The sequence below is a fragment of the Peromyscus leucopus genome, chromosome 10 (genome assembly GCF_004664715.2).
Source record: "Peromyscus leucopus breed LL Stock chromosome 10, UCI_PerLeu_2.1, whole genome shotgun sequence".
NCBI classification, from domain to species: Eukaryota; Metazoa; Chordata; class Mammalia; order Rodentia; family Cricetidae; genus Peromyscus; species Peromyscus leucopus.
Window position 1 is genome coordinate 39,266,213 of NC_051071.1, and position 1,153,433 is coordinate 40,419,645.

Below are 1,153,433 nucleotides of genomic sequence, written 5' to 3' on the forward strand. Positions count from 1 at the left end.
GAGTTGCTTAAAGAAAGTGTTAAAGTTAAGTGCCAGAGATAGGCAGAAATAGCCAGAATAAACTATAATCATTTGTTGTGCTTCAAAAAACCAAAAGTGCTCAAACACTGAAGAGGATGTGTAAAAGATACAAAGGAGCCAGACAGAAGCTGTTTGAAGAAGACCTGTCCAAGTCAGTTTAAATATATATATATTTCAAAATAGATAATTAAACTAATGAATTATAATCCACTAAATAAAACAATACAGGAGTTTGTTTTCCTTGTGAAAGGATAAACACTGGAGAGGTGGCATAGTAGTTTACCAGCTAGAAAAGTACAAAAGCTCAACAGTTAACAACCACCAAAATAGTAATGGAACCAAAGAGAAAGTAATAATAGACACTAAGTACAACTTCAGAAATTTCTAGAGGAAAATAATATTTAAGCGGTCTTAAAGTATCACTTTCCCCAAAGTAGTTATTATGTAGAGAAAATCCTCACTTTAATCAAAGAGTTAAAGTGCCAGTTACCCAAAAAAACGGAACAGGTAAGTTGACATTATGTACTTCTTCATAGAGAACTCTGACAAAGAAGTGGCCCAAGTTTACTTTTGTAGCATTCCTCTCTGAAAATGCAAGTCCTAAACCTAATAACTAAACAAAAGCTTTAGACATGGGAAACAGAAGCAAATGTGATATACGTGATATTTACCCTTCAAACATGTGGCTTGTTATCCTGATCCTCAGGAGGCTGAGACAGGAGGATCATGAGTGTGAGGGCAGCCTGGGTTACATTTAAGACCTTGTCTTAAAACAATAAAAACAACAACAGCAATAACAACAGCAAACCCATTAAGCTAGGCCCAGTGGTTCACACTTGTAATCTCAGCCCTTGGGAATCAGAAGCAGGAAGATGCTATGAGTTTGAGGGTATCCAGGCCTACACAGTTATTTAACTCATTGAGCTAACACATTTGAAGATTTGTTTTTGTTTTAACTATTCAGCAAATATCTGACATTTACTAGGTACTGTTTAAAAACCTATTTACTTTAAAATTGCATTAATTTTTGTGGGTTTTTGAATTTTTTAATTAAAATTTTTTTCATATATTATTTATTGATCATATTTTCCCCTTCTAACTCCTTGCAAATCCTCCCCCCTCCCCAACTTCACATTCTTTATCTCTCTAAAATAGACAAACAAAACTGTGGTGTTATTTTATTTGTGCGTTAATAAATAAAGCTTGCCTGGAGATCGGGGAAAAGGCCAGTCATTTTAAGTAGGCAAAAATCAGGCAGCACATGCCCTTAATCCCTTAGCAGGCAGGACTTCATGTGTTCAAGGCTACACTAGGGAACAGAGTCAAGCGTGGTGACACATGCCTTTAATCCCAGTACCAACCATAGAAGCCTGTAGGTCTGTACAGACAGACAGACAGACAGTGACAGAGCTGTGTAGGAAGAGAAAGTGAGGTAGCTGGGCTAAGAGCCAATGGAAGGGCAGAAAAGCAAGGCATATAAGCCTGGGTAGACAGGAAGTCATGCTATTTGGAAGCTGCCGAGTTGGTGAGGTGAGATTAGCTTCCGGTTTTCTGTATTTCCCTCATCTCTCTAAGGATTTAACCCCAAATTTCTGGCTCTGTGTTGTTTTTTAATAAAACCATTTAGAAATTCAACTATACAAAACAAAACAGCACATACAGGACATCATGGAGTCTTCTTTGTGTTGGCCAGCTAAGCACTCCTGAGAATGGGGCCTTCCTTGTAATGCAGTTGTTACATGCAGCATTACTCTATTGGACAGAACAGGTATTCTGTTGCCCAGAATCTATCAATTTCAAATATCTTGTTGCTCAAGGATGGTTAAGACTTCCTGCCCAATCGCCCTAGTTTTGACAGTTTTAACTCAAGTCTCTCTAAACATAACTTCCCAAGTTTTAGAAATTCAGGTATAAGTCACCATACCTGGTTCTGGTTCTGGGGTCTATTTAAAAAAAAAAAAAAAAAAAAAGTTCTGAGGTCAAGCCAGACTCTGAGGTATAGGAGCAGCATCTGTCAGACTGGAGGACTTGGGGACACTGGCTGCCCACATAGTCTCATAGGGCACCATCACCAAATATGACAAACTATAATGCTAAAGTAGTAAAAAGGCATGTCTCTCCCTTTGGAATAAGTAAGACGGGAGTGTCAGGAAATTGGTTCCCTCTAAGGCTGTGAGTGAATAACTAGTCTATGTCTGTGCTCATCTGCTAGCGTTTCATTGGCCATGCTTAATAACCCTCGGTTGGTAGATATCTCACCCCTGGACTCTGCCTTTGCATTTGCATAAATTCATGGTGTGTGTGTGTGTGTGTGTGTGTGTGTGTGTGTGTGTGTGTGACAAGATTCTAAGGTGCTTACACTTAGAAGCTTAACATCGTTGCTGTGACTATAATTCAACCCATAATACTGCCTCACTGTGGTGTTCATGTATCTCAAAGAATGTTTGTCACAAATTAGCTTCTCCATCTTATTTCCCATTCCTTCCTATGAAGGACTGTGTCTTAGATAAAGTCCTCTAAGTGTTCTTGGAATGCTCTGTACCTTTGTCTGCTCTGGGCAGCACATTCCCCTCCTACGCACAATGTGTCTGTGTATGACTGACTCTCAGTGAAACTTGAAATCCTCTGATGTCTGTGTGTGCTTCCTTGTTGGTTGTTTCTCTTCCTTCTCAGCGGGAAGTTCTGTGAAGGCCTGGCCACTGCCTGGTGTTGCTGCAACTACAGCTTTGATTCCAAATTCCATCTGTGACATTTAGAGATCCTCTTCGTACTAGCCAGTGCAGTCACTATGAGCTGCACTGGAATTCTCATTCCATGGATCTTATTTTGACAAGCTTTAGCTCACTGCCCCAAAGCAGGCCTTCTAGATTTTTACTAAGTATATAAGATAAAGTAACCTAAATGACAATAACCAAAGATATATGTGCATAGACAAAATGTCCCACAATAGGGTCACAATAGGGTATTACTTGGAGGCAAACAGAGTGAGCATCTTTTTATGGCTGCAAATAGCAAAGAGGAGAATAACCCAGCTGGAAGTAAATTAGAACTGTGAAAACAATAAAACATAGAAAACAACAACAGCAACACAATGTCTGATGTACGAAAAACATGTTTAAAAGTGCAACAAAGCTTATGCATCTATCCTGTACTGTTCCCAGACTGGCAGCCCTGCAAAGCAGTGAACAAAAAATACTCATGGGAGTGAACCAGTGATAGTTTTTATTTTATTTTTTTTTCTCATCTTGCTTTTGTGAAAATTACTTTACTATATTCAACCTCTGTGCTCTTTTCTCCTTTTTGCTAATTATCAAGGGCATCTCCAAGCTATTCATTAAATCATTAAATGCAGATAATTGTTACCATCATTATTACTGGTTTCTACTACACATCTGTGTGGGAGGCAGAATACAAAACAGCTGGCCAAGGTGTTATGAGTCTGGTCCAAGATTGCACAAGGATAGAATAAGAGTTGAGAGAGAGGCTGCTGTCTCTGTCTCACTGTCTCATTAGATCTTGCTCACTTGGTGATGACCTGGAGCTGGACTCATTGGTGACAGAGTGAATGGGGTCCTGTTTTCACCTGCTCTCTCTGCCTGGCTTCGCTAAGCTTTAAGGCTACCTGGTGTGACTCAGCTTCCTGCTGACCTGCCAGTGGATTGGAGTCACATGGGTAGGTGTCCCATGGCCAATCTGTTGCATCAAGGTATGCCAGCCACCATTCTTGATACACCTTTATGCCAGCAAAGAGGGTGCCACACACAGAACTGCAATCCAATCCCAAGAGTATAATTTCTCAGCTGTTCTGTCCAGGCATTGGATAGCATACCACGCCGTGACACAGCAAAGCAGGCTCGACAGGACAGAGAAAAACAAGTACTGGTGGAAATGTTCCCTGGAAGGATGAAGGGCTGAGACCAGCAAAGATTGATGTGATGTGCAAACAATATGCATCAAGACTTAAGGACAGTCACAGGAGTGGCTGATAGAGCTGAGCATGTTTTAGTCTTAGTACATTTGTGTGAGGAAGGAAAAAAAAAGGGTAGACTCTGTCACCTAGCTCATGAATGACAACTGACTGGCTGGCCACTGCTAGTAAAAAGAGGCACATGGACTCCCCTCAATGAAACAAGATACTTATGTCATACATGCTATATATTAAATGGCATATTTATCATCGCCTCTGAACTCTCCATCTGTATCTGATCCCCTTGTCTCTTTGGTGGCCTTTTGCATAACGGTGCCCAATGCATCACCCCTTGACACAGAAATATATACTTTTTTAATATGCAGTCTAATGGTTCCATTTGACAGGAGAAATCCCAGTGATCTATACTGTGTCTTAAATTGATCCAGCATGTTGTGGCATTCGGGTCGAGTTATTTCCTGCTAATAATTTCTTAACAGAAGATAGAAAGACAATAGCATTCGTAAATCAAGCCCAATGTGTGATTAAATGCCACAGTAAGATCAGACATTTGTTTCAGTACCACCAGTCTGATTTGGCTATGGTGCAGGCAGAGGAGGGGCCATGTCATTTGCATGCCACAACAAGGAGCATTATACAAATCACCTTAAATTATCTAGCCCTGGGAAGGAACAGGTTGCTGGGATATGGCATTCATATATCAAAGGCAAACCTCTGATGAAGATGCCCCTTGGTCACTCACCATGTGACAGGGTGTGCTTTATAGCCTTCTCAACACTTACCTTTCCCCAAATCTTGGCAGATGAATTCCCTACCAGGTTTGTATTTTTAATCACTTAGTAGCATTTAATGTATTTTGCAGGTTAAGTTTTTCTTTTGTAATTTTATTTCTTATGGAGACATTTAGATTTTACTCAACCCTCTCAATACAGGTTTTCTACCCAATTATAAATTTTTCTCTTTATCTTCTTTTAATTATTTCTTTATTTTTGAGATTATAATAAAATTATATCATTTTTCCCCTTTTCTCTCTCCAAACTCCTTGCTCTCTTTCAAAATCATCATCTAATTTTTTCATTAATTGTTTTTAAATGTGAATACATATTCTTAGGTATAACCTGCTCAGTCTATATAATGCTATGAGGTTTGGTCATCATGGCTAACTGCCAAGAACCTCTTTTGTCAGGTTTCTACATGTTCTATATTGACCTCAATATGAAAACAGGTTTGTACCTCCCACTCACACAGATCCTTGTGTTTCAAGGGGCTTCAGTCCTGAAGTTCAGCCTCAAACCTCACTCCATCTAGTATTTCCTTCTTGGTGTCTCCTGATTGTCTGAAGCATTGCTTTGTTTGGAATGCTTGGGCCAGCTATCTGTCTGACTTCATCACGGCATCTAGGCATCATTCTGTTCCTTGGGAACACCTTCATCTCTGGACATATCTACACATTGTATCAGTGTCAGAGAGGATGAGAATTATACAGGCCTGGTATTGAATGAGAACTCACTATTCCTTCCTGCAGCAGTTAAGCCCTACACACACACACACACACACACACACACACACACACACACATTCTTCCTTAACAACCCCCCTCTCAGGAACTTGGAGAGAAAGTTCTGGAAACTGGGTATGTCCAGGCATACCTACTATCTCAGCACTCAGAAGGATGAGGCAGGAACATAAAGAGTTTGATAACATATTGAGTTATATATGATATGGAATCACAGGTCAGTCTGGGTCACATTGTAGGACTCTGAAAAAAGAAAGAGAAGAAAGAACAGAAAAAAAGCTTTGATGCAATAATAGATGATGGTAATGTGTGTCATTAATTTGTCTTTTATATCCATGGGTATGAAACATAGGGATGGACATTAATGGACATCAATGAAAATGATACATTTATTTACCTATTATTTATGTGTGTGAGTGTGAGTGTGTGTGTGTGTGTGTGTGTGGGTTTGTGTGTGTGTCTGTGTGTCTGTATTTGTAGGAGGAAGATACATTTATGTGCATGCCACATAATCTAATCATAGTCCTTGAGGAATGATACATCATCATCTTTCATGCATGACTTCTTTTATTTATGTATGTATTCTAGTCAGATATTCTGGAAATGACAAATGCCCATGAGCTCATCACCAAAGACATTACATCTCTCAACTTGCTTTCCTTTGCTTTTGATCCCTAAACCCATGCAAGGGGATCAGTCTCCTCAGCCTTGCATTCTGTTGTTTTATTTGGGTGCTTTAAAAACTATTTTCAGCAGGGCACTATTTGCTTTCCATTGCTTATTAGCTTTGTAAGAAGGGCAGCATATATATAGTCTTCAGGATAGATTTTCTTTTTCCACATGTAATTGTCATGCTCCTATGATGTACTTACCTGGCTTCTATGTGCTTGATCTTCATTAATCTCGGTAGTTACATTACTTAAAGTCACCTTGAACGCTGAATTCACCAATACTGAACTATTACTCCAAGGGGAAATACAGGTTAGTTTCCTGTGAGCCTCTGTTTACAAAATTTTCATCAACCAATCAATACACAACCTTGTTTTATGTGCATCTCAAATTTAAAATGCTTTATTTAATATATATTGTCGACCCATAAGCATTAAAGTCTTGGCCAACAGTGCACTAACGCACATCTTTAAAATCCGTATCTAATACATGTACTCTTTCATAAAGCTTTACCATTCATGGGCACACTAGATAACTCTAGACATTTTTGGGGGGCCATTTTTCCCAATGAATGCATTAGCATAGAAACTAAGTGAAGGAGATGGGTGCTAACTATACCAAGAAGAGAGTGTTTGTTTACAGTATGAGAGTGGAAACCAAGATCTTGCAAGTTCTCTGTTTAAGGAAAGCAGAAAATGTGTGTCACAGTTCTAAGCTGCCATCATTCTACAGGAACATAGATGACATCACAGTGTCTCAGCCATTGACCTGAAATTACAAATATGTTATAGTAAGCAACATTTCACCACATAAATATACCCAGATGTTAAAGCCATTGTTCTTTGAATTAACATTTGAAAACTTTAACCTGGAATTTGTTAAAAAAAATAAATATTCATTTTTCATCATGCCTAGATTTAATATATTCACATGGTAAAATAATTGTGCTGGTGAGAAATGCTATTTTTCAGACAGAGGAAATATACTGTATTACCAATGGCACAATGGCAACTTTCCTTCCCCTGTAAATAATTAGATATTTAACACTTGCTCTGTAAAATAAACAAAAGTTCATTGGACTCAGAACCAGTATTACATGCACCTCTAGTACAGTCTCAAAATATATAAATACACTGTGATAGATTCTGAAGACTTAGAAAGGTATGATCATTGTTTTAGAGAAAAGTTCTAGATGTAGTGACATATAAATGGTAATATGAAATTCTAAACACTGCTATTGTCATGCAATCCGTGTGTCCTGTGGGAGAAATGTTTGCTGGCATCTCCAGAGATCAGATAAGATTCTAGAGGAGGCAGAAATGATGCTGATGTTTGATACACACATGTTTATCATGAGTGTGTATTTCCCACTGAAACAATGGACTAATTTTGAGGGCATCGTTTGGTTGGACAAACAGACCAGGTATGGGTTTTATGGGTAATCATTCCCTTTGCCCTCCTAAAGGCCTTCCTGTGGACAATAAGAGGAGCTTTGTATTCTGTCATTCCACTTTAGCTGCCCTGGATTTGGTGAAATCCAGTTGGCCCACCTCTGCACTTCCTCAGTCCTTGGTTACATAGGTATTGCATTTGTGCTAGTACTGAATCTCATGGTAGTAAATTTGATCAGTCACCCTTGTCCAAATAGTTAGTTCCTGTTCACAGACCCTCAGACCTCCTTTTGACCTGATGGTTATCAAACGCTGGCTGTCAAGCAGCAGCCCTATCTTCACACCGATGCCTGTTAGAATGTTGCACAGTCTTAGCCACCAGCCAGACCCACTGAATCAGAACCTTATGGGATAAGGTCCTGCAGTGAGCTGTTGAAGTAGTCTGCTGAGTGATTGCAGAGCATGCTGAAGTTTGGGGAGAGATGCTTGAAGCAAGCCTTTATTGATTTGACTTGTCCCTAAGCACTAGGTTTTGTCAGGGCTGTGAATTGATCAAAGGATGTATTCTGTCTCCATCTTAATTAAGGAGTTGGGTGTGAGAATTAAGAGAGTAACTGATGAGAGGGCTACACGATATAAATCACAAGCAGTAGGGTCCAAATGCATTACATAGGTTGTAACTGAGAGCGCACTTAAAGACATGAAGAAATATGCCCCTGTAGGCAAACCAGGTGTCTGCACCTGGAAGCATTACTTATTCCTGCTTTTTAGACTACTCAATTGGATTTATAGATCCATGGCTCAAGCTCTTATGTCCATTCTATGCAAAATCAAATTTACTGGTCAGGCATGTCAAGATAGCTGTGTGGGCAAAGATGCTTGCCGTCAAGTCTCATGACTTGAGTACTATCTGAAGGACACAGATGACAGAAGGAGAGGTCTGACTCCCTTCATAATGTCTTCTGACCTCCATACATGTGTCATGACACATATGGCCATAGACATATGTAGACAAATTTCTAAAAGGTCTTATTAAATAAAAACATGGAGGCAAATATAGGGGTGAAAGCCTTAGATGAGGGAAACAGGAGTAGCCACCAGCCAAACTTACCTCACCAACTCTGCAGCTTCCAAATGCCAGTTACTTCCAGTCTACCCACGTCTTTATTGCCTTGCTGTTCTGCCCTGTCATTGGCTATCTTACTCCGCCTACCTTACTTCCTCTTCCTACACAGCACTGTCATTTTCTGTCTGGCTGTACAGACCTTCAGACCTCTATGGTTGGTACTGGGATTAAAGGTGTGTGTCACCACATTTGGCTTTGTTACCTAGTGTGGCCTTGAACACACAGAGATCCTTCCTACTAAGGGATTAAGAGCTTGTGATGCCTGACCTCTTCTTTACTTAAAATGGTTGGCCTTTTTCCCCTGGTCTCCAAGCAACCTTTATTTATTAACATACAAATAAAATATCACCACAGACAAAAACAACAACAACTAACTAGATAGATAGATAGAGATAGAGATAGAGATAGAGATAGAGATAGATAGAGAGAGAGAGAGAGAGAGAGAGAGAGAGAGAGAGAGAGAGAGAGAGAGAGAATTATCTGGTCAGCAACATTGGCAATATACGGATGGGAAATTTTAGAACTAACAAACATATGAACCTTTAGCTATGGGCCATACAAGTTTCAGGCATACCCATGAATGCTGTTCAACAAAATTGGAGATAATGATGTCATATGATGATGTAAAAATATTGGGCATTTCTGATATGAAAGGATCCTGGAACAGAAATCCTAGATTTAGTGAATTATAATCTACTTTGATCAAGACCATCAGGTTAATAATATACGAGTACGTTTTTGAGAAATATTCCTCCACCGACATGGCTCATGGGACTTCCTTATCTTGAATGTGTACAAGAAAGAACAAAACCACTGACATCCATTCATCTCCTAAGAACTGAGCAGAAACACAGCTTCTAAAGACAAGTACGTGTCTGACATCATCTGTGTACCAGTCCTGATACAAGCATGTTAGATTTAAACCTTGGAACTTAAGTCTTTGTATCACTAGTACTAGTAACACTAGTATCCACATTTTAATCAGTCAAGGTCATTCCATTAGTACAACACAGACTTAGAATCTAAATCTCACCAGTTTGGCTCTTGATCTAATACTCTTGAGGCTTCCTTTCCTGATTCTCAAATGAGCAGAGAGTGACAATGTACTTGATTAGATGTGGGGCTTTGTTGGTTTCATGCTTGCTCGTGCCAAAACTCAGAAAATGAAGCTGATTCTGGACAGGGGAGGGTTATGAATATAACTGCAACTTTGCTCCCTATTCTCCATGATTTTTGTGGAGAGTTTTTCACAAAAGAAGCATTTTTTTTTTGCCCTCCCACGGTCTCTGGGTATCCATGGGGGAATTTGGGGCAGAGATCCAAGCCCCATAGCTGTTATTTGCTTCTGGGTTCTCCTGGGATTTCCCTGTCTGTGGAGAAATCTGAGTGTTCTTCAATATGCCTAAAGAAAAATACCATCCTCAGTCTTATAATATATCTCAGATTCTCTAGCCCAGACTAACACTATTAGCTACATCTTACAGTCCCAGTAAATGTGTCATTAATTTGCATGTCATCTGCATCTTCTACCTAGTAATCATCAACAATAATAAAAGTATATTGATCAACCATATCCAATGTTTCAGTTAGTTCTGGACTCAAGTAAGGTGTAAATGGAAGTATTATTATCTCTTCTTAAATCCATTAGAGTGGACCAAAGCAATAGCTCAGTGCTTAGGAGTCCTTGCTGTTCTACCAGATGACCTGAGTTCAGTCCAGAGCTCCCACATCCAATGGCTCAAAAATCACCTGTTGCTCCAGCTCCTGGGGATCTGATGCTCTCTTCTGAAGTCAATGGCACCTGCACACATATGCCATATACTCACACAGACATATAACATAGAAAAATTAAAATGTAGACACAGAAGGGAGCAGCATTCTTGCTCCAGATTCTCATAATAAAAATATTTATGTCCCATAAATGGCATAAATTAAATGTAAATGTTACTGGTAGTGATAAATTTGGACTTCTATGAAATTCCCTGTGCTTATTCCTCTACCTTGTGCATCTGAAAGTCTTTCTCTATATGTGCTCTTGTGGTACTATGTTCTCATTAAACACCACTGATTCCTGGATTATACTTTCCCAAACCAAGAAACCCTGAGGATAGGAGCATGTTATATTAGGCACAAAGTAGACAAAGAGAGGATGTTTACACAATGGAAAAAGCAGTTATTACCTTTGAATTATAAGGTGACTATATGTTGAAGATAAACGTAAATCAATGAAATGTTCGGGTACTGAAATTAGAGAAAGGAGCTATCATCAATCACAATTTTCTCTAAGCTGATCAAAACCCAACAACTTGTCCAAGCAAATTTACCATAGTCTTTAACTGCATAATATCAGAATATATAAAGAAATCATATTGACTTTTAGTCCAAAATTGTGGAATAATGTCTGAATCTAGCCCTTTAGCCAATAAACCCATTCCCCTGTGAGAAAATGTGGGTCACAATACCAACAAGCCACTCTTGATTCTTACTATTGCCTAGTGTAGGTCTTTAGGGAAGTGACTGATATGGCAAGGGAATGTGCTTGTACTTGGCCTACAAGTGATTCTGTGGGAAAACTTACTAGTGAAACATTTAGAAGAAGGTTCATCTGTATATTTTTTATGCACTCCTGCCCTATACCCCTCAAAATCTGATTACACAATTCATGAAGAAAGAATTGGATAAACAAATTCCCATCCAAACTGTCAAAAATTTAGAAATGACAAGGTCTAGGTTCATGAGATTTTTCCCTCTACTCTATTCCTTTTCAGCTCTTCCAGATAAAATGTGCTGTGGAAAATCTGGAGGCAGTCCAGAAGAGAGTCACTAAAATGATTAAAGTTTTGACTAATATTCCCTCTGAGGAAAGGGTAAGGAAAAGAGTTTATTTAGCCTGGTGAAAAGATGCTGAACTAATGCCACTGTATGTGAAGAAGTGTATGAGTGACAGGAGCCAGATTCCCTTTTTTCCAATGAGTCAAGAACAAGAGGAGAGTTATTAGGACAAGAGAGACAACAGCTCTCTATCCTTAGAATGCCTTCCTGGTGAAGCAACACACACACACACACACACACACACACACACACACACACACACACTTGCATGGGCTCACACAGGGCACTGTTTTTACTCCAGTAGAGGGTCACCATGGATTCATGTGAAGTTCTGTCTTCATAACACTGGGTTATGACAAATGATCCCATGGTGTCCCTTATTATCGGGTAAATCTATTCTGTGAAAGGTCACCTATTTGATTTGATTAGGAAGTTAACAGTATCCTCCAGGGTTGATGATTTTGTAATGGAAGAATGAATTTCAAATGGGAATGGTCAGTTTGAATTTCAATCTGTTGGTAGTCACCCAAAGGTATACCCTACTAGCGGCCCAGCCAAGACAAACCCTACCATCTACAAAAACAACAAAGGCTGCTATTGCCTGGAGAATGTTATTACTTGCCTTTAATGGATACACAAATGGCCCAACTGAAGCATGGGTTTTTCAAAAGTAATTTATTTTTGTGGATATGCAAGTAAGTAAACATCTACATGTGTGCTTCTCTGTAGAGTCCAGAGATCTTTAATATTTCCACAGGAACTACTCAAATTGTTTTCTGAGATGTGGTCCCTCACTGGGACCTGGGGCTTGCTCATGAAGCTGGACTGGCTGCCCAGTAAGCCCCAGAGACCTGCCTGCCTCTGCTGCCCCTGCTATGTGATTACAGGTATGTGCCACCATGGTCCCATTTTTACATAGGTACTAAGTATTAAACTCAGGCCTCCTATTTGTGTGGCAATCCCTTTACCAAGTGACCTATTTCCTCAGCCCCTTGAAGCAGCTTTTACACTGACCAGACTGCACAGAGGTAATAGAATCTTGAATCAAAGCTGTCAAGTCTTGACCTGTAACCTCCAAAGGGTTCAAAGCAAGTACATTAGAAGTGGGATGAGTAGTCCCCATATTGGAATCTGAACCAGAAGACAATCACCAACTAAAGGCCTTGAGCTGAAAAAAAAAAAATTCAGGAATTCTCCCAGACCAGAAGTTGAGATGACATTCCTTCCTCTCTTGTTAAAAATCTCTTTTAAACCTGTATCCAATGATGCCTGGGCTTCTTTATTTCCTAACGGTTCATATGTTCTTACTACAAATCTTACATTCATATTCTTTTCAGGTTTCAAATGAACTCTTGAAGCAGCTTCCTCACTCATTGGCTGTCTTCTATAACTCTCCACCCACTCATTCCACTCAATAGCCAAACTGCCTCAATTGCCCATTTAATCATACCATCTACCACTCAGGAGATCCATGTGCCCCCCCCTTATGTTCCAGAAATAAAGTTCCACCTCTGTTACAGGATAGCATGGAAAATGCCAATCACCATACTATTGCTTCCTTTTTAGCCATATTCAAACCCCCTATCCAAAAGTCTTCCTTTTATTTTCTGTGAGTAAATCATTTCCTGTTTCTTCAATCAATTGTAATCTTTAAAATATTTATGTTTTGATTCATTATTTCTCTCTAGTTTTTATTTGTGTGTGCATGTGCATGCACCTATGTGCATCCCTCTGTGTGTGTGTGTGTGTGTGTGTGTGTGTGTGTGTGTGTGTAAGGGGGGAGTACCTGCAGAGGCCAGAAGAGAATAGAAAATGCCTCAGAGCTGAAATTAAAGGTAGTTTTGAGCCACTCAACAGAGGTGCCGGTGACTGAACATAGGTTCTCTAGAAGAGCAACAAGTGTTATTAACCATTGATTCTTTTCTCCAGCACCCCCAAATGCCTCTTGATCTTGACTCTCTTCTTCACACAAATTACTTGCTTTCATGCTTCAGCTAAAGCATTATTAAGTATAACCTGAAGACTTCCTCAACCCTTCCGAAGCATTCCAGTGCTACACAGCTCTGCATTTTCCTGACACCTAGCTATTTTTGTGGCATTTTTCTTGGTTCTCTCTGCTCCAAATCCATGCCCTCTGTTTTTTCTGATTTTCTTCGCCCATGGTGTGCACTCTCGAGTGGCTTGCCAACCAGAGTATACAGCTTCCTTCCTGCCAAGTGGTAGTTAGAGATAAAGCTAGGTCAATTGACCTTACTCTCTTGGAAATTGAGATCTTTAGTGGAGAGACACTGGAATGGGAATGGTTAGTCCTGATTAATACCACCACTGGCAGCCTGACAATAATACCAATTGGTTTCTGCCTTTTATCATGGAGTTTCTCTGGCTCCTGTCCATTTGAAAGCTGTAGTTCCTCCGATTGCCTTCAATCCTGTGAGCAACTCCACAGCCCTCAAATACGGTTCTTTTTTTTTAATTAAATTAGCTAGGGTTGATTTCTATTGATTGTACCCCCCCCCCCCAATTCCTAACTGACACAGCTCTTTTAGGATTTATTTCTTTATTATCTGTCTCCCATAATAGGCTGCCTCTTCTTTTAAGAATAGGAAACAGGCATTGAATAATCCCTTACACTCATCACCTGGTACACTATCTGCCTCCTAGTAGGTGCTCATAACCAAGTGAATGAGTGATTTATATTGTGGATTGAGTATGTACAAGGAGTAGTGTCAATGCCCATCTCAAGGAATGATACTAATGGCACATAAAATCACTTTGCCCTTGCTAATGGCAATTACTTGATATTTATATTTATTTTATAATTTGGAAATTAGAGTAGATACAAAGCAAGTTTGAGCAGTTTTCTTATTTGAGTTAAAAATGGGTCATAAAGCAGTGAAGACAACTCAGAACATCAATAACACAACATACAGTGCAGTTAGATTGTTCAGGAAGCTTTGCAAACAGAGATGAGAGCCGCAAATAAAACTAATATAGTGGCTAGCCAAAGAAAGTTGACAATGACCAATTCAAAGCCATTATTTTGCTGAATAGATTTTGCTGTTCTGGGCACAGACAACACTATACTTCACTGTAGTACTATTTTACTGTCTGTAAGTTCATCGCATCATGTTGGACACCATGTCTATTTATTTTTTAATGTCATATTATTAATACTTTATGTGGTGTTAGACAACATTGATCTATAAATATCTTTTGTTTTTGGCATTCTAGTTTTCCAATTCATACTAGCTTCATCAAACCTGATCTCTTTTTCTCTGTATCTATTTATCATCTATCTATCTATCTTTTTATCATCTATCTACCTATCTATCTACCTATCTCCTTGTTTCTTGATGTTTTTCATAAAGCCAAAGCACCTATTCCTTCTGAGTCTAGAGAACTCAGCTGTATGTTAGTGTCTACATGAGTCATCTTTGGAGGAGACCCTGGATACAGTGTTTCCATTTTTCTAATGGCTATTACTCTACTCAGCTTTTTATTTTTCTTGGTTTAATTCTAGGTTTTTATATTTCAATATATATTTCTTCTATGTTTCAAATATATTCAAAATGTTAGTTTGTACTATAAATTTTTATTTTCTTTACATTTCTTGTATGCATATTTTAATGTGTTTTATTTATTCATATGCTATTAATTAGTATATTCACATTTCCTTTATTTCATTATCAGTCTTGCAAAAGCAATCTTTACCATATGAATCCTTTCAACAAACTAAATTTTTGGCAATGTTTTCTACCAGCCATTAAATATCCATTGAGCACCTGGAGTGTTGACCCTATCAGACCTAGTACTGAATAAAGCATTCTGAAAGCTGCCCTCATGAGGATTACAAGCTATGTCATTCTCTAGTTCCAACTAAGATTATGTTGGACTCATCCTTGCTTCCTTGACCTTCTGTGTGTTTCACACAACTTTTAAAGTTGAATGCTTATTAGTTTCCTCTTCAGTAATGTATTTGCTTGGTGATTCAATTCCCCATCCATTACAACTTCTATGATGATTCTCCTCTCTGTGTATATTCTGTCTGTTGCCTTCAGTTATTAATAAATTATAAATATCTATTGAAAGATCCTCTTCACTAAACATTCCCCCATATGTTCATAATTTAGACATGCTTTAAATAATGACTTTTCAGTCAACAACAAACTATGTATACAAAATTGATCCCAAAAGAGTATAGGGAGGGCTAGGGATCTAACTTAGTTGGTAAAATGCTTGCCAGAACCCCATAAAATAGAGGATGGTGATAGACCTATGTAATCCCATCACTAAAGAGGTAGAGGTAGGACAACAAGAAGTTCAAAGTCACTTGAGTTCAAGGCCAGCTTGGAATACATGAAACTTTGTCTCAAATGGAACTAAAGTACCATTATAACTTCATAGTGTAAGGTAGTGTGTTTATGTTGCCAGTCAAAACCAATCAAAATGCAGAGTTGTGAAGCCTAGTCCCAATGAATACATCTACAATGCACTCCCACACCTAAGGTTAAGGGAACATTGTGGAAGAGTGGGAAGAAATATTCTAAGAGCCAAAGGATCAAGTAGTTTGCTCTGAGATTGTGTCTCCTTGTAACATCAGAACCTACACCCATATAGTTTCACCAATATGAATGTCCAAATGTGACTTCAGCAACGATAACACCAACAAATATGCCAAATTGAATGGAGAAAAGATCTCAAGACCACAAGTCTACACAAAATCTATAGGCAAAAGAGGAAATCTGAGAATAAAAGAGGTGCTCTTATATTTAGGAATATATGTATATACCTACACATATATGCATACAATAACAGAGAAAAAAGAGGCCTTGAATCAGGAAAGAGGGGAAGAGTATGTGGGTAGGTAGAGAGAGGAAAGGGAGAAATATGTAATTGCAGTCTATCTCAAAAATGAGAATAGAGTAGCCCAATCAATGATATCTAGATACTCATCCTTAATAAGTTAATGTACTTAATATTAAAGTGTTTTTGTTTAAAAGAATGGGTTTCATCCACTTACAAAACAACACTTTATTGTAAAACAATATGCCATGTTACTCTGGCAACAGCCTCATTCATTTTTGTCTTCCAGATCTATTGACTATATCAAGAGTGGAATGGTTTTCTCATCCTATCAAGACTTCTGTGAGTGAGTATATTATGTTTTCCCAGTGATGAAGTCACTTAACAGTGAACATCACAGGACACATGCCTGTGCCTAAGCAATGTGTGTCAATGGTGGAGAACATTCTCAGAATCTCAGACATCCTTTGTCATCATTTCCTTCTACAATACATATGTGTGTGTATGCATTTATGCATATATGCAAAATGTAGGTGTTCACATAAAACCTTTGCTTCTTTAGACATTAAGCTTGACTGAACAATATTTTCACTCCATATATCATGTTCATATTTCATGTATGCTTCATATGCATACACATATGCATCTCTGTGTTGATATGTGTGTTCTCCAATAATTGTTTTCCTTTTGCCTGAGAACTTTCTGCAAAAAAAAATGTTCTCAACAAGGATTGTAAGAGATAAAATGAGTTAAGATAGCTTTATTTATCTATTTGCATTTAAATAATTCCTTATCTTATTAAAAAATTTAAACTGTATTTTTAACTTTTCATCATTTTTAAATTATTACCTCACTTGTTTCCTTTGTATGGTATTAGAAAATCTTAATATTAAATAGCTTGCTCATTTTGTTTGGAAAGTATTATCATGTTATTTTTGCCATTTTTATTCTTAGCTTTCACCTATGAGCACCTATTTTTCTTATAGAACTTTCAGCACCAAACTTTGATGTCTTTTTTATTCTTTACTGTAGTAAATCCTCAGTCATTATATTTTAAATTATTTTTGTGTACATCATATTCTTGCTCTCCTTTAAAACAACCGTACATTTTAATATCTTTTAGTATCTGTATCCTCCTATTTATTTTTGCTCTATCCTACCCTATACTAACTAATTCATGATCACCTTGGAAGCTATAAGCATCATGATCCTCTTTTCATTTCAAGAGTAGAAACCTGGAGGAATTGAGAAGTGAGTTCTGGCAGGAAATCCCTACCAGTCTGGGCCACTTCCAAGAATGTTCTAACCATCATGGCTTCAAGGGAATTGACTATGTCTAACAGAGTTTGGAGGTCTACAGAGAGTGGTATAAGAACAAAATGGCAGAAAAAAAATGATTTCTAATGATCAATAATATTTTAGCTGAGAAACTACCACCATCATCTTACAGTGGCAGACAGTCTTATTTTATGCTGACAAGACAGCAGTTCTAAAGTAAATAGAATGTTCTCACCTAATTATTCCACCATGGTGGGTTCCAACCCCTGGGAGCCTGAGGCACTTACTCTCTTCTTCCTTCTCATATCTTTCTGGTGTTTGCCTTCATTTACACACACACACACACACACACACACACACACACACACACACACACACCATGCTCACACATATATAAACCCCACACATACCCATATACCACACCACTCCCTCTACCTCCCATAAACAATGCTTTATTTCTTTATCATTTCAAATGATTTAGAAACATTTTACCAACAACAGGTTGTTACTGTTGATATAGAAATATTGGATAGAGATATGATAGGATAAAAAGGTGGATTGTTAAACTTACTCTTTTTGTTGTTGTTGTTGTTTTTTTTTTTTTTTTTTTTTTTTTTTTTTTTTTTTTTTTTTTTTTTTTTTTTTTTTTTTTTTTTTTTTTTTTTTTTTTTTTTTTTTTTTTTTTTTTTTTTTTGGAGACAGGGTTTCTCTGTGTAGCTTTGTGCCTTTCCTGGAACTCATTCGGTAGTCCAGGCTGGCCTCGAACTCACAATGATCCACCTGGCTCTGCCTCCCGAGTGCTGGGATTAAAGGCGTGTGCCACCACCGCCCGGCTAAACTTACTTTTAAAGAGCAACTTGTTTAAAATGTTTTACATTGCTATAGATTTTACTTTATTAATACAAATTTGAAGTTAATTTTGTTATACTGTATGTATATTCCTACTCTTGTTTAAAGTATTATGTTTGTGTAGCTCATTTAAATAGTAATGGATAATTAAATACAGTTTAATAATTAGTCTTCTATGATAGTCAAACTTATATTCATGTTAAGTTTTCTAGGTATACATAGATATATTTCAATTAGGTAAGTAATCTTCAAACACTTCAAAGACCTACAGAATATGGCATTTAAAATATTTTAAAAACTTAGACTTTCTGGACAGTGAGACACATCTGCTCCTGGCAGCATCGATTTATTTCAAAGAGAAAGATGGGCATTGAAGACACTCTATGTGGAGATTATCTTCTTCTCAGCAAAAATAGCCATTTGGGTAAGAAACTGCTCTTGCCTGGACTGCTGATAATATGTTATATCAACTGGAAAACTGGACATGCAAGACCCATAGGAAGGTGACCACTGAACTTTGCAAGGTGAAATGGTTCTTCGGGTTCCTGCTTCACAGAGGAGACACCAGCCTACTGTCCAGGAAGCAGCATGTAATGGCACACAGGTAAAGCCACAGAACATGTGGCGACATATAGATTAACAGAAATGGGCTGAGTTTAAGTGTAAGAGCTAGTCAGTGGTAGGCCTGAGCTAATGGCTGAGCAGTTTTAATTAATATAAACCTCTGTGTGTTTACTTGTGTCTGAACAGCTGTGGGACCACGGGGCCACCAGGTGAGAACACAGAAAAACTTTCAGCTACATACTGTTAATTCTGCATTTTTCCCAACTAATTAGAAAAAGCTCCTTACTGTGTATTCCAGAGGAACCTATAGTAAATATAGACCAACATTCACAAATAATAGCAAAGCTTTAAGTAGTAATATGCTATTATATAATTCTCCTCTAGAATAAATAGTTTCCATAGTTATACTATGACATAACATATACATTATGTTTTATGAGTATAACTATCATATTTTATATTCTATAGAACTGTAAATTCTAGGGATATTTGTTTTACTACTGCTAAATTTTATAAGGGTTTTTTGGGTATCATTGTATGTCGTGTGTGTATGTGTATGTGTGTGTGTGTATGTGTGTGTGTGTGTGTGCATGTGTGTGTGGAAATAGGGTGTGGGATTCTCAATCATTTTTATATGTTAAAACTCTGATTGTTGAGGTGGTTCCATGGCTTAACTGTCTAAAGGACTGGTCTTTGTAAAACTCCCATTGTTTAAAATTGCCAGTAGATATCTTTGAAGCTCAATCCAGGCACTTCTTGCTTTCTTTAGGGGGGATGGAGGAAGTTACAGACAGAGAGAAGCAGAGTGAGCCACCTATTCAGCTACCAAAAATCATTTGAGACTTATTTGTGTCATAGTTTATCAAAATGATAGGCTCACCAGCATTTCCTATAAGAAGACTATTTTTTTACAAACTAAATTCTCAATTTGAGGTTTGCTTAAGACTTAAAGAAGGGAAACATAACATAATATAACATAACAACATAACATAATGTGACATAACTTAACAACAAAAACTATCTTAAGTTTTTTTTTTTGTTTCCTGCATTGTTTTATGTATTTGGTTCGGGTTTGACTGTGAGGATTTTCCTAACCTGGAGGGCTCCAGACAAAGGATAGATTACTCCTTTGAGCCATTGTTCAATTCAAGGGAAATGATAGTAAAGGCAGCTTTACCCTCCTGGGTATACAACCGTAAGCAAATTTACTATTATCAAAACTGAGTGAAATCTAGCCAATTATCAGTACAACATGGTCCTTTGGCACCAGACATCCAAATATCTGAGAAAACAACAGAGAGCTAGTCAAGTTGGTCTCTAAAACTGCCTTGCCTTAAGACAAACAGGACAGAAATGAAGAAATCTTCAAAGTTTGGTAGGTGGATGATTATCTGGCTAGATCCCGTCAGTGGTTTTCTGTAGCTCCTTTATGAGCTGGCTAATGTTTAATTTGAGTAACCTTGTGGAAAGACCTGTTTAAGTGGCACTATCAAACAATAGCAGCAAGAGGAGAGATAAGAAGAAAGTATAAAAGGATTATTAAAGAAATGCTGGGGGTGGAATTTATCTCCAAACAAATCAGGGTGTGCTAAGCTTAATAGAAAAATCCTATAATGGCTAGAGCGATAGGAAACGTATTTTCCAGAACTTAGTAGCAGACAGTGTTTTCTCTCTGATTTGGCTCCAGGAGGGTGGGGGTAGGGAACTGTGACTTTCAGATTATTACATTTGTGTTAGACTTCCTAGAATGCTGATATTCCAAATAATATTTTTTTTAAATGTCCTGTCACCAAATGGCAAAAGATTAAACTGAAAGGATGGATAGGGTCTTGAGATGGCCTACTTTCAGTTTCTGTGCAAGAGTTAGCTATACGGGAAGAAAATATCTTTTGAACCCTTTCAAATTGCTAACACATCTAAGGGCAGCACTAGAACAACATTTTTCCCTATTATGTGGTCTGTTGCATTGCAGGAATTTTGAGGAGGAACCAGAGTATGGATACATTATGGACACAGAAGAAAGAAAGAAATGGCTAACCAGGCTGTCTTTGTGTCTAGCCAGTCCAGGCTCAGGATGTAGACTCTGAGTTTAGAAGCTATAAAAACAAAATCTGCCAAGTGTGTTCATTGCATTTCTGTACTAGTTCTAGGAGAATTAATAATCTACATATATTGACATTTTAAAAATTTGTATACTTGTTTGTACAAAAGGGGTGATTGAAGAATCCAAGATTCTATTTGTCCATTTAGCACATGTTGTGAAGGATTTAGGTAGTAGCTCCACTGTGGAGAAGTGCTCTCTGAGTGGACTAAGTCCCCTGTCACAGCTGACAGAGGAGATAGGCTGGGAAGACAGACAGAAAACAAGCAGAACTGTGGAGTAAAATGCTAGGAATTTGCCTCAGTGAATGGCATTTTCTGTGTTAATTAATAGTAGAAAAAAATGCTGTATTTAGACTATACTCAATGGTGCATACCTGTAACCCCAGCACTTAGAAGGATCATAAATTTAACTCCAACCATGTCTACATAATGTGTTTAAAAATAGTTTAAAAATAAAAATAAATAAGTAACTGGCATTGCTGGAATTTTCATAGAAATAAAGGTCCAGGACAATTGTTTCAACAGCTAACATTGCTTTTCAAGCCTCTTAAAAATTGTAAAGATTCAGATAGTCTGGTTCCACACCAGATTCAATACCCCAGAATTATCTTTGAGTGAATGTTAGGCTTCTTCCTTCAGGCAAAGTCATGTGTTTGACTCTTAAGTCCCAATATGATGATATTCAGAGATGCCTTTCAGAGTTTGAAAAGATCACAGTGGTGGGACCCACCAGATTCAATACCTCAGAATTATCTTTGAGTTAGGTTTCCTCCCTCACCCAAAGGCATACGTTTAATTCTTAAGTCCTAATATAATGATACTTAGAGATGCCTTTCAGAGTTTGAAAGGATCACAATGTTAGGGCCCTCTAGATGGGATTAAAGGCTTTGTAAGGAGAGATATGAGACTCCTCTCTCACACAAAGAGAGAGTCTTAAGAACGTGGTGAGAAGACAACTATCTACAACCCAAAGAAGATCACCTCTCCAGACAGCCACCTCGGTCTCAACTCAGAGTCTCCAGAGCTGTGAGAAACACATGGCGCTTGTGCTTGTTCTTCAGTCTGTGGGGTTTCATAATGGAGGCCTAGGCAGAAGAGCACATCCAACTGTAGGGGCTGCTGCTGTGTGAGATCCTTGTCTTCTGGCCTTTACTCAATTTGGCAGGATAGTAAATAATAAAATACAAATGAGCATCCTTCTAATATTTTCCTTTTTGTATTATTGGCTAGAAGCCTTTGAGCTCTGATCAGCACTACCTAGAATGCAGAGCAAATTCAATCATAGGTTACAAACCCCACCCCACCCCAAAAAATATCTATATTGGAGTTCTAATCTCTAAGAACTCATTGAAAACAGGGTCTTTATAGAAGAAATGATGTTCCAATGAGGCCATTTGGGTATGCCCTAATAAAATATGACTGTAGTCATTATAAAACTGGTGAATTTGTACATGAAGTCTTAGGGAGAATGCCACATGAAGGCTGGAAGTATATTGTCACAAATCAAAAATACTACACATTGACAGCCTAACACTAGAAGATAATACCAAGGCCAGGAAGAGATTTTCCCTCAATGCTCTCAGTCAGGGCCCACACTGCCCACATCTCAGTTTTGAATTTGCTATCTCCCAAACTGTGACACAATGACTTTCTGTTATTTAAACCACCCAATGTGCTAGTGTTTTCTCATGCCAGCTCAAAGTAATAAATATAAACCACTGCAGAGCTGAAAGTATCGAGGAGGATTCAGATCCAAGGTGTTGAGGAAAAATTACTTGCATTTTTATGTATTTTTTTTGTATTTTTGGTTGTGAGCCTAGCCTTTAATGGCTGAGCCATCTCTCCAGCCCTTTATGTATTTTTTTGAAATTTCTAAAATTTGCTATTATATATCAAGATACCTTTGGTTGTCAAAAGACCTTGTGCCTAAGGAGCCCTAGGGGTTTGCCAAAGCACATACTGTTCATGTCACCATCAATCTCTGAAACAGCATGTCCTCAAGGAGGCCAGAGAGTTGTCTCTTTAAAGAACCACCATGTGCTATTCATGTTGTTAGTCAGGGAACCGAGAACACATGCTGGATGACCAAGGAGCCATTTTAATAACCAAAAGTAAAAGAACATTAGAACACTTGCTTGAGGAAATAACTAAGGTACAAGCAGATATGAACACAAGTCATGGCAACTGAGGGAAAAGAAAGAAAAAGACTGGTGCTGAGACAGTCTTAGGCATCAGGATCAGCCATTTTTCCAAAGCAATGTAAAACTAAGTCCTCAGGAACATCCCAGCTACAATCATTCAGGCATTTTCATCAGTGAGCCACATTTTCCCAAACATACAACTCTGAGATTGCTAGATTATTAGAGCTGGGGTTATGAGAATAAGCAACAAGAAAAGTGTAAAGCAGTGTTCAAGAATAAATAGCATACAGAAATCTGGGCTGCTGAAAAAATATACTGCATGTTTAACCAGAGAGAGGTCTCTTTGACCACTTTAATAAGGACACAAACCTTCTTCAGTCCTAATCATGAGGCCCCACCTTCAGGATTGATCATCTCCCAATGGCTCCATGTCCTAGCATCTCAGTGGAAGGGATGATTTCAATATATGAATTTAGGGTGTGAACATAAAATACATTGTAGCACAGAGAACAGTTAATGAGGCTCACTCAGCCTGAGCTTGGGCTCTTACTGGGTCAAAAATTCCACAGTACACCCTCCTGGGAAATAGGGGTAGATTCCTCCATTGATTAAACAAGAGGTCATGGGGGTGACTCTCAGAACAATGGATCCAGATCCTGTGAGGGGGATCTGACTTTGCCACTCCCAAAACACAGACAAACCCACCAACCTCTAGGTGGCGATTCTCGAACAGAGTAAACGAAGTCCTTTCTCTGAAGAGACCACCCTGCACAGAAAATTCCTGGCAGCAGCCTCATCCCAAAAGAGCAAAGAGGATGTTTTTCCTGGAGTACTGCTTTATTTTCTTTTCCTGTACTGTAGTTGAAGCCTCCCTGAAGCTTATTCCAAGCTGAGAATGGAAAAATCTCACCCAGGAGATCAATCCCACAGCACTATCCCATGCAGAACAGCCTTCCCACTGAGCATGCTGCCTTCACAGACTTCAATTTTACATTGTTTTGTTTTGCTGCTGCTATATTTGTAATTAAAAGTCTGCTTTAAAAGTCCCCACCTTGGGGCTGTTTAGATGGGTCCAAAGGTAAAGGTGCTTGCTTTTGAGGACTTGAGTTTAATCCCTGGAACACGCATGATGGAAGGAGACAACAGACTTCCGAAGTCATCCTCTAACTTCCACCTGCAATCAGAGCATGCTTACATATATATGTAAGCATCCACACCACAAACATGTAAATAAATAGGATTGGGTTTTTGAAGTCTCTATTCAGCCAGGCATAATGGGCCAAGCCTGTTATCCCAGCAGCTGGGAAGCTGAGACAAGCAGACCCTGAGTTTGAGGCCAACATACAGGCTATATAGTAAATTGCAGGGCAGCCTCAGCTACAAAGTGAGAATTGTCTCAAGAAGCAAAATAAGACAAAAAGAAAAAAAAAAAAAAAAAAAACTTCTGTGAGTCTCTTCAAGCTGAATGTAGGCATTAGAAGAAATGGTTTGGGGACAAATCCCTGAAGATGACAGGCTTGAACATAACATGGCACTGGAGTCCAGGTTCTGCTAAGCTGTGCAATGGAAATACAAAACCTCACAGAGACCCTCTCATCTCATGACTAAGCTGAGTGTGTCCTACTTAAGGAGCACATCAAATACACTTATACATCCATGAGCAACATGATTAACAGATAGTCATGATTGAAATAAGCATTTCCTATTATTCAAATAACAATAGTTTTATAAAGATAGCACCAAGTCTGGTGCTATCTTTATAAAATATAGAGGGCTAAGAAAATAAATCCTTCTGTCTAAGCCCCCCCCATCACAATTTTCTAGTAATTTAACTACTTCATAAGCCAGCTTATTTGTTTAATTAATTAATTTATTTGGGGGGCAAGGTCTCTTGTGTCCCAAGCTGACTGAAAACTCTGGCTGTGTAGCTGAGGATGGCCCTGAAGTTCTGGTCCCCCTCCTTCTGCCTCCTGAATTCTGGGATTACAGCTGTGTTCCACCATACTCAGATATGATGAGTACTAGAGCTGGAATCCACACACCCCTGGCATTCCTAAGCCAGGTTCTAATAGAAACAAACAGGAACCTAGTTTGACAATAAAATCTGTAGAGCAAACAAACTCTACCACCTAAAGGAATCTTAGAATCTAACATGTTTTCACTTCTAAATGGTCAAATTAAGTCACCAAAAGAATGTAATCTTGGTCCTTTTAGGCTGTGTGTTGATTAAGGTTTCTATCGCTATGACAGTTACTTGTGAGAAAAAAAATGTAAGGAGGAGAAAGATTTCTTCTGGAGGAGGGTCTTAGAGGTTTCAGAGCACCTTGGTGGAAGGGTGTGGTTAGAGACACTTGCTGACTGCTTACTTCACAGCAGTGAGGACAAAGAGACAGAAGGGGGAACAAGGGATAAGACACATCTCCACAGGACACAACCCCACTGACCTGCTTCCTCCAGTGCCCACTTCCTACTCTGCACATCTTCCAATAAGATTGTCATATGTGAATCAAATAGGCAGAATCCATTCACCTCCCTAAACCCCATTACCTGGCAACATAGCCCCGATGCATAGGCTTTGAAGGCACATCAAAGATTCAAAACCTACCAAGGCACTATTAAAGACTACCATGGACTACATGGCTTAAAAAGCACCATTTCTTCAAGTTTCTGCAGACTGGGAATCCCAAGATCAGGGTACCAGCAGGAGCAGATGGCTCCTTCCTTATTTCCCAAGGTGAAAGAGAGAGAAAGAAAAGAATGCAGTGTCTCTTATAATGGCACCAATCCCTTCCTAAGAGCTCCATCCTCATGACTTAGCTTCTCCTCAAAAGCTCAACTATCAAATATCAACAATTCAGAAATTAGTGATTTAACAGGACTTTTTAGGAAGAATGGACATAGCTCATTTACCACCTTATTCAAGACCAGATAAAAACAAAGACTCTATTTAAACACATTTTGTTATTTCCTCTAAAACTTATCCATTCACTCAAAATTCACATATGCTGTGATGGAGTTTCTTTTCCAAATTCATGTGTGAGTTTAAGAAGCTGACTGAAGACCTGTAATTCCATGTAACTGACCACCTGAATGAATGATTGAGTTGTGGTTTAACAAACAAAATATTTTTTCAACGAAAAGTTTCTGTGATTCCTGATGCCTGAATGCACTTCAGAGATGTAAATGTGAGAGGAGTGTTTTCAAAGCAAACAAACCTTAGGAGTGTTCTAAAGGACACTGGGCTTGGAATGGAACTCTGGAGTGTTTAATTATCAACATGTGCCTTTCCATCCCAGGCCTATTAAATCATGGGGCCTGCTAATAATAACCTGTTTAACCATCAGGAGAAGATGGATGAGTTTTACTTCTTGTTTTCAAATCCAAGGGATCTGCCCTGTTTCTGAATTATATACAGATTACTCAGGGAGGCATCTGTAGGTTGTACAGAGGACACTGGAGGCTGGGCTGGCACATTCATCTCAACAACAGGCTCCTCCCCTGCCTGCAGGCCTTCCACCTGGGAACAGAGACAGAAAGAGCCAAGTTTAATATGTGAGAAATTTAATAATTTTTTTGTGTTTAAACTGTCTGCTTGCAAGTGGATCCTGCCTTCAGCCTTGCAGAGGAAATTTTACACATGCCAGAACTACTTTCCTAAGGGGGGGGTTGGGTTCTGTTGGTCTGTTTAAATCCATTTAGACAGTATGTTTATTATCTGTTGTATCTGTTAATTTTCTTACTGCTTAGAAAAAAAATAAAAAAGCATTAAGGAAGGAGAGGTGCATCCTGGTTCAGCTTGAGGGTTTTGTCTATTGTGGTAGAGACAGAATGAATGGTCGGGACAGCATGGTGGAGAGAGCGGGAAGCAGTTAGTTGGTCACATTGCTTTTGTAGATGGGAAAAGGAGAAAGAAATACTGGTGCTTAGGTTGCCTTTCCTTTTTATTTGATTCAGAACCCTCAACTTAGGCTCCCGTTCATATCTAGGGTAGGTCTGCCCACCTCAGTCAACCTAATATAAGTCATTCTTCACAGCCATGCCCAGACATTTGTTTCCCTGATGGTTCTAAACCCTATTGATCGAGCCATCAAGATTAATCATCACAGGGTGAATGAATGAAGAACTATTCCCAAACTTCACTGTCATAAAGCAGTTTACATGGAGCATAATATTGGGGATGAGAAATTGGAGGAGTGCCGAAGGTCTTCTGTTTGGGACAGTGTGGCTGGAGACAAAGGATACAGCTCCAAGATGGCTGACTAACATGGCCAGTAAGTTGATATTACATGTCCGCCAGGATCTTAGCCTAATGTTTATTGGCTGAGATAGCCTGGCTGTGACAATGGAACAACAATACCTAGTCTGCTTAGATGTCCTTAGAGCAGAGTTTCTAGAAAGAATGTCATTCGAGTTCAGTAAAATCTGTAAGACTCCTTGTAACTGAATCTTATCAGAAGTCCCAGAAAGCTACCTGGACTTCACTTACTTCTTAGACAAACAAGTTATTTAGCAAGCTGAAATTAAAGGGATGGAAGATGAACCTTCATAGTGGATTATCACAGACAGAGCAAATGTCTCTAATTCAGCACAGCAACAAATTACGCTTGTTAGATTTTCAACTATCCCCTCCACTCCATATGTTATCCCAAACAGAACAGAGATGCTTCATAGATATTTATCTCATATATTCATCACATCTCCCTCCATCCTGGATACCTAATCACTCTTTGTGATACCTTAAAACAATTGTTTCAATCAAGGAATTAATCTATCAGCTTCCATTAATTTTTGTATTCCTCACCCCTTTCCTTTCCTTTTCCAGCCCATTCCCATATTGATTATAATACTCCAGTGCATTTGAGATCTTGAAGAACAAACCTTGCCCTGTGGCAACAGTGCACTCTGTGTGGCAGAGGGCAAGGCAGACAACGAGAAAACAATTAAAATACACTTTCCAAGTAGCAGAATGATCTTAACAATGGTAATACTTTTGAAATATTTAGCTAGCTTTCACCTCACCCTTTCTTTTTTATGCCCCAAGGAGTCTGGTACCAAAAGAAAAAAAAAAAAATCAGCTCTACAGATTTTATCAGTAGACCCAAAAGTGGAAATTAACCAGTGGTGAAAATCTCTTGCATTGAGCCCCTCCATTTGCATTCATTTGCATATGAATCCCCAACTAATTGTTTTGAAGTAACAATTAAGAGAACAATAGACGAAAGAAAGGGGCTTGAGGCTGCAAAAGACACCTGGGAGACTGTATTTAAAGCTTTTTACATATTTGATTTTATTTTTTAAATAAAGAAAAAGGCACCAAATCCTATACACAAAGTAATGTCTGACAAATGAGGTAGGGAGGAGGCTTCTAACCTCCTGATAATGTTTGCTCATAGACTGCCAGATGGTTCTTCCTGTACTCATCTGGAATAACAAGGTCTCAAGGTGTGGTTAGAATCCAGGACCTTTGTAGAGATGGTGCCAAAGCCAGCTCTGAGCTGCATTTCTTTCCCCCAAGCTCATAAGCACTGGCCTTTCTTCAGCCTGGCAATTTCAAAGGGTTGTTTGAAGTTCCCCTCCCTTCATGGAATGAACACACTGTGCACTGTGAAAGGGGTGCAGTGGCAATGTCCTTTATGATCCTCAACAGTTCACGTTTGGCCCCAAATTGGCAAAATGCATTCAGGCAAACAAACACCCTGTCCTTAAGTCTTCCTGCAGTTCAGCAAGCATCCATCTTGTATTAAACAAGCTTTTTGAGGGTAATTCTCACATTTGAAGTTTTACCTTCCACTAGACTTTTCCCTTCTTCTGATGATAGCATCTATTATTTCTTGTATAAAATGTTTTTCGCATTCTCAGTCTCAAATGCAGCTCTAAGAATGGTATTAAAATAAGACAGGCAGTGTACAGGTTTTAGGATTCTGTTCTTGAAACCAGCCCTTACTAATAATATATCTCTTTATGTTTTCACTTTTGTATTTATTTATGTGTATGTTATCAATGTTATATGTGAGTATGTGGATTTGTTTGTTTGTTTGTTTGCTTTGTTTTGTTTGTTTGTTTAGTTTTTCAAGACAGGGTTTCTCTGTGTAGTTTTGCTACCTGTCCTGTATCTCACCCTATAGACAGAACAGCCACTAGATACAAAGGCTAGAAAATGGTGGCACTCACACCTTTAATCTTTGCATTCCAGAGGTAGAAATCCCTCTGGATCTCTGTGAATTCAAGGCCACATTGGAAACAGCCAAGCATGGTGACACATGCCTTTAATCCCAGGGAGTGACGGTAGAAAGGAAATGTATAAAAGGCGTGAAGACCAGAAACTAGAAGCATTTGGCTGGTTAAGGTTTTAGGTTTTGAGCAGCACAGTTCAGCTGGAAGCCATTCGAATATGAGGACACTGAGGCTTCCAGTCTGAGGAAACAAGAACAGCTGAGAAGTTGACCAGGTGAGGTTAGCTGTGGCTTGTTCTGTCTCTCTGATCTTCCAGTGATCATCCCAATACTTGGCTCTGGGTTTGTTTTATTAATAGAGACTCTTTAAGATTCATGCTACATGGAGGAAACCATTAACAATATGCTTCAGATTGATAAGGAGCTGTGTTTGACTAGGAAGATGGCTCATTGAATAGGAATGCTTGCCTTGAAAGCATGGGGTCATGAGTTTGAATCTCTGCCACCCATGTAAACAGCCAGGTATGGCCAGGTACTTGCTTACAATGTCAGTGCTGAGAGTGGAGTTGGGAGGCAGACAGGAGAGTCTTTAAGGGCTTCTGGGCCACTAGCCTAGCTTTAGTTTCACAAAGAGACTGTTTCAAAATGTTCTGTCTCTGACCCCAGATAAGTTTATTAGGGTGCACAATATTTTGGGGAACACAATACCACCACACCTCCAGTTATTTATTTTACTAAAAGGCATTGCTAAATCTGAAATTATATGTTAAATTGATTCCACTGGCTTTTGATGTGAAAGATTCCACAATCCAAAAGTTATAAATGCCTGACAGCTATTAATGGCCACTTACCTATGTGTAGTGGGTATACTTTCTGGACTAATGATTACTCCCCAAACTCAGTGGTAACCTTCCTTGTTTGTACCACAGGTAGTGAGGGGCTACAGCAGCACCATGGCTAGGTTTCTCCTAGCCCCAGCCTCCACTAGGCCTGAGTTTGAAGTTAGTTTCGGTTTTGGTTTCTGCACTCTTTTAGGTTTGAGTTTCTGTTTCTGTTTCAGTTACTGTTAAAGCAGGAAGAGGAGTCCCAGCCAATCAGGTTCAGGATGACCTCATCCTCTCCTGGCTGCCTATAAAAAGAGCCAGTGTGCTCCATTCTGAATCTCAGCCATTTTGTTGTCTATCTGGCTGACCCCAGCATGCTAGAATCAACAACATTCTTGTTGATTGCATATGTGAGTGGTTGTCTTTGTTTTTTGGAGTATTCTTCAGACGTTAACAGTAGGCTTCTCTTCTTACTATAATTTGATTTTTTTCTATCTTTTCAACTAGACTTTGGGCTAAAGGAACAACTCCTGTCTGTGATGTATCACTCTTAGAACAGAGCCCAGAAGCAGGAGTCTAATCTGTACCATAAGACTCTTATTAATGTTTCTGTTCCAACACACACAAGACACAACACGTCCTATAGGGATTAGACTGGACAAGTCCACCATCTATACATCAGAACTACGAGAAATATGGATAAGGAACTGCTTACAAAGATAAGAGTGGGTGATTATGAAAACTACACCCTCTGTCACAATAGAGATGTGCTCTCTTGAACTAGCTACTGTAGAGGCCACCACTATGGCATTAATCTAGTACCCAAGTTTTTGTTGGCATTCTAGAACCTTTCTATAGATAAAGGTCATTCACCAGTATCCCAGGGTTAGATTTTATGGACCTATGACAGCTGAGTATCCTCATACATCATAAGGACAGGAACTCCTGTGCTGTGCTGTGCTCTGTGGTCCCATGCTGTGCTTCACTATTGCTATAGCACACAGGTATTCTGGAAATGAATGTGTGTGTCTCAGATGTGCTTAGCAAACTCTCTATATCTATCACTAATCTCTTCTGACTGCACTGTTTTAAAAAAATATATAAAATTCATTTTTCAAATGTTAATAATGCTAAAATCCTGTGGCTTTAATAGGACATAAATTCTCATTCATATACTCATATTCTTTAAGGCATTCTAGAAAAGGCAATTTTCCGCATCTCATTTCATAGCCAGTGGTGTCTGAAGTATCCTTAGGTGAGCACTAGACTAGCAACAGTCACTATGATAATGCACCTCACTGTTTAATGTCATGAGATAATAAAAACGTATCTCACATTTCTGTGAGTCATAAATTTAGAAGGAACTCTGTTCTATAATTCTGATCCTAGGGTGTTTCATATGACAGTCTGATGATGGTGACATCTGGTCTCATGTTTGTGGAGATTGGAAGACTTGAAAACTGTGAACTTGACCCTTAAGTTTTTGAGATGTCATTTCACAATTTCTCAGATGATAGACACAGAGCTAGTTACATTGCAGATAAGAACCCCAAAGATAGGTTGGAACATGGAGAAAAAGAGGGGAGTAGAGAGAGAACTGGTCCGAGAAAAAAACATATTATTCCTTTTCATAATCTAACCTCAGGAGTCAGATAAGCAATTTTGCCATATTCTAAGAGTTGAGAAGCCAGGCTCATGTTAGAGAGCACAGACAAGATGCCTCACCTTTCAGTGGATTATCAAAACCATTCTGTAAGATGAGCATGTGCTATGAGATTAATAATGGTATGACCATCATTAGAAAATCCAATTTACCAAAGGTACCCTGGCCACACTTACTCTTAATCTAGTTCTGATGAAACACACTGGATTTGAAATAAAAAAAAAAAAGTGTTATAGCTAAAAGGAAAAGACCATAAAATAATCACAGGCAACTTTTTCCAATTACCAATTCAAAGAGTTTAAGTGATTGCCCAGGGTAAGACTGATAATTAGATATAAATACACTAAAATTAAACTACGAATCTCTACCATGGGCTCCTTTCAAAGAATCCCAGCATTAGGACTTGTTTGATTGAACTCTGTTACACAGGCTCTTGACCATGGTATAGTTCACAGGACAACCTCTGATTCTCAAATTTATTGAACTTGAAATCAGCAGTTATCCAAGCTTGGATATTCAATTGGATTGATGTGTTTAGGTGGTGGTGACCTGTACCTAAATCATTGCTCAAAAATGAAATACCAGATTACTAAATAACCAAATGATAGTTGCTGGATTTTTCCATTTATTCTCAGCTCAATGAACTAATTTTTATGAGATAAACTGAATGTGTTAGTTTCCTGTAGTTAGTTACAATGACTGCAAAACCTGACCAAACACTTTCAAGGATTAATATTTGATTTTTCTTCTTGTTTTAGTAAGTTTTAGCCCATTGTGACAAGAAGATGTGACAAAACATCTAAGATTAGGGTACCTGGAAAAATATGGTAAAAACTTTCTGACTCATAATAGACAAGGAAATAGCAGAGGGTAAATAAGTCTAGTATAATACATCCCCAAAAGATTGGCTGTCTAGGGACATATTTCTTCTATCTAGACTTCATCTCCTAAAAATTCCATAACCTCCATAAATAGTGTCATCAACTCATGATGAGTTATAAAATTTTAGAGTAAAACTCAAAATATTTTACCTGTCATTCACAAAACTCATATAGCCATCTCACAATGCAAAAATTATTTATTTAGACTTCAAGAATTACACATGTTCTAAAAGTGATTCTAAAGTCCAAAGTTTAAATTCTATTCTGAAATTCAAAGAAATCTCTTGACTGTGAGACCTTGTGAAATCTAACAAGATGTTTTATGTACTTTCAATACATGGTGACAGTGATGTAGAGTGAGCATTCTCTTTATTTTTAAATAGTCTTAATTAATTTTGTTGATTTTTATCTGGGAGCATGAGATTTGTAAGATCTCACCAATTCTTGAAATTCCTTCAATGCTCTGTTAGTAATTTTTTTCAATATTAATTACTAGGTCTCTTTTGTAATAGCTACAATATCGTTAACTATAGTTTCTTTGCCTGATGGCTAAACATACCTTCTTTGACGGCAGAGTACATTTTTTCCACACCTTTCTGCTTTGCTTTTTTGTCTTGATGCTGACTATAAATGTGGTAAAGTGCAGTCATCATCAACTGTGGCACTGTGTTAATGACATGCATCTTGAAGTTCCCTCTCACTCAGATTTTGAAATGTGTCTTACTCAGACTTTCAGGACTCAGCAAAATGTAGACAGACATTTTTTTTTCAATAATATAATATGAATGGCCTCCATTTCAATTGATAACACAGCCTTATTCCCATCTGGGAGCTAGGAAGTACAGTCTTCATTGCCCAGATTTTTATTAGCATTCCTGTCTTTTGAACTCTCATCAGAATCATTCAGGGGCTTCTCAAGTCTCTCTCCAAATTTTTTGAATCCCTCCTGAAAAATGTTCCTAAGGGTTTAAGAATCACATGGTCAGGTGTAGTCATAAAAACATTTCTACCTTTTTGTTCCTGATTTTCTGGAGTTATTTCTTCAATACAGTGATCACAATAGCTGACAGTGCTTACCTAAGAGAAAAAAAGTTTAATTTGACTCACAATTTCATAGGATTTTAGTTTAAAGTGACAGAGAAGGCATGCCACTAGGGTAAGAGCTTATGGCAGAGGCTGTTTATGTCATACAGAACAGGAAGCAGAAAGAATGACTATAAGCCTGGGATGATGTAACCTGAATGACATAGCCTGAACACTCAGTGATGGCCTCCCTCTACCTATCCCCAATTTCCTAAAGGCTCCAGGGCAGCCAACACCAGCTGGGGACTGGACATTAAAAGTGTGAGCATGTGGAGAACATATACTATTGGAACTATAATGCCACATGATTTGTTTCTATGAAACTTTTGAACTGAAGAGGTCAACTTTGTCTAAGATATCATATTTATATGCCTAAAAATAGTCCACGTATTTCTGTTTAGCATTTTCGGTGCTTTTTGTGGGTCTGTAGTGAAATCCTCTGCATTGTGTTTTCCCCTGTTTTTAACCTTCCTAGTTTGTTAATTTTACTAGTCATTTCAGATAATCAGCTTGTGGTTTTAGTACATTTTCCATTCTCATGTTTGGTGATTTCTACTTGTTTGTCTACTCTTAGTTCCTCCATTTATTTTTATCTTCTAAATTTTTCACAAGGCAATTGAAATTACTGATTTAAAACATATTTTTAGTTAGTAATTTATTTTAGCTTTATAAATGTTCTTAACACTGGTTTAGTTGTTATCTCACAGAATTTGATGAGTTGTATTTTAATTTTTATTCTGTCAAGTATGTAATCTTTGCATTTATCACAAAGAAAGAAACATGTCTATTTAACAGCATTGTTGATTATTTGTCTTTCCTGATCTTTTTCTTAATATTTCTACAAATTTTTAAGAAGAGGTGTTAAAATGTCCAAGTATTCAAGGGAGGTTTATTTTTAGTTCAGGCTCCGGGCTGGCTTCAGATTTGCCTCACACGTTGTGTTTCCTTGTTGTTTGTCATAAACACATTTAAGATTAGGGTAGGAGTCTGGGTGGGCTGATCTTTTTCTCAGTATAGGGCCCCATTCTCTTTCTGGTAATTTCATTTGATCTGAACACAAATTTATCCGATATTAATGCAGCTATCATACTTTACATTATTGTCATGATTTCTGTATTTTCTATATTTAGGTCATATTTTATAATTCACTTTACCAATCATTTTAATTGGTGGAGTTACATTATTACACTAAATGAGAATTCCAATCAATGTGCTAGGGAAGACCATTCCATTTTATTTTCCCACTATTCAAGTTTTCCTTTCTATTTACTTTGTCCTATCTGCCTTTCTGTTACTTGAAGGCTTTTAAGAACCCTGTTTTGATTTTTTTTTTTTTTTTTTTTTTTTTTTTTTTTTTTTTTTTTTTTTTTTTGGTTTTTCGAGACAGGGTTTCTCTGTGTAGCTTTGTGCCTTTCCGGGGACTCACTTGGTAGCCCAGGCTGGCCTCGAACTCACAGAGATCCACCTGGCTCTGCCTCCCGAGTGCTGGGATTAAAGGTGTGCGCCACCACCGCCCGGCTTCCCTGTTTTGATTTTACAGTATATTTTTTAGTATGTTCATAGCATATAAAATTTCATATTAGATTTCAATGGTTATTCTATGTATTATATTTTGTGCACAAACATATGTGTTTAAGATTTGTGTCTGAACACATTATACTGGCATTGTAAATTGAGTTTTTATTTTTGTATTTGTCTTTTTAGACTAGTAGTGCTTGGTTTTTACCCTAGGTCTCTGGGCTATCCAGTCTCTGGTTCTTGGTTACCCAAGCAGTGCCATGTATGAGTTTCATCTTGGGGAGTAGGCCATAGGTCAAATTAGACATTGGCTGACTATTCCCACAAGTTCTATGTCTCCATTTTTTTAAAACTTGGATTATTTGGTTTCTGATATCTAATTTCTTAAGATCTTTATATATTTTAGATATTAGTCCTCTATCAGATGTGGAGTTGGTAAAAATAAATTTCCTATTCTGTAGGTGCCACTTGGTCTTAATGATAGTGTCCTTTGTCTTACAGAAGTCTTCCAGTTTCACGAGGTCACATTTATTATTTTTTTTATTTTAGTGCATATCCTATTGGTATGCTGTTCAGAAAGTTGTCTCCTGTACCAGTGGATTCAAGGCTATTTCCCACTTTCTCTTCTATCAGGTTTAGTGTATTTGGTTTTATGTTGAGATCTTTGATCTACTTGATCTTAAGTACTGTACAAGGTGATAAATATAGATCTATTTGCATTCTTTTACATACAGACAGACATCCAGTTTGACTAACATCATTTGTTGAAGATACTTTCTTTTGTCCTGCATGCATCTCTGGCTTCTTTATCAAAAATCAGGTGACGATAGGTAATGAGGGCCTTGAGGATCCAGCACCAAGATCCCCTTTGGAGTTCAGATCAGAAGCTACAGCAACGTGAAGGAAGCTTAGAGTATTTCTAATCTGAGGGTAAATGAAAAATCTGTCACTTGTGTGCTGTTCTGGTCATGCCTCTTTATTGTTCTTCTTTTCTTCTGATTTTCTTATCCTAACTGTCTATAATTTCTTAAGTCTAATTCTCCATTCTAATCCTCCTGCTTCTCCTTATCTAGCCAAAAATTCTCTTTTTACAGGAGGCTTGAAGCAATAATAATAATAATAATAATAATAATAATAATAATAATAATAAAAAAATGCAAGAGTTACCTCTCACTGGTCAAAAGCACATTCCTATGGTAAGTGATAAGGATCTGAGCAATTTACCATGGCAACATAAGGTTTCAAGGTTTCAGGAGTAAGACTGTGATCAGAGCCCAGTGGTGCAGTGCCCAGGGAGACAAACTTTGAGACATATGTCTTTTATCAGCTAGACATGGCAAGAAAAGGACTGGTATGCTTTTCTTAGGGTGCTTTGTGTTTATAACCTTGGTTAGACACCTACAACTCTGACCTTGTGCAATTGTAAAGTTTTAAACTTATGATCTATTTACAAAGGCCTAGTCTAATTTAAACTTGCTCTGAGGTCAAAATGAGCTAAATGAGTAAATAGTCTTAGACTGAGGAGAAATTGTTATTTTCTTGTGTTAGTCTGAGCAACAGGAACAAAGCAGGCTTTTAAGTGTCTACAGTCCTTGTGGAACAACAGATACAGCCATGAAGCACATTCTAGCATATTGTCCATACATCAAAATGATACAGCCCAATGAGAAGTCATCTTCCTGACCATCCACAAATATGTGTGCCCATAAGATTGAGATTTAATTATAAGATTACATGTATACATCACATGAAAATGCATGGTAATGGCTAAATATCATAGCTGTTATTGCACGAGTGAAATTACTGATGAAAGTAACTGGTTTTTCAGATCCCATGGCCCTGAATAAAAAATCAGTAGCCCAACAGGTTTCCTCCATTAAAAAACCTTTCATGTGGTAGATTGGCATCTGAATTATCAATTGCTATAAGTTGTAATTGTGTCGAGGTCCACAATAGCTCCTGACAGTCTCTCCTGACACATAGGTATGTGGATTTATGCCTGGGTCTTCAATTTTATTTAATTGATTAACCTGTCTGTTTTTATGCCAACATCATGTAGTTTTAATTACTATAGCCTTATAATACAACTTGAAAGCAGGAATGGTGAGATTTCTAGCAGTTCTTTTATTGTTCAGGAATGTTTTAGTTATCTTGCAGTTTTTGTTTTTCCATATGAAGGTGAGTATTGTCCTTTCAAGGTCTATAAAAAATGTGTTCAAATTTTAATGGGGAGTGCATTGAATCTGTAGATTAGTTTTGGTAGGAAAGCCATTTTTTACAATGTTAACCTTACCAGTGCATGAGCATGGGAGATCTTTCCATCTTCTGATATCTTCCCCAATTTCTTTCTTCAAAAACTTGAAGTTCTTGTCATACAAGTGTTTCACTTACTTGATTAGAGTTACTCCAAGATACTTTATATTATTATAGGTCATTGTGAAGACTGTTGTTTCCCTGATTTCTTTTTCTGTCCTTTTGTCATTTGTACCTAGAAAGGCTACTGTTTTCTTTTCTTTTCTTTTCTTTTCTTTTTTTTTTTTTTTTTTTTTTTGAGATAATCTGTATTCAGCGACTTTGCTGAAAGTGTTTATCAGGTGTAGGAGTTCCCTGGTGGCATTTTTAGGGTCAATTACATATACTATCATATCATCTGCAAATAAAGGTATTTTGACTTTTTGCTTTCCAATTTCTATCCCCTTGATCTCCTTTAGTTGTATTATTTCTCTAGCTAAAACTTCAAGAACTAAATTGAACAGATATGGAGGAAGTGGACAACAACTTTGTCTTAATCCTGGTTTTAGTGGAATTTCTTTGTGTTTCTTTCCATTTAATTTTATGTTGGCTATAGGCTTTCTGTAAATTGCCTTTATTATGTTTAGGTATGTCCTTTGCTTTCCTAATCTCTCCAAGATTTTTTATCATAAAGGGGTGTTGGATTTTGTCAAAGAACTTTTCTGTATCTAATGAGATGAGCATGTGATATTTTTCTTTCAGTTTGTTTATATGGTGGATTACATTTACTGATTTTAGTATGTTGAACTATCCCTGCCTCTCTTGGATGAAGCCTACTTGATCATGGTGAATGAAACCAATAAAATGACTTCTAAGATATTCTGCTATACTATAGATCAGTGCATTACCCACTCATCATCAGAGAGAGTTTCCTCTGGCAGCAGATGGAACAGATTCAGAGACCCACAGCCTGATATTATGAGAAAAGAGAGTCTAAATTGGAAATCTCCATTAAATTCCTCCCCTCAGAGCTTAGGGAATCCCACAGAAAAGGAAGAAAAAAGAGTGTAAGAGCAAGAGGGGATGGAGGACACCAGAAGAACAAGGCCCTCTGAATCAAATCACCAAGATGCATCTGAGCTCACAGAGACTGAAGCAGCAAGCGCATGTCATACATGGGTCCACACACCAGGTCCTCTGGATACATATTATATCTGTTATCATATTATTTTTTGGGACTTCTAATTATGAAAATGAGGGGAACTGTGTTCTTGAGACTCTTTTTCTCCTGTTGAGTTGATATATCCAACTTTGATATGGTTTTTGCCTCATCTTATTATATTTAATTTTTGTTTATTCAGTTGTTATCTCTTAGAAACTGTCTAATGAGAGACAGAAAGGACATTGGTCTAGAGGGAAAGGGAAGTGGGAAGTGGGATGAATAAGAAAAGGAAACTGTAATCAGGATATATTTTTTGAGAAAAGAAGGAAAAATGTTTAAAAAGTCATATTTTAGTTGATGTGGAAAAATAAATTCAAAGGAAATCTAGACACCATACCTCTCTTTAATTTCTCATGTTCTTTTTTTGTTTAGTGTTGTCTTAACACTTTCCTTTAAATATATGAAGAAACATACATTACAGTATGGTAATTTTTGCTTCAACTACCAAAAAACAAAACTAAACGAAACAAAACAAAACACAACTGTTGAAAACTCAGGATCAGAAGGAATCGCTGTTATATTTTCCTTCACACTCTTTCTCTCTCTCTCTCTCTTTTTTGTTACTTCACCTTTCCTGGCATTTTGAGTTTCTTATATTGTGTCTGTTTGATATTATTCAGATAACCAGCTTTGACTATTCATTTATATAAAGTCTGACAGTGAACACATTCTCTCAGTTTTCCCATATTGTAACATCCTGATTTCCTCCTTGCTCCTGAATAATATTTTACCTAGGTATGAAGATATAGATTATTTTTCTTCTTTTACTAAAATGTCTGGTCTCTTCATTCTGGATCCCATAAATTCTGATAGGAAACTATTATTTTAATTGCTTTTCTCTTAAAAGTAAGGTGTCATTTTCTTTGACTACTCTAAAGAATTTTTATTTGTCCTGTTTTCAAAAAAAAAAAATCATCATGTGTCTGCATTTATTTGATCTTTTTTCCTGTTCAGGGCTTACTGATCTTGATTCTGTAGTTTTTTGTCTTTTGATAAATTTAAGCAACTTGCTGTAGTCATATTTTAATGTATTTTCTTTGCACTGTCTTCTGGGATTTCAGTGATATGAAAGGTAGATCATTTGTTATAGTCCCTGAGACCTCTAAAACTCAAGTCATGCAATTCATTTCTTAAATTCAACTTTCTCTTTGTTATTACTAGTGAGTGACTTCCATTATTCTATCTTCTGGGTCACTGTACATACCATCTGCGACGTCTATTCTGTTCTTGAGTCTATCCATTGAGCTGTTCATTTCAGTAATTGTTCTTTCAGTTAGGAAATTTCCACTTGGTTGTTCATGTGTTTTTTAATTGTTTATGGAGACTTTCTGTCACTTCTTTTGTCACCAGCACATTTATATTGTTCATTAAAGCATTTTTTTGCGGGGGGGTTAGATCTGCTCTTTTAACATCTTAGATAATTTTGACAGTTTGTGGTGTTGGTGATGGCATCCCTTGATTTCTATTGTGTAAAAAAAATCTGTTTGAGTTCTTCCTAGTGTTCAATATGACAATTAACTTTTGGTTGAAATCTGGACATTTTTGTGTTACATGACTCTCAGTCTTGTCTTCTCTTTCACATTTTAGGTGGCCTTTTCTTTCTTTTTCTTCTTCCTTCCTTCCTTCCTTCCTTTATTTCTTGCCTGCCTGCTTTTTTGTAACAGCTTCTGATGGTGGAAGAGTAGGGTACCTTCTTAAGACCAGATAGAAAGAGATTTATAATTCTTCTAGTCATTTTCTTCTAACACACAATATGGGGGCAAACCCCTCCTGACCAATAGGCAGAGCTGAGAAGCTCTAGTTTCAGTCCTGCTGACAGCAGTGAGGGCTGCCTTTTCATCGCTAGACTGTCTCAAAAGAGTAAAGCCCAAAGAGCAGAAGTGCCAGGTACGAGTGAGAATATGGATTTTCCATAATCTGAATTGACCCTCTGTATAGAAAGACTCATTTCTGGCTGCCAGCAATTTAAACTCTGGATTTCTATTGAGCTTCACCCAAAACTATCAGAAGGAATTTTAGAAGTTCCCATCACAGCCTAGAGTTGGTCTCCACCCAGCCTTTGCAGGTAGAATGGGGCCAGAGTTTTACATACAGCAGAAAATGATTGGAGGTTTTCTACATTACTAGCCCTCATCATCTTTAGTTCTTAGACAAGGGCTTTTGGTAAGGGTTTTTACTTTATGTGCTACTTGGATCCTCCAAGATCCTGAGTCAGAATATATAAGATAAAAATTAAGGCTCAGAGAACTAAGTTCTCTAACTGGTCCTCTTTCATTTTACTATATTTCAGAAATGGCCCATATTAGGTTTATACATAAGACCTATAGTTTTTTGTTTATTCTTATTTTTTGAGATATAAGCTAACTTTTTATTTATTGTGTATACTCTTACGCCTCTGCCTCCTGAACATTGGGATGTCAAAAAAAAAAAAAAAAAAAAAACATTGTCATGTCTACTTTATATGGCACAGGAATGTTTCATCAACTAAGCTAGGTCTCTAGACCCAGTATTCTTAATTATGCTTACTGGTTGAAGAAAGGAATACTCCACTCTCCTGTAGCAGAAACCTTGTTAACAGTGCTTTTAAAATAACATTATCTATAGTTAATTTTCTTGTAGTTGGTTTATTTTATGAAAAATCCATAGACCTGTTAATTTGAAGGATTGCCTAGCACATGACATAGTGGCTGTGGCCAACTTGTCCAAACGCATGAATTCAAAATGTACATGTGTATTGATTCATAGCACTGGCAAATCTTCAGTCTCCCAAAGAGCAGAGAAAACCATAATCTACAGTTTGTGTTCACTTAATACACAAGAGAGTACTTGAACCAGACACACCCAACACCATGCATCTAATATTAAGAGTAAACCAAAAATATTCATAAGCCAGACCCACTGGCACATACCTGTGAATCCCTGTAATTGTGAGACTGAGGCAGGAAGATTTGAGTTAAGAAACACCTGAATTATACAGGGAGACCTTGTCTCAGAAAGAAAAATCAGCTTTAAAAGTAGAAATAAAAAAGAGAAATGGTGTTTACAAGTTTATAGATAGTACTGTCCTAGGAAAGGAACAAGTTGGCAAAAGTCTTTCAATCTCATAGCATCATGCTTAGTTACTATGACTTATTTCCATTTTATAAATGGACAAATACAAGCTAGGGGTTGACAAATTTTGCAATAAGTTAGTGGATCATCCATTGTTCAAAACTTGCCTGACTCTAGTGTCTAGGTTCTTAATTGTTAGAGATCTAGGACACTTGGATGAAATGAATATGCATTTAGTACTTCATATTGGAGAACACAAAAGTAATATCCATGATCACAATGATCTCTAAATTTAACCCAGGTTTGTTTTTATTGATAAGATCTTATAACAATTCATGCTACACCAGTGATTCACTTGCCGCTGGGATTTGCAACACAGATTAACAGAACCTCAGTAAATAAAATGTTAGGGTTGTTGTTGTTGTTGTTTTGTTTTTGTTTTTTTCCAGACAGGGTTTCTCTGTGTAGTTTTGGTGCCTGTCCTAGATCTCACTCAGCAGACCAGGCTGGCCTTGAACTAACAGAAATCTTCCTGGCTCTGCCTCCGGTATGCTGGGATTAAATTCATGCACCACACTGCCCAGCTAAAATGTTAGTTCTTTGTAATTTACTTACAGAGAATAACACTGTCGACATGAAAAGAAAATCATTAATTCACAAACTAGGGTCAGGGTGAAAATTAGTTGACCCATTTGACAGGACCTGATGGAGATTAAAGAGTGGGTGTGGAACTCATAGGGAGCAGAACACATTGTCCCAGTTGCTCCAACATTGATAATTAATCATAAATCCTGTTAATAATGAACAACCAATCATCTCACCACACAGCAAGGGCTGAGCTAAACATCATATACATGTTAATAAACAAAGATGTACCTTTGGCTCAGAATTAAGTGTCATGGATTGTCTCTATCCCCGTGGACCCTAAAAGAATGCCTAAAATATCCCAGCATTCAGCACTAAAAGCTCAGAGTCCTCATTGAGAAGTACAGATTTTTTTAAAAAAAGAAACGAATGGATAATAGAATGTGAATTCTTGATTTAGAGTTCATGGTGATAGACATTGTACCATGAAGTTTTACTATAGTGGTTCTCATCCTTTCTCATGCTGCCACCCTTAATATTGTTCCTCATCTTGTAGTGATCCCCAACCATAAAATTATTTTGTTACTACTTCATAACTGCTACTGTGATTATTCTATGCATCATAGTGTAAATATCTGTGTTTTCTTAGGGTCTTAGGCAACCTCTGTGAAAGGGTTGTTTGACTCTCAAAGGGGTTAAGACCCACAGTTTGAAAAACCACTTTCTTTTTTGCTTTTGTTTTTTATTAATTTTTTTCATTTATTTTATATACCAACCACAGTTTCCCCTTCCTCTTCTCTACCCCTTCCCTCCCCCACCTCCTGTCTCCCCCACTCCCCATCCATTCCTTCTCCTGTTCAGAAAGGGACAGAGTCCCATGGGAGTCAACAAAGCATGGCATATCAAGTTGAGGCAGGACCAAGCTCCTTCCCCTGCATCAAGGCATCCCAGCATGGGGAATAGGTTCCAAAAAGCCATCTTATGCACCAGGTACAGGTCCTGATTCCATGGGTAGGGCCCCGCAAACAGACCAAGCTACACATCTGTCATCCACATGCAGAGAGGGCCTAGTTTGGTACCATGCAGGCTCCCCAGCTGTCAGTCAAGAGTCTTTGAGCTCCCACTAGCTCAGGTCAGCTGTCTCTGTGGGTTCCCCCATCATGATCTTGACACCCCCCTCTGCATTTGCTTGTACAATCCCTCCTTCATCTTTTCAATTGGACTCCCAGAGCTTGGCCCAGTGCTTGGCTATGGATCTCTGCATCTGCTTCCATCAGTTACTGGACGAAGGTCTCTGAAGACAATTACGATAGTCACCAATCTGATTACAGAAGAAGGCCAGTTCAGGTACCTTAGGAGTCTTAGATGAGGTCATCCTTGTGGATTCCAGGGGGTTTTGTTGGCACTAGGTTTCTCCCTAACCCCAAAATGGCCCCCTCTATCAAGATATCTCTTTCATTATTCCTCTCCTTCCTCCCCCAACTCAACCAACCCGATCTCTAATGCTCCCATTCCCTCATCCCCTTCACCACCAGCCCCCAGTTTACCAAAGAGAACTCATCTATTTCGCCTTCCTAGGGAAATCCATATGTTTCTCTTAGAGTCCTCCTTTTTACCTAGCTTTTCTGGGACTGTATATTGTAACCTGATTATCCTTTGCTTTACTTCTAGTAACCACAAATGAGTGAGTACATACCATGTTTGTCTTTCTTGGTCTGGGTTATCTCCCTTAGGATGATTTTTTTCCTAGTTCCATCCATTTGCCTGCAAATTTCATGATGTCATTATTTTTTACTGCTGAGTAATGCTCCACTGTGTAAATGTAGCACATTTTCTTTATCCATTTTATGGTTCAGGGGCATCCAGGTTGTTTCCAAGTTCTGGCTATTATGAATAACACTGCTATGAACATAGTTGAGCAAGTGTCCTTGTGGTGTGATTGAGCATCCTTTGGGTATATGCCTAAGACTGGTATAGCTGAGAACCACTCTCTTAAGGAATGGAAATTCTCATCATTTCCCTGTTTCCAGTTAAGACTGGTCTGGCACACAGGGCAAAATTTCACAGATCAACAGTCTCTAAGTATTAGAAAAAATTTATCCCAGAATCTCTTACATTCACTGGAGACACACATAATAATCCAATGCAGGGGGTAGAAATCAATAAAACATATTGTGCTTACTAGAGTTATCTGAAAGAAAAGAGCCTCAATTGAAAAATGCCTCCATAGATAGGGCTATAGGCAAGTCTGTAGGGCATTTTCCTAATTAGTGATTGATGTGGGAGGGACTAGTCCATTGTGAGTTGGGCCAGCCTGGGTTTGCGGTCCTGGGTTCTATAAGAAAGAAGGCTAAGCAAGTCAGTAAACAGCACCCATCCATGGCCCCTGAAACAGTTCTTGCCTCCAAGCTCCTTCCCTCTTTGAGTTCCTGTCCTGATTTGCTCCAATAATGGCTACAATGTGGAAGTGTCTGTAGCTGAGATTTTCTCAGCTACAAGTATCAGCCAAATAAATCTTTTTGGTTTTGGTCATGGTCTTTCATCACAGCAACAGAAACCATAACTAAAACAGAAATTGGTACCAGATAGTGCAGGTATTGCTGTGACAGACCTGAGCATGTGTTTTGGGCAGGATTATGGAAGGATTTTGAGAAAATCTTTGAGTGTTCAAATCTTGGCCACCTGCTCTGTGATAGCTTTGAAGATAAGAGTGTTGAGAGCAATTTAGATGATGGAGGCTAGCCTTGTGAAGTTTCAAAGGGAAGCAAAGACTCTACTAGGCTATTTATGTGAAGAATCTGTGGTGTCTGGTCAGCTAGAAATGAAGAATAGGCTGTCATTAATGAAAGACAAGAACCACTAATGTAAAACCTTTGCTTTGCTGGGACAATGGATATCAGTCTGCTGGCACTAAAGAATCAGCAGTGATTGAGAAGAGACCAGCATCATCCAGGTGACATCTCCTAGGAAGTGGTTCCTGAGCCTTAGCACATTGAAGCTGTGTTCTAGAGGCGGTCTAGGTTGTAACTTGTGTAGCTACCAAAATTAGCACTATGTAAGAGTCTCCCAGGTGATACTTTGAAGGCATGGGGCAGTCATGGAGAGCAGCTGAGGCTTGGCACTGTCAGAGGCCAAGATAGGCAATTGGTGAAGTTGCAGCCTCAGTAGCAGTAGAAGCCCCAAGAACAAAAACGTCATGAAGAAAAGTTGAGGCTTGCCACCACAAATGTAGCCCACAAGAGGCTATTGTCAAAAGTGCAACCGAGCTTCAGCATGAGACCCTAGCATTTTGGAGGTGCTAGTACCATGCGATGACCACTAAGAACAGCATCATCAGAGGAGTGGAGCCATCTGGAGCTTAGAAGACAAGCTATATGTGCTGCAGAGGGCAGAGTAGAAGTGACCTTTGGAGGAGCCTAGAAGATCATCAGTGGATCCCAGAGATTAAGTACTGAGCTATTTATAGTTGGAGTTTGGTTTGGTTTGGTTGAGATTATGACTGTGCCCTGATTCTTCTCTCTTGAAATAACAGAGTATTGAACTTATTATTCATTTTATAGGTACTCATTGTTGACAGACATTAAATTTTAAAAGACTGGACTTTAAGAGACTGGGTATTTTAAAGAAACTGAAATTTTAATGTGTTTGAATTTGTAAAGACTGTGGAACTTTTTACTTTTGTAAAATGTTTTATATTGCAATGTCTATATCAATGCATGATCTTGGATATGTAAAAGAAAGGGAAGGTTGTGGCTTAAATGTGAAGCATTTGTGTGTCAAGTTGACAAGGGATCAGTTGTGCTCACTATTTTTATGTCAGCTTGATGCAAACTAGAGTCATCTGAGAGAAGAGAGGCTCAGTTGAAAATGCCAACGCAAGATAAAACTGTAGGCAAACCTTAGGGAATTTTCTTAATTAGTGATTGATGTGGGAGGGGTCAGTCTACCCTGATTGGGGCCACCCATAGGCTTATGGTCCTAGACTCTATAAGAAAAAAGGCGAAGCAAGCCAGTAAGCAGCTCTCCTCCATAGCCTCTGAATCATCTTCTTGCCTCTAGATTTCTGCCTTGTTTGAGTTCCTGTCCCAACTTCCTCCAAAGATGGACCACAATGTGGAAATATCAGCCAAATAAACCCTTTTCTCCCCAACTTGTTTTTTGGCCATGGTGTTTCATCACAGCAAAAGAAACCATAAGTAAGACTATTCTTGGCATCTATCTACCTAAAAATCATTCATTCATTCATTTATTCAATAACTAATTACCGGACATTTGCTTTATACTAGGAACCATACAAAGCCTCTGGGTTATGTAAGGGAACTTTGTTGAACTTACTGCCAAACAAAGACTATACTACACAGTAGATCTACCAGTTAATCACAGAAATAACATAAAGGAGTGGATTAGCTGCTGCAAAATAGAAGTTTCCCTTGCTATGAAGAGGTTTGTGACACTGTGTAGCAAAGAGCAATAACCTAGCCCAAGAGAGCAGAAAGCTTTCTCAGAGGAAGTGACATTTAAACAGGGACATTGATTTGAGTGGGGTGAGCAAGGCCAATGTTAAGACAATTCCAGGCAGACAGAACAGCCTACGCATAAGTCCTAGGGCTTGGGGTTATACCACACACTGAAGAAGCCACAGAGAGGTGGCCACTCACCCCTGTGACCACAGAAGGGTGGAAGAGAGCATCTGAAAGGTCAAGGGTAAGGTACAGACTGGTTAGCATGCTTAGAGGGTCTAAAGTCACCGGATCAGTTTAGTTACTTTAGGGATGACAGGAGTCTCTGCCTAACACCCTTGCCTTCCTGTCTTTGTACTGAGCACAAAGGGTGAGGATGTGAAAGGTGCCCTTCTTACATGTTGAAAACCTCATCTTCTGCGCAGCAGGGGTCCTCAAGGCACCCCCACTGGCATTTGGAGAGCTGTACTGACTGTGTCTTGTGAAGAGTCCTCTCTGAGCAGAGAGAGTTATTTCTGGGTCAGCTCCTCAGATCACAGGCAGCTGGACTTCCAGGATCCTCATGGCCTGCTCAGGTCATCATGCAGCTGATGAAACGGGGTAGGACTCACCCAGCTACAAGCACTAGGGTGGACTAGCTAGAGGGTGTGCTGTAAGTGACATTGAAACCCGAGGATGTCTTTTTCCCTCTTTGGAGCTCATTACAACACTGAGCCTACTATTGATAAGCCCACCAAGTGGGACATCAAAGAACAGCAGAGATTTGTAATTTCCCAACCACATTCAGTCATCCTGTTTCACAGAAACTCATTTCATCACAAAATGGCAGGATCAGATAGATCCATCTACTCTTTCCCCATTTAGAATTGGAATTCCTTTAGCAGCATTTTGTTTGTTTGTTTGTGTACAGAGTGGCTATGCTACATTTGAAAGAGTAATTAATGACCATATATTGCTAGAACTATTGCTTACATGGCTAATTCCATTAATTTAATAAACACTGACTGATTCCACTGGTCTATAAGGAATGCTCCTAGGTGCTACAGATGCAAGGGGAAAGAGATGCTCCAAGTTCCTAACTGTAAGTCAAAAGGAAACTTAAGGTGATGGAGAGGGCCAGTGAGATGGCTCACTGGGAAATGGCCCTTTTGCAAAGCCTGATGATGGTGGTTCAGTCTCTGGGATTCACATGATGGAAGGAAGGAAATGACTCCTGACTGTTTCCTCTACCTATGTGTTATAGCATGAACATGGCCACACACACTTTACACAAATTTACTGTAAAGTCAAAACAGATCAAAAGAAAGAGCACAGGAGAGATGAAACAGGAATAAAGGAAGAAAGACAGGCAGAAAGAAAAATGGAATAGGGAGATGAGGGAGGGGAAAGAGAGTGCTGGCAATATAACTAGGAAAGAAATTCAATGTGCTATGCCAACCATGCTTGGCGCATTTTCTGACCAACAATTACCATGTAGTGCTCGACTCCAAAACTCTGTGACTTAAAACATCATGCTACTTAAAAAAAAAAAAAAAAAAAAAAGCTTTCTGCATTGACAATTCTGGAAGAATTCACTTGAGTCTCTCTTTCTGTCTCTGTCTCTCTTTGTCTCTGTCTCTGTATCTTTCTCATATGTGCCTCTGTTTCTTTCTCTGTCTCACAGCATCATCCTTGAGATCTCCATGTCACTTGAGCTCCTTAAAGTGTATTAAGAAAGTTGCACTAACTGACTTCTACTTAAAGTAAAAACTCCCAATCATTTTGTGTCAGAGCCTACAGCTAGACATACACCCCTCTTGCCTCTTCTCTTGATAAAAACATTAACAGACTCCATGAGACTCAAGGAGATGGTATGAATGTCCGCCTTTCAAGGGAAGAAGTGTAAAGACATAAATAGTCACACGTAATCAACCACAGGGTCTGTGACACCATATGGAGTGATAGAGTATGATTTTTCTCAAGAGATGATATGACAACTGACTGCAAAATGTCAAAAAGAAACTTAAATGCCAATACCTCCTGAGAGCAGTCCATACTAGACCAAGGGATTAACAAGAACATGACTCATGAGTGATTGTTGCATCTGAAGAAAGAGTGACTGCATGGGTGGCTAGAACTTAATGACTCTGAAACAGACTTTGAGAAGTAGAATAGGAAAAGTAGAATCAATAAACTCCAGACATGAATTTGAATGTTATCCTTAGTGTGAGTGAAGACACTGGAAGTTTTTGAAAATACAATGAACTCTTAAATATTTGAAGGATCACAGAAACTCATAAGCAGCACTTACTCTAGACATAGATAGGTAAGATGTATTCATTCATGCAATCTTGATAGCATGGTTGCCTCAATAAGACCTACAAAATGACAATTCTAGTTAACACGCCAATACTGATGAGGGAAATTTCACAGGTCTTACTCCTAGATAAAAGCTATGGGTAATCAATGGCTATGAAAGAGGAGATTCAGTTTTCTCCAGGGATGAGCTCCCTGATAGATTATCTGGTCAATCCTAAACACATGTACATGTGAGAAACACTAAATAGACTCAATAGCTTGTGTGTATGTATAATAATAATAATAATTACATATTGTTATATATAGTTATGCATATATAGTTACACATCTATGTAACTATATGTAAAAATAATAAAGAAGTTGTGAATTTGAGAGGGAGTGGAGAAACATGGGTGGAGTTGGAGGGGAGGTGTGAAAACGATATAAATACAATGAAGTATGAAATTATCAAAATATAAAAAATTAAAAAAAACAGCAGGTGGAAGAGCAGCAAAGTTACCATAGTGATAATTAAAGTATGAGGTGATTAAATCTTAGACTAGGTTCATTCAATGTGGCATGCATATAAAGGTAGATAAATACACATGTATTTGAAGTATGGAGCCCTATACATAGGTATAGGTGTTTAGGCATAAATACAATCTTACATATAGATTCAGAGGTAGATCCACATAAATAAAGATTTAAATATAGAGATTGTGACATAGATATGCATATATATATATATATATATAAACATCTTAAGCTAACAGAAAACAGTATATAGATATAGATTTAGATAAACATCAAGATAAAATTTAGATAAACATATTGATTTGGACACAGGTGGATACTCAGGCAAATATCTAGATAGTTTTGAAATGGAGGCAACACAATCTGCAATTGAATGTTAGAAGAGTTGGCTTTAAGGGAGGTCTGTGAGTTACTCCACTGAAGGAGAATGAACTCAGGAATAGCCCTGAACTCTGAACTACCTGTGAAGGAATGCTTCATCTCTGTGGGTTCCTGCTGATATTTTGTCCTCCCACCCCTCACATGCACACCCTTCCTTGCCTCTCCCTTTCATCTTATCATTCCTCACTTTTGCACTATTCTGTTGCGAAAGCATTCATAATTATTGGAACAAGAAAGGACTGTGCTTCACCCAGGTGACTGCCAAATACAAGATGTATGCTGCAGGCAAATTATCTCACTTCTTGAAGCTTCTGTTATTCAACTTTAAGTAAATAGCATGACATATCTTTAAGGCCTGCTATGAAAATTAAAAACATAAAATGTATGGTATGTACTTAACACTATATCTAGAAACCAGTAGGGCTCGTGTGATTCTAGTACCTTTTTCATTATCTTCTCAGGTGTCTCAAAATCTTGCTTGTTCTTCAAGATCAGTCTTTCTTTGATGACTTGTGAAAGTTTTTTCAATCATCCCCAGACTTGACTGTGTCATGCAGAGATTGTCCTCACGTAATGCAATCCCACAGTTGAATATTAGTTTTTTAATGTATTTGTTACAAATAATTTGTTTTTATTAAAAATATGATAGTGATTAAATATAACTTTAATTGATGCAGTGATTCACTATTCCACTTACCTTCCATTTTCCTCTAACGTCTGTCCAGTATGGTGTGCTTCATAAGTACAATGCCATTCCCTACAGCTTAATTACCATTGTTTTTCCATTTGATGAATAATTATCTGTGGTGATATATTGTATGCCCAAAAATATTGTGCACCCTAATAAAGCTTATCTGAGGATCAGAGGAAAAAGCCAGCCACTATATTAAACATAGAAGTCAGGCAATGGTAGCACATGCCTTTAACCCTAACATTCAGGAGGCAGAGATCCATCTGGCTCTCTGTGAGTTCAAGGCCACACAGGGAACAGAGCCAGGTATGGTGACATACATCTTTAATCCCAGTACTAACCCTAGCGGTCTGGTGGTCTATATAGACAGATAGGAAGTGATGTAGCTGGGCAGAGAAAGGAAGTGAGATTGCAGAACAGAAAGGCACATAGGCTTGGGTATACAGGAAGTATGTCTCTTTGGAAACGGAGGAGTTGGTGAGATAAGACATGGCTGTAGTTTGTTCTATTCCCTGATCTCTCAGGTTTTCACCCCAATATCTGGCTCCAGGTTTTTATTAATAAGACTGTTTAGCAATTCTTCTTACAATTCTCCTTAAATATTGAAAGTCCAGTGGAAGCTGACTTTTATAAATTATTGTGACAAATAGAAAGTTGTAAAGAAAGATTATAAATTTGAGAGAAATGAATTGGAGAAAATCTGGGAGAGGTTGAATGAAAGTACAAAATGTGGATATAGTCAAGATACATTCTATATAAGTTCTATATATGTATGAAAATTTCAAAAATAAATAAAAATTAAATGTAAAAGCTAATATAATAAGTCAAATGTATATTCTTAGCTAAATATGATGGTGATTTTGGGAGAAGTTTTATTATTCTTATTTTCATTTAGTTTCAGATTCAATAGCATTTTCTAGATGTAATAGCATTCTCTGATGGACATATTTTTTTTGTCATTGTCACCTGAAAGTTAGACAGTCAACATCTACAAAATCACATTGATGTCTCAGAGTCTTAAGTATATTGAACTACATTAGAACATGTGTGAATACTAAAAGAATTGTTCAGTACTCCTGGTATAAATTTACCTTTGATAATGTCACCTCTTGTGGCAGACATGCACATTGGTTTCCCAGTGTATGTGTTATAAATAATTTATTTTATTAAAAAATATTATTACTGAGTAAAGTTGTATATTAAAATAAAATCCTGTGGGAGAAGCTTTGTTGATGAAGTACTTACCATACAAGCATGAAGATCTGACTTCAAATCTCCAGGAACCACGTAAAAGGCATATGCAGGAGCCCTTGTTCATAACTTATTAGGGTGGAAGGGAGAGACAGAGACAATAATATCCTTAAATCTCATTGGACAGATGGACTTAACTGAATTGAGGAATTCAACATTCAGTGAGAGAACCTGTCTCAAAAGATAAGATGAGAGGAATATAGAGAGATGTCTAAATTCAGCCTTTGTGTCCACACATATAGGCATACATGAATACACACACTCACGCACACACACACGCACATGCACACGCACACACACACATGTACATACACACTTTGCTCTTGTCTAGTTGACATGTGTAGCTAGAGTTTTCTTGCCTTGCCCACAGTCAGGACAAATCTCTGTCACCCGCCAGTCCCACAGCCACTCAGACCCAACCAAGTAAACACAGAGACTTATATTACTTACAAACTGTATGGCTGTGGCAGGCTTCTTGCTAACTGTTCTTATAGCTTAAATTAATCCATTTCTATAAATCTACACCTTGCCACATGGCTTGTGGCTTACCGGCATCTTCGCATTCTGCTTGTCCTGGCGTCGGCTGGAAGTGACTCCTTCTGCCTTCCTGTTCTTTCTTTTCTCCTCCTTGTCCCGCCTATACTCCCTGCCTAACCACAGGCCAATCAGTGTTTTATTTATTAACCAATCAGAGCAATACGTTTGCCATACAGAACATCCCACAGCAGACATGTATCCATAAACATATTTCTGATATTTTTGAATATTATAAAGACCTGCTCTCCAAAGCTAGAGCTTTCCCTCTCACTTACAAATTAGAACTACTCAGGCTTAGACTTTCAAATTCTCATCAAATGTACTCCCTTGATAGAAAGAAAAATCCTCTTCTGAAAGAATCTCAACACTATTTATAAAATTAATTCTGTACTCAAAAACTTAATATTCCAAGAATTTGTCACATCTTGTATCACTATTTTTTTTCTCAGACTAGAATAGGAACAACATGATGCTCTCTATAAGTCTGTCCATCTTTCTACTCCAGTTGTTTATGAAGGGACTTGAGCATAATAGAGACTCAGCACTTTTCTATGTATCACTGAGTCATGACTTGCAACATGGAAATATTTGGGGAGATGGAGTGACCCGTTTCCAGATTTCAATGTCATAAGTCTCCATCCTGTGCAGTACTTTCCTACCAACTTCTAGCAATTTCTCTGATTGATGAGTAATAAAACATGACATTCAGGAAAGGATAATTCTGAGATCAAATACTCTCTTGACAAGTTCATTCATTAATTTATCAGTTAAATGTCATAGATCAGAGGTTCTTAATCTATGGGTCAAGACCCCTTTAGAGGTCAAATGTCCCTTTCACAACAGTTGACAAATACCATCAGAAAACACAGATATTAATATTATGATTCATAGCAGTATCAAAATTTCAGGTATGAAGTGGTAACGTAAATAATAATTTAGTTGAGGGTCACCACAACAGGAGGAACTGTATTAAAGGGTCACAGCATGAGGAAGGTTGAGAACCATTGCTCTATATGATGTTATTAGATATTTGAAGTAACAAAATAGTGGTATCATATAAAGTAAAAAAATCAGACAGCTACCAAGTTATAAAGGAACTCACATATCACTATTTTTTAAGTATATTTGTTCAAAAGGATTAAAGGGACTTGTCAAAATGTATATATCTAAAGCATCCCCATATAAGTCTCATTTGGGCAAAATTTCTTAGTGTGATACTTAGAAGTGCAGATTTAACAGAAACAGATTTGCCTCTCTTGGTCATCAATTTTAAGGAAATAGAGTGTAGTGCACATTGAAGAATTAGCGAAAGTAGTGAAGATATTTCAATAGTGAAACAGCCTTCCAGAAGGAGTTGAGGATGTGTAAGTGTAAGGGTGAGGATGAATACAAAACAATGGTTTGTAGGATAGTAAGAGGAAAGACAGACATAGGCTTTGGACAGTTTTGAGATGTATCAGCTGTGGCATTCCTTTCAGACTGTATAGGCAGAAGTAGCACCTTTCACTGAAATAGACTAGTAGAAGAGGATAGGTTAAAGAATAGGGATTTGGATCATTGGTGAAGCTTAGCAGTAAAGGGTTGGTCTATAGAAAGTTGATGAGTAGTTTCAGATACCTAAAGTATGAAGGCCTGGGGGCATATTGCATTCTAGTAGGCAACTAAAAATAATAAAAAAAATAGCTATAAGTCAAGATCTTTGAGAGGTATTTAAGTTAAAGGCACTTATATAGGATAGTGCAGACATATTAAATGGTGTGGGTGTGGGTTAGACCCTGTGGAGTTCCAATAGTTAAAGATGCAGGTTGAGAGAAAAATCTGTCAAAGAAACTGCACAACAATTCTGAGTGATGGTAAAAAGACTCTACCAGTGAATTATGTCACAGGAAATATTAAAAAGCATCACAGAGTTCCAGTTTTTCGAAAAACCAAGTAAAAGTAGAGCTAAAAAAAAAAAAATGCTTACGGCATTTATAACGCACTGTTGGGTGTGGTAGCAGATGCCTTTAAGCCCAGAACTTGGCAGATCTCTTTGAGTTTGCCTAATCCACGTAGTTTCATGCCAGCCAAGATCACACAGTGAGACCCTGTCTCAAAATAATCATATAATGAGTTGGGAGGGGAGCTCTAATACCAGTTGTGGGTAAACATTCAATATGTGGGGAACAATAGGAGTTTTGTTAAAATGACCCATAAGATGCATCTATTACAGAAACAGATACCTATGACAAAATGCCTGAGTGTTGGTTTCCAAAAGGGCATGCTGTGTAATATCTTCTTGAATAAATTATGTGAGAGTTAAGTGATACAGACTTCTAACACAGAATCGACCAACTGATGTATACTAAAAATGTTTTGAAGGGTATTTTTTACACGTTATTTATTTATTTATTGTATAACCATGCATGTCCCTGAACATGTGAGGACAACTTGTGGGAATCAGTTCTCTTTTTCTACCATATGGTTTGGGAGGATTAAACTCAGGTCATCAGGCTGACAGCAAATGCCTTTACCCACTGATATGTCTTGATGTCCCTGTAATTTTTTTATTTAACATTAATTCAGAATTAATTTAATTCAGTTTGTATGGTGTAAAAGCAAAGAATGAATTTTGTGAAGATAGTGACTCATTTTCTTAATTGGTTACTTTTGATGAGGTAATGCTTTGACGCACGTTTATTTCTCAAAATTCTTCTGGAGAAAATGTACTACTATGACTTCAGTGCATTAGCCAGAAGGATATATTGCAGACTTAATCCCCAAAGTCTGGGGAAGTGTGTTATAATGGGGGCTGTAATACTCAGCCTCAGAGATGTCATCGTAACCAGTAAGGCTGTAACAGAAGTATATGCACAAAGGAGAATGAAATGTTTACCCATCATTAACTTCTAAAAGTTCTGAAAATATGAGCCTTTATCCATAAACAGAAATATTATTTTTAGACATTGGCTTGGACAGAGTTGGCCAGTGTTCTATGTAGGCATTAGGAAACTGGTGATGATAATGAATCATTGATACATAAACACTGAGCAGTGTAGGAGGCCAAGAGTGCAAATGTAACACTCTATTATACCAATGTCAGCATGGCAAGAGCTTATTGGTGAAATTATTAAGGCCACTCCATGTAGTTAAAAGGAAGATTTATTTAGTGGGTAACTTATAAATGAAGGGATAGGTAGGTCGCGGGGTCTGGGAAAGGTGTATAGCAGTCCAGCGGTGTTCTCTGGAGCCCTGCTCTGTCCACCTCCACCGTCCAGGGTCCAGGAAGAGCGAGAGCGCTGGCCCATCCAGATCTTGTGTTCTCCAGGCACCTCCCTTGGCCCCACCTTATAGGCGTGACAGTTGTCAAAGTCTCAGTGGGGTTGGAACTTCCAGATCAAAGCTGGAATGGCTACCCACTACATCTCCCCATTTTGTCTAAATAAGAAGGTTCTAACCTAATACAAGACTATATACAAAGGAATGGTTATTAAATATTGTCCAGGAATAATGAGGGATAATGACCTAGATAAGATGGAACTGCAACCAATGCGAACAATATCAAGCAAGAAACACATACTAAAATCCAGAGAATTATAGAGCATAGGTAAATGGCATGTTACAAAGATCATTCCAAAAGGTGTCCTATCCTAAAGAACCTGAATCTAATACTTAATATGTTCTATCTAAGATAATATATATATATATATATATATATATATATATATATATAGTGTGTGTGTGTGTGTGTGTGTGTGTGTGTACGTATGTATATACTAAGTTGTAACTATAACTGCTAGTCTTCAATCCCATCAAAGACCTGAGAAGGAATATAATGGTACCTGAGCAATGGTAGATGGATGCAAGCAACTTTCAGAAATCTTGCAAGAGTAGACTGACACAGCTGGCAGCCTGGAGAGTCACCTAATTTTTCTCAGCATTGTTGGTGCATTCAAATTGGCTACAGGCCTAGAGTATCTGACAGACCATTTTCAGAAGCAGGAATTCTGAAAGACCATTTTACCCTGTCTTGGCAGAGTACAGTGGTTGCTTTCCTTGTGTCCTGCTTGTCCAGAAAGGACAGCATTGCATTCATACTGTCAGCAGTCTAGGCAAGGGCAGTTCTTTGCCCAGCAGGCCATTTTGTACCAAGAAGACAAACTTCCAAATGGAAATGTCTTAGAAGCCCAACATTCTCTTGGGATCAAATTGGTGCAGCCAGGAGCAATTGTGTCTCATGTCAACAGAATTCTAAGTTATTTAAATGCCTTATTCTCTAGGTCTATGAGGAGTTTGAAGATTACCTGTACATCTGACCTATGTATCTGTAAATCTGGATAACCTAACTAACGGAACTATCGAGATGACAAGCATAGGTGACTATAAATCTGTAAGTCTTATCTACCGAAATAACCTAAGGACTAAGGCTTCATGTAAACAAGGTAAACAGTCTATAAGTACTGGTCCTGCTGTTGTATCAGCACTTAAAAAATGTAAGATGATGATCCAAGTACCTAAAAGGACAGACTTACAGAAGTGGTTGAATGAACTTTCAAAACTGTATTTCTAAATAAGTGTTTAATTAAAGAAAGCAGTTTATATGACTGAAAGTTTTGATTGTACTTAGTGAAATAGTTAAATAACTAGGTAACTTTATAGATTAGCCAGCCCTGGCCCTTCTCAAACTACTGGCTGGCATAAAGAATACAGAAGCTACATTATCTGGATGGGCTTAAGGCCCCATGTATAGTGTGAACACATTTGGAGCAACACATGGTGGGAATAAGTAATTTTGAATATTTGGAAGTAGACATGGTTCCTATGACATCACCATTCAGGAATGGAGAAAGTATGGATGACAGGGTTTGTCTCCCATGGGCCCATTCCCTTCTGATTCATGCAGGATCCCCTTCAAAAACCTTATGATGTATGCCTTGGGTCCCTAGAGCACACTGCAATAGCCACTGTGGTATCTTCTGAACACAGAATCACTTATTAGAACAACTTCTTATGAAACCATTCATCTCTCAAGTGTTTCACAAAGGCATTTTGCATTCAAATGTATAGAGTGAAGAATGGAGACCTCTAAACACTGTTGTTAACTGTCTAAATAATTGCATATTTCTCCACCACATGATTCTGTATTTGATGCCATTGCATATGGATTTCAATAGAAAACATGGTGCTTCACTGTATACTTAACATTACATTCATGAGGCAGGTTTGGGGAAATTGATAGGGTGCTTGCTTCCTCCCTCAGTACTACACCATAGATATCAACACAAAAGAGTAGAAATATGTGAACAAATCTCTGTAATATTTAGATTATATCTTCACTCCAATTGTTGGGAATGCTGATTAACCTAGAGACACTTTGCAATGACTTAGCCCTTCACATGGAGCAGTGAGAGAGGAAACAATGTGGTATGATTCTGGATCCACTTTCAACGTGTTTGACTGGAGCACCAATTAACTCTAAGTCTTTAACTTTGTAAGTGGAAAGTAGGTTTGGGGCTCAGACAACTCCAGGTTTCACTTTTTTACTAGAAAATCAACATCAGTGACTAAATAGAACATGTCCACCTGTCTACTTGATGTTGAAACATGCCTGATGGTAAAGAACAGAGAGTTGATAGCAAAACAAGTGACATTCCACCAAGGTTACAAGGCCTTTTGGTTTTTGGGTTTTTTCCTGCCCTCTTTCTGTGATATGTGAATAAGAACCAATGTAAGAACTACTGTATTGTCATATGTCTAGAAATGTTCCAAAGTCATCCATCTCAGAGTTTCATCTGTTTTCTTTACATGCTCATTTTAGGGCATATTCTCATGCATTTCAGCTGAGGAATAATTTTTAATACAAGCTATGTCTTTTCATATAAAATTATATAATTTAATAGGATAGGGCAGGAAAACTAATTTTTCACAAGACACTATTAGAAATGTCCCTGTAAAGCACTTCCTCCTCATTTCAGATATACCCTTGATAGAGCCTGGAGTTAGCCAGAGGCATAAATGCACACTTTTCAGAAAAGGGTTTGCATTATCCAGTGCAGGTCTGCATCAAGACTTCTTGTCATTTTTAAGCTGCAAGAAGAGAATTTCCTTTTGCTGCATTGAAAGTCCTTGACACGGTAGCAGACAAGAAGGGTGAATGCAGGCACAGGCAGAGTGAATGACTGAGGAAATCTCACCTCAAGGAACACTTAAGTACTTAGGTTTTCAACAAATTCTTATGTGTTCTGCACATATCTAGAACTGTTTGCAGGCAATTCCTGTGATGCAGAATAACAGATTCTGACTTGGGTTTGCAAGACATGTGTATCAGTTTAGCTTCAGATGGATGCTTCTGTATATTCCTTGTATGTATTATCTCTTTGAGGTTTAGAGAAGTTTTTAACAATCTAGTCTTTTCTACAAAAATAAATAAATAAAATAACAAATGACACCTTCCTAGGTAATCTTGTCAAAGGCTGTTTTAGGACAGGATTATCAGAATCCCATCTCCTACTATAGGATTCTGAATCAGCAGAATAGCAGCTTTACTTCATGATAAGAATAGATTGGCTTGGCTCTAGATGGGATTGCCAGCCTCTGGCACTGTTTTGTTTGGGTTTCGGTTTTAAATCTGTGGAGTCTCCAGAACACGGAAAGACTCTCTCCTCCTTAAACATCAGTGCCTGCTGGTTTTTTTTTATAGCTGTTACCTCTGTGCTTCAAGAAGACATGACTAATGAGTCTGAATTACAGTGTCCTGGTGACTTGTCAGTGACTGATGGAAATGATGGGCTCCCAAACTAGACATGTCTTCACCAGCTCCAGTACTGGTTTCTTCTTAGCCATTCATAATCAAGATTCAACACTAGTTTAGCTGCTTTTAAATTGCTAGATAACCTCTTTAAGATAGACAGCTGTTGGAAATTGAAAGAGGATCCTACAATATGGAGGAAAGTACAATTTCTTTGATAAATGAAGCTGGGCTTCAAGGCACCAAGGGAAAACAGTTCAAAGACAAAAGGAAAACACAAAGAAGCAACCCACAAGGGTCGTCATTTGTTTCATTTCTGAAAGCATCTCCCTTCCAGAAGTGGGATTTCTCTCTGTAAAAATGTTCACTCTGAAAATTCTGGTTGTTTTCTGGACTCTCTGGTCCTTTCTGGTCTCTCTCCCTCCCTCCATCTCTGTCTCTCTCTCCCTGTCTCTGTCTCTCTGTTTCTCTATGTCTGTCTCTGTCTCTCCCTCTCTCTGTGTCTGTCTGTCTGTCTGTCTCTCTCTCTGTGAGTGTGTGTGTGTGTGTGTGTATGTGTGTGTGTGGTGTCGTTGTGTAAGACCCTGCTTTACCTCTTCCTCATCCACAGGCTGTCACTTTGGGCCACATTCACAGCTTTTCTCCCAGCCCCCTTCGGACATGCGAAAACTACTGGGGAAGGTACACCAGTGCTGTGTATTTGCTGTGCTGGTGGCTGGTCATCCCTGGGTGCTTTCCAGAAGTTCCTGTGTTTCCTTTCATGAAATCAGCTGTCTTTCATTGGTTAGAGTGGGGATGGCATTGCTATTCACTCATTCCCTGCACTACAAATAAAAGCCGCAGAAATCCTTAGAAACAGTGCCGGCTGCTTTGGGCCAAGTCTTCTCTCTGCAGCTCATTGTGCAGGAGGGTAAGTGAGCATTCGACTTAATCAGATTCTTTGTCTTGGAACTTTGAATCTCAGCAAGAGAGATTTAAGATCTGAAAGCGTGGCTGATGTTCATTTATCCTAACCTGACTTTCTTGATATCCTGGCTGAATAGCCCTCCTGTCCTGATTGCTCCTGTTCTGTTAGGAACTTTGTGTGTGTGATCTTGTTTTCTAGTCTGTACATTTATTTCAGGACCTACCCAATATCTTTCCTGTAAATTTGCTTCTGCTTACATTGTTCACAATAGGCTTTTATTATTGCAGCTAGAAACAAACAAAACAAAACAGAAAGGCTGAGGGATATATCCATTGTGAACCACTTCAGAGAGGAGGTTAATTAAGTATGAACACAGACTTTTGTCATGATGCATTTCCTCAGGAGCTGGAGATGGTTTTAACCCTGAATATCTGTTGTAAGGCAACTTTAATGAAAGCTCTAAATATTGATTGCACTTTTTGTCAACAAAATGTAGTGGACACTCACGATGTATCACCTTCCAGGTGAGAACAGAGTGGGAGATCAAGGGAACAAGAAGGCACTCTTGAGCAACTCCTAACTAACATAAGAAATGGAGATACACAGGGCTGGAGATATGGCACAGAGGCAGAGAAGTTGCCTACCATGCACAAAAACTAAGATTTAACCCCCAATACTAGATAAAAAATAATAACATAAAAAGATGTTTTCAAAATAACACTTTGACACAGATGTAGAATATTCTAGTATGACACAGCATTTCAGGTTTTTGTCTGTACTGATTTAGCACATCCCATGATAGGGTATATTACCTCATCACCAATATCATCTTTTGTAGAGATGGATTAGGAGGAAAATGAAAGATTTTATATTGCAGATCCTGAGCTCAGCCTCACATGTTTTTTATGGGTCCCCTTTCTCGTCTGTCTGTGTTTCTGTGTTTTGCTAATTTTGTCATTTTCTGATTTTTTTTTTTTATACTTTCCTATGATAAAGTTTCTTGTAGCTCAGGCTGGCCTCACACTTTTTGTACAGTTTTAAAAGGCCTTGAAATTTTCATCTGCCTGCCTCTACCCCCCATTTAATTCCAGATGACTTTCTTATCTGGTCTAGCCACCAATGTCTTCCTTTACATCTTTCTTCTCCTTCTTCAAACCATATTTAGTTTTCAAAGTAATCATTGCTCCAATTTTTCTTTAACTCATATCACTCTTCTCAATAAACCAAGGGCCCTCTGGTCAAAGGACCCATCATTCTTAGATCAAAATAAACATAGAGATATTTTTTGGCAAAGCTGACTGACATAGGGCATATGATCTGGGTCCTAGTTTGTACCCCAAATCTGCCATTTAACATGGTTCTCCACAAATCTTATAAACTCTTTGATTTTTATTTTACACAGAATAACATAGACCTTATTTCTTTCAGAGGTCTATTTGGAGCTAATCTGTATTCTATATAAACTCCTCCACATCAGGCTATTGGAATGACTCAGCTGCCATAAGACTCTTGCCTCACAAGCCTAAAGGCCTGAGTTCCATATCTAGATCCTATAGTAAGAGGAGAGAACTGACCTTTGAAAGTTGTCCTCTGACCACCACACATATGTTGTGGTATATGTGCTCTCCAACAAATAAATAAAACAAATAAGAAATTGTAAATATTCCCTGTTATATATAAGAAAATAAAAATACCATATAGGAAATTGTGTGAAAGGAAAACCACCTTTAAGTTGATCTACCCCCAAGATGCAATCTATTTTGTAAATTAGTATATAGAAGAAACTCAAGGGTGGACAGGCAAATAAGAGGAACACATGCCAAAATGTCTGTGGTGGTATTGTGTTCCCCAAAATATTGTGTACCTTAATAAATTTATCTGGGGTCAGAGAACAGACAGCCACTAGATACAAAGGCTAGAAAATGGTGGCACTCACACCTTTAATCCTAGCATTCCAGAGATAGAAATCCCTCTGGATCTCTGTGAGTTCAAGGCCACATTGGAAATAGCCAAGCATGGTGACACACGCTCTTAATCCCAGAAAGCCAGCCTTTAATCCCAGGGAGTGGTGGTAGAAAGCAGAAAGATATATAAGGCGTGAGGACCAGAAACAAGAAGCATTTGGCTGGTTAATCATGTGGCTGGTTAAGCTTCAGGCTTTCCAGCAGCAGTTCAGCTGAGAGCCATTGGGATGAGGACACAGAAGCTTCCAGTCTGAGGAAACAAGACCAGCTGAGGAATTGGCAAGGTGAGATAGCTGTGGCTTGTACTGTCTCTCTGATCTACCAGCATTGACCCCAATAACTGGCCTCGGGTTTGATTTTATTAATAAGAACTTTTAAGATTCCTCTACAAATGTCAGTGATGTTCTCTTTGCTTTGTGAAATTAGATGCTTTATAGAAATTATATTTTCATCCAAAAGTGTCTACTTGGACCACACCAGGATGCATCAAATACTCTCCCCCACTGGGTACATTTCTTGGCTGGTCAGTGGAGTGCTGTCTAGAAGGAGGTACTGAGGCCAACTCTTGAGACATTCAGACTTGTGCCTATTAAGACATGCTCTTAGAAGCTAGAGCCCTAAATAGACACTTTCACTGTCAGAAATCTTCTTTCTTTAGGAAATGGTTAACATATATAAGACTTGCTCTCCAGCAGAAAAGTCAGCTTCCTCATGAGCCAATCATCAGAGCCCAGCACAGAAATCATTTAAAATTCAGGTGAAGATACAATGGTCATGAAGTACTGACCTATCTCTGGTGACACAGTTCGTCCCCTTCCCTTAAAAGTCCTCAAATCTTCTGCTGTGATGTTCCCTTCCACTGAATTTGGTGAGAGAAGATGGGGAGAATTGCAGCTCGGTGACTCATGGGATTTGGTTCACAGGTCATTGTGTTGTCTTGCCATGTGGTATATAAACTATGAACTATCTTCAAGCAATCAGTTCCATCAGAAGTGGACTTAATGGAGTTCAATGGAAATATAGGCAATGGATTTTGTATCTTCACTGACTTAATACCATGAGAAATGAGGCACTTACAAATATTGAAGATAGAAAGTCTATGTGAACCATTTGCTTTATAAGAAACAGTGATTATGATAACCTCTGGCCCCAATATGAAGAACAAACCAAGGGAGTATGGCAATATTTAATCCTTTATACAGCTTCCCAGAAGGCACAACTAACTAGGTCAAGATTTTTTGTTTGTTTATTTAACTCTGTCCCAACCTGACCAGCCTCAGCCATGATCTACATAACAGTTCTATGTAAAGTACAATACATCTCTGCCTTCAGTGTACTTGACTTTGGCAGCTGCACAGCCACCTGTCATCCTTTCAAATAAGACTGTGAGTGCAGAGTGGCAGGGAGTCCCATGAGTATCGGTCTGGATGTTTCTGCCCCACTGAATGACCTACCACCCCAGGGCCACCCAATCCTCACAGTGCTGTCATTGTTAATTGAAAGGAAACATAAGATAAAATGTAGCTCCCACATGCAGAAGCTTCTTATGCTTTTGTCTTGAAGTTCAAACAAATCCCTGTGATCACCAAGAAGGGACAGCATGCACCCCTGACTCCCAGTCAATGACAAGTGATGACAGTACATACTTAAACCCTATGAGGACATTTATGAAAGAATGTATTTAAAGTGATCAATGATATCCTAAAAGTCTCAGTTCTTACTTCAAAGGGAACGAGATAGTTTAGAGTCAAATATGAGTGACCATGGCATGGGAACACAAATTCAGACTTTCCCAAATTTCGTATTACAATCTGGTGATAGATTCATAAAGTTTTTTTTATAGCTACAGAAAAAAGAAATTAATAAATCAAGACATTTTGTAAATGCATTTGTGGAAACCTCAGACAGGCAGGATGCAGCAAACTAAGGAAAACTCTACTATAGGCTTCAGTGCTTTCTGATGACAATGTGGCTTTGGGGTTAGTGGAAGCTAATAGTCTATTAAGTTAATACAACCCCTAAAATTTCATATGGTTATCACACTATGATGAGTGAGATACAGAGGTGGGCAATGAATGACTATGAATGATGATAAAGATAGCCAACGATAATTTGATTCTAGGTTTCTGTGGTGGTTTGACTAAGAATGGCCCCCATAGGCTCTTAAATTTGAATGCTTAGTCATTAGAGAACAGTACTACTTAGAAGAATTAGTAGGAGAAGGTATTGGAGTAGATGTAGCCTTGTTGGAGGAAATGTGTCATTGGGTGTGGGCTTTGAGGTTTCAAAAGCCCAAGCGAGGCCGAGTGTCTTGCTCTCTTCCTGCTGCTTGTCAACCTGGATATATTCTCAGTCACTTCTCCAGCACTGTGTCTGCCTGTGTACCATCGTGCTCCCTGCCATGATGATAATGGACTAAACCCCTAAAACTGTAAGCAAGCCTCAATTAAATTATTTCTTTTATAAGAGTTTCCAAGATCATGGTGTCTATTTACAACAGTAGAACAGTAACCAAGAGAGTCTACAACATTTTAACATCTATCAAGAAAATCAGTCTTTGGGGACTCTCAATGTAGGCGAAGCATTGTTCCAGAAACTTAAGTTCACATATGAATTAACCCCTTATGCAACTTGAAGTTTGGTGGGATGAAGGTCATTTCTTTTCTTTTTGAATCTGCATTGAATTAAAGATTGTGAATATGCGTACTTAAACTAACCTAATTGAAATGCCTAGTGTAGCCAATTACTATGTTTCTTCCATAACTTCACTAATGATTCTGTTTAGAAAATTAAAAATTATTAAGCCCAGGTTTTCAAATAGCAATTAACCTTAAATAGACTTTAGGTTATTCTTACTTTGTATTATTACCATTAGTCTCCTTGAGTCTAACCCTCATGATCTCTGCAAAAGTAACTCAGAGGAAACATGTAGAGCTCAGCATCAGCAACAGGGTGTATTACAAAGTAAAATGAAGTGCCATCAAGGGGTGAGAAAGGGTCATGGCCAAAAAGACCATTCTGTTGACTTTCATTTTAGGCAATTGAACCCAGCCATTTGACTCCACCAAGATCTGACTTTTCTGAATTACTATGAAAAAAAAAATAACTTCTTTTCCTTCCTTCTCTTTTTCTTTCTTTTCTATATTGAGCATGTCTTGGGCATTCTGTCTAGATAACATGTGCTTTCTTATTCTTTCTTAGAAGCCTCTACTCAGCCCAAATGTCTGCCATAAAACTGTTTGTCTGAACTCCATTGCCACCCTCCAGGCCTAACATGGTTTTCCCTTTCTCTTCTCAGTCTTCCTCATCCAAGATGTTGTCGATATTTGTAGTTTGTCTGCTCTGGGGTTTTTCTTTAAAACACTAATAAAATTTCTCTCCAGCTTCTTTCTTAGAGAGTTTTCAAATTATTTTATTAATGAGATTCAGAACCCTGGAAGTTGACACCAATTTCATCAGTAACCTATGGCATTCCAGATGAGACATCCCCAAATTTCCAGTTTAAAAAAAAAAAAAAGCTCTTCAGTTGCTGGGTGTGATGGTGCACACCTTTAACACCAGCACTTAGGAGGCAGAGGCAGGTTGATCTTTGAGTTCGAGGCTAGCCTGATTCAAAGTGAGTTTCAAGACAGCTAGGGCTATACAGGGAAACCCTGTATTGAAAAACAAACAGACAAACAAACAAATCTCTTCAGACTGTTAGTGTCTGGCTAGCTATTTCACATTAGCAAACACACACCATGGGCCTGCATGAAATAGGCTTTCAGTGAAAGACTAAATGAACACAATGAGAAATGTCAGGCATGTGCCACGGATGTGCCTGAAAAGAAAACACATTTCAGGAGCTTCCTAAAGAAACCCTGAAATAGAGAACAGAGTTTCAGATGACAACATGAGACTTCATCTCACCTTCTGGCAGAAGGATGTATTGGGAAGCTCAGAATGAGAGTTACCAGAAGACCATCATGACCCAGTTGTCCCGAGAATTAGATAGCAAAGTGATGGTTCCATTCAGATGATGATGTTGGCACTCTTAGATCATTCAGTCTATTTTTGGAATCAAATTAGGTTAACCGAAATGAAGCTCCTTAAATATTCCATATATATATAAATCTTTCTGGAATCCCCATCTTTTCTTCTATTTTGGAACAGGGAGGCTATAATTTGGACTTTTCTAGTTGACCAACCCAGCGCTTCCTATGCTCAGGCATTCTGATGTCTCAACTCCAAACAAAGGAGACTGAAATGCAGTTGCTATGGAATGTACTAATTAATTACATTTACTTTACATAATTGGCATTAGGGCTTTTCGAACAAAAATGCAAATTTATGGAAATTGGTTGAAATCTTTATGCAAAATAATATAAAAGTGGACTCCTAAATTATTGGGAAAAATAAGGTAGTTTTAATTGAACCGCTAAAAGATTTGTACTTCGTTATATGATTACATCTAGTAAACTCAATTTAAAAAGTAAGTTCATTTGCTTTTATCTAACCCTTCCATCTATTGCTCAGTATTGTTGCTATAATTATCACCAATAAGGGACCAATCTTATTTTCTATCTTGCTTTGCATCACGAGTTAGTTCTGTAAACAGAAATGGAATATGTTATTCTTTTGAACAGAGCTTCGTGCATTACAAATTAAGCAAAGTTGGGCCAAAGCATTGCAAAGCAGCCAGTTATTGCTTACAGAGGACACAATGCAGCACCCTGCTCATTTGCTGCTTTGCGGAAGAAATGACTTTGTCTTAGAACCTGCCTTTCTGCAAAGGATCCTTGTAGCACAGTTGTGAAGTAGATGGCCTTGTAATCAATAGAGTGTACCTGACAACTGTGGCAAAGGAACTTGTGATGCTGATGAATATGTAGTCAGCAGTACAACAAAAAGAACACCCCCATGACATAGGAGAGAATACTGATAAATGATGCTTTACTTTTAAGGGCTCAGAAATGTGAATGTACATGAGTAAACACTAAATGACAGAAGTGAGAAATTAAATATTGTCAGGTTAAGTGGCATAGACATCAACAGACAATTAACAAGCTGTTAATTATTGGCGGACAACTCCCCAAATTCATAGAGATCCAATTTAATATGCATTCAGTTAATCAAGAAATTATACTGACCTCCAGACTCCAAGGGGGTATGGTAGCATCACAAGATTCAAATAATTACATTAATCCTTCAATTTTCATATTCAGTATTTTTTTCCTGGAGGTGGTGGGTAGTGGGTGTTGGAAACAGAATGGGGCTTGGGGGTTCTAGCACTATTTTATTCCCTCCATTTAGCTAATTATTTCTTAAAACATGGTTGGGATTCAACTCCAATTACTCTCCTTAGATTCTTACCATTAAGTAAAATGTAATGTGAGGTTGTCAGGGAATATTTAAAGCTTGTCAGTTTCTCATCAGGGATGGTGGGTGAACTGATCTTGACAACGATGGGGATGCACTCACACTTTTGCTCCTCCGGAATGAGAAGTAGCTAAAGGACCAATCTTTGCTTGCAGTTTGAAGCAGAGAAATGAAAATTTTAAGTCTTAGAAATGATTGCCTAAGACATTCAGATTTTTCAAGCCCCAAAGGCTGTGATCTTATTACTCGGTACTGAGACTAATAAACCTGATGCTGAACTTTTCCTGTATCCCAAAGAAATTAAGAAAAAGAAATAGGTGAAAGAAAATGGATTTATTTACAATTTGGTCTGATGGAGGGGATGGGTGATATCCACAACTGATATCAGGGTCCGAGGTTCTTATGTCCCTGAACAAGGGACTGAGTAGAGCAAAGCAGTTGCTGAAGAAGCAGAGATGTTTTAGCACGTGATAATACACTTATAAGTACGAGGGTACTAAGCAGGCACAGAGCTCAGCAACTCCATGGACACCTGTACAAAGTGTTAAGTTTTTATGTGACTTCAGTGGATTCAAGGGCTCATTTGCATAATGTGTGCTTTTGGCCTTATTTCATATCATGGGCTTTTCACTCTGCCTGTTATATATAATTCTATGTCCAGCTTCATGATTCCCATTCTCATTGCCATCTTAAATCTCCACCCAAGGATAGTCATTTTAGTAGTAGAAGTCCCAGGTCCTGTATCATCTACTTTTCTGTTGTGATAAAGTATCATGACTAACAGCAACTTAGGGAAGAAAGGTTTATTTTGGCTTCTGGTTCCTGAGGGATAGATAGAGTCTCTTGTGGGGGAAGTCACGGCAGGAATGAAAACTAACAAGTCAGGCTATGAAACTTTAAAGCAAATTCTCACCTCCTAAAAGTTCTATGAATTTCACAAACAGAACCAAGTGGGGACAAAGTATTCCAATACATGACCCTATGGGGACAGCTCTTTTTGAACACTTTGCACTTCTGCATGGCTGTTTCAGTGGTCAATTTTGGTGAGCTTGAGACTGAGGTTTTTCCACATTTCTATTTTTCTAGCTGCTTTCTCCCCATATATCTTCTGTAAGATGCTGTGTAAGACCTTCCTTTGGGACATTGCTGTGCTTTATGCGCCACTGTCTTCTCCTGTATCAGTGGAGAATCTAGCTTCCTCCTACCATGCCCATGGCCATTTTCCATCCACAGAGAGCCATGAGTCAAAGACTAGAACTTGTGAAAATGTATCCGTGATACAAGCTAATCTGTCATTTCCCAGAGGGAAAGAAAACTGGACCCTCAGGGTACCTCAGCTTACTTCACTATGTGGTTATGTCACTTCTATTATAGGAAATTAGTCCAGAGAAGAAACATAGAAAGGCAATGCATAGAAATACAACTCTCCCCAAGAATGTTACAAAACCCAAGCTGCCTAGGCAATCAAAGCAACCAGGCCCTAAGGAGAGAGGGTGGCCTTTGTACTGTCAAGCCTGACTCTATCTCAGACCCCTGCTGTCCAGCTAGCTTTAGGGAAGACCATCTGGAAAACAATGATGGGTCTCTAGGTATCTCATACTTCTCCTCTTCTCCCTTCTCCAAATTTCACCTATGCAAGGTAGAAAGTAACAATGTGTAGAAAATCCTGAGATAGGCAAGGAATAGCTGAGCTTGGGACCCCATTTGGTTTAGGGGTACGCACTCTCCCTTGTAATAATTCACATGTTGGCTTCATTCCTTCATGTGCACATACTGTGCATACATGCCCCTCTCCACACAGTGCCCCTAACAACATTTTGGAACCTGCAACTCCCCACTTGTATCTGGCTACACATGCTCCTATCTGTAGGCAATCATATGTTTCTCTTCCTCTGGTAACAATTAAATTTGGGCAGTGTATTTGCAATGTATATGGGTATGAAGTAAAGAAAAGCTATTCCAGCCTGAACCATTTCTGTATGCATGTGCAATAAGTCAAAAACATGTTCATTAGTTAGCTTCTAGGGAGGATTTCCTTTTACAAATCTTATGTCTATGCATAACAGGGAGTGTATATTATTAGAATCAGTGCAATGTGGGAAAGGACACACACACCAGGCTAGAATAATTATATAATCCAATCTAATAATCAAAATAGATAAACATTCAAACTATGTCCTTTAGTCGTCAGTTCCTCCTTCCTTTATACCCCATAATAAGAAACTTCAGAGGGTAGCCCAGAACCCATGAGCACTCTTACCCCTGTGACCTGCTGTCAATTCTGACAGTATCTCCCTCTGTAATCAACACAGTCACATTTGTTCAAAATGAAGTTATCTTGCTTCTTTCACAAATCTGTGTGCGCCCTTATTCCAAATTCTTTGGATATAAAACCAAGAACCTGAAAACACCTGAACCAGACCCCAATAACACCAAAAATAAGGCTTGCCTAGATTTGAATGTCCACTGCAAAGCTGTGTTGACTTTTTGTTGCCTCTGTGATGGTATTTAGAACAAGGAACTTCAAAGAATGGTTACATCACAAGGCTGTACACTTAAGACAACACAAGTGTCCCTGCTCTCTCTCTCCATACCATGTGTTCTGCCACAGTAAGATCCAATAAGCAGGCACTTGACAGATGTAGCCCTGTGATCATAAACTTCCCACACTCCGCAACTTCAATGAATAAATGTCTTTTCTTTACAAATTACCCAGTGTGTGGTGGTCTTGGATAGCAGCAAAAAATGGGCTCAGACAGGGATATATTAAAAGGTGTAAAGAATGAAACTTAGAGATAATTAGCATCCTTGTCCTAGATTAGACATATAACAAATTTGACTGAGAAGTTCACTTCTCCTCAGCTAGTGATTGGCATCACATATTTCACGTTAGCATGGTTGTTAGCAGCAGTGAGGTGATTATGTCACATTTTCTTCTTCCTTTCTTGTCTCTCTTCATTAATTATTCATCCTTAAGTTAAAGCTCTTTGGTTGCCCAGTGTAAAACTTCTAGGAGAAATGTTGTTTGCCCAAATTATGGGAGGTGCACATTCAGAAGGGCAAGTGAAAAAAACCTTGAGATATTCACTTCAAGTGGTTGAGCATTGTGGTATATAAATTAGATGTCAATAAAGTTGCTACAAAACAAACAGAAATCATGAGTTAACTGGGAAATTGATACCAATAAAATCATCAGAATAATTAGTCTGCTCACCAGTTCATTCACAAATTCTCTCAGTGTATTGTTCATTAAACATTTTATGCAACATTGGAATTAGACTCATGCATATAAATCAGTCTCCACCCTGCCACCATCATCATGAGAAAAAAGGCAGATGTGTCAAATCTCACTGAGCACACAGAGAAGGGTACTGAGTCAATGAGAACAGCTTCAGAATGGAGATAGGGAAGAAGGGGGTTCTGGAGGGAGGGTGGACGTGCCAGTAGCATCAGGAATGATAACAAAGGATCCTTAGACGTGGTGAACTTGGGTTCAATAGAGTAATAGATGTTTTTGGAATAAAAAGGTATGTTAGGTTTTTGAAAGGCATGGGAGATGGAGTCATCAGGAGGCAGGGTGAATATGGATTGCACTTCAAGCAAAATATTTTAATAATGACAGCAGAGATCTGAAGAAAAATTCAGTCTTATTGAACATATTAGTTACTTGTCTTATTATAATAAAATATCTGAACAAAACAACTTGTATAAAGAAGGATTTGTTTTGACTTGCACTTTAAGGGAGTTCATCACGTTAGGCAGGACCTGGTGTCAGCCATAAGGCTGCTGGCCACATTGTATCCACAGTCAGGAAACTGAGAATGATGAATGCTAGCATTCAGCTTGATTTCTCCTTTGTACCACTCTAGGTTCATAGATAATGGAATGATGTGCCGCTCATTGCTAAAGTTTCCCATCTAAATCTATTCTAGACAATCTCTTATAGGCATACCCAAAGGGTTGTGTTCCAGAAGATTCTATATCTTTTCAAGTTGACATCCAGGGCAGTGGTGGTACACACCAGCAACTATCACATACCGTATTGTAGAAATTATGAAAAATGGAAATTTGAGTATGTATTTACAGAAATTAAATAAGATAGAGATCATCTTAAAATTCAGAGTCTTCCCAACTGTTTTATCACATTCATATCTTTATAGTAGAAAAATTGGAGTTTTCAACTTTAGTACTCTTCATCACAACCTAATTAATGTGGAGAAAGATGGGAATGGGAGAAGTGGACAGGATGCCAAAAGTCCTCATGTTGCCCCTCATAGAAGTGGTCCTGTGCCAAATTTTGGAATAAAAGGCATGTTAGTTTTTTTGAAAGGCTTTGAAACTCAATGTCTTTTAATTTCTCCTATGGAAACCCATATTCAATGCTAGCCAAGTAATGTATGTAAATATATCTTCATTTAATTCTCATAATAATTCTGAGTTTAATCTCTTAATTAGAAAATTATAAGTAGTAAGTATTTTATAGTAAATACTATTGGAATCTAGAATGGATATGTTGACACTATTTTTAACATTGAAATGGATAGAGCACATTGACTTTTAAAATTTGCTTTCAACCAGACCTATAAATAGGTGGGAAGGCTGATGACTTGCAAACTAATACTATACAGAAAGTTGGCTTTTATAGAAATAATAAATGCAAAAGATAGCAAAATAATTTTTAAAAACCAGGGCTTATAAAAGAAAGCCATCTTCTACTCCAGTGACATTCTGATCCCTACTCTTATCAGGTAATTGCTGTAAGTGCCTCGATTTTATTGAGGAACACTAAGGGTATAAAATACTTATAAACTTTAAACATTGACTTTTGAGCTCTTACTTAACTTATACTTTTCAGTTTTATTATTCATATTTCTTGTCCTTTCAATCCAATTTTCAGCAAGACACTAACTTTCACATTGTCAAAGTTTATAATACTATCATTAATTACAGCAACTATAATTATGCCATCTGGCTTTGTCTGAAGTATCGCCCCAAAATTCATTGAGTTTAGTTTCAAACTAGGTAGTCTAAATGGATCTATAATCAACAGTAAACTCTCCATCTTAAAAGATACTATTTTCAGGTCTGAATCATCTTTCTTCAACTGCTTATGATCAGGCCATGCTTTTTAGCATAGTTACAAATGTGTTTGATACATTCATGTTTAACCATTTTGAAAATGTATTAAATCGTTGTTACCAGATTAATTCACTGGAATAATACTCTTCTCAGGGTAGCAGAGAGGCAGGGCATTGAGAAGCTTATTTCAACCTTCATTAATATCTTATTTTTAAAATTTTTATATTTAATTTTAGAAAAGGCTTAATCTAATTCTTGAATGTAAAATTATTAGGATTGTCTTAGTTGCCTTTCTATTGTTGTGACAAAGCACCATGATGAAAGCAATTTATTAAAAAAAAGAGTTTATGAATGCTTACAATCTCAGAGAGTGAGTTCATGACTATCACGGTGGGGAGCATGGTAGCAGGCAGGCAGGCAGGCATGGTGCTGGAGCAGTAGCTAAGAGATTACATCCTTATCTGCAAATAGGAGGCAAAGAGAAAGAAAGGCAGAGAGAGTTAACTATAAATGTCATGGGCTTTTGAAACCTCAGAGCCTGCCAACACTAACAATGAGGCCATAACTCATATCCTTTCCAAACATGTTCAGCAAATGGGGATGAAATATTAAAATATATGAGCCTATGATGGTCATAATTCAAGCCACTCACACTGATCATACATGCACTGTTTGCTGACCTAAAACATTTTCTCCTAATGTAAACATTTCTCTTATTAAAGCTTCTAAGTCCTTTGTTTTATATTTAATTATTCACTTTAAACACTTGAGACTTGAAGGGTCTCCTAGGGAGTTCACACAGTCTACCACTTCCTCCTGGACAGTCTTCTCTGAGAATGCCTTCTCCTTCTCTTGTATACGGGTAGTACTCTGCACTGGGCATCCTGCTCAATTCTGAGCCCAAGATTTACCTTCTGCAGTACTTCCCTGATTGGAAATGCTGCTGGCTGATGGTTGTGGTCTTGCCTCTCTCCATGCTTGAGACGAGGCTGAAGCAAGTTCCTGAGGGTAGAAGAGTATATAGTACACCATGAGGGATAATTACAAGAGCAGAGTGCAGTAAAATGTTTTATATTTTTGTGTCAAAATCATCTAGTTTATCACCATATAGTTGACAGATAATTTGCATGGTTAGATACTTCTTTAAAGAAGGAAATTTCCTTCTGTTCTATTAATGTGATGCTTTATATGTTCTAGAACTGGGTTTGCTTGAATAAATCACCTCTTACTCTTCCCTTTTCCAGGCACCTGACCTTTCTCAAAGGCTTTTATGATCTTCCTTTTATCTCTATGTTCTAAACTTGCATAGTGATTTCTTACATGCCCTCTCCCTCTCTCTCCATGTTTCCATTTATTATTTGCAAGAGTTTAATAGTGGGATAATTATACTAACTAACTGTTAAGATGTTAAAACATTTCATTTCATTCTCTAATTGATTCTTTCTTCCTGGGTAGTGACTCTTGCTCTTTCTTAAATGTTAATAATTCTAAGCATCTGAAGAAAATGACTTCTTAACATTGCTGGTGGAGTTTATGATGGTAAAACCATCTAGAGGACTTGCCAGAATTTTGTGTTTGTAACTTCTGTTGTTTTGTTTTCTATTTGAGAAAAGATCTCCTAAAGCCCAGGCTGATCTTGAATTCACTACATAGGCAAAGATTACCTTAAATGCCTGAACCTTTTGCTCCCAAGTACTACAACTATGTCACTATGACTGACTTTGTTTTATTTTATTTTGAATTTTTTTCTTTATTTAGGAAAAGGCCTCATGTAGCCCACTCTGACCTCCAACTCATTCTGAAGACAAAGGTGGCCTTGAACTCCCCATCTTCCTGCTTCTACCTTCCATGAAGTACTTGTCATCATACTCAGGTTCTTTGACTATTGAAAACATTTTAAAAAAAATAAGTCAATCTAAATAGGTGATGTAAGGGAAATTTATTGTTGAAAACAATAAAAATATTAACAAAACTATCAAAGTTAAAAAACTTCAGAACTGGTATTATGGTAATTGGAAGGAATTTAAAATAAGAAAACTGACTACATGTTGACAACAGAAACAAATTTTAGGATGGTTTGGTTGTTCAATTTTATGGATCCAAAGTAGCTCTGGGGAGACTGATAATAGAGTCTACACTTAACATCTACAAGTCTAGGTTCAATCCCTAGCATTAAAAGGAAAATAGACAAACAGTGGGCTTGAAAATTTAGAGCTTCATATCTTCAGGAGGTGTAGAAAGCAGCAGTCAATCAATTACTGGGAGATTCTAAGTAGATGGGCAGCTCACACCAGAGCTCTGTTACAGAGATTTGCCATGGCTTATCCTGCTAGGCAACTCTAGAAAAATCTCCATTCACATGACTTGTTTTCATGTGGCCTAAGTCAGAGTTCACTCGACGGGTAGTCTTCTCCTCCTAGTCTTATAATGCAAATAACTGTTCATTCTTTGTCATTGCTGACTTCAGGGATGGATATACCAACTGGGGCAGACAAAATGATTATTAGGAATCTTAAGATATAAGAATAAATTACTCATTGGTGCTTTTAGAAGCACTGACACATTTCTACACATCTAGAAGCCCAGATGCATTTGAGAGTTATGTACCAAGGAAAGTCTCAATCTTTCACCATTAGTTGACTATGGACTTTATGTCAGGCAGAAGTAAAATCTAAAGTAGAATTGTAAAGTCAAGGATATTGAACATGTGACCCAAACACATGGAGTCATGTAAAAGCTAGGAGACTTATTAAGGAAATACTCTATAAACTCCAGCCAGAGAAGCAGCCAGAAACTGGAAACCTAGATGTCCCTCAACAAAAGCGTGGGTAAAGAAAATGCAGTACATTTATACAATGGAGTGTTACTCAAGGAGGAGAAGAGGAGGAGGAGAGGAGGAAGAAGAGGAGAAAGAAGAAGCAGAAGGAGAAGCAGAAGCAGAAGCAGAAGAAGAAGAAGAAGAAGAAGAAGAAGAAGAAGAAGAAGAAGAAGAAGAAGAAGAGAAGAACAAGAACAAGAACAAGAACAAGAAGAACAAGAACAAGAAGAACAAGAACAAGAAGAACAAGAACAAGAAGAACAAGAACAAGAACAAGAAGAACAAGATCAAGAAGAAGAGGAAGAAGGAGAAGAAGGAGGAGGAGGAAGAGGAGAAGCATGAAATTCATAGGTAAATGGGTAGAATTAGAAAAAAAATCCCGAGTGAGGTAACCCAGACCCAAAAAGATAAATATAGTCAATGCCTTGTTCAGCCATCATCAGAGAAGCTTCCTGCAGCCAATGGGAACAAATACAGAGCCCCTCCCACCACAGCCAGACATTATGCAGAGAGTAAGAGACCCTGGAACACTCAGCATTTAATGGGAGGTCTGTAAAAAATCCCTCACCTTGGGGCTCAGGGAACCCTTCAAAAGAGGATGACAAAAGAGTATAAGAGCTAGAGGGGATGGAGAACACCAAGAAAACAAGATCCTCTAAATCAACATGATTGACACAGACATAAAGGCATCTTTGGAGGTTCCTTGTTTCACAAGGTCATTTCAGGCATTTTCTTTTTTTTTTTTTGCTTTCTATCTTATATTTTTAATTTGAATTTTATTCTATTCATATATGTTTTTCTTCTTTCTCTTTACCTACAGGTATGTTATGTACACATTACGGCTTCGAGCTTAGTGTTTTTATGGGACTCTGAGTGTGTGATCAATGGGTCTCTGTTTCTTGTGTCTCCTCTTGGGTTCTTTTCCTTCTCTTGGTCTTTTCCAATTCTAGTGTGCTATTTTTTATTTTATCTTATTACATCTCATTTTATAATACTCTATTTTATTTTATTATTATCCCTTAGAAACTTGTTTGTTTTCTGAAAGAGGAAAGGGGATGGATCTATATAGGGTGGAGGAACTGGGAGGGGTAAAAGGAGGGGAAATCAGAATACATATGTAAGGAAAAAAATCTGTTTTCAATATTGGAAAAAAGAAAGAAATATTCTGTCTATTTACTATTAATGAAAAGTCAGAAATCTTAAACATGAATTCCAATTTTTCCACATGATTATTGAAAATAATCAGTTTTCAACAAAGAGTTATGAAACACATGAAAAACAGAATACTGTGATTCTAGCCTAAGAATAAGAGCAATCAATTGCAACCAACTTCAAAGAAAAAAGCAGAAATAATAAGCCAGGTAGTGGTGGTGCACGCCTTTAATCCCAGCACTTGGGAAGCAGAGCCAGGCAGATCTCTGTGAGTTCAAGGCCAGCCTGGTCTACAGTGTGAGATCTAGGACAGGCACCAAAACTATACAGAGAAACCCTGTCTCAAAAAACCAAAAAAGAAAAAAAAAAGGAATGATAGACAAAGACTTAAATTAACTATGAAAAATATACCCAAAGGAACTATGGAAATCATTCTAAAAATATAAGTGTGAGAATGATGTTTCAGTGAATAGATTATGAAGATACAAAAACTATAAAAGCACCCAAATAGATATTGTTGAACTTGAAAAGGACAATAAATTCACAAAGGACTTAAAATTGGATTTGATTGATCAGAACAAAAAAAAAAAATAATGTGCTTGAAGTCATGTGTAATGAATGTATCTAGTCTAAGAAATTGAAATTAAAAAGAATTAATAAAAATAAATCTGAAAAATGAAGGGTCAGATATAGCACACATGACTTTTGGGAAAATGAAGATACTCTTTAATGTTATGGCAATGGGATATTTTAATAAATGTTTGTACACACCTGTTGTGATGGTTATATTTTATTACCAGCTTGACACAGCACAGAATCACTTGGGACAAGAGCCTCTGAAATGCCCATGAGAAATTCCCTTGTTTACCATAACTGATGTTGGAAGAACTGTCACTATGGATGGCATCCTTCTTTGGCTATGGGCTTCTTTGGCTATGGGCTTCTGGTCTATGTAGGATAAAGTGAGCTTAGCACAGGCATGTGTACACTAATTCATTGCTCTCTGCTCCTTGACTGTGGACGCATCTAGCTGCTTCATGGTCCTGCCACCTTGAGTTCCCCACAGTGACTCTCTGAATTGGAACCAAATAAATCCTTCCTCCCTTATTTTATCAAAGATTTTTATCTCAGCAATAAGAAATTATTGCTTTGGAGACACTAATTATGATAGAAATGCATACAGTGGCTGCCCAGCTCAGGAAATTATGGAAGGGAGAAAGTAGTCTGTTGGTAATGGAGCTAGGGGTCTGCTTGTGTTATATTTTGGCCAAGAATCTGGCATCTTCCTGCCAATAGTCTGAGAATTTGCTTGATGTTGAATTTAAAGTCAAGGGAGGAAGATTTTGATAAATGAAGGGTGCATGGGCAAGCTTGAAATTTTAAACTAGGAACATGGACACAACAAAGTAGTTGTTACTGTTTAAACTTTGAGAACTCTGAAAGGCAAATCAAGTGTTCTGTACTGGGACAAGATTAACCCCTCAGTGTCAGGACACAGAAACAAATACAACTATGTTCTAAGAGGGTCAGGTTACATCTTCATCTGATGGCAGTGTGGTGTGGACAGAACCAGACTATGTGTAAGAGACAAATTGTGTGTGCTACAGGTTGCAAGGCTGGAGAATTGGGAATGCTCAAGCAGTTGATTACGTTACAGGTCCCAGATGCCAGACATGGAGCTGAAAGATTTTGTTTTTACTGCTGGACTTTGCTTTTTTTGGTTTGGTTACTCCTCGCTGTGAGCCGATTCTTCCATTTTGAAATGGGAATATTTATTTTGTGTCATTATGTGTTAGAAACACACAACTTATTTTGATTTTATAGGACCTCACAGTTAAGAGGCTTTGGACTTCAAATGGTTGGTGATTTTAAAGACTGGGGAATTATTTTTCAAGATTTATTTTATTTTGTGTTTATGCCTAAGTATTTGTGTGTGTGTGTTTGCATGTGTGATACATGTGAGTGTCCACAGAAGGCATTAGAGAGAATTTAATTTCCTGGAACTGGAATTACAGGCAATTGTGAGCCACTGGATATCAGTGTTGGAACTGAATGCTAACCCTCCAAAAGAGTAACAGACACTCTTAACAGCTAAACCATCTCCCTAACTATGAGGACATTTAAAGTTGTGTTGCATTTTAAAGTATGAGATTAATATGAGATTTGATAATAATTGATTGAGGACCATGGCCAAAAGTGACATATTTGTATGTCAAGATATAAAAGGATAGTCATGGGATACTTTTAATTGACAACTTTTCACAATATTAATAACTTGAGACAATGATCACTAAGAATGTCTGTGAAAGATTAGCTTGATTGCTCTTAGTATAGAGAGATTCACTCTCTATAGACAGCACAATCTCTGGGTATGAGATCCTGGACCATATAAGAGTAAATCAAGTGAGCTGAACACATGCATACCTACATTAGGACAACGCTCTTTACTCTTGACTGTGGATGTAACGAGGCCAGTTTCCTTCAAGTTCCTATCACTTTGACACCTCCCCCTCATAATACTGGAATGTAACCCTGAATTATGAGCCAAATAAACTCCTGCTCCCTGAAGTTGCTTTTATAACTGTATTTTACTGCAGCTACGGAAAATGGATCCCAGATACATATAAAACACCAAGAAAAGTCTTACATGAACCGTAGAGTTTGGGAGATGATTACTTGTACAGAAATGCTAAGCAGTTGTAAAAATGAAACAGTCTGGAAATACTAATTATGAGGGTAGGTCATGCACATCTCAGGAATGGCAAAAGAAATCTCCATTTTTCTCTTCAGTTTTACTATGAATCAAAAGCCGTCTTACATAATGAATTCTGCTTTTAAAAAGTCATAGCACACCATTAAGCAAACCAACAAATGCATGATAGATGATACAAAATTATAAGAGAAGAGAAAAGGGGCAGACAAAACGATTTCTGGTAGCAAATTGTTTTTTTAAACCCTTAAATCCTAGTTTACCAGCTATTACATTAAATGTAAATGGGATAAGTTCCTTAATCAGAAGCCAGTGATTGGGGAAAATGGGTTAAAAATTATATCCAATTAGATGTTGTCAATAATACAAACCTTAAATTCCAACACAAATTGAAAGTAAATAATTGACACAGACACATCAGGTAATGTATGACTTAAACATAGCTACAATGTCTCTACTAATAGAAGACAAAATAGACTTAAAGATGAATATATGACGTGAAACAAATAAGGGGAATTTAATCACATTTTCAAAACCGTTAGTGTGGAGTAGTATTTACTATCTCCAAGAATTATGAGCAGTCCCTGTCAGATGATCATTTAATCCATTACACACAATAAAAGAAGCAGAGAATGACAGAAATATTCCATAACTTGTGTGTTATAGTCTAGTGTATATAGCATATACATATCCCAAAATGTATGAAAGTTTATGCTTTGATAATGCATATGTCTAGCTCCATAGTATTTATGTTAAGAGGTGTGTTTTAATAAAATAGATTTTAAAAGAAAATTTTAAAATTTTCATAGATTTTTAAATTTATTTTTGTCATTTTAAATTTTTGAATATTTTTTCTTTGATATAGGTGTTATGGCCACTAGTTATCCATAATTTATGTGCTGTTGATTTGTTTAACTAAATTAAAAACAATGTACTTGTAAAAGACCTTAGATAAGTTCAATGTTTAAAGTCCTTATGCATCTCTTTTAATAAGGATATTGAATTTCAATCACTGTCCCTAGTTTCATACTACATTTAGATATTTTTTTTTAATTGTGTACTGCTTATTGTCTGTGAAATAAATTTTCTGGGGCTTGAATTTTCTGTGAAATAGGAAGAAATTATAGTCTAGTCAGTTCTATTCACCTGTGGTAACCCCAAATCTAACCTTGAGTTTACTTGGAATCTCTGCACTATGTGAATCAGGTCAACAAACCTAAGCAATTGAAATGCTAGGACCAGAATTCCACAGAAAACAATTGATGGTTTTTGTTTATTTGTTTGTTTGTTTTTTGTTGTTTCTTTGTTCTTTTATTCTCTTTTCTTGCACTTATCACTTCAGCCCCAAGACAAAATACTTCAGATCTGCAAGGACAGGGTGACACCACATTCACCATTTATCTTCCCTAGGCAATGTGGAAATGTCTCCTGTTCCATGGGAGATGAAGTCTGCTTTCTAAAACCCAAGCTTCTGGTTTGCCAGCAGCAGCAAATATACCCAAAAGAAATCTCTCTCTCACCATTTCAAGATATCATTTGGCCCCATCCTTCTAAATTCACACACAGTTTTCATTCCATCGCTCCTCGGTATCTTTCCACATATTTAACACACGCAATTAAACTTTTAAGGTGTTTTACAGAAGTTTTTGTCAACTTTTGAAGAGCTTTATTGCTAACAACATGGACCTCTTAAAATGGACATCATGTCCATAATTTTGTTTTTATCAGTGGTATTTTCCTTTGTTTTAATTTCCTTAAAATTCAGTTACTTCACCAGCCTGAATGGATGGGAATTGGGCACAGGAGTTTTATTATTTTATCTTAGTTTCATTTGCATATGAAGCTTTTCTCTAAACTTGAAGATAGCTTTTATATTGTCTATTTTAATTTTTAAAAATATCCCATATGTTGTATTTTCATCTGCAGAATAGGAAACTGCTTTTTTTATTATTATATGTGTTCCCTTTCTTTTTTCTGTCTTCCACACTGGGAAGATTTTCTATAAACAACGTTAAATGTTACGTTACTCCTTCTTGTGCATTTTCCTTAAACCCACTTGTCATGTTCCTGACAGACTTCCAGTTTAAGTTGTGCTATTTGTGTTTCTTAACCGAGTTTCCTTCCTGGTTCTTTAATTGTTCTCTTCCACATCCTTCTTGAATTTTCCTGTGTTGTTCTCACTGAGATAATTATTTTATAATCTCTTCTTTTTTTTTTTTTTTATTTATTTATTATGAATACAGTATGTACGCCTGCATACCAGAAGAGGGCACCAGATCTCATTACAGATGGCTGTGAGCCACCATGTGGTTGCTGGGAATTGAACTCAGGACCTCTGGAAGAGCATTCGGTGTTCTTAACCTCTGAGCCATCTCTCCAGGCCCTTATAATCTCTTCTTTAAGGGGAATGTCTTTTGTTTGACATCCTGTTTGTTCTTCTCTTTGGTTCAATACCTAAGTCCTTGTGGCATTTGAATTCATGGCTAATTAATTATCTAAATCCATCTAGTATTGCCTTGATTCTTTTAGAGCATGAAAATAATTTCTTATTAAATTATGTTTTTTTTAAAAATGAATACAGGTTACAGATGCCAGGTTACTGGGTGGAAATATTTCTAAAGGAATTTGTGACTTTCTGTAAATCTTCCTTCCCATGTAAAGCACTTGGGACTGTGAGACCAGGATTTGGCTGTATGAGCTCATATGTTTAACTTGAAAGACAAAGTAAAGGGTTTTTTCATTTCTCTGTGTAATTCTATAATGTACTCTCCCATGTAGCTATCTCAAAGGTTATTTTTTCAGTATCCTGATATATACCAGACTCACTAAGAAGTCATAGACTACAATAACACATGAAAAGGTATTTGACAAAATGTCTTATACATGTGTAAAGGCATTTTGAAAGGATAATGCTGTTATTATTCTTGGTAAGAGTTTCCATGCTGGCAGTGGTGGAGCACACCTTTAATCCCAGCACTCGGAAGGCAGAGGCAGGTGGATCTCTGTGAGTTTGAGGCCAGCCTGGTCTACAGAGCACCAAAACTACACAGATACACAGAGAAACCCTGTCTTGAAAAACCAAGAGCAAAAAAGAGAGAGGGAGAGACGGGGGGGCAGGGGCTGGGGAGACAGGGACAGGGAGATGGAGAGAGAGAGATTCCAAATGATAGAAATAAGATATTTCTTTAAAATCCCATATAATGAATCAATTTGAACATGTTTTTGTTCCATTTATCTTTGATGGCTAAATCAGTGTGGGGATTTTAGTGATTCAAAACAATTTTTGGAAGGAGAAAGTAGTTATACATAAACCCTAATTTGAGAGCAAAAATTGAAAATTGTGGTGTGTGTGTGTGTGTGTGTGTGTGTGTGTGTGTGTGTGTGTGTGTGTGTAGGAGAGAGGGGGGAACCAGGGGATATAAATAGAGCAGAGGACAAGGAAGGTAGGAGAGATTAAGTCAGATAGGTGGGGGAGAGGCCTACACAGGAGCTTCTGGGAGGTTTATCTTTACTCTGAATGATATGGGGGAAGATCCAGGGGGCTTCAGTAGAGGAGTGAAATAATCTGACCTGTGCTTCGAAAGGATCCCACAAACTGGTATTTAAAATAAAACTGGAGAAGGTAGACATGGAGTAAGCAGTTGAAAATCTGGTGAGGTGGTCCATGGGCGATGACAGCTCCCCCTATACAGGAGCATTTGAGAAGGGGTACATAGAATAGCCAGATTCCAGCTAGCATTTTCAGATATAATCAAGAGAACTTTTTGATATGTTGGATATGAGCAATGAACAAAAATCACAGAAAGGAACAATTTTAACTTTCTGGATTTGAGCAACAGAAGGATTATGTTGTTAAGTAAAATGCCAAAGACACTGGTTTTATATCTGTTTTGGGGCATGGGATCTGGTGTTTGGATTTATACATGTTAATTTTTGATGACTCAGATACATGCCACCCAAAATGGAACATAGACTTCTACTGTGCTTGGTTCAATAGTGTGCTTCCAAATGCATCTACTTGGAACCTTTGAATAAAACCTCTTTGAAATGAAAATATCTGAAGATCTAATTATTTACAATGAAATGATAGTGAATTAAGATTGTTATATATATATATATATATATATATATATATATATATATATATTATGTAATCCTTATATTTACATATATATGTATACATACATACATATATACATACATCTTAGTTTTCATTTCCAACATACAACTAAAAAAGCCCATGAAATCTCTTGTATAATTGTATGATTATATAAACTACTAGGTTGGGTGCTTGGGAAAGTAGGTGAAAACTAGTCAGGAGTTTTTCCTGCACAAGTGGGCCCTAACACTATCATGTATACTGATGTGATAAGGAGAGGGGAGTTGGGGCACAGGTAGACAGGCTCGTAGTAGAGAAGTACACATGCAAAATAGGCATATTTAGGAGCAATGCCTACACAAGCAAGGAATGCCAATTATTGGTGGAAGAGACGAGGGAGGATCCTCTACCAGGAGCTAAGGAGAGATCGGGATCTCTTCTGACACCTTGATTTGAGATTTCCAGCCTTGCATTAAGGAATAAGTGTCATAAGATAGCCAGCTTGTAGAAGTTTGTTATAGCAATTCAAGTACCGTGTTTCATGTCACCTGCTCAGCCCTCAGTCTAGATGCTTTTACTCTTTTCTACCACCTGTCATATTCTTCTGGGTACAGGTGACTGACAGGGCTGACTCCCATTTTTATTTTTAATTTTTAAAGATACCCATGAAATTTAGACCAACACCTGTGGAGCCTCCACAGGACTGGACTAGGCCCTCTGCAGAAGCAAAATGGTTGTATAGTTTGATCTGCTTAAGGGAGCTCCTGGCAGTAGGAACAGGATCCATCCCTGGTACATGAGCTGGCTTTTTGGAGCCCACTACCTATGGTGGGACACTTTGCACAGCCTTGATGCAGGGGGAGGGGCTTGGACCTGCCTCTACTGAATGTACCAGGATCTGCTGACTCCTCATGGGAAGCCTTACCTTCTTGGAGGAGGGAATTGGGGGTGGGTTGAGGGAAAGGCTGAGGGGGCAGGAAGAGGGAAGAGTGGGAGATCTGTGATTGGTATGTAAAATGAATAAATAATTTCTTAAATAAAGAAAGAAATATACCCTTATTTGGTTTACTATCCTCATGGTTAGTTAGTTGACTATTACTTATGGAGATAATTTTTCTCAACATACTATATATTTTCAACAAAATGTATTTTAGATTTAATTGATGACTGAGAGACTGATGTAATAGCACCATATAATGAGTTTGAAATTATTTGGTTTTAAAATATATAGAGAACTCACTTAACAGCTGTCCTCAAGATATAAAAAAGATCCCACAAAGTTTTCATAGAGACTGAGAAGAGATTATTAAAGTCGGTCAGTTAATTAAAATAAAAATCAAGCTAACATTGCCTCATGTTCATGAACTGTAAGTCATGGCAATTTGAACATTTAATTCATAAAACAATCCAATAAAGCTCTTTGGAAAATGACAACAGCCTTTCTCACCTCCTGTGATTGCAAGAAAGTCTAAGTTCTCATATTGCAAATGACAGCATCTTATTCAAGAGACCTTTTTGTCTCCTGTTTTGAAATTCTGTTATCTGAATTTGCTTATGTCTGGTAAAAAAAAATAATGTCCATTTATCTTTTATAGTACATCCTTGTCATTTTATTCTTTGTCATTTATCCTCATCATTTTGAGTTATCTGCAGCTGTGGACAGAATGAAGCTGGGATAGTACCCCAGAAATTGCAACATCTCTCCAAGGGTCAGAATGACAATAGGCTTTTTGGGATAGTAATGGGGATTCCCACGTGGTGAGGCTACAGTGATAGGCTGTGCTGAAAGCTAAGCATCTGGCTTATGAAAATTTTTGCTGTCGCTGCTGGAGCCAGTCAGCATTATGCAGTCCCTTGATCACCAGGGACTTTACGATCTGTCTTAAGCTATTTGAACACTAAAAATAACTCTCCGTCTTCCGTGATTTCTACTGTTTGTAGGAGAAAAAAAAACCCATGTAAACGGTGCCTAAAAAATATGAGCATAAAGAGATGTTAAAATAAGGAGCTCATATGTTACAACAACAAACAAACAAACAGAATGAGAAGAAACACCATGCCATGCAAGAAATCAAGTGCCTTCAGCGTGAGAGGGAGAAAAATAGTCAACACAAAACTGAACTGAAAGATGCCAATAAATAAGTAAATTTCTTATTCAGGATCCATTTAGAGGCTGTGTTTCTTGGCAGAGTTACTGCTTACTATTTTCACGTTTCGAGTTCCCTGTCTCCTTTTGTCAGTCCATTGAAAGCTTGTTAAAATCTCATTTGCTTTTCTTGTTCTTTTGTTATTGTTGTTATTGGGGTCGTTTTTTTTTTTTTTTTTTTTGCCTTAAATTTAGTATTAAGTCATAGAGAAGTAAAGGGAAGACAGGAAAAGGAAATAAACCATAGAGTTACTTCAGTGGCTGGATTTGTGGCTATTTTAACACTGACCAACTTAGGTTTTATTCAGATTTGATGAGATGAAATTGGGAAATAAAAAGAAACATCTCCCTTATATACTAACTTGCAACACTGATGGAAAAATAAGCATTTCCTAGAAAGACCTAACAGAGTTTGAAAGGGAGACTGGGATGGAAAATAAGTAAAATGTCCATCTGTGGTGACACCAAAATAACAAAGCAAAACAAAAAGCCCAGAGCTTGCATCCCAACCCCCTTCTCACGCAAATTATTCCACACATAGTTCTGTACTTATAAGGTTCTCCTTTTATTGAAGAATGCTCGGCGCTTAGCAAACCTCTTCTAAAAAGACAGTGAAGGCAAACTAGCATGCCAATAAGTAAACTGATGATGATACCAGTATATCAGTGAACCCAATTAAAAGTTGTGCTAGATCGTGGTGGTTCTTAAAGGCAAACTCTGTTCTTAGTCACTTTCCAGCCTTTGGAAAGCACCAGTTGTGGAGTCGGATAAAGCGCATAGCCTCTGTGAACTCCCCTTGCTCTATCCAACACAGTACAATCTGAGGAGGCAGTCGTTTAAAAAGTGAGTGATAATATGCATTACTCATTGTTAGAGAGTCGTGCTACTCAGACTAAGTACCAGGTCTCACACATAATTGACATCACTGGCAATAATGGTGCTCCATCCAAAGGAAGAGCCGCACCCCCCAACACCCAAACCCCCACCTACTCCCATGCGCAGAAGCATGCACTCCCCAATTTTTCAACAGCTTCGCTAAAACTTCCTTGGTTCCCAGCCTCCTCCAGAGAATTTCCAAAATAATCTCCATTATTGACTGGCTTTTCATTATGTGAGTCCATCATGGAGGATGTTGATTTACTCTATATGTGTTCATTCTCTTCTGATTTCAACCCCAGTGAACTCCACATTGCACTGGGACCTTGAGAGACTGCAAGGAAGCTTTCCTGTCCATTTCAATCACACGTGTGCGATCCTATTAGAATATCAATGTCTTGCATGTGCTTGATATGTATTGTGAATCCTGCTTTTACTTTCTTTGCTTGTGCCTACTTTCCAGCAACTCAAGATAGATCCATATGCCTACTGGGTGCCCTGTTTAGTTTGTTGTTGTTTTCTTGCCCCCTTCTCACGCAGCTCTTCTGCAGACTAAATCAGACAGACATTGACCCCTGGTGCTGAGGTCTAAAAACCAGGCACCCGAACCTCATTCCACAAAAACATCTAAGCAATATCTCACGGTGAAATATTTGCCTATGAGGTTAACTGTTTAGTCTACTAGGGATGTGATGTGATGCCTTTCTAGAAAATGATATTAGTCCTCACTGAAATTCAGTGAAGTTGGGGCCACTCGGCCCCAAGTAATGGGAGGAAATGAATCTAAAGACCTAATAACACTTCTGCTGGCACCACCACCTCTCCCTGCATCCTGCTCCACTGGTGCTAAATATAATCTCTTACCAGTGTGTGTAGCGCATATCTGAAAGTCATGCAGTGGTGATCCTTTAGGGTATCCTCCTTCCTTTCTTTATTAATGAAAAGGTTTTGATTTGTGCCCTCCGTTATTCCCAGAAGTGCAACACAAAACAAAACGGGAAACCATGATTTATCTTCTATTTGATAAAAACATCTGCAGAATAAAATGAGCCTCTTGATGCCGGAATTGTCATCAATGATGACTTTGACAAAATGAGCAATACATAATTTGCTAGCTCCCTTGTGAAGCTGAAACAGATTGTCAAATAAAACACTAGAGGAGATGCATATGGGCTGAGTAGAGCAGCTTTGAATAGGAACACATGCAGGTGGTAGTTTAGTAGTGGCTCGAAGAAGGAGGACTGCCCTAATTTGGAGGGTCATTTGCATTTGAAAATGCTCATTGCTAAATAGTGAGTATTCCCTATAGCAAAAGAGAATGGATCCTGCCAAGAACGCCGCTATTTTTATTCCTGGGTAACTTGAATAAACCAGAAAGCCCAAGGCAAAAGAGAGAGTGGGTAATACTCAAACCAGCCTTTAATGGAGGCCTGGTAGAATACAGATCAGTAATATATGAAAGAGACACTTCTGAAATCAATTGCTTTATGGCTAAAGATGGATTTTCCATTGGCAAAAAGCGTGAAAAGTGTACTAATGGACATGCTCTATGTGCATCTAAAGAAATAATGGTAAAACGCTTTCATAGTCCTTATATCTGAACAGTAGACCAAAATTTGTATATTGTTTTAAAATGGAATTTTACATACCACACTTATTGTTTAGATAGACCAAAGTTTTCATATGTCATGTCCTCTGTCTGAGAGATCCTGCTTTTGAGGATCCACAGTTGAATATTAGACACAAGGTCTTTCAGTTGGAGTTTGAAATTTTCTCAATTAGCCTGGGGTTACGGGCTAACAGACATGGCTCATGCTGAATTTTATTTAAGTTCCATGGATTAGATATTGTTCACCTTGGGTCTCCACTATAGAATTACTATCTTTTCTCTCTTCATTCACTCCTGTGTAGAAACAAGCCACTAGTTCTGTCCATATGCAGAATGAGGGGTTAAGCCTGACCCACGCAAGAGAAAAGTATTCACATCCATTATTTGAAGTTCTCTATTATGAGACATTTGCATGTTCCATTCATTTATTTAATGATTAAATATTTCTATTTATTTAGTTAGTACATATTAGTTATACATAATAGGTCTTATTTTGGTACCTTCATATATGTTCATAATATATTTTGAAAAATTCAATCCTGTTACCCTCTTATCTGCCTCCTACTCCCACTCCCATCCAGGTTGCCAGCCTCCTTCCACTTTCTTGTCCTGTTTTATAAGTTGTGTGTGAGCCAGTGAGTCTCATTAGGATTGTTTGTGGAAGCATGGGCACCTTATCAGTGGCAACACTGTTGAAGAATATGTCTTTCTAACCTTCACCAATTATTAGCTCTCTATAAATACTCAGGAGGGATTGGGTCCCCTTAACCCCTCACCCATCGGTCTCATACAGGTGACCACAGCTGCTCTGAGTTCACAATTACAACAGCCATGTCATGCCCCCCTTGTTGAATAGGTGTTCAACTCAAGTCCCCTGCCCCTTTCTCTAGCTCTTACATACTTTCTACCCCTTCTTTGTTCTCTGAGACTGTGAGGCGATGACACAGATGTCCCATTTATGAGTAGACATTTATTATCAGTTCTTTGCCCAATTTTGAGTCTCTGTAGTCATGACTGACTACTGAAAAAAAATGAAGCTTTCTGTTCAAACTTCACAGCATCACTAATGTATGAGCATAAAGATAGTTATTCAGAAAACAACTTGACAGGCATACCATGTTCACTTAGCAAAGGAACAGCAGTAGTTTCACCACTAAGCCATGACCTCCCCGGTAGTATCAGGTATAAATTTCTTCCTGTAGAGTAGATACAAATCCCATGAGAAACCAGTTAGTTGCCCCCTAACAGATTTACCTCTTTTGTACCAGTGGGTTCATCTTGCTTTGCTATTGGGGTCTCTGTAAGCACCATGGCCAGCAGAATGTCATCCATGTAAGGCAAGAGGGAAGTCCAATTCTGCATGACTCAGTAGCCATACTGGTACAAACTTCAAGAGTCTGACACTGGTCAGTTTATTTTAAACATATTTAAGCTTAAGCACAGTAAAGTTTTGGAAAAAACTGATAATTAACTAAATCCCATGTGTACAACAAAGCTTAAGATATGATTACATTGAAACTCTTTTTTAAGTACATGTGACCTCTTTCAGTTATATAGATTAGAAACAAGCCTGAAGATAAGTCTAGGAAGGATGACCAAAATAAACATAGGAATCTGGGGAAGCCCGGTATAGCCTGGCCCTACAGGTAGCCCAGAGATCACCAGGCTATTAACCACATCCATTCATAGCCTCTGGACGGAAAACAGATTATATATCTATTCCTTTGAAGAGGGAGGCAACCCTGTGTGTTTAACATTCTTGGTTTCCCTAGTGAGTATCTGTAAGCACAAGGAACTCTGTGTCCCCACACTTGGCCCAATCAATATTGTTGTACATGGAGTTCACAGCTGAGTAAAATTGTTGACATCAATTCTTTTTGTTTATTTGTTGATGTCAAACCCAGCAACCTATTTAAGAACTACTAGCACTATAAGGATTAACCAGCAGGAGAACAGCTTCCACACCACTTCTAGTTTGATTTCTTTATGTCCTGTAACTAAGGCATGCTGTGTTCTCAACAGTAGGCTCTTACTACCCAGATCTGATGTACAACCTAGAGCAGGTGGCAATTGTCTATATTTTGGGGGTCCTCAGATGTCTTTCTGAGGCAGAAAACAGATTATAAATCTATTCCATCTCCACATAGGGAAGTATCTCATCCCTAGCACTAGAGTTTTCATTTAATAACCTGCAGCATTGGGAAGTATCTTTATCCTGGCACACAGGGTATCTCCATTCAAACTTAGTTAAAAGCAATATTTTATTAGTTTACCAAGAATAAGATTTTCAGGTGGATTTTTGTATACTGTTAGTTTGATTGAGCCCCTCCCCCCAAATCTCTTCCCCAATTCCTTTGCCCTCCAAACCTTATAACTCTGAGCATTGCCTTTCCATTTTTGTATCATATGTGTTCTATAACCCTTGAAACCTCTTCAGAGCCTTAAGGAATCTGTTTTTCCCCCTCTAGGCCTTTTCTAGGGCTCCATAACATTCACAGAAAAATTCACATATATAAAAGAAGCTAGAATTTGTAGATGAGAGAGAACATACAATATTTGTCTTTCTGATCCCGAGTTACCTCATTTAATGCAACATTTTATAGTTCCATCCATTCTCCTGAATCTCATTTCACTTTTATCAACAACTGAATAAAATTCCATTGTATATCTATACAATAATTTCACTATCAACTGTTTAGTTGATGGACATATAGGTCCCATACTCTTGCCACAGTGAATGGAGCAAAAGTGAGCATAGATGTGCAGCATATAAAGTACTTTTGCATATGCTCAGTAGTATAGTATGGTCATATGGAAGCTCCACTTTTAGCATTCTGAGAAGCTTATACACTGGTTTCCATAGCAGTTACAAAAGTTCCTAGTCCCACCAAGTGAACCAGTGTTCCTTTTTATCCACACCCTCAGCAGTATCAGTGGTCATATGTTTTTGTTTGTTTGTGAGTTTGCTCTATCTACTCCATACCAATATTGTAAGAATGGACCATATATAAGCAAGAGAGGCTGGCCCTTAACAGAAACCAGATATGCTTATACCTTGATGTTGGACTTGCTAGCTTTCAATACTATAATAAATTCCTTTTTTTTATAAGCACCCCATTTATGGTGTTTTATCACAGCAGGCTGAATGGACTGAGACAAGCCACAAGCTTTCCAGTCTATTTAGTTCTTGAGGGCATCTGCTCCAAGTGAGCAGGTCCAGGCTGTGTCTTTGCAGATTCATCTTCCTCTGAAAAGCACAGAGTTGAGTGTTGCCCTGCAAACTCACTTAAAGCTTGAGTTTTGCCTGAATGCCTCTTGTAAGGATTGTGAGTAACAACATTCAATTACTTCATATATCAGAGCTGCAGCTGGAAATCTGTATTTTCAAGACTATATCTAAACTTTACTGATATTTTGTGTAGCTCACACTGCTCTTTGAACCTTGAATTTTTGAATGAGCATGTCGTTGAAATTGCCTTTTATGTTCTTCTTCAAATTCACTCTTGCTGTGAGTAGTTATCTAGAGGTGTTCCATCCTTGCCATTCTATCTTTAGGGACTCTCATTCATTTCTTTCATTCTCTTCATCTGCTACATGAGTCATTCCAGTACTCCACTGACAACCGAGGTTTAAAGATAACGATTCTGGGCCAGAGTTGAAAGATGGTTCAGTAGGAAAAATGTTTGACACAAAAACATGAGAACATGAATTTTATCCTCAGAAGCCATGTCAGAAAAGCTTAGTGCTTCCACATATGTTTGTAACCCTTATACTGGAGAGGTGGCAGGAGAAAGAACACTGGGGCTTGGTGTTCATCCAGTATAGACTGCTTGCTATCCTCCAGGCCAGGAAAAGACCCTGTCTCAAAAAGAGAATGGTGAGTGATGTCAAAAGAATGATGCCCAAATTTAACCCCAGGAGTCTATGCACATCCAGCAAAACACATACATGAAAAGTCACCAATTTTGACTTTCTTTTTTTTTTTTTTTTTTTTTTTTTTGGTTTTTTTGAGACAGGTTTCTCTGTGTAGCTTTGCGCCTTTCCTGGAACTCGCTTTGGAGACCAGGCTGGCCTCAAACTCACAGAGATCCGCCTGGCTCTGCCTCCCAAGTGCTGGGATTAAAGGCGTGCGCCACCACCGCCCGGCTTGACTTTCTTATTACATAAACTAGTAAATAATCAACCAGTGTAACTAACTGTAATGACTCACAGAACTCCATGTATCACTCATAATGACAAGGAAGTAGTCTTTTAAAACACAGTGCATACATTTTGGCTTCTTCTTCTTCTTCTTCTTTTTCTTCTTCTTCTTCTTCTTCTTCTTCTTCTTCTTCTTCTTCTTCTTCTTCTTCTTCTTCCTCCTCCTCCTCCTCCTCCTCCTCCTCCTCCTCCTCCTAATTTCAACTGTTATGTTGTCAGTTTGGATGTCACACTGCTATCTTTCATTGCCCTTTTTTTCTTTTTGTTTTTGTTTTTTTGGGGGGGGTGTCAGTGAGGTTTTATGTGTTCTGAAATTGAAAATTTAGAGCCTATTGACTGTCACAGCACAGAACAAAGTGTGACCTGCTGCTTCCTAACAGGAGATGTTTAATCCTCATTCCTTGGAGACACCAGAAAACTCTAGTAATTGTGGAAACAAGGATATCCAACCCTGGAGCCCAACTCTTTATGAACACTGTGTACTGTATGGCACACAAGGGCTCTTTTAAAAGCAGACATCGGTTCAGTAAGATTACCCTTTGACAAATGATTGTTTTACTGTATGCAATCCTCCCTACAAAACTTTTACTACTATTACACAAAAGGGTAATAAAATGAGATACTCTCTTCCCCTCTCTATTTGCTTGCCTTTCTCAACTCTGTAACCAAATACAATGTTTATCTGAGAGGAAAGCAATAATTCCGGAGGATCCCTGTGTGGCATGGATGAACTGAGCACTGAGCTAGCCTAAGGAGCAGTCACTGGCTTGATGCTGATGGTTTAGTGTTGTGTTTTTTTTTTTTCCGATGTCACACCTACCCTACCCATAATCTATCAGTCTTTAGTCAAATACCAAGGGACAGTGATCTTGTTGAAAGAATTATTAATCTAGCTCAATAAGAAAATCTCTCTATGAAGATCAAGGGGCATTTCCCATTTAATTATTATTTGACTGCACATCCTATTAGAAAAATTACTCAATACTGATGCACAAATTTAGCAGTGCCCCTCCTCTTCCTTTCTCACTCCTACACTGTGTGCCCAAAACAAAATTCTTCCCGAGACGATATCAGATGGAAACAACAATACACCCCATTAATTACTCTCTCTAAGGAAGAGGCATGTGACACATCTTACAGAATCAGCTCAAAAGATAGAAAATCCAGAGCACTCATTATATATTTTCTCCTGACACAGCACATTAAAATTTGAAGAAAGAAGACCATCTCATAAAGTCAGCAAAAAGAAAAACAAAACAAAGCTCCTATTTGCACACCTCTGGCCCTTGGAAGATTATGCATTATGCTACAAATATTGTTTTCCAAAGATCCCACAGTGTGGTGGAGGGAACAGGGAATCACTAAATAAAAACCAATCAAGCCTCTCAGACTTCCTAGGCTATGTGAGCTTCCAAAAGCTGCCCAAACCTCTCTTTTTCTCATACTTGAAGTACCACCTACCACCAAGGGGTACAGGAAAAGTGCCTATGAGATCCAAAAGGACTACTTTGGAGTGATGGAGAATCACTCTTGTCTTCACCATTAGTCCAGCCCAGCCCACAGAGACTAGCTGCAGCTTTCAAAGACCAGTCTATCTCAAAACGTTGCCTATAGCCTGGTGAGCTCTGACATCCATGCAAATCTCATTTTAACCATTTCTTCTGGCCTTAATTTACCTCCCTCTTGCAGCAGACCACAGATGGCACACCGTGGTTGTTAACTCCATCTCCACGTGTCTTTGAAGTTCTTTTGATGAATCCAGTTAAGATCTGGTGTTTCGAATACGCCTACATCTCTGTCTTTGTATCTTTTTCTACCTTCCAAGGTTACTGCACACCAACCACCAAAACAATCTCAGGAGAAACTATAAAAGTCTTTGGAAAAGCATCCATGTGACTCTAGAAATCTCTATTCACATACACATGAGTTATTAAAAAGACTGACCAAGTGCTGCTGTGCTACTGGAAGCTTATCTCATTTCTGAAAACTGATCATATTTGTTTGTATTAATTATGAAAGCACTTCAACCCACACACAAAATATCACATGAAAAATGCCAAAGTTCAGGAAAAGTCACAATCTCTTTACACTTTAATTAAGCAGGGCTTTTTTCTCTATAGGTATTTATACTGTTAAATGTTCAGGCTTCTTAATTGAAATCAAGTGAACCTAGAAGAGAAATGATTTTTACACTTTCTAAACTTCCCTGCAGGAAACAGCAATCAGGAGCCAAAGACAGAGATGCTGCAGGCAAGTAATGCTTTGAAAAGAAGTGAGAATTTTTCCTAAGATGAACTGAAGATGTGGCTTACACTCATTTTTTCAAGGTTTTTACTAATTCTACAGACAAGCTTCTTAAACTGTAGATTAAATGCTACCTGGGGTTGAATAACTGAATGTGGTATTCATAAAATAGTTCTCAACAGTAAATGGCTTCTGAATGCACAATGAACAAAACTCAATTCTAAATCCAATAGAAAATGAACCAGAGGTGTTTCGAAAGTGTCTGCCTTGTGCTACTTTCCAGAAGCCTTGGTTCTGTACATACCATGTATGCCCTTGGCAACACATACGCCTCACACCAGACTCTGAAAACACCTTGGCCACCATCAGTGATGACTGTACATTAGGAACTACAGTGTCTTCATATATACACAAAGGTTCTACATAATTACAGAAAAACAAGGTTCTGGTATAATTACAGAAAGCAAAGATTTCTAATCTTTCCCAAATATCATTGCTCAGCATGCAAGAATGTAACTCCTGTATTTTTGGGTTATATTTTGTTAGAATGTTTGGTTTTAAATTTTTCTGTTTGAGTTACTGACTTGATTTTCATTCAAAATCATTAAATGAATTTTGGCTTGGGATTAGGACAGAATTTCCAACAATTTCTGAAATGGCACTACATACACTTCTGCCTTTTTAAAAATGTGTATTTATGTGAAGCTGTGTTCTCAGCACTGACAGTTATGAAATCAAAATATTAGTCAACTCTGAAAAACACTGAATATTCTCTATATTCTGCAGTATCAAATATTTAGCCAACATTTAATTCTTTATATTAAAAATGTGTCCATCTCATTAGTATGCAAATTTGCTTCATATTTAATAAATGTAAGATTATATGCACACTGAACAGTTAAAAATTGATTTGGGATTTAGTATGAGTAACTAAATTATTTATTTGTATACCTGGTTCATATACCTATATGCCCCAAATTACTTACAAGGTTCTAGGCCTTTTATTAGGTGGTTAGCAACTTGGGGCTTGATCCTAGATTGCAAAATGCTCAAAATACCTCCAAGCCCATCCATGTTCAGTGCTGTCAAGAGAAGATTTATGATCAACTCCTTCATCTAGAGTGCTCACCCAGTCACTCAACTCAGGGGATAGTGGCAGCAGATTGGCTTTAGAGGCAGTGCTGGAAACTTAGGTTACAATGCACTAAATCCATGCTGTGTGAATCTCTGTCCCTAAACCTCACTTTATCTGTATGAAAACTGCAGCCAACCCCAACTCCTCCAGGTTGTTTATGGAATGTGTGATTTGTGTACAAAGAAGACATTGTATTTTGTGACATGTAATGGGTACTCAATAAAAGCACTTGTTACACAACAAGCAACATTAATAAATTTTACATTTCTTTGTGCCTAATGCTTCCCTAAGAGCCAGGCTGAGGGCAAGTTCTTTCTCTGTAAGACCTTATCTTCTGAAGGACTAACTAGTTAACAAGTAACCTAAGGAATAAATACATAATGAATGAGTGATTACAGAGTGTAGAAAAGTCCATGAAGGAGTACAGTAATAAATAGCACATTACCAAAGGAAAGAGGTGACTTACCTACGCACTGACAAGTGATAAGGATGGGGGTTTGGACAGTGATGTAACTCAGGCAGGAAATAACATGTCAGAAGAATATTTGCAAAAGCCCTGGGGCAGGTGAAGGTTTGACTTTCAAAGAGCCAAGAGAAACCTAATATGGCTCAAGTTTAATGAGCAGCATATTTAGAGAATACGGTTAAATATGAACAATGGAAAGCAGGAAGCAGTAGTAGGAGTCTGACCTTGGTACTAAGAGGTATAGAGAAGAGAGTTTTGAAAGATATACTTTTGTTCTCAGAAAGCTGGTGTGTCTTGAATGAATATAATAGAGTGAAGGTTGAAAACATTTTAACCAGTTGCAAAGTTATCAATGTATGTAACCAGAAAAGATGGTGACTTACATTAAAGTGGTAGTCATAGAATTAGTCTCTTTAGATAGGTATGCCATATGTATTTCACCTTATGAATGATCATGATATCAGTTACATCACACCAAGTTCTTAGCTCCTACCACTCTCAACTGTTCCAACTTTCTTCCATTTGTTCACATTTCTTTTGCCTCTTCTTAGATCCAAAGCTCTTATGATAGTCGGGGTACCCATTCATTACCTATCTCATGTGTCAATTTTTTTGTCTCTTCACTTCTACCCTAGGAAGAAATGTTACATTTGTGCTACAACAGCAGCAACCCAAATGAACAAATGGCAAGCCTCACACAGAGCAATCTACAAGGGCAATACTCCTCTAGGAGTTTCTATCTCTCTGGAGAAATATTTATCAAAGTCTTCTGAAGTGGAGGTGTCCTTGGCATTCCTCATAAGTCTGCCCATACCAGTGTGTGCAAAATTCTACCTGGTTATCCTGTACGGAGAGAGTTTCTTTGCACATCTCATCATGGTCAGAGGTGAGCTTCTGGCTTGGGAAACATGGATAGCCATAATTAGCTCTAGTTAAACTGCCTCTGTTCATCCTGGCAGGCAGATCACCCACATCAATACTGCAGCCAGCTTAAGCTTGCTCTGGGGAGAGATTGTGTGTGACAGACTTTATCTTCGGGGCAAGCTGCCATTGGATGCAGTTTGCAGAATCCATTGCTCTGCCCAGTTCAGCTGGAACTGTATGTGATGGATGAGCTTTATGGGTGAATGTCAAAATAATAAGGACACTAATCATTTGCAGTCACGTGATACTGTTCATCCTGGGATTTGAGAGACCCTCATTTGAGTTTAGTAGTTGTGACAGTGCCTCTGTGAGTCAGGTGTTATTATTCCCACTTTACAGATGAGGACACTGAGTAGTAGAGAAATTATGCAGGCTCCCCAAGGTCACTCCACAGGGAGAGAAAAATTTGTAGATCACCTCTAAGCCAAATCAGCTACTGGTGCCTGTTGATTATTGTTTCCTTAATGTGTATTTTGAAGCAGAAGTCACATATCACCCAAGATGTGGCCACCTTTCAATCAGAGAGAGTAAATCCCATTGATAGCAAAAGTATGAGCTACTGTCAAAATAAAGTCAGATGCTTCCCATTGTATTGAACATCCCTCATGTTAGATGCCTTATTTCTCAAAGAAAATACTTGTTTATTTTTACTTTCGTGTATGCTTCTCTCTCTCTCTGTATCTGTATACATGTGTGTGGGTGCCTGAGGAGGCCAAAAGAGGATGTCAGATACCTTGGAGCTTGAGTTATAGGCAGCTAGAAGATGCCTGACATAGGGACTGAGAACAAAAGTCATCTGAAAGAACATTAATTTCTCTTAACCACTGAGCCACTATTCCAGCCCCTAGATGATTTCTTGCTTGGGAGAATTCTGGTCTGAAACTTTTGGTAAGATACATTCATCTCAGAGTAGTTGTTGGTAATTCTTGACATAGGTAGCAAACATGTAGTGGGAACATCATTCAATATGAGAGAAAATTGTCTTGTTAAAACAAAACAAAATGAAAAAGTAACTCATTACTTTTTATCTCAAAAGTGGGGAAGTTCCTGTTTAAACAACGTGAAAGTTTCCATCTTCATCCCCAATGAATCTGAGTAAGGAAATTAGAAATCTTGAAATGCGGAAAAATAAGTCCCCAGTGAGAAAATTTTAAAGCCCTTACTTTGGTCAGCATGTGTTCACATTTCTGTTCTTTGTAGGATTACAGAGTTAATGGAAAGGTGAAGGGCAGAGAGCGCAAGCCTGAGACAGATGTGAAGAAAGGGAAATTTGTTTCCAAGGCCCTGCTGTGACCTTTTCTCCATTCGCTTTCCTGTACTCTGGTAGCATATGTATCAAAAAAAAAAAAAAATCTGGGGGTTTAGGAAGAGGAAAATATTTTGCCAGTTTTAAGGAAATATTTTTGAATTTTTTCCTAAATACCCATGTCCTGAGCTGGGACCACAGGATGTTACTCCTATTGTCAGATTATAGAAGAAGATTATATGAAACTGTATGTGAGTTGCTAGTGTGGCACTTAACCCTTCACAGATCCTCAAGGACAGGCAGATAAGTCTGCTGGGTTGATTGGGAGCATCACTCAATGCCCTAAACTTCTTAGATATTCCCAACCTTCCTTGTACACTTCCTTTAGTATGCCCTCTATTGGTCCAAAGTAAGCTGATTCTCCCACAGGCTGTGCCTACTTCCTCCTTTCCTACATCCATTGCTCTCATCCTACAATCCAGCCCTCTTGTGTGTCCCTGAACCACCAACTGACTAGTCAGAGCCCCGGAGCCTGTCTACCTCTGTTCAATAAGAATATCAGCTACCTTATGCCTTTCTCATCTCCTAAGACTATCACATGGAATAAATAAGATTGCATTGTAAATGGTAGCATGCAATAAATTTTAAGTTTCTTGACATTGCTATTATTATTTCTTAAGGCTTCACTGAAGGAAGAAGACTTATTTTAATTACTCACAGTAAGATATTAGAGACAAAGAGTAAATGCTTTACCCCTGCTATGTAACATTGGTTCGTTTTAATGAAAGCCTTTAATGCCTTAATCCAAAATTGGAAATACTCGTGAAAATTTAAGGCACAGGAAAAGAACATGGAGGGGAATTCATTTGAATGAGGAAACCTCTAAATTACCCTCTGTGAGTTTAATTTTCAAATAAGGATCATCTTGTTCCATTTTTTGCATGTTCCACAGCGTTCAAAGGTGAACTTGATGGGGTGAGTGTAAAAGAGAAGTTGATCCCTGGGTCCCTAAGTATCCAGGCCTGTTTCTGCTTGCAATACTGAGAAGATTCTCCAAAATAACCTCCATGTAAGCCTATCACTGCCTCATCTCAAAAGCTACAACAAGCTTTCTGCTGCATGTATCTGCTGTCTGGGAAAGGATGCTGACCCTCTTCATTGATAGCAGAGGAGCTATGCTGAGCAGCGCAAAATATGCAAAGAGCAATCCTTCTCCACTCAATTGGAAATGCTACTGAGCAAAGGTCATCTTTCCCACAAAAATATTTCCTAGGTGTTTCAGAGGAAGCCCAATACACATCTAAAATCCAAGTGCCAAAAAGCTAATAAAGTGATAAGATCTTGGCACTGATTTTCAGTTCTGTCAATGATGTGCTAAGTTATGCCAAATCATGCTCAGAGAGAACATCAGAGTTTTCCTATAAATGGGACCAAAGGATCAGCTAAAGCAGTGGGGCTTAATTAATATTATTAATAATAGGAAGAGTATATTAATCTCACCAATCAGCAAGCAGGTATAATATTGACCTTTCTTTCAAAGACAGCTACCCTGATAATATTTACTGCCCTCAGCATTTTATTCCGCAGTAATAATCACAAAGTGATTAACACAAAGGTTTTCCATGATACACTAATTTTCTTTATTTCTGTTGCACAAAAGTATGGTCACATACTATAACTGAAAAACACTGGGGTCAACTTATAAGGAAAATGGAGTGAAAATAAACACTAACCTAGCTAAGAAGACTAATACAAGCAATGCTATCTGTATTACTTACTTTTCTTTTGCTGTGATAAAACATTGTGACAAAGACAGCTTAGAGATGAAAGGGCATATTTGTGGCTTATGGTCAGAGGGAAAGAGGGATGATGGAGTAGAGGTAGCAGGTGGCAGAAGACTGGAGCAGCAGCTGAGAGCCACAAATAGGAAGCAGAGAAAGCACACTGGGAATGGTCGGAGGTTTTTGAAACCTCCAATCTGCCTTCAGTGGCATACTTCTTCCAGCAAGGCCATACCCATTAATCCTTCTAAAAGTGACCACCAACTGTAGACCAAATATTCAATTTTCCAAGACTTATAGGATACATTCCATTCAAACTATACAGTAATTAAGCACATCCATTCATCCATCCATCCATCCATCCATCCATCCATCCATCCATCCACCATCCACCATCCACCATCCATCCAACCTCCTTCCTTCCTGCCAAACTATTAAGTTTCTTTGTCTTGTTTTTGTTTTGTGAAACAGGGTCTACCACGTAGCCCTGTTTGGTCTGGCACTCACTAAGATCTGACAACCTCAGGTTTCTGAGTGCTGGGATTAAAAGAGTACATGACCACACCCAGGCCAATCCACTTATCATAAATGACCTTTGTGCTTTACTACCACCAACAAATATATTGAGGACAACACTGTGATACTGCATCCAATATTCTCCAAAGAGGATGGGTATATCAAAGATAGTTTGGATCTAATAACCATCCTATAGTCCTCATATATTTCTCAAAGTACAACAATAAAGTTTGTGCGTATCAATAAATTGAGACAAAATGATGACTTTTACTTCAAGGTCAATGCACTAAGAAGGAAATATCAATCCTGTGTTAGCCTTCTGTTACTATAATGAACTGGCCAATCCACTTATGAAATGGAAAGCTATATTTTTAGCTCATAATTTTGAAGCTTCCAGTCCATTATGTGTTAGTTCTATTGTTTTTGTCTATGGCATGGCAACAGATTTTTGGGAAGAATGTATCCTGTAAGACCCCAACTCTCAAATGTCCCACTCTCTACAAATAGTACTACCATGGGATCCAAGCCTTTAATATATGGGACTAAGAAGCCTATTCAACATTCAAACTTTAGCAATATCATAATTCTTCAGCTACTAGAATGATCTTAGAAACTATGTTTTCCTAATAACATGTTTCCAATATGATAAAGAAGTCAAGATCACCCAGTTTCATATAGAAGAGGAAGGACACACTATCATTGATGTAGCTACCAATGTTCTGTTCATATATCTAACAATTCCTGTCAGTTTTTCTGGTCAACATACATTCTGAGCAGTGACTTCACTTTGACCTTTTGGAGTATGTGTCCTTACATATAAAACAGGTCCGAGAAGATAGGTCTACTCTCTTCCATTTTTCAGTTAAATATAAATTCTTTGAGCATATTGAAAAAAAACAACTATTTAATTACTGGGAATAGATTAGACTTTTTTCACCTGTACAAAAGCTGTATTTTCCCATCATTGATATTCTTGTAATTTTGATGGATGTGTCTTCTGTAGAGTTTTCTCCCATTGTGTCCTAAATACATGTTTATGCATCTTTCTGGTTTTGCATAGGATTGTGATCTCCTATGGGGAAAGAATTGTCTTTTTTTGATCACTTTATCATCAGAACCTGGGACAGTGTCTAGCAATCAATAATTTTTTGTTGTTGAAATGTAATTGTGAGTCTTGAAAAGAAATTTTGCAATAGCTCATCCGTCTCTCCCCTGCCACCATGAGGAAAAATTGCTATATAGGATGTGTTAGGGGTGTTAGAGAATAGACGTACATACAAAAGAGGAATGGGGGCTGAGGCAGAAGGCATGAAAATATAATTGAGAATACTGACAAAGAGAATGAAGATGATTTAGTGATGCCAGGGGGAGCACAGGGAAGGCTTGAGGGAGTTAAGCCACATAACATGGTCCAAAAGGTCAGTTCAGAGCACAGGGGTCACCCCAAGCAGAACACATAATCACTTTTTGAAACAGAAAATGAAAAGTGACTGTGAATTGAGAGTTCATAGATTGGATGATCGTGTATCCAATATTTGTGGGGTTTTTATCTTTTCCTTTTAACCAGGGCCATGCATTGCTGGAACTGAGGGAGAATAAAAATTTGAGTTTTGACGGCAGAGCCTCAACTCTCCAGATGTCTGGGCCGAGGAAGACATGGCAGGGTGAATTGGTCAGGATGCTGGTGACAGTTTCAAACTTGTTTGACAAGTAGAACAAGACAGAATGATAGGCCCAGGTGCCAAGTAGAGAATTGGGCCTCTGGTATTGTCTCAACTAATGTAATCAGGGAAAGAAAACATTCTATTCAGTCCATCACTGCAAATATCTAACCAAGGTTAAGAATCTCAATAAAACAGCCACCTCTTCAGCATGGTCCTGAGAAAGTCATTTGTTCTTCTGTTGGTTAGCAAGCTGGCTTTACCATCAATGAAAAATAAAGGTTGAACAACACTCTTAACAGACTCTACCTGCTGATCCTCTGTTGAATCTCCTTTTCATTAGACTTAAATCAAACCAGACCATGATGGTGTCTGCATTGATCTCTGTCCAGACTGAGTATTAAGCTGTAAGGTTACAAAACAAAGACAATAAATAAATAAAAACGAAAGACTTAAAGACAACAAGGGGACAACACAGTTTAGGAAGTGCTGATGTGCCGATACACACATCTGTGCCCTGAACCCAAAGGCAAAAGTGATAGATGAAGTTCAAAGTCAGGAGACGGTGGCACTAGAACAGATGAGAGGGCATCTGGGGTAGGATAGGTTTATCTCGTTCCATGTTTCCCTCGATGACTTCAACAGAGATGCGTCTTCCTGCATTTCTGTCTCACTGAGCATCTATACGTCTGACAATGCAGGAATTACAAGAATGAAGGAGGAGGATAATAAGTTTGAGGCCAGAGCGGGCAGCATAGTGAGATGGCAGCAGAAAAAAGAACATTTTGCCTCTCCCTATTGGTTGAAATACATGATGTCCTTTCTTAGCACCTGAGTTACAAAACCAATTCTGCTTTTGAAATTTATTTTTGGCTGGTAATTGTCAATCTCCTTTTTGTTTTGGCCATCTACCTTTATTCCTGAGAATTTCATGCATATATGCAATGAAATATGATCATATTCACCCCCACTTCCCCATCTATCCTCCTCCATATCAGCCCAACACATCTCCCTCCGAATTTCATGCCGTGTGTGTGTGTGTGTGTGTGTGTGTGTGTGTGTGAGAATTTCATACATGAGCACTGTAGTAATATCCTTTCTACTCCTCCTTCTTCCCTTTCCAACTCTTCCTATGCCCACTCCACTCTTTTGAATCTGTAGCCTCTTTGTTTAAAATTATTATAGATATACATACACACATGTACATGAATAAAAACTTCCAAGTCCCTATAAGGTTGCTTATACACACACACACACACACACACACACACACACACACACACACACACACACACACACATACATACTCCCATGTACTCACAAGTGTATGTGTGTGGTGATATTGTGTTCCCCAAAATATTGTGCTCCCTAGTAAACTTATCTGGGGTCAGAGAACAGAACAGCTACTAGACAGACATAGAGGCCAGAAAATGGTAGCACACACCCCTTTAATCCTAGCATTCTGAAGGCAGAGATCTGTCTAGATCTCTGTGACTTCAAAGCCACACTGGAAACATCCAGGCATGATGACACATGCCTTTCATCCCAGGAAGTGATGGCAAGAAGCAGAAAGGTATATAAGGCATGAGGACCAGGAACTAGAACCTGGTTAAACTTTCAGGCTTTGAGCAGCAGTTCAGCTGAGATCCATTCAGATGAGGACGCAGAGGCTTTCCAGTTTGAGGAAACGAGATCAGCTGAGGAACTGGCAAGGTGAGGTAGCTGTGGCTTGTTCTGTTTCTCTGATCTTTCAGCATTTACCACAATACTGCCTCCGGGTTTGGTTTTATTAATAAGATCTTTTAAGATCCGTGCTATATGTGTGTGTGTGTGTAAGTGTAAGGCTGGCTACTTTGGATCAAAAAATTTATTTGTGGCTCAGACCTGGAGAAGACTGATTCTTCATCTCTCAGCAGCCATACATTGCATTCATCTCTTAATCAGGGAAAAGGTCTTGTGAGATTTTCCCATCACATTGGCGTATCAACTGATATTCATGGGTGCAGCTTCTTTTTCATATATTAGAAGACACTATCTTGCAACAAACGTGCTGCTCTTCTGGCTCTTGTAATCTTTCTGCCCCCTCCTCTGTGATATCTCCTGATCCTTTGGTGTAGGGATTTTTTATTGTAAATGCAGCAATTTATTTTGAGTATCCTATGGTCAATTGTTCTCTGAATTTTGACCAGTTATGCCTTTTTGTAATGGTATTTGTTTGCTGCAAAAAGAAGCTTCCTTGATGAGGGCTGATAACTATGCTTATCTACGGTTATAAGGAGAAGTATTTAGCATGCAGTTAGAAAGTATACTAGTTTAGGAGAATGAAAGTAGTAGGCTCTCCTTTAGGGACTATGACATTACCAGCCATAGTTACTTGGCTAAATGTATGGTACTAGACATGAATCCCTTCCTATTGGCTGAGCCTTTAGTCCAATTGAATGGCTCTTGGTTACCACCAAAATATAAGTGCCACTGTTGCCTGTTTGTGGACATGGTGTTATGGTGTTCATTGTTGTGATTCATATGCTTTACATCTGAGTAGGACTATTGTTCCTTTTCTCTCTTGAAAACTTCCATAGCACCTTTGTATACTTTGAGAGTAACAAGGGAGGAGAAGAATTCCAAGTCTGTTACAACTCAACTCCTTCAAGTCCTGTGTCTGAAGTGTGTGCTGTCTCCAATAATAGCATCTTACCTTCAAGTTACAGAAGGCAACCAAAAGCAAAGAGAAACTCATATTGTTTGGGACCTCCCTGGCCATCATCTCCAAAAGAAATTTCCCATGTCTGGCACTAGGCTTTTGTTAGATGACTTTTAGAGGAAGTATATCACCTAAGGCCTAGCTCTCACATTATCTAAAGGTGCTTTGCAATCTTCCAAGGAAGCAAAAGCAAACAATAATCCAACCTGGCTATAAAGCCTACAAACAATAACAATGGCCAGCACAAAAAGATATCTTCAAAGGGGCAACAGTGGCACTTATATACTGGGCTTAAACTTCAGTTCAACTTCAGTTCTCTAATTCGACTTAAGGCCTACTCTATTGGAAGCAGTTCATTCTGGGTACTATAAACCTAGCGAACTAACTGCCTGTTAAGGCCACAGGCCCTAGAAAAGCACCTCTTATATCAGTTTCCTAAACTAGCATAATTTCTAACTTCATTTTAAAGACTTATTCTTCTATCCACAATTAAAGAAGTTTCTTTTCTTTTTTGCAACAGAGACACCATGACAGAAACCTCAAATTGATCAGAACACAGAGAACAATTGACCATGTGGTATCCAATATCAATTGGTATGTCTACAATACAATCCCTACACTTAAAGCTCAGGGAACATCATGAAAGAGAGGATAGAAAGATTGTAAGAGCCATGAGACCAGGAAGTCTGCTGTATATGACAGCAAAGCTGTACCAGCGAAACTGCAAAAAATATGGTCACCTACATAAGACCTGAATACTGACATTACCAGTTGACATCCCAATGTGGACAAGGAAAATCTCACAAGGTCCCACCACTAGGCACAGACCCCTGGGCAATTGTTGGTTGCTGAGAGAGGGAGATGCAATCTTTTCCAGGCATCAGCCCTTTATGGGTTATCCAGCTCCAAGCAGTCAGCCTTAAACAGATATATGAAGGAGCAATAATAAATAGACTCACAGGTTTTATATCTATGTTTCTTTTGGGGGGCACATTATTACCTCAAGTCACATAACTTTATTTAAACTAAACACACACACCAAACACACAATATATGCATTTTTAACTAAACATAGAAATATGTTTTCCTATGGCCTGTTCAAATATCCTTAATATCATTTATCCTTCATCCCCTCCTCTCTTTGTATTACTCTCTCTCCCCTTCCCCAGTTAAATCCTTCTTTTTTTCCTATTTTCCCCTTCATAGTAGCTGTGTTCTACTACCCACTTTTCTCCACTCCTCTCTCCCTACAAGTGTCTTTTTGTTTGGTTACACCAAGTTCTGTAGTCACTTCTAAAGTATGCAGTCATTACGCCCCGCCCCCCAATTAGTCCCAAAAAGGACTAATCTCACAGTCTTAACTTGCCTTTAAATTTTAGAAAGTGGACAGTTTATACTTCTCTGTGAGTCATCCAGCAGGAACTGTCTAGGTGGTATCTGATCTCTCTCTTTCATATGGTCTAACAGAAGCTTCCAGAACCTCTTAGCCTTCTTCATCTGTCTCAAAAAACCATTCTCGGTACAGAATTTCCCCCTTTGATGCAGCTGGCTCAGTGGGTTGTCTTGTCCCAACATACTAGTTTGTGGTGTCTCATGTTCTTTGTTACCTTGCTTAAATGGAGAGATTCCTAGGATATTAGTAGATCACACCTCTGGCTATGTCTGTTAGAGTGCTTTCAGAGACACTGAAGTAAGTAGGGAAGATTTGCCCTAAATGTGGAAGAACCAGGGTAAATGAGGAAGGAGGAAGTCTGGTAGCAAAGGCATATCTCTCCTTCCTGTCCTCCAAGAGTTGGACAACTTCCTCTCGCACACAGTTATGTCACTCTGGTGCTCAGTCCCCACCAAAGACTGTGACTTTTAAATCTGTAAGCCAAAACAAGCCCATCCACCTTTACATGGGTTCTCTTAGATGTTTGCTACAGTAACACAAGTCACTGACATATGAACTTTCAATTTTTCTTTGCTAGCCGATTTCCAACTTCAAAGTCTGATTGCTATTGTCATTTGAAATTGCTAATTTTATAGTGTGCAAGCCTTTAGTCTATTCTTCCATTTGTTTAACCAAATTTAATAGTATGAGCAACTTTTCAGGTTTAATTTGGAAAGAAAAATATCCAGCCAACAGAATCTTGATTTCTCCTGTTATTCAACCATTCACTGTATGTTTGGTATGTGTGTGGGGGCGGAGGGATGATGCAATGATTGGCTTGTACTGTCCTGATTCATTCTGAGCTAGAGATTTAATTCCAAACCATCAAACTAGAATTTATTAGCAGATAACAAAGGATTCAAGTTGGAAGTAAAAAATAGGTGACACTTCCTATATGTTCATTTAAATACTATCAAACACCACAAAGAAATAAATTATACAAATTAAAACCATGATTCCATTAGTCTTCCAACAATATTTTGTGTTATTGCTCTAGGAACACCCAAGAAAAAGTCATTTGGCCATTTGGATGACTATTAGAGATTAAGAGCAGGAATCCATTCTTCTGTCCCTGTTCTACAGAGTAAGAAAAATAACTAAGCACTATAGTATACTTATGGAAGGGCTGGATAGGGGGGCAAATGGAAAGTGGAAGATTCAAATTCAAAGCAAGCTCACCACATAGATTTGGTAGAACTTATGAACTAGTGATCCATATTGGAAATGGTTTGGGATGTCGTTTCCTTCAAGTTTCCATTTTTGCCTCCCTATTTTGGTAAAAGGTTCACAATGTCCCAATGGCATAGGGTGGCCTGGCCGAAGATTACAGGACCCAGCTTCCTCTGAAGCTTGGTATCTGAGGCAAGTATGGGTTCAGGATTCTGTATCTCTTAAGCCAGAACATGAACTCTGCTGCCTTCTGTCCTTGGTCATATTGCCTTAGATATTGGAGTAATGTTGGAGTAATCCTCTGGCTCCATTCTTAGGCCTGCCAGCTATTAGAGTAGTCATGTCACCCCTACAGTTTGGCGAATTTCTTTCCTGTGCTTCTGCTCTCCTGCAATGACTCCACTCACATTGCTACTAATTCTGGTCCTCCTGTAGAGCGGAAGGATGGGAGCATCTAGGACCTCTAAAACCAGAAAGATAATCCTACACTTGGCAGCGTAAAAAAAAAAAAAAAAAGCTCTTTTTCTAGGCCTCTTATAGGAACTAGAGCCTTAATGACCATAGCACCCTCATGGGGTTCTCTTTCCTTAAAGGGTAACTACGTCTGCATCTGGTTTCTCTGTTTCTGTTGGTCTCGGCTGGCATGGCTTATGTTGATATAACCTGTCTCTGCACTAGCTCTGCTAAAATGGGTGGTGAGGTTCTTAGTTCCCAATTATACTCTGTTTATTAAGGGTGGCTTAGCCCCATACTTAGAGCCTGTTTAATCATTCGGCACTACGAATTGGCTGAGAGATTGCCAGATCTTTAATATTTTTCTTAATAATGCTTGTAAAATTATGTGTGTCTTATAAGAAAATGGAGATTTTATATATGGGGGCTGTTTCACTCTTATCTGATCCCTCTGGTAGTGCAGAAGTATCAGGTTCCATTATGAACCCCAAAACTCATTTAGCCACTGAAAGAGTTATCAAGGTACTAAGGCATCAATAATTTTTTTTATTTGTTAAGGAAGTACTCATTTATCAATACTAGGGCACTCCCCAAAAATAAACCCTTTAATTACTAGTAAACACATATAGTAACTTCAGTATGAGGAGACACTGATGCCAGGAGGCTGGGTGAAAAGAGGAGAGGAGAGGAAAGAAGAGGAGAGGAGAGGAGAGGAGAGGAGAGGAGAGGAGAGGAGAGGAGAGGAGAGGAGAGGAGAGAAGAGAAGAGAAGAGAAGAGAAGAGAAGAGAAGAGAAGAGAAGAGAAGAGAAGAGAAGAGAAGAGAAGAGAAGAGAAGAGAAGAGTGGTTTCACGTGATTATAGAAAGCCTGTGGTGTATATGAAACTTATGGTGTTCTTGAAAGTCAACCAGCTGATGGTAGCGTGCCAGTCTGATGTTAAAGTGAGAACAAAAAAGGCAATAACAGGAAATCATAGTCCTGCTTCAAGCAGTAATCCTGAAAGAATATAGACCATCTTTCTTGTTCAATGTAGCTCTTCCACGAGTCGGATGGCATCCATCCACAGTACAGAGTACGAATTTAAACAATAATATTTTCTAGAAATATCCTTATAAACATACCCACGGATAGCAGTTAGCTAGATCCTGAGCATTGCATGGCCTGAGAAAGTTGGCATATAAACTTAAGCATCCATTCCTATAATCTACAAATCTCTCTCTATTCTATCTCTTACCTTCAGAGCCTTTTCCTGCCAGAGTAAGGGGTGGAGCAAACTTTCTGAAGGAACTTACTCCATTTCTCTTCAATATTATGCTGACATTGTTCTGCTTGTTATTATATTAGAAACAACATGTTCAGACTTCTCAGCTATTTGTGTGTGTGTGTGTGTGTGTGTGTGTGTGTGTGTGTGTGTGTGTGTGTAAATGTGTACATATAAGTAGTTGGAAAAGATGAATGGAGCAGAAAAGCATGCAGCTTAAGAAAGCTTTTGCAGATCATTCCCCATTTCAGCCTTTGTGATTTTCTTGATGCAATATCTAGGAAAACACAGAAAGAGACAAGAGTGCATAATAAACCAAGAAAGTAAGATTGACAACTAATCTACTGCCAAAATCTTAGAGGAATTTCCTCTAATTACAATATTCATAGAGTGGAAAAGAGAAACACAATTGTCAGCTGACATTAGCACATAACTTGTCACTTGCAGGAGATCCAAACTGCCAATGTGAAGGACAGAGCAGAAAGCAGACCTCCGCATTTCCTATGATTTGGATTGGAAATGCAAAATCCATGACAGGTAGCAGACATGAGGTGGCTGTTGAGCCAGAGCTACATTAGACAGAACATAAGCACTGATTGCAAAGCATCTGTGTGCATTGTGTGTGTGTGTGTGTGTGTGTGTGTGTGTATGCATGTACCTGTGCATCTTTGCAAAAATGCATTGGAAATGAAAAAGATCACACACATGAATCCACGTGTATGTATGTATGTATGTATGTGCACTTTACCCAATTTTAACTGTTCGTTCTAAATACATTAAGAGATAATAATTTTGGAGAATGTTTTACACCTGAGGGCAGTGGAGTTTTATGGCTGCATATTTATATTTTGGGTAAAACCTCAATAATAATTGGCATTATTGATTTAGAAAAGAAAAACAACTCACTACTTTCGATGACCCACAGATAATTTTTTTCAGGTCATAATTATAGCAAACATTTACTATAAACAATGAAAATAGAGAACTTGCGGGCAGTCATGCTGTTTGAATTCTAAATTTCCTCTTACATTTTACAATCCATGTGACCCTGCATGATTAACTTAGTATAAAACTGCCAATAATTTCACCTGCAATATAGAAATAAATATAGTCATTCTAGAGGTGGTGACACATACCCATAATCCTAATGGAACTTGAAGCAAGAAGACTATGAGCTTCAGTTTGGGGCTAGTTACATAGCTAGACCCGGATCAAACATGTTTTTAGAATTAGAGAAATTCTGTATGATTCTATGTGTGTAAAGCACTTCAATCTGCCATATGTTTGATACTAATATCAAATCTATATGTTTGACAGAGAATTAAAAAGCAATTAAGACTTAGAAAGCAAACACTTAATAAGTTACAAAGGGAACCAGAAATTGGAACTCTTTTTTGCTTTGTAATCTCAATAAAATATAATATCTACAGTCTCTGAATAAGGAGATGTAAGATGAGATTATATGAAAATAAGTTGAGATAAGAAGGGAGGGGCCTGAGAGGCAGGTAAAAGCAAAAATAGGTTGGCATGATAAAGATTGGAAGGAGATTAAAATTGCAATGAAAGAATAGAAATCTGCATTGAAAGCAATATAGGGCAACATTAAGGCTGTAGAATTAATGATGATGAGTTTAAACTCTGGGAACGGCAGGAGAGATGCAGAATGAAGAAGAGAATCTCACATATACACATATTGGTGATAAGGACGAAGGGCTGCCAGAAAGAGGGGTCAGTATATGAGTATACTCGGCTCTTACAAAGGCACACAGTTACAAGAAAAGGGATTAGTAAATATAGGTTTGAGAACGCATACTGTATGTATGCATTGAGGCAGTGTTTGCAATAAAATGGATTATTAGTGTGAGATATGTATGTGACTGGCACTTGAATTTTCAGTGTGTTTGTGATAAGGACTCCTGCTCACTAGATGAATAAAATGTGCACTTTAAGGAAAAATTGAGAAATTCAGAAAAAAAAAGAAGAATATATTTTTGAGTTTGCCCACATTCTATTGCCTAGAAATAGCACTAATTATACTATTAATTAAATACTGTGTACCATTTGAGAGTGAACATGAATAGTAATGAGATCATGCAAACATAGGAAATATTGATGAAATTTAGTAGTCAATGGCTAGTCCATAATATTACTTATATATTTTCTGCTCAAAAGCAAGATTTAGGGCTGGTAATATGCCCTAGTGGCAGCATGCACACTTATCGTATGCAAGATGCTGGGTCTGATACAAAACAAACCACAAACACAGGTATCATCAGTTGTGATGCAGAGAAATCTAGGAGCAGAGTACATTGACTATTTGAAAAATACAAATAATTTCAGAAATTTATGAAAAATGAAAAAAAATTTTACATCACATCAATTCTTAATAACTCAGAAACAGACTCTGCTGCCATTTTGAAGAACCTTCTTGAAGACGTCTTCCTATGCAAATAGAAATCAATACAAACAGGATAATATAGATTGGTCAAAGGTAAATAGAGAAACAAATTGATATAGAAATCTATTCAGTGAATCTTTTCATAAACAATTTTTTCATATAATCAAGCCTACTTCAACAACTTTTAAAATTTAAAGTATTGTATATATTTCCATGCCAAATAATATAGATTTATTTGATCACTTTTACAACATTAAGTTATTATGTAGGTCTAGGCCTTGATTCACTTACTCATATCCTAGTAATGGAAACATACTTATTTGTTTGATAGAAGTTCCAAACTCAGTTTTCTCATATTTGTAGTGTGGATAAATAATACTTCACTTGGATTAAATGGATATGTTAAATGGATAAGCTGAGAACACATGTACAAAACAGAAAAGTATCGAGAACACTATGAGAGCTACATAAGTACCTGACATACTTTTTTGGATTATACTTTATCTTTTCAACAACAACAACAAAAAAAAAATGACTATCTGAAGAGAATGAGTATTTATTTTATAAATTGGGGCTTTTTTGTTTCTCAACAGTGTGAGAATGAAGGACTGAAAAATGTCATTTTTAAGCACAGAAACAGCTGACTTGAGCTAGGTGGAGCTCACAGACTCTGAACTGATAGGGATCCTTCATGGGACCAACCTAGGGACCCTCTGCATGTGGATGACAGATGTGTAGCTTGGTCTCTGTAAGACTCCAATCAGTTTGGTCAGAACCTGTCCCTGGTGCTTAGCTGGCTTTGGGGAACCTCTTCCCCATGCTGGATTACCTTGTCCAACCTTGATGCAAGGGGAGGGGCTTAGTCCTGCCTCAACTTGATGTGCCATGCTTTGTTGACTTCCATGGGAAGCCTGCCCCTTTCTGAATGGAGGAGGAGTGGATGGGGGTGGAGGGATAGACTGGAGGTAGGGGGAGGGAACAGGAAGAGATGAGGGAGGGAAAACTGTGATTGGTATATAAAATAAATGAAAAAATTCAATAAAAAAGAAAGAAAACTACAATTTAAAATTAGGCAATAAACTATCTAACATTGGGGAGAATATTACACAAATGAGAAAGAAGAAGGCAGTGACAATATCATGTACATTTAAGACATAACTTAGCACTGTCACAGGAGCATGTTACATTGTTGGTAAATACTTGGGTGTCGTGCTGTGGTGGGGGGCTAGGGGATGAGAGAAAGAGTGCTGAAAGACTACAACAGGAAACCAAATGCTGAAATTGATAGTGCTATACACTCTTCTCTGGAATGCACAATGGTATTAATTGTTTGCATAGTCTGCATGGTGGTTTTTTTGTTTAATTGTTTTTTTTTTCTCACCATTGTTTTCCCATGTAAGAACCCAGTAAAGAACCAAATCTTCATCTTTTTCCCCCTTTTTTAGAAATTAAAATTAGTTTTTTTCATACAATATATTATCATGGCTTCCCCTCCCCCAGCTCCTCCCAGATTCTCCCCACCTCCCCACTCGCCCAAATCCACACCTTTTCTGCTCTCTCTCATTAGAAAATAACAGACCATTAGAGAAAAACAAACAAACCAGAATAGAACAAAACAAAGAGAAAAAACAAACAGGAAAAAAGTACAAGAAACATACAGATATAGACACGCACACACGCACACACACACACAGATATGTATACAGAAATTCCACAAAAACACAAAATTGGAAACCATAATATAGAAAAAAAGACCAGTGAGTTTTATAAAATGAACAGAAAAAGCCTTATGAGACAAAAATCCCTTCAAAAATACCATTTCCTTTGGTTTTGGTAGACCATTGCTAGGAATGGGGCCTGTTCTTAAGCATGGCTTGTGCAGCCGCTGAGACTCCATTGATGAAAATGAGTCTTTCTTTTGTCAGTGGTTGTTAACTGGAGATAGCTTTGGGGTTAGGAATGAGGGCTTAAGTCTCCTTTCCTTCTCAGCACTGGGATCCTATCTGGCTTACACCTGTTTAGGCCTTGTTCATGCTGCCACAGTCTATGTGAGTTCATATGCACAAGGTCCAGTTGTGGGTTTCTGTATTTGTTCCCATCTATTATTGCATAAGAAAGTTTCTCTGATGATGGCTGAGTAAGGCACTCAACTAGGAGTATAACAGAATGTCATTAGGCGTAGTTCTATTGTTATGTTTCATTAGTAAAACAGTAGTATTTGGTTTTCCTTTAGGATCATGTCTATCCAGTCTCTTGTTCTTGAACACCAGAGCAGTGCCAGGCATGGATTTCATCTGGGGCTTAAATCTAATCAGAGAGTGGTTGGTTAATCTCACGTTTGTGCCACTATTGCACCCATGTATCATGCAGGGAGTTCACCACTGTAGATCAAAGGGTCTGTAGCTAAGTTAGTGTTTACCTTTCTCCTCTGGTAGTGTGCAGAATACCTTCCAGTATCCTGAGCACTGGTCAGTAGGAGTGAAGGCTCTAGATAGGCACAGCTTGACTTCTCGGTGTTCACTGAATTATGTAGGTATTCTATTCAGCAGTACAGCCTTACCTTCAGTTTGTGAACTGGTAACAGCCTGGGTTTCTGGGGGGGTTTCATGGGGTACATTTGGTCAACAACTCAATTAAATGTAACCCATTTCTGACACTGAAGGTTTCCATTGGTAGAAAGAGATCTCCTTAGGGCTTTGTCTCCTGTTATTTGGTGATTACACTGATAAATTTTCTCTATTTTCTTATTCATAGATTTTCATCTGATTGCTTGCTTATGTTTATTTTATTAACATGATCTTTTGTTTTAAATATGCATCTTTCATATATTTTCACATATGTAAGACAGAACAAAACAAAAACAAATTACCCCACATGATCTCACTAGTAGAAATATGCAGATTCTCAGTGGGAAAAATGAATTAATACAGCTACAGTGGAAAACAAAATAGATCTGCCATATAACACAGCTATCTCACTTTCAGGTGCACATTCTTATGAAGATGAAAATGAAATCAACATACCAAAGGAGTATCTGCTACCTGAATTTATTTCAGCACAATTTACAGTAGCACCTCATACTACAAGTCTATAGCACCTCTAAATCGCTTATTCTGAAGAAAGCTGTAATTGACACCATCAACACATATACAAAGTAAACTGTAGGAGACATGTCTTATTTGAGCCAGCTTGATTTTGTGTATGACACTGGTCTGGAAACTAGACACACAACATCAAAGAGGCCAGCCAAGATCCTATCAGTGAACTTATAGAGTCACTGAAAAAAAGGCAACGACACCAATGGAATGATGCAGAACACAATAAACTGAATTAAAACAAAACTTTAATATATACTCATACTTCAGATTCATAAACAATAAAAGACTCTATTTAAAAGTAAAATACCACCTTTGTCTATCAAATTGGAGTGAAAAATAATAAAATGACTTTTCATTTAAGAAAAGAAACGAGAGAGAGAGAGAGAGAGAGAGAGAGAGAGAGAGATGTTCAGATGAGTGATGGTCCCCTCACACAATGAAAGATTATGCAGTCTTTGCCTCTCATGGAACATGAGATTAAGTAGTCACAGGATTCTACCCTCTGGGCATATCAATAGTAGCATTATGAATTGGATATCATTTCAGCACATTGAAGGCTGAAACAAGAAATAGATCTTCTCAGCCATCATGAGTCACCTGATCCTATTTGTGAGGCTCTTGAACATTAAATGGCTCTTTGAAAATAGTCTTTTTATACCTTAAGTACAGCTCAAATCAGAAACATATATATTTTGCAGCTATTTGAATCACAAAATGATTGAGTTTTTGTCAGTTTAAGAGGGATTATCAACTCTGCATATCATATCTTTGAAATGCCGGTAGGCTCTTCCCTTTCACAGGATTTTGACTGGGAGAAACACACTGTGTTGTCTGACACAAGTCAGTTTTGACCATGCAAATTTCTACATTCTCTTTACATATTTTAGTTACCTATAAATAGGGATTATTAAAAAAATAGTTGTAATGTATTGAATGTGCTCAGAATCATAAAATGTACAGATGTGTTTATCTCACATGGTTGGGATTGTAAAAATGAGTTCCAATTTCGACTTCTCTTTACTTTCTTTGCTTTATTGTACTTTCTATATACTAGAAGGCTTAGGTAGGAAAGTAAATGCTGAAGAATCAAGAGAGCACGGGGGAATGGGGCTATGGCTTTTTAAGCTTAGCAAAGAATGAAAGACCTAATTCCAGCTCCTGTAACCACAGAGGCCACGTATTACCCAAGATGTAGTTCAAGCTAGTTCACAGAATCATCCAGGAATAAAAAAGTCCCTACCGGTAAGAGGAGTGCCAGGCAAATATAAAGAAGCAGAGACACTTTTCAGCTCAGACCATTTGGGTGACCTAAGATCATAGTAAAGTTTACATAAAAACCCCAACCTGTCATTCAAATAGTCTGAAACTGAGTTAAGAATGCTAAAACTTATCCACATAGAGTGGAACTTAGGCCACTAGTAAGACAGACTACAATTATACTTGATAACATTTTAATTAATGTGTAATTAGTTACATTCTTTGGAAAGGGAAATGACTTATGAAATAATAAGATTTTATAACAACTTGAAATGAATATTTTTAAGGATCTATTCTTACTTTGTAAATGTGCATATGCTTATATGTGTGTTTGTATGTTGAAGGGGTGCATATGAGTGCAGTACTCATGACAGCCAGGAAAGAAGGTGGATCTCCTGGAGCTGGTGAGAAGTTGTGAGCTTCCCAATGAGGATGTGGGTGCTGGGAATCAAACTTGGGTCCTTTGCAAGAGCAGTATGCACTCTTAAATGCTAAGTCATCTCTCTAGCTCCATGTGTTTTTTTAACTACATCAATTAACTTAACCCATTTAGGCAGTAATAATAAAACAAGATAAACTAGATAGATTTCAAGGAAAAGAAATTTTTTCTGGCACTCCTGAAGCTGTGGAATCCAAGATTAGGGCACTAGATGATCCAAGTCAACATCCTGGGGCATAGATGTTATCTTCTTAGTAGGTTCCTATATGGTACAAGAGCAAGGCAGCTTTCTAGGACTCTTTCATGAAGGCAGAAACCTCACTCAGGAAGTCTTTGCACTCATCATCTATGACCTCTCAAAGTTCCACCTCAGTCACACTGTTGGTTATCCTTAAGCATATGAATTTGGGGGAGCACTAACATTCAGACCATAGCACAGGATTTTAGAAGAAAAGTACAAGTAAACAATAGTAAAGTGGGATGCACAGTGAACAAAACAATCAAGTTATGAATCTGGATATTTGAAACTCCTTGTCAGGGGCAAGGAGAGTTTCCCAAAAATGGTGGTGCAGGTCAATAATCACAGCACCTGTGGGGAAGTGGATAAGGCATGAAAATTCTTAGTTTGTGAATTATGTAGGCTATATAGTCAGACCCTAATCAAAAGAACAATAAATGCAACCACCACCACCACCACAACAACAACAACAAAAAAAAAAAAAAAAAAAAAAACAGAAACAGAAACACGATTTAGAAGAATAAAGTGGTGGATTCTCCTATGCCAGCATTTTTTTCCAAGCTGAGAGGCATTTATTGCTCTGAAAACTACTTAACTACTTCTGACCTACCACTCACCATAACGCCATGAACGCAATTTATAGCTGATGAATGTTGCTTCTTTCCTCTGTCTTTTGACACTTGCCTGTTCTGTGGCATTTAAAAAGCCAGGAATTAGTGATTAGACCCTCTCATCATGTTTGTCAAATTGTCCTAACTACAGAGGCCAACTCCTATGTCTTCCCCAGGTCCTGACTGCCAGAGCCTTGACAACACAGTGGAATGTGAAGTTTGGCTAGACACTTTCCAGAATTTTACACTTGTCTAAACTTTCATCTGAATGTGCAATTCTTTACCTCAATCTCAATTTACTGAATTTTTTTTTCAGAAAAAATTCTGGAAGAAAAATCAAGGCTACCAGGGTGTTTCCTTGTGCAGAACATAGAAGTCCATTTCATCTGAAATTACCAGTAGTAACACTCAACTGCTTCAGTGATAACTACCAAGAGAGATGCTGTTCCAAGCTGGAAGTGTAATTGTACAAAAAAAAAAAAAAAAAAAAAAAAAAAAAGCACAGAGAAGCACTTTCTGCTGGAATCTAGAAAGTTGGCAATCCAGATTTAGTGGAACACAGGACTATGTCCAGGACACAAGAAATTAACGTGACTAATGACAAGGAAGGGCATTTTAAAATGTCATGGCCTTCATTCAATTGGAGTACAGAATGGTTTGAGTACCAGGAACACATTACTCAAAACATGAGTCAGAAAATGAAGTGAAGTTCGTGATTCCTCTGGCTCCTACAATCCTTTCTCCTCTTCTGCAGGATTCTTCAAACTCTGCCTGATGTTTGGCTGTGGGTCAGCATCTGTAGAAGCCAGAGGGGTCAAGGACACCAAAGAAAACTCACAGAATCAACTATTCTGTGATCATAGGGGCTCATAGAGACTGAACTGACAACCAGGGAGGCTGCATGGAACTGACCTAAGCACTCTGCATGTATGTTACAAATGTGTACCTTGGTCCTCTTGTGGGACACAATGGGAGCAGGAGCTGTCCTTGACAATAGCAAAAGTCACTGGAATAAAAATTAATGAAAAGGAATCATCATCAATTATTATCAATTATCACAAATTATTATGTGCCAATTTTATGCAAATTATGTAATTCATTTATTCATTCAACAATTACTTTTCAAACACCTACCACATTATTATGTACCAGGGATGTCAAGGTAAAAAATAATGTCTATGACTTTAAATAGCTTACAGCATGAGAGATGCGAAGTAAAATAATAAACAGGAAATATATTTGGTATAACTTGCTATAAAGACAAATAAAGAAAGAATAAGGCCTGAAGAGTGTGAAAAAACAATTTTATAACTTTACATCAATATGCAGAAAAATTGATTAATTCAATGCAAAGCCATTTTAAATGTACCAAACCCCATTTCAAGCTGAAGACATGATTACATGATTATGATGACATTTGAGTTCAAGTGACTTTAAAACACAGACTCTTGAGCACACATCTGTAGTATTAACAGTTAAAAGGCAGTAAGACTGAAACATATTTAATAATCTTCCTGGAGCAAAAGTGAATTTTTTTAAATTATTGTATGTAAGTTATAGGGAAATGGAAGTTAAGTAATTTCATGAAGGTAATCTTACAAAAAAAGTCAAGTTTTTGAGAATAAGTGAAAATAAATAACAATTTACATATTTTTAAATATTTGAATTGGAAATACCTTATGAAATTATATTTGCTAATACAAAATGTGTATTTCATGACCTCTAAGCAATGTGTCTGACTATCCGCAGTTTGGATCCCAATATTATTCATCAATGGAATTAGGACAACTGGACAGATAAAGGTCAGGCATGTGTGTGTGTGTGTGTGTGTGTGTGTGTGTGTGTGTGTGCAAAAAGTAAGGAAAACTAATGAAGGCAAATGTGCCATTATAATCTTCTACAATGTACAAAACATTTCCATTTAATTTTTTAAAAAATCTTTATTTTTCCCCAAATTCCCACCCAGCAATACTTGCTTATGTCATTGATCTATTATATTCAACCAAGAACTCTGATAATGTGGAAAGATACATGCCATTTATACAATCCACCCATGTAAGTAAATCTATATATTCGTATGTACATTTGTATATGCATATATATATACATACATACATAGTTCTTCAGATTGAATTTCTAGAACATATTAACCCCTTGAAATCTACCAGACCACATACAGACTAGAGGTGTTTATGTATAAGATTTTATTTCACTGCTGAATCACTGAAGTGCAAATAATAATCCATAAGAGTGGCATCAAAATACACACCTTCATGCCACAATGACTTCACAAAGAAAATTGTAAAATCTTAGGAGATCCAAGGATTCTATAATGGAATGCAGAATGTGACATAACACAATCTCCGGTAGCATTCTAAACAAATATCACTAAAGGTGTGGGAGGTGGGGGAGATGCTAATCTAAGTAACTGGAAGTGAGCACAGACTCTAAGACTAAAGGCAGAAGAAACTAGACATAAGTACTGTACTCTAGTTGATGAAGTTGTGTCTCCTGGGCTTAGAGGTTAATAACTCGGATACGTCTGTATGTGTACACAGTAATTGAAAAGTTAAACGTTAGCAGATGGTAGGAGCCAGATTTCTCACTGTTGGAGAAGAGGATAGAGATAAGCAAGTGAAAAAGTCTGGAATGATCTAAATTGCAAGGAATTAGATTCACGGACATCAGTATGAATTTATGTGTAATGCAATATAGATACAGATTGTTGCTCATAAAATATTTACAGATACCTATGCATGCATATGTTAGTATGTATGATCACATATCACTAGGTAGTTAAGGTGAGATGACTAATGACAAGACACCCCAACCCCAAGAAGTTCATCCAGAGACAAGAATTTGATTTCTAACACTATTCTCCATTGAACGGAACCAGGATTCCTTGAGGCAATGTCTGATTTTAAATTAGCGTCTGGAAAGTATACCAATGCTTAAAGAGTACAGTAGCACCAGAAATTAAACAGACACAGAGAATAATGAATGATGAGGATTTAGGGCTAGGAGTGAAGGGCAGTGATATAGCTAGCATGTTGTGGGAGCTTGGCTTCTATCCCAACACTGAAAAATAAATGAATACACAAAAGTGAAAAGAGGGATTAAGATATGAAAAGGGATCAAGGAACAAACTGAAAGAGTGTCTAATAAAAAGAATAGAAAAACATAAAGTAGGAAAGGATATTAAAGCATGAAGAATATGCACAAGTCCATAGTAATCTAGAGGGATAATAAGTTCAAGAGGGCAAAGAGACAAATCCTTTTCAGAAGAATTGCAAACAACTTCCTCATGCTATAGTCCATTATAACTCTCCATCCATAAATGTGGGCTGGACAGTGCATTTCTTTGATAGAATACAGATATTTTAAGAAGAGAAAGGAAGAGTAAGTCTACAGTGGAGAAATCACTAGCAAACACATCCATAGTTTGATGTCCAAGGTCAACAGCAGCAGTGACAGTTGTGTTGACATGGACATCCCTATGTGATACAGTAAGAATGGGTCTGCTCCTGTGATATGTAATACCCACTGTTTCAGCCTAGTCATGAGACAAGACCAAAATGAGAGACACTCTTCAAAATACCTGAGTAGTCCTCTCTAAACTGTATCATTGAAACCAAGGGAAATCAGGGAAGTGTAACAATAAAAGGAAGCCTTCCGAGACATAATTACTAGATGTAACTCAGGGTCTCGGATGAGATTCTGAAACCAAAAGAATCAAAGGCAAAAGCTGAGCAAATTGTAATGCAGCGTTAACTTTCAATAATGTTTCAGTATTTCTTTATTACTTATAATCAATGTATTATACTACTTTGAGATACTAAGAATACATTATTTTTTCTATCATCTCAAATTTCTGTATATCTGTGATAGTTTTAAACTGAAACTGTATTTAAAAACTATAGCTGCATACATGCGTATTATTTAGAAGTAGATGAAATTTAGATATATGTCCAAATAATCTTCCATTCTTATCTAACATGAAGGAAAGGTGACAATGATGGCCACAGAGACTGACTGGCATGTCGAAGTCCATGGTGTTTGTTCAATACCATGACTATTTCATATTGTCAAGACTGGTAACACAGGCTGACTTAAGCTCAGTAACAGTGACTGGAATATGTTTCTTTTAACAAGGTTTGAAACTATCTCAGAGTCATAGTTTTATTTTAAAGTGATTAAAATTTATCAAATGCTACCCAGTAAATTATTTGCAAACAAATGAGGTCTATCAAGATGATATTTTGCCCAGAGAATTACTAATATTGTTTCGAATAGATATAGAGCAAAAAGACCTCACCCATATGAATTGGATCTTCAGATTAATACCTATAGTTTTTTATTTGGCCTAGAGTTTTCAAGTCCAACACTTTTAGAGCTTCAGAATTATACAGACTTTGAGAAATTAACTCTATTATTCAATTTTAGAAGAGACTATTTCATTTAAGAAGCCATTGTATTGGTTCATATGCAAGGAGACATGTAATTATCTTATAGACCCAAATTTCTGTGGTAACACAAGGAGCCTTCTCTTTCTTTGCAGTTAGATCAACATGAAAAGCCATGTTATCACAGATAGTGTTCTTGCATGCTACAGAAACAAGCAGAAAAATGCAGAACTGTTTGCTGAGTTGAGTTAAGTCAGTCTCCTAGTTAAGCCTGCTGCTTGCTCACTCAGGTTCTCAAAAGCGGAAGCCAGTCATGTCCTCCACTCATGATGCTGCATAATTAGAATCATCTCAAAAAAAAAGTTATGCTGGAGCCACACCCCAGAACAGCTGACCTGGGAGGCAGGACTCCACCCACACCACATCTGTACTTATAGTTAGCACCACAGATTCATGTAAGATGAAGCTACAATTAAAAAGCACCAGTTCCACCTTCCCTCTGCCCCAATAATACTAGGAAAGACTGCTTTGCTTTGAACCTTTTTCTTTTAAAGAAACATAACATGTAGAATGACAATCCAAACTTTGTACTTTGACAAACAGGTGCCACTGGTATGGCAGTGTCCACAATGTAAGCTGATGAATTTTCATGTTCAAGTCAAAGAAACATGTCTTTATTTATACATACTTCCGAATCACCTTATGTAAGAAAAGGGATCCTATTTCTGTTAGAAATCTGAAGTCAGAGCACAACTCCCTCAAGCATTCCCTAAGTGTGCTGTGAGGCTTGCCATCACTGGGGAATAGAAGAGAGAGGCTGCAGGAGTCGAGTCTTGATTAGTCTGTGATTATTCCTGGTTTCAAAGTGTGTCATTCCTAGGGGTCTTAATGGTCAATTTTTGATGCAGTCCCTTTCCCACAATGACCAGGTCTAGAAAGGAGGTTTCTGAGGTGGCAGAAGACATTGCACATGACTCATTCATGGGCTTGTATGTATACATTAGCTACCTGTCTTCTTCCTTGCATACAAAAATATCAGCTCTTCACTTCAGCAAAGGGAGAACAAGATAAGAACATGATCCAGATGCATTTTGTATTGTTTCCATGATTAATATTTTCTGGTTCAGTCTGAGAACAGACAAAATAAGTATTATGTTTGAAAATAATTAAATTTTAAATTTAACAAACAGCTATAAAATGGCAGTTTTAAAAAAATAAGTTTCACAAAATTGTAATTTTATACAATAGCTATGATTACAAAGGCATAGAAGAGAGATCTAAGATTTTTTTAAATAAAAGTATTAAAAGCCCGGTAGTTGGATACTATTTATTTGGCAATAGTCCAATGTTGTTAAGTCCAAGCACTCCTTCATCTCCTTACATGCTCTGGTATATTTCCCTGGCTGCTTATGCCAATATTTGGTACTCAAAAGAACAGTTGTACTCTTCCCATCTAAATACTGGTGACACCTCAGCCATCATCCATATTTACAAGTCTGTTTGCTTCCACCTTTCACATTTTCCTTTCAAGTCTTTGGCTAAGGGGATATACACACCTCACTGCATTTATACATCTGGCTTCATCAGATACATCTGCCAGCCTGTAGTGCAGATGTCGACTGTAAATACATCTGGCTGAATCAAGTATACAGATCCTTTTCCCACAACCGTTTTAGCCTGAATTTTGTTCTACCTTACTGATTTCAATATCGTCCCACAGCCTCATTTTTTCTTGTGAACAGCGTTGGAAGGGGAACTTTTCCCTTTTCCAAAACTTATTGGAATGTGACTTTCATTCCCAAGCTCCGAACTTCTCTGAGTTTGAGTGATAGTGTTATTTCTAGACTAGAAGAAAAGTAACAAGAAGTAGAGAAAATCAGCCCATACTACTCTTTCTCCTGACCTTATCACTTATGCACAACAGTCTTTAATAATCAGGGAAACCATTCAGGATACCATCTATTATCAAGAAATACAATCAACGTTAAAAAAAATAGAGGAGAGAGGCAAATTTAGGCCTTATCTTGCTTGCACTGACAATCATTAAGATACCCTTTCTCAGGCTGGCGAGAAGGCTTAGCTGTTAAGAGGTCATACTGTTCTTCCAGAGAATCTGGTTGGGTTCCCAGTGCTCATGGCAAATCACAACCACCTATAATTTCAGTCCAGGGTATCTGAGGCCCTCTTCTGACATACTTGGACATCAGGCATAAACATGGTCCATATACATATATGCAGGGAAAACACTCACACATAAAAATAAATAAATTGCAGGGAGAGATGGAAAGCAGAGACAGAGACAGGCAGAAACATACCTGGCACAATCACACTTCTTACATATTTCATTCCAGAACACAATGCAGAGAACCACAACACTTGTATTTATTGTCAGTCAGCCCAACAGTTGTACAGTTCAGTTGAGTTGTACAATTTCTATATGCCAAAAGCACTTCAAGACAGTAGAAGTATGAAATCAAAGACACAGCCAGGAATACAAAGAAAAGAAAAACTCACAGATTCTACCCTCAAGGCATTTATCACTTAATGGAAGAAGACAGCAATATAAATGTGTAAAAAAAAAAAAAAAGTTGGTATGTTAAGTACCAGTGAAAGATGTATGCATGAAACATTGTGGTAACCCAAGAGGAGTTCATAGCTATATCCAGAGACACTGAAAAGGAGAGGCAGTGACACACAGATGAGACGTGGACTTAGAGAACAGACACTGGAAGCATTTTACAACAAGAAAATGAAGAAAGTGAGAATATCAGGATAGTAAATGTGGGTAGCTTTGAGAAATTGGACACTGCAAGTGTGTCTGCTGCAAGATGAGAAGGGCAGGTACTAAAGCTGTAGAAGTGGTTTGAAGACGGTCCTTTGGGACCACAGAATTCAGAAGCATTCTTTGGATGATAAGGAGCCACTGAAAGGATTTAAAGCTTACCATGATTTTTCAGTTTTATAACGTGAGTATCAGAAAGAAAATGAGTGGCCTTTATTGTGTAATAAAATGCAGGAAACAGGAAGACATGGCCAGGATGGAATGGTGAGGCTGAAGTCAGCTTGTGAGTCACAGAAGTCGGGGAAAAATCCAACAGGATTTTCTCAGCAGGTTGTCCACTTTCAGAGATGCTTCTAAAACGATGAAGGTGCAGAAGTGACCAATGTCAGCTTGTGGCAGAAAGCAGGGTAATGCAAAGTGAAACTTTAAGGGAATGTATCCCTTGATAGCTTTGAAAGCAAAGCATCCTTAGAAGGGATGAAACTGGATGTCAACTTCCTGTGAGAAAGCTCACCATAGTCACTTGTGAGGTCATTCAAATGCATTCTGAGGCCTCCCTTCTATCCTATCAAATCTGAATCAATACCCTCCAAGAAGGCCCTGGCCATGTGTAATTTGGAAAAGGTCCACATTGATTCAGACTCACGCTTCCAGATAAACTGTGAAGTAGAAATAGAGAGTTTGAAATGGTGTAGGGACAGATGTCAGTGAGATAACCTCTAAACTAAAGACCAGGGGCTCATTATATTGACAACTTGACTACCCTGTTACTTCTACAAGAATGAATTAGTGGAAGGAAAAGAAGTGAAGGGCGCTTGCATTCAAATACTGTTCAGTTGACTGTGCTCCATAACAAGTTACTATAGATTCAACCACTCTGAGGAATACCTTTATATCATCATATATTCTGTGGGATGTGGGAACAGCTTAACTAGGTTCTCTTCCTTCTGAAAGTCTCACAAGACCACAATCAAGGTATACAATAGACTGTATTTATGTCTTCTGAATAGGAAGCCTTAATTTCTAAGCTCACCCGGGTTCTCAGAAGCAGTTTTCTAGAGGTCCCAGCTTATTGCTGGCTCCTAGCTGGAAACAAACTTACACTCTCACAGCCCCTTATCATCACCAATGCTTCTCCAATATAACCACTTAATTCATGTAGCCAGTAAGATGCTGAAGAATGAAAAAAAAAGGGGTTATATTTTATTTGCATATTCTACTTAACAGAAGCAAGGCACAGATCCTGCCCACATGCTAGTAGAGGAGATTGTTCAAAGACATGGACCATGAGATAGAGATGATAGGACTCTTATAATATTTCCCTATAAAATATACCTGTATATTTTCCATACTAAACTTAGAGTTATGAATAGAGATGGAGAGAAAGAGAAAGAAAAGGGAAACAGAAAAGTAGACAAATAAAACTGTTTCTCTGTCTTTAAGAAACCAGTGTGAGTCTGTCTTTTGCTGCTATAGCAGCACAGGGGGACTCGTTTTTCCATGGTTCTGGAATCTGGGACATGTAAGACCATGCAGCTAGCATCTTATAAGGTCCCTCATGATATATCATAATACGTGTAGAAAGCAGAGGGCAAATGATGCAGAGAGAAGGTAGGGATCAAACTATTGTGCCACCATCCTACATCCAAGATTATAATATTCATTAGCTTATAAGGATAGGGCCTCTATGGCCTAATCACCTCTGCAAGCTCTCACCTCCTTATGTATTTAAAATGGTAATTAAATTTCAGCATCAGTTTTAGAGGGGGATATGTGAACTACTGCAAAATGCCTAAGGTTCTGGTATGACATCACTCTCTTTCTTGGAGTTCTCCTTTTATTCTGGGACTAAATGAGTCTACAAAGGTAAAGACTGGCAATCTACAAAACAGTAACATGTGGGAAGCCATAAGGCATGGTTAAATGAGTTACATATTTCTTTTTCATAGAAGTTTCTGGGTTTTCATTGCCAAAAGCTTTTGTTATTGTTTGTTTTGTTTTTGTTTATTTTTGACTAATGGCTTTTCTTTTCTTTTTCTTTTTCTTTTCCTTTTTTTTTTTTTTTTTTTTTTTTTTTTTTTTTTTTTTTTTTTTTTTGGTTTTTCGAGACAGGGTTTATCTGTGTAGCTTTGCACCTTTCCTGGAACTCACTTGGTAGCCCAGGCTGGCCTCGAACTCACAGAGACCTGATGCCTTTTCTTAAAGTGAATGAATAAATCTAGTAAGCCACTTTAAGTCTCCCTGTAGTAAAAGTTTTCTCACCTTTCCTTTCTCCATCTCTACTTCTCTCAATATTATCCTCTCTCTCTCTCTCTCTCTCTCTCTCTCTCTCTCTCTCTCTCTCACACACACACACACACACACACACACACACACACACACAGATGCACACACCACAACTTCTCATATTCCTTTTCTTCTAAAATAATATACTCTGGAATCAATCAATCTGATCCACCTAGCCGCCCAGCCGTTTATTAACTAGGATTTAGTATAAACTTTTGGTAGTGGAAATAAAATTTTTGGGAGTGGAAATACAACTATCAGTTCCCTGAGAGGCTTGTTTTGAAAATGTTATAAGGTTATCTGAGTCCTGCTACTGTACTGGGTACAGTGCCTGGCACATACGAAGCATACTGTAAGTGATATTTGTGGTTATGATAAATGGTGACAAAAATGATGATATATGGGCACAGACATATATTTATAACTTCAATGCATGGATTTGTGGAAGAGCTGCCACGATGTTAGCTATTTCAACAAGAAAGGAAGCAGGTGAAATAGCTGGCACATGGTGTCCTAACCCTTACTTTCACCCAAACAAAGGGAAATTTTAGGACAAATGACGACTGGCAAAATCAATAACTCACAGTGTGAGGTACTTAGATGTTGCCCAATGAGAAGAGTAAATAAGTTTGAGAGTAGATTCAGCCAATGCACGTTAACTTTGATTCTTGTTATGTTGTAAGGGAACATCAATCGATAGATTAGCCAGGGACACTTACTGATCATTCATGGAAGGGATTTCTAAAGACAGTACCCTGTCTTTGGCATGCGTTTCTCACCATCTGGGGGCACACTCACTCCAAATTCACACAAATGATGCAGAATGTTCACGGGACCTATGTCACCCCTTTCCAAGAGAGTGTTAAGAAGGCAATTCTGGTTTGGAGGCATGAACAAGACAGATTATTGGGTGACCATAGGCGTGAGAGAAACCAGAAGGGACTCATGTAGAAAAACCAAATGAGCCATGAAAATGTTTTTGAAAGCTTTAATGGAGTGAAACAAAGCCTATGGTACAATTATAAGTTTAAAAAAGCACAAAATTGAAAACTGTATATGCAGCAAATATTCTGGGACATTTACAGTTTAGCTCATCTTTAGGTTACTGTCAGGCCATCCATTCAAATGCATACTCATCATTAGAAAAAAAAGTACCACAATTATAATGGTTTATGATATTTGGATGGTACAACCCAAGATAATTGCTTTTTTTATTTGTTTTTATCGTCTCCTATTATCCTAACATTTCACAATATAGATGAATAAGTTCCACAACCGACAAAAAAAATGGAAAGTATGAAGCTTGTTTTCTTGGTTTATTATGCCACCTGACTCACCTAATTGACCTCTTCTTGCTCATTTCATTTTTTCCTTTATACAGGAAGACAATCCAATCCAGAAATGGAAGCTCAGAGCCCCTTTTGTTATTCCCACGGCTCTCATGTTCACCCCCGCCACTTGTCCTGTGCAATGTAATTAATTTTCTGTTGCTATACTAGACTGTGAACTCTGAAGACAGAAACCATGTGTGACCTCATTATCATTGTGGACTTTATCCAGATTATGTGACACAAGGTAAGGACCGATAGAAGACTAAACAGAATTTATAAGAAAATTACACATACAAAAGAGGGTGCAAAGTTGGTTTCACTTTAATGATGAGAAAAAGTTGCAGTGCAACGTGATTAAGTGAAAGGGTCCAGAGTGTAACTAAGGAAGAACATGGTAAAACCAGGCAGGACAGAAATGGTCTGCTCAGGAGAGTCACAGCATGCTAAGAGAAAAGAAGGTAAGTATAGACAGGCTGCAGCCACCCTGTGACCTCTGAAGTTCAATATGTAGTCCCCTTATACCAGGGGTAAAAGAGACATTTTGCAGAAGCACGGGAAAGCCTGAGGAACAGAAGCCTGGGAAGGAGGGGTTTTCTCTCTGCTACTAGAGAATGTTTTAAAGTGGTAATTCAAGCCTGTCACCTCTACACTAAGAGGAAGCACACTTCCACTCTTCCTTTCTCTGGAGTCCTGAAAGTGCTGTGTCATCCTGCAGCAGCCTCTGTGGCAGACAGCCTAGCAACAGCTCCCTCTTCCCGCTCTCCAGGTTAGCTAGGATGGGAGGCCCAATGCTAAGGGACAGACCAGGGTTAAAGCAACCACAGTCCTCCCACCCGCCATTCACTCCTACTCCTGTGCTCTCACATGACCAAACCCAAATGCCCCTCTATGGAGGGGTGGTAGGTTTGTTTGCATTCTTCTGAAGACATGCAATTGTGGTTAACCCTCTAGGAAGTAAATAGGGGCAGAAAGAACAAAGTCTTTCCTAAGGATAGAACTCAAAGACAGTTATGTCACTTTCTTCTTTGAAACGATTCTAAGGGAGAATGTTTTCCTCAGTGAGTTAAACATACTCTAACAATCCATATGTCTATCCTGGGGAAGGTCATTATGTAAAACACTGTAGGAAATTGACATTTGGGGTCTTTGGTCTGCTTCTGCCTTTGTGAGAGTTATTAGAAATCCAATGGACCCTTTCAGAAAGACTTGAATTACAAAGACGTTGGAAAATCAGGCTCTCCTCTTCAGAATGGTAGAGACATTTCCCACTGGCCGAAAGATATATTCTTCTCAAAAAAAAGTCTTGAACAGTGAGGGTAACAGCAGGAGGAAGAAACAAAAAAGACAAAAGAAAGTCTGTGGATCTAAGAAGGTGAGTAATTCAGGAGCATCAGATAATTAAGGATTCTACAGCACACTGCAGTCTTCAGCTTCAATTTGGAAAGTGACATTTAATCCCCGGAGTCCACCTGTCTGTGGTCATATGAGAATATTAATTCTTAATTCTAACTAGAGCCTAAAATGTATTTATGATATTAAAAACATTTCTTAAAGCTTAGAATTGATATATTATATGCATTGGTTTTTGTAGGCAAGTTGGTGTTATAGAATTTAACATTTACTTTTAACTTTATCTGGATGCTAAAATTGCTTCCTTGCATTAAGTTAAAAGAAAATAATTTCTGGTGATTATAAAGCAAAGTGATTATCAATGTGGGTATCATCTGGATTTTGTGTTGAAAGCAATGGATATTTACTCTAGATGACATTAGTGAAACATAATTCATTGGAAGAGTAAGCTAATGGAAACTGGAAGGGTTGGGTTTACAAATGAACAGGTATCAAAAGAACTATACAGAATGAGGTAGGCTGAGACATTGCAATCACTTCCTAACAGTGTCTTGTGCAGTTTTCCTTACAGTTAGAATGTTCTTTGCAGGACAGTGGAGTGAGTTCTCTGAGACTCAGGAAGTAATTATCTCAGAAGTCTCAGGAAGTTTCTGAAACTAGCAAGGTTTACTAGTTCCCTCTTTAAAGCTATGTAAGCAGTAAATAACTGCTAGGGAATAATAGGTTCTCCAGTGAGGTGAGCTGCTTTGAAAGATTCCCAGACCTGTCCAATTGCTTATGAATCATACAGAGAACTACAAGAATGTGTCTTCAGTGAGTCTCCACCCATTCTAGATAGGCATTTCAGTAATGCAGCTATTTTTGGATTCTCTATGCACATGGACGTAAGCTGTCATCTATACACCCTAAGTTGCCCCAGTGAACTTATTGATTTGGCAAAGGGACTGTGGTAGAAACATTACTTTGATCTGTTATTGATTTGTATCTGGGGCAAGAAGATATTTACTGAAAACTTTCCAAGGAAGTGTCACAGAACATGCTGGAAATACATATCAAACTAGAGAGGAAATCATTTCTCATATATTCTGTCACTACTTGGTAAAGATTTGAAGGCTTGGTCTTTTAAATTATGAACATAGAATGGGTATCTTTTCATTTGTGCATTCAAAATTGTTTTTCATTGATATTTTGTACTTTTCTGTAAGTAAGTTATGTAAGTAAGTTATACACATGCATGTGTGTGAGTATCCAGGGAGGCCAGAAGAAGAGTCCAGATTCCTTGGAGCTGGAGATACAAGGAAATGTCAACTGCCTGAGATGGATGCTGGGATCTCAGCCTCCTGAGTTCTCTGGAAAACAGCAAGAACTCTTAAGGACTGGGTCATCTCTCCACCCCTGACAAGTCTTGACTTATTGAATTAAAGGGCTCTAGGCACTCTGTTTTTTTTTTTTTTTTTTTTTTGGATAGTATAGCAAATGGAATTGTTTTCCATTTTTTTTCAGGTGTTTCATTGTTAGTGTGCACAAGTGAAGTTCAATTGAGTTTTGTATGTTGGATATGTGCCCTTAACCTTACTAACAGAATTTTGGGGGGAGTTTTTAGGTTTCCTAAATATAAAATCATGTCATGATAGATATTTTTGCTGTACTTTTCTTTTTAATGTGAATGTCTTTCTTTTTCTCTCTAATTTCTCTGCCTAGAACTTTTATTAGTAAGATGAATAGAGATGACAAAATTGACTCAAAAAACAACCCATGCTGAATCAAAACTTCAGTTCCTACAGGAAACAAGTACCACTAGAGAACTCCATACTTTGCTTGTTTTTGTTCATGCTTTTCTGGGAACTACAGTATCACTACACACTCTAGTAAAGGTGCTGGAGTCAGATGGCCTGGGTTCAAGTCAAAGCTTCTCTTTGTATGAACTTTATGACCTTTTCTTTTGTAAGTATATTCCTGTATGTCTGAAGCCAAACACTTATGTTCCAGAAAGTGTGTGTGTGTGTGTGTGTGTGTGTGTGTGTGTGTGGTGTTTACAATTGGAGGCCAGAAGATGACTTTAGTTGTCATTCCTTAGATACCATCCACCTTGGTTTTTGAGTTAGTCTCTCACTGGAATTTCATGAATAGGTTAGGCTGGCTGGCCATCAAGCTATAGGGATCTCCAAATGTCTGGATTTTCCTAGTGTTAGGATTACAACTGTGACCACCATACCTGTTTTTCTCTGTTGTTTTCATTATACGGGTTAACATATCTCCTCACTATCCACTTAAACATTTCATTCACTCATGAATTAACAATTTGACTTCTCCTTTTGAGCAAAATCCCAAGACCATATTACAAATATCATGGCCAAGTCTTGAGTGATCTCACTAATTTCTAGCAGCCATAAGAGTTAATTATATGGATGTTAAGAATACTTGTGGTAGCCTGGGGAACAGCAGGAGGAAGGAATGATTAGGGCAGGCTGATCAAAGGATAACAAGTTATGGGTACACAGAAACAAGAAGTCCTAGGGGGTTGTTATGCAATAAATTGACTACCAATAACAGTGAACCATATACTGTGAATCATCCAACTTCTTAGAGAGTAGGAAGATGGCCTGGCTGTGACATCTGTCCCGTTTCTGATGCTGTCTATGGTGACAAGGAACATGCTCTCTTATGTACTCTACTTCCCTTAAAAAAACTATTTTCTTTAGTCAGGCTTTATAAATTTTGATTTCTTGTGAAGTTTCCCATTCAGAAAATCCCAAAAGCCTAAGATAAGTGTCTCTCTTGGTGACAAGTTTGCATGTTCTACATATGTTATTATTGTTTGGAGGACCAGAATGAATTCCTTGTGTTTTATTTTTCTTTAAAAATACTAGGGTGGGCTAATGCCACTTTGGGTTAAATAAGTGAAGAGGAACAAATTTTATTACTACCTATTTAAGCTTGAGATTCAGGATGAACTAGCCTGAGCCAGACCACAGAGAAATGCCAATATCCTTAGCTGACAAAGGTGTTACAGGCTTAAGAGATTCTCTGTTGTTGGTTGTTTTTTTACTCTTTACTCTTTGTGGGGTCTGCTACCCAGCTCCCAAATAATCACACACAGAGACTTAGTCTTTCTTATGAATACCTGGCCTTAGCTTGGCTTGTTTCTTGCTGCCTTTTCTTAACTTTAATGATCCCGTCTACCTTTTTATCTTTTGCTATTCTATATAACTTTATTTACTTCTTACTCAGTGTCTCACTGTGTAGCTGGGTGACTGCCTCCTGATGTCCTCTCACCTTCTCTGGATCCTTGATCTTTCCAGATTTCTCCAATTTATTCTCTGTGCCTGCCAACCCTGCCTATTATTTCTCCTGCCGAGCTATTGGCAATTTAGCTCTTTATTAGACCAATTAGACGTTTTAGACAGGCAAAGTAAAACAGTTTCATAGAGTTAAACAAATGCAACATAAAAGAATAAAAGAATGCAACACACCTTTGCGTTATTAAACAAATGCTCCATAGCATAAACAAATATAACAAGTTTTCAACTAATATTCCACATTTGCCTGTTTTTGCCTAAATAAAAATGAAATGTTTTAACTTTAACATAGTGAAACTACATACAACAAAAAGAGTTATCAAGTAAGAATTACATTTACAATATTTAGTCCATTTGTATTTAGCAAATTCAGAGAAAATACACCATTATCTATCTTATCTTAGTAACTCCAAACTTTTATACTTAATTTACTTTCTATAACTAAGGAAAACCTTAACTCTAATTATTTGGTCTTAAACTCTATTAAAGGCCTCAAAAGGATTTAATATTACCTAACAACAGAGATATCTGGCTACCTGGACAGTCACCCAAAGTTCTTCTGTCACATTGGGGTATTCATCTTCAGCCTACTTGCCTAGAGTATCTGGCAGACTTTCCAGTGAAGCAAGAAATTTGAAGGACTTTCCTGCTTTGTATTGGCAAGGTTCTTTAGTCACTTTCCTCTGTGTCCTGCAGAATGTCTGCCAGATTCTTCTGTGTAGTAGGAACCCTGAAGAAGGAACATATAGCCTTGTTTTGGCAAAGCATAGAAGTCACTTTCCTGTGGCTCCTATATGTCTATTCTGCACAGCACACTGTCAGCAGTCAAGGCAAAAGCAGTTTCTTCTCCAAATGGCTAGCCTTGTCACATTGAAAGCAAGCTCCATATGGAGTTTCTTTAATGCCCATCATCCTTTTATGAAGTAAATTAGTGCCGCCAGGAGCAGATGTATCTCATTGTCATTTAGGTTATTAAACATAAGACAATGCCCCAAAGTAATTCATAGTAATAAATATGATACTATCTTTACTATATGTCACTAATAAGCTACTGCTAAGCTACAGCTGGGTCCTCTGCACCACTCTGTTGACTGGCTCTGTCCACTTCTCAGTTCTTGAGAGCCAGGCCTAACGCTAGCAGCCTAGTCGGAGGTTCCTTTGAACAGGAACTGCATCCAACCTCCCAGAGCTCTAGAATGCCTATGCTTGGGCTATGTTTTTTACTTAGCTTTTTTTCTTTTCACTTAATATACCTGCTGCTCAAGGGGTCACTGTAAGGCAAAACTCTTAAAGGAGCCACGTCCATTTTTTAAGGTTTCTTAGGTCCTATGGAAATGTAAGCCTCATGTTGGTCACCAAATTTTTTTGGTTATTTTTTACTGTCTGTTTGGCCTTAGCTTGCCTTATTTCTAGCCAGCTTTTCTTAACTTAAATTTCCCCATCTACCTTTTGCCTCTGGGCTTTTATCTTTCTCTATTCTATACACCTTTCTTTACTTCTTGCTCAGTGTCTTGCTGTGTAGCTGGGTGGCTGGCCCCTGGTGTCCTCTCTAATTCTTTTTATCTGGCTCCATGATCTTCCCAGATTTCTCCTCCTATTTATTCTCTCTGCCTGCCAACCCAACCTACCCTTTCTCCTGCATACCTATTGGCCATTCAGCTCTTTATTAGACCAATCAGGTGTTTTAGACAGGCAAAGTAACACAGTTTCAGAGTTAAACAAATGCAACACATCTTTGCATCATTAAACAAATGTTCCACAGCATAAATAAATGTAACACATATTCAATTAATATTCCACAGTTCTGAAAAGTTCTTCTGGGAAAGAGAGGTTAGACCATACCTGTGACATTTGTATTTACTGTCCCAACATCTAGGTCCAATGATCACCTGGTACCTTTTTTTTAACTTGTTAGTAGAGAAGGTCTATACTCATTTAGGCTGGCCTTTCAATATACAATGTGGAGTGGAAGTCAGGTTTGTTTTCTCAGACATTCCTGTTCAGAAGGTACTAGTAATTAGTCCAGGTATAATTCATACAATGCCCCAAAGTAATTGATAGCAGTAAATATGATACTATTTTTACTATATGTCACTAATAATATGGTTATCATGTATCTTTTGCAATTGTAACTGAAAAAAAAATGATCAGAGAATAAAATTACTAAAAAAAAAAAACAAAAAAAAAACAAAAACAAACAAACAAACAAAAAAAACCTGTGAACTTACTTAAACCAATCAATTATGACCTGAATCTAGGGCTAGTGTTGTCAGCCTACTTCACTGGAGTATATGTACCTCTGAGACTAATTACCATGTATCGATGTGTGTTGCAAGTATTTTGGTAACCATGAGAATAGAAAAGAACAGTCCTAAAAAAGGAAATGACTGGTAGAATATTACAGAGATCTACTTTGAATGGAAACAGTAAAAAACATATGGATCCAGGTCCAGGACACAAAGAATAAGACATTAGTGAATTAGTAATGTTCAATGTGATAAAAGTTCTTGGTAAGTTTTGGTCTCAGTGTATAATGAACAAGCTTGTTTTTTGTTTGTTTTTTCTCCACTCAGCCTCAGTGTGAGGCCTTTAAACTAACCTCTGTTATTAGCAATATGACATTAGAAATATCAACAATCAATGGGAAAAAAATCAACCATTCTTTTGTGGATAATTTGTACATAGATCCAATGTTGTCTTCCTCTGAGAAGAAACTGGAGTGATTCTACAGTTTGATTTTAAATGTACCCTAATGGTCCATGGGCTACAATCTTGGTTCTAACCTATAGTCCTATTGGGAGATGGTAGAAACATTATGAAGAATATAGATCTTTGGGTCTTTAGGATCCCACTCTTGGTTAGACTGTGGGAAACTACTCTTTTCCCTCACTCTTGATTCCTGGTCAAAAAGACATGTGCTCTTGCAATAATGCTCTTCCTTGCCCAAAGCAATGTGGCCAACTAATCACAGACCAAAACCCCCAAAACTATGAGACAATTAATACATTCTCACAAGCTGATAATTATCTCAGACATTTGTTGTAGTGATAGTAATATCACTAACACAGATGATTTTAAGAATTTTCTTTCATAGTCTGTGACTGCTTATACCAACATGTTCATGAGTGATTATTTGTTTATTACATGGGTCAGTCAACAGGTTTTACCCCTTGAAATTAAATGTCTGCATTTCTGTTGATCTTCATTGAGTCCAATGCTGAGCACGCATGACATGCAACAAATGCCCGTGGAATGGATAATCGAATAAATATCATGTATAGTATGAATACATCATGCTATCTCACAAGTTCAGTTGCTATACCCCATAATCCACTTCCAGATTCTCTGACTGCAAGCTTTGCCTCATGTATTGTGACCCATCACTGTTTCCTTTCCTGTCACACTTTCCAAGTTTCCCATTGCCCTTCGGAATAACAGAGCCTTCTTCTGTGTGACTCTGATTGCCCTGGGCATGTTTCATTATAGTAAGCCATTGTAATTCATTGTAAATAATATTTCTGATAGCTACACTCATTGTTCTGTGTTCTTGATAGTAATGTAGCATAGAATCAGCAACAGAGAACATCCAACAGAGTAGGCATTTGTTAAGTATTTCTGAAATGGGTGAACAAAATGAAAACATAATATTTCATTGCTAAACAGGATTGTGTAGATTCTTCTATTTTATAAACAAAAATGGGGGAGTATAAAATATTAGTTTTTGACTTTCCAAACAACAGAAAGTGAGTTGTATGTCTGTCTTGTCCATCATTATGTCCTAATGCTTTGCTTGGCACACTGTATCTGTCAAATGAATAATGCTTAAATGTTATAGTGTAAAAATCTCTAATTAATTAAAGAGCAAGATATAGGACATTACATAATCACGAATACATATTCATCCTCTGGATCCATAGTTGTCTACCATAAAAGGGAATTGACTTCCCTCTATTTGTTTGCATTCCCAACTTCATAAAATCTCTTGTTGACTGTTTCCTCCTGCTGCCTCTTTTTCCTCTAGTCTAAGTTCATTTCTCTCCTTTGAAAGACTTGCATAAGCCAGGCTCTCCAAAGACCCATTTCAAATCCAAATCAAATAGTCAACCACGAGCAAAGAGTAGCCACAGCTGTGGTTCTTGGGAAAGCACCCAGCTCTGTGGATATTGACACAGAGTGGGGATAGGAGCACTTACATTCCCTTGTCCATTTGTAAAAATGCCCTCACATCTTTCTTAATCTGTCTCTAGCATCATGATCAGTACTGCTCAAATAAATTGCAGCAGTTGACGCTAAGATAGTTTGCAGCTATTTGAAATATTTCTAAGCATTTTCAATGAGTGGGTAAAACAGTATATAATATTACACAATGATTTTAGAGAGAAAATTGTACCTAGCATATGATTTTGATTTTGAGATAAGTGGGTAAGAAAAAAAAATGTTAAAAAAACCTACATTAAAATATTGAGTGCTTTTCAAGAGTGGTAAGTCTCTGATGGCTTAAAATGTCTTCTATTTCTCTGTTCTCCATAGTCTTCCAGTAAGCATTTGAAACTCCAATAACTACACAAAAGTAGTAATATAATATTTGATCCCTACACAGTGACATGAAATTAGTCATACATCAGCATAGCTTTGTTTCATTACTTTACCCCCTCAAGGGGCAATTTCCCTCAAGCTCTTTCTCATTGTGAAATAAAAGGCTTTGTCTCCAGTTGAACACTTCCAAAAGTAAGACAGGGAATGGTGCTGAAGTACAAATTGCTATGGGGAACTGAGAGTGAGACTTCTGTAACAAGAAACGTAGGAGAGGATTCCCAGCTTGCCTCTTATTGGAAAGATAATCTTCACCATGTCAGTTGAGGTCTCAGAGTCCAATTCATTCATGTGCAAACTGATCAGAAAGAGCAACAGACACAGCAAACAGAAATAGGTATGGCAGTAAAGACAGAACAGATTGGGTTAATTGGTTAACTTAGGAAGACACAGAGGTAATGAGCTCAGACCTCAGGTGAATCGCTAACTTTCAAAGATTTTTCAAGAGTATTATGCCAAGCAGTAAGCTTAGCTTTGAGCATGTACTTTCCTCAAATGAAAGGGACTCAGTCTACGTGTTTTGTAAGTGGGTGGTAAAAAGTTGTTGGCCTTGGGCAACGAGTCTAAAACTGAAATGCTCACGTAATGAATGGTATGAGCAGGGGCTTAGATATAGATACCAACGTTCTGTATTAGTGACGCCTGGGAGCATTTGAAACCTACTTATGCCTAGGACCTCTCTGGAACCAATGAAGGTGAAGAGGGGAGATTTAAAGACTTACCCTTTAAAAAATGGTCAGGTGATTCTTAAGTATTGCAGGAGCTACTGAATTAGACTTGTCTTCATTGTTTTAAAGGGAACTAGCCATGATTTCAGGATGTTCACATTGTCCCCAGAGCCAAAGTATACATATCATCAATGGCACAGGAAGGAACAGGATAAAAATGAACAGTTCATGCCTGTCCTAAGGAGCATCCACTAGACTAAACTCATGTCATCTTCTACAGGGTGAGTGAATGCAGGCCCAATGTTGGAGATCTTCATCTTTATAAAGTTGTATTTATTTATATTTTATGCATATGCTTGCGTGTAAGTGTATCTACCATGTTGTGGGATGACTAATCCCTAACAGGCTTGAGGGCCAGCTGGCCCAAACCAGTAAAAAAGATACTTTCTGAGAGCCAACCTGGGTCTGCCTAAGGACCCTAGCAACAGCAGCTGAGACATGATCTGGAGATGACCTGGACCAATGAGAGGCAGCCATGTCACACCAGCAGATACATATTCATCAGGTCTCCTGCCAGGGTTGGGTAGAGGGTATATAAGGCTTACCTCTTCCTGAATAAACTGAGCTTGCTGTTTTGACATTCTCCCAGAGTGTGTCTTGACTCTGTACCTACTTGGCCCCCTCCCCCAAAGGGAACAATAGCACAGAACCCTGCCATACCACAGATGTGTCTATGCCAAAAGAGGCCAGAAGAGAGTGACAGATACCCTGGAACTAAGTTACCAATGGTTGACTGGATTGTTGTGAGCTGCCATGTGGGTGCTAGGAACTGAAACCAGGTCCTCTGTAAAAGCAACAAGACTCTTAACCACTGATCCATCTCTCTATCCACCTTCTTTTTAAATTAGAAACCAGAACTCAAGATTTTATACATGGTGCCATTTATACCTGTAATCTTGACTCCTAAGAGGCTGAGATAGGAGGATTGTCATGAGTTCAAGTCCAGCAGGTGTTACATAGTAAGTTCCACTGTCATCTGTCACCAGTTTGAGCTCTGATTGGAGTCCTTGTATTATAATGAAGGGGAAAAAAAGAAAAGTGAAAAAAAAAAGATTTAAAAAATTTTGTCTAGAATTTTTTGAATACTGGTTCACTATTTTGGTAAGGCTAGAAGCCAAGTAGGCCACATCTGTGGGTCAATCCAACCTTCTGGTCCATAGTTAGGAACTCTAGGCTTAAAGTGTATTTTAGGCATTTATTGTAGAACTCTGTGTGGGGCTGGCAGAATGGCCTATTTGGTTGACATATGCCAGTTATGAAACAGAGACTGTCTTCGGGCTGCTCAAGAGACAGTACTTGCTCTGCACAAGGAAAACAGCACCTGCACTGATGTTGGCAGAGTGCAGGTTTTAAATAAGCCTGCTCACCTGGTTTGGTTTCCTGCCCAGAGACTTCAGCCAATGCCTGCAGAGGCTACAGTGATAATTCCTATTACACTGGAGCTAACACATGTAAAGTGCACATCCCCGCACCTGGAGGATGTGTAGTAAATGCTTGTGTTCTTATCACCTCCCACTTCTCCATTGCTTTTCCCTCTATTTTCTTTTGCCTTGGAGTAGTTTTTGACATGCTACCTCCTCTTCCTTAAGAGATTCAGCCAAGGCAATTGATGGCTGTGTTGCTATCATATTCAATTTTGAATATGTAACCTGAACACTTACTGAGAATCTGCTTGTCTCCTCCAACCCAGGATTAGAAGTGAATTCTAACAGAGTAGAGCTAAAGCAAAGTGAAGATTTCACATGAAAGAAGAACAATGTGCCAATACTTGCTCATATACAAAATGCAGAGCCCTTTGACACAAAAATTAATCTAGGAATTATCTTATTAATAGGCTTCTCACTTACTCAAATACATGAATTTAAAATGTTCACTAAGAACTGTTTTGTGATTCCTAAAATTAATAACAACCTAAATATGAATTTTTAAAGGGAAGTCCATAGTTTTATAATAGAGTCCCTCTAAAACTGTTTCTCAACCAAGAGGTATTCTGGACTCCAGGGGATATTTGGTAACATCGGGAAATATTTGGGTTGTCACAGAGATATTCACTGCATGTTGTTAATACAGGGCAAGAATGCTACTAAACAATCTAGAGTACATGTCACTACCTTCCCAAATAAACAATTATCTGTTCAAAAGGTTCATGGTAGCAAGATGGAGAAGTCAGCCCTGAAAGCAAAAGAGGAAGTCATGCATCTGCAGACCGGGAATGGATCTGATGAACACTGACAAGAGAATTAAGAACATTTGTGGGAGGTTGGCTCCCACTCTTTCCCAGGGTACTAGTGAGTTGAGAGGGATAAGAAATATTTGGATAGAAAGATAGTGTGGAAATGACAGACAGAAACACAGGATATCTTCGGGAGGACATGGATCAATATCCACCAGCCCTTTCTGTCTCTTCAAAGGGGCTTTTTTATAGGAATACCAAGGAGTGGGGCAAGAGATCTCCCCCAGCACAGCCAAGTGCAGACACTTTCTTTTTTTTTCTTTTCCTTTTCTTTTCTTTTCTTTTTTTTCTTTTTTTCTTTTCTTTTTTTTTTTTTGGTTTTTCGAGACAGGGTTTCCCTGTGTAGCTTCGTGCCTTTCCTGGAACTCACTTGGTAGCCCAGGCTGGCCTCAAACTCACAGAGATCCGCCTGCCTCTGCCTCCCAAGTGCTGGGATTAAAGGCGTGCGCCACCAACGCCCGGCATGACACTTTCAAACAACTGGTAACCACGCACATGGTCAAGCTATCCCCTAATACAGCCCTTCTGGGTAAAGCAAACTCAGGTCTCACTAGGAAACCTCTGTGGGCCCCCACAACTATCTACACCCATTAGTATAACTAAGAACCATGCACATACATACTCATAGTATTCACATGATATGTATGCATAGTAATTAACTTTTTGTAACTATGTTAAAAATACCTGGCAAAATTAACTTAGAAAAACAACAACCATGATGGTACAGTCCATCATGGTTGAGGAAGGCACAGTGAAGGAACTTGAAGTGGCTGATCCAATTGCATCTGGAAGCAGTGAGCAATGCATGAGAGTGTACAGCTTACTTTCTCTTTTTCATTCAATTCAGGCCTTCAGCATAACATAACATGGTATCTCCCAGAGTTAGGTTGGGTCATACCATGGCAACTAAATCTAGATTATACTGCCTCTCAGGCCTGCTCAGAGGTTTTGTTCCTAGTGATATTTGATCCAGTCAGACTGAGAATAAGTTTTAGCCAACACAGCATACTGAGTACTCTACTAGAGATGAATATCTATGTAAATACTCTGAGAGTGTTCCTATGAATGCATTCAAAACTTCCTTAACAATGGTCTCTGTGGAGGGATCTAAACAAATAGAGATTAACTTGTAAGGAAAATAATTGAATTTTATTTGACTTCATATACTTTTCTGTTGTTTTAAGATTCCATCAAACTGAATTATTTTATTCATAGTTGATACTTACATTTTTAGTTGCTTTTAAGTAATATGAGCAAAGGTAGGAAGGGAGAGAGGCCAATGTGGCTCTTTTTACTCTATCCTTCACATCTTTCAATATGGCATCACCAACTTATAGCAGAACTTTCCTCTTGATGTGGAATCTCCAAGGTAAAGCTCAGCAACTAGCAATTTTTGCTTTAATAAAAATTTAATTAAAATGTAAACTCTCTTAGGAAGATTTATGTTTTAAACCTTGTTTTCCAAATTCTGTTATGTAATAAAAGACTGTGTGGTGTGTAGTGGGATTTTAAGTATAGTGTATCTTGGAAGGCAATTTTGGAGCTTCTGAAATGAGGCCCCATATGGAAGCAAGCATCTCCTCTCTTTAGTTTTGTGTTTTGTTTGTTTTTGTAAATAAGTTATATTGTATATTTTCTGTATACATGTGATGTATGTATGTGTTCTTGTGTGTGCATGTACAGATGTGCCCACATGTATGTGGTGAAACTGTGTGGGGATCAGAGGTGGATATCAAGAATATTCCTCAGTCACTCTCCATGTTGGTTTTCTGTGGGAGACCCACTCCCACTTTTTCCCCCCAGGGTGCTTTTGAGAATGGTGAAGTGAGAAATATTTAGATAGAAGGATAGAGGGAAGAGAAACAGAAACACAGGATAGCCTTGAGAGGAATTGAATCATTATCCACCAGCCCCTTCTGTCACTTCTAAAGGGCTATTTATAGGAATGTCAAAGGGTGGAGCACAGAACTCCCCCTTGCTCAGCCAAGCGTTTACCCTTCCAATCACCTAGTAACTATGTGCATGGTCAAGCAATCCTCTAATGCAGCCCTGCTGGGTAAAGCAAGCTCGGATCTCACTAGGAAACCTTTGTGGGACTCCACAATTACCCCTTCTAGATATAATAAAGGGCCCCTCAGGTCATTCAGACAGATTGTGTCTGTCTGTCTTAGGTAATCCTTTTTTATTATCTTCCTTACCTGTCATGGAGATAAACTTTCCATCAAGCATATTCTGGCTTAGCCAGGAAGCTATCAGGAAAAATGTTGCCCATCTTTGACTACCAGCCTCTGGCAGGAGGGGGTACAGAGCCTAACTCAGATCTGACTCAAGTTCCCACTGATCTAGCAAACATCCACAGCAATCTCCATAGCTGCCATACCTCCCAGTAAAGGAAGAGAGGATAATAAAGATGGAATATCTTTTTTGGAATGGGTCTAAGATGATTACAGTAGTCTCAGCTGCACCAAGCCCTTTTCCTGGATCAAAACTCTCTCCAAACACATGTTCATTAAAATTTTCAAGAGACTATTTTCATTCCCAGAAGAAAACAGTCATTTGAAAACACTTCAAAGTATCGACTCAAGTAAATAGAAACCCATGCTAATTATAGAGACACTTTTAGCTGTTCAAGTAGCAGTAGAATTTCTATACAAACCTACTAGATTATAGGAGGCCTACCTTTTATGGGAGGCCTACCCCTTTCTGAACAAAAACAGGAGTGGAAACTTCTAGGAAGAAGACAGAAAATCTCCCCTAATTATGACACCTTCACTTAAGTTTTCCAGGGGCCATTGAGATCATAAAATTATATTTTGGGCTATGAAAAAGTATTCAAATATATCTGAAGATAAAACATATTTCTTTAAAAATTAAAATTACTTAATTTAGATAGATATTGATGGATCAATAAAAACACTTTATACTTAACATTCAACATTTACACTTTTTACAGACATACATGTAACATTTATACTTTTTACAAACTTATATTCAAAAGGAAACTCTGTAGAACTGTTTTACAATCTTATCTAGAAGACTCTTAACAGAACTAACTTACATTCAAAAGCAAACTTTAGCAAACAGCTAGAAAAGTTTTCTTAACTAAACTATTATATTTTCTTCCAACATGACAGAGAGTTCACAAATCTTGAGTTACCAGAATTAAAATTGTAGGTGAACTCAAAACTGCTGCATTTCTTAAGTTTAGAGATCATAGTTAGCTTTGATATGAACCTCCTGTGGGTAGCCAGCAAGCTTCATTTGTTAACTAAGGGTACAATTTTCCCCCTTCTTAATTTTTCAAAGCGGCATCTTAAGATTGCCATGAGATCTTTTAACAATGCCAGTGTATCTCAAGCACAACCCAAGTTTCTTTCTTTCTTTCTTTCTTTCTTTCTCTCTTTCTTTTTTTTTTTTTTTTTTTTTTTTGCTCATAAGTTTTTTCCATACCTAAAGCAATTTCCCAGTGTATGGACCACTTTCCCTTGCTTTCTTAAGGGTTTCAAAATGACTTGAGAAGCATCATTAGCATCTTAATTGCCTCCTGACAGGCATCACCTGTTTCTAGTTTTCAGGAAGTAAAGCTAAACTTTCAAGCAGCACTTGGGAAAAAGCAGCATTTTACAAACTACATTTCCCAAGCTGCCTTTCAAACTTCATTTCCCAGGTTGCCTTTCTGGGTCCCAGAGAAAACTCAGCTGCAGCCAATGGTGGCCTTTACTGTCCTGGTTTCATTCACACAGTCAAAATCAAGTTTCTGCTTTTTTATCACAGGAGGTTTTTGAGTAAAGATTAAGCTTTACACCTGGCACTGTCCCAAGAGTGGGCTGTACCCATCCACCCATGTGTACTTGTACAGGCACTTTGGTGCCAGAAGCAAAAACCCCTCAGGGCTTTCTCCTCTGTCTCACTGGGTCAGTGAAAGAGAATGAAAGTACTTGAAATAAAAGTCTTTTCAGTCTTTTCAGAGAGATTCCTTCCCCGATAGATTTTTGTCTTGCCCTGGTATGTCTCCTCCCCTAGATACAAAGTCCCTGATGCCTCAGCTGCTGAGGCTCAAGCCCTACAGTAAGAGGCCATGCTCTTCTCCCACAGCCAGGCCTAACAAAGTGTCCCTCAACAGCCATGCTTCTTCTGTGCCTCTGTGAAAGCTCTGCCCCTAGCTGTTTTTGTTTTTTTTTTGTTTGTTTGTTTTGTTTTTGTTTTTGTTTTTTTAATATTGTCTTAAAGGGGAGACAGGACTAGCAGAGAGGACTTGCCATGTTCCAAGAAGTTTTTTGTTTTTTCTAGGGCAATTAGAGGTGATTTTCCCATTCTGGTCGATGTTCTTTCTAGGTGAATCTAAATTTCCCTTACAGGAAGAAAAAAAAAATCTGAGAAGGAAAGACTTGAAAAGCTTCCAGTTTTTTAGATAGGGATTACTAAGTTTTCTTCAAGACTTCTCTTCCCTAACCTTGGCTTCATGGCCAAGAGGAAACTAATTCTGATGTGCTGTGGATATCGCTCTGTATTCTGTGAATGTGCTGCTCTGATTGGTTAATAAATAAATTGCTGATTGGCCAGTAGCCAGGCAGGAAGTATAGCCGAGACAAACAGAGAAGAGATTTCTGGGAACAAGAAGGCTGAGTCAGGAGTTGCCAGTCAGACACAGAGTAAACAAGATGTGAAGGCAGAACTGAGAAAAGGTACCAAGCCATGTGACTAAACATAAAAAAAGAATTATGGGTTAATCTAAGTGTAAGAAATAGTCAATAATAAGCCTGAGCTAATGGCTGAGCAATTTTAATTAATATAAGCCTCTGAGTAATTATTTTATAAGTGGGCTGTGGGACTGCAGGGGCTTGGTGGGACCCGGAGAGAAACTTCAGCTACACTGATGGTATAATGTTTTCATACAGTAACAGTGTCAGTGGAGTGAGGAGTTTTATTTACCTGCATCTGCCTCAGGGAAAATTATTTTTTTCTGCTGCTCAGGACTCAGATTTCAGCTGTCCACAGGCCAAAAACTTCCACAGGAATCTTTTTTTTTTTTTTCATGTTTTTCTTATAGTATTTTTTCATGACTCTAATTCTTCCTAGAGTTTGCATTCACAGTCCCATATTGGAAAACCAAGGACATATTTCCTCTGTCTTATTGTTTATCTTATCCTAAGTTTTTTCTTACACTATATTTTTATAATCTACCTTACATTTTTCCTTATTACCCTAAGTTTTTTTTACACTATATTCCACCTTATATTCTTTTCCTTAATTTTTATAGATAGAAATTAAGAGATAAAGAAAAAGAAAGAAACCTAGGTAGAGGAAGATATATGCTGCAGTCTCACTTTTTTAACCTTCGCATTCAGCCACCTTTTTTTTCACTCCCGAAAGTAGAATACCCCTGCCTTAATATTTCAACATATTTGGACATGCCCAAATTTCCCAAGGGGGCCCCTACCTTCCTTTAGCCAGGTGCCTGGTGCCAGGAACAGGGAGCTGTGCAAGACCAGCTCCCACTCCCACCCCCCAAGGTATTCTTGAGAAATATTTAGATAGAAGGATGGAGGAGAGAGAAACAGATAGAAACACAGGATAGCATCGAGATGAACTGAATCATTATCCACCAGCCCCTTCTGTCTCTTCTAAAGGGCTATTTAAAGGAATGCCAAGGGGTGGAGCAAGGACCTCTCCCTTGCTCAGCCAAGTGTAGACCCTTCCAATCACCTAGTAACCATGTACATGGTCAAGCAATCCTTTAATGCAGCCCTGTTGGGTAGAGCAAGCTCAGATCTCACTAGGGAACCTTTATGAACCTCCACAGTTTTCAGGACAGTGTTTCTCACTGAACCTGAAACTCATCCATTCAACTTTTGGGCTGATGAGTGAACACCAGGGATCTGCCTGTTTCCATAACCTCTGTACTGGAATTACAGACATTCAGCACTGCACCTGGCTTGTACATGGCAGCTATGAGTCCAAGCTCAGGTCTTCAACCTGTGCATCAAGCAGTTTTTACTGAATCTTCTTCCCAGTCCTTATGGATAATATTTAAGGGACATAATATGATGCTATGGGATGCACGCAGATAGTAAATACGTGTGTAGTGATGCAAATTAAGACACTCACAATCTCACAGCAAAATTACCCTTGTTTTGCCTTTACTTGAAATCTACTCATAGATCAGGTTGCTGCCGTCTTCCCAAGCTGTGTGCTATGCAGTACATCTCCAGACTTGGTCATCCCGCCTACCTGCATTTCCTTCAAACCTACTCTGGGAACCCGATTTTCTTCTTTGTCTCTATATCTGATTTTTATTTTAGATCCTACATATAGATGAGATTGTACAATATTGCTCTTTCTCTATCTTGTTTATTTTATCTAGCATGATGTTCTCCAGAATCACCCATATGGTCATAGATGTCAATCTCTTATCCTTTCTAGATCCTTGTACTGCTTTTAGATACAAGATCTTACCTATGTAGTCCCAGCTTCCTTAGAACTCATTTTTTTTTTTTAATCAAACTGAACTCAAAACTCAATAGGAATCTGCGGCCTTTTCCTCCCATGCTTAGAAGTACCATGGTTTCCCTGTACATTATCCCAACAATGACTCAGGCTTTAGGAGTGCAAATGAGCATTCCAAAGAGGTGATTTCCTCCATTTTGTTTCTAATTTCAATAGGAATCTCCACAGTGCTTCCTGTCATGGCTGTCACATTGTGTGTTCCCATGAGCAGTGCAGAGCATTTCCTCTTCTCCACACTACCAGCATTTCTTCTCCTTGACATTTTGATGGTAGCCATTGGAACAGGTATGAGACAGCACCTCTGAGGGTGGTTGACATGCATTTCCCTTCTCCCTTACTTTGGGATGCAGTCTTTGAGGAGTGTCTTATGTGGGCTGGACCTGCTTACTCACAAGGCCAGAGAAGTCAGAAAACTCTCCCAGCAGATTAGTTCAGCAAGGTGTTCTATGGGCTCAGAATGCATGGGAACATTGGCCTTGATCTCCTGAATCCTCTTTTGTTCCCCATCAATCATAAAATTAACAACTTTGTCCCCAATTCCAAGAATCAGTCATGACAGTTAATTGATGGTCATTCTGCATGATAAGAAACACTAAAAACTGAAGTCTTTTTTCTAATTGAAAAAGAAAAACTACAATAAATAAAGTAAATTAAAGCTTTCAGTTTCTGTCTACAAAGGGGAAAACAATCTGGGATGGGCAAAGTTATATAATTTAAACTAAAAAAAAAAGTTAAATGATGGGTATGCAGGAATCAGGCTTGGCATCTGAGATACTAAATAACATTGACACATAAAATGGCTCTATGATTCCATCAGCATTATTTTTTGCATATTTAAAATCTTTCAAAGCAGTAAATACTTTTTTAATATGCAGCTCCTTTACTATGTAAAAGAGCCTTTTATAGATTGGCCTCTTGGTTAATATCAGCCCTTCCAATCAAGCATCCAATTGTAATCCTGGCTCCCTCCCTTGAATCGTTCTTGCTAGTTGTATATTAAATATACAGCCAATACCATATAGTTATGATCTCCATCTGCAGACTCTGATATTTTCAACAGCCCTAGCAAGATTTCCTTTGGGTACTTTGAACAGAGACAAAATAGGCAATCGGCTGTCCTGAAGCAATTATAAAGCTGGGCTGTTCAATTTTGTATGGTGAGAATTCATTTGCCTTACTTCTAACCTAACATCACTGCATATAAATGTAATAAAAGCTATAGGCTCAAACTCAATCCTGGCATCATGTATCAGAGAATGTTATCTTATCAAAAACGTTTTCTCAGGTGAAATAAGCTGCCTATAGTTAAGGAAATATTTCAGCTGTAAATGTGATTGCCATTAAAAAAATTAGCAAAAGGTCTACCATTTAGAGTCCAAAAAGCCATCCAGCATGCTCTCCAAAAAGACTTCACAGTTTTGCCTGGTGGATCTCGAAATTAAACTGCATTTCAGTGCACCAAACATGTAGTAACAAAACTGTAATGACTTAAGTCATGTGCTCACTATATTCATTTCCTACTTTGTCCCTTTTAACAGAGAGTGGCACCCCTTTGAGAACTGGACTACATTCTGCTTCAGGAACAATCATTTTAGAGGATGTCTTACCTGGTCCTGCTCTGATCCAAAACTATAGCTTTCCATGAAATTCTCCAGGGAAAGTCTCTTACATTCTTTCTCAATAGCAAAGAAATATTTCCCATAATTCTACCCTATCCAGTTAGTCTAAGGACCATTTTCTCCTTATACTTCAGCAATGTCTACACATGTACATTTCCTGGGTAGCTCTCCTATCAGAAGTAGGAAGCTATATTTTCAGTGATGTAAGAGAAATTGGCTCAAGTGCAAAATTTCAAAGATTGCCCCCCAAAGGCAATCACTAAAATATAAATACCATTTCAATGCAATATATTAAGAATCAAACTTAAAGCAAAATTCTATAATGAATCATTATCTAAGGTAAATATAATATTGTAAATATAAAAATATTTACCCACTGATAATTAATCCCCCTGCTTTTCTGTCCTTTATTTGTTAACTTTGTCCATCTTATTCATCATTTCAAGAAATGTCTCTTCCAAGAAAAAGCCATTTGTGATTTTATCCAGAAAAGTAGCTGAAAGCTGACCATTGACGAATGCTTCTTACATGCTTCTGCTTGAGCATGCACTAGTATGTATTTAATTCCTGGGATAAATGTCCACACTAATTTACATTTGAGCACAGTGCTATTATACACATCTGTGTTAGGCATCCTGCTTACCCTGCTTGATCAGCCTGGTAGATGGCAAGTAGAATTCCAAGATGCCCTATGATCTGCACCCATGGAGTTGCACCCATGAAAAAGTTAAATTATTTGGCAAAGGTAAAGAGACTTAGTCATTAGCTTAAATGGTTCTACTGTAATCTGAAGATTGCCAAATACTGCAGGTGTAATAAAGCCTCCGAATCAATTAAACTCAGTCTGAAAAGATAGTGTTCCTGGATGGTGCTAGCTTCACAAAAGCTCTTACAAAGAGGATTCAGGTTTTTCCTGAAGACTTGAGTATCCCACGGCTCTGATAAACAAGCTGCTGTCAGGTCAACAGAGCAGGGATTCTGCCAGAATATTGGGTGAACTTGAATAGAAGCTGAAGGAGGAAGTGGGCCCTTCACCCCAGTTAACGTCTTGATTTGAGCTTTGTTTGACAGTAAGAGAAAGTCCAAAGGCTTCTATGTTCTGAGGCACTTTCAGAATCCCATGCCACTGAAATATTTAAGTTTTTCCATATACAACTAATTATGTAAATACAGAAAATGAATGCAGAAGCTAGTATCACACCCTTTAAAAGAATTTATTGTATGCACTATAACCTTCAATCTGTTGCAACAATCCTAGATTACTCTCTCTAAAGATGAATTGTATATCTAGTTTTTGCTATGTAGGCCTTTTTTCAATAATTCTTGATTGCTCATAATATGGAGTGAAACTCTATATCGTACGTTCTAAATGCTTTTCTCTAAACCCATCTTTCCAAACTGTCTTCCCACTACCCTATATGCCACTCCACGACTCTTCTTACATATGGCCAAGGTACCTTTTCCTTTTTTAGTTTTATATATTCAAGTTTAATTATATAGTCTGCTGATTACTTATGTGTCCTCCTTAACTTTTACCTGTTTTTATTATTGTGTTTTTAATGCCCTTAACACTTTTAAGTACAGTATAAAGATATTTTTACCTCAGTTCTTTTTCCATAAAGCTAGCAGGAAAACAACAACCACTGTAAACAAATAAACAACAAAAAAACATATGTGCCTACTGTAGTGGAAGTAGCATGTGTGTGTGCATCCTGCTAATCCAAAAACTGCAAATAAGCATTGGAAAATATTGTAATATATGGCAAAATTGAAGGAAGCTTTTGAGAACAGAGAAACATCCTGCCAGAAATTAGAAAGCTAAGGTTGAAGCTGCCTTCCTAGCTAGGTGAATTATAGTGGGAACTGAATCACAGGCTTCTTATGCAATGCAGCATGGCATGCAAGAGTCTAAAAGAGCTAAAAACATTGAAGTCACAGAGAAAGCACCAAATACCAAATAAGATAATCACTGCAGGGTGTATTTATTCAATGAGGAATCGATTCAAATAATTTCTGGGGATGGGGTAAACCACAGTCTGCACTGTAAACTGGACATCAAGGTTTTAATTCAGTCTAAGTCCCACCCCTTGAGACTCTGAAGAGCCCATATCTTAAATCCAAGAAGAAAAGAATCTAAGTTCTGTCCGGAGCAGTGAGGCTAGAAAATAAGACAAATTCCTCCTGATGTTTTTCTCTTTAGTTCTTCAGGGAATTGGAGATTGCCCACCTACTTGGAAGTGATCATCTGCTTGAGTGAGCCCATCAATGCAAATGTTAATTGTATTTAGAAACACCCTCAGAGACATAACGTTATATGTGGAAACCCTCTGGCAGTTAACTATCCAAATACATATACTGACACTGGGGAAAGCTGGTTGCCACTGCGGCAAAGTGGGGGGAAAAAAAAGAACAGTTGGCAATCACATCTCAACCTCCTGACCTTAACAGGTCGTGCCTCAGGAATGATAATCCAACTAAATGACTGTGGCACTGAATGTTTTGCTGCAGGATTATCTGACTTTCCCTTGGTTTGCAGTGGTTCTCAACCTCCCTAATGTTTTGACCCTTTAATATAGTTCTTCATGTTGTGGTGACCCCCAACCATAAAACTATTCTGTTGTTACTTCATAACTGTAATTTTGCTACTATTGATGAATTGCAATGTAAATATCTGATATGCAGGATATCTGATATGTGATCTCTAAAGGGGTGATGACCCAGAGTTTGAGAGCCAGTGGCTGAGAGTAAAGACATATTCCTGGGGTAAAAAGTTATTGTCAGTATACTAAAATCCAAGTAGTTCTGATTGAGTGTGCTTATCATGTTTCCTGATACTCATTATGAATTTTGAGAAAACTGCTGGCTCACAATAGCTAATGTATAAAAAATGATATGAAAGATTTCAACACCTGAATTATACAAAACTTTGAGATTTAAATAAAAAGCAGGTGCACATACCAGCATAGCTCTCATAAAAGGTAAGCAAAATTTATGTAAAATTATTAAAGTTATTATCCAAGTTAAAAATTGCTACTGTCCTAAAAGAAAGTATAGATTTTATTTATCACAAAAGAAAAAAGGTCAACTGAAAAAAAAATAGAAGCACATATCAGACAATAAGAGAAAAGTAAGAGAAAAACTCATAATAGACTTAGTTACTATAATTTTAGTAAAAGCCATAAAGGCAAGAGAAGACATTGCTAAAAAAATGATCATGGACAAAGAGTCAAAATTCTCAAAAAAAAAAAAATGAATAAAACAAGTGATATTCTTTTAAAAATTTCCGAGGAAATTAATATATATATACATGAATATATATACATGTGCATATATTATATATGCAGAATTAATGTCTCAGATATAGTAAAACATAAAAATTAGACAGAAAAAATAATAAAAGATATGATAAAAGAAAACTTTTTAAAAAATGTGAACCTAGTATAATGCAAAATGTTGATTTCAGAAAGGGAAAATCTCAGATTGGCTGAGATTTTTATTTGCTTAAGATTTATTGAGAAGCCGGGCAGTGGTGGCGCACACCTTTAATCCCAGCACTCGGGAGGCAGAGGCAGGCGGATCTCTGTGAGTTCGAGGCCAGCCTGGGCTACCAAGTGAGTTCCAGGAAAAGGCGCAAAGCTACACAGAGAAACCCTGTCTCGAAAAAACAAAAAAAAAAAAAAAAAAAAGATTTATTGAGAAATGTACAAAAAGGCACATTACAAAGTCCTTGAGATAAGACTGTATAATGTGGAGTTTTTACATGGTCTTTAGGAATTTTGGAATACTATAGTCAAGGACTCTCAGTATAAAAAAATATATATATAAATAAAGTTGCAATGGACTCTTTTATGAGCCAATTAATGGGAAAATTCAGTCTGGAAATATGAATGGATAATGAATCTATTTAAATTGATACTTAAAAAAATGATTTAAGAAATTGTGGATCAGAAGATACATGTTATTTAGCTGTAGTGTAGAATTGTATGCGAGGTCAGAGTGTGGGGATCGTAAGCATTCTATTTTTTTCTTTTTGTTTTAAATAACCAAAAAGTAATGCAATATATAAAACTAAACATGAGACTTTAAAAAAAAATCTTGAAGTGTAAACTAACCAAGAGATAAAATGAAAGCCATCCCTACAAACTAACCCAACCCGAGGAACCTGTGAAGAAAGTAGGAAGGAAAGGCAGAAAACGGGGATTATCTAGTAACCTGCTGGTGTTTGGAAAAAGAGAGGCAGGGGTGGAAATGATCACGATACATTGTATACATGTATGAAATTGTTAAGAGCAAACAAAAAAAGTCTAAAGCAACTTTGAGAGGATTGTAGAGGTGGCTCAGTGGTTAAGCACACTTCCTTCTCTTAGGGAGGGAATATGTTAGCTCCCATGTCACAAAGCTCCCCCTGCTTGTAATGACAGCTCTCGAGGATCTGGTGCCTCTCCCCATCTGTCCTCATCAGGCACATGTGCACAGATACACTCAGAGACAAATCATAAATAAATAAGAAAATAAATCTTTAAAAAGCTTAGTAAAACAAGTTTTCATGTTCACATATTAGTCAGAGTTCTCTAGCGAATCAGAACTGATAGAAGGGTGGCTTACAAGCCAATGGTCCAGCTAGTCCAACAATGGATGTCTACGAGTGGGGAGTCTAAGAATCCAGTAGTTTTTCAGTCTATGAGGCTGGATGTCTCAGCTAGTCTTCAGTATACACTGGAATCCCAAAGAAGGAGGCTCTAATGCCAGTGAAGAAATTAACTTACCAGCAAAGCGAGAACAATCAGGCAGAGAGCAAGAACTTCTTTCTTCTGTGTCCTGTATTTATGATGCCATCAAAAGATGTGGCTCAGATTTACAGTGGATCTTCTGATTTCAATGAATCTGAATTATAGTTGGTCTTCCTACTTCAACTGATTTAATTAAGAAAAATGCCACAGGTGTACCTAGCCACTTGGTTTTTAGTTAATTACAGATGCAGTCAAGTTACAAAAAGAATAGCCATCACAACATATATACGTTTGTATAAATAAGAAGTTTCTAGAAATGGAATACAAGTGGTTAATAGTGATAACCTGGGAAACTGAACCAGCAGAAAAAAGCATTAGCTATTTTTTTAATCTCTTTGGCCTCTACACTATGTAAAATGCCAGACACTGTAGCATAATCCCATTATCTCAATCCAACTAGGGCAAAAATAGGCAGATTCTTGGAGTTCATTAACCAGTCACCCTAGCCAAATTGATAAACTCTATGTTCAATGAAAGGCCCTGTCTCAAAAAATAATGTGGAGAATGATCTAGGAAGACAAAAAATATTGACCTCTTGTACATACATACTTGTTTGTTGGCACCAGCAGTCACATGTGTATACATGCACACACATTTGCATTTTACATGGTGTAGGGGATACGAATTCAGGACCTCATACGTTTGTGACAAGCACCTTAATGTCTGAATCATGTCTCTCCCCACCAGGATATTTTACCTTTTTTATTTTGCATACTTGCTGTCATTTACCCTTTACAACATACAAGACATGCTTGCAATATGTCTTATAGGTAACTAGTGTCCACCCAATTCATGAATATAAGAAGTTGAAGTTCATCCAGTGGAAGACAATCTACCTTTCCTGTTATGACACAGGCTGATGTAGCAGCTCTGTCACTAGGTGCTGTGGACTCTCCAACATTGTCTGAGTTCCCAATTATAATGGGTGTTATTTTTTAAAATTCTTTTCCTTGAGAAAACAAAGTTAGACAGATTCTAGAATCTACCTCTGGCAAAGTGCCATGGGGCATATAAACTTCCAAGATACTGAGCCAGAAGATGAGCATTAGTGAAGATACAGGAAACCGAGTGACTAATAATGACACAACACATTGTTTTTGAAAGTCACATGGTTTCCTAACCTTTACTTTCAGTGAAACTGAAGATGTTCTAATCAAGCTGCTAGCTAATAGATGAGAAATAACTTATGAGGTGAGATTATGATAGGAAGCAGGGCATGTGTTGCCAAAGAAGATCAAAGATTGAGTGACAGTGGTCCTCCTGACCCCATCTACTAATCATGAGTGACTTCTTACTGCTCACGACTACAAAAACCAAAACCAAATGTAGAAGTCAGGCAGGCTCTGTGAAACTCTAGTAATAAGTAGTATTCATTGGCAGGTACATGAGCCAAGGAAAGAATAAAAAGATATGTATCTCATTAAGAGGTGAAAAGTTAATAAAATATTACTTTTATGCCTATAAATTATTAATAAAATTTGAAACATAATGTGTTGTTTTGATCAATGGTGTGCCTCTGCCAATTACTATAACTCATCATGGAAGATATTAACACTTAGCCATCTTATGGTTACAGGAAAATATTTAAAAAATTAAATTTCAATTCATGTATATGTGTTATTATAGAGATGTGTGGTAAGCCAATCAATAAAATCTTCCAAGCATAAGACTCGTGATATCAGGATAAAAATTTGAATGAAATAGAATAAAAGTACAAGTTTAAAGAGTGAAATTAATGCCTTTATATTTCAAACTGTTACTCTATTTTCAGTGAGTGCTGCCGAATACTTAATGACTGAGATCATTAAACTGTATTGGAAACATTTAAAGTACAATCTAAGAGTTTTATTTTTTAATGTCAATATTTATACTATGCAAGGAATGACATCTCTGAAAGTTCTTAGATATATGTTGAACACTTTCAGCTGCCTGCTGAAAATGTACAGATGTATATATACACTCAGAAAATTCTTTTAGGGATGCTCAAGTAAAAGCACCTCAAGGCTATTCTACAAGCTGCAGTTATTAATGGTTATATTTTACCATGCTTACTACTCCTAAGTATTAGATATGCACACAAGCTTGTTCCTCCTGAGTTCTTCTCTATGCCTGTCATATAACCAGTGGTAGTCACACTCCCAAAACTTACCCCATTAAAGCCCCCAAATAATCTCTACCTATCACCAGATTGGATAATTGACATATATCTAACAAAAGTAACTAATGAGCTGTTACTAGAGAAACACGGAATTTATTGTGTTGTGTCCCATAGAAATGTAGAAGCTTTACCTATAAAGTCTCATCAACAGAACTTTCTGAGCATGAGCTGAAAAAGGATAACAACAATACACATGCTAAAGTGAATGGGGGTGGGGAAGTTCTGGAGGCCTCAACCCTACACAAAGAACTACAGGCAACTAAAAAATGCTCAGAGTGAGAGAAGTGGGAACCACCTGTTAATTGAATACCAAATGTACATTCCTGAAAACACTCACAAGTAACATACAGACTGAGCAGTTATTATGTACATAGGAATACATACATATTGTTGATACGTATGTATAAAAAGACCTTGAATTTGAAAGGGTGCAAGGAGGGTTTTAAGGAAGTGTTTGGAGGAAGGAAAATAAATGGACAAGTGATGTAAGCATGTCACAATCTCAAGAAAATAAAAGAAATAGTGAATAAATTACATGGATGCTGGAATTTCCCCGTTTAGTATAATGAGATCCAAATATTTTCAAAAGAACTTGGGGCTCTATCAAATCTAGTATCACTTTACAAGAAATGAGTTCTGACGCACTGAACCCCTACCTCCCCTGTGGCTCCTTCCACTCAGGGCCATGGCTAAACTGGATGCCCATACATGACTCTATCCTCTATCTTGGAGGAAATACTAAGTTCATGCTGTCTTATTCAGTTCTTACTCACATCTAGCATGTCTGCTACATAATAAAATGTTCCAGATTTTCTTTCTTTCTTTTTCCAAAGTTCATCTTAATTTTTCCTTGTAAGGACCTCTGGCTTTCCAGGCACCTGGGTATTGGGGACTTTCCCTTCAGAAGACTGTTTGGAAACTAAAAAAAATTAATAAATCAAGAAAAAAGGATCTTGACTTGAAAAAAATGCATTTGCAAGTTGTTTTAGTTACTTTTGTTGCTGTGATGAATCATCATGTACAAAACTGACTTAGAGAAGAAAGTTTATGTGGGCTTAAAGTTCTAGATGTGGAATCCTTAGTGGAGAGAGAGGTATGGCACAAGTCTACCAGAAAATGGAGCAGAGGATTCCCATCATAACTGTTTCAGAGGGAGAAAATCAACTAGAAGTGGGAGAAGGCCATAAATCCTGAAAGTCTTAGTCCAGTGGTATACCTCCCCCAGCAAGGCTCCATGTCTCCAATGTTCCACCTTTGCCCCAAAAAGCACCACCAACTAGGGACCAAGAGCTCCAATTTAAACCACCATATAAGTGATAGGGAAGCTTGGTAGGTGCCTGAGCAAGGCATACACCACGAGTTGGTGTCTCCTGATTAAGCTGAAGTCCCCTTTGTAACTGACTACTTGAAGTCAGAAATTTTTCCTCTTTCCATGAGGAGGAGGAGACAGTGCATTTCCTTTACATAAATGGAAACTGTGTTTCAAAATTGATGGGAAGCTTCAACCTGGACATAATTCCTTGACTTCTAGGGTGCCTTCAACATGCAGGAAGTGAGAGAATGATGTGCCAGGTGGAGTTTGAGTTTGTGATTTCCTATTCTTCCTTTTCATTTCGCCAAAATTTAGTCTCTAACAGTGTAATTAAAGCCAAGTAACCAATTTTGATATTACAGTAATATCAATGCCAAATTGAAAGATGCTTAAGGAAAAATAATAATGCTATCTATTTCCACCTAACGCTCTCATCTAGTACTTGAGCTTTCTGTAAATAGCCCAAAGACACTCATACTTTCAGAAAGTACAGTGTGTTTGTGTGTGTGTGTGTGTGTGTGTGTGTGTGTGTGTGTGTGTGTGTACATGTGTGTGAGTGTGTGGGTGCATTGGGTGCTGGGGATGGAACTTTGGGCTTTGTGCATGCCAGAAAAACAAAGAACAACTTCCAAGCTCACAAAAATTCTTTATTCACATAAATTTCTGCAGTCTTCATGGCATTAGAGATCCGTTGCGGATAAAAGACAGCCCTCCATTAGAGATTTTAGTTTATAGAGAGATAAGTAATATACAACTGCAAATTTTGAATTCTTATTTTTGAAAAAAGATTAATTTATTAATAGTGATGTCTTAAATATTTTAATGGAGGGAATAATTATAGTAATGCCCTCTTCTCGACTCTATTCTTTCTATATAAGGTTACAGGATTGAATGTGAATATTAGTATTTCACAATAGTGTTCCAAATACGTCTCATTATTCACTGAAACATCCTACAGAGGAGATGAAATTTTTGGACCTAGTATTACTTAGAGTTTTCTTTTGCTATGAAGAGACACCATGATCATGGCAACTCATATAAAGGTAAGCATTTATTTGGGGTAGCTTGCTTACAATTTAAAGGTTTAGTTCATTATTATCATGGTAGGAAGCATGGAGTCATGCATGCAGACATGGTGCTGGTTACATTCTGATCAGAAGGCAATAGGAAGTGGACTCAGTGTCACACTGAGGGAAGCTTGAGCAAAACAGACCTCAAAGCCCACCTCCACAGTGACACACTTCCTCCAACAAGACCATACCTACTTCAACAAGGCCACACCACCTAATAGTGCCATTCCTTTGGGGACATTTTCTTTCAAACCACCATATTCCACTCTGGCCCTTAAAGGCTTGTAGCCATATCATAATGCAAAAATGCATTCAGTCCAACTTTAAAAGTCCTGATAGTCTATCACAGTTCTAAAAATCCAAAGTGCAAAGTTGCTTCTCCATGTCTGATGTCAAAACACTGCTCAGAAACCCAACTCTGTTCAGGTTTGTTGATTGCAACACACTTCTTTCTCTTGGGACAGTTGCAATCCCTATTAGCAGCTCTCCTCTGCAGGTAGCCCATGACTCCAACATCTCTAACATCTTGGGTTCTCCAAGCCATCCAGGATTCAACTTCACAACTCCACACAATGGCCTTTCTACTAGGCCTCCATTCAGGGACACCCCTGACACATGGCTGGCCTCAGCAAATTTTCTTAGGCATGGAGGCAAATTCCATAACCTGTTTCTTCTATCCTTAACTCTAAAGCCAGAACCACTTGGCCAAATCTGCCAAATTCTGTTGCTTCCTGGGGCTAGAACACTGCCCTCTTGTTTAATTACATCTTCACCAGACTTCTGTTTTTCATTGTTACATTCACTGCCAAAGCTTGGCTGTCATGGAACTTGCTCTGTAGACCAGGCTGGCCTCAAACTCAGACATCTACCAGCCTCCATCTTCTGAGTGCTGGGATTGAAGGCATGTACCATCACACCCAGGTCTAAACTTCTAATTCCTTTTTAAAAGTTGGAAACTAAGTTGGGTAAGATCTTACCCTGAGGTCACCACTTCCCTTTTTATATTTCTCAATCTGTTTATCTCCTTGAAAAAAGGATTTAGCTATTCCATTTTCTGGCACCCCTTTTCTCAATCTCTACATTTTGTATTTTTATTTGCTCAGCTTGCTCCTTTTCATTATAAATCTTCATTAGAGTTACCACTAATAACCACAAGACAGAGTCTATACTAGGCTATTTTGAGATTTCTTCAGCCAATAGAATTAATCCCAAACTCTTCACTTTTGCCTCAGGCAGACGCTTTGGACAAGGGCAAAAAGCAGCCACATTCTTCACCAAATATCACAAGAATGATCTTTAGGCAACATAATAAATTTTTTCTCCTCTGAAACTTTTTGAGCCAACCCCTAACATTTCATATAATGCTTAGCACCACTGTCTTCCATGCTTCTACTAGTATGGCCCATTAAGCAGTACTTAAAGAACTACACTGCTTTCCTTAACCCTAAGCACCAAAGTCTAAATTCCTCCAGAGAAAAACATGATCTGGCTTATCACAGAAATACCCCAGTCCCTGGTAGCAACTTCTGTCTTCGTTAGGGTTTCTGTTGCTATGAAGAGACACCATGACCACGGTAACTCTTATAAGGAAAACATTTAATCAAGGTGGCAGTTTACAGTTTCAGAGGTTCAGTCCATTATCATCATGGTGGGCAGCATGGTGGTGTGCAGACAGACATGGTGCTGACTACATATGGATCAGAGAAGTGGACTGAGGCACTGGGAGTAGCTTGAGTGTAGGAGAACTCAAAGCCTAGCCCTATAGTGACACACTTCCTCCAACAAGGCCACACTTACTCCAACAAGACTATGTCTACTAATGGTGCCACTCCCTTTAGGGGCCATTTCCTTTCAAACCACCAGATAATATTTTTTAATGTTTATTTTATTTCTAATTATATGTCAGTGTGTGTTTGTGTCCACTTGCATACTAATGCCTGCAGAGGTCAGAGGCTTCAGATCCCCCCTGGAGCTAGAATTACAGGTATTTGTGAGATATCTGCTATCAATGCTAGGAGGGAAACTTGGATCCTCTGCAAAATCAGCAAGTGCTCCTACTAGCTGAGCCGTCTCTCCAGACCCTGGACTTGGTATTTTAGCAGTCTTGTCCCTCTGATTTTTGTTCCTTCACTCTGTGAGACCCAGTGATGAGCTTGGCCTTTTCCTTTGCAGTCCAGTTCAGAAAGTTACCTGTCCTCTCCTGCCTGTTTTGTGCATCTCAAGAGAGACATTTTGTATACCATACCCCATTTTCTTGTTATTTGTAACAGGTGAGAAAACCTTGTCTCAATTAAGACTCATCTTTACACCAAATGCTTTTGAAGTTATCCTCTATCATTTGAATAGTTATAATTGTTTTTCAGTCAGTTTTAAAAGGAATAGGAGGGACTGAAAGGAAAACAATTAAATTGCCCAAGCAATCTAGAAAGCCAATAAGCCCGAGAGACATCTACAAAAACACTAAATTCAGGTCTTGTGGAGAGGTGCATCTCATAATCCATCTGTACATCTCCAAAGCATCCAATTGTGTGGGATGCCTAATCCTTTCAGTCTTCTAGCTTTCCATACAGAGTCTTGCCACAGAAATGATTTAGATATAGTGTTGTCTCTAGAGTACACATTTCCCTCTCACTGCTGTGCTGTGGTCAGCATAGTGTACATTTTTTGCCTCTTATGGACATTAAATTGATCTTTATTGGAGAGTGAACATAAGCTGTTTGATGATGAGAAAGCATCAAACCTCATGTCCAACACCACCAGTTGCTTTAAATACTGGATGTCAGCGCATGTGCTCAAAACACTCAGCCCCAAATCCCACTTTCTACTCATCTAACACATACATTTTTGTTCATTTTTATTCATGTTTTAACTGCTTCCCTCACTCTGTATATTATTTTCCTCCAGCACATATCCAACTCTATCAAAAACATTTCCAATTAATGTTATTTCCTGATGTGTGTTTTTTTTTCTTAGAACATGCATTTGGCTCTAGTCATATACTTGCTTTCCACCAAGCATATGGGACACTTGGGGTGTTATAAATTTTCATATCCCTTAACAGTGTAAAGGCAGGTGATTCTTAGTAAATAGTAATGAATTGATTAATATTATTATATGTGATTCTATGGGCCGATGACTCGTTTCAAACACTTTCGTCTATTTGGGATGTCTTTTAATGACTGTCTATGCTTGTAAATGGCATTTTTCAACCTTTCCTTACAAGACATAGGTGGTAAGGGAGCTTCTGTGTATTTCTCTTAAAGGCACTAATCAACATCCTCAGGAAGGAACCTACTCAAATTTCCCACCTCTAAATACTAGCCCAAAACATAGATGTCAGTGTTAAAATATAAATTTGGAGAGAAAGGACATAAACAATTTGCACCACTGAAAACAAAAGAAAATCCTAATAACAAAGGTAACATTTGGAAAAACTGAAGTAAAGAACATGAACCAACAATTCACACCTAAGAAGTAGCATCATGCCTAGTGTGTTTTTTCTCAGTTCATTATTCAATTTTGGACAATCCCAGGAAACACAGCCTACATGTTCATCTTTCCATTAATAACTTTGCCTTCTCTGTGAAAATTCAGCACTTACACTCCATCCTTGCTCTACTAGCATATTTTGTACCTTCTTTAGTGTACACCGGTAAACACTGAGTTAGTTGTCTGAGGGAAATTCGTTTGTATATATGAGTTTATTAAATGAATGATTGAAGATTGTTTCAATGGATGACTTACAGTTTTTAAATTTTATGATGGACAGAAATCAATATATCTTCAGCAGAAACTGTACTTGAAGTATTTGATATCTTTCCCTGGAGTACCAACATGTGGCACAAAAGTCACAACACAGGGCAGTGGCACTGAGCCACTGTCCCAGCCAGCCTTCATTCGGGGAGACCACCCATGCTTTACAGGGTGCTGTGTCAGTAAGTTTTGTGATGTAGATAAAGAGTGCTAAATGCGTGTTTGACTTACAATATCAATTGCTATGTGTTTTTTTCGGGATGAAGCCATTGTGAGAAGCACTCGTGCTTTTTCCTGATAGAGAAATAATACCAAGTTGTTAAATAATGATAAAATAGACAATACTCTCATGAATTTTATACAATCAATTCTCACAAAATGCTTCCATTGAATTTTTCCAAACTTTTATATGCTCCATCAAAAGGATGCTTGCTTCTCACAAAGAAATGTATACAGCATATGAATGGTTTTATGGTTTACTTATATCATCAAACATTATAATGATGAAATTAGATAAACATTAAAGCTTGACACCTTAGCAAGATAAATTTCTTTGCTAATACAGATTATAATTAAGCAGCAAGTTGGCATATTCTTTACCACTTTCTAGACAATAAATCAAAACAATAAGTCAATCTATGAGTTGGAATGTCTACTGATTCTCCTGGTATGAATGCTGTTCTGATAATAAACTCCAATAGTATACATGAATGCATGCTGGAAAATTTTCAGTGCATTATTAGAAAGTATTCCATACAGAGATATAACAGATATCAATCATATGAAGAATTAGCAGTGATAGTAAATACAATACAACAAATAGGATGTTATGGTTTTTGAATACTCACTTATTTGCTGTTAGTACAATTTTAGCTACAGCATTGGACTTTAATTTTTGATAAAATTAAAATGTGTATGGCACAGTTAGCTTTCAGAAACAATGAATACTTGCCAGTAAGCTCCTACAAGTTGGTAATTCCTGACTGCAGAATGATACTGGGGTCTGTGTGCATTTCAATATCTCAGTATATTTGTTATTTTAAGCATTTTACTTTCAATGTATTTACTCTTTTTCATGACTTTCCTCTACTTTTAAAAACATGTTTAGAATATGGTAAGAGGGCACAACCTAGGAAATATGAATGTCTTGTAGGAGCTTGACCAGATGGGAGAATGGCTTCTTTTCTAGAAACTTCAAGATTGGGTATATCCCTTGCCAACATCCTGACTGCACCTCAAAGACACTGTGACACACTTCTGACTTATACAGTAATACTGTATTTATGCTGCCAGATCGGGGGTGAGGGGTAGCAGCAATACAAAGTTTATAAAGTTCAAATTTAAATTTGTATCAGTGACATTTGGAACTAGTTTGTTATTTACATTCTTTTACAGGTTAAAAATAATTACATTACCACCTTCCTCCCATTTTTTTCTACTTCGAAGTCAGAAATCTTTCTTAGACCAATACCATCTCCTTTGAAAACAAAGATTATTTTTCAAGTTTTTGTTTATAATTTCTGTGTAGTCTCTTACTTTTATCTTTCTTTGATGGTGCTGAAGATTAAAACCAGGGCCATAAACACTGAGCAAGCACTCTATCCCTAAACCATATCCCCAGCCTGTTTGTATTTGTCTGTCAACATTTCTAATATGGTTGCTCAGATTTCTTTGTGTGTATCCTATTGAGCTCCACTAAGCTCCTGAAATCTGTGCCTTCATATCTGATGTTGGCTTTAAAAGTAATATGTGAGTATCAGCCTGCTCTTTTGTTTTCCTTCCGTACTCGGGACTCAGGTTGCATGTTTTCAGGCTTCTTTCTTTTACTCTAAGTGTCTGTTACACTCCTCTCTGAATCCTACTTGTTTTTCCAATGTCTCAAACTGGGTACTTCTCACTCTCCTGTCTTCTCATTCTCTAACTCTATTTCCTATTGTGTTGATTTTTGTAAAGTGAACCTATTAAACTCCTGGTATTTTTTTGAAACTAATACTTCCATTTTACTTCTTCTTATATGTCTAAATTCTATGTCAGTATTGTTTTCTTTCCATCTATTTTCAAAAACATTAATCTTCATTGATTATCTTACTATCACAGGTGTATAACTGTAACTAAGTGATTCATTTTCTGGATTTTCATGTTTCTCCTTATGCATTTGGTTATTATTTATAGGATTTATTTATTTTGATACTAGATATTAAATGTAAATAATTTAAATGATTCTAAAGATGTCTTTTAGAAAGGATATTTTTCTCTGACAAGTAGGTAAAATAAGATTCAGTCACCTTAACCAATAAAGAGCATTTATCAATCATTACTAAGGAATAGCCATCCCACGTGCTCAATAAAGAATAAATTAAATAAATTTTCCTTTCCTTATTGTTCAAATTCCACTTTTATTCCTTACTACCTGTGTTTACTTTGGGGCAGTGAAAAAAATATATAGATAGATTCTAATATACTATCATATTATTATTATATATGGCAATATTATGATGTTATTTTATGGTCTGGGAAATTGTTCATTATGATACTTGTATCCTGTCTAGTAGCCAGCTCAGAAGATATTTATTTGGTCACAATACTCAGAATCCATGACCACTGCCATGGCCTTTGGTATGTTTTCATGGAAGTTTGCTATTAGATTTTAAAACTCTGGGATTTCTTTTCATTAAGATTTGTTTGTTCATAGGATGATTTAGGTAAGTTTTACAGATGCCCATCTTAAATATATAGGGGACATTGTAGTCTTGTTTCTTACTACAGCTTATATTACCAGAAACTTTTATGTTCTTCTTGTACCCACTTGAATATATTATTGTATATATTTTTGGTTTATATTCAGGTCATGATTTAGAAGAAGATAGAGTAGAAGAAAATAACTCAAATTTCCTACAAAGTATTTTTTTTTTATATTTCTTACTGTTTTAGTCAGTGTTCTATTGCTGTGAAAAGTCATCATGTCCACTACAACTCTTAGGAAATCATTTAATAGGGTTTTGCTTACAGTTCCAGAGGTCTAGTCCATTATCAATATGGTGAGAAACATGGCAGCTCACAAGCAAAAATGGTAGCTGAGATTTCTACATCCAGATATGCAGGCAGTAAGAAGAGAAGGAAAGGGTCTGACTTGAGCTTTGGAAACTCCAAAGTCCATACCCAGTGGCACACACCTTGTCCAACAGGCCATGCCTTGTAATCCCGCTCAAGTATTCCTAATGAGGAAGCATTCAAATTTATAAGCACATGGAGATCATTCTGAGTCAAAGCAACTCTTTCTTCAAACAACAAAAACCTACTTACTTAGTAACTCATGGTCAACTCTGTTTCAACTCAGTAGGTTACACACCCACATAAAGACTTGAAAAGAGAAGAATGTTGGGAAGAATGTGAATTTCAGCTGGAGAAGGAAGGAGAGACAGGGTAATAGGGAGGGAGCACTGCCTTTCAATATGTACAGTTATGAAACTGTCAAAGAATAAAAAACTAAAGACATTTAAAAAACATATTTTAACTGTCTTTGCATGGGTAAATTTGTTAAGCATCTACTTATATGCCAGATATTTTGTATTTAGAGTAACACATTTGCAAATTTTACTGAGCTGCTTAATATTTAACGAAATAATCCAAGTATTAGTTTTGTAGATGAGGAAACCAGTTCATAAAAACCACACCAACAGCATGACAAGTTAAAATCCAAGGCAAATATCTTAATGCTAATATCACATGATTAATAAGGAATGAATAAAATGTCTGTGTCTATAAAACATGGCCACTCGGATGCTTACTCGCACTATCTTTCTCCTGTTCATGAGTCTTAAATTAAACACTACAAATATTTTCTGAAGTAGGATAATACTGTTTTATTTTAGCTTAGTACTTACAAATCCTTTCTTTGCTTATCACCACACTTTCTGTAAAATAAGAGCCCTTTAATTTGCCTTTCATATATTTATGCCTGAAGGTACACCTTCAAATGGATCAAACTTAATTGCGTTGTGGCCCTTAGCTAGTTCAAATTCCTCAATCAATTCACCTCAGACTCATCTTCTTTCAAGACTAAACAACCCCATTTTTCTTAATCTCTTCTCATATGTTCAGTAATCCCTTCCATTCCATTTATCATTTCTGTTGCACTATGCTCTCTGCAGTTTAGCTATAATGTTCTTCAAATAAGGTCCTCTATCAGATGTGTGCATGCTTAAAACTCCCGCCTCTACATTCCTATTAGGCTAAGAGGCTCTGGTGATTGTAGCTTGCATGGTGATTATGAATCTCAAGGCTGTGAAATGTGAAAGGTTACATTCTCAAAAAAGTAGAAACAAATGACATTTTTTCATGTTTCTATTTTGCAAGAACATGTTTTGCCTAGAAAATGAAAAGGTGACTCTTCAAAGCCCAAGAAAGGAAATGTTTGGTGTGAGAAATTGATTTTGTAATATTCATATATAAAAGTTAATTTGAAATTTCAGGAGATGAGGTAATAATTATCAATAATTAAATACTATTTGTTTTTTCAAAGCGCCCAATGACTTTTCTGGAGCTAATCTATCATTATCAAGGAGGTGCATAAGATGTGAATTTACCAGGTTCTGTAATAATGGAATAAATTCATCATAAAATTATAAGCCATTTTTTAAAACTAAGTAAAGCAAATATCATCTAAATAAGTAAGTCTGCAACTCTCCAAGGCATCTCTAAAAAGAAACACAGCTATAGGAAACATCAATTACACAAGCCCCTTGATGATGCATAGCTACTTCCATGCGAGGAGTAATTACTGTCTCCAGAGCTGACCCAGAGACTCTCTGTAGGGAGTGAATGTAATAGTGTAGTTGAGCCATATGCCATGGGCATCTCTGTGCACTGATGGAGAAGACTAATTTGGGAATGAGCTGGAAGAAGTCGTGTGTGTTTATGCAAAAACAATCTTGCTATTCTGTTATAAAGAGCTCAAATGCTATATTCAGATTCTTAAGGGAAAGACAGAATAGCAAGACCAGAAGTTAGTAAAAGTAGTTCACTGGTTGAATCTTGACTGTAAGTACTCAATTGAGACAGGCTTTCAGAGCATGGCTGAGCAGCCAAAGGCTTGTAATGCCTACTATTGTTGTTGCTGAATGTGTTCAAGTGCATTGGTAGTTCCAATAGTTAGAATTAAAGAGGATGCCATTATATTGTTGAGTTTCATGTGACAGGGTACCAATTTGTCTAGTCAAAGGGACAAATAATTCGTTGGACCTGTAAGTTACAACTGTTAGTCTCAATTTAGCTTCACATCCAGATGGATCCACAGGAAATCAAATTGTATCCTCATTCTTTATCTATTGTTTAACTGTGCTTTCCATGTTGGCTCCAGCATTTCCAATCATGATGTGAAGAAAGTTCCCACACATTTCTAATGTTATAATATATTCCAGATTCTCAGCAGCTCAATATGAAGAGCCAGTAAGTCCAGAGGGAATTTCAATAACTGATGTGAGTGGCTTCTCTTAAACTCTCATTTAAATGCTCCCTCTTCAAACTAAAAGTGAGGTGATCAAACCACACCATCAATCACATGTCATAAAAGTACTGAATTGGTGCTTTTCAATATTATAATGCTGCTATTAGAAAAAAATATGAATGCAGAAAGTGGAAAAATAATGTATTAATTCATTACAGAATTGAGCTACTATGGAAAACCAACAGAGTGGAATCTTCCACATTGAAATACTGGTGAACTACCATAAATGCCCCAAAGCTGTTGAACAGACTTGTGAGAATGAAAACCTCAATGGTTTCTTTGGCCTCTAACACTAGCTCTATATCACTATGGCACAAGAGGGCCATTCACTCCTAGAGCATTAGAAATCCTTATGCCTTCTTATTTGCAGTACATTTGTTTGCTTGTTTGTCATAAGAGATTGAAAATTATGCTAAGCAATTTACAAATTTTGGCCCATTTAAATCATTAAATGAGGCCAAGAAGCATGAATATTGATGGCTCTTCATTCATGAGGACACTTGGTTGTAGAAGGTTAAATGGTGGGGCTTGTGGTGTTCATGATCCCTGATGGTGAAACATAGACTAATACACAAATTTCTTTGACCATTTGGAAGGTGGAGATAGCAAACTTGTTTTACTGCCAACTGTAAAGATCCCTGTGCAATTGCCATATAAAATAGCCTATTTCTCTGTCATCCAGTAGTTACTAGTCCTCACATGAATGTTTGAAGAGAACAGGGAGTAGATTCAGAATTCCGAGATGGCACAGTTTTAAAAGACTGATTTATTTATTTCATGTATGAGTTTTTTACCTGCAAGTGTCTACATGCATCACATTCATGTCTTCTGGCTCCAGAGGGCATTGAATCTCCTGAAACTGAAGTTACCGGCTTAAGGGTGCTGGGAACTGAACTTGTGTCCTCTGCAAGAGCTGGGTCATACGGTAGTTCTAGTTTCAGTATTTTAAGGAACATCCTCACTGATTTATATAGTGACTACACCAGTTCATACTCGTATCAGCAGTGAGTAGGCTTCCTTTCCCCGACATCCTTATTGGCAATTGTTGTACATTGTTTTCTTTTTTTTTTTTTTTTGGTTTTTTGAGACAGGGTTTCTCTGTGTAGCTTTGCGCCTTTCCTGGAGCTCACTTGGTAGCCCAGGCTGGCCTCGAACTCACAGAGATCCGCCTGGCTCTGCCTCCCGAGTGCTGGGATTAAAGGCGTGCGCCACCAACGCCCGGCCAGTACATTGTTTTCTTAATGGTATCCATTCTGACTAGGGTGAGATGGGTTCCCAAAGGAGTTTTAATTCGCATTTCTCTGATGGCTAGGGATGTTGAACACTATTTCAGATATTTACTGGTCATTTGTGTTTGATAGTTTGTTCATTTTGAGAACTTCTGTTTAGTTCATTAGTCTATATGTTGACTGAAAGATTTTGGGAGAAGGTGTATAGTGTTTGCATTCTTCATATATTGTAGTTGTTAACCCCTTGTCTCCTTGGTAGCTGCCAATGAGTTTCTCTCACTCTGTAGCTGGCACTCTACTCAGTTGATTGTTTTCTTTGCTATGCAGAAATTTATCAATCCATGTAACCCCCATTGTCAATTCTGTGTGTGTGTGTGTGTGTGTGTGTGTGTGTGGTGTGTCTCTGTGCATGAGTGTGTCTGTGTGAGCATGAGAGTATGTGTGTGAGTCTGTGTATGTGTGTGGTGAGTGTGTTACTGTGTGAGTGAGTGTGTCTTTGTGCATGAGTATATGTATGCATGTGTGTATGTGTGTGTGTGTAGTGTATGACTGTGTGTGTCTGTGTGAGTATGAAACTATGTATGTGAGTATATGTGTGAGTCTCTGTGTGTAAGAGTGTCTGTGTGTGAGTGTGTTGTGTATATGTGTGTGTGTTATTAGAATGAATCCTTTTCAGATAGTTCTTGCCTCTGTTTATATTTTGAAGTGCTTCCCTATGATATTTCTCCAACAGTTTTAATACTTTGAGTCTTAAGATCTTTCACGATTTTGAATGGACCATTCTATAGGGTAACAGATATAGAGATAATTTTTGAATATTCAGTTTTCCAAGCATCATTTTCCAAAGAAATATTAATTTTAATCTATGTTTGATTTTGGTGTTTTGTCAATAATTAAGTGGCTGTACCTTTGTGGGTTTATTTCTGGACCATCTATTCTGTTCTGATGGCTTACTGTCTGCTTCAGGGCCAGCGCTGTGTTCTCTTTATCCCTGTGAGCTTGTAGCACAATTTAGGATCATACATTGTGATGCCGCTAGCATTGTTCTTTCCTAGGATTGCTTTGGTTCTTTAGGGTCTTTTGTGTTTCTGTGTAAATTTTAGGATTGCCTTTTATAGTTCTGTGAAGAATGTTATTGGAATTTTTGTGAAAGTTACTCAGAATCTATACACTGCTTTTGGCAATACAGTCATTTTACACAATATTAATTCTGCCAGTCCATGAGCATGGATGATTTGTTTTTGTTTTGTTTTTCTATTTTCTAAGGCCTTCTTCCCCTTTTTTTATGCCTTAAGATTTTCATCTAAAATGAACTTTAGTTCTTAAGTTGGGTTAATTTCTAGGTATTCTAATGTTTTTTGAAGCAAAATGTGAATTTGTTTTTTCCCCTAATTTCATTTTTGTCAAGTTCATTATTGGTATATAGAAAACCCACTGATCTCATATGTTAATTTTGTATACTGCTACTTTGCTGAAACTGATTATGATATCTAAAGATTTTCTGGTTGAATTAAAAGTCCAAATTCTTCCACTTAGGAATTCAAATAAGTTTTCAATTGCTCTGTTTTTGGTTTTTCAAAATTCTAATAAAGCCATGTATTTATTTGTTCTTCTAATAGTTATTTTAAGGATTAACTAAATGACATGTGAAAATTCTTTAGAATGGACACAAAATTTACTCATCAAAAATATAGTTTTATTATTGTTGAAAGCAGCTCCTACAATATAACTCAAGAACCTGACAAATTAGAAAGGAGAATCTTTGTGTTCTGGTCAGTAAAAAAAAAAATGAAAAGTGTGTGTGTGTGAGAGAGAGAGAGAGAGAGAGAGAGAGAGACAGAGAGAGAGGGGGGATGAGATTTTTAAAAGCATAGTTTGGAAAACTTTGTTTTGAACATGCACATGATTGTAATTTATTCCCCAATCATCAAAAACAGATTTGCAGCAGTAAAATGAGAGAACAAGCAGTCAGGCATTCACATGTCATCAATTGTGTGCACTTGTCTACTTCTTAAGTTTTCTGAACCTTCAGTTTCCATAGTTGTTCATTTGGGATCATTTATGCTCAGTCATTCCATGCAGTTTTCTTGAAGCTGTGTGATGGCTTATGACACGTGACATGTGCACCACATGACTTAGAATTTAGCTTACTTTCATGCAGTAGGGTTCTACTTGACTCTCTGGACCCTTGATTATGTTCCTTCAGTTAATACTGTTTCAAAACATCTACTGTTTTCCATTTAAGTAATCTAAGATTCAGAAGATTTCTGACTTAACTCTTTTCTTTTTAGCTATCATGTGGATGGGTTTTATAATCATTTCTTTCTTCAACTACCAAGACACTTTCTGGAAACACTTTTGCTTTTGGCATAGCAGAATGGTCTTTATCATCTTTCCTGAGCCTTCCATGAGTTCCACACAAGATCTGTGATGAGCTGAATATTGAGGAACCTCCAAAATTCATTAAATCCAAATGCCCAAATAAGATGCTATTTCGATGAGTGGAGTTTGAGATGTGATTGGATTGTGAAAAAGGAGTCCTCATGATTGAGCCCATACCCAAAGCTCCAACCAGTATCTTCACCTGTTCTGATTGGAAGATTATTCTTAAAACAAAAAGCCAGTGTTCACTAAACCTGCTTCTGCTGAGCCACTGAGCATAGTACTTTCCAGCCTCTGGAACTTTAGGAAACAAACTCCAGTTGTTTAACTGCTCCTGAGTTTATCGTATGTTTGTCATAGAAGCTTGAACAGATTAAGACAAATTCAGTTCCCAACTGCCAATGCCAACACTATTAATATCCCAGAAGCGGTAATGATCCAAATGGTAGGGTCACTTTTGGAGAGTTCCAATCTACTAGAAGGTTCTTTAATGCTCTTAGCTCCATTTATGTGTCTGACTTTTGGGTCATATAGCATGTGAGGTAGACTAGTGTTCTTACATGTGCACTGGGTATCTCTAGAGTCTTAAGTCATCTGTGTGATATTCTGGCCCCATCAGCAGGTGAAGTACAAGATGTGATCATGGATCTTTAGAAGTTATTTTTAGCATGTGTCAGAAATACCCCTCCCCTAAATTCCATTAATGTATTTCCTCCCTCAATCTTCAGCATGTTTTTCTCTGTTACACTTGTCCCACCAAGGATTCTAATACACTTGCCACTGTTGGTTCATTATATCAATTAATATGTTATTGGTGTATAATGCACAGGTATGAGGTTCTATAGTATATCTTAGCAGTATCTCTTCCTTCAGTGTACTGCTAGATAGAATATTTTAAAGTGTTCAGGTAATTGTGGAGTAAGACTGAAATGTATACTGTTGTTTCTTTTCTGTTAGTGCTGGTTTTGATCTGCCCTTTTAATAGATATAGAAGAAATAGAAATTAATGACAGTGCCAGATGTGAAAATTGTCTGTGTCATAGTTTGCTTTCTCTCAGTGTAATAAGTACCACAACAAAAGGCAATCTGGCTTATTCATTTGATATTTGATCACAGTCCATCATGGAGGGAAGTCACAGCAGAAACTGAAGAGAGGAACCTGTATGCAAACAGTAAAGCAGAGGCCATGGAGGAGTGCTGCTTACTGGCTTTCTCTCATGGCTTGCTCAGCCTTCTTCCTTATACAATCCAAGATCACTTGCCCAATGTTGGCATCACCCCTCAGTGGACTGCCATCTCATATCAATCATTAATCAAGGAAATTCCCTACAGGCTTACCTATAGGCAATCCAATAAAAGCACCTTCTTAATTAAGGTTCCTCTTCTTAAATAACATTAGGTTGTGTGAAGTTGACAGAAACTAACCAGGGCATACTGAAATCCAGGAAGGAAGGAAAGGAGGGAGGGAGGGAGGGAGGGAAGGAAAAAAGGAAGGACTTTTATTGTCTAGCTACATCCAGTCTCCTGAATATGCAATTTTGATTTCTATTGCTAGTAAAGCACATATCATGTGCTTTGGAATACTATGCTATTCTCAGCCTTCATAGATCTATGGAAGAAGTCTTCCTGGATATTATCTCATCCTGACTTCTCATCATGATCATTATGCCAACTTGGATTCTGAGCATCAGTTTCAGACACTTGCATTTCCTATTTAGGATCCTAACATTCCTAATGCTACAAAGAAACTGATTATGTAGCATCTCTGTTGTAGAACCTGCCCCCCCCCATGGCAACCCTCACAACAACTCTATGCTGGTAAAACCATCTCACTAATGAACTATTTACTGATTTGGCAGACAACATCTTTGAGTTCTCTCATGAGTTCTCACCTGGTAGAGTCTTTTGAGCTCTTTTTCACCAATGAGCGTTATGGGACTTATACATTATTTAATGTATGTCTTAACTTGGCCCAAATTCTCAAGAGCACATGAGCACTGACTGCCTCCTGCAACCTCAATGAAAGCAAATGCAGAGCTGATGAGAACTCTCATAACTAACATGACATTTGGAGTCCTGAAAGTCTGGTTCCAAACTCAGGGTTCTTTGAACTTGTATTCAAGAACTACAAGGAATATGCTCAAGTATTACAATATTTACTTTGTCTTTACCAATTTTAATTAATGATCACATTGCCATTTTGGTGGGCTGAGAAATATAAATCATTTCAAAGCTACAGAAAGGGCACTTATGGCATAATTGCTTCCTGAATTTATATGTGTGGGGGATATAAATAGCTGGAACAGCATTTATAAGCTCAGATAATGTAGACATGATTTATCAATGTAGAATTATTGGATTATTTCAGATTATATGTGAAACTGTTCTCCATGCTTTTCAAAGAGCAATTTTCACCATGAGTTTTCTAACAAGAGCTGCCATTTTGACAGCCTGATGTGGGCCTTGCTTAGAGATGGCAATTGGACGGCAGATCTCCCACCATGCAGAAAGTTCCTGATGCTTGTCAGCACACTGCTTTTAAAGTATGTGCATCTTTCACCACCCAGATGGTAAGTGGCATGTGGACTTTCGTTGCTCTCTACACCAGGGACTGTCTCTTCTACTCAAACTGTGAAGTCCTTTCAGAATTCAGCAGCATTACTCATCTTGATTATGCCACCAGTCTCTTTGATGGGAGGCTCACCTGCTCCCCTTAAGAATGAGGATGCAATTGAAGGTTTAACTCCCAACATTTAAGGCACTTAAGGTGCCAGGTCCGATTTATTTACAGCTTTTGATCAATGTCTACTTTCTGTGTGGAACATACACTTGGGATCCGGACTGTCTCTCCTCAGTTCCTTCACTATCCCCACACACAAGTGACCACGCTTCCCAAAAATTACCCCATGCTATAGTCATTCTGTGGTACCTAATCAAAGTAAGAGGTCTGTCTCAGTATAATTTGAGAGTTTAATATTGTAATTGGAGTGCCATTGACCAGTATATGCATGAAAACAATGTAAAATCTGGGGCCACTATGAAAAGCTTGCATGAGTATTTACCATTTATTTTTATGATGTGTATAAACCTTATTTAAACTTGGCATAAATGAGGAGCCGGGCTCTGTCCTCAGTGCTTCAAAAACAGAAACCAAACATAATTTGATTTGAGTCCACCACAACCATAGTGGTTGATGGGTGTGAGTAGAAAATTTTTCTCACCTTTAAACAACATTGGTTATATAGTGTTATTATTTTGCTCCTTGCCTGCCTTATCTTTTTCAATAAAATCTTCTTTAAAAGAAATCTGGTGCTTTGTGGTAGGGGGAGAATGGGACAAGGGTAAGAATATGTCTCCCTGGCTACAAACTTCTGCATCTCTGAAACAATCTTTAAGGCTCTTTATGTTTCCAAAAATCTATTTTACATGATACTGATTGTGTTTTATGTTTTATGATTAAGCTCTGAAAAAGTTATGAAAATTCCCCTATGAGTAAATAGACAATCATAATAATGACAAAAACAAAAATTAGAATCCACAACTTCATTTTTCCCCTATATCAAGTCTGTAGTTATTCCCGTATTGTCTACAGGTATCTGATTTTATGGGAGTGCCATATTTAAACATTCATTATCAGCTCATGCAATCAGACTTAAGTGCACCTAAGTACACCATCTGTCTTTTTCTTTCTTATATATTCCTCTGTAGTCACACGTGGAGATCTGCTATTCTAGAAGTGTCTGGCGCCCATTTAGCTGCACTAGTTACTCTGCAATCAGCAAAGGATGCATTCCCTTCCAAGCCCTGATTTGTCAGGATTTAAAAGCACCAACCTTTATAATGGCTCTGCCCTTAAATGCAATGCATTTGCACCTTCCTACACAGGTGTGTGTGTGTGTGTGTGTGTGTGTGTGTGTGTGTGTGTTTCCAAAGCTCCAAAGGCAAAATCTGTCTTAGAGGGATCATTTCAAAGCCTGATCCCCTTTTTCAAAAGCCAAAGCCTGATAAAATAATGTTTTGCAACTGCAAAAGGATTCTGGTCAAGCAGCACAGCCATGAAAACCATTTTCAGGCTCCTGTACAGGAAGAGACTGACAATAAGGCTGCCTTCTGTTCCATCACCACAGTCCCAGGAGCAGAAACCTGGGCCTTTTGATTGGGTTCTTACAGCCCTGTTATTCAAGCAGTGGGCCTGATTTTGGCCCAAAGAGGCAGCAGTTCACTCTCTGCAAAGCAAAGCAGAACAAACCTTTTCAACACATCAGTGATGACTTTACGGCAGAGAGACCCAACTGTACAGAGCACCCAGGCTCAGTGGCAGGTCTTGCATTTTGGCAGTCAAAAGCTTAAAAATGAATAGGACAGGGGGCTGGAGATGAGGCTGCATGAAGATAAAATATGATCTTGAGGATGTGTTGTGGAGTAATCTATCGCATGCCATGGAAATAAAACTCCCCCAAAGGATACTGACTGTCAACACTCACCTTCATTTCTATCTTTGGTCTCTTGGGACAGAAATAATTCTTGTGAAGCAGGGGAATTAGGCTTTGAATTCAATCATCCTTCTCTTTAAATCTCAGCTCTGTCTTATGTTAGTTGTACAGTTAGGATAAAGTTGTTTAACCCTTGTTAGTTTTGGTTACATCATGGGTTCTATGAGAATTATAATACCCATCTATTTAATTGTTAGGAAGATTAACAAAAGAAAGAACAATGTGCTGAGTGTATGATTAGCTCTACCTGATTGAGACAAGAAACACACACACACACATACACACATACACACACACACAGAGAGAGAAAGAGAGAGAGAGAGAGAGAGAGAGAGAGAGAGAGAGAGAGAGAGAGAGAGAGAGAGAGAGAGACCTATATCACTTACTATGTTTAAGGGCATATTCAAATAGTTATCATATAGTACTTTAATTAATTCTCTAAATAAACAAGATAAAGGTATCAGATATGAAAATTTCTATCTATTGATGAGAGATTTGCATAGGGTAAGTCACTGAAATATATACAGTTCTTAGTAAGATTGAGGTGTTAACCCAGCCAATCTTTTAATCCATATTCTTTCATATATCACTCTATACTGCTTTAAAGGAGGCTAAGCAATCCAGACAGCTGGCTCTCCATCTTGTCTAATACATAAGTATGCTTTAAAAAATGCCATTGAATATGTCTAGTCACCCACAGCCATTTGGGGATCACAGAACATCTCCTGTCATAACTGATTTAACTATCTGGATGGCCTGACTTAAAAACTGCCCATCCAGAAAGGTCAACAAATGATGATTTCACATAAAGGAAATAATAGAAAGTGAGTTTTTCTTCTTTAGAGATTTGGATAAATAAATGTAGAGAAAAATATACCCTTAAACAATAACGTAATTAGCTTAAACAATGGATAACTTTCCTTCCAAGAGCCATACATTGCTGCATAAAAAGCCCAGAACTTGGTGTTATATATTTGCCCCAAAGTTGTTGATTTGGAGTGTCCCAGAGACATCCTAAACAATAAAGAGTATTGTCGCTGCTCTTGGTTGTCCATCAGAACTTCATGGCGTGACCCTATTGAAGAAGATACTAAAGGCTTGGGCCATAGGACTCAAGTTGGTATTGATCAGGAAGCCATCTTCCTATAAGCTAGCTCTCATAGTAGAGAAAGGTGTTATGTAGGCCCCTAGGGGACCAAGTCATCAGTAGTCTTACCCAGCTGTGAACTCTTTGAACTGCAGTAATGATTGGCATGGCAAGATATTCCCATGAGTGCAATAGTGGCATGGATGTCATGGTGGACGGAAAGTAACTACTTTTCACTTGAATTTAAGGCCTACTCTGCAGAAGGAAACACATGACTGGTACTGTAATCATGGCCAAGAACAAAAGTTGGTGGTGCCCCCAGGTCCCAGAGGTGAGACTTAGAAATCTTAAGACAAGTTTCTTTGGGCAGTGGTTAATGAAGAAACTCATAAGAGATCAAGGTGTAGAGAAAAAGTGTCAGTGAAGCATTTACCCACAATGGATAACTTTGTTAACCCCCTACACACACAAGGCTCAGGGACCATCATGGATTAGGGATTAAAGAGGTTCTAAGAGCAAGAGGAGGACCAGACTGAAACAGTGTCTTCTGATTCTAACAGGATAACTGTGGTCATGAACCCATAACACCTATAAAATAAAGCCAGTCAGTAGTTTAGCATGGAGAGGAGAGGGTCTCAGAATCCCCACACTTAACTTAGGATCTATTGACAGCTTCTGGGAATGCAGAGTAGTTTTTCTTTAAAGGTGCTGCCTCTTACAGATTAAGAGCTCTCCAGTAGATAGCTTCTCTCCCAAGAGTATATGGGAAGCACAAGCTGGATGCTAAGGATTATTTTTAATAAGGAGAGGGGAGAGAAGAAATGATGTGGTAGAAATTGAGTAGTGGGTCTGAGTGGATTTTGGGGGGAAACAGTTGAGGTGAATGTAATTAAAATACAGATTAGTAACAGTATTGTTAGATTTATTATGTATCCATCAAATGCACTATGATGCTTTAATTGACAAAAAGTATGGTCTTTTCTCCTACGATATGATAATTTCCCACATATGCACAAATCTTGGAAATGAAATTATTCAAGCACTAGAAGTACACTAAGGTTAGTGGAATAAAGCAGTTAATGGAATAAACTCTGAGAGTTGTCCAGCCATGTCTGTCCCTTGCTTAAAACCCTTTGAAGGTATTTATGTAAAAGTTTCAGTTCTTCTGTCCCAGGTGAACTTCTTTCCATGTGTTTATTAATGATTTTTATATGCACAAGGACTGACCTGTGTTCCTCCTCTCCTTTGGAATCCCCAATATGGACAAGTTCCAACAGGCATCTTATGGAATTTAACAATAGGAAAGAAAGATAATGGGATTGGGAGAAAAGGAACCAGGAAAAGAAAGAACATTCTCTCAGACCCAGTTTCTAGCAGTGTCTCTGTCCTTAACATCTCTGTCACTAACCCAGTGCTGGGCCCCCTTGTCCCCTGCTCTGTTGCCCTCTTAAGCTCCATGCCATCCTCCAGGCCATCAGCACTACGGGCACTATTACTTATCTTGTCAAGGGCCCCATTTTCAAGTCCTCTTTCCTGAGGATACTCTAACAAAAAAATTAGACTAAATTTAATCCTTCCTAGGGTACAGTAGAGTCTGAAGGGTAAGTGCAAAGCTGTTTTGCCCATGCAGTAGCTATTGAATATTTATAGTGTGTCTACCTGAAACTGAGAGATTCCAGAAGTGTAAAGTATGTACTAGATCCCAAAGGCTTAGTACAAATGAACAAATTAAAAATTTCAACCTATTTTATTTTAACTACTTGCTAAATATATTATAAAATTGAATATTTGTATATATATGATGTTATTGTTAATTTCATGTATTCCCTGTTTCCTTTCATAATCTAGTGTGGTTGCTCTAGTCATTATTCATAAACTATAATTTCATTCACTCATTCAAAATTTTAGCAATTAAAATTATTTATATGGTTCATATTATGTTTATGTTAGGCAGCACTGATGCAGAAGATGCACACAATAATAATTTACATTTTGTCAATATATAGGAATTAATGTTAATGTGGATATCTTGAAAGTGCATGAAATACATACCAAAATATTTATATTGTGGGCTGGTTGTGAAGCTCAGCTGTAGCGCATTTGTCTAGCGTGTGTGAGGCCTTGAATTTAGTCTCCAACAGGACAACAAACTTGGAGGGTCCTTATGCTTTAGAGCAACCTAATAGTGTGATGTATTATATGCAAGTCAAAATGATGAGAATGAGTCAGCAGAACTTAAGGAGAGAAAGGTGTGCAGGACACGTAGAGGGTCAGGAGCTCAAGCTGTGTGGAGAGGTGACAGAACAAAGCCAGGCTGGTGCAGGGAAAGCATGTGACAAAACTGACTCCTGCCCAGAGAGCAAAGGTCCTTGCTCCAGTTCTTAAGGGTGCCTTCCCCTTCGTGTCTGGAGACATCAGCAAGCCTTCCCTAGCATGGCTCCTCTTCCTGAGGTGATGCATACCAGCTGCACTAAAATCTCCAGATTCCTGGAGCCACCCTTTGCTTCCCAAAGTACCTTGCTCCTGCTGTACATGCAAGAGTAATCAAATTCCAGTTTACATCTGAAGGGGTAAAAAACCAAATACACTAGAAACAGCATGTAGCCACTGTTAAATGATAACTGAACTAAGGGGGAAGAAAATCACATAGGAGGAATATCTCTAAAAGCTGTAAAATAGGTTGATTCCACAGAGGGAGTTGTAAGTGAAGATGTTGAGTCCTCAGGGAGGCACAGTTGAGCTGAGACATGGTGAGGTGGGGGTGGGGGACTTATTATGCCAAGATCCATTATTCAGGAGAGAAGAAAGGACATTTCAGGCAGCTTGTTTCTATGTCCTGATTCACCTGGAATTTTCCAAAGTTAAATACAAGTTGGAAATTAGTGCCCAGTGAAATAGGTAATATGCCCCATCCTGGAAGCCAAAGCACCATAAGCTTTTTGTTGGGGTGGGGTGGGGTGGAGAGGCAGTAGGAATTCAATAAGGGTCCTTTTTCTAACAAACCAAATAGCCCCTAGGAATTTACTAGAAGTTTCCCTATGTGCCAGAATTTAGAATTATATCTTGAATCTTGGCTGTTTAGTTCTTCTCACATAAAACAAATTATCTCATCTAAGATGAAGCCTAGTGGGACAGCCTCCAAGTAAAGGAGTGTGTACATTGCTACAGGGAAGAGCTCTAGAATGGATCTCAGACCAGGTATAGAGGGCTCAGTTAAAAGGTATACTATTAAGAACCACACACATAAACATACACACACACACACACACACACACGTACACGCACACACACGTCTGCCATGTGGTGGCACAGGTGAGAGAAAGAGAAGCCCTCTCACCTACAGCATCTGAGGCAGATGAGAGAGCTGGGTCATGGATTGCAACACACAAGATAGCAGATTCTGCACCCTGTCTTGGCAGCACACTAAAGGTGACCCTGGTGAGTCAGCCCTGAGGCATGAGAGCAGGAGAGCTGACCCTGCCCCTCCTTCCTATACACCCTAGGGAAGAAAGGGTCCTGCACGTAGAAACAGCATGTATCTACTGTTAAATGATAACTGAACTAAGGGGGAAGACAGTAGAGCTGGCCCTGGTAATATGAGTGCAGATGACCAGATGTGAGGACCTGATAGTAGAACTAGCTTGGCCTGCTCCTTGCTTCAGGCTGCTCCCCAGATAGTGACAATGAGGGAATGTTGGCTACCACACAAGCCCAGAACCAGGGCTATGAGTTGGCCCACCCCAACATCCACCTAATCTCTGAACTGTTAGAGCATGTAAAGGGGACTAAGGTACAAATCCAAAACAGCAGGATCTCCATGACTCAAGACAACAACAGGATATCCTAGAGGAGCCCCAGGGATAGCCCATTATCTGCAGAAGCCAGAGGCCTCAAGCCTGACTAACGGCTCTTGACAATGAACACTTGAGAGTAAAGAAGTGTAGCTGAAGTTTTCCTGTGTCCCACCCAGCCCACAGCTGCTCAGACCCAAGTAAACACACAGAGACTTATATTAATTAAAACATTTAAATTCAGCCCATTTCTGTTAATCTATATGTTGCCACATGTTCCATGGCTTTACCTGTGTGCCATTACATGCTGCTCCCTGGAAAATGGGCTGGTGTCTCCTCTTGACTCAGCCTTCCTGTCCCAGAATTCTCCTTCTCTGCTTATTCAGCCTATACTTCCTGCCTGGCTACTATCAATCAGTGTTTTATTTATCAAACAGTCAGAGCAACACATTCACTACATATATAACATCCCACAGCACCTTTTAGCCTAGGCTTTAATGGCTGAGCCATCTCTCCAGTCCTTTTATTTTTAAGATAAATGAACTAAAGGGTAAACTGTGTGAAAAGTGAGCTCAATGGGTCACACTACATCTTCCATGACAAGATTCTTCTCTTTTTCTGCTTTTGTTTGGTTTTTGTTTTTTCTTTTAAATTTGGTTGTGTTTAGGGGCAGGGAGGTTTCATGGGCAGAGGGCAGATGCAAAAGTATGTGGAGGTAAGTGGAATTGGAATGCATGATGTAAAATCCAAAAAAGAATCAATGAAAGTTAAAAAAAAAAAGAACCAGAATCCATATGTCCCTTCCTCCCCTACTGAAATGTTACTTACTGTGAGATTTCCCATAAATACCTCTGTTAAATAAAGCCATTGTTAATTTTTCTGCAAATTTTATTTATTCTAGAATGTTGTAAAGATCATGTAAATTAAGAAATGTGAAGTTACTATGCGAACTCAAAAGTTTTGCATGAATATACAAGATGTTCCCAGAGGAAATAACATTGAGCACCACTCACAGAGAGGCTGGGCACTGAATACCAGAGAACTAACTGGGGCTATAGAGCTCTGTTCCTCTGATTTATTTGGGTTCCTCATGATTTGTTCCCAATGTGATGACAAAAGATCAGCATTGTCGGATATTGTCATTCACTCTTCTTTCCCTTAGGTGAAAGAAAACCAGTAAGTCACAACTCTGTGCAAGGTCTTCGTTTGTAATGAAATGGCAGCTAATTAAGATATAATAAAATAAATCATTTCCATGTACCAAAATAGAACCAGGGCTACCCTATCTGTTAAGTATCTTATCTCCAATTCATGCAGTTGCTGGTACCCTCAAACCCTCAAGTTAGCATCTTTAGTGAGGAGTATTTATTGTATTGAGTGTATCAAATAGAGTCCAATCTTAGAGTAACCAATTACTTATAATTATTTCCATGATGAGGGTTTTTCTCTTCAGGTGGCCAATTACTTCCTATCAAATTATCACTGAAAACCATTATTTTCATTTCCATCTGTAGACATCTCAAGACTTTATTTTCCATTTGGTATAAGCAAATGCGAAGGAAGTAATAACAAGCAAGCAATTATGACTGTGATCTTATCTATCTGGACTGATTAAAAACCTTTCTTCCAATCACCTGAACTTTTTACTAGTGTGGAGTTTATTAAAATCCAGGTTCAAGTTTACAGGCTGCTTCTTTATAAGGATTTTATTTATTTCACCCCACATACACCCACCTGATAGTAAGGGACACAGAGCAGAGCAGCTAAAGGAAAGAAAACATAATTACCAAAAGAACCCAGAATTCACTAAATGTTGGCTTCGCCATCGTGATTTTTGTTAAAAACTCACTCTCCATTTATCAAAACTTCATCTCTGGTGAATTATAATGAGTTACAGTGGAGTGTTTTTAATTCATACTAATGCCTGGAAATCCAGTACAGACTATTGAATTCAGAGAGTTAGCAAGTGAGAGGGTGAAAAAAAAAAGACAAACAGCAGGAGCCACTATATAGCAAAAGTATCTATTTCTTCATTTGTTTTCATAATTGTAAGTTAGCTTGTAATTAATTAGGCTAATATATCACTGATAGTAATACAAATTATGTACCAGGAGCTTTGCACAATGAAATATTAGTTAAAAATTAAGTGCAAGTTTCTTGTGCAGTGAGTAAAAATAAAATAATGCCAGAATAGCAAACTAGACTTAGGTTGATATTAAAGTCAATACATTTCCACTTAATACAATATTCTCTCCCTTCCTGTTTTGAATCAGTTTTTGGAATGAATACATTTTTTCAACCCAAGAAAACTGACCAGTATCCAAGGAAGAATTACTCACTGTTAAACAAACATTCAGCCTGCTTAATAGAACCAGAACTGGAGTCACACATAGAATCATCACTCTGTGTTTCCAGTGTCAGGCATCTCTGCATGAAGATCAACCACCTTCCACTCCATCACCTCTTAGGAGAACCAAAGAACTTGGTGGAGAGATGCAAAAATACAGTAATATTTTAATACCAAGCCATGTACATCACCTTCTTCTGTGATAGTGATACAGCTCAGAGTCAGAGAAAATAAAATTCCATGGAGAAAGACCCACTTCATGCTCTTTTCAATATAACTCCTTAAATTTTGTAATGGACTTTGTGTTTTCTGCTAACATTTTGCTCACACAACTTAGCAGTAAAAGTTTATTGACAAATGGAATCACTCTACAAATGTCTCTTTGGTGACCAAATATCTGCACAATGCCATGTATTACAGGTACCAAGGCTAGAGGCCGTGGATCTTTCCTTGAAAGAATTGACAGTTTTGAAGAAAAGGGGGGGGGGGAACAAGCAAGTCTGGCTGTTTCTGTGATGAGATCGCTATGAATGCATGAGATGGCTAGGTCATAAAAGAGCTCTCAGCAGAATGTTTATGCTGATATATTGGAAGAATGATGAACAAAGAGCTGGGACAAGAAGACTGGAATGGAGAGTCACAGCTGTTTGTAGACAAGGGATAGGCAGGTAGGAAGTTGTCCGCAACAGACTCTGTATACCAGAGCAGATGCTAAAAGTTCACTTGTTTCAGTGGGAACAGCATCAAAGCTGGGCTAGAGTGACAGGCTTAGAGGAGCTTAATGGAGAGATTTACTATTGTGAGTCCCATGATGCTCACAGTTGGGATGGGGCGGGGCCGTTCTTACTGGGAATATACTTTTTCCCTAGTGGATAGCAGGGTTCATGCAAAACTACCTTCCTATGCAGTTTTAGTGTAGAACCTGAGATGATTTCATCCTGAAGCCAATCTGATCTCCCAGTTGTTCTAAGTTACACATAATACCCCACAGAAAAATCACTCTCCTTGGACTGGGACTATGCCTTAGAGGCAAGTGAAGCAAAGAGGCCAGGGGAGATCCAGCAGGGACATGTGCCAGAGAATGTTCTGGTTTTCTCATTTGATGAACCAAGCAACATGAAGAATACAGGCCATAGAGTACCATAATGTAAATATAAAATCCACACTACAGAAGTTAAAAAGTGTGTGTGTGTGTGCACATATGTGTACAAGCATGTTTGCATGTGGGCCAAAGCTTACTTTAGCATCTTCTGACTTAGAATGTTAGTGTTACATAGAATTATGAATTAGTTTTCATCATTTTTATTGGGTCTTTTTTTTTTTCTGTACTATGGATATGCCTAAGTCTGGAAGTATCCTAACGGCTAAAATTCTGGATGATGTAGTGATGAAGTCTGGGAGGCAATCAGATGACCCCTTCCAGCATCTTTCTTCTTAGGATTCCCTCTCACCCCTCATACATCACAAGGTACTTTCAAACAGCAGCCTGATGAGTAAAGAGAAATGGCAGGAACATTGCAAAAGTCAAATGACTCTCCCTAAGTCCTCTGACAGCTCTCCTCCCTTCCTCTGTTACTGCCTGTCTTTGGCTGCCAAGAATTTGCTGTTTGCTTCTCACCTCCCTCATCCAATCCACACTGAGAAGATAATGTGCCCAGCTAGCTCCAGCACAGAAAGCAGAATGTCAGCACACATTTTGCCTTGAATGAAAATAACCTACCCACGCAGAGAGGGCCTCTGGTATCCAGGGCTGAGACCATATTGGGTTGGGTGGTTAATTCTTCAGCCTTCTGGTCCAGGGATTTCAGCTAATGGCTTTGGGGTTTTACACAAGTCACATGTCCCTGGGTTTAATGTTGCCACTGTGGATGGGAGCTTGTCATGTTGTATAATATTACACAGTTACTCTAAAGCAGCTTTCTGGCTAAGTGACAAGATTTGACATGTCCCTAATATTGACAGTAGTGGTGACTTTCAAGTGTTCTATTTATGTCAGGTAGAAAAGGAGCAGAGATTTAAAAAAATAAGATAAACATGTGCAAAGGAAGCTCCTGGTTTAATTTAGTAAAAATGTCAAATGTTCTGAATGCCTGCTCTGTGATTTTTCTGCTGTGGACCCTTGGGAAAGATTAGAAGACTCAGTATCGCCATCTGTAAAATAGAAATAACGATAATGCCTGCCTTCAAGAGTCATGATTACATTAGCCAATGTATCTAGAATGTCTTATGAGATTCCCAACTCATCATGGAAATCCTGTAATGATACATACATTAATTGTGATTCCCACGATGCTCATAAACTTTTCCCATTTAAAAGCTCCAACCCGACACTTCACTCTGAGAATTCTTGAGCAACTTTGTTTGCAGCACAGACTAAAATGATTGGAGCATTGACAACTAACCCCAACAATGTGATTTTTTGATGAGGTGGTAAAAAAAAATTAAGACTTGTAATCTTAGTTGGTTCTTAGAGTCTGATAAAACTTCTAGAATTCTAAAAAGGATCAGGGAGACAATGTCAGAGACTGGACTGAAAGATTAACAAAAGGGAGAAATCCTGTAGAGAAAGGTTTGAAGAATGGCTGAGGTTAGGAGAAAGGACAGATCAAACAAAGCAGCCATGTTCAGAAACATATGCAGAGAAAAAAATCAATGAGTAGATGGTAAGCAGAAAAGCAGAAAAATCCTGAGAGAAGCATAAATTGCAGTTTAAGAGGGACTGAGTTTCATTAATAACAAAGCATACTATAGGCCATGAACCTTTAGAATGGAGACTTAGCAACATCCAATAGATCCTCTAGAGGCAGGATGGTCCAGTGGAGGCTGTAGTTTGGAAATATGAATGCTATATCACTGGAATGAAAGAAACCAGGCTCAATTTCTGGTTTTGTTATTTACCTGTGGCAATTTGGAAAACCTATTCAACCTTTATATAGAGGAAACAGTGGAACCTAGTGTAAGAGTTAGAATGGAGTTTAAATAAGTTATTGGGAGGAAAGGTTTAGAACTTTATTGCATCATGATATAGTCTCTCAATAAATAAACCCTAGCCATTGTCAGTTGTCATCAACCATGGAATGAGAACTTTGTAACTTATAAAATAGTTAAAGGACATGTAAAATAGCCCCTCACTCAGCTCCAGCTTGACTCAGGATACTCCCAAGATTAATATCATCATTCATCAAAAGAACATACTTAAAAAAATGTGTCATTATTTTCATCTCAAAACTAAGATAAAGAACCAGCTATTGCAAATCTCTGTTGTTGGCTGTTTTCTCTGCTCTTCACAGCCCCCTTTCCTTCAGTCTGCTCTCCATCATCCCTCCTCTTCTCAGAAATTCCATATTCCATCAGAGCCATAGCGTTTGGGCCTCTGGTTCTGACCATTCTCTGTAACTCTTCTGCCACTTCTTTGCTGCTTCTGGGTGTGCCTGGAACTGGCAGCCCTACGGGCCACCTGTTTTTTGTACAAGATCAACCCCATTCTACTTGTGATGAAAGACCATAAGCAGGCAACATAAATGCTCCTATGAAGCTTTATTGGATTCTATGCTGTGTCTGAGGGGTTGCACACTGGAGAGAGGTCACCCACTCACTGCTGCTGCAAGCTAAAAGGAATGAATGCTGCCTATGTATGCAGTGAGTTGCACACACACACACACACACACACACACACACACACACACACACACACACTAAGCCATCATGGATAGGGAACGTGTTCCTTCTCACCTGCAAACAGGACGGTTACCATGATGCACAGATGGTTATTGGCAGGCTTATCAGTACTGGTTATCAGGTCATCTAAAGGTCACCTAAAGCTGTCATGGCCAAAGCAATTTCCTGAAGCACTACCAGGATTAAAACAACGACCATGAGGAGGCAATTCCCAGGACTGGCATGGAGTCTCTTTGCCCTGTTACATATCTAAAGCTACCTCCTGGGATTGGTAGCTGATCAGATCATTCCTGAACATCTGAGAGGAAAAAAAAAAAACAAACAAACTCTATTGTCCTGAGGCAACCCACTGCTGATGGAGCAACTGCTTGATGGACATCTCCCGGACATTTGTGAAAATGGCAGGAGCTAAATTGGAGTTGCTGTCACTCTTTTGGAAGCAACAGGAATGTTCTTTGCGGTCTTCCTGGACTTGGGAGCTGAGTAGAACAGAACTGACTCTGATCCAGCATCTGTTCTTTCCTGCCATGAGGCAATCCTCCCATTCCGTTCTCACTTACAGCTACCATTGTGGACAGGTGAGGGAACATACCTGACAGCTGTCAGTGAAGCAACCCAATTACCTATGCCAGACAACTTTCATCACATCAAAGGGAAAATATCAAGAGACGTGTATAACAGATTTAACATGCAATGAACAGGTTTTTTTTTTTTTATTTTCCATACTGAGGTTTCTAATAGCAACCCCTAGTCAAATAAGCTGAGGGACTCCATGATATGGCACACAGTTATAAAATGGAAGTAGCAAAAATATTTTCATTGTGTGTACTTTCATTGCCACAGAAAGGGGGCAGTTATACGGCTGCTTCAAACTGACCAACAGTTATCCAGGAATCACACTAATAAAGTCTTTGATGCACAGAATTTACAATGAGGGCAACTTGCCCATTGTTAGCTACATACACATCAGTTTTGGCAGCTCTCATCAATGTTGCTAGATACATTTTCAGAGCTGAAACCTGTTGCATTCTGAGTCCATGTAACATACGTGGGCCCCTTGAATAAATACCCCAAGGCCTCGTGTCCCAAGTTTGAATCCCATAGGATAGACTTCGTGAACTACAAAGTACGGAAAACTGAAAGTCACTGCAATAACAGTAGTAGTAAAAAGAAAAACAATGCTACAAAATAAATAGGAGAAATTTCCCTCTGAGACCATGCATAGTTCATAAAGAAGCTCTGATAACAAGTGTAAGCATTCCAGGAGCTATGATCCAGAGGCAAACAGGGAACTGGGCAAGTGATAGTTGCACTGGCCTTCTTCATTTGTGTCAGGCTGGGCTTTCTCATCAGGCCTTGAGGGATTCCATGTGATCTCTTTGATGTGAGACAACTCCATTAAAAAAGTCATGGGAGTTAAAACAGAAAATCACTTTCCCAAAATCCATAGCATATAGGTGTTAGTCAGTTTTCATTTTGATTATAGAATACTTGACAAAAAAATACAACCTAAGAGGAGGAAGGATTTCTTATATGAGCTTGTAATTTCAACCCATAGACCTTGTCTCCATTGAATCTGGATTCATGGTGGAAGAAAACATCTTGGTGATGTGAAAATGTGGCAGGAGCCACCTAGCTTCTTGTAGATGGAAAACAGAGAGTCAGAGGGAACTGGGGGCTAAAATTAAACCCCTAAGATGCCTACTTCTACCACGTAGACCTCACCTCTTAAAATATCCAATAGCTAAAGGGCAAGCCTTGAAAAGGGACTGTGAGATATATTTCATACTTAAAACAAAATAATGTTCATGTGAGCTAAGGTCACCCAGTAGAATCATCTCAAAGAACTCCCACCAGGACATAGTGATAGTAAGAATTTGAAGCAGTGGAGAATCTATCCAAGTTGGGGTTTGAGGAGGCAAGCAACACTTGGCTTCTAAGTTCCCAGAACCAGAGGCAACAGCACAACCATGCTGATTTGCATGGCTGATATAAGTGGCAGATTTTTTTTCTGTTGTTTCTTTAGAACATTTTAATTGTCACATTTTAACTATACGTAATAATGGGTTTAATCATGGCATTTTATACATGTATGTAATATATTTTCATCATATTTCCCCCTCATAACCCTCGTTTATTCCTTGCCTGCTTCCACTGATTCTTTCTCTTTCCACTTACTTATCCTTCTATTTTCATCTCATATGTTTGTCTGTCTTTCCTTCCTTCTTTCTTTTTGTCCTCATAAAAATACTCAACTAAAGCCATAATACATATGCAGAGGATCTGTGCTTGCTACTTCCGTCTCTGTGAGTTAATATGAACTTTGAACAGTTGATTTAGAGGGTCTTGTGCTCCTGGCATCCTCCATTCCCTCTGGCTACCACACTCCTGCCTCCTATTCTTCAAGGTTCCCTAATCTCTGAGATGAGGAATCTAATGGAGACATCCCATTTAGATCTGTGAGTTCCAAGGACTCCCTGCACATTACCTGGATGTGCATCTCTGTATTTGGTCTCATCTGCTGCAGGAAGATCATTGCTCAATAAGGCACTGATCTATAAGTATAGCAGACTATCTTAGTAGTCATTTATCTTACTTTTTTATTTTTTGACCAGTAGTATTTGATTTTACCCTAGGTATCTGGGCTATTTAGCCTCTGGTTCTTGGTCACCCCAGCAGTGTCAGGTATAGATTTTATCTCTTAGAGTGGGCCATAAGTCAAATCAGACATTGGTTATTACTCCCACAAGCTTGGTGCCACCATTGCCCTGGCATATTTTACTGGAAGGACACCATTGTAGACCAGTTTTGTGGCTGGTTTGGTGTTTATGTTTCTATTTTAGTAGCTTGCAGAGAGCCTCCCAAACTAAAGACACTAGAACATGGAGGTGAAGGCTCTCTGAAGACATCAGCTCTACCTCTCCATGTTCAATGAGCTGTGTGGGTGTTGTCTTCAGCAATGGCGCTCTGCTGTCAGTTTGTGGAGAACAGCCTATTGTCTTGGCAACAGCCTGAGTTGTTTGGGGGACTTCCATGGGACCTCTTTGGCCAACTCAATTGAATGTTACCTAGTCCCAGTAGTGGAAACTGTGTTTGGTGACAAGAGATGACCAATTGGGACTCCTCCCTAATTATTTGGAGATTTCATTAGGATCTCCTTCATATATTTTTATCCTCCTCCTTTATTCATATGACCCAAATGAACTTCATTAGGGTTGCTCACAGGGTTCTGGAAGACAAATTATTTCTAGAAGCTCAACCTTCTTACTTGTGTCTACACCACTGGAAAAGAAAATACCCCCCCCTCCCCCAGCAACTGCTGCGGGCCGCAGGAATATCGTAAGAACTCAGCTGGTTATGGCAAAGTCACTACCTGGAGGAATCAGGGAATTCCTCCAGAGGAAGCCAAATCCCAAGGAGTTTTTGGTGTTACTTGGCTTGTTATATATCAGCTGTATTCTGTTATGAAAATCATGTGTGCCTTCATAGTTTTCCCAATTGATTTTTCCCTAAGAAGGGCTAACAATGTGGACTGGTCACTCTCTAGACCTACACATTCCAGGCATTTGGAGAACAGCCTCAGGAAAGGCTTTCTCTGGAATCAGATATCTCCCTTGGCTACTTTCAAGGACTAGCAGTAATAACAGTCCACATGCAAGTCTCCTGATTTAAGATAAATTCCACAAGGGGACACCACCTAGGTCAGGTGGATGTTAAGTAATAGCTTTACACAATTCAGCTCAGACCCTCCATTCTTACAGCCTTACCAACTTTATAGACTGCTAACTCCTTACCTAACCACTTCTAGGAATATTTAGATAACCTTCTGCGCTGACGGCTATGCTCAGCCAGAACTCCAGTTCAAGCCTCCCTGTAATTATCATTAGCAGCATCCGGCCAGTTCCATCCCCAGATGGAGGAAAGTACTTTATCAGAGATACCTCTGTACTCTCTAAGTACAGACTTAAGCATCCGGGCTACCTGTTTGAAAAGGCCTGGCAGATGTGCCAATTAAGCCTTACTTCCTCTTTTCTCAAACCTTACCGCCAGTTCCAGATCTCCCTTTAACTATCACCAGAGGCATCTAGCTGTACACAGGTTGCCTAGCGACTGAGCACACTTTCCCCCACCCTGCAGAAAAACGGCAGATAGCTTGGACAGATAGGAGCTACAGGAAAAAAGAAGGCAGTTTTATTTTCTCCCATTGACCTAGCAACTTATAGATTCTTAACACTTTCTACCAACCACGTTTAAGATTATAGTTGAGCACATAAGAGCCCTCTTCTTAGATATTACCTGAATTTAGCCTTCAGTTAATTCCTTTCTTCATTGGTCACTTCCCTTTGGGGTGGCAAGTGATAATTAACGGTTATTGCCTCCCTATGTGATTCTTATCACCCCTCCATTTGACCCTGGAAGCCTGGTTTTGCACTGCTAAGGGAATACTGCTTGTAAGTGTATATATACCAGAACTCCCAGGGCACGAGAAGACAGAGAAGAGAGAAGAGAATGGAAGAACTAGATGGGTAAGAACTTGAGAGGAACAAACTGAGATGGGGAAGAAGCAGATTGAAGGGCTACAGGAGAGTACTAGAGGAACGAGATGGAAGATGAGGAAGAGCCAGATGAGAGAGAAGGAGATGGGAGAAGAGATGATATGGGAAGGAACAAGATGGATGAGAACCTAGAAGGGGCAGAACTAGATGAAGGAATTAAGATAGAACTTAGAGAGGATCACAGACAAGTGTTGAGAGAAACCAGGCTAAAGATGACCTAAATATGAGAGCAGAATATAAGCTTATAACTGTCACAGAATAATAAAGTATATGGACTAAGGAGTTTCGTGTACATAGATTCATTTCTTTTCATCAAAGATTAATTATCAGCTGGTTGTAGATTCTTCCCGGACTTATCGAGGGGCTGGACCCCCATAGTCCTTGATAAGCAACCATTAATTCCTTTAGTTATTCAAGAAGGGAGTAGCCTCCTATACCTTTCTTTCTCTCTCCCTTGGCAAGATGTTGGCAGGCCCAATCTTGAGCAGATCTTTTGCCAGCAATCATAATTGCTATGTGATCAAGAGTGTAAAAGCAATGTCATGTTCCAAGGGCAACATTATAATTCACTCAGCTCACTCCTGTTCTTTCTGCCCAATCTTCAGCAATGTTCACTAAGGCTTGGAGGAAATGACATGGAAGTCTCACTAATGTCTGACTAATCACTAGACCCTTTCACCAAATATTAATCTCCATAGTTACCACTGCTCTAGAAAAAAAGCAAGTTTCTCTATCCAAAGCTGATTGTAACACTAATCTAATGCTATAAACATAACTGTGTAGAGGACAATTTGATGGACACATCATATCTATTAAGCAAGACAATAGCAACTGCTTTCCAACTAGGGCCTATGGCCTTCTCAGCCACAGGATTCTGACCAGTATGGAAAAGGAACTTCCTGCTACAGAGTAGTTCTAAAATCTGGTCAGAGAACTGTGGGCACTTCTTAATAACAGATTATTGCTGTGGGATAACGCTTTTGCACATTGGTTTAATAAAACGCTGATTGGCCAGTAGCCAGGCAGGAAGTATAGGGGGGATAAGCAGACAAGGAGAATTCTGGGAAGAGGAAGGCTGAGTTGCCAGCCAGCCGTCCAGGGAGCAGCATGTAATGGCACACAGGTAAAGCCATGGAAAACGTGGTAACATATAGATTAACAGAAATGAGCTGAGTTTAAGTGTAAGAGCTAGTGGCTGAGCAGTTTTAAATAAAAATTGCTGTGAACATATTCTCTTCTGATGAAGAACATTCATGGTTCTGAGAGACAGACATTTATCAAACTGTGATTACTCCAAACCACAGAGGAGGCACACACACACAAAAAAAAAGGCTACAGGGATCTATGACCATGCCTAACAGTGACTTTGAAATCTTCAAAAAGATGATGGGACCCCACAAAGATATTCCACATGGACGATGGTAAGCCATTAATCTGATTGACACCATGGAAAGTTCAACTTTGGACTACAAACTGTTCAGGACAATTTTGAGATGGCTAGCTGAGATGGTCCAGATTTACAGACTACTAGAGCAAGGACTTAAGATAAGCCCTGAACTTTCCCATTATGCAGAAACTGGACAAATGATACAGAACTTGACAATTAACCCCCAAATTTTCTTTTCAGGATTCCCTAAAGATTTCTTCTTCAACCCCAGAAAACAAGAAGTAATTTTAAGAAAATGACGCCCACATTCCCAAGATGTGGGATGGGAGGTTTTAGTTATTTAATAAGTTATGGATATTGTCATTGTTTATGATGGTTGGTTACAAGTTGTTAACTGTTAATGGTCAGGAAAAAAGCTGAACAAGAAGATTAGATTCAGAGGTTTTGTTTAAAAAAGAAAACAGAGAATATAGATATGACGTAGATCATTGAATTTACTCTGAGGAAAAAGATAAAAAAATAATAGGATAAATGGGTAGATCATTGTATCTACTCTAAAAAGAAAAAGGGGAAGATATAAAAATGATAAAAGGTAGATTATTGAATCTATTATGAAAAGAAAAAGAGAATATGAATATTATAAGATAAAAATGTCAATTATTGAATCTACTTTTACAAAGGAACTACTTGTTTTACATAGGATAAGTAATGAATTTTTTTGTCTGAGTTTATCAAATGTTACTGGACTGGACATTGTTAATATATATAATGGAGTTTTTTGTCTGAATCTGTTAAATGTTAATGGACTAGACATTGTTAATGTAATTCATGACTGTATATATTGTATATACTCATTGGATATAGTTTTTCTTGTATTAGTTATAAGCTTTTTAAATTTTAAACAAAAAGGGGCAAATGTGGTGATATTGTATTTGCCAAAATATCATGCACACTAATAAATTTATCTGGGGTCAGAGAACAGAACAGCCACTAGACAGACATAGAGACCAGAAAATGGTGGCACTCACACCTTTAGTCCTAGCATTCCAGAGGCAGAGATCCGTGTGGATCTCTGTGAGTTCAAGGCCACACTGGAAACAGCCAGGTATGGTAACAAGAGCCTTTAATCCCAGGAAGTGATAGCAGAAAGCAGAAAGGTATTTAAGGCGTAAGAATGAGGAACTAGAGCTGGTTAAGCTTTTGGCCTGGTTAAGCTTTTAGGCTTTTGAGCACCAGTTCAGCTGAGATTCATTCTGGATGAGGACTGAGAGGCTTCCAGTCTGAGGAAACAGGATCAGCTGAGGAATTGGCAAGGTAAGGTGGCTGTGGCCTGTTTTATTTTTCTGATCTTCCAGCATTTACCCCAAAACCTGGCTTGGGTTTGATTTTATTAATAAGACCTGCTAAGGTTCCTACTACACTTAAGGGCATTGAATTCACTACCACATAATTTGAGACTTGATTGAGTATATAAATAACGTGTAAACAAAGTGTGAAGTATGCATGCATGTAGTAGGTCTTTTACTCCAGAACATCCATCTTCCCTGTGTTGTTTCATTTCTCATGAGTATGACCAAATTCTTGATAAGAGTAATTACATATATAAATGATTTATTTTGTCTCACAGTTTAAGACTGTCATGGGTGAAGAAAGCTTAGTATAATAGAACACTTCACAAGCCAGGAAGTAGAGAAAGGAGAATCATAGACTCTCTTCTAGATCTTGCACCCACACCTTCTGTTTTAAATCCTTAGTCCATAAACAGTATCACTTGCCTTTAGAGCAAGTCACCCCCTCTTCAGTTGGTCAGTTCTGAAAATAACCTAACAGATTATACCCAGAGTCATGCCTAAATCTCCAAGTTGATTCTAAATCTGGTCAAATTGACAACAAAGATAAGTGATCACATTTTTACATAAACATAGCACAGTACCCTCCTATCCTCAGAAGAATAAAGGTTAAATGGAGAACCCATAGACTGATAGCAATTATAGAGGCTTCAATTATATCAAATTACAGTAGTCTTATTGACACCTGAGTTGATAAAAGATTCTAGTTATTTTACACCTCTGATTTTGGCATGTTTTGTTACTCAGCATTGTTATATCAATAGCTGACCAATACAGCTAGGAAGCTGTGTAGCTAGGATGTAAGCATAATCAATTTGACTCATTAGCTCCTCTTCCAGTTACTCTGCTTTATCACATTGAAAGTTTGTACTGAAATAATGCACAGTATTTGTCTATCCCAGTTTCTGAAACCTCTACATTATTACAGAATCCATTAGCTAGAAATGTCTATGATAGAGTTCCATATTTTTTCTGACCAAAGATCTATAATATCCTATATGATTATGTGTGTCCTTGCTCCAAGCTGGTTCCCATGGGCAATATTACTTGGTATTGGTTCTAATTCTTACATCACAGATTCTTAGCCTCTGTGACAACAAAATCTTGAAGTTCTATCTTTAGTTCATGGTGTTTAGCAAAAAAAAAAAATCTTTATTTATTTTCCCATTTTTCTCTTACTTCTGTCTAAATTCCTAGTTTATGAAGTCATACAAAACTAGAAGTTCAGGAGGTAAGCATATCTTGTGAATAACTGAGGGGGTCCTAAATATGCTGAACGTGTGCTTGCTCTTCCTATGATGAACTTGTTCTTTTTAGTTTAAGAAGAAAATATATACCCAAACCCCCTTAAAATATTCCCTCCACACTTTTCTTCAATACTATTTCCTGTTCTCTAGAAGTTATTACATATCTAGAACATTGCCCTATAACATTCTCATGCTCATTCATCTGTTCCCCCAAAGGTACACACTCTAGCATACTCATCTCATGTCCCCTACATCCTATTGAACTTGTGGACCCAAGGACAAGATTATTAGGTGTGGGTAGCTGACCTTGTCTAATTGTTACCTATATTGAGAGGAACAAGACAGGATCAATAGTGTTTGATCATCAATAGTAGTGATATCCACCATCCACATGCATTTACTATATTGTCTTCTATATTGCCAAAGAAGAAAGTAAAATACTATCTGGCTTTCCTTTCACAGGAAAGATTGTAGGACTGTAACTTGAGTAATCCTAAAGAAGATTGGAGTTTGATTTCCTGAAAGTAGCAGTTGGCTATGGATCCTTCATGTGTTTTCCTTTCAGGCACTGCACATGATTTATTGTCCACAAGGACACAGGACAGAGTGTGCTGAGATGGATAAGGTACAAGCAGATCTTGATCCCTCAGTATGAAGAACAAGTGAGCACTGTCCTTACTTTTCTGGCCAGTAACAGAAAGGCCTTCTCATGGAAAGTTCCTTCTTCTGTGACTTGATAGCATGACTGTATGTTGTAGAGACTAACATATAACAGCTGGGAAAGAGCAAACATTATAGAAACACCCAAGGAGATGTTCAGCAATATTGAATCCAAGCTCATGCTAGGCAGGAGAGAAAATGACATATAAAATTTGTATCTTAGAATTTATAAACACGGAGGAGGGATGACTTGGGTCTATGACATAAAGATAAAATTCAGTGGAGATCAAATCTTCTCTTCTGCTATAAGTACAACCTCGTTTATCCAGGAATTTGTATAGGTAAATGACCTTTATTGAGTCACACATAAAGTTTTAAGTTTTGCAGACTAATACCTAAAAAGAAGAAAGAGATGAATCTAGCAGATGCTGCCAACATAAAAACAATCTGAGGCTCAAAGATGCATAAAACCTTCATAGAAACTCATTTTCTTCCCCACATAGAAAAAATGGATCAAAAAGCCAAACCCTAATTTCTCCTACACACTGATCCCCACTGGGATTACATATTAGCTTCTATTATGCCCACAGAACACCGAGGTCAAATGGGAAAGATACCTGAACTTGTCTGGCTGGTGCACTAAATGGGGAGGCCATCAGTAGTTTTTTATTTTGATGTTTGTTTGTTTTGTTTTCCAATATGACTTTATGCCATAATCTTCATCACACTGAGAACAAACTAGAGGCAGAAGTAGAATTTCTGGTTCTAGCTTTAACTGTGACTTCCCAGCCATAAGATCTTGGTCTACTCCTCAGTAACCATGTCTTAATTTTAACTTAATTTCATTTATATGTTAATTAATATATTATTAGTGTTTCTTTATATATGTTTGCCATATATACCACCACCACTACCACCACCACCACCACTACCACCACCACCACCACTACCACCACAACCATCACCACCACCACCAGCACCACAACTATCACCACCACTACCACCACCACCACCACCTCCACCACCACCACCACCACCACCACCTCCACCTCCACCACTCTCACACTGTGTCTTTATCTTTTGTGAGAGTGATACCCTTAATCTCTTCAAGGCAAAAAGACTATTCACTATCAACTATTTTACAAGTTACCTCAACAAAGAAAACCTACAGAAACCCTCCCAAAGAAGCCAGCTAGTGCTGGGCCTCCCCACCCCAACTTCTTATAAATACCTTCTGGGTCTAAAGGCCAAGAAGCAAAGAGATGACAGTTTAGACTTAATTCTTAACTGAGATTCTCATACTATATTCAAAGTCAAAATTTGCTGATCTCTCTCTGTATCATAAAAGTGTTTGTAAAATGTAAATATGTTTTAAAATGGTGATCTGGCCTCTGTGGTAGAAGAAATTATCCACAATTCATTTTCCTATTGGATATGTCAAAACAGAAAAATACAGTCTTGATTATTGTCCCATAAAAACTCCGGAGCAGTGAAAAGACCAGAGAATGTTTGACCACCACAACAGAACACCTATGGAAGCAGGGGTGAGGCTCAGTGAGGGAAGGATGCAGAAGGCATATAAAAGAGTCATCTCCTTTCTCAGCATCACACAGCAGCAGCAAGGCAACATGGCATATCAGCTAGAAAAGTGGGAGGCCAAAGAAATGACCCCACTTGTTACCAAGGACTTTCTTCATGCTGAAGAATAGAATTGCCGTGCGTCCTAGAAATGAGAACCCAAAAGGCCGTCTTAGACTGTGTGCCACAAGGAGAGTCCATCAGGATCATCTCTATCTTGATGGTGAAGTTGGCATTGAATTTCACAAAGTCACGTGGCAAGTTAAAGAGTAAGTAGTAAGGAATGTTTGGACCATGAGGAAACCAGTCAGTGGTCAGAGAGAAAGCAGAAGACAGTCAACTAGTGATCCCATTGTCCCACAGAATCAGCCAAGAACCAGAACTTGGCTTATATGCAGCATACAACTAAAGTCCAGGGATGGGACCATGTCCCACTTGCCTTACATTGACTTTTGTGAACAAATGTGAGGGAGCAGGCCTATCTGTGGAGAATGCACAAGCTGCTCGGCACCAGGCAGCCCGACTGTGCATGGCAGCTGTTTGTGGGCTGCATCTGCACCTGGAGTCCCTAGAGTCGTGAGTGGTCTTTCTCCTACAAGGGAAGAGGTACAGGACAGTGCAAAGCTGAACTTGTGCACAGCTCCTTCCTCTGAGAGAAGTGCCGTGTAACATGGAGCCAGCCCCATAGCCTCATTTTCAACACATTCCAGGAAAGATCCAGGATCATTTTCCAAAGATTTGACTGGCTCTTCCTTGGGTACTGTGCGAATAACCTAGTATCTTCTCATTGTATTAGGGATCCAAATGAAGAGTTGTAAGGCTGAGGAAGACTCTCATTGCAGTACATTAATTAAAATAAAACATGAGTTACAGTGATCCTTTTAAAATATATTGAATAGAATGCGATTTATAGTGACTTTTTGTTTTCTTTTTTAGCTACTTAAAAAAAAAAAGTTCCAAGGTTGCGTTCCATGAGAACATTTCATTACCTGGTTGAATTTAAGTGACTTAATTGATGTAGTTAAAGCATTAACTTTGCTGATAAGAACCAAAATGACTCAGGGCAAAGCCATTGTCACATTGTTATTATTTAACATGGACTGCAAAGCGCTGTGCACAGGGATCTCTGCCTAGTGCACAGTTAGACACGGTCTATGTCCCAGGGGCATGCAATCCCAGCAAGGTTGTTATATGGTATTCATTGCAATTTGATGAACTTCATTTATCTAGACAGCCACTTATTTAGGATGAATTGGGACCTTACTGAATCATCTTAATTCAGAGGCTTCTCCTGCACCGTGAGTCTGCAGCCGCTATTAAACTTGGGAAGATTTGGTAGCCATGACACAATGAATGTATTATTCTCCAGGAATTCTCTGGTGTGATGAATCATGAGCCTTATGGACAGGTGTTGGGCGATACTTGCTCTCACCTTTCTTCCCTTTAGGCTTTAAGTATGATATCAATGCTGCACTCACTGTTACTCATCTTTTCCAATAAAGGAGTTATCTGTCACTGGTGATGCTGTTTCCCCAATAGCACAATCATTCAATTCTTGGGGAAAAAAAATCACACAGCCTGAAACCCTGGTACAAGACAAGGGTTCCCCTAGGCACTGAGCTCTCTGAAGCTATGAGTTAATGAGGAGAGAGAATTCTTTCTGTGGCAGATCCAGCCATTTTATGGCATTCTGTTCCTAATTGAGAGTAGGCACTCCCATAAACTATGCAAGGAGGATTTATTTGGGTTATTTACAAGACCAAGGGAGGAAACATGCAAATAGAAAGGCTTGAATATAGAACAAGTCCAATGGCTGAACAATTGTAAATTCTATTTATGGACCATAGGGATTTGGGGGTTTTCTTTCCTAAGGTGGGTAATATGTAAGATTTGGAGAGAAAAGAAAAAACCTTTAGGACTGCAACTCTCTAAATTCTTAGCCTCTTTTTTAGTTAATTCCCGTCAACGCCTTCAATGTGTGCCAAGGCTGTAGTCTCTTGTGCACCTGCTCAAATTTGGAAAAGAAAAGCTGAACAATACATATGAGTTCTTAAACGTCATGGCAACTTTCAGCCATCTTCTCAGACCTGAGAAGCACCAGGGGCATTGCATCCTATAAGTTTCTACAGGGAAGCAGAATAGGTAGAACACAGACACATATACACCCAGTTATACACATACACATGTGCACACATGCACATTACACATACACAAACACACACTTATGCACATATATCTATTCACACATACATACTTGCCCATATTCATAATATACACAGAAACACACACATAACCATGTACACACTACCCATACATACATATATACAAACACAAGCACAAATATACATATAGGCACACATGTACATACACACAAACATACAAACACACACACACATACATACATATCTGTATACATATACACACACTTGCATATATCCATACACATAGACATTGTGCATTGTGGTAGTTTGAATGTAATTGTCCCCCATAACCTCATAGAGAGTGGGACTATTCAGAGGTGTGGCCTTGTTGGAGTGGGTATGGCCTTGTTGGAGGAATTGTGTCTCTGTGGGGGTGGGCTTTAAAGTTTCCTATATTCAAGATACTGCCCAATGTGTCAGTCGACTTCCTGTTGCCTACAAGATGTAGCAGCCTTTTTTTTTAAAAAAAAAAAAAAAAAAAAAAAAAAAAAAAAAAAAACTTTTATTCTTTATTCAACACCACAGAACCAATATACATAGAGAAGGAATGTGAATTGAGAATGTCTGAATTGAAAAGTAGCCAGTATACCAAATGGACTCTATAGCTAATGGTAATGCTGCCATAAAAGACTGCAGAAAGAGCTTATCATCTATTTCTGGTGCATGCTGCAAGATGTAGCATTCTTAGCTCCAGCACCATATTGGCCTGTATGCTACAATGGTCCCCATGGTCATAATGATAATGGACTGAACCTCTGAAACTATAAGCCAGCCACCACAATTAAACGTTTCCTTTATAAGAGATGCTATGGTCATGGTGTCTCTGAACAGCAATAGAAACCCTAGGACACATATACACACACATAATCACACACGTACACAAACACACATATACATATATTCTCACATGTAGAAGCATATAGCCTGCTTGTCATGCATTTATAGTTTCATATCTTTGACTTTAACCAACCACAGATAAAAAATATTCAGAAAAAAATGCTTCTGAACTCAACCTGTACATATTTTTTCTTTCACTGTCAATATTCTCTAAACTATGCAGCATAAAAGCTTTTATGAGGTATTAGATGTTATTTTTAAGCTAGAGACAGCCTAAATTATATGGGAGGATATGCAAAGGTTACACACAAATAGTACACCATTGTCAATAAAGGGTTCGAATTTCAGATTTTAATGTCTGCAGGAGTCCAGAAGCCACATCTTCATGGGAACCAAGAAATCACTGTACATTCTAAACACACGAGCTTTATATCACTCTTAAGAAACTGTTTTTTGACAACACATGTGATGTTTAGAATGGGAATGGCTCCCATAGGCCCATGTGTTTGAATGCTTGGTTCCCAGTTAGTGGAACTGTTTGGGAAGACTTAGGAGGTATGGCCTTGTTAGAATAGGTGAGGCCTTGTTGGAATAGGTGTGGCCTTGTGGAAGGAGCTATATCATTGGGGTGGACCTTGAGCTTTCAAAAGTTCTTGTCTGGCCCAGGTTCACTCTCTCTGCCTGAAACTTAAGGATCAGAGGTAAGCTCTGAACTACTGCTTCAATACCATGACTGCATGCTTGCCACCATGCTTCCCACCATGATTAAGGACTGACAAGCTGTGACATGACATTTTTGTATGCTATGAATATGTGTTGCTACTATTGGTTAGTAAAGAAGCTGTTTGACCTATGATAAGGCAGGATAAGAGTCAGGTGAAATATCCAAGAGAGATATAGGAAGAAGGGGGAGGAGTCAGGGCAAATGCCATCCAGCCACACAAGGAGCAAGATGCTAGTTGACCAATAATGCCACGGCCATCTGGCAAAATATAGATTAATAGAAATGGGTTAATTCAAGATATAATAGCTAGGTAGCAATAAGTGTGAACCATAGAACAAACAGTTTGCAATTAATATTAAGCCTCTGAATGATTATTTTATAAGCTACTATGGGTTGGGCAGAACACAGAAATTTCAATCTACAATTGACAACCAGACATTTGGCAAAAATTTCCATATAGGGCCTGAGAGGTTTTTTTTTTTTTTTTTTTAAAAAAAAAAAAAAGGTTCTAAAATGGAGCCAAGAACAGCTTCCTAGTTCAGGTCTCATTACATGGCCATGGTACAGAGACAAGTCCCCTGGCCATAGTAGGCTTCAGTGACAACATGGTAGACTCTCAGAGCCACTGCCTCAGGGCTTGGGAGCACAGCCCTGTACTTAAAAACACAGGCATGCTATCTAATACTGTTTTCCAGAATTGGGGAGGTAAGTGTGACATGTTGGTACCTGCACCATGTTGAAAAGCTGAGCAGGGTGGAGCCAGCAGCCAAGAGTGCCATGCAGTTTAGTAGTTTAAAAACTCTCCTGGTCAAAAAATGATTATAGATGCACAATAAAACAAATTCACATGGAAAAATAACATCTAAATGGGTTACACAGTGTTTAAAAATATACATAGACTTGAGAGAGAAAGAGAAAAGGGATAGAGAAAGTCCTCAAAAAAAAAAGAAGCAGAATTTTTTTAAAGCCACATGAAGATGAGAAATACACAGAGAATCTGCATGCTGTATATTATTGTGTTGTCTTTGGGGTTTTTTTAACTGTAGAGAGAGATTTGATTATAGAAGCTGCTAAGTTAAACCAACATATGTATCTTAAAGATATCTTGACTTCAAATTTGGGTCTAAGAATATGTTGCTTTGGAAAAGATGTTCTGCTTTTGTTTCCACAAAAGATGAAAAGCTATGGTTTCCTTCCAGGTTAATATGGTTCCATCAAGGAAGACCCCCTGAGAGGTGTGGTGGTAATCTAATTGTACTGAAATATTATTTTGATTGTATGTTAATAAATAAAGTTGTCCGGGGGTCAGAGCTATTAGAGCCATAGCAAGAGTGTGGCGGTGGTGGCACACGCCTTTAATCCCATAGATATCTGTGTGTTCAGGGATATAGCCAGCATTGGAGACATATGCCTTTAAGACCTAGGAGGCTGTACATTCAGACAGTGACGAGGCAGTCATGTGTTTGGGTTTACAACCAATGAGAAGGCAGAACAACATACTATAAAAAAAAAGAACAGACAGGAAGTAGGTCTTTTTCGCGAAGCTGGGACAGCAGGAGGAAGGATGAGATTTTAGCTCTGAGCTCTGACCTCTCGGCTTTCTCTTTTACATTGTTTCTGTGTTTCTTATTTAATAAGACGATTGGTTCCATCGACAGAGAGGTCTCCAGTGGGAGTGATGGTCCAGATGATCCAACACCCAGAACTTCTTCAAGGCTGCTGGCTGAGATAATCTAGCCTCACAGACTACTCCAGTCAGGACTTGACCGTAATTCTAAATTTTCTCAGGATCCTCATAAAATTGCCAGCACCAATCAGCAGGAAGTAATATAAAAAGTTATGCCCATGTTCACAAAATATTTGTTTATAAATGTTTGTTTTTATTTCAAGGGGGTTGGTTATAAATGCAATCTCTTTCAAAAGAAAAAAAAAGGGAGATATGAGATAGAAATGTTAAAAAAGAAAGATTATTGACTCTTCTTTGATCCCAAAAACAACTGTTAATCTTAAAATACTTTACATTGATGTGGATTTGGTTTATTGGTACAAATTTGAGGTCAATATTCGTAATTAATATTAAGCTTCTGAATGATTATTTTATAAGTGGCTGTGGGCCAGGCAGGACACAGAAAAGTTTTCAGTCTACATTAATTCTCTATAAAAAATCTTCCAACTAAATGCTGTCTAGTTGGTTTTATAGTTTTAAATAAGTCTCTTTCATTAAATCCCAGAACTCAAAGGGTTTTATAAGTCTATGTAGTAAACAACAGCTTTTAAATTTACAATCTATTTCTAATACTTCTGAAGAACTATGATGCTAGGAAATGCATTAGGAACTTTTTAAGTAAATATTTCTATAGCCAGATAAGGTACTTTGACTTCCCCCAATGATGAAATAATTAGTTTATATTAAGGGTTGATAAATTTTAATGTTAAGATGGTTAATAATCTAGAAGTTGAGAATCAAGAGGCAAAGTTCTGTGATACCTTGTGCATATTTTAACCACACATAAAATGAAATTTACCACTTCCACTATTTTTGAATATTATATAACTCTGTATAAAGTAAGTCTTTTAAATTGTAACTATCCCTCTAAACTCATGGGTCAAGAAAAAAACAGACAATTGGTAATAACTGTGAGTCACAGTGTGTCAACACTGAGTTCCTATAAATGTAAGAAATATTCTTTACAGCAGAATAATTAATGTCAGCATAAAGTATGATATAACTAAGTTTCAATTAATTTTTAGCATAAGCTGTAATAGTGAAAACAATGATCTATATGATCCCTGTGCTTTGGCTGAATGCAGATTCTCTTGGTTTTGTGTGTGTCAATTTAAGAAAAAGCATTGACAAAGTGCATAATGTGTACACTGAAAACAAAATACTTCCTGTGACGGTTCATCTCATATGTCTTCTTGGCCAGATTATATTGCCCAGCTGTTTGTTCGAACACTTATCTAGCTACTGCCATAGGGTTTTCTGCAAATGTGATTAACATCTGAAGGTGATAGTAGGAGAGAACACAGTAGTGTGAGAGGGTCTCATTTTATCAGCTGCAGGCTGAAAGAACAAGTGTCTCAGAGACATGCTTCTGTCTCAAGATGCTGACTTACAAACTCTTGCTTGAGTTTCTAGCAAGCCAGCTCAAATACATGCATATAAATAATTTTTTTCTTTTACTTTAATTAGGAAACAGTCTCCCTGAATAGCACAAACTGGTATCATTTTTTTTAATTTCCCTGCCTCTATTCCTGAGTGTTTGGAACAGGCCAAAGCTATCATGTTGTTTTAGTTATTTGGATCTCTGCAAGGTATCACAGAACTTTGCCTCTTGATCCTCATCTTCTAGATTATTAACCATGTTAACATTAAAATTTATCGACTCTTAATATAAACTAGTTATTTCATCATTAGGGGAAGCTAAAGTACATTATTTGGCTATAGAAATATCTATTTAACAAGTTCATAATTTATCTCTTAACATCATAGTTTTTTCAGAAGTATTAAAAATAGATTATAAATTTAAGAGCTATTGTTTACTATGTATACTTATAAAACCCAGTGAGTTATGGTATTTAATGAAAGAGACCTATTTAAAACTATAAAACCAACCAGAGAGCAGGTATCAAAGCCTGCTGTGATTGGTGTTTTTGCTGTCCTTGCCAGTCTCCTCCCTTTGCTGTTAACCTTTCCATTGTTTCCTTTTCTCCAAACATGTATTTTTATTGATTATTTGTGGGTTTCCCATAATGCATCCTGATCACATTTACTTCCCAGGCTTTCCAGGTCCATCCCTCCTTGTGACCCACCCCAAAAACAAAAGAACAAAAAGAAAAAACAATACCAAGTCCAATGAGTGCTACCCATGTACTCACTGGAGCATGGTCAAACTCCCAGCTGGCAGGAACCCCTTAGAAAACTGAGTCCTTCCCCATGTCCACTGCCATCATAAGCCATCAACTGTGAGGAGCCACACTTCAGGATCCCTATCACAATTTTTAAGAATTCTCTTCAATGACCTTCTATCTAAACTGTTTCTTTTGCAGGGAGTGGAGGTGTGGGAAAAGGCTGTCACAGAAGCCTTCTATGTCTTCCATTCTCAATTATGAGTCTGCAGTCATCAGTACTATTGCAAAAGAAGCTTCCTTGGCCTTTACAGTCAGCAGCAACATGGATCATGGATTTCCATATGATTTGTGGTGACAGTACAAATCATGGATATCTACATGGCCTCTATTGGCAAGACAGGCCACAGATACTAACATGACTTCAAAAGGTGAAAACACAGATCATGGAAATCCACATGGCCTTCAGTGGTAGCACAGGCCTTAACATGGTCTCCAGCAGCAGCATGTCTGTGGTCCGTGCTGCCAGCTAAAGCTATGTTGATGTCTGCGGGCCAGGTTGCTGCTGGAGGCCATGTTGGATGTCCATGGCCTGTGCTGCCACCGAGGGCCATGATGGTATCTGTGGGTATCTGTGGGCTATGTTACCACTGAAGGCTGTGTTGATGCCCACTGGTTCTTAAACAAGTCCACTTGGTCCTTTGTTAGCCTTTCAGATGCTATTGCTACTTCCTAGAGCATAGAGCTCCTAGTGACTGGTTTCATCTCTTTGTGCAAATGTCCCCAAAATGTGACGTACCTAGATACTCTATCTACTTTCTCGACCCTCTTACCAGTTCATTGCTGGTTTATTGTTTTGTTTGTACCTCTAGAAAGCTCTGTCCTGAGGTACTTGTAGCTTTAGATTTTACCAATTGAAAGTCAGCTGTTAGACAGGATGCATCTTGTCTACCTTGCTCATGGCTATCAAAATATGTGCATGCATTTCAGGGCCCAGAAGAGGTGTTTAGTCAGTAGATAGGCAGCTGGTAAGTGGACAGAAAGAGCACTGATCAAGTAATGACAGTGAATCATTTTTAGTTCTATTCCCCATTTGGAGAAAGATCTAGAAAGTGTTGAATCTGACCATTCGCTAAACTAGCCTTTACTGAGCATACAGCTGTGTCTCAGGCAAAGTACTGGCTTCTAAGAATATATCAGTTAAGAAGAAATAGAAGGCATTTTTCTGTAGAGATCTCTCACAAGTAATAGAGCAGGAAGACAGGGGGTTTTGATGTGGTGTCATATTTCCATAGCATGATAAACAAACACGTTGGGAGTGCATTAGTGAATATGTTTTATCTTGCCCCAGATACTTCCTGAAACAGCTTTAAGCCAGCGTTTGTTATTGCTAACAGATTTGATTATTCAGATTCATTTTTTGAGTAGGTAGGGTTTGGGCACCCTATCAATTCTAATTCTAATTAGGACTTGTACAGCTGAAAAAAATCAAATTGCATTATTTTTCCACTAAAAAGCACAATGGAGAAAGGAATTAGTTCATCACATTTAAAATTATGAATTCTCTGATGTGGGTCTTTCTGATTTAATATCAGAAAAAGGAGAATGGCTCTCTAAAGATATACACAATGATTTTTAAATTATTATATTTAAAATTCATACTTGTGTATAATATATTAGGATCCAATCTACCCAATACACCCTCACCTTCACATGTTCTCTTTTTTTTAAATTAATACCTACTAAGAACATTTAATTCTGTGTGTGTGTGTGTGTGTGTGTGTGTGTGTGTGTGTGTGTGTATGTGTGTGTATGTATGTGTGTGTGTGTGTATCTACTCAAGCATGGGTAGCTTCCCAGGGCCTGTATCACTAATGAAAAATGATTCTTCCTTTTCTAGTAGCTATTGACTGCCAATAGCTCCTGATATATGGGTAGAACTTCATGAGATCCTCTTCTATCCATGCTGGTAATTTGGTTGGTTGGCTTGAACTTGTGCCAGCCATTGTGAGTTTATATATGCAACTATAGTGTCATGACAAGCAATGGCCATTTAAGTAAAGGTATCTATTCCCTCTGGCTCTTACAATCATTTTACCCCTTCTTTCATAATGATCCCTGTGCCTCCAGTGGAGTGAGTATGCTATATCTGTCCCATCTAAAGTTAAGCACTTTACAGTCTCTGAGTCTCTGAACATTGACCAATTGTAGGAAGATTCTACAATAGTAGGTTTCCATCTGGCATTTTCAAAGGCCTTTAGTGTTAGTTATCCTTCCACCATGTTCCCTCTTCCATTGTCCTAGTAACCCATCTTATTTATGCATTCCTATTCCATTATTCCTCTCTGCCCCTTCTCTAATCATCTGTGTTATATCAGCCTCCCCTTGAAATCCTCACATCATGGCCTTTTACCTCTTCCATACCTTCTCGGGGCACTCCAGTTTAAACACAAACATCTAATGATTCTACATTAACATACTTAACATACTCAGTTGAGAGAAAACATGTGGTGTTAATCTTTCTGCATCTAGGTTATCTCACTTAGAATGATTATTTCTAGTTGTATCTATGTACCTGAAGATTTCGCAGTTTCATTTTTCTTAATAGTTGAATAATAGTTCATTGCATAAATGTAATAAAATTTTCATTATCCATTCATCAGTTGATAGACATATAATTTGTTTCTATTTCCTGGCTGTTGCAAATAGAGAAGCAAAGAACATGAATGAGCAAGTATCTCTGTAGTAGGATATAGAGTACTTTGGGAATATGACCAGGGGTGGTATATTAATCTCTAAGGAACAGACTTATAGAATGAATATATATGTGTATGCATACACTATTTTGTAGCTGGAGAGTTTCTCTCCAGCTCCTGCCAAGCCCCAGCAGTCCCACAGCTCACTTATAAAATAAACATACAGATGCTTATATTATTTAAACTATTTGGCCTTATGGCTCAGGCTTTTTGCTGTCTAGTTTCTGTATTTCAAATTAACCCATATCTATTAGTCTATAAGTTGCCATGTGGCTCATGGCTTAATGGTACCTTACATCTCACTTTTTATGGCAGGGTATGGCAGCGTCTCTCTGCCTCAGCCTTCCATTTCCCAGCCCTCTCCTCTCTCTTTGTCCCACCTATACTTCCTGTCCGGCTACTGACCAATTAGCATTTTATTTATCAATCAATCATCCACAGCACCATATATACATATACATATATGTATAAAAATGTATTAGAATGGCTTACAGGTTGTAGTCCAGTCAATCCTACAGTGGCTGTCTACCAACAGAAGTTCCAAGAATCCAGTAGTTGTTTAGTTCACAAGGTTGGATGTCTCAACTGATCTTCAGTATATGCCACAATTCCAAAAATGCAGACTCTAATGCCAATGAAGGAATGGACTTGCCAGGGAGATCAAAAGCAGGCAAAGAGAGCAAGCTTCCTTCTTCAATGTCCTTTATATAGGCTACCAGGAGAGGGTGTGCCCCAGATTGAACATGGATCTTCTCACCTCAATAGATCCAGATTAAAATAGATCTTCCCTCTTCAAATGAGTTAATTAAGAAAAAAATCCTTCACAGTTATACCCAGCTGCTTGGGTTTTAGTTAATTCCAGGTGTAGTCAAGTTGACAATCAAAAATAGCCATCACAAGTGGTATATCTGGATCATATGGTAGGTTCATGTGTTGCCTCTTGAAGAACCGCTATAATGATCTTCATGGAGGCTGTGCTGCAATGTACTCTCACCAGCCTTGAACAAGTGTTAGCTTTCTCTGCATCCATGCTGGCAATTGGTGTGCTGCTTTTTAGCTACTCAAATACCAAATGTTTATAATGGTAGCTCATTTGCAGGTGTCTAGGAAGACCATTTAACATCCTACTTTGCTGCATCCTTTTGAACAGGATTTTCTGTGTGGTTTATACCTTCATGGGCCTGGAGATACAGCTCATTGATAGACTGGTTGCTGCACACGCGCATGTGTGTGTGTGTGTGTGTGTGTGTGTGTGTGCGCACGCGCTGCCTTCACCTCAATCCCCAACACCACAATATGCAAAAAGAGAAATGAAAATGGAAAGAAATAAGTAAAATATCCATCTCTAGCATTGTATTTGATTTTTAAAAACTCCAGGTAAATGCCAACTCCCAGGTCTACTATCCCAAGAAGGATCAACAGAAAAGCGTGGGGCAGATTTGTTGGTGTTATAAGAAAGAATGTTAAGAGAAGAGACTCTTTACAGTCCACACTGTGGGTGTGGGGTTTCTACAGTGTGCATGTTGTATTTTTAACTCAGCCCAAGTTTATTAAATAGAAAAAAATCGAGTCCCACACAATATATCTTTCTTTATGTGCCTGCCAATATCTGTGTCTCATGACCTTGTTTATTGGAATGAATCTTTCTAAATGCAGAGAAGGGGGGAGAGAGGGAGGAGAGTTGCAAGAGGAGGAGGAGGAATATGAGGACCTTTTTCTTATCTACTTCCTTATAAATACAATAAGAAAATTTATATTCAAATTAGGACTTTAAGAAGTTGATTTTTTTTTCCTTTTAGAATTTTTGTCCTATTATCAAAATCGGAACTGATAGATGGCATGTTGATAACTACCATAGATGTGGAAATCAGGAAGTCATGCCTGGCAATACCCTGAAGAATCTTTGTGGTTCAATAAATGACTTTTATTCCAGGAGCCCCAGTTCCCTCATCAGGAAAATGGAGACATCTTACAGAATCTCCTACTTGCTTTCTTCTTACTAAGCTTCACTGTAAAATTTAGGGTATGTATGTATGTATTATGTATGTACATGTATATCCACATATATATATAACACAATCTTGTCTTATAATAAGCAGTCCATTTTAAGCAATAAATTCACATAGGAGACATGATGTTTTCATATTTTTCAGGATGAAAACTGCATGCATATGTCAAAACATATAATGCTGTGTATTTTAACTATGCACTGATTACTGTATATCAACTGTGCTTTTAAAAGCTCCAATAAAAGAAAGCAAAAATGGTGCCTTAGCCTATTATCTTCAGAGAATAAAATAAACAACATGTTGGAGAAGGGGAAAAATAAAAAAATAATAATGAAATGGATTTTCCTGTGTGTACTTTTTGGAACAATAAACCATTGCTGCTTGGACAAGTGAAAACAAACACATGAACCCTTTAGTCTCCACTCTACCTGCCACTGAATAAACTATGCAATTCATGGCTTTGAGACCAAGTGAATTCTGTTCACTTCTAATAGAATTTGTAAAAACCTCTTGACTTGAATTGTCGCATGGTTATTCTTCATTGTTTGAAAATAAGAAGCTGCAGGTCTTCACCATTCTGTGCCTCCAGCTGGAAGGGGGCAGGGGTCTGAGAGTCCCCTTGTGACTGGCAAGAGGAAATTCTGTTTACCTGCCAAAAAAAGGCCTGGAATAGGCACAGCAAAGTCCACACAAAGCGTGGAAGAGAAAAACAATTCAGTCAGACAGACCACAACAAAAAAGTAAATTTCTCTGAATTGAACTGTATTTTGATAGACTACGTTCAATGAAACTAATTAGCTGAGCGTCCAGTAGCTTTGGGAACAAGGTAAAAGGGAAACTAGGAGGTGGAGAATAAGCGAAGGATGGAGGGGGTGGGGTAGTTTACAGCTTCCTGAACAGTACTGATCTTTTCTAGAATCCCCAGGTAGAATATGTGCCAGGTCCGTAAACATGGGAAGAAAAATGGAGAACCAGACAAAAACTGTGGACGTGAAAGAATAGGTCAAATATGGAGGATACCAAAGCAAATTCTCTCTTTACTTTGAATTATACAGAAAAGGGCCTTGATGACTTGTTTCTCTTTCTGTTGGAAACAGAGTTAAAGCCAAATGAAAAGTTGGTTCAGTTCTTTCTAATTATTTTATCTGCCTGAGTAACTTGGGCAAAGGACCTCTGAATTACACACCCCTTTGCAAATATGTTCTCTTGTTAGAGAACTTTAAAAAAATCCAGTCATGGTCAGTAAAAACAATGTATTCGTTGTTTTTCAGACACTGTAGCAGAATGTTGGGTCTTAATTAGTAATACAAATAGACATTTACCTAGTTCATAAGACCAGAGCAACTGGGGACCTCAGAGAAGATGACGTCACAACAACCAGAGCATGTAAGAGGCAGAGATGTGAGTCAGGAAGCCAGAGACATAGGTAATCATGACAATTCACCTCCATAGAGCTCACTCCAGTCCCATATAAACCCTTGTGTACACCAAAATGACTAGAGTGACTGTCACTGTATCCATAGCTCCCACCTCTCTAAATTTCATCACCACCTCCCAGTATTACCACACTGAGGACCAAGTTTTGATGTGTGGATACTTGAGGGGTACACATACTCCCAACAGCTGAACCACAGAAAGCAGGTGACATGGAAAGGTAAGAGCTATATATTTCTTCGGATGCTTTTAGTAAGGTTTTGTTTTGGTCGACGTGTAGGTAGTATTTCCTTTGCCAACACTGAAATAGACTTCTTGATGAGTTGTCTGTGTGTTATAACCAGGTCTCAATTCCTTCTTGCTTTTTTTTCCAGGCCACATCAACAGCAGAAAAGACAAAAGAGTGGCCTGGGCGAAGCCAAAGCATGGAGAAATGCCTTTAGTTATTATTACCAGAATAAATGAAGAAACTGCACGCCAGATGGGTGTACATTATCTATCCAACTAAAAAAGTGTCTTGTTAACAGAGATAAATGGTCTGAAATGGCAGAACATTTTCTTGCAATTTTAAAAAATAATAGCAGCAATATTTCAGAGGATAATTTTGCCATTTTTTCAAGGTTTCTGCTAAAAAACCACATTTGATATTGATAGATATATCCTTAAAGTGCTCATTGGCACATTCATAAATATGTGAAGCTGAAAAGGGATTTTTAAAAATCTCAACTCTAATAATCTACTTGGAAGCTTGAAGACAAAATCCAAGTGGCCAGTTGTCTGGGTCATGCTGCATGTGTTTCCCTTACTTGTATGAACACAGAGCAGAGGCAGTATGGTGCAGTGAGCTCAGCTGTAGAAATGACTTTGGATGTGTCAAATGTTGTAGAATCAGTTTTCAAGTGTCCAAGAAGTAGATAAACATACCACATGGGATTGCTATAAGAATTGCTGTGTTCACCTGTTCCTGGAGACCAGAGAAACAGCCTCCGACACCATTCACCTCATTTATGAGACAAGGTCTCTCATTAGCCCAGACCTACCTGTCCAATTAGACTAGGATGACTGGCCAGCAAGCCCAAGGATCACCCATCTCTGTCTCCTCAGCCCGTGGGTTAAAAGTGCATGCTCCCACACCCATCATTTTTGTGTGGATTCTAGGGGATCAAACTCAGGTCCCTGTGCTTGCAAGGCGTGCACTTTACTGTCTAAGCCATCTCCCAAGCCCTACCATGAACTTTTATAAAAGACTCTATTCTTTCTGGTGCCTGCAAGTTGCCACTGAAGGATTCACTGCTCAGTAAGTGTTATTTGTACTAAGTATCAGAAGGGTTTTCTATTATATATATAAAAAAAGCTTCTCATATTCCACAATTTTACCTTTTTCCAATGTTATGGGTCTATCACTCCACTTGGGACAAGGACCCAAACAAGACTGCTGGCATAAATATATAATAATAAAAAAACTATCTCCTTATATAGTCCTTGGCCTAGTTAAATCTATGTTATGGCTAAGCTTAAGATCCATTATGAATATAAAGCCATCACCTTCATTTGCATCCAGCTATATCTGTAGGCAAAAGAGGTTGTTTACTACAAGAAAAATACAATTAATTTCTGAGATGTTTTATTTTATTTGGAAAGCCTCATTTCTATGGGAACATAACAATGACTTACTGATTTATAAAGTGCTATACTTTAAAGGTAGTCAAAATACTTTCTTTACAATCGTGATGCCCTGCATTTCTAATACCTTGCTGGAACATAAAAAAGCACCTTCAGAGAAGTCTTAAGCCTTTCTGTTTGTGTCACCTCAGTTGCCCTGGGAGTCACACAGGAGCCTGGAGGAGGCTTTAATCTTCCCATTTGGCAAGTGGTTAGTTGGTTTGTTTAATTACTAGGCACACTGAAGATTACATGTGACTTATCTTGATGATACCAAAAGAAATATCCATGCATGTGTGACATTCCAGGCTTTTAAAAGAAGGATGAAGGGCCACCTTTGAAAATAATAGCCCCAATGTATGAAGCCTCGGCATTCTTATCACACATAGGGGCATAGACTGAAGCATGAAATGATGGAATTTCTAGGGAAAACAACTCTTGAAAAGGTAAGAAGTACCCATATGTGGACCCCACAGTATTACATCACAATCCTCAATTTGCTCTTTGCAGCTCAAGTTGCAGTAGTTTACTTGAACTGAGGAAACTTACCATATTAAAAAGCTACATTTCAACCCAGTGTGGTGGCTAACAGGGAGGGATGGCAGCAACATCAGATTCAGATACCTGAAGAGGGAGACCTCTGGCACTGAAAGAGCCTGCTCTTGCATGTGTGTCACTAAGTGGGTCTTTGAAGTTACTCTACCACAGTAGTGTTCTGCAAGGGGAAAATAATCTTCCCGAGACTAATACCTTCCTTATGCTACCCAAGCACTCATGATTGGAGCTGCCATGTTTTCATACAGCCTCTCTGCTTCCTGTTTTCTGGACCAATCCTTGCACTTCCTGTGCTAGCTAAACATTTCCAAGCATGGAGTGGGAGATACAGTCTCCCTCTTGTGGCCAAAGTAACAAAAAAAATAGAAAGTAAATCTTCACCACATGCCTCTCTAGAAACAGAATAAGAGCTGAAAAGAAGAAGAAAATTAAGATGAAGTGTTTATCCAGTTATTCCCAAGGCTTGACCCTTCCTCCCTTCCATATGTGGTTGCTCAACTTTGCCATGGTTATAGGCCTTGGTAAATGACACCTCTAGCCAATAGCTTGCTAATGGTCAGTTTGCTGACATATTCAAACTCAAGAAATGACTCTGGTATTATTTACTGAGCTCAATTTCCTCTGAAACAAAGTGGGAAATTGTAATCTGATGAAACCCTCATCACTGGTATAAATGGACCATGGCTCTACCTCTGCAAAACACTTCATTTTGACAGCTCAATTTCATCATTTACTTCAGTTCTCTGAGTTTTAATGTCCTCATCAATGAAATGTTTGTAGTGAATGAAATCAGGGTGCTAATGCAGGCAGGAGAGGCACAGGATCCAGACAGTGGGCTTGTATCTATCCCAACTTCCTTCCTCAAGGACCATGGTTCTGCTTCAGAAGACTTCTCAGCAGAACAACAAAATGGAAATTGACCTCTCATTCCTGGACTCAAAAGATCCTGTGTGACTGTGATAATGCTCACAGCACACACAATTGAAGTGACCACATCAAATATCCATTTCATAAGTAAGGACATTTAGGCAGAGAGACATTTATGGTTTACTTGAGCCCATTCAGTTGCTTTAAACCCCATTCTGCCTCCACCATCAAGATCTGGGAAGGTGGAAGTAACTGGTAAACTGTAGAGTCTCCCTTTGCCCAGCCTGGGCACAGTGATCTTGACTTGGAAAGAGGGAGGAATAGAACTAGAGACTTGATGTCCTCTTTGCATGTAACCTGGAAACCGTCTCCTTCCCTTCCCTTCATCTGCCATGCCCCTCCCTCCCCTGGCTCTTTCTTCACTGATCTCTCCCCTTTCCTGTTTCATCTACCGCTGGCTTAAATCTCCAATGCTTCTTCTGTCATCTCCCTTGTCTTTTTCCCCAGACCTTACTTTCCTCTACCTCTCTCCTCTCCTGCCTTTCTTCCCCCTTGTCTATCCCTCCCCTTCTCTGTCCAGTGACCCTGGCTCTTCTCTAGTTTCCACATCACATCAGTACCAGACGTGTGTACAACTTATTATAAGAATGACCCATTATTGCTTTTCTGCAGAGATGTGCCCTGGTGGGTAACATTTCCAAAGGGGTTTAACTTGCCAGTGAGACATAACAAAATCAAAGTGAAACTAGTGCAGAAACCCACTTCAGATCCCAAGCAGAGATGCAAATTGGGGGTGTAAGCATGCCATTTAGTCAGCCATGCAAATTAGCACATGCTCACTTCTTGCCTGGGGCCCTGAAAGAAACCAGAAGGGGAGCCACAAGGAATTTCAATCTGTTCCTTTTCTCCTTTAGTTGACTTTTGGCCATGTTTTAGTTGGTATTTGCTTCTGTGGATGCCTGTGGCTGATGGTGACTTTTTTAAAAAAAGAAAATCTGAACATTGAGAAGCAGAGGCGAAGTAAAACAAAGAAGTTAGATTGAAGGTTGGTAATGGCAAACCTTAGGAGTGAGCTAGGAATAAAAAGTGCACAGAGAGAGACAGACAGACAGACAGACAGACACAGAGACACAGAGAGATTCTGAGACAGAGTTGACTGGTTTGGCAATGCACTTTTGCATTTGTTTTATCCTGCTTTCTCTCTCTGTGTGTGTCTCTCTCTGTCTCTGTCTCTCTGTCTCTCTCTCTCCCTCACTCTCCTCCCCATGCGTGGGTATGTGCATGTGTGTGTGTGTGTGTGTGTGTGTGTGCATGTGTGTGTGTGTGTGTGTGTGTGTGTGTTAAAGATCACCATTTATAGTCATTGCTTAGGAGTTTAGGGGTTAGGAGGATTGTATTTAGTTTCAATTGTTCAGAACATGCTTTTCATAATAACAAGCATCTCCCTCTGACAAGGGCTATAAACCTCATATGTCTCCTTTAGCTCTAGCTGAAGTACAACTATTAGGTCCCATTTATTTATACACTCTCCGTGAAGACTCCATTTCCCAATTATTGGAACAGTGAGTCAAATAAAAGCAAATGTTGCTGAAGAAAAAGCATGAAAAGTTTCTCCCAATATCTGAAGAAAGCTGAGAACTGATTGAACCTGAGTAGTTGGGAAAACATCTCCACCCATGTCTACAACTACAAAAGTGGTAGTAGGGCTTGGGAGTGAGGGCAAGAGTTTGGAGGAGCTTGGAGCAGAGGCAAGGAGAAGAGGGAATTTGTTGAAGTCGAGAGAGAGAATTCTTATCTGATGTTTTCTCTGCAATTTAATGTTGCCAAGCCGGCATCTTGCACATCTACCCAGATTGAGCACATTGCTATTACAGAAGCGAAGCTTTCTTCTACGATAGATTAAAGAGATAATAGGTGAAACAAGCTGTAAGAAGCATCTGCCTTTTTGTTTTTGTTTTTCATTTCAAAGCAAGTGTCCTTGCGAGTGGGAAAATACAGGTTCTAGAACTCTCATGGGATTGCATCCTAGGAGTGAGTTACCACAGTTTCCAAATCTGTAACTTGCCCTAAGCTCAGTGACTCCTTTTGACAATTTCACACTGGCTTCTTCCTCCAAAACATCATGGTCATAGGTGTGAGACAAATCTTAAAAGTTCTTATTAGTAAAAGTACCCTGAGCCAGATATTGGGGTAAAAACTGAGAGATCAGGAAGCAGAAAAAAGTCAGCCACGTTCTTACCACTAGAAATCCTCAGCCAAAGAGAGCCTCCTTCCTGTATACCCATGACTACATGCCTTTCTGTCCCTGCCCTCTAACTTCCTCTCTCTGCCCAGATATATCACTTCCTGTCTGTCAGTACAGACTTCCAGACCTCTATGGTTAGTGCTGGAATTAAAGACATGTGCCACCACTCCTGGCTCTGTTCCCAGTGTGCCCTTGAACTCACAGCAATCTGGATAAATCTCTGCCTCCTGAATGCTAAGATTAAAAGCATGCGCTAACATTGCCTGAATCCTATGTTTCATATAGTGGCTGTTTTTTTCCTCTGTACCTCAGATAAGCTTTATTGGGGTGCACGAATAAAGTATCACCACATTTCCCCTTTTTTGTCTAAAATACAAAAATTATGACTAATATAAGAAAAACTATATACATAAGTACAATAACTATATACAATATATACAGGCAACAAATACATCAACAATGTCTAGTCCATTTGCATTTGACAAATTCAGTAAAAATATTCCATTATCTATCTATCCTATATTGGTGAGTCCAAAGGATTGTATGTAATTTACCTTCTATCCTATTTGCACTACCAACCAAAAACTATCTTTTGATGTCTTTCAAACTTATACACTTTATACCTCTTAGTGAGTTTATTTTCTGAATTTCTTAACAAGGAAAACTATAACTATCTAATCTTTAACTAACTATCTAATCTTCAACTCCCTCAGAGACCCAAGAAGGAAATAAATAATATTACCTGAGTAAGGACGAAGTGCAAACAAGCGACTTCCAAAAAATTTGAGAAATGACAGAAACAGCTGGCTGCCTGGATAGTCACCTGAGGTTTCTCTGCAACATTGGGGCATCACCTTTGGCCTACAGGCTTAGCATATCTGACAGACTCATCTGTGAAACAGGATTTTCTAAAGAGCCTCCCTGCCTTGTCTTGGCAAAAATCAGCAGTCCTTTGTTTTGTGTCCTGCTTGTCCATTTTGGATAGCATATTGTCAGCAGTCAAGGCAAGGGCAATTTCTTGCCCAGTGACTAATTTTTGCCACAGTGAAAGTAAACTCCATATGGAGTTTCTTCAATGCCTACTTCTCTGAAGTAGATTGGTGCTTCCAGGAGCAGACATGTTTTGGAATCATAAAAAAATCTATGTTATTAAAACATCTTAAATACCATATTCTTCAGATCTCTTAACTGTTTGAAGATGACCTGCCTATCTAAACTATATCTCTGCTTGACCTTGCAAACATACCTAATATGACTACAAATTTGATTGTAATGACTAATTACTAACATGCATTTCTTTATATCCTAATTATATATATAGTTGGTAATAATAATTTTCAAGGATTAAAAAATCGCATTAGATTGTTAAATGAACTGTATAGGTACAATACCTTCAACAAGATTATAAATGTATGTACAGTATTTTTAAAAAAATCACTCTCAAATTTGTATCAATATACAAGATTTGTATACAATATACAAAAATCCAATCCAATGTAAAATATTTAAAACTAGTTGTTGCCTTCTAAAAGTAGATTCAATAATCTACTTTTTATCTTTTTATCTTATTATATCTATATAAATCAATCTCAAATTTGTAGCAATATACATAATTTGTATCTAATATACAAAAAATCTAATATGAAATATTTAAAACTAGTAGTTGCCTTTTAAAAGTAGATTCAATAATCTACCTCTTTATCTTATCATATCCATATTCTCTCTTTTTTTCTTTTCAGAATAGAATCAATAACATATCCTTTATTCTATCATTTCTATATCTTTTTTTTCAGAGTAGACTCAATAATCTACTTCTTATCTATATCTTGTTTTTTTCAAGCAAGAACCCTAAATCTAATATTTTTTGTTTAACTTTTTTTCTGACCATTAACAATTAACAATTTGTAACCAACCATCATAAACAATGACAATTATCCAAAACCCATTGAAAGAACAAAAACTACCCATCCCACCTCTTGGGAATGTGGGTGTTGTGTTTTTAAAATTACTTCCTGCTGTCTGGGGGTGAAGGCATCTTTAGGGGATCCTGAAAAGAAAAATTTTGAGTTAATTGTCAGGTTCTGGGACAGGTAGCTGTATTATTTGTTGTTCAGTCTTTGCATAATGTGAGCATGCAGGGCTTGTCTCAAGTCCCTTGCTCAAGTAGTCTGTGAAGCTGGATCATCTCAGCTAGCCATCTCAAAATTGTCCTGAGCAGTTTGTAGTAAAAAGCAGATCTTTGGGTGGTGTTTGTCAGCTTAGTGATATGATTATTGTTGGTGTGGAATTGTTCTTGTGGGGCCCTATCATCTTTTTGGACATTTCAAATTTGCCATTAGGCATGATCATGATTTCCTGCAGAAATCATGCAATGAGACTCAAACACAAGAACATGTACAGGTAGCTAGATGAAGCCCTTTTTCCTAGAATTAGTACAATATAAGACCATTAATATCATGACAAAAGTTATATATACATATATATATATGTATCTTATAAATTTTGATATAAAATTCATACCTGAAGAAAAAGTTTTAAAGAATCAAAATAGAACCAAATAATTATGAGATTAGTGGCAATAGAATAGTCACTTAATTTTGGTTTTCTTCTGTTCCATATCAGATGGCTCTTCTGATATGATACAGAGATTTTGCATTTTCTTTTAACAATAATGCTTGGGTTTAGAGAAGGAGAGAGCCATTCTCCAACTCCAAAGCCAACTTTAATTTTTAATTGAACTTGGACTACATAAAGACCATTTGTGTTAAGTGTCTGCAAAGGGGAGCAGAAACAAACATTTAGGAAGATTTATGAAATTTTATATGTGATATACCAATAGGCCAATTTACCCTTTTTCTTGGGACATTTTTTTTCTGGATGATTTGTCCTTTTTCTTCAGATGTCTCATTTGTCCAGTGTTCTTCAGATTCCTTACCTGAATGCCTTCATTTTCCTAAAAGACAAAAACAAAATCCCTTCTCCAAGCCTAACTTTGGGGAGGTTCCCTTTTGTCAAGTTATATCTGATTAAATGAAAAACGTTTGTTAGTTGTATAATTTAATTTAAATTGAATGGACATGCTGATTGATGAACTACCACCTCTTTTACTTAAGAGGTCTCTTGTTCAAATCAAACCTTTATCAACTTTGATGATATCCATAGCTTTTCTTCTCTTGTAGAAACAAAAGCAAAATCTCATCCCCAATGTAATACATATCATGGTTTCCATTCTGAGGTCAGCATATCTTTAAAATATATAGGCTGATTTAATTCTGTAGTTTTTTCTATTATCCAATATCTCTCCACGGCTGTTATTCCTTTCTCATTAGCAACGAGAAAATTCAAAATTAATAGAGCATTATGTAATCTATTTCTGGGGTTTTTTGTTACCCCTTTCTGTTTATTTGGCATATCCTTTAAAGTTCGATTTGATCTTTCTATAACTGTTTGGCCTGTAGGATTGTGTGGTATACCTGTAATATGCTTTATATTGTAATAAGCAAAAAACTGTTTCATTTTGCTAGAGACATATACTGGAGCATTGTCAGTTTTAATTTGTACAAGTATACCCATGATGGCCATAACTTTTAGCAAATGTATGATTACAGAGTCAGCCTTTTTGGAACCCAGAGCAGTTGCCCATTGAAATCCTGAATAGTATCAAGGGCATGGTGTTTATATTGCAGTTCTCCAAATTCTGCTAAATGAAACACAGCATCCACTTGTCAGATTTCATTCCTCTGAGTCCCGTTTGGGTTACATCCTGCTAGTAATGAAATCTCTGCCTCCCAAATGCTAGGGTTAATAGCATGTGCTACCATTGCCTGACTTCTGTGTTACTATAGTGGCTGGCTTTTTCCTCTGAACCTCAGATAAGCTTTATTGGGGTGCACAAACAAAATATCACCGCACATACATTATAGAGGGGCATGGAGAAGCAAAGCTACACTTTCTCTCAAGATATATCTCATTCATTACCTTATTCAGTGATAAAGAGGCATATAGATAGACTCTATCATGTAGACCATCTTGAATTGCTTATTTCCTGAAATGATAGAACAGTTACTTCTCAGGCATCATAGCTCAAGCAAATGGTTTGAAATGGGAGCTCTGTCAAATGACTTGGGGTTACCAAGAAGACTAGCAGAATCCACAGTGTTTTTTGAATCTTAGATGGTCTTATAATAAAAAAAAAAAAAACCCTGAGCCAGACATTGGGGTAAAGGCTGAAAGATTGGAGAAGCAGAGCAAGCCACAGCCAACCTCGCCTCTCCAACTCCTCAGCTGATTCTGTTTCCAGGAATCCTCAGACTGAAAGCCTCTGAGTCCTCGCCAGAAAGGCCTCAGCCAAAAAGAGCCTTTAGTTCCTGTTTCCCCATGTCTTATATACCATTCTCCATCCAGCCATGTCACTTCTTAGGATTAAAGGCGTGTGTACTTCCCAGCACTGCCATTAAAGGTGTGTGCCACCACTGCCTGACTCTGTTTTCTCTCCTAGACTGGGTCAGTCTCATGTAGTCCAGGGTGGTCTTGAACTCACAGATATCTAGACAGATCTGTGCCTCCAAAGTAAGTGCTAAGATTGAAGGAATGTGCCACCACTGCCTGACCTCTGTGTCTAATCTGGTGGCTGGCTCTCTCCTCTGATCCTCATGCAAGCTTTATTAGGGTACACAATATATCACCACAGGATGGGTCTGGCGTCTATACAGATTATGAATTGGAGGTTGGCCAGAGAAAAATTCATTAAGCATAAATGATATGTCATGTGATTTAAGTCTAACATGTCTTATTATATGCAGCAAAGAAAAATCCATTTGTTCTTAGTTCCATTGAATAAACAAAATTATCAGGAATCTCACCATCCTTGGCTACAGATTTTGGAGGCAAATCCAGTTTTCTTTGGTCATCAAACTCATGAACCACAGAAAATATCCATTTAGACAATGCATTGTCTTCTCAAAGTCTCGTTCGTGGAGTGTGTGTCTATGTGTTTTGAGACAGAGGATTTTTGTAGCTGAGATAGACCTCCAACTAGTCACATAACAGATAATCTTGATCTTGAACTTCTGATCCTCCTGCTTCCATCCCTAGGATGCTGGTATTATAGGCATGAGCCATCATGCCCTGTTTATGTGGTGCTGTGTCTAGAACTCGGGGCTTCATACTTAGTAATTGAACATTCCTTCAACTGATCTACATCTCCAGCCATCAATGTCCATTTTGAAATAAATAGCGAACTGTTCTGGGATAAAGAGTGATATTGGTTTTCAAGCTGTTCTGATCATGGTGCCAATAGCAAGTGAATAATGGCATACGGTGGTCCTATATATTTTTAACGAGTATGCCGTTATTAATCTGTATTTATAATCAAAAGAAATGGTGTACTTTAAGTTTGTGGTACATTCTGATGTGTTCTAAAGTGTACTAGAGTATGGCCAGCACTGTATTTATTATGTTTTCTATAAAAACAACTATCGGGGAACATATCTGAATGTAGATAGTTATTGGGTAGAGAACTTGGGCTGGCTATTTTACCTATAATAATAGTAATAATCTCATAAAGATGAAATGAGGATTAAATTAATATTACCTAGATATCAGTGGTTTAGAAAACTGTACAATATGAGACAAAACCTGAGCAACTTTCCAATAACTGACACAGAAAATACTGAAAATGTTGACTATTTATGGTGTTATATACACACTTACTATGCCTACTAAGTGAAGGAAGATATGGTTAATGTTAAACAAAAAAAATAAATAAATAAAATCTTAGGCAATATTTAAATACATGTGAATAAAAGAGAACTATTATTTACATTAAGATCATAAATCTAGTCATTTCTTCTTGTAATTTAATATAAAATAATATGATATATGTATTCTTGCTTCTCTTATTTTAGATGATTCCTCTATGAGATTATGAACCCTTTTAAGGCAGAGACTGTATCAATTAATTTGCCACTGTGTTTTCTTGGCCTGGAGCCATGTCTTCTGCATAGAAGTCACTTGACTTACTACTTACTGAATGACGAAACAAATGAATGGACCAGAATTATCAGTTTATTTGTATTCATATGTCAGAGTCATTTTTCAATTTTGTAGAAAGCAGTCTCAAGGACTATCGGCTGTCAGTGAATTGAACAAATCTCTCCGCCACGATTTACCTCATTTTTAAAAGTCAGATTGGGCAGCCACACAATCTATACTCATTGAGAGCTAACTCTATACTTCTCCAAGTGCAAAAGCAAAAGCCTAGCTGAAAAGATTTTGCCTTCATTCTGTGCACATATTACCACTCCAGAAACCATAGTGCTTTGGTGAGAAAGGATCCTAGCATAAGTTTGAAGTCTGCCAGATCAGGTAAGAGTGGGTAGGTAGCCCATGACCCCCATTTCAGCCTCCATTTGGAGGAAAGAGATAAGCTTACTGAGATCACGTCCCTGAAAACTTCTGACAGCTGGGCTGTTGGGCTTGTGTTTTGTTTTGTTTTTGCTTTTCTCTGTTGATCTGGGCAACCACACAGGGAGCTAGCAGTAGAAGGATTGAAGTCCAAGAGGGAAAAGACCAGGATGGATATTACAACACACTGTTTCCTGCTGATCTTTCCAGTGTCTGTTCATGCCCAGTGGACCTTGTACCTGTATGACTTCATTTCCATTTCCTACAAAGACTGACTTCTCCCAAGTCCCAAGAGCTCTTGACTCAGATCAGACTTGTCCTGATTCATCTCTGCAAGAAAGACGGTAGGATGAACAAGTCCTGAGATGAATCCAACCAAGTGAGTTGCCTGGCAGAGTACATCCTGCTTATTCCGGACTACCCAGAGGAGAAAAGCAGAGAAGAAAGCCTAAAGACTTAATACTGTTCATTAGCTTTCAGGCTTCCTGAGAGAGTTATTAAAACACATGAGATAGAAAACCTTGCACATTATTGTTCGGTGGTCCTCTGCTTTCTCTGTGTAATAGGTAAACATGGGTAAGGCATTGTTCATAATAAAGTAAAGCAAGTAAAACCATTGGAAACTGACAGCCCCCAGTCTGAACTCTGTCATTTCCTGAACATGTGCTGCTGTATTGCTAAGACCATGTGTTAGCTAGTGTTTGGAATTCGTATCTCCCTCTTTGGTATTTGAAATCCCCGGGTAAAGCAAAAAGCAAGGCACAATGTCCATGTGCATTCAGAAGGAGGCATCTGGATGTTATCATTCCAATTATACTCTTCAAATTCCTGTACTGTCCTCATTTAACTGATCCACAGCTCCTCCTTTAGTGATATTTAGTTAATACTTCTTATCTTTGGTAGTATGCTAAAGGTGGCCCATTTTGTATCCAAACAAATGACCAAAAGGCAAAAGGCAAAACAACAACAAAACCCAAAAAGCAATCTCACTACTACAATTTGGTTGACACAGTGAGGTAAAAAACCATGAAGTAACAGATAAAAAAGAACACAAATCTTGACAAATCTTGATTTGACTGAAATTGTGAAATACACTAACCATATTCCCTCAAGGTAATAATTTAATCTTTATAAACTACAGATTTTAAATGTAGATGTGATTTGTGTGGTTATAGAAACTATATGATATAAGGTTTTCAATATTCAACACAGCTCATTACATACAAAACATTGTCTAATACCTCTTTTCATGTTTCCTTTTCTAAACTTGACATTAGAGCACTAATGTTAGACGCAGCCATTTCCTGCATACCCATTACACCTGCCTAAGACATTTCTTAAAATGCTTTAACTCCACACTGCTTCACTGAACACTACTATTTCTCACTGTTTTTAATCATGAGCCTTTTTGATTTGTGAAGAATTGATCATTTTTGTCATTGGGTTCCAGAAACTCTCAATTCCAAAAATAGTAGCTTTCTTTCTTGAAGAAAAACAAAACAAACAAACAAACAAAAAACAAAACAAAGAAACAAATCTTCATCATCAGCGATTACTGATTATGGTAAAACTCATTCTTCCCAGACCCCTTGAGGGCAAGATCACTATAATTTGTTCCTAAATTTCATCTGACTTGTGATTCCAATTTAACTAGAATTATGAGATGTCCCTTCAAATTAAGTAAACCACAGGAGCACTTGCACTATCTACAGGATGACAATATATTCCATTAGCCCTCCTCTGCAGATTTCAGTCCAAACTCATCTGTAATGGGTCCTGGTTTGGCATTTCTGCCCTTGATCACAATACAAAAAAAAGTCTATTGATGGAAAGGAAGCACCAACAATCAATAGACAATGTTTGCTTGCAAAAAGCTCCTGTCACTTGCAGATGGCTACTTATGGGATGTTAGTAGTAGCTTGTCATGAATCAAAACATTAAAAAGAAGGCCTGGTGAGATGCATCAGTTGGTAAAGGCACCTGTCATCAAGGAGTTTGATCACAGGACCCACACAGTGGAAAGAGAGAATTGACTACTAAAGTTCTCTTCTGCCCTCCATGTGTGCACCATGCCAGGTACACATTTACACAAACAGATGATATATATTTTATAAAGAACTTTTTAAAAAGAGAAAATTAAGGAAATGTATCACCATGTATAAATTTAAAAGTGGGAAGGTTGAAATACGGTGTAAGGAGAAGGAGACTCAGTATTCTTCAAGGGAAGTGATTGAGCCAAAGAACTGAAGTCTGAAGAATCTGCTGTATGTCTTCAGAGAAGACATGTCTGTGTCAAGTATTCAGAGTGCTTAAGGAAGTGATTGATGACATGTGAGTGTGAGATAGGATGAAATGTTCCATAAAACCACTCCAGGGCAACCTAGAGTATTTGTTGATACCACCCTTTATAGGACACAACCCTTTTTGTAAATCTTTAAAGTTTAACTAACATCACCTGGAGCACATAGTTAGCAGTAGAGGAGGAAACAGGATGGGAATACTCACCTATCCTGCTTCGGAATCCATAGTTCACACTGGCTACTAGACTGAAGAGCAGATACATAAGTAAGAAGCATACTATCTTGAAAAAAATATCTGGTGAGAAATGATTTCCAGGTTAATTTTTAATTCAGTTCATTTCCATAAATAATTATTACTTTTTCTGTGTGATATTGGATATTGAACCTCATGTATGCTAGGCAAGAACTCTTTCACTGAACTGTATCAACAACCTCCATTCTCCATCAGTTTTCTTACTTAATAATTATTTTGAGGACTCTAAGCCATTATATATTCAGTTACTTACCTTCCAAATTTAAGTGTATCATTCACATTCTAAGAGTTGAAATTCAGGGTTAGGAGAGCTGGCTCAGTGGGTAGAACACTAGCTGCTTTTACAGAGGACCAGGATTCAGTTCTTAGCTCATTCATGGTAGCTCACATCTGCCTCTACTCAGTTCCAGGGCACACTATACCCTCTTTTGGGCTTCAAGAACATCAGGCATTCATTTGGTGTACATAAGTACAAACTAAATACTCACTAACACATAAAAAAAAAAAATAGCCCTTAAAATGGGTTGAAATTGAGCTACATTCGAAATGTCATTCATTTAACAATTTATTGAACACTGTCATCCAACCAATTCTTCTATCCACCAAGGCATCTATATAACATCTCATGAATAAACATATATAGCAGCAAACTTGAGACATTCTGTCCAAATAATCTGAATAAGAGCACAAAGTTTAAATGAGAAATGTTCTGCATTATCAGGCATTTCTGTAAAAAACTTAAGCCATCCACTTATTAGTCTTACTGAAATACTGAGGCTGACTTTGAAGTCACTGTGTAGCCCAGGTAAGTCTTTGGAACTGCATTTCTTCTATGCCCGACTAGTTAGAATGCAGGCCTGAACTACCAGGCCCAGATGTAATGTCTATCACAGACTCTGTTAGTGTCCCATTAGAGGCAATATAGCCTAATGGGTATGTGTATGAAGGCTAGTCAGATTCTCTTTGTGTCTTGGTTTCTTCTCTGTTACTCTCTAACTGTGTATAGTTGGAAAATTGTGCTTAACTCCTTGAAGTCCAGGTGTTTTCCACCCGATCAATGGCTAAAGAAATAATTCCGTGAATAGTTTCATGACATGAAGAAGATATCTTATCCAAGGAAAGTACTTCTGCTAGAACTTCATGTTTATGCAAGGTACTGTTGGTATCCCTTTCATTGAGAAGCTCTGTTTTAGATAAATATCATCTAACAAAAATAACTCAGTTATTCAGTGACAATGTGATTTATAAGAAGAAATGGAACAAAAATAGGCAAAATACTACTAATCTGGACAAGGAAAAGGAGGGCCCCATCACCATAACCTTATCCAAACTGAGGGGGTGTTGTAGAAAGCAGGGCTGATGAGTAGACAAGCCCAGGAAACTGATAGGAGCAATATAATTAATGGACATCGAGGAGATGAACTCTTACTTGTCTGTTTAAACACGTTTTTCTGCTATGTATTGAAAATATCAAAGGGCAAAACTTTTACTAAATTTGGTGACTTAACCTTTGCTGGCAAGATCTACTGGGCAGCAGACACAAAAATCTACCCTGGAAAAGCTCACCACCCCAAGAATTTTATTGGCGTTTGAAACAAATCTGATTTGCTTCTTTTTCAATATTCCCCGATAGCTATTAGGCTAAAAGTTTTGAAGCCCTTTGTTGATGTCATTGTTGTTTGTTTGTTTGTTTACTACTTCATTGAGGATTGTTTCCTCAATTCCAAACAAATGTATTTGTCAGGGGAAAATAGTACTGACCATGGCTAAAAAAAAAAAAAAAATGACAAGTCTCTGGACACTCCTGTAAGCCAGGCTGGCCCACATCTTCAGTCTATAATGCTAATGAAGTGAACTTTGTCCTATTTTCTTCTCATCTAGGACAACTCAGAGTCACAGTGGTAAATAATGATGGGTTCCTCCAACACTGATATGTAATCCCTGGCAATGAATCCTTATGCGGTCCCAGCTCCTTAAAGATAAAACATTCACACACCTTCTGGGCTATTAGTTTCCCCTAAGGTGCTGCCCTTTTATTTCTAAGCAGACAGTGTGTGTGTGTGGACCTTCACCAAGCCAGCCTTGTTTTCTACGAATGAATTCTCTCTCATTTTTCTGTAGGACGTGCCTTCATTGTGATACAACAGAAAGTGGACCCATCAATGATAGGTTTAACATGAGGATCAGAGATCAACCTGCACTTCATTGCCAGACAGCTCTCTAGAGACTCCCTTGGCACACTTCTGGAATCTTTGACCATTCCAACTCTCAGCCTGAGACAGTTCCCTGTAGCTACTTCTTTCTCACCCTCCTCTGGGGTTCATTGTTCTTTTCTTTCCTTCCCATCTCCTCCCTCTTCTTTGCTGTGAATGTGATTGTTTCTACGCATGGCTTTCATGCTTTCTACTCTGAACCTTTCCTTAACTTGACTTTTACTCAGCTTTTGCCTGAGCATTGCTTTATGAACTTCATTCTCACAGGCATTTTCTCCCCATCAAAACCTCGACTTGGGATTTCCCCCAAGCTAATTTTCAGCTTTTGTAAAAACACTTAGGAAGCAAGGTAAATTTCGAAAGTAAGTCTTGACATTCAATGCATCCTGAAATATTCACCCCCAACTGAGTTCTTATTCCCAAACTGTTTACCTTTCTCAGCAGACAGCTAGGGTGGAGAAAGGAAGGACACAATATGTTGGCTCATATTGGTCTTACGAGACTGATACTTTCCTGGGAGCAGCCTGCTTGTTTATTGATAGGGCCTTTGGGGCTCTTACCATCAGTGGTTGCCTTGACAGAGCCACACCATCAGCAGCAGGGATTTACCTCCACCCTTTCTCCACCCCACCCCACCCCCATTGACTCTCTTTGCCCCAGATTCCTTACCAGGCAACAACAGAAAAGCAAAACATTATTTAGACATCTTTGTCAGCGCCCAAGTTCATTTATAGTAGTCACATTTGTGTTTGTTGAATTAGGTTAGCTACTTGTCTCCAATTTTAAACACCGTCGTTTGTCAAAGCCTGAGATAGGTGAGTCTTCTCCCCATTTGATCAGCTTATATGTTAATTGTGTAAATGACTGCAAAGAGTACCATAGAAGACCGGCCCATTTCTGCTTGTCCCCGGAAGCCAAAGACTCTCAGACCCTTATGGCTGATATCAAAGCAAATTTGGTGTAAAAAAAGATTACAGTGAACACATGTTCTGCCAGTACTGGGTGGGGCAGATACTCTTCACTATACCAAGGATAAAATAACCCCACTGGCTGATTATTGAACTCAAAAGCAGAGTCATACTCTCCTCCTGGGTTTGCCTTTTGTTTTGCTTCTTCTTTCTAAATTTCAATCTGCTTCACAGCATAGCCCTATTTAACAAGAGTAAACTATGTTTTCATGCTCCCATTTTGGTAGAAACTGACCAGTTTGGACTGTAAACTAAAAGTTTATTGTGCCACAACTGAGTCTTCTTGTGTTAGGTGCCTGTTATATTGGCAGTAACTTGAATTTGCCTGAAGACAGCTCAAATGGGACTTACATGAAAAGATATTTGAATTAGATGCATTGGACTCTGGGATCTTCCTAGGAAGAAAATTTATCCAGAGGCATTTGACTTCTAATGCTTCTTAGTAGCTTAAGGGAGTATGTAAGCAGAGATGTTTTTAAACAAATTACTGTGTTAGTAGGTCAGAATCCCAGGAAACTATGTCTTTCCCTCTCATGTGATGCCCAGCCTGCCCTTTCCCATTGCAGGAAGACAGGAGGAAGTTGGAAGGTTGCTATAATAACTGCACACCAGTAAAGTATAATGACTAAACAATTTAAAGACAATCACAAGATCCCAGGTGGCTGGGCCTCTTAGTTTTAAATGGCCATGGACTCATTTACGAATTTGTTCACAGAGGGCAGAGAGTCTATATGATGGATCATGCAAGTCAGAGCTAAGTAATGGTTCACCACAGCCTGGTTAATAGTTAGACAAGCTGTTCATGTTTGATTAGGGTTTTCTTCTCCATTGCCATAATTGTATGATAATTAACTCAACAGACTTAGATCTCATTTGGGGGAAATATGTACATTTTGAAGTTTCAGGAGTAACAGATTCTACATGCCGAGAAACAGTCTGAAATTAAACTGTGGGTCTCCTGCTCAGTCATAAAGATTGGACTGGAAGGTGTGTGCTTTGTGCGTTTTTGTCTCTAAAGGAACTCATGAGTTTCTTTAGCGCTAACTTCCTCAAAAGGCTCTATGCACAAAAGTGCTCTACCCAGACATCTGTTGATAGATGAGAATTGCCAAGTGGCTAACAGCGTGAGCATCTAATGTAATCTGACTTTGAAGCTCAACTTGAGATGGAGCACATGAGGCTTCCCTAGCAGCAAAAGCATCCATTAATAGAAGCAACACCCCACGATCCAGTGTTTTACATAATGGAAGGAAATTCTTTTAAAGCAGATGGCAAAGTATCAGAGTGGGCATCCAAATTAAGTCATTTATAAATTGGCCATACTGATAATCACAGAGATCTTCTCCCTCTTCGGACCTCCCGTAAACTCAGCTCTACCACACATCACAGCTAATAATCATTTATGGCCTCATGGTTATGCTAATTTCTGGAATTACTTATATATTTAAAGAGACATGAGAAGCTTTGGAACAATGACCCATATTTGTTCCCTCAAAATCTACCTTAGTTCAGTGCTGGCCTCTGAGGCCTCATCTCTGTGAGGAGTCATTCTGTTGGCCCCCATGTAGTGCCACCTAGTCTATAAAGATACCATTAACCATCAGTCTTGATAAATGGTTTCTATTTTGAGATTCTAGAGCCTTCTGAACTGATCAAAACACAGAACTCTTATATTCAATTTGGGGTGGTGGTGAGGGACTAGCTACTATTATAGAGAGGCAGAATTCTGTAGCTGTCTGTAACCTAAGATTCTAACAGCATTTATTTATTTTCTGTTTAAATCTTGGGTTTATTCCTCGACCCTTTTTTAGCAATTCAACCACATGAGGATTTGAAAAGGTAAAAATCCTTCCATAGGCTATCAGCATTGGGGATCTTAGAACAGGGAATGGTAAAAATCAGTCTCCTTCCTCCCTCCCTCATTCCCTCCCTCCCTCCCATCCTCCCTCCCTTCTCTCCTTCGTTCCTTCGTTCCTTCCTTCCTTCCTTCCTTCCTTCCTTCCTTCCTTCCTTCCTTCCTTCCTTCCTTCCTTTAGATAGGATCTGTCTTTGTAGTTCTTGTTGTCCTGGAACTCATCTCTATGGTGTGACTTGGTCTTGTGTAGGTTTTGTACATACTGTTACACGTGTTGTGGGTTCATACATGCATTAACCTCCTATTTGATGATACAATATAATTTTATAGCATTCCCTTGGAATTTTTTTTCCTACTCTTACTCATTTCCACGGTGTGTAGAGAAGTTTGTCTTCTTTCTGATGTAGACCTTGGTAAAATCCCTAGTTTTACTTCTTAGAATAACTGAAAAAGGCTGATGCTATGAACATATTATTAAAATCACCAAAAACCAAGCAGATCAGATATGTGGGAGGCAGACTAGCCGGGATTTCAGTTTGTCTCTATCTCTGCCACACACACACACCTAAGTAATAGGGTTATAGACATGCAAACCATTGTCTTAGTTATGATTTCTACTGCTATGATGAAACACCACAACCAAAATCAAGTTGGGGAGGAAAGAATTTATTAGGCTTACACTTCCATATCATACTCTATCATTGAAGGAAATCAGGACAGGAAATCAAGCAGGACAGGAACCCAGAGGCAGGAGCTAATGGCAGAGTCCACAGAGGAGTGGTGTTTACTGGCTTGCTTCTTGTTATTTGCTCAGCCTGCTTTGTTATAGAACTTATAGACAATCAGTGGTGGGGTGGCTCCACCTATAATGGGATGGGCCCTCTCCTGTCAGTCACTAATGAAGAAAATGCCTTCCAGCCCAATTTTCTGGAGGCATTTCTCAATTGATGTTCTCTCCTTTAAGATACCTCTATCGTGTGTGAAGTTGACATAAAACTACCTAGCACAACCACCACACCTGGCTTTTTACAAGTGTGTATGTGCTGGAGATCCAAACTTAGGTCTACATAGTTGAGCATCATATTAAGTAAATTATTTTCCACATCCTTGGAAGATCCTTTATCCTCTATATTTCCTGTCCCCAACACAAAAGTGCCTGGGTCAGCAGTCATCATCCTGTTTCTCTTGCTGCTTGACTGCCTGCTGTGTTGCTGAAGATACACTTATAGCTCTCTAACACTCATAGATGAAACTACTTCTCTATTGCAGCTACCAAAGGATAGCACCATCATATCCATTGTCAGCATTTCTGGCTCAAAATGTTCAGACTCACGGGGCCTTTCCTTCAACTGGTAAAGAATTTTAGCCTAAAGAATGAAGAAATGGCCAAGAGGTCTTCTTTTTGTGACCTTGAGTAATCCTACTTAGACACCTTGGATTATAATTGATTCTTCACATATCCAGATGAGATGGTAAATGATTTCCTAGAGTACTTATCATCACCTACATGTGAAAAGAAAGAGGATTCATGTGATCACAAAGCTGTATAAGCACAGACCTTTTTTAATCATATTGGACTTAAAGACATTAAAGTAATGGGGCTTGCAGTATCCTACTGATTGTTCCACTGAGTGAACGGACTGTTAGTGGTAAAGCTGTAAATACCTACAACAGTCAACATTAGTCATCTACATACCTGGGCTTATGTTTCTATCTTCTTAAAAACCAGGTGACTTTGAAGTCAAGGATTATGCAGTTTTAAAAACTATTCATTCTTCAGTGATTGACTAACAAATTAACACAGGGATGAAGTCTGATATGGATAACTTTGTTTTCTAGAGGAAATCTTTTTTTATGTTATCAGTAAGTAATAATAGTATTTATTTATTTGTTTATTTTTCTTTTTTATTTTATAATTTAATTTAATTCTACATATCAGCTACGGATTCCCTTGTCCTCCCCCCCCCTTCCCCATTACTCCCAGCCCACCCCCCATTCCCATCTCCTCCAGGGCAAAGACTCCCCTGGGGATTGAGTTCATCCTGGTAGATTCAGCCCAGGCAGGGCCAGTCCCCTCCTCCCAGACTGAGCCAAATGTCCCTGTATAAGCTCCAGGTTCCAAACAGCCAGCTCATGCACTGAGGACAGGTCCTGGTCCCACTGCCTGAATGTCTCCCAAACAGATCAAGCTAATCAACTGTCTCACTTATCCAGAGGGCCTGATCCAGTTGGGGGCTCCTCGGCTATTGGTTCATAGTTCATGTGTTTCCATTCGTTTTGCTATTTGTCCCTGTGCTTTTTCCAATCTTGGTCTTAACAATTCTTGCTCATACAAACCCTCCTCTTTCTTGCCAATTGGACTCCTGGAGCTCCACTTGGGGCCTGGCCATGGATTTCTGCATCTGGTTCCCTCAGTTGTTAGATGAGGTTTCTAGCACGACAATTAGGGTGTTTGGCCATCCTATCACCAGAGTAGGTCAGTTCGGGCTTTATTTAAATCTAGATTAAAAAAACTCAAGCAAATTCAAGTAAAATATAGTTTCCTAAATGTGTAGGAGAAGTGTTTAAGTATAAAGAATTCAGGCCCGAGAACATCTGAGTGCCAATCTTGTTCCTAAGTTAAGTAAGGATAATGTGTTAAGCAAATTATTAATTTAATGCTGTTTCCTTATCTAATAAATGAAGATAATTATATTGCCTTCATAAGTGGTTGTTGATAAAATAATATTTTGAAAACTTCAGCATGATTCTAACTCAGTACTCATACAATGTAAGCCTCGGTTATTGTCATGTATGTATCATAATAATAAGATAAGCAAATCACAGCTCACTATCCAGGGCACTTCTCTATAGCTTGCTATGACCCAGACCTTGAATTAAAATTCACACTTAAATATCTGAACCCTAACCCCTGACCCCTGAAAACATTGACAATAGTCAATTGGCTTTTCTTTTACAGAATTGAGGGCTGTCAATGGAACATCAGCAATGAGACCAGAGCAGCAAAGTCATTTAGGGGTACCAAACATTCATTTCCACAGCAATGGGTGCATACTAAGACTACATAGATGTATGGATTGTCTTGAATACCAGACTTAAGGAGACTTGAGGCAAGGTAAAACAAGTCAGTCTGTACAAAGCAATTAGTTCCCAAGGAATGACTGGCATTTAGGGTGAAGTCTTGTGGCTAAAGTTACCCAAAGACAACCTGTGTGTGACCAGACTTTACTCATAAGACAAATGCACTGAGTATTTATCAAGGTGAAATCATATTTGTATGACCAGCAATGGCACATCAATCAAAATGTGTACTTATGCCCAGCTTGTAGTGAGAAATCAGAAATAGGAGATAGTATCAGATGCTTGTAGCAGTGTGACATAACACCGAGAGAGGTTTTTGAAAGAAATGTCATTAAAAAATAAAACAAAGTCACAGACATCTATCATTCCTCAGGGTTGAGTTGACCTAAAGAGGCATGTCCCAAAATACATTATTCCTAGTATTAAACTTCTGAGGAGCTCCAGGAAAGAAATTGTGCTCAAGTAACTGAGAAATGTGGCATGCTAAAGCCCTTGCAGAGTTATATTAGCATATTAATGACCTGAGAAGTCCTGTTAAAAAGCATGCTTATATTGATTTAATCTAACATTTCCCAATCTTGTAGCATCATCATTTTCTTTTCATAGCACTTAATATTCTGTGAAATAACCTAAGGAAATTCTGTCCTGGTATCACCCATATCATAGTAACTGCATGTTTTTGATTCTCAGTTTTCTGAATTGGATAACAGAGAAACTGACAGCATCCTAGTAAGATTCAAATAAAATGCTGTGTACTCAGTACCAACAGATAAGTACTGGTACTCAATAACAATGGCCAGTAACAAGGAGAGCTAGTGAGTGCAGTAGTAACTAAGAAAAGTGATGCTTTCAAACCTAATGAGGCTTTGAGACATCAAAAGTAAATGTGGGGACTTCACTTCTATGTCTTCTAGAACCTTCATCTTTAAGCATCTCTTACCAAAGCCTCACATTATGATACAACATTAAGGCTTATTGTGATTAGGATGTAGCACAAGACTCTGTGCTGTGTCATCATAGCCTGGAGCCTCAGTGTTCTTCTTCTCCCCCTTTTCATTATGTGCCACAGCTCTGCTTTAGAGTGAGCATTCAAGATCATCCCCAACTCAGATGACTTGCTTGAATTGTTCCCCCTCCCCTGTGTATTTTCCAGAACAGCTCTGTGGTCTTCAACCTCATTGCCTACTGATCTCCCCAGTAATCACCTAAGTAATAAGTTTTGCTTTGATCACGTCGTTTAAAGTCAAACCAATGACACATATTGTGGCAAAAATATAAAGAAGACATGGTGGTTTGAATGAGAATGGCCCCCACAGTCTTGCACATTTCAATACTTAGTTCCTAGTTAGTGGAGTATTTGGGGAAGGATTAGGAGGTGTGGCCTTGTTGGAGGAGGTGTGTCACTGGGAGTGAGCTTTGAGATTGCAAAAGCCCATGCCAGGCCCAATCTTTTTCTTTCTCTGACTCCAACTTGTAGATAAGATACAAGCTCTCAGTTTTCCTTCAGTATAATGTCTGCCTGCTTGCTGCCATGCTTCCTCCCTTGATGGTCATGGACTCACCCTCCAAAACTGTAAACAAGTTCCCTTCTCAGCTATAGAACAGTAACAAAGACAGAGGAAAACTCAAAAAATCCACTGGAGCTCCACAGAGTTGTGAGAAAACACTAATTGAGGCATGCTGGGAGTAAGACATAGCTTTCCTGCTTTACCTGAATTGATCATTTAATACTCACAACATCTCTAGGAGACAGCAGTTCCATTTTCAGATAAGAAGCTTAAGATACATAAAGTAGAGTGAGCTTCAAAGACAACACAGCTGAAAGCCGATGAATTTCAGATTAGAACTTGGGTACTTTGAACTGGCTGTCAATGTGTTCATCCACAGCACACCCTGTAGATGGTTTTGCTCTTTTGATTTAGGTGAATTTAGAGACCACTTTCATGGATTCAGCAATGTTTTGCTGAGCATCTACTCTGGTAAATAGTAGATAATGGTAATGGTAATGTATGGTAAAATAATGGTAAAAACAAAAACATTGGGAGAAGTATCAGAACTCAAAACCTTTATGGCCTTGAAGGCACTCCTCAGAGCCTTTTGGTAGTCACATAAATGTGATGAGAATACAGCACAGTCATATGGTCACATTTTCAATGAGAGACACTGGCTGCCAAGCAGAAAATCAACTGTAGGGGGCGATAGCGGGTGATGGATGAGACTTGAGGAAAAGGGGGTCTGAGCATGCCCTAGTCCACATAAGCAGTGAGATAAGGTCTTGTCTAGAATGGGATTGTTAGAACTGGTGAGATACACAGTAGACTTTAGAAGAAAAAAATCCAAGGATTTTCCAATGATAGGCCATCCCACACACATTCTTTTAACTCTCTCTGTTACACTTCATTGTATGACTACTCCATTCTTTACTTAGTCATTCCCTATATTTAAGATATGCCTCCATTCTGCCTTTTTAAAAATTACCAGGTATACTAAAATGTCTGTTCATATTCATGGCTCTTTATGCATGAGTGATTGTTTTCTATAGGGCTATAAAGTAAAATTGCTGGGGCACAGAAGATGTGAAAATTTAATTTTCACACATGCAGTCAAATAAGGCCCCAAACTGGGTACACCACCTAGCCTGCTTAACAACATTTCTTCTCCACTCTTTACAGATTTGCCAATGTGATTTCAACATGACATTGAAAAGAACACTCCTCTTCTCCCAGTCACCTGTTAACCAACGATAAAACGCACTCTGTTCCATCACCAGCCTTCTACTGCCTGGCAGTTCTGATGCCCAAAAAACCCCCTACTTGCTTATCTTCTGTGCATAGTTGAGAAGTCATAGACAGGAGGCATGGTGACTTTCAAAGGGAATTGTAAGTCCTGCATTTAGCTACCCTTGTAAATACCTGAGTACAGGGAGAGCCCTCATAAGGCTGATTATGAAAGTAACTTGTCATGAAAGTGTCTTTTCACAGCTCTTATTCAGGGTCAGGCAGGGACTCCAGGAGCTGTTAAGCACAGGTTGCCCTGTAATTAACTGATTTGTTACAATACAGTAGCAAGGCATGTGCTTCCTCTAACCTTGAATATCATCCAGCACAGAGGTCTCATTGACCTATAAGTTGAGGGCTTTAGGGAAAACGAGATAGCTGTGCCCAGTAATCTTACTGATGAAGGCTTCATAGCCCTCCGCTATCTAGCACACTCACTCATAGATTGCCTATCAAAACTGACTGTAGACATTCTGATAAACACTGCCTTGGATACTTTCTAAACTTTTGCCCATTAACCCTTTCCACCTTATGTGCTTGGGAGCCAGGCAGGCTGTGATATATTATTCTAAGATTACTGAGGTTAATCTGAGGAATAGAAAGGTTAATTGACTTGGCCAATATCATAAAACCAACTACAAAGAGAGTAAAGAACAGAATTCAAATCTCTGCCAATGTTTTCAGTCCAGTGTGGAAATTCTAAGTAAAGGGTTATTTCCCTACTCAAAATACTCTTTTCTACAACCTCATATCTCAGGGGGTAGTTTTATATTTTAAATTCTTTTAGTTATGTGTTATATTTCCTTGCATAATGTTACACACACATGTACACATGCATGTTCACACATATACACACACACACACACACACACACATACACACAGAGATGAAGTTACTATCAGGAATCATGATGATAAATAAAAGATGCTCTTTGATGTTCAATACTGTATGCTTTTTCATGAGGATACATGAAAAACCAACTCTTCACCCCATATAGGGCACAGACAATGGACCAAGGACCTGATTCCATCTCAGTCTAGCCTTATGCACATGTGAGTTTCCTGGGATTACTTACAGAGCATAAGTAACTCAAACTCACTTCCATCATCAAAAGACAGACCCTAGTATGAGCAGTAACTTATGAAAGCTTCTTTCCTTGATATCCCTGTACATTTTAGGTAGCTCAACTGGTCAGAGATAAGCCCTTTCCTTAGAAATATTGACTTAGGTATGGGATTAGTGAATATTTTAGGCTTTAGGAGTTTCCTGAGACTTGTAAGTTTTGTTTAATTTATGAATCTTGAACCTCCTTCCTCCCTCCAGGAAGGAATATCTCAATTCAGAGGAAATGGTGATCCAACAGAACAGTTTTGAACCCCAGCTATTTCCCATTTGCCAGGCTGTGCTGAAGGTTGAAGGCATCACTTTCTCCATCAGCTATTATTCATGTGGGGAAAACCCATGGAGAAACAGTCCTGGCTCCTATCAGCTCAACTTCATTGTTATCTCTATGCCTGAGAAAAGATACAGAAATATAGCATGATCCACAAACTGCTTTCATCAAGGCCTGAGGCTTATAGGAGGCTCCGTGTGAGGGGAACTATAGCAGACAAGATGAAGGGCCTAGATGAAGTAGCTAGGAAGCAGAGAAATCCAGACTTACATGTGCTATAGGATCATGAACATGACATGTCACAATGAAGATGGACTTAACTTTGAGACATTTCTTCAGAGACAATGACAGAGTGGAGTGTGCCAGGAGCGGTCAGAGATGGCATCAAGTTGATTACCTTCTTAACAATTCTCCTTAATACCCCCTATCAATACATCAACACATCACAAATCAATAATTACCTTTTTCACACAAAAATTCAATCACCCTCCCTATGCAAGCTGTAATGATTTTTTTTTTTTTTGTCAGATACAGTAAAATGTCCAGATTCATTTTCTTGACTTGGAAAATTCTTCAAGATGAGTCCCAGGAAGAAGGCATCACATATTAACTTCTCTATTGTCTATCTCAAAACTGGACATTCAAGCCACACAAAGTAATGCTCCTCTTTCCACAATGAGTTCTTCCAGGTCTTGAGGATGAGTATGGTTTGGGTTGTTTTCTTTTTTAAATTAACTTTTATAGTAACATACACAGCAATAGACTTCAATGTATCATTTTCATATATGTGTCAACACACTTTGTTTTTATCTACCCCTTCTCCATTCCCTTTCCCCAATCTTCTTTGCCTACTTTTGATGATAACCTTCTTTGTAAAGATTTCTCCCTCTTTCATACAACAATCATTTCATTACCCCCTTCTCTCTCTCCCTTATGATTTTCCTTCCCTTGTGATTTTTCCCTTTCTAATTAGCAAGACACACACACACACACACACACACACACACACACACACACACACACACCATTTAGCCTTCTCTCTCTGGTAAACCCCATTCCATCATCTGCACAAAGGACCATTTCTCTTACAGTCATCTACTAGTAGGTATTGCTGTGCCTCCCCTTTCCTCTCATACATTAATGCATCTTACAAATGAACATTTATGTTCTGTCTCTTCCACCGGACAAAGGAATTTACCACCAAGATCAATACTTAAACTGTTAACATCATCTAGCATGGTGTAATGGAAGCATTCCACAAGTGTTTGCTAGAAGAATTGGATAGACAAATGCTCCATGTTCAAGTTTGTTTAAAAATGAAGAAACTGATAACCTCTTCCCCATGACCCCATTCAGTCAGAAGGTGCCTCAGTGGCACAATACACCCATATGTGACTTTGAGTCTCTCATGACTTAAGATTGTGCTCTAGATGTCACTTCTTTCACCCAAGAAAAAGGGGAATGATACTGATTTTATAAAGCTGCGGTATCACCAACCAAAGAGTCCATCTTTCTTCTTTTCACTATTCATTGAAGATGCTCGGGGCTGAACAATAATAAAGTCTTTCCCTAATACTAGTCTTTCTTTCCATTGAAGGCTACTCTTGTATAAAATTCACACATTTACTTGTGAATTCATTTACCCTGGTGAAGAGAGTCCACTTAAGTATATAGGAATAGCTATGACTTTCTGCATAAAGATTAAAGTTTTAAAAAGCATGCTCAAGATGTACCCAAAGAAATAGACAGACCCAAAACATGAATATACAAAAATCAAGTCCCGGAAGTTATAATGTGGAGGGTAATATAACATAAAGGCCAAGAACTTAGGCTAGGAAAGATCCTGGTGAACTCTGACAATATCCCTCCCAAGATAAGGCTAAGACAATGCTTCAGTTTCCCTGATTGTATCATGGATTTAATAAACATATTTAATTCAAAGAGTTATTTTGGAAGACTCTAAATGTAAGCACTTGGCCCAGAGCCTAGAACATAGTACATTCAATAGCTGGTATGTTTTTTCTATTCAAATCATCATTATTTGTTTGGATTTCACCCAAATCTGCTAGTATAGACTTCTTCAAAGTCCCTAATACCCTTACTCGCCTATTCTTTTTTTTTTTTCCGAGACAGGGTTTCTCTGTGTAGCTTTGCGCCTTTCCTGGAACTTGCTTTGTAGCCAGGCTGGCCTCGAACTCACAGAGATCCGCCTTCCTCTGCCTCCCAGGTGCTTTGATTAAAGGCGTGCGCCACCACCGTCCAGCTACGCCTATTCTTAATAATCTCCCATGACATGAGTCTCATCAAATAAGGAGTTATAAAAATAGGGGATCTTAGAATAGGCAGGATATGACCACAGCAATTCCACCCAAGAAGCTGTCTGATGCCTCTCATTAACCCCACTGATACCAGCAATGCTATTATGTTGTTATCCCATTCTCTAAACTCTTTGTTTCCCTCTTACCTTCATACAATTATTTCTCATATCCTTCTATACTGACACAGCTAGACTTAGGCACTGCTACTCCAGGACCTCTTATGAGTTGTGTTTCTTCGACCGTTCTCAACATTTGCCATGTTAAAGTTTTATGCTAAACCAAACTTTGCAACCATTTTTGTATTATACTTGTGACAGAGACACAAAAATGATTTTGTCTTGAGGTTTTATGTTTTATAGGGCTTTTAGTGTGGAAGTGAAGACCTCAGGCTAGTAGCCATCTAGGTGTCTGAGTTCTTCTATTCATATTGATATGGGTCTCTTTGTAATGACAGAGTTATTATGAACAGCCAATTTATTTATATTTATCTTGCCTTAGAAGAGAATGCCACTTTGTGTGTGTGTGTGTGTGTGTGTGTGTGTGTGTGTGTGTGTGTGTGTAAGCATGTGTTTGTGTTCTTCAAGCTTTCCTAATCATGTTCCATGGGCAGCAAACCTAATCTCATATGAAAACCAACTCTATTTGTTGTATTGCCTTTAGTGAATTTTACATCCTCTCCATGATTGTATATTAATATTTGTTTTTATGCCAGATCTTTTGGTCTACAACCCAACTTCGATAGTTCCTTGAATATCACACAAGGTATACAAGAACTCATGTCCTCAGGATGAGTTCCCAGATCAGAATCAGAACACATGAATTCTCTGTTGGGAGATTCCTCTTTGTTAATACTTAGCCGGAAAACAGATTGCTGACTTGTTCTTTCTATCCATCTGTCAAGCATTCTCTGAAATGGTTCTGCTAGCAAGAAAAGGAGCTTGAGGTTAGATTTGATTCTTTGGTCTTTCATAGATGCCTCCTAAGAATGTTCAGCAACCTTGATTTTTATTCTCCCTGTGCATTTCTCTATTAAGTGTGAGGTTCTGTTTACTCACACATCAGATAAAGACGGCTTTCTGTGCACAATTACTGACACATATTTCATAGCTTCAAAATGTGCAACACAAGAGAAACCTTCAGTGAATATGGCTTACAAGTACAGACTTTTATGGAAATAGAGCTTTAGAGAGAGAAAATTAGGATTATCCAAAGGCATTTAGTGTCTTCCAGCAAATAAAGTCTATTCTTAGTACCCTCTCTGTCTTTAAGCATTTAAAACAATTCATCATTATACAATATTATATTCTATCTACATACTAATCAAAAATCCCTTTGTTGGTTTAGCCAGTGGCCCAACATGTACAGGTGTTGCAAGTCTTGTCTCTTTCAGATATGCTTATCAACCAAATACAACATGTAAAACTTACCAGAAGTACCTAAATAATCTTTGGAAATGAGTTTCTCTACATTTTGGTTAGTTATGAATGGCAGTCAGATTAGATCTCAATATTAACTGAGTGCCATAAAACTGATTTCTGAAATAAACAGAAATCAAGAGCAAAATGTATTCTGCAAGAACTGAATGTCTAAGTAATAAATTTTGGCTGTGTTACTATCACCTCCAAGTTCATGTAGCTTTCAGCAGAGCAAGTGGCAGTCATTGTCTGAGACATATAGTCATATGCATGACCCTCAGCTTTATTCTTCTTAAAAAGTCCGAGCCACCATAATAAGGTAGGCATAAATACTGAAGTTTCAATATAGATGAATCTTGATACTTGGTATAGTGAAAGAAGTTAGGCAGAAAAGGAGACATAGAACATGAGTCCATGCCTGCAAAGCCCCTAGAATAGTCAAATCCACAGACCCAGACAGCAGATGAACACAGCCTGTAGGAAGGAGAAAGGAGCACTATTGATTATGGATTTATTTTGTATGTGATGAAAACTTTAACATAAAATATTTGTGATGGTTGTATAACTCCATGATGTACTAAACCCTTGGCACTTAGAGGGGTGGATTTTATGATAGATAAATTGCATCTTAATAAGCATTCAGTAAGGTATCGGGAACAACAAGGGTATGATAGCACATGGAGCCTTGAACCGGGGAAAGACAAAGTATGGTAAAGAAAACAGAGGACTTGGTTAAAATCAAAATTCTTAGGAGAGCTATGTTAAATCAGCCTTTTGTTTGTTTGTGTGTTTGTTTTTTGTATAAGCTTTCTAACGAACACAAAATCATCCTCGGACCTTTGAGTTTCCGTTTCCCAACCCAAAGTGTGACAGTTTTCAAGTTACTAAGATGTTAGCACCCCCTTACTTTCTTTGTTTCTTTTTCCCCCTCGCTGGATTTTCTAGTAATTTTGAGTCAGGTGGAGAGGAGGCCGGCTTTGCTTGTGCTGTTCATTATGGAAATTGATTTGACCCTCATTTGCATCTATTTGCACTGCCATCAAGCTGATTTAGAATCTGAGGGTGGCTGCAACCTCCTCCAAAGCCGGCAGATTTGCTCTAAAAACAGAGCCCAGGAACTTTGCGACCAGCTCTGGAGAACTCGTTCTTTTGCCCTTTTGATTTCTGCACGACATAGGCAGAGTCTCAGAGAAATACAACCGGTGTTAACGGGAAGAAAGGAAGCCTTTGTTGCTGCTAGCTATAAATAGCCTCTGTTGCCTTGTCTACCCTCCAAGCTGCTAGTCAACCCTGCAATGCTGGTGGCACACAGAAACAAATACATTGGACTGTGAATCAGGTAGCCACAGGCAAGCTTGTAGGCTGGCAACAGGAAGCGAAGGACTAAATCTTAAACAACACAATGTGGCCTGCATACACAGCAATCATCCTTGCTGTATGTACATACAGGTTTCTCACTGTCCCAGAACACCACAAACTGAAGGATTGCTACCCTACCTGTGCCCAAGTACAAGGTGATAGGGACCTAGGAGAAGCAGGTCTTACCCAACTTTGTGGTTCTCCCTTACCAATTTCACTCCTTTTACCTCTGCTGACATTGCTACCCATTGCTCTCTGTCCAATTATTCACACTTGTTCTTTTTAGTGTCTTCATATGTCTAGCAAAAGCCACCATCCTTGCTTCCCCTGTGAAACCTACCTTGTCCTTTACTGTCACAGTGAAAATCACTTTATGGTTGCTTATGATTGTCAACTATTATATTTCTACTGTAAAAAAAAATGAGTTTATCTGAAAATGGAAGTGAAAGAGCATACAAATTAACTACGTTCTCCTGACTCAACTTCATCCATCTTCCCAAAGCATAGTCTCCACATTCAAAAGGAATATTCTTTTCCAAAGTGAAAGCTGAGGCAGAGCTAATTTCCACATAGAAATCCATAGTGTACATCTTTCCGTTTCAATAAATATAGATTTGTGCTATCGTTTTTAGCAATCTCTATAAATGTATCTATAATTGGGACATTTAGTCTATTTCATATATATATATATATATATATATATATATATATATATATATATATGAAATACACACATATACACACATTCACACACACACACTGATAGATAATACATGCTTTCAGGCTTTTTTTTTTATGCCCAAATTATCCATTCGGCCCTCATTCTGTCCTCAAGTTCTCCAAGTTGCACCTGACATCTGGGCCTCCTGCTGCACCAAACAGTCTGCTGATCAGAAGTTACCCATCCTAGACAATTCCTCTTGATACTCTTCTGACTGGAATAATGTCAGCTCATGGGTTAATCGGTACAGTGACCTTTATTTAGTTTCCAGGATTACTTGCAAGAGGAATGGAGTTTAGAAATAACCTGATATGGCATTTCCCTAAATTGTTGGTGCCTAAGAACTTAGGACACAGTGTGGGGTTTAATGTGACTACAGTAATCCCGCTGGTGTATACTCCAGAGACTAAGGTGAGCAGTCTGGAAGCCATCATTTAATAAGCACTCCATGTGATTCTTTTGATCAGTCAATTATTACAACCTTGATTTTTATCAGTCTCTTCATCTTTCAAATGAGGTAACATGGGGCCAAATAGTTACAGTTTGTCATATCTGCATGGACAATTAGGGATAGGACTTGAAGTAGTTTCTCTATGTCTACATCCCCAAGTCTGTCATCTTTTCACTATATCAGATATACTTAGTCCAGGGGAAAATTTCATTAGAACAAAGGACCTCTTCACAGAATACCATAGCAGGGAGGATTTTTGCCTGGAACAAAGTGACAATTCTAGAATTTAAAGTAGGTTAAAGGAAGATTGACTCTGAGGCAAGAGTATTTTATTGCTACTCAGATCATATATCATACAAATAGCCGTTTATAACTTATGTGATGGTGTGTCTGTGTGTCTATGTATCTCTCTCTCTCTCTCTCTCTCTCTCTCTCTCTCTCTCTCTCTCTCTCTCTGTGTGTGTGTGTGTGTGTGTGTGTGTGTGTGTTTACAGGCTTTATGATCAACTTAGAAAAACAAAGACCAACAGGGTTATTGTGCCAATAATACAGTATTTGAGAAACAGTTTCTAGATTTGTCCCCAATTTACACACACACACAGAAATGTGTGTGTATATCTATCTGTATCTATCTCTCTACCTATCTAAATAGATAGGTAGATATATATATATATATATATATATATATATATATATATATATATAGAGAGAGAGAGAGAGAGAGAGAGAGAGATGCTTATCCACAAAGACTAGATCCAATCAAAAGTAAAATTTCCTTTTATGTGAGCCTTTTTTTTTTCAAATGCAGAAAGGCTTGAGGAAGACCTCCACTTATTCACGTTCGTGGGAGTGCATGTAACACACAGCACATTCAGACCAAAAGACAACTCCTTAAATCAATGTGCATCAGGGAGCTAGTTACCTAGTCTGGTGGTCACCTCAGCCTCATTGTTTATATAGTAAATTTGTGGCAGGATCATTTATTTCAAGACCCTAAAATGTAATAAAAGTGACCATTTAAAATGCCCTGATCTCATGATGTAGAAACATGTTTGGGAATTAGCCTTTTTTTCTAAAGGATATTAGTTTGTCCAGGAATCCTTCAGAAGATAGACCCTGTTAAGTACTTTGTATAAAAGTAGAAAGAGTTTTTATTGGTTATCATGATACCTGTGAGGTGGTGAATTGTATTCCCCTAAATTTTATGTTGCTCCTTTGTGCCTTAGAATATGATCCAATTTGAGGGTCATAGCAGATACAAATAATTTCATATTCTAATGCCATACTTATATGTTATCCTGATAAGAGAGGGGATGAAACAGAAGCATGCATGCACAATATATAAGAATATGTTCTTCCATGAAACTTGGCGACAGCTGCTACCATGTACCATTCAGAACAAGCCCAGCCCAGCTTGTACTCTTGATACATTGGCCTCTAGATGGGAGAACATTAATTTCTGTTATCTAAGCCACTCAGTTTTTAGTACTTTGTTACACCTGCCTAAAAACTAGTACAGTACCTTCCAGAACGTACTCTATATTACACATCTTATTTTAAGTGCAAGTCAAAGCAATAATCAGCTAATATTCATTGGCATCACCTAGCTTAATCTTACAAAATCTTGATGAATTTGGAGGGACTCAGGTCAAAACAGGAATGCTCACAATATATGAACGCTGAGGCCATTGACCTATAAGCATATTTTTCTTCTTAGCCATATCATGTATGGCAGTTGTCCTACCAGTTAGAGAAGGGTGACTATTGTTCCATGAGTGATTGATCTTTGGCGACTGGATTGTGGTCATTAATAAGTACCAGGAAGATGAAACAAGGATGCCACCAGGAGCAAATGTTTATTACCTTTTACCTTAGGGTATAATGAATGGAAAGTTGAAGCTATGTTCCTGAGGAAGGCAAGAGTACTAAGAACACAGAGCTATGGGAATGGGCTTTCGGTCACCATCTTCCAAGCAGTCATTTGGCCAATGGAACTTGGAAAGAGACTTGAACATATGACCTCAGGTGATAGATATGATTAACAACTAGCCCTCATGTACAGGTACTAAGGTAAGCTAGAATAAGTAAATATTATGGTTACCCAAGGCTTCTGTCTTCCCACTGATTTATATCAAGCTCACTATCTGGTATTTTAGCTTTCTTCCAAACTAATGAAAGTAATTACATCCCCCTTCATACTGATTTAGTACTAGGTTTGTGTCTCTGTGTTTGTCATAACTACTTAATAGATGGAAGAAGATGGTTGCAAAGAAATCTTGCAAGTAATACCTGCCACTCCAGCCCTGCTCACTCTCTTCTTCACTATGCTCTTGACCTTAGGCATATAACCTATAGAGCTTACACCAATAGATTTCTGGACTCTGGCATTCTTATGAGACAGACAAGGGGAAGTATTGGTGAGAAATCAAGAGAAGAGAGGAGAAAGAAGTCATGTTGCAACTGGCCACTATCTCCTCAGAAGATGAAGGGGCTTGGAAAGTGGCCTTTGCCTCATTTTCCTCAATTTGAGTCTAATCACTATTTTTCTGCCCCTCCCTCCCATGTTTTTAAAAGGTCATGACCACCCTGCGCCCTTAATTTAATTGTCTCTACATACTGTCTTTTGCATATTGGCATTTTGATATTGCTTTGAAATAATTTTCTCTTTTAAGCACTCTTCAAATTATTCAATTTGATTATAAAATAATATATTTCTTAAGACCTTGTTGAAACAGAAACCCAGGCTTGTTTAACTATATGCACGTATAAAGTAAAATCATAGTTCTAAAAACCCAAACTATATACAAATAAAATTTTCCTTCCGGGGTTGGGGATTTAGCTCAGTGGTAGAGCGCTTGGTTAGCAAGCACAAGGCCCTGGGTTCGGTCCTCAGCTCCGGAAAATTAAAAAAAAAATATATATATATATATATATATATATATATATATATATATAAATTTTCCTTCCATTGGCTTTGTATTTAATATGATATAGACTTTTGTCAATGGTATATAGCTATGGTTGTCCTCCAAGGAGAGAACTGAGCTGCCTTAATCTCTAGTTGACTTCAGGTGGTCCTTTTCCTATGTACAGATCAATTTTATATCCAAGTTCACTTGTCTCAATAAATACGTATGAGTTCAAAGTTTTAGTGATTTAAATTTCACTTTGATTATCTGCATCTTTATCTATGGTATTTCTAACATTTATGCTTCCTAAATTAGTTGCTTTTTCTTATTTCTGAGACAAAAATACCTGAAACAAACTGAAGAAAGCATTGAGAGGAAAGAGTTTATTTTGGGTCATAATTGAAGAAGGTCTATTGCGGCAGGAAAGGAATGGTGGACTTTCATGGTACTCGGAGTTTGCAAGTGGAACACCTCACAGTTCAATGGACCAGGAAGCAGAGAGACCTTAACTTGAAGAAGACTGAGCTACAACCCATGTGGCCTGCCTACTTTAGTGACTAACAGATAAGTTATGTCTTTGGAGGTATCCCTAACCCCCTGTCTTAGTTAGGGTTGCTATTGCTATGGCAAAACATCATGACCAAAAGAAACTTGGGGAGTAAAGGGTTTACTTTGCTCATAGTTCCACATTACAGTTCATCATCAAAAACAGTGAGGGCAGGAACTCAAGCAGGGGAGGAACCTGGAGGCAGGAGCTGACACTGAAGCCATAGAGGAGTGCTACTTACTGGCTTGCTCCCCATGGCTTGCTCATCCTATTTTCTTATGGAATCCAGGACCATCATCCTAGGGATGGCATCACCCACAATGGGCTGAGCCGTCCCCCATCAATCACTAATTTAAAAAAATGCCCTACAGGCTTGCCTACAACCTGATCTTGTGGAGGCATTTTCTTAATTGTGGTTCCCTCCTCTCAGATGACTTCAGCTTATATCAAGTTGATATAAAACCATCCAGCATATTCACCAAACAGCTCGACCATCTAGGGACCAAAAATGTTCAAATACATGAGCCTCCATGGTCATTTTACATTCAAATTGTAAACCCCTCCCATATATCTTGAAAAATTCTGACTGGTTTTTATCTTTAAAAATGGCCTCATCTGACAGTGACTTCATCCCCTTCTCACTGTCCTCTGTCTTCCCTCTCCATCCTCTTTTGTTCACTCACTTCTCAACTGTGCAGTGCAGGGATACGGACTGTTTTATTCTTAATCTCTTCTAGAAGAGATGGCTTTTTATTAAGAATTAAGTTCAAATGTGTCATGCCTTACTTAATAGTGGCTATGGTTTCTTGAGATGGTATGGTTGAACTATCATGTATGTAGGTTAAGAATAATCTCTCTCCTGAATGTTATGTAGCAGTTCTCCACTAGTATATCAACAACAGTTACAAGATATTAACATTGAAATGTTTTGAAATAACAAGCATTACAGTTAAGCAGAGACCTTGTACTCTGTAATGTTCCCATAGTTACTATCATCATCAACATTTTCAAATGATATTTTGGGGAGAAAACCTTTTGACTCACGTTGCAGTCCAGTAGTGACTTTGGGATGGATATTTGAGTTTCCATGCTCAGCAAATCCCATTCTTCCAGAGATGATACTCACAGCCTTTTCTTTCTTTGAGTTTAGGCCATTCAGTTCAACCAAATAGAATTCATTTTAAATTAAATTTAAATTTTAAATCAAATCTGACTACATACAGGGCACTTAAACCACATGTTCTTTGTGTTGTCATAGCTACAGTAAAGATAATGTTATCAGCTTATTCTCAGTTCTTTCCCATCTTCATTTTCACTTTCACCTATATCACCCCTTCCCCACAATGTATCGAGAGCAAGCACACAATGCTGTGCTGTGATCAGGTGAAAGCCTGATCCCATCTGTGCTTGGACCTCAGGAAGCAAGTACTTCACAGTTAAGTTGTACAACAGTATCCTCACTCTGAATGCATTCCAAGCAAGACTTGCTTTAGTCAGCGTACAGAGATCTAGTAAGAGAATAATCTGAGATGAAATGGGCATGGTAAAAACTAACCTGATTGCCTCTCCCTGGTGTACAAGTTTGTGTTTGTGTTAATGCTACAAGGCAACAGAGGTCATTATGAGTACAGATCAAAGTTTTGCAAGAATTTAAGTTGGGAAAAAGATACTAGGTAGGAAAGGCCCAGACGTTTTCCACTGATTTTCATCTTGCCAGTAGGGTTCTTTCCCCCACTGTTACCACATGTAGAGTCTTCCTCCAGAATTCATCTTCACAAAGGCCTTGGAGTGTTCTGTGCTTTGCATTTGTGATTAAGGAAGGGTTTTCATCAAGGAAAAAATAGCTCTATGCTAAGGGAGATGCTGAGGAGAAAACAGTCCAAAGTCATTTAGAACTGCCCCAATGTTTTCTTTGTAGTGCATTTCTTTGGAGAGTTATGTGCTCCATTTCCCCCACATATTTTGTTCTACCCCACTTGATATACTTATAACCACTCAAATCAGGTGCGGAATTTTTTTTCTTCACATCCTCCTTTCCACTTTTCATTGTGTCTTTTTTTTTTTATCGGCAATCCTATACTTAGCTTTTCAACATCAATCTGACACCACTAGCCTTCTTCAAAGTGTGACGCTTGAGAATCATACACTTTTGTAACCTTCTGACCTTTGATTCTTCCATTTACCATATGCTGTTGAGTTTTCTGTTTGGATCCATGTTTCAAACTTTTGTTCTTCTTATTTTGCTGAGTAATACCCTATTGGATATTGTCCCATATTATTAAAAGTCATTCACAGCTGAAGATTATTGAATTGTTTCAAACTTTTGAGTTATGAATAATGTCACTAAGATTTCTCATAGACCTTTTGTGTAAACAAGTATTTTAATATATTTTATCAATTCTTGGAGAGTTTCATATAATATTTTTTGATCATACTCATCTTACTCCTCCCCCAACTTGAGGCTACATTCACTCCCCCTTCCACTACAAATTTAATGTTCTTGTTTTGTTATTGTTGCTGCTGTTTGTAATAAGTTACTAAGTCAAAGTTGTGCTACTCGTATACTCCTGGGTGTTGCTGGAGGGCTTCTCTCCAGGTTTCACCAAGCCCCACAGTCCCACAATCCACATACAAAATAAGAATGGCCATGGCAGGCTTCTTGCTAACTGTTCTTTTATTTTAAATTAACCCATTTTTATAAATCTATACCTTGCCATGTGGCTGGTGGCTTACCGATGTCTTTACATGCTGCTCGTCCTGGTGGTGGTTGCAGTGTCTCTCCCCTTCTTCCTGTTTCCCCAATTCTCCTCTTTCCTTGTCCCACCTATACTTCCTGTCTGGTCACTGGTCATCAATGTTTTATTTATATAGAGTGATATCCACAGCACCTGGGTGAGGAGCCATTCACTGGAGGGTGGTCAACCTACCAGAGGCCACACCCTTAAAGAAAACTGACTCTCCTTCCCCCAGAAGTCATCAACTTACAGTAGCTCTTCAGATACAGATGAGGGTTTTTGAGCCTCTCTCCCATCCATGCCAGGATATTTCTCGCCTTTATCTTTTTTATATCTTATTTAGGTAATCACAGCTGCTATGAGCCCATGAGTGTAGCAGTCCTTTATGTTCAGAAAAAACTGACTTCTGGCTTTTTGAAATCCTTCTGCTCGCTTTTCATGATAGTCCTTGAACCTGTGGAGGTTTGATGTTCGATTTGTGGCTAAGCACTCCCATTGATAAGTATTCTCTGTACTTTTATCACTTATAAGTATCTGAATTAACTATAATCAACTGCACACAGAAATTTGTCTGATGTGGTCTTTAAATAAGTGCCTTTTTTCCCTCTTTGATAACCATTGAGCCATATGACAGCAGTGTGGAGAGTTCCAAGTTGTCTACATCATCACCAACATTTTGGATTGTACTTTTTAAATGATCCTTTCTAGTACAGTGTATTTCTTTATGGTTGGCATTTGAACTTCCCTATTGATTAACACTGGTATGCACCTTTGTTATTGCTTGTTATGCATATATCTTCTCTACGGAATGTCAGTTCAAAGATTTTGCCTATTTTATGTTCTTTTCTTACTATTGAGTATTTATGCTTCTTTTTATAGTCTGGATATCAATCATTTCTCAGGTGAGGGGGGGTGAGGGGGTGGAGGATGGTATATGGTATATATGTCTCTATTCATGTACCTATATATGTGTTTTAATATAAAATTTTGCTTGCAAATATTGTAACTCAAAAGGCTCCTTTTTATTCTTTTGAGTAACACTCATCCATCCTCAAGTATTATATTTTTCTTTCAATCTTTTAGTCTTTTAGAAATGTTATGTATATGAGTGTTTTGCTGTAATGTGTACTATGTATGTACCTGATGCTGGAAAATTCCAGAAAAGAGCATCAGATGATTTGAGGCTAGAGTTGCAGAGAATTGTGGTTGTTCTAGGAGCCATCCTCAGTGGTGGACAGGTCCCAGCATAGGATGTAAGGAGTTGGCAGAGGATTGAGGTGAGCCAGACCATGGTGGTGGTGAGAATTTTGCAGCCTGACTAGTAGCCAAGGTGTGTCATTATTTATACAGAATTCAGTAAGCAGGAATACATTCATGTTGTTCCAAAATATAGATCATATCATTTTTGTTTTTGGACATATGTTTCACTTCCTTTTGCTCATCTTTTAGTCATCTTTAATAAACTATGATGGAACAGAATTATCATTTCTAATCATTTTCCCTCAAGTTTTGACATCATTGATACACAGAGTTATCATTTTCACTCATTAACCTGATAACCCATTTTTTAAGAATCTAGAGGCATATGCCAGCCTGTTCTCAGGCCAGCAGCTTTTTGGCTACAAGGACACTAGACCAAAACAAAATTTTCAAGCCAGCTCAGGAATATTGCCATGTTCCAATCAGTGTACTATTAACTCTTCATGGTCATGGTGTCCATTAAAAAATCCTCAGACCAAAACTACTACACTTATTATTCAAATTCTGGCATAATACATATATATTTTATCTTTATAGAATTTATCTATCTGTCTAATCCTGGCATTCTGTTGCTCCTTGATCATATGACACCACAGTGGCTCTGAATGTGCTAACTTTTCTGAGAAAGGGAGGTCCTTATGTCTCATTCTTTTATCATCTTTCCACTCCATAGTTTGCTCATCAATATAAGTCTCTGTTTAGGTCTGAGGTAACTTCAGCTAATCTAACTGTGTTGCTGCATATGCCATGTAATTGCCTGAATGTATAGTGGGAAGAGGCTTGCAATCTGATCTGTGGCCAACTGCTCTAGACCACCGAATCTTGTTGACTACTTTTTTTTAAATATCTTTTTCCTGAGTAAGTATAGAGATAGATGTTTCAAAAATGTCTCATAGCCTCATAAAGATGCCTCTGGCTTCTTTAAGTGTATCAAAACCTCAAAGGCATAAGGAAGGTGTTCAAGTAGATAAGGATATCTCCCTAAAAGCAGGATGGGTAGTATGTTCAGATGTTCCTGGGAGAAGGCATAAATGATTCATATGAAATTTCCCATCAATCCAATATCCCCAAATTGTACAAATATTAAAAGTCCCCAAGTATGCAACAGGTGGAGATGAAAACCAAAGGTGGTACGGTGGAAATCCTGTGACTCAGCTTTGCTGGATCTTTGACAAGCAGCTATGCTGGCCTTATAACTTTTGCCATTCCCATCAGATATGGCTATGCTGTGGTTTCTTGGAACTAAACCTTGGTCCTCTGCAATGGGGGCAAGTGCTTTTAACCTTTGAGATATCTCTCCAGTCCAATATTTTAGTCTTAATTTTTTTCTTAAAAACATTTTAATGTTAAATTAAACAGAACTACTACTATCTCTTCATAAAATTATCTGCATGCATGCATATTTTGTGTTTCTTTTTGGAAGTTTCTAAAATACCTATTCTTGAAGTTGCACATGAACTCTGAGTCATGAATCCCAAGCTAGAAATCCATGTAGGTAGCCAGTAACTGTTAGTCTGCATCAATTTAATTACCTGCTTTCTCTTACTTAGGTTGACACAAGCTGTTTCCTGATGCTAAGCAAATCATGCAACTGTGAAAATCACTACACAACAGATACGTTTTTACCCATTTTCACAAAGTCTGCACAGCTACACAATAATTTTTTATCACTCTGTTAAGTTCTATGTTTAATTACCACAGAAGCTAGCCAACAAGCATTTAAAATCCTCTTTATTACTCCTACTCTCTTCATTCATTGCAGATGATCATGTCATTACTTTTTAGAAAAAGACAAAAAAATTCACTGTGTTTGAATTCCCATAACTCAAAATCAAACTCAAGTTTCTTCTATTTATTTTATAGGGCAGGTGCTTTCCCTTTTATACAAAATGATCCTTTGGGGACCCCAAGTCCATTCTAGCCTAAGCCTTATTGCAAAACCATCTTCACTTGTGCTACTAATGGCACCTTTTGAAATTGAAGCATAATCTCAAGATGCTGCCATATTTGTTTTTCTCTAGTTGAAAAGGATGGTTCCTCCAAGTCTGGATACTATTTCTCAAGTTATTGTTCTCTACCCGATTAATTATCTTTTCCTGACAAGCATTTTACAAGATGACTCTCATTGATTCTAATAATACCATTTCTCCAACCATCACCAACTCTATGGCATCCTTAAGAACCTTAGCATCATCCTTCATAGAGAGTAAGTAGTTTCAAATTTGGAACTGAGGGGCTGAGAGTGGAGCTTTTGGTAAAGTGTTTGACTAGTATGTGAGAGGCTGTTCTTTGATCTCTATCACTGCAAAATACTGACATACATTTATGTAAACCTGACATTTTCAACCCTTATTTTATTCGACCTTTTGGAAATATTTGGCATTGTCCACTATTTTCTATGACTTATTCTTCTGTCTTCCCAAGCAATACTCTCTTCAAACTTTTATGTTAATGTCTACCTATTTCTTGTGGGTCTCTTTGACATCTTTATTGCTGTACAATATACTGGTGATCCTCCAGTCTGTCTGGTAAATATTTTCTTATTCTCAGTGTTCCTAGAAGACTGAGTACATGATACTTTCAACTATCATCTACCTATCCATCAAGAAGTCATAATTCTTGATCTCAGCTTTCCTGAGTTCTTCTAATAAGCCACTCAAATTCAATTTCCCTAACTAAATGTCTCCATTGACACTTTTCCTAAGGCCTTTTTCAACTTTTTTTCTTCCCCTCTTATCCATAAATCTGTGATTATCTCAACCATACAACCTATTGCTTAAGAGAAAAATCTGAGATTTCCACTAACTCATTTTTGTTAATGTTTTGAATTCTCAGTAGTTACTTAGTCATGTTCATACTATTTATTCATATAATAAGTATGGACTGGCCATATACCAAGTCATAGAGACTCTGCTAACATTTCAAGATAGAGTCATATGTCATGTGTGCCCTCAAATTGCTTTTGGCTTAGTGTTACAGAAGCTGCATAGTATAATCAATGACTAATTCAAGGAAGGGGAACCTAAGCAGATTGAGGTGAGAGAGCCAGAATGAACTTAACAGAGGCAAGTCTTCAGTGGAATGATGGTAGATGAGTGGTAGAATGAGGATTAGCTAAAGAAAAGACAAAATAATCCAAGAAAGAAGAGACAGGCAACATGATGGTTCAACTTCCAAATTCACTCATGATCATTTCCCTTTTGTTGCGGGTCTATTGCCAAAAGCTGTTATACAGAAACTTGATGTTTCTCACCAATATCATTAAAAATGCTTCCTAATGGGCCTTATTGGCTTCTAATGGTGCCTTCACAGTGCTGCTCTGCAATGTACTGCACTGGGCGTCTCTCTTCTCTACCCAAATTAATCGATAGACCCAATTTGTTTTTATTTGCATCAAAAGACACAACGATTTAGCTCCTCACAAGCCTGACAGGTCCAATGAGTGACTATCATCAGTCGCTATATTGACTACTCAGTTTCTTGGATGTGCCAATGCACCTATCAACTTGATCCTTTGCAGTTATGGACTCCTCCCCACTAGGAATTGCTTCTTTCTGGCTGTTTGACTGCTATCCACTCGCAAATTCATCAACACTCAGTGTACGTCAAGTCTCTTTAGATGCTCAGGCAGATTTAAGCACTGCATTTTTATGTTCTACAGCAACTTATGCATTTATTTATTATTACATATATCACATCATAACTATTTACTTCTCTATTTCTCCACATAAACTTAGAGTGTCTTGAGGAAAAGAAAAATGCCACATTCATCTCCATATTCCCAGTGCTCAAAACAGTCCCTGGCATATTCATAGGTACAGAAAATATTTATTGAATAGGCATGAATGAATTAATTAATATTAGATACTTCCTTTGATTAATGAGGAGGATTTCTGTTGTGAGGCTGAGAGAACATTTCTTTCCTACAACCCTAAGCAGTCAACATGAATTTATCAAGCTATCTCTATATGGCATTCATTGTGCTGTGTGCTAGTGCATCAAAGGTAGAAAATACAGTCCCTGTTTCAACCACTTACAGTGCATGAGAGAAGACAGATATTTGAACAGCAAGTTCAAAAAGAATAAAGAGATTTAATACTGGAAAGAATAAGAAGTGTACAATTCTGTTTACAGAAAGAAGGCTTCCTAGAGACAACCAGGGTTAAACTCGGATTGGCTGAATAGATAGAAGTATGGGATGACTATTTCAGACACAAGGAAATACATGTGGAAATTCTGGATGGAATTGAAAGCACAGCCAATCCAGAAACGTAAAGATCTGTCTGGATAGACTGCAGACTCCCGGGAGAGTTAGTAAGAGGTGAAATTATAAAAGGCTCTAATAGCTCACAGGGATTACAGCAGGGAACACCACAGATAAGGTTATGTTTAGCTGCAGATTGGAGAATATGTTAGAGGATTGCAGAATGAAAGCTGGAGAGATTAGAACACAGGCAACTGCTGTCATTCGGGTTAGAGCTGATGATAGTACCCCAGGAGCACCTCCCTCACCACCCTCACCAAAAAATAAGGTTTTTATTCTGCAACTATTGGTGAGAAATGTCCCAGAGCTCTGCAGAGCCTGGGAAACGGCAAGAAAGCAGAAATGCAATGGAATAAGAACCATAGTAATGCTGGCCAGAACAAGAGCTATATCTGATTTCAACTGAATGCCAATTTAAATATGTAATGCAATTCTTTATAAGACAAGGCATGAGGAGCTCAATTTCAGAGAATGACACATTAATAATTAGGCCTTAGCTAGCCAGAGCATAGAAATGAACAGGTTGCAAAACACTATGCGAGTCGACAACAATAAAAGTATGTACCACGTGCAAGAAAAAATATCTAGTCTCAGTGGTTTGCTGAGGAGCAGCTGAAGTGACTGGCAGTAAAATAGGAGGCTTTTCAATTGGACAAAAGTGAAATTCAATAGGGAGGCAATATAATTCCCAAAAGAAGCTCCTATTCATGTACTTCCTGGTTATGAAATGGATGAAAAATGAGGCTGCTCTGGGTTTTACATCAGAGCCTAGCTTGGGCATCTAGGTTGAACCCAGACTCTTCCAAGTTTTGGCTGTAATGTTGCTTGCTTAGAATCCCACTCCAAGTCCTTCCCTTAAAGGAGAAGTCACTTACACAATAAGGAAGGCAGAATTGCAGTGTGGCAGCACAGAATATTTCCTGCAACCCCTTTACTTTCAAAATAGCCATTCTTGGGAGAAGAGTTCCCCTCAATCTCCCCACTGAGTCCCATATTTCAATGCCTTACAGTGTAGCTTTCTCTTGGATTCATAATTGAAAAAAAATGAATTCGAATAGCATCCAAGGCCCTAACATTGTAATATAACCAGTCTTTTGCTATAAATATTGAGCTCTATTTTATGAAAATGAGAAGTTCTCTTGTCATGTATTATCAAGTGCAAAAATGTACATTGTGGAGGCACTGCTTTTCCATAATCCCCCAGGCACTCAATTAGATGCTGAAAATATGGCATGAGATCCCAACTCAGTACTATTTACTCCATATGAATAGCGATATATGTATGGTATTACATATTCCATAAGAAAAGCCTATGGCAAGTTCTGCATAACTCCACTTCCTAGTTATCATTCCATCTCATCCACTTTTTAAAATGTTCTGATAGCCACTGCCATTGTCCTGTCTGCTACCATCTTTCATCTGGGGGAATGCAACTGACTCTCTAGAGTCTTTTCCCATCCAACACATCCTCCACACCACAGCCAGAGCAATTCTTCTAGAAGGTGAAGTAAATGCCTCTTCTCTACTCCAGGAAAGAGTAGACCAATTGGTTATCCAATGCCAAATGGTCAGCATTGAAAACATACATACAACTAACATTATTATACAGACTGAGCAGATTGTACTTAAGTATGTAACAAGTAATGAGAACAGAGACCGTGAATTTGAAAGAGAACAAGGAAGTTACATACAGGAGGGCTTGGAGGGAGAAAGGGAAGGGAAAAATAATGTGATAATCTAAAAAAAAAAATAATAATCTATAAAAAATAAATAATCTAAAAAAAGTAAAAGGAATAACCTGTAAGTACTCGTCAAAGACTTCCCAATGCCATTAAAATAAAACCCAAGCCCTTTGCCTTTGGTGACCTGACATCCTGACTCCCTTTCTTTCCTAATCTTTGTACTTCTTCTTTTCACACTCTGGTCTAATCAAGAAATCACACTTTTAGTTCTTTAACATTTTGCCCCCTACTCTCTAAATGTTTATGGGCCATTGGTTATTTGCTTGAGATGTCTTCATGAAAGCTTTTCTGTTCCTTGAGAAAGACAAAATGTCCCAGCCCTCAATCCACAATATTTCTTGCAATTTATTGTTGTGACATCACACTATAAATACTTACTTAATTGTCTGGTTCTCTTGCTAGGTTATAATAATAGTCTAAGGAAGGTTGCCAGATTTGTTCATTATTGCACTTTTTGTATATATCATTGACAGCTTGGATGTCAATTTGTTGAGTGAATGAATAGATGGATGGATGGATGGATGGAGGGATAAGTGGGTAAGTTGATAAATAAGAAAATATGAAACATATAGAGAACTTTTGTAGCAAATGTAAAGTAGATGGTGACCTCTATTAAGTAAAAAATGACACAAAAAGCCATATCCTAGTATGTTTTAATCAATCCCTTTCAGAATGCCAGCTATTATTAATAGTCAGAATAGTATGTATTACCAGAAAATTTAAAACTCAGTGAATGATTAAAAAATTAAGAATCAAAAACATAGTTTTCTAATAAAATTTAAGGTCTTCCTGACATCTTAGGCCCACCCTTGGTCAGTAAAAAAGCTTTAGTCTTTTTGACAATATGCAGCAATTCACTCACATTCATCAGGTCTTATAATAATGAGTTCAATGGAACACTTTCTGCCCTAGGGTCCAAGTTCAACACTTATTACTAGAGTTATTTCTGCCAAATCCATAACCTCTGAGACTCTGGAGCCTGTTGGTGTTCTAAGATCTATTACACCTTCATGCTTCCCCAGTCATATCTGACCTTCCAGTCTTCGGTCTCTTGGCTGCCTACATGGGAGGTACCTGATTAATTGGGCTTCTGCTCTTCGGCCTTCCTTGTTTGGCCTATATCCAGGAGGGGTCAATGGCTTTAAGGACATGCCCCTGGGCACTAAACTGTGCCAAGATACACAGGAAAGAAATGCCACAGCAGTTGGTCTGCATTAGCATAATTATCTCCTGAAACTACTTTCTACCAACTCGTACATTGTCTATAACCAACCTATTTTTGACCTTCTCTTTATTTTTATTACTTTCTTACAACTTACTGATATGGTTCTTTTAAAAAAAGACTTTGATTAGCATTCAAATAGTGTGATATATCCTTGAAAAATGTATGACTTGGTCCCAGGGGCCCCTATAACAAGGAACATACTTCAATGCTGCCATAACTGGACATAAGCCAGATATGATATACAAAATATGTAATAGCAGCATATTAGTTCATTTAGCTAATGAAATGTCTGACGTAGTCCTCTTATAAAGAAGTTTAATTAGCTTCAAGTTTAGAAAGTTCAAGTACATGATACAAGCCCTCAATCTCAATATGCTGTATTACAGCAGAGGCAAATGGGGGCAGAATTTACATCACCAAGCAATGATAAGTCAAAAGGAGAGTAACAAAAGAGACTAGAGTCCTCAAATCTTATCCAAGAGCATGAACAGTACTTAAGGATCTCGTATTAGGCTCAACTTTCCAATGATGGCACCCTACAACCAAGCTTTGAATCATAATCCACATTTTGGGGACATCAAAGCCATGAACTAGAGGCCCAGGAAAGGCAAAAATCATGAAGAATGAAAATAATGTTGACAACAAAACTAGATCAATTTCCTCAAGGAGCCCTGTATGGTAGCAAATGCTGATTCTAAATGGTGGATTCTCAGGGGACAGACTCAAGTCAAGGTATGAGTGAGCAGCTACCTATTTACTAAGGCATAATCCCAACATTTAACAACTGCTCCATCTATTCCTTAATATAGAGAGTATCTTCAAACATGAATCTATATCTTTCATATCTTCACATGATATTGCACATTATACTAATTCCTAAACTTAGGCACTAGGAAGCAGGATTCCTCATGAGGTAAAACTGAATCTCCACAAACATTTTTTTCCTCTTCCACTATCCAAAATGAAAGATGTCAACAGAGTCACCAAGACCATTAGTCGTTGAATCTACACAAATAAGAAATGAACTATAAAGTTACACATTCCTTAGATGAACATCTTCTCTAAGCTCTAACTCATATGTGGCAGGGAAGAAAATTAGCATATTCATCTCCTGCATCCTTCCAGATACTACCCTTCCTCCCAGAAAATGCAGGGAGGAATGGATTTCTAAGACAATAATGCACTCCACTACCAGGGCAAAATCTTTCCTATTTGTTTACATAAGTCATTTATATGTCATTCATATTCCCCCCTTTTCAAAGTTGGATGGCTACTCTAACTAGCCTGGCCTATCATCAACATTGTATGCTAGAAAAGGGGAACAGAAAACATGTCTTTTAAGTACTAGTCACTAGACCAGAAAATCCACATTTGGATCTGACCATAAGGAGAATTAATTCATCATCAGATGATGCTGCACTTTAAGTTGGATTTTAAAAACAAATGACATAGAGCTAAAGTCTGGAAATGAGATTAGTAAACACTATTAAAATGAACACAGAGGGAGAAAGCTATATACAAATACCCCCAATCTGAGGGCTATATTATGACAGACACAGTGGTTGGTTAACTAATACTTGCTCCAATGAGGTCTTGCCTCATTTATTTAGCTGGAAAAGTTAGACACACAGTCTGAGCTTCCCATGCCACTAGTTGAGCCACTGGATGACATTTTAAACAAAAGATGACAAAGTTCTGAGGACATGTGTATAATTTTTTCATTAGAAAATGAGTAGAGGACTCTGGTATTTTTCCTTGCATCCACACTTCCTAAGGTAAACAGAAGAACTGCCAATGTGGCTTCTAAGAAATATCTATGAGAAAAACTTCAAGAGACAGAGACATGAGAAATCTCATGCTATCATGGTACTAAACAAATGTCAGCAATGATCCACTTCCTGATTCTTTTAAGTGAAAAGCCATTGTTCATATTACCTTAAGCCACAGTTGATTCTGTTTATTACTGTTCACAATTGAGAGCAAAGAGCCATTGAGACCCCTTTGTGGTGGAAGGGTCTACTACCAGTTTCCTAATAAAAACAGAAACAAAACAAAAAAACAAAACAAAACAAAAAGAAGTGAATCTTTCCTTGTGTATCTCTCTGCTTCCTTAAGTCAAAATATTTCTCTTTTCAGTCCAGGTGGAATATTTGCTTTATGCTAGGAAATCTGTCAGAGGTGACAGATAGGGCACAACTTTGTAACAGCCCCAACTAGATAAACAATACAAGGACCAGATGAAATGTAGGGCACATCAATCTTTCCTGAACAAACTTTTAATACAAAATTTAAAAACAACAGCAAAAATACAATTATATACAGCAAATTAAACATGCCATGAAGCAATAATTAGCCATGATTCAGCAATGAAAAATCTGTAGAATGCATGCCAACATGTCTAAGAGCAAAGTCCATGACAGATATTGCTGATGATCATTGTTCTTTCTCTCACACATCCCTCTTGACATTGAGAATCTCTCCTAACCTAGCTTTAGGAGTCACTGCTAGTCAATTGAAGCTGCTGGATAACTTGGAGCCTCACTGTGTTTTCTTTTTGTGTTTTGCATATGTGTATGCATATATTTGGTGTACATGTATGTATGCATGTTCACATATGTGGACACATATGAGTGTATGACTGCACATGTGTGTATTTATACATATGGAGGTCAGAGATTGACTTCAGGTATCCTTTGATCACACTCCACTTCACTTACTGAGACCAGACATGTCACTGAACTCAGAACTCACCAATTAGGCTGGACTGCGTAGCCAACTCACCTTAGGTAATCCCCTTCTTCTGCCTCCTAAGGGTTAAAATTACAAGTGGGCAGCCTGGCTTTTTGTGTGGGTGCTAGAGAACTGATATCTGGTCTTTGTGCTTATACAGCAAGTTATTTGTCTACAGAACCATTTCCCCAGCCCTTATTCCACTATGGGTTTCATTTCTTAACACTGCATCCACATATTACATGATCCAAACATGGATCTGTTCCCTAGCAAGTCATCATATCCCTTTTTGTTAAAGTAAGGAGGCTGAATTTTCAGTCATGTTCTGGGTTCTCCTCTTTCCTTTTAGTCCTAATTAACTTTATCTTGATGGCTACTCAACAAGACATACATAATCTTGCTGAATTTATTCAAATTTCCCCATTATGATGCTAGCAAACACCACCCCCTTCATACTGATAATTGATTTCTTTTATCTGTATCTCTTTGCTGCATATCTGAGCATTTGGAACTTGTCTATGACTATTCTTACTGTCATATATGCAATGATGCCTTCACTACCTCTTTGTAAAAGACTGTTTATGTGTCCTTTGGGAGAAATTACAAATATTAGAAAGAATTTTTTTTTCTAGGTACAACTTGTAAACTAATGTCTTTCTCCTATCCAATAAAATAGATCCTTGATCAGTGACTTTCTGTTTTCTACTTCAAATCTTTCAACTTAAATGGAAGAAAAGATAAACAGGAGTAAGTTTTTCCCTTCTGACAAAGTAAAGGGGAGAGAATTTACTTGACTTAAAATACATTGAAAGAGTGCTAAAAGAAACTATAGTGCCTACTAAAGTAAAAAGAAAGTCTACCATGAGGCCCAGGTAAATTTCTATTTGTGGCTCAAAAAGGAAGAATTGAACATAAGGACGACTAAGACTTTTTAAAGAAACTATAATATAGTTTATAAAATAATAAAATCCAAAATTCAGTTGAAAGACATCTTAGAAATGAATATTTTTACCTAACAACAACCTAAGAAAAACAGGCTTGTACTCAACTAAATCAAAAATAAAAGGATTGTAAAAATATAGAAAAGTTAATTTTACAATTCTCTGAGGTTAGTGAGACAGAATTAGCCACCATCTCCTACTTCCTTCTTTTATAGTGGCACAATCTTGAAGAACAACTGTCAGGGCTTCACTGTGGCGATATTGTGAACCTCTTCCCAAGGGAGATACAAGCAATCTGCATAAAGCCATTGTCAGAAAAGAAAAATGAAGGTGAATTGACTTTGTATTCAATCATTAATTTATTCAGATATTTAGTTAGTTTCTACTTGTGCAAGGGGTTGGATGTGAAAGGGTACATCAGCTACCACAAGCCTCAAAACCCTTGCCCCCATGGAGTTTGCATTTTTAGTGAGGGGAAAAGATTTTACGACAAGGAAAAGTAGAGATGATATTATTCCATATTGTACAAGGTTGCAAGAAGAGTATTTGATAGCTGTCTCCTCACATTCCACAGACTTGTTGCCTAACAAAATCAGTGTAAAAGAAAAATTATGCAATTGCATATAAAAACCACCTAGCCAGTTCTATGAGTCAGTGTCTCCTCCTGAAAGGAACCCTCATAGTAAATAGCAGAGGCTCAGTTTCCCAATATCTTTTCTCTGACTTTGGCTTTAGCTCATGAAGGTCAAAATGAAAGAGTGGGGAACAAACAAGGTGTAGCAGAAAAAGAAAAAGAAAGAAACACTGCAAAAACACTTAAGGAAAAAGTGTGTATAACAATGGATGAGGCAGTTACAAGTTTAGATAAGGGTTGCTACCCTAGATAGCCCAGCCACCCTTTCTGCCATTTACCCATCATCCAACTGACCACATACATTAGTTCATTCATCAGTGTGTTCTATAAGAGGAGAGGAACTTGTACAAAGACACGGGCAAGCTTTCCTAGCAGGGAAGAATCATTCTTGTGTAAGCTGGCTGACAGACTCATAATTCAAATCTTCTGTTGTTTACTCAATAGACTTGTCAATATAGTTGATTCCTGGGAAAACAAAACAAAACTGTGACATAAGCCATATTTGTCTCAGCCAAGGCTCTTTTTCTCTTGCTGTATATTTTCATGTGTTTGCATTTCTTATTTAACATACAAGTCTCAGGTCAGTTTTCAAAAGTAGCTGGTGGTCACATCAAAGACTTAAAACCAGAAACCTTGCCTCTTGTAGTTCCAACTTGTTTTTGACATGAATGATGTGGGGATTCCTTGAAGCTTTATGGAAAGCCCTGTAAAATCCATGAACATATGTCTTTGAAGCCTATCCTCTAACATTTCCTCAGGACAAAAATTAAATAACAGCCTTCTGTAAAAACACTGAGTTTCTACCCTTCTTATATCTTCCACTCCTTCAATCTCATGATCTCATCATCTTTTCTTATTATTGTTATACACATATACATACAGACACATATATCCTACTTTTTAAAAGTTTTTCATATGAATATATCTTTAGGACTGAGCCCTGTAGGTTTGGATATCCTGTCAGTAGCTCATCCTTGAAGAAAAATGTATTCTCCCTTTCCCAGGGGCCTTGACTGCCTGTAACTCTTCATCTATTGGTGGGGCCTTGTGAAATCTCCCCATCCATAATGGCAAGTCAGTGAGTAATTATGTAATTATGTAGGTTTTATTTAGGCTACTGTATTGTTGAGATTTCATGGAAGTAGCTTCCCTATCATATATAGAAGACAATGCCTCAGAAGTCACCTAGTATTCTGACTCTTTCAATCTTTCTGTCCCTTTTTCTGTGTACCAGTTGGTATTGAGTGTCCCAGGGTTACCTACTCTCTGAATTTTGACCAGTTGTGTGGGTCTCTAATAGTTTTCATTTACTGAAAATAAATAGCTTCTTTGATGAGGGATGGGAACTACACCTATCTGTAGGTAGAAGGACAAGCATTTAGAATACAGCTAGAAATTATATTTATTTTAGGAAAATGAAAGGAGTAGATTTTCTTCCATAGTCTATGCTAGAAATTACATAAATACAACACTAGTATATTGATTACTTAAATCAAGCCTAAAAATCATAGTTTTCCTCTTACTAAAAAAGGAAATAGAAAAGGAAAGAGGGGAAGGTAGAGGGAAGGAGAACAAGAAGGAGGAAAACTGTGTGAATGGATAGATGCTTTCTAAGCTCATCTTCTCTTTAGCCCACCTTGAATCCCTCTGACACACTTCCAGGTCTGCTTTACAGCAATTGGAGAAATTTCACGAAGTAGAGATTCATAACATATGACAAGTCAACCTAGATCCTTATGAAACTAGAAATGAGTCAGCAATATTAGAGATATTTGAAATGCAGGGCTCTCAGAGAGAAGGGGAGAAATCCTCAGGAATTTCACGGAAAATATTTTTGCTCTGAAAAATTGCTGAGAACTCTTCATAGGGAAAGTGGTGGATAGATTTTTATTTTCCACAGCCAGGTAGTAAATGAAACAAGGCTTTACAAACCAGATAGCTGACAATAGGAGCACCAGGTCATCATAGAGATGCTTAATTGTGTACCCACAGACTTTCCTAAAATGTGGCTAACCTTTAATGGACCAAGCCCCCTTGAAGAAATAACCCATAATCCAAAATACAGAATAAAAGAACCTCAATGCACAGGTTCCTGGTTTCCTACCCATTACCTTACATACTGCAAATATCAACTAAACTGTAAGGAGGTATTGTATTTTTTCAATGCTCAAGTTTTTATTTTTAATGAATTGTTCCTGCTAGATTCATAATACTATGACTATCATATATATAATAAAATAATAGGTCTCCATGTATTGAATATTTGCATACTCTGTATGGGCCATGATCCTTGAAACTTACAGATTATGTTCTGATTGGCACAGAAACCCTATAAAAGCCAATGTGTTTTAAAGCTCAAAAAGCTGAAGTTGGATAGGATCAGAGCTTATCACAGTTAACACAGTTCACATGTGGCATACTCTGATTCTTAGCTTGCCTGATATCAAACATGCCACTGCTGTGGCATCCCTTCTTAAGACCCCATCTTTGACTTCTATGATTTGGTACCTTATGACTAACCTTGAACAAATTTGCTTTTTGGCTTTCTGACCTGTGGAGGAAAGTAAGTACTTCTCTTGTAACTTGGAAAAAAAAACCACTCCATACTCCTAGCACTCGTTTCCTTTACACCAATTTCAATAATTTGCATGTCTGTTTCTCCCACTTAGAGAGAAAGAACCTAGAATTGCTTAGTATTCACATTAGTGAGCATTCAGTGGGTGCTTATACAATCCCCCCTAATGTGTAGCCTACATTAAATGAATGATTAAAAAGATGTTACTGGACAATCATGATAATTCAGAAACCAGATGAAGCCTGGGAAATAGTTCTATCTCTAGCCTTTCTTAGACAGAACCATCAGAAATCACCTTTGTAGCTACAATCCTTTGTCCATGGCAAAGTACTCAGGGCTCTGTTTTTCAGACCCTGTTCTCACTTTTGCAGCTAAAGTCACCTCCGAAATGATTAGGAAAAACTAAAAGACAAAACTGTCTCTCATCCAGAGGAGAGACTAATAAGGAAAGATGCTGTAGGGGACCTGTGAGAAGAGAAGACATAAGAAAGATGTTAGGAAGCTTTATTAAACTGTAGCCCAAGAGAAATGTGGCAGGACATGTCAAGATGTGGTTAGGAGATCCAGAAGCAACTTTTCCTGGTTGACCTGATTTTTTCCCCTTTCTTACAGATCCCTAAACAAGAGTGGAGTAAAGGAAAGACTAAAGGCTAGCAGGCATGGAAAGAAGAGGAAAGGGTTCTGTCAGAGTTTAGTGGAAGAAATGGTTTCCTTCCTTCTTTAAGGTGAACACACTCCCTGTGGGCTGAGGCTTTGGGAGGGGCCCTGAAGGGCTCTGCTGAGGATGAAATGTGGTGATATTTTATTTGTGCTAAAATGTGATATTTTATTTGTATGTTGGTAAATAAAGTTTACCTGGAGACCAGAGGTCATAGTCAGTCATGAACAGAAGTCAGGTGGTGGTGGCACACACCCTTAATCTGATCACATGGCAGGCAGTGTCTCTGTGTGTTCAAGGACACAGCCAAGCATGGTAACATATGCCTTTAATCCCAGTACCAACCATAGAGACCTGGCAGTCTGTATAGACCAGTAGTGACAAGGAAGTGAGGTTGGCTGGGTTAAGAGTCAATGAGAAGGCAGAACAGCAAGGCAATAAAGGTGCAGGTTAGACAGGAAGAGACTCTCTTGGGAAGCTACGGAGATGTGGTGAGTTAAAGTTAGTTGGTAGCTATCACTCTGATTTCTACGGCTTTCACCCCTGTATTTGGCTGTGTGTTTCTTATTTAATAAGACTATTTAGAAATTCGTCTACAATGAAATATGTGTATCTCTTGTTTCTAGTAAGGTGGGATGTCCAGGACAAATCCAAGAAAAGAACACAAAGTTAGGAGTCTGGTAGTAACATTTATTCTTTTACTTCATGTTTGTGTGTGTTGAATGAGGCATGTGAAAATGTTTCAAAAAAGAATCACTATTGTATAAAAATACCCTACACAACTGCTTAATGGGTATTTATGGCTTGTCTCCCAAAATTTCATGTCTTAGAAGCTTAGTCCCCAAGTTTTGAAGTAAAAGAATATTGAAGAGATGGTCTAATCATGAGATGTCACCTTCAAGGAGGGTCTAAAGCTGGCTTCTCTAGGTTCATTAAGCTCTTATGAAAGGTTATTATAAAACCGTGAGTTGGACTCCTGACCAAAATGTCATGCTGTAGGACTGGAAAAATCTTACTGATCGTGTAGAGGACCTGGGTTGGGTTCCCAGCAGCTACATGGTGGCTCAAAAAGGGCTGTAACTCTCATTCTGGGACATCTGACACCTTCTTCTGTCCTCAACAGCCTCATGCACATATGTGGTGTACATGCATTCCCACAGTAATATACACATATCCATAAAATAATACTACTATTACTAATAATAAATATTTATAATTAAAAGCTCAAACCAATTCAATAGTATTGTAGCTCCTAAATGTTGGATTAAATAAACTTCATCATGAAGAACATAGGCATTTTATCATAGCTCCTAAAAATGGACTAAGATAGTAGTATAAGTTTGCAATACATTCAATGACTCGTGCTTTAATTTGGTTGCTTAATGTATCCCTTAATCCCTTATATTAAAGATTAATCCCCAAGGTGACACTATGGGCAGATGGTAGAAAGTATCGGGTGTGAGACCTTATTGGAAGTTAACGGCATCAAAGGTATGCCCTTGAAGGGATTGTGACCCTTATCTCTTTCTCTCTCTCTTTTGTAATGTTTCCTGAGTCATGGAGGTGAGCAGATGGCTGCCACAGGCTCACATCTAGCTATGTATTACTTGTGGGATGCCCAAAGCATTGGCACCACTTGCTTCTGAACTGAAGCTTCCAGATCTTGGAGCCAATACAAACCTTTTCTTTATATGCTAATAACCTCAGTTGTTTCATTAGCATAACAGGAAGCTGACTCATGAATCTTGGCATCCAGTGCCCTGAGAGAACTTGGTGATTGCTGAAGGAGCTACTATCTGCCTGTTGAAGAAGAAGAAGCTACGATGGCTAAACTTTGTTGTCAACTTTACTGAATCTAGATTCAACTAAGAGACATGGCTCTGGGTTGTTCTGTAAAGCTATGCCCTGGAAGAATTAAATGGGAGGAAATTCCCTCTCCCAAAATGGGTGACATCTTCTGGGAGTGGTGACCTAGATTCAAGCATAAAAAAACTTACTTTTTGCCTGTCCACCTTCACCCCTTGTTTATGTGTACATCTACTCTGCTGCTGCTACTTCTATTGCATTCTCCACTACGTCAAAATCCAAAGTCTTCAGCCTTCCAATGTAGACTGAATATCAGTGGCTCTTCATGAACCCTTGAGTTCTGCAATCAATGATTAGGACTGCTAAGGATATAATTCCAGCCTTGCAGATTGGGCAGTTATGGATTTTTCAGTGTCTCGGGTGTGAAGACAGCCATTGTTGGACCACTCAGTTTGTATTGTGTAAATCACTCTAATAAATCCTCAATGATAGTTATTGATTATATCACTGCTGTACTTCTGAAATCTGCTACATATGAAATAATGGACATTCCTTCCAGCAGAGGTGATCACCACAGAATTCATGCATTGTGTTTCTGAAAAGATAATCATGATGCTTATAAAAAGTCACCTCTAGTGATGTTTGACCTGCACACTTAATTCTTGCTAAGGTACCAATGACGATAGCATTCTTTGTGCATGGGCTGGTGAGCAGCAAATGAGCTGGTGAGTGTCTAACATGACAGTGTCTCAGCAGAGAAACACAATCCCTATATCAGTGTGTACTATCATGACTAGCCGGAAGAGTATTATCCCCATTTCTTGGCCTTGGAAACTAAAGTTTAGAAGTTACACATAAAAAAAATGTTACACAGGCCATAAGAAATGAACTAGAATGGTATGAGTTCTTCTGTGGCTAGTCTCTGGAAGTATATTATTAAAATACAAATAAGTATAGAAACAGAAGAGAAGAGAAAAGGGTTCCTGTGGTCCTCTGCTTTCACTAAGAGGAGAGCACCTAGTGCTATTTTCCACAGCTTAAACAGCTTACTATTTTGAGTGGTGAAAGAGTAGCTCTTCCCTGGACCAGTTTCAACAAAGTCATCCCTGACCATCATCTTGGAACAAACTTGTTCACAGTGTATTTACTGGGAACTTTCAATAACTCCTTGGAACTCAATTGCATTCTGACATCCTATTCATCTTGGAGCTTATTTCCCATCACTGACCCTGATCTTATTAGAAAAGCCTTGGAGAATATCAGTAATAGCACCTTTTCCTACACTGTGTGACAGGTTACTCCAGAATGCATTTAATATCCTAAAATTGTCATTGATTGAAACTAGTTATTCTAAATGAACAGTTTAAAATGAATATCCCCTTTTCTATTCCTTAATCCCTTTGCTCCCTAGCCACCTACTTGATCTTTTCAAAGATTTCTTTTTAAGTGGTCAACAAGGTATGAAATTGTCCAATGAGACAGGAACAGAGAAGGAAAATTCCTCCCAGGGACTGGAGTTGTTCCCACTGGCTCTTAGAACAGAGCTTAGTGTGGTCGGCACTCAAGAAAAGAAAATGTAACAGAGCAGAAAAGTCATTCCTAACTAGAAGGTTGTATTTCCACACTCTGTTCTTCACTGGGGCTTTTATGGGCAAGGAAGGGACAGCAAGGGATGGCATGGACATGTAAAGGGCAATTGCTTACTCAGACTAGGTATCTGCTTAAAAAAAATCTCTTCCCAACCTTGTGTGTGTGTGTGTGTGTGTGTGTGTGTGTGTGTGTGTGTGTGTGTCTGTGTGTGTGTGTCTGTGTGTGTGTGTCTGTGTGTGTGCGCGTGCGCGCATGCCCATGTATACATGAGTGTACATGAACGTGGAGGCTGTAGGTCAACTGCAGGTGTCATTTCTCATATAATGCCTACCTTGTTTTATGTAACAGGGTTTTGCCACTAGCCTGGAGTTTACTCATGGGTAAGTGCCCAGAGGACTGCACGCATCTCCAAGGAGCTACATTTGCATGTTGCAGGTGAGAAATGGTGTTGTAGGAGAGAAATGGTGCAGCATAGTAATGCTGAGTCTGGGATCCAGCTCCATTGCTTTTACTGACAGGGCCAAGTGACTTGCTTTATGTTTAGCTCAACCTTCTCATTTGTAAAGTAAGGCTATTTGCCCATCTTATTCCAAGGTGCACAAAAGACTGAGATCATGGAAATATCTGCTGCGGCATTGTGGGCTCAGGAGACACTCAGTAAACAGTGCCTGTTGTCATTAACTACTGTCCTTTTAAATATCATTTGTTTCCTTAAAAAGTTTTAATTACACTTATTTTTTAAAGTATACTATTACTTATTTATCTTCTGAGGTGGGGCATGTGGAGATCAGAGGACAACCTCCTGGAGTTAATTCTTTCCTTTCACCATATGGGTCCCTGAACTCCAGTCATCAGATTTGGCAGCAGGTACCCTTGGCCTCTGAGCCATCTCACAAGTCCTGAAACATCCCTTTTGTTCTGAAAATCCTGTCCTTAATAAAGCAGAAAGGAAGAGAAGCCAAGAAGGGAACAAAGTGCTAAGGAACAGGAGAAGCCAGGCTAGGCTGCTCTGTAAGCATGGGCTGCCCACGTGTACTCAGCTACTCTGCAGGGGTACACACTTCCCCAGCTTCTCTCTGCTCTTGCAACTATGTCCTTTGCATCCCAGTCCTTCAGGATCTTAACATACACAAGCAATGGAGATCAAAAGAGGAACAGAAAAGGCAAGTAAGAGAGATGTTCTAGAGTAACCAGATGCTTGCCTTCTCTCATCCTCAAGCTCCCTGCAGCCCTGGTGGGTAGATGGGAGCCCTAAACAGCAAATATGAAACCATCCTTTATGAAATAAGGTCTCTAGGACTGTCACTCTGAAAGGTCAGGAAAAGAAAAAAAAAAAAAAAGTCTGGCTGAGTTAGAAGAGTGATGAATCCCAACCTGCAATACTGCAGTAGGCAGTGTTACCTCACCACCTTGGGATATGCTCCCACGGAATAGACTCCATCCCTCCTGTTAGGTTTTCATCACCCCTTCAGAAGTATTCAAATGATTCTAGACAACTGCTTCATTTGGCAGTAGGATCCAGCTCTTAGCTACTCTAGGGCTCCAGTGCTTAGTCACTTCTCAGCTCATGTCACTGACACTTTGTTCTCACATTTGACACTGACTCCAATAACCTTGTAGCATCTGCCCTCCAATTCCCCTGGAAACCATGAGCAGCCTGCTTCCACGAATGCTCCTCTCAGTGTCCTTTTTTTTTTTGCCTCTCTTTCTTTTTTCCTTTTGACAAGGAAGAGAGCTATCAAGTGTCTGGAACATTCTTTTTTTTTTTTTTTTAATTGAACTTATAATTCCTGGAGTCCTTGTCCTCACGCCTTCCCTGGCATTTGCTTCGAGAGCTGCTCCTTTTCAAACAACCACCTGGCACTGAACTGAGGCTTCCAAATGTTAACTCCCTGGCACCTTTCCCATAGGTGCTGAAGGGATTTTTCCCTGATTTGCACACAAACCCTTTCATTCTGATGCATATCAGGGTCAGCTGGGCTGGTTGCCTTGACTGCAAGGTGGTTTGGAGGCCATGGCCCAGGAACAAGGTAGAGAAGTCTATTGCAGGCCATCCTCCGGCCACTCTCACCGGAGCTGGTGGAGAAACACACAAGTCTCCCTTATTCTCACTGGTATTCTCCTTGGACATAGCCCCATGATTCACTCGCACTTATACCCCAGCTTTCCAAACTGCCTTTAGGGAAGACTGCATAGTTCCCTGGCAGCTCATTTGTGTCATTTTCATGTCCTCGCTCAGAGGAAGCTGTTAAAGTTCTCTTGGTGGAAAAGTCTCCTCTCCCCAGGTGCTACCATCAACATTAACTCCGTCAGAGGACCAGGGGACTGACTATAGTGTCTAGTCTGGGAGCGGTATTGGTTTCACAAGTCCCATGGCCCTGGTTTCTAGATTCCCTGCCTGAGTATCATTTCTTTTTCTTTCTCTTTCTTTCTTTCTTTCTTTCTTTCTTTCTTTCTTTCTTTCTTTCTTTCTTTCTTTCTCTCTCTCTCTCTCTCTCTCTCTCTCTCTCTCTCTCTCTTTCCTTCCTTCCTTTGTTTCTTTCATTCTCTCCCTCTCTTTCTTTTTTTCTTTTCTTTTCTTTTGTGTGTGTGTGTGTGTGTGTGTGTGTGTGTGTGTGTGTGTGTGTGTGTGTGTAGAGTGGGGTAGCCTGAGGAGGTCAGAGGAAGGCACTGGATCCTTTGGAGCTGGAGTTAGAAACGGTTGTCTGTCACCTGACTGGGGTGCTGGGAAACAACTCTGACCCTCTGTAGGAACAGCTAGCTCTCTCAAATGCAGAGTCATCCCTCCAGCCACCCCCCATTTGGTTTTCAGAAAGCAAATGAAGCATGGTAAGAGGGAAAAGAAGATAGAAAAACATGGGTGAAAGAAAGAAGCATTTCTCTATTTCTAATCTGTCCGTTAACTCACACAGGCTTCTTGAGCGGGCCTATGTGAAGCTGGGCAAGGGGCTGAAGTTCGGTGATGCAGCTGATGCCACCCCTCGCCTCCAGAAACTTGAGCATCTGGAGAAGAAGGTGAAACTATGCCTGGGGCCTAGTTTTAGGCTGTTCAGGGGAAGGTTCAAGTTCAACCAGAGATTCCCAGAAGCGGCATCTGAATTGAGCCTTGATTTGCAACATCTACTCTCCGGCAGCTTTGCTGTGCGTCAGACACGGTGACAAGGACAACACACCTGTGCCAGCAAAGATCTAAACCAACCTGGACATTGGAAGTATGGTTGAGGATAGGCAGAAAAGGCACTTAGAATTCAGCTGAGAAGGAAAAGTATTAGTTGTCCTGTATTATGTACTCTTCTAAATATGTGTTAGTCTTTAGGACACACATTTCAGGAAATATTATTATTTTCCATTATAAAAGTAATATTCCAGAGATTATAAACACTAGATCAAGTATTTTAATGTAGGTAAGTCTTGCTCCAGAGACTTGATGCTTCCTCCATCTGCAAACACACACACTTCACTTGGAAGGAAAAAAGCCATTCCAAACAGAAGGAGCAACTTCTGCTAAGTTTTGTAAATATGAGGAGTACTGTCAATTCCAGAATTTTGGAAGATGCAGTGAGTGAGCAACTGTAGCATACGAGGATATTTAAAAGATATACTGATATTTGTAATAACTGAAAGATAAAAGGGAGCTAATTTGGGGGCTTTGAAAAGCAAAATCAACAAGGTTTGGTAGTTAATACACTGTGGTTATGAAATGCTGGGGAAATTTATCATGTCTCCTAATATTTTGCTTAGTGCAGTTTGTTTGACAAACTCTGACAAGAGGAATTTAAGCATGGTGTTTCCAGTTTGGGGCCTAACTGTGTTTACACTTCAGGGAGAAATTAAAAAGGAGTTTTCCAGTAGTGAGGTACCTACACTTCTAAAGTTCTGGTGATTTTCATTGGACAAATAGATTTAGAAGTCACCTCCACCATCTCAGAGAAGTCAATGATATATCTCAAGGAGAGGGTGCATAAAGGCAAAGATAACTGGCAAGAAGGACCTAGGGAGTCAGAATAAGAGATTTAAGTAAAGAAAGGGACCTATGAAGGGGAAGATAAAACAGCAGCTATAGTAGCAAGGAAAACATGGAGCATTAACAGACAGATACATCTTTCTGTTTTCCTGAGATGCCACTACTGGGAGCTGTCTACCTGTCCATGCTAGAGATGTAGTGGGCGATGTACACATTCATAAGGTGGTTGCCAATGGCCAGTGTTATAGCCACAACTAAAATCAGAGCTTCTGGTTCCAACCCAAGCCAGAATTGCTCTGTTTGTCTTTGCTTTTTTCATTGGACCTCAGTGTGGAGAACAGTACACGGGAACTCAATAAATACATTGAAAAATCCATCTTTTCATTCTCAGACTTTGCTTTAACTTTCCATGTTCATAAAGACATTGCTCATTTGGTCACTGAGAGAAGGGAGTGAGTGTGCACACTGTCTGCCAGGTTCTTCTGGATGGATGATGAAAGGAAATGTCCTATCCACTCCTGCCAAATGGGCATTATCTTCCCATTAATCTATTGAAAACACCGAGGACACAAGAAATAAAAAAAAAATGAGTAAATCTAGTGTCATATACTCAGATGTAGTTATGTCACATTCTAATAATTCTAATAATGTTTATTTCTACTTTTGAAGTTCATTGCTTATCTCACATGCATTGCAACACTAAAGGATCATTTTGGGAGCAATTTTATTAATACTTAAGAAAGAGTAGGCTGGTTTTAAAGTTTTGTTGTCTATACTGGGGGACTAAGATGAATTATAACATAATGCTACTGCATTTGTGAACTTGGCAATATCTTTGAGGAAATGCCAGTAATTAAGAAGTAACTCCATAGTTATTTAGAGTGTCAGTGCTTTCTACCCTCAGAGCAAACCTAGCATTGTGCAAGGGCCTCACATCTTTTATTAGAAAGGAGTTAATGCAGTCACAATATGACATGCTGTTTTTATTCTTTACCTGGATCAGCCATAGTCTAACAATGCATTTCAAAGTACTGCTGATGGAAGCTCCAACTGAAACCTGTTCTCTCAGATAAGTATCTTTATCCCATTCATTGTAGAAGAAAAAAATCTAACTGCTAGCAAGCATTTTCATACGCTTGGGTTTAAGTCAGAGATAAACCATGCCTGCTGCAAACTAATTAATATCAGTCACCTGGAAAGCAGAAATTGGGAGACAACAGACTTCTTTCTTGATAAACAGATTGCTGGGTAAGGGATGTACATGAATATGACAATTCATTTGGCTATAGAAATAGAAGAAATGAGACATTTTTCAAATAGATAATTTGGAAAGCTTGAGCAACTATCCCCAGGCTTCATCCATTTGACTACAAGTGAGTCTTTTGCACTGCATTTCAAGCATCTCTAAGTTGCCAGGATCAGCAGAAATCTGTAGTTCTCCAGGGAAGTACCCTTCCAACAGTAACCACCGGAGTTGTCCAAAATGACAGAAGACTGGCTAGGTACCCAAGTTCTCAGGAGCCTCCTTTGACTGACTCACGTTTCTACTGGGTAAAGAACCAAGATGCTTGGCCTGTGTACCCTATAACCAAACAACCCCAATCAGAGCCACAGAGCTAACCTTATGATGCATAGAAGGGGGAAGCACATAGATTTCTCCTCCACAGGTGACACATGGGAAGTCATGGCTCTGAAAATAGCCTGTGTTCTGCAAAGATCATATGAGGTTAGCTCATTTTTTCCAGATGAAGAGTCCAGTCATAAGCTGTCATTTATTTGTTTCAGAAGAATGACATTCTATAAGTAATTCATAAATTACACCTTTGGGGATTGGTTTAGGTAACCATCAAACTCTATCCAGTTTTATTTGATTCTCTATTCAATCAGCCAACATCCATCCCAGTACCATGGACAAAAATAAAAGCAAACTAACAACTCTGAAAATGATACGATACTCTCAGCACTAGATGAAGAAATCAAAAAGTGGTATGATGTCTAAAATCTGGGCACAGAAGGAGGAAAGTCTGGAGCATAAATAGCATATTAATTTATTGAATAGTGAAGCAAATGGGTACCAAAACCATGGAGTCTCTAAATTCAAGGGCATACCTGAAAGAAGAAAATGTTTGCTACTCTCATTTGCACCATTATGCACACCATGGACTGTCTCAGTGCCTGTAACTCCTCACTGTCCTTCCTCTCTTCTTAGATGGGCAAACTGTTCTACACACCTGTGGACATATCCTTGTTCTTCACTCAAGCCATGTGTGCACTCACTGAATCTCAACTTTCTGAGAACAGCGTAGCTTGTGAGGTTATTTTCATCAGTTTCATGATAGAATTGCTATCTGAGACATGGTGGGAGTTCTTTTGATTTGTCAAATATTATATAGGTCTTTATACTTGATGAGGTATTCCTTGGAGGTAGCAATGAATAGATTTGCCCCTCAGAAAATTGACAAGGTACTCAAAGTCCATGTTCATAAAAAGTTTAAAGAACCTACTTAAATGAAGTCTTGCTTGTTAAGTTAATGGCACACTATCTCTGTTTCCTATCCTCACCAGTTAGTGAGGACTTGTGTACCCATAAGTTCCTCACTTTTGCCCTAGTCCAACTAGCTCTCATCATTAAATGAACTAAGGAAGAACATACAAGACTACAGTATAATTTATTTTTCTAGCTTAATTTAGTATACACAAGTCACTAAATATTAAACTCCCAATGTTAATTGTAAAGTATACAGTAGGTGATATAGGTAAACATGAGAGTCTGGTAGGCACCACAGGGATTTCTTGGTTCTTGTGTCTTAGAAGAAGGTAGTGGACAAGGACACATGGTAGAAGCAGAGTATGTTTATTAAGATAGAAAGTGGACCACACCAGAGGAAAGGTTAGAAGCTCAATTATGCTGTGCCTAGCAGACTGACACCTTGTAAGTCATTGCATAGAGCACTTTCCTGCATATCCTTTCTCTGTTATGTGGTAGCCTTGGTGGACAAGATGTCTAGTTTTGCTCTGTGCTAGATAGTGTCTTTCATATGATTAGTTAGATCTCAGTCTCTGCCCAACTCTCCTACTGATGTTGACTTGTTTTCAGGCCAAATTCAATGGGCCACTTATCATAATACAGGTTGTTCTACTACATTAGTATGCTTTTATTAAGAGATTTCTGGTTCATGTTCTGGAATTCTGGGATGTCAGGCTACTTCTGTGGTACCTAGAACAATTCTATTCCCACTTAGTCTGTCCCACTGTATGACCTGAAGTCAGGGTCTCACCACCTGTAGCTCTGAGCATCCTCTTTATCTTTTCCAATAACTACACTCTGAAGTCAATTCTAATTCTTCAAGCTTCTTTATATGTTCAAATAGAGTATATAAATATAAAATCAACCAGTACAGGATTCACTTCATCTTCTTACATTTCTTTGGGAGTAGAAGTGTTGATGTTGGAGGGATATGATACTTGTCATGGATTTTGTGTGACTTACTACTCAAGATGATGCATTAAGCTGTCAAAAGTTTTTTTGAAGCCCACCAAAGTCTTTCAAACACCTCCTATTTAGTCCTTTTCCCCTGGTTTATGTATGAGTCCAGGAAAACTGTAGCAATGGCAATCTATGTAAATGGAATGTTTTTATGTGTATGTTAGGTAATGGGGTGGAAGGACATCCAACTTTTTGCTTCAGGGCCATCCCCTTCTAAAATTTAGATATTCATTGACAATGTGCAGTGGCTCCAGATATAGAAGGAGCAGCATATAATGAAGTGATACCCTGCAAACAGACCCATAAACCAGCTGCAAGCAGAACCATAAACCAATTTTGATCCCAGTATCCCCAGAATAAAATACTCCATTAAGCACCATTAAGCTCCATTCCTCCATTAAGCTCAACCTTCTTTCAACAATCACCTTTGTTCTTGGCCTAAGAAATGAATTTATGAAGGGATTATTTTCTGGAAAAGTTGGTAGAAAAACCCTGAGGCACACAGTTCTCCTTCTGATCACAGTCTGACTTATACTTTTGAGTATCAAACCACTGTTCAGGAGTTTCAAAGTCAAATTCAGCAAAAGAGATGGGAAATGAGCCCATAGTATGTTGCAAGGTACACACTGCACAGTAATCAGATCATAGATCTAAATGTCAGTGCTGAATGCCTTACTTGAACATTCCGAACCAATTCAATAGGGTTTTTTTTGTTTATATTTTTATCTGCATGCATGAAGCACTTTGGAATGCTGAAACAATTTAGAATCGCATTTAGTTTGAAGCAGTTCAATTAACTTAAGTTCAGAAACATGTGTTCCAGGTAGTAAGTAGTTTAATAGGTTCAATTATGAGAAATAATTTCTTCAGTGATGGGCTTCCAAGTGTCCTCCCTGGAAGAGTATGGCCATGCTCAGGTATTTGGGAATGCTACTCTGAGGAGTCTAGCAGAAATATGTGACTAAAGAAAAAACAACACACACACACACACACACACACACACACACACACACACACACACACAGCCCTAGGGTTTGGTTTCCATTTTCTGCTATGATTTTATAGCATTCCCTTTCCTCAGAACAGCTTTATCACAATCCATAAACAAGGCAAAGGCTTGGGCCAAAGGGTCAAAGACTTTTACAGCTATTGCTTAAATACATTTATAACCATGAGCCAAATTGAAACGAAGAGAAATGTCAAGAGCCCAGTGAAGCATAATTAGCGGGGACAGGGGGACAAGCTTCCAAGGCAATTTCACACACCTGCAAGAAGGGTTTCCTTCCATCTTCCATAAAGGGCTCAATTGTTTGGATTACATTTTTATTAGAAGGCAAAATTGGCAAATTGCAAAAGGATATGTAAAGTAGGAGAATATTATGAAATGTTCAAAGACACAAGGTAATTCTGCATTGTGCTTTTGGATACAAGAAAATGTAATAAAAGAAAAATTCAATGAAAAAAATACATAGACGCCGTTGAATAGATGGAAGAAGACAAAAGAGGAAAATGATTTGCTTTAGGAACAGTACTGGCTATAAAGACATGGCTCAACAGTTAAGAGCACTTGCTGCTCTAGTAGAAGACACAGTGACTAAAAACTGTAACTCCAGTCCATGGGATCTGACACCCTCCTTTGCTGTGCTCAGTCACTGCATCAGCCACTGCATACATGTTATGTACTTACATACATGTAGGCAAAACACTCCAATACTTAAAATAAAAAGAAGTAATTAATAAGAACAAATTATATATATATATATATATATATATATATATATATATATATAACAAAAAGAACAATTATAAACATAGTGGGTCAAATGTTGAAATATCATCAATCTGAGTGGCAGCTTCATGTAGTTCCCTCCTGTTACTGTATATATTTATGTATTTATTGTCAATGAAACTTCTTCATCCATTATGAAAACCTTGAGTCCCAAGTTTTTTAAATGGCAGTTCAAAGACTTCCAAAGATTAAAAATCAATGACTAACTTTCATTATTTACTACTTCTTAATTTTAAAGGACCTCTTTCTCTCTGAGCCTGGCCACTGATTGGGATGAAACCCAAACTCTGCAATGTTGAATATTGAGCCCCCTTATTCCTCACAGTAAACCTAAAATGTAAGTATAGACATGCTAGCACAGTAGAGAGAAATCCATGTACAAATATTACAGAACTCTTAAGAAGGTGTTCTCAATGCCCCCTCGATGCCCACTCACATCAATGAAGCCACACGAATAAGAAAGCATCTGGTCAAAGGATGGCTTGTCAGTATGTCCAGTGCTTGCCAGGTACCCCAGCCCTAATCCCAAAGCTTCTAAAGTTGCTTAAAAATCATAGAGAAGTACTGTATATGATATTTTTGTTATTTGATTCCTCGGTGGTAAGGCAATAGCATCTTAAACCACCAAATCTCCTTTAATGTAATAATTGGATTAACAATGGCTATAACACAGAACTATTACAGCTTCTTCAACAAGTCATTTAAAGTTTTAATTAGAAAGTGTTGTAAATACACATGTTGGTTCATTAAAGTACCATACTTCTAAAGGAGGCTGTATGCCATAAGAACACAGCACAAGGTCTTTCCTTTCAGAGAGGCAATCGGGCCTCTGATTTCACAGACATCGGACATATAGATGTTTCTGATTTAAGGTAAATTATTTTATGATTTTTACACATGAAGATGGTCTGAAAATGATACACATTTATTGAAAGTTATATCTTACATTTTGATCTTTTCTTAGGATAGTGTTGTTTAACACAGTATTCTCTTGTGGTGCTGGACTAGCAGGCAGACTCTAGTTCACAGTGACCCCTGAGTTCATGAGGGAAGTTACAGAACTCTGCAGTTCCCCATACTTCTCAACTGTGAAGGCTCAGGGATTATATAGGTGGGATGACTTTCTGACTAAATTGTATGTTCAACTTCTAACATGTTTATTGGGACATAATCTCCATTTCCCATTGATGTAAAAGCAACACTCTTCAGAAAATATGGCAAGCCCGAAAATGTATGTGTGAATGAGGCTCACAGAAGCTCTGAATGCCCTTCTGTTGCTCTTAGGAAATTTACATTTTAATAATTTTTGTACTGGTAGCAAGATATGGAACAGGATTCCCATCTATCTCTTTCTGCTCTTTGTATAGGCTGCAATCATCAGCATGTTGGAATTTCATCAGTGTAGAATGGAAGAATTTAAACGATCAAGTGTTTTGATCCGGCCAGATAGAAACAACAAATCTACACAAGTATTTACATATCCCATTACCTCTGACAGAATTTTTTCCCCTTTAAATATCAATATTTTATTCCTGGAGGTATTATATGTCACAAGACAGGGAAATAAGTTTTTAGGTCAGTTCAACTTTGCCCTGTTCTAGACAGTAATTGTCCCAAACCTCCATTTCCTCATCTATAAAATGGGAAGGGTTATGTTTCTCCCTTATCCTTTGGTTATATAGACTGATTAAGAAAGTGCACTGTAATCAGCTAGGCAAAGTGACTGCTGAGATGGTAAATTCATTATAAATGTTAGCTGATACCATCGTTGTAATTTTCATTATCTTCATGTTCATTCATATAGCCTGCTTATCTGGAGTTTCAACTTGAGGTAGCTTTTCATCTTAATTTGAATGAAGGATATTGAGGAAAAGTTTCAGGTCCAGCCACACCATTATCTGAGATCAAATTTCTGGGGAAGAGCAACAACCGGGTACATCTCATAGTGGGAAAAGAAGTTTCTTAAGTTGACCATGCTTCTAAATGAAATTTACAGAGCAAAATTACAAGGGAAAAATGTCTTTCAATATCCCTAATACCACAAATTTGCATATGCCCAAGTTAACTAACTGATATGGCTTATATGGGAGGTTGATGTTAACTTCTAAATATTGAAAGTCTGCTAAGATCCCTTGTTGCAAAAGACTACTTGGATGCCAAAAATAGCAAAGAGTAACCATTCAGGAGAAAATAAAGGAATCTTCCTGAAAACATAAATGAAATATAGATTACTCTGTTATATGTGGGGTGAATCTTATATTTTATAACTGTACAAAATTAATGCTTAAATGTTGTATCTGAAATCCTACCTATGTTCCCATCAATCTTATAGCAAGGCAGTAAACAGGACTTTAGTCAGATCCTCTAAGCAAACACAGAGACAACCCCACACATGAAACTAGCCTTACAATATTCATTCTCTTCTTCATAGATCAGCTACCTACCTGTACAACCTCTTCTTCTGTTTATGTGACCTCATGGAATGTGTAGATATAAAAGGCAAATCAGATCCAAGATATCTTTGCCTACCGGGCTTTGTACGTGATGTTCAAAGGTGTTTGATTAACCTTCTATTTACTCCTTCTGTTTCCTTCAGATGACCTTTCTACTTAGTCCATGTGATTGTGTGATACACTGGCACCATGTGACAAAGGAGCTCTTGTGAGCACTCTATGAATTATTTCATTCATTTGGCTCAGGCACATTTATGTCCCTTTATGTGTTCCACTGCACCTGCTATTGGAAGTGGGAAAATGCAGCACCGATATAGACACCTCCCATACTGCAGATGCTGAAGCCAAACAATGGGTAGTGAGTTTGGAGCTTTCCCTCTAACTATATTCCTGTTGGAAATCTCCATTGCAATTCAGATCATTGAGCCAGGGAACAGTCACTCACTGAATTAACACCAGGATACTTTTTCCATACCAGTACATGGAAGAAAATAATGTTGATTTGAACATGGAGTTATATGAAAGTAATGCATCCATATCACAAGATATATATGCAGATTACTAATTTCCCTTCTCTGGGTTGTAGGGCAACTGATCCTGATTCTGTGAGAGTGGGCACTAAGTCCTGTCACTGAATAGAGACATGCTTTCAAAGGGTGATATCTCTAAGCAATATAAAACATTTAATGAAAGAGTGTGCTTATCAAAGGGAAACCTGCTAAGCGGTTAAGTGAGGAGGAAGAACAGCTTTACTTCTAAGTATTAAGTAAGACTTTTAAGTGCTCTGTGAAGCCCTTGTAAGAATAAGCAAGGTACCTGGTTGGAAATGAAGTGAGAAAGTGGTAATGTGAATGAAGACAGAACCAAATTATCAGGAACACCAAAGTCAGTCAAAGTAAAGTACCTGTGAGGTTCCTTAAATGACTTGCTTGAGGGTATTGTGTGGTAACCACATAACTATAGCTGCTGCTTCTCTCATCAATTAGTATTGTTACTGGAGAACTTAACTATAGAGCACCTAGCAGCCACAAAAATAAATTCCCTCCAATTAACTACTCTAATAAGCTATTTAGGATTTTACCACTTAACATTCTTTCCTTCCCATTTAATTTCAGCTTTCACTTGAATGTCATCTTGTTGAAAATCCATCAGAACTACGTGTGTATGTGGAGGGGAGGGGAGGATAATGTTGCTAAGTGCTCCGATGCTCAAAGACCAGCAAAAGCACAATATTTTTTTGTCAAGCACCCTAGGATTTTTTCACTAATAATTCAGCTTCTTCCTACTAGAAGTTAATATATGAAAATATATGAAAATGGTCAGTATGCAAATTGAAATATCACACTAGCTAGTTGCCTTCAGTAACTGCTATATGCATAAATTTGAAACAATACAATATTTTAAGATTCCTGATTATAAAAATGCCTTGGTGTGCATATGTGCATGTATAATTATGTTCATTTAATTTAATCATGAAAATATTACAGGATCATTTGATTTTTCTCCTCTAAAAGTTCTCTCACTTTTTTGCAACTAATTAATTCCACTAAGCCTCATCTGTGAGTCTTCTGGTCACAGCCAAGGAACGTTAAGCTGAAAGGGATATGGTTGCGTTGCTATGGAATTGTGGACAGCAAGACAGCATTGGGAGGGTGGCAGCCTCTTGCCCTTAGTCAGGGAGCCTGGGTATGCTTTTCAGTAGAACCTGGTCCTGGAAATATTCTAATTTTATGTTCATTTCTTTCTGCAAGTCCTTGGTACCCATGAATGTTGAGAATTTGCCCTGGAGCAATCACCTGATTGCACAGAAGAGACCTGGAAACCAGCCCATGTGGCCAGCACATTCCACATGCTTCACTGGAGTGCAGCGTTGAGGATGGTGTGCAGTTACAGAATCACATGGGATAGCTGAAAACGAACGTGTGGAGGACATTTCATTTTATGCACCAGAAACACTGACAGTGCCCCCATAAGCAGAATGAAACAATAATGGAAGAGATAAAGGCTGACCTCACGGGGATTGGATGTTAGCCTTCTCCCACCTTCTTCCACCAAGGAATCCATGTCCTTCTCATACAAAAACTTTTCCTTTCCTCAACATATTACCAGAAACCAGTAAAAAAGAAATAGGTTGCTTTGTACCCAACAATAGAATCTATACAATATCTTCTCCTCGGGGATTAATTCAGCTTTTGATTAAATCTTTCTGAGATTTAAATCATGATGTTACAAACCTCCAAGGAACTTCTCTCTGAATTGTGACCTTCCTTATTACTCTCTGTTGTTTGATAAAAGACAAAGATTGATTTATAATGGTGTATAGTATGCTGGAAAAAAAGGCCAGGGAGAAATTGCACAATATGAAGTTACTAAAAAGAAAATACTGCAAAAAGTAGGCTTTGTTTAAAATGTTCCATAATTAATACTGAGAAAAAACTGTACGTCTAGTAACACTAGTGTCAAATAATTATAATAATAATCGTTGGGCTACAAATTGCATCCAGTGATTTTCTAAATAACTCCACAAATAAGAGAAAACTGACAATGTTGAGAAAGAATTTCAACTCAATATCACATTGTATATAGTTTAGATGATTTTAATACGGAAGGTTTTTGAAGTGAGACAAAAAAATATTCCTATCAAGTATTCAGGTACTGTTGGTTTTGATAATGATTTTTGTCAATAGTATCATCAAAGATGGAAATGATTTAACATTATAAAGGCTTTAATATTACAAGTCCCTTATCTCCCATCAAGACGTTCCAATACCAAGCTACCAGCTAAGATCACTTAAAATCTTTATTATCTATCTACCTTCTCCCCCCCCAAAAAAGGTTTATTAGGGTAAATAGTTAACTCCTTTAGAAGCACTTATATTATTTAGTTAACTCCTGGCCGTTTCCAACCAGAAAATAAAAAGATGCCCAATGCAACATAAATGAGAATGGAAGGTGAGTCAGTTCTGGTACATTCCCTGGACCTCAGAGACTTAAGGTCTATAGTTGTAGGTGAATCCAGTATTTGCATGGCTTACCATTAAGATTTCTTTTTATTATGTTGAATGTTGATAACATATATTAATGAGTCTTACTATTTTTACAGAACGAAAATGGCACCATAGAGAGTGTTTCCTTCGTTACTTGGAAGATTTTTAGTTTATTTTACTGATTGTTACATCACATTTCAATACAAACATTATTTCCTCTTGAAGATTTGGTGGAGTGAGTGGGAGAGGATATATTTAGTTGTGATTCTCCCAATGCTGTGTTTGTACTGGTCTTGAAAAGCAAATGGTTGAGTGCAGAGGCCCATACTAAAGCAGGAGAGGCTATAGTTATAATAATGCCTTTTATTAATAAGACCACCACTAGCTATCAGGAAAAACAGACAGCCAGACAGCAGGACACACCTGCAGTTACCCACCCATTCCATATACAACCTGGTAACATGAATAGGACAAGGTCTTTCTCCTGACGCAAGTCATTGAAAAGTATCTGAGCCATCTATAATAGAATCAATTTCCACACTAAATATTTACCTGATAACTCTCCAGGCAATAGCTTATCCCTAAAAGTACATACTTTCCAGGGTTACTTGCACAAATAGAGCTAAGCATTTGATAAAGTTCCGTGTCACTTTTCACCCTCTCAACCTTCATTATAGAAATCAACCACACCTGCCCTTTAAACTTTGAAAAATACTAGGCAAAACATGGGAGGTGCACATGTCCTCAGAAAGAAAGCACATCCATTAATACAGAAAATCAGGGAGAAAGGAGGAGGGCCTGGGAGAAAATTGAATAATAAACAGTGATGTGTACTGATCTGAGAAACATGCCAATAATTTGGTTCCGATAAATAAGAAAAGCAGAAGTAGATTTGAAACATTCGTTTCCCTTTATTAGCTCAGTGAGGCTGATGTGTACTGCACATTAAAAAAAATCACAGGAATTTTCATACAATGAATAAAACCACAACAATACATGTAGATTGGCAGGTGGAAAAGAGCCAGCAAGGGCTCAAACTAATCGCTCACTTTCCCTCTTCAGCATAGTTCAACCAACAGTATTACACTTTCACCTACAAGTCTTAAAGTAGCTCCATCAAATCAGCAGTTTTCACATTATTGAAAATGTCTGTCACATAGGTACAAATTTAGAATCATCACATTATATTACATGGCTATTCTAGGTCATCTATAGATCAGATCTTAGACTACAGTGATTGAAGTTCTCGGTACAGCCATCCGAAAAGGACACATGATCATTACCTACGGTTAGCTCACATCTAAAGGCATGAAAAGGTTTCCTTTTTTCAACTGACCCAAACACTTTACCCCAATAGTGCCAAGTTTCCTCTCTGCTGCTTTGAGTGTTGACAGCCCAACCGTTGTTCTCAGAGTCCTTTACAAAAACTAATTTTGTTGCACTGAAAGAATTATTCAGCTACATTTCTTTTTTTTTTTTTTAATAAAAACCCCGCATTTCTAAAGCACCAGTTCGGGTACCAAAATTGTAGATGTAGTACTTACCACAGCATGAAGGCAATGGCCCATGGTCATCTGAAAGTCTTATAGATCTATGCTGAAATTTGCCTCCCATGATGTTGGGGTGCATGTGTTTGTTGGAAATATTCTCTCCCAAAAGAAGGAAAAAAAATGAAAGAAACACAGCTTACAGCTTATATTTTGATGGGCTACCCACAGTGTCTGCATAAGATACAAAAGCTTCACTAATTTTAGATGCAATTTGAAGTCCATGGAGGAAAACTATCTTCATGGTAACAAGATTTGTCAGGCCAGAGGGTGAGGGAGGTCAATGAATCCTCAACATGAAATCTGTAGTGTTGTCTTTTGATAAGTAAGAAAAGAAACCATGTATTTCAGTCATGTCCATGTTCCAGGGCGAACAGATAACGTATTTAAAGTTGGATCACAAAAATTTAAAGGCAAAATAGAGAACGCATCTGGTCCTTAAACACATAACAGGATTTACTAAATATTGATTTCTTAAAAATAATTTATTGCTCTTAATAGTCTTTTTTATTATTATTCTACAACAGAAGATACTCAAAATTCAGAAAGAAAGACTGTAAACTTTAGTTTGGCGTTCACAAAGGGTTAAAATACCTGCATCGAACCTACAGAACAAGAATTAGGCGGATTAAAGATGTGTTACTGTTGTAACGCAGAACCTGTGAACACAATTCTTTTATTTCATAGTTATTTATTGCTTTCTATCTACTTAGAAATAATAAGCCAAACACTTGAGCAAGCATCCGACAGGACAGACAGTGGATTCACTCAGAACACAATATGCTGGTGATAAATGAATGCAGCCGTCAAAATTAGCTGCATCGGCCTGGGGGTGAAACCCATTTTGTAAGATCGTGTTGGGTGAGAGAAAGGAAAAGAACAATTAAGTAAGTAGTTAGTTAGGTCTATCACATCTTCCAGAAAAGTCACGTCAGCCAAACAGTAAACGTATTTCCATTTGGAAATCAAAAACATACTCCAAATTTTAGTGACTTCCATGGCAGCAACTCCACACTCAGATGAAATCCTGATGCTCAAAATGGAGGTTTTGTTTTTTTTTTTTCTCTGACATTTGTTATTATTATCATTATTAGATTTAGCAGAAGCAATGTTACCACGAACAACATCATGGTCATGTCAGAGGCCATGCTAGTGAGAGAAGGAACACTGCTTCTGTGGGAGCTGAGTTTCCCAGATGAAGAACTAACACTCCGACCTGACAACCGCCATGCACCCTGGGGAGAAAGTCTCCACTGGCCTTATTATTTTCATCATCTCATAATTTATAATAAATAGGCTATCTGCAACTGATAAATATGTCTCTTTAGTAAACAAAGGAATGAAATATCAGTATTTATACAGGATGTATAACTGTAAAAAATACAGATTAAATACCATCATCATACTCTGCCAAGGGAAAGATATACTGGCTTCAAAGATAGTCTTCAGACACACATTAATTATTGTAAAAATCATACTGTAATTATTACCTCAGCATTTTGTATCAAATTAAAATCACAAAAATTAAAACAAAACAGCATTTTAAAAAGATTTTTTTGACCTCTAGTTTCAAAACTACTGTTGATAGAGAAAATAAAAACATTTTTTAATGGTTCCCCATTGAGAGACTTTACATAAAATCATGATATTGTCTAGAAAAATTTTAGATGAGAAAATTTCATTCCCCTAACAAATCCAGTGTATAAAACTTCAAAGAAAAACAAGCAACAAGAAAATGTGGAAAAATATCGCAGAAGTGGTTAATACCTATAGGGGCCTAGGATTTTTGTTGTTGTTGACAAGATGCTTAGATCGAAGCTCCTAAGGAGGGATATGGATGTGCGTGAAGCGTCATTTTGTTGTAGTTACACTCAACGGACACACACACACACACTGTCTTTTGTTTTGTTTTGTTTTGTTTTGTTTTTTTTACAATCAAATATATATAAGCAGTAAGTTTAGCTTCTAAATATGTTAGTGTACAATAATTGTTTCACCTCATAATTACATTTGAATATTCTTGATTAAGAAAAATTTAGCAGTTTTGAAAAGAAGGCTGCATTTACAGTGCATAGCTGTAACAAAAAAGAACATAGTTGTAGAGTATGTACATAAAATAAAAATACTCCATTTAACATCTGTAAATACTTGACTACATCAGAGAATGTAGCAATTACACTATCTGAACACATCCAGAGAGTCCTACTCAACTCTCAGCGGTCATGTAACACCACGTCTGCTCCTCAGAAGGAACCGCCCAACACACTCCCCGCTTGACCAATGACAAGGCTTTTCAAAATTTGCAGTGGAAGATCAACGTTTTGGACATATACATAGGTGTCAGGACAAAGGACGAACTACAGAAACTTCAAAATGTTAGGAAAGTTTAGCATCTGGTGCCTGCAGTATCCTCTCCCACCCAGATTCCATGGCAAAAGGAAAGAGAGAGAAGGAGAGAGGGAGACACAGAGAGAGACAGAGAAACAGAGAGACGGGGGCAGGGGGAGGGAGGATATTAGTTCTGTGGAACCTGTAGTGTCTTCGGGATTGTCACATAATCGTTACATTAAGAGAGAGAGCTTGCTGCAGGTTGGTTTTGCACTTTCTGAAAAGACGGTACCGGAGGCTGACGGCAGACATCAGCAATGTCATTTTAGGGTGGTTTGTGAGTTTTCTTTCCTTTTAATTTATATATATTTATTTTCCTTTTGTATAGAATATGAACATTTTGAAGTTCTAGGTTTTAAGTGTGTCTTCATGGAAATGCTGCCATTTGAAGGGGTTTGCCCTTGTTCATTCTGGTCAGGTGCCCCCAAGTCCTCACATGTGCACACATGTACTTCCTAAACAATTACACACACACACACACACACACACACACACACACACACACACACACACACTGTCACCAAGAGCCTCCAGGGAAAGCAAAGCTGACACCCGTGAATAAACGTGTGCTTACTGGATTATCATTCCATCTCTTCAGCAGCTCTGTTCATGTAAACCGTGGTTGTTCTTGTTCTAGTATGGTGGTTGTTGTTGTTTTGCTTTATTTTTGTACAGAGAGTGTAAAGGAGGAGAAATTCCTAAGTATGACTTGCAAGAGTCTTGGGAAAGGACACGCTGTCCCTTGAGGTATTGACCATCTCTCTGTCATCCTCAGCCAGCGAACACGTTACCTGCGCAAACTTCTCTGAGCTTCCTTCAGTAAACTATCAAAATCCAGAGAGTCATACTTGCTCTTGGTGGAAGCAGGGTCAAAGTCATCTGAATTTGAATCTGAAAGAAACCCAAGCCAGGTTAGATGCACCCTTTGCTGGCAGCCTTCAATTCAATTCAAGATACCTGGTTCAATTGTAATGCAGCAAATCAGTGTACTGAAAAACAATGCCTGAATTTTATTGGATATATAAATGTAAATACAGAAGGGAGTAGTTGACTTTAAAAAACAAAAACCTATTGATTCATTGTATACCTAAAAACTCAGCATACACAGGAGTTGTAGACTTCAATAGTTCTTTAATATTTAATATCTTTATAGGTGACCAGCTTTCTCTTATCTTGGCATTTTAACCATCTTCCCAATGGTTTCCCAATAACTTATATGGAAAGGTACAAGTAGAAACTGGAAATAATTTTCTCATTCAATGGATTTAACTTTGTTGAGCATAAAATTTAGTTGATTAGGAGGGACAAAGATCATTCTAGATTTTTCAACTTGTTCAAATCAGATTTTTAACATGTTGGATTATGCAAAATCGTAAAACTTCAAATAACTCTTTTAAAACACTTGTGTTTAGCAATGTGTGTAAAGTAAAATTCTGTTGAACACTTCTAGCTATTCTTTATTTATATCTACAAAAAAGGTAGATAGTAGCTGGGCGGTGGTGGCACACGCCTTTTATCCCAGCACTCAGAAGGCAGAGCCAGGCAGATCTCCGTGAGTTCGAGGCCAGCCTGGTCTACAGAGTGGGTTCCAGGAAAGGCACAAAACTACACAAAGAAACCCTGTCTCAAAAAGAAAAAGGTAGATACTACATGCTGGTCTTACAAGTGAGGAACAACAAATCTACTAATCATATACACATTTCACATTTTTCCTATGCTAAGTTACAGTACAAAATTTCAAATGACAGGCATACAAGAGTAGAGAATATGGAAGCATCAATCCCAACAGAAAACATACTTAGCTGGGGCTGGTGGTGTAGCTCAGGGGTAATGTGTAATACAAAAGGCATTAGGGGACCAGGAAGGGCAATTTGCACTTTTATTTTATGGAGGGTATTGAGATGCTGTATTACCCTAAAGGTACTTCATCCAGAATTTAATGTTGTGTATTTCTATTGATAAATATTCAGAATGCTGTGTGTGAGGCAATGTTTCTCAAGAGTTTCTTTACTGTAGTGGACTTCACTTAGACACCCACCTACACAAGCACACACATTATGCCTTTTAATAGGCATCCAAAAGGGATTTTCCTATTGGATGAGACAGGCCCTGTATGAGATGATGGCAGGAACTCCATCATGTCCCCTCATATTGAAGAGAAGATGTTGGAACACAACAAGATATGATGAAAAAATGTGGAAATACAATAAAATCCACCTCATTATTTTCAAAAGAAATTGTTATAAACAATGGCCCCATATTAATAGAAACAAAGATCATCACATTTGCATTATCTTGGCAGCTGGAAAACTATTGGCACCAGGTAGATAGGCAGCTTAATGTTGCTGAATGGAGGCATTCAATCTCAGGCACCCATATACTATTAAAACCATAGCTGAAAATATTCACATTGTGATCTGGAAATTATTTACCAATAAATGGCAAGAAAAAATGTGAAGTTTTATACACACACACACACACACACATATATATGCAGTATCTGATAGTATAATCTACTGTTTGAGTAAATCAAGTATTTCATTTTTCATATATGCCTGAACATGATTTCTGTGTCTTACTAATACTTAATCAAAGCTATTATATTGTTAATACAAATTCACCCTGTTCTGATCATGTCCTTAATGATTAATATTTTTTAAAATGTATATTTATTCACTTCATTTTATGTGCATGAGTATTTTGCCTGTAAGTACGTATGTGTAGTGTACCTTGTGCATGCCTTATCCAGTGGAGGGCAGAGGAGGGTGTTGGTTCCCCTGAAACTGGAGTTGTAGATGGTTGTGAGCCACCATGTGGGTACAGGTTGTTGAATCTGGGCCCTATGAAAGAGTAATTTATATTCTAGACTGCTGATCCATATATCCAGCTCTTCTTAATATTTTTTTATCAAGGCACTTTGTTAGTGAGAGTCATTAGCTTATAAAACAGTAAATAGAACCAGTAGGTAAAAATTCCTAGTAAACTTCAAATACTGGCCTCATCACTATAGCCCTAATCAAGTCACATAAAATTTTCATTCTCACATGTAAAACTGACTAAAAAGTTGTAGTTGAAATCATTATATTTTCTTTTAATAGTATTGTAGTTATCATTAGCCAGTTTCTGTGGTAGAAAAATAGGATGCGTGTGGCAGGGTAAATTCATTTGGAGAAGCAAATAAAACAGGAGGGGAAAGGTAGAATCTGTCTAAAATAATAGCACATTTTCCTGTTCCAGTAAAATCGATATGTATCACATTGGTTTTGCTTAATTTTAATGTATCGATGAGTTTCCAATTCCTTTATGTATATAGTCCATTATTATGTTCCTTTTATTTAGGCATCACACATGACTTGAAACATTTAATCTAAATTCTTTGTGGAAACAAAGATAATATATGTGAAAATTTCATTGAGCTCCTAAGCTAGATCCTAATGTTATTTCTTCCATTTAAAAACAATCCTAAATTTCTAACTTCTTATCGCTCATACTTTTAATTATAGCCTATTTATTTTATATTAGGCATTGTGATGTCAGCTCCTCCACAGACATTGCATATGTCTCCACAACAATATGAGTTATTTTATGAAGAAATAATCAGAAGATAATAGAGCTGAAATGCTTACCCATGATTAGCAGTGAACCAAGTCTCAAACACAGGGTGCATGATTGTAGTGCTTGGCTATCTCATGAATATGTTCAGAACAACCACACTTTAATGTCCCAGATATGCTTTAGGGAGATTGAATACCCCATGCCTTTGTAATACGCAACAAACATGCTTTACAAAACATAGTAAATGAGCTTAGCAAGGCCAAAGTTTCCATGGCTGCTGGCTATGTGGGGAGACAACGAGCTAAGAAAGAGCATTCTTCTTAGAAATATTTCAGGGAGGTGCCAGTTCAATTTGGAAATACCATCCAATCCTCCCTCTGCCATGATGAATCGTTATCTAAAGACCCCTCTAGGTAGCTTGTTTTAAACTCTAGATGTTGTGAGAGAGTAGAAACACCCTAGCCTTCATCACTGAAGAAAATAAGTCAAATCAACTCAAGGCTTCCATCTGTCTTGACTGTTTTTATCAGCCACCATTTGAACAAATGACTTGCCAGGTTTTATATTTTCATCCCTAGGCCTCTATCTCTCTAGCAGTCAGCTGCCGCTCCCCTGTTTCCCACTATCTATTTAGCTTGTGAAGTGAATTATAGCATATTTCCCCTGAACAATGCACGGCACCTATATCAATTACTCCAGGAAGACACAACTGTACTGCAAGGGAAAAAGAAGTCCCAGTATTGGCTATTCATTTTTGTCTTTATACTGCATCAGAGCAATTGTGACTGGATAGCTAATAATGCTGAAGAATAGATGTGCATGCTAATTTTATGCTTATTATGAATTAATTTAAAATAATCATGGTATGCACATTTGCCACTTTTCTTCATTCCTTCCTCAAAGAATTAAAAGGCGTATAACGCACACGTTAGATAGGGAATGGCAGGCAATGGAGCAAATTAAAATTAGAAAGGACATTAAGATGTCCATTGTAGCATTATTTATAATATCAAAAAATTAAAAATTGAATACAAATAGAGTTAGAATGAATTATCTAACTATAATGATACTACATGCCCAGCAAAATAGTATGCAACCATTAAAATATGTGTATGAGTTATTTTTGGTCCTGTGAATCACATCAGGGAATGAATACACACACACACACACACACACACACACACACACACACACACACACACACTTGCTGAAAAAGACGGAACTTAAGCTGTATGTACAGGTCTAAGCACATATGTGCACATATATAATGTGAACTCAACCTTAGGACAGAAGGAACTCTAAGACAAAATTCTGAAAGCAGTTGGTAATAGTATCATCTGTGGGTAATAAGCTGATCAGAATTTTACTTTTCATCTTTGAACAGGAAAAAGTAAATAGTTATATGTGTTTTATTTTAATTGAAAGTACAATTGGTATGATACAACACATACCTCCTACTGTGATTTTCTATCAAATGACAATTGTTTGCTTAGCTTCCTATACAATGTGTAGGATCTGGAAACACTCCACATACTTGGTTTTTGTTTTATTTTATTCTCAAGAAAGTAAGTATGTTGTCATTTAGCTAATGGACTTCAGCTTTCTCTTCTTGAGTATAATTCATAGATAATGAGAGTGTTTCCAAGTGCCTGTGACATAATAAGAAAGGAATAACAAGCCCTTGTCACACCCTGTGCCACAAAACAATGACAGTGCTTAAGTTGATAAGAAAGACTGAGGGTAAGTATAGAGAGCAAACACAGACTACAAATACAGACATATGCAAAACTTGAATAAATGTAGATACAAATGCAGACAACACATGCACACATAAGACAATACCTCCACCACACACAAACACCACAAATGACTTAGTGTCTATTTCATAGAGTACAGGAACATCTGCCTTTTACGGCTCAGACTTAAGCACCTTGCTTCTGAAATGGTCTCCTACAAAAACAAAAGAAACTGTATTCATATGTTCCCTTCAGAAAGGCTTAACCTAAGGTGTCTGTGAAGCATGCTCACTCCCATTTTGAGCTCTATGCTATGGATTCACCATTCCATGTACAACAGTTATATACCGTACCTAGGTCTGCATAGTTAGACTTGAAAAACTGCTTCCGTCCACAAAAGTACAGCTCAAAGTCAGTTTCATTCGACCTGCGTAAAGTATATCCATTCTCAAGAGCAGCAAAAGCATCACAGGTGTAACGGTAGGTGATGAAACCGTAGCTGTCTCTGCAATGGGCATGGAAGAGGTATTAAGAGCTGGTTATGCAGCATTGGCACAGAAGACTGCAACCCCTTCTACTTTGGGAGACATCACTGGTGCCAGCGTCTCTGCCACCACATCCATTTATCAGTGTGATTGTCCTGTCAGGCAGCTAAATACTTATTCTGAGACAGGAAATCTCAACTAGAAAGATTAATAAATAGGGATGAAAGAAAATAAATAAGGTTCTGAACTCAACATGTCATCTGTCAAAGCACTTACATTGGCAACTCCCATTCCAGTAATCGTAGGGTCATAATTTTTAACATACGTCAGCTCCTAAACAAGAAATAATTTTGAAGATTCTCACCCATCATCCCGCAGATTTACTGTGCATTCCTCAATTTCACCAAAAACTTCAAAGCGGTCTCTCAGTTCTGTCCGCGTTGTGTCAGGTCTGATTTTACCGACGTAAATCACACGGCGTTCTTCCTATAAGCAGAAAGGAAGGAGAGACATTTTCTAGCTCTGGAGACAAGATGCAGATGTGCCACTAGAAGCATCCATGAACGTATAATCGTGTACAAAAACTTACAGAGCAATCTCCCTAGAGCAAACCAGATATCACACCTAAGGAAAAATACCACATAGGAACCAAGTTTGACTTTCCATGCCTTAAGTTCAGGCACCTCAGTCACACTTAAGCTTTCTTCTCCATGGATCTTCCCTTTTCTACTTCATCTGTCTCACTCTTGTCTTTCTTCACATGAACTTCATGTATCAGAAAAGACAATCATTCCATGAGATTAAAATCACCGGAGAATATAACCCGTATACAGGAAATATGTGAGCACTTATGAGTTGGTTATTAATCATGAGAATTGGTACAATAACTAATCTGGCTTAGAAGACTACTTAATTTCCCATCAACTCAGAATTATAATCAGAAAATGTACAAATTTTGACATCCTCAAAGGGTAGTTTTTAATCTCTAATACTTCCCCCCCTCAAAAAAAAAAAACTTCCTGAAGGAATGTGTTCAAAATGCAATTGTTGGGATTTATCCAGAAGATAAATAATGAAACAGATGGGGGATAAGCCTCAATAATCATCATTTATAGCAAAGACCACAGCAATTTTAAAGTATTTGTTCTAAAGAGAATCATTTGAGAAACAGTCTTAAAATGTAGGCCATTTTTAGCCATGGGTCTCTGAAGAGTAAGAGCCAAATGAAAAAAGATATAAGTTTTATTTTGCCAATAGATCCAGTCCTATTTTAGGAACAGACTAAAGGGGTGTAGCCTCATTTCTACAAGTGAGGTCAATACGATCATAATGTAGAAGCCATTAGAAATTTATAACCTACAAAAGACAGGAAGACAATACTGTTGCTTTAAGATAAGCTTCCTTTTATATAAATGTGGGGTTCATTCTTAGTGAAAAAAAAAAACACTCTTGAATATCTTGTTCTGGGGCCAAACTGAATAATATCTCAAAATTGAGGGGGTTTTAAAGAACACTTGGAGTAAATATAAGGACTGTCCTTACCAACTAGTTTATGTTTCTACCAGGGATAAAGCAAAACGAAATGAACTTGAGGTTGCAGAGATTGAAGTAAGAGCAAAGCAAAGTCTGGGGAACACAGAGCTAGCATATAGGTTCAGCTGCCCAACAGTTTTTCTCTGGTTATACTGAGTGCCTCATTCTTAGAAGCCGCAAAAGTCATTTCAGGCTTAAGGCAGAGAGAAGTCCACCAACATTTATTGGGAGCCTTTCCTTTTTTCACAAGTATTAGCAAATGGTCTGTCTAAGAGTGAGCATTTAATAGCGCCTGTGGAATGAACAATCTGCATGTTCTGCAGCTTCTGCGATGATATGCTCATCTCTTTCTACTCACATTTACTATAAACAACATCACTGAATACTTTCATTAGGGAAGGAAGCTCCTCTGAGCTTCAGATAACCAACTACCTACTAGACTTCCTCTAAACCTCTTAAACTGGAACAACCTTGCCAACTCTCTAGCTACGCACCAGGAGGCCAAGAGAGGTGACTGGATCCTCCAGAGCAAGAATTACAAAGAGGCATGAGCCACCAAGTGGGTGCTGGAGACTGAGCCCAGGTCCTGTTGAGCTTTATCTCTTTAATCTTTCTCCAATTTGTCTTCTTTATTCCCTCTCCCCCATGCCAAACTTCCAACTTTTCTTTATGGACTAGTATAATATCTTTCAACTTAAATCCACATGTCTACGTTTTCTCCCTTTAATTTGTCCTTTTACTAAGATGGAATAATTTTTAATAACTCAAAAGAACTCAGTCATGTCATTTGCCATCTAAATTAAATGTATTAATGGTCTCTAATACTTCTGATAATACATCTAATTCACTAACAAGACCGAATAGGTGGGCCCTGCAAGATCTGGACTTTTCTCCTATGGCCTATCCTTGCCTCTAGTTTCTATGCTGGACTTCTACAGGCTCCTAGTGACACTGTGTTCCTTCTATCTCAAAGGCTTTGCACAAGGTGTTCCATTGTAACTTTGTACTGTATTTCCCAAGCCCCTCAGATTTACTGCCTAGAATTACACTAAGCTCCATAGCTGTTTCATTTGAGAATTCAGGTGAACTGTCATTAGCTGGCCTTAAGAAACCTGTTTCCCTGTCATTCTCTGTTTAAGTGTAATGTAATTAAATCATTATAGTTTATTCATTGCTCAATGACTCTCTGCCTCACACAATGAAGAATTCATGAAATTAGAACCTATATCTATTCTTTGCCTCTATTTTAAGTATGAAAGAGAATCTCAGTAAATAGTTGATATAAAATTAATTAAAATCAATTAATATTTTTTATGTGTACAACTATTTTACCTGAATCTATGTGTGTGTATCACATGTGTGCCTGGTAACCCATGTAGTTCAGAAGAGGGCACTGAATTCCCTGGAACTGGAGTTATAATGGTTGTGAGATAAACCAAACCTGTATCCTCTTCAAGAACAAAATGTAATCTTAGTAGCTAAGCATTCCCTTCTATCCTCAATTAATACTTTTAACATGGTCCTGGGTGGCCTTTACTCTCTGAGATATTCCAGCATAAAGGGGATATTATATGACTATGGTCCTCTATTAATGGAAAAGCTCTGCCCAGGCAGCTCAGCTAAGTGAGTTATCAAAAGGAATTTACAAATTGAAGGGTGTGAAGAATAGAATAGGTGCATGTTTGCAGGCTATTATGTAAGCAGACTCATTTAAAAAAAAAACAAACTCTGCAAATCAGAGGGGAGACTCCACTCAAACAGGTAGAACAAAATTCCTCTGACCATGCTATCAAGCCTCCTAACTGACCTGATGAAGTAAAGCAAGCAGACTCAAGATTCACTTCCATGTAGATTGTATGTCGCGACTGAAGGCTGAAATTGTTTTTCCACAGCATGCAACATAGCTCAATAGTCAGTAGATAGAAATGCTGGTGAGGCTCGAGCCTAAGCAGCCCTTCACACATATTATCAAGGGAATCATAACACCACATTCCATTCTAGTGACGCACCCAGTTTCAGCCCAACAGCCAAATGTGATGGGACTGTTATCTAAACTTAAACTTCCTGGCGCCTGCTTGCATGGTGTTATGGATTTTTTTTAATGAACCTTTTAGGGAAGTTACTACTGTGTAAAGAAAGAAGAGGGAACTGCAGAAGGGAAAGAAAGAAATTGAGCCATAGCATAGAAATTGCTCAGCTACCATTATGGGAATACACACAGCCTATGTATTCAAGGAAATGTGAAGTTAAAGAGAAAATCGACCATATGTGCCGACATATTGGGACAGTTTCTGAATTGCAGCTTTATACAAAGCTGTATGCAACAATGATCTTCACTAAAAGAGATAACCCAGAGGACCTTTTCTAGGACTGAAAGATTCTTCGGTGAAAGGAGACTCAGCTCGAAAGAGTTGCTCCTCCATCACTCAAATTACCTTTTAATCTACCAACTCTTTTTATGAAACACAAGGATGGGCCATGCCCTGCTACCTTACAAAGAGCAGAGGATTGAAGGCATGCCGGGATGCTCTAAGAAGCATTGAAGTCCTTTGTTTTCCACTTGCTAAACATGAAAAAAAGAAAGAAGACACCTTAAGGTCTAGGCAGCAAAGACTAAAATCTTTCCGTGATTGGCCAAGATTTCCGGCAAAGAATCAGGCTTTTAACATATTGCAGTTGAATTAGATGGATGAATAGAGTTCGTATCTTAAAAAAAATAACTTTTGCATCCAATTTTTCAAGACATTAATTTCTAAACAGGAGATGAAAGGGGGAAGAAATCAAAATGTTTAATAACATTTCTAACTTCTTAGGGGCTTGAAGGAACTCAGAACCTTTGGAAAACGCTGGTTGAAAAATTATTTTCAGACCAGTTTTCACTATTGAGGAGGATGGAACATTTATCAAATAACTTTTAGCTTCAATTTTCACAAAGGCTAGTTTGCTGATGGGGTGGATAATAAAACTGGAGATTTATGTTGCATTAACCACTGCGGTAAATCCTCGTTACACTAAAACACAGGAGATAAATAAGAAAAAAGTATGATGGAATTAACTGACTTTATATTACTAAAATCTTTATCAAGAAGAGAATAGAGCTTTCTGGTTAGCTGGGGAAAACAAGCAATGTTGTCTCTCATGAAATAATAAGTGATTCTCGGTAAGAGGAGTTTGACTGAGAAGAGAAAAGAAGCAGTAAGGAGTTGACATTTACTGAGCACCATATAGGCCAAGTGATGGGTTAGATACTTTTGAATGGGTTACTTCAGTAACATGTCCCATAATCCTAGACACCAGTGTGTCTAGTATAATTCTGACTTTGGTTCCCGGTACTTTTATTCTACATTTTTGTTTCAGAGCAGCATAAAAACTGTTAATTTTTCTTTCTCTGCAAAGGGAAACCCATTTTAACCTTCTGAACAAAAGTTTTGTTTTCACTTCTAGATTAGTTGTAAGATGACTTCAGCAGAAATTTTCAATGTACTTCTGGGAGAATAGGTCAGGGAGTAGAGCCCATGCTCATCATGCAAAGTCCCTGAATTACAACACATACTCACACACAAGTGCACATGCAAGTACGGTACTATGAATATGGTGCATGACTGAACATCTTAGTTAAAAAACCTTATTATTATTATTATTATTATTATTATTATTAATAATAATATTATTATTTTGGTTTTTGAGACAGGGTTTCTCTGTGTAGCTTTGGAGCCTTTCCTGGAACTCACTCTGTAGCCCAAGCTGACCTTGAACTCACAGAGATCTGCCTGCTTCTGCCTCTCAAGTGCTGGGATTAAAGACTTGTGCCACCACCACCCAGCTATAATAACCTTATTTTTAAAAAAACAAAAAAGGTAAACTGAGTTGACAGCAAGCTAGATGTAAAGCTGTTAAGAAAGAAAGACCAATGATGGAAAAAAAATCTGTTGTCCTTGCTCTTAATATTGAGTATAACTTATGTAGTAGAGAAGCCATTAACTAAATGTCTCCTACTAAAGGGTATTTTCAGGACAGAGACAAAATGATAGCATTCAGATTTCCAAAAATCATTTGTAGGCAAATATTATATAAAATCTTCCAATCTAGCAGCTAAGGCTAGCCTGAATCAATTCAGGAGCAAACAGTCTAATAAAAGGTGAGATGCAATCAAATCTATAGATTGATAAGGGTGTGCTTTGAGAGCTTTATTTGAATATAACCAGAATATAAAAGTTGCACATCTTCAATGTAAATATTTTGATGAATTTTGGAATATGCTTGTACCTGCCAAACCTTGACTATAATAAAGGCATTAGGTTTTGAGGTAGATTGATTCCCAATTTTCTGAGAAACTGCCATATTGATTTCCAAAGTGGTTGTACAAGTTTGTACTCCCATCAACAGTGGAAGAGTGATCCCCTTGTTCCACATTCTCTCCAACATAAGCTATCACCAGTGGGTTTTTTTTAGCTTAGCCATTCTGGCAGGTGTAAGATGGTATCTCAGAGTCATTTTGATTTGCAAATCCCTGATGATGACTAAGGATGCTAAGCAATTTCTTAGATGTCTTTTGGTCATTAGGGATTCTTCTGTTGAGAATTCTGTTTAGATCTGTAGCCCATTTTTTAATTGGATTGTTTGGTATTTTTCTGTTTAGTTTATTGAAGTCTTTATCTATTTTGGAGATCAGCCCTCTGTCAGATGTTGGGTTGGTGAAGATATTTTCCCATTCTGTGGAACATGAGGGAATGGGATGGTCAAGCTAGGGGAGGGACAGAGTGGGAGAGCAATGAAAGATATCTTGATAGAAGGAGACATTATGGGATAAGGGAGAAATGTGGTGCTAGGGAAATTCCCAGGAATCCACAAGGACGATCCCAGATTAGACTACTAGGAATAGTGGAGAGGGTACCTGAACTGCCCTACCCTGGTAAGCATATTAATGAATACCCTAATTATCATCATAGAGCCTTTATCCAGTATCTGATGGAAGCAGAAGCAGAGATCCACAACCACATACCAGGCAAAACTCTGAGAGTCCAGCTGAAGAGAGGTAAGAGGGATTTCATGAACAAGGGGGATCAAGATCATGATGGGGAAATCTACAGAGACAACTGAACCAAGCTCATAGGAACTCACAAGCATTAGACCGACAGCTGTGGAACCTGCATGGGACCAGACTAGACCCTCTGCATATAGGAGACAGTTGTGTACCTGAGTCTATTTGAGGAGCCCCTGGCCATGTGATCAGGATCTATCCCCAGTGCATGAGCTGGCCTGTTGGATCCCATTACCTATGGTGGGACACTTTGCTCATCCTTGATGCAGTGGGGAGGGGCTTGGTCCTATCTCAAATGAATGGGCCAGGCTTAGCTGTCCCACAATGGGAGAACTTACACTTTTAGAGGAGTGGATAAGGAGTTGGGAGGAAGATGGGAGGGGATCAGGAGGAGGAATGATAGGGGAATCTGTGGTTGGTATGTAAAATGAATAGAAAAATAAGAAATAAATTTCAAGAATTTTGTTCTTAAAAAAGGCATTAATGTCCTTGTGTTATTGTGGCTGCTCTCTCTCTCTCTCTCTCTCTCTCTCTCTCTCTCTCTCTCTCTCTCTCTCTGTGTGTGTGTATGTGTGTGTGTGTGTGTGTGTGTGTGTGTGTGTGCACGCGCACAGGTGTATACTTAATATGAGATCTATCATTTAAATATATCAAAGTGCACACTATAGGGACAACGCTGAACTTAAAGTCATGATAGTTATATTTCTCTCTACTGACAATTCCTTGAAAAGGGTAAATAGTAAAAAACTATGAAAAAAAATGCTTACACAGGAAACTGGATTCTTTTCTCTAAGAAGAATAAGTGACATTTATATATGTAGAGAGAGACATTTATAATCAACAGTAATGATGTATTGGTTGTGACTTCTGGACTATCTAGTCACCAACAGAGAAGAGCTATGTGAGAGCCTAGCCATTTCCCAGCATCTGGGTTTGTTTTTAAGCACTGAGCCATATCATAATGTCTAGATTTGTTCTTTAAATGAACATCCCATTATCATGTTTTCTGGCAGAAACTGTACAGATTGCAAATGGAGTTGGACTTGGATTTCAGCAAGAAATTAAAACAGTGACAGTTCAGACACTAAGTACTAACTCTGGCATTCATAGCTCTGGTTTCATCTGAATTATTGTAAACTTAGGGGACAGAGAAAGGCAGAGAGTCAATTGGCTTTTGAGAATGACTTTGGATGGAAGTCATGTGAAAGCGGACATTGATGTAATGATATTATCCAATCATGATGCAGAATTCTGTATTTGTAGTTTCTAATTGCTAATGCTAGCTTTATGAAGTTAACCTGGGCTCTGTAAAGACTTTTAGAGCTTCAATTCATGACAAGTTTGCAGATCTCTTAAAGCATTTTCCTTGAAAATTCAACATAGATGCAATGCAGCCTGGAAGACAAAACTGTACACTTATTCTGTAAAATATCAATGACCACTTTTTAATGCTTTTTAAGTTTTCTTTTGGAACTTCTAAATTGCTGGTCCCTAAGTACATGATTGCTCTGCTTAGTGGTTAATGCAGCGTGGCATCCAAGACATTACAAATTCAAGTGGCTATTCATTCCATTACTTTAAGGGCATCTCAAAAATTGATGGAAGTCACCTATCTAGCTAACTTAGGTGGTCTATCTTGGCTCCCACAGCTACTTCCTGAATGTAATTTAAAGTAAATGAGTGAAAAAAATCATTGTAGGCATGCTATGCTCAAGTCCATAAAAGTAGATTTTTCCATGACTGGCACCAGAAAGAAGTCCTTTATAATGGGAAGAAGAGAACCAATTAAAAAAAAATCTTTTTGTGGGTAAAGTCATTACATAGTGCCACTGTGTTCAAAAATCATTAGTGTGAGTTACATGACTTCAAAATCTGCCTGCCACTGAGATGTACTGACTTATTTCTTGTCCATCCTGCCCCAGTGTTAACTGTTAAATCGCTAGAGGTGCCCAGTATAGTGAACTCATTTCCAGAGATGCTTCGTAGGCACAGTCTCTACAGTGAATAACAATGTTCAATGAAGCACATTCTAATGTAAGTAAACTAAAATTTTCTAAAGCCACATTAAGTAATAGAAAAAGAAACAGAAAATAATTCTAACAATGCATACTACTTAGCATAGAATATCTAGAACATCAATGACTCATGATAGGTACAAAAACACTTAAACTTTCCCACCTTTTTTTGTACCAAGTCTTTAAAATCCATTCATATGGTCCATTTTAATTCTGCCTAAGAGAACTAGCCATATAATAAATTTCGGCTGCCATGTTGTACATTACAGTTGTTAAAAACCTTTGCTCTCCCTACACAGGATTTTCAACTTTCCCATGTTTGCTCTTCCTCACCCACAGGTCTAGATGACCACTTTAAACCACACACCTTAGATGAACCCTCTGTCAAGTCACTAATCACATTATATTTTCTGCTAATGCATCTTTATCTGTCAGCTGACTTCAAGCTCTTTGGATTCGGGTACCAGGTCTTGCCTAAATGCATATCTCAAGCACCTGGCAACCACTTATCACGAGATTCTGAGAAATTGTGTTTGGTCAACAGAAATAGCATATAACTTTCCAAGTGGGAATTTATTCAACAGAAAGTCTCCAACATGTATAAGCACTTGCTACTTGGAGATCAACATGTTAGTAAACAGTTTCTGTTCCCTATTTTTTGGGTTTTTTTTCCCCAAATACTTTTTGAAATCTAAATAAATACCAATGCCAAAAGTCTCAGCAGTGTCTAGTTAATGAGTACTGCTTTCATATAGACAAGGTGACATCTGAATTACTCCAAGTCCTCTTTCAAAGGGAACTAATAAGAATAGTCTTGGTCAAAGAATTAAGTCAACATTTGAGTGACAAAGGAAAGAAAGGGGGAGTTTAAGAAAGCTTTTGCCTCACCAGGACTAATGGCAAACTACTAGATGTTTTCAGAGACAGTTAAACCAGAAAAAGAGCACATTTCCCTCCCCTATTTTTCTAAGTATCTAGACCTAAATTATTTTGGTAGGCATAAAATAAGTACATGTCATTTATCTACATTTTTTGATTAATACATTCATCTGTCTTTGATTAGAATTGCACTGTATTTTGCCCAAATGAGCAAATAATATCCTGTCTTTAAGGAAAAGAATCAAGAACTTTATAAAATATGAATTTATAAACAGTAAATGCAGTGAATCAGCAAACACTATGTTACTGCATGTTCTCTCAATGTGGCTCTCACTTTTGTAATTAGTAACTGCAATGTGTGCTGTGAAAAGGCTTTGTAAACTATACAGCACTCTGTAAATGTAAATTATGATAATTATTGAATAGGCCATTAATTAAATACAGCGATATTAGAAAAGTTGAAATTTTCATTTTCATTAGTCTTCCTAAGTATGAACTAATGACATTCTGGCAAATCTTAACATCACAGCTTATTTAAAAATTGAGAAAAAATGAGGTAAAGTGTTATAATTTGCAGAATGCCTTTGATTCAGTCCTTGGTGGATGCATAGTTAAATCGTACCAAACACCCAGAACTTCAAGCTAACGATTCAATTATTTCTCATTTCTGTTTCTTTCAATTCCTATGGTTAACAAACCTCTCATTTAACCTTTCTATTCTAGCTGGTGACTATCAGCTAAGTCTTGATCTGACACCATCAATGATGTGTTTTATGTGGTTAATTTTACTGTTTTCTCTCTTTTTTTGTTGATATTATTGGGTTTCCTTGGAGGCTCTACAGGAACCCAGCATTAATAGCTAGAGCTTATTTCTCTAAGGCTTGGTTCCCTATGTCAAATGTTGCCTTACACTGCAGTCACTTGGAGCAGCTAGCATAGACAGGCAGCAGGTGCAATGAACCAAAACAGTGCCATATCTCATCGATTAGCCACAGCTCCCAGGAGCACTATGTTGGGAAAGACCTTAAGGCTCTGTGGGACCTCAGAGGGACAGAGTTCCATGATTGATTAAGACTGTCTGCCATGGGCATGTACTGGATTTTGACCACTTGAGTGCCACATTTTTAGCAGCTTGTGAAGGACAGTATTGGATTTCAGAGAACAAACAAGTTAAGATGGTAACTTGCATATTTATTCATGAGCATCAGCACTGCCCACATGGCAGGTGAATGTATCAACACCATCCTGCAGTCAGGTGATAGCCCATCAGAGGTAAAAAATACTGACTTTCTTAGTCAGACTTTCCAATATGACTTTAAATGGAATCTGGAATCTCCTCATGCCTCCTCAAAGAAAGAAGTAACAGGAAGCAGCTAGAAGAACTCACATTCTCCAGCTCCTATCAGACCCAAGAACCTTCCCCTTTCTTCATTTTTCCAAACAAAACTTGAGGATGCTAATGAACTTCACAACTCAACTGCAGTGAGAAGTATACTGACACCATTTTTTTTTTCAAATAAGAGAGCCTTAGGACTCTGATCTTTTAAAGCCAAATATATATATATATTTTCCCGTTAACAAAGCATTAACTTTTGGTTATTGTTTAATCTGCCAAAATAAAAAGTCTCCGAGGAAAAGTAAAGAAATTAGCTCCACGCTGCTTACAATTGCTTTCTGCTTCTGCCTCTCCCTCTGCTTGGCCCTTTCAGATTCCCGCTTCTCATACTCTCTGCGGTATTCATCCCTCTTCAGCCTCTCATGTTGATACGCTTCGTAGCTGTCATACCTGGGAAGCATAACTTCATCATTAGGTCGACCACCTCTGTTTGTATGAAAAAAATACATCATCATTTGGGGAGGGGACAAGAAGAGTTTGGGTAATGTCTTGCCATCTAAAGGTGGGGATAAAGGGAGCTGAAGGAAAAAGGACAGGCCTCATTACCTGGGCCTACGGCTGTAGGGTGACCTTGAACGTGATCTCACATACAAGGGAGAACTGCGGTGTGTGCGGTGTCTGTAGTGGCTTGATTCATAGTAGTAGCAGGATCTGGGAGAGAGGAGAAAACCAAAAGGACATTTGCAGCGGGCTCTTAGCCCAAGTTACCAGGACCACAGTGAACATCACTGGAAGCTCAGGGCTGTATGAATTGCCTTCTCCTTACCAGCAAGACCTTCCAGTGACAGCTTGCCATCAGCTAGTCAGACTGGAGACCAAACTAGCGATCAGTTCCTTCCCCATGTCTCTTACTGATGTGACCATGGCTCATGGGATGGCCATGCTGTCAGGTTTATCTTACATGAATCTCAACTGTCTGGGCACAGGGCTGCTTTGCAGGTGATGGGGAAAAAAATTCACACGAGCAAGTTTCTTACAAATGTCTCTCTGTGTTCTGATTGACCAAGGTAGCGTGCTCAGAGGTGGGTGTGTGAGAGAACATGGAGAGCAGGGGATAAATGTACAAGCCCCAGTTAATTGGTTGAGTGGCTGAGAAAAGCAACCCTAAGGTTGGATATTTCCTCTAACTTCTAAGGAAACATTTTAGCATTGGGTGGATTTTGACAACCTTACCTTGAAGAGGATCTACTGCCTGGGGACCTTGATCTTGACCTGGAATATGGTGATCGGGAACACGATCTGTGTCGAGAAAAGGATCTTGAACGAGAGCGCATCCTTTGGGGTCTTTGAGAAGGTAAGGATTTGGGTGGCGACACTGAATCTCGACACGGAGAGTTAAAAGAAGAGCAAGAAGGCGACACATCAAACAATGAATAGGACTGCGTGCCATCCCAAGGGTAGCTCAGTTTATCACTTTCATCTTCACTGTCATCAAATAGGCCATCCATGGCTAGTCCTGAATTTATAAACACAGGTAGTTTGGAGAATTGTTCATTACTGAAGTCGCCATCCCTCAGTTCACTGGTCTTGTCTGTTTCGTCGTCAAAAACAGCTTGACTGGGATGACCGAAGTGCTTGTTCAGCTCAGCTCGGATTTCCTGGTCTTGGAGCTGTTTTCTGGTGCTGCAAGGAGAGACTTGCTTGCTGGCCTCCAAAGTCTCTCTCAAGTAGCACTGGCCTGAATCTGTGGAAGAGCAGATGTGCCCCTGCCAGTCACAGGAGACATCTTTGAAGTCTAGTTGTCTAGAGTCTTGGAGCTCCTGTGATATGTTAATGAGTATATCCGTTTTGGAATTGATTGACTGACAGTAGTCATGGTCACCAAACAGCCGTAGGCTGGGCCGTTTAGTCTTCCTTTCCTCGTGTCCCCGGCTGAACACGGAGGACTTGCTGAGTTGTGCATACAACTCAGATTGCTCTGGCCCTTTCTTAGTGGAGTGGCTGCCTTGGGTACCAGAACACTCACTGTACCGGGCCCTCTTTGATGATGGTGGCACCACGGTCTTGCAAGAGGGCTTCAGCTTTGGAGAAGCCTTGAAAGGGTTATCTTGGTTGGCTTTATGAGGAGGAGTTGTGGGTGGAGTTAGGCCTATGACAAAAGAGAAGCAAGAAGAAATGTGGGGAAATAGAGAAAAGAGAAAGAGAAAATATTCTTCAAGGATAAACACATTGTCTAATTTTTCTTAGATTTCAGACTATGGTTAAAACTGAGCGAAGAAGGAGGAAACTAAATTTGTGACAAGTCCTAAAAAAATGGATTCTTCTCCTAAGTCCCTGTCACCCAGGAAAAGACAGATGGATAGCACCCGGCAGCAGCAAGGGCTGTGATAGTTTGTATTTCAAACATCTATGCTAACAAATCCTGCTGCCTAGAAAACAGGAATGTGTCACTGCTGGCTGCCCCAGCAGCAGGTGTCACCAACACTGGCATTTTCAAGGGTGCTGCAGGGGTCACTTAAAGGAAATCAATGTGGTGGGACCTGATAATCACGGTACAGCCTTGGTGGCATTTGTCTACAAAGACTGCCACAGGAAAAATACAAGTGGTTCAAGGCTCTCAGAACAATCAAGCATCTCCCCTTGGGGCAATATTTTTCAAAAAGTGGAAGGAGTGCAAATTTTGGTCAGGATAGGAATGACATACACAGACAACTTCGAAATAGGTTCAGCAAAATAGGATGGCCCAGCTGAAGGCAGGGAACCAGAGCCCCTCCACAACTTGATGGCAATGAGTCTTTGTCTCCACAGTTCATTAACTTAGTAAACCATGGCTAATGTAGGTAGAATACATTCTTGTAAGCATAACTAATACATTCTGTCTAAAATATGGTTCTGCAACAGAAACCTAAGTGCAAAGTGACTCTAAATATCTCCATGCCAAGGGACCATTTTATTTAGAGCATATCGTCAGTGAGGGCAAGAGACAGAAGGGCTGAAATGATTCCAGGCTTCAGCAGCTAATTACATAAAGAACAAATAGAGGAAGACAAGAGTGTCTATAGGTTGGTGCCTTGTCTGCCTTTCTACAGATAATTCTGAAGCCAGGGTAGGCTAGTATGAGGCATAGTTGTTACCTCTAAATCTCAACCATGAATCAACTCCATTCATTCTGTCTTGCCCAGGAAGAATCACTGTGAAGCTCCAGTGTCCAAGGAACCTTGAAGGAGGGCAGGCTGCAGTTCAAATGGCTTTATGCTTACAAGGGAACATTTTCGTTTACAATAGATTTTCTATTTAGGAGGATGGGTGAATGCTATTCAGCAGAAAAAAAAGGGGGTTTCAAGTCTGTTAACAAGCCTGGGGTAAGACTCAAGGCAACTGTGCATTTCAAGGGGGAAAAATTCCTACCTTGCTGGAAAAAAATATAAATATGTCAAGAACCAAGTAGGTCACAGAGCGCCACATGCAATTTTGATATAAACAGGAATATGCTGTCTTGTTCACCCACTTGATGATAAATATGTGGAAGAAATTAATGTTTTTTTCTTAAAGGAAAGATTCTGGCCCAATCGTAGGCAATTTTTAGCATGCTGAGCTAATTATCTCTGTGGAGAAAGGTGGGGGTGGCACTCAGAAAGATGAATACAGACATGGACACTCTTCCTTTGGGCACATCTGAGTCGCACAGGAGCTGGATTCACCCATGAACCCACTCTTCTCTGCAGCAGAAGAACAGGTAACATTTTCTTGCATACAACTTCTGTGCCTTTGAGGTGCATGCTTTTTTTTGATTTCTCCATTAGGAAAAGCAGGGCTTGTTTCTAGACTATGAAGTTGCTATTCCTTTTCTTCATTCTGTTTAGACTTTGCATTGCTCTGTTTTTGTGTAGAGATTTCTACTGTAGGTTATCTTTGGTTACCAACACAACACATTTTAAAGTATTCATGATCAAAAAGAGATATTAATTTCTTGAAGAGTCCCCATTAGAGTCAAAGATGCTCATAAATTGAAGATGAGGGACTGGGGAGATGGTTCATCCAGTAATATGCCTATTGCTTATACATGAGAACCCGAGTTTAAATTAACAGCACACATGTAAAAAGTCTGGTGTGGTAGAATGTACCTGAACTCTAAGTGATGGGCATCAGAGATAAACGGATTCCTGAATCTCATTGGCTGGAAATCCATGAGCTAGCTTCAGGTTCAATGAGAGACTTTGTCTCAGAAACAAAAGATAAAGAGTGACAAAGGAAAGCCATCTGATTCTGAACTCTGGCTTCCTCATGTGCCTGCATCAACATATACCTTCACACACACACACACACACACACACACACACACACCAGCACTAACAAGTACCTATGCCACACATACATAATACAACACACACTCAAAAATGAATGATGAGTAAGCTGAGTAAGTGCCAACAAGTACCAGTCAAAAAAATTTTAAAAAAGTGACCCTTGAAAATTCCATTCAACACCCATAATCAATCTACATAAATCTTTTCATCTCATTCAGTTTAAATTCAGTTTAAGGTAGGTTTTTTCTGTTCTTCTGACTCATGTTGGGGTGGCTCAGTTCATGCATACTGCATGTCTATGAATTTGTCTTTTTTTTTTTTTTTTATCAAGAATCTCATCACTTTTCTCCACAGAGATCATGAGTACTTTGTAGGATGCTGCCGAGATTTAATTGTCCACAGGTTATTTTGCTTATCTTCATTTTTGCAGTTTCCTTCTGAGTAGTTGATCTCATATGTCGGTGGCCTAAGATTCACTTGGGACGCTAAGTTACAAATTTTTAATGAGATGTTTCCCAGACCACATACTGAGAACCAAGGTCTTTGAACATCTGTGTAGCACGTGGCCTTTACTCCAAATATCTGTGTTTTGACTGACAGTCCAGATGTATAAAAAGAAACTCCGAACTTCAGAAATGCCAAATTAGGCCACTATAAAAGAGAGACTAGCTCTAAAAATACCTTGACTATCTAGGGATTTTAAATATAGAAATTCTTTTACTCTTCAAATTTTGAAACCCTTGTCCCAGTATCTAAGCTCATTATTGTTTAAATAAATGGTTTTCCAATTGTTCTTGGATGTAGAGATTCCCTGATCATACTTCCTTTCAGTTAAAGACAAAAGTTTTTTATGTCCTACAGATAGGAGAACCTCTTGCCACTGAACAGACATCTAGAGCATACCTATTGTGTGCCGGATGCTACATGGGTTGCTGGTATTTCAAAGACTCCACCTGAAGGGACATCACAGTTGCTTTTAATAAGGAGGTAATTCTTCTAACTTTGATATACTTATGTTTTGTTGTAGATACATTTAAAATGGGTGGAGATGCTCTGGGGAAAACCAAATGTGTGCTGTGAGTGAAAACACCATAGCTGTGAATCTCTGCTCAGATCGCCTGCTGAATCAAGTTCTACTTGCTCATCAGATGGGAAACGGTTCACTGTTTGTTTATGGGAGAGTAGGGGAAAGATTTTAGACAATTCAGCATCTTCTTCAGACTCTTTCCCAAAATCCCCGTATCTAGAGAATATCTCTGCACAACACTGAGAAATCTCATGGATGACAAACTTTGTCTCACCCAGCGCTTAATTGAAAAATCTATTTCCAAATATAGTCAAGACTTAAGGCAAAATAAAGGAAAATGGAAGCACAAAGACCATTTCTTTTATTATTTCTTTTAGTGTTGTGTCAAACGTTTAAGCATACCTGATGGGACAGGTTACCCCTCTTGACTCCTGAATCAGCTATATTTCTCTAACCTGGCTTGCTCTGCCCACAGTCTCTTCCCCTGTGGTACAGGGGAGGTCGACACTCAATTCCTTAATGCTCCGTTCCTTTGCTCATCTTTCCACTAATGGCTGGACTCTCTATTTCATGCCACAAGCCTAAATCAACAGTGCTAATGCCTCCCATAACCTCTGGCTCCTTTCCTGCGTGTTGATTTTTCCGGGGAATGTGTACATTTTGGTGTTGACAGTACAAGGTATATTCCGTGCTCTCTCTTGAACTTAGCAGGTTTTGACAGATTGATGTGAGGACAGATGGCCATTACAGGCTGAAGGCTGACAAGAGGCAGTTCAGAGCATTGTTAAGACACTTGCAGAAACTCTCAGCAGTGCAGCTCCGTGCAGAATGTAATTCAGACTATAGCTTTTTTATTGCTGCCTATTTTCTTTTGTCAAAAGAGCCTGCTGTGCAGAGCAACAAATGGCTGCTATTACCCAGAATGTAATGGGTGTCAGACAAATCACGTAACACAAACAATCAAGAGTATGTAGGTCATATTTCAACAGAGCACAACCTTAGCAATATTTATGATTACTGCATTGAAATGTGCTCTATAATAAACAAGTACCTCTACATCACTCACACTTGTGCACTTCTGCACTGCCGATCTGGGAGAAGTGGCACACACTCTACAAGTCATCTTTTTAAACAACCCTTTTATTTAAAGGAAAAAGTCAGAGACAAGTTTTGTTTTGTTTTGTTTTTCATTATGTACCACGAAGTGATTTTCTTTGAGCAGCTCTCTTCGGAGTTTGTTTGTTTAATTGAATGACTCTAATAAACGATGAAGCTCCTGCCCTGTGTCTTGAGCCCTAGTATTCAACTAAATTCTGCAGGACTATTTTTCTTGCCTGTGTGTGTGTGTGTGTGTGTGTGTGTGTGTGTGTGTGTGTGTGTACACGCGCACACAGTTTATAACCTGACTCAGAATGTCCTGCTAACTCTGCTGTTTACTTCTGGTTTAACTTAACAGAGGGATTTTGCTTGGGTTCTATGGCAATTTAGGAGTTGAAGGAAAAACACTGAGGGGTTAAGTTAGCTTAGAAGTTCACCGAGGCAGGAAGATGGGGCAAAGACAAGCAGGTCTTGTCTTTCTCATGTATCCCAGAGCTTCAGAACTGGAAGATCCTGTCAGGAGAGCAGAGATAAGGCCAGTACACTGGGACAGCAGCTACTGATGCAGAGGGCGCTAAAGTACTTGGCTGGTCTCGGTTCTTCTGATGTCCTCCATCTCTCGCTCATTCCCAAGAGTCACTTGTGGACCACAAAATCCATCCACTAAGGTATGAACATTTAGCACCATAAGGCCTCCTATGCATTACCCTGGTTTTCTGGCTGGCATCCATTTACACTGACATCACGAATTACTTTGCACATCGTCCCGATCATTAAGGATGAAACTGACTTTGCAGAAAAGCCTCAAGACTTTTCCTACAAAAAGCACCTAATATCCCAATTTTCACTTGTGGAATTCAAAGTTGAGGTTACTACTAATTGTCCCTGAAGTACTTTTCCACCGACCTGAAGCTGAGAACCTGGAATTGCAGTTATCTACCACCAAAGCCCAAACCTGAGGTGAGGCTGGAAGTCACTTTGTTATCCTTGGCTTAAATAGGCAATGGGATAGTATCATTTCCAGAAAAGCAAACAGAGGAAAGAGTGGGCATTACAGATCTCGGGCCGAGATGAATGAGGCTGGAAATAGAAGCTAGAGGGCAAGAGTGGTCGAACACTACACTGTCCTCCAAATTCTCCCTTTCATGGATGCTTCCTCAAAAGTAATGGATTAAATAACCTGCCAAAGTCACTTTGCACTTTCCTTTTTAAAAATTACATTTATTCATTTCTAATGTATGTGTGTGGTGGCACATGGGTGTGTGCATATGTATGTATGTGCACAGATGTGTGTCTGAGTGCTTAAGTATATGAAGATCAAAGAAGAACCCACAGGAGTTGGTTTTAACTCTCCACCATAGGAATCCCAGCTCTCAAATTCAGGTTGTCAAGCTTAGCAACAAGTGCATTTAGCAACTGAACCACCTCACTGGCCAACTTCCAAATTTTCTGTAGCTGTTTTTTTTTTTTTTTTTTTTGTTTTGTTTTGTTTTGTTTTTCCTGTTAAACTACTAGATACCGTAAATATTTTGCTTTTTCTATTTTTCTCAAAGCATGTCAAATGCAGAACAAATAGCTACCAACAGGACATGTTGTATGCACACTGTCAATGTTTCTTTTAGAAAAATAAAAATTCTTCTCTTAATCCAAAAATTCAAAATAGAAGAAATTAGAAATTAATTCATTAATGTGTGTTTCTTTTAACCACAAGTTCGCTAAACTGTACGTTGAATGATTAGTTATTTAACCAAGTGAAAATACTCAGTTAAAAATAAATGACATCACAAAATGCAGATGATAAGCAACCACGGAGTGCCCAGCCCCAAACAGGACATCTGTAATAGAACAGCTACCCCTAAATTTGGAGATCGTTATGGAAGAAGGGGCAGAGAGATATTAAGAGCCAGAAGACCAGGCTGACTGTTACAGCAAAGTGTCTTCTAGGTATGCCATGCATTAACCCATAAACTCTAAACAATGTGGCTGCCTGCATTAAGACCTGAATAGATTGCACCAGGCAACATGCCAATATATGGACAGAAGAAAGTTTCACAAGGTGCCACTTATTGAAAAAAACAAAACAAAACAAAACAAAAACAACCACAACAAAAAAAAAAAAAAACTACAGACAGTGAATGGCTGATGAGGGAAGAAGATCCAGTAGATTTTCCTTCTTCTTCTTCTTCTTCTTCTTCTTCTTCTTCTTCTTCTTCTTCTTCTTCTTCTTCTTCTTCTTCTTCTTCTTCTTCTTCTTCTTCTTCTTCTTCTTCCTCTTAATTTTTCAGGGATGAGACCTCAGTCCTAACTGGTTAATCCTAAATAAGAACAGCACTACCTGTACTCAGTGTGTATGTGGTGTGTGTGTGTGTGTGTGTGTGTGTGTGTGTGTGTGTGTGTGTGTATGTGTGTGTGTGTGTAATATATGACAACAATAATTACAGAAGAAGAGGATGTGAAATTAAGAGGTATGGTTTGGAAAAGAGTTGTGGGGGGTGGAAATGATACAAATACAGTGTGTTCACTTATGAAATCCTCAAACAAATAAAATAATGACAAATCAAATTAGCCTCATGTCCATTCCATTCAAAACAGTGTAGCCAAGGATATGTGAACAGAAGGAAAGATGGGCAGAACTCAGTGGTCCCAGAGTGAAAAGACAGCTGATTATTTTGTTCTGCTCATTTATTTATCCATATAAAAACAGTTCTGTTGCATTTGCAATGTTTATAGTGATAACCAAAACATTTTTGCACACACATAAAAGTTGGGGACCAGTCATTTTTGGTCCCTAACCAAGTTCCTTCATGTCTTATGTTTCAAACCATCACCTTGTTAAGCTGACACTGCTTTGCCATTTCCATTTCAGACACAAAAATGTGTTGGTAGTGTCTGAAAAATCTCCATATGCAATAGATTTAAATGCCTTCTGCCAAAAGAGCATTCTCTTTTCTCTCATCTTGCTTTACTAACAACAGCTATTTTGAAATCAAATTAGTTTTTACACCTGTAAAAGAGAAGAGGTTTTGTTTTGTTTTGTTTTTTTATCAGCCACAACAAGCTAGCTTAGGACAATCACAAGGAAGTCAGAGCAGCTGGCAATACCTAATAAAACAAACTCCCTATCTCATCCCTCCTGCCTCCCAAAGATGCTGCAGATGGGGCACACACATTATTCTGGAGGTCTTAGAATTCTGTTGAGTCTTTACATTTCCACTTAAGTGTTTGGGGAAACTCACTGAAAAAAATTTAGAGTAAAGTAAAAGAGGACAGTAGGAGGGTGCATGCAGCAGCTTCATAGACCTTCTCTGTCTCAACTAAACAGAATAAGCAGGTAGATCAAAGATCAACCAATCAACTGTATGGATGTTGTTTCCATTCCATTCACCCCCTGCTGCACCTGTGGCAGACATCACTAATTGATCATGACATTCCCACTGAGTACAAACTTGGCCTTAGAATCTCTCTCAACGCAGTGCTTCTGGCAGCCAATACTGATCAATGGAACTTGGCAAGGGGGAAGAAAACTATTTAACATAACAGATGCCAACTACTATCTTTAAAATCCAGAAAAGAAATCTAATCTACACTCTAGTCAGATGGAGCTACTTTGAACCCGGAGTTCACCAGGAAGCTGCTGTCAACATATAGCTTTTTCCTAGATAATGAAATGGGCAGAGAGTCAAAATAATATTTTGTTTAAAATGCCAATCAAGAATTCCAGAGTTTGTGGCAGTGAAATAGTTGTTAACAGAATCTGAAAGATCTGTTGCTTATACCTCCATTTTCTAAATCCTATACCTGTACCAAAAGCAGTATTTATTCAATGTTTGGAGAAATAGAAGTAGGCTAGTGTGTGCCATAAAAGAAAATAGAAAACACCATATGTGAAATTGCCAAAGAGAGACCAGCAATGTTAGAGATGGATGAGACTTGACAACTTGAGAAGCAAGGTGAATAGGCCTCAGCAGAAGCTAATATGGACTGGATGCCTATATGATATGTTGGCAGTCGTACTCAGTCTCATTTAACACTCACAGAGACTCAGTCACTGAGTTGAACTTGACTTTGTCTAACATCAAAGTGGGTTTTGTATAGCTTCACTAAGATGCACTGTCTCTTTGATCCTAATAGTGTACTTTTATTTTTATCTTTGCTGTTTATATGGCATTTAAATTCAAGTTGAATTATATGCAGTTGCCTTTTTTTGTAGGGCACTGGTAGTTAAATACTGGAAATATTGTATTTCTACTTGTGTTCTGCTACTTTGAGTACAACAGAACTCTTATTTAGTTGTTGTGAATATAATCTAAAAACTGAAGACTGACCAAGTGGATTCCAGGGATCACCTAGGCCATTCACTAGAGCAACAACACTGCTTTGATACTACTTCCAACCCTTAACAATCTTCAAAGTTCTAAGTCTTCTGTACAAACACTTCCTTAAACAGGGATTGGGTGCCACAGTGGTTTTTGGAGGACTCTCTTTCTCCTTTGTGATTCCAGATGTCCAATGTTGTCTATTTAGCAATGCATTCTATAGAAGATTAATAAGGGGAGATGATGGGCATCTCTCACTACATAGAATTTCTTCTATAGCCAAAATAGTGGATCTTACTATAAAATTCTTCCTTCAACCCAATCTCCTCCTTTATACTAACTACAGGACTTCATTCTCCACACCTTTCAGCTCCTCCATGTGACTCATCACCCCAATTCCCTCTATTGTATAACGCAAGTTGGCTCCAGTTCAGCTTCTCTATATAGTTACTGATATTGTGCTTAGCAAACTAAAAATCATCCTTTAGGCTCATCTTTCTTAAAGGTCCAAAATATTATATCTCATAACCTGTTTTCCTTTTGTGCCACTTATCAATGAACATTCTTTTCTCAATAAGCTATTAGACCATATCTCAAACTTGAGAAAAATAACTTTATACTTCCTATGGCCAGACTCTGTTCTCAGCACTATACATGGAATTTTTTCTATGCCTCATACTGACTGTATTCTCACCAATGCCTGACATATTACCAACAATGAGCAGAGAGGAAAAACAATCCTGGTAAATTGGTTTACATTGTACCAAATACTCTTTCAATGATAACAAAGAATGAAGGATTTAATTAATAATGTTAATATAAAGTCCCTGACAGAAATAAATATACTATATAAAATGGTAAGGATGTCTAGCATCTACAAAATAATCTTGACCAACCTTTCCATAGAGTAGACTACTAAAAACTCAAACTTGTAAGAAAATTACTTAAAACTAAGTGCCTGTACTGGGGAATGCAAATTGGTGGTACAGTGCTTGCCTAGTAAGTGCAGGGACTTTAATTCCTCCCAAATAGCACAAAAATAAATAAATAAGCTTTGGAGAGATGACTCAAAGGTTAAAGACACTGGCCACTCTTCCAGAAGGCTCAGGTTCTATTCCTAGCACCCCACATGGTGGCTTGGAAGTCCAGCCCCAGGGATCCAATACTCTCTTCTGGCCTCTGCTGGCAATGCATGCATTTCATGTACAGACATACATGAAAGCCAAACATTCATCAAATAAAAAATATAAAACTAAATAAAATATAAAATATAAAAATAAATAAAAGAAGAAAATATAAATAAGTGTTTTATAATATCTTTAAAGGATTAAATACAAATTTTGTGATGTGTTCATATTTAGAAACTAGGAAGACACCTTGGCATGAAGACATCCAATATCGACCTAGATGTAATGAGGCATGGATGTCCCCTTTGCACGAGTGGGACTATGAATAGAAATATCATTTTGCAAATCAATGTAGCAATGTATGTATCAGAATGCCCTAAGATGTTTATATGCTTATTTTTGGCAATAACAACTGCTAGAAATCTATTTTGAGGAAATCAGATTTTAAAATTTATGTACAAAGGTTTCTCCCAGAGTGCTATTTCAAAATAGTAACATTATAAAACAACCTAAACATGTAAAAATAAGCATTTGAGCAAATAAATTTCTATTTGTCTGCTCAAATGATTATTATACAATACTGCTATATCCTGATAATAGAGTTTGAGATGGTACAAAAAGCAGCTTATGTCAGGTGAAAACTTAGGCTGTGAGATTACATAAGCATTCACTGACATACATAATGATCCTATAGCTACGTGCCTATTACTGTAGAAAACAGCTCTATGAATATTTTCATTTTAGAACTACAAAGAAATTTTCAACTGACTTACATCTGTGGTATTTCTAAGAGGCTGACATTATTTATACTCATAATAAATATTTCCTTACTGGAAAGCCAGGCATTGGTACATAACTATGCTTGCTCCCTTCAGAAACAGACAGACTAACTCCACAAGTTCTGGACACTCTCAATTAACAGATCACTTTCAGCTGGACATTTACTGAGGTGCACAGTGGTGTATCTTCTCAAACCTGTTTATAATGTTCATTGGCCCAGGGACTGGTATTAAGTAAGACAATAAAGTTTTATGTAAATAAATAGAATGTCAGTATGAGAATTTGTTTCTATTAAAAGACACAATTAATGTGAATTTCTAGAAAAGATACTGTCAAATTTGTGTGTGTGTGTGTGTGTGTGTGTGTGTGTGTGTGTGTGTGTGTGTTATTGCAGAGCACTGGGAATATCACAAACAATCCAGAAAAAAACATTGCACTTAGATTATCATCCCTCAAAAAACATGAAGTAAAAATTGGAGAGCCTCATGACATTTTATTACTGTGACTTATGCAAAAAAGATGAATGGATTCCTGGTTAGCACACTGAAGCTCAATGCTATGCCCACTGTCTCCTAACAAAAGTGTGATATTTGAATGACTATTTATATGTTTCAAGCAAAAATTAAATGAAGAATTGTGTAGCAGCTTTTCCAAAAACTCACCAACTATTTGTCTTTGCTGGTCAAATAAGAAGGCCTCTCATATAGATAATATGTGCACACAAAAGTTCTTTCTATTAATGTATGTAAGTATAATTTATTTAAGAAATTAGGATAAAAGGCTAGAGAGATGGTTCAGCAGTTAAGAGCATGGACTGCTCTTCTAGAAGACCTGAGTTTCATTCCTAGCACCCAAGTCTGGTAGCTCTTAGCTACCTGTAACTCCAGCTCCAAGTGGATCCAATGTTCTCTTCTGTGTTCCTTGGGCATCTGCCCTCATGTGCACAAATCCACACTTACACACATATAAACATGATTTTAAATACTAAAAGTAAATATTGTAAAAAGAAAGTTATGCATATACTTACAAGTGAATGTATGTATGAGTATGTTCATGTATACATAAACCTGTTTGTACATGTATGTGTCATCTGCATTCACACATTATATGCCATGAAATTAACTACTCTGCTGCTTGACCAAACCATGCAATCATGCAGTAGACCTTTGATAAGAAGGTAATTTAGCAAACTCAAAGTGTGAAATTAAACTTAGCAACAATGACCATGATGCGTGTAGGCACCACAGTTCTGGTTGAAAGCATCTTGTCTACCTTACTGTTCCTTTATCCTTATCAGCAATGGCCAGAGCCAAAGGCTTCCTGGTTTAGACATCCTAAGACTTACTCTCTGGTGGATGTCAAGAGCCTCCATTTACAACCTAAAGTGCCATTTACAACCAATTCAGAAGTTTGCCTAGGAACTCTTCTGTTAGTTCAAGTTCGAAAGCTCCTTTGTCTCCATGTAAAACAAGAACTAACTAGAGCAGTTCAGAAGTCTCAAATGACAGAGACAAGGACTCTCTCTCTCTCTCTCTATATATATATATATATATATATATACATATATATGAATGAACATTGTGGCTTGTGAAATGGCATATTTTCATTTTTCTCCATTGCTGGAAAGATAAAAATAGTGTACATATATACATATATTAATGATAAATATGAATACATATTAATACACATATATGAATGATAGATATGTATATGATAGCATTATGCTGTTATATATGTCAGAGTGAGAAAATATTACACACGAAGTACTGACAATTAATAAATTTGAATTTAAGGGTTACCTCTGTTTTCCATCTTGGTGACTTCTTACAGATGAATTAATATATCACTAGCTCTTATTTTTTTCAATCTCAAAATTGAAAAAAACCCCACTATTTTTCATTAGGTCACTACGGATGTTACTGAAACCACTTAGATGTCAATCACACTTATTGATTTGGAGATCAAAGATGTTAAGTTCAAAATACATTGTATAAAATTCTCAAAAAATTAATAAAAACATTGTTACTAAAAGAGAAACTGGAAAAAAAATAGTCAGTTCTCCATCTACTAATGTTTGGGTCTCTTAACCTGAAGTAGTGTTCTTTGAGAATCCATAGCAAAACCATGTCTCAGAAGCTCTGAAAATGAATAAACCTGTCTCTTTAAAACACTTTTCAATTCAAGGTCTTTTAGGCTTTGTTTTGTTTTGTTTTGTTTTGTTTGATGTTTTCTTTTTAAGTAAACAGCTGAAGATACTTTGCAGATGACTTCTTATCCAATTCCACTTGTACTCTATTTCCATGAAAACATAGTCTATCATCGAATATGTATTTCACAGAGAGAAGTTCCGACTGAAATAAAAGCTTACCTGCAGTTCCAGAGAGTTCCACACTTAAGGTTCGCTCAATAGTCTTGTTCTCAAATGGGGAACCCTTGGGGTCACTGGAAGATATGGCACATTTATAAAAACAAACTGAAATGGAGTTGCTGTAGCCAAATGTATTAGAACCCCCTTCCCGTTCTGAAAATGTTTGCATTTCTTAATACTTACTTTGGTGACTCTGGGGTCAGAGGAAGAGATAAAGTTGTTGGTTTGGCTAAAGGAAAGAAGAAGAAACTAATTATAAAATACTGAATCTTTTTCAGATTGACTTTCTGCCACACTCAAGTAGGAAACAACCAGGCAACTGTAAGAATAAACTAAGGAAAAGCCTAAATGTTGGCTAAAAGTCAGACTACAGTCTATTATGCTAAAGCAAACTCCAAACAACATTTGAATTAGTACAATACCACTAGGAAACTCATACAAACACAGAATTGTCCCACAAATGCACCATCTCGTTTAGGACACAAAATTTGCATCATAACATCAAAGAGAAATATTGTTTTCTGTTTTTAATTTGAAATCAGTACACGGTTTGTTTACACTAGGAAATTGCAGAGTAACTACAAGGTGACAGATCGTTATGAATATTCAGTTGATTTTACTCCTAAAATGCATAGTTTTATATCTAGCCCTAAGAATAGGAAATTTCTATGAGACTAAGGCTCAAGCAATAACCATCATGGAGAGATGATGACAAATTGTGGACATTGACCCAGATGGCTTAAATGGAGTTTGCATCCCAAATCTGATAGACAAATGGAGGCATCACATTTACCAGTTAAAAAAGCAATAGACATTTTTCTAAAGCTCACTATTTTTTTCTGTCCTTGAATGCCACAGAATCTTACTTTCTTTGGTGTCTTTTCTCAACAAGAAATGCAAGAGTAGGAATTTTCTTGCTCTAATATGTCGACTACTTCTTTATGTCAATCTTGTGCTTTGAGCAGGAAGAAGAGAATAAATAGTAAGAAATATATATATATATATATATATATATATATATATATATATATATATATTGTGTGTGTGTGTGTGGCTATGTATGCATGCAAGCTTTTGTCCATTTTTTCTTGTTAATTACTTTCAGAAGGTCAAGAGGTAGCTACATGTATAATGAAGATCATAGAGTTGAAACAAAAGGGTCTCTGGAATAGTTTCTTACTTTATGGTTGAATACTCTGAGATACAAAGATGTTAAACAATGCCTACAGGGCCATAAAACTGATTCTTGGCAGAGTTGGACACTAAGATGTCTCCTTCCTCCTATTATCAAAAGGAATTTAATTCAATACACCTTAAAGTAATTTAATCAACCCTAGTAATTAAGGTCCCTTGAAATGTAAAAATATTATTTATGTATAAATTAGCCTGGAATAAGGTACTTTATGTGAAAAATAGTATTTACATATTTAATTTGTAGATTAGAATTTCGTTTTTAAACAATTGACTAGTAAGTATATCATCTATCCGGTGTGCATCCAGAAATATGAAGCTCGGGCTGTCTTCTACAAATTAGGTACATTGATTAATTGGCTTTTACATATATACAGATAGATGAGCTGATTGTACATTAATTTTTGTGTATGCCTAATTTAATCAGCCTTTCAAAAAGAAGGAATTTATGAACAAATTTTACTCACTTTTATGATATTTTGCTAATAGCCAGGATAATTTACACAGGTTCTATAGATGATACTACCCAATTAGGAACAATGAGGTAAATCACGCAATAAATGTACATTGAAAATCAGAAACGGGGATGTACAACAGGCCAAGTTAAATGCTCATACAAATGTTTCAAAGATTCAGACAGTCAGGTACAGGGAATCCTAAGAGCAACAGAGGGACAGAATTGGCCACAGCCATGCTGAATACCAGCAGAGGCAAGTAAGGAATGAGCGGGCTATGTAGGGGCAGTCCTCCAATCACCCTCAGACTGGAACCCCTGACTGGACATTGGCTCACAGGCACTATCTCATGAGGATCACTGGATTCATTTATAGAGAATTTCCCTGGGGCTGCTTCAAGGAATGGCTGACCACAGACTGCTAGGACCCTCACAGTTACCCTTCATGTTGATACTCTTTTTGAATAAATATGTATGTGAGTGAATGAATGAATGAGACCCAGCACATGCCATAGATTAGGCAATTATCCCAAGGAACCAAAAGGTGCATAATGTCACAATGTAAAGAAGAGCAGAAAAAAAGCCCTGTCAGAAACATACCAACACAAGAAGAAAGTCATCTCCCTGTCCTCTTCAGAATAGTCTCTGACTGTTCAGGCCATTTCTACTTTTTAATTTGAATAATTTAAATAATCTTGGAGGGTAAGCGCCTATTGATTACTAATCACAGGCTAGGCTTCCTTTTGGGCCTTACCACAGATCTATACTTTTAAAAATTCTTCATACAACTGGTCCCCCTCAGAGAAACCATCTTCCAGGGACGTACTTAATTGTTCAATGCCATGGTTTGTAAAAGTTTATGGTAATATTTAATGGTAAATGAACTTTAAGAACATCTCAAACTCCAAAAGGATACAAAAGAGAGAGAGAGAGAGAGAGAGAGAGAGAGAGAGAGAGAGAGAGAGAGAGAGCGAAGAGAGTGTACAAGAGAAAAAGAGAGAAGAGAGAACTTCAAACTATATGCTAATTGGCCAGGTTCCTGACCACAGGATTTCAAAGAGTCCAAGACTCTCAGTTCAGCTCCAGATGAATGCATGACTGGGAACTGGTCAGGAGAAACCCAATGGATTCTTCACTCACTCACTACACCAAGCTCAGTGGGCTCCTTTTCCTAGGTCTTCAACATCATCAATCCCTCTGCTACAACAAAATCAACACAACAATGGTAGAGCTTGTGATCAGGGGCTAATCCTGGCAGGAGAAGCTGGAAGGGAGTTTGTCCTATGTAGTTAAATTTATCTTGCCAAAGTGACACGCAGAGGCTGGTAGTAAATTTGATACATCCAGCAAGGAAAACAAAAACAAACAACAAATCCTAATGGAGCGCCAACTTACAACATTAAAGGAAAATTCCTAAAAGTCCTCTAAGGTAGGAAGGTAGAGGGATTACAAACCCTGAGAAAGAAATGTTTATTAAAATCATCATCATCTTCTTCTTCAGCAGCAGCAGCAGTGTGCCTGCTGTATGAAATGATCACGGCTCAAGCCAAACAGGGACTACTACCCAGTGGCTGTAAATTAGGGAGCCAGAAACACAAAGTGGGGATGTTTGTAGCTACCACAGAACATACCACAGCGTCCAGGACAGGATTCCATGTAGGGCGCAGAAGCTGACATTTTTAAAGCAACAGCTCCTTTCAGCAAACCCTCTTTCTGCTTCCTGGACTTCCACACTTGGAAGGGGAAGAGTTTAGAGCGAAAACTGTATCTCAGCGGAGAGATATTTTCCCCAAATCCCCCGAAACTGCCTCGCAAGCATCAGCCTCCTAGCTACATATGGGACTAATAAAGATCAACCCAGATGTTTTGTTTAATCTAGGTAGTATTTTTTTTTTTAAAATATGAAGGGTGGGGGAAATCAGGAATTTCCAAATCCTTACATTTGAAGTAAAATCTTGGAGCATAGCAGGTGGTCTTAAAAAGTAAAACAAGAATGTACTTAATCATAAAGACTACGTAATGCTATTTACTGCTTCCCAAGGTAGAGAGGGGAAATCTTCTCTCTCTCTCTCTCTCTCTCTCTCTCTCTCTCTCTCTCTCTCTCTCTCTCTCTCTCTCTCTCTCTCTCTCTTCCCCCCCCCCCATGACTGGAAAGGGAAAATCAAAGAGCCCTGAAAAGAATTGGCAAGCGACTGAACATAACAGTCAGTGATCTCAGTAATCCAGATGTGTATAAACCTCAAAGGTGTTGTAATCCCTGCGGCCCCACTCCACCCAGCTAACAATGCAGGTGTCTTTCGGAGTCAATTCCTCCTGCTGCCTATCTGCCAAATATGATACGTTCAGCCTGGGTCCATGGAAGACCCCACCTTACTCCCCCACCCCTTTTGCCCCAAACACAGATGGGATGAAGCTCAGTCCACACGCTCAGACTTCCCAGATGCAGTCAGCGCCCCTGCTGGCTGCTGGCTGTTACTGGCCTGGCGTACCTTGGGCATGTTGCGACTGCGGTTGTGTATGGGACTTCTTTTTGGAGGCGCATTTGTCTCTGCTGCTGTTCCTGTTCTCTGCGGGTTTGGTGTGAGGAGGGTCATCGCTTGTGGTCAGATACTTGAGAAGCTCTGAGCAGGGACGTCTTTGTGGCTTTTGCTGTTGACAAATGCTCTTTGCTTTATTGCCCCATGAATTCTCGGTCTTAAAAACAAGGCATAAAGAAAGCTAAAATTAGTGAAGTGAACCTTATCGGAATGGATATAGGTTTTCTGAAGAGATGAGATTTTCGGTGAAGTGCTCAGTCTAAGTGTACTGGATCTATGAGCTGTGAATAATTGTTTGCAGAACAAGGAAGAAAATTACATTTAAAATTCCTAAATGCCATTTATGCAGCTTTTTATTTCATTTCTCCTCCATCCCGATGCTCCTACTCAGCAACATGTAACTAACAAGACCCTACAGCGCCTTTACTGTGAGTAAAGAAAAAAAAAGCAGCTTTAAACCTTAATTTACCGCTGATTGCTGAGGCCCAGTATTCACAACTCTCTTAAGTACCCCTTAACGCTCCGCTTTCGCTCACAGCGAATGGCAAGACAAACATTGTTTAATACAGCCCACTAACTGAATTATGTCATTGCCAGCATTTTCTCCAATTAATGGCAGAGACGGATCTTGTGCAGTGAATCCGAAACTATCTTTCTCAGGTTAAACAGCTGGCAAAACAGCCATCCTGCATCTTAAAGTCATCCACAGACCACAGCTGCCAGTAAATCGTGTTGTGGTACAGACAGACCAACTGCATGTATTAATCAAGTGGGAAAGGAATTACACATCCTAATAATAAGAAAAACAATGCACCAAAGGCTGAGGGGCCCCCAGCTGGATCAGGCCCTCTGAATAGGTGAGACAGTTGATTGGCTTGTTCAGTTTGGGAGGCAACTAAGCAGTGGGACCAAGTCCTGTGCTCATTGCATGAGTTGGCTGTTTGAAACCTGGAGCTTATGCAGGGACACTTGGCTCAGTCTGGGAGGAAGGGACTGGACCTGCCTGAACTGAGTCTACCAGGTTGATCTCAGTCCTCGGGGGAGGATTTGCCCTGGAGGAGGTGGGAATGGGGGGTAGGCTGGGGGTAGGGGTAGGGGGTGGGAGGGGGGAGAATAGAGGAACCTGAGGCTGATATGTAGAACTGAATGGTATTGTAAAATAAAATTAAAAAAAAAAAGAAAAGAAAAACAATGCATAAGGGAACTCTTCCTGGTTTCCCCCAAGTGCTAGTGCCATGTTTGGAGATGCACTTTGTGTCTGCTTCCACTCCAGAGGCAGCTGCTGGATCCTGGCTAAATTAATACATACAAACTTCATGTCTGTTACACAGATTAGTGCAACCCCCAAACCCTTACTTTTCTCTATGAAAATGTTTGCATGCGCACCTTAACAACTGCAGGGCTTGTTCTGATCCTGTGGTTGTGGTTTGCATGGTTCTGAGTGCTAAGACCGCTGCATTCATTGTAGCTGAGCTGAGTGTTGGCGGGTGCCAGTAAGAGCTTCTTAAGCTAGACATACCAGGGAAAGGAAAGCAAGAAAAGTTACACACCTTCTAAGCTTCAGATTGGTAACTGAAAGTTGACTAGAACTAATTATATTTCTCTTTAATGATATCACACTTTAGCACAAAAATGATAAAGGAAACAGTTTCATTAAAAGTAAGAAAGATTTTAGCATTACAGTGCTTACCTAGGAAAATATTTCCTTACATTTATTTGAAATTTGACATTATTTTCCTCAATTTTTAAGTGATTTTTACATAGAATAGTGATGTGAACTTCCTTAAAAAGATTTCTCAAGCAAAACCACCTGTGGTAAGGAAGCCTGCCTTGCCCACTAAAGCTTTGGAGGCAGAGGTTAGATACTGAATCTTCCTCCCTGTGCCCATCAAACTGGCATGATAATTGGTGAAAACATTTTCTGAGCCATGTTTCATAACTAAATGTACAAACTGATGGATTAAAAATATGTGGATTAGAGCAGTGGCTATCACTGGTGTAAGAAAAGAAAGAAAGGATTTGGAAATAGAATGCTGTTCAACAGCCTTCATGTGGGTTATAGCACAAGACAAGTATTTACCATTTTTGTTTGTGCCTTTGATTTTTGAGTCAGGGCCTCCTTATGCAAAGACATACTCCTCCCACAGCCTCCTAAACAACTAGATCGTAGGTGTGCACTACAATGCCCTGGGTTAGCATTTACTATTTCATGACTGACCCTAGTTTCTTCATTTGGCTGAATGACTCTCAAGAGCCTCCCTGCTCTAACATGCAGGATGTCTTTGACTCAACAACACTTCCCAAGTGAACAAACTGTACAGATGCAAATCAATGTTAAGGAATTAAGATACTAGACCAGAGAACCAGTGACACATGGAAGGCATGGTGAGTGAGGAATAATTCTAGCATGTAATTTTTTCCTCAAGAGCAAAAATCTTGGACTCCAAAGAGGAAGCAAGCAGATCTCCATAGGTTCATGTAGAGTTCCTTCAGACTTAACAATTGGAGAGAATCAACCTCCAAATAGCATGCCAGAGTGTTTTATTAATGTTAGAACAATGGCATTCCATAATTTACACAGCATTGCTCTTCCATGAGATTTATAGCAAATGACAAATGGCTATCATAGATGAGGAGTCAAATGGCACTGAGAACTAATAAAAATCTGGTCAAGCATTTTGTTGAAAAGAAAAGTCACTCCTCATGGCCAACAAATTTACTGTCCATTGCCTACCACAAATTTCAGTAACTTGGGCTTCAGATAAGCTATTATTTTTTCATCTTCATAAAAAATGCTGATCTAAAGTCTTAAACTATAGCATACTGCCTGACTTGCAATTCTATGTTTAGAATCATATGCAAAGAAATGTAAACATTATTATACAATCTGTAACAGCAAAAACATGAAAAGAAAAAAAAAAAGCTAAACATCTCACCGTACTGGATTGTCTAATTAATTATAGCATCTCCATACCAAAAAAATACTATGCAACCACTAAAATTCTGCATATGTTGAAATCATATACAGAAACAACAAAAACAGACCTTACAGGTTGTATTTATGTATTTGAACACGCACACCTAATGTATGTAATAATAATAATAATAATTGAAATTGAATTAAAAGAGGCTATTAATTTGAGAGTGGGGAGTATAGAAGGTTAAGAAGGAGGTACCTAGGACGTCCTGGAGGGATGATAGAAAATGGGGAAATTGATAAAGTTCTATTTTAATCCATCTTAAATATCCTTCTTAAACCTTACATTAAAAAATTCAGTCATATTGATATGATAAGGTTTTAGAGACCACAGGTGAATGTTTATTCTTTTCTTTCTAGATCTTGTTCAACTCTTTAAGCTTGTATTATGAACTTGAATGAGTCTAAGAGAAACACTCTCTCACACACACAGGAACAGTAAAAGATTGCTTTGATAAACAACTTGCATTATGCCATGTAAGAAATGTATTATCAACACTTTTTAATAGAGAATTACAGAATTGGACAATCTAGGCTGGCTTATATAGATTTCTTTTCACTTTAGTCTGAATTAAAAATCCAAACCCAATTGTTCCTATACCACAGTCATGCACTGGGCAGCCAGCGGCAACACTGGCCACTGTTAAACAGTAGGAAGGGTTCTTACTAGAGACGGCTCTTCTGCCTCCTGAGGTGGAGGGGTGCCGTCAGGCATGGAGGAAGGACTGGCCTCGTTGTCAGTGGTCACGTCTCCATCTGTCAAGGCATCAAATGAGGGCAATCCGTCTTCATCCACAGGGAGACTGTCCAGTGTCTCTGTGAGGACTGCTAGCAAGTTTGCCTCATTCTCTTCATCTATCTTCTGCAGAAGCAGAGAAAAAATACAGAAGACATGAATGAGTTGACAAGAGGGGACAGACATCATGATTAATCAGCATAGGCTGAACATGTCTGGGTGGGTGAGGAAACTGTATCTGAAATTTTCAATGCCCACAGCAGAACACAAAGATTGTGTCTTCCTCAAACTCCTAACTCATTTTTAGTCTGAATCATAGGATTACAAAATACATTTACTGATCCTGGAGCTGTCTGGTTTAGCAATCTTTTTAAGATCGGTCCTTAATACTGCGGCATATATTTCTGTTGTGTTCACAATTGTTTTTCCACATCCTTATGTCTTCTGCCCCCTACTTAGGAAATCTCAGGCCTTAAGAGAATTTTAAGCATCATCTAACCTTCATGCACAGTTCTTAGATCTCCAGCTCAGTATGCCACCCCAAATATTTAGACAACTTTTCACTTGAACACCATCAGAAACTAGAACTATACTAAGGAAATCTACACACTTTTGTGATTTCAATTATAATCTCATCACTGCTCACTACCAAACCATTTATTTCTCTTCCTGACATCTCTCCCAACTTAAGTCATAAATCTCTGCCTACTGGATACTTCTACCATATAATGGCTCTCTTGTCTCCCAAACCCAAACTTGGGACCTTTCCTCTACTCTTTTTCTTAACTTCTTTAGCTTGACTATCAATTCTTCAGATTTGTGCTCTGCAATGCCGGGACTCATTATGAAGTCGGTTGCTAAGAAGAAAGCTCTCTTTTCAATGTATCTTAACCAAACTCACTAGAAAGCATAGGCTTTGCTTCCGTGATGTATTCTAACTTGCTGTCCTTCTGCCTAAACTTATTTTCATTGATGCTCATACAAAACTAATCTTGTATTATGCCTTCCATGCCTTAGTCTTTGGCGATGTCATGATAAGGACTGAAGATAGAAAGAAAAATTAGACTGAACTCTTTCCTCTAGTGGAAAGAAAAATAGTCTATGAACAATATGAACAAATCACATAAAAGATAATTTTAGTCTTGGTTCTCTGTACAAAAACTGGAATGTCTATATCTGTTAATATGACAATGTGTTCTTGTCTATGCATGTAATCAATTAGGATCAGTGCTCGGCACATGGCATACATGGTCATTGGTTAGTCAAAATAATTCATTGATAGCATTTATTGGCACCCACAGAGATGGTGCACATCATTTTCTGTTCTCTCTTTTAGAATTCTACATTATTTATCCAATTTGACCTGTTTCCAAAGTTCTTCTTTTTCCGTCAAGTTCTGTATGCTATGACATTAACAATATGGCTAAATTATCCCACACAACTCTATTACAAAATGCACCTAAGCTGCTGACATCTAATAAAGCTGGCAATGCCCACACTTCCTTTCTCACTAGCACTGAACTTCAGTTAATTGACCTGACAAAATTACAAGAATCACAGAAAAAGACAGCTAATCAGAAAATCAAATTGTATTACTAGCGAAATTAGGCAAGGCCTTATCACATAGACATTCTATTTTCACGTGGAAAAAAATGTTTTCCCTCATTACTGATCACTCTCTATCTAGGAGTCAAACTACAGACTTTGTTTTCCTTTAGATTCAAAGGCCAAGAAGAGCCATTTTATTCTCTGTGGGTGTTAATGGACCTTTTTAACATTTGCATATGGCATGTTCCTGCTGCCCCCGGATTTGGGACTATAGTCATGTACTTTGGGCACATTGCACTGTGACAACTGGATTGAATCTTAAATTCTAATGAAGAAGAGAAACCCAACCAGAAGTTTACAGTCACTTTCATATGGCACACTTGCTTCCATTAACTAAACATTCTTCAAAATCTAAGCTGCACAGTAACAAACAAACAAACAAACAAAACCTCAGTTCCCCCAATTCTTCTGTATCTTTCCATATGCTCCCAATAATAGAAATAGTAAAATATTTTCCATTTTTCTGCTTTATATCATAATCTAGCATGTAAAAATTCTAATGACTCAGTTTTTAGTATTCCCAAATTCTAATTACCACAACACACTAAACAACAAAATTAAGTGCAAGTCATAAAACTTTTCTCAATAAAAGTATATTTAAATAAAATACACTACCAGAAATTTTATCAAAATAATGAGATTTGCATTACTGTAACTGACTGTATTTTGTAATAAAATGATCTTTGAGGACCTCTCAAATACATACACATGCACACTTTCATTAAATTGAAAACTTTCAAGAATACCTATCTCGTTTTCAAAAACAGTTCAATTCACTGAAGTCAAAAGAGAACTCAAGAAAAATGGTTAAGAGTGTTTACCAATAAATGAGTAATTTTGTTTACCCTGATTTAAATTTTGTATTTGGCTTTCCAGTGATACTACAAGCTGCTATTTACTTTCAATCACAGAATACAATAGCGCTTCAGCTCTAGCCCCTGTGTAAACAAACTCCGATAATTCCAATCAAGCCAAAATGACAAAGAACACTTAAATTAACTAGTTTTCACCGATTTCTTTAATAAGCCTGAGTGAATGTATACTGCACACAATGGCAGAAATATTGGAGCTTGATAATGTCATAATTAATTTACAAGATCTGATCAACCAACTATTTTAATTCTCCTCTCTTGAAAGCACAATGGGAAGGCAGGGCTTGTAGAATGGGAGATTACTATAGTAAATGTGTATGCGGCTGAGATGCCTGGGCGAGGAAGGCTACTGTTCAAGCAGTACATACCAATAAGACCAGCCTTTTTATTCTGTCAATTAAAAATGATTATTGGCTATGTTTACTATCACTGTATGCTCAGGTACTCCAAGACCATTTACTTAGTAATGTTTGTTCTGAATTTGGGAAGAATGATTGTTATGATTTCAAACTTTGTTTCTTCGTTAATTATGGGAGCCTAATGACATACCTCTGTGGCAAAGATCAACGAATATTCCTACATGTAAAGTTGAGTGGATTCTGTCCCTCACTGTGGCAATTTCAATTAGTTTTCAATAGTCATCATCCCAGAGAAGGCAATGGATGTGACAAAGAGGACTCTGTTAAACAATTAATGTCACTTTCCATTATTGCTCTGGTCCCAATTTACAGAGCAAATAAATCAAAGTCACCACAGATGAAGCACAGAAGCCTATGAACACATGTCTGTTCACAAGTGACAGAGAATGGAAGCACTTGAGTGAGCCAGGGGACACTGTAGGGGACACTTTCACAGCCTTGACCTTTGTGCTCCTCTCCAGTCACCTGAACTTACAATATTACAAGACAGAGCGTTTCTCAGCACCATCTAAAACAGTGGTTCTCAACTTATGGGTTGTGACCCCTTTGGAGTTGCATGTCAGCTATTCTGCATGGCAGACATTTACATTACAATTCATAACAGAAGCAAAGTTATAGCTATGAAGTACCAACAAAATAATTTTATGGTTGAGAGGGTCACCCCAGCATGAGGAACTGTAATGAAGGTCACAATAAGAGGAAGGTTGAGATTGCTCTAAAGATTGAAAAGTAGAGATACTAGAATGCAAGAGCAGATCACCACAGGTGTGTGGAGATCACCAGCTTAACTGGATTCCTTGCAGCAGAAGAGACAGGAAAGCCGAGGTCAACAGGCGTCTCCAGAGTTACTCTGCAGCTATCAAGGGCATTTCCTATGGGGAGCTTCAACCCTGGCTTCTCCTTCCATGGTACAATTTTGTTGCTATTCTTCTGACCTAAATAAAGGCCCGTGTGTCTGTAAAGCTCCACTCTCCAAGGGCTCTCCAGGAAGAAAGAGACACAGCAACAAAACCTCACTCCAGGTGTAAAGAATTTCCTGTGACAGATGATACACTGGCTTTTATACTGACAACCCAAAATCTGGAATCTGCAACAATTCCTAAGCCATGCTTCATCATTAATAAATAATGGTTTTGAACAGTCAACGGAATCGGGAGGCTCACTGCTGCTCTTTGAGACTTTAGTGTCCTGAAATGGCTTGTGCACTGGGTGTGACATAATCTAAACAGCACAACTAAAGACGATAAACCATGTTCCTACGGGTCCCCAAGGTCACCCAAAGATTAAAATCCCAGACTCCAGGCCCGAACTGGACTCTCTTGCTTTGCCCACAGGAGCAAAAGGACCGTCCAACTGATAAAGAAGACATGGCGATTGGGCCCACTGTGAATTCAGCTCATCCACCAACAATCATGCCCTAGAGAGCAAATAAATCCACCCAATCAAGGAGAAGATGAAGGACTGGGTTGCTAACCGACACCTGGAGGGAGAAACACAGAGAAAAACCGCATGTGGCATCCCTAAGGTTTCTAAATGCAGCCTATTACGGAAGGACCATGCCCTGCTCATGATAGTAATTTTTTCTGCATCTTGTAGAATTGCAATTACACTCTGCATCCCCAGATTCTCACACTCGCTTGATCTCTGTTTGATAAAAATAGTTTAATAGCCATTTAATCACAGCTTCATTATCTTAGCTCTCTTAATGTGAATTAGGCCATGAGAATTTCAGCTTCCTCATTATTCAAATCATCAATAAGAAGGAAACAGGGGGGTCTTCTTATCACTCATTAATCAATTTCAGTTTCTTAGGAACTGTTGACTCAGAGATCAATTTGTGTGAGAGGTTACTTAACCTTACAGTGTCTCTATTTTCCTGTGCAAAGTTTCAGGTTTTCATTCCTGTTATGGAATATCTTTTCTCTTCTTCTGAATTTATGATTAATAAGATTAAAAAAGTGTCAATGCAACTTGAGAATTCTTCAAGATGGTTCCCAGAAGTATTTCCAGTGTATATGCCCATCGTCTTGATTACCCACATTTGAATTTTCTTCCATGTATACAATCTACCACTGACTTTCCACTCTGGGCCAGCTTCCCCCAAGTACCCAGCATGCCCTGGGCCTCTTTCTTGCCCTATCCTGCTGATTTGGAAACAGCTAATGAAGATGAAATTAACTTCTTCTTTAAGTGAAGCCTAATTAGGAAGGGAAATCTGCTAGAGTAACATCTGGTAGTGTATTCCAAAGCCAAATAAAAATGACATTTTTGGATTATCCAATATTTTGGATTATTTGTTCTACTACATCCTACCAAGAGTTCAAATAACTATATAGAGAAGTGACTTTTGTGATGGATTTGAAAGCTCAAATGAGGAATCCAATTGATTTCAGGTACACTTGCCTGAATCTCCATGCACAGAGTTCCTTGGTTTCGCGTATGAATTGGCCAACAACAACAAAAAAGTCTACATGTATGAATTTTGGATTTGATGAATAACATTCCAAGATTTAGAAGAAGATTCGTTCAAAGTAATATATATATATATATATATATATATAAATAACATTTCACTGTTGTTGCTGTTGTTGTTCTGAAATGAAATTAAAAGATAGCAATCTAGACTAAGCCCCTGAAATCAAGCTTTTTTTTTTTTTTTCATCTTTTCTTTGAATGACTGCAGTCAGGGTAGATGCTGCCTCTCTCTTTAGTGCTTGTGTGAGCTCTGAGAGGCCTGAGGTCTGTAGAAGGTGGAGTGAGGTACTTTGAGTGTCTTTAAACAACCTCTTTCCCACCCCCTTTCTTCTTCCCCTGTATTGTGGCAATCCACCCTAGTATTTCGTGCTTCTCTAAGCAGGGACACCAACAGCTGCTCTGCCTCCTTTATTACATAATCAACAAGAAACAGGTAAGTTCTCCACACAGCCCACTTGGGGACTTCTAGATCTTTCCCCATTCTGTAAGCAGAGTCCCTAAAATATCCCACTAACTTTTATTTACCATGTGAAATACAGGATGTGGTACAAGTGCCAACACTGGAAGGCAGAAGCAAACATGACATTAAAAACCCCACAAGCATATGTGAGTAACAGAGAGCAACCCAAATAGGCCTCCTTAGATTATAGCATGCATTATAAAATACTTCAATGTGCTTTCAATTTCTACAGAGACACCAAGGGTTTGCTTATTGCCATTTATCTTTAGGACCAACAACTTCTGCTGGATGCTAAAGTTGCTAAAATTTGGGGGAAAGAGAAATTTTAAATTTTAAATTCATTATCTAAGTACTTCACTATGGACATACAGACCATTTGAAATATTATACATCCATAATATACCTTTTAGAACACATAAGTATACATAACAAGTATACATTTTTGAAATAGTGTCTAGTCACACACACACACACACACACACACACACACACACACACACACACGTCTCGATCTGTTCTTGTTGACCAGATACAATATATAATCAACATTTAATACTCTTTGTCTCAGTTATCCATTGCAACCAAGGAAAGCAATGATCAAGAACTAGGGATAACTTTTACAAAGATGAAATAAAATTCAAGTAGAAATAAAATACAGGCAAATCTGAAGAATTTTTTTCTGCATGGATATATTTAGATCTGTAGGAATCCATTTAATTCCCATGAATACATATGGCCCTATTTAAGCAGGCATAAAATTCATATTCACATCTGTACTTAGACTCCATTCTAACTTATTAACTTATATCACAATATTCATGAGTTAATAAGTATGTACAGAACATGTGGAATTCATTATTCTGAAGCTGCGGTAGGAACCAACGTGTAGATACAGAGATTCGATAGAATGGTTGGTGTGGGCAGAATGAGCTATTTCAGAGGAGAAACAGAAAAAGTGACATTTCATATCTATTTCTCACAGTAGGAGGGATAAAGAACTGAGTAGTAGCATTGAGCAGGAAGCTCAACAGACCCAAGAAGAGGCAGCACGGCCTTCCTTTTGACCTTGGATGTAAATGAAGAGAAACATCATTGCAGAAAGTGCAAGGACACCAGACAGCAGTCTAAGAGAACAGATGCTTTCATTCTCACTGCTAGCAGCTGCACAGCCTCCAGTGAAGCAACTCAAATCTGGCTTCTGGCTGCATTGCACGATCTAGAATGGCCATCTTTTTAACCCCCCGCCTCTGTGTTGCATCCCACCCTGATAGTCCATTGTCAACACAGAAGACTAAGCAACAGTGATAAAAATCTGTTGTGTCTGCCAATTCCCACTTATGCCCTTTCCTATCTCCAAATATAAAATCCAAAGAGTGACATACTAGCTAGGTGTTCACCAGATGAGTTATTATCCAAACCACTATGATCAGCTACACTGGGTTGGCCCACACTATCACAGGTTAAATGGGGCGTATGGTTAGCCTTTTCTAAGTCAACATCATGTCACCCATCAAACGTCACAACCTACCTGCCTGAATTCTTGCCCACTGGTCCACAAAGCACCAGACATTCTCTCCTGGGGCCTTTGCATTTGATGTTCCCTACCCCTATAAGGCTCTCTTGCCAGATGGCCACAGGTTTCTGTCCCCTTTCCCTTCCATCACTCAAATATGACCTCTCAATGAAGACTTCCCAATGACTCTGGACACTTTCTAGCCACCTTCCTTAGCCTATTACACTCTTGGCACCTGTCTCTATAGTTCATTGTATATATATAAGTGATTTTCCTTGTTCATGTGCTATCTAAAACAACATCTCTGAAAGGCCTATTTGATTATTGTTAGGTTACTTGGCATATAAAGCTGGGAGTGCAGCTGAGTGGTAGAGAGCTTGACGCATGTGGGAGGCTGTGGGTTTTAGCAGAGAAAAAAAGACATTTGGCATATTGGAGATGGCTAATTTAAATGAATAACAACTTTTCAGAACACCCAGAATATATTGTGACATTTCATTTTTCTTTTGTTTTTAGTTTTATCTGTAATTTCCACCTCCTCCCACCCCCAGCATATTTATCTTCTTAATAATGTTTATCTTAGACTATGATTTAAAATTAGTTTGCATTCATCTCACACATAGCAGATGATAGCCCAGGCAAGCAGCCAATGTATTCTTGGTGGGAAAGAAGGAAATATGAACAGCTAGAAATTCAAAGGGGCTGCTTCTGTATTGTCCCATGGACTCTGAACCCATAGGAATAAATGTAATACCCATGGATGATAAAGGAAGATATTTAGATGAGCCCTTTAAACACAGAGATTAATTTATACCAACCCTGTTTGGGAGAGGACACTGGAACACACCACCAAGCAGTCAATTTGAAAACATATTAGAAGAAACAGGATGGTTTTATGAAAAGAAAATCATGCCATATGAACTTAGGATCTACCCACTTGGAATTCCCAGGTGACCAAAAAAAGAAGAAACAAATAATACATTCTATCAGGGCCATAATCACCCATGTAACTGCAGAACGAGGGCCTCTCTGAGCAGTGGGTATCTATTCATCTTAGCCCGGGATTTTAAATTGGTGTTCTATGAAACAGCAGATATTAGTACAGTTGCTGTAAGAATCAATAGTGAATATCAGTTTGATGTACATTATACTCTTATGTCACTTGATTTAAATACTTACATGTTTAGAAAGAACAATTCCAGTGAATTATTTAGCCTGTAATGAACAGAGGAGACATTGCCACTGCATTAACCGTACAACTGAATCATTTTGTGTTTGTCTCAGGATTAGGAAGGAAAGAAGGATGGAGGGAGGGAAGGAAAGAGGGAGAGAGGGAAGGAAAGAGGGAAGGAGGGAGGGAAAGAGGGAAGGAGGGAGGGAAGGAAAGAAGGAAGGAAGGAAGGAAGGAAGGAAGGAAGGAAGGAAGGAAGGAAGGAAGGAAGGAAGGAAGAGAGAAAAGTGAAAGAGAGCAGTGTGAACCTGGAAACACAAACATTTAGCATTTCTCAGTATCTTTGATTAAACCAAAATACAAAATAATCTGTTCCTAAAAGTAATTCTAAGATACTTATCATTGTCTTACAGCTAATTTTTTTTCTGTTCAATTAGTGTTATAATTCTCTTAGATAGATGTTATTTTAATTTATAACATCAAGAGAGAACAGCATTTTTTTTTTTTTTTGGTTTTTCGAGACAGGGTTTCTCTGTGTAGTTTTGTGCCTTTCCTGGAACTCACTTGGTAGCCCAGGCTGGCCTCGAACTCACAGAGATCCTCCTGGCTCTGCCTCCCGAGTGCTGGGATTAAAGGCATGCACCACCACCACCCGGCAAAACAGCTTATTTTTAAACACATGTTTATTTATCCTTTTAGAATTTCATCTCTGTATGCAATGTATTTTGGTCATGCCTACCCTCAACCCCTTTCCTACAATTCCTCTGGCTCCCTTTCCCAACTTTATGGGCTCCTCTTGTTCCTTTTTTCATAACCCACTGATCCCATTAGTACTATCTGTGTGTGCATAGATGTAAAGCTACCCAGTGGAACATAGGCAACCTACCAGAGGTCACACCCTCAAAGAAATCCATCTGTAGCCATCAATTGCCAATAGATTGTCAACTAGGAATAGAATATTTTTAGTCCCTCCCCTATCCATTCAAGAGTGCTGGCTGGCTTGATCTTGTATAGGTCATGAGCTGGCAACTATAGCTATAGCAGCTGATTTTACTGAATGCTTCTCATGTGTCTAGTGCTGAGTTAATTATCATACTTCACTATTTCACTTAAATTGTCTATTTAACATTATTATTAGTCTAAAAATCATGTGCTTAATGAGAGGCAGAGTTGGACATCAAGCAAAATACGTTTGATAAAATGTGGCTCCTATGTTCTTTATTGGAATTTTATGGGAGAGATTATAGGAGAGGGGTGTAAATTTGGGCTAATCTATCTTCATATAAGAAGTCATATCTATATTTGTCTGTAGATAAAAACCAAAATGTCCAGGCAGCTATCTACAAAGAAACAGAGCAATCCTCCACATGGAAAGGGAAGACTGTTTTGAAATTGTGCCTCACTGTCTTTGCTGGCTCATGTTCTCTCATAATCCATCTTTACTCCTAGTGGATGTGATTGGTTGTTCTGCTAGGAGGTTTTCCCCTTTCCTTCATTTGTTCCTACTACCCCCATATAAAGGCTGACATTAAACGTTCTCTCCTCAAAATAGGTAGTTTTGCACAAACTCAGATTTTCTAGACATCTCAAAGCTACCAACTTCTTTGCCTGAGTAAGAGGTGCCTTGAGAACAGAAATATTCTGGACCTCAGTGCAGACCACTAAATCCAGATCTCTAGATCAAGTTTTTTTTCAACTTCAACAGGGTAATATGATTGGAAATAATGAGTGGATGAAATCAATTGGATAAGAATTCAAAGTTACAAAACAACAAAAGGAGAAATCAGGGAATTTAACCAATCATCCTTTAATGGCTTCCATAATATCAGGATGTAACAGCATACAAGCAACAGAGAAGGAGAGTGTAGTGTCAGGCAGATGAGAAGAGAGACTCAAAGTGTTGAGCAAACTTCTTCAAGATCAATTTCCAACTGATCTAAGTCTGCATGAGAATGAGAAAAGGAAATAGAGAAAGACAGAGAGGAGAGAGGAAAAGAGAGGGAGAAGAGCAGTTGAAGCAATAAACAGCCCTAAGATGAGAGTTTAAATGAATAAGAAATTAAGTTTATGAAGTTTGAGTTCCAATAGTCAAAAATTGTAACCAACAATCACCCATGATCCCTAATCAGTCCAGACATCAGCACCAGGTCTTCAGATGGGAGGCGGCTGTAAATAACTTATAAGGGTTTATTGTGGCAAATTAGCAGACTACATGAATCAAGGACAGAGAGTATTTTTTTGGAGTGACGATGTAAGCAATCTTTATTCTATATATGATAGTACATTTTCTGCCTAAAAGAAATGCTTAGACAGCATCATCATAAAGGTCAATGTAACTTGTTCACAAAGACTTAGCACCACGAGATATGTGTGAGATTATGCAGCTGCAGATCCCCGGCACCTGGATCTATGTGGCATTTCAGGTTGGGTACACTAAGAAGCAGACAGTGTCAAATGATCTGATTACTGTGTATCCCAGCAATAGCATAGAATGAGCGAAAATTGTCTCAGGGTAGCTGCAAGCTATTCAGAGGCAAGCCTGTCCTTTGTGGGGCCATCTAGGGTAAAGGAAATCAAAGTGTGCTTCCTGGTAATCCTCTGTGCTGTCTCTGGCCCTTCCCCAAGAGAGCAGAAGCCATTAGAGCTGAGATTGGATCTGAGACTCCTTGAACAACTTTCATATCCCACTAAAGTGCTCTGCACAGAGGAGTGGGTTGTCAATGAATAGTTGCCAAATAAATACAATATGAGAGCTTCATTTTCTCAATGATTTCACATCTAACAATTCTACATGGGGTTTGCTTTCCAAAGCTTCTGAATAAGTTTGCAATCTCTTAGGATTTAGATACTGAGCTTCTTTTTAATGCCACACTGAGTGCACCTTTCATGAGGAATCTTTAAACACTTTCCACTAAGTTAGTTCTCAATGCAGACTCCTTTGTGGTTATTGGTGATGTGTATGCATATGCTAGGAGCATGCAAAGTGAGGTAGCATAAGACACCCTTTAGACAAAGTGGCCTATAATGTCTGTAACATTTTTTTAAGTGAGTTTGATATCAGAGCCTTAAAAAGCACATTCCCCTGTAACAGCATGGGGAATAACAAAAGTGGGCTAGGCCAATCTGGATAAGAATTCAAGAGTTACCAAACAACAAAAGGAAAAGTCGGGTAATGCAAGCTCTTATCCTTTAGGCACTCACACAATATCAGGATGCAGTACCACACAAGCAACAGATAGTGAGAGTGCAGGGTCAAGTCATGAAAAACTGTTACATAGGAAGTGAGAAGAAAACATTCAAAGTGTTAAACAAACTTCTTCCAAATCAATGTCTAACAAACCTGAGTCTGCATTTGTTCTGATCTAGGTCAGTGTGATGGTTAGCTTTGCCATTGGATCCCATTGCTTCAGGAGAATAAAAGAAAGTAGCATTAAAGAAGTATTTTTTTTCTTGTAGTGCTATTTTTCTTCCTTAATATTCAAAATTATTAAAAATATCATAGATGGAAAGAAATAGTGGACCATAATTACCAAATGATGTGTCCAAATCTGTGTTTTCCAATAGATAATATGCACCTTCGAGTTAGGTATTGTGATTTGCACATCCAAATGATTGGGAACAACGTTAATGATTACTGTTTGAGACTTTATTTATACCAGGCATTCTTGATACTTGGAATCTAGCAATGAACAAAATAAATACAATCCTTTCCCTCCAAGAGCTTATTTTGAACAAGAAAGGAGACTGGTGATTGACAATGTAAATTACTATAAACATGATAAACAACTGTGAAGAATAAAAGAAGGGCTGGAGCAATATGAACGCTACTTGTGGTTAAGAAAAGCCAAACATATTTAAGAATCGGATTTAATTATAAGCGCAGAGCATAAATAGTTTTCTTAGGAAAGACTTCACACTGAGACAACTTCACAGCACTTAAAGTTGAAAATACAATTGGTACTACGAGAACTGGACTCACAGAACAGTTTGCTGCTGTCTTTTATATGAACTGAAAGGAAGCTGGAGAGCAGGAATTCTCTACACTGGCTATTCAATAGAATCATGGATGCACTTTAAAAATACTTACGCTTTAGCCTTTACTCCAGAGCAATTAAATTAGTACCTTTGCAAATGGGAGTTAGTATTTTTAAAGCTTCCCAGGTGGGATTCTAATAGAATCCAGGACTGAGAACCACACCTCTAGAAGACTAAATGGTAGAACCTTTGAGGAGAGGGGAAAATGAATGTTTCCATCTTGAGCCCAAGCAAACAAAGCTTGCCAATGTATAAGGTCCACTTGCCCTGCTTCAGGATGCCCAGGACCCTTCATACATCTAAGGAATACAGATGCTACAACCCATCCTGGGACTTGTACTAAAGGTGTTTTCTTTTCAAAGTTCTAGTTTTCTCCTCAGTTACCTGTCCCAATCTTATTTTAAAACTTGTAACTTCATTAAGTAGATCTCTAGTGTAGAATACAAACACCCACCCACCAAGAGCTTCGACTACTAATGTCAAATTGAATGGTTTGTAAAAGACCATCAAGTCTCATAGATCAGACAGCCTACTTAAGCATGGGTGTAAAGATTAAAAGACTTTTAGGGGAATCTGTAAAAGAATTCATTTTTTTTTTACATCTATAAATGTGATCGCATGCATTTCAGATTAAATCATTCAAAATATTTACTGAATTTGTATTATACTTATAGTTGAATTGAATTTATTTCTTGCTCATAAAACTTTGTGACAGCAAATGGAAAGTAACAGCCACTGTAAAAACAACAATAGAATGTGTATGAGACTCTAGCAAAGGCCCTGGAGCAAGAGAAGCCTGACAGTACCTGTCCCTAACCTGCTCTGAATCTTTAGTACCTCGGCTTGTGTCGATGATGATAAACAAACATCCCAATACTGTTGGAACAGTGCCATCAGCTGCTGTAATCTGTTCACTCAGGGTTCAAAGATCTGATGCTACCAGCCCCAGTGTGGATCCCTTTACCTCCAGGCACTGTGTGAAAACATCAGACTTTAGCAATTGATAGCAAAATAGTTAGATGTCACTAAAGCATCAATTGCTGCTCAATTTGTCCCTGGAAGAGTATTCAATATTCTCCAAACATTAACCCAAGGCCTCTCATTTCACCGCTCTTCTCATCAATATCATGTCCATTGTGAATAATTACAAGACATAGATTGGAACTCTTACGGGATTTTTTGCCTTAGAAGAAAGAAATTAAGTTCTAATTTTATCACATAGAAGCTTGTGTGTCATTTGGGAAGTCATTTGGGGCCACTGAACTCAGCACTGACAACTGGAGATAGTTGCTTGGTAATAGTATGTGATGGCATGCATAAAGCATACTGCAGACCTCCATAGAAATATTTCCTACTCAAAAACGTCTAAGTGTTACATCATCAACAAAGAACAAATATCCCGTAGATATCTCAGGAAGCTACATGGCATAAGGACTGTGACTAGGGGTGAGCCACAGCCTCATCTTTACCAGTGTGGTTGAATCTAGTGGATAAAAGGCCCACAGATACTGCCTTCAATTCAGAACACCCCACCTAAGGTAAAATATCATTTTTAAAACAAAGCAGGAGCATGGCCGGGCGGTGGTGGCGCACGCCTTTAATCCCAGCACTCGGGAGGCAGAGCCAGGAGGATCTCTGTGAGTTCGAGGCCAGCCTGGGCTACCAAGTGAGCTCCAGGAAAGGCGCAAAGCTACGCAGAGAAACCCTGTCTCGAAAAACCAAAAAAAAAAAAAAACCGAAAAAACAAAAAACACAAAGCAGGAACCAATGATTCATAGGAAATATAAACAGGAAATAAATATACTGGTTTTTTTTTAGGATGATAAGAGGAAGAAATAAGCTAGTTTGTCTTTTTTAAAAGCAAGACTAGAAAACATAGTCTTCAACAAATGTAGTAGATATTTTACTTAAATTCCTTAATTAAAGGTCTATAGTATAGGTATAACAAACACATTGTCATACTTAACCCTTAAATATGTATAGATACTGTGTCTCAATAAAAATAGAAGGGCCACAATGTATAGCAAAGCTGCTCCAAGGCTAACATTGTGTTTAATTTGTCCTTATTCTTTTCTTTATTCTTTATCCACTAGACCGAGGAAATGCTTTTTGGAAGACAGGTATCTCGGACAAGTAGGGACACAAAGGTAGACTTTAAAAACACACTCCTGGTTGTGAAGGGTAGCTCAGCAATTAAGAGCACTGGCTGCTCTTCCAAAGGACCCAGGTTCAATTCCCAGCAACCACATGGCAGCTCACAACTGTCTGTAATGCTAATTCCAGGGCATCTGACTCCCTCAAACAGGCATAGATACAGGCAGAACACCAATGCACATAAAATAAAATTAAATGAATTATTAAAATAAAACACACTCCCTAGCTTTACAATGAAACAATATCCTAGCTAGCCTACATTCACTAGTATACAAACCAATAAAAATTATTTGTTTAATTAAGATAAAAATTGACTAAATAATGATCATACCGAGGAAAAGAAAATTAGAATAGAAAACTAAGAGAATAAAAGGAAACCTGATATTCTCACTTTTAGTTGGAAATGTAGTACTCTTTCCATATTCTACTGTTCTTCAGGGCTGTGGACTTTGGGAAATAATTACTGACTTGAAAATATGAATTAAGGTTTTAATCACCACTCAGGACTTTTCAATAGCTCTTTATTCTTAACATTATAAAGATTTTCTTTGGTAGCTGTAGCTATAATAAAGTATAAGAGAAGCACCCAGACTCATCTTTGAGCTTCTGGTGCAGTCATCTGAGTAAACTACCATGGAGGTTAAGTAGAATCAGTCACCACTTATGAAAGAACCAGAAGGTAAACTCCTGATCTGCAGAAACAGCCCATATATACAAGGTACAAGAAGCCATCAAAATACAGCCACCTAATGACCTGATGTCTGATGTATGACAGATCATACAGGGTCTATGTGCTTATTAATAGTACCTTAATCTTCAAAAATGAAATCTAAGTTATCTCAAGATAAAGGTAAAAGACCACAGGACATGTGATAAGATTATTGTTATACACTACACATGGTTATTTCCTTCTAACTACACAATAATCCCTTTGATAATCATTATTGTGCTGTTCTACAAGCAGGAGACAGAGGCTTGAAGAGATTAAGTCATCAATACAGGCGACATAACAAACACATGACAGAGTGGGAATTAGAACTCAGGCTCATTTTCTTGAGTGAACTTAACCTTTTCTGAGCATTTTTCCAGTGAAGGAATTTAAATCTCTTACCGCTTCAAAGATAAAAAATTACACTTAATTGTTCATTTTATTTTCAAGATGTCTTTGGGGGAAAAATACAGCTCACTGAATATTCTAGAAAAAGAAAAGTCATGTGTTTCATTGCTTCTAATGAGTTGTTGCAGTTCAGAAGTTTCATTACATTCTGACAATTAAGTTGCTAATAAACTGAGGAGCCACTAATTGACTTATCCATCTCACAAACTCAACACCCAGCAACCTAGAACACAGTTTCCATCATTGGGCCCCAAATCACTCAACATTTTGTAATCAACTTTGTGATTTGATTTGCTTTGGGTAATTTACACATTGTTCTTATACTTGACATGAAGTCCTGATTGGGAACACACATGTCCATGATCATACACTCATTAGTAACATGTACTGCTACAGACAGTATCATCAGAGCCAGTGACAAAATAGTACTATGCTGGAAACTACACAATGACTGTGGACCCAATATCAAAAAATTTATGGTAATTGAAACCAAAGAATCTTAGGGAATATGCAGTCAATTTCACAGAGTACCAAAAGGTCACTCTATTCAATTTATACTCAAAGCTCAGCACAATATTGAAAAAAAAAAAAAAAAAAAAAAAAAACACATGAAAGCAAATGATCTTATCAGTTGTCCAGGATTTAACGATTTACTGACTATAAAAGGCAATTTACTGATTACCAAATGAATGCATTACCTGGGCAGTGCCTCATAGTTAGCTCATCAGGTTCCTCTACGTAAGTTAGCACTACGGATGCACTGCTAAACATGTCACCATTACCATATTAACTGCTCTGTTCAGCTTCAATGAGAGTAAACAGTTCTGTTGTTGCTGTTCCTTGGTTCCACTGGTAATGCTAAGGCTCTCTGCAAGCCTGCTATCTACTCAAACTGTTGCTGTAAGCACTGTCTACCGAGGTTGTTAAAAATGAGAACATGAAGTACACCAAAGCTGGTGCTTCTCAAATATTGATGTGACACAAAACACCTAAAGAGTAAAATGCAGCTTCAGAATCAGGATACGTGGCATGAAGACATTCTGAGCCTTTAAGGAGCCTCTAGGTCATAAGCCCTTACCATGTAGATGCCATACAACTCAGCAGAGTAGCAAGGGTCTAGTTTTCTTTTGTGTGTGTTAAGAACCATTCTTTAAAATATGTAATTAATAGACATTATTTGTACAAGAATGGGTTTGTTGTAAGATCCTCATTTTCTACACTATATTTGTCTATTTATGTAGCTGGAGTTTTCCTGCCTTGCCCACAGTCAGGACAAATCTTTCTCACCCGCCAGTCCCACAGCCACTCAGACCCAACCAAGTAAACACAGAGACTTATATTGCTTACAAACTGTATGGCTGTGGCAGGCTTCTTGCTAACTGTTCTTATATCTTAAATTAATCCATTTCCATAAGTCTATACCTTGCCACGTGGCTGGTGGCTTACCGGCGTCTTCACATGCTGCTGGTCATGGCTGCGGCTGGCTGCAGTGTCTCTGATCATGGCGGCGGCTGCAGCAAGTCCTTCTGCCTTCCTGTCCTTTTATTTATCCTCTCTGTTAGTCCCACCTATCCTTCCTGCCTAGCCACAGCTGATCAGGTTTTATTTATTGACCAATCAGAACAACGTGACATACAGACCATCCCCCAGCACAGCCAAGTGCAGACCATCTCAAACACCTGCACTCAGGCCCATGGTCCTAATCATCCTCTATACGGACCTGCTGGGTAACGCCACAAAGAACCCAAGAAGGGCTCCCACAGGACATACAGAACATCCCACAGCATATTTATTTGGAGTGTGTGTGTGTGTGTGTGTGTGTGTGTGTGTGTGTGTGTGTGTGTGTGAATTTGTGCTTGAATGGCATGACACACCTGTGGAGTTCAGGTAACAAATTGAGGGAGTCAGTTCTCTCCTTCTACTATGTGGGCTCTGAACTGAACTCAAACCATCAAGCTGGGAAGCAAATGCATTTAGTCCCTCATTATAAGATTTTCATTCATGTATATAATGTGCTTTGATCATTGTCTACTCTCTTTCATCAAATCAGCACATTTTTCTAGTACTTTCCCACATCTTACAGAGCAGGAAAAAAAAAACTGAGTTGGATTACACTGAATCCCCTTTTGAGGTCCTTGCTCCTCCTGTCTTGTGGAGGCATGCCACCGCAGTCTGAATAATGACTTAGATGTTTATGCCATTTAATGCATGCTGGTTCATGTTGCAAAATGGAGGTGTCTCCCCATAATAGGCCCAGACATAGATTTTGCTTAGATAACATGCTTTTGTGTACAAAGGGATCTTAAACATTATTAGATTATTTAATAATACTTCCTGGAGTTAAAATTTCATCTGAAAGTTTTGCATTTTAGAAACGAATCAGAAAATGTAGATAGATGGGAGTTGAGGAGCAGGTGACTACTTAAAGACAAAGATTCCCTACAGACTGCCACTATTCACCCTCACAGACCTGACACTGATGTCTGCTGCTAATCCCATGTCCATTTACCCTTCACATCCACATGATTTCAATACCCTGACTGTACCCCCAACATTGGAGTCACTCTGATTTCCCTTTTCCAATTCTTTCCCACTTTGGTACTTCCTCTTTTTGGCACATCTCATATCAGATATTTCCCCCACTTTTCTTTCTCATGGAAGTTGTATGGGTTTATCTTCTGAGTTCTTCTGTCTCATGACACATTGCTTACCAGCCTCATTCTTTCAAGTGTTTTGACACATCATAATAGTTTTCTACTTACTGTATAAAATCTACTTTTGTCCAGGGCTAAAAACAACAACAACAACAAAAACCAAACACCACATATGAGGAGGAAGAAAGAACCAAGAGCCAGAAGACGAGAAGGAGAGCTGTGAAATGCTGTCTCCTAGCCATGGCATGGCTGATGCACCTAAGAATTGATAGCAGGAGTGAGCTTATCAGACAGTTTCACCTGAATTTCCCTGTGCCCTACAACCCAAGTCTGTAGTGTCTTCAGCATCAGGGTCTGCTTAAAAGGGCGAAACACAAGAGCAAGATTGGGACCATTGGTAGGCCATCACAGGTGGAGCAGGGAAGCCCAGCCTCCATTGAAAAGTTGAGCTGTTAATAACTTTGGGGGCGTGGAAGAACCATGTTCTTTGGTGTGTAGCTAAAGGTAAGTTGTCTTTATTCAAATAAGTAGCATGGTCAAGCAAGCAATTGTAATTTTATTCAAGGAGTTATAAATAAAATGGAGGACTTGGGAGGAAGAAAAGGCTGAGAAAGGATAATGGGAAAGAATATGGTCAAATTAATGTGTGAGTGGGGCCATGGTGGGTTATGTGTGTGTGTGTGTGTGTGTGTGTGTGTGTGTGTGTGTGTGTGTAATTATGAAAAATAAAGTCAAGCAAAAATAAATAATAATGAAGTATTTAAGTTAGAGCATATATATACATACATACATACACACACACACACATATATATATATATATATATATATATATATATATATATATATACTCTATTAGACACCATTGGAGGATAATCTATTGGACTACTATGTATTAAACAAATGAAATAAAGATTAAGTTATGTTTATAATGTTGCCTCAGATAAACGAGATACAGTTTAGAGAACAGAAAGTATATTAAATTTATCTCAAATTTAGGGTCTGACAGATTTGCCTATCTGCATCTGAGAAACCCATAGGCTCAAGAAAACTTTGATGGTTACAGTGAGGAGAAATCCTACATAAATGTCTTTATTGTACCTGAAATAACTGCTCTCATTATTTATACTCTCACTAAGAATAGTCACACAACTGTCTTCCATGTTAGACTCAGAAGGGTAGAGTGAATCCTGATAAAATTACAAAAGCATTTAGAAAACTACATGATAAATCAATGTTTTAATATTTTTGGAGCATCTTCCAGGTGCAATTCAGCATGTAGGCTAAAGTACGAAATCTCTAGCAAAGCTAGAAAGTAATTACCAAGGGCTTTAGGATCTGCAGTCAGATCGCTGGACAGGAGTCCTCAGTATTACTGGAATGGCGCCTCCAGGAGCTACTAAATTCCTCTGGTATTCCATTTCCCACCCATAGTTAAGACAATAATTAAACACCTAACACGTGCCTTGCTGCAAAGATTGAATGAATTAAACCACGTTAAATGCTCAGAATGCTGTCTGACATATACAGGCCTCCCATAAATTTTAACTATCATCAATATTCATTTTATTATTCTCAAAGGGCTTATAATCTAGGAAGTGAGACAGGAATAGTAAAAATATAACTAACTCCACAAGGCTATGTGTACATGACAAGTGGCAGATAAGTCACTCAGATATGGAGTGTTAGTTCGGAGGAGAATCATTTTGAGTTTTCAATAATGTTGCCAAGAATCCAGGCAAGGAATTTCTTATCAGGTCACAGGACTTTTAGAATAGTTATGTTATTTCAGTCATGGAAATCTTTTCAACAACTCGTTCAGAACAGCCTTCTCCTCCCATCTGGACAAAAGAGGCCATCCATGCTTTTCCTCTGATGAAGGGTTCAAGGGAGAAAGAAAGTAACATAAGATGGCAAGAATAGACTTCAAATAAGTCTTACTAGGGACCTAGCTGATCACTAGAGATTGTACACATTTCCAATGTGCTGCTGTGTTTAGCCAGACCAAGAGGCCTCAGAGGCAAACAAGTTCATGGGTTTAGCATAGGGACCTAGCTTGAGAAAAGGAATTTGATGTCTATAAATGAGGGTGGCCTTGCCCTAGCAAGGTGAGTTTTTACACAGAGATAAGCATTGTACTGAAATGTTTCACTCAAAGGCAGATAGATTAAACTTCTAAAAAATGTTTATCAATGTGCATTTCCTGGGGAGCATGTGCCATTTATCTTTGTATCCCAGGCATCTAATAAAATGGAGCAAGCCAAGAATGAATGACCCTCAGATGGATGGATGAGCAGATATGAAGGAAAAGGGGGAAGGAGGGAACAGAAAAGGCTTTTTTTTTTTCCCAATAGAAAACAGGTTGAAGCATTTTATCAGCTTCTGTAAAACCAGCTGAACATCCAGATAACTCTAAACCCAGATTCTCTTGCAAATTTACCTTTTGTCACTTATGACAAATAATTTCAAATATGAGTTATATTTTCAAAAGTCCTTTACTTCTGAAAGCCCTAATAACCAAAAGCAGGCTAGATGTTAAAAAACCATGCTTCGAATAAATGAGTATACATGAGTTAACAAAAAGTTCCTTTCAGCCCAAGCCAAGTACCCAGTCAGCGTGGGATTTCTTGAAACACTCAGTGTTATTCTTTTCCTAATATACTCCCAGAATAATTTCAGATTATTTAATTCCTTATTTTGTATCATACAGTATAGACATAGTAAGCATATACTGTATTTGAACATTCATGTCAATAATGAATTTTGTAAAAAAAAAAAAAAATCCACAATACAGATTCTCTCACTCACTTAAAAAGGAAGAAAAGATTATGAGCAGAGAGGAGAACAAGTGACTTAGGCAGAGGCCATAGGGCACACAGGAATAGCAGACTGGCTGTCTCAGGGTACCAGGTGTTAGCAGTGGTACAGGAAGGGAATACTGATTGGTAATAAGAATTCAGTGTATAAAGAGGAGTATAAAAGAGGCCCTACATCAGAACAAAACAATGTGTTATGCATCTAGAAACTGTCTGGTCACCAGATTTGGCATATAGTAGTCATTTCCCAGACATCAAACAAATGAATAATTACACTCATGTTATATTCTGGAAAAACAGCTGACATTTATGAAAACCAGGTCCTCCTACCCTGAACCAAAATAATATATGATATATAGAAGTGTGTTCCCACAGTTATAAGAGGAGACAAAACATTTATATCTCCACATCCATCTCCCCGAGCTGGCACAAGATATATCAGAGCTGACTGTGTTTCCAGAATGTGCCATCACAAGCGTAATGCAAATCAAACAGCAGTTGTTGAAAATGCCAAATGCTAAACTTCTGTAGCCAATGTTCTGAGCAAAGTTCTCTGTGTTGATATTTTCCGCCTTGTAGGCCATTGCTTCCTGGTTTCTGCTCACCAGGACCCATTAGTCACTGCAAACATCTCAGACTAGATGGAGTGTACTTTTATGTACAAAATATCTTTGCTTGCTGATCTTTGTTGGCCACATGAGAGAGAAGCTAAGAGCTGCAAGTCACTCAAGGAGTCACACTTTGGTTGGCTATTATCCCTCCAAAGGAGACATTTCATGACAGAGATTAGCTAGACACTGTACCCATCCTACAATTGTTTTGTAACATCAATCCTTGCTATTCAAGCCAACCACTTACTCATTTCCCTGTTGCTGATGTCTAGAGCTTCCCAAATAGGTCATTTCTCCACACAACATTTTTAGGTCATTTCTACATGCTAGGAAATGTACTGTGTATGGGGTTGAATGCTGTATAAGACAGACCGTCAGAATTAATCTTTGATACAAGTACATAATGGATCCACACTGGGGATCCAGCAACCAGAAACCCCATTCTCATTAAAGGGCTCTCCCAGAGGCCAGGGACAGGTAGTTGAATACTTCCTCCCTTGAAATTGAATCTTCACCAGAACTTTCATGCAGTTTGTTTTCAAGGACATTTTTGGTTTTATAGAGCTGTCCAAAAAATCCAGCATATCGGATATTCTTGCAAATAGCCATGTATTGCCTAAAAGTTAAGAACAAATACCAAACCAGGCACTTTCCTAATGTTATTTCTACATATATTATTAGAAAACTTAAATACATTTAAAAAGAGCCAGTGGGCTGGCTCAGCAGGTAGAGGTGCTTACTGTCAAGCCTGATGACCTAAGTCAGACCTCTAGAATCCACATGGTAGAAGGAAAGAATCAACTTATTCAAGTTGTTCTCTAACCTCCACATACTCCATGACCACCCACATACAAATTAAACAAACAAACAAACAAATAAGCAAATAAAATTGTCAATAAAAAACCAAACTTTCTAGGCATAAGTACATAGCTGTTTTCTCAGGAATAGCATGTAATGCCAAACCTTCCTGCCAACTTTCAAAGTCAGCAAAATATTGGGATCACAAAAGATGCTCAACACTTATGTGTGGTAACTGTTTCTAAAGCTGTTATGACAATAAAAGAAGGAATAAATACATAGTAGCAAATGCCAAAGAGCTTCAAAGACCACAAGAAACAGAGGAGCACTTGTCTATGACAAGTAATATGAGAAATGAAGTTTTACAAAACATATTTAAAGTCCATATGTCTGTACACACATATGTATGCAGATAAGTAAGTATTTAAGCAACATGTTTTAAAGACAAAGAAAATAGCTGAAACGTGAACACTAATTTAATTTGTGGAGTTTCAGAGGACAGCCACTGGGTGGTAGAATTCCTGCTGTTTCACTAGGAACAAGAACTCCTATTCCTTCCCTGTATGTCAAGCATTTTCTGCTAACAAGATCTCCCATACAACTTTAAAGCCTGAGATCTGCCAAAAGTCAATTCTGCAGAGCCCTATATGTAAGAATGTCATGATTTCTTTATACAGAGTAAGTTTCCCCTGGATTCATACAGGGAGCAATAGGCAAAATTTTCTTCTATTCCCCAGGGGTTGGCATGGTCCCAGGACAAACCTACTAAAATGGGAACCTGATCAGATCCATTAAGACCAGTTTCTGTGTTCCAGATACTAAGATTGCCAAGCCCAACTCAGTACCTTCTCATCTTATTCCATCCACTACAGATGCCCTTCTGTGTGAGGATGCTAGAGTTGATGATTTTGATGATGATGATGATGATGATGATGATGATGACAATGATGATTTTGTTTGTAACGGCAGAACAATAAATTATAAACCCCCTTCACTGTGACTAAATATTAATTGTTTCCATGAAAGGAATTTGTTAATAATATTTTGGCTTCCCTTGTTGATGTATTTATGTATGAGTGGCAACTGCCATCACCTCCAGGTGTTCATGGACTTTGTATGCATTTTGCCAACAATCATTTATTAAAGGTCCTTGTTATGCACTAGAGAGCACTCCTAAGGTTGTGTCTCATTCAGACTTGACACAACCACCCAGAACAGAAGAAGCTCAACAAAGACAGGAATTCCTACTCATTTACTACAATGTCTCTGGACTCTCACATGTGACATTATGACTTGTAAATGTTCATTGAATGAGTAAATAACCTTATAAAGTAGTAATGGTTTTGGGGAGAAAAAAACGTATCCACTTGAATCAAGTGACAGACTCAGGATAAGAAAAGCATTTCTTTCTGACTATAGTTCTCTTTTTTCCCAGTCATCTTACAATAGTGCCTCTGGGGTTGTGGAGTATAAAGAAGAGAGAGATGCCTTGTGACCCTAAAGAGCTTGACAAGGTCTTCTGCGTCCTGGATCCATGCTTGGGAAATGGAGACATGGTCCCTGTGTGGCTTATGAAGGCTTAAAGAAGTCTCTGCATATATGAAATACTGCCACATAGTATTAATTTCTTGAATTTGGGAATCTGTTTAATGTTCAGAAAGTCAGTTTAAGGTCAATGCTCATCTTTGTTATTCTTACTTCATAGACTGGTAGAGCTCTTAACTGAGACTCAGTTCCACAGCAAGACATTTGCCTTTTAGTTCATTTAGGGAAACAGAAAGAACATGTGAAATTTGTATGGGTTGTCTCTATGAAATGATTTATAAAGATAAATTAAGATATACAACTATGTAAATTATGTTGTGTAAGACAAATTAAATATTAACAAAATTAAGATAGTACACAAAGAGAAGTTTATATCATGCAAGAGAATTTACTTATAAATATAAATTAAAGTGTTAACAATAATTATCTTTAATATTAGGCTTTTCTAGTACATTGTTCAGGATGAATTATCAACTCCACAGACTCTTCAGGGAATAAGATGGTAGTTAAAGACCACTTGAGCATCATTTCACAAACCATTTTTTCCTTGGATTGTCTTTGTTAATTAAGGAAAGGAGGCATTGCTTACAAGGCCACTGTAAAGTCAGGCCAAGACAAGGTTCTTAGTTCAGTGGTGCCAACACAATCAGACACTGAGGCCCCAGGGAGCCATTTCAGACATTGTCTTTGGCTTATCCATTTAGCTGTAGTCTACCTGAATACTTAATGTGTAAAAGAGAGATATCTTCAGGATAATCTGTTCAGAAAGAGAGAGAGAGAGAGAGAGAGAGAGAGAGAGAGAGAGAGAGAGAGAGAGAGAGAAAGGAAGGAAGGAAGGAAGGAAGGAAGGAAGGAAGGAAGGAAGGAAGAAAGGAAGGATGAAAGGAAGGAAGAAAGGAAGAGAAAGAAAGAAAAAAGGATGTCCATGGAAGAAGAAAAACTGCCAGACTATAAAGAACAGTAACAAAAACTCAGTTATTTATATTAAACACCAACAAAAACAGAGTTTCACTACAGGCTAGCCAATGGGGAATATTTGAATAGCACAGAAAATTCAAAAAGAATGGGGACCTGAAAAATGACTTTTGTTGAACAACCAAGAGAGTACTAGGAGAGATGGGAGGGGGTGGAAGAAGTGAACAGCAGGTCAAAGGGCACAAACTTGCAGTTGTGTAGGATAAGAAGGCCTAATAGCCTACACTGGAACTGAAGTTAACAATACAGTACGATATTCTGCTATTTTCCTAAAACCAGAATTTAGTTAGATGTTCTCACAGCAAAAAGAGAAGTATGTGAAGAGATTGTTATGTTAACTTGCTTGACAGTAGAAATCATTTCACTATGAATATGTTTACCAAGATATCATATTATAATGCTTAAATATATACAATAGGAATAATGTGCAAAAGGACATTTAAGGACATCAGAAGAATAATTATTAAGCTCAAAAGCAAAGGTATGATAGGCAATGGTAGCATTTGCTCATAAACCTTCAAAGGGTAACTTAGGAAGCATATAAAAGGAAGGAATAGAAAACAGCAGAAAAATCTAGAGTCAAGAAAATATTAAAAAAAAAAGTGAAAAGATGGATACAAACAGAGGTAAGGATTGGAATATAAATGAACGGAGGAATTAGACAGCATAGATTTGTTCACTCCTATAACACAGTTCACAATATGCACCTAGGAAGCACTCCCACAAAGTCCATTGAGATGACTGAGCTCTCAGGAAAAACAATCATGTCAGGAAATACCAGGTGCTTTCTTGGACATTTATCTTCATCCCACCAACAGTACTACTGGCTGTTACCATAACACTCTGATCAATAATTTGCTACTCAAACCAGAAGGGCAAGGACACACAGCAGTCCTTTCTCAGGTACTGCAATGGGAATGGGTGTTCATACATGCATGTTTAGACAGCAATAAAACACTGGTCAATGTAAACAGAAATGCAAAATGGGCCCACTTTATCCTAAACATCAAGGCACAGAAACCTGTACTATTTGAAACTAAGAAAGAACAAAGTGATGCAGAATCACCAACCCATCAGATTTCAATGCAGTCACCAGAACCAGCCTGGCAGCTATTTGACAGATCCAATTACTCAAGTAAGTTTCCACGCCCCCCTAAAAACACTTCCAGGATGGTTTAGAAAATCGTAAGTTAAATGTCATTTCTTCATTCATTTATTCACCAGCTGGCTACTCAGTTCTGTTTATATACATAATTTTGAATCAGAAACCCAGGCATCTAGGAGAATACAGGAATCAAAACAAACAAACAAAAAGAAATCATCCTCTCTGCTTATAATTTAGCTGATAAATGACACTACCTCTTGTGGCATGTTATCAGTTACAAGCATTGTGTGCAAGAGAAAGATGGGAAAGGCACAATTGCTCACTTTTACACAGAAGCAAAGGAGACCAAAATATTAAGAGAAATTGTGTAATCACTAATACAAAATGATTTGGTGCTCACTAAGAGAAAGGGAATGTTAGACCTAAGTGCAATTTATAAGAAATTGTTTATTGGGAGGAACATTTGTATTTTGAATATATTTTGATACTGGAGTGAGGCAAGAGTAAAACTGGCTATGGTTTTGTGTTTGGGTGATTTGGATAACTGGCATTACTTAAGGAAACAAACAAACTGTATGAGGGGGCATTGTATGTCCCACTAAACTTACCTTTCCAAGAACCTGATAGAAAGTCAACTAAATCTACCTTACAAAGCTATTTCCAAAGGCCCGAAGAACAGAACTAAAGCCAAGTCTAGAACACACTATTAATACTTCTTAATTGCCTTCATCTTCATTCAAATGTTACAACAAGAATCTTAGTTAACAAGTGCCAAGAACATTCACAATGGAGAAGGAAGAACTAAGAGTCCCAGCCTCACAGTGGCAGGACCTCCTGAAATATATATACATATTCTTAAGCAAATTGAAACATCCATGTCCCTCTGAGCTGCAGGACATGGGTGCTCATCTGCTGGCTGGGGTAGTAGGACAGCCTCTCATGCTGCTCTTCCCAATACACAGTAGTATTAAAGGATCCATTACTATGCTGGCTGTTCAGGTAGAATTAGAATTAAGCAGGGAGCAACTCCTGAATTTCAGAGGTTCCTGTGATTTTTAAATTAGAAGGATTGAAAATAAGGAGACAGAAATAATCTCAGGCATTTAGAGACGTTGAAAGCGGCTGGGAATAAAGGAGATGAGAAGCTCAGTGCCTGGTGAGAGAAGTAGTAATTACGAGGCAGCATAGGGAACGGTTAAAACCTAAGTTGTAGTTCAGAAATGCTTATCTATTCTGGTATCTGCTCTGACACTGGACCTTGGGCCAGCTGCTTACTCAACTTCAATTTCCAAACTGTAAAATAAGCGAATACTTCCAACACAGCCATGGTGATTATGAGAACTAGATGAGAGTAGTATTTTTAGTAAGTAAGTTGATAGAACTAAGGTTTTCTTTTTATATTAAAACATTATTTAAATATGAACAACCCTAGTACCTGACCTGTAGAAAGATACCCCCCTAACACATACACATACATCAAACTACTACTACTATCTGTTAAAAGAAATCTAGTCAATTGTGGACTTCAAAGCCAAAGTGAAACATCTTTGGTGTACAGAACAAAAGGAAGCCCTGAGATCTCTTCCACAATGTATCTGCCAAAATGACTGTTTCCTTGAGGACAACCTTCTTCATACAGCCTTCCATGACTGCCCCATATTTTGTGAACAAAATTACTTCCAACAGCCACTAGGGTATACGGCTGACAATCTACTCAGGCCATATTCTGGATCTTTCTTCTAGGCGCCATCCTTGAGTCATACACTTGCCCTTGTCACACAATGCTCTTATGTATATTAACTAATGCCCAGTTCTCCAAGTCAGCCAACCTGTTCGTCTACAGTCATTTTCACTCCCGGCACACTCCAACATCAAAACTATCACTTTCTTTAGTGAAGATTTCCAACATCTGTGGCATCCATCCCTTCCTCTCAGTGTCTCCATAACCTTCCCAGTTCGTACCACATGACCTCAAGCATACTAACTCGACATCCCTCACCTCATCTCTGCCATCCCCCACCCAAGTCATCTTCTATATGGTCTCTTAAGAAGCCATATGATGGCTTCTTTCTATAAACAACTTAACATTCTTAGAACTCAGTTTCCCCACTTGAAATAAGTGTACAAGAGTTAATATCATCTCACATCATTGATAGATGATCTAAAAATTCTGTCCCATTGTAGCTACTATCCCTTCCACCTAATTAGGTTAGTTCCATCTCTGGCTCATCCCAGAGTTTCCTTCACCACAGTTTTGTTGCCATTTTCTATCACTTTTTTCATCCTAACACAACCTATAGCCTTGGTGCTAAATTTGTAGTAAAGGAATAGTGCAATGAAACTTGATGCCTGAAATACCTATCTTCTGCTCTGCCGATGGAGACTCTTCCCATTTAGAAGCTATATTCCCTATGTAGCTGCTTTCCTTATTTCTCAACAGTTTTAAGGATTTCCTTCCACTCTTAAAGATCTGAGTAGCCTGCTAATCCTTTGTCAACGGCCACATGCTTCCTTATGCAATGATTAGCTCCTGATAAGCACTGGATGCATGGGCTAGCTGATGAACTGCTGTATTTCATATGGGGTCTAGAAAAGGCTTTGTCAAGCAACAATCTACAGTGTAGCCACAGCAGGTGTTTGTGTCACATATGTAAATCTGGTATCTTTCTAAGGTTAGGAATGTCCCAAGGAAAAGAATCCTTGAATCTCAGATGATTCTTTTTTATGTACCACAGTTTCTGGCAAAATTCAAAGATCATATCAGGAGTTTCAAAGTCCAGCCTTTGGATCCAATGTGTAGGGTATGATCTGATCAGGAGCAATGGGGAACAGGGCTAAGGATGTGATGAGGGTGTGGGGACAAGCATGATAACTTAGACACCAGCTAGTGAAGGTTCAAACAGAGACAGAGATTGTGAGCGTTCATCAAAGAGCAGGAAGGAAGGAAAGCGACTCTTATGGAAAACAAAGGAGGTGGGAGCCAACAGTGAGAAAGTGAGAAGGCAATGGAGATCGAAGGCTTGAGATTTAGGGGGAACAACACACTGGCTTCTGATCCCTCGAAGCACATAAACAAGGAGTTAGGCAACCTTGTGTGCTCTGTGTTGCAGTGTCAGCCTCGTGCTAAAGATTAACAGCCAGACTCAAAGGGGACTAAAGATCAGGCAGGGCCAGTGAAGCACCACCAAACACTGCATGGCAGCAGCCTGCCCTGCAGGACCAGGACTCTCAGAAGATCCCAATCAAAAGATCACCTTGGTGAGGCAAATGTCCTCCCAAAGGTAGCCATGGGTCTAGCCAGGGTCCCTGAGATTTCCAGAGAAAGAATGGTGATCTCATCTTACTGCTACTAAAGAGAAGGGAACCAGAAACAAGTTCTGGTTAAATACTAACTTCTAAATTCCTAATCTGTAGGAAGAAGAAACTATGCCTAACCAAAGGTAGTACCTGGCACCTAGCAGGTCCCCATAAAACGTTCATAAGAAGGCTGATGTTTCAGGTAGTGTTGAACTCTGGATGAGCTTTGGAAGATGCAGGCATGATGTCTCAGACAGAGGAAGACATCTGTAAGTGCCCTTAGTCTCCTTGACTGAGGTATTCTGTGAGCATAGACATCTCAGTTCTGCAGCCCCAGAACACGGCTGCCAGAAGACTGACGCCCTACATTACAAACATATATCTCCCACTGCACCTGCCTAACGTGCTGTGTAACACATGAGCTCAGAAAGCATCTGGCAATCGATGTCTCATGCTTAACATCTGCAGCTTAAGTCTACTTCATGCTGAAGTAGCTCTTGCAGGCTTCTGACTGAGGTAGACTAGTCAACCTGGGATTCATTTGGATCTTGAATAATCAGAACCATTGTTTCTGATGCCCTGGGCAGAATCTAACACATCGTGTGGTGCTGTGACCTGTGGGATGCTTCCTCCTAGACAGCCTGCATCTACACCTGTGCACACACGTGGACAAGCACCCCCTTCGCTCTCTCTGATGAAGATAGTGAGTGCTAAGAGGTGATGAAGTCATTGGAATATACTACATCGAGACAGACAGATAAGAGCTGACTGAGCAAGAGTCTCACAAAAGCTTCTGAATTAGGACTAGCCAGCCTGCTGTTTTCGGCGACTTTCTCTTGGCTTTCCTCTTTTAAATTACACACTGCAAAATCACTGAGAAGAAAGTCTTAAGAAAACTTTCATTTGCTATAGTAAAGCTCACCAGTCTTTCTTTGCCTAATAAATAAATAAATAAATACTCCCTGGAAACGTTTCTCTCTTCTCATAGCCATTAATAACGATAGCTTGAACTGTAAAGATTTGCTTCTCCTGAAGGTAATGGGGTAATGTTTATTTCCATTAGATCGGGCCTATAAAATCTTCTTTTCATAACCATGAGTCTACAATTTCCAAACAGCAAGGCTTGACATTTTGGTCCCTGGCAGACGACACTCGATAGTGAGATGTTTTAAAAATCTATATGAAGGAAGCCATTAATACGAGATAGGCTGAGCATTCTCCCTGCAAATGGTTTGTTTTAGCCATGGCTCTTCCTCCTGGATGGACGAGGCAAAGCAGAGAGCTTATTGGCTTAGTTTGTTAGGCCAGGTTAAAGGGATGCAGCCTGGAAAGGCTCTTAAGGGAGATTACCCTTGGGCTAAAAATAGCAGGCACTAGAGAATTATCTTAAATATGACCAAACTTGCTCTGTACGGTGAATGCAGATAACTGTAATATATTTCCATTTTTGGTCATTTCAGGGCTGTTTTTTTTTTCTTAGTTTGGCTTGCTGTAGCTGACTATTTAATTCATTTCTGATTCTATTTGTCACATTTGCTCTCAGAGATATTGCCCAGGGGTATTTGACTAGGGAGCCCTTCTTATTTAGCTGAGCTGCTTTTGTTAAAATCTAATGAGCAGTTGGATTGCCAACTACAGCCATGTAGTAGACAGGGCTGCTTAGGAGGTAAATTCATTAAAACATGTCATTAAAAACCTACTGTGTGTGGCTGGAGCTCAGTCCATAGCGATCTTGCTTAGCATGCACAAAACTTATGGTTGATCCCCAGCACTGGGGGTGACATTTGTCTGTAATCCCAGTGTTTGGGAGATGGAGACAAGATCATAAATTCAATTACATCCTTGGCTAGATAATAAACTCAAGGCCTAGATGATGCCCTGTCTCAAAAAATATCTTAACTACAATACAATACACCCCCTTGCTTGTCTACTTTCGGCAAATGTAATTTATAAACAAACAGAAGTTGTATTGCTTCCTATTTGTTAACATCTCAGAAGTAAATCTATGACATGTCAGTGACCAATTCTCCTCTCATTCCTTTTCAGCAGACATTTTCAGTCTTTGCTGAAGTCCCCTTGATGCTTATTTCTACTTTTGCTGCAGGACTCGTCTTCTGTCTTTGAACTCAGGACTGTCTTCAGTAGACAAGCAATGCCTGAGGGGAGTCCCTGTATCTTATGTCTCATGAACATAGTGCATTTCAGTGGAGTGAACACAGTGCCTGCTACATGCCAGCTGCTCCTTACATGGCTGATAGCTCTGTTCATTGATGAGTGAGGAAGACCAGATCTGCACTAGAACATCCAACATAGGAACAGACTTCATTGAAACATGTAAGTCACTCTGATGTCCCAAAACTTGTAGACAGAATGTCCAAAGAAGTTTCACCACAGCCCCGACAAAAACAACAAAGGTCATCACAAGAAACACAAGGACGATGATAAAATGTTTGTAAAATATTGAAGTTTGTAACTGTTCAGAAAGTCAAAAGAGACGCTGGAGATAGGAATACAGCATTGGGAATGGTACATTAGATACTGGCATATACTGTGAACCTGTGTTTTTATGAATTAGGTGAAAATTAGCTAGTTCCTTACATATAGACTAAGGTACTCAGGTGATCATAAGCCTGAGATAACTACCAGGTCCTCAGCAGTTCACTGAATGGGGAGACTTCCCTCATCTTGTTCTTGTGCTATACAGGTAAAAAGCAAATGCCATGTGCTCTTAGCATGTGCACTGTGTACACACATGGCCTAACATAGCTGCCTATCCCCTCATCGGCACTGAAGTTTCCCTCATCTCTTAATCTTTAGAGCAAATCTGCTCAATGGGTTAGAAGACAGGTTCACAGCCATGCTGGCGGGCATACAGCATGCCGCTGTCACTGTTGGCTCTGTTTATAAACCATCTCTTGGAGAACATGTTCTCAGATCTTTGACATGTCTTATTTTTAGCCCAATTGGTCAGAATGGCTGGGAAGGTCATTTTATTCTCTCTCTCTTTCTGAATTCAGTAGAACCACTGTAAAGCCCTCTGTTAAGAAGCATTGGAGACAGTCCCAATGTGCGTGACACTGTCCTGGGCACCAAGGAGGTGAGGAGACAAACAGAGCCAGCTGTCTTTCATGAGATCCACAATACATTGAGACATGGAATCACAGAGCTAGACAGCCGTGTCATAATCCAAGAGCCTGATGGAAAGAGAAAAGCACACTGTTTTGCCTATGTAGCAACCACTCACTGTGTGCCCAAGAGGGCCATAGATACTTTCCTAAATTTGAGGGGTTAAGAGTTTATCCTGTGCCTGGTAGAGCCTCCAACTAACCAGAGACCAAACAAGCCATCTTTAAAATAGCACATTGTTACAGGACTGTTTATGGAAATGGTGTCTACAGAAAATTTCTCTGGGGCCCTCCCTCCTTAAGACTTACTTCCAATGGCCCTCAGAGGAGAGCCGATTTGATTTCTGGCAGCCTGCAACCACACACCTTCTTCCACCCCTGCTTTGGCACTTCATTTGCATGGAAGCTGCCCTTGCCACTGAGGGGTTCCATGGAGAGCATAGAGATGGCAGGGCAGCCTGCCTCACACACAGCCTGGAATCTACTTTATGCCACTAGACAAAAAAGGTCGGGTGGAAAGGTCTAGCGCTGGCACAATTAATCTGCTCACTCAGGGACCATCTACTAGCTTAAGAATAGCTTGCAGGTGAGTGATGGACAGGGTCGTGGCTGCCTCACGGCATTAGGGGCCATTATGACAGCCATAAAGAGAAAGGGAAAAATTGGACAAGGGAAAGAATTGCTCCTGGAAGGGACATGAAGAAAGACACAACTGCCTCTCTACAAAGAATAAGTTCCAGAAGGGGCCAGGGAGGCAGGGCCACTTACAGTGGTGACAAAGACAGCACTCTTTGATATTGCCAAAGTTTGAATATTAATGAGGAATCATGGCTCAACCAAGTCTCAAGGTCTGCACAGGGGAAACCCAGGCTATTTACTTTTAAGTATAAGGTGTGGGAAAACCTAGATGAAGATGGAGCTGGAGGAGTCCCTGGGTTTCTAAGTGCAAATTAGATTTAAGGAACTTGGTCTCCTATATTAACTGGAATCCTTTGTCCAAAGCCAAGTCGAGAACGTTAATAATTGCTTTTGTAAGCCTTATGTCTGCTGATTTACTTATAAGAGTCTCCAAACAAAATGAGGAGGATTTAAAAAAAGAAATGGAGGAATCATTGTTGGTGCAGATATTTTAACTGAGCATGCTCTAGATGGAACCACATGGGTGAAGTGCATGCTGGGGTGGCTGTGGGTTATTGGAGTCTATATAAAGATGGAAGCGATGAAAGGGGTGCATAGGCAATTTCATTCCAATGCCAGGAATAACCGAGCAGTAAGTAAGCTTAGTTGTATTTGAATTCGACAAAGACAGGCTTCTCTGTATCCAGAGAGTTTTAAGGTTAACAAGTAAAATAACCAGAGGTGTTATTATCACCAAAAATCTAAATAGATGTGTTTGTTAAGTGAGAAGTATTCCAATAGATTAACAACAACAACAATAATAATAATAAATATTGCAAAATTTCAAAAAGCATTCTCTGATTTACTATGTTCTGCTACATGGAAAAGAGTGATTCAGAATGAACACAGTAGGTCCCTGTGTAATGAATCCAAGGACTTGATGTGTGTAAAGAACCAACTTTATTTTACAGTAATTTATCTACTTGGAGGTGGGCACACATGCCCCTGCACATGTGTAGAGGTTTTTAAAATTAATTTATATATTTCATACATGCTAAAAATGAGAATTGATTTTTGTAGCACCATTTGCTCTTCCAAAGTGATGGTTGGGAATGATATAAGTCGCACACAAAGCTTGTCTGCCTTCATAATAAATGGCCCCAGAGAGTTTCGTTCTAGGTATTGAGTTTTAAAAAATTTAGTCTCATCTTTAGGTCAGCTTGAAAATCTCCCTATGATGTCCTTGTCCCTACCATCTCGTGAGTTTTTTAAATCATTGCTATTCCTGTGTCTTACGCACCCAGAACAACAAGTAACTAGGGCTCATTTAGACTGCACATTCAACAAAAGAAAGCAAGTGTGAAGTGAGGGCCGGAGAAGCTTATCTGGGAATAAAATGTGTTAAATATGAGAAAACTTTTCTGAATCTAGTTGGGCTTCTCAAAGGCAACTTTCCAAAATGGTGTGTTTCTCAGTTCTGTTTCAGACAATTAATCATGTTAAGTTAATAATGGCCAGAGAAATGAGGTCTTCTAGTGCAAATTATAAAAATAGCCACTGTGATGGAGTTAGACATGCATCTTTTTTTATGAAAGACAACCTCTCTTTCTGCCGTAGACTATGTAGCCAGGAATCACAACAAGCCAGACACTAAAGGTTAAACATAAAATTCCAATTTTGTTCTTCTACACCCTAAAGCAGCAAGGAGGTCACACAGTCCCAGTAGAGGGTATCATTACTTCTGCTGACACAGAGAAGAAACCCATTTGCCATTCAAAGACAAATTAAACAGGGCAGGGCATGTGCTATGTGGAGTCACAGGCCCGGTTATCTGCCAAGACCAGGCATCATTTAGTCACCTCCAAACGCATCGAAACAGAGAAAATTCTCCAGCTCAATGTGGACAGAATGTCTTTGTCAAAAATTGTCAGTTTGGACAAATGTTGCAAAGCAGTCCAGGCTAGATCTGTCCCAGGAGAAATGGACACAAATTCCTTTAGGGTGGGGACAGCCACATAGCTAGGATTGAGAATGATAGGATTCAAGGATCTGGACAGCAGGGTTGTGACCTAATGTCCCTCTCAAATCTGCGGTACACAGAGCCCTGGAATTGGGAATCAGCAGGAAAAAAAGAAGAAGAAGAAGAAGCCGCTTATCTTGTGGAGAATCACTGTGTTCCCATTCCTGGGCATTTGCCAGGCTCACCTCCAACATGAATAAGAAGTGAGGCTACCCATTAGGCAGCACTACCCCCCCCCCAGCAAAAGGCAGATGGAGACATACAGCTCAAAGGAGAGCAGGGTGTCCCTGCTAAGAATTGGCTGGCAAGGCACAAGAGGATCCTGATATGAGAACCTTTCTGGACAGAATCTGAGCTGGCTAGGTTCCTTGAACACCCAGGAGAACTATGTCTGGAATACAGAGGCTCCAAGCTCACATCTGAGCAGATGAGATGACACCCAGGGAAGCTAATATCCTTAGGCCAAGATTCCATGCAAAAACCAAGGGCATTCCTACAATAGAGGGGTTTTCCCACTAAGAAAGAGCTGTCCAACTGGAGAGATAGACTTCTCAAAGGGGACCAGGGAGAAGAGATTTAAGTCAGAGCAATATAGAACTCTGAAAGGGATCTGATTGAATAAGGCTGTTGGGGACATGACATTTTGTTCCTCCAGAGAAGGGAGCAGGGGGATATAGGATATTCTTTCTATATTGCCTCTCCAAAGGGGAAAAGACAGTCCCCAAGTTACACTACCAAAGGAGGAAAGAGGATGTCAGTTAGAGAAGGGGCCTGAGACAGTTTGCTCAGAGAGAGCAACATCACACATACAGGGTGTTTCTTACCAGCCAAAAGCATGTTAGCCCTTCCAATTGGACTGAAATATCATTCTCGGAGAGAAAGGTCACCAAGCCTAAAATGGTACAAAATGGTTCTGGTCCATGAAAATCCCAGCACACACTGCCAGAGGCACAGCATTTTGGACATGTCAGATGTGCACACTGGTGTAAGAGCTCTCAGTTTACCGAGGGTCTGTCTTCCCTTTATGGTTACTTCCTCTTAATCTCCTTCAGCAATTCCAATGAGCAAACTCTTATTTTCTCAACGAATTTCCTGTAGCTTGTCTAATGTCTCACAATTCCAAACATTCTGAGTCTCTGCCTCAAAAATTTTAGATCTTATCTTTGGGTTCCTAGTTGGAAAGAGAAAGATCCTGTAGTTGGGGAAAGTGGTCTTCAGAAAAGTCAGCAAGTAGACAAACAAAAACAAACAAAAGTCCACTTCAAGGTGGAAGGATAAGGCCCTGTAACTGGGGAAAGTGTCTCCAGGAAAGCAAGTCAGCAAACAAACAACCAAAAATCCACTTCAAGGTGGAGGTGTTTTTGAAAGGAAGAACAGAATTTATCTTTTTGGTGAGCAAGGTAATTAGGTAAAGGAAGTACCCAACATTCCCTTTATTGGAGTGTTTACCTCCCTCAGTTTTAGAGGCTTGTTTTCATCACTAACCATGAGTTTCATGGGGTCAGGGAACATGTCTCCTCTAAGCCACTGTATCCTTAGAAATTGGCAAAAAGCTAGACATACTGCTGTGTAACAATAATTACAACCATTGAAAGATGGATGAACTTTTAAACCCCAAAGCACAAAGAAACGCAAAAATGAGACCAAGAGCTTTGACCAGCAAATCATTTCTCCTTCGAGAAGATTCGACCATCCATCTCACAATGACACGGGATGAAGAGAGCAGGGTTAGTCATAAGCCTCAGTAATATCTGCATAGTGTTTGATTTAAGGCAAGACAATGTCCCCAGGTCTTAAAGTTAGCAACTTAACCGGCTAAGTCAAAATGATTGCAGACATAGGCTGCAATGCTTTCTTGTCTTCGGGCCATTGAAGAAGGATGGGGAGAGTTGAACACATCTAAGAATTTCTCAAAAGCAGAAAAAGACTCCTCCTTGCACTGGTTTCTCCTCATGCCGCTGGTGCAGAAATTTCAGCCACAGTAGAAACCGGTCTCTTGAGTTGCTCCCTAGCTGCCCTCGAACACATTTCATTCTCTTTTTTCCTTTCAGCAAGTTGCAAAATCGGTACAATCATTTCCTTTCTGCCTCTTTCTCTCTTACTCTCTCTCTCCATTTTCTGACTCAGAAAAGTTTGAACAAAGTGTCTTCCTGTCACTGTTTCCTACAGCTCTGATAAAGAATTAAGAGTTAATCGGGGTGCAAAGACAGGGAGAAAGCCTCACAGAGCATAGAGTTAAAGTTGTAGCAATTAGCACTGATTTTCACCACAGGAATAGAATTTTTTAGAAAAAGAGAACCACAAGCAAAAAAAAAAAAAAAGAAAGAAAGAAAGAAAGAAAAAGAAAAGAAAAAAAAAGTCACTCACTCACACATGCAAGACCCTCCAGGGTCTGGATAGAAATGATATCACTAGATGACAGAGAAAACACATCCAATTAACCAATTAGCATTCACTCAAGGAAAGGGAGCTTCTTGGGAGAGAGGGTAGTGGCAAGCAATTCAGCTTTACAAAGATACCTAAAGGAAGCACCAATCACCTCCTTCACTTTCTTTTTCCTTCTTCTTCTTTTAATTTTTTTTTTTTTTTTTTTTGTGTGTGTGTGTGAGTGTGTGTGACCCTCTTGACAATTCTGGGGGAAAAAAATGTTAGTTCAACATTATCGCGAGCCAGAATATGACTCTATTTATGTGACAAGTTGACAACATACAATTTCATGCTTGTTGAACTGATGGGTGTTATATATTCACTGCGACTATTATGAAGCCTCACCATTATAAATATGAAACAGTATACACTTATTCAAAATAACTCCAGCAGTGGCAATTTATAGCTGGGTTGTTTGTGCTCTTATGAAGTCCAAATGCCACCTTAAGAAGCTGCAGCTCGCAGAAACAGATGTGCAGTGTGACTGTGACCAAAATGGATTGACGATGACCTACGTGAAAGCAGGCTGCTAGGCTTCAGTCTGTATAACAGCTGACACTCGTTTGTATTTAGATATGTGAGTGTTGGGAACACTGTGTCCTTAAAGCTCTGTTTAAACATGGTCCAAGACATTTGTCTCCTGGACTAATTATTTTACCACCCTTCTATGGCAAAGATCCGAGTCCCCCCCTCCCTGCCCCCATCTCTTCTTCATAAAATAAGAGAATGTGAGTATATAGGCACCCATAGCCACAAGCACAGTGTTCCATCGCGTTCCATAAAGTTACCTCAAGGACTTTAAACCCTGGTCATGTCAGGTGAATGTTGGCAAGATTTCCGGAATGCCTGCATAACAGGATTGTTCGACTTTCTTGATCAGGTGCCTGGGAACAGGGCAAGGCCACACACCATCAAATCATAAGCTGTCACAGCAACTGTTTTTTTGGTCAGGTTTTTCTTTTTTCTTTTTTTTTTCCTTCCTCTCCCCTCCTCCCTGGCTTGCTTTCTTTTAGGAAGCTTCAACCAATTTGCAAGTGTTCACTTCCACAAGGACAAATTTGGAATAGTGAAGAACAACACAATTTATCCAAATGTGGAAGGAAATGAAGGAACCAGGCACCTTGCTCAAGCTAGATATCAAAAATTTGCATAAGTAGTTTCCCAACAACAGCAGAGGTGCTATTTGGAACAAAATAAATTACACAAACCTTGGCCACCTTTGTGATGGCTTCCCTGCCGGTACATTCCCTGAGTACATGTAGCTCTTCCCTCTCAGAAGGTTAGACTTAAACAGGTAACTGTCTGAAGACTTTGAAGTTGTCCTCATCTTTGGTCAGAGAGGGAACAAATTCAAAATATTTGAAATGTGAATTGAGTCCTTGGGTCTCTTCTCTGCTAGCTCGCTTGATTTTAAGTAATACCCCCTACCTCTTATCATGAGACCTATCGGGGGATTCAGACATTGGAATCCTAGGTCTCTCTTGAGCCATGTTTCTTTAAAATAAGATATTTTAGAATCACGTTTAATATAAATTTTCATTACACATAATCCATTGTATTTGGTGTTGAGTTATGTAAGGACATTTTCATACAAAAAAAAATTTACTTTATATTGTTTTGGAATTTAAAGCCTTCCCAACAAAGTTTGCTATCCAAAATCTGCATCTCTTCCTCCTTGTCCTGTGGGGCGAAAGTGAAGGTGCTGTCGGTCCATCCCATAAATCCAAAGTGAGAGATAACATAATCACACACATTCATTTCTCAGGGACCTTGGCGGCTCTTATCTTCTGGCTTTTATGATCCCTCATGCACAGCCAGGAATAGCCATTTGCAGCCTGTTTGTAAAGCCATCTTAGTCCGAGGCTCGCCTTCTCCTCTTTTATCACACGGTGATATTCGGCAGCTAAGTCCCAGGCACCACTGCAAAATGTGCTCTGAGCTCCATTTTAGAATAATGTAAGTATTCTCTGGGAGCGTGGAACATATCAGACATGGAACAGAGGGCAATTATCATTTCAATGAACCACTTTTTAATAGAAGATGTTTTGTGTGCTTTGCTTAGATTTATTGATACGCTGCCCACTGTATATTGTAGCCTGTAGCTATTTAGTTCTTGCTCATCAGCATCTCAAGCAGACATCTCCACCATTCACACAAGGGTGGTTTTTCTAAAGCCTCTGCTCGGCTTGATTTTACTACTATATCACCTAGAACATTAAACACCAGACTCTAGTTGTGTGTGTTAAATTACAATTGTTTCTTATTAAGTGTTCCAGGCTACCCATTTTTATTAACAGTTACTTTATTAAATCCTTAATAACACAGATAGAATAGTTAGTTAATTTGTGTGTTGAGCCATGGATGTTAATTTGTAAACACAATAACATACTGCAATCATTTGCATAATAGCATTTTAATCTTTTTAGTAAAAGCTGTAATTCCCTACAAAGAACACTGCAGTAGAAACTAAGCGACTATTGGTAATAATACAAAAGGCCTTAAAATTCTGATCCTATTATGGTGTTGGAACATACCCAAACTGCTTGCATAATCTCTGAAATGTTACTGTTCTCTGATTTAGGTGTCTGTGTCAAGAATAAAAATGAAGTGTAACTGGTACTGTAGACTGTTTCCTACATGTAATTTAGTATTCACTGAGCACCAGCACTTTGCAAATAGCTCTAAGGCTTTCCCGCAAAGTTCAGAGCTCCAGTTATACACACTGAGCAAGGAACCCCACAGAACTCACTCTCAAGGCTGAGCAGAGGAGGGAAAAATATGCATATTTGGCATCAGGAAGGTCATGGGTTACCAAAGATTTGGTCACTGGGTGGTCTCTCCCATCCCTGCCGACCCACTGACTGCCACAGCTGCCTGTGAGCAGGAGTTGAGAAGGAACAGGAAAATGCAGAAGATGCTTATAGAAGGTATTTCCTGGGGGAAATTCTCCAGAGGCTTGGCTTGCAGAAGCGATAACCTCAATCACAAGACTAAAGGGAGAGGTAAAAAGAAAGTTGTGTATAAAAGTCAGGCCAAGATATCCCCCAGATCTGGTAATTCATTAATCCATCTGGTTGTGAACCTTGAATGAATAATTTGCAGTAGTAATGGAGAAGGGCAGGTGTACACCATGTTAGCTTTAGGACCTGAAACTGTGATTATTCTAACCTTTTGGGAAAGAGAAGGCATAGAAGTATCACCTATTCTCATTTCAGGACAAATAGCTTTATGGATAAGAAGTTACTTTTGCTCTGAAAAAAAAATGTGCCCTTGTCAAGAGTAAGCCCTGTATGTCTCATTGTGGCTTTCTCTCGGCTTCCCCTTGCACTCATCCTGGCTACTTAGTTACAAGTTAGCCTCTTTGACAGCAAAATGATTTCTGTTTTCCCTTCCATCTGAACCTCAGAGGGCACAATCTTAAAAGGAGGCTTGAGAGGTTAAGGAAGAAAATAAAACTGAGCCTTCCAGAATTGTTTCATATCACAGGCAATTCAGTTTATTAAACCCACAATAAAAGTTTTCATTGCTAAAAGAATAGGTGCATAATTATACAGACAAATTAACCTTGTTAAAAATGTGAAGTCTGGGACAAGGGACTGTGCAGGAGCAGTTTGTTTCTTGCTTTAACAGTGTGATAATGTTCATCTCTGTAACTGCATTGTGCTTTCCTCCCATGCTGAGGTGAGCCATCTGCTGGGCTTCACCCCTATGACAGCGCACATAGCTAGATGTCCACGAACAAATATAGACAGCATATGGATCAGGGTACCACACAGCACCCAGGTGCTGAACACAGGGACTGTTTGCCCAGTGCAGAACCCAGAATAGTGTTTGCTTTAACCTAGATGGATAGCTTTGAAGTAACCCAGAGAGTTAGCTGGTCACTCCTTTCCTGATTCAACTTCAGGGTGTTGTGAATCTGGGTCTCCACTTCCTCCCTCCCTCCCTCTCTCCCTCCCCCCCTCTCTCTCTCTTCCTTTCCTTCTAATCCCTAAACATATCCAAGCAAAAGAATGTTTATTTTTAAATAACCTGAGACTCCGGGAAACCAGAAAGCACCAAGACAAACAAATGGCTCACGTACTTCCTAGAGCACATAGAGTGTCTGACATGAAATGTCTTTTAACCCCCTTACCAAACCACAAAACAACCATAAAATAACTACTACTATCTAAAGTTAAGGGTGGGGATTGGGCTCAAGTGGGTAGAGTGCATGTCTTGAATGCAGGAGACCCTACATTCCATCTCAAACGCTGCCAAAGAAAATGAGTAAGTGCTAAAAAAAAAAATCGGTGTGCTTAATTAAACATATAGATTCTTACTTCCCAGACTACAAAGGCAAGGAACTAGATCAGCTTTCATGATGAAGAGCAGCCCGCCTCATCCCTGGTAACTACCATTTTCATTAACAAGATCCATGACCGAGGAAGTATGTGCTAGTGACCCCTGGCCATGCAACCTGCATCCTGTGACTTGCTATTTATTAGCAAGGGTGGATGCCAAAAGACACAGCCCTGTGGGGCAGAACTCCTAAGCCATATTTTTCCAATGGTCAGCATAATGGCAGGGAGAAAATAGGGTGATAAACCAGATGTTCCCAAGATAAGCCAGATGTTATCAAGCCAAGAAGTCTAAAATTGTGTTTACCTAAGGTGCATAAATGAACACACACACACACACACACACACACACACACACACACACACATACACAAGCATGCACACACAGACCCAAGCCCAGTTGGTCTCTCTGCATGAGAAGCTGATAATAGTCGTTGAAAATGCAACAGCAACAGCACACAGCCTGGATCAGATTGTTGGTTTCTGATTTGTGAGCCTCCAAGATGAACATCTAACTGATTTATGCTCAGAATTTGGAATTTTGTGGTAGACTACAAATGCAAAGATAAGTACAACATAAATTTTTAAAATACTCCATAAGTCTCCGTGAGCTTCAACATTCTTCAGTGTTCTTATGTTACAGCCAATTATCTCCCCACTTAAATGGCTATTATTTTCTTACTTGAAGTCTATGCTCTCTGAAAGTGTCATTACCAAGTGTGGCAAAAAATCTGGTGGTGGGCCATAAATTTAATTTAAATGGCAAGCATTTATTGATTGCAAATTGGGAATCCTAGAAATCTTTAAAAAGTGATTATTGTAAATGAATTCACTCTTTCCACACAACAAAGGATAATTTATTCTCTTGATGGTAGAATGAATGTAAAAATTTTTTCTTACATACTTTGTTTTGTTAAAATTCCAAGAAGTTTACCATTCATAGAAGAGTCTTCCTGGCCACTGCCACAGTTAGAGGTAGGAATTCATTACCATGGGAAGCTACAAAATGTCCTCCAAGAAGACAAGAGAGTAAAACCGACATCATGTAAATTTGTGGGTTTGGGTAAATATGGTCTGCTTGAGGCCACAGGGAGAAGGAACACTCTTTATAAAATGATTTACAAGTTGAAGGAAGTACTTTAGTTTGCAACAGTGAGCAATCACGTGATCAGGAGTGGTATCCATGAAGACCTGATTCCCTTTGGAATGTGTTCAAGTCAACATTACTTGTCACCTCCCTCTATATATAACTCATATTATCAGGGCTGATGGAATTTTTCTTCAAGGTTCTTTGAACCTTTGTCTGGATGCCATCCCTCTAACCTCCTCCTTCCTTCCCATGCCCTAGGATAGCACCCAGGCTGCCTGGCTTCCGCTTACTTTCTTTTTGCCTCTACCTCTTAGATCTACCAGCCTGATTCTCATAGATACCCACCTCCATCACACTGGCCTCCTGTGGGACATTAGTTTCTATCATGCAAACTTGTGAATACTTCTCAATGCAAAGTGAGCCCCCATAACAGTGTGGCTGTTCTAGATCTAAACTTACACCGTGTCTTCCCATGAGACTGTATTCCATTTTGAGTGTACCAAATTCTTCACCTCCAGCCCTATTCCCTGAAAACCTTTCTTTCATTCTCTCAGGAGCCTTGATGAATCTACCCTGCTGTTTTCTTCCTTAGCTAGAAATACACACACACACACACACACACACACACACACACACACACACACGTACACACACACACACGTACACACGTACACACACGTACACACACGCACACACGCGCGCGTGTGCACACACACACACACACACACACACACATAAACATTGTAAGTGTTACAGATGTGAGGAAAAAGGTATCCTGGTGGTTGGGATCCAAAGACTACCACAAAGTCATACCACACAACAAACCTTGAACAAGAGATTTATTGGGAAGAACACAGGAGGGTGGTTGACTCTAATCCAGTGAGAAGTAGCAAAGAACTGAGTGGGAGACAAGCTTATACAAGGTTGCTTAGGGGCAGAGTTTTCTAGGATTGAGATTGGTAGGTTTTCAAGTCCTGAGCTTGGGACAAGCTCCAGGATTGGTGGGATTTCAATCTCATGAATTGGAGGGTTTTCAAGTCCTGAGTTTAGGGTGAGTTTAGGGATTGGTGGGAATTCAAGTCCTGGAATTGAGCTCAGGCTTTTCCCCCACATACACAATCATGCAGTGTTTGCTAGTTGCTTATATGTGTGTGTATATGTGTATATATACATATGTATACATATATATTCATTTATGCATTGCCTATATGTGCTAGCCAATCCTATTATGCACACATATGTATATACATGGTCATACAGTCCTGCATTATTGTTCATGTGTTAATATATAAAAGTATAGATACACTTGTACACATATATACACCTATAGCCTTGTATTGTTGGCTAATTGTTTTATATTTTCACATTTGGCCACCCAAACTAGATTTAAATTTCCTTACAAAGTAGAGTGAGTTTTCCTTTTTAGCTCTGTAGGTACTGACTTTCTCCTCACCTTTAAGCTGGGAAACCTTCAGTGAAGATAACTAGCAGATCCTTTTCTAATGCTAAGAGTCTGCTGAATTTGTCAACATTGGCTATTTTAGCTTTTTTAGTATGTACATAATATATTATCATTATTAAAAAATGTTAGACTATAAATAGAAAACCACAAGAAAAAATATTAAAGACACTTATACTCCAATCAGGATGATCAAGTACTTTGAGAGCTCCATCACACTTATTTCGTAGCGCACAGGAGAACACCTTCCACACAGACATCAAGGAGCCACCACTCACACTTGGGCTACACTAGTTCAGAACCTCAAACCTCACCGTAAGTTGCCGTCATTTCCAAACCTGAGTGCTGGCTACAGCTATTGAGTGTTCTTTCATTAGCACAGGCTGTCCTCTGAGTACATTGTAAGCAATGACCTCCAGAGACTGCATTCCACATACCAGTGTTCTAAGAAACGCCAAGTAGCTGCATTCAGAAGTACCAGATGAATGAATGAAAGATGTCCATTCACTCGTATCATGGAGGCATTAAGTCGGGTGTTAAAATAAAGCACAGACAAGGTGGCTCACAGTGACCCAGAAAGGCCTGGGTGCTAATTAAATAAAACCCATACCACCCATCTTTATACAATGCTCTGCCATAAAAGCACTCCTTTATTCTCCACCAAACAATGTACAAAGGCAACCAGGGAAGGAAGTCATGTTGCAATATTCTAAAACATAAATCTTGTTACCAGTTTGCTCAGAGACAGCATCCTGTTTTCCTTACACACGGATCAGGCACTGGAGGCTGTCCTTATAGGCTCTATGCCCTGTTCCTCAAAGTGGCTTCTGAATTATACCTGGTCTCCAGGATTTACACATCCAAGTGCAGGTGTTGCAAGCACAAGTTAATTTGTGTCCAGTGAATGATTCAACCAACTGTATGTCAGCTCAGCTTTTGTCACACTTAGAATTTATTCTTTCATAAATTGTGAGTTGAACTGCATTATGTTGTGTGTATAAATATGTACGTTTGCACAGGGTATTTGTGTATATATGTATATACATGTATGTGTGTGTGTGTGTGTGTGTGTGTGTGTGTGTGTGTGTGTAAGTGTGTGTAAGTGTGCAGGTGCTCATGCACACTCTTATGGAGGCTAGACGTTGATATCAGGTGTTATCCCAATCAATCTCCACCTTAGTTTTGGCATAAAATCTCCCAGCAAACCTGGAGCTGACCAGTTGCCTGGCCTGACTGGCCAGCAGGCTCCTGGGATCTTCTTGTCTCTGCCTCCCAAGCACTGTTACAGGCATGTACTACCATGCTTGCCTTCTGCCATGGGTGTTGAGAATCAAAATTCAGGTTCTCATGCTTGGACAGCAAGCATTTTATCCATGGGGCCCTTCAACTCCATTCTTTCTTTGTCATTCCTTATTTGATGTTTGTGACATTGAGTGACAACTAAACTTAAGATTTACATGTATGCTAGAGGCCAGAAGGAAGTGGATACCACACACTCCCAACACTCAACATCACATGATGGTTCTGCTGTATGATCATGTCAGCCTAAATCTCACTCTCTGCTTTGATTACAATTGAGAACCCCATGGCTAGATTCCAGCTATGACATCAATATGCAACTTGAGTCAGGGAAAAATGGTTAACTCCTTGATAGTTTATTTTATCCTGTGAGGCAGAGGTACGTAATAATGCTTACAACTGACAGATCAGCTCAGGCAGAGCCATGCCTGTTTGTCTCGTTCAAGGCCAAGGCCTTCTCAAATGTGATGAGGCAGGGCTTTGAGGATCAGCAGAAGGGGAGTACAGGAGGAAAGTCCATGGGAGTGGGTGGCCCTGGGAAACAGCTCTTGTGAAAAACTACTTTGGCAGAGGGCACCCAAGGCCACAGTCAGGCAAAGAGAACTCTGTCCCCGAATATGGAGCAACTCAATTTTAGAATTTCACTAATGCTCACTTTTGTTTCCCATCATGGGAGAGATGTGTGTCAGTTTAACACTAGAGGGCAAAGAGTGAGGGAGTCAGCACACTGTGGTGACAGGGCTCATGACGCTGTTGCTGGCGGTGACACAGTTGCCACATATGACCTTACCCTTTGCCCAGTCAAAGAAGAAGGGATCCTGTGACATCAGAGAGGACTGCTGTGAGCCTTTGTCAAAACAGCCGTCCTTATCCTCTGTCACTAGGAGAATACCTAACACGTGAGTCTTGAAGTCCAGGTGTCTCTATAATTTCATCTGGAGTCTCATTCTTTATAGATTCAACACTGTACTACAGTTCACCTCAGCAATCTGACCAAATCATTTTTGCATTTCATAAGGAGAACCTCAGTGATTAAAATAATAATAATAACAACAACAACAACAATAATAATAATAATAATAATACCAGGACTTCTCAAGCTTAGCACCAGTCATTTATAATCAAACAGCTCTTTTTTACAATGAGATACTCTGCACATTATAGGGTATTTAGTGTCATTCCTAGTCTCTCCCTTCTAAATAGCAGAGGTATCACCTTGTCATCTACTCCTAGCAATCAAACATACCTCCAGACACTGTCAAATATCCCTTGAGGGTACAAAATTGCCTTTGGTTTAGAATCATTGGCTTAAAATGACCTAATGAGAGATTAAATTAAATGAACCATGTGTTTTAGAGCATTGCAAACAATTCTATCAGTGGAGGAAGTTATATAGGGAAACAAAAAGAGTGTTGCAGCATAGATTAAGCATCTATATATAGATAACCGACTGGCTGCTAAGTCAAAACTCCTGAAGCTATAAATGAGAAGTACCCCCACAGATTCTACAAGATAAAATATGGAGACATAAGGTCATGGGGAAAGTTCTGAAATCAGCCTTCCTGGGAGGTAATGATTACCACATTACCTACCCCCACCTTTCAGCTATCCCAGAACCATCATCTACAAAATGTGTGGCATTCACCCAATATGGAACAGCCATAGTTGATCTTGAGATAAGAGGTCTATAGAGATGGACATGTTTGAAAAGAACTGTTTATTTAATGCTGCATGACTTAGAATGGGCCTGTAACCTGACAAGTGTACTGGATGAGGAATGTTCATTTTACCGGTTCTATCCAGCCACGTCCTTATGTGAACTTTCTAAGACCCAGCTGAGAAGCCTGGGAAAGTATAACCAACCACAAACTCTTGATGTTTCCTCCACTTTGCTCACTCCCTAGTCCTTAGTCCCCCACCTGAAATAGTCTCTTAAGATCCAGGTAATGTTCCAGGCATGTTACAGAATCTTAGCTCTCCACAGAACTGACAAGCACCTCAATTCACCAGCCACCCAGTGCCTCCACACAGGCCAACACAAAAGGGAGACATTCTGTTCTATTTTTAAGTATATTGAGCAAAGAAGCAGCTTGATACATCTTTGTAAACGATGGCTGTCACCCAAGAATCACTGTCTCCCTATTTTTATCAATGATATAGACTTTGAAATCAGATAAATTTAGAAATTCAATGTTAGGTCTTTATTTGTCAACTGTGTGATTTTGGTGAAATCGCTTAACTTTCTTTGGACCTTGGTGCCTGCATGTGTAAAATGAGAATGTATACATATATACACATATATATGGAATAATATGTGAAAGCAAAAGGTTGTTTTGAAGGATGTGTGTGTGATGGTATACAGAAGGCAAAAGTGATCCAAAATGGTAGCCATCATTGTTACTAAATATTGCTTATCAACAATTATCATTTTTATCATGAATTTATTCAACAATCATTTATTTATTCAGTACCACCTATGCACTGGGTTGTATAAAATTTGAATAACTATAAAAATGTGCTCTCTTAAAGAACAGAGATTTTAATTGTATAAGTGGGAAGACAGTAATGTAGTGACCAGTGGCTAACAGAAGTTTTGTGTACAGCCTGGCACAGAGGGGCTTGGAAGCTGTGGTACTGATGCTGATTTTGAGGCTGAAAATTAGTTGATTTGGCAATTTGCACCCAATTCACTTGTCACAGTACTTACTGAATGCTTATCACTATAAGAAATGATTTATTTTCAGGTAAATGAGTCCCGATCTTGTGAGAGTGAACCTCGTTTCTCTGAGTAACACTTTAATAGGAGTAGATTAACATTCTTTATTATAGGGTAGGCTCATAATAGGCGTCTAGAGTCTGGGAGGTAATTCTCACTACTGTAAATGAATTTTGACTAATTTATAAGTACATACTAGATTTTTTTTTGAGTTTAGAAATTTTCCATCATGCGAGAAAATTAGGGGTATGAAGCAATAATATAATAGCAATAATCAAAACTGTTCACATACAAGGTAAAACAAACGGCAATAGACATTAACCCCTTAGTGAAAAAGAAATGCCTTATTCTGTGTTAATTCATTTCAGGCACCATTTGCTGTGAGGTCCCTTTCTGTGGGAACAAAGGGGAGTCAACAGCTTGACACTTTTTTTTTCTTCCTTGTCCCCAAAGCTTTCACAACCCCTTGTATTTCAACACAGTTTAACACACTCTGCTGTCAGGCCTTAGCGCCTTCATTCCAAAAAGCACCATTTTTCCATAACGTAACAAGCATGGTGTTTCCACAACATAGAAATTCTCTAGCTGCGATGACGAATTGCCTACTGGCAACCATGTAAGAGCACATATGTGTCCAGGCATGGCACCGCGTCGGTTTGGCCCACATCAAGGTCAACGAGAAGTTAAATTCTCCAGAGGAGATGCTTACCTCAAATATGTTTGCAGGCTCATTGTTGTACTGGTTGGATATGATTTCTGATTGGTCACTGCACCACTTCAGTCCACCCAGAAAGCTGTCTGTGTCCAAGTCATTCACATCAAGTTCAGAAAGGTCAAGTTCGGGAAGATCTGGGCAAAGAGGCTGGTCCTCACCAACCAGAGCAGCACACTGCAGGAGGCAGCAAAAGAAAAAACAATGGTTATTAACAGCAGGAATTCACTAAACAGCAATAGCATGTGATAGGAATTAAGTCTGGTTAATTCAACGACAGCACCAAAGCTGGCTCTGGGCTCTAATCGCCAGGGGAAACACCTTCCATTCTTTATTTGCTTAGCTCCCCGGGAGTATTTTGTCTAATTTCCCCCATCCAAATTCTAAACCCAGATCCAAACTAAGTACTATGTTTCCATGAAGGCCTCCTTGAGTCTTCCAGTTAAAAACCAACAGAATTAGCTCCTACCTCCAGGATAGTTATACTTGGTGAGTTTCAAACCCTCTTATAGTTAACTACGCACATGGTTTTATTCTGTCCTTATCATAGGACTGGTTTGAGAGAAGTATACAAGTGGATTCGTACCTTGGAATCACCATCAGATATAATGGATATCCCTATGAACAAGTGTTCACTGAGATAACAGAACTCAAAAATTACACTGGGAAAACTTCTTCTGTGCCCACTCCCTTTAAGTATTATAATCTATATCATTCATTTAGCAACTAATGATGCAAGTCCTCTGACTCATCATGGCTCTCTTGAATTGTTATTTAAATCATTTACTCTCACTTGACTTTTTATGAGTTCTCTGACTTCATCCTTAACAGGTCAAATGGAAGTTCCTTGAGTTAAAGAACAAAATTTATATTATTTTTCGATGTGACCTTTATAGCTTTCACTGGGAATACGTTGCAAGGTGTGTGTGTGTGTGTGTGTGTGTGTGTGTGTGTGTGTGTGTGTATGGGTGGGGGGGGGGGGTGTTGGGATCTCCTGTCACCTAAAAGGGAAAAACCAAAGTACTGTACCATGATTATTATATTTTGTGTTTTATTGAGGTATGTCAAAACTACAGTTGTTGTGAAGTTAAAAATGATCATATTTGTATGGAGATAAGACATGGTTTCAATATATTGAAAGGTTTAAATACTTATCAGGAGGGCTATTTTATGTCACTTTTTTTAACCTCTTTCTGGGGCTCAGAAAGTCTTCCCATGTCCCCGACCAATTGCCTTCTGAGGAAATCAGAACCCCTTACCAATGAGATGGTCTCCTACATTCAACTGGCTAATTTGTTATTGAGCCAAGTCTGGGTGCTCTAAGGAGCCACAAAAAACACTTACTATGGGGGTCCCATATACAGCAGAGTCACCACAAGTTCATCCTTTCACTAGCCATCTGCCTGAATTTAAGCATTCGCGTGCAGAGAGAAACAAGGTCCTCCTGCCTTTCCTTTCCAAGGTGGCAGAGAGCTATTTAGTGGTTCCCATCCAGGCAGGAGTGGGACAAGAGGCTGACAAACTTCCTTGACATTTACATTTTGAAAACCGTAAGTTTTGTGCAGACTGGATTTCTGGAGCACCCCTGTCATCGCTGGCAGGCTGTATCAGCACACAGGTCATATGCAGCAGTGTGATCTGGAGCCACACGCTCAGGAGTAAGTAGTGGGTAATGGAATCAGCAGGTAAGGAGAGGGGGAACAGTCTGCATACCATTGCAGTTATGCAGAAGACCACCAGGCCCCAGGAGAGCCCCAAAGGCAGGCACATGACCATGCCGAGAAAAAGCTCCCCACACCCAACAAAAAAAAAAAAAAAAAAAAAGTCTTCTTTCTCATCTTGCTGGATTTGTCTTTGTATTATCTGAATCAGCCCAAAGCTACAGGTCAGAAAACCTGGCTAGGTTTGTAAGTGGAAGCCGGGCTAAAAAGAGTAGATTGCATCCAGTACATCCAGTACAGTATTAGTGTTTTGTTATGGATGTAACACTTCCAAGGCTCCATTTTTATCCACACTGCTTATCCTCAGAGCACAACCCCTTTTCCTTAACTCTTCCTCAACCCCATCAGTGCAGAGACAAGGGGAAAACTTTGTCAACAGTGCAGAAAACCACACAGGACCAAAGAGAGCATCTGAATGAAGACTGAAGCAGAGGACAGCCTGGTCTACCTATGGCTGCTACTCCAGTCCTGGAGCACAGAAGGCATGTTTTGGAATGGTAAACTGTCACACTGATTTGCTGGGAGACAGCTTCTTGTCATCTCTCTTTAAATACTCTCTCTAAGCAAAACTACTTTAAAGACCCTCTAACTTCCAAGAATATATATATATATATATATATATATGAATATATATATATATATATATGAATATAGCTTATGACTATTATTGAACGGATAAGATCAATTTGTTGTTTTAGTCTCCTCTCTCTTTCTTTGGCTTTCCCCTCTCTCCCTCTCTCTCCCCTTCCCTCTACTTCTCTCTCTCACTGTTCATGTTTATTCTTTATGGCTCAAAATAGTGTCTGTGCTTTGCCAATGTTGACATCCTGATCAAATCAATGCTTCTGAATGTGGCATTATCCCACTGATCTAAAAGACATCCATAGAAGCAACTGTTCCTGTTATCAATTCATAGCTGGCCTCAGACAATGCCAGACTTAGCAGCCTGAGACCAGGATCTGTCCCTGTTTGACATGCTGGTATGGATGGCTCCCCTATACATCCGTAACAGGTGTGCCTTGCGAAATTACACAGATATTCTGCTGCCACTTTGCCACTGTGACAGCAATTTCACAACTGTGGCCTTAGTTTTACAATAAGATTTAAGAGACTAAGCAGTCGCTAAACACAAAAGGCTAATTATTGTACGTTATTTCACCCCAACAGACTTTTCCCTTAGTTAAGGAGCCGACAATAAATTAGCTTAACTGCATGGATGATAATGATTCATTATAATTAAGTATAATTCTCCATTAACCTTTCAGAGGTTTTGGTGCCATTGGTGGTAAATTTTAAAGAGAGCGAGAAGAGAGAGAGTGGACTCCGTAGCATTAATTATATTAATAAAAACGGAATCTTAACTTCTGGTAAAAACATTAGTTGAGGTGGGAGGAGGTATGGAGAGAGAGGCAGTAAAGAATGATAGTCTTGGTGAAGTGTGTCATGTGAACTGTCTCTATCAATCTTAGTAACCTTATTGTACATCACCTCCATTAAGCTGTGAAACACCGGGGACTCTGGGTAGCTCTGGTGATTTGGGCTTTTATTAACCAATGCACTGTCCTGTCATTATGTGTGAAAGGGCATAATAGGTTTTAAGATGACAGCAAACATTAATGATTCAAAAAATGAAAGCTGCCCACGCTACCTGCTGCTTGTAATATTTCGACAAGCAGGGGTGATTCCCAGAGCCACGGCTCCGAAGGCATAGGTTTCTAGCAGCTGGCTGTCTGCTGAGCAGCAGTGACTAGCCAGTCACAGCTAACCCTGTCTGAGGCTGGACACAGAGCCCCAATCCCCTCCTCCTTAAGAAAAACAAACAAACAAACAAACAAACTTAAAGCGGTAGTTGTAAACGGCTGGGAAGCTTATTTGCAAACTGCAGGAATTCTGACCATGGAGGCAAATCTACCTCATTTCCTTTAGATCAGCTCTTTAATCTGTGAGCAGCATTAGGAACATACAAGCCGCAAAAATGAAAGTGGATGGAGGCGACCCACAGTGCCAGCCAGACAACCACCCACGGGATACTCTGGCTACTCCAACAATTAGGACTTTGAAGCCACTTAGAACTCAGATTCCCAACAGCCACAGGACACATGAATTATCCATATCTATTCCGCCTTACCAAGAAATCACAAGATAAGAATAATTATAAACCGCAAATACGATCTGCCAAAGCCAGGGGAAGGCAAATAGAGCCAATATCTGCAAACCCAGCAAAGAGTTAAGAATCCAGGACACGCCTGGCTAGATAGGAAAAATGCATTCGCAGGCGGCCTCGCCAAATCATTTTCACTTTAGATGTGTATCGCCACACCACACGGACATCTTATTTAATCAAATCACGTGTGGCACTTGACCCTCCCCCTTACCCTACGTGCCCCCGCCACCGGGAGGAAGCACCATTGTTAGTTAGCAGCTCCGATCCTCCGCGCAATTCAATTCGGGTCCATCTCACCAGAGTCCACAAAAGTTTCACTTGTTTTCCAACTTGCCCAAACTTTCTGTGAACATTCCATTGTACTGAATGCAAACACGCCGAGGTCCTCTGTCCCCAGCTAGACTCCGGAGATTACGAGGAAACTGCTTGTGTTTTTTCCTCCCCTGTATGAATTGTAGCCAGCAGAGACTGTGGAATTGATGTATTGCGGTCTATTTTTACACAAGCAGTGAGTAGCTCCACACACGGTCTGCATAAACTCCATTCTCTCCCAGCTTCAGGCAGCTCTCCGTGGTACAGAGAGATTTAACCATTCGGTTTCTCGCCAGCGAAGGCTGGGATTTTTTTTTTTTTTTTCAAACTCGCTAGCCTACCCTTTCAGCCACACACAACTGTTTTAAAGGAAACAGCCCCGTCGTTTTTGTTTTTTGTTTTTTGTTTTTTTTCTTTTTTGTGGGAAAAGCAATCTACCTCAGCCCCAGCAGGATTATTTGGGATCTTGTAAGTTCTCTCTTTAATGAACAGAGAGAGGAGGACGGAAAATAAAAATCCCGACGACAGTCAAAACGGACTCTCTTTGAACACATCCATTATAATGTTTATCTTCATTTTCTTATAAATAGAAATGGCATTTTCCCAAGCAGGCCACTGAACACTGGAAAGACTTCAGCTCCTGATTCATATCAATATCTTAGAGCATAAATATTGCATACGAGTAGAAACAGAGCCAAAGGCACATGAAAAGAGTTTCTAACTGCCACAGACACTGATGACAGCAGCTAAGCTCTGATTTGCTCAAGGCATCTCCGAGCCACCTTAAAATAGCAAACTTATTGGAGTTAAGATAAGATTGAGATTCCCCTAGCAAAAGCTCCCGCCGCCGCGCTACTTTCTAAGTCCCCTCCTTCACCCCAGCCCATCCCCCTCCAGGAATCCTTGCATCTGAGGGAAGCTCCGGTCCTGCAATGCCCAGCCCCAGCTCACCTCTATGTCACTCCATACAGAGTCTTGGCTGCACATGTCCCAAGCCATCCAGCTCCTGAATGACGCCAGTCAAGCTTTTTCAACTCCAATCCACTCTGACACACAGCACACACTCATGCAGGCAACCAGCCCCTTACTGAGAGTGAACTGAAGGCACCTGTCTTACTACAGTCCCCAGTCACATGACAAAGCTATTAAAAAGTAGGCTGGGCTGTCACTCACCCAGCCTCCCTTCTCCTGTGCAGCTTGCTGCTCAAACTCCTGACGTCACTCCAAGGCAGCCCTCTGCCTCAGTGAAGTAACGCTTTGGGGAGGGGGGGGGCGATAGAAGAAAGAAAGGAAGGAAACCCTTGGCCTTAGGGAGGTTTCACGCATCGCACTGTGACTAAAGCCAGATTTGAATGCCACCAACTCTAAACCGGAGCCCTGGTCATATAATAACTAAAATCTTCTGCAACCTCTTTTTTTTTTTTTAATGTATTTTTCATCCAAAACAATCAAGTAGCAAAGGTCCCCTGTTACATGACAGAGTAACTACACTCTTGCCTAAAATGTGTTTTCTTTAAGGACTGGTTTCCAAGTGGACCCAGACTCAGCTTGGAACTAAAGCAGAAGCAGCGTCTCACATGATACATTTTTATGAGATTCCTTTTTCCCTGTTGGGGGAGTGTTTGAAAGCAGCAAATCGGCTTTTTTTTTTTTTTTTTTTCCTTCTTGTTTGGTCAACAAAAACGGCCCCATTTGTTTAGGTCTAAGCAAACTCCTCCACCCAAAATCAGCTGTCTCCCTGGCAGTAGGGAATGCAGACTCCAAAACTGTTACTGCAGTTTGCTGTGCTCCGTATAAGGAGAGCAAGCCACAAAACCCTACCCTCCTAGGTTATTCTTGAGATTCTTTCCATTGCTCTCCCAGGCTCCCAGAAAACAAATGTTAGTAAATACAGTCTGCTGCTGCCATGCCTAAGACAGCCTAGCTCCTCCACTGCCTTTTTTTTTTTTCTTTTCTTTTCTTACATGTAGCATTTTCTTCCTCTCTGCCTCAGGGTGCCTTTTTGAATAAACATTGGATTCCAAGCCTAGTGCCCTGGGTTGTGCAGTTTGCTTTTGAAATCAAGAATGTCCAGGGAAGGAAGGAAAAACACTGAAATGGTATCAGCAGAGAAACTCACTGCTGGAGCTTTGCTTACTAGTGTTTTTTGTCCGTACCATGAGACAATGAGGACTGATGTAGGTACAACTGTTTCTATTATGACATGACATACTGAATACATAACAAACTCCCTGGACACAGAGGAAAAGCTCTTCATAACACTAGACTGCTCGGACTTAACCCTTCCAGCAAATGCAAGAAATACACAGGGTATCTTTGAAAACGGATCCATTTTCATAATACTTCAAACCCCACAGACTTTCAAACATCAGCTCATTTCCTTTGCTTGTCAGTAATTTGGAAAGAAAAAAAAACTCCCCATGCATCTAACTATAATTTATAAAGTACCATTCATTTAAATTCCTATCCCACTGAGGTTAATTTAGTGTTTTCTTTATTGTCTGTCCCCTTAGAAGAAAAACATAGGTGACTACTCTCAGTTTTTATACTCAGCTGCTCAAACAGAAAGGAAGAAATACAAAACAAATAAAGGCCCACCAGCCTTCTGCTTACTTCAGACCCTGTGTAAGGGGTCTGTTTGCTCTGATGTTCACAGCAAGGTGCCAGATAGTGTGATGAAATAGAGTTTGTCATCAGTGAGTAGAACATGATGGCCAACAGCTTTGACATCTTATGTTAGGTGAATGCACCTGACTATCCTCTTCCAGGTAGCAGAAAAGTACTGTAGATTTTATTTTCAAATTCAAAAAAAAAAAGAGCCAGAAAAGACAAACTTGGGGAACACTTTCTACATGCAATTAGTAGCATTACTCTGTACTTCCACAAAGAAACATTAATTTTCTTCCCAATTAGATTTTTACTTAATGTAAAACTTTGGTAAACTATTAAAATTCAGGACAAAGGTCATTGGCTCTATCCTCCACACAGTCAACTGTGAAATAATATTAGCCACTTGGCTACAAGGAGTCAAGGGTTATTAATTATTATCAAGCCATCCTGATGGTAACCAACACCTTGGTTTCTATTCTTTCATTTCTTAGGCATGCACCATACTTTTGAAAAATCCCATTCACACCTTTTAGAGATGTTCTTTGCACTAGATCACTCTGCGTGCATTACTGCTTTGGTATTTTAACCTGCTCACACTGAATTGTGGCAGTTTTCTTGTTTCTTGTTTGGGCCACCTAATTCTACTTTGGAAAACTAATCAGATCAGCAGATCCGTGAAGCTCAAGGTATATTTAAAACAGCTGTTCTGTCCTCTACCTTCATAATGAGGCTATGTGAGGATAAGACATCCCATGGCTAATAAACAAAGACATACTGCACTCTTGCCCTTATGTTTCTACTGATATATAAGTCAACTTTAAACTAATTTGTAGAACAAGTCAGGATACTGTCTACAAGTTTCTCAGGCTTTAGAATCATCACTCCAACGAGAAGGATATTTTAGAAGTCTTATCATTTGGTTAATTAACTCTTCAGATTAAAAATCCTCTTCTGTCCAGCTTTTTTTTTTCTTTCCTCAAGAGAATTTAAATTGTTAGTTGCTCACCAACCTTGGGTTTTCCTGGCTCCCCAGGCAGTTTCTATATTTAATTCTCTCTCTGCCTTGACTGCTGCTGCTCTCTCTGTAGCCTGCATCTCGCTCCTTCCCCAACTTTGGCTTCAAGATTTCCAAATGTTTGCTTTCAATCAACAAACATCTATGGAAACCTTACCGTGTGTACAGGCACACATTGCAAGGGCTGCCAAAAATGGCACACAACACAAACACAGGGAAGCTTACAATTTGGGGGGAGGTCTAATCCTTAGGGAGGGAGAATAGTTTTCTATATGAAAGCAGTCTTGCCTTGTTCAAAGTCCTTTTCTATCCTTTAGAGCATGCCATGCTCAGCGACAAGGTCCTTATGCTGACCATCATGAGTCATATCCAAATCATACCACGTTTTGGCAAAACAATGGACAGAGGTATTTATTAACACTTGATGGCTGCCCATAGTGTTGTGTATCTACACAGAGTAGATCCCAGCACTATAGAATCCCTCCCTTCAGTAGTTCTGTTAACATTTGTTTTCCAAGATCCCACCATTGCTGAGGTAGGAAAACCTATCTTTTAAGTTGATAATATGTGTGTGTCAGTGGTGGTGGTGGGGAATTAAGGGAAATGGAGAAAGAGAATTCAATTTGATATGAAGTATATTTGATGATGTGTTTGTGTTTCCTTCCCCACTCCTATCCCAAAGTATAGGCTTTTTGTGTTTTTCATACTCTCTATTTTATATAACAGCCTATTGCTAAAAAGTAAAGACAATGATACAAACCAAAATATTCAAACTCAAACACGACAGACAATAACGAGACCATGAGTTTCAATGTCATTGTGGTATTGGGAACAGAGAAGGAATCTCAAAGTGAAGACTAACAGGATCATTTTCTTTGTCCACTTACTGATAAAGCTCAAAATAATGTATACAAGTGTAAATTGGATGCCAAATTCTTTAAAAAAGAAAGGTAGAGAGGGAAAATGATGGGCAGTCAAGTTCACATGAGTGAGACAGTGAAATCAGCATATCCTATAGGACATACTAATCAATGTAGTCCTCAGAATGCTCCCTCAAAAGAAGCTACGTGTCAACTTTACAGCTGAGAAAAAATACACAAGCCAGAAAGGGCAGGCAGATCTTAGATGGCCCTTCTCAGAAGAATTATAGTATCTATCCCCAAATCAAAGCACTTTCAAAGACCCGTGAGGCAACCCCTGGAAAGACACATGTACAAAAGGAAACCAACATTCCCAGGACTTCAACCTGCCTGAAGCATTCTTCCAGAATGAACAGGGGCCTTTCCAGAATCACTAACATTTGTAGAGTTAATCATTGCTAAAAGGCATTCAGTTGTTTGCTTTTAATTCCTAGAGGGCCCTTGATCCTGACACCCCCACACCGCTTTCTGAGCACATACTTTAGGACTCTAGTTTGAAGCTCAGACAATAATAAGGCTCCAGGGTTCCAAGCAGACTAGAATGTAACAGAGATCTCTCCTCTGTGAATGCTCTCAAACTCAATCTGATTTTATAGGAACTGTGATGGTGGCATCCAAGGGAGCAAAGATCCTTCAGTGAAACAAGTGGAGGAGGGTGGACAACTTTAAATGCCGGGTAACATTTGTGTTTTTCTTTTTTTAATAAACAAGATTTGGTCGACATGTTGAACAACACAGCGCTCATTCCCAATAAAACCTTCTGCAGAGCCCTGTGGAATGGAGCCAGCCTAAGTTTTAACTTAGACCTCAAAATGTGCTTTTGGCGTTTTTTATATAACAACCAAAAATAACATGAAAATTAATCTGAGCTGTAGTCAGTTGGACTAATCTAAACATAAAGCAAGAATTGTGCTTACTAGGAGCACAAATAATAATAAAGCATTGATTAAAATCTGATATTGTCTGATGTTTAAATTGGACATAGTTGTAAAACTACAGATATTTTTATTTATCTTAATTATTTCAAGTTCATTCATCTATAGTGTTCAGAATGATTACTCAGATAAGAAATGATTAACAAGGTTATTTGCCAGTATTATTTTCTGGAATCAAAAATAAGGCATATTGCATATTTTTAAATGTGGAATATATTAAAATTTAAAGTGCTATTGTGCCCCAAAGTATGATATTAAATTTAGTAAAAATAACATTTTATCCTACTATCCATATTTACTTAGGACTAGGGAAAATTAAGTATATAAGTTGTATAAAGGGAAAAAGAAACAAATAATCAAACTGTGTCCCTGGTAGTTAGTTCTGGGGTTGCAGCTTATGGTTGTCAGTTTAACCATTCTTGCCTTTGTGGGAGAGAACTGTACTTTACAAATAGCAAGAAAGAGGAGGAGGAGGAAGGGGAGGAATGAGTATTATTATTAATTTTTGGATCACATAAGACAACCCTGGAAAATTTGGTGGGTGTTTGTTTTTGTCCATATTTTTGTTCAGTACCATGATATTTGTGTTTTACCTTAGCATGCTAAAAAGTGTATCTCTAAAGTGTGGAGGCAAATAAATGGATTACCACCCTAACTAGCAATTATCTTAAAGGTCTAAGCCAAGTTTTGTGCGCCATATGAAATCATACTTGATATTAGCAACTCAGACATGGGAATTTTAAAGAAATTTCCTTAGCAAAGAATGACACAACTAGAACAGACCGTCACTTTTTACAACTACATCCAAAAACATAAATATCACATACACTTGATAGGGTTACAAATGGATACATTTTTTTCCCTAGAAGGTAAATAAGTAATGTGAGTCAAGAATATTCCAAATGGATAGCCCCATGGATCCAGAAATTTGAATTCTACAGTTACTCAAAGAAATAACAGAAGAGTGCATACAAAGATTTTCAGTGTGAAAATCAACTATGCTGTATCATTCATGTTGTTGAAAACTTGCACGCAATATAACTTTCCAACCTTGGGTAGACTAGTTAGAAAATTATAAAGCACTGTTCATGAGCATGGCATCAATGCTGCCATGAAAATCCTACAAAATACATTTAGTAGCATAATGGGAAATTGTTTTAAATAAATTGAGGTTTCTGATTAGGTTTGAAGTAATAGCAACCATGAAGATTCTAGCTAAAAATTTACACACACATGTAAACATGCTGGCAGGAAGAAAGAGTGGGAGACTAGTTCACAGTGCTGAGAACACTGTACACATGTATTAATTTTCTTTAGTGTGTGTCCATAACTTCCAAATTTTCTTAGATGAGCATGCATCACTTACATATTCAGAAGAGGACTAACCATTTTTTTTTCTTTTTAGAAATAGAAAGATGTTGAATTAGGCTCATGGCTTTCTAACAAACACGAGACAGAACAAGTAGAAATAGCCCGATATCCAGAGCCATGCTCAAAATACTCCTCATGTACTTAAGAGGACGCCATTGGTATAAAGTCTAGCATCCTCTCCCCTCAGGCTGGGAGGTGTGGCCCAACACTGAGAAGAATCACTGCTCAGTCTCATAGAGCCCTACCTTCTAAAGCCTGAGTTTCGGAGGCCAGAACTTTGCCTCAGACATCACTATCATCTTTGTTTTGTTTGCTTACTGAAAATTTTATCAAATTAGGCATATACTCTCTTAAAAAATATAATTATCCTTGGGAGGGTTACAATTTCAACCTCTTACATAAGGCATCTGTTTGTTATTCCTGGTTTTCCTTCCCTTTTGGCAAACAGGTCAGGAGCATAAATCAAGACAGGAGAAGAAAGAGTAGTGTCTTCAAGTATTATCTGACTTACAGAGTAAGAATATTTGTTAGGAAGAGAGTCTATTGACTAGAGGGTAGCCTTGGGGTCCAGTTAGAGAAGAGTTAGCCAACCCCTGCTCCCAAAGGGGCTTCTACTAAAGACATCTGGAATTGCCTTGATGGGGAAAACACAGTTTCCATTCCAAACCAGTGACTTGCAAAGTGACATTCCAAACAACCAGTCACCAAATGTGGAGCTGCCTACATAAAGGATCACATGATGCTGCTCACTATGAACATGGAACTTTCAGATACCACGTGGGACCAATCCACCTTCCTTTCCCTAGAGAAAAATCCACAGAAATGGAAATGTCACCATGTATCAATTAAACCTAACGTTCCTGTAGTTTCCCAGGCCTTTCCTGGAAGTTCCTCTTCATACATGTGCCTGGTGATGATTTTGACTATAGGGAATGTAAGAAGAGGGATAGCAAGGTGAAAACCAAGGCTGGAGTGGTTCAGGTGGTTCCTGGAGGCTCCAGTCTAGCTGATAACTAAGGTCACCCAAAGTGGAAGGAAAAGGATAAACAGAAAGAGCCTTATCCTCATTGGCTCTGTCACTAGGCCGCAATCTGACTACAGGGTACATCATTCACTGATGCTGGGCCTCAGTCTCTTTATCTTTCAAATGAAATGGATTCAATTACGTCTAAGATTGCTCCTTGCCAATTCTAAAATGTCGTGAACACCATGACAGATGCAAGCAAATCAGGAAGACTTTTGCACAAGGTGAACCCCACCAATTTAAGTCACAGACTTTGGGGTCAGTGGTAATATGCAAGTTCCATACCAGTGTGTGGAAGAGAGAGCACAACTTCATTACTTTCCTTCTTATGAGTATTTAATTACTGTTCTAGGAAAAGAACTCAGGAGAACTGATACCTATCACACTATAAACCACATGACATTAAGTCACATGCAAAACAGAGCCACTGTTTGAACAGTTAAGTCTAAAAACCACACAACTGGTATGGTAGTGGCTGTTTACTTACATCTGCATAGAGATAGACTGTAATGTATCAGTGTGTGATTTGGTTTTTAAAAGATAAGAAAGGAGTGTTGCTGAGAGAAGATTGAAGAAAGAAACTGAATCCTAAGGTTAAGATTTTGTAAAAAGGGAAGGGCTTTGTAGCAGTTAATCAGAATCTTAAGTAACACCCTTGTCTGTTACTATCATAGTCATGCTTCTTAAATAAAAATCTTGTTGCATTGAATAACAGAAACCTTCATATAAATTTTAGGGAAGAGGATCAGGTAAGATTGCTGTATATTGCAAAGGAAGGAAAGAAGGTCATATGCCTGTATCATAAGCATAACATTATTAGAATATGTATTAAATTGGGGCCATAGTGCAGCATGGATAGCTGATAGATCCTGAGGATTATAGCTTTCTTGTTCAACCATTTTCTTTGTATATTCAATCCTTTTTAGCAGTTGGTATGCTACTTACACTTCAGTTTCTTCTATCATCACCCACCTTAGAGGTTCCCTTCAGGCTGAATGAATAGCCATAAGCACTTTAAATTCTCTACCAAAATCTGAGATACAGAGTGATAGTGACAGCAGACAGGGAAGAGAGCACAGACGTGATAAACCTCAACCAGAACCATGCCTCAGTACAGCACCAAATTAGCTCCACACAATGGCATGACCTAGCATGACATCCTTAACTTCATATTTTCCAGCAACTACAGGAAAGGAACAGCAAAATAGCTAGCTAAGGGAGCTTGGGTTCAGGGTCTGTGAACAGTCCATGAAACAGGCTGGTGAGACTTTCCAAACTGAACAATCTGTAGTCTATGTCTTTTATATGTATTGGCCAGCTGTGCTGAACACAAGTAGTGAACCAGAATGGATTGCTTCTTCACCTCCTTTTACAGCAAAAGTCTCTACTCCCAAGATTGAACTTTCTATCCTCCATATTCATAGTTTTGCTTCCACTAAGAGCACCTAAAAATAGGCCCTCCCTAACTTTTCCTACAGCCTTACAAAGCACCGAGTAGAAAGCCCAACTCGGATCTCTGCTGTGGGTATTTTCAGCCTGCATGTCCTTTGTCTCCTCTATCCTATCACCTAGGGCCACAGCATATGTAAAAGCTTTGAGCAGAGTAGCTTGCTGGAATATGTCATGTGCTGAAGCCTCCTGAGAACCATATCTCAGCTGTGTTATTTTACTTTTAAGGCTAATAAATCCCCTAAAACCTTTTTAATAATGATTAATGATAAATAAATACATTCCTACTTTGAATATTATGATTATCAAGGCTCAACTACTTGAGAAAATGAAAATGAATGAACTTCTATATATCCAAAAGTACACAAACTCCATGAACATAATGTGAAGCAAAAGCAGACACACACATACAAAACTACAATACCCATGATTCCATTTCAGTAATCATCAAAATGGAGGACTCTAATCCATGCAGCTGACAGACAGGATTGGCTACACAAGGATACAAGTGGGGGAACTATGCATGGTCTCTTTTTTGCTATCAGTTCCAGTTACATGGATGTGATCCATCAGGGGAAATGAATTTGTCTCAACCCTTTTGATAAGGGTTGACTTTCATGAATGACAGTACAGTTCAGCAGAAGGATTAAATACATGGAGAAGAGCCAGTAATACTTCTATATCACCACGTTTAAACACTTACTTTTTTTTTTTTTTTTGGTTTTTCGAGACAGGGTTTCTCTGTGTAGCTTTGCGCCTTTCCTGGAGCTCACTTGGTAGCCCAGGCTGGCCTTGAACTCACAGAGATCCACCTGGCTCTGCCTCCCGAGTGCTGGGATTAAAGGCGTGCGCCACCAACGCCCGGCTAAACACTTACTTTCTGATAATTTAAAAAAAAATCCAAATTTTAACTTATCTTCTTAGGTTATTAAACCACTCAGAGAAATAAAAGTGAGATAGGAATCAAGAAACTGGAACCAAGAGCCTTATGTCTTGGGTTTGTTTGTTTGGTCTTGGAAAACCACTTAACTTTCTAGCTCTTTCTTTTGTTTAAGGATGGGATTAAATGTTACATGCATGTACTTCTTAAGTAACAAAAGAAGAATTTTTCCAAATCAAATATTTTAGTACATTTATCTTTGGTTCAAAATTCACTTTTGAACCAAAGGGTGACTTGGTTTGAAAATGTAATATGCTTCTCCAGAAAAATGGCCCTAAGAATAATGCTGTGGACATCTGTGAGTTCTCAAGTGAGCTATCAGAACCACCCATACAAATGACAATCAAGATATCTATTTGATATAGTCTGCACTAGTGTTAAATGAGGTATCTATTAGTCCTGTGACTGTGACTAGCACATGAAAGTATTCAATAATGATATCTGCTACTCACATACAAATACCTAAAAAATCAATCTAATATCAAGCAAAAGAGTTTGATTTGCCTAGTTTCCTCATCTAAATGAAAGGAAGGAAGGAAGGAAGGAAGGAAGGGAGGAAGGAAGGAAGGAAGGAAGGAAGGAAGGAAGGAAGGGAGGGAGGGAGGGAGGAGGGAGGGAGGGAGGGAGGGAGGGCGAAACGCATGAAGGTTCAGAAGACAATTCAAGCCAAGCTGTTGTTCACATCCTGTCTTAAACTGACTTTCTCTGAATGGCTCACTCACCACAACTCACAGGCATGCCCAATGCCTGTTGAGTTCTCTGCCCACCTAAAGAAAAGGAAAACAAAACAAAACAAAAACCAGACCTTGAATTTTTTTTTTCTTAACAAAAGATAAAAGTACTAAACTATTTTATTTGGAAACCTGACCTGGCTCTGGCTCCGAAGAGACCATTTTGTTTCCAACTAGTAAGCAGGCCACAAAAGTATCTGAGTCCAAGGTCTTTTGAGAAAGTCTCTAGTAAGAAACAAGTATAAGGTACATAAGAACTGACAGGAAACCATGAGTTTGCCAATGTGGGAGCCCCAAGAACACTGAAGCATGCTTTAAACGATGACATCTGAAACACACAGAGGGCAGGAAAGGAAGCAAAGACAGAGCAATAAAACAATGCAAGGTAAAGTTGCTTTTGCCCCAAGTAGCCTATCATCTAGACTGTCTCAGCATTCACAATGGCAGAAAATCTCTGATCAATCACACAATTACTTTCAAAATTGTTGAAATGCCATAAGGAGTGGGTTATTATATTTTGTTTTCCATGTCGTGAGTTTTAAGTTTTCAAAATTGAGATAGTCTATAAAATATGCCTATGATTTCCAACTCGGTATGAGAAAAGGAATGTGAAATACCTCATTAATAATTTATAGATTACATGTTGATAAAATATTTTGGATGTACTCTGTTAAATAAAAGATCTTATTAAAATTAAATTTATCTTTTTGAAAGGCAGCTACTAGAAACTTTTAAATTACATGTGTGATGTGTATAATATTCTTCTTCAACAGTGCAAACCCTTTATTTAGTCTTCAGGTTATATCAGAGATGAAAAATCAAATCAGTGAATTATGGGAACAGGGAATTGAAGAATTAAAAAGAACAGCTGAGCAGGGCCACAGCAGCACTGAACAACTCCAGGTGGCGCCACTAACATCACAGTCTAGGGAGAGTCGTCCCTAAACTGCTCAGTGCTTAAATGGGCCTGTATTAAATTCTACATAATCTATCCATCCACAAAATCATTAGGAATCCTTTCTACAATATCCCTGGGGCAAGCCTATAAATCTTTTCAGCACCTTCCACGCCTTTTTCAAAACACATACATAATAATGAGATGCAAATGGGAAAACTTTAGCCAGTGTTCTGAAATTGGGACTGTAGAAATTAGAACTGATCACATTATACAACTCTGCTTGGGTGCAGAAGATGGCCAAAACTTACTAAGTACACACAGTGTGCCATGCTCTCCAGAAGACAGCTTTTATGTTTTCACAGGGCATCATTCTCTTTAACTATAAAATGCACCCACCTCTCTCTTCCAAAAGGAAAAAAAAGCCTGTTGTTATATCTATAATATAGCTTTAGTTTTTTTTTTTTTAATGCCAAAATGATTCAGTAAACAGAGTTATGCTAGTCTATTATTTCTTATTCAGTACTCAAATTAATCTCTGAATAGTGCTGGCACTAATTCAACTTGATGCCTCTACTTAGGATTTCACATAGGTGCCTTCATCCAATTCTTCTCAACTAATAAAACCTTAACTCATAGTAATATATTTATTTCTAGTTGAGTTCATGTTAAGGAGTATGGTACTTTACAGAAAACTAATTAATATCAATCATATATTGTAACACTTTTAATGGTTCAGGGGGAAATTCTACACTGGAGAAAAGAATAGATGAAGAGAGGGGTCTTAGTCCATCGTATTTACTCTATTTTTAGGACTTGAGCAAAAGATATCAAGCATCTTTTCAGACACAAATTTAATTGACATTGTACATAATAGGAAGGCTGAGAATTAAGAACTCTGGGACTGATCCCTAATAAGACATTGATCTGACGTGGCCCAAGAATGTAATTCATACCCTCAGACTAATTTTTTCTACCTATTTTGTATAATAGCTATATAATTTGCAAGTTGGTAAAGATATTCAAATTCAGATTCATTGCACTATTAAAATAATGAACTACTTCACTAATGGCAAGCTTTCTGCAATTGTGGATAACAATTCTATATTTATGCAATGTTTGAGTAATGATGATGGCCTCATACTTCCTGAGATTGTACATGTAGTCAGCAGGAGAGCTTAAGTGTGAGTCTCTGACTACGACATAAATGGTACCCCCTGGAGTCATGCGATATAGAAGCCCTCACATCTCTTTAAGAAGTTATGTTTAAAGGATCTAACTCTTCCCAGCCTCCAAGAACTGAAGTGTTGAGTTATGTACTTCCAAAGAAAAATCCTAAAACCAAAACAAAACCAAAATGCACACATTACCTCAAATGCACATTGATAATTCTCAGTCTTTCTGGCTTATAGCTTTCATTTGCTCCATAGAAATTTCTTCATAATCATGCAAAGAATACTGTACTGCATTTTGATCTCTTTTTGCCTCCTCAGTAATGGTGGAGGGTGCCTGATTACCACAAATGATGCTCTAGGATCATACCCTCCTACTGCAAAATAGCAACAACAATAATAATATACACATCAAATCTCCTGACCTTGTTATCATTTTTAAAAATCACCCTCATCATTAGAAATAAGACAAAGCCTACACACCAATAGTATAATGGGTCTGAGGTGTGGAGACAATGCCTCCTGATACTCACTTTCAAAACCGAATCCATGGATGACAGTCCCAACATCCATGTCACTTGTTCTGCTGCAGTGCAAATACTCCTATGACCAGTCAAGAAAGTCACAACAGAGGCTTGCACCGGCTACTCTTTAATTCACACAGGCACAGTGACGTCGGAAGGCACCTGGGAGTCACTACTCAATGAATTCCACAATAGGACACAAATATGAAACCTGATCCCAGCCAGATATGGACGTAAGAGCAAATATGTACAGTATCATGTGCTTTCCAACAGCTCCGAGTCTCGAGGGAGCTCTCTGACATCAGCAGTTGAGACAGGTGGTTCCCCTTCCAACTGTGGAAAATAAAACCCTAGTGCAGAGGCACTACGTAAATATAGCAGTACTGTATTTTTTCCTGGGTGCCCTCTCCCTGTGATTTCTATCCTGTGGTGATGCTTCATCCAGTTAAATCCCAGGACATCCTACATGCCAGCAAAGGAGGGAATATTTGCAAAGAGGTTGATCTGGGCATTTAAAGAGGCTGTTTTGCTCCTCTTGTTTTACTCAGTTTTTGCTACTCTCGCTGTTAGAAGCAGAACTTTTTTCCTATCTTTATTCAGAATATATTGTCAAGTAGCTGCTCAAGCCTCTGCTTGATGAAGTCACCCTTTGTTCCCCGTTATTAATACAACCCAACCGAAAAACAGACAAGAGTCAGGGCATCTTAACATCACGTGCAGGGCTCAGGTCAGTACCAATCACAGCCAGTTTGGGTCTGCAAGCTTAGATCAGTTGAGATGTACTAAGCCCTTTGTGGTCACAACTATTTGCTTTTGAATTTAAGAATTACTAACAGAAGGGTGCCCTGTAACATGTGTATAAAATTACTTAATTCAGCTTCTATTTCCCTTTCTCAACATAGATACTTTTATACTCTGACAGCCGCTGGCTTTTAAAGCATTCTCCTTTTTGTTGTATCTCCTTAGAAACACAAATCTTGTTCCCTGGCAGCAGCGGTGCTAAGTGCTATGCCACATGCCCAAACTAGTTCTCCCTTGCAGCTTTAATTCACAGTAAGTGGCATGAAAGGAGGTCAGCCCTTCTCAGAAAACCCTCGGAGTTCTTTTCGGCTGCAGAATCTATTTCAGAAAGCCACGCTCCCTGGCACGTAAAGAGTGATTTCCCGTTTGGAAATCTTGGCCATAGCTATTGACAACTTTAAGGAACGGTCCACTAAGAGGCAAACACAGAAAAACAATCCTAGTTTCAACTTCTGGTCCTAAGTTTCAGTAAAGTCAATTAACTCCAGGAGACAAGAAATTCAGGCACTGTGTTCCACTCTTCTCCCCCAAGTAACCCTTTCATGGATAAACTACTTATGGAATGTATACCTGCTTGGGCTTTTCTTCCCGGAGGTACTCATTGAATGCTTTACACATAATGCCACCTTAATCCTAGATGTTTCCATGGTAGTCTACAACTGTAATAAGTCTAAGGAATGGGAAATGAGGCAAGGTCCCCCTGCTTCCCTGAACTTAGCCTATAGCATTCCAACCACCAAGTTTTCTTTGTTTCTTTGTGTTCATTGTTCCCAATCTTTGCACTATGGTAAATTTCATAGTAAGAAAGAAATGATGCCTGCATGCATGTTCTCAGTAAGTCTGTCTCTTTTGGTCTTGCTCCTATGACCAGGCTGTGCAGAAAAAGAGTGTTTTTATTTCTGCCCAACAGTCACATAAGTTAGGCATCTAAAGATGTCTCACAAATCAAAAGGAATCCACAGCTTTGGGTTGAGGAAGAAGTTAAAATCACCACACACATGAACCTAAAATGCCAGAGAAATTAGGAAACACAGAATTCAAAGAACATGGCCTAGACATGGCACCCTGCTTTGATTAAAGAAGCTTTACTGAAAGTGCCTACAAGTTAGATCTTGAATACCATTTAAAGGAATGCATCTTTCTTTGCAGATCAACTTCTATTGTGAACTGGGGGTGTTTGATCCAAGCCATTGAAGAATATGCTCAAAGGGAAAGATACTAGAATAATGTCCTCCAGGGAAAGGAAGATTCCTTCCAAGGGTGGTGACTCCAAATGACAGGCAGAATAAAACACATACCTAAGTCACATGGCTAACCATCTCACGGATGGTTTCCATGCTACATGTACACTCTCCTGTAAGCTTTTCAATGACGTGTCTTCAGTCCATCATCTCATCTACAACAGATCTCAACAAACAGACTTTAACACTGTCTTTCACCATCAATAATAGAATCAACTGCCAATAGCTATTTCATCTCTGTTTGGAAATGAAATCAGACATGGAAATTTCACATAATTTGGGGCCACTCAAAATTCTTTGTGTTAGTCTTTAAAAGAGGGGGAGCTTAGATGTATGGTTCCTGATCTTCTCTGACTTAGAAAATATTTGATTAAAAAAAAAAAAACTAGCACCAACAACAAAACACCGAACACTGTGGTGAACACTTTTAAGCCCAGCACTCAAGTATACTTTCTGTGAATTCCAGGCAAGCTAAGGTTATGCAGTGAGACTTGCTGAAATAAATAAATAAATAAATAAATAAATAAATAAATAAATAAATAAATAAATAAATAAAAGATTTACTGAAGCACTTGGTGAACATCGTTCAGTGAGTTCAAAGCAAATGGCCAGAAAATGAAACCTTCAGATATACTCACATCTTCTTTGCCTACAATAGCAAAGGCATTCTGAGATAGTCTATGGCCATATGCACATGTCAATTAAATCCGAAAAGCCCACTGTCACTATCACCACATCGAACAACCTCAACTGCATGGGATATAGTGCAACTTAGTAAGAAAGGATGCAACATGTTTTGAATTGTAATATTTTGAGATCGGATGTGAAAGATCTGACTTTTCAAAGAAGAAACTTAGTTACATATGGGGTATTAATCCAATTTCACATCTTTTCCATTTATACAAATTACACCACAGAGAATAAGCTCTCCAAGGTGGTATCAGAATCAGATGGATACAGAATAGGTTGGCCGCACTAACCTGACCACACACCTAGCCAGAAGCACCAGAGACACAACAGGAACATGGTTCCCCTCAGCGCACACTATCTCAGTGGCAGCCCTTGAACTAATCTCTGAGTCTCAATAAAATATGGGTTGATAGCTACTGAGTCATAGAAACAGTTTCCAGAGTTCCTGGCATGCAGTGGGCACTACTCCATGCCCATTTCCTTCCGGGTTCAAAGTGCTTAGTTCCAACAAGTTACCCATCCCTCTTGACTTGGGTACATTTATAATAAAATATGTCTATATTTTTTATTCCATATGGGATTAATGCTGATAAAAATAAACATGAACTGCAAACCATGGTCGATGTTCTCCTCTGGCTACCTTTGCACAGAGAATGGAGAAGGAGTGCAAATAGCACTTGGAGCACCAAGTGACTATCAAATATGTAAGAGGGGTCATTTTTCAACACCAAAGTTATGCATGAAATGAAATAAAAAATGGCTTGACAACTTTCAAGTGGAGATTAAAAACAAGATTTGAATTCAAAACTCTTTAGTTGTGAAAGTTTATGAAATGATATGAGCAAAGAGACAGTGCAGACTGCCACTAAGTGGAACTCCAAAATATCTAGGATGATGTTACATGTTCCACCATCGAGTGTCCTTTTAAGCATTCTCAGGAAAAGTCATTAAAGATTAAATATTTTAAAAATTAAAAATAAAATTTCCCCAAGTAGGTGAATTTCTTGCTCAAAAAAGAAAACATGATAGTTAGGTTACTCATATGCACTCAAGCTTTCTCAGAATATCTACCACATAGACCTACTTTGTAAATACTCAGAATTTTGTAATTTGTAAATACTCAGAAATAAGTAAAATAAAATGGTAGCAGAAAAGAGATGTACGCATAATACCTATGGGGTATCTTTTCTAAGTATTATCAATAACTTAGAAAATTAGAAATTTTCTATCAATTAGAAAGAGCATAGGGAAGAGAAAGGTAAACACCATCCCACTTGGAAAATTAGCCACAAGGCGTCTGTCTCCTCAATCCATGTCTACAGTTGTTATTTATAGCCTCAGACTGTAACTTTAGATGTGTCAAAGGCGGCAGAATGAACTTCCTTCTCCCTCACATGAACTCTGCCTGCTACAGGTTGAAAATCTCTTATCTGAAGCACTAGAGGTCAAGAAGTATCCTGGAGTTGGGATTTTTTTTTTCTTATTTTTGACTATTTGCATCTGTATAGTGAGATATACTAAGAATGGGACCCACATCAAAACATCAAGTTCATTTATGCTTCAAATACCTTACATAGCTTGAAAGTAACTTCATAGAATAGTTTTTGATGCACTTGAGTCTTGACAGTAACTTAGCAAAAAGTTCACTGTAAAGTCGTTGTTTTTTTTTTTTTATGCTTGTCATGTGGATATTCAAACACTTGTTTTTCAGGTTTGCAGAAGGGGGATGCTTAGCCCATAAATATGAACTGTCCAGTGTTCCTGTTCTGCAGAAATAGATGAAATTGGCTCTAAAAATATTACAGTTAAGCTAAACATTCTTAATAAAAGACCCCACTGCAATAGCGAATACACAGATTGCTAATGTCTCCTGAGGAACCATATATGTAGCACTGTACTGATCTGCAAATGCTTGGGACAAAAGTTCATAAGAATGTAGTGCTATGCTTCAAAATATGGCCTAGCATGATGCCAGGTGCTTAGATTGTGTAAGACTTTATTAGTGTCTTTCTGAAAGCTCTTATAGTCTTAGAGTTGGACACCCAATCAATCAAAATATCCACAGGTGAATACAACAATCATGAATGTGTTACGGGAGCAAGGGTGGGGATCAGCTAAAGGCTTGAAAATAGATTTAATTAATCTCATAAATATATCCAGGCCCATAAAGATATTTATAGATACCTGCCCCATGTGTAATTCAAAATATAATCTAGATTCATTACTAAATTATGCATATGTGCAGATGCTCAGTGACATTGTAATCTCCATCATAATAGTTGTATCAGTCATTGCTTTAAAAGGTCAAATGGAAAAATACAGTCCTTCAAAGCAAAAATGTTGGTCTCCTGCTTTTCTTGGTACCCAGTCACTTGATTGGTGTAGTATTGAGTAATCTTGTGTTGATGCCAACAAACAAGTAAAGGAAAACAGCCATGCCAGAGCCTTAGCCCTCCGTTCATGGGTCCTCCACTATGATGTCTAGGATCCTGAACGAAAGGTTGTAAGAGTATGCTTGGCTAAAAAAGGACATGTAGATATTTCTGGCTATCAGTGAGCTGATGGAAACACAGCATGCTAGGATCCTGAGAAAGATGTCAGACAGAGGAAGGACAGATAATAGGGTAGCAGAGAAGACAGCTTTCACTTTGATGCGAGGCAGAACTAGGCTGTGATGCTAACTCTTGATGGTTCAATGTACTCAAATAAAGATGACACCACTGTCCACATGAGTATACAAGGATCAGACACTGGATTGGCACCTTGCAGACATTTTGTAAATGTTACTTCTCCTCAATGCTAAGGGGGCTAAAAAATAAAATGTCCTGATGACAAATGATGAATTGTACAAGGTCAGGGAGTCGCTGCTAAGAGAAATACAAAGAAATAGAAGAGAAAGAGGTGGGAGGAGAGGAACAGAAGGGGAGGGAGGGAAAGAGAAGAGGGAGAGAGAGAGAGAGAGAGAGAGAGAGAGAGAGAGAGAGAGAGAGAGAGAGAGAGAGAGAGGAAGAAACAGGGGAGGGAGGGAGAGAGCAGAGAGAGCAAGCTGAGTTTTGACTTTCAACAAGGTGGTGGTTATAGCCACTAACATAATCTCACCGTGGAAATCAGTCTTTATTCCAAAAAAATGTGATAAAATCATCAGTCAACTAGAGATATGAAATAGAGCTGCATATTTGTGTCTAACCTAACTTATAATACCCATCCTGAAGCCACTAGTGTTCTAAAAGCTTTATAGATACTATCCAATGGAAGGAAACCTATTGTTATCCCTCTTTTGGTAAAGGGAGATAGTTGCTGAGAGTTTATATCATTTGCTGAAGGTCTCAAATGAATTAAGCAAGAAGGTTGGGACTTGGTCCTGGGTGGCCTGATTGCAGAGTGTATTTTTCTGACCGGCACTCACCATCCAACTCCCTGCCTCCCTCTATCACCTGCTGAAGGCTTGCATTTTTACTGTCTAAACTTCTGGGAAGCACTGAAACTAAAAGCTGAGCAAGACCTAGCTTCTAGTCTCAAGGAATCCACAGTCTTAACAGGAACAATAGAATCTTTGATACTGGGACCACAGAGGAATCTGAAAGACACTGTGAGTGGAATGCAAACATTTGAGAAACCCAGGCTGCCTACAGGAGATAGAAGGGTGAACTGGTATTATCAGAACAAATTCTGTCTCCCTCTCCTACTCTGAAACCACTCTAAATATTAGCATACTCGGTGAGAACAATTGCCTTGCATCTTTGAATCATCGAGATAATGGCATTGTCTACTAAAGTTATTTATAAGTCTAAACAAAATGCAGTCTACCCCATGAGACATGTAGGGTCTTGTAGAGAGAGAAATCTAGACAGTAATAATTTGAAAGCACATCCCCACATTTTGCAGTTTGACCGAAAATTCTAAGATGACAGACATGATACACAAACATAGATGATAATATCACATGACACCTTCTCTTTGTTATCTGATGATCTTAATGAGCCAAGAGTCTGAAAACTCTCTACTGTTAATTATTAATGAATCGAAATGAACCATCACATATTAAACAAATAAATGTATCGAATTATAATCACAATATTTAACATATATATACTATGCTTAGTAACAAACATATCAATCAGATGAAGGAAAAAATGCATTGTCCATTGAGGACTAAAGAATTTACAATAATGCATTGAATTTCACCAAAAATACATACCAAAGTACTTCACATTGTGGTTTTTTTTTTTTAATATGAATCCAATTTCATTATTGTGGCAAGGATTTGTAATATGATGTCTACATTCTTAACTCTTCATATATGTAACACAAATCTTTATTTAACTCTGGGTATAAATTTATACAGAACATCTACAGAGCATCTTCTTGTGGCTAAAGCTAAAAAGTACCTATTCGTATTACTTGGTGTGGAGAAGTGGATTTTGAGATAGGGTTTCACTCTGTAGTCCAGGCTAGCTTTGTACTAGTGGCAATCCTTCTGCCTCAGCCTTCAAAGTGTCAAGAGCACAGGCATGGGCTACCATGCCCAGAAAAAAAAAAAACTGTTTTGAAATATGATTCTGAGAGCAACTTTGGATTTGCCTATCTCCAAACATAGCCCGTTACTACCTGAATAACCATTAAATAGGAAAGAGAAGTTCAGTCATAAAGAAGTCATTAAAATTAACTCGGAAAATTTTTAGAGAGATAATCAATTTTAGAGGTTTTGAAAGAGACTGTCTATTTTTATTTTACATGTATGAGTGTTTTGCTTGCCTTATTTGCATACACTGCTTAGGGAGGCCAGAAGAGGGCATTAGAAACTCTGGAAATAGAGTTACAAGAAGGTTGAGCGCTAGGAACCAAACCCAGTCCTCTGCGAAAACAACAAGCTAACTTAACTGCTAAGCCATCTCTCTAGTCCCAAGAAACCAATGTTTAAGTAGCAATGTTTATTAGAAAAGATCAAGGAAAAGAGAATTCCAGGTAAGAAGATCATATTTTCAAAGGAAGGCTCTCTACTGGGAGTGCAGTCTGGAAGCACAGAGCCTTGGTCCTAACTGATTTTGACCTCAAAGACCACCATGCATTTTAGGACAGGTGGCAGGCTCTCTCTGTGATAGTTTCCCTACATTTAAAGTAGGAGTCACCATGTCTACTCCTTAGGGCTTTATAAAGAGTCTCTAAGGATCCTAAGAGCTGATACCACTCATAGTAATAGACCAGCATGGCTCAGCCCATGATGCCCAGTTGCTTGGTTAAACACTAGCTTAGACGTTGCTGTGGAGTCATCCTACAGATGTGATTATTATTTATAACCGATCGCAAGCATACCTTGCCTAGTCATCTGAGGGTCCTGTGAGCAAAGCTAAAGTATTCCTGAGAAAAGGGCTTGTGAGACAAAAACACTTAGAGTTCCTAGCCTGAGATAACCTGTGAAACTCTTAACAGATTTTTCCAACCTGGCTATTAGCCCTATACATTGTAGCCTCACCAGCCCCAACAATCATGCGCCAACTATACCTCATGATTCTAATTGTGCACAGGAGGCAAGCATCATGGAGACTTTAATTCACTGTATATTCACTGGTGAAATGCCTAGAATTTCAGGACAGTAGTTATTAATGTTAATTTTATTTTTCTAAAAGCAAGTTCAGAATCAAGGAGAGGAAACATGACTGAAGCCTGATGAAGATGTTTACAATGTACACTCCATGATGACAAGGGCATTGCTTTATCCACAGTTAGGTTCTTACATCATAAAAGAGTGCCAATTGAGTCAGTAAACAGGCGCTGGATGGATTGCAGTTTTCTAGCTACGGTGAGATGAGAGAAAGTCTTTCCCTCGTCTCATGCCTGTTACACAAGCCCCATTATTTCTTTTCAAAGTTGGTGACAGAAGACTGCAGAGGAAGAATGTATCTGTCCATCTGTCCATTCAACTGACAGGCATCTTGCACCTGCCACACTCTTCAGATTGGACCAGCCTGAGCATTGTGAGAATGCAGATTAAATTCGCACCTTTGGAGCACTCACTGGTGAACAGGTGAACTAGGAGGTACAATCATATCAGTAAAACGTACTGGAGTAAAGCCAGGTGTGGAATTCTGAGAAGGGCCAGGGAATGGATGTCTCACCTCTTATAGCAGGGAAGGCTTACTCATGTAGCATTCATTTCTTAACTGAAATCATTACAAAGCTTATCTCTGGCCAAGCACTATGCTCTGCCTTAGACATAATCAGAAAATACACTGTAGAATAGTAATAATGGTTAGCTCTCACTGCTGTCCTGTAATTATATCAGGCATTTTCCTAAACTCTGTATATTCATTGACTGGTTCTCTTTATACACTAAAAAAAAAAGGGAGGGGGGGTCATCATTTTCACACCTTTTCCAAGATCATCATAGAGATACAAACTCATGTATTTACAATTCAAACATGCACAGAGTTCTTACTGTCTACAAAACAATGTTTGGCACCAAGTTAAGCAATAAATAATGTCTGTCCTTAAATCTAGAGGAGGAGACAAATATTCACAACCACTCACAATTTTGGACTGTCTGAGCGCACAGTCTCATAAAGGCCTTGTCCTATATATAGGTAAGCCACCTCCCAAGCTTGCTAAAATCTTGAGATTTTATATATATTTTGAACACAACCAACTGGAATGAGTTGGAAGTGCCTTATCTCACCCTGCTATAAGGTAGATAACCAGGGATGATGGTGTTAAAATAAAAGTGCCTTCAAAATTATATTTAAAACCCAGAATGTGTCTTTTGTGTGCACATGACTAACCACGGTAACTGTAGTTCAATGTGGCCAGATCCTTGTTTAGCTACCAGAATGTCAGTCAACACCATCTTGATTTATATTCCAGCTACTGTTGTAGCAGGAGACACTGTTTCCAGACTTCTCGTTGCTAAAAGAAACGAAAATTGAGCTCTACAACAGGAGATTGGAGTATAAATATCCTGCATTATTGATAAATAGCATGTGTTTGCTAACAATTAGCAGCTAGTACATATTGCAGCAATTTCTAAATGAAACTTTATAAATAACTATAGTTCTAATTACCCTGGAAAACTACAACATCTATTAAGATTCACAACTGCTGCCAAGTATCATGCAGGTCCTAGAAAGTTTCACAGTTCTTCAAAAAGGTCAAGGTAACTAAAGAACAAACATTTCACTATAGTTAAAAAAAACTTTGAGTGTAACTGTGTATAATAATGTGTGCATCTTCACATGTACCTGGGATATGTATATGTACTTTGGATCTAGAAGGTCAACCTTGGGCATTATTGTTCAGGAAATGGTCCACATAGTTTTTGAGAAATGGTCTCCAATGGAATCTGAGGATTGATATAAGGCTGGTTGACCAGTAAGCTCCAGGTCTCTTCCTGCTTCCATCTCTCCCTCACTAGCATTATAAGAATTTTTACAGGGGTACTGAAGATCCAAATTAGATACTCTTACTTACATGGAAAGAAGGTTACTTACTGAGCAAGTAAGTACCACACCCCAAGCCCAATATTTGTGTATCCTAAAGTAAAAAAGACATTTTATTTCTACAAAGCCAAGTCTAAACCTTCCTGGAAGTAAATATTAAGAAAGAGCATGCAAGTATTACCCATGGATGTAGGTACATCATTCATGTTGGAAAGAGGCAGTAAAAAGAGAGAGGAGACTATGAAAATGTGGGTGAAAAGAGGTTCCTTGGTGCTGAAAGAGAATGGGCATCTTCTTTCCTTCATACTTTGCAAAAATTCTATTTGTTTTTAGAATGTCTGAAAATTGTACCTTTTGCACTATGAGAAGAGGTGAGTGACAGAACACTTGTACAGCATGAGCAGGGTTTTAGATTTTATTCTCCCCACCATAAAAATAAACAAAATTACAGGACTGAGGACGTAGCTCAGTGGTAGAGGACTTGCCTAGCATGTATGAGGCCTTGGATTCCATTGCCTGTACCACACGCAAAAGAGGAAAAGCATGTATTCTAATTTTCAATGAAAGAATTAAAGTGGAAGTTGAGGTTTCATACAAAGTTAAATATGGCAAACAAGAAAATAAGTATGCACACACATAGACACAAAACAACAGCAAAACCAGATCAATCTGCTTAAAAGGAGCAGGCTATAAATGTTGACATATATTCCGGATAACTAAAATGTGTTTGGTTAAGGAAATATTTTATCCAACAGAAGGAAATAGGACTTCTCTGTGCTCCTCAATTTAATGCTATTCCTATTCCCAGTGCCTAGACATTGGTATCCCTCTGTCTTCTTTCCATATTTTTCTTATCAGCATCTTATTAACATCCTAAATTATGTATCCTTTGGTTGTTTCTTTTTTATTCTTCTGTAATACAACATTAAAAAGGACACAGGTCCATAATTTTGTTTTTTATTTTACCACAAGCTCCAAGAATAGTTTCTTTAAAATGGTAGGTGAGAAATAGATAGTGAAGGAGGGAGAGAAAGGGAGTGAATGAGAGAGGAAAGGAAGAAGAAAGGGGAGGAAGGGATTAAAGAAAGAGGGAGAGAAAGGGGGAGGGAAGAGAGGATGGAGGAAAAGAGTGAAAGATGGAGGAAGAAAGAAAAAAAGAGATTTTATTCCCACTTTGAATGCCAAGAGAAACTTATCATGAAGTCCTATAGACGAGTCAGAGTAGGCTGTGAGGTTCTGCTAGAGTGGGGAGATTATAGTTCAACAATCATGCCAGTCATCAAAGAAAAGGTACATGCAAATACATAGTGGAAAGGAATAGAAACCAAGAAAATCTAAGAGCTACCACATCCTCCTTTCTATCAGACAGCATAACAGAAATGAGGCTTACCAATGCTGGGGTCAGTTATGTGATGTGCCTTTAAATCCTAGCTCTGCCACTTAGAAGCTCTGTGACCTCTGAAAACTCATATAACCTCTCTGTGCTTTGAACTTCATCTGTAGAGTGTGGATAATGTTAGTACCTCGGTCAAAGGATTGCTGTGAAAATTAAATGAACGTTATGTATCAATCATCTAGAACATTGCCTGGCCATGAGGAAAATTGTCACCAGTTAATCTAAACTCCTGCTCTTCATTTGTGAAACATGAAGAAGCATTCTCCACAGGTTTATTTTAAGTACAAGGTAAACTTGAATAAATAAAAGAAGCTGAAGTTTTCGACTGTTGACTTTATCATTTTTGTTTGCTTTCTTTTTATGGAAATAGAATATGTTCATGGAAATAATTAGATAATTCAAAAATATAGAAATAAGATAATAAACTTACTCTGTATTCCAAAGATGAGAAAATACAAACCACTATTATTATTTTTCATAACTTAAAGATTTTTTCCTATGCCATAAACACATGCATGTGTGCTTTTATAAAAATATCATCTTCAAATAGTTGGACACACATGATGCACTACTGTTCAACCTGTTTATAAAAATCTTACTGTGGATGTTCTATCACAAATCAAGATTGGCAAGCATTCTACATAACATAACAGTGGCTAGTTTCCCATTGTATAAAATGCCTGATTTACTTAGCTAACACTCCATTCATACTCAGATGGGTAGTTTCCAGTTAGTAAAAGTGCTTTGTAAACTACAAAATAATAAGCAAATGATAGTTGTCATCACCCACATTTCTAAGATGAACATCTAGATGTTATTATTAAAGTCTTGACCTTTCAAGACACGACCTCTCATATTATTTCATTAATGTCCCCCAGAAGAGATACTTCCATCTGGTTGTATTTACACCATCATTTAAAAAAAAAATGACATTTAGGGGTTCCCATCTGAGTGTAAAACCCTACGAACTTCTGAATCAGAATGAGGAGAAGGTGCTGAGAGCGATTTCCAGGAGATGCCTCTCAATGCAGATAGTACTTTTCCCTTGCCCAGGCTACCTCATCTACCTTTGCTCATAGACTGACATCATTTACCAATTACTGTCCTTTCTCACTGAATCTATGTATGGCCTTAGATTCATTTCTGACAATGAACTTCAAGTAGCCATTTTGAAACTGGAATGGATAAGAGAGAAAAATGTGGTCTTGCTGACCCCAAATTGAAGATATAAAGAAAATCAAAGATGATGCTTCTAAGTGCTCACTGAGTTAGTCCTAGGGAAGAGACATGTGCTCTGAGTGGCAGGCCTGGGAGGTTTATTGATCAGTATCACAGCCCCTCTAAAGCTCTGGGATGCTTGAGACTGGGAAGGATACCTCATCTTTCTCTGCAGTAAGATTGTACAGAAGCAGATGCACTTAAATGTTCTTTTCTTTGTGAGTGAGAAGTTGAACTCTAAGACCAAAATGCAGCCAGATCACATGAATTTTACAAACTCAATGATTAATAACTGAAATTAAAAGTGCCAATCTATTCTCTGTAAATAAAGCCTGCCATACTATTTAATGTTGAAGAGAGTTGAACAGGATCTGTTCATGAAATACATGAAATAAGTAAGTTAGGTACATGAAAATAAGTAAGTTGAAATCGCTACTCTTTTTTAACAATAAATTTTCCCCATTAATTAATGTTGCAACTTATAGCAAGCTCTCATGGCAGGGGCTGGAAGACCCTGCTGATACCAATGTTACAGGAGAAGGGAGTTTATACATGGAGATATATTGCAGATGTATTACTCCCTGGCTCAGGTCCCAGCATGAGCTGGATGGATTCAGCTTATAAAACTCTGGCCTTTCACCTTTTCAAGGCTACAATTAACTTCTCCGTGAGTTTCATTCATTCAACAAATATTTACTGTGTGACCAGTACATCCCAGGCACTGCAGTAAGTGCTGGGTTTGGGGAAGTCCAACAGGACAAAAAAATAATAATAATAATTGAAATGCAAAGCAGATTATCCATAAATATCTCTGGCCTCTTAACAATGTATCACCATGACAAATGTTGCTTATGACTATCAAAGGTAGTTTATTTCTTTTGTCTCTTAATATTAAAATAGGACTTCATCACCTGACTCAAGAAGGAATTTGTATCCCAGTTTGGAAGTTAGCAAATAATTTCATTGTCTCCTGCATGCTCTATTTATTTCATACTGGCTAACAGAAATGTGTGCATGTGCGAGAGTATGAGAGATAGACGGTGAGAGACTGGACTCCATGCAAAGTGCTGAAATCAGTGAGTAAGCTGTCATGAACAGAATGTGGGGTGAGAGAGTGCGCTGTCTAGTATCTGCTATTGCTATCTCATTTATTTCGTGCTGACCCTGCTTCTCCGTCCTCTCTTGGTCATGCTACCTACTCCATTCTACTGGCGCCTTGGGACTTATTTTAGGCTCCATCTGTTATATAAATCATAGCCCAACATGGTGAATAATGAAGGCTACTCCTCTCCACCGCACACCATCTCGCACCTGATTACATATCAAGCCTCACCCTTCTCTAATTTCTCCACTTGGAAATGTCTTATATTTCACAGAAGCAAACTATAAATCTCCTTCAGAGCATCCACCTTACAGCCCACTCTTCCTAGTGCAGCATGTATCCAGTGTGTATCTAGTGTAGCTCCCAGTATCCAGCTGGCAACGTGAAGGACACCCAACAAACACCATGTGAATGTATAGGGAAAAAAATCCACCTGGAGCTGTAAACAACTGGCTACACATGACCACTTTCTGTTTACCATGTGCACGGATTTTGATAAAAAGTCATGCAAATATATGATACCTCAGTCTCCCCACCCCTGAAATGGAGATATCCTGATAAAATCTCTGAGGTCCAACTAGAACTACTGTTCAGGAACTCCTCATACCTCAGAGAGCACCAGGCTTCACCAAGGACTCTTGGAGTTTTCACTCTCTTTTCTTTTTAATAAAATGAGAGTTCCCCCACCCCTTTAAAAAGGTGTAAATCCCCTTGAGAGGCAGTTCAGCTTTTACTCACTCTCTAGTCTAAGTTCCCAATAAATGAATGGCGAGTCTCTCCTTGTGCTTCAAGCCATTAAAAAAAAAAAAAAAAGTGCCCCTTCTTACCAATAGAAGATAGGATTTGAGAGATGGCCCTTACACTAATTGGTCAGGAGCCCTAGATAAAATATTTTTATTGACAGAACCTTCTCCCTTTTCCATGCACTGATAAGTAGCTTAGCAGAGCACACACACACAGAATGAGAGACAGAGAAGAAGTACCTGAGATTCGGACTGAATGGGGAGAATCCGGTCAGCTCTCTAATGGTCCCTGCTGATAAAAGACCCAGGTGTGATGCTGCCAGCATATTCAGGTAGACAATAGGAAGAAGGATGCGGTCTGAACCCACAGCAAGTGAAAGGTTAAGAAAAGAGCCAAGATTCAAAGGCCTGATGTGCTCTTTGACCCCTGAGGTCCACAGAAGATCAGATGTAAATGAAATCACTTTAGAGACCGTAATTTTTAACTCAGCCAAAGGAGTAGTATGCATAAAGAAATTCTATCCCAATCTGTCAAAAGCTACCTATTGATTTGAAAAGATAAAACATAAAATGTTCAAAGGGGCATCATAAATATAATGGTATGGGTTAAGATCAAATGCAGGGAAGTTTCCCACAGTGGGCTATATTCTGGTGAGGAACTAACTCTGAGCCTGGTACAGCCTGTCCAGGAAAGGTGCCTCTGGCTACTATAACCTGATCGAAAATTTTAAAGGGTGAAAACGGAACCAAAGCTCACGTCTGTATTAGTCCTCAGAATGGTGATCTGCTTATGCTGTTGGTCAAGACTAGTGGGGGAACGGGAGAAACGGGGGAGGGGAGAGGGAACTGGGGAAGGTATGTAAAATGAAAATACATTTTTTTTAATTAAAAAAAAAAAAAAAAAAACGACTCCACTGCATGAAACGTGGAATATGTGGCAGCTTGGAAATGCAGCTTGGGAGCAGGACCTCAGGAGAGACTAAGCTAAAAAAAAAAAGAGAGAGAGAGAGAGCAAGCCGCGCCTTCTGCCCTTGGGTGACTGGCGTTGGGCCTGGTCCCCAGACAAAGCAAGGCTGAGTTTCCCCTGAAGCCCGACTTTTCCTATAAAGAACACTAAAATTAGTCATCTTGCCTTTTCTATTTTCTTCGTCAACTTTCCTCAACCCGTCTCCCTCAAACCCAACCTCCCCTAGAAAATTTAAAAATAAATAAATAAAAAGCAAAGGGAAGTTTGACTGGAATTCTTTGATGTGGTCTCTCCTATCTCCCTCAGGGTTATCACTCAGCTTCCAGATGCCTCCTTCCTGCTTGCCCTGATATTGAAATGACTCAGGCTCCTGTTTGGAAGCAGAGGAGTTCCTCCCATTCTTCAAACCAGTCCAAACCACAGGGAACCTGTCCTGACCAGCGCTCCCTCTCCCGGACTTAGCAGGGCTGGCCCACAGTAAACAGCAAGGACCCAGCTGAAATCGGGAACCGAATGGAAGGGGTGAGCTCCGGTTCCTCCATGAAAAGGATAAATGAACCAGTCCCGCCGTCACCGCCCCCCGCCCCACACTGTTTTCAAAGGGAACGGAGAGGGTTTCTACAAGTTGGAAAGGGGAAAGAGTGGGTTTCCACAACTGGGAGGGGAAAAGAGCTAGGTCCATGACTGGAGCTCTGCAGAGTCAGCCGCTCCTTTCTCCCACACTTGTACCATTCTTCTGAGGAATGAGGTTGACTTTGATTCTTCAGATTACATCCACAATTAAACTCTTCAAGACTTTGTACCCTGGGAAAATAGTAAACAACTCAACGCTTGTCCTCAGATAACCGTGTGTGTGTGTGTGTGTGTGTGTGTGTGTGTGTGTGTGTGTGTGTGTGTGTGTAAAGAATTCAAATGAATGAGAAGGATTCTTTACCACCACCCTCCAAAGTTTCCACAGAGAGAATGCATGTGGGTGAAACACCTTGTAATTTAAAACAGTGCTCTTCCTGGTTCTCCAGACCTCAGCCTGAGCAAGGCGTGGGATTTGATTTGGCTGCCTTTACATGTGAAGGCACCCGGGTGCCAGGGAGCCCCATCAAGTGAGGCCCCCAGGCACAATGAATGCCACCTTGTTTGACATTTCATTGGCAACCACAAACCAGTCTAAAGAGGTTCCCATCCCCCCAGGCACAGGCAGGTGGGAGAAGGAAAGACTCACAAGCTCAGCACTCTAATGGGCTCTTCTTGAATGGTTTGGGAAAAGCACAGTGAGGAGACAGAGGGAAACTGATATTTGTCAGGTGCACACTTTGAGATTCAGAAAGAAAGGAAGGAAGGAAGGAAGAAAGGAAGGAAGGAAGGAAGGAAGGAAGGAAGGAAGGAAGGAAGGAAGGAAGGGAGAAAGAGAGAAAGAAAGAAAGAAAGAAAAAAAGAAAGAAAGAAAGAAAGAAAGAAAGAAAGAAAGAAAGAAAGAAAGAAAGAAAGAAAGAAAAAGAAAGAAAGAAAGAGGTGTAATACAGAGAGGAAAAATAATAATTCTAGGGTTTAAAGTAAAATAAGCCATTCACCTAAATCAAATGTCACTGCTAGCTCCCAAATTATAGTATGGTGCTAAAAATGTCAGAGAGCCCTGGAGCAGGGACTCTTATCATTCATTCATCTTGAATGTGCTTATGGAACATGCACGGGGTTCATGAAACCTGCCCCCCTTTTTTGCCAGAGGGTGGGCAGAGCAAAGAAAGACACCCTGGTAATCAGAGATGGATTTTGACCTTATGGAATTTGCAGTCTGATAGGGTACACGGGATACAAGAGAACACAAGCACCAAAGATCCTTCAGAGCGAGGTACAAACGCTAGGCACGCTAGCAGCAGTCCCCTGAAGGACGGGGTGTGTGGCACTCCAACGGAAATTGAGTTCAGCTGGAGAAAAATCTAACGCTTGGCTTCGGTATCCACTGGAAGATGGGGAGCCCTCACCATCCCATCCCATTAACAAGGGAACATCTCTTAAGCAACTCCACTTTCTTGCCAACGTATGCGGGTTCACACCTATGTGTGGCCAGAATTTCTATAAGTATCGAGGGTTCCCCCACTCCTGTCCCCGGTAACGGCAGGGAAGTAGTTGTTCCCACACTATAGCTACGCTTCTGCTTTAAATTGTTTTCTGTGCCGTGTTTTAAAAAGAAGCAGTTTTATTATTCTGTGGGGCCCTTTTGTTGTTGTTGTTGTTTCTATAACGTTAGAAACCACAAGTTGATTGTCCGCCATAAGTCTCCAGCCCTCTGGGTATGAGGTGGAGGGTTTTGTTTGCCCAGCATTTCGGCTTTCTGGGTATTTGTTTGGTTTACTCCTGACAGATACAATGGAATGCTTCAGTGAAAATCTCCCGACTCATTTTCCGTCTATGAATGAACAGAAGGTATCCCGTGGCTAAGGAGGGACAAGTATTCTGCCCCACAGGGGACTGCTGGCTGCTGGGACTGCACCATTACAGAGCCCACTCCGGCCTGCACACGCAATTTACTAACGTTTGTGCTGTTTCATGGCAGGGTGATTTATCACTGACACCTCCTTGCCACTTCGACTGGGGGCCACTGCAGTGGGGCAAGGTTCAAGGAAGTTGGCCGAAACTGAAGCAGACATTTTATCAGCTAACTATTGCATTTTCTGCTTCTTGACTTCTCCCAGGAGCTTTGGGTTTTCATTTCGTTCACTGCCGTTAACTCCTCTGGTGCTGTTCCGGACTGGGGTGTTTTCTCTGAAAATAGCAGTGTTTCAGTACACTGGGGTGGCTTGGTTTGCTTGCTTTGTTTAAAAATATAAAGGCCGGTGGTGGCGCACGCCTTTAATCCCAGCACTCGGGAGGCAGAGGCAGGCGGATCTTTGAGTTCGAGGCCAGCCTGGGCTACCAAGTGAGTTCCAGGAAAGGCGCAAAGCTACACAGAGAAACCCTGTCTCGAAAAACCAAAAAAAAAAATATAAAGGCCCCTTAACTGTAACAATTGAGTCCAAACCGGGTTTGGAGACCAGAAGAATTAGCACTGAAGATACTGGCTAGGCAGGGAGCCCAACTCTCCCTGTGCTGAGGGAATGGAGCCAGAAGAGGGAACGGCCGGACAACACACGCGCCTCAATCTGGGATTCACTGACTCAAAAGCTATCCTGTCCCAGTATGTGAGATTCATAACTCTTCACTTGCTCCAATGCTCACTTGGTTATTCATTTACTCATCCATTTGACAAATGAGAGCCTAATAAGAAAAGAATTGCTGGATACCAGTGATGAAAGCAAACCAGCAAATAAACATGTGTATGCCTCTCAGTCCTGGGGGGAATGTACTTGGCAGACAGATTTATATATATATATATATAAAAGAACACGAGTTAAATGACTGTTAGAAAAGAAGTCTTATCAAAGCGCTGCCAAAGTAAGAAGGGGGAAATAGGACAAAAGAACGGAAGTTAGAAAGACCTTGACCTGTACCTATTTTGAAACAGAGTCCAAGCACACTCTTCATTATACTGAAATGAAATTTGAACTTGATCTCCTAAAGGGGTAGAGAGCCATCATTTTCTTTTCCACAACAGAAAGTATTTCTCAAAAAGTTCACTTTCAAAAGCATCTACCAGCCCCCTCTCCTTTACTTCTCTTCCACTATCCAATGTTTTCTTCACATTTGAATTCTTCTTCCTCTTTGAAAGGACCGCAGGGCAGAATACAAAGAGCAGTGAGGCACATTCTTCTCATGGCTGAAACACTCCCATTCTTCACTAAGGAGAGGCCCTTTATCCAAGAAGCCAGGGCAATTCCTTTTCCATGCTGGCTCAGTCCTGGCCTCTCCTGGGCATAGGTAGAAATGATACCTAGGCATATGGACTCACTCAGAGTGGCTTGAGAGGAAGAGACTTGGTCACAGGTGACTGAGTGGACCAACAAACCCATTTTATATCATGAGACCAAGAGGCAGTCCTAAACTTCTCATCTCCACTCTCCATGTCGGCAGACGTTTGCTCTTATAAGGTGTCTCAAGCCACTTTCAGGTCCTGGAGTTTGGAGGATGGACAGATTAGTGAGTGTTCATAGAGGTTTCCACTTAAGCAAAGCCAAAAGTAATGTCTGTGGTTTTATGTCTTCTTAGAAAGGCCTCCAAGGTGCACCTCTCCTGTGTATACATATACTTCTGTGTATCACCAGGCCCAGGCAGGACAGTTTACTCATGGGGTTCCTCACTGAAGTTTCTTTGCTCCTCCACATCATCAGAGCATGCAAGGGACAGGGCTGCCCTCATATTCTGCACACAGCTTTCACTTAATGTGCCTGTCCTGTCCCCCTGTAACCATCACACAGGAAGAGGGCACTCTCTTCCTGCTTCTTATCTTTTATAGGAGCATGGATGTGTGCCTGGTGTACAAGATCAGAACATGTCAACTTCAAGCAAAGCACATTGTGTTTGTGACAGTACGAGCAACCTGAACAATGGAAGGGCTTAAAAGACAAACCTTCAAGCATCCTCAGAAGAAATATAAAAGTGCCATTTTCTCCTACTAAAACACAGAGAGAAAACCAAACATGAAAGCATTTTCTTTTTTAATTAAGTTTTCCCAAAAAATCCCCTGGATGTGAGAGTGATCTCTCACTGAACCTTTGTCCACTGGAGGAAACAATTATTTTGGCCAATGAAAGCGCCACTTTTACCAATGAATTGTCATTATCAATTGGTCTAGATTTCCCTGCACTAAATACAAAAAAAAAAAAAAAAAAATGAACAGGAGAATAAATCGGTAAGTGAATAAATTGTCTGCACACCAATCCCCGCAGGCCATGTGTTTATAAGTCAACAGCTTAAAATGAAAACATCTGATGAAAGTAATACACCTGCTATAAGAGCATAAAACACCAAACCCAATGGTAAAATAGAAAGATTAGAAAGCCTTTTAAAGGAGCTATCAAAGCAAACTATTAAATGAATACATCTGCTCAGTGCTAGACTCTGGTTTATAAGTGCCACTCAAAATGAAAGAGATTTAGGACAAACATTTCATAAAAGGATATGAAAGGCCATGAAAAGAACATGTCTGGAGGATGATGAGAGAAAATGCAATGGATTCAGTTAAAAGAAGAACTGACCTCAAGCATCGAGCATTCAGGACTCAAATGGAAGGTTTTATGGTTCTAGTTTTCACTGGAAGGGGTGAGAAGCAAGGAGATAGAGTGCAATCATTTTTCATGTCCCACTTTATATTTTGGTTTTCGTTTACAGGCATGGGGGAGGTGATCAGTTCAGTGCTGGCTACTTTACCTGCAGTGAAATCCATTAGTTAAAAGAAAGAAAAAAATAGGTTTAAATCCATAGAAAATAAAAGGATCCTTCCATCAAGTCAGCTCCTATTAAAAACTAACACCTACAAAGTGACCATGGAAGAAGGGACTGGTGCTAACTGAGCATGTTTGTGTGTCTACCTGCCCTGCCTGAATTTGGTTTTCATCATATCCTGTTTTCCTGGTTGTCTTTCCAGCTTCTCTCTTGCTTGTTAGTGTTTTGTCCCTTGACTACCAGTGTCCCCTGAAATTCAATATTTTCCCCATTTCTCTTCTTCTACTTTGTCTTCCCTGATGAGTTTCACTGCTATTCAAGTCTGTCACTGTATCTGTGCACCATTAGCTCCAACATCTACATTTCTAATGCAAACCACCCCATCATAGCCTTGGAACCAACTGCCTGCTGACCACCAACATCTTGAGGATCCAGGGCCACAAAATACACTTTCAAGGACTTTAATATCCTCCCTAACACCAGCCTCTTCTCCATCCAAGTTCTCTATATGAATTGGAAAGAAGTAACAATATCCACCAAAAATGTCACCGCTGCTAGTTCTTCATCATTCTCAAATCTTTGCCTTCTTCCCCATCCCATCAATGTCTTAGTTCACGCTAAGTGAGTTCCTCAGATCACAACTCTGGCCACACAGCACCTTGGCATACACGATTTCCATGCCTTCATATGGACCTACAGACCTCCTGACCCTGGTCTTGAGGCCTTTGAGTTTGTCTATAGTCTTTTCATTTTTCCTATGGTTAGACTCCCTTGTGCCCTGTGCTCCCAACTTTCTAAAGAAGACCCAACATCTAGATTCCTTTTCCAGGTCTTTGCTCAAGCTTCCCAGAAACCTTCTCTGGGCCATCTCTACTTATCTATCACTCTTCTTCCTCTAGGAATCACCCCAGACAAAATTCTTTCAGGAAGTCTCACTGACCCCTGGAGGCCAAGTTAGCTCCTGCCACTCAGACTTTTTTGGGTGCCAAATGTGTTAGTCCACTATTGCCCCAACATGTTAGAGTCATTGGTCCATGCCTCTGTCTCCCCATACACATGAGCTCATCAACAGCAGAATGTCTCTGTTATTCATCCGAACACCTTCCACACACAAAGTAGTCAATAGTCATTCAGTGCATTCTGTGTCTCATTAAACACATGCCACATACATCTCACACATAGGTATTTTAAAGATCTATGATATCATGTCAGTAAAACCAAAACCTCCTGTTGAAGTACTTTTTAAAAAGGGAAGCACATGGCTCCTTTGTTTTTTCTTTCTGCTTTGTTTTGTTTTGCAGTAAGAGAAGAGGGTAATTGGATCTGTTTCACCTTTTCTTGAAACCAATCTAATTTGAGCTTGAGTTTAACCCAACGTTCTAATAATATACATAAGCAATCCTTTCTGAGCCTGTCATGTTGAAACACTGTCCTCATTGTTTTCCATGTCTGAATTAATTTATCCTCACATCAGCCTATGCTAGTGTGGGGTCTGAGCACTACTAACCCTTCATCTATGCAAACTAAAGCATTGAGAATAATGTATCCAAGACTACATAAACCAGGAGATATGGGATCTTAAACTAACCCATGTCTTTCAATTGTACCATACATCCTCCCACTGAAAAACACATCCTTCCACTGAAAAACTTTACTTCCAACTCATGGAACAGACTTGCATTCTCCCCACCAAAATATTTGTAAGAATAACAACCAGTACGGAAACAAACAACCAATCAAAATGCCTGGAGACTATGCTATTGCAATGATGAACCCTTTATTTCCTGGCCATTGAGGCAGTCAAAAGTGTTCCAAGAGTATATGGCACTGTGGCATTGTGGGCAGACACTCAGAAAGCCTCCCCAGCAGCTACTTAATCAATTAGTGTTTGGATATTTTGATAACTGATTCTGCTATAATTGTGAGTACCAGCTAAACAGTAACCCTATTCTGATTTATCTGATTTCGGATACATGGATTACTGTTGTTGTATGTATTTAATAGAATTTCCTTAGAGGGGGAAAATGCTATTTCTGGTGGAAGAACTGAAGCAGCAAAATAATTCTGTGCACTCAACAGTCTTACTAAATATATGAGTAAAGATAATACCCAAACTGGATGAAATGTTGTGTCAAACAGAAAAATGCACAAAGTACCACTACATGAAAAGATATTAAGGTATGGTGCCCACAGCATGAGACCATATCATATGCATGGTTAGAAAGAATGCTTGGATAAGTACTTCAAGATGGAAAGATGAAATCCTTGGGTTGTGCTCACACCATAGTCCATGAGCTTTAAACCACCATCTAAGGATGTAGGCTAAATTAACCACAAGTCTTTGTGGTAGATTTGGGGCCATAGGTCAATTTCCTGGGACAACAGGCATGAAGCTGAGGCTACCCCTGGTCTCTCGACTCAGTTTTTGCTGGAAATGATGGTGTCCTACCATGGCAGCATGTGAACCCAGCTTGATACCAATGACAGGTTCAATACCAGGTGTTTGTAGACAGGAAATACTGCACTCAGTGTGGGGAAGGGCCAAGACTTGGAATGGCTTTGCTGTCGATGGAAAAAGGTTGCGACAGCCTCAAGGTTGAATCCTTCCGGAAATGACAGCATTTCAATCAAGTATTCATATTTTGCTGCCTTCTTCTATGGAGCATTTTCCTCGAGATAATAACAATAACAGGAATAATGAGAAGGATAACACCTGACACCTTTTACTAAGCACCCGTTTGCCCTAGACTAAGTCTTTAAAAGGCTCTTCTCATTAAATCTTTTTAATAGCCCTATGAGGAAGGTATTAGTATTGTTCCACTTTATAGCAGAGTGTTAAAGAGGCCCTAAGCTCATCAAAGAAACATTCCTACCATGACTGCTGTGGAACACCTTTCACAAGTCCACCAGCCCCACTGTCTGTCATTCCAGGGTACTTTATTCATACGTTAGCACCCTGCACAGCTTCCAAGGATAACATCAGAATTTTCATCCAGACACCCTGCTTTATTTACTTTCATGGCTCCAAACCAGATTTGAAGTTTCTTTTCACTCAGACTTAAAGACCATTTATATTGTTGCACCTGGCTTCAAACACAGCAAAATCCTTCTCTGTCCTGTGAGTGACTGTGAATGTGATTTTTGATGGCACAGCCCTTGCAGGGCTGCCTACCATTGTGCCTCTCCGGATGCACTCAGGGCAACATATAAATAATAAATAACAGCAATTCCTGTGTTCCTTTTGCACCATCCAAGACGCCAGTCATGTGGTGGGAGAAACGCCCTCTCAGCACTGACATTTAGGTACAAGACTGAAGGACTATTTCTTCAGCTAGCACTTCCATTCAGTTCTCTGGTATGATAAAGATCAACCTTAACTACAACAAAGGCACATCATTTTATCAGTACGAAGTAGAAGAAAGATTTTGAAATATGAACAATTTTCATCATGGATTTTTAAAAAATTGTCAACACAACAACAAAAACCCATGTACTACTCAAGCTATGGGACAAAATAAAATATGACCTGAAGACCACCCATGTGGGAACCAGTAGAACCCTTCAGGATTCAAGGAACTTTTCTGACTCTGTTCCCTTTCTTCCCTACCCAGGCTCTCTAGGGGGCTAATTCCTATGGGATTATGATCTGGGAAAGAATGGGTTAATGTAAACTGTCCAGTTCAGTTAGTGATGTCTTCAATAATCGTCACATGGCTCCTATAATCTGTCCCATGCTGTCAGCACTGGGTTAGTCATAATAATATCAGATAAGAACTGTTCAAAGTGACACACTAACCAACATGAGAGCCGCATGACTTGCTGGCTCGGCTACTGCCCTTCAGCTGAACTTTGGCTCAGAACGCAAGGCTCCCAGAGGCAGCCGGCACATGCCACCCGGTGGCATTTTCCGTTGCTAGGGCCTCTGTGGCTTCACAGTCCCGGGGAAAGGCAACTGAGGCTGAGTCACTTGCACACCCACACCTCGGGTGCTAGCAAAGAGGGACTTGCAGCTGTGGTGGCTGCCACCTTTGAAGCACTGGGACTCTGTGTCCCTTCCACACTTGATTAGTTTTGCAAATGTGTGTGTAGCACGTTATGCCAAGTGCCACAGCAGGGAGACTCGGACCCCCAAAGGGAGTTTGTGCTGGAAGAGGTAGGGAAAGAATGTGGCTCTTGGCTACTAGGACACAAGGCAAGGGCAGGAGGGGGGCGGGTGCGGGGAGAGGAAAGCAACCACTCTGGGTGGAAGGTTATTCCGGACTGGCTTTGGTTGTAGTGGCTTTTCTGTGTCTCCCCCCCCCCACCCCCACCACTTTTTAAAAACCTACAGTATGTTTTAGATTTTTGATTTGTAGACTCACATATTTTTTTAAGGAGAATAAAAGAAGCAAAGTCGAGTAGGAAAAAGTTAGAAAGGAAGGTGACCCATTCAACTCACTGACTGGTTCATTCACAAAGCACAGAGCAGAAAGGAAGTGGAGGGAGGTCATCTGACATTGGATTTGAGAACATTTATTGGCTGTGTGCCTCTGGCGTACTTACCTAACGTCTTTTTCTAAGCTTCATCCTCTGCAGTCAAATAGAAAAAAAAATAATAATACTTAATTTACAAGGCTGTTATGAAGATAAAAAGAGGTGGTGCGTGCTAAGTTGCCAGCAAGTGGTAGGCGTGGGGAAGCCATGGGAGCTATGATGATCTTTGCTGTCAGATACACAGTGTCTGGCTGCACCACTTATTAGCATGTGACCTCACCTTGCAGAGCTCGGGTGTCCTAGCGCAAAATGGGGAAGACAAGACACAACTGTCAAGTTCTTCAAAGAAGTCACTGAGACCAATGTCAGGCATGGTAGGGATACAGAGCAAATAATGAACTGGTTATATCAGTACAGGATGAACACAAAGAAGGCAAAGGAGGCAATCTATGCATGTAATCAACAAACAGAAATCTCAAGCAGTACCATGCTACACAGAATATATTAATAAAAGCTGGAGGCAGTAATCAATAGATGAGAAGATTCCCAAGAGAATCTAAGTACAGGAGAAGACCAGGAACCATGGGGACCAAGGTCAGCTCATTTGATGGGAATTTCCCTGTGAACTCTTCTTCCGATGGTAGGTGATACTATGTCTCTCTAAAGACCGAAGCCCAGAGAGAGGTGGTGACTTTCCTGGGATCACACAGCCAATAAGCAACAGTAAGAGAAATGAACCCGGGGCTTCTGCTGCTAATACAGTCCTTTAGGAAAGAAAGACAGGTGGTTTTATAAAGCAGAAGAGGAAGAAGGAAAACCCACAACACATATGCATATAGAGATGGAAACAGCAACTATATAAAAAGCAATGAATGATGGGAAATTTCTGTGTGCAGAGCAGGGAATGGAAAAAAGAAACTAGTTAATTTTAGAATATTTCTAGGAAATTAATTTTTAATGAGAAGCAAATATTGTATTCACTAGACAGACAGTTACCAGAGATAAGAAAGCTGTAATATCCCAGGGGACTTAAGAAGTCGGGATTCCATTGGCAAAAAATCAGGTAGAAGTTCGCTTGATGGCATGTTCCACTGAGTCCAAGGCACTGTGGGATATGCAGCTTCCCTGACAAAAGCCAGAGCAAGTGGCTCTGAAGAGAATTTCACCAGTCCATGGGGCCTGGGGGCTGCAGTCTCAGTAACTCTGAGCTGCTAGCATGAGACGGGAGCTTAAGGAAGCCCGATGCTTATATTGGCCAGGTTGGCAGACCCTTCCTCAAGCAGTACCTCTAATGGGCTAAAAATGAGGAAACCCCAGAGAGAGAGGCTCAGAGGGATGGAGTGGAGCCACTGCCTGGAGTGTCTTCCCAATTATTCTGGTGCCAAAATGTCTGAAAGCTGTGTGCACATTTTGTCAAGTGGGAACCATTCTCTTTCTAATAGACAATCAGAATGCTAGAACAGGAAACAGTCATGGATGGGGATGGTAGACGACACAGGGATTTCCTTAAAGCTCCTTGCCTCCGTCTCTTTTTTCACCTGTTTAAAAAAAAGTGTTTCTGTGTTGAGGATCTGATGAGAAGGGCAGGATATGAGTGTCCCATATCCCTCAAGTTATGAATGTCATTCTTTTTCCTTAGATTTCTGGACTCTCTGCAGATTCTTCTTCCCACTGTTTGGTGTGTTGGGTCATCTCCTGTACACTGCAGGCTGGCTTGGAGCACATGGAGATGAGACTAGAGAAACTAATGTGAAAATGAGTAAGGGAATGAAAAGAATCATGATTTAATGTTACAGAAAGCAGCCTACCACCCTGGCATGCTGTGAGATGCTAGAGAGCACAGTGTTTCAGACAGCTTATGATCATCTAAGTGTATGAGTGTTACCCTTTCCTTTCACTGCATGCATTAATCATCTCTGACCACTTAATAGCAATCATAACAGCTTACTTTCCATGGAGTCTTTTAGCTTAGAAGACATTGCCATATATACTAGTCATTCGTGTGCCCTGGGGTATCAGCACTGCCAGCCAGTCATATGCTGGGAGTTAGCACCACAAGTCTCTATTTAGGTGACTTTGAAGCCCACAGCACCGGTTTCATAAGAGAAAGAAGTAACATACCCTATGTAGAGTGTCTCTCAATGCTTTCTGCTATGGAATACTATTCATGGGGGAGAGATGGACAGATTGAATAATGTGTAAGAAGACTCATGAGAAGTTGAAAGGTGCCATTTGGTGACCAGGGCTATCAGAACCCAATTGTTAATTGGAGCAGTCTCTACTAGGAAAGGTGCAAAAGAGGATTTGTAAGAAGTGTGGAAACACCCATGGGTGACAGGAGGAAGTCTGTATGCTACCTTGTCTTGGCATAGCCATTTGAGAATACTAACGGTTACTAGAGTAAAGATAACAAGGTGGTCCATTAAAGTGACATCACTGGATCTGGGGAGAGGTTGTAGCAACACGGGACAGGTGTTGCTCCCAGCCTGTGCTGCGCTGTGCAGGATCAGGGTTCAATGATGACACCGTATGGTAGTGGCTGAGGTGGCACTACCCATTGATTGACATGTCACATACTTCCTCCCCTCAGACTGATGTTCAAACAGAACCCAACAAATAGGTGCTTGGGAGATGGCTCAGTCAGTAAAGCTCTTAATAGGCAAGTACAAGGGCCTGAGTCTGGAGTCTCAGCATCTGTGCAAAACATCAGGCATGACAGCTCATCGGTAAGCCCACCACTAGGAAGACAGGAACAGGAGATCCTTGGGCCTTGCTGACCAGTGAGTGTAGCTGCATAGCTTCAGTTAGAGACTGTCTCACAAAACTAATATAGAGTGCAATGAAGGAAGACATCTAACATCGACCTCGGACCTCCATGTGCACACATGTCCACAGACACACACGCACATGTGCTTATGCAAGTAAGAATGCAAACCATGTGGACTTCTCTGGTGAAAGTCAACCACTCCTTCTCTGAAATAACTTTGACCCTGATCTGATGACAGAGAGACTTCATGAAGGAGACTTTGATTTCCTGCTAGCAGTGGTTTCAGAGACTCTGAAGACTACTCAGAATCCTAAGAGATAAAAGTGAATGTGTGTCCCCACTGGAGAAGTTGATCATATTGGTGAGATTTGTTACACATACTGACTGGACAATAAATCTTGGCTAGATACCATGATCTATGCAGAACAGTTATTAGGAGTTTCAACTAAGGAGACTGACACTCACCTAGTTAAAGTGGGTTGCTTTCGAACTCTAGGAAGCAGATGAGCAGGCTCTCATGGAGAAGATTCCAGGTCAGCAAGAAACAGCTACCACTGCATTTCCTCCTTTGGACTAAGGTGCAAGCTCTCACGAGACCTGGCGTTAAGGTCTCTGCATGTGAGCAGCAGCATTTCACAAAGGTTCCCTGTCTTTTCCACTCCCCTACATGTACTTGGGTAGGAACCAAGCTCGAGGCTCAGCTCACATGCTTGTGGTTTGGCTCCCAGCTGGGGATCACATTCTCTGCTCTACAGGCTAAGCCAAGGATCCTGCTTGCAAAATACTACTGGTGTCCTGGTGCCACCTCCTGAAAAAGCTGCCTACAATACCCTCGTGCCTGGCAGGTGGGGTTCGCCAGACTGAGCCCTGGCAACCAGGACATCCAGCAAGAAAAGATTACGTCTACTCTTTCCCCTACTAAGTTTCATAAGTCACTGGCTTATTCATTGCATAATACAATACACGTTCAGGAAAACCTTTCTAACACAAATTAGTGACATAGAAGAGGGACAAGGTACAAAATCATATGTAATATACTAATCTGGACTTTTTTTTTTCTGCTGACATTCTGAGCAGAGCAAAGCAAGCTAGCATAGCATATTAGTAGCTGTCAGTGTCTAGATCAGGACCGTCTACCACACTACTCCGATAGATGCCCTTACTGGGATTACAGTGTAAATAATTTTCCTTCTTGTGATGGGAAACATGGCTTTCTGTATAAGATGCTTGCTTTCTTCTGGGTGTCAAGATAGTTTACATGGAGTATCTTTTTGATCATAAGTTTAAACCATGAGTGGCATTGATGTCTCTGTTTTACAGATGATAGAAACAATGAACAGCAGAATTTGTGTTGTTTATCTCTTGCACTTCTGATAAGCCAGAGAATAAGAATTTAAACTCAACCATGCCTTGCTGTGGGATGGTCTGTATGTTAAATTACTCTGGTCAACAAATAAAACACTGATTGGCCAGTGGCTAGGCAGGAAGTATAGGCAGGACTAAAAGAGAGGAGAAAAGAAAGAACAGGAAGGCAGAAGGAGTCACTGCCAGCCTCTGCCATGACAAGTAGCATGTAAAGATGCCGGTAACCCACGAGCCATGTGGCAAGGTATAGATTTATGGAAATGGATTAATTTAAGCTATAAGATCAGTTAGCAAGAAGCCTGCCACGGCCATACATTTTGTAAGCAATATAAGTCTCTGTGTTTACTTGGTTGGGTTTGAGTGGCTGTGGGAATGGCGGGTGACAAGGATTTGTCCTGACTGTGGCCAAGGCAGGAAAACTCTAGTTACAATGCCTAGTATCTCACACCTTTAGTCCCAGCCCTTGGGAGGCAGAGGCAGGCAGACAAATCTCTGAATTCAAGTCCTACCTGGTCCACATAGTGAGTTTCTAGCTACACAGAGAAACCCTGACTCAAGAAAAAAAAAAAAAAAAAAATTCACAACTGCCTGAGTTCAAAGCTCATGTTCATAACAATTTTGCTTCTTTAATTGATGCCCTAGGATAAAAGACAAAGACTTTCAAAAGACAAAATCAAAGTAGAGAAGCATTTATATGTCAACCCTATATATAAGCAGTCTTTTGATTGTATTTTTGGAAAACGACAATAAAGCAAATAGTCATACATTCTCTTCTTAATATGTAAGATCGCTTACACATCTGTTTAATTTAGAGAATATGAAGTATTGACTCTACTGCATATTAATTCATCCCCACATCCAGAAAGAAGTTTAATGAGTTTTGTTTAATTTTAAATAAGCTGATATCATCACAAAGCCTTTAAATACAGCTGATCCACCAAAATGACTCTATGATGTACTAACAGTGGTTAAGCATTGAGCAGGGTCTATGTACTAGGTACTGTTGTCAGCCAGTTGTGCCTAATCCCCAAACATCATACATATTGATAGCTTCCTCCTCATTAGTGAAGAATATGCTCTATGACCCTAGTGAATATCTGAACTATAGATAATATAAAACTCTCTATATAAGCACTATTATTGCAAAAGACCTAACTAACTAAGATAATAACTAAGATGCTAAGTGCCTAGAAGCCAGATAGTATATATATTTTATAGATACATTGGATAAGGGATGAACCATGCCTCAGTTTGGAGAAACAAGTTGGCAAAAGTTTGTATGCTACTCTTAATCATGCAACGTTTAAAACTTATAAATTATGTCTAGAATCTTTCATTTAAAATTTCAGATAATATTGAACTGCGTAGGAAGTGAAACAGATAAGGGAGAAGTACTAGAAAGTAGATAGGGTTAATAACAGTGCTTTATACAGATACATTGAGGAATTTGCCTCAAATCATACTTATTAGGGAGCAGAGCCAGAATGCGAGCCAGACAGTATGTCTCATGTTCTGCTGGACTGCGCTTAAAGGCCTGAAGTGGGACAGTAAAATAAAAGAATGTCGCCAAAGCAGGCAAGGCATTGTGTAACAATGAACTAAGGAGTAGGTTTATTATCAAAACAGGGAAAAACACCAAGTCATCAGGAATGAACTTCTAACAATGTCTGAAAATGAGGAGGATCATCTGTACAATCTAGTAAAAAGATCAGAAACCAGGATGGATGGAACTGAAGGACAGTTGCTATAGCAACAAGCTGTAAACATCAATGTTCATTTACTTGTGTAACTTTCCCAATCGTATCTCCTTTACAAGCGGGAGGGGGCAAGAGTAGGGGGTGGGGGAAAGAAAGAGAGAACGATAAAGAGAGAGAGAAAGGAGGCTATGAATGAGGACACGAGACACTATAAGATGATTTAAATACCCCTGTGGTCCCCATGTAGCTTCAGCTTCTCCTGATTTATTTCACCTTCACTGTCTCTGCGGTACTTTTACAAGTGAAATCCATGTTTCATTTATTTAATGTTTTTCTCCCACTAACATAAGACACTGATTAATCTTCAAAATACTCCCATGCAGCATGTGCAGATGCCTTAAACGTGCTACTACCCTGTTCTATGTCAGGAAATTGGGGCAGAAAGTTCCATCACTTCTGCCCAAAGCAAAACTGGCCCTGAGCCAGAGGGAGAAGTATGGATCAGACCCAAGAGTCCTTATTCCCAGCCCAGAAATCCCTTCTCTTCTTCATAAAAAAAAAAAAAAAAAATCCCAAGACATAGACACTACTGACTTCCTTTAACAATCTGTCCTATTAAAATGAGGAATATTTCTGCCTATCCTTAATAGGCTTCTTTCTTTTAGAAAGGTACGTCGATTGACTCGTCAATCCATGAACACAGTTCTACTGTTGGCTGTTATTCTCACACATCCTCTAAGTCTGAAAGAGTCAACAACTGTGGACAGAAACACCCTTGCTGCCTCTCACTTCCCCATGAGGAAGACCAGCGCTAGAAAATGCTGACACTTTCTGCCTCTTCATCACAGCCTATTCAATTATCCATCTTCTCATTATTTAGGATCTGTCCCCTTGCACCATGTCCCTGAGGGAAGTCCCTTGACAAGCATCCCATTCATCTTGATAGGACTTTGCAAAGTCAGAATAATATGCATAAGTACAGCAGGGCTCAGAGACTGGTCCAAGAGAAACTATCTGTTATGGTCACATGGGAAGTTAGAAATGGCTGAGATGGGTCCTGTGAGATCCAGACTCAAAGCTCCAGGGACATTAAAAGGGAAAAAAAAATGAGTGCACAGAGGAAGTGGAAGAATTGCATAGAAACAGAAAAACCAGCAGAAATTGGTTTTTTGTTTTGTCTTGTTTTGTTTTGTTTGCTTAGTGTAGCTTTTGGGTCTTACATCGGATTTCACTGCAGCATATTTGGGTATCCCAATAAAGAGCTGTTAGAGGCAGGCTGAGATACCTTGGTCACCATTGAACAGCGCAGACCTCAAAGGACTCATCTTCATTCAGAAGGGATTGTCCCTTTTTATGTTGCTCCACTCTCTAGGTATTTCTTTAATGACCCCTGTGTCATGTGATTATTTTCTTAGTGTATGTTATGATGGTAGTCATATGGAAACATGCCTTCAAGAAACTTGGTATGGAGACAGAAAAACCGGGTTCTCAAGGATGGGTTGAAGTCTGCAATGCTAAGGAAGTGAAGAGAAGAGAATGACGGACTCTGGCTATGGCTAGAAAGCCTCTTTGAAGATGGAGTGCATAAAATTGTATGCACAACATATGGGAAGGCAAGAACAGTAAGGATAAGAGAAGGATGCTCCATGGAGAGGCAGTATGGTAACCCCTTTAAAAAGATGGGGATCTGAGAGGAAAGAAGAAGGCTTGGGCAAGAATCCAAGAATAAAATAAATGTCAGAGAAGTGAACAAAGGCAGGGAAGTAATCCTTCCATCCTTTTAGGACATTAATAGTCACATCGGGGAAGAGAGGGGTGCCAGGAGACACTGTGTCTCCTGCCCAGCAAACATCGGCCTTTGGTGGCTGTATGGTATCTTGTGGCTGCCCGTCGGGTGCCCCCTTGGTGTCAGGAGAAGCCTCCACAGCTGCACTGACTTAGATGCTCAGTGAGGCTATTTTGGGCTGGATGGGGTCCATGGTGATGATTGCCCGGCCTGGGCAGCTTACCCAGAGTTGCTTTTTAGCATTCTGTTTTCCTTGTCATTTAGCTCTCTACCGTACAATTACTCAAATAAGGGAAAAAGGAAAGAAAAAAAAAAGCAAAGAAGAACATGACTACATCTTATTTTTAGTACTCAAATCAATGGTGGCAACCTCTTCTGCATTTCAATAGGAACTTTGCATATCAAAATCTTCCAAAATAAAGCATAGTAAACATATTAAAATTCATAATGACATTTTTCAGTGCTGTCTCAAAATGTTTGTTTGTTTTGAAATACTGAATTGGCTCAGCCCAAATTAAAGACTAATGCACTGACAGATGGGCAACAATAATGTTTTACTGCAACAAGCACCCTCAGAAATGTGCATCTCACCTTCTCGCCCCCTAGGTCAAAGAACACTTGGAAGATAGTCATAGCTACATTTTGTCTCTAAACATGGTCCTTTTAAAGGATCTAAAACACATTGCAGAAGCAACTGAGACCCCAGGATTCTCTGGTGTTTGGAAATCCCCAGGAGTTTCTCTGTCTTTAGAAAATGAGTTTCTACCTCAGTTGAAAATTGGTGACAAGGAAAGGGTTAGAAGTATCTCACTAATAAATGTCACTGAGCAAGGCATCAGGAATCTCTCCAGGTCGAGAGTAACAGTGACCCTGTAACCAAATATGACAAACCCCACTGCTGGAAGCTAAATAAATAATAGCATAGTTTCATCATGGGAGGATGCTTCATCAGTTTAGTCTGTATCTTCTCTCTCTCTCTCTCTCTCTCTCTCTCTCTCTCTCTCTCTCTCTCTCGTAAGAATTCACATAAATACTTCAAGCATTCAAAAATATATAACCTTGTATCTCTTCTAGAGATAACCTTGTATAATTCCTAGAATCTCCTCTAGAACTCCCAAGTGCTCAACAACCCCATGCATCTAAATTGCTAAAAAATATAATCAGCAATTTAAGAAAGCCTATGCAAATTGTGTGAGTATTTCTTCATTTAGGAATGAGTCTACCACTCGTCTATTTATCCACAGAGGTGAAAGAAATACCTTCTCTGTTATAAAGTACTCAAACGGTATAATAAACAAATGAGCCACTGCAAGATAACTTCCTCCTCCTCTAGCTTAAAACTACCACTGGGGCCACAGGAATGTGGACGAGAATGCGCCAGTCCCACTGCCAACTTCTGCCAAACTCCAGAAGGAGGTGACATTCCACTGAAGTCTTATAAAAAGAGAATCTCTCTTCACGTGACCTCCGTAGGCAGCCGTCAAAAGGAGAAAGTCTAGATTTCCAATTGAGAAAATGCTACAGCTATGGCTATCTCTCATTAAGAAACAAATGAAAGAAACCTCTTGCCCTCAGGAACTCACTGACTCAACAAGCCTGTGATAACACTGTATGCATTGCAACTGAATGGTCAGCACCAGAAGCAACAGGTAATGACAAGGCGCCAAGAAAGAAGAAAGTGAAACCCTCAGTTGATGCAATAAGCGTAGTTAGCTAGCACAGGCAACCCTCTCTCTCTGCGAGTTTCTTGACAACATAGCCCCAGGCCTCACAGAGTCAGCTTATAAGACTCAATTCTGAATTTCCCAGGTCTTTTCTTGTTTGCTTGCTACTTAAATATCCTGGCTTAAGATCACTCCCCTGCAGACTCCATGGCACAGCAGGAAACAGATCAACTTTGATGCTCCAGATATAAAGATGTTTCTACAATCCACAGGCTAAAATGTAACTTCCTATGGATACCCCATACTAATGATGGCTGAACAGAAGCCTTCAGAAATGTCAGACTCTGGACGGGTGGGATTGTTTAGCTCGTAAGGGTGCTTGATGCACAGCCTGATGACCTGGGTTTGGTCCTGATTTCCATCCCCAGAACCCACACAAAGGTGAAAGAAGATAAACAATTCCACAAAGCTGTCCTTTGATTTCTGCTCATACAAACCATATACACACAATTATAATTAAAGTTTGTAAAAAGCAGAATTCTCAATCACTAAAAGCAATTGTTTTTAGTGGCTTATATATAATATGTACTAATCAATCTGTACTGCTTTGTAAGAAGGAGGGGGAAATTCAATGTATAATTTAGAGCAGTGACTCTGGACCCGTGTGTGGGTCGTGGTCCCTGTTAAGAATCAAAAGACCTTTTCACAGGGGTCACATATCAGATATCCTTTTAATTAATTAATTAATAAATACAATTAATAACAGTAGCAAAATGACAGGATGTAGGAACAAAAATAATTTTATGCTTGTGGTCATCACAACATGAGGAACTGTATTAAAGGGTCACAGCATTAGGAAGGTTGAGAACCACTGGTTTAGAGCATGACAGCCTTCAGAGTGGACCAGAAAAGCCACCGACTAAAGCAAACTAAGAAACAAAGAGTTTCCGGATCATCTCTAAAATGGAAATCATGGCCCGCCTTTAACCTTGGTCCTGAAGGGACTTATAAATTTCACAGCATAGGATATATATTCCATTCCATATAAATTCCTACTAGAAAGGGGAATGGTTCTGGTGACAGATTTCCATGTCAGGGGGCATGCGCTGCTGCTTTTTGGAGCAGGTATTCTGATTCAAGACTGCTCTAACTTTATGGGAGTCATGTACAGTCCCAGGGCACAGTGTCACCACTAAGTGGGCTTTATACCAATCAATCCCTCCATGGGTTATTTCCCTGGGTCCTTGTTGGATACTGTCACTTAAGAAACTCACTACAAGAGCCCAGCCACAACATTGCCCACCACTACAATTACACTATAAAGAATGACTGTAATATCTCCCCTTGCCCTGCTTACCTGCACTACTAGCAAAGATTCTAATTGGATTTGGAGACTGAAAACCCACCATCCTTTCAGAGGTTGGCCAGAGCTCTTTGTCCTCCCTGCTTTAGGCTGAGCAGTCTTTAGCTCTGAAAACCAACAGCATACAACAGGAACATTACATGAAATAAGGGAATAGAGAATTTCCATCTGCAGAGGACAGTGCACAACTACAAAAAGCAAAGGATAAAGAAGAAGGCAGCCTCGTGGTTTTCTAACTTTCTAGCCACGCCAATCAAAGCATGTTCTCAAACAGCCCTGTCCATGCCCAGTCATTCATTCAGGATGCATTCAAGGAGGCATCAGACAGCAGCAGAATAAATATTGAATTCACCAAAAAAACATGAAAATGCCCCTCTGGGAAAGGACTTAGTATTGATATTTTGATTTTTATTATATCTAAATTATTTCATTTATTACCAATTCCCCATGGTCAGATTGGGTGAAACGTGGATTTTGCTACCAATACTCTCAGACCTTTTTCTATCCAGTATATAAAGATCAACCCAATTCAGAGTTTAGGACAAACCCCAATCACTGAAATGCCAACATTACTGTTATTTACTTAAAATTCACTTCTACACTTGGGCACTTACTGAATCTGCACCTCTCTGTTTTCACCATATTCCATTTAGCCCTCATCCACTTGGTATTAGTAAATTGGTCCCTCTGGGAATCTAAACTTAGGCACATGTAAAACTACATCTTGGAATTCATAATTCTTTCATAATCACCTCCCATTTGGCATCTGTGAACTCACAAAGGCAGGTTTCCTCAGGAAAGATCTGTTCAGAGTTCAATATTTACATAAACAATTTCTGTTTGGAGTGTAGGCTCCTTCATGCACCAATAACCTCTCCATCTCTGTAGGTCTCTAAATTTCATGTTAAATAAATTTTAGCACTACAAAAATACCCGAAGCAATCTTCACCATTTTCTTCAGCATGAAAAGTCATGTAGACAGTCTAAGGAGGCACTTTGTGAATTGCTAATGGAATAAAATGTAAGTACAATTTGAATTGAAGGCGTTATTTCAGTTGCAGAAATAATTTGAGCTTTTCTATGTTGGCTCATCCCTAGACTGAAAAACCTTGGGAGTAGGAACTACTCCACAGTCTAGTGCTTGGTCCAACAAATACTCACTGAATCAGCTTCTTAGTTAACCCCAGTTTGGTCCATTCTGAAATAAGGAAATTCAGTCTTAATCTCTCAGCCAAAATATAACTTAACCTCTGCTTGCTTTCATTGTAGATGCACTAAATATCTAAATCACTTGCCTATCAAATCAATGGTTTAAGACAGTAGTGTCCAGAGAGGATTACTCTGGCTTGGAGAAATTGGCACTCATGAGTGTAAATAGGTACTAATTTTCTAGAAATTAATTTATTAATATAAACTTAATGATGCTTGTAAAGATGCTCATGCTGGTCCCAATTTATTAAGGGATTGACTCTAAAGAAAAGAGCTTGAATGTTTCAAAGATACTTGTAAGGAATGTCCATGTGATATTGCAGGTTTTACTTAATCAATAGAATGACCTCAATGTCTATCAAGAGAAGATTTGGAAAGTCAGTTGTAGCACATCTATGAAAATCAAAGCACAGAACTCACCCCTTACCCAAGGCTCAGAGACCATTGGAGAAGAAGGCATGGAACGTATCTGGAAGGAGTTAATGAGTAGGGGTGAATATGATCAAAATAAATTGTATGCATGTATAAAATTCCCAAAGAATTTTTAAAGATTTGAATTAATTTTTTAAAAATAAAACAAAATAAAAGCACAGTTGTGCTCTTTCTTCGAGGACATGGGAAAATACAGTAATAGGGCTGTCGACATGCACTACTCATAACCACTGTTCAGCAGCCTTTAAATAATTGAAGGCATTATTATGAAGCTGAGTGAAAAAAATCAAATTACAAAACACTGTATATAGATTATGCCCTGCTGTAGATTAACCATATTATCTTGAGCAAGTCATTGCATACCTCTGAGTTTTAGTTTCCTCAATAAATAAGGAAGATCACCTCATGGGAAAGAATGAGTATACATCTACTAGGACACTATTAGGTACCATACTACATAATCTCTCTGTATTTCTTTCCCTCCATTACTACATACCACCCTGTTTTTCATTTATCGTCATCATCATCATCATCATTATCATCATCATCATCTTATCATCATCATGGAGATGTAGGAATAAAAAGAACTATACCAAACTTAGATATCTACCATGACCAACCCCAACATTTTAAAGACTTTTCAAAGTATTTTGCTTTAATTTTGGCATGCATATATAATTTTAGGCACTAAAAATATATAATATTTATTTAAAAGACTAGCCAAAGGAAATATATAAACATGCATACATCTGCACACCCGTGATGTGTACTAAGGTTCAGAAGGTACTGTTTTTTGTCCTACAAAGAATTTACAATCTACCTAGAGAAACCAGGGGCACCACAACCACTAAAAATACAAAGAAATATTTGCTAAGGCAATGTAAAAGACACCTTCAAAGTGTATCTGATGAGCAAGACCAAAGGAACAGTCCTGAGGACAGAATGGGAAAGAGGAGGGGCAAGGCTCTGATAATACAGCTGTCTTATAGAAGGGCAGAGTGGAAGGCAAGATGTCCCCTGAGAAACACTGGGCTAGAAAAACTCAAGAGTATGCCAGTATGATAAGCTCACAGCCTGTTCTTTGCATCTTTACATTTACCTGGGTCTTTTCATTGTCCCGTGGCTCCATATTTGTTTTTGCAAAAACTCCTGGTTAAACAATAATAAAACCCTCATCAACCGTTCCTAATCTGCTCCCATTGCATCGACAAGGGAACAAAAGCCTGAAAGAAGCCGAACCTGATTTCTGAGTTTGTGTTTGCCATGCCAGTGACGCACATGTCATGATGGTCAACTTCATGTGACTTGCAATGTGAGTCACAAGCGGTTGGAGACTCAGAACTGGCACAACCCAGAGCAGCTGGAGGTGGACAGAGAATGACAGTTGGACCCTCCCTCCTTCTCCGGAAGAGCCCCCTCCCTCCACCACTCCACTCTGAAAGGGTGTCCTTGGGGCAGTTTCTGTGTTTTCTGAGAGAATGGGGGTGGGGAGGAGGAGCAAGGAAAGACTCTTGTTTCGGTCTCTCGATGGCACATCTCGGGTATTCATCTCCCTCTTTCCCCCAGAGCACCCAGCTGGTCTCCCAGTAGAATTTAAAAATAGTTTTGTCCAACAGTGAGGGCAAATGCTGACTCAGTCTGGGAGAGATCTCTTCGCCAGGCCCAGCCAGGTCCACGCAGGTTCTTTTTAGTCAGAGAGAACCTCTGGTGAAGGCACAAAGGGGAAACTCACTTTTATCTTCATCACAAGCCCAAGCTGGGCTGGACCTAACAATTGCCAAAATGCAAGGCTGCAGCAGCATGAAGAATTGCCTTGCCGCCACCGCCAATTGCAGACAAGAGGGTTTCCCAGAGCCCAGCTCAAGCTCCAAGTAGAGAGAAATTCTTCCCTACGCTGGGGTGCCAGGAACTTGACAGTAGAATAATATCAGTATGAAGAACTGCAAAGATACAGAAACCCAGACAGGCAGGAGAGAAAAGAGGACAGGAATAAATCCTGCTCTCACAGCACAGGAGACTGCTGCTCTTTCCTTTTTTATTTTCTCTGGCTTCCCTACTCTCTAAGAGTTGAGCTTGGCCTTAAAGCTTCAAGTCTGAGAGTAGTTTTCAGGAACCTAGATTTTGTTCATGGCAGGTAAGAAAAATTATACTCAGCCATGTGTTGTTTAAACGCAGCACTGTTTTGAAACACAGATGATTTAGTCTGTGATACACATACTGTATGATATAAATATACAAGTATACATGTACCCACCTACCCACATACATATGTGTGTGTATGTGTGTGTGTGTGTGTGTGTGTGTGTGTGTGTGTGTGTGAGAGAGAGAGAGAGAGAGAGAGAGAGAGAGAGAGAGAGAGAGATTGTGTTATTCCTAGAACCACAATGAACAAGCTCAAGAGAAAATGCTACAACCAAAAAAAAAGTGATAAAGACAAGATGCACGAGGCTACTGCTTGCACGACACAGTACAGTTTCACAGTAAGCTGCGTTTAGCCAGTGGAAGGAGCACACTCTGCTGTCACAACTGAAAGCACAGTGCATTAAATGCATAGACCAGCAGTGCAGTCATTGGTTGTCATTACCCGGTATCATTCACAGTGCATCATTGTTCTCTGTTTTGGTATGACTGGTAGCTCTGGTCTGCCAACCCCAGCAACAGCACACATGTGTAAGAAATGCGTTGTGCTTTAATGCTAAGACAGCTCGGATGCCATAGGTGACAGGAGTTTTCACTTTGATTGTAACCATATGGCTTCACAATTATATGTGTTGTCTATTGTTGATCAAGACCTTTTTCTGTGAAGCACGGCTGTATATAAAAGTATCGTTATTGTGGTTAACTCCTACAAAGTTGGTATTTTGAATATCCTTACAGCATTTCCAGTGTAAATATCTGCTTATAACAATCAAATTCAGCCCACAGAGCCCAACTGCTCAATCTGCCTCTGGCAGGTTAGTGCAAAACTCAATTTGTACTAATCAGCTTCCAGCTATTGCAGTACATAATGTACTTGATATGACAAGTCTTTCTCTCAGAATACCTTCTCCCCCTACATCCTGAATTCCCTGGTGCTAGCCAACTGGGACCAATCACTTTTCTGAGGGAGTCTAGTCTAATGAAAGGACAGGTTCAGAACCCATTAATAATGAAGACAATGCCGACAATCCTAGTTAGTACTGATGTGAAGAACAGCACCTCCTAGATGCCCTGTGCCCACCACGTACCAAGTACTGAAGTAAGGGTTTCACATAGGTGATCTCATCTTGTCTTCACACTCATCCTGATGGGTAGATATGGCTATTTTCACATTTATGGGGTGAGGGGATAGAGATTTAAAGTATTGGGTCAGTCTGCCCAAAGTGATACTGCCAATAAATAGTGCTGTTAGGATTTGGTATTGAGCAGCATAACCCCAAGGCCTGTATTTCCATCCACTGCTCAGAGAACTACCATAGGCTCCTAAAGAACATTTGCTCATGCCCTCTTCCTTGTGCTTTCTCATAAGCCATGGTGCAGACACGAAACCAACAGCTACTAGGTCAAAATGTGGCTCCTGCGACTTCGCAGCCATTGTGTGCAGAACACACCTTCTTCCTATGGCCATTGTGAAAACAGGCATTCCCAGGTTCCTGATCTGTCCATTGCACACTGGGCATGTGGCAGCATGTTAGAGCAGTCTCCTGGAGAGCAGCTACGTAATTGCCAGTGTGGGAGGCAGAGAGTGGGCACGGGGGAAATTACATGTGTTTTTCCCTCCCTGCTGTGCTGGTCTCCATATATGCTTCTGCTCTCTTTCAGAAATCCTTCAGGAATACAGAAGCCAAGGAAGGGCAGAAGGATGCAGTTCTCCCTGGGCAATGGTAGCTCCCCTTGAGGAGCCTTCCTGTTTGACTACTCTCAGCTTAAGTTTCAATCTGGGAACTACTATGTCGCCTTCTTGTGCTTCCTGAATTGTTATCAGCCAAGAGTTTAGCCTCACCCTGCTTGGCAAACCTCTGCTTGGAATGACTGTTTTCTTTTACTCTTGATCTCATTCATCCACCCAACAAATGTCACTGAGGAGGAAGTCTGTCACAGGCACCACAGGAGTAGGACAAAGTTAATTGGGCACTGGCGTTTTCTTCCAAGGACTCAGGATTTTAGTAGGGAATACGAAAATGTAACCCCACGCTTTAAACATCTGGGATTTGGTTGCTATCAATAGGCAACTTGACAGAATCTCAAAATCACTGAAGAGACAAGCATGTCTCTGAGGGATTACCGAGATTAGGTTAGCCTCTGGGCACAACTATGAGGGATTACCTAGTTTAGATGACTTGGATGGAAAGATGCACCCTAAAGATGAGCAGTGCCATTCCATGGACTGGTTTCTTAGTACCAGGGAGAAAGTGATAGCACTGGGTGCTACATCCATCACTCTCTGCTTCTCCATTGAAGATGCAATGTCACCTGTTGCCTCAAGATCCTTTTATCATGACTTCTCCAATTAACTACTGTGAATCAAAATAAACTCTTCTTTGGGTTACTTTTGTCAGTATTTTGTTGTGGTAATGAAACAAGTAATTATTATAACATCCTTATCCATTTTTTCCATATCGACATGAATAGGTAAATGAAAAAGTACAGAGTCAGGACAATGAGACACTAAGAAACAATTCCCATGTGACACTATTCTCTCCTCTGTTCTGGGCATCAAGTGCTGTATCCCTCATTTGACAGCTCTCATGGACACAAAGTGGCTCAGTACCACATTTTCCTAAGGCAATGAAGCTTTCAAAGTTCCTCTCTAGCAAGCCCTTGGCAACTGAAAGCATTGGGGATATGTCTTAAGTTGCATTTGCAGAGAATATTCTCTTTACTTATAGACTCACACTGTCCTGTGCACAGAGAAGTGCCTGTGGTCACTCAGTAATTCTTATGAATCCCTCTTCCATCTTCAAGTGTTCCATTTTCGTGATAAACTATTCACTTATCTATTCTTCAATTATATTCTTATTTGATATGGCTTGGAGGACTTAAGATGGAAAGGGTGGTAGCCATAAAAAATGAGAGCTTCCCCCAATTATCCAATTCCAAATCCCTTCCTCTTTTTCCTTCCCTAGCATGGCTGCTTCCTGTAAGAACCACAGCCTGATGCAAATGGTAAATCTAACTCTCAAACCATGTTACTCTTTGCTTGCCTTAGCTAGTTTCCTCCCTCATTTTTCAAGTCACGAGGCAAATAGATAGCTCAATGGCATAGCTCTGCTCCAGTGAACATCATTTATGAGTTAGCTGCCCATTATTAGGAAATCAGAATAAAGGTCAGTCTGCTGACCACTCAGAAACTCAATGCTCCTATGTATGGTTGTGGACCAGGTACAGCGCTTTCCTTTCCCACAAGAAGTCAATATATTTGCTAATTTTTCAAGCACATTCGGAATTGTGTACACAAAAGAACCAACATGGGGTTCATAACGATATGCTTTCTCTGTGCTAGGCTGTTCCATCATGGAAGTCCCAAAGCTCTAGGCACAGCACTAAATTACATACAGGTAGAGGCTGGATATAGGCTGCCAGCCGGCTTTCAGCAACATCCCCCATATGGCTAGGAACACTTGTGCCAGTTAATTAGCACTGGCATTAATTGAGAGAAGGAACATTGACCAGGACATGGAGGTTATCCTTAGACTATTTAAATATGTCATGTGATCACTTGGTCCATCTGTTATCAACACACTTCACACTTAATCCAGTAAATAAACTCCCGACCATTTTAAGCAAATGGATTCCATTTTGTCTGGTCTCTTTAGACTCTGCAAATCTCAAGATGTTTTCTTTCCCTAGAATCTATATTATAAAGTGCCACAGGGTTCAATGACACAGCCTAATGTGAATTCAAGGGCAAGGGCCACCCATCCCCATCCACAAAACTCTCGGGAAGTATCCACAAGAGGTGGGGACTGAAAATAATCGCAGCCATCATTCACTCAAATGCAGATTTTTTCACTTTGCAGCTACCCTACAAATCTGCCTTGTTTTCTTTTCTTGCTCTCAATTCTGGAGAAAGCACATAGAAATAAGGCCTATTATTCAAATGACTTTCACTGTGCACTAAAAGTGTGGCTGAGTCGAGATGGAAACCCATTTAAAAAAAATGCTCTCCACTGAAATAGATGAGGTCTGGTGAGATATAAAGCACTTGGGTATTTACAAAGGCAGACAGGGAAAAGTCCAATGCCCAAACCTTCCATTGGGAAATTGACTCATCGTAGGTATAGCCTCAAAGTAGATTTCACATCCACTTGCTAGAAAGGTATATATTCCATACATCTTTAAGAAAACAAATATAAATCTTCCCTGAGACACTTATCTACAGTAGAGTCTGTTTTCTTGCCTGAAGGAAAGATATGTATTCCCCACCTCATCCATCTCTAGCATTTCGTTGCCGATATCTTCTACAAAGCCCCTTCCTCGATGACAGCATCTCCAAAGACAACTCTATATAAATGCATAGAATGATACATCATTTTCCCACTACACAAGAGGGCCTTTAAAGGACAAAACCATAATCCAGGCTGTATATGGCAGCAAGCAATGGTAGACAAAAGTCAAAGTGATGCCATCCTGGTAGAGCCATGTGCCAGTGTGGAATCACAACTGGGAAAAACAAAGAAAAAACACTGGCCCTCACTCAGAAAGGCTGGAATTCAAATTCACCTTCCTCTAGAATGGTGACTTCAGGGAAAATGGCTAAAATCTTACAATTTACAAACCTTATTTGGTTCATATAAAATGGACATGAGGATATAGTATGGTTAGAGGCAGTGTCATTACCACCTTCTCTTCTGTGGACTTGGTAAGAAATGATCATCATGGCTGTTTCTCTCCCCTAGAACTTCATATAAAAGATATTACTTCATCTGCCCTTTAAGTCTTAACAAAAAGTACAACTTAGTCTTTCAGGCAGCTTAGTGGGAACGTAGACACTGGTCTAATTTTACCCTAAGCATAGGGAAAATCCAGAAGTCATCTCAGGAGCCAATTAATCAGAGAGAGATAATTAAATTTTACACATTGGACTAAGTTTTAACTAGGACACTAGGGCTACCTTGAGGATTACACACTGATTTCTGCTTTGGGGAAAATGAAAAATTTTGCAATTATACAATTGTTCAGTTCGACAAATACTTATTGATGACATGCTACATGCCAGAGCCTGCACATTATGGAGACTCTAAAGAATTAGACTCTTTCCCTGACCCAAGAGGCCTTCTCTAGTAGGTAGAGTCAAATGTACAGATTTTGTTGTGGTACATGACAGAAGCAAGATAGAAAGATGTAGAAGACTGGAAAATGGTTTCCAAAAGAAGGATGCTAATATTGAACCAAGTTGAGTCAAGACTGGAGGAGTATCTAGGAGCAGAAAGGGCATTCTCAACAAAGGGACAGCACAAATAGACTCCACAAAAGTTTGAAAGGAGCTGTACACTGGTCATTCTCATGAGAAAGTAGCCATGAAAGGAAAAACTCTGGAACACAAGGCTACAGAGATAAATATTATAAACAAGTGGGCAGCAAAAGGCATTACAGCATCAAGAGATGTCTCTCCTATCCACACATAGTAGAGATTTTTCTTAAAAGTAAAGATCAGTATAATCAAAATGCAATGTATGAAATCCTCCAAAATGAAAACATTTTCAGATTAAAAGTGAATGGTTAAAATGATTTAAAAACAAAGATAAAAACATATGACCACAGTTTATAAAACCCAGACTGAAAATAAAATAGATGTTTCAAAAAACATATCTATTACCCCATTTAGGGAACAACAGGGCCTGTGTAATGATGAGATAGTGCTCTCTAGGAAGCTGAAAGGGTGGTTGTTAACCAACTCCCCTAAACTCTGTGTCTGAGTTTAGTGGAAAATCTTAGAACCTAATTAGCCATCCCTGTCTTAACTTCCTCAGCTTATTGACTTGAATATTTGTAGTGTCATACCTAGCACCAATTCATGAAAACTGAGTTCTTGTCCCTCTAACTCACTAGAAAAGCCATTATCTCTGAGAAAACACACAGAAGTCGGGTGATCACATGCATTCATCACTGATGTGCAAATATTCGAACAGTTATCAAAGAATACACAGGTTAGAAGGTAGATGTCCAGTTGTGAAGTTTGTGGATGTAATGGTTCTGATTGCAATCCATGGTCATGTCATTTCTTTGTTGTAGTTTACTTCATGGGGATGTCCTGAACCTTGTTGCAGTATGTGTTTTGTTATTGTTCTGCCTGAGGCTGTTGTACAAACCCATGTTGGGAGCGCATACAGCTTTGAATGTTGTTTTACATTGTATTAATCATATAACATACCATAATAAGAACATCTCCTGCTCATGGGCTCATGGTAATAGCTGAAAGAAAATTTAGAAACTGGAATTCCACCTCAAAAATCTCAGAGGTACTGGGGATATGCCTCTGTTGGTAAAGTGCTTGCTATGCAAGAATGAGGACCTGGGTTGAGACCCCCTGCATCCACATAGAATCCAGGAGCAGTGTTGCTGATGGGAATCCCAGCACCGGAGAGACAGAGACATGTGAATCTGTAGGGCTCCCTGAACAACCAATCTAGCAGAATTAGTGAACTCTAGCTTTAGTGAGAGGTGGATGCGGAGCAACTAAGGAAGACACCTCACACCAGTCTCTGGTCTCTACAGGCATGTACGTGCACATACATGCATATCTGCACATATAAATACAAGCATAAATGCACACATACACAACAATAATAATGTAATGCTTGAATGAAAAAGTGGGTCGCCATGTTAATTTTTTTCTCATGACTTTAATGAGTTTTCCTCTCCTTCCTTCTTTCCCCTGACTCCACCTCAGTTCCTTTTCTCTTCTAGTTTGTCCTTAGGAGACCCAAGTACAATCTAATTCAGGCTCCCTTACCTTGGCTTTTGTTAGATATAGCCAATGTGACATTTCATCAAGACACCAGAAGATGGGGTGGAACAACAGAGGGTTCCCATGTTCTCCTGCTTCTGAGACAATATCCTTAAGGAACATGTCTGTAATTTAACCTCTTTCCTGGCTCTGTGACCATAACTCCAGTTTTCAGGGGTCTCAGTTAGGAGGCTATGCTCCTTCTTGTCTTTTGGCCCTAAGACAGCTAACGCCCAGAGACATATCTAGGTTATATGGAGCTTAAATCTGGTATAGTTAAGTCTGAAAATTCTATATAAATGATACATCTATGGGTGCATATTACTGGCCTTTCTCGGGCCATTAGAAAGGCTCTGTGGGAGATGAACAACCCCAAAGCTTAAACTTCATTTGCCTTATGTTCAGTACACTCTGAGCTAAAGACTATCAGTTCCTTCCAATCTCTTGCCATCTCCCAAATGCCTATTTATCCTACATATATGGTCACATATCTCTAAGTAGTCCCTTCATGGAGGTTACTCCATTGCAACAATCTGCATCAATTCTGTGTGCTATTGACACCTGTCCCCAGAAGTCCATTACAATGCTATGTGAAGATTTGATTGACCACCTCCTTTTCTTCCCTCTATGCCTGCTTACTTAGAAAGCATTAAAGCTCACTCATAGTTATTTCATTTTAACATCTGAATCTTCACTTTCTTTCTATAAGCAGTAAGTTAAAATATAAGCAAACCTAAACTGAGCTAGGAAATATTTTATTCTGTTGCAAACTTTTCCAAGCAGGTCACAAGCTAAATGTGTTGGTTACACACTAATTACACGCATAAAGAAAATATGATAGTACCTTCCTAAAGACCTGTTTGGTCAACTCTGATTTTCAGTTGCTGGAATTGCAGTGGAGCTAGCTAACATTTCTAAACCACTTCCTACTGATGCTTTTGAATAAACCTCTTAGTAGCTACCTAGCACAAAGAATTATTTTGTTACAAAACCAGACAACTTTGTTATGCAATGATGTTGGTTTGGCCTTAAGTATACAAACTACACAGACTTCAAGCATTGATACAGATATTAGGATGATCAGCTTTTTGCCTTTGCTGTGAAATTCCAGGTATATGGTCAAAGTCAGAAAATCATTACATTATGAGGCAACATCTTCTGTGCAGTGACCATGGTCTTACCCTTGAACAGTCAAAGCTCACTGAGGTTGAACCTGCAATGGTACTCTGCCTGACCTGTTGATTCAGCTCAATTTTCAGAGCCTGTTATTACTGATGCTCACTGAGAAGATACTTGGAAACAACAAAAAAAAAAATGGTGGCCATTTTTATAGTTGACTCAAGCTGTCAAACTACATCCTCTGCCAAAGTTAGAAGCTCTCAGGCCAAGAAAAAAAAAAGCTTTCAGTGTTGCATTGTCACGTGTGGAAATACACAGTAGTATTCCAGGTACCAACTATGATAGCGGTGCTTCCAATTAGAATAGCACAGTAGTATTCCAGGTACCAACTATGATAGTGGTGCTTCCAATTAGAATAGCACACCCCTTGCTATGAAGACTTTTCCTAAGAATGCACTATCCTTTAGGGAAGAACTCTTTGGTTAAGGCTGAGATGTCACTCAGTGGTAGAGCTCTTGCCTAGCATGTGAGAAGCGATCAGCTGGTCAACACCACCAAACAAATAAGCAAATAGGCAAAATAACCTTACAGTTAAATTTCTTTTGAAATGTGCTTTCCTTTCCTCTGTGTTATCATTTACCCATCGAACCTCTTATAATCAGTCATTTTTTTTGTGCTTTGTAAAGTATTTTTACAATTAAAAATCTTAAGTAATTTATGAGTTCTATATATCTCTCACAACCAAGCTGAACTTTGCATATTCAAACTTTTAATGTGTTGGTATTTGTGGTCTTGAAAGGAAACTTCTAGATGCAGAAGAACTTTGTGGTAGACTTTCTATGCTAACCACAGCACAGAAAATAAGCATAGCTTGCCCAATCTGGAGTTTTAGTCGTATCAACTACGGTAATACAGTTCTCATAAATTTCCATTTCCTAATTGGCTAGCCCCAGACATATGTCAATAACCAAATACATCCGTGTTTCATGCAACAGTCATTTAAAAGCTCTTTGGATAGTTTCACACTACTTATAACACAATGTAACAAGTATGCTTTTGTATTAAATATAACCCAAGAGGCTTTGTTCATGTTAAGTTACAACTTAAGTTCTTCTAGAAAGAGCTGGTGTCTGAGAGCTTCATTTGAAGAATTCTGAAAGGTTAAAAACTTCTCAGCATTAGAATATTAATTGTAGCATAATTCTAATCATGTCTACCTGAAATATAAATGTGTGGTTTGTAGTTGGCTTATAAGTACAAACAAGAAATGGAAATAAAAAAAAATGGGTAAAAAACCATAAGCATGTTTGTCCCTGTAGAATTGTGAAGAGGTTTCATATTCAGGTACTGTGCTAGTTACTTTTCTGTTGCTGTGAAAAATACTATGGCCAAGGAAACTTATTGAAGAAAGTTCATCTGGGCTCATAGTTCCAGAGGAATAAGAGTCCAGACAGTGGGGAGGCATAGCAAACAGTGGCAGGCATGGTGGCAGAACAGGAAGTTGAGATTATATCCTTGACCAAAGGTTTAAGCAAAGAGTGGAAACTGGAAGTAGCGGAAGTCTTTAAATTCTTAAAGTCCACCCCAAGTGGCCTACTTCCTCTAGGAAGGCCACATCTCTAAAACCTCCTCAAACAGTACCACCACATTACATTTACTTTCTCTCTCTCTCTCTCTCTCTCTCTCTCTCTCTCTCTCTCTCTCTCTCTCTCTCTCTCTCTCTCTCTCTCGTGTGTGTGTGTGTGTGTGTGTGTGTGTGTGTGTGTGTGTGTGTGTGTGTATGTGTGCGCGTAAGAATCAGTTCTCTCCTTCTACCATGTAGGATTGGGGAACTGAAGTCCTCAGGCTTGGCAGCAAATGCTTTTACCCCCTGGGCCACTTCACTGAGCCATCTTCCTGACTCAATTTGTTTATTTTTTTTTTTTTAATTTTTACTAATCTCAACCTATAATAGATCTAAGTAAGTTTTCCTATCTTCATACCCATGAAGGTTGTAGTAAGAGAAGATACTTATCATAATTGAAGATGTTCAGGAAATCACCTGATATTTACTACCCCCGCCCAGATACTCTATTCACACGAAGACGATAGCAACCCATAACTCCTCGGCTTTGTTGTCATCTTCATCTCTTCACTGAGCATCAGTGGATATCAGTGTTTGCTAGGCGAGACACCACAGTGTAGCTAATAAGAAAAGGCGGCTGGAGAAAGGCAGATTCAATCATTTTTCTCCAAGCAGTATCTTTCTTTTGAGGAAAAGTTATACTTCAATTGAGTAGATAAACAAAAGTGTTTATCTACATTCAATTTAAATTCAAGTCAAGGTCTCAAGTATTAAATACCAACATGGTTATTTGCAACATGCTCTCAAAATGGGAAATACCCATGGCAGTGATGTCTTTATTGATGTTATTTAAATGCATTCAAAATATCCAATGACTGTGATTTTATTAATAAATGATAATTCTTTACCTTAAGAAACCTCTGGAAACTCACAGCATCTGTCCAGAATATAAAACAGCTTTGATTTATGCCTTGAAAGTAGAATTATAATGAATAACAAACAAATTCATTATGATGACATAAAAATCCCCAAATAAATTACTCCCCAGTATCTATCTCACATTGTAGGTTATTAGTTATAAATATCATTATTCATGAGACCTAACTATGGATGTAAAAGAGCAATTTTCTTTATTATTCCACATTTGTCTAAAACGAGCTGGTTGGACATGAGAAGGAAGGAAGCATGAAGTGTATATGCAGGAGGCACCAGTGTCAGGTCAACGTGAGGAAATATCTGCATCCATGGAAAACAGAAGTAAAGCAAAAGATGCGCACAATAAGTCACTGAAGAGCTGACTCCTGTGGTTCTCAATAAGAACAGCTAACTACATTCTGAGCACACATTACATGTTAGGTTTAGGAATGAGAAGAAATGCTTTGCTCCTCCCTATGCTGGTGATCCCTTGGGTTTAGACCAAATCTTCATCCCATCACAAGTCAAAATCATTCTAAGTCAAAGATAGAAAGATGCTATTACCTACAGAACATCACAACTTAGCAACAGGACACTGAGGGATGTCTGCTGTTCCCAATTGTGATCAGCTATGCCTGAGTGGGACATGAAGCTCATTGTTGCCCCTGCATCAGGGAAATATACCCACTGCAGAATATCATTATCTCAGAAAATACTAAGGCCCAATTTCTTGGTGATGCCAACATGGAGATGTGTGAAGGCAGAGACAGTCAGTTATGCTATGTTCCACAATCCCTAAGCACATCATGGTTCCTATATGCAGGTCTCGGTTCAAAACTTCTCTTGACTAGAGTTGTCCGAGCTTGAAACCTGAGGCTCTGTGGTAGTTTGAATGTAATTGGCCCCATAATCTCATTGGTAGTGACACTATTAGAAGGTGTGGCTTTGTTGGAGGAAGTGTGTCACTGTGGTGGTGGGCTTGAGGTTTTGCTAGGCTCAGGATACCACCCAGTGTTTCAGTTGATTTCCTCTTGTCTGCAAGATGTAGGACTCTCAGTTACTACTCCAGCACCATGTCTGCCTATGTGCTGTCATGCTCCCCATGGTGATGATAATGGATTGAACCTCTGAAACTGTAAGTCAGGCCCAATTAAATATTTTCCTTCATAAGAGTTGGTGTGGTCATGGTGTCTCTTCTCAGCAACAGAAACCCTAACACAGGCTTCTTCCCCTATTCTCATCCTTTTCCCTCTGAATTATTTATCCAGACACTTCTTCCATCTCCCCATCTTCAATATCAATGTCAAACCACATCCTCTAACAAGTCTATAATCTTGTTCTGTATTTGTTGTTGTTGTTTGTTGCTTTTTCATTTTATTTTTATTTTTATTTTGGTTTTTCCCATCCTGTTCAAAGTCATCCCTCTACTTGGTAACCTGAAAGTCCTTTCTTCTCAAAGTTAAATTCTAATATTTCCCTCCCCAACTTACACCCATCTCAACACACATAGAATCAATTCAAATACAGTTTCTTTATAAGGTCACCAGACAAACTCCCATGTGTAACTAATTACAGCACTGATAACCACTGCCAATAACTTCAGTTAAGCTGCTCTTAGGTAGATGGCACAGTTGTACTTTGCCTACTCATCCCTGTAGAGACTACTATATGAAGGTAATACTATTACTATTTCCATTCAATATATAAGGAACCCTAAACAAAAAGAAGTCACCTAGAGTTATAGATCCAGAATTTGTACTTACACACTTAGGCTCCAAAGACATACTCTAAGCAGCACAGTGCATTATTTCATCCTTAACTTAGAAGATGACCATGCCATATCCTGTCCATAAGCCTTCAGACACTCAAAATTACTTGTCTCTTCCTACTGTTTTCACAGTCAATGCACATCACCTCTCAGGGAGTTTCCCATCTTTTCCTTTGTCCCCAAGGAATAAAATATCCAGCACCATTTTATTTTTTTTGGACAGTTTTCCCCTATGATCACTGATCTCACTGCAGGTGGGTTCTCTACTTTCTTCTGGTACTGGTATCCATTAATATTATTCTTGGTGTGTAGTGGATCTTTAATACATATTTGACAGATGAACAAGAAGAATGTGTAATGAATAGACAGTCAATCAATTTAGCAGACTGTTCTCGACCATATTTGCATATCTGTGTAAAGAAGGGATTGAACCACATAAATTTTAATTTGTTCTCATAGAAGGTCTATCATTCTTTCATTTATTCACTCACTCATTCACTGCACTATGTCTTGAGTATCTACAACATGTCAGACACTACTCTATGCCCTATTACACAAGAGCAAGGGAAAAAAACCTCCCATGATTGTGCCATTTACAGTCTACTGATGAGAAAGAGAGAATAATGGATGGTAGTAACAGGTATCACAAGAGAGAAAAGGGGGTATTCTTTTATAGATATCCACATACGTATAACAAAGCTTTGTGTCTACTTAAGGTGTCGTTTAAAATTCTATTGATTAACTCTTGAATGCACAACCAGAAAACAGACCGTACACAAAATCAAACTAGCCAAAATGTCTGTATGAACAGAGGAGGGACCTATATGGTACCATCCATGGCTGAGGAGCTATTGGCAATAGACAGCTGCTGGAGCAGGAAGAGCCATTTTTTTCAGGGGTGCAAACCCTGATGGGCTATTCATGTTCCAGTAGATGGCCCTACACCCATGCACATACTGGTAACACACTGTGGTCTGTGGTCTCAGTGGGTTTAGAAAGAGTACATGAGGCTGGATGGAAAATGTACGTGTGGTGAGGGGCAGGTACAAGAAGAATTGGATAGAGGTTGGATTTAACCAAAACACATTATATGCATATAAAAATTCTCAAAAAATATTAAACAATGCAGGGTTTTCTGAATGTTAAAGGACATGAATTACTACTTTGGTGTAAACTTGGAGTGTTGACTGAAGGACAAAGGGAGGCACGGGGTATAGGATGGTTAAACACTCTGCTTGGTGACTAAACATTGTAGGACTTTCATAATGGACATAGTCAGTTGCCAATATTCCTATTCCTAGGCATGAATTGAAATAGGTATGTTCTAAATAAGAGAAGTGGGGGGATAGCAAACAAAACATCTCATAGCTTAAGAAACAGTCATCTCAGAGAAGGGAATTGATTTTTGTTAAGTTACACATGATGGACAGACAATCCAAATCTGATTCAAGTTTGAATCAAGTCCCCAGAACTGGATATTTTAATAATAATCATTATTATACTTATTTTCACTCTTTATTGTATGTAGAATTATATTTGTAATATAAATACAGTCTACCCAAGGGGAAATCCGAAATCTTTATAACTTTTTCAGAAAATTCCAGAAAGACCAACTTGTAAGTTGGTGTGTTAATATGACAAGTGGTAAATCATTTGATTCCAGATGAACCACAAGTTTGCAGCAAAACCAGATTTGAGCCCAGGGGCTTAAAATCCTCCCGAGATGAAAACGCAGAAGTCTCTTTATGTTATTTAAAATTCTGCTTTATTTTGAGTCAGTTTGTCTGCATTAACTGTAAATTGCTCTAACAATGCATTTAATTTTAATGGTATCAGTTTTTCTCCAATGCAAGGCAGTTTTCAGATAAATGGTTTTTATGTGGATATCAATACAAACCTGTGCTTGTGAACATAAGTCATTGCACTTAAAAAAAACACAAAAAGCTAATGGAAAAGAAAGTATTTATAGTCCTAACTTTTATAGTCAAATTACATCTAGGAAGAGCTGAAACTTACTTATGAAACAAAATTGTCTTTAACACAGACTTGGACACGGCATCAAAAATAGACTCATACACTCTTTCTTTTTACAAAGTCTAGAAAATGCCAGCAGTAAGCCACACAAATAAAACAACAGTCATCTTAAGATGTTTAAGGCTTTGTGTGTTCATATTATTCAGCCCCAAAAGGTTTATTCATATTGACAGAAGAAGTAGAATTTGGAACACGTCCTGGAACTACAGTATGCAAATAAATGACTCAAGCTAGTACTCTTGATTTATTTACCAAAAATAAAACAAAACAAAATAAAGTCTCTGGCATATGCAAAAAGTGACTTCTGTGTTCACCAAGTAGACTCCCTGTGCAGGAAAGGAGTCTTCCCACCGCCATCACAGCAGAGGCAAAGTGCAATCGTGAGCACACCGATTGAAGGGGAGGCACAGCCCACCATATGGTCCTCCTCCATGCAAGCCCACATTGTGGAGGAGCTCTTTGCTGACAGAGAGCTAAGCAGGGAACATATGAACACCTGGTCAAATAAAAATCCATCAGGATATATGAAGTGGTTGCCCAGTCTCCAAATTATTTGCAAGCATCAAGTCCAAAATGAAATGTCCCCCTCTTGCATGTTTCAGTAATGATTACAATATTAGGATGTGTAGGACATACCCCTAAATGGAACAAAAAACCTCCTCAACTGGCCAGTTGGACTTTTAATTCCCCAGAAGTTGATTACAAGAAGCAGTGAGCAGACTCTCAGGTGTGAGACTCTGCTTTACTTTCTCCTTGAGGCACACCACCGCAACTGGCTTTCGGAAAAATAACTCACTCTACCTCTGTTGGGATCATTGGAAAAGATGCCAACACAGACTCAGTGGCCCTGTTGGGGTCGGAAGAGCTACAGGTCAGACCCTCCTGGGAAGATGCAGGGAGGAAAGAAACTGTCCCCACCCACCATCCTTGTCCTTCTGTCTCTAGAGTGGAACTGTCACATCAGCTGGGAAGGTGATGATGCAGAGACCTGGGGTAGTCAGGTGCACACAGAGAAGCTGCTTATCGGTTGGTGCACCAGGCCATGGAAGCTCGGGAGCTGTAGCAATTGGTGTCCAAGAGCCGAGAGAAAACCTTGAGTCTATGAAAGAGCAACTCAGCCCATAAAGTTTGTCAGCCTGGGCAACTGTTCCAAATGGCAATTTCAAGGCCGGACTAATGAGCTAATAAATTATAGTCACTTCACACACAACATGGTATGATTTTTCCTGCTGAGTTGAATCAGGTAATAATCCCAGCTAACCTTTAAAAAACTGATTGGCACTCTCCCAATCAGGGGCCCAGAAAGATTCAGCCTCTGCATTAGATGTGGAGGCTTGAATCCACAGCCTTCTGTGTCAGAAATATCAGCTGATTTATAGCACCACCACCACCACCACCCACCAGGGGAGACTTAGCAATACTGAAAGATTTTTGTGTGACAAGTGGTAGGGACAGGTGTTAATAGTATCCAGTGGGTAGAGGCCGGAGGTGTTGCTGATCACTCTATATTACATAGGAAACGGACAACACAGTGCTAGTAGCTAAAATGGCAACCAAATTGAGGTCTTTGAAGAAACCCTTCCCTAGAGCTCACACAGGTAAGGAGCTCACAGCAAACTTGGTCAACAAAACAAACTGGCCATCTTTGGATCTGAATCTGGGAGAGGATGAATGGGACAAAACCACAAGTCTATCTGAAGTCCACTGGGCCCACTTTGGTCTAGTAAATTTTCCACAGAGTTCTGTCAGGAATCCCTCACTTATCCTGTGGAAGTGACGAAAAGGAAAAAGATGTAGAAGTGATCATTACTTCTGGCAGAGAGCCCCATCATCTTGAATTGCAGGATGTGTCTTGCAGATGGTTAAGATTTAATGAGCATGCTCAATTTGCTCTTGCACCTCTACCCAGGGGGAAAGCCACCACACTGGAATATGGCCTGAGACCTCAGATTCCCATTCATATGCCCAAGTTCATAACATCACTGACATAAGTCATTCAGATTTCTCTGAGAACCTGGGGAGCCAGTTGGGCTTATAAGCACACAGCAAAAACAACAGTATTTAGAATTCGTACTCCAAGGATCAATAAGCCCTCTGTGTTATCAAGAAAGTAATCTATGAAGAATTAATCTAATTATTCTTCCATGTCTTAATTTAGCTGAATATCAATGTTGGTGAATAAAATCTCCAGAAGTTGGCTGAAGAAGTGTGTGTATGTGTGCATGTATTTAGGCAGAGGGATTTTCTAGTTAATGCTATTTTTAAAAATCACAACTATTTTTTTAAAAATTGTGTGTATGGGTGTGTTTTTGTGTGGATATGTGCATATAAGTGCATTTGCAGGAGGCTGAAGAGACCAGAAGGTGCCAGATGCCCTGGAGTTGGAGTTATAAGCTGTCATGAGCCACCTGACATGGGTGTTGGAAACCAAACTCAGGTCCTCTACTAGAGCAGTAAAGGCTGAGCCCTCTCTCCAGCCCCTCACATATCTCTTAACTAATAATATTTCCAGGGAAATGGGAGGTTTACCACATCACAATTTCCATCTTATAACAACACTGCATTCCCACAAAAGATCCGCTACCATAATAGAAGTTCTGGTGACAGACTTGCAATTTACAACCTGTTTCCCTCTGATCAAGATGTTGTCATTTGAAAGGTCAGAGAATCCCAGGTTAAGGACCAGAGCCTGGCAGTGCCACTTGTTGGGGATTCCAGGGATTCAATTAAAACATGTAGATAATGTATCTCTGTGTTTCCACAGAAGCCATAGGGTACTGGCAAGTTCTTACAATGTTCAAATGTATCTTCATAATCTATTGGGGGAGACTCAGTAGTTCTTGCTGACCCTTATACTATGCTTTCCTATAAATGTTTAGGACATATGTGGGCTATTTATAAATCCAATCCCAGTGCAACATATGGCAATTGAGATGAAGGACAGCGTGCTCCTTTCCAACCTCCCATGTCACCAGTGATTGCATTGTAACCACGGTGGTAATTGGGACAGGTATGGAATGACCATATTCTCTGTCCGTCATAGTCCCTAACCTGTGCATGTTAGGCAGTGATGAGATGATCATCACAGATAACTCTTCTGGAATCATCCTCCCCCATAGAGCGGCAGCAACCCACACAGTGACACCAGCGCTGAAGGTGTTGAAATAAGTATGTTAACTAATTAGCTGTTTGAAAAGCTTTGGACAGAGAAATGGGTCTGTGGATCACGACCAATAAAGATAATGAGCATTTGCACTGTTAGATGACATTTTCAACTAAGTCAAATCCTCTGGCCAGTGAGAAAAGGGCTACAGGAAAAAAAATCAAATAGCAAATCTGCTGAGAAGGCCCAATGGGCCAGTCTGACCCCACCCTTCCTCTCATGTTATAAATGACAGAAAAGAAAAAAAAAAAAGCAGAAACAGCGGACAGCCATTTTTCTTCTAGGTAAAGTACAGTGGGATAAAATATCTATGCAACAATGATTGTCAAACTCCACTGTACCTCGTTAGGAGAAGCCAAGGAGCTTTGAAAGAAAAAAAAAATCTACACTGGTCACTTAAGATTAGCACGTAAGAAGCCAACGCCCTCCTGCCGAGAGAGTGTGAACGGCTACTCAAAGTGAAACAGTCCTCTAGATGAAGTAACAGGAAGCAAATGTTTGCACCCTAACATCTTGTCTGTCCTCACTGCTCCAGCAAAGAGATCTCTGCAGATGCCACTGTCTCTGAGCTCAAGGCGCCAGTTAGCTTGACAGTCCGAAATGGTTGCTCGCAAGTCGAAATGGGTGGTGTTGCATGAGGAAGCTGACTCTTCCTAGCCAGGAAGGTATTTGTATGAGTTTAAGTAATCCCAAAAGTCAATAGAAGACTCCTGTTTGCCAAGTGCTTACTGTGTGAACTTGGTCTTCTGGAAGCCTGCATACATAGCCTGTAACCTTGACTAAGGCCCAAGTGGAAGAAGTGATAACCGCACCCGCTATTAGACTGTGCCTTTTTACTGGTCCATTTCAGTCTCTGGTCCCTACTTGAGCTCATAGGAAATCTGCACAGCAAGCGGCAGTAAAAGAAGGAAGGCCGCTTAAGCTCCAGGGACTTGAGCTCCTAGCTGCAAATTTCCTTTCACTCAAAAGAGCACTCTGCACCTTTTTTCCCAGCACAACACTTAGCATGCCCATGAGGGGGAAAGTGTTTCCCACCAGGAGTAAGCTGTAGGTATATTCGAAAATTGAGATTTTTGAATTGCAATTGGCATCTCTCAGTGCCTTTCAGACAGGGGCCATCTAACTGCAAAGTGACATTTTGTGTTCCTGACATGGGAGAGTCTACATGAAAAACCACAATCAATCAGTTTCTAAAACACAGGCTCAAGAAGCAAAGGCCTGGCGCTAAACCTAGATGATCTTTCATGATTTTTCCTTGAAAGAAAATAGCAAGAGACATTCATGTTTCAAATTATTCTCCCCCCAAACCTCTTTCATTGCTATTACTATGAGCAATATCATTCTTTACCCACGGCAGGAAACTTTTGTGAGCAAAATACCATTGAAAATCCTTACTTTCACATCCATTCACTCCTGGCGAGAAATGAAGCTGGATGAACTTTGAGTGCCCAGCTGAGGAAATGAATGACCTTTGATTGATCTAATTTCCTTGTCTCTTTTTAGCCACATATGATTTCTACAGCATGGCTACTGTGCTGTGCCTTTGTCTTCCAGCACCTGCAAGCCCTTCCTAATCACTAGTTAAGACCCACAGGCCATTTAAAAAAAGAAGCATCTTCCTGATGCAGAACGAGAGACACCCTAGGTAAGGATACTGGGTCCACAAGGAGGCAGAGTTCCATCTGGAGCCCTAGACTGATGTCAGTACTTCCAATACACTCTGGACAGGGTAGCTCAACTCTTCCTATGTGTGCTACCATAATACTCAGTCCCTGCTGACCTCTGAAAGCCATGTATTTACTTTCTATACTCCTAGAAAGTTGGCCAAGGCTTGGAAAGTGAGGAGAACATCTTCAAAAGGCACACAAAGGGTGAAAAGGAGCCATCATGGGAGGAAATGTCAATGAGTCTGGTGTCTTAATCTTCTTAATTGGGTGTTTTGGTAAAATGGAGGCCAGATCTTAGAGGTCTTCCTGGCAAGAGGAAGCCAATTACACAAGGGCTTGTTTGGGCCTGGTTTTGTGGTGGGCTGGAATGTCAGTTTGTTGGTTTCTTGGACTAAAAGAATTAATTTTCCTTCTTGGTCATCAGGTAATTTTCTCATCCCTACTATGGGATTAGCAAATATCCTAATAGTGTTGGAAGGTTCTGTGAGATAAAGCTGAAGAACCCACACAGCATCCTGAACCATAAACATCCAATTACAGTTGCAAGCACTTGATGATGCTTACCCATGCTAGGGGTTGTTTCTTTACTCTTGAAATCATCATAATTCCAAGACAGGTATTAAAGGTCAGAACTGTTTTAGAAATGAGGAAACTAAAGACTGACGTTACAGAGCCAATGATCAAAGCCACCCTCCACCTCTAAGACCCATGCCCTGTGTCACTCCTTCAGTAATACCAGCTAAGATGAATTGCACAGGCCACAGATTACAAATAGGGAAGATTTCAGATACATGCAGGATTGGGATAGAGAGAGAAAAAGGTTCCTGACTAACTCTTGGGGTTTCTGTGTGTGATGGTTCATGATATCTTTCTCTCTAAAGGGGAATGAGGGAAAGGGTAAACTTTAAACATGTGAAATAAGCCTTTAAAAATGACTAAGAGTTATTATATTGCAATATATAATAGTTATATTACAAAAATGACTGTAGTTATTTGCATATGGGACTTAAAGGAGGAAACGAGGCTAACCTTCTACACTCGTTTCATTCTTTCATTCATTCATTCTTTATTTGTTTGTTTATTTTCTTATTTATAATACTGGACATTGAACCTAGGTCTTCAGGTGTGCAAGTCAAATGCCCTATCGCTGTACTACAGCTCTGGTCCTCTGAGGCTCTAAATTGTAGGAATCACTTGAAAACTCTGTGGGAAACTTGAGTGGATGACACCACACAGGAAAGTGAGTTGAGTTGGAAAGAAGGCTGAAGAGGACCTCCCCCTGAGAGCAGGGCTTTACTTATTTTTCTGTTCTTTCTTTTTGTGAGACAAGGTCTCCTTATGTAGAGCAGACAGACAGCCCTCTGCCTCATGATCCTCCTGCTTTAGCTTCCTGGGCACTGCATGTATTTGCAGTCCTTCACCTCTATACATGCCTGAGGGCATCAACCCTGAAGGGTTAAACAGAAATCATTAAAGGACAGCAAGGCAAGTGCTGACTCGGTCAGGGGCAAGGAGGCTTTTAATAACCTTTTCTCTAGTTTAGGTTCAACTCAGACGTGGAAAGGTGGATCCTGGTTACTAAAGGGTGAGGATGGGATTGGGAGAAAAGGAAAGAGGAAAGACTGGATTGGTTAATGGGGACAAACTTACAGTTAGACATGATGAACAAGCTCTAGGGTTCTATAGTACAGGAGGGTAACCGGCTGTAGTTAACAATAATTCATGGCATATTTCAAAACAGACAGAAGACAGGAGTTTGAATGTCCTCACCACAAAGCATGATTAAGGTTAGTGGTGGGTATGCTAATGACTCTTACTGCATCATTTTATGTCATATACACATAACATCACAGTAGAGTCCATGACTGCATGTAACTGTTACACTGAATTAAATCTATGAAGTGAAAAAATAAAAATAAATAAACTGTTCTTTCATTGAGAGGAAAACTTTATCTTCAGCTATTTACCTCTCCAGTATACCAGCTACTTACCAAACACAGGAATTTACAATACAGTCTAGATGGATGGGTGCCCATCTATCTTAAGAGATCATGGGATGAAGAAAAGTCAATGGGACTATCCTCCTGTCTCTGACCATTCAGAGCCCATCCACTCAGTCTCAAAGGTTTCTCCTTCACAGAGCTCTTGCAGGCACTCCAGTTGAGATTAAAGAGGAGTTTCTTTGCTGTCTCAAAGCACTCCACACATACTTAGGACACATCACTTTTGTTGGTGTGAGTCAGATTACAGTTATTGTGTATCCGTTCAATCTCTTGCTTTTCTGATGGCAGGAGCCTTATCTGTCATTTCTGTACCACCAGTACATGTATCAATTGTCACATAGTAAGTGTTGAAAAAATGCTGTTGACCTTAACTGAATTTCAGTTTTTAGGGAAACCAGAGTAGGTACTTCCAAGTTGACCGCCACCTTTGTCCTAGCTCTGCCTCTTATTCATGGTATACTTTATATTACCATATCTTCCTGTGCGCACTGAGGAAAACAGCAAAGGCCCGGGGAAAGTGAATAAGATTGGACATTGGAAGTGCTCACAGTATAGCACCTGGTACTGGGCTAGCTGTCACAGATCAGGTCTGCATCTTGAAAGATGACCATCCAACCCCCTCTGCGGATGGTTCCTGGAATTCCCCAACTTCTCTGCCCTTCCCACAGGTCCCTCACAGACCTGGGGTCTCAGGCCTCAACCATCCCTTTAGCTCCTGTCCTACAGGATTTACAGTCTGACTGCGACAACTAATTTTGGGACTGTAATGCCTCCTGTCATCTTCCATAAATTTGACATAAATAAATCACAAAATACCCTTTTTATATCGCTTTTTATCTTGCCACGCTCCTTGTTTCTTTTGGAAACAGTTTTTATGGCAAATGCAGAGTGTAAATCCACCCGACAATAAAGCATGCCAAACAAGCGTGTCGAACAGGCACCTGAGAGGAAATTACCCACCATTCGCAGAGCCCTGTGCAATTATCAGCAGGATGTTCTGGAGTGGGCCTGTTAAGCGCAACAGCACTGGATCCCTCATGAGTCATCTGCTCATCCCCCCAACGTAAACAGTGTGGTCAAACAAAGGAAGGTGAGCACTCTTTGGTCCACATCTTCCCACCAGCCTCCTCTTGTGGCAACATGGAGCAGAGACTTTGAATGGCATCTCTCCTGTTCATTTTCTTAGAGATATCGTCTCTCCTAAGGTTGTGATGACCCGTAAGACATTCCACATTTTGTACCCATGCTACCCAATATGGAAGCCACTGATCCTGCGTGACTATTGGACACTTGACATGTAGGTGGTGAGACAGGGGAACTATTTTAAGTATTATTATTTATTGTAAGTTTAATCTGTTTAAATGTAAATGGACATAGGGAGCTAGTGACTACTACATGGAGATTATGGGAAAGAATGCTAGGGCTTTCTAGTTCTCATACCTGGCTCTACATATCCTTGACAAAAAATACAAGAAATCTTACTAAGTTCCTGTTGAATACAGCACCCATTCTCTCTGCTTTCATCTTAGTAGTGATCCCATGGAGTAGTTGTTTCCATCAATTGTTTGAAGTGGACATTTGACGTTCACAGGATTTAAAGGACAAATCCATGATCTCTAAGCTAATCTCTAGTGGAACAAATTTGAACCAAGGTCTGTCCATCAAAGCCTTGCTTGCCTTGGAGTAGTTATCAGAACAAACTACTGTTTGTTTGACTTCAGGTTATTAGACCAGATCCCTGGATCAACCATGAATGCTTTAGCCCATCATGTGGGTTCCATTTTCAGTGGAAAGAGTGTGCACCCTCATAAAGAGCTAGCATCCCATCACACAGAGCCATATCCTTCCCAAAGTATCTGTGTGTGAATACAGAAAGAAATGTTACTCCCACTTACCTCTCAAGCATGTTAAAAGCAATTCTGAGAGCCATTTGGGGATTAATGAAAGACCACAAATGCTGTAAAGTTAAGCCTTATTATTAAAGGAAATTCTGATGAATCTTATCTCACCCTATTTATTTCCTGCCTAAGTTGTCACAAAATCTATGTGCAATATCATTACCCACACCAATACTTACAGAACACCCCTAAAAGCCTACACTTGGTGCAGCAAAATTAAAGGAATGTATCCCATGGCCTTTCTATAATACCAAATTAAAGCAATGACAATCCACAGTAGAAAACCCACGCCATCTCACTGATTATTAACATGTTAATTTCTATGTCCTAGCTTTTGAAAATGATTCTGGGAACCACTTATTGAATTTTTAATTTGCAGATTATCGACCAAATTGGCTGCAATGGCTCTGAGCAATGAGAGCTGCATGTCAGCCAAACAGGTAAGCAGATGCATGCAGACAGCAGCCACTGATATGTGAGGGGACTAGTTGGCCGACCCAGGAGTCAGTTCTCATTGGTTCTTGAGTGCTTAAAGTCCAAGACAAAGCAGAGGATACTTCCAACAGGGGTAGTATACATGTTAGAATTCTGCATTGAAGAGACTTTTAAAAATGACTTCACAAACTGAACTTACAGAGTCAAGTTGATGTTTCATTATACAAACCTGACCTCATTTTAAAATATATATATCTTATTAATTTTTGAGCATTTCATGAATATGTGCCACATATTATGATCATATCTATCATTTTTTTCCATCTCTAGGGTCCTCTGCTGTGGATATCACTCTATATAAATAAAACACTGATGGCCAGTGACCAGACAGGAAGTATAGGCAGGACAAGGAGAGAGGAGAATTGGGGAAACAGGAAGAAGGAGGGAGAGACACTACAGCCACCGCCAGGACAAGCAGCATGTAAAGATGCCGGTAAGCCACCAGCCACGTGGCAAGGTATAGATTTATAAAAATGGGTTAATTTAAGATATAAGAACAGTTAACAAGAAGCCTGTCACGGCCATACAGTTTATAAGTAATATAAGCGTCTGAGTGATTATTTTATATGTGGATTGTGGGATTGCAGGGCTTGGTGGAACCTGGAGAGAAGCCCTCCAGCTACAGTCCTCCCAATATATTTCTCTCCCAAATTCATGTCCTATTTTTTTTGTTAATATCCAACTAAATCCAATTGGTGCTTCCCATATATATGTGCATGGGTATGACCATAAATGCTGTAAGGTTAAGCCTTAATAATAAAGGATATTCTGATGAATCTTATCATCCAATAAATTGCATTCAGCCTATAAGTGGCCACAACCCCCGCCCCAAATGACTCTTCTTCCCCAATCCTCCATCAGCTGCCAATAGCCTATCAACTAGAGTTGAAGTTTCATGTGCCCCTCTCAGAATCCATGCTGGGATTGTTATCTGGCTTAATATTCTGAAGATGTTGTGCAGGGGACCACAACTGCTACAAGTTCATGAGTCCTTCAATTTGTCATGTCCAGAAGATAGCATTTTCCAGCATTCCTTGAGATCCTCTGGCTCTCACATTCTTACCCCTGCCTCTTCTGCAATGTTCTCTAAGCCTTAGGATGGGTAGATTGATGCACATGTCTCTCCTTCAGCACTTGCAGTCACTTATTCTTGGCACTTTGCTCAGTTTTGGACTTCTGGTCTTGCTTGTTTTCCCTTCTTTCTTCTTTTTGTCCTCTCTCTTCCATTCCTCTTTCCTTTAAATGGCTTAATGAACAAAGCTGACCCTGTCTCTGCTCCCATGGAGCTCCTAATACAGTTGAAGACTGTGGACATGAATATAGCATGTGGAGCAATAGTAGGAAAGCCTGTGCTGGAGAAAGCACATGGGACACGCACTTCAGGGAGGGTAGAGATGGTGAAAGGCTTCTTAGAAAAAGCAAAGGAAATATGGAGCACAAGAGGAGAAGAGATGGTGAAGAGAGAGAATGTTCCGAACCTGCTCTCTGTTTATATGGAAGCAATAGAGCTCTCCACATTGAGATCCTAGACCTTAACATCAGAAGAACCATATCCAAATCCCATGATCATCTGGTACTTGCTGTGTGGGCTCACACAAGTGAACTCAACTTTCCTAATGCAAGCTCTTTTGTTTCAGAATTTGAGAATATATTGAGTACTCCATACCTAAGAAATATTTCATAAATAAAGAGATTGTGACTTTTGTGATTATCATCATGACTGACCTTGTTCTCATAAAACTTAATTGCTGGTCTCCTATCTCTCCTTTTAGATCACAGTACTGATTTCCACTATACTCAACAAGCCCTTTTAGATGGCCCTGAGTCCCTCCTCCACCTGGTCTTCTAGCTCTTTTCTTTCCTATACAATCTCTTTTTGTGCCATCTTAGAACAATAATTATCTTCCATATGTCTTACTTCTGCAACTAGATGCCAGTATCTCATTCCTACTAACAAATACCATGTTAAGATAATATCTACAGAGTCCTTCTCCTTGTCCATAACTGTGTTGTTCACAAAAGAACAGTTCACAAAACTGTTCATTAACAGAGCTGCTAGGGAGATATGCAGAGTAACCCTCTTGTCTGTTGTACAATATGCAAAGTCCCATTTTCCATGTAAGAAGGAACACTGCTCAGTTAGTACAGAAGCTATGTAACTTGTCAAAAGCCACATAACCGCTTGAGGGCTGAGCTGAGGCTAGAACTCAAGCCTTCAAACCACAGTGCGAATGTCAGAGTTTTGATCAATGTCTGTCTAGAGTCTTGATTTAAAACAAAGCAAAAGGCTAGATTTTATTGAATGTTTACTGTGCATGCTTTTCTTAAAGTATTCTATCCTCTGAGTAGGTAGCCTCAGGAGGATCTCATGAAACATGGTCTAGCACAAAAGACTTCATCATGGAGAAGAAAACTGAATCCCCTAGATGCTGTATTATCCTACTAAGTGATGCAGCTGTGACACTCACCCACTGACCAACTTTCCCATTCGTACCCATACCACCCACCTTCATGGTGCAATTCTTAAAACCCTTTTTGGACACTTCTAGCAATAGGAAGAACACAATGAACATGGAGATGCTTCAGTAAATACCTGTATATTAATATTTTTGACAGTTTGCTCAATCCTAGGAACTATTAAGTAATTTTTCGAAAGCTAGATAGTTTAATTGTTGTTATTCTTCCCAAGTTTGTACAATGATTTTAGCTACTCGTGAATCAACTTGTCCTGATGTCTTAAGTTCAGTTTCAGCCTGAGACACCTATGGATGTTTTGATAGTTGAGTTCTTTCTTCTGCTAGGTTATCCATTGGTCCAGCTTACAGTAGGATTCCTAGACACACCTGCCACAAAGACAGCTGCTGAGCCACCAATTACAACTCTCAGCAGGAGTCAACTTTGATACTACCTGCTAAAAATGTCCTATTCTGTCCTTTAATGTTGCCTATAGAGTAAGTTAGAGCTTTTCACTTCGCCTTTTCTATTTTCCCCCCACTGAGTTAAGGAAACGACCCTCAACATTCCAAAGCAGACAAAACAAAGTCAGAGGATCACACAGATATACATGCCTGCTACCATGAGTATCCTCTGGAATGTTTAGAATAGGACCACCAGTGCTTCATTTGCTAAAAACAATGTAGATGTACTAATTCTCAGACTCTTCCTTGAGCTGTCCTCTACTGCCAAAGTCAAGGATCCCTGCATAACTCTGCAGAGGACTAGACTGCACACTGCGGCAGAGCACACCCCCACTCATCATAGCAATAACCACTGGATAGGATGGGAAGCCAAATGGCATTGCAATGCTTCACCTGCTGCTGCCAAGGGCTTAGAGGTTGTGGTAGAACCTCCTTGGGCTTTGCCACCGATGCCAAGACTGAAGGAGTTAATAGATCTGAAGTCAGATGAACCCTGCAGCTCCGAGCACATCCCTGTTATTTTGCAACATAGCAGAAAACAAGCTGTTAGCCACATGTCCCAATCTAGCCCCTCCAATTTTTTTTTTTCAAATCATGATTTATATGCTCGGCTGCTTGTGTCTAGAATAGGTATTGCAATACGTGATCACAGAGGAAGCAGGTAACCATGGGAAAGTGCCACCTGGAGAAATGGCACAATTAAAAACTAAAATTTGACCCTCAAAAAATGATGAATTCAATTCAAGGATCCATATGCCATGTTCTTGGCCTTGATCAATTAATGCTTATAAATGTTTTCTGACCCTTACAAAATGTATGGCCTGCAGCTAAGGGATATCAGGTCATCACCTGATGTTATTCCTTTCTTCCTTGGTGGAAAGAATACCAAGGTAGTGTCCATTCTCCACAGTTTCAATGACAATGCTTCTGATTAAAGGTTAAAAAGATAATCCAGGTCTCTCTCTTCCTTTCCATTTGAAAAACAATGACTATGTCTATTTTCTAACACTCCCTCTAATGATAAGCCCTGCTCTGATAGTCAGCAAAGTACAAAGGCAACCACTGTTAAAATTTAAAACATGTGCTTTCAGGTTACCTAGATAATCAGATGCACATCCCATAATTTTATAGAACTTTCTAGAACCCAACAAGTCAAAGGAATTAACTCAGCACAGCACTGTAGCAGACTCCAAGCAGACACTCAAGCTGGATTTCTGATATCTGAATGAGTATACCTGCAGCCACCCCCCAATCTACCCACCTCTGTTCTCTTATGTGTATATGTGCACTGCACATGGAGAAAGAGAGAGGTGCACACTCGCACATTAAAGTGTACATATTTTATATGTAAGTTTTCTGACTATATCCTTAGATTTATGGATACTAAATGCAGAATGCTTGAGAGAATCTTGGATGGGAATTTTCACAAAACATCTAGGTACTATACAGTAATGACTGATGGCACCTGCATAGTTGAGTATGTTTATAATCACCTGTTTTGCTATTTGCTACAAGTTAATCCACCTGCCCCAGACAGCAACCTCTTGTCACATGATGAGGATACCACCTGGACCCTGTCCTTTCAGCTTCTAACTTTATTTGCTGAATTTCTCCTAGTTTTTTTTTTTTTTTTAAACAGAAAACAGTACTTTTTAACTAAACCTAAGCACAGACTCTATCATCTAGAGTAGCATCCATACTTTGAAATAGCATGTTCTCACTGGCCCCTTGCTCATTCCAGTGATGCTAGTTAATTAGGATGAAAAAAAGGAAATTCACTGTCCTCAAACCTGACCAAGAAAGACAGGCACAGGCATTTAAAGGGAGAGAGGAAAATGTGAAAGGTAAAGCATCCGAGGTGCTGCACAGCACTAATGAAACTGGAGGAAGTTAAACACAATCAGGTTTAAAGAGATAATGATAAAAATGAAAATGTGAGATCTCTTGCCAGCAGCAGAAACCCAGGCTGGGAAGAGGAATTCAATATTTCCTGCAAATAAACACCGGCTTCTAAAATTAGAAAGCACAGATGTGCAAGACAGAAAGTTTCAAAGAATCCTAGGTCCAGACAGACAGAGCAGAAGTTCTCTCACTTGTCGTCACAGGCGAGGCACCACCACCCCTTTTAAGCTGGCACACCATGACCCAGTGCATCCTTGACGGAATGTCCACCTGACCTTTTCGCAAACACAGCCTGAATGGAACATTTGTGGAGCACCATGTCATTATGTCTCCAGGTATGTTCCAAAGAATTACAGACTTGTGAGCTGTTTACTGCAAAGCAAAACCACTCTGCCATGCAGCATCCCTCTCCTAGACACTCACAACACTCATGAATACACTGAGGCCTTGCAGAAGTCCTGATATAATATTAGACTTTGCTCTCTTTAATCAGTAGTTCCCAAATTTAACAAGGAATAGACATCATTCTCCCATGTCATGATTTGGTAAATATGTTCCCCAAAAATGTGAAGTACTATTATTATCCTACCTGATGAGTTTTGAAAGAGAAGTTTTCTGTACATATGGTGAGCTATCCTGCAATGAGGGTCTCATAAGAAAACTCCTCATTATTTAACCCATGACTTGCCATCTGTGGCCAGAAGGTCAATCTGGGAATGCTGATTAGGTAAAAGTTAACTGCAGTTGAGACAAAGCCTTGCACCATGGATTTCTTGGCTCACATGGAGGCTTGCAAACTTCCTTATTGCTTCCTCCATCTCTCTTCCTACTCTGCTTTTTTTTTTATCATTGACAAGTGTTTGCAGATTGGACAATCCTGCAGATGAAGAAGGAAAAACAGATTTAGAGTAAGTACCTTTTTTTAAGGAGTGCAGTCTTAGCAAAAAATCTCTCCCATTAGCTACAGTATCAGGGTCTCAATTCTTCTCTGCTTTCCTCAGGTGCCTGCCCTTGGCTCTCCAAAGGCTTTCAAACTTTATTTTCCTTTTTCTGATTGTGCTGGTATAAAGATGGAATTGTAAAGGAAATGCATCATAAAATTTATATTTGGGCAGTCTTATCAGCATTGGACATGCACAATCTTCCCTTGCAAAGTTTTTGCTCTGAAATTGCACACAAATTTGTTTCTTAAAAAAGGAGGGGAAACCTTCTATGTTTCTATGGTGTTTGATGTCTATTTATATGTTTCTTAAAGATAAAGCATTTATTCTGTGCATGATTTGAATTTTCTGCATCTCTTCTCTTTGCCTTAACGGAAGTGAATTCTTATTGCATAGCCAAATTTCACACTCAATTTATTCTGCAGAGTAACTCCCTTCCTCCAGATGGGACCATAAACCAGCAGAAAGAAGGGTTTTTTTTAAGTGTTCCTAATTGAATATATGGGATGTACTTCTGAAATGAAATCAACAGCTCAAGGGAAAACACAGAACAGCATTGGTAGAGGACGCTAACATCCATAAAACATAGCAAATTTGCTGGTGCCAGTATGTACTGGTAACCCCGAAGAGGCACCACCATCAGGTTACAGAAAGGACCAACATGCAGTGAGGGATACAGAAGGGTAAAGACTGGCCTAGGGTATAAACGATACTTGCCAGCTCATTTGAAAGCTATCAGATATTAAAGAGAAGGACTTCTAATAGCTGGCAGAATGAAAATGAAGAATAATAACATAGAAAGCAGGAACAAGTGTTGGGTGGATTAGGAGGTAAGTTGCATCAGATCCAGTATCTACGGATGAGCCAACAATAACAGAACAAAAGTAAAACCTGTTCTCTGCTTGGGAAGTTGTGGATGTGTTTTCAAGAAACATCTGCAACAGTGCTATATTGAAGCAGAATAAATATCCTCAGGGGAATCAAAAGAACACTAATAACAGCAGAAATATCTTTACTGCATAGCAATGGTGGAGTACTTACTATGATAACCATTTGCAAGTATTGTTTAATTTGAACTCCATGATCTTTGAAGCCAAAGCCCATCTCTTGTACTCATGGTCATTAAAAGGTGCTAACTGCTTTTTGTGTTAATCAAACACTGACTTAATATGATGACCATGATTTTCCATCCTATACAGAAGAAAACTGAGTCTCTGTTTTGAAAAGATAAGGATACAGTAAGTCATTTCCCAGGTTTGTTTCCATGTAGCCCTGTGTCTGTGTATTGTTTAGGTAATACTGCCTCAAATAAGACAACCATGGGACCAGGGAATTAGGAACCAAGACTATGGGCATAGGCAAAGCCAACAAGATGGAACAGGTATAACTGCAATGCAAAAATTCATTTAGAATGTTGGGTGCATTCTGAACTGTATGGCTGTCTGAACTACTTAGCTGACCTCAGTTTCTTTATCTACAAAAGGCAGGCATTGAAATCTATTTACATAATTGTGGAAATTTGGGACCATGTAGACAATATGGTATTTACACATTCAAATCTGGTTAAGGAAATCCATGATCTGAAATAATATTAACAACCTCGGTTGCCTAGAGCATGTTGTTTGACATTTTATTGCGTGTCCATATGAAAATAAGAACCGTGTGAGGCCTTGTTCTCTTCATTATTTTAAGCGGCAAATTAAACTACAGGGTTCCTGCCTATAGGGGGCTGAATCTGAACTCAGGAAGCCTGTTTCTATGGTTTATGCTATTGGCTTGTTTCATTCTTAGAGGAACGTAGTATAACTCACCTCGAAAAATACCAAAAACCTATGTAATTAACTTACTATTGCTGGCAATCTTTGTCATCGTGGCTGATGTGTCCTCCCCTGACTTCCCTGAGAGGGAAAGCTGTTGCCTTGCTATGATGCTCAGCCCCAGGACTAACGCCAGGGAAGGTGGGATCCCGCCTCCTGTGCATATGCCTCGAGACCCTTAGCATGTTCAGCATCCCTTCTAGTCACTTCAGTGTCTGAATGCGATCAGCCGACTGAAATGCAGTATTGCAAATCAGATTGCCTCTGCTCTAAAGAGAAGAAGCCTATGATGGAGGTCCAGCTTTCCAGAAAACTTCCCGTTGTACAGAACAACCAAATCACTAAACAAAACCTCCAAGAGACTGCCCACCTTTACACCTGGTTATGATAGGAAATTAAAATGCCTCAGGAGTGGATCACTTTGGACAGAATAAACAAAAAACAGGCAAAAGGAAACCATTATCTGCTTTGATTCAAGCCCTGTGGTGGTCACACCCAAATACCCGACTTTGAAGGCTAACTTGATATCTGCTTGCCAAAAACTTGTAAGTAAAATGTAAGTGTGCTTTGAGATGGTTCCACGGTAGAAGCCACTGGGTAGATCTGCATCACAATTTATGCTAGTTTGCCTTCTGTTTCCACATAAAATGGGTGTCATAAGACTGTACAAAGATCACTAGTTCCTTGTGCAACAGGAACAGACGAGCACATCAGAATGACAGCAGTCCCGGTGGGCACTGGTGGAAAGGCCATTCAGATAGGATGGACCCAGTTAGCACCCCACCTCCAGCCTCTAAGCATCAAATTTGCACCCAGCTCTGCTTACTGGCTAAAGAAAAGACTTCAGTCTTACACCGAACCCACTGCAATGTGACAGGGGAGGGCCATTTGAAAGGAAATAATGTATTCTACAGTGAAGTTCTTGCCTGTGAAGGTCCCCTAGCCATCTTTCTCTATTCTGTTTGAGTTTACTGGCTGGAGACTACTTTAATTCACTTTGCAACAGAACAGTTAGATTATGCTCCATTTATTATAAACATTTGGTTTGCATAGAAAATTTGATATGTTTTATTAATCTATCTCATAGACTTTCTAAAAGTATGATGAATGAGTTAGCATAAAATGTCATTCTTAAGACACTTTAGGTGGTTGGGCAATTAACGTAGCCAGCCTCAGCAGCTCTTCTGAAATCCGATCGAAGGCTGTTTTCTGATGCGGATCCCTCTTGCCCACACCATCTACAGAATTATAAAACACATGATAAATCCAAGCTTTTGGCAGTGTTATTTCTATAAGGTTATAACCTTCTTTGATAAACTCAGATCAGCAGTAAAAACTATACTAGATTAATGAAAACACATCAGAAAAGCACCATGCCATTTCATTTCTAGGGAATTATAGCTGTGAAACATTCTAAAACATTCAGAGTAAATGGGGCAGGCTTTTTAGAAGGATATTTTATTTAAAATGACTGAAGAAAACAAAAAAAAAGAAAAAGAAAAAAAACACCCACAGGATTCTGTGTTCATCACATCACGTCCAGAAAGCTTCAGTGGGAAGAAAATAAAATGAAATGTGTTCTCCACCAATGAACAAGGCTTCTTCAATTATAAAAGAATAAAGTGGTAATAGAGTCCCAGAGACAAAGAACGGGCAGAACACTGGGCTTGAAGTGAAGCACAGGAGTGAAGCAAGTCTTGCCCTATCACATACAGAAGGAGGCAGGAAGGAGTAAAAGTAAAAGAAACAGAGACTGGAAGGAGATAAATAAATTGTGCATTTTCCTCTACTCAGCTCATATTGCAGCTAAAGGAAAACATCACATCTAAAAGTGGTTGAACTCAGCAAGGTAGCAGAAATCCCAGTTTGTACGTAAATTTTGAAGAACACTAGAAACACTTCTTGTTTTTTAGGAGATAAAATTCATATTCAGATGTTGACCTTTTACCATGCACTATGAAGCCATTAATAAAATTTTATTTTAACACCAACAAGCCCAAAATGCTCTGAAACATCAATTTTCAAGGATACATTCCCCAGTATCCTTTATTATAAATGTTACACAGACAAAGGCTGAAACTGAAAATCAATTTTTAATATATTTCTTCCTACCACAGGGCATGAGAAACATTAATGGTTTCTGCATCTACATGGTTCCAATTATTAACATTGCCGTTTTAAGGTGGTGAACATACAGTAGGCTTGGCTTGTGATTTGGTGGCCATGCGCGTTCTTTGTGACCATTTTCTGGATGCCAGTTAATAAGCAATATCCCAGAATCTTAAGAGTCATGCCAGTACTTGCTTCCCCCATCCAACATCCTGATATTTGCACAATCACTTATCAGAAGACAGCAGAGCAACTTAAAACTTAATGATCCCAATTCACAACCCTGTAGGGGGGACTAGAAGCTGCTGTAAACCTATTGAGGGATGTTTCCATGGGCCTTTGCTACACAAGGAAGAAAAAGACACTACATAGAGTTGTGTGTCACCTCTATTCAGAACATCTCAGGCTTGATTTTGTACTGCAGCATTCATCGGTGTTTCCGGGACTATCCCTAAGTACAAGTGGAAATGGGCATCAATCTTTTCCCTGCTTATCACATCCTGTCTCTCTAGAAAGCCAAAACTTTCTCTGGGTTGTCCTATGGGGTATTAATCAGGATATATGGCTGCCTCCTAGGCAAGGGTGGATGGACATAAGAATCCACTGATTGCAAAGAGAGTTCTAGCAATCCCAACTCCCAGTTCCTTGGATGCCTTTGTTTCTGCTCTGCTGAGAACCTGTTTTGCCCATTTTCTTCTTATTCAACAATTCTCCCAGAGATTATGGTGGCTCCCTTGATTAATTTAGCCAGCATCAGTTCCTGTGGTTTAATTCAACCACTAGCAAACAAAAAAGGAAGATCAGCAATTTAGTCTTCATGTTCCTCCAAACTCATATGGAGGGATATCATCTATCTGCTTAAATCATCTGTGGTTCCCTCCCTATGGTTTGGAAATCACCTTTCCTCCACATGCATTCAAGGCTCTGGTCACTGGATTTTATTTTTAATATCCAAATCTCATCTCTGCCTCTCACTCTATGGAATTCCATGGTGGAGTAAAATAATTTCCCTCGCTTAACCCCATTCTGAATGTGTATGTGTTCTCTTGGTCATTCTGCTGGATGTGTCTCCCAGTCTTCATCATCAGCTGGGATCCTTAGCTGTAACCAGCAGAAGCATTCTCTGCCAGTGAAGACAGAAAAATAAATAAATAATAAAGCAAAGATTAAAAGATATAAAATGCTTTCCAGAAACTCCTAAAAACTTAAGGCATTCAATGGAAGCTAAGCAATGAAGGGGACTATCTAATTGTCATTCCAGGACAGCTCAGTAGTGATGCAAAATGTTTGGGGTAACCTCGTCCTGTCCAGACATGTCATCACAGAGGCTGGATACAGCACGCTTCAACTGTGTCCTGTTTTTACAGCCTGGAATAGCAAGTTCTAGGATAAGCCTACTATTTTAGTATTTTGTTTCTAAAGACCCACATAGGTGCAGAACCTAAATGCATGCCGCATGCACCCTACCTTCAAAGGAGTCTAAGAAGTAAGTTTCTATCTGACATCTGCTATTAGAGAAGCACTAATGCACAGTGGGATGACTTGTCATGAGCTTGATAAATGCCCTCTGTCCTTGCTGTTATAGGTCCTTATTCCTCCACAAGGTCTTCTTCAAACTTTCTAATAGATATTCAACACACCTTAACTTACTGTCTACATCACAAATTCTTAATTGAGCATGGACATTTACATGGCATTATAATTTGCACAGCACTTCTACACATATCATGTTTGCTAGATGGGGGTTCCTCGTGCTCTCCTATACAGAAGCAAGGGAATTTGGGAAACGAGGTGTGAGTAGAAGAAGATTGGTCCCGGAGGGCAGAACTAGCATAAGCATGTAAAGAGAGGGGCAGGACATGAGGGAGGTGGTTCCACAGAGAACAAGAGCACAGGTCAAATCCCACTAATGGTACCAACAGCCAAGGTCCTAGGACCTGCCATGCTGGAAGCTTGTGAGGCCATGTGATTTCTCTGTGTGCACTGGATTTTAGACGTACTACTATCCCACATTTATCATCAGTTTTGTTTTGCTTTCTTTAGATTTGTCTGATCACAAGGTGGCAGGCAGCAGATTCTAGAGCAGTTTTCTTTGAAGTCATAAGGAAATAGGAAGCTGAGAAGATGCCAGGCTAAGGAGAAAAAGAAGCCCAGGGTTGAACAAGAGTAACTGAATTTTAAAATGTATAAAATAGAGAGAAAATCAGAAGAAGCAGGAGAGAAATTGCTAGATCAAGACAATGGTCAAAATTCACCATGAAAAAGATGCTTTGACCTGGACACACCAAGAAAATTATATTTTTTCATCTCATTTATTCCCAAATTCCAAAAGTACATATGCTACTATACACAAATAAACATATTACTGAGACTCTTGAAAGAATATCACTACCCTGGAAATAGACCTTTATATTAATCAGGAAACAGGGTTAGAGGCTCTAACAGATGTCTCAAACAATAATAGTTTAAACAAAAGAGAAGTTTGTTTCCCATAGCTGTTTAAATACCACATATTCTAGACTGGGTGCTAACTCTGTATCAGATGCTCAGCTCCAAACCACGCTAAGTTTTCGCGTGTCTTTGGTACACAGCTTCCACCACCTGGACAAAAGGGACTCCAGCAGAGGCCCTGACTCCATGCTGATCAATGGGACGAAACAGATGGTAGGATAGCAGTGCTCCTTCCTTTATGGATGACATGTTATATTGGTAAATTATCAGGTGGTGTCTGCACTTGTTGAAAGCAGACTCAGGGAGCAAGGAGTCTGTCATCCCAGTCTGTGACATGTTGATATCAAGTGTCCTGTAAAACTTCCTGTCTCTGGGTCAGGCTGGACCCCTGGCTCTATAACAGGCAGAAAGGAGAACAGCAGACATCTAGGGGCATTAAAAACATTGCATCCTTGGAAACATCTGGAAAGGAAAAAATCATTTATAAGAGAGGTTAGTATTATTTGTCTTGTGGTATAAAAAATGCCTTCTGTAGGAGCAAGAAGTCAGAAGCTCATCAATGAAGTGACCACTCTTCTCTGCCCAAGGCTCTCAATCTGAAGTACTTGGCAGCCTCGATGGGGCTTCCTGGTCATTGCTGCTGGATGTTGTAAGTACCCAATATGTTGAGGTTTTACTGCCTATCTCCTATTTACTATTTGTTCTTTATTTTGCTTGCTACATTCTTCATTAACTCATTCATTCACAGCCAAAATAGAACTATCATAGATCATTCTCAAGCAGTAACACTGGACCAGGAAGTTTAAAACAGTCACATCCCAGTGACTAGAAGTGTTAGACTGCCATTCATCATTGTAAAAAAGACAGGGAACCATAGCCTCTAAGTAGTTCAGCTACCTTAAAGCAAAGAAGCAGGGGTAGACGCTGGGAGATGAGCAGCAGCATTTCCCAGCAGCCTGCAAATAGAAGAGAGCTGGGAAGAACCTGGATCTGATGCTGACCAGCTGCAGCCCTCTTAAGCTGGTTAACCTAAACCAAATTACTTCCCCTAGTTGTCAGTCTCCTTGCATATAGAAGAGGATCTAAAAGGCTCCCCATAAAGGAGAATTGTGAGAATTGTTAGGATTGTGGAAAGCATTTGGCTCACAAAGTGGCAGTTGATAAATGACAGTAATTAATAATTTATTAGTAATATTATCTTTAATAAGGATTGGCCAACTATTACCCATGGGTCCAATTTGGCCCACCACTTATTTTTGTTAATAAAGTTTTACTGGAACATGGCCATACCAATTTGTTCATATATGGTCTGCATTTGTGTTTATAATAGAATGGCAGAGCAGGGAAGCTGTAACAGAAGTGATATGTGCAGAGAAACTTAAATATTTACTATCTTATCTGGTTCTTACAGAAAAATGTTTGTTGAGCCCTGATCTAGAAAATCAAACAAATCTTTTTTATTCTTGAAAAATACATTGTTTCCTTGGTTGCAATGTAGAACCATTATAGCTATTTCACAACATCATTGTAAAAAATAAAAGAGAAAAATGCTAGAAGGTATGAGGACTGTGTCAAGTGCAGAGTAAACACTCTGTAACTTTCAATCTCATCCCATTTCCCTTGTTGTATAGTCGCCATTGGCCCTATGAGAACCGCACTACCTGCATGCCAAACATCACAAGACAAAGCCAAGCCTTGTATTTGGATGTGACAAGTGTCAATGCTAGACTCAGTCATTGGTACAATCCCCAGGGCAGTGACACCTCGCACTTGATGTGCCAGGGGCTACTGTGCACGTTCTCAATGACTATCTGAAGTACTGTAGGAAAAATCACTCCCTCATACAAATGATGTGAAGTTACTCTAATAAATGTGCCCCCAAATCAATAAGATTTTGAAATAGGAAGGTACAAAATCAAAGCCAAGAATATTGATAAATATAGAATATTTTAAAAAAATGGAATGAGGTCTGGCCCATTAAAATATTTATTAAAGGAAGAAAAGATAAGAATGGAAGAAAACAAGAAAATGAAGGGAGAGGCCTCATTCAATGGCCTTCTATCACCTTTCCAAGGAAGAAGAAAACTATCTCCATCTGTCATTTGTTGTACACCACACATAACCAGCCCCTTTCATTTTGGTCTCACCGATTATATTCCTCTTCTAGAAATGTCTGAAAACTGCCTGTATCCATGTTAACATCATCATCCTTCAGCCATCACTTCCTGTCTTCCTGAAGCAGTTTCTCTGACCTTGTTTTGATGTGCATTTTCCTTGGTAACAATATTTTAGCAATCAATTGTATGAATGGTTAGTCACTTACAAACCATAGATAATGATATACATAGATTATATGTACATGTTCTTCTTTTAAAATACCACAATAATAAATAATAAAATGTTAGATAAAAATTACCATGAAGTGTTTTTTAGTTGTTGTTTCTTTTTTTTCCCCCACAGCTCTGGGAATGCACTTGAATCCCTCCCCCCCAAACTTCACTCTTCTTATTTCACATCAGTCATCTTTTCGAAGGTCATTTCCTTAAGGGACTCTTCCTGCACCGTGAGGACTTGCTCTTATATGTTCTTGTAGGTTTTTATGGTTCTCCTCCATGATACTTCTCATAGTTTAAACTATGTTTATTTGTTAAATTCAGTTTACTTCTCTTCTACCAAACACACCTCATCACCAAATCTAACAACTATTTAAATGTCATTTTCAACTTCCAATAAAGGTAAATATCACATTAGTTTTTCTTGCTGGGCTGTCTCATCATTAATATTTTGGAGTATTGTAGATAATATTAAGTATCAACTAATTAAATAGTTTAGTAATTACTCTTTTAAAACAGAGATTTTTTTTTAAAGTCTTAGATTACTACTGAAAATAAGAAATGTCTTATCAAGAGGTTGCTGGTGAGATAAAGTAGGATGAAGTGTGATGATGAAGATGAGGTCACTTTTTAGAGGCTATCATCTTTCAAAAAGCATCTCCTATTGGCCACTGTATCAGCTCTTCCAAGCAATTTTTCAGGTATGAAAAGGTATGAAAGGTGTGGATTTTTATCCCTGTTTTACTGAGAAGGAAACTGAAACTCACAGAATTGAAAGGATAATATGAAGCAGCACATAGCTGGTTGGTAGCATTATATGAATCAAAACCCACATCTCCTAAGCCTCAGTCCACAGCAGCCCTTATCAGGCAGGGCTGGAACACTGGGAAACTCTGGATACTTTTAGGAAGATATGGCTTGGAGCTGTCCTAGGTGCAATGCCACGGAACACAGACAAACATTCCAGAGAGGCCAGAAGACAGAAAAGGAAAGGATTAAAGCCATGAGAGTGGGAGTGAGAAAGATTACAGAGCTGTAAGGAAGTATAAAGGACAGAGGCTGGGTGACGGGTTACTTAGAGCCTTCAAATCCATCAGAGTTACCACACAATGGGTAGGAAAACAGCTGTGTTTTACCAACAGAGATGCCAAAACAAATGGTGGTAACTTATAGACGAATACACTCCACTCATGACACGCGTACCAAGTGAACAAAAAGGTTATTGAGTAACAAAAATCATTTCACATTCCTTGTCCTCTGATGCTAAAGGCTCACCACAGCATGTCCATTCCGATGCCGAGCCAGAGAGAGGGCCACATTTTCTTGGTTCCTGGAGAACAACACTGTGTGTGTTAAGAAGTGCCTTTGTTCACAAGGTAGTCAAGGCCTTGAAGAACAGACACATCCTGTAGCTTCTCTTGCTCACCACCCCTGAACAGTAGGCAATGACTATTATGGTAAGGAAAAAAATATTTTGGCTAAAGAGAAAAAAACATGTTTGGTTACATTTTGGTAGTTACTTCTCTAAGTGGGAAGTATATTCAAATTTGAGAATGCAGGTGGAGAAAAATCTGTGAAGCCATACACTAACCACAACTCTTAGAAACAGGATAAAGGTCATGTCGGTCTTTCTATTTTTACCTTGAAATTAATGAAAAATGGATTGGTCAACAGACCATGCTGTTCCTAGGAAGTGGGGGGAATCTTTAAATAGTAGGACCTAGGAGGAGGAAGTTAGAACATTGTGTACATGCCCTTCAAAAGGTCATTGCACCCCACCTTTATCTCTGTCTTGTACTTCCAAGACACATGAAGTGAGCAGAATCCCTACTACTTATTCCTGCCATGGTGTACTACCACTTCACCCAAAAGCCAAAAGCAATGAAATCAACAAGTATGGCCTGAGACCTCCAAAATAATGAGCCAAATCAAGCCTCTCTTCCTTATAAGTTGCTTGTATCAGGTGTTCTGTCACAGTAAGGGAAAGGTGACTAGGCTGATAGTAAATGTTTATTTACATACACAAATAAAACTCAAGAATATATACAAAATGTCTTCTTGAATTATTTCATAAAATGGCCAATTATACCAAACCGCATCGTATATCACACCCCAACCAAGTTTTCAGTGAGAAAACGATGAAGCAATATGGTGACCTAACTTGAAACACAATGATCAAAACATAAGAAAACCTTCCCTTCAGCTCTAACCCTAAAGTGAACCTTGATGGCTAGTCATAGGACCTTCGAGTACACTCTTCTCTCTAGACCTCAATTCCCTTACCTGTAATAGAGGAAGACTTGGTGGATCACACTTAATGGCTCCTTATAGCTTTAAAACAGCTTAGACTGATGTCAAATTGTGAACCTATTAAAGGTAAGCTATATGTCGAAGGTCTCCTTTGTGTGAACAAAAAACTAGAATTTTTTTAGTAAACATTTGGAAAGTGAAGTACACACTGGGATATATCTGAATATTAATTGAAATGCCTTAAGGCAGCATTTTAATAGTCTTTAAAATATTTACATACACTTAATAGAGATTATCTAGGCGGAAAAGAGAATTCTACACATTTTGGTTCTTGGCATTCTTTATCAATTAAACTTAGGTAAAACTACATGGTGATTGAGAGTCTCAAATTAAAGTGACTTGTACGTGAGTCCAGGTAACATTGAGTTAAAGGCCAATAGCTTCTATTGCAAGACAATGGAGTATTTAACCAGCTAACACAGCATTAAGTGGCTTCTCAAAACCAAAGAACTACAGTAATGATTGCCTTATCTGATACACCCATTAATGTAATAGTCATGCAAGTGTTTTTAGATTAACCAACCACTCTCTGCTTGGATTTAAGGCCTGTTCAACATGATAGAACCGGTACAGGGCACTATTGTTGGGGACAAGAAACTGTGGTTTCGTAGATCATTGGCCCTAGGGGAGAACCTACTATTATTACTCTGCTAAATGGACATAGTATTAAAATGACTCCTGGTGACTTTGCTATATCCACAGATTAGTACAAATCTCAGTCTTTATCAGAGACGCTTCTTTCAATCGATGGTAGTTAGCACAGAGGCCCACAACTGGTTAATGTGCAGAGACTGAGAGACTCCAGAGTGCCCAGCCCTAAATGGTCCATCTATATCACATACATGCCTCCACCTACCCTGCCAAGGCTCAGGGATTATTAAAGGAGAGGTAATGGAAAGACCACGATAGCCAGAGGTTGTGGATAACTACAAGAAAACTGTTTTCTGGGCACAACAGAGAGGTTACATATGTGATCTCATACTGATTACTATAGCACACACAAAGCCTACAAAAACTCAAGCCAGAGCAAATGCCAGCATGAAAGTAGAAACAGAATCCCATCTCTGGCTGAAGAGTTAGTGACCACTGATGGCTCTTAGGAGAAAGTTGTTTTCATTAAGGAAGTGACACCTGGTAGCTTCACCCTGCTCCAGAACAGGCCACATACCAAAGAGTATTTGGGCTTACTAAAGGAGAGATAGACAAAACCTGAGGTTGAGTGGGTATGGATATCGGAGTGATCTTGGATGAGTTAGGGGAGGGTTGATTATAATCAAAATCAATCATAAAAAAATTCTCAAAAAAAAATTAAAAAAAAATCTCACAGAAATTGAGTCTTCCTTGGAGGGTAGGCACCATCCTGAGAGAGACAACTCATGGAGACTCAGACTATTCCAAGCATTGTATATAAATGACTTCTTTCAGTTTCAGAATTACAGTTGGTAGTAGTAGCTGCATTTTATAGATGAGGAATTTGGGGCTAAAAAGAAAAATGTCAAATTTGCCTAGGTCACATAGTCTAGTACTCAGCACAAACAAAATTCAAACTAAAATATGTGGGTTCTTCCCATTTATAGATATCCTGCTTCATGTTAGGTGACTTAACAGTGATATCTCATGTTCAATAAAATTACAGACTCAGAGAGACAATAATAAACACGCAAAGGAAAGACATACCAAAGATCAAGAATATTATTTTTTTTTGTTACCTTCAAGTTCTCTCCTGTAACATAGAAGTAACAGGTGTGAACTGGTATCTCATGATTCATTTTAGTACCTAGAGAATGAATACAGAACCTATGAAGCTGAACCCTATGAAGACATCTAGGCTTACTTTCATATCTAAATTCACAGAAGACATATTAGGTATGGTATAATATCTGATGTTCGCAAAATGGAAGTTTCCCATAAAGTAAACTCTGTGGGAGACATAAGAGGTCAGAGGAACAGAATTATAAGATCACTGAAGGAGAACAGTGCTAAGAGTATTGTTGAATGTGTCTATATCTCCCTGTCACAGATAGGAGTGTGTGTGTGTGTGTGTGTGTGTGTGTGTGTGTGTGTGTGTGTGTGTGTGTGTTAGCCACAGCTGAGACCTGCCAAATCTAAACAAGTGCAGAAAGTGAGTCGACTGCAGTGGAATGTCATCTTCTACAGACTTTACCCTCTGCTGGATTACTAAAACTCACATGTGTACCCACTCTTCACCATGATGTCGTTCTAAAGCCATTTCAACCTTCCAGAACCACTCATGGTTTCCTAAGACCATAATGTTAATCTCGTCTTTGTGTCTCAATGGGTACTGGTCTCTCAGCCCAGACAGCCTATGCTTCTTTCCCACCTAGATTCATGTCTCTCTTCCCTGACCTGCATGCCATGTGCTGATGTCCTATACACCATGTCCATGCAAAGCACAATGTCTGCACATTCCACAGCCTCTCACTATCTCTGCCTTCTAACACAAACCTTCCAAATTGCGACCACTTGTCTAGTTTCCTACAATTTGCTAAGTCTCATTAGGACAGGGTTTCAGTTCATCTCTGTGCAATCCACAGTACTCTGCTCACTATTGATGCACTTATGAACATCCTCAATATTCTTAGAAATCTCCACATTCACAAACTATTTTCCAATGGACACAACATGGGTAGAAAAATTTATTAGAAATTCAGCATACTGAAGATTAGTAACTTTTCTTGCTTTCTTGAGCATTTATATTATATCCATGTTTCTTATTGGTATAATCACCAAATAGTATATATAGGCCTATTGAATTTTACAAAAGCAATAATATGATGTATCATATAATTAATGTGTATATACATATATTTTATATATGTATTTGTAGCATTTATATAGATTCATATATATTTTAAATACAATTATGCTCAAATATCAAGGTATTTGATAAATATTACATAAATATATGCTAGTGCAAAACACAATACTTGAAATATAAAGGTATTTATCAATACATAAACTAGATACATGTGTGTATAGACATGTACCTACACACACACACACACACACACACACACACACACACACACACACACAAATAATGAACTCTTCTATGACCTCTAGGGGAATAAGCCTTACATTTGAATATTTCCTGATTCAAACACGTTTACATAAGAAAGCCAGGTTGGAAATGTTGCCTTAAGAAAGTACATATTCATCAGTGTTTCTCATATCCTCATCATTACAAGATCTAAAATCTGCTAAACTTTCAAATTAAAGACATCAGAATTTGGGGTGAGGTTTTCTTTCAATCATGTGTATTTCAATCCTGCACTAACAAGAGTTTCATGTCAACAATTAATGAATTCTGTATCAGTTGGGAGCCACATGACTATTCTGACAGACTGTTTTAGATGTAAGCTTTGTCTTTGTAACTAAGCTGGCCCATGAGGATACAAAAGTAGGGGTGCATGGTACATGGGGCCTTACATCTGAGCCCATGTTCAAAGAGCTCTTCTATCTGATTCCCTCTTAAAGACATCACAGTCCTCTGTGGATGGGAGGGAAAAGAGGCAAGAAAATGTGCTTCCTGTGCTCTCCAGAAGTGGAGAAATGGCAACTTGCCTATTTACTGAGGACATGAGCTCCAAGCTCCATAGGAACAGGGAGGGTGTCCCTTCCTTCACCATTTGCCCCCTAAGCATGGTGGATACTCAATATACATTGCCTGAATTAAATAAGGAACAGAATGAGGAAGGAGTCAACACACTCGGGAGTTTTCTGTAGTAAGAGGACCTGAGCTCTATTTTCTTGGTTTCCACAATCTGAACTCACTGATAAATGAAGGCCATTGTTCACGGCATATTCCATGGCAGCATTCAAAATGACTTAAAGGAAAATGATTAAACTATTTAAACAGATAACTCATAAATTTACTCTCACCCCAAAAAGCAAGTCATGATATTTTTATTTTAAAATGTCTTTTAATAATTTTATAATTATTTAATTTTACATTATTATTAAATAATTGAATAATATATTAATTAAATTAAATATAGAGAGAAATTATAATGAAATAATTTTAAATTGTTTTAAAATGTCTTTAAATAATTTACTAATAAAGTTATCACTGTTTTTATACCTATATAGATAGACATGAAAGAATCCCAGAAGTAGTATATTATATGTACACAAAAACTATTCAAGATTTGTACTTGCATCAATATACACACTCTGTTATATCTATATATATATATAGTGTTGTACCCCTAAATGTATATATGCATGTGTATGTGTGTGTGTGTGTGTGTGTGTGTGTGTGTGTGTGTGTAGATAGACAGACAGACAAGCAGCTCAGCCACAGCAAGTTCTGTCCTGTCTGTGTTGTGTTCTTCCATGTAGTGCTTGATGCCATGTGTGTGTTGCTCAGTGTCTTCCAGTCTCATGGCACAATGTAGAAATGTACCCTCGACTGTACTAAGCAGAGCTAATACATATTATCATCAACCTATCAATTTCCTATGGTGATTGCTGGAATTCCACTTAGCCACATGACAGCTACCACACATGGTCAAGAATCATTAGGAACACAGTCCATCCTGATTCCATCGCTGACCTCTCTGAGGCCTCAGTGTCCACCAAGAACACTGTGTTTCCACACCACTAGGGAACTTGGGTTTGGGTCTCAGGTCCAGCTCCCCACTATGAAGTAGAATCAGCTATACTAACAAATGAGGCTCTGGTAGCACCAGGAGCTCAGAAGTGATCAATATATATGACGTACATCCCGAATGATGTACAATTTGCAATTAATTTCTTTAACTGGGCAGCAGGGTGAAAGCATACCCCTGAAAAAGTAAAGCCTAGCTGAGGAGGAGATGGGGAGAGGCATCTCTCTCTAAGGCAGAAATGTGCATCATCGTTTCCTAAAACTATTCCACAATGCTAAGGCGGCAGCTATCAAATCACCCTGAACCTAGAAGACTTCTTTAAACGCAGCTTCTTTTCCATATCCCCACTCACCCATGAGGAAGAAGGGAGTATTCAAGAATGACATCACTCCTCAGGAGAGACCTCAAAGGTGGTTAGCAAAGGACAGGCTGCTCCCTGTCTAGAAATCACATTACACAAAGCCGGGCAAGAAAGGAGGACAGATAAACAGCTGTCCTGGGTAGGAGGGATGAAAGACTGTGACAAAGGCATTGTCAGGTTAAGAGCTACATTTTCTCTGTTCTTAAAGAACAATACAGCTCAATACATATGTGTTCAATAAATCAAGCAATCCATTAACCTGGAATTAACAAAACAAAGTACACGAGAGAAGCACCTGTCCCCGAGACAAAGACTCAGACAAGCATACACTACCTTACCTGCCCTTCATCTTGATCCTCCTCTCCTTAAGGAGCATGTTTTCCTTTTTTGAAGGTCCTTCACAGATACCTTAAGAGGGAAAAGTGTGCGACCAAGGCAATGATTTACAAGACTGAAACCCCGCATGGGAAGCCTGACCTTCACTCCCTGGGTGTATTCCCCAGCAAGCCTGCAAGTCATTTCTGGAGCTTAAACCAGTTGCTCATACCTCACTCACCTCACTCCAAGTCAGTGTATCAGAGATGCTCGTAGCTCAGTGTTTACTGCAACACTGTTAACAACGGCTAAGTTGTAGAACCAACCAAGGTACCTAACGACAGAGGGAATGGAGAGGAACTGTGGTAGACACAGGCACAACAGAATTGTTTTCATCCATAAAGAGGAACAGAAGGAGCCTGGAAAGGTGGCTCGACAGTTAAAATAATTCGCTGCTCTTGCCGAGAGGACACGGATTTGATTCCCAATACTCACCTGGTGGCTCACAACCATCTGACGCTCCAGTTGCAGGGAATCAAATGACTTTTTGCTAGCCTCCATGGGTACTGTACATACATGGCACACAGACATACATGCAGGCCAAACACTCGAATACATAAAATGAATGTAAACAAACCTTCAAAACAAAAGAATGAAGTGATGCCATTTGCAGAAAAAGAGATGTGGCGAGAGGCAATATTATTAAGGGGGTTAAGATCATCTCAGAAGGACAAATACAATGTTTTTTCTCACTTGTGGTTCCTAAATTTTAGATAGTCACATAAAATTATATATGGACATATTAAATGAAAGTAGATGCGAATTGCCTAGGGAACAATGAAGACTAATAGAAGAGGATGGGTCAAGAATAGGGAAGATGGGGGAGAGAAGACACTCAACCTATGATATATACCTATAAGAAAAATTATATTAAATTTTCCACACCAATAAAGAAAGAGCATAGCAGAATCACAAGTGCATACTTCTAAAACCCACTGACCTCTTCTCTCTACTCACAGATATTTCTGCAAATAGGTATGAAATTAACATGAGGCAAAGGTCAGAGACCAAAACATAGAGAAGAGGCAGAAAAAAGGCATAGTAAGACATCTTGGCAAAGGAGTGTAACAACATGGAAGCCTCGAAGAGTGTGCAATGGGTTTCCTCATATCTAGAAAATCCCTACTCCCTATTCAAAGCCAGACCTCAACTCAATAGAATGGAGCATTTCCAGGTACAGATACAGGGAGCATTTACCTTGCATTCCTTTTGGAATGTGCATTAAGCAATATAAAAAAATAACTCTGGCCTGAGTTTGCTCCCAGCCATTGCTCCCCTTCCTTCTGAAGGGAGTTTCAATCACATTGTGACTGTCATGCAAAAACTAGAACTCTCTTAGTCATTCTTGTTATGCCTTTGGGCTAGTACAGAAGGCAGAGATGCACCTCACTGCATCACTGTTAATATCCCAATGACTATCAGGTAATATAGTTATAAATATTCTATTCTATTCTTATTGTATGCTGGCAATCACCCTGAATGTTGTATATATTATTTCATTTAGCCTACACAAAAAGTCTGTAAAATGGGCACTCTTAATTTTCTAAGTTAAAAAATACATACACAGAGAAAGAGATGGGAGAGAGAGAGAGAGAGAGAGAGAGAGAGAGAGAGAGAGAGAGAGAGAGAGAGAGAGAGATTATATAACTCCCTATCAAGTTTGCATCTAGAAAACAGCAGAGCTGGGATTTGAATCCAAGTGAGTTTGACACCAGGGCCCATTTTTCAGCCACAGCTAAATGGAGGATGCCGGGCTTTGTGAGTGTTAATCGTACCTTTTGACAAGCTGCATGTTCCCATTTTAAAAGAGTGATTGAAAGGCTTGATATAGCCCATTAATTTTATACCCACTTGTATCAAAATCTCTTCAATTCCCTTTGCAGCTTTTCCTCCTTCCATTTCCAATTCTTCCTCCCTCCGCTGCTCTTGCCCTCTGTGTGCACACACAGAACCAAGTCCACAGACATGCAAAATCCCTTAACATTGGAAGAGCCCAGGACAAAACAACCTCTCCTTTCCACTGAACAGTACCTAATTTGCACATTACATTCTTTCTTTCTTGGGGCCTCGGGTACTCTTCGTCTCATCTTCATATTAACTCAATATTGCTGCTGTTTAATTGTGACCTTCGATGTCAAATCAGCTTCACCCCCACTGCTAGAATCTAAAGGGAATCAGCTCCATTTTGCCTGCCCTTAAACACCCCAAAGCCACTAAAATAAACAACATACAAGAGAACAGAAGGGCATATTTTGAGTACATAGTAATTTTTTGTAATGTTTGAAAAGTGATGTTAACACCACCCATCATGGAAGCCAGTAACAGCATTGGTAGCATTTAGAATGGGTGGAATGGATCAGGCAGTAAGGTCCCTTACCACCACACCTGATGACCTGAGTTCTGTCTTCAGAACCAACATGCTAGAAAGATAGACCTGACGCCCACAGTTGTCCTCTGACTTTCACATGCCTGTAATAGTACACGTAGGCCCACACACATATACATAATCGATTAACATTTTAAAAGAAAGAAGGGTGATCGTGTTTAACAGTTATTAAGTTTGTACCATGTGCCATAGAATACCAAGCATGGTTTACTTCTCTATTCAATGTTGAATCATAACATCTGACACTGACTCACTACAGGTGGAGTAAATATAGCCCCTGCAAAAATGGCAAATGAAGATTGAGAAGAAATTCACTGGTTTGGCATGCCAGGAATAACCTAATGATGGCATCTCTAACAGTTGCCAGTCAGAAAATGTTTACCAGCATGCAACAGGATTTTTGGTCAAAAATAAATTCATATTTATGATAATAGTTTTGAAATTAGTCATTAGCGGTTTACGCTGGCCCCTCGGCATGGACTGTTCCAAGCTGAACTGTATCATCGGCTCCGTTTTACAGATATTGGAACTGGGGTTAAAAAAAGGTAATAAGTAAGTTGCACAAAGACAGACGACCTGGGTAAGCAACTGACAGGATTAGAACCAAACACAAGTTGTTTGATTCTAAACACTAAGTCTACAAGCTGTCAGGATTGATGTCAGCTGCATATATGGATGCTGAACTACCGGAAAACCAGTGGGGATTCAGAATACAGAATAAAGACCACAACCTCTCCTCCCAACACTACAACGAAAGCTTAGTCATGTCTGGAGTGACAACAGTGCCCTCCAGTACCTTTAAGGGTAATTTTCTCAGTAATGTCCCAGGAACTTAAAACAATCCATCAGACAACTTTCCCTTCCTTAAAGGACTTCACTATTAAAAAGGTTGTCATTTGTTTTTGGCATTTCCTCCTGAGGCTAAAAAAAGACAGGGTAAAGTTGCCAGAAAATGTGAATTGGAGATAAAAGGCCCCGGGCTGGTCAGACGCTTAGTCCATGAGCTGGTACTAAGCTGAGGATTAGAATCCCAGGCACCTCATTTCCAAGCAAACACTCTCTGTGCTAACATTCTGGCTATTTCCCCTCTGTCTTGGCTTACAAGCCCATCCCGCCCCATCTATGTAATCCCTGTGTTGTAGGAAGTAGCCAGTCAAAGGCTCCTGAGCAGATTTAAAATGTTCTGAAGCTCCAGGAGCCCAGGGTTCTTTTGATCCTGCCTGAAAGATTTGGCAGAGAGACTTTAAAGAACAGGTTGGAAAGAATTATAGGAAGGGGTCGTTTTTTGTTTGCTGCAGTGAAAGTCTTCCTGGAGACAGAGAAAAAGTGGTCCATGGGAAAGCTGGTCTTTCCATTAATAAATTATAATTTACTGGTGGAAATAAACATGTATATTGTTCAGAGACAAGGAAAGAAAGAAACATCTCCTAAAACCTCATCCTGGGCAGCTCCCACTTTCCAGGCATGTAAACTGCAGCAGGCACAATGCCAGTCACATTGCATAGATAGAATTGAAAATTAACATTGACCTACAAGGTGGGTTCTAGTAATCTCATTTACCCATGCAAGAGAAGAAAGAAGGAGAAAATAAAAACTTTTGCCCAAGTCACAAAGACTAGATTTCAGCATCATGTCTATGGGATTTTAAGGCCTGTATATTCTTTGTCACACACACCATTGATGCTGCAGCAACCTAGAAAGAAAAATTCAAAGGGTAAGAAAAACTAGGAAAAGACATAAAATAGCTGAGTTAAAAAAAAAAAAAACACAGGGAAAGAGTAAGTTAGACAAACGATGCAAGAAGATCCCAAGTCCCACCAGAAATTACCATGACCAGATACTACCAAAGGAGCATAGTTGTTAACTACAGCATGCATATGAGATGATAACGGAGATCAATAAACAGAAGTCATAGTACAAGTGAGATTCATGAAGACTTAGAATGTGTGCCAACTCTGTCCTTGAAAGATTGCTGACCCAAAAGAAACACCTGTAGGAGCAGGTGTGAAATTGATGATGCTCTACCTAAGTGAGCATGTTAAAATAAGTTAGGATGAGTCAAAAATCACTATGATATAATCAGCCTCTCATTGTATCAAAACATTTCATAGCGAAAATATTTGTTATATTAAAAGTTAGGTCCAAGCAAATCTCCCAGCCTAGTAGAGTACCCAAGGAAATCATGACAGGCTCCTGTTGGCCAACGTCCTGGGCCAGCCAGTGGCGTACAAAGTCAGAAGGTCCTGTAGAGTGACTCTGTTGAAAAGAGAAACATACATACATGTGCATGGGAACACACATATATGTATACAAGCACACATACTCAGGAGGAGCTCACATTCTTCCATATCACCATGAATTTCTCCTCCTAGTAAGCAGCATGTACTAGTGTCTGTTCTTCTGTCCTCCAATCTATGTCATCTTTTAAAGACTTGTTGCCATTTATTTGATCATGCATCAGTCCCACTTATTGCCTCAGTAGTATGGTTGTTGAAAGTCAAATTCCCACAGCTTTTCACACGAGTATCTTTGTAGTTCTCTACACAGCTGCCACCCACCACTCCCCAGCACTACCAAAATCATGTATATTCCTTCTGACTTTTTGTTTTTTACATCATAACTATTCTTCATAGGACTTGAGGCTGCCTCTAGCCCCTCCTCCAATCGCACAAAGACTGACTAGACATCCTTCTCAGGAGGAATCTTTGGTGATGTTCCACAGCCTTGGCATGGTCCATGGCCCACCACTTCCTTCCTCATCCTAATTGTTGCTCATCTGCTTATTTTACTGGTAGACTGTGGGGGAGGAAATGAGCTATTTTGGTTATATGGCCATTGATTAGCTGGATGAAACAGTGAAGAATCCCTTTCAGCAATGTAGAATGCTTTTGAAAGTGTGATAAATTCTAGTCATCCTTCCATGGGACACTTGACAATAAGCCAAACCCAAATGATCCTCAAAGGCAGAAAAGATTATATGCCTAGCAACTTCTAGAAATACTAGAAAGAAAGCACATGATGGTCATATCTACCCCAGGACACAAGAGGACAATTCCCAGGACTTTGGATTTTACAAGCACCTTTTCTAAGGCATTGTCTCCATCTATAAAGTCTGTAGCCACATGGAAAGTAAGAAGTAGCCATATCTTGCCACAGCTCAGGTAGAATGGTGGCAAAACCCAACAGCTTTCCACAGTAAGTCAGTATATGAGTCTGAGAACAGTACCTCCATCTCAAGTCTGTCCTACTATCAACAAAAAGGACATCCCAGGCTTCTGCCAGGATAGAATCTCCAATCAACCACATTCAACACTTGCTACTCCAGTGACAGCATTATCTGGCCAAACCTGTAAGATCAGGTTCTAGGACATCGGTAGGAAAATGGTTTGGTTACTTCCCTTTCCTCTGCTGAATGCACTCTGTTCCCACAGTGTCCATTTCTGCAAAAGGAAGGTGAGGGAGAGAAGGAGGAATGAAGGGAAGGAGAGAGGAAACAACTAGATAGGAAACATGAAAAGATCTAGGCCAGAGATAAGTATTTCTGTAAAGTTCTACAAACCAAGTATTATTCTACTATAAGACCAAGTTTTGAACAATATATACATTATTTATCATGGCCACATTACAATAAAATCTTATTAATAAAAATAAGTGGCCAGCCAAATTTGCCTATGAATTACTATTTTCCCATCCCTGGTATAGGCCAAGGACAATGAATAAATTTTGTCTCACAATCCAGCTTTGATTAGTGGGTAGATGTATTCACAAAGCTTGGTATTCAGGAAGACTCTAAGGCTATCTATAGGCTCAAGAGGATTTGTGATCAATTAGTGATGTCTGCTGTGGCTGTCAGAAGGGTCACTGTGCTGCATGCACCAATTTTGCCACCTTGGTTAAACTTTGAATGCACTAAAAAGTTTTTAAAAAAGAATGTGTGAAACAACAATTTTTTAAAGCAGGTTGAGATCAATCAAAGCTGAATGATCACCAACTGACTGCTCTGTCTTGTTCTCTAGTAAACTTCTTGTCTTTTCTTTCCTAAGTGGGTCACAAATCAGGAACTCCCGATTTAGAAAAAGAAGAAAGTAAGTCAATAGCATATCTATAGTCTAAATCTAAAAAGTAAATGGCCCTTTGAGTAGTTGGATGAAGCAGGATTCCCATTCTTATCTGAGTTGGTATGTCAGATTACCTAGGTTTAAGAAACATCCTGCTCTCTGTTCAGCAGAAGCAACTGCACCGGACAGAAATAAACTCAGCACTAATACATCCAGAAGAGTCCTTTCTACAAGCAGCGTCGTAGTCAAAAAAAGAGATGGTTCGAGACATTTACTTTGATTTAATGTTAAACTTGCAAGTAAATACATAAAGCCTCGATGTCATAAAGCTAATTTAAAAGGGACATTTCTCCTTATGGCTCTCTGGAGTATTACAGATTCTCTGATATTCCTCTGCCACTGTGTAGGATGCATTAAAGAACTGAAGCCATAATTGTGGATATCAGAATACGTGGGTCAATGGGATAAATCATCTAAATGAATTGGTTGATACAACTTCAAGTCCTTGGTAATAAGTTCTCCTAGGCCCTGGCAGGTGGGCAGAAAGCTCTAGAATAAATCCAGTTTTTAGAACAGCAGAGGAGGGAATTCAAACAGATTTCCCAAACATGGCAATTTTTAAACACAAGACAACTTCTACTTTGCAATATTATCCCTGGAGAATAGAAAATAATAAAAGTAGACAAAAGGATACATGCATTGAAACATCAGTGTGTCAGGTCTAGTGGTGTCAGGTCTAAAATCCTAGATATTTTGGAGGCTCGAGACCTGCCTCTGCTACACAATGAGTTCAAAGCCAGTCTGAGCAACGTAGACTCTAACATACAGAGCAAAGCAAGGGCTAAGAATGTTAAAGGTCCTAGGTTCAACCCTCAGTACCACAAAATTAAAATAATGAATAAATAAAACTTATGCTGTGGATTTTTCAAACTTCTGCAATAATTATGTATATTATTTATGGTTATAAATAATTTCTTCTTACAGCAAAATTTTTTTTAAATAAAATCTAACTGGAAAATAGATACCAGTTTGATGACAGCCAACACAGGCCAAATTTTTAAGGCAATCAAGTTTTTCTGATTGTCTCTCCAATAAATAGAAAGTAAAAATAACAAAATAACATAGAAAGGCTAGTGAAAATTATTCCAGACAGTACCATATTGCTAATCTATGGAGATCTTGGGACAACAGGAATTTAGGATAATACAGCTTTTACACTAAATTCAGTTCCAATTATCCTGACAATTTTGGACAAGCAAAAAACTGTCGAGTGCACTGGCCAGATATAGATAGAATTCTGTCTAAGATTTCTGTGCATTACCATTCATAAAATATGTATGACTTTATCAACTTCCTAAGGAGAACAAGAAGCTGCCTCCCTCTAGAGTAGAAAAAGTCAGGGGAAAGCCGAAGAGTCAATAACACTCCTCACTAAATACTGGGGGAGCTTAATGAGCGACCTATATAAGAATTCTGTCTTAGCTGTTGTCAAGTTGGAGGACACTTTCCATGATTAAAATCCCAAATGGGAGACTGTGATCAAACTCAGAAATGAGGATGCTGGATTGTTCCTCTGCATCATCCACATTGTGATCAACCTACAAGTATGTATTTACTACAGTAAAGAAGAAGCTGCTTCAATGGCAAGGAACCCTGGAGATTCTTTCACCCATGTGTTATTTGGGCTATTTACCCACAACAAAGCCAACAGCACTTTCAGTCCTTCTACAAAGGACATATCAGCAAGAACACCGAGCTGCTTCCCAGGTGTCTTTCTAAGCTCCTATCCCCTGACCGCTGCTGTGCAAGTTATCTCCGTATTCGATGTTGTTGAACATATTTGATATGAAAGCATTGTCTGTGTGCTCCTAGAATCTAACGAGTCTCTCCCCCAGAGTTGCCAGCAAGGTGCTGATTAATTAACTGAAGTAGTGAAGCTGAATCATCCAACAGCTGTTTCGAGACTTGTCATTAGCTTGGTCTCCTTTCCTGTCTATTAGTTTTCTTGCGGTCTTGCCACAGAAATGCAAACCCAGGGAACTCGCTGTTAGCATTCACCTTACCACCAGTACCCTGGTGGATGCAAAAGGGACAGGAAGGGTCGAGCTGAATTTTCATTTAAGGAAAACTGGATGAGGAAGCAGGTTGGGAAGAGAAGAGCAAAGGGAGGTGGAGAGGGGGTGGAGACTCTGGAGACTCCCCAGAAGCCAATGTGTCTTGTCATTAGTCTTTGACAGTTGACAACAGGACTGCCCTTTGCATGACACATCAGAGAGGAATTGCCAGATCTCAGGAGCTGGTGGGACAGTTCCAACACTTCCTCCTGAGACCTCCTGCCAGGGGAAGAAGCCCTCTGCCATTCTGAGATGGGGAAGGACTGCAGAGCAGAGCCCAGAGGCAGATGTAGAGGCTCCTCTGGAATGGTGACAGTTGGCGGAGCATTCCAACCTGTGGCCCTCAGCTGTCCCCAAGAACAAGATGGTTATGCAGAGTGGCAGATCTATATTAAGCAGCAGATTGGAAGTAGGGCTGAGCTGATGAGACACAAGCTCGTCATTAAGTGTTGTGTGGTAAAGACCAGAGAGCAGACCAAAGGACTGGACAAGTCCCTTCTTCCCTCCCTACCTCCTTCCTGACTCCTTTCTTTTCTGTTTCCTTCTTCCCCTTTCTTCTTCCTTCTTTCCATCTCCTTCCTTCCTTTTAATCTCTTTTACACTTCATTCCCTTTCCTTTTTCTTTCCTACCTATCACTCTTGCCTCTCTTCTCCTTTTTCTCCCTCCCTGCTTCTTTTCCCTTCTCCATCCTTCTCCCCTTCCATGTCTTCCTTCTCATCTCCCCTCGTTCCCTCCTGCCCTTGTCCTCCCCTTTGTCCTTTTCTTTTTCTTTCCCGACATTTTCCCATCTTTCCTTTAGATACATTTCTAAGTCTACTTGCAGACTCTGTGAGAAGCAACAATGGCTGCCACACACCAGTCACCAAAATTAATGCATAGCAATCTATGTCCAGTTCATCCCAGGTACCACCTGGTGGTCCCACTAAGCTCCGCCTATTCCCTCTGACCTGAATCGCAGGGACTTGGTACCGAGAGACTGGTGCTAACACCTTCTGCTGCTGTTAGAGTCACTCTTCAGCATTGTTGTTCGCTGTGGGCCCTCCTCACATTGGCTTCACTTTATCACAAGGAACTAAAGATGCTCAACTCTCAAAACAGTGAAAATTAAAGATGTGCTTAAATAGTAACTAATCGGGTCATCAGGGCATACAATAAAGAAGCCAAATGCATCTCCCCGATGCAGCAGGTGCTTTTGTGTTAATGAAGCAGATAAATGCAGCAATGAATGTGCTGCTACAGACAGAGCATCTGCCTCATGATAAAATTAAGTCTTGTGACAGAAATAAATCACTGTGGGGGAAACTGTAAGCTATTATCCAATGGGATTTTTTTTCTTATTTTCTTATGTGACAGGATATATCGGATTCCCCAACACTAGACAGCTAAGTGCACCCACAATTTGATGATAAATCAGAAAGATTGCAGGACTAGAAATTTAACAGCTACTTATTTTTTTGTGATGTAGAGATAAGGAGAAAATTTTAGTGAATATCTGTTAAATTGGGACTCTCTCTTTTTCCCCCCTGATAGTCTGGTCCTCTGATTCTGTGTCATATCATCACACAATGCCAACAACCAGCAGTGAGGAAAATAGATTTTGGACTAAGATAAATAAGGAAGCTACTTATCTCCCTCTTGCTCTTCCAATACTCAGCTTTATCTAAAGAGTACCATAGAAAGGCTACTTCTGACACAAAAATATACGGTTCTTATTACACTTCCCTTTTTATCCTTTTCAATTGTTTTAAAAATGGTAGTAACAGTGTGTTTTTTCTCTTTAAAATATTTTACAAAATATTTTTACAGTTGAACAATACAATAGGAAAAATCCATATATCATGTTAAAAAACACACAGAAACTCATAGAGCTGAGGCTCAGTTTACCATATTTGATAAATGGGATTGGTAAAAACATACCTGCACATTTCCAGGATTCTCTTCGTTATAGTGTCCTATGAATATGTAGGACTGGGGGCAAGGGATCTATCTCCCCAGGATGTACCTCTGCTTCTCCACACTGAATCATTACAGTACCCTGAATCTTTTGCTAAACCTTGCACCACTCACGCACCATCATGATGGATAATATAGATTGCCCTTGAAAGCCAGAGACAGGTAGGAGTGACTGACTTTTTTTTTCCTTTCTAGCACTATTTTTTTTTAATGAAAACATTGCACTGTACATCTTCAAAAGGAACCCTGTCCATTGTATAAAGACATAGTGACGATTTAGGGACTAACATAGCAGAGGAGACTGGGAAACAGTGTTAAGTCCAGCAGCTATACTTCCAAAGCCAGACTAAAACGTTTCGTTACAAATGAAGCCAAGCCCATGGCAAAGCTGCTGCTAGGGAGTCCTCCTCCCCTCCTTACGTTCTCTAGTATAGAAGGGGGAAGGTAGCCCTGGCTGGAGAAACATTAAACATTCATCATGGATAATTACGGATCTCCTTCAGGAACTTCAGCCGGTCTTCAGAGAAAGCTAATTCTCCACAGCAACACGAGGAACGCTGTTAAAGAACCATAAACATACAGTTCATACTACCCTTTAATTAGAGTGTGGAGCCAAAGTGGGTGCTAGAGAGCCAGAGAGGGAGATTTAATGTCTCTATCAGTCCAAGAAGAAAGGGGCATGATCAGCCAAAGCGCACACTGAGCCCAAAGCTTACCAAGGAAAGGAGCAACGAGACAGTGCAGCCAGTCGCTTGGCGAGACTGCTGGGAAGATGGTCGTTCAGTGGGGCTTATTATTCACTTACTGTGGCTCATAAATTGGGGTATACCACAGAAAAGCAGAAGTTGAAGACAAACATTCTGGTGAGGACCTGGAAACTTGGCCCACACCTCTGCTATAGACATTATACTGGAAATATACCATCACTCCCAGAGAAAATAAATCACTATATTACAATTTGGCAAAATAAAGGGGGGGAGGGGAGGATTAAAAAAAAAAAAAAAAACATGAGATCTTGTGGTAACCCCAGCATTAATTATGGTCTTTTAAACAGCCCCGATGTTATCTTTCTAGTTTTGTTTTCTGTAACAGAAGCAAAATTGGTACATTCTCCACAGGAGCCACAAGATAAAGGACAGGAAAAGGCACCTCACAGCATCCTTCATCGTCTGTCACTGTCCAGCAGTTTGAATGTAGCTAGTCAGAAAGCCATACATATACATGTTGCATTTTCTTTTCCCTGTGATTTGTTTCTGTCACACATGCTAAACACAACTCTGTGGCAGACGAGAGGAATATACCCACATGATATGAGACTAAGTCTGCCTCACAGAGCCTTGATTCTTTTCAACAGTGTAGAAGTTTGAGTGAGGTGTGTTAACACACACCTGTCATCCCTCTGTCACTCTGGAGGCTGAGTCAGGAGGATGCTAAGTCTCTGTGGTAGCCTGTGCTACAGGGCAAGTCCCTGTCTTGAGAAAAACTGAAATGGAAAGGTATACTCATTTCAATTTGTTAGAGTTATTTAATATGACTATTCTCTAAATCAACACAGGGAAATCCACTTTTATAATCACACAAAAAATTGCAATCATGCTTAAAAGTTCTGGCCATGAGTCTACAAAACAAGTTGAAATTCAAACCTTCCCATTTTCCAGAAGAGAAAGATCAAGAAAAAAAATGGTTGCCTACATACACAAGTGGTTAGCAAGAGAGCCAATGTAGAGTACACAGCCTCTTAATGGAGTTCAATAGTCTCCCCTAAATGCAGTCAGACCTCCTGTCTTCTTACCCCTCCAAGGAAAGAAGAGACCCGAAGGAAACTCCAGGTTCATTCCTTCAGTCACAGAGAACTCAGTTTAGTACATTTTGAATAGTCTGCATGCACTAAGGCTGCTAGAGCAAAAACAAAAGCATAGCTCCAGAATGGAAAGATACAAAGGAAATTCTCTTGGGCAGGTGTCTGTTGCTGATCTAGACGTGAACTAAAGCATATTAGATTGCAGTGCAGACCATCCACATCGTTAGGTGACATGAGCTTCCAGTGTCAATGAGCCAGCCCTACAGACATCCGAGTAAAGGGCATGCTACAGTTGGGAAACAACAGAAACCTGGGAGCAGGTGTGAGTACTACAATCCTGAGGAAGACCAAGATAGCTACCTGGAAAAAGGAGGAATGGAATAGGCAGGTAGACAGCTGTCATCAGCAGTTCCTACATCAGCTACTGCAGGAACCTTCAAACCATGGAAAGGAATTTGGAAAATTTTAGTGGCAACAGGAAGCAAATGGAGGGGGTTAAGCTGGGATAGGATAAGATCAAATTGATATTTTTTTTTCTTCCCCCAAATCACTTTAGCCACAGTGTGAAGAATGGACTGACGAATGGAGATAACACACATGAAAGTCCTTTTGAAATAAATATGTTCAGGCAAAATCTAAATGGAAGCAATGGTCGTCATTCCATAAACAGCAATACAATCTTCAAATATCATAAAGCAGATCTTTCAAAAAATGTCTCAGACCTTGGGACTAGGCCAAGGCATACAGTCTTTCCATGTTCTGGAAAAAAAATGAGTTTAGGACCTTTGAAACAGGTAAAATAAAACTGAGTTTGAGGCCAGCCTGGTTGACAGAGTGAGTTCCAGGATAGCCAAGGACAACTAAGACTTCGTGGAGAAACCCTGTCTTGAAAAATCAAAAAAATCAAAACAAAAGCAAAAACTGAGGGGCACCAGAACCTATCCATCTGTGTTGACATAGCACGCTGGGAAAGCCTGAACTCCAATACAGGTGAGTTTAAAGCTACAACCATTTCAGAGTTCTGTTGCCCAAGCTTTGCAAACTGAATGCAGAGTAAGCCATACTTGGAGAAACCCCAAGGATGCTCCAACTCCCTGAAGTAGTGTGGAGAGATGGAGAGAAATCGGCCACTGAATGGAGAAGACCAACATTATTTCTAGACTTAAGGTCCGAATTCCAAATAGGTATCTCACACAACTAGAAACTTCCTGAAATAAAGGCAAATTAAAACTGGTTTACTTCATTCTACCCATCTCCATTCACTAACCACTCTTCACCGTTTGTTAGCCTAGACAGAGTCACCTTAAAGGTGGGCTGGATGATGAATTCCCAGGGATGCTCAGATAAGACAAAACATGAGAGGGATGGGTTATAAATCTCTTTAAGAAAATCACTAACTATGTTGCTGGTCTCCACTAAAAGACAAATCACTCTGCAGTTGAGAGGTAACACTAACTACACATCATGAAAAACTAAGTATCTTGAACTTGAATAGGCAGCCTACTAGAAGAACACCAGGTCTGTCCTAGTTACTGCTGCTATGGCTGTGATGAAACACCAGGGCCAAAGGGTTTATTTGGCACATGCTTCCACATCACTGCTCATTATCAAAAGAAGTCAAGATAGGAATTCAAACAGGGCGGGAACCTGGATGCAGGAGCTGATGCAGAGGCTATGGAGAGGTGCTGCTCATTGGCTTGCTCATCAAGACTTTCTCAGCCTGCTTCATTATAGAACCTGGGACCACCAGCCCAGGGATAGTACTATCCACAAGGACTTGGCCTTCCCATGTCAATCACTAGTTAATAAAATGCCCCATACAGCTGGATCTTATGGAGGGATTTTCTCAATTGAGTTTTCCCTACATTTCAGAGGACTCCAGCTTATGTCCAGTTGACATGAAACTAGCCATTAAGAACTAGATTTGAGTTTGAATCTTGATTCTACCTTTACTGCTTGAATAACTCAGATTTCTGATTCTAAATTGAATGTCATGTTGGCCAGTGTGGCAAATTTGGGGGAGGGTAAAATGGGTTTATGTTTGTGAGAGCCATTGAAGTCACTCAGGAAAAGTGAACTTTGTGCCTATGTGTCTCATCTTTGCCTTTCAAACACTTTGTCATAGTCTTCAGAGAAATGACATCTTCAGACAAATGAGAATCCTTAAAATCAAGCCCTGAAGAAATAACTTGAGTCCATATATTATTTCTAAGAAAAAAGAATTTGCATTTAACAAACAGCTAGACTCTTGAAGTCAGTGGCTTAGTAAAAAAAAAATATGAGTACCAAACATGTAAACCAACTTCTATTTTAATGTGAGATTTAAAAGAGATTTTTGGCAAAAGATATATGTTCTTTCTCAAAATGAGTTTTCAAAATACAGACTTGGAATAAAGGTAGAGACAAGGACTGTCCTAGACATTGTTATGAAAGAATTCAGCTTCCTGAACTAGAGCCAGCTAAGGGCAGAAGCCTGAAGAGTCAAGTCCTAATGTGTCACTACGAGCTGGGTCACCTCTGGTGAAAGCCAGCTCATCTTTTCAATAAGTTAATTAGCTGAGACATCCCTGCAGATCCTGCTGGATCTGACACCGTGACACTCCCATGGCCCCAATCTCACAGAGACTGAGAGGGTGGGACTGAGTGTTACAGTACTCACAGATTTTCATACAGACCCCACTGGACTCACGGACCTGAAGTGCTCAACCTGGGATATGGGAGTGACAAAGGGTTAGACCTATGAAAAGAACAAGCAGTAAGAGTCAGGGAAATGTAACAGGAGAGAGGCAGCAGATGATGCACAGTAGTGACTGGCTCGGGAACATGCTGATTGGTTCAAGGGAAAGCTAGATCAGCAGCAGAGGAGGGAAAAAGGGAAGAGAGACCAGACCTTCCCCCAAGCCAGAAACCTATGATCCCATTACCACATGGGTTGGGGAAGGTCTCAGATCAAGAATGGGAGTTGGAAGCTTTATGGAAGTGTGTTATCCCACTGAGGATCACAGGAATAACAGAGCATTATGTACACTTACCTAGTTATAACCCAAGACAAGATGCAAAAGGAAGGTATGGGAGAGAAGGGGGAATGGAGGGAGACAGGGAGGGAGAGAGGAAACAACTAGATAGGAAACATGAAAAGACTAGGCCAGAGATAAGTATTTCTGTAAAGTTCTACAAACCAAGTATTTTTCTACTATAAGACCAAGCTTTGACCAATATATACATTATTTATCATGGCCACATTACAATAACATCTTATTAATAAAAATAAGTGGCCAGCCAAATTTGGCTATGAATTACTATTTTCCCATCCCTGGTGTAGGCCAAATTCATCAATGAATGAATTTTATCTCACAATCCAGCTTCAATTAGTGGGTAGATGTATTCATAAAACTTGGTATTCATGAAGACTCTAAGGCTATCTATAGGATACCAGTGAGGGAACAGGATAGACAGATTGATAGATGATAGATGATAGATAGATAGATAGATAGATAGATAGATAGATAGATAGATAGATAGATAGATGTGTTTATGTATATATGTATGTTTATGATATGTGTGTGTGTGTGTGTGTGTGTGTGTGTGTGTGTGTTTACCAACTCAAACAGAAGTGACTTCTGCCTTTGTGGGGCATATTTATCATCTAGTAGAGGGGATAGACTTTGATTAAATATGACAAACACCAGCCACATCTACAGCACAATGCTCCAAAGGAGAGGAGCCTGGGTAAGTAGGAGTACAGAACAGGACACTAATCCAATCCAGCTGTAAGAGACCACTGAGGAACTGAACAATGACCTGATCATTCTGAGTTAGAAGAAGTGACTTCCAAGACTGAAAGAAGAGCAGCCCGTGTGCAGAGGGACTATCCTTCCCCAGGATATAGTGGAGCTTTGAGAAACAACGTGAGAACAAGGGGGATGCAGATGTGGGTTGACATAAGCAGAGAGTCAGATGGTGTGGGGCTCTGTCTTCATCTCAGGAACAACCTGGAGGCAGGGTGGGAGAAGTAGGGTACTCAGACGCCATGAAGCATGTGAGATAGAATGCATAGATGGAGAAGGGGTACTAGCAAAGAGGTGACTGCAGCAGTCCAGGCGAGAACTGGTCTGAGGAGAGGAGATAGGCGTGGTGTTGCGCTCTGCTCTGGCTCAGCCACTCAGCCTGTCACCTCCTACACTCTCCACAAGCATTACAGTGACATCCTGGGGGCAGTACACAGAGAATGAGGTCAGAATATTCAGTAAAAGTTCCTGCCTCAGATGGAAGAGCACCGTGAACAAAGGCAGGCAAAGAAGGACCTTGGGAATGCAGAAAGAGAGGAGGCAGGAAACCCGGCCCACGCACTCTACCAGATCTTGCCTAGCTGGGAAGTGATGTTCAGAACCTGCCTCTCTACTCTGAACTCTCCGGTGCTGGGTCCACCTTTTGTACCTTGGGTTTGGTCCTCATTAGATGCACTGAAGACCTCACAGTCAACTTGAGAAAGATAGAAGTTTATTTGAAGCCTGAAAAAAAGAGAGAGCTCTTTATTTAACGACAACACAAAAGATCCATAGGAGCTTTTTCCGCCCTCTTGGCACATATCGACTTACAAACCAATGCTCTTCGGCTGATTGCAATGTATCTATTTCCAGGCCTTATACATGTACCCTATGAATCACAATTTGATGAAGCCACACAAACAACTAATACAGTCTCAGCATAAAAATGCAATATGTGCTTAGGAAGGGAAAACATAAAACTTCAGTCCATGGTTTGTTAAAATCCCCAGGTAAGCATGATTTACGAACCTAAATGCCAATAGCTATACTTTACCCCCTTGATAGTTCTAGCCATAGAGGATCTTCTATGTCTAATAGAATTCAAGTTTGGTTGCCCTTCAGAAGAACTGGAGCTTCAACTCCTAATGGCCTTTTGTATGAAAGCACTCTTTGATTGACAGAATCTAATCATCATGAGAAGGGCAGCAAACAAACTCTGGGCAAGGCATTGTTCCCTGTTAATTTTCTGTTTTGCTTTTCTTCCTTGCAACATCTATAGGCATGGGGGGTCACACAGTCATGCAATTATTGGCCGAGGATGTTATTATTCTGTTACTGTCTTTAAAAAAATGGTAACCTTTCTCAGCAAAGATAAAAATATGTGGGTCCTATTCCCGCAGTTTATATATCTTGAATCTTTGATCATTTTTACAGCAACTTTCATCTCTGCATTCTATCATTTATCTTTCCATTCTCAGCAAGGGCTAGTTTACTTAATACAAGAAGACCTTCACATAACTTTCTGGCTTTAATTATCATGGTGGCACAAACTCCCATGTGAAATATTTGATACATCTTGTCCCACAGCATATGTATATATATATATATATATATATATATATATATATATATATATATATATATATATATAAAAGAAAAAGGCAAACATCCTGAAAATAATTCACTATTTTGTCTAATGAACTGAGGGGTTGGTTGTAAAACAAGGGACCTCTCTGATAGAAATGTGATGCAGTCAAAAGCTCCATCCTGAGAACAGGGTGCCTTCTTATATGGTATGAAGGTGGTGGAGCAGTGTGAGTGACGGTCAAATGAAACAGACCGGAATGAAAATCAAGAGGCTCTTCTAAAGCGTTAGCCTTTGAGGACGACAGGGGTAGGGTGAACACTGCAGGATGGGTGGTCCCATCAGCTCCTTTCTCAGGCTCGTTTACAGAAAGACCAAAGCACTCTGTACACGTTGAGAAGTAAGGTGAACAAACCAGGCTAATTCAAGGTTTTCAAGGAAAGCCCTGGGTTTAACAAGATGAGAGGAACTGGCAGGCCAGCCAGATCCCACACCACTGCAGTCTGGGGGCCGTGACAACATCCTGTGAGGATGATTGTCCTTCACCCCTTCTATTGGGGATACCCGCAAAGGATACTTGCTGACATTTGTCAGTTGAACTCGGTGCCAACAGAAGCACCTTCCTCCAGCCCCCACCCTGCCTTTCACTGCACTCAACACCCCCTACACAAATCGTAGGTAGCGTATAGACAAAGTTTGGATTATGTTGTCAGGCACTCAGCAGGGGACTTTGCATGAAGTGAATCCCACAAAACAGTAGGTTATTGGAATGGATGGCTGAGTCAATGAACTTAAGAGAGAGACACACAGGGAGGCTATAGTGTTTCAAGGAATGACTCTGGAAATACTAGATCTCAAGGGAACTTTGGGGGCACTCCTCATAACAATGGCTGTGCTCGAAAGCAAGCCTGCAGCCTGTCTAGCCTTTTATTCCCTCCAGTACTAAGAATATCATCATCATTTGGCCTCAAGAAGTATGCAGGAAATGACTACCCAACTAAGAACTCATCTCAGTATCTAGACCACAACAGGCCACTAAGTCAATGCTAGTTTTCACAGTTGGTCATATGCAGGATGAGGCATTTAAAGGAGGGAGCAATTCAGAAACACCCAGAAAGCAGACTTTGTCATTATGACCCCCATTTTGTCATGACCTCCAGGTGATCTGCTCTTTTATTTATAAATAATTACTAAATACCTGCTGTATCTCCAAATAAAACTATCATTTGCCTCTCTTATAGATCTTATATACCAGGGGTTGGGGGAGTAGAAACTAGACAAGAAACATAAGAAATTGGTAAGAAACAAAAAGGAATGATATATTTCAACTATTAATTTATTTAATGTATACTCATGACATTGAGTTTACATTAAAATTTTCTGAGTGGAGGGTAATACCTTTTGAAAAATACAAACTTATACTTTAAAATCACAGAGATAGATAAGAAATTACAACTTTGGGAGGGGCACACAGTCTCGTCCAAGCACACTGTGTACCCACAATTCTTGCATAAGAAGCATAGAAATGTTGGAGATTATGACCACTGATGCATTCCAGGTTGGGGGAAGTGTCTCCAAACAGAAGCACTGAGATCTTGGTCTTGGAATAGCAAACAGTGTCCCCACGAGTGTTAATTTTCACTTGGCATCATGCAGAAGTCCCGACAACTGCTCAGGACCATCTGTTCAACTCTGATAATGAGGGGCAGGGGGCTTCTCTGGGGAATGTGCCCAGGATTCAGGAAGAATTCATAGCAGAAATGGGACCTTGGCCATTTCAAAAACCAATAGAAGGGATTGACCACCATCATCTGATGTACTCTCTGCAAAACCACAGGCTCCCGTCACTTTTTGTCCCATTAGCTTCAAAATAAGTCATCTGCAAAACAATGCACTTCAAAGACAGGTCATCAGTTTCAGAAGTGTCAAAACTTTCTGCCTATTTCTCAGGAGCTCTTAGACAAACGTGCCCACGTAAAGAAGATATTATGAGTCATCAGAACATTACATTCTGTTTCCATTTTAAGTGCTGGAAGGACAAGCTCTTGATGAACATGGACACACACACACACACACACACACACACACACACACAGGCACATTGGAGACTCATTTCACCCCTACTCTTGGAGATAAACAATTCATTTCAAGCCTAAAGGGACAAATGCTAAAGTTTCTCAGCTTTCTACTCTACGAGTTCAACTGACAGTCTCCTGGGACTCTGTGAAGGCTGTTCAAAGGCCACTCTCTTGTGTTTACAATGTCCTAGATGTTCCTTCTCATCAACTTTCCCTGGATCAGAGTCATTACAGCTGAATGCAAAAAATCCAGCCCTTTAATAGTCAAGACCTAAATTCAACCTTCCAAGAACCTACAGGGAAATAGCAAAATTAACATCAACATCACCATGAACTTGCAACTGTAGCTTCGCTTCGTGTGAAATCTGCAGCCACCTTGTAACGTTTTTGAACAAGTATTACCTCTTTAAGGACAATTATGTGTTAGGTGCAATATGTAATTTCTTCTGGCGGTTACTGGTTTATGAAGGTATGGGAAAACCGCCAGCGTATCTGAACTGCAGTTATGAGCAGTAACAAGGGTTGTAATTTACATGTGAATTCTGTTTTTAAGTTAATGAGGTATCTAATGTATAACCCAGGAAAAGGCCTTTTGTGCACAGTCTCTTGCTACCTAAAATAGAAATCTACTTTTTAAAAATATTATACCTTTCATACATTCAGCTTCTCATAGAAGTACTTAGACTATTCACTAAAAATTAGTGATGGAGCAACTTCACCACCATGTACCTAGTGAGACTTAGAAACCAAGAACTTTTTGTAAAGATTTTTTTCAGAGGGGAGAAAGCCTGAAATCATATACATACAAAGAGGTGAGCCTTGGAGGTGAAAAATCTATGTTGTGAGCCCCCAGACCTCCTCAGACTGTGTCAGAGTTGGTAATGTCAGACGAGGACAGTGACGGTAGTGAATGGCTCAAGGAACATCTCAGTGGTTGACTTGAACTTTCTATGCTCCTGATGTGTTTGTTAGACCTCACATACAATTTCTATGTTTCTCCCAGAGCCTGCCCTCCATAGGCAGTTAGTAGCTGAATCTCTGCCTCTGGCATAATCTATGGTCTATAGTCTGCCATTGCCTGTCCATCTGCATTGGAGCCTGTCTGTGCCAGGCCTTTGATGACCTGCCATGTGCTGAATTGGTCCTCTGTTGTGCAGCTAGACCTAAAGACTTACTAGATTGCAATCATGTGTCTTACATTCAAACCTGGCTCACTCCTTAGCCTCCAAAGTTTTCAGAGCCCCTATACCTGGTGAAATACCAAAGAGAAGAGCCTTACAAAGCCTCATGAATCTCTTCCTCATTAAGAAAGTCAGATGGGAAGGAATACTGATGACTAGTAAAAGGGATACTATTTTTAATTTTAAAAGGAAACCTTGTATACTTTAAATTACATTGAATCTAACTGTGATTCCTGCATTGACTTGCTGCATTTCTATGGAGCTTTATTTTACTGAATGAGAAACAATATCCAATTAAGCAGTCATGACCATGTAAGCAGTTTCCAGTTTCTTCTCCTACTTGTTTCTTTTTACTTGTTTGTTTGTTTATTAATAAAACCACACAAATGATCTTATCCGAATAGGCTTGTGAGACTGGAAGAGGAGGCTCAGCTTATAAGGTGCTTGAGGACCTACGGTCTATCCTCCAACATCCACATAAAAAGCCAAATGAGGTGGTGTGCCTGTATTCCCTGAACTGGAGAGGTGGAGACAGGAAAATCCCTAGGACTTGCTGGCCAGCCCATCTAGCTAAAGTGGTGAAATTCGGGTTCAGTGAGAGACACTGTCTCAAAAAATAAGATAAAGAGAGATTGAGGAAGACACCGGATGTTCATTCTGGTCTCCTCATGCATGGGCATATATATGCATGTACATTCACATACACACACACACACACACACACACACACACACACACACACACACACCACAGAGACAGAGACAGAGAGACACAGAAAGAGACAGACAGAGAGAGACAGAGAGAGAATCCTTGTGGCAGGCTGTTCACTGATGAGATTCATTCCTGCAGCTCCCTCGCTGATCTTAGCACTGACTACAGGCAAATACCTATAAGATTTGTAGATTCAGGGTAGAATTAGATAAGGATGACTCCATCCTGGCACTTCCCCCATATTGCAAAAATCTAGATTAGTAAGGCATTAATTAGTATTCATTTTGTCATGCATTAAGCACTACAATAGTTTTCTTGAAACTACACATGATTCCAAATTCAAATTTAACTTGTCTTGAATAATCAGTGAGTTCCTCAGCACTGCATGCTCTCCTACATCTGGCCGGATTTTCAACATCCTTGCCACCGTATCTGAAGTACTAGCTCTCAAGTGTCACATGCATTTTTCTTCCCCTATCCTGTTCTCCTACATCTCTTTGTACTCCCTACTGCACAGTCAATCAAAAGTTCATCAGCCATCACTGTGGTCTGCCTGTTGTTGGGTGAGACCATCCCCTCCCTCAGGCATGGGCTCCATTTTCTGGACTGCTCCTGTTTGTGTAGGAGGGGACTTGAAACGAGTTTCTCAGAGATTCCTGTGCAGTCCTCATATGAATTCCATCCTTCCTCTCCTACACAGTCAATCACCGTTCTCATTCCCAACAGGGCAAGTTCAATACACGATTAAATTTTTGGCAAAATGAAATGCAATAATTGCACATGTCCCATGCCTGGACATTTAGTCAGTCAATTCATAGCGAAGGAAGTCACAGTTGTGAAGTACTGCTAGGAAGCCAAGAATTAATTACCCCCAAATAAGTTCTTGGGGAGGGACCAAATTTCCCTCATCAAAATTCAAGTCAAATGCCACCACACAAAGGGAAAGAGGAAGAAAAAGCCTAGAAGCCTGAACAGGAAAGAACATTCAAAAAGTGAGTAGGGACATAAAAGAAGTATATGGTGACAGCCACATGCCTTCTTCTTCATCCACTGGTGAAGGATGGCATGACTGCAAGTTCACGTCTAAGACCCCGTCTAAGATTTATGTCTAGAATCAAGTATCTGATATTTCCAAAGCAAGAGCAAGCTAAGTATTTTTGTCCCTAGGGAAGAATTTTTCCCTGTGGTCATAACAGAATAAAGCAAGCGCCGATAAAGCTGCGTCTGTGGGTATGGAGCAAAGGCACCAGCTGGAGCCCGGGCAAGCAAGGGGCTCTCTGTAGTGCAGACCTTGCTTAGATCCCCACTTTGGTTTCGCTTAGGGAGGTAGATGAAGGAAGATGCCAAAGAGACAGGTTGTGGCAGACACAGGTACCGTAGATTTGCTGTCTGAATACACGGTTTTTTAGATGTTTATGCTCACTTTGTATTGTTATCAGCCATTATAAACTCTGTGGCTTTAAGCAACACATACTTATTGTAGCATGGCTGCTGAAGATCAGAGGATGGGCATATCAGGATTGACAAGGCTGTCAGAGGATGGGCATATCAGGATTGACAAGGCTGTGAACAAGGCATATGCTCTCAGCTAGAATTTGGGGTCCTCTCCCACAGCCAAAGTTCTGCTCAGTATTCAGGTCTTTAGTGTTGTGAAGACTGAGGTCCTCAGGTCCTAGGTGCTACCCAGTTACTTCAATAACTTCTCAATGGAAGAGAGTCACTTTCTCTTTAGAAAGGACCCAGTCCTATTGAGAATTGCACCTGGAAAAGTCAGAGCCACCTGTGCCTAGAGTTTACTTGATTAAATCCTGTCCACTGATTCTTAAAATGACCACATCTGAATCATCTCATCTGATGTCACAGTGTCTTCACAGTTGTGAAGTGTCATCTTAGCACACTCAGAGGTCCTAACCACACTCTAGGGGAGAAGCCCATACAGGACCCCATAGCCCAGGGTTGGGAGTAAACAGGGACCGTAGTAAGATTCTGCCCAGTGAAATACTGCTATTCTCTCTTGGTAATTCAAGCCCCTTGTGGTTTCTCAAACACAAAATGAAATTAGAGGGATAAGAAGTGGGGGAAGGGAGGCAGGAGCCCATTCTGTGTTCAGAGTTTGTGTGCTAAACCTTATAAAATGACCAATAAGTCCCAAATGCTTTTCATTTTTGAGCAATAGAAATAGATACTATGTAATGGGATATATCCTATAAATATGTACATATATACTCCCACATTGTAACATATCGAAACACAGATTAGATCTGGAGCCAGAGAAGATAAACATAGAAACAGTACAGAGATGAGCAAATGGTCTGCTTTCAAACAGCAAGGTCTCTGTCCTTTTCTTAGCTAAGATTTCTATTGCTGTGACAAAACACCATGACAAAAAAGCATGTTGATGAGGAAAGGGTTTATTTGCCTTACACTTCTTCATCACTGTTCATCATCAAAGGAAGTCAAGAAAGGAACTTAAACAAGGCAGGAACCTGAAGGCAGGAGCTGGTGCAGAGGCCATGAAAGGGTGCTGCTTACTGCCAGGCTCCCCTATGGCTTGCTCAGTCTACTTTCTTATAGAACCCAGAACTACTAGCCCATGGATGGCACCACACACAATAGACTGCCCATCAATCACTAATTTTAAGAAAATGCCCTACAGGCTTCTATAGAGCCTGGTCTTGAGTCATTTACTCAATTGAGGTTCCCTCCTCTCCGATGACTTTAGCTTGTGTCAAGTTGACATAAAACAAGTCAGCACAGTCCTCCACCACTCTGTCACATGAAACTGCTCCTCAGTTTGGTACATCTTATTTGGGTTTCAGCTAAATCAGTTGTTTTGTAAATAAAAGAGTCATTATTTACTTTCCATTCTAATGGGCGTAATGGGTCCCCTTCTTTTCTCCCAACCTTGGGGTTTGGGGTTTCAGTTTTGTTTTCAATAACCATGGAGTGTCAAATAAAGTAGACCCAGAGATTGAATCTTCTAGACCTAGAATCTTTCACCTCTGAGTCCAACTAGGCCCACAACTACCTAGATCTTCAGCTTTTCAGATCCAATGCTGCTTTTCTCAGTTCTCTGGGGCACATGGGAGCAAGTGTGTCATGCTCCTGCTTACATGAATTCAGTGAGTCCTGGTAGAAGACCCCTTCAAAGTAATGTCCTCCCTGACGGATGAAGGAAATTGTGTCTAACAGACAATGCATATAATTAATTCAGAGCGCCACAGAGGAAACCTTGTCCAAAACAAAAACACAAAGCAAAATTCAACATAGCTAATGTTCACTTTATAAAATGTGAAAACTTTGAGAAGAACTCATCTATCACCTTGAAGGAAGCTTGCTTGCTTCAACTGGCAACAGTTGCTGTAACAAAGAAGATTCCTTCCCTGGGACCCCAAGAACACAAAGGCATGAGTTCTTTGGAGGCAGATAAAACATTCACTACTATGTTATTATGTGTTCCTTGGTTTATTTCTGGTAGAGTGCTGCCATAGAATTCGATATTTTGAGTCAGTAGGGAAATATGAACTCAAATTTTAGATGCCCACCAATGACTTCAGCATTGGTGATGCACAATCTTAAAAGAGGAAGCCATCATTTTAATGCAGCACTGTTAGAAAGCAAATCAGCGGCAGCATCAATACTGCAGACAGACATTGCCACACTGTACATGCTTCTGAAAAGTTGGCCCACAGTATAGTGTGGTGAGGACTGGGAAGAAACAGAAAGAGAGCTGCTCACTCTATTGGTCATGTAATCAGATACTCAGACAGAATGGCCAAATCTAACCTGTTTTCTCCTTGAGTTTGTGCACAACTAAAGGCAAGATGTTATTGTTTCCCCCTCCTCTCTCTCTCTCTCTCTATGAAAAAGAATATATATAAAATTATTAATGCTTTTAACAAATATCCCCAGCCTTCACTGAGGATGTGGTTTATTGGCAAAGCATTTGACCACCACACATGATGTCCTGGGTTTGGTTCCTAGTATCATAACATAGCATGACACATCAACAATATCAAAGCAAGAACAATATCTCCATGGCCAGATGCAACATGTACAAGGAAGAAAAGAGAAACACAGATGCTATTCCATGAAAGGCTCTTCCCAAATCTCAAAATGGTAAGCATCATTGGAAGCTAGACAGGTACCCATAAAAGTGTCTAAGTCTTTCCAACTGCTGTTATTGTTCAAACTGTGACAAGATATATTTAAGCCTGCTTTATGACATCCTCCAAAGTTTGAAAGAATGAATAACACCCTGGAAAAATACCAGATGATGAATTGCACCTATAGATCTAACTGGCTGGTTGACTCAGATATCATTGACCTTGAATGATAATATCGTGTTGGTATCAGCATTCCTTGTCTCAGGTTCAGTCAGAATCCCCATGGTTCTCACCTTTTTAGGTAGAAGGACAAAGGTTTCTGGGAGAGGAGTTACAGGAACAGGAAGAAAGGGAAGTGGGTCAGCAAAATGAAATGCCTACCAAGGGCTGTTGCACTGCTGAATTCAGGTCCCCAGAGACCCTGGGGCTGGAGCTTATTGGAGAATGTGGGTCCCTTTAACCATTGCAGCTCATCATTTGTAAGAAATGTTTGCAGAATGGTTAAATCTTCTGAATTAAAAAAATAAGAAAATATTCGTGTAAAATTGCAAAACCCTGTAAAATAAATTAAACATCACAGGAATAAAAAAAAAATAGGTGGCCAGGTGACCACTTGTGACCTTGATCATAAAACATGAAGATGTATTTATCTCTTGATACTATGCATGAAATCAGCCTAAAGGCTGGTATAGTGCTTGCTATACATGCAGGAGGACCTGAGATCAGATCCCCAGTACCCAAGCAAAAAGATCACCCCTGGCATACATCTGTGATTTCAGCACTGGATGAGTGGGATGTAAAGACAGGAGGAACTCTAGTGAGAAATTCTATCTCAAAAAAATTAAGGTGGAGAGTGATAGAGCAAGATAAAGCAAAACATGTACATGAACATATATATACACACATACACACACACACACACACACACACACACACACACACACACACACACACAGAAATAAGCCTAAAACAGTAATTCTTAGTAGCTAAAAGGCCTCTGAAGAAGTGAATAATGATGGTAAGTCTTATTGGAAAGCTGAAATCTCATTTCAGGAAAGAAAATTCTAGAAGAGGAGGTGATTTCTGCACATAATGACAGTAAACAGCAGACAGAACAAAGAAAAGATGAGACAGACAAGCAGAGAGAGAGAAAGGGAGAACCTTCACAGAGCTGGGGGGAGGGGGGTTGTTCACCAGAGAGAAACTATAGCAGAAATGGGCATTTCAGGGAAATAAACATAATTCATCTACATTTGCAGTCATACATCTTCCTCACAAAATCGTTTCTAGAAATTTTTAGTGACAGCAATAATGCTGTCATTATTTATGAATAAATAATACAGAGAGAATTCAGCATATTTTATGATGCTCAGTTTTTGGATGTGATAAAGACGAACTGGATTCTATACTAAAATTCATTGTTCCTGGAATTAAACACTTAACAGATAGATAAGAAGTGTTTGTGGACAGTTTTGAGAATCATATAGGCTTGGCGCAAATATAATTTCAAATGCACATACACATCCTTGAAGTAAAAAAGGAAAAAATATTCATAAATGTGTTTTAACCCTTTGAAGAGAAAAAGACCTATCCACAAGCATTCAAATGCAGGCTTACATAAGCATCCCTACTCTAAAATCTATATTTAGCTAGAAGCTCTCAAAATCCTACAATGCTCAGGGTCAAGTTGTAGCATCATAAAAATGATAAATTCCTGTTCATAAAAATAATTTTCCATTTATGAAGAAAATTAAGGTACCTGATGCACTCCTGAAGCATGAATATAAATAGATATTTGTGGCAATCATGTGCTCCCTCCAAACATTATTTCAATTTTTACAAAATTCATTGGGATTTCGATCCAACTATTTCAATAAGGAGTTGATATGAAACTGTCCTCAGTTACTCTCCCTGTTTCTCTCCAAATAGGTACAATTCTTTTTCCTTTATTGTTTTTTCCACAAGAGTCAGTAATAGTGTTTAAAATGTCATAAGTTTTTTTTTTTTCAAATTTCCATCCAGATAAGTCACATTTTGAAAATGACAACTATTCTTTTCTACAAAGACCCATTTTAGAAAGTTTTCCAGCTTGTACAATTTAATTCAGAAAGTGGATGGGTGAGAGTTTGGATGTGTGGTAAATCGTGGTGGGGAGCAAAGAAGGCCTTATGCTGCCCATAAATGCCAGTCAACCTCAAGTTGGTGGCACAGGTCTCCATTTCTCAAATGTCAGCAAGTCTTATATATATATATGGTCAAGTGACCACATTGTTGTCAGACCCCCTCGTCTCATTTCCAAATATTCCCAATCTTTCATTCCTCTACCTCTTACATTTTCTGATGGAGTGACCCCACCTCCAGCATGTTCCTGTCACATCCTAAAATTTCAAACAAAGGCTCACTGACATTTCAACTTAAAAAAAAAAAAATAGTAGAGAAGATCTCTTTCCTGGGAAGCCTTGCCCCCACTACAAGGTTCTTTGTTTTCTTTCAATAAAAAATAAAAATAAACAGATTTAAACCAAGAAAAGCATATGGACATTGAAAAATCACAAGCATTAAAGATTTTACTTCCATCACCTAAGGGTACACTCAGGTACACTTGTGAATGTGAAGAGGTATACATGATACTCCTTTGTAATCTAATGTCATGCTTAAATTATTGAGAATACTGTTCTGTAAACAAATGTCAATCACATGGTTGTTAAACAAATCATCCATTATCTATATATGCCATCATACAGTCAATCCATTCAAGTTTTCTCTGTTATAAATAATGCCAACAAGGACCTGTTTCCAACTACATCTTTGTACTAGTCTCCAGGCATATACTGTCTTAGTCTAGATTCCTAACAACAGCAGCAAACAAGAGTAATGCTGACCAAGGACTTACCTTTTATCAAGTTCGGATACCACACTTTCAATGCTCTATCATTCTGAATCTTTGTACCACTCCTGGCTTTACAGGTTAGAAAATGAAGAGATGATAAGGGTAACTAACTTTTCCTGGGGAAGAGTGCTTGCAGATCTCCCAGAATTGATAGAATCCCAAACCCATTCTTTTAACTACCTTTCCTATTCTACTGTACTGAAGACAAAGATTCCAGATCAAATCATATCTACATTTCAAAGTATTTTAATGACCCATATCCTACAAGCATGCCAGTGTCCACTGTTGCTATGAATGTAGTCGTTAGGTTTGCCCAGATCTCCAGAATTCTCCAGAAATATTTTCTACACCACTTAACCACCACCTTTCAGTTAGCTTTAACACCTCAGACAACAGTGCTGTAAAAATAAGCAAAAGACCCAGGACCCAAATGGAGCATAAAAGTTGTTACAGATGTTTTTTCTTGACAAACAGCTTCTCCGGACCACATAAATTGTCCAAAACCTCTTCAACCTTTGCTCTGCATCACCCACAAAGGACTGTGAAGGGAATACACAGAGGAAACTGCAGGCTAATTGAAAAATCATTCACTGGAGATGCAGGGAGGATTCTGCTCCATTTCTCCAGACATATATAGACACCAGGAGCATAGGGAGTCTTCCCTTTACAGAGCTACTGGCTAATCAGCACACTCAGAAGAAAATCTCCGTTTTTCTCTTGTGCATGGCTGAATTTGTTTAATAATTCATGAGAAACACAAAAGGGAGGGACCTTCCATAGAGGAGATCAGGTATCATAGCCCCTTTCATCCCTTCATCTAAACCGCTCCCAATTTAAAGAAGGGTTGCAGTATTGATATAGAAGCCAGTCCAACCACATAAGAGCAGATTCTCCTAACCCTGACTGTTCAGAGATCATTATCATGGTTTCCTTCAGCTGGACCAAGTAAATGCTTTCCTATGTGATTCTGTCATTGGTTTAAAAAATATTTATTTGGGGGAGAAATGCTCGATATAGTACTGGCAAGAGGACTATATTGACCCTCATTTTGGAAGATTTCCCCTCTGTCTTTTTGGAGATACAATTAATATTGACTGTGCTTATCATTAATTTTCCACAGTCAGCAAGGGATTTTAGGTTTTAGAAGTATAACATCAATACTGACTGACTTAGGAGCTCTTATTTATTTTGTGTTTAACTCCCATGGTCAATGTTCTCTATCCCCACAAGACAATGCTTCATGATTTAAGGTAATCAGCTACGAGAGAAAGTCACTCCAAGCTTGGAAAGGGAGGAGCATCCTCAGTTCCCAGAAGGCAAACATGAGTAAAACATTGTGACATCCCAGTGGTGGGAGCAGGGGTTGAGGGTGGAGATGTGAGAGGATGGAGATGTGAGAGGGAGCAGAGATGGAGCTACATCAACCCCTTTGTCATCTTCATAAGCCATACACTTGGCCCCTTGCATAGAACGCATGGACGGCTCAATATGTATTTTTCCCCCACCCAAGAACAGATTTCCAGTGTACTTCTATTCTGTAAAACACCTCTCTTATTGATGCCATGTATTCCCAGAACACCATGGAAGATGCAGTGTTGAAATGGCTCCCTAACTGTGCTCCAGCCAGAGTGGCCTGCAGCAGTTTACCTACAATATTTCTGAGGCTATGCTAATTCGTGTGGTCCTCTGGGCGCCAGGGCCACTTTGAATTATTACCTGAAGGTTTTGGCCTGCAGGTAAGGTACCTGGTTCCCCCACCTTGGTCCCTCCTTCTCCTTTCAGACACATGAGAAACTACAGAGATTCTCCTGGTCAGGGGTATGAACCATCCATTGCCAAGTGCATCCTCACCCCAGAGCGGCCCTCCTCCGGCATTCAGTGTCACCTCAGGGAGTCTCATACCAGACAGGGGTCACTAAGGCTTTGCAAAGCTGTGCTAAGAAATGGACAGGTCTCTTGATAGTCCTCCATGTTACATACCTCCAATGGTGGCACTTACTCCCCCACCCCACCCCGCCCAGCGATGCTGCAGGAGCTGACTCCCTGCCAGGTGCTAAGCTATGCATCAAAGTTGTTTGTCCAGTCCTCAAATAGCTCACAGGATGTGGTATCTGGGACGATGGGCAGGGAGGATGGGACCAAAGGGAAGACATGGAAATACCACAAAATTGTGATAAATTTAGTGTAGGAATGGGTACAACCTGTACATATTTGTTTCAGTTAGAAAAGTAGGTTCTCTAGTACTTTACAAGCTGTTGTATATCTTAAGCAAATTCCTAAAACTCTCTGCCACAGCATTGTTGCCACTCAAATGAAGATGATAGCTGCATTGCGTGTTAGCTATCATCAGAAGAATGAAACCAGTTAGGACTTGGGAAATGCTTGGCCAGGAGTATAATAACACTTGTGAGATGTCACTGGCATTAGTGTCCTCTCTCAGGTCACCTAGAACTCATGGGAATGTAGAATCTGGGGTCAGAGAAGCCATTAAAGTGTAGACAATATGAGAGTTTATTCAGGAAAGGCCACCCCATATGGTGTGGCCAGCACAGAGGCCACCAGAAAGAATTGAGACTAAAGAGAAAGGACATCCGGAGTTAAGGGCAGATGTTACCCTGAGAGACCTGATGATGGTCAGACAGGAGATGGATGATATAATGACTGACTGTGGGAGAACCAGTTAACTGGAGCAGAGGTGTGAGAAGGGCCAGGCGCAGGGAGGGCAGGCTTGGAGCAACAGGGGCAGTGACCAGTAGAGCTGGGAGGATTGTGGCTCTTTGGCATGGCTGCTATCTCTTTGTTCTCTTTCTGCCTGGCTATCTATGTGTCTCACTCTTTCTGCCCATCACCTCAATGTCTCCCAGCCCTACCCCTTACATTTGTGTGTGTGTGTGTGTGTGTGTGTGTGTGTGCATACACAGAGGTCAATTCTGGGTGTCTTTCTTAAACACTGTCAAACATTTTTCAAGCAGGGTCTTTGTTGATCCTAGAGCTCCTCAGTTTTACTAGAGTGGCTGTCCAACAAACCCAATGATCTGTCTGCCTCTTCCTCTTTAGCAGTGGAGTTATAAGTACTTGCTGCCCTGCCTTTCCTACACGGAGGGGTCAAATTCAGGTCCTCATGCGTAGAGCAAGCATTTTATCAAGAGTCATCTCTTGAGTGGAGTCCCTTCTACCCACTTTCACTTCTGTTTCTTAATGTCCTGGGAATAAAACTCTCTGCTCTCTCCTCCATGTCTAGCTCTGTCTTTCTTTTCCCAGACATGGCTTTACCACTCTCTTTCTCCAGAGCATTCTCCACCTCACACATATAGATCATTCTTCTTTGTCTACCTCTTTTGAATTCAACTTCTCGTGTGTCTATTCAGGTGCAGGCTCCTTTGGCTGAGATCTACTGCACGTCTGCTCACTGGCATGTTCCTGGCAAGCAGGAGCACACCTGTCCTGTGAGAAACACCCACCTGAGAGGGTAGCCCTGTATGATGGTGGTGAAGGTAAGTGGGAAAGGGAAGCTGTAACAGAGCACCAGATGGAACTCAGTGGGACCCAGAACACCCGACAAAGCTGGCCTCAAATGGGAGCATAGCCAGCCCCCTGGGGAACTGCGGGCTGAGTGGCAGTCAAAGATCATCTGACCCCTCAGTTCGACAGTAATTCAGGTGAGTGTCACTTCCACCCTCACAGGGGAATGAACCCTAGACAAAACAAAAGCCTTTGCCTTTTTAAGGCTTAGGCATGTTTGTTATTGAAGCTGAGCTAATGCTTTACATGTAAAATTGAAAATACCCCAGTAACTATAATAGAAGTTGAAATGAATGTGTGTCCATCATTTTGAGAAAGGGGAAGAAGGAAAATTAGAAAGGCAGTATTTAACATATTAATTAAAATATTTAAAGTATTTTACAATTTACTCTTGATTTCCAAAACTCTAACTATTGTAGTTAATACTAGTTCATGACATACATGCATATATATTCATGACTTTTACAGTCACCACACAGTATATACATTGAGGACTTTTCCATTTTATGAAAATATTTGCCACTAGTTTATATTAGTGCTCACCATTAATGTGAATGTTCAAAGTCAAATTAATTTTGATTCTTTTTGATCCTATAGGCAGCAAGTCATATGATGAAACAACCAGCTCAAACTGGCTTAAGTCATAGGAAATTATAGTATTTAACACCAGAAATAAAAACCTAAGTTAACTGATAACAAATAGGTTTATCTTTTATACATATAATAAGTCTAGAAATGAACAGGAGTGGATCACTTGATATTATCACACTGAGGAGGTCAACATGAAGCCCTTTCATGTTGCACATGGGTCTTCCTGCTATCATGGTTAAAGATACTTGTAACAAAGCTCTGGGATTTTCTAACCATGGTACCTTAAATATTCAGAAGTCGACATCACAAGAAAAAAATACGCTCTTATAATTCTAGAAACTTAAGCTTTAATTCCTTTGGATACTAGGGGCTGTACCATTATTGGCCAAGAGAAACTATGACAGGTCATAAAATCATCTCCTTACTTTGATAAAAACTATTTATTTCACTCAACAAATACTAGCTGAGCTCCAAGGATAACCAGGGATTGTATAAGATGATCTGGCTCCATCAAAGCTGGACCACACAGCAATGTAGTCCAGAGGAAATTGCAAACCTTCAAACACATGGTAGAAATACCTAGGGGCATAAGGAGAGTAAGAGGAAAGCAGGTGGCACCCCTTCCAGTGGACAGCAGAAACGGCCTTGTTCTAAACCTTCAAAGCAGATGAAATACAAGCTTCTCTTAGCAGAGCATTCCAAACTGTGGCCAACTTCAGAGGGAGTTTACAGTTAAGCTGCCATCCCATGATATCTATGTTGCACACAGCTCATGATCCACTATGTGTGCTTTCCCTCTGGTGTGATCAATGGCTGGAACCCTGGGCTACCAATACCAACCAGGCAGACTAGAATAAGTGATGGCCAGCAGCCATGCTGTGTCCAGATCAGTATTTAGACATAACTCACCAGTGGATACGTTGTTAAAGTCGGGGTCAGGACACTGATGCTGCTGGGACCAGCATGCACAGCAACATTCTTCTTGGCCAGCTCTGACCCAGATATCCTGTATGACTTACAACCCTCCCCACATGCCCACTTTACATGCAAGGACACTAAAGCCAGGAGTCAAATCATGCCAAGGGTAATGCACTTACTCCTATGGGCCATAGCATCTCTGTCAGCATCCAGCTCACCCTGGCTTAGTTCACAGGAAGCAGCTTCTGCCTGCACTCTCCTGGTCTACCTGCATCCTGCTAGTTGGCTCAAGGTCTGCTTTTGACTTCACTCAACAGTTTCATCATGTCATTATCCATACCCAGTATAGTCTGACAGTCCCCATGTTCCATCAGGTCCATTTAATACTGCCCAAGTCTTTGGCAGAGACAACTTCAAAAGTTATATGACATAGAAAGCCCCAAGTAAATAGGTATAAAATTTCTATTATGTCACTTTCTGTATCTTTAAGGTTTTATGCCCAAAATATCCAGAAATCCAATCACATACAGCAGCCAACAGGCAGTCAACTCTCCCGTCGTCCCAGTTTATTAAACCATCCCATCTATGTGAGCACTAGGGCACACCAGAGCTCCATGTGGGGGATGGAAAGATCTTCTAGACAGTTTCTGTGATCCACGGCCCTGCATCACTTATCCAATAGCTAATCTAATATCGAGTGACAGCCGAAACAGGCTACTTTCACCTCATCTTTGCGTGCTGTATGCAAAACAGCTCTGCCCCTGGCTTGATTCCTTAAAGTGTGTAAGATTTAATTATCTCCTGCTGCTCTCGAAGTAATGACATTTTACTTAGTACTTTTAATACCGGTAAACAAAGTCCTTCTGACAAGGGAGCTGAAAATCCTGATCTGAGGAAGTTGTAATAGAAAATGTCCCTGCTCTAAAGAAACTTGGGCTTTCCTTGCCTAAAGTTGGAAATGGCCCCTGGTCTTCAAGTTGATTGCCTTCAGGCTTTAAAAATGGGATGTACTTAAAGCAATGGGTTCTGTGGTGCTTTGGCCCAAGATAGAAAGTCTTCAGCTTCTAAACAGGACAAGCAACAAAGAATGGAAGATGGGCAAAGAGATATTGAAGCCGGCAGCTACATGTTTTATTAACACTGAACTTGAGATAAACATCTGTGGGAGTCTCCACACACTTGAACGAACACCAGCATCTTTATGTCACAGGGAAGGCCCCAGATTTGGAGAGTACGGCAGAGATTTATCTCCTGTGCTAAACTCCAGTTTCTCTCAATTCACAGTCATTTCTACCATCTTCCTCAAACGAATTCTCTTCTCCCTCCCCCAGAATCACGGATCAGTTCCCACCGCGTAGACTGCCCCCTGCTAATCTCTCTTGTTTAACAGGATTTGTCCTGGTTACAGTGCTCATTTAGAGCTGCCCGTCCCTTATGGCCAATGCTGTGCCATCTGACATTGTCACCAGGAAAGATGCATGGACAGGAAAGCAGGAGACACAGAAGCCAGCAAGGCCGCTGGTGTACTAGATGAAGGGACACAGAAAGAGGCACAGGCTAAAGAGAACATGCAGCTGAGGCAGAGCAGCTAGCTACCCACTGTTCGCTGAGTCACTCGAGCATCGGGTGGATTTTTAAACCATCCCCAATGCAAAGGACTAAAAAGGGGGCATGATTAGGGTCTGGAGCTGTAACTGTCCTTCTCTGAGTTGGGATTTCCCTATGATTTCTGGGATCTCCAGGTGGATTTTTAAACCATTCCCAATGCAAAGGACTAAAGGGGGGGAGGGATGATTAGGGTTTGGAGCTCTAACTCTCCTTCCCTGAGTTGGGATTTCCCTATGATGTCTGGAATCTCCTGCTAATGACCTTTGGTCTTTACAAACATATGTGGTCCATGATGCCTAATCAAACCAAAGACATGTGATGATGGGCCTACCACCAGACTTATAAGACCATTGCATGAGAATCCATCCAACACTTAAAATTGAAATGTTTCATGGAGTCCAACAAGTTTGCTGTCTTATAAGTCCAAGGTGTGGCCGTCCTGTGTAGGCACTACCTTCCAGTAGCCACAGGCTGATTCTGAGTATCAGCTTCTTCTCAGAATGGGACACGTGGCCTCCATCCAGCTCGCCCACATAGCCCTCTGTTGTGCTACTCAGTAACATGACCTGTGAGACCATGAGTTTCCGGCTCTTCATAGACTCTCTCAGGAGAACCGTGTACACAAAATCAGAGTAGACACAGAGCAAAGACTCTTGGTGTACACTATTTACTACTGACAGATTGTTGAGCTTGGCCACATCTCCTGTCTGACCCTCAGCTTCCTTGACAGTATAATAAAGCATGTGCCTGAGCATCTCTTGGACCCCTTTTGCTGTGTGTAATTGAGAACACAAAGGCTCTTTTCAAATGAACCCTGGAGGCAAGCAGGGGAAACTCCAAGCTTCAAAACATTTTTTTTTCTTTAATTCTGCAAACCAACAGCTCCTGCCTTTAGCACAGACATTCAAAGACGCCACAGGGGAAAATTGTCAGGACTTTAGACACACACTTCCAGCAAATAATTGTCCATCCGTGGGTCTAAACCATGGAGTGGCCACTTTACAGAACAGGCAATCATGGGTAGTTTATCTAAGGAGCCAGGCACATGAGAAAGCTGTGGACAGGAACAGCTGCCCAAGTGTCCCAGCCACAGCACAGCTGTACGTGTTTAGGGTGAGAACCAGCATCCTAAGACCAAAGTCAAAATGAGAAGTCAGTAACAAGTCTTAAACGGCACTGTTGGGCCTCCCATCCTGCCTTCTCTACCCGGAATTATATAACTGGGGTCTAAGTAGAAATGAAGCCAATTAAATGGCTACTTCCTGATGCGTCAGTAACGCTGTGGAGAAACAGCAGGAAACCTGCATTCAACTTGTGTTTCCAAGGTTTTCGGTGGCAGGCAGGACTTTCAAGAGGCATCAAAACCCTCTTAGTTTACAGAAAGGGACAGGAAAAGCCAGAGTAGGGGAAACACTAGACCTAAGAAAGAGGATGGTGTTCACCTCTCCCCAGGCTGAGGCATAGGTGCTGTGAGTATGTCTGTGTGTGTATGTGTATATATGTGTGCATGTGCATGTGGGTTCACATCCCCATGTGCAGCACCCTACTCTCATTTACAGAGCAGCACAGGTGACAGAAGGAGAATGTTTGCAATCCAAGCTGATATCCATTCTCAATATCTGAGTCTCCATCTCTTCCCCTTGACTCTGGTTTCCCATTTATAAACATGGAGATCATGGCAATATTCATCTCACAGCATTGTATGAGGATAAGACAAGGCTACTCGTGTAAAGTACTTGGAATGGAAATCCAGCTTATAGGTGGAACTGGGGAAACATTAACACTTCATTTATGAACACTTTTTTTCTGATGAGAATCTATGTGAAAACAGCATGTAAAATAGCCAGGTTTCTCCCAGTGTCATCTTGAGGAACCTCTGTGCATTTATTATGGGTCATTAAGTAGTGACTTCACCACCCTAAAACTTAATTACTAGCCAGAAAATTGTTAAAAAAGATGTAAGAGATAAAATATAAGGATGTGATCAGCAACACATCCAACATGCACTTTCTGCTAAAAAAAAGTAATCATAATAATCAACTATTAATATTAATTCTCATTCCTTTTACATGTGGCTTTTGATTGAATGAAGGCTGTGGGTTTCCTCACATAGTGAATGCATCATTCCTTGTAATCTCAACCCTTTCCAAACCTTCTAATACGCCAATCATCACCAACAATAAAGCTAATCTTTGCAAAGTGCTTATCATCTTGTCAGACACCGTACTAAGTGCTTTGCTTATATTCATTTACTCAACCCTCCAGTCACATTCTGAAACAGGTTGTATTATTAACATTCCCATTTAATGGATGAGGAAACTGAGGCATGGAAAAAATAAATTGAAGGCACACATCTACTGATGAAATAATTATGTATAATTATAATATGAAATTTATCACCAGACCTTGGACCTCAAGATTCCTCAAAGAAACAATATATGCTGTTTCCCTGGACCTTCAGGGAACAAAACGTATTCTCACAATATGCACTGTAGCTAGTCATGTCTGCTGTATATACAGGGTTTGGAAATATATATGCAGATATTTTAAATGGTAAGTTAAAACTTAATTTCTCCCTGCATAGAAACCTGACAAACTATTTTCTGACAGATATGACAACTGAGACACATTCAGATAATCCCAGATAGCCACTTGATCATTATCAGCGGGCCATTTGGAATTGTGCCCTTGTCAAAATGAAGGGATTCTGTTTATTGAGCACCTACGCCATGCCAGGGGCTAGCCATGTGCTACCAATATGTCACTTGACACAGATGTCATACATAAGCTAAATGACCAAGTCAGAACTCACTGAACACCCATCCCATCCTTAGTTCAAGGTCTGTATTGTGAGTCATACAAAATTCAGAGAAATTAACAAGGAAGATTCTGGAACCTGCCTTCCAGTGCCAGCTCCTGGTCTCACTAACTATATGGCTATAGAAAGTCACTTTCAGTGTCTCTGTCCCCTGTCTGTAACGTGAGATAATAAGCCCCCCATGAATGATTGACTGAATGGCAGCTGTTCATAGATAGGCTACTCACTATGCAGCCATAGGCCATACAAGCCTGCATCCTCAGACAAGTACTGACATGTGAGAGAGTAACTTATGCTCACTGTCTGTATTAATAATAAAACAAGGGACTTGTGTTTTCTGACATTGAAACGTCCATTTCCATCAATCCAGTCATATAGGGCACTAGTCAATGATATATTGAAAATTTTATATCCAATGCTTATCTACCATGCAGAACACCCCCAATAAATGTTAATTACTAATATTTTTTGCTACATTGTTCCTATACTTCCTGCTAAAGAGGCAATATGATGATGAACTTAGGGATACAGGATAATGACTAGACTTCGTCTGACACCAGGCTCTGGCTCAGAACTGACAGGGAGAAACCACATCAGTTTGAAGATTCTGTTGGTGCAGATCAATGAGTTTCTATAGAGTCCATCAGTACAGAGTGAAAAGGAATTCAATTCCTCCAATTTCCCCTCCACTCCACATCAGATAGGCTCCTTCCTATTTTCTCAGTTATAAATCTTTCCTTTGGTCTTGACTTAACCTTTCCCTGGCCCTTCCTTTCCTGACTGCAGGCATTTGATAAGATTCATCAGGTCCAGGCAATGACACCTGGATTGGAAGTCTGGTTCACCACTGGACCAGCCATGTGATTTTAAATGTGTAACCAATCATCCCTGGGCCTTGATTTCCCCTTCTGGATAGCTGAGGTGAAAATAGCTACCTAGAGGAGGGATGAGATGACATGGCATATGAGAACTCCTAGTGGCCTCTTTCTCCTTCTCCTTTCTCCTCTCTCTGCATAGCAGGTGACCTGGGACAGCATTCACTGATGGAGGTGGGGAAAGGATCATGACAAATCTAAGGACAGGGTCCTTTTATTCTTATTACTAATTTAATTATGAGACCCAAGAATACCTGGAAGGAAGTTGATATGAAAGGCAGAAGTTTTAATTCATGTCCAAGAAAAAAAGAAGTGTTCTTGGTGAGGTCATGCCACTGAAGCCCTAAGAAGAAAGGCCTTGTGTTGAGAAATGTGTGTAGTAAAGGCCTCTCTCAGCACAAGGAGGTGCACCAGCATAGAGCATGGCTTGAAGAGGAAGCCAAGACCAGGAGAGGCTCCCATTCAGGACCCCACTATAAATTAACACTAATCTCCTATTGACAAGCACAACAGACCATTGACCAACCTGAGTGATTCTAAAACAAAGGAATTAAATGTTTCCACAATGGTGTGTAACAAACAAACCGTATGTGATTAGTTGTAAATGGTCCTGAAGTGACTCAGGACTTTTGGTGTCAGTGAGGGTTACTGGAGACAGATGTTGCACCTCTAAAGAATATTTAAAGCATCCAAAAATCCCCTCCCTACCCCCATGCCTTAAGGCAAAAATACAACCCTAACAGAAAATACTGTCTTCTCTGGGAGAATCATTTGCAATGGTTGATGCTACCAGTCTCAGAAGGGTTTACATTCAGTGTAAATAAGGTAGATTTGAGAAGTTAATGAGTTCCACTACCCAAGCTGTTCCTTATTAATTCACACAACTTGAGGATACCTACTAAAAATAATGCCTTTTGAGCCATATACCATCTTTATGGAGATCATTAATGCTTCCCTATAATAGAGCAGTTATCAGCCCCATTATTCTCCTTGATCACCTTGATCACCTTCATGCTTCTGACCCATCATACCAGCTCACCGACAATTCTCACTTATATTAAAGTACCCTATGACCCCACACTCTTCCATTTTCCAAGTAACTGTCACCTCTCTGCACCCTCATGAAGTGTCAGCCAGAAAACTGCCTCCGTCTCTGCCTCATCTCTCTTTACAATCTGAGATACACAGAATAAGTTGGAAAGCAAGCCAAAAGGGATTATCTTAAAATTTGCACAAAGACGGGGATTTGAAGCTATGCCTCATTCACTAATTCATTCGTTTGCTCACTCATTCTGTCAGTAAATTTTTGGAGTGTCTGTCCAACACCAGGGCCGAGGCAACATGAGAGGCCTCTGTGGGGAAGCACATGAATAAACAACTGATAGGAGAAAGATCTTGGAAAAGAGGCATCTCTGTGGGGAGTCTGTAAGGGAGAGAGCCGGGCACAAGGAGCCTCATATGATGAAGCAGACATTCACTCCACTTCAGTTTTGCTCCGTCCCCAGCCAAAGCTCAGAGTCTGTTCTGCCATATCACACTACAAGTAGTAAGTAATTAGTTGATTTCACAAAGAAGTCCCACCAGAACCTAGGACCAATCGCCTGCCAATTCCCTAGCAACGTCGACAGAGACCCATTTCTGCTCCTCTTCTGGCCCTGTGTGCTCGTGATGTCCCATGTTCATCTTTCAAGGCATCTGATCCGGTTCTTTCATCACTGATGTTCCCAGCTCCCTGTGATCAAGACACATCAAGAAAAGGAAGCAAAGCCTTCTAAATGACCAACTTCTCCACTGGCTCCCTCAAATGGCCCAAAGACATGGTAAAATAGCTAATGGAAAGAGAGTTGTGGCTAGCTCATTTTGTTCTAAAAATACAGGGAAAGCATTAAACAGGAGTTGAGGAGCCTGAGTGATACTTTAGCCATTTTTGTTAAGACATTGTGAGATGCTTAAAAATACTCTTGTCCTAATAGACACATCAGCAGCCACCTAGCTGTAACAACCAAAGATACCCAGGTATTGGTAAATGTCCGTGAGTAGAGAACAGAAAAAAAAAAAAAAATCACCTCAACTGAAAAGCACTACATTAAGTTTAAATTGGCAGGAGACGGTGGGTCCATTGGCCATCTTCCCCAGTGGAGTCTCCAGAGATTGTCATAGAATCTGAGTACAGTAGATGACCTTAGAGTAGACCCAAGCCAACTCAAGACCTTGCTTATAAAGAGAAAACCAGACAGGGATGTGGCTGTCATACGATCACCTATCAACAGTTGGAGACAAGTGACAGACTTCTCCCCTGTCTCAGAAGAAGCATTCTGCCACACCACCATTACACAGGACATTCTTTGCAAGGCTTCTAAGAGCCGAGGAAACTAGCATTGTATTAGCAGCAGGTCAAGTGCTTCCCTATAACAATGATGTCAGAACAAAGATGCTGCACAGCAATAATAATAAAGCCAACACCAAATAGCTGTGATAAACCAAGCGGCCTTTAAAGAACTTTTTCCACTCACTCTCAACCTATGGACATCAAAACCACATGAATCCTACTCAGTACATATTACTACTGCTATTTTGTATACAAGGGACACAAGCTCAGCAACACTAAGGACGTGCTACATAGTCCATCCCAGAGCAGCCATGTGGGGTGCCAATTTAGCATGCCCTTTCTCTTTCCTCTTCCATGATGTCCCCCAGAGTGCAAATTGCTCCTAGGATCCAGATCCCCACTGACCACTGCCCTCCAGTTCCTCCTGATTTGAGCTGACTGCAGTTCTCTGCAGAGTGGACCCTGTTCTGCCTTCTGCCCTTGCAGATAGCTTTTCGGCTGACATTTGCATTTGCAAGACACGCTGGTGATCTGGAGCAGCTGACAGCATCCATCAAATCCAGCAGGTACTCACTGATACCCACCTATAAAGCCAAGCCCTCATTCGGCACATAAAACTAAGTGTAGTTAAACAAACTACTCTCTCAGCATTGTCTAGATAGGACATTGTGTGTCCAAGGACAGTGGGCCATGTCTGTCCTGGTCATCCTCCGGTCTCAAACCCAGCATAGACCTGTCATTGGAACCTTTTCAGTGCAGGTCGTCCCAACTATCTAGTATTATCTCAACTGAATGCAGACACTTTGCATAAGGTATACCTCCATGTCAAAAGTAAAACTGAGGCACCCAATATTACACAGCTAACATGTAGCACTCTTCCTAAAATAGTTCAGAAGGAGCCGATAAAGCCCCTTTGATATATACTCTTCATACTTGTTCATCAAGGATAAAACTTTAAAAAGGAAAAAAAAATGAGTATGTCATTCAAACAGAAAAACATATTGCTTTCCATGATTCATATCCATGAATCCAAAGAGAAGTATTTGAAGACCCAGACCTGAGAGCTAGACTCATGGGTTAGGAGTCAGGGAGGCATCTCTAGTCCAACTCTATTTACCTACATGACCTCTCTCCCAGCTTCCTACTCTATTGCAGTTCTTTCCTCAAAGACTTGCTATTGTCTTCATTTCTCAGAGGAGGAAATTCAAGCACAGAGATCTTAACTAACTTGCCTAAAGTGACACAGCTTGTGAGTGATGGAGAGCTGTGATTGAATACATGATTTCACAAAGTGCTGCACACATCGCCGGGTATAGAATAATTCATGCTTGTTTGCACTTGTGTTTTCCTAATAAAAATGAGAAGGCAAGATTCACAGAAATAGACACACACACAAACTCCTCTCTCTCTCTCTCTCTCTCTCTCTCTCTCTCTCTCACACACACACACACACACACACACACACACACACACACACACACACACCACTAAAGAGAGAGAGAGAGAGAAATAGCAGGTCAAGGGAGAATCAAGAGTGGTGCAGAGAGAAGGTATAACAGAAGAAAATAATCTTTCTTTGCCCCACAGGAAATAACACCTTACATTCAGGTTTTTTGCTATTCCATTTAGAGTTGAAAGAACACATCCTTGTCACAGACATAAGCCACCCTTTTTTACTAGCATTGAATTCAATTTAGTTTTATATGCTGTTTTAAAAAAAAAGAAAAAGAAAAAAGAAAGAAAAGCACACAATTCCAAAATGCCTTCAAGTGGCTGATGGAGAGAGCAGGCGCACGCTCAGGCGAAAGCCGTTATTCCTGGCGCGTGCTGTTACCCGGTGGGAAACTGACTAGGCGGAGTTCAGCAGAAATGGCTCCAAATGGCTGGGAGAGATGGGACTGCGTGGAGGCGGGTGATGGGTGCTTAACTCCGACTCATATTCATTTACTGCTACATTTAAGCTGCTTTCAAACCAGTTTTCCTTCAAAAACACCATTCATATCCCTGTGGCCAAGCCCTGGCTCTGAAGCCTGGGGCTGCCGAGGATCTGTTTTCACTTCATCTTCAGAAGCACATGTGTGAACCGTGTGCAGTGGGTCAGTGGTGGCAGAGCATCACTAAATAACTGATTCTATAGACGTCCGTTGAACATCAGCAATGGATCGCTAACAAAGACACCATTATTTTCCAAACAATAACTCAGAAGTTAGTCTCAGGCCTTTTCTTTCAAGATATCCAAGATATAGGAAAAAAGGAATTCTATATCTGTATTTTATTTCATTACTCTGAGAAAATGAACACCATGAATAGTAACTAAATTAGAATGTGGGGCTGTGGAAATGGCTCAATCTGTAAAGCTCTTGCCTCAAAAGCATGAGGACCTGAGTTTAAGTCCTAGAACCCAGGTAAAATTCCAGGTGAGGCAGTGTGAGTTTATAATCCCAGTGATGGCCAGAAAAGAGGTACAGACATTTGGGGCCTTGGAGCTTGCTGGGAGACTAGCCTAATGTAAGTTCAGGCCTATGAGAGACTTGGTCTCAAACAAAACGTAGAAGGTGCCTAAAGAACAACTCCCAAAGTTGTCTTCTGACCTCCGTGTGTGTGTGTGTGTGTGTGTGTGTGTGTGTGTGTGTGTGTGTGTGTGTGTGTGTGTACACAAAGATAACATGGACCTCTTGAGCATCCTTGGACCACATGGCTTAGCCTAATGCTCAGTACTGAAACTTTCAGCCATGGAGAATCACAGTTCCTCCATCGCTCTGCTTCTGAGAAGCCAGCATCAGATCTGAGACAAAAGAAACTGTGTGAGACATATGTGTGCAGTTAGTTAGTACCAGTCACCTCTCTACAGCTGATACCCTGAATACGATGACACTTTTAACTGTATAGAAGGGTCACAGGTATTTAAAAATTGGTGAAATGGGTCATTTTTGCAGGTTGATTTTTCACATAGTTTAAATCAAATGTTTATCAGGTTATTGCTACAACAGTTCACAAAGTGATTTTGTGTAGTTCCCAAAGCAACTTTTCTTTGGGAAATGCATATTTATTTATTTTATGTATCTATGCATGTGTATGTTTTAGTGTTTTTGAGATGACATCTCATTCTGTACTCCAGGCTGGTCTGGAACTCATTGTGTAGCCCAAGCTTGCTTCAAACTCATGGCAATCTTCTGGCCTCGTGTTCTCAAAGACTTGAGATTACAAGCACGAGCCACCGTAAACTGCTTATATTTATTTTTAACCTTTTCTAAGATAAACGTAATCAGTACTTAAATAGCTACAGTACTTTGGAAATGAGACAGTGGTTTGTATCTCAAGTTATTAAATAAATATTTGTGCCTTTGCTAAAAGTCAGGGCAGCGAATGGTGCTAGCAGTTACTATTCACTGGCTTGAAGTACAGCCACATGTTTATCTCTCGTGGACATCCCCCATTAAGGAATAAAATATTTAGATTGTGGTCTCTGGAGCCAGATAGTCTGCCTTCAAATCTGATCTTCTCATTAACTAGCTGTCTAATCCTGAAAAAAAAAATATTTGAGGTGTCTCTACCTCAATTTCCTCATCTGTGAAATGGAAACAATAATTCCAATTTCATGAAGTTACTATGTGAATTGGATGTGAGGGATTGGGGGGAAAAAACAAGAGATAGTACTGTAGAGAAAGAATGGCTAAAATGTAAAAGACTGACAGAATCAAGTGTTGACACAAACATGGAACAAACAGATGCTCCGTGCACTTTGCTGGTGATTCCGTAAGTGGATTCAATCACTGTATAAAACCACTTGGCCATTAAAATTAAACAAAAACCCACTTCATGACCATGAATTCTACTTCTGAGTTTACATCCAAAAAAAAGTGTTGAGTCCCAAAACCATTTTGTAACTAGAGTTTTCCTGCCTTGCCCACAGTCAGGACAAATCTCTGTCACCCGCCAGTCCCACAGCCGCTCAGACCCAACCAAGTAAACACAGAGACTTATATTGCTTACAGACTGTATGGCCGTGGCAGGCTTCTTGCTAATTGTTCTTATAGCTTAAATTAATCCATTTCCATAAATCTATACCTTGCTACATGGCTTGTGGCTTACCGGTATCTTCACATGCTGCTTGTCATGGCGGCGGCTGGCAGTGACTCTCTCTACCTTCCTGTTCTCTCAATTCTCCTGTTTGTCCCGCCTATACTTCCTGCCTGGCCACTGGTCAGTCAGTGTTTTATTTATTGACCAATCAGAGCAATTTGACATACAGACAATCCCACAGCACCATTTCTAATAGACTTAACTGCATTATCCCCAAGTTCAAAACAACCCAGTACCCATATGTAGAAGCACCAAGTGGAATGTGGTGAATTAATGGAATAAAGCACCAAATAGCAACAAAAAAGTAAACAGACATTAATTCATATAAATACATAGGAACATCTTATAGGTGTTTTTAAGGATCCAAGGAAAACATATAAAAGAGTCATACTGCAAAAATCCATTTATATAGTAATGTAGTCCATTAAATAGTACAATAACTGGTAAAAGCCATTGATAACAGAAATAATCTCTTATATAGGCTATTGAATTTAAAGGGGTATGAGGGAAGTTTCTAGGGTGTTGGAAATAGTTCACACAGACAAAAACCTCCACTGAGCTGTAAACTTCATTTTAGTACATTTTATACAACTTCCTGTAGCATCTTTATAATATGTATGAAAAGAAATTTCATTGTAAGGTACTTATCCCAATGTCAGGTATGCAGTAAACATGGAGGCTTGTTTACAGCTATTAATATTTGCTTTTCTTACCTGCTAGTGATCTGCACATGTCATAGTCTCCAAGTATTTCCAAAGAATCCTGGATGTATTATGGGGGATATCGATATTACGAAAGACAGCCCTCATCCTGAAGCATGGAGATTCACTTGGGGATCACTGCTGCTCCATAAGCATCATGGCTTAGCAGCCAAATAGGCTTGGGAACCAGAAAAGCCTGCTCTGGAGCCCTGGTGCTGCCATGTGCTAACCTTCACAATGTTACTTCATCTCCAGCCTTAGTTTCTTTATAGTCACTACTTTGCGGTTGTCAGTAGAAGCAACCCCTCATCTGAGATGCTTGTTGAAAAGTTAGCAACCATGGCTATTACTGGATTGCATTTATCTTTAATTTTCAGAGAAAAATGACCAAAGTAAAAATGGAAAATGGTAGGTCCATTCATCACAATCAAGTAGACTGTGTTCCCAGGGCTACTTCCCCTTAACTGCTTTCTAAATGTTTCTGTAGACGCTACCTAAGAGAGGGCACATGACCTTGCTGTGTGATCACAGAGGGGTAAAAAACTCCAGTTTATTTACAGCTGTGCTTGTGAAAAAGCCCTGTCAATATGGCAGTCAGTTATGATTTTATTTTTAAGTATTATCTCTATCACAAGCAGAGAAACGGGGCCTCCCTAACTGTGTGCTGGCATTCATCTTTGAGTTCCCGACAGATTTTCCAGTGACATAAAAGAAAAAAAATACACATGTACAACCGTCATGGATTGTATAAGTGGATTGTGTGTGTGTGTGTGTGTGTGTGTGTGTGTGTGTGTGTGTGTGTATGTTCTGGTGTTCATGTTTGTGTGTGTATGTGTGTACATGTGTGCGTGCATGTGTGAGTGTGCATGTGTGAATGCACATGTGTGTGTGTATTTGTGTGTTTGTGCCTTCCACAATTTAAAGAGTACCCAACAAACAGGGAGACAGATCCAGGTGTGGTGGAGGTTGCATAAACCTTCCTTAAGTAGACAAAATCAATAGCACCCGTTCTCTGTAAGCCAGGATCCCACTGAACCAATGCAATCCATCACACTACAACTTCTTTATCCACTTACCTGGCTGCCAACACCACTAGGTCCTAAAGTACTCAAAAAGCAAAAGCCATGACTGGCTCTCTCCATAACCACCAGAGCTTTGTATGGTGCCTGGTGCAAAGTAGGCACTCAACAATTCTGTGCAGACGTATGTATCTAGAATGAGTCAAGTTTCTCCTAGCCTAAATCACCACCTTTTAAACAATAAGAGCTGACAATGGACTGGCTTTGGATTCCTCCACTTGCTTTCAAAATCAAATTTCCTGGTGAAATGAACAACTCACCAAAACATAACTGGATGGCCAAAAGAATGTTATGACCTTGTAGAGAAAACCGAAATGAGATCCCCATGGCTGTACTGTGCATAATTCTCTCACTCGGGATTACCGCCATCCCCTCTGTAAAACAGAATCTGCCTGTCTCTGTCACCTCTGTGTGCGACTGCTGTAACTCAAAGGGTATCCAACTAACAGGGAGACTGACCCAGGTGTAGTGGAGGTTACCTAAACCTTCCTTAAATAGACAAAATCAATAGCACCCATTCTCTGTAACCCAGGATCCCCCAGAGCCAATGCAATTAACTCAGGTTTGGAAACAAAGTCTGTAAGTGATATTTACAGTTCAGGGAAAGGAGCAGGAGTAATTGCCTCTCCAGACTCTAACCCTCCAAGGTTATTTGGAACCAGCTTGCAATTCTGATTCCCTCTTTCAGCTAAGTCTAGAGAAACAACATCTTCCACCCAGGCCCTGACAGTGTTCCCAGTACCCTGCCAGAGGGTGACATTCCCACTGGGATCTCTATATTGTGTATGTAGTGGGGGAAAGAGCTTTCTTTTTGATCTCTCTCTCTCTCCCTCCCTCCCTCCCTCCCTCCCTCCCTCCCTCCCCCCCCTCTCTCTCTCTCTCTCCTTTCAGTATCCTCCACCTCCTGTAGTGTTTATGAAGGCAAATGACTATCTCCTGCAATGGACCCAGCTCTACACTAATTATATTAAACTTTCCTAGTGCACCCCAGACACTACGCTTAAACAGGCATTCAGAATTCAAATAGAGCAGCTGATATATGGAGGAAGCCAGCAAATCCTCTCCCTTCACTAAGTCTAAGTATTTCCCCAGCAGAGCACTGGCAACCACACCTCATGTCACCACAGAGATTTAATAGCTAAGAGGCAGAGTGAGGTCTTGTCTTACACAATTTAATTACACACACTGAAAAGACAACAGTGTGTGTGCTGGCCCACCATTAAGTATGATCATAAGTAATTTAAACTCAGCATCACTGGTCCAAATATATGGACAAAATGCAGTCTGTCATCCCAGTACTTCCACGTTCCTTCCATAACAGTGAATCATCACAAACCCACAGTAATTTATTCCATGTTTCAATGGGAAGTGTGTCTTAAAGGGAGAAAAGCCGGAATGTGCAACCCTTCTGCTAGTAAGCTTATCTACCTGCTATCCAACATAAATTAAGGAGCCGTACTTTAGTGATTCAATTACACCACTGAGTAATTGAAAATACGCAATTACAAGGACTTGAAGTTCTTATGAGAAATATAATGTCTGCATTCCAGATTCCCTAGTATTTGATTTATAATTGGGATATTGGCATAATATTTTACAATTGAGAGGAGTCATTCCCCTCTGGGTAATTCTCAACACTGAATATTTAAGGCTGCAGAAACCCTTAGAGTCATCTTGCTCAATCCTTTGTTTTTCAGATGAGGGAAGGGAGCCCAAACATGCGTCAATTCACACAATACAAAGAGAGGTCGCTCTGACCTCTCCCTCTGAGCTAGAAGTTAGAGCACTATGTGGACTTCACTTCTTTGGAGTTGGACAAAGCTTCCCCTCAGTGGCCCACCAACCATTTCCCACTGCAGTGCAGTTTCACTTCCTTTGAAAGAGCGGAGATCACCCCTAGACAGAGACGAATATCTAGTCATGCAGAGCTGACTTTATTTCTTTGTTAAACTGGGAGGGCTATACCAACAACAGCGAGGAGCAGTCCATAGCAAGTCCTTGAGTGGCCGACAGAAGTTTCTTCCCCAAAGACACTCTGCAAAGTGTGAGGCACACAGTCAGACCACAGTAAGGAGATGGCTGCAACTGCCACTTCCTCACAGTGCTCTATGCCCCTTTACTGCGTCTTGTCACAGTTTGTGCATTTAACTCCTGTTGATGCTGTTAGTACCTAGGCAATAATTTGGGCATGAGATAGCATGATACATAAAGGCTAGATCTTTACATGCTATTCTGAAAACAATTTATCTATGGCACACTTCCTTGGCTTAAATGACTGGATTTCTGTTCATTTTGGGAATACAACCTAACCTTCCCCAGAACATTGAACACGTGGCTCATTTCTTGGACTTCCCACTGACTAAGTGTGTTTGTCTTACATGTGGCACTTTGTGTGATCAGTCTTCATCTGCCAGATGTGCCAGCCCAACTGTACAGCAAGAGGCACCTTCCTTTGAAAATTTTACTTCAAAACTTTGCATCTTAATGTGCAAATATTTTTAAAATCACAAATGATTATTCCCATCACTGACTTCCCCTCCATTTTGCCTCCTGACAAAAGAATTCAGAGCCTCTTTAAAACCCAAAATAAGCGTATGTGATCAAATGCTAATTTAGCAATAAACAGAAAATTGACTTCAAATCATCTCTCTGTCACTCTAATTGATTAACAGTCACATGAAAATTGATAACACGATTTTCAGCGAGAGAGCGTGTGGCAAAGCTTTTCAGTTCTATTGGCTTTGGATATTGACTTCCTTCTAGATAAAGCTTTTTAAGAGTACATTAGTGAGTCCACTAATAAACTTAAAAAGCAGTCTAATTGCAACAATGGACTCCATACAATGAGTTAATGCAATACCAGAGTTTACAAATCCAAGCCTTTTACTGAAATCAAGCCAGATGCAAGTTCTGCTCCACTCAGCGCACCACAGCTTTGCTTCACAGGTGTGAGTAAACAACTCTTTTCCTTCATTTCATCTCCAGCATTCTGAAACAGGTTCTCAAGACATCCAAATGCCTTAAAAATGATCCCAACATCTAGAACAGTTACCTTAACATGACATTTATTTTAAGCTGCTGACCCTCAACTGGTTGTATTTCAGAATTAGAAACCGTCCCATAAAGCTGAAGGTTGAAAACCATAAAGCTGCATTTGCATTAGTCTAGGTTCTAACCGTTTCTAAGCAGAGCACGTTATTATGGCAGAACTTGGCTGCAGTCCCCATTGGCAGTAGGGGAACAGTCACTGGGTTTATAATAAAATGTGTTAGCTAAGTGTCCCCATGTAGGGCATTCTGTACAGCTCCTCGGATCCTTGACGTATCCTTCTCTACCATCTGTGCTTCTAGAGCCTGACCTTTGAGTAGGCTGAGATACAGGACGGCACAATCGAGTCAAGGCCAAGAAAACAATGAACTGGGGTGTCCTGCACCCTCCTCTGCCTTGTTTGCTTAGCATGGAGAGATTATGCTTACCTCATCAAAGCCTGCACTCTTGAAATGCATCCTCTTCACCGGAAATAGCTATAGCTATCCGGACACAGAACCAGCTTGCTCCTCTGGCATCTCCAGGTCTCCCTCTGTGGCTAGCCTGAGGGGAGGCACCACTTGTTGACTTCCTCCATCCTTCCCCAAACTCTTGAAAATGGTCTCTTCATTAAACTCTAACCCCATTTGAGTGTACCATCTGTTACCTGCCAGAATCCTGACTGATAGGGCCACCTTCCATTAACCCAGTGGTTCTCTGCCTGTGGAGGGTTACAAACCCCTTAGAGAACCTAAATGAGAAAAGAAATTACAGAAACCTCTTTTCAGAACTGCACATCATCTATGGATGTGACGGTTGTGATACCATTTCAAAGAGTGGAAAGATACCTCAAAGCACATGCGCAGACGGACCTCAAACTATAACATGCAACTGTAGCAAGGTGGATTTTTATTTTCAGATGTGGATGTATGGGGACTATGCTAATCTTTGAAGAGTGCTACTCTGGAGTATTGAGTTGTGAAATAAGAAGGAGAAAGCTGGAGAGAAGGCTCAGCAGTTAAAAGCACTTGATGCTTTCGAAGAGGACCAGAGTTCAGTTCCCAGCACCTACATCAGGCAACTTACAACCACCTGCAGCTCTAGCTCCAGGTGATTTGATGCCCTCTTCTTGTCTGTTGTTACCTGCACATATACATATACAAATGCACATATACATAGGTAAAAATTAAAATTTTTAAAAGAAGTGTCTGGAAAGACAGTTGAGGACAGTTGAGTTATTGTTTGCCAAAGGCCCAAGTTTCAACCCCACAACCCACATAAAAATTCTAGGTGCAATGGCTTGTACTTGCAATCCAAGTGCTTGAGAACTAAGAGGGATAGTTTTCTAAGGCTTGCTGGCCAACCAACCTAGCCTAATTAATAAGCTCCTGGCCAGTGAGAGACCTTGTCTCAAATAATAAGGTGGTATACACCTGAGGAATCACACACACACACACACACACACACACACACACACACACAGAGAGAGAGAGAGAGAGAGAGAGAGAGAGAGAGAGAGAGAGAGAGAGAGAGAGAGAGAAAAGAAAACCTCATAAGGAAATACCTCACCCAAAACCAGATTCTCTAAATGTTGAAACAGAATGTCAAATATTACTGCATATTGCATCTTTATTAGTTTAGTCTTTTTTCTTCACATCATGTGAGTATTTTTTTATCAAATAGATGTTGAAATCTTTTTCCATCATCCATGGTTTCACCTACTTGTAAAGTTCACTATTCGTCATCAGTACTTACCATCTGGACTACAGATAAGCAAATGTCTTTAGAAATCCCTGAAAAAAGATTTCTTAAAGTTTTATCATACACCAAACCCACTCAGCATTCCAAAGCCTGATCTCCCAGGAGGCTGATATATATTCAGCTGGCTTTTTTTTTATTAACACTCATGGCTTCATAATATTAAAAATGTATATACCCAGCTACCCCAATAGAAAAACATGCATACATTGGAAGGGGAAATAAAAAACTACTTCAAGCAGTCACCTGCCCTGTCTCTACACTCCCCCCATGGTACAGCATGAGCATATTTCTATGGAAAACAAAGAAAGGTTAGAGTCCAGCACTCCAAAAGTGTTTCAGTCTCTTGAGGTCTCCATCAGTGGCTATTAAAATTTAAAGTACACTGGAAAATCCTTGACTCCATAAAAGGCATGCTACTTATATTCCTTAAGCCCCTGGCATCTTACAGTACTCTGTGTGGTTCCGAGGGAAACAAAAGAATCCATGCAGTAGATATGAGACACAAATGTCACTGAAAACAGAATGAAAGAAAACTTTGGTTCGTGACTTCTTTCTAATGTCAACCATCTTAATGACCCTGTAGCCAAAAGTCATCCGTTTGGGAAAATAAATAAATTTGTTTAAATATCATGACAGAGTGTAGATAAACTCAGGTGTGTCCTGTGAGAATATAAATTAGCCTCTCTATTTTTAGTTCACACATATGATAAGGATAAATGATGCCCCTGGGGTCATGATTCTTAAGAGCACAACCATATAAAAGTCCATAACACTCATGGCTTATAAGTAAGTGCTTTTCTTTGTTATCTTACATTATGTCTTTTATTAGCAAAGTTCTTTTTGATTGTTTTAGTGACTCTTATTAACATTGTTCATAAGCAATAAATAAGTAACTTTCATTAACATTGTTCATAGGTAGTAAATGATCTGCCCCAAAGTTCTGGTGGTCTTTGTCACTCATGTTTTCCTAACTGCTGTAAGGACATATGAGTGGGGTCAATATGTAGTGATGCTTTCTCTCCATCCCTCTCTCCCACCTTGATGCTCTCCTACTGAACCAGAGACTGATTTTCCTTTTATCTAGAATATTTGCCATTGAATTCAGAAGTACAACGGCCCATCTCATCCTGTTTTCTCCTGGTCACCTACACACCCTGCCCCTGACTCCATCCAACACACTGCTGCCAAGTTAATCTCCCTAAAAGCACAGCCCTGATAGTCCACTGTCCCCTCCCTGGCCCATGTTGCTCAACTCCTTCAAGTGCTCTTATGCCCACGTGAAAGAGAAATGATTGGAAAGCACTAGCAGTCAAAGCTTCTCTCAGACAATGGCTCCCTTCTGGTTCTCCCTTTTCTTTTCCATGTTACTGTGGGCTCCAGAGAGATTGAAGCACCACTCAACAGAGGTACCATACATTTTTACAGATCTGTCTTTGCTTAACTGTCCTCTGTCAATATGAAATGCCTTTCTCCAGACAGTTCAAATCTGACCTATACTATGTTATGACATCATTTAAATACATTCCTACACCCTGCCCTTTAGCCCACCCTCAGTGATTCATGTGTCAGCAGTCTGCCAAGTTTTAAACTATGAAATTTGGTTTATCTGTTTGCAAAATGAGGCTTGTAATAAAAATGACAAGAATTAAATACGTTAAACAATTAATGCGGTTAAGGTTTTTATGGTAAGGCTGGTTATGATGGCTAATTTATCTTAAACAAGTTAAGTGGATAGCTAGAAAGTTGAGACTTTGATTGCATTTTGTTTGCTTCCTCGTCCTCTTATCTTCTTCACACCACTTAGGAAAGAAGGGACGAGGTATGTGTGAAAGAAGCCTCACTTCTAGGGCAAAGAGATGACAGTTTCTGGTTCTGAGATCAATGTGTATGGACACAGCTTTTTACTGGACAGTTGTCATATGGGTCACCACACAACCCTAACTGCATCCTAGGCAACATCAAGGACCACATTTAGACTGAAGCTTTCTTGAGCAAGAGGACAGTTGGATGCAACAAGAAGCCCTCCCATCTTTACTGTGCTGGCCCGTGCCTCCTCATCAGTGTTCCCTCACTGACATAGGAGGCAAATGAGATGCTTCTTTGTCATCTCGGGCCACTCTTTCCCCATGGGGCTGTCCTCTTTTAAAAGACCTTGAGGTCCAGATTCCAATCTGAGCTAAACTGTGAGCAGTCTCTCTCAAAAGAAACCCTCCCCCCCAGTGCCTGCAAGCACAGCAGAGGGTGGTAGAAACAAAGCATCATTAGTCAAAATCACAGAAGTTTCCCCAAAGCCTCACATGGGGTCTCAATGGCCATTTTGGATTTGTTTTAGCAAAGAATTCACACTTCCCATCTATCCAACAAGCATTTTCAGGTTGTATTCCTCTAGAAAAAAAAATGGCATCTCAAAGCCTGAACGTAGCATGCAAAAATCTAAGCTTAGGGCACAAGCAAGCGCTCTGAGATGTTGCGGGAATCTTACATACTGAGTTCAGTTTGCAGAACCTCTGAGCCTTAAGAGCACTGGGCACATCTCAAAAATGACACACAGTGACATAGAGTTCCTCAAGAGCACAAGCCACCCAGTTAATTGGCAAGGCTGGTCACTGGAATGTACACTCCACTCTCCAGCAGCTGGAAGGCCACTTGTCCAACACCCAAAGAAATCTTTCAAGGGGACAAGAGTCCTCAAACCTCCACACAGGCAGCACACATGACAGCCAAGGACACTTCCTTATTTGCACTTGTCCTCCGCACTTCCCAGGCGATGCTCAGAGAGGGAGAGAGGGGAAACTTTTCTAAATGGACATGTAGTTTAAGCCCTACCAAGCACAGGAGTCCTTAGGGGAACGGCTCAGAGACTGCAGGGTCACTGCTTCCTAATTTCCCTGGGTAGCATCTGATGACTCAGCAATAGCCCACATCCTAATTCTTGCACGGAAGGAATCACCCCAGCTCCAAGAATGCGTACTGAGCCAGAAGACCTCAGTTCCACTCAACAGCTATGTGCACCGAAGCAAGTTCCTTAGCTCACTAACCCTTCATTTCTCCTGCAGAGGAAATACTGTAATGTGAGAATGGGAATAGCTGTGAAAAGGCGATCGTCTTAGAAGACAAAGGTTTCAATTAATGGTGAGTTTAACGAATGTCTATTTATTGTGCATAGTAATTATTTTCATCATGATATCTCCATGTCTGTATATGATGCACTTTCTTTTGAAGTATGTTATATATATATATATAACACTATATATGGATATATATGTACATTCTTATCCCTTTCCACCTGTGCCTCCTCCACATTTCTAAAACCTTCTCTTCTTGTTTCACAATCGGATTTGATGATATGTTACACCTCTCTGCTAAAATCCCTTTTTTCTATGATGCTCTCTGATGCAAGGCTACTTCACAAAGTCTACCCATAACTAAGTGCCTGAAGGATTGGATACTTATTCTCTCACATGTATGGGGGCTGGAAGTACAGCATCAAGGGGCCGGCATCTCTCTCTCTTTAACTACAGGGCAGAAAGCATGCTGGGTTGCTTCTGGCTTCTGGTGATTACAGGTAGTCCTTGGTGCTACTTTGTTTATAGGTGGGTCACTCCAATACTTGCTTCTGTTTTCATCCCTTCGGGCCTGTGCCCAAATGTCCTTAGTCCCATAGAGATGCCGGATCATTTCAAGGTCCACACTAACGAGAATGATCTTAACTTAATCAACTATGGAACTATTTTTCGAAAAAAGATCACTAGATTAGTAACTTTCCCCATTACTGTGGCAAAACACCTGACCACCACCACCACCATCTTCAAAAACAAAACACATTAAGGAAGAAAGGGCTAATGTTGGCTCATGGTTTGAATGTATAATACGTCCGTCACAGCAGAGAACACAGCGACAGAGGTGGCTCTCTGCTATGGTAGCAAGAGCATGAGGCAGCTGGTCCCACTGAGTCTACAATCGGGAATCAAGGAGAGGTGAATTCGGGTGCTCTACTCACTGGCTCCTTTCTTATTAGCCAGGGATCATTGCCCATGGAACGGTGCTGTCTGCATTCAAGGACACTCCCTTCCTGGTTAGGCTTCTCTAGAAATGCCCTATCATCCAGAGGTCTATCTTCAGAATAATTCCAAATCTGGTCAAACTGACAATTGAGATTCATCATCATCATAGTTACTATTTCATTACATCATTGGGGGAATACAATAGAACTTGTAAATCTACATGAGGCATTCTCTAATCTAATAATTTATAACCAACTACCAACAAGGAATGGTATCACACAGCTCAGTCAACCAGACCTTGAGCAGCAATCACAAAAGGAAAGATCTGTTTGTTTCTGATAATAGAGGCTACGATTCAGTTGCAGGATCCAGGCCCATATTAAGGCTTCAATAAATGGTAAGTGGATAGCTATAATGAGTGAATGAACATGAACTGTGGAGAGCAGATGTGGTGAGTGCGTTGTCATCATTTCAAAACAAGCTCCATTGGAAGAGTATTATCCCTACCACATAGTGTACAACACCACTTGTGTGCAAAAGTATTCTGTAAACTAAAGTCATTAAATGTGAGTTAATCCCAGCACTCAGAAGGCAGAGACAGGCAGATCTCTGGGAGTTTAAGTCCATCTTGATCGACAAAGTGAGTTCCAGGGTAAAAACAAACAAACAAACATAGTTGAAAAAAAAGCAATGGGGTGTTTAGATCCCTAAACTCACTGTACACCCTTCTGACTTCCTCCTCCTCCTTCTCTGTCTCTCTCTCTCTGTCTCTCTCTGTCTCTCTCTGTCTCTCTGTCTCTCTCTCTCTCTCTCTCTCCCCCTCTCCCTCCCTCCCAGTATCTTCTTCACTCTGTCTTTCTTTGTCTTATATCTCCACTCCCTGCGGTGATCAACGACAATTGGACATCTTTGATTCTTCTCCAACAACAACTCTTTCCCATGCCTATGTCCATTCCTTCAGTTGAATTCCCTCTTGTGCCTTAGATTATTTACTTCATTAACTTAAGTGTTATTAACTTGGTTTTTGACCCATCCACTCCTTCTACCAGCAACACCTATCTAAGGTTTAAATTTTAAATTTAAAAATTGTCCTTTGCACTAGGGATTAAATTCCAGATCCTTAGCATATCATATAGGATGGACACTTCTGGCTGTGTGTCCATTAATACCTATTTCCCCATGTCCTTGTTTCATGGATAATGTTCACTGCACATGTTTTGCAGTTCCTAAGTGTGACCATATAAGTACAGTTCTAGTCAGTGACATGTGAATGTAAATGACAGGCACCCTGTCCAACCTGTTCACAAAAATCTCTTGTGCCATCTCCCATCTTGTGTCTCTCCCCAAGTTGCCACTAAATGCAGAAGATGCGGCAGAGCTCTGAGGTACTGGAAAATGACGGAGCTGCATCATGGAAGGACCTTGAGTTCCTGGGTCACTGGTAAAGGTTACTGCTGCATGGGTGAGGAATCCTTTTCTGCTGTATTCATCACCTGAATTGTGTTGGGCATTCAGCACCACAGCTGACACATCTTCTGGTTGACACCGTTCTAGCCGCTGTCCACTTCTCCCATCCTACCTTCACGCAGTACTACTCTCCATTCATGTTGTCCTTCCACCTCCGTAGGCTACTGTTTTTCCAAATTCACTGCCTGCCTCTTGACTTTAGTATCATTGGGGTGATGTTTCTACACTCATCATTATTTCTTTACCTGATTTTTTTTCATCATACTTACCACCACTTGACGTATGACATACTAATTGGTTCACTCTCCCATGTTTCTCACTGAAAACTAATTCCCTTGAATAATATCTTTAGTATTTTCTCTATCATATTTTTAGCATTTAGATTATCCTAGTATAAAGTAGGTCCTGGAAAACTTCTTAAATAAATAACATCTAAGTATTTAAAGAAAAATATCCTCAGTTCTATACTAAGCACTTTATGTATACCAGCTAAGAGCCCTGTGAAATGACATTACTCTTCCTCTCCCCTTTATATCTAAAGAAAGAAAGTCTTCTAGAGAATTTAATTCTCTTTCCAGATTGGAACTAGCATATGACTGAGTCAGGGTTTGAACCCACACGGCCAGACTGATATAGAACCTTCACACCACAACCTCTCATTCACGAACCAATCAATGATGTGAAATGAGTCCTTTTGAATCAACAGTTTTCAGCAGTCACCAAGCAAGTGAGGTGGACCAATCCCTGGATGTTAGAAGATTTAGAGTCCACCCAAACTTCTATTTATGGACATTCATAGCGACAAGCTTTTGTCCATGCTTATTGTCACTCCTAATCACACAGAACAGTGAGTTAATCTCATTCCTTGAGAGGACCACAAATGCTTTTCTAAGTCTCCCGACTTTACACTTCACTTCCTGCCTTTTCTGGTTCATCACCATTGAACTCAGTGGGTAAATGGGAAAATACAGATCTTTCAGACCACACTAGGCATGTCTTTTGATGTGCTCAAACCCGAAAATGAATGTTACTCATGTGACAATGTCTCCAGTGCTTATAATATTAACAATTTCCCTTTGCCTTTGCTATTTTTCTCTAGGATGTCTATGTGCTATTACTTCAACCTTTCTTTGTACAGTAAGTTATACTCTAATCCATTCATTGTTCTTGCCACCCTTACTTGAAGCCTTTCCACTTCATATCTATCTATCTATCTATCTATCTATCTATCTATCTATCTATCTATCTATCTATCTCTTTCCTTAAGCAAGATGGTGCTCTAACACAAACTCACAGGCACCCACTCCATGATCTCTACTCTTTCTTCCAAGATCCTGTCCCAGAAACAGTGGCAATTTTAAGTCTCTCTCCCTCAGCTCTACTCTGCACAATACTTTCCTTCATTTCAGCTTGGATTGATTTTCTTCAATAGTCACAGCCAGTGTTTGATCTGCTGTGATCTACATGGGGACTTTCCTTCAGTCAACACAATTCATGGCTCTGTTTCTTAAATCTTGACAATTAGTTCCAAAGCAGGTGAATCAACCATCAATGGACCAATGTGATATCCTGTAGAATCAGGGCTCAGATAGACTCTATGTAGAACTTTGCAGTATCAGTGAAATGCTTCTCATGCCAAATGATACCTGAGACAATGGACCAATTGAGCCTATGGGATTTATAAAGATGAATTTCAGCATTGCTATTGGTCTTCTTAAAAATATTTCTGTCAAGCTGTCCACAGAGCTTATGTCCCTCAACTGACCAATGATCAAACTCCATCTTACACTCACTTCTCATCAGTTAACTAATTTTTATTCACTGCTTCATTTTTAAAACCTGCTTTGTTTTATTTTCAATGCTCAGGTCTGAACTCAGGGGCTCATAGATATAGGCAAGTGCCCTAAACTAAGTGGTACCCTAGCCCTCAGCCAAGTCATTTGAGAAATTAATTTTAGCTAATGAAAATTAAGATATTTTCCTATCTTTAGTGAGTGTATGGCATCTTTACTTGTATAGTGGAGATGACACTAAGCTCTTTGCATGTCTTCATTTAGGAAATTCTGAAGTATCTATGTGTTTACAGTGGGAACAACACATTAATTTTCATAGCTTTTCTCTGAACTTTACATAAAATAAAAAATTCTTGTATCAGTGTCTTCTGAGCCATAATTGATTTATTAGGATAACCAGGGAAAGGGAGAACTTGAGAAGTGTTGCCCCCCCTGCAAAAAATAGGATCTGTTTTGAAAAAGTAAAATAAAATTAAGAACAGATTTGAAAGAAACATGCCAGGTTGGGGAAAATCTGGAGGGAAAATGTGTTCTGCAGGGTGTGGCCACTGTGATCTGAAAGAAGGAGGCGAGAATGGAATGAATGAGCTCTATGTGTTCTCCTTCCCAGCCCCTGCTGCAGAAGGAACAGTGAAAAGAAATGAGCCTCAGTGGTTAGTTTCTCCTCTCTTTGATCTTTGCAAGGCTTCCATGAGGGATCTTAGCTTTATAAAGGTTATTTGTAGGTTATTAACCTTTCCATTTTCCATGGCTATGGTTGGTTCCACCTGCCCAAATCCAGAACAGCCTACTTTAACGTCTGCATGCCCTCTTGACACATCACCTCTCAACCCTAATGGATGGCACCTGAGGAGTCCAGTGTGGCATTAGCAATAGAGTTGGAAGATTTGCTGTTCTCCTGCAAGGGAGACAGCAGAAAAGCATTGCAAAAAAAACCAAAGTAAATAACTTGAAGATGATCCAAAGTTTGATTTGTCTATATTCTCCTCCATTAGTGTGCTTAATCAAGGGTTGACTGTGTACAGAATTACTTATTTCCATGGTGCCTAATAGTCACTCTATACTTTTTGAAGTTAATTTTTTATGAATTATTTTCTTTGTTCATTATTGAAAAAAAAAATCCTTGGAGTAAGTATTATGATTTTGCTGATTTACAGGATGTAGTTCAGTGGCTGACCGGAGTCTTTACTTAAGCTTCTTGCATATTGTTCTTCCTCTGTTAGCAGAGAGCCACTTGGCCTTGGCTGGAAGTGCTTCCCTGTGTAATTTACTTAGAGGGAAGGCCAGAGTCACTAATTAATTCCCCTGAATCCGAGTTTTCTAGTGGTATAGCTCCTTCCCTCTTCATGTAAAGCAGCCGGTTTGGCTCCTTGATCAGCTTCCCTTCCTAATTCCATTGCTTCAAGGAAATATTTCTGGCTGTGTTGTTCTCTGGCACTGTGGAACCGTTTTTCCTACAAATTACAGTGTGATCCTTAAATGCACATTGACAACCAGCTTATCTCAAAAGCAATTTTATCAGCCTTGCTACCAAATCCAATCAGCATTGTATTGGAGACCTAGTCTGTCCGTAGAACTCTATTCATCCACGCAATTGCTTTACAGAGTACCAGATACTATACGCAGAACTGGGAGCCTGATTAAGGTACAGTTCCTATTCTCCAGAGAAAAAGGGAGAAGCTTCCAAAGGACACATCTGTGTATTTAAGAGAAACAGAAAATTTTGTAAACTAAATTCTACCATAAGTGATCAGTGGTAATGAGAGCTGCTTGCTGTGGTGTGCTGTGGCTGTGGACTGGCTCTCTGCTAAGGGCTCCTTACAATAAGTTTACCCTCCTCCTTTAAAAGTTCACTACAACCCACAGAGTTAGATTCTTTTTACACAATCTTACAGATGAGAGAATGAAGGGTTAAGGAAATGAAAAGCATTAGCCCTTAATTATTCAATTCACATTGGCATGTATATTGCCTTTCACTAAGAATACAGACAAATTCACACAAGAATGTCCAGTATACAGGAGCTAGTAAGAGAGTAACTGTAAACTCAAGGACAGCCTGAGCTATCTACAAAGTCCCAGGACAGCCAAGGGTAGATAGCAAGATCCCATTGTTTCTGGCTGCTATGTTGGCATGGAGTGGTGGGGCAGAGATATTCAATTTATGGCAGCCAAGAAGCAGAGGGAGAGAATGCTCCTGGTAACCAGCTTCTTCCTCCTTCCTGGTTCTGTCCTCTGACTAGGGGATGGTTCCATCCATAGTCAGTGAGAGCCCCCCTAGTTAATCATCTCCAATACACCTAGAAGGATGCTTGGGTATCTCTCAGTCCAGGAAAGTGGACTGTCAAGATCAATTACCACAGGCTTCAAAGTGAGGGCCACGTTTGAATCTCACCACTCTTTCAATCACAAAGATACATAATACAAGATAGGCAATCTTTCTGCCTCCGTTTCCTCATATCTAGGCTGAAGGTAATGCCTCAGGTTAGTTGCAAAGATGAAATGAGATAATGTTCCTAATATCCTAGTACCTGGTAAGAGCACAGCAAATTGTGCAATAAAATGCAGCTATTATTTACAGAATATTACAGTGTGGTAGGTACTAAGTATAGAAGTTATTGAGCTGCACTGGGTGCTAAAGTAATTCTATAGCTTGCCATCAACCTCCTCAGCTAATCCCTGGACATAAGGGTGCTTCAGTCATCTGAGCACCATGAAGACATGGAGGGAATATAAATACTGGGGAGTAAATTAGAAAAAAACACACACTAGTTACTGATCCAACCTTATGAATGCTTAGGATTAGGGAGATTTGAGTCACCAGCTAACTGGAGTTGCTCAGAAGTGGTGGTGAGATCTCTAATAGAAAAGGGATTAGATGTCAGGCCCAGCTGTTTGCAGTATTGGAGTCGTCAGAACCTGAGTGTGATGTTAAGGAGGGATATCCTGGGGCAGGGGTTCGGGGCAAAGCACATTTCTATATGGATAGTATTATTTGCTGCTGAAGAGGGAGTGAAACATGGTCTCTCTTAATGTCCTCTTTCAAAAAGTAAATAAAACTCTCCATGGGCACTAACTCATGCTTTGTACTGGAAGTCCCCATCTGAGAGAACAACTTGGTAAAAATTTTGCTTTAAACAAAAGGCAGAGTACGTCAGGGACCTTCTCTTCATGGGAGTTTTAACTCTATGCTTATGTGCATCTATTAAAGGTTTTTGAATGCTACTCCCCACCACCCGCTGATCTTATCTGTGCTCTGGAACAAGTTATACTCTGATGTGTTATAGGTTCTTAAAGATCTTTTCAACTGGGTAAAAATTTTACATCATTTACATTTGTACATGCATATTTAACTCTCATGGTAAAAACATAATTTCACTCAATTGGTAAATGAGTTACTATCACCATACTTTATTAATTATGTAAGAAAACATATCTAAGTAAGGAAAGGCAATGTACTTCGTGTGTAACTGGGAGCCAGTACAGAGCACCTAGTGATGGTTCTCTGTCTTCCTTTCTTTTACTGCTCCTGTAATAAAATACCCTAAGAGTGAAGTAGTGGAGAACGGGATTACCTTAGGTCACAGTAAGGTCACTATGGTGGGGAAGTTGAGGCAGCAGGAGCTTGAAGCAGCTGCTCACATCACACTCACAATCAGGAAACAGAGAGGGATGAATGCAGGCCACTGCTCAGCTCTCTTCCTTCACTTGCATAGTCCAGGATCCCAAGCAGGGAATGATACTATCCAGAGTGGGCAAGTCTTCCCAGGAGCTCCGTGGCCAACCAGCCTCACTGAATGACTGAGCTCCTGGCTCAATGATAGCTCTTGTCTTAAAAAAACAAGATAGAGAGCAATAGAAGCAGATATCTAATTGTGACCTCTGGCCTCTACAAACACATGCACGTGTACACACACACACACACACACACACACACACACACACACACACACACATACACGAGGGCAGGAGAGAAAGAGAGCAAAATGGTCACAGTGAAAAAAAAAACCCTTGGCCTTGGAGACAAGCGAGAGTGGTGGTGGAGGTCATCATGATGTCCCAGTGTGGCACGTGCACACCTCTTCTAGGATGAGGTCGGTTTCCTGGAAGGTGCATGCTTTCAGCGTCAGAACAGACTATGATAGGAAGGGGACTGATTTCTTGCACAGCAAAGGCGTCTTTCCTTGGGAACTGAACGCAGGTAGCGCACTGAGAAGGCTCAGCACGGCACTGGCAAGGAGAAGCACTCGGGGAATTGCTCCAGCAATTGGAAAAATGTGTTTTAATTAGGCTGGTTGGTTAGTGGTTCCCAAAGCAGTGGGCTCTGAGCAGAAGGTAGGGGGTAAGCATGTGTGTTTGAGCAGGCACATGCTTGGGGATGGGAGCTGGAAAAAACGGAAGCAACCTGTGAACAGCCTATGTTGCTCTAAGCACGAGCTACTCAAAACACAGGGCACATGCTTTTACATTTTGGGGGTCCTAAAGGCTAATTTCATCTTCCTGTGGCATCAGGTGAGGAACCTCGTCCAAGAGGGAAGGTCTGGAATCCTGGTGCCTGAACTTCCTCAACTGACCTCACCTGCATTGGGAAGTCTGGAGGACAGGGGAAGCGAGAACCTCATGGTCCAAGGCTAATAACAATCATAAACCTCCAAGAACAAAATTGACTGAAAAGAATAAAAATTTTAAAGTGAGACAGTTCTCTGTCATTTCTGTCTCGGATTATACTGGGGAAGGTTGAACTCAATTTTATTGAGAAATCAATTGTAATTTGGCACTCTGCATGATCCTTGGCAGAGGACGCTGATAACAGTCTCTGCTGAAATCTGCAAGCTAATTTACCTCTGCTGCCTTCACACTCACAAACACGCCCGCCCGAGAGGCCCTCTGCCCATCACACACCCGGGCAGCATTGATCGGCAGCCCCCTCCTTGTGTTTATGAGATAAACAGTAAATCTGGGAAAGGAAACAAAAGAAAGGGTTCAGGTCAACCGGGAGGAAATTCAGACTGAGAGGCAAAGATAAAAGTAAGAGCGTGCATACGTGCTAAGGACAAGTGACCAGAATAGAGGGGAGGGAAGTGAGTGGGCATCGCATACACACAGAGAGGTGTTACTGGGGGTGTGTTGCCAACGAAACTCATGGCAGGCTCTCTGAAAGCTCTTTGCCAAGTTTATTTTCATCAAGCAAGGTCACTGCAACCAACAAGAACATGCCAATATGGTAGCTATCCGGAGGGAATACATCTGCACATAAAGAAGAATTGAGTTACCAGGAGCAAACTTTGCACAGGCACTTTCCGCTGTGGCACTGCCCTGGTCTTTTCAAGGTAAGGAGCAGCTGGATCACCAAGCTGGTTGGTCACAGGAGCTTTCTCAGAACTTATCCAAGGTATTGATGCAAATCCACCCCAAGTATCACTATTTAGGTAGGAATTTCAAGGTTGGGGGCTTCCTGGAGAGACAGGTGTCCTGGCGAATGCACTGTCTTCACAAAGAGGCAGAGCAAGCCATTTGCCCACGTTACGCACATCCCACTTACTGATTCATTTTCCTGGGGAGCACTGGACCTCTTCAGGGGAAGTCGTTGGTGTGGGGGAGAAGAAAGGAGGGCATGATAACTGTTGGTTGCACTGACTATGCTCCCTCTCCCAGAGATCTCTTATTCCATAACCCCACACAGCTGTGGCTGTCACACACCCTTGTCTAAGAGTCATTTCCCTGGAAGATATCACAGCTTCATCAAGTCTACCCCCCAAAGAGAAGAATGGTCCGTTATCAGTTTTCCAACTGCACTCACAATTGCAGACTCAGACCACAAGGGGAAATTTCCCTTCCAGCTTCCCTTCTGAGGCCTCCCTTCAGTTTTCTTCATCCTCCATAAGGATGCTTGCCATGACCATACAAATCTAGGGCAACATGACCTAAAAGCACCATTTCCTCCAAAGCCAAAGCAACCCAAAGACACTTTCATCCCTATTTTCTGTGCCTCCACGCTGGAAGGTATAAGGCTTAGAACTGCCCCTCTGCTGTGGAGACCAGTGAGGTAGACAATCATAGTCATGGCTGGAGAGTTCCATCCCCAAGAATATCCAGTTTCTGACAGTCAAAAAAAAAAAAAAAAAAAAAAAAACCCTGAAGTTATGTTTCAGACTTACCTGCAGCATGTGCTTTGAAGCTCTGAAGATTCCAATGGGAGACACCAAACTCTATTTGACTCAAGCCCAGAAAGTTAAAAAAAAAAAAAAAGGACAAACCCAAGTCAAAGATCTAATCAGCAAGCAAAGAGTTGAAAGTACTCATTGGTTCTGCATCCTATCTCATGGGCAGACTTGGAAACTAGCTTTCTTTCATGTTATAGGCAACTCACTTCAGGGCAGGATTACAGAAAATATATATCCTTAAAGATATTACAAGCAGCTTACTGCAATAATACCTATAATTTTTCATTCATTTTAATATGCCTGTTTCTCATGTTTAGAATTTCTAGTAACTCTACCTTATTATGTTTGCTCGGTTGATGTGCCTATATAATCGGATAAACATTTGTCTAATGCTGGGTTGTGCTATTTTTAAGGTACTTTTGTGGAATAACAGCAGCAACAAAATAAAAAGCACTGTAGAAACAAAGGCACCCAAGCACTGCATTTTAATATTTAAGACTTTCTAAGGCTGGGCAGATGTTAGTTAAGGAATTGGGGAAGGAATGCGAGAAGTGCTTGTACAACATTCAGACTGTCAGGCATCATGGTAGCCTGGCTCCTTGAACTTTTTCAAATGAATTCTTTCTTTTCAATGAAGGAGTGAGAGACAATGGGGAGGGCCTACCAGATTGGCTTGGCAGGTAAAAGCACTGCTACTAACCCTGCCAACCTGAGTTTGATTCTTGAGATGCGTGTGTTGGAAAGAGAGTTCTGACTTCAGCAAGTTGTCCTCTGACCTCCATGTACATGCACACACACACACTCACTAAATAAAAATTAAAATGTAACAAACTGGTTTGTTTGTTTACCAACTGGTAAAACCAAATAGAAAATGCTTCCTAAGGCCTTCCTTGAAAATCCTTATATTCATTTATAAGAAGTTATGGCAGTGATCATGTGCTATTCAAAGTAATACCAAATGAGTGTTTCATTTATGTCAGGGAGGGCAGGCCAGCATTGTACATGAATTAACCATGAATTAAGCCATTGTAGATACTGCCTAGGAGGGCTACAGGACATTCATGGTGAGCTGAATGAGAAATATCCTCCACAGGCTTCAGCATTTGAATACTTGGTGCCTAATAGTTGACTTAGGAGATACAGCCTTGCTGGAGGAAGTATGTCACTGGATGTGGGCTTTAAAAGCTCATAGCCTCAGCCTACTTCCAGTTTGCTCTCTCTGTTTCATGTTTATCACTGAAGATGTGAGTTCTCAGCTTTCCACTCTAACCACCAAGCCTGTCTGCTGCTTCCCTTCCCTTCTGTGCTGGACACATTACCCTCTGGACCCATAAACTCAAATAAACTCTTTCCTCTGTAAGTTGTCTTGCTCATGGTGTTTATCACAGCAACAGAAAATTATGTAAGACAATACTTAACCCTATTTTATAGTTGAGAACCATAAGGATATCTACCAAAGGCCAAAGATTGCAATAAATATTGATGCAATTATTTAATTCCTGGAGCCCTTGTTATTATTCTCATACCATAAACAGCTACTTTTTATTCTAAAAATACAGAGGAAAAAAAAAAGACTGAAGAGTTACAGACTGTGTCAAATGTGCTCCCAGGAGCCAATATAAAACTACCTCAACCACAAGCTAAGGCAGTTCTGATAAACTTTCCCTGCAAACTGACCCAGTTTCCACTATTTTGCCTTAAACGGGTGGGCGGGGGTTGGATTCATTCACAGTGCTAAAGGACAGCCACCTTGGCTGGGAGCCAGCAGTGGCCTGATGACTTGATTCAATTCATTGAAGCAAGCAGGCAGAGGCCTCACTGGTTACTCTACAGTGGGCAGGAGTGGCCAGAGGAGAAGCTGGGTGAGAGGATGAAATGCATGAAACACGGCAAAGACCATTCCCTTTAGATTTCCTTGGAACTCATCAGTCAGCAGAAAACGGGTCCTTCCACCCCACAAGGCACTAGAACTCATGTCAGCACAGTAAATATCATATGCAGACTCACTTTTCCTTCAAAGAGGAGCGTGAGGTGCCAAGGAAGAGCATATTCTGATTCACGGTACTGTAAGATAGGGGTATGTTGGATGTAAGGAAGAAAGATGATCAAGCTGCTGAGTCATCTTCCTGTGGTTCAGTCTGGTGCCCGGTCCTGGTATCCTCGCCTCAACAGCCTTTCTTCTTGAAAATGCTCTAAACTGGCATTCACATACTGTTGGCCTAGAGCTCAGTTGGAAACCAAGAGAAAGGAAACTATTTAGTTCTACCCAGTGTGGATAAAGAAGTCTTCAACCACCCTGTCTGGGGACAGCAATCTGATTGGAGCTTGAATTCCAGAGAGTTTGGGGGGAACACAGCCTCAGTGACTAATTAGTATGGTTCCCTTCACCTTGTTATTTGTACAAGCTGCCTCTAGAGAATCTTCACCATAGTGCTGATGGCTATGGTCTGGTCAAGACTTTAGCAGTCAGGTCTCCTGCCACAAACCAACTCTTTTCATATTCCTGGTAAGATACAAAGCCTGTGGAGATTCAATCCAAAGACATCTAGTACTGCTAATCAAAATAACAACAACAACAACAAAACAAAATTAAGAGGAAAAAAAAAAAACAAGAAATTTTGAAACTGTGTGATTTGGTCCCTAAACACAATTAATTACTTCACCATCTTCCCCAATAATTCCCAGACTATATGACAAATGACAAGCACACTGTTGTAATAGCCACAGGATAAGACTTACGATCCTCCACTTTTGATGCCTCTTATAATCTCCATAGTCCATGACTGTATTCAACCAGATCAAGCATTTCTGAACAGCTTTTGTTTGCTCCAAAAAACGAACCAGGTGGTCACTATCTAAATCGAATCGGTAAAATGTGCCAGCTTCATCGAGGCCAGTGTGAGAAGGGCATGCTCTGTGAGCAGAATCTCCTCAACACAGATCACTTCTCCCATAGGGTCTCCCCAGCACAAGGTGCCCATCTCTATAGCCCCTTCTTTCATCTCCATAATTTTTCCTTCCCATGCCTGCCTGCCCCCACGAATGCAGGGTCCCCATTGGCAGAGCAGCAGGTCCATTCCCTGCTGGTGCATAGTCTAAGGGCTGGGTCAGAGCTCTGTCACCAATCAAAGAGCGGGAATGAAGTGGAGAAACAATGGTTCTACCATGCACTATGGTGCTTGCCTTTCTCAGTGCTTCGCACATAACTTGCATCATTGTCTTTCTGTTTCCAATCCAAATAGATCCCTTCAAAATAAAGACCTTACCCACAAATACCATCAAAGCATTTTTTCCAGGCACAAAAGATCTCATATTTATGCAGAGGAATGTTAAACTCCCCTGCACGTCTCCTGAGAGATTTCACATGAAAGATGAAAATTCGCTCAGAGTTCTAGAGGTCTGGCCCTATCACTAATGTGCTGTCCTCTCTAAATGCCTCTCTAAACTCCTTTGATTTGGGGGCTATTTGCCTCTCAGCTTTCTTAGTCTTCGGGTTGTCTTTCAAAGACACATCCCCTTCTTTGACCATTAGAGGTTCCCTTCTCCCAAGTGTCCAGTTCATCCTTGCTGAAAGTTTTATTTAAAAAGAAAAAAGCTGTCTGCTATGTGCCAGCCACAGATCCTGAGCTGGCAGATTTAATTGGCAGAGAAGTGAGAAAGAGAACCGTCCATGAGAGTCAGCTTGGCAAGAAAAGAATTTAAAGTCAGAGAGAGAGATGAGACACCTGCCCGGCCCTGCCTTTTTCCAACGTGTCCCTTCCTCCATTAAAGAAAGGACACTCTCTCATTCTGCAAGGGCTCAGCATACTTTTCTGGGATCTGTCCCAGGGCATGGTCCCACTACTCAGTAGGTGGAGAGTGACTTCTGCCAAGTCACTTAACCACCCAATCTCAAGTTCCTCATCTGTAAAATTGGGATAATATTTCTCACCCGACATCCCAGGTTCCTAGCGATAAATATTAATGTCCATAGAGGGCTTTGAGATCCCAGGGTGAAGGATGCAGCAGAGTGTTATTTTTATGACGTTGCAGCTTCCATAAAGCATCAAATTCAATGAGAAAGAGGAGAGAGGGGGCACTGGGCTGGAACCAAGAATAATGTGGGCAGCTGCAGCCCAAGCTTCTCCAACTGCTAGCGCATCTCCCCAGTCACCAGCAAGCCTGTCTCTCTTCAAGTCCTAGGGCTTTGGTTCTCATTGGTGACCTCTCTCTCTCTCAGTGTTCCCCTCTCTCCTTCCATGCCTCGGAATCCCTATTTAGCATCATATTAATATGGAAATTCATATCTCTGGTATGGACCTGTGCATTGCAAACGTCAAGAGGCCCTGCCTGGCAATCTGCTGGTATTAACATGCTACTCAGCAGGGAGACTGTGTTCACGACTCAGGCATAGGCCAGCCTTCCAGAACTGGCCAGGTGCCTACATGCCAACTGCCCAAGTAGCTGCTTCTGGCCATCACTCTCTTCTCTCACACAAGAGGAGTTTCAGGCCCCCAAGGCAAGGAAATGAAGAGCAGGATTCTATGCACAGGCCTCCATGTCCAAAAGAGAAACTGGCTTATTTGAGGATAAAAATCCCTGACAAAAAATCCAATGAGGAAAGAACAACCGAGAAAATTAAGACAGTGGTATAAAGGAAGAGCGAAGGAGGTGCTGCATGCTGCCTGAGCTCCAACTTTTTGACACCCTAAGAAGGCACTGTGAGGTCTGAAGAAACAGAAACTGATGCCGTGGGCAGTTATGATGCCAGGAAAGGAAATAAACAAAACTATGCCGAACCTCTCACTCCATTCATACATCTGTACATGTCTCCTATGCTCGCCGTCGAAGCTGTGTGTGCTGAGCCCACTAGTGGCAATGGAGACCCAGCTACAAATTAGGCTCCTATCATCCCTGTCTGTCACATTAGGGTCCCGTTGAGCCTAGGAATCAGGAGCCTGATTTCTAAAGTGAGAGCTTCAAACTTCACTTTCCAAAACATCTTGGGCCCCTGTTTCCTACTTTCTTCAACTTCAAGCCATATCAGGCTTTACCTGCAGCCCTCTGTGGAGAACTCTCCTCATAGGGTCTGGAAACAAATTACTGCCAGAACTGCGCAAGCCAGCAATATGAAGGCTGAGGCCTGAGCCTGGAGATGTGGTGTAGGAGGTCTAAAAACCAAGCAGCGTGAACTATTGCCAGGTGAGTAAAATAGCCATTTCTTTCCCATGGCAGCAGCTATTGCCAGGTTGTGAGAAAACAACAAAAACAAAAGGAATATTAACATTTAAAATGTATTCCCATTGAAAGAGAGTTTCTAAAGTAGAATTATGGCCCTTTAAAATAAGAGCAGACACAAATCTCTATTAGTAAAATGGCACCACTGCTACACTATCTAAGTCCTGCTAATGCAGCCAGGCTCTGTCTTCACAGGCCAGATAAATGGAGCAAGAATATTATTGAGGGGTCTGTCCCACCCTCAGAGAGGGTGGTTTGTATTCAGGGGGCACACATTAGTGCTAATGAGAGCTACAGATGTAGCTCCCCAGGCACTGGGAGGGAGATGTCTTTTGGTATTTTTTGCCAAGGTTCCTTCCACTATGGCAGGTGCATTGAGATCCAGAAAGTCCTCGCTCATTAACACAGCTCCTTTCCGAGAGTCCTTTGCAAGTTAGCCCCAAGTAGGAGAGACTTAAATAGTCTTTCTTTGCCATGACAGCTACAGTCTTCCATGTTTTTGCCTGTAGATATCGTGCCACTAAAGCATAGTCTAAGACAAATGCCATTTTAATTTGCTTTAGGCAATGAAGACCAACACACATTTCGGTGGAGAATGTTATGTGTTTTAATTGCCTTATGAAGACATAGCATATGCCCTGACACACTTAAATGATTTACAGATTACTCCAAATGCCTTTGGCATAGAATATCTATACATTCATTAGCCAGGACAATTTATCTTCTTGATAAAACTAAAATTACTTATACAGCAGGTTTACTTTCTATGATTAATAAATGATAAAAATCTAAATTATCCGTCTGAAATGTCTCTTTTGGCCATTAATCTCACATTTATCAGCTTCTATCATACATATTATTAATATAAAAATTCAATGTTCCAAGTATTTCAATTTGCTAAGAAAAATGAAAGATATTTAATGCAAAGAAGCATCCAAATTAGTAGGAAATTCTACATTGGTTTTGAAGCAGTCAGGGAGTAAACAGTTAGCTTTAAATATGCATTTTAAAAACAGAATAAACCCAGGGCACATGTAGGCATCAAAACACCCCCTCCTCAAGGATTTCTCTCACACACATACTTCCAACAGCAAGATGAGAACTGCAGGAGTGTTTGGCATCATTCTATGTGTGTTCAGGAGGACAAAATTCAGATCATGCTCAGAAATGGAGCTGGCAGCCTGTGATGTAAAATCTGTAAAAGGTCACCATGCTAGGTTTGTATGTGGCAAGAAAGTGAGCTCCAGACCCTTGAATTTGGTGGGAGGGATAGGCTTTGGGAATTAGGTTCTTCAGCTAGATTTTAAAAATGCTTAAGACTGCCTGGCCTCTAATTATAACTGATCAAGGGAATCCAGGATAGTGTGTTAGCACCTCTGTTCTAGAGAACCTTCACTGAAAGTCCTGAGGTCGATCCTTGACTTCCGACTTCCCAGATCGCCATTTCAATGGTCATCTGTTGATTTCTCTGATCCCAACTGCCAGAGTAACTGTGGAGACCTCGCCATGATACCTCCAGCTGCCAGACATAGAAGAGAGAGACATTTGCCTCTGCCCTTGGTCACCAGTTACTCACCTTGATGACTCACTGCCCAGGAGAGCCAGGACTAAGTAGCTCCAGAGTGAATGCACAATCCTGCATGAGAACAAGGTGTTCATGGCCCCTTTGTACTCACAGACACACCCTGGGTCCTCCTGGGAGGCTGACAGGGCTCAGGACATGAGGCACTGAATAAGGACAACTCTGTGTCACCCTCAGAAAACCCCTATTTAGTGAAAAGCATGGTCTGATGAAGAAGGGGCTGCCATGCACTTTGATCAACCTCAAAAAAGTGATGGCTGAAGCTCCATGCCTATGGCTAACTCTGATTTTTAAGGAAGAGGAAAGAAGCAGATTAGGAGTCTGAAGGGGTAACAGACAGGACGGAGCCAACCAGAAGATGAACAGTGCTGACAGCAGAGGGAACAGCAGATAATAAAGCTCAAGGAAAGAAAATGTTTGAGTACTTACCCTTCATTTACCACCAACCACTCACTGAGTACCTAGTATGTTTTTGGTACTACACCTAGTGGAAAGGACACAGGGGGTACTGAGAGACATGGACTCTGCCCTTTCTGAACCTATAATCTTATGGATCTTGGTGAATCGCATATTAACTCTGTGTAATGAGAGAGCAGCAAGGAATGAGGACTAAGAACCAAATCTGGATATCTGCCTGTCAGATTCACCTCACTTATTTATGAATGAGACTTGTGCTGAGTTCCACAGTGGTGTGTGTGTGTGTGTGTGTGTGTGTGTGTGTGTGTGTGTGTGTGTGTAGTACATCAGGAATATGGCATCAGAAAAGGACTCACACAGACTTAGCAGAATGAATTCCAGTGGAAGAAAGAGGTATAAAGTGTGATTATCTGGTCTTAGTCCACACTGCTTAAGTTAACCTTAGAGGGGACTTGTCTACTATAATGCCAACTTGCCCTCCTGGCATTCTTGATCTCAAAGCCTTAGCTTCCTCAAAGCACCAGCCACAGACCTTCACAGTACCTCCATGAGTCCTAATTCTGCACTCCAACATCACTTTCTACTCCTGGACTGTAACAAACTGAACAGGGAGTTAGGGTCAGCCCCACAATCTAGTCGCAGCCCTGCTCTGGAGCAGGCACTCATCACTGACATCAAGAACCATATGTGGCATTCATAGAACATTTACTACATGCCAGGTGTTTCATATGCATCAACTCATTCAGACTTCACAGTAACGCTGCAAGGGTGCTCCTCTTAAGATCTCCACTTTATCAAGGAGAGCAGAGCAAAGAAATATTCAGAGTCTCACAGATAATCCCATGGTAAGTTCGGGGAATAATACCAAGAGCCACTACCAGGAAACTTGGCTTGATAATGTGTTTCTCTCTCTCTCTCTCTCTCTCTCTCTCTCTCTCTCTCTCTCTCTCTCTCTCTCTCTCTCTCTCTCCCTCTCGTCTTGGTTTCCCTCAATTCAAAATGTCTGTGTAATGATGAAAGTGGTGAGGATTAAATTAATAACTTCAGTATCCATCCCTGTTTACTACTCATACTCATGACACACAGAGCTCTTGCTAAGCCCAGCTATCTCCACAGCCTGTATTCAATCTGTACTGTTTCACAAAGATTTTCCAAACATTGAGTCAACGCTGACATGTATCTTTTTTGAAATCCCTTCCAATTTACCATCATGAATGGTAGGTCAGTCAAGAGAATAGGTCCTCATCAAAACAGTTTAGATAAAGACAGGATAAATGAACATTACAGACATTTATATGTAGAAGATATATATTAGAAAGGAAATAAGTGTTTTGTAAATTGAGATAAGAGTAATTGGTATCTCTCTCCAGCTATCCAGTAGATCAGAAGGAACTAAACTTTCAAGCCGTATTTGAACATTTTAGTTCAATTCCTCTATTTCCTTAAGTGCCTATTTTATTTTAAAGTCAAAGTCAAAACTCCCCATGGCTTATAGAGGAAAAGAGAAACCAACTGCTCAACAAATCCCAGCATAGCTTTCATCTTTCACTCTGCAAGGCATAAAGTACCCTCCTACATGATAGTCAATGACTTACACTTAGGAGGGTGCAAACACATTAATAAGATGAATAAATACTCTCTATTGGCAATAAGTTGCAAGAATGATTGACCTCATGACATCAAACTTTACAAGTGGCTTTGGACACCAGCCCCGTCAACTCTTACATTAAAGGCAGGCTACCATGGCAAGCAGGAAAAACAATGAAGCTAGAGTCCTTTTGGCTTTGAAGGAGAGCTCTTCCACTTTAGTCCTGTGTGGCTTTCCTAAGTGTTGTTTTATAACATGCAAAAGTGTTTTATGTATAAGAAACAATTCCATTAGCATACGACATTCCTGTCGTAATAAGAGTCAGGAACCAATCACACTTGTATATGTGAGAATTAATAATGAGGGTTTTAGGTGATTAATGAGGCATGTAGCTAGGAAGTGGGTATGTTTCTGGGGTTATTAGCAAGTAGATCCCCCTATGTTAGGGGAACAAGTTAGAGCCCCAAGTATACATAGGAGAAATATATACACCCTACGAAGTTAACCAGAATGAAGAGTGTGCTGCAGACCAAGAGACGTCCTAAATGTTAAAAAATGATGGCAAACATATTTAGTAATGGGTCTGTGTGATGCAGTGAAGAGTCCTCTAGTTAATTTGCTGTAGACCAGAAAATGGGACATTACAGTAAAAAGATCACACACTGCCCTTTCCCTGTCTGAGTCATGACCTCACATCCATAGAAACTAAAACAAAACAGAAAGCACTACATTCCAGAAACTACAAAATGAGTGAGAAAGAACAGTGGTGGGTTCTCTCTACCTATTCTCTGGGACACAATAAGCATTTCTCAGAAGGTAGATCTCAAAGCCCACAGTCAATAGGCTGTACCGAGTGAAGCATGCCTGTGGTTGGTATGTTGTGTATCCTAATAAACTTATCTGAGGCTCAGAGAACAGAACAGCCACTAGATTAGACATGGAGGCCAGAAAATGGTGGTGCACACGCCTTTAATCCTATCACTTGGGAGGTCTGAGATCTGTCTGAAGCTCTCTGAGTTCAAGGCCACCCTAGGAACAGAGCCAGGCAGTGGTGGCACACATCTTTAATCCCAGCACTTGAAATCTCATGTCTTTGCTTGGGAAAGACACATCTCTTTAATCCCAGGAAGTGATTGCAGGAAGCAGAAAGGTATATAAAGCATGAAGACCAGGAACTTTAGGCTTTTTAAGCTTTTCGTCTTTTAGCAGCAGTTCAGCTGAGATCCATTCAGATGAGGACACAGAGGCTTCCAGTTTGAGGAAACAAGATCAGCTGAGGAATTGGCGAGGTGTGGTTAGCTGTGGCTTGTTCTGCTTCTCTAATCTTTCAGCGTTCACCACAATACCTAGCTCCGGGTTTGTTTTTATTAGCAAGACCTTTTAAAATTCATCTTACACATACTACCTGTTGCTCTGTCTGTGAACCAAGAATGATTTCATACTTTCAAATGGCTGAAGACAATAGTAACAGGAGAACATTTTCTGATATTCAAATGTCTATGACCATAAATGAAGTCTTCCTTGACCACAGCCACAGGCCTTGGTTTTTACATTTCCCACAGCTCCTTGTATGCTACAGAGGCAGAGCTGAGGAATCTCAACAAGGGCCTTATGCTGGCAAAGGCCAAAATATTTACCAGCTGGCCCTTCCCGGAAAAAATTTTGCCAAGGCCTTGTCTAAGCCAATTAGGTAGTCTTTCAGTTTGTGAAATTGACTTCGCATGGCTTAGCTGCTCCCTGATCAAACTCCTTCAGGCCTATGACTAGGTTTTTAAATGTGTCAGCCTATGTTAATCTCTCTCTCTCTCTCTCTCTCTCTCTCTCTCTCTTTCCTCTCTGTCCTCTATCACTCTGCCTCTTTCTTTGTCTCCCTCCTTCCCTCTTCCTCTCTCTTTTTTCCCCTCCCTCTCCGTAATTTTGATTCCTATGATCGTGATCCTCACACCTGAGATTAGTTCTATCTCACTGTGGTGGTATTTTCTGTAACCTGCCGTAACCCTAAATCAACAGTGCTCTGATTCTCACCCAATGACCATGAAATGACAAACTGAAGGAATCACCATACATGGGGAGACAGTACTGGAATTTGACACTGACTCTGGAAAGCTCCTACCAACCGTACTTCATGCCTCTGTGAATAATGGTTTAGATTTTTGTCCTATTCCAAATTGTATGTTTCTTTCTATTTTCTTTCCAAACTGGGTCAATTATATGGTACATTATCATTTTATAGGCAGACTAGACATGACGCTGTCTTAAATATCAACAACACTGTTTTTATTGCAGCCACCTTAAATGGTCACCTTTAACAGTCTCCTTTTGAAAGAAGAGACCAAGCTCGTCAGATGCAGTAGTCAGCAGGTACTTGAATTGTGTCAGAGCAAAGACCCCAAGAAGCATCACGATGGAGATGAAAAGGGCATCAGAGGCAATGTACAGCGTGAGGTGTCATCGGCTGACTTTGGACAGGCTCTGGACCTGTCTGGACCTGGGCTCCTCATTTCTAGTTCAGGGTGAGCTTGTCTGAAACAAGAGGAACTGTCCCCTTCTCTCTTTCTCAAATGGAAAACGCTCCCTCAATCATGCTGCTATCACAAAATGCTGAGGGTGAAGCAGCAGTTTAAATCAGATTTGAGGCTTTATTTTGCTGTACACTAAAAACAATATGGGTAATGCTATTTATCTTTTAGAAATGGGCCTTAAATTAAGAAGAGGTAGGCCAGGAAACTATTGCTTTTTATTACACATAATTTACATGTTTTTATTTTTTTTAAAGATATCATAAAAGCATTATATATTTTTAAATACATTTTTTGAGGCAGAGTGTCACTTTACATTCCAAGACTGGCCTTGAATTAACTGTGTAACCCAGGTGGACCTCAAATCCATGACCCTTCTACCTCAGTTTCCAGAGCAGTATCAGGATTGTACACATATGTTGCCCACACCTGGCTTTTGTATGCTGTATTTAATTTTTAAATGTTTAGCTTACAGCTAGAGAAGGAATGATAATTTCTCCCAGTTCACCTCTTGCTGAATGAGGCTAGATATACTATTGAGTGTTTGACATACAATGACGTTACAGCCATTCTTTGGGGTCACCGAGGGAAGCCAGTGGGACAAAAATGACTGTGAATTCCCTCCCAGTCCCAGACTCTTTACTTTTGCCTCCTTTTGAGTCCATCATTTTTCTCTCTGAACTATTCCCCATTCACCAGCGAGGCCACTAAGAGCAAGGTAGTTGGAAAGTTTCAACTTTTAAAGTTCATTTGTGTTTTTGTCCTCCCAGCACACACACACACACACACACACACACACACACACACACACACACACAGCCACAAAAATTAATGAGATTACAATAAAAAATATTTTATTTCTTCAAAACTTCAAAACAATCATTTAAAACAGATCTTGCATGAGATTTATCCCTTCAGGCTGAAATAAAGCATTAGAGTTTTTGTTAAGGGAAACATTTCCTAGAAATGAAAGAAAACAGAGCCGTAATGGAAATGTGAGTACAGCCGTCACAGTCACACCATCTAAAAGAACATTAAAACTGTGCAGTGTTGAACTGCTCTAATATTATGTACATATATTATTCCACAAGAATAGCATTTCTCTAGTATAGATGGTTCTCACTCACTTAATTGGATATCCAATTACATCCTCTTAAAAACCTAAAAATTAAGAACTCAAACACATACACAAAAGAGAAACTCTATTCTTAATGGTGTTGACATTTTTCCTATGCAGTCGCATCCCCTCAGTGGGCACGTATAGCCCTCGTTTACCAACCATCAAGGAGTTCCAACTAGTCTCTCAGAACTCACAAATTTTTCCTGGTAATCCCATCTTCTTGATCACTGTTATTACTTCTATACTCCTATCTTGAATCCTGATTCCTTAGTGAGCCCTGTTCCCTCAAATCCAAGCTTCTGATGGCCAAAGCAAACCTCAAGTGGGAAGAGATACCTAGACACCTACTATGTGCATTCTTCTTAACAGATGATAGTGAGATAATGAAGATGATGATAGCAAGATTGGTGGTTGTGGAAGTGATGGCAGTGGTGTTTGTGGTCACGATGGTGGTAGTAGTGATGGTGATTCTGATGGTGTTGGCAGTGACTCCTATTATCATCATTTTACAGATTGGAAACAGAAGTTAATGTGAAAGGGAGAGCGTTAAACACTCTTACTAAGCAGTAGTGGACAGAGGTTTGAATTGCTTTCTGCTACAGACAAGCATTAGTCAAGTTTTCTCCGCTTTACAGACATTTGAGCAGAACACTTAACCAGATTTACAGTGTAGAATATACTCATATGGAAGGAGAGGGGGAAAGGCATGAAGAACACCATGACACCTGTAGCCTTAGCTGCTGAAGGGTCTGGAGATACCCTCAATGAGATACAAACAGGTGTGTACTGCTGAGTCTGGGTTCCAAAAGTCCCATCCTGTGCAGAGGGTGCAGTTAATTCAGCTAAAGCAAATACTTTCTGCAAGGAAGATTACACTGTCACAGCACAACCCTGGTAAGGAAGTTCCAAGACCCTGGAAATACTGGAAAACAAAAAGAATTAACTTCCCCTTCACATGAGGAGAAGAAAATGGTTGCTTTTTAGGCCAGAATGAGTGAAATGAAAATTATCTCCCACTACTTACATGGGCTTGGATGCCCTACAGAGAGCTAACTTCTCCATCTTCTCATTTCCACACTCGTGAATGGGAGTGATTGTATAATTATTTCTACAACTTTGTTTTATGGACATGACCACACACGTCTAAGCATTGCCTAGAATGCCATCCACTGATTGCCTATTCTAGGACATTTTCTTTCTGATTACTTAGCCATTTTACCTGAAGTTTTATTGGGATATAGTCAGTAAATAAAAGTATACACATTCCATTTCCCAGACAAGATTGACACAATGATAGCAATTTGATCAGAAGAACATTTTGGTTTCTTCTTTATGTAGATTTTGTCCTTGGAAGTGATCTCCATCCTGACATGTTGCTTACATTTCCTTTCCCCCACACCCCCCAAACAACCTAAAGTGAGAAACCCCTACTCTTTCATACCATAGAAAGCCTCTGGAGTTTGGGATAAAAGGTTCTCCCTGCATAACTCTGGGATTGAAAATCTTTGCTCGGTACAGAGAAATATTAGTAAGTGTGCTGTCATCTTCAAATGCATCTATCTGTCTTTTTGTTTTCCACATGAGAGATGAGTCTGGACTCCTCAAGCCATAAGCATGAACAAGGTACAGTGAGTTGGAAGCTCCCACTTTCCCTGAGAAGCAGAAAATTCTTTCCCTGAAAGCAGAAGGAAAGTAGGAAGGTTGCCACCCCATCCCCCAAATACCCCACAGATTCCTGTTCTCTGATTTGGAGATATGTGGGTGATCCCCATAGAGAAAGATACATCATTTCCCCAGGTAGGGAAACAAGTTCTTTCCTCCCCAGGAACCTTCAAGTTTCTCTGAGCCCATCTCCACCTCATCCATCAGAGAACAGGGCCTGTCATCAAATAATATATCATGTCCTGAAAACACTCTGTCACAAGTGGTACATTTCTTAAAAGCAAGGAAAGTGCCACATGGGATTCATATGACAGAGCAGGTGCCCTAGTGGTCCACACTGCTTCCTTGTGTAAAAACTGGATGGGAGTGGTCTCTATGAGAGGTACCTTGATAAAGACAAAAGATCTGGACCAAGCCTCCCACTTTCATTAGCAACCTTTCTAAACTATAGCCTTGAATTTGTCAAATGGTTAGCAAGGTGCCTTTAATGGTTTGCAAGTGTTCTGTAGATAACTGAAAGAAATAATAAATCCTGTGGTGTTGCTCAAGATAGTCTTCCTTCGATTGTTGGACACTATGACAGTCAGGTTATCATCTGTGCCAGGTGATGGCAGCAGACCCAAAAACATTTCCGCCCACTTTGGCTTCTCTACCCTATTCCAGGGTCCTCTCCAACATTTTCATCCAAGTCTCCAGCAATCATGGACATTGTTTTAACATTGCAGACACACTTCAAAGGCAGAATGCTTGCATCCAGGCCACTACAATGAACTGCCTTCCTTGTCCCTTTCTTCCCAAAGGTACTGCTGGTGTTACCACATGCCCAGCTCATGTATGATCCAGATGCTGTGTTCAACCTTTAGTCCCACCAGATGCCTCCTCTTTTATGCCCATTTTACAAATGAGAAAACCAAGGCTTGGGAGACACACAGCAGCTTGTCCAAGATTAGAAAGCTCTTCTCTAGAAGAGTCATTCTCTAACCCAGACCCAGGGTCAAAACGAGTATTCAGCTAACCCAGAAATCAAGCAAGCAAGAATAAATGTGTGTATGTATATTGTTATTATTATTACAAAAATAATTTCTCAACCATACTTTTTGGCCTTTTTAAATGAACCCCCATATAGAAGACAATTAATTGTGGTTAATTGCTTTGATATAAACATTGGTTTATTGAAAGGGAACCTTCTATTGAGTAATCTAACTTGAAGATATAGAAAAAGGGAGAGAACACATTTAGACTTATCTCTCCCAATAGCTTAGTAGTAAACCTAGGAGACTCAACAGCCAGGGTCCAGATCTAGCTGTGAAGCCTGGGAAAAAACTGCAATCTTGCTTTTATTCCTTATTTGCAAATCATAATGGCCCATCGCATTAGGCTGTTCTCTCAGATATCATCTGCTGACTTCCAAATACAGAAGAGTAGAATTAGACACATATTCAACACACATACATCACTCCTCCCTTTATCTTTCCAATATGGTTGCCTCATGACTTTCTTAAATGAATATCCCATGATTATGATATTGTAACTATTTAAATTTTGTTCACTGCTAGTATCACAGTATATCATCATTGTACAATATTTTGAAATTATATTTCCACTAGTTAATATTAGTGGTCTTATTTATTATTTCTCTGGGGGAAGCATTGTGCCAAATTCTTTTAAAGTCCCTCTCAATATGTGTGAACTCATCAGATAACTGATCAGTTTTACACACACACACACACACACACACACACACACACACACACACACACACACACCCCTACACCTCTTTTTAGGAGTCTGTAATCCTTCCTCTCTGGTCTAGACTGGCTTCTTTCCAGGCATCCTGAAGAGCACAGTCCTGAAGCATCCTTTTTCCCTTACACTAGAAATCCCTTGGCTTCTATCCGAGGTTTGGACCTCTTTATTTCTGGATCCCACACCTTCCTCTTTGTTGTTTTTATGGCACACATCCTTTAGTAGCTTTTGGAGAAATGTGTAAAGCACTTGCTTATCTAAAAGCACTTTACTCTACCTATCATCTCATTTAAAGATGTCTTCTCCTTTTATTCCTATGACAGTAGGAGGCAGCAACAGGATACTAACTTCTGGCATCACGTAGTGTTTACCAGTATGATGCTGTCTTTGGTATAAGAATATATTGTATCTTCTTCTTAGTAATTTTAATGTGTTCTGACCCATCATATATGGATGAGAATGGCTCCCATAGGCTCATATATTTGAATACTTGGTCTCCAGTTGGTGGAACTGTTTGGGAAGAGTTAGGAGGTGTGGCCTTGTTGGAAGAGGTGTGTTGCTGGAGACTTGCTTGGAGCTCTCAAAAGCCATTCTCAGTTCTTCTCATATTCTCACTTCTTCCTCCCTTCCCTTCCCTTCCCTTCCCTTCCCTTCCCTTCCCTTCCCTTCCCTTCCCTTCCCTTCCCTTCCCTTCCCTTCCCTTCTCTTCCCTTCCCTTCCCTTCCCTTCCCTTCCCTTCCCTTCCCTTCCCTCCTCTCTTCTTCTTCTTCTTCTTCTTCTTCTTCTTCTTCTTCTTCTTCTTCTTCTTCTTCTTCTTCTTCTTCTTTCTCTCTCTCTCTCTCTCTGTCTCTCTCTCTCTCTGTCTCTCTCTCTCTCTCTCTCTCTCTCTCTCTCTCTCTCTCTCTCTCTCTCTCTCTCTCTCTCTCTGTCTGTCTCTCTCAGCTACTGCTCCAGAACCATGCCTGCCTACAATACCCATGATTTCTACCTTTATGGTTATTGATTCTAACCCTCTGAAACTGTGAGCCCTCAATTAAATATTTCCTTTTATAAGTTGATTTTGTCATGGTATTTTGTCACAGCAAGAGAAAAGAAATGAAGGCAGTGTGTATGTTAAAAAGTTCTCAATTAAGTGCCAACATGTTTAATGTTTGTGAATGTGCATGTTCCTTTCATTATTCATTCATCAAACTGACCTTTAGTAAAAGACAGATATGCTATATTTTCTTGCCTCTCAAATGAAGTAGAGATTTTTTTGACAGTTTCATCTGTCCTGTACTGCCTCAGTTTCCTACAATTACTTCATATTTCTGTTGTGATCTCTTCTTCATATTAGAAAACTTCAGGAATATACAGTCATGTCCATTCTTTAAGTATAAAACATCTAAGTCTGGCTAGATGTGCAGATGCCTGGGAGGGGATTCCAGGAGGTGGGTCTTCGTGTAACATGGGGGAGAAGTAATCTTTTCATCGGGGCCTTTTCTTGAGGAGCCGGCTAGCTTCTCCAGAAAGCCAGCTGGTAGTACTTTGGAGAGAAGGCATGCTGGAGTCTACTGCCCCCCCCCATACAGACTTTCCCTGGAAACTTTGTTGTTTTCTATGTGTTCCCTCTACTGTGCCAGATTTTCCCAGACCAGATCTCTGGTTCAGCTTCAGGAGAACACAATCTTTTATGGCTTTGTCTTTTGCAGTGGGTAAGAGGTGGTGGTGCTCCTCAATTTTCCCTCTCTGTAAACCTGCTCACCTATTTTCTGCTGCATCTCCTCACCTCCTAAGACACCTGGCACCTCCAATCCCTGTGCGTTTTCAGAAGCTGGCAAAGCAGCCTGCCAAGCTGCCTTGTTGCCTTCTCCTACCAGCTTGCATTTCACTATTATTTTAAAGTCGTGCCAAGTCAGTTACCGTTCGTTTGTTTGCTTTTCTCTTATCTTTACAAAACATAATTGACATTTCTTTACCAATGTCATCGGCCTTTTCATTTTTTCCCTTTGAGGTTAAAGTCTTCTTTATGATTTTGCTGTCTTTTTGGAAGGTTTAAGATGCCAGGTTTAACCCAAACGATCATCTCTACAATTTTATAACGAAAGCTGACTCCCACACACTAAGTACTAAAACTGCTACCCTCCAAGGCCTGCTCATGTATATCTAACCATTAACCTATGACAGGAACTGTAGGATGAGTCAACATTCACTATATCAGCAACACTGGCACAAACTTCCTTTCATGGGAAACGGTCTCTTGGTCTTTCTCTCTGGTGCTTTCCTTAAGATTTACTTCTAGAATAATATTGTTACATTTTTCTTCAGTTATTGACACTTATTACCTGATTGATTTCCAGCAAGATGGTTCTAAATCATGCCTCTCCTCGAAAATGAGGCCATTGCCACATGGGCTTCATCCCTCCACCACCAGCATCATCGGGGACATTACCCATTCTCAAAATCTCTGCCAGCTGTGTCTCATTATTGTTTTAATTTGCATTCTCTGCTGATAAGTGCCATTACACTTTTTCATGTATTTATTAGTAGCATATATCTCCTGTTAGTTGCTTGGAAGTCAGACCTACACTTTTCCTAGTAAATTGCTAAGTTCTCTCTCGCTCTCTCTCTGTCTCTCTCTCTCTCTGTCTCTCTCTGTCTCTCTGTCTCTCTCTCTCTCGTTCTCTCTCCTGCGTTTGTGCATGTGTGTGTGTGTGTGTGTGTGTGTGTTATGCAGTGTACATTTGTGTAAGAAGTTGTGATCACCTATGAGTGCACATGCAGAAGCCAAAGGAATGATGGGTGCCTTCCTCAGTTGCTTCTTCAACCTCTTTCTGAGTCAAGGTCTCTTACCGAACCAGGAGTTCACCATTTCAGCTACACTGGATGTCTAGTGAGCTCCAGAGGTCTGCCTGTCTCTGCATACCATCCCTGGGTTTACAGATGTGCAGTTAGTCTCAGCTTTATGTGGGTGCTGGGATATTATTCAGTTCTTCATGCTTCTGCACTGAGCACTTTATGCACTGACCCATCTCCTTGGCCCCAAGATTCTTTGTATAAATTCTTGATTTTGTAAAGATACCTTATTTTTGTCCAGACTTACCAAGAACATCTTATACTTTATTATTTGTCACAACTTTTTGTTTACCATATTTATATTTTCCATCACTCTTTTTCTTTATGTCTACAAGTCTTCCCATCCCATGAAAAACATGAATGCTCTTCCATACGTTTGTCCTTTTTAGAAATGTTTTGAGTTTTTTACCTCTGAAATTTCATTGGTATTCTCATCCTTCTCTGACCAGGTGACCATCAATAGCATAATTTGGCAGTTCTCCCAACTAATGTGCGATACAGGTGTGACCACATTCTAAACTCTTGCTATGAATGAAGTCAGTTTCTGATATTTTGACCCTATTTATCAGCTGATTCTTAATCTAGGCTCCCCCACTTTAATTCCCAGAGTTCTTAAGATATCTTCTAGTGTCTCCTAGGGAAGTGCCTGCCTTGCTGTTCTTCTCGATTCTTATTATTTTGAGCTCTCTCCTTCCATTTATTATTCAAGATGAACTTTAGAATGCTTGGTGAAGTTTCCAGAAAACAACAGGGGCAACATGATTTTGATGAGAATTCCATTAAAGATGCACATTCATTTGGGAAGTATTAAAGTGTTGACAGCATGCCCTGCTCCTCTCTAGGAAGCTGACACCTATTTCTCTGCATCCAACACTTCTTTCTTACCTCCTGCTAAAGTTTTACTGCTTTCTTCATACATAGTCAGCATAATTACTCAATGTTTATTCCTGGATATTTTATATGTCAGTGCTACCCTGAGTGACTTTTACCTTCATATTTTCTAACTAATTATCACTATTAAGCCAGAAAGTTGTTACTTTCCAAATGTTTATTTTACATTGCATCAACGAACTCAATTCTCATTGTGTCTTGTGGTCTTCTCAGCTGTTCTAAGTATCCCTCTTTGGTGTGAAAATTATTCCTTTGAAAACATGGTAATGTCCATCTCCTCATTTCTATACTTTCTTATATCATGTAGTAGTAGATTGGCATCAGTAGCACTGTACATAGCTACATAACGTTGTCAACACCTCAGTCAATGCAAATACCTCTCCAATAGGGACAATTGTTCTTTTTTACTGAGGAATTTCTTTACATAAGTTACTTTGGCAGGGGATTTAGATATGTGAATTCCTTTGATCCTCACAGTCATTTTGAGGAGAAAGTTATTATTAGAATTTCTTTTGGAAAATAGTAAAGTAGAAATATATGAAAAAATAATCAATGAGTCTAGAGCAAACTATATTGGTGGCTATAGAGCCAATGCTGGCCAGTTTTATACTTTAGTATTCTAAGAAGTCCTATGAATTGGTAGAGGGTGTTTGAAAGGATGACGTTGAGGAGAGGCTGAGATGATGGTTCAGTCAGCCAGCTTGGTATGAAAGCATGTGGACCTGAATTCGGATCCCTAGAACCCACATAAAAAAACAGTACAATAGCAGGCACCCTATAATCCAGCAATAAAAACATAGAGACAGGAGAATCCCTGAGTTTCACTGGTCAACTGGTACAGCTGAATCAGCAGTCTTCAGGCTCTGGGAGTGAACTTGTTTCAAAAGATAAAGTAAAGAAAGATTATGGAAAATGTCCTCTTCTGACTTCTACATGCATACAACTGAACACGTGTGTGTGTGGGGGGGGTTGTCTATGTTTGGTATTTGTTTTGCTTCTTTGTTTGATTGCTTGTTTGGATTAAGAGAGGATATGAAATAGAGGAGAGAAGGTTCATGCTAGGCAAACACCATATAGACAAGTGTATTGATGATGGAAGCAAAGTACAGTATAAGATGTGTTCCTTTAGCTCAAGATCAACTACAAAGGAAAAGACTTTACTTCAAAGACCAAAACAAAAAATGCAACTAAAAATTTTCATCTTACGACTACATTTCACTCTCCAACTTTCAGTAGCCAGGTTTTCTGAGAAAGGTACATGGGTCTCATTAGCTCTGATCTAAGTCACTGAATATCTATGTGAAAGGTGCTGTTACGGTGATTTGGGCTGTGTAAGTCTCATCTTGGCAAGCAGCTGAGTTGGATGAGATGGTGTTCCTCCTTTTCTAGTAAGAAAAAAAAGGAATCCAGCAATGCTAAAAATAAAATCTTTCAGAGTGTTACACAAAATTATGTATTTCTGCAGCATATGCCCAGATTACTGACTGTGTAATAGCCCTGCTGGACTCCCACCGCTGTGAGAAGCCCATGCCTCAAGCATCATGATCAGCTCGGGAAGCGTGAACATCTTGCCTTTCCACCAATAATTTCATTGTTGGGATTGGTAGGAGAAGCTCTCCTTAGAAATGATTATATAAATATTTAGGTCAATTTCTTTCTTTCTTTGTTTCTTTGTTCCTCTCTCTCTCTCTCTCTCTCTCTCTCTCTCTCTCTCTCTCTCTCTCTCTCCTCCTCCTCCTCCTCCTCCTCCTCCTCCTCCTTCTTCTTCTCTCTCTCTCTCTCTCTCTCTCTCACTCTGTGGGTGGGGGTCATTTCATATGCATGTGATTACACATGTGTCTGAGTGCATGCACATGTGGAAGCCAAAATCAAGCTCTAGTGTTGTTTCTCAGGCATCATCCACCTTCATTTTCTGAGACATGATCTTGTACTAGCCTGGAACTTACCAGTAGGCTAGGCTGGCTGGCCATCAAACCACAGGAATCTGCCTGTCTCTGTCTCCCTGGTACTGGGTTTATACATGCACAGCATCATGCTTGGTGATTTTGGTGTTTTTAATGTGTAGCTGAAAGTTTTCCTATGTCCTGCCTGGCCCGCAGTCAGGACAAATCTCTCTCACCCACCAATCCTGCAGCTACTTGGACCCGATTAAACACATAGAGGTTTATATTATTTACAAATGATATGGCCTAATAGCTCAGGCTTCTTGCTAGCTATTTCTTACATCTTAAATTAACCCATTTCTAGAAATCTATACTTTGCCATGTGGCTCATGGCTGACCTGTACCTTTATGTCTTGCTTCTCTTGGCAGCGTCTGGCAGCAGCTCCTCTGCTCTGTCTCTCTCCTTCTTCTCTCTCTACTTGGAATGTCCTGCCTAACCTTATTCTGCCTCACCATTGACCCAACAGCTTTATTTATCAGCCAATCAGAGCAACATATATTTGCAGCATACAGAACGATATCACCCATCATTAATGTGTACTTTAGAGATTAAATTCAGATCCATGTGCCCTAGTAAAGCTAAACATGACAGTCTCTTTTAGGAAAGGAACAATGGATTGGAGCTAATTAGGGACTGGGGCAGGAATAGTGGCACATGCCTATAATTTTAGCAATCAAGAGGCAGAGGCAGGAAATCTGAGTTTGAAACCAATCAGGGCTATATAGCAAGTTTCAGGCCAGCCTCAGAGATATAGTGACTCCTTGCCTCAAAACAACAATCAGAGAACACATTTTAAAACCTAAGAAAACGGACCCTTGGCTAGTGAACAGAGAGGCAGCTCAATCTGAACCCAAAAGCACAGCCTTGTACTTCACATCCTTGTCTGGCTGGGCAAGGCGCTCACCCTGTAACCCCTCTGGGTATTCACTTGACGGCTGGTGCTAATAGCATGGCTACCATTTCCTTGCTAGGGCTTCCTTGAGTTTGGAAAAGGATTATAAGTGGAAAAGGGCTTTTGAAAAACTGAAATACACTTGACATGTGTAAGGAAAGATCCAACAGTTCTCGGCACGCTCTCCCTAAAGAGCAGTCATATTTATTGCTCAGCCGAACTCCTCTGAAAAAGACAAACAGTCATCAACAGTAATGGAGTTCTGCCGAGAGCCAGCCGATTCCATTTCAATTCAAAGCCCTGGAGGCAGCAAACTTTCAATCCAGGCGCTGCCCCTGATTGTGGAGTACATGAGTCTGCTTCCCCAATGTATGCAGTGAGCATTTTAAAAGATCCTCTTCTCCTATCAGGCAGTGATCCTCAGAATGCAGAGGCTGCAGGAGAAATGACCTATTTTACATGAACTTGATGAGAGGCCTTGGAGAGTGATGCCATAGGGTCCTGGGGCCACTTGATAACTTAAGCTTTGGGTCAACATGTGGCTTCTGCTTCCCTCAGTCCCCTTGGCCAGTCATTTCTTTATAGTCATACAGTGGCTCTGTGTACTGGGGACTGAGCTTAAATCGAGCTTGAGACAGGGGCCAAGAAATGATTGAGTAGTGAATTAGATAGAAAATTGTGCCTTTTGTGCCCTAAGTAAGAGAATTGCAGCGTTCAAGCAGCTGCTACAACTCGAGTATTTCTCACTGCTTTTGACATCTTTTCTAACAGGGAGGATTTGATGCAAAGCATACTGGCCTTCTTAGAAACTAAGAAATGTCTTTCCTCCTCAACCTCTTTGAAAATCTGTGTTCCTTGACTAGAATAGTCCTCAAATATTATGATGCCTAATCATTATCAACTTGACTGGAATTAGAATCACCCTAGGAAAAATATCTTGGGGGAATTAGGGTGTTTTTAGAGAGGTTTAACTGGGAGGGGGGAAGACCCACCCTGAATGTGGGTGGCACCATCCCATGGCCCAGCTTCTCAGGCTGAATATAAAGAGAACATGGGAGATGAACACCAGCATCCATCAGTCTCTGCTTCCTGACTATGGATGCAGTGTGAACAGCCACCTCATGTTCCTGCAACCACATAGTCCCAAAACTGAGCTAAAATAAGCCCTTTCTTCCTTAAGTTGCTTCTTCTTAAGTAGTTAGTCACAGCAATGAGAAAAGGAACCAATACTGCTGCCTTAAGCATGGATGGTAGCCTGTAGGGATCTGGGCTGTGAAGTCTTTAGAGGAGGGAATTGCCAAGAGTTACCACTCTACCCAAGGTCATTGGGCCCTCATCAGAGCCAACAGGAGCACAAGAAACTGGATGTGAAAGTGCTAAGAAGATTAAGGAAAAGTAAATGTATATTTCAGCCTCTTGGGTTTTATATAAGATGATTCCCAGCCCAAGAAGCACTTTGAGTCAAAGTAGAAAACCTAGACTCATTTATTTGTGTGTATTCTCTTGTGTATGAGCATAGCTGCTTGGGTCTAGAGATGGGGGCATTGATTAGACATGAACTTGATCTCAGCACATATGAAGACTGAAGTTGGCACCATGTGTGGTGCCATGCTTGACTCTTATGAAGTAGACAACTAAATGAGATTCCAATAATGACAGCTCTGATCCCACATGGAGAAAGAGAACCACTACAAGCTACACATTTTTTTATTGGGAATGTTTGGGAGCCAAAATGCTTGGAATTTTGTATTATTTTTAGATCTTGTAGTATTTTAATATCTATAATAAGATATCTTAGATATAGTACCTATCCCAAAATGAAATTCACTTGTTTTTCGTAACTCTTCATATAACATAGAGCAGAGATAACTTTGTAGAGTATTTTAAATAATTCTATACATTAAGGGACTAGAGAGATGGCTCAGCAGTTAAGAGCACTTACATCTCTTGCGGGGAACCCAGGTTTGGTCCTCAGTACTAAAGTAGGCTATTCACAATTACCCACAACTCCAACCTCAAGGGGACCTGATGCCTTCTTCTAGCATCCATGAGCACTTGCACACATGCACACCTGCATGTACACACACACACACACACACACACACACACACACTCACACACACACAGAAAGAGAGACAGAGACAGAGACAAAGAGAGAAAATGATTATAAAAAGAAAGTTTCATGATTTAGAATTGTCTACTTAAGATTATCATATTGGTGCTTAAATGGATTTAGATTTCAAAACATGTTGCATTGCAGATTTTCATTCACATCCGGGATGTTCAGCATCACACGCCTTGGCAGCCTTTCCACCTGATCTTTGGCTTTGGGGGACTGATGTAAAGCACAATAAAAATGGATTAGCTTAAGGGCAAAGCAACAGTCCAGTAAGGCCTCCAACTCCCTTTACTATCCAACACACTGTATGTCATACCCACAACATAGCCAACAGCAACTGTCTCAAGTCAGTGTTCTTCAAACATGTGCTACCCATTCACTCTTCTAGATCTTTGCTCACCAGGCTTCTCTGCCCAGAATTTTTTTCACAGTCTTCAACCAATTTAGATAGCCCTTATTCTTTCCCAAATGGCCCAACTCAGGAATCTTCATAGTGAAAATATGCAATCATGGCTCCTGGTAGGTCAACCCAGAAGTATATGGACAGCACAAATTAGATCCCAAGGTTATTAAACTTATCTTTAAAAGGAGGGCACAAAGTTGGGGTAGGTGGAGGTGTAAGGGTGGGCCTGGGAGGAATTAGGGGGGAGGAATTGGGTGAATATAAAAAAAAATAAATTATATGAAATTGTCAAATAGTTGATAAAATATCTATTAAAGAAAGGCACAATAAGCAAATAGCACATAAGCTAAGAGACACTTTAAACACGTCGTCCTCCTGACCCTTGATACCATTTTTGATGCCTTTAATCACATTTCCCTCCAGCTTCTGAGCATTCCCTCCCACTAGAGCCTTGTTATGCTGGATTATTAACTACTGGTCCACTATAAATTTACCCTCGCAAGCATAGTGGAGGTAACCCCATACAGAGCCCAGCATCTCAGTTCACTTTTCCTCTACTTACCAAACATGGCTGTAACAGGTACTAACCACTCTCCCAAGTCCATTATGAGTATTTTTTTTCACTTACCCTTCACTATAACTGTGCAAGACAGGTATTGCTATCCCACTGTGCACGAGAGAACTAAGTCAGAGGTTAAAGTAACACATTCACAGTCATCTGACTGGGGAATGATCTATGACGTCTACTTTAACTGCTACACTGTATTACCTTTCACCCATCTGGTTTTTGCCTCCGGGGCTTGACTGCAAGTTCTGCTCTTTATAATAAGGAGACAGTAACTGTGTGATAATGAAGCGCATGAATGATTAGATCATCGGCCAGGTTAGCACTGTCTAGATCCTTCTGGAAAATTCTAGGTTGTAGAGTTAAGGGAAAGGAGCAGATTTGGAGACGGTTCAGAGAAAGTTAGGAAGACGGAAATGAAGAATGATATCTCAGGATGGAGGTTGCTCAGCCTTAAGAAGCAAAGGCTGAAGGCTGCGTTCATAATGATCTTCAAGGCCAGGAAAGCTGATGCCTGAGGACATTGACTGAACTGTTTTTCTCCACCTCCGGGGACGATGAAGGAGCAGAACCAGGCCTTTGCAGCTACGGGCACAGTTTAAAGCTGCCATGAGGAAGAATTTCCTTAGCCTAAGAATCGTTTGTTAGACCCAGGAATGAGTTATGGAGGGAGGCAATATTAGGTTATCCATCTTTAGCCGTTTGGACTTGCCTCCACTCAGAGTGAGGCGCATGTAGGGAAAAAACAAACAATCCCAAGGTCTCTTCCACTCTTACGAATCTATAACATTTGAATCTAAGAAATACATCAAATACTTCCCCTTCCCTGATCTCATGAATGAATAAATAAATAAATGATTGTATCCCACACTTAAATGCAACAACAAAAATTAATAATGAGACATAAGCCAGGGAGGCTTCTCATAGTACCTCACTGAGCCAGAAATTTGATAATTGATGATAAACATGAAGTCCCAGAGCTCCTGTATTCAATCCAACTCTTTCTAGGTGCCATCCAATGCTTGACATATAGTCAAGATATGTCAGCTTGTATCCTCACATGCTGATTTGAGCCAATCATTGCCATCTAAGCACTTAAGGAATGAAGGAAAAATCTTGAAGCAGATTCTAAACATAAACTAAACTCAAAATATATGAACCACTGTTAATGCCGGGTGCTGGGGCAAATCCTCTCAGCAGCAGGAAGCTACACCAAACCTATGTATTTATTTCCTTGCCTCCATGAAGACTGAAACACAAAATAGTGATTGGAACAAAAGTTGAGTATACAGAAGACTATTTCATTCTTGTTATTTTTAACAATATAGTTGTGTTTAATTTTTGGTTTGTAGAAGTTAAACCTCACTCAGTGGGCAAGGTTCTTTCAATCATACCTTACTTGAATGAATTTTTACTAGCAAACAGGTATTTTTCTTCTCAATTTTTATGCTACCAGATTTTTGAGAATTTTGTACAATGTCTTTCCTTAAGATTTATTTATATTTATTTTATGTGTATAAGTGTTTTGCCTCCATGAATGTGTATGCACTAGTGCATGTCTGATACTCACAGAGGCCAGAAGAGGGTGTCAGATCCCCTGGAACAGCGGGTCTCTACCTGTGGGTCATGACTTCTTTGGGGACAATGTATCAAATATTCTGAATATCAGATATTTACATTATGATTCATAACAGTAGTGAAGTTGCAGTTATGAAATAGCAATAAAAATTTATGGTTAGGGGGTCACCACAACATTGAGGAACTGTATTAAAGGGTCCCAGAATTAGGAAGGTTGAGAAGTACTGCACTAAAACTAGAATTACAGGCGGTTGTGAACTGCCACATGGGTAATGGGAACTAAACTTGGGTCCCCTGTAAGAACAGCAAATATTATTAACTACTGAACCCTCTCTTCTCCCCAGCCCTCCCTCTCATCTTAGAGAGGAGGGAGCTGCCCTGAGAGGTGAGAAATTTGCTTGAGTTCACATACCCAGGACCAGATGACCTCCAGCTAGTTTCTAAGATGACGGGTTTCTGTCATGTCCATTCTTGGCACTGAACTCTTACAGTCTGAACCAGTTTCCCTGGGAACTCTGTCACCATGTGCTGCCTGTGGTAGGCACTGTGGAGCTGATTTATGAATCACCTTACAAAATTCAGATAATTTAAGAATCTTGGGATATCTATATAAAGGAGGCAACAAACAGTACCCACCTGAGCAGAGAACAACACCAAGCAGCAAGAGTCGAAGTTCTGGTCCAGTGTTCTGTTTGCAAAGTTCTGCATCTCCTAAAGAGACCTGGTTCACATGACATCTACACTGTGATGTCACCTCTGTCCCCCAGCACCCAGTGGGTGGTTATAAGCTTTAATATTTACTGCTTAAGCCACAGTCCCAGGAGCCCAGAAATATCTAGGGTATGCTAGCTTCAGAATTTGGTCAGTCAATACAAGGAGAAGGAGAGGAGCCCAATAATCTCCAAATTTCTTTAAGGTAGTTAAGTTATCTTATCCATCTGCCTCCTGCACAAAATGGGAATACAGGTATAGCTCCTAATATCCACAGTGGGGCAAATGTATAATTGTGCAAGTTAGTGTAAGGCAACTGCTTAAAGCTTCGCTTGATATAGGGGAAATCATCATTAATATTAACTCCTTTCCATTGTGGCACCTTCACTGGGCTCGCTTATCTTCCTAGGATCCCATATGGTATATGATACATATTCATCATCATGATATTTACTATCTGCCTTGCCATACGCCTCCTCGTCATCTCTCCCTGGAAATTTCTTATCAGATAGTGACACCCATCTCAACCTTGGTACCTTCTCATACCCTTATTTTGGCCTAGGTATATCAGCAAATCCATTTATTTCCATGGTCTAGCCAGCCCTCACTTAAAGTTCTGAAACAGCTTAAATGTGTTTCTGCCTTCCCGTCTTGTCATATACCCAATTGTCCTCCACAGCAAGGTTGGGATGGTCATTCTAAAAGACACGTTTCTGAAACACAAAACCCATCATCTCTGCCTATCCTCTGTTCATTGAAGATGCTTATCCTAGCTGTTTAGGACTTTTCTCCTGCCTGTCTAATTAAACTTCATCCCTGGTCCTTGCTTCATTCTGAATGACTGGTACCATAGGACAACGGGCTGTTTCCTCAACACACATTTTGGCATTCATCACCTTCCTCTGTCTCTCTTTCTCTCCCTCTGATGCTTTCTCTCTCTTGACCTTAAGGGTCATCCCAATCCTTCTACTGGCTTGCTTCTTTTTTGAGAAATTAGTGCCATCTACTCCATGCAATCTTCAAGGCTGGCCTGGAGGCTGCTTTTCCACTCACCTATGGTACTGGGCACACTGGAGTTTCCCCCAGAGTTCTAAGGACCTGGTTATGTTCTCCCTGCCAGGATCTTGAGTGTTAAGGTAACATGTCAAATAATTCTTTCAGCTAGGTCCCTAAAAAATGCTCTGCACAACGTAGGTACTCAAGCAATATTAAATGGATCTTCTTATAGCGATAATATATATGTAATAGCCACCACATACTATGAATCTAATGAGTCATTAAACAATAGTTGTTAAAATTTTCTAAACATTCTCCTTAAATAACTTCATTTAATCCACACAATCTTATATCGTAGCTGTTATAATTATCCCCACTTCACACATCAGAAAACTAAAGCAGAGAGAGGTACTTTAAATGTTACCAGAGTTACACAGTTGGTAACTTGGGCCACCAAATTTAGATGGAACTCGAGAGTTTGGCTTAGAATTGCTGTATTTTCTATTAGTATATATTATTAATTATACACAGTGAATGTAACTACAACAGTTTAATACATGTATGCAATGTATTTTGATCACATATACCCTGTGGTTCCTTGGCTAAGCCTCATGTTCTAATGTCACTCTGAGAAGGGTATCCTCATAAATAGAGATATCTGTGAAGACTTCTATCACACTCTTTCTGCGAATGTGAAGGGCTAGGAAGGAGTTATATCAAAAGAGCATGAGATAAATGAAAGAAAGCCTGGAAGATGGCAATCTCTGCTGCTCACTGAGAGCCCTGCAACTTAGGGCATTCACTCCTCATCCCTTTTCGAGAGTAAAATCAAGGCCTTGGAGCTAGATTGTGTCTATACTTCCTTACAGATCAAATATGCAATTCCATTCAGTTCAGCAAACATCCAGGGTTTATTGTGTGGCAGGTTCTGTGATGCACCTCTGCCCTTGAGGAATTCATCTTCTTGTGGAAGACAGGCACAGACAGACAATATTGATAGATGGGTTCAAAATGGCCACACGGCAGCTATGTGGGTCATTTTAAAGGGAACCACCAAGACAGTGAGTATGCCATGCACCTCAAATACCAGTTACTTGGGAAGCTAAAGCATAAGAACAAAAGAACTCAAGATTTCAAGGCCAATCTGAGCCACATAGCAAAAAGCTTGTCTCAAAATATTTAAATAAAATACATTAACTTAACAAATAAAAGAAAACACCCCTCAATACATTATCCAGAAATGAGTCCCTTGCCTTTCAATATCTTCTGACAATTGCCCAGGCAAATGAAGAGTTTTCAAGGCATCATCCAAGCATCAGTACCTTGTTGACAAGAGGAGAAGTGAGGCACCAGCTCAAGTTGTTCTGTCATTGGTCCCCAGGTTCTCTGGAAGCATGAGCCACTATCCTCTCTGTTCCTTTCAAAGCTGGCAGAGCTCCCAAGAGACAGGAACAGTGACTTTGACACAGCTGTTGTTGGTTTTCCAGTATGGGCTATATGCTTAAATGGATTTTCAGATTTACAGTTGACTTTAGAAATTGCATCTAGCTCATTTCCAACTCCATGGGTAAGCCAGTTCACTTAAGGCAAACGACATCCAATTAAAACACATTCGGAAGAAGTAAGTACGCGAGGCATTTTGCCCAACTCTTATTTATGTTCAAAAGAAACTATTGGGGGGACTTCTCAAGGACCAAGCCCATTACATCATTGTGAGGGCGAAGAATTCAAATTTTTAAAAAATGCATGAAGCACATAGAATTTAGAGACACACTCTGACAGACCATTAATAAGTATAGAGGATTCAGAAACAAGCCAAATAGGTTCACTTATAATTTAAGCACCCCAGTGGCTTTGTGACCTTGGGTGTGTCTCATGCATGTGGGGACCCAACATAGCAAGACAGATGACCTGAGTGTCAGGGTAGCAGACAGAAGTCATAGATTGTTGGGAAGGAGACAAAAGCAGATGAAACAGTAGTTGGTGCTCTATGAGCCTCAATTTCCCCACCAACATAACAGGAACAAATTCTGTCAGAGCATTTGTAAGAATTTTCAGTCTATCTGGATGCCCAGTCTAGAATAAGGGTTAAAAACTAAACTATGAAAAACACTTTATTAATGTCTTAATGATTCAGAGATTGATTATTCCATTAGACCATCATCATGCTGTTTCCCTCTCTCCCTCTCGCTTCCTGCCTGCCCACACCACAGCTGCTTACAAGCTATTATTCCATGAGATTAAAAAATGAGAAAAAATTCAACTCACATGGCACAGCTAGTTAAGTGGGAAGAACCCAAACCCCATAGTCAAACATGCCTTAACTAGACCCTGGCTGGCTTTGGGATGGACTATGTAACTTCCCCACACTTTGGTCTCTTCATCAGCAAAACATGGAATGGCACATATACCTTTCAAGTACACACACACACACACACACACACACACACACACACACACACACACCTCTTGTAGTGCAGTGGCTAGTAAATCTTAGAAAAGTGCTAGACTGACACAAATTGGCCTTCAATGTTTCTCTAAACTAAGCCTTAACACCCATCCGCTCTTTTAAAAATCATAACTTCAACCTTTAATCTTACTCCCAGACCTCCATTGTCAGGGTGTACAGGACAAGGGACTCTCTTATAACAAAAGCCGCCATCAAGAAAAATATGAGTATAGTTAAAGCGGAGTGACTCTATGCATGTGGGAACTGAGCACAGCACTGTAGACGGACTGAGAGTGAAAATAACAGGCAGACTCAAGGAATGCTGGGAAAGAACAGGAGCAGGTGAAATGGTAGGCCGTTTCCCGAGACAGTCCTTCTAGGACTGATGATCAGGAGGACCAAAGCAGAGATAGGATATCCTATCTCCAACAACTAGCTCCACAAGCTCTTTGGAAAAGTTCAAGTTATTAGGAGAAAAATGGCAGAACCAACCAGCTCTAAGGGAGGAAATCTTCAGAGGCTGAGGGCATCAAGGACATTTTTGTTATCTGTGTTTGGGGAGATGACCAAGCTGCAGATTCATGGATGCTCACAGGAATGAGACACACACATCAACATAAACATCTGGACTCTGTGGTTTTCATTTAAATCTCTTACCCACAGAGCCCTCTGAGTCTCCTCTCCACATCCTTTCTCCACTCTCCTTTGAAATGGAGACTGCATATAAAATAACAGTCTTCTAAAGGAAAATCTAAGCAAAAGACAAATATAGATAGATAGATAGATAGATAGATAGATAGATAGATAGATAGATAGATAGATAGATAGATGGTAGATAGATAGATAGATAGATAGATAGATAGATAGATAGATAGATGTAGGTAGGTAGGTAGGTAGGTAGTCATTGTTAGCATGTCACAAAATATCTGTATATTTCCTGATGTCTTCCCACATGTCATCCTCAAAGTAGCAAGCAGAGATGTGTTTTGTACCACCCTGCTTTCTAAGTAACCCCCCAGTCAAAGCAGAGGGACTCCAATTACATGGCAGGCTAGAAGAGGAAATTCTTAAATGCCTTATTTAACATCATGCTGCATAGAATGACGCTCACCTGTCAGAGTAGCACAGTTCACTAGAATAGCTATTACAGGAGAGAGAAGAGATCTCATTTTAAGTGGAGACTTCTGATTTTTGTTTTCTAAATGGATGGCGGAAATCAACTCATTCTGAATCACCATCTTCACATGAAACGTTCTGTTACAAACAAAATGGATAAAAACCACAGTTTGGCTTTGGCCAACACCAGCCCTAAGACAGGTTTTATGCATGGAAGTGTGCTTTTCCATAAGGCAGTGGCATTATGAGAAGAAAAAAAAAAAGCTCAGGCATTGCTCCTTAATGTTGTTGTCTAATTAACTGGCAATGGAGTGGATGTGTAACAATATGCATTAGAGGTATGTAACGTGCAATAAGAAGAGTACGCAAAGCCATTCAGCAAGGTTCAGGAAGGGATTTCTGTTGGCAGCTTATGAGACAGGAGCATATAATTTTGCTAATTTGAAATAGGTATTGTAACGTATAAACATCACCACTTTGCATATTTTAATGAAAACTTCCTCTGTGCCAAAATGGATCCTTTACCTGGAACTCTCCATGTACCACAGCTTTTACCTCTGACAAGTTCAGCATAAATAAAGAGGGCACGCAGGCCGTGTGTTAAGAGAATGGCCACCTCATTAAAATAGGTTAAAACCAAGCCCTTCCTTCTGAACCACTCAAAGCCATAACATAGGTCTTGTGACAGGTGTTGTATTAAGTTTTTATATTGCAACGAATTTGTACTCATACAAACCAAATCTGCATGTTTCCTTTGATATGCACCTGCAACTTGTTAATTCAAGGACCTTTATTAAGAAACTATAAATTTAGCAGCACCTATATAGATTTGTAAAACCCTGTTAGCTTGCTTGAGAATCTAAGGATAATTCATTTTTGTGGTTTGTAAAGAAGTGGAAACTAATGATGGCTTGTCCCAAACAGATGTGCCTGAAAATAACACAGCCCTGCAAATACATTCATGTATATTGCCGAGACATGGGGCTAAAAAAAGGGAGAGTAATTTGGATTACCTCTGAGGTTGAGGACATCACTTACCTGCCAATCCAGTTCTTTCTGAAATCCTTTTCTCCAGTATTCTTCCAGCACTAGAGAGGTGTCAGCCATTGCTGATGTTGCTGGACAAACAAGACTCACCAGTGACTGTTACTCTTTCCTTTCAAGCCTTTACCAAAAGCAACAGTGAGGGCATTCTAGGGCAGACTGTCATGGAGAAAATGCCATGCTGGAGGATGAGGGATAGAGCAGAAGGAAGCCACTTGGGGATGCATGTAGGCTACACAGAGCTATCCAGACAGCTGCCAGCTGACCAGACTGAAAGGACAGCTCAGCCACAAAGTGTCCAGAGATTAGGAACCAAGCTCCAGGGCCAGAGGGTCATTCTTATGCTTCTGATGTAAAGGTCAGCGGAGGGTAGAGGCAAGCTCTATTCTCTGGGAAGAGGCATTTCTTTCCATCCTCTCTAAAGGAGCACACACGCACACACATACACACCAGAATTCGTATTGTTCTGCAGGACTGGATCAGTGGGCTAGTGAATTCTCAAATAAACAATCTCCTTTAGAGAGTATAAATGTGTTTCATTTGAACATATCTCCCTGAAAATGTCAAAGCCAAACAACTGACTGTCCTATTTCGTGCCCATTCCTCAAACAGAGGGGTGTTCTCTGCTCTTTAGAGTCCAAGTTCACTTCCAAAAGGTTCACATTTAATCGGGACATAGTGGAACATATATATATATTAGATAAAGTTGTATTATGTAATCCAGCTGACCTTGAATTCATGATCCTCCTGCATCAGCCTTTCAAACACTGGGATTACAAATGTATTACACCATGTGTGATTTAACACTGATGGTTTCATTTTAAAAAAAAAAATTATGTATACTTCCAATTGAGCAGCCAGAATTAGAATCACAGAATTCATACATGAACATATACAAACACATGTATGTACACAATACCTACACATACATACACACACACAAAGACAGACAGACAGAAGTCACTACTAGATTAGGTTTCCTTAATCTAATCCTATTCCTCTGATGCTGGATTCCTCCCAACCCTGATAGCCCTGTCCCATGATTGGTCATTTGTGATCTGATACCTTCTTGCATATTCTACCTATCCATGTAATGTTTCTTAATCATGTAAGGAATATGACTGAAGCCTAAAATGGGGTAAGCCCATACAGAGTCTCAGAAGATCATAGTGACCCATTCTCTTAAGCTTCTACTGAGGAGTCTGCTTCCTGGGTCAAAGATTGTTAGTTTCTTTAGAAAACCTCAAAAGACAGCTTCTCCACCCTGGTGGCCAGCCTCAAATATATATCACAATCTTCAGTACCCCAAGAGTAACTATAATATTTCCAGTGATCTAGCAGTAAAAATAGAGGCAAATAATCACATGCCTTCTCCAAAAGATCTCATGCAAAACCATCCACACAATGATAAAAGCAACTGGTGTTTCTGGTTCATAGACTTACATGCCCAGGACTGTAATTTCCTTTACTGATGCTCATTGTATTCTCCTTTGTGGTCTCTGAAGTCATCATATGCTTCTGATTTACAGGGAAATAATTCGAGGAAGATGAAGAAGACATTGGCCTAGGTGGTAGGACTAGCCTTTCTCCCAGACCTGACTCACATGCCTACTTCATGCTAGTGACAGCCCTTGCAGTAACACCGCCTCAGCTACCACCTTCACTCCAGACAACCACACATCCCCGATATAGAAGCATACTTAGTCCTGCTGGAACAAGGTCATAAGAGAAAACTTACGAGTATTTTCCAGATGTAGGTCTCTATCCCTAGCACTTGCCCCTCAGCCTGGCCCCCACTGATGTCTAACCACAAGTATGTGGTTCCCAGTGTGAACATAGCAAAAGAATTTCTTAACAGCTGGGCTCTTACTTCCTAGCCTTGCAGAAGGAAAAAAAAAAAGTCAAAAGTCTGTTTTGTTTCTATCTCCAATAACTGTTCTCACTCAATGAAAGAACAACTATGAAAATAATGGGTAGGAACCCAGACCAACACCTCTAACAGGTCACGTGTTGAATTTCAAGAACCTAGAGTCATTTCAAGCTCCCAGACCTCTTAATCCCTTGCTCTTGAGACACCATTTTGAGAGTCTTCTTGTTTGTAGGGTTTTCAAATGCAAATCAAGTGCTCATATTGTTCCTAGTTCCGCAGGTGGCACTATATTAAACTCTAAGTGGGAGTCTTCACCCTCAACACTCAGAACAGGACCATATTTGAAGACAAGGGTTTTACAAAGATAATCAAAGTTAATGAGGTCATCAGAGTAGGCTCTGATGCAATGTTCCTGGCATCCTTCTAATAGGGGGCGATTTGGGCACAGAGACAGATGCCCCTTGAGAAGAATACCACAGGCAGGAGAGGCTGAAGTCAAGATGATGTATCCACTAGCCTATATTGTAAAGAACACCAATAAAAACTGGGAGTTGGGAGACACAGTGGACCAGATTCTTCCCTTGGAATCCACAGGAGAACCCAATTCTGCTTACATCCTGATCTTGGGTTTCCAGCCTGAGAGACAATGCATTGCTGGTGTCTCAGCCATCCTGACTGTAGACCTCTCTCTAGCATCCTTGGCAGACCAATGCATCCTGCTTTCAAAATATATGCTGGAATACAATCTTTAAGTAGAGGGATTCAGGCACATTATAAACGGTTTTCTTCTACACTTCTTTGCCTCTGAATTAAACAATACATGTTTATTACATCGGGAGTTGGGCCCTCAGTGAGGTGATTCAGCTGCCGATACCGTAGAGGAAATAATATCAAATTGATGTCAAAAAGTAATGGAAAACTTTCACTATTTTTCCCTCAAGATAAAGCAGCGTATTACAAATATGCTGACTAATAAAAAAATGGAAAGACTTGGAATTTGTAACACTTCCCTTATGAAAAAGTTGCATATAAAAACTTATAAAAGGAAAACTCTATACTAAGTGAATCAGTCAAGCCTCCTTTGATTTTAAGGAAAATTCCTTTAACTTACAGAATAAATGTGGGTGGATACTTCATTTAATGACTAAAACCATCAAGTAATTTCCCGGGAAGATTAACCACACTCTACAGTGCTGGATGCGGCTGGAAGAGGGCACTCTGCCCTATGAGATGCGCATATTCAGTCTGACAGAAAAGAGGAAAAGGCTTCCGGTGGAGGGCTCTAGAGGACCTTGAGCAAAAGGAGCAGAAAGCCAAGGAGTCCCCAGGCATGAGAGCACTATGTTGGTCTTTTTCACACACCGACTGGTGTACACATTTGTACTGACATTGTGCCAGACTACAGAAGTCTGCACCGCGTGTGTTATTACATAGTCCCCTCTAAGCCCACTTTCATGAAGTCTTCCAACCCATGAAGACAGGAACAGCACCGGTTCCCCATAAAGCTTGTAGCTTGAGTTCTGTTTTTGCATTTTGCTAGACAATAGAAGTGACATAAAGTCTAATGGTCTATTGAAGCCATGCTCTCAGGGGGTATCTCTATATTGACTCAAAAAAAAAATAAAGGGGGAAGAAGAAAAGAAAAAGAAAGTAAAGTAAAAGAAAGAGAAAGCCAGCTGTCATTGAGAGATGTGGATCTGAAACACATCTCTGGCTTTACAACCATTGCATTTCAACAGAAAACTCAAGTGTAATTCTCAAGGGCAGTGTTTCACAGGGATGATAATGCTGCCATTCTCTCTATATAATATCTAAATGGAATTGCACACATTCACGGCCTCATGGCCAATAGAAGACCTGTGATTGGCAGAAGGAACTCTAATATGCTCACGGCCTTCGTCTTTCACTGAGTGAGTGCCAAGATTCATCTGTATTTGTTTCCAATCCTGTTTATGCCAGTAGTGCTGCTAATGTAATTACATAATTTAATCAAATAATTATATCTATAAAATATGAGTTTGCACGAAATGGGACTTGTTGCTTTAAAAAAAAAAAAAAAAAAAAAAAAAAAACAAGCCCAGTGGTTTCTTCCTTTTGGAATGATTCCATAAAGAAAATTTGCTGCACAAGAGTCACTACAGGGAGCCAGAGATCATGCAAACCAGCCAGACTCCTTAGTCAGCTTGTGGGTTATCATCTCAGGACTTTTAATTCACTCCACCTGATACTGAAATTGTAAAGGCTCCACTGGTGATATGTATTACATGGAAGAATCATGAGAATACCACTCCATGGGCTCACACTCAGAGCCAAAGCCGTGCTTCCATAACAACACAGTGGCCAATTGATGTGTATTTATGTACCTTATGCAAAAGCTAAAAGGTCTGTATTGTATGTGATTTAGGGTTCTCCAACTTAATCATTTTTCAAGATTAAGTAGTCATCTGTCACTTTCAATTATATGGAATAAAAAGACATTTTTTATAAGAAAAAAATGGCAGACTTAGACTTTGTTCCTAACCTACATGCAAAGACAGAAAGGAATATGATTAAATATTCAAACTGAGAAACAGACTCATTTCAGCCCTTCTGTTAGAATCAGCCTAGCTGCAACTGTAACTATGTGAATCTATGCCATGTACATGTCAATTAATTACTGCATGACATGACTGTGCTTTTCTATAACTGTAACAGTAACACCAACTGCCTATAATCAGAAGGATTTAGCAGACATGTATTGGCAGAAATCAGAAGACTTTCCCAGTGTCTGAATTACCTTGATATGTCTGAGCACAAAAAAAAAACATTATAAAAGACATTATATAGATAGAGGCCTCAGTTTTTCTTTCCATAAGAATCTGTCCCTCATTCAGAAAGAATTAAATCCAACCCCAACCAAGGGGAGACATTCCACCCTTCCCAATTCAGTGTAAAAATAGCTTTAGCCTCCTAGTATGTTTATATCCTGTTCCTGACTCTATGGTGTTCTGGACATCAAAACACCTCAGACAGCAGAATACAGACCTGGCAGATATTAAGCACAGCAGAAATGACATCCAGAATGCTCTCTTATAAGAGTTTGCTTTAAACAACATTCACAATCCTATGTCCCCCGCTTAAAAAAAAATTAATGGTAAGCTAATGGCTAATGAGCAAGCATAATGATGAGTGTCTAATGACGAATGTGAAACCAGCTGGAAGCCTCTACCTCTCATCTTAACATCTTCCAGCTGTCTAAGAACTTGACCACATTGTCTGCATCAGACACCATTATGATTGACGATGAAACTCCAAATACTCCTGAGGATGCTATCAAGAAGCATGCTTGCCTACCACTAAAAGAGAAGTCTTTTCAATTCATCCTGGAGAATAAGACTCTTAGAAGCTGGTCCTGGAAAAGCTGCAACAAGGGCATCTGAGAAGAGCCTGGATCAGAGATGACAGGTGCCACGACTTCCCCAGGCAGAAACTGATTTTTACAAAGAGAATCCAAAGACTCATGAAAATTAACTTTGTAAACCACTGAGTTCTTTTGGTTGCCAGTTATGAAAAGGAATTTCACAGAGTTACTTAGTAGGTTCTTACAATTGCTACAACAAAATGTGTGTTGGGGTTGGGAGAGGGAAGTCCATCTTTCTTCTCTATTGCACCCTACTAATATCCCAGTGTCACAGGAACCAGCCTTGCATTTCAAAATAAGAATGACTTAGGATGACAATAGGCTCAGAAGATGGGTGAATTGCCTCCTTACTCAAAGTTACAGGCCAGCATCAGAAAGAAATTGATTAGAAATACAGATCTTGGAGCCAGTTCTCCAGACCTATAGAATTCTGTGTGCATTTTCACAAGGTTGATTGCTCAAGTTTAAGAGGCAATGGGTTGGGGGCGGGGCTGCCTTTACAGTCTACTTTTACACAATAACCTTCCTCCCACCTTTCCTCTCCCTTCTTTTTTTCCATCTCTTTGTAAATGAAGGTATAGGTTCAAGGTGGCTTAGAATGGAATGACTGAAAAGTGTGACGGGGAAGAATGTAGCTGGAGAACTTCTCTATGATCTCTGTTTCAGCATTCGCTAAGGATTGCTCTACAAATTACACAGTTGATGTGAAGGGCAGGGCTTGGGACCTTAGATCACTCAACACCTTGGATGTCCATGGCCATCCCACTTATTAGTTCAGAAAAACAGCCGATGACAAGCAAATGACACCTCCTCTGGACATTCAGATGACTGATTTTTGTATAAATCAATATCGAGTGCCACAAAATGTCAGAAAATACCAAATGAGGAAAAAAGAATCGATAGATAACCTTGGAATTAAATGAGTGATGAATAATCTTTACCAACTAAAATAAATTAAACTGTGCAAACCAAGTTAAAGTAACATCAAGGGTCTGGCTTAAAACCACCAGAAAACAATATCATTTAGAGGTAAGGGCATTTGTGACAACCATAGCTGTTCATTTCCCCCCTCGGGCATACATCTTGACAGAACTACAGAAGAAGAGCTGAATTCATACTTTGCAGCCTCTGTCTGAACAGCCCGTAATTTTTTTCAGGTTCTACAACAAATAAACTACAATTTACAGATGCCGACCGTGTATTAACCTGGCATCTGTGAAATTCAGCCCACATTTTTTTTTAACACTTTCAGAGAACAGGTGGTAAGAGCAATGAGACAAATTCTACAATTTATTTAATCCACTTTAGTTTAGATTGTAAATGTGCCTCCCGGAGTTATGAGACAAACTATAAATTTATAGACAGGTCAAAGTAGATTTCAGCATTCAAATTTAGGCATTCTCAAGTCCTACCAGAGTATTACATTGCAGATATATGCCACCCTGTACCAGAAATCAAGATGTCTTTTTTTTTTTTCATGGATAAACATGTGCCAGGCCAAGCTTGTATATTTTTTTTTATCTACCCTGAGTATATTTATAAATTCAAAAGGCATATATTAAGTATCCACTATGTGCTAAGCGTGGTGTTAGGGGGTGATTGACAGATATGGAAATGATTTTTTGCTTTCACTGTACTATGAAATAGCCAGGCAAGAAAAATGTTGCATCTGCAAATAATATCTTGCTTACACAGAATCAAACCTGCCCAACCTACTCTAGGAATGCACCCCAGCCCAGCTCTCTGCAGGACTTGGCTCCTTCTCCGGAATCCTCAATCACACTGCATAGCATACTTGGAGAAGAGCATGGTGGATGCTGCTCTCCTTGTGAGCATGAAAACTCAGCAGACTCAGCCTCATATCTAAATATCCATGGATGTCAAAACAGCAATGCCACACAGACCAGGAGGGCCTCCTTTGTTGGAGTTCAGTCAAGGATATGTATGAATGGGGAAACATGGGAAGAAGGGCCCTTCTGATAGGCCCCCTGAGTCCTATTTTCACTAAGGTTCCCTTCAGAGGCAGGCCAACCCAAAATCAGCAAAGATATGAGGAGTCTTTCAAACTGAACTTAACAGCAGAGAGACTGAAAAGCATGCCTTCTTTGGAGACATTTAAAGAGGGTGAGACTGAAATTCAAAGGCTTGGGTATAAAGAGGCTACATGAGTGAGACCTTCTGATTTCTGCCTCATTGAAAGAAACCATGCTGTATTTCCAACTGGGATTCCATCTTTTAGGAAAGGATTGTGAGCTTCTCTTATTTATTGGGGAGCTGCAAGGGAAGCAGAGAGTGGGATGTCTCCTGGGAACGGGTTTGGATGCTGTTTCTGGACACAATTATTCATTCAAAGCCAAGGTTGTCATCCTGCTTTAAACAACACTAGGAATCGGGACTGAAAACTTAAGAACAAAATCAAGTGAAAACAATGCCCCGGGATGCAGTGGAAACAGCAAATACAGGCATTTCTAGGTATCCTTGGAGGACTGGCTCCATTGTTCCTCAGAGTCCAAAATCAGAAGATGCTCAAGTCCCCACATATAAAATGTTGAATTTACATATGCCTGTGTACATCTTCCTGTAAACTTTAAATCATACCCAGATTACTGATACACAATGTGATAGAAATGCTGTGTAAATAGTTGTTATATTGTTTTGCATAGGGAATAATAACTAGAAAAAAAAGTCACCACACATTTAGTACAGATGCATAGCCTCTAATGTCTTTGTTCCATCCCTGATTGGTCCATGGATATAAACAGAAAGCCAACTGTCTATGAAGCCATGAGCTTGAAGTCATGTCTAGAACCTGAAGAGAAAGTTCAAGGGCACAGCCTTTTGTTGCGGTGATAAAATGGGATGCATAAGCAAGGCCACCATTCACTATAGGCTGTGCCCTTGAATCTTTAAAACAATTCTGTAAAATGTTATCAGAATCCCCCATTTTACAGATGAGGAAACTGAGGTGTGGAGAAGTCAGATAATTCCCTCCAAAGTTCCCCTGAACTTAAAGGAGCAGAGCCTTAGCCAAATGCCCAGAGATCCCAGAGACCTTCGCACCCTCAGGTCCCTACTGCTTTCTCTGTGTAATCATCCATTGCAACAGCAGACCAGGGGAAGGATGTTTCCCTGTACCATGTTGAGGACAAATTCTGAGGCTATAGGAGTCCCCTCAAAACAGGTGGAAAGACGGATGGAGCCTGAGAGCATGTGGCACACACAAACCCATAAAAGAAATTAGAGGGCAGAGAGGGGAGCGTCCCAACACAGGAGCCTGAGGCACCAGCTGCTGAAGGAAGGACTCGCCTGTCCCGCTGGCCCAATGAGTACTCACAAAGTTGTTTGCTTTTAAGATATGTTTAATGCCTTCTTAAAAAAAAAAAAAAAAAAAAAAAAAAAAAAAAAAAGGAGAAAGAAAGAAAAAGCCTTGTCAGTATAAAACGAACCGGAATTATCCCTGCAGCTTTGATGCTGTGAGTTATTTTTGGTTGAGTATCCTGCTCCTCTGGATTCCATTGGTAGGGACTGAGGCTCACTCTAGTAACACAGGATGACTGCTGTCCCCAAAGGACCCTGAGCAAAACAGGAGGGACTACCTCGAAGTCTTCAGCAGACTAGGGAGGTTTAACATAAATAAACTCGCACTGAGCATTTTTTTCCCCAAAAAGAATCCATTCATTATCTTTCTTTCTGACAGAGTATTTATGAATTTCCTTTCACCAGGACTCATCGGGGCAAACGTCACCACTGCTCGGGGTGAAACTTGTCTGACGTTTTCTTCTTCTCCTCAGAAGATTAAGGCCAATGAATAAAAGAAAGGGGGATGTGACCCCTATATTTAGCTCTCCTTACAACAGTATGTCTCACGGGTATTAAAAATAGACCTAAATCTCTTGAAGACATTCTAAAAAATCAGAGCTGGGGTAGCTTTCCAGGAGGAAGTTTAAAACGTTCTCTGTCTTCTTTCTAGTTGAGTCTTACTAGTGAAACTGGTAAGTAACCAGCACTCTTTTTTTTTTTTTTTTTTGTAACTAGCACTAATTTGGGGAGGGGGGACGGGACGAGGGTAGGGACTAGCATTCTTAAATCAGATTCCCCTTTGGTTAGAGGCCAGGCCAGAGTGACTGCTATCCTGCTCACATACCCTGCCTCTTATTATTTATCCCCCAACATTGCTTCTTAAGGTGTCATCTGTCTTATGAGAGAAGTCTGGGTTGTGCCTGGTTTGAAAGTGCAGCACAGTTGCCATGTACCAATACTCCTCTATCAAACACCTTCCCCCACATCTGGCCTCTGACTCTCTCAAGGTCCCTATAGGAGGAAAATCAGCTGAGATTCAATTCACTGAGCAAATATGTGTGTTATTTGTGATGAGGAGGCACAATGCCAGACAGGGCGAAGTGAGCAGAGGATATGGTGACCTTGTTGGCATGGGTGCCAGGTAATTCTATGAGTAAGCAAATCACCAAAGACCAGAGGCAAGAGCGGAAGGGTGAGAGGTGAAGCCTCATTGATGGAGCTCTGAGTAGACAGGAAGCTGGAGACAGCATCTGAAACAGGGCGGGGGGAGGGGGGGGAATCAAGGAGAGAAATGGGGGTCTCAAAATACCTGAGCCCAGGTGCAGAAGGTCAGGAATTAGCCTCTCCTCCAGAAATATATACATGGGAAACCCAGTCAGAAGAGCTGTTGGGCACTAAAGAATAGAACCTCCAACACTTGGCAAGACACTGCCTGAGATCTAACCAAGTATAGTGGTTTACAAGCTGTACTTGAGATTTGAGTAATTAATATCTCTGCCTGGAGCTTCAGTTTTCCTCATCGTAAAACATGGATCATACCTCATGGGGCTGCTCTGTCTTTCATGGATATATAGCCTTTGTTTGTGGTGAGTACTCAGTGAGTACATGCAATTCCCATGACAGCATCTTCACAGACTCCCCTGCTTTGCATGCCAGAAACTGGGCATACAGCCCCCACTTCCAGCATAAAATTAGGTAAAATTAGAATCCAGCAAGGGTAAGGTAAGAAGCACTTTCCTTTTGCCATTGACTATTTTTCAGAATGCTTTGTGGTTCCCACCACTTGGCAAAGTAAGAAACTGCTGCAGACACCGCTGCCCTTCAATTATCAATGTAAATACACGGCCTTGAAAAAATAGGTTCTCTCTTAATAGAACTGTATTTCAATCCACATCACAGAGACCTGTCACTTCTGAATCATGGAAAAGTAAGCAAAAAGTGAGGGGATACTTTCTAACCTAAATCCCGGGGTGAAACAGGCTGGGAGATGTAAACAACAAGGAAACAAGATAACAAGATGAGCAGTAAGCCAAAACCATTGTGAAGGGCTAGGGAGATAGCTCATTGGTAATGTGCTTGCCCCATAACCATGAGTTCCCATCCCCAGAACCTACATAAAGAACTGGCCGTACTGGTGTATGCTTGTGATCCTAGATTATGGGGGTCATCAAAGACAGGCAGATTCCTGGGGTTTGGTGGCTAGCCAAAGGTTCCAGTTCAGTGAGAGATCTTTTCTCAAGAGAAACTATCTTAGTTAGGGTTTTATTGCTGTGAAGAGACACCATAACCAGGTCAACTCTTATAAAGGAAAACATTTAACTGGGGCTGGCCTACAGTTTCAGAAGTTTAGTCCATTATCATCATGGCAAGAAATGTGGCAGCATGCAGGTAGACATGGTGCTGGAGAAGGAGCTGAGAGTTCTACATCTTGATCTGTAGGGAGCAGAAGGGGACTGCCATACTAGGTTTAGCTTGAGCATATAAGACCTCAAAGCTTGCCTCCACAGTGATGCACTTCCTCTAACAAGGCCACACCTACTCCAACAAAGCCTCAGATCTAATAGTGTCACTCACTCCCTATGGGCTAAGCATTCAAACACATGAGTCTATAGGGACCACCCATATTCAAACCACCACAGAGACTAAGGAAGACAGCCAGCTTTGACTACTAGTCTATACACATGTACATATAGATGTACATGGGCACATAAACATGTCCACAAATATATACCACATATACACAAAACAAACAGAAAAATCGACCTTAGCAGACAAGTGGTGCATGTCTCAAACTAGCCTGTGCACCTGAGCCTTTCAGCATGTAGTTAGAGTACATGCTTTAATTCCTCGGGTTTGAAGCAAGGTTTGAGTCTCCTATGCATCTGGATAATTCCCAACTCTCAGGATGGGGGCCACATTTGAAAGTGATAAGTTCAGCAAGAAAGTTATATGTTCATAACTTTAGCCAAAGAAAGAGCTAAGTGGGTAGATGAGAACACCTCAGTTAAAAAAGAAAAGTGAAAAAACAAAATGGCAGACTCATGGGAAAGGCTAGGGGCCAACAGGCAGGAGACTAAACTTCAGGGACAGGAAGTCCAGAGGAAAGGTTTTCAGAGAAACTCCAGCTCACGAAGTTCCAGGGCATTACTCACGGTGGCTGTGAGTCATTCCCAATCTTTTAGAATTGTTGATGGCAAACATTTTGGAGAGGACTGAGATGAAGGGATGTGCTCACAGCTAATAACTATGAAGCACTAAGTCATTTCAGCAGCCCAACACAAATTATGCTCCACACTTGAAAAATAGTTATTGATCAGTCCCTTCCATCTCACGCCCTCCAATACCCCAGATCAGCACTTCCACTTGCTCCCTCCTCCCCACATTCCCCCACACATCTAGTTAGATCCTTCTTAAACCAGAAAACATAGTCCTAGATGTTCCTCTCCCTTATAGATTTTGCCTTCATAAAACATGCCAAGGAAGAGCCAACCCAGGAGTTTCTCTACATATCTGTCTCCTATGAACTTCCCAGTGTCTTTTCTCAATTCATTATAGACACTAAGGCAACAAATCAAGTGATCTATCATTTCCTGTGCAGGAAGATAAGAAGCTAAGAGGGCATGAAAAGAACAGAATGTAGAATTAGCTTTAAAAGATTAACTTCTATTTCAGGGACAGGTCAAACAGTGGCATTCAGCATCTTTCACTCGCAACTTGAGTCTCAAGCAGGAAAGAGGAATCCCTAATCTTTCAGGCATCTTCCTTGATTTGTTAATCCTTTTTAAAAGATGAGGGACAGAGATCTATTAGAGACCTATACCAGTGCTGTATGTCTGCCTCTGTCCATACCCACACCCTTGGCCCCCATGCAACTCTGCAATCTCTCCCAAGCAATCAGATGGTTGATTTGGTGCCCCTACTCCATGGATCTTTCTTATTTCATTGCTTGCTCTAGCATTAGAATATAGTGATCTAGGCTCAGTGGCCTTACCCATTCTGTATTCTCTCTTCTGCTTCAACCAAGAAAGCAAGCCTGAGCTTGCCTGAGATCACCTGACTCTGACCAGGTAATTAGCTCAGACACAAAACAATGAGCCCAGCTGAGATCTGCTGAGCCTGCCTGAGATTCTCACATTCATGAGAATGAACACATGGTGGTTGCTTTAAGCCACCTAGTTTTTTGAGTGCTCTGTGATGTGCCTTTATTTAGAGGAAAAATAAAAGCTGGCAAAGCATTCTTGGAAAAACCACAATAAAAAAAAGACCAAGTACACACGTAATTCCAACAGGACACTGGTTCTCCTCTGGCAAAATTATTAATGGACACAAATATATTGTAATAGCATAAGTACATCATTTATAAAAACTAAAAAGAACACATTAGAGAATTAGATAATAAAAACTCATTTCTATATTAGTTTTCATTTTTCAAGTGGTTTAATCTATTAATTAGTAGACTATATTAGCTCATATCATTTTTTAACTTGACTAGACTTCAAATTCAAGTGGCCTTTCCTTCTATGTCTCCATTTGCTGAGGCTTAGAGTAAACAGAATTGTGCATGCTCTAGGGGCTCCTAAAGATAACACATTGAGCCTTGCTCTCAAAAAACTCCCATCTAGTAGGGTTGACAAAGGACATGCTCAAGCACTCTTTCAATTCATTCAGAAATGGATTAAAAATGGGATGCCATGCCCTTGCTGCCACACTACCATCTAGCTTTTCCTCATCTTACCAACTGCAGATGGCAGGGTCCTAATAGTGCCACTAGGGTTTGTTTTTGTTTTTGTTTTCTTTCTCTGGTCATGCATGAGCATTGTCAACTTTAAATGCACAAGTTGAAAGGTCTAGAGCAAGTTGAGATGACAATCTAGAGCATTCATAAAACTTTGTGTTTAAAAATCTTAAATTTATATAGATCATGTTATGTTCTCAACTCTGCAGGTATTGACAGATCATAGAGGATTTCTGATCATGGGGGTATGTCATCAAAGTTAACATTTAGAAAAGATTATTAGGATGCCTCAGGCCCCTACTGTGAACTTGGCTAGGCCTGAGGTGAGGGAGCTTCAGAAAGGATGAAATTGTCACTTTTTATATTCTGCATAAATATCGAAGATGATGAAAACTTCCTTGGGTTAGTTGATATCTACTGTGACCCTGGAAAGTGAGATTTAACAGAACATATGAGGGAAGGAAAATGGATCAGGTTGGTTGAGATAATTCTGAACTACAGAAGTATTCAAGGTATGATGATTGTTTACAGAGAGAATTTGGGGATGCTCATACAGCATTTGGGTGACAATTAGAATCAGTCTTCCTATAATGCATTTCTTTGATTGTTCTAAAGTCCCTGCAAAGCTCTGCTGTTTTCCTGGGGTCTTAGGAGTTGATGTTAGAGAAAAAGGGCTGGGATCTGAAAGATCATAGGATGGGAAGACTCCAGTCATGTTCCTTTCCTCAGTAATAAGCTGAACCTTATTTCCTTTCCTTGTACACAGGAGTTCTCTGCTAGATTTCACACAGAAGAAGGAAGAAGAGAAGGATGAAGAAGGAAGGAAGGAAGGAAGGAAGGAAGGAAGGAAGGAAGGAAGGAAGGAAGGAAAGATTAAGAAATCATTTGAGAACTATAAGCCAGATGATTCCATGGACCATTCTAGTTATAACATAACAATGCTTATTTAAAAGAGCATTATCCTTCAAAATTGTGAATGAAGGAAATAATCAGGAAGTGAGCAACTAACCCCTCCTAGGACAGGCTGGGTACTGGGCCCACATACACTGAAAGTTTCCTATGGATTCACACCAAGGCTTTCTAGGAAAGGAATCATCATGCCCATTTATTAGATAAGGATACTGAGGCCCTAAAAGATGAGCTAACTTCCAGGACACCTTGGAGCTGATGACAGGGCCTGGCCCTTTATGTGCCGTCTGTGTGTACCTCATGACACTCCCACATCCTGAGCTTCTTCTAAAAATTCCCAAGGACCTCTGAACATGCCACTTCTAGAGGGTCCCTGCCTTTCATTCAGATCCAAAGATGCTACTCAACTCAGGGACCAGAAGAGACATGTTGAGAGGAAAACATGGAAGAAGGAAGACTGAAAATATAAACATGGTATTGGTAAATTTGTGGAACTTGGAAGTAATATGGAGGTCAAAAAGAAAGTTCTGACTCTAGAGGTGTAAAAAATCCATATGCTTATATACACATGGGAATATACTCGTACATATAGGCATGTGCCATAACCCCCTACACACACACACACACACACACACACACACACACTAAAAATTCCACTCAGAAAAGGGATGTGTAAGTAGCATGAAGGATATTCTCTACTATAGGCAGAAATAGATCTTAAATTGAAACACAGAAAGTCCATGGTCAAGTTTTAAAAACATAGCCCAACAAGGTTTTATCTAATCTACTTCATTACTAACTGCAAGTATCCCCCAACTCCTCACCTCTCTTTATGCTTTATTTTCCTCAACACTTTATGCCATTTTGTTCTTTTATACATTACTATGTAATTGCTTTCCCCTGTCTCATTCTATAAGATATGTGCCTTTGTCCTGGATGGTGCTCACTCTTATTTGTGATCACTCATTATGTATCTCCTGCACCTTCTATAATGTCTGGATAAATATTTGTTGAACAAATGAATTTGTTACTTTGTTGCAATATTTACAGAATAAGCCTTTATATTTCTCTACTCCCCATCTCACCTTGTGCTACCTGTAAGATTAAAATCTCCATCAATTACTGGTCTATTTAGCATTTATATGGCACTTCATATTTAGAGCTTTCTGATCAATTATTGATCCTCCAACAATCAACCTTGAAGAAAGACATGGAGTAGTAGTATGGGTTCAGCTCATACATCTTTTCCTTTCTAGGCTTCTACACAGATATGGGGGAAAATATGTAAGGGAAAAGAAAGCACAAAGATGTTAGAGAAGAGGACGGGGGAGGGGGGGAGAGGTAAGGCATATGAACTTGTATTCCCTGGTTTTCTTTTACCTCCTTAGTAGTGGGGACACAGAGCTAGAGATCCCCTACCAGATATTACAGGTAAGTTCAGCATCCCCACAAAGGATAAGGATAAGAAGGAACCCCTGGGAGCCTGAAGAAGAGAAGGTGTATAAAAGAAGGATGTCTCCCCAGAAACTGTCTCCTGGCAGAAGTGACAGATTCTGCTCACAAAGTACTCCATCTTCACAGGTGATGACAGACTGTCCTTCCTTCCTGCCCACTTACTAACCCCACCCCACACTTAGCTGTGCGCCACAAGAAGCCTTAGCTTCTTGGCCTGGATGCTAATAGTCACACCTAACCATCTGGTCTACCCCCTACTCACTTTGACTGTATAAGTAGAAAGACCAATGAATATGTCACAGATGGTGAAGACCCAAACATGGTCAAACAAACAGACAAAAACAAACCTACTAGATTGTAACCCAAGAGTCTGGTAGGCTTTCCTTCACTTTGAAACATCTCAACTAATGGTTTTTAGGTTTCCCCTGAACATGAAATCAGCTCCAGGCTGTTACACTGTTTGTATAGCACATACTAAACCTCTGTTGGGTTAAATCAGTGAATTGAGTGCTGTGGGACTTACAGCCTCTGCTCCATCTCTATCAAGAAGAAAAATCACAAATGCATGAGGAAGATAAGTTAATAGAAAAGAAGGCTCGGGTACCAGTCGCCACTCAGGCATTCTCAGACAAAACCATAGGTAGTAACAGTAAGATCATTTTCATGAACTTAGTGCAGTAATATTAGCCAATCTAAAAAATTCCTGGCATACAACATACATAAAATGCTTTCCTTGTAAAAGTAAAGAGCGCTAACACATGACAAGCATAATAGGCATCTCCAGTGTGCCCAGTGCTGGGAGATCACCCGGATAACACCTGATTGCAACCCTGGGAGATACATTGGGTCTGTCTTAATTTACAGATAGGAAACTGACAAGGACGCCAAAATCTCTGCTAATTTGCTTTAAGGACACTCAATTTGAAAAGTGGAAGAATTGTGCCTGAAAATCAGGCCTTCCTGTCTGTTTTTTCTTCGCTTTGTTTCCAGCCTGATACTCCCTATGTAGCCAGACCTTCCATCAATGTTTCTTCAGCCTGAGCCGCCACACCAGGTTCAAGCCTTCTGACTGAAGTCAGGGGGGGTGGTCATGACACATAAACAATGTAAATGTTGCTTTTATTCCCCACTGAGTTTAGCTTTTTTCATTATTTCTTGTTTTTTGAGGCTTAGGGGAGAAAGCATTTGAAGTATTTAATCTTTTCTTGTTGCTATTCTGAGATCACATATCTTCTATTGCCCTGGGAGCTGACTGCAAACATTACTTACTGTAATATCGTTTGATCACTGAATATCTATTGAATACTCATTGATTGTTAATAGGGATTCCTACTTGACAAAAAGGGTAAGCAAGCCAATTTCTTTTTGCACTGTTGTATATATTGACTTCATTATTTGAAGCCTTCATCTTTCCCTCATGGACATTCTCCAGACACAGTCAATTCAAAGGCAGCCTCTCTCTTCTGGCATTTCCAATCTTCAGCAGGTCATTCATTATATCCACACCAGCTAGTAAATACATTTTAAAAGATAGCTTTTGACACACATAAATTCACAATATAGGGCACTTTATGCAAGAAACTTCCAAACAGCTAACTTGCTACCAGGCTGTGAATAAACATGTTGTAGAAACTGACTTTAAAGGATAGCAATTAGCTACAATGATTAGACAAAACATGGTTTCACATTAAATTAAATTGATATTTAAATGTAATTGTTTTTAGCTCTGTGATGTCAAGGTGCTACATAAATCCATTATTACTACTATTTAACAGCAATAGTAACAACAGCAATAACTCAGCCAAATTTTCCAAGATTGTAATTTGCAGTGCCCCAAAGAAGTTAATTGCATTACTGGGAGGTGTTTTTAACTCTTTCAAAACACTTAAGACCATTTAATGAGAGTTCTAGAAAGTCTTAAATGCCTTCCAATTACCTCCCAGTACACCATGTGTCCACATATGTGTATGTGTATATCTTATACAATTCATATATCTTATACATATAATCTGAAGAAATATTAATTTATACAACTAAATTAACTGTGCTCAAATTGCTTTACTCCATTGAAAACTGACTGAAATGGCAACCCACTGTTAAGAGGACTATTAACAAACACAAAGTTACACTTGACTTTCAACAAAGCATTCAGACAAAGCAAAAACACTTAGAAGATGGTGGTTAGCCCTGCTCTGATGACTTTCAAAGATAAGTAGAATAGTTTTGAAATGTATGTGCTGTCCTTTGCCTAAATCTGAGCTAAAAAAAAAAAAAAAACTCCAAACCAAGTAAGTAGCAGAAGTGAGACAGGTAGACCAGTAGTACACAATAGGGACTGGTAGTGTTACGGCCAACTAAAGAGGATGCCCCCGATAAAATAGGTTGGAGATTCTTACATCCAAGTGATTATTGTAGGATTGTGGGCCCAGAGTTTATGCATCTTTTATTTTATAAAGAAGATCCATAAATCTCTTTGTTTGTTTTTTTTTATTTTAAAAGCATGAGTACATGAGTACACTTGATAAGATATGAACACATGCTGAATTTGACCCATAAGCTTGAAGCTTGCCCCTCTGCCCTAAATGCTTTCTGACATCAAGCATCAGTTAGCCGGTAGGTCGTTTCTGGATATACATCTAAGAGTTATTTATGCCAGTTTGTCGTAGAAACATAGCCAGGTACAGGGCGGTCTGCTTCCAAGAGGGAGGAGAAATGAGATGCCATCAATGTCATGATCATTCGTCACCAGTAATGTGGCTGATTACTATTTCTTCTCTTGGTTTTTGCTGTAGTGATCTCGCCCTGGACGCGTCACTTGGAGTCATCTGCGACATAATTCCAATAGCAATCTCATCAAAACCAGCCACCCGATTCATCCACAAATTCAAATGCACTCATTATCAAGTGAGGCAAAAGACTACTGAGGCCCATCTCCTGTCCTATCACCACTCCTTTCTCAACCGGAGACCACTTCACCATAGATGTGTCACCAGCAGTCACAAAACACAGTCCTGAAGAGCTGTCAAAAATAACTTTGGAGAGGATCGTGGCTTTTTTTTTTTCCAATGAGAAATCTTCAGAAAGGACTATTGTGTTAAATACAGGTATTAGGATAGATCAAGAGTGCTTAACTCACATCTTATTCCACAAAGCTGCACTGATCCCTCACCTTTGAACTCAAATTTCAATGTATACTTTATATTTTGAGTTATGATTGCTCGGGTGTGTATATAATTCCCAAAATAAATCAGAGTTCCATGTCTAATATATCTTTCTAATCCACAAAACATTTAATGTGTGCACAAGTTTTAGCTATGCTCCAAGTACTCAGTAGATGGGTTGATGGATTAATGAAAGGAAACAAATATATATATATATATTATTTTGTCTTGGCCCTAAAAGAAAGATCATAGTGACTCGTGACTAGTAGAAATGTTCACCTTACAAAAAAACTGCTCAGAAATTGCTTTGAGGTCAGCAAAGTGACAAAAAATGTTGAGTGTTCAATGGCAGAACCCTGTTTTCTCTCTAGCCCCTCCTTTCAGGGAGCCTGAGATCTTAGGCAGCAAGGACTCTTTCTCACACCGTAGTCCAATCCTGGTGATTTGACTGATGTTGTTAATAATTATTTTGAGGGATAGGGTTGCAATGACCCTATGCTGGCCAATAAAACTGGGGGAGAAGCCTTTGGCACTTAAAGGCAGGACCTCCTCCCAATGGAAGAAAAATAAAAAGATTAAAACCCACAAGTGTTTTGCCCTTCCCTTTCTGCTTACAATATCCAAGGCATGTGGATGTGATACTTGTAGCTGTGGCAGCTCTCTTCAAATCATGAGGCCATCACCATGATAGGAAACACCCAAGAACAATGGCTACAAAGGATGCCCAAAGCCTCTATTCTCCATCGCATTGCTGAGCTGATAAACCCCGAAACCACTGATTTCCCATAAATAAATCACAGATATACTTAGAAAGCAAACAACTGTGAGCTGGGTTTTCTGAGTATATAGCGAAAATTAAACCTAAGGGATGCCGCCTTTCACCTAAAGACAAATGACAAGCAACCCCCACAGGCCAGATGGCAATGGGCAGAGGAACTAGTGACAAGGTCTGAATGACTCCTGCCTTCCTCCCAGCAGCAAAGGAAAAAACAGTTTTGTCTATCATAGCTCAAGTCCGCCAGCTGCACATCACCAGGCAGAGCAGACAAGGAGCAGCCACCACACATGCTAAGCACATCTCCTCTTGAGATGGATAACACGGGGACTCGTTCCTTCACCGCTGACTTCTTCCATTCTCAGTCTCCCAGCACACATCCGGGCGTATTTACTCTGGACTAGACACATGGCCACTTAGAAAGACGGACCTTCCTAAATTGGGCAATTTGTGACTCCGTACCTCAAATTTCACTTACCTCCAATTTGAAATACACTAAAAGCACATTATTACTGCTTAAGATGCAAACTACTGCCCTGAAAAATATTGCTTTTTTGTTCAAGGTGAAACAAGCTATAAATTATGGTTGGTGGAGAAAAAGGTGCATGAGTAAATAGAAATCCTTACAACCATGTGTAGACCATGCTGCTTATATGAGCAGCCAATACTTCCTGGTGGATTAATCACTCTTTTCTTCTAACTTAATTTATTTCATACTTTAAGAAACCAAAATGTCCAGTAGCCACTATACTTGTGACAAAGAAACACAATAAAAGCAATTTCTCCAGCACAAAAAAATAAAGCGTTCCCGGTAATGCATTTTTGAATCCAGCATACCTTCCCCTAATGAGGTTTCGGCATGCTATAAATAACGCTAATGAGACTTTGTCTTGCCCATGTAATATATTTCCTTGATATAGCCTCAGATTCTCTGTGTTGCATGGAAAACTAACAGCCCCAGAAAGAAATGTCGTCCAATAGCACATTAAAACGAAAAGCACAATTAAATATAAATGAATTCAGTAATTTAATTGCACAATTGTCGCTTTAAAAAATTCAGAAGAAAAGTAATGATGTCATTTTTTTAAATCGGTAAATAATAAAAGTGCATGAGGGGATGGTACAATATTTAAATAAACATTTTTTGGACGAAGGGTAGCTAGCAGAGACAATCACGTGTGCTTGGGGAAATCTTTTGGCTTAAAAAAAACAAGACAACAGTAACAACAACAGCAACAAAACTAAGGATTGTGACATATTCCATCCCACCTGTGAGAAAACAAACATCTCAATTCCAATCTTATCTTGAAAGTTTATCTGGGACCAGAGAGTTTTCAGATTCTGAGCATTAACAATCACCCTGCACTTCATTCCAAGGAAACTCAAATACAACATGGCAGAGCATCTAAGATGCCTCCGTGTACTTCCAATGTCACACCTTACTGCTGACAAAGTTTCAGGAGATCATTAGTGGCTCATTTTCAGTTTCTTCTCCTCCAAAGGCTGACCCAGCACAGCCTCCCTTCACTGTCCTCCTGATGAGATCAGAGACATAAGACTTTGCCTGAGATCTAAAGGGAGCCTCGGGCTTTGCTGGGCATTGATTTGTATTCAATTTCAATCAAGCACACATCCAAGAAATTTACTTACTTGATTCTAGCACTACTGTGAGGATAATGGGGGGAAGAGGCTTTTTAATTTTGAGTTAGCTATTATCTTACATCCTGGTTATCAGATCTGACAGAGGCAGATGAAAAAGCAGGCCTGGTCAGCTACCCAAGCAGGTTTCAGCTGGAGCACATGAGAGCATCCAAAGGGCCTAGGCTGAGCATTGCTTGGTATTTGTCCTATTCTGCTCTGTATTGACAATGGTTTACAGTGTCTGTTTTTCATCCCTTGATCTTGGATAGCCCTCCGACTAGATTACTCAACTGTGTATTGCAGTATTCACTGTTTCAACAGGTGCTTATCCAATGTCTTGTCTGCTGCGGGCCTGGGTCTGCAACAGGATTATGTCATTAACTAGTCATGGTTCCACTTTCAAGATCTGGTACTCGGTGTGTTTGGTATTGCAGATTTTCAAGAACTAGGCAAACACGAAGATTGCTTCAAAAAGAAATAAATGCTACGAAGAACATAACACAACACGTTTTGGAGGCTGTTACAGAATGTGGATACTGACCTAGGAACTCAAAGAATGTCAGACAGCCAGTGCAATGACCTGAGAAGCCAGCCTGGTAGGAGGGATAGAAAGAATGTCACTCATAATGACTTGGAGGGAACAGCCATTCGAGGAGGGAGACAGGGGGCTCTGGTAAATGGGCAGAATAAGTCTCGGGGCTCTTCTTTTACTGGGGATGAGATCAAAGTCTAGATGGGATTGTATGAGAAGACTGGAAAATCCTCAAGTCATGCCTTCGAAGTCCTAATCCTATCGCTCCCTATACCATAGCCAGCTTGTAGGTTAAAAGAGTCTTCTTCGGTGTCCTTCGGTACAGATCTCTGGTAGTGGGGGTGCCGGGGAAGACTGGACTGCATTCCCCAACTGGTTTCTCATGTGGTCTTCCCAAAGTTAAAAAAAAAAAATCAGTGGTTGTGCCTACCCAGCAAAGTTGGTAAATAACCACAGGAATAAAAGTTTCCCGTGCCTCGGAAAGGATTATTATGTTTGTACTGAGCAAGGGCAACCCTAGAGGCTTTTGGAATGTGAATGTAACCATTTTCCCATAAACAGAAGGATTTGTACTTTTCCAAGATCCAATGGCCTACATTCAAATCCCACCAACACCTTTACTAGCTTCTGGGTCCTGAGCTCTTTCTGTGCCTGTTCCCTGCTGGATCGATTGGAGCTAATAACAGTGAATAGCTGTGACAACCTGGCACAGTGGGCTTGACCATTTAATAAGGAAATCAAGAAATGTACCAACAAGGACACCCCAGCTATACCCTGGTACTACTGCTTATCAACAAAGTCTCCCCAGGTTGTTGAGTCCAACACAAGAAGAGAAACAGGACAGATATGGTGACAGACCCCTATAGAACACTTGGGAGGTGGAGGCAGAAGCATTAGGAGTTCAAGGTCATCTTCAGCAGCATAGCGATTTAGTTCTAGGCCAGCATGGGCTACATGAGACACTCTCAAAACATCCAATTAATAAAACGAAGAAGAGGAGATGGTAGAGAGCAACAAAGGAAAATCCCTGTGCTGCCTTTTACACTCACTCTAAAGGGTCAATTGGAAAACAGCTTCAACATATATATGAGCTTTGCAGTCTTCTTGTCTCTATGGCTTATGAGCCTAATGGGTAGAAAATATCTCCTTCCTGTTAGCTTTCAGTGGCTCCTGGCATGCCACAGCACTAACAAAAGCTCAGTGGTTCTTCAGAAGTGAGCACTGCCTCTTCCAGAAATATCTACCTCTTGGGAGATATTGATAAGGCCAGAAGACGGACACAAGGACATTGTGGAACAAAAAGGCCCTTGGTAGGGACAAGATACAGTGCACATCTCTCTTAATAATCAATAGTATTACTAAGGAAGATCTATGGACATGGGTGAATTTACATTATGGCCTCTTTGGTACTAGAATATTCCCCTCAAAGTTCTAAGTGCATCTCACAGGATCTAGGCTAAAGTCTCCACTTTGTTACACAAGTTAGGCCGCTATTCTCCTTCCCAGATCGCCCCAGCAGAGACTCTGTGCAGCCTCTGGAGTTCTGAGGACTGGGAACACCAGCTGTGGGAGGCTGGCCTGTCATTCATCTTCCTTCTCTTAACTGTAACTCAAAAAGCCGGAGATCACTACTTGGAAAGCACCTCTGAGCCTCTGATCCGGAAGAGGCAGCAGCAGACTGGATTTACAACAAAGCCCTGCCTGCAGAAATCTTCCTGTCACCTACAGGCCACATAAACCATTAGCATCCCAGGCATAATGCACACAGTCAATGGGCTGCGCAGGCATTTCAAAACCGAGCACCTTACTGCTATTTACAGGCCAAGGAGAAGCTGCAACAAACAGCTGTGGAACCCACACTCCCACAGTTTGAACATTAGAAGGAAATTCAAAGACAGATTCTCCAAACGTTCAAAGGTGCTTGTTCCCCTGCCTGGGTCTCCTTGTGGGGATTTCAGCTCAACTCTCCATCAGTGCCCTCTGCTAAAGAGTACCGGCAGAAGAATCGCATCGCTCTCTCGTTGCCCTAAGCACAGCTCTCACCAAAAGCAAGCCACAGCGGAATATTATTATTTTTAGAACACTATCCCATTTTAACATTTGAGCAGCCACGTGATCTCTCGAACCACAATGGTCCTTAAATGAACCATTTTCCCCTATTCTTTGAAACAGATAAATATAGACATATATATTTAATAAGCCCTTTACCCTTACACAGGCTGGTAAAAATACACTCAAACTCTATATCCACATCTATTTATAAGCATAACATATACACATGGGATATTTAAAGTGTTGATTGGCCTCCTGTAATCGTTTTTTCCACTTGCATAGAAAATTAAGTAGAGGTCAACACAATGAAACATTTTCTAAGTCACTCTATTTTGTTAGGAAGTTCAGAATAATAGGCTCCAACCTGGAGGGGGAAAAATGTCAATGCAATCTAAAAATAACAGAAGGTGCATAACAAATTTGTCCTCATTTTGTTCTTAATAGAAGGTGTTTCTAGTGCATCGGCAAGAATGACCTATCAAACGCATCACCTTGTACAGTCAATTTATTCCTTTATCGGGCAGTCATTGGAGAGGTGTTCTGCTCTGCATTGTCTCAACATAAAACAAGATGCCAAGCCTGCTTTCCTGTGCAGAGGCAGCGAAACCTCTCCAGAAGACTTTGATCAAACCGAAGGGGATGAGGCAGGAACACTTCCCCTCTTTCCCTGCGTGCTGCCCTTGCCTTGGCTTAACAAAGCCTCTCCATGGACAAGGTAAATTGGGAAGGCGACAGCCCTCCAGCTCTGCTCTTCTCCATCTCCCCAGCAGCACTTGGAGCCTGCTCCACAGCCAGAACTGTTTCCCAAGACCCGGGAGAAGGAAGGTAGGGGCTGCCCTTCCCTTCCCACTGCTCAGCTGTAAATACCAAAGGTGCAAGAGACAAAGGGCTTCTCTGTGACATCAGAGGGGTAGAGCTGCCCAGAGGTCAGACAGCCAGAGACCTGAAAGGGACACTTCCTCACTGCACGGCACTGAACCATTTTAAGGAACCAAAGAAAAGATGGAGACTTGCCCAACCTCACAATAATATAGAATACACGTTTTCCACAAAAATTGTGACATGCAATATACAACTGACATCTAGATATATACATATATGTGCACACACACATGTATATCAACTTACTGGAGGCTTTTAGTTTGGATAATAAGTTCCATGCTCTAATAGAGAGAGGCAGTAAAGAAAAAAAAAGAATGCATTCTTTGATTTCACATGTGTCTGAAGGCAGGGATCAACCTCTACCCCCTAAGCCCAACCCAAACCCATCTCTTATTCTCAGACTCTTAGATACACCCCATTTGTCCATCTTAAATACATTTCTTCATTCTTCAACCCTGTTTAAAACACATGCTGTAGGAACCAAATACCCGTGTAACAAACGATGCTCTAATAGGCCTGTGAGCAATAGAAGAACCAGAGCCACGAAGCTGAAGCCAGTAAGCAAACAAAAATTCTCATAGGCAAAAATAAATAAAAAGGTAGAAGCCTATAATGTCCCAGGACCCTTACATGTGTCATGTGTAATCTGTGAATAACTCTGTGAATGTTCTAAATGCATTGTGAGGAAGCTGAATGTCCTGGGCTCAGTCAGCTGGAAAACTGAGGAAACAGACCCCAAACCGTCCAACTAGTTTCTCCCCATCCAAGCTGTCCAGGAGGAATGTGGTGGGACTGACTCGGACACAGTGGACAAACCTTACTCCATAGACTGCCCCTCCCCAACAGAGGCAACAGCTCTGTGTTCCCAACCAGTGTTTCCTGAACACTGCTCGCTCTTTCCTTTATGAACAAGGTCTCACTTCTCCCTCTAAAGACTTTAGACGTGAGTGTTGCCCCCTCTTTACACATGAGAACATCAAGACTTTGGAAAAATACAGAGCTTGTGATTGGTCTCCCAGCTACTAAATGGCTGCTAGGGCCTGAATGTAGCCCATCAAATATGTATATGCTGAAATCCTAACTCACAGGGCTTTAAGTACATCCTAGGAAGTATATCCATTACTTTTCTCATTTCTATGAGGAAAGAAAAAAACCTTCTGACAGGAGCAACTTCAGGAAAGGGGAGTTTACTTTGTCTCACAGGTTGAGGTTATAGTCCGTCCATCACAATGGTGAAGGCATGATGGTGGGAGAGAGGCGGCCGGCCACGCAGCATCCACAGTCAGGAAGTGGAGAGAGATGCGGGATGCTGTTCGGCTCACTTCCTATTTTTTTATTCCATCTCGTTCCATGGCCCATGGGACGGTGCTGTCCACAGTGAGGATGCTTCTTCCCCTTCCATTAATCTAATCTAGAAAAATCCCTCATTCTAGCTGCTGTGAAGTTGTCAGTATCAACATTAAGCATCATAGGAAGTTAGGTCTTCAGGAAGTACGTCACCTATAGAGTCCCCATGAATGGAATTCCTTTCCAATTAAAGAGGCCAGGGAGAGATGGCTCCCCCCTCTGACAACGGAAAGAACACAGCAGGAAGGCACCCTCTACAAACTAGAAACCTCAGCACTGACTCTGCTTTGGGCTTCTCCATCTCAGAAGGTAAGAAATACATTTTTAATGTTCCTGCGTTTCCCAGTCTGTGGCACTCTGCTACAGTTGCCTGAGTGAACTTTAGCGAGGCCAGGTTCGGACCAGGCCATGGGTCTCTTCTGTGCTCCTCTCTCTCACAACACAGGTGAAGTAACTGAGCACACCGGCCACCATTCTGGTCCATGACTGGACCTCTGCCTTATTCCCAAAAAGCAGTGGGCTAAGTTCCCGGCCAGGAGACTACAGAATTCAGTGTCGTGCTGCTAGGGACCCCCAGTGCCTCTGAAGTGCCAGGGTTCCCAGTTACAGGACAGTGGTCAAGCCCTGCAGAGAGCTGGCTGTGACCAAGAAAATCCTATCAAGATAAACAAGGGCCCCGTTTCTCCAATAGTTAGAATAGCAGCCAACCCTGCCCTCAGGAGCCTGTGGCGGGATCAAGGGTCTCAGAATAGCCTTGTCAGGACACGACTCTGGGGGAAACGGAGGCGTTCAGGAGAACCACTGAGGACTGAACAAGTGCCACTGAATGAGAGAAGCTGATCGCACCAGTCCAAGCCTAACAGCCACCATGCCAGGCCACTCACCTCTGCCCTCTGCTCTTCCTGAACGGCCCAGAATGACAAGTGAGAGAAGTACACCACAGCCTCATCCACGGCTATATATTTTAAATAGCATCTCTCCTCCACAGCCCTGCGTGGGAGGGGAACATATGGTCCTACATCCATTATACTCCTGAGTTTAGGTCTGAAACATCATATTTTCATTACAAATAAGCTTTGACGCCACCACCTATTGCAATGACTGCAACGCATGGTTAATTTTATCCGCGGCAGCGGTGAGAGCGGCATACCAATTTACTGCCAGGGAGAACAATCTCATTTTAGCATCTTAACCCTGAACTCCAGTTCCCTTTGTTCCTGAGAACTTTGTTTTAGCAAGACATGGATTCAGGGAGCCTGGGAAGAGCGTGTAACTGATACTGACTCAATGCGGACGCAACAGTCACCGGAGAAAAGAAGAAGGATGGGTGGCAGGACTTGGGGAGACCGGCAAGATGGCTCCAAGTTCGGGCTCCCCGGGGCAGTGTGCTTAGAACTTGAGTTTCAACCCGCATAGCAGGTCCTCGCAATTTGGCTGGCAGTCTGGCAAGAGCAGACCTATTTGTGAGGTTTCTTCTGTTCCGCCTGACTTCAAGCCAAGCCAGGAAGCAACAAGAAAGGCCGCCCTCGTAGAGCACTTTGTTCTGGGCCAGGAAGTTTGGAGAAAAACCAAAGGGTTGGAATAATGTCATTGATGGGATGGGTGGGGAGGAAGGTAATCTAAGGCACTGTAGCTTCTTAGTCTGCACACAGCCTGAGACAGCCAGAGAGAAACAGATAGCCACACTCGTATGCATCGACCCATTTAAAGTTCAGTTTCGTTATCTGGGAAGCTTTGCTGCAGTCACTATCCTGCACTATATTTTAGCGATCGTCTCTCCCCTTCTGAACTCGGAAGCCATATAGTCTTTATTCTCACTTCTAGGGGTTGCACTGAAAATGTTACAGGGCATTTTTCATATTTAACGGGAAGATTCTTTTATAAGTATGTTTCTGAATTTGTGTCCAGACACAACAAAGGAGGAGAAAGAACTGGAGATAACCACATCGAGTCTCAGCAAGACAAACACCATGTGTTTTCTCTCAGTTTTAGGCACTAGGTGTTAGAGGTAAATGTTATCGGGGCATGTTGGTGGCTAAATAGTCTGCTGACAAGAAGAGGAAAGAGAGAGAGAAGGGCAGAGTCAGGGGACAGAGGGTAATGTACTCCAAGTGCTTTATGTACTTGCAGGAAAATAGCTTCCTGTAGCCCTATATAATAAAAAATAAGTTTATTAAGAAGGAGAGAGGATATAGCATGAGTCCTTGCTTACTGCTGTTTTCAACGTCTATTTACACCCTGCTACACTGGATCTTAATTCTTCCAATCATTCAATAAATGTGTCAGGAGCACCTACTTGATACCACAAGATCCCAGGAAAGAAAACAGTTAAGAACATAGTTTCTGTACCTAAGCAACTTGGAACTAGGCTGTGACCTAAAACAGCAATGCACCAATTTTAAAAGGTGTGTTATGCTGTTAAGATGCATCAAGAATTCTGAGGAGAAAAATATCTGATTCTCACTGGGATATTAGACAAGACTTCAAGAAGGTAGTTAAATGGGAAAGAGCCAATCCTAACAGATTAAGCGAATTAACCAGAGGGAAGCCACCAGAAAGAACAGCCCTTCCAAAAGTTAGAGCTAAATATTACTCAGCTGGAATTTGAGAAACCAGTATAAGAAGAACTCGGGATAATATGTCATGAAATAATGTGAATTCAGATATAGCAAAGAATCTAATCCAGGCCTCTGTCCAGTCCTAATCTTCAAATGGAAAGGGCTAATGTTCTTTGGTGAGAAAGAGAGAGAGAGAGAGAGAGAGAGAGAGAGAGAGAGAGAGAGAGAGAGAGAGAGAGTTTGCAATGTGTGTGCTCATGTGTGTGTATGTTTGCAATGTGTGTGCTCGTATGTGTATGTTTGCAATGTGTGTGCTCGTGTGTGTGTGTGTGTGTGTGTGTGTGTGTGTGTGTGTGCAGGTGCATGCATGGTTGTGTTTGTGTACACACATACAACATTAGTGCACACAGAAGACAGAGAGGCTGGTGGGTAGGTGCCCATACAACACATATTCTCCCATTCTGATTGCTCTGGAGTAGGCCAAATGAAACAGATGCTAACTATCTGGAGATTGCTGGAATTGTTATACTCATTCTGAAATTTGCAGTCAACCAAAGAGATTCCTCTCAACAAGTACCCAGAGAGGACCTGTACTATCTGATGCTACCAAACTTCAAGTGTGACTAGATGCCCCTAGCTATTACACCAAAACCTATGAAACCTGAGAAAGGGACCCTTCATCAAGGGTCTCTCCAGTCATCTTATGCACCACAGTTTATATCCCCTCTCTTCCACCTTGCTCTCCATGTTTGACTTTTTGGAAGCCACTCTTTATATTAAATAAGATTTTTGTGGCAATTGATTCAGGGTAAATAGCATGATAGAACGGTGAGAATGGAATGGACCATGGTAGAAAATATGCACAGAAATGAAGCCTCAATATGAAGAATTGTATAGTCCATAATAAAGAGTTGGGGCATTCTCTTGAGATGCAATGGAGAAGTATACGTAATGTTACCAATGGGTCCAAGTCAAGAATGTATTCGATGCAACTTGTTTGGCCTGGGAAATACTTCCAAGTCCTGCTTTAACCTGGATCTCTTTCTGCCTTCTCTTGAGTAGGTGAGTTATCTTTTCTTTGGCCAGAACAGCATTGCTCTGTAGGAAGCAGTTGGAGTGTTTTCTCCACGTCTCCATAGGTACAGCCACACTTAAAAGCTTCATGCCTTTGGGAAGCCTGATATGTGTAGAAATCTAAGTTTGCTTAAAAAGAAAAAAAAAAAAAAGCTCCACCAGAATCAAATTTGCATGTTAAAAAGTTCACTGGAACACAGTATTGTAAAAGGATTGATAGGATGGATGGGGAGAGATTAGAGGCAGGAGAACATGCCAGGGAGTTAAAATAACCATTAAACTGCACATGCAGAACCCAAGGGAAAATGTCAGAAATGACTATGGATACCCTTTAAAACCCAAAGTCTAACTGGATGCTCTCTCTCTCTCTCTCTCTCTCTCTCTCTCTCTCTCTCTCTCTCTCTCTCTCCATGCGAACCTGTAACCCCCATAATCTAAATGCAAATATCGAGGTGTCATAGCTGCATCATGGTTTGACAATGCTGATGGGAAACACAATAAATACTGAGGCAAACACACTAGTCAGAAGTAAAGTAAATTAATAGTACAGCTTAGCTGGGCTCACAAATGAATCACTCCAAAAAGCAATTTTGTCCTGTTGCAAAATGAGATAAACACCTACTTGCCGGTTATTTTAGGAATAACACAAATCAACCCATCTGTCTTCCTTCAGTGGCACTCATCATACATTTTAAAAGTTATCACTTCCTGAAGAGTCATCCCATTGATGCCAGCAGACACTTTATGTTGACAGTCTATGGCATGACCCACAATCCCGGTGTCATTCCAGAGCAGCCTGGCAACTCTGAACTACTGCATGTCCAAGCTGAAAGTGACTTGTTCTCCAGACAGCAGGGGGTGGGGGTTGGAGGTTGGGAGGGGCATCGGAGAGAACCTGGGGTTGCTGGACAGATACGGACTTCAAATGACATTGGCAAGAGAGCTGAAGGTAGAAGCGCCTTTTGAAAAGAGGATATGTAAATGTTAGCACAAAGAACAATTTACTGCAAACCAAATGACTAATCAATATCTAATCGCAGGACAGACTGTCCAGCAGGGTTGTCAGGCTCATATTCAATGTCTGATGGGAGAGGCTTGAAAGAGAGACTGCTGGGTTGGAATTTTACTTGCCTTTTTTTGTATTCAGACATAAATAAGCTTGCTGATCATATCACTGTCTCAGATTTATGGTAAACACACGAGAGCACAAGAATTCCAGAAAATGTCCCTGAGGTTTTGCGATTCCTTGGAGCAAATATTTCATATGCCCTCCTTGAATAGAAGGAATCCAAATAAGCAGGAGCCCAGAAAGACCCTGCAATCATGGGAAGGAGCTAGACATCAAAGAAGATCCTATGTGAGAGTACCTGAAGCTTGGGGTAAAACTGAGAAGTCCTGTGAATGTGTTTTATGACCAGCAAGCTGCCTGCAGAATAATGATCCTCTGTTATATAGTGTCCAACACAATGGTATTTCACACATCTTAAATTAGCCAGGATGGGGACCACATAATTAACTCCTACTTATTGTTATCATTCTTGGCCCTTGAGAAGCTTGCCAGGCTCTTCCTCCATAAGAGCACCAACAAAATGCCTATAAATTTGATGTTGCTACTGTGAGTTCACTGAGGTTTCCTTCCACCAGCGTCTCAAGAGTGATCTTCACGCAAGTACCCACTAACTTTCTCGTGATGTAATCTGGAGCTATGGACCCCAGGCCTCTGAGTCTTCCTGAAGAGTGCTTATATACCCCAAAGCACCCACCACTGTTCCTGAAGACATCAACCTGAGATCCCCTCTTCTGGAAAGGCAATTCTGCAAGGCAAGCAACCTGTTTTTTTTTTATTATTATTATTTAATTTTATTTTATTTTACAATATAATTTAATTCTACATATCAGCCACGGATTCCCTTGTTCTCCCCCTCCCCTTTCTCCCAGTCCACCCCCCCATTCTCCTCTCCTCCAGGGCAAAGCCTCCCCCGAGGACTGAGATCAACCTGGTAGACTCAGTCCAGGCAGGTCCAGTCCCCTCCTCCCAGGCTGAGCCAACTGTCCCTGCATAAGCCCCAGGTTTCAAACAGCCAAGTCATGTACTGAGCACAGGACCTGGTACCACTGCCTGGATGCCTCCCAAACAGATCAAGCCAATCAACTGTCTCACCTATTCAGAGGGCCTGATCCAGTTGGGGACCCCTCAGCCATTGGTTCATAGTTCATGTGTCAACCAAGGCTTTGATGGAAATTTCTATCCCTTCTACCCCTACCCTTCTTTTTCCTTCTCTGCATCTTATCATTTATGTTGGTAATTATCTGTTCAGGAAAGCTGATGATTTCCAATTAATGGCATCAAATCTACAAAGTTGCTGAAAAGTTACCCAAACTCTTGAAGATCCCCACAAAAAAATCTGAGCCAGACACTAGAGACCTCACATGATGAGGATATTAAACACTGCTTTTAGTAATAGGAGACCACTGGGTCCTTGGTTTCTTCAAGGAAGGCTGCAAGGAGTGGCCCCTGTAGTTAGCATGTGACCCTCCCACCTCGTGAGCAGGGCCTCTCAAGTCTCCTTGAATAAGTAAATCAGTATAGACCTTCCCTTGCCTCGATAACACTGAAATCTCAAAAAAGCAAGGTGAGCTGAGAAATACAGTTCTCAGACTGCTTTGACTGCCTAGATCTGAAATAAAGGTGGTTCTTTAATCCTCAGAATGACCTACTGAAGTAGCCACAATTTTCTTCTACTTCTTCACAGGTAAGGGGAAAGAGCCTTAGATTAGAAAGCTGAGGGACTTCCTAGGTCATGACTAACCACTGTAATTGACACAAGCAGGGTCAAGTCCAGATCTTACTGGCTTTGTGACCTAGTGCAGATGCCAACAGCACCTCAGTAACCAGTTCAGTGCCAACTGTGCCTCATTTAACAATGGCTAACCTTTCCCGGTGGTAAATATTGAGATAGAAATTTAAGCATTGGCTGATCCTGGCTACTCAAAACACACACACACACACACACACACACACACACACACACACACACACACAGAGAGAGAGAGAGAGAGAGAGAGAGAGAGAGAGAGAGAGAGAGAGAGAGATTTCTTTTGGATAAATCGATTCAAAGTCTCTCCAAGCTAACTAGTCAGCAATGCCCTTTGCAGTATAAAGCTATACAAAAGGATAAAACCATGTCTCTAGGTCCTTAACTTTAAATGCTTCATGACAGGAAGTAGCCTGACTGGGACATATGACCTCAAAAGGACTGAGAGGAAGCCTGGTAGCAGGATGAGCTGCCTACTTTTCTAAGTCACCTTAGGACAAATAAGTCTCCAACATGAGGAGGCAGGAACAAGGTGAGTTTCCCTGGCCCTTTTTCCCTGCCTGCAGATGATGTCTCTGGGGTCATCTTATGATGGCAGAAAACACCAGAAGATTGCCCAGGGAGCATCAAACAGTCTAGCAAGGGCATACCAGGGCTGTACCAGGAGTCTGACAACATCACTGATAATTGCGGTTTCCTGAGGACTCCGTGTGTTCCCACAGCACGTACTGTAACTTTCATTTCTGGAGTCTCAGGTCTCTGTTCCAGTGAAGGAGTCCTCACAGGAGCTGGCTGCTCCACCAGTTTCTCAAATACAATTATTTTTATGATGAGGTTCAAGGAAACTCGGGGCATCAAGAGGACTTCTCAGATCAATATCACGTTCACAGCCCTTCTCTCCAGCTCCCATCTGTTAAAGGACGAGTCAGCCTGGGTGGCCGTTTTCCATCCCTGAACCATGCTGTAGGTCAGCAGCTGCCCTGCCTGCCTCTCTGTAGTGCAGGTGACCTGCCGAAGTCCTGGATCACAGCTGACTAAATGAACTGGATAATTAAAAGAGGGGATGAGCCATGCCTGGAGATTCTGTTTGCCTCATCGAGAACACTGTGCCCTTTTTATCAATCTACTTGGGGTTTTGTTTTTATTTTTCTCTCTTTGAAAAATGATTAGCCTTGAAAAACTTCCTAAGCATGGCACCATCCACCATTAGCTGTCAAGGCCAAAGTCTTTAAGAAGTTTCAAATGGCTTTGTACTTAGAAAACTCTAATAAAAACTAGGAAAGGGAGCACGGAGATCAGTAACTTTTTGTGCATCATAAACCAAAGCACCAAAGTTTTCTAATATTTAATGTTTGTATAACAATAATGTGTTTGTCTTAAAATGTATGATCTGGTAAGGATGAAGGTGGGAACAGAAATGAATCATCCTTTGGTGATTGTTGTCCCTGTGCAATTTTCAAAAATCATATGATTAACTTACGTATGTTTATATACACACATGCTTATATATCACCATACACGTGCATGTACATATGCATATATGTAGAGATACACTGCGTGTGTTGAGAGTGAACGGGGGGGGGGGGGGGTGGTCATCAGTTACATGAAAGTATAACTTCCTAAGTTCTGTCAGCATTTTACATTTCTTCTAGGAGAAACTTTAATAAGCAAGGAGGCTAAATTGAACCTGAAAGGGAACTCCTTCTCTCCTCATTGTACAGTGCTCAGAAGCACCAGGGAGGTGGGGTTCTATGATTCTGGGTGGATAAGTCACAAAAAAATGATGACTGCATCAGCAAGGGTGACTTTAGACAAAGATAATACAGTCATAACAACACAAATGCAAAACATCCAGTCAGAAAGGACCAACAGGACCCCCCAAAAGCCTGAATAAATCCTACAGAATAGAATCAATTTCAGAAAAGTAGCCAAGGCTTGGCTAGTACTTATCATAGCTCTGTAACTAATGTCTGCTCCAAATAGAAATTTCAAATCCTTCTACTGATCTCCCTCTTATCCATTTGTCTCCAAACCTTAACTAGAACACCTTAGCATCCTCCATGAACGTGTGCAGATGGGAAGAGATACGACCAAGAGAGGCCAGCACTGCTGTACTCATCAGACTCTGATCACAGAAAGCACGTTTCCATCAATGTCATCTATAGGCTAGCATGATGCCAGACAGCCTCATCCAAATTCAAGCCTGCCATTCATGAGTTTGGAACCAATGACTTGGGATCACTGTGAGTCAGTTTGTGCCTCTATATAATGGAACAGTGATACTTCTATATAGTGGGATAGGTGGTACATCTCATATGGAGCACTGTGAAATACCAAATAAATTGATACCTGACTATAAAGTCCTGACAAGAATGCCTCACAAATAGTTCTCAAAAAATGACATTAAATTTACTATTACTAGGTTGGTAAAAGAGTGAATTGTGTGTTCAACTCTAAAAAGTTGAATGTCAATAACAAAAGGAACTAAGGCTGATCTCAGTGCCCAGTATCCAAGTTAACATTCACATTTATCATATTACATACGTATAACACATGTGCATATGTGTCCAGTGAGAAAAATGACTTATCACTGGACAAGTGATGCTAAAATCAGTGTGTATGCACACTTGGGACAGTGGCTAACTTTTGTTCAATTTTCCTTCATGTTATTAGACACATTTAGATGAATTTAACAGAAAAAAATTCTATATCTCCTCTCTCTTCAGCACAACTTGGGCCCGGCTCTGCAAAACCTTTACTGACTTCCCTGCAGCAGAAATAAAACTCCAAGTTTTTTTTTTTTTGATTAAATGAAGCAGGAAGACATAACCAACCAACAAAACCACACTAAGACAATGACCACAGAAAGTAATGTAACACCTTCCACCTTCTGAGTGGGGAACCCACATCATTTTGCCAGGAAGAACAAAATGACCTCATAAGGAGTCATGATGCATTACAGAGCAGAAATGCATCATGGGAGGGGCAATAGCAGTTGTAAACTTGACTCCATATATTAAGGATGCTTATATTTTACACTAAGGAAACAATAACCTGAATGTTCTACCCATTTGAAGCACAAGTATAAATGATAAACATTCAGCTAACAAATTTCAAGCATAAGATTTTACCTTCCAAATATCAATTCTTGACACAGCCACTAAGGCCAAGGAGAATGATGATTGTTGGGGTAACCTTGCATCACACTAGAATTAGAGCCCAAAGCCTCCAGGAGTTGCTCAGTTGAGATCCACAGGTGATACTCTAGTTCTACAGCATCAGCACCGGCAAGCCAATTCTATGCCATCACCTAACAAGCATCTCATTTTGACAACATCTATAATGTATATCTGGTCAACTAGGCAGTGACTGTGACTCTGGGGCCTTGGGGAGAGCTAAAGAAAAGCTGCATGGTATACTGGAAAGTGTACAAGACAAGTCATAATAAAAATAAGATAAAATAATGGATTATATTTACAAGAGCCTGAAGTGTTAAGGGGACTTTGTCGCAACTATTATCATTAAAGGCAATGACAATCAATAGGATAGGAAATTTTTGTTGCCAAGAAACTACAGGGCCAAAGTTGTTCATTTAGAAAGTGAGGTGACAGAAGCTGACACCCAGGCAAACTGGGGGAAAAGACCAGGCATAACCAAACCTTGTCAGCATGTCTCTAGCTCATGACACTGCCAAAGACCTTCATAGGCGTTGCCCCCTCCCAGCCCCATAATACCTGTCTGTCCACCTGGGCATCAGATAAAATTGCCATCTTCATCATAAACATGAAGGAACTGAGGTTAATAGAAAATAAGTGACTTTTTAAATAAAGTGTTATTAAAAAGATGGCCAACTCAATTTTGGCAATGTATTGTTTTAGTAGAAGTTACCCCAGAGTTTCCTGTGATGTGTTATTACCTTCAAATATAGAGGGTCTATCTTAAATCCACCTCCAATTCTAGCATTTAATGTTCCTGTAACTAAAGACTCATTCCATGAGTCATGATCCACCACTGCCTACCTTCAAGACATCCTCTAGCCCCCTTATACCAGACACGAGTCCTTCATCTTCTCTTTTCTCAAGCACCTACATTGTTCTTATATCCAGTACAGCCAACCATGCCCTGTGGATTCTAGTGGCTTTGTGCCTTTCTGCTTAAAATGTTCTCTTCACCTAGCAAAGCCTGCTGAGTTCCACTATCTACCCTACCCTACCCTACACACACACACACACACACACACACACACACACACACACACACACACACATTCCATGGAGGAACAGTTCTCAACCCAGTAAGATGGACATGACCGTCCACATCACGTGCCACCTGTCTGACTCAAAGCCTGTTCTGTTTTCCAGCTCTTCCTTGGTGATATGCTTATCTCTCTCTGCTGACCACACATCCGCTTGGGTACTCAGCACACAGCTCTTCTTTCATAAATGTTCGCCTAGTGAACAAAGAAAAAAATAGATGCCTGAGGAACGGTTTACAAGTTCCAATTTGAACATTGAAGTTGTAGCTAGCACACACACACAAACACACACACACACACACACACACACACACACACACACAGCACAGCAAAGCACAATTCACTGGTGGATCTAAAAACATTAGAAGCTAAGTATCTAATTCCACCATCACCCTGCACAACTATTCTCAGTCAACAGAGGTTAATGAATATCCAGGAAGTGCCAGGCAGGGTTCTGGGAACATATACTCTCCAATAAGCAAGACACGGTCTCTGCTCTATTAGAGCAATGATGCTAGGCAGGAGGCTGTAGAGTCAGTCTATCAATAGCTATTCTACAAAATGGCATGTGCTAGGAGAGAGAGCTTTCACACCATACAGAGAAAGAGATGGTGTTCACCCTTCCAGCTCATCTCTAATTAGACTGGATGAAAGAAAGGAAGCACTTTCTTTGGTTCTGTTTCACCTTCTTTAATTTACATAACTAGCCAAACAAAACCACACTTTGTTAAAACATTACAATTTAAAAACAAAAACTAAGATGTCCAAAGGCATTCTAAAGCCCCCCTTCTTTTTAAATACTAGTTTTTGAGGAGCTTAACCCACATATTCATGTGGAAGATGGTATCAGAAAGGAAGCTGATTGTCTTAAATACCTTGAAAGGAACCATTCTGAGCATGCGCGTGCACACACACAAAGGAACTGAGCAAGTGAGCTGAGGCTCTGCAAGGTGATGAGGACTCATCTTGCTGAACCCTTAAGACCAACCTCTCTACAGGGTATATGAGCATCCTCAGCAGTAATGAACCCCATTTATGTGAGTGAACACAGCACAATGAAGCTTGTCACTAATCCATACTTGTCCTCTGCCTTCAGCTTTTCCTGAGTGCTGAGGACACTTTGCATGAATTATCTCAGTGAGTCTTTTCAAACATCTCTATGAGGGTACTTCTAGGACTAGCCCCGTTTTGAGAAAATGCAGACTGTGGCAGACACATTGACTGTTAAACAGTATTGTGTGGGTTTAGGCTCTTGAAAGTGGTGGAGTCCAGTCCATCTTCCACTCATCAATTATCCTCATAACTTTGTGAAGCTTCGTATACAGAGCAGAGAAAGAAAAAAAAAGCCTCCAGTATCAAAAATGATCACAGAACTTCATTTGGGTTTGTGAAAAGGCCATCATTGCTGGGAAGCCTGCTTTGATGATCTCCTGGAGCCCCGGTGTCTCTACTGGGACAATAAACAGCATTCCCCTCTAAGTAGTTAAGCAGAACAGAGCTCCCTAGGCCTGCAGTGGCTGCTAACAACGCTGTCACCCCCACATTGTTTAGTCAGCGTTTGTTCCTCAATGACTTTCTTCTCCTGCTATGTGCTTAGGTTACCGAGAGAAATCCGAGTGCCTGCTAATGCAGAGCATAGCTCATGTGAAATGTTTGCTTCCTACCTTCTGCTCTCCCGGAACTGACCTTCCCACCAGGGGCCTGAAGGTAAAGCTTCATGCGATTTCACGCTCCATTCAAAATCTGGAGGAAGGGCTTTCCCACATATTCCTACTCAGATTTTTTTTTTCCTCCTAGACAAACAGCATCCTTTCAAGGGTTCCTCAGGCACCTTCCTCACTTGACCTACCTAATTTGGAGCGGTCCCCAGTGCCATCTTGGTCACGGTGTTGTTCTGTGACAGCTAATACATAACGCATACATTACTGCTGACATTTAAAAACATCCCTAACAGTTTGCGTGAGGACATGGTAAACAGATGCTATGGGATTTTTTACCCATTATCAGTCATCTCTGAAGACTGCAGTCAAGTGACAGGTTTTTGAGACTTCTCGGTCTAACAGCAAGAGATTTATTTTTAATAGAATATTGATATTATGGTACAAAATTATATTTGGTGTTTATTTTCTCCCCCTTCCAGCAATGCAGTTCAGCTGGGTGGGTTAGTGTGAGGCCCAGGGACCCTCTAGTCTCTCCATAACTCTGTTGTGGCTTTTTTTTTCCTGGGGAGGGGGGAGCCGCAGACTTTTATGAACTGTCTGATTAAAGCGCCTCCATCTGAATGCAGATTAAAAGTTCCAACACCTGAGAGCTCAAATCCAATGAATATTTATACCCCAAACCAGCAGATGAATACACTCTAAATCTTCAAATGCGAGTCTAGTCATGGGTTTTATCTTATTTTAGGACTTACTTTTTATTAAAATGAACTCTTGCATATTTACACTACAGAAATAAATGTTATTTGCAAGCACAATGCAGGAGAAACCTTACAAAACGCATGGCCTGGGGGAAAGCAACTTTGCTCTTTGGGCAAAGATTTTATTTCCTTCTCAGGTCTTCCTTGAAGAGGAGTTTTGGTATAATTTGAGGCCCAGAAAATACATTCATTTGGAAAGAGCATTTGTTTAGTGACCCCCTAAAATCTCATGGGACCTTCCCCGCAAGGCACAGATTTTGTTGACTTAACAATTTCTCAGCCTCATCTTCACAGGTTGATTTGTCTCTCTGTCCTGTGGCTTTAACACATTTGGGGTTTATGTTTAATGTCCCACCCGACAGTTGTCAAGTGCTCCTTGTACTAGAACAAGGAGCGGACTCAAAATGTACCCTGAGGTCACTGTCTGCTCCTCAGTCCACATTACAGTACATCCATGCTGGCCCTCAGAATGATGTTCTCGGAGAAACAGTCAAGTTTGTCGTCAGACCACAGTCTGAGGAGGCCCAAACTGCAGTTCCTTTCCTGTCTTCTTCAGCAGTGCAGGGGAAGTAAATTCTGTCACGAAAGAACACCACAAGGTAAATGATCCCTAAACAGGTCTGAAGAGAAATGTTTCACCTTACCCCCGGGCTTTCCCTAACCCCCTCACAATCTTCTGCCGTTTGTTAATATGTAAGAGACCCCCAAATGAAAGGCCAAATGGGGTTATCGGAATTAACTTCTGGTTGAACCCACCCGCATCTTGAGACACCCAACCCCTCGCATTCCAAGGGCTCAGAATGTGCAAATCTGCAATTCCACTCTGACTTACTCCTTCTTTTTCATAAAGTAAGCTCAAAGATGAATGTTTACAAATCAAGCCAGTCATCATTTCTTCATTTTAATGCTTAAACGCTTCATTTTGATTGCTGTCTTTTTGACATTTCACCAAGGAAATATGTTTGTGTGTTCGCAATGCCATTGAATCAGCAATTAGACCTCCATATTCCAGATGTCATGAGACTTTTCGATGCATCTCCCAATAAAATTTATTTCTGAACTTTGAGAAAGAAAAAAAAAAAAGATGTACTTTGTATAAATTAGGCACATTATCCACATTTTTCTAATTGCTGTGTATGCACAGTGAGGGCTTCTGAAGCTACTGATTCAAGGATTTCCCATCATTCTAAATAATTTTTTCTTGCAATTTTTCATACAAGTTTCATGGGAACAATGTGCACATTTTGATTCACTAAGATTTCTTCAGGTGGAACAGGCTTCATGGTGATGAATTCGTGCTCCTAGCAGTACCCTACAGTTTACATCCACAGGAGTCTTCGAAAGCCTTGGCACTCTGAAGAACACAGGAAATTGATTGTTGAAAACAGATGAGAAAAGATGGATTTCTACTCTCGTCCATACCTGCACTGAAACAGTTAATTTCCTATGTTCCTCTATGCAGACCCGGTTGTGACTCTTCTCTCACGCACAGGCCAGCTCAGAAGCAGTGTTTCTGTAACCCAGTGGCTATCATACAGCTAGCGCGACCCAATGCCAACATTTTCCTCTGTCGAGCCTTGGCAAATGACAGACTGCTTCTCAGCCCTCTGCAGCAGCTTCTAATTGACTCTTTACAAATCACAATAAACCAAAATGGCTGCACAACTGGCATTCTGGCAGGACTCAGACATTTCAATGAAGGGCAGAGTTATCTCCATGAGGTACATCCTGAGAAAACACAGGCATAGTTGTGTGGGAGAGGAAAGAATATTGTCTATATTTTTGCTTACCTGGATCCAACCATTAACTATGTGGGTGCATCGCTAAGTGAACAAAGCCTTCCCAGTGGCTCTAATGGCCTAAGTGTTACTTCCTCCATTTTTCCAGTAACTTGTATTCCCAGACACATTCCCACTGTTCCTCTGACACAAAGGTTTTGTTTGGTATTTGCCCATGTCCAGAGGATAACACCAGAAGAGTTGAATTCTCTGTTCTCCATAGCATCAGTGGAAGGATTTTGTAGATTGCTCCTTCTAGCCTACCCCACATTCTGAAGAAAAACCCTAAGCACAAAGTCATCTGTTATAACAGAACTGCAAGCTGCCTCATTCCAGCCAGAAGTTGTACAAGAGCTGCTACTGCTCTAGCAAATTTATTTTGCCTTTCAAGGGTTTAATTGCACACAACATGGTGCAGTTTTGATTAATCCTTCAGAATTTAATATATACTCTGGGGGGGTCACTATGTTGATTCTCCATGCATCGCTATCATGGGAGTAACTGGAATGTGTTTAAACACCACAGGAGGTACACTTCTCCAACCTACCTGGCCCTGCCAAGGGTAAAAAGTGCTCCTTAATGACTCCATCCAGGAGGGGAGCCAGCAGAGGGAAGTGCTTCCTCTCTGACACTATTTCTGGTTTGTTTGGCAGGCACATGTCCCTTGGGGAGGTCCCAGGTGAGCCCGCACACTGGAATCTTCCAGGCTCATGCCCTGATCATTTTAATGAGAAAGCAATGTCCAAATATTGGCACCTTGCATCCAGCCAACATATGGGGATGCTGTACAAGTGCTTAATTGAACTATTTAGAGATTATGAAGGGGATAGTCAACTGGGTCAATGAGTGCTAATTCTCTAACTTGAGATAGAAAGGGGTCATCCAAAGGTAATAATGAGTCCACTTGTAATTTCCACAGAGAACACTCTTTGAAACTCTGGGATCCATGTTCCCAGAGTTAGACGGCTCATGGCACACAGAAACATTATGAGTGACGGTGCATTTCTAACCACGTGAACATGAGTAAGAAGAATCAGAGGCAAGGTGGCAGCAACAGCACACTTGAGAAGTCATTGTGCCAAACAGCCCCAGGAGAGAGGTGTGCTTCGTTAGAAGCGGAAAAACAAAACTGAGCCTCAAACTGAGCACAAGGCAGACGTGACATAAAATCATGTAAAGTCCAAGGTCAAAGTTACAAACTAAGGAAATAGACTTCTGAATGAAATGCAGTTTGCCAACCCCTTGATCATCAACTTTAGCCTCCAGAATGGTGAGGAAATAAATGTGTGTTGAGTGAGATACCTAGCCAATAGTCTTTCATTACAGCACCCTGACCTGACTAAGGCTGGTCTATGAAACAGCAAAGCAATCAGATACAATAGGGAACATAGGCTCTCAAGGAATTCTGGCTCCCTCCCTTTCCATCCTCCCCAATCCCATCTCATAGACCCACAAAGGAAGCAACTGCATCAAGACCAGTTACCTAAAGCTGCTAAGAGCAAAGAAGCAGGAAGTCACCTTGCAAAATTCAGAGACCCAGCCCAGTCTACTGGTTCACACCTAGTTTTTATACAGCTACATAAAATCATGAGTGTATGTATATGGGGCATGAGAGTAGAAGTAAAAATTACCTAGGGGAACAAGGGGGAGTAAGAAGTGAGAGAAGTGTAGAGGACAGGGATAGCGAGCATGGGGATAGAAATGTGCTCGATATACAATGTGCGCGTGTGTGAAAGTGAACTTATATAATACAGCATCATGCACAGTAAATATATACAATGAAAAACCCATTGAGAAGGTAGCACAGGGAATGTAGGAAATCCCATTGAAGAGCCTAGAGACCAGGAATGGCTTCTTGCCAGGGGCAGATTCATGCCTCAGCATAACTTCAATGTTACTAAGCCACAAACAAGGGTCAGCAGGGGATCATTGCCTTTAAGCCAAAGCTCTTTTCAAAACCCTTTCCCTGGAGCACTAGCCAAACAATCAAGCGATATCTCCCCCAATTTTTTTTCTAGCTCACACAGTGGTAAAACGATCAGATAACTCTATGATTTAAAAAAAAATGACTCTAGTCCCTAACTTCCACCTGCCACTGGAGCCATCTTCCATGAAATTTTCTCAGAACTATTTCTATGTTGCCACACAAGCATCCACCAGGCTCCTTGCCAAGAGGAAGGTGAAGCACCAGAAGGCCAGGATCATCATGGAAGCCAAGGTTCTGAGTCTATAACTGCCCACACCCCTGGGCTGTGTGCTCACTAGATTAAACCAGCTCCTACACATCCAAAAGTTAGAACAACAAACACACTGCCAGGACTGTAGTTAAACTACAATCCAAGCGGCCACCAAGTCAGCTGCGCCCCTTCTGATCTCCCTGAAGAGTCAGGTGACTCACCCGAGACCCAAGGAGTGTGTCTATCCACCCACAGCCTGTTCTAATTCAGTTTCTCAAGTTGAGTCAGGTCTCTCTCGAGCTTCAATTCTTGGCAGTTCTAAGAACCACAGCCTAAGCGACACCTGGACGCAGTCCAAGGGGCTGCCTTAGATACACGAGGGTGCACAGAATGAGCACGTGTTTACTCAACTTGTAAGTTAAGGTCAACAAGAGAAGGTACACTTCCTGTTCACAGATCCTTTAGGGCTGTTTGTTTTGGGGCCTCTGGTTGTTCCTGGTAAAAAACCCCAGAGCATGTGCTTAAGAGTAACCAGCTTGATCATGTGAAAAGCCTTCTCTGCTACGAATGACTAACATCTTCCCAGCCTCACAGAATCCTGGGTTAAGAAATCAGAAAGAATTTTCTGTCTATCAGGCTCTGTCTGTCTCTGTCTCTGTCCCTCCCTCTGTCTCCATGTCTCTGTCTCTGTCTCTCTCTGTGTGTCTCTCTCTGTCTCTGTTCCCCACTCCGTCTGTCTCTGTCTCTGTCTCCCCTCTCCTCTTCTCTCTCTCTCTCTCTCTCTCTCTCTCTCTCTCTCTCTCTCTCTCTCTCTCCTCCCTCTCCCTCTCCCTCTCCCTCTCCCTTTCTCTCTTTCCCCTCTCCTCACAGTACAAAGGCCTTTTAGTATTTGAATGCCTCCACTTTGGCCTACAGATTCAATTCAGCTAGAAATACCTCAAGAAATCCACCTGAATGCAAAGATCCTAGTGTGTGCATGTGAATACATTTCTCCCTATCTGAAAGCTCAGCAGGGACTGTCTATTAAGCAAGAGTATTGATTTTGAGACTTGTTCCTTTAACCTGCAAGACACTCGGTGGCCTCCATCTAGCACCTCTTCTAACTTCCTGTGTTTGGAGCTGCATATTGTGATCTACCAAGGGAAGCGAGCTTCTATTAGTAATGTCTCCCCTTGGGCACTTCAGAGTTCTCCAGGGCAATGTTTCTTCCCTTGAATCGATGCACTTTGCATATATCAGCTATTTTAACTGAAGCAAGTTACCAGGTAGGTGTCCTCCATTCTCAGAAACTTCTGGGAACTTTATAGATTAGTTTTCTTTTCCTTTTTTTCTTTCATCCTTTCATCCTTCCTTTTTCTCATCTTTCTTTCTTTGCTGCAAGATTGTTTTAATCAACAAATATTAATTAATCTGTGGAACACAAATAGGGATTTTTCTTAAAGTCTACGTGGAAAGGAGAACAGACTTTTTAAAGATTTAAATATTTTATTTATATACGGGCATATTTGTACCCTGATGGATGTCCAAAGAGGCCAGAATAAGGTGTCAGATGTACTGGAGCTGGAGTTACAAGGGTTTGTTGGCTACCCAAAGGGGTGCTGGGAAACAAACTTGGCCCTTCAAGAGCAAGAAGTACTCTTAAGCACTGAGCCATCTCTCTAGTCACAAAACAGATTTTTTTATATTAATTGATATAGTTTTTAAATGATAGCACTTAATGACAAACACACAAAATTCCAATGTGATCCTTGTCACCTGGCTTTTCTGCCATTCTACTGGCTCTGAGGCTTTTGACAGTGTACATTAGAATCCTGTGCGTAGCCTTCCATGACTGCACACTTATTTTACTTAGTCCCTTCACACATAAATAAACACTTGGGCATGTGGAGCAGGTGAAGGTCATACTCAGTGACACCCAAGGGAAGAAATCATTTATGAGCATAAATGGTGGAACTGAGTGTACTCAAAAGGAGGACGATGTAACGCTCTTCAGGATGTTCGGAATGGCTCCATGGGATTAAACAAACTGGTAGAACCCCTAAAGCAAGTTACCTGAGTCCTTAGCTGAATGTCTTCCTCCAAACTACCCACTCGACCCAAACAAGCTGACTCCTTCCCTGGAAGCAGGGCTAGGTGCTGAGGTGCTTAGGATACCTAGCACAGGCAGACCTGCCTCCTGGCTTACTACCCTGGAAATCATATGGACAGCATTGCTGGGGAAGGATCCAAAAACTGCCCACAATGTCTGCCTGCTTGCCATCTGGCTGCAGGAGACATTGGGACACAGAGCACAGGTGAGAGAGAGAGAGAGAGAGAGAGAGAGAGAGAGAGAGAGAGAGAGAGAGAGCATTTGTCCTCAATATCGATACCAAGGGTAAACAAAGCATGGTGGAGGCCAGGGCTGGAAATAAATCCATCTTCAAACGCTGAGGACATATGCAGAGATAAAGGTGGGGGCAGCCATAGATAAACTTGAGTTATATTCGGGAAGGCATCCGTCTTGGGTCACCTATCTGATCACAGGTCCTGTAATCACACAGCCTCAAGACAAGAACAAGGGACTTCTTTTGTTCACAGTAACGCCAAGGAGCCGTGATTTTTTTGTGGCTGATCACTGGACAATGCCGTGTTGAAGATGGTCTGAAAATAGCGCTTTCTCCACGTCCATGCATAACCACAAGGGGATGATAATACACTGTGCCCTCAACGTAGTCTGACTCCATCCTTGCCTTCAGAAATTCCTGAAAGGAACGGCAGCCCCTGTTTGCAAGAGATGCTGGATTATATGCCAATGCCCTAAAAATAGGACTCTGCTGATGAAAGGGGAGACAAAGAAAGGTGAATCTCTTTCTTTGTGCTCACATGGCTGAGAGAGGCATGATAGAAGAATTCTTTCAAATCCTCAGTTTCTGCCAAGCACGCTTATCCACGGAAGCAAGCAAGACATGCGTCCTTTCAAACTTGTAGGCCACGTATCTTCTGCCTCACTAGGTCCTGCCCCAAAAGACAACAAAAACAGAGACAATCCCATCTAACAGTGATGAAGAGGCTTGACAGGCCAGATTTCCACCATTCTCTCTCTTTTGAACCATATTGGGTAATTCTCCTAACAAAGGGCTAATAAAGAGTTCAGAGAACTCCAGAGAGAAATAACCACCATACATGGGCTTTAAACAGCTTTTAGAGACACCAGGACCTGCTGAGCTAGGATCCTTAGAGCAGTGAGTTAGGAAGCAAAAGAGCAAAATTAGAGGCTGGAGAGATGGCTCAGCGGTTTGGCAATGCTTCCTACTCTTCCAGAGGACCTGAGTTCGGCTCCCAGCACCCACGTCTGGCCCCTCATCACTACCTATAAGTCCAGTTCCTGATGATCTGATACCCTGTTCTGGCCTCTGAGGATACCTGAATACATATCACAAACACATTAAAAATAGATAAATAAATAAAACTGCATCTTTTTCTTAAATGTGGGGAAATGAGAAGAAGTCACCCAAGAGACTTTGATACAATGCTGAGCGGCATATGCCCTCAGTGGCTCACAAATCAGCGGTGCGTTCAAGAGGCTGGAGAACAAGTCTTGGCCAGAGGCCTGGGAGGCAGTGTTAAGAGTCCTGCTGTACTGAGCTCATCCAGCCCTTGGGGTTCTTAGCAGCTATACATCTGACACAAGGAGGTGTGAAGTCTTATCACCATCTGGGTATTGATCGGGAGTCAGCCATGCTGATACAGTTCAGCTCCAGATCTGTGGTTTGCTAACCAGCAACACCATTTCGTACTTCTCAAAGTAATGAGTAGGGACCGGCAGCAAAGGAGAGACAAAGAGCCTGCCATGCAAGAAATTAATCCTTGAAGTAAAAAGTGGGAACTGCAGAGAAGAGGGCACAATGGCCCCCCTTCACACATCAGCACTGTCCGGGAGCCAGCTACCGTCCTAGAATCCCCACTGTGGTGTCAAAAATACAAATGAGAGAAGGGCTGGGGGAGGGAAATCAGTAGCGTGGTGTGTCTTCCCCACTTGAGAAAACAGGACATTCCCTCTCATCGGGATCCAGGGACGTGACCATTTAAAGGAAGAAACGCAGGTTCCTCCAGTGAAAATGAGAAAACCACCTCAGGCCAATAGGTTCTAAGAACAAATACCAGGAAAGGGGACTAGGCTTCTAATTGGGGCACAAAGTCTACTGCCAAATAGGGGTTGAAAAACTATGGTTTGAGCTAAAACTTAAGACTCATAAAACTAATTTGTGAGGCTTCCCTAAGGCCCTCAAAGAACTACTTATCTCGCAGGTATTTGCTAGAAGAGAGTTGGCAAACCACATCCCACATACCCTTCTAAGTCCATGTGACCTAAGCAGTCTGATGTGTCGTGCTGTGGAGAGGTAACTCACTCCACATGTAGGTATTAACACGAACCTCAGTGAAGCATTCCAGGTCCTGTTGCTCTGGGGTTGCTGCCAAAGAAAAAATATGGTAAAAAGCTACTGCCCTCCTGACGTAAGCATTTTAGGATATGTGGATGTGGAGATCTGATAAACGAGTAAAGCATGGGTCCCACGAAGAGGTCCTCAACACCACAGAAAAATGTAGGCAAAGAAAGGAGAAGGAGAGGCGGGACTGTCATTTGAAGATGACAGTGAGGGTAAAGGAAGATCCCACCAAGAAGTTGATGGTGAACAAGACCATGGTGAGGAGATGCAAACGCTGGTGCTGGTTTGGATAGGCAAAGGAAGCCATTTTCAGAGCGATAGAGCGGGGTGAGAAGAGGCTCTGAGTTTGCAGCATACCTGGGAACAGAGAGCCAGGAGGACTCTGCCACTGTGCTTAATCATAGCAATAGTGAAAGCACAAAAATGACGCCTACTATATGGGAAAAGGCCAGGAGGAAAACTGTCAGTATGGGGTCAAACCATTTTGATTAAAAATATGTATATATGTAATTGGAGAGTTGAAACAGGGTCTCACTGTGTATCTCTGGCCGTCGTGGATCTTGCTGTGTAGGCCAGGCTAGCCTCAAACTCACAGAGATCCACCTGCCATTTTGCCTCATGAGTGATGGGACTAAAGGTGTGCACCACCACACCGGGCTTATCTATATATTTTTAAATAGAAGAATGTATGTCGGTGTTCGTTTGAGGGAGAGAATGATGCTGATCGTGAGTAGCTTCTTATTCCTTTGTATTTTATTAATTTAATTGTTTATTTGGGAAATGTTTGTGAAGAGTCTACTGTGTGCCAGCACTGGGGGCAAAGTGGTACACAGAGGAGGCAGAGGCCCTGGTCTCCTAGACTGTAATGTTCATCTTGGTTTCCTACATGATAGGATTTAGAATCGCCATTGATTCAAATCTCTAGGCATGTCTTGAGGGATTATCTAGATTGATAAGAGCCATCCTTCCATGGGATAGGATGATAGGGTCCAGGACTAAATGAAAAGGAAAACAGAGATGAGTACAAGCATGCATTCCTCTCTGCTTTCTGACTGTGGATGCTATGTGACCGGCTCCTGTCTGTTCCTGCCACCATACCCTCCCTGTTATGATGGACATTGTCCTGTGGAGATGCAAGCCCAAACAAACCCTTTTTTCCTTAGTTACTTTAGTTGGGTATTTGATAACATCAATGAGAAGAGTAGGTAGTGCATAAGTCCAACATGCCATCCAAGTCCAACACTGTCACAAACTGGGACATGTGCCATGAAGAATCAACAATGCCTGCAGCAGAGAAAATGGGATTGGAGAGAAAGTGGCAAAAGACAGTGTCACTGAGACACTATTTGGGTTTGAACCCAAAAGAATCAAAACTTGCAGAGCAAACTCAGCAAGAGTCATGAAAAGGGCTTCTAAATTGATATATAGGTAATATAAATATGAATAACATATAATAATGAATATGACCTGTAACAGGGTATAATAGTACAAGACTGTAATCCCAGTACTCAGGAAGCTGAGGCAGGAAAACTGTGAGTTCAAAGCCAACCTAGGCTACCTAGAAAGAGCATCTCACAAAAAAAGAAAAGAACTGTCTTTTATGGTAGAAAGGGTGCTAGGTTTAGTCTTGGTTGTATGAGAGTTTTAAGCATTTAGGTCACGTGTTCACCAATAAGCATTTATTGAACATATATCATATATCCACTACTGTGCTGGGAAGAGGGCTATAAATAGCACAGACGTGGCTCCTGTTCTCAGGAAGGCTTAAGTCAAATCAGAGGCAAAACTCCGATCTCAAGAGCTGCCACTTGGCATTCCAACAAACTGGGGGAGAGCCAGCAACTCGGAGGAAGCTGCCAGTAGGACTCCAAGACTGCTGTGAGTTTGAAGCAAAAATAGCAGCTACACTCGTTTTCTTTAGCACTCCTCTCACTGAAGCCCTGTGTGTGTGCCTTTCGTGTAGCCATCCATTCATGCATCTGGGCCCTGCTGACCACATGCTCTACACCTCTGCAGCACTGGAAGACAAAGGACAGAGATGGAAGGAAGAGTCCCCTGAAGGAGCTCACAGCCTATCTGATAAGATACGAAAGGAAAGAAGTACAGTACGCACAGCATCCCAAGGAAGTATCTGTATGTTTAATCCTGGGATGACTGTCAGGTGTTTTAGCAAACAAAGGGGACAGGTGTTAACTGTTGTGATTACTTAAACGTCATAAATGTTCAAAATGTCCTCCCCCAGTGCCATGTATGATTTATGATGTTAACTTTAGAAAGGAGCGGAGTGTCATGAAGAAACTTGGTGGAACGCTCTGATGTGGTTTTATATTGGCCAATGAGAAATATGTCAAGACATCTGTTTAGTATCTTTAAGGATAACTGTCCAGACAATGTGCTTGTACATTCCAGGTTTAAAGGAAGTAGGAGTTATCCAGGGCCTTTGATACACATACACACACACACACACACACACACACACACACACACACACACACTTTGCGGCCTGGCACATGGACCATTCTACACACTATGCCTGGCCTGTGTGCAGACCAGGAGGAGGGCAAAGATGACATTCTCCATTATTCAGAGCTGTGTGCACAAAAAAACAGGGTCAATCAGATGGGGACCAGTGAAGGAGAATTACTAATTAAGGGCCCATTGTTACTTCCTTTTACCCTACTAGTTTGCACACACACACACACACACACACACACACACACACACACACACACACACACTTTCCACCTGTTCTTGAACTTCATGGTCACCTTAACCAGACTCTAAACATCAGAAGCATTTCTGTGAAATGGACACTCTGGTCAAATACATGTTAGCCCCCATCCCAGTGTTGCCGCTGGAAACTACCTCCTAAGCACTGTTCTGTGTCTCTGCCAGGAATGCACTTGTATCCACTTGCAAGCATGGGGAAAGCAAAGAATGTGGGGCAGGGGGACACATTGTTTCTAGTCTTCATCTGGACCCTTCAAAGCTAGTAGCATTCACTATTGCATGGTTCTCTATGGCTTTCTACCATTTCAACACATCTACGTCATGGAAAAGCAAGGGCATGGTGAATACATGTGGGCACGTGTGTGTGTACATGAATGTTGAGTGTACAGCCTTAAGCACTTTATTTTGACATTGAATCCCCACAGCTCCCATGTTAACAGCTCTATTTCATGAGGAATGAAGGAAAGAAGTGACTGTTTAAAGTCACTGTGAGTATTAATGAACAACCACAACCAGCCAGCCCAAAGGTGAACCTATGCCATACTTGCCATTCTCCCAATTTGAGACATTGCCACCTGCGGAGGTAAGTAAGGTCATTTTGCTATCTCTGCCAACAGACAATGGTACAATAAGTCGGTGAATATAAATGTTGTGCCAAGGTCCCCACCCACAGACTCTCAATCCACTTCTCTGGATTTGTCACTGAGTGTTTTCTGTAAACCCCTGAAGCTCTGTAACCCCGTAACCAGAATGACAGGTGTTACCTCCGAACCACGATGACTGTCCTTCCCTGCTTCAGCTAGCCCATTTATGGGAGAGTATGCACTTTTAAAATCACCTCATTGTTCTGGGTTGGGCAGAGAGAAAAAAATAATACCACATACTAAGCTTTATGAGTATCCAGTATGAAGGAGCTAGAGACGACAGGATAATTCCAGACGCATAATGAACAAAGCAAATTTAATAGTGTGGGTCTTGTTTATACTTCTGCCATCAACTTTAATGATGAGCCTATTTATGCTAAACTTCACTACATTATCGAAGTCATTAGTGCCTGTAAGGAAGTGATAATGTGCTTGAAACTTCCACGAGTACATGTGGATTCCTCTGAGTCTTACATTTCTGTGTTGAGAAATGCAGGACCAGTGAATATTTTCAACTTTCTACTGGCATTAACTATCAGATCTTATGCCCTAGACAATGGATGGGGGTTCAGTCAAGTTTGAGAAGCAAAGTTACAGAAGTGTCTTTCACTTAACGTACGTAGAGAAAACTCGTTGAGTAAATGGTTTGTTGTACAAACACGAGGTCCTGAGTTCAGATCTCAGATACTCACTTCAAAGCTGGGCATGCTGGCACACATCTTTAACCCTAGTGCTGTGAAAGCAGAGATAGGAGGACCCGTAAGCAGCCAGCCTAGTCAAATAGATGAGTTTCTGGTTCAATGAGAGACCCTGTCTCAAAAAAAAAAAAAAAAAGTGAAACATTGCAGAAGATAACCAGCATCAAACTATGGCCTCCACATGCACACACACACACACACACACACACACACACACACACACACACACTGATGCTTAGCAACATTCATGCATGCACACAGCTCACAAAAACACACACACACACACAAAAAAAAAAAAAAACATTCACAATCCCCAACCAAGTACAAGATAATGCTGTCTTCTGGGTCTGTGAGACAGAAGGCACTATGTTAAATTTTCTGGAAGTATTGAAACAGCAAAAGAGGGACAAATCTTACCCCTCTGGCTATTGGTCCATTAATATACAGTTTCATAGAAGCTAAATGAAGGAATCATAGAAAAACTCAGTAGTAAATGCAATGCCAAAGTATAAACAGAATGTATATTGGCTCATGAGTTCTTATTTGCCATGTGTGTTTTTGGCTTAGACAAGAGGAAAAGTGCACAGCTCTGCAAGTATGAAGTCCCCAAATAAGAAGGACACCATAAGGTTGGCACTAAACAAAGAACCTCAGCCCTCTAGAGCAGTCTCCCCTGTATCTGTGTGAGTCAGAAGTTTCACATGACCTCGGATATTCCTACCTTGGGATTTGGAGCATCTTTGTCCACTGCCTAGAGAAGAACAATGCCATCAGAACCTTAGAATCATTAAAGATCCCCATCAGCATTTTTACTAAAGATGATAACAGTTAGAAAACAAGCTATGTGCTCCCTAAATGAAATCTGAAAGAGAAAATTCAAGGCAATAGCCTATCTAGGATCATACCAGCAGCTCAGATGGGATCTGCTTGGAATAGGCACTGGGATGTTCTCTTCAGCAAACATGTACACCTTCTGACAGCATCCCCTCACCAGGAAAGCCTCCCTTGACCACCTTGTCTAATGTTGTAGTCCAATAGCTCCCCAGCCCATGCCCCGGTTTTCACTGGCATTTATTGTCTGATATTATTTTGTTATGTTTAATTCCCTGTCTCCCCTTTCTAGAACACATTTCATAATGTTGAAAATAGATGTGTCACTTTTATCTCCACAGCTCCATGCCTGGGACAGGGTTCCATTCAAAAATATCTGTTGACTGCCAAAAGAGTCCACTGCTTTGAGAAAGTTTGACTCCAGGAAACAGAGACCCTGGGATAGACAGTCTTGGATTCTTACTTGATATAATTGCCATGTTTCCTCACACATGGGCCTCTCATCTAATCAGATTAAGAGAAGTAAAGACGTTAAGAGTGTTGCCAGGAAGAGGACAGAGCTCTGGTGAAGAGCCAGGGTATGACATGTGTCCCTGGGTTCATACTCACCCCAAAAGACCAGGTTCTTTCTGGACTCACTATTGACATGTGCCATGAGGAAAGATTGTTTCAAAGCTTCTGAACCAATGTGGTCAATGTCAGCCACATGTTCCAGCCTTCATGTGAAAGAGCACCCGGCAAAGCCTTTAAATCTGCTAGAGAACCCTACCCCATGACTTCTTATTTCCCTTGCCAACTTCTCTGAGTATATTCTATTGTCTGCCTTGCCTGCCATTCATTTTAGCCTTAAACCCTTCAATCATCCTGATAAGCCTACCTGTCTCCTTACTCAGTCTTAACTATCTAGATCAGAACTTGTCCCAAGTTTCCAGCCAGCCAACCTTAAGAGAATAACAAAGATTCTCCTGAGACGATGCCCAGGAGTCACTGAGACTGGCATGCTGGCTGTGGACAGTACAATTGTAAGTCATAGCATATAGCCAAAATGGCCCAGGAGGGAGGAAAAGGAAATGACTCAAACTACAGAGGGAGAGGAAAAGGCAGAAAGGATGCTCCAGGTAGCTTCTGGGACTAGGGAAACTTGAAAGATCCCGCTCTGTTCTCTTAGAGACAGAGGCAGAAGGAGAGATCTCCCACTTCTCTCAGATGCCAACTGACCAGAGGTCCCATTGACTGGAATTTCTTTCTCCTGTGTCAGGCTTCCACCTCACATGTGCTCTCCTTGAACTAATTCATATGGATTTTCTCACCTTCCATCAAATATTGACCAGAATGTCAGCTTTGAGTCCAACGAGCTCTGCACCCATAGGATTGAAACCTCAGCCCTTTATCTGTGTCCTAAGAGCTATTCATGTGAACACCCTTCTTTCATGGTTGAGCAGTAATCTTGCCTACAGTGTGTTTGGAAGGGAGTAAGTACATGTATATGTCCAGGTGCGTGTGTGCTATGGATATCACTCTGTATAAATAAACACTGAATGGCCAGTAGCCAGACAGGAAGTATAGGTGGGACTAACAGAGAGGAAAACTGAGGGAACAGGAAGGCAGAGGGGGACACTGCTGGAGCCACGGCCAGGACAAGGAAGATGTAAGGTACCAGTAAGCCATGAGCCATATGGCAAAGTATAGAGTAATAGAAATGGGCTAAATATAAGAGTAAGAGCTAGACAATGATAGGCCTGAGCTAATGGCCAAGCAGTTTAAATAATATGAACGTCTGTATGTTTATTTTATAAGTGGGCTAAGGGACTGCTGGGGCTTGACGGGACCTGGAGAGAAAACTCCAACTACACATGTGTGCAAATGCATACATGCAGAAGTCAGAGGACAACCTCAGGGATCATTCCTCTGAAACCTTTCACTTTATGTCTTAGACGTGGCTCTCATCACCAACTAGTTTAGGGTAGCTGGCCAAAGAGTACCAGGCATTCACCTGCCCCTATCTCCTATCTCTCTGCTGTTGGAATTATAAGTGGGAGCCATCATGTTTGACTTTTTGCATGGGTTCTGAAGACTCAACTCAGGTCTTCACTCTTGCAAGGCAAACCTTTACCAACTGAGGTATCTCTCCAACCCTTCTTACCTATTTTTTAAAGTCTTCACTGAGCCCAAGTAGAATGATTACTCTACAGCCACATAGTACTTTCTGAAACCATTTGTTTGTTGAGCATCTACTATGTGATCTACCAGGTTATGGATATGTAACAAAAGAAACAGTCTTCAAATATAATGAGCTCTTAGCAGTATGTGAAGGAATTATTAGCATGTCAATATGCATTGCATCACAAATTATGCACAACTAAATTGCAACAAATGGGCTGCTGGGAACCCTGGGATGCCTGAAAGAGTACAGGGAAAGAATATGCCTACAACTATAACATGGAATTCCACATTCAAACAGACTGAGTCAGGTAAACTGATTGCCAAGTCACAATATATCTCAAAGCTAGAGCTATCCGCTGGCCTTTGGGGGGAGTTCTACAACAAGAACATGAAAATGATATGTGTTTTCAACACAGATGAGAAATGCTATCTCTTCATCAGGAAGGACACTCAGGAACAGTAGCCAAGAAAACCCATTACTGACGTATGAATAAATGCCTCACTAAGTGCAATGTACACACACTGCTTGATGGATCTGTCAAAATTCTAGCACCTGCTCAGCATCAAAAGCTGAGTTCATATCATGCTGTATCCAAATATTAATCTCTGGGTGGTCTTCCCCTTCACTGTGCCCATTCAAATTACTACCATACTTATCCTTAAGTGGGGTTTAAAAAAAGAACACCTACTTAAATGAATGACAAAAATAAAACAGGCACATTGCAGAGAAACTGCTCATAGCTACATGGGAGTAAGCAGAAAATGGGCTTGATGGAGAGTTCCCGATATGAGTCTGACTATTATTAGTTCTATCTATCTTGCATGGTAAATCAAGAGTAATGAAGACGCACCACCTATATATATTTCCATAATTCGTTATTTGCCTCCTAACGCCAATATTTCTAACAGATAAAACCAAGGTAAGCAGTATTAATGACTTGTTGGATATAGCAGTTTGGGAAAGATTTTAATATCTCGCATCTTTTATGACAATATTCTAATAAAAGCAATAAATTGGCAGTCAAAAGACAGAATCTGTATGCTCAGGATTAGGCTAAGGTTAAAGCTAAAAGGCCTAGTGAAGGGTTCTTTTTATTACTAATTTACTTTGTTCATTTAGAGAATCAGTTTGATGCCATTAAAGGCTTGGGTTTCACATATTTCATAGTTTATACACGTTTCTTTGTGTGAATGAGTGGTGCAGTTTGGAAGAGCCCAGATGAGCACTCTTCTCAGGGCCTAACAGACACACTTGTTTTTAAATGCTTGGTGATACCAAGCTGCCTTCCAGTGTATGCAAGAGGTAGAAGGCCGTAGCAGCATGGAATCTTTTGCTATGTGGTTATGTATATTTATAGATCTTCTTGCAATAAGCCAGTTATGAAATAATAAAAATTAAGAGGGGACCCTTCCTAGCCTAAACTGTTTTCATCTAAATCTAATTTTCCTGTACTCCCAGCAAACCTCAGAGGTGAAGCCAAAATGCATTGATTTGGAATAGGATAGAAGAATATCTTTTCCAAAGACCCTTGAGGAAGGTGGTGCACCCTCCAATTTGGGAACAAAAGAGTTTTTTACAGATCATAGTGAATCAATAATTCATAGATGAGAGGACAGACATGGAATATCCTTAACTTAAGATGAAAAACAAATTGCACATTGAGGTCTTTAATCAATAAAAAGCTAACAGATCAGCCGTGCAAACAAGACGAGACAATCTTATCTCAACCTCAGTCATGAACTGAAAGCTACACCAGGCTGAGTCCAGTGGTTACCAATTGCTCCTGGGATGGCGTAGTTGTGAACTATCAAGCAAGAAGGTCAGTAGAGACCAGCTCACTGTGGGATTTGCAACACAGGAAAGACAAGTGGGTGGAACACAAAAGGGCGCACCACAAATGTCAATGAATGTATTATTCTTCCCCTGAACTTCGTTTAGCAAGTCCTGTGGTGGCTTCGAAGCCCCTGTGTGTCTCCTGGGAGCATGAGTGAGAACTCTTGCTTCAGCTTTTGATTAAATAGTATTCAAAATACAAGACCCTGTCAACCTAGACTAAGCTTTTCACAATAAACCTAGAGGGTTGACCCTCCCCAATTAGTCTAATTCTTTTGAAAGTTTAACGTCAACAGGCTCTCTCTTTTCTTCTACCATTAAACTGTTAAAGCTTGCTATGATTAACTCGCTGACTCTAAAGTCTCCATGCTACGTGCAGGAGAATACTACATAATAGCAGCCACCTTTGGACTGTCTAGGGCATAAGACACCTGAAAACTATACCCATTTTACAGATGAGGCTTCTGATTCTAAGAAAATGGTGAAAATGCAGAGAAAAACTCATCACAGGATGTGTCCAACCCACACTGATCCATTTACGAAGCAGCTGCTTCATGTATGGCTCTAGGAACATGGAAGGAAAGGGCTAGAAAGTTTGTAAGAGCCAGAGGACTGGGGCATCTGCTGTGAGGTAGTGTCTTCCTTATATGACAAGGGAGCTTCACCCATGAAACCTCAGAACTCCGGTCACTTAATCAAGACCTGCATAATGACACTAGTTGACATGCCAACATGAGCAGGGGACATCTCACAAAGTCCAACCCATAGATGAAGAGCTACATGCAAGTAATGACTGCTGAGAGAAGGAGAATCAGTCTTTCCTAGAGACGAGCCCCCTGATAGAGTACCTCATCCCAAGTAGTCAGCCCCAAATGCATGTACATATGAACAGCACTAAAAGACTCAGCACGGTATATTTAAACACACACTGGTGCACACAGCAATTAAAGAAGAGGTCATGATTTGAGAGGAAGTGGGGGGGAAGGGATGGGAGGAGTTAGAGGAGAGGGAGGGTGTACATGATGGAAATACAGGGCTTGAAATGCTGAAGAAATTGAAAATTGAAATTGCAAGAAAGAGAATGATGCCCAGTGCCCTTCAATGGAAAGAGGAAGGCCTAGAATCTCTTTCAAGTCAGTCTGATCCCAAAGCCTATGCTGTGTGCACCGTGTGTGGCTGGGTGCTGCTGTCATGACCCACACGACCACCCGTCCTACTTACCTGCTGCCTCCTCACATTGTCCCCGCCTGTTTGTGCTCACCTATCTTCCTTATTCCAAACATATCATGCGCCTTGCCACATGAAGGGTCTTTGCACACAAGTTGGATCCTGTCACATCCTAAAGACTACCATTCACTATGTCTCCTTGCAACTCCACCTGCTAGAAAACACAGTCTCCTCTGTTCCCTGTAGCAAGCAAGTCACTTTCGATGACATCTAAAGGCACTTTTTACCTTTGGGGTCCCTGAGCTTTGCCCTCTTCCCCATGTTATTCATTATCTGAGGGCAGAAGCTGTGTGCCTAGGGTCATAACATAGGCTGCTATACCAGTATGTCATAGCCTCTGTGACTTAAACAACAGAAATTTATTTCTCCTAGGTCTAGAGGCTGGAAGTTCAAGACCAAAGTAGCAGAACATCTGGTTCCTGGCAAGGGCTCCCTTTATAGCCTGCAGGCAGCTTCCTTCCTGCTGTGTCATCTCCTAATGTAAGTAGAGAGGGCTCTGGGAGCTTCCTCTAGAAACAGATGCACTCCTCTCCTCACAGGGGCCTCCTTCCCAGTTCATCTCCCCAGGGTCCCACCTCTGGAGAGCATCACACCGGTGAGTAGGCCAAGAACACCAGTTTTGCAGGAACACACAGCACTGAGCTAAGACCTACCAACTGCATGTGTTTCCATGCCAGGCACTCATGTTCTTCCTGTTGGTTAGAAGTACAAACCAACCCATTTAGTTACCATAGCTACCTCTTTCAGCCACCTCATCCCAACGAGAATCTACACAGGGTGACACAGGAGCACAGAGAAACAGCCCATCTGTCAGAGAGCTAATGGAGAAACATAGACTTGTAGGTTTCAGGAGTCACCCTCTCAATCTTGACACTGTCAAATCTCCAGACAGACCTGTGCTTCTAGACTGCATCCAGCAGAGTGCGTTAATCCCAGGTCAAGATGAGTACAGAATGCAAAGTGTTGGGGAGAAGCAAACCAGCAAGGGCCAGGGAAATGCTCCATTGGTAAAGCGCTTGTCTTGCAAGGATGAAGACCTGAGTTCGATCCTCAGAACCCACATTAAAAAAAAAAAAGCACACATTTGCAATCCCAGAACTGAGGAGGTAGAAACAGGCAGATCCATGTGGCCCACTGGTCAGTCCAGACTATATGGTAAGTCCTAGACCAGTGAGGGACAATGTGGGGTTGGGGGGGAAAGGTAGACAGCTTCTGAGGAAAAATACCCAGGATTGTCTGATCTAGACAACACACACATATATATGTGTGTGTGTGCATGTGTGTGTGTACATGTGTGTGTGTGTGTGTGTGTGTGTGTGTGTTGTGTATATGTGTGTATGTATATATGTATGTATATGTACAGGTGCAATTTTTTTTCTTATAAAACTCATTATCTTACAAAACACAAAGGTCTGTCTTAAGGAGCAAGCATCTGGCTTGCTTGCTTCAACAGTGATGTACAGACCTGGTAAAAGAACAGCTTTGGTTGAACAAAAAGAGCCATGACACTCCTCATCTGATGGAGGTTCAGGATACCTCAAGGTCACTCAAGGTCATTCTTTCTTCTTTTAAGCCACTTCCACCCCAAACACAGAGCTAGTTCAAGAAAGAGGCTTTTTATCAACCACAAAGCTCTGGCAACTGTTTCACTTTCCTATCTGTACTTAGAGCCTTGAAAGGCGAGTGACTTGAAAAGCAAACTGTTTCCTCCGTTGGTATTAAAATCAATGAAACTCTGAAAATCAGCCTTCCATTCATGCAAAGGTTTGCAGAGTGCCTGAGATGCTCTGAGCACTGCCATTGGCCATGGGGTACCTAGGTACAAGCCAACATTCCCAGACAGGGAGGCAGCTTTATGAAGCATGATTCCAATTAGAACATCATCTCCAAAACGGATATAAAGAGTTGGGAGGGAACAAGCAGAGATCAAAGTGGGCTTTGGAGCTGAGGACGATCAGTAGCTACATTTGACCAGTCCTACAATATGGAGTGTGAGAGAGCTTTACAAAATATGTGACCAGGTCGCCATTCTCAATCATTATAATTAACGATATTATAAAGTACCTTCCAAGGCCTGCAAAAGACAGGAGCTAATTTGATTAGTCTGCTCTGTATCTACCATTCCCAAAGTTAACCGTTGAGATGAAAACACACTCCCTTTGTAACCCTAGGCCTTCAATAAGTAAATGTCTATTTACGTATCACAAATAAATAGGAATTTAGCTAATCTCACCTTGTTTGCTACTCGGCAACATTTCCATGTGCTAACACTTCTATTCAAGACAGAAGACATTAATTAAATAATTAGCCTTGAGCTCAGACATGTAAACAAACACAATTGATGAATTTGTTAATTGTTCTTCCCTGCTGTGGACAGGAGCTATTGTTAGCAACAGTAATAATAGCAGGGATCTGATTTCCAGGAGACTCTTTGGATTCGGGAGAAGGTAACTTCAAAGAAGCATAAAATGTTTGCTGAAAAATACGAGTTCTGCAACTGCCCTGATTATAAGCCGCGTGGATGAGAACCAGGCATGCCAGTGAACTGAAAATAGCCTAGTCATTGGATATTTGAATTTGCACCAAACACTGACAATTCAATTATTTTTGCCAGGCTCCCAGCACTCAGAAATAAAATAATTTAAAAACATTTCAAAGAAATGGCACTCTTTGAAAAAAAATCAAGCATTAGCTGCCTTCTTTTCTTCTCACCAACAGGGCGATATGATCAGAATAAAAATGAAGCTAGATGGTACAGATTGGTGTTTTAATGTTCCTGCAGGATTTCTTTATAAATGAAGTATAAATAGCAATTATCCGCAGACAAGTGTACACTGGGCATGGAAGACATATGCCTGTTGACAACAGGTTTCCAGTAGGAAATACAAGGATAACTCAAAAGCAAGCCAAAATATTTTTTCTGCTGTTTATTAACATGTCAATCACCCCTTAGTCCATAAAAATTTCATAAAATGCTGTAAACATTTCCCCCTGCTCTTCATTCACATGAAAAACTGATATTATTTTCTATGCTGTGTTAATGGCAATGGATGATGATGGTATTGATGAATGGTGGTGATGTGATCTGATTTTGAGATGGAGTTTCTATCACTATGAGCCTAGAAATAAGACCCAAGCAAAAGCCAGAGAGAGGGATACCAGGGTTGTCAATCAAAGCCCAAGAGAAGGATACAGGATTGCCCAACTAAGACAGATCTCTGTAAATGACAAGTGTTATGATTTGAATCTAAAATTCTTCCAAAGACTTAGGGGTTAAAGGCTCAGTTACCACTGGAAGGACTTTGGAGAAGTAAGAGTTCTCACCTGAGCAATGGCTTCACCACTCAATGGGCTCACAGTTGGATAGACAGTCTGGAGGTGATGGAAAGTGCAAAAACTTTGGCTACTGGGAGTATAATTCTAATGATGTGTGTGTGAGCGTGTGTGTGTGTGCGCGCGCATGCCAGAGGTTTATTTGAGGGATCTGCCTATATCATTCTCAATTTTATTTTTTGAGACAGGTTCTCTCACTGAACCTAGAGTTCACCATTTTGACTAGACTGGCTGACCAATAAGGTAATACACCTGTCTCTGCCCCATTACCACTGGGGTTGGGGTTACAGGTGTGTACCACCACACCTAGCTTTTATGGGAGTTCTGGGAATCTGACCTCACATCTTCTTCATGCTTGCACACTTTATCTGCAAAGTTCTCTCCCCAGGCCTGAAAAGCTTTTCTTCGTGTTGACTCTTCCCTCTTCCTTTCCTCTTCCTAGCTTCCTGCCATGACCTTTGGCAATGATGTCTCTGCCTTGCCATGGTTTTAAAAGCAATGGAATCAGCCAAATGTGGATTGAAACCTCTGCAATGTGAGTTGAAATACATATTTCCTTTTTTAAAGCATTTTGTTGCAACCAATAAAAATTAATAGGAAAAAAAGGTAAAGAATGGAGAAAAGAGTGCAGAACAAATTACCTCAGAAAAGCAGAGTATCACAAAGAAAGATATGACCGCACACAAGAAAAAGGAAGCCACAAATCTGGACTCACTGAAACTGACAATACCCTCACTATTATTTTCCATTTGCTCCAAAACTAAGGTCCAGTTTGAATGCCATCTCTTCCAGGTACTTATGGATGGACACCTGAATGTCTGTTGCCCTTACCCAACTACATTCTATAAGATGAGGAATGTATCCACTCTGGCTCTTCAATATCCCTAAGACCTTCTTGGAGACACTCAAATATGTCTGTCAAGTAAGTTAACCAGTTAAACCACTTCTTTCTAATAGCCATAGAATCTGAACATCTTTATTGTCTAGTAGAGCTTTGCAATTCTGCAGAAAATAGGAGATAAAATAGAGGAAGAGACTGCTGAAATCCCAGTAGCCTGGCATGTGAATAAAACTCAGGAAATATAGCTAACCCACCTTATTCAAGGTCCTCTTCTTCTGGCTTCACGTTTGCCTACTGACTTCAAGACAGAAAACATGTCTCTTTTCCTTAGTCAAATCATGGAGCCTTTGATGAGTAAATGAATGACTGAACAAATGAGCATATGGGCACCGGGAAATAGAAGATGTGAACAGCATCCCTCTCTCTTCTCAAGACACATAGTCACCCACAAGAGATAAAACAAGACACAAACCAAGATAAAAGGCAAGACAGATTAAATTCTGCCCAAAGAAAAGAGTGACATTGACCTTCTGAGGACATTGGGGAGAGCTCTTTGGAAGAGTTGAGTTAGGCATTGAAAGGTACATCAGACATCCTTCAATCACATGAGGAACAAGGGTGTGGCAGGTCGTGAAAATGCCAGATGCTATAATCAGTAGTTGGGGTTTTGCTCTGCAAAGAGCTAGGCTCCAATGTCATGTCACTACTAAGAAGGTCAGTGACCTCATGTTATCCTTCTCTCCTTTGAATCACGGTTTCTTTACCCACAGACAGAAAGGTCACTTCTACCCTTAACAGACTCCTCAATAAGTACAATAATGTATTCAAAATTTTCCCAGAAAAAGGCCTGAATTGAAGGTAAATAGTTAAAAATTTAAAGTACAGCTTAGAAACAAATCAGTAGGTATTATATTGTAAGAGGTTAAACAATAAACCCAAGAGGTACTGTCAAAACTGCAAACATGTTTCACTGTCTGTGCCCTCCAAAAGCTGTCGATCTAGCTACCAACACACAAAAACACCAAGACAAGTAGAACCTGGGACTCAAAGGCATCTAGAGTGCTCAATTGTCTGCATTTGACTGAGACATTGCCAGGATGTGGAGTTTTCTATGCTAAAACCAGGAAACCATCATGTGTCCATCCCCTGGAGGGGTACCAGCAACAAGTCCCACTAAAGATACAACACCACTCTGGCATTATGACCTGCATAATTAGGGAAGGACATGTGCATCCTGAACACTTTTACCCACAGCTATTTTTTTTTCCTATTTCCGGGACTCTGAACATTTTGTACAAGCAGATCCACTCACCTTAAAACTCAATTTGAAATAGGACCCTTAGCTTTGAATCTGAAACCTAGCTTTCTGTTGGGTACAGGCGAATGCTGTTTTTCTCATTTTGAAGATGGATAAACTGAGCTCCTCATACACGCTAAACAACTTGTTCAAATCAACGACACAGCTGGAAATAAAATCCAGTTTCTTTAGCTCCTGGTTCAGTGTGTATTGGGGGGATGTATAACACGAGCTTCAAACAGTGTTTACGTTCCATCTAACCTTAGTGGGGAATATTCCAATTAACATATCCACCTCCGGCTATTTCTCCCAGTTGAAATCCTCTACCCTTTCTGTAAAGTGCAGAAAACACTTATTTTTTTCCCTTTACTAAAGCTGGCAAGTGTGAACACTGTCTCTGGTTTCTGCTCTATGCTGTGCAAGAGAAGCTTGAAATGTATTCCATTTTCTGTAACTGTTAGGCTAGGCTGTTCAGGGGTGGGAAAGATCAATCACGTATGAAAAATGCTAGGTGTCCCATTATAGGATGATAAGTTCGGCTGCGTAGCATATGCATTTTTTTGCTCTCTGGATAAATGGCAGAAGTCAGTTCCCCATAAATTCAAAATGTATATTAGAACATGAAATCATATTTTAAGTGGATTTCACATATTACTTCTCTTCATCATTCTAAATAGCAAAGATTAAGCTTGCCACTTGGTTCTTGTGGTTATCTTTCTCTTTCTTTCTCTCTCCCTCCCTTCCTCCCTCTCCATCTCCCCACCCCTCCCTCCCTCTCTCTTTCTCCCTCTCCCCCCCTTTCCTTTCTCTCTCTATCAAAGATTAAGTGTTGGTGACTTTAATTGCTGACAAATACCTGGAAAAGGAAGAGAGAATATGAACTCTACCCATTCTCTATTCTAAACCAAGCTGATTTTCATTCAGATTATTTCTCCATCATCCAAAATGGCACCGTTACCAAACTATGAAGACAACCCAAATATATTCTCTTTCTTAGGCCTCTGCTCCTATAATATTGAATTGCTCCATCTCCTCCCTCCTGTTTGATTTTGTCAAACATCTCACACAGGGACGGTATAGGGTGGTAGTTAATAACCAACATACTAGAGCAAAGATCACTGAGTTCAAATTCCAGCTCTATCACTTCATCACAAACTGGACCAAGTCATCTAAATTATCAGTTTCTGTTGCTGTGGACTATAAGGCAGCAGCTCCTCTGGACAGCATCAGCTGCTGGAGCTGGTCTACCCCCATGTTCACACCAGTCAACTGTTCTGCAGTTATGATCAGGCTCTAAGTATGCTTAATCTCTCCTCGATCTCCTGTTTGTTTTCCTCCAGTTACTTGTTCTGTAAAGTTCTTCCTCTTTTGTAGCAACCCACTATGGGTTCTTCCAGAATCTTCTAGGTGGGTCTTCTCTCCCTCTAAACATCTTCTCAACTCTATTTCTAATTGTCTTTCTAGAAAATTGTATATAGGCATTAAATGGTACCCTAAGTTCCCTGTATTTTTTCCTCCTAAATCATGACTTGTACATGTGAGCCCTCTCTATCACTCTTCATGTGACTGCCAGATATCTCAACGTCCCTGGAATACAGACATCTCCCTGAATGTATTCTTTCATGACTTTTTCCTACCTCAGGGAATACCAAGGCCATTCTGTTGCTTCATTCCATTTGCTGGGAAGGCATCTTTACTCTCTCCCACCACCACCACTCACCCAAATCCATACCTCATGAGTTCTGCCTCAAAAATTGGCATTACTCCCTTAGGACACCATGTGCTTCAGATGCAAGGTCAGAGGTCCCTGAGTTGGAGCTGATCAGGAAGCCTTCTCCCTGACAATTAGCTCTTGTGGTACAGAAGGCACCACACAAGGTGGCGCCTAAGGAAGGAAGGGATCAACCCAGCTATGATATCTATGAACCACACCAATGACCAGCATGGCACAATAACTTTAAGAGTCAGTGTGGCACACATACTTGGCAGTGATCAAGAGCTCTCTTATTGGACTTACAAGACTCACTCAACAAGAGAGAAACTGTGCTGGCATTGGAGAGTCAACTACACAGGGCTAGGGAAGTCATGGTTCTCGGAGGAGAACCTCCAGTTGATACTTTACTCAGCCAGCACTCTAACTACATTCTAAATATTTGCCATTATACCCACAGATAAGTGTAGTCCTTGCTCCTCATCAAGGAAATTTCTCTTTGAAACAGAAGGGGACAATTACGGAGAACCACAACCAATCAAAATAGAGAGTGATGGAGTCCAGCCCCAAAGGATACATCAACTAAACATCCCCCACACCTAAGGCTCAAGGAACACTGTAGAAGAGAAGGAGGTAAAAAAAAAATGTAAGAGCCAACAGTTCAGGAAGTTTGCTGTGAGACTTGTCTCCTAAGACTATCAGAAGCTATACCCATAAAGTCTCACCAACATGACTGCCTAAATACGAGTTGAACAAAGACAAGAACAGTAGACATGCCCAAGTGGTTTGGGGAAAGACCATGAGTCCTCAACTCTACACACACACACACACACACACACACACACACACACACACACACACACACACATACAAAGAAACTACAGGCAACTAAGGAATGATGAGTATAGGAGAAATCGTCTTCTCTAGGGAAGAATACACCAACTGGCTATCCAATACCAAATCATCTGCCCTGAAAAGGTACATACAAGTAATATTGTACAGACATAGTGGCAAGTACTTATATATTTAAGAATTTTTATGTATATGTGTGTGTGAGTGTATGTATATATATAAAACAACAATTAATGAAAAAAGAGGCCATAATTTGAAAAGGAGCAAGGAGGGATATATAGAAGACTTTGGAGAGAGGAAAGAGAAGGGGAAGTGATATAATTATATTACAATCTCAAAAATAAAAGTAATAATTTTAAAATCTGCAGTGTTCAAACCATCTCTCTACCCTTCTATTAAGCCACTTTGGATTGGCCTGTATATGTGCAAGACCATTCTAAGTGGTCTCCTTGCTTTGGCAGTAGTCCTCCATTCCCCCACTCCACAGGTGTCTTTATTATGCGTCAAGACAACTTTTTATCTGAAAACCAAAAGGCAAAGTAGATATAATCCCCTTCTGGTTTACTGCCCCAGTCCACTCCTTCTTGGTAAACTTTATGCCTTGCATATAGAACAAACTCTTGTTATCGCAGCCTTATCAATGTCCATCATGATCCAGCCCTTCCTGGCCTCCTCTTCCTTTCTATCCTCTACACTTACTACATGCTCCACACAGCACAGTCTACCCATTCCTCTTACAGTGGCTCTTCCTCTCTACCCATCACTCTAGCTTCTTGTCTCTCCCAGCACTTTCTCCACTATTCTACAATAGCCTCAAAATCTGTCACTTTCTTTCTATCTTGCTTTATTTTTGTCACACTCTTCAAGACCATTCAAAATATTGTTGGCCGGTCATTTATTATCTGTCTTCTCCAAATTCCACGGAAGGAAGGACCTTATTCAGTTCGCTCTTCCATTTTCAACATTGTAAAAGACTGGGCATATGTTATGCTCACCATTAATATCTGTTGAATGGATGGATGGCCAGCTTTTAAAATCTCTTAATGTCCTGAATTCATCCACATTACTTTGGTGAGATGCTCTGCAGGCCTAGATAATTATATTGTAATTAGTCTCAGGGAAAGGAATTTAAGTTATAAGTTAACAAGCAGATGAATGGCTGCTCTGAGGACACTGACCACTTGCCTATTACCTCCAGAGTGGAATAAATAAGCAAGGGCTGACTGAAATTGTTGTGGGACAGCTTGGCTTAATGTAAGAAAATTGTGTTGATTTTGAAGGTCATGAATAATTGAGAGAGGCTATAAAAAAAGGTGCCAGTACTCAGTTCCTACAAGACCTGACACAAACTATCCAATTATTTGCTTTAGATGCTTCAATAATTTGTCATTATTAATGGGTTACAGAATATTTAATATACACAATATTTCAATCATTCTAGAATGTGCAATTTTTCATCTTGGATATCAGAATGTTTGTCTCATACTTAATTGTACATAAGAATTAAATTGAGAGCATGTTCTCTTAATGCTATATAAAATAATGGTTCTTAATATATTGCATCTTAGACTCAATAAAGCATGACAATTCTGATAAGTCATATTTATTGAATGCTGGCTTCAGGCAAGCATGTAGAAATGTTTTCCTATTTTTTTAATCTCACAATCAGCATCTGGGATAAATCACATTAGCTCTATTTTTTAAGTAACTGAGGAATAGGATGATTAAATAATTTTCTAAAGTTCTCAAGTTTATAAATGCTAAAATTCATCTTTTAATCCAGCTCTATCTACACCAGACCAGTCCTCATTACCCTGTTCCTGTGATAATTACTGTTAAATTGGGTTGTATACCTAAAACACAAACTATCCATCACAATGAGCCACCTAGTTGGCTTTCAGTTCCTTGAATTCTCTCTGCTTGTGTGCATTTGGTGGAACTGAAGCATGTGAATCTTCCTGCTTTCACAATTCATGTAAAATCTCTTGGAAGGCAGACTTTGGCAGGCCGAGTTTGAGGTCTGGCCTTTGAAAAGATCTGAACTCATATCAAAGGCAGCATGTTAGCTCAGAAACCAGTGGGACCCTCTAATGACAGAGCCCCCAAGGGACCACTCTCTGAGGAATGGAAAGAGAACAAAACAGCCACATTAACTCCCTGCCTTGATCTGAACTCGAGGGGTACTCACAAAAGTAGACTTTGGAAGCAGGTGGGTCTTATGCACTTGCCCAAAAATGGGAAGTGGTAGGGATGCCTTGGTTTTAAAGAATGCTCATCTAGACTTCAAATGCACATTCTCTTTGCTATGACTCGACCCAATTAACCTCTCTAAACCTTAATCTTCTAACCTGAAAGAGTCTGGCAAGGACTCACTGAGCAATTTTTAGGCCATGGAGGATACATCACTGAATAAAACTGGTAAGTGGGTCTGCCTTTAATCGGCTTACATCTTCACAACTAGGTAGAATGTCTGAATATTATTTGTTGATTTGCTAAAATGTGAGGTACATCTAGTCACATGAAATATTAAAACTGGAATCTGTATCCACTTGAAAATCATGCAGAAATTCTGAGTATAGCACCAAAATGTTCTCTCTTGCCTGGGTCTCCTCCCCAAGAACTTTCTTTTGTCAAGGTCATGACTCAACTAGCTCTTCACCAAAGAGTGAGGCAACTGTATCCCCTCCATGAGAAAGAGTGAAGAGCTCTTCTTGCCTGTGCACTGCTGTGGGCCCCCCAACGTGGTTATGTTTCACCATCCCGTGCATGATCTGAAATTCTCACTGTTACGTGTGATAGCTTGGTTGCTTTGCCATCCCTTGTCAGAATAAAAGCTCCCTGAATTCAGAGGCCCCTGATCTTCATACCTTGCATTAGTCTTGCCACTTAATATTTGCATGAATGAGCTAAGGGAAAATGAAGCTGCAATTAATAATGCTTTTAGTTCAAGGGCAAAGCTGGGGGCCTCCCAAACAAAACATTGACTGTTGCTACCCATAACAAATATATGGTGTGAGATCGGCAAAGGATTTAAAGACAGACTCCCAGATCGTGGGAAGACAAATCACTCTGCTTAGTTCTGAATCCTGCAAACTCTCAGAATCAAGGTTTGCAGATCACTGCACAGCAGAGATAACAAACCCACAAAGAGAGCTGGGGTATGACTGAGGGTGGAGGCAATGAACTTAGGTCTGCTTGATCAGGTAACTCCTCTGAGAGGGCAAGCGTGGGAATGAGGAGAAAAGAATTCACAGGGTTTATTTAGCCTCAGAAGAGACTTCTGACAGTATTTCAGATCTGGGGCCATTAAAACACTGAGTCATGCTGGGATTGTGGGAAGTAGGCTGACAAGGAAGGGGGAATCAATGCATGAACAAGATATTTATTGAACACTTACTATATACCTAACCAGTGTCGAGTAAATCGGCTTACAGGTAAGACAAAGTGCAGCTAGAGGGAGCCCCAGGGGCCACGCTGAGGTCGGCCTTCTTTAATATTTTTATAAATGATCTAGATAGAAGGATACACCAACCTCTCCAGCTTTGCTGAGCAAAAGAAACTCTTCTGCTTCACAAAACGCTGAGCTGATTGAATATAAGGGCAGTGAGAGTTCACCACGCTACCTGAAACTCAGAAACCCAGCAGAGAGACATGAGGGGGAGTGTGGAAATGCTGCACAAGAGCATGCTAGGAGGTATGCTGAGAACCCCAGAAAAGCAGGCACATCATCCGTTTGGATTGTCATGCCATCCTTAGATCTGAACCAGAAGCCACCGCCTAACAGAGACTGACTTGGTGGAGTTGAGGGGAAGGACTCTGGCTGGCTTGGAAGTGCCTGGCATTGTGTTTTCAAAGCCCTGGTCGGGTAGAGACATTGGAAACAAAGAGAAAGGATGAAGTTACCTCCTCACCAGCTTGACTTCGTCATTCCTAAGACCTGAGGAGATACTGGGCTGTTTGCCAGGAAAAACAGCCAACTCAACTGAGTCTCACAACAATAGGGACAGAGAAAAGAAGGTCCGTAATCTACAGACTGGAAGCCTCTGTCCGAAGAGAACATGTGGAAAATCAAGACATTCCTGTCACACTCAGCTAAGTCATGCAATACTTGAACAGTTGAGAACTTGGCTTTGTTGCCTATCTAAAATAAACTTGTGATTAGCTAGGTACCCACAACTCTTGCATTATACTCACAAGTATATGGTAGAATTGTTGTCCATAATTGGATTCCTTGTGTGTGTGTGTGTGTGTGTGTGTGTGTGTGTGTGTTCTTATGGGAGGCTCATGCATGTGCATGCATGTAGGTGCACATGTGTGTAGAGAACAACCTCAGATGGTGTCCTCTTTATTTACTTAGAGGCAGGGTCTCTCACTGCCTTGGAACTTGCCATGTTATTGAGGCTAGTAGATCATCAAACTGCAGGGATCAATCAGATCAATCATCAATCTGCCTCTGCAGCATTCTGCTTATGAGCATGTGCCAACACAGCCAGCTTTTTTATGTGGGGTCTGGGGATCAAACTCAAGCCCTTGCGCTTTTAAGGCAACCATTTTATCACCTGCACCAGCTCTCCGTGCCCTATCGTCTGATTTCTTAACTCTGAGAGGTTTCAGAGAACAGAAGCTATAACTTAACAACAGAAGAAAACAGCAGAAGCATGCCATCGGCGATGGACTTTTGAGAGGCCCTGGCCCTGGTAAATGCTCTCCCTCCTCATGCTAAAGCCCTTGGGAGGTGACTTCAGCAAATGCAGTAAGAGACAAACAAATGTGCCTTTTTTCCCCAGTGCCCTTGGCTTTGAAGGGAACATACCCAGTGATACCAAACCAACTCTTCCATGGCCTAGAACAGTGGTTCTCAACCTTCCCAATGCTGTGATCTTTTACGACAGTGCCTCGTGTTGTTGTGACCCCCAACTACAAAATTATTTCTTTGCTACTTCATAACTGTAATTTTGCTACTGTTATGAATCGTAATGTAAACATCTGATATGCAAACCCAAAGGGGTCATAACACACAGGTTGGGAACTCCTGGCCTGGCAGAAGGCAGTGGCAGATGTGTGGTGTGGAACACTCAAAACACAAGATAACAATTCTTGTGGGAGGATGCGTGACCATGAGAAAAGTTTGTCAAAGCACCAGAGATAGACTCCAGAGAAATATCTCTGAAGTCCCATGGACTGTCCTAAATCAGGAGACCGTGACTTCCAATTGGGGTAGCTTAGTGGACACATCTGAAGCACTTGCATCCTAATGGCTTTCTTCTCTCTTCCCCAGATTGGTTGTGGGTGTGCTCACTTCCAAGATTTCCTCCCAGAATGCCCAACTCACCACCTCCCTTATCTCACCCTTCAAACCACAGCTCAGATTCCACATGAAAAGAGCCAAACTTTGAAGTAAGACGGATGGAGACTCTGATGGCAGAACAGTTACCTATGGGATGTGTGCCTAGAAAAAAAACATTCGACTCCCCTGAGCTCCGGGTTCCTGACCTGGAAGACGAAGCTAACACGATCAACTTCATAGCTGAGGTTGTCCTAAGAGATCCAGGACGTATTAGAGAATGGAGATTGGACAGGCAGCAAAGAAAGGGGCTTTGATTTTGTTGAGGATAAACTACCAAGAGGGAGCTTAGAGAAGAGGCAGCTTGCAGAGGTTCCGAGGGCAAATTCCAAAGTCGGAGATGGGACTGACAGGGAACTGTGGTTTCTCTGAGTAGACACCACCACCGCAGGCATTGTAGGACACAGAGGTGGACAGTATTTACAGCCATTCTTTCGTGAAGTTTCCACTCCTATGAAAGGAAATGGACTTCGGAGGCATCTGGTCTGAGCAGGAACTCCAGCTCAGCCATGTTCTAGCAACTAGTCTTGCTGCCAGGGACTCAATCTCATGGGAGCTGTTTCCACAACCGTAAAGCGAGGTTACTGTGGTCGAAATAGGAAATGTTCCTCATAAGCTCAAGTGTTGGAACACTTGGTCCCCAGCCGGTGGTCCTGTTTGAGAAGCTTGTAGGACCTCTAGAAAGTGGAGCCTCCCTGAAGGAAGTTAGTCACTGAGCGGGAAGACGGGTGCTTGGTGCGTTACAGTCCATCCTACAATCCTTCCTGTTTTTTCTTCTGCTTAATTGTGGATACAATGTGACCAGGCAGCCTCCTGCTCTTGCCTCATGCCTTCCCCAACTGCTGTCATGTCTTTCCTGTCATGATGGATTGTATACCCCAGGAACTGTAAGACAAATTAGCCCTTTGCCCCTTAGGCTGTTTCCGGCAGGGTATTTTATCACTGTAACAGAAAAGTAACTTAGACAGCCACCTTGGGTAGTTGTTATGAAGAGCAAATGGGATACATATATATGTAAGGGACCTGTCATACAGGCAAATGTCTTCATAAAAGGAACATCCCTTACTTCCTTTTTACTGTATTTTCTGCCATGCCAGAAATGCCCCAGTGTTTATTACATTTTTTTCTCTGAAAGTACCAATGTGTGTACAACAGACAGAGTATATTTTCTCATAACCCTTCCTGAAAAATGATATTTGACACAGTACTGCTGTCTGTGCTCTGCTCTGAGTGGGTATGATGGCTCACATGCAACGCTCTTCATTTCTTTCTGAAAAAAAAAAAATCAAGGGCCTAATGATTTGAACAGTCTCTGGCCTGCATGATCAACAGCGACGCCGATTTGTGTATGTTTCTACTAAATTATGTGCCGTGCTAGATAAAAGATTTGTTTTGAAAAACAGCCACTTCCAAAAATAAGGGCGTTTATCAATTCCAATCATTCTTATCCAAAATTAGTTGTCAAGTTTCAGTGGCTGAAATGAATTTAACCACATAAATTCAGGACTTCGGCTGAATGGCTAATGTGGCCTGGAAGACCCAGCTCCTCAGCATGGCCGGGGTTCACCAGCAACGTTTAATATCAGCACTTTTGTGTTATAATAGAGCCTATTAACAACAGTTGACTGACATTAGGTGTAGTCCAAGTAAGCTTCAATTAAAAAAATATGCTGATTTCTCAAAAATTAAGAAGTGGTCCCACATTCACTGAAGGGAAATTGGAATAATTACTGTGGTGTGAGGAAACTAAGTCACTTGCCTAATAGACAGCAATATGTTTTCCCCGCCACAAAAGCCAGCAAATACATTACGATGCTGTAGCAATATTGATATTCATAAAATCTCATTAGGCCAACTGGAAATCAAACATTAGCCAATCGTGCTCCTCATTCCTACTTACAGATCAAAGTTAAATACAGGCGTTAGCCAGTTAGAAACAAAATTGAATTTGAGATCCGCATGGCTCTCATTAAGTAGCACTCTATTAGACTGTGTTTAAGAAGAACAGCCCACAGGGAGCTTTTTCCAAACCAATGAAAAGACCTCCTTCCCCTATCAGTCTTGAAATACCATGCCTGTTCATTTAGATAAACACATTGGAAAGCAGTGTAGGCTTCCATTATCCTACCTCCTCTCCCCTGCTCTTTTCACCTGATGCTGTCTTTTCACAGCAAAATAGAAATCCTGTTGGAATCAAATAATCCTCATTTTCAAAATAAACATCTCTACATTGTGCTTCATAGTACAGCCAGCAGCGATCCTCCTTGCATCCTTATTTCCGGCTCCTGACACGAGCTCTTAATTAAAAGGGAAGACGAGCAAATGGATTTGAACAGGTGTGAAGAGCACTCTGAGCCCTCATGCAGAGGAAACCACAGGTGAGTCCATTTGTACCCACATCAAGCTGGAGCTTGGGATAGAAGCCTACCTAACCCTGCTCTCCCCGGTGGCTAGGAAAGAGCCAGGGGTCCGGGAGACCATGCCTTAGCATTCCAATCAGCAGCAGCGCAGAGCAACAAAGGCACAATGTGTCTCCCTTCGTGCTGAGATGGCTCGCCACTTCTCCTACATCATTTAGAGCCCACAGCGGACGATGGCACAAGGTCAACAGGACAGAAGTGACCCCTAGAGATGGACAGCTCTGAGCTAAGCTCAACCTCTGACTGTGTCTCCACAGTGTCATAGATACATATAAGTACTAGTGCGCACCCCATATGTGCCATCTAGCTGGTTTACACAAGGGACATCAAGCAGAGAGGAGTTGGTTTGATTTTGTTAGACTCCTAAATTAGTAGCCTGAGAGAATCTGTTTTTAAAGACGAGGGGAAAAAAATGGAAAAGAGAATCTGCTATGAGGGAAGACTCCAAGTCCCTCTAATTTCTCTGATGTCACCACCAGTGGTAGTTACAGCAGCTTGGAACGGAACAGGAAACATGCAAACACGTCTCCAGAGCCAGCAGCACTTTACAGCACCACTGCGTGCTCCCTCTCTCATTGCACACACACATAAAAGATGGAAACTGATCATAGAGACTCAAGAGCTGAACCCTAGAGCTCAGTCAACAACCGAAAGCTAGACTAACAAATCACTGCACCTGAGGAGAGCTCAGCTTAGGAAAAGAGCCTCAACATTTGTGAGCCCATAAATCCATGCCTGGATTAATAAATGACTATTGAAAGAGGCAAATTTCCCACAGGGTAAAATTTCCAGTAATGACTGGGTATGTGTTGACTGTGAGGCTGTGGCAAGCAATGGTTGTACATAGTGACTCTTTCCCAGGTCCGAAGAGGAGCCCCACTTCGGGGTCCATTAAAACACTTAACCACGATTCCCTGTGGTATGGTCATTGCAGCGACTTGAATGGGTTGTCAACAAATGTTTCACAATGAGCATTTGATAAGGCCATCCACCATGTGAGGACCGTCTCTCCCTACCATTCAACTGACTGGTGAAAGACCAGACTCCACAGCTGCTAAAGAGAGAAAGAACACTTCATAAACACCATGTGGCAGGTGGCACTCCCCACGATCTGATTCCAGCCCCAACAGTTCTCCACTGAGTGGTGGTGAAGGGTGACAAGTCTGTTAGTCCCTCGCAGCTGGAGGTGGAAGAGGCAGCAGCTTCAGCTTGAGTGTGTCTGCACCCAGCAGGAAAGAGCTCCTAAAACTGCAATGTTAAACGCCTTGGGTATTGACAGAGCAATCCATGTGGCAGCTAAGTGGACATTAATGTACTATAAAGTACCTGTTGGAGCTGCACAAACGAAATTATTTTCCCTCCTACCTATCTACCAAGAGGGTATAATCTACTGAGGGGAGAAAAAAAATCTTGATTTTTAAATTGAGCTAAATCGCGATGTCATGACAGGAAAGGGGCCCAAGTGAGACTCTCATTGGTGAAATGAAATGTTGTATTGAACTCCTGGGAGCTCCCTCAGTTCCCATCCCCACTACCACAAAGCCAAGGGTGGATCCCAGAGGCTTACACCCAAAGCAGAGACTTGGAGTTCAAATCTTCATCACTCAAACCCCATTAACACAAATAGCTACTTTCTGTTTCACAGAATCATGATGCTATCTCAGTTTTACTGGGGACCTCTAAACCCATTGCTCCTTCGGTGCCTCATCCATCACTACAGCATCCCCGACAACAGGTTTTCTGCTTTTCATTGGGGCAGGAATCTCACTACTTGTCAAGGTTCTGTCCAAGAATACCATGCCCTTGCCCCACGCCATTCCACTGATCTCACATCTTGATCTCCCTTCACGGTAGCTAGCTGACCTCTTTCCTGCCTGTGTTTAATGTAAATTTACAAATGACTCTTAAGAAAGCCTTCTTATGGTGAGCAAGTCATTTCACAAGAGCCTCTCTGCTTCCTATGGTGCATAATATTAGCAGGAGATGCAGGTAATACTGTATGTCCATGTCTATGCAATGGTAAACTTTCTATCAGTGGCTCTTTGTTTAGAGTATACTATTTGAACTGGAACCCAGGACTTTGTGTCTACTATACAAGCCATCTATTGAGCTATAGCCCCAGATATCAACTCTCTTTTTAAGGTTGACTTTGAGTATGGAAAATACAATGGCATTATATATACATATATATTATGTATGTATGTATATAGTAATGGAAAAGTCTTTGCTCTCTCCTGTTTCTCACTTAGGCACTGGGTGAGGATTTCCAAAGCTCATGTGAAACTCATGTGTTCACCTCATCTTCTGCACAGGGACGGGCACAGTGCTTCCCTTATGGGAAGTGTTCACAACAGGCCAGGAAGTATCTTACGACTGTGTCCTAAGCTCATAGGGAGGACAGAGCAGAAGAATGCCTCCAAGCATCCGCTCCTACTGCAAAATCTACCCTCTCCAATTAGCAAAGAGTGTAAAAGCTGCTACTGAACTCCCAAGGCCTCCCAATACTCACTACAGCAGAACAAGAAACAAAAGAAAGTGCCCAAAAACCCTTCTACTTACAAAGAAAGGGAGCAACTCATGAGGAATCCATTCATGTTTGAATGCATTTGTACACACGCTTGTTGGGTATTGAGGCTACTTTGAGGCATCACACACAACGAACCCCCTGGTTTTGTTACCCAACAGACTGGGGTCCACAAATCTGTCTCCTGCAGGCTTCTGAAAGCTGAAAGCCTGGGAATGTGCTCATGGGTTGAATGTGAAAAAGATGAGAGCCTGGGGGTTTCCATGTAATCTTCCCCTCTTTTGGAGGACCTTGTGTCCCAGCTCTGGCTTCTCAGTTTCAGCTTCTCAGTCCGTTTCTCACGGGCAGACAGTTTATCCGTTGAAATCAATATGTAGGAAATCAATAAAATGCAAACACGGCACTTTACCTTTGCTGGTTTAGACTTTCTCCCTGCAATCCTGAAAACACTGCAATGTTTCCTTCCCTCAGCCCCATGTGACTAAGAGGCCTCCATTTTCACCTTCCTACCATGCTCCTGGCTTCAATGTGAAGCCGCTTTAGAAATCAGCTAAGGAAAAAACCCAGGGATCTTATGTCCTGGATTTGTGCATTCATTAAGTTTTGAGCTCTCCACTTTGGTAGCTTTGAATTTCGCCCATTAGACCAACAGAAAAACGGTAGAAGGACGTAGATGTGACCAGATTGGTAAAGCCTTCAGCCGCCCTCACAGACAGTCTACAATGACAAGTTGACTGAACTGACTGTGCCTGCAGACCAGTGGTTCCCGAGCTTCCTAACGCTGCAACCCCTTGATACAGATTCTCATGCTGTGGAAGTTATTTGCATTGCAGCTTCATAACTGTAATTTCACTACTGCTATGAATCGTAGTGTAAATATCTGATATGCAGATGGTCTTAGGTGACCCCTGTGAAAGGGTCATGTGACACCCCCCAGGGGTCACAACCCACAGGTTGAGAACCATGGTTGTAGGCACTCAAGCAGCAGGTTGACAGAGTGTCATGAAGTAGGTAAGATGCCAACACTGTGGGTTGATCGAAGACATCATCAAAGCCCCCTTCAGTCCCGAAATTCTGTTAGACTGAAGGCAGCAGATAAAGAAGATGGTATAGAAGCAGAACCATGGAAATAAAAGCTCACTCCCTGAAGAATTTTGCAGAAATACTTAGAAAAGGCAGGCAGCCAAGAATTATATGAACTGAAGGCAAGGACCTGAGGCCTGAGAGCATAAGCATCAATGGGACTCCATCTAAACCCAGCAGATCAGTTCATCAGAAATACCACAGTGTGTGGACAGAGACTACCTCCATATGTTGGTTAGACATCTTGGTTAGAATTGGGTTCCAGTAACATGCCTGCCAATCATTCAAGTAGGAGATACCTTGGAGGATACATGGGACAGCATTTGAAAACCGAAGCAGACTCTGATCCCTGCAAAGCTTTTAGTACATTGCAGCTCACTTTTATTAGTTTTTATTTCACTGAAATGTCTAATTTTCTAGATCATCATTATGGAAAGGAACTATCAGCTGTTCCCTGTCACGTCTAGTTTTCATGTCAACTTGGCACACGCTAAAAGTTGTTTGAGAGGAGTATACCTCAACTGAGGGAATGTCTCCATAAGATTGGGGTGTAGGCAAGCTTATAGGGTATTTTCTTAATGAGTCATTGATGTGGGAGGGCCCAGTCCATTGTGGGTGGTGCCTGGGTTGTTGTATATGTAAGCAGGCTGAGCAAGTCATAAGGAGCAAGCCAGTAAGCAGCACTCTCCCATAGCCTCTGCATCAGCTCCCATCTCCAGGTTCCTGCCCTGTTTGAGTTCCTGCCCTGACTTCCTTCAATGATGAACAGTGATATGGAAGTGTAAGCCAAATGAATGCTGTCCTCCCCAAATTGCTTTTGGTCTTGATCACAGCAATAGAAACCCTAGCTGAGACATCCTCCAAAAACTATACTAAAGAGGATGACTCCAGAAAAAAATGCCAAGCTTTCTGTACCACAGAGCCAATTCATAGGACATCTCTTACATACTGTATCAATATGTGACTGAGGAGACTCCCAGACAGACACATTACTACTGTAGGGAACAGCTGAATGGTAACTCCACATCAACCAGCATCTGGCATCAACAACGCATGAAGCTCGTTAGATCCACTCTGACAGGGCTGTGTGGACTGTAGTCACTTTCATTTCTGTCTCTTTAGAACCATGGGTCTTGAGTTGATACTCACTTTACGCTTAGGAAACATTTGGGTGCCTTGAAATTTTGGAGTTACGCCAACAACAACAAAAACCTCAATCTGTCAAAGAAATGTAGCCAAGCCACCCTGAGATGGTCATGACAGAGACATAGGGCACATCTGCTCCATACACCTGAGTCAACATGTCACTGCCCATAATGACTGGGTCATAATGCTAATTGCAGATCAAGGGCTACATGACTGGGATATATAACAGGATCAGCCATGCACTTGACTTAGTCCTATGGATGAGAAAGAGACAGAAAATGAATCTTTTGTAGCCTCTTCTGCTTTACTGATATTTTCCAATTAAGCCAGACTCCAATCATCCAGGACAACCATCAAATACACAGACATGGGAACAGCTGTTGAATCGCCATCAGGAGGTCAGGCAGAAGACCACCGAGTCTGTATCTTAGCAGGCACTCCAGATCATTCACAAGATCAAGCATGTTTGCAGACCTGTGGCATAGTGAACAAGCCACCAGTTGACTTAGTTTCTCAATAAGCATTCATCAAAGGCCTAGGATAGGCCAAGACCTTCCTGAAGTCATCTTCCCTGGGTCCCCTCTCAGTCCTTCTGGCCTATGTGTGATGTAGAGATGTCCATGCCTATCTTTTGGTATTGTTGTTTCAAGTTTCAGTCTGCATACAAAGTAGTGGATATCATTATGACTTTGTTTTCTTTCTGAGGCAGGGTGCTGTGTAATCCGGCTACCCTTATGTGTGGTGAAGGATGACTTTGAACTTTGATCCTTTAGCCTCTATCTCCCCATTGCTAGTATTATAGATATACACCACTATACCTGAGTTATACTGTGCTGGGGATCAAACCCAGGACTTAGTTTTCACGTATGTTAAGCAAGCACTCTACCAACGGAGCTACATTTTCATATGTCTGTAGTACTATACGTGGCTCATTCTCACCCTCACATCACCCATCCATCTTCATACAGACAACAAAGTCCAGGGAGGAAAGAGAACTACTCCAGAATTCTAGCCCAAGCCGGAGGACTCCTCTTAAGATCTTTTCCATGACCCTGGGGGTTGCCTTGGGAATCTAAACCACACTCTCATCCAGCACTCCTAAACCAATAATCCAGGTTTCCATTTGAGACTCCTCATGTGATCTCCCCAGACTAACTGGGACATGTCTTTCATAGTTGCAAAAGGCAGCTGCCTTCCAGATAGGATGGCACAGGCTAAAGATGGCACTTTGCCCAACACGTGGCCTCTTTAGACATCCTGTGAAAATACCCTAAGAATGTTCTTACAAAGTGTTTATTTTCTCGGGTAATACTAAATACAAATGTTGTCTCTCTGGAATCTTGTAACACGGAGTCTAGCATATAACTTTATAAAAGTAACTGCTGCCTACACACAGCTTCCTAGAGAGGCCTAGCTATATATATCATTAGTTCACAAGCTTCACTGTTGGGTAAAAATGCCATTAGGAAACGTATCATTTACCCAATAGACAGAAATGGACCCCAAGAAGCTTGTCCAGTCTAGCAGGTAATTATGGGGAAACCCTGCATTATTTACTGGAAAAGATGGAAGGCCACCCTGGGAGGCAGGAAGCGCCACCCCCCCCCCAACACACACACACACTTTTCCATATAAGAGAATATTCTCATTTGTTGTTGAGTTCATTCTGATTTCTGGTGACACTTTTGTATCTTTCTGTTGCTTTTCTCAAATTGTGCATATAGCAAATGGCCTCAGGTTATGCATAAATAATGAATATTAAAATTCCCTTGAATCCCATTTACAAATCTACCTACTGGAAAAGAATGTATAACCCCCAGAATCTCGTTCATTTCATGACCACATGGATGACAACTAACACAGGCAGCTGATAGGGTCCTCTCACCTCACAGAGCCTTTGGGAGTGGAGGATCCAGAATCATAGGCAACTGTCTCACTGTCAAGGGCAGCCGCACTGGGAGTCACAACTACAACATGATGAGTAGCAAGGCTTAGCCTTCACTGCTCACATCTGGAGTATGAAGATTTTCTGAGCTAGGACATTTTCTTCTCTGGTCTCTAAAAAACCACTACTCTGAGCTTAGCAACTGTAGCACAGCTAGAGAGCATGGCTGTGTTCCCAGGACCTACCTTAGTTTCCAGACGTCTTGGGATGTGCAATGGTGTGTGTGTGCACACACACAGCAGGTCTCCGCTTCTGCCCTTCTGGCATCCTACAACTTGGTCACTTTTTTCTCACCCTTGTCTAACACAAGCACAGTATAGATGTTGACAGAGCTACCTTTTAAAATGGTGGTTTCTTTCTCTCTGTTTTAGAAATTGCTTCAAATGACTTATTTGACCTATGTAAATACAAATAGTCTTTATTTCTTGTGTTCCTTCTGGTTTCCTAAAGTCCTGTCAATAAAGGAAAAGTTGTAATGTAAGGCTAGGGGTATAGTTTGTGGGTAGAGCATCTGTCTGGAAGCATGTGATGTGAAAAGCCTGGATTCCGTCTACCAGAACTGCAAAATTCGTACTGCTGATGCATAAAAGTATATAAAAAGGAGTTTTCTTGGAAGAACATGTAATGCAAGAAGCAGCTGCAAAGGTAGAGTAGGGTAAACACAAGCCATGAGGTACTGTTTAAAGTAGAAGAGGTTTGTGAATTTTAACAGTAGAGCAGGGTAGCATGAAAACAGAAAACAACTTGGGCGTGATGTTACACTCCTATAATCCCAGCACTTGTGAGACAGAAGCAGGAAGAACAAGAGTCCAATGACAGCTTTGTCTACACAACAAGTCAGAAGATGCTGTCTATACCCCTGCCCTGGCCTGTAGCAGAGGAGGCTTTGTTTGCTAGGAGAGGGTTGACAGCAAAGTCAGGCTTCGATGATCTCTATGTGCATTTCTGTGGTGCACACTCCCACAAAGAAATGCATACTGGTCCTCACTATGAGTACCCTACTTAAGAAATAGGAAAAAATGTGCCACCAGGGTGCGGGCATATGACTCTAGAGGACTAATCAAACTATTTCAAGTAATTTTGACCTCTCCACTGCCTCTAAATACTTCTGAGTTTTCATTTGTAGACAGGGAAATTGGCTGACTTGTGCAAGGATGCAAAATGTAGATTCTTTTCATTTTCTGTAATTGTTGTTTACATAATCTGATAAGGCTATGTAAGTGTAAACAAAGAAACAAAGAAAGAAACTAAAGAAAAAGAAATACGGAATCTATTCCATTGAAAGTGTGTTTTCCATAGACAGGAAGCACGTGGCCTTCTGCTGGACACACCTTTGTGGGGCATGGGGAAGAGCCAAGGACCATAGTGCTCTTATTTGCCAACTTCCTCAGAGAAGACCATGTCAGATAAAGAAGAACGGTAATATTGAGGTTGGATCCTTCAAAACCCACATGTTAAAAACAGAACTGGGGCAAGGAGTAGAGCCCGAAGAGGAAGGCTCAAAACAGGGACCACAGGCGAACACCTCAGGTCACTACCAATATGCCAACCTCTGCTGCCTCAACACCAGTCAATCAACTTCTGCAAGGTGGGGTTTGGGCAGGGTCTTCAGGCCACTGAAGAATTTGGGAGCATCTCAGGGCCGAGCTAGTTAACAGGCATTCTTTTTTTTTTTTTTTTTTTTTTTTGAGACAGGGTTTCTCTGTGTAGCTTTGCACCTTTCCTGGAACTCACTTGGTAGCCCAGGCTGGCCTCGAACTCACAAAGATCTGCCTGCCTCTGCCTCCCGAGTGCTGGGATTAAAGGCGTGCGCCACCACCGCCCGGGGTTAACAGGCATTCTAAGATACATAAGTGACAAGACACAGTTACACATCTGTACTGAGTTTGCCTCCAGAGGGAGTGTGTTAGCAGAAAAAGCAGTCATTATCATGACCACTGGGACATCTTGGGACACAAACAAGAAGTGAGACATGAGTAAATACCCCTCATGCAGAATTGCATAGATTGCATTCCTAGGGAATCATCTACAATTCTGAAAGTTGTGTCCTGGATTGGATACCTATGCTCCACAAACTACAAGCAGGGAAGCCTCGGGGGGAAACAGTGGGAAACAGTCTTGGCAGGAGGATTTGGGTTAAAGGGTGGCCTCTAAAAACATATATACATGAGGCACCACTGTTCTCTATGACAACACATTCATTTTATTAAGCACTCTCTACTTGCAAGTCCCTGAGATTTAAAGGAACACTGAGTCCACGCTTTCCAGAGCCCATAGGAGGAAAAAGGAGCAAAGAAGTCCATTTGCTAGAGGCTGCATGCTATTCTGGTCTGTGTCTATACTTTAAAACAATGTGCGCAAAGGGTTAAAACCACAAGTTCTAAATGGTACTTTCCTGTTAGTGGGGTTTCTTTTACCTGCGTTACTCAAATTACACCATAAACGTATATGAGGCTGTATAGTAGGGGGAGGGAGGAAACACAGAATGTATTGAGTCCTTCCCTGGAAGAGCTAACTAATAGTTTGAGGACCTTTATTATTATTCTTTTTAATCTGACTTTGGACAACAACACAGCATGCTCTCCAATCTTACTAGAAGTAGTTAACTGTAGGGGGGAAAAGTTGAATATTTCTTGGAGAAGATTGTCCATTTCTACCTGCTAATGCACACTCTAAAATGACCATTTATATGCACAATCATTTACCTGATGCATAATACTTAACTCGAAAATTATCACTAAGAGGTACTGCCAGCACCCACATTGGAGCACAGGGTTTGGTGCGGATGCTAAAGCGTTTCTACGGATAATGAGGCACTCCAGAAAGTGCCCTTTGTTAGACAATAAAAATAAATGATTTCAAAAGCCATCAACTGGTGACGAACAAATACATTTTATTGCAAAGCTGTTGTAGATTTGGAAGGTAAGCTCATATTTCACTACAATGGGTCTGCTTTTCTCTCTTGCTTTTGTTTCTTTTTTAATCACAAGCTACTCAGCATTTGCGCCATTTGCTTATCTTCCTTTTATTAATAATAAAAGAGCCGCTGCCATTTATGGGGCTTTTCTTTGCACTAGAAGTAGGCTAAGTGGTTCGTACTCGTGGTGTGTATTTTGTGACAAGTTCTCTTTGCATCACAGCTATGACAGCTGAAGGGCTAGTACATCACCACCTTGTTACACATGATGATGCTAAGGCCTGCGGAAGTGACTGCAGTGACTTGCCCAAGGTGATGTATTAGCCAGGTGGTTGGAAGAGACTGTGAAAAATGGCCATAACACTGCCCTCCACAATAACCTCCCCCCTCCACAATGCAATTTTAGCAGCATTCATCCAACCTGGCCATGCCACTTGCTTTATATACCCATTTGTCCAAAGAAGTATTGTGCCAGCTCTGGAGTCTTTGGTTCTTTCATGCCACAAGAAGAAGCCCAGACATGTGGGCCTATCATCTCCTTCAACACAGGTGACGCCTAGCCAAGAATCAAGTGAAAATCTACCTAATCCACCATCAGCTACCTAAAACTCTGTGCCTGTACCCAGATAAAATAAGACCAGACTCCAGAACCATAAACTCATGAGAGACATAAGATACTATTTTGAGTACTGAATTTTTGGAATGTATGTTACACAGCAAGTGCTAGCTAATACATGTCACTGCTGAAAGCAAAGTTGCCTTGTATGTTTTATTTCTTACCAAAAAAAAAAAAATCTAGAATTGACTTGTAATTAAAAGCCAAAAGTTGGGAACAGGTGAGTTAAAGTAACATAAAAATATAAAAACACATTACTATTACTATTTGATTTAAATAATCAGAGTGCTTTCTGTCTCTATGTCTGTTCTCTGTCTCTCTGTCTTTCTCTGTGTGTGAATGTGTGTGTGTGTGTGTGTGTGTGTGTGTGTGTGTGTGTGTGTGTGTATTACAAGGACTATCCTGTCATTCTACTGAAGAGTGATGACTCTAGAATTTACCATTATTCTTGCCCTCTATAATTAATTTTTCTTTACATTGAGTGACTGCACCTGCTCTGGCTACAAGCCCAGTTTGAACTTTGAAAACACAATGAGCATGAAAAGAATATCTGCTGCCATTTATATACAACAACACTACAGTTTAATGAACATTGCATTAAACCAATATTCTTCAAATCCTATTCATTTATACATCATTGATATGACTTTTGCAAATATACAAACTACCTATATTATTATAATTCAGTGGATGTTTTTCTTTAAATAAAATTCAGTTTGACTCCTACATCTCACGCTGCTTAATCTTAAGCAGTAACCATGAGATAATATATTTTATAAAGTAGTTATATTTTAGACGTTGCTTAAAACTTCAAAGTGTGTGTATTTGTCTATGTGCCATTTAAAATCACTCATTGGGTTTCGGGCTTAGAAATGCTGCTTCAGCCATGTTTGGTGTTCTTCAACTCCTTATACTCCCAAGACTTCCCAGGCCTTTCTCAGCTGTAGGGAACTCAGGTAGTGAGAATAATTCACTGGTTGCTTACTTTAGCTGTGCCTATCTGTGCTACTTGGTTTGCACTGGCAACTGAACCCAATACAGAATCACCTGGGAAGAAAGTCTCATTGTGTAATCATTTGGATCAGGTTGGCTTGTGGGCATCTCCGTGGAGGACATTATCTTGGCTGTATTACCTGATGTGGGAAGATACAGCCTCAAAGTGAGTGGTACCATTCACTGGGTTTGGGTCCTGGATATCTTAAGACTAGAGCAGCTAGGTTTGCATGCATGCATTTCTCTCCTACTGTGTGATGTGACTAGCAGTTCCAATTCCTGCCTGACATCCCCACAATGATGGGCTGTCACAGGGAAGTGTGAGCCAAACGAACTATTTCTCTTTCAAAGTCGCTTTTTTGGAGGTGTTTTATCACAGCAACAGAAACAGAATCAGGATACCTGCCATCTAAAGAATTGTGTGTAACTGTAACTGTGAGTCCAGAATGACTCTCCACTGGCTAGTACTCATGATCTGAGAGGCCAACTTGAAGTTGGGCATAGTAAATGTCACTAGGTCCACTGATGACTCTCTGGCCAGAAGACTGTTTCTGACTGATAATTCCCTATCCACATGGGCCAGAAGATAACTGTGCAAATGCTGTTAAACTATTTCCAGTCAGCCACTGCATTCTAAATGCATTCCATCCTCAACACAAGCTCTTGATCAGGGGCATTGAAAGCCATTTTCCCCGTGTCATTTTAAAACATCACATTCAAAACTCAAGATGTTACCCTCTGGGACAAAAACATCAACATGTGCCACACACACACACACACACACACACACACACACACACACACACACACACGATAACTGCCTTCACCTTCAGGAACACATTTTTGTCCCTTCAAATATTGTCCACAAAAAGTATCAATAAAGTGCTCTAACTAAAGTAAATGTTCTCCATACTCACTGGTTGAGGACTGAGCCCAGGGCATCACACCTAACTAGGCTAGGTTAAGTGTTCTACTACTTAACTATATTGAAAGTCCTCAGAAGAAATCTTAACTTAGTCAAAATATTGGATCAAATGCACTATACTGTCTTTAAGAATAGCATGGTTCACTGAAGTGAAATATTTTTACCAATAGTCAAAGATGCCTGTAACCAGGAGGTATTATAACTAGGAAGTAAGAATCATAAGCAGGGATTACTAATGGGTTGGTATCTAAAAGAAGAATCAAGGAAAAAATTTCACTGTAGACCTGAAGACTGGAGTTCAGATCCACTCTTGGTGTCTCCAAACATTGTCTAAGTGTCCTGCATAAATTGTTGGACTTCTCTCTTACTCTGTATCTAATGGCCACATATTTATGGCAGTGATAATAGTTGTCATGTAGGCTGTTCCTGAATATTAAGTGAGCTGATTTATCCAGACATCTTAGAAAAGAGCCATCCATGTACTAAGAATCACTAGCCATTGCTGTTGTGAGTAATTCTGAGCATGCTTCTTATAAACAGCAATATAGGAAATCTGCACTGGATGCCACAGGCTCCTTTTGCCTCCACAGCCTCTCCAGTTCCTTGAAGAAAGGTCTGTGAATCCTACAGGTTAACTGGGTACAAGTGGAGTGAAGATAAGAGAGGATCCACACAATAGATGTCAGAATGAAAGTTCTGAGACACTCCAACAAATAGAAACTTGGGCACAGAGCCAAGGAAACTTCATTTATCAGGGACAAAAGTAAACTCCTATATGATCAACTGCAATTGTGTGAGGAAAATTGTGCGAGTCTATTTGGCCAGATGCAGGTGGAAGAAACAGCAGTGAGAAAAGCTACCAAGAGCTCACCACTAGAAAATACGGAGCTCCATTTTCCATGGCAGAATGTATCCAACGTTCTCCGCACTGACAAGATCTGGACTGTTATATGATGCTTGGCTCTCAGCACCATATCCAAAGATGAGTAAGATGAATGAGAAAAGGCTGGAATCAAACACCTGAAAAGGGATTCAGACTCATGGGGAAATCCCTGCAGAGCCAAAAATCAGATCAGTCAGTACTGCCAACCACCCAGACATGCCTGGCGGAGCACAAGGCGTGATAAGGTACAATAACCGAGCAGCAAGCACCTCTGCCCCCAGTGAGTCAACACTCACAGGACCCAGGAAACACCAGTGACATCAGACTTGGAGAGCTAGAAAGGGAAAACTGTTCCTGCAATGCTAAGGAGACAACTCCAAGCAGAAAAGCTACAGAGGGGACCAGATAGAAATAAGGATGAAGGGACAGGTTTCATGTGAAGCATTTGTCAAAACGCATCGGGTAGATTGAAAACTGGTGATATGAACGACATCCACCCAAGGAAAAGTCCTCAAGGAGTTACCAAGTGTTGGGCTGCTGGACACATCCTGCACCATGAAGCCTGCCCTGGCAAGTAAGAAGTCTTATCAGCCCCATTAGACAGGTAGGGACACTGAGTCCTCAGGGTGCTTAGAAAATTCCCTGTGGTCGTATTAATTACAAGTTAGAAAGATGCTGGCTGTGGACCAGGCAGAATGGCTCCAAAGCCTGAGTGCTTCCCATTCTTGCCCCCCAACACAAAGATGCATCTTATTTACATGGAGTGGCAGAGAAGAAGGCAGAAATGCATCCAAGTTTGCGTGCCTCTTCTTCGCCTTGAGAGGAGCCGGTGAAAGGCACCAGGTCTTGTACGTTTGTAGGACTCTGCACTAGCTTCTAGTGAGGGTCAGTTCTGTTCACAAAAGGCTTGCAGTGAGGGGGACTCAGTTCTACGATACAGAAGAATCGTGTGTGTGAGGGTTTCCTTCCTGACCCCTCTCTTTATTTCTCACTTCCTTGACCTTATAAACTACATCAGGAACATGTGAGCATAAAAGAGATCTGTTTCTGATGAAAGGGAAGATCCAGGAGTCTCCACAGTGCCTCACCTGGAGAAAATGTTTTTGACTGAAATGGTACTGGAGTCTGAGTGCTAGGAAATGTTCACTTTGTAAGCTGAAGGAAAGATACAAGACCTAAGTACATGAATATACCATAAAAAAAAAAAAACCTTTCTCACCCCTACTGCTACCTCTCTGGTCTTCCCTTTGCTGTTCTCATTTTTTTTTGAAAATGCATTTCATTGTGAGTGTAGGAGCAGATCTGGTCACCTTCTACCTGTGTCCCAAGTGAGTTGTGGTATCTTAGTGACTTAGTCTGCATGAGCTCACTCCTTATTCTGAGACATCTTCCTTGGTGGTCCCTGAAACATGATGTACAGTCTCTCACAGTTGAGAGCAGTGCATATCAAAACGCACAGGGCAGTTTGTAGCATCCAGTACAAAGAAGAGTAGAACGTCTTCCATGTCCAGAGAATGTTTTCCATGCTTAAGTGCAAAGCTGTGTGAACACACCTTACATTTGTCCAGGAACAGTCAACAAAGAGCATTCTAAAAGAAAAAAAAAAAACTGCACTTCATGGCTGCCCTGTGTCCAGCTTTCTCCTTTTTAGTTCTGTCCTCTGCTATCAGTAGGTAAAGTGTGATGTTGGAAAAGTACTGATAAACTACCTGAAGTCAGTGATAAGAATTCTAGGAAGACAATGGACTTGGAGCCAATGCAGATGACAATAGTAACAGCAGCTAACGATGATCAAATATCATAATATGTTGGCACCATCCTATGTAAGTCATACAGAGCTTGCTAGTTTCATTTTCCCCAACTTGGTAGTTAGAAAACTAACTTCTAAAACTGATATGCAAAGTTACTGGAAAAGACAAAGAATAGTCTGTTTTCAGGTCAGGCAGATACAGCCCGTGGTAAGCATTAAAGCTTCCTTTTTTTTTCTCCTCCATGTCCCACATGGCTCTTCTAAGATCTTTGAAAAAGTGTGTCAGAAATTAATCAAATGCCCTTACCATGTATTTGTGGTTGGTGTGTTAGTTTTTCCAAAATCAACCTTATCCGGTCACCATAATAAAAAGAGCCTCCATGGGTGCTTACAGAGACTGAACTGACAACCAGGGAGCCTACATGTGACTGACCTAGGCACTCTGCATGTGTGTTACAATTGTGTAGCTTGGTCCTCTTGTGGGAGCCCTAACAGTGGGGACAGGGGCTATCCCCGACTCTTTTACAGGCTTTTGGAATCCTACTTCTCATGCTGGGTCACCCTGCCCAGCCCTCATGTGTGGAGTGATGCTTAGTCTTGCTGCATCTTGGTATGCCAGGTTTTGTTGATGCTCAAGGGAGACCTGCCCTTTCCTGTACCGAGACAGAGGGAGAGTGGACTGAGGGGTGGGAACAGAGAGGGGCTTGGGGAGGGAATGGGAGGAGAGGAGGGAAACTGTGGCTGGGATGTAAAATAAGTAAATAAATAAATTTATTCAAAAATTAAAATAAAAGAGGAGCCTCCTCAAGACCTGACCTGCTGTTTTGCACCCAGTAGGTGCTCAATGAATGTCAGCTGAGTGATTGATGCGCACCCTCTGTGCCAGCCTCATCCTGGGCCAGATGAAAGTGATGATGCTCATCTCCCCACTGGTGACACTTCCCCTGTGTCATCTGACACCTCCTTGTCCTTCAGTAACTTGAAATTGCAACAAGACCCAAGAAACCTGGAATGAAGTACTAGAGCCCAGTCTAGGTTCAATGTGCCAGCCAAAATTGTTTTTAGGCGCAAGATTTGGTATAGCCCAGAAGAGAAATGAAGAAAACACGGAGTGCAATTTTAAAAGGTAGAAGTGGGGTAGAGAAACAAGGGAGCAGAGAGGGAATGGGTAAGAAGAAGCAGTAACAGCCACGCAAGTCGCTGAACCTGAGAACTTCTTAAAGGTCCCGGGCTCCAAACACAGGGAGTCTGCTCACTGTCTACCAGGTGCAGAAGTTTCATTATGATTTTAACAGTGTGTTTGAGGAAAGTGCTGACACAGATCTATACAATTACTCTCCTCAAACACAGACATTTTGCCTCTGTTTTCACACATGTAAAATGAAACCATCAGACGTACCAATGTTGACATTTTCCCTCATGAAATACCAGATATTTTCTGAAACGGGGGTAATTATGTCCTTCACCACCCTCCACAAAGAAACTCAACCTGTCACAGTGTAATTTCAAAATCATTAAAATTCTTAAGTCGGAGACCAGAGAAACTGAAAGGTGTGTGAGTGGCTTTTCTCATCTGAAACCTAAAGACTAGGTTTTGCTTCTGTTTATAAAGTCAAGCCTGGAATTTTCCAAAAGCACTAATTGAGCACATCACCAGTACCCCAGAAGTGCTCTAAGCACAGGCGATCAATACTTGCCACCTTTCACTCTCAAGGGCAGAGGTGTTGGCTCTGCATTCTCCCCCCTCACCAGGCCAAGAAGAAAGTGCAGCGTTGCCAACGTTCAGAATGAAGATTGGGCTCATTGTATAGGTGATTTATTACATGTTTATAACTGGGCAGAATAGATTTTCTTTTAGTTAGGAGTATTGCTTTCTTTGGCGGCTTCAGAATTTACCTTTTTCCTCTCCATTAAAGCAGTAAAAGTGTTGCCGGGATGAAGAATCATCCCTGGGTCAGAGTCTATTTACAGATATTTGAGGGGGTGGAAAGAGGAGAGACAGGAGAAGCAAATCCACAAACGGATCTTTGGTTACTCACATACAGCACGTTCCATCTGAATGCTCATGAACTTACAGCTTGGTGATAGCTCTTCCCACGTCACAATTATCAGCTGCATAGACTATACAGATGCTACAGACTGGCCTTTTGTGAAGTAGTGAGTGGGAGAAACATAAAGGAGGGAGTGACTGTAGAAGAGAGCAAGAGACACAGGAGACCCCTCCCAGAAGACTAGTGAGATAGAAGAACACCATTCCACATGTCTTGGAATTCAAGAAGGACTTCTTCAAGTCTGTGATTTAGACTCAAGCACGCCAATACATGTTTGGACTTCACATATCCCCACCAGTCACCTAACGTAGCAGTGTTTCTGGTGATCCATCATACAGAATAAAAGTTCTTCTAGATTAGACATTTTGGTTCACGTGCATCATGTATCACATCTGCCCTGGATGATCTTAGACAGTTTATCCACATTTGCTGTGTCTCCATGACCTTCTCTATAAATATAGCATAGCAAACAGGGTTGTTAGATCATCAACTGAGCATGAAATCAGGGGAAGAGTTTCCAACAGCACCAGCCAGTCGGTAGGGAGAGCTTTGCTAACATCCATTTCTCCTACTCACACTTCCTGGGGCAATACAGTCACTGACAGTAGGTTGCAAGAAAGTGAGGACCCAAGCTGAGCTACCTTGAAGCACATGCTTCTTTGCAAGGAAACAGAATTGTTCTTCCAACCCAGGCGTGGGATTGCCAAAGGAAGAGAGCGACTAATTGCTAACAAAAACTCCTCTCTCTGTGGTGACCATTGAGACTACTTTCACAAATGTGGCAGCGGTGTTTTTAAGATCAGTACTGAGTTGTAGGAAAGCTGAGTCCGTGTTTCGCTTTTCTTTTTATTAATTGGCAAACAGTGCAGAGAGGACAATGTGACTAGGGCTCCCATTGCCTCTTAAGGGACTTTTGACTTTTAAGAAAATACGATACCATAAATATGAGTCCTGCTTGCCTATACACCATAAGATAGTACCACTGGACATCTGCAAATATGCTCATTGCCTGAAAATGATGGTGGCACTAGAGGTGTGATACTCAGGGCAGAGATTCATTGAACACTTTTTATACTGCCAATATTTAAGGGATTTTCCTAGAATAGCTCATGTATTTTTCATGCCCACTGACAAGGTGTGGAGTCTTTTTATAGCCAATATACAGGTGAGAAAACTGAAATGCTGAGGTCTGTCCACAGTCATATGGCTAGCCTATGCTGATGACTCCAGAATCTTCGCTCCTGACCGCCACATTAAATCTACCTTCAACGTTATCTGAAACTAAAGCCAAATGGCTTCTACCACCAACAGGGTGTTTTTAAATGTGTTTATCTTCATCTGGCTTAGGTTGCTTCACACCTTGAATTCAATGTCTTCTTCCAAGAATGAAAAGCTTTCATGTTAGATATCTGCCAAGGTCCCCTTCAGATCAATACTTATGGGATGTATGCATTTGTCCTTTCAGCCATACGTCTAATGAGTCATAATAGCACATTAAGCATCTGTTATAGTCTAGGCACTATGGTGGTCTTTATGCAAAGAAAGAGAAAAAACACAAAGGAGGAGGGAATAGGGTCTGTCTCCCACCTAATTAGAGCTCAGGGTCTAATAGAGAAGGTGAGGGAAAAGTAAGCACAAAAAAAAGGGTAAGGCTTGGGGTCCCTTAGAAGGGAATAGCATGAAGGACTGTGTTAGCCTGGGGATCTACTAAGGATGGCATATTTAAAATAAGGCCTGGAAAATGTGCAGAGTGTGAACAACTTTGGAGCAGTCAGCCCTAAATGGGATGAGTTTATCACATCCTTCTCCTCAAGGCCCAGGGATCTATGCAGAAGAGGAGACAGAAAGATTGTAAGAGGCAGAGGTGATGGAAGACTCTAAAAAAAATGGCATCTACCAGACACAATAGGACTAATCCACATAGGAACTCAGAGACTGTGACCGTCACAGGTTCAAACCAGCCGAAATCCAGCACTGAGAAGGGGAAGTAGACAAAAGCCCCACCCCTGACCAAAGGCTGTTTGCAATCGACAGCTGATGGGAAAGGGAAAACTGTGTCTCTCCCATGGAGTGAAGCTGGGCATAACAACCACACTCCAGGACAGGGCCTATGCCCAGGAGTATTTGGCCAACCCAAAACAGACTGCAACATATTTTGTGTGCTTTATTTTGTTATGTTTTGGAACGTTTTGTCTTTGGGTTTTACTGCTTGTTTATTTTCTTATTTTTGATTTTAAGAACATGGATTTGGGTAGTTAAGGAAAGTAAGGATGATCTTTGAAAGCATTTGGGGGAGAGAGAAAGAATATAATCAAAATATATTTTAAAAAATTAATTTAAATCAGAATATAATGATTTTTTAAATTAATAAATAAGGCCAGGAGAAAGGCTAGAAGAGGGCAAATTAAATTGTGTTAGAAAACATTCCATGTGAAAGGGAATGGCATGTACAAAGGCCTGAGATTGGAAAGACTCCGGTGTTTTCCAGAACGTGAGACAAAGCAGTGTAGCTGAGGCACAGTGAGCAGGGTCATTCCAGGGCTGTCACTCCTGGGAGGCCATTCTTCTCTGCCTCCACTACAGCCGAGAGCCCGAACTTGGCCACTGCTGGCTCTGACATCATCCCCAGCATGGCTGATCATTTTACCCCCACTTATATTCACAAGGTCAGAAGCACCTTGCAAACAACTTACCTCATCAAAGGCATTTCCGTGTTTTCCTTTCTTATATATAGATGACAGACAGAACCCCAGCCACCCCCACCAACCCTCTCCCACTGCCTCTCGCTCCATTTGCACGGCCCTGGGCTCCCCTCTGCAGCATTTCACCTGCAGCTCTGTGCCTTCTGCCATTTCCTGGCACCCTCTTCCCAGGCACAACTGCTCTGTGCTCCATTGCTGCAAGTCTCTGCCTTAGTTACAGCTATGGGGGATTCGTGGAGCCAGTCACCAATTATTTGCTAGCATGGGGCCTTGTTAAGGAGAGTATCCTCAGTTCGCACGAGGCTGTGACTCCACTGGGCATCCGAGAGTTACGGGATATTTGCAAGAATCATCAACCTTTGGCCACAGCAGTCCAGCCTGCAATGAAATCACAATATATGGGTGGCTACCAACGGCACCTCATAGACACATCAGGAATCTAGGTAGTCTATTGAAAATGGTGAGAATAAGTATTATTTGTGAGTTCTATCTGGTCCCCAGGTTCAAATCCTTTAAGGTCTAAAAGTAAACTGTGAAAAACCAGGTATGATAAAGACTCCCTACAGGTCTCTACAGCCTGGTTGGGCTCTTTCAATCCTACTACCTGATTCCTTTAGAGATAAAGGCACATTCCAAACATGCTCAGCTATCCTCTCCCTGAGTTCAGCACATTTCCCACTGCTTAATGGAAATTACCAGCCCCTCCCCTTTCTCCAGAGGAAGATCAGATTGTCCTCTTCGGAAACCCCTACACTAGAGAGCAGAGCAGGTTTAAACACTGCTCCCCTCTATAAATCGGGCCATCTCTGTGGGTTCGAACTGAGAGACCCACACAGCCATCCCTCTGTGTCTGCGCATGACAAAGCTATAGGGTCTCACGTTGGTGAATGACGAATGCAACGATGTGCGTTCTCTAAGCTGAAGTCACATCTCCTGCCAGTGGAGCCAAGATCAGCTTGGACATGAATGAGGGAAGAGAAATAACATCCAACCTCCAGCAGGTGCCAAGTACTAGGCCAGGCGTTTTATACATCCAATCCGTGAACTGTCTTCAGAGGGATGCGTTAACTAGAGCCCTGCTATGCAGAGAAGTAAACTGAGGCTCTGAGGAGTGATTTGCGAGGAGTTACATAGTTAGCAAATAGCAGACTTTGGAGCAATGCCCAGGCCTGTCTCACTCCCAGGCCAATGCTTTGCCCATTATCCGAGAATGTCTCGCCTTTGCATGCTTTCTGGACTCCATTTGTTGTGATTTTCAGTGGCTTGGATGGATTGTGCACTTGGAAATCCACCAAAAGCAGATCCTACATCTTTAGCAATCCACATAAATGTGAGCGTGAATTCTAGCCATCTTTTTAACAACAGAGTTCTCCAGCTTGCACAATGGGGCTTTAAGAAAGAGAAGGGGGGAAAATGTAGAAAGGAAAAGAAAAAGGCAAAACGGCATCTTCCCTCTCAGAGCAGGCCTGTGGGATGAGGACGCCTGTGGGTAGCCACCGCTGTCAGGGGCATTTCTGCTGATTGGGAGAACGATAAGGTGACAGTCAGTGTGTAAAGAATGTCATTCATTGGTTCATTCAGCAACCAGTGGTAAGTGCCTCATTGGCACATAGCAAGCATTATGGGGCGAACAAAGAGCAGAAAGCTTTTCCCTCAGCGAAAACATAAACTGACACACCTCAGTAGAGAGTACCAGGTGACCTTTCACCTCACCTTCTTGACACAATCACTAGCATTTCTTCCTCATTTTCTACCTCTTTCTTGCATATGCTTTTAGACTTACTTCCTTGCCTCCCTGGCAGATTTTGAGTAGAGAAAGCATTGTCCTGGAGACGGCAGAGATGTGTTGGGTCCCATGCCAGCTCTGTAATGCTCTAGTCCTTTGGCCCTGAGTCAGTCTCCAGGCCTGCTCACTCTCCATGTGGTCACAGGTAAAAGCAGTGTACGGATCCCTGTCTCAGAGGTTACATGGGGCTAACTGAGATAATAGCCTGTGAAAGTCCCCTGAAAATAGTAAACTCCTAGAGAAAATGTACGGTCACCACCAGTGTTGATGTTTAGCGGAACAGAAAACCCTGCCAACTGACCGTTTTGAATTTCTTTGGATCACCTATGTCTTAGCAGAAAGAAAAATCAAGACAAAGAACACTGAGTTCGCCCCCCAAAAGGATGGCATTGTAAGTCTACTGTGAATAAAGAGCACAAATTATATTCAGCATGATATAAGTAATGACATATCAATTAACTGTGTCAACAAGGTCTAAAAATATGCAAATTACTGTACTTCAATTAGAAAAATCTACATCCTTGGAGAATATTGTAAATCAGGAAATTTGGGAGACATTAAGAGTAATCAGGGAGGGAAAAGCATGTACTTGTTGCCGTATCCTATTTTTACACATACATAATGAAATAATTACAGCCACACTGTATTTATGCCTCTGCAAAAATATTAAAATCTTAAGATCTTTACAATGGTAAGTTAAATCTGTATTGTGTTTTCAGACAACATTAATTATAAGAAAAAGAAATCTATTATCATTCAATATAAGTAAGTTGAAACCAATTTGGACATGTAAATTAGAAATGTGGTTTTTCTCAGCGCCAGAACATTAAGAAAGAGAGAGCTCGGAGAGACTTCTAGATCAATTACCACTGAGTCTATAAATGCAAAAGCTTAAGCATATTTAGGTTGTAATGCAAATTTAAGGATGTTTAGCAACTTTTCTCACAAATATCCAACTATCTGGTGTACCCTTTTCTGGTTTTCTCTTTTTAAAATGCAGGAATTCATCTGTTTGGGATGTATTTGTCCTTACTGAGCTGGTCCCTAGACTTAAATCTTGAGTAGATAACTGGAGGTGAGGCTGGGACAAAGAGGACGGAACAGGGTCTCCGTGACTTGGAGGCTCACTGCAGTAACACCAAGTAGGCTCTCACTTTGAAATTCAATTCGCATTCACTATACAGACTTCAGAAGGGTGCAGGAAGAGACTTTGAACAGCAGCACCTCACCTCTTTCCCCAGCCCTCTAGAAGTGCCTCCTGGCAGGGAGTACCCCACTTTGAGACCCCAAAAGGACTGATCTGTTTTACTTCCATTAATTGGAAGCTGTGTGAGGCTTCATCAAGACCTGAAATCCTAACTCTAGAAAGATATTTTCCTGACAAGTTTCCACTTCCAGGCAGGTTTCCACACAGAGAACATCATTCATCTTCTGAATCATAGGGTATGTGTGTCTGTCTGCCTGCCTGCTTGCCTGCCTGCCTGTTTTTCTCTACACGTGTGTGTGTCTGTGTGTGCATAGGCACATGCATGGTGCATGTGGGGGTCAGAGGTCATTCCTCAGGTGCCACTTACCTTTTAATGAGGCAGGGTCTCTCATTAGCCTGAAACTTGTCCTCAAGAAATCTACCTTCTCGATCTTCCTTGCACTGAGATTACAAGTGCATGCTACGTCGCCTGGCTTTTGTTTGTTTACAAATGGATTCTGGGGTTGAACTCAGGTGCACACATTTATGAGGCAACTGCTTCCCTCCTTTACCCCTGAGCTATCTCCAGCCCTCAATCCCACAATGTCTAAATGACTCCTGCCTCTTCCCTGTGTAGCCCACACATGCTGATTACTTGCTCCTCAGTCTCTTCATCAGAAATCTCTGCTGGGGCAGGTGCTATGACTTGTCTTTGTGCTCAAGGCTCCCACACAATGCTTCCTACAGAGCAGAGATGAAATCAACACTACACCAATAACCAAAGGGAGAGGAACAACAATAGACTGGGTAGATAGGCAACTTATTACCAGGAAAAAAAAAGTATTTTCCCAAAACAGTCAGCACTGATTCAACCCATGCTTGGTGAAACTTGTTAAATATTCAGAGTAAGAAAAGATAAAACAGTCCCTGTACTCCTGTCCTATGGTATTCCCCTCCAGTCCCCACAGTCCCCTCCAATTCCTACCAGTAGCCACTGTCCTTGTGTTTTCTCTACCTACTCTCACTCCTGCCTGCTGTTCCAGAAAACATCTGATAGAGCTGTTTACAATAAATGTCAATTCAGAAGCTCTATCCTTGAACACAGAATACCAAAAATGGTATGCCAGAAGAGCCAAGGTCTGAGATGGGAATTTAAAATATCAGTAGTCCAAGCCATAATTTAAGGAGTAACGCACATTTCTATCATCTTTAAACACGCACGCGCGCGCGCGCGCACACACGGAATCCACTCTTTATTCCTCTTCAAATGTTAGTTTAGATAGATGTAGATATTCCTTAAAATAAGACTACATGTCAAATGCTGTTAGCATGACTGTATCATGTATCATGAGCCTGGAACAAGACAGGAATTGCCATCTCTGCTGAGAATAAATGCATATTCAGCCTTTCAAACAAGTACTAGACAGCCAATATCTTTTCCAGCATATTCTATTCTCTCTTTCTCTGTCTCTGTCTCTTTCTCTCTCTGTATCTCTCTGTCTCTGTCATCTCTCTCTATATATATGTATGTATGTATATGTACATGTATATATACATACATATGTATATATGGAGAGCCTGCCACGTGACTGGAATGTAACGATCACATTCTAAATAATTGTGAGTATGGGCTTCTAGACCTGCGCTACACAGACCTGGGTTCAAAACCTAGCTATAGTAACTGAGTACTCTTGGACAACTTATTTAAATTCCTTAAAGCTTAGCCCCCTTACCTGTAAAACTGAAAAGATCACAATTTTACCCACAGGGCTCTAGTGAAGATTAAGTGATATCATTCTAATGGAAGGATTAGTACGGCTGGAAGCAAAAGTAACTTTCAGATGGTTGGAATTTTGAAGCACCTCCATACTACCAATTATGTCTTTCCAAAGTGCTCACTGAAAAGCTGAGGCTGGGGGTGGGTGGCACTTAGCAAGCCCGTGCTCATCTCGGTGTTTTGTAATCATCATGGCTACCCCTTGAGTCCACAGTCTCCAAGTCCCTCCCCGGCCTAACTTCTGTAAGAACTTAGGACAGTAAACACTTGGGCCAGTTTTGCTTCGTCAAGTGACTTTTCAGAAGAACAAGAGCACTGACCAGCAAGAATTAAAATAGGATTATTGACATCATATTTCTATATATTAAACGCTTAATCCGTCTTTCAGCTCACTTTCTTTATGTTCTTGTTCTCTTCATTTTCATGTCTCTTTATTCACATTTTTAGGTTTTACATACACTATTATTCATAGCAAAGGCACCAGGCTCACAGGTAGCTAAAGATTCCTGAAGACGGATTATGCTAATAGACGTGTCTGTGCTAGAATAACCAAACTGTCCCAGAAAGTTCAGAGAAAGGGGACAAGGGAAACTATTCCAGCCAACTCTTTCGAAGTTAACAAGCCAAGAGGGAAGAGACCCCCACTAAATACGTCTGCCTTCTCCCAGTGTGCCATGGGATGGTCTCTGCTCATCTTGTCTACTGTCTAATCTTGAGCACTCAAGGGCACAGAGAACATTCACTAGTGAAGAAGGCCTCTAACCAACTCATTAGGTTTGAGGGATGTCACCTCCACCTATCTTGTCATACTCGGGTGAGGATACAGTCTACAATTCACAGTTATTAGTCTGTATAATAAAAGTAAAAGAGAAGAAAGGGAGAAGAGCATCTACTCCAGAAGAGAAAACAGAAAGTGAAAGCGTGAGAAAGACACACACTAGCTACCCCCACAGCCCACCTTTTACTATAGGGCTGCTGCTGTCTCCCGAGCCTCGCAATTATTTGGCTATTACTTATCTTTAAACATCAGCTAAAGAGATCTAGCATTTTGGAAAGGTAATTATACCGTAATGCAGATGGCAGTAATAACAATTACCCAAGATAAGCCCTTGCAATGATCTTTACAGAGAAAAGCAAAGCAGAGAAAACTAGTCCTGTCTCATGAAGGACCTCCAGTGGAGAAGACTGCAATGTGGGCTGTCCTGGAAAGAGACAGGCAGATGCCAACTCTGTCATTCTTATAGGCAAAGCTATACGGTGGTTAAACATTTCTGGAGTTCAAAAAGTTCCTTAATGTTGGAGACCCTTCTTTACAATTTTTAATCTAAGGTGACCCCTAGCCTACCTCAAGTTGGCGGGGGGGGGGGGGGGGGGGGGGATCCTTTCGTTGTGCAAGCCAATTTCAGCATCTCTTCCTTCTTCCCATGTCTGAAACTGCCTGCCATGCACATTTTAGTGGGGAAGGATTTATCCTACAACGTGATCGTTGTTGAAACAGGGGATCTAATTGCTTAGAAATCATTAATTGCTATAAATAGATGACTTCTGGGAGTCAATGAACTATACGCAGCGGAGACAGTGTGTTTGAATGTCACGCTTGTGCACTGGATATTTTTATGACTTGTCAGTGGTTCCGTAAAGAACTCACACAGGGAAAGGTGCCTAGTCAACCTGGACTGATGGAAATTGCCAGTTAGGAATAGATTGCTCTTGTTTTAAACCTTGATCGCACTTCTAAAAAATCAGGATGTGCATTTACGCTGTATTACAAAGGAAAGTTAGCATCCGCCATTTAAGAAGGGCGGGAGGAAGAAAAGAGAAAAAAGGACTGAAGAGGCTCTATCTGATCTTTGCAATTTTCCAGGGCATAAAATAACAACCTGTCATCTACCTTTTGCAGGTCATTTTTATCACGTTGAGGGCCAAAATGAAATTTGACCTCCATTTTCCATCTACAGCGATGATGATAAATTCAATGTGTGCTGAGCAAATGAACAGGAGACCCACAGAAAGCCAGATTAGTGCGGGATTATTCATTCCTGACTTGCCACAAAGAGAAAAGGCATTTCTTGCCTTTGAACTATTATCATTTTCCTTCCTCTGAGCCCCTCTGTAGCACCCAGACCTTGAAGGCCTGGCCTGAGTAATTCCACACGGACCTTCTGTATCCCCATATGATTAGGCTCCTCTGCTCCTAAGACTTAAAGACTTGTCATATTCCTTAATCTGATCAAAATACTTGTTTTCCAACCAGGAAGTCAATAAGCACCTCTTTATAAATGCCCCCTGCTCCCACTCGCAGCAATAAAGGAGGATGGTACCACCTTGCAAAAGAGAGAGTGCCACAGAGCCCAGCCTGTGTGGCCACAGGGAATAAATAGAAAAGCAATCGAGCTGGCTATTAGCCATTTCTCACATGAAAACCTGAGGAGTTGGCTAACACACACACACACACACACACACACACACACACACACACACACACACAGACACACAGCTGTGGGGTTCACTTCTGATGGAAGCTCACATTGACCCCAAGTCTCCCCGCTAGAGCACATTGCCAAGTAGTCCACACTAACTCCAAAACCCATCCATCCCAAGGTAAGAAACACTAGCCAGAGCTCCGGCACCTCAGATACTATTTCCAAAAGTCACAGCACTTTTCCAATTCCAACCGGCCTGGAATTCCGGTTGTCCATGCTGCCTTCTTACCTCTCCCTCTCCTGCATGCTTATAAAAGCAGCTCCTAAAAGCAGCTGACCTCAAAGTTGTCTAAGTGTGGAATCCAACCAGTTCTGACCAAGACAGTTGCTTGTGTGATGCAATGCCGTCTCATGAAACATGGCTGCCTTTCAGATCTGCATGACTTGGGAGGCTCTAAATCACCCAATTATTTGGGCATGTCCATTTCTAACAGAAGTGCAGGAGCGTGCAGTTGCTCATTTCAAACCTTGGGTGCACTCTGCCTCTCTGTTCTTTAGATCTGTTCTAGCCCTTCATTAGGAATGAATTAACCGCACACACTATTTTGGCCTTACAGGGTCCACTCCAGCTCTCTGCCTTGGTCTCAGTTGCTTCTCCCCTTGACCCCCAGTTGCTTATTTATTTAATATTTTATTTTTTATTTTATTTTATGCGCATTGGTGGTTTTTGCCATGGGTCTTGTGTCCCCAGAAGTGGAGTTACAGATGGTTGTGAGTTGCCATGTGACTGCCGGGAATGGTCCTCTGGAAAAATGGTCAGTGCTCTTAACCTCTGAGCCATCTCTCCTTTCCCCCTCCCCAAGGTGTTTCTTTTAACTGTGACACTGTGACTCAAGCATACTCCTTTTTCAGGATCAGGGTTGGGGTTAGACTTCTCTTTTCTTCCATTCTAAGACACCTTTCTCCCATGTGCTCACGAGCTCACCCTCTTTTTATTCCTGTCCTCCATTGGCCAAGCCCTTCCCTGGCGATCACTTCAAGGACTCTCAGCCCCTTCAGCATTTTCCATTGGGGTTCTTCCAGATGAAGGTGGAAAGTTGGGAGCAGAATGGCTGCTGTTAGCTGGTTTGTGAGAACTAGGAGATGAATGGAGAAGTTAAAAATGGGAGGAGAGAGATCTAGCACAAGGCAGAATGCTGAGCTTGTGATCACCAAGGACAACCAGAACTTGATGAACTATGCGAAGTATCTTAGTCACTGTTCTATTACTGTGAAGAAACACCATGACCATGGCAACTCCTATACAAGAAAGCATTTAATTGGGGCTGGCTTACAGTTTCAGAGGCTTAGTCCATTATCATCATGGCAGGGAGCATGGTACGTGCAAGCTGATATGGTGCTGGAGAAGTAGCTGAGAGCTTTACATCCTGATCCACAAGCAGAGAGAGAGAGAGAGAGACAGACAGACAGACACAGAGAAAGAAAGATTGGGCCTGACATGGGCTTTCCGTTTGTTTGCTTTTTCGAGACAGGTTTCTCTGCTTCCTCCTCCAAAGTACTGGGATTAAAGGTGTGGGCCACCACCACCTGGCTCTGACATGGCCTTTGGAACCTCAAAGCCCATATCTAGAGGCACACTTCTTCCAACAAGGCCACACCTCTTAATCCTTCTAATCTTTTCAAACAGTTTCACTCCCTGATGACTAAGAATTCAAATGTACAAGCCTATGGGGCTCGTTCTTATTCAAACCACTGACTACAGCAGACCCTTAGCTCCCAGGATGCACAAGCTCCTCTGATTTGGAGAAGACTGTGAGGCAGGAAATGTTACCGAGGTAGTTGAAGTCAGAAGTGTAGAACTGGTGATATGAGACACCACTCACTCCCAGGTCCCTCCCTAACATTTGACTTCTTCTCCTGCCCCTTTATCCCTTGACACATTGATTTGCTGCTCTGTGTGTCTGAGCTGTTAATCACCTTTCTTAACCCTGTCCTGGTTAAGTGTCTGTGACTGGGATAAACATCATGACCAAAAGCAAACTTGGGAGGAAAGGTTTTATTTCGGTTTACAATTTATAGTCCACCACTGAAGGAAATCAGGAACTCAGGCCAAAACCTGGAGGCAGGAACTGAAGCAGAACTGAAGGAATGCTACTTACTGGCTTGCTCCCATGGCTTGCTCAGCTTGCTTTCTTATACAGCCCAGGCCTGCCTGTCCAGGTATGGTACTTCCCTAGTGGGCAAGGCTCGGCCCTCCTACATCAATTCACATTCTTAAAAATGTCTTACATACATGTCCATAGCCTGACTGAGGGGAAGCAATTCCTCGGGTCCTTCTTCTCAGATACATCAAATTGACAGCTGAAGCTAACTATAATACATCCCAATAAACACATACATGCAAGATCAATGAGAATATAAACTTTGGCCCCTTTGAGATATCCCCAACACTTCAAAAAGTGCTTAGCAGATTACATTGGATTAACACACTCATGCATTTATATAACAACCATTTTCTCAGATATGGGAAGGAAGTAAAGGTGGTGTATATTAATCCTGCCTGAGAATTTTACAATCCAGTGGTGGCAACAGTCAGAGAAAGGAATAGCACAACATGGTAAATGCAATAAATGAGGCTGGTGCAGGGAACGACACGAGCAACAGGAGTTCCGAGGAGACCTGGGGGTATCTGAGAAAGTGACTCAGGGGTCATTTTCAATGGGACCTGAAAGATGAGAAGTTCACCATTCATTGACAAGAAAGGCACTCCTGGAAAAGAGGATGGACTTGGCAGTGCTAAGCGGCCATGTTATGTCACACAAATCTGGAGCATAAAGTATGATGGTGGGAACTGAACTTTGTAACACAGCCAGGGCCAGCCAGAAATAAAGTCCTACTCAAAAAGCCAGAAGAGAGAGCCCAATGACATCAAGTGTGGACCAGAATATGCAGAAGCAGGAACCTTCCCATACTGTAGATGGGAATGTCAATTATAACAACTTTGGGGAGGATAGTTTACCAATATGAAGTACCATTGAGAATGTAATTGCACAACAGTTGAGACATTTCACTTCCATGTACCTGCTTAAAGGATCTGTTCTAGTATGTAGGAGACCACCATGAGGGGAATATTAATATCAGTTAACTAGTGTGAAAAACTAGGTGGGAGACACAGGTATCCGTAAGTCAGGAAATAGGTATATACCAATAATCAGTAAATAAATCAAGGAATAATAATGAGCAGCTAAAATGAAGGCATTAAGTTATCTACATTGTCAACACGAGGAAACAGTTGTAATACTGACAGAAGAAGGCAAGATGTCCAAGAGGGCTCTACAACCAGGTACCACCATGTGAGTTTTAATACTTCTAAGACTCCAGGCACCATAAGGGGAAATACAAAAACATGTATAGCTTCCTATAGGACAGTGGCCACCTCAGAAAGGTGAGTGGAGGTAACGGATCAGGAAGAGAGCTAACAGCACTTTCACATAACTGAAATGTTTCATTTCTTAAGAAAACCAGATTTGACACAATCATGACAAACTTAGCATCTGTTAAATAAGGATACTAACCACACAGGCACTTCTTGGGCGTTTGTATTCATTGTAACATTTTCTGTGTCTTTCTTACTGTTTAGAAATACTGCATGTTTTTGAAATAAAAAAAAAATGGCCCAAGGAATTTTTCTGGAGAGACAGACATATTTTAAAGAGTTGTTTTTTTTAGTTTGTGACCTCATTTATATCGAACTGACAACTCCATCCATTCATTCAGCCATATGTGCAGCCAACAGGTACTTACTAAGCTTTCAGTATGTAAAAAGGTACCATTCTACTCAATTATAAGAGATACCTAGAGGCTGAAAGCCCAACCTCAATGAGTTCATAATCTGTCAAGAAAGAAAGAGCACATACAGCCAAACAGCTCTTGAATAGTTAAGTTTGTAGACATTATATGCCATCAAAATACATCACCATAAAACACATTGTTCTTTTTGAGTGTGTGACTAGCATTAGTGTAAAATAAAGCTGAAGTCATCAATACAATGCCAGCTCTTTCATCTTCCAGCTGCTGTCAAGTTCTAAGAAAGCTGGGCTGTAGAGGTGGCTCGATGATTAAGACTACTTCTTCTTGCAGAAGACCCAGATTTGGCTCCCAGCACCCACACAGTGGCTCACAACAATCTGTAACTCCAGTTCCACAGGGATCCAGCTCCTGCTTTTGACCTCTGAGGGCACATAGGCACAAACATACATGCAGGCAAAACACTTACATACATAAAAGTAAGTTTTAAAAAAAAATGAAATTAAAACATGTTTTAAAGATCTAAGGAAGTCACTATAGAAAAGCACAGTGAACTTCCCTGAGGCCACAGAGCCAGAAGGTACACTGCCAACTCTCACCCCATTAACACAAACACTGTGGATAAGAGGAGGAAATGAAGACAAATGGCGGGTCCCTCGTGTGGGTGTTCACCACCAGCACAGTCAGCCATTTTAAAGCCATATTGATTACTGCAGCTACTCCTCAGGCCAGGCCTCGGGAAAACCAACACCACCCGGTTCTTCACCCTTTCCTTCAATGTGCAGAGTGGTGGTGAAGGAAGAGGACAGTCCCTGTGTCCCTCAGCTCTGCCACTTCTCTCTTCCGATTACAGAGAAACCGCCACTTACATTCGTATCTGTTCTTGAGATGTCGTAAGCAACATGAATACATTATCCTTATGAAACAGAAGAAAAACAAATGCGTAAGAATAAAGATGATGAAATTCTCCTTTCCATACATGTGCCCACATTCACAAACACAGCTAAGCACTTTTAATATGAATGGCTCCTCACGAAAAGCCCGATTCTTTTCTCCCCCCACTTAGCAGTCTTGGCCATCTTTCCACGTCATTACCTATGGTTCTATTTGCAGCATTCATCTTAACAGGTGCAGAATATCCCACAGTTTAGTTAGATCATCATTTTTAAGTACTCCCCATTCTGGTGGACATCAAGAGTGTTTCTAGTTTCAGCGCAATTTTAAGTAATGTGGCAAATTCATTTCCACACGAAGCTCAATTCTACACAGCTGGGCACTATTTTCTAGCCGCAGCATATGTCTGTGCCTTGGTCCCAGTATGATTCAAAAATCGCTTAGGAAGGAGTGACTATGTCATATTTTTTATTGTGGTGCCATTGAAATTAACTCAGAGCCAGACTACAGACAGGACTAATACGCACATGGATTGGGTGAGACTGTGACCTTGGTAGCCCCATTATCTCTAGTCCTCTGGTGGGTGGGGGTAAAAGCTGACAAGTGGCCCCTTCTATGCGGTAAGCACACTAATAAGTACTGAATTATCCTAGCAACATGGACAAATGTAAGCATTATGCCAAAAATCTGGGAAACTATCCATAGGAGACAAACCTCCCCTTTTCTGCCCTCTGGGAACAGAGAAGACACTTACCTTAGGGCAAAGAATCAACCCATTCATCATCTGCAAGGCCCTTCCCAAGGAAGACACCTGCCAGGCTTCTCTTGCTACTGTCTCTCTCGAGTGGATCCAAGTAAGGTTATTACCTGGTGGTGTGAACTCTCCTTATCTGCCTGGCCTGTTTCAGAAAAGAGCCATTGACAGCCAGGATTCAATCTCTCTTCTAAAGCCCTTTCCCAGATAAACAAGCTTTAAAGAGTCCACAGTGCACACGACCTTTGAAGAGAAAAAGTCAGCAAAGAAGGGATGAAGGCACTGTCTGCCCGCTTGCCAGGATGGAGTCTCCCCCCCCCCCAAAAAAAAGGCTCATGGCCTCAGAAGGGGCATATAGGAAAAAGTAGAGAAGCAGTTCTGAGCAATGGACTGTTGCCATGGACTACACCTATGGGTGCTTTGAAGTCTTCATTTGAAAGTATATGGTTCTCTATCACTATGAAATTAAGTTGCTAGAATAGAGCATAATGCCCAGGAGTCAATGCTGTAGGGATTTGCTTCAGACAGATATGGAGCTGAAGCCATCCTTAACTCAGCTCCCAGGTAGCCCCTGCTTAAAAACTAGATAAAAGTCACAATGGAAAAATATAATTTTAAAGGACAACTTGAGTATCTCTCGGCAAACTTGCACAGTCAGTCAACTGATCAACAAACATTTAACAAGGCCCTACCGTGAACGCAGCATGATGTTAATAAAACTCATGATGGGTCAGCAAAGAGTACAAGGTCTTACCAGGAGCCAAAGGGGATGACAGTAGCTTGGAGGGCTGCTGGAAGCTGACAATAAGGCATTGTCATCAGGGCCATTAGTGGAAGGCACTCAAGCTCTCTGGACTATAAGTTCTCTGAAGACAAGCTCTGTCCAGTTTGTTAGCACAGCCTGGGAATGGCAACTGTGTTATAAAGATTTGTTGGGTAGATCAGACGATCAATAAAAGAATGAGAAGGGGTGGAGGGAATTTCCACAGAATAATTTTCTAGGAAATTCTTCCTGCCTGTATCCATCAGCAAGTGGACATCCTAGAAATGGCATCCAAGCTGTGCCATGATATGAGTACTATATGCAGGGCTCGTCCTTCACAGTGCTGAAGTATTTTCTTCACAGGTTTTCTAATTGGGCTCATTTACTTGGCTCTACACATAAAGACACCAAGCCAGGCAAATACCTACATAGAAGCCCCATAAAATCCAGGCTAGAGGTTAGCCGCAAGAGAACTGCCAATCCCAGAAATCATGTTTTCCTTGTGTTGTTTGCTAAGTCTCATATCTGTGTATCTGGTCTTTCCAGTCATATTATGGGCATCAGCCAGCCCATGGTGAATCACCTTCCTCCTCTTCATAGTAACTTAGAACATGGAACATGGCAAGAGTTCAATGGGTACAGTTGAAAAAGATGAAAAGTTCCTCTGAGAGCAGCCAAACAGTATCTGTCACCAATGGGAGGAAGAATCTCAACAAGAACAAAAATTTAGAAAAAACCTCTGACCAAAAACATACAGCTCCTATCCAAAGGAGACACTTTGAGAACATAAGTCCACATAGAACACGCATATACATACCAGATAATAGCTCTCTCATGACAAGTAGGATATAAAATTGAGAGCAGGAGGTGACCAGAGCAAGTGCTGAATGCTGAAGAGATCGACATAGCCCCCATGCTCTGCTTCTGTCCTCCAATCCAGAAGAAAACAGCTCCAATCCTTCACAATGCAGCAATGTGTGGTACAATTTTCATTCTGAACATAGCACTCATGTGCGAGTGCGCGCGCGTGCGCGCGCGCACACACACACACACACACACACACACACACATACACACACACACATAAGCATTAGAATAGGGTATTTGGGATCCATTCTGCTGCATTGTTAAGTTCGTGTCTATGGTCAACACACCATGCTTTTCTGTTCAGCACAATCTATATTCAGTCTGAAAAAGGTATAACTAAGCATAACAAATGCATGACAGCTGAATGTTAGGAGTGTGGAAGGAAACAATCCTTGAATGATTCAAACTCAGCACTGAAAAGTAAGATAAAAATCTCACTTGGATTTTTGTTGGCTGAGGACGATTCCATATCTATTCTTGAATCAAGGGCAATTGTACTTGCCTGCCAGGGCTCATGAGCTGCTAGTGATGTGTACTGAGCCACCTGGGTGTTTTCTTTGTAAGACCAGCTTTGCTTAGGGTGTGGAAATTTTAATTTAAAAAAAGTCAAATATAGCATATTGGGGAGATAGCATAGGTTCAGTCCCCAGAACTCATGTGAATAAACCTATGCTTAAAGGCAACTATGTGTAATCCTTACACTACAGGGAGACAAGAGAATCCCTGGAGTTCAGTGGCTAGCCAGCATCATCAATTCCAGACCACTGAGAGAGTCTGTCTCAAGTAAAAGGTGCCCTCCACCTGCATGAGCACTCACGTGCACACACATACAAACACACACAAATGCAAACAAGATGCATGGCCAAAGAGCCCAGGCCCATTTTGCTAAGATGGATTAAGACCACAAGGCAGTTGATGGCTGCTGACAGTAAGAGAGTCCCTCTCCTTTGGGAATATGTCTGTTACTTGTGACCCAAACGGAAAGCTACATACCTATGTGCATATAGGCATCACTAACTGAAACCAGGAGGATATTAATATTAAAAAAATTAAAAAATGATATGAAGCTGTGAAAGATATATGGTGAGAACTCTGGGGGAAGTTGCAGATAGAAAGTGATAGATGGATATGATATATATATTATATATTATATATATATATAGTATAAATGTATAGAACTTTCAAAGAGTAAAAAACACTACTTAAACAAAGGTACAAGAATCGGAAAAAGGACCTAAGCCAGAGCACAGGGACTTTCATAAGAAATCTGCAACTTTATCTAACAAATGTGACAGACACCACCTCAGTGTCTAACAACAAAGGAAGAAGCGGACCAGTGCGGTTTACTCGTTGATATGGAGATTGAATTCTGCAAGTTTGCAATAACATAGACCCACAACTATGAGATTCATGAAAGAAACATCACACAAAAATGCAGGCACACAAATAATTGGGTATCTCACTCCTCATCAAGGAAGCTGCTCTTTGCAATAGACGGAGATCATTACAGAAAATGACAATTGGTCAAAATGAAGAGAACAATTGATTGTTACATGTCCAGCCCCAGTTGATACACCTACAACACAACTCTTGCACCCTGAGGCTTCAGGAACATCAGAAAAGTGGGGCAAAAGAACTGTAAAAGCCAGAGGACACCCAGAAAATCTGATGCAAGATTCTGTCTTCTGGAAATGACAGGAAAACTTCACCTCAACAATATGGCTGCCTAAACAAGGACACGACCAATAGACATGAGGGGGAACTCTCACGAGACCCACCCCTAGTCAAAGAACTACAGACAATTAGGGATGCTGAGAGCAGGAGAAATAGTCTTCCCCAGGGATAAGCCCTTTAATTCACTATCCAATGCCGAGTGGTCAGCACTGAAGTCATATACATACAACACTAGATGGACTTAGCAGGTTGTATGTATACATTTATGCGCCTATATATTTATGTGATCATAACAATTAAAGAAAATGAGGCTATGAACTTGAGAAGGAGTAGTGAGGGAAACAGCATGGAAGGGGTTAGAAGGAGGAAAGGGAAAAGGAAGAATAATGTAATTATATTTTCATTTTACACTTTTTAAAATTTTATGTGCATTAGTGTTTGGCCATGGGTTTGGGGCTCCCTGGAACTGGAGTTACAGACAATTGTGAGCTGCCATGTGGGTGCTGGGAATTGAACCCGGGTCCTCTGGAAGAGCAGTCAGTGCTCATAACAGCTGAGCCATTTTTCCAGCTCCATTCCATATTTTAATTTTAAAAATAAATAAAACATTATAAACCAGTAGGAAATGTGTGTGTGTGTGTGTGTGTGTGTGTGTGTGTGTGTGTGTGTGTGTGTGTGTTAGTATCACAGCTCCTTTCTTGAAATCCATGTTTAGGAATAAAGACTAAGTCCATTTAAGAACATATTAAAAATGTTAACAGTGGTGACAAATGGACAGTAGAATTCTCTATAATTTTATTAATTTTCTTTTTTTGCTTTGCAGTTTTCTAATTTTTTTCATCTATTGTTATAATGGCGGAAATTGAAAGCCTCAATGCCTCTGTCCTTTAATTCCTCTGAGGCACAGCATCCTTCCTAAGACAGTGTTAAAATAATCAGATGTAGCCCATCATGGTGGCACACTCCTTTAATACCAATGGTCAGGAGGCAGAGGCAGATGCATCTCTGAGTTTGAGGCCAGCCTTGTCTATAGAGTGAGTTCCAGGACAGCCAGTGCTACACAGAGAAACTTTGTCTTGAAAAACTTTAAAATATATTTTTAAAAAAAGAGAAAAAAAAAGAAAAATCAGATATGTTTTTCTTTCATTTCAAAGTAATATTTTGATGCAGCTAGACAATTACATGCAATTTAACATAAAACAGTCTTTGAGTGACCCCAGACAACACAAGAATTCCAGCCACCCACTCTGTTAGTATCTAAAGAAAGGTTCCTCAGGGAAGTTGAGAGAGGATATAGTTTTTTGAATGCAGGTTTTTTCAACAAAAGGACGCTTCCCATTGCACAGCTCACTAAGTTAACTGGCAAAACACACATGCATGCTTCTACCCAAACTCTCCTCCACACTCCCGTCCCCCATCCCCAAACACCACTAATTCTACTTTCATAAAACATACTCTGAAAATTACAGGTTTGAGACGCTGAACATTTGAAGACTCTACAACATTAATGAGTCAGAAAACAGTGGAAATTCCCCCCCCCTTTTTTTTTAACAGAAAGATAAAAATCATCAGCAGTCATTAGTGAAAAAAGAATCTCACTCGTTTTAAACGAGACTGAAATTAGAATGGATGCTGCTTCCCTGTTTGTTTGAGTGATGACATAGGGAGGCATTAGTTCCAATCAGCTCGCGCTGCTGCAATCAATTCTTCCCTGAATTTATCAAGCATTGTTAGGTTGGACTTGGAGATGAATTTTTATGTATGCCTGGTATTAAAAAATATTCTTCAACGTAATTTTTTTTATTTCTACAAAGCCACAAAAGAGTTCTATTTTTTTCCCTAAAACTAGCCAGGCTGAAGGGAGGGGGAGAATAAATCAGCAACCTGAAACTAGATAAGTAAAGTCGCATTAGAATGCGGAGCTGAGGGAAAAAAAAAAAAAGGAAACAGGACTAGGAAGGTTACATTGAAAACTAAGGGGACAATTAGACAGTACTGAAAATTTCACTTCCATATGATCATTGGTGGGACAAGATGATGAAGAACCCCTTCATTTTGAACCTCACACCATGAAATAGAGATGTTTGAGCTGCCCCTCCCCCATGCCTCCATGGAAGAGATGAATACACTCACTCATGTTTGCTACATGGAGTGACGTGGCCAGAGGACTTCTGTAGGAAGTACCTGATCAGGGCCATTATGTGCTACATTAAACGTAAACTAGGAGATAATGATCATGTTGGGTTTTGTAATGGCTTACAAGAAACAACCCACATGCACATAGAGTCAACATCAATTACTGACCACCTATGCATTAGCTTTCTGTCACAGGAGAAAATATTAGAAACAATTAGCTTGTAAACTGGAAAGATTTATTTAGGCTTACACTTCTGGAGGTTAGGAGTAATCCAAAATTAGGTGGCCCATTGCTCTGGGCCTCAGGTGAAGTGAGATGTCATGGTGTGCCATGAGGTTGGTTCAGCAAATAACTGTTGTCATGAGCCAAGAAATAGGAGAAAGGAGAGAATACTGAGAGCCTACTGCATAGGCTGGCACACCTCCAGCGACCTCCTTCAACACCCCACCCCCATAGTTTCTATTAGTTCTTTATAGATCTACTCAGGAATCAAGCCTCTGGCACATAGACCTTTTGGGGACATTCAGTAGTCTATTAAAAGTCACAATGACCTAGAGAATGGAGACACAGTGACAAATAAGACAGGTCTGATGCCCATTTTCTGGAATTTGAAATCATCCCACCAAGCTCCAAAACATATATTTACATTACATATTGCATTAATATGTATAATTCATGAGTCCTTACTGTGAGCCAGGAAAAGGTTCTATTATATGTCATCATCATCATCATTACAATCAAAATAACAGCTCATCTTGTTTGATAAGAAATAGGAGCAGCCGTGTAACAAGTACCACAACCCCAGGACATAAGCATATCATTCCTCATATGTCTTACATCCACTTTTCAGGTGAGGGAAGAGTGCTTCGCAGGGTCAAGGGAATTGTATGAGGTCACAGATAATAATGAGAAAATTCAGACTTGAACACATGTCTGCCAGAATCTGGACCCCAAGCTGCTAACCACCATGCCTAGACTCTCTGACACTGGTCCCCTACAATGGTCAGCTACACTGGAACTTTTCCAAGTCCATCATCAGTGAGGCACAAGGAGCTAAAATTAGACATGATACTCATGGGTCAGGAGGCATCCAAAGGCTGATATCATCCCTGAACAGCTGGCCCTCCCTTCTGGCTAGCCAACCAGAAGAGCTGACGAATATAGGTTGGACTCAAGCCCAAGAGTCCTCTGGATGCATCTAAAATGGGCCAGATAAAATGCCTCCAGACATAGGCTGCTGCGTGCCATCTTCTAGGGCATAAGTAAGGAGGAGAAGATCCCTAGTGTTGTCTTCAGGCAGTGTTTTCCAGCTGGGACAACTTTTCTCCCTGACCCTCTTCAGGGGACATTGAACAATATCAGAAAATCCATTTAGCTCCCAAACTGGATAAAAGGACGATACTGGCATCTAATGGATAGAGAGAGACCAGAGATGCCACTCCATATCCTACAGTAAGCAGCAAAGAATGACCTGTCCAAAATGCCAATAATACCACTGCTGAGAGAGGCTACCCTGATACACGTCTCCTGTCTGGTGGATTTTTCAAACAGACTGGATTTTATGGCTGAGGTGTGTGCCCTGACTTGTTAATGTATTCAGACTTACTCTTGTTACTATTGGGACCAAACACCTGGCAAGAAATAATTGAAGGAAAGAAGGATTTACTTGAGCTTATGGTATGAGGGTACAATCCATTGTGGCTGGGAAGGCTGAAGCAGTAGCTCATGGCTGTGGCTGCAAGAAGGCTGCTTGCTGACATATTGGTGGGCCAGGAACCAGAAGAGGCCATGCTAGTCATCAAAAGTTGTTTGCTAATTTTCCTCTTTTTGTTCCATTCAAGGTCCTAGCCCACAGGATGGGGCTGTGTACACTCAGGTTAGGTCATTGTCCCTCAGTGAATCCTCTCTAGAGAAGCACTCACAGATACACAGACACAGCCCAAGCTGTGCTTCACTGATGCCTTAGACATTCCTTACTGTAATCAATGACTGTGAAGACGAACAGCCAAACTGAGAAAGCTGCCTAGTCCACATTGTAGGCTTCGATGTGGGGTGCAGAATGAAAACAGGATTCCTTGTGAGTACCTTTCTGGATCTTTACATTTTTAGTTCTTGTGTTTTATAGTGCTTATCTGGCAGCATCTGCACCACAATACGTGCCTTAGCTTATTCATAAACAAGCATCCATTTGTTAGAGATGCTTGCTCAGAAAATTTACAGATAGCACCATGTAGTGAGAGAATATTAGAAATCATCAGATTAGACAACAAAAAAGTCCTTAAACCATAGATCTCACTATACTGAATTCTTGTGGCTTCCCCCATGGCCTCTGGGATGCTCTCTAAACTCCTGCATGATTCTATCAAGGCTTTTTTCAATCTAACTTCAACCTTCCCTATCTCTCACACTCTACATACTTGGTTGGTCCTTGAACATCAGCCACATAAGATGAAGGATTGCACTGTTTACCTAGTGCATGACTTTCATACCTACACAGCCCTACAACAACATTCTAGGCGCCTAAAACAAATATTCATGAGATGTCTTCATAATGTAATGTGGTATCAAATACAGATCTGAAATCAAGGTGATCTAGGATGGTTCTCCACCTTCAACTCTAAAAACTGTATGGCCTCTGTTTAGCTATCCTAAAAGGAGAGCAGGAACTCTGATCCCCACAGAACTATGCAAAGAATTAAATCCAGTGGGCTTTTGCTCAAGTAATACTCATTCCCCTCAGTCTACTCTCTCTCTCCCCCTTTGCCCTAGGTTTAAGGGATTTGGATAAGTCAGAAATTGTCAGACCCAAGTGCCATCATCTAAAATCTAGTTATGAATGTTCCTCCTACTTCACAGTGTAGGCACAAAAGATCAAATCAGAAGGAAACTGGTAACTAGCAAAAAATACAGAGGATTTATAAATATAAAGCTGTTTCCGCAAACTGCCTCCATGCAACCTTCTACCAAGGGATTTCTGATAATTACTCCTTTACCCAATTTGGAAAAGTAAAGGTCGACATTCAAAAAGGAACGAGTTTGGTTCAAATGAATCTGTGTGGCTTTTTATTTTCTGCTTACCCTGTTTTACCTTCTCAGCTGAGAAAGTGCTTAAATATTGCAAAATCAGGGATTTCAACAGTGGTAAATCCGGTTGATCAGCGTGGTGTGTGGGGTTTTTTTCCTAGAGGGAATTGATTCACAGGCTGTGAAAACACATTGCCTCACAGACTGACCGCACAGCCCAGCACAGACGCTGACCACCTCCCGGACTGGGCTGACGTCAAATTGCAGGGCACATGGCCCCGGAGCACTTCCAGATCAGCACAATCCTACCACCCACGTATGACCTGGGATTCGTGCTTGATCATCTACAATTCCAAGTGTGTATTTTTAAACTTTTGAAAATGAAGTGTGTTCATACGAGCACTCTCCAGAAAGGTCAAAAGCAAGCAGGAACCAGGGCGCCCTCCTTGGAGGGGCCTGAGCTCTTGGAGTCTTGCCCAGTGGGAGCCTAGGAGACGCAGAGAGCTCAACCCCCCACCTAGATTTTACTGGCATTTTCTGACTTTCTTCTCTCACTCTCCCCACTAGAGTTAATAACAATAATAGCTCACCATTTTAAGGCACTTCAGGTTTTTTTAAAGGAGTAATGAATATGATCTCCTCGGTTCTTTAAATTGCAATTGCTTACTTACTTATGTCAGCACAAGCTACTGTGCTCTTTACAGGCTCCCACAGGCTCGTCTTCTCCGTTCAGCATTCCCAGTGCCTCCCTGGCATGTGCATGGCCCACAGTAGGTACTCAGATCTGAATGAGGAGAACACTGAAAGCAGGGACCTCACCCTATATATTCAAACCTGCTTTACTTTCCAAGGGTGTGCACATGTGTATGTAGGTACAGGTACATGTGGAAACCGAAAGTCCACAATAGGAGCCTTTCTTGATTATTCTCCACTTTACTTGTTTTTTTTTTTTCTTGATACTTGTAGATATATAGCTGAGGGTGACTGTAAATTCATGATCCATCAGCCTATACCTCTCACATGCTGCAATTATAGCTGTGCATATGATGTAGGAGATCAAACCCAAGGTTTCGTGCATGCTAGCCAAGCACTCTAACGTCTGAGCTACAGCCTTTCCTCTTCCACATTGGTTTTTAAAAGAGTCTCTCATTGAACTTGGAGCCCAGTTTGGCTAGACTAGCTGGTCAATGAGCCCTAGGGACCATCCTGTATTTGTCTCCCCAGCTCTGATATTATAGGTACATTTTGTTATATCTCGATTTTCTCATGGTCACTGGAGATCCAAACATGGGTCTTTATGCTTGTGTATCAAGCACACTATTTCCCTAGCCCATGCTTTTCTAAATCACAGAGAAGGCCAGCACTCTGGTCTTCTGATCTCAATTCATCAGAGACTTTCTCTTAAAAGGCAATCCGTACTTGAGACAGGTAAATAGAAGAAAAAGCTGCCTGCCATTTTCCTGAGCACAGCTAAAAAAGGTGATACCAGGATTCAAGAAGTAGGAGCAGAATCCTCATGGTGAGTTCATGTAAATTCCCTTCCCTTGTGTCTTGGGCATATTTTGTTCTGTGAAGTAGATACAAATGCCCCAATGTTCATGCACAGCTGGACTGTATGAAGACTGACAAGGTAGACCCTGACACCCCACCTAGATCCAGAGAGTGACACCCAGCTAACCAGACTGTCTAGTTAACCAGACTGTCCAGCTAACCAGACTGTCCTCTGCATCTGGAGTGAATAGACTAGTATTTAATCCAATTCTAGCATTTTAAAACAATAACGCCTCCTTTAGCAAGTGCTGCATCTCTTTGTCCCTCCATTTTTGCATGTATAAAATCACAGACATAATAGAACTTACTTCCAGGGGTATTATCAGGATCAAATGAGTTCAGGTATTTTTAAATGCTTAAACTGACAGATCCATGGGCATCGCACACTAATAAATACTCTAGCAGGTATGTTCAACCTGCAGCCCACATGCCAAATGCCTCCCAGGGTTTCTATGAATGTGGTCCAGCATATTTGTAGACTATAGCATCATGCTGCAATATCAAGATTAGACATCGTTCTGGGTACTCTCCCTGACTGATATCACTTGCCATTGTTCCCTCGCCCATTCTAGCCAGTGCCTTATTGTCATTCACCTGGATTGCTCTAAAGACTTCTTACATGCAGACTGCCTGTCTACCAGACCGCTTTCTCTGTAACATCCTCTTTCTAGTCCCTTTCTGAGACTCTCAGCCTATGAAGGGACTCGTTTTCCTGAACAGGTATGGCTTCCCAGTGCCATAGGATGCACCTAACCTTCACATTTGGTATCTACTTAATACTTGAAAAATATCGGGGCAGAGGCACAAATAGAACAAGGGGCCTCTGAGTTACTTTTATATCATAACTGAGGACTCAATAAAGTCACGGTGAGGGGTTTGGTGACAAGCCAATTGGGGTGTCCATCTTAACTTTGATACTTATTTGCTGTATAACCTGAAACAATTGAAATAAACTCTCGGTGACTCTTTGCTGGTAAGTGAGGATATTGCTAATGTTATAAAATGCTGTGGGATTTAAATGGAATGATGTATTCAAAGAATTTCCCACAATGTTGGCTCTATTCTCAAAACAGAGCAACTGGAACTGAAGTCCTTAGTAAGGAGGCTAATGGGAGAAATTGGGTAACTTGTCTAGGCTCTTGGAGCCAACTTGAATATCCAACTAAGCTCCCTAATGCGTATGCCTCAGAGAGAACCACTAGGCTTACTTCTAGAAAAAAAAAAACCCACAAGCATATGCTTAAAGTATAAAATAACAATGCAATGAGCAGCCTACACCCATTCACGTCTCACAAGGCTCTCAGAAGAAACCTTAGAGAACAGTCGTCACCAGCCTTGTAGACCCTCTCAGGAGTGGAGTCACTACTACGCCTTGTGGACCCAGGTCAGTCAGATATTATTTCCAGGCCCAGTGTGATAGTGTGCACATGGCCTCGGCAAGTCAGCCAGAATTTGGGGACGGCGGCAGCTCCAGGCAGATCCTTGACCGGGGTAGTCACCATCACCTGTTTCACCTGCAGCAAAAGTCCAGCAACCACTGCCAAAGAAACTTCATCTTGTGTTGCCAGCGTGCTCTTGGTGACGCGTGGATTCTACCAAAGCATCTTCGGCTGTCTGGAGCGTACGTGGATATTTCACTCTCGCTCTCATGGCCTTCTGTGTCAGTCTTGTGACTTCAACCCACCTAAGAGGGATGGCTCCTGATGTTCAGATGTACAGATGTCAAGGCCTCCATACTGAGGCTTTCCCTCCGGAGAGCTAGCAGCCAAGAAGTGATTTTCAGCAAGCAACTTAATAAAATATGGATGCTAAATAGACAAGGGGGTGTCTCTGTGCTTGCCTCTGCATTATGCATACATACATATGTTCATGCAGGCGTGCATCTATGGGCACATATAAGTTCATTTGTGTATAAAACACAAAGATGGAGAAGAGCAGGAACTAAACTCTGCCTTCAAAAAAAAGCCCTAATTGATTATCTAGCATGGCATGTTGGCTCAGGTAATTGAGAAAATTGAAATTATATGTTTGTACAGAGATAATCTATGCTTTAAAATACCAGGCCTGGGAGGAGGAACGCTGATGAACACTTTAAAAACTCACTTCACAAGGGCTTAATACGGGGCTAATTCAGAATCACAGAGTTGAAGAGTTATGGGCCGCCACATAAAAGGTACCAGTTCACTGAGCACCACAGTGATAGAGAAAACACACATAAAAATTCCGACAAGAATGGAATGTGAGGCAAAAGCACAATTTCCTCCCAATCTGGACTATCAGCAGGATTTGCGCATGGTGTCTGAGGTTTTCTGGGGTAGATGGTACATTACAGTGGAGCGTCAGCACTAATGCTACATGGCAGCTCCTCGCAATACCATCTGCTTCACCGGGAACTGTTAATATAGTTGTAATTATCTACTTCTAAGCACTTTATTGGGAATATCATTTGCAAATTAATCAACTACAGACCGGTAAAACAAATGACATGCTTCCCCGAAAACAACAGCATTATTTTATGTTCTTTTCCTAAGTATTTAGGGAAGCTGGAGTGGATGGTGAGGGTGTTTTATGCATGCTTAGAAAATTGTGCCCTGTATAGAAAAGTTGGGCTGAAAAAAATTACAGTTGAGGGCTTTCCATAAAAGTCTTGGGAGCATTTTTTGGAAACAAATAAGAGAAAACCATAAAACAAAAGAAATGAGCAATATCACCTTGCAGATGACAGACAGCCAACTGATGTGCAGACTATGGTAAAGACAATTCCCAGAGAGCTCTGTGCCTGCCGTCTTGAGTAGTGTGTGAGTCTGCAGTCACTGGCGAGTCTTTCGTGCTGTGCTGTGGAGTAAAGATGGCCCCACCACATGATCAGGTCAGTCCCAGAGGTCAGTCCCAGAGGTCAGCAAGCCTGTGAGTTTGTGGAAAACAGATTTACCCAGGACTAACCACCAGCCATGCTTCATTCTCCTGCCATAATGGAAATATTCACTCTGACAACAGTCAAGATCTGGGAACCAAAAAAAAAAAGCAAAGAAACCCTGGAATCCACAAAGGAAAGAAAAAAAAAAAAAAAAAAAGGCACCAGAGAGCCAGAGGATTCATTGCAGGGGGGAGCACAAGTACCAAGCATGTGGCTAACCTCTTGCTCTTTGTGACCAAATAAACACCTCTAAATCATGGTTCTTTAGGTGTGTGGCTACAAGCCAGAAATACAGCAGAAAAGAGAGAGGGAGGGAGAGAGAGAGAGAGAGAGAGAGAGAGAGAGAGAGAGAGAGAGAGAGAGACTGAACCACCATTGTAGCCCAAATGCACCTTCAGCTGGCAGCAGATTTGAGAGGCAAAGCCCAAGGACATGCTATGTTGGCTCTCTTCCTCAGAGGTTCAGCCTGCCCCCAAGTATGGCTTATTGGGGACACAGGACTATTTCTCTCTCAGACTACCCACAGACAAATGGCCCTTCCGTGAATTCATCAGTGTCTTGTCAACTCGTGGCTCTTGCCATCAATGAGAGCCCATGTGGTATAGTGGAGACCATGCCCACTTGCCCCGGCATGGAGGATGCTGGAGCAGAACTGGCTTAGGAACATGGTTGGATTTCACTGACTGTAGAGAGAGCTTATTGCCTCATTATAAATGATTTTTAGAGAATTTACTAAGATCTTCAGAGAGAGGAGAAAAGAGAACAGCAAGGGAGAGGGGGATTTGTTGTTTGTTTCGCTTTTTGATGTTTTGAGATAGGGTTTTGCTACCTACTTCAGACTAGTCTTGAGGTCCAGACTGACCTCTGCAGTACTCAGATTACAGAGGTGCAACACCAGGTCCAGTTTGAAGATAGCATTTGGAAATCAGGTACCCTGGTCATGAAGTGAAGCTTGCCTTTGATAGTGACCAGCTTCATAATCTCATAGTTAAGTTTTCTCCTTTAATAATGACATCGCTGTGTGCATGTGCATGTGAGTGTATGTTCTTACATGCACACAGGAGTATCTGTGTATGAATGGGCATGTACACTTGTGCATGTGTGTGTGCATGGAGGCTAGACATCAACAGTAACTGTTGTTCTTGTTTTTCCACTGTTCACCTTGCTTTTTGAGACATGGTCTGTCGTTGGCTTGGGGCTCCCCGTGTAGGCTAAACTGGCTGGCCAGCAAGTTTCAGGGATACACCTGTTTCTGCTGTCCTGGTACTGGAATTACAAGTACACACCACCACACCTGCTTTGTTTTACTTAGGCTCCTGGGAAAATCAAACTCAGGTCCTCATGCTTACGAGGCAAGCACTTTACCAGCTGAACTATGACCTCCGGCACCATCCATCAGCTCTTGATCGCTCCTTTAAATGGTTTACTTGCAACTCTGAAATGTTACTACACTATTATGGAAGAAGGGGAGAAATGAATGGAGTTTAAGATAAACACGATGCCCTGACAGAGAAGAAATAAAGCGTCATCCTGTGAATCCACAGTTCTTTTTCTGTAGGTCCATGTAGGAAGAGCCATGAAATCATAGTGGGGGAAAACTCTATCCTGAATGAGGACAGAAGACAAATCAGTTACAATATGAACATGTTGGATTTCCTTATGCTGAGGTGTCTGTGAATATAAAATCCTCTGCCCGTTTATTCCTGTGGCCTTCCCCAGACCTGAAAGACAGACAGTGAATACTCTAATCATGGTACAAGGGGTTGTGGGTACTGCAACTCTGCCTACTTCATCTACCTCCAGTGTATGCAAAGCTCTGCAGTGGGTTTTGAATGGGCACACCTAAGGCAGATGTCAGGCTTAGGCTTAGAGTTAGGGTTAGGTGTTATTGATCTAGCCTGCCCAAACCTAGAGAATGACCTCATGGCTCAGGCCCATCCATTCTGTAGACCTCTTCTTAAAAGGCAGAGCATCATGTATCCCACTGACTCATTGTCAGTTTTCTGGTGGGAAGAGGGCATAATTACTTTCCTTAAGTTGAAGAGATACATGGAGACGAGTTCTGCTCTTTGGTGGTTTCGGGTTGGGGCCCAAATTATTTCTTTCATGAAGCATATCTTAAAAATAAACATTCACAGGCCCCAGTCTCTATTCAAATATTTGAAGTCGATTTAAAATGACAGTTTCCAGAACCTACAAACAAATCTTATTACCAGGAGAAAAAAAAAGTAGTAAGTAAATCTTACCGAAGAAGGGATCATACTAACAAGAACCTCTTGGATTTTCTAAGCATTCAGATTCTCCATAAGGGAGTATTCATCAAGCTTCCAGACCTGGCTGTGTGGCCTTGTGTGCATTGTTCAATCTCTCTCTGTAAATCTTTCCTCTTGCAGTCATACCTGCACCACTGTAACAAGATCACATAACAGATAACATGTGCATAGCACTTGACACTTAGTCAGTCCTTGATGTGCTAAGACTATGTCCCACTAGTGTCTAGAGCAAATTTCCAAAGCCCCCAGAACAAAGGTGGTGTGTGAATATAGACATGTGTTTTACTAAGAAGGAGAGAAGCACAGAGAAAGAAGTATGGAGATGAAGAAGACCTTGTGAGTCCTTCAAGGATTCTCTCCCAAATAGCTCAAGCTGAACTTCGCCTAACTTACACAACACTCATATCCTTTGGAAAAAAACAAATCATGAAAGTGACTAAGGCACTGTGGCATGGCTTATATGATCAAAGATGTAAAGGCAGGATAAACCTCTGGATGAGAAAATGTAGGAATCAAACCTTGTTTCTTGATGATCTGGTCTTCTCTGGATCATCCCATGCATTCAAGGAAGTCAGCTCCAAGTAAATAAGAATATGGGAACCGGGAGGTATCTAGGCACACTGGACCTACTGTCATTGTTTAGTTACAGAATAGAAAAACATGGAGGGTATTGGATGATGACCATGGGGACAAGGAAAGTGGCTCAATATAAGAGAAGCATCAGGGATGAGTAACTGGCTTAAAATAACAGGAAATGATCAAAGTAAATAATATATTTTTTAATAAAGGTATTAATCTTGGGTGCCTGGGAGAGAATGCTGGTGTCACCTAGTTAAACTGGGGAAATGTAGAAAAGTAAGAAGTCTGAAGCATGGATTGCAGAATGGTGATGAAGCTCCTGAGGCACACACTGACCCTAAGAAGCTGGTGATGTACACAGAAACAACATAGCATTCACTAAATGCTTGTAAAATAATAAATGCCATGAACTCTCTGCTCTGGGAATCAAGGAGTACCACACAAAGCAGGACAACTCCTTTCCTACTAAGCCTGATACATCAAAGACAGACAAGTAACCACTGTGCCAGAAAAGCAAGGCCATGAGAGATGCTGGAAACCTTGGACTAAGCTATGTGCACAGGCTTTTCCATACTTTGTGGGTAGAGAAAAGTGACCAATGGGTGAGGTAGCCTGTGAGGACAGAAGAAAGTGGCCCTTGTCAACTAGGGTAGTAGTAGGCATGGCAGGGCCAAGATGTGTGAGTGCGCCAAGGAATTTAATGCTAATTACCTTTCAACAAGGTGTTTGTTTGCAAGTTAGACGAAGACATATCCAAAAGTATAACTGAAACTTTCGGATGGGAAGGAAGGATGCTTCCTTGGTTTTCTCTGTAACAACTCAGCTCTGGGTTGGACTTTGATGCTCTACATATTAAACGAGTCAACAGTTTCCATCCATCTCAGAATCCAGCTTGGGAAATAACCCCCTTAGTCGACAAATCTCTTCACATAGCCTTACCCTACACATCATAATCAGAGAACTTCTTCAACCTCCATTCAATCTCTTCCTTGAATGGAGAGAAATTCCAACACTGCTTCCTTCATATACACTGCTACTTAAATGTGTCTGAGATTTATGTCCCAATATCCCTAATTTGGCTTTGTCTGTGATGTCATGAGGTTAGTCAGCTTCTCATGCATCACCGAGACCATGATGAAGAGCACATAACTCTCTTCGAGTTAACAAAATTGTAACCTATGGGTGGATGTGAGAGTAGAGCACTAACTTTCCCCTTAGAATTCAAGCTTTTAGCTGATACAGAAGCAGTGACAGCAGGAAGGTGAGCATGTAAGGTAGTTGGTTTCCAGCCAAACATCTTGGAGAGCCTTCATGACCCCATGATCCTTTGGAAAGGAAGCCAAGGAGACAGCTCCGCCTTTCTCCAAGTGCCAGCATGGCACCAGGGGAGGCAGATCCAACCTCTGAACGCTTGTTATCTGGCAGCTTCTGACCCTGAGTGTCTCTCCAAGGCTGAGTACAGCTTTCAGATCAATGCCTGCCGGCTGGAACTGCTACAGTACTGGGCAGAATCCACAACCAGGTTGTTTGTACCAGCATATGGGACGTTTGCTTCTCCAAAGTCCTTTGGTCAATTTCCTATCACTGCCTCTACAGTGTGAAGGTCACTATAAAGATAGAGCATTGGGAACAGGGTCCTACTCAATTAAGAATCCATCAATCAACGAAGTGTCTCCTTTATCCCCTTAACTCTTGTCTACCTTCCCTAAATACATGTAGCCAACTGGCTAGACTCCAGAGGCCTGCCTCCCTGCCCCAAACACGGGTGTTCCCAAAACTGGTTATAGACATAAATGTGTGGTGGGGCTAATATACCAGTGGTCTTGAGAAGTCCTCAGGCCTAGTATTAGAGTGCACTAAGACATGATCCAACACCAAGGCCATGTCTAGTGTGGAATGTCCCACTGGCCTTTCCCTCTTCCTAAGAGGTTCACTCAGGTTGGAGGGGACTTTCAATGTTAACACCAATAGTAGGCTAATGCCATTAAGGAGAAGTCATTTTTCTTTGGACCATTGTAGACATGAAGTTTAAGAACTCATTTCCTTGGAATAAGACCTCATGTCTTGTAACCTCCTTTGCGTAATTCTAGAAACTGCAGATGACCTATTCACCTAAAATATGAAGGGGCAAAATAAGATATTGCTAATACTCACTAAAGAAACTGGGTCATTTTTATGAATGCCCATGGGAGAATAATGTCCATTCATTCTCCCTTTTAGAGGACATAAAATAAGAAATTTGAACAATAAGTTAGGAGTTATTCAATTGAAGAAAGAAAGCAAGAAAAAGATGATCTGTGCCCCCACAAAAACCTTTGAGGTACGACCTTACTTATATATTTATTACATATATTTTACTATTATCTAACTTAATGAACAATTGCTGTATGCCAGGTATTACCTGTACACTTTATAATTTTATGTATTCTTTATAGGAAACCTGTTAGATGTAATGGTAGTATCCTTGTTTCACACATAAAGAAATCAGACAATGTGTCCAAGGTCACAGGTAGGGTGATGGTAAAACCTGGTTTGGATCCAGGGCCCTCTGACTCTAAAACCCAAGCTCTTGATCATTGGACTGAATTACCTGACAAGTAAGAATAAAAATTCATACCATCCTTTACAACCAAACAGAAAGGAGACATTTGTGGATGGTATAATGGGATTAAAATGGTGCTTTTGATGAGCAATGGCTTTGTCGCAATTAAATCTGAGATGACTTGGTTTGTCCTAATAACAATAAGAACTTCATTCACTCAAAGTTCATCATTCTTTATGGTAGAGAAATAAAAGTGTACTAAAAACATCCCAGATACTTCAGTGTTCAGAATGTCTGTGTTAATTTTAGCAAGCCCCAGTACTCTAAGCATCTGTTCATTGAGAGAGATACCCATCGATAGCACAAGGGAAGGGAAGAACACAGGAGAGGTTACAATTCAGATATCATCTTCAAGGGCAAAAGATATCATCAGGGTGTGTGATCCTGGACTTGAGTCAAAAGCAGCGGAGGCTGGAAAATGTGCTTTCAGTTGTCAAGAGACTAAATCTCCTCCTCCTCCTCCTCCTCCTCCTCCTCCATCGTAAGGGTGGGAAGTGAAGCTCATTAGCATAGAGAAAAAGTCCTCTGGACTCCACATGGACCTCCCATTCACACTGCAGTGCGTTAAGCTAGTGGAAGGCAGTGCCTTGAAGTGTTGGAAATGGGTTTAACATTGGACTGCATTGTTTTGGTAGCCCTACTTTTTAACACATGAGATGCATCACCATCTCTGGGTCTCAATTTCTTCATCCATCCATAGGAATAACAATAATAACACCTATTTTATGAAGTCACTGTGACAATTCAGGGAGCTAATGCATACAAAATGATTGTGACTTTGTCCATCAGATGGTAAATGTCATTTATAAACATTTTCCACTATCATTATCATGTACTCAAAGCGGCTGCATGGAATCACGCTCTCACACGGTCTGCAACAGAACAAGCAACATCAGCGTTCCTAACACAGTCTTGAAAATTCCAAGGTGAGACACAGAACCTCTCTGAAAGGTCCTTGGGAAAATGGCAAAAAGTCTAATTAGATTTGTTCTCAGAAACAAAAAAAAATTGATTTTCTTTTTCAATAATTCTATTAATTCAGTCTCCTCTACTACCTTTGCCAAAGGCCAGGACATTAAAGAACAAATTCTAGTGTCTGCTCCTTCTTCCACCATGTTAGGAAAAAGTAACTTTTGCTAACATTCTAAATGCACCATAAATTGACTAACAGATCTTCTACCTACCTCCGAGTGGCCAGAATAATGCAAGTATAAACCACTCATTGAGATATAACACTAGGCAAAAAGACAAACTAAACAAAATTTGTAATGCCTAGTGCTGGTAGGGATGGAACTAAGCACAGATGCATGAAACATATTTTAGGAAGCTCTGTGAAACATTGTAGCCATGGGACCCTGAAGAAAGGAGAATGTTCATTCCCCTATTAATATGAGCCAAGAAAACCATAAATAGGAAATACTGGAGGCCCAAAGTCTTCCACACTAGAGGTTTATTTTTTAATAAAACTAAACTGTGGAGTATACACACCAGCTACCAGCTAGTTTATTCTATTTTAAAGTATCTTATTCTGGGTAAATTTTCAGCCTCTCTGAATGCAATTTTTATTTTGCAGCCAATGAGCACATTTGATATTGTGTCATTTCTGGTTGTTTTTTTTTTTTTTTTTTTTTTTCACTTTGAATGGTTATTATGAAAGCGGTGGTAATCTCATAAATAGTGGTGTCTCACAGTCCAGGAGATATGGAGGCTAGGCAGAAATACAAAAGTCTGAAAGCTAGTCACACTAACCTAGTGTGACCACAAGGGAGCATAGGAAGGAAATGCTGCTCACAAGTAATGTTTTTAATTTTTTACTGAGAGTTGAGTTAATTATACTATGATGTTATACAAGTGGTGATGTTTCTCTAAATGTTTACAGAAAAAGTCTATCTTCTCTTGGGGGTTGATGCTCATGAGACCCTGGGTCACAATTATTATAACTAGTTTAGAAGTGAAAAGCTAGCTAAATACCCCATCACTACAGACCGTCTGCACGTGATGCTAAGGAGGTGGAACACACAGTGATGTTTCTGGGCACATCTGCCTGTTTTCATGCCTTGATTCTTTAAGCATTGGAAAAATTCCTAAAACCAAAGACAGAGCCAGAGGTAAATCACGTGCTTTCTCAAAGTGCACATCTCTTGTGTGGTTGAACCAATGGGAAGCTGGGGATACAGGAAGAGAGACAGATGATGAAGACAAGATTGGAAACAGAAGTGAGGCAGACGAAAACAACAAGCATCAACAGGTTGATATGGAGATGTCGAAAGAGTCCTGAAAGGAGAAATTGGTTCACATAAAAGACAGGGCTTCCGGGAAAATCTGGAGGATATAACCCAGAGGTTGTTTTTGTTTTTGTTTTTGTTTTTAACATTTATTTATTAAAGGAATCAGTAAGTGACAGAATGGCTTATGCCAAAAGGCTACCATCATGCTTGGCCATACCTTATCAGTTCATTCATATGCTTACTGCTTTTATTCATTCACTTATTCACTGAACAAATTGTGAACATGTGTTAATTGGCAGACAATGACTAGATGTGGGTAACAAAGCATGGAAGAAAACAGATAAGCATCGAGGCCTTCCAGGAGCTTACATTCTAGTGGGGGCGAAGGTAGGATGGAAGGGAAAAGCACAGGGCACCGGGAATAAATAGCAGATAAACAAATCAGACCTCCTGTTAGATCACATAGGGCATGAAGGAACTGCATGGGCTCATGTAGATGAAAGTACTCCAGTATAGGAGAGGATAAGAGGGGGCTTATCACTCTAAATGGGGTGCTCAGGGAAATCCCACTGGAAAAAGGTAAGATTTGAGAAAGAAAACAAAAGAACTGTAGAAGCAAACCATGTGGATACCTGAGGAAGGACAAAGCAGAAGCAAGCACAGAGACTCCTGGAGGGAGTGTGTGGCGCATGTGCAAAGATCAGCAAAAGTTAGTGTAGATGGAGGAGAGATGCATGCTCAGAGATGGAGGGGAGACCCTAGGGCCACTCGAAATCAACGCTTTAGTTTGCGTGACACTGGGAATCCCTGAAGGGTTGAGGCCAAAGGTAGCCTGTCTGCTGCTGATTTAAGAATAGTCCATTTTGTGTAAAAGAACTAGAAGAAACTATTTTAATAATCTACCTAAGAGATATAGACTAGGATGATAATTGATACATGCTAAATATGGTTGGGTTTTAAGGTTGTTTTGAGCATGGATGCCACTAGATTTATAACTGGCTATGACGTATGGTAGAGAGGGGTCAAGATTGGCCCAAGGTCTTTGGTCTAAACCAAGGGGAAATATGCTGCCTGTATGCTAAGATGGGAGGTATTGGAGGGCGAAAGTTATTTGGGGGAGGGGGACATCATACATTTGAAAATGAGCGTGTATTCAAGAACAGTTGTCCAGAAGACAAGACCTTATGCTGAATGAATATGTGATCATTCAAATGTTCAAACAACAGACAAGGGGGGAAGTAAAATTTATAGTAGAACTAAATGGAGTAAAAAGTCAGAAAGGTGACGTCATAGTAAAGGAGATGAACGCTAAAAGAAGGGTGCAGCAAATGAGTGATGAGAGCTGGTTCCAAGGCACTGTTGGGCTTGGACCTACCCATCTCCCATTCCCACTTTCCCCTTTCCTGTTAGACTTCTTAGTCAAGCATGAGTCTGACTCTGACACACTCTGTAAGTACCAGTGATAAGATGATGTTGTGTGCCTTTGTCTTCGTTCAACCTCCTCATTCCAGCTGAGCTGTGGAATCAGAGGGAATGAGGATTTGGGGAACAGGGCAGAGTATTCAGGCTTCTGCAAAGAAGGGGGCTGACAGAGTCCATGTCCTCTCTGGCAGCTGTGCTTTGGGACAAGATCCAGTCCAAGCTCTTGCTCTGAATTCTTGACTTAGACAAATGGGAAATGGCTGTTCACCATGAAGAAGTAAAGACATGAACAGAAAAAAGGCCATGCGATGGAATGTTCCAATCAGCAGCTCCCACACCTTGCCTAAGAGTCAAGTTAGAACCCCTGGTATAATCCCAGGAAGGCTCTTCCATGACCTTCCCTTGTGGTTTATTTCTTTGGCTGTGAATTTCCACATTCAAGGATGAGGAGCTTAATTTACCCAGAAGTCCTAGAAGCCGAGTTATTACCTATTCTTGGTGTCATCTTCAGTCAGTCACTCAGCATCACAGCACTTCATCATGGCACTTAGAAGAATTAAAACAATAAGTAGTTACCTTCCAAAGTGCAGGAAGTCTCATCTGTAACAATAGCTCATACCCCTTCAGCTTCTGGTCTGTATCTGTGACTGGGCAATGCCAGTAAATAGTAAAATGCTTAAGGGCCGGAGCTGAGAGACGAGCTCAGGGGAACAAACTCGGTCACAACCCTTCACCTCCAACTGCAATTTCTTTGGAGACCTTTTGGGGAAAATAATCTTAGCTTTTACTCTGAACAGAGTAAGACCATGAAAATTTGGAGGGAACCACATACTTTGCATCCAGCCAAAGGAGAGTTTTGATTCTGGGCTGCAACATGCTTAAGATACAATGTTGAGCAAATGACTAAACCTTTCTCTGTCTCAGCGGATTCACCTATAAAATGGATCTAGAATAACACAAAGAAATCCAGGTTGCTAGAATCATCAAAGATGGCAGCTGTAGAATGCCAACTCTGCCAGTCACGGTCTTGGCACAAAAATAAAAATGACCCCAGATATTTTAAACAGAGGGATCTAATGCTAAGGGTCATTTACTCAGGTGATGAAGAGCCCCCAGCATCCCACCATCCCCATTCTCAACTTAGTCTCTCATCCTCCAATCCTCTAAGCTTTGGACTACTCCAGGTAAGATCCTTCTTACCTGGTAGAATAGATTAGACATGATAGAAGCTCCTAGGTGCAGTTTGCAGACATGAGAGCATGTGTACCTGACTTGTAAAGGTTCGTAATGGAAGTTTCTACAGTTTTAATGTGCCTCCCAGTTTCTGTTGGAAATTTGTTGATTTATATACTAATGGTATATGACTTAAGGTCTTTGGGAAGTCATGAGAGTGGAACCATGGCATCATTAGCCTCAATAAGAAGAGATGCCTAAACTTGTACAATTGTTCCATCTTACCGTGTGACTTCTTCCACCATTTGATGACACAGCAAGGAGGCCCTCACCAGAGGCCCAATGAATACTGCTGCCATGCTCTCATGCATCCCAGCCTCCAGAACTATGAGCCAAATAAACTTCTGCTCTTTATAAGTCACCCAGCCTCTGGTATGCCGTTATAGCATTAGAAGTCAGAATAGTACCTAGTGATTGAGAGAAACACTTCTGCCACACCTTGGGTTCTATGGTGAAATGATTCCACTCAGGAACCTCTGCCTTTTCCTCTGCATTTCAAAATAGGAGGGGCCGGTTCCTCCATCCAAATTTGAGGAGAGCAACCTATTATGCCTTACTCAGACTTGCTCTGTCTTGCTCATGTTGAAAAGAGCCACATTCACAGAGCCAGCAAGCCCCACCTGAAGAGGACAGCATCACCCAAGGGCCAGATGGATAATTTAAGTAGACTGGGTTACAACGATGCGCCTTTGCTTTGTGTAGTCAAACCTAGTATCGACTCCAGCAGAAATGATTGGAATCTGGCCTCCATTCTAACCCACTTGTCAGTTTGTTCAAAACTCAGGGAAAGCAAGAAGTCAGACCCTTTAGACATCCCCAGCAATGAGGAGCAGCAGACACTCCAATGCTGTGTCATCACACCCATGACAAATAATAAGAATTACTGGAAAATACTCAAACCTGTAAATCGTTCAGATTATCAAGTCGATAACAAAATTTCAGTCTTGAGTTTGGTTGGTTGGTTGGTTTTACTTTGTTTTGAAATGGGATCTCACTCTATAGCTCACACTGGTTTGGCACTCTTGGCAATCCTCCTGCGTCGGCCTCCCTAGTATTGAGATTACAGAAGTGAACCACCATACCTGGCGCCAAAATTCATCTCTTTTTATCCCCCTTCGGCAAGTAGATTTATATCTGTCCTTTCCCCCTCCAGGATTGCCACAGTCTTTTTGGAAATTCATTTAAAATACACAACCTCCGGGATTTGGAGTCTCTGTCTTCACACACACCGACTGATTTAGAAGTCCTCAACCTTGGTTACGTAGTGGAGTAACTGAAGAATTTGGCCGTGGTCTGGGCCCTATGCTCAGCTGGACATATTTTCTTGATTATGCATGAACCTACAGCACTTACACGTTTTAGAAATTCTCCAGGTGATTCTAACATGTTCTTTAAGTGGCATACCTTGACGCATCCTCTCAAGGCAAGCCTTGACTCATCATCTCAAAAACGGATAACACAGTAGCCAGACGCAACTCTGCCAATGCCAGCTGGTATCCCAAAGCCCCAACCCCAACATCAAAACTCATGACTCTGACAGCCCAGTCCCCATCCCATCTTTCTCCACTGTGGTTCTAACCTGCTTTCAGACGAAGTGTAATTTACATCTCTTAGGCTAGACATATTGGTGTCATTACCACTGCAGCCCCGTGGGTGCAGCTCTGCCCTCAGCAACAAGTCCCAATTTTATCATCTTCTGTCATTCTTCTGTCATTCTTTTTAGAATAACACAGTGAGACGGAGACGAAAGAATAAAGGCCTTTTTTTCTAAGGGAGGTGAGGCTAGGACAGTCTGCAGCCACGTTTAGCAAAAGCTAGCTCCCATCTCACATGGACTGCTTCATTTCAGACGAAAGGAAGGTAAGAACAGGAGGCATGCTCATGTCCCTGAGTCTCTAACTGGCTGCTGGTGGAGGCAGAAGAGCCTACTCCTTAATCCCCCGGGAAGCTTAGAGCCGCTCAAAAAATAGTGCCTTTTTTGACCCAGGATTTGACCTTGAACTAAACTAGTATTACTACAACAGCAAGGAAAGCTCCTGACAGAAGGCTCGAGGGGACAAAGCCTCAGAGTATTGTGAGGAGGGACAAGGACTCCAAGCAGAAGTTAGGGTAGGTCAGCGTGGAGGAAACACGCGGAAGAAGGCCTCTGCCCCTTCATCCTGAAGCGAGCAGGGTGAGACTGGACCGGGAACTGCCAACCAAAATGGTCAAGTTAGCTGGCGGTGCTAATTTCAAGGGGAAAAGATTTTCGTCAGAGGTCTTTCTCTCTGCATATGGGCAGAGAATCAGACAGATGATAAAAGGTATTTTTAATAGAATTTTTTGACAAGGGATGAGATCATTATAATCTACAAGTCTCATCATGAATGAAAGAGGAGCAGAGAGAAAACAGCATGAGTCACATAAAATGGTAGGTAAAGGGGCTCCATCGTGTTTCTGAGGGGAAGGTAAGTGTCCATAAGCTTAAGCGTGGCTTCCTTTCTGCTCCAGTTCCTTGCCTATCCATTGTACCTCCAGGGATGCTCTGGACAGTTACATCCTACTCAGCTAACGTGAGACTGAAGAATACTGTGTGGGAAGCAGTGGCCACTGGCTTTAAAGCCTGTGGCTGGGTGTAGTCTTTGACTTGACCTTTGACTCCAGGCAGAAGCTTCAGGCACCATATATCTAGGGATCCTGACCTACAAATTCCACCAAAATTCCAGACTATTCACAGCCTACAGTAAATACTCAGTATTCCCAAACCACATAAGGTATTCACTGCATTGGTGGTTTGATTTCTCTCCTAATGGTGCTCAGCATGGATTTGCCATGAAACCTGGCCTAACCGGGTGGCGGCGGCGGCGCGGCGGCGGCGGCGGCGGCGGCGGCGGCGGCGGCGGCGGCGGCGGCGGCGCACGCCTTTAATCCCAGCACTCGGGAGGCAGAGGCAGGAGGATCTCTGTGAGTTCGAGGCCAGCCTGGTCTCCAAAGCGAGTTCCAGGAAAGGCGCAAAGCTACACAGAGAAACCCTGTCTCAAAAAAAAAAAAAAAAAAAAAAAAAAAAAAAAAAAAAAAAAAAAACCTGGCCTAAGCCAGACCAAAGGAAGGGCTCAGTCTCAGGCATCTTGGGAGGCAGCTCATGTGTGGGCAAAACAATGTCTCAGCAGGAGTGGAGACTGCAGTCTCACACAGCTGCAGTTTGAGGAAGAGATCAATTAGAAGAAACATCCCCTCATAAAAGGAATGGAGGAGGGGGACACCTTTACTAGGGTAGTTGGGACATGGTTTTTGCCCTCTCTTCTGCCAACTCAGAATCCAGTCCTCTCGTTGTCAAATGTCATCCTACCAGAGTGTGGCTGACAAGACATACAATCAAGTTGAGGGGAAAAAAACACGAAGACCTAGATGGTAACCTATTTATTTTTCCAGAAAGGAAAAAAAAAAGTGGCAAATATTGTAGCAAAGAAAATAGCCCTGCATCTGGTCTTTTGTTTTTCCCCCTGTTTTCCCTTCAACTTATGAAAAAAAATCTTTTTAAATTCACACAAAATGGTATATACACTGCCTGCTTTTCTGCAGCCGTCTTCAAATGTATAACCTTTCAGGTCACCATGAAACACTTTTTTGAAATATGTCTCAATCTGTCTTTCGGTGTGACAATGAAATTGCCAGGCAGTTCAGCTGGTGACATGACTGAATTAGGCTGTAGCTGACCAACTGCTATCATTATCAGACACTGTTGCTGAGAGAGGGGGAGCGGATGGGGAAATATCCTGAAAGAGAATCATGCCGTACTCTGCATGGGCGAAGTGACCCCATGGAATTGGATTGTCCCCTCTCCAAGAGATCTCAGCTCTGTCTCACTCTCAGTACAGAACCTGGACTGCATAAGCACCTCTCTCGCCACAATGCCAGCCTCCCATCTGCGACTCTATTAGTCACATATACCTACCCAGCTCCCTCAGGACTAGCAGGGAACATCCTGGAATGTCTTCAGACTAACACTGTACAGAAGTACTTGACCTTTTAAAGAAACACTGATCAAATTTGCCTTGACTCTTTCACTATATCACATGAACAATCATAAATGGCATATAAAAATTCAACAGCTGCTAGGATCAATAAACTACCCACCAAGAAATAGATATATACATAATACATAAACAGATTTTTTTTTTAAATTGCTAAGACATGCCATTATTGTCTTGGTAGAATTGGTCTAGTTTCTTATGCTGGTACAAGGAAGCTGGCTGTCAGCCCAGCCTGATCAGGGGACATTTACAAGATCAAATGAAATACTTACAATAGGCACTATCTTTTTCACTTAGAGCATTGACTATAGACAGAGTCTGTTAAAAGCTGGGTGTAGTGATGCCTGCCATAATCATAGCTCTTGGTAGGCTGAGGCAGCAGGAGCCAAAGTTCAAGTCTACCCTCAGCCATACTTTGAATTTGAGTCCTCTGAGCTAGATAAAAGCCCTGTCTCAAAAAAATAAAAGGGGGGGGGGAGAACCTGTTAAAATGCAAATATTTTTCAGATCAGCAGCTTCTAAGAGTTTTGCAGATATATTTACTGACTTAGCTGACAGAAAACAAATCCTTAAAATGGGGGTCAAACATAGGTAGGTGGGATGGTACACTAAGTGAAGGAGAACATAGGGTGGAAAGAGTTTATTCTGAATGTCTAGCAGCCACTAGAACACCCAGGAAAGATGCCCAAGGTTGCACCAAAGCTCTGACCATAGAGGCTCACCATCACCTGCTTTTCCCCCAGTGCTGTGGGCCTCTTTCTTCTAATAAAAATGCAAAATCAATGTGTATCAACCCGAACATCGCACTCAGAGGTACAGGCAAATGCAATGAAATTTTAGAATTTCTTCTCCAACTGAAAACCAAGAGAAAAAAATCTTATTGAATCACCAATAACCAAGCAAATGTGGTAATATTTTGGATTGTTTGTATATTGTAAGCCTTTCGAAATAGACATGATATTAAAGAGTTGTGCCTCTCTGCTGGGTCTGGAGCAAAGGCCTATAAACCCAGCTGCACAGGTGACTACGGCAGGAGGATCATGAGTTCAGAAATAGCCTAGGCTATAGACTGATTTCATGGCCAGCCTTGGCAACTTAATGAGAGGCCTTGTCTCAATGTAAAATAAAAGGCAGTCAAAAGGGCTGGTATAACACTTGCCTAATATTATCAAGGCCCTGAATTTGATCCCCAACACTACCAGGAAAAAAAATGTGTCTCTATATCTTTCTTTTCTTCTCCTCCTCTCTCAGCTGGACTTAATGAAAACTAAAACAGTACTCCATCAGAGTGACAACCAAGCATTAAAATAGTGCATAGATCATGAAGACTCTGCTAGTTGAAAATTCCTTCATTGACTAAAGCTGAGGAGATACGTATAAAATGTGCACGTATGCATACACACACACACACACACACACACACACACACACACACACACACACACATTGGAAGATTTTCTGAACATTTCCAGAATGGGTCTACCTCATAGTCAATGAGATTTTCTATAAATGTGCATCAATGGTCATGTAGGTTTAAAAAAAAATTATAGCCTAAGAAGGTAGGACTAAAGGCCAAAAAGTGAGAGCGCTTACAAGGCAAATAATTTGACGAGGCAGGATAAAATCAAAAACAGAATTTAAATGGCCACAGCCTAAGAATTTATAAAAGACCAAGTCCTGACCTATGACAGAAATGAGAACTTTATTGGGCACGTAATTCAGAAAGACAGGAAAAGCTGATACAGGAACACAATGAATGTCAGGTTAAGGATTTAAATCTTAGTCTGACAGGACTGGGGGAAAACAATACAATACTTACCAGAGAGTGAGAAGGAGAGGCATGCTGTGAGCATCCAGAGTGGGAGAGCTTACACTACATAATTAGCCTCTTTGTAATTAACAATCTAGAGGGCCTATGGAAATTAAAGCAAGATGGGTAGATTCCGCTGCATGGAGCCAGAATGTTAAAGCAGTTAGTTTACTCCAAGTTTGGCTGGACCCTCTGAGAGCTGCCAGTAAGTGGAGCTCATCAACACCTTGGCATTCCCCATTTCTAATGTTCCTCACTGGCAAGAGGGACTGTGCTAAAAAGTCCTCAGGAGATGGCTATGCCTTTGGATTTCCTGTGTGACTTCAAGAACAGCACTTTTCAGTTCTGGTACTCTCTGGTATTAGAAACTGAGTTCATTACAGGCATGAGGTCAAGGCTGAGTGGACCTCTAGGCCAATGATCAACTCACTGATCAATTCCATGTTCGGTATTTATAAAGTCCAATGGTGTTAAATTAGTTGGGAAGGAAGAGAGAAGCATGCAACTGCAGCTAAATGATGTCTCTGGAAAGCATCTACTATCGGCCTTCTAAAAATACATAGCAGCATCACAGACTCTAGCTTTGTCATTTAAAAAAAAATGGAGGAGAAAAGAAAGCAGCTTACAGACACATTGCCACCATTGTGTGCCAATTCCAAGACTTCATCTCACATAAAAGAAGGGACGTCGGGAGAAACAATGCATTGTATTCCTTCCGTTTGCCCCTTCATACTACCCGGTGAAATGTCTTCATGGTCATATGCTCAGTTTGCCATGTTAATTGGGGAAAAAAATTAAACAAACCAAAAAAAAAAAAAAAAAAAAAAAGACAATGTTCACTTTTTGTGGTTGTTGCTACTTAATTTTGTTTTTGAGACAGGGTCTCATACATCTCAAGGTGCCCTCAAACTCTCTGTTTCCAAGGTTGACCTTGAATATCTATTCTTCCTGCCTCCTCTAGAGGGCTGGGATTATAGGTATGTGGCATCACATCTGGTTTCTGCTGTGCTGGGGATCCAACTGAGAGCTTTGTGGATGGTAGGCAAGCACTCCTCCAAATGAGTTACAACTCCAGCCCAACTGTTCTCTTCTTTACTGACAGTCACTTCTGAAAACTGCTTGTACCATGAAAACAAAGCATCGCCATTGTAGAGGGGTCAGAGGTGACATCTTTATCTCTACAAGAAGCAACAGCACAAATCTTTGGTTCCTGGAGTTTCCCAAAGGTTATTTTTAGGGAGACTTTTTAAGACAGAAAGAAAGAGACCAATAACAATCTTATTTTAGTAATGATCCATCAGGAAAAACCTCTGCTGGTCATTTAATAGCCACCAAGTCACCTAGAATTAAGGAGAAACCTTCCCTTCGGGAGTCAGAATCCTTAACCCAAGGGAGACAGTGACTTTAAGGAACTGACATTTATAAGAATCAAGAAAGGAAGGCTTCAGTAAAAATGTGGTAAGCAGGAGCTCTTGGGCCCTTAATATAGTTTATCTTCCACATAAAGGTATCTTGCAAACCTTTACACAAGGCCTTTATGAGGGAATAATTTCTGAGCCTGGGCAGACAATGGTCTTTCAAATCCATTCTCAGTTCAGAAAGCATTTGTAAGGAGGATTTTTTTCCCCAGGCAAGGTCTGAGAAGTGTGACGCCCTTGGAACTCTCTGTAATTAACAATAAGCCTCTCTCACAAAGGAAAGTGGACCCTCTTACCCAAAAGTAGCACTGGTGTTATTTCTGACCCCACACCCTTCATTTTATGCAGTGTCTTTGTGGGAAAAAAAAAAAAAAACAAGGGCAAGAACAACCTAGAGAGAAATTTTCAAATTTTGGATCAGAGCCACCAAATCAATAATGGCGGAACAAAATGAATTATCAGCCTCTACTGCCTCAATCACAGGGAAAGGCAAGGAGTTAGCCAAAAGAGAAACTGCGGTCAATGTTAAGAAAGAGAATGAATTGACTTTGAGGTAGGCTTATATGTAATTAAATGAGACGGGGGGCTGGGGGGCAAAGGCAAGGTAAACTCATGGAGGGGAGAGAGAGGTTGATAAGGAAGTGATCCAAGCAGGTGAGTCAGCTCAGTTTGTACTACTTTTCCCAAGTCCCGAGGAGAGCCGAGAGCCATAGAGGTGGGAGACTCAGTGGGAACACCGCATGTTCTTAGAGCTGTGTTTCCTCTCATTCTGTGATGACACATATTAGATATAGCAAACTCCCAGCACTAGCAGGTGGATTACTATCAATGGCCAAATGTCTCTTGTGAGTCTAAGGGATGAACTCCTTGCAGTGAGCTGCAGAAGTAGGAGAACCATGGGGCATACCCTCTACTTGTCACTACTGGTGAGCCAACAGTTTTTGAAAAGTCTGCCACATGCTTGAAGACTTCATATCCAGAGTTCTAGATTCTTGGACTGTACCATAAATTGTACACATCCAGTGCTATATCGGTCATTAGGTGGTATGAGAAAGATCTCTCTAAAGGCAGAAGGCATTCCTTGGGGCTTCTTCATGAATCCCATTGGGGACACGGCATTGAGGTAATCATGTGATGGAACCCTAGATGAAGTCAACTCCATAAGCAAGGGCTCCTCTACTTATTTTGTAAAGAATGTGGTACCCCAAGTTATACATGGAAATTTTGTATGGGGGGTTCAATGGTAAAACTGCCCTATGCTGAGAGACCTCTGCATGGGCTAAGATCCCACAAAGAAAAGTGAGATCCCATCTCTTCAACCTCCACTCCATTGGCCCTGAGAACATTGACCACTATTGACACCTGTGCCCTGCCCTGCAAAAGGGACTCTACAATCTAAAGCAGACACCCAGGTCCAAGTGGCAGCTTTGTTTTGCACTTGGGTGTAGCCGTTATACGTATGCATTCACCTTTCCTGCTCCATTTACAAACACAGTGTTCTTTAAATGTGTGCAAGTGACACCCAGTGCCTAAGAGACACTTAAATAGGCCCAAGATGACTCACCATTTTCAGGTCCTGTACAGCTAATTATATGTTCAAGTCCCTTTAAAAGTCACAAAAATCAGTCCCCATGCTCTAGGTGCTTTTAAATGGCAAAAGGATTTGACATGAGAGAGTGGGTCCTGTAAGAAATTTCGATGCCAGTGAAAAATTGACACAAGCACTAGAAATAGGCTCTGGCCCCTCAGTGGAGCTGAATTCAAGAGGCATGCACATGCTAATCAGGAGATTAGAGATCGCGCTGGTGACCTGGGTGGCAGATGCCAAAAACACTTCAATGCACCCCATTTCCAATTCATGAAGTCTATCTTGTCTTTGTATTACGTTTTATTAGATTTATGCATTTAGCTGGGAACCTATTATTCTACTAAAATACAAAATACAATTACTGTTTTCTTGCATTGAGACCCTGAGAATTATTTTATTGTTTCCCCATCAAAAGTGATCCCAGCTTTGTATTTTTTTTTCAAGATTGTTGAAGAAATGTCACTTCCTCTATCTGCTTTTCATAATAATTGTGCCTCTTAATAGGGAAAGGGAGTGAAATGAATTGAGACGGAGGCTGTAACTCAGATCCTTTAGTTACCAGGGTCTACTTCATTTCTTATATTTTTCTATGGTCCTTTCAGCCCAGCCAAGTTTCTGATCCTCATTCAAGGTCCACTCATTGAGATGGCATTTGGGGAAAGCTGATCTACAGATGTGAGTTGCTTGTAGCTGAGTGCTCACCTAAAATTGCAGTAAAGTGGAGCTCAATATTCATCATGGACAACTGAGCTGTCAGTCACAGGACAGCCTCTCCTGCATCCCACCCATCCCTCAAAGATGCTTTTACAATCCTTCCTGTCGCCCTTCTTTCCACTTCACACTATTTGCCTTTGTCAACAGAGACAGAAATACTTTAAAAATACTAGGGGGCCGGGCATTGGTGGCGCACGCCTTTAATCCCAGCACTCGGGAGGCAGAGCCAGGCGGATCTCTGTGAGTTCGAGGCCAGCCTGGGCTACCAAGTGAGCTCCAGTAAAGGCGCAAAGCTACACAGAGAAACCCTGTCTCAAAAAACCAAAAAAAAAAAAATACTAGGGGTAGTTATGTTAGGCACAAGACACTGCAAAAAATGTCAGCCCACTTTAAGAAACTATCATCGTGTCCTGAGGATGTGTCCAGGCCTCAATCAATGGCAGCATCTCCCATAATCCTTAAGACAACATGATAAGGTAAGTGCTAGTGTTGCTTCTGCCTAACAGGTGAGGAAACGGACACACAGGTTAGATTGTGAAAGAAATGTCACAGTCCTTAGTAATAGTAAGTGGAAGAGTCAAGGTTAGAGTCCCATGTCAGACAAGTAACAGAGCCTCACCTCCTTCCTCTGAATAGACTACCAGCCTCTCCATACAACTGAGAGCTACTCTATGCTCAGCTATTTTTTAACTACATACATATAGATATCTCTAGGAACTCCACTGCCTGTTTTCACAATGAATCAAGTATAGATTTTGGTGATTTTTGATGCTGGCTCTCTCATTGATCAGCTCAGAACCTTTCATCAGGGGCATTAACTTATCTTACAGCCCCTCACTTGCCAAATGGAGATAATAACAGCACCCCCTCATGCAGGTTATCATCAGGGCCAAATGAAATCACATAGCCTTGCATTCAGCATACACTGGAGGCCAATTCTGTCAGGCACTCACATGGGCTGTAAATGTCTTGGGTGCATATCAACAAGCAGAGAGACAACCGGATCACAGCCATACTTTGGTGCTTATATGTGTGAAATGTAGAAAAGGTATAGCCATTTTGTGGTCACTGGAGTGCCCATTGTACAAGTAGGTGCCTACTTATTGGGAAGCTTCTACCTAACTCCCAACTGGACATTTTGTGTCTGTGTAATCACATCAAGGTAACACTGTCTGAGTGTGTGTATATGCACATGGACATGAATTCCTATGTGGGTGTATGTGATTTGATTCACTGCATTTGTAGTCTGTGGTGTGTGTGTGTGTGTGTGTGTGTGTCTGTGTGTGTGTGTGTGTGTGTGTGTGATGTAAAGAGCTGCCTGTGCATATGTGTGTGAGAGTACCTGAACATATGTGTGAAGACCAAAGACTAACCATCAAGTGTCTTTCTAAATGGCTTCTCTCCCTCATTTTTTGAGGAAGGGTCTCTCACTGAACCTGGAACTCATGGATCTACCTTGGCTGGCAGTCATCAGGTCCCGGCCATCTTCTTGTCTACATGCCCCTAACTCTAGGATTACAGGTGAATGCTGGGGATCCAAATTCAAATTCTCATATTTATATGGCAAACACTTTACTGACTGAGACACGTCCTCTTCTACTGCATTGTTTTTAAGTTTAAGTACTCTGTGGGAAATGTTACACAGTATTTTCTATAGATATGCTATTAAAGTTGGGGGGATAATGTTAATGTCTGAGCCATTTTCTGTGTTTTAGTCACTGTATAACACCACAGCATGTGCAGTATTTTTGCTATAACCGTTAATCTGATAAATTGAATACCAACCTATTAATCAGAAATTTTACATGCCTTGCTATAAAAAAAAAAAAAAAAAAAAAAAAAAAAAAAAAAAAAAAAAAAAAACTGTCTGCATTGGAAACTCAGGTTCAGTTTACTATGTTTTTTTTATGCACCAAGCAATTCCTAATTGAGCATCTGTGACCGAGCTGTCCCCGTTTCGAGGGCTGGGGATACATGCAAATGATTTACCAAAAAAAAAAAAAAAAACTGAGAGCACGCAACAAGCAGACTGAAGCAATGTTAGTATACAGTGGGGAAAAAATGATCCGGTCTCTCCTGGAAAATAACGAGAGGCTCCACGAACATGCGCTAAGAAAAGAAGCTGCAGACATCTATGTGTGGGATCAGGTCCAGTCACCTCCTCACCACTGACTTTAGTTGATATTATGCAGCCACTCGGCATGTCTAGCCCTTATTTTATCTATAAAATAAGGTTAAGGTCAGCAGACACAGCCAAGGCTGTATACCCTCCCTAATTATTGAGGATTGGAAGACTTCTTCGGGAATTAGAATCTAAACCTACACATGTTAGGAGAGAATAGTGTGTGGGCAGAATTTACACTGAGCTCCACAGCAGATAGCTGACTTGCCTTTAAAAGGCATGGGGGTGAAGAGGGGCACCTTTTCTACATTCTCACTGGAAGAAGCCCTGGGAAACCTTCTTTCTTGAACTCCCAAGTGGCAAAATGTAAGTGTGTGATCAAGAGAGAATGTGTACAATTGGAAGAGAGCAAGCTGCCGGGTCCGTAAGCAGCAGAGTGAGTTCTCTGTGTGTCTCCCCCTATTCTGTGTGTCTTGCTCCCTACTTTCTTCCTCCTCTTATTTTCTGTGTCTCTTATTTCTATTCCTCTGTTCACCCCATCTCTTCCCCACACATACCTGAACTATCTCCCAGTTATAATCAAGCATGTTAAATGAATGTAAGGCGACCCCCGAGACACACACACACACACACACACACACACACACACACACACACACACACACTACATGTGCTTTAATGTGCTTTGCGTAAGCGCAAAGTGTAGAATAAATATTGGCGGCTGTTTTTAGTCCAAGTTAGTGCCTTTAAAACACTCCTTATAATTTTCCGGAAAGGTGTATCTTATAGAGAGTCCCAGAAGGAATACATAACAGACTTGGAAGAAGAAGAAAGAACACGGACTCCTAAATCAGAAGCCTGGAGACACGGAGTCCTTAGGAAGCTGTGTGTGTCAGGTAGGAGGAGAACTAGAATGCTTACTTCTCTTTTAATTATCTGATGTGCACACTCCCTTCCTCTGTTGCCTTCAGCCAGGCCTGATAAGAAAAGGCACCAATAAATATCGTGGCGGTCTGAAGGGAGAAGCTATGTTTCATGGGACTCCCTGCTTCTACAGCTGTTGTTAAAATATTACTGCTAATTAGCTGGCTAGTTATATATAAACCCTTACAAAGGAGTATTTTTACACAATCATAAAATAAATTAAACTACCAAAAATTCACGCTGTTAATTAAAATAACCCCTGTAGGAGGGGGGAAATCGCTACAAGGCTGAGGTAAACAGGAGGCAATTTCACAAGCACAAACTGATTAATTTTATTTCCCATTACATGTATTTGCTAATATCATCAGAATTAGGAAATAAAGCAATTTTGCGTTGACAGTAGTTCAAAGGGAGGCGGTGCCGGCAGAGGGATGCAGCTATGAGTTGCATGCTCAGCCGTGGGGCAGCTCTGCTGGATAGGGAAGGAGTGAAGGGCTTTTCGGCGAACCTCAGTCCCCAGGAAGGACACAAAGAAGGGAGCACAAGGGACGTCACCATCTACTTGAGCAGCCTTGTAGAACCTTGGGGTGGGGGGCTTCTGGCGTTTAAGACTCCCATCCTTCTCACATCCAAACATGAAGACACCTGAGAAAATCAGGGGGACCTCTGCTGAGGAATGGCAAGGGGTACAGACACGGAACTTCCGTTTGAGGAATGTCCAGGGCAGTGTCCATCAGCTGAACATGGACAAAGTATCCTTCATTTATTTTCCTTCTGCCCCGGAGTTTGTAACATGGATGGACTTTCCCGTAATCTGTGTTTAAAGGGTTGCCCTAGCCCCTTGTGGACCGTTCATTCACAAAATATCACAATGAACACATGAAAAAGCCTAAACTATACTTTCTGTATCATAACCACAAAATGATGTCTAGGGGGAAAAGACAGACTCAGGTAACAAGGTCTCTGGCTCTTGTTTTGTCTATCAGCCTAGAGAAACAATCAGCTGTAATGCAGCTGGAACCCCCTCCACAGGCGTCACTATTCTACCTACCTCACCACAGCCGGTACTACTCAAATACTCGTCTAGAAAAAAAAATAGTCCTCGGAAGCTCAAATAAACTATTGTACAATCCTTTTTGGTGAGTCAGAAAATTTCTCAATTATCTTGAACCCACAATTTATGAAGTTATTTTATCACACCATGCGTGCGTGCGTGCGTGCGTGCGTGCGTGCGTGCGTGTGTGTGTGTGTGTGTGTGTGTGTGTGTGTGTAGTTTATACTTTCTTAAGTCCCTTTAATGCATCTGCGACCCAGGCCCTGTTAAACATCCAGTTTTATTAGGTAGCTATTCTCAAAGATTCCTAAATTTTGCCAATCGGACACCAAACATCGAGAAAAAGAACTTCAATCCAAAATCCAGATGTCGTGTCTGTGTAACTGCAAATATTGAGATGTTTGAGGGAAGGACAAAACAGAATCATGTAGTTAATATCCCGCTTCTAGCAGAGAAAATAAACAGGTGCATACACTATTCTAAAGATCAGGTGAAAATAAGGAAAATCCTCTGTTGTCTGTGTCAGTGTTACAACTTTGCAATATTTTGCGTCCTTGTTAAAGTTCGTTTCCAAGTTTCGTTTTGTACAACATAACAACTTAGCATAACCCAGCATGTGCCAAGCTGTGGAGAAGCAACTGTCTATGTGTCTGTAGCGAGTAAGACCTCTCCCCTCAACTCTAACTCCTGTTGGCTCCCTTCTTGGCACTGGATGTCCTGATAGATCCACACAGTAGCATAGTGGCAGTCCTAAGTCATCAGCTAAGGACCTTGTTCTCCTGCAGAGGACATCTACAAAGCCTCATCTCTGGGCATCTGCCCACCAAGCTTCATGATGCCCACCCTGCAGCTGCGTGTGCTGACGCTCAATTCTGCCCTTGGTCCTGAGATCCAGCCTAGGTAAAATAACTAGGTGTGTTCCAGAAGATTCTGCAGGCTCTATGCCTGCCTGCTCCTGTAGCTGCTGTCGCCCTCTCAGAACACGGTCCCTCACAGCTAGCTTGGAGGACACTGCTCTTTCTTCTTTTTCTCTTCCTCAAAGATTCCCATGGCATCCTCTCCAGAAAGCCTGCTATGACATCATTAGCAGAGTCTGCTCTCTCAGCCTTGACACTCTCGGGTGTTTATCTCAGTGCCCTCTCCATCCACAGAGCCATGACTGATTCAGAAAATCTCACACCCTTCACAGTTCTTCCATCCCTTTACAGACTTTATGTTCATGGAAAACAAAAACACGAAACAAAACAAGAATAACCTAGAGCTCCCTGAAGTGCTCCAGTGCTCAGTTGGCTTCCTCACAGGGGACACTCTATGTCCTCATGCTTGCTCTTGTTACTATACTAACCCTCCAGCTGGGATCATGACCTCTCTCCAATCTTAGAACCTCTTTCATGCCCACACATCCTGCACATCCTTTCCCTGTCTCCACTTTCCTTTGCCCAAAGTCAGAGTCCATGGTCATCTGCTCTCAGAACAAGCCCCTCTCCCTCACTTATCACAGACAGCTTCTGACAGTCTTTCTCTTCCACTACTAGACGATGGCCTGCACAGAAGCAGGATACCTTTCCTGTGCCATTGGATGCCCAGGACCTAGCAAAGCCCCTGGTTCCTCAGAGTATCTCATGAATGTGTGTGGAATGAATAACTGAATGATTTAACAGACCTTCACCACATCAACCATGACTACACCATACTCTGTCAAGGCAGACACTGTGTATTAATCATATTGGATCCCAACACAGAGTGGTTGTTGGTACATGCTTCTTAAAGTACAATTGGGGCAGACACAGATGACAATTTCTGTGTGTCTTACTACTAGACTGGTGGCTAAGGTATAAACAGTGAGTTCCCCATCTCCAGAATCATGCAAGGAGAGAGCAGATGCAGCAAAACATCCAGAAAGAGTTCATCCAATGAACGGGGTCTCTCTTCTCCCTTCCCAACCTCATGTTCCATGGTGCAACCACAAGAAAGTAGGGCAGAGGACAGAGATGGCTGCAGAAATGGCTTAGATTTCAACACCCTTAGTTAGAAGAGAAAATGTTGGGATAAGTAAGAAGAATGGGACTTTTGCCACCGTTGTCTTAATTGTTGGCAGGTAGCAGTCCTGAGAGGCTCTGTGAACCCAGGAGCCATGACTGGAGGCAATGTCAGGGACTTTGGTCATAACCAGCCATCTGAGACTGGCTCCTGCCTCCTTAGTCTGGCTCTTATTTTTAGATTTAGATACAGTTCAAAAGGGACTCTGACTTTGAAGAGCCGAGCGGAGAATTGCTCAAGTCACAGGGAATCATTTCTTACTATTTCCTCAACTCTTTCCTGAGAAAACAGATTGAATATTTGTCATTCCTCACCTGCCCCCTCAAGAAGGAAAGTGACTTCTCCTTCTCCAAAGCAAAAGATAAATATGGACCTGGTGTCTAGTGAGTGAAGTCTGTGCTCAGAGTGGTTTCACATTGAATGGGTCTCTGTCTTCTCAATCTTTCTATATGTTTACATCCAAGAAACTAAATACACTTGCCAAGACTCTTTGTGGGGCTCCTGAGTAGAATGGTCCTGCTAGGAAGCAACCTTGTTCTTCACAATCTCTCTTTCCATTCTGTGAGTCTCATAACTTTGGCAAAAATGATTTTGTTTCTGGAACATGAGGATGGATGTGGATGGAAATGGAAGGACGAAGGGAGAAACCCAGCACTAAGCCATGCCGTCGGAAGGCCCACGGTGCTGCCCTTCATCCTCCATGTGGCTAATATTTCACACAATGGGTCTTATAACCAGATCATCAATTTTCTAAGTGTGTTTCATGTGCTATTTTCATTACATTTATTTGTCACTGGGTTTCAATGACCTTAGCAATTATGTGTCATTATGCCTATATGGTAAGTGGAGAACTAAAGGCTTAGATAAGCTGAATTTCTCACAGTTGCATAGCCACAAAGCACTGGAGCCAGGATTCAAACCCAGATTTCCTGTCATACCCAAACCAGAAAAACACAACTGCACAAAATCTCTGTGTCGGTGAGATTTCTCACTTAACAAATCCCAGTAAGTTGTCAAACTAAATCAACAAGAGACAATCTTGCTCCCTAGAGGTACTTAGGGATGTCTGGAAGCATTCTCAGTTGTCACAAATGAATAGAGGCTAGTAGATGGAGGTCAGGGGTGCCTCACCCCTCCCCCAAATCCTTCAATCTATAAAAAAGCCCATACTGCTGTGGGATGTCATTTTGTATGCTGTGAATATGTGTTGCTCTGATTGGCTGATAAATAAAACACTGATTGGCCAGTAGCCAAGCAGGAAGTATAGGCAGGGCAAGCAGATGAGGAGAATTCTGGAAAGAGGAAGGGCTGAGTCAGGAGTTGCCAGTCAGACCCAGAGGAAGCAAGATGATAAGGCAGAACTGAGAAAAGGTACCATGCCACATAGCTAAACATAGATAAGAGTTATGGCTTAATTTAAGTGCAAGAGCTACTCAGTAATAAGCCTGAGCTAATGGCCAAGCAGTTATAATTAATATAAGCCTCTGAGTGATTATTTTGTAAGTGGTTCACGGGACTATGGGGGCCTGGCAGGACTGGAGAAACCTTATGACTACACCATACAATGAAAAACTGTCAGGTAACTCAACACATTCTGCATGAGACATTTTCATCATTATCAGTTTCCTGTAACCCACTATGGCCTTCTGTGTTGAAAACAAAAGCAGTAGAGGCTGGGGTGATGACTAAATTAATGAAGAACTTGTCTTCAACACCCCACACAAGTAAAGCCAGGTGCCCTGAGCTTGTTATCCCAGCACTGTGGAGATAGAGACAGTAGATTCCTGGACCGTACTGGCCAGCCAACTTAGCCTACTTTAATAAGTTCTAAGCCAATGAGACACTGTCTCAAACATCAAGGGGTACTGCAGCTCAAGAATGACAACTGAGATTGTCCCGTGGTCTCTACCTCTCTCTCTCTCTCTCTCTCTCTCTCTCTCTCTCTCTCTCTCTCTCTCTCTCTCTCTCACACACACACACACACACACACACACACACACAAATGGACAAAAGAAAGAAAAGTCTGTAGCTTCTTTCTTTCAACCAAGCTTCCTCACAACAAGTTATGAATTCCTCTATTTTAAAATTTCTCTATTTTAATACCTTCTTAATATACAGTTATATGCTCATCAATGTCTAAAATTGGAAAAGGTCCTTTTTAAGAATGGAAATGGAGAAGAAAGGGGAGGGACAGAAATGGGAAGAGAGAGAAGGGAGAAGAGAACAAAGTGAGAATAAAAAGGAACGAAGAGGAGGAGAAAACTAAGATTAGAAACTGGCGATCCACAGCCTTCAACAGCGGAGTCACATTACATGGAAATCAGCGCAGTGACAGCACAAGGAGCCGCTTTGTGTCTTCATGAATAACACTATGTGCTGGGTAAATGCCTTTCCCCATTTAGAAACAGGTAGTTAATGGGAACTGAAGTGATCAAATGCTGTGTACCCCAAGGTTACTTACATCATGGGCCTGAGTGGCCCAGAGCTCATAAATAAAGCATCAGAGTGTCTTATTTTAGACCTGGTCAGATAAGCAAGGACTTGCATCATGTGAACGGAGCCCACAGTGTGATATGACACTGAGCCTGGTAATTCCAGGAGCCCTTGGAATGTGACATTTCAAGCGCAGTACACTGAGTTCATGCCCCATGGAAGCTCTAAGACCCACCAGGCCTAAATATCCCATCATCCCTTTGATTCAGTGGCTGAGAGAGCAGACTGTCACTGAGCCGGACTTTAAATGTATGCCAAGCACACTCCCTGCCATGCAGAAGTTAATTTGAGGCACATTTGCAACTTATAACTCTGATTTACTCATTTGCTAGTACGAGGACCACACACAGCTTGACGGCCTGCCAGCTTGCATAGACCATTCCCTCTGAAAAGATTTGGCCCAAGTCATGACCCAGCTTGGCAGCTCGAAAAAAACAGCTGCCGGACACTGGAGGAATGTGGAATTGAACATGGAGAATGGAAAATCTTTCCTCTTTTCCTCAAAGTTTTGCATATAATTATGTAATCATATCCCTTTTTGGATACTTTGACATAAATTGTGCTTAATTAAATTGTTGCTAATTTGTTGTTTTATTATAAGTTTATGGCTTGTTTGTGGCTATGCATCCACAAGCTGTGTGCACAGACAAATGCTCACATGGGCACATGCTCAGTAGCAATGACATTGTTATGAAGGTAAAGAAAATGGGCTCAGTGAATAATTACTCCAGTTGACAGGACAACTAAAGATTTCAAAGGGTGCTTGTTTGCATGGCACACAAATTACTGGATGAATAACTTAAATGTGATCATTTTCTGCTGTTACTAGATTTTTTTCCTCACAGATTTCCTATAATTTGATACCAATCAAATATGTATGCTCTGCATGAAGTACATTATCCCCATGATAAAAACAGACCTGCTTACATGGTAGACATAATTCCCTATGTATAGTCTGCTTGTGTTACACTGTTTCTCATGCAGACCTTAGGCTCAAAGGAGAATATTATCAATGAATATTTGTGAACTTCAGTTTGGGATAAGACAGCCTACATTTGAGAGTGTGCAAGTAGCTGGTTAATGCCTAAAGGCCACCACCATCAAGTGACCCATGGAGCCATGTTCCAAAGTATGGAAACACATACTTCTCTCCCCTTCCACTGGAACCTGCTTGGGACAATTCTGCCTCAGACACTGATTCTCAATGTGTTAGCCCACAGAATGTGTATTTGTTAGAAATAAATATCCTAGCTACAATAGCCAAGAAATGGGAATAGCCCAGATGTCCACCAACAGATGAAGGAATAAAGAAATGTGGTGCACACTCTCAATGGGATTTTTTCGACCATAAACAAGAACAAAACCATGATATTTGCAGGGAGGAATGGATGCATTATGTTAAGCAAAACAAGCCAGACTTGGGGAGAGAAACATTGAGTTTTTCTCTCATATGCAAAATCTGCATTTAAATTTATGTGTATATGTATGTAGGACATGAAAATAGAAAGGAAGTTATAAGAGAACAGGAAAGGCTCCTAAGGGGAGCAGTAAATAATATTTAGTAAATACTCAGGACACAAAAGCAGGAAGGTTATCTGGGAGGATCAAAGGAACCCACAAGATAGTCACAAGCTGACAGAAGGAGGCAGTAGGGAGGTAAAATGATTAAGACCAAAGTAACCTGATGTGTGTGTGGTTGACGCCCATTACTTTATATGCTGACTTTAGAAGTTAGTTTTCAAAAGAAAGAAGGACCCTGCCATGTTTGTTAAGGTGACGTTACAAAAGTACAAGATGCTTAATAAAGACTTCTAGCTGCTATTGCAACATAGTCAGGCCAGGATAGCTAAGGAAATGTACTTGGTACCATATTTCAGGTAAAATTGGCTGGCTGATGATTCTGCTTTGTTTCAGGGTTTTGGTGGTGGTGGTGGTGGTGGTGGTGGTGGTGGTGGTGGTGGTGGTGGTGGAAATTTTTTTTTGCTCTTATTTTTGTTTTTGTTTTGCTTTCCTGTGATTGTGATCACAACCAGGGCCTCACACATTCTAAGCCAGCATGTTACCAATGTACTATGTCCCCAGCCTTATCTGAGTCTTGGAGAATATGGATTTGGGAGGTTTTACTTCCTTTTCTGTTGCTACAACTGAATATCACAGACTTGATACCTTATTAAAGAATCATTCTTACATTCTTTCTTTCTGGAAGCTGGGAAGTCCATGGTTGAGGAACTGAGTCTTGTGAAAGCCTTCTTGCTGGTGGGGACTTTTTGCAGAGTTCCAGGTTGATGCAAGACTTGGTGGTAGGAGAGCAAGCACGCTGGAGGGAGCTGCTTTTTTTAACAAAGCTATTGCTTTGATAACCTATTGATTCACTTATTCATGAAGGCAGAGTCCTTGTGACCCATCTTCCAAAGGTCTCTCTTCTCCAATGCCATTAGCCAAAGACATTGGGGGTCAGGGTCCCAGCACATGAAGCCTGTGAAGACATATTTACATCTTGGCAGAAGGTCTTCCTTCCCCAATATGAGGGTTATAGTGAGAATAAGAATGTGCTTATGAGCCCACTGCATGTGCAAAACAAACAAACAGAAAGTCCTAATGTAACAGTTTTCTATTCTAGAAGACACCTACTTGGCTAATGCTCTTGGTCACCTCAACTCACCAAAAATATAATAATAAAATAAAATACTTGCTCAGAATGATAACCCAGCAGGCCTTACAAGAACAACACTTGATTTACATCATTAGATCATGTATGTTAGGACAGAAAAACAGAAATATGAGTGTGAAAATACAATAAAAGGAAATTTTCAAGCAAAGCCATTTTTTGAGTTTGCACTAAATAGTCTAGTAAAATTCTACTTGTTTTCCAAGTATTCTATTTTATGAAATGCTTCACTGTATTTCAGCAGATAATTATCCCTTTCATTTTCTATTCCAGCTTACCACTATGAAGGCAGTAAAGTCAGTTTAATTTAAAAGTCTTGAAAATGCTAACAAGCCACACAAGTAACATAACTTACATCAAAGAGATCGGCTCTCTACTTGGAATCATGCCTGGGCTAAGGGCACAGACCACCAGCCCATGATAGTGTTGTGAACCTTATTTCAGGTAGTTAACAGGTTGAGTTGTGTAAGTAAATGCAGTACAGTGCCTTAGCAGGTACAATCGCTCACTGTGGTTGTGTTGGTAGCTGTGGTCCTATGAATGGAATTGCAGGGGTTGATCACCTTCTATCATTTTCTACTAACCTGCAAATGGAGGAATCTAGAGGGGAAAGATTGACATTCAATATTTGCAACAATTAAAACATAAGTTCTTTAGGGAGAAGTTCACCTGACTCCCCCATTCTGCCCAATATCTATCTGGGTGAGTGCAGAGCCATTCCCTACAGAAGATGCCTGGAGTAGGATAAAAACCATCCCGGGAGGCAGGCATCCAATAGAGACAAAGAAAATCCTCAGCCTTGCTCTGTGGAAGCATTCTCTACTCAAATTCAAGGACACCCTCTAATTCTCACAAAATCCATGGATCTCCTCCCCAAAAGACTCAGAGAGAAAGATGTCCACCTCACCACACTTGGGGAGAAAAGATTGTGCCTAAGCTTTTTGACAACTGTTTTCTCTCTGTGATCACAGAGGAAAAAAAATTCATGCCCTCCCACAAGAACCACAGCACCTCTGTCTTGAACCCAGCTGTATTCAAGATTTACTGTGTGGCCCTGGGCAGCTCATCGGACCTCACTGGGTCTTAATTTCTTCATCTGGAAAATAAAGACGCTATGTACATCATGGGCACAGCATCTCAAGGTTAATGCAGCGGGCTGATATTGAAATGCAACTGAATGGGGGAATATCTAATTCTGGGAAGGAAGTGAGGCACAGCAACCCACACTTCTGGGTGCGGATAGCATGTGCAAGATCATAGCACTGAGCCCTGGGGTCAGTCACGCTCACGAGGAGCGCAATAAGCCGTTCACAATGCACCACCTGGAGTCTTTTATTGTTATTGCCAAGTGGAGTTGATAAAAAAACAAACAAAGCAAAAGGTCGAAGCCCTAATTTATCAAAAGTTATTGATACAGATTGCATATTGACAAGCAAAGGGCTGCTTTTCGATTCCCATCAATAAATCCATTGCATAATACAGTCCAATCCCAACCCTTCGCCCCCAGATCCATCCATCTAGATATTAGAAATCCATCCTGCTCTGCCTGCAGTCTGTCAAATGTCACCACAGAGTGCAGAAGCCACCCTGCCAAGTCTATATCCTGAACTAAATCCCAATGGAAACTTCCAGATATAAATAACTACTATGAGCACTACTATGAATATACGGGGGAGAAAAACAGCTCTCAAGTCTCACTGTTACTTTCTTTTTACCCTTTCACCTGTGACAAGCAAAAAGAAAAAAAAATCATGCCGTTACTGTCCAAAACCAACCTAAAACCAAGTCTAACCAATTCCATTTTCTAGTTACGGGGACACTGTTTTAATCTGTGGAGCAGCATTTAGGGCATGGGCAGAGGTTCTTTGGTGACATTTTCACAGGCAGTCCCTGAAGCTTTGGTGCCTTGGTTGACACTGGGAAGTGGCATATGATGACACTCCATGTCTTATGCCATGAGGACAGGGAGGAATGTTCTACCTCCTTGTGGGCAGATGACAGAGATGCTGGGGAGTCAGCTCTAAGGGACCTCCAGTTTATCAGGGGAAAAACGTACTCTCTGGGTGTTCCTAAGACACGGGAAAATGGTGTTAAAAAAAAAAAAAAAAAAAAAACGGAGAACGGAGCCTGAGCATGGAGCTATCCTTAAGTAAATTGTACAGAGCCAAGAGTATACAACTTAAGATAAATCTTACCATCTCCCTGAGTCTGAGTTTCCACATCCTCAGCAAGGGAAGATGTCTTATACCATAGTAGACACTCAATAAATATCTGTTCAAACATAATTTAAACTGAGAAATACTGGATAATTGATATCCCCCATTGTCCAAAGGGCAATAATAGTCCACTGTAGATGTATATCCTTTATCCACCAGTGTAGCTAGAGTTTTCCTGCCTTGCCCACAGTCAGGACAAATCTTTGTCACGCGCCAGTCCTACAGCTGCTCAGACTCAACCAAGTAAACACAGAGACTTATATTGCTTACAAACTGTATGGCCGTGGCAGGCTTCTTACTAACTGTTCTTATAGCTTAAATTAATCCATTTCCATCAATCTATACCTTGCCACGTGGCTGGTGGCTTACCGGCGTCTTCACATGCTGCTGGCCATGGCGGCAGCTGGCAGTGTCTCTCCCCTCAACCTTCCGCTTCCCAGAATTCTCCTCTCCCCTTGTCCCACCTACTTCCTGCCTGGCCACCTACTTCCTGCCTGGTCACTGGCCACCAGTGTTTTATTTATATAGAACGATATCCACAGCACACCAGAACACATGGTGGCAGAGCAGACGAGGAAGAGATGAGAACTCTTTTCCTCAACCTTAGACAGAGAAAATAAACAAAAATGGATAGAGAGGCCTAGGTTGTGCGTGTGTGCGTGCGTGCGTGCGTGTGTGCATGCGGGTGTGCGTGTGTTTGTGTGTGCGTGTGTTTGTGTGTGCGTGTGTGTGTGTGTGTGTGTGTGTGTGTGTGTGTGTGTGTGTGTGTCTTACATCACAGGGAGACAGCAGTGTAGAACTAGAGCCTAAAGTAGGGCACCCCCATTCCGGTTGGAGGGCTGCAGAATTGCGTCCCCCTGGCTGGAGATTGGCTCCATGATGCTTGCTTGCAACGTCTGAGCTCATTTGCTCAGGGAACAAAAGCCTACTTTAATATTAGCCTCAGTCGGGCTGTTAAAAACAGAAAAGCTGCTGCAAATACAACAGCCTAAGCAAAGATTGCTTTAAGATTATCCAGGCTTTGGGGTCTTCTGACCACATCTGAAAGAGAGACTCAGGGTAGACATGGGTGCCTTCCTGGAAAGCTTGGAAGTAAATTAAAATGCTATGTGTGTGGGGGGGGAGGGGGTCGGGAGGCTGGCGGAGAGGGGGTGCTAGACATTTTTCCAATTAAAAAGATGGAGAATTAGTTAAAATAAGAAGGAAGAGCCAGGGGGGAAAGGAGGAGATAAAAATCAAAACTATCTGGTCTCCCAGGTATCTGCAGATTGGCCAGGCCATGGGGGGATTTCTGTGGTTTCCCAGTGGCACATGGGGAATAGAAGTGATCTTCACTCAAGCTGCAAAGTCCTTCCTTCCTTGAGCTTCCAGCCAGCGTGAACCTACTCCTTCTGCCTCCAAAGTTGGAGAATTTATTGCTGTTACACATGACAGAAAGTTAGAGGACAAAACATACCAGGTCCCCTGGGGTCCCCAATCTATCCCTGCCACTATCATTCACTGGCCCAGAATTTCCCAGGCAGTTCATCTGGGGACCACCCAAAGGACTTTCATCATATCTGATTGCCTGCCTCCATCCCTCATCTCCTGTGGCTCATTAAATCAAGTTACTTTGTAAGAAAAGTTTTCCGTGTAAAACTTTACCATTGTTGCAGGCCCCGGTATCAATAACACCGTGTCTTTTTTTCTATGCTGTGATCTTTTCTTAGTGTGGGTAGAATCATTATCATTAAAACAGCACAGCAAAGCAATTAGAAGAACAGATGCCACATGTTCAAATCCCAGCTCTGCCCCTACTAATGTTGTGGTATTGGGCAACTTCAATTTTCTGTACTTCAGCTTTATGTTTTATTAAATAATTAATATCCATTTCATAGTCACCATTTGGATTAAACTAATTAATATTGGTAGAAGGTTTGTGCCATCTAGACCCCCCATATGGACAGTACTTTGGGAAACACTAAAGTAGGCATAAGACCATCTGTCATCCTTTACCTCAAGGTTTGCTTACACTGTGACTCCTCCTGGGCATATCTGTTGGAGCCCTTTTCCTGCCTCAACCAAAGCCAGAGCCAACCAACAGCAGATTCACCACTAACACAAAACTTAAACACAGACGTACCGGCAGCCACGTAATGAGCATCTATTAACCTACAGATGCTGTACTCAATAACCCCCACACATCATCTATTTGAGTCTTCATTCTTGCGCTCTGAGGAAAACCCTGGTTTAAAGAGCGGCCCCCACTACTTGTAACCACAAGAGTCGGGATTCCAACCCAGGATGGCTGACTTCAAAGTCTGTGTCTATTTCGTTGACATTACCATAAATTCCCTCTGTCAAGAGCTCACTACACAGCCCAGCTGGAATGCAGCATCCTGCTCTCCCCAATCGTGCCCACTTCTCCCCCTGGCCTTGGTAACTCTACACTATAATATAATTCTGCTTGCCTGCCCCTTGACCCATCTCCATTATTCAGGATAACTGCTCCCACTTTACCCATTTTGGAAGCAAACCATTCTAAATTTTCCCTGAATTTGAAAAGAGGTTTACAATACACTAGACTGAACTTAACAGTTTCTCTACAACTCTGGTCATCTTTAACAGCACCAAATGCTGTCATGTTCTGTGATGTAAACATGACCGCAGGGCAAGCTTTCTGAGTGGTGCAGGGTGACTGTTAAAAACCTTGACTCCCAAGCCCCTCCCCAGATCCATTGAATCAGAACCTCCGGGTTAAGGGGCAGGAATCATTCCAATTTAAGAACCACTGCCTTAGGGGATGTACAGGCTTTTGACCCTGCTTAACACTCCCAGATACAGCGGGGCTCTGGTTCTTATGTCTGTTTTTCATGCTTTTTCCAACCTCTCCCACCCTTCAATTTGACAGCTTTCTGTTTCCACTGCCAAACGACATGGCTGGGTGAACATCTCCAATTTCTTCTTCTACCAACTAATGTCATGATTTCTAAAATGTTTTTCTATAGCTTTAACACCCTTTCTTGTACACTGCTTGTTAGGCAGATGCCCAAAATGAAACATATCCTCTCAGAGCTGTTGGATGGGCATGAGAATGACCTGGGTTTCCAACACTAGTGCCCTTCCCTCTTCCCTGGCCCCCATCAGCACCACCTGGACAGTCCTCACACCCTTCCCCACATTCCTAGGGCTTCCCCCAAGAACACTGAAATAGCCGTCTGGCATGTCTTGTCATACTTTGTGACAGATACCTTATTTTTAACAAATGGTCAAGACCATCAGAAAAAAAAAAGAGGGGGGTTATACCAGTTAGTCAGTGTCATCTAAAATCCAGAGTATAATTGCTTCCATTTGAGACTATCCCCCCCTGTTTCCAGCATAGCCACTGTAGTATGTCTGGAAAGTCACTGTTTACAGTGAATACTCATAGTGTGAAAAGCAGTGATCTCTGTACTAATAATTAAACTACCACCTACTTTTGAAAGGCTCTGATGAAAACCATGGCCAAGGGAATTTGCCTTTAAAAAATAAAATTCTCCTCTGTAGAAGAGAATGTCACTGCATCCAGAAAAATCTTCTAACCTTTAAGTTTTAGTTATCTTACATTGACCACATTCTTACTATGTTGGTATGCTATCTAAAAATAAGATTTAAGAAGTAAGTTTTAAACTGTGTTGTGGAAATTGTAAGGAAAGTTCTTTTTAATATTCCTATTGACTTTCTTTCCAAAATTTACAAGTTGGAAACACAGGATTTAGAAGGTAAATTTAACACTATGGAGAAGATGGGTGAGCTGTTTGGGAGATCTAATGCAGTGGGGAGATGTAAGACATTGGGAATTAGGACAAAGTTCAAAGTTACATATGCAGAAAAGAGCAGAAAAGCAAGTTGGTAGATATGGGTTAAAAATGTCCCTGGGGGCTGTTCTTTTAACTTCTGTAGGTTTGAAATTCTTCAAAATAAAACTTGATGAGGAAAAGTTCACAGACCTACACAAGTAAAGGTCACTGATACATGAACAAGAGTGGAGTCAGTGTATTCAACCAGATGTGGACCTTGGTGAGAGACATGAAACACTGAAGTCTCAAAGACTAAGGAAACTCTTGTCTTATCCTCAGGATGACAGTTGTTTTTATAGTCTGGCACCTATGCACCTCATTTGCCTAGGGTTTACCCTTGAATCCAACAATGGCAAATAGACACAAACTGGCTGTGGCCACCACTCCTGACTCATAAAGAAAAACAGCTTAAAACCCATTTTACTGGTGTTATTTACTCAATGAGCCCACTTGGTGCTAAGTAACTACCCTGTGACAGGATCCTACTCTGTGCTCCTAAATTGCTTTGAATTCCAAATTAAATGGCAGGAAGCCGAACTGTATGTTTATGAGATACAAAAGACACAGGGGAAAGCCGTTCCTGCCATTGAAAATATCTTTGCTCTGCCCTAGGTACCACTTTGATGTTTTTGTTGCTATTACCATCATGATCATCATCAGCATCCTTGTGTTTCTACCTATTTCCCAATTTCACTGAACTATTGCAAGTCAATAGTTGATATTATCTATCTTTATTTCTTTGACATCGAGGATAGGTGGTACAGGAAGAATTCAACAAATGTTCCTTGGATGGGTGGAATTGTAAGTCTCTTGATTTGTTCTTTACACCAGGATTTGCTATAGTTCACATGGATATGAAGCCTCACCGAGATTGCCTAATTAAAATAGCCATTGTCTATTGGAGACTTATGATGCGTCCAGTGCTTCCTACAGTCTTTTCATATATTAACTCAATTAGTTGTACCACACCAGGATATGAGTAGCAAATGTCTCCTTTTATGAGTAAGCAAAAAGAAAAGGTTACCTTTTTCCACTGTCATACACAAAGAAGCCATACCAGATTTGACCTCCAAGAGGCTCCACTAAGGTATCTCACAATTATTACATAGAGTGGGTCTCCCTAGGTTGAACAGCACACATGTTCAGGTCACTTTTCACCCATGCTATGTGGAAAGATCTACAGAGTACCCAGGGGACTTTCAGAGAAAGGATCCTGAACCTGAATGGCCTGGACAGGCAGGTCAGACTTGGGGAGTTTCCTGCTTAATTTCACCTTTCTAAATACAATAGACTAAAAATAACCTGCAAGCGACATGTCTCAGAACCGTGAAAGGAGCCACAAAACACTGCCGAAGACATGATGGGAAAGGATGATCGTGGCTTCCAAAAATACTTCATGTTCTTTTCAGCATCAGCAAGTTGTGTGTTATGATGAGAAAACAAAGTTTCCAATTATTGGAATTCCATAGTGTATTTAATTATGCAATTATCTTACAGTATTAACAAATGCTAGAGCACAGCGGCAGTTGCTGAGATTTGAGCAATTTGGAAGAACAAAATTTATTCTTTCCCTCAGTTGATTACTTCTCAGGAGTCCATCCATTTTTTTTTCTGGATTATGGAAATGATCCTATTTTTGAACTGCTTCATTCAGAAATATAAAGCAAGCCAGACCCCCACTCTTGCAAGCCCAAATTTAACCCCAGTACAAGCTAAACATACTTCTGAGGAGAAATGTCCACAAATCCACATCATTTTTTCCCATGAATGACTTTAGGCTCTTTTTCTCTTTTGAAATTCCAATAAATATAATAGAAATAGAAATGTAAAATGTAGTTGTACAAATCGGATGTTTCCAGTGATGTGAACATAAACGCATTTCTGTTCATTTGCTTAATAAGGATTTATCCCACAAAGTTCATAAATCAACTGTAGAGCCTAGAACACACCATCAAAACACCAAAGGTAGGTGTTCTTGTAATGCCTCTGTTACTTCAGCAAATGTGAAATGCAATCTTACAAAATTAAACATTCCATACATTTTTCTATTCATTCTCTAACACTCTCCCTATACTCCAAATTAGGCTATCACACTCTTGAGTTTCAGGAGACAGAAAGTGAATCAAATTTCTTGTTTCTGGAAGCATTACAAGTAATAGGTCTTTTCATTTAGAGCTTTTCAGCTAAGAATCACCATGCTGTTTACACATAAAACATAATTAACCCATACAATCTATTATATCCCTACCCAACAGGAGCCCTCCTTGATGATGGAGAAGCCATCCCTATACTTTCTAGGCCTGAATGTGGTCCAGGCTTTTACATATAATGTCTCATTTCTGTACCTAACTAAGAAGTACAACCTCGCAAAGGAAAACCCGACCTTCTTCCCCAGCAGGTAACAGCAAAGGACACAGGCTCTGGACCCTGAGTAGTTAATATTTGAAATTAGCCACAAATAGGTGAGATGAGCCACATGACTTTCCTGTGCTTTGATTTTGGAGTGATAAGATTTGGAATCTTATCAGCTGGTATACCACAGGACAATTGAGATGCAATGAGCTATTACACGTAATTCACTTAAAATGCGGCCTTTTCTTTTAGCAACCATCCTTAATAATGTTAGCAGTTGGTATCAAGTCACTTACCTATAACATCTGACCTTTTAAATCATATCACAATGACCTCATGGGAGTCTCACCATCTTCCCACAAAGCAATGGAAGTAGATGTTTTTATTCCAAATCTCATGGAGAAGGGTATTTCAGACAGGCCCACCAGCACTCAGAGCATGAACCCCTGGAAGCCAGGCTAGCATATTTCCACTTTGCCTCTTTCTATCCAGAGAAAGTTGACTGACTGGCTCAGACAGGCCCCTGCTAATTTTGTGGGGGAGCAAGGGGCTCTTGTTTCAAAGGAGACATAAAAAGCATTCTGCTGCCAAGGCCTGTCTTGCATAGCAAAAAAGATCCAGATCGGCAGGAGACAGGACAACAAGACGCCATCATCATGATTTCTGCTAACTATGAAATGAAAGTTAATTTCATGCTTTGCATCCACGGACAAAAAGGTTCAGAGCTGTTTAAATTCTCTTCAGCCCAATGACAGTTAGTAAACAGGAAGCTTCATGTTCTAATGCTTGAAATCACCCTTCGGATCTCAATATATTATTTATGCACTCAGCTTAAAATAAACAACAACTCTGAAGTAGGTGAGTGGTCTCATTTAGTGGGAACTTTTTTTTTCACTCTGACAGTTACTTTAAAACATCAGTAAACAACCTTAATTCACTTCTAACGGATTAGTAAGCTACTGCTGTGTCTACAGGAGGCGAGCAGATTGTATTATTAACCAAAACAACTTTCTCCCTGTCAGTCATCTGCACCTCACAGAGGGATGTGAGTCTTGCAGTCTTGATGCTTAAAACACTCCAGCACTCCGAGGGCACACCTGGTTCCAGACGGTATCTTCTGAGGTAGCTCTCTTCCACCTTTGACTAGCTCTCTTGACTCTGAGGTGTGGAGTGGGGCCCGGAGTAGGTAGATTCTCGGGGCTGCTTGTTAAGAAAGATATAAACAAATGAGAACCTTTCCAAAGGGGCAGGCTTTGTGTACTTTGACAATGCATCTCCTTATGGATAGAAGTTAACCTGCGACTAACCTTAAGGGACTTGACAGATGCCATCATGAATATTTGAAAGGGTTTCATGTTTAAGGGGGAAGACTTATTCTTTGTAGGGATGGATAGTAAAATTAGGATTCAGAGGAGGTACCTTGAGGATGGACTTGTCATCAACTCAGGAAGAATGAATGCTGTTGGTAAAATTTCTGCCCCCTACAGAGGTGCTCAAGCATTAGTGAGATGGAGCCCTTCCAACTAGCCAACAGATGTAGATGCTACAGCCTCATTCCTGAATTCCAAGGCTGGGCACTAATATGAGCTCTGGCAAGTTTCTGAATTCCTTAGAGTTGGGAGTTTTTAAAGGGTACCATCTACTTTTTCAGAAGAAAAGTCCATGGATTAAGTCCTGGGCACGTAGCCAGCCAGCCCGTGGTCAAATACGGGATTCTAGGGTGCTGGTTGATTCAGAAAGAGAAAAGGATGTACCATTACCATTTAGTGAACCAGCTGCTAGAGGACAGTGCTACTTCTGCCCCACAATGGGCATGTGTGGCTTTGCAGCCTTTGCCGTCCAGTGGATAAAAGGCAACTTCAAGTCACCTCGAAGTAACCAGTAACCAGGTGTGGGAGGGGTGGTCTGCACCCATCTCATCATTCTGTTTGTCCTCCTCTCCTCTCGCAAAGTCTGAAAACATAATATTTAGCAAACCATCTAGTTGACATTCATCATCAAGACATCACTCACCCTTATTGAAACCAGCCCCTCCTCCAGAGATACAAACTGATGGCTCAAAACACAAGTTCAGTGCAATTGAAAAGGGAGAAAGAGGTAAGAAAAAAAGAAATAAAAAACACCTTGAACTTATATCAAGAGTTTATAGCAACATTTTTACACACTATACAGTCATTTATTATTCCAAATTATCTAGTCAACTTTATATGAATTTACTGCTCTTGTAGAAGAAGATGTTTTTTCTATATCCAACATCTAGATGAAACATTTGAGAGGTCAGAAACATTAAATTCCTCAAAGATAGTCAGGTTATCAATATCTGGGTGTGAAACATGGTGTTACTGAATTCCTGATACAGCAAAAGCAGACATCTGGTATTTGCACTTTGGAGCAATAGAAAAGAACATGACAAGAATGTGGTATACTTACAAAGTACCCTTCATCCATGGGGCTCCAATTTTACCAATATTAGTTCACTGATTTTCGCAAAAAACCTGAAAGGCAGAGGGTAGGTTTGTGTTACCCTCACTTTGCAGATGTGGACAATGAAGTATAAGAAGGGAACGGGGTACATTAGAGGGCTATTACGGTGAGGATAGGGGAGGGGAAGGAGGAGAGAACTATAACTTTGGTCTTCCATATTACAACATAACATCATCACCCATCCCTCCCTTGGAGACTGATATTCCCATGTGATTCTTATCACAATCTCAACTTACACACAGTTACCCCAGGTAAACGGTGGTGAGAGAAGCCCTGTGTTCTTAGGAACCCAGACCCCAACATCCATTTAATACCATGAGAGGGTAGGAAACACTTCTCGTGTTCAGTTTAAAACAAGGAGGGAAAACAAGATAGACAAAATGCATCCATCCAACTAAAATTTGGCCTGAAAATAATGTTTCTACTGCTCAGTTTGTTGTACTTATGTTCACATTTCAGCATATGGACTTGTGTTTAAAGTACATTCCAAGGGAGTCAGAATGCTTCAAATATAATCTCACAACATTTTTAGAAGGGTGTATTTTTAACAAATCTTTCTAAGACATCATGTCCCTTCTATCACTTTCGAGCCATTGTTCACACATCAAAAAAAAAAAAGATATTTATTTGCTTGTTACTACAAGTAAGTTTATCTCCATGTGTGGTTTCTTGGAAGATGCAAGAATGTGGATGACATAGGTCTTGTGGCCAAGAAATTTTTAATCCTGTGGTTTGGTGATGTTAATAAAGATGCAACCACCATGATCAGAAATGTTGCAGAATGTTCTGTCGGTTTGTGGACACTCCTAGTGAATCATGGACACTTGTCTCAAAAAGATAGTACCTCCAGGGAAAACTCTTGAAAAAGATGAGTTTAGCTTCTACGTGTGTGCCGTGCTCTCAGTAATGACAAAACAGTTCTTAGAAAATGTGAGTCTAGAGTCTTCCTAGCACCCATGATTTCAGGGTCACAGTATCACACACTTTCTCTGTACTCACCCCTGCAACACTGACTTCTCTCCTCAGATATTCAAGTACTTTCCCACCACCCAGATCCATTTGTCCAGTATTCCTCTGCTACAGTGTCACTGTAGACCACCACGCCTCTTTCATGGGATTGCTGCCCAAAGACCCACTCACTGAACCCTCCTCCAGCCACATCTAAAGAAGCTGCAACCCATCACACACCTTTCCCTCCCTGTCTTCTCTTTCTTCCTCAGACTTGCCATCCCCATCATATGGGCCCATCTCTTTGTTTTTCTATGTCTCGCTATTACAAGAGAAACTCCACCAAGTCATATTTGATCTCTGATAGATTTAGGACCAAAAGAAACCACTTCCGTAATCAACAGAATGTAGGTCCTGGGTCTTCTTTCTTATCTACCTCTTTTCCCTCTCACAGGGTACTGTTGCATTTAGTAATAAATGAATGTCAACGTTTTTGCACCACCCAAAAGAAACAGAAACTCCACTAACATTCAGTGAAATGGTTCAAAAGGAAGTGTAACAAACATCCATTTTTATCTTTTTTTTTCTCTTTTCTTGATCACTGAAACAAAAGCTGAGTGATCTCTTTCTTTGGCCAGCTCTACATCATTCTCTCTGCAACCCTCATCTCTTCTCCCTGGCCTTTGGTTTCTCAATATCTGAAGCATGGAAGCTTCCAGTGGAAATTTCCAAGTTTCCTCCTAGTTCAGAAGCCAAGGATGATAGACCAAATCATATCTAAATCTTTTTACATCGCCTGACTTGATAGAACTAACTAGGTACAAATTTACCTCAAAAGTCTCAAGGTCACCATTCCATACCAAGCAAAGTAGGGACCCTTGCGGGAGGGGAGGGGGTTTGGGGGGGACAATTTGATCATCTAAGCCTATCTAAAGGCACTCAAGCTTTAAAGGAACACCACAGATATTTCTGCCAAGCTGTGCCCCATGCCCCACGGTCACACCACTGACATGTGACAGACATTCAAAGAACAATGCCACCTCTGCCACTTATGGCATCTTCAGTCACAGGCACTTCACTCGGATCTCTAAACAGATTTCCTGTTTGCTTCCACATTAATAAAACTCGCACCTTTACCAGTAAGAATTTTTTTCTTACCCAAGCATCTGAACATCCAAAGAGATTTAGAAGCAATTAACGTTCACGAGTAACAGAGCGATCAACATGGGAATTACTAATGGGACTGGACAGAATCCAAAAGCTGATATTAGGATAATAGCATGTCTCTGACATAGGTTACGGTGCTAATTCTGCAGGGCGCAGTCTTGGTTTGATTTCAGTGGCTTTGTGGGCTGCTGTCACAGTCACAGAAGTCTGTTCTATATACGGTTCCCCACCCCCTACGACATAGATTTTTTTTTAACTGCCAGTGAGAAGAAGGCATTTTTGCATCATTATAAGACAACCTCTAGCATTAATGGTATACATTGAATTCAAGTTTATTTTTAAATTGCCAACCTGACAAAAATGCTAAAATGTCATTTCCCCCCATTTGAGGTCTCTAGACTATCTTCACCTGCTAGATTTTGTAGCTAGAGGCCACAAAAATAATAGCTATGGATTTGCATCATGCTTCTCCCGGGTAACTCTCTTACCATCTTGTGTGTGTGTGTGTGTGTGTGTGTGTGTGTGTGTGTGTGTGTGTGTGTGTGTGTGTGTGTGTGCATACATCTCTGGAACACAGAAGGAAGGACAGGACATGCCCATTCTCTGGAGATCTGGTCCTTATCCATTCTCCTGATTTGTTTTCAAAAGAATTACTCTAGTGCTCATTCCAAACAGGACTTCTGTCAGCCTACCCCACATACCCAGGGCTAAGGGAACATTAAGGAAGAGATGGAGAGCTTGTGAGAGACAGGTCAAAGAGGATCCCTGCAGATCAGTGTCTTCTGAACACGGCAAGGCTGTTGCACTCAGGCGCTCACAGCATCTGTGGTTGCCAGCACAAGACTTCCACAAGATCAAGCTAGTCAATATTCCAGCACAGATAAGGGAGGGACTCATCAGGCCTGCTCCTAACTGAGGTGCTACTGGGAGTTGGTGGCTATTCAGGGAGGGAGACGCATTTTTCTTCAGAAATATGGCCACTGGTAGATTTCCATTCTAATCAACTTTCTGATGCAGTGATAAAACTGCTCTGACAAGTAGCAACTCAAGAAAGGAAAGGATTATTTTTGGCTTACACTTCCAGGTCACAGCCTGTCATTGAGGGAAGTCCAGACAGGAACTCAAGCAGAAACTTAAAGCAGAAACCGCAGAGAACAATGCTTGCTGGCTCAAACACAGACCCATGCTTATCTGGCTTTCTAATACAGTCCAGAACAACCTACTGAGGAGACAGTGCCCCTTGTTAAGGGCAGGGTCTTACTACATCAAGAAATTTCTCCAGCAGACACCTTCACAGGCCAATCTGACCTGAGAATAATCAAGACTCCCTTCTCTGGTGACTCTAGATTATGTTGAATTAACAGTAAAACCTACTTAGGACAATTGTCGATTCTCCCGTGGATGGCCACACATCTGTGTGCATGGAGACAGCACTAGCTGAACTGAACTAACTGAATTATAAAAAAAAAAAAAAAAAAAAAAAAAAAAAAAAAAAAAAAAAAAAAAAAAAAAATGTTGGAATGTTAGGTGTCCAGGAGAAAAAGAGGGATGGGGATGAGTATGATCAAAATATGCTGTATGTACCTATAAAATCCTTGATGAATAAGTTAAAAGCTATTTTTCAAAGCGTATTAGGGGCTGAAGAGATGGCTAGGCAGTTAGGAGAAATTGCAGTTCTTTCAGAGGTCCCAGGTTCAGTTCCCAGCATCCACGTGGTGGCTCACAATCATCTATGACGCCAGCTCTAAGAGATCTAATACCTTTTTCTGACCTCTGTGGGCACTGCACACACACGGTACTTACAGACATGTAGGCAAAACACTCATATACACAAAATTAGAATAAATAAACTTTTTCTAAAGCATACTTTACTCAAAAGCGGAGATTAAATACTTTGAGAGTTTGGGACAAGAACAAAACAAACAAAAGAATCACTCCAGAAGTCAGCAGACCACTCCCAACTTCCCAACCCTTTCACTCTGCTAAGGAAGTCCCCACGTGGTCGAGAACGTTCCAACCATTATTCTTCCCCCGTTCTAGCCTACATCACTCATTGCTGAAATCCATCATAGACACTGTTGTCGTGTGCTCTCTCTTTGCCTCCCATGGGACCAGCTTCTTGAATCTCAGTCCTGGCATCTCTCTCTTACTTAGCCTGATGGACAAGTAGCTCAGCCTTTAGGGTCTCTGCCTCTCCTTGCCCACTCCCACCTTGGGGCTCCAGGGAAGCTCCTTCTACAGAAACTGTCTATCCCACTTGGACGGAGACTGTAGTCTACTCTGGTGTTTCCCTTTGTGCATACTCATAATTTATTTTATTTATTTATTCTGAGTGGTCTAAGAAAGGCACTGTGTACCTAGAATGGATTTTCACTGTTTCTGCTGCTGTGGCATTAGACATCAGCATGAAATGGGACCGATATCCCTTCTTTTGTTTCTGCTTTGTTGTTGTTTGTGTGTTTGCTTGTTTCTATTTCATTCACGCTTTCTTCCATTCCTTTCTCCTTCTAGCTTGGTGTTTCTGGCTGTTAAGAGAGATCCTTCTTTATAATTGAGTATTTTATTTATTTTTACCCCCATCTTCCTACCATTGACGTATGCCCAATATAAAGTGTATCTCTCTCTCTCTCTCTCTCTCTCTCTCTCTCTCTCTCTCTCTCTCTCTCTCTCTCTCTCTCTGTGTGTGTGTGTGTGTGTGTGTGTGTGTGTGTGTGTGTGTGTGTGTGTGTGTAGGCCAGAGAACAAATTCAGGTATCCTTCCTCAATAGCTGTCCACCTTGCTTTCTGGACAGGATCTTCTACTGGCCTGGGACTCACCAGGACGCTAGAATGGCTGGCCAGTGAGCTCCAAAGGATTCATCTTTCACCAGCTCACCAGCTTTGGGATTATAAGTGCATGTCACCATACCTGGCATTTTCATTTAGGTTCTGAATATCAAATTCAGGTCTTCATAATTGTAAAGCAAGCACTTTCCTGACTGAGCTCTAGCCTCAACCCCCCATATCTCACCCTTTAAAGTTCTCATTCATCCTCTAATAGAACCAGCTCCTGGTGGACAATCTGCCACCACCAGGCTGTGTGTGTTCAAAGTCTATTTTAACAATTTTAACCCACAGGATCCAGACCATCCACAGACTCATTCTTAGGGAATCCCCTGTTTCATCTCTGAGGAGAGCCCTTTAATACTCTCTGCAGGTACCCTCATTGCTAGGAGGCTCAGTATCTCAGAGCTTCCCACCTCCCACAAGTCAGACACTGCTTCCCCTCCCCAGGTAGCAGCAGTTGAGATTAAAGTGCTTCAGGGCAGTACTAATCCAATCAGGGCTGGCTCTTTCTGTCTCTGCCAGTAGGGAGGGAAAACTTCTTGGCAGAATGCCTTTCAACTCTGCTCTGCATTCCTCCTGGGGTCAGAGTTCTGTGCTCTTTTCTGATGGTCCTGCAGAAGTCAAGGTGGTTGTCACCTGCCTCACTCACTAAACCATCCTTCTGCCATAGAGTCATGATGGAGAGGGAGAGGGGACAGAGATGGGGGTGAGCTCTGAGGAATGGGCAGGCAAGGGCAGACAGTGCAGTAACACATAGATTTTTTTTTCTAAATTTCAAAGATTAAAGAAAATCCATTTTCGAACTTTTGCTCTTGCCGAAGCACCAAACTATAGCCCACCCAGTCTACCAGACAGGGACTCTTCAGGGAGCCTTTGCTTTTCTGAATCCCCCAGGCTCTCTGATGAAACCCACAGACCCCTTCCAAGAATGGTGTGTGGAGGGCTGCAGAGAACATTAAAGATATTGAAATCTCTTTCTGTCCCAGGTTGAGGACCCCAGCGGGAAGTAGGGTGGTTTGGGAAGATGGGCAGGAGAATTGATAAGGGGAAGGAGGGCTATGGAATTTTTCAGAAAAGATCTGTGCTGTGAAAAGTTGCAAGGTGAAGCAGAAAACAGAGTGTTGACCTTCCTCGCTGCCCTGTGGCTGCACTTCTGCCTATGCATGAGACCAGAGCTGTATCTGGGACGCAGTCAGCCCCATGCACTCACCCAGAGCCCTTCAGTGTTTGCTATATGGAATAGCTAGGAATGTAGACTTCCTTTATTTACAGCCCTAAGTAGATTTTTAACTACTCCTGAGAGAGAAGTAGACGAGCAAAGAAAGCAATCTGAGGAGCTTTCAGGAAGTTGAAGTAGTAGTAAAAACCTTGCATTGGACTGTTTATTCCTTCACCAAATATTTACAGAGCCTCTACCGTAGATCCACAGTGGTTGACAAATGACCTAAAGACCTTTCCCCACATGATGTTAATAGTCACATGTAAGGGCACACTCTAGTAGTAAGCAAGGAAGTAAATGCATGTGGAAAATTGATATACACCCTGGAAAAAGAGCAGAGAAAGTGAAGAATTGCAGCAGCATTTGCCTATTTCACATAGGTTTTATTTCCATTTCATGTCAAGAAATATTTGTCACTGGACTCCAGCTACATTTCAGGTCATGGAATGGAATCAGCATATAGATCATTGATAATGGATGGAGATAGATAGATAGATATAAATAGATACAGATAGACAATGATGATGGTGTTGATAATGATGAAGATAAATAATATACAGACAATACATACATACATACATACATACATACATACATATATACATACATACAATTGGCCCCTACATTCCTGGGTACTACATCTATAAGTTGAACAAACTGAAGACTAGAAAAATAAAATTGTCATCTGTTTCCCTTGTCGTGGTTTCTCAGTGATACAGTTTAATAACTATTTGCATAGCATTTGCATATTCTAACATAGATTGTATTAGTGATCTAGAGATGATGTGAAGTATATGGTAGGATGCTGCTGTGTGGAAACACCATACTATGCTATGTAAATGTCTTAAGCAACCTTAGATTATGGAACTCACACAAGTCCCTGAAACCATTGCCCCTCATTCCACATCCCACCCACTGAGTGATCTACACAAATTGTACACATCACCTCTGAGTTTCAGGACTGTCATCTGCAAAATGTCACTGATGAGTTGCTGTGCAGGTCGCATGTAGGGATGCAAGGAGAGGACCCTCCCCCCCAGAGAAGCTGGTGCTGAGAAAGTGATAGACAAGTCACCTCCTCATCTTCTCACCCGAAAACAGAAAAGACAGCAGAACACAAAGGTCCCTTGCAAAGAAGGGAGAGCAGAGCTACCTTTTCGTATTTGTTTGCTTTGTTTTCACAGCCATGTGACCTTAGGAATCTTAGATTAGGTGACCTTAGAACCTTAGTGATGCTAAGTGAAGTGTGGTGGCTCACATACACAATAGCACCACTTGAGAGATTCAGGTAGGCAGATTGCCTAGAGTTTGAGTCCAGCCTGAGCTATAGAATGAGACCTTGTCTCCAACTATCCTTCTCCACCACTCCTAACAAAGAAAAATATCAAGTATTACTTTTTAGAAAAAAATAGTCCATAGTTGTATACATTCGAGAAACAATAAGAAAATGAAGTAAAGTCATTCCCATTGGACATCACATAACCACAAGAGATGTCAACAGTGGCCTCAAGAATGACTCCCCAATGTATTTCAGGAAGAACCCTTTGGTGTGGGAAAATTGCATGTGATGGCTACCGTATGGAATAGACTTTGAAAAGCATTGTGTTTGCTTTTTTAAAAACTGAAACAAAAACAACAGCATGTGCACCCATTTGGTGCTGATGTGCTATGGAGGCTTTCTTTTAAAACATGCACTTGGACATTTCTTTTTCTACAAACCAAGAAAGCATTTCAGCAGTGATTCTTAGCCACTGGACCATGGCAACTTCTCTTCCTTTTCTTATAAAAGAGTCATTATCCCAGGACCACAGTGAAATTGGAGGAAATGCCAACATCTAAACATTTCTTGTTCCCGTGGACAGGTAATTCCCCTATTTTCCACAGAAAATGACCTCTTAAAATAGTTTTGTTAATTATTCCCTTGAAAGCCAAATCCCCTTCTAGTTATACCTGGGAAGTCTTCTACTTGAAGTCATCCAAGGTTTTAATATCTCAATCATTCACAGTGAGCATGTATTACTTTCAATAGCAAAATACACAGGGGTAGGGGTGAAACTGGACAAGTGTTAACACACCAACGATTAGTCCAAACATTTTTAGCTTACACACACACACACACACACACACACACACACACACACACACACACAAATGTGTGTGTGGCTTCTCATTAATACTTTCCCTCTTATAAATGCGAAGTGGGAGGGAGAACTGACCTCACTCTTCCTGGCTTGGGAAACTCGGAAGGGAGAGCTTCTGCTATGTTCTCTGAGACGGAGGAAAAGGGGGAGAGAGGTTGGAGGTGAGAAAAGAAGCAGTGAAGGAAGGGAAGGGAGTAAAGGAATGAAGCAAGGTGTGAAATGGACAAAAGAAACCAACAAGGGAGCACGAACAAAGCAGGAAGTGACCGAGCTGCCCAACCACCCGAGGCTTCCAGCATGAATGGCGCTTCCACTGCTAAGCCAAGGGAATCAAGAGTAGAACATACCAGCAGGACTTCCTTTCGAACTGAATGTCTTAAGTTATAAAGCCTGACTGGCAGGGGCACCACCATGTTTTATCTGACTACCAGTGTACAGCCTGCCTGGGAACAGAAGCTGCCCCGCCAGCTGCAGCCTCCCCCCTGGAATCAGATGGCTCCCGTAAGCCTGACTGCTTCGCATGCCACCCTAGAGTTGGTTCGCACTAAGAGAGAGTGCCTCAGGTCCTTGGCATCACTTAGCAATGAGTATGGCAGGTGGAGGCGGCTGCCGGTGTCCCAGAACTGTGGAGCCCCTGGGTTAGAACCAAGCCTTCATTCAGTGAGTGGGTCTTTCACCAGCGCCTCCAAGGCGTCCGGAACTGTAGCATGGCATTTGAGTACCATGGCAAACGGCCCCGTGTTTCTCTCTCCGGGAGCTCATCATCTCCCGAGGAGGCTAAACAAGCAAGGGTGTATGTATTTTTGTTGGTGATCATTAAGAAGAGGGACTTGAGAGGTGACTAGATTGGTAAAGTACTCCCCTTACAAGCATGAGGACCGGAGTTCAATTCTGAACTCACGTGGAAAGAAAAGGGGCGGGGGAGTCAAATGTGGTGGCACATGTTTGTAATCCCAGTGCCGGGGAGGCAGAGACAGGTGGATCCCTCATCTCGCTGGCAAGCGAGCCTCCTTTGTGAGATCCAGGTTAATGAGAAACCTCTCTCCAAAAGCCGGGGGTGGAGGGAAGATTTTTTCTTTCTTTTTTTTTTTTTTTTCTTTTTTTCTTTTTTCTTTTTCTTTTTTTTTTTTTTTTTGGAACCTTAGATATGACACCAAAGGTTGTTCTCTGGTCTCCACACCAACACACATGTACACACACAGAAAGAATGGAGGAGGAAGGGAGGGAGGAGGGTGGGTAGGAAAGTAGAAAGGAAGGAAAGGAAAGTGGGAGAGAGGGAGGAAGGAAAGAAGGAAGAGAAGAAATGGAGGGAGGGAGGGAGGGAGGGAGGGAAGGAGGGAGGGAGGGAGGAAGATGAAGAAGAAAGGAGAGAAAGAGGAAAGAGGGAGGGAGGGAGGGAGGGAGGGAGGGAGGGAGGGAGGGAGATGAAGAAGAAAGGAGAGAAAGAGGAAAGAGGGAGGGAGGGAGGGAGGGAGGGAGGGAGGGAGGGAGGGAGGGAGGGAGGGAGGGAGGGAGGGAGATGAAGAAGAAAGGAGAGAAAGAGGAAAGAGGGAGGGAGGGAAGCAGAAGCTCTGCTCCAGCTCTGTGGCTTAGGGCAGAGGAAATGAACTCAGGGAAGAAATGTCTGAAGCAGGAACTTTTAAGTTAAGACATGAATAACACAGAGGACGCTACCGCTACCTCGCAAAGATCCAGAGAAAGAACAGCCTGGGAGGGGAAAGTAGGATCCTCAGACTCAGCACTGGCCACATCTCCCCCATCCCTCCCTTCCAGCTAAGCAGGCTCTCTCTCAGCAATCCAAAATTCAAAAGCACACAGACACGTTTAATTTTAAAATCTCAAATTGCATACTATGCCGCTAGGAAAATATATCCCGAAACTTAGATTATTTTTAGAATAGTCCACTTGAGTTTCCTCAAGTACTTTTTTCCTCCTATTCAACCAGAAGACCCAAATAGTCCAGGTACATCAGCCTCCTCTGAATACGGAAACTGCATTCATCAGCCACTTTCCAAAAATTGGATCTTACTTCAAAGCTCAATGACTTGATTACTCCCAGAGCAGAATACATTACACTGATTACGGGATTATTCACGTGCTGTTTCCGAGAGGTTGGACAACATTGCTCACATTCCATCCACCAACAAACAGAAGATCAGAAACGGGAAATTCAATGCTGGTATGCAAAGCACCTCCATGTTGTGGTTGTGATGCTCAGAATCGTTCCTCTTCACACATTTTGTTAAACTGATGTTGGATAGGGGAGATGCAGTAGTAATTTTGTACCATAGAGGCCACAGAAAGCAAATTTTAAAACGTCCCAGCAAAACACAACATCTGAGATGGCTTCTATGGCACATACTAGGTCCTCAGAATGACATATACTACATCCTCAGTAAATAGGGATTCTTTTCACCTTTTCTTTTGAATATCAAAACCAGGAAAGTCATTTTTATATCAACAATCAACTGATATCATATTCACTGGTTCATATTTTGGTCCTTAATGAGTCTGGTGCTGTGTTTTGCACCCTCTGGCAATGGCAGCTTCATCGGGTGATACCAGGGAAAAAAAAATTGGCCTGGGTAGAAATAGAGTAGGAAACTTCACAGGCTGATTCCCCACCAGCCAATGATGAACACTGCATGCTCAGGATGATCAAATTCTTCTAGTTTACTTTTTTAACAGTAAAAAGGACAAATATTAGAAACCAAAATGAAAACAGGGCATCAGGAGTTCAAATAAGCCATAACTCAGAAAGAGAGGCATAATTCTCCTGAACTCTGTGTCATTAGCTAATCAGCATGTCGCTTTTATTTTTTATTTTTTTCTGTTGGCATCTACTCACTGTCATGTCATTTCCACAAGGGCACCATCTGTATTTATAGAAGAATTATCTTCGTGGTGATCTAGCAATCTACAAACAATGGTGCTATTTAACTTTTCTTAGGGGATCAATTGTAGAATTAGGTTAAAGGATTTATGAGTCTCTTTTTCATGATGATCCTTGGGAGGATTTGTTCGTGTCTCTGCGGTGGTGGAAGCACTTGAAACAAATAATCAAATATGTGTGAGTGTAAATAGTTTCGATTTATTAAAACAGAAATTTTGACATGTTCCTTGGCGTGTACATTTTGGGTGCTGACACGGATATTTTTTAAGATTGTATTTTTATTTTTAATTTGTGTGTGTGTGTGTGTGTGTGTGTGTGTGTGTGTGTGTGTGTGTGTGCACATAGGTGCATATGAGAACACGTGCCCTTGGAGACCAGAAGCTAGCATTAGTTCCCCTGGATCTGGAGTTACAAGTGGTTGTGAGTTACCTAACATAGATGCTGGAAACCAAACTCCGGTCCTCTGCCAAAGCAAAAGCCACTCTTAACCACTAAGACATCTCTCTATCCCTAACACATGCATCTTTTAAGGTGACATGATGAGGGTCTAATGCAAGTCCAGTAAAATAATCATAAACAAACTGTTTTCTTTTTTTTTCCCTTCTTGGCTGAAAGGATGGGTTATTGCCCCATATGCTCTGGTTTGGCATCCTTTGGTTGAGACAGAACAACTTTGTATTATCCAAGGCCATTGCTAAGGGTTCAGTCAATACTTGCCCAACAACATTAATACAGCAAATGCATGATCAAATCTTGCTTTCTTTGGTTCTTAATGCTAACCTTAGAGATAAAAGCCCTGGTCTAGTAATGGTTGGTCAGGAAGCGCCCACCTCTGAAGGAACCAGACATTCAGACTAGATGCCCTCAGTTAGGTATAAACCTAATAGACAAGTGGAGGATTTCAGTGGCTGCCAAATAGAACCCAAGGAGAACAGCCTTTCTGTGACACAGGAGTGTATTACTTAAGCTTTAGGTTAATACAGAAACATAAAATACAATTTGAAAATATCGAAGACAGAAGTCTCTTCATTGAATGTAATTTCTCCAGGAGCAATCAATCGCTTTGTAAACTTTAAGCAGTGTTTATAAGGGTTATGATTAAAGTAAGTATGTAGCATGCTGATAAAATGAAAAAGCAAAGCAGAAACTAATATGCACATATTTGTGGAACTCCTGCTGTGGGCCACATACTGGAGTAAGCAAAAGTCACATGAATAAGCAAAATATACAGAGGCCCTGCCCTCATGGAGCTAGTATTTTCTAAAATGTGTGCAGATGAACCATCAAGTATACACTCACTAGTCATATTAAAGAGAAAATTAATATACATAACTAAATTATTATATGTGATATAAAACACAACTACTATGTTTTGCTCCCTCCCTGTATAGTATAAGTATCATTGCTTCCAAAATCTAGAATATTTCTTTTAAATCATGTGATTATTCACACAAACCAAAAAATAACTTTCCAGGATTGGAGTTTTACATTTCGTTCTTGTCAGCATTAAAATGCTAACATTTGAATGTTTTGATAATCAAATTTTGAAATATGTTAATTAAATGGAAAGTGTTCAGGAAACTAACATAGAGTTATATCTATATATATGAGAAAAGATAAGGAATTAGGGTCACTTATTCCAGGAAGTGAATTTGTTATCCTCGTCAGAGAATGAAGAAGTAAGACAATGAACTCTGGGATTAGGCAAGACGTGTATCTGTGTTCTGGCTCCACCACGATGTACTAAGACACTTTCCACAATTTGGTTTCCTTATGCAGGAAAGGAAAAGATAACAGGGAATGGATAAGAAATACAAATTTGTTTTAATTTATTTTATTATTTAATTATTTTGTGTGTATGGGTGTTTTACCCACATACATGTCTGTGCACCAAATATGTACCTGGTACCCACAGAGACCAAAAGAGATGTTGGATCCCCTAGAACTGAAATGATAGTTGTTAGCAATCGTGTCAGTGTTGAGATTTGAACCCCAGTCTTCCGGGAGAGCAGCAAGCCCTATGAAATGTTAAGCCATCTCTACAGCCTCAAATATAAATTTCTTAGAAAGAACTCAAACTTCATTATAATTAGAGCTGCTGTAGAGTCTCCAGTGGTAGCAGTCCTGAGAGAACATTAAAATGGAATGCAAAAGTCTTCAGCACAGATTCCAAAATTCCCCTCATGAGTAAACTTGCACAAACTTGAATAAAACCCTACCTCAAACTTCTAAAGGTGGATTTTCTATGTTTTAAAATAGACCTAATAGAAATTATTTGTGAGAAAATAGAGAGAGTATCACTTTCACATGTCAATGTGACTGGGCGGCAGACTGCCCAATACCATGGCTAAACATTACTCCAGGCATGTTTGTGAGGGTGTTTCTCAATAAGGTCAACATCTAGATCAGTGGGCTAGTGAATGAGGCCACCCTTCCCAAAGCCAAGTCTTCACTCAAGCCACTGAAGTCTTAAATAGAACCAAAGGCTGAACAGAAAATTCTCTCTCTGCCTGGGGATCTCTAAGGTGGGTATGGTTCTTCTGCCTTTAGACCTGGACCACAACCAGATCACCAACCTCTTGCTTCTCATGACTTTGCTTTTGTTCTCACTAGAGCTGGTAGGGACTCTTGAGTCTCAGACCACAGGCAGCAGACTGTAGGGACTTCTAAGTCTTCATAAGACACGCATGGAAATCAATCAATCAATCAATCTGTGTGTGTGTGTGTGTGAGAGAGACAGACAGACAGAGAGAGAGAGAGAGAGAGAGAGAGAGAGAGAGAGAGAGAGAATGAGACCTCTATTGGAGAACTCTAATGATCACTATAAAGAAAAAAAAGACAAGAATAATTATACTGTCTCATTAAATACACTACTAATTTTATAAGTGCTGTATTTTAGGTAAGTGTCTACTAATAGCTCATGAGTTAAAGTCGTGACACCAAGGCTGGGGGCTTATTGCCAGGTGGCGGAACTTGTAGGTGATGGGTCCTGGAAAAAGGAAGTTAGATCATTAGTGGCAAGCCCTTTAAGGGAAAATTGGGACCCCTGCCCCTCCTCTTCCTCTTTGTCTGCTTCTTGATGCATGAAGGAAGCATATTCCTCTGCCATGATGTTCTTTCCCAACAAGTCCAGAAGCAGCAGACCCAACCAACATGGGCTGAAACCTACAAAACTGTGAGCCAACATCAACACTTCATCTTTTAAAGTAATTATCTCAGGCATTGGGTATAGTGGTGGAAATCAAATAGCGTTGTAGATTTACACACTCTAGTCATAGCCTCTTACACAGCAGCTTTCACTTAACTACCTAGAAAATGATTTGCAAGAAACATTATGAGTTTGAGTTTGGGACATTAGTTAAACTCTCCTGAATTCTCTAGACCTGAGTTATCTGTGCAGAAAATGAAAGAATATCAATATGAGGAGGAGTTGAAAACTGATGTGCAAAGTGCCCAGGAGAGAGTCTAACACACCAGAAAGAGCTCTGGTGAGACTTTCCATCATTTTCAGGCTAAGCCTGATTCAGTATTTCCCATTTACTGTGTGTATTCCAATGTTCTAAAATGCTTAAAATGAGAAGTATTGTAAATAACCTTTGAATTATCTTTAAACGATTCTTTATGGTTTGGAGGGGAAAAAAAATCTATAGATACATAAAACACCCAGGATGTCAGATATACAGTATCATCATTCTGCATGATCACAGCTAATACAGTTCCATCTAAATTGCAGTCTCATATTTGACATAATTATACATAACCAAACACTAATAAAAATTGCTGCCTTATATTTCAAATTGGTAATTACGGTAGTAAACATTAACAACATGTCAGATATAAGATGGTGATTTGTTCTGAAATGTATTAGAAATCATTATACTGTATGATAATTTTAATTACAGTTCGGTAGCTGGAGAGCATGCAGCAGTCTCCTTCTCCAAGTGCATGATGGGAGCTAGCCACTCTCAAGTTCTGCCCTAGCTCTGGCTAGAATTGTTTCATCATCTTTATATAGTATATACCCAGTCTCCCAGCAGAACTGGGATAGCATGAGGTTTGGAGTCATTCTTCCAGGTTTTTAATCTTTGCTCTGTCACTTTCTGGGCACTTGAATTAAGATAAAGGTAATTTCTCTGTGCCTCTGTTTTCTGGTCTTTAACATGGAAGACAGGGTCCAGTGAGATGGCTCAGTGCATAACGATGCTAGACGCCAACACCAGACAATCTCAGTTTGGTACCCAGGCACCACAGGGTAGAAAGAGAACTAACTCAAACAACTTGTCCTCTGACCTCCATATGTCTACTATGACACATACACATACAAATACACACACACACACACACACACACACACACACACACACACACACACACTGAAATAAATAAGTGTAAACTCTTAGTGGAAAACAAGAATAGCTATTTCCGAGGGCTGAGTGGCAGGTCTAGTGATAACTTGGTGTGCAATGCTTAGCCTAGCACAGGGAACACAAGAAGTCATGAATACACCTAGTGACTGTTATTTTATATTAATAGACACATCACTTTCCTAAACTTTCAAGATCAAGCTCCAAGCAATATAAATCCAATGTTCTATTTAACATCAAACATGCTAAATACTCTTTTCTAGTCTTGTCTCAGGACACCATAGTCTTCAAAATAAATGCACTCTTTCTCATTTTTTTTTCACACTTTCTACGTCGTCTTTTTCTTTCCCCACTCAGTGTTGGGTGGCAGATAAGAAGCTGTGTCCATTTCACGTTTTCAGCTCTTGGGAGTGTGTATCTTGGCTTATCTTCCCTTGACCCTTTCTTTTGTATTCTACCGCGACCATTAAGCACGTCTCCACACTCACCCTGCAGTCAGCCAGCAGCAGTGGAGAAGTACTGAGGAGACTCCATGCCCCAGCAGGTCAGCACAAGAGCCATGCAGTTCCCAGCTCCACCCACACCATACCTGACATAAGCAGTGCATAGCACCTAAGTTAGCAATGGAATGCCCTCCCTGCTCTCTCTCTCTCTCTCTCTCTCTCTCTCTCTCTCTCTCTCTCTCTCTCTCTCTCTCTCTCACACACACACACACACACACACACACACACACACACACACACACCAAAAAAGGAGGAAGGAAGGAAGGAAGGAAGGAAGGAAAGAAGGAAGGAAGGAAGGAAAAAAGACAGACTAGGTGAAATGTGCTGTTCTAACACAGAAACCATTTTTGTTTACTTATTTCCACCTCCTTTTAAAAATCTCTGGATCTTACATCTTGCAAGACTCTCCTGGCTCTGAGACCTCCCGTGTAAAGTGAGACAAGCCTCCCAGCACTGTGATAAAGCACCTTCCCTTTCCACATTTCCATACCATTTCAGATAAAATATTTGGGAGAAAAGACTGGACTGCTAATTAGAGAACTGTCTGGAACCACCATGAAACACATTTCCGTTGGTGCAATAAGGAACGACTCTTCATTAAAATCACTGTCCTCGGTAAGAGAAAGCTGTTTCAGGCGCCATAGATCTAATTCACAGGAGTGATCATGCAGACCCAGGTACAGTATTCATTATTAACTTAAAAAGTATGCCAAATCAATTAAAAACCATTTTAAAGGGAAGGAATAAAATTTAGTTCTACCTAACTGCAGCTCAGCTCTAATTTATCTTCCAGCCACTTTCAAGGGATTTTACTTGGTTCTTAATCTAACATTCATTGGAAAGGGTAATTCTCATGAAATTACAATGCATCTCTTGCATCGTTTAATGCAAATGTCCCTCTTCTTCGGCAATGGAGAGCGGCTTCTCCAATAAAGACTCCCTTCAAAGTGCAAAGTGGGAGAGCCCTGGGAGCTACCGGCGAAGAACAAAACAGTGCGTTTCTGAAGCCGCTCAGACTTAAAACCCTGCCCGCATCCCTGTGACAAATTGGGTTCCAAATATAGGTTATTCACAACGTGTTTGTTATACGGCGAGGCATATGAATTCCTGCCGTGTCTTTCTTTACAAACATGTCAAGACTTGTGAACCCTTAATGAAATGCAGAATTTTAGAGGCAGGAAGCTTCGAAGAAGGCAGGACGGCGAAGAGGCTCTGCTTCCCGAGAGCGGGACCTTCTCATGCTAGGGCCAGGGAAGCAGAGATACCAGGTCACCTCAGACATCACGGACACCATCCTCTTTATAGTTTACAAATGAGGAGACTGAGGACCCAGCGCAGAGACTTTTCCATCTGCCCGGGTTGTTTAAGAAGCAAACACCCTGAAGCCCAGGGCTCTCACCTGCCTCGACCAGGCTGTCCTCCACTGTGGCTGAGTTGTGAATGAGACTCCAAAGCATGTATTTTTTTTTTTAATCCCACGGAACACCAACCCTCTGGTATCCATAAAACTATGAGGTGAGCTTGTCCCTGTAGCATATTGAGTCATGCAATGCAAATTAGTTGGAATGGGTTTTCTTTTTAAATTAAGGCCATCACCGGAAGTCCCAAACAAAGAATTATCTACTCCCTGCTCAATCACTTCCTACCATGGGACTTCCTGATGTGGCCACTGTCCATCAGCCCACCCTTGTTTGGGTTTAAAGCAGGGGTCAGCAAACATTTTCTGTTCAGGAACAGATGTGGCTGTTTCAGACTAGTCTCCATGGCAACTCTGCTCATCTCTGCCATTGTCAACAGCAGCAGATACAAGTGATGTGGAAGTAAATGAGTATAGCCTTGTTCCAATAAAACTTTTCTGGAAACGGATTCCTGTCAGTTCCCATGTTGTGAAGGATCCTTCTTTTGATTTTTTTTTTTTTTTACTTACCCATTTGAAAATGCTAAATTCATTATTTTCTGGTAAGCTGTACAAAAACAGTCAGTGGGCTTGATCCATCTCACCCACTGTAGTTTGACCACTCTTTGGTGATGTCAGTCACCAAAAGTCCCAGCTGGGCATGATGGTCCACTCCTGTAATTCCAGCACTCAAGAGGCTAAGGCAAGAATTCTGAGTTCAAGTCCACCCTGGGCTACACAGAAAGAGCCTTTTTCAAAAAAGAAATCTGGGGGATGAGAAGGAGGGAGGGAGGGGGAGGGAGAGAGACACATTCTGCTCTTACCTTGCTGTTAGCACCTTTCTGACAAATCCTCATTTTTTTTTCTTAAATGCACATGTTTTCTATTTATGTTGGAAATAACAATGCAGTAAATTAATGGCTCCAATGAACACAAGGCGTTCTTGGGTAGATATCTTTCTTTAAATATAACTTCACGGACTGTGTAGTCACCAAACCAAGTTGCAAGATTAGATCATTACAATTAGCCAGATGAAGGAGAAATCGCCATCCACGGGAGGCTGCCCTGTGACCTAAGCTTATAGGCGTCCTGTGTAAGTATTGCTTAGTTTGGGAAAGAAATCTTTTAGCTGCACACACAGCCAACAGCAGCATCAACAAATCTGTCATTTGGAGTCATTATCCTTCTTTTGTCTGTACGATGAAGTAAAGAGGAACGCTCTATTTAAATACCTTCACACACAGCACAACTCCACTGGCTTCAGCATATTACAAAAACCAATTTTCTTACATCAACTTCTATCTACTTCTAATTCTGTAGCATAGCTCTGGGGAGTTGCTACAAGGTCTGTGTAAACTGAAAATCTAAATAACATTATGACGCCTATTACAGAACTAATTTATAATCTAATACCCCAGTTGAATTTAATATCCTATTTATTTATTCAAGCAAAATATCTGGAAAAAAATATGTCACATCATAATGTAGTTGTTATGAAAATGGAAAAATAAAACAGAATTTTAGAGAAGGTCTGATAATTGCTAGGGGCAGGTACAAGCAAGAATTTCAGAGCCCCTTACACAAAGAAGAGGCAGGAGGCCTTTGATAAATAGAATCTTTGCTTTATAACACAATTATTGTCAAATTTAGTATTTTACATCAAATTTACAACTTTACAATGTGATTCCTATTAATGTTATCTGCTTAGAGCTACTGCAGCATAAAACTGTTGGCCAACAGATGCCACCTCATCAGCTGTCTTTAACAACTCCATTCCCATCCTGGATGGAAGAGCCCGGCTTTATGGGAGCATTTATAGGCTGTGCTGCCAATACAAATGTGTAAGTGATGTGCATATATATAATACATACAGGCTAGTGGAGAGAATTACAGCCATGCTTCTCAGAATACTGAGTGTCCTACTGATTCCCCACCTAGAGAGAAGGGGGGAGAATAGAAAAAGAGAGGAAGGACAGAAGAGAAGGGAGATGTTAGTGCAATGGAGGAAGCCGGACTGCAGGAGGCAGGAGGACCAAGCTCTGGAAAGAGCAAGCATTGTGTCCTGTGGCTGGACATGCTCAGCCATCCAGGAGGCTGGAGATAACCAATGGGAAACTTTAACAGGTCCAACACAGCACTCACTCTAAAGTTCCCAGGATTCAAAGCCCAGGAGTCTCAGTCCCTTAGCAAAATGCCTACTGCTTGTTTTCTCTTAACACGGAAGCCATTTTTACAGCTTAGGTAGTGATTCGGAAAAGGTACAGACCCTCACAAACCTGCGACCTACGCAACTCAGTGTCCCTTTCATTCCTCACAGAAAGCAGACTCAGCAGCCCCTTGTATCACGGGATCTCACACAATGAAGTCCTTGGGTTCCATCGCAACCATGGCCTGTCTAGATTATGAGCCCTGCTCTCGACCTCCTGTACTTTTAAAAGATTGTAAGGTTATACCTATATACTTCCAAGTTTAGCAAGTAGTGGCCCCTGTGGTCATATGTGAAGTGCATCAGAGCCCTTTGCTTCTGAAACAATTACAACACAGCTCTCAAAAGCCTGGAATCTCATAATTATCAATTCATTCCTTTGCCTTAAAGGTTTTCTGGTCTCTGAGGGTGCTGAAATTAAACTCAAATATGCTTGGGAGAAGCAATATCTTAAGTTCTCGTATAGGATGACACTGGAAGTCTACAGAAATTAAACAGAGAAACAAGAAAGACTCCCTCAAGGAAGACACAAAGTCACAGGAGATTCAGTCCCACACATGGAAATACACATGAGCTCTCTGATCTCATACAATCTCTGAGCAAGCCCATGGGTGACACGTGTCAGCCATCTGGGCTTCATTGGTGAGGAAGGCTGAGTACAATGTGATAGGAAAAGGATTCCCAGGATTCTTGAAATGTTCTAGGAGGCACCAAGCTATGAAGGCTTCCTTCAGATTTTGGTGAAGAAGCCATACACCTTCCCTTCTAGCAGAGGGACCTCCTTGATGGGTTACCTTCCCCAAATATAGACATGAAGCCCTACTATTTCCTTGGCATACCTCCCAGTGTGGATTCTGTCTCTCCTCTGAAGCTCTACACACACACACACACACACACACACACACACACACACACACACATCAACACCCACCCCACTCACCCCACCCTGAATCCTGGTATCAGCTAAGGTGCTGGGGAGTTGTGCAGATCCATTTTACCTGTTCTTTCTGAAAAGTATGTATATGAAACAGAAACCCAGCTCAGCACTCTATTGATTATTACCTATAAATCTAGCTAGTCATAAAATGCTCCCATGAAATACTATCCAGGGACATAAATCTCTCAGAGGGAGAGGAAATCTGATGGAGAATAAAATTCTCTCATTTCAATTATTCCCTTGTTTAAAAGACTGACTTTCCAATCAACTAGGAACATTAATGTGAGTTGGCAGGTAGACGGGGGCAGGGTGCCAGCTGGAGGGTTAGCCAGACAGGAGAGCCAATGTGACCAGCTATGTGCCATCAGAGAGTAACTCACCTTCTCTGGGCTCCACTTCCATCACCTCTCAAGAAGAATAACAAACAGGGCTACAGGGAGATTAAATTAGATAGACTGAAACATACCAAGTCTATCTCAGCAACTCAGGATGGCAGCTGTCAGAAGGAACACATATCTACCTTTAAATTTTTAATGAAAAAAAAAAAACTCATTAGCAACCAAAAAGTGATCCCTACTTTCTTCCCAGAATTCCATGCGATGATCACTAAGGTGCATTCATTCATTCAGTTGATATTGGTTGCACACAGCTATGGGTAAGGCTTTGTCCCAGGCTCTGGCAACTTGTCCCAGTTTGATCTCTCATTGTAAAAGGCTTAAGGCTCCACACGAGATGAAATGGATGATAGGCAAAGAATAATGTTTTTGCATAAATTCCTACACTTCACATGGGCTCAGCACTCTATCCTTCGTGACTGTTGATTGCACCTGCTTATTGCCTGGAAGCCTTTGGTGACTCCCATCACAGCTATTGTCCTTGGTTCTCAGGACCCCTGAACTGGATCACTGCCTAAATAATCGCTACACTGTACTGCTATTTTGACTCAACAAACTGACAACTCCCTTACACTGTGGATTCATATAAGAAGGGACAGAGTCTCATTAATTTTTTACTGCCCTCTACTAAAAGTATCTGCACGCAGAGTCAGCCTGCATGGCTCCATCTCTGCTTCAGAACAGACAAGCTTGCCATCAGCTTCTCTCCTAGTCCTTCTTGTGACTCCTGTGCCCAAGCAAGGACATTCCAGATACACCTTTCCACAACAAAAATGGCCAGTGAAAATGGTTGCCAGAGCAAGAAAAAAAAATATGGGAAGACTGAGAAAAATGTTGGTGCTGAAATTTCTACCACTGCCGACCAACAACTGGCCAGTTCACCATCTAACCATTTTTTACCTTCCTGCACTGTATTTCTGTGGTCTTCTCGAATGGAGAAAATAAAGCATGTCCTGCTTCTTCCTGCACACTTCATCAATAAAGTGGCCCTTGGCTTCAGCAAGCCAAAGGTCTGTAGGTTTGGTTTGCTTCTATTTGTTTGCTTACCCTACATGTGAGACGCAGATAACCGAGGAGCCTGGATGTGGCCAAAGACTTGACAAAGAAATTACAAAGCCAGATACACCTGTCCACAGTCATGAGTGATTTCTCAGGCATGCTGAAAAAGACTGACCACAAACCTCCTGAGTGGCCCTTGCACAGCTCCATCTTTGGAACACAAGAGTGGGGGGGGTTGGAGCTGGAGCAAATGACCACACACACATTCAAGATGATCAAGAAAGGTATCAGAGGGGAGAAGAGAAACAAACTCTTTCCATCTTGGAGCCCACACACATGGGCCAAGCCTTTGTTATGACCATGTCTAGCTCTCCAGACCAAAAAAATAAAAAAGAACAAGGGAACTCAGACAAAGAATCCAGCAACCAGAACCAGGCAGACTCTCCTGCACTGACTCACACATGGTCTCCTCACTCCTGGCTCCTGCCACGGATGGTGACAAAGCTCTGGTCACACAGGCAGCACCCTCAGTCACTGCCACAGGCCAGCCTCTGCTCGCCCTTCTTCTCTGTGCTCCCTATCAAAATGGCACACTGCTAGAAATGTTCTCTGGATATGTGATTTGGGGCAGATAGTTGCTGGAGTTCCCATATGCTTAAGGTACATAACTGGGCCACTGAGAAAAAGGAATTTAAACATTCTAGAAAACAGCAGGAGAGCAAATTGGCCTTTCCCTCTGAGAGCTATTATTAGAGAGGCCTAGCCCAATTCAACCAGAAAGCCAATATCCAGCCCATCCGCTCTTCCTGAGACAATGCCCCCTACGTCCACCTCCTTTCCAAATGGGATGCCCCAGGGCTCCCCGTCAGACAGGGATCTGGTCTTTCTCGCGTCCCACCGCCTTGCAGAGATCAGTGGATGTCTCTCTTCTCGCATAGCAACTCCGCAGTCCAAAGTTGAATTTCACATGATGCTGGGAACTCACGCAACATGGCATTCCATTTGATTTGTACTCTGTACTCGTGGAATTTGGCAGCCGGCTAGCTCTTTTCTCTGTGTACCTGCTGAAGTCACAGCTGCTGCCTAAACTTTGTAAATAAATGCTAAACAAATGCCAAATAAAGAAACCAACTTCCCAGGAAGCAGAGAGGGCAGGAGATCACAGTTTTTGTTCTCAGAAATGTGCTGTGACCTGCTTCAGCACGCACTCTGGCAGCTCCCGTGAGTCTCTGTTCTCCTGGGCCTTGGATGCTCTTTTATTTCAGAGAGGGGAGGGGGTTAGGGAGGAAAGAGAGGTGCACACGGCCATATTCTTTACTATAGAACACATTTCTGTGGAAATCAGAATAAGGTTTTTCACTGGACTTAATCTGCAACTGTGCACTAAAAGTCACTAAAAGCGTGGGCTTCTTTCACGTGACCCTCCACTCGCCTGACTGCCTGCCTATGTTAGGACATTGTGTCTGTGTGCCTTTTGTGGGTCCTGGTCCTTTGCCCCTCTGGGTCATGTTTCTCGACAGGAAATTCCTACCAAAGTGTTGAGGAGTTCATTACTCAAGATACTCAGACAGAGTGCTCTTCAGGGTGTAGGTAATGGCAGGCAGCATTAGCCAACCATGGCTGGAGACACCTGATATTTGTCATCACGGGTAAAAAGCCACTTTTTGAGTGACTTGCCAGGCAGCCTCCTCCATCTCCATGCCCATCTCCAAGGAAACATCTATTTTACATGCAAGATGAGAGGTGAGAAGGTGGTGCATTGTGCCTGGAGAACTAAGCCTGAAGCACAGTCAGTCACATTTACTTTTCAAATTCTGGCCTCTAGTAACGCAGATCTAGTCAACTTGGTAACAATACTCAAAACTATCAGGGAAAGACAAGACCAGACCAGAAGAAATCCCATGAAGGGTACCCATCTTCTCCCCTACACCCATTGTCTTTACCACAACAGTGACTAACATTAGTAATAACTAGGTAAACGTCTGTGTGTAACATGTCCTAAAGGGTTTCATGTGGTCCTTTTCTACTAGGTGTGGGTATGTATGTTTGGATGTGGGGAGTGGGGGTGCTCACCTGTGTGGTATGTGTGCAAGCCAAAGGTTGATGCGGGATATCTTCTTCAATTGCTTCCTTTTTAAAGATAAGATCTTTCACTGAACCTGGAGTTTGCATTTTGAGCTAAACTAGCTGGCCAGAAAGCCTCTGAAATTTGCCTATCTCCGCCCCTTCAACTCACCCCAGCACTGGGGTTACAGACTGTGCAACCGTGACCGCCATTTACATGGTGCTGAGAATCCAAACTCACCCACTGAGCCATTTCCCCAGCCCTGCCCTTTGTGTGTGTGTGTGTGTGTGTGTGTGTGTGTGTGTGTGTGTGTGTGTCTGTGTGTGTGTGAGTGTGTGATAACTATATCAACTGCTTGTCACAGGGCTTCTATGGCCTGGCCAAGTAAGCATTGAAAACAATTCACACAGTTACTCTGTTTCCACAATCTCTGCTTGTGACCTTTACGCTATTTTAAGATGTTTATTACATCAGTAATTTTTTTAAATGAGTGAAGGAATTACAACCCTATGAAGCAATTATGACGATTCCTATCTATCACTTAGGAAGGTAAGACTCAGAAAGGTTGAGTAACTAGCCCAAATTCACACAGCTGAAAAGGGAGGCAATTCAGGTCATTCTGACACCAGAGTCATGATCTTCAAACAGCTACAGTAATCAAGCAAGGCACTGCCCTGTACTCCCTGTTACTGGCTCTACTTCCCTTTCTTAGACATAACAACTTCTCCATCCACACACAAAGAAGCTTGATCACAATAACACAGACATAACTTAATCAGTCACCTGGTAAGTTTTAAGGGAAGAGAAAAGGTGCTATTGTAGGTGGCCAATGAGATTCTGGTCAATAGCTTTCAGGGAAGCCTGCCCATCAGGTCTTGCCACGTACCCACGTGGTTTATGCTTCATTGAACAGCACCCCATGTGGGTCTGCACATCTCACTAAGTACTGGTGTCACCTGATGCCAAGTGACAGCGAATCCAGCAATACTGGTGACACTAAATCAACGACCTCACTCCCCTTGTCTGTCCATGGCTCTGTGGACCAGGGAGGCCCTCCTCTGCCACCGGGAACTTTTCCCTTGTCATGCACCTGCTCCATCCTCTTGCTCCTAAATGACTGCTCTTCCAGCTGATTATTTTTCTTCCATACCCGCCTGTCATCCAACTTTTCACTTTTTAAAAAGTTTTAAAAATTTATTACTCCTGAAGTGAGGACCTGAGAATGAGCAGGCGATTAACAGAATCATTTGACTGACCTTCAGGAGCCCCAACGGCAGGTGATTGATGAAACAGCTACAGGTTTGAACAGAAGGTCAACTTCAATAATACGGCTGTTACTTCCCATGGCCCTTACAAGCTAACTCGGTCGGTGGCCTTCACTTCTCCTTTGCAACAATTTTAAAGGAAAGACACATGACTGGCCACAAGGCACTCTTTTGTGATGCTCAAAGGGAATGGTCAGGACACGGTGGTGGCATTTGATCCAAGAAGATCAGGTCCTGATGTGGAAGATGAACATCCTTGGCTGCAAGGTTCACTGCTAGTTACGCTCCTCTGTAATCACTGGGTCTGGCAGGAAGCTACCTGGTTGGAGTCTTCACTAGAGCTCAAGCTGGTCCTGTGACTCATCACTGCATCCCCTTTCTCATATTCAACATGAGAGTCATACACCTTTTCCACCCACCTTCAGATATTTAACACATTCAAGTTCTTTTTAACTGTAGCATTTGAACTTGAATGACATTGCAGAATAAGGAAATATCTTCATTTCAATCTCTTTTGGCAATTTCTAAGGGACATCATAGCTCATTCTTTTAATCTCATGAACACCTAGAAATGCACTTCATGTGTTCTCCATAAATAATGATAAACAAATAAAAACACCAATAATCCACCTTCCAGGTGCACTATGCTCTTTGTCCTGCATCATCTCAATGCATCTTTAAAGGGATGCTATGAAGAACGGCAGGGAAACAGTTAAGAACAGGGCAGCTACATGTACTACATGCTGGCATCCTATTGCATCTGCTCACTAGCACTGTGACCTTGGGCAAGTCACTCAACCTCCCTGGGTCTCAGCTCCATACATCCAGAATGAGGCCAATAGTACAGGACCCTCAGGATTTCTGCAAGGATTAAATAAGTCAATGCATATGATGTGTGAGAATAGGTCTGGGTACATTATAGGAGCTCAGATAAGCACTGTTGACTATTAATTTTATTAATCCAATTTTATGGATGAGGAAACCAACGCTTTAAGAGGTTAATTAAACGATGTGTTCAAGGTCACGACTGTTGAATGAAAGCATAGGGAATCATAGAGACCTGAACCTGGCAGTCAGATGCCAGAGTGTGCATTCTTAACCAATCCATTCCTTTCTCCATTGCATTTTCAGCCGTGAGTTCCTTCCCCAGCCTTGGGCATCCATAGAAAATGGGTGTTTAAGTGGGCAAAGGTCCTCCCAAGGGCAACTTACCCTGTTAGAGTTAGCAGAATGTTAGTGAAGACCGGGTTCTCCAAAATGTTTCCAATGTGGAGACAGCTCTGCTCTGTCTCCTCTGACCCTTCTCAAACAATGGAAGAAACCTTCCAGTCTGCCCTGAGGTAAGGTACAAGACACAGCAGAAGAGTTCTCACTCTCAACAAAAGAAAAATTTAAGTCATCCACTGAAGCAGAGGGAAGTCAGGCTGTATACGGTCCTTCCCTCTGGCAGGAGCTCTGACTGAAACAGTCTTGGGCAGAGAGGGAAGAAGCTCTTGCCTAAATAAACTGATTTAAGAGGCCACAGAAGAACCAGATGCAATGGCACCTGCACATAGTCCCAACTACCTTAGAAGCTGAGGCAGGAGAGTTACTTCAACTTTTAAATTCAAGACCAGCTTGTACAATATGGCAAGACCTTATCTCTGCTGATGACTATGATGATGGATGATGATGGTGATGGTGATGATGTTGATGGTGATGGTAATGGAGGTGGTGGTGTTGGTGATGATATAGAAGGAAATAGTGTTCACTAGCCAGGTGTTTGTATGTGTTTTGTTTTGTTCTTTTCTGTTTTGTTTTTGACACTGATATCTTGCAGGTTATGGTTTGTGCCTTTGCATTTAGCCTGGTCCTATCCAGCCATCTTCCTTCAAAATGCAAATATGCCTAAGATAGGGAAAAAATTAAAGCCCTGCCCCTGGCAGCATCTTTATTCTTCCTATATTCCTTAAGTCCTTTTCCCACATTGTAAGACACCCTGGACACACCCAGGAATGAATAAGACACAGGAAGGTGAAGGGGACTTTGAAAAGAAAGCTAGAGAAAGAGAAACCAAAGCCAAGATTCCCACACCCATGAAATTCATCACTCCTGTTTTCCTGCCTTGCTGCATGTCCTTGTGAACTACAAGTTATAGACTGAGCCTCACAGAAGGTTAATGACTTGCCCAAGACCACACAGCTAATAAGAGGCCTGCTAAGATTTGAATGTGTTTATCTTCTAATCCCACTTTCTTACCACTGCACCCCCTGCCTCTGTCTGCTGTGACCTATTCCAACAACTCATATGTCCACTGGGTCTCCATTCTAAGGCAGAATTTGTGTTTAACCATTGGGTTTATAAATGTTTCTTCCTCATATATATTATTGATCTTCCTACCCCAGGCAGAAAACTATGGTCAGAGAGTCAGAGACAGAAACAGCAGAGCTTAAGGCAAAGCAAAATTATTAAATTCATCCCCCTACAGCTCCTCCACCCAAATTCAGAAGGCACGGGGTTCCATATTCCAGCCACACCCCCATGAGGTGCAACCAAAAGCCAGGAGCCAAATACTTAGACTCATATTCTCTCTCCCATCTTCCTTTACCAATTCTTTGCAACATGGACATATCTCTACAGAAAATACCTGCTGTAAATAAAGCCATGGTAAGGAGACCACCCCAATAGGTGTATCTCTCACCTCTCATTAAAGACACTGCTTTCTGCAGCAAATGGAGATCATGACAGAAATCCACAACTGCTCAAAATGCAGAGAGTAGGTGACTGGAGGGAGCCCAGACCCAACTGGTACATCTATAGTGCAACCCTTATATCTAAGGATCAAGGAACGTCATGGAAGAGGTGGAAAGGAGATTTTAAGAACTAGAGCATGAGAATGCCTGATGCAAGATGTCTATTCTCCACATAACAAGGAAGCTGCATCCATGAAATTTCAACAATCAGATGCCTAAAAAAGACCTGCAAAATAACAACACCAGTCAGTGTGCCAACGAGAAGGAGAATTTCATAAGACCCCACACCTATATGAAGAACTACTAGCAATTAGTGGCTGCTGAGAGTAAGTCTTCTCTAGGAATGAGACCCCTGATAGGTTATTCAATCCCAAGTGGTCAGCCCCAAACATGGGTACATATGAGTGACACTAAATGGACTTGGTGAGGTTATATATAAAGTCAAGGGACGGCATGGGGGAAATTGGAGGGCTAGAGAAAGGGCAAAGATGATGTAAATATAGGACTCATGTATGAAATTCTCAAAAAAATAGAAGAAACAACACTATGTTTGTGTTGTCAACAAAGCTGATCACATTAGATGACAGAATAAGGCTGACAACTAATGGCACCAGAGATTGCTGTATGTATTTTCAGTGTCGTCTACTGTTGCAATACAGTGTTGATTGTCATAAAAAGCATTTGATTTTTCAAACTAAAGAAGTGAAGAGGGGTCCATAAGATTACCCTAGGCACCAGGAGCCTAGAGACCTCACCAGAAATTCGAGTTGAGACATGGCTATTGCCACTAAGAAATGGACATCTAAAGTTACAGGCTCTTGGTCAAAAGCATGAGATTTTTCTCTTCTTCAGCCTTGCTATTCTTTATCAATGATTAAAAAAAAGGGACTTATCATGATAAAGACTGGAAATGCTTAATATTTACTTTCTCAGCTTATCTCACAACTGAGCCATTGGTACATGTCTTAATCACGACCACAGAGACCCCCCACAGGGACCCATAGATGCATTCAGAGAAAAGTTAACATCCTCAAATTAAAAAAAAAAAATAGCCAAGAATAATCGTCTCTCTGCCTGTGGATCTGAGGCCAATAGGTACCTATGAGCACGAGGAGCAAGTTGAACTTGCAGAAGGTGGGGTGCAGGCACAGCAAGAGCTAAAACCGGATGATGTCATGAAACATCTGTCCCTGAGCTCCTTGTATGTTAGTTGTCTGTCGCTGCATAACAAGTCCCCCCCAGATTTAGCATCTTAATGACAAACAGCCCACAGTGTTGGTAGGTCAGGTATCTCATAGTGGCAGAGGAAAGACATGAGACTCGGGGTCAAGATGCTGGCCTAAGCTATAGTCACCCCAAGGCTCACTTATGAGGCTGTTGGCTGTTGTATTTCATTCAAAAACTCTGGGTCTTTTCATCAGAAGGTCCACTTCCAAATTCCCTTACACAGGCCATTCCACAGACAGTCAACAACAATGCCTTGGCTTCCCTCATAGTTGACAGTCCAGGGAGGATGGGTGAGAAGACGTGAGATGGAAGACTCATTTTTTATAACCTAATGACAGAAATGGCATCCTATTATTTCCTGTCATAGTCTATTATTTTAAGAAAAGACTTCTAAGTGCCTGAGGTTACTGAATTCTTTGTTGTGGGTCTGTTTTGTGCATTGCTGGGATGTACGACAGCACCCATTCTCTGCCTACAAGATACCAATTTGGCCAAAAGCAGGAGTCCCCAGGGATTGTTAGATATCCCAAGGAAATGAATCTCCTTAGCTTAGCACTGATGGCTTCTTACAAATGCCAATTCAAGCCTGTATTCAAGTGCGTGAAGGCCAAGAAGCAGGGGTCTGAGGGAATCATCCTGAGGGCCACATACTTCCCTCTGCTTTATAAGACAATCAGCTCCTTAAGTGTTAAACACACTTAACACTGGCCCTTTCATTATCAAAAGCCAAGAGCACGGATACAAAGTGACTAGCCACTTGCTTTACCTATTAATACTGGTGCTGCTTTTCTGTCTTTCAAGATTGGCATGTTAAAGTATCAGGTAAACACCATGGTTAGCAAAGGAGTGACAGAACTAACCTTGTTATGCAACTAATGTCCCAGGGCCTGACCAGCAAACTTCTCAGTTACCTGTTTTACACACACACACACACACACACACACACACACACACACACACACACCATCTGCTTCCATCTTGTGCATTTTCAGTGCATTTCACAGATGACAGAATACAAAGGGTAGCAATTTTAAAAAGGATGCCACCACTTCCAGAAATGAATGGTCATATTATACTATCAGGAATTCTTTAAGTACTTAGTCATACTCATGTGTTCTGCAAAAGGCTGGGTATACAGATGAAATAGAGGAGAACATGCCACCATACAGAAGTCACTATGGAGCAAAAGAGAAAAACAGCCCACTGACCAGAGGATCCACTCTCCCATTTCTGTCCAGTGGCATACTATCCCAACTTTTCCTGGGCTTCTTCCAAGTAAAGCACTCTGAGGGACCCAGTGACTTGGGTTCTCTCTCTCAGTCTACATTCATTTATCAAGTTTTCAACCCATTCCAATTCTTAGGCTGGTCCCGTCTTCAGATCCCAGTCCTGAACTGTAGGAGCCCACTGGATTTACTACCTGAATTTCATCCTTTAGAGCATGTAATAGCTAATTCTTCTCTGCCCCATAACAGCCTCCCTGGGAAAGAGCTCCTCTCTACCATATTATGACCCTACCTGGCTTTCTTAACCTCCAGGCTTTGGACACACTGTCCTAGGAAAAGGCCATATGGTGTGTTTTGTTCAAAAACTCTGGGACTTTTCATTGGCCTAACCCACCCCTTTCCGGAGCTTCTTTGGGAGATTTCAAACCCTATAACAGGCATCCAAAACCAATTATCAACTAAGGACTAGTAGTCCCCAGAATAACTATAAAGTTCAAGATGAAAGGCTCCAAATGAAAGCTATTTCCAACACAAGTATCCCTTAGAACGGTAGGAATAAACCTTAGGGGGGAGGGAAGAGCATTATTGTAAAATGTGTTTTATGACATTGTAATGATTAATGGCATTTCACACTCATAAAGCTGACAGGAAGAGGACGTAAAAGACTAACAAAAGTGCAAATACAAATTTCCTTTTAATATCACCAGGCTTCTTCTACAAGAACAAGACATGCACCAACAGGATAAGAGGAATGGCTATTTTAAAAACGCTGAATAAATAAATAGGCAACAGCGCACACCAGCCATGGAACTGATACACGGTGAGTCCTGTGGGAAGGGCTCCCCAGGGATTCTCCAGCGAGCATCTCTCCCTCTTTTTCGTCAGCACACCATTTTGCTGATGGTTGCATTTGGTACCATGGAATCTTACCATGAAGTGAGTCATGTGAAGCCAGAGGCCCCCTCCCCTCCCCACCTACGCATTGCTCTCTTTAAGCAAAGCCTGGTCCTGCGCCTCCTCTCTGGCCATTTTCCTTCCCTCCTTGCAACCCAAGATCGTCCCTCCGCCACCAGCCACCTGGACTGCTGCGTTTTCTCTATTCACCAGGATCTCATTCACCCCTCCGCACGTGCCTTCAAAGACATTTCTTCTGCTCTAAATAAACAATGCCATGAGTCATGTCTATAAGCCACTACCTACTTGTTTCCTTTCTTTCTCTGATGTGTGCAATGAGCCATCTCTGTCCATTTTCTTACTGGACATTCCTCCATGTGGGGAGGAACCTGACCTCGAGCACATACTTGCATTCTCTGCAGAGACCGGCCACGGGGACACCAAGAGTGTCATTTGCACCAAGTGCTGGGCTCTTCTGCTTGACTTCCTAGGGCACTTGAACACTGATCATGACCTACCCCTGGCTTCTATTTCTCTCATTGCTGACCTAGCCTGTCCCAGCTTCCCTCCACTTCCTCACAGCTTCATTGGTGAATGTCCTACAAAATTCCGTTCACAGCCTTCTGCCTTTGCTCATGTCACCATCTTTAAATCTCAGTTTCCTCGTTGATAATGTGACTGTTGTAGTGTCTTTCTGCCTGCGACGTGTAGCATAATTTAAGACAATGCTGGACAAAGCACCATCTCAAAACTCCAGTGACTTTTGGCCAGGATTGCCTTGAGTGCCCATTGGTCTCCCAGTAGAACGTCATCCCCGAGAGGAGAGGGTTCTGCTTTGCTGGCTCATATCTCCACTTTGTAGAATTGTGCTAAGCACACAGGAGGCGCCTAATAAGTAGTGAAGTGAGATCACCACATCAATTAACGGCTCAACATTGGTGATTTCTAGTGGCACCCCCTTCTCGCTACTCCATTAGGTTCTCATTTTGAAATCCATTCAATGTGACACAAAATTTGCCACAGTTTTCGTTGAGTCACACTGACCAAAATTTAGTGTTCTCTCTCTCTCTCTCTCTCTCTCTCTCTCTCTCTCTCTCTCTCTCTCTCTCTCTCTCTTCTCTCTCCTCTCTCCTCTCTCTCTCTCTCTGCAAAGGCCTCTTGTTTATTAATTTGAAACAAAGCTGCTATCAAAGTCTGGACTCATCTTCCACCCTTTTGCTTTAAGCAGCGCATACCACGATGCATCCCTCTTCTTACCTGCCGGCCCTGTGTTCCCTTTCATCTGTGTCTTTTCCCTGCTTTCCCCCTCTCAAGACAGCACTGGGGCCCTGCCGTGCTTCCTCTTTCCAGTTGCTCTAATGTATTCCCCCCAGAAGCCGATGAATCCCTGAGGACAGGTGTCGCTCTGGCTAACAAGCTGTTCTTCTTTGCTTTTTTTTTTTCTAATAAACCCAAGTCCTCGACTCTAAAACCTCTGCCTGTTTAAACTGCTCTCACCTGGCACGGTGGGGCACACCTGTCCTCCCGGTACTCAGGAGACAGAGGGAAGCAGAACACAAGTTCGTAGCCAACCTGGGCTACATGGAGATGTCCTAGCCAGCCTAGGATATCTGGTGACACTGTACCTCCAAAAATTTAAAATAGAAAAAAAAAAACTAAATGTAAAAGGAAACTCTCTGACTCTATCTGTGTATATCTTCATGACACCATCAATTAGCTTCTTCCTACCACTTGCCCTGTCTTGGTTTTGCAGTAGACAAGGGGTCATGTGCAGCATTCCAAGTAAATGCATCTACAATGTACTTTTTGAGGGGGCGAGGAGGTGACTCAGTGGGTGAGGTGCTTGCTACAGAAACATGAAGAGCTTACTTCGGATCCACCACACCCACACAACAGCCAGGTGAAGAAGAAACGTGCATTTGTGACACCGGGACTGGAGGTGGTGAGGAGCTAGTCTACACAAAAGGGTGGGCTCTAGATTCAGAGAGAGAGAGAGAAAGAGAGAGAGAGAGAGAGAGAGAGAGAGAGAGAGAGAGAGAGAGAGAGAATGATAGAATGATAGTGGACAACACCTAATATTTATCTCTGGCCTTTGGACTTTGGGCCAGGGGTGGCAGGCAGAACTTTTTTGAACCTGAACAATATCCAGGGTATTGCTAAACAATTGATATTAGCCCATGACTGCCATTCACTGGCACATGTTCTCTGCTAGGCAAGATGCTGAGGACTCCATAGGCCTTTTCCGCAAGCCTGAGAACACCGAGGCTCCGGGAGTGGAACCTGATTTGTCTGCAAACACACAGTTACTGAAGCAGTTGAACTGACTGTCGTCAGTGCAAGCCTGGACGATGATGGCAAAGCCCGTGATCTGAACCATCTTGAACTCTGCAGCTGAACTCTGGCTGGTGTGCCAGCAGTGGAAACCAGCAGCCATGAGGACTACGTAAATTAATTAAAAGAGAAAAGAAGCTGGAAGAAAGCAGCAAGTCAGAGAGAAACATCTGGTACAGAACCAGTGGAGAGTGGAAGGGCTAGAGAGAGAATTCTTTGGAGAATGTGAGAAATGAAGACATAAGTGAATTTGAGAAGAAAATGTCTAGAGCAGCTTACGAGGGCTTCTTTAGGCTCCTGTGAGCACCAGAGGAAAAAAGGTTAGCTTGTTGGCTGTCAGGGAGCCACAGAAAGCCATCCAGAAGGACCAGGCATCCTCAGAGAATAAGAGAAGTGGGAGAAGAAGAAGAAGAAGAAGAAGAAGAAGAAGAAGAAGAAGAAGAAGAAGAAGAAGAAGAAGAAGAAGAAGAAGAAGAAGAAGAAGAAGAAGAAAGGGGCCCAGATTGAAAGGAGGACTCAGATCCAGGAGGATGTGACAGATGCATCTGCACCGAGGTGTCTCAAGAAACTTGGCTTCTCCCGAGGATTGTCATAGGAGCTGGGCCAAGTTCTGACTCCAGCACACTGGTGAACCCCAAAAGAGCGCATACAAATCTCAAGGCACAAAGTAACCATTCACCAAACACTTCCTTTACTGGAAGAGGCAACCGGTGCAAGCTATTTTGGATAACCTGATTATGCCAATCCTGATCCCTTCTGAGAAAAGGGGGTATGAAGAGCTGACCGGTCAGGAAAACTGTCCACTGCTCTATGGGAAATGTCAGTTAGAAATAAGTGGTGCCCTGGGTCTGATGCTCCATCTCCTGAACACAATCTGCAGAGAAGCCTCAGAAGCGTCACCTGTCATGACTGCCAGTCCTACTTCCCAGCATGCTCCTTCCTACCCCTGGGCCTCTCTATCACATCAAAGCCAGGCTTCCTTCAACCCTAATTCAGGGACTCTAGCTTTCCTCTGGGCTTTCTAGAATAATCTTAGTTGCCAAGTTCCTTCCTCTTGCTCTGAATTCTGGTATTACAAATCACCTTAAATTGTTTTCTGATTGTTACAGGCAAAACAAAACGCCTTTTCTTTTGAAGTTAAAGCAAAGACCTTGAAGATAGAAATTGTATCTTCTCAGTCCCCTTCCACAGCATTTTCTTATGCTTATGCCAGGACTGAAGCTATTTCCATGCCGTCAATGAAGAGGTGGATGAATATCTAAATGCTGAGTCAATTTACATCAGACACTCACCATTGAATTTGGTAGGCAGGAAACCTATAAAAGTGGTGGTTACTAACACAATTACTTTAATAGTACCAGGGACCTTCCTGGTACATAGTTGATGCTCAGAAAATGTGAGCTGAGTGGTGCTTTTGTGTTCATAGCACATGGGCAATATCTCTAAAATGTATACAACGGTTTCTCCATAGAAAGATTAATTTTTATGAGCCTTTATTTCTAAAGTCTCTCTCTGGGAATAAATATGGTGTAGTTGATGCTACAAATGATCTCTCTTCTGGAAAATGAAAGAAAGGAAGGGAGGGAAGGAGAGAGGGAGGAAGGGAGGGGGAGGGAGGGAGGGAGGGAGGGAGGGAGGGAGGGAGGGAGGGAGGGAGAGAACAGGACACCATTCAGAGGCATGGTTAAAGGATAAATGAGAATGAGCACAGGACAGCTGAGTTACTAAGCAGGCCTTGGGGGGGGGGGCGTACAATCTGCCCCACAGCAGCCGCCAAAACTATATTCTATGGGTTAAGAATCTTTGACCTTTGGATGTTCCTAACAAGATGCATATTTCACAAGGCTCCCTTCACCCATGAATAACAAATCACTGTGTGGTCAAGTTTTCCAGCTCTTTCTTTGAAAAAAAGAATCGAGGCCAGGGATTTCTTTTACATTCTCCATATCCCAGTCCCACAAAGATCCAGTGAAATAGCAGAAAGGACACGCAGATCTTCGAGACTAAGTGCGTCTGTCCCTCTGGAGTGACAACCATCGGGCTTTCTGAGATGGAAATTCTCCACAGCCCCCCGCCCTCTCCAGCCCTCTCTGGGTCCAGCAAGACATCTGAGAAGCATTTTCATGGGCCACCAGCCATTCTGTGGTCAGTCAACAGACTCTGGTTTCAATCCAGCTGCCTCTCCAGTTAGCGCAAAATTGTTTGGTTAATGCGCTGAGTATTGGAGTTGAAGAACAGGCAATCTCACAGACTACTGTACAAGGACAATAGCAAGCCCTCGTCATTCACTGGTGCAGTGTGTCTCTTTGTTTTGTTTTCACTTTTTCAGTTTACCCCCAAGGAAGAAGATGGCAGTGATCTCTTTCTCTCCATCACAACTTTGAGAGGTGATTGTTGAAGCCAAAACCTCTGTTGACGTTTGCCAGTTGCTAAATAGGAGTTGTTTTTCCTGCCAAACATTTCCTCTCTTTTGCAGAACTTATAAATAGATCATATATAAATAGAATGAGTGAATGCTATTCATCTGATGAATGGGACTAAAATAGAAGAGCACAAAATTAAGGTTAAACAGGATCCTACTGGAATTTGTTGGAAAAGCATCAGAAGTAGTAATGAACCAGGATTCTGAACACCAGTTATGGGGAGAAAGGTCCAACTTCATCCTATGGGGTCTCCTCTTAGCTTCCTCTGCCAAACTAATAGGGGAGTTGCTGTGTGAACCCTAAATAAGATTACTGTGTTTAAGGGAGGAAAATAAACATACACATATGTATATATATGACTCATTACACATATACACATATACACACACATGTATGCATATACAGACATACATTTGTACATACACACATGCATATGAGATATCCACTTGAATTTAAATGCTAAATATTTTTTTAAAACATTGAATGGCATATACTTAGACTTTCCATTGTTTATCTGAAACCCAAGTTTATGAGCGTCATATATTTAACTTGTAACTTTCTCACTTAATATTTTAGGTTAGTCCTAAGGAGACAAGTAAGACATGTCTTACTTCTTGACCTATATCACTGAGGTTAGACAACATTTGTCTGATGGGTTCACAGGTTCAGGACACAGTCGTCATTCTGACATAATCGACCACAAGTAATTTAAACAGCTGTGCATATGTGATCTGGGTGTGCCTGTGGGACAGCCTTCACAGTGGAACCCACTCACATTGCAAACCAGAAATGACTGTCATTGAGACGATCTAGATTTCGGCACTAGGCTTTGGACCACCAGCTCATTGGGTCCTGCTAAGTCACTCAGCTAAGTGAAGATGGCCGGAAACGCACATAAAAACCTGTCTTACTGCCCAGTACACATCCTCCTATCTCACCATTCCTCGGTATCTTTTTTTCAACTTCAAATGTATCCTGTGGAAAGGACCATGTTAGATCTGGGGACTGATTCAGGTAGAGGTAAAGGAAAAAGATAAAAGACGAGTGATTTGAGTGTCATCAAGACAAATACATCGAAGCAGAACAAAGGAAAGACATAAAGACGTGTCAAAGCAGTTCTCCCCGGATGCTAACACATTAGAAGATTTGAGCATCAGATCATTATTACAAATAATGAGTGGCATTCAGCGGAAACATACCACACAGCAGCCAGAAGGTGAGCACTACAACCCTGGACGGCGTAAAGGAGGAAATGAGGCAGAGGTGAACAGATTCGCCAGAGACACCAGGAAGGCACATTAAACCTGTGTCCCCACAGCTCCTCTCCCACAGAGCCCATTCTCTGACCCACTGTAATTCCCTTGTATATAGCCTCCACAGAAAAGAACGTTGAAAGCATCTCTCTCACACCCATGAAGCCTTCATGCCTTTCAGCTTATCTTAACATACAAGCATGTTTTACCTCCCTGAGCCACAGTGGGAATGTATACCACTTGCTATAAACCAGTGGACAGATTGCATTCCTCTGTGTACCTTTCATATATAGAAGAAAAGGGTCAATACAAAGGAAAATATAAAGGGATTCATTGCCAGAAGGTCAAGAAAGGTCAAATTGCTTGTTTCCATCCCAGAAATGAGAAAAATACATGCATGAACTTTGAGAGAGGAGAACGTGAGATTCCTATGTTTTTACTTAATGCAGGCATTGAATGGGAATGCAATTTGTCCACAGGAGAATGGTGGCCACAGAAGCCCAAATTTCCTATATCCAAACCCTCTACTGTTCTCTACCCATAGAACTGGTGACAGAAAGGTTTAGTGAGAATGAGCACTCCCCTGTCAGCAAAGCTTCAGGTCAACCGCTTTGGTTGCATGGAGCAGAAGCTATTCTGGGTGAGATACACCTAAATAATATTTTACAAAGACAAAATGTGAAGCCATGTGGAAACGCATGGGCCAAAGGAAAGACGAGAGAATCAGGCTGTACCAAGGACAGAGGATCACTCGGGGATCTACATAACAGGAAAACAGACCTTTTGAATAGTTAACTTCTGCAGTACCGACTTCAGCTCCAAGGATGCTCAGTTTCTAGTACCTGGTGGAGAAACTCAGAATGGCCAGGTCTTCGTCTTGAAACCCACTTGAATGAAGTAAAACCAGGGAATCAAAAGTAAAGAAAAGTGAAGAAGGGAGGGGAGGAGAGGGGAGGAGAGAGAAAAGGACAGGAAGGAAGGGTAGGGCAGGGACAAGGGACAAAGGAAAAGAGAACAGCCGCTTAGGCAGACTAAAACAGTAGATGGTTATAAAAATATTGAATTGTATGGGTTCGGACCCTGAGTTGGCTCTCCGAGGTTCCAGTCCTGGCTCCAAGCCTTATTAACTATGCAACCTTGGAAAAGCTGCTTAGCCAACTAGTTTCACCTTCCTGTCTACAGAAGGAAATAATGATATCAAGTGTCTCATTTACCTGTTGTAGGGATTGAGTTTTAACACATGCAAATGGCTTAGAATTACTCCATAAATGTAGATCATCATCCCATGACTGGTGTGTGTGTGACTGTCACTGCCCACCATGTTTGGGACAACATGGGCCTACCTTTCCTGATGATGGTACTGCCCTCCATGACAGTCAATTTCATTTCAGCTGAAAAGTAGGTACCTACAGGTACTAGATTCTGGGATAGGCACTGAACACTCACCAAAAAAAAAAGCCCTTCTCAAGCTTACAAAGTAAGAGAACATGTATAGTGTCTCAGTAAAGTGTGGCTTTTAAAATGTTCAGTTTGACATGCAAAATAAAATCTAGAAACAGATGTCCATGGGGCAGAGTCCCTATAAGGTTCTTGGGTTTTACTAGTATCAATCATAAAAATTTACTCCCCAAAAATGTAAACATCTCAATGCACCTATGCCTCCCTTCTGTGAAACGGCGTTTATACTACATATGTGTTTAATAAATGTGCATACTAAATGTTTAATGATGAGAGCCTCAACAACCCCTCTTGCTACAGTAATACAGCAGCTAATGGGCCACCAGTGGACTGCACAGTAAAAAAGAAGTACAGAATTGAGTCAACTAAATCCATAGGTCTCATTATCATGAAAGGGATAAAATATCCCACACCCAAACCAGCCCACATATGCTGCCAAAAGTCATGGCCAAATACACAGATTGAACACAGAGAACAGCTGCATTGAGAATTGTAACCTCCTTATTATACAGCTCCTCGAAGGGCCGGGTTTTAAATTCTATCCCGATTTCTTCCTTTGTCAGCACAGATAGCCACTGCTGACCACAGGCCCTGGTTGATGAATGCAACTTTTGCTAATAAAATTTATTCACTGAAGTCACACTCGCGATGGAACGTAAAGTATATTGACATCCCAACAGTCAAAGTCTACATCTTGTCCATGAACATTTTTTTTTCCTAAGCGGTTGTGACAGAAGGCATTTAGAGGCAAGCAGATGGGCTTCCTAAGACTGCAGAATGCTCTGGGGTGGTAATTTGCTGACTAGAGTTTCTTTAAAGGACTGAAATGGTTAACCCTCATACCCAGCTTTGCCTGGTTTAAAGAGCAAGGCTGGCTATGCAGAATCTAACAACTGTGGGCTAGCTACACTTCAGTCTAATTCAGATAAGTGAAACTCCAGCTCTTCTATAAACGGTCACTTGGACATGGATTGCTTTCCAATCAAATCTTCATGACTTAGAGCATCGCTGATACCCAAAATATGGATGGCTCTGGTATTAGAGACTGCCACAAAAGAAACAACAAATCAGAATGTTTGGATCCTTCAGGAAAGATCCATCTTATCTATAGTATGACTAGCATCACTTTAGCTGTGGCTTGGGCTGGAAAGTACCATTTTCAGAAATACAAAATCCTTGTGTATTGACTGTGCATGTCAACCTCATCTACTGGAACCATGTGTGCTGAAGTGATAGTCTGAAGCAGAAAATCATGTGGAGATTTGTTTGTGATGTGAAAATTAAACATTTTCATAGCTGCAACTGACGCTTTTGCTTGATTCATAATTTCCAATCTGATGAAAGTTCCCAGCACATCAGAGCCTTCGAAAGGTCAGGCCTGATGAGGTAGGAACAGCATGAAACAGGCCTGAGGACTCAGCTTTTCTGCTTTCCTTGTCTACCCAGCTCCCTTCATAGAAGCTGTTTGTGCTTGTTATTTGTGACATCATATTTTTAGACTATTGTTCAATTTGCCACATTTTTATATATGTAGGTCTCCATTGCCCAAAGATAAAGCAAAACTACATTTAAATGCCTTTATGGGTTTTTTTTTCTTCCTTTTTAAAAGTGGGATTTTTTCAAACTGTAGCATTTTGCCAAAGTTAAAAACTTCCATGACAGAAGTATAATTGGCATGTATATGTGCCTATATGATGAGGCATTGCATAAGCCTATATCGAAATACATGACTGTATAAAAATAAGTATTCATGGACACCCACATACATAACTATAAATGGATAATATCCATTTCCAGTTAGATAAACTTATTTACATTTGATGTCTGGCAGTAAACTGACATCTGCAAAAATCTAGTCAAATGGATCCATCAGTTTATATGTCACAGACATTGACTACCTAATATCAATTAGATAAGTCACCTACCTAGCTAGGATCCAGTCCCTCCTTCTCCTTAGTAATAAAGCTGTGATTTCATGTGGAGCACGAGGTACCCAGTTGAGTCTCTAGTTCACAGCTTCTCTTGCCCCTACTTGTGGAGAGGTACTCAACTAATGAAATGCAAGCAAAGGTCCTAGGAGTGACCAAGAAACTACATTTAAAACATGACAGAAAACTGGAGATCACCTCTTGTTTTTTAACCTCCCTCCCTCTGCCTCCCTGTCTTCCTCTGTCTCTGTCTCTGTCTCTGTCTCTCTCTCTCTCTCTCTCTCTCTCTCTCTCTCTCTCTCTCTCTCTCCTGAATTCTGCAGTTATATTTTATCTTAACAATAAAAGACAACATACTCCAGGCAAGAAAGGAGAAAGACAGAAGTGATCTGGTCCTTAATAAACTTTGGGGCTGATACATTACCAACATAGAGTTTATCATCGCTACCTTTCATTAATAGGGATTTTTTAATCCTGGCTATGGAGAAATGACTCAGTCACTAAAGTGCTTGCCACGCAAGCATGAGGCCCTGAGTTCAGATCCCCAGAACCCCAGTGAAAAGCCGGGTACCGTGACACACACCTGTAACCCCGGCTCTAAAGACAGCAAACACAGCAGGAGCCTGGAAGCTCACTGTCCAGTGAGGCTAGTCTACCTGTGAACTCCGAGTTCAGTGAGACACCTTGTCTCACAAACTAAGGTAGAAAGCAATTGAAGACATTGCCCTCTGGTTTCCACACGTGTGCACACACATTCAAACACACATATGCATGCATATATACCCCCCCCAAAAAAACTCTAAACTTACTTTAAGCCGAATATATTTGTTACCTAATTCAGTACGTTTAAAGGATCTCATAGTAAGATAAAAATAGTCATTTACAAACCTATTAATAGTGAATAAATGAACAGAATTCTGATTTTGCCTTACTAAAAGACATCTTTAAAAACACAGAATCTTTTAGATGCTGTGAGTTGGAAGGATTGTGTCTGGCAAAACCATTTCAGCCCAAGGTTAATGGGGTCCATGCTGATGAGCTCTGAACTCTAGCTGCTATGTAAATAATAACATCAGCAGAGATTTAAATCTAACATCTCTGAAATGTGTAGCAAATTGCAAATTGCCCTATGGGGTAGGTAAAATTACCTACATAAGTTTAGTGACATAGAAACTGAGTCAGCAGATCCTTGAGTAGCCTGGGGGGGGGGGTGCTCAGTGAATACCAAGACCAGTTAATCAAGATCTTAGTCAGCTTGCTAAGGCCACCAAAGAAAATTCTTTAGAGTCAGCATTTCAAATGTATCCCCCCACCACATCCTACAGCCAACAGTCAAAAGTATGTGCATGTGTTTAAAGCAAAGTGCTCAGGTTTCTCACTTCTTATAGTCAGTGACTCCCTAAAATTCAAAATCGTGGCTGCGGGCTTTCTACCACTTAACCTAGCCCAAGATAGGTCCTGGTAACTTCCTCTTGAAGGGGCCACTGTTGTCCAGACTCATGCTGGGGAGAGTGCTGGTCTGCACCAGAAACAGCTGCTGCTTCTTTAGACACCCCCTTACCCACACCACCCTGAAGGGTAACTATTAGCTGCCATTTCTGGAGCACTTAGCATTTCGCTTCCTCCCAAGTTATCCTGGGGAGACAGAGACTACATTCTCACAGCCTCCTCCTACTCTAGATTCAAACCACCTCCGGAAACCTATCTTCCTTCTTGCTTCATTTTTCAGCGTGAGCAGGGAAATGGTTTGATGACAGAATAATAATTGATGGTTATGCTATCTGATGTCCTATAAAAGGCTTGAATTCATGGCTGCATGACTCTTTGGAAAACACCGCCTACAAAAAAAGAAAAGTTGAAACCGTTCCAATTTCTGTCTGCTGCAATGCTGATTTCCAGAGATCTGCACTGCCCACAAGGACTGATGGACAGTGTTGAAATTAGTGGACACGGAAATGTCCCTTGTCCCCTCACAGACTGGGGTTATGAATGGCACCATCTGCCTTCTCTCCTCCCTGCCCCCGCCCTCCAGGCCACTGCAGCCACTTGCCTTCAACCGGGGCACTTTGACAGAATGTTTGATGGAGGTGGCCCTGAGGCAGAGGGCTAGTTTTATTGAATCAAAACGCCATAGCTTCACTCAAGACCTTTCATCCAACCACTGTTGAAGGCCTTCCAGGCCCTCATTTACAGCAGGTGGATGGAGTGTGCTTCCCATGGCCACTTAGTGAAGCCAGGGGGCCAGGCAGGGCATTCCATAATCAAGTCCAGTGGCCGTGAAACCTCCATTTCTGCCATTTGTCACACACATATGGCTGTTTCTCAAATGGTAGTCAGGAATTGCCCTTCCAAAGGGGTTTCTGAGAAAGCAAAGTATCCATAAAATGAATCTAAAGGGAGACAAATGAGTTGCCACCCAGGGAGACATGCTCACAATCTGATCCCAGCATCTTCGAGTGATAAAGATGCCTACTTTAACAAACATTCTTTCCCACGGTCAGCCTATGCTAGAAGTCATTATAGTCCTGTATAGGCAAGTGAGAGATAAGTGAGAGATGTGTGAAAAAAGACTCTGATAAAGAAAAAGTATAACATGAAGCAAAAGAAAACTCTTTTGTCCCTGTGATGAAAACCAGACCTAATGGAACTTCGGCCACCTTCCAAAGTCATCCTTCCCCAACTTCCTTCTACCATTCACAAAGCACCCAGAAATGACAGCTCCACAGGCCCAGTTAAAACCCTATTTGGAATATTCACTTTATTTCTAAGACCAAAGTTATTTTTGAACTAGATGGAGGGGCAGAAACCAGAGTTGAGGTTATTTACAGAAATTAGCTGTAGAGGAAGGGGAAAAAAAAGAACTGTGAGTCTAAATGGAGAGATTATCAGCATAGAAAGATGTGTCAGAGCCTAATAAGAGAGACAGGACATTCACAGCAGATCTGAACAGAACCATTAGCAGCACGGGGAAGAGGCTGTTTACTGTATTAAAGCTTCCTTGGCTGGTTGTATAAAAACAAAACAAAACAAAAACAGGATTGCATTGGGGCCATCACACTCTCATCTTTTCAATTACAGAGATAGAACAATCTCAGATTCCAAAGCTAACTACAAATCAAAATTGTGTTATGTTATCTGCTGAGACACAAATGGAAAATAAATACTGTTAACTGTCACCTTCCATTAGGTAACAGAAATTCAATTACATTTCAAACAAGCCTCCATGTCAACAGAATAAATCTGTTTCATAAATGAGCAGGTAACCATTTTTGATTCCAACTTCCCAACGGGAAAAAAAATCAATTTTAATCACAATTCTTCAATTTTTCCCATATGAATGTTTTGGAGTCGAGTACATCATTGGGTCTAATAAACATTGCTGTGCGGAAGGACAGGGAATGCTGAGGCTGGTGCTTTCTCCCTCGTGAAGCCTTTTAAAGCCGAGTCTGCATGTCCAGTTTAACTAGACTCCGCATTGCTCAAATGTGCTCACTTTAAGATACAAATGTGATACCAGGAAGAGGGGTAGCTGTACAAGGGACACTCCTGCCAAGATATAGACACAGTGAATAAGTTTAGAAGCAGACTTTCAGGGGCAAACCCCACCCTGATTCCCTTGAATTCAGAGATTGAAAAGACTTGGTCAACCAAAGGAGAAGCTCACAATTCAGAAGGCCTGTGGGGACTCAGAGGAAACCATTCCTTCCATACAAGGACTATTTTTGGTCCCATAAGTTCCTGCTGCTCCTCAGCTTGTGTTTCAAGGAGACAGGGTTGAAAAAAGGAGGGTTGTGGACTTGATTTGGATTTTAGGAATCACCAGAGGATAGGTATTTCTAACAAAGGCCCCAGTGGTTTGTCTAATTTGGTTAAGTTGTATGTGTTATTAGAGTTAGGATCATGGGATGGAGTACTCCTAATAACTGCCCCTCACAGTTGTTCTAAGGACATCAGACTTGCTGCATGTTTGGTGCACTGTTATTTGACTTAATCTCACCAGCAATCCTGTAAGGTAAATCTTTGTCTTGCCTCCAAGAGAGAAAGGAATCACAAGAAAGTTAATTTACTGGCCTCAGATACACAACAGGTGTGTGGCTGTGCAGACGTTCAAACCCGGTTGTCCGGCCCCAGAAACTCCTCTCTGCTAGGCTCCCAAATTCAACTCTTCTATGCTCAGCAGTGTTTTTGTGAGCACATAATTTATCCACCTAACCAAGACAATCCTGAGGACAAAAATTAGTCCTTCTAATAGTCATATGAAATGAACAGAAGCAAACTTTAACTATCTTTGGAAAATAGGAACATGTAGTTCCTTTATCATAAGAAATATATGCATGTTATAGAGACAGCAAAAGAAGAAAGAGCTAAGAAAAAAGTCATGAGTCACTAGTTCTTAAGAAAGATTATAAAGGGTTGAAAAGCCATCCTGCTTATTTAAGCAAAAGCACTGTGTGTCAAACATTGCACCCGGCATTAAGGTTGCAGCTGACATTAAGTCAAAGTCCTGCCCAGTGGAAACTTACATCCAAATAAGTTGGGAGGCTTGACATCAACTATGTGAGATGATATGCACAAGAATAGCTTTTGATGATACTCTGACATTGTGTGTGTGTGTGTGTGTGTACACATATGCATATACACTCTACGTGTGTATAGAATATAGATGCATATACACATACATACATATACACATATAAAAGGGTAACTCTCCTGTTTACCCCCTTAGTGACTATCCCCTAACCAAAAAGTAAATGACAGATGGTAGATAGATAGATAGATGGATGGATAGATAGATAGATAAGATAAGATAGATAAATAGATAGATAGAAAATAGATGATGGATAGAGAGAGAGACAGACAGACAGACAGACAGATAATCACTTGGAATGAGGATGGTAGAAAATGCCATGACCTTAAAGTGGTATACTACTGGATTCTAATTTAACCATTCCTATTCACTATCTCTATGACATTGATACATATTAACTACTTAGTATTAACTTTTCAGTCTAAAAGATATAAGTATAATGTCTTGATTGCAACATGATAAAAGGATGCTACAGGTTACATGTTTAGCATGATGTCTGATTGCTGAAAAGATGTTGATCATTATCATTATTGGGGTGTGGGTGTCTGGATCTTCACATCTGAGGTAGGTTATGATACAACAGGTGTATAGAGTTGACAGAGGACTCAGTTACCTGATTTGCACAACTGAACATAGCCTACAGGAGATAAGCACAGTAACAGCAAAGATCTACCCTCATTCTATGGAAGATATCTGAATGGCACCAAAAGCATGGAATGTTGGGAGTAGGGAGAGCCTATAAATTAAAAGAACACAACCACTAGAAGCAAATTAAGAAGTGAATAAAGATGGGCTACTGATTGAGTTGTTGACTGGGTTGTTTACTCATGCCAAAAGCTCACCAATAAAGTGAACACTGGGCATACTAGTCTCATTATCTGCAAGTTCTGAGTGATTGTCTAGACCACAGGCTAGCAAATTTGATAATAAAAGACTTGTCTATAAATATTTTAAGCATTACAGGATCTACTCTGCACTGCACATTGTCTTTACAGTCAAAAGCAATTAATATATTAAAAATGAACATGGAAGCCTGACAATAAAACTTTATCAACAAAAACAAGTGGTGGGCAGATTTGGCCTGATTCAGTCAACACTGGTCAATCATTGATTTAGATCTCTGCGAAGCAATGAATGGAAGGAACCAGATGAGAAATAATAACCACAGAAGATTCAGAAACCAAAGTTCCTTTTAAAATGTGTAGTTCTTACCTGAATTTCAAATACAATATCATCTTTGGCAGTAAATACACCATTATAGGATTGAAGGCACAGAAACAGAATGGCTTTCAAAAATACGAGTACTGCCTCCATTCAGGCAGGAAATATAAGTCTATCCAAGCCTTATGAGAAAGCTCCAGAGCTCTAGAGAGAAAAGGTGTCTTAAAACGGCCAGATAAAAATAATAAAATCAACCAATATCCTAATAGTGTCTAAATAAGTATGAGACTTACTCAAACTCCCTGTATCAAGGTAGATACACTGTTATTCTGGGTCATTTCTCCTTCCAACACCTCTGCCTCCCACAGATATCCACAAACATGGCTATGAACATAAAGTTAGAGTAAGGAAAGGCTTTCTAGACTCCAGTTGTAATTTAATGGCCAGCATATCCTTTGAAGAGTTGTAGATGATTGAACTGGTGATAAGTATGACAGAAAAATATAATTCAAAATATTCATTCAAGGAATGAAAACTTAGGGGGAAAAGATACACGGAGATCTCTATGAGTTGTGAGAATCACTATGGAGAGAATGTCATTAAGAAAGGAAAAAGAGCCGTGCAGTGGTGGCACACAACTTTAATGCCAGTACTTGGGAGGCAGAGGTAGGCGGATCTCTGTGAGTTTGAGGCCAGCCTGGTCTACAGAAGCAGATCCAGGAAAGGCGCAAAGCTACACAGATAAACTCTGTCTCGAAAAAACGAAAAGAAAAGAAAAAAAAAGAAAGGAAAAAGAATTAGACCAGAAAATTCCAGAAAGACAATTGAGGCAGCCACCCCAGTAGACCTTTGGAATAAACATCTACTGCTCTTCAGTCCTCTAAATAAACACATCTTGCTTTTGCAGAGAAGAAACTGCTTTTCTAAACATGTGTTTAATTGCACAGTGTCAAGGAATGTGAGGCCATCTTAATATTGTGCTATGGTTTGAAATATGAAATGTCCTCCCTATAGCCTGTGTGTGTTGACACTTGGCCCCTGGCTGGCAGCTCTGGTTTAGTGTTATAGAAAATTGGAAACATGAAGTATAGGGGCCATGCCCACAGAGATGGGCCTTGTAAAGCTCTCAGTCTCCAGTTCTAGCATAGCCTTTTCCTTTCTGACTGTGACTGTGATGTGGTGAAATGAAGAAACCTGTGCACATACTCGTGACAACCTTTCTCTACCATGACAGATGGTAGCCCCGAAACCATGAGCCAAAATAAATCTTCTTTGCCTTAACTTGTTTTTCTCGGGTATTTTTCAGAGCTATGAGACAAATGACTAATGTACCCTCCTTCGATTCAAGAAGCTTTTGCTCTTCCCAAAGTTACACAAGGCAAAGCAGAAGATGAACACCATCTCATTTTGCTATTGGATGTGGTCCAAAAGAACCAAGAGAGATGAGACTGTGTAAAGCACCCAGAAGACTCAAAGGTAATAGTGCATTTTAGAATGGCATGTTCTCTTAGTACCATAGGTATATATGAAGGAAAAAATGTCTTGATTTAGTCTCTGCAGAGGACCTGGTTCCAAAGATGAAATATGTTTGAGCTATTAATTAACAGCAACCTCCATCCCAGCTGAAACATGAGCCATCCTTCTATGTTGTCATGGTTCTTACCACTAGCCTGCTCTCCTTTTTTAATGAATACCCAAGACAGTACTACAGTGTGATATTCCATGCCTTGTATTTGCAGAGTGGGAAGGCACACAGTCCCTTGCTCCAGGCCTATGATGCCCAAGTTTCTGCTTTGTCCAACTAATAGGGGGCAAAATGATGCTCTCAAATGATTTAAAAAATACTGTGGAGATCATTGGAGGTACATTTACATTATATAAACTCTTACTTTGCTAGGTTAAAAGTTACATTTTCTTGCCTCAATTTGTGTATCAAGAATAAATATTTTTATATATAGTATATAAGTGTTAATTATATTTTTACCATAGTGGAAAGTACAGGATTTCAGTCTGTGGCTCACCCTATAAAAATCGATCATATTAAAAAATGAGAGGCTGCTTGGGCTTTGAAAAAAATCACATTTCCCTAGTTGTATTCTGAAGACCCCAGAACCCAAATACAAGTCTCATGGGGTCGTGTGAGATTGGCTGGGCCATGGATCATGGGCCATTGCTATCAATGGATCCACTTGAAGTTCAACACAGAACTTCATTTGAAATGAAAGAGGGGAATTTACCAAATGCTTACAATATGGTCAAGTGCCAATTGGCATTCGATTCCTCATATCACATGTAGATAACAGTACCCTAAGAAGAGAGAAGTCTTCCCCAACACCATCAGCTAGTTCATTACAGTATGAGCGGGAAAATCTCAGAGGGGATTATTATCAATAGAACAAATCACAGTTCCAAAGAAAACCAAAACCAAAACCTCCCAGCATAATGTGCCAGAAGAGAGAGAAGGCTGAGTTAAGAGGGTAATACATCAAAGAGGGGTGGTGGCTGGGCATTCCTGTTTCCTTTCAGTCATTCTTTCAATGGCCGGCCGTACCTGGGCACCTTCCACCGGAACCACAGCAGCACTGAAGAATCACGACCCAGACAGAATCAGATTCTGCATTCATGGAGCTCAGGCCCCAAATGTGGAAGGGAAGACTGGCAAGCCAATAAATGAGCCAAATCATTACAAATACGACACACACCAGGAGGGAAATAAACAAGGTGATGAGACAGAGTAATTCTGCAGACTGATTTGAAAAGGTCACTTAAAGAGGGGAGTGTGTGAAATCTAGCAGGAAGGTGAGAAGGCATCCATACCAAGGGGTTTGGGGGGAAAATAATTCCAGGTCAAAAGGCTGGTAAGTGCAAAACCCCCAGGGATGAGAAGGACTGAGAACTGCTTCAGAAGCAGGAAAAGGGGCAGTACAGTGAGAAAAATGGCAAAGACAAGTTGGAGAGGTAGACAAAAGTCAGATGACTATGGACAATGGTACAACACTTCAAATTTATATATGAGTAATAAACATAAATCATTCAAGGAATTCCATCCAAAGAATCACATACTGTGATTTATATTTGAAGAATACCCTACGTATGGTACAATACAAATAGTTTGAAATGGATGTGGGGTAGATTCACAGAAGACCAAGGTTAAGAGCTTTGCATTTATCAAGGAGAGAGATTAACAGTGGCCAAGGGGTAATATTAGAGATGAAGAGAAACCAACTAATTCTTTTTTTTTTAACTTTTACTTTTATTTTATGTGTATGAGTGTTTTGCCTGCATGACTGTATACAACTTGCATGCCTGGTGCCTACAGAGGCCAGAAGAGGGCATTGGACCCCTGGAACTGGAGTTACAGATGGTTGTGAGCTGTCATGTGGGTGTTGTGAATTGAGCCCAGGTCCCCTAGAAGAGCAGTCAGTGTTCTTAACCTCTGAGTCATCTCTCCCACTTCAAAGTCAATTAATTCTAAGGATGTTGTTAGTTATGCCTTGGGCTGCCCCTCGCGGCTGGTCGCCGCCCCGCAGCGACCATGCCTGCGAGCAGCGTGCTGATTAAAAGAATCATAGCCATGGTTACCTTTTTAGAGCTTTATTGGGGGGAGAGAGAGAGAGAGAGAGAGAGAGAGAGAGAGAGAGAGAGAGAGAAACAGAGACAGAGACAGAGACAGAGACAGAGAGACACAAAAGGGGGAGGGAGAGAGGGGAGCCGATGGGAGGAAGGAGCGGAGAGGAAAGGGGACAGAGAGCCCACAAAGGGCTCACCCTCTTTTTAGGCTGGGAAGCCGGTGAAGGCTGATGACATAATTAAGGATCAAATCCTTACAGATGTGGTACATGTAAATCCAACAGGATCTCCTGGTAGGTCAAGGATTAGTGAGAAATAGCAATTCCAAACTGAGAACATGGCTCAGTTTGAAGAATTCTTTCCTCGAACGCACAAAACCATGGGTGCTTTGCCTACATGAAACCTTTTCTCAAGAAATAAGTAAGTAAATAACATCTGAGTCATCATCAAGGAAGATGGTATTCCTCTTACTGGATGGAGGTAAGAAAGGACTTTCATCATAAATAGAACAAAATAGACATGTTAGGCATATTGTGTTTCAGATATGCCTGTTACATATCCAAATGGAGATGAAGAGTGGGCCATTGCCCGCATATGCTGGGCACTCAAAAGAGTGTTCAGGACTGGAATCCAAACTGTGACACATGGGGCTAGAGAGATGACTCAGCAGTTAGAAGCAGTGACTGTTCTTCCAGAGCAGCAGGTGTGCTCTCCAGCATCCATATGTCAGCTCACAACCATTTGTAACTCAGTTCTCAGGGTTCCAATGCCCTCTTTTGACCTCTTTGGGCACTGCACATATATGGTGCACTTACATGTATGCAGGCAAAACACTCATACATGTGAAACAAAACCAAACAAATCTTTTTAAAAATTGTTCTATGCATGCACGTAGACCTAGTATTTTAAAACACAGGACTGAGACTTCCATCCAGGGTAGTTGAAAACACCCTATCAAGTTGACTAACCTGAGGATAACAACTATAAACTCTGGACAAAATAACACAAACAACTACATGGAAGCTCTAGAAAGTAAATAAAAGCAGGCCGATTCCAGAAAGAAATCAATACAGGATAAAAGATATTGTCACGGGTGTTTCCCATTTTTATGGCTTTAGCTGATTTAACAGAAGAGCCTATTCTTCAGGACTGGAGAATGAAAAGGCAGCAAATCCCTGGGGACCCCACACCACCTCATCTTGGTGCTTTAGATCAGCTAAGCGGGAAACAACTGAACTGAGATTTCAGCTGCCACCCAAAAGATGGATTTCTGTTTTGAGTTCAGCCAAATTCTTTGCCTACTAAAATGAGGAGCTCTGAGAAGATTGTGACATAGCCTGAACCCCACAACATAAAATTCTCAATGTCTAGAATATAATTTAAAATACTTAAAAGCCTGGGAAAATAGTGCAGGATTAATAAAAATGGAATAAGATAGCAGATTTTATTCAGAGAAATTATTAGAGCTATGCTCAATGAAGGAAAAGAGAGCATTTGTTGCTGGGCATTGTGGGCATCCTTCCAAAGTTCTGAGTCTCAGACAATAGAGTTAAATACCAACCACAGATCCCCCTCTCATCCCTCCTTCAGCTCCCTCCCCACCTTACCCCCAACCCATCCTCATCCCCTTCTCTGAAAAGGTATGGGACGTCAACAAAGCCTGGTACATTCTATGTCCCACTGGGAGTGGGACATAGAGGGCAACCCTGTCAGAGATGAATATCATCAAAATGTACATATAAGAAAGTGCCGTAATAAATGCATTGTTATATATAATCAACATATGCTAATAAAAACATTTAGAAAAGAAAATATGCATGCAATGAATGACCCTAAAGGATCTATCACCAGAAAAAAATAAACACTAAAGTATGTTTAAAAAAAAAAACAAGTAGAATTCTGAGTTGGGACTGGAGGATGAATATGATCAAAATGCATTTATGAAATTCTCAAGGAACTAATTTTTTTAAAGAATGGCATTAAATAAAAACAAAGTAGGGGGTGAAAACATAAGGGAATAAGATGGTCGAGCTGGAACAGGGATGGAGTGGAGAGCAATGAAAGAGATACTATGATAGAGGGAGACCTCATGGGGATAGGGAGAAACCAGGTGCTAGGGAAGTTCCCAGGAATCCACAAGGATGACCCCAGCTTAGACTACTGGCAATAGTGGAGAGGGTGTCTGAGCTGGCTTACCCAGGTAATCAGATTGGTGACTACCCTAACTGTCATCATAGAACCTTCTTCTAGTAACTGATGGAAGCAGATGCAGAGATCCACAACCAAGTACCAGGATGAGCTCCAGGAGTCCAGTAGAAGAGAGGGAGGAGGGATTCTATGAGCAAGGGGGATTGGGTTCAAGACCATGACTGGAAAATCTACAGAGACAACCAATCCAAGCTAATGGGAACTCATGAACTTTAGACCATAGCTGTGGAGCCTGCATGGAACTGGACTAGGCCCTCTGCATAAGTGAGACAATTGTGTAGCTTTGTCTGTTTAAGAGACCCTGGCAGTGGGATCAGGATCTATACCTGGTGCATGAACTGGCTTGTTGGACCCCATTACCTATGGTGGGACACCTTCCACAGCCTTGATGCAATGGGGAGGGGCTTGATCCTGCCTCAACTGAATGTACCAGGCTTTGTTGACGTCCCATACCTTTTCAGAGAAGGGGATGAGGGTGGGTTGGGGGGTAAGGTGGGGAGGGAGCTGAAGGAGGGATGAGAGGGGGATCTGTGGTTGGTATGTAAAATGAATAAAAAGTTTCTCAATAAAGAAAAAAGTTCTTATAAGAAAATAAAGAATTAAAATATTCACTAAAAAACCAAAGTATCTCAAGTTTGTTTTTCTTAAATAATAAATACTATACTATATGAATCATAGACACTATACAATATGAGTAGTAGACACTATACAATGAGTTTGGGAAAACTAGGCAGAACCGCAGTGCCTTATAAAATACCTGTTAGTCTGAAGTGCACATCATCTAACCTATTACATAAGGTTACCCAACTAGTCTGAAGTGTGTGTCGTCTAACCTGTTAAAGGAGGTTGCCGAGCTGAACGAGAACGTGGAGCTACCCAAGGATGGATGGAGGCACTGGGACACCTAGGTGGCTCTGCAGAAAAAGAACCAACAAGGACGACAAGAGAAAGCACTCTGACCTAGTTATCAGAAAATCTGTGTTGATGTTTTGTTACTCTCTTGCCTCAATTCTATGACTTCATACATCCCCAAAGAAGAGAATCTCATTGGCATATCAGAGGAAGGGAGGTGGCTACTTCGCTGACCCACTGTCCCAACAGTTCTCTCTACTGCCACTGGGACTTTACCAGTAGTACACAGGGCAGTGGTATATTAAAACATCAAGAAATGTATGGTCATGTGTTCCCTTACTCATCTACAGCTGAGCAGTATATACCAGTCTTCCTATAATTCTGTCTTGGAAATGCCCTGAAAGAGAGAAGCTCCAAATTTTCAACCTATAATCAGAACCAAGAAAATAAAAACATGGTACAAAAAAAAAAGGCATTCAGGTTCAGAAGTTTATTGAGACCAAAGAAAAGGGATTTTCAAAACACTGAAATCCATTCCCGTATGAGGCTTACAGAAAAATCAACTTTAGCAGGTGAGATGTAAAGTATAGATTAGAAGGGATTAAAAATGGTGTTTGAAAACAAACAGCCAATGATAACACAACAAATAATATTAAATTCTTTAAGTACATCAGAAATAAGACGACTGCAAAGGGATCAGCAAGTTGGGGAGACGAGCCAGGCACAGAGGAGATGTTTGGAAGGATAAGGGAGTGCAGGGAAACTAAATAATGTATTTGCATCAGTTCTCACACACTGGAGAATAGAACAGTAGAGGAAAGAGAGGAAAACTTTATTATGTGTGAGAGAGAGGCCCAGCTCAAATAGAGACATCAAAGAGGAGCAGGAGTCAATGGAACCGTGAAAGGAGGTATTTGCCATGTTCCAGTCAGAGCAGGGCACTCGCCAGAGACTCGGAATCAGGGGAGTCCAGAATCTCTTATTCCCTTTTTCCATAGCTCCCTCTTACCACTTAAAATGCTTCATACTGTGGTCAGAGGGAGGCCAGCTTCCAGGGTGGAAGGCTTGCTGTTTCTATGGTAGAGAGATCTCCAAATTACACTGGCCAGTAAGATACACACACACACACACACACACACACACACACACACACACACACACACACACACACACGAGAAAGAGAGAGAGAGAGAGAGAAACAGAGACAGACAGACACACAAAGATAGAGATGCACATAGACAGACACAGACAGACATACAAACACACATGGACACACACATGGGGACACACACACACACACACACACACACACTAAATAAGCCTAAAACAGTAATTCTTCAAAAGCTCCACCCTGTCCAGGGAACTCCTACCTACTGTTGATCAAAAGTCAACTAAGAGAAAGGAGCTTTAATCCACCCCACCTGAGAGCACACAGAAGTAGCAATTCTAATCCCTGCTATTGGGAATATAACTTGGGAATATAACCAATTGTAGAGAACATTTATATTCCCTTGTAATATGCTTATATTTTATTTAATATCAATATTAAATATTAATATTTAAACTTTCATTACCTAGTGAAATTTCAAATGTCTGTGCTGGATGAACTGCCAGTTTCATTGTTTGCTACACACACTAGAGAAATTCCCAGGGAAGTTACAAGGTTGTTCATTGCAAGATTGTTTGTAGAAGCAAAAAAAATGGATAACAACATAAATTTCTATAAGAAGGAACTGGATAACAAAATATAGATTCATATAGTGAATTATAAGTTTTCAACTTCTAATCAACTTGGGTTTTAAGAATGTGGAAAGACTTCAACAGTCTAACATTTTGAAAGAAAGACATTTACAAGGAAAACAAGTAGCAAATAAAATAATTAAATGCAGTTTAATACATACATGCAGTTCCCACATATGCCAGAAGAAGACTCTAAATCTTCTAGAACTACGGTTACAGACAGTTGTTAGCTGCCATGTGGGTGCTGGGAACTGAACCTCAGTCCTCTGGAAAAGCAGTTAGTACTCTTAACCACTGAGTCATCTCTCCAAAATGTTCATTAAAAATTTTAAATAACTCCTAAAACAATGCACTTTCCACAGATGGATGTATATGTAAATAATAGTAGGAAATACACTAGAAAGATGCATAACAAATTCTTTTTATGTGTGTGTGTGGGGGGGGGTGCCATGTGTGGGTGGGTGTCCATGGAAGCCAGAAGGTGGCATTAGATTCTCTAGAGCTGGAGTTCAGGCAGTTATGATCCACCCGACATTGGTGCTGGTACTTGAAATTGAGTCCTCTGGAATAGTAGCAAGCACTCTTAATCACTGAGCTATCTCTCCACCCCAGCAAATTCTTAACGTGGTATAACTTTGAAAAGATTGGAAAGAGCAAGAATGTACGAATTGTTGAGCTATTCACTTTATGAGCGAATATTCATGGTATATTTTAAATGTGCCCCCTCCAGAAAATTTACATGGAAACTTAACCTCGGTGATGGTGGTGGCGGTGGAGGTGGTGATAGTGGAGGTGGTGGTGGTGGTGGTGGTGGTGGTGGTGGTGGTGGTGGTGGTGGAGGTGGGGGAGGTGGTGGTGGTGGTGGTGGTGGTGGTGATGGTGGTGGTGGTGGTGGAGGTGGTGGAGGTGGTGATGGAGGTGGTAGTGGTGGTGGTGGTGGTAGTGGAGGCGGTGGAGGTGGAGGTGGTGGAGGTGGTGGTGGAGGTGGTGGTGGTAGAGGTGGTGGAGGTGGTGGTGGTCTATTAGAAGTGATTAGGTCATAAGACCCTGCTTTCATCAATGAAGAATGCCTTACACAGGGGCCAGCATAGACTAGCTTATGTCTTTGAGGCCCTTTCATCCCTCATTCAAGTGCGGATGCTTCTAGACCTCCACACAGAGGGAGAAGTCCTTACAGATGACACGCTCACTGCTGCTTCCATCTCGGACTTCCCAGCACTTATAACAGTGAGGAATAAATTCCCGTTGCCTAGAAACTACCCATTCTAGCTGCTGATGGACGAGTATGCTGGGAACACGAAATATGTCATTAAACCAAGCCTCCCTAGCTAGCTCTGGCCAGACTAAAAAGACTGGTCACAAGCCAGTGCCCATAGAGCAGTGTTTCCCCATCCGGGCCAACTTTGTTCTCCTCCCAGGGAACATTCAACAACATCTGCTGACATTACAGCTGTCACGGTTAGGAAATGTTATTGGCGAAGAGTAGGTAGAAACCAGGAATCTGGTAAATATCCGACAATGCGATGAACAAGACTTGCTCAAAAGGAATCGCCTGCCCCAAATGTCAATAGGCTGGAGCTGGGAAACTCTTCCCTTAGACCAGACCAAACTCAACAGGCATAGGATGGTCTAAAGTTTCCATTTGGAATGAAGTCTTAAAGGGCAGTGCCTGCCCAAACACTCCAGTCTGCATAAAACGCCTCAGGTCAGCATGTACCCGGTGCCCACCTAGGCCAAGGCAAAGGTGCAGCCTTTGAATGCACCACTTTTCATTCTGGCCTCCATGGGCTTAGCGCCCTGCTCCTGTGCGATTCCAGAATGGTTTTTAGGACCGTTAACGTTCTCATCTATCTTGGTCCAACTGGATGATCACAACTACTTGTGATAGAAGGGACCAGCCAAAGTGATGCCGTCTTTGTCAAGACCAGATGTGCCTGCCACAGCAGGTTCTCTCTTCACTGTCCAGGGACAACTGTACCAGGAAAGATGGATATATGGGCAGAGCAGCAAACCAGATCTCACCAGCTGCTGAGTCAGTAGGGGAATCTTGTCAAGATTCTAAACCAGAACTTCTGACGTCAGTCAGCACAAAGTCCCAATTCTTTATCCAGAATGATTATTTAATTGGCTGTTTTTTAATAACCTGCTATCATATGCCCCTGCGGAAGCAAAAATAAAGAGGCCTGCAGTTGTTGCTGCTGCTGCTGCTGCTGCTGCGCCTTCATTACAAGCAAACTCTTTCTCAAACATTGATGCAAGAATGCTTTTTTTAAACTCCCTCTCACCAAGGATCAGGGATTGTCATGTTAGAAGGGTTGGAAAGATTTTAAGAGCCAGAAACTGGGGAAGATGGGAGTGAAAGTGTCTTCCAGACATGGCAGAATGCTGCTCTCATGAACATGCAACAGCTGTGGTTGCCTCATACGATGGAGTAGTCAGCATTCCAGGAGGAGGACATCATGAGGCCCTAGCCCTAGCAGCACAGTTGGTGGCTTCTGAGAAAGGGAGAGTCATTTGCTTTAAGGGTGTGGTCCTATGTACATCAAACCACACTCCAGTAACTGGCACTCCATGCCCGTGATTTCATGGGCAGCAGAAATAGGACTGTGGGTTACAAAATTTAAAAGGGGACATGAGTCAGGGTGAGTAGGGGTAGGGTAGATGTGGGGAAGCATTGAGCGGGGAGAGCGTGAGAGTAAGTATGATGAGAATTCATGGTATGCACGTGTGAAATTCTCAGTGAACTAATGAAAATATATTTCAAACCCTCCATATCACTTCTTGTGACAGCCTCTCTTACTTTTCTAATTGCGGCAGCAAAATGTGTCTGAAAAACAGCTTCAGTAAGGAAGGATTCATTTTGGCTCACAGTATGAGGGTACCATCCATCATTCAGGGAAGACATTGCCGTACAAGTCATGGGGCAGCTGGTCACATTGCATCCACAGTCAAGAAGCAGAGTAATCAGCGCTGCTCAGCTTGGTTTCTGCTTCTTATTCAGTCCAGGACTCCAGCCCAGGGAGCGGTACCACCTCCCAGTCAGGGTGAGTCTCCCCACCTCAATTTACCAACATAGAAATTGCCTCAACAAAAGGACCAGAGGTTTGTTTCCTAGGTGATTCTAAATTCTATTGGGTAAACAATCAATATTAAATATCACAGCATTTTTCAAGTCAAAGACTCCAGTATAATCCCACAGTGGGAGCAAGACCCTAAGCCCACACTTGGCTTGGATGTTTGTTTAGTCTCGAAATAACCTTGTTCTGGACCCTGTGAACTTCCATCTCATCACCTGTAAAATGGGAATGAAAATTCATTACTAAGGACTTATTCTGAGGGATAACTGAGACCAAATATGAACTGTGTCTTTACATTGTAAGAACTGTGAAAATGGTACTAATTTTTTATCTGGTTTTTTGAGACAGGGTTTCTCTATGCAGTTTTGATGCCTGCCCTGGATCTCCTCTGTAGACCATGCTGGCCTTCAACTCACAGAGATCCGCCTGGCTCTGCCTTTCTGAGTGCTGGGATTAAAGGCGTGCACCACTGCCACCCGGTAGTACTAATTTTTAAATGAATATTTTTATGCTCTAACAATGTAATACATGTTATACATGTATACAGTGTATGTACCTGAAACTCTCTCCAAACTGCCTCTCATAGCATCCATCTCCTTTTCCTCGGGGTGTCTTTTGTTTGTTTGTTTTTATAAACCACTGAATCCAATTAGTGTTGCCCAAATGTGTATGAATATGAGGCAATCCACTGGAATATAGGCAATCTACCAGTGGCCACAACCACAGAGAATATTGACACCCCCTCCCCCCAAAAGCCATCAACTGGCAATATCTGCTCACCTTGTGATAGGGAATCATGAGGCCCTCTCCCAACCATACTAGAAAGTTGATTGGCTTGGTCTTCTGTCGATCTTGTGCAGATGACTTCATGAATGCAATAGCTATGCCTGTCATGGCTGGAAGACATCACTTCCTAGTTACACCCCCACACACACACACACACACCGCCAGCCACCCTCTGGCTCATTCCTCTTTCCACCCCTTCTCCCACAATGTCCGCTACCTTCTGGTTATCGATACAGATGTCCTAAAAATGGTGAGTAATCTTTAATAGTCATCTGAGCAGACAGAGCACTCAGCACAAACATAGCACAGTGTCAGAGTCACAAATATCCCAACCACTTCCACAGCCTTCCAGCAGGATCCATGGTTCATTTCTGCCTTGTGTGCAGGTAGAAAGAAAGTCACCTCATTTCAATTCAGGAACAAAAAATGAAGTAATATCAAACTGTAAGAATCATTACCAAGATTTTTATGGCTTAACCTTCATTGTCCCTCTAGGAGGTACATAATAGTATACCCATTACACAGGTGAGAAAGATGAGTCTCTGAAAGTGTAGCCTGGGCTAAGAATGCAGCTCAGTGGTACTGGACTGGCCCAGAATGCACAGGCCCTAAGTTCAATCCTCAGCATGGCAAAAACAAAAACATAAACACCACACACACACACACACACACACACACACACACACACACACACACACACACACGCTTGTATAAGTATCCTACCCATGGTCACTGAGGTACAATCATGGAATCATGACTACTCAACCCTCTCTACTACTGTTATGTTTAATATCTTAAATATCTCAAATATTGAAGTGACTGGATCATGTGGGGACTAGCTTAACCAAAGGATGATGAACTCATAGACAAATGGCTAGTAGTAGGTAGGTCGAGTTAGAGGAAGTAGGTCTCTGGGGGCATGCCTGAAAGCATTTCCTGTCTCTGCCCCTTTCCTGCCTCTCTCTGCTTCCTAGATGCCTCTTGCTTCCGCCCTCATGATGTTCCGCCCAAAGCAACAGAGCCAACTGACCACGTGCTAAAACCATGAGTCAAAATGGACTCGTCTACTTTAAAGGTTTCAGATATTTGCCACAGTTCCAAAAAGTCTGACTAACACACTGCCCCACGCACTAGCAGGTGCCAGGAAAACTCCAGCTACTCTCAGTAAAACTCACACATACGTAAAAGTGCTACAGCTCATGATCGGAAACTAAAGGCATACCCACAAGACCTCACGGAAAAAGAAGTCGTGTTTGCTTTGTGGTTTGAAAGAGAGGGACAGAGATGAAAGAAAAGAAGGCTTCATTTGAGAAGGTATTCATGGGAGGCCTGGTATTACGAGCACAGGAGTGAGAAGAAAGTGAACTCCGAAAGAGCCAGCCCTAAAAAAATGATGCAGCAAACTGACTCCCTGGCGTCTCCGAGCCCAGCATCCGGTGTTTGGCAGGGTTTTTCTCGGCAAAGCTGCTGATGCCCTCTTCAGCCCCAGCCCCAGCGCCAGACAAGCATCCATCCATCTTGACTGAGCCTCAAGACAGCGAAACTCTACAGAAACGCATTTCAAAGCACCTACAGAGACAAACGTGCACTCTGGCCTGGTTTTTTTGTTTGGGAAAATTGTGTGCTAAAAACAGCAGATAAAAAGGAATCTGTGGGTATAATTTATTTAGACTCTCTAAAGGCTGTTGGGAAGGTCTCTCTCATAGGAGGCTATTAAAGCCAGGCGGGCTAGTCGGGAACCGTAGGGTAAAAGGTGAACTTCTGTCGTGATTAAAGCCTTCTTAACCGAGAGGAACCGAAGCGCCGGAATAAATAGCCAATTCTCCACATGGGAAGCTAAAAATAATGGGGCCGCTCAAAGATTAGTCCCGAGGCCAGTGTTGTGCTATCTATTTTTAATGATTTGTCAAATGAAGTACAGTAAATAGAAAAATGCAAGTAGCTAATGACAGGAGGCCACGTGGTTGGGGGGGATGGAGGGGAGAGCCCTGAGCTGCTAGGGTTTAGGGAACTTGGTCCAGCATAGACATTTTCTTACATCCTCTCTCTGCACCTCTTGTCTCCGTAGCTTTAACATAATGGGAGGATGCAAGACATTTCTGAGATGCTTCAAATCTTCTGTGAAACCAGTTAAAACTCTTGAAACTTTTATTTTTGGTTGTGAGCCTAGCCTTGAACGGCTGAGCCATCTCTCCAGCCAGGCGGATCTTTGTGAGTTCGAGGCTAGACTGGTCTACAGAGTGAGATCCAGGAAAGGCGCAAAGCTACACAGAGAAACCCTGTCTCAAAAAACAAAAAACAAAAAACAAAAAACAAAAAAAAAAACCTCTTGAAACTTGAGTTACAAGCAATTAATGGCTGCTAAGAGAGGGAGAATCAGGCTTCTCTGGAGGTAAGCACCTGACAGGCTATCTAACCCCAGGTGATCAGCCCTAAACACATATACATAAGAGCAACACTAAATGGATTCAGCAGTGTGTGTGTGTGTATGTGTGTGTGTGTGTGGTGTGTGTGTGCCTGTGTGTGTGTGTTTCTGTGTGTCTGTGTGTGTGTCTGTATATATGTGTATGTGTGTCTGACTGTGCATCTGTGTGTGTGTGTCTGTATATATGTGTGTGTGTGTTTGGCTGTGCGTGCATGTGTATGTGTGTGTGTGTGTGTGTGTTTCTGTGTGTGTGTGTCTGTATATATGTGTATGTGTGTCTGGCTGTGCATCTGCGTGTGTGTGTGTGTGTGTGTGTGTGTGTGTGTGTGTGTGTGTGTGTAAAACAATAATGATTAAAGAGGTCATGAATTTGAGAGGGAGTGAGGAGACACAGGAGCATTGGAGGGGGTAGAAGTTATGTAAATACAGTACCCATGTATAAAATTCTGAAAATATGCAAAAATAAAATTAAAAAAGAGCTAACATCATAACCTAAAGAGTGTCTGGAAAGGCAGTCAATAGTTCTACCCTGATTGGTTCTAAGTAAGTGATAACTGTCTCTAAGACTGCTCCCAGCACAGTTAGCCAGCTTCATGAGAGTGACTAGTCTGTCTGGCATCACCCAACATGTCAATAAACCACACGCAGCATTGTGAAAAGCACTGAAAACACGGAGAAAAATACTATTAGGCCGTGGCCTAAGTCAAGCTGCCATCCCACCCTGTCTCTGATGTTGTTAGAGGGTCTTTATAAATCAGGTGAGCACTAACGAAGATGAGGGTGTGTAACTTGGGGGCCCCTGCACATCCACTCTCAAGAACCTGCAGTCTGGGGTGCTGAACTTACCAGTACAAAAGAGATGACAGCATGTTACTGGCTATGCCAGGCTAGTGGCCCAGCCAAGAAAACCTGAAGAACCTATAAACAAGGTAACAATTGAGCTTCATCGCCAGGAATGACTCTACTTTGTGGTTAGAGAAGAACAGACCAAAATAAATCAATAAATGAAAAGGAATGATGGGTGGTGTGGAGGCCCACAAAGGTTTCCTACTGAGATCTGAGCTTGCTTTACCCAGCAGAGCTGCCTTAGAGGGTTGTTTGGCCATGTGCATGGTTACTAGGTGATTGCAAGGGTCTACACTTGGCTGAGCTAGGGGGAGGTCTTTTGCTCCACCCATTGGCATTCCTATAAAAGGCCCTTTAGAAGAGACAGAGTGGACAGGTGGATAATGATCCAGGCCCTCCCTAGGCTATCCTGTTTTTCTATCTGTTTCTCTCCCTTCTATCTTTCTACCTAATATCTCTTATGCCTCTCTCCTCAAGAGTACCCTGTCCTAAAATGTGGAAACTGGTCTCCCAGCTAGGGTCCCACAGGGTGGGAAGAGACAGGAAGATCAATTGGAAGCAGAAATGAAGAAGAGACATAAAAAAAAAAAAAAACCTTATCCATGTGAGAAAAAGTTTCATCTTTCCTGAGATGAGAGTGGATACATTGTGAAAAATGAAATGCCAAGAAGAAACAATGAACTCAGTAATTAACATGTGAAGTTCATGACTGTGCCAGATGGATGCTTTTTGTTACCTTGAACCAAAGATCAAGGCAAGATCAAGGAAATTTTTCATAAAATTAAGGAAATTTAAAAAATAATAATAAATGGGTTGGGGAGTACCTTGAACAAAACACAATTAATTTGGGGGGGTTGCTATGAGTACTCTTTCCCCCAAGTATTTTCAGCACGCTTTATGTCTTAATAGAATTGTATGCTCCTTCAAGTAAGGCTGTATCTGTAGTTGCAGCTAATGTTATTAATACTCATAACTCAAGGCAGACATTCGGGGTCTGGGAGAAGTTCTTTCCTCCTGTTCCTTTTTTGCAGAATTCGTCGAAGGTGCTTTAAGAAGGATGTGTGGCTTTCCTCTAAAGTGCCCGTGTCTGTCCATGGGGATGCTGCCGATTTCACAGTAATCCTTTCTCCTTTTCTTTTTTCCTGTTCTCCTGTTTGTTGCCACAAATGCTGGCTCAGCAAAAAGAAAGACAATTGTTCTCCAAGAATCCTTCTGGATCCGGGTGTGTCCTGCTTTATAGAAGGCTCCAGAAAAAACGGCAGCATCAGACAACCAGAGTGACTGGCTTTGGCCTGAATGGTGCGCCAGGGGGCAGCTCCCAAAAGGGACCTAGGGGACTTCCTTCCCATTTCTTGTATAAACTTAAGTTCTAAAGAGTGGGTTTCCTTAGAACATTTGCATCTGCTATGAACTACTGCCAGGTTGCCCACTGTTCCCGGGGTGTGTTGTTTCCTCGAGGCTTGACAATGTTTACTAAAATAGTTATCTGCCCTCCACTTTCTATCAACTGAAGGGAGGAAGAAAAGCTTACATCTCCTTTGCCTTCTAGAATATGTAACATAGCTGTTTCACAGAATATAAATCCCACGGCATCCATTCTACATCTCGTAGATTCTATCCTACCAGACTTACATGCCCCTGGCCAATTCCAGAGGACAGTAAACAATCCCAACATTCAATACTAGTCATGATTTATATGTTCCTCTTACTCCCCATTCTCATCATAAAGCAATGTATTTAAGATGGAGGGTTGCTTTTCATTCTCTTTGACATTTCCCAAATACATTTAAGCATTAAGAACTTGAAAACATTTTGCCAGGTAACGAATGTCTTTTGGAAAAAATAAAAAAGCATTCTTCCATAAAGACAGAGACACGAGTCTGGAGGCCTGAGCCAGTAAACAGGTGTCTCTTTTCTAGAAAGTGGAGTGACACTCCTGGCAATGTGTGCCAAAGCTTTATATAAAAACACTTGTGGTGAGGGGCTGGGAGCTGGAGAGATGGCTCAGTGGTTAAGAGCACTGCTGCTCTTCCATAAGACCTAGGTTCAATTCCCAGCTCACTCACCACAGCTCACAATCGGCTATGATTCCAATTCCAAGAGATCCAACGCCCTCTGCTGACCCCCTCAGGCACTGCACAACCATGGCGCACAGGCACACATGCAGGCAAAATACACATCCACATCAAATAGAATTAAATTTAAAGAGAAAAGAACACTTCTTGGTGTGCCATGCAGACCCCTCCCGTGCCCAAGATTAAAGCAAAGATAAAGACTTGCAGGCTGGGGGAAGATAAATGATAAACTGCTGAATGCCTAGCTATTATTTCACCAAGATTTAAACTTGGGCAAACAAGGTCAAGAGCCAGAAACGGCCCCCAGCAAGCCTGCCCTGATAGTCCTCCAAAATGCTAAACTATTCCAGCCCCTTCCAAAAATCAGCCTGACATGGCTACAAAGACATCCAGGTTCCCATTTTCTTACAGAAGTCCCAGCTGAACTGAGCAAGAGGTAGCTTTCAAATGCAAAGCCAGGCTCCTCTTTATGCAAACCTGAATTACCTAAGCAAGCTCCTAAGAGGAGGAAACTCTGCTAAGTCATCATGTAAAGCTTCCAAAATAGAGGTGCCCTTCGAATTAAATGCTCTGGTGTCGACACCCTCATCCTCCAGGATGCCTGTAAGAAGGATCAAGTGATTAAAATGAAGCAAAAAGAAACAGAGGTCACTCAACACCTGGCTTTGAAAATCTCCCTAGTTTCCAGGCCTTGGAAAAATAAAATGTGTGTGACGTAACGCTCAAACCAGAAGGCCTTCGAACTTGTGTCCCATTAAAATGCATAGTCCCATAATGATGAAGCTGGCAGTCTCTCAGTAGTTTGACTCATTTCCCTGCTAAATATAACCAAAGACAGGTTTTCCACTAGGGGCTACTGTATTATTTTTTTATCCCAAGTGAGAATCAGAAACTAATTTCGGTATATAAAAGAAATCAAGGTAAAAAAAAAAAAAAGATAATACACAGATTTCTCTCATTTTTTCACAGTGTATCATGATGTAACCACCTTTCCAGGTCCCGGAAGGGTACTAGGAGACATGTTTATGGATGGATGGGGCCATGTCTGTCAGGAGTTGTATCTGTTACAAGGACTGTATTGGTTTAGTTGCGATGGTTGATGACCAATGTTGGCTTATATTGTCTAGCTTTGCAAAGGCCACTTCCAAAGAGACCAGCATTTCAGCTGACTGCTGTTTCTTAGCAGAGCAAATGAAAAGTGACTTAAGAACGACAACAGCCCAGCAGGATGCCTATTAGAATTCTTTGTAAGGACTTCGCTTGCAAGCCGCAACTCTGGACATGTCCACGAAAGAGAATTAATCGGCCACTGACCAAGGGACTCAAATCAAAAATCTCACGGGCGGCATGCAATTGTGGGTTTTTTTTTCCCTCTATAAAATAGATGGTGGATTAATGGAGAACACTGACCTAATAGATGAATCAGCCATTTTTAGAACATAGCTACTACCCCCAAGAAGCCTTGCAAGGGGTTATTCAAACCGTAATGTTGGAGCCGTTGTTACCCACTGAGTTAAAATCAGTTCAAACCCATTTGCTCTTATGCAGGGGTCTCCTGATTATAGCCTCCACTCATTTACCCACAGACCAAATCTGAAAACGGTTTTTTAAATTGGTAACTTTCAAAGCTGGCTTTACTGGTGGTCAAGATACAGAATTACATTCTCCTCCTCAATTGACTTTTTTTTTTTTTTAAGTATTCGGTGAGAAATTCATTTTGAAAATGAAGCTTGAGTTTGTGGCTTCTTGACAATGGGGAGGCAGGAAATCATCAAATGCCAGCTTTTGTCTTGTCTGCACTGACGTTTCGCCTGGTAACACTTCAGGTTCTTTATTCCCTGCCAGGGTGTGCCCCGGTGTCTCTTGCGACGGCACATTTTTAGAAGAAGAGCCTGCCTTGGGTGTATGTGGATCTGCAGGTGTGTGCAGGGAGAAGAGCAAGAGGACATCCTACAGGCAGGGTCGGGTTGAAATGGACTTACACTGACTTCCCGAGAGCCAGTTGTTAAATTGGGAGGAGTTTTGCAAGCTAGTTGATAGCAGATCAACAGCTTGAAATCGGCCTGGACGGCCGTAGTCACACCGCAGAAAATCACACGTGGGGAATCAGTTGTTAAGCAAACACCAACACGATAGACACCAGCATCCATCCTGACCGCCACTGTGTCAACTTAGCCAAGCTCCTGCTATAACCCTTGTGGACACTTCGATTGTCACTTTGTGTACCAAATGAAGTAACTTAATCTCTACTTTTAGATTTTGAGAGGTGTCAGATTCCATCATTTTAACTAGGCTTTTTTTTTTTTAGAAGGAGATGGGACCTCAGGTACTGAATACATTCCTGGCAGCTCACTGCTACCCTACCGGACCCCAAACAGATCATTTGAGAAGGAAGAAGCATGCTGGGCCTTAGAGACAAGCAACATGACTCAGGGCTCGCTGCTGCCTTTGGCCCTGATGAAGCCTGAAGTCATCCGGCATGGGGGTAGTTTCCAGTCATAGGGTTGAGGACCGGCCACTTATCTGCTCAAGCACATCGGAAGATAAATGACAGTCAGCCAGGGATAACACGATCGGCCCCTCCCCCAAGAAATGGGAATTAACAGGCCCCCAATCAGAGCATTCAAACACAGCTCTGCCAACATGTGATTTTAGTAAACAGAGTAATTTGGGCTTTTGGAAGGCATGAAAATTCTGTCAAGATTATAATGTCTTCTACCACAGACCTTAATTTCTTCTGTCATGGAGAATATGATTAAGTTCTGTCCCATTTGATTGTAGGGAATGTCAGTTCCCATTAACAAAAGAAAAGGGGGATTCTGCAGTGTGTTCCATGGTTTAACCCCTGTGGGCAAGGAGGACTTTTTCCTGCCCAAACTGCTCATTTGAAATCCTCAGGCTTGTCAGCCCAGGCAGCTTGTCTAATGGGTAGTTAAAGAGTTAACCCCTTAAACTCACCTCTCCCCTCAAGAGAAGCTATTTTGTTTCCTCAAAGGCATGAGAAAAAGCGATGGACATATATGCGGTTTGTTTGTTTTGCAATCCAGGGGGATATTTTTTCCACACACAGTCCACTGCAATCTATGGGAAGCTCTCTTCCTTGCATGAGGTGGAACTGGTTTTAAATGGCTCGATTCTTTGAGGGCAGCAGTGGGGAAGCAATTTTGTCCCTTTTTGGTGGCGCTCACTGCTTGACCATTCAGTCGGTGAACTGACGCGTGCAGGTGCTAATCACAAGCTCAGAGAAATTCCAGTCCCTGCCTCTCACCTGTCTGGGTAAACATCACCACTCCGGCCTGGCTGCCTCAATTCTGTTGAACTCTCTGCAGTTCAAACAGGGGCACCTGGGTCAGTCCGAGGGCTTAGCGGGCCCCGCTGACCCCGGCTGGCCAGCAAACAGTTTATGTTGGGGAGCAATCGAGAGATTTCCTCTGATAAGGATGCTATTACAGGCTGGCAAATGTGGAGAGGGGCAGGGTGGGCTGCTTTTGTCCAGACTGACCCCGGGTGAGCATGCTGGGACTATTGCTGATTGGAGATAAATAGCAACTGGTGATTTATTTGTTCAAGTGAAACCAACCAAGTTCATCCCTCAGCACCGTCCCTCATCTCTTTAAGCTTTTTTTTTTTTTTCTTCTTCTTCTTCAGGTAAAAAAAACTTAGTGATTTGGGGAAGTCTTCAAATGCTACCAGTCCAGTGAACCCCATTACCCTTAGGATTCAATCTCCAGGCCTTAAGGAGGCTCTGCAGTGATGGAGTCCGAGGGATGGGGCCCTGGTCCTCCGCAGCACTGGAATACTGCATTTACCGAAGTAGTTGCCTCTGTTCCTCTCCACCAGCAGCTTTTGCTACCACTCTTTACCTCGCAGCCCCTCCCTAACCTTCTTTTTCCAGACCCGGTGGCATCTGCAGGACAAGGCTGGGTCTTCCTCTGACCCTGGGGGGCCCTGAGTATCGATTTTTCACAGTCTTAGCACAGTCACAAATAATTATTCATGGGTGACCATTGGCTAACTTTTTCATTCCCCAGTCGTATATGTCTAGCACTGAGTGCAATGCCCATAATGTCTCTTGGCTCACGTGCATAAATAAGTGAAATGGTGTGCAAGAGACAGCAACTGCCCAAGAGGACCACGCCTTTGTGTTGCATGTGCACAAACAAGGGAGTAGGCTTCCTTCCAACTCCCTGTCATGTAACATATGGATTCCCTGGGCCTCACGGTGGCATCACGACTGTCCTAGCAAATGTGTCCTGCCTGACTTTCTGGCCCCGCCCTTGCTTGTTGAGGTCATCATCCCTGAAAGTGTACTATGTTCCACGTTCATTGATAAGTGTTCTCTACCAGCAGAAGGCATCAGAGACACAAATCCCCTGACATCCCTCCCACGAATTGGCGGGGGTCTTTGTCTCTTACTTTGAAACCTGAGCTGTCGTGTGCCAGCCTCTTCATTCCATTTTTCGTGTGTGTCACACACACACACACACACACACACACACACACGCACGCACGCACGCACGCACGCACATGCATGTGGCGGTTGGAAGTCAATGTCAGGTACGTCCTTCATTATCCTCTACCTTATTTTTTGAGACAAGAACTCTCACTAAACTTCAAACTCACCCATTTGTTGAGACTAGCTGGCTGGCAAGCTGTAAGGATTTTCCTGTCCCTGTCTCCCCAGTGCTAGAATTACAGGCACTTCTGCCCCTGAACTCTGTGTGTGTGTGTGTGTGTGTGTGAGAGAGAGAGAGAGAGAGAGAGGGAGAGAGAGAGAGAGAGAGAGAGAGAGATGCCCACATATGTATGGGTATGTATGCATGTGTATATGCATGTATGTGTAGGCCAGAAGACAACCTCATGTGTTTTGCCTCAAGCACCATCCACCTCTTTTGGATACAGGGCTTTTCACTGGCCTGGAACTTGCCAAGTATGCTAGGCTGAGTGATCAGCATGCTGCAGGGAGCCTCCTATGGCTGCCTGTCCAGCATTGGCATCACAGGCATGCACTACTGTTGCTCACATTCCCACCCCTATAGGTGCTAGGGATGGAACTCAGGTCCTCACACTTACAAGGTGGGCACTTGACTGACTGAATGATCTCCCCAGCCCAAGGCATGAGTCATTAACAGACTGAACATTCCCCTTTCTAAGATACCTATTAGCTGGAGAGAAGGCATTCCCTAGGATGTGATGCATAGCTACACTGGAGAATAACGTAAGCTTGTTCTCCTTTTGTGTAAGATTCTCTGACTTGGCTTTCAGAGGATACAAAGTGTTTTGATTTCTATATTTAGAACCCCTAGTCTTTTTGGTATGCTACAAATCACACGGAGCCAGGACTAATTGGAAGCACTTGTACTTAAAAATTAGTTTCGAGAATAAAAACCTTCAGAGGTTTCCATATTGTATTCCACTGGAGTATCATTAAGGGAAGCAATTACTTATCAGGATGTACTCAAAACAACTTTATTGCATTCGGAGGAAATAATGGGAGTTGTCTCTCCAAATTACCAGGCAGGAGCCCTGGAAATCATTTAGCATCATTGTTGGCATAAGGTAGGCAAGACAATGAGTGGAACAAGGATTCGGTGGAGGACCACCAAGTATGTGTGAGATGACGGACATGTGTCACTCATAATGCCCCTGCAGTCGGGCCTGACTGCTTTCATTTACCCTGATGAACCCGAGATCCTGAGAAATTAAGTGATGCTTTCAAGTGCTTAGGTGACAGGTAGAGGTAAGATGCCAGCCAGCCGGTGACAGATGCCAGTGGCATGGATGTCACCAGTCTCAGTAAATCCCAGTTCATGATATAAAAAAAAAAAAAAAAAAAAAAAAAACGTAGCCCCACCCTGGGAGAGACGTCAGAGGGCCCTGTACTCAGTAACACAGAGTGTTTGTGTGCAGACAACAACCGCACACAGTCCAGGCTGCAAGGCTGAGGTCCCAGGGGAGACCAGCTGCTCCAGGAGGCAGGAACTCGTGGGAAGAAAACTTTGTCTGGCTTCCAATTTAAATTAGAAGTGCTTCCTAGAGACAGAAGTCAGGTGGATTGGCCAATTTATTTACTGTTTAATGCTACAATTGCTAAATAAATAACAGCAAAGTGCCTGTTGGTTTATTATCCAGAACACAAGGAGGCCTGGAGCAACAAAAGGCATTTGGGGGAATTCTTTGCCTTCCCCCAACACAGTCTTTCTCGCTGTTTCTTCATGTGCCTGCCTCCATTCCCCGTTCCTGTCAGGTGTTTCTGTTTTCTGTGTGCTTTCTCTAAATCTGTCCCCACTTCCCTCTGGAGGACCTGTTGCCTCTGCCCCAAGCATGTATTCTACCTGTCTGCTCGGGAGAGCTTCACCATGTGTCTACAAGCCCACCGGCCTCTTCTGCTGCTAGGAAGACATGAGGTGAGGTAAGTGCCCTTAGAGCAATGGTATTTTCTTCTGAAATGTATATGGAAAGTTATGCCCAACTGCAGCCTCGTCTAATTGCAAAAGAATGGTGGAAACTGAGCTTATTTGGGGTGGTTTGGTTTCTAATTATGAAAGAAAGAAGTATTTATTGAAAGTTCAGAAAACTATAAAGAGCAATCACCATTCTTAATACATATGAAAGCAATCACTGTCAAATATGTGCATTATTCTTGTAATTTAACAAATATCATATATTTGCATATATCACTAATTATATATATATATTATATATATATATTTTATCCTTGAGATTATGATCCTTGTTAACATCAGTTTCAATGGCTGCATTTTATTACAGTGTGTGAACATATCTAAATATTCTGGCTCATGTACTCGTTGATAAATACTTGTCTTTTGTTTTTCAATCTTTTTAACATTCATTTATTTAGTGGGGAAGGCACATGTGTTGTGGTGTTCATGTGGAGCTCAGAGAACAACTTGGAGAAGTCTATTTTCTTCTTCCACCACACGGGTTCCAGGAAGCAAACTCAGGTTGTCAGGCTTGGTGGCAATCACCTTTACTTTCTGAGCCATCTTGCTGGCCCTCAATTATTATTATTATTGTTGTTGTTGTTGTTGTTATTATTATTATTATTATTGCTACTTCAAAATGTTACCATGAACAACTGTCTACAAAAAAGTTCTTTCTGCAATTTTCAATTATTTCTTTAGTAAATAATTCCAAAAGTAGAATTATTGGATCAAAAGTCAGCACTCCTTTAAATTTCTTTCTGTTGTTAAATTATAATCCAAAAGGGTTGTACTCTCTCCAGGTCCTTTAGCAAGCAAAGAATCTTCTAACAAATTTTGCAGAGAAATGTGAGAAAGCCAAAAGCCACATCTCAGTTTTCCATTTATGAAAAGATCCGGTCTTCACCCGACCTCTCACCAACACCTGTACACACAACCTACACAGAGTCACCAGTTTCCGCCTGCTAAGTCTTATCCCTCCTTTATGCAAAACAAGCCTAACAAAGCCATTGGTTCACTCAATCACTCCCTGAACAGTCAATTCCCAGCGGGTGAGCTTCATGATTGACCAGCACAGTCTGTAACCTAAAGGAGCAACGGTGCTGTGAGGAGACAGACACACGAACAAACCACTCTACCAGGAGACGGGCTCTCTCGTGCATGGGCCTGGAGTGCACATGGGCTCCTTCAGGGGCAGGAGATGAGAACAGAAGAGGCGGAAGGACCTCCAGTAGGGATGATATCTGACCATTCACCCCATGACATGGTGGCGGCCTTTCTTTCCTGGCACAGGCAATTACAAATCTTGCCTCTCTGACTCTCCAAACGGCTCCACACGTAAGATATTGTTACTCTTTCATAAATAGCAAAACCAAAATTTAGAGAAGTAAATAACTTGTCCAAAAATCACTTATGAAAAGTGATGGCTATGTGGCGCCCCAGATCTAAACTCAAAACTTCATATCTAGCTTATCTGACCTACCACAAAGGTTTCACAAGCCAAGTGAGGCTCCTATGGACCTGGGCTGTGAATTAATTCAGAGTGCACCCCTTTCCCCCTCAAAGCTGCTTCCTCTGAGACACCTCCCTCTCTGTCCTCCAAGGAGTGGCCTCCCAGATTTTCTCCATAATCATGCTATGGGACATTTCTTTGTCCTTGAGTTTTGTGGCCCAATATATGTCACCTTGCTTATCCATGCCATTTGTTCTTATCATCAGACAAACAATGGAATTCTAAGGGACTCAATGACGACCCTCTTGGTCCCAACTGTATCTCTAAACCAAGATGAGATATGGTGATGTGTGCACCCCTTTTTGATTTTCTGGCTGTGAAATCCTACAAGACAATGAACCACACAGAGCTATTAGAACAAAAAAAAAGCAGCAAAAATTTGGTTCAAATTGAAAAGTCGGGCGCTTGTGGCATCTTCCAATGAAGAAGAAAGGAAGAAAAGTGTTCTAATGATGTGTTTGAATCATTTCCCTGGAGCACACAATGAGAACATGTTTCCTGGGGAATGAAAAAGAACATCACATCAATTCAGTATACAAAACTACTCTAAAGACAGAGGGTCTTGTCTCACACTTTCCATTAATTCCAGGCTGCTAACTTTCAACATTAGGCCCTCATGTCTCATCCAGCCCATGTTTTCTAGAAGTACACAAAGAAATCAAAACGACTCTTGCACTGCCAAGAAGTCTTTCAGAGAGAAGATACATGTCATTTCCCTGCCATCCCACTTCCAATGCCACAATACTCTTCCCACTAGAAATTTCCAGCCACTGATGCTGTTTGTGCTGTATCACCTAAAAAGTGCAGGGACCACAGAGTCGTCTTCTTGTGCATTGGAAACAACGATAAGCTTCAGCACAGTTGCCAACCAAAGTACACAGCTGCATAAAACCAACAGCTTCATCCCAAGCCCTTCCTTCTGCTCTCACTTCCTCCCATCCATAAGCCTAGAGTACCTTCCCATTGCTTGCAAAACTCAGTCTACAGATCTTATTTTCCCTATTGTGGTAAAATATAAATATCATAAAATTGACCACCTTAACCATTTTAAGTGTGTAGTTCATGGTACTAAGTTCTTTAATATCGGTGTATGGATACACCCCAGTACATGGTAACAGGCACTCTGCTGTACCTATGAAAAGATAACTGGAATTTCTGCCTTCTCCCATCATGAATTTGGCTTCTAGGGCCTTCATACAAATGACATCTTGGCATCACTGGCATCACTCAGCATCTGCTTCTTCACATCTGGCATATTCCGGTGATTACAGCATCTTCAAGGCCCATCCATGTCATACGTGTATCGGAATAACATCCCTTTCTGAGGCTGAACAATAGCCCATTGTATTCACTTGTGTAATGTGTTAAGCCTCCCACATTGTTGACTGATTTACTTTCCTTCTCCTAACTAAGTTCTCATAACACAGGCCTCCATACCCACCCCCCACCCCACCTCCCACACCCCACCCCCGCTCATAGACTAGACAAAGGTGCAATGATTTTGTTCCAGAGAGTTCAAGACTTTTTACCTTTGCCCACCTCACACCCTGATTTCTCTAACATAAATCCTACGTGTTCTATGGTCTCCACTGCATACTTGTGTCAAGGGTCAGTAAACTGGTTCAGTGGGTGAAGGTGTTTGTAAAGCAAGCCAGGAGGCCTTAGTGTAATTCCCAGAACCCAGATAAAAGGAGGATGAAGAGAACTGACTCCACAAAGTTGCCCTCTGACATCCACACATGATGCCTGGTACACAAATGCACATGTTCATGTGCATACACAAGTAGTTCACTTAAAAATACCTGTTACACCAGACATGCTACTGAGCACACTCTAGTTGTTCCAACTAGCTATAAAACATGAGCTCTCACAGCTGCAAAGGAGCTCAGTCCAGCCTCCAGAAAAGCAAGGCAGTCAGTTTTGTCCATCATTTGGACATCCTGCTTTCATTTTTTTAATGGAATTATTTTTATTTATGCCTAAGCAAAATTATGGCTAATGTGTATTGAGCATGCATAAATAAAATGGATTGCATGTGTGATCTCAGTGTGAAACTGTAGTCATGACTAGCCTTTGGGGACACTAAACTATTTTTGATATAAACACTTGAGCAGTCGAAACATATAACTTGGTTCAAAAATAGTAGGACAAATATCATTTCCCCTTGATTTTCCTTGCTAGCTATGACTAAAAAGTAGACTTAATGGCATAAATAAACTGAAAAGGATACAACTTCTCCTCTGTCATTCAAATTGCTTCCTGAAAATTCTGACTGGGTATTTCTCTTTAAGATGTGCCATTAGCTCTTATACATCATGTTTTGTGGTTAAATTAGTAATAACAGCATTAAAATCTTAAGAACTGTATAGTACTATATTTAATTATCTCCTCCCATAATTACATTGATTAAACACAGCATAAGAGACCATAAAGACAGATAAAACATTATGGCTACACAACTTTTCTTTAATGTCCATAAAATGACTATTAAGCCGTAGGTGACTAAATTAATATCACCCATATGATTTTATGGGGTTTCCGTCTGAGTCCAACAGCATCATTGAGATGATGGCAGATTTTTTGGCATAACAGTATTGGAAACTGGAATGGCCACATTTTCCAAGAGAGAATAAGACCACAGCTTGGCTCCATCAACTGAGCCAAAAAGATGACGTTTGTTTGAGCAATATTTGATACTACCACCATTGGAATACAAAGGCCACCTAGCTCCCCTCCCTAATACCAGCAGGCAAACAAATGGGCGGCTGGTGTGCCCTACATCATCTATTTGCTTTTGTCTTTAAGTGATCTCCAGACACTTGGGTTTCCTCTGATGACATGGGAAATCAGAGAGATTCACATTGAGTAAGTGAAGAATTGAACCTCTACAGAACCCAAGGACTTTTGCTCTGAGCAAACCATACTATCACAAACATGAAAGATCACTCAGAAATCCCAAGGAAAATAGCACTCTTAAGAGCTAATCCTGTGAGGAAGAAAAGAAACCAGATTGAAAGCATTACAGTGATAAAGACTCTAGCTCCTTGGGATCATACTTTAACAATTAAAACATATGTGTGTGTGTGTATATATATATATATATATATATATATATATATATATGCATAAAATCTTTTCAAAGAGCCAAAACAAGCATACCAATCTAAATGTATTTATTGCCACTAAAATTCTGCACATGCCCATCTGTACTGGTGAAATGAAAATATATTTTAATACCACATCAAGTATTCTATTCAGTCATTATACATATTTTAAGAACCTCACTGGAGGGACAAATAGCCAAACGAATGGAAACACATGAACTATGAACCAATGGCTGAGGGGCCCCCAACTGGATCAGGCCCTCTGAATAGGTGAGACAGTTGATTGGTTTGATCTGTTTGGGAGGCATCTAGGCAGTGGGACCGAGTCCTGTGCTCATTGCATGAGCTGGCTGTTTGAAACCTGGGGCTTATGCAGGGACACTTGGCTCAGCCTGGGAGGAGGGGACTGGACCTGCTTGGACTGAGTCTACCAGGTTGACTGAGTCTCCCCCAGTCCTCGGGGGAGTCTTTGCCCTGGAGGAGATGGGAATGGGGGGCGGGAGGGGGGAGAACAAGGGAATCCATGGCTGATATATAGAACTAAATTATATTGTAAAGTTAAATTAAATTAAATTTTTAAAAAAGAATAGAAGAAAAAGAGAAAGAAAAGAACCTCACTGGAATCAGTTAAGTGACAGTAACATCAACACAGCCTGTATAGTGGATGAGGTAGGAAACAATGGCACTAACAAACCATATCGAGTCAATGGTGACATTTCACTGAGGCTAGGTTTGGGCTCAGAGACCAGTAAGGTTTGCTGGAGGGAGGAAAACTGAAGATGTAGAGGATAGATGGAAGCTGGTCTGGAGAACACATTAAAGGGAAAACATTTGAGCATGGGTGAGGCACTAGCAGAATGGCGTTCTTGAAGGGCTCAAGGCTGCATCGTTCACCACTCCACACAGACTGGTGTGTGGTCTATGCACACTGTACATCCAGAACATGTACATCCAGTGCTCAGAGCATCCCTGCTGAGTGACTAGTAAGTCAGTGGAAGTGACGAGTATAAGTGGAGTGTAATAAGCAATAAAAGGAAAAGCCTAATGTTAGGCTCTTGGATTTATGAGATGCCAGATCCTGAACAGCCTGATGGATACCTGAAAGGCATCTCCACCATCCCTCCGCAACATTCACAAATCAATTATGTCTTCTTTTGTGGCTAAAACTCACAAATTTCCCATATCTTGAAGTTCTTGTGTTGTTCTGTTTTGTTTGAGATATCCCACAGCCAAAGCTAGTCTCAATCTCATTGTGTAGCTGTAGATAACCTTGAACCCCTGATCCTCTGCCTCTACCTCCAAGGAGCTCTTACAGATACATAATATGTTGCCACATCATATCTTTACATGACACCTTCAAAGGCAGGAGACATTTCTCATTCATCTCTATGGTCCTTGGCCCTTTCATATTCATGAAAAGACACTCAGTAAGGGCTTACCAGAAGATCTCCCACTGTCTTCCATACTTGAAAAAAGAAAGGTGCAAATGTGTGTTAACATGTGCATGTCTCTGACCTCACCTGAGAAATCTTTCATAGAGGTGTATTTGTTACTTCTTCGTTACTATCAAAACACTTGAGGGAACAGCTGAAGGGTGGAAAGATTTTTTTTTTTTTTTTTTTTTTTTTTTTTTTTTTTGGCTCATGGTTTTGGAGAGTTCAGTCCTTCACATCAGGGAGGGCATGGAGCAGAACAGTGTACTTGATAGTGGTCAAGAAGCAGGGTGTGTGTGTGTGTGTGTGTGTGTGTGTGTGTGTGTGTGTGTGTGTGTGTATGAGGAGAGCCTAAGGCAAGAAATAGCCCATGAACTTTCTCCGGTGAGCTAATTTCTCAAACTTGGCTGTACCTTTCACCACCTCCCAATAACACAGTGGTTCTCAACCTTCCTAATGCTTTGACTATTTAATACAGTTCCTCAGGTTATGGTGACCCCCACAACCATAAAATTATTTTCTTTGCTACTTCATAACTGTAATTTTGCTACTGCTATAAATCATAATGTAAATATCTGTGTTTACTAATCGTCTTAGGCAGCCCCTATGGAAGGGTCATTCGACCCCTGAAGGGTCACAACCCACAGATTAAGAACCACTGCAATAACAGCATCCTATAATGTACCCATTGAGGGATTAATCCATTCACCAGGCCAGAGGCCCTGTGATGAAATGCCTCTGGCAACATCATCACAGACATGCTGTTGTAGATTATTTTTTTTAAGATATGTTAAATTTGTTTATGCTATGGAACATTTGTTTAATGATGCAAAGATGTGTTGCATTCTTTTATGTTGCCTTTATTTAACCAGCTGTGTCACTTTGCCTGTCTAAAACACCTGATTGGTCTAATAAAGAGCTGAGTGGCCAATAGTAAAGCTGAAGAAAGGATAGGTGGGGCTGGCAGGCAGAGTGAATAAATAGGAGGAGAAATCTGGGGAGAGGGAGACTGATTAGCAGGAGAAGGAGAAGGACTCCAGGGTCCAGCCACCCAGCTAGCTACACAGCAAGCCACAGAGAAAGAAGTGAAGAAAGAAATACAGAAATATAGGAAGGTAAAAGCCCAGAGGTGAAAGTTAGATGGGCTAATTTAAGAAAAGCTAGCTAGAAATAAGCCAAGCTAAAGCTGGGCATTTATAAGTAAGAATAAGTTTCTGTATGATTATTTGGGAACCGGGTAGCAGGCCCCCAAAAGAGGTAAAGAGTAAAACAACCAAGTACAACGCACCCCACGGCATGCTTCACTAATCCTCTGGGGAACTCTCAATCCTCAGTTGACACTGAAGACTAACCATCAGGGAGGAACATGTCCAGGATCATGTTCCTGACAAGCACCAATTTTTGGTTTTCAACCTAATGTTCCATTCTTATCTATCACACTATCTCGCCTCCCTCAACTAAAGTATAAATATGAGAATCCCCATTAACTCCTCTTTCAGAGATAAACCTCAATCACAGGCCTACCGAACTCTTTCCTCCATTACATTATCAACACTGAAATGCTTGGTGCAAAGTGAATTTCCTTCCTGAAGAGAGGGTAAAATCCAAGTGCTTATGCTGTAGAGAAAATGGATAAAATGATTAAAAACAAAACCACCTCTTTTCATTAAACTGACTTTGGAATGGTTGGAACTTTTTAAGGACCCTGCTATTGGGCTTTTGACTTTTCCTCTAGGTCACCATGGCACCTAACCTGGTCTGACTCACTGGCTGGTAGGGAAGGGTAACTGACTTCCTAAAGCTGGGCTAGCGACCAGAAACTCAACCTACTGTGGATCTTTCATTGTCTGACATTCTCAATGAGCTTCAAAGTAAGACCTAAAGGTCAATTATATTATGGGATTCCTTTGGAAGGGAGAGAGGTAGAGAATCAGAACAGAAAGTTTCAAAATAGCAAAAGCCACCACTAAGACACTACTCCTATGACTGCTGATCCAAGCCTAACCAGTCTTCATAGATGAATTAGCCTGTCTCTAGTTCCTAAGATTCAACCAATGACACAGCAATAAATTTTGGAAAGTGGATTCCATGTTCGATCACTTGGGCCCCTCCACAATTAATGTTGAAACTTGACCCCGAGAGCAACAGTATTAAGTGGGAAGTACCTGTTAGATGTGATTGGCCATGAGAGAGCTATACTCACAGATCAGATCACTGTCTTTAAAAAGGGACATAAGGGGCAAGTTCATTCTGCCCTGTATTCTACCATCTGAGTGCATAGCCTCCATAAGAGTGAAAAGTAACTTTCTGTGGTTTATAAATTGCACAGACTATGGTCCTTTGTTGTAGCAATGCAAAAAGACTAAGTTAATGATCCATACCTAAAATACGTTTAGCTTTCTTAATTAAAGTTAATACCACATATGCATGTGCAAGGTATTGGGCCTGAAAGCAAGATTTCTATGTATGCTACCTTGGGGAAATGTCTTTAGTTGGTACATTCTGATCCACACCTGTAGCATGAATCTTAAAGATACTTATTAATAAAATCAAACCTGAGGCCAGTTATTAGGGTGAGTGCTGGAAGATCAGAGAAGCAGAACAAGCCATAGCCACCTCACCTTGCCAATTCCTCAGCTGATCCTGTTTCCTCAGACTGGAAGCTTCTCAGTCCTCATCCAGAATGAATCTCAGCTGAAGTGCTGCTCAAAAGCCTAAAAGCTTAACCAGCCTAGTTCCTGGTTTTCACTCCTTATATACCTTTCTGCTTTCTGCCCTCACTTCCTGGGATTAAAGACTCACTTTGTGGGATTAGAGGCATGGGATTAGAGGAAACATGCCTGGCTGTTTCCAATGTGGTCTTGAACTCACAGAGATCCAGACTGATTTCTGCCTCTGGAATGCTAGGATTAAAGGCATGAGTGCCACCATTTTCTAGCTTCTGTATCTAGTGGCTGTTCTGTTCTCTGACCCCAGAGAAGTTTATTAGGGTGCACAATATTTTGGGGAACACAATGCCACCACACATACCCTCCACCCCCACCTCAAAAAGAAAGAAAGGAAGGAAGGAAGAAACAAAGGAAGAAAGAAGGAAAGAAGGAAGGGAGGAAGGAAGGAAGGAAGGAAGGAAGGAAGGAAGGAAGACAGAAAATGAAAGAAAGAAGGAAGGAAGGAAGGGAGGGAGGGAGGAAGGAAGGAAGGAAGGAAGGAAGGAAGGAAGGAAGGAAGGAAGGAAGGAAGGAAGGAAGAAAATTATGCTGTGTTTAGATACAGTGATACAAATAGTATCTTTTTAAAAATGTTCTAAATGGCCGGGCGGTGGTGGCGCACGCCTTTAATCCCAGCACTCGGGAGGCAGAGCCAGGCGGATCTCTGTGAGTTCGAGGCCAGCCTGGGCTACCAAGTGAGTTCCAGGAAAAGGCGCAAAGCTACACAGAGAAACCCTGTCTCGAAAAACCAAAAAAAAAAAAAAAAGTTCTAAATGGCAGGCCAATCTCAGGTGAAGCCTGACAAAAGGCTATATATACTAGTGACTTATAGGAACAAAAAAAAAAAAAACAGGACATTGCTATATCCTTTATCCAAATCACTAATCCCTTCAGGAGGGAATGTTATAGTATCTCATACCTATGGAATGCTTCCAGGGTACCAGAAAGCATCTCACTCCCAAGAATACATTTGACCTTCATCATATCAGACGCTGTGAGATACTCATACTGTTCTCCTTTTTACAGATGGGGGTGCTGAAACTGACAAACTGGACAATTTGTCAATCACGGGACTAATAATAAATCAGGATTTGACCCTGGAGCTCTGATATTAGAGTGTCCATGATTAACATCAACAGAGCAGGAGATGGAGAAAGGAATGTTAAAAAAAGAAAAGAAAGAAAAAAAGAAAAAAAACTTTTGAAAATGAAAGGACAGTTGAAACTGGGTGGGGAAAGTCCTAGAAAAATCAGTCCAAAAGTTACAGGAGGAAAAAGATCAGAAAACAACTCAAAAGTTCTGGGTAGAAGAGTGGCTTTGTTGAAAGCAGGTTGAATACAGACATTGACTACAGGTATTTTTCTTGAAAATTCAGTTATCAAGAAAGAAATTTATATAATATTCATCTCCTTGAGACTTGCTTAATCCAGTTAATGTCCATGGTTGCATTCCTTTTCCCACAAATGGCATAACATCATTTTTTTATGGCTGAACAGTATTGAATAAACATTGATATGCAAGTAAAAATGTTATCACATACATTAAATGGTCATGTTCACAAACAAGAAACAGTGCATTCATTGGGCAATGGAATAGAATTGAGGACCCAGATATTAGGTCATTCACCTAAAGCTACCTGATTTTTTTACACAGATGCCAAAAGTACACATTAAGGACAGAATCTTTAGCTAATGGTGTTGGTGAAACGGGATATCTACATGCAGAAGAATGAAACTTGATCCATCTCTCTAAGCCCACGTACAAATCGATCCCAAATGGATCGAGGATCTCAATGTTAAATCTGAAGCTCTGGGATTTCTAGAATAAAGAATAGGGAGCACACCTAAGGATGAAAGTTCAGGTAAAGACTTTCTGAATAGGATCCTAGTCACCCAGGAAACAAGATCAACAATAAAGAAGTGGGACTTCGTGAAATTTAAAAGCTTCTCTCATACAAAGGAAACTGTTTATTGACTGAAGAGCCAGCCTAGAGAATTCAGGAAAACATCTTTGGCACTATACATTTGACAGAAGATGGATCTAGAATATACAAATAATTTTTTTAAATGAAGCACCAAGCAACCCAATTAAAAGTGGGCTATGGAATTGAACAGAATTTTCAGAAGAGGAAAGAATACAAATGGCTAACAACAACAACAAAAATTTAAGTGTTCACCATCCATTGCCATCAGAAAAATGCAAACCAAAACTACTTTGAGATTTCATCTTGCTCCAGCCATCTTACCCTGGCTAGTATTAAGATAACAAAAGACCACAAAGGCTGGCAAAATGGGGAACGCTTATTCACTGTTGGTGGGAGTGCAAACTGCTACGGGCTCTGTGGAAATCAGAGTGACAGTTCCGAGTGAGAACTAGAAATAAATCTACCACGTGATCCAACTGTACCACTTCCGAGAGTGCACCCTAATGGACTCTGTGTCCTACCACGGAGGTGCATGCTCGCTTGTGCTCATAGCTTCTCTATTCTCAATACGTAGGACATGGAAGCGCCCTGGATGTCCACCAACAAATGAATGGATAGTGAAAATCTACCCTTCTACAATGGAATTTGTTGACTGTAGAGAAAGATTAATTTAGCCCATAAATAAATGGAGCTGGGAAACATTACACTGGGTGAGGCAGAGACCCAGAAAGTCTCTAAGTCTGCTATAGACAATGAAGAAGAGCCAGGTTTTGCTTTGTGGTTTCAACGAGGATTTTCATTCTTCCTTGTATGGAGCAAAGCTGCAGAGCTGAGAACAATGTTCCTCGGGTTCTAGCATCATAGCAAAAACCTCAAAGAGGAGCTAAAAACCTAAGGATATCAATCAAGCCGACTCCAGGAACTGATTGAGAGGCTCTGTTCCTATCCCAACTCCCTAGTGAGACTTGTCTATAACTGCATAGAGCCACTGGCATTGGGGCAGCTATGACCAGGAGAGAAATGGAAACTGACCCAGATATAGGAATCAGCAGGGAGAGGGGACTTCAAGCCTGAGGATAAACACACACAGGCATTGGTCCCTGACGAGATGGGGCAGGCAATATGATGGGAGGTGCCAGACCTAATCTAGGTGAGGAATGGCCAACACAAATAGGCCAACTCCTAATATTGGGCAGAAGGAAAGTTGAAGAAGCCGGTACAGCTTTAAGCAAGGGAATTCATGAGAACAAATGGCTAACCGGCAGCATCCAGTTCCTGTGGGTGAAGATATCTGAAGATGTACAGTTTTCGCCTCGCATCTCAGAGGTAGGGTGTACCTGGCTACACAGATCTGTAAGAAGATATTCAAGTCCAGCCATCAGAACCAGACGGAAGGCTAAGACTTTCTAAACTTTGGGAGATACAAGGATGCTTTGTATGAGCAACCCATGAGTAAACATATATCACCAACAGCCACAGCCAGCTAAGCCATCTCTGGGTTTCCTCCCGGCCAGTTCACCAAAGCCTGTCCCCAATCAATCAATCAATGTCTCTTTCTCTCTCTCTCTCTCTCTCTCTCTCTCTCTCTCTCTCTCTCTCTCTCTCTCTCTCTCTCTCCATGTTTGCATGATCGCATGTGGGAGGGATCACAAGTATACATGGATGCATGTGTGTGGAGGCCAGGGGTCAGCCTCAAGTGCTATTTCTGAAGAACCATTGTTTTTTGTTCTGCTTTTTATTTTTATTAGTTCCTTTAGAGATTAAGTTATAGCCTTTTGAGATTTATTTTTATTTTATATGTGTAATTTTTTTCCTGCATGTATGTATGTATGTATACCATGTGCAGTGCTCGTGGAGGCCAAAAGAGCCAATCATATCCCCTGGAACTGGGGTTAGAGATAGTTATGAGCCAACAGGTGAGTGCTGAGTACTCACCCAGGTGGGTCCACTGCAAGAGCAGCAAGTGCTTCTAACCACGGAACCACATCTCCAGCCGTACCACTTTGTTTTGTGAGACGAAGCCTCTCACGAGATCTTAGACTAAACTGAGTGACCAGCAAGACCCTGGGGTGATAAGTACACATCATCACACCTGGTGTTTCATATAGGTACAAGGGCTCGAACTCGGGTCCTCATGTTTTCAAGGCAAGCACTTTGTCTATCCAATCTCCCCAGTCTTCCGTTCACCGTTACAATCAATCTTCTCTCTCCTCAGCAAGAAGATCATCAGGAGCCGGGATGTGCTTTTCATGATGCTTCGCAGTCATCCTAGAGTTAATTCTGTGGAGTGTTCTGTCAATAAGTATTCCAGCTGCATTCAAAGAAGCCATCTTCCACCACGCTAGGGTGCTGGGCTGCGTTAACCAATAGATGGTCAGCATTCTCTCTGAGTGATGTATGGGACTATTGAGTGGCTTGCAGAGGGTCCGACTATGCCATGGTCACGTTGTGAGCATTTAATCCAGCCTGCTCTCCCCTCCCCCAAACCTGAGTCTGGCTTAGAGGTGGCCAGGCTGCAAAGCCAGCCCCAAGTGACACTTGGAAATAATCTTTTTTTTTTTCAGATCCTTTCCTCTTAAATACCAACCTGATTGCCTTTCTAACAAGCTAGGTGCTCATTCTGCAGACTACAAAGCATTGCTGGCCATGGAAGCCCAGCCCAGAGATGATTTATATGGGAACAGAGATGAACCATTTCCTCTGGGTCCCACCTTCCCACTGTGGGTTTGTGAAACATGCAGACAAAATGTCTTCCACCTTCATCCATGTACCTGTGACTGAACATTAAGGAGAGACTGTCAAGGTTCTGCCTTTTTTTTCTAAGACAGGGACTTACTCTGATCTCCAGATGGCCTGGAACACTATGTAGACCAGCCTCAGCCTCCTGAGTCCTGGAACTGTAGATATGAGCCACCACATTTGACTCATTGGTTTCTATGGCAGAAGAACTGGCCACTAAATGTTAATGTCCCAACTCTTAAGACTTGTTTGTTAAGAAGGGCAGAATAGAAGAAAAGAGAGTATTTTCTGAAAGTCCAGGATGTCATCATGTCACTCACCACTTCCACAAAAAGCCTGGGAAAGATATTAACATCTCAGAACCAGAGTCCCGCATGTAAAATATGATATAGCCACGTGACAGATGACTTCAAGGGTTAAGACAGTGAGTATCTAGCAGAGTTAGATACATGAGGGTCTACTGAACATTCACTCCAATCTTCCTGAAGCTCCATCATTCCTGCCTTCTGACCTCCTAGCAACTTAACATTTTGGAACATTTTGCAGCCAGAGATCTGCTTTGGGATATTTAACAGCCCACTCTGCTTGCAGCATACAGACCCCGGGCTCAGCCGGAAAGCTGATGTATGGGTTCCCATCACTCCTACAACAGATGACTACAAATGTATAGCTTCAACCAAAACAAATGCATCTCCTCACTGTGGCTCAGAACCATGACAAGCATCTCACTGGTCTCCAATCAAAGCCTTGTTAGGACAGAGCTCCTTTCTGGGCCTCAGGGGCAAGATCATTTACTACTTAAGTTTGATGGCAGTTCTGTGCACAGAGCCCTTTATATCTAAAAACCAGCAGTGGGTGCCAAATCCTTCTTGGTATGCTCGTTCTCCCTGTCGCTCTCTGTCGCTGTCTGTCTCTTTCTCTCTGTCTCTCTGTCTCTCTGTCTCTGTCTCTGTCTCTGTCTCTCTCTCTCTCTCTCTCTCTCACACACACACACACACACACTCACCATGGCTAAGATACAGTCTCCACTTTGCAAGACTCATGTGATTTCTCTGAGCCCACCAAAACTATCTCCCCACTTCAAGATTTTGTAAACATAACCATGTCTGCTAAGTCCCACTACCATGTCAAATGACATTCTCCAGCTTTGGGACTGGACACAGAGACCTTAAGAGAAGGGAGGTATATTTCTGCCTACAGTACAGGAGTGTTTAACCACAACCTTCAACACTGTTCCACAGTTGACAACTGGATTGCTGGACCCCAGCCAGGAAAATCACTGATGGAGTGGTCCCATCACTTAGTTTTCCTGTATTGCCAAAAAGTAAGTCTCTCGAGGCGTTGTTAAGACCAAAAGGTCATATGTCATTTAAGACCATCCCTTTGTCTTAACTTGAGCTTTTAATATTAAGCATTGCCTCAAGCAATGTCAGCCGAAACCAACAGGTAATATGCCAAGAGCAAAGGAAGATCAAGAATGTTCCAGAGCCCTGGCTTGACTTCTCCCGGAAAGCTAAAGTGACTTACCAAAGCTGCATTTGTCTCAACCTCCTCTTCACTTCTTTTTCACAAACAGAAACAACTCACTCGTACAATCCATGACTGATGGGGTAGGAAACGGGAGCCAAACAAATTTGAAATGCCTTGTCCATCATCCTTTCTATAGCTTAGGAAGCATAGCCAACCATCCACCTTATTAGGCAGGGGACATGCTAAGCAACTTGGCCACTGCTCTAAGCAGACACTGGAGCCAAAAGAAAGAGGGAAGGGTGGAAGAGAGAAACACCATCACAACACACATAATAAACTGCCTTTGACTGCAGGAAAGAGGAGCCGCGACTCAATCTTCCTCCATGGCAAGCTGACCCTTCAATCCATGCCCTCTCCCCTTCTCTAAATTGGATTTATAATCTCCCGTCTGTTGTATAGAATCCCAGGTGTGGGTCAATGGCTGTCAATGTGAAAAACAAGAAAAAAGGAAAGCTGGCTGTTTGCTAATGCCTTTCAGCACCAAGGTGCAACAATGCCCTTTGTAGGGTGTTCTGCTTTGTTCTTCCCTAAGTGCTCCATTGGGGTAATGTTAATGGATCTGAGATTTGAGTGGAAAAGAGCATGCCGAGGGCCAGGGAGATGGCTCCGGGTAAAAATCGCTCACTGTGATGACTTGAGTGAGGTCCCCAGAATCGACAAACAAGGGGGTGATTCCAGGACACAGAACATACAGAGAAGGGGGTGATCCCTACAGGAAGTGGGAGGCAGAGAAGAATCGCTTGGGCACACAGCAGCAAAAACAAGAGAGACCCTGCCTCAAAGAAAAGTCGGGGGGGGGGGGGGACAAGTATAGACTACCAGAAGTTGTCCTCTGACCGTGCACATGCGCCATGGTACACATATCACTCACACACCCCCACCCGCCCCCCTATACACATTAATACTTAATTAAATTAATAAAAGTAATTCATTTTACTTTTTTTTTTTGGTTTTTCGAGACAGGGTTTCCCTGTGTAGCTGTGCGCCTTTCCTGGAACTCACTTCGTAGCCCAGGCTGGCCTCAAACTCACAGAGATCTGCCTGGCTCTGCCTCCCAAGTGCTGGGATTAAAGGAGTGTGCCACCACAGTCTGGCTATAATTCATTTTAAAAGAAACAGTGTGCACCAGTCACAAACACAATGTCACATCGAATGCAGTATTCATATCAAGTCAGAACTCTATTTATGTTAAGGCCATCAACTTAACCACACTGGTCAAAGCCAAGCCTCTGAACTTCAAGCAGTCCTCCAGGCTGTCTCTACGTGAGGTAATGAGGTTCCCAAGCTCGTGTGAGTCCTGTGTGGGAAGGTGTAGGGATTCACTCTCAGTCAACATTCCCACAAAGTCACTTCACAGGAAGGCCCAGGGTCTGACCTAAGCTAATAAATGATTATCCTCTGCTACTAAAATCAGGACCCTAATTAACTTGCTAATTGTTGGTCTGTGTTCATGGACATTAACCTGAGTTATCCCACTATATACACATGTAAGTAAATTACAGGCTCTCTATTCAGGATGAACCTACTGTCTGAGTGGATAAATGTCCTCGGTGTGCCAGACACACATGATTCTTTCGGGTGACCAAGGGTGGAAGGTACTATCATGGGCATTTCTCCAAGCAAATTAAATGGACACAAGCTCTAATCATTTATTTCCTGAGCACTGTCTCTGGACACTGTTCTCTGGAAGGTATAGTGGCTTTGTCTGTGCTGTTCTGTTCTATCATAACAGCTTTCATTATTGGCTGTGCACAGACCAAGGAAAAGAGGCTAAACACAGAGTGCTTGTCTACTGGTCCCCATCAGCCACCCTCAGCCCACCACAATCTGTACTCCACATAGCTCCAGGAATCTGCTGCCAAAACCATAACCTGGAGCTAGGAAACCAGGCCAGCCCCTAAGATGCTTCTCAGGCAAGTGTGAGAAGATGAGTTTCATCCCCAGAACCCACATAAAAAGCTTGGTGTGGCCATGTGCACCTGTAATCCAGTGCTGAGGAGCCAGAGACAGGGATCTACAAGCCCTCCATGCCAGTGAGAGAGCCTTTCTCAAAATACAAGGTGAATGGCAAGCCAGAGGAGGAGCGTGCATTCGCATGGGCACAAACACACACACACACACACACACACACACACACACACACACACACACACCATGGATCTGATTGTCACTCTTTGCTCAACTACCTTTTGGCTTCAGTACAGAATCCAAACTCTACCTGGAGTCCCCAAGCCTGCCTCCCTGTTGCTCCGCCTACTCTCCAGACCTCAAAACTCTGGCTCCCTCACCAGCCACTCTGATTCAGTTCACTCACCTCCATCTGGCCAGACTCTAGAAGAGCTCTCTCTCCCCCATCTTGGAATCTACCTGCTGTGGATATCGCTCTATATAAATAAAACACTGATTGGCCAATAGCCAGACAGGAAGTATAGGCGGGACTAACAGAGAGGAGAACTGAAGAAACAGGAAGGGAAGGGAGACTGCCTGGAGCTGCTGCCAGGATAAGGAAAATGTAAGTTACCAGTAAGCCACGAGCCACGTGGCAAAGTATAGATTAATAGAAATGGGCTAAATATAAGAGTAAGGGATAGACAATGATAGGCCTGAGCTAATGGCCAAACAGTTTAAATAATGTAACAGTCTGTGTGTTTATTTTGTAAGTAGGCTCTGGGACTGGTGGGATTTGGTGGGAGCTGGAGAGAAATTCTCTAGCTACATCTACCTACCTGCCTCCTTAGCACCTATCACTCCCACTGCTTAGCCCGTGACATGTCTGTTGGTGTGAACCCCACCTCCCTCCATGGAAGAGAAGTCCCATAAGAACACGGTTGGGAAATCTAGGCACCACTGTTTGCAGGCACTCAAAACAATAGCTGGCTTATCAGAGACCGTCAGGGAAGCTGTTAAAGCAATAGCAGGTGTAGAGCCAATGAGGCAGGGCTTGGTCCTGCTGAAGCCTCCATATTTCTTGTCACCTCTACAAGGGGGATGAGAGGCACATCTATCCCATAGGAGAATGTCATGTTCTGCATAGTGGAAAATGTAACTTGGTTTCACTCAGTGATATCCTATGGCTTAAATGGGGATGCACAGATACATAGCTTGAGAATTTCATTCAATAGGATGCAGATGACACTTGGGGAAGAGGGGAATTGCAGACAAAGGAGAGCAGGTGAGGAGGCAAGATCTCAAATGAGGTCCCAGGTGTCGGTTTGCTGTTAGGGTAGAGAAGCATGACCGAGGCCACAGCAGGGCAGTCAGGAGCAGGGATATCGGAGACCAATGACACAGACAACAAGGCCAGTCGCAAAAGGCTTCAGAGGGAAGTGTGGATAGGATCTCATTTAAAGGAAAATGCCTATCTTAAATATCATGTACAAAACATAGCAGGTCAGAGTGAGTACTGAAACTGCAGGTTCGCCTCAGACAGTCCAAGGGTTCAAAGGGTTCAAGGATTTAGTTCCCATAGCAGCAGTCAGCAAACAAGGTCTAAACAGGGGACCCCTTGTCTTTCAAAGGCAGTGTTAGAATGAATGTCATGAGTTTTCCTGCAAAAAAAAATTCCTCCCTTTTTCTGCATGTGTGCATGTGTGTGTGCATGCGCATATGTGTATCTAACATCTGTCTCTCTCCATACTGTCTTACTCATCTTTTTCTATTGATAAGTGTAACAATTTGAATATAATCCCCCCACCCCACCCCCATAGGCTCACATATCTGAATGCTTGGTCCTCATTTGGTAAAACTATCTGGGATGAATTAAGAAATGTGTCTTGTTGGAAGAAGTGTGTCATTGGAGGCAGGCTTTGAGGTTTCAAGAGGCCCTGCCCATTCCCCATTCCGTCTCTTTCTCTGCCTTGTGCTTATGGATCAGATATAAGAGTAGCTCTCAGCTCCTCTTCCAGTGCCATGCCTGCTTGCTGCCACATTTCCTGCCATGATGGTCATGGACTTAGCCTCGGGAACTATGGGTCCACAAATTAAATGCTTTATTTCAAAGTCCCCTTGGTCATGGTGATTCTTCACAGCAACAGGAAAGTTATTAAAACAATGGGTTATCCATGTAACACCTTGAGTTGGATTATCCACTGTTGACCCAAAGTAATCTGAACTTAAAAATCAAAGAGAAAATCAAAATTGCTACTTTTGATGCAAGCCATCCAAGTGAAGGCTGAGGAGCTAACATTCAGAACCTGAACAAAAAGAAAGCCACTTCGTTCTCATCCCACCATCAAGGACAACTTTCTACTGTGGAGGGGCCGAGGCCTCTGGGATCAGCTGAGAGGTTGTGTGCCAACATCCAGAGAGCCAGGAAGATGGCAGCCACCAACAGAATCCCTCTCTTGGACCAAAGCCATGGTCTGGATTAATTCCAATATGGGGAATAAAAAAGAATGGTAAATTACAGTCTGTGGTGTGTCTCAGAGGAGCAAAGCTTGCCTAGCATTCAAGAGGCCCTGGATTCAATCACAATGAAGGAAAGAAAGGAAAAAGGAAGGAAGGAATGGAGAGAGAAATAAAAGAGAAGGAACAGGGAACAGAGAGTCCAATCCTGACATTCTGAGAGAGTTTTCCTGTCATAAGAACGCTTTGGGAGCAGCCAGATAACACTCTATTGGGAACTTGTATTCATTCAGTGTTGCAATTGATCCCCAGTCCCAGCATCTGAAGAGATTCCACTCATGGGTGCCCTTCCCAGTACCTGCTCTTAAAAAAAAAGTGCATTGACTTCAGATACTGGTTGTGGCCAGCTTCGTTTTTTAGGACCATTCATCTCCTGCCTCTCATTTTGTATCCTCCAAAATCACAAGTTTCAGCCTCTGGTGTCACTGTCCTCATCCAGCACAGTTCCTAAAGCCCAGCAAATGGCCAAATGGATGAGTGAATATTTAGGCGATCAGCATTCTGTTTTTGAGGTCAGAGAAAAAGTAAATACACTTTGCATTTGTGTTGTTTAAAGCGAAGTGCAGGGACAGATCAAATGATTAATAGTTCTTCGTCGCTAACTAAATGCCACAGCCGAGAAGTAGCCAAGGATCAGCCACAGGGCCTTAGAGTGAATAAAAGCATTTGCTGGCCCACTCTCCCCACTTTCCGAAAATGAATGAGATCTTGCCTCTTACTTTCCAAGAAATGTCTAGAGGTTGTTCATCCAAATGGTTACGCGTCTCCATTCACAGACAGTCAGGCACACTCTGTGGAGCTCCTGTAGAATTCCGGGGGAGCACCACTCTTCCCCTCCCCACTTGCATTAAGGGGAATGATGGAGCACACAACCACCTTCCTTCCAGGAGGCAAAAGAGGGGGAAAAGGCAGAAGCTCTTTTCAAACGCCATGCACCAACTGCCAAGGTTCCCTAACGTAGCCTATTGAGAATCTTTATTGGGACTCTCCTGCAGCAGGCCCTCACAGTCATTAGCAATTTACACGCAGAGAACTGGACACTCACATCCTAAGGACTTCCTCTCTTGATGTCATTCTCTCCCAGACACCCTGGGAGCTTTTCCCAATCTGGATTCTTTGGGGGGAAAAAAAAACTTTTGGCCAGAAAACAATCCTTTACATACCTCCCCTTGGGAGTGTGACCTTCAGTGGATACTGTAAAGAGTCAACCTGGATCACAACTTCAAGGCACTTTCACTATTTCAGTGGCATAACACATGCCATCAAAGAAAAGCCAAGGCACTTTACCCTGACCCTAATATATACCCAGAGACCGGGCTCACTTAGACGCTGTACCCCGGCGCTTATGTTGGTTCAATATCCACATTTGGTGCCAGTTTGATTTAATTGTATCACTAATTACTATTGAATTATAGTGGGGAATCACACAGACACACTTACAACACACAGGCTCGGATGAGAACGGGAGCATGTGACTAATGGTACTAACACAGCTTTCAGCTTGGTAATACACCATAATGATCTGGCTATTATATTAAAGTGTTACTAAATATTCACTTAGCTCCAAAAAACACAGTGGGTGTGAGGTTTCTTTGTCATGTTTGGAATTTAAACAGCACTCTCTGTCAGATTTAAGCCCGGTATGGAGCCCCAACAAACAGAATCTGCCTCCTCAAGGAATGTTTACAAAGGCACAGAAAATATCCACAGAAGGAATGCATTTATCATAAACAATACAAATATTTACTTGATTATTTAATGGGTGCCCAGCATGTCTGTCCTTAATGTAGCATTAGCTGACATCAGGAATGCACCATATGTGCAAATAATTAATTCAAATTATGCTTCTCTTCCAGTGAGTTCTCTTATAAAAGAACAGAATTAATGTAGAGGCATATTCTGGAGCAGGGAGTTAGAGGTCCCTCTCCATGTCTGCCTTCTGAGTACCTGCTTTTGAATGCTTCCTCCCCATTGTCTGTCTCTGCTGCCAAGAGCTGGTGGCATTTGAATGCTCCTACCGGGTTCCTTATGTAATCAGTAGGATGACTAACATAGTGATTAAAAAACCTGACTTGGCTAAAGATTTCCTCAGGAGACTAAGCTTTAGATGCCCAAGATCTCCCTAATAAGTCCATTCCTTTTTAAAACGTCCACAACTGTAAAATAAATGGTTTGCAAACACCGACAGTGGAGGAGCCAGCATTCATGGTTCACGGGGATGGCAAGCAAGGCAGGCTGTCTAGCGATGTAAGGGTTCAGGTGTTTGGGGCTTGTTTAAAGACATTCAAGGGATAGAAGAGGATTTTCATGTGTGACTACACTGTCCTCCCTATGCATTAATGAACTGCAAACTACGTAACCCATAGCCAACATTAAAAGCTGCCGTTAGGAATGAACACTAATTCAGTCACTATGGTAGTCAGTACATAGGTTCCTCAAAGATGAAAACATCTTCCGTATGGCCCAGCTATACCATTCCTAGGTATCTGGCCCAAGGATCCCAAGTCACCATGTCACACAGATATTTGCATGGCAGCATTTGTTGCAGATTCACTCACAGCAACTAAGATATGGAACCAACCTGGATCCAGAGGAATAGACAGAGAAAACGTGCTTGATATCCACAATGGAACATGTTCCCGTAAAGAAGAACAGTCATGGCATTTGCAGAGACATGGATACAATTAGAGATGGTCCCATTAAGTAGATTCAGCCGATCTCAGAAAGAAAAGTATGGCCTGTTGTCTCTTGTCTGCGGTTCCACCACTTACATAAACAGAAAATCATGTGTGTACATATGATGTGAACATCGAAGTAAAACTGTCTACGGAACAGACAGCAACAACAGAAGAGGGGAGGGGAAATGGGAGGACAGGGGCATGAAGGTGAATAAACTCAATGTGTCATTTATATATGCACACCGATGATTTAATGGTCTAATATATTTTTTTAAATCTTTGAGTGCTAAAACCATGGGTTGCATCGTGTTGTGTCCAGAGAGTGTGCCTCAAGGGGACACACACACACACACACACACACACACACACACACACACCATCATAAGAGGCCAAAGTCTTGGGCCTCTTCATCACACTCTCCCTAAATCTTCTTCTGTAGTTACTCTGGTTAGTTATAGTCAAGCTTCCTCTTTTCTGGGCACCTGAGGGAAGCTACACTAGGTTTCAACATGGACTTCATACTCTGCCTAGCACTTTACTAAATGAGCTATAGCCTCCACCTTTTTGCACTTTTTATGTTGCATTACTAGGCTGGCCTTGAACTTCCAGCTACAACTCGAATTTGTGGTCCTCCTGCTGCAGCCTCCAGAGTCACTGCTACTCCAGGCTGGAAACACCAAGCCTGCCCTTCTTCCAAGAATAAGAAGAAAAAATTAGAAATAAAGAAATGTAAACATATCTCTGATGAGAACATTGGTTCCTGAGATCATATTATAACCTTTCTATAATATAACTACTATTCATTTTCATATTTCTATGTGAATGCATATATAGTTGTATTTATACATGTTAGTGCATATAATATACACGTAGTATAGCAATAGTACAATTACATATTGGTCATGAACTAATCAGCATAAAACCCAACCCCAACCAGGCTCTCAATAAACTCATGAAGCTCAGGATTTGCCAGATATCAGTGCCCTCACCATACCCCTCTGAGAAGATTGGAATTCAGAAAGTTTTGTGACTAGGAGACATAGTTCTGGAAAACAAGAAGTCTAAATTTTGAAGCAGACCTGTTGGTGTCAAAACTCCCCAGCTCGCTCCACCACACTTCCTGACCCTTGAACACCTATGGTAACACCATAAGCAGAGAGAGCTCTGAAAACTGGACCAGCTTATTGGTCTAGTTCAGCTTCCAACAGGACGTTTAAGGACAATAAAGCCAAAATAAAAGGAGAAGGGATATCATCTGAATTGTTTAAAATGATCTCGGCAAGATTCTTCAGTCTTTCACAGATGACTGTGAAAAGTCAGCATTTGAAGCCATAAGCTTATTCCCCTCCCAGTGACTTTCACTTTTCTAATGAATCTGTATTTAAGAGGAAATTTCCAAAATTGAAACGACGGCCATGATTGAGTCTTTCATAGCTCAGTGAGATATTAGCAATTAATTGAATGCACCCAGCAATGGGGAAAACCAGTATTCTCCCTTGTATTTATTTTATTCCATTTCATTTCCTGGAGCTTGTATATTCCCCAAAGCAATTCTTTGCAGTAATTTTACCTTCCATGCACAAATCTAATCATCTCTCTTGTTCTTAAGCATTGCAGGTGCAGCAGCATTATTATATTATTAAAGGTACATCAGATAAATTCCAGTTGTGCGGCAGTCTCCAAAAATGCCTTTTTTTCCCCAATCACGTATTCTGTTTTTCATAAGTGAACACTGGGGCCTTTATTAGAAATACATTTTGTATTTTTTTAATGTATGCTTTAACTTTTCTTCTTCAAGTTGCGTTGTTAATCACTGGATTTAGCCGATATCTTTATGCACATTCACGACTCTGTAATCTTAAAGAGCTATAGGCAGGTGATTGACAGATAACACTTGACAGGTTCAAAATTAGAGAATATACAATGAAAATTTTAGAACATCCAGCTCACTTGCTATGCTACACTTCTAATTTTGGCTTCTCTCATCATCATCAACTTGAGAGGCAGAGAGGTTAAGGCAGAGAAAAGAGCTAACTAGCCCCTGCTCTTCAAGCTCCTGGGTGAGAACCTTTGAGCCTAAAAGACCCATCAGTCAGAAACTTCCTAGCCAAGAGCTGAAATTCACAACCTCAAAAATACTAAGTAGAAAACTGGGATTCCTTGGCATTGAAACCAAAGCACCAGCATCTCCTCTCGAAGGCAGCCAAAAATCCTTCTCACATACTTTATTCACATACTTTCATTCACTGGAGAGAGTTATAGTTTGCGTAGCATGACTCCTTAAATCTTTGATGAGAAAGGAAATCATGTCATGTTTATTCAAATGATGAGGCCAATTTTTATTGACCATGCAGTGTACGTGAGAGTGGCCATTTACCTGAGCTTGTCTCTTCCAGAAATGGTTTATCGGTGACTTTTTTCTGCTCTAATGTGTAATTCAACTTCTAGGAATCTAGCTCGGAAAAGATATTTGTTGTTTTGTCTGCTTCTTTTGTCTTCTAATCCAAGCCTCCCTGTTCCACCTCTGACAATGGTACTCTCCTCTCTTTCAAACAGGGAGACACAAACTGATACCTATTAAGCTAGCATCTTGACATTTCCAAAGGGCCTAGTGACTCAATCAGATGTTGCCCCAAAACCTTGAGCCCAGATGAAGGCTCTCTATTCTGTCCTTAAGGTTGAAATCCTTAGGCTATTTTTAGGCAACACCTTCAGCATAAGGAATTTAAAGCCCATAAAAGCTACCATGGGCAGGCCATTCTCAGAGGCCAGTCAAAGGAACAGGCCACTGGGACCAGCCATCAACAAGCGGGTTTGCTTCTCTGAAATAAAAAAGAACTATTTTCTACTCTTTCCGGGTACCTTCCAACTCTGATCATGCTTGCAAGATGACAACTACGCTGGGATCCCATCCAGGAACATTCTAGGAGGGGAGAAAGCAGTGACTGAGGGAGTGTTACTTTATGTGAACACTTGTGAAGAAATGACGAGGCTGTATGTTTCTGAACTCTTGCTCTCTTCTGCTGTATACGATCAAAATAGATCATAATGGATAAAATTGTTCAAAATGTGACTTTAGTCCTTTTGAAAGGCAATTGCTGTCAAGAGAAGCATTTGGGCTAATGGCTGGTTATTGCTATTAACAGCCCAAGGGTTAGTGGTCATGGCTGTGTAAGGAAAAGTGGGCACCTGAGGAAGAAATGGGAGGTAGTATCAGGAAAATTACTAAAGAGTATAACCCTGCACTTCCATCATGAGAGAAACAAACACTAACCAGCCATAACTGGACCAGATTAGTCATAAGAATCAAATCATCTAGTTTGAAATCAAAGTTGAATGAATAAAGTTAGGAAGGAAATGTAGACCCTAAATGCACTTCTTGACTTAAAAAGCACTTACTTAATCACTCCAATATAAAAGGCTCAAACACTAGAAAATTCCAAGTGAAATGAACTTTGCAAGGAGTTCTACTATGTCAATAATCTTCTCAGCAAAGCCACATATGTCTACAAACAATGTGTCTTCTCTTTCAAAAAAAATGAAAACAAGTCTAGATTCATGCAAATAACAAGTGGTTTAGAAGGGAGAGCGAGAAAATAGCAGAGATCTCCTTGATTACCTAAAATATCTTCCTGCACTTGCTTAGAAATAGAAGTTGACAGTCTATATACACTCTTTTTTAAGTATTTATTTATTTTACAACCCAACTGCAGTTTCCCCTCCCTCCTCTCCTTCTAGTTCCTCCCCTCATCTCTGCTCTGCCACCAGCCCCCAGTCCACTCCTCCTCCTCTGTTTCTCAGAAGAGGGCAGGATATCCTGTGAATATCAGCCAAACATGGCATAACAAATTGAAGGCCAGATGAGGCAACCCAGTTTGAGGATAGCCGTCCCAAAAGCAGACAAAAGAGTCAGAGACAGCCCCTGCTCCCACTGTTGGGAGTCCCACAAGAAGACCAAGCTACATGACTGTAACGTAGTCTATAAACATTCTTACTGAGTCAATACATGTTAACATTCATACTGTCTTAATGAAGATATTATTGTTTCTTTGTTGTTAGAAAAAAAAGTGCAAGTCAATCAAGCCACTTTTAGTCTCCTTTTATGCTTGGAAAGATAGCCGGTGCTTTGCGTCAAACATCAAGAGAAACTATAAAACACTCTGACAAACAGGGACAGTCACAGCAATTGGCGACCATCTCTCCCAGTATAAAGCGAGCAAATGCAACCTTGTGTTGAATGGAAACAACTATCTTCACTCCTACAGACACCCTGCTTTTATGTACCTACAATTCTACATGGAAAAGAGAGGAAGTAAAAGACACCACAATTATATAAGTCAGGTTTTTCTAAAAATACCTTCCTATATCTTGCCAAAATGACAGAGAAATTTCTCATTGACTTTCAAGTCACAGTACCTAAATGCTTTGCTGTATGTTAAGATGTGAGACATGATGGCCAGCACCAGCTGGGTCAAATGCATACTGGGAGCTACAGGGAGATAGGATGAGTTCTGAACTCCATTTGCATAATATCTGGACTTCTCTGGTTCAGAATGGGCAATCTGTTCCGGGGACAGTTGTGAAATGCTGATCCTAAAATAATGGATGGGTCAGCACCAAAGGTTAACCAGATATTTCCAATACGTGATAAAGGTATTTTGCAGTCAGAGTGACCTACAGGCAAATTTAGAATTAAAAGGAAAAAGCATTCTCTTGTTTTTACTTATAATTTTCCCCTTTACTATACTCCTATGTGAAGCCAGGTGACCAAGATTCCTACAGTAATGGAATTGGATTTTAGAGTTTCTCCCTTCCAGCTACAACTTCACAATCTGAAGGCAGGTCCCTGACCAAAGGCTTTTAAAATATCAATATGTTACTCCATATATTTGTTCTATGTAATATACACCACACAAGATATGAAAAAGCCTTAAGTTATCCTATCCACAGTGGGCTGTGCCAGGAACTGACTAATATTTTAATGAATTCTCTAAGTACTGTACAGAAAGGAGGTAGTTGGAATGTAACAAGCATCAAATCAGAACTTCCCTAATACTGAACCCAACATGTGCTATGTACACTGGGAGACACATAGGGAGCCCAGGAAGGAAAGGAGAAGGTAAGTCTCTTAACAACCTGTGGACTCCATTCCTTTCCTTTGAAAGGAATTGCACAAACTCTCCCGACAAGGGGATTCAGACAAGTCAGAGATCCCCAGACCTTCTCTACATCCCTCCAGCCTCCCGCTGGCACCCCATCTGGTTGACCATACACCACAGCAGAGTGGCCTGAGCCTGGGCAAGCGCCCCATCTCTGCCAAAGGCCACAGGACTTAAAGACCCATTGTAATTAATAGCAACATTAACACAGGAAAAAAAATGAGGAAAAAGCAGAGTAGGAACACAGATGATGGAGACTTCCTTCTCTGGGTTTTTTCCTGTTTCGTCCAGGTTTTCAATAAGCATGCACATTATTTTTATGCAGTTTTGCTTAGCCAGTTACTTTAAACATGGGACAATTAAATTCCAACAGAATCTCACCTCACATTCAAAATCTGAGCGTGGCTGCTCCATCAGGGATAGGAACCTTGTCTAACAGCTCATTTTCACTGATCAGGGCAAGGGTTACAACAGCCCTGCTCGGTGGCATGGGAGTTACAGGTAAATTAATTTGAATAGAGTAATAGCAATACTTTACATCCTAAATGTGCTTGCCAATCACCGTCTCATCCATCATTATCATAATCCTGTGAAGCAGGTAAGAGAAGCTGGACGGAAGCCAGTTTATACAGGAGCAAACCGAAGCTCCGGGGAAAGAGGGAGAATGCTGTGGTCACATAGAGAAAGAAATAGAAAACATCAACCTCATTCACTTTTTAAAAGCATGATACTGGGAGCACGCCACGCTTCTTTAACACCCCACAAAGCTGTAGCTATAAATACAGCGAGAAGAATTTTGGCATATTTGCCATTGCATAATCACTCAAGGAGGCACTACTGTGCCGTCAACACATTTCACTAAGTCACAATGAAGGGAGGAAGCCAAGGCTGGGGTGCCCGCCACCCTGCCAAGCTAGCAGGGGCCCAGCCAGTCACAACCACATCCTAGGGCTCAGAAAATAGATGCCTTCAGCAAGCAGTGGTCGCACCCAGCACTAACGCTGTGCTGCCCCCTTTTCAATCTGCCTCCACTCTCAGAGATGCTATCAAAGGGTGCGCGGGCTTGGAGACCGTCAGCTTCCCCCACCTCTCAGAGCCCTCTAAAATCCCATACTCTTTCTTAGCAAAGGACAAACAGGCTTCAGCTCCCATCTTTCTAACAGCTTTCAGTTCCCAGCCTTTAGGTAGCAGGGTCTGCCTCAATGTGTTAACTTTGGGGGGATTCTTTCAGTTGCCTTTCTCTTTTCAGCATGAGATAGTGATTTTCCATTTAAAATAGTAACATGAGATTTCTTCTGTAAATTTATTTCTGAAGGTTAAAAAGAGGGGGAATAGTTACCAGATTAAAACATATGAAACCCTAGAGTTTTTCTTTCTTTGGTTGGTTGGTTGGTGGGTTGTTTGGTTGGTTGGTTGGTTGGTTGGATGGTTGTTTTTGAAAGGGTGCTGTTCTTGTTCTTGTTCTTGTTCTTGTTCTTGTTCTTGTTCTTGTTCTTGTTCTTGTTCTTGGTGGTGGTGGAGGTGGTGGTGGTGGAGGTGGTAGTGGTGGAAGTGGAGGTGGAGGTAGTGGTGGTGGTGGTGGCAGTGGAGGTGGTGGCGGTGGAGATGGTGATGGTGGTGGTGGTGGTGATGGTGGAGGTGGTGATGGTGGAGGTGGTGGTGGTGGTAGAGGTGGTGGTGGTGGTGGTGGTAGAGGTGGTGGTGGTGGTGGTAGAGGTGGTGGTGGTGGTGGTGGTGGTGGTGGTGGTGGTGGTGGTGGTGGTGGAGGTGGTGGTGGTGGTGGTAGAGGTGGTGGTGGTGGTGGTGGTAGAGGTGGTGGTTGGTGGTGGTGGTGGTGGTGGTGGTGGTGGTGGTGGTAGAGGTAGAGGTGATAGATTTTGTTGTTGTTGTTTCTTTTATTTTGCTCCTGTTTCTTTTAAAATTTATTTTTAAAGAGGTCAAAAGCTTAGCACCTGTGGGGCTGGGTCAATGGCTTAGTGCAAAAAGTTCTAACCACACAAGAGTGAGAACTTAAGTTCAGATCCCCAGAACGCAAGTGAAGCCAGATGCCATAGGGTCCGTCTATAATTCCAGCCCTTCTCCTGAAGGATGCAAAGCTGAGACTGAGAAATCCTTCCAGCAGGTGCATTAAGCAGCCAACAAGAAAAGGGCACCCAACCTCAAGACAAAGACCTCAGGCTATTCTCAGTCATGTTCACACATGCACATTACACACACCAACATTTGTTTCAAATGACACCATCATGTGGTTTGACCAATGGGTGATTCCCAGCCAGGTTGATTATCTCCAGCTTACATAATGTCTGAGTGCCTGTCTAACTCTCCCATTCTTCCCAAGCTTGCTCCTAATGTGGGGACCAATAGCCTTGTCTTGGATCCATTCATTTATACAGCTTCTCTTGGTAAAATACTTACCTCCATGGCAACAACAGCTCTTGGCCTTACCCAGAGATGGCTAACACCAAATGACTAAAGGTTCCTTTCCTGCCCAAGACCTTGTAGATGGTAGAAACAAGCATTGTAGATCTGGTTTACAAGCCTTGCATGATGACCTTAAGCAAGCCGCTTCGTCTCCCCAAGCTTTGGCTTTCTCGGCACCAAAACTTGGGTTACAATGTCTATTTCCTGAGCTGTGGTGAGGAGTGCACGTGCACAAAGAATGAAAGAAGACTATGTCTCACCACCCCCTCCTACAGCCTAGAGGTAACAGGGAAAGGGTGGAGAGGTGTCTGTGTGAACGGAAGAAATAGCTGGACAAAAGCCAGGCTGGATTTTCCTAGAATCCCTGTCTTTAGCTGAGCAGATCCGTGCCAGCCAGGAAGACCCTCAGAGCTTCAAAGTTCAGCCTCCCTCCCATGAGCGGCCACCTCCTCCCCACCATCAGCTGCTCAGAAGCAGGAAAGCAAAATCCGGTTCCGCACCCTGGAAGGGAGACGACGCTACAAGTGTGAACTCAGAGAACTCCTGCAGGCCAAAGATAAGTAGGGCAGTCCTGGACTTCTGCAACCCAGAGAGCAGAAGGGAAGTATGTGGTCAAAAGGAACTAATGGACAAACAGGCGGTCTAGTGATACCAGAGCAAGGAGGTGTCTGCACAGATGGAGGAGGAGAGACCAGCAAATAAAAGATATTTGCACTTTCCATCTTTGGCAAGGCCACTGAATGAATTTCTCAGACCACTGAGAATAAGCAGAAAGGAAAAAGGCTGTAAGACTTCTGCCTCAAAGCAGCTTCGCCCTGTCTATGCATATATAGGCAAAGGAACGAGGCTGAGAGGAAACACGCTAAACCTATGTGAATACCGTTTATCTCTGAGTATTGGACTGTGGGTGACTCCTGTTCTCTTTCAAATATATACCTGCAGGTTGCAAATCTTAAATAAATCCACGTCTTTTATTGGGGGGAGGCCGAAAGGAAGAGATGCAACATGTTGTCTTTGTTTGCAATGGGGGAGATGGGGGAGATAAAGAGGAAGGGGTGCCTGGCTGGGGGTGAGGAGGAGGCATGTACGGGAGGAAGCCATCACGAGAGAGCTGTGTTTTTAAGAACAGATCAAATGAAACTCTGGTGGTTATTCAGTCAAAGGACCACTTTCCGGAGGTTACTTAGGTCAGAATTTGCAACTACAAATAGCAAACAACCCACGGTCTGTATTCGCCTTTCTTGCCTGTCACGTTCTCAGGTTTTGGAAATTGCTGGGAACTGCTGTGCGGCGACAAACACAAATAAGCCTTGGAGGGACACCCGTGCTAATGCTACAGATAAGAAACCTTTCACCAAGCTCAGGCAGACAGTTCCCAAACCAAAGCATAAAGGCAGATAACCCTATTTCCTAAAAGCATGAAAATACAGGAGGGCTACTGAGACCGCTCAGTGGGCAAAGGAGCCTGATGCCAACTCTAATGACCTGATTTCATCCCTGTGGCCCACGTGGCAAAAGGAGAGAACCAACTCCCATAAGTTGTTATCTGGCTCACATGTTCACTATGGCATGGTATCCCTACACACACACACACACACACACACACACACACACACACACACACACACACACTCCAGTACATGCATACACATATACACACATAAAGTTTAAGTTATAAGGAAAGAAGTGAAACTTCCTATGGCATGCCATGGATTTCAAAGAGAAAAGGCCAAATATCAGAGTAAAATTTTCCCAACTATGTCCATAATGCTTCCTGTGGTAAAACTAGGATCCTTAATACCTCTGATGAGGGACAGATCATGGAACAGGCTCATTTCCACTGACCCAAGAATGGCATGTCTTTTCTTCTATCTGCATCTACCCTCGGCATGCTGGTATGGCTAAAAACGACCCCACAGCCCCTTTCTGTCCTTCTAAGCCTTTCCATATGGTCTGGCTGATAGAAGTCATGCAGAAATACTGTGTCCATCATCTGCACTGTCAGGTTGAGGGATGCAAAGACATTTTGAGAAAATAGCTGAACATCCACGATTAAAAGTCCTTGTTGATTTTCACCTCCCAAGACACTTTTAATCTAGCCCCACATGTTAAGTTTTGAAGAAATCGGTATCGTTAAAAAGGAAAATTGGGTTGGGGTGGGTTCAGGTTAGAGTTAAGATTTGTTAAATGTAAGATTCCACACATTTCAATTAAATGGTACATCGATCCGTGTACCAAACTGTACTGAAATCTGCTCAAAGTCCCATTTGTCAAGGTTTATCTGCCACCATTTGGATTCAAGATGACAGACTGAGTTATAAATCCAATTCAGGATGGGACTTGTGCTCTGCAGTGTACCAAATTTTATCAAAATCAGTCAGCTTCTTCAACAGTTAAACAGAGGACAGGCCCAAAAGACAGCTCAAAAAGGAAAATGTCGTGTCAACTAGCTGAAGGAAGAATCATGCTTACATTGGGCATTTCTGTATTAAATGATCAATTAATCCTTTTGATAAATATTTATAACTCAGCACCCATGCCAAGCCAGGGAGTATCATGGGAGCTTGGAATCTGACAAATAATAAGGAAAACAATAAAAACTCATTGGGAAAAGAGTAACTAAAGAAAATCATTATAAACTGAATCTAAAGCCACCACAGACAGAGAAGTGTGTTGTGGTTAAGACGGACAGAGATAGGGTATTCTATTTGTTACTTCTCATCACTATGACCAAAGGGACCTGAGAGCATAACTTAAGGAGAAGAGAGGTTTGTCCCTGCTCGTGGTTTCAGGGGTGTCAGTCAATCTTGGCAGGGGTTGTGGAGGAGCAGAGCAATCATATCACGACAGTCAGTAAACAGAAAGGGAAAATATGTAGGACATCATTCCCAGAGCATGGTGACATTCAGTTTTCTGGGCCATACACAGCCATTACAGTCACAAAATCACCTGCAGATGATTTCACTGCGTCTGCACACGAATGGACCCATCTACAGTCAGGTATGAATGGAAGTGAATACAGAGGCCCTACCTATCACTGCTGAACTATTTCCTATTGAGAAATGCAGGAGAAGGGAGGTTTTTGGGTTTTTGTTTTGGTTTTTGGTTTTTGGTTTTTTGGGGGTTTTTTTTTGGTTTTTCGAGACAGAGTTTCTCTGTGTAGCTTTGCGCCTTTCCTGGGACTCACTTGGTAGCCCAGGCTGGCCTCGAACTCACAGAGATCCACCTGGCTCTGCCTCCCAAGTGCTGGGATTAAAGGCGTGCGCCACCACCGCCCGGCCCAAGAAGGGAGTTATTACTTCAGTTGTGTACCCACTGAAGGCCCCACCAAGGGTCTAAGGGATCACACTAATCCAATGGTCACACAGATCACAAAACAAAACCAAAAGTCACAAATCTAGTAAAGGAACATTAAGGAGGAGGGTATGTTAATAAGAAATGAGGGGAGATAAGAAATGGCTGGGGGTAAGAGTAACCCAAATGCATTATATCCATGTACGAAATTGTCAAAGAACTTAATAATTGTGAAAAATGTATACTTACAGGGATGTGCCCCCAGTGACTTACCCGCTCCAAATTGACCCCACCTTTCACAGTATGAATCCATCAAGAAATTAATTTACTCATTCGGGCAGAGTGCTCCTGATCTAGTCATCTCTAGAAATGCCGTCACAGACATAATTACAGTCCCATTTTTCTAATCCTCTGGGCATCCCTCAGTTCCTTCAAGTTGCCAACTAAGACTAACCACCATGACTACACCTTCCTCCAAAAGGAGAAATTTAGGTTGACCCAGAAGGAGAAGATGGAAACCACCCTGGCATTAGTGTCCAAAGCAGAAGAACCAAGCAAGCCCAAGAGCCAAAGTGGGGCTTTTGATGTTCTCAGTGAGAGAAGCCTGAGGGTCAAGAGGCAGAACAGGAGCATGGGGGCTTCCAGCAACAAATGATATTGTGAAAATCACTGGTGTAGACTGCGCAAGCGATAGTCCTTAGAGAAGATAAAAACACACTGCACATTGGCTTCCGCTTCCCCTTTAAGAGCTCTCCAGTCACACGTTAAACACTAACAGCCCATACATTTTACTTTCCTTTGGGAAATCATCACTATTAAATATTATCATCAACTCATTAAGGAGACGTTAAGTGTGATGCTTATAGTCATGTGCCACTCAACAATAGAATACATTCTCAGAACTGCATGGCTAGGGGAATTTATCAACCTTCGAACACTAACACCCTGCAGTACTGACACAACCAAGGATGGGGTCACTGAGCAATACACCTTCACGGGGCCACTGCTGTGTCTGTGTTAATCACTAGCTGAGACATCATCCTTTGGTGAGTGACTGCAGTTGGTTAATGCATGTGGCACACACAAGCACACAACATTCCACCATGAGTAAGGCAAGAGTCCTTCATCAGTGAGTGAGGTCCGAAAGCAATTGGGTACTTGCTGCGTGTCTCACGGTGTACAGACACTTTGGCACTTCAGCCCTGTAGGGGATGAGCAGGAGGGGCTGCAGAAGTGGCCAGGTCTTTGTGAAAACTTGACCCATTTAGGACATAACTCCATCCACTCTGCAGATAGGGCTACCTTTATCTTCAGGTAATTTTAAAAAGATCCCCCAACTGCGCAAAGCATCTCCCCATTTCCCAACCACCAAAGGCACTATAAAATTTATGAAAATACCATCTTAACATGTTCTTAATCACATTTAAGCCATTCAGAAGATAAAACAGACTGCAAAATAGTCTCCTTTAAGCAGCTTGCTGATCTGTTCCTTGTCACATCACAATGAGAGAATTCACCATTTGACAAAGGGTTGGTGTTCTAGAAATATTTATGGATGACTAAAAGGGGAATGCAGTTAGGGAAAGACTTACTCATCAGATTCTCTAAGACACGACTTGCTTCGAGGAGTATTAGATCCACCTGTGCTACCTCCGACCCACTTTCCAGGGACATGAGCCCATCAACCATGTGTTCTGCTTCTGGGATTCTTCCCATGCTGACCATAAGGGTACCATCTCCAAATAAATGACTCAATGTTGCTTATGTTTTAAATTACACAAGATTTTAAATTTCTTTGATCAATGTTTGATAGATAAGTCTAAAATAAAATAGCCAAAATGGCCTAACTTTTTAATCAATAAAATTACATGCAATAAAAATGCTGGAATATTTACCAGTTACCATACTGTTATAGACTAAAGAAATACTAGACCCCATAATTCTGCATTGAAAAACCAAGTTTGTAGATTTTTTTTTTTGCACTTGGAAAAAAAGCCAGGATATTAAATGGAAAGGCATATTGTACACCTGGGATTCAATACCCAAAAAAGTCAACCAGGCTCAGCCTAAGACAGGACATGGGTTTCAGTTAGATGGCTGAGACATGGGAAGGAGGGGCCCAGGAACAAAGAGTAATAACTAAAACGAAGTAAGGGAGAAGCTAGGTAGAGGGCCAGCAAGACTGCCCACTGGGTCATGCCTCTAGCCACCAAGCTTAAGAATCTGAGTTCACATGTGCATAACCCAGAAATCCCAAAAGAGAAGTCTACAATAACTAAAGCAAAGCTAGTAGACTTCTGCCATGATGTGTCAGATGGACTGGAGGCTTGACCTAATTCTTGGTGCCTTGGGTTGCAGCAATTCTGTCTCCTGATTTTAACTCCACAATAACTGACTTTCACTTCTGGCCAAGGAAAGCGTGTACCATAGGAAGGTCTGCTGAGCATCTGGAGTTGGTAAGTTGACATGGGACACGATGAGTGTTACCGTAACAAAAGAGACTCACTCAAAATATGTAGCCTCAGTGTCAGGGAACAGCAGCAATGTGTATGGGATGTTGGAGAGGGGACACTCAGAGAAACTTCACAGCCAGTATTTTCTCCTGGTTTGGGGGTATGTGTGCAATGTTTGTGTGTGGTGCATGTATACTCGGAGGCCAGAGGAGGATGTTGGGTGTCCTGTTCTATAGCGCTCTGCCTGATTCTCTTGAGATATGGCTTTTCACTGAACCTGGAGCTGGGTAGCAGCTAGAAAACCCAGCAATCCTCCCCTCTCCACCCCTTCACAATGCTGGGTGCACACTGACACACCTGGCTTCTTTACTTGGGTTCTGAAGATTGGAACTCGAGTGCAGTGAGTATTTGTTGTTTATGATGATGTTTTATTCAGGTAAAATATTCTGCTTTGTTGGAAAGACATTTTTTGTTCTCTCATTTATTATACCCCAACTCCAATTTCCCCCCCCCTCCATTCCTTCCAGCCCATCCCACATCCCCTCTCCCCCAGATACACTCCTACTCTGTTTCCCTCCATAAAAAGAGGGTGCCTCACAGGGATATCAACTGGACATGGTACAACAAGTTACAGTAAGTCTAGGCACAAACCTTCATATCAAAGGTGGACAAGGCAACCCAGTAAGAGGAGAGAGTACCAAAAGCAGGAAAGAGAGTCAGAGACACCCCCACTCCCGCTGTTAGGAGTCCCACAAGAAGACCAAGCTGCACAACTATAACATACATGCAGAGGACCTAGTTCAGGCCCATGCAGGCTCCACAATGTCACTTCAGTCTTTGTGAGCCCCTATGAGCCCTGCTCAGTGGAGTCTGTGGGCCATGTCCTTATGGTGTCCTGACTCCTCTGGCCCCTACAATTCTTCCTCCCCTTCTTCCTTGGGGTTCCCTGAGCTCTGCCTAATGGTCTGTAGGTCTCTGCATCTGTTCCTATCAGTTGCTGGATAAGGCCTCCCTGATGTCAGTTATACTATGTTCTGGTCTATGAGTATAGCAGAATATCATTAGGAATCATTTTATTGACTTTTTTCCAGTCATGTTTGGTTCTATTCTAAGTCAGTCATGTTTGGTTCTATTCTAAGTCTCTGGGGTATCCTGCTTCAGGGAGCAATTTTACCTGCCGATCCATCTCCCTAACACCAACACAATACTTTAAAAATGAAAATCATTATTCAAATGAAAGCTCTCCAATGTTCACAGCACACCTTGAGTTTGGGGCTATCCCATTGAGCAGGTGGAGTGCTGTTGAGAGGTACAGGAGATGAATCTCCATATGAGCTTCCTCTCCAGGTTCATCAGACCCCATCCCCATCCCACTCTCTTTAAATGTGCTACAGAAATAAAATGATCTGCTGCAATTTACAAATGCTGCAACTTTAAGGCCTCCACAGCACACGATGAAATCTTTTGCTTCCAAATACCAATCCTTGGAGCTGTAATGCTGAGCGTCAGAAAGAATAATTTATACTTATGGCCAATTTTTATTAATCCTCATGTATTTATAAATGTGCTACAACTTCAATAACCATGGTTAAAACGTATAACGTCATTCCTAACCACTGCCTTTGACTGGAAAAACAATTTCACCGCAACAGATAACACTAAAATACTCTGAGAATAATCTATAAATGAATGTTGGATTACTAGTCTAAAGACGGTGGTTATAAATGATTACATGAAAGAGTTGATGTTGCTTTGAAAATCTTAGAGCCTGTCTATGGATTTTTGTATTTTATATGTAACATTTTTATGAAGTGATTTTGCCTTTACATAATAGCTTTCATCTTCAAAGCACTTCACAAATATGAACTGGTTACATAAAAAGCTGGGGTTCCCTTAGCAACATTCCTCACACACTTTATGTTTAATCTACAGCAATAGTTATATATTTTAAACATGTGTAATTATCAACACTGAAAAAAACTAAAGGGTTAACAAAGTTTTTAATATACCGAGCAGTTGTTACTCAACAAACAAATCTCTCTTTGACTGACTTGGTAAAGTTCGAAGAAATTAAGCTTATGATCACTCTTCCTTGTACTCTTCTATCTCATAAAATCTGTTAAATATCAATAAAAGCTATTCAATGAAGCATTAGCATATTGAAATTGGAAAAATTAAGCATGCACCAATGAGGAATGATTAAATAAATTATGGTATATCTATATGATATAATATTGTCAACTATAATACAGCCATTGGAAATTATGTTTTTGAAGACTAAATACACAGAGAGGCTTTTTATGATACATTCCCTTTTTTAAAGTTCACAAGAATCTCTACAGAAATAATTACAAGGATTGAAAATGTCGCTCAGTTAATAGAGTGATTGCCTAGAATGCAAGAAGCCCCAGATTCAGTTCTTAGCAGTACATAAATCCAGGGATGATGATTTACACATGTAATTCCAGCAGTCTATAGGTAGAGACAGAGGTCATTCTTATCTGTATTTTAAGGTCTAGACCAGCTTGAACTTAGGTATACATGAGATCCTATCTCAAAAAAAAAGGGAAGGACTTATTAAGCAAATTGGATAAAAATAAATATTGAGGGTTTTACTTTCTTCCTTGGAATTTATTCATTAAATTTTTCATGATAAAATATAAAGCAGTTGTTGATTGCTTTCCGAAGTATTGAGCATCTAATCCAAGGCCTTGAGCATGTGATGTAAGCTCTCCATTACTCAGCGACATCTTCAGCCTTTGTATTCTAACATTGTTTTGAGACAGAGTCTTGCTAATTTCTTCAGCTGGTCTCAAACCTGTGTTTTCAATTCTTCTCCTTTCAGCCTCTCCAGCAGCTAGGACTACAGGCCTGGACCCCCACACTTGGATGAGAGTGCATCGCTTTGGGTTTTAAACTGTGGGGCACAAATGTTATAAAGGAAAACACAAGCAGGATCTTTGCTCTCAGAATTCAGACTCTACTGGAGAGGTAGAAGACTGTGAGTCTGCATGAGACTCTCTAAGCAGGAAGAGATCTCGGAGTGCCTGAGAGTAACACAGGGGCAAGGTGAAAAGAAGATGAAACCCCTGAGCTGCATCTTACAAGGCGAACAGGTGCTTAGTAAGAACAGAGCAAGGCAAAGAGAGTAACTTTCTAGATCACAGAACCATGAGATCCATGGAAAACAAGGAGAGTCATGGTGGCCAAGTCGGTGTCACCAAGACACTTAGAAGGTGATGAAGGAGACGGTGCATGGCTGGTCATGGGTCTGACTATTGTGGAAGATCAACAGCATCCTTTCTTGATGACACAAAGAGGCTTCCGGGAAGGGAGGCATCAGAAGAGGTCAGCTCAAGAGTGTGATAGGATTCAATGAGTAATTTTACTCACGCTGGCTAAAGTGAGAATTGAAGGAAAGTAAGCCTAGATTTAAGGATACAAATTATAGCAGTCCTACAGTTTATCCTAGGCAGAAACTATGAAACAAGAAAGAAAAGAAGGGGGTTCAGGGCCAGCTAAAAAAAACAGAAGAAGTGTATCCTGGTGATCAGTTAGATGTTAGAGAATGAGAAACTGTGGCTAGTGTAATTCCTAGGTTTCTAGACAGTGACTGAGGGAAGAGTGCCACCATTATCTAAGTGAGGAAGATCTGAGCAAGGCAGAACTAGAAGTGTACTTGGGAAGTACAGAACCAAAAGAGACTCTGGATATCCAGGTTGAAAGTCAACAGTAGCCAACTAGGATGACATGCAACCCACAGAAGCAAGGGAAACACACACTTGAGAACACATAGCACATAGCCCTGTGTATGTAAGTCGGGAAAGTGAGGAGTGTGTGTGTGTGTGTGTGTGTGTGTGTGTGTGTGTGTGTGTGTACAAGTGTGGGAGTATGTGGGAATGTCTGTGTGTTTGAAGTGTAGGAAGTGTAGGAGGATCACTATAGAAGGCAGGGCAAATTGATGAGTGCAGAGACCTGGAGACTTCTCCATATTGGGTCAAAGACACAGAGTCAGCAAAAGTGACCAAGATGGGAATGCCAGAGACTGAGATAATGTGGTCTGAGGAGTGCAGATTTTCAGGACACCAAATGCTATCAGAAGTCAAAGGAGGCAAGGACAGAAATGTTTGATGATAGAAATCCTCCCTGTCCACTGCTGGAGCAATCTCAGTGATGTGGACAGACGTTTAGATGGAGGGCTGATTCCAATTTAAGGATGGGAATGTGCCGGCTCCTTATACAAACTTCACTGTGAACTGGGGAAGAAATCAGAAACCTGAGCAGTGACCACAGACAAGGAGAGAAAGCACTATCATAAAGCCACCAAACAAAGCTATCCCAAGACATGCCCAATGCTTGGTTTTTAAAAATGCCAGAATCATCCAGCTAACACTCACATTTGCACTCAACTGTTAATGAGAAAAACCCTGAAATTCGATTTCTAAAGTCTTACCTTAAATATTTATGCTACAAGATTACTGGGGGGGGGGGCTAATATAGAGAATTCAGTTACTATCTATAAATAATTTGGAAACACAATTGAATTAGTTTTTCCTAAGTCAGTTACCAAGTAGCCAAGATTAAATTAACTGAATAATTCTCACAACACTAAGTAGACTTGAGGTTGGTTGGGTAAAAATCCATTTGTGTTGAAGAAATTCAGACCAAAGTTTAAAAAGTTTCATTTTTAGGCACAGACATATTTGATTTAATGTTGGGAACTTTGGCAGAGGCAAAAGCTAAATGCAAAAACATATTCAATAGGAATTGTCTAAAATAACAAAACCTTAGAAACAACCAAAACCTCAACAATGGAAAAAAACAACATAAATTATGGACTTCAGCTTAATGGAATAATGCACACTCATTAAATGCATGAAACAAAGCTTAGTAAGATTGTTTATTCACTTCAACTGCAATCATATAATTATAAATTATGTATGTAAACCAAAAAAATTTCTTAAAGATAAAATAATATGCAAACTCAAAGCAATAAAAAAGAGCTATGTTGTAGGAATAAGAATTATTTTCCTTGCTTTTTCAAATTTCCCTTCAATGTTCTTACAAGAACATTCAGAATTTAGAAGGAAGAGAGAAGAAAAAGAAAAATAAGGGAGACTGGGGGGTGGCTGGGAGAATAATTGAGGTCAGAAATCAATAGAAAGGAAGTGGTCTTAAACAGGAAAAAAAATCTAAAAAAATGCCTCTAAACATGTTTGTAGACTATTTGTAGACTGTGACTCATCCATAGACTCTGAGCCCTGTTTAGAACTGAGTCAAGGTTAAATGGAGTTACCCATGTGCAGGCATGACTCATTGAGACAACGCTGACAGGTACCCTGTTATCTATAAGTCAGTATCTGCAAATAGAGTTTTCCATCTTTTTTCATCAATTTTTCTTAAAACAAAGATGGCAGACAGTTCTAGCATAAACTGTTAATATACTTGACTAGGGCTTGCTTTGTGCTTGTGGGGATTTTATTTTTCAAAATTTTTAGTCACAATTTGAATATACTCCAAATGAGGAGCCTTAGGTAAACTTAGAAGAACATGTTGGTAACAGGCCTTGTTTTAACATTAAGGGACTCAGACAAGCAAAGTCTGTGTCCCAACATTTCCAAACACTACACTTCTTACATCGTTTAATAACATCTCATCAAACAGTTGTTTGTGCTTACTGGTTCAGAGCTTACCATAGTTAGAAGGGAGCTGTGAGTCAGAGGGGCTCAAATCTGTGCTCAGACATTATTAATTCGGAGACCTGCCGTGAGCTGCAGAAATGATCTGTACTTCAAATTCTTCATTGGCAAAATAGGAAGAGAGTACCCCTCTCTGGAGGTCTGGTAGATATTAAGTGAGATTAATGCATGCAGGGCAATGAGAGATATATCTGGAACAAAATAAGCACACAGATAATGTTAGCTGCTATTATTATTAGGGACTACAGGGATCCTTGGAAGAACCACAGCTCTGGCCTTGAGAAAGCCTATTCATATTACAACTAATAATTATAACATAAATAAGGACAACAGCCATGATTATTATATTGAATACACGCCACTATTTGAACACATGCCCTCATTTGCATACACACTATTATTTGCATACAAAACACCATTTGCATCTCCTAACTTCACGGCAGCTCATCAAGTCAGGTCTTGGACCCATCAGGAAGCTCAGAAAACTGAGGTCCAGGAAAACATATCAATTGGAAGCTTCTCCCAAAATGGGGATGTTAGCTATGAGATGAGGGAGGCTCTGTTTCAAAGCTACAAACTGGAGGATAGTGTCAACTGTCATGGCATGATCTAGAGGAGAGAAAACTGGTTGGGAGTTTATGATCTGCCTCTTTGTTGACAAAGCCATTTAGAAGGGTTTAGGGATTTTAATGGTACTGTAAAACTGGAGTAATCGTTAACCAAGGCATGAATTGTAAGTAACTTTTTTTTCCCAGCCAAGAAAAGTACTGAACTGGTGAGTTGCAAAAAAAACAGCACTCGGAAAGCTATCCTGTAGCAGCCGAGTCCAAGGAGCCCTGGAATGTGATTATTCCTCAGACAGGCCTGCGGTTACAGCTGGGAAATGAGATCTGAATCCCAGGGCAGGAAGTTTCTACCTCTTCCTCCTCGAATACAAATTAAAAGATCACTCTTTGAAAAATACTATGATCACAACAGAAAGGGAGGATTTTTAACAATTTATGGAATAAATCCTGACTGGTTTTACCCATTACTTTATAGAAGTATGTGCATTTTATCAGGGCTAGTGCTGTTTATAAACCCCTTTTGTGTAGAAAATCATGGGAAAAGGTAACAACTTGCTCTAAATTCCACAGTCCCTAGCCAATCTCCATCCTATGTTCCCTCTATGCACACAATTTGTGCTTGTGTTCGAACACCCCCCAAAAGAGAACACATATCCTTTCATGCACATCATATCATCATGGTCCACTGTTTTCATTAAACACAACTCTCCTCGTTAAGGAGATGTGGGATATGCTGATTTATTCTATTCCTTTTGCATTTGATAGTTTGACAGGAACATGGCCCATGGTATTGGTTTTGTTGGAATGGTATCTTTAGTAACCTTTGGATTTTGATCAACCGTCTTTAAAGAGAGAGAGAGTGAAAGACTGTTAGTGTGCTTGTGCTTTGGGTCCCGGGTTCTAGACCCAACACAGGAGAGAAACAGAGAGACAGAGACAGAGAAACAGAAAGTAAGTGAGAGAAACACAGAGAAAAGAAAACTAAGAAAGTAGACTCAAGAGTGTCCTGTGTTTCATACCTCCCTGACATGCTAGGCCATCAAAGAGTCATAATGACTTCCTGGAGATTCCAGTAAGCACATGTACAGGTGGATAAAGCCACTTAAGATTGTAATTATTATCAGGAAGAAGGAGTAGTTCCTGTGTTTGCCTCGTCCAGGCATCTCGGGGTACTTCAAGTGTTTAGGTGTGAAAGTTTTCCTTAGCTCTATGGTTTCTCTGCCAAGAATGTTAGGAGTAAAATATTATCACAAAGTTCTTACAAATCTGATTGTATTAAAAGTTATTACTTCTCTAAAAATATGTTTCTGAGTAAATATTGTTCATAATACTGTAGGGTTTTTTAACTTTTTAAAGATTTATTTATTTTTATTTTAGGTCTATGAACGTTTGCCTGCATGTATGTCTGTGTGCATGCCCAGTACCTGTGGAGGCCAGAAAAGGACATCAAGATCCCATGGAACTGAAGTAATAGACGGTTGTGAGCTGCCATGTGGGTGCTGGGAACTGAACCCAGGTCCTGTGTAAGAATACTAAGTGCTCTTAACCACTGAGCCATCTCTCCAATCCCTTAAGCATTTACTTATTTTATTCTTAATTAATGTGAGTACGTGTATTGCGTTCAAGAGTGCAGTTGCCCACAGAGTCCCTGAAAGGGTGTCAGATATGAAACTACAGATGCTGGCAGATGTGAACCACTGGATGTAGGTACTGGCAAGAAAACTCTGACCCTCCAAAAGAGCAGCATATGCTCTTAACCACTGAGTCATCTCTCCAGCACCATAAAACTGTATTCTGACGGCAGTTTTTAGCAGCTTTATTTACACACAATAGTGATCACTGCATTCAGAGTTTGACTTCACCTCTGACCACCCTTGTTCATAAGACACCCAACATTTCTGACTAATCAGTAAGTTGGGTCCATCACTAAGAAATCTATTCCAGACTGGTGAGATGGCTCAATAAGCAAAAGCTCCAACTGTACAGGCCGGCTGACCCAAGGTCAAGCCCAAGGAAACAACAGCCAGAGGTGGTGGTACCCATCTATAATCCCAGAGGGATGGGGAGGAGGCCATGGGAGAATGGGTTGCATGCTCACAGGCTAGCTCGTCTGCAGGATTTTGCAGATGATGGAGAATCAACTCCCACAGAGTTGTTTTGACCTCTAAATGCACGCCCACACCAACGCCTGGACAGACGTTCACACAACCACACACAAGGAATCAGTTAACGAACTAATTAATTAAATGAAAAGGAGGACATCTAGCACAGCCATGCGTTTTTTCTTCTAGCCTGTTTGTTCCCTGCCTAGAAAAGGCTTGGTGGCCTCTGACTTTAAGGGTTCTGGTTAGCAACGGAGCTGTGTGGAGAGGACATGCTGTTCTCAAAAAGGAAAAGAACCACAATCATGGTGTGGTCTCCGGAGAATACATTTATTTCTGCAGTATAAAACAAAATTAAATTCTTCAATCTCAAAAACTATTAAAAGGTTGTATTTAAAATGCATGAAGCATTAAAAAGACATCAAAATTAAAATAATCTCATAAATCTCTTCATTTAAAAGACTTATTAGAATACAGATCGAGGCAGAAAACAGCTGCCCCATACGCAGGAGCAGTAAATTATGACTATTTTAACTTCCTTTTATTTTCATCACTGGAAATTCTTTTCCAGAATAATCGTATTGCGCAGCCAGACCAACTGTCCCATATATTTAACATGTGACTGGTAAATCACTTTCAGTGGACTCAGAGACAGATTCGCTGTGTGTTCTTTTAAAGATCAGCGGACCACAGGTTTATTCCCTGCCACGGGATCCAGAAGGTACCCGCAGAAATTAACTCCTAATGGCAAATTGGCCAGATTAATTATTATTCCAATTCAGCTTGCCAGAGCACTAGGGAAACCCTAGGAAACCCTGATACTGGAAGAACCATATTGTCTACCACTTCGAGTTGGATCTGTCAGCTAAGACCCAAGGCAATAATCAACGCAACAAGAACATCGACATGTACCCAGTTGCCATAAATCATTAAACGCCCCCCAACTCTCCTTTATAAGTGACTGACAACTAGGTGAAGATCTTTTCTTTAAAAATAAAGGTTCTCGCACCGTAGCCCAGCACTGTCAGTGTCAGTCTGGACTGTACGAGAGCAGTCCTTGGAGTACAATTAACCTATCATGTTGATAGCACCTCGGGGCCGGTGAATCCTAAAAGGAGGAACAGAAAGCCCAGAAGCACACCACGAGGCCTCATGCCACAGCCTCCCTCCCCCATCGGATTCTTCAAGAACACACTGTGAGCTGAGCAGAGCTATTTTTGATAGAGAACGGCGCGATCCGCTTTGAAAGTCTCACACGAAGATAAAAGGTGTGTCCCATAAAGCTGCCTCCTATTTTTATCGTCTCCCTTCCGCGGGTGGACTCTGGCATCCGTCCCGGCTGGCAGAGATATGATTAGTAAACAAGGGGGCTTTATGAGGCGCTGCTTAAGCACCCTGAGTCCACCTGAACTGATGCGGTAGTTAGTGGTCTGGGATCCTTTTTTGGCTTTCTCTCCCCAGGAGACAGCGCCGGTACAGAAGGAGTGCTCTCTGGCAAAGCAGCATCTATCTTTGTGATTCCACACACTTCCCATCGCCTCGGCTGTGCAGGCTGAGCAAAGCTCCTTATCTAAGAGCCTGGAAAGGATAACGGGGCTGCTGGAGTATAAAAACTGCTAGTATTTTATTTATCTCTCTTTCTTTCTGCTTAGATTATCATTATCTTTGGTCACTGAATTTTGTCTTTTGGACTTCAAATGAAGAGTGAAGTCAAGCAGAAGATAACCTCTAAGCCCAATGGAGCACCTCTTTCTCAGTGCATATGCACAAAGGTGCACATGCACACACACACACACACACACACACACACACACACACACATACACATATACACACACATACTCACATACACACACATACATACACACATATATACACACACATACACACATGCACATACACATACATACACACACACATACATATACACATCACACGTGCATACACACACACATACACATACACATATACACACACATACACAAACATATATACACACATACACACACATACACACACACATGCACACACACATACACACATACATACACACACACACACACATTTACACACACACTGGCACGCATAGCACACAACCTCATCGCCTTTCTTTGGCTTTACCCTAGGGTTCCCTTCCTCATGAGTACTGGTAGATGACCCAATGACCTTTGCATAATAGTTACACAGATAAACAATGTGGGTTCTACAGATGCTTCCAGAACCGTTATTTAAGGTGATACTCAAAAGTAAGGGGAGCCAGGGAGATGTCTGTCATCTGGCCGAATATCTCTATGAGGGGATATTGCAAAAAATGACTGCTAACTCCATTACTCTTTGTTTTTTCTTACAGATACATAGAAGGCTTTAAGAAGACATGGAGATGGGTGAAAAAGCAGTCCCTATCTGTAAAGTTTCCATCACAACAGAGATAGGTATGCGATTTTCTGGTTATAGTAAGATTAGAGCAACAATGTGGTTAAATGTCAAGCAACATCCTGCAGGCATATGGGATCTGTTTGGGCTAGAATAGTCTCACACATGAAGCATGGAGTTTTGATATTAGTGAAAAGGGGCAAACACAGGGAGAAGAGAGGTTTCCTGGAATTTAGGTCACCACCACCTCTTGTTTTCAGGGTATCTCAGATTTGTAGTTCTCAACACAGAAACACAAAACCTGCATTGATTGTTGCTTAATGTTATTTGTTTTTATCATTGATACTCATATTGAAATTTCTCCTTCAAAAGGCAATTCTGAGACACTGCTGTAAGTGGAAAGCCAATGCCTCATGCCCTACATATGACAGAATTATGAAAATAAGACAAGGGAAAGCAGAAAGTGGCATGAGCCTGGCCTCTGGCTACTACAAAGGTAAGGCAATGTATCTACCACACAGCTAGTCCACTCCTCGTACATATACCACATATACCGGGAGGAACAAAAGTCAGCATGCAACAGAGATCCCTAAAAATGCATGTTTAATGAGGCACTATTCACAAGAGCCAAAATACAGAATCAGTCTAGATGTCCTCAGTGGGTGAGTAGATAAAGAAACTGGGATATGTATACATGACGGAGTATTATTCAACCATAAAGAAGAATAAAATCATTTGTTTGTAGGAAGATGGATGAAAGTGGGGTGAAACTAGACTCAGAAAGACAGACACCATGTTTTCTCTCCCATGCAGAATCTGGGTCTAAGAAAAAAACATTAAAGTAGGAGGGGAATATGGGAAGGAATGGGGGACCGAAGGAGGTTCATAGGTGATTACAATCCAAATTCACATGAAAATGTCCGTGTTGAATCTCATTCTTGTGTACATGCTAAGCAAAGAGAGAGATAAAAACAGACAAAAGGAAGGCAGAGTAAGAAGTTGTCACAGATTCACCACCTGCAAAACCAAGACCTGCTCCTTGACATATCCTGAGGGGCTGAAAGAATTCTAAACTGCATCAAGTACTCAGAAGTCACTCAGGTACCTCAGTGGCATGGTGGGTGGTAGGGTACTCCTGGAGTCATTGTGAGCTCTTTTAACAATGCTATCACTGTCCCTCGGGAGCTGGTTTTTAAAAAAAAAAAAAAAAAAATGTAGGAGGAGAGAGAAGCAGAGATACTCATCTAGTTAAGAGATACCAAAAGGCTTAACCGGAACAGTGGGAGATGGGATGGAAGATAGGTTATGCTGCCCCCAGCAGTATCCTGTCCTGTCATTCCATGTCACACTGTGCTGATGCTCCCCCACACTGCTCATCCTTTCTCGGAGCCAAGTCATTATTAGTGCTTTTCATCAAGTCAAAGATGTTATCAATTGTGAGCTACACCATTATTTTATGTGCCACTAAGAAAGAAAAATGCTGCCAATTAAATGATGATACACCATCACTTGTTAGAAGCATCCAATTTGAGAGATGCTAAAATGGAGGTGGGGGGTACTCGTCTTGGAATCAATGAGACACATTATTAATCACTATTGCTTAAAAGCAAATAATATAGACCTTGGAAGTTAATTGGCATTCAGAAAACAATGAAAAGGCGTATCTGGTGCAATGCCCTGCTGGGTAGAACTAGAGCAAAAGACTGTCATCCTTTAGAGATGAGGCAGGGTAGAATTGTGATTCCAAGCCGAGCCAGGGAGATCCAGGTTTGAGTCCTGCTTCCATCGCTTACTAGCCATGGAAACTTAATGAGTAACAAAATCTCAAAACTTAAGTTACTTCATCCAACATTTACACATATCCCCAATGGAAAAGTATAAGGACCATAAGCACCTTCCTGACTAGATTGCCAGAAGTGGCTTCCAACAAAAGCTAATCACCATTAGTAACTCATGCTGTCAGTGGTCATTAGTTACAAAGGCTGTTTTTTATCTTTATTTTATGAGATCCAAAATCCAGCATCCCCAATGGCACAAGCCTTATTGATGACCACATCAATAACACAGATATTAAAACTGATTGGCAAGAAATAGAGTGGGGTTCTACATTTTGGATGGTCAGTTTACAATGCCACACTCAAGCTCCCCACAATTTACTGTCCCAGGGCTCTTCCTGAATGACAAATATGTGCCTGTGAAAATCTGTGTCTGTGAACCATCCGAAGGTGGATACACGGAGTGTCATACCCCATATATTAGTACTTGGGGCTCTTTATGGTAAGGAAGCTTCATGGTAAGGAATCGTTCAAATTTCACCACAACCTAAGCCTCATGACAGGCCAAAGAAATATCAAAGATGGCACTGTTCAATACAAAGAGGAAGACACCAGTTCAGACATATCACAATGGGACCTACCTGGTGTCATGCCACTGGAAGTTATGGGACCAGGAAAGAAGACCAGAAGGATTCTGGGGAATGTGCCACTCTCAAGGACAGTCACAGAGAGAAGAACAGGGCTCAGTAGGCAGTAGTATCACTCTAGAGCTAGTGTACAGTACTTCCTCTTAGGACAGATGGGGACAGTGGTGAAGGCATAGAAAGCAGCTGGACCTGCAAGAAGCTATCTCTAGATTCACCTCTAAAGTTAACAAGCTTGCAGGGGTGGGGCGGGGGGAAGGGGATGTTAGGCAAGTTTCTAGCTCTCTCTGCTAGGTGAAGGTTCCACCTAATCTCTAAGGGAAAGTCTGTCCATAAGACTCTTCAAGTGCTCAGCCCTAAACAGGACATTCATACTACCTCCTCTAAGGCACAGGGAACAACACAGAAGAAGAGGCGGAAAGAATGTAAGAACAGAAAGATAGGGAAAGGGAATGTAAATGCTGTCTTCTGTGCATGGCACCGCCAATGCAATCATGATCTCAGTGTCTGTCTCCAATGGACCTGTAAAGACTAGGCCTGTCAACAATCAGTTAAGGATGGGGAAAGGCCTACATGGACCTACCACTCCAAGTTGAAATATGGGCTACTAATAGATTCTAGGGTAGGGAAGACATTCTCTTTGGTTGTGTACCGACTGATAGATAGTACTGGTTAATCTTAGCAGGTCACAAAACAAGACAAAAAGACATGAATATGCGAAAGGGACTTGCAGGAAATGGGGTGAGTAATAGAGGTTACAGGGAAATGGGGAGGAGAGGGTGACAATAATCAGAAGACATTTTATACATGCATATTTATTTGGTGTATATTTATAAGAATGAATTTAACAAAAATTTTAAATTTCTATAGATGTATTCATTGTTGAAATATAACATATATACTATGTAAAGTCTTATTTTTTCTTTAAAAATGTAATCTAATATCTTGTAATGCTCTAACAAAATTATAGTTTTCAGAGAATATAATATAAATATGGTGATTTTTTTCAGCAAAATATAAAGAGAGCCATTGGGTCTTGACCCCTAGAGTCAAGCGCTAAAGTGTTCTGATGTATTCTTGCTGTAGGCACGCTGCAGTGCAGACTGAATGAGACTATGTCTACCAAGAGCACTCAAGGGAAAGACAGACAATATGTCTGATTGTGGAGCACTCTCTTTTGGATGGGTGATATCATTACAATCTGCTCTACTGTGAAACAACCAAGGTAAATTGCTCTGGACTCTGAGTGCTACCTTTTCCTCTTCCTCTTCCTCTTCCCCTCTCTCTCCTCCTCCCTCAACTCCTTCTTCCTCTCCATCCTGAAAAAGCAGAATTCATATGGCCCTAGCGGTCAGTTCATTGATCAAAGCGCATTGCACTGGCCATGACTCATGCTTCAGACACAATGATGTAATGCTCTCCATGACTCCCTTTCTTCCACTTCTTCTTGTTTTTTCTGGTCTCTTTCTAGAAAGTTCCTCTAACTTCCACAACTATATCCTCTTGGCAAAGGCTATGAACTCAAACACAGGACTTGTAAAACTCTAATCCCCTCACAGTAAGATATGGAAATCTCTTCTCTACTTGTCAACTATATAATCTCATTCATCCCTACATTCCAAAAGGGAGACCCCATTAACAAGGGCTAGAAGCTTCTGGAACATGTTGCTAGTAACAGCCAATGAATACGTAAGTCCAGCAATAGGAAACATGTATATAGTGGCATGCCTTTATTCTGTTCTATTTCTATACACTGGGATGCTTATTTATAAGGCAAATGTTAACATGCAAAATTATACCTGTATAGAATATTTTGCCTTGTAGAAATGCTTATAAAATTTTCACATGAATTGCCTAAAAAATAACTAATATTGCTCACTCTGAATGATAATGATAAATTCTGCCCAAATTTCTGACAAAGAGAACAATTTCCATTTAATTTCAACAATTTTATTTTCATTTCTAGATGTCCTGCTTGATCCTTTTTCAAATCTTCCTAGTTTCTTTGAAAGACTTTTGGGTCTGCAGATTATGTAAGTCTGTTTCTGTGTTCTTGTTTGCAGGTTTCTGACTTCACTGAACACTTCAAATCTGCTTGTCGCGTTGTCCATATAGTTTTTCAGTGTCGTCATAACTCTGATGGGTAACCTACAACAGATTTAAGGGTCTTGTACTGCCGTTTGTGGTTTCCCTCGACTCAAGTATATAACAAGGAGATTCCTTGTGAGTTTGCAATTCTGGATTCTGAAGTGAGCTAGGTTGTTCTAGAGCCTAGCAACCTGACAATACTAATCACGGTGATGATGAGGCTCCTGACAGTGGTGGAGGTGCTGATGGCTTTTAAATGTGTTCATGAACAATGTGAGGGCCACAGGGCAAGTGATGAAGTACAAAAGCCAGTACAGAACAAATGGAGCCTTCTCTGTTTGGACAAAGCAGAATTCAAAGTTGTTCCATCATGTCTAGAGCATCTGAAATTGCATCAGATAGATGTATGTAGGTACCCAACATACCCTTTATTTCTATTAGTATTCATGCAGAAGAATCACAGTGTGTATTATCATGGTACAATTCACCGGCATGAGGTTTCAAGCTTCCAGCATGAGATCAAGGTATACTGCACACTGAACCCAAGGTCTACTAAGGGTACCTTACTTCTACTGTTCAAAAATCCTCATGCTTTGAGGTACAAAGAAGAAACCACCCCACCTTCAGGGATTCACATAGTTAATGTTTCCTGAGCACCTAGCATGTGCCAGGCTTGGAGTTCACTGTTTTCCTTGTTCACCTCTCCCTCTCCTTATGAAAACCCTCTAACGGAGATGCTTAGTACCCACCCCCAAAGAGGAAGGAGTACAGCAGGGTGGTTGAGGGCATGATTTCTGGAATCAGTGCATCTGGTCTGAATCCCAATTCTGTCACTCACCTTGAGCAAAGCAATTTCACTTTCTTGGGGTCCTAATCTACCAGTAGGTATAACAGTAGGGGCTGACTAGGGGTCGGGGACAGAAGGGTTTGTCAATTGGAAGCTTCAGTAGCAGTCAAGGCCGAGCTATTACTATCTTACTGGCAGACAAAGGAACAGAATGTGATAGAAGTCTGATTAGAGGCTGCAGAGACAGCTCAGAGATGAAGAGGGCTTGGGTTCCATTATCAGCACCTATATTAGAGAGCTAAAAACTGCCTGCAACTCCAACTTCAAGGGAGATCTGACACCTCTGGCCTCTGAGGGCATCTGCACTCACATGCATGCACCCACACATAGACATACACAAAAAGAAATCTTTTTTTTTTAAAAAAAAAAAAAAAAAAAGAAGTCAGATTCGATTGCTTAGTTTTTAGAAGCAAAGCTGGGACTTGAACGCACCCACTCTACTTCAGGCCCTGAATGAAGTGGTGTGACACACAACACTGTCTCCATGCTATCTGACCTCTGTCTTCAAACTCACACCTGCTCACACACTGTGGCCTAAGACAGGAGTGTATAGAAACGAGGTACGTCCTGTTCTCTGGGCCTGGTCAACACTTGACTGGCCTTAACCTAACTAGAGGGGGTAGATGGCTTGTTAGGGGCAGATAGAGATAGAGGTCCAGACTTAACTCCTGCCGTTGACTTCCATGCCCCAGCCATAAAGTGGCTAATGCTGAGGAAGACAAGGACTGTGTTTTCCCCACCAACACGCGCACTGTTTGAGAGCCCATGAGCACCATCAGCACCAAACAAACCTGTCACTGTGTTCCAGGGCCTTCTCAATATGACCTCATGAAGAGCTGCTGAGGCAGAGACTGCCGTCTCTGGATAAGGAATCTGAGAACTGGTGTGGTCAGGCCAACTGTCCAAGTACAGACTTTAAACAGCAGGGTTGGTGCTCAGCCCAGAACTGGGTCACAGTCCTTCTACTACGTTACCCTAAAGTCTCAGCCAGAGATGACGACGGAAGCCAAATGACACAAGCTTCCACAGTGGCCGAAGCCTCGGGAGACAAAGCCGGGGCTTGAACTTGGCTCTGTCTGCGTTCACTATGGCTCCCCTTCTAGCATCCGGCTACTGAGGGACTGTTGCCCCCTCAGTGCCAAGCTTGCTCTAGACCCTAAGCCCCATGAGGGCAGGATGAGAGTCAAACTAACTTCCTACTGTATCTCTGGAAACTAGGACAAGTTCTTGGTTCTCAGTAAGGGACTGAACAAATATTTCTAGAATGAATGAGTTATGAACAAATAAGCAAAAGAAAACCTCCACCTCACTCCTTACAGTGACTCTGTGAAGTAGAATTTGAATCCTATGCATGCAGGCAAAGCAATTAAATCCCCTATCAAAGGTCATGCGAGTTAATGAATGGTACGGATGAAATTCAAAAGCAGCATATCTGGTTCCCAAATCGTATCTCCTATTCCCAAAGGAGACAATGTCACTCCCCTACGAGGGCTACTTTGAAGATGGAGGGAGATAAGGAGTATGAATGTGTTGTGCAAACTCTGCACTTTAAAAAGCTGGTAACTGATTTCTTAACACAAAATCAAAGCCTAAAGCCAAAACAGCACAACTTAAGTGGAATTTTAAGTACTGAGAAGAAAGAAGTGTGTTTGAGAGGGGCAAAGAGGGCATAGAGGAGAGCCATCAGTAGCTTTGAAATCAAATCACACCGCTCCAGGCGGCCGCCTTCTCAGTGTGTGGATGGAGAATAGCATCCCCAGTTTCCAACCACAGATTTGCAAGATTATCCAAGGAGCACCAAAGCAACACCCTGCTCGGTGTGGGACCCTCGGCAGACTGTCACATCAACCCTAACGGCTTGACAGTGACAACGTAGCATAAGGAGGAAGTATCCCGCATACAAGAGATGCACTGCCTATGATCCTTGCTCAGAAAGTCCCTTGAACTTCAGTGCTGTTTTTAGATTCCTAGGCGATCTGTCTAGCCTAAAACTCCCATGGCTAAATCAAATGATTCAATTAAGCTTGCACAGCAAATTAGAATTTAGCAACACCTTGCATCTAAGGAGTGTTTAGTGCCGTGTTCCTGTCTCTGTTTCTTGTAATAGCCATATCCTCATTTTCTTTTTAGGCAGAACCTAGACACATGCAGAGTGATTTACCCACAAGGCCAGCAAATTAAAGCCCAGGTGCAAACACGGGTGCTGGAGAGACTTCCACTTTCTTTTCATCCCCCCAAATATGGCTTAAACCAGATGAGGAAACTGATAGCAATTGGGTCTGATATTAGCCACAAATGCTTGTGCAAAACACAGATGGAGTACCAGCCTACAGTGGTTGATAAAGTAGACATTGTTCTCAGATCTCCAAAACCTGGATCATCGGGCTTGGGAACCCATGAGGATAATCTCAGGAGGTTTAGGGGTTTTTTAAGATGATAAATTAAGGCATGGAAAAACTGAAAGATTATTAGAAAATGCTTCAAGAATGCTGCCCTAAGTAAAACCCTCATATCTCTACCTTATCCCCCATTGGGAGGGGAAAGCACAAAGCCTTTAGCTGGCAGCTTCCAAGGGTGAGTTCAGGGCCTCAGGGATGAGGGCGCAAAAGCCCCTGGCCACTCAGTCTTAATTCAATGGAATACAGGCCCAGAGTTGCCATGGTTTGTAGAATTTTTCTAGAGAAACCAGATGTGTTGGGTTTTATTTTTTTAACTGGGGAAAATGAGGAGTAAAGATTTCTGATTCTTAATTGGTGACCAAAAAAAGGTTTGGACAAGCCACCACAAGATGACAGTCTACAGCCTTTCTCCCGTGGAATGATGTTATAGTGACCATCACACAATAAACTCACACTGGACTTTAAAGACTCCACTCTCCACCCCTCAGCTGTCAGATACCCCCCTTTCCCAGCGACCCTTTAAATTTCTTCCCTGAGCTTCACTTTCTCCATCAGCAAAATGAAGTTGAGGATGTCTGCTTTGCTCATTTCATCCAATTTTTGCATAAATCCAATAAAATAATCATTTCAAAAGCAAGAAATGTTCATTTTATGTTCTGAGTGCCACTACTCAATCAAAATAGAGTAAAATAAAGCTAAAAAGTCCCTCGAACTGGAAAGCATGTTGAATGCTGTAAAATGGGTACTGAATGAGAAGTATCCCCCAAAATGGAAGTCCTCCAAGTTTTCAGTTATCTAGAAAGCATGCAGGTGGCCAGTGTATTTTCCCTCCAAAAGAGTTCATTCAACAGAAATAATGGAAAGTATATGTTTAGTACCAGGATGTGAGAGAAAGAGGAAGACAGAGAGAGGAAGGAGGAGGAGGAGGAGGGAGAAGAGAGAGTGCTTTTATGCAAATTTTATTTCCCTATAATAACTAAAACTATTCTGCTAGAAGGAATTATCTCTATAGGCTGGCAGCTGTGGTAGGCAGTGAATTAAAAATGGCTCTGGCTATGGGAAAATCTGTTCTATAATCGGTGCTATTCTTGGCGAGGACATCAATCCAGCCCAGTTCCCATGATGCTCCACTGTGTGAATGACATATAAGAGTGAGACAGAAACTTCTATGATACCACCCAGGGGTATGGTGCCCCACCTAAGACACCACACTGTTCTCCGAAGAAGAAAGTGGAGCTATTGGTGACCTCTGATCAGCCAAGAAAGCAGAGCCCTTCATTTGACACTGGAGGACAAGTCCACAATGCTTCATCCAATTGAGCATTCCTAGAGTGCCCAGACCTAGCACAGTATAAGATTTTGTACATGTCTTTTCTCATGCCACTCCTCTCTTCCTCCCTTTCTATTCTTCCTTCTCGATTGACCCTTTTCCCTCACTTTCTTACCTTCCCTCCCTACAGTTCTGATACAAAATAAAAAGGTGAAACTCAGACCTGGAAACACAAGGTGATGGTTCTTTGTTTGTGGGAAAGGCACATGCTATAGAAACAGGTCTTGAGCAGTAAGCCGTCATTGTCACGCTATACCTAAAGTGTCATCACATTCTTAGTGATGCAGCTGCTTGGCCAGTAGAAATATCTTCACCCTTAGTGGTCAACGTGCTCAAGTTAACATAGCGGCCAGTGTGGCAACTACAACCAGTACCCCACAAAAGGAAGTCAGGATTTATCTGTGTAAGTAGGCATGACACTTACAAGTGAATCCTAGCTCCTCATTGGACCAAGAATTTTCCTGGGAACATGTGTCGCCATTATACCTGAGGTACCTGTCTTCTCTCCCTGAGTCATAGGCACCATCTTTGCTTCTACTATAGTAATGCATTTAACTCCCTTCATATCCTTTAAAGCAACCACAAGTCAGTACTAGAAATGCCAAGGGGTTGGCAGAACTAGTCATCTTGCCCTTTCAAACATTGGTCAAGCCGGGCGGTGGTGGCGGCACACGCCTTTAGAACCAGCACTCGGGAGGCAGAGCCAGGTGGATCTCTGTGAGTTCAAGGCCAGCCTGGGCTACAAAGCGAGTCCCAGGAAAGGCGCAAAGCTACACAGAGAAACCCTGTCTCGAAATACCAAAAAAAAAAAAAAAAAAAAAAACCATTGGTCAACATCCAAAGTCCATCATCCTAGTGACCAACCAAGCTACCCACAGGGAAAATCAGTCCTCTGCTGAGAACAGACAGAACTCCATTCTAGCCCAATGGTCAGGGAAAATCTCAAGACAGCAGTAAGCAAGGCCACGGGTTAGAGCAAGACTACTGGATTCCACATTAAGACTGGGCACCCAGCACCAAGCCAATCCTAAAAAGCTCTACAGAGATGCAGGAAAGGCTGCTGCAACTCAGCTATGTTCCCTGGAGAACGGGAATTGCTCCTGATGTCAGACATCGCCACTTAAGACGGGGGAGCCATTCTATATATCTCTGTGTCCCCCGGGTTGGCTTCCTTCCGGCCTTATCTCTCTCTCAACCCAGGCAGCCAACAATGCATACCAGGCACCGTGAGGCATGCATACATTTTTTTTTTAGCTCCACTTGCTCTCTCTTTGAAGCTCCTGAGTGCTCCAAAGTCTTCACTACAGGCACAAAAGCTGACTGCATTCTCACTTCCGTAGGAAAGCAGAACAGGGTGGCACGGCAGGGTTCCTTTAAAAGACAGCTGCGTCCATTTTGCTCATTACTCTTCATGTATAAACTGCAAATTGCATTTGCAAATATTTTCTTTAAAATAAAATTGTCATTTCTGTGCTTCCTGCAGGCGCCCGGTGCCTGGGCAAAACAAATAGCACTAATGTAATCCAGGGTGGGCATTGTCCTACAGCCTTTGTAGAGGGAGCGGCCACACCCTGCTGACCCCACCACACAGGGAAAACGTACAGGGAAGGGGATGTTTGTGTGACATACATCGTTTTCCTACGTGGGGAAGCTGTGGCACAATTTGCTCACAGTCTCTGGATTCTCCTGGATCTGGTCCAGCGACCCTCGGTTCTTAAGAGAGATTAAATACATCTGTAAAATCCACATTTCTACTCACACCAACCTTGCTCTCTTTCTCCTGGACCTAGGTTGGTTTTCCCTAGAAATTCTAAAAATAGAACTAATCCACCTGAAAGAAAAAAAAAGAGGTAAATAGAAGATACCATCACCTAGAGGCTTAGCACGGAGGGCCTGTGCCTCAATTATCGCCTCTGTAAAATGGGGACTATGAAATGTCCCCTCTGCTGGGTTATTGATGAAAAGGAAATCAGGCAATCAACCTGAAGAGATACTTAGCACTGGTTAGCACAGTACAAATGTAGACCCGTTCCAGACCTGTGACGTTTCAGTTCGCAAAATGGGAGGCAGCTACTTTAAAGCTTCTTTTTTAAAGGCTCAGTCGGAGCCAAAAGCCTGGGATCCAACACTTGAACCCACAAATCAATTTCACCATCACAAGAGAGAGGAAAACTGATTCTGCTCTTCCCAGAGTGATGCTATAAGAACTACGCAACACCACCCACGCATTGCTTCTACCAAATCCTTTGGTCCTGGATGCTATCAAGCTTCTGGATGTTGCAGTCTATTTGCAAATGTGAAATGAAGGGGATAGAGGTGCATTGAAGATGCTGGCCGTGAAACACAGGCCAGGGAATAAAACAGATGAACCACCCCGCTTCTTAACTAATGACTACAAGTGAAGGAAAATGGAGAGGGGCCGTCTTAGACTAAAAGAAACGGGGATGTCACACCCACCAAATGCGATGCATAGACCTCTTTTTTGTTCCTGCTTTGTGGTGGTGGAGGGGAGTTCAAATTCCATCAATTTGAACAGTAACTGGATATCTATGATAGTAATTCCTATTTGTTAGCTGTTTTTCCCACTGGGAGAGTCTAATTCCTGTATGTTGAGTCTCCCGCAGTCTAGGTGACTGGCTTCTTCAATGGAAAGAACCAAAAGTATGTAACTCAAAACTAGGTCATTAATGCCTCCAACTTCTGTGCATGCATCTCTAAACCCTTGCTCTTGGGACATTAGGTCTGAGAACTCAGCAACTATGCTTGGAGAAGAGACACACGTGAGCATCTCTAAGAAATTAATGGCCACATCTGTGTCTCCAACTGAGCATCAGATGAGCAAGTGACCCAGAGATCTATGCTCACACATTCCCAGATGCTGCCACCCTATGGGAAGGTGATCATAGTTACTCTGGACTCCAAATGAAGTCAGTCAGGCCACAGAACCATGAGAGATAACTGTTGAGCTGGCATCCAAGCCAGTTGGAAGGTGGTCCATTATACAGAAAAACACACTTAGAAAACTGGATCTGATGGAGACTGGATCTTAGATGGTAACAGGGGGGAAATGGGATCTATTTGAGACCTTCAAATCCATCCAGCTAATAGTTAAAACAAGCTTAGCCATGAATGACTTTGTCCAAATGCAGATAGGCATCAGGAGGGAATATGCTCCTCTCCTCTTGGATATTTTGGAAATGGTTGGGAGGTTCTTTGTTAGAGCTCTAGATTTAGCAGGATGCAGTCTGAAGCACACAGAAAGCAGAAATATTAGTGGATGTCAGGGGAATTCTACCTGGTAGAAGGAACCATAAGAGTTGTTTAAATGATAAGTCTTGGTGCATTTGCAGTTACCTGTCCATGTATGGAAGTCCATCTCAGAGATGATAGCAGCAGAGAAGAAAGAACCTAGAGACCACCATGACATTCAAGCCCCAGCTTCACCTCAAGCTGGAAGTCATTGGCCACATTCTCCAACCTCTCTGAGCTTTGCTGGTTCATATGAAAAGAATCTTTGCCCCTGATAAAGCTGCCATTGCTTAGAGTGTTGAAGGGGCAGAGACTAGTATGAAGTATTATAAACACACGCACATAACTGTTGAGAGATGTAACAGAAAAAAGTCCTTCTCCCAAGGCTCTTGTCTTTGATCCCTGGAGATGTTTGTATCTGCCAACTGGTGCAAAGAGTGTGAAACTCTTGTTCTAAAACACACATCACACCCAGGAACTGGACAGAATGGACTTCTCTTGGGAGAATATTTTGAAAGGCCCAGTGAAAATCAAGCCGTGTGGGATGTTCACCTGGGCAGCTTGGGGCAGCTTGAAGAAGCACATGCTCATCACTCAGGGTATCTGAAATGGGATTTCTCAAGAAAGTTATGTGGTTGTCACTCCAGGAATATGTCATCCCTGGACCAGAAAGCCATATGTGCTGGCAATGGGAAGTCAACCCAACTGTTTCTCCCTGAGGGCAACTCCATGTCAGAGCTTGATGACTGAGCTGCTCAAAAGTTCATTGACATTCAGATAGTTAATTATTCTCACAAACAACACCAAGTAAGCTAGCAAATCATTAGCTTCACTAATAAACTAATCTACTAACAACATGTGCTGTGATATCAAGAACTATTAATTCTATGTACATCTCTCTTTACACACCGAGTTTTGGGGAAGAAAGAAAAAACTCTATAACTGAAGCAGACTCCTCTATTAACCTAACTTCCCCTTGTGTGTATGTATATATACACATGTATATATAGGTGAACACATGTGTGGGCACAGTGGCCCATGTATATGCATGTGGTCAATGCTGAGTGCCTTTCTCAATCTCCATCTTGTTTTCTAAGACAAGGTTTCTCACCGAACCTGGAACTCAGTGATTGGCTAGTCTGGTTGGCTATCAAACTCCAGGAACCCTCCCACTTCTGCCTTCCCAATGCTGGAATGTTCCACCCAACTTTTTGTGGGGTTGCTGGGGGTCTGAATTCAAGTCTTCATACTTGTCTGGCAAATACTTTACTGAGTCATCTTTCTAGACCCTGCTTTTCTATTTTGATAGTCTGTTACTGGGGGAAGGGGTCCCTTAACTGATTGTATTTAAAAAGTCACTGTAAATGTGTACATTTGCTAGTGCCTGGTAATTTTCTAATAATATATAACAATGTGTTAGGTAACATCAAATTGTAATAAAATGAAAAGCATCAGCGCAAGACATGGTTGCTTTTCTCCTCTCTACCAAAATATCTCTAGTGTGTGGCTATCTTTCTGTGCATTAATTGAAATGCCTTAAGCTAGCATTGTCCAGAGAGTGACAGAGACCCCAGGACACCTAATTTTAATGATGTTATATTTGCCATTTGACTTTGGAGATGTGCATATATGTGGAAAACACGGGGTTAAACAACCTTAATGAGATTTTTGCATTTGGTGACAGCTGTTTTTAATGACAAGTCTCTTCAGAAACATTAATGTGTATGTTGTGAATCTCTAAAAGGTACCCAGACATGTTTTATTCAAGGAACTGTTCTCTGGATTCTTGTTTCTGAGAAGACCCAGGGGAAAGAAGAGACAGTAGCTGTACTTGGTAACTAACACTCCACCAACTTCCTGTTCACTGATAATTTTACAAACTAACCCTGAGGTGCACGTGTGTAAGAACAGGTCTATCAGGAGTTCAAAGTCATTGCTGGCCATGTAGTAAGTTCTAGGCCAGCGTGGGCTAGGTGAGACCCTATCTCAAAACAAAAGAACAAAGCTAAGACCCATCATAGCCACTGGACAATGATGAATTAAATTGAGTAGGTATTAGATTTAATGGGCTTTTTTCATTAATTAAAATTTTATTTTAAATACCTTACCCTCCCCAAAAAAAAAACAAAGCAGTGAGATTAACCAGATCCAAAGTCTGTACATCTCAATGAACTTCTACACAGTTCGAATAGCCAGCATGAAACTTGGTGCTACATGTTAGACTTTACATTTTTCACTGTCATATGTATATTTGAGGCAGGGTCTCATTATGTAGTCTTAGCTGGCCGGGAATTCACTATGTAGACCAAGCTAGCCTTGGACTCAAAGAGATCCTCCTGCCTCAGTGAGAGAATTAAAAGCCTGAGCTACTTACTCCTGGTTCAAATATATTTTATGCACTTATACACTACTAAAACATGAAAAATTAATGCATGGCTGAGTTAAAATTAGAGAAACAACTGACCCTACATCCTCTTTCATGGCCCAAGTGTTTATTAGCTATATTCAGCCCCCATCATCACCCTTCATTGTTATTTTATCCTTCCTTGTTAGCCTTATAACATGTAGATACCTCCAGGAGAACATTTAGATAGCCTTTAATTTTTTAATTTTTAAATTATTTTCTAATTTTATGCGAATGGGTTTTTTGCCTGCATAAATGTCTATGCACCACATATGTGCCTGATGTCTGAAGGAGTCAAAAGAGGGTGTCAGTTCCACTGAAACTGGAGTTATAGATGGTTATGCAACAACATGTGGATGCTGGGTAATCAAACCCAGGTCCTCTGCAAGAGCAGCAAGGGCTCTAAACTGCTAAGCAGTCTCCCTGGGTTTTATCTTTTGTTTTTGTTTTTGTTTTTGCTTTTTACTTTGTGTGTGTGTGGTTTTTTTTGTTTTGTTTTGTTTTGTTTTGTTTTTTGTTTTTTGGAGTTTTTTTGTTTTGTTTTTGTTTTTTGTTTTTTTGGTTTTTGTTTTGTTGGTTTTTGTTTTTTTGTTGTTCTTTTTTTGTTGTTGTTTTTGTTTTTGTTTTTATTGAGACAGCATCTCTCTGCATAGCCCTAGCTGTCCTGGAACTCTCACTCATTCTGTAGACCACACTGGCTTCAAAAGTCATGGAGATCTGCCTGCCTTCACCTCCTTAGTGCTGGAATTAAAGGTCTATGCCACTGAGCAGAAGATGCAGAGCGTCACCATAGCGCCCCTTTCCCACGTGCGTGCACACAGCCTTCTCCTGTGACCACACGCCATCAGGGCGGGTGAAGCCTGTGTTCCACCAGGGCTCCCACTGGAGCAGCACTTCTGTAAGGGATAGGACACCACAGCTGCAGCACTCTACAGAACAGTTTCTCTGCCCCAAGTCACCTGTCCCCCTTCCCAAACCCCACACCCTGGTACCCACTGACCGTGTCTCTACCTTCATTGTTACACCTTCTCTAAGATGTCAAGAAGTTGGCATCATACCACAATAAAGATGTTTGTCACACAGGCTTCCATCCCTGACTACTGTATTTTGGGGCTTTCCCCCCCCCCCATTGTTTTTCATGATTTAATAGTTGGTTTCCTTTTTAGCACTGAATAACATTCCGCTATGTGGTAATATTATAGTTCATTTCTCTACTTACTTATTAAAGGACATTTCAGTTGCCTCCAGACTTGGGAAATCATGGATAAAAGCATCACAAATAACCGTGTATAGATTTTGGTAGGGATGTAAGTTTTCAACCTTGGGTGGAGGGTGACTGCTGAATCAGATAGTAGGTGTGGTGGGGGAAGGTAACTTTGTGAGCAACTGTCAGACTCTTTTTCCAAAGTGGCTGTTCCATTTTGCATCCCCATCAAGCAATGAATGAAAGTCCACACTGCCCGCGAATGGGATCACTCCAAAAGCTGGCGTATAACCTAAGCTTCGTGGGATTTTACTGCTTCTTTACTTGTCAATTTGTTTCCAAGACAGGGTCTCAGTATGTAGCTCAGGCTGACCTAGAGCTCACTATGTAGACTGGGATGACCCCAAATTTGCGGCCATCTCGTGCTTCTGCCTCTGAGTGCTGCCACGCCTAGCTTATCTAATTTTTTAGCTAGTCAAATAGAACCTAGCCTCCAAATGAAGCCGCACCTGTGGTTTTCTCAGAACTGTTAGTCTGTCTCTCGCATTTCACTAAGGCAGAGGGTCAGCAGCTGTAGCCCAGAGGCTGAGTCCCTTCCCTACGATGTCCTGCAACTTAGAGCTGAAAATGACTCACACATCTTTTTAATTTTTTTTTTATTTTACGAGTGTGTGTACATGTATATGTGTACACGTTCATGTATGAAGGTACCTATGTATATACATGTGCACGTTTGCATGTGTGCGTGTGAGTGTGTGTGTGTGTGTGTGTGTGTTTGTGTGTAAGAGAGGGAGAGAGCACATGTGGATGCCAGAGTACAATCTCTAACCATTATCATTGACCTTCAAGAAAAGGTCTCTCATTAGCCTGGAGCTCACCAGTTAGGCCACACTGGCTGTCCCGTGAGACTCAGGGAGCCTCCTGTCTCTGTCCCCTCAGCACTGGGAGTACCGACACATGCTACGCATTTTTAGGTGTGTTCTGGGAATCAAACTCACGTCCTTGTGATCGAGACAAGCACTTTGCCAACTGAGCCACCTCCCTAGCCCCACATAGATTTGCTAAAAAAACAAGTTAGGAGAATAAATAGACTTAACATGTGAGAATTATAAGAATTCAATTGTCAACGCCTACAAATAAAGTTTTATTGGCAACACAGTCATGCCCACTGCTTTCCCACTGTCTGCAGCTGCTTTTGCTCCAAGCAGCTGAGTGGCACTTGCCAAATAGGTAGTGCGGTCTGCAAGGTCTGCGGGAGACATTTGCTAGGCATGGCCCAAGTGTCAGCTGCAATTAGGAACACCACACCTGTGAGACTTAGCCTTCCTCCAGACTACACAGGGTAGCTGAGGGAGAAGCAATTTTCCTTCATGGTATCCCTCCCCAGAGCCCTTGTTACTTTCCCACACATCTTCGAATTGTCTAGGCAGCCACGCTACAAGTAGAAAGTATTGAATTTTGACTCTGCCAGCGGGACCTAGCGCTGGTCTAAGATTTAGCCAGCATTTCCCCTTCAAGGGAGCTAAACAGTATCCTGCCTGGCTTTTTTTTTTTTTTTTTTTTTTTTTTCTTTGCCTTAAGGTTTGTTTACACTCAGCAGGAGGAAAGGTAAGAAGATAAAAGCCAAGCAGAAGGAATAAAGGAAGACAAGACTACAGCAAAACTCAGAGCAGACTAGATTAGAGGAGCAAGCCCTGGGGAAGGACATGTACAAGTTAGCAAGGCTGCAACGGGAAAGGGAGATTATGCCAGCAACAAGGTGGCCAAAGGCAGGGAGAGGGGTGGGGAGGGTGGGGAGGCGGAATCGCCACAGGCAACGGAATGGCAAAGGTGCAAATCTCCCAGGGTGAGTCCCTGAAATTGTTCATTTCGTTCTGGCTATTAGCTCCTCCAGCTAGCTGAGATCCTTGCTGGTGGTCAGAACGGACTGGAGCCATAGGATGGAAGGTGTTCGAGAGAAGGGACCTTACCCAGTGTTCCTCAAGAGGACCGCTGTCACTGAAGGTGGTTGGAAAAGAAAAGATGCCTCTGTTCAGCAACTTCCAGGTGATCTGAGGAGCAATAATGATTGAACGTCCATTGCACCACAGGCCCCACAGGAAATGCTTTCCACATGTTTGTGTCTTTCATCCTGTTTCTCATGTGTGTGTGTGTGTGTGTGTGTGTGAGAGAGAGAGAGAGAGAGAGAGAGAGAGAGAGAGAGAGAGAGAGAGAGAGAGAGAGAGAGAGAGAGAGAGTTTTGCATGGATGTGCATGTGCCATAGCACACATGTTGAGGTCAACTTTCAGGAGCTGGTTTCCTCTTTTCACCATGTGGTTTCTGGGGATCAAACTTGGGTCATCAGGCTTAGAGACAAGCTCCCTTACCCATTGATCGGTCTTAGATCCTTGTAAACATCCCAGACATCAGTCATATTTTTCAGGAGGAAAGAATTAGAGAAGACAAATGACCATGCTAGCAAGGAGCAGGGGAGGGAGCAGAGCTGGGATTTGAACTAGGATGGTCCATCTCCAAGTCCATTCTTGCCAGGAAGGGACACCATCTCCTTGTCCGCATTAGTTAAGATAAGGACCTGAATGCACTACATTAATCCAGCCGGAGCTGAGTAAATTCAAACTCGTACCCTTACGGGTGCTAATTCTAACAGCAGCTACAGATACATCTACCAGTCTAGGCATATCCCTCAAGCATCTGCATCTTACAAAGTGATTCTCTCTCACTTAGCTCATTGGATGCTGCCTGGAGCCTGAGTGGGCAAAGAAAAGAACACTGGGTGCTCAGCTAATATCTCCCTCCCATTCCCTCTGCTCCTTCCAGGACAGTAGCAGACCAAAGCTGTGTGTCTAGCCACCTTCGGGAGATGGGGACAAGATGAACTATCATTATACTCACTGCTCCTCAGAGTTCACCTTGGACAAGCTCAGTCTATACCATTGGTCCCTTGTCCCTCTCAAAAGTCCCGATTGGAATGATTAAGTATATATTCACCCCAGGTCAGGGGTTCCCCCCCCCATCTTGATTGTATAATCGGATCACCTGGAGCATTCTTAAAACATTGACTCTGTATCCCAACCGCACACACTCTGATTTAACTTATTTGCATTGAAGTTAAGTATTAGATATTTTTTTAAGCCTCCGTGTGTTTTGATTTTGTTGTTGGGACCAGGCACTGCATCAGCTCTAAACTAAAGTTGTTGAGTAGAATTTGTGAAGAAAATGTTTTAGCGGTCTTCTTGTTACAAAAACTACACAGGATGGCTGAAGCTCATGCCGCCATGTTGATCTGTGGGGCTCCCTTGAGTATGAAAAGTATATACCCAAGGGCAGAATAGTAAGGGCTGAGGTCACAATTTCCTAGGAACTCTGGGGTTATCTTCAAACTATTACAAGAAAGAAAATAAATCCTTTCATTTCCAAGTCACCATCTCGAATTTCTAGGACCAACAGCCAAAGGCAATGTTTAAGTAACACAGTAGTCATCACTGGGTCACAAGTAACCAAAGTGGCCCAGGATTGCATGGTTTCTTAAGCGGCAGGGGCCAAACGTTTCAGACTCATTTGGCTCCAATCTTGTGACCTTTCTGCTAGGAATAGGCCAGAGTGTATTTTAAGGACAGAGAAAAGGGTTCCCACTTACAGAAGGAGAACTCTCCAGACATTTCCACTGACCTTCTGAGCAGCTACTTTTGACTCCCATTCATATGCGTTGCCAGGGCATTGAGCAAGAAGAAGGCCCAGTCAGAGATTGCTATTGCAAACCCAGGTGGGAAGGGTTTGCCTCACAATATTGAGTCCTTATAGGTTGCTTTACAGTGTGGTTATGTGTCCGATAAATATTTATATAAAATACCTTGTGTCCAATAAATATTTATATAAAATACCCTAAATCCCAAATTGATTTATTTGCTCAAACAGTAGTTTTTGAGAATGTGGAATGGGGGTGAAGCCTATGCTAAGAGGGAGGCTAAGACCGAAGTAGTAAGAGAAGGATTCATATTGCTACCCACAAGGAGATTAAAGTCCTTAAACCAGCCTAAGTCACAAACCCAAGAAGCTACAGTAGGTGTTTCAGATCACTGGCAAAAGGATGTGGTTAACCAAGAGGGACCCAGTTCCCTTTGGCTTCCGAAACCAGAAAAGGCCTTTTGGAAAAGGTACGCAGAAGATGGCAGGCACTATGGTCCCATATGGTCTCATTGCCTCCCTGCCATGGCCAAGGCATCTTGCACAGGCTTGGCAAGAGACTGAGAAGGGTACTAAGGGAGTAGGAAGGAGCCCAATTGGACTGAAGTATGATGGGTGCACTAGAGAAATGGGATTGACCTGGGTTATAACTCAGTGGCAAGTTGCCTAGCATACCCAACACACTAGTTTAGACTCTTAACACCGAAAAAGAGGGTAGCCAAGGCCAGAAGGTACTTCTGGGTCAAATCATTGAGAGTCTTGAAGGGAACAGGGCTGTGACCTATCTGGGAAGATGAATTTGCCAAGCCTGTGCAAGATGCCTTGGCCATGGCAGGGAGGCAATGGGACCATATGGGGCCACTGCCACCATCCAGGCAAAAGGTGATGTGACTAAGAATTGGGGAAGAGGTGGTGGATAGAGGGAAGGGCAAAATGCCAGGCAGTCAGAGCATGCTGGGTAGACTTGGCAAGAGCAGAGAGATAACAGTGTAGCAACTGAAGAACCGGATGACTGAAAATGTAACCCATGGAGAGCAATGGCTCCAGTTAGAAGCTTCTAGAATGTGAATGCCCAGCACTCGGTGGACAGTAGTAGACTCATGAGGACTGGGATTTCAGAGTTAAGATGCAGTGGTAGATGGCACCATTCAAATGGGGAAGGAGTCATAAGAACAGGGATTTGAAGACAGAAGTAAAATGTATTGGTAACATTAGGTAATGTTATCCTCACTACTGTTAGGTAGCGAGGAAGTGAAGGGGAAGAGGTCACAGAACCAGGAAGGAAACTAAGGAAATGCTATGTTAGAGAAGAAAGGAAAAAAGGGAGCTAAAGTCAGAGTCTTCCTTGAGGGTTAATGACGTCACTGGACCTGCCTTTTTTAAACGTGGCTTCCTTTTGGGGCATAGCTTTGCTCTGCTCCTGAATGACCCCCAGAAGGCTCCCTTTTCACAGAATTCTAGAGACACAGTGTTCACTGCCACCAGGCAGCTTCTGTGACCTCCACTGGTGAGGCAGATAGAATTGATTGGTGACCACGTTCTGCCTCCCAGCTAACTTCTCTAATCACCGGCACGGTGTAAATTCAGGGTCAGGACCAACTGCACAAAGCTACAATATTCTAAGATATAAACTGCTTTTACAGTTCAAATCTGGAAAGAACCCAAATAGCCAAGAATAGGGCTTGGTTAAATAAATAATGATATGTTTGTCCTGTAGATAACTCTGCAGCTATTAAAAACTATGACATACAAATAATTTATGTGCACATAAAATGTGAACAATCTACCACTCTTCAAAAGCAAACTACAAAACATGATCTCTCTTTTAAAAATCATATATGCATAGTATATATGTATACATATATGTATGGTTATTGCTAACTCTCAAAGGAAATGGTGACTTATCATATTTCAGTTTGCTCTTCTATAGCTGCTCATTTTTCTAGAATAAACATTTGTTGTATCTAAAGCTTCTTCATTTTCTATTTGTTTTCACAGTTTCACACACACACATATATACAGTACTTTGATCATACTCTACCCACTGTCCTCTCCTCTTCCCTCCCTGGACTCCCTCTTCTTACCAGCAAACCTCTGCCTATTTTCCTGTCTTTTTCTGTTAACATAGATATTTTTAAGTGAAATGGCTTCTATATGTCTACCTCATGTTGCTTCCAAATTAGACTAATTATTTTGGATTTTCTTTAGGAATATGGATCACATAGAGCTTTCAAAATGAAACTATTATTCATTATACATAAGTCTTTAATTTTTAAGGACCAGCATTCTCCACGGAGCCTCATTAACCACCCTTTAGCCTAAATCAAACAACCTAGCAGCCAAGGCCCTGGAAGGTTCTTAACCCCAGTTTTCCATTTTGTAATTCAGTGAAACTAGCCACCTCAGCTCAAGCCTGAGGCTAGGACAAACAAAATGACGTAGGTTCCCATCTTTCTAACCTGGAGAAAGATGCCCATCGTTGAAGCTTATTATAGTACTCCATACATCAGAGGCAGATGTTGTTTGTTTGTTTGTTTGTCTGTTTTAAGGTCATTGACTATTCTAGCTCTCTAATAGAGCTGTGTGTTGAGGAAATGTGTCCTGAAGTCCTACTGTGGACTAGCCACAACAGCCCTGGAGCTACAAGGAGAAGAATATTGACTTTGTCTCTACTGTCATGTCTCATGACCAAGTCATTCCCCAAACAATGAGACATATGGGTCAGAACCCAGCAGGCCTAGATCTCTTTGGAGCTTTGGTAAGCCACTGGAACCCAGGCCCGGTACTAACATACCACCACAACCTTGTCTTTACATGCCAAATAATAATATCCATTTCACAGACTTGGGCTAAACACTAAATGCTCACACAGTGGTATCTGACACATAGTAGAACTACAGCAAATACAACCATTACTATTTCTACTCTGACCCCCACTGCTTGTTGGATTACTGACTAAAATTCTTAAGCAGTTTTTCCTAGAGTCATTTGATAGCAAATTTAATTTCACCAGACACTCTTCAATGTTGATCAATATCGCAGCTTTCACCAATTAGGTAAAATCTACTGATTCTCTGCCAAAACTGATAAAATTGCTAATTCTTGTATTTTAAGGGCAAATTCTTTTTTTCCCCTATTTTTAATCTTTGGTACTCTCACTAGAATCTTCTTTGAGGCTGGAGTAGGGTTTCTAGGTTTCAAATACCTGGCTTCTGTCTGTAAAGGGAAAAAACAAAACTCATTCTTTTGGATGATAATAGATTTTTTTCTCAGTAGTTAGATACAGGAAGAACAGCTGGAAGGGGAGACTGGCACACAGAGAGATGCTGTGACATTACCCAGCTTCCAGAACCCCTTCGTCTCTACTCTTAGAACATTTCCAGTACATACACACCAAAGAAAAAGGTAGGGTCAGGAGACCATCTGCTGTCCAGCTGGAGCAAAGAATACAACTCAGAACCCACTTCCTACTCCAACCGACGCCAATTCCAGCAAATGCTTCACGTGCACGTGTGCCTATGTGTGAGTGTGCATATCATGGCACAGATGGGAAACCTCACTTCCTAACCAAATAATCTTATTTGCTCTCAGTTGCCTTGATTCATCAAGCATGCAGCAGGATCCAAAGAGCCCTGCCATCCAGGGAGGGCCAGAGTCACGCAGGCTGGCCTTTTCCAACTTTAGCCTTGAAGGACTTCCTTAATGCCACAGCCGAACTATGTAACTGTGACCACACTTCCTTGTGGCTGCAGTGCCACCTAGTGGCCAGGTGAGCTAGGCGTGCACCAGTTCTGCACAGTCTGAAAAGGGAACTTCTATCAGCTGACTCTTCAGTTCCTCCCGGAGAGAAGCAGAAGTGGCTGGTGCACATGACAGCCAGAATTAGGAATCATCAGGGTTCTAGCACATTCAAACTATTTCCTGATTGTAATCACATCCAAATCAACCAGAAGAGACAAAAGACGATAGGAAAGATCCTGCCAACTTTAGGTTTTCATGTCCAAATGCATCCTCATGCAAGCTCACAACTGTGCAGCTACTTATAGGTAAATCCAGGCAACCCTGCGCCCTTTCAAACATCGCAGGCCTGCAAGCATATAAATGAAATTATTTTCAAGAAAAAAAAAAAAAAAGAGGACCAAGTCTAAAGGTTCTGAAAACCTGTAATGAGATTCCTCTTTTCCCTTTTCCATAAATGGTTTTGTCAGTTGCTGCATTTCTGATGGCATCAGACAATCACAACAGAATCGCTGCTTCACCCTGCAGAGAACAATCGAAAACATGCGCACACCTTGTCGAGATGACAGTTTAAATAATGTGATTTGTTTGGGACTTAACCTGAGGGTACACAACCTAATTCAGTGAGTTTTTTAAAACCCAAATTACTCTGGTTAATAGCCTGCTGGAGCTCAGAACAAAACGTGCGCATCGCCGCTAAATATTCCATATTAAAAATAGTCTGTGATGGGATATGCTTTTTTTAATTAAAAGTTTAATGTACATTAACATTTTTAGATGAAAAACTGACAATCCGAGAACAGCTCTAAATTCTCCTTTGATTATTTTTCCAGGGCACTGAAAGCATGATGGAGCTACATAAATAGGCAAACACTGAGTGGTTTCAAAAATTTCTTTCTGTCCTGCCACGTAGCCTCCTTCATAAGCCTCCACTGGTTTCCTTGTACAGAATCCAGTCGTGAACAGACTTCCAGCTGAGATTCCAAGTCATAGCATCTGCCTTCATTTCTGACCCATGTTTTCTGAAGAGGTCAGCATATCTGTCTTCTCTTGAGATCCTCTATGGACTCTGTCATATAAACCAAGTTGACGCTTTCATGTCTACCTTCCAAGGGCAGCAGCACTCCAATCCTCCTCCACCCATTAGCATGTCCTCAAAGTAGCCTTTGTTGTTGCCAAGTGTCTTGGGCTATTTATGTTGCTATCACAAAATACTTAGACTGGGTAGCATATAGACACCAGATTCATTTCTCACAGTTCTAAGTCTAAAAAGCCAATAATCACGGCACTAGAAAGTTAGGTGTCTGACCAGACCTGCTTTCTGCCTCATAGATGGCACCTTCGAGCTGTGTCTGCACAGGGCGAACAAGGTTAGCTTCTTCCAGCCTCTTTCTGAGGGTCCTAAATTCACTCATGAGGGTAGAATCCCATCCAAAGCCTCTCCTCCCAGCACTGCTGAAATTGGACATTTGGGTTTCAACACGTGAATGCCTACTCCCCACCGTGAGATACACATTTTGAGACCACAGCACCAGATCTAGCAGAAAGAAAAATGAGACACCAACTAAATCCAACTTTCAGATTTAAAAGCAAATGATGTCATGAGTAGACACATGCTCCAATGTAATTAATATTGGGGATGTATTCATACTAAAAAAAATATTGTTGATCTGGAAAGTTTAATGTATAGTCTATGTTTGACCCGACAACCCCAGGCCGGGAGTCCTCTTGGCTGTTATATTATGACTCACTCCTTTATACAGCAGTCCCTGCTCCAGCCCTTTCTCAACCAGCCTCCGGGATGATGCCTGCCTGCCTACATTCGTCTGAGATGTTGAAGGGACAATCATCCATGCTGAGGGACTGCTTTTTAAATCATCTTATCATGAGAAAATGAAGAGGAGGAGGAGAAGAAGGAGGAGGAGGCAGGAGGAAGGGGGAGGGCATAAGAGCTCCTGACTGAGCTGCTTGGTTCTTCATGGCTGTCAATTTGCAGCAGTTCCCTCTTGGTGACACATAAGTACCACTTTTCTATGCTAGTGACCCGGAGTGCCTTAAAACGAAGGTTCGCAACAAAGCAAGTCAACAGGAAGGAACTAAGCAAGCGAGAGTGCTGATACTGCTTGGGTGAAGTAAGGTCCAAACAGTAGCGTCCAAAGGAATGAAGCCATGACCTCGAGTAGAAGCTAGCAATTGTTGGCCTGTCTTCAAACCAGGCACACCTGCTGTTTTTGCAAATACAACTTTATGTGGCACATACCCACAGTGTTCTTCTTTGTTCTGCCTGTGGCTGTGTTCATGCAGGCTAGAACAGTTGCCACCGAGACCACATCGCTTGCACACAAAGCCCAATACATTAGCTGTCTGTACTTTTCCACAGGTCAAAAGAAGAAGAAGAAAACAAGAAAAAGGAAGTTTATTGACCTTTCCCCTAAAGCATCACTCAACCAGATAGTCAAATTGACAGAGAACTTTGAAAGTTCCCATGGTAAGGACTTTGGGGCCTGAGTGGCCATATGACATAATAGCATCTAGAGCTCACTAGATCTTTTATCTCCACATCATATTCCTTTTATGAACCTCCTTCCCATACTTCTTAAGCCTCTTCCTAAGCTTTCTGTCTTTTCTTCTCATGCTTGAAGGTTCAGAATAAAATCCACCTCTAGTAAGCCCCCTTATTAACTCTGGCTCACAAATGCCCCAAACCATATGACAATAAGAAGACATCAGCATGCCTTTTATTTTGTTCTTAAAAATTAAAAAGAAAATCTTTTCTCAAAGAAAACTGTGATGATATTGTGTTTCCCAAAATATTGTGCATCCTAATAAATTTATCTGGGGATCAGAGAATAGAACAGCCACTAGATATAGAGGCCAGAAAATGGTGGCACACGCGCCTTTATTCCTAGCATTCCAGAAGCAGAGATCCGTCTAAATCTCTGTGAGTTCAAAGCCACCCTAGAAACGGCTAGGCATGGTAATAAGAGCCTTTAATCCCAGGAAGTGATGGCAGGAAGCAAAAAGGTATTTAAGGCATGAGGACAAGGAACTAGAGCCTGGTTAAGCTTTTAGGCTTTTGAGCAACAGTTCAGCTGAGATTCATTCTGGATTAGGACTGAGAGACTTCCCGTCTGAGGAAACAGGATCAGCTGAGGAATTGGCAAGGTGAGGTGGCTGTGGCTTGATCTGCTTCTCTGATCTTCAAGCATTTACCCCAATACCCGGCTCCAGGTTTGTTTTTATTAATAAGACCTTCTAAGATTTGTGCTACAGAAAACCATAGCCATGTAAGGCAAATTGATTGTAATAACTTCACTTTTTTTAAGTGTAGAATATGTTAAAGTTTGTGTAAGTAGCTAACACAGTAGCTTCCATAATCATACACAAATTACTTCTGTAACATTGGGTATGCTATGGGAAGAATGCCTTAATCCATTACAAATGTCCAAGTAAGCGTAATTGCACCCCACTAGTTAAGCATCCTTAAGCATGATAGCTTTGGAATCCAACAAGTCAGCAGTACTGTAGCTGCCCAAGCCAGTTCACACAGATGAGGACACATAGACACCCTGGGTTTAAAGGAAAATGAAATTGCAGCCATAGTGTGTGAGTGAAGACATTAAATAGTTCCCAAACCTCTCCCAAACCATGAAAAACACTACATATATTGAAGTCCAGCTCTGTACTGCCTTATGAACCTCCTCACACTGACCCAAACAAACCTTGTAGACACTCATCTGGAGCTCTCTTACATAGTGATAAGGCCAGTACCATCAACTTGCCATCATCACACATCTGGTGACAAGCCAGTGACCGGTTGCCTCTAGATAAAGGCCTATATTTTCCTCACTTTCCTACAGTGCCTCATGCATGCATGACAAGGTCATGGTTGATGTCTCAGTCCATTGACTTCTATCAATGCCATTCCATATGAAACCTAAATAGAAAGTGACTACATGTTCTATTAAACTAGGAAGACAAAACAAATGCAAGTAAATATTTCTCTCTAATCAAGAGAGCATCCTACTTGTAATCAACTTTTGTGGACTGTTGAGGTAAAACATATAGTGAGCTGTGTTGAGTAGCAGGGAGGCAGTCAATGACCTCTTAGCCTTTCCCTTTCCTAAGCTGTCTCTTCCCATCAAGTTCTTAATATCTTATTCATTCTACTGCTTCTTTCTAAGGAAACACGCCAGAGATGCACATTTGTGTGACTAATACAGTTACAGGACACAGCCTTGGTTCTAATCGTGGCTGTAGAGGCATCATCCCAAATTAAAGGGCCCAACAATATTTACAACAGGCCATGGAAAGGTAAGACTTTCCCACTCTGCCTATAGGAGGAACAGGACACTCCCCTGGCTCAGACAGAGAAATACAAAATGGCAGCCATGATGGTGGCACTCCAACTTTGTACAGTGATTCTTTCTAGAAACTCCTACAGAGCCCTGTGACCTCTCTCTGTGTGTTCAAGAACATAATAACATTATCTGAAATTACCAGGCAATGTGTGTAAAACTAAAAATCTTGAGAATAAATTTTAAAACTTTAAAGAAATTTTTACTATATTCATAAGAAAAATAGAAATCCTGTTGTTTTTTTAACAAAAGTTTTACTTTGTAAGTGATATCTTCAGCCTTTACAGACAGTTCTAAAGACGGTTTGATTTTTGTTTGGCAGTGTTTGGGAAGCCTCCATGGTTATACCAAATGAAAAATGGTGGGGAGACTACTAGGGAAAAGCAATACTAGGTAAACTTCTCAAGTAACTACCTCTAAGAGAAATGGATGTACTCCAGTATCTACCCCAGTTCAAATGTCACCATCCCAGGGGAGATGTGCTATAAAAAGCATAATTTAAGTATCATATCTCATCATTCAATATAGTTTTTCAACCCTCTCAAAATTACATTGAAAAATCTATATAATGTGTGCTTAGATTAATGAACTGTTGGAATCTGGATCAATAAGCACTCGAGGCTCTCTGCCATTGACACCTGCTGGGAACATCTAGAGGAATACTCATGGAGGGCAGAACCAGCCAGCATTTTGTAACTACAGGGGTTCTACTTAATAAACAAGCAATCTAATATATGACCTCTGCAGATTAATTTCCTGAGAGCAAGTAAATAATCTACATTCAAATTTTCCCTGATTATGCATATAATTACAGTATCACTTACCAATTAACACATTGATTTAAACCTTCTTGGGATTATGTATTTAAGAGCATAAAAGATCATTCTGTCATCATCCAAATACTCAGTGGCCCTCTAGTATGGAAAGGAAAGACAAAGGATGCAACTTGCCACCCATCTGATTTTTCCTTTAAAAGAAAAACTTTGATGGCCACAGGTTGTAGAGTAAAAATCATAAAATATCACAGGCCACAATGACTGTCTCAATAACCAGACCACAGTGACTCACATTAGCAAAGGTTTGGACATGGCATAACAAATTCTTGGGCAAACTGTATCCTCTCCTGAAGTATTTCCATGGAACTGTAAATTTATAAAACGGCTTCCCTAGCTTGGATTATTATTATTTTTTAATTTACTGCAGCAACTAGGGTATAATTTATCCAGCTTTAGACAGTTACATAAATAGACAAAGATATATGGTGTAGATTCTTCTCTACTTTCGACAAGTATAATAATTAATGGTAGTTGTTCCTTATTCCTACATAAAATCTCCCATTAAAAATGTTAATATGCTCTTGCCAAAGTCCACGTAGCTATGGAAAAGAAAAGATGCAAGGGAAATTGCTGCATGGCATGCATACATATGTAAAAGGAGTTAAAAATAATAAATCAACAAGGCAAATATAATGAAGCCTGCTGTCCAACAGTAAAAGCTGTCAGAATGAGGTTTCATTATTAAGACCTTTATACTCAACTGTTCAGCTGAATAGAACCATTCCCATCACTATGCATTTTCATGGAGAGAATTTCTGTTTTGGATCAGGTGTCATAACGCCTCAATCCTGGTCTCCCCTCCCCGTGTATTAATATCACTTTCTGAATAGTTATTCAAATCTCCACAGAAAACAAAGATTGGCTAAAGCTGACCAAGAAAAAAATGAGTTCTTACCAAAAAATAAATTACTACGGTGTTTTTATTTAACAGTAAATATTTCAAAAAAGATTGCTTCCATGTTTGAAAACTAAAGACCTTACAAATTCACACTCCAGCACTACTGTATTCTCAGGAGCATACACATCATAATCGTACTATAATCTACAATTACAAGGCAAGGAAATGCTCACAGTGGGCTAACTCCAGACACCATCTTCATTTCACCTCTTAGAAAGGTAAGAGCTCCCAATGAGATGCTTCCTAAGTCTGTAATATATATCACTGACACTATGATTCCCTTGAGCTATATTACTAATTATTCAAAAAAAGAGTGTGGGGTGTAAGAAAACCAACAAACCCAAATCCAACTTTTCCTCCAACCTTAGTTCCCCATTTAAAGGGACTGGAAAACACAGAATCTCAGGGTGAAAATCCCAAGTGCTGCTTAAAAACCAAAGGAGCATTTCAAACCCACTACAATCTCCTTGACAGCATATGAAGAAAACAGCAGCTGTACACAGCTTCTTCCCAACACAACACACAGTGAGTGACCAAGACTCCCAGCTACTGTAATCCGACCTCTGAAAGTCTGGGTGTCAGCAGCTACTCAATAAAAAGGAAAACTGAAAATAGTACCAAAATGGCTCCTAATAGCAATAATGTATAGTTCTGTGGTCATTACTGGCCAGATAATCACCGGTAGTGACCTTAAAACCCTGCATTACGGGTAAGTATGGCCTAGCGCGCACTGCAGATGTGGGGCTTCCAAACAGCCAATGCAATCCTGCTGTAAGTGCTCCAGCCACACCATGTCTGGCTCACATGCATGGATTCCTCTCCCTCTACTGTTATCACACCAGGCGTCTTATAATGATCTGAAAAAATATGTACCTTAGGGTAATAGAGCTATCCTGAGAAGATAAAGACCCGAGACAATGTGATGGAAAACATATAGTGAAGGCTGACTGCTCTAAGGCAGACTCTGGGGGACTTCTCGGCCTTTTTAACCCTCAGATGCTAGGAAAGCTGTGAGGACCGTAGTCAATATGTTCTTCACCTTTGGAAAATGATGCAACAATATTCCCATTTTATAGGTCAAACCAGTAAAGCACACATAAACCAAACTGCCCGCTGAAGGAAGCAAAGTGATGTCACTGAGAGTCAACTGTTTGGGGGGCTTAGGCTCAGAGTCTCATGAGAAGGCAAATTTTTTCATAAATGATGATTATTTAAGGAAATAAATACTGCCTGTGAGCAGCAGGATGGGAAGGAGAGTTATGAAATATTGTCTTCTGGACCTGGCACAGCTATGACCTCCATGAACTCACAGAAGCTGTGGTAACCTGCACATAATCCTGACACAGATGAGCTAGACAGTCTCCAGGCCCCGATCCTCACAGAGGAGCTATTGATGGTGGACACTCGCTGGGGGAGGGAGAATCATTCCTTTTGAGGATGAGGTCGTTGGTAGGTTTGTATGTCCCATGCATCATGGGCAGCACTCACTGGACTTAGTGGACTATCAAGGAAAAAGAAAGACATGAAGTTGGCAGGGGTTATATTGGAGGGGTATGTGGGGAGCAGAAGAAAAAGGGGGTTACATATGATCATATTTTATTTTATGCATCTAAGAAATTCTCAAAAATAAGGGAAAAATTCAGAAAGATGTGATATTGAAAAGGGAGATGTGGTGGTTTGACTGGAATGTGCCCCATAGTCTCAGACATGGGGCACTAGGTCTCCAGTTGGTAGCACTGTTTGGGAAGGACCAGGTGTGGCCTCCAGTTGGTAGCACTGTTTGGTATTGGGTGTGGCCTCCAGTTGGTAGCACTGTTTGGGAAGGAGTAGGTGTGGCCTCCAGTTGGTAGCACTGTTTGGGAAGGATTGAGTGTGGCCTCCAGTTGGTAGCACTGTTTGGGAAAGATTGGGTGTGGCCTCCAGTTGGTAGCACTGTTTGGGAAGGACCAGGTGTGGCCTCTAGTTGGTAGCCCTGTTTGGGAAGGATTAGATGCAGCCTTGTTGGAGGAGGTGCATCACTAGAGGCTGGTTTGAGAGTTCAATGATTCACAGTGTTTTCAAGCGCACGATCTCTGCTTCCTGCTTACACTTCAAGTTGTGAGTTCTCAACTGGCTGCTTCAGCCACCAGGCCTGCTACTTCCCCATGATAGTGATGGACTCAACACTCCAAAACTGTAAGCCCAAACAAACCATTCCTTCTGTTAGTTGCCTTGGTCATGTCTTATCACGGCAACTGAAAAGTAACTAATACAAGGGACTACCTGGGAAGAGGAAGAGGACCAGTGGGAGGGGCAGAATGATAAACAATGTCACAACCAGGAGATAAAGAAAGTGCATGACACACATGTATTAAAATGTCATAATGAAACTGATTATCCAATGAATATACTCTAATAAAAAATAGGAAAGATATCTTTTGAAGACTTCATATGGTACCCCCATGAAATGCCCAATTTTCACATGTCAATTAAAAATATAATAATTTAAAACTATTTTTCAAGTGAACATAAAATACTGTGCCCATTTTCTTCTTTGAAATGCTGCTGGAAAAAAATGGGAATGCTTTTTTTTTTTTTTACATACAATAATCTTTGCAAGTCTATGGCCAAGATAGAAAAAAAAAAAAACAAAACCAAAAAACTATAGTCTAGAAGCAGTACTTGGACATTGCAAAGCTTGAAAAAAAAAGAATTGCCGGGAATCAGAATAAGACCACTGGTTGGTTCTTGACAAAGCAAAAGAGGGAGAATAGAGAAGACTGGGCCCTTCCATGAAGATAAAGTAAATCAGTGAGTTCAAGGATGTTTTGGCTGAGTACATCACAGAAGTAGACCAAGGTTGGCACCACTTCCCCTCTATTTATGCCTATGAACTCATTCCCCAGAAGAACGTTCCTGCCCTGTTCTTTTTTAGGTCCAGTCAAAGCCACATCCTCACCCTTTGATCATAAGGTTTTATCCCCAAGCTGGCAGCAGCATCCAAATAAGCTTGTGTCTTTTGTCACTGGAGATGTCCTTTGGCTGTTTGGTTGTGTGGGTGGAGGAAATGGTTTTCACTTTGAGAGGGAAGGGTCTGTACTAGCTACTTTTCTGTTGCTGTGATCCAGGCAGCTTACAGGAGAAAGACTTCTAATATCAGAGGGTTGGAGTCCATAAGGGCCAGGCTGAGACAGCAGGCTAGTGTGGTGGAGGGAGCAGAAAGTTGAAAGCTCACATCTCAAACCACAAGCACAAAACCGAAAGCGAGTGAGCACTGGGAACGGCACAAGGATTTGAAACCTGAAAGCCAGCCCCCAGTGACATATTTCTCCTAGCAAGACCACACTTCTTAGACTTCCCCAAACACCATCAAGGATCAAGTGATACGTGAGCACTTCTCATATAATACATGGGACATTTCTCGTTCAAACCACCAAAAGGTCTCATGGATCTCAGGCTAGTCTTAAACCCTCTTACAGAGCCAAGGACAACTTTGAATTTATAATCATCCTGCCTCTAGCTCCCTGGTACTAGGATTAGAGATGTATACACACCTGGGCAGTCACCGGTTTTCTTAATATCAGGTTTCTCACTGTCCCTTTGCCTATCTAGGAAATAATGTCACTTATCTGGGGTTAGGTAGACTCTTGACTGAAGGAACTAGAAGACCATTTTTTCAAATCTTTGAAATGTTTGGATGGTAGCATACCTGACACCATCAGGTCTACCCCACAGCTGCTGTGTGCTCTGTCTGGAGCAATGCTGACAGAGGGTGATTCTTGTCTACGGGGGACATATTTGGAGTGGTTATAACTAAAGCAACCAGACAGGGGTGGTTACTAGGATTCAGTGGGAATGCATGGAACAGCCCCCTGTGACAAGGAATCATCAGACCCCCAAAGTCAGAGGTGTCCTGGGCCAGTGCTGACAAAGTCACCAAGATGACCCTGTACTTCAGCTCTTCTCCTGTACTGCTTACATCCTACAGTCTTCCATCTCCTCCTTTGGCCACACCCCATTTCTGTCCCCAACTCATCTTGTTCTGCTGTCTAGTCTATCACTTTGCCTTGGATTGTCACATTTGAAGCATGTCCCACGTCCAAAGCTGTTTATTCCAGGTGATTGTCAACACAACCCTACAAGGATAGTTGTCTATCTTTTACTCTAAAAGCAAAACCAAAGATCACAGATAGAAGTATCATGTCAAAGCCACCAAGTTTCAAAGTGGCTCAGATGAAACTTGGTTTGTGCCTATCCCAGGACCAAGTGTTCCTTGACAGGGAAGGATGCCCAGGGATGTTATTTGGGCTCCCTGCAAAGAAGTAGCAGACATGTTCTGAAACAAATTAGAAAAGAATCACAAGCAGTTAAGATATGCCAGTCGTCTGCTGCCCTGTCTTTCCTAGGATGGTTGTGAGTCACATCCATTCAGAAAGTGAGGAAAAAAGAGTTCTGTCTTCCTCATCGTTAGGTATACAAATGCCTTATTCCAACAGCCTGGGGCCATGGCATAATCAATTCCAGGTTTTATAAAGACATGGACCCAATGTCACCAGCCACTGACCTCTATAAGTGATGAGAGACCCAAGACAAGGACAAAGACAGGTGTCACACTGCTGCTGACACCTGACAAAATGCTTGCACAGTTTCACTGAAGTCCACATCTCATTAGCCTGAGACTATGCTGAAGTCCAGCCTCATGGTCAGTGTCTGGCCTCAGGAATATGGGGCAAGGTAGTAATAGCACAAGGTACCCAAAAAATGCATTGTTAGTGGGATATGTAAATATGTTTATCACTGCCATGACAGTAATGCACACCTTCCTATATCATATATATTCTTAAGTGTGTGCATATGCAAGTGTGTGTGTGTGTGTGTGTGTGTGTGTGTGTGTGCGTGCGCGCGCGCGCACACACACACACACACACACACACATGACAATTTCCAGTATTTCTAAAATTCTGTGTCCCAAGCCCAAAGATACAAAGATAAATTGATATTCCACCCTCTATATGGCCTAATGAGGGAGAGAAGACCTATCAAAGTAAATCACTTTCCAAAATGTCCAACAGAAATGGAAGATGAGGATGCCTCTGCACACACAATAAGGAACAAACAGAAATATCCCAGTCTAGGGAGGGCCAGGGAAAGAACATTGGTGCTGGGGTGTGGAAAATAAAGAACTTCCCTACAGGAAAGAAAATCAGGCCAGATGACAGGAGGGATAAAGTCATAGAGAAGAGACATCCAGACATGCTTGGGGACAGGACGGGTCCGTGTTCATGTCACCTGAAAAGAGCTTTCTTATAGTAGAGGGGAATCTAGGGACCCCATGAGGACAATGTCAGTGGCAGAACTAAGGTAGGTCTTAGATGCTACATGAAGGAGTCTATCACAGACTCACAGAGCCAGTGCTCGAGAAGCTTTCCAGATGCTACACCCCAACTCTTGCATTACCACATGTGTCTGTGGTGGAAACTGAAGGGACACAAAGCAACCCTTTCCCTTCCTAGGGGAAACTCCCCTGAATAATTTCTATCTCTCATTTCAGAATATTTGCTGCAAGCCACAACTCAGTGTATTTCCTGCAGGTCTTCACATGATGTTATGGGCCACCAAGAGGCAAAGGAGTCTTATAAAATGGGGAGTGGCAGATCTAGGGAGATATGTCAGTGCTTAAAGGGCTTGCTACGCAGGTGTGAGGAACAGAATTCAGGACCCAGAACTCACAAGTGCCGAATAGGCCTGGTGGCACACCTGTAATTCCAGCCTCCGAAAATGGAGACAGGAGCTCCCTAGAGCAAGGAGGTTGCATGGTGAGGTTAGCCATGTCAGTGAGCTCTAACGTCACGGCGCAATCAAGGATGAGTCCTGACATCAGCCTCGTGTTTCCACATGTACTCCCACATAAGAGCATGTGCACCCATACAGACACAAAAAAAAAAAAAATGGGGGGAAGTGGGGAATTACAAAACCAGGTATCCATTGTAGTGATCTGGGTATCAAGGTGAAAGAAGGCCTGGTGTGGAAAGCCCAGTGGTTAGGGAAGCAGCTAGAGGGCAGGAATCTGTGAAAGGCAGGCATCTAACCTGGGGGACAGATCCTGAGATTAAAGGAGGGGAAAAGGCCAAGATCCAGGGCCTTTAAGGTGCAGTATCAACTGCCTTTCGCAACTGTGACAGTAGCAATGGGGGACAAGTTCTAGATCAAGAGACTGCTGTCTGTGACCAGGGCAATGGACACAGATGAAGAGTAGACTGGGGTCATAAAAGGTTGTCACTCTGAACTTGGCCGATTTGAGGACATTCCAATGGAAATGTCCAGTTACTGACTGGAAGGAAGAAAAAAAAAAAAACAAGTTTAGTACATGCATCTGCAATAGAATTATAGATGCATATGTAGTGAGCAAGCTGTCTTAGAGGACCTGGGACAAAGAATATCAAAGAACCAGGTGGAAGAATATCCAGAGATATTGTCAAAGGCATTGGAAAAGACAGGGTTAGCCAGCCATGGAAGGTGCTTCTTGGCCACATCATTAATTAACATCATCTTTCTCCTCGTTTCTGTAGTACTCATTACCTGCTCTTCCACTGGAACACATTATACAATTGTGTCTCCTGAACCTAGGATGTGGGCCTTCGAACTTAGCAGGGACCAATAAATATGAAGTAAATGAAGAAACAAAGAAAAACCAAGGAAGGAAAGGATTTCAAAATAGGAGAGGAATTGGGGGGGGGGCGGGGGAAAGGAAGACTGAAAATAGGTCATTAAATTTGAAAATTAGGTCAGCAGTGAGCTTAGCCAGGGTCATTGCAATATGTTGGTAGGAAAGCTAAATCATTAAGGCTTTGAAGAAAGTGGAGGTAGGGTGCTGGATCAAGAGACTAGAAGATTAATTTGGGGGAAGAGAGATGGAAGCAACCTGAGATCAAATTGTAGATTTCAGCAAATCAGCCAGAAAATGAAAGTTAAGCCATAATGAAGAACTGGAATCAGGTGAAAGTGGTACAGAGCCCAGAATAAGAGTGAAAAAGTTGAGCTGATATTTTTTGTTGTTGTTGTTTAGGAGATGAGATCCAATTGTCCGGAGCAAGGGTTTATGCATATGGAAGAGAAATTAAACTTTCCTCATATGATGTACCTCTAGTTGTCTCTATGGAAGATGAGGATGTCGGTTCCACCTTTTGGGTGGCCCTAATGAGAATCTAAAGGTGGCTAATCAGAGAGGCAGAGCTGGAAACCATGCCGTCCCATGGTATCAGCTGGCACCATCACCCTTTTATAAAGCACAGAGCCTCAGAAAGGAGAACAAGAAACCAGAGCGTGGCAGTGAAAATTGCTGAGTTAGCCCAGTATTTTTTGTTTGTTTTTTGTTTTTTTCTCTGCTTCTCAGAACAATGAATCTTATACTTAGAGGGCTATGGTCTTGGGACTCTAGCCTTCTGCAAGCTTCTTATCTATCATCATGAGTTGTGATGTGTCTCTAACGGTGGGGATATAGCTCAGTGAGATAGTATCTGCTTAGCATGTAGGGGTCCCTGAGTTCCATCACAAAGACTGTTAAACACACACACACACACACACACACACACACACACACACACACACACACACTGTTCTGGTCTCACTAGTGCAAACAAGATGGTTATTTTGACAGCTCCTACACCTTGTTCACATTCCTGCTTCGGTGGCTCCCCATGGTACAGTATCTCCACCATCTTTCATAATATGGTTCCCTAAGGACACATGGAGCATCCATGTGGCATATGCCATCTCCTCTTTCCAGCAGTTTCCAGCCCTGGGACTCACAATTTTGACCTATCAAATAAGGAAATTTTACAGCCACCCTAAACTCATTCCCTGTCTATTTAAATTACTTCCCCGTGAAGAGAAGTCCCGCCAACTCGAATGCCTTGGAGATGGGAACTGGAGAGAGAGAAATTTGCTTTTGTTAGCAGACTCCATAATTACATGGAGATATGTCCACCTGGGTAATAACTAATGGGATTTTCTTTAACTTTCTATATAAATATTTCAGTTTCTTGGCTTGCTAGATTGACTTTTTCCTCAATATTAATTGCCTCCATAGTCTTCATCTGTGACAACATTCCTAACCAGTGTCTCTGCACATTTTCATTTCTTTCACAGGAGCCTGCTCCTGGATGACTTCATTTCAAAATTTTAATACTATGAATAAATATTAACTTGCTTTGCTCAGGGGGGACAAGTGCCTCTCTGGAGGGTGACTACCAAGCCGGCAGCCCTTTACTTCATGCAATGGGTCACTGGGTTTTAGTTTGGCCTACAAGTTTCATAAACTAGAAAAATCAATGTCTCTAACATTATCATTTAGCATTATCTGCTGGGTGGTCGTGGGAGCCCCCACCTCCCATGCCCCTTTCTAGAGGCTTTTAGGTTAGCAGATGAGCTCTCTTGCTCCAAGGAACACTTGGCAGGCTTTTACATGCCAATATGCCTAGTCATGGATTCCAGATGTACTTGGGGATGGATCCTAAACATGGTCATAACTTATTCCCTTCTGTACTCTGTTCTATCTACCTGCTTGTTGGTTTCAGTATTTTTGAGTCAGGATCTTACTCTGTTGCCCTAGCTAGCAGCAACTCAAGGCAATCCTTCTGCCTCATCCTCCCAAGTGTTGGAATTACAGGTTACATAAGCCACCAACCCACCCATTTTTTCCCCATTTTGTTTTCATATTGTAAGGCTTCGTGGTCTGTCTCTCCCCTCTGTCAATCACAGACCACAGACAATGGGGTAACCTGAGATACTAAGCTGCAGCTACAGTTATACCTTTTGCATCCTTGCAGAAGGTACTCAGGTCTCATCTCATAGTCTGTCTCTCTACAAATGTAAGTTCTCTCAGCCCTGTGCTCTTCTCTGGCTGAACCTGGGTCTGCTGCATGCCACACAAGTGATCCACCACTGAACTCCCTCCCGCCCCTCCACCTCCCCATTTTTAACTGAGCCCTAGCTCTTTGCCATTCCTGAGCATACATTCTGGTCCCCGATTTTGCTGCAGAAACTCAAGAAGCTTAAAGTGTCCTCAGCCTGGCAGGGGCCCAGGGCCAGATGGTGCATTCCTGCCTATCCTAAAGCCTTGGTTCACAAATGGCTCCAAGCTCGCTGGCCTCTAAAATAGCTGCTTTTCCCCATCCTCCAAAGCCATGGACTGAAGGACAACTTGTTGATCTCCTCTCTCGCCATCACTGTCAACACCTTGTGACCTCTGAATGGCACAAAATCTTCACTTGTGTCCCCCCTGATCGCTTGAAGACTGCTGTTGAGAATGACCTCCTCTTCCTGGGTGGGAAGAAGGGACTCGGGCTGTGAGAGACACAAACAACAGGCAACAGAGGCGAGTTCTGCTGTGAACCGGCCACCTCTCAGATGGGACTTTTCCCAGCTTGGTGGTGACGAGCCCCCTCAGAAAAGCTGGAACTGTTAATTGCCAAACAGGCATCATGGGGTTTGGCTGGCGGATTGGCTTCTGGTCCATGCAGCTTTTATCCCCCGAGCTGATGGAGCATGCCACACATGGCCCTCGGTGTTACAGCACTCTTGGGGTGATTGGAATGCAGAGGGACTTCATCACAGAATATAGGATTTCTCACCTCTCCATCACTGGCTCAGAAGCAAGAGCTAATGCCTTCTGGTGGATTTGATGTGAGTCTCCAGGCTCTATCAGCAGAATGAGTGCCATTGACGTGACCAACACTCACCATGGTGTTTCATGGCAGGACTTGGAAGTGCACAGTCTCTGAGGTCATGCCATGAGGCTGAGGAACAAAATCAGTTCCTTCTCCACCTGTCCTGTGACCTCTAGGGGAAATGGTTCTGACAACATTAATAGTACAGGAATGCAAATTTCCTTTTGCTGCATTAAGATTTCACTTACATTGTTTTGTTCTTAGTGGCTCTTCATTTTTTTTTTTTTTTTTTTTTTTTTGTCCATTCCTGAAAGTCTGGTGGAAACATATTACCAATTACCAGCTAAAATCTTTAGGGTAACCCTTAACTCACCTGCCTCACTGGGCAAATGGATACTGTCCACAAGAGCTACCTGCACATTTTGTTTGCAAATGTTAACACCCTAGAGAATTTTCCCCAGCACTGAAGCCCCTTCCACAGCTTGGAACCTTTTTTTTGCCAAACACCTGAGTTATTTCTGGAACATAACTTTTATTTCCCAAGGAAAATGGCAGGTGACACAGAACTGTCCCTTCTTGTTTACCCACTGTCCGTCATAAGGTTGACCCCTTCTGGTATAACTCCTCTTCCTCGTTCTTCACTCTGTGAGGTTTTGCTTGCCTCTTTCTGGAAACTTCCCAAGAAGTATAGTCCTATCCCCAGAACTCAGTTCTTTGAGTTGGAGGCAGAACTGTTCTTCCTAAGGGTGGCTTAGTCAGCCAGGGAAGCATCTAAAATTCATCCTCTCAGCTCTCAGAGCCCAGCAGAGAGGCTAATGATGGGAAAATAGCAACATAAATGAATGCCCTGCACTTCACATACACTGGCCTTTTTTTTTTCCTATGACCTTCTTTGCCTAAGCCCTTCTCTTCCTGGAGGCCCTTCCTACCTGCTGTGACCACCTGGATCCTAGCTTCCCCGATGAAACTTTCTCATGGCTTCTCATAGCACAGCATGGGGACTTAGGATGAGCACATATGACCCAGAAGAATTTTCACTATCCCCTCTACCTGAAGGATTCAGGAGGTGGGGGGTGGGGTAATGCTTTCATGTCACTTTCTCACCTCTGATTCCCAAAACTACAAGGGAAGCCATGGGCACTCTGTAGATAGGCATGGAATGAGCCAAGTGTCTCATTAATGCTCACCACAACCTAACACAGGTGCTTTATGAACTCTCCATTTGACGAATAAAGACTTTACGGCTCCAAGAGGATACGACCTTGCCTCAGACTGTGTAGCAAGATGGTAAAGGCAAAACTTGAGCCTGTAGCCCTGAGACCCCCAAACCTTGCTTTCCATTGTGTTAAAACCTGTGCCTGGGCCTCGGTCAATACTGGATGATTTTAATTCATTAATTAATTAATTTTATTTATTTATTTATTTATTTTGTCCTCAGCCCTGATCTGCACTGTTTGTGTCAGCCTGGTGGAATAGGAACCTGGGTTGCACCCACACAAACACAACCAGTGACATCCACCAATCACTGCATTCCCCTCGGCTAAAACAACCTCTCTGGATCCTAAGAAGTCCTCCTATCCTGACTATCATTGTTCAGAGACATGGTGGAGAAGGTGAGGCACTTGCCTTGGATTCAAAATGTAAAGCCACCAGAATTTCAATAAGCAATAACGTGCTTCCACGCAGTGTTTTAAAAATGAACATGCAGGGCTGAGGAAATGGTTCACCCAGTGAAATCCTTGCTGTGTGAACGTGAAGACCAGGGTTTGTATCCCCCAGGACCCACATCAAAAGCCGGGTGCCACAGTGCCCATCTGTGATCCTAGCACTGACAAGACAGAGATAGGTGAATTCCTGGAGCTCTCTAGGCAGCCAACGTAACCAAATTGGTTAGCTCCACGTACGAAGAGAGAATCTGTCTCAAAAATTAAGGGGTAAAGCAATTGAGGAAGACATCTGTTGTTGACTTCTCGCTTCCACCTGCCCATGCACACATGTGCTCACACATACCTGCACACATATAGCATACACATACACCAAAAAAACCCCTGACATCAGTGGCTAGAGAATAGCTCAATGGTATAGCACTTATCTAACATTTAAAGGTCAGAGAGAGAAAGCTGGAGAGTTGGTTCAGTGGTTAAGAGTAGTTGGTGCTATTGTGGAGGACCCTGCTTCCTTTTCCAATACCAACCAATTCAGCAGCTCATAATCATCTGTAACACCAGTCCTAGGGCATATCACATGCCCTCTTCTAACTTCTGTGGACACCAGGAATGCACATAGTGCACAGACATACATGCAAGACAAAGCACACGTGTACATAAAATAAATCTTTTTTTTTAAGTGGGGAAGAAAGAAAAGGGAAGAAAGAGACAAAAGTTTCACGATAAGCAAAATGTCTACATTTTGCATAAGGACAGAGTGGGCAAAAATCTTTCCACTACCCTGAGCTCCAGGGTAGCTGAATGAAGCTCTGCTCTGAGATGTGTAGCTCTCAGAGGTGAGCAGAGGTGGCAGACAACTTGACATCAATCAGACACCTCAAAGCACAGGCCCATGGCAGGTTAGGAACATCTGTCTGGCCTGCTCGGTGAAGAGCCCAGAGGAGAGTCCACGGCTATGTGAGCATTTTGTTTGTCATGGGTGATGATGCCTGTCCTCATTAGAAGTGGAGCTGCAGGCCTGAAAGCCACAAATGATGGAGTACTATTTCCTGATATAGTTTCAGGGGCCTCTGGACCACCCCATGTTCTATGAGAGTATTGCCCCCTGGAAGCCTGGAGGTCATGGCTTTGGGGGGATAGACAGGACTAAAAGGCCCCGGGGGCTACTTTAGCTGACATGGAAAGATGGGAGCCCTTTTGAAAAGGGACTAATAGCTGAAGTCTTGAAGGATGGACATGAGTCAGGTATAAGCTGAGGGGGCAGGAGTATCCTAGGGTTGACATGGGCTGGTGTCTAAGCTTCCAATGCAAAATAGTGACTCAGGAAGAAAAGTGCATGGGATGAGGAAACCACAAAAGGCTTTGAAGAGTAGTTAAGGAGTTTGGGGTTGGTGTTGAAAGAAAGAGAAAGTCACAGGCAGGATGTAGCTGAAGAGGGGCTGACCCCGAGACCTCATAGTAGTGATGCTCAGTCTACTGATGGTCCAGTTGGAGGGGAACACACAGGTAGTGAATAGGGAAGTGGGAGGCAACACTGTGGTCCACTCAGGCCAGGAGCTACCCGATGAGGTGGAGAAGGAATAACGAACTCTAAAACACAAAGCAGCCACCTCTTCTTCAATGCGGAGAAACAGAGAAAGGGTGGTCCTTGGATCTTGTAACAGGAAAGAGTTAGCGAGATTATAAAATACTTAAAGCATAGGAGATGTGGGATTCAGGGTGGAGCAGGGGCTTGTCATTACAATCTCTGGTGCAAGTTGGCTACTTGAGACCAGCACACATACCTACCGCAATGCCTGTACCCCCAGCTGAAAACAGCCACCCCAAATTGCAGTCTCCTTCAACTCTCCCACTTGCATCTCACTCACAGCAATCAAGTTTATTCCCAAGAATGCTGCTACAATTGTGTATTCCTCATCCTTGTGTTTTAGAATTAGCACAGCAGTGAAATTTATATTCAACAGCATTATCACAATTTTCGGCTACTAATGAAATTATTGTTTCTGTTTGTGATGTATTTGGGAGCCATAATGATAAACATTTCCTTTCAAAAATACCACTGCAGTGTTTATGTCCTCAAAACCTGCCATAAATGACAAATTGCAGGGTGCCCCTAGGCGGTTAAACTCTCTTCTTGGGAAGGCTGGGCTTCTCGCTTCCAGCATGGTGGGAGTTAGATCCTGGAGTAGATAGGATTGGCAATACCAGAGGTTGACATTTATAATCCAGGACTGTGTGGTATCCAGATATTTTTGACACTATAGCTCATCAACAACAACAAAAAAAAGAAATTTATGTTTTGTACATAAAGTTTAAGAAGTACATGTTTTGTACTCCTAAAAACATGCTGCTGTTGAATTTATAACATAATGTAATTTATAATGTAATTTAACTATGATTATTTTCCACTGAGCTAATTAATATATTATGCATATGTTGAGCCAAACACCAAAAAGAACTTGAGGAGATATAAAGCAGACTCACACAGACCTGCTGCCTCCACCCCTCTCCCCATCGTCAGGGAACTCACCCTGGGGAAAGCTCCCTGCAGCGTGGAGAGCCCTGGCCTAGAACATTGTCTTCCTGCATTCTCCATCTTTCTCATCCTTTGAGAGAAGAACCAATGTAATATTGGATTCCCAAGCCCCAGGGCTAAACACAGCACTCTGAGGAAAGGCTTGGGGGAGAGGTGCGAGCACCATTTTCATCTGTTTTAAATTTGAGGGTTTTGAGTGAGAAATTCAGTTGAGCACTGGGCTTTGTAGTTAATAAGATCAGGTCTGAAAAACCACATCTCTCCAGAGCAGTGAGGGCTCCTGATGCATGCTGGGAAGAAGTCACCTGCTCGCTCCCTCCCATACTTTGCTATAACCCCTTGCTGTACTTTACGCCTAGGTTTTTCTTTCAGGTCCAAGGCAGCCCCAATGTCTCCTTACAATGTACAACTGATACTAGGCGACTCTTATACCCAGGGACTATACAGCCACCATCTGGGTTCCAACAGCAACTGCTTTTACATTAAAGCTATTTTTTTACAGAGAAATTTTTAAGTCTGTGCCAGCATTAGGTCACCTCTAACGAGCACACACGGGAACCCTGAAGTGGTGTGGAATGACTTCTGTTATAACTATTCTTATCCCTGGATATCCAAGGTTCAAGACCCAGCTGATAAGGTGACCAGTAGACAGTTACACACACAACCAGACCTGAGGCCCTAGCCTCACTTGCCAGCTTCATTTCCTGTGTACCCCTCTGCAAGTTCATTGCCTCAGCTCCTCTTCTCCACTGGGACTTTTCCCATAAGAGAAGCTACCCCTAGTCTCTCACTCTGACCTCTCTCCTCTTTATCCATCCTATCTTGGAGAATATGTCTGCTTCTTTGGTCAATGGAGATCCTTTGGCCCACGAAGCCCAAAGAGAGGTCTCCTTCCTTCCTCAGAGTTCCTGTATCAGGGTCATCTATGCTAGTCAGTTGACACTGAATCCTGAGAGGCCTGCACCATGTCCTGAACTGTTATTTCAGTCTGATGGTGGGGACATTTGCAGATGCCCCTCCATTACTCTGAGGTTGACCAGAAGTATCTACATAACAGAAACCCTTGTACAGTTTCCTGCATACAGTAGGTATCAGGGGGCATTTGCTGAATTCAAGTTCTCTTCCAAGCTCTCATTAGTTTCTTCCTTTAGCTCCTGTCAAAGGGAATAGCAGTCCCAGCCTAGGACTGAGGCTAAACCAAGTTAGGAGGTGAATAGATCATAGAAGACACTCCATACTACATGCCGCATACATTAAACCAAGTTATAACCTCTGGCCCTGAACACATTCACATAGCACCCCACCCCAAAACACTTATTTGGCAATGTTCATGTTTTTATGTTTTTATTTTGTTGTCCACATTTAAAAACTAGCAGACCCACAAAACAAGAAGACACATAGGTAACCCTAGAACAGTCATGTAGGTTGAAAAAGTCAAACCTACAGAATAATGATTGACTAAGAAAGGCTGTCTCCTCCCTAAACATGGAGGGTTTTTTTTGTTTTGTTTTGTTTTGTTTTGTTTTTAGTTGACAGTGCCCCCATATTGCCAAGAAATCTAGAGCAACATGAAGCTAAGATTAGAGATAATGTAGACTTCCCGTTCCTTTGAAGAGCCATCACTTATTGGCTAGAGACACTGTGGGATAGTGGTAACCGTAGAACAAACACATGCTCCAGTCACCATGCAGCCAGACTCCGGCATTCCTGGGAGAGTTCCACCTGCATTAGGTGTTCAGCACAAGTTTCCTGACCCACTTCCCCTATCCTGACACTCCTCTCCCTGCTTTGATTTATTTTTGCTATAATTACCTAATTGCTTCTGTGTCCTTCCACTTCCTTTTCCGATTAATATTCCCCTGCCCTGTTCCTGCCGTGGGATCCTGCTGGTAGGACATCTGAACCAGACCTTACCTCATTCTCACAGTCTAGGCTGCCACAGCCTTGCTTCTGAAGCAAGTCAATGAGGAGCAGGGGCGGGACCATGGGCAGGGCCAAGGGCAGGGCCACCCGTAGTAAAATTGATTCCTAAGGCTGGCTAGATGGGGCATAATGGGGCAAGCTCAGTCTCAGGCCCTAGAGGCACAGGGGGTAGGAGGAAGGGCCAGTGCCCACAATGTGCAGCCTGCTGGCCCAGCTCAAGACCAGCCTCACATCTGTCATGCCCACTGACCAGGCTATTTGCCAGGAAAGGGAAAGGAAATACAGAGGAAGGGGAAGAGAAAAGGAGAAGAAGAAACAGGAGGAGAAACAGAAAAGGGAAAGGAAGGGAGGGGAGAGGAAGTGGAAGAGAGGGCAAGAGAATCCCTGAGATCTAGCAGGCTCCTTGCGGCACTGCTGGTTCTTACCCAGAAGCACACAGCACTACCTGATTTAAGCAAAGCAAGGAATATGAAGTGCAATTTCTCCTTAAAATTCAACAGCCCAAGAATGAAAAGGAAATGCTTCGCCGAGTTGTGACATTTAAGTGGTCATGCATTTTTCAACATATCGGCTATGCAAAGATGTTTACATTCATCTCCTCCTCAGTCATGTTTCATTTAAATAGGGTGAAAAAATGTCTTCAAAAAGTTTAATTAGATAAAATAGAAACATGGAAATCAAAGTTAGCTGCAAAAGACTTTCTTTAGAGGTTTTTTTTTTTAAGGAAGATAGAAATATAAATTCCATAAATAATAAGGGAAGAAAATAAAAGCCAACAAGTAAACTAAATAAATATTGTTATCTCGACTTCTTGCTGTTTCAACTCCAAGTGTATTTTTATCTTGCATTATATTTTTTTAAAATCCAGAAGGAAAAATGTCAGGAGATGACAACATTAAAAGGTTCATGGGATGCTGAGTTAATCTAAAACCTTTAGCAATAAAGAAAAAAAACCTTCATTTAAAGAAGCAGTTTCTTTAAAAAAAAAAAAAAAACTGTAAGGCTGCATGGATAGATTTAATTCATCATTTTGCAAGCATGCACAATGAAGTTCACAAAGGTCTAATAGCAGCCCCAGCTCAATCCGGCCCATCCATCCAGGCCCTCTGCTCATACATGCCAGTTTTAATATGCACCGTAATGACAGCAACAATAATGACCTTAACTTGGGTAATCCATTTGTTGACAGCAGGTGATAATTCGGCCTTCCTGATAGTAATCTGTTTTTTTGGCAAATGGAGAGAGGGCTATTTGCCACGTACATTTATTTTTATGGGGATGACATGTTTTATAAAGCTGAATACGGGACAGTACAGGTGTGGAATTAATTGTCCAAGTTGCAAAATATGCTCGTGATGGTATGTTAAATCTATGGCACACGGTGGCCCTGACACGATTAAACACTCACTTCCATTAAGTAACCGCGAGCCTGTATTTCCAGTCACGGTACTTCTTTCTGCTGAGTGGATAGCTTAGGGCTTCCTTCTGCTGCTAGTTTATGATCTGAGCTCTTTAATTTTCCCAATTCAACTCTTAGGGCCACCAAGACAAACCACCTGACTTTTAAATAATATATTCCCCCTTTTAAATCTCTGCCTCCTACCATTTCCTAGGAGTCCCATTTCCTGCCATCATAATTACAATAATTTGTATGTAGTTCCTGGGATCACATTCCTAATTGAGTCCTAAATTGGTTAGCCTCATGAAGTTATTAATATGCTTTTTTAACCTACACAAAATACCTATTTTTCTGGCTGGGCAAACAATCTTCATTGTTTCATACATTCTTTGCCTCTCTTCCTTCAGGTTTAATATCACTATTTCAGTTCAAATCATGACTTTTTTTTTTTTAACGGAAGTATTGGAGCTGAAAAAGAAGATTTGGGCAAAGAGACCCATGAGAACCAAGACTCGGTGGCATGAGAGCTATGTCACACATCAACACCAAGAAAGGACTCCTGGTCACTCTGGCACTAGGGGGGGAGTGTGTTGAAGCAATAAGGTCATACCACAAAGCTTACACATGACCAACTAACTGACCAAGCCAGGGTCAGACTGGCCTAGAACTTTCTAGGTAGCCCAAGCTGCTCTGGTGTTCTCTGTCCTCTTGCCTGAGTGCTGGAATTACAGAGGTGGGACCGCTCTACTCACCCTGTGAAAGTATTTTTAAGGGATTATCACAGTCAGACCTCTGTTTTAGAAACACTGGTTTTAGGGAGTCCAAATTAATACTCTATAGAACTTGTCCAAGCCAAAAGTAAATAAATACAAACATATAAACTAAAGTTATAGCAAAAAAAGGAAAAATGGGATTTAAGAAATTTCACCTTTGGGGAAGGTTCTATTCAAGTGGAAGATTAAACTAGTTCAATAAAACAGAACTAGCTTCATGCCATACTGGGAAACGGTGACTTGAGTGTGTATCTTGTGAGAAACTAGATCTACCATCTGCCTAGGAGAAAGGAGAACCAAAGATGGCTCTTTAGACAACCTCACCCCAGACCTGGCAGTGCAGCCATGCTTCCCACTGCAAGGCCTGAAGTCAGCTCAGGGAATCGTCCACTGAAACCTTCTCCCAGGATTAGGATGCTGCAGAGTCAGGTCTACCCCAAACACACATCCGTGTTCAATCACTGCATCAGCCAGAATCATGGCCCTATGGTCAGTGGCTTCCACAGGTGTGACCATTGAATAAGATCTCAAGACTGATCGTCTTGCTCTATTGAAGGCATATAATCCCTCCCTGACTGCTTTTTCATTTAAGTGTTTTCTAAATCATGTGTCCGTGAGGCTGTGTTGAGACAAAAATCAATACCCTGACAATTCCTCTTTGTCTCTTCTGACGACACAACCAGGCTGTCAGTGTCGCATCCTGCTATTTCACACAGGTTCCTTTCAAAGCACCAGTGATGGGCTTTATTATAATTACACAATAATAATGATTTTACGTGCAGAGGATGAAATGTGTTTGTTCGGGTTTGGGTTTAAAGCATTTCAGGGATCCAGAGGACACAATTTGAAGTTCTCAGGTCTGAAGGGCAGGAAAGATGTTTAAAAATAGTCGGAAGACTCTCACCACTAGGCACTTCTACATTTATTGGGCAAATGCATGCCTTCTGAGAATCCAGAGAACATCTCTGGGAGGCAGGTGCTCACTCAACTCCACTGGAACACTGGCGGGAGAACAGGTCTTTCTCCACAGGCTTCTAATGCTGGACAGCACCTTGCTCTGGAACCTGCCATGCGTCACAGCCAGAATGAGACAAAGGATGGTGGTCTCTCTCCACATCCTCACCAACAGCTGTTGCTTTCGTTTCTTGTGTTTATTGCTTTATATAGTAGCTAACCACATAGATGTATGATAACATCAAATTGTGGTTTTGATTGACATTTCCCTGACGTTTAGTGACTGAGGGTCCTTTCATACCTGTTGGCCACTTCTGGGTCTCTTTTGGTGGTATGTATATTCAGGTATCTGGCCTACAGTGTTTAATTCATTTTTTTAAAGTTGGGATACAGAGTAGTGGGTTTCATCGTGGCATAGTTGCTTGTGTGTCCTTATGCTTTTCTTCCCCTGGTTAGTCCCCACCCTGTCTTTTACTTTCCCATCATGGGAATCCCATTATTCTTTCTGTTTCCCACCTCCCTAAAGGTCTCCTCCTTCAGAGCAGGAGAGATGGCTCGGTGGTTAAGAATGCATACTGTTCTTGCAGAGGACCCAAGTTTGATGGCCAGCACCCAAAGAGAGCAGCTCACAGGGGCCTGTAACTCCAGCTGCAGGAGACTCTGGGTCCTTTGGCTGCTGTGAGAACCTGCGCTCATGTACTCACACCCACATACAAGTACACATAAGTAAAAGTAAGAAAACGCATCTTTGTGAAATATCTTTTCCACTTCCCTCATGATCCTTCCTCTACTTTCATGTTGTACAAACTCATGAGAGCACACACACACACACACACACACACACACACACACACACACACCATTTAGGTTCCACATATCAGAGAAAACATACGGTATTTGTTTTTCTGAGTCGGCTTTAGCCCGTTTGGTTTTTCATTGTTGAGATTAGAAACTCTTCGCGTATTTTAATCCATCAAGGAAAGGGGAGAGACAAAGACTCTGTTCGTGCAATAACAACATGGAAGGTGCTGAGGTCCGGCTCTCACAGTAGAAAATGTGGGAAACTGAATCTTCTAGAGAACTGTCTCATATCCTTGCCTTTTCTTGCAAATCTAAGTCTGCAAACTGCACACACATGTGTACACACACACACACACACACACACACACACACACACACACACACTCCATTCCAATAGTGTCCTTTTACCCCGCCAGCCTCTCCCATCTGACTGCTGCCACTGTACTGCTGTGTTCCTCCCAATCTCCCTTAGAGACATTCCACAACTCTCCACCGGCACCAGCAGTACCTTCTCCAAGGACCAATAATGCTCTCTGTCCTTGGTCTCCTACCTGATGATGGCTAGGCTTTAGAGAAACAGATGATGGTGTTTCACCAGACAGTTGTGTGTGTCCCACATCACCTACCCAGCTCTGCTGACATCCTGCCCAACCAGAGGACCCCAGGCTCCCATCACTAATGAGGATGAGGCCTGTGACTCCAAAGGCTGACCACAAAGCACTAAACTGTCCTCTTCAAAACTGGGCCAGGTGAAGCAGAGACAGGCGACAGAGTGCTACTAGGAGATGGCTCTGATCCTGAGATGAGGAGAGTACTGGATCAGAACACGCCGGCAGCCTTTGCACTGACCTGAGCCAGGTGAGTCAGGACGGAAATGGGCTCTAAGAACCGCCTGGCCTTATGTCACAGGAGACACAGCTTCATTTCATTCCTGACCATGAATTGCAAAGTATGTCAGAGTCCTCCCAGGGCATTTGCTCTGCTATCCACCCTTCCAAACCAAAGAAACAAACAAAACGAAGAATAAAGACCAGGTCCCTGGGTTCTGCTGTGTCTCTGGCGTGCTCCTCCTTCTCTCATATATACTCAACCTATTCTTGCCCTATTTATGTTCCCCTCAATATTAGAAAGATACATTGGCTTGAAACAGCCCCAAAGAGACATTCTTTTCTACAGGCAGGACAATGGCAGGCAATGACTCACATCTTCCAGAAATGTCCTGGCTGAGCCCTTCCAACCGGGCAGCTGGTCTGCTCCCTAACCAACAGAACAGCTGTCTGCTTTTGTAAATATCCAAAACATTCATGTGTTAAAAAAAAAAAAAAAAAAAAAAAACCTCTGCAGAGTAGGGGCTGGAGAGATGGCTCAGGGGTTAAGAGCACTCACTGCTCTTCCAGAGGTCCTGGGTTCAATTCCCAGCACCCACATGACAGCCCACAACTGTCTGTAATTCCATTTCCAGGGGACCCAACACCTATGAAAAAACACCAATCCGCATAAAGTAAAAATTAATTAATTAAGAAAAACTGCACGGTACCTAGAACCTGCCTCCATCTTCACCAGTTCCTCGGCAGCTATGGAATTCAAACTCATAGCAGAAAATCTTGGACACCCTTAGCTTCTGCCACACTGAATTCCCTTGCCTCTCCCTCAAATAAGCGTGGTTTTCTTACACAGGCGGATAGAGGATTCTCCACAACTTCACAATAACCTAACCGCCTGTGTCATCAGGGTCAGCACATCTTGGGCCTGGAGGCTTTGTCTGCTGTCCGATGCTGAGGGACTGATTGCTGATTCCTTTGGTCTTCTTACCCAGCATGCCCACGACTCCTGGCATGCGGGCAAGCAGGGGTAGCTTCGCAAATGCGTTTTGATTTAAACAAGTATCTTATCTTTTTTTTCTCCCATTGCTTGTGATAAAAGACCCAAATGAGAGCAATTTAAGGGGGGAGGGGGCATTTGGCTCACCATCCTAGGTTACCAGGAAGTCAGCTGGCAGCAACAGACCCTTGAGGGAGCTGGTCGGCATGCATCCACAGTGAAAAGCAGAATGCTGCAAAGGCTCAGCTTGCCTTTCCCAGTTTTACAACCCAGGGTCCCAGTCAGGCAAGGTGCCACCCACAGTGAGTGGGTCTTCCCACCTCAATTAATGCGATCAAGATAATCCGCACAGGCATGCCCAGAGGTATGGAGATGACAGCTAACACCAGCCACCACACTTAGCAATTCCCTATTTTAATCCTACCATAGCCACCTCTCACCTGCCTTCCACAAGAGCCTCCAACTGACCTCATTCTTGCCCCTTTCCGTTAAGAAACCAGACTGATCTTCAGAGCACATCAATCAGGCCTTGTCCTTCTTCTGCTTAAAACGTTCTCAGGGTTTTCAAATGTCACTGAAATAAACTCTAAATTCCTCATGTGGCCTGCAGTCCAGCAGGACCTGGGCTATATGACCCCTGGCCTGATCTCTGGCCACACACTCTCCATTCCCCAGACACAGTTTGCTGTGTGGACAGTGCTTGCCCTGAGACCTGCCCTGAGTGAAGGCTCAACCAAGACCTCCCCAGGAAGCCTCCCTGTGACCACCTCCAGCCTGGACACTTCACATCTCATGTGTGACCTGTTCTTGTCACAGGCTACCATCTGTTCTGTCATGTGGCCGGTTTTTATAACAGTCACAGTCATTTTCAGATCGCATCATGTGTTGATGTCTTTCTGTCCAGTGAAGCTACAGATGATTAGTTTTGCTCTTGCTCTGTGCCCAGGTCCTTGAATTGTGCCTGCCATGCCATAGGCGCTCCCAAAGCATTATTCGGAAGAACAGCCCCCTAGCTTATGCTCTAAAGAATGGGTATTTTGAGACACTTTTGTTCATAAGACATCGCCCCCCCATTTCTCAGCCCAGAGTACTAATTTCTACCTTGATATTACTTTTCCCCAATAATAGAAATAATAGCCACCATTTGGCTTTCAAATACCACTCTATATTAAATACCTAGACAATCTGCATTTATTATAGGTCAACCAAAAAAGAACTGGATATTACCTGTCTCCTATAATTGGATTGTATTTTCTGAAGAATCATGTTATTCTAGAATTTTGCCTTCTAATTTTCTTTGGTATTATATGTTTTTATTCCTTGCAAATAAATGGGCAAATTGTTCCATTTTTGCATGCAGAAATCATGGGGGAAATATTAAAATCTTAATCAGACTACAAACCTCCTAGAAATGACCTGACTGGTGTATATTTGGGCATAAGGCTTCTGGAGAAAGCAATAAATATGTGTATTATTAGAAAATACTGGCCAGGTAGTGGTGGCGCATGCCTTTACTCCCAGCACTTGGGAGGTAGAGGCAGGTGGATCTCTGTGAGTTCAAGGCCAGCCTGGTCTACAGAGTGAGTTCCAGGATACCAGTGCTACACAGAGAAACACTGTCTCAAAAAACCAAAACAAAGAAGGAGGAGGAGGAGGAGGAGGAGGAGAAGAAGAAGAAGAAGAGGAAGAGGAAGAAGGAGAAGATACTGTATTGAAACTTAACTCACCATCAACACAGTCTCTGTATTGAAACTTAACTCGCCATCAACACAGTCTCTGGGAATAAATTCAGAATGAGCTGGCTGGACAAAATAGACTAAAGTTTCTCAAAATGGCCTCTTATATATCTAATTAACATCATCTAATGTATCATCCCTCTGTCTCTTTTGTTTTTAATGTCTTATTAATATATATAAATTATACATAATAATGGGCCATTGTGACATTTTCATATATGTACATAATGTATTTCAGCATATCCCCTCCTTATCTTCTTTTGTCCCACTCCCACTCCCATTAACCTCCTAGTCCCTCTTCACGCCGTGTGTGTGTGTGTGTGTGTGTGTGTGTGTGTCTGTCTGTCTGTCTGTCTGTCTGTCCCAACTGAGTTTCTTTAGGGTTGTTTGCAGTAATTGTGTGATAGTTTATTTACAGGAGAATGTTCACCTTACAGGTGGTTCTACCACTAAAGACAAATGTCTCACTGTCCCCCATCAACCATTATCTGCAAATAACAGGAAGGGTGGGACCCCAAAAGCTCTTAGCAGGGTGCTGATGGGTCAGCTTTTGCAGGTCTTGTGCAGGTACTCATAGCTGCTCTGAGTTCAAGGGGACAACAGCCATACCTCCGCCCTCTGTCAGCATTCTCTACTACTCCTTCTCCTCCAGCTCTTAGGTTCTTTCTGTTTCTTCTTCTGTAATGTTCTCCGAGCTCTGGAGTATTGGGGGTGATATAGATGTCCCACTTTTGCCTGAGCAGTCAACAATTTTAATCTCTATCATTTGACCTATAGGTCTCTCAAGATAACACTGGCATCACTACCCCTTGTGTTTGCTCCCTCCATGCCAAACTGTGTTCCTAAGTATGATCTCACTTAACTCCTAATGTCAGAAAGTAGATGTTGCAGGTCCATTTCACAGATCAGAAAACAGGGTTGGTAATGTGCAAAACCAAGTGTCACATTTAGTCACATTCCCTCTGACTGGAAAGGATACCAACATTAAAGCCATGCAGAATCCTTCTGTGATCCTGCCTTGGAAGATAGAAATGTTTCCAAGAGTCTTTTCCTGGTAAAACTGAAGGGACAACACTCACTAGCAAAAATAATGGCAGCATTAATAACAGCCTTGTTGAATTTATCACTACAAGTAGCCTTTCTCTCTCGCCTTGATTTTATAAACACTGCATATTAAATCTGGGCCAGGTGCCTACAGTCATCTTGAAAGAAAGTATTTCATCATCAGAATATCTGGCCATTTGAAGAAAATAGCTTGTCCCAAGTTCCTACCTTTATCAGTGTTTTCATGGCCCAATGAAAATGCAGTGACCTGCCTCTTCCTGCCTCATGAAAACCACTTCTGCTATGAATGATTTTCTCAGAAACCAAAAACTGTCTGAGAAAAGAGTGATTTCTTCTCTGAACTCTTCTGAGTCTGCTTAAAGGCAGGAAGCACAGGCATTTGATGAGAGCCAGAGATAGAGTAGTGGTCGGGGAAGACAAGGGTATGCAGGCCATCAATAAGAATTGCCTTCCTAATCAAATAACTTCTTGATTCTCACTGTTTTACCCATTCCAAGCACACACCATAAACTTTGATTTCATGTTTGCATAAAATTGAATATTATTTCTATATTTCTGTTGTATCTTATTGACCACAATTTAATTAGCCCTCAAATAAGGATATTAAAGTTTTCTTAAACATTCAGGGATTTTCCTATCTTCTACTGTAGTTACCCTAAGTCCTGTGGCTATTTATTTCTGGACAACTGAGTACTTTCGTAAACACTGGCTGATATTTAAATCACATAGTATGCTAAAGACACTTTCAAGGTCATTCCTTTCTACACATGTATATAGATCAGTGACTAAATTATTTTTATCTGATCTTGCCTACAATATGACCACTATATTCCATGCCATGGCATCATCAGAAATGAACTGTGTGGTATAGTTTATTTTACATGTTCACTTGACTGGCCCACAATGTCCAAAGGTTTGACCAAACATTCTTATGGGTATCACTGTGGCAGTGTTTAAACTGGATGATCAACATTTAAGTGAGTGGATTTGAGCAAAACAGATCACCCTCTCTGGGATAGGTAAACCTCATCTAGTCTGATGAAGGCTGAGTGACAGTTCCTTGTAATTTAAGCTGTGGCTCTTCCCTGCATCTCAAGACTGACAGCCTACCCTGCAGATTTTGGACTTACCAGGTCTCTCTAATTGGTATGATCCAATTAATTACTAAAATATAGAGATAGATAGGTAGATAGATAGGTAGATAGATAGATAGATAGATGATAGATAGACGGATAGATAGATAGATAGATAGATAGATAGATAGATAGATAGATAGATGAGAGAGAGAGAATATCTTGTCTGTTTCTCTAGAATAATAAAAAATGATTCACACAATTCTAACATCATTGTCATTTGCAAGGTGTCCTATTTCTTTAGTTAACAGAATGGGTGCCAATGGGTAGGTCTGGGAAGTTCCACTCTGTCAATCTTCTATCATTCTGTACTGGTTAGAATCCTGCTGTGAATGAACAAAGATGGAATCTTTTAACAACCATGATGATGGTCAGCCTAAAAGCACAGACCCTACATTAGCTGCTCTTTTTCACATTATAAATCTTGAGTTCATTGTGTCTCTAGCAGACCATGTCCTCGGGGTTGCTAATTTTACTTCTTTTTCCATAAGCAGAAAAAAATTCAGGCTTTGTTCAAGGTAGTCATTATGTATCATAGGATCTACTGTTCCATAACTTAGAAGATAAGAAGGCAAATATGTTACCTTCAAAGAGCTTAGAGTCTAGAATAGCAGATAAAAATAGTGACCAAAATATACAGTAATACTTGACATTGGTCATTTTACAAAGGGCATGAGATTTCAGCCTCATCACTAGGACAACGTTGGTTAATGTGTGTGTGTATTCATGTTTGTGTGTGTGACTGCAGGCACATGCATACCCTGGCATGTGGGTGAAGGGCAGAAGAAAACCTTAGGTATTAGTCCTCACCTTCTAGGTTAGTTAAGGCAAGCTCTCTTGCTAGCTGCTAGGTATGCCTACGAGCTCCAGTGCGAGCCTCCTGAGACCTCACTCTTCTTGTCTTCTTAGGAATCCTGTGCTTCCCACCACTGAGTAAGTCAGAGCTAACTTCTGAATGATGGATACTGGACTCATAGCTCAGTGAGACCCACTCCCCTGTCAGTAGCCAGTCACCTCCCACCACAGGCAAAATTACCAGCTGCTGGCTGACTACAGACACAAGTGAACCAACCAAACACAGCAGAAGAACCATCCAGGTGACCTCAACCCACAGTCTGTCTTGATGCCTATAATTGTACACTTACACATGGGTGCCGTTTTAGACTAAACTCTTAGGGTGACATCTAGTATACTGCAAAAAATAATAATAATAACAGCACTGTAGAATGAATATTGTCGCCATCTACCTAAATAAGTATTTCAAGAGCAAAGCAATCTGGATGGAAATTCTCTCTTCAACATACTGTGTTACAACTATCAATGAGACTGTTGAGCATCTCGCTGGTTATATAATCCTAAAACACACACACACACACACACACACACACACACACACACACACGCACACGCACACAAAGGTTTATGTGAAATACAAATCTGAAAGACAGTGAAGTGGCTGATTTCTGTGCATGGGGAGGTACCTATAAATGAATATGGACAAAATGAAAGGGAAGTTGATTCATAGTGAGACCTTGGCATGATCAACATTTCAGATCAGACCAAGCAAGAAAGTGAAGGAGGAGACACATGACACAGAGAGGAGAAGTACAACAGAAAAAAACAACTATTCTTGGCAGAGTCAAATTATTGATACCTCAAAAAATACAGGGTGGACATCTTTTCTTTAATCCCAGCACTCGAGAGGCAGAAGAAGGCAGAGCTCTGTAAGTTCTAGGCCAACCCAGGCTACACAATGAGGACCCTGTCTAAATAACTAAGGTGGAGGGGAGCTGATAAAATTCCAACATTTGTGGATAATATGATGACTCAAAAGAGCTTGCCATAGAAGCCTGATAAACTGATTTCAGATCCCTGGACCCTACATTTAAAGAAAAACAAACAAACACATCTAGTACCTGTGCATCTGTCCTTCCAGTGTCTCTTACAGTGAGATGGGGGATGAGGGCACTTCAGGGCCAGCTGTCCTGGACACACAATGCAGCAACAAACAGAAGGACCCCACCTCCAACTAAAGTGGAAGAAGCATAGAAGTAACGTCTGAAAGTTGCCCCCTGACCTCCACAAACATGCTATGGCATATGCATACTCTCCCTCTCCCTCTCCCTCTCCCTCTCCCTCTCTCCCTCTCTGTTTCACACACACACACACACACACACACACACACACACACACACCACATCACATCACACAAATATTTAAGAAGAAGAAAATTCCAACATTTGTGAATCAGGACAGCATTGGCAGAAGACCAGCAAAGTGTTGAAGGCCAAATTTGTCTTAGAGGTCACTAATTAGTGAATGAAGGGAAGGATTTAAAATCACGAGTGAATACAATTCTCTTGCTAAGTCTAGCACAAATTTATCACCCTGCCTTGCACATTATCTGCCTCTTGCTCCAAGAACCCATGAGCTACAGAACACAACTAACCACAGGCATACAGTTTGATGTCGTTAAAACTTAGGGTCTCCAGTATAAGCTGGGCCTTTCATTCCACACAATGAAGGGAAGATGGAGGAAGACAACCCTTCAAAGAAAGTGAAAGGCTCACAGAGGTATTTCTTAAAAGAGATTTGGGTACATTTTTTTTTTCTGAACTTTATTGAATCATGAAATCATAAGGGATGGATCAAAGTCTAAAAGATGGAGAGAGATTATTATGCCCACAGACTGGGTGGAGGAAAGCTGAAGTAGTGGTTTTGAGATAAGAGGCCAGAAAAATTCACATTGCATGACCAGAAATCCTCATCTGGGAAGGAGCCCAGTGATGGCCAAGGGAGTTAAGGGTAACAGACAGTGTTTAAAGTCACAGATACAAACAGTGAATGGTACCGAGGTTGAGGACAATAAAATCTCAGTGTCATTCTTTGGAATAACTGGTTTTTATCCAACCCCATGGCTTGAGTGATAAAGCAAACAAGGCAGTTGGTTGGACTGATGGAAAACTGGGTTTTTGTGGGCAGATATGGAAGGATAAGAGATTGTGGTCTTTGAGGCTTGGACAAGACAGCAGTTTAGGTGGTGGACCCTAAGACTGCTCACTCATTAAAAGGGAATAGTATTAATAATATAATAATAAATAAATGTTTAAGGAAGCTAGAGGAAGAACTGTGAGGCTGCCACCAGGTAGAGTTATACCAGAGCCTGAGGTTCCGGAAGCAGAGGCATTCCAAAGGATGGAGATAGGGTGGTCGGACTGATCTGCCTGAGCACAGAGCAGTGAAATGTTGCAGCTGTGAAGCTAAGTCAGACAGTCCTCCACATGCGGATGCTAAAGATCACCATGGTGGTAGAAGCTGGGGTGGCGAAGTAGATGAGACAGACAAGTTGCTCAGTCCTTGGGAATAGGACAAGTATCTATCAGGGAGGTGAGTAAATGGCTGAGAAGGACATAGGATGTGGTAGCTATATGGGGGTGGTCATGCAGCTTTTTGTCCTGGAACCTGGTCTCACAGTTCCTCTAGGCCCAAAGGGTGTGGACAAATGAACAGTCCCTGTCCTCTCAGTCTCTGCACTTTCTTAAGGAAGAATCAGATTGTCGCAAACACACAGTGTGGGGAAAAGGAGCTATAATGTCAACTAGACAGGATCCAACAAGGCTGTGACTGTCAGCTGAGGAAGGAAGAGGACAGGCTGGTGAGCAACCACAGTGACTGTCTCTGTGCCAGGTGGGCGCGTTTTATTTTGTTCAGGAATCTTACTTTCACAGAAACATTTATGGTTTGTCATGATGGGGCCCAGTCCACAGCAGAAACACGATGCATTTTGCGATCTTCTGCAATGTTGGTCTTAGAATTTCCTGGGAATGCCATAAGATCCTGACTGGAGCCCAGGCTGACTTCTCGTTCCCATTGTGAGTAGCTCAGTGAATAGAAAGATGTTTTTCCTGTATGTCTCTGCAGAATATAAGCTGTTAGGTGTGTGCAGAGCTACCAGAAGAAGAGAAACAAACACCTCCCTGAGAACCAGGGTCAGACTCCACACCACTGGCTCGGGTCCCATGTCGCACATTTTGTTCCAGTAGCCAAGAGTTCACAGAATGTATGGTGAGGGAAGGTCTTTTCTGCTATGAATGTGACCCTTGGGCTGATAGGACAACTAGAAAGGTTTATTTTTGAGTTTTCAATAGATAGAGGATGTTCTGAGAAAAGAGGGTTCATTTTTTTAAGAGCCACCATTTGGTACCCTGGCACATAGCTTCCACAGGTGCAGCTGATTCTTCTTCATGGAAAGACAGTGAGTACAAAGTCTTGAAACTTTGTGTGCCCTTTATCCAAGAACTTCCACTACTGTGCATTGTCCTAAAGAAAGAATCATGGATATGCACCATCTAGTATCAATTCGTGACACCTAAAGAAAGATTAAGCAAATGATACTATAATTAACAATAGAATATCGAACAGCCACATGATATTATGACACAGAGGGATAGGAAGCATCATATGGAAAACAGGCTAAAATCAGGTTATAAAAACACTTACAGGTAAGGCCTAGAGAAAAAGCTAGGGCTAATGAGATGGCTTAGCAGATAAAGGTGCTTGCCACCAAGCCAGAGGACCTGAGTTCAATCCCCAGGATCTACATAATGGAAATAGAAAGCCAGTTCCTGCAAGTTGTCCTCTGACTGCCATATACACACCGTAGTACACACACACACACACACACACACACACACACACACACACACACACACACTGAATAAATAATTTTAAAAGCTGGAAAGACATGAATCAAAATGTGGTCTGTGATTCTCTTTAAGTGTTTAGATTAAGGATGATTTTGAATTTCCTCTTTTCTTCTGACTTTTTCTAAGAAAAAATCCAAAACAAAAAGGTCATCATATAAGATAAACATCTATAACAAGAAAACTGTTTTTAATCATTTTTCTAGAGATGATTTCTATATACCAGTTTTCAACAACAGCACCCTAGGAAACCAAGTTTTAATATATATTTTTAAGTTAGGCAGTAAAATATAGAGACAATGTTCCCTATAAATTAGAATGCAGGTCAATAGGAAGAGTCCTCCTAATTCCAAGAGAAAAACTCACCTCTTCAGAAAATGTCCTTATGTGAAGATGCTTAAAAGAATGTTCCTAGCCGGGTGGTGGTGGCGCACGCCTTTAATCCCAGCACTCGGGAGGCAGAGCCAGGCGGATCTCTGTGAGTTCGAGGCCAGCCTGGGCTACCAAGTGAGTTCCAGGAAAGGCTCAAAGCTACGCAGAGAAACCCTGTCTCGAAAAAACCAAAAAAAAAAAAAAAAAAAAAAAAAAAAGAATGTTCCTAGTGCTCTACCTTCTGGTCTTTATAGTTCATAGTTGTGTGACTAATGAGATGACTGTGTCTCTAAGTTGCTAGAATAAGTTCAAGATTACTTCTTTTATAAATGACCAATAAGGACACTAGCTAGTACCCATGCTGTGCCTTTCACTGTATTTAATGTTTCAAGTGATATTTGAGACACACTAAAACACACACACACACACACACACACACATACACACATACCTCAACACAAAAAGTTCAAGACATTTAAAAATCAATTGAGAAAAAATCTATAGCTATTTTTCCTCTAAATACAAAGGACATAAAAGAACTAGTAACAACTCACACTAACCAGTGCTTAGTATTTATACAATGGTTTTTGCCCCCTTGGAATTTTGAGACCAAGTCTTGCCAAGAAGTCCTAGTTGGCCTGGAACTTGCTGTTAGACCAAGTGGGGACCTTCAAACATGTGGTCATCCTCCTGCCTCTGCCTCCTAGCTCCTGGGATTACAAGTTTGCTCCATCACACCTGGCTTGCAACCTTCTTAAATATGGTCTATTCCTACATACAAGAGAAAGCATTTTCCCAAAATTCTCTGGGAAGGGAATATTTGAATATCACATTACAGAACAATCTCTAATTACTTTATTTAAACAACTAGGTGATGCTCATTAGCCTGGGATGGCCTCGGTGAAAGCTTCAGGAAGGGATGCTTAGAAAGGCCATCCTAACACTATTGGTTACACAGGCAGTGAAGGAATTTACCACAGCTAGCCATGACTCCCAGCACCACGACGCAAGTGTTTACTGTCACTATAAACAAGCCCTCTAATAGAACTTCCTGAATAAGTAGCCAACGTGGTTCTTTAACATCTATTTTATTCCTGGGTCTGTGTTCAAGGTTAATGGTCCCTCTTTTCACAGATAGACTCTTCTTTCACCATGAGAGAGACTACGAGAGAGCCCTTTACAGTTAACAAACATTCCCCCAGACCGTCTTCATACTTGATTATACTGGTAGTGAAAGAATAAACAAGACCAATTTTTTTTGAAAAATAAAGAAATATTTATTTATAATACATGTAAACAATGAGTCAAACCATTGTTTCTTAGCAACTTGTTCTTCAGACCAGTTTAATCAGGGGAAATGAGTTTTAAATTATTTTTAATGCAACTGTTACTATCAGGGTCAGAAAAATCAATTAGCAATGGAGTCTTACTTCTTAAACCCATAAGGCTTTGATAAGTATTGCAGAGATGATTCCATTCCCATTTATGATGTTTTGGGCTCTTTTCTTCAAAGCCCTGTAACCCTTTTAGGTTGACATCATGCAAAGCAAGGCGTCAAGGATTTCATTAGCACGGCTGCATGGGCCTCAGAGTGTGTCCCCGACTTCTGATACTATTTCATTCTCTAGCTTGGGTGACTAATTTTAATCTCAAAAAAAAAAAAAAGTTTAGCCATCCATTGAAGTGCAATAAAACCTCAAAATGAATCTTTACATTTGACTTACTAATTAAACTGTTCTTTTGACATTGTCAACCAAGCAGATTTCAATGATGGAAACATTTTAAGTTTCCTCCAAGTTGGAAAGCTTGTTTGCTTGCTGGCTGATGTGAGATAGGACGAGGTGTAAAATTACTCCCCCGTTTGGCTCACAAGACCCCAACTGTCATGGCTCCTTCCCTTCGCTGAGCAAGAGTTCGGCAGGGGGACTGCTGATAGATAAGTTAATAACCCCAAAGAAGCCCTAGGGTTCACGCAGAAGAGTGCCTCCCTGTCATTTCCCATAGTGTGAGAGTTCATGAGGACCAGACGAGAGGTAACTAGATGGTAGGTACTTACATAGATAGGTGGATACATGATAGACAGATGACAGATAGGTAGATACGTATACATGAATACATGATAGGTAAATATATATGCATATGTTACATATGGATAGATGTGCCTATATGCTTTATATGTAAATATATGTAATGCAGACAGCATCTATCTGCCTATGAACCTATCTCACATATACATACCATAGGCAAACGTGTGTGTGTGTCCTACTAAATTATGTATCCTTGTGAGCAGACATAACACAAGCACAAAGAAAGTAGTCAATACATTTTATCAAATGAAAAAAAAAATTATCCAAACAACTACCCACTCTGATCTGCATCCCTCTGGTGCTTTCCTCCTGCCTGGGATGCTCCTTCTTTCCCTGTTTGCACACCTGTTTTCTTTGCTCTATCCTCGGTTCCCCAAAGGCCAGGGCCCATGGCATGGTCTTCTGAAAATCTGCAATTCCTCCAGTGAGAAGGCAGGTCCCTCCTCCAGAGGGCCATCGTGACAGTCCTCTCTTTGAGCCTCAGTCACTTTCTACTTACTATGAACACAGGTGGGGTTCCCCATGTTGTAGGCATTTTTCCTTCACCTCTGGTGCTTCTCTATCCATTCCCTTATCTGTTCACCTAGCTGATGGTAGCCTGCATTCGAGTGCAAACTTCAACTTAGAACTCAGGCATGCTTAGATAACAGTCCCGGCTCTCCCATTTCAGCTGTGTGATCTTGGTTAGGTCATTTCACTTCTCAGCTACTTCATTTATAATACATAGCACTGATAACAGCAGCCACCCCCATAAGGCTGCTTTGACAAGTTCATCATGGAAATCACTTTAATGGCTTCTCAGGGAAACAGTAAATACTCGATATTTGGATCTTACTGCGACAGGCCATTATAATTTCCTGAGAAGGTACTGTGTCCTAGACTCTTCCTAGTAGATACCCCATAGAAAATCTAATAGCTGAGAAATCACATCTTAACCAGGCCCTTTATGGTCCACAGCACAGGTCCACAGTCTCTCTGAACCCTCACCAACGGTGCTAGGGATGAGTGTCGTCTCCTCCGATCTGCTGGCGTAGCTAAGCTTGGTGGGTGAACCGCCTCCCAACATTCACCTCACAAGCCCTCCAACTTCTGGAGACTTTTTTCCATTCCCTCCTGCAGCTCCCTTGACTTCACAGGGAGCATCTTCCCCAGCATCTGCTCATCCCGTCTCCCGTCCTCAGATACGTTCTTGTGTGTTTAGAATGCACCACTGATTTGTTTCAGACTAAATCGTGGCATCTAAAAATAAAGAGATGTTGAACATATTTCTCCGCATATTAACTTTAAAGAAATGGATTAATCTTTTAGAAATAATCAAAAATGAATGATCCACTCAGTGTGCAGCCGTTACCAAAGAGCGTTGAAATGTAATCCCCCCTGCTTCTCACTTACCCCCTTACACTTTCTGAGTGTATTAAGCATATACTTTATACTTTTTCATTTTAAAAATTAAGAAGTTTAAGTGAGCCTATGGTAACCCAACCATGCTCTTCCCTGGAGACACATTAATAGAAACAGAATTCATTCGTTCTCCAAGTCAGATTCCCATTTTCAAAAAAAAAAAAAAAATGACATTGCAGAATTGACTTCATCTTCCCAAGTGATGGAACACAGGAAGATAAAGCGACACTTGTAATAGCAGAAAAGTTGTTTTCTGGTATCTGAGCCATGTGTCCAGCACAAACATGCTGTCTGCTGCAGAGAGGGTATGTATGGTGAAGGACCAGGAACATAGAGAGCCGTGGCTTTCTCTCCAAAGAAGCTTCCTCAGTCGAGAATGCGATGACAGGGAGACGTAAGAAATTAGAATCAAGAGAGAAAAGGCTAAAGGAGAAGAAGGGAGAGACTCAGAAAATCAAATCACAATATGATTCACCTGTTTGTTAGGTCCTTCGACATGGCCTTCCTTCAGCCTGTGTTCAGACACACCCATCTTCACTCCGATCACCTCCTCCCCTGCTGGAACCTGGTGACAATGCCCCTGGTCGCCAGCCAGCCCTTGTATAGTCATCTGTCACCAAAGCTTGGTAACATAATTCAGTGCTTTCCTATGACTCAGAAAGGGTTATGAGCAAAATGAAGTATATATATATATATATATATATATATATATATATATATATATTCTGGACGTAACGTGAAATAACGAGGGGGAAATGCAGCTTGTAGAATGCAGTCACTCCATGCCAGTTTCCTCTCAGAAGAGGGAGCACTGCAAGCCAACTGGGTGGGAACAATTACCAAATTGTCGATGGAATTCAATAAACGTTGTTTTAAAAAAACTAATTATTTGTTACAATAACCAGCTACTCCTGCCACTTTGTATTTGGAGGTTTGTAAACTACTTCCATTTGAGATGTAATTGATTCCATTTTTATCATTTGTTCAAGTTTATGTGGTTGTTCTCCTCCTAAGAGATGATAACATCTATTTTCAGCAAATTATACATTATAATTCCTCATTCAAAAGCTGTAACGGAAAACAAAATGCTAATTTATGCTGTAAACGAAACTACGGAATCATAATCACTCATTGTTAACATTAGGGACAAACTGCTACTGGAAATAATAAATTGGAATAAAATGTGGTTAAGGTTGCTGCCGTGTCTCCTGCCTTTTCCTTCCTTGCTTTTTCCGGCCAGTTTGATGTCTAAGACTCTTTCCCCTGAGAGATTTCTTGGGTGTCTTGTCTTCTTCCGGCAGAGACCAGACATTCCCTTTACCCCGAACTATTACCTGCGGCTCGATTTCAAACGTACAGGAAGACGAGCTCACAAAGCAATCAGAAGTGCGCTCTACAGAAGGAAGCGTGTCAGAGCCACACACCTGCTTCTCCACATTGCATTAAGTCTCCATTCCTGCATTTCCCTACATATCAGCCATCTCTCCCTCCCCCACAGCAGGTTCCCTCTGCATCAGAGTCCCCTGAGCCCCTTCTGGCCAAGGGGAACCTTCCCTCAGTGCAAGATCCCCTTCTGCTTAAGTGAGTGCATCAAAGAAAGAAAAAGGAAAGGCACACAAGCCCAGTTACTTTCCATACATCAGGTCGATTTATATTAACAAAAAATAATAATAATAAAATGGGGGGTGGAGACAGATCTGGCACCATATTCCAGAGAGGTACCAAGCTTTGTTTAAATAAGTATCTTTGGGAGAAAAGATGGTTATATCAGGTAATGACATTTTCCTCTTTTCTTCATTTTTAAAATATAATAGTCCAAAAGAAAAGAAAAATTTAAATACAAGTATTATATCAAAAAAAAAAATGTGAATTCTTTGAAGGGACCAAAAAGTCACACTGCCTGAGAGAGTGAGTCACGTTTCTGCTGCCCTTTGATTTAATGCCATCTGCTGCACACATTTACCTCTTTGCTGGCAAGGTGTGATCATTGATTTCCTATGGTCTCTCTGGAAGGAAGTTCTGCTTCCTTGATGATGGCTACAAAGGGGAGGTGACCCCATTCTCATTCCAATGCAAACCCTGCACTTTTATATTTCCGCTAGGGCCACGGGAACAGTGGAGCCAGCGAGAAACACTCTCTTGGTGTACTGTCTCGCTGCCGACAGCCAATGTCTTCACTCCCCTTCCCACAACCACACTGGGGAAGAACATGATAGAAGGGCCCAACCACGAAAAGGCATTGGTTCATGATGGACAGAAAGGTTAGGTGCCTGACTCCGTACAGAAGACTCCTATAAAAACATGAGGGTGATGAGAAACACAAGTCTCAGTTTGAAGTGAAAACATAGATAATACTGCAAACCCAAACTGATATGAGCTCCTGTGTGAAGGGAACTTGAATATATGCATAAATGTGTGTGTGTGTGTGTGTGTGTGTGTGTGTGTGTGTGTGTGTGTGTGTGAAGGAGAGAGAAAGGGGCGGTTAATGTATCTGAGAAATTGTAAAATTATTTATTTGGTTTGAAAAGTGGACCAATCTAAAGACTCCATCTGTTTATCTTGATGGATCAACTATTCAAACCAAATAGTGTGATAAACTCAAGTATCTAGCAAGGTCCCTCACCAAGGGGAAAAAAGCACCAGGTGGTTATGGTTGGTTCCACCAAAACAGGCCACTTCACTCGGGGGAACTCTATCTGGTGATATAAAAGACAGAAAAAGAGAGACGGAGAGATGGAGCAGTCAATAAAGTCAGTGACAGGCTGCTCCAGTGCTGTCCCCAGCACCCACGTAAAAATCCCAAAACCGGGAGGCAGAGGCAAGAGGATCGCAGGGGCTCGCTGGCCAATCAGTCTAGCTGAATTGGTGAGCTCCAGGTTCAGTGAGCGACCCTGTCTCAAAAGACTGAGATGGAGCGCAGCTGAGGAAAATACTTGACCTCAGCCTCTGGCCTCCCCATGCGTGTGTGCATACCCAGACACACACTTGTGTAAACACACATGAACATGTACATGTGCGTACACTATCTACAAAAAGTGGAAAGGAAAAGAGAGGGAGAGAGAAGTGGGGAGATTTGGAGAAGCGATGGAGATTTGGAGAAGAGATGTCCACTGTTTGTAAAGGCGAATAAATGACATCATCAGAGGCATGCTGGAAATGGATGTGTGGCCTCCTTGTGTCTTTGTGTTGTAGAGAAGAGTGGGAAAGTGGGGAGAGTAAGAGGAAGCTGGCCTCGGGCCGCCTAACCAGCCCCCCAACTTGCTCCTAACTAGCTCTTTTTATTTTTATTTTTTTTATTTATTTATTTATTTATTTATTTATTTATTTTTGGTTTTTTCGAGACAAGGTTTCTCTGTGTAGCTTTGTGCCTTTCCTGGAACTCACTTGGTAGCCCAGGCTGGCCTCGAACTCACAGAGATCCACCTGCCTCTGCCTCCCGAGTGCTGGGATTAAAGGCGTGCGCCACCACCGCCCGGCTCCTAACTAGCTCTTAATCCTGTTTTGTTTGCATTCTCTGCAAAGTGGGAATAACAAGACAAGGCCCTACTTCCGTGTTGTTACGGTGACTAAAATAGTCGTATACACATGAAGTGTTCAGAACAGCATTAAAAAAACAAAAATAGTAGCCACTGTCAATATCCTTTGATCCCAAGTTGATAGAAATTTACCAAAGGTGCAGAATGTTTTCAAGCCACTACCCAAAGGAGGTTCATCTTATAGGAAGACCCACAACAAACCTAAGTGATGACGAGTCCTTCTTTCCATTAATGTGTATTCTGTTGTGAATGTGTGAGCAGACTCACACGTGTGGATGAGTGTGCCCGTGTGTGCATGTGGAAGCCGAAAGATGGTCTCAGGTATCACCCTCAGGAGCACTGTCAACCTCCTTTGAGACACTAATCTGGAGCTCACCAACCAGGATGCTGTGACTGTCTAGTGAGCCTTGGGCATCTTCCTGTTTCCGCCTCCCCAGCATGCCACCATGCCTGGCATTTTTATATGGGTGCTGGACATGAAAGTAGATTTCTCCCACTTAAAAGTCCTGGTTCATCTCTATGGAACTAACCCCTGCTGTCACTTTAAGAGTTGTGGAAGAGCCAGAAAGAAAACAAACATACATTCAGTTCTACCTGGTGCTTCTTGCTTTGACTGTTCCTACTCCTAAACAGTGCCAAGCTTCCCCTACCCCTCCTACCAAAAACAAAAGGCAGACGGTCGGAAGTGTTCAACAACTTACCTACATCCTGTAATGAACCTGTATTAAAACGTCTACCTTGCTAGGCAAGATAGAGTACAAAGAGCCACATACACTGAGTAGCACAGGTATAGGGCCGAATTCAACACAAAGACTGCCCGCTCTGCAAAGTTACATCGTGGTTGTTCTTCCCATGGAGGTCATTTTATATTGAGAGCCTAGAGTCTGATGACGCAGGAGGGAAAGGAGGGTTAAAATGCATAGTCACACCAGATAGTGATGTCTCTTTCGCACACGTGGAGGGAAATGACCAGGTAACCAAAGCACTAGCCAATCAGGTGAGGAAAGTCAGATGTCTGGCCCCTGGGACACCCAAGCAGTCAGCTAATTGGCTCCATTTTTCACTTTCAATTGATTGATTCTGTATCATACAGACCTGGCCGGCTTCGATCTGGGCTTAACGTGGCGACAACTAACTAATAAGGTGACCTAGGTCCACAATGCAAGCAGGTGATGTCCAGGCAGAGGACGGAGCAGGCAAGCTTAACCAACTCCAGGGGAGAGAGAAGGCCAGGCTGAGAGGCACAACATAAAAAGAGAAAGCTCGGAGTGTTGGAAGCTGGCTCTACTGCCATCCCTAGGCGTGAAACTGTAAATTAAAGAACGGGCTGCCGCCGCCGTCTGCTGCTCTGAGCCAGAGCAGATACATCTCACAGATACACTTTAATTGGGGGTTTCACTCTAACTGAAGCAGACTCCACCTCAGCAGATGCTCCCCCCACACACACACTCCACTCCTGCCCACACACACACTTGTGGTTTGTTTTGCACATTGGAAAGCCCATGCAAAATACCTGCAGCCTGGTCTCCCAGAAACAGGATGGAATCTCCCAGTTTTCAAATGGTAACAGATGTAGTTTCAGCTCTAATACACATTAGACTCTTGCTCTCTCTCAAAAAGAAAAAAAGAAAGAAAGAAAGAAAAAAGAAAAAGAAAAAGAAAAAAATCACCACCACCCCAGCTACAATAAATGTCACAGAATAACTAAAATCCTTCCCTTCAACAATGATCCGGAGCTGGAGTATTTTTAATGTCTGTTTATTTGGTTGTTTCTGTTTGCCTGGTTTGAGAAGTGAATAAATGACTCTCTCGTTCCCAGCTTTCCAGCTCTATATATCGACAGGCTCCATCTTCATCCTATTTTTCACTCTCTTGTTTATAATGAACGGTGTCATAATCATGTTTCTCGTGAAAACGAAAGAAATCAGAACGCCTCGTGATTCCAGGAAAGGAGGTTCTTAGTAGACATGCCTGCCTGCTATTGATGTTGTAAAAAGGTTCCTTTTACATGGTATTAGATGTTGAGAGCACATCATATTGATCTAGAAATAAAAAGCTTGATTTTTTTTTAGTACAGCCAACCCTTACCTTCATAAGCACTTTATAACACTAAGAAGAGGGTTTTGTTTTTAATTGAGGTAAACAAATTATACCTGAAGAACGTTGCTATTTTTAGGGAATGAAGGATTTGTGAGCTTTTTGGCAGCAATTCAGGTAAAAGCATGAATAAGTCTCACTCTTTCGAATTTGGCCCAGGCCTCTCTCCGTGTCAGCTCTGCCTGAAACCTGGGATAGGATTGTCAACTATTGCCTTTGTTTTCCTCTTGTTCTTCATGGGAGGAGTTGGGAGCAGTTTTCATTTGCCCGTGCTCAGATGCTGAAAGGACAAAGTGGAGATCAGCGGAGGCCTAATGCACAGGCTGTATAGTCTCCTTCCCCGAAAATGGTGGGGTGGCTGGGCTGGAAACGGCAAGTCTTTGGTAACGCACTGCTTCCCAGGATCTCCCACTGGACAAGCACAGTTTGGGCGGTGACTGCCCCTTCCCCTAGTGATACATGCCTTTCTTTGTTTCTGCGGTTTATCTTAAAGTTCATACGGTACCATCGGAGGAGGAAATCAATACTTCAAATCAGCCACTTTCCCTGCCATCCAATTCCTCTGCGTTCAGGGTAGCGTGCTCCCCCGTGCCATCCCGTGAGCTAATCACCCTCCACAACAGCCCCAGCTGCTTTATCAGAATTTCTTTACATTTTCTTAGCAACATGAGTGGTCCTTTCTAGAAGAAAGATGTCTTTGGCGGAGATGCTTTTCTTAGTCGAGTTAAACTAACTTTACCCAGAAAGACGCCAATAGTTTGTCTCTATAATGACCCCTCTGCAAGGTTCTCCTCTTTCCATGACCTGTCCCCTAAGAACTTGCCCCGCACCCCCTCCCTGCCTGCCGCCCACCACCTCGGGTTTCCAAGGAGTTCCCAGGTGATCGCCTATCTTGCGAAATAGGGGCCCCGGCCTGCGCTTTGCTACGCGCTCTCCGACTCATTTCCTATCTCCTTAAAGACGCTGCGAAGCCTCCCGTGGCTCTAGAGCTGTGTAGCTGCGTGCCTGGCGACACCCACCGGGTCTCCCTTCTCTCTTCCTCCCGAGGAATAGCAAGCAGCCGAGTTTCTGCTCCCTGCGGTGCTGGTCTGAGCCACTGGCCCGGAAACTTAGCCTAAAGCATTCAGGTCCAGGAATGGGAGGCGCGGCGCTGCCGAGGAATCCCCCATAGTCCCCAGAGCTGGTGGCAGGTGTGTGCTCATGCCTTAGGTCCGCGCCGCGGTCCTTAAAGGCGAGCTGGGGTTGGTTTGTTTCTGACTCATCGACAGGCACACGCGCGTCACACACCACCACCACCACCACCACCACCACCACCACACCACCACACCACACCACACCACACCACACCACACCACACCACACCACACACCAGGCGCGCTCACTGAGGCTCCTGGAGACTGGAGTTTGCTAAACCCGAGGGAGGGGTCCAATGGCTCTCGGCAACCCAGAGCTGCCTCGGGCAGGCGTAGAGAGAGCACCCGGAGCATGCCTTGCGGGGCGGGGTAGCTAAGAGAAAAAGCCTCTGGGAGCTCGCAACCTGCAGTCAGGGCGCCCCCTTGATCCTATCCGTGTCTCTCCAGGGTCCCCAACTCCATCGCCAGCGCGACCACCTCGGCAGCTCCTGCAAGTTTCGGCTCACAGCCGGGCCTGCCTTCTCCCGCCGCCCTGCGCTCCGCGACGGGCCGGCTGATCTGGGGGCGGCCCGGCGCCCCATCGCGGCGACGGCCGGCGGGCTGGCGGGAGCTCCGGGCCCGCTCCGGAGCGATGAGGCGGCGGGAGCCTTTTGGATCTCCCGAGCGGTTTATGTATTATTCACTCGCGAGGCTGCGGTGGGATCGGGAGAGCCCACTCCGAGAAGGCGAGGTCGTCACCTGGCCACTACTACTTTGGCTATTTGTGTCTGGGAGACATGGGGGGGGCGGGGGGGGGCGGTGATGAAGAGGGGCAGTGGAGCACATTTTTCGGTTGTTTGGCTTCGGGGCTTTGGGTTTGGCTTTTATTTATTTGTTTATTTATTTTAATTTTTTTCTTCCTATCCGCGAGCTCGCCGGAGCGCGCTGAGATCTGGAACCCAGAGGGAGCGCGCCAGCGCGGGCAAGCGCGGCGAGCAGCCCCGAAAACGGCCAGAGACGCCGCAGCAGCCTGGAGAGCCGTGCCGGACCGAGCAGTCCCCTTTGGCACCCTCAGGCTCGCGGGCCCGCGCCCTCGGGTGCGCGCTTCACGGGGCCCAGGAACTCCCGGAGCCCTGGCCGGCCCACCGAGTTGGTGCCGCCTTCATCGCTGCTCTTCCACCTAGCTTCTGGCCCCAACTTTCCCAAGCAGTACACACGCGCGCGTGCGCGCGCACACATGCACACACACACACACACACACACACACACACACACACACACACTCCTCCTCCTCTCCCTGGACCCCAGCTCTACTTCCCCGTGTAGTTTGAAGATGACAGATGCCTGTAGACTTTCACCAAACAAGCAGTGGGGGCAGCAGACTACAACAGTTATTTAATTAAAAGGCATTTTTTTTTTCTTCCTCTAATTCTCGCTCTGGCTCCCGGAATAGCTTTGGCACTCCCTCCCAGACCCTAAACACATGCCTGTCTCTCTCCAGGTAATCAGTGGCCGGCGGACACCAGTCTCCTTCCACGCCCCCACTTCCCTCACCCACCTCCAGCTTCCAGGGGCCCCCCAGTCACACCGATCCACACACCTATAGGCCGGCAGCAGGGAGCGTGCAGGACACGATGCAGCCGGACTGCATTGCACAGTCATCAAAGTTAAGTGTGTGTTTGTGGGGTGCTCGTGCGCGCCCGGGGTGGTGCGGGGTCGGAAAGAGTAGAGCCTCCACTCTGCTTACCACCACCACCCCCCATCCCCGCGGGTCAGGGGACGCAGCTACTTGAGATTGCAGCCATTTTAGGGAAAGAGGTGGCTCCGGGCCCGGAGGGAGTGGAGGGAGAGACAACACGTCGCGGGGGGTCTTACAGCTAGGCAGCCCCAGGGCTCAACTGAGGGCGGGCGGGCGGCGGGCGCACAGGGGCGCGGCGCCCGCGGCGACTTGGTGAAGGTTGCGCTCGAGTTCCCTGCTTTTGCCTGGAGTTGTTCGGGGTAACGCGCCAGCTCCTGCCTCTTTCTCGGGTTCCCGCTGGGCTGGGAGGTTTGGGGGCAGATAGGTGTCCATGGCAGAATGGGCACCGGAGAGACGCGACAGCCCCTGGAGCTGGCGCTATGTGTGGGGGGGTATCGAGAAGGAAGAACACCTCTGTCGCCGGTTGGCGCTGACCCAGACAGTGCGACCCACTTGGCCCCCCATCCTCCCCACCCCCTCCCGAGCCTCTGTCTACCCGCCTGGTGCCAAGTGAGCGAGCAGCGGGGGGTACGGGGAGATGCCGCCCGGCACTGAGCCACCCCTTACCTGGTTGGAAGGGGTTTCCCAGGAGGAGCCGTAGTTGTAAAAGAAGGAGGAGAGGAAGGTGTCTTCCGACAGCCCGCAGCCCGCCATGCTCTGGATGCAAATAAAACGAGGAAAGAAAAAAAAAGGGACACACACACACAAAAGCAACCAAAAATGTTTCCAAATCAAATGAAATCAATAAGGCAGCTGAAATTCTCTCGCAAATAAAGAAAAGGAGGGGGGAAGGGAATGGCCGAGGGGACGGGAACTCTCGGCGTTGCTCCCTCTCCGGCTGAGCAGGGATGCTCGGGCTGCCACCGTCGCCGCCGCTGCTGCCGCCTTCTCAAGACGGTACCTAGAGAGGTTCGTCCTGACTCCGGCAGCCGCCGCCGCCGCCGCCGCCGCCGCCGCCGCCGCCGCCTGTGCCGGCTGCGTGTATGCGCGCGTGTGTGTGCGTGTGCGTGTGTGCGGTGTGTGCGCGCAGAGCGAGAGACCGCAGGGGAGGCGAGAGGGCGAGAGAATGAGCGAGCTGAGATGCAGGGCGCAGAGGCAGAGCGGGCGGGCGGGCGGGCGTGTGCGCGCGCGAGGCTGGGTGCGTGCGTGCGTGTGTGAGTGTGTGAGTGTGTGTGTGTGTGCGCGCGCTCTCGCGTGTGCGCGCGCGCCTGGGTGTGCGTCTGTTTGGGGAGCTCACCGGAGAGCCGGGGCCATCACGTGGGCTCCCCGACTCCGCCGGCTGCCGGGGACAGCCTGTACTACAGCCCAGGCCACTAAATCAGCCCGCGCCACCAGACCTTTGCAGCCCCTGCCACCGGCAGGACCTCCAGGTCCTCTCCTCCCGGCTGGGTGCGTCCCGGGACGGCAGGGGGCGCAGGTGCTGCCGCGGGCAGGTGGGTGGATGAGGAGGGGGGCCGCCCCAAGCCAGGCCAGGGGAGAGGATGCCTGGGAGATACACAGCACCCGGTTACAACTCGAGCCTTCTTCCCAGTCCGCTGAAAGATCTTTTGCATTTTAATACCTAAAATTGCCTTTCCATGCAGGGACCCTTCTTCTAGCCACAAAAATATTGTGTTCACCCAGTTGCTACGTCTCGATTTTCTTCCTGTCCGGTGCCACTAGACCTCCTCAATCCCTGTACACAGACAGACAGACAGACAGACAGACAGACACACACACACACACACACACACACACACACACTCACGCACGCACGCACGCTGGTGGCTGCCTTTTCAACCATTCCAAATGCAAACCCACTTATTTCGCCGGTTGCTGTAGTAGGCGAAGTCAATGCTACATCAAACTAGGCTAGGCTGAGAGGGCTGTAAAGTGGATTTAGGGACAATACTGCCCCAGCAGGAAGAAAGGCTCTGGTCTGGTGTTGTGTTTATTTAACAGTTCAGAACGAAAAACGGTTGTGTAGCTTCTGCACTAAGAGTCAGGCCCCTCGAGCCACAATTCTTTAAAGAAAGAGATCCTCTTCAGTCCGTTCTATGGAATAAAAATGTAAATAGATATCATTTCCTCCCCTCCCCTAGCCAAGGTATTTCAAACCTTTGTGTCTCAATAATTGAGCAGCTGAACGTTTTTTCCCACTGCAGGATATTCTTTCCTTACTTCTCCTGTCTTTTTGTATAGATATTTATAGAAAGTAAAATTCCAATAAAAAAAAAAAACAGGCATATCTGTGTTTTTCCGAGTACTTGATTCCTCCCAGGGAAACTTGCAAACAACCTCTTAGCAGTTTATATTGTTTTCTTTCTGAATCTCCTCTTTCTGAAGCCAATTTTGTTTTTCCCAGAGTTCGCACTTCCGCTTCTAAATTCCCCACGTGAGGTCCAACTCCTCTGTGGAATAAACATTTCCACAGCAACCCAGTGATGTCACAAACCTTGGGCTCATGATTGCAGAAGGGAAATAAAGCAAGAAGAGAGGATCTCTCCAGAAAGACAACTCCCTTTTTTCTTACAACAGAATGGCTCTCTAGTTTCTGGGTTTATATGCTATATTTCTGGCTTAATGCCTGTTTTCTTTCCTTTTCTTCCTTCTCCTTCTTCTTCTTTTGAGACTGACTTATTATGAGATTGACTTTCTATGTCTAATAACATTTTTTAAAAAAAATAGGTCAACATTCTGTCTTCTGGATCTATGAAGAAATGACATTTCAAATCACTGATCCCTAGATATACTGACCATTTAGATTTTTAATAAGGAGGAAAAGGATTCTTTTTCAAAAACAAACAAATTAAAAAGATGCTGGAAAGAACATTAAGATATGAAATTTAATGTAGTAACTTCAAAACCAAGTAATGCTAACTGACTGAGCTTCAAAAATACAATCATATTTTTTTAATTACTAGACAGACTCATTGAATTCTATTCATTTATCCATGATTGAGCTCATCCATGTTGACTAGAGGGCTTTCTCCTCTGATGGTCCTTCTCTTGTTTCCTGGGTATCCTGGCTGAGTTAAGAAGAGATTCTTCATCCTGCCCCCATTTCAATCTCTATGATGAGGTACCACCCTACACACATTAAATCAAAGAGACTAGAGGATACAGTCAGGGCACAAAGCCTGGAGTTAATATTGGGCCCTACTTCTTGTTCCCCTTCCAGGCCAGCAGGAGCTAGCTACTTCAGTCTCTGTTACCAGATCTCCTATTTCTTGTTGAATGGATGGATGTATTCATTGAAAAACAAAAAAACTTAGGGAGGATTTATCTCCATTCACAGATGGAGAAATGAGCTCAGAGATGTCTTGGGTCATGCAAATAGGACATTCGAAGAATTAGATGAAGACTTGTCATTCACCTGTCTCCCCAACTGAGGTACAGCTGAGTGCATCACTGCACTGGCTATTCCACACTCACAAATGGAGACTGTAATCCCAACCTTCCCAATGCCCCCATCAATGACAAGTGGACATTTGTCCTGGGCCCTGTTAGACAGCTATTGGAGGGGGGTGCTTGGTTTTGGCTTTATGATGCAGGATCTTACTCTATATCCCCAAGAGGACCAGGAACTCTCTATGTAGACCAGGCAACTCACAGCAATCCTCCTGCCTCAGGCCCGGGTGCTGGAATTACACATGTGTGCACCATACCTGGATTTAATTTTGTTTTATAGATGAATAAAATGAATCTCAGTGGGAAATTTTTGCCTCCTGCTCCTACCTATACAACTGAGTCTTGCAAAAAGACTTCAGCTCCATACTTCTCTTTCTCTGAAAGCTGGTCTCTTCCATTGCTAAACACATAGGGAAGGAAACACATGCATGGACCCACCAAACAGGCCTGGGGCCTGCAGAGGCATCCAGAGAGGAGCAGGGAGGCACAAGTGACAAGAACTCCCTTGGTACACACAGGGGAACATCTGAACACATGAAGTCTGGTCTTTAGCCATCAACCTTTGGCTCCCCTCAAATCTCTAGCACTGGGCTTTTTAATAGGGACACCCGAAAGAAGGCTACCAGAGTCACTTTCTACTAAACAGTCTCCATTCTCCATCCCACTTGGCCCTCTCCTGGGGCAGCCCTGTCACCCCGAAAGAATTCCTCCTTCATCAGTAGGTTTGCCCGGCTGGCATGAGCACAGTAATGTGGAGGTTTGGTTGCTAGTTCTCAGCAACATAAAAACAAACCTTCTCCCCCCACCTCCAGCCCCCAGGGACCAGAACAGATGGAGCCAGGCCCCTTGGGAAGCCCTGGGAGCAGCAAGCTCATTGAGAAACGATAGCTCCAGTCACCTTGCCAGCTCCTCACTGTGCAGGAGAGAGACGTCTGAAGATGGAAACCCACTACAGCAAGCTTCTGATTTCCAGACCTGTGGTGGCTGGTTCTCCCAAGCCAAACCACAGTCTTCTTCAGCATGCATTCCTTTATCATACTGCCAAGTCACGACTTGTCACACTAAAAAAAAAAAAAAAAAGTGTGATGCGCTGACTTTCTGTGGTCCTGCTAATGAGCCATCCACCTTCATTCACAAACGCTTTCTCCCTATGACGTAAGTTTAGCGATAATCTCACGTTGGAAATTGGCTTTAGTCCAGATGATGTCTGGGTGGTTTCCTTGTTTATGAGTTGCATTAGTACTCACATACCACTAGGGTGTCATTTAGTGACTGGCTGCTGTACTCTGCAGATGTAAGAGGCCAAATTCTTATGGATATAGATATTTTAAAAAAGGATAATTTTTGGCTAAAACTGCAGGTGGGAAGCAGATGCAGTACACAGAGGAAGTGGGTTCCACTCAGTCTCCCCTCTTTATTAATATCAACTCTGAGGGCTTGTCTTCTCCTTCCTCCTCCTCCTCCTTCTCCTCCTCCCCCTCCTCCTTCTCCTTCTTCTTCTTCTCCTTCTTCTTTAAAGCAACCAGAATTATGGTTATAAGTGGCACAGCTGGGTCTGAACCGAAGAGTTCTAGCTTGCCATGGCAACTCCTGAAAAAAACGAAAGCCAATATTTTACCCCTGTCTCCAAGAAGTTTAAAGTGTCAACAAAAGTCAGGACTACTGTTTGCTTGTTTGGGGGGGCGGGGCGGGCATTGTATTGCCAATTTTCGTTTCTAATGGTTTGGGTACTGTGATCTTCTCATCGAAACTGCAATTACCCTGGGGAAAGATTCAAACTAAGACATAGTAAGGTATGGAAAGGTGGCAGGGCAGAAGAATGGGTGTAACAAAGGAGAACGATACTCCTTGTGGGACACAGGACAAAGGAAGTGGCACTTAACACAGAGAGAAAGCAAGGCAGAAATAAGCCCAAATCACCTGGACGGTAATCACAGCATTTATTAATCAGAGCACTTATTAAATGCTTGTGGTGTGTGCTATGGCAAATAGATACCAAATAAACTACCCAGTTTGCCCAGTTACAAAATGGTAGGAACTGAAGCCAGATATTTTTTACTCACTTTGGAGGACAGTCCCCACAGCAAGGCTGTGGTGTTTAGGGATAGAAAGGTTGGAGGATCAGGATTAGTCAAAGCCATCATGATTGAGTACTGGGGACTGTACAGGAAGAGGAGGAGAGACGAGAAGAAATACAATGTCACAGGTTCCCTGTCTCTCATCACCACAGGTAGCCTGTCTACCTTGGACCTCCAGAATCACAATCCAAAATAAGTCTTTTCTTTAAAGCATACCCATTGTGTTGTTAGCCACAGAAAACCACACTGATATAGTAAATCAGGCATCCTGGGCTTCCTAAGAGAAACACAGCGCTGCCGCTGATGGTTTGGGGAAGTGATCCAGGGAAATTGGTGGAGAAACAGAGAAGCTGTACATTATACCTCCAGGCCAGGAGGCTTCAGTCCCATTTGGACCCACTAGGGGCAGCGTGGTACACGTCTCAATGGTATCCTACTCCAAGGGGGAGGTGGGGGGGGTACTGATGCCCAGTTCCCTGTTGGAAAGCTACTGCCAGGTGTTGTTTGTTACCTCACTGGCACATCCTCCCTGTGGCCAGGCAGGCAATGGGGTCTGGCAGCAGAGAGAAGGTCCTCCGTCCATCAGCTGCAGGTGGTAGTTTGGAGGGCAGTGTGCCTGGCATGTTCAGTGCTGTGAGGATGTGGCTAGGGTAGCAACAACATACGGCCCAAGCGTTGAGTTATGTTCTTCTACAAGCCTGATGAAGTGGGAATGGTCACATCTCCGGTTTTCCCAGGAAGATACAATAGAACAGTGTGGAATGGGTCTGCTGGTTCTACTCAGCTGGCACTGGGTCCCTGCTTTTCCAGAATCACTTCCCTTCAGTTTCCATCATCAGCCCTAGTTACCACCCTTCATGGTATGCTAGGAACCCAATCCAACCCCACAAACCTCTGCCTTAGATTTTTGTGGAGGTCATTGGGAAAGGATGCTCTTTCTGCCAAGAGAGCAGAGGGAGCCTGGAGTTCCTCTAGGCTTTATTACTTCCTTTCATGAGAAAAACAAATATCTGCCAGAGTTTAGGGCACCTGGATCTAGCCCAACCTGAGTTTGGACACTCCTCTGGATTTTCCAGGTGCATAAGTCAAAAACAAAAACAAACAAACAAACAAACAAAAAAACCTTTTCTAAGCCATCTTAAGTCCAATTCAAAGAATTAAGCAACGCAGCCAATATCACATATGTAGAGACTGTGGTGCACATAATCTAACAGTTGACCAGAATCCATGTTCTTAGCCACCAAGTCTATGGTGGCAATTTGCATACAAGACAGCTCAGAGTCACCCCACACTTCTCATGGCCTGTCCCTCACTTGGAGCCTCTTCCCTTTCAAAAATAATTACCTCTTAGTTTTATCTGAACTGCTTCAAATCAGATCATCAGACTTGTAGTTGAGTCTTAATCCTCCAGAGGAGGGCTAGTGTATGGGTTAACACAGAGAACCAAGTAAGACCTTTGGTTCTTGTCAAGGGATATTTATGGATAGTTTGTTTATTAGTCAGGACCCTTGGCTGCAAGTAACAAAAAAAAAAAACAATGCTAGAGCAATAAATATGTAAGTAAATAAATAAACAAATAGTCTCAGGGGATCTTTATTGGCTCACCTAACTGAAGAAGTTCCCAGATGAGACTGGTCTATACAAATTTCAACTCAAGTTGACTACACAATTTCTCGAGTTTTTTTTTTTTTTTTCCTTCTTCTTTTCTTTGACAGACAAGTACCAACAATGCCTGGTTCATCTCCTCTCTCCTGTTAGTTCTTCCCAGGAGAACCTCTCTCCTCTCTCCCTTTCTTCCTCTCTCCCTCCCTACTCATTCAGGCATAAATCCTCATTGGTACACACCTACACAGTCTCAGATTGTGGCTCTATAGATGGGCTCACCAAATCAACTGACTGGGCCTGGAGAAGAAGTGGGATTCCCCAGGGGAAAAATAAGACAACATGTTCATCTCACTCCAAAAGAAAGATGAGTAAATACTAAACAGGCAAAAATGGTAGCAACCAGAGCTACAGAGAGAGCTTATGGGGGCCAGCAAGATGGCTCAGCCGAGAGATGTTTGTGACCAAGCCCAACAATGTCAGTTGAATCCTGAGAACACACATTAAAAACCCAGGCATGGTGACATTCCCCTGTAATCTCAGCACTAGGGAGATAAAAATAGGAGGACCCCTGGAGCTTACTGGTCAACCAACCTGGACAAATTAGTGAATTTCAGGCCAATGAGAGACCTTGTCTCAAAAACAAGGAAGACAGCTCATAAGGAATGACACTAGAGGCTGCCTACACACACACACACACACACACACACACTTGAATGCATGCATGCACATCTACACACACATGTACCCTTACACACAAATGGCAGCTAGCCACAGGACATCCATTATTCATCTACACAGTGGTTGAGATTACCACAAACACATGACCCCTTTCCTGTCTTTAAGAAGCTCAGACTGCGTTTAGAGAAGAGTATCACTGCATGTGTAAACAAAAGAATTGTGTAATAATAAAGAATGAAGCTACAACTTGGGTATAAATTGCAGGTTCTTATTATCAGGCAACAGATTCACTTTGAATACATTAAACACAAAGTCTTGAAGAATCTGTGCAATTTCTGAAAGGACCAGAGAAATGGATGATGCAAACGGAAACAAGGCTGTGAGAGATGAAAACTGTGTGACAGAATCGGACACCAGCACCTCTGCCATCCTCGGCCCTGGAAGGGAGGGAAGGCTGACCATTTTGCCTGCCAAAGAGATCTTTCTGAACTTAGCAGCCTATGTCTTATGCCTGTGCCTCTAAAGATAGTAGATTTTCTTGGGAGTACCTTGATGCTGTCTGTAGTTGGCTTTGACTCTCCACTGGGAAAGGAGTCTCAATTGAAGGACTGCCTAGATCTGGTTAGCCTGTGTCTGTGTCTGTCTGTATCTGTCTATGTCTGTGTGTGTGTGTGTGTGTCTGTCTGTCTGTCTGTGTCTGTGTCTGTCTATGTCTGTGTGTGTGTATATGTCTGTGTCTGTCTGTGTGTGTCTCTGTGTGTGTGTCTGTCTGTGTCTGTGTCTCCGTGTGTGTGTGTGTGTGTGTGTGTGTCCCTGTGTCTGTGTGTGTGTGTGTCTGTGTCTGTGTGTGTGTGTATGTGTGTGTGTGTGTCTATAGGGAGTTGTCTTGATGTAGGAAGGACTTGCTACCTGGGCAGCTAGTCTTGAGCTTTTTAAGCATGAGCCTATGAGCCAGTCAGCTAGCAACCAGCATCCTACATGGCTCCTACTGTACCTTAGTTGTGAGTGAATTCCCTCAATGGCTGTAATGCTGGGTGGACTGATAAGCTGTCCCACCTTCAGATCCTTGCCTTCCCTTCCTTCAGTGATGGGCTGTGATTTGAAAGTATAAGATGAAATAAATCTTTTCCTCCTCTAAGTTGCTCTTGATAGTGATATTTGTCACAGGAACAGAATATAACTAAAATACTTGGTCATATGACCTAATCTGCAAAGGCATCTGGGAAGTAAAAATTCAGCTCTTTGGCCTCTGTGTGCCTTGGAGTTAATTGGGAGAGCACTGAAGTGGAGAGGAGTAAGTTAATTCACAGTATTTATTGTAGAGCCAACTGCTGGCATCCACTGATGAGAAGATGGTGACTGGGTCTAACATCCAATCCTCTGTCACACTCACAGCCTGATTTCATGCCAACATTTGCTGTGTGAGAGGACCTAGATGACAGAGGCATGGAATGGCCATAGAAGCCACCATGACCCAAACCCAGAAGTCCTGGAGGCCACATGAAGAGAGCTGACAGCAGAAGAGGGGGATATGGGAAGTCTGTTGTTGGGAAGTCTCGACACTGCCTTCTCAGCATCTATATCCAATATCTATATCCTAACTACCCAGCCCATAGAGCAGGCCCCTCTCCCTCCCACCCTGGACCAACAGTAGAAGCCTAGCAAGTCTTCTCCATGCATGCTTGTCCTCTACCATGCATTCCTCACCTTGCAAAGAGACCATCTTTCCCGGGCAGACATGGAGTCACAGCTTCCCTTTCAAAACTTTCATTGATCTTTGGACCAAAATTTGTATCTTGAAAAATGACACCAGTTCCCTCAGTTTAGCTGCCTGTCCCCTACCTCAGGCCTGATGTGTTTGCCCATCATCCCACACAGCCCCCTAAAGAAATGCAAGGCTCTTAGGGTAAGATTCCTACCACTTGCCTATCCAATCTCAAGAACTTTGTCCCGTGTCTCCCAAGCCCCAGGTGGCCTGAGGACAGCCAGTACATTGAAGTTCTCAGTGATGATCTTCTCCCTTGGGTATGACTCCATGCTTGAATTTGCTCTGTCTGAAGCACCCTTTCTACACTATCCTGACAGCCTGCTGAACCCCTTCGCACGCTCTAGCTCTGAAGCCGTCTTCATGCGGACAGGCCCTTTCCTGGCCCCAGAGGCTAGCCCTTGTGTGTTGCTTCTCCCCATTTATCCCATCTCCTGCAAGCTGAGCTCCACACCTTGGGTTTCTACATTTAGATCAGGACCTGCTCAATACAAGCTGACTGGAAAAGACTGTATAAACCTTTAAAAGAACAAGAAGGAAAAAAGCAATCCCCTACACAGAGAGCAGCAATAAAGAAAATGTGTTCTACTACCACCTTGGGACCTCAATTAATGTGCTTTTCTCCTCGTGAGTCCTTGCTTCAAACAAACAGAATCTGACAGGCTGAATTAAATCATTTATCTTTCTAGTTCTCCGCGTTGGCTCTAACATTAGTGTAAAAGCCCTGATATTTCATAAGAAAGTGGCAAAAACAAGAGCTCAGGCCTGGGACCTTGACTTTTTATCTGGTTGTGTGGTCTATAAATACAGATAATATGGGAGACAGCACTTGTTTCCAGTTACCCGGGCAGAATTAAACACCAAGTTACCATGGATGATGATGATGCTCCGTGTGTGTGTGTGTGTGTGTGTGTGTGTGTGTGTGTGTGTGTTGTGTGCAAATGCAGGCAGGAAGAGGCCAGAGGTCAACCTGCAGTGTCGGCCCTCAGGACAGGGCCACCTTTTTAAAGACAGAGTGGCTTAGTGTTCTGGAATTCACCAAGTAGGCTAGGCTGGCAGTCCGGCGAGCTCAGGAGCCTCCTGTCTCTGCTTCGACACTAGAATTACATGTGTGTGCCACCATGCCCAGATTTTCCTTACATAGGACCTGGGGGTTGAATTCAGGTCCTTGTGCTTACAAGGCAAGCACTTTACCAACTGAACTACCTTCCCAGTGCCCATATATGATCTTTTGGTCTCTCATAAATATGCAAGTGGAGTGTGTGTGTGTGTGTGTGTGTGTGTGTGTGTGTGTGCATGTGCATGTGCATGTGCGCGCGCGCCCATGTACATCTGTGTATGTTCATCTATGTGTATGTATATGTATGTGTCTGTATATGGGCATCACTCTGTGTGTGTGTGTGTGTGTGTGTGTGTGTGTGTGTGTGTGTGTATACATGTGTACACTAAACATGCTATCCAAGTCTACTTTTCTTCCGTGTATTACAACTCCAACAGGCCCTAGCAACAAAGAAAACCACAAGAAACATGGCAAACTTCTGCCAACTGTGCTGTACCACTTCCTTCTTGCACATTTTAAAGCTTTTCATGCGCAGTGACCTATGCGTTTCCAGGCGGGAGCCACCAAGGAAACAGACCATTTGCACTCAGCCCTGTATAGTTTAATACTAGATGAAGCTTTCTCCAATTTCGCTTTCTGAGCCAAGCAAGGTTTGTTTGCATTCCATCACTGTGTATGAATAACCACAGCAGGAGGATTTACCTTTGCTCTCTGCCACTAGACCCTTAAATCAGGGCCCCCTGAACTGCCCTGGAACAGATCACAGAGGCTTCTGGTTTGGAAGCCTACAGTATTTACTCTTCCTTAAATAACAAAAATATCCCATTTACTGCACACTATTTGGAAAGGGATAATGGGGATATAGCCACTCCACAGATAATCCCAGTCAGGTCTATAGATTCAAACATCTTTTTTTTTTTTTTTTTTTTTTTTTTTCCAATCAAACCTTTGTCTGGAAGCTGCAGATCAGTTCCTAGACTGACTGGTCCAGTTGTTGTTACAACTCACCTTTGGTGAGATCTGGAGATTGAGACCTCAGAGAGATGATGTCACGATCACTCAGGGAGGAGGCAGACAATGGCGAAATCCTAGGATGAGATGGGGACTTGGCACTGAGGAGACAGTGAGGAAGGTACCACAGGGACGTGGCAGGGACCAGAGCTTCCCAAGCTCCACTGGGCACACAAGCCACCAGGGATCTCTGGGAGACAGATGGTGGCGTGGCTGGGCCAGTACGAGGCTGTATTTTCTAAAAAGCTCCTGGTGTTGCTTGGCCTGCCTCAGCCTGAAGCTCACAATCCCAGAGAGAAAGTTAGAGACCTCAGGCTCTGAATCACACAGGAGAGGCTAGGAGTCACAGTCACAGAAGCTGTGTACTCCTGGGCAAGTTACCTAATGCTCCTGATCTGGAGACTTTGTCTCGTGGTGGTGACGGTACCTGTGACTCAGGTCTTGTCCGGAGGATTAAATTGAGTTGTGTCTGTGAGGGGGGTTAGGGTAGCATCTGCCATGTCACAAAAGCACTTGGTGAGTGTGACTTCATGGAACATGGTTCTGATGTCTCTCATACTAATTAATGAACATCCATCGTGACAGGATGGGGACCAGAGCATCCTCCCAACTCCGTGGAAATGGTAGCTTGCTCAGTTCACTATTTTGATGTTTCCAACATTTAGACTATGCTTGGTCTTTTTTTCTCATGACACAAAGTAATCCACATGTATGAAAAATAAAGGCAGCACAGTAGTTAGAGGGGTAAAGACAGAAGAGACAAGGGCTAGCATGGTGGTTCACATTCAGGAAGCAGAAACAGAAGCATCACAAGGTCAAGGCCAGCCTGTGTTATCAGGTAAGACCTTGTCTCAAAAGGAAAAGAAAGAGAAAAAGAGAACAAAAAAGAAAAAGCAAACAAAACAGATTTTTTTGTTTTTATTTTTGTTACATTTATATTTATTTTCTGTGAGTGTGTATGTGTAGGCAAATGCATGCCACAGCTCATTTGTGGAGGTCAGAGGATAACTTGCAAAAGTGGATTCTTTCTACCATGTGGGTTCTGGGGTTGGTGGCAATCACATTTACCAACTGAGCCATCTTGCTGAACCAGATACAACCACTTCTGCATGGAGGAGAAGCATCATTTTGGCATATACATTTCCAATCTATACATATATGACTACTGTATGCAGTATTTTGTAATCTTTTATTGTCTCTGGATACATCCCAACAATAGTAGCAACAGGAGTCACCACAATAGGAGCTCATCTTACCAGGCTTTCACAAGGTGCCCATACCCCTTAACAGTCAACAGAATGCCTCCTGGACATAAATCCATCCTTACATTACAAATGAGGAAAAATGATACACAGAAACTAACCCTTGGAGGGGTCTCAGGCTGCAGAGCACACAGCTTGGCAGTGCACTTTCCTTTAACTCCATGTTCTATGTCCTTTCTTTTTTGGTTTTTAGTTTTGTCACATTTATATTTAATTTTGTGAGGGTGTCCGTGTGGACACAGGCACGCCACAGCTCACATCCATCCTCACACACTGCCTGATGGCCTGACTGTCACGACACTTGCAGTGGTGTGAGCATCACCCGTACTATTCCATACACTTGTGCATTCTGTGTGGCACACAGTACTCTTGCCTGTTATTTTATAAGTGAGAAAAGCAAGGCTTAACTGTGCAAGTCACTGGCAGACAGTAAGAGGGGAATGATCACTGCCTGTCTAGGAGCCCAGATGCTGTCACTTCAAGAATGCTTGCTTTCAAAGAGACACCATGTACCTACTATGCACAGGATACCTGTTGGCCTCGGTGGAGCCTGGAAGACAAATACAGTTCTCCTGTTGTGGAACTTGGGCCTCAGTGGGTTGAGAGACACATAAAGTAAGTAAGGACAGCCACAAACAAGGTGTTTGAGATGTGGATACAAGCTAGAGAAGTCCTTGGAGGCATGATGGATGTAACAGTGACATCTCAAAAGACTATTGGGGTGGGGGATTAGATTCCAAGGGCTATGCAAATGTCAGGGAGGAGGTGAGCACACAGTGATCTAGAGTCACATTTATTGAAATCTCCACATAAAGCAAGCACTTCACACAGCAGCTCAGGGATTGGTGATCAGAGACGCTTGCCTAACACAGCCTTAGAAAGACAGGGCAGAGAGCAAGCAGCCAGGATCTGGAGTCAGAGGCTGGTGAGGTGATCCCGACTCCATGCTGGCAGCCTTTATCAGGATCAGCTACCTCCTGCCAGCAGGACGTGAAATAAGCACACAGGGCACCCAGCCCACAGAGGACCCTGAATGCGCCTGCTCCTGTTGCCATGACCACCATGTGCTAGGGTTGACACCTGTTTGAGTGTGTCCCCCAGGGGTTCCTGTGACGGAGGTTTGGCCTTGAGGTGGCAGCATAGGAAGTGATGGGATCTTTGGGAAAGATCAATGAAAAGCGGTTAGGTGATTGCAGGCATGCCCTCTGAAGGGACCGATGGCGCTCTCGTGAGACCCGGGTTAGGCGAATGAGTGAACGTGAACCTGAATGTAACTCAGCGGTAGAGCCTTTGTCGGGCCTCCATGCCCACGCCCACAGGCCTGCAAATATTTCTTTTAATAAAATAGGCTGACTTTTGACTCTCTGGCACCTTGTCATGTGACCATTTACTCCCACTCATGTTCCCACCATTGAGGACATGACCACAAAGTTCTAACCCAAGCACAGCAGAAGCCAGCAAAAAACCCTTCACAACTGTGAGCTCCACACCCCTCTTTTCTTCGTGAAATTTCCAGCCTTGGATATTTTATTACAGAAATAGAAAACTGTCCACGACGCTTGTGTGCAGTTGTGCTGTCATTTGGGCGGGTCCAATCTTGGACACTAAGACATCAGACTTAATCAGTGATAGAATAAAATGATTACTGAGACCTCACAAAATACACACATGAAAGCAGTGGTATATTTTATCTTATTTAAGATCCGTTATTTGCTAAGCTTCCTCCACTGAGGCAGCTTGGGAAAATTCAAGGTAAGTGCCTTCAGTTTGCCATTTACTTGGTTTCCTGTGATGAACCGGTAGACCTAGAACCTATGCAGGGCTACCTTCGATGGTCTGAGTTCTCTGGTGGTGCCACAGTTGAGGAAGGGGCCTTCGGGGACATTTTCTAGCTCTTTCACCCTTGTTTGTGGCAATCAATCACATGGGCAATGGCTCAGAGCCCATGGCAGGCACTGGGCTAAGCTCTTGTTTCCACAATGGATGGTGGATCCTTATCCTCCACCATTTCTTCTTGTTTTTCAGACATGGAAGTCCTCTGGGAGGTCACGATGCATGTAAGCAGCTGGCTCTGGCCTGGGTCCTTTCTGTCACTCAGGCACTATCTTCACACTGGCACATCAGCCTTTGTGCTACAGTAAGTAGCTACCCTCTCCACTTCCCCCTGGTGAACTCTGACCTTGTCTTCAGATCTGCTTGGGTCACTTCCTCAGTGAAATGCCCAAGTGATGGACCAGCCCCAGACTCTGCATCTTCCTCCTTCACCTTGCTGGTCATAATTACACTTGTGGAGTTGTTGTTCCACTGGATCCGTATAACCAGTAGGGTTCACAGCATGGGCCCACATGCCAGATGCTGGGTTGGGGAGCAAACTCCACCCCACTTCAGATGCATGGGTTTGGGAGCAAATGGCACCTCTCTTCATCTGAGCGACTTGGAACGAAGTATTTAGCACCTTCCCATCTCAGTTTCCTGGTCTGTAAAATGGTAATTATTGTCATGACTGCATCACAGGATGGCTGCAATGATGAAATACTCATGTGACTGAAGGGCTGGGACAAGTGTCCCACTGATGGCACTTGATATGTGTGCATGAGAACCAGGCTCTCTCCCCAAACTGTGTGAAAGCCTGCACGTGGGCAGGCCTATGCTCACTCAGCAGAGGAGGCAATACACAAACATGTGTGAATATTGGTGGAGTACCAGCATGGTCATTCTTAACCAGTAAGCAAGACTGAGTCACTGGTCCAAGGTTACCGGCTAGTTCAGAGGCTGAGACTGAGGCCCCTGAGCATGCTCACTCACCTCTGCATGAAAGGCCTTGGGATCATTCTCACATGCAAAGTGGGGGAAGCTAGCTAGAAGCTACAGCAGTATAGAGGTGCTGTCCTTGAGACCGTGAGTGCCTGCTGTTGAAGGCTTGGTCCTAGCCTAATCCCCATTTTGATGTCCATGGAACCTTTGGGGGAGGATGGGACCATAGAAGGTGCTCCAGTTATTGGGACATGCACTTTCAATAGATCGTGGGAGTCTCACATGATGTCAATTTTGTCAGGTCGGTGGGATTCAGAATCGCCATGGAAACGTACCTCTGAGTGTGTCTATGAGGGTTTTTCCAAGAAAGTTTTGAGCTGGTGCCCAGTTGCTTTCCTTTTGCTGTGAAGAGACAATACGACCAAAGGGTTTGTGGTTCCAAAGGATTAGAATCCCTGATTATCATGGATGGGAGCATGGCAGCAGGCAGGCAGGGTTGGTGCTGGAGCAGTAGCTGAGAGCTTATATCTGATCCACAAGAACCAGGCAGAGAGAAAGCTAATGGAATGCTGTGGACTTTTTAGAGTTCAAAGCCCGTCCCCAGTGACACACCTCCTCCAACAAGGCCAAACCTCCTAATCCCTTCCAAACAGTCCTACCCACTGGGGACCAAGCACTTAAAAAAATATATGAGCCTACAGGGGCCGTTCTCACTCACACTACTACAGTTGGACAGACCCATTCTGAACTCCGAATGTAGGTAGCTAGGGTTCCAGACTGAACAATAGAGAGAAAGCAAGTCAAGCACAGCTGACTGACTGTGGATCCAATGTAACCAGCCACCTCTCATCCCTACCCCATGCCTTTTCTACTGTGATAGATACATCTCCTCTAACTAACTGTAAGCTCCAGTGAGCCTTTCTTTCCTACACTGCTTATTGTCAGACATTTGAACATAACCAGAAAAGTAATGAATGCCCTGGGTCTCTCATTTCTTTCTCTTCCTAGCCATAAGGTGAGCAGTTTTACTCCACATACATTCCTTGCCATGAAATGCTGTCATTGGTTCAAAGCAAAAGCAAGAGCCAAAGTAACCCTATCCTCTTCATAAGTTGGTCATCTCAGGTATTAGCAACATCAATGGACATCTCAGTGGGGAAAGGTGATGGCTGCCAAGCCCAAAGACCTCAGTCTGAGTTCGAGACCCACATGGTGAGAAACCAAAGAGAGAACCAATTCCTGCAGATTGGAGGGACCTGCTCCAAAGTGGGTGGTACACACATGCACACGCACACCACACACACCACTGCCTCCTGTGTTTTTAGATGTCCCTTCCAGTTTGGCTGCTCTGAGCAACTGCCAACAGCTGGAAACAGAGGTAGCCATCAAGGGGCTGTAGGAAAGTTCAAAGAAGAGCGTTGGTAGGCCAAATCTCCTTACGTGGTCTGCCCTCGTGGGCAAGAATGAGGACTGGGACCTCCCATGTACCAAATGTCACCGTGTTTGGAATTTGCTCCACCCCCTCCGGAGGGGCATCCCATCCTACCCTGGGCCCACGACTTCCTGTGAATGTTCTACTGGGGTGTTCCATGTGTCTTCAGAGGAGAATTCATCTAGCCAGACCGTCTCCAGTCTGCACCCTCTACCATGTCGGGCCAAACCGACCCGATATGTTTTTTCCCTCTTGAATTTAAGAGCCTTGCAGACACAAGGATCCTTTTAGCTTTTAACATATTTAATAATTTATTATTTATCTGATATTTTTGTAAATGTATTCCTCAGATCATGCCTTTGCTTCTGCAGTTTCCAATTTGCACCTATCTGACATCATTTATCCTACAGTCCCTTGATGCTCTAAAGGGTGGGCTTCCTCTTAACACTTCCTTAGAGTCCTAATGAACTTCTGTGCTTCAGTTACTCGGGGAGATGGCACATACACACACCCTTTTGCATTTTTCTGCTCACAGGCATACAAATCATACGTGCCACTAATACAGTGTTGATTTCTCCCTAGGTTGCTTTTTTAAAAGATGTTTGCCCTTCAGCCTGCTATTAACCAGTTTCTTCCTACTTTGAAAAACTCACTTTTTTTAAATTTCATCATACAGTATTTCCTGCGGGATTTTCCCGTTTATTAAGAAGTCAAAACCAATTTTGGAGCAATCATATATACCAAATAGTCTCATGAATCTTTTGTATTCTCCACAGCTCCGGCACCTAGGCGGGCACCCTGCAGGAACATCAGAAATACTCATTGGCTAAACCGTGTGGCCAACAGGTAGCTTCCTGCGAGGCGGACTCGACTGCTGCCTAAGCACGGGAGTGTAAAATCAGGCTGTGCGGGGCTTCAGCACCAGCCTCCTCTCGTGTTAGCTGTCCGCCGGCCTTAAGCAACGGACTCAAATGCTCTGGGCTTTCACTCGTGGTGTAAAATGAGAATCCTTTCTACCATCTCAGGGTGAGGAGTATCTGAAGCACATAAACCTGCTAAGCGAGCTCTTCATCAAAAGTAACCTTTGTTCTGGTGACGTAGCTCCGTTGTAGAGCACTTTGTCTGGCCTGTGCAAGGCTCTGGGTTCAAAACCCAGCATGATAAATAATAAGTAACTTGCATTCTTTGAGTAGTCTTTGGAAGGGATGTAGGTATTAGATATGTCCTTGACATACAAAAGCAAAATGATTCTTAAAATACTCGTGTTCCCTCACAACTAAGAACTGCACGTGGTGAAGGTAATAAAATCTTGGTTCTGGCCGTCCACACAGGCATTCGGGTGTACGGAAATGATTCACCCATCCATCCCAATGCCATCATGTCACTCTCTGTAAAATGGGGGTGGAGCCCATAATCCCTATTCCCAAATCTGTCACCTGCGTTGAAATAATTTCTTGCCTTCTTAGTCTAAGACAACAGTCTACACACTTGTGGGGAACAGTAATCAAGTCACATGTTCTCTCCGGGACGCCTCAGCTCAGGTGGCAGCTGAAGTGCCCACTAGGGGGCGCATGCGCTCTCTCGTCAGGCCCCGTGCTGGGGAGGAAGGGCGATCTGGGAACCTTTGGGGCTCATCTGTGTGTACCTCTACAGGCAGTCCCTCCACTGCCCAGCTCAAGGCTGAATTTCCTACATCTTAAACCTAAGAAATCTGAGGCTAGCAGGATTAGTTAACTTACCCAAGATCTCAGACCTAAGAGGAGACATGGTGATGGAAAGTGGGCCTCTCTTGCTCTCCCAGGTGGTCTCTAGGACCCAGGAAAGGGCAGCCAGGGCTTTTTGCCTGCAAGAAGGAAAGAGGTATAGGCACCCCAAACAGGCACGGGTGTGGGACTGTTACCCAGGTACCTCTGAGAACATGAGTGTTAGTAGGTGCTCTGTGAGAAGGGTCTCGGGTCTTAGAAGCGTACAGTCCTAAGAAGGCCCTGCAAAAAGTGGGTATGCAAGCCGGGCGTTGGTGGCGCACGCCTTTAATCCCAGCACTCGGGAGGCAGAGCCAGGTGGATCGCTGTGAGTTCGAGGCCAGCCTGGGCTACCAAGTGAGCTCCAGGAAAGGCGCAAAGCTACACAGAGAAACCCTGACTCGAAAAACCAAAAAAAAAAGTGGGTATGCACGACTGTGCTGAAGCTGCTGAAGCTGCCCAAGCATGGGCCCGGTCTGCTGGGTACCCTGATAAGACACACTATGTAGCCCAAGGTGGCCTCAAAGTCGAAGTGATCCTCCTGCCTCTACCACCCAAGTACTAGCTAAGATCACGCATGTGTGACACCAGGTTAAAATGGTTGTTTTACGCTGCCATTTTTGAGGTGATTTATTAAACAGCGAAGAAAGCTCACATAACTGTGTTGTTATTACATGGAAAATACCAAAGTGATGTAAATGGTCAGTCAGTTTGAGAACCTATGGCTTGGCAAAGTAAGGAATACGCTCGCTGAAGGTAAGGCTGTGGGGCACTGTCCATTTGAATGACAGCTTGCCGTCACTGTCTCTGAGACAGAGGAAGAAGGATCCAACCAAGGTGCTTCTGGGAAGCCGGGGATGTTAAACAAAATCGGACCCAGAATCATCAAAGTGTTTAAGGCAAGAAGACTCATGTCAGTGCTCAGGGGGCTGCTGAAATGACTCTAGAAAACAAACGTATCACGGCAAGGCGTACCCTATCACAGGCACACACGCTAAGTTGTATGAGTTTTTGATCTTGGATATGTGCTCAGAGCCATATCTCAGCATGGTCAGCAAGGTTTTATATGCAGGCATGGAACAGCACAGGATGTGCAGTCCACACTCCACAGCTGCTCCAGAAGTCTCATCTTCTGGATGGCAGATGCCTTCGGACAAGCAGGAGGCGTAGCCGCAGCAGCTGCAGGGGCATGACCTTCTGAAGACCCTCCGGCAGCACAGGAGCCTCCACCGGCACAGAAGCCTGCAGATGACATGAGCTCACCTCACGGTGACAGGAGAGGCGACCTACATCCTGGGTTAAAGGAGGCTTAGCTCCCTCCATCCCCTTCTCTCAGGAGGTGGGGTCTGGCTCCCCTTTGGAGTCCCTGCTGGCCGCAATGGCTAGCATGACTTAGAAAAGGCAGTAGTGGTGTCTGTCACCAGGGGCTCTCCGAGGCTAGCTCATGAGAAGTGCTGTAGTGATTTCTTTCCATCTCCGGGAACCCAGCCTGTGAGAAAAGCCACAACAGCAGGGCCTGAGCTGTAGTGGGGACCATCTTGCTAACCATCTCCCTCGGTCTTCTTGGAAGTAGCCTGCCAATACAGCAAGCCATCCAGCCACGCCTCACCTCTCTAACCCAGCCCCCCGTGCTACATTCCACTCATCTTTTCTGGTTTTGTTTTAGTTACTTTGGGGGTTTAAGACAGTGTCTCTGTGTAACCCTGCCTGGCTGGCCCGGAACTCACTACATAGCCCAAGGTGGCCTCAAACTCGAAGTGATCCTCCTGCCTCTACCACCCAAGTGCTAAGGTTGTAGGTGTGTGGCACCCCACCAGGTTAAGGTGGTTGTTATGTTATGCTGCCATATTGGAGGTGGTTTTATTAAACAGCAGAGAGCTCAGCATTTAACTGTGTTGTTACTGTGTGGAAGACACCAAAGTACATCCTTTGTGTCCTCTCCCCAAACCCCAGTTTTGAGGTAGGGTCTCTCATATCGTAGGCTGGTTTCAAACTTACTGGAAAGTCAAGGGTGATCTTGAAATCCCGATTCTCTTGTTTTGTCCACATCCTGGGTGCAGCACCATGCCTCACAGAGTTTTCAAACTCTGACATCTCCATAATCTTTAGTGGCACATTCATTGAGAATGAGGACTCACACCACCAGTGGTCACATTGGAAATGTAATCAAGGGGCCTAGAGAGATGGCTCAGCAGTTTAGAGGGCTACCCTTAGAGAGAACCCGAGTTCAGTTCCCAGCACCCACATGGACAATCACTGCTTGTAACTCTAGCTCCAGGGGATCTGACGCCCACTTCGGGCCTCTGTGGTCACTGCATGTACATGATGCACAGACATAATACATGCAAAAAACACTCACATATGTGAAATTAAAATAACTCATAAAACATGTTTAAAGCCACACAAGAAAGTGGTTAAGAAAGGTTAAGTCCTGTGGAATAACCAGGTTCTTGTTTGTGAATTATCAATTTTTTGAGTGGGGATCATGTTTGCTATTTTCATAAAATTATGGTGATTAAATGAGATAATGTATGTACCTAACAGTGGCTAACACACCTTTAACCCTGAAAAGTGGTAGCCACAGAGAGGAAGAGAAGGATGCTAGAAGAAAATTGGAAGAGAAGAGGAAGAGGGCACAGGAGAAATCAGATGGGTAGGAATTCAGGGGAAGGATGCATTGGAATGTCTGGTCCTCAGAGTTCCAGAGGCTTATTTGAGGAGAAACTGAAGACAGCCAAGTCTACTCAGCCTTCTAGCATTGAATATCATGTGTTAGCAGAGGCTAAGGTAACGAGGTTTCCAGAAGGAGGTGGATAGTAGGCTTGGACCTGCTGGGCAGCATGAAGTGGGATGTCAGTGCCTGAGGGAAGCCAGTAACAAATGAGCATGTAAGGACGTTCAGGGAGGGATGCTTCAGAACCCAACATCCTGGCCCAGAGAATGCTCACAAGAGGGCTGAAGGACAGCAGGAAGGACTGACATCAGGCCTTACATACAGTCCAAGGAGGCCTCCTAGCTGGCACAGGTGTTCCCTTGAGGAAGAAAACTCCGGGGACAGAAGGGCATGGGAGCATGTCTGTAGTGCTGTGGTGTGTTTTAATGTCTTCAGTGTGAAGGGCTCACTCTCATCACTATCAGTTACTACTAACGTTCCCAGTGCTCTGTGGGGCATTCCATGTACTACCTCCTTCACTGTTTACCCCAGCCTCACCTGGTGTATCCTATTATCCCATTTCATAGGTAGGAAAGCAGAACTGAGCCAAGAGAGTGGACAAAATCACACAGCTCCAAGATGGAGCAGTGACCTGAATCCTACTTTGCTCAACACACTACAATGCCAAAACCATTTCCTGGGCTGTTTGAGTGGAGAGCAAAGGGTTCCAGAACTCAGATCTGAGCTCAGCAAGAACACTTCCCTTGCTGGGGGGTGGGGCGATTCAAGCAGAGGTGGCTGCCAGGGAAGCTATCTAGTAGGCACGTTAGGACATTTCGATGATGCCCTAGTGTCTGATACTAAAGAACACCATTCCCACACCCATAAGCTCAGTTCCTATTTATGTGTTTCTCCTCTCCAGGTGAAAGACACCTTCCCAGACTCTCTTGCAGCTAGACACAGGCACATGACCACGGCTACACCAATTAGGAAACAGCAGACATTGATCCTGGAGAAACGGAGTCTGTTTTGTCAGAATCTGGAGGGTATCTGAAGGTGGCAGTGCCACACAGACAACTTCCTGGCAGAGTTCTGTCAAATCAGTACTGGGGACTGTGTCTCTGGTGAAATCAAAATTTGAACAAAAAAGCAAACTCACAGCTCGGAGGCTGCATGGCACTGGTGGCATTTTCACACTTTCAAGTGTGCTTCCTGGGCATGGAGTCCCATTTCCCCAGAGTCTTAGGCACAGAAGTTTCCAGCACACATTTGATAAATTCCTCCTCCCCACACCCACTAGATTGGAGTCCATTTCCACTATGCACCTCCAAAAATGCTGATCCACACAAAGGCTCCCAGAGGGAACTTCAATGTCACGTGGAGTCAAACACTGTATACCCATGCAATGCTGGGTCCTGAGCTTAGAGAATGTCAATTAGTTATAACGGGTGTCCAAAATGACCTGGACACACTGGAAAGCAAGAAGGCAATCAGCCTCTGTATGTGAGTGTGCGTGCATGGAAGGGTGAGAAAGCCCAGTACTGAAATCTACGGTGTGGACCAGGGGGCTAGAAAGCCAGGGAGAAGCTGGGCTTGAACGCATTCTTCCAGCAGAATGAACTCTCTTTTTTTTTTTTTTTAGGAAAGCCTTCAGCTGAGAATCAGCTTTCACTCAGTCCTCTGAAATGAACATCAAATCTAGATACCCAGCACACCTCCACATATTGGGCTACCTATCCCGATCCTGTGGTTTAGCCAAATTCAAACATAAAACTAACCCTTGTAAGAATCTACCCTGCCATGCAACCTGGGAAAAGAGAGCCTAGCAACAAATGCAGAGGTGAAAATCCCTGGGGAAACAGATACACCCAACTTCTCTCAAGAGAATTCAAGAGTGACGCTGGCGTTTCAGGAAAACCATGCACAAGGGCCAAGGTCTTTCTGCTGTGCAATATCTATTTTAAGAGGCTTTTGGCCAATTTGAGGCTGTTTGAGAGAAATGTGAGAACGCCTTCACGGACCCAGAATGGAACCAAGGCAACTAAAGGGCAACACAGTAAAGCTGGCCACTTAGCCATCGTCCCACCACCCAGATCTGAAAGTGATGCAGATGCCTTCTTCACAGACCCTGTAGAAAGCTGCGATACCTGGGCTAGGGGCCTGGAATTTTCTAGACCACAATTCTCAATACAGTTATGACATGAGAAATAAGTTTGCAGTGAGTCAGGCCCAACCAGTGGGTACCTCGTGCCACACAAAGCACTCAGTAGTCCTTGAAACTTGGGTCCCATTTTCTAGGTCTACTTGGGCATGACCCTGCACCATGGGTAGCCTGAGGGAAAATGTACTTCTGTTGTGGACTGCTGTCATAAAGCTTGGGAGCCACTGGAATGGTATACCCCTTCTCACTCAGACTCCACCATTTACCAAGTCATTGTATCCCTGATGAGTGAGGTCATAGCAATTCTCAACATGTGGGTCATGATCTCTTTGGGGGTTGAACCACACAGAATTAGGAAGGTTGGGAACCACCGCTGGGAGCTAGAAAAAGCTAGCCAAGGGATTACACAGCAGTTTCTTCTGCCCAATGGAATGGGGACTAGGGGATGTCTCTCTTTCTGGGATAGTTTGAAGCATGAGTATGAGCTGGGATATGAGCATCAGGAGTTGACGATCTGAAAGCTCACACTCAGCAGAGGGAACAGCACATGCAAAGGACAAACACAACCGCACACAGCCCTGTCTCGGAGACACAGCTAGCTGGGGCAGTGTTGTTTTCATCGTTCTTGCTTATTTTACTAACTCGGAGGAAAAAGTCAAGGAAATGGAACTTACCCTAGATGTGGAAAAACTGAGCTCAACAGGTTCATGTAAGGAATTAGCTCAGTATCCTCAGGATGCCGATCCAGAAAAAAAGGGGTGGAAGTGATGAACTTGGAGCTTCTACCAGAAAAGGCAGCCACTGGGGCTGTGTGTGGCGTGCTTAGGACCAAGCAGGCAGCAGTTAAGGAAACCTCAGTGCTGACCTCCTGAGGGGGCCAAGTCCAGTGGCTCACACAATTTTGTGTAAAATGTTGGTGCAATGAATGAATTTTATCAGTCCCCTCTTCTGGAAAGTACCACCTTTCCTCCTACCTACAATCACAATGGGCTAGTTGGATGCTTCAGTGTCTGTGAATTCTACCACAAGCAACTGGATCTGTGAGTATCTATTACTCAAGTTCAAGGCCACCTCATCCCCAGAGTGGCCAGCCTCAGAACTGGCTTCACACATTGGGTGAATGAGTTAATGTTTCTCCCATTGTTTTAGAGACAGGGTCTACAGTAGCCTAGGCTTCAAGTCCCAACTCACACCCATGCAGTGCCTAGGTGCCTCCAGCCCCTCACTTCTGGAGGTGACAGGAATCTAGTCCAGGGCTCTGGACTATGCTGGCACTCTAGCAACTAGGCTATACCCCAGCATCTCATCTAGTGGCGCCCAGGGGGAAAATATTTTGAGACCCAGCCCCACTGTACAGTGCTGACCTGGAACTCACTATATAATAGACCAGGCTGGCCTCAAACTCTGAGATGCATCTGCTGGTATTAAAGATGTGCACCACCATGCTCAGCTATTACTGAACATTTAGGCATTGTTTTCCAACACCTTAAAAGCTATTTTCTACTGTGAAGAAACAAGCTACATTCCCCATCTCTATACCTCGGTGAATGAATTACTAGTAAGGGGGTGCACTTCATGCTTAAAAATGACCTTCTTCCATAGTCTTTGTGGAGCAAGAACAACTTGCCAGGCACTGGACACAATAAACAATCAACTGGGCCTACCTTCATGGAACCTATGTCTAGAACTGCATCTCCCACGTGTTGCTTTCTCTAATGCTCTGAGAGGCACAGGCACATCCATGCACAGTAACCATGGTAAGGAGATCTCTTCCCAACTCTGTATGCTCATCTCCTGCCAGAACAGATATGCCACCTCTTATATTGTCATTTCCTGTCCTCTAGTGAAGTAAGCCAGGTCCCTGGCTTACAAGAGAAACAAGCCAGTTGATTCGGGGTCCTTCCCCTACCTCTTCACACATAATGTGGTAGTTTTCTCAACTAAGCAGAGTATTTATTACCCATGAACCATTTGATGATGCCCACAGCTGGTGACATGCTGGAAGCTTCACTTGAGTATGCCCCCAAATGGCCACCTAGTGAGTTAACGTCTGCTCAGGAAAGCCGTCAAGGCTGGTTTACTTCGTCCTACAACAGACACCTGAACCCTATGAGGTGGATGCGAATTCCAGTTCTGGAAACACATAGAACAAGACACAGAAGACGCCCATCGCCAGGAAGCATTATTCCATTTCTTTGCTTTCACATTTGCATTACATATTATGAAACCTATTTAAAAACAAACATGAAAAGAAGTTCACATTCCTATAAAAACTGAGTGGAGCGTTCTGGTATGACTGGAGAGATGTAAGTTGCTTAAAAGCACATGCTGTAGGCTTTGGCATAGGCCAGAAAAACATAAAGTGTTGGAGGTTAGAGTAAGATTCTAAGATGAGTTCTGCAAATGTTTGCATTCCTCTTACAGACCTCAGTTGCTGCATCACTTAAGGGTGCAGCTTCTACAAGACAGAGAGCACTTCAATCACACACCTGGATGACAAAGAGGAACCTAGACCAGCACAGAGCCTGGGCTGTGCATTTTCAGGAGGCCCTTACTTTCAGGATCGGGCAGACACAAGGGCAGCCACTGAGCCAGCGCACCCTTCCGGTCTATTCTAATGGGTACCCGCTTGTTTCCCCCAACCCCAGCCCTGCCACGCCACCTTCAGATATGCATACGCTGTAAGGTAAAGTATGGCTGGAACAGAACACTAGGAATGATTCCTCACTTCATTAACCAACTAGCCACTTCCAGTCCTGTTGCAAAGAGCTTCTACAACGTGCAAAGTATTTCCCGGGCTGACTATAGTCAAAGCAAATGTCTACTGAGTGGGTCCAGGGGGCGACAATGTTGTGAGTGCACTACTAACTGTAGGTGCTGCGGTCTGAATGTGGCCTCCCACAAAATTCTCCTGTTGATGGTATCAGAAGGCAGGGAGCCTGGGAGGCGAACTAAGCCATGAGCTAGGTGTAGCTCTCACACACTTGAGAGACCAGAGAACTCACTTATCCCGTCTATCACTTAAGTCACATGTCTCCACAAGATGCCATCTGTGAACTAGAGAAGAGCCCCTACCAGAGTCTACCAGTGCCTTGATCTTGGGCAACCTTCCTACCTCTGGAACCATGGGAAATACGCTGCTGTTTATAGACTATCCACTCTATGGTATGTTATTAGATCTGGTGGATACTGTAGCTTCTCTTCCCAGTGTACAGGTGAGCAAATAAGCATTTTAAGACACCTGGAAGCCAGTCAGAGGGCTTTACTAATTGGGGCTCCAGCCTGTTGTGGACACTGGGTAACTCAGTGAAGGAGTCCTTGTCCCAAATCCTCCCCCCCTCCCCAACTGGCTCAAGGCTGTTCTAGGGGCCATTAACTTCAGGCAACTCTGATTGTCTAGGAAAAGCCTAGAGCAGAGATTGCATTACCAGGTCTAAAAGGTCATAAGGTCACCGGTCAGCCTTTGTACTGAGCCCACAGCGCCAGGATTCTCAAGAGAAAGGAAGAGATGTTCAGGAGTTACTGAGTTAGCCTTGAGACTGGCTTTGGTGCACACTGGCAAGGCTCCCACTTAGCTCTAGCTTCTCTGCTAAGCTTAGGTGCTGAATTAGGATCCAACCTTACCAGGCACCGTGGCTTCGGAAGCCCAGCTGGGCCTACAGGGAACCACTGCTCCCCTTTGGTCTTGGCCTTGCACAGCAACTTAAATCCTTGTAATTGTGGTTTTAAAAACCCAATGACCCCAGTCTGGACACTCGTTTTTGTCATATACTGTGTCAAATGAACTTGGACGTCTTGCTGGCAATCTGCGATGTTAGAAGAATTCTACAACTGAAGCAGTATCCTCGTTTAAGTGGAAGATTTTAGGGAAAAATATACAAAACTATACTGTGAGAACACGGGTGAAGTGGAAACATCACTTAGGGAGCCCTTCAGCGAGAGGATGCTTACAAACAAGCGTCTTCCTTCCTTTTCTATTTCAGCAACGACTTAATGGGGCCCCACTCTGTGCTAGGGGAAGGGGAGTTGTGCTAAGCCTCTGCTCACGCATGGAAATAAAAATATAAGCTTTGCAGGCTGGCAAGATGGCTCAGCAGGTAAAGGCACTTGCCGCCCAGCCCGGTGCCCTGAATTCAATCCCCGCAACCCACGTGATGGAAGGAAAGACACCACCACTTCCACAGGTTATCCTCTGACTGCAACACCCATGCTTGGGTGCACGCACACACACAAAATAAGCGTTAAGGCTGGGCGGTGGTGGCGCACGCCTTTAATCCCAGCACTCGGGAGGCAGAGCCAGGTGGATCTCTGTGAGTTCGAGGCCAGCCTGGGCTACCAAGTGAGCTCCAGGAAAGGCGCAAAGCTACATAGAGAAACCCTGTCTCGAAAAACCAAAAAAAAAAAAAAAAAAAAAAAGCGTTAAGAAGTCAAACATAAGAAAGGACACTCTTGTAGTAACGCCAGGTTATCGTGAGTGATGACACAAAAGATAAAGATAAGGAGAGTCCTGTGGTGGGGCGTGATTTGAAGCGGACCTCTGAGCAGGTGCACTCCATGCTTGAGGAAGTGAGCCAGGGTAGGAAGGAAGCCACCCGGGTGTGTGAAGGGGGCATTTCAGGAAGAGGAAACTAGAAGGGACTGCCACAGTGACCAACAGCTTCTACTGAAGTATGCTTCCTATTGCTGCTTGGACAAACCACCACAAGCTCACTGACGTAAAAAGTGCAACCTTATTACTGGAGGTCCTTACAGGCTGCCGGCGGATCTGCATTCCTTCATGAAGGAAGCTTCAGGAGAGGAAGTTTCCTGGTCCTCTCTGGCTTGTGGGCTACAGGCATCCCTCTCTTCTAACCTCTGTAAATGTATCATATCCATCACTGTGACCCTTCAGCATCTCAGATAATTCATCACATTTTAAGATCCTTAACCACACCTGCAAAATCCCTTTTGGAACGGACGGTAACAGACTCAAACATTCAGGGATTAGGGTGTTGACAGCTTAGGCCATCCATTATTCAGCCTACCATGTGCGTACCCTGCCAACCTCCAACCAGTCAAAATGCTAGGACCTGTCTTCACACTCTGCTCTGGGATATTTGTACAAGGTGTGAAAATGTATTGCTGTGACTGGTGTGACAAATGGCTGAATGGCCAACAGCTAGGCAACAGGTATAGGTGGGGCTTCTGGGCAGAGAGAGGACATAGAAAGAGATAACGTAGGTGCCCAGGAGATGCCAACGAGACATAGAGGGAGTCAGACACACAAAATGAAAGAAAGGCAAAAAGCTGGGAAGTAAAAAAAAAAAAAAAAAAGATTAATAGATTAATATAAACAAGTTAATTTAAGTTATAAGAGCTAGTGGGATAAGCCTAAACTAAGGCCTAGTTTTCATAATTAATAAAAAGTCTCCATGTTGTTATTTGAGAGCTGGCTGGCAGGATAGAAAAAGGCTTGTTACAACCCCCTGCTGGTCTGGTTAGGGAGACCAGAGAAGGGCTTATTTAGCAGATGACTGGCAGGTGAAACAGTGGGAGGGTAGTCAGGAAAGCAGAGAGACAGAGAGAGGGGGGAGGGAGAGGGAGAGGGAGGGAGGGAGGGAGGAAAGGGGGAAGGAGAGGAGGGAGAGAGTGAGCGTGTGCAAGGCGGTCACACAGGTGACACTCTCACAGGTGGGAAAGCTACAGGTATACTCAGAAAGGAGAAGCCCAGAGGAAAGGGACAAACGGACACCATAAGCAAACCATTCCTTCTATCTGGATGTGGGACTACTGACGGTGTTTTAGGTTAACGGCCTACCTGCTGCTTTAAAAAGCATCACCATAAAGCAAAGCTGCAAAGGGAATCTTAATGTCAGGGCATGTGGTCTCAAAGTGGCTTTTAAAACATTCCTGTGTCAACTAAAAAGCTACAAGGCAAGAGCTGTAACAAAGGGGGCAGAATGTTAACAGTTGGTACAGGGGGGTGGAAGCATGGGACTTCACTGTGTAATACCAGTCCCTCCGTTCGGGTCTGAAATGAAAATCTGAACCTTCTGGAGACAAGTCAGCTGAGGCTTATGGGAGGAGCAGGGCTTTTCCACTAGAAAAGTAGAGTCCTCTGTTCACGTGAGGACCTGTGCACTCGCAGAGGGATGGAAACGCAAAGAGCAAACTGTCAACTCGGGGAAAGGGAGAAAACAAAGATCGACTGCGGGCAACAACAGAGGCAGCAGTGTGCACGGAGGACCACGGGGAAGACTAGCCCTGCATGCAGTTGCTTGAGCAAGCCACTCGGCTCTCCCGGGGCCAGGTGCCCACAGCGGCAGCATGGGGGACGGGAGGCAGCTGAAGATGATGGTTTGTGTGTGCCTGGGAGAGGCCGTGGAGGTGGATGCTGTAGCTTCGCCCAGCATGGGGTGGTGTGAAGCAACAGATGAGACATACCCACTGCAACACTTGGAGCATGGGGTTGAGAGGGGAGAGGTAAAATGTGAAGTCAAACTACAGCTCCACAAAACAAAATACCCACTGGGAATGGCACACAGAGACAAGAAAGTTCCTGTGAAGCACAGGATAGTTATCTGGGAGCGGAGACCAACACACCACCCCTCTCACTCAGGTCAAATCCAGCCTTAGCCTGATCCAGTCTCACTGTGCACAGCTCGTTCCTTATGTACTGTCAGGAGAACTTCATTTGGACAGATGATGTCATTTACTAAAGAGTGTATGTCTGATTCACACAAGCTTCGGTACCTGGGTTTCAAAGGAACTAGAGGAGCTGGGGCACAGCTCAGCAGCTAAGAGTCCTTGTCGCCAAGCCCGACTACCCAGTTTCTATGCTGGGTACCCACACGGTGGAGAGAACTGACTCCCACAACTCCAGTTGCTGATTTCCACATGCACCCGTCCACCCCCAACAGAAACAGAAGAAACTTTAAGCTGAGTCTTCAACACTGACGAGCCTAAACATTCCTGTCGTCCCTGCTGGAAAACAAGGTGAGAACCACATCAGCGGTAACACACCTCCAAGTGTCGTGGTAAGTGGACACTGTTCCCATGGCCAGAGGCTACTCTTGGGGTAACACAGTAGGAAGGTACCCTCCCACAACCCAGATGTGCTCAGTCCACACTTGCCAGGCTAAGACAGACACCAGAAGGCAAGCTGCAGACCAAACATGCTGGGGCAAACCTGGGAAGGCCACAGAACACCAGTAGAACTGGGTTTTTCATGAAGGGCTCTGTGGTACAGACCTAGCTTTGTGGCTACTGTCTGTCAGCTCTCAGGACAGGGAGCAGTCTGAGTGGAGTGCCACCTCAGATGGGTGGGAAGCTAATAATGTCCTACAAGGCTTGACAGTAGCTACCACCGTCATTGAGGTGCCAACTTTCACCAAACACGTGCTTGATATTTCAGATGTTCTAATAATGCTTCTAAGTCAGAACACAAGCCTTGCACATGAACGCTATTATTACTACCCCATCTATGACTAATGTTAAGGTATCCCTTGGGTCATACAACTGGGCAACAACCAATCAGTATATTCATCCTTAGCATAAAGGGTGGGTAGCATCATCATTGACCAGATATGCAAAAGGACCTTGAGATGTGCAAACAGACTCTCAGATGTGAACCGACTTCACCTGGGCACGTGGAGCCATGGGCTGTGCTCAACGCTGCTGTCTGATGCCCATCTTCCCAAGACTGGCACTCTGACTCCAGTAGAGTGGAGAAGCTCCTTCCTCAGCTGAGTGGAACCATGTAGCAGCCACTTAGTAGGAAAATGAAGACTGGAAGCAGCTGGAGCCTGGGCTGTGCAGGCTCTCGGGCAACTCCATGCTAGTTCACGCTCCCACCAAGGTGGCCCAGATCTTTCCTATTAGCTAATGAGAAGCCCTGGTGTCACTTGGAAGGTGAAATTTGAAGAGGGGCTATTTAGAAAGAAGACTGGGAAATCTGGATTAGAGAAACAGAAAGATCCCAGTGTGGACATGAGAACCCAGGCAAGCCATCTAGATCAAACCCTCATTGCTGGGCCTGGGTCACTCAGAGACATCAGCCCAGGACATAGATAAGGACAGACTACTTTCCTAGCATGTTCAAAGCCCCACGTTTGATCCCCAAGCACTGCGCTAAAAACAGGAGAGAGAACAAGAGCAAGCCAGCAAAATTAGAGGCATTCTTTGCTGCTCTAACTACCACTCATTTAGAACAGGCCACAGAAATTCACCACCGCTTGATGGGGCTAGGAGCTATGCTGCTCAGTACTTTCTTGATTAATACAAGCATGAGGGAGCTACATACGCACTCAACAAAGTACAAATCTAAAAGATGTCCAGTGATCTCCCCAGTGGAGCCATAATTTGAATCCAAACCCCAAACTTCACACCACGGTTCTCAACTGTGTGTTCTTTTTGGCACACCAAGCTTTGGCCACAAACTCCTGAGAGTGAGAACCAGTTTGAACCACACTGTGAAGTAGTTCCCAAAACACTAGCAAATCTTTAACTTCCCACTCATACACAGAAATTCGTCCAGGTAAATACAGCTAAATAATAAATGGAGGGTTCATAATACATAATAAATGATATTCCATAACAGTTTGGAATGCTGCTCTCGGCAATGGAGGCATCACAATACCTGACCTCAAGTATATATACTGCAGAGCTATAGTAATAAAAACAGCCTGGTACTGACATGAAAACAGGTCTATGGAATAGGCCCAGAAGCAGAACCAACAAAGCTATGTATGGCCATCTGACTCCTGACAAAGACAACAAAAGTACAAGCAGAAAAATGTCAGCCTCATCAACAACAGAGCTGACAAAATCGGCTATCCACCTGCCAAAGAACAAAATTAGAAAGTTATCTTTCACCCTGTTTGAAAACCACAGCACTTCAGAAGCAGAGACAGGTGGATCTCTTGAGTTTAAGGCCAGCCTGGTCTACATACAAAGTTCCAGAATAGCCCGGGCTATGGAGAGACCCTGTCTCAAAAAACCAAAACCAAACAAAAAGCTCACAATGGACAGCTCTGCCCTCAGCATACACCTCTTCGACTGTCTATCTGGTAAGACCTGTGTGGACAATGCAGCCCTCAGAGCCTGCTAAGTTACAAGATAACAACAACAGCTCTCAGGTCTCCATGGTTCCCACCAGCTCAGTCCATGTGATGCTCACCTCCATCTTGGGTCGGCTCTCCCGTGCCTTGTTCTGCAACACAGCCACAGTGGCGGGAGGGGTGAGAGGCGGAGCAACGTTGATGAACAGCACCTGGATTGTCCTTTTAGGCTTCCCTCTAGGTAAGACTCAGGTCAGTCTGCTTAGTCGGAACTAGTTTTTTAAACCCGAAATACCTGGAGAAGAGCAAAGTCTACCACGAGGAAAACTTACACATTTGTCATACAATAATCTTCACAGTACTAAGATAGAAATTAATTCATAACTGAATTAGGCGTCAGTAAACATGGATGGATTCAACCAGAAAACCCAATGGAACAGTTCTGAGCAACTCTGCCCACTATTTGAACACCCCAGCCCAAGGCAGGAGACTGCCCAAGCAGGCTCTTTTCAAGCCTGGCCCTCCTAGGTTCCTCCAAGGACCTGTTATTTTTGATGGGTTTCCTTTATATGCACACACCTGAACAAAAGCCAAGCATGTCATTTCTCAGCTCAAATATTGTTCTTTGAGGGTTGGGGATTTAGCTCAGTGGTAGAGTGTTTGCCTAGCAAGTGCAAGGCCCTGGGTTTGGTCCTCAGCTCTGGGGGAAAAAAATTGTTCTTTGAATAGCTGGAGGGAAATGGAATCATTTAAAAAAACCTTCTTCGACTAGCAGTGGTGGTGCATGCCTTTAATCCCAGCACTCGGGAGGCAGAGCCAGGCGGATCTCTGTGAGTTCGAGGCCAGTCTGGTCTACAGAGCGAGATCCAGGACAGGTACTAAAACAACACAGAGAAACTCTGTCTCAAAAATAAAAAAATCTAGTGTTTGTCTCTACCACCTCTCTCAGGGAGCCAAGTCTGGATGAGATGTGTCTTCTATAACAAACGGGAGAGAACATGCCTGGCAGCTATCCATGCCCTGGGCTGCCCACCCCACCACTCCCAAGCGGGCCCCTGGCCCCTGGCCCCATGCTTCAGCCGCTTCTTCTTCAACTGAGACTGAAACAGGAGGTTGAGAATTTGTTTTCGGTTTTCTGATCTGAAAGCCTGACCACTGGGTGTCAGTCACCAGAGGAAAGAAAATAAAGAGGAGGTTATCACCCCACTTAATTATGCCCACAGAACTCATGTAAGATTTGCCAAAGGACTGAAAATCAATCTGCCCAAGTACGTCAGTTATGTCAGGAAAAGCTTACAAAACTTTCACTCATCTGAACACATCATATTTATCTGTCCTAATCTGTACAAATAATTCATTAGACAGCAGAGTGCTGGGACCTCAATCCTGTCTCTTGATTTAAAGATGAAGTGGGAATGGCCAGTGACTGTCACCAACTTAGAAGACTTAGAAAGGCTGCTGGCACCAAAACACCTAGAGCTGCACAGTGGACCTTACTGGTGACTGAAATTTCCAGGTAAGGCCGTGACCTGGTATGCTCTGACATCTGCCAACAGACAGACAGACAGGAGGAAGAGGGGAAGGCGTGTAAGTGTGGTGCAAGGGGAACAGGCTTAAAACACTGACATCCGTCTGTACTGGTAAGGGTCAACCATGGGACATAGCATGATGTAGAGATTAAGTTGACTGCACTGTGAACCCTCCAGTGCTCCTAACACCTGTAAGTGAGTACTGACATCACAGGCTGGTAACATACCTTCAGCGTTTCTTGTCTTAGCCGGGCTATAATGAACAGCAAGTGGTAAGTAATTAAATATAGCACACATAGCACATTAAGTGTTCATATAGAAGGGGTACAACCAAACTAGAAACTTATTTCCCAGGGATCAAACTCTCCCTTAAAATAATCACTATATGGTTATGTTATTGACTACAAATTAAAGACAAATAAGCAAAATTTCGTCTCTAGTTGTAAAGAACCAAGATGTTACAGCTTTATCAGAAGCTAATCACAGACTTAGAAAGCAACAATCTACGCTTACCAACTGTCACCACAATTAAATCATTAAAATGGAGGAAAGAATATTCTTTTTAAAGCACCTACTTTACAGCTCTTTTACCTTCATGCCACTTGTACAGTTCAAAAGTAACTTTTTTTTGAGACTGGGTCTCTCTGAAGATCAGGCTCATCTTTAACTCACAGAGACACTCAGGCCTCTGCTGAGATTAGACTTGCACAACCACACCTAGCTCAAAAATAATTTGGGGGGCTAGAGAGATGGCTCATCAGCAACGAGCACTTGCTGGTCTTGTAGAGGACCTGTGTTCGATTCTCAGCACCCACATAGTGGTTCCCTGTATCTACAGTTCCAGGGGATACAATGCCCTATTCCGGCCTTTGCAGGTACCAAGCATGCACATGATGCACATGACAGCAAAATATACATAAGATAAAGAATCTAAAATAATAATAAAAAGAAACAACTTGGATAAACTGGGGAGATCAAGTAGGATTGAAAACTAAAAAGGCAACAGGAATGTGCTATGTACAGATGTACAGAGAGCCTGCCCTCCTTTGGAATGAAGAGATAAATAATTTGAATGACCTTCAACACAACTTTTATCTCTAGGACTTGTCTTTTAAGAAGTCAACAACTCTTGAGCTCTACAATTCTAAGATAGTTATTCTAATCGCAGGAGTTCCTCACTCATATGACCCTCCCAGTCCACAAAAAGAAAACACACAGTCTCATTTTCAAAGTCAGAGAGCCCAGTCTTGTGCCCCATGACTGCAGAAGTTAAAACCTTTTTCAAACAGCAGAAAGGTTGACTCAGAGGTTAAAACTCAACACCAGTGAAACCAAAATTGATTTTTAACCTAGTAGAAAATCTGAGTTGACAAACCATGCAAAAATTAGCCCAAATGGCTGCAGCCTTTCTCTGAGTACCTCAGAAAATGCTTAGCAAGTTGGGTGTTTATTGTTTATGCCACAAGAAGCAATGAGGCTAGAAGTGTGAATATCACATGCTTAAAAGTTGAACCCTCAGTCACTAGCGCAAGTCTTCAAGAAGTAACAGATTAACCCCCAAACTCATGATATGAATTGCCTGACTGTTGTAACAGGGTTAGAGGAGTCACATCAGAGGAAACTATCAACTGTACTTTCATGTCTCCAACTTGTATAGTCACTGGATTGCCTGATGATTCTAAGTTTAAATTCCCCAGAAATGGATACAGTGAGACATTTTCCAAGCAACTTTTGATTGTAAAGTGGAACTTATGGGAAAAATCACTTAAGAAACCAAATCTTAAATAAAAATACTTGAACTGTAGCATTCACCCATCTGACTGTGGCTCCCAAGGGCTTGCTTATCTGAAGAGAACCCAGGCAATTAAACTGCCTTCACTCAAATGATGTCAGAAGGCAACTACCCTATTTACCACCCACTGATAAGTTATGACACCATTTCATAGCCTGTCATCCGATTTCCTTTAACCCCCACCAAAATGCCTAGACTTTCCTTAATACTAAGGGCTTATCACAAATGCTTTGGTCTATCAACTGTAAAAAATCAGGATGGCAATGCTGTAGCCAGAAACCAGATAATTACTTGGACGAAAAAAGAACAGGGGTGGAAATGACATTTTACTTTTACTTTTCAATTTTTCTAATGAACAACTACAGTTAAAAGTTAACCACAAAAAAGAAATCGAACAGACCTAAGAGCTCTACAGGAAATCCAATGGCTAGGAGAAGCTTTCAGAGCACTACTAGTGGTCAGAAATAAGTCAGTAATATGAGCATAAGGCTGACACTACTCACAATTACTAAGTACATAAATCTGGCCAGAACCAAAACACACTACACCCCCTCCCTACAGAAAAGCTGGTTTGCTGTGGGATAATGTTTTTGTACACTGGTTTAATAAAATACTGATTGTCCAGTAGCCAGGAAGGAAGTATAGGCAGGGCGAGAAGATGAGAATTCTGGGAAGAGGAAGGGCTGAGTCAGGAGTCGCCAGCCAGACACACAGGAGGCAGGATGACAAGGCAGAACTGAGAAAAGGTACCAAGCCACATGGCTAAACATAGATAAGAATTATGGGTTAATTTAAATGTAAGATTTAAATGTATTACTAGTCAGTAATAAGCTTGAGCTAATGGCCGAGCAGTTATAAATATTATTAAGCCTCTGAATGATTTTATAAGTGGCTGCAGGTCCACATAGGCCAGGCAGGACCCAAGAAACATTCTGACTACAAATTGTACCCAACCTGGCAGGACAGAAAAGGGGAAGTGCTATGGGATGTCTTTATGTATGTTGTGAATGCGTTGCTTTGACTGATTGATAAATAAAGCTGTTTGGCCAATGCTGAAGCAGAATAAGGCAAGGCAGTACATTCCAACTGGAGAGAAAGGAAGAGAAAAGGAGAGGCAGAGGAGATGCCAGCCGCAGCCAGGAGAAGGAAGATGTGAAAGAACCGTAAACTGTGCCCATGTAGCAACTTATAGATTAATAGAAGTGGGTAAGTTATAGGAGCTAGCTAGCAAGACACCTGAGCCATTAGGCCATATGGTTGTAAGTAATACAAGACTCTGTGTGTTTACTTGTCCCAGTGGCAGTGGGACTGAGCAGGACACAGGAAACCTCCGACTATATTTGGTGCTCACCATTGGGCACTAATCCATATAAACGTAAGAAAGTTTAAAAAAAAAAAAGGATTCTAAAACGGAGCTAAAAACAGCTTCCTAAATGTGTCGCTCAGGCAAGCCGTGAGCTACACTATGGCGGGTTCGGAACATGCAGGCTTGAGCTACAGCATGGCAGATTCCTGCCAAGTTACACAGAGGCATCTCCAAGCTGTGCAGTACACTGAGTGGAAGATTTTGCTTCTGCTAGTACAGGGAGGGGGAGAAAAAAAAAGTTTCTGGGCTACATGCTGCTTTGATGGAGGCACAGACCCATTGCTTCCAAGAGTTGGTGGTACACATGGCTCCCAGAGCTGGCTGAAAATATACCACCGCCATATTGGAAAGCTGAAGTGGGCGGAGTCAGCAGTCAAGGCTTCCCCTTCAGTACTAGCCACTGCAAGTTGAAGCAACAGATTCACAATAAGGCAGACTCAGATGGAATAAGACTTTAAATGGTTTACAATGTGCGTAAAATGTATGTAGGCTTGGAAGAGAGAAGTAAATGAATATAGTTAGTTATATGGTTTTAAAAAAGTCTTTAAAGAAAAAGTAAAATAATATAAAAATTAAGCCACGTAAAGATGAATATTACATAGAGAATCTGGATTGTGTGGTCTTTGGGATTTTTAACTGCAGAAAAACATTTGACTGTAAAGGCTACTCAGTTAAACCAATATGTATATTTTAAAGGTATCTGGACTTCAAAATCTATGTCTAAGAACACATTACTTTGGAAAAGAGGTTCTGCTTTTGTTTCCACAGAAGATGAGAACCTATGGATACTTCCAAGCTAAGATGGTTTGATCAAGGAAGACCCCCTGAGAGGTCTCCAGATGTTCCAACATCCAGATCAGCTTCAAGGCAACTGGCTAAGACAATGCAGCTGCACAAGACTACTCTAGTCAGGATTTGACCATAATTCTTAATTTTCTCAGGATCTCCATAGGATTGCCAGTGTCCCCATCTAGCAATAAGTAGTATGAGAAGCTACACCCAGATTCCCAACATATTGTTTATGTTTATTTTTATTTAAAGGAGGTTGATTATAAATGCAATCTCTTCCTAAAAAAGGGGATATTATAGATAATAGGATAAAGAGCAACAACTTGTTTAAAATGTTTTACATTGCTATGGATTTTAGTTTATTGATACAAATAAATTTTGTTATACTGTATATTTATTTCTACTCTTGTTTAAAGTAGTATGTTTATGTAACTCATTTAAATTGTAATGTATAATTAAGAAATACAGATTAATAATTAGTCATCTATGATAATCAAACTTATAGTCATTTTAGTTAAGTTTTCTAGGTATATATAGGTATATTTCAATTAGGTAGTTAATCTTCAAACACTTCAAAGACCTACAGAATATGACATTTAAAATGGTATAAAAAGACTTTTCTGGACGAGACATGTCTGCTCCTGGCAGCACCAATTACTTCAAGGAGAATGATGGGCACTGAATAAACTCAGTTTGCTTTCTTTGTGGTAAAAGTTAGCCACTGGGCAAAAGTGCCCTTGTGTCAACTGACTGACAATGTTGTATAAACTGGATATGCAGGACCCATAGGGAGGTGACCACTGAACTTTGCAAGGCAAGATGGTCCTTTAGGCTCCTGCCTCACAGAAGGAACTGTCAGATATTCTACAGGACACAGAGAGAAGTGACTAAGAGACTCTAGGCCAAGAGGCTGAAGATGGATGCCCCCCAACATTACAGAGGAACTTTGGGTGACTGTCCAGGCAGCCAGCTATCTCTGTCATTCTAGATTTTTTGAAGTTGCTTACAATGCTCTTCCTGTTTACTTAGGTAATATATCCTTCTGGGGTCTTTGATGTAGTTGAAGACTAGATATAATTTTCCTTGGTTATGATAAAAGATAAATTAGATATGAAACTTTAGACTCAAATATAGGGTAGAATATTTTCTTTAATTTTGCCAAATATGAATGGACTATTGTAACTCCTGCTTGGTAACTCTTCTATTATATGTAATTTTACTACATTAAAAGTGAAAACCTTTCTTTCTAGTTAGACAGAAAAGGGAAATGCTGAGTTTTTTCCTAACAGGAAGTACAGTAGGCTAAATACCTCACTTCTGTCACATGGGTTATGTATTTAATCCTTTTGCCTTTTGGAACTGGGAACTGGAATGGGGGTGGGAAATACTACAAAATAAAAGTGCTGTATCTCAGGCCAGGCAGTGGTGGCACACACCTTTAATCCCAGCACTCGGGAGGCAGAGCCAGGCGAATCTTGAGTTCGAGGACAGCCTGGTCTACAGAGCAAGCTCCAGGACAGGCACCAAAACAACACAGAGAAACCGTCTTGAAAAAAACAAAACAGGCAAACAAAAAAACAAACAAAAAATTGCTGTATCTCAGAAGGCTCTTATCTTCTGTATGTGTAGGGAACTAAACCAAACACTATCAGGTGACTGACAAGGAAGGTTAGAACAGTAGTTATAGTCCCTTACCCTGCAAACCTAACAGTACACCCTGAATTTCCTTTTGTAGACAAACACTTGGGCCACTTACTTATAGACAGTCAGACTCGGTGGAACAAACTCTATGGCAAGCATTATCATAAACACTACACAGGAGTCAATAAAAATAATGTGGCTTCTCCATGTGGCTTGTGGTTCTCACATCCATTGAAAGCCTAGTCACAAGGTGATGATACCTCTACATGTGAATGCTCTTCAGAAGATTCAACTAAGAATCCTAAGAGTTGGGGATTACACAGAAAATGTTTCCAAGTCTAAGCAGCTTCACTCACACTCTATAACTACTGCTTATTTAGTTCTATCTGCAATGAAGGATGGGAAACTGTCAGGGTGCCTCCCTCCCCCACCTCTAGGTATTGGTCAGTCAGATATTCCCAGTAACCAATCCTTCCCCTCTGTCAATGAGGAAATGGATCGAGAAAGTCACAAGTATGGTGATATTGTATTTGTACTGAAATGCGATTTTATTTGTATGTTAATAAAGTTGTCTGGGGATCAGAGCTAATAGCAAGCCATAGCAGAGCTGGGCATTCATGGCGCATACCTTTAATCCCAGCACTGTGTGGTCAAAGATACAGCAGCATTGGAGATACACGCCTTTAATCTCAATACCAACTATAGATCTGGAGGTCTATACAAACAGACAGTGATAAGGCGGTCATGTGGTTGGGTTTACAACCAATGAGAAGGCAGAACAGAAAGTCTATATAAAGACAAACACTCAGGAAGTAGGTCTCTCTTGGCTGAAGAGGCTAGCTGCAGCAGACGGGTAAGGCTCTTAGCTCTGATCTCTTGGCTTTCTTCTTTGCATTGGTTCTTATTTAATAAGACAGTTGGTTACATCTACACACAAGCCCATCATCTCGCTGCCAAAACAGCATGGGGCTAATTTAAACCTAGCTCAGTCTATTTGGGATGCTCTAGTTCTTCAGATTACCTCATTCTATCTCAGTGCTCGGACAGTTCAATTTCTACCTTAGTGGATGTAGAAGACAGAGTTCCATCCCCACAAAAGGAAAAGAGAACCAGTCATAGAAAGACGTCATTTTAATAGATCTATGGGGGGAGGGGCGCATGAGGGAAAGCAGTAAATTAGAACAAGTAATGCATGTATAAAAAAATGGTGCAATGAGGATCTGTCAGGTGGCTATGGGTACAAGCTCTTACAGCAGAGATAACAACCTAAATCTGATCTGTAAGACCCATACAGTAGAACTGTGCCATGGAAATGGATGCACACACAAAATAATTTTTTAAAAGCCAAAATGAAGCCAGGCAGTGGTGGCGCACACCTTTGATCCCAGCACTCAGGAGACAGAGGCAGGAATCTCTGAGTTCGAGGCCAGCCTGGACTGCAAAAGGTGAGTTCCAGGCCAGCCAGGGCTGTTACACATACAAAGAAATCCTGTCTTGGGAGGGGAAAAAAAATCTAAAATGAAACTTATTTCTGTATGTGTTCATCTAAAACATTAAAAGTTTTTTTTTTTTTTAAAAAAAAGTAAAACCATTTGCTAGAAAAATTACAGCATGCTGGGTATGATGTTAAACCAGAGACATACTTAAAATATGGCTCTCACAGGCTAGCTGAGGAAAACTGCTCTGAATTTCAAATCTCCATGTCCAGAGATGGGAAAGATAATGAATGCATCACCAGAATGGCTCCAGTCTCAACACAAGGCAGTTTGGTGTGAACAAGCAGAAGGTAAGTTTACCATGCAAGGTTTCTAACCGACAAAAACTTGAGAGTAAGCATGGCAAATGTACACAGCATGGCTCCACTAGTACCATCAAGAGAGGCTGCACTCAAACTACTAGAATAAGGAAGGCAACCACCGGATTTACACAACACACCTCGGGACTGGAGATGACTTACCAGTAAGAACACTGGCTGCTCTTCCAGAGGACCTGGGTTCAGTTCCCAGCACAAAAGTGGTAGCTCACAACTAGAGAGCACCAGGCCCACACATAGTGTACATGTCCAAACACTCATACCCATAAAAAAATTTAAAACTCACAAGAAAAACCCTACTTCATTCAACCTTTGCAGTGAAGGACCCAGATCTGCTCTTTCATGCTCACTTCTTGTGACTAGTATGCCAGGGTGGAAAACAAGCGGACTGGGTAGACGGGCAAAGGGGGAGACCTCTAATCCCAGCAGACTGGGGAGATGGGCAAGGGGGAAGACCTATAATCCCAGCAGACTAGGGAGATGGGCAAGGGGGGAGACCTATAATCCCAGCAGCAGAAAGAACTGCCACATTGGGGACCAGCTGAGGGAGGTCCAGCCCCAACACTTGGTCCATCGGGGCTAGGGGCAAAGCTTGGCCATCTTTCAGAACTACAGTGAGTACCACAACCGAGAAGCCAGAAGCCTGGTACTCTATAACCCAGGTCAACAGCACCAAGCTGTGCAGAGCAGGCATGGCTGAGCACTGATGGTCTTACTTCTTGCAAAATCAGGAAAAAGGTCGTCTGCCCTGGGGCTCCATGAGACACTCAGTTCTGATCTGAAATCTGAGTCCTGGAAGCACTCATTACTACTTGGTTGCTTTCTTTACTTCCCCTGTGCTATTTTCTCTACAATCTGCAATCTTGTCTGCTGGGTAAAACCTGCTGCTCAAGTGCAACCTGTCCTGAACTCTACCAAAACACACCTATGTGCCTTCACATCTGTGTTAAGACCGCTGTGGGAAGTTTGGGTTTCAAAGACTTCCCCAGTCTCCATCAAACTTTGACCCCTGCACTGGGGACACCGCTCAAGCAGCCAGCTCTTTGTACACTAAGAACATACAATTCCTCTAGAAAGGCCCTGCAAGGGACAAAGTGACCCACTTAAGTCTTCATGCAAACCTTCAAAGTCAGCTCCTCATGAGTGTAAAAAAGTAAAGGAGAAAACCAATTGTCAACCGATCTCAAGTACTTCCACTAGGATATAATTAAGCCTAGGAACTAAGTAACATAAAACACCAAAATATACTTTTAAGAATTTTATTTTGTCTAAATAATCAGTGTTTTTTTTTTTTTTTTACAGATTATACATTGAAAAAAAATACTAAAAGTAACCGCATTCTCACTATTAAGAAACAGAGGTTTAAAAAAACTAAACAAAAAACTAACCCATTCTCTAAAAGTAATTGCACAAAAACAAATGTCTCTCTCTCTCTTTGAGAATGTGTTGTTTTGTTTTGAAGGCCCTGGTCAACTGTCACCTGGATGAAATATCAGGTTCCGTGTTAAGGTCCCAACAGTGATATCCAAAGACCTAAGATATTTTCTGGTTCCTTGCCTTGTCAACAGTTATGCAATTTAAACTGATATGCAGCTAATATTAAACACTAAACTACCATTCACTGGGGGTCTGTCATCCCCTAATGTAGCAGTATCTTAATTCACAATGGTCTTCTTTTCAGATTTGGGTAAATCAAAATTTCTCCTTTAAAATACCCAATTATTCCTGCAGGTAACAAATCCATGAGCCAGTATCACCAATACTAACCTGAATGGCCCCAATCAAGCATCACCACACCACAAGGGATATGGAAAATAAATGTACTGTACAAGCCACATAAATCTGAACACAATGAATGTATTATTAAACTCGCCAAATTCATTTAACCCGAGGTGGCCTTCCCATTGTTTTCAGGTCCCAGGCTAGATAGCTCATTCACATTTATACACACCATCTTCCCTGACAAGACAAAAGAGGCCACTATAGTCAGAGTTCTCAACTTCCTTTCTATAGTCACCATGACCTAAGAAAGGTGTGTGGCTATTCAAGCTTATCAGGTTGGACCTCTGTTCTACTGCTCTCAAATCTGACTTCAACAGAGTGCTTTCCAAAGAATCAGTGAAGGTTTGTCCCCAGAAATAAGTGCTCACATTCTTGGTCTCAAGCTCATGCAGCTCTTTTAAAGGCTACTAGGACCAGAAATCAATCAGTAGTTAAGAACCCATACTGTTCTTACAGATGACACAAGTTTGGTTCCCAGCACCATCTTTGGATAGCTCAAAACTGACTATAAAGCCAGCCCAAGGGGATCTGACACACAAACACACACAAACACAACCAAATACAACCAAACACCCACACCCACAATCAGAGCTTATAGGTTTTAAGAAACCCCTTACCTTACAAACCCAACAGGCCAGATAATTGATGACAGTATGTAAGGAATGCTAACAAACTGAAAAATGAGAAATCCTGTTACTGTACAGGGTCAGGCACAAGCCCCAACTTACATGCTGGACTTCAGAGATCAGATCATCAACTTGTACATGTTTAGGAAAATATGAGCTTGCCTCTCGGATGTTAAAGCGACTATTTGGCTAAAAATACCTCATGGGGGTCATACATATACATTAGCAGTCTACATCTGACCCCACTGGCTACCTTCCTTTTGCCTCTCCCTCAAACCTAAATTAGCTGGCTAGCTACAAATCAAATATTCAAGTCCAAAGCCCTTCTAATTCACAGCCTTTACCATAGTAGTCTGCTCTGCAATGGGCACTTGCTGAAATGTTTTACTTTTTGTTTTCAACTACTCAAATTTAAGAAAAATGGATAATTATGAAATTTGACAAACCTGTAGCAAAATAGTGTAACATTTGAAAATAGCAGTTTTCTAAGTTACACTTGACTTACTGTATAATCGAACAAGCTCAAGTTTAACTCAAGAGAACTGAAAACCATGTCCATATAAAGACCCATAAATACATAGTATTATTAGAAAGTCAAATACAGACTCAACTCTAAATAGCAAATATATAAGTATGGTATGTAACAAAGTAATGAACAGTAACACTGACACACACATTTGAGTCTTAAAAAGCAAGATAAAAAACAGTATATAATTCCACTTATGATCCCGTTAAAAGGCAAAACTAAAAACAGAAAAATACAACGGTTGATGAGAACAATGGGAACAAAGACAGTAGGTAGTTTGGAGGGGCCATGAAAAATTGTTGTGTATTATAATTACTACTGTGTATTTGCCTAACTTTATCAAACTACATAAGGCACAGTTTCCTACATGTAAATTATACTTCAATAAAGCAAATCTTTAAAAACTCTGTTAGCCAGAATGCTACTAATCATCTAGGAATGTAAAACATTAAAAATTCCAGAAGGGAGAGCTTCTGAAAAGAGGCAGCTGACCCCAATGGTTCATACTTAATATTTAATTTACTCCACTGCTTACTGGCTTCACTCTCCTGTGACTTTAATATTTTTCTTAAGATTATGCATACAGTGCATATATATATCCACATGCCAGAAGAGGGCACCAGATCTCATCATAAATAGTTATGAGCCATCATGTGGCTGCTGGGAATTGAACTCAGTCTGGACCTCTAGAAATGCTCTTAACCTCTGAGCCATCTCTCCAGCCCACTTGTCTATCTTAACTGATCCTGTCTTGGGTATCTGTTTCTTACTATGTTCCTTGCACCTGAGATGGTCCTGGACAATACCAGTTTATTTTTAGAGTCAGCTTCCCACAACGCCTCCTGGAGCTAGCAATGGTTTAGAGCACTTACAAAAGGAATTACACTAGTCAGTAAAGTACCTGTCAATCAAGCATAAAGACCCGAGTTTAGATTCTTAAAATCACTTCAAAACAGAGCACTGTGGCACTCATCTGGAACCCTAACCACATAGGGTAGACAAAGATGGACCAACAAATGGATATCCACAGCTCACTGACCAGACAATCTGGTCAATCAGAGGGCTCCCCAGGTTAAGTGAGAGACGGGTCTGAAAACACAAGGTAAACAGTAACAGAGGAAGATCTCAGACACATATTCATTCTCTCTCTCTCTCTCTCTCTCTCTCTCTCTCTCTCTCTCTCTCTCTCTCTCTCTCTCTCTCTCTCTCTCTCACACACACACACACACACACCAAGAATTACATAAATGTGTTCTTCCTACAGTTCTAAGTTCTTAATCAAGTTCAATCTATTCTATTCTAGGCCTGGTATATAACTTTGGGGTGGAGCAGGCCCTAAATTCAGTCCACAATATTCCACCCCCACCCCACAACTACAATCTGTTAATTATGAATGAGTCTGCAACAATTTTAAGAAGAGAAAAAAACAAACATAGTAATTTAAAAACAAAGTGTAGGACACCCGCCTAACACCCAGGTTTAAGCACACCATATCAAGTAACAATGAGGAGACTATCAAGGAGTACTTTTGTTAGGCTGAGTTCAACTGCCCTGAGACAAAACTCAAGTTTCCATAACCCACAATTATGTTTGTCTTACTGGTGATAAGGCTAAATACTTACTCTTGTGTAATTGCTTCCTATGGAGGTTTTTACTCATAGGTCTTAAAAGCCAAGTTTTATGGGGACCAGCAACAAAAAATATCTGAGAAAGCAATTTCCTTTCCAATTCCTCTAATACGTACACGTGTTACATGCAAAACATAACCAACAAGTATCTACCAAGCTTGTATTTTTACATTTATAATTCATATGGATCAAATTTCACTCATTGCATACTGGTGGGATGGCTTATCAAGCAGACATTTACCAACAAACCTAACAATCTGAGATTAGTCCATAAACCCACATGGCACGAGAACCAGGGTAAGAGTAAAAAAAATATGAACGAGCTCATAAGCCAGAATCAAAAAAGAAGTCTAATCAGCGTCTCTAAGAAGTGTATGAGCAGTCTGAGAATCCTAGGGTTGTTAGGTACATCTGAGTAAAGTTCATAGTCTCCTAGTAGGTTCTGCTAAAAATGCTGGAGGTAAGAGTGTCTAACACTCTGCTTCTGTTTTTCTTAAGACAAAGTAAAAGAAGAAATGACTGCCGAGTAGTTCTTTGCAGATAAGTCAGTTTCTTACTGTAGAGGCCAATGGGCCAGTTCTGTCTTCCCCTCATCAATCTGATGTGGTTTCCTAGATATCCTGAACTGCTGGGCATTATTTAATAAGAGGCACACTAAAAAGTATCAAATCACCTGAAACTGACACACAACAGAAGGCAGTTATACATTTCTCTTTCATATTTAAAAAAACTGAGGAGGCAAAGGCAAGAGAATCACTGTGATTTCTGAGGCCAACCTGGTCTACACAATGAGTTTGAGGCCAGCCAGGACTTCATTTCATAGTGAGACCCTGTCTCAAAACAACACAAAGAGAAAGGCATCCAATTTTAATAATAATCGTAATAATAAAAGTCTGCAAGTAGAAAAATTTATTGGAGTACCTTTGACTGGCCACATCAAGCATCTCATTTTGGTTTCAATAGGATTTTAGTTTGTCTACTGCCTGTTAATAGGAAGGTTAAAATTTTTATTTTAACACACTATACAAATCACACTATAAAAAGCTTCCAAAATTCAATATTTAGTAAACTAATGGTGATCCATGATACTGTTCCTTCCTATCCAATACAAATAAACATGTGCTATGGGCTGGAATGCTTAAACTGTTCATCTGAGTACAATAAGATCTGACAAAAATGCATTTAACAAGGTAATAAATTATCAGCCTTATGAAATAAACTTTAAGGAGAATGAGGAGAAAGCCATTCTTCCATTATTCTGTCTCTGGGGATCCAATTTCAAAAACTATTATACACTTTATCCCATTAGATCCCATACTGATTATCCTAACAAAGCGCTACATTATGTTCTTTAAAACCTGGCTTTAATGACTACTGTACCTAAGGAGCACTCCTTTCGAAAAATGCTAAATATGTAATAACAGTATGATTACAATGAGAAAAGAAAAATCGCAACCCTTGGGAAAAGCAGCTGCTATACTTAGAGACTAGAATAAAAGATACCAAAGGACTTGGGCCAAGATTAGTATAAATAGACTTTATTGAAGTCAGTGCCTCTGTACGGAGACAGAAGATTGTGTCTACATAAGCACAAGTTGTAACATTTCACAACTTCTAAAAGGAATGTCAACAATTACAACGATCATGCATACCATGGTCGATAATCACATTTTAGAAGCATTTTCAACCATTTCTAAAGAAATGCTTGTAACATTGTTATATATAGAACTACTTTCAATAAACTGCAAAACATTGATCGACTTTTCCAGTATGAGCTACAGTGTCAACACAAAAGGGAGGCATAAATGTTTAATTTATGAAATCAGAATGGAATATTTACTGTAAAGAAAAAAATTAAAAAGCTTTCAAATAAAGGCCATTATTGAACCAACATGAAGAGCACAACTTGAACTTGACTTCATTCATCTTTTAAAGCTGTCCTCTGAATAACTTCAGTTCTAAGCAGTGAATTCAGTACTGTGAATATTCCTTGGATTGAAGTTTGGCAATAATGCGGTCCAACTGTCTCTTTGCTTCACACTGTGGGAAATTGCTCATGTCATAATATTGAGGGGCAATTTTCACCAACCTGTCCAGAAAGGGGGGGGAGGAAATTATGAAATCAAGATTTTAAGTAAGTACCAGTTACTAATAAGCTAGGAATTAATCCTATCACTGCTGAATAAAGGCAAATGTTCAAATACAAATCAAAGATAAGAAATATAAGCCTACATTTTTATAAACATCGCATTTAGAAATGTCAGCTAAATAAAAATACTAATTTTCTGTTAATTTGTCAACTTTGAAAAAGTATCAGAATTAATTTTCAAAATATTTACTTGCATGACACAATATAAAAATACAAAGCTATGAAATGTTTCATTTGACCACACTACTTTAACCCATATTTTGAAGGTTATGCAAATGTGACATGTTCCATAAACTATTTGAGAGTCAAATAACTTCATCATCTCATTCTCAATGTTTTAAAAACTACAAATGTATTGCTTATGAAGGCTAACTATACATTTGTCCCCTCCTCAGCAAAACATAGGATAAAACAGTAATTTTCTACACGTTTGAAGTGTCAAAAGTCAAAATCACTGATGCATGGAAACTGTAAAATACTAAGTGACACCACCTAACATAAATGCCTTCTAGTCCACTCTGGACTGACATTTCCTTAACTTATAAAATGGTGAGATGGGTGGATAGGGAGGAATAACATGGATAGCTAGCATTCTGCTAAAAGTTGAGCTGTCAGTCATAATTAGAACTTACTTGTAGAAACTAATATGCTAACTGAGATACAACTTGATGTAATTTTTATCTTTGCATAGGTCCAAAAAACCCTAACATTTAATAAGTAAGGACAAATAAAATACTTTTATTAAAAACAAGTGAACTATTAAAGACGAACATCTGTAACCAGAGACTACACAAAATGGCACCAAAGTAAGTCCTGATACTATTCAAGTCCCTGGTCACACCAAAATTCCCAGTCCTCTCACCAAAAAACTGACTAATAACCCATCATACTCTGTAAATCCTAGATCTATGCATAAGAATATATACATCTAGCTGAGAAGACCAAGCTATACAATGAGCAGAGAAGGCTTTATTTACTACAACCAGAGCCAAATTCTATCCACAGCAAACTACTAAAATTGAAATTAAAATCAAAACGTATGCTTACCATTCTGGCTTGATATCTGTACATGTCCGGATATAATTCTTCGTTGTCAGCACAAACTCATTATAAAGCACCCATTCAGGCTTGTGATCAAGCACAGTAGAGGGATGCAACTGGACCACCTGGTTATCTTTCACAGTTAAGTAATGCCCTGTTCGTTCTAAATGTGCCACCTGAAACCAAAACAGTAACAAATGAAATAATTCCAAAATAATATGAGATAATGACAAGAAAACAAGCAGACTCAGGCTTAAAAAAAAAAAATTTTTTTTTTAAGATTTCACACACACCTGTGCCTGCATATCTGTGTACCATATGTATGGCTGCCTGAGACCAGACAGAAGAGGGTGCTGGATCCCCTTGGAACTGGAGTTAACAAACTTTTAGTTACAGACCTTGGTTGTGAGGATTGAACCCAGGTCCTCTGGATGAGTAGTCAACACTCTTAACCATTGAGCCATCTCCCAGGCTTCAGGCTTATTTTTATTCAAAGGTTATTACAAAAGGAATTTTGCAAAATAAAGTCACATAAAATTCAATTTTCAGTATTCCCGAAATTCTACTGAACATAGGCACACCCATTTATGGCTGCTACTATGCTACCAGGGCAAGGAGAACTAAGGTTGTGACACAGATTTGATGAATACACACACACACACACACACACACACACACACACACACACACACACACACACAGCCTATCATCTATTATCTGGTCCTTCCTGTCTCAGACATGTCTGGACAGGGCTCTACAGAGTAGATAAGTAAGTAACACCACACTCATAACTGAAGTAAAGAAAACAAACCTAAGCAAACAGAAAACAGCAGCCTACAAAGAAAAGAAAATGGTAAGAAAAAAGCATGGGAACAGAGGTCACATAATTCTTTCCTGTATTTCTTTGACTAGTAATACACTTAGACTGGTGGCTGAGGGATGGTCTTTTTGTACTATTGGTTAATGAAGAAGCTGTTGTGGCCTATGACAACACAGGACATAGTCAGGCGAGAAATCCAAGAGAAATGCAGGGAGAAGGCAGAGTTGGGAGATGCTGTGCACCTCTAGGAAAGCAAGATGTAATAGAACACAGGTAAAGCCACCAGACAAGTGGAGATACATAGATTAATAGAAATGGGTTAATTTAAGAAGTAACAGCTAGCTAACAATAAGCCTGAGCCATAGACCAAACATTTTGTAATTAATATTAAGCCTCTGAGTGATTATTTTATAAAAATGGCTGCTGCCCAATTGGGACTGGGCGGGATTGAGAAACTTCAATCTACCAACTGGTGATATGTAACATCTACCAAACACATGACAAAGTTTGACCTTTCGAATTCAAGAATTCTGCATAATATGAATCAATGTCATTCAATAAATATTTATACTAAATACATACTACTAGATGCCAGGTAACATTTGTTGATGCTCCTAAAAATAGGTGCTGAGATACTAAAGTTTTTTAAGACACACACACACACACACACACACACACACACACACACTGAGTGCTCTATCTACATGTATGCCTTTATGACAGAAGAGGACATCAGATCCCACTACAGATGGTGGGAACTGAACTCAGGACCTCTGAAAGAGCAGCCAGTGCACTTGAGCCATCTCTCTAGTCTGATAGTACAGTTCTTAATCACAGCTTTATCAGAGTGAGGGGGGAGTGCATGCATGCGCGCGCATGAGAGAGAGAGGGGGGGGGGTGTAACAAAAGCAAATTTAAGACATACCAAGAAAAAGCTGGTATATATTAAATAGTAAGAATATAATTAAGTCTGGGGAAAAAATATTCACTCCTAACTGCATTATTCACCTTGTACTACAATAAGCATTCTTCTAAGCTAGAGACACACATCTGCATCCCAGCACCTGGGAGGTAGAGGCAAAAGGTCCACTGGAGCTCCAGGCCACCCTTTGTGGAAACCTTTTCTCACAGAACCACCAACCCACTTTTCCTGTTACTTTGATTCAAAGACAGCTACTTCACAGAATCTCCTTTGGTTTTACATGATGGAATCAAATGCATCCAGACTCCTAGCTGCTGAACAGATAGATAAGCTTTGAGGCTGATGTACTTAGTTTAAGAAATATTCAATGATAGAATAAACAAGCATGAGCTAGAAGAGATGATTTATTGTACTGTCAGAAGAATTTTTCAGGTATCATTTTGATTTATCTGACCCTTAAAATAACTTTTCAGCAGCTGGAGAGGTGGCCTAATAATTGAGACCACTGGCTGCTCATCCAAAGGTCTTGGGTTCAATTCCCAGCACCCACTCTAACTCAATTTCAGATGATCCAACACCTCCAGCTTCACTAGGCATGCAAGTGGTCCAGACATACACACAGGCAAAACACCCATATATAAAATGAAATGTTAAAAATGCTCAGGGTATTCATCTGGGTTTTTTTTTATTCCAGTTCCAATAACCTTTAATACAGTACATTTAAATTAAATAACTTATAAGGAGGAAAAATTAAGAATGGCTTAAATCAAAAGACACTTGGATTTTGCAGTGTCCCAAGTTAGTCATAAATACCAATGTGCACTATGTAGAAATACAAAATAAATGTAGTTATTTAGATGTGGAAGACACAGGGGCTGGAGAGATGGCTCAAGAACTAGCTTCCAGAGGATCCAGGCTCGATTCCCAGCACTCACATGCTGTATATATTTGTGTATACACAAATACAAATATGTGTATGTATACATGTTAACACATTTCCAATTGGGACCAAGATTTTGAGAAAACTTAAAACATTTACCCAAAGGGTTGAAATAAGAATGCTTATTTCAAGAATATTCTTATAAATATCTCATAACTGTACCGGAAAATGGCCAAAATATCCATTTGTTATAAAACCAAGACTCCAGTTAACAAAAAACAAGTATTTCTAAAATTATATCCAAACAAACAAGACTTCTAGCTTTGCTAATCAAGATACTAACTTATTACTCATTAGACAGGATTCTACCCATACTAATTCATTCAAAGAAACTAGACAGGATTTAGAACCAATTTTTATACATACTCCCCAACTCTAACCAAACCAAAAAAGGTAACTAAGAAGCAATTATACGAACAATTATAGACTCTTGATCTAACTACTTACCTGTTGTTTTTTCTCTTTTGGGGGGCACACCACCCAGCTCCCAAATAAATTATATAAGGAGGCTTAGTCTGAATTATGAATGCCCAGCCTTAGCTTGGCTTAGTTTCTTGCCAGCTTTTCTTAAATTATCCTTTTACCCTCTGGGCTTTTCCCATTCTCTTACTTCTGTAAATCTTACTCTTACTCTGTGGCTTGCTGTGTAGCTGAGTGGCTGGCCCATGGAGTCCTCTTCCTTCCCTGGCTAGTTCTCTCTCCTCCTTCTCCTCAATTTCTTCTTCCATTTATCCTCTCTGCCTGCCAGCCCTGCCTATCCTCTCTCCTACCTTGCTATTATTGGTCATTCAGCATTTCATTACACCATCATCAGATGTTTTAGACCAGCACAGTAACACAGCTTCACAGACTTAAACAAATGCAACATAAACAAAAGTAACACCTTAAAGTAATATTCCCCAACACTTACCTGCATAAAATAACCAGTAACCAATGCTTTTCTTATATTAATATAATAGTCCCTGCTTGTGAAATCTGTACTTCGACGAGGCAAATTAAATCTGTCCATAATTCTTGATAGCTGCTGGCGTACATTGTCTGCAGACATCAGGGACCGGTAGTTAATGAAGTTGTCATAACACCACTGAACAGATTCATGATCTAAAAAGTTGAAGAGAAGGAAAATGGGTCACCATGAATCATCCACACAGTAGAAAATTCTGAAAGTTAACTTTTTTTAAAAAATAGGGCTGGAAAGACAGCTAAGTTGTCACGCATGTGTACTGCCTTAGCAGAGGACAAGTGATGGTTCCTAGCACCCATGTTGGGCAGCTCACATTGGGACACCTGTAGCTCCAGCTCCAGGGGGATCTGAAGCCTCTGGTCTCCTAGGGCACTTGCATTCCCCCACAGACAAGACAGACACAAAGACACACATACATGAATAAAATCTTTAATAAGAATAAAGTATAAACTAAACAGAGAAAAACATTTACATATATAATTTTCTCTAAATAAATTTTATATTACTAACTTTTCTTAAAAAAAACAATAACCCTTATTCAAATGAATTAAAAGAAACAGTACTAAGGTTTCTGACTAATAGATGGCAAAACAATGATTTTGAATCAATGGTTCTTAGCAAATTGAATTATTTACCTATTAACAGCCACCTGGCTGTTTCCAACAAAGGATTATTAGACACTGGTAGATTCAGAGAACTTGGTAAAATGCCAGATTTTGCTCATTTTCAAAGAAATCACAGCCTTAACTGAAGGAAATCAAATACAACATTAAGTAATGAAGTGAACTTCAAATGACTAGCATGATGCTCTCTAACAGTGCCTGAACTGAGATGTTAGACTGTGACTGTGGCACACCGGCCTCAGCAATTTACAAGCAAGCTTTTATTGTCATCGGTGTCCTCCGAGACCTATGAATAAGCACGTCAAGTACTAATAATTTTACTACATGTATTATGAAAAAATAATGATTTCTTGAAAAATTTCCAATCAACCCAGTATTATTCAGCTCAAAGCTTAAAACGTATGAACTATATCAAAAGAAAGAATTCTTTTTGGAGTGACCTGTTTTTAATTACAGCCATGAAAGAAAACTTCATCTGCTTCACAGATCTTTTGATATTAATAAATAAAACTGAGGGTTGTCAAAGTGGAAAAAGTGTGAAGGAAAAAAAGCATTAAAAACTAGACCAGGCCGGGCGGTGGTGGCGCACGCCTTTAATCCCAGCACTCGGGAGGCAGAGGCAGGCGGATCTCTGTGAGTTCAAGGCCAGCCTGGTCTCCAAAGCGAGTTCCAGGAAAGGTGCAAAGCTACACAGAGAAACCCTGTCTCGAAAAACAAAAAAACAAAAAACAAAAAACAAAAAACCACTAGACCATATTGATCTTCCTCAGCTAGTATATCTGTGGCATATCATTTTGTCCTTAGTGCTGAGATTCAAGCAACATTATAATGTGCACTTTGTCTTAAACAGACTAAATAAGTACATAGGTTCATCATTATAAAATACATTGCCACTTCAGAATAGAGAGTAAGCAGGAGTATGAAATACATCTTCAAAATAAAGAATATGACTAAAAGTTGGGCAATGAAAATCTCTAAACTAAGGTGTTGCTGATTTGCGTACCTTGATCAAGAATGAAGTTTCTCATTTAGAAATCAAACATCAAAGACTAACAAGAGCTGGGTGTGGTTAAACACACCTGCTGTCTAGCTACTCAGAAAGAGAGTGTCACCTAAACTCAATACTGGCTTGGATAAATCTATCAACTAGCCAACTGACTAATCAAATGGCAATTTTAGTTAAGATAAACAAGTGTCACCTGATGGTTCTACCATATTTCTAAATTGGTAAGAAATAACTCAATGAGACAAAAATCTAAAACTAGTGCTACCCACTCACTCCTTACAATGCTAAGAGCTACTCTTAATATTCAAAGGCAAGCCAACTGCAGATTAGAATGAAACCTCCCACACACAAAGGTGTTACAACATTTGTCTGTACTGTACAGATATTAAAATGTCATCTTATTAACATAGTATCTTAAGCTGTCCCGTATTTTCTATCCATAGTCCCCAGTGAAAAATACCTTTACCAGTATTTAAAGCATACCTACAAGTCCAATGTACTCAATATTTTAATTAACAAGATTAAAAAAAAACTTAAAAATAGAATATGAAATAATCAAGTAATGGTAAGGTATCTGGAAAACTGTTTTTAAAAAGTTCGAACTATAAAAGGTGGCAGTTAGTGAATAAAGGCTGACTGTTTCGCTTTGAAAGAGTCTGTTCTATCAAACACATGTGCTGCCTCTGGTATAATGCAAGGACAGAGAGTATCGTAACAGGCCTAAAAAACAAAAAAACACCAAGGCTTGCCACCCTTTCCTAGTAGCTACAAGCATTTAGTATAAAATAATCATGTCTCTCAAGAATTAGTTATTTTCTAATTTTTTTCTCCCCTCTAGCTTCTGCCTCTACTACAAGAAGCAGAGTAAGACAGCTGTGGATATCCGCTGTTTAATGTTTTCACCAAATTCACCCACCCAAAAGTCAAAATACTTACATATAAAGATTGTTTTAATTCCATAATTGATTTTAAATGAAATTGGGGATATTTTGAAAGCTATTTTAATTGTAACAACTACAGTATTAGAAACTTGAGAAATTTAACATTTAAGTAGACAGTTACTGTTTTCCAGTTTTTCGGTTTATTGAGACAGGGTTTCTCTGTGTGGCCCTGGCTGTCCGCAAACTCTTAAAGATCCGCCTGCCTCTCCCTCCCAAGTGCTGGGATTAAAGGTGTGTGCCACCAGCACCTGGCTAATGTGTTCCAGTTTTATAGTGAGAAATAATACAGGTGACCTTTTCCCTTCATGTTTACAGACCACTTGCAGTTAATGACTGAGAACAGTAACTCAAACCTATTCTTTCTGTTTGTTGGTTTTATTATTGAAAAACATACAATAAATAGAAATAAAACATGAAACACATCACAATTTTTCTGTTAGTAGTAAATGTATACAGGGCCCATTTTTATTACTGTATTTCTCAAGTTTTCTGTGATTGTTCCTTTTTCCCTTATTATAAACCTAAACAATTTTGGGAAAGATTGGCAATTCTATTTTAAATGCTAGTCAGGAGATTTTCAAATGAACCTCTAGATTTGTAATGTAAAGTTGTCACAGATAATAAATGAAAGTGATATGAAGAAACATCTTCTATGTTGCAAGTGACATTTAGACAAAAGAGTTCCTTCAATCTAATTTTACTTACTTTGTTTAAAAGCGTGGTAGACATTCAGCAGTGTCAGATGATCTCCATCTATGTGGGCAAATCTCATCTTGGCCTCATCTGCAGCTTTCTTGGCCTCCGTGGGGCGAACAAAACACTGTGGGACTAAACAAGGTTGGTATGGGCCCAACACAAACGCCCATATCGATGAGTCACGCATTCACAGATAGAGGAACAAGGCCTAGCTAGGTCAGTTCACAGAGCATAGGGCAGGGCAGGATGGCCTCCAACTGCATCTTGGACTGTTTACTACCTTGATTTGGTACATCACCTAACCACATCTGTAAGACAAGAGGGTTTCAAAGCTACAGAGTACCTGATTATTTTAACTAGATCTAAAAGTAGGCATCAAAACAGCTATTCTGAAGGCCATCAATTACTAGAAAGCTCAACTTATTTCAAAAACCAGTGCTGATAGCTCTACCAATAACCAGAAATATGGTGTCAATAGCCTTTTAATAAACTGATTTTTCAAAAGGCCATCCATTCACCCCACTGAATGGCTGTAGTTAGGAAGCTGTACTTGCCCACTGAATAACTAAAACAACTTTGCAACCATTCTACTGCCACATTTCTATCAAAATTGTTTCCCTAAATCTGTGGCTATTACCAACTGGTGGGTATCACTATTAGCACCGGTAAGCACAGCATATGTAAACACAAAAAAAAAAAAAAAAGAAAAATTCAAGAAATCTCGGGTTTGAAGATAGCAGTAGTGGTGGAAGGTTAAACCGCCTTAGAATGAAGAAAATTCAAGGCTGGGATATTCAATCTAATGTTGCAGCATTTTAATTAAAAACAAAAAAAAATCAGTAAATAAAGCCCCAAGTTTAAAAAATTTGAATCAAACCCTCAATATATAAGTAAATCCAATATTAAAGAGTTGACAATTAGTCGAAAACAATCAATATTTCAAGGGTCATCAAAATATTGAACTACAGTAGATTTTGAGCCTCAACATTAATTCACAAACTTTTAAGTTGTTACAAAGTATGCACTACATTTTTTTTAAAAAATACAACCTTCCTTAATTCACTTTAGCAATTCCATAGTTATCAAAATAAATACTTAACAAGCTTGGGACTTTTCGATGTATTCTGAAGCTTTTATAACCTTACCAATAAAAATCATGAATTATCAGTTCAGATAGAAGAAAATGGGAATAATCGACAATGAGATCAAATACAGTATCAAATTATTCTTTCCCATACAGTTTTCCCCTTTAAAGATGAAAGTAGCCAAACAAAGACATTGATGCAATCATAGTAAACATTAAAGGTCTTGCTTAATGTAACTGAAGCAAGGTAACTCGTAAGTACAGAAACATCTCACAGCTCTAAACACTAACACAAAATAGCCACCAGAGTTGAACAGGAATAAATAGACCCCATAGGCCTCTGGTTTCTAACTCAGAACCTCAAACTAACTAGCAAACAAAGCTTCACAAAGCTCTAACTGCTTTTTGGCATGACTTTTCCCTCACTGCACATTTTAACATTATCCAGAAAATGGCCTGTTTTAAAAAAAAAAAAAAAAAATCACTTAATGTTTAATCTCTTGATATCTAAAAAGAAAACCACCAGTAAATTGTTTTCCCTAATTCCTACTAGGCATAAGACTAACATCTAACTGGATGTGTTCACTCTGACCACAAGGACCAACTGTAAAGAACTAATACTCTAAACACAACAGTACTGTTTACTATGTCTGATAGGAGAACCCACAGGAAAAAAATCCTGGCAGGTAACAGACAAGCACACTAATAATTCTTGCCCTAACTTGACTCTAAAAACTAAAATCTTGGGAGAAATACAACTGGGAGAATATAACAAAACATATAAGCAAGGCAGACACCAACCTACCACCACCTCTGCAAATGAGACAATTTCTTTAAACATTGATACTGCCCTGCCCATCTGCTCTGAGTCTGATCAGTCATAACTCTGCAAGAAAACATTTAGCTACTTCTTAAATAAAAGTCACACCGTTAGAATATACCATACATCTGAACTATGCCATAATTTATATTTAGAAAGCTTAATTATTCTTTAATTCCAGAAAATTTGAATTTATGGCATTAAGTAATCAGGACCAATAAACCACTCTGCAATTAGAAGTCTGTTCTCTCTAGTACTGAAACTAGTAGTATACAGTAGTTTGATTTTCAGTATTCTTATTTTCTACTTTTAGCTTTAAACGAAAAGTCATTTGTTTGCAACATTTCCTCTCCTTTCTGGAAATCTAATTTCCAAGTTAGATTAAGTTTCATTGCCACTAAGAAACAGCACTATTTACTAAATGTAAGGTCTAAGTTTGTAAAATTGTCATGTTTATCAAGAAGTTATATTTTTTAACCAAGTGCTTTTCTGCCATTTTAAGAGTATCAAAATCAGATTGTGATTAAGTCCCAAATGATACATTACTACTTCTCTGTGACACTAAATCAGAAACTCATGTTTGTCACCAAATACACACACGTATAAAAGGCTCAATTTAAATGTAACACAGGCTCACTGAAGAGTGTCAAACACTAACCAAGTTTTTGTACTTTCAATAGACCTTTAAAATAACACTAATGGATCTAAAGAAAAAAATGCAGTTACGCTTGCATTCAAACTATTCCTATTGCAATTTCTATTTGTACTCAACAGAGCCAATGTTTTCCTTTATTTTGTAAACAGAAACTTTAGTTGTGTAAGGGTTTTATAAAGCTATTTAGAAGGTATTTAGGAAACAAACTAAGTTCCTTCAAACTATCTATTAAATCTACTGTCATGCTGAATAATAACGATAAAAACCAACAAAGGAAGTTCACCCAGACTCTTAAGAGCTGGGCTTTTGGTCCCTCCCCTCTATTACCTGACAACATAGCAGTAATAGATAGGACCTCATTAGAACAGTTGTAGTCACAACTTGCAATAACCATTTTAGCGAGCTGTGGATCTAGAGGAAACTCTGCCATCATGGATCCCAACTCAGTCAGATCTCCATCATCATTTAAAGCAGCCAAATAATTCAAAAGTTCTAGGGCTCTCATCAGAGTTTCAGGAGCTAAGGGAAAAATTAGACAAGTTGTCTTTAGTAAGCAAAAAAAAAAATGACAAAGTGCAAACTATTATAAGCAATCTCATTCTTCACTCTATATTGGTCCCAGTTCAGAACTCAAATTGTCATCAAATTCAATAATACAGATATAGCAAACAACACTATACTAAAATGACGTTCAAGCCAGGAATGGTGGCAAATACCTGTAACTCCTGCATTTAGAAGCCAGGAGAATCAGTTCAAGGATGTCTTTAGTAAGACTGAAGCCAGGACAAAATTACTTTTTCATAAAAAATTAGAAATATTACAATTTTTACATTCCTCTGCCCTGGCAATAAGTCAGTTAACCTAGATTCCCAGGTTAACATCTAGATGGGCTTATTCGGTCACATAACTGTCACTTTTTTAAAGTTGTAATACTACTTCATTAAGACCAATCTTAATGTATAATGGAGGCAAAAGGTAAAATGTACTTAATATACATATACCACACACACACACACACACACACACACACACACAATACACATATACACACATGCTCTACAGGATACACAGAAAAATGTCTTTGGTTAACAGAGGTGATAAAGGTCCTGATTTAAGTCATACCTGGTGGGTCCATAAAATCAAAATGTACCAAATCATCAATACCAAGCTTCTTCAATTGTAATACAACTGATCCTAAATTAGAGCGCAAAATCTCAGGATAGGTGTTATCCTAATAAAAGAAAAACACATGTTATGGTAATAATACCCTTAGTCCCTGTCTCCTTGTTTTAGTATTACACACCTTGTACGTAACTATCCCATGGGGAAAAAAATACTTGAGAATTATACTAAAAGAAAAATCAGGCCACTCCTTCCAACTACCTCTATAATGTATGTGTTTTAGAGCTAGCCACTTCAACTGGACATGGTAAAAATAAAAGATATATCAAAGGTTATACTATGACTCATTCAGGGTAAAGGTAAAGAGCTTAGACTCTAAAAATGTTAGGTGAAATAAAGGAAGTTCCTTTCCTTCAATTAGAACATCACATTTAGTCTTCTAAATACACAAGGTACAGCAATGCTCCTTACCTGCATTTCTGTTTTATAAGCTTTCTCTGTGTAAAGCCGGAAGCACTTTCCAGGTCTGGTTCGCCCAGCTCGACCAGCCCTTTGCTGAGCTGAAGCTTTACTAATTGCTGTCACCAAAAGAGACTCAACTCTGATTCTAGGATTATATACCTATTGGAATGGAAACAATTAATGATTCTTTCTCCAGCAAAACACAAAATTGAGCCCAATACAATCACTCACAAGCCATGATTAATGCCGAAATAAAAGGTAGTTTTGCTGACCATGAAAACCAGCTCCCATGATTAGAACTGCTCACTCATGTCATGATCCACCTTTCTTTCAGGCATTCTGGCTACCGTTCCAAAAGGCTGAAGCTGAAACATATATCTGTCTCTCTTAACTTAAACTTAGCTATATTCTTTAGTGAAGAAAGAATTTTGCCTGGCCCCTGCCAAGAAAGGACAGACAGCCATTAAACATGTTGGTGGTTTTTTTTTTTTTTTTTTTTTTTTTTTTTTCTTGAGACAGGGTTTCTCTGTGTAGCTTTGGAAGTTTTCCTGGAACTCACTCTATAGCCCAGGCCGGCCTCAAACTCAGAGATCCATCTGCCTCTGCCTCCCAAGTGCTGGGATTAAAGGCGTGCACCATCACTGCCAGGCTTAACATGTTGTTAAGAATAGGCAGTAAGTAACTTAGTTAAGTTAGTTACATGTATTCACTTTAATTTCTGAAAGCCAAAATTAGGGAAGTAACCCCCAAAATGACTTTAACCACAAGATGAGCAAGCATTAAGCACCCTCAAGCTCACACTGTATGAAGCTAGCTCCAGAATAGTTACCTTTTGCTTTGCAAATCCAGGGTCAATCACAAACACCACACCATCTATTGTCAAAGAGGTCTCGGCAATGTTAGTTGACACCACCACCTGTTCAGGAAGCAAGCAACATTACCATGACTTAAAGCTAAGACACTGTCACTGACAGAGGACTCTTAAATCAGAAAATAAAAGATCTCAGACTTTCTCTTCAAAGACTACGGCCTGAAAAGACAAACTAAAAGTGCAATATTAACCATTTCAACTTACCTCAACAGCAATTTTTTCAACACAACTTGATTATCAACTACACTGATTATCCAAACAAATAGAAATGTAGCATCAAAAGGAAAGTAATGAAAAATAAGCAATAGTTTATAAAATCTCTTAATTGAATGAATATCTCTTCAAAGTTCAGACAGCAAGTTTAAGTTAAAAGGAAAAGTTTACATGTATAACACAAACACACACCCCAATAGTTTGAAGGAAAAAAAAAAATGACAGGAAAAAGTTAGAATCCAGTAAGAATTGCAGAATTCTTATAATAAAATGTAATAGTTTTACAAAATAGAATGCAGTGTCTACTGTACACACAAAGCACTGTTTGGGGAAAAACAAAAACATTTTACTAACAGGGAATAATACTTGATGTATTCAAATACTATTATGATAGTCTTTTCCCAAATTTGCATGTTTTTCCGATTTTAGAATGTCTTCAGAAATTTAGTTTGAGAGGGTTCATTCATCTGAGAGAGTGCTTAATTAGCAAGCCCAAAGAACTACATTTAGTTGAAGACAGAAAAAGGGGGGGAGGACTGGTCTGACTTGGAAAATGGTGTTAAAATTCTTTTCTACAAGACAAAAGTGGGCCGGGCGGTGGTGGCGCACGCCTTTAATCCCAGCACTCGGGAGGCAGAGCCAGGTGGATCTCTGTGAGTTCGAGGCCAGCCTGGGCTACCAAGTGAGTTCCAGGAAAAGGCTCCAAAGCTACACAGAGAAACCCTGTCTCGAAAAACCAAAAAAAAAAAAAAAAAAAGACAAAAGTGGATATTTCTTTCTGGTAATGCTGATATCTGGAGACATGTATCCAAGTAGTTGACACTGATGTATCAAAGTATGCTCCTACATAGCCTTTATAATGTGGAAAGTGAGATTATAGACATAGAAGGTGCAAATGGCAAAGAAATGCTTTGAGATTTAAAAGGGAGTTATCTTCTACGTGAAGATAAAATAGCTCCTAGCACAGGACTTGAATGTTAACACAAAATTTCTCAAAAGAGAAGAGCCACAAGAGGGTCAACTTTGCCATGGATCTTTATGTAATGTAAGCACAACGACAAAAACACAGAAGAACTGATAGGACATGTATTTATCTCTGTTCTTTCACTTCAAGAAAAAAAAAAAATGTAATTCAAGAGCCTTAAATTCAGTGACTAATGTTTACTACTTAAATAATATAGAGTTGTTATTTTCTGATGTCATTATCTAATGGGGAAGATTACCGAAAATACCAGCATAAAACCTTGGGTCTACCAACAAGTATTTCAGAACCATTCAATGTCAAAAGGTTTCTTTTACACTGGTCAATTAAAAAAAAAAAACTTGACAAATGGCAGAAGTTATTTTCCTATCTATAGATTACATATTTATACAATCAATAATTAGAAATGAAATAAACATAAAATATATAGTACTAACAGAAAGAAAAGTACAACCCACTGCACTATTCTTATAAAAAGTCAAGTTTTTGTTGTGACTGGAACAGATACACAAATTGTCGAAGCTACAAATCAAACCAGAGTAGTATCAAGTTATTAATATCCCTAAGTGTCAATTTGCTTTTAAAACTCTACATATTAGACTAGTTAACAGAGCTGTGAGGAACAAAATTAGAGATCTGATATTTTAAATGCCATATAAACTACCAAAAACATATACTCCTGACTTCTACATTTAAAAGCTCATGGTTGTGAATACATTTGGGACAGTCAAGGAAGACAGTTATTTTGTGTTATGTTAAAAGCACATTTCATGGGGTTCTTGTAATATACAATGTGATAAAATTTCTTGATGTCATCAATTCTGAGGAATTAAAAATAAGCATCTATGTTAGAACAGAAGCAATGTTCATCACTTGATAGTCAATCTTCAAGTAGCATATAACCTCTGGATATGATGAATAAAAAGAGATGAAGATTCACATCATGTGCAAAAAAGGTGGTGGGAAATGTCATGATGCTGCTTAGAATATAAGTAACTTACAAGCTCTGGTGGTTTGAAAGAAAATTGCCTTCATAGGCTCACAGGAGAGTGGAACTATTAGAAGGTATAGCCTTGTTGGAGTAGGTGTACCTTTGTTGGAGGAGGTGTTTGAGCTCTGGGGTCTCAGAAGCTCAAGCCTGGCCAGTCTATCACTGTCACTTCCTGCTGCCTGGGGATCCAGATGTAGAACTCAGCTACCTCCCCAACACCATGACTGCCTGCATGCTACCATGCTAATGGCCACAATGTTAATGGACTAACCTCTGAACTGTAAGCCAGCCCCACAATTAAATGTTTTCCTTTTTAACAGTTGCTGTAGTCATTAAGACCCTAACTAAGACACGGGCACTATATTTTTTCCTAAAATTTCAATATTTAAAGACTATGATGTCCACAAGTAACAAACATCAAGGAAAGCAAGACTATGGAGATGGGTTGTTTCGCTTAAAAAATAAACCAGGCGGTGGTGGCACACATCTCTAATCCTATCACTCAAGAGGCAGAGGTAGGCAGATCTCTGAGTTTAAGGTCAGCCTGGTCTACAGAGCTGGTTCCAAGAAAGTCAAGGATACACAAAGAACCTTGTCTTGAAAACACACATACACACACCCACACCCACACAATCCTCCAAGTATTTAAGAAAAAGTAATTATGCTAACTCAGCAAGCTCTATGTCATTACTTGTGTTTGTTGCTAGGCAAAAACCAAATCACAGTGTGTGCAGTCCTTCAAGTCTGGAGGCTTTTCATTTGACACTGAGGTCTCTACCACCAAAAAGACAGGATTTAAAAACCATGAAAGGTAGCTTAGGAAGAAAAATACACAAAAGTTGTTAGAATTAAAAGGGCAGTGGTGGCGCATGTCTTTAACCCCAGCACATGGGAGGTAGAAGCAGGCGGATCTCTGTGAGTTTGAGTCCAGCCTAGTCTACAGAGTGAGTTCCAGGACAGCAGGGGCTACACAGAGAAATTCTGTCTCAAACAAACAAACAAATAAATAAATAAAAAGATGATTTCTTCCTTAAAATAGCAACTGCATTGAAATAACACCACACACACACACACACACACAAATTTAATAAATGATTAAGTAAATAAATGAATGAAATAAAAGCAAGGTATGGTTTATAGAGATGCTTTGCAACCTCAGGTAAAGCAAGTAGTAAACCTCATCTAGATCTAACAGTTAACCATCCAATTAGGAACTAGTCAGCAGACAAAGTGATCTTGAATTAGACAAGGGATTTGCATAGGACCAGTGGGAATGTTACAAGTCTTTTCTAGACTGTAACTTTGTAATAAGTGTTCAAAAATAGCCTTGCAAAGTGTTAAAATCTCAGGACTAAGAAAATATCTTAAGGTAAATTGCCCACAATTCAGAGTAAGTTCTCAGTTGGCACCAGCACTAAAATTTCTAAGAATTCTAAGTTATCCTCAATAACTAGCCAATAAATGGAACCAATATTTAGACAACTAACTGCTCTTCAAATACAACTCAGGGTGCCTGGATTGCCCTTAAATTAAGATAATTTGCATCTTTAAGCACCAGAACATTAGGAGGAGTGTTCCTTGCCATTTCAAAGACATCTTTTTTTAGAGATAGGGTTTCTCTGCGTAGCTTTGGCTGTCCTGTAACTCGCTCTGTAGACCAGGCTGGCCCTGAACTCAGGATCCACCTGCCTCTGCCTCCTGAGTGCTGGGATTAACGGTGTGCACACTACTGCCCAGCTCAAAAACATTGGCTAGTACAGTTAACTATCATCAAATAATGGATCAAAACTTCTCCACTCAAAGCCATGGAATCAAGTCCACAAGGGCCAGATCCCTTTTTACTGAGCAATCCCTATTTTGAGGCTTAGTAAGCTATAGGTTAAGCAACAGAAAAGAACCCAGCTAACTATTTTAGCCTGGAATGGTGTTTCATGCTGGTTATTCCAACATTCAGGAGACTCAAGTAGAATGTCTGTTGAGATCAGATGGATTAAAATGACTCTGTCTCTCTCCCTCCTCCCCTCCTTCCCCCTCCTATTAAATCCTGCTGCATCTTTTGAGTTTAGTGACACACTTCAAATAAATCAGTATTTTAAAACTATAGACATACAAAATACAAATTTTTTTTTACCACAAATGTAGTACTTCAGGTTCTTCCTGGATGGCAATATTAACTCTACCACAGTTATACTCTAACATGTCCTAGGGAAAGCATGACCGTCTTCTAATAAGGGAATTTCAACCCAATGAAGTGTATTAGATCAGAAATTAGTAGGAACGTTTTCAAGTTAACTCACTGCTCTAGTATTTTTCAGAAGTGCAATCTTATTTTCAAGACTATTAAAACCTATAATCTTAACATCTTAGATTATTTTGAAACTGTTACTGAGCATAGTGCCTTAGTTGGGGTACCCTTGTTCCCTTACCTAGGCCAATTGCACATCCCTCTACCAAAAGAATGTTAATATAGTTCCTGTCCTCAAGGAATCCACATATTTATGCAATGTGGTAATGCTTCCCAGTCTATATAGTCAACATTCAACACTTACTAACTTAAAATTCTATTTTCTTACAAAAAACTCTAGGAAAGGGCCAAAGCAGAGTTAAAAAACAAACAAACCAACAAAGCACTTAGCTGTGGAGTGTCGTTCATCTAATAGGACAAAGAGGCCATCTTCCCTCCCTTTCTTGTCAGTACCCTTCCATCTGCTAAAAACAAACTGCCTCTGTCGGAGAAAGCACTTGTTTTCTTTGTTTTGCCCCCCCCACCCCCCCACCCCCATGACAGGGTTTCCTCTGTGTAGCCTTGGCTGTCCTGGAATTCACTTTGTAGACTATGTTGGCCTTGAACACAGAAATCCACCTGCCTCTGCTTCCTGAGTGCTGGGATTAAAGGTGTCCATCACCACCGCCCACAGTTGGCTTTCTTATACAAGGATTTAAAAAAAAAAAAAAAGAATGCAGTTCACCTGAATACACTTTTCCATTTACTTCTAAAATTCAGATTATTTTGTTGTGGCCAATCACACATCCATAACTTTGGGTGTGGTGGGCTTTTTGTTGTTGTTGTTTTCTTTTGGAGACAGGGTCTCACTATGTACACCATGCAAGACTGGCCTTGAATTTGTGCTCTTTTTTTCCTGGAAGTTTCTATTTGTAACCCAGGCTGATTTTAAATTCTTTATCATCCTGATAGATTTTAGAATCTTTATCACTTCTCTGCAAGAGTGTTAGAATTACAGACACGTACCATGATACCCAGCTTATAATTTATAGTTGTTCATATTTGGTATCGCATAACTTTTCTATTATCGATAACTATAAGGAATATTTATTGTTACCTTTCTTCCAATTGCTCCATTCTGTTTTTTTGGAGGTGGTGGCTCAAAAATGCGTTGCTGCTGCTGGGGTGGAAGTGTAGAATACAATGGAATGATTTTAATATCTCCAACTTCAGGGCCCAAATCATCAACCTCACGCTTTATTCTCTTACAAGCCTCATCAATTTCCTACAAAACAGAAACATTGAATGAAAACAAAAAGCGTAGAATATAAATATTCGTCATAATCATCATTGTATATATTTCATTTGACATATCAATAATACGACTTCATTTTCTTATTGATAATCCATGCCTATCATTTCATTGACAATCTATTTTAAACTTGGTAACCAAAATTAAAGAAATTTCAGTGTGATTTTGAAACAACCAATGAAATTTTTGATTTCTGTATTGAGCCAAATATGTAACTGCTGTGTTTGCATTCCCTACCCCTTTTCTTCAAGACTCAGATGTCCTAATTAATTCTCAACAAATTGTATTAAAATTGAAATTTCTCAACCAGGAATATTGAACTGCACTCATAACCTTTTCAATTTTCACAATCTAAAAGAAACTGATGTGTTAGATATTTAAAATAAGCCAATTAGGCTTTAATGTCACATATCACTAATGTAATTATATGGAAGAATTGTTTCACTGTACCTAATGAGAACAAGCACCTTTACATTATCAACATAGATATTTCAAAAGTAGGCTGATGAGCAAATGCCTTAGAGCTGCCTCAGAATTTTCCTCACCAGGGCAAACTATTCCAATGCATTTGCATTCAAATACAAATTTAAAGAAAGACATAATAAATGCATTTGGGAATGGAGCAGTAACTCCGGAGTGGCAAATGGCTTAAAAAGTGAAGAATGGTGGAAAAATGTTTTGCTGAAACAATTAAACTTGGAAGTACATCAATTTATGAAACATCTGTCATGTATTTAACAAGGCAGTCAGCTATTCTAACGAATAAACTATTTATTCAAAGAGTATTATTGAGAGAAAAAAAGGAATTTCAGGTAAACTGGATTTGTATCAAACTAGGTTTCCTGAAATGATTTTAAACCAACTTGCAATTGTTTCTGTGTTAAAGAATATAAAATCTGGGGCTGGTTCACAGGCTAAGCATACTGGCTGTTATTCCAGGGCCCGAGTTTGGTTCCGAGCACCAACATGGTAGCTCACAACCATCTGTAACTCTGTACTTGGTGCTCTGTTCTAGCCTTCTGTGTACAAGGTATACAACACATACAAGCAAACATGCATACACACAAAGTTAAAATAAATCTTTAAAAATATACAATCCCTGTATAAAAGAAAACCTTTTTGCCTACTTCAAAATACCAATTTTCTTAAGTATCTTAAGGTTGTTTAACACAAGAAAATTACTATAAAAAATCCAGTGTTTTGAGCTAGGCAGTGATTGCACACACATTAAACCCAACACTTGGGAGGCAGAAGCATGTGAATCTCTGTGGGTTCAAGTTCGGCCTGGTCTACAAAGTGAGTTCTAGGAAATCCAGGGCTACAGAGAAACCCTGACTTGAAAAAATAAAAACAAACAAGAATCCAATGTTTCTTTTGAGACTACCTCAAATTTCTAGAAAATGAAAATCGAATGCCATATATTTAAAAAAAAAAAGTTAAAGTCTTTCTAGGGGAAAAAAATATACTTTTAAATAGTCTATCTAGACCAAAATGCCCCCTGCTGGCATGTAAATACAGAACTAAGACCCCTATCAAAGTGAAAAACAACTTTAAATAAAGAAAATTAAGATTCCCAATATTTGATTTGTTAATGTCAGCAACACATTAAAAAGTGATCAACCTAACATCTACACTTCCTTCATCTATTAAAAGACTTTGCTAATAAACACAATGAATGAAATAAATAAATGCAAAACAAACCAGCCAAAAGTCTTCAAATTCAAAACATATCAAGAATTCACAGCTACAATTTCACTTCATTTCATAACATGCCAGCACACACCCGAAAACATGGCTTACTGCCTTCCTTTCCCCAGTGAATGAAATGAATCGCATTAAGCTGGCTTAGGAAAAGATCCTTCTGGTTCTCCCCATGAGATCACCTGAAACTTCCAATACTATTCAAATATACCTAGTTGTTGGAGCAGATTTAAGCCAAGAGGAAGAGAGAAATTGTAGAGAGCAAACATAAGAAGACAAAATGAGCACGCGATCAGCACCAACATTTACAGGATGAATGCTGTTTACTGCCATTTGAAAAGCAGTAAGTCTTGTAGAAGCTTTATGGAAATTTTCCACTTTAACTGCATAAAAAGGGTGAGCAGTAACAAAAGAGAAAAACTTTACCCAGAAAACTGCATTTTCAACACATCTTAGGCTCACAAAAGAACTAAGGGTGAGTCTCTAAAGGAAAAGAATTTACAAACACCTTACCCCAAGACATTTGACAATGTCTACATACGTCTTTGCTGGCTACCCCTCACTCACGAAGCATTGCCATATCTAATATAGATAGGCTGGGAACACTGATAAATGTCTTACCATGCACAAGCATCTGACAACACAAATTTTCCAACTTACAACATAAACAGTATTTAGGCTGAAAAGCCATACTCTGCAAGGAAACCATGTCCAAAGGCACAAATCATGCGGACAATTCCAGGATTAAAAAAAATAATTGAAAATTTACAACTCTCAACTGCATGGCATTGCTAAAATATCATCTAGCTATGGGAGCTGGACATTATAAAAAGGTTTTGGGGAAATGAAGACTAGAGCAGTTTTCTACAACACTGTTTTGGTGTCATTATGTATCACAGGAGGGATCTTTTGGAACTATAAACACGTCTCTGGAAAGGCGACCCAGCATCTTAAATGAACTAAGGAGCTTGCAGGCATGTAGACTCTTGTGTTTCCTCCTCAAACTTTACTATTTCAAAAAACACTGAACAGAAACAAGAATTTGTTTAACAAATTCTTCCTTCAGACCAGAAATCTATTGACCATACTTAAGACATTCTAGAACAGGACTCAGACCTTCAATTGTAAAAGGTACCCAATATTTAAAGGACTACAACCATCTACATTTCAACTGAATACTTTTCTTCATATGTACCACTTTAAATAGAAATATATAGGAAAAGGTGGTTAAACATTTTATACACTCAACAATTAAGCTGAAGGAAGAACTTGAATGATTGATTAATGTGAGAAAACTATGACCAGTCTTTGCCATGGAAGTTTAGAGTTGCTGGCTAATAGAAACTACATAAAGCAAATGATGATACCTCTTGGCCAGTTAAGAAAAGGAGAAGGTCTCCTTCTTCCTCTTCACACATATGTATCTGGATCACTGTTCGAATTGCTGCTTCAAGATAGTCTCTCTCTGGTTCTGGAGTATAAAAAATCTCAACAGGATGTGTTCGGCCAGGAATAGTTAAGAGAGGACAGTTATCAAAGTAAATCTGGAATTTCCCAGCATCAAGGGTAGCACTCATAACTATAACCTGTAGGAGAAAAACAGTAAATTACTTTTGCAGTTTTATCTTTCGAGATTCTTAAATAATCTCAAAAGGAAAAAAAAGTAGTTACTGTCCTAAGTAAGCATATATTATCAGCAATAAAGACAGCCCTTAAGGCTAGGTGTAGTGGTGTATGTCTTCTTTAATCCCAGCACTAGGAAGACACGGGCAGGCATATCTGTGAGGTTGAGGCCAACCTTGTCTACATAGTGAGTTCAGGACAGCATACACAGTGAGATCCTTCTCACCCCTTCCACCCCCAAAAGTCAGTCTTTGAAGATAAAGAAATATTAAAAAATAAAAGTAGATGACAGTATAGTAGCATACCCAGGTAGATCACTACGTGGGTTCAAAGACAGCCAGAGTTATATAGTAAAACCTTGTTTTTAAAAAACAAAAATAAGCCAAGTGGTGGTGACACATGCCTTTAATCCCAGCACTCAGGAGGCAGAGGCAGGTAGATCTGTGAGTTCAAGGCCAGCATGGTCTACATACACTGCGAGTTGCAGGACAAGCCAGGGAAATAGAGAAACCCCGTCTCTCCAAAATAAAATAAAATTAAATTAAATACAGAAAGGAATAAACTATAGCTATTTGTATTTTAAAATTCTAGACTATCAGATAAGTAAAAAGTATCTTCTCATAAGCCCCATGTAAGGGATACACTCAATATGCATTATGAAAATAAAGAGTGGTTAATATGCAATAATATAATTACTGACAGATTTAACTATCTCCAAATAGGGAGGGAGAAGGGGGACAACAAAACCCAACAGACCAGATAAAAATGTATTTATTTCTTCCAAATTATCTTTAATGAGCACAGCGTATTTTGAAAATCTAAAGTACATTAGGGTCTTCAGGCTGGCTGGCCACCAAAGCCCAGGGGTCTTCCCATATCCACCTCCCTGGCCCAGGGTTTACAAGATGGTGCTACCACACTTATGACCATAAGACTTTTTCTTTGGGGTTGATGTCCCTGTGTATAGTTACTCCCACCCTGTTATACTAGGGAATCCAATACCTCTGGCCTCTGCTGGCACCTGCACTCATGTGCACATTCCTAGGAGATAAAGAGCACGTACACACACACATACATACATATTTAAAAACAAAAAACAAATCACTTCTTCACCTTTAAATCTGATCTCTGTCTTACAACTTCCTTCAAAACACCCATGAGAATATCTGTAGCCAATGTTCTTTCATGAGCCTCATCAAGAATTATCACACCATAACGCTCCAGGAGGGGATCATTCATAGCTTCACGAAGTAGCATCCCGTCAGTCATATACCTATAATCAATCACAAAGAATACTAGTCAAGACTCAGCTATGTGGTTTTAAAACGAACCATACTGACATAAGTAACAACTACAAAAATTAAAAAGAGTTTTAAGAGTGCATGAAAGCTAATTATCATAAAATCTTACCAAATAATTATCATAAAATCTTACCAAATACTTAAGTATACTGAGAAACATAACGTAACTCCTGATTGTGCCACACAAATGCTAAAACCAAATTTAAGTGACAAATCTACTGAAGCAGTTCAGCAATTGGACAGCATACAAAATAGTGAACCCCTCTATTTCATCTAAAGTAATTCTAAATTTATTACAAATATTCGGCAAAGAAGTACACCTTCACTACACACGAGTCAAATTTCAGACAAGGACTTGTTATATAGCACTGGCTGGTCTAGGCCTCATGAGTGCTGATAAGAGTCAACCTACCTAGTCCCTATTTATACAGTCTGTGTTTTTTTAGCGTTCTTTTAAAAATAAACCACTGCCATTTCTGTAACCAACTCCCAAGATTTTATTTTACACACATGAAAGAAAAAAATCACTGTCAATTAAACAATGACCAAATGTCCTAACACCGGCTTCTAGTCTTGAAATATTTCATCTATTTGAGGATATTTGGCAATTGCTGTTTTCAGATGCGCTACTGACATGAGCTAAGCAATTCAGTGACAAAGTAATTGTGGATAAGTGCCTTAGCTACAACAAAATTCTTGTTTGAACTTTAAGGGGACATGAAATTACTTATTTCAACAATATTTGTTCAAATGCCTATATAGCATACCTCAGTGCTGCTTCTACACCTTTTCGAACTATCAGTTGCTAGTCTTTCAATAGGAAACCCTACATTTTTGAAAGCACTTTAATTAGCAGATTAATTCAGTCTGTTATTTCCAAAAGTTCACAATGTATACTTGAAATTTACAATACACAAAACTAGATCAGTATCAAATATTCACAGGAAATGATAACCTCCAAATTCCTACCAATTACAAGATTTTATCTGATTCTAAGATGTACTTCAATTTATAAGAAAGATACAAAACTGGCATATTATTAAGTCTCTAACTTGTTTAGATAGGCTTCCAATCATAATTATTTAACAAATTAAATCCAAGTAAAATAAACAGAAAGCTGGTGCTGAGTAACAGTAACCTAAGTAATTTTCAACTAATATATACAAATAGCATAGAATTACCAATAAACTGCATGTAACTTACTCCGAACTAATGAGTGCTAATGAAAATAAACTTCTGGATGTTTCTATAAAGGTGTTTCCAAAAACTTTAAAGTGAAAGGTAAGATCCACTCTAGATGTGGGTGCCATCATGCCAGAGGCATGGAGTAGAAACCACCACCTGAGCTTTCCTTCTCCTTCTTCACCACAGAAAGAGTTACGACCAGCTGCCTCACACTTCTGACCACCATGATGTTCCCCATCCCTTCTTAAAAGATAAGCCAAAATAAGCTTTCTCCTTTTTGTTGCTTGTCTGATGTGTGGTCACAGCAAAGAGAAAAATAACACCCAAATTAATAAGCCTACTTTATAGAAAGCAATTTCTTTAAAGTTATAAAGAATCAACATTTCTGAAGAATACTATCATCTTTTGACTATGGTATCTTTGGAGGATTGATTTCAGTACATCAAGCAGATACCAAAATCTGTATGGCTTTTGAAGTCTTATATAAATTAGCCTGGTATTTGCATATAACCTCTAAATATTTTCCTATATCTATTTTATTTTCTAGATGTACAACACATAATAAAATGCAAATGTTATATAAAGTTTTATTCTTTATGGAATGATAAGCAAGTGTCCAAGAATAGTATTATTTTTTTCTGGATTATTTTCAATTTTCATTTTCACAAATGCCAAAGTACCAACTATATTTACTTTTATATGCCTTACCATCCCACCTTTAGCTACAGAATTTCTGGATGACAATGGTAACAGAGAGAACAAAGCAAAAATGGCTTCATTAAGAGAAGATAGTTCTGTAATAGAGACTGTCCCCATCCTGGGGTAGTTCAACTTTACCCTAGGGTTGATTGTGTATTAAAAACACAGGACTTCTGATGGGCTAACTCAAACACTTATATAATATTAAATAGAAACATCAAGCAAACCTACCCAATATAAATGAAGTTCTACAAAAAGATAGTTCTGTTGTCTAATATTAAGATCTCTTTATAAACAGCCTAGTTATAATACCTGGCTATATTATAGACATTCCAACAAGCTGAGTTTGGATAGTTAATAATCTCAGTGTCTGTATATATATTCACAGCCAATAAATTAAACAAATACTTCTGTTATGAACAGGTCGCCCAAAATGATTTTAAATTTATGAAAGTCTCCTAAATAACTTAGGTTTATGGAAGCATGTTTTCATCTTAACAATGTAAAAAGTAACATTACTATTAACTCAAGATAACTGAGGAGGATGTCAACAACCATTTCTTGAGAATTTTCACAGGATCAAGTTTAATCTGACAAGACTGAACAATAAGTACAACAGTATATCACGTTACTGGCTACAGCGGTTCTCAACCTTCCTTATGCTGCAATCCTTTAATACAGTTCTTCACATTGTGCTGACTCCCAACCATAAAATTATTTTTGTTGCTACTTCATAACTTTAATTTTGCTGTTATGAATCATAATGTAAGTATCTGATATGGAAGACATCTGATATGGAACCCCCAAAGGGGTCAGAATAGGTTGAGAATCACTGGGCTATAGTGAGAACTAGAAGTAGATACTCATCTAAAGAAATATACAATATTTTAGATACCTTAATGTTCTAATAAAGCAAGCAAAGCAAAAACTAGGAAATATCAAACCCCCTTTGTGATACATACATATTCAATCTCAGTTGAAATACTTAGCCCAGACACCTATGTAGATTTAATGTATGTAGATTTAATGAATTTAGTTTGTTTCAGAGTTAAGACACCTACAAGAAAAACCCTAAAAATTTAGTAACTGAGAAAGAAAAAAAAAACATATCATTTTTAAATACTTTCACAACTTGTACAACTCTAAATTGTGAAGGCTATATTCTCTTCCCCCGGAAAAACATGGCAAAAGCTGAGGTTGTCATTTCTATGCAGAATTTTCTAAAACATTGGCACTGTGTAAACAAGCGAGCCTTTCTACCATCAATCCTTCTTAAGCACATAAATATTAGAAGTATAAGTAGAAAATCAAATTAGTTTGCACTGAGAGGTCAACAGTATTCTATTTTCAGGGGGCAAAAAGCATTTCCCTAGTAAACCAAGGATCTGAGTTTAGTCTAACATTTAGAAAAACTACTACACACATTTAAAAAATAAAGAATTCTACTTGAATAGTAAGAATTATTTTAGTCTTTTTAGAGTTGCTTACAGGGTCAACTAACCATTTGTTCTCCAAGGTCAAACTAAACCATTTAGCGTAAGTGCTATTGAGCCTACTACTATAAATTACTTTTAAATTGTACAATTGTGGCCTTAAAGTAGTAGCAGACCTTTTTACCTCTTACCTCAAGGCCCAAAGTTATTTGCCTACTTCTACAATGACAAACACCAAATTTTAACTCATGCTAACCTCCCTAAACTGTAATTCAATTATTGTGCTATATAGAACTTTATTAAATTGCTTTCTTAAGCCCCTTTTTAATTAGTTTAGCTGATGTCTTCATTACTTTTCTATTATTGTGAAGAGACACTAAGACCAAGGCAACTTATAAAGTTTTTTGGAGGCAGCCTACTTTCAGTCTCAGAGGCTGAATCCATGACCATCACGGCAGGAAGGATGGGAGCAAAGAGGCATGGCACTGGAACAGTTGCTCAGAGCTTACATATTACCAGAAAGCTGGAGGGATGAAACTGTGACCCACCCCTAGTGACACACTTCCTCAAACAAGGCCATATCTTCTCCAAGACCACACTTCCTTAGAGGAGTCCTTCCCCAACAGTCCAACTGGTAACCAAAGATTCAAATATTTGAGCCTATGAGGGCTACTCTCACTCAAATAATCACAGTTGGTTAGTAAGATTCAACTTATCAAGACAGAATGTACTACCAATACCACCAGCAGCAACTGTTAGCCATGATGACTATACACTACTAATCTGTCAGTAATTACTTAGTTGTACACAGATCAAGATACTCAGAATAATCCTTAAGACAGTTACGAGCTCCATCTTCTGAAACTTCCAACTAATTATCACACTTTAAGTAGCAGGGCTAGTACCAACTCAAAGACCCTAGGATAGAGGAAACATCATCTTGGTTCTCAAATTCCCCATCTGCTAGAGCACTGTGTCCTGCTGGCCAGTACTCCAGAGTCTAAATTCTTACAGTTAGCACTTCAGTATTAAATTTGCCATGTGATAGCTCATAATCCACTGGGTGCCAACCTTAAATGTTCTGTATTACCAAGATCCTTACTGAGTAGGGTTTGTATTTTGTTTGGTAGGACCTTTGGTTTCTTTCATCTTCTTACCTACCTTTGAAATTAAAACAAGTCTACAAATTTTATGATCTAGATTGTATAAACCTATTCTGTTAAAAATGTATTTCCTTCAAGCTTTACATGGGGCAGTTTATATGAAACCCAAGACTGCCATTCATTTTTACCTCTCACATCCTCTTGAATTTACCTTTTCTTAGCTTCCTAGCAGCTTACTCTCAAAATATACACCAGATAAAATTCTCAGTAGAGTATCAGAACAATAGTCAACAGAAAAAAACTCATGTCCCCCAAAAATTATACTTTGTTTTATAAACTAACCCCAGACTGGGTCTCCTTTAAAATTCCAAAACCAAAGTTACTAAGATAACCAAAACACATTCAGAATGAACAGGAAATTACATAAATCACTCAATTAAGAAGTCAGGGATTTTAGTGAATCTGCCTCCTTTCCTAATTTTGCTAAATATTCATCAAGATTTTTGTAGTTACAAGTTTCCCATTCCTCTACTGCCTATTTGACTTCCTCAGATTAAGTGGAAAAAGGAAGGAGAATCCACAAAAGTTCTATACAAGGAAGTACAGGAAACAGACATAAATAAATCCTGTCCCAAAGATACTATGGCTCAACAAGGCAAGACAGATTAAAATTGCTTCCTTGATCTTACACTGTCTCCATAATAATCTAGTTCTTTAATATCTTAAAAGCTCATACAAGTTTGTTCAATGTATGATTTTTTTATTAGAAATGAAAGACCTGTAGTATTTTCTAAAGCAAAAAAAAAAAAAGTTAGCTACTCCACATGGTAGCACATGCCTCTAAACCAACCCTTAGGAGGCAGTCAGGCAGAACTCAGTTCTAGGCCATCCTGATCTATACAGCAAAGCCCAGGACAGCTAGGGTTCCAGAGACCCTGTCTCAAAAACACACACAAAGTTGTTATTACCACAGAAACATGGCTCAGAAGTTAAAGACACTTCTATTACATATGATATCTGCGTTTGATCTGCTGGAATCTAAATGGTGGAGAGAACCACAAGCTGTTCTGTTATATACTCATACATGGGCCGTGGCGGGCCAAGCTCAAACTCACACCCAAATTTTATATATTTAAAGGCTTAACAACTAACCTTCCCCTTAAGAGAACAAAGAGAAATTTCATACACCTGAAATTCTTTCACCCTATACCTATATCCTTCTATTAGCTTTAACTGGGTCTTAGACTTTCAACAGTAATTGTTCAAGACTGAGATACAGATCACTGGTAAAGTACTTGCCTAGTGAGCACAAGACCCTGGGTTAGACTCCACACCAACACCAAAACAAACCCATTTCTCATCTAAAGTGAATCCTGAGTTATTCGTCCATATAAACACCATGTTCTGCTTCCAATATCTGAAACTTTGTATTTGTATTTGATGGACATGGAGCAGATTAATTTCTTACTACTACACTGCTGAACATATAAAGCTCTGTTAAATAGCTAAATTGTTGAGTATTTCTTGGTAAATACTGGATTTCCTCAATATCAAGCTTCTAATTGTACAGCTAGAAAAAAATTATCTTAACTACCACTAATATTAGCAAAAGCCAACTCCAAAATATTTTTCTATCCTTTGTAGAACTTAATGCATATCAAACACTGAAAATAATATATTATCAAACTGCCTAAATTGTGAGATATTCAAGAAAAATCTTTTTTTCCCCTTTTCTTCTCTAAGACAGGGTTTCTCTGTGTAGCCCTAGCTCTCCTGGAACTTGCTTTGTTGACCTGGCTGGCCTTGAATTCAGAGATTCGTCTGCCTCTGCCTCCCAAATGCTGGCATTAAAGGTGTATACCACCACTGCCCTGATAAGAAAAATCTTTAAAAGTCAGTTTTCTTTACTATTCTTTTGTATTAAAAATTCATTTGACTATTTGATGAAAATATGAGGACTTTAATTTCTAAATAGGAAAATAGCTAATCCAGTGTAAAGAACTGTCCTATGCATGCACTCTTCCTACTCAATTAACTATACAACTAGCATTCAGTTTATTAAAGCTTTAGCTATTGTTAACATATGAGTTTTCAGTGAGTTAATACATTACTATAGCAAACATAGCCAGGTACTTTTTTACAGCACTGCTTAGTGAAGCAGTCCTGTCAATCAAAACTACCACTAGAGCTCTTCCCATTAAATAATACTTAGAGTTACAATTTTTCTTTCCTTGAAGGAAAGAATGAAAAAATATATACCCACTTCCAAGACTATTAACAATGCCAGGTTAGTTTTAACTACTGAAGAGATTGCAAAACACCAATAAGCTTACCTTATCAGGAATTTTTTTAAAGCTTAATTACAATTTCTGGGAATTGCTTAGTAAGATAAAATGACAATACCAAAAATGCTTTCACTTTGAAATACTGCACCTGTTTGTTTCGCTCTTTTAAAGTGAACCAATCTTTCACAAAGATGCATCTTTTGAAAATCTACCCTTCCTCACTTTCTATCACACACACTATTAACACAGCTTGTACCTTTCTCAAATTCCAAATTGTTTTCTCCCCTAAACTGTACATAATCAAATGTCAAAAAAAAAAAAAAAAAAAAGATTCCTTTTAGAAACAAGGAAAAATCTGTTAAGAAATTATGAAGTTCTGCCAGGCGGTGGTGGTGCACTCCTTTAATCCCAGCACTTGGAAGGCAGAACCAGGTGGATCCCTGTGAGTTCGAGGCCAGCCTGGTCTACAGAGCGAGATCCAGGACAGCACCAAAGCTACACAGAAAAACCCTATTGGGGGGGGGGGGGGTTATGAAGTTCTAATGAAATGAAACACACCCAAGAACTAGAAAAAAAGTGAAATATTAGATAAAAAGTAACTGAATATTCTGACTAAAGAATTGTTTTTAAGTTATACATTTTAAGGAACATACTAAATACTAAATATTTAAAAACAAGAATATGTAATAATTAAGATCTGATTACTTTAAGAGTGAAAATTCTCAAATATGGATGAAACAAAAAAAGGTTGAAGATGGTGAATACAGAATCTCATACTGTTCTAAACATTTGAAATTTTATACACTACAATTTTTCCTAATCCAATCAAGTAAGTCTCATTTATCTCACTACAAAGTATAGCTACACCACAGGTTCATGTCACTGACCACTTAATACATGTGCCAGTTATCTTTTTAGAATGCAACTGATAACCGTAACATAACCAATTTATTTCTAAAATTGACTAAATGACCTATAAATGCAAATTAAAAAAAAACAGAGTTAAGATTTGTTGGACAATATATACCACTACTTATGCAGAACGTAACTAAAAGATACAGAAAACAACTAGGCAAGTAAAAGTTATGAGGCTCAATACGGTCATGAGTATACCAACTACAAAGAAGCAGAATCTTAAGGAGGTATCATAAATACATTATTACAGAAGATTCCTCTATGAGCTCATGCACAACAAGAACTGTATTATCAATTTCCCTTACCCACAAATAAATCAATTTCCCTTACCCACATATCCCACCCACACCATTTGCTCTAAAAGTAACTTTTTTAACGGACATTTTTACTCTTTATCATATTTAACTGAACAATCTACTAAAACCTCACATTTTATGGTATCAGTAATATTTCACAGAAGATGAAGCATCACATAAGTAAAATCTGACCTTTGAAACAGAATTTCTACTGAAGGGATAAACAGATTATCACCAAGGGAAAAAACTGATTAAAAAAATTAAGAAGTCACCTGGCATGTCTAAGACAGTTTACTGCATTCAATTCTAAACCTGTAACTCCATTAGTAAAGCTCTGTAACTAATGGTAGATTTAGAGAAGCTACATTTTAGAGGAGCATCCACCCATTTTAAAGATAGGGTACTTACTTAAGAATGGTTTTTGCACTACTGCAGTCTTCAAATCGAATGGAGTAGCCAACTTCCTGGCCTAACATTACATCCATCTCATCAGCAACTCTCTGAGCCACACTCATTGCAGCCACTCGTCTGGGCTGTGTACACGCAACTCCTCTTTTGGGTCCTGGCAATGATCGCATATACTCCACACACCACTGTGGTATCTATGAAATAATTTCACATTTAAAATGTTATGCTTTGCCTGAATACAAACTATATGCATCATCAAGTACTTTATTTCATTCTAATAATTTAAAGCAAAATTCAATTACGCAAACAAGCTATTTATGACTCACATTACAATAGCTAGAAGGGTTCATAAATAACATTGATGTGATATAATTATACTCCTGGGTGGGCAAAGTCCACTCAGACTGCTCAATATGCTCAATAGTACATCTGTACCATCACTATTTTTTAAACAATGGAAGAAAACACCAATTTAAATTCTAAGTTCTACCCTTTATAAAAAATTTTAAGTCTCAAAAGTAAAATGTAACATGGTTCTGAAAGTCACACATTTTTAATTATAAAAACTGTAGGCACAAGCATCATATCTTCTTGTGGCCATAAATTGCAGTGTATCATAAGGTCATCATAACACTGTTCCTCTTCTTCCAAGAGTGGTATACACAGTGATAGTACCTTAGATACCATCTTAAAAGTTCTTGAAATTGCCACCTTCAAGTTCAACAGGACAGAGCAGCAGCCAAGGAAAAAAGGGAAAAGAAAATCCCAAGCTCAAGAGGGTCATTATGGTGACCTGATACACTATGTAGACATGAAGGAACTCTCTCATTGTTTGGTTCCCTAGTTATTTAACTAGAAAGAGTAGGAAGGAAGATGCAGATGTTCACCACCTTCAGCAAGAATCCTCTGCTACATGATTTACTAAGTACAGAGCTTCTGTTTTATGTAATGGAAAAGCCCTACAGACAGTAGTATCAGGACATATCATGAATGTGATAAATACAATTAATGTAATTAATGAATATCATAAATATAGTTATTGAATGAATACTGCGGATGTAATCAATGAATACCACAAATGTAATATCATGAGTGTAATTAATGAATATCATGAATGCAATTAATATCTTGAATGTAATTCATGTCACTGAATTGTGAACTTAAAAATGGTTACAATTGCAAATATGTTCATTTAAAAAAATAAGGTGGAATGTAATCACCATATATTATGTGTATGAAATTAAAGACAGCGATGTTCTAATAGAAAGTGGTGATGGTGTCATGGGCCTATGAGGATGCTAGACTAAAGTCTATCAAACTGTGCAAACAGGCAAATTATATTCTATGTGAATTATTTGTCAATCAAGATTTTATAAAACATTAAAAAAAAATCCTCTGCTGCAAGTACCTGAATCTGTCTCCATTAAAGCTTCTGAGAGCCTAACAGGTTCTAATGCTACAGAATACAGAGGATTTAGATCTAAGTGTTTATATGACGCTAACTGATGAAAATGTTGGTTAGTATACTGTTATGTAATTTAATTACTCTAGCCATTAGGCTAACTTCTGCATAAAAATAAGTAACTCAAAGGAAAAGCAATTACGTTGTTTCTCCAAAGAAAACAGTATGTTATGCTTCAAGGGCTTAAATAAAGAAAAACGATAAACTAAAATAACAGTACCTCCCTAGTTCTGTGAACCAACAGACCAAGAGTCAGGCGCTTTTTTAGGAAAACTTTATTTATCTACTTTCATTTCACCATCCCTCCTCCAAGAGTAGAAAGAAAAATGTGGTGACCAATCAAGGTAAAATTCAAAGCACTGAGTAGGAGATCAAAGGAACAATTAATCCTTAATTCTTAAAAAAAAAAAACTTCGGATTTTGGGGTTAAAAAAATCCATTCCAATAAAATGAATGACTTAACCTCATTTTAGAAACAAGATAGTTCAGTTAATTTCACAGATTTCCATCTTTTAGAAGTTCTTTGTACTCTTAACTGATGACAAAATAATAAACTTACTGATTAATTCCTAATAAAAACCCACCTTCTGCAAAAATTTTTCTACAAAAAATAATTTTTCAAACAAAACTTTTCTAGTAGGGTACATATTTTACATAGATTCCCAATCCTAATGTCTACCCTGATAGAAAGTACTTGGTTCTCCTTATATTCTCATCTGAATAATGCAAACTATCTTCAAGGCAGAGGCATAAAAAAACTTAAAATGGGATAAAGTATGAAAAAATATAGTGCTTTACACTCCAAAAGTGCTAATTAAACAAAGATTGGTAATACTATGTAAACCTACTGGTGAAATATCCGAAATTTAAAATTCTATGACATTAATAATTTAGAGCTATTGATTCAACAATCATTTTTAAAGATTTCAACACATTAAAGTTTGAGGGGTTTTTTGAAACAGGGTCTCTTTCTGTAGAACAGGCTGCCCCTAAACTTTGTCCTATCACACACATCTAAGTTTGAGTTCTGAACATCAAGTTGTCCCTCAATTTTTGGTTGCTATAGAATCAAAATGTCTCCACAAAATATTTAAATTGATTTGTAGCACATAATTTTAAAAAAAGTAAAAAATAAATCCTAAGCCAGGCATGATGTTCCACGTCTGTAACCACAGGTTCAGAATGGCAAACTAGATGCAAGCCTAGCCTACATAGCAAGATCTTCTTAAAAAAAAAAAACACATACATCAATGATAGAGCTCTTGCCTAGCAGCATGCTCAATTAAAAATGTTTACCTATATTCTTAAAAATGAATAACCAGTAAAAAAGCATATTATTTTACATATTAAGATGGGCAATTATTAAGTTCATTCCCATGGTTCCCTGAATTTTACAAATTTTCTACCTAGTCCAGTGACTCTTTAACTGATGATTTTCAGGTTAGAACACATGAAAAGCAGTTAACTTCACTCAAGACTGCAAGGAAATGTATATTAATCCCCCAAAGTACTACTACTTTTCACCTATCAGATTAACAGAATTGAAGTTCGGGGATATAACCAAAAAGTTTATGGATGCTTATAAGTTCATATGTTCCCGCCAGGCGGTGGTAGCACATGCCTTTAATCCCAGCACTGGGGAGGCAAAGGTAGGCAGATCTCTGTGAGTTCGAAGCCAGACTGGGCTACAGAGTGAGTTTCAGTAAAGGCCCAAAGCTACACAGAGAAACCCTGTCTTGAAAAACCAAAAAAAGAGTTCATATGTTCCCTAAGAAAGAAGGGCTATTTGGCTACATGTAGTACAACTACAATAAATCCAGCCAGTTCAGAACCTATAAACACATTTGTCCCCAACAAAGCCTATGGTCAGCAAGAAACCTCAATGACTTAAAGGCACTTGCCATTAAGGCTGACAACTTAAGTTCAATCCTCTGTACCTATATGGTGAGAGAGGATTCTCCCAAGTCATCCTGATTGCTACCTGTGTGCTTGGAGCATGGTTACACCCATACACAAACATAAATAGATGCAATAAAAAATACAAAATATAAAAACAGGCTACCTGTCTATCACAGTACTAAGTACTGGCTTGTTCATGTTTAAAGACTACAGGCACCTACTGAGACACCTGTAACTGTTTAGTACTACACAGGGGAGGCAGATGGATGTAGGTCACAACTAGAGACTTTGGACCTTGTAGCATTTCTTTTTCTGTGAGATGGGAACTCATGTAGACCAATCAAGGGTGGCCTTGATTGAATTCAAAGACCTGCCTACCTGATTCCTAAATACTGGAATTTAAAAGCTATGTGTTATCATGACTGGAAACTTCAATTTTTGACACTATTCACATAATTCAAATATTTTAACAAAGAAATAACTACCCCAATGGTTCAGATCTCTCTACTCAAGCACCAGAAAACAAACTTTGTACTCCCAACTCTAATGTCCCAAGGTTAAAATGTGTTGGAAATTATTCCTGCCGTACTCAAAATATCAAGATGAGAAAATATTAGCTATTTTCCTGTGTAGACTAAGAAAAAAACACTCTCTATTGGAATAACACCCTGGAAGTCACTAAATAGTGCTCACCAAAGTACTCTTCTTTAAGGCACTCTACATGGCAGAAAATTGGAAATGAATAGACAAACACTAGAAAATGACTACCATGACCAAATCAGCACATTTAGTTAAGTTTAAACATGAACATAACGTATTTGCCATAGTATTTAACAACTCACCTGTGTTGTTTTACCAGACCCAGTCTCACCAACCAGTACAAATGACTGATGTCTAACAAGAATATCTGTAAACCTATCCTTGTATTCCCAAACAGGGAGCTGCAGCCGTTTCTTTAGAATATCATAATATCGAGGAGTATGGGGCAGGTTGGTAAATGGATTAATGCACTGTGGAAGTGATGTGTGTCCTGCGTGTCCGGTGTGTGTTGAATGGGCAGAATGTGTAGAATGTGTTGAATGAGCCGAGTGGGTTGAGTGAGCTGAATGAGAAGCTTTTAAAGGCGGCAATCCAGCACTGATAAGCATAGCATTGGTGGAAGCTCTCAATTCCTTTTCCTTTTCTTTCTCCCTCTCCCGTTCTCTATCTCCTCTATCACGTTCTCGGTCACGATCTTTAGATCGGTCTTCTCTATCCCGGTCTCTATCCCGGTCTTTCCTGGAAATATAAAAATTTAGAAAACAGAGGGATTATTTATAAAACCATGTCTCAATGAATTATTAGAAATGAATAGATTCTTCATGCACCACCATAACATCCTTTACTAGATGAGGTCTCTAGCTCTACCCTTCTAAAACTTTAAGCATGACAACATTAAAAACTGATCCACAGGCCATCCAAATGGCTCAGCAGATAAAGGTTGGATCCCAAGCCTGACAGTCTGAATTCAATATCCAGAACCCACATGGTAGAAGAGGACCAACTCTTCGAATCTCTCCTTAACACAAACTCCAATATAACTTAAAAAACAAATCACAACAAAAAAACTGAAGCTGGACATGGTGACACAAACCTTTAATCCCAGCACTTGGGAGGCAGAGGCAGGTGGATCTCTGAGTTTGTATCTATAACAAGTAATCCTAATGGAGTAAATCCAACTTATAAACCATAAGCTGCCAAGGTTTTGGGACCCAGACGAAAATAATGAGGCAATGTGGAGATGACAGAAACAAACTCCTAAACCTGTCATCAGTCCAACACATCAAGTTCATTTCCTGCAACTCAAGTATCTATAGCGCATAGTAGGAAAGAGCATTCCCTGTCCATAGTCTAGTAGGGGGAGCAACAGTCAAGACCTTAAGCTGAATACAACTAAATGCTTACTAAACACAGCATTGTATGAAAATAGTTCAGCCACAGCACTGGTAAACTGATAAACTTTAGCTGATCCTGTTCTTAAAATATGGGATTTGATTCCATACAAACTTGCAGTAAAGAAAAGCCTTATTAGCATGTGACTTCTCCCAACCTAATGTCCACCCACTACAGAATTATAAAACATATGACATAAAACTGAAATAAAGCCACACATGCCATACAAAACCCAAAGAAATCAAAAGTATATAGGTAAAAGATTACTTAAGGAAAAAAAAAAAAAAAAAAAAAAAAAAAAGACCATGCCATAGTGGTGCACGCCTTTAATCCCAGCACTTGGCAGGTAGAGGAAGGCGGATCTCTGAATTCGAGGCCACCCTGGTCCACAAAGCAAGTTTCAGGACAACTAGGACTGTTACACAAACAAACCTGCCCCCCCCAAAAAAAACAAAAACAAAAAAAGAGGAAAAAAAGAAAAGAGATACAACTCAAAATTTCAATCTTGACCCTCTCTTTGAAATATCTCCCCAACCATCACCTTCGTTGCTAATTTTGCTTCTCATTTAGGTGTTCCTTAACTGGGCATTTATATCACCTCAAAAATGTGAGTTCAAAGTTTATAAAGCAAAGAAGGAAGTGTATAGACTCAAATAGCTCAAAGACTAGATACCTTTACAGGCCTAGTAGTTCAGTGGGTAAAAGCACTTGCTGTGAAAGCAAGAAAACCTGAGTTCAAATCTGCAGCTCTCTTTGTAAACCTGTAACCCCGGCATTGGTGAGGGCGGGAAGAAAGGTGGATCTTGAGTTTGCAGGCCAGCCTAGCTGGAACAGTCAGCTTCAGATTCAGTGAGACCCTGTCTCAAATGAGAGGGCAATGTATTTGAACGGGGTGTATGGGGCTGTGCACAAGTGTGCCATAAGAAGGGTTTATGTTTGTGGTTTATCACTTCATTCTAAAGGACAAAAAAAGAAGCTGAACAAGCATCTTCTATATTTAAGAGTATGGAATCAGACAGTTAAGATACAGACCTAACCTTTCCAAAGCAACAAAACCTAGGGAAGAGATACCAGACAAATCAATCCATGTAATGCTTTGTGATAAATTAATACCTACACTAACACACTTTTCCAGGACACATTTCACCTACAGCTTCATTACTATAGCGGACAAAGAAATACAGTGCAAAACACAAGGATCTGCTGATCAATAGTGAGAATTTAAGGTTCCTCCCCCCCCAAAAAAAAACAGAGGGTTATGGCAACCATAGCTGCAAAACCACAGGAAAGGCCTAAGACTGGTTTATCTACTCTGCAAAGTGAGAACTATTAACAAACCATCAAGACAACATTTGGGATGCAGAAAACTAATTCAATGGCCTAGAAATGCTGTTGCAGTTCACAAGGGCTACTCTGGATGACAAAGGTAAAAGAGCTGTTATGTCCTCTCCACATACAGGGAGACTTGTCCATGTGCACGTTCTCTTATTGAAGCGGGCATTTATAAAAGCTTTGTTAATAAAAATTTGTTAGTTAAGCATAACACTTAATTTTAAAGAAAATAAAAACAATCCTGGTGTAGCAGTACACATCTTTAATCCCAGAACTTGGGAGACAGAGGCAGGCTGATCTCTGGTCTACATAGTGAGTTTCTAAGATAGCCATAGATATGTAGAGAAACACTGTCTCAAAAGGAGGGAGGCAGGGAAGGAGGGGAGGGGAGGGGAGGGGAGGGAAGGGAAGGGGAAGAGAAAGAGAGCTCTAAATAGTTCAGTCAACACTATGACATGTATCAAGAACTGTCAGTGTTTCCTTGCTCACATGCAATTGTGTCTATTGATATGGAACTAAAAACATTAAGTAAGCTAATACTATGATAATGTTCTCTGGCATATCTGAAATGTGCCAACAAACACTGGTTACTACTGATGGTTCAGTTTAAATTGTACCTGGAATAATGACAGGCATGAATATATTGCTAATAAGAATGGAAACTAGGCATCTACATCAGAGTATTTTATATAAACACTGCTTTTTCTGACAATCTCTCTTTCAGAACTTCTAAGCATGTGTGTTTATATACAAGAATACTAATACTTTTCATCTACAAAAACCTGGGAAATTACTTAACATTGAGCAAGACAGGAGATGCACCTTACATACAACAGGAGTACTATGCAACCAACAGGAAGGCTATCGCTGTTGTTATTGATATGAGAGAAAAAATAAATCAAAGCATACATCCACACAAATCCTGTGAGCTCACTGTTTTTACAGTTCACATATATGAATAAATATGCTCTCCAAAGACAGAAATAAATATTTGGAGGAATTTACTACTTTTTTTCCTTTATACCTTTACATAACATTTCTTGTCCACTGCATCTAATTATTTAATCTCAGCTACCACACAGGATTGCACTGAAACACTTTTCTACATACAAAGCACCTTCAACAGTATCAGGTACTCCCTGTAATTAAAAGTTCTGATCAGGAATACTAAAAACCATTAGAATGAAAATTTCCTTATCTTCAGATTCTTCCAGATCTGGTGAGATGCTCAGCCAGTAAAAGCAATTGCCACCATGACCCCTGAGGTCCACCTGGTAGGAGCTAACTCACTACCATGTTTTCTTCCAAAGGCCACACACACACAAAAGGTAGTGGAAAGATAAGACAGTAGGGTCTGGTGACAGCTGGGTTCACAAAATGAACAAACCTATGATGCCAAATAGACTAAACAAGGAGGGAGGGAAGGAAGGAGGAGGGAGAGAAGGAAGGGCAAAGGATCCCTGGCTGTCAAAAGTACATTCAAACTAAGGGGGGGGTTATACCAAGCACAAATGTTGTATAAACTCATTACTAAAGAAAACCAGTTCTATAAGAAAAGGTACTCAACCGGGCGGTGGTGGCGCACTGCACCTTTAATCCCAGCATTCGGGAGGCAGAGCCAGGTGGATCTCTGAGTTCAAGGCCAGTCTGGGCTACAGAGCCAGTTACAGGAAAGGCACAAAGCTACACAGAGAAACTCTGTCTCAAAAAACAAACAAAAGAAAGAAAAGGTACTCAGAAAACCTAGGAAACGGTGAAAAACTGCCCTCCAGAATCTCTAGAAATTAAGGAAATACTGTACAAATGACCTAACTCTCCTACACTCACTGACAAATATGTAATATTCAGAGGAAATATGCAGCCACCATGATACACCCAAAAGTCCGTTTTACCAAGGTTATGTTGTGCAAGAAAAAGGCAATCACCATATACACTTGTAGCACGGAATTCCCAATCCTAATAAAAAGCTTTTTCGAATGAACATAACAAAAAAGCACTGTTTCCCAGTGTTTATTCCAATGTGACCTCTGAGAACGGAAATTAGTTGCTTCTTAGCCAAATGTGACATTCATTTTAGCTTCACAGAAGTTCAAAACCAAATATCGTCCCCGCCTTTACCCACATAATATAAATGCCATTATGACAGGTGGTAATGTCTAACTACATTACTAAGATTCATGTTGAGAAAAGCAGAGTTCTAGATGTCACTACATAAAGTATGGAAAAGCTCACTGTAACCCTTGGAGAATACGTGTTTCTACCTCTAAGTACTATGACCAAGCTCATATACTAACATTTGGGAATTTTTGCTTGAAGGAACAGTCTAAGAAACCGTCTTGTGATACTGTGTTATTACAATGCCTGGTATTACAAGATTTTTTTTTTTTAAAAAATCTATAGGGTCAAACTGTGACAAACCTGCTTTCCATATCAATATTTCAACCTAATGAGAGTATCAGAGCACATCCTATCCTGACCTATACTTCACACTGATAGTTAGAAATCAAAGCCCAAAGTACTGTCCATGAATAAAAACTCAGAGGCCACACAGGTGAGTCGGTGTCACAAGGCACAAGAAAATGATAAAATCATGCAACAAATTTGGATATTCGGGCTAACGTGGACTTTGTTTTTTAATTCACCAAACACATCTCCTACTGCCACAGTGAAAACATACAGCCTAAAGTGGGGGGCAGGAATATAAACCAAAGTACATTTTAAGTATGAACTGTGAAAGAAAACTGGAAAATGATCACTACAATACAACTTCTTACATGCGAAATGCCTCTTCCCTTTGCGAGAGTCTAAGAAAATGACCCAAACTGCCAGATCAAGAATCGGCGTAAGCATTTCTCAATCTGCACGTGGGTTATGTTTGCTCACACATGCTTAACAACACTTTTTGCAAAGTGAGCCCAAAGTGGGCAAGGGATAGAAAATAACTTAGGGAGCCGAGGGTGCAAATACATCTTTTCACCGTCCTACCCCAGTGATGCTCTCAGCAAGATCGATTTTTTTAAGCAAAGCAGGAAATAAAGGAGATGGCGGGAGGGCAGGCGAAGGGCGGAAGTTGGCAACGGCCTCCGCTCCAGTGCCTCAATGGAACGAGGCCCGTCGTCTCCCGCCAAACAGTGCGCCCCGCGGTCTGATCGCTCCCATCACCAAGCAGACTGCTCCCACCGCCGCCCGGGGCCGCCCGCGGCCCGGTGCCCCTGGCCACGGGGTTCCGGCCGCCCTCCCCGGCTGCGGGCCTCACGCGAGCACCGAGGCCTCGCGGCCCGCTCCTCACGCCCGCCGCCCGCGGCCTCGTGGCCACCGCAGGCCTCTCGTCCTCGCCGCACACCCTCGGGCCCGCGCCCACCTGGCCGGCCGGCGCTAAGACAAAGACGCGGCTGCCGGGCCTGCTCCCCGCCGCAAGCCAACAAAGCCCGGGCCGCGACCGCGCGCCCCGGCCTGCCTTACCCATCGGTCCCCGCACGCTTCTTGCCGGAGGGGTAATCCTCCCCAAGGTCCAACCGATGCCGCTTGGACATCCTCGCACTCCCGAGAGCGGACGCTTAGGAAGGAAGGGAGAAGAGAGACTCCAGCAGCGCGACCCGCACAGAAGAGGCCCGCTGCTCACCTCGCGGGGACCCCCACCCCTCCCGCCACCGCAGCCCGCTCCGTGCGGCCCGAACCAGGAGCTAAAATGGCGGCCGCGACGAGGGCTGGGCCTGCGCGCGCGCGTGCGCGCGCGGCTGCCTCCGCGGCGGGCGTGCCGGCGTGGTGCGTGCGCGCGCGCGCGCGCGCGCCGGCCGGGGCGGGAACGCCAGCCGCTCCCGCTCTGCGATTGGCTGAAACGTCCTGCGCCGTGGCGCGCCCTCCCCCCCCCCACCCCGGAGGGGGGCTCCTCCCTCTCCCTCGGATAGGTGCGCCCGTCTAGACAAGCGGCGGCGGCTGGGAGGGAAGGAGATGCGCCTGAAGCTGTTACTGGCAGCCTGGAGTTCAATCGCCAAGTTGGAAAAGCCTAGACAGGAAATCTCTATCCGTCTCTTGTCTTTACTTTTGCTGTTCAGGGTCTGTAGCTCAGCAAGGTTAGGAAAGTCATGGAGAGCACACACAGCTGATAAGTGGCCGAGCAGGACACAACTATTTTTATAACTCCAGAACCAGAATTTGCTGTTGTTGTACCCTCTGCACAACAGGGTGAGAAAAAATGTTAATTTACTGAGGCTCATTTTGCCCATTTACCCCAGAACAAATAACATCTATTTATTCAAACTATAGGTGTTTTGGATAGGGTGCAGAAAATTGGCGGTAATCATGCTGTGCACCTTATTTTGCCTCCAATCGTCTGTACCCTCGACTTCCTCCGTTTGTGTGTATATGAGCATATATTAGGCACCCGGGAGTGTTAGCTCTACCTCTGTCTTCGTTTGGTTTGAGTTGGGTTGGGTTTCTCTGTGTAGCCCTGGCTATCCTGAAACTCGCTCTGTAGACGAGGCTAGCCTCAAATTCAGAGATTAGGCGCTGTCTGTCGGTTTCCTAGTGCTGGGATTAAAGGCGTGCACCAGCGCGCCTGACTTCTGTCCTCCAGAAGGACAGAGGCAATAGGATGTTGATGAGTTGGAAGTACAGAGAACCCTGAAAGGCATTTTATAGACGTGACTGAAGGAGGCTAATAGCTCAGCCATTTAGACTCACTGTAGCTGGGCTGTGGTGGGGCATGCTTTTAATCCTAGCACTCGGAAGGCAGAGGAAGACAGATTTCCCTGAGTTCAAGGCCATCCTGGTCTACAGAGCAAGTTCCAAGACAGCCAGAGCTACACAGGGAGACCTCGTCTCGAAAAAACACAGCAAAACAAAAAGACTACTGTAGTGGCAAGTTAGGGAGGCAAGGTAACCCTTAAGAGTTTTGTGGATCTTTGTCCTTATAGCCTATGTGCTTGGTCAGTTCCAATCATTTCCAGAAGAGCGGGAGAAAGGTCTGACGACCAGCCCCAACACAGGTTATCACTTCATTTCAAGGCTCCCCTTGGATGCCCCTTGGCTCTAGTTCCGTGCAAATTCTCAAAACTACAATCTCTAAAATTAAATACAACGGAATCATCGCAGATGGCAGCTTCTATTTTTGTAACAAATCTACAACACAAAGAAAATGAGTATCTTTTTTATCACTTTCACAATATCCAATACAACTTTCTATCCTAAATGTACACTTCCATTAAGCCTGTGTAATAGCACTCCAGAGGAAAAAGGGTGTTGGTGAGTTGGAAGTCAGTCTGGTCTACATAGTAGTGGACAACCAGAGCTACAAAGTGAGTCTCTCTCTCTCTCTCTCTCTCTCTCTCTCTCTCTCTCTCTCTCTCTCTCTCTCTCTCTCTCACACACACACACACACACACACACACACACACACACATTCACAACTGTAAACAGAGTTTCTCTGTCCCACTCCATCCCCACGACCTCTTCCAAATAATCACGCAGGGGTTTATATTAATTCTGTCCTCTGGCATCTTGCTCCTTGGGTGGCTGGCTCCCATTTGTTCTGACTCCACCCCTCTTCCCCTGGGTCCTCAGTTTGATTCTTCCCCCAACCTTATCCTGTTTTGCCAAAGGCCAAAACAGCTTTATTATCAACCAGTGAGAGCAACACATATTCACAGGTACAGAAGGACCAATTCACAGCACACAACTACTGGTGCTCCACCAACAGCATGAGGGACTCACAAAGAAAAAAAAAAGGGGTATCACTGAAGAGTCCCGTGGGCAACTTGCAAACAACTAAGCTACTGAAGAGTCCCACTCCTGTTAGTTGTTTCCCTCCATATCTCCTGGACAGGAGGGGCCTCTTGGACAGATTCTTGAGCTTTATAAGCCCCATGAGCATCCTCTTCTCTCCAAGATGTATGTTAATGGACCAGATCCTAGAAGGATCTCATGTGAGTTATCATCACAGCTTCTCTGATATAAGATAATGATCATGTCCAAACGGGTGCAGACAACTGCTCTATAAAATTATTACCCAATTGCATTAGTCAGGGTTCTCTAGAGGAACAGAACCAATAGAACACACATACCACACACACATATGTAAATCTATATACATATATACGAATTTATTAGAGTGACTTATACACTATCAGACTATACTCTGGCTGGTCGCTGTCCCTCAACAGAAAGGCCAAGAATCCTGTTGTTCAGTCCATGAGGCTGGATGTCTCAGATACACTTTGCTCTATGTTAGAGTCCCAAGGAAACAGACTCTAATACCAGGGAAGAGGTATTCTAATACCTCAGCAGCAAGACTGATGAACTTGTCAGCGAATGTGAGGGCAAACAAGAAAAGTACAAAAGCTTCATCGTGCCACATCTTTTAATATGGGCTAAAACCAAGGAGGTGACAGAACACCTTTAATTCCAGCACTCAGGAAGCAGGGGCAGGTAGATATCTGTGAGTTCAAGTCCAGCCTGCTCTACTTAGTGAATTTCAGGACAGCCAGAACTACATCACGAGACCTGTCTCAAAAAGGAGAAAGAAGAAAAAAGAAAAGTTTCTCACAAGTATGCCCAGCTGCTTGGGTTTTAGTTGATTTCAGAAGTATCAAGTTGACAATCAAGGTTATCCATCATGCTGGGAGATGGTGGTGGTGCACACCTTTAATTCCAGCAGTAGTGAGGCAGAAGCAGGTGGATCTCTGTGAGTTCGAGGCCAGCCTGGTCTACAGAGCTAGATCCAGGACAGGCACCAAAACTACACAGAGAAACCCTGTCTCAAAAAAACCAAACCAAAACAAAACAACAACAACAACAACAACAAAAAAAAAAGACAAACAAAACAAAAAACAACAACAAAAAAGATTATCCATCACACCAATCTTTAATTTATTCATTCAATGGATATTTTTAGGTCAGTGTCAGTCACTGAGTTAAGTGCTAGTGAAAAGGGAAAAAATAGGATAGCCATGATTTCTGCTTTCTGGGAACTCGCTGGAAGGAGTGAAACAGCATAGACAGCTACTTGCAAGGAAAATTACTTTGGTGGGACAGTGACAAGTACTAAAAATGCCTTCTATATTAGCCGGGCAGTGGTGGTGCACGCCTTTAATCCCAGCACTCGGGAGGCAGAGTCAGGCAGATCTTTGTGAGTTCCAGGCCAACCTGGTCTACAGAGCGAGATCCAGGAAAGGCACAAGGCTACACAGAGAAACCCTGTCTCAAAAAAAAAAAAAAAAAATGCCTTCTATAGAGAACTGCAGTTATGAGAACATGTTATAAATGGTCTTGATCTAGACTGAGGTTGAAACAAGACGCTCTGAGGAAGAAAGACCCAAAGGGGTAGTAGAGAGTAGCCAGGGAGAGCTGGGCACAGTGGCGTAAGTCTTTAACCTCAGCACTGGGGAGGCAGGCAGATCTCTAAGCTGGAGGACAGCCAGAGCTACACAAGGAAACCTTGTCTCCAAAAAACAAAATAGAACAAACCCAAAAAGGAGCCAGGAAGCAAAGGAGGAAAGCATTTCAAACAGAAGTCCTAAAACTTTAAAGACTCGTGTGAAGGCCCCAGAGAGAACAATAAATACTAGATAAAAAGGTGCCTACAGCCTAGGGAGCCCTGCAGAGGATATGCCACTTAAAACAGCAGCAGAACACCGAAGTCAGAGAATGATCAGTATTTGGGATTTGCCACAATCAGCCTACCAATCTCCCTTTTTTAATTATCTGGGGTTTTTTTTGTTTGCTTGTTTGTTTGGTTGGTTGGTTTGGATTCTTATCTGTATCTATAAAAAATGCACGTTTTTAATAGTTTTCAGTACTTCTTTTATTTTATATGGATGTTTTGCCTGCATGTATGACTGTGCACCATATTCATGCCTGGTCCCTATGGAAGTCAGAAGGAATTGGATCCCTGGAACTAGAGTTAGAGGAAGTTGTGAGCCTCCTTGTGAGTTGTATACGTCAAGCCTGGGCCTTCTGGAAGAGTAGCCGGTGCTCTTAATCACTGAGTCATCTCTCCAGCCCTTCAGTACTATTTTTAATCAATTTATCCTCTCCGCTATTTAAGAGCTATAAAGAGTTACAGTATGGAGTGGGTGCTATGACCTGCCACCAAAACCCCACTTCCAGAGTGAGACATTCCTCAGCAATAAGAGTGTTGCCCACAGACAATCCTCCAGCTCTCTCAGGAACTTGCTTGGCTAAAGAGAGCTACAGTGATCAAGGACAGCCTGAATATACTCCAGAAGGAAAAAGACTGGGGCTGTCACCCCAGCCCAGGAGAGCTGGGAGCTACAAAACATCTGAACTCCTTGGGGGACCCACTGAGTTCTTTGTTCTGATGGTGTTGTTGACTATGCAATGTTCCCCCATCAACCTGTGCTTTCAATGCTTGGTTCCCAGATGATATCACTAATTTGGAAGGTCCTAGAAATTTAGAAGATGGGGTCAGATTGAAAGTACTCTATCATTGAGAAGATGTTCTTCCCTTGGCACTCGAGTGCACCCCCCAGGTGTTTGTGTGTGTGTGTGTGTGTGTGTGTGTGTATGTTTGTGTGTGTGTGTGTGTGTGTGTGTGTGTGTGTGTGTGTGTTATTTTCCTATGACTATGGTAGAACACCATGACAAAGACAACATACAGAAGAAAGGATTTATTTTCACTTACAGCTCCAGAGGGTGAGTCCATAATAGGACATAGCAGGGAGAGCCTAGCAGCAATCAGCAAGCATGAGGGGAAGAGCAGAAAGCTGGACGTTCACACCTTGAACTACAAGCACAAAGAAGAGGGGTGAACTGGGGTTAGGTGAGGCTTTTTAATCTCAAAACTGCTCCTTGAGTGATATTCTTCCACCAGCAAGGTTGCACCACCTAGACCTCCCCAAATAGCACTACCAACCGGAGACCAAGTATTTAGATGCCCAAGACTAGGGAGGATATTTCTCATTCAAATCACCACACTCTCCCCCTCCTGACATATGCTCTAAGGTGAGCTGCTCCATCATGCCCCTCCCCTGCCACAACGGAGGAGTAAACACTCTGAAAACATGAACCCAAACAGAACTTTCCTTCCTGAAGCAGCCTGAGCTGGGTAATTCAATCACAGTGATGGAGAAGCAACCAGGGGAGATGGCATCTCTGGACCATAATGCAATTTGGTCATCAACGATGATGTTACACACCAGACCCCCAAAGTTAAGGTCAACATCCCTAATAAACTGAAGCTGCAGGGCTGGAGAGATGATGACTCAGTGGTTAAAAGCACCCGTTGCTCTTGCAGAGGAGCTGAGCTCAGTTCCTAGCATCCACATGGCAGCTCCCAACAATCTGCAACTCCCGTCCCTAGGGATCCAACACCTTCTTCTGACCTCCACAGGCACCAGGCACATGCATGGCCCACACAAGGCAAAATACACAAAAAATAAAATATACAAATCTAACAAACACACAAAAAAAAATCCTAGAGATGCCCTCTCCCTAGGTGCCATCCATAAACTCAGCTGCCCACAGACTGCCTGGGCCTCTGTCCAACCAGCTGCAAGTTCCAGTTGAACAGTTTGTTAGAATGACTTGCAGAACTTAAGGAAGCAATATGCTCATGGTTGTGATTTCATTAAAAGGAATACAATCAGAACCTCTAACCCTTTTTTCTCACAGGCCCAGGACATATGACCCTGCTATGTACCACCATCTTCATAAACCATGAAGCTCTAGTGAGCTTCAGTATATGAATGCTTTTCCCACAGTACTGGAACGTTGCTCATGCTAAATAAGGACTGTACTACCATTGGCTATATTACATGTGGTGTGTGTGTGTGTGTGTGTGTGTGTGTGTGTGTGTGTGTGTGTTTGATTGAGATGGGACCTTTCTACATAGCCCTGGTTGTCCTAGAACTCACTATGTAGACCAGGCTGGCTTTGAACTCGCAGTAATTCACCTGCCTCTGCCACTTTAGCGCTGGGATTAATGGCAAGTGCCACCACACCCTGTTTCTTTCATTCCACCCTTCATTGATGACCCTAACTATGCACTTTTATAAACTTCTTGATCATTCATCTTTGGTTTAGAGTGTACCTTTCATGGAACCCAACCTCAAATATTTGAGCCCAGAAATGATCCAAGAAAGCATACATTGTGATAGGACTTAGAGTTAGTAATCTATTACCATCATCAATGGTATCCAGTAAAACCTATCTACCACAAGGAATCGGGTAAAGAACTGAATCTTTCACCTGCACTGTACTGAAGAACAAAACATGGGAAAATAGCTGGGTGGTGGTGGCACATGCCTTTGGTCCCAGAACTCTGGAGGTAGAGACAAGATGATCTCTGTGAATTTGAGGCCAGCCTGGTCTACAGCGTGAGTTTCAGGACAGCCAGGGCTACACAGAGAAACCCTGTCTCAAAAAACCAAAACTAACTAACTAAATAAATAGTGAAAACAAACAGATGGCCCCCTACCCTCCCTCCCAAACACACACACAGAGTACTCTTAGTGCTAGATATCCAGAGTCTCTGTTGGGAGAGAACACTAGAGATGGATTGTTGGGAATACTTTCTGATTCCCAGACCTTTGTAGTCTCCCTGTTAGGAAAACCGCTCCATCAGAGGTCATGCATTCAAAGGGTACATGGTGCTCTGAAAGGTAGCTGGTGCCTCTCCTGGGGCCTCTTGGAACTGACATATGTGATATGAACAGCAGCCCTTAGGCTCATTCCTGACACAATAGTACAAGGAATCTCATAGTAGTGATGGAGCTGGCTGATGTGAATTGGATTGTATATTGCTTTTTAGTGTCTTCTGTATAATGGATGCATTCTAATAGGTACGAACATGTGAAACAAAGATCTTTACACTGTGCCCACTTCCATATGTACACTTAAGAACTTGTTGTGGGCCTGTGGATGCCATATTGGTATTGAAACCAACCATAATGGAAAGCAAACTTTTGCTTTCCAATGTTTCCACTGCTCTGTTTCTATTGGGGTATCTCATTGCTCCAAAAGCTATGTTTTGAAAGGTACATAATTCTCTTTTGAAGTTGGCCTGGCTTTGATCCAGAATCTACATTATGATTCTCCCATTGGAGTTGGCCATAAAATCTACATATCATTTTTCCCCATGCAAGACACCCCTCACAGTTAGCTCGCTGCTTGCTGTGAAGCCCTGGATCCCCTTCTGTGGCGTGGGGGGGGGGGGAGTGGAGAGAGAGAGAGAGAGAGAGAGAGAGAGAGAGAGAGAGAGAGAGAGAGAGAGATTGAATAGTATTCTATGACTGTACTGTCTCCAGGACCTGAAGAAGCTGTTTTGCCAATCACTTCATTCCTGTGCTGAGAGCTCCAAGGTAGGTAGGTAACTTCTCTACTTTGCAGATCTCCCAGTCTGCCTCAGGTCACCAGAGTCTAACAAATTATTTGTGTGATGAGCTCCTGGTTCTCTTACATGTGGTGGTACTGTGTTCCCTAAAATATTGTGCACCCTAATAAACTTATCTGGGGTCAGAGAACATAACAGCCACTAGATACAGAGGCTAGAAAATGGTGGCACTCACGCCTTTAATCTTAACATTTCAGAGGCAGAAATCCTCTGGATCTCTGTGAGTTCAAGGCCACACTGGAAACAGCCAAGCATGGTGACTCATGCCTTTAATCTCAGGGAGTGATGGCAGAAAGCAGAAAGGTATATAAGGCGTGAGGACCAGAAACTAGAAGCATTTGGCTGGTTAAGCTTTTAGGCTTTTGAGCAGCTGTTCAGCTGAGATCCATTCGGATGAGGACACAGAGGCTTCCAGTCTGAAGAAACAGGATCAGCTGAGGAACTGTCGAGGTGAGGTAGCTGTGGCTTGTTCTGCTTCTCTGATATTCCAGCATTCACCCCAATACCTGGCTCCAGGTTTGATTTTATTAATAAGTACCTTTAAGATTCATGCTACACTTAGTCTTTTTTCCTCAATGGTACATGTAAATTACTAAACTTTCCAACTTCCTAGGCACACATTCTGCCTAGAACTTCAGGTATACAGTATATTTAGACATAGCTTCTCCTTCCATCTCTGCCTTTTCAGACATTTTGCAGATACAGTTTCCTCTTGGGGAGGTCCAAGGAAGAATCATCATTTCAGCATCCCAGGAGCAGCCTGACGTCATCGGTCCATGTTTTCCCCTTGAGTGTGATTAATGAAGCACTGTGTGGGCTTGCCTTTTGGTTCTTGTTCTAGTGAGTCAGCACATTCACAGATGGCTGCCATAGTCTCTCTCCCCTCTAGATTCCCAGGATATGCTTGGAAAGTAACAGTGTCTGCCCTCTGCATGCCTGGCAATTCTACTTAACGGTTTTACAGACTTCAGTACATATGTGTGTGATTTTGATCAATTAGATACATATACATTGTATAATCATTAACATATAAAGCTACTTAGTGTATGAATCAATTCACATAGTTCTTTCATTTTTCTTTTTAAAAAGTTGGTTTTGTTGCTGCTTCGTTTTGTCTTTTGTGATTCATTTATTGTGTGTGATGGGCACAGGCTTCATGGAACATGTGCAGAGGTCAGAGGACAGTTTTCAAGACTCAGTTCTCTAGTTTCACTATTTATGTTCCAGGGACAGCATGCAGGTCTTCAGGCTTGGTAGCCATTACCTTTCTTGGCTGAACCATCTTGGTACTAACTTGGGGTCATAGTCTGTCTCCCAAGATGTCAAGTCCTGCCACCCACCCAAGTCAATCAAACAGCAAAAATAATAGTAAAAATCAGAAAGAAGTCATTTGTTCAATGTGGCCACATTGGGAAGAAGGGCAAAGAGATCCCATAATAACCAACCCACTCCCACCACTCTCTCTTTGGGGTCCCAAATTGAAATTAAAGTTTAACTAGAGAGCCAGAGATCCACACAACTAAGTAATCAGGTCACGGGGTGGTCTGACCCTTCATTGTATGACCTTTTGCTGGAGACAAGCTACCCACCTGTGGCTGAAGCCTTTTTCACCCCCTAGCAGGAGATTCCCCAGGAAATTTCCATTTCTTTAGAATGGGAGAGGGTCTCTTCAGAATATCTTAATTTCTGTTGGCCTGTTACAAGTTTCTCAAATTTTGTAGTGGGGAGGATTGCATCCAGGACTCCTGCATCCTAGGAAAGCACTCTACCACTATGCTACATCCCTTGACCTCACATATTTTTGACATTGTTTGTTTTGGGGGTTTGTTTAGTTGTTTGGTTGATTTGAAGACATGGCTTCTCTGTGTAGCCCTGGCTGTGCTGGAACTCACTCTGTAGACCAAGCTGGCTTCGAACTCACAGAGATCTGTCTGCCTCTGTGGTGTGTGCCACCACCGCCTCAGAGTTTTGTTTGTTCGTTTGTTTTTGTTTTTTATTTTGTTTTTATTTTTGGTTTGGTGTTGGGGAAGCTTAAGAACTCTACAGATCTACTGTCTTAGAAAAGAATCCTCCTTTTGTTTTGTTTTATTGTTTGTTTAGTTGTTTTTGAGACAAGATCTCATTATGTAACTCAGGCTGGCACTGAACTTGTGATCCTCCTTCATCAGTTTTTCATGTACTAGAATTGCAGGCATGCAGCACCTTGCCCAGTATATTAGAGAATTTAATTTGCCAACATACTTTGCAAGTGAATTTTATCCTTTCATAGACTCTCACGCTGCTAATTATCATCTTTTCATCTCCACCTGAAGATCCCTCTCAGTTCTCGTAGAACAGGTTTGGTGTGAAGGCACTCCCTCCGGTTTTATTTGAGAACATCTTATCAGTTCTGCAATTCTTGGGAGTAGCCTTGTGGGTTAAGTATTCTTGGCTGGCAGTTTCTTTCAGCACTCTGAACATGCCTGACTCACATTCTGCTAAGAAACCAGCAGCCAATCTAAGGGGAGAGAAGGTTGCACTTGTGTGTGACTAGTCTGTTCTCTTGTGTTGCTTTCAAAATTCTGTCTTCAATTTTTGTGTGCTTGTAATTTGGATTTTTGAGACAGGATTTCTCTGTGTAGTCCTGGCTGTCCTAGCACTTGCTCTGCAGACCAGGCTGGCCTTGAACTCAGAGATCTACCTGTCTTTGCCTCTGAGTGCTAATATTAAAGGTGTGCACCAATACCCCCAGGCAAATAATTTTTAGATTATATATTCATTTTACTTTATGTATATGAATGTTTTATATATATACTATATATATACTTTATGTATATGAATGCTAGACACATACATACATATATATATATACACTTTATGTATATGCATGTATGTGCCCTACATGCATGCCTACAGGATCCCCTGGGACCAGAGTTATATATGGTACTATGTGGGTGCTAGGAATTGAACCCAGGTCTTCTGGAAGAACAACAAGTGCTCTCAACCACCAAGCCATCTCTCCAGTCTCAATATTTGTCAGTTTGATTATAATATGTCTTTAGGTTGAATATATTTGGGGAATATTTGAACTTTATTTACCAGAAAGATAATGTCCTTATTTTGAAAGGTTTTAGTTATTATCTTTCTCTCTCTCTATCTATCTCTCTGGTTTTTTTTTTTTTAAAGATTTCACTCTTTTAGGTGTATGAGTACCTGGCCTACATGTATATATGTGCACCACATGCATGCCTAGTGCCCAAGGAGGTCAGACGAGACCACCAGATTCCCTGGAAATGGAATTGCAGATGGTTGTAAACAGCCATGTGGATACCCGGAACGGACCCAGGTCCCCAGGAAGAGCAAGTGCTCTTAACCACTGACCAAACTTTTTAGCCACAGTTATTACTTCCTTAAATGAGTTATGCCTTCTGCACCTTCCTTACTAGACTTCCTATAATCTGTAACAGCAGTTTCCTGATGGTGTCCTATAAATTCCAAGGACTTTCTTTTATTCCTTTTCACTTATTAATCAGTTTTTCTTTTCTTTCTTTTCTTTCTTTTTTCTTTTTTTTCCCCAGGAGACAGGGTTTCTCTTTGTAGCTCTGGCTGTTCTGGAATTCTGTAAACCAGGCTGGCTTCCAATTCACAGAGATCTGCCTACCCCTGCCTCCCTGAGTGCTGGGATTGAAGGCATGAACCACCACACCCAGACAGTTTTCCATCTTAACTGGAGAATTTCAAAGACACTTACTTCCATCTGGTGCACAGGTTCCCCCTCCCCACCCTTTTTTTTTTCCTTGATTGGGTCTCCCACCATTACTTACTGAGTTTTCCTTTCATTTGTTGTGTGCTTTGACTCCAGAATTTCCATCGGTTGGTTTAGATTCCTACCCCCTTGTTGCTTGTTCGGGTCACATGTTGTTTCCTTATGTGGCTGAGCTACAGATCTATCTTTCATCCTTGCTTTTCTGGTGCTGTAGGATTTATTCCCGAATCTCATGCAAATACCTGTTGACACCACATAACTATGGCCCAAGAACACAGATTTAGGCAACCCCAAAGCCCATGTTCCAATTTGGGAGCAGTTTCATGACACTTGATAGCTTTACAGAACAGAGACTGTCATAAGTTGTTGTCGAATATTATTTTAAGGTGTGCTATTTTTGTTTACGTTGCATTTGTTTAACTCGGTGAAGCTGTGTTACTGTGCCTGTCTAAAACACCTGGTGGTCTAATAAAGAGCTGAACAGTCAATAGCAAGGCAGGAGAGAGAAATCGGTGTGGCTGGCAGGCAGAGAGAATAAATAGAAGGAGAAATCTGGGAGGAAAAAAGGAGGAGCCAGAGAAAGAGGAGTGTAGCTGAAGTTTTTCTGTGTCCCACCTGGCCCATGGTCAGGACAAATCTCTCTCACCTGCCAGTCCTGCAGCCACTTGGACCCAAGTAAACACACAGCTGCTTGTATTCATTAAAACTGCTTGGCCATTGGCTTAGGCTAACTATTGACTAGCTCTTACACTTAAATTAATCCATAATTCTTATTTATGTTTAGCCACGTGGCTTGGTACCTTTTCTCAGTTCTGCCTTCACATCTTGCTTCCTCTATGTCTGGCTGGTGACTCCTGACTCTTCCCAGAATTCTCTTCTCTGCTTGTCCTGCCTATACTTCTTACCTGGCTACTGACCAATCAGCATTTTATTTATTAACCAATCAGAACAACACATTCACAGCATACAGAGCGATATCCACAGCAGAGGGGAACATCAGGGGCCAGCCACCTAGTTACACAGCAAGCCATGGAGTAAAAGTGAGGTTTATAGAAGTAAGAGAATGGGAAAAACCCAGAGGCAAAAGGTAGATGGGATGATTTAAGTTCAGGAAAGCTGGCAAGAAACAAGCCAAGCTAAGGCCAGGCCTTCATAATTAAGAATAAGCCTCCGTGTGTGATTTATCCGGGAGCTGGGTGGCGGGCCCCCCAAAAGAGTAAAGACAAACAATAAATCAAGGCAATTTAAAATACATTTGTGGGTACTTTAGAGAGGTAGTTGCAGTGAGATGGGCCCCAAGATGCCATCTGATGACATTTTTAGGTTTTGGAAGCTAGTGGTTTGCTAAATTAGCAGATTCTAAAAGTCTTTTGTTTTTTATTTGTCTGTTTTGTTTTGTGAGGTCAGGTCTCTCTGTGTAGCCCTGGCTCTCCTGGAGATCTCTATGTAGAACAGAGATCTGCTTGCTACTGCCTGCTGAGTACTGGAATTAAAGGCATGCACCATCACCCTTGGCTTATTTGTTTGTTTTTATGTGTGTCAGTGCTTTGTCTGCATGTATGTCTATGCACCACATGCATGTCTAGTGTCTATACAGGCCAGGAGAGGGTGGATTCCCTGAGACTGGAGTTACAGATGGTTGTGAGCTGCCAAGGGGGCTCTGGGAACTGATATGGGATCCTCAGCAAGAGCAGTATGTGGCTGGGCAGTGGTGGTGCACACCTTTAATTCCAGCAGTAGGGAGGCAGAGGCAGGTGGATGTCTGTGAGTTCGAGGCCAGCCTGGGCTACAGAGTGAGATCCAGGAAAGGTGCAAAAAGCTACACAGAGAAACCCTGTCTCAAAAAAAAAAAAAAAAGCACCATATGCTTTCAACCACTGAACCATATCTCCAGATCATCCTGGCCCCATTCTTAACATGTGCCATGCAGGGAAATTCAGTACATTTACACACCTATTTCCAGAACCTTTTTCATCTTGTAAACCAAAACTCTATACCCATTAATCACCATGTTAACATTAACCAACCCTTCATCCCACCTCAGCTCTCAGCAACCATCATATGTTGTTTGAATTTTAGATGGTCTTTTAATAAAAATTAAAAAAAAAAAAACCCAGAGCCAGATATCAGGGTGAAAGCTGAAAGATCAGAGAAATGGAACAACCTCTAGACTATAGCTAATTGACTATAGCTCAGTGTCTCTGTTAGTCACAAGATGTTAGTTCAAACACAGAGCTGGACAAGGATTGGTTGTTCTTAGGGCTAGAAATAGCCTAGGAAAGGTAAGGTGAGATGAGATGAGACAAGATAAGATAAGATAAGGTAAGATAGGAAAGGATAGGATAGGATAGGATAGGATAGGATAGGATAGGATAGGATAGGATAGGATAGGATAAATCGCCCCTGAACTTGCAACAGGTCAACCTCTCCACAAAACTGCAGTGTAACCAACCCACCAGTCTCTGCAGACAGCTTCCTCCCAGAAATTCTCATTCACATACCCAACCAGAGACCTAGACTCCAGTCACCATGTTATTTTGTAGCTTACTGGACTCCCTTCAAATACAATTATAATTATTTTGCACTCCTTATCAAACAATCCATAGGTATTCATTTCTCTGAATCAGTTTCTAGAAAAACCCAGTTCATTTAATAGTGTTTTTCTTTAAAATGTTCCTCAAAGTCATGTATTGTTCCCTTTTCATTTGAAGAAGTAGTCAACTATTGTAGTTTTTTGATACAAGGTTTCTTTGTGTGACAGCCCTGGCTGTCCTGAAACTCACAGGGATCTGCCTGCCTCTGCTCCCTGAGAGCTGGATTAAAGGCATGTGCCACCATGGCCCAGCTTTGTATTTTTATGGATCTTGGAAGTAACAACTTGTGCCCCAAAGACTAGTCTGGCCCCCTGCCCTCAATAAGCCAATTTAAAAAAGCAAATTAAGCCTGGCCTCCAAAATGAGTTTTAGGACAGCCAGAGCTGTAACAGAAAAATCCTGTCTCAAAAAACAAACAAACAAAAAAAAAAAAAAAAAAAAAAACAAAGAAGCCGGGCGGTGGTGGCGCACGCCTTTAATCCCAGCACTCGGGAGGCAGAGCCAGGCGGATCTCTGTGAGTTCGAGGCCAGCCTGGGCTACCAAGTGAGTTCCAGGAAAGGCACAAAGCTACACAGAGAAACCCTGTCTCGAAAAACCAAAAAAAAAACAAAGAAAACAAAAAAACGCCAACTTAGAAAAATGAAACCAGAAAAAGGAAATGCATTCAATATAGCTACACTGGAAAGGGAGACAAAGACAATGTGATCCCATCTGTCTCTGTGGGCCGGAAATGAGATTTAATTTAATAGAAGGCCAAAGATGTGCACATCCGAGAACCCTCATTCCAGGTGTGGTTCCAGCAGTGACCCTCCATTCTCATGCTGTAAGGTGAGGTGTCTGATGAGTTGTTAGAACTGTGTGAAATCTCTTTGTAAGGGACAAGTTCCCTTCTCTGGCTGTTGCCTTTCCTTTCTCCAAGCATGAGATTCCTGGAGAAACTGCCTTTGAGGTTCATTGTTTGAATACCCTGGTAGATTGAGAGACACAAGGGTCTCTTGAGAATACCTTCCTTCTGCTAGGCCTTTTACCCAGTTAACCTTAGAAAGAAAATCTTCACCATTCAAGCTTGCCTAGAGATCCCAAGACTCTTTCATGTCTTTACTTTCCTTCCTTTCATCTTTCTTTCTTTTGCTCATTCTCTCTTCCTCTCTCTCTCTCTTCCTTTCTTCTTTTCTTTCCTTTCTTTCTTTCCCTTCTTTCCTTTCCTTCCTTTCTTTCCTTCCTTTCCTTTTCTTTCCTTCCTTCCTTCCTTCCTTCCTTCCTTCCTTCCTTCCTTCCTTCCTTCCTTCCTTCCTTCCTTCCTTCCTTCCTTCCTTCCTTGAGTCTATGTAGTCCTGGTTGTCCTGGTGGTTGCTATATAGATCAGGAGGGCTTTAGATTCACAGAGATCCTCCTGCCTCTGCTCCTGAGTACTGGGATTAAAAGTTTGCATCACCGTGCCTGCCTGTATCTTTTTTGTGGATACAATGGCTCTACATATCGTGTGACCTCCCGGGGGTGCGTGTTCTCAAATTTATCTCCTTTCTTGACTCTGCAAAGTGAGGTCATGGGCTAAAATCTTCCCTTTGGTTTTCCCTAAAGTGGTTTACCTGAAATCATCTAGTAAAGGGATTTCTTTTACCATTTATTAATTATAAAACTTGGGGACAAATATAAGAACCTGATACAGTCACCACTGCCACGACACATCCACCACTGTTTAATGCCTTCAGGTTCCAAAAAGACTGAGTAACCTTGTGGCCTGCCTATTCTTCCCATGGTGACTTTCTCTCATCTTGGGTCTGCCAAGGACTCCTTAATCCATTCTGGCCAGCTAAATGTGAACTTGACCTCTCAGACCAAACGCTCTATTCAATTGGATAATGGACCACAACATAAACAGAATCTTTGTAACAATCTAGTTAGAGGCTTCTTAAGCTTTTACAATTCCTTTTTGTCCAAGAATTTTTTTATGCAACACTGAGTATATAGATGTATAAAGTAGGCATACATATCAAACATTTACTGATAACAAATGATAAAGAAATATATTTTAAAATAATTCCTTGGCATACATGCAATTTTATCATATATTAAAGATGAAAGAAAATTTACATATAATGAGGTAGATGTACTTATTTATTTTTACATAGAAAATTCAACAGCCAGGCATATTGGTGCATGTCTTTAATCCCAGCAATTGGGAGGCAGAGGAAGGTAGATCTCTGTAAGTTTGAGGCCAATCTGATCTACATAATGAGTTGCAGGACAGCCAGAGGTACATAGTGAGACCCTATCTTGAGAAAAAAAAAAAGAATTAAATATTCCTGGTAGGCAAGATTGTATGTATTGATACACTAGTGGCATGAATATTAAAGGGGTAACCAACAACTTCCTGATTAGACTTGAAGCCTGCTCCACAGTAGGAAATTCATGCTTGTCAAAATCTGTTGTTCCAGGAGGTCATAGGACCTAGAGGGGAAATCCACTACTGTGATTTTACTAAATGGATATGTTGTCAAACTATCTTCTAAATATTTACATCTGTACCTGCAGATCTGTGCCCCCCCCCCTTTTTTTCCCCTGAGACAGGGTTTCTCCATGTAGTTTTGGTGCCTGTCCTGGATCTCGCTCTGTAGACCAGGCTGGCCTCGAACTCACAGAGATCCACCTGGCTCTGCCTCCTGAGTGCTGGGATTAAAGGTGTGTGCCACCGCTGCCTGGAAGATTTGTGCTCTTAATCTTAGTCAGAAAAATATCTTTTTGCAGTGGGTAGTGACTAATGTAGACTCATAACAGATGAAACTGCTGAGAATACATGAAGTATTGAATGCTCAACCCTAATAGAGACATCTATATCAATCTTCCCTAAGACGCAAGGGACATCTCAAAGAGTGCTGTGAAATCTGTCTTCTGGACTTGGAATCCTGATGTATTTATGAGTTCCGGTTTCTTGCACAAGATCTATACAAGAGCAAGCCAATCAACATTCTAGCATGGATGAGCAAGAAGCCCACAAGGCCTTACTCCTATCTGGGGAGCTATTGGCACTTTATGGATACTTTTGAGAGTGCAGCCACGGGAACACTGCTCATGTCCCATTAAATGGTCCTACACTCATTTACATCCCCCAAAGCCTCATGTATTTGACTCACATTCTCCAGCAAGACTACCCCACCCAAAACCTTCTGAAATAGCACCACCATCAAGGGACAAGTGTTCAAACACATGAGCCTGCTGGAGACATTTCACATCCAAACCACAACACACATCCATCCATTTAATTAATATGCAAATTTGGTTTATTCTCTAATGAATGTTAAAATTATATTCATACCAGGTATCTTAGAGTTACTTTTGCTGAGATGAAACACCATGACCAAAGCAACTAGGGGAAGAAAGGGTTATTTGTCTTATGCTTCCACATCACTGTTCATCATCAAAGGAAGTTAGGACAGGAGCTCAAACAGGGCAGGAACCTGGAGGCAGGAGCTGATGCAGAGGTCATGGAGGGGTGCTGCTTTCTGGCTTGCTCCCCAGGGCTTGTTCAACCTGATTTCTTATAGAACCGAGAACCACCAGCCCAAGAATGACCCCACCTGCCTCAATCACTAATTAAGAAAATGCCCTACAGGCTTGCCTACAGCCTAATCTTAAGGAAGCATTTTCTCAGTTGGGGTTCTGTCCTCCCAAATGAGTCTACACTGTGTCAAATTGACGTAAAATTAGCCAGCACACTAGGTCCATGAGATGGCTCCATAGGAGGAGGTGCTTGCTGCTAAGGCTGATGACCTGAGTTTGGACCTTAGGGTCAACATGGTAGAAAGAGAGAACTGACTCCTGCAAGTTGTCCTTTGACCTCCACACATGCTCTGTAGCATGTGTATGCATAGATACACACATACACACAAAGATAAATATCATAAATGTATTAAAAATTGTTAGCCCAGTGTTTGTGGCGCATGCCTTTAATCCCAGCACCCTGGAGGCAGAGGCAGGTGGATCTCTGCATTTGAGGACAGTCTGGTCTACAGAGCGAGTGCTAAGACAGCCAGGGTTACATAGAGAAACCCTATCTCAAAAAAAAAAAAAGTCTTAAAATATATCTATACCAAATAATTGTTTTGTTTTGTTTTTAAGATTTATTTTATTTATTTATTATGTATACAGCTTGTATGACCAGAAGAGGGCACAAGACCTTATTACAGGTGGTTGTGAGCCACCATGTGGTTGTTGGGAATTGAACTCAGGACCTCTGGAAGAGCAGTCAGTGCTCTTGACCTCTGAGCCATCTCTCCAGCCCCAAATAATTGTTTTTAAAGTACAGTTCTTTATGATTTATTACCAGCAAAGGTTTTGTGTATGTGTCTTATAAACATATACAGACACACACACACACACACAAACATATATATGTGTAATAAATTTCTGAGGCAGGGGTTGAGGTTGTAGCTCAGTGGTAGAGTACTTGCATGCATAAGGAGGTTTGATCATCAGCACTGGAATAATCTCAAGTGAAAATGGGTTGCAAGTGGAAAATATTTAAGAAAATGTGGCCTAAATTCAGCAGGAGTTCTGATGGGATTACCAACTGCAGTTCTTTGGCATTGGAGAAAGCACATAAGCAAGTCATGGGAAAATCCTGCAATTGAATCTGAACCATCACTATAAACTCATGACATGCAAGTATTTAAACAAATAGTATTTTCTACTCTGTCCCCCAATAAAGCCCCAATGTAATGACTTAGCAAATATCAGCAAGTCCAGAGACAGGGCTTCCAGACATAGTTCCCCCATTGGACAGCAGGACCCCTTGAATGGCAGCGTTGAGGGGTCCAAGCAGGATATGCACCTGACCTGAACATCTGATTTTTTTTATTAAGGAATTTTTTAAATTCATTTTACATACCAAACACAGATGCCCCTCTCTTCCCTCCTCATGGGGAGTCCGCAGAGCCTGGTACATTCAGTTGAGGCAGGTCCAAGCTCCTCCCCCTGCATCAAGGCTGTGCAAGGTGTCCCACCATAGGTAGTGGGCTCCAAAAAGCCAGCTCAGAGCATGTGACTTTTTTCTTTCTTCCTTTCTTCCTCTCTTTCTCTTTCTTTCTTTCTTTCTTTCTTTCTTTCTTTCTTTCTTTCTTTCTTTCTTTCTTTCTCTCTCTCTCTCTCTCTCTCTCTCTCTCTCTCTCTCTCTCTCTCTCTCTCTCTGTCTTTCCCTCCTTCCTTCCTTCCGTCCTTTCTTTTCTTTTTTGGTACCCAAAGACTCAAGAGCCACCTGAAAAAAGCTCCCACTGAGTAGAGAAATGAAATAACAGTAACAATTATGCTACATTGAAACAATATCAATACCCTACGCTTATATTTGGCAGTTTGGAAGGAAATAAAACCAAAACATAGTTGCTGTCTTTAGCGGTTTGAAGAGACCAACTTTGCTAAAAGAGTCCTGCTCTCTTCTGCATTCCCAGGCACTAGGAATGCAGTTAACAGTGATGAAATGGATGGACCGATTTCAGCATCATGGAAGTCCTAACAGATCAATGAATGGAGCTCTGACTCCAATGAGAAGTAGGCCTTCTGTCCTATCTTCCAGATGAATGTTTGCCAGAAATTTGTCCTGGATCTGATCAACCTCTAGATCTAACCACTAACGCACGGGAACTACAGGGGAAGGATGTCATTAGGTGCCATTTAAACATTTTAAAATTTTCATACATTTCACATTTCTCAAGTTTCTGGTTTTAGTTTTTAAAATGTGTTCTGAAAACCACAGAGGTGTGGGTACCAAAACTCAGGCTAGGGAAATATTCTTGGAAAACAACCTCTTTCTTCAGGAAAGGATGGGGAAAAGGGAAGGATTCTGTGGATTAAAACTGCCTAAACACTTACCTCCATCAACCCAATGATAACCTTAATTGCCTTAGTAAAATCAGTCATGAGAGTAACTGGGGGATTAGGACAGTGACTAGAACATCCTCATGTCAGGAATCACTTAATTTTAAATGTGTGAGAATGGGCTGGAGAGGTAGCTCAACGGTTAAGAGCACTTGCTGCTCTTGTAGAGAATCAGGGTTCAGTTCCCAGAACCTACATGGTGGATTACAACTGTCTGTCCCTCCAGTTCCTAGGATCCAAATCCATGAGCACTATATGCATGTGGTGCATGTACATATCACACAGGCAAACCACTCATACCCATAAAATAAAATATACATTGATTAAAGAAAAAGGTACTAAACTTTTCACATACTGTGATGCATAGCAACACTCTTCTTAAGTAAGCAGTGTTGGGGAATATTATTTTAAGGTTTTTTACTTTTGTTTATGTTGCATTTGTTTAACTCTGTGAAGCTGTGTTACTGTGCCTGTCTAAAATACAGAGCTGAATGGCCAATAGCAAGGCAGGAGGAAGGATAGGTGGGGCTGGCAGGCAGAGAGAATGTATAGAAGGAGAAATCTGGGATAGGAGAGATCCAGGAGTGAGAGAAGGAGGAGGACATCAGGGGCCAGCCACCCAGCTGCACAACCAGCAATGGAGTAAGAAAGGAAGGTATACAGAAATAGAGAAAGGCCAATGCCCAGAGGCAAAAGACAGATGGGTTAATTTAAGTTAGGAAAAGCTGAAGAAACAACCCAAGCTAAGGCCAGGCATTCATAATGAAGAATAAGCCTCCATGTGTAATTTATTTGGGAGCTGAGTGGCGAGCCCCCAAAGAGACAAAACAACCAACAATAAAGCAGTTGAGTCTGAGTTGCTACCCTAGAAGTTCTCCCTTTCACAAGAGGGAGTGAGTTGGACAGGATCATTCAAGAATCCACACACAAATAGATGATGCCTAAATTGCAAAGTAAAGTTATGTAGAAGATAAATAATGAGAAGCCTGTCTTCAACTGAAAGCTGCAGTGATAAAAACCGAGGTAACACAATCAACATGGTATCGGCATCAGGGCAGACAAATCAGGGAAACCGAAGAGTGAATCCAAAAATAGATCTCAGCATATATCATAATTTAATATGTGACAAAGGCAGTATTTCAATTCTATGGGAAAGGATGGTTTATTTAATAAATAGTGCCGGTGTAACTGGTTATTCATCTAGAACAAAATGAACTTGGGTCTTCATTTCACAAGTCTAAAACAAAATTCTGAATGGATTAAAAACTTAAGTATAAGCAGTAAGCCTTAGAAAAACATTTAGGTAGCTACACTGGGATGTAGGGGACAGAGAACACATTCTAAAAGCTAAAACCAGGAACTTAGGAAATGTGAAATGTGTGATAACAAAATTTAAAATGTTTAAATGGTAAAAGATACCAAAACAAGTCATTTCAAAACTTGTTTAGGAAAGCATGGGCAACACAGATAACACACAAAGGGTAACTATTTCTCTCACACAGCAAATACATAGACCTTGATAAGGAAAAGATAAAACATTCCATTTTTTAAGAGGCAAAATGTACCAACAGGGAATTTATGGAATAACAAGTTCAAGTGACTAATAAACATGTTCAAGGTTTTTAAACTCACCAGTGTCTTGGGCATTGCAAATTAGGAATAATAATGAGATAGCTAGCCTGGGATGGTGGCGTAGGCCTATAAGCCTACACTCGGAAGGTAGAGGCGGGAAGAACAAGGCCATCCTAAACTAAATAGTGAGTTTGAGATCATCCTGGGCTACATGAGACCCTGCCTAAAAACACCAAATAAAAATACCCTCACTCATTATGTGGTATTACTTTACGTCCACAAGACTGAAAACATTAAAAAAAAAAAAAACTATTACTATTGTAATCTCACACATTGTGAAACTGTGAACTGTTACTGCTTTTTGAGAGAAAATAGTCTGTGGTGATATATTGTATACCCTAATAAAATTTGCCTGACGATCAGAGAACAGAACAAACCACTAGATTAAACAAAGATGCCAGGCAGTGGTGGCACACGCCTTTAATCCTAGCACTCAGGAGGCAGAGATCCGTCTGGATCTCTGTGAGTTCAAAGCCACCCTGGACTACATGAGATTCATGCAGTCTGGGAGAGAAACAGAGCCAGGCCCGGTGGTGGCACACGCCTTAAGTCCCAGCACTAGGAAGTCACAGCCCTTTAATCCCAGTACTTGGGAGTCACATGCCTTTAATCCCAGCACTAGGAAGGAAGTGAAAAAGCTGGGCTGAGAAAGGTATATGAGATGTGAGGAGACAGGAACTACGGCTTTTCAGCTGAAGCCTTTTCAGCTGGACCTCTTTCAGCTGAGGACGCAGAGACATTCAGTCAGAGGATCCGTGGAAGTGGTTAGGTGAGACATGGCAGTGGCTTGTTCCTTTGTCTCTCTGATCTTTCAGCATTTACCCCAATATCTGACTGCAGGTATTTTTATCATATGACCATTTAGCAATTCATGTTCTACCTTTGATCTGGTGACTCAACCCCTGGGCATGTAGAAATAATTGACAACAAACCAATATGGACGGCTTTATGCAAAGTTATAGTAAGAAACAATTCAAAGCAAAGTGACTGCATCCACAAGGGAAGGGTTTAATAAATCCCTTTTTTGTTATTTTTTGAAACTGGCTGAATGGTGTCCCTGCTTCACAAAACCCTAGGCTTTGACTTTCAAAGTAGAATTAGAAGTTCTTGTGAATTTGAATTCTCACCAGTGCTGAGGGAGGAGGGCAAGGTATTCTTATGGTTCCTGGAGGCAGACTGGTATACACTCTCTCTGTGTGTGTGTGTGTGTGTGTGTGTGTGTGTGTGTGTGTGTGTGTGTGTTTGTATGCAGACTCCTATTGGTTTATGATTAGATGAGCTTAAGGACAACGCAAGGCATGGACTCCTTGGGGTTAAAAGCAGCTCTGCTGTGATGGGATAAGATCTGGATAAATGCTGAAATGAAGACAGGGGAAGAAAACACTGATCAAAAATTTGCTAAGAATTTCAGATGTTTAAAAAGCTAGCATGATAGGCTACTAATGTATCCATATCTTAATGTGTTTATTACTCACTCTTCTTGTTTCTGCGAGCAAATCTCTGACAAGGGGCAACTTAAGGAAGGGTTTGTTTTGACTCACACTTTGAGGGGAGGGTCCGTGATGGCAGGGAAGCCATAATGGCAGAAGCAGCTTTGAGCTCTGCTGACAGGAGCTGGAAGCTGCTAGTTCACATCTGGGTGGAGCACAAAGCAGAGAGGAGACAGGAAGTGGGGTGGACTACAGTCTCCAAGGCCTCTCTGGGAGGTCCATTTCCTTCTCAAATGGTCCATAATTTCCACAATAGTACCACTAGCTGGAGACCAACCATTCAAACACCTGTGCCTGTGGGAGAGACTTGGCATCCAGACCACAATAGTATGTTTAATATGTATAATAGTATATTATTCATTGTATTAGCAGAACAAGATGGCATTAACTACACCTAAGTATTTGGAGGGATGGGATTGGTACACTATTAAAATTTAAAATAGGTGATAGGATTTTTTTTTTATTGTCAAAGCAAAGCATATGCAAGAAGGTGTAGGGAGCTGACCTATATAAATGTTTATACTACTGAGTCCTGGAAAGACAGGAAGGGACAAATGCCAGGGTAACATGGTACACCAAAGGGAGTGGAGACAGGTGAAATAATGAATCTTTTCCTTTACACATCACATAGTTCTGCTGCTTTGCTTGATCTCTTAGGGTTTTCTGTTGCTGTGAAGAGACACCATGACCACGGCAAGTTCTATAAAGAAAACATTTAGTTGGAGGGGCTTACTTACAGTTTCAGAGGGTCAGTCCGATTATCATCATGACAGAGAGTGTGGCGGCACACAGGCAGACCTGGTGCTGGAGCTGAGAGTGCTACATCTTGACCAGAAGGCAGCAGGAAGTTGACTGACTGTCACATTGAGTGAAGTTTGAGGGAAAAAAAAGACCTCAAAGCCCACCTCCACCGTGACATACTTCCTCCAATAAGGCCACACCTCCTAATAGTGCCACTCCCTTTAGGGGGCCATTTTCTTTCAAACCACTGCACTTGTTCAATCAGTCTGAATGCTTTGTAATTTGAAATAATGAAGAAATAAAAATATATTCTTTCACCTAAGGACATAATAGTTTCCATTCTTTATAGGATTCTTTATTTTTTTTTTCTCTCCCTGAATAGTCTCTTGGTCCCTCTCGCCTTCTCTTGATACTGCTCTTTTTAACTCAAGAGTGAGTGTTGGAGGTTCATCACATCACAGTCATCCAATTGCTCTCCTTTCTTAACTGTTACCCTCTTCCTTACGTGTGTTCTCCTATGTGGTTGTCTTATCCAGTCTCAGGCTTTTAAATGCAATACCTATGTTAGCAGCTCCTGTGTCTGTATCTCGCCTCTGGGCTCTCCTAGCTCCCAACGCTGGATTCCTGACTACCAACAGCTGCACTTGAACATCTGTTTGGACCAATCTCAGTAGGACCCAAAATGGAATGTTAAACCAACAGCTCCTGATGTCCTCCAAACCTTACACGGCCTCAGAGGGGTGCTATTGCAAGTCAGGACAACTCCATCTAACCAGTTTGTGAAGCTAGACATGGGTTATCCATAACATTCTTGGGAAATTCTGTTCCTTCTACTTTCAAAAAAAAAATTCTTTCTTTGGTTTTGTTTTTCAAGACAAGGTTTCTCTGTGTAACAGTTCTGGCTGTCTTGGAACTTGCTCTGTAGAACAGGCTGGCCTCGAACTCACAGAGATCCACCTGCCTCTGCCTCCTGAGTGCTGGGATTAAAGGTGTGTGCCACCACGGCCTGGCCAAAAAAAAAAAAAAATGATTCTTAATGGGACACTTTTATCACTTACCTGCTCCCACCCTTAGGGTTTGTATTGCAGAGACAAAACACCATGACTAAAAAGCTAGTTGGGGAGGAAAGGGTTTGTTGGCTTACACTTCCATATTGCTGTTCTTTACTGAAGGAAGTCAGCACAGGGTAGGATCCTGAAGGCAGGAGCTGATGCAGAGACCACGGAGAGGTGCTGCTTACCGGCTAGCTTCCCATTGCTTACACAGTCTGCTTTCTAATAGAACCCAGGACCACCAGGCCAGAAATGAAACCATTCGCCATGGCCTGCCCCGCACCCCCCACCCCATTGATCACTAATTGAGAAAATGCTTTACAGCTGGATCTCATGGAGGCATTTCCTCAGCTGAGGCTCCTTCTTCTCAGATGACTCTAGCTTGTGTCAAGTTGACACACAAACCAGCCAGTACACACCCTGACCAGCAACCCCCCCCCTCCTCTCCCGGGATCACTGGTTTCTCTGTGCTCATTCTCACCCCTCTTATAATCAGTTCTCAACAGAGCCAACCTTGAGTATGTATGTATTAGGTGCCATCCCCCTGTCACTTATGATTCTGAACTCTCTTCTCTCCCATACTCCTCTGCTCTTGTCTTCATTTGTGTGAAGGTCATCCCCAAAATCTGAGTTGGAACATCCACACACTCTCAATCACTGTGACCCTTCCATTCTCCTAATTTACCCTCCCAGGCCACTGTGGCTTTCCTTTCCACTGTGGCAGTTCTTCCAACCTGCCGGGCATCTTCTCTCCCACCTTGTGTTTCTTAGAATTCTCTTCCCGAGAATGGTGCTCCAGAGACCATTCCCGGATGTCTGACTCAGCCCCTACCCTCTTATCCTGACACAAGTCTCTCTGACATCAGGCACTTGTGCATTTTCCATACCTCTCACCTTTTTCTGATGAACCACATTGTCTGTTTTGGTTTGGTTTTCTTAGGTAAAGTCTGACGTAAAACAGGGTGGCTTCAAACTGGCTATGTAGAACCCTTGATCTTCCTGTTCTCTCCCCGCCCACCTCCAAGTGCTGGGGTTCCAGCTGTGAGACTTGTGACATTAAATTTATCATTGTTGTTTATCTCCTCATATAAGAAAGCTCTGAGAGGCCTGGCATGATGGTGCAAGCCTCTAATCCCACACTTGGGAGGCAGAGATAGGCAGATCTGTGTGAGTTCCAGGACAACCTGGTCTACATAGCAAGATCCAGAACAGCCAGAATTTATAACAGGACCCTGTCTCTTAACAAAAAAAAAGAAAGGAAGAGAGAGAGAGAGAGAGAGAGAGAGAGAGAGAGAGAGAGAGCGCTGGTAGAGGCAAGCATGTCATTCTGAGCATTGATTTTGCTCAGATGCCAAGAACAATGCCTGGAACACAAAAGGTCCTTAAGGGCTAGGGAGATGGCTTAGTCATACAAGCATAAGGACCTGAGTTGCATCCCTAGAACACACACACACACACATACACACACACACACACACACACACACACACACACACACACACACACACGACTCCTGGGCTTGGTGACACATTTTTTGCAATCTCAGTGCTTGGGAGACAGAGACAGACAGATTCCTGGAGCTCACTGTCCAGCCAGACTAGTGTACTTGTTAAGTTTTGCATTAGTGAGAGACCCTATCTCACACACACACACACACACACACACACACACACACACACACACAAGATAGACAGGGACTGGAGAGATGGCTCAGTGGTTAAGAGCATTTGCTACTCTTCCAAAGGGCCGAGCTTAGATTCCCAGGGCCTGCTTGGTGGCTCATGGTGGTTTAACTCCAGATTTAGGAGAACCGATGCCCCTCTTCTGGCCTCTGCAGACACCAGGCATCTCAGGAAGCACACAGACACATAAAATAAATAATAAATAATGTTTTTAAAAAAAGAGAAGGGGCTGGGAGACCATGGTACTCCATGGTGAAGAGCACTTGCTGCTCTTCCAGAGGACCCTGGTTCAATTCCCAGGACCCACAGGGTGGCTCACAACTGTCTGTAATTCTAGTCCTAGGGGATTCTATGTCCACTTCTGTCCTTTTAGAACACTGCATATACATGATGCAATGTAGACAAAACACCCTTGCACACAAAAACTAAGACTATAAACCACAAATCCAAGATAGACAGTACTTAAGGAATGAGTGCTAACTTGTCATCCATCTTCCAAGTATAGACACACAACTCCCCCTGCCTCCACAACAATAAATGAATGAGTTAGTGAATCGCATGAGCTCTACAAATGGAATTCTGAATTAAACCAGTCCTCCTAAGTGTTTCACTTTTTCATTTACTATTTCATTATATTATACACACACACACACACACACACACACACACACACACACACACCCCGACACACAGGTAAGGGAGTTGATCCTCACCTTCCACCATGCTTGTCCCTGGGAATGAAAGCAGATGTCACCAGATGCCCTTTCCTGCTCAGCCCTCTCACTGACCCCACTCCCACGCACTTTAAGCGATGCTTTCTCTGTAAGATGCTTTCTGCTCTTGACTTTAAATCCTGAGGCTTTCTCTCTCCTAAGAATAATTTCCTGTTTGCAGCTTGCTGTTGAAGCTTCCTGTTGTTTTCCCATTCCCTGTGACAGACAGATTCTTTCTAAAAGTAACTCTTTGGCGCTTTCCTAGGATTTGGCAGTGGCAAGCTTCTCATGCCCATCACTCAGTCTTCTCCCTCGACCTCAGAAAGTCAAGTGCTTGTTTGTGTGAGTCAGTTGTCCTCAAATCTGCATGAATCTGATGAAATGAAGTTCTTGGACTTTGGGTCTCCATGACCACCCTTCCTTTCCCACGCTAGTTTTGTGCAGCCTGACTGGGCGGCCAGGCACCCCCTCTCTCTATGCACAGCTGCAGTCCATTAAATAGACCCTCGCCCATATTAACCAAGATATTATGGAGTATGCTTCAGATTCAGAGAGGAAGTGAATGGCACAAATGTGAGATAATAAAAATGTGTTTCTAATGCCTGACACTGTGTTTCTTTCATACTAATTGGCTCGATCGCAAAGTTAAAGATAGCCACTCACATCCTTAGGGAACTCATTGAAAATCTCGGGCAGCTGAAAAACTTTCTAATCTCCTTTTACCATGGCTCTACTAGTCAAATTGAAGATGTTTCTGGATTCAAATCTGCATTTTATGCCTGTTTTCAAAATCACTAAAAGAGCAGCTTTTGACCATTGACTTCTATGCTGAATATGGCTTCTAAAAAAAAAAGAGTATGTTAAATTATTTTTTATCTAACTTACCTTAGCATGGCATTTCCTTTCCATATAGTATTTCTCAGCCACAGAAAAAGCATGCTTTAACATTTTCTCTTCTTTTAAAAAATGAGATTCTCAATGCTTCCGGCTGTTGAATATAATTCTGTGACATGTTGGATTTGAGGGGCAAACTGGCCTCTGCTCACTCACTTGTCCAAGGCAAAATGTGAATTAGTAAAGATCACAGAGTCACACGGTCACCCCAGTTGGGATGATCTATTTCCTGACTTTATTTACTGTGTGTGGGTGCTCTGCCTGCATCTCTGTCTGTGGACTCCATACACACCTGTGTCCTCAGAGAGCAGAAGAGGATATCAGATCTGCTGGAACCAGAGTTGTAGACTGAAGTGAGCCACCATGTGGGTGCTGGGAGTTGAACGCAGATCCTGGGAAGAGCAGCAGCAGCCTGTGCTCTCAGCTGCTGAACCATCTCTAGCCCCTGGTTTCCTTTCTCCCTTTCCCTCCTTCCTTCTTTCTTTTTCCTTTTCTTTGTGTGTGTGTGTGTGTGTGTGTGTGTGTGTGTGTGTGTGTGTGTGTGGTACTAGGGAAGGAAGCCAAGGCCTTGTGTATACCAGCTAGGTGCTCTGTCATTTAGCTTCATCCTAGTCTATTATTATTATTATTATTATTATTATTATTATTATTAGTAGTAGTAGTAGTAGTAGTAGTAGTATATGCTGAATCAGCATCTCTCTCAGCTAACTAAGCCACTTTTGAACTTTCCTGTAACTTAGAAGGCCTAAACCTTTCAACCTTGTTTACCTCAGTCTCAGATACAGAGTATAGATCTATGCCATGAGGCCTAGCTCAGAATTGTTATTCGTTTTAAAAAAAAGTAAATAAATATATATAATTATAAAAAAGTTATATATAGTTGGGTGGTGGTGGCACATGCCTTTGATCCCAGCACTCGGGAGGCAGAACCAGGCAGATCTCTGTGAGTTTGAGGCCAGCCTGGTCTACAAAGTGAGTTCCAGGACAGGCTCCAAAACTACGCAGAGAAACCCTGTCTCGAAACCACCCCCCAAAAAAGTCATATATAAATAAATATTTACATATCACATGTTGTCTATGTATACTAAATATAGGTCTATATAGTATATATAAGTGCATATGTATATAAAATCTCACTCATGTCTGTGTAAATGTGGATGTATACATGCCAGGGGGCACATGTTGAGGTTAGAGGACAACTTTCAGAAGCTGGTTGTCCCCTTCCACCTTGTTTTTAGGTAGGATCACTTTTATTGTTTATTTTATATTTTTAAAACATTTTTATTTCTATTTTTAATTATGAGTATGTATGTGTATGTGTGGGTATGTGCTGTAAGTACAGGTGCCCTTGAAGGCTGGAAGAGTGCATCAACAGATTCCTTGGAGCTGGAGTTACAGCCAATGGCGAACTGCCCAATGTAAGGACTAGGAAGTGAGCCCAGGTCTTCTCCACAAGCGCTATGTACTCTTAACCACTGAGCCATCTCTCCATCCCTCTTCATGGTGGTTTTGCTACAGTGAGTGCTCCAGTCAGACCTGCAGACTTTGGGGCAATTCTCTGGTCTCAACTGTAGGAGTAGTGTCTCTCTGTGGGAACACTCTGGGATTACTGACATGGGCCAACACATTTGCCCTTGTGTGTGGAGTCTGGGAACTGAATGCAGGGGCCCAGGCTGCCACTCATTAAACCATCTCAAAGTCCCAGAGTTGTTTATTGTTATTAATTATTTTAATGTCCCTTGTTCATTATCATTGTGCGGGTAGGGGCCATGCATGCTGTGGCACACATGTAGAAGCCACAGGACAGCTAGGTCGAGACACTTCTTTCTTATGTGTGGGGCCTCGGAATGGACCTCAGCTCACCAGACTTGTACAGTTAGCCCTTCTTTTTGCCTGTCCAGCGTGCCAGGCACCCAAAATTGTAACTTCTAAAAAACTCACTTGCCCTTTGACTACTGACATCAGGCAATGAGGAGGACAGATTCTGAGTTCTCCCAAGAGTGGGAACTTCACCTGAGAACAGAGGACAGGACTGACCAGTGTCTCCAGTTCTTCATGCTTAGCAATAGACCCATGGCCTGAGCTGGTACTGAGTCCCGGCCTTCTTCCTTTCCTTATTTCTGCAGGATATGCCAAAGAACTCCTTCTAGCTCTCTGTGGGAAATTAAAGATAGAAGAATCTGCAACATATTCCAAGAAACTCACATGTCATTAAGAATAAGATGTATGAGGTAGGGCCCATCTTGGTTTGGAGTTTATCCCATTAGTCTAATACCACCATTGTAAGTAAGTTCCTCCTTGTGCTCATCGAAAAAAACCTTTTTGAAAATTTGCTCTTCACATTTTTCTTCTTCATCCAAATGAGAGGACACTGATGATTACTGCTCAACATCTTCTGTATTATTTTCAGGAACAATATACAAGTTCTCTCTTTAATCCATTCTATTTTCACTCTACTTGTGAAAAATGGAAACCTACTTTTCATTCCTTGTCATGTTTTGGATGCTGTTCAGAAATCTCACGTGACTGTTAAAATGTGGCCGAAATGAGAGTCTATTGACAAGATCTTTGTAGAGATGGTAGCTTTTGAAAGATAGAAACAATGGGAGAAATTAAACAGGAAGCGACAAATTTAACTGTAAAATTCTTGTGCTTCTATGCTATAGAAATTAATAACCCTAGCTGGAAAAGTAGTTGCATTGTGTATCACAGTTAAGACTCATGTGTGTGTGTGTGTGTGTGTGTGTGTGTGTGTGTGTGTGTGTGTACATATGTATGAATATATTGTGCCTGGTATTAATGAATAGTTACATAAAAAGGTATTTTTAATTAAAACAATCTTTTTTGGATACATCAAGTCTCCAGTAGAAATGCCTTCTTTTCCTCAAAAATCTAGTTAACACATCATGTTTGGGAAGCCCCCCTGGTAAGTCCTTAGCAAAGTAAGCCCTTCTCCAAACTCTGTGATCCTATGTATATTCATAAATGGTACATCGTCTGTACAGGAGTCACTTCGGTTCTGAACTGTCTTTCAGCTATATCCTCTCCCAAAAATAGTCACCTGATAACAAGAGTGCAAGAACTATGCTTTTATATCATTCTTTCTGCATTGTTTAGATTCTAGGTGCTCCAATGCACATGTCTGTAATCCCAGCACCAGGGAGGCAGAGGTATCCAAATCTCTGTGAGTTAAAGGTCAGCTTGGTCTACACAGTGGATTTCAGGCCAGTCAGTCTCAAAATAATAAATCAATAAAAATTTAAAAATGCTCTTCCAGAGGACCCAGGGGTTAGATTCCCAGAATCCACATGACAGCTTACAACTGTCTATAATTCCAGTTCTAGGGAATCAGGTTCCCTCTTCTGGCCTCCATAGGCATCACACACACACACACACACACACACACACACACACACACACACACACACATACACACACAGCACACAGGCAAAATAACTATACATATACTGTAAGATGAATTGCTAAACGGTTTTATTAATTTAAAAAAACCTCATAGCCAGATATTGGGGTGAAAGCCGAGATATTAGAGGAATAGGACAAGCCATAGCCAATCTCACCTCACCAATTCCTCAGCCTCCAGAGAGACCTATTCCCTGTATACCCACGCCTATATGCCTTTCTGTCCCTGCCCTCTAATTTCTTCTTTCCACCCAGCTACATCACTTCCTCTTTCTGCCCAGCTCTATCACTTCCTGTCTGTCTGTACAGACCTCCAGACCTCCATGGTTAGTGCTGAGATTAAAGGCGTGTGCCACCATGCCTGGCTGTGTTCCCAGTGTGGCCTTGAACTCACAGAGATCTGGATGAATCTCTGCCTCCCGAATGCTAGAATTAAAGGCATGTGCTACCATTGCCTGACTTCTGTGTTTACTATAGTGGCTGGCCTTTCCCTCTGATCTTCAGATAAGCTTTATTGGGGTATACAGAAAAAATATCACCACAATATACTAATTAACTAATTTAAAAAGTTTAATGGGGGAATGTACCTGTTAAATACTGAAATGTTTGACCATGCTTGGTGGTTAACTCTCTGTGGACTGGTGTGGAGACAGAGAGTCCATTAAAGAGAATCCAAACTCAGAAATGAACAGAAGCATCTGCATGAGGGCTATTTAGGATTTAGCTGGTCTCAACAGTGATAAAGAGATGGCTCTTTTCGCTCTTTCTCCTGCTTCATCAGTAACTCATGCTGTAAACAAGGGAAAGACATCAGACAAAGGCCACGTGGATCACTTCTTTCAACCAAAGGGGATTCAATGACTCCAACTCCCAAGGAAATGCCATAAAACTTCAACTATCTAGAAGAAAACAGATACATTTTAAGTTTGAACAGACAAGGCTATACTAAATATGACAAGGAGTGGAAACACTATCAATAAAATGACCGATTATTTAAATATTTCCCCAAACTCTGAAACTGATATTCAAAAGACTATCTCTCTCAAACTAATAACTCTTGAAGACAAAAGTAAAAGATAAACAAGAAACAAAGAAAACTTATTGCTATTCTTCATACACAAAAGCCTGATTCTTCGAATATATGAAGAGTTCATATCAATCTGCACAGAAGACCAAAGACCCAAAGAAAAATGGACAATGGCTATGAATACATAGACAAGAGGTAAGTGGCTGTCTTGGATAGGGCTTCTATTGCTGTGAAGAGACACCATGACCTCGGCAACTCTTATAAAGGAAAACATTTAATTGGAGCTGGCTTACAGTTTCAGAGATTTAGTCCATTATCATCATGGCAGGAAGCATGGCAGTGTGCAGGAAGACATGGTCCTGGAGAAAGAACGGAGAGTTCAAAATCTTAATCCACAGGCAGCAAAAGCATCTGTGTACCACGTTATACATAGCTTGAGCAAAGGAGACCCTCAAAGCCCACCCCCAGAGTGATGCATTTCCTCAACAAGGTCACACCTACTCCAACAAAGCCACCCCTCCTAAGAGTGCTACTTCCTATTGGGGCCATTTTCTTTCAAACCACCACAGTGGCTGATACACCCATGAAGGGGTAATCATTGGGCCACATTCTAAACCCTGCCCAGTAATCATTGTGTTCCTGGCCATTTCTTCAACAGAAGCTTCTTTTGTGACAGTGGGCTGGTTGAAGAGTACTGGTTGCTTTTCCAGAAGAACTGGGTTGGGTTGAGCTTTCAGCACCCAAATAGCAGCCCACAACTGTCTATTAGCTCCAGTTACAGAGATCTAGTGCCCTCTGGGTATTCCATTAAAGTGGTTTCATCAAAATACAAGATTTAATTAAATTAAATCTTTTTTTATTTTCCCCCAAGAAAGGGTTTCTCTGTAGTTCTGGTTGTCTTGAAATAGCTCTGTAGACCTGGGTGGCCTCAAACTCAGAGATCTGCCTGCCTCTGCCTCCCTATCAAAGGCTTGCACCCCACCACCACCTGGCTTAAAACTGAAATAAATAAATCTTGAGAGAGAGAGAGAGAGAGAGAGAGAGAGAGAGAGAGAGAGAGAAGAAGAAGAAGAAGAAGAAGAAGAAGAAGAAGAAGAAGAAGAAGAAAAAGAAGAAGAAGAAGAAGAAGAAGAAGAAGAAGAAGAAGAAGAAGAAGAAGAAGAAGAAGAAGAAGAAGAAGAAAGAACTGTGATGGCTAATATTGTTTGTCAACTTGACAGCTTTAAAGATCACCTAGGATGACACTCCTCTGTCTACGATGATGTTTCCAGATAGGTTTAACTGAGGCGCCAAGACCTACCTTGAATATGGGCAGCATCATTCCACGGGCTGGGGGCCTAGACTGTATACAAAAGAGAAGGTCAGTCAGACATCTGCATTCGTCTCTCTCTGCTTCCTGTTGCAGGTCCTGTGACCAACTGATGCATGTTCCTGAAACTATTGCCACGGCCGCTCTCAATGCTTTCCTTTCCCACCATGATAGACTGAGACCTCCAACTATGAGCCCAATAAACCCTAGCTCCCTCCAGTTACTTCTGTTCAATGTTTTGTCCCAATATATAACAACTATGGCAAGTGCAAGCTCATCAGTGTGACATCACCACTCATCTACACTAGCCAATTCACACCTTAGCACATGTCTACCCATCCTCAAGGCTTCGATATCTCCTAGTCTCTCACACCAGCAGACTTTTGCATCACTTGCTTCTCATTCTCTTACTCACATACTCATACGTCCTTCAGAACTGGTGGATGCCCAGCTTTGCCCTTGTAAATCTGGCTTCCTCTTGAATTACCCCTCCTTCCCAATCCCTGCCCCTTCCTTCTTTCCCAGTTCACATTCTATTGCTGTGACAACACTCACCAAACCCAACTTAGGGGAGGAAGGGGTTTGTTTCAACTTACAGGTCACAGTCCATCATTGAGGGAGGTCAGGGTAGAAGCTCAAGGCAGGAGTCTGGAGGCAGGAACTGAAGCAGAGACTACAGAGGCATACTGCTGACTGGATTGCTCTCCATGGCTTGCTCAATCTGTGTTCTTACACAACCCAAGCAAACCTGTCCATGGGTGGCACCACCCATAGTAGGTTGGGCCCGCCCCATCAATCACTAATCAAGAAAACATTCATAGACTGCTGTAGATGTAACAATCTTACTAAATAAGAAACACAGAGCCAAATGCAGAGTTAAAAGCCCAAGAGGTCAGAGCAGTAGCTAAGAGCTGAGACTAAAACCAACTGCCTTCTTACCCTTCACTGCCACTGACGTCCTTCCCCTCAGAAAGAGACCTACTTCCTGTGTATCTGTCTTTTTATTGACTTTCTGTTCTGCCTTATCATTGGTTGTAAACCCAACCACGTGACCTCCTCCCCTCGTCACTGCCTGTCTATACAGACCTTCAGGTCTTCTATGGTTAGTATTGAGATTAAAGGTGTGTGTCTCCATGCTGGTGGTGTCCTTGAACACACAGAGATCTGCCTGTCACGTGATCGTGATTAAGGGCGTGTGCTACCACTGCCAGACTTGTGCTATGGCTTGCTATTAGCTCTGACCCCCAGGCAACTTTATTTATTAACATACAAATAAAATCACATTTCAGCACAAATAAAATATCACCATAGACGGCCCTACATGTCAATCTGGTAGAGGCAGTTCTTCAACTGGTGACTCTAATTTGTGTCAAGTTGACAAAAAATGACCAGTACATCCCATCTCATGGCAGTTTTAAAACAAGACAAATTCTTTAATGCTCTTCCATTCTGGATTCCAGAAACACCCACCATGTATAGTGACACCTTCAGTTTGGAGGTGGTGGTACAGATGCAGGGAGTAGCTAGGATTCTTTTTTTTTTTTTTTTTTTTTTAAAACTTCCAGCCAGGTCTCCATCTAGCATAAGGACCTTGAATCCCCATCCCTGACTTCTGTCTTTTCTATCATTCCCTGACACCTTTCAGCTTCTGTCCCTTTCTGTCACCCTGCTCCTCTCTCCACTACTGCTTCACTGAGGAGTTCCTTACACTTTCTCTGAATCAATATTTTTACACACACACACACACACACACACACACACACACACACACACACACACGCACCCCTCGCTACTTGCATCTTTCAGGAGAGCTGATTGTGAAATTGGTGGAAAACCTGCAATCTTCAGGAGGCTCTTTTGCGAGTGATCACCAGTGGGAATATTTACTTATTGTATAAGCCACCCTCCTGTGCCAGCACTGGCTGTTAAATACCTACCCACCCACCACTGCCCACTCCTTTATGACTCTATTTTCTCTCTTTTGCCTCCTGCAACCTGTCTAAATATAATGCAGAAATCACCATTTCTATTTAGCTCGGGCTCACAGAACATTTGCATTTGGAGATATAAAATGCTTGGGAGCAGATGGTGTCACCTCTCAAAGCCTTCATCTCCTGTCTGTACCGTGGTGATAACATGTTCCTTTTCGGCTAGGGTGGGACTCGCTGAGGACACACACACACACACCCTCATACACACTTGCACGAGGCGGCATAGTTCTCACTAGCTCATGTTGCTGGTGTCCTCCTTTGCATTCACCTGGCCTTGGATTGCTTAACTGTCAACTGATACTTTGTGGAGCTGTCGTTCTTGTTAGCTAGCATAACTGCTCATCAGCAAAGCATGTCTTGAGTGTGGAAATGGTTTGAATTGGAAAAGGGGTGTAACTCACAACAGTCCTCACTTGTGCATCTCTGTGTATGTGAAAAGCAGGTCTGTTTTGCACGGCTGGGCCCTGAGAAGTCTGGAAGGATTCTAGATGGGAATTCCTGGATTGTTGTCCGTGTTGGCTGGCCTCCTCTTGGACTCTTTCTCTTCAGGGACTTCCCACCTAGAGTTGGGCTCTATTCAACTTTGCTTTAGTTTTATGGAAACAGTTTGGCAATGCTTTTCCTAGGTCACCATAAATAACCTAGCCAAGGCACAGGGGTGGCCCTATTTCCTCTTCTCCTTAGTCTGAAATGAAGCCTTCTATGACGTTCAACGTCTGATTTGGAGAAAGGCTGCGGGCCTGTTTTTCTCAGTGGGGTTTGCATTGTATGGCCAGCAGCAGATCAGGCAGAAGCAACTTGGCTCACAGTTCCAAAGAGCTTTCAACCTGTGGGGTGAGGAAGGCATAGGACAGAGGTGGCCCTGTCTGTGGCAGTGGGAACAGAGAGAGGCTGTTCACGAAGCATCAGATCAAGGAGCAGAGATAGGAGCACCAGAAGCAAGGTCTGAGATAACTTTCTAAAGCCTGTCCCTAGTGACCTAGCCAGGTCCTACCCCGTTAAAGGCTCCACAGATTCCTCAAAGGGTGCCGCCAGCTGGGTAACAAGTACCCCAAACAGGCTTGTGGAGAACACATCAGGTTCTAAGAACAACAGAATTCATATCTGGTTCTTCCTCCAAGGTTGATTTTACTTGAGATTGGAAATACTTTCCTATGCCAGTATTGTCATATTTGATGAGATCAATTATCCCTACTGTTAAAATGACACGTTTCAGTGACTAACCAAGGACCTCAGGAAACTCATGAAGTTGAGCTTCAAGAGATGGCTTGGTAGATAAGAGCACTTGGTGCACAAGCTTGAGGCCCCGAGTCCTAATCCTCAGCACCCATGTAAAAAAGCTGGGTATGATTGTTAAAGCCTCTAACTCCCATTGCTATTGGGAGCGGAGACTGGTAGATCAGTAGGATTTCCTTGCTTGACGTCTACTCCAGCTCAGTGAGAGACCCTGACAGAGTAGGATGCCTGACCTCTGAACTCTTCCTCCTCCTGCCCCATGTGTCCATATATACCACACCCGGTAAGCAAGCAAACCAACAGCATAAAGGGTTTTGGGTTTTTTGTTTGTGGCTGTTTGACTTTGGGAGGTGCTAAGGTCTCTTTCTGTTGTTGTGTTTGCTGCTGCAAGGCTCCCATGGAAGAGTTTGTTTTCAAGTTGGGTATGCTGAGGTATAATGCACATGCAATAACATTTACCTGTTTTGGTACGTTTAGACAAGCATGTGTGCCAGCACAGGTCCACATACAGAACTTCTGTAAGCCTTCCTCAAGTTTCCTGGGGCTCCACATAGCCAGTCAGTTTCTCCAGCCCCTGGCTCTGACAATCACTGACCTGCTTCCTGTAGGATGGATTTTTCTTTGGGCCACCAGCTCATTCAAAAAAAATGATATGGAGACGTATTATTAATTATGAAAGCTCAGCCTATAGCTTAGGCTTGTCCCATTAGAGCTTGTATAACTAAAATTAACCCATTTATATTACTCTATGTTTTGCCTCGTGGCTTTTTTACCTCTCTCCCATCTTGTACCTCCTATTTCCTCTCTGTGTCCTCTGGTGTCTCTCCCATGCCTAGATTCATCTCCTCTTCTCTCTCTCTGCCTGGAAATCCCCCCTAACCTTTTCCTGCCTTGCTATTGGCCATTCAGCTCTCTATTAAACCAATCAGAAGGCCCCTTGGCAAAGACACATCTTCACAGTTTACAAAAAGATTATTCTACAACAGCTTCTCATTCCTTTTCAGTGCCTTTTCAGGTGAGTTGCATGGTGAGATCATGTAACATGTCTCTTCAAACTCACTCATTATTTTCCCAGCATACAGTGCAGTGCATGGGTTCCAGATCCAGGGCGCAGTGTTGTTCTTTGGGTCTTTTGACAACTGATGTGCCTTCAATGGACATAGAAGCAAATGGAGAAATGGTGATAGACCAAAGGAGGAGAGAGGGAAATGCAGGCGACCAGGAAGGGCCAGGGCTTCTGTGTCAGGTGGTGTGATTAAAGGCTTCTTAATGAGCAGCCCAGCTGCCTATAAAAATTGAATGCTTGTGCTTACAAACTGGAATGGTGACTCACTGAGTTCTGATTTGCTTCAACCCACACTCGCCATTTGTGCGTACGAGCTGATACCCTGCAGCTGATATCTGGACTCAAGGGAGATGATTAGAACGTCTCTGGTCATCAGAGATTTCTATTAATAATTCGACTTAAATATCAGCCCTAGCAGGCTTGCCATGACAGATGCCGGCTCCTTTGATCCGCATGCTCACCTCAGAGCTAGCAATGGTTCCCCCGCGCCCCCCCCCCCCCGCCCATTTTGAAGATTTTGCAGGATCTGAGATGCAGAGGTCAGGTGTCTAGCACGAGGCAGAGCTGGAACATAGACAGCCCATCTGACTTGCAAGCCTGATCCTCAACCACCAGGTTACCCCACCTTAGGCTCTCACCACCTTGAACCGCATGCCTGGCATCTCTTCTTTGACTTTCTTACTAGTTCATCCTCCTCTTCCTCTTCTTCCTGTTTGTGTGTTTGTTTGCTTTCTGTTTTATGCAGCCCTTTAAACTTGCTTTGAACTTGAAGCTGGCTTTGAATATGCTATATAATAGAGGCTGACACCAAACTCTGGATCTCCCTGTCTCTATCACCCAAGTGCTGGGATTACAGGTATGTACCATCACACCCAGCAAGGGGACTTCTTGTTATCCGTTTTTCACAGATAAGGGAATAAAGACTCAGAGAAATGAAGGTGCTAGGTCAAGGTCTCCACGCTTGTGGAGCCTGGATAAGAATGAAGCCTGAATGCACATGCTCCTTACCACCTCTCCCTACCTCTAATAAAATCACTTGGTTTTCCTTGGACTTGACCTAAGTTGAGAGGCTGTCGAAGACATGAAATGAAGATGAATTTGCCCGAATCTCTGTTAACCTTGCTGCCTGAGCGTTTCCATGGGGAGCTCGCTCCATGCAGCCTCCTACCCCAGAGAGGATCTCTGTGGGGACCAGGAGGGACATTGTGAAAACAGTCTTGCTTTTACCTTTTCTCAAACAATCAAGTCCCCTAGGAAAGCTTGGAAAGAACAAAAATAAATACTTGTTAAGAGCAGATTTACAATAGATGTCCTTTGCATTCGTTTGGCTCACATTCTCTTAATAGGCCGCTTATTCTGGGCACCCCACTTGCTCTAATTAGTTTTTGCATCATGTAGCGGTTAGCCTCCTGAGAGAAAGGGAGCCTGAAAGCCAGAGCCACAGTTAGGCTGTAAAACAGCCCGAGCAGCCCTTCCTGGCCGTGACCATGTTTCCGCCTGGCACAGAAGAAGCCTGGCCTCGTTCTAGCCCATCTTGCCGGCTAACAAATGCCCTGATGCAGGGGATGTTTGCTGTCCATCATCGGCTCTATCGGTACTGTACATCGACTTTCTGCTAGCTCTGTGCTCAGCAGTCTTGGACGCTTGCTGTCTCCAGCACCCCGCCGCAGGCTTTATGTAGCTGTCAATCTCCCTGCTGAATTATGAGCTCCTGAATATAGGGAAATAGATCATCCAGGATGAATGGGATCAGGTTTCCCATCACCCAGGAGCTTCTAGTTGTGTAGGAGAACCTGACAGATGGATAAACAATCAGACTCCAGGGCATGCTCTGACCATGCCATAGCGACAACTGAGTAACAAGAACCATTTAAGGAGAGTGGACCGTGATCTTGGCACGGGGACAAGTTCTGCTCACTTATACGCTTTAGTCTGCAGTGAAAAGTGTTACTGTATCGGTTATCTATTATACTAAGGCTGGGTAACAGCCATAAAAGCTCAGCAGCTAACAGTTATTTTTGCTCCCTCGCTTGTGATAGGCTGGGCTCTCCTGCTTCCAGGGCAGCTGGTGGTTGGCTGAGGCACCTCAGCCAGCTCTCTCATGGATATCTGGGCTGCTGGGGACTGGCCTCTCTGGAAAGGTCTCTGCTGAAACAATTTACTTCTGTTTTAGAATCTGGCCTCCACCAGCTGGTTACCTCTGACTGGTCCTCCTGGCAGGGGCGGGGCCAAGAGGGCCATTCCAAGGGTGCCATATACGAACCTCTGGAGGCTGAGGTGTACTGATCAGGCATACTTATTTCTGATGCATTTGTGTTTGGCCAAGGAAAGTTTCCAAGGGCAACCCAAACTGAAGGAATGCAGACACAGCTTTTGATTCTTGAGGGGGCTGGGGAGTTCCAAGACTTACACTGTGAAGGGTATGATTCCAGAAGGGTTAGAAATTGCAGCCATTTTTTTTAGACCTTGTGTGGGCTCCATTACTGTCCCTATTCTGCAGATGATAGAACCAAGACACAGGTGCACATAGAAAATAATGGCAATTCAGACGAAAGGGGTATAGTATTATCAACAAAGGGAAGATGGATCCTTTGACGAGATTTGAAGGCTGTTTTAGCTTAGAGATGAGCTCCCATTGTGGTACTGCTGCAGAGGCCACACTGCCTTGCCCCGAAGGGTACTGTGAGTCACCCCTGAAATCACGATTGCAACTGACAGTTTCCATATGCTGCCATCTTTCCCGACAGGACTCTGGTCTTCTGCTTGAGGATGTCCCCAGTGCCAGCATGCACTCGTCACACTAACAACCTCCAAGCATCAGATGTAGTGTCCCCAGCTAAGGTGGTACAGGTGCTGCCCACTTACTCCCCTAGCTTTCCCATCACAAATAACACATCTTGCAAATATCCTTGGAAGATGCACAAAGGGACTGAGTGCCCAGATCACACTCCCAGGAGCAACTGCTCCTTAACATCATGCATCACACTGCCTTGTCTTTGTCATTCTGTTAAGCAGCCATTCAAGCCCTCCTTGGGTCTGCTACTATAAGAAGTCAGACTATGAGAGGATGGATAAGGAAGGAGGCTGGTGAGGTGTTCATGGTAGAAGATTTTTGGGGGGAGGGATATTTTTGAAGATTGTTTCTAAATTTCCTTTGTGTGAGTAATACTATGCAGGTGTAATAGTACTTTTATTAAGTTTGGATTATATTCCACAGTCTTTCAGCCACAGTATTCCTCATGTTAACATCTAGAGTTGGCCTGATACAGACATTTATCTCAGCTCTTGAAAAAGGTTTAAATCACTGAGATTGTAGAGCAGGTGGGAAGTATTAATCCATTTTCTGTTGCTATAAGAAAACACCCAAAGTTAGTATTTTATAAAGAAAAGAGGGTTATTTGGCCATGATTAGGTGACTCAATCAAACTAGGTTCTCTTAAGACCTTGGGTTGGGTCTCAACATATAATCCTAGCTAAAGAGGGCTGGAAACAGGCTAGTCCTGTTCTTTTTATAACAACCCATGTTTGAGGGAGGAAATTGGCATCCCATGAGTACATTAAATCCCACCTACAGGTAGCATCCTTAACGACACAGTCACCTTTTATTAGACCCCACCTCTTTTTTGTCTTAGAGATTTATTTTACTACTTTTAATTATGTGTATGTGTATGTGTAGGGTTGTTTTTTTTTTTCTCTTTACTCTTTGGGTGCCCACCACCTCGTTCCCAAATAAATACACAGAGGCTTATTCTTACTTACAAATGCCCAGCCTTAGCTTGTCTTATTTCTAGCCAGCTTTTCTTAAATTAACCTGTTTCTCTTCTTCTATATTTTGCTTCTGGGCTTTTATCTTTCTGTATTCTGTTTATCTTTCTTTCCTTCTTATTCCGTGGTTGGTTGTGTTGGCTGGATGGCTGCCCCCTGATGTCCTCCTTTCCTTCTCCTTTTTTTGCTCCTCGATCCTCCTGTTTTGATGGACGCTCTACTCAGCCCCTGGCACCCATATACCCAGAGTCTGGAATGTTCTGGTGGAAGCTTCACCTCAACTCACTTCCCCCATTTCTCTCTCCCCAAACCCTGCTCTGTCTCAAGCCCACCAAATAATGCTCCTCCCCCAGAGATACTCAAGACCGTTCCCACAGGTTATTTAAACTGCACCCCAGGAAACAGACACATGGTTTCTCAGTCTCTCTTCCCCATCTCCTCTCACAGCTTTACAGAGTCAAAGGCAACATAAAAGAATGTAGTACATCTTTGTATTATTAAACAAATATTCTACAGCATAAATAAATGTAACACATCTTAAACTAATATTCCACAACGTGTGTGTGTGTGTGTGTGTGTGTGTGTGTGTGTGTGTGTGTGTGTGGTGTGTGTTCACCACATATCCAGAAGTGAGTATCAGATCTCCTGGTGCTAAGTTACAGGTGAGTCATCCGATGTAGACGCTGGGAACTGAACTCGAGTGCTCTTAATCCATTGAGCCATCTCTTCATACCTAGATAACCTCTTCTCATATTGTCACACTGAGGATAACTCTCCAGTGTGTGAAAGTGTGGGGAACAACCACACCCAATCGGTAGCAGTGAGCAGCTTTGAACTTAGCAAATTACATACATCCAAACGTAAAACTAAGTATCTGTTCTAGTTAATTTTCAACTTGACACAACCTAGAGTTATCTAGGAAGAGGGAGCCTCAATTGAAGAATTGCTTCAATCAGTGGCCATGTCCATGAGAGATTGTCTTGATTGATGACTGGTGTGGGAAAGCCCAGGTCACTGTGGGTAGCACCATCCTTAGGCAGGATGCTGCAGCTGTATAAGAAAGCTAGCTTGAATGTGAGTCGGAGAGCAAGCCAGCAAATAGGATTCCCTCCGTGGTTCCTGTCTCCTAGCTCATGCTCTGATTTCTCTCAGTGATGGATTTTGGCTTGGATGTATGAGCCAAATAAACTTTGTCCTCTCCAAGTTGCTTTTGGTCATGGTGTTTATCACAGCAGCTGAAAAGCAAACTAGAACAACATTCCTATTTTAAAAGTCAATTGACCTTTCTTTTTGGGCTTAGCCATCCATCTCCATATTCTCTATGCATCTATTTTTTTTTTTCTTATTGGTTCTTACCTTTTCTATTTTGGTTGTCATATCCCAACTTAAGCTTCCCATCCATACATTTCCCAATTCACCCTCTTCACCCTGATCAAAGTTCCGATCAAAGTCAACGTTTTCTTTCTGCACATGTGCAAATGAGTCACAGCCAGCAAATGCATCCTGTGAGAGGGGACTGGGCTAGAGTACAAGAGGCAGAGTGTCAGAGGGCCCAGGCAATTGGTGGCCCTTGGAGAGGAAATGAAATAAACATGGCAAAACTTGAGAAGGACCTGCTCAGCTTTCTGCTCCCCCAAACATCACCCCCACAAACTCATCACCTCCACAAGCCTCCAGTTCTTTGCTTTGTTCTTGTGGACCCTGCAAGCTTTTCAGTTCTCAACAATTCTCTATTAAAATGCAAATACCTACTGGGAGTTGTTAAGCCTTATCAGCTAATGGTTGACTGTGAAATGAACACAAGATCCTGCTTTAATAGAGCACAGGACAGCAGAGGGACAGGGCCATAGTGTGGAAGATTCAGGAAGGAGAGAAGGTATTTATGGAAGGGTCATTTTCTGGTCTGTCTTCTATTTTGGTCCAAGTGAACTTTGCTCACCATTATCCACAGCCACCTCCTCTGCCTTCTCAAGAGCAGTGGATTTAAAATGGTTGGTTCATTTCTCCTTGACCTAAACATCCGTTGAATTAAGGAGGGATGCTGGCAAAGCTCTGCTTTGCCTAAATTAGGCAGAGTAAGAGCAATGCGAGGAAATAGCTCTAACACCCCCTCTCTGGTCTAAATTTAGCTGCACTTGATTGCATGAGCCCCCTGGTACACATGTGGCCCTGGTGGCCCAGTGAGTCACAGCAAAGCCTGGATGTGGACAAGGAGTTGGGTGAGCTTACTCTAAGGCAGGACATAAGCCAACATCCTGACCGTGGACTTCCCACGCGTGTCCACCAAGAGGGATCAGAAGGGTATGACTACAGACTGCCCAATCCATCCTAATTCCCTGGAAAAACCACAGAGTCATAGCCTGACTTCCACAGGACAGGACAACTGAGTTCCAGCCTTCTGGCGGAAGCGGGTCTCTATCACCTGTGGCTCTGAACACACAGCTTTTCTCTCCTGCTGCGCCTGCACCCTGAGCCCTGCAGCAGGAGCCCACCCAGGCTGCTTCACTGAGGAGTACATACCCAAAGTGCTTCTAGAATGAACGTACCCGGAAGGAATTGGCAGCAAGGTGGAACCACTCCAGAGCAGGATTAAAACAGCCTAGTCCTCGACAGCCTCCCCACCCTCCCCTCAGGAGTTGGCTTCTCTTTACAGGTGTGATACTCAGGACACTTAATAACCAGCCAAGGACCAGCACTAGCCAGTCAGAAAAGAAGCAGTGTGCTTGCTCTGAAGCAGGCTTCTAGGGCTTCCTGACATAGAGCACTAACCCTTTAGTTCCTGGAGCAGCAGGCTCTCCAGGGTGGTGCAAGGAGGAGATGGATTAGCAGAGGCTCAGGAGGAAACCTGCTCACATGCTGGCATGGAAGTATTCCAGTTTTGCTCTGCTTTGTGAGCTGCCCTGGTGGATCCAGTCTGAGGGCCCTGTCCTTGGCCACCAGCTCTGAAGAAAGCTCTCCTTGCAAGGCACTGAGTGCTCTCTCTCTCTCTCTCTCTCTCTCTCTCTCTCTCTCTCTCTCTCTCTCTCTCTCTCTCTCACTCCTCTCTCTCTCTCTCTCTCAGAGAGAGAGGTTTCCAGATATTGCAAAGCCAATAGCTCCTGGGGGTAAAAATCACTATATATGTTCAAATAGTCTTCTTGTGACCTTGAAACATCAGTTTTCTGTTTCTTCCATTTATTCCTCAGGCTGTCACCACCATTAAGAAAAAAACGTTTTCCCCTTTCCCAGTTACCCCACGTCCCCTTCAGTATACAGCTGTGCTCTCAGCCCACTCACGACACAGATCGGGGAGGGGGGGAACTCAGAATGCAAGGCCGTCCTAGGTTACATATTAAGTATGGAGCCAATCTGGGCTACATAGTAAGACTTTGTCTTCAAAATAAAACAAAGACCATTTGGAAAAAAAAAAAAAAAAAAGCAAAACAAAACCAGAGAACACTGATTTGTGTACCATCAGCTTCCGATGCTTGGCAGGAAAGCAGCTGCGTGCTCTTTGTGGTTTGCCCCGGTGGGGGAAGGGGAGGGGGAGGGGAAGGGGGAGCGAGAGCCCGCCTCCAGATTCAGCTCAGCTTCCCCAGTCTCCATTCAAGCCCCACCGTTCTCTAGCTGGACTGGAAACTGGCTCACGGGGTCTACACAGGGGGAGGAGGAGGGGAGGAGGCGCCAAGCAGAAGGTGAGCTATTTGCAATTCGTCAGAAATCCTAATGGAAATTATAGATTAACAGAGTACTCTTGTGAGCAACTAAGAAATTTAACTTCAACCGGCTTAGAGGGAAACAGTAGAGCTAATTGGCTCATGAAATCAATCCACTGGAAGACTGATGTGCGCTCAGCCTCAGGGACAGCTGGCCCCAAAGCCTTAAATGACACCAGGACATTCTCTCCTCACCTGGGGATGGGGGGGGGCATTTTTTGCCCCCTTTCCCGGGCACTGACAGCATTTGGAGAGATTTGTGGTTGTCACAACCGGAGGGGGAGGAGGCTCTTGCCCTCAAGCGCACAGGAGCCAAAGACAAGGCTCCACCCCATAGGCTCCTGCATTTGAACATTTGGTCTGCGGTGGTTGGTGGTGTTTGGGGAGGTTGAGGAGCTGTGCCCTTCTTGGAGGAAGTACATCGCTGGGGGATGGGTGTGTGTGTGTGATTTCATAGCCACACTCAGCTTCCAGTTTACTCTCTCTGCTTCCGGTTTGTGGTTGAGATGGTAATTTCTCAGTTTCCTGCTCTGGTTGCAATACGGTTTTCAGCCCCACTTTCCTGCCACGGTGGGCCCTTCCTTATCCCTCTGGACTCATAAGCCCACACAAACTCTTCGTTCTATAGTTGTCTTGGTCATGGTGTTTTATGACAGTGACAGAAAAGTAACTAACACACTGTCCTGTGTGACATAGGACAGCCTCCCTGAACCTCACCTCAAACGTCAGTAGTTATGGTGAAAGACTTAGGCTGTTGTAGCATCATAATGCCACAGAATGGGAAGTATGATGAACAACATTCCAGATTTGGGAAGGGTTCCATCTGGCGGGAGCCTCCTTGCTTCTTGTGATATTATCCAATGGTAGAAGATATCCTATGACTGTAGAACGAGAGAGAGAGAGAGAGAGAGAGAGAGAGAGAGAGAGAGAGAGAGAGAACAAACCCATCTTTTAAAAAACATTTCTTTATTTTATTTTATGTGTATTGGTGTTTAACCTACATGTATGTCTGTGTGAGGGAGTCAGATTCCTTAGAATTGGAGTTAGAGTTTTGAGCTGCCATGTGGGTGCTGGGAATTGAACCTGGGTCCTCTGGAAGAACAGTCAGTGCTCTTAACCACTGAGCTATCTCTCCAGCCAACCCCCTCAAAAAAAAAAAAAAAAAAAAAAAAAAAAAAAAAAAAAAAAAAAAAAAAAAAAAAACAACCAAAAAACCACTTTTTTTTCTTTTTTAATGAGGCACTCACTCTTTTTAATAATGACATTAAGTGTGGTTGGTGTCTTTCAAGTTCCCACCTCCTAACATAACCATTTGGTGATAAAGTTCCCAGCCTATGAACTTTGGGGAACACATTCTAATCAAAGCTTTTTCCTTGTGGTTGGACAAATGGCTGCTGGCAGCTTTCAGATTCAAACCCAACAGCTTTGGTAATCATCTCCCCCCATAACCCTCCTTGGACTTGCTCACTCGAATGCCAATGCTAAAACTTCCAGGGAAGTTCTTGATGACTGAGGTTGGTCCAGGACCCACTTTTTGTTTTTCTTTTTTTTTTGAGACAAGGTTTCTCTGTAGTTTTAGTGCCTGTCCTGGATCTCACTCTGTAGACCAGGCTGGCCTTGAACTCACAGAGATCTGCCTGGCTCTGCCTCCCCGAGTGCTGGGATTAAAGGCGTGCCTCACCACCTCCCAGCCCAGGAATTTCAGAAGATCACGGAAGGCTCTTTTCCAGAATGCCAATGGCTGGAGTAGGGGGAAGCGTTGTCTGACAATGGTAAAGGACAGGTGGACACAGATTGGAGTAAGGCTACAAATAGAACTGCATGGCTGGTGTTTGAGAAACCACGCTTTCTTTGTGTGTGTGTGATATATACACACATGTGTCCACACCGGAACATGTACAGAGACTAAAGAAAGGACATCAGGTATTCTGGCCTGTTAGTTTCTGCCTTACGCTGTTTAGACAGGATCTTTCAATGGACCTGGAGGTAGGCTGTTGGCCAGCAAGTCCCGGCAATCCTCCTGCCTCTGCTTCCCTTCCTCCTCCTCCAGTACCAGAGTTATAGGGAAGCATGTGGCCATATCTGTCTTTTTTAGTGGGCACTGGGAATTTGAACTCAGGTCCGTGCTTGTGAAGCAACAAGTACTCTTACCCACTGAACCATATTTCCAGTCAGCAAGAAAGACAATTGTAGCTGGAATTTTCTCCAGTCCTGCCTGGGCCCACAGACACTCAGACCCAAATAAACACACAGATGCTGTGGGATGGTCTGTATGTTAAATCTGTTGCTCTGATTGGTCAATAAATAAAACACTGATTGGCCAGTGGCCAGGCAGGAAGAAGTATAGGTGGGACAAGGAAGAGAATAATTCTGGGAAGTGGAAGGCTGAGTCAGAGAAACTGCCAGCCGCCACCATGACAAGCCGCATGTGAAGACACTGGTAAGCCACAAGCCACGTGGCAAGGTATAGATTTATGGAAATGATTAATTTAAGCTATAAGAACAGTTAGCAAGAAGCCTGCCACGGCCATACAGTTTGTAAGCAATATAAGTCTCTGTGTTTACTTGGTTGGGTCTGAGCGAGCTGCGGGACTGGTGGGTGACAGAGATTTGTCCTAACTGTGGGCAAGGCAGGAAAACTCTAGCTACACAGAGGCTTATATTAATTAAAACTGCATGGCCTAATGACTCAGGCTTCTTGCTAGTTAGATCTTACATCTTAAATTAACTCATTTCTATAAATCTATACCTTGCCGTGTGGCTCATGGCTTACCAGTACCTTTACATCTTGCTTCTCATGGTGGTGGCTGGCAGTGTCTCCTGACTCAGCCTTCCTGTTCCCAGCATTCTCCTCTTTCTTTGTCCCGCTTATACTTCCTGCCTGGCTACTGGCCAATCAGCACTTTATTTATTAACCAATCAGAGCAACACATTCACAGCATACAGAGCGATATCCATAGCAGACAATGTTTTTTAAAAATGAGGATACAGAAAAGTGAAGAAAGACAAGTGGTCATTACTAGAGCAAAAATTGGGATCATATTAATCCACTAAACGACTGCACAGGCCAAGCCAGCATTCTGTGCCCAAGACCCTTTTTATCCCACTCTGCTCATGGAGGCCATTCCTTGGGGACTCATTCTCCGTTCGGAATCAATGGGTGGTAAGTGGCTATTTAGATAAACTAATTATTGCTAATGTTTAGCTAGCTAATGAGTTATTCCTTCTAGCTGACATAATGCCCAACCCCATTATAACTACATATCCCTTAGAAGGGCTTTAGAGCAAGAAACTGTAGAACTCACTGCCAAAGGGGAACTTGGGAGGAAGGTATTTTTGGTTTGGAGGCTCAGGTCATTCAAGCAAGCAGCAAGTCATGCTATAGCTGAGTTAGTTATATTTATGGTGGGCATTTTCGGAAGTCTATGCTCTGGAACACAGAGTTCCTGAGGTGGTAGCGTTGCTGAAAATAAAGCTTTTAGGCTTTGTTTGGGAAGCACTAGCTTGAGTGACATCTAGCCAGTTTGTTTACCAGAAGACTCGGAGCCTTGAACAGAATGGGTGTGTGGCTCTCCAAAAAAGGATATTCAACACATGGCATTTCTGAGCCCATGGGGCAAAGGGGCCTCCTCATTGAGGGGCATTTTGCCCAGGGTGGAAGCCCTGCATTATGTCCTGTCCATTGTCTACATTACTGCTAAAGGTGACACCCACATCAGAGGCACAGCACTAAGCTTGTCTATTCTACTTGGAGAAGACATTAGAAAGTGCCTTTCTGGATGTACTGAGAGCAACCTTCGGCCCCTTTTAAACCAGCCTTGGGTCTTCCTCTGTCTAATGCCCAAGCATTCATTCGCTGGGCACCAACCTTGGAGAAAGGGTTAGCTAAGCTTAGCGGTCCCTAAAGGAGATCAGAATGAGGATTATCAGGAGCTATGCCTTCCCATTGTCCTCCAAAGCGCTTCTATATTGATTCTTTAAATCAAAGCCTAGATAATCTTTATAAAAGAGTGGGGCTGGAGAGATGGCTCAGTGGTTAACAGCTCTCTCTGAGGACTTGAGCTCAGTTCCCAGCACCCACATCAGGCAGCTCACAACTATCTGTAACTCCAGCTCCAGAGGATCCAACTGTCTTCTACACTTCCATGGGCACCCGAGCATGCTAGTGCACAGAGACACTTAAACATGTAATTAAAAAATAATAGCTGGGTGGTGGTGGCACACACCTTTAATCCCAGCACTCGGGAGGCAGAGCCAGGCGGATCTCTGTGAGTTCGAGGCCAGCCTGAACTACCAAGTGAGTTCCAGGAAAGGCACAAAGCTACACAGAGAAACACTGTCTTGAAAAACAAACAAACAAAAATTCTCCCCTCCACTCACCTCAGTCCTTCCTGCCACTTCCCCTCTCCCTCAGGTCCAATCCTCCTCAGTTTCCCTTAAAAAAAAAAAAAAAAAAGGAGCCCTCCCAGGCTTATCAACCAAACACAGCTCATCACATGCTACAATAAGACTGGGCACAAACCCTCACCCTCATCTCAAGGTTGGACGAGGCAATCCAGTAGGAGGGAAGGGTCCCAAGAGCAGGCATAAGAGTCAGAGACACCCCACCCCCACTGTTAGGAGTCCCACAAACTGCACAAATATGTATATGAAGAGGGCCTAACACAGACCCATGCAGGCTCCATCATTATTACTTTGGTCTTTATGAACCCTGCTTAATTGATTCTGTGGGCCATGTTCTTGTGGTGTCCTCAACACCTCTGGCTTTTATAATCTTTCTCCCCCTCTTCTGTGGGGTTCTCCTGGTTCCACCTAGTGTTTGGATGTGGGTTTGTGCATCTGCTCCTGTCAGTTGCTAGATGAAGCCTCTCTGATGACAACTGGGCTAGGCATCGATCTATAAGTACAGCAGAATATCATTAGGAATCATTTCACTGACTCGTTCTTTCTTTCTCTTTCTTTTGCTCCTTCTTTCGTTCTTCTTTTCTTTCTTTCTTTCTTTCTTCCTTCCTTCCTTCCTTTCTTTCTTTCTTCTTCCTTCCTTCTTTCTTTTCTTCTTCTTCTTCTTCTTCTTCTTCTTCTTCTTCTTCCTCTTCCTCTTCCTCTTCCTCTTCCTCTTCCTCTCCTCTTCCTCTTCTTTTGCCATTAGTGTTTGGTTCTATCCTGTGTCTGTGGGCTGTCCAGCCTCTGATTCCTGCCAACCAGGCAGTGACAGGTGTGGGCCTCAAGTTGGACCAGACATTGGTTAGATACTCCCACAACTCTGTGCCACCATCATCCCAGCTCATCTTGCAGGCAGGACAGGTTGTAGGTCTTTTGAGGCTGGGTTGATGTCCCAGTCCCACTGCTCAGAGCCTTGCCTGATTACAGAAGATGGCCAGTTCAGGCTCTGTATCCCCCATTACTAGGAGGCTTCACTAGGGTCACTCTCACAGATTCCAGGGAGTTTCCACTGCATTAGGTTTCTACATCACCCCACAATTGTCCTCCAATTCCAGTCATCACTCTCAATACTTTCTCCTTCCTGTTCCCATCCCCATCTGCCCCAAGTCCACTCACAAAATCTATTCTATTTCCCCTTCCCAGGGAGATCTTCCTGGGAAGATCTTCCCTTTGAGCCCTCATTGTTCCTTAGCCTCTCTAGGTCTATGGACTAACAATATAATTCTTTAAAAAGTAGAACAGAAGGCAAATAAGATGGCTCAGTAGATAAAGGCACTTGCTGCCAACCCTGATGATCTGAGTTCAATTCCCAGGATCCACATGGTAGAAAGAGAAAGCTAACACTCGAAAGTCCTCTGACTTCCACATACATGCCACCCACATACATGACATGGGTATGTGCACGTGCAGACACACACAGTGTTCACCTCAAAGGAAGTAAGAGACGATTCATTCTAGAGTCAAATATGAGTGACCATGGCCTGGGAACATGGATTCAGGTTGCCTCAAATACTCTCTCCCAGTGTGGTAGCTGGGCAAAGGACTGCCCTTGCCTCATCTGCTGACAGTATGCACGCTGTCCTTTCTGGACAAGCAGAACACGAGGAAAAGCGACTGCTGAAACTTGCCAACACAAGGTAAGACAGTCTTTCAAAATTCCTGTTTCTGAAAATGGTCTGTCAGATATTCTAAGCCTGTAGCCAAAATGGATGCCCCTAACGGTGCTGAGAAACATTAGGTGACTGTCCAGGCTGCCAGCTGTCTCTGTCAATTCTTGAAATTTTTGGAAGCTGCTTGCTTGCACTTCCTGTTTTCTCAGGTAACATTATTTTCCTTCTCAGGTCTTTGACAGGGTTGAAGACTAGATAGTTACAGTTATAATCTTCTTGTGCTTTAGCTACGAACATTTTAGGTACTAAAGTTAGATTCTTCAGGATAGGACAGCTATTCGAGTAATCTCTGTAACTTGCCATTTACCTATGGGCTGGACATTTCTGAACATTTAGTATGTGTTTCTTGTTTGATATTCTTCTTCTTGGTTGTCTTTCTATTTTGTCCATGTTATCATTGTCCCCCTCTCCTGGACAATACTTGACAATCGTTCCAATTGTATATAGTTTTGTATTAGGCTAGAACTTTCTTATTTAGACAAAAAGGGGAGATATAGTGGGTACCTGTTCCACCTATGACATTGAAGGACCAGCCCGTAGGGTGTAGCCTCGGGGCTAGCTTAAGCAGAGCAGCAGGTATGCCTGGCTCTCTCTCTCCCTCATGGGTTTGGATGCCGTGAAGTGACTCAGGTGGTAGGAACAGTGAGGGACAGGACCTCAACCTTTCAGGACTCTGTGACAATTTGCCTATTCTGCTTAGTGAGTTGTTTTCTCCAATTTATGTTCTAATAAACTCCAAATAACCCTTAAGCAGACTCCCTTGGATTTCTCACTATATCTGATATAGAAACATAATGCAGTGGAAACTCCCTGGAATCTGTGAGAGTGACCCTAGTGAAGCCTCCTAGTAATGGGGGATACAGAGCCTGTACTGGCCACCTTCTGTAATCAGGCAAGGCTCCGAGCAGTGGGACTGGGATATCAACCCAGCCTCAAAAGACCTACAACCTGTCCTGCCTGCAAGATGAGCTGGGATGATGGTGGCACAGAGTTGTGGGAGTATCTGACCAATGTCTGGTCCAACTTGAGGCCCACACCTGTCACTGCCTGGTTGGCAGGAATCAGAGGCTGGACAGCCCACAGACACAGGATAGAACCAAACACTACTGGCAAAAGAAGAAGAAGAGGAAAAGGAAGAAGAAGAGGAGAGAAGGAGGAGGAGGAGGAGGAGGAGGAGGAGGAGGAGAAGAAGAAGAGAAAAAGAAAGAAAAGAAGAAAGAAAGAAGGAACAAAAGAAAGAGAAAGAAAGAAAGAGTCAGTGAAATGATTCCTAATGATATTCTGCTGTACTTATAGATCAATGCCTAGCCCAGTTGTCATCAGAGAGGCTTCATCCAGCAACTGAGGGGGATGCTCCTACCACCTGAGTCAGTCCATACCATCCAAACCCACAAGGGAGAGAGAGAGCCAGCCATATGTGCCCCTCAGTTTAAGCTAGACCCAAGGCCACACCCTAGGGGCTGGTACTTCAAGGTGTAGGTGGAAGAGGTACCCACTACAGTGGGTGTGTACACGTGCATATACACATAGACACACACAGCGTTCACCTCAAAGGAAGTAAGAGATGGCTCATTCTGGAGTCAAATATGAGTGATCGTGGCCTGGGAACATGCATTCAGGTTGCCTCAAATACTCTCTCCCAGTGTGGTAATAGTTTCTTGAAGTTTTCTTTAGTGGCAGAATAAAAAAAAAAGTCATAAAGCAGGCACTTTTTAAAAGGATTTACTTATTTTTGTATTTTATGTACATGGGTGCTTTGTGTGCACACTGCACATTAGGAGAGAGCATCAGATCCCATTACAAACAGTTGTGAGCTGCCATGTGGGTGTTGGGAATTGAACTCAGGACCTCTGGAAGAACAGCCAGTGCTCTAAACCTCTAAGCCATATCTCCAACCACTCAAAGCATTTTTAAAGTGGGGTAAAGCCGGGTGGTGGTGGTTCACGCCTGTAATCTCAGCACTCAGAAGGCAGAGGCAGGCAGGTTTCTGTGAGTTCGAGGCCAGCCTGGTCTACAGAGCTAGTCCAGGACAGGCTCCAAAGCTACAGAGAAACCCTGTCTCGAAAAATCTAAAAAAAAAAAAAAAAAAAAAAAGTAAATAAAATAAAAAATAAAGTGGGGGAAATATCAGGGAGATGGATACAGCAAAGTAGGAAACTTCTGCTATAAGCCTCAGATGTTTCCAGTGACATTCTTAGCTCTGGATTTGGTGGAAACTAATGGTCTGTCAGCATGTTCCAAAAATCAGCGGTTATTAGGTCAGGCACAAATTTGAGGTAATAATTGGGCTATTAAAAGAGATAAAAATATTCTAGTGCTCCACAATCACAGGTCTACTCAGTCAACAGCCTTGTGGAATCTTTAGTACCTGCTTAATTATTTTCCTTAGAATTTCAATTCACAGTTACCTCCACTGGTCAAGCATCACATCCGATGCAAGTGGAGGCCAAATACTGACCTATGTCCCATGGTGCTAAGAACGTTCAACTCTAGGATCTGATAAAGATGAGGTTGAGGGGGCAGGAAGCCAGTCTTCAGGAGAGAAATAGTTGGCAAAGTCATTAAGGGAGAAATCCCTGCCTCACTTTAAATGATCAGCCATCATGATCTGGGTTTTCCCTCTGCCCTGTTTATCTGAACTGACATTTACATGTGACATTTAAATATACAGGAACATTAGGAAACAATCAAGAAGACAGTGTGGCCTACAGAAGAAAAGACAGCAGCTGAAGGAAAACAGATATTTTCACCCAACAGCAATTAGATTGTTTAACTGGACTATGTTTCCCATGTCTGTAGAGTTTTGTGCTTTATCCATGTTTTATTTACATTTGTATAACTTAAAACCATTAAACTACCTTCTAATTTCAATTTTCAATCTAGGAAAGATTGTTCTTCAATAGCTAATGACTGTGAACGTCATTTAGGACTGATAATTTCATTTGTCCTGTTGTTTGAGAATTGTACTCGATTTGAATTTGGGGAAATAGATGGCAGAAATCAGATAACACTACTGTGCCACTTTAAACCCCATCTGACAAGAACGTCTTTTCCTTGGTACTGGACATTACCTCAGTTAATAGCACTGACTGTTCTTCCAGAGGACCAGGGTTCGATTCCCAGTACCCACAAGGTGGCTCACAATCATCTGCAACTCCAATTCCAGGGGATCCACGTGGTGTTCTGGCCTCCTTAAGCACTAGCCATGCAAGTGGCACACAGACATACATTCAGGAGAAATAGTCATGCACACAAAATAAAAATAAATTGCTGGGTGACAGGGTGGCACACACCTTTAATCCCAGCATTCGGGAAGCAGAAGCAAGCAGATCTCTGTGAGTTTGAGGCCAGCCTGGTCTACAGAGAGAGCCCCAGGACAGCCAGAGCTACACAGAGAAACCCTGTCTCCAAAAACAAAAAATAAATTAATAAATAAACAATTGAATATCTTTTAAAAAAAGGAATCATAATTGGGGGAAATCAGGATTCGATAAGTTTTTGTGGGCATAGCCAAATCTCATTTTTATTTTATATTTAGAAAGGGAAGCAGGACCCCAGAAAGTTACTTTGTAAGACTGTCCATTTACTTTTTATTGACAAAATGTAAATATTGTTTAATTTTTCTTAATCCTAGTCAATCATACCCTAGCACACCTTAAATACTCCTTAAAATGTAAATAAACCTTTATCTACTTGGTGCATGTTTGAGGGTGGGAGCATATGGAGAGGTCAGAGAGCAGCTTGCAAGACTTGGTTCTCTCTTTCCACTGTGTGGGTCCCTAGATTGAACTCAGGTCGGCAACCAGTACCTTTACCCACTGAATACTATTTAGTCAAGGAACATATTTATGTATGTATGTATGTATGTATGTATGTATGTATCTATCTATCTATCTATCCATCCATTCATTTATTCATTCATTCATTTTTCTGTTTATTTATTTATTCAATCATTTATTCATTCATTTGTCTGTTTATTTATTTATTTAGACAGGGTCTCACTGTGAGACTCTGGCTGGCCTAGACTTCCAGCTGTTAATCCCACTAGTCAAGGATAAAACCATCACCACAGTTTTGAGCCAAATTTGAAGCAAGCTTTAATTACGTACTGGCCAGGAGGATGGCTTCTGGCCAGGACCATCCTGTGGTTCCTGGGAAATGGTCACGAGTCACATTTTGTAGGGGCTTAAAAAGGCAAACCCACAATTCACTGCGTTTCCCATCAGGTCCAATCAAGAGCAAGTATACGTCCTCATGTATTTCCTGCCTATGTACCTCCACTTACATCCAATCAGGGCAAGTTAACATCCTGATGTATTTCTTGCCTATGTACCTCCACCTATCTCCAATCAAGGGCAAGTTTACATTCTGATGTATTTCCTGCTTATGTGCCTCCCGCCTACATGGTGGTCAAGCACGTCAAGCGCAGCTGGGTCAGACAAACTTGTTTAGGGGAGTGAAAACATGTGGCTTGCCCAAGCACAGATAGTTCCTGAAATGCTGGAGGCTGTTATTTATGGGATATAACAAGCCATATGTCACTCTCCTAAACAAGTTTGTTTGACCCAACTACACTGGATGTGCTTGATTACTATGTAGGCAGGAGTGCACTGGAGTCTTGCCTGCATGTATGAAAGTGTGGGACCCTGGGAACTAAAGTTACAGACTGTTGTGAGCTGCCATGTGGGTGCTGGGACTTGAACCCAGGTCCTCTGGAAGAGCAGCCAGTGCTGTTTGTCTGCAGAGCCATCTCTCCAGCTCCTCTTAAATTAGTCATTCTGAGAATTTTAATTTTAGTGTACAACAAAATATGAAACAAAGTGGCTTTATGCTTTGCTATTCTGTTATTTTCATGAATTTCAAGGGCAGAGTGAGTTTTGCCCCATGCTGTTTTAGACTCAAAATGATACATAAAAAACAATTATCCTGAACACACATAACACAATTACATTAACTCAGAGTGTGCTTGCATCTCAGTTAAAACAAAAATGTGAACTTTACATCTCTGTATGTTTTTTGATGTAAGAGAGACCCAGCAAAAGTATGAAGATTAAATGAAACTTTTTGTGCAGATTTAGGTTACTACATTTCCCTGTTTAAGAGCTAATCGGGGCTGGAGAAAAGGCTCAGTGGTGGAGAGAACTTGCTTCTCCTTCACGATCCCGACATCTTATCCCGTAGCTCACAAATACCTGTAACTGCAGCTCCGAGGGATCCGACGCCCTCTTCTGGCATCTGTGGGCACCTGCACACATGCTCCCATGCACACACATACAAATAATTAATAAAAATAAATATTTCAAAAAGCACTCATCAGCAGAGGCAGATGCCCTCACAAATGGAAGCTTTGAAATATATGAAATATTCATATAGGATCTCTCCTCTCTTTAGATTTTGTTCTAAAACAGACCACAGTGATCTTTTCCTCTGATACAGGATTTTGTTCTGCTTAGAGATACAGACGGAAGAGGGAGGGGCAAGGTCAGACAGGGAAGATGCTGGGAGGGGATTGAGTCTGGAATTTATCTCTAGTTTTGACGCAACCTCTAGGATTTTCTTATTAATTTTTAACATCTCTTTTAATTTAGAGATGGTTTCTAAAACACTATTTTTTCATAAATTAGCAAGTTCATCCTTTATTTTCTTGAGCTGCTTTAACACTCCAACTATAGTAGGCTGCCCACTCTTGAGTTTTATTTCCACTGCCTGGAACTGGCTTGGCATGAATTTTTTGTTTGTTTGTTTTCTTTCTTTCTTTTTCTTTTTCCCGGAGCTGAGTACTCCCAGGGCCTGGCACTTGCTAGGCAAGCGCTCTACCACTGAGCTAAATCCCCAAGCCCGAATTTGTTGTTTTTTTTTTTTTTTTTTGAACTAAATGTTCCCCAACTGAGAGGGACATGTAAAGCTAAATTATTTCTGTCCATTTTTCTAGATACTTGCGAGTTGAATGAACATAATCACCAAAGATAAAACCAGCTGGAGTAGCAAATGGCCGTTTCCCCAAACATCTCCTTTCTTCCTTGCAGCTCTGTTTCCCATGTTCTCCTGAACATCGCAGGCTTCTGTATGCTAGGTAGAAGATGTGCATTCCAGAGCAGCTTCATGTGCTGTATCCTGTGTCCTCATACCCGCCATGTCTCAGGGTTGTCCTGCACACTGACAGGCATGGGGGGGGGTGATACTCAAGACCCTGGGTGATCAACCTGTATGTGTGTGTCTTCCCAGCTGAGCCAGTAAGGTTCCTTCCCACCTAGGAATGAGGTTTATTTCACTGGAACCCTAGATTATGCATTCTGGGGTGTTTTCCTTGATAGCTGCATACTTCGGGGCTAGAGAAGTCGAGTAGCTCTAACCTTTGACATCACCATTATAATCAGGGGAGTGTATTTACTGCTTTCCTGTTGCTTTGATGAAACACCATGACCATGAGCAACTTAAGGAAGAGAGCCTGTTTTGGCTTATGATTCCAGAGTGCTAGATGTCCTAATGGTAGGGAAGGCCATTAAGCACTGAAAACACTCCCTGGTCATAATGATGTTAACAAAGATAAAAGGCAAATTATTTCCTCCAGCCCAGCACTATGCAACTGTCGGGGAAAACACCCCAGAATGCATGGTTTAGGGATCTAGTGAAATAAGCCTCATTTCTAGGTTGGAAGGAACTTGGATGGTTCAGCTGGGAACACACACAGCCAGTGGTATAGTAACAGAACTGAGGAAAGGCCTAAATCCAGAGCCTCTTCAAATACATTGGTGGAGGACATCAGGTAGGCAGGGAAACCTCTGCTGTAGACCTCAGATATTACCTGATGACATGCTTAGTCAGTGGAAGTGAGTGGTCTGTTAGAACATTCCAAAAGGATAGTCAAAAGGGTGTTAGGTCAGACACAGAGTTGGGTAATGAATGGATTAAGGCAGCTAAAGGCAGCCCAAGATAATTAGGTTGCGGGCCTGCCACATTACAGTTCTCAACAATCACAAAAGTTCAACCTTGGTCTGGGAATGACATTTCACAACATAGTAAGTACCAGACAAAGCAAACAATTGTTTTAAAATTCACCCAAAGCAAAAATGACAAGGAACCAGTAGCTTCATGCAAAGGGTTGCCCGGGACGGTGGGATTTTGTTTTAGAGTTAAGGTGAACAAAATTACTCTTGAAAGACTTGGTCACCTCTGAGGTTCAGTGCTCAAAGTGTCACGAGGTCAGCTCTGTGCTGCCTGTGGCCAGACACGTAGTGCATTTTCTTAATGAGTGATTGATGGGGGAAGGCCCAGCCATTTGGGATGGGGCCACCCCTAGGGTGGTGGTCTCAAGTGCCATAAGAAAGCAGGCTGAACAAACCATGTGGAGCAAGCCAGTAAGCAGCACCCCTCCTTGGCTTCTCTTCAGCTCCTGCCTCCAGGTTCCTGCCTTGAGTTCCTGCTCTGACTTCCCTGGATGATGGACTGCAAGCTGCAAGACGATGTAAACTCTTCCTTCCCAGTTTGGCTTTGGTCATGATGGTGTTTTATCACAGCAACAGAAGCCCTAAGACAAACCTTCCAGGAGCACAAAAAGACAGAGGTCAGTAATGAGTGATGCCTGTGCTCTCCAAAACGTGCATTTCCAGAGAAGTGAGATCCAGAACTAAAGACTACAGCTGCTGCCCTCAGGCACCAGACAGGGAAGGGCTTTAGCCTGGGCGTGGTTCCTGGAGGAGCCTGGCTGTGACTCCCTGAGGGCAGGCTGGAGGCGGCTTTGTGCTGTCTTGACCTGGTTATTTACTTTCCCTTCTTGCTCTCTCTCTAACCTGTACTCCACCCACCCCCAGCCTGCGTGGCAGGCAGAATAAGCCTGTAGGGGGAAAAACCACAAAGTCAGAATGAGTAGACTTATCGACCCTTGTCACTGCCACAGATCTGAGTACCTTTTCCTCAGTCTCTGTTTATCATATGTAAAAGGGTAGCACTGTGAGAAGATACGTAGAGTACCTGTGATGTACTGTGATGGCTAATCAAAAGAGTGCACATCAAACCCAGACTACCACACCTGGCTTTAAAATTTTTTAATGTCTGTTTATTTATTTATTTCTTCATTCATGGGGGTGGGGCAAACCATGATGCACATGGGGAGGTCAGAGGACAGCTTGCAAAGTTGATTCTCTCACCACATAGGTTCTAGGTATCAAACCCTGGTCGCCAGGTTTAATGTCACATACTTTCTTCATCTTGCTGGGCCCCAAAATGTCTTTTAGTAGTATCTATTAATTACATATAATAACTGTTTTATTATGACATTTTCATACATGTCCTCAATGTACTTTGATTCTCTTCACCCCTTGTGAAGCTGTCTTGTGCCCTGCCCTCTCTAATTGACAACCCCCGACTCCACGTTCCTTCCCCCAGTGACCTGCCTTCCTTTCTTCTGTTTCGAATTCATTTAACAAATACTTATCAAGGGATGGCTCTGTTGCACACATATAATTCCAGGTGCTGGGCGTAGAGCTGAAAACAAATCAACACAAATCATGGGTTTATGTTCTCAGGAGCTTGCTTCCTAGGGGGATGGAGGCTGTGAAGGAGAGGATGCCAGGCCTCTCCTCCACTGCACCATACTCCCCTGCCTGCATCCCTTTGTCAGATCCTGGTCCTGCCATGGCTTGCCTGTATCTAACTTCTAGGGCCACCTTCTTGACGGAAAGATTCGTCCTTCTGGTTGATTGGTGAATACCCTGGGTGGCTCCAGACAGGATGTAAACAGCTGGCTCCCTCCCCTAGTGGGTGCCGTATGCTTTTCCTAGGTGCCTTTGGCCTTCTCCAAGCTGGTTGTATTTCCTGCCTGGTTCTCTCAGAGTCTCTTCCTTTGGTGCAAACCACAGGTCCCAATTTAACACCACACTGATGGTAATCAGTGTGCTGCTGATGCCCTCTTCCAGATCATTAATGAAGATGTTGAAGGAAAGTACATCCCATCCCGTGACAGCACTAGAGACCTCCCCACAGCTCCACACTGCCCTTTGCTGTTTCATTCCCCTTTGTTTACCTGGCCAGCTCAGCCTCTTGCTCTTTTGCAACAGGCAGAAATCTTGGTATTTCTTCTGCTGCAGAGCCTCGCTGAAGGGCGGGGACTTGAAAGCCTAGCAGATTGTAAATGCGTCCTTTTGAGCCCAAATTAAATATGGATTATGAATAGAGCATTGTCAGTAAAAACTCCCGCTGCTCTCCCTCCTCTCAGATGCCTTTGTTTTCTCCTGACTTTCCCCAGCTGTTCTGCCTTTCTGGGAGCAGAGAAGGTTGGGTGTTTGTGTACTGGGTGCAGGGGTGTTGTTTGGATCAGTTCTGTTGTAACTGAGGTTCTTCTCTATCGTGTGAAAGCCCAGGTGAATGGATTGGGTAGCAACCCAGCCTTCCTGTCTTCCCTGAATCCAGACCCTTTTCAATATAACCTCAGTGTCTTCCACTTGGACTCTGTGACTTTCTTTGCTGAATGGCATTAGAGAAGACATAATGTAAGCCTACACTTGGGGACAATCTCTCTTGTCCCTGCTTGTGTGCACGTACCTCAACCACTTCTATGAGAATATGCCTAGGACAGCTTGCCTTGAAGATGGACATACAGAGCACAGCCCTGTTGCTCCAGGTGTCCGGTCAGGACCATTCTGAGTCTTCTGACAAGCGGATGACGTCCAGATATGAACCAGACCAGTCCATAGCAGCAGAACCTCCAAGCCAAGCATCAAATGCAGGGGCAGTTAAGTATTACAGAAGGTCTTGTTTAGCCAGCCCAGCAGTGGCGCTTCATGCCTTTAATCCCAGCACTCCGGAGGCAGAGGCAGGTGGATCTCTGTGTGTTTGGAGGCCAGCCTGATCTACAGAGCAAGTTCCAGGACAGCCAGGGCTACACGGAGAGACCCTGTCTCAAAAGACAAAAACAAACCAACAAAACTGCAAAAACAAAACAGAAGGTCCTGTTTGTTACACAGCCTTAGTTTGTGGACTAGCACATATCTGGAGTCTGGGGGACTAAGAATCCATTGGTTTTGCAAAGGTTCACATACAGTGGGTTCCTGACACACTGCGTTATAAAAAAGGAAAGAGGGCTGGAGGGGTAGCACAGTGGGAGGGTGTTAGTTTTATGCGGCTGTGCAATGTCATTCGTTAAGCTGTGCTGTTGACCGTGAGAGAAAAGCCTCGAGGTATGAGAAAACCCACTATAAGAGTTTATTAGGAGAAGGAACAGAGGGGAATGTGCTTTAGGCCTATGGAAGGTTGTGCATGGAGAGAGAGGAAGGAGGAGAAGAAAGTGGGGAGGAGTCTGTGACCCGCTTTTTATGGATTCCCCCCACACTTGCTCACAAAGCTACGCCATGCATGCGCATAGATTGCGTGGTCACACTTCACGCAAATTATACGATCACGCAGCACATGGATTACGTAGGATATGAGGCCCTGGGATGACTAATCATTTTGCCAGCACATGCACGGTCATGTAGCAACAGAGGGTGCTTGCTTAGCACATAGGAGGCTTTGAGTTAAATCTGTAGCTGTACATGAATGCACACACACACACACACACACACACAGAGAGAGAGAGAGAGAGAGAGAGAGAGAGAGAGAGAGAGAGAGAGAGAGAGAGAGGGAGAAAACGTCTTCTAAGTAGAGATTCAGAAATCTAAAAGTGGGAAAACAGTCCCCACTTCAGATTGGTTAAAAATGTAGCTCAGTGATATAGTATGTGCTTAGCATGTGTGAGCCCCATCTCTAGTAACACACAGAGAAAGGGGTGGAGGGGGGCGTGATTTTTGAAAATAGAAGCTTGTTACTAGAATCTGGCTTCAGGCTTTAAAAGCCAAAAGAATAAGCTGGGTACAGTGGCACAGGACTTTAATGCCAGCACTCAGGATGCAGAGAGAGGCAGGTGAATATCAGCGAGTTAGAAGCCAGCCTGGTCTATACAGTGAGTTCCAGAGTTCTAAAATAGCCAGGGCTATGTAGTAAGACCCTATCTTAAAGAAAAAAAAATCAAAGAATAAAGAGTATGTGTTTTCTGCTCAAGATTGTTGAAGCATTTACTGAGCATTTTCTGTGTGTAGAATCCTTAAGAATTCTGACCAATGCAACAAGCTGTAAGGGTCAGGGTGAGAAGGGCCTCCACGGAGAACAGTAGAAATGCATGCCACACACACAAACACCTTTTCCCAATGACAGCAGCAAAGAGAAAGGAAGACTGTTCTAGTTTGCTGGGATAAACACTGTATACAATAGCAATTTGGGGAAGAAAGGGTTCATTTCATCTTACACTTCCAGGTCACCAGCCATCACTGCGGGAAGTCAAGGTAGGAACTGAAGCAGAGACCATGCAGGAGTGCTGCTGACTGCCTCGCTCCTTTTGGTGCATGCTCAGCAGGCTTTCCTATATAGCCCAGATGTGCCTGCCTTGGGATAATGCTGCCTATAGTGTGTGGGGGCTCCCTACGCCAACTAGCGATTAAGAAGATGCTCCATGAACATGCTCATAAAGCCAATCTGATCTAGGCAGTTCCTCCATGGAGATTCCCTCTTCCCAGGTGACCCTAGTTTGTGTCAAGGTGGCGATAAACGCCACCCAGTACACTGTCCGAAGAACATAGCCATTGACCTCCCTTGTTCCATGTCCAGGCAATGGTTCCCTGCATCCTTTCTAACCATGCATCTTCCGAGATGGCTCTGCTTGCAACTGAAAAATGCTCATCTGGTTTGGGCCAACCTGTAGCGTGTGGCCTTACAATGAGGGCAAAGCCTGGGAAGGATTGTTGATGCTCTTTAGCTGGAGTTGAAGCATGAGCTTCTGCAGTGCAGAGGAAGCAGCCACTAATTGCTCCCTGGGGCTTCTCTTAGCCCCCCCCCCCCCAGGCTTCCTCTTCCTGGCTGACACCCACCCCAAGGACCGCATTGCTCCAAGTGTGGCTCACCTGGGGACTTGTTAGATTTGCAAGCTCCGGGACCCCCACCCCACATGGATGGCTCTGAAGTTGACGCTTTTTCCCAGGACCCCAGAGAATTCAGACACACACTCAGCTTCCCCAAGAACTGATCTTCAGGTGCTCAAAGCTCTTACAAAGGGAAAGTCACTTATGCAGGGGACAATAGCCACCTTGAAGGGCTGAGCTCCAGAGAGCTAAGCATATTTGAGGGAATCTTTAAATCCCCAGGGCCCAGTACTGTGCCTGGGTGTAGGAGGAACTCAAAATAAAGTTTGTCAAATGGCACAAGCAAATGCCAGTGAACAGCCAGGCCCACCTGGGTCACTGTCCTAGCTAGAGAGACCTTCGTTTTTCCCAAGAGTCCCTGCGGCAGAGATTACCTTGAGCATGTAAATTAAGAGAGGCAAACCTTGCCAGGGACTCTGCCCAGCTCTGCACATTCCAGAGCTTCCGGTTTGCACACTGATGTCAAGCTCCACATGAAATGCATCTGAATAAGCAACTTCGCCCCGCATCCTGCATAAATTTGAATGTCTATGTTGGAGCCAAATTAAGGCTTTACTCAGAAATGTGCTGAGCCCTTTGTGGTGCTTCCTGAAGTACCTAGTGGGTGGGAAGGGTGGGAGTGGGGGATATGGGGCTAGGAGGAACAAGGTAAGAAAATAGAGAGTGACCCTGAGCAGAGAGGGATCCAGAAGAAGAAAGGGGAAAGGGCTGGTGCTTCTGAGATCTGCATTCTGCCTTCTGCTTTCTGGTGGGACCTGAAGTTTTTCTTCCATCTCTTGGTATCATTGATATTAAATGCCCAGGCTTCCAAGGCCTGCGTTGACTTGAGTGATATACCACAGCCAACGGTGGCTGCTTCCCAACACTTCCTCTTGCCCAGTTTGGGTAAAGAATGCTCACACCTTCCATGACTACTGAGATTTTACAAATGATGCATTTTGCTGCACACTTCAGGCCTTTGAACCACCCTGGATACTGCATGCTGTGTTGAAATGGTAGTCAGGGATAAAAGGGGGGTTGCGAGGGGTGGGATTCTGACCTTCCATAAACCACTAATTTCACCGTAGCAAGGAGAGGCCAGCTCTTGGAATTTCAGTGACCTGTCTTGAAGTACGGCAGGAGACTGTCAGTGCCAATCACAGGGAAGAACAGAACAATGGAGCAGTGGGAAGATGCTCTTACTATTCACCCAGCCCACGACAACACAGCCAGCATGGTCAAGGATGTTTTTAGAAGAATCATTTTAAATTTATTTGTGGATACATTCATACATGTATATAATGCATTTTTAAAAATCATACTCACTCCCAGTTCCCTTCTCTTACACTCTTCCCACTCCCTCGGGTCCCCTTCTTTTTTCCAATGAGGTCCCTTTCTACCTTCAAGTCTGATGACAGCCCCTGAAGAAAAATAACTTCCTCTCCCTTAATTGCCAATAGTTCCTCAAGCAAGGGGTAGAACCTCATGTGCCCTCCAACATCCTGCTGGAAGTGTGGATGGACGGAGCCTATGCAAGTTTTATGCAGGTAATCATGGCTGTCGTGGGTTTATGAGTGCAATGGCCATGCCGTGTCCAGAAGATGGCAGTTCACATCACTCCTCATCTCTGGATTTCTTGGGGGATGAGAGCAGGGTCTCATGTGGTCCAGGCTGGCATGGCACTCACTATGTAATTCAGGCTGGCTTCAAACTCCTGATTCTCTGCCTCAGCTTCCTGAGTGCTGAACCCATGTTCATTACTATCCCCAGCTTTCAAAGTCATTTTAAAAAGGTGGATCAGTGACTTTCAATCACTTCTTTGGACACAATGTAAACTGACCCAGTCTAGATGTGAGCAGAAGCTAGAGACAAAGACGGGAGCAGATTAGCTGGGAGCAGGGGGCCTCAGAGGCTCATTCTGACCTAAAAGGTCTCTACTGCAAGAGAGATACCCAAAAGCATACTTCAGTGCTATGTGGAGCTCAGGTGAGAACAGCAGCAGGTATGGTGCACACTGGCAGAGAAAATGGGCCCAGACACTTGTGGGGATCATGGACGGGTGACACTTCTGACTTGGGAGAATCTGTGTAAGTAGAGATAATTTAGTTGGAATTCTTCAACCTTTCCAACTCTCTTCTTTCCTTAGCCTTGGAAGCAATAAGGAAGTACTCAACCCCCTAGACCAGTGGTTCTCAACCTTCCTGATGCTGTGACCCTTTAATATAGTTCCTCAAGTTGTGATGACCCCCAGCGATAAAATTATTTTCGTTGCTACTTCATTACTACAATTTTGCTACTTATGAACCATTATGTAAATATCTGTGTTTTCAATGGCTTTGGGCAACCCCCAAAAGGGGCATGACTCACAGGTTGAGAATCACTGCCCTAGACCAACTTGAAGTAGTGTTGTCATGGAGGCTCAATTCTGATCTTTAAGACGTGAGTGGAAGACCCTGGAGAGACTTTTTCTCACATACACAAGGGCAGAGTCTTGCTAGGAGAGATTTTGTCTTTTGTCCTTCTCACCTTCACTTCTTGCTTGAAGCACAATCGTTTAGCTGCATGTGCAGCAGCCATCTTGAGATCATGAGGAGCAAATGCCACATGCTGAAGACAACAGAGAAGTCCAGATCTGCCATGGCTTTGCTCAGCCTCAGCCCAGGTCTTCTACCCTCTGACACGTGGCTCCAAGAGAAAGCTTAACCTCTGACTTTAAACGCCGTGGGCAGGTTTTTGCCATCCCCACAGTCATACACTGCCCCCTAGCTCTGGCCACTGGCCACTGTAGGAATGCTGTCCATATGTCACCAGATTTTCTGTTTTCAAAGGGCTTGGGAGCACAACAGACTTCTCAGAGGCAATAGACACCCCCTCCACTCTTCCAGTCGCCCTTCCTCATCCCTATCCACCAACACCAACTCCTCGCCTGTCTACTTCCTCCCCCACCCAACCCCGTCTTTCATCTCGGCACACCACATCCTGCTCTCTGTACACACCTGGTCTTCCTGACTGGAGGCGTTTCAGCTGGCCTCTGGGGCATTATCAGTGTTCTGGAATTGCCTGAGAGTCAGTGCTTTTGGAAATGGGCCACAGCCGAAGACATGGAACACAGGGGATAAACACCCAGCTGCCTGGCTGGCAGTGAGTGAGCTCTGCTGGAGAGTTCTGCACACCTGGCTCTCTAGGCATCCCCTGCAGGGCTACAGCCCAGTTGCCATCAACGCCATCAATGGTCACCTGGTAGTTGATAATGCCCCAGGTTGACTGGCTTCCCTTGCCTCACTCCACTTCCCTCTGGAGCGTTCTGTGGTCACACATGGACACCTGTATCTTTGCTCGGTGTTTGATTCTGGATGAACTCTAAGAAAAATATGAGTGTTGTATCTCTATATTTATTCCCTTGCTTCCACCTATCTATATCATCTATGTACTTATTTGTCATCAATCTATCATTTGCCATATATCTCTATCTAAATCTCTATATTGTGTATGCTTATGTGTATATATACTATATATAGATGTATGTCCATGTAGGCTATATATGAACATATGTGTATAGATTGATGAATTTTACATAAATACTTACTTACATACTTTATACCTTGCTTTCCCCCTTGTGCATCTTGGTGAGCTCTCATCTGTAAACTGAGTTATCTTTTACTGTCAGGATTGCATTTCTTTTTATAAGAATATGGACACTTTTCAGTTTTCCGTGTTTGTCAGTGTTGGGGAGGCACTGGGTGCAGGTACACACACACATAGTGTATCATCCCTGTGCAAATCCAGATGTTCAGAATCATTCCTGATTAAATGTGATGGACAAACAGTGTTTCCTGCTCCTCAAAGGTGAAGTTTCCATAGAAGACCCAACAGTGAGATATCAAGGGACATTTCCTTTGCTCAGTTCTCCCACGGTTTAATAGTGGAAGTTTGTTGTGAGGGTTTGCTGGGCGTCTGACAGAGGGCTACCGATTGCCTTACATCCCTCGCCCTTCACTACAATCCTATAATGAAGACGATTGTGGGTTTGAAGGAGAATGGTCCACATAGGCTCATATACTTGAATACTCAGTTGATAGGACTGTTTGGGAAAGATTAGGAGATGTGGCTTTATTCGAGGAGGTGTGTCATTGGGGAACAGGCTTTGAGGTTTTAAAAAACCGATGTCATTCCCAGTTAGCTTTCTCTGCTAGTGATTTCTAAGGCAGCCAGAGCTACATAGTGAGACACTGTCTGGAAAAAAAAACAAAACAAAACAAAACAGCAACAACAACAACAAAAAAACCTTAAAACTAAAACTTAAATTTTTAAGGAAGATTTAAAAAATGCATAAACAAAGTTTTATTCCAGAAATTCTCAATAGGCATTTAAAACTGTTGCTGGATCCACATCATGCCTCATTATCATGACTAGTGGGGGTGTGGGGTGTGGTGGAGTGTTGTGTCCTTGGTAGGACGATTATACAAAAATCTGTACTGACCCTGATACTCATATGCAGAAATGCAGTCTGTCTAATTTGATGCACACCATCTGGCAGCTAGAGAAGAAAAGGAAGAAGGAGAAGAAACAACAGCCATGTAGTAGGAATGTCATTTCTAAGCTAAGTTATGCAGTCACTTTGCTTCATGTAATCTGAGCCAAATTTAAACATGCCAACATCCCAGCCTGCTGATTTTTCAAGTGCTATAGGGTACATCTGGTAGATGCTTATTGAATGTTCAATGGCAGTGACGTAAACATATTTACTAAAATACAGTTTATTGAAAATGCAGCATACTGTGCATCCTAGTTTGCATTCACACGAATTGGGGGCTTTCTGAAATATGTGGATTTAGATGTAAAAGAACATGGCTGTGTCTTTACAAGTTCTAAGGGTTATAATTACGATGCTTTCAAGTCACCTCTCGTTAAGTACAAGGAATCAGTCCCAGGTTATTTTTAAAAGTACATCAACAGAATTTAAAGATTTATTTTTATATTTTTATTTTTGTGTATATGTCTATGAGAGTAGTATGCTGTGTTGTGCGAGTACCAGTCAAGCTCAGAAGGTGTCAGATCCTTTGTAGGTGGAGGGATACGTGGTTTTTTGAGCCACCTGTGTGTGTGCTAGGAATAGAGCTCAGGTCTTCTGCAAGAGCAGCAAGTGCTCTTAACCACTGGGCCATCTCTCTAGGTCCCCTCCACCAAGGCAAGTTTTTGATGTAAGAAGAGAAAGGAACTCTAGAACCCCAGGCTCCAGTAGGAGGCAAACAAGGGGGAGAAGCTGCACACTGAACTACCCAGGCTCTAGAACACTAAGAAACAAGCATCCTTCCTCCTCCACCCTGCTGTGACAGAGGCGAGGTGGATAGCACGGCTGTAATTAACAGTTAACCTAGTGTCGCTTTTCTTTCTCCCATAAGTTTGCTCCGAGAGTATGGCTAAGGCCCGTTGGGAAAGGCTTTTAAAACTCAAGTCTGTAGGAAAGGACAGCATTAACTGCTTTTCTCATTGCTGTCACCAAAAACCTGACAGAATCAACTTACGGAAGGAAGTTTTGTTCTTGGATCATGGCTGAGGGCACAGTCCATCATGGTGGAGAAGGCACGGTAGAGGGAGTGTAAGGTGGTTGCTCACATGGTGTCTGCAGTGTGGAGACAGAGGGACAAATGCCGGTCCTCACTTGCTTTCTCCTTCTTGTTGGTCTGGGACTCTAGACCATGGTAGGATGGTACTGCTCACATTTAGATGGATCTTCCAACCCCAGTTAACTTCACTAGAGACTCCTTCACTGACAGGATCGGATCTTTCTCCTAGGGGATTCTACAGCCTATCAGGTTGACAATAGCAACCATCATGGGAAGGGAGCAGAAGTGAGCAGAGAGAAAAGGTGAGCTGTGATGCAGTCTCCATGGAGCTCCAGCCAACTCTATGGTGTGTTTGGAAGCTAGGACATCCCTGCCGCACTGCACCAAACTGAGATAAGGGGATGGAGCACAAATACTCCATACTAACAGTCATCGGATGCCAGGAGTCCCAGGCCAGGCAGTTCTCTTCAGCTCAGGTGGTTGCTAAACTGGGTTGATCCTGATGGGCTGGCTACAGGCAGCACACTTAGAAGCCAGAGGCTCTTCCATGCTTCAGGGCAGCTTGGAAAGCACACCCTAGTGTTAATCAAGCAGTAGAGTGACTGGAGCACAGTCTTGGTGAATGTTGTATGGATAGACCCTTTTCAGAACCATGGGACAGACCTGTAAGGACAGAAGAGGTGGTGACTTTTCTGACGTGATTTAGCGATGAGAGATCCCTTTACTCGTGATAAAAATAGAGCTCCATTCACCTGTCTCAACAATACCTGAAATTTCCCAATGTTCCTTGCCAACGAAGGTGCTCCTAAACATAGATTATATCTCAGTCGTGCAGGACTGAGATACTGCTCTTGGCTTGATGATGAATATTGCTAGTCACATTTCTTTTTTGCTTGGGCACTGGTAGAATTAGCTAAATTTGCCAGCTCTTCCATAATGCAGAGGTCTTTTGGCTTTCCAAACTATGTTCTGCGCTAGGCATGGTAGCTATAATCCCAGCACTTGGGAGACTGAAGCAGGATGATCATAAATTCAAGGCCAGCTTGGGATACACAGTGAAAGCCTGTATCAACAAACAATGACTAAAACAAAAACAAGCCATTGCCTCTTCCCTATCAGGTCCCCAAGTAACATCCCATTCCCACGCATCCTTGCCCTGTCGATATATCTTAACACTTATTGATGTCTTCCTGTTTCAATTCTACATTTCAAGTTACCCCCTTGTATTTGTGGGGCCAGACCAAGAATGAACACATGCATAATATATGTTTATTATCTTCTCTGAACACTTGGTGTTTTGGGACCCAATCTCACTGACAGTGTCTCTCTTGTACTATGACATCAAAGGTGATGGATGAGACCCTCAGGATTACCCTGGGATTTTTGACAGTGCGTCTTTACCTTAGAACTATTATATCAGATTTCAACAAATCTCCAGTACTCACAGCTTCAGACTCTAGAGAGAATTCTTAATGCTCACAGCAAATAGTTGTATGGGCTTTCATGTAATGCAACCTTATGTTTTGGATTTAGTTATATATTAAATATAAGTTTGAAAAGTACCAATGTCATCTTTAAAAATATATCTATTTTCAGTCGGATTTTAGTGTTTGGGCTTAAAAAAAAACATAGTATAGCATTCGGAGTCTTTGGAGCAAATAACACCTGTTCTCATCCCTCACTCTTCCAGGGTAGATCTTGCTGACTTCTGTAGGGTTCCCAAGTAACCCTGATGCTATGATTTAGATGTGGTTTGCCCTCAGCAAAAGGTGGTAGAACCATCAAGAAATAGGGCTTTCTGAAAAGTAATGAGGTTGCACAGTCCACCCTCACGTGTGAATAAATGCTGTCTTTTCAAAGTGGGTAATACAAGGCCAACCCAAATGCTTGGCCTCTTTGCACATAGACACAGCTCCTTTCCTGGCTGTGGATCTTGTGGTGCATCCAGGGAGCCCTCTCCAGGACGCCAGCACCATAATACTATGGTACCCTATAGCTGCTAGTACCATTAGTGAAAGAGAACTTGTCATACGAAAGTTATTCAACCTTGGGAGATTTTGTCATAGCATCCCAAAACAGATTCAAACACTTACTTCAGAATGGCATCCTGCTATTAACAGATCAGTAATCGGCAGAAGAGATTATTGCGGCCTGAATATGATCTGTTGCTGCAGCAAGAGTGGGCACACCCCTCTAGATTGAAAACTAGGCAAAACCAGCTTACCTGGATGCAAATCCCATTGCTCCATTATTCATGGGTCAGACATTCCTTTATGGAAGAACTTCACCCTGGAGATGTGGGGTGTAAGAGTCCAGGGTGGATTCATGCTCAGAAAAAAAAAAAAAAAAAAAAAAAAAGGAAGGGAGGGAGGGAGGGGAGGAAGAAAGGAAGGAAGGAAGGAAGAAAAGGACATCTCAGATTGTTCTGTCTCTTCATCTCTAGCATCTCTCTAAATTGGCCCAAGGCTTCTCCCTCCCCTGCATTGATTGCTACTGTAGACTGGCCCACTTCTGAACAGTGGTATTTCAGAGCCCTTGGAAAGCAGGCTAAGTCGACATCAGTCTCAGCCCTTGATCAGGTGCTCAGCAAGAAAGCAGGCTGACCCAGAGCTCTCATGTGTATCAGCTCCCTAACAGCAAAGACTAGACATGGGCTGGAGAAAACCAAGTTGGTTTTCCTCTTGTTCGGGATGTAAGAGGTCTTGGAGCCTGAGAGATTTATTTGCTTCAAACATAGCCACTGAGCATTTACTGTACAAAAACAGCACCGGAGACCATCCTTTCTGTTACAGATCTTACTGACCTCTTCAGTTCATCATTTATATACTTATTTATTTATTTTTACTCCTGATAAGAGACAAGTTAGAATTCTGCTGTGCTGTGACAGGAGCTTCACGCCCCCCCCCCCCCCAGGAACCTTTCTAGGACATCTTGAATCTTATCTTACAGTGTATCCTACCACTGCAGACTGTGTGGTCAGGCTGAAGTGAGCTGCAGATGGATGTCTTACCAGCCACGGGATCTCTGGTAAGTCACTAGACTGTCCAAACTTCAGTCATCTCATATGTAAAAATGAGGATCCTATTTGTTGAAGGTTAGAAATCACCATTTTCGTAAGTCAAAATGGTCAGAGAGTGATGATTTCATGGACTTTAACCTTTCACAAGAGAGAATTGTCATGAGGATTAATGAAATTTATATATTAATATTTTAATCTCTTCTTATAAGAGAGGGAGCCCTCTCAGTCCTCTTCTTCTTGATACAACACTAATTACTATTACTATTAGCAATGCCTATAATTATTGCTTAGGTCTGCGTAAGGATTTGGGGATAACACCATTTCTTCTAAGCATTGCTGGTCTTGTCACATTCCTTATTCTTCCTGTAAAAGGGATGAGGATCTGGCTAGTGAGTGGCCACTGTGGTCCATGATTCTAGACCAAGTCCATCTAGAACTCTAATGGTAAGTACGCGTGTGCATGTCTCTCTTGGCTTCTTCCACCTCTGCCGTCTTTGCCAGGATCGATGTGAGCAGCAAACCTAGATACGTATCTTAGTATCAAGAGACACCAACCTTTCCCTGCGGGTTCTCAGCTTCCCTGGTGGGTGCTGGCAGTAGAGGCTGGGAAGAGCAGGAAGCCCACACCTGAGCCATAGGCTCCAGTGGAGATTTTAATTGCAATAAAGCAGATATTTTGGTACCCACCTCCTCACGCACATTTCTCTCATCCAGTTTAGGATTTGGGCACACAGAGAGTGATGGAGTTCATTTATTCCCTCAATGCCCTAGGAAGGGCTGGGCCAACTGGCTCAGAGCAGGTGCTGTGGCAGAAAACTCAGTTTTTATGTGCTGGGTAGAAATCTGGATTGGCAGGGGAAAGGGAGTGGGTCACTGTGGGGCAGCAAGGAGCCATTTCAGGCCATGGGCTGGGGATGCGAAAGCAAAAGGAGTCCCAGTGACGGTGGTGGTGATGTGCGTGAGTGCGTGTGCCCGTGAGTGAGTGAGTGTGTGTGTGTGTGTGTGTGTGTGTGTGTGTGTGTGTGTGTGTGTGTGTGTTGGGGTGGGGGATTAGGGTGGGTGAGGGAAGGTGGAGTGAGTGTGGAATAGTAATGTTTTCTTGGCTATTCCAACAAAAGAACCCCCTCCCCTTCCCCAGCCAGAAGTTATCTGAGACTTGTTTTTACCTTAGTCTCTAGCTTTCTTCCCTTCTAGAACCTTCTCTTCTTAGATCCATAGCCTTGTTACTTTCATATCAATAGCTCTTTAGCTCCAGTCCTCCTGCCTGAAGTCCACCTTGGGCCAGCCTGTACCTCACCTTGCTATTCCAAGGTCAGAGCACAGCTGTTCTGAGAAGAGGCCTGTGGGGAGGTGGGGGCTTGGGGCTTATGAGATTGAAAACAGTGTTGTGCAAGCCTAGAGTGGAAAACAAACCACACAGAAAACCCCTACATCTTTGTTTCTGCTAGCTGTTAACTGAAAGTTAGCATTTCCTTTCCCTATGAATGTAAGCAACAAGCCACAACAGAACTAGGGGTATTTATGAATTCATCATCAATGGAAATCACAAATCTCTTTATAACACATCATGATTGTTACGATGAATGTCTTTAAATATTTATACTCCTCACAACTTTGAAATTATAGTACTTATAAGACCTGCTGCTAGAGCCTGCTGGATATTATCAAATCATAGTTTAACTAAATGGTTTGGTAACTGTTGCCACACAACTGGTTTTGTTTGTAATTCTATATTTCACTTGTTTTGCCCTGGGAAACATTATTCTGAGGAAACATAGGCTTTACCACATTGCCACAGGGACCCAGGGCACAATAATGATACAGAATTCTAAGTGGGCTTGGTGGCACACAGTTGTAATTCTTGGATTCAGGAAGCTGAGGTGGAAGGATTCTGAGTTCAAGGCTAGCTGGGGCTATATAGTTAGACCCTGTGTCAAGAAGCCAAAGCAAGTAAACAAACACACAACATACAAACAAAACAGATTCATCATCCTTCTTTGGCTGGAGAAAGTCTAGCTGAGGCTCTCTGTGGAGTCAGGACCAACTGCCAGGAGGAAAGTAACTCCAACATAGACTCTGCCCACCCCTGAGAACCAACAGCAGAGGACTGTCTCCAAACCCTCTAACCAGACCCTTTCTAAGGTGAAGAGAGGCACTGGTGCCCTGCTCTTGATAGAGGATGGATGCCAGGCCCTCTGAATGCTGAATGTGAGTGGGGTTATTGCTCCCTCCAGAATGGTCCCTAGCTGAGGACCCTGCTGGTGCTACCCTAGCCACTGGAAATGGAGATGCTCTTTAGGCAGACTCCAACCTCAGGCACTGTATGCCACTATGTAGAGACCCCTAGCAGGCATACCTTCCTCAACCCAGGCCACAGGACTTGGGGAGATAGTAAAGACCGTTGCTCTTGGTGGCCTGAACCAGCTCTCAGGGTGTATTCTTGTGCTACCTGCCACACTCTGGTTTTTGTACCGTGACTTCTGCACAAAAGACAACTTCAGTCTAAATGTGAACATTCATTTTATGAAGGAGTTTTAATCATGGTTTGATAGGTTTTCCCCTGTCTTAGTTAGGGTATCTATTGCTGCAAAGAGACACCATGACGATGGCAACTCTTATAAAGGAAAACATTTAACTGGGGCTGGCTTACAGTTCAGAGGTTTAGTTCATTGTCATCATGGTGGGAACCATAGCAAACACTGGCAGACATGGTGCTGGAGAAGGAGCTCAGAGTTCTACATTTGGATCTGCAGGCAACAGGAAGAGACTGTGAGCCACTAGGTCTGGCTTGAGCTTCTGAGACCTCAAAGCCCACCCACAATGACACACTTCCTCCAACAACACCACACCTACTCCCACAAGGCCACACCTCTTAATATGCCACTCCCGATGAGTCTATGGGGGCCGTTTTCTTTCAACCCACCACGGTCCTATGTTAGATTCTAGAGCAGTAGGGTCCAACAGCAAAAAAAAAAAAAAAAAAAAAAAAAAAATTCTGCAGTTGGGGTTCATGAGTAGCTGAGTGGCAATGTTGTCAGCTTATATGAGGTCCTGTGATTCATACCCAGCACCAAAGATAAATGGACAAATGCAAACAAAACAACCAACTAAACAGACATTGTGCAGTGCTGACAATGTTCTCTAGAGCTCTGTCCAATCTGGTGTCCACCAGGGTGTGCACTGGCTACTTCTGCATCACTGTGACCAAAGACCTGCCAGAAACAAGGGAGGCCAGATTAATTTTGGCTCAGAAGGTGTCTTAGTTTCTTTCCTGTTGTTGTTGTGGGGTGTGTGTGTGTGTGTGTGTGTGTGTGTGTGTGTGTGTGTGTGTGTGTGAACTATAAGCAACTTACAGGAGAACGAGCATATTTAGCTCACAGTCTGGGTTCCAGTCCATCATACACTGGAGCTCCCAGCAGTACAGCTTGGGTGGAACTGGTTCGACACCATTCGTAATTAGAAACAAAGAGCAATGCACGCCAGTGCATGCCAGTGCTCAGCTCACCTCTGCTTACCCAGCCCAGATCTTACCCACAATTCCAATGGGTCATCCCACATAATTAATGTGATCACAATAACCCCACGCAGGCGTGTTTAGAGGCCCACCTCTCGGTTAATTCTTCATGTTGTCAAGATGACAATCAAGACTAGGTGACAGGAAGTTCAGTCCACCACAGTGAGGAAGGCACAGCAGAGCCGATGGTAGGAGTGTATGGAAGAAACTTCAAGTGGTGGCAGGCTAGGAAGCAGAAATCATGGCTGGAACCAGGAGCAAGTATGAAGGCCCACATCTAGTGACCTACTTTTGTCAGGAAGATCCACCTCCTAAAGCCTCCACAGCCTTCAAAACAGCATCATAGGCTATTGGATAAGCATTCAAAAAAAAAAGTCAGTCCTTGAGGGACATTTCAAATTCAAACCATCACAGGGTGAGTGAGCCCTTGTAATAAGGCTAGTACAGTCCAGAAATTGGATGTTAAACATTACTTAACTATATAGAAGCTGGTGTGGGAATGGAGAAATGGTTCAATGGTTCAGAGTCCTTGCTGCTCTTGCAGAAGATCAGAGTTGGGTTCAACTATATCAGGTGTATGCGAGCGCGCGCGCGCACACACACACACACACACACACACACAAATAAATTTGGACAGGTGTGGGGGCTCCACCTCTAATCCCAATATTCTGGAGGCAGAAGTAGGTGGATCTCTGTGAATTAGAGGCCAACCTGGTCCACACAGTGAGACCCTGTCTCACAAAGTGTGGGGTGGGGGTGAGGGTGCTGGAGGGATGGTTCAACAATTGAGAGCATATTCTACTCCTGCAGAGGACTGGAGGATGCTTCCTAGCACTAACCACCTGTAACTCCAGTTCCAAGGGAACCAACACTCACCTCCACTTAAATTCATACATATATGGTATATATACACACATACATATGAATAAAAATTTTAAAAAAAGGAGCTGGGCATAATGATTCAGGTCTATAATGCCAGTGCTGAGGGAAACTGAGGCAGGAGAATTGTTGCAAGTTTGAGGCCAGCTGGATTACATAGAAAGTTCCAGGTCAACCAGAGCTATAGTGTGAGACCATTATTGAACAACATAGCACTGTTTTAGGTGCTACACACCTATGAATATATACATTCTTTGGTCTTGTACCTTTTTTTTTTTTTTTTTAGCCTGGGAAAAATATTATGCAACACACACTATTAATGATTATTGAAGAGTTTACTTTTGGAAACAAAACAAAAACAGTACCAAAAACTAAAACATTTTGCAAAACTGGAAAACCACTGACTCTATCAAATTGGTTTATATGTACCAAGAGGCTGTGAAGCTTGTAAGACTGTCTCCAGAGAGTCTATCTGTAGGTGGGTTTTTCTGTCCCACCTGCCAGCTCCCAAATAACCACAAAGAGACTTCTTATTAATTATGAAAGCTCAGCCTATAGCTTAGACTAGTGTCTAACTAGTTCTAATAACTTAAATCAAGCCATTTCCATTCACATACATGCTGCTGTGTGGCTCATGGCTTGTTACCTCATCTTCTACAGGCCCTACCTTCTCTGCATCTGGCTGGTGACTCCTCTGACTCTGAGGCTTCTTCTTCCTAGCGTTCTCTCTGCCCTGAAAATTCTGCCTAGCTATTGGCCAATCAGCTTTTTAATAACAATGAGAGCAACACATTTTCATAGTGTACAGAAGGATTATTCCACAGCATCTGGCAGCATTCAACTACCTAATGCCAGGTAAGGAAAGAAGCCCAGCCCAGTTCCATTGGTGATTCTGGCAATAGTGTTCAGGAGCAGAAACCTTAACACTATTGGTGTTAAGATCTCTTTCTCTGTGTGTTTATAATATTTGTGTGTTTATGGAAGTCAGAGGTGTGTGTGTGTGTGTGTGTGTGTATGTGCGTCTGTGATTATGGAGGTTAATGTTGTTACCAGGAAAACTGAGGTTCCCTTTTGTTCTTTGAGATTCTTAATCTCCTTAATAAAGAATGTAGAGACAGACTCAAGAGGAAGCTTGAGGGTTATTTCATGAGAGTTTAGAGAAAAACAGCAGGGTGGTCTCGGCAGCTGAGGGGAGAAGGGACATGAGAAACCCCACACACACACACCCCGTCACAGGTAGTTATCCTGACGAGAGCCCACATTCCTTGAACTGTTCACTTCCCCATCATTCTGACAGACAACTACAGCAGACTGAGAAGCTGAGCTCTTCTCACCAGTGGGGTGAGACATAGTAACCACCTGTGCTGGGGATGAAAGGGAGGACATCCTGGCCGGGTATCTTCACGAGTTTGGCCTCTGGCTCCCTGCTCTGACATTACAGATTCATGCCACTGTGCTTGGTTCTCTCTACGGGTGCTGGGGATCTGAACTGACATCTTCATGCTTCAGCAGCCGGCACTTTACTGACTGAGCCCTCTCCCCAGGCCAGGCCGACTTTGTACTTTTGGTTTTTGTTTTAATCTTCAAGGGGGTGTATGCTGTTGTGGTGGTTTGCATGAGGAATGTCCCCCACAGGGTCCAGAATTTGGTTCCTCGGTCCTCCCCTCTGTTGGTGGTGCTGTTTGGGATGGTAAGGAAGCGTGGCCTTGTTGGAGGAAGTATGTCACTGGGGAAGGGGTCTGAGAGCTTGAAGCCTCTGCTTCATGCATATATTTGAAGATGTGAGCCCTCAGCTTCCTGCTCCCACCGCCATACCTGCCATGTCTCCCTGCCACGACGAACTCTGGTCCCTCTGAACTGTAAGCCAAATAAACTCTTTCTTCCATAAATTGCTTTTGGTCATGGTGTTCTGCCACAGCAACAGAAAATTAGTTCAGACAATTGGGTTCCAAAAAACGTGATAGAGCCGGACAATTAGAAGTGAGAACATAAACCATGCAAGTCCTCAAGGAAGTTCTGAATGAGTATCTACAGTGTTTGCAAGGAAGACAATGTGTCACTGTCAAACCCCCCCCCCCAAGCCATAGAAACTAAGAGAGAGAGAAGAGTGGTGCCAGGAAGACATTCTGCCAGATCAGCTCAGTCAATTGTAATTGTTTGTAACGAGTCCATTAGTTAACTGGGCACAGAAGGATACTGTAAACACTTAAAAGTGTTTTCTCCAAGAGCAGCCGCACACTCCCCGCTCCTCACTTCACTCAACAAATCCTTTTTTGACTCAAAGAAGAGCCAGTTTCAGTCTTGTCTCAAGTCTCCAAGTTTTCACAGAGTAAATATTTTAGCTCTCTTTTCTCTTCCCCTCACTGGGGGAAAAAAAGAAATATTTTAAGGGTCCAAAGGAAAAAGCTTCCACAGTAAAAACAGGGGAGAAGAAAAGCAAAGGCCACTGGTGAAAGGCTATGAATATTCATGGACGTTCACTGAGCATCACATGCTCATTAAAGGTACCAAGGACAGTTGGGGTTTCTCGCTGCAGCCTCTTATATTTTAATCAGTCATTGATAGCGCAATTATAAGAAGAAACCATATTAGCCAAATGTGAGTTCAGGGCTAGGGTTTTTACTCCTCTAACTAATAGTGATCTATTTGAAACAAAAACTTTCCAAATTCTGAGCCCTTAAGCAGAATGTTTTACAAAGAAACTTTCTAATCATTCTAAAAATGACTTTAAAAAAATAAGAAAGAATGCAGTTCTTGGCAGAAAAACAGATATAGAGAAGTGAACAGTGGTCAGAAGCTCCTAGGGTCTTATTATGAAAAGACAAACTTGAATTTTCCATCCTTGTGGGCTTTCACATGGATGTTGTGTATTTTTTGGCCAAATGGGCTTTTACACATTTTTAAAAATCTGGGTTTTCCTTCTTTTTCCTCCTCTTCCTCCTCCTCTTTTTTTGGATTTTCAAGACAAGGTTTCTCTCTGTAGCCCTGGCTGTCACTGGAAGTCGCTCTGTAGACCAGGCTGGGATCAAATTCAAAGATCCACCTGCTTCTGACTCCTAAGTGCTGGGATTAAAGGTGTGTGCCGCCAAGTCTGCCTGTTTTCTCCTTCTTAATAATTAATCACGAACACGTTTCCATGGTAATAGACTATAATGACCACAAGATTTTTTCTTTCTTTCTTTTTGATTTTTGAGACAGGATTTCTCTGTGTATCCCTGGCTGTTCTGGAACTCTCTTTGTAGGCTAGCCTCACAGAGATCCACCTGCCTCCCAAGTGCTGGGATCAAAAGTGTGCACCACAACTGCCTCACCATGAGATCATTTTCATTGTCAACATCGCAGTGAGTGTCTGTGACCAGCTTCTGTTTTGAGACTTACATTTTTTTCTTTTTTCATCAAAAACGATGGTCTAACCCAGTCTTTATCTGTACCTTTAAATGCAGCTTGAATTAGTCTCATAGGATATGACATGAATGGTGAAAGAACATCACATACTTTTGAAAGAAAATACTTCTCAGTTTGAATAAAATTCAGAATAATTTAATAGTATGGGAGCTTGAGTTTTGATAAGACCAGGGAGTAGAAACTGGAGAGACAGATTTAGAGACAGGGAGCCCAAAAGTGAACTTAGCCAGAGGCCAGGGATGCCAGAAGCGGAGACTGGTGGGTTTTCGTTTTTGGTTTTATTTTTGTGTTTGTCTCTCTTTTAAATGCGCACCTCTGCCTGCAGACAGAAGAGAGAAAGGGAGGAAGAAAGAATTAGGGAAGGAGAAGGCAGTCCAGCCAACTGAGAGCTCGAGCTCTGCATGCCCCTTCTCAGAAGACAGCTCTCGGAGCTTTCCATGCCTTTGTTTATCTCCACCAGCCCGGCATGGAAGCTGCAGGACCCATCACTTCAATATTTCAGTCGGCTCTCTGAGTATCAGGAAGGGTTAAAACCTACACACCAGGGCAAGAGTAAAGCTTGTTTACTGCAAAATTCATGTCTGGTCTTGAAAGGTATTTCCTCCCTCACCCAACAACCCTGATGAAAGGGAAGATGGATGCTACACCAAGGGCAAGGTCATGGTGATGCATGCAAATTGGCTTTTGTGGGGGCGGATCGTGTCTGGGAAGGCAGCTTCTCCACCCCCACACACATCTGGATCCTGCCTGCCCAGGTGACAATCAGACAAGCTCCTTCTCTGCCCTTTCTTCCTAGGACAGCTCTCCAGAGCCTCTTTTCCAGGCGAGGGTCTCATAGGAGTGCTTTCCACGCCACAACACATTTCAGTCAACTCCTGCATCTCCCAGGGGCTCCTGCATTTCAGGACACAGATCTGAGTGTGGGATGCAGGGTTGTCAGAGGGAAAACCAGTCACTCAGGCACTCCTGCTCCCTTCCCCATCCTTTCTCCCCACAGTCATTTATTAAACCCCTCACATTTGGGGCTGCCGCACGCCACAACCACTGCGAACAAGACAGATGAGTTCTCTGCCCTCGTGGAGCTTATGTTTTGGTTGGAAAGAAAGAGAGAAAACTAAGCATGCAAACACACACCCTATAATGAATTTACCAGAAGTGGTTACTTGGAGTGGGTGGTTGAGAAAGAGTCTTTGATGCCAAGAGGCAGAGGTGACAAGTAAGGGCAATGGAAATGCAGATGCTGGCATGTGAATGTTTGTGACCATGCCCTAGGGGTCTGTGAGAGGTGGGACTGAAGAGTGCTGAGCTAGGTTACCTGGTAGGTGGGGGAGATATCCAAGCAGCAAAGAGTTTGACCTATTGCATGGCTTATTTGTGTGTGTGTGTGGGGGGGAGGGGGTTGTGTGGATGTGTAGAGATCGACGACATCATATGTCTTTTCCCATTACTCTCCACCTTATTTTTATTTTCATTGTGTGTGTGTGTGTATGTGTGTGTGTGTGTGTGTGTGTGTGGTATATGTGTGCTTTTTACATGAGTGCAAGGATTTGAACTCAGTCCTCATGTTTGTGCAACAGGAACTCTTACCCACTGAGCCATCTCTCCAGCTCTATCTTATTTTTTGAGCCAGGAGTCTCTCACTGAACCTGGAGCTCCCTGGTTGTTTACACTGACCAACAAGCCCCCAAGATCTTCCATTTCCCACCTGCCAGAGTTCAGACCACTGGCTGCTGTGCTTGGACTTTCATCTGGTTGCTGGGCAATCCAGATTCGGGTCCTTATGCCCCCTCCCTCTGTTTGTTCTGCAGCTAGGGTCTTTCTGCAGTACCACACTACTCCCCTCCTAAGAGGTAAGAGCTCTGTTTGTAGTAATAAGTGCCCTTCAAAGCACGGCCCCGTGGACAGCAAGCATTAACTTTAGAATTCTCCTAGATCCCGAGCAAATGACAAAGGGACTTTTCTGTTGTCCCCAAGGAAGAGTCTCTAAGCCTTCAATGACTTCCTTTCTTTATTTTGTTTTCCTCCAGTTCTGTGTAACCCTTCCCTTTGGAGGAAATAATCCAGTCGGCTCAGCTGATGTTCATTTGTGTTGCTGGAGACACCCTCTGTCTGGTGTGGAGTGGCACACTGCCCTCCCTGCCTCTCCCTCCCGCCCCCTTTCATTCCTCCCCCGTCTGTGACTTGGTTTGAATATCATTGACATAACCAGCTCATGTTTGCATATTCCTCCTGATCCTGGAGCCTGCTGTCATTACAGATTCACACACACCCTGCTCTCTGCTTCCCCTGAGATGGTTCTTATGGAAATTATTGACATGCAACTTCTAGGGCAAGGGGACAGGGAGCAGACAGCAAGGGCTTAGCAGGGAGTTCCTGGTATTCCAGAACTAGAAATCAGTTCAGGGTTTTCTCCTCTGAGGCAGATGCCCTTTGAGGAGAAATGCCTTGAGCATTTCCAGTTAATAATGTAAAGAGGATTAATATGAATAGCATTTACGTTTGCAAGGCAGTTCCCAAAGTGCTGTGATTTGTATTAAATCCTGTGGCCTTCCCTCAAACCGGGGGATGGGCCATAGACCATTGTTTCCACTACTGTCAAAGAACAGGAAAAACCTGACTGTAATGGTAGATAAAAGCAACTGGGTCTTGGTCACCCAGTTGGTAGTTGGCGCAGTTGAGACTAAAGTCCATGGCTCTAAATTTAAGGTCAAGTGCTTTCTGCAGACACACAGCTTAACTCCACAGAGCAACACAGCCCACCATTTTTGCATTCTTGGTGGCAGTTGTCTGGAAGGAAGGACTCAAAGGAAACTGGACATGAGCAGAACAGGAGGGGGTTACTGTGGAGATGACACCCCAATAAAGCGCCTGCCACCCACAAGAATGAGGACCTGAGTTTGGATTCCCAGAACCTACTTTAGAAATCCCAGGGTGGTGTGTTCTATGTCTGTAAAGCCATTGCTGGGGGGGCGGGGGGCGGGGCGCAGAGAACAAGAGGACCCTTGAAGCTCATTGGCCAGTCATTCTAGCCAAAGTGATGAGCTCCAGGTTCAGTGAGAGACTCAATAATAAATAAATAAATAAATACAAAAGTGGAGATCAGGAAAGGCATCTGATGTCAACTTCTTCTTGTGTCCACAGACATCACACACACACACACACACACACACACACACACACACACACGCACGCACGCGCGCGCGTGTACACACACTAACTAAATAGGGTGTAGAGATGAATTGATTGACTGGTTTGCTCATTCATTCATTCATTCATTCATTCGTCTGTCTAATAAACGTGTCAAACACTGTTACCCACAATGTGATGATGCACAATAGCCCAAACACTAGTGAAATAATAGTCACTGCACAAACACTGACCAGCCATTCTCACTCCCCTCCCCCTTTCTGGTCTCATTCAAGGACTACATTTCCCAACCTCCCTTGAGCCTGAGTTTCAGCTAACAGAATGAGAATGGAAAACCTCTTCTCCTAGTTCCTTAGTGCAGATGAGCAAGGAGAGCTTGAGAGCGATGAAGGATTGCTCCTGCCAATGTGGAATACCCAGTAGACACAGACTTACCCTAACCCAGTGGGAGTTTGGAGTTTGTCTTTCACAGTGATTACCAGGCCTTCTAGCCAGGCTGCAGGACAAGAATCAAACCAAAAGGTTTAAAGTGACCACAGTAGGTAAGGGATTAATGCATTTTAATTTGCATTGAAAATGAATTAGTTTTATATCATTCTTGGGAGAAAGGAACAACTCACATCATCTTCCATAGTTTAATTCTCCTGAGAAACCCCTATTTAGAAAGACTGGGTATACACGATGCCATTGATGCTCTCAAGGGGTTTATTATAGCCTAGCTGTGGAAATTGGACAGGTGCACACACTTCTCTGCAAGCAATCAGGAAGAAGAAGCTTGTTTGGCCTTACTTCATCCCCAGGATGAACTCAGGGAGATTCTCTTATCACCATCTTATAAAAGAAGAGGCGGGTGTTCAGGGTCACTCACCCCTGCCCCCCCCACACAGATCAAGAGTTGAAGCTATGTCTGAAGGACTCTTGCCCACACCATTGTAAAATAAGCAGCTTGACCTAATTCACAATTCTCCTTAAGGCTGCCAAGTGACCAGAGGGCCCAAGGCCATTTCCATTGTCAAGGACAAAGAGAAGGTTCCTGTTCTGGAGAAAGAAGAAGGTCTCTCTCCAGCCATACTGAGGTCTTGGTCATCTTTAAGTTGGTATTTTTAGAATGTCCCCACCCTGGGTCTGTTTATGGGAATCCACGCCAGATGTCATGAAAAAAAGTTGCAGGAGAGTATCAGTAAAAAAGGAAGAGCCATCTACATTGTGACTTTAAGAAAGGGGGACTAATTTATGAAGAGTTTGGGAGATGTGATTGGAAGAGCAAAGGATTGTTAGTTTACAAAGAGAATTAGGTTAACTAACGACCATCTTCCAAAAGCTTAATTAAGTCTCTCAGCCCTCGAGTGAGGCAAGGAAATAATTGATTTCTGCATTGCTGTTGGGAAAAGTGAGGAGGGGGTAATTTGCTTTTGGCCAACAAGGGAGCCAGCATCTGTCCTGGGATTAAAAAACTAAGAATTTTTTTTTAGCTCTTGGTCTTTTGTTTTACTTCTGAATCTGGAATGTTCAAGGCCCAGAAGAATTTTGGGAACCCCAGAGCAGGACTGTCAACCAAGATATTCCATGCAAATGAGACCAAATAATTAAGGATTTATTTCTTAGTAATTTTCTGTCCTTCAAAGAAGTAAGACAAACAATTCATCACTTGCGAGTCAAGGCATCGAGGGCATATTTTAATAAGTGCCAGCACTTTGCATTGTTACTCTTGCCCATCCCTCAAGGAGTTGCTTGTGGTGCCAGAGGGTATTTGGAAATCTCAACATTTAAAACAATCAATGTCATGAACAGAGGGAGTCAGTGGCAAGGGGTGGGGTGTGAAAGAGGGAGGAAGGGTCAGCAGGAGGAGGGGAGTGATGTGGAGAAGGTGAAGGAGGACAAGAGAAGGAGAAGAAAGGGTAGGAATAGGGAGAGAGAGATGGAAGGGGACAAAAAAAGGAAAGACTGAGGATCAGGTTTAGAAAACTGTGAAGAAGAGCAACCAATTATTAAATGCTCACTGTGAGCAAGGAGTTTTTTTGTTTTTTTTTTGCTTTGTTTTTTTCCTGGGACAGGGTTTCTCTGTGTAGTTTTGGTGCCTGTCCTGGATCTCGCTCTGTAGACCAGGCTGGCCTCACAGAGATCTGCCTGGCTCTGCCTTCCAAGTGCTGGGATTAAAGGCGTGTGCCACGCACCACCACCACCAGGCTGAGCAAGAAGCTTTTAAAGGTTCCTTAGAAGAGCCCTGTGTGGCAGATGTTAAATTATTTATATTATTAAAACTTTTTATTACCTTCGTTTGTGTGTGTATGTGTGTGTGTGTGTGTGTGAGAGAGAGAGAGAGAGAGAGAGAGAGACAGAGACAGAGAGAGACAGAGAGAGAGACAGAGATAGAGAGAGAGAGGAGGGAGGGAGGGAGGGAGGGAAGGAGGGAGGGAGGGAGGAAGGGAGGGAGGGAGAGAGCACATGCCATGCTTGTGGAAGTCAGAGGACAGTTTGCGGAGTTGGTTCTCTCCTTCCACCAGGTGGGTCCCAGAAATTGAACTCAGGTCATCAAGCTTGGTGGTAAGTGCCTTTATGTGCTGAAGTCATCATTCAATTACATTAGGCAATCACGTTAGTGCTGTTCCGTCAGTCTAGATGGAAGGGTGTATCTTTCATGAGGCAAGCAGGAACAGCACTAGCATTTGAATCCACGTCTGCTCACTAGCCCGCAGTCTTCACTACTGCCCAGCACCGCCCTCTGCCTAAGACCCAACTAGAGGAGAGGAAGGAAGGGGTTTGCTAGAAGTCATGTTCTCACACTTCCGTTTCCCTTTGCTGGGCTGGAAGCTCCTTCAGGATCAGAATCAAGCCTTCTTATGTTTGTCTCTCCAGAGCCTATGTTCTGAAAGGCAGAACGTAGTGAATGTTTGGAGAATAGAAGAACATTGAATGGATCTACAGCTAGCTTAACTCCAGGAATCAGATCTCCCCTTCTGATCTTCATGCACCTGTGGTCTACCAGACTGTCAAAACATGGGAACTGTTAATTCCTCTGATTGAGAATAAGACCACTACCACAGTTTAAAGCCAACTTTGAAGCAAGCTTTAACTAAATACTGGCCAGGTGGATGGGCTTTGGCCAGGTCCATCTCTGGTTCTCCAAAAATGGCCTTGAGCCACGGTTTGCAGTGGACTTAAGAATTTTCCATCAGGTCCAATCAGGGGCAAGCATACATCCTGACATATTTCCTGCCTGTGAACCTCCTGCCCACATGTGCCCGAGCACATCTGGTGCAGATGGGTCAAACAAACTTGTTTAGGGGAGAGAAGACATGTTTATCTCCCATAAACAGTAGCTTCCAGCATGTCAGGAGCCATCTGTCCTTGGGCAAGGGGCTCGCAGATCAGAGATATTTTTGTTTCATGGATCTCTAAGGCATAATAATGAAAACTTAAAATGTACCTATAGCTCCTTCAGTGAAATCAATTAAATTAATCATCCTGATCAATTCTACCAACGGAGAAATAAGTTCAAAGCCCTATCTAGAATGCCAAGGGGTTCCTAGGTTGGGGACAGCTTGTGTTCTAGTCCTCTAACCCTGTATCACCTAATGTTCTCAACACGCTCACAACACAAATGTGATCTGCAACTCTTGCCCACTGGCCTTGAACAAACTGACTTTGGGTTTCCAGATCCAGTTTCTTCCTCTATAAAATGAATATCTTGTTAGGTGGCTAGAGGGGGTAAGAAGTGGAGATGGAAAGGTGGTTCCATAGTAAAAGTGCTAGCCCTGGCAGCCTGACAAGCTAGGCTCAGCTATGTATCCCAATACACCGGTTAGAGAGATGAGTAATGGTGAAAGACAGAGAGAGACTGAGTCAGTGCACACATTGGGAAGAACAGATAAAGGGGCCAGTGACCCACATGTGTGTCGTTAGGGTACTGATGTGAATGTTAGGCCTAAACAGGGAGACTTGTGACAAAGGGCAGGAGGTATGCATAATTAAGAGGTCCTGCCTGGGTTCATCGTTGCCTCAGTTCTGATTCTGCAAAGTGATCTGAAGAAGTCTTACTACTTAGGGGTACAGTTGTTTTTGGAAGATGGTGGCTTCTGTTCCCCAGTCTTGCCATCATGAATAATGACCCTCATCTCAGGGTGGTCTGGCCTTCCAGGTTCTGCTGATCCCGGACCAGAAGGTGACTATAGGTTTAGGGCAACTGAGACCTTTGAGAGGTTTGGAGGGGGATCAGGAATGGAACATGGTAAAAAGCTGGGAGTAAGTTGTCTCAGTTGCTCTTGTTCATGTACTTTTAGCCTCAAAGGGGAGAAGATAGGTGACTAGTTTCTAGGTAGAAGCTTCTTCAGGCAAACAAAGGATCCAAGTAAGGCAGACAGAGGTAACATGGAGGCAGAGATGCCAGGCTTTCTTCTGATTTTTGTTTATCTTGTCAGCCCAAGTGAAGTGATGGATTGGTGCTTTTTAACAAATGCACTTTTCAGGTGCTGTGGTGGTTTGAAAGAAAATGACCTCCAAAGGGAGTGGCACTATTAGGAGGTGTGCCTTGTTGGGAGAAGTTTGTCACTGTGGGGGCAGGCTTTGAGGTCTTGTTTCAAGCTTCCCTTAGTGTGACAGTCACTTGACTTCCTGTTGCATCTAGGTCAAGATGTAGCACTCTCAGCTCCAGCACCACATCTGCCTGCACGCTGCCATGCTTCGCACCATGATGATGATAATGGACCGAACCTCTGAAACTGTAAGTGAGACATGCCAATTAAATGTTTTCATTTAAGAGTGGCTGTGGTCGTGGTGTCTCTTTATAGCAATAAAAAAAAAAATCTAACTAAGACAAGTGTCCATTACAGGAGAAATTACAGTAAATAGCAAAAGGCAGTCATCAGCCACCATGGTAGGTAAGAGCATGATGAGGCCATAGTTTCACCTATTTTCAAAAAATTCAGGATATTGGACTTTTATGAAAATTCTCTCTCTCTCTCTCTCTCTCTCTCTCTCTCTCTCTCTCTCTCTCTCTCTCTCATGAGATCCAGATGGCTTTGCTCTTGGTACTATTTCTGGTTCACTTTAAGCAGAGTGGTCAAGGGTTTGAGTGTATCTGTGTTTATAAACACACTGAAAAAGTTGAATTTTTTAAAAAAGGTTTATTTTATGTGCACAAGTGCCTGAGTGTGTATGTGCACCATGTGTGTAGTGCCCTCAAAGGCCAGAAGAGGGCACCAGACCCCTCACAGGTGATTCCAGGTGGTTGTGAATGCCATGGGGGTGCTGGGAACTGAAGCTGGATCCTCTCCAAGAGCAGCCAGTGCTCTTAACCACCAAGCCCTCTTTCCAGGCCCCAGTTCTTCAATTTTGACATTTTCCCCCCAGAAATACAAAATTAGCCAAAATTAACACATTTATGTGGGAACACAGCCCATGTCCACTGGAGCACAGTTTCTGCCTCGGCCACATCTACTTAAAGATGTCCTTCCCACCTCTGAGAGCATGTGGCCTGGTGGCGGATCATCTCTTCCATCCAGATGGCTTCGCTCTTGGTACTATTTCTAGTTCACTTTAAGCAGAGTGGTCGAGGGTTTGAGTGTATCTGTGTTTATAAACACGCTGGAAAATTCCATATGCTGTGCTCAAAGTGAAGTTGGCTTAATTTGAAAAGATGAAATGCATGCGGGCAAGTGCAGAGCTGTCTGTTTTGCAGATCAGTGCAATTTGTCGGTGGCAGGACAGGAGAGGATTTCGGTGAAGCACAGCTGCTGTGACCAGCAAGCCTGGTGCTGGCAGCACACGCTGTCTCCAATACTGATGCCTGCGTCACTTTGCATGTGGGTGTGTGCGCGCGCGCGTGCGCGCGCGCGCACAAGCACCCACATGCAGCTCACCTCCATCCCTCCCTCTGGTTCAGTTTGCTGCTTTTATTTGAGCTCTATCCAAAGGAGGAAGATGTCCTCCAGACAAACAGTGTGAGAAATGCTTAACTGACAGCTGTAGGCTGCTTAGACCAAGTTACTTATTTTTAGGGATTGTGTTTGTTTATTTGTTTTGAGATAGGGTTTCAGGCTAGTCTGGGACTTGATATGTAGACCAGGTTGGCCTGGTCACTCACAGTGATTCTTTTGTCTCTGTCTGTCTTTTGAGTGCTGGGTTTAAAGATGTGAGCCACGACACCGAGCTCACCCCAGGTATCTTGACTGACTGGAAGCTTTGATGGGACAGAGATCCTTGGATGCATAGTTTCTCTGGCATTAATGTGGACAAGAGCTTGGACAGTTTTCCTGCCAAAGCTTCAGGTCCTTCTCTGTGAAATAATGGCTAGGAACTTGGATGCACTGATAATATCCAGGAATATCTCGTTCCCACAAGGCAAGCAAAGGGACTCATTCCTGTTTCCAAACTGAACATTGCTTCTGCATCAGGTCATGGAGAACAGTGTACTGGATTTGTGTCTGGGTGTGTCCGTCACTTTTAGTACTTATGGCAGGTAGAAAGGATGTTCAGAGGAGCCTGTCATGTGGCCCTTAAGTGCACTGTATTAATTACTCCTGTCACTGTTACAATCAAATATCTGGCACAAAGCACCATAATGGTGGAAGGATTTATTTGGCTTACAGCTTGAGTGGATACAGTCCATCATGGTGAGACATGATGGTAAGTGTAGGCGGCATCCGATGCTGTCCATCATTGTGGGAAAGACAGGCAGTGGGCGTAGGATGCAACTGGTCACATTGTATCTGCGGTTAGGAAGCAGAGAAATACATTGCTTGTGCTCAGCTCTTACTTTCTCTCTCTCTCTTTTTTTTTTCCAGACCGGGACACTTGTCCTTGGAATGGTACCAACCCACATTTAAGTGGATCTTTCTAGTTCAATTAACCTAATCTAGTCAGTTGCTAATGGGTGGGTATGGGTGGTTTTCTGTTTGATTGACAGGCCTTTCTTCATTGTGTGTGCCCTTTCCTGGGAGGTATCTGGTTTCAATCACATGCATGCCTAATCATGCATAGGCACAAGATGGCAAACAGGAGTTTTTCCTTAAAATTTCACCCACTGGACTTGCACCAAAAACCAGTTGAGCCTGGATGGGCACCTTTCTTCTAGCTCTCAGATATATTCTGAGACCTGTTTGAATGGACACAGGAAGTCACTGAAGGGTTGTTAGGGAGGAGCTGACTTACTGTAATTATTTGGAGTGGAGTGTAGATGTATCTCCATGTTGGTACATGCTCCATTGTTAAGTGCATTGCCAAGAAAGGTGTGTGTGTGTGTGTGTGTGTGTGTGTGTGTGTGTGTGTGTAGCTTAAGCCAACTGGTGTCTTAGGTTGCCGTTTTCCATATCCTTACCTGCCTCAATTTCTTCACTTTGTATCAGATCATTTCTCCTCATTATAATAGAATGGTCTCCACAGTTCCAGGGATTTTATCTTTACACAGCAATGTCTCATCCATATGTATAGATATAAAGATAACTTTTTAATCACACCCTCTCAGAAAGCTTCATAAGTACCACATTGGCCATGAGTCCCTTTGCCCATGCCCAAGGCAATTGTGAGCAAATAAATGTAATTGCACTGGTGGATTTTAACAATCCAAGTTCTCCCTAGACCAAGCAGAGGTTCTGCCTCCTCCTGAGGTGTCAGAAATCCCACACTAGAGCAAAGTCACAATTCTGAGTGCACAGGAGGGCAGCTGACTCAGAGACCACTGTGTGTCTGCATTACTCCTGCTGGGGGAATGGGGAGGGGAGGGGCAGGGGAGCAGGGTCAAGGGAGAGGGAGAGGATGCTGCGGAGGCTTTGAAATCAGACTCAGGTTTCATTTCCGGCTCTGTCAATCCCCAGCTGTGTGTTCTTGGCTGGTTCCTGAGCCCTCCAAGCTTGGCTTCCCTATGTGTAAAGTAGATAAAAAACTTGGGGTTTGTGGGAGTTTCAATAAGAAGACAGCAGAAGGAGCTATTCACAGAGTCCATGAGATACTGTTCAATTAAGGCTGGGAAAGAGAGGAATACAAGGAGCGCTCTACAGTTTGTAAAGTGCTTTCTCAGATATCATCCTTCCTGGGTCTGACAGCACACCAATGAGGTCAGCAAAGGAAACATCTTGTTTGTTGATTTAGAGACAGAGTCTCATCATGTAGGCTTGGATGCCTTCTATCTTACTGTGTGGACTCACCTGGCCTCAGACTCACACAGATCTGCCTCTTTTTGCCTCATGAGTTTTAGGATTAAAAGCATGTCTTTCTCAGTCCATCTTTTTATCTTTAAATCCTCTCTCTCTCTCTCTCTCTCTCTCTCTCTCTCTCTCTCTCTCTCTCTCTCTCTGTGTGTGTGTGTGTGTGTGTGTGTGTGTGTGTGCACAAGTGTGCCACAAGTCAACCTCGGGTGTCATTCCTCAAATGTCATTCACCTTGTTTTTTGATGTGGGCTCTTCATGAGCCTGAAGCACTCTAGCTAGCTAGTGTGGCTGCCCAGGAGCTGGTCTATCCACCTCTTCAGTGATAGAATGACAGGCATGCTTTTACCACGACCAGCTTTTTCACGTGGGTCTGGGGGATAGAACTTAGGTTCTCAGTCTTGCAAGGCCAACATTCCACTCACTGAACTACCTATACAGATATTTATTTTAATCTTTTTTTTTTTTGTAGTGCTGGGGATAGAACACAGGGCCTTATACACAGTGCACCACTAAACACTTCAGTGCTACACGATCCTAATTAGTCTTAATTAAAAACCCAGAGTCAGATATAGAGGGTGAAAGCTGAAAGAGCAGAGTAGAGCAGCAAGCCACTAGAGACTTCTTACCCCTATGAATCCTCAGACCAAATGGGGGAAGGGCAAGATCCTGTCTCCACCAGCCTTATCCTGTCTCCAACTCCCTAGTGCTGGGATTAAAGGCTTGAGCCTCCCATATGCTGGTATCAAAGGTGTGCATCACCACTGCCCAGCTCTGCCCAGCTCTGTTTCTCTTTTAGACTGGTTCAATCCCATGTAGCCCAGGGTGGCCTTGAACTCCTAATCTTCCTGCTTCCTCTTCCCAAGTGCTGGGATTGTGCCACCACTGCCTGACCTCTATGGTTAACTAGTGGCTAGATCCGCCCTTTGATCTCCAGGCAAGCTTTATTTGTCAGCACACAAACTAAATATCACACAACATTGCAGTACTTAGTATGTACTGCATCAATGAGCTACAGCCTGAAGCAAATGGGGCGTCATTATTGTCTTCTTTTGTGGATGTTGAGAATATTGACTGTCCAGCCTCAGGTCAGTAAAGCAAAATATGGGGATTGTTGTTGTTTGTTTAAGATTTATTCATTTTTATTTTACTGTATGAGTGCTCTGACTATATGTATATCTGCATACCATGTGTGTGCCTGGTGTCCTTGGAAGTCAGAAGAGAACATCAGATGCCCTGGAACTGGAGTTAAGGATGGCTGTGTGCCACCATGTGGGTGCTGGGAACCAAAGCTAGGTCCTCTACAAGATCAGTAAGCACTCTTAGCCACTGAGCCATGGTTCTAGCTCCTAGAATGTAGGTTTTTGAAGTCCAGAGCCCCAGCAATACTGAAACATGCATAGGCACGTTACAGGGCAGAGTGCATGTTGCGATATTTCAAAAACATATTATTGTTTTGGCAGGGGAGGAACCCATACAACAAGAAAGCTACCCATCTTTCTGGCTGTATATCTAGGCTAATTAGATTCAGTTCCACAAGAATGCTGAGTGCTAATCAGGCAGACTGACTGGTCTCTAGAATACAGAGAGGACTAGAATAAACTCTTTGTACTCAGGCAGCTCAAGTTGAAAGGGACCACTGATTAGTGTTACCAGTGTATGTATTTAAAGACACAAAGCATTTGAACTAGTATTTCTTTCCTCAGCTTGTCCTTAATTGAATCTAGTGGTCTGCTGGCCAAGGTTGTAGTAGACCCTGTGTTTGTGGGGAAGCTTCACACCAAGGGTGATTTAGATACCCTCTTGGACTCTGCTTCACCAGAAAGGGATCCCTGAGTAGGGTCTTGGCCTGGCCTCAGGAAGATCTTTGTTTCCTCTATCCTAGGCAGGCATTTTGGCTGGAGTTTGGGGGCCATTCTTGGCCTAAGCCTCAAGTCAGCTGGGGTTGTATTTCATAAGGGTGGAGTGGGAGGGTTACCTGGGGCAATGAACCAGAGATTCCAGACAACCAACTCTCTAGATCCTCTGGGACATCCTCACAGGAGAGGACTTCTAGTCCCTTTACAAATGATCCCTCAAGCTCTCTGACCAGTTCCAAGCAGAACTGACCTTAGTGAACCATGCTTTGATTTGAGGGATGATGGAGTCACCCACCTAGGACCTACATTGGTTAGTCTTGTCAGGGAGGCTAGAGATATGGTTTCACCTGTTGGATGTAAAAATTCAACCAGTTGAACTACAATCCCTTCTGTTGGAGTACTAGTTAGGAAAACTGGAATATTAACAGATAAACCTTAAATAGTATTGGCTAATATAAAAGACTGTTTGCCATATGTAGCCTTGAAGAACATTTAGCTCTCCTCAAAACTATCAGGGTCCCAGGTTCTTTCCACATTGTGGCTCTGTATTCTCTAGCATTAGGCATCCAAACCCCTTAAGTTTATCAGCATCAACCCAGTGATGGTGAAGAGGCTTGGATGAAGGTTTGTATGTGACAGACGGGGCAGATGCAAGCATGGTACGTGTTATACAGGCTACAAGTCAGTCTGCAGCCATACCAAAACACTTGTGAGGCTGGGAAATGTGGTCCAGGCTAGGTCTGGGGACTTGATAGTACTGTCTTTTTGATCATGAAGTAACTTTTATACCCTTCTTCCCATGCAAAGACTTAAAGTGATCAACACCTGTGATTGCTTAGAAGGCTGTATTAGTTACTTTTCTGTTTCTGGGACAAAATATCATGACCAAAAGCATCTTAAAGTAGAGTTTGTTTTGGTTTACAGTCCCATAGGGCTAGATTTCCATAATGACAGACAGCATATGGCAGCAGGAAGCTGAGAAATCACATCTCAGCCACACACTGGAATCAGAGAGAGTCAACTGGAAATGAGGTAAGGCTATACACTCTAGAAATCTGTTCCCAGTGACACATTTCCTCCAGCAAGCTTCCATGTTCTAAACATTCCATAACCTCCCCAGTGAATGCCATCATTGCTGAACTTAGTGTTCAAATACATGAGCCTAGGAGTGACGTTTCTCATTCAAACCACCACAAAAGCCAATCACTAAATCAGTGCCACGTGTTTTAGGTTTATGTCACAGCATACTTCGCTTTCATCAGAAGCTTCTGTTTAGGTTCAGGAATTATTACAGAAGCAGCCAGATGTTAGGGATCACTTCTCAGTGTCCCCTTTCCTTCATGCTCATCAAGGATGAGCTGGGACAGTAAATCCAAAGCTGGGATGGCTACATTATAGGCAGGTTAAGTGGGAGCTGAACTATGGGGCTCAGTGGAAATGAGAAAAGAAGCGGGTAGGGAAAGCTAGAGAACTCTGAGGGTGGCAGAGGGGAGAAACTGGGAGTGGCCTGGGGCAGCTGCTGTGGTGGACTGCTGACCTCTGAGATCTTGTGCGGGTGAAGTTGCATAGGCCACATTCATTCAAAGGGCTCCTTGTGGATGGAGCATCAGCATTCAGCACTCAGACCCTCACACAATTGCTGTGAACTCTATTTCCTTAGCTCCCAACACCTCATTTAAAAGTTGTGTTGAATGGTTTTAAGTTTAGTGAAAGAGAAACAAAATAATTCATAATTCATCGTGGCTATAATATAATAAATTAAAATTGAAATAAGTTTCAATATCTATCCTTGTAGGGGAAATGCTAATTATGCTCTAGCACACCCATACTACAGGATCTGTGCTGTGGCTAAATTTGATTACACAGTAAGTACCATCAACATGAAGAGGAAACCTCACAACAATGTCTGTGTTTTGGATGAGGAGAGGTTATGAGTGCCTTCAGAGGGAGGGCGAGCAAGTACTCATCCAACTGCTCAAGGGACTGGGTCAGGGTATAGAGACTTGGGATGGTATAAATGGGGCTTACAAGCAATAGTCTTGGGGTTGGATAACTAGATAGGTGTTCATCTCTGGGGAAGACTTAATTCTCCAATTGAGTTAAAGCTGATGTTCAACTAACTGTGTTCTCCATTTTTTTTTTAACTTAGTGAGATGTAGGAACATTTGAACAAATGGCATTAGATATCCCTTGAACAATACGTTTTGTGGTGGTTACATAGTAGTGTGTGTGGATATACACGTATGTGTTATACACTATGTAATTGAAACCCTGCCAGCCTATAGAGCACCAAGTAAGGCTTTCCTTCTATCATCTCACTTCATACTCTTGCTTGGGTATCAGATACGGATTAATATGTCCATGTTACGGCTGAAGAACTAGAAGCACAGGAGACATGCATGACCCAGGGCAAGATGCTAGAGGCCGCCAGTGGCTGAGTCTCCAACTCCATCTCATGACGTGTCTTTTACTCATTTTTGTAGTGCTGAGGATCTAACCCAGAGTCTTGTGCATGCCAAGCAAGCAAGCACACTCTCAGTGAGCTGCATTTCCAACTCCCAAACTCACCTCTGTGTCAATTACTATGTTAAGCATCCTCTGAGACAATTATTTAAGCAAGCATCTGCTGCTCAATATATGGCTGCTGTAGGTATTTTACTGTCTTAAATAACATGGAGTAAATATCTTTTTCTTTAAATTTTACTTTTATTTTTAATTACATTTAATTAATCAATTAATTGTATGTGTGTATGTGGAGTTGAGAGGACAACTTGCAGAAAGTTAATTTTTTCTACCATGTCGGTTCAGGGATCTGACTTAGATCATCAAGCTGGGCATGAAATGTCTTTATTTCCTGAACCATCTCACTGGCCTATGAACATACTTGCATGAATAGCTTTGGCTACATCTCAGGATTCCTTGCTTAGGCTGAATTCCTAGGGGTTGAAAATTAACTGATATGGTGATTTAATGAGAATGGGTCACAATAGACCCATATGTGAATACTTGATCCTCACTTGATGGGACTGTTTGGGAAGGATTGAGAGGTGTGGCTTTGTCAACTCAATGCTGAAATGAGTTTGAAAACTGCAGGGACAGATGGATGAGGTATAGACTCTATGGGTGGATGATTAACCATTGGCAGGTTGTTATATGTGTGAGTCTTCACAATAGGATTCTTTCCAGTTTCTGAATATTGGAAACTTTCCACAGTAAGAAAAGAGATGGAAAAAAAAAAGAAGAAGAAAACTTAATGGGATCTAAGAACTCACTGCTGGGTTGAAATGACTTAAGAAAATGCCATGCTTGTGCTGCTTTGGGACAGAATTATCTGTACTAAGTTACCTCATCTTATTAAAGACAAAATTGGGGAGTTACAGATGTCATCAATTAATTCTTTTAATAAGAATACCTATGAATGTGAGTTGCCCCTGAGCTTCTGTGGTGGGGGTGAGCTCCCAAACTAGGCTAATTAAACCCAAGCAAAGAGAAGGTTTCACCAACCAGCAGGGCCTTTCTGCCACCTTTGACTAGCAAGAGCGTCTTAATGAATGCCTGGGAGCCTGCCCTCCCCAAAGTCATCACCTTCCCAGGCTGTTACACTTCTCCAGTAAGAATTGTCTCTCTCCAGCTTCCTGCCTCTGGAAAGAGGACACACACACACACACACACACACACACACACACACACACACACACACATCTATCTATCTATCTATCTATCTATCTATCTATCTATCTATCTATCTATCTATCTATCTATCTCTCCCTCTCCCTCTCTCCCCTTCTCTCCAAGACAGCCAATGAACAACACTGTTTGAATCATCCAGCAAGCATGGCAGCAATGAACCAGAAGTATATGAATTAAATTTCCCCTCAGGTCCCATAGAAATCCAATAAATAAATTAAGTACATGTGGATTTAAAAATTAAAGGCCAAGAAAGCTGGAGGCAAAGTGCATTTGACATTTGGAATAATAGAAAACTGAGGGGAGGCATGTGGAAGATGTGTGCTCACCTGGCATCCTGAGGTCCTTGCTCTCCTTGTCTTCCAGAGTCTGTTGGTGTAGTGTAATGAAATTGCAGGGAAATTCAATAAAAACTGTCAGGGCACCAGGTGTGAGCTGAGTGTCATCTTTTAGAAGACAGTGTCAGCCGGTTCCAGCTCAGACCTAAACTTAGGAGGGCTGTAATTTCCAGGCTCCTTAGGCCCCTCCAAGTACCCCTTACCTTGGGAAAGGTTTCTCACAGCAGTGAATTGAGTCTGGGAAAGGGCTAGTGCCTCCCCCACACACAGCCTGAGCCCCCACAAGCTGTTGCAAGAACATGAAAATTTGCTCACATTTTAGCTGGGTGTTTTAGTTACTTTTGTATTACTGTGAAGAGACACCATGACGAGGGAAACTTACAGAAGACAGAATTTATTGGCTTACAGTTTCAGAGTGCTAGAATCCATGGCCACCATGGCAGGGAGCACGGAGGCAGGCAGTGTTGTTTGTGTGTAGACATGGTTAGGGCTGACCAATTAGACTGAATAACCTATAACTGATTCTGCCTCTCTCAGTAGCCATTAAATTGCTTATAGGTTTTCAGCAAGGGGTGAGGGCTTGTGGCATTTTTGCCAACTACATTGTCATCTGGTGTTGACCTTGTGCAGGTCTTACTTAGGTGACCATATTGTTACAATTTCATGGATGCACCCCCTGTGATATATAGAAGGCACAGTCCTCAAAGCAGATGTTCTGGTCCTCTGGCTCTTAGGAGTTCTAGACTGAGTGGCTCACTGGGGTCAGATTAGTACATTTACCGGAGTAACCCAAATCCCATTTAGATCTATGAAAGCTTTTCTCACTATAGATCCCTTGGTGGGCCTCTGCCAAGTCCCTTATCCCCTCTTGCTCCAGACAATCACTGATTTAAATTTTAGAACTATAAATTAACATTACCTGCCTCAGATCCTTAAAGACATTTTTTAAATTATCTTTTGAGACCACTGTAGCTGGACTAAAATTCCCTATGTAGATCAGCATGTCCTGGTACTTGTTGATGATGTTCTTGCCTCTGCCTCCCAAGCTTGGATTACAACAGATGTGTACCACCACACTCTGCTTCTGTTTTAGGATTTCATATACAAGAATCATGATGTCTGAAACACTTATGAATTGTTCTTTCTGCTCAGTGCCATTTCTACATATGCCTGAATTTTTCCCTTTCTTGATCTTTGATGACATCTTTGAACCATTTGGTTAACCAGTTTGGAACTGCACCCAGCGTGGGATATTCTGCAACATGATAAGGCTTAGTCATTCACCACAGATTTAGTGGGAATTCATCTCTCTTGCCTTATGCCATAAACTGGAATTTCTCATTAGTACCTGACAATGTTAGGGAAGGTACCACACTGGACATAGTAATTGTGTTAGTCAGTGTTCTATTGCTGTGAAGAGACACCATGAACATGGCAACTCTTATTTTTTATTTTTTAAGATTTACTTATTTATTGTGTATAGAGTTCTGTCTGCATGTATGCCTACAGGCCAGAAGAGGGTAACAGATCTTATTACAGATGATTGTGAGCCACCAGGTGGTTGCTAGGAATTGAACTCAGGACTTCTGGAAGAGCAAGCAGTGCTCTTAAGTGCTGAGCCATCCCCCAACTACCCGCTCCCCACCCCCACAGCAACTCTTTTTTTTTTTTTTTTTTTTAAAGACATATTTATTATGTATACAGAAGAGGGCACCAGATCTCATTACAGATGGTTGTGAGCCACCATGTGGATGCTGGGAATTGAACTCAGGACCTCTGAAAGAGCAGTCGGTGCTCTTAACCTCTGAGCCATCTCTCCAGCCCCCCACAGCAACTCTTATAAAGGAAAACATTTAATTGGGGCTGGCTTAGAGTTTCAGAGGTTTACTTCATTATTGATATGGTGGTAAACTTGGCGGCACTCAGGCAGACATGGTGCTGGAGAGTTAGCTGAGATAGGAAAGAGCAGAAAGAGACACTGGGCCTGGCTTGGGCTTCTGAAACCTCAAAGCCCACCCTCAGTGACACACTTCTTCCAACAAGGCCATACCTACTCAACAAGGCCACACCTCCTAATCCTTTTCAAGTAGTGCTACTCCCTAATGACTAACTATGCAACTATATGAGCCTGTGTGGACCATTCATATTCAAACCACCACACTAACCTAGTTGTGGCTTTGCTGGAATGGAGAGGTGGATGCTGCTGGTTATCTTCCTTGGTCACATTACATTTAGTGAAGTTGTTTTCTAGAAAAATGCAAGCTGTATTTGGGGAAGACTCCCCACCACCATTACCTTGCTGCTTCACTGAACCCCACTGGCCTGGCCTATGATCAATGTGCTCAGAGTCCTGTAATCATTGTCTCGGTGTTACTTCCGAGGTCAAGACCCAGGTTCTGTTGTTCTGCTTGGAACCTCCTCCTTCAGACCCTGAGGGGAAATGCTGAGTGCAACTGTAGTGTTGGATGTAGAACGAGTCAGCAACAGGTGGCACTCTTCCCCTGAGACACCTCAAGATATGTGGGCCCAGACGAAGTGGCTTACAGAAATGCCACTTGTTGGGCTGGAGAGATGGCTCAGAGGTTAAGAGCACGGACTGCTCTTCCAGAGGTCCTGAGTTCAGTTCCCAGCAACCACATGGTGGCTCACAACCATCTGTAATGAGATCTGGTGCCCTCTTCTGGCCTGCAGTCATACATGCTGTATACATAATAAATGAATAAATAAATCTTTTTTTTAAAAAAAAAAGAAAGAAAGAGATGCCACTTGTCCAAGTCAGATAACTGCAGCTGGCCTCACATCTGTGTCCTCTTGTTCTAGTCCGCTGATCTGCATGGCTGTTTTTTGAGTCAGTGTAATGCTGTCTTTTAGTTACTCCATAGTTTAACTTGAGATTGGGTATGGTGATACCTCCAGGATTGCTCTTTTTGCTCAGTCAGAGTGGCAATCATGAAGGAAACAACATCAAATGCTGATGGGGATGTGGACAAACAAAAATCATTCCCATCCTTGGTGGGAATAATACAAACTGTCCAGCCACTGTGGGGATCAGCACGGAGGTGCCTCAAAAACAAAACTAGAACACATAATCCAGCTCTACCACTCCCGGGGATTTATTTGAAAGACTCCAAGTCCACATACACAGAGGCACGTGCACATCAGTGTTTCCTGCAGCCCTGGTCACAACCACTAAGTCATGGGACCCATCAACGTTTCCAGCAACAGAGGAATGGCGAAAGAAAGTATGGTATATATGCATGCACAGGGGAATTTTTTTTTCAACCTTAGAGAAGACTGAAACTGTGTCATTGTGCCGAAAAAATGAATACTATTGGAGATCACTATAGGAACCAACTTAAGCCAGCCTCAGAAAGACAAACTCATGCTTTTGCTCATTGGTGAATCCCAGATTTTGTATAAATGCACCAAATCATGTGTGTACCTATGACATGGAAGTAGCAGCAAGCTGTGTAGGGACAAGAGAGCCTACAGGAGTGGGAGGTATTGGGGACGCAGGGCCAAAGAACACTGTACACTTACATGAAGTGTCCTTATAAAACCTAACACTGTGTGAGACGATTACACACCAATATATTAAAAATGAGCAAAAGGCACACAAATAAATCAAATGTCTTTTCCTTCACCAGGGGATTCTCTCTCCCCCACTTTCCTCCATGGAATCAGCAGTCTAAACTTTCCTAAGACCAGAGGCATTTTGTGGCCCCCGTTGACAATGGATGTTTGCTGGACATCAAGGTTGAGCATTAGTGACACATGTCTGTAGGCAGAATATTCTGTCCTGCCTGCCAGCTCCCAAATAACCATAAGTAGACTTATTATTTATGAAAGCTAGGCCGATAGCTTAGGCTTGTTTTTAACTAGCTCTTATAACTTAGATTAAAGCAATTTTTTTAGTTTACTTTCTGCCTCGTGGCTTTATTACCTTTACTCTGCCCATGCTGCTTTCCTTCTTCCTCTGTGTCTGGCTAGTGACTCTTCATGACTCTGTCCTTCTTCCAAGCATTCTCTCTGCCCTAAAAATCCTGCCTAGCTATCGGCCATTTAGTTTTTTATTAAACCAATAACAGTGAAATATCTTCACACAGTGTAAAGGAATTTTCCAGAACACATGTCTGAAATGACAGATGTTCTAGTGATGTTGATCTAATCACCACACTTCACACACACACACACACACACACACACACACACACACACACATGAAATGCCAGGCTGTACCCCATAAATACAAGCAACTGCTATTAAAAGACAAGTCTGGGAAGTGATTAGAGACTTCATGGGATCTGAGTGCTGGTCAGAGATACCAGCATCATGTCCCTAAGGTAGGACATATGGCCAGTCACTCCTTTAATTTCTTTTATTCCGGCTTCACCCTGGGAGAGGGAGTGGAGTACCTTAGCAGACAGACCTGGGTCTCCACATAGACCAATTGCAGAGCCTCAATTTTATTTTGTAACATGTAGATGGCATCTTCACCCCACCGGCCTTTAAGTGAGTCAACAGATGTTATTGAACACCACAGATCTGTCCTTGCTCTGGGTGGGAGGAAGTCTGGAAGAACAGTGGCACTCACAGCACCTGAGAGGCTCTTGGCACACTGCATTGTCAAAAGCTCTGTTCCAGTGTGTTCTATGATCTGTTTCCCTTCTGTGGTATGACAATGCCACTCCTTCATGAAGATGAGGACTCAGGTGAGTGTCTTAAGTGTGGCAGGACACTTGATCACTTTTATGGCCATGTGATAATGGGTGACACAGCACTCTTTCTGGTCCTCCTTCAAGATACATGCTTAGAGAACCTTAAGCAGATATTCTCTCCACATGGAGACAGAGGATGCTTCTAGAAAGTCCCAGTTGTTCCTGTCCCAGCACCAGACCTTCTGGAGAAGGCCTTGGAGGTATGTCTCAATCCCAAGCTCTGTCTGGACTCCCTGTGGCCTCATGAGTGGAACAAATGATTGTTTTATGCCATGAGCTTTGGATAATATGCTATGCATGCTTGTAAAGGGAGCAAGCTATGTGCTAGTTGAGTAGACAAAGTAAATCATGGATACTATCCAAGACAGCGTTGAAAATGGCTACAAAGGACTGGAAATAAGAAGATGCAACCGGGCAGCAGGGAGGGAGAGGCAAGCCCCGCTTTGGACTTCCCAAAGGAAGTTCTGAGATAGAGAGAACATTTGTGTTCCAGAGACCCAGAATAGAAAAAACGGGTACAGAGTATCAGGCCACACAAGGACCCTGGGGCCATCACAGATGGGTATAATCAAGGGGCAGAGAAATCACTGGTGCCTTGGACTGCAGTGAAGGGAGACTCAAGGTGCCAAGGCAGAGCTAAGTTGCTAGGTGACCTAATGTGGGAAAGCTGCAGGCCAGAGGCCAAGGATCTGAATTTTTCTCCAAGAATGAGGAAGCCGTTGAAAGATGCTTGGCAGCGTTGAGATGAGTTGCACTTTCTTTTGTACTAAAATTCCCCTTGACCCTTTGAAGGGTACAAATTAAAGAGGGAGGATAGTTCAGAGCTAGCTGGAGCCCAAGGGAGAGGAGGAGGCAGCTGGTTGGTGTGGAGCAGATGGGTGGGCCCAGTCACCAATGCCCAGGGTATTCTAGTGGTGCTGTTTCAAGTGTCTCTGTGGACCACACGATTTTATCACACAGTCCCATCATGTTGGTTTTATTATGACAACAGGGGAACATTACCTATGAGGTGGTAGAGTGGGCCCCTCACGAGGCTGGTCCTGTAGTGTCATGATCTGCCAGGAACCCAGTGGACATGGAGGGGAGCTCCGGGAGAGATGTGGATGAACATGGAACAGGGTGAAGAGGGATTTGATGTGTGCTGCTGTGTGTTGTCACATGCACAGTGATGAGGGGTTGTTAGGGCATCGTTTGAAATAGGGAGGTCTAAGCAGAGTCCGACAGGGGTGAGTCAGGACTGTACAATGAAGCTGCAATAAGCCCTGCGTGTAAGAATGAGCAAGGTAAACCCTCCTCTTTCTCACTAATTAGACTCCCAGCGCTCCACCAGGGGCCTAGCCGTGGATGTCTGCATCCAGATTCCTCAGTCCTTGGATGGGGTTTATGGCACAGCTGTTAGAGTGTTTGGCCATCCCTTCACCAGAGTAGGTCAGTCCTGGCTGTCTCTCGACCATTGCCAGCAGTCTTTTGTGGGGGTATCTTTGTGGATTTCTGTGGGCCTCTTTAGCTCTTTGTTTCTTCTTTTTCTCATGTGGTCTTCATTTACCATGGTCTCCTATTCCTTGTTGTCCCTCTCTTTTCTTGATCCAGCTAGGATCTCCGCTCTCTTTCCCTCGACCCTCGCCCTTCATTGCTCCCACTCATGTCCAGGCTGTTTATGTAGATCTCATCCATTTCTCCGTGTCTTTCTTGTTTATATGAGCGAGAATTGTTGAAACCAAGGTTGGATAAAGCACAGGGACAAATAACCAAATGAATGGAAACACATGAACTATGAACCAAAGGCTGAGGGGTCCCCAACTGGATCAGGCCCTCTGAATAGGTGAGACAGTCGATTGGCTTGATCTGTTTGGGAGGCATCTAGGCAGTGGTACCAGGTCCTGGGCTCGTTGCATGAGTTGGCTGTTTGAAACCTGGGACTTATGCAGGGACGCTTGGCTCCGTCTGGGAGGGGACTGGACCTGCCTGGACTGAGTCTATCAGGTCGATCCCAGTCCTCGGGGGAGACCTTGATCTGGAGGAGGTGGGAATGGGGGGTGTCCTGGGGGAAGGGGAGGGGGCAGGAAGGGAGAGAACAAGGGAATCTGTGGCTGTTATGTAGAACTGAATAGTATTGTAAAAAAAAAAAAAAAAAAAAAAAAAGAATGAGCAAGGTAGTGAGCAGTTAACACTCGCCGAACAGTCAAGGTGAGATACTGACCACATACAGGCTAATGTTTACTGGCCTGTACATCATTTAACTTTGAAATAACCTAAGGAAATAACATACCATTATGTCTTTATTGAATGAGAAACAGAGAGGCTGAGCAATTGGTCAGAGGCCTCAGGCCTGTCAACGGGGGATTGGAACGAGGCTGAATGGCTTCTTAGTAAATGAGCCAGAAGCATGGAACCAGATGCATAGTGAGAGATCCGTGAATGGTATTGTTATTGTTGTTCTAATGTGGTTGATTTTGTGTGTGTGTGTGTGTGTGTGTGTGTGTGTGTGTGTGTTGTATGCATGTGTGTATCCATGTATGGAGGCCAGAGGTTGATGGTGGGTTCCCCTTAATTACTTTCTACTTAAACATTTTTTAAAAAATTGATGTATTGGTGTTTTGCCTTCCTGTATGCCTGTGCACCACATTCATGCAGTGTCAACAAACGCCAAAAGAAGGCACCAAACCCCCCGGAACTGGAGATACAAATGGCTTTAAGTTATCATGTCAGTGCTGGGAATTAAACCCAGGTCTTCTGGAAGAGCCGCCAATGCTCTTACCTACTGAGCCATCTCTCCGGCAGCTACACAGGGTTGGCTTTCTTTAGAGTGTGACGGAGCACAGGATCTGCATCCTCAGAAAAGACGCAGTGTCTCAGCTAGCCCAGATAGGTACCCTGGAACTCCAAATTAGCAGAGACCGTCACCCCCACAGTGCACAGGGCACAACAGAAACGAGAGAGGCAGAGAGAGGAGATGCTGCAGGACTTTGGGGATGAAGCAGGGTGGTGGTTAGTAGTGTCTGTCCAGCACACAGATTGACTGAAGTGTGCAGAGGAACGTTGCCATCTTGTGCTGAGACCATTAGCATAAGTGCTTGAGGTGCGAAAGTTCCTTCCCTACATGTCAACACACAGGACCCACACCAAACATCAGAGATTGTAATAGTGACACTTACCCTATTTTAATTATCTGGAAAATTGGGTTGATGGACTTGTCCAGGAGTTCCCAAACAAAGCAATAAAATTAAATCTTTGGAACTGGGGATGTGGCTCAGTTGGTAGGGCATTTGCCTCACATGCATGAGGCCCTGGGTTCGATCCCAGTATGACATAGCCAATATAGTGGCATTCTTCTGTCTTCTGGCTAGCTTCAGCTGTCAACCTGACATAGCCTGGAGTTATCTGAGGGGGCCTTATTGGAGGACTGGCCTGGATAAGATTGGCCAGAGGTCTTGTCTGTCAGAAATTGTCTTGATCGATAATTGATGTGGAAGGTCCCAGCCCACTATGGGTGGCACCATTCCTAGATATGTGAGACTGGGATATGTATATGAAAGCTAGCTGAGCATGGGCCAGGGAGTAAAGCCAGTAGGCACTTTTTTTCTGTAGTTTCTACTTCAAGTTCCTGTCCTAAATTCCCTCTGTGATGGATCATGACCAAATAAACCCCCTCCTCCCCTAAATTGCTTTGGGTCAGAGTGTTTGATCACAGAGACAGAAAAGCAAACTAAGATACCATGTAAGTCCGGTCCTCCAGAGGTGGAGGCTGAAGAACCCAAGAATTTAAGATCAGCCTCGCATAGTAGACAAGCCCCGTCTAAAAAATACAATTGAAAAAGATGCCTCCGTTGTTTGGCAAAATCTACCTTGACTTCCTCTCTCCTTCCCGCCTTCCTTAGTTCCATGGTGTGGGGAAGTAACAAGTTTCTTTTTTAATATAATTTTTTATTAATTCTGTGAGAGTTTCATACACACATACAACGTATTTCGATCATATTTACCATTCCATTTCCTCTCCCCAAGTCTCCCAGGACCCACCCTGTTTTTATTAGTATAATAAAGACAAATTCCTTGAAGTTTTTGGTACAATAAAAATGAAAAAAATATGAGCTGTTCCCATGCTTTTTATTTTTTTCCCCTCTTTTTATAAAATTGTTGTTTCTCAGTGGTGCCCCAAATGCCAGGCTCACAGCAGTAAGTCAGGCTGGATTTTGGAGATGTATTTTACATTTCTTTACATTTTGCTCAGAAAAAAAAAAAAATGAAACACAAAAATCAAACCAAAGCCCCAGGAAGTTTTGGGAGGGAGAACATTTAAAAATAAAGCCGCATCAGATTTCTAGCCCTGATGCAGAGGGGCGTGTGCCTTCATTGCCCTTCTTTATGTAATGTACCTGGCTGTAACTACCATCTGTATAACTAGACCTGGTCTGACTTGTGACTGACTGTAGGCATGCCTCCTTTGGCCACAGAAGCTTCCAAATCTGTTGGACTTCTTGCAGAGTCTGTTGAGTGAACATACCTTAATTTCTGCACTGTATACTCAAATCACTCTTAGAATGGCGAAAGGAGTGTGTAAAAGAAAGGGCAAAATTCAGTTTCCCCCCATTCCCCCATTGTTGAACCCTACGTGACACCTTGTATCAGGACTGACGATTTGGACTTATGGACATTAGACTGAGCTCTCACCTCAAAAGGAATAAGAAAGGATTTATGCTGGGGGGAAATCTGACTATGAGAACACAGGGTTGGGTTGCCCCAGACAACATGATTCAGCATGCAACAGGTTCATGAGATTTTTAGAGTTACAGAACAAAAGAAAATCAGAAATTAAGGGATTTTACCCCAAGTACAGTGGTAGGAACACCAGGTAAGTGGTCACAGCAAAGCAGGGACATCTCTGCTATAGGTCTCAGATGTCGTCTGATGACGTTCTTAGCCTTTGGGTTGGAGGAAGATAGAAGTCTGGTAAGTTGATACAACCCAAAAGATTTCATGTGTTATCATAGAATGTCGGGTCAGTTACAGAGGTGAGCAGTGAATGGCCATTAAGGAGCCTAAAGAGAACAAAATAATTTGGCTCTGGACCAACCTGCAGTGTTCTAACTCTTATCCTGAAGTTCAGTTAGTATTTTAGAATCTATTAGTCTTTTAGAACACAGCTACAAAGCCTCACTCCCAACTTCAGATCACATGTACTTCAGGATAGCCCTGATGGAGCCCATTACCAGTGGTAAATATTAGCCATGTGTCTTTCAGACAGTGCTTGGAGAAAGCAACACAGCATCAGAAATCAAGGTCCTAGGCCCCCAGGCCTCATCACTAAGATCTGAAAGTAGTCAATGCTGGAAAAAACCTTGGAGGAGTGGCCCTTGCTAAAGAACACTGCCTCCAGATTGGATGAGGATGAGTCCTGTACTTTGGGGGAAGTCCTTAGCCTTGACTTTTTTTCTCAAATCACCTTGAACTAAGGCTATCCCAAGTCAGACTGCATCCCCAGATGAGAACAATCATCCATAAGGATGAAGGGCACCAGCAGCAGCTCACAGGTTAACACGTTTGCCGACCACCTAACAGGATTGGAGCTCGGACAATGATGGACAGGACCACACGCCTTAACCAAGGATGCTTGCCCTCTTTTTAAACCTAAACCTCATATCAGCCCCCTAAAGATGGACTTGAGGAGGGTCATTGGAACCCTTGATCTGTTCTCAGTGTAACCACCTTGAATAAATGTCTACTTTCCACTATCTGGGGACAATGGCTGATCCCAGCCTGTCTGGCCTATCAGAGCCCAGGTTTTTGCTTCAATCACTCCAGCGGCAATGACAGCTGGTGCTCTCCCTGATCTGGGAGACCTAGAGGTGAGATTGGGTTTCTGACATCCCTGTGGATACTCAGTCATCTCAGAGAAGTCCACTTCCCTACTCAACACAGTACTAGAACACAGCTCTCCCTGGCTTCAGCCAATGCTTCCCCAACAGGATGTCCCATCGTCCTTTCCCAGCCTGCTCACAGGTGTGAAGACACGTGGTTCCACCACAGTCAGGGAATTCACAGACTGGATGTGGTGCTGCACACCTGTTATCCTAGTGCTCAGACAGCAGAGGCAGGAGAAACAACTATGCTCTAGGCTAGCCTGGTCTACATACCAAGTGAAGTGTTTGTCTGAAGACAAAACAAACCCAGAAAATCCAAATATACACCACAAGGTTGGAGAGAGAGAGGGAGAGCCGGAGAGAGGGAGAGGGAGAGGGAGAGAGAGAGAACAAATTAATGTAATAAAAGTACCGAGTTCATTGTATTCAGATAGTCTATCAATAATGATAGGGGATGAGAATCTGACCTGAACACAAGCTTCTGGCAGCCAGGAGCTAAAAGAGTCTCCTCCGTCCAACAGCATCTTCCTGACACTTGAAAACAGCAGCCTTCCCACCATGCTCTCTGCAGGTCAGAAAGTATTGCTTTGACAGTGACATGAGGCTCTAAGCTGCAGGTTGTCTGAGGTTCCTCTCCAGCACCCCAGCACAGTCCAGGAACCCAAACTAGGCCAGTAATCCGAAGCTGAGACAAGAGGGCAGGGATGTGAACCAGTTCCCACCTTCCTGGGAGTTTCCCAGGGAGGGCAGCAGCAACACAGCAACCTGTGACCATGCAGACAAACCTCTGCATTTGCCTCCCTTCGGCCCATCACGTTTCCTCATCAGGTATTGCAGGGGGGATGAGAGTCGGGGAATGGACATAACGGGGTGGGGTTGGTGATTGGTCCTGTTTCAGAGGTTTCTTCACTCACGCAATGCTCCAACTGTTGTGTTTTTAATGTCTTGTTGGATTATTGGTGATGAACAAAAAGATGTTACCTCATCTCGGAGAACCTCAGGAGCCAGGAAGATAGCTCCAAGGACGGTTACTTATAGTGATGAGAGCCATGAGGGAGAGGAGAGGGGCTGGAGAGTGATGCTTGTATCATTGGTATAGGCAGGACATCTGAGGAGGGGAATGTTGGCCTGGAGGAAATGAGGCTGAGTGAGAGGTGTGGGGATTGCTTCAGAAGCACCTACCAATGACTCTTCAGCTCTCTGGACATGTGCCAAGTGTCCCATTGTGGTTTGTTTTTGTTTTTGTTTTTTTGTTTTTCTGACCAAATTAGTTAGTTGGGCATAGGGACTAATTAAACTGAATTAAATTAAAATGGAAAATTTTTTTCAAGGGGGAAGATTTGCAAGAACCTAAAGGCTGAAACTAGAGCCAGCTCTCACAGGGCATGCATGGACAATGGGTAGTTTCTCCTGCTCTGCCTCTGAAGTGACCAGCTACCTGTTTAACAAGAACCTTGTGACACTAAGGGATCACCTGTTCAGACCTGAGAACAGACTGTAGGAAGATTCGCAGCACATGACCATTTAAAGGACTGTGAGGACTTGGTGTCTGTTCAGCTGAAGCCCAGATCATGTCTGCAGGGAGGAGAGGAAGGAGTAGGGCAGAATGCCGATGCTAGAAAGCTGGAAGGACCCTGTGTTGAGCCGAGTAGTTGGCACTCACTCTGAAATGCGGAAAGTAAATTCGGCAGGTCAAGGTCTCATGGGCAGGATGAGGAGCAGTCAGAGGCGAGCACATTTAGAAACAGGTTCGTATCTGTGAGGACTTGATGAGAACAGTGGCCATTCATTTTCCCCACCTAGCCTCAGGTACACTTTTCATTCCATTGGAAGGATTTCTCATCCTGCAAATACTCACTCAGAGATCGCCTCTCAACACAGAGGTGAAAAGACTCCTGCAGCCGAGGCTTAGATATGTGACCCTAGCTTCCAATCTGTGGGTGATCGCCAGACTTTCAGTGTTGTTTCATTATTTTTCCTCCTCCTCTTTCCCTCCCTCCTTCCCTCCCTCCCTCCCTCCCTCCCTCTTTTTTTTCTATCTCAGTCTCTGTTTCTGTCTCACTCATGGAGGCACTGAAAGAGCCTTGATGCAAAATGCCATTAGAATCCAGTGCAATGGTGACGACTGTCCTTTCTCTCTCTGGCTGGGTCTGCACTTTAGAGCTGGCACCCCACTCCCTGGAAAAAAAGCTTTCCCACAAGGCTATTCTCTAGCTCTCTAGCATTTCGGTTGCATCTGGGAATGAGACAATTATCTTATCTTTGAAGCTTTTATTTAAAGAGTTGCTATTGCTTCACTGGGAATCTCAAAAAGAGGACAAGGAAGGTCCTGGGTACCCTTTAACCCTTTACACGGTTTCTTTCCATGGCCAGAACCTCATTACGGTACAGGCTGGGGAGATGGCACTGGAAGATGAGCATGCGCAGTTCTACGTCATTTTATCAAGTGTTGACTCATGGATTCACTGACTTTTCTAAACTCTTCTTATCTGGTCATCTTCCTGACCCTCCTCCACATCCTCACATCCTGGGAGTCACTCATCCATCTTCCACCTCAACTGCTTTGTCCTTTTCAGGATGCTTATACACATAATGCCATAGAGCATATGTTTGGTGGCTCCCTTCAGTCTTTACACCATGGCCTTGACACTTACCCTGTCACTCCTTCCGTTCCATACATTCATTTCACAGACTGGACATGCCACCGTTTGTCCAACTGCTCCTTTATTGGAGGATGCTTTGGTTGCTTCCAATCGTTAGTTCTTTAAGTGGTGCCACTATGAATGGCCAGGCTGTGTGCAGGTATGAAGCTTCATACTTCTGAGACTAACATACACCTATTTATTTATTTATTTATTCATTCATTCATTCATTCATTCGTTTGTTTTCTAATATGTATGCATATTTTGCTTTTATGTATGTCTGTGTGCCACATGTGTGCCTGATGCCCTCTGAGGTCAGAAAAGGGCACCAGATCCCCTGGAATTGGAGTTATAGAAAGCTGTGGGCCACCATGTGGGTGTTGAGAACCAAACTAGGGTCCTCTGTAAGAACAACAAGTGCTCTTTAAATTCACTTTTTTTTTTTTTTTTTTTGATATAGGCTTCTCATCTATGCAGCCATGGCTGGCCTGAAACTCAATATGTAGACCAGGCTAGCCTGGAACTTACAAGATCTGCCTATCTCTGCCCTTGAGTGCTGGGATTAAGGGTGTGCACCACCATGCCCAGGTCAAGCTACTTTCTAGTGTGGTTGCCCAATTTTATATACCCATCACCAATACACTGGAGATAGCTTCTCTGCCACTTCCTCAGTATTTGACGTTGTCAGTCTTTTATTTGAGCTCTTTTCATAGGTGACAGTCTATTTAATTTGCAATCTTCTAAGGTCGATGATATCAAATAGCTTTTGTTATACTTATTTGCCATCTGTACACACTTCACGGCAGTGTCTGTGTTTTTTCCCAATTGTCTAGTTACATTTATTTGCTTACAATTGTGTGTGTGTGTGTGTGTGTATGTGTGTGTATGTGTGTGATCTGTGTATTCATAGGGGCATGACCTGAGACTGTGGGCATGTGGAGATCACAGAACAACTTTCAGGAGTTGGTTCTATTCTTCCCCTGTGGGTTCTGGGGTTAGAACTCAGGCCTGTGTGACAAGTGCTTTTATCTGCTGAGCCATCACTCGGGCCCTTAAATTTTTTAATGCTGACTTTTGAGAATTCTTTATACACAGATGGTGTCTGACTTGCAATGGTTCCACTTGGCAGTATTTCAGATTTATGATGGTGCGAAAGGGATACACATTCAGTAGAAACTAGACTTTCAGTTTGGGGTTTTGCCTTTTCCTGAGCTATGGATAACCGTGGGATAGTCCTGTGCTGGACTGTGCCGGGAGCTGGGGATCCTAGCCAGCCTTGTGATCATGAGAGCAATAACTGACACTCTAGATTTCTAGAGGCTACTGCCCTCAGCATATGCGGATTGGTATCATGTGTTCACAGCCTATTGTGTCTAAGAAACAGTCATCTTTATGTATATGAGATATTCCATACCTTATTAAAAATAGACGGGACCTCTGAGATGCCTCAGCAGGCAAAGGTGTTTGCCACCAAGCCCAATGACCCCAGTTTAACCCCCAGGGAGAGTGAAAGACACAACTCCACAAGTTGTTCTCTGGCTTCCACACATGCCTACCCCCTTGCCTCATGAATGAACAAATAAAGCCTTTTTAATTACAATTATTGGCTTTGTGTCCAAAGATTTTCACCCAACTGTAGGAAAATATAAATGATTAAGGTTGAGCCATAATGCTTGGTAGAGTAAGTATGTCAAACACAGTTTTGACTGGAAATATTTTCAATGCACAGTTGGTTTGTCAGGGTATAATTGCACTATAAACTGAGGAACATCTATTTTCCAGAAGTGAACCTTTTGTCAGATGTGTGGTTTATAAATGTTTTCCTCAGCCTGTAGCTCCCCCTCCCCCCCCCCCCCACCTCTCTCTAACCTTTTAACATGGTCTTGTTCAGAATGCATTTTTTTCATTATTTTTTTTAAAATTCTTATTTATTCTTCTCTCATACAACACATCCTGACAGCAGCTCCCCCTTCTTCATTTCTCCCAGTTCCTCACACCTTCCCTCTCCCCCAGATCCCCCCTTCTCCCCTCAGAAAAGAGTAAGCCTCCCAGGGCCATCAACTGAACACAGCACAAGATACAATAAGACCAGTCACAAACCCTCACATCAAGGTTGGACAAGGGAACCCAGTAGGAGGAAAAGAGTTCAAAAAACAGGCAGAAGAGTCAGAGAGACCCCTACTCCTACTGTCAGGAGTCCCCCCAAAATACCAAGCTGCACAAGCTCCCGTGAAGGGTCCGTGATTGCCGCTTCAGTCTCTGTGAACCCCTACAAGCCTGCTTAGTTGATTTCATGGCCCACAGAGCACCCATTTTAATTCTGATGACTTCCAGTGTATGAATTATTTTTAAAATATAGGTTTGTTTTTTTGAGTCGGATCTGAGAAGTCTTCAGCAAGTCCTAGGTGCCAAATACGTTATCCTGCATTCCTCTTTCAAAGTTTCATTGTTTAACATTTAAGTAAACATATGAGATATTTGAAGTAATTCCATTCGAAATTTGAAATTTTGGTTGGGTTTCCTTTTCTTCTTGTTTGCCTACCAACAGCCAATTTCCTGTGCACCCTTATTAAGATCACCATGCTGAGTCTACTGAGTTGTTTTGCATTTGCCCAAAATCAACGTGTGAAGTTGTTCAGGGTACCCCTCAATGGCTCTTCTGCTTTTTGTCGATTCATAGTTTATATGGATGCATGCACACCTGGGCACTACAGTTGCTCCCGGTGCCACCAGAGGTCAGAGAGGGCGCTGTATGCTCTAGACTTAGAGTTTCAGGTGGTGTGAGCCACCATGTGGGTGGTAGGAACTGAACCTGGGTGCTCGCTCACACAGAACAAGTACGCTTAACTCCAGCCCCTCTCATTTTTTTTTTAAATGGGTGCTGACTCTCTACTAATCTAGAATGTTCTATTTCTGATGAGGTTCATTTGTATTTTTCCTCTTTTCTTTTGTCAGTGTAGCTAAGGATTTGATCATTTAGTTGTTCGTCTCATTTCATTGATTTTTTTCTCTCTCAATCATTTCTCTGTTTTTTACCGATTTCTGTTCTTCATTAATTCCTTTCTTTTGCTTATTTGGGGATTATTCTCTCCTAGTTCTGGCCCTGAGAGCACAGGTTACCAATTCTGATTTTCTCCCCTTTGTTCTAGTATTAAATGTTTAATGTTATGAATTTCCCTCTTATTCTGCCTTGGTGGGTTCCATAGATACTTGCCTAATGGGTCAACAGAATTCTCACATTGAGGTTTTCATTCTCAAGACATCAGAATATGACTATAATTGGAAATGAGTCTTTAAAAATCAACAGAAGTTACAGTGAAATTATTTGAGACTACCTTAAACCGATAGGGCCGATGTGCTCCTAAGAAGAGAATTTGGAGGTGCAGACACGCACACAGGGCTGATCATAGAACAGTTGGAGGAGATAGTCACCTATAAATCAAAGCAGAGAATCTCCATAGAAACCAGCTCTGCCAGCCTCTGCCCCAGACTTCCAGCCTCCAGAACTGTGACAAGGTAAACAACCGCTGCTTTAGCCATGGCCTCTGGGTCTTACGGCAGCCCTTGCAATGGAATAGACTCGTGGCTTAAGATTTTCGTTTTGTTTTTCTGTTTACTGATTTCCACAGTGGTCAGTGAACACACTTGGCATGATTTCTAGTTCTTTGAAATGTGTGAGTTTTGTTCGTAACAGCCCAGATTATTGGACTTCTTTGGGATGTATTCTGTGGATAACTGAAAATACCATGTCCTCTGCTGCCTGGGAGTAAAATGTTCCACAGACATCTATCACACCCTTGGCCTGATGCAGCCGAGGAGTTCTAGAAAGCTGCTGGCTGTGTGTCTGACTCCTACCAGTTGTTGAGAGAGATGCTGACACCTCCAGCTGTAATTGTGACTTGTCTAGTTATACTTTCAGTTCTGCCAATGCAGCATGGTTTGTGTTTGAGGTGTGGAGTTTTGGTAACGTATATTTGGAATTTTTTGTACTTAACTGGTTTGCACTTCTAAAAATATTTTAAATTCCATGTATTTATTTGGTGTGTTTGTGTGTATGTAGTGTGTGTATTGTGTGTGATGTGTGTATTTGTGTATGTGGTGTGTTGTATGTGGTGTTTGGTGGTGTGTGTGTGTGGTATGTATTTGTGTGTGTGTGTGTGATGCATTTGTTGTGGTGTGTGTGTGTGTGTGTGTGTGTGTGTGTGTGTATGTGAAAGTTGGATAACAATGTGATGGAGTTTGTTCTTTCTTCCACTGTGTGGATCCTGGGGATGGAACTCGGGTCCTTGGTCTTGTGAGATGCTCCAGAGACATCTTGCCTGCTTGGGTTTTCACTTTTATCATCATATAATGCCTTCCTCTTCCCCGGGACATGTGTTTGCTCTGAAGCACATTTATCAGACACTAATATAGCTTCTGATTTCTTTTGCCCAGGTTTCACATGGAATATCCTTTCCCATGTTTTTCTTCTAATTTATATATAGCAATATATCCAGTGCTGCCTGGGTGGGAGGGTGTTATTAATACCAATTACTGAGCATGACAGTCTTGACTCTAGAGTCCTTGACTGGATTTCAGGAAGTACAGGGAGGTTTGCCTTCTTAAAGCTGATGTGGGTGAGTCTAACCTTCCATGGGTCTCTGCTAATCCTATAGGAAAAGAGGGACATAACTGCCTCTGTGCTGGTGACCGTAAAGGTCCAAATTCCTCTTTGTCCTTCTCTCTTTTACCCCAGGAGGGAAGTCGAGACACCATACATTATGGCCAGAGTGTTGCCTTAGCCCTTTCTGATAGGGTTATAGGAGGGTTTTGTGTGTGTGTGTGTGTGTGTGTGTGTGTGTGTGTGTGTGTGTGTGTGGTTTTAATTACATGAAGGCAATCATTTCTGTCTTCTTTGGCTTTCCTATTCTGGCTATTTTATTATTATTTATATATTATTATTATTTATTAAAGAGAGTAGGCTTTCTTGTCTGCTGTCATTGACACTTCAGGGGGAACTTATCATTACTGTACCCAATATACAAGAAAAAATACGAAAATCTCCAAGGTGGAAATTTAATTTATTTTTTAAGACAGCATCTTAGTATGTAGTCCTGGCTGGCCTGAAACTCTCTATGTAGATCAGGCTGGCCTTGAACTCACAGAAATCTGCCTGCCTCTGCCTCCAGAGTGCTGGGATTAAAGGTGTGTGCTGTCACATTCAGTTTCAAAAAGAATTTTTTAACAGCCAAAAACATATAGAAATATAAATATCACTGTAAATTTAAGAATATAGTCAAATTCAGAATACTCTAATACTGTAATGAATATATGTAAATCACGACTAGCTGCAGTATAAAAATTAAAGATAGACTATAAAAGCTACAGCTATAGTGCCTTTTATATAATATAAAGAATGCAAATGTTAACATCATTAGCATAAGATGGGAGAAGAGAAACTGTAGAGAGATGCGTAGGTTTCTTTTTTTTTTTATTGGCAAAAGTTACCAGCTTAAAATCAACTGTTTTAACTCAGAATGTTTCATGTACCCTCTTTCTTTAAATTAAAAAACAAGACTGTGGCTGACACACAGAGAGATAAAGAAAAGCACTAATTCCTAGCACTACAAAAACAATGAAATCAGAAAAGTCATGAGGAAAAAACCCTGGCCCAATAGAACTAGTGTCCACATAAGAGACCTCTGTGTGTTCTGTCTACTACTTGAGGACACATGGAGGAAGTGGCCATCTGCAAGCCAGGCTTGTGAGCCCTCTACAGAAACTGATCAAGCTGGCATCCCAATTTCAGAGTTCCAGACTGCAGAACAGTAGTAAATAAGTGTCCGTGGTGCCAGCCCTAAGTCAATGGAGTTTGTTAGAGCAGTCTGGGCAGACTATGACCTGAGTCTGCACATATCTGGCTGTTGAGTGCAGACTGTCATCTTAGTTCCTAGCTCTCAGAGTAACCCAGCCTGCAAGTTGTTTTGGTAAGAAGCATGGAGCAATGTATTTGAATTGGAAAGCAGTTTCTCAGAATATGTAAAGATGACCTTATAACAGTTCCCAATAAAAAGCTGATGTCTGAAAGTCAAATCACAGATTTTTTTTTTAGAAGACTTCCTGTAGTGGAGGCTCTGAACTTCCTGTTATAGGACTTAATGAAAGACATACAGAGATTAGCAGCCAGGTGCATTCCTGTCCATGACCAGGGGCTGGCATTTCTCTCAACCCATTTCTTTTTTGTTTTGAGCTGTAGCTTGTACTTTGGGACAACGAGGAAGCCATGCACATGCCATTTTCACTCACTCTAAATCACAGGGTGAAGCTTTGGAGGGATATCTGATCAGGGTCACCAACTCAACATAGCTTCAAGGGTCCTCAGCGATGCTGTGTGTGGATGGGGATCAGAGAGTCTACACTTGGCTATAAGTGGGGATCTGACCTTTTCAAAATCTAATATATGCCTTGCAAGAATGTTTTTGCATGTCAGAAAAATATCTAAGCACAGAATTCTACCAGAGGCTCACAAACTGCAGGCTGTTAGTTCTCGACTACCAGTGACCTCTCAGAAATCCTAAGAAACCATTCCAGTGAAGAAAGGGGGTGAAGTAGCTCTGCCCTGGCTTCCTGGGGATCCAGCAAGAGGAATTATGTCCAGAAACTGTAGCATCCAGATTGTGTTGATCAGGAGTGTGAACCAGAGGAAAGCCGGGTGACGCTTCAGGCGATGGTGGAACCCTTATGGCTTTCTATTAGTTAATGTTCTTGTTAGCGTGACCACATAGCTAATAGGTTTTCTGCCCCTCCCCCAAACCCTATAATGGGTTTCTCCGCCAACACAGCAAGCCACAAGCAGAATTGAAAAAAATATAACAGGTTTGTTTGAGCAAAGCAACTCCTGGGCGGGTTCTCCAGACTCAGAGATAGAGGCTAGAGAAGCTATGCCCACAAACGAAAGCAGAGGGATTATATAGGTTGTAGGCGAGGGGCGATGATATCTCTGCCACAAGCTGGGTTTGTGCCCAAGTATGGTCAAAAGCTGAATGCGTAGGTGGGGACTTGTGGGCTTTTTGGTGTCTCCCCTTTGTTTGGAGAGTCTCTGAGCGGGCGGGGTTTGGAGAGACAGGAGTGGGGCTTCTCAGACTGTGCAGGAGCTGCAGGAGTGAGCTGGAGGTTCCAGCCCAGCACTGACAAAGGCAATCTAAAGAAGAAAGAGTTTGTTGTGGCTCACCGTCTGAGGGTACAGTTTATCACGGGGGGAAACCGGCATGGTGGCTGGAACTCGAGGCGGCTGGTCATATTGTATCTGCAGTCAGGTAGCAGAGAGTGACAAATAGCTCCTCTTGTCCTTTCAATGCCGTCCAGGACCCCAGCCCAGGGAATGATGTATGTGGTCCACCACTAAGGTGGGTCTCCCCACCTCAGCTAACACAACCTAGAACTCCCTCACAGACATGCCCAGGAGTCTATTTCCTAGACGATTCTAGAACCTGCCAAGTGGGCAGTATTTGCCCTCATAGGCCCCACAGAGCAATTCTTTGTTAGAAGGTAAATGACTCTACCAGGATGTTCTGATAAGAGCTTGGAGAGGAACCTCGTTCCCCAAGGGGCCGGAGTCTCTGTCCTCAGTTCTTTGCGCTTATTTCCCATTGGTGCGTCCTTTGGAGGAGTTTCTAATACAGTTAATATCATCCTCCCTTGGAGCGCTTGGTCAGGGGATCTGTCGCGTTCCTGCAGCCATGGAAAATGCACCCCGGGATTGAAAGGCCCAGTTTATGCCACATTGCTCAAAGGATTTGAGGATTCCATTACTGCACAAATCCTTTAATTAAAGCCTGTTCCTCCGGGCCCCCATTGCCCAGGCCCAATCCACACCGTCCCTGGTGACCTTGGGAGGGTTGATTAATTGATGTGTCGGCAATGCAGCCATTCCTTCAAAGATCCCCAGACATGTCTGCTGAAACAAAAATGACCCCCCCCCCCGACACCACATGCTCCCATGTTCGCAGCGACTCTAAAATTTATCTGCAACTTCCTCCAGCGTGACTAATGCCTGCTGCCTGCTACTCAGTGGTTGTTGTGACCCATCACCCTTCTCCTCTGAGGTAGAAAACTTTTCCGCATGGAGGTATTTTTGGAAACTCAAGAGGCATCTTTGCAATTTGGCAGTAGGAGGTAACATTTTCCACCGGGCCCAAGTCACCGTTAATATCGGAGTGGCCAGATTTTTGAAAACTATCTCTGCCCTGGCTTTCTGGGGATTCAGCAAGCAGCAATTGCATCTGGGAACACCAGCATCTAGATGGCACTTATCACGAGAGTGAGCCGGAGGGAGACCAGGCGATGCGGAGAGAGAGGCAGGAGGCTGTGGCGGGGGGGGGGGGGGGGGGGGGCAGCGTTTTCTATGGTGACTCTTAAACGGGATTCAGCACAGCTTTGTAATTCTGGGTCTTCATTCTTGGCCTCTGTCAGTGTTCCATGGGCAAGGGAAACTGAGTTACGATTCATCTTCGTAGATACTAAGGAAACAAGAGGAACTGAATGGGAGGGAGACTTTTCAAACTGTCTGTAAGAGGGTGGGCTCTATGTAGTTTGACCAGCTGAGCGCAAGGCTGGGTCAGGGTGTGTGTACTTGAGAGACTTTGTTAAAAGACGTGGATTTAAGGGAAGAGAGTGGGGGGCGGTCCAAGGCTGTCCTTGAGGTGAGAAGACTTTCAGAGCAAGGAACAGAAAGGTTTGGCTGGAAGAGGCAGAAGGCTCTGAAGTGACATCATGGCTCTCCCTATAGCCTCTAGCTCTGGCTTCTGCAAAATCTATTAAAGTGGTTTTCATTCTACTACTGCTATTACTACTACTATTATTTGGAGCCCAGGTTGGCCTTGGACTTGAAGTCCCCTCCTTCAGCCTCCTGTATACTGAGATTAGAGTGTACACTGCCACTCCCCGCTTGTAGAGGCGAATCTGAGAGATAACTGTCACTCCAGCCAGAAGGTTTGAAGCAGCATGAGAGGCCACCGGCTCTGTAGATGAACCCAAGAGACATAGGGCAGCTATAGGCTAGCCAGGGCTACATCGTGAGACCCAGTAGGTCACCTAGCATTATGTTTGAATGTGAAATAACTCTATTCCATGTGTTTGAGTGCTAGTGTCTCCTTCAAAGGATACAGAAAGGGGAACCAGGAGTGACCTGGTGATGGGCAATAGCTAACAGATGAACAATATTCTAGATCAGTACAGATATACAGGAAGACTGAGGCCCGGCCTGTGGTCATAGTGTAAGGTGCTGGCGAAGGTGCTTGCTCTTGTCTGTCCTGCCTGGAGCTTCTTGTTCTCATCTTTGTCCCTGTGAGCATGGAGCAGCACACCTGACTGCATCCCAGGATCTGCCTCCACTGGGTAGAGGAGGCCGGTCAGGGTGGTGTTGGGTAGCGGTCCGTGCCAGTTTCCGAATCTGTGGAGGCTGTTTCACTGTGGCCTTGTTCTGAGGCAGCCACACTGCTTTCCAGACAGCATTAAGAGGGCAGAGCGGGGAGGTGGCGGAGAACAGAACAAAAATTTGGGAAAATATCTTTTAACTCATTCAACATTATAGATGTGCCTCTCAGACATCTTATCCTAATGATCTTCATCTCCTTCCCGCATTCTTTCTTTGTTGTGGGTTTCCATGGCATTTTGTTTTTGTTTACTTTTTATTAATCAAATGTACTTTCAGACAGTTTTGCACATTGTACACAGTGCAAACTGTCCACTCTCACCCACTACCTCCCTACCACTCACACCCCCTCGCTGCCCCACAACTCTCTCTCTCTGTCTCTCTCTCTGTCTCTCTGTCTCTCTCTGTCTCTCTCTGTCTCTCTCTCTCTCTCTCTCTCTCTCTCTCTCTCTCTCTCACACACACACACACACACACACACACACACACACACTCGAGACTACTCATTTGGATCTGTGACCCGCTGGGATTTAGCAGCGCTGTTTGTGACCATGCCTTTGGAGCTATCTTCTGGAGCTTAGTGGGCTCAGCAGTGGGAACACAGCTGAAGACAAAGCAGTTCAGAGCTAAAGGGCGGGGCCCTGTGAGCCCCTCCCACTCCCCTGACTGATGCTTGAAAGGGCTGGTCTCGCGTGGGCCCCGTGCAGGTAACCAGGTAACCGTATTGTAAGTTAATGATTGCACGAGACGCTGACATTTCGCAGCCCTTCGCCCTGCCTCCCATCCTCCCCACACTTCTTTCCAGTGTGTTTACTGAGCCTTACAGGGGGTGGTATGAATGCTTTGTCGAGATCTGGGCTCACAGCTGTTGCTTACTCTCTGCATCTTGGGCGGCCACGAGTCTCCAGCATTCACAGCCATTCCTTGCCGAGAGAGAGCTTTCCCTGATTGAGGTTTGCACTTCTACCTTGAAATGACCGTTGATGGGTTGTGCTTGGCTGGTTGTCCGTCTTCCTTCTGGAAGCGAAACCTCAGGCAGGTGTTAGGCCATGTTGACTGAGCTGGGGACAGTGTGTCCTGCACTGAAGGCCCACAACTGAGTGACCGGGTGAGTAAAGAATTAAGTGTATAAGAAGAAATGTTGGTTAGAGGAACTAATCTGAACGGATGTGACACTGGATCAGAATTCTTGCTAGACGTGCCATTAGGTTGGAGCCAAGTTCTTAAACCTCAGCTCTTTCCTATAGATGTAGCCTTTGCTGCAATGGTGGGAAGGCACACAGGCTAGGTGGGGCAATGCAGCTTGCACTGGTGGATAGAATATGAATGGAAGTGTTGGCCTCACTTCCGGGCCAAACACGAGTGCAAGCACGTGGTTTATTCTTTAAGTTTTTTTTCTGTGATCAAGTTGGGGTCAAGACAGAACTTCTGCCAACATGAGTTTCCAGGTGGCTGTGGTCCACGGAGCTCACTAGTCAGCCTATGATAGGATAGGCTGTTGAGAAGAAGAGGTGAGCTTGTCTGTTCAGCAGCTGAGGCATCCGGCTGTTGTTGAGTGCCATTCAGCCCATCCTGATGGACAGGGGTCGCTTCCATCTTTCCTGCATTCTCCACTCACATCTCCAATCCCAGGCCCAGGCAGGCGGACCAGGGAAAGGAGGACATTGGTGTATTTATGCTTCATTTTCTGCATGCTGGCATTTATTCCCAGGCTGCTATCTCCCAGGCTCTCCGAGCCAATGAGATAGGCAGGGACTTTCAGCTTCCCTCTATGTTTGAAGAAACTGAGGCTCAGAAATAAAAAGCCCTTTTGCCTCTAGCAAGGTCCTTTGATTCCCAAAGCCTTCCCCCTTCACGCGGTCACCACTGCTGCTGAAACAGTTGAGAAGGTCACTCTGGGGAGGTGATTTTGGATCTTCAGAAAAATAATAACCTTTACTAATGACCTGGTAATTGTTTTTATTGCTTCCCAATGAAGTGTGAAGTGTTCTAAGAGAAGACACAAGACAATTTCCTCTGATGCTCAGATTTTCCAAAGATTGACTGCCTCACAATTCCCAGCCCCACTCCCTGTACCAGGGCGTTGGTGTGTTATTGAGTTGATTGACTATTCGGAACTTTGAGAAAAAAAATTAGAAATTAGAGGCAATACTGGTTCAACCTGGTCTTTATTATATTTTTAAAATCTACCTATTTACTTTTACATGTGTGGATATTTTGCCTGCATTTGCATCTGTGTTCCACGTGTGTGCCTGGTACCCAAGGAGGTCTGAAGAGGACATTAGATCCCCTTGGACCTGGAGTTAGGCACAGTTGTGAGCCTCTATGTGGGTACTGGATTTGAACCCACGTCTTCTACAAGAGAAGCCAGTGCTCTTATCTACTCAGCCATTCCTCCAGCCCCTTTGTTTACTTTAAAGCATGGATCCTTTCCTTAAAACAAACAAACAAACAAACAAACTCTCAGGCCAGGGAAGCTGATTGCAGATCTTAATGAGCTCTCTCTCTGCTCCTCCAAATCCAATCCCCCAATCTCATCCCCAGCTCTGTAGCAGCTCACATGCTGGGGCCTCTCTTCGTTCTCTGCCTCCTGCATTCCTTAGGGGACTAAGCAGATCCTGGTAGAACACCCTGTTTTCCTCCCTCTTATGAACTCCTCTGCCCCACCCACCCATTCTCATTCCTAAATTTCAGCTCCCAGTACTTGGAATCACATTTTGCCTGGAACCCCTAGTGGTCACACCTATCAGGATCCCAGAAGAATTTCCTACCAGACAACACACACACAGCCACCACACTCTCGTAAGAACCAGATAGGGCAGCAGAAACCAAGGAACAAAATACCCACCCAACAAAGACAAGACTAGATATCAGCACCTAGGATTGCAGTCTTTCCAAAGCCAGATGCCTAGACACTAGCATAAAAACACAATTGATAACAGGACAATATGTCTTCACTCGAGGCTAGAAACTACCACAGCAGGTCCTTGAGTATTCCAACATAGCTGAAGCACAAGAAAAAAGACCTTAAAATAAACTTTATGATATGATAGAGGTCCTTAAAGAAGAAATGAATAAATTCTTTAAGAAATCTATGAAAACACAAACAACTGAAGAAAATGAATAAAACAGTTTAAGACCTGAAAGTGGGAATAAAATCAATAAAAGAAACCTAAACTGAGGGAAATCTGGAAATGAAAAATTTAGAAACTCTAGCAGCAACCTGAGGGAAAAGTCTCACCAACAGAATATATGAGATGGAAGAGAGAATTTCAGACATTGATGATATGATAGAAGAAATGGATACCTCAGTCAAAGAAAATGTTCAATCTAAAAAACTTCTGGTTGCAAAAACATCCAGGAAATCTCAGATACTATGAAAAGACTAAATCTAAGGATAATAGAAGTAGAGAAAGGAAAAGAAACCCAGACCAAAGGTACAGAAAATATTTTCAACAAAATCGTAGAAGAAAATTTCTATAACCTAAAGGAGGAGATGCCTATTAAGGTATAAGAAGCATACAGAACACCAAATAGATTGGACCAGAAATGAAAATCCCCTCAGCACAAAATAATAACACTAAATGTACAGAATAAAGAAAGACTATTAAAAGCTACAAGGGGAAAAGACCAAGTAACATCTACAGGCAGACCTATTAGAATAACATTTGACTTCCTCATGGAGCCTCTAGAAGCCAGAAGGGTCTAGACAGATGTCCTGTAGATTCTAAGAGACCATAGATGTCAGCTCAGACTATTATACCCACAAAAGCTTCCAATCACCATTGATGGAGAACACAAGACATTCCACGATAAAACCAAATTTAAGCAATATCTGTCTACAAATCCAGCCCTACAGAAGGTGTTAGAAGGAAAACTCCAACCTAAAGAGGTCAACCACACCCAAGAAAACACAAGGAATAAATAGCCCCAGATCAGCAAATCAAAAGAGGGAAACACACATAGACCACACCACAGCAAAACAAGAGGAATCAACAAACACTGCTCATTGATCTCTCATAACAACAAAGATCTCAATTCTCTAATAAAAAGATACAGACTCACAGAATGGATTTGAAAACAGGATCCATCCTTCTGCTGCATCCAAGAAACATACCTTAACATCCAGGATATACATCACCTCAAAGTAAAATGATGGGAAAAGATATTCCAAGCAAATGGACCTAAGAAGCAAGTTAATGTAGCTATTTTAATTTCTGACAAAATAGATTTCAAATCAAAACTAAGCTGAAGAGACAGGGAAGGACACTACATATTCACCAAAGGATAAGACTACCAGGAGGTCATTACAGTTCTTAACATCTATGCACCAAACATAAGGGTACCCAAATTCATAAAACAAACAAAACAAATAACAAAAACAAAACACTACTACAGCTTAAATTCCCTATTGACCCTTACACACTGATGGTGGGAGGCTTCAATACCCCACTCTCACCAATAGACAGGCCATCTAGACAAAAATTAAACAGAGAAATGCTGGAGCTAACAGATGCTATAAACCTAATGGACTTAACAGTTATTGACAGAACATTTTGCCCAAATACAAAAGAATATACCTTCTTCTCAGAACCTCAAGGAACTTTCTCCAAAATTGACCACATACTTACACACAAAACAAGTTTCAACAGATACAAGAAAACTGAATCAACACCCTGTATCTTATCTGACCACCATGGATTAAAACCAGATGTTAACAACAGAAACAACAGAAAGCTTACAAACTCATGGAAATGGAACAACTCAACACTGAATGAAAAATGGGTCAGGACAAATGAAGAAAGAAATTCAAGACTTCCTAAAGGTGAATGAAAATGAAAACACAGCACACCGAACTTATGGGCCACAATGAAGCAATTCTAAGAGGCAAGTTCATATCATTAAGTGGAGAGACCTCATACTAGTGACTTAACAGCACACCTAAAATCTCCAGAGCAAAAAGAAGTAAACATACCCAATAGGAATAGATGGCAAGAAATAATCAAACTCAGGGCTGAAATTGATTTAAAAAAAAATACGGAAAACCAATGAAACAAAGAGTTAGTTCTCTGAGAAAATCAATACAATTGACAAACATTTATCCAAATTAGCTAGAAAGTGGAGTGAGAATATCCAAATTAAAAAAAAAAATAGAAACGAAAAGGGGACATAACAACAGACACTGAGGAAATCCAGAGAATCATAAGAATATACTTAAAAACTATACTTTACCAAATTGGAAAATCTAAAAGAAATGGATAATATTCTTGATATATACTACTTACTAAAGTTAAGTCAAGGTCAACTAAGCAATTCAAACAGACCTATAACCCCTAGTGAAATAGAAGCAGACATTAAAAGTCATCAAACAACAAAAAGCCCAGGGCCATATGGTTTCAGCACAGAATCCGGCCAGACTTTCAATGAAGAGTTAATGCTAATACTCTTCAAATTATTTCACAAAATAGAAACAGAAGAAACATTGCCCAATTCACTTTACAAAGCCACAGTTACCCCATACCCAAACCACACAAAGACTGAACAAGAAAGATTACAGACCAATTTTCCTTATGAACATAGATTTAAAAATTCTCAATAAAATACTTGCAAACTGAATCCATGAACACATCAAAAAGATCATTCACCGTGATGAAGTAGGCTTTATCCCAGAGATGCAGGGATGGTGATAAATGCAATTCACCATATAAATAAACCGAAAGACAAAAACCACGTGATCATTTCATTAGATGCAGAAAAGGCCTTTGACAGAATTCAACACCCTTCATGACAAAAATTATTTGTTTTCTTGATGTTCAGTTTTTTTAATTTTTTATATATTTTGGATATTAGCCCTCTATCAGATGTGTAGTTGGTAAAAATCTTTTACCATTCTATAGGCTGCTGCAGTGTCTGAATGATGGTGTCCTTTGCCATGCAGAAGCTTCTCAGTTTTGTAAGTTCCCATTTATTGTTGATCTTAGTGCCTGTGTTAATGATGCTGTGTTCAGAAAGCCTTCTGTGCCAATGAGTTCAAGGCTATTCCCCACTTTCTCTTCTATCAGGTTTAGTGTATCTAGTTTTATGTTGAGGTCTTTGATACCTTCGGAGTTGAGTTTTGTGCAGCCATACAGTTTGACCAGCACCATTGTTGAAGATGCTGTCTTTTTTCTGTGTATTTCTGGCTTCTTTATCAAAAGTCAGGTGTCCATAGTTGTGTGCCATCATTAGAGGATGCTCCTCTTGCAGCAGACGGGAACAAATACAGAGACCTGTAGCCAGACATTATTCAGAGAATGAGAGACCTTGGAACACTCAGCCCTAAATGGAATGTCTCCCCTCAGGGATCAGGGAATCTCGTGGAAGAGGAGGCAGAAAGAGTGTAAGAGCCAGAGGTGATGGAGGACACTGAGAAAGCATGCCCCTCTAAATCGATATGATAGATGCACATAGGAATGCACAGAGACCAAGGCAGCATGCACAGGACCTTCATGGGTTTGCACCAGGTCCTTTGCATATATATCATGGCTTCCATTTAGTGTTTTATGGGACTCCTGTATGTGAATAAGTGGCTCTCTGTTTCTTGTGCCTTCTATTGGGCTCTTTTCCTTCTGTTTGTTTTGTCTAATTCCAGTATGCTAGTTTTATTTTATCCTATTTTATTATTATCCCTTGGGAACCTGTTTGTTTTCTAATAAGAAACAGAAAGGGAGTGGATCCAGATTAGGTTGGGGCAGGGGACAGGAAGGAGTAGAAGGAGGGGAAAACATAATCAGGTTATTTTATGTAAGGAAAAAAAATCTATTTTCAACAAAAAGGGCAGATTGCTGAGCCAGAATACTAAACCAACAGACCTGAACACTGATTCTGGTCTTTGGTATTTGTTATCTACACTCTTTGGTTTATTTATTGTACTGTGTGGTTGCCAACTGATGCCTTGTTACAGGAGAACAAATAGGTGATTTTCTATGAAATTTAGCAGGGGTCAAGAAGACAAGGTGCAAGGTGGGGCTTCTGTTTCTTCATTTTCATATTTTCAAACACATGCACTACTTTTTGAAAGTCAGCATTTCCCCCATGATTTCCCCACTATTTATATTTGTCTGGATCATCCCAGGGTCTATCTGTATAACATGCAAAAGTAAATCAATAAACAGCAGTAACAACAACAAAACATGGTTACTTTTTTGTTTGTCTCTTTTATTTCATTTTATGAGAGTCTCTCTCTAGGTAGCTCTGGCAGCTGGAACTGACTACGTAGACCAGACTGGCCTCAAACCTACAGAGATCTTCCTGCCTCTGCTTCCCAAGTCATGGGAGACTGAAGTATACCTGAACACCTAGCCAAACGTGGTTGCTTAATAGTGTGACCATATTCTGCTGCACACCTCCTGTCCCAAGACCAGGTTCAGAGCTGAAAGTCCTCACTGTGTTAGTCACTTTTGTTGTTGCTGCTGTAATAACCTCAAAATATATATGTATGTATGTATATATGTATATATATACATATATATACATATATATATATATATATATATATATATGAAGGGTCTATTCTGGCTCACAGTTTGGGGGGCTCATTCCATTATGGTGAGAGAGGCACAGCAGCTTGAGTTGGAGGCAGGCTGTTCACCCTTGTACCCACAGTCAGGAAGCAGAGAGAGAAGACCAAGTAGAACTATGTTAACCAACGCCTGCCCCAGGTGACACATTTCCTCTAGCCAGACTCTACCTCCTAAAGGTTCCATGACCTTCCCCAACAGCACTACCAACTGGAACAAGTGTTCAAACACATGAGCCTATGCGGACACACTTCACATTCCACCCACCACCACCAGCAACCTTTCCTTCGATGGCTGGAGCAATACCCCATGTATGGCAAGGGCTCCACAGAAATTTCTATAACAGATGAATTATTTACAACAAATATTAGCTGGGCCTGCTGGGCTGAGCCCTGTGCAAATGGAACAGAATGCTTTCAATGTGGAATTTTATTGATAGAGGGGGAGAGAAAGGGTTAGTGTTCTGACATCTTAGTTCTTTAATTCACATCTTAAAAAGCCATTCTAAATCCCAAGCAGGCTCGAAAATTAATTCTAATTGAAAACATTAATGATTGTGTGATCAGGGTAAGGTCAAACTTAAGGCAGAGTGGAGTTTCCTTCTCTTTGCGTTGGGAGGAGTTATCAAATTCAATATGTGCAGAGCATTGTGTGTCTCAGGATGATGCCTTTTGTGACGATGCTCCCAAGTTCACTCTAAAGGCCCTTCATCACAGGGCCGTGGGCGACCCTCATATTCCCTCCGTGCTACCCAAGGGCAGACACACTTATTGTGAGTTGTCACTGAGGAAGCTTGTGACACTCCAGGATCTGCTGAAAGCCACACACTAACAGAAGAACAGCCGGGATTTGAACTGGGGAGTCCAGTTTCTAGCAGGGAACGTTTCCATCATGCCTCTTCCTTGGGACTCTGGTAGGTTCTGAGGAGCTAAGCAAGTGGTTGCACTTTTTATGGTGGTGGTAGGCTTTTTGTTTGATTAATTCTTTTTAATTTAAATATCTTTGGGATTTTTTTTCTTTATTAAGAAATTTTCTACTCTCTCTACATACCACCCACAGATCCCACCTCTTCCCTCCTTCCATCTCCCAGCCCTTCCTCCCAAGCCACCCCAATCCCCACATCCCCCAAATCAAGGTCTCCCATGGGGAGTCAGCAGAGCCTGGCACACTGAGCCTAGGCAGGTCCAAGCCCCTTCCCACTGCACCAAGGCTGCACAAGGCGCCACACCACAGGCACCGGACACCCTAACTATCATCAGAGCCTTTGTCCAGTGAGTGATGGAGGGATATTTTTTTTAATATTTAATTTATGTGTGTGTGTGTGGGGGGGGTTGTGATACCACGGTGCACCAGTGGAGGTCAGAGGACAGTTTTGGTTTTCTCGTTTACTATGTGAGTTCTGGGGCTGGAACTGAGGTCCTCAGGCTTGGCGACAAGCGCCTTTACCCACTAAGCCACCTCATCAGCCTATTGGGCTGGTTTTCACAGTGTGCGGTTAATTTAAGACTTACTCAGCACTCGTTGTCTTGGCAAGCCAGGCTTTCCCTAAAGTCAGAGAAGGTTAATTTCATGTGTCATCTTCTCAAGGCCATGGTGCCCAGCTGTTCTGTCAATTACCGGTGCAGATGTGGCAGCGATAGCGTCTATTATCTGGGATCAGCATTTAAGTCAGCAGACTTTAAACCTTTCCTAATCTCATGCAGGCCTTGTCTAATCAGCCGCGGAAAGCCTTGAGGGAAAAAAGGCTGGGACCCAACCCAGTCAGTAAAGCACGTGTGTTAGTTACTTTCCTTCCTGATGTGAGACAAATATCTGACCACACCACAAAAAGAGGGGGAGGGTTTATTGTGGCTACAGTTCCAAGGGGTCCATCACAGGAGGGAAACGATGGTGGCCGGAGCAGGAGGCCAGTGGGTTAGATGGCATCAGAGGTCTGGAAGTAGAGACTGAGCAGAGAGTCAGGACTGTAAAAGCTCCAAGTCCATCCCCAGTCACACAGTCCCTTCAGCAAGGCTCGTCCTAAAGGCTCCATGACTGTCTCAAGCGGTGCCATGAGCTGGCGTCAAGTGTGCAAACACAAGAGCCTGTGGTGGGCATTTTGATTCCAAACCTCAATATCAGGTCAGAATAAGCATGAGACCTCAGTTTGACCCATGGTCAGAGTCTGTAGACCCAGCATAGAGGATGAAGGGACAGAGAGATCCCTGGAATGTAACAGAGAGATCCCCAGCCAGTCTAGCTGAATCCAGGTTCAGTAGGAGAACTTATCTCAAAAAAATAAGGTGGATGCCGGGCGGTGGTGGTGCACGCCTTTAATCCCAGCACTTGGGAGGCAGAGGCAGGCGGATCTCTGTGAGTTCGAGGCCAGCCTGGACTACCAAGTGAGTTCCAGGAAAAGGCACAAAGCTACACAGAGAAACCCTGTCTCGAAAAACAAAAAAAACAAAAAACAAAAAAACCAAACAAAACAAAACAAAAAAAAAATAACGTGGAGAGAAATGATGAAGACTTACTGTCTGGCCTCTACACATGCACACATGTGCACACCTACTCTCATACACATGTGAGTATACCAACACAAAATATGTATACACACATATACAGAGATCTTCCGGAGATGAAGGGATTCTCCCTCCAGACTGACTTTGGACTCCAGAATAGAATGAGTTACTGGCTGAATTTCCACCTGACTGGTCAGTCCTCAGTATTTTACCCTCACTGACCTCTATAATTCCTTAAAATGAATCTCTCTTTGTGGATCTACATCATTTGTAATAGCAAGTGCCCATGTGTTCTATTGATCGGCTTCCTGGGAGAATGTTCACTAATGTCCTGTCTGATGCCTTCCCGGTAGATGGTGAAATTGGTGATGAAGTGGAGATGGTGATGGCGTCCACACAATGTGCCCACTGCCTGGTGGACGTGTCCGAATAACGATCACACTATACTGAATGGAGAGCTTTGTTCCCCATCCTACAAATGAGGAAACTGTTGAGTTATCAATATAGGGAAGCTTTTAGTACGGGACAGAGAATGGAAACAGGCTTTGAGCCCTAAGCTGGACCAAACTTTCTAGACTTCATGTGGCCATCCATCTTCTGAGCAGCCTAAGAGCTCATCATGGTAAAAATTCCATAGCTGGTTATAGTTTTCAGATATGGTATTTTCTCTGGGTAGGAACAAAAGTCCATTGATCTAGTATTATTTGGGCACATGTAATAGAATGCTTTGACAGAGGACAAGGACAGGAGTGAGATCAGCCATTCCGATTGTTTACCTCTTTTCTAAGTCTGTCCACAATGATTCCAGTATCTGTCACCTGGGATCTCAAAAAACAGAAAACAAATATATAGCATCTGTGTGTCGGGTGGAGACCAAGGTCTCTGGCTCTTGCCATGTGGTTTCATTTGGGGCACAGGGTGGTGCAGAGTAGGGTTGAGATGATAACAAATGACCCAAGACTGCCGCCTTCTCTTTGCCTGCATTGTGTCCTTGGGGAGTGCAAACTGATGTTCCTGAGAGATGAGAAAAGACAGGTGAGCTTGCAAGCGGGTGCCCGCCACCTGTCCCCATGCAGTACTTGAACTAGGTGCCATTTGTCTCACCTGTCACACTGCACAGCCCAGTTACGTGAAACCTTGGGAGAATCAACTGTCTGCCTTTCCCCCACATGGAGAAACTCTATGCTTTGTCTTGCATGGAAACTCCATCCAAGCTTCAGAAATTGAAAGTACAGTCAGAGCGCCTCCTTTACGGTCTCTTATTTTTGGTCTCCTCTCTCCTTCTCGGGGTGGCAGAGTGGCTGGGGATTAGAGTGAAGTCATGGGTAGGTCACCTCTCCTGGGCTGTCCAAAGCCAGTGCCATGCAAGGCAAAGCAATTGCCCACTACCACTCTGATGGAGTGCCAGGGATTTCTGCAATTACCTTAATCCTTTCCTCCTGGCGTGAACTTTACAGGAAAGCCAATGCCTGTCGTTGTCCCCCAGAACCCCTCTCTAATCTCTGTCCGCACAGCACCCCTGCAGATGCCACGTTCCCTGTCTCTCTGAGCCCAGTGTCACCGTGAGGCCAGCTGTGGAGGGCAGATTGCGACGTCTGGCCTCCTGGAGGCAGGAAATTCTACGATGAAGTAGTCCTGGCTGCTCCAGCCACCCTGTGGGGCTGAGGCCTGGTTGTAGACAGGCCCAGAAAGTTCTGGAAGGTTGCCGTATGACTCAGGCAATCCCTTGCCGAGAAGATCCTCCCTCCACCACTGGCAGAGCCCGTTGTTGAGAGCTTGCCTTGTTTAGGATTTAAATTTGGGCATGTGCCCAGGACAAGCGCCACTCTTCCAACAAAGAGTCACCAGCTACCAAAGCTAACATGGTGAGGAGAAGATTATCTGGTCCTGCCTGTGGTCTGAACACCCAGGGGCCAATCTGTTTGCGCTCAAATATTCGGTTGTTTCTCTTATTTCCACCAGGCCTGCACTTGCGTTGCTTTTGGGAGGCTGCTCATTTACATACAGGAGCTGCTGGGAGACTTCAGTCTGTCTCTTGACTCCTGTAGGACCTCCAGACCACAGCTCTTGGGCCTCAGTTTACTCCTCGTATATCAGTTATAGTAGGTAACTTTTTTTTTTTGGAGCTGAGAATCGAACCCAGGGCCTTGCGCTTGCTAGGCAAGTGCTCTACCACTGAGCTAAATCCCCAACCCCAGTAGGCAACTTTTTTTGTTTTGTTTTGTTTTGTTTCGTTTTGTTTTTCGAGACAAGATTTCTCCATGTATCCCTAGCTGTCCTGGAACTCACTCTGTAGACCAGGCTGGCCCTGAACCCAGAGATTCAGCTTCCTCTGCCTCCTGAGTGCTGTGGTCAAAGGCGTGAACTACCACCGCCTGGCTTAGTAACACTTTTTTCTTTTTAGTTTAATGCTTATTTTATTTTCAAAGTGTGTATGTGTGTGTGTGTGTGTGTGTGTGTGTGTGTGTGTGTGTGTGTATTTATGTGTGCGTGTGAGTGCAAGGTGTCTTTGGAGGCCAGAAGAGGACATTGGATCCTCTTGAGTTGGAGTTACAGGCACACTTCTCCCTACGTGGGAGCTGGGAACTGAACTTAGGTTCTTCTAAAGGGCAGCAAGCACTCATCACCGCTGGGTTATCTCCCTGGGGCCATGTTTCTTGTTTTGCAAGGCCTTTGTGAGGATTGAGTAGGATGATATGATGGTTAATATTGGTGTCAGTTTGGCAAGATCTAGTCTCACCAAGGGGACAGTCCTGTGGGAGGGACTTGAAAATGACATTAACGGAGGCAGGAAGACCCACTCTAAATGTGGGTGGTTCTATGTATGCCACAGAATGGATAAAAAGGGCAAGAGTGAGCTGAGCAGCAGCGAGCATCTCTCTCTCTGATTCTTAACTACTGTGCAGTGTGACCAGCCGACTCAGGCCCCTGCTGTGTGTGCCTCCTCAGCCATGATGTATCCCACCCTCCTACTGCGAAGTAAAGTCAGCTCCTCCTTCCCAGAGTGGCTTTCATCACAGACAGGAGAAATGAGCTGATACGGAGGATCGTGAATACGACGTGCCTAGTGTATAGGGGGCACTTAACGAGGGTGCTGTGTCAATGAGGTCAACTGTTCCTAATGTGCACGCCTCCAGGGCCTCTGTTCATTTTATTGTTAAAGGCAACTTCGTGTAACACTTTTCTGTCTGCGAGTGAGGTGCATACCATAGTTCTCATTTTTAAAAGAAGATGGCAGATGTGAAGAAATGGTAAACTATGGCCTATGGACCGATTCGGCCTACTGTTTGTTTTTGTCAATAACTTTTTAAATATTATTTTTTTTGAGACAAGGTCTCTGTAGTGGGTAGCCATTCCAGCTTTGATCTGGAAGTTCCAATCCCCATTGAGGCTTTGGTAACTATCACGCCTACAAGGCGGGGCCAAGAGAGGACCCCAGAGACCCGAGATCCGGATGTGCCACCGCTCTTGGTTCCTGGACCCTGGACGCTGGAGGTAGACCGAGCAGAGTTCTCCAGAGAACACCGCCGGACTGCGATGTGTCTTTCCCAGACCCTGCAACCTACCTATACCTTCATTTGTAAGTTACGTCACTAAATAAACCTCCCTTTTAACTACATGGAGTGGCCTTAATAATTTCACCAATAAGTCTCACTATATATCCCTGGCTGAAGTTGAACTTGCCATGTAGACCAGGATGGCCTTGAATTCACAGAGATCCACCTACCTCTTTCTCCTGAGTGCAGGGATTAAAGATGTGCACAACCACGCCCACCCTATCCACAAAGATTTATTGGCCCACCACAGCCATTTGCTCCCATGTTGCCTGTGGCCTCTCCAGGGCTGCAAAAGTCACATTGAGAGGCTGATGCTTCTGAAGGCTAAAATGTTGACTTTTTGTCCCTGGGCAGAGAAGATTTGCTGATCTATGGGATGGTTTGTCAGAGGTGGAGTCAGGATGCAAATGATGCTCATATCCACTGATGCATTAACCTGGATTCACACTGGAATCACATTTTCTCTCGATATGAAAAAGACATGGTGGAAGCCGGTAGACAGGGAACTCTGAAGACACTCTTTGTGTGTTTGAACATTAACCTAAAGCCCACCTTGGCATCCTTATCCATAGCTTCCGACGCTGCAGAGACCTGCAACCTGGACTTGTGTGTGTCAATTCCATGCTGGCCTTCCAGGCTACTTAGACAGTGCACCTCCTTTTCAGCTGAGACAGAGGGCTTGCCGAAGCTTTTTAAAGAGCCGTCCAGTGGAGACAAGCTTTCTCTCAGAGGTGCAGCCAACCCCACCAGCAGAAACGCAGCTTGCCTGGCCCTGCCTCTTTCTCCCTAGTATCTACTTGTGCACCAAGTCCAGTTCCAGGAGCAAAGAGAATCAGAGGCAAGTTGTGGTGCCTCCTTTAAGTGGCACATTGTCTACTGGGTAACAGGGGACAAAAAAAAGCAAAGAAACAGCAAGGAATCGTGGTGTGCTACCCGCTAAAGGGATGTATTATTTAGTAGGTCCAGAATTCAAATATGACAGGGGACCAAGGAGAAACACTGAGGCCATAGTTCAGAAAGAGGGAGCCTTCCTGGGCTCCATTGTACAGGCTCATGAGATCAGATGTCTTCTTGAGGGTAACGTGCGGTCCCAGGGGTTGAGGCAGGGAGGGATCTACCTGTAGGACCCATAGCCAGTCATCTTCTTTAGTGTCATCCCTCCAGTACTGATCAATCTTTACTGTCAACTTGGTTTGATTTAAAGTCACCTAGGAGCTATACCTCTGGGTGTGTCTGTACCGATGTTCCCAGAGGGGATTAATTGAGAAGATCCATGCTGAGTGTGGACTGTACAGTGTCACAGGGCTGGAGTCTGAGACTGGACAAAAAGAAGAAATTGAGACAAGGGCCAGTATCCATCTCACAGCTTCCTGACTCTGTACACTTCCCCAGCCTCCAGCCAGCTTTGTCCACATCCTCTTCCCTGGTAAGAGGCCATTCCTTGACGACACTGCAGGCCTGGCTACAGCTCCATCTTCAGGAGACAAGACCTGAGCAGGGACAGAAGGCACAGAGTGTGGTGATATATTATGTACCCTAATAACTTGCCTGAGAATCAGAGGACAGAGCCAGCCACTGGATTAGACATAGAGGTCAGGCAGTGGTGGCACACACCTTTAATCCTAGCACTTGAGATCTCATGCCTTTGCTTGGGAAGCACACACGCCTTAAATCCCAGGAAGTAATATGGCAGGGCAGAGAAAGGTATTTAAAGCATATGGAAACAGGAACTTACTCTCTTGAAGCTGCGAGTTTCTTAGAGGTAAGAGGTAATGGCTGACTGTTCTGCTTCTCTGATCTTCCAGCTTTCACCCTGATAACTGGTTCTGGGTATTATTACTATTACTATTATTATTATTATTATTATTATTATTATTATTAAAAGACCATCTAAGATTTGAACAACAACAGAGATCCTGCATGTCTAGAATGTCTAGATCCTGGTCTAGAATTGCCTGAGGGAAGGGTCAGGTGGGAGGAAGGTTTGTCACTGGGCTTGGGTGGGAGCAGCCACTTGATCTGTTAACTTACAGTGCTATGAGCAGAGGTC

General features: G+C 41.2%; 2 protein-coding genes and 2 long non-coding RNA genes across 8 annotated transcripts; 2 read left to right on the forward strand and 2 right to left on the reverse strand.

Annotated features, from left to right (window-relative positions):
- Positions 1-284,595: 284,595 nt before the first annotated feature.
- Ppargc1a (PPARG coactivator 1 alpha) lies at positions 284,596-928,805 on the reverse strand. Of its 5 annotated transcripts, XM_028865931.2 has the most exons (14): positions 928,301-928,805; positions 739,057-739,121; positions 376,566-376,745; positions 327,070-327,264; positions 324,812-324,934; positions 323,378-323,582; positions 319,427-319,472; positions 319,244-319,317; positions 305,457-306,372; positions 304,830-304,934; positions 304,553-304,709; positions 293,784-293,905; positions 293,288-293,439; positions 284,596-288,534 (listed from the first exon to the last, which is right to left on the reverse strand). In XM_028865931.2, exons 2-14 carry the CDS (start codon positions 739,072-739,074, stop codon positions 288,431-288,433), a joined length of 2,397 nt encoding a protein of 798 aa, XP_028721764.1. In that variant the 5' UTR covers positions 739,075-739,121; positions 928,301-928,805; the 3' UTR covers positions 284,596-288,430. The 5 variants fall into 5 exon arrangements, with proteins under 5 accessions (XP_028721764.1, XP_028721762.1, XP_028721761.1 ...); XM_028865929.2 differs by lacking the exons at positions 739,057-739,121; positions 928,301-928,805 and adding an exon at positions 394,361-396,883; XM_028865928.2 differs by lacking the exons at positions 739,057-739,121; positions 928,301-928,805 and adding an exon at positions 381,717-381,986.
- LOC119088675 lies at positions 611,393-613,353 on the forward strand. Its single transcript, XR_005092372.1, has 2 exons — positions 611,393-611,515; positions 613,026-613,353. It is a non-coding gene; the product is annotated as an uncharacterized LOC119088675 (long non-coding RNA).
- A 46,566-nt stretch (positions 928,806-975,371) lies between the features above and the next one.
- Positions 975,372-1,017,986, reverse strand: Dhx15 (DEAH-box helicase 15). The gene is made up of 14 exons (XM_028865899.2): positions 1,017,729-1,017,986; positions 1,011,845-1,012,280; positions 1,007,642-1,007,835; positions 999,130-999,289; positions 997,761-997,979; positions 994,498-994,665; positions 988,929-989,015; positions 988,109-988,258; positions 987,638-987,746; positions 986,843-987,034; positions 983,966-984,088; positions 980,637-980,827; positions 977,051-977,220; positions 975,372-975,943 (listed from the first exon to the last, which is right to left on the reverse strand). Exons 1-14 carry the CDS (start codon positions 1,017,797-1,017,799, stop codon positions 975,826-975,828), a joined length of 2,388 nt encoding a protein of 795 aa, XP_028721732.1. The 5' UTR covers positions 1,017,800-1,017,986; the 3' UTR covers positions 975,372-975,825.
- Positions 1,017,987-1,063,415: 45,429 nt separating this feature from the next.
- LOC119088646 lies at positions 1,063,416-1,090,324 on the forward strand. The gene is made up of 3 exons (XR_005092333.1): positions 1,063,416-1,063,519; positions 1,077,044-1,077,217; positions 1,090,097-1,090,324. It is a non-coding gene; the product is annotated as an uncharacterized LOC119088646 (long non-coding RNA).
- Positions 1,090,325-1,153,433: the final 63,109 nt, after the last annotated feature.

Bases quoted from the DNA above. Each gene is read 5' to 3' on its own strand.
- Ppargc1a (XM_028865928.2), bottom strand. From the start codon at position 381,764: ATGGCTTGGGACATGTGCAGCCAAGACTCTGTATGGAGTGACATAGAG. The intron at 319,473-323,377 runs GTACGCCAGGCC...TCTTTCCTTTAG, and splicing joins GCAGTCGCAACATGCCCAAG to CCAAACCAACAACTTTATCT. The intron at 306,373-319,243 runs GTAAGCTTTTAT...CTTTTGTCATAG, and splicing joins GGAACTCTCTGGAACTGCAG to GCCTAACTCCACCCACAACT.
- Dhx15 (XM_028865899.2), bottom strand. From the start codon at position 1,017,799: ATGTCCAAGCGGCATCGGTTGGACCTTGGGGAGGATTACCCCTCCGGC. The intron at 980,828-983,965 runs GTAAGTAAAATT...TCAACTTTTTAG, and splicing joins CTACCACGCTTTTAAACAAA to ATCATGAATCTGTTCAGTGG. The intron at 975,944-977,050 runs GTAAGCATACGT...CTTTCTGGACAG, and splicing joins ACAGATATCAAGCCAGAATG to GTTGGTGAAAATTGCCCCTC.